This window comes from Epargyreus clarus, unplaced genomic scaffold (genome assembly GCF_041222505.1).
Source record: "Epargyreus clarus isolate Ecla_fem2 unplaced genomic scaffold, WU_Ecla_fem_2.2 ptg000011l, whole genome shotgun sequence".
NCBI classification, from domain to species: Eukaryota; Metazoa; Arthropoda; class Insecta; order Lepidoptera; family Hesperiidae; genus Epargyreus; species Epargyreus clarus.
Window position 1 is genome coordinate 2,835,105 of NW_027332219.1, and position 920,277 is coordinate 3,755,381.

General features: G+C 36.6%; 19 protein-coding genes, 3 long non-coding RNA genes and 1 pseudogene across 30 annotated transcripts; 12 read left to right on the forward strand and 11 right to left on the reverse strand.

Moving 5' to 3' along the window:
* Positions 1–2,739: 2,739 nt before the first annotated feature.
* Positions 2,740–9,231, reverse strand: NC2alpha (negative cofactor 2 alpha). The gene is made up of 5 exons (XM_073077748.1): positions 9,033–9,231; positions 8,856–8,928; positions 5,379–5,521; positions 4,744–4,820; positions 2,740–4,484 (listed from the first exon to the last, which is right to left on the reverse strand). Exons 1-5 carry the CDS (start codon positions 9,072–9,074, stop codon positions 3,842–3,844), a joined length of 978 nt encoding a protein of 325 aa, XP_072933849.1. The 5' UTR covers positions 9,075–9,231; the 3' UTR covers positions 2,740–3,841.
* Positions 9,232–9,600: 369 nt separating this feature from the next.
* Positions 9,601–20,179, forward strand: Bx42 (Puff-specific protein Bx42). 2 transcript variants are annotated; one of them, XM_073077781.1, is made up of 13 exons: positions 9,601–9,753; positions 10,088–10,239; positions 10,651–10,808; positions 11,244–11,426; positions 12,819–12,898; positions 13,399–13,580; positions 14,153–14,386; positions 15,196–15,343; positions 16,031–16,164; positions 16,696–16,840; positions 17,317–17,410; positions 18,214–18,365; positions 19,061–20,179. In XM_073077781.1, exons 1-12 carry the CDS (start codon positions 9,737–9,739, stop codon positions 18,349–18,351), a joined length of 1,665 nt encoding a protein of 554 aa, XP_072933882.1. In that variant the 5' UTR covers positions 9,601–9,736; the 3' UTR covers positions 18,352–18,365; positions 19,061–20,179. The 2 variants fall into 2 exon arrangements, with proteins under 2 accessions (XP_072933882.1, XP_072933881.1); XM_073077780.1 differs by having other exon boundaries at positions 18,214–18,353.
* A 1,745-nt stretch (positions 20,180–21,924) lies between these two features.
* Positions 21,925–37,933, reverse strand: Trx2 (Thioredoxin 2). 2 transcript variants are annotated; one of them, XM_073077790.1, is made up of 3 exons: positions 37,774–37,933; positions 24,841–25,016; positions 21,925–22,803 (listed from the first exon to the last, which is right to left on the reverse strand). In XM_073077790.1, exons 2-3 carry the CDS (start codon positions 25,009–25,011, stop codon positions 22,654–22,656), a joined length of 321 nt encoding a protein of 106 aa, XP_072933891.1. In that variant the 5' UTR covers positions 25,012–25,016; positions 37,774–37,933; the 3' UTR covers positions 21,925–22,653. The 2 variants fall into 2 exon arrangements, with proteins under 2 accessions (XP_072933891.1, XP_072933892.1); XM_073077791.1 differs by lacking the exon at positions 37,774–37,933 and adding an exon at positions 31,376–31,485.
* A 970-nt stretch (positions 37,934–38,903) lies between these two features.
* On the forward strand, positions 38,904–57,813 carry LOC140745831 (prostamide/prostaglandin F synthase). 2 transcript variants are annotated; one of them, XM_073077751.1, is made up of 7 exons: positions 38,904–39,082; positions 48,055–48,150; positions 48,520–48,628; positions 49,138–49,266; positions 53,735–53,868; positions 55,289–55,360; positions 56,244–57,813. In XM_073077751.1, the coding sequence occupies exons 1-7, from the start codon at positions 39,023–39,025 to the stop codon at positions 56,259–56,261; spliced, it is 618 nt and encodes a 205-aa protein (XP_072933852.1). In that variant the 5' UTR covers positions 38,904–39,022; the 3' UTR covers positions 56,262–57,813. The 2 variants fall into 2 exon arrangements, with proteins under 2 accessions (XP_072933852.1, XP_072933851.1); XM_073077750.1 differs by having other exon boundaries at positions 56,248–57,813.
* LOC140745832 (uncharacterized) lies at positions 51,233–52,077 on the reverse strand. Its single transcript, XR_012102702.1, has 2 exons — positions 51,872–52,077; positions 51,233–51,698 (listed from the first exon to the last, which is right to left on the reverse strand). It is a non-coding gene; the product is annotated as an uncharacterized LOC140745832 (long non-coding RNA).
* Positions 57,814–63,612: 5,799 nt separating the features above from the next.
* LOC140745714 (uncharacterized) lies at positions 63,613–64,459 on the forward strand. The gene is made up of 2 exons (XR_012102696.1): positions 63,613–64,092; positions 64,321–64,459. It is a non-coding gene; the product is annotated as an uncharacterized LOC140745714 (long non-coding RNA).
* A 4,701-nt stretch (positions 64,460–69,160) lies between these two features.
* LOC140745830 (uncharacterized) lies at positions 69,161–79,903 on the forward strand. Its single transcript, XM_073077749.1, has 7 exons — positions 69,161–69,216; positions 71,544–71,669; positions 72,275–72,490; positions 72,845–73,989; positions 77,671–77,770; positions 78,261–78,334; positions 79,063–79,903. Exons 1-7 carry the CDS (start codon positions 69,190–69,192, stop codon positions 79,130–79,132), a joined length of 1,758 nt encoding a protein of 585 aa, XP_072933850.1. The 5' UTR covers positions 69,161–69,189; the 3' UTR covers positions 79,133–79,903.
* A 2,386-nt stretch (positions 79,904–82,289) lies between these two features.
* On the reverse strand, positions 82,290–88,560 carry LOC140745833 (uncharacterized). Of its 2 annotated transcripts, none has more exons than XM_073077753.1 (2): positions 88,424–88,560; positions 82,290–84,637 (listed from the first exon to the last, which is right to left on the reverse strand). In XM_073077753.1, the coding sequence occupies exon 2, from the start codon at positions 84,605–84,607 to the stop codon at positions 82,334–82,336; it is 2,274 nt and encodes a 757-aa protein (XP_072933854.1). In that variant the 5' UTR covers positions 84,608–84,637; positions 88,424–88,560; the 3' UTR covers positions 82,290–82,333. The 2 variants fall into 2 exon arrangements, with proteins under 2 accessions (XP_072933854.1, XP_072933853.1); XM_073077752.1 differs by lacking the exon at positions 82,290–84,637 and adding an exon at positions 85,156–88,019.
* Positions 88,561–137,486: 48,926 nt separating this feature from the next.
* LOC140745749 (cyclohexanol dehydrogenase-like) lies at positions 137,487–138,328 on the reverse strand. Its single transcript, XM_073077644.1, has one exon. The coding sequence runs from the start codon at positions 138,288–138,290 to the stop codon at positions 137,487–137,489; it is 804 nt and encodes a 267-aa protein (XP_072933745.1). The 5' UTR covers positions 138,291–138,328.
* Positions 138,329–148,131: 9,803 nt separating this feature from the next.
* LOC140745750 (uncharacterized oxidoreductase YxbG-like) lies at positions 148,132–148,773 on the forward strand. The gene has a single exon (XM_073077645.1). It carries the CDS (start codon positions 148,132–148,134, stop codon positions 148,771–148,773), a length of 642 nt encoding a protein of 213 aa, XP_072933746.1.
* A 2,143-nt stretch (positions 148,774–150,916) lies between these two features.
* On the forward strand, positions 150,917–151,717 carry LOC140745751 (dehydrogenase/reductase SDR family member 6-like). The gene has a single exon (XM_073077646.1). It carries the CDS (start codon positions 150,917–150,919, stop codon positions 151,715–151,717), a length of 801 nt encoding a protein of 266 aa, XP_072933747.1.
* A 7,767-nt stretch (positions 151,718–159,484) lies between these two features.
* On the forward strand, positions 159,485–160,532 carry LOC140745715 (3-oxoacyl-[acyl-carrier-protein] reductase FabG-like). The gene has a single exon (XM_073077611.1). It carries the CDS (start codon positions 159,526–159,528, stop codon positions 160,333–160,335), a length of 810 nt encoding a protein of 269 aa, XP_072933712.1. The 5' UTR covers positions 159,485–159,525; the 3' UTR covers positions 160,336–160,532.
* Positions 160,533–162,112: 1,580 nt separating this feature from the next.
* LOC140745752 (3-oxoacyl-[acyl-carrier-protein] reductase FabG-like) lies at positions 162,113–162,925 on the forward strand. Its single transcript, XM_073077647.1, has one exon. The coding sequence runs from the start codon at positions 162,113–162,115 to the stop codon at positions 162,923–162,925; it is 813 nt and encodes a 270-aa protein (XP_072933748.1).
* Positions 162,926–167,133: 4,208 nt separating this feature from the next.
* On the reverse strand, positions 167,134–167,901 carry LOC140745753 (dehydrogenase/reductase SDR family member 6-like). Its single transcript, XM_073077648.1, has one exon. The coding sequence runs from the start codon at positions 167,899–167,901 to the stop codon at positions 167,134–167,136; it is 768 nt and encodes a 255-aa protein (XP_072933749.1).
* Positions 167,902–189,732: 21,831 nt separating this feature from the next.
* Positions 189,733–690,547, reverse strand: LOC140745854 (uncharacterized). 5 transcript variants are annotated; one of them, XM_073077783.1, is made up of 24 exons: positions 690,283–690,547; positions 631,954–632,013; positions 427,932–428,031; positions 383,765–384,084; positions 252,981–253,113; positions 237,347–237,460; positions 234,588–234,673; positions 231,767–231,880; positions 224,964–225,085; positions 224,386–224,443; positions 207,426–207,577; positions 203,968–204,112; positions 203,464–203,594; positions 202,828–202,981; positions 202,052–202,146; positions 197,750–197,840; positions 197,110–197,223; positions 196,282–196,394; positions 195,897–196,080; positions 195,363–195,491; positions 194,549–194,638; positions 193,783–194,177; positions 192,841–193,108; positions 189,733–190,399 (listed from the first exon to the last, which is right to left on the reverse strand). In XM_073077783.1, the coding sequence occupies exons 4-24, from the start codon at positions 383,874–383,876 to the stop codon at positions 190,302–190,304; spliced, it is 2,898 nt and encodes a 965-aa protein (XP_072933884.1). In that variant the 5' UTR covers positions 383,877–384,084; positions 427,932–428,031; positions 631,954–632,013; positions 690,283–690,547; the 3' UTR covers positions 189,733–190,301. The 5 variants fall into 5 exon arrangements, with proteins under 5 accessions (XP_072933884.1, XP_072933888.1, XP_072933885.1 ...); XM_073077787.1 differs by lacking the exon at positions 631,954–632,013 and having other exon boundaries at positions 428,005–428,031; XM_073077784.1 differs by lacking the exon at positions 631,954–632,013.
* LOC140745727 (uncharacterized) lies at positions 292,036–297,237 on the reverse strand. The gene has a single exon (XM_073077622.1). It carries the CDS (start codon positions 297,235–297,237, stop codon positions 292,966–292,968), a length of 4,272 nt encoding a protein of 1,423 aa, XP_072933723.1. The 3' UTR covers positions 292,036–292,965.
* On the forward strand, positions 319,420–321,891 carry LOC140745728 (uncharacterized; annotated as a pseudogene).
* Positions 386,375–387,270, reverse strand: LOC140745834 (uncharacterized). Its single transcript, XR_012102703.1, has 2 exons — positions 387,188–387,270; positions 386,375–386,783 (listed from the first exon to the last, which is right to left on the reverse strand). It is a non-coding gene; the product is annotated as an uncharacterized LOC140745834 (long non-coding RNA).
* LOC140745716 (uncharacterized) lies at positions 399,155–400,658 on the reverse strand. The gene is made up of 2 exons (XM_073077612.1): positions 400,419–400,658; positions 399,155–399,685 (listed from the first exon to the last, which is right to left on the reverse strand). The coding sequence occupies exons 1-2, from the start codon at positions 400,612–400,614 to the stop codon at positions 399,219–399,221; spliced, it is 663 nt and encodes a 220-aa protein (XP_072933713.1). The 5' UTR covers positions 400,615–400,658; the 3' UTR covers positions 399,155–399,218.
* On the forward strand, positions 435,026–438,222 carry LOC140745836 (uncharacterized). The gene has a single exon (XM_073077754.1). The coding sequence runs from the start codon at positions 435,908–435,910 to the stop codon at positions 437,141–437,143; it is 1,236 nt and encodes a 411-aa protein (XP_072933855.1). The 5' UTR covers positions 435,026–435,907; the 3' UTR covers positions 437,144–438,222.
* Positions 607,689–611,032, forward strand: LOC140745754 (uncharacterized). Its single transcript, XM_073077649.1, has 3 exons — positions 607,689–607,921; positions 609,436–609,889; positions 610,879–611,032. Exons 1-3 carry the CDS (start codon positions 607,735–607,737, stop codon positions 611,030–611,032), a joined length of 795 nt encoding a protein of 264 aa, XP_072933750.1. The 5' UTR covers positions 607,689–607,734.
* Positions 690,548–749,656: 59,109 nt separating the features above from the next.
* Positions 749,657–756,672, forward strand: LOC140745729 (uncharacterized). The gene is made up of 4 exons (XM_073077623.1): positions 749,657–750,421; positions 752,682–755,416; positions 755,849–756,332; positions 756,604–756,672. Exons 1-4 carry the CDS (start codon positions 749,657–749,659, stop codon positions 756,670–756,672), a joined length of 4,053 nt encoding a protein of 1,350 aa, XP_072933724.1.
* Positions 756,673–911,658: 154,986 nt separating this feature from the next.
* LOC140745837 (uncharacterized) lies at positions 911,659–914,784 on the reverse strand. Its single transcript, XM_073077755.1, has 4 exons — positions 914,652–914,784; positions 913,460–914,531; positions 913,004–913,110; positions 911,659–912,493 (listed from the first exon to the last, which is right to left on the reverse strand). The coding sequence occupies exons 2-4, from the start codon at positions 914,487–914,489 to the stop codon at positions 912,395–912,397; spliced, it is 1,236 nt and encodes a 411-aa protein (XP_072933856.1). The 5' UTR covers positions 914,490–914,531; positions 914,652–914,784; the 3' UTR covers positions 911,659–912,394.
* Positions 914,785–920,277: the final 5,493 nt, after the last annotated feature.

The following is a 920,277-nucleotide window of genomic DNA, read 5'->3' on the forward strand; positions in this document are numbered from 1 at the left end:
TTAAAATTATGTATGAATGCAATACAAGGCGTTGTTTTCCCTTTTCTTGATCTAAATATTTTGCGCCAAAGACCACTCGAATACCTTTACCTACTTGACTTTAATATCATACTATACTTTACGAGGCCGGTACATATTTTGGGAGAAAAACTTTACTACTTTTAAAATGTAATAGCAAATAATATAAGTTATCATCCGAAAAGGAAACTTGGAAGGAGAATAGATCTATAAATTATAACCCGAAAAGTCTAAATAGGACAATAGATATATGGTTCCCGTCACGAATTTTGAGCTCAATAAAGGGGAAGTAAGGTGCAATCCAATGAAACATACGATCTGACTGCCATCTGCTGGTAGTAATGGTCTCACTTCGTCCCGCTAATATCTACAATTTGCTATTCGACGCGACTCTATTTTCAGAGCGGACTAGCAGTTTGATGTTTCCATACTATACTAATTGGAAGCAAAAAACAGTAATTATCTCTTTCTACTCTTTCCGTACTAGTAATAGACAGAGCCCAAAACCCATGACGGGTATAATAGTTTTTATTTTAATATATCAAAATATTTATGATTGGAAAATGGAAGAAATTTATTGTAGTATGTGAAATATCATTTCTAACGTCTCACTCTATTTTACTTACATATTTACTTATACTATAGAACTTACAAGTAGTATCTACTGTTTCTTAAATATAACAAACAAATATTTTAAGGATTGTTTTCATAACTTGAGTTTTGTGCTGGACATTTTTAAAAATTTACACATATGTATGTGATCTGGATACAAGAATTTATAATTCATATAACCTGTTTTGTATAAACCGTATAATATCTTTGTAAAAGTATTATTATGACGAGTTTTTTGCCAGAGAGCAAAGTAAGAATAAAAATCTAAAAAAAATGCAAAAAAAAAAGGATAAGGAAAAGTTTCCCTCATATAGAATTATGCGAATTAAACCAATTAGAAAAAATCGATCTGTGCAAACGAAGCCATAGAATCACAACGTATCATATTGTCAAATATTGTGAAATAAGAAATAAAAAATGAAAATAAAAACAAAAACAAGATAATAAAAAAAACTGTATTTGTCAATATCTTCTCTAGATCTAGTCGAATGTTACGTCACAAGACTAGTACTGTTTTTTTTCGAATACATACAAACATTCAAAACCAAATTTAAATAGATAGATATGCCCCACCATATAAAATAACTATACACATTAACAGCATCAAAATTTGTGAACAAGGAAATAAGAGATTTCACTAATTAATTTTTTTACAACAATTCAAAAGTTTTTACAGATTTTCTATTCCATTATTTATCGACTTTTTAGATTTGGCCAACCAAAAACAAATTTAATTTCTAGGGCATTTCTAACTATTCAATCGAAATAACCCAACCACAAAACCTGGTAAGTCATAAATATTATATTTACAAAAATATCACGCAAGTTCCATCAACCACCGTCCTAGAACCAAAGCGTGTTAAACATTTTTGGTAATTGGCGTTTGCCTCCTAACCTTACGATACCTTAACCGGTTTACCAGAGTTTCGGGTGAGGCAATTGCATTACAATATTAAAGTCCGCGCCAAACATTTAGTCCGCTCTGAAGTTGTGGCGCGCAGGTGTAGTCAGAGAGCCAATGTGGTCAAACACAACTACAAGAATATACTCCATAGCAACGTAAGGGCACATTAACTGCGCTATGTCCCCGCGGTGAGAGCGGGCAGCGGAGGGTGCCGGGGGGCCCGCCTTGTCCACCTCGTCTCGCTGATATCTACCAATTTTCTGTAGCGACGCGACTCGGTACCCCCTGCTAAACAGCGGGGTTGGTATAATTTTATATTATTATGAAAGAATATTAAAAAATCCGGGGGTATTCACCCCTTGAGATGCCTGGGCAAAGACCTCCTCGTGAGACCCGAATAATCCCTACCCACCCCTATATTGCAAACGCAGACGCGGCATATGCGACCGGTGGGTATGAAGTCCCATCTTGCTTGCTTGCGACTCGTTTCTATATTCAGACCGGACTAGAAGATTGGCGCGGACTCTACTTCAATACAATATTAGTTCGCTTAAATTAGGTACACGTCATAAATCAACTTCACTCATAAATACACAGTTGCATTCAAATCTTATATAATACGTATAATAAATTCATTCATTTCGAGTCACGGTTGTATGTATGTGTTAACTTTGTTTAAACAGTGACTGTGTGTGTATTATTTCGATAGAGAATAAAATTCAAAATGGCGGTTTTGTTTCTCGCTCACACGTTAAAAACAACGAGCGAGAGGTAAAGAGCCATTTTGAAAAACAATATACTGCTAGAAGTTATATGTATTTATTTTTAAAAAATCCGGATATTTAGCATCAGTTGATCAAAAGCAAGACTTATTTTAAATAAAGGGTAATATTTGATAAAACCGTTAAGACTATGTGGTATTATTTTTGAATAAAATCTGTGTGGTTGTTTGTGAAGTAAATTTGTTTATAAAAATAACATTTTTAGAACGATTACAATAAAAATCTCACTATTTAATATTAATTGAGAGCTCTGGATTTTACTAATATCATCATGATTGAATTTTCAAAGGTACACACACATGTAAACCGCGTACATAAACAAATGAACCTAATATACTAGGTCTCACCCCTTATCTCCGACCATCTTGCATGCCGACTAAAAAGAGAGATAATATCTTAGACATGACTATTTAAATTATCAAATTATAAAATTTTAATCACCTTTACTTTTATTACTAACTTTGTTACTATAAAACAAAATTACATGAAAATCGAATCAGGCTTTGCAGATGAAAAAACAAATAGTATGGAGACCTCTATCTTCAGCAGTTTTTCAAAAATATATTCAATACACATAATCAATATAAATACAAAAATTAAAACAAGCGAATCTCATCTGACGTAACAAAAATCATCCACACACACAAGCAAACAAACATACATGCAACTAAACGTCATAAAAATAAAAACAATATCGAACTTACCACGTACCTACTTAATCTTGGTAAACAAAATTCGTGCATTGTTATCCAAATATAAAATGTAATGATATACACTAAAATCCCACTGCTGCGAATCATATTCAATCTAGTAAAAATATTTGTACGTACTTAGAAAAAAAATGTGTTAAAAATAATTCCGATTCGATGTATCAGCCAGTCTATTTTGTTTTCATAGTTAGTTAAATGTTCGTAAAATAAAAAAATAGAACTTAAACAAATTAAAGAATAGAACTGTTACTAATATATTATAGAACAGACTAAAAAACAATTAATTCATACAAGATAATATTTTTATGAGCTGAAAAAAAGTGATTTAAAAAAATTGATGTTAGGATAGTTTCTTATTATAAAGAAGAATTCCTGACGTATTTAAGGAGGTGTAATAATATTGTACAGGGATATATGAGGGAATATGAGGTCAATTTTTTTTTCTTTTTTTTTATACAGACCACTATAAAAGCAGCTATTGACAGTAATTTTCCTTGCAAATAGAAGAACCTTAGAAAAAGTAAAATGGTTAATTACCATGAATATAAATATTTTTTTTCGTAATAATCAGCCTCTATCTAATATATTGAGAATGCAGCCCTAATTCTTTATTATATTTCTAGTTATCTGATACGGATACCCATAATATTATCTTGATAATATAAGATCCTTATATGTGTTAGTGCGAGCAGTTATGTACTTTATAATATTAACCGTTAACGTTGTGCATCACTACACTATTTGGATAACAAACGCCACGACGTATCACTAAAACATAGCACAACAAAAAAAAACCAACAATCTTACACAAACATTCAGGTATCATAGTCTTCGTCTATTTGTAGGTTGCCGGAGTTGAGGTGGTCGATGTCCAGGGCCAGTGGCTTCGGGTCAGGTCTCTTTTCAGGTTTCGGAGGTTTGGAGTTCTGTCGCTGTAGCTTCTTATCGTTTTTTACTCCCACGATGCCTGCAACTGCCGTGTCTAGGACTTTGATCTCTGGTTTCTCAAAGTTCTTCGAGAAGTCTATATTGAGGATGGGGTTAGGTGTGCCCGGTGTGACTGGGGTGATCGGTGTTATAGGGCTTCGCGGAGGCGATCTGCTCATGTTGCGGTAGACTTTCAGCTCCTTTGGCACGGGGACCACTTTCTTCAGCTCGGGAGCGTAGCTGGACGTTGACGGTTGGGGCGTCGCGTAGCTTGGGTTCAACGTGATCACGCTGTGATGTTGGACCTCATCCGTGACTAAGGTTTCTTGGTAGAAGTTTGCCGTGCGGACCGGTTTGTCGTCAGGCTTGGTGGTGAGGTCGATGGCGATGTCAACAGGTCCGGGGGTTATATCCACTGAGTGTGCCCGCTTTAGATCCCTTGGTACTTGCTGTACGCGGATGTCGGAGCTGCTCGAGCTGTTGGAGTCCTCGCGCGCTATCCTGCGCGGTGGCACTGATGTGTCCGAATATCTTGAAAGGAAATAACATTTAGGATTAGTCACCAACCAACAACTAATACCATACAAAGGTATGGTAAAATGTAAAACAAAATGTGATTCTGAAAATGGATGAACCTTTTTACTCACACGGGAAGAGGAGAACCAATGAAGCTCATCTCTATTATGTACATATGCATTGCTGTGTTAACCTTGAGTACTAAGGCACCTTAACTCTGTATTTCCCTACTGGTTTTTAAGAAATTTTGTAAAAAAAATATAATTTTGCTTACCTAGATGAATTGGGCGAGCTCTCAGCACTCATCATTTCTTTCTCCTCAGCGACGGATACATCTGGGATGTTCTTCACCTGGAATAAAGTTAAAATAATAAATAAACTAAACCATTAAACCACCGGCCGCGCAAGGTGATAGACTGCGTGACTGTCGATACTTGCACGCACAAACTCCTAGATATAGAATAGAAATAGATAAAGATAATATGACAGTAACTTGAAGGAAGCATAACGCTTCTTCCTTACATATCGATTTTTAAAATTCAACTCCTCCTTTTATTAAGAAATATCGTTCCCTCAAACTTGCCAGGATCTATAATTATTTTAATTATTTTGTTTAATCAAAGAAAATATGTTCTTCTACTCAGGTGAAAACCTTATTTATTTTCCACCAAAAATACTACAAAATTTTATTGTATATTGTACAGTCACAAGCATAAATATTTATGAGCACATTAGCAAAAATATCCGTCCCAAGGACGAGTTCAGTAATATCTACCTGCACGAACGCAGCAAATATATCTGACACTAACAGGCAACATAATAAATAAGCATCAAAAATATGTGATGAAAATGTTCATGAAATATCCACCACCCCCATACTTCAAGCCCTCCAGTAAAAACAAAACTCACCAGATCCCTAAGGAAGTCGAACCTGGACTCCGCCAGGATGCACTGCTTCACGTGCGACGGGCTGAGGGTCTTCGCGTTTCTGGACAACGTCACCTGCATTGCCTTACTGAGCAGCGACTCCACGAACAGCTCCAAGGTGCGAGGTGATGGTGGAATCTGAGTTAAGGAACTGGGTACCCAGTAAATAATTTGCATGTCACCAAGAAATGTTCCACTGCTGGGAGAGAGGTTCAGTGGCAGAGTGAGATTTGGTAGACTTCACACACCCTTGCAATATTTGAAGGCCTCTCGGACGAGCAGGTTTCTTTATGTTTTCCTTCACTACTTTAGCAAGTGATAATAATTAATTTTGAAGGTGGTAGAACACTTTGATGTCCAAATTTGGCAGGACCACCACCATACCTATTTCTGCCTAATAACAGCTATGTTAAACGCTGTTGTGTTACGGTTTATAGGGAGCCTTTTCCAAGGTATTCCATCTTAGTCCCCAGGGGTACCGGTGCACCGTTGCCCGACCTCAGGTAGGAATATAATCCTACCTGGGGTTGACTACAGTAGTCCATGTGTGACAGTAGCCACTTACCATCAGATGGACTGCATGCTAGTCTGCTACTAGTATTTTATATAATAAAAATGCCATACACACTGAACTTAAAAAATTATAAGTGCTTGCGTGGGACTTATACCTCTGACCTCTCAACTCTATCACCCACCGCCACCCTGAACCTTTTCACATTTAAGAACCTATTCTGGCTACAATGCTCTTACCTACTTTTTTCTTTTATAATATAGGAGTAGCAGACGAGCATGCAGTCCGCCTGATGGTAAGTGGCTACTGCCGCCCATGGACATCTGTAACTAACCCCAGATAGGATTAGATATTCCTACCTGAGGTCGGCCACAGATGCGCCGCTACCCCTGAGGACTAAGCTGGAACGCCTCGGAAAAGTCTGTCTCCCTTACCACACCCTTCAAACCGGAACACAGCAGCGTTTAACACTACTGTTATTAAGTAGAAATAGGTGTGGCGGTGGTGCCACCGGAGTCAAACCGCAAAGGGTTCTACCACCTTCATACCTCTTACCTACTTAACATATTTAAATCTTTTCCTTGTACAGTGGAAGCAAATTTAAATTGCAAATGCCCTTTGAATATGAAGATGTTTCTAAAAATACCAGACAAAGGGGTCATCGGTCATCAGATCATATGAGTTATGAGCATGTAGTAAATGACTATACATATTATATGTTCTATGTCTATCTCTTAAGTGAGGACAAGTCTGCAAAGTGCAAATTTACCACAGTGAAGTGTTTAGAAAATAGTTTATGGAATATAACAACTAATAATTTGTTGTTAATAATAGACATCTGTTTTTTTAATATACAAAATTAATTTTTTTAAACAAACTATTAAAAAAAAAATTAAAGGTTTGATTGAGTAGGTCTCCTGCCACATTTTTTTTAATGTGAAGCACTTTCATATTAATAACCATCTTAGACTTCTAAGGTGAAAACTCATCTACCATCAGGTTTAGGTAGAACCTCTGTTTTGTCAGAGATGTCCAGGTGAAGTGCTGTTTTGCAATGCAATGCATTTTTTTGCAAAAAAAAACATTAATTTAAGAATTTTATATAAAAAAAAATCAACTTCCATGCTTCGGCTCATAAACCATGGGTTGCTTTTATTGGATAGTAGGTATTAAACCTCGTCAGAGAACCTATAGGCATTATTGGGTTGCAAACATTATATTATTGGTGCTTATGCTTCCATAGACAGTCAAATAAGTAATATTTAAAAGATAGTCTTATATATAAAATTCTTGTGTCATTTCATAATGTTAGTTACCATACTCCTCCGAAACGGCTGTACCGATTTTCACCAAATTTTATATGCATATTCAGTAGGTCTGAGAATCAGTTACTATGTATTTTTCATACCCCTAAGTGATAAGGGTTGTTCACCATTAAAAATTTTTTATTTATATGGCTACACATCGTTTGCCGGGTCATCTAGTAAGTATATAATATTTCTAATTAGAAATTAGTAATTTTACAGTGTCAGATTTTTGATGACCCTATATTTGGTTTGTTTAATTCTCATCCCACTGTCGCAGAGGTATAGTTCATACTTCATACCCATGATTTGTATGAAGCTGCAATAATATAACTTGTGATAATCGCAACTATGTTTTTAACTTTGCAAAATGTATGGCAAATAATTTATTCAAGGCATGTATGAATAGTTTATATCTAATTGGTTTCCTGTATAAGTTCCGTTACATTTACAAATTGTATATAAGCAGGATGCAGGAGCTCTTTTTATTAAATTCTTAATTAACTGCATTTTATATTTTGGAAGGTGGTGAAGCCAGTATGAAGTAGAAAATGAATTTGCAGTCCTCGTGATGGTACGTGATCACTAGCACTTATACACGTACTAGCTGACCTGGCAAACATTGTGTTGCCATTTAAATAAAAAAAATGTTAAGGGTGAACAACCCTTATCACTTAGGGGTATGAAAAATAGATAGTAGACGATTCTCAGACCTACTGAATATGCATATACAATTTGGTGAAAATCGGTAAAGCCGTTTCGGAGGGGTATGATAACTAACATTGTGACACGAGAATTTTATATATAAGATTTGACCAATATATAAATAGGTTCTGCCATAATCCGATCACAGATGTGTTGCTACCGGTGAGATCTAAGATGGTCGCCTAATATGTAAGTCTGCCATGATCCACACCAAACACCTAAAGGCAGAATTGCTTTGTGTTCAATATGAGTGTGGTGATGGTACTCCCCTTTTTGATCTATATGTTAATGCTCTACAACCTTTCAAGCACAAGACCAATACTTTTAAAAACCTAAACAACATGACATCTAGAATTATTTTAATGCTGCTGAAGTCCAAGACATAAAGTGGAATACTAATGCAATTTGATATAAGATTTTTATACACACTAATGTTAATTTTACACATTTAATGTTAACTTACAACCCATATAATATGTATTAGACACCTCAAAAATAAAGGAAGCCTGGGGCATATCAAACTTAACCAAGTCACTCCAATATGTATACAATGAGAAAAATGAATATAAATATACGAAAAATACTAAGCCACAAAATTATTTTTAAAATTAAGACTATAAATCCCTTATTCTGCCAAGCATATACCTGGTTAATATGTTACACACACATTATTATGTAACGATAAAAAATCTTCCATAAACAGACATAATAACCACTGGCCACTCATAAAAACAAAGGTGCCATTATGATCATAAAGAATAAACAAAGACAAATTTTACGACGCAATTAATATTATACGCATATTTTATGAATAATAAGGTACCAAACCACGATAGATAGACATAGGACGCCTTTATAGTTAAAAATAATGTTTCAAATGAGTCCTGACTCTAACACGATTGATTGAGTTTAATTGGAGTGTCAATTTGAAAAGGATATAAATTATGATTGGCACAGCCTGCGCCACCTTGCCCACCTCCTCGTCCGTCTGCATAATCTTCTTAATTCTTCCCTACAAGCAAACAATGTCATCATATCACCAGTATCAGTATTATCGACGAAAACAACACCTTTTATTATGCTGTTGGACGCGGCTCACACCAAATTTCAACTTACGGCTGGGAACCTCGCATTGTATTTTCTCTTTTTCGACGGCATAATGGCGATCCGTTCACTTTAGCACTTAATAAAGATTAAAATTAACTCACTTCGCCATCACCCAGTGATACTTCTCGCGCATTTTTGAGGTTATAAAAGGGAGACGTTCGCAGCCTACTTCATTTATATACGAATTTGACAGTTCTTCCACCTCTTTTTACAGACTAGTTTTTACAACTATCACTATTTTTCCTAAACTTCACTGAAATAAATTTAACAATATTATCTTTATGTGTAAAATAAAGTTCCTGTATGAATAAATTTGATATTTTTTTATTTGCTCCTAAATTTAGTTGAAAATTTACCTTATAACGTTATTATTGCGTATGAATAAGCTAAAAAATCATTGATTAATAAAATGTACACAATATAAAAGAAAAATGAATAATCGTTCAAAAACTAAATTTATTTTTATTAGTTACTTTACTTTTATCGGTTATTATCTATAAATTTAAACTTGTAAACGACATAAATCTACAATATTATAACACATACACAAGGGTCACCGTATCATACTGCGTCTCAAGTAGCTAAATAAAATATTTTAGAATTTTTTTCCTTTGAAAAGGTTTTGTTACTAAAGAACGAAAAATGTATGCTGTGCGTTGACGCTTGACACATGATGCAGATTGCAGATGTCATTTTTGTAGTAGACATTGAAAATGGCGTCGTTATCAAGGTGTGTTGATTTCTTATAAATTATTTTTTTATTGTTATACTGGTGTATTTTCTAAAAAACTACTTTTGAAACAATTACGAAGCTATATACATAATCTGTTAAAAGTAGAAACGTAACCAACAACTAAAAAACATAACCGAAACATATCCTTTATGTGGCCTATTTGATAACAATTCGTATTATTGTTATAGTAATTATTCCCGAACTATTGAGCTTATCAGAAGCAATATCTTCCAGTTAAATTCGATATTCAATACTATAAATATATTAGTAAAAAGTCAACAAAGATAACCTTAGTTTGATAATTTCCCTCAATATTTTTGTGTGATTCTAGTCTACTACCAGCTCCTGTGCAGCAAGTGTGGGATAGAGATGACGAGCGTAAAGCCCAGCGAGTGGGCAGCGCGCTGGTGGTCTCGCAGACCAGTGTCCCACCCTATGGACAGAGGAAGGGTTGGGTTCCAAGAGCTGAAGAGGATTTTGGAGGTACTGGTGTTTTTTAATAATAACAGCTTTTTAGGAACGATTATTTAGCAATCCAACTATTCCTGGTTTAATGTTTATTATTATAGTCAACATATTACTATTCCACTGCTAGGTGTGGGTCAATATTACCCATATTTTAAAACAAGAAGGTTACGCATTTGCTATCGCATTGCTTTGCAAACAATAAGCTTAATCCCTAATAACTCTGTTTGAACTAGATTACATAGCATAACCTTCCTGTTTGGCAGAAGTATGTGCTGGGGCAGAGCTGTAAGAATTGAACTAATCCTTGTAATCTACAAGACATAGACACAAATAATTCTAGTAATTTTATATCCCAGCATCACTGCAAAGCAACTTACATATCAACCTTATAATTCCATCCCCTGTATAGTTTAATTTTTAAATCAGATGGAGGTGCCTTCCCCGAGATCCACGTGGCCCAGTATCCCCTGGGCATGGGCGCGAGGGGGAAGGAGAGTACATCAAACGCCCTAGCAGTCCAGTTGGATGAATCCGGGCGAGTCAAATACTCCGCAATCGCACGTCAGGGCCATAGTGCTGATAAGGTTGGCTATTTTGTTAACTATTTTAATGTATTAAAGTTGCTGTATTAAAATATTAATGGAAACCTGAGATATCAAATTTTCCTAAATTTAAATGTGTACATTTAGATTTGTAATTATGTCAATTTGAAATTCCTTAATCTGATAATAAGAAAAAAAATATGTCTTAGTTTTAGATTTCATGATTATTTCGTCTCAGAGAATATTAGTGTAGAATATTAATATCATTAATATTTAAAGGTTTGGATACATGTTATAATTTATGTGCAATAGTCACATAAATATTTAGTTCTATAAAAATTACAATAGATAATGTATAACAATAGATTACAATTTTGACACTAGAACATTAAATTGCTTAATGTTTGAACCATATCATTTAAAGAAAAAAGAACTAATTAAAATTTTGTTCTTAAATTAGCCACTTATTTGTTGCAGATTATCTACTCCAAGCTGACAGATCTCCTGCCATCAGAAGTTCTGGCTGAAGATGACCCAACACTACAAAAGCCTAGCGATGACGACATTCAGGACATAACAGAGAAAACAAAACTCGCGCTAGAAAAGTTGACTAATGCGAAAATATCGGCTGCGTTACCTGTTAAAGCTGCACCGAAGGCCGTAAGTTGAACTTCTTTGGTTTGTAGGCCAACTTCTTTATTGCTTTCTTGTGCATGTGGTATGTGGTGGTCATGTAGGAAATAGGTGAATTGTAACTCCTTAAGTGGTAAAGATGGTAGAACTCTTCGTTAGTCAATTGTAGCAATCATACAACCACATTTATCATAATTATAGGTTCCAAAAGTGTGTTAAGGTAGATATGCTAACTAATTTGAAATGATAGATGAATAAAGCATTATAAATTAGTCCTCAGGAGTAGTAGGGTATTTGTTGGAGGGATTCTTGTACTATTTGAAAATAGATAAAGGTATGCTATGTACAAAAGTATGAATTTGGTGGACCATTGTCTAAATTGATAAGTATTCCCTAAGCGCTATGACATGGGGCTCTCCAAGAAGGGTGCAAAACGAGCTCTCCTTCAAAGCCGGCGATGCATTGGCGACTCCTCTGTAGTTGCAAATGTCCATAGGCGATAGTGACGGCTTTCCACCAGGTAGCCTATATGTCTTATCATTAGGCATAAATATAAAAAAAAATTATGTCACTTCACACCTTTATTATATTAAAAGCCTAAGGTTTCTGTGTCTTTTAAGTTTGTTAATATTGAAATACCCTATTGATTATTTGTTAAATTTATTTAATGTTATGTTAAAATAGAAATCCTTTGTATGCTTAAAATTCCTTACATTAGGTAACTTATTTTACTTATGTTATTAGATAAATGTCATTTATATGGCGTTGTCAACCTATTATCATTTACTATGGGGCATATGTATCAATTAAGAAAAAAAAAGGAAAATCATATTATTTTACTGGATGTCATAATATAAATATTATTTTTGAGTTGTTACCAATTTAATTTAATATGTCCACTAAGGGCACATGTCTTCTCTTATAGGGGTTAGGTTAGGCTATGATCCATCATGCCAAGAGCAGATCGGTAGATATCACACTACTTTCAGCAGGTTCTTTTGAAGGGCTTTCCAAAGTAGCCGCTGGGTCAGAAAGGCCTTCCTACAGGCAACAATAATAAATTTGGAGTATGAATATAAACTAGAAAGAATTTGAGGCATTGACTACAGTATAGCAGACATTTGTTGTATGTGCAATATGTTTCGACTTGTGAAGTGCCACAGTTACACAAATTTCTAGCATATTTGTGAAATGGTTTAGAAACAGGCTGACTTACGTATGAGGCAACTAAGCCCTCAGAGGTTGGTCATAGATGTGCTTGAATGGCAATGAGCACTTACCATCAGATGAACTGCATGCTCATTTGATATTACCTTACAATACTGTATTAATATACAATAGAAGCATTATAAGTAATGATATAAATTTATTTGCAAGAACATACTAGCAAAGTGCGTTGATAGTGTATAATATTTGCAGGCACCTGCTCAATACATACGGTACACTCCGGCGCAACAAGGTGGTGCGTTCAATTCTGGAGCCAAGCAGAGGGTCATCAGGTATGTTGAAATTGTTGTTTTTGTCAACTCATTACTGTCCCACTGTTGGGTACAGGCATTTTAGGGTTTAGGCTATAGTCCACTAAACGGGCTGAAAGCAAGTTGGTAAACTTCACACATATCCTTAAGAACATCCTTTTGGAACTCTCAGGCAGGCGGTTTTCGTCATGATGTTTTCGCTCTTTGTTGTATATGGAGTGTATAGTAAGTGAGTCACACTTATATAAGACATTCCTACTTAGGCTTAGCCAAGTGGCTTACCTCGGGTAGAACTTGAATTCTATCTCTGGTGGATTATAAATATCCATGTTATATAAGATTTTTTTTTTACCAAATAGTCATACTATAGTATTGTCATATCATACTAAAAAATATATTTGAAATTAATCTATTACAAGTCTTATCAGCATTTACTAGCCAAGTTCACAGTGTTTATTCCATTTATCAGGTTCCTAAAACATCACTCTCATTCTCAACGTCCTATAATAATTCGTTCGCAGGATGGTAGAGGCGCAATCGGACCCGATGGAGCCCCCGCGGTTCCAGATCAACCGCAAGATCCCCCGCGCGGCGCCGTCGCCGCCCGCGCCCGTGCTGCACTCGCCCCCGCGCCGCGTCTCCGTCAAGCAGCAGCGCGACTGGAAGGTGCCGCCGTGTGTCTCGCACTGGAAGAACGCTAAGGGTGAGTGTTATGTCCTAAGCGGAACGGTGGTAGGCCCTTTCGGACCTGATGGCTATTGTTGCATATGTACGTATGCGGGAAATCTTCCTGCAATTTACTAAGAGATGGTGCCACATGTTTCTCAATCACACAAGCGAAGTTTTCTCAACATTAAGCGTCTGGTATGGTCGAAGCTCGCTCAGTCCCCCGTCATAATCACCAATCCTGGCGTGAAATCTCCCGGTGCCAAATATGTATGAGTGTGTCATTCTTTGGCACGCCCTACAGCCCATATAGCCCATATATACATACTTTTTTTTTAAGGAATCGGGTTTTTTGTTTTTTCGTAATTACTAGTTCATTTAATTCACGGTAATAGTAGACTCATAGCTTACTATGTTACCTAAAATGACGATTATCAATTATTAAAATGTGGATTAAAAGTGCCACAAATACACATAAATATCACTTCATAACAGAAATGTAAATTCTAAAAAAAACGATTTAATCGTTGTTTTATTGAAACGAATATAATTATCATTTAGTGTGTTAAATGATCTTAAGTTTATTTTGAACTCTTCCGTCTTGCGCAGGTTACACGATCCCGCTCGACAAGCGGTTAGCGGCGGACGGTCGCGGGCTCCAGCAGGTGCACATCAATGAGAACTTCTCTCGTCTAGCGGAGGCGCTGTACGTGGCGGACAGGAAGGCGCGCGAGGCGGTGGAGGCGCGCGCGCAGCTCGAGCGGCGGCTGGCGCAGCGGGACAAGGAGCGCAAGGAGGAGCACCTGCGCGTGTTGGCGCAGCGGGCCAGGGACCACAGGGCGGGTGAGTGCCCCTGACACACACGCACACGTCTCGCCGGGGCGCTGCACGTGGCGGACAGGAAGGCGCGCGAGGCTGGCGCAGCGGGACAAGGAGCGCAAGGAGGAGCACCTGCGCGTGTTGGCGCAGCGGGCCAGGGACCACAGGGCGGGTGAGTGCCCCTGACACACACGCACACGTCTCGCCGGGGCGCTGTACGTGGCGGACAGGAACAAGTATCGCCGCGTCAGTGACATCACGAGAACGCCGAGACAAATACAAAAAACACGGGCACGTCAAACATCACACAGACAGAGAGGCCGATGCGCTCTCGTTGACATATACTTATACATACAACATTTAAATAGATAAACACACACAAATACTGTGAAATATAATAAATATGAATATGAAATGAATATAAATTCGCGCGGGTCGCAACTGTATACAACAAACATACTTATGTAAGTAGGTACGGTACATATGATACAAACGACGACAAAAACATTTGACGACCCATGTGGCGGAGCGGTCACCATGCCGGTCTGATGAGCAGAGGGTCCCGGGTTCGATCCCCAGCCAGACAGATTTCTTAATGAAGAATTTAGATTTCTGGGTCTGGGTGTTTGTGAATTTTCTCTCTGTGTGTATAGCAACCACGATACAGGGAATCCTTGTATGGGGCTGTGAGTGTAGAAGCGTCTTTTTTTTTTAAATGCTTGCCGGAGAGACACACCCACTTACATACAACTTCTCCCAACTCATGAAGGTGTTGCATGTGACGGATGGCAAGGCAACATGGAGGTATTGAATTCTTATATCATTTGTTACAGGTATCCGAGCTCCGGACGACTTGCCAGAAGGTCCAGAGGCTGAGAAGGTGGAGGGCGACGAAGCGGCGGAGCGCGACCGCCTGAGGGCGGAGCGCCACCGCGAGCGGCAGCGGGACCGGAATCTCGCTAGGGCTGCGCCGGACAAGAGGTAGATATGACATGTCTGTCCCACTACTGGGCAAGTCTCATCTCAGAGTGAGAAGGATTAAGCCATAGTCCACTGCGCTAGCCAAGTGCGGATTGGTAGACTTTGTATACCTATTAGATTTTTTTAAAGATTTTTGTAGTATGCAGGTCTGCTTACGATTTTTTTACTGTTAAAAGAAGTGATAATTAATTTATAATACACATATAACTTTAAAAAATCAGAGGTCACTTCATTCGAATTAATATACCTCTCGATTGAGACACCGCAAATCTACCCCTATGCTATCACTGCTATATATACTGATATAACACATAAAACAATGTTATATATATATATATACATAAAAGACTTCCTTAAGCTACATCAAAGTTGGTTCCAAATATCCAAAGATACGCCACGTGTATTACATAAACAATCTTCCCTATAACCACAATAAAGTTGGCGCTACATATCCAAACATTTGCCACATATACAACAAAATAATCTTACCCCTAGTTACACCAAAGTTGGTTCAAAATATCCAAACATTAACCACACATAACAAAACAATCTTCCCCCTAATTCGCCAAATTTTGCTCCAACTAACCAAACATTAGCCACACAACAAACAAAGCAATCATCACACCCCGATCATAGATATGAAACGGCAAATATTGGCATATGTATAACGAAGCAATCTTCCCCCAGGTCGAAGCTAGTGAAGGACCGTGAGCGCGACATATCCGAGCAGATAGCGCTGGGCATGCCCGCTAAGCCCACGCAGGGCGGGGAGGGCATGTTCGACCAGCGGCTGTTCAACACCAGCAAAGGCATGGATAGCGGTGAGTTGCTTCATGATTTTTGGTGCGTTAAATTGGAGCAATTGGCTCGAAGGACCAATAACGCTATACAATACAGTTACGTAATCCATAAACTGAGAATGTATTTGAAATTGACACCCTTTGAGATTAGACTGCAGTCATCAGCACCACACCTATTTCTGTCTTATAATAGGTGTGTAGGGTGGCTGTATTCCATATTCATTCGAGTATAGTATAGTAATAGCACATCTCTATATCTTATTTAGGGTTAATCGCAGATGTCCATGGGTGACAATGGTAACTTACCATCAGCTGTATTGCGTACTCGTTTGCTACTGTAATATGAAAAAGTCTCTACTCTTATGTATATTTGTACTTACTAGTACTTTTATGGAACATATAGTATTTTTGTCAAAAATTAGTATAATATTTTTAAAATAAACTCTTTGAACTTTATAAACTTATTTAGACTGACCACTTACGTAGATGTATGCTTCTTTGCTACTTACAATCAATATATACAAAAGTCTCGATTAATGATTGTATGTTCAGGTTACGGTGACGACGAAGCCTACACGGTGTATGACAAACCCTGGCGAAACCAGGACACAGTGGGTGCCCACATATACCGACCGTCGAGACACGCGGATAGCGACAACTACGGCGGCGATCTCGATTCCATCGTTAATACTAGGCGGTGAGTTATCCGGCTTGGAGGACCATGGAGTCGACCTTTTGTTTTATGTGACCCATTGCTATGTATGCTATATTCTGAAGAGAAATATGGGCTATTTGTTGAATTTATATCAATTCTTTTATTGTTATGGGTGTCCTCTCAGATTGAAATTAATTTTTAGTCCACCACACTGGCTAACACTGGCTGGATGTTAATAGACTTGATTTTTTATCAGAACTTTTAGGCATGTAGGTTTCCTAAATATTTTCCTTCACTGTGTAAACATGTGGTAACCCATTTTTAATAAGTACATTACTGAAAAATTGGACACAACAAATGATGTCATCGGAAGTATTCAGGGACAAAAATAAGGCGATATCTTTACATATCCAAAAACTTTCTTCTTTACAAGACAATGTAATGCCACGTTATACAGTTATATTTATAGTATTTGTGTTTTATAACCACATTATTGATATATTTATATTTTCCTACAGTTTCGTAGCGGACAAGGAGTTCGCGGGCACTAGCGCGAGCAACACGCGCTCGGGGCCCGTGCAGTTCGAACGGGACGCACCGAGAGATGAACCCGTAAGTATTGCATTTTTTTTATAAAGTTACTAGTTGACCTGGCACACGTCGTGTTGCCATATAAATAAAAAAATGTTAAGGGTGAACAACTCTTATCACTTAGGGGTATGAAAAATAGATAGTAGCCGATTCTCAGACTTACTGAATATGCATATAAAATTTGGTGAAAATCGGTAAAGCCGCTTCGGAGGAGTACGGTAACTAACATTGTGATACGAGAATTTTATATATAAGATTGTTTGTTACCATTGCCTAAAAGAGAAGTAATCTCAGAGTAATTGAGGAGTGAAGCAAGCTTTGGTCGTCGTCCACCTATTACTGTTCCACTGCTAGACATCTTCTAAGCGTGCAAGGTGAGAAGCGTTAAGGCCATGTCTATCGCGCGGGCTAAGGGCCGATTGGTAGACAGACATACTTTGAACTCTCAGGTTTTCTTTTAATGTTTATCTTCACTGTTGTATAAAGGTATAATATAATCAATTGTAATACGTAAATCACTGAAAAATCAGAGGGTTGTGCCTGGGACTTCAAACATGGACCTCAATTGATACTAAAGATGTAAGCTTGACAAATTCTGAAGTAATGCGTAGGCATAAATTGGACAGATTAATTATTAATAACGGGTAATCGTTTTCTATAATTTCTCTGAAGCAGCCTTTTTCGTACCAAAGATCTAAATTTGACAATTTCTGTCTACCAACTCCATTTCTAATCTGTAATAAACAGATTGGAAAAATATATTACGTTATTATAATTCGTTCCTATCATTCCCCTATCTTACCATGAACCTTATTCCCTTATAGCCGGCTCGCAGCAACCAACCGGAGGCGGATTTCGATCCGTTCGGTCTGGACCGGTTCCTGAGCGAGGCCAAGCGCGCGGACAAGTCCAGCCGCAAGCGCGACCACCACGAGCCGCACGCCAAGAAGCGCAGGGACTAGCGGTGAGAGCTGCTGTGAGTAACTATTTGTGAGATGTGGAATGAGCTTCCTCCTGAGGTATTCCTGGAGCGCTATGACATGGGGCTCTTCAAAAAAGGTGCAAAAAGAGCTCTCCTTTAAAGCCGGTAACGCATTGGCGACTCCTCTGGTGTTGCAAATGTCTATATGCGGCGTTGACTACATTCCATCAGGTAGCACGTCTGCTTAATCGTTAGGTTAACCGATAAAAAAAAATGTGTATCAGGCCTGCAACGGCCCGGTGGAGGGGGATTTAGACCCGTTCGGTCTGGACCGGTTCCTGAGCGAGGCCATGCGCAGGGACTTACGGTGACAGCTGCTCTGTGTGTGTAGGTATCAGGCCCGCACCGGCCCGTTGGAGGTCGACTTGGACTCGCTCGGGCTTTACCGACCGCCGGTGATTACATATGAGGTTGCTAGAACCAGAATGGCCTAACTGCATTTTAATGATCTATCTGTATTTTCGTAATCGTAATCACCTATTATCTGTATTTTCATAATTTAAAAATGTTGTATAATCCGCGTAAAACTGCTAGTCCGCTCTGAATATAGAAATGAATCGCGTCGCCATAACAAATTGTATGACTACACCTGACTAGCAGTTTGGCGCGGACTATACATTGTAAAGATTGACACCTCCAAATTACTAACAAACATTTCCATTTTGTATACAAATACAATTTTCTTTCAGATGATAAATACATCACTGCATGTGAAGAACAAGGAAGCGACGAAACAGCTGTATATAAATAAAAGACTAGTGTCATGGGTCCGGACAATAACAGAAACGGTTGAAATGTTCAAGTGCGGGATATGTAATAGTTAAAGGTGGTTTGATAGGCGTTCTAGCTTAGTCTTTAGGAGTAGCGGCGCATTTGTTGCCGACCTCAGGTAGGAATATCTAATCCTATTTGGGGTTGATTACAGATGTCCATGGGCGGCAGTAGCCACTTACCATCAGGTGGACTGCATGCTCGTCTGCTACTCTTTTATTAAAAAAAATAGATATGCCAGGTGAACTGTTATCTGAAATAACATCGTGATGTCAGCATGAATTGCAGAAATCTGTGAATATTTTTTGTAAATAATGCGTACAAAGGATAAAGGTTCATTTATATTTACAGCTGTAATGTTATAAATAAGAATAAAGTAATAATGTAAAATAGATAATAAACATATTTTGTTATTGTTATGTGATAGTTAATTATGCCATCCACATAAGTGATTAGTTATACTCTTGTCTATACTGCCCCCAGAAGCATCAAAGCGGTAACTCAAAAAAAGAACATTTAGTTGATTTGTATGCTATTGTAGTGCTTATGAAATTATTTATTTAATGAACTAAGACAACTGATGATTTCTTAATTCAAACAAAAAATCAAGTGAAAATATGTGACAAGTGCGGGGCGGTCACAGATGGGCGCGGAGAGGCGAGAGAAATGAATGACTTTTGGCGGGAAGCCCATTGTCATTGTTATAAAATATTTATTAACTTCCATGGGACCACATAAATCTGTATGTATGATCTCCAGTATATCGTTCGTTCGCATTCAGAAGTTTGGAAATGTCCCTTCTTTCGTTTCTTACTAGTCGTCATATCCGTCGTAATGTTCACATCATCAAGACCAGTCAAAATATTCTTTAAAATTCGCATATATTCCGGATTAATATGGAATAATAATTCGAGGGCAGTATAGCTAGTGTTAACTACATTGGCAAGCGTCATGGCCTCATGCACTTCGTTGAACGTTACTTCTGCTATTTCTGCATATCTGCCTGACAAATGAAATTTTCTTATTGTTTATTAAGTGGTCACTAGTCTCCAAATTTTTCTCACTACTGGGCGCAGATTCCCCACAAGCTGAGAAATCTTTGCTACGATGATCCAATAAGGATAGCTGTAGGAAATATCTGGTAATAATACATTTAATTGTCCTATGAATGGAACGTTAGTTCACCACACTCGAGCAATACGTGGGAGTCTCTCAGAGTAATAATTAGCATAGATTGCGTCAACGCCTTGTTTTTAGTCGTATGGGCTATGTTGTTTAAAACTTAGTTTAGTTGTAAAATGTAATAAGTACTATTTTTCACAGCACATTGCACCATAATTACGATTTTGACAAAATTAGCTAACTCTATTTCAACTTGTATTATATCTGTTCGCAAAATACTGCGCGTAGTGAGCGTGCTCTTGTGCATACAGTTCTTACCTGAACATGCTCGCTCTATATGTACTTTATAATTATTACTCTGAAAGGAATATGTATAAATAGACATGGTCATACTCGGGTATGTGTCTGTATAATAGTTAAATTTTCAGTTTTAATGCTAATAATGATTGATTTTTATGATTTACTGATGGTAATAAAAGAACATACAAGGTTTGCACGTGTTTTATTTCACAATTAATTTCTTAACAAGCCCAGAACATTAGGAAGGAATCAGATTAGTCCTATGTGTTGAAAGTAGGTTTATAAAGATAATAAAACATACGAAAATTATACAAATTATCTTTCTGTTAATTTTTTTGCGCAATGCAGTGGTACAGCGCCATCTATTGGTACAGTTTCACATTAGCGTAGCACTTTTCGTTTGAACGCAGTGGGTAGTAAGCAGAACACAGAACACCTATACTCCTAACGGCGCTAGTAAGGCATTCAGTACATACAGGAGTAGGAAAATATGTTCTAATAATGATAATATTGTTCATCAAAGCTCGAAATCCAAGGATAAAATGCTTATTTAATCCGGTAGGTAAGAAACAAGGTAGGTGCATATTGAATAAATTATATTATTATATTTATTGGGTCTGTAATCGAAATATTTCTCATCAAACTCAAGGTCATAATTTGTCGACAAACATCTAATTTTATACATCACCGCACTCCGCCCACAAATATAGTAATCGAATGTCCGGTGATACTATAAAAAATGTGAGCCGTCACGGGACGCCTGGCAGATGTGAAACATCGACATTATTTTATAAAAGTAATATGCAGAAAAGAACATATTGTGATAGGAACTAAATATGTCATAATGATAAAATTCGAGCTCAGTGTAGCGAAAAAGATGGCTTAACGCCAGATCGAGTGGGAGAATCGCACAGTCGATTGCGCATGGCGACGCGTCGCCACACCGTACACACTACTGCATATAGACTGTATATATATACCATCGTATAGCGTGGCGACGCGTCGCCACGCCAGAAATCGGTTTTGCGTGCGGCTATAGATGTTTCACATCAATATCTACCACAGAGGACGCACTATTAAAGAATGGTTCGTCAAATTTATTTATGTCACATTCTCATATACTTATTACCATAGACACCCTGTCATTATTAGGCAGACTGCAAGAGCGTTTCCTACTTGTAAGAATCAGGTAAGTATGAATACGAAATCTCGTCTTTAAGTGCAACGATAACGAAGTTATGATAGGAAGGAAACGATTATGAAATCTTTCGTGTAGTAGGTATACAGTACTGTGTTTCTGAATGTTAGTAACGCCCTTGCTTCTTGATAAATAATTGAGGAACAATAATAAAACAAAATGAAACCTTTAAGATATTTATTGAAGTAACAATACTTTGTAACATATATAATAATGCAAAATACACGGAAAATAATACGACGACCTCCGTTATGTACGCATCACCTACTGAACCAAGTCGTGCACAAAATGCGAAGTGCTAAGACACTGCGGTCGTTATAAAAATATTTATGGCAACATTTCACATCAAATGTATTTAAAAGTACAATTAGTAAAAGTTGACATATCTAACAACTTTATTTAGAAATTATTATACTTATTAGCACTACACTAGTCGCCTCGAAATATTAGTTTTACAGTTATAAAATGACAAGTCACTGGGAGGCACTGGTTAGCAATTTCAGACGGATTGTGACATCGAAAGCTGTATAAAAAAGTTCCAACGGTAGGCCGGTTGCATTGGCGGACTAAGCTAACGGGGGCCCGGGGCGGATGTATTGAATGAGACCCCTGTCTAAAAAGTTGATTTACAAAATGTCTTCTAGACATTTTTAGCTGACAAATATATATTTCAGTTGTAGTTTGGTCCTGCAAACTTTCGCTAACAAAAGAGATTTACCCATTTCTTTTTAGTTCGGTTGACAACTGTTTTTTGAGGCCCCTTAGTACCAGACACCCAGGGCCCCTAGCCTCAGTCCGCCAGTGCCTTACATAGCAGCATTAGTGCAACGAGTTACGTGTTACCGATTCAAATGCATAAACTCGTGTGGTGAGCGTACAGCGTACGGCCGATTACTTGTGCTTGAGTACGGTGTTCTTGAGTTTGTCGAAGTTCGCGCCGGAGAACTCCTCGAGCTTCTTGGAGCTCTTCACGAACACGAACGTGGGCATCGAGTTGATGTTGTACTCGGCCGCGATGTCTTCGCACTCATCGACGTCGACCTGCGACCAAAAAAAAATATATAAGAAATGTTTAAAAAAAATAGTTTTATTTACTTTGTTTTATTTTTTGTATTCTTCGCAGAAAATAATTTTATTTGGTGTCACTAAACTAATTATACATTATACAAATCAAACGTGTGTGCAAACTTCTAGTTAAAAGATAACGAATAATAATAAGAAGTAAAGATAAGGTTATTAGGCAGAGATAGATGAGGCGGTGGTGCCGTCGAAGTCGAACCACAGAGGGTTTCCACCTTCCATGGTTGTTTAAGGAAACCATAATATGAAAGCCCATTGTGGTTACACATTTGATATTTTAACCATGATAGCATATTATGTATTCAACATAATGTCATTGAACATAATTATTAATTATATAAAAATTCGGCCATACTCCTTAGCTCACAGACAGAGAGTTCCGTATAGCCATAAAGTTAGATATTTCAATTATTTAAATAACTTATTGTTTGAGGTACAAGGGGGTTACTACCATCCCTTAAAACTATATTATTTTATTCATACTTTGATTTTCTTTGCAAGAAATTTACCTATTTAAGAAAAATATGACAATTTCAGGTGGTTTTATACAATGGATAAACGAAAAATTAATAAGGGTTTAAGTTTGTTCAACTATGTAAGACGAAATAATTTACTGTTTTAAGGAGGAAATAAAACTATCCTGAACTATGATGATTTTTAAAAGATGGTGGTAGGCCCCCAGAACCCTAAAAAGATTCTTTAGTACAATGAAACGTTCTTGAATACAAATTGTTCTTAAGTGCAGACAATAATGACACGCTTATTTCACAACATTGTAAAATAGAGATAACTTAAGCCCGAGTGACGTCATCATATTATACTAGATACTTTAGCGGCTAAACAAACGTGTGTATTGTTATGTATACAAACAGATTAAGAACAGTCGTAAATCTAAAGTAGTTATAACGAGCGGTTGTATCTTGTATGTAACAGAAATCGAGCTAACGAGCATGTAGTTCATCTGACGAAGTTTAGAAGAGATAGTTGTCCGAAGCGGTGGTGGATTGGTTGGTGATCAAAATGAGTTTTATTCTATGTTAATCAATTTTGATTAAAAAAGATTTGAATTAATTAAAAAAATAGATTTAAAAAACATTAGGGAGGTAACACATGAACGACAATTGACGACTTGGCGACTTGAGGCTGACGACAGTCTGGGACATAAGTGGCTATTATTAAAGAGTAGTATATTTTTGAAATCTAGTTCTTTACTAAGGCCTAAGTAATGAGGCGTCCATAAGACGGGGCCCTTTAAAAATATAAAATACTATGATTGTAACAAACAACTAATTTACACTATAGGGCCCCCAGAAACCGGGACCTTTTATAGGTGATCTAATTGGCGGCAAGACATAGGAAAATTTACATGGGGCCAATTTTCGCCATGTACTCGTGTACTAAATTACCTCACTGGGCGTTACCCCATTTACACACAGTTGATTTATGTCAACCATCTAGATCCTTAACTTCGATTTTCTTTGCGAAAAAAATGTACGAAGAATCAGGAAAACGGAAAAACAGAGAAGGAAACTTAGGCGGCGGGATTTTACGCAATAAATTTTGGCCACCACGGGAAAAATGTCACAACTTAGTCTATAGAGGCATTAGTCACTGGCTAACCAGTCAAATCGATATTTCCACGGTCGATTATTCACCATGCGGCCTAACCTTGTGGCAGAAATTAACCTACCTATAATAAGCCTAGTTTAATTACCAAAGTGATTGCAAGTGGTAGAACCCTTTGTGGTTCAACTCTGGCGGCACCACCGCCACATCTAATTCTGCCTAATAACAGCAGTGTTAAGCGCTGCTCTGTTCCGATTTAAAGGGTGTGGAAAGGGAGACATTAACATAATCCACCAATTCAAATATTTAAAACGTCTCTGTTGCCAACCTCAGTTAGAATCTAATCTCATGTGGGGTTGATAACAGATGTCCACGATAATTACCTCTTACCACTGCATGCTCCTACTTCATTAAAAAAAAAACGTTAATTACCTTGACAACGACGATAGAGTCAGCCATTTCGTTGGCGAGCTCCTCTAGTTTGGGTCCAATCATCTTGCAGGGCCCGCACCAGGTGGCCATGAAGTCGATCACGACCAACTTCTCACCGGCCTCGGCCAGCCTGTTCTTCAGGTCCTCGGCGTCTTTGATGTGGATGGCCATTTTGACTGGAATGAAACGAGGGGTTTATATAAATAGTGTTTTGTTGCTACTTGCTAAAATACCAAGATACCATTTTTTGATACCTTAATTTGCAAATCCCATCTCCACTTTTTGTCAAAATGTTTTTTTTATTTATTTTGATTTCGTTCAACGCCAGTTACTATCAAAATAAATAAAAAAAAAATCATTTTGATAAAAAGTGAAGTTGGCTGATTTGCGAATTAAGGTATCGATTTGCCTTTTAATGAATAAAGGGAAAAGGTATATTATAGTATAGTATAGTATTATAGTATAGTAAGTATTATAGGTATTTAGTCCGCGCCAAAATGGTAAAAAAATATTTTTTATATTTTAGGCATAGTCCGCGCCAAACTGCTAGTCCGCTCCGAAGTTGTTACGCAGGTGTAGTCATACAATTTGCTATGGCAATGCGATTCATTTTTATATTCAGAGCGGACTAGCAGTTTTACGCGGTCTATACCATACTCTACTCGAATTGTTAAATCCCGAGCTTCCTAGGCTAAAAACCTAAAGGAATGTTACATGTTACTTAATGACAACAAGTACAGACTCATCACATTAAACTATCTCACGAGCTATTATCGACCCATTACACAGCCATTACATAACCCAACAAATCCTTGCGGCACGATGGCGCCGTTATGGCGGACTTGGCTAGCTAACAAAAGCTTCATCCCTAACAATTACTTAATAGATTTACTTTCTGCGGATGTAATGATAGACTATATTTTGATCACGATATTATCTGGTGAAAAATATGATAAGAAAAGATTTCAAAGAAAGAGGAATCATTAATTGCACAATCGCCTATCTAACTCTTAAATTTCGTTGGAATTTCTCAGGGATAAATAAATGAAGTCTAAAAACTTAAAAGCTATCATTAAAGATTACCACTAGTATGCAATTTCTACACGAATTGTTGAATCTAGCTAACTAGGTTTCAAACCAAAAAAGTGAAATGTTACTTAATTACAACAAATATAGTCCGCGCCAAACTGCTAGTCTGCTCTGAAGTTGTCTCGAGCAGGTGTAGTCATACAATTTGCTATGGCGAAGCGATTCATTTCTATATTCAGAGCGGTTTATACATTACCCTATCTCGAACTCACGAGCCATTATCGACCCATTACGCAGCATTACATAACCTTATACATCCTTGCGGCACGATGGCGCCGTCATGGCGGACTTGGCTAGCGCCAACAAAAGCTTCGGTTTCACCGCTAGCAATTAAATCGATTTCCTTTCCGAGGAAAGCCCGCGCTATCGGCGAATTAATCTCAAAATAACAGCAGTGGTCATACTTTTATATTTTACTATCATTAGGTATCATTAAGTTTTTGTTCTATTATCTTATATATAAAATTCTCGTGTCACAATGTTAGTTACCGTACTCCTGCGAAACGGCTTTACCGATTTTCACCAAATTTTATATGCATATTCAGTAGGTCTGAGAATCGGCTACTATCTATTTTTCATACCACTAAGTGATAAGGGTTGTTCACCATTAACATTTTTTTATTTATATGACAACACAACGTTTGCCGGGTCAGCTAGTTGTGTTATATAATATTGTATTGCACTATTTATAAGACCTCTATCGCATTTGGTACAACCTATAAAAGTAGCAATGACGTATAACAAATACATTTTATTAATGGCAATGCCATAGATTAGTACCCAGTTTTAAGAATTGAAATAGTTGCGTAAAAAAGTTTTGTCACGTCTCCGTGCTAAAATGTCCCTAAAATATTTGAAATATTTTTTTATTTATTATGTAAATTACGCAGTATTAGTTATTTATTCGTAAATTTTGTCTAAAAATGTTTTTATTTGTCAAGAATTCAAAAAAGAACTTACTATAATAAGCTGTTTGTGGCTTCATTCAATTTCAAGGCGGCGAAGTATCTTTACTAATCTATGGGCAATGCGGAGTATTCATAACGCGTATTTTTTTATACGAACAGGAAATAGAGACCGACTGATTCATCTGAAGCTCAGCTTTCCTTATATGACATCATTTTGTTATTAGAGGAAATACGTATAAATAAAACGACTGCAAAGGAAAACATTGTGAGGAAATTTGTATGGCCAAATTAAGGCCTAGGTTTTATTTTAGTTTTATTTATACTTTTCCTGTTTACCGCCACTTTTGTTACTTTATTAAAGTATTTTCATATTACATATGAGTCACCTACGCCTATAATTCGCATATTTTATATGTAATCTATAATATTCATTATTATATTATAATTGTAATATAACTAGCTGACCCGGCAAACGTTGTGTTGCCATATAAATAAAAAAATGTTAAGGGTGAACAACCCTTATCACTTAGTGGTATGAAAAATAGATAGTAGCCGATTCTCAGACCTACTAAATATGCATATAAAATTTGATGTAAATCGGTAAAGGCGTTTCGGAGGCGTACGGTAACTAACATTGTGACACGAAAATTTTATATATAAGATAATTGTTCTATATGCATGGCAAATAATGGTTCTTTAGTCATAAGTCATATTATTCATCCTTAAATTCTTTATTAAGCCGGAATCGAAATGGCCATGTGAGAATATGCTTAATTATGGGGCACCTCAGGTAATCTTTGGGGTCCCGGCACACTGAAATTTCTATGACTTAAAATTCTTAAAAATAACTTCGGTACCCAAATTGTTACTCAAAACATTAAAAACATATTCTAATTAACGCACAAAGGTCAGGGGCCCTCACGATCCGACGTGTGCGCGTGCCCTAATTCCTTCAATGTAAAGACGACACAAAGTACTTGCAATTATCACTCCATTACTATCAATAACATCGGTACTTAGATTCAATATAGGTGACGTCATTCGTAATATTATCCTTGATCAGTGGCTCGCAACGCTTCTAAGGCCCTTCGCACAGAGTTTTACAAGCTGAATGATGGTGGTAGAACCTTTTGTGGTTCGACTCCGGCGGCACTACCGCTACATCTATTTGTGCCTAATACCAGCAGTGTTTAGCGCATAAGACATACTTGTCCGAGGCGTTCCAGCTTACTCCTCAGGGGTGGCGGCTGCATCTGTGGCCAACCTCAGCTAGGAATATCTAATACTGTCTGGGGTTGATTACTAATGTCCATTGCGGCAATAGCCACTTACGATCAGGTGGACATGCAGTTGTCTGCTACTCCAATATTATAAAAAAATGCCTCATCTCATTGTCTTGTTAAGTTTGTACTTTAACACGCTTTTTTCTTTTATGTTCTAACCTAACCTAACCAATCCTATGTAAAATTTTCAAAAACAAAACTTGTAAGTAATTCGAAATATACCTAATAAATAATAATATAAATAATAATAAATATACCTATTGTTAATTTATTTCATTTTTATTCATTTGGTCCGGTAGTTGCGGAGCAAACTGGCTGTGACAGACCGACGGACAGACGCACGAGTGAGATTGCAAGGGTTTCGTTTTACGATTTTTTACGAAACCCTAAAAATCCTAAGGTATTCCATACCTATGGTACGCGTATTATAAGAGTTACGTTTTACGATTTTTCGTACGGACCCCTAAAAATCGTAAATTCATACCCATGGTTCGCGTCTCAATCGCATAGCTTGTATCTCTGTGGGAGACGGGCCTAATGCATCTACTGCACAGTCACGCGTCACCTTATGAAGGTCGAGCTCAATATTTTTATGAAATCCCAGTAGCAAGCGAACATGCGGACCATTTGAAGGTGATTGAGTGGTCATTGAGATATCTGTAATTCTGTAATCAACCGCAATGAGATTGGTGAGTTATTTGATATAGAAATAAGTTGGAACAGCTTAAGACTCCTGTACCCTTAGTATGAGTTTTTACGTTTTTACAAAACTGTTATTTATTGTTTTTGTATTTACGTATTCCCATACACTTCCCATCAGTTCCGATGCAGTCCGCTGGGGGCGCTGATTGGTCTCAAATATGCAGGTTTCCTCACGATGTTTTCCTTCGCCGTTTTAAGCTAGTGATAATTAATTTATAATACGCACATAACTTTGAAAAATCAGAGGTGAGTGCCTAGGATTTGAACCTCGTACCCCTTGTTGGTGAGGTCGAGTTTCTAAACCATTAGCCTATAACTGCTTTTTACAGTTATACTTAACGCTTGACATATTTTAAAAAGAAATTGGATAATAAAGAAATGGAGAACATTCTGAAAAAAAAAAAGCGTCAATCATTCATTCAGAAATTCTAACCATTGTTACCGTTGCCAACATTTCTCCGAATAAAATACAGATTATATTATGTGCCGATCAGACTTCTCAGAAAACTGGTTATTTTTAAATATACCATCACATTCTATATTGCTATCACATACTATAAATAACTGTGATCATGAGCTTTGCATAGCTTTTCTTAAGGTATGAAAGGTGAGGTTAGGGGAAGGGGGATGTCCAAAAACTTTAGTTATTCGATGCCGACTAAATGGAGGTCATAAAAAGGTGGTTTCTGAAATGTGCCGATGAAAATTAAGGAAGGACCTCCTGTCTAAAGACTTTTTGGTTTTCGCCACGCTAAGGGCGACGGGGGAGGGATGTTCGGACCCTAGCATTACAACCCACCCTTATACATGTCAATCCGAAATAAGAAGACTTTATGTAGTTGGTTACAGAAGCATACATGCTTGACACTTCAAAGAACTTTTTACACTAACATATCGAGCTTGCAGTCCACCTGGCCAATGTTCATTACCATCCATTGACCTCTGTAACCAACTCCATATACCACATCCTGAATCTGAAGCAGATCACATACTTTGTCACTTTCAAGGAGTAAAATAGTACTATTGTAAGTCAACCGGCATCCATACCATTCTACCAAAATTGAAGAAAAGCTTCATATGAGGTGGTATAGTCCGCGTAAAACTGCTAGTCCGCTCTGAATATAGAAATGAATCGTGTCGCCATAGCAAATTGTATGACTACACCTGCTCGCAACAACTTCAGGGGGGGGGGTTACTACCATCTCTTAACACAAATTATTTAAAGCATACTTTTACTTTTTTGCGGGAAATTTAACTTTTTAAGCGAAATATGACAATTTCAGTTGGTTTTATACAATGGATAAGCGAAAAATTAATAAAAGGTTTAAGTTTGTTCAACTGTGTATGACGGAATATTTTACTGTTTTAAGGAGGAAATAAAACTTTCCTGAACTTTGATGGTTTTTAAAAGATGGTGGTAGGCCCCCCAGAGCGGACTAGCAGTTTGGCGCGGACTATACCCCCAGTCACCATACAGGTCCTACGTCACGAGGAATAGCCCGAAGGTCAAGCTTAAGAATCACATAAGTACCAGATTTGTTTACACTGTTTAAAGTGTTGCCTAACAATTGTATCGATTTTGTTTACAAGAACCGCTTACGTCATTAAGTCCGAAGCACCAATGTTGGTAGTATTATAATTAGCTACAATTATTCCCCACAAGCCTTAAAACGATAATTAATGAAAGTTCCATAATATCGACCCCAAAAACATTTAAAATATTACAACTTTGCCGATTGTAATCGGTATTTTTCGATATTCGTTTAATTGCCCGGAAGACTTCGCTATGCTATTGAAGATAAATATATGTAGGTATTACATCATACCTAACATCGAATTATTAATTATCTTTTATATAAAATTTTCATGTCACAGTGTTAGTTACCGTACTCCTCCGAAACGGCTTTACCGATTTTCACCAAATTTCATACACATCTTCAGTAGGTCTGAAAATCGGCTACTATCTATTTTTCATACCCCTAAGTGATAAGGGTGGTTCACTCTTGACATTTTTTTATTTATATGGCAACACAACGTTTGCGGGGTCAGCTAGTAATACATAATATTTATATGTATATCTTTTTCTGTGACCACTTTAACAACTCCTATTCCAATGAAAAAGGTGATTACACTTGTCCTCAGAAGCACGGAAGCTTATGAAACTTAGCTAGCGATCAACAATATATAGAACTGCCGAGCGTATGTAGTTTCCTTAATCCAAACCGCATCCTTTATAATAAAAGATCACTTACTTAGTATTTATTACAACATAAAATCGGTTTTAAATATCAATGGAATACGCTAGAAAGCCAATCAAATTTAAATTTCAAATATCAGACGAGATATTTTATATGAAAAGAGGCCAATTAAAATAGTCAACATACAGAAAATATTTAAACTAAACAAAAAAAAAGTCAATGAAACAGAACCATTTAAAACACGCGCAGATACCCAGTACAGTCAGAATTGATGAGGTATTTTATATGAAAAACGGGGCAAAAAAACTAAGAGGTCCAATGTCAAAAATAAACGCAAAGCAATAAAACCACTCACCTAGTTGATTATAACGGAATGAATCAGCCTTTGAAAAATATCACAGATAACTAAGAATGGGAACCGAAGAACTTGAACGATTTACACGTCTGTACACCACAGAGTTTGGCGAGTGACTGAACTAGAGATGTGCCGAGTCACTCGGGGAGCTTCCCTGGGGGAGCAGTTTACGCTCCTCCCACACAGCTAGTGTTTACAACGGTATGCGGCCACACACATCGTCGTCCTTCCCGGGGTTACTTGCTGGACGGTTCGAGCTCCCACTCTTGCCGCCCGCAACCCCAGAAGCCCCCTTTTAGTCGCCTCTTACGACAGGCAGGGGATACCGTAGCCCTATTCTACTCCCGGAAGGACTGTAGAGACCTAACTAACACATCCACCAAATTATATGACGACGTTATATTTTTTTATCGTCCCGTCTTTGCCAATTTTGACGACAAAATTGGATAGGGAGTTGGGTGGTAGTGAGTATGCAAAATATGAGCGCACTTTGACAATTGAGAGTAGCTAGAATAGCCCAAAGATTCAGAACTAGCATGAATTCGCATTTCGCTGTAAAATGAGGTGAAAAACGAAAATTACAATTAAAATAAATCTTGTACCTATACTTTTTATTTTAATAAAAAATCGTGTCTAATTGACCTACGTATCTACGAATAGACGAAACTGCTAAACCTAGATCCTTAAAATTTTCCTATAGATTTTAGTAGTGTATTTTAGTAGCACTAAGAGTGGTAGGTAAAATAGGGGTTAAAAGGTAAAATTTCGTCTGTCGGATATACAGTTTTATACCTTTTATACATATATTTTATACATACTAAGTACATTTTATACTTTGGATTGCATATTTTAGTTACTTGGTGCGCCTAAAAGAAAATTAAGTTTTACAGGTTCTAAAGGAAATACATGTAAATAAGAAAGGTGATTTTGCCGCTTCCTTCGCTCCTGACACTTTTCGCCGATTTATGTATCTGAATAAGTAAATCGAAAATTTCTGATCTCGTCTTGTCGATAAGTGGGATATTAGTGTCCCACTGCTGGGCACGAGTCTCCTCTCAGATGAGAAGGATTAGGTCACAGTCCACCGCGCAGGCCAAGTGCGTATTGCTAGACTTGACACACCTTTAAGATTTTTTTTATAAAATCTCTCAGGTGTGCAGATTTTCTCATGACGTTTTCCTTCACCGTATATCAAGTGATAATTTATTTCTAATACACACATAGCTTTGAAAAATCAGAGGTGCGTGGGATTTGAACCTCGGACCCCTCGATCGAGGCCGAGTATCTTAACCACTAGACTATCACTGCTCATCACCAAATTAGTATCAGAGTACAATGATAATCCGAAACATAGAAACATATCTTTGAGAGCAACATGAGGTTGCAATATTGTTGTTCAGTCAATTATGACTAATAAGTTAATTCATGACTATGACTGACGTAGTCAGAGATATAGTACGATAGAAGATGACTTGGCATAAATTTTACAAATAATACATTTGCCCTATCGTATGGAATTCAAAATCGATTGCTCACACGATGACACCATACCCACACTAGAATACCGTGTCGTGGATGCTGTGGAGGCACACATAGACAACTACACAAACACCCAGACCCAGAAACGGAAATGTAATGTTCATCATTTACATATATATGTCTGACCGCGGATCGAACTCGGGACTGCGCGTCTGGTATGATGACCATTCCGCCACGCGGGTCGTCAAACCGTAATAGAAAAGTTAATAAATAGATTAGATTTTCTATCGAATGCGCCCCACGGTTTCGTTAGAATTTTCCATTTCAGTACACTATGAGAACGTAATATACAGGGTGGCGCAAAATTAATCACCCTATTTTGATAATAACTTATGGCCTGAATAAAAAATAAAGTCATTTTGAGTAATAGAAATCGTATCGTGGAAAATATGATAAAACGGCCGCAAATTTGTGTCAACGCTGGTGGAAGACACTTGACAGATATCATATTTTCAAATAGGCAAAAAAAAGTCCTGGTAAAGTACTCTATTACTCAAAATCACTTTTTTATTCAGTACAAAAGTTATTCCAAAACAAAATAGGGTGATTAATTTTGCGCCACCTATATAAAAAAAATCTTGAATAATTCGAAGGTGGTAGAACCCTTTGTGGTTCGACTCCGGCGGCACCACCGCCACACCTATTTCTACCTAATAACTGCAGTGTTAGGTGCTGCTGTGTTCCGGTTTGAAGGGTGTGGTAAGGGAGAAAGACTTTTCCGAGGCATTCCAACTTAGTCCTCAGGGGTAGCGGCGCATCTGTGGCCGACCTCAGGTAGGAATATCTAATCCTATCTGGGGTTTATTACAGATGTCCATGGGCGGCAGTAGCCACTTACCATCAGGTGGACTGCATGCTCGTCTGCTACTCTTATAGCATAAAAAAAAAATATATATTTTCATCTGAGGTCATACACGACTAAGGAACTAATGATGATACGAGTAGTATCGCGGCTATTAGTCAGCGAATTAACTTAAAATTTTAACCTTGCGTTCTTCAATGTATGAATAGGTAATAGGTAGCTATTTTTACGTACTATTAGTTGCTAGAACGTACGGCCACTTATATGTGTTTACTTTCAAAGATGACTAACTACTTCACGTAATTGATTCAGAGAAATTGATAGAGGGGTATTAATAGAGTATATAGGCGCCTGATACTAACCTTAGTTACAGTACTTTACCAATCATAAATAACCAATGTATGGCTACGAAAGTTCGAAGTTTGATGATGGATAAATTAAAGGATAGTGATTAGAGGATATAATTTGTGATCGGAGAGCAGTGATAGCCTAGTGAGGATATTCGGTCTCTTGATGGAGGGGTCCGAGGTTCAAGTCCCTGGTTCTGGATTTCAAAATTATGTGCTTATTAGAAATTAATTTTCACTTGCTTAAACGATGAAGGAAAACATCGTGAGGAAACCTGCATACCCGAGAAATTAAAATTAAAAGTTTTCCGTTTCAGAGGAGACCCGTGCCTACAGTGACAGACTGACAGTGATAGGTTCTGTGTTCCGGTTTGAAGGGTGTGGTAAGGAAGAGAGACTTTTCCGAGGCGTTCCAGCTTAGTCCTCAGGGGTAGCGGCGCATCTGTGGCCGACCTCAGGTAGGAAGATCTAATCCTATCTGGGTTTGATTACAGATGTCCATGGGCGGCAGTAGCCACTTACCATCAGGTGGACTGCATGCTCGTCTGCTACTCTTATATTATAAAAAAAAAGGTTAATGATGATTATAGGTGCTATCATAAACACACACAAAAGTATAATATAAACAAACACACACAATTCATATTTAATACTACTTACATTTTCGTATAGGTTTGAATCTTAAATAACACTTTCAAGATGGAGAATTATAACCGCCTAACGCACTTTAGCGATAATCAATCTTTACCAAGATTTTCTAACAAAGTTTAAAATTTTGAAATCAATTAATAAACAATGCATCGCGTCACATAATAAACGACCACACCTTTTTAATATAGCAGCGCTAACTGCAATTCCAGGGCAAAAACATAGATAAGTATAGATATCACCGTCATGTAATTGAAGAAAGCGATTAAATGGCTCAAACGGCTGACAAGCTGTTTTATGGCTGTCATGGTGTAATTTACGCGGAACAATGCCAACAGTTAAGTAGTGCAAAACACGAAATCTAAGAAAAAGTGCGCAGAAATATAGTTTCATTCGCAAATGATCTAAAAACTACAACATTTTTTAATATATTTCAAACCTGAAAATATATGACAGTGACAATTTCAATTGCAAAAACTGATTACATTTTCTTGTTAGGAGTGAGTAATCTTTACTAATCTATGGGCAAAAATAGGTCAATAAAAGTCGTAGTACGTTTCGGTAACATTTTTAATGTTATCACCACGTCACATATCTATGAAGCGGCGTTTAATTCATGCACTTGGTGTCTGTTATCACAAATCGTGCTGATAGTGGAGCGTCGCCCGCTAATACCACATTTATGTACTTTAAAATATACTCAATGTGATTGTTAAAAAATAAAATCAAAAGAAAAAATACTTTTTAAAAACAATCCCTTATTACTTGTTAATGAAAAAGAATTAAAAAGTTAAAAATAATTTAAGCCCGTTTTATTAAATACTTTTATGTCAGACACATTTTTTTATAAATAAAAGCTATTTTTTATAAATATATTTAAACCCAGGACAATATAAATTCCGGGAATCGAAGCTGGCACTGCGTGTCGGACCGGAATAGCAAACGCCCTGCTACGTGGGTCGCGAGACGATTTTTATATAAATAAAATATATTTTTATTAGCATTTAATCGTGTTCCCGGAGTCGTTGAACAAAACCAATTCTACCATTAGTATTTTAGGATTTGATCCCAACACCCACAATTTCCTCTAATTTGTCTGACCCCACAATGAATGTACCAAATTTATTCACAGAAATTTGTGAGCAAACGATAAAACATACCCAAAACAGGTTTGTTTAAAGTAGGCATATAAACTGCTGATTCATTGTGTTAATTTATTAGAATCCACCATACTACATAATGTGTATAAAAATATAAAAACTCAGAATATGTAATACATTAGACAGAACTCTTTGATAAGTAAAATAGAAAGATACTTCACCGCCTTGAAATTGGACAAAGCCACAAAATTTTATCATATATTGTTTGAATTCTTGACAAATAAAAAATATATTTAGAGAATATTTACATATAAATAAGCAGTTATACGTTGCTGATGGCTTGATTTATCATATTTATCTCATTGTTTAAGCCATTATCCAATGAAATATATTGAGCGCCGACTTCAGAACTTTGTACTAAACCAACATTTTTTTCAATATTTTTTACTTTAATTTAGAAGTTGGTTGTATTTTTTTGTAAATTTTTTTTCTTATAAAATCATTAAGATTTAAATGACTTTAAAAAGGTACTAAATTGCCTCCTAAAATGGACCCATTGGCACAATTGTCTAATGTAATTCTGAACATTTTTTATATTCCGAGTTCAGTCAAGGCCAATGTTGTTGATAAAAAACATATGCACAATCAGTCTGATTTACTAGATTTGCACATAACTTATATAAAAATATTCAAAACAGGCCTTATTATATTGGACTATGCTTATGTACATGATGTATGTACACATGTAAATTTTATGTTAATAAGGACACATACTATTTGGTCAGTATCAACATATGGAAAGGGGGTATAACCAGTATGAAGGAGAGTGAAGCGATTCTTGCGGTTTGGTGGACGGATGTGGATGCCATCTGTTTTATAGGGTGACCATTTAGTCATCAGGAGTGGTATTACATCTTTATTTTGCTTTAAGTAGAACTATTTGAATAACTGATGTCCATGGGCGACAGTTGAAAGAAATTAAAGTTAGTAAAAATTAATTGTCACTAACTTGCTTAAATGGTGAAGGAGAACATAGTGAGGAAACCTACATACCTGAGATTTATAAAAAAAAATTCTGGGGATGTGAAGTCTACCAATACTCACTAGGCCAGTGCGGTGGACTATGGCCTAATCCTTCTCATTCTGAGAGGAGACCCGTGCCCAGCAGTGAGACAGTATTGGGTTGATGATGATGGGCGACAGTGACCATTTACCATGAGCATTTAGCATGAACTGCATGTTTCTTTGGTATGTGAATGTTAAAGAAAACAATCTATTATTCCTATTCATAGATGATACAAGGGAACTATTAAAAAAAAACCTAGGTACAAAATTTTACATCTCAGTGAGTAACATAGGCTTCTTTTATATAAAAAAAAAACAGACGAACTTAGCTAAAATAGGAGGAAATTGTAATTAATTTATTTCTTTAGTGTTTTCCTTCCCGTTCACCAAGTGATTTTAAATGATAGTGATTTAATTGAGTCAATTTAAATATTTTGGAGATGTTAAAAATGAATTCGATTCAAGTGGGCAGTACACGAAAAAAGTTTAAGAACTTCTGGTACACGACTCGAACTTGGTTCTATTGCCGCCAAACCTAATCTAATCGTCTATTTCATCATAAATACCTACTTATAACAATTTACAATGAATAATTATGGCCATGACGTAAGGTTTCCATACCTACCTACTTAAACAAGACACGAATACGCTTTACGCAAAAAAACTCCGACTATGAAATGAAATTAAAGTTCTGAATAATTGACAATTATTCAACAATAGTTGTAATGACAAGAATGGTGTAGCGGCGTGAAAAATCAATCAGTGGACCAAAAACAAGGTCAGTCGCAGTTTTACAATTAATGTTCATATTAAACCTTATAAATGTTATTTCCGTAAAAAACATCGCGATTACAATTTCAATACTTCGTTATATTAATAAATAGTTAATTTACTCACCTTAAGTTTTCTTATTAGATCCAAACCGGCGCTACACGCGGACGAAATGACAATTCACTAAACGCCACAGTTAAAAGCTCGGAGCGTCAAACGACAAACGTCGGAACTAGGTAAACGGAATTCTTCACCACGATGGAATGGACGCTTACGACTGTTTTCAATTACGACATGTTGTTGTAAAACCACCAATGAGGTAGCCGAATGTGTGAGTGGGAAGCAAAAGTCACCAATGAGCGAATGACATTTGTGTGACTGTTTTGTTTGTGCTTTTTTTTGTAAGAGAAAAAAAAACTTTAAATTTAAAAGATTTTGATGCATAAATATTTTATGAAAATTGTTTTGGTGTGTATATGTGTAAATTATTATTATAAATATTTTAAAGCTTTGGTAGATATATAATCCTGGCAACTTGTGACAATAAACTCTAGTGTGACAATATTGTAAAATGTTGCAAGTATCTATCATTTTACGTATATTGGAGGAGTTTTAAACAAAAAAATTAAATTGTAATCTGAATCAAATGTATTTTTATAAACTATTACAATTATAGCATGGTACAATAGCTATCAATAAAAACTCATACAAATAAAGGATTCCTATATGTTTTATAATAATATTGTTGTGAAAATGATCTCCTCATTGACATCGATGTAAAATTTGCATGTAAAAGTGATGAATTCTTCGTAGTTCTATTGCTGCCATAAACTAGTACAGATATACTATAAACGGTAAGTTTTTCACGAATAACAGCAGTGTAAAACTGTTGTGTATTGGAATTAAGGTTATAATCGTGATTGTTTCCACGTTTGGGCTCGCTAGGGTTGACTTTCTTGGATGGATAAAGTTATATCAAATGTTTAAAGGCGACATTGATCACCTTACATGGCGTATATTTATTTTTAGTTTTACTTACAGAAAAAAGCAAGTATTTTTATGACGTTTAAATAATCCGTGAAAAGCATAAGTTTGTTATTTATATTATATCGAAAGCAAGAATTTGATTAAGCGGATTCCACTGTATGGGAATTTTTACGCCTCATAATGGAATATGGTAATACTTCTTGTACATCGTCATATCGTTCTGTCATTATTGTCAGTTTTTACAACTTTGACTGTGATTGGAAGTATTTGGAAGTTGCACGCAGTTAACCAGCCAGTCACCGAAGGAAATAAAATTCCAGTTCTGTGCGCGAAATTTGATAATATAATCCTGCATTCATTACGGAATATTTGCAAATTATATGCAAAAATGTCGACTGATATAACTACGATTGGGTCTCACAAAGTGAAAAGCATACCGAGCGGCGAGGTGAGTGTGATATTTAAATTGTTTGGAAAGTAAATATTATATAAATATTATTAAAGACAAATATTTAGCGATTCTGTTAGCATTAGTATTCGAAAAGGATATTTAAAAGTATTTATAAGTAATATATAGCGGAACAGAGCTATCATTTTCGTACTTTTCGCAAGTGATCGCAAGATATCCCGTTTAGTTGAGTAGTTTTTGCAATATCGTAATATCAATTGACCTGAAAGCGGTGAAGCCGAACCACGAGTGAACGATTCTAGAAAAAAACATGCAGTTCTATTTTTAAACGTTTGTTGCGCTCTACGATATAAAAATCTCTCTTGGCGGATGGAATAATTTTAATAGCAGTTTATCAATTGTATTAGAGTTCAATGAACTTACACTCTAAACTTTTTATTTTATATAAAAAGTAAGATAAGCTACAAAAAATGGGTCTCACATAAATTATGTATCGTACTTTGATTCATATTTTAATATTTTATTTTGAATAATATGAGTATGTTTTTTGTAGGTACTAAATCAAAAAAGGAATTTTTATTTACATATTTAACAAGGTGTTTCAAAATAAAAGTAATATGTTCATTACATGGAAATGAAATAAAAATTGAACTTAATTTTGAAAAATACTAGCTAAAATATTAATAGTTTTTTGTTGTGGCTTTCGGATAAAATGTATATAACAGGAGTTCCCAAAGTGTGCGCCGCGGCGCCCTGGTGCGCCGTAGAAAGTAAAGAGGGGCGCCGTGAGTCGATCCTCTAATTATTGGACACCACAAATATTGGCGTTTTGGTCATCGATTCAAAATGAATATCCAAATTTAACATCCAAAGCATTAAAAATTTTCATTCCGTTTGCAACATCATATCTATGTGAAGCTGGGTTTTCAGGTGTAGCTGTGATAAAGAACAAATATCGCTAAGGATCAATGTGGAGCAAAAAATGAGAGTAGCAGTGTCAAGTCATATTCCCCGCTTTGAAAAACTGCGCGGAGATCACTTAGCTCACCCTTCACATTGATTTGACTGAATAAATATCGTATTTTATTTTTGTTATCCTCAAGTCTTTCTTGTTGTTTTCCGTTTAAATTATTTTATAATAACGTATTGTACAATTTCATATTGTGGTGTTTTAAATTTCGTTTCGATCAACCTAAAGTAACTACTATTATTGTAGTTACCTATTTCTTTCGACTGTCTTCTTCAAATAGTTAGCTAGGACAGGGCACAGGGCGCCGTGAAAGAATATTAAACTTCTAACTGCGCCGCGGGTTACAAAAGATTGGGAACCCCTGGTATATAACAATCTTTTTGTAGAGAAATAAAATTTTGTACAAATTTGAACTTGTAATTTAGATTTTTTCATATATGATCTACGTAAGGGGATGGAACCACTATCAGTTTAAATAGAAATCTTGAAAATTTCTCTTAATATTGGAGCATGCGGTATGAAAAATATTATTTGAATGATGAAGATTCATTTTTGACTAAAATGAAGTTTCAGCCAGAAATCTGCCGAACCTTTTGGCTCAGAAACATGCATTCGAGAAGTCTTGCGTTCGGCCGTGTACCTACTTAAGCGTTAGAGTCGCAGACTTTTTATCTCCCCTTGACTTTGAGTACTCCAGATAAGTTAATAGTTTTATTATATTTTTTAAATTCCCAATATTAACTTTAAGTATATGTTTCATTTCTTTGATAGAAATAAAGTGCAACTTTTCAAAGTGCTTCTCTAAATTCAGGGAATTGTATACATTTTCATACGTACTCAAAACGATTCCTTTTCAGCCGAAAGTAACAGAAACCGAAAACTGGGATTTGCACTTGCACAGCGCCGTGGACCTAAAGCTCCTCTCACGCAAGCCTCCCTCAGTCATCCCTTGAGTATAAGTCCTACGCTCCCCAGGCATCGTCGTCGCGGCCTGGGGTCGCTTTAAGCATTCACCTGCCTCCCTCCGTAAAGGGTTGCCCTATTCCATATTCGTCTGGGCCCAAAAAAAGCCTTACTCAGTCTTAAACTCCTCTCGCACTGAGGAAACCCGTGCCCAGTAGTGAGACAGATACGAAGGTGAAAGACGGTTAATGATTTGACTCTAGCGGAACCACCGCCACATCTACATCTGACTAATAACAGCCGTGTTAAGCTTTGATGTATTCTGGTTTGCAGTATTGCAGCTGGTATTGTAGTAAGGGATACAAACTTCTCCAAAGTGTTCCAACTTAATCCTTACCAATAGCTACGTATTTGTGGCCGACCTCAGATAGGTATCTAATCTAATCTGGAGTTGATTACAGATGTCCATGAGCGACAGTAGCCTTACCAACCACGCTCATTTGCTATTCCTAGTAATGCGTTATGACGAAAGATTTTCATGTGTTAAAAATGAAACAAAGTAAATGTAACCCTGCATTTATAGCAAACATTATTAGAGCAATCATGAGTATCCGTTTTGGATCATAATCTAACATTACATAATAATATAGGCTTAGCTCCCGATATGAGATTATGAGCATATCATACAATATTATCATAGAAACATTTTATCGTTAGCGTTATCACATTGTGTAGGATGGCGGATTCAATATTTGGGAGTAATAATATCTATAACTTTTTTCAATATTTTTTTAAATCAGAATGCAATTATATTTATTTTAAAAAAACAAACTCTTTAGTAACGCCATTTTGATTTTAGTATTTATATTGCAATTATATTAAAATATTTTTGAAAAAAAAAAATTTACCAACGCCCTCTAGCGGCTTACCTTAGCGGCTTAGCGGACCTCCGATACGGAGGGGGGGGGGGGGGCTCCAAACACAGTTGCTAAAAAGAAGGTCGTCAGAACCAAACAATCTATGAAACGAGTATCACTCAGCGAAAACATGGTCACCGAATCACAGGCGAATAATTCAATGACACGTTTGTCATTTTGTAAAATCAAATAAACTTTTTACACTTTTGGGTAGTTGAATGGTACAAAGTTGAATGGAGGCCCCATTCAACTTTCCACCCTGGGCCTCCGACGACCTTAGTCCTCCACGAGTAAGGCTACTTTTTCGTATTTTTTGTCTGAAATCCCTACTCTACATACTCCATTTCAATATACGGTTTAATAACGGTTTCAATAAACGTTGATTAATATTACTTAAAAACTAATTTTTAAATTGTGGTGTACCTCCAAAAATTTTAGTTTTCCTAGATGTACCTTGAACGCAAAAAGTTTGCGGAACACTGCTCTAAGGGGTGCATTAAAATAATTGGTCCACCACATCGAGGTGTATGCTATATTGGATTTGGAATGACGTCATTAAGCTAATCATGTATTGTCATCCAAACCAAACGTGTATGCAAATTTTCAGTTTAGTCGTTGGCCTAACTGGTTCTATACTCAATGGCTAGATTTGAGTCTCACAAACATACCACACATGCACATACATGCTCAGCAGTGGGCCAGTAATGTTGATGATGACGAATATGAATCATATCCTAACTTACTATGTTTTACGCACACCAATATATTGTAACTGTAACCGACAATAAGTTTCCTTCGAATCGAAATTGCGCCAGAATTGAGCAAGTAACGTGAACCGCTGTGTATTAATGTAAAAGAGACATTTAGCTATCTATATATATCTTGATGTGTGTATTTGCGTAGTGATAGAGTGCTACTGTGAGTTGTTCAAAGTTCGACTTTGGATATGAGTAGATTGTTTAACTCCTTTATTAATTATCAAACTATCCAATATTTTGTCTACTAAAGATCAAAATTTGACGAATATTTTACTAGAAAACTTCAAATTTCGACTATTGGTAGGTAAAATTTGGATTGTCCCTGTAGTCCCGGGACAAGAATACAGTTACGGTTAGAGATGGGCAGAGGGTTTAAACCCAATGGGTGGATACGGGTTTAAACCGGGTATTTTGGGTGAAATAGGGTTTAAACCCAAATAAACACCCAAACAGCGGGTGTAAACTATTGTCATTCATATTTTTATTTTCTTCGTGTAATATCATTTTTAAAATAATATTGTAAACAATTCACTAAATATGCACTCTAAAAGCACATATTTCATTTAACTACGCTGTTATAGTCCATTCGGATGTGTTACATTTGGGTTGCAATTTTCGAAGACCTAATTTTATTTTATAGATGTCAATGATTAGTGTAAAGGGCTTAGTGTACAGTCCTAATTTGTGGAGTCCCAACTGTTGTCCCTCGGCCGCCATCTTGAAAAAAGGGGCACAAAGTGTTTTTACGCTTTACCAGGCAAACTATTTGTCGCACAGAAATTTAGTAAGAACAATTATGGTTTCAAATTGATTTATCTATAATTTTAGTTCTATAACTTTTTGTCGTTAAACCAAAAATAACAAAGATAATAACAATAATAGATTAAACTTTGGGAAGACTTTTTTGACGTGAGAACGTCTTAAATTAGGTTGCGGCTGGGAGTCACTTATGAAAAAGTGTAACGCCCGGTAACGTTACGATGAGTCACCGAACGAGAGAGAGGCCCGCCGAATGCCTTGCGTCTCTCTCCCACTCAACTATGATCGGTCTGCCGCGCGCGCAGCACTAGAGAATTAGGCGCATTGAATCGGCGCATGCTTGTGTCTCTGTCTTTGTCTTTCTCGAACGTTCTTGGCGTTGGAAAAACAAGAAAGCGTCACAATACAAGTTCACACGTGTGGTTAAAGTATCGTCAGCTGTGTCTGTAGTGAAAATATTTATATTCATATCAATAAATATTCTACCGAGAAAAAGACGTTGTCACGTAAAATCTTCGCCCGTAAAACCGACTTTACAGGCAACCATTTTTTTTTAACTTTTTTCTACTTAATTTACAGAAAATGACATTGAAACATTTTGATAGAGGAGTTTTTATAGTCCGGTCAATTTAGACATAAAAATAGTAATCAAATAACATAAAGCTAAATTTCCGTAGAGACCTTGGGTTTACCATCACAAGTAAAGTTCCAAAAGTCCTCATCGATGTGTGTGTCGGCACTTATTCGGGGTCAAACGCCAAAATTTTCGGGTTTCTGGATTTTTCTCGAAAACGGTAAATTTTATCGAAAAGTACCTTGGACCAAAGTTATATATTTTTTCTTAAAGCTATAATTATTAAGATATTACGTAAGAATTACATTTTACATTATATGCCCATATTCCCACACCACCTGTGCAATAGTATACGAGAGGTAAATTTATTTGTTTTAGTTGTGCGCTATTTGTTTCGTCAAACAAATAATAATCAAAAAGATAATAAAAATAGATGAACCCCTAAAAATGTAATATTTAAAAATGTAAAAAACATTAGAAATACAGTAAAAACCTATAGTATATCTATTAAATAAACATTTGAACTATTTTAAAAGCTTTGTGTAGATTTTATTAACTCATTTTATAAACACCCAAATAAATACCCAGTGGGAGGAAATAAACGGGTATTTATTGGGTTTAAACCCTGCACAGGGTTTAAACCGGGTTCTTTGCCCATCTCTAGTTACGGTATACCCTGCCTGTCGTAAGAGGCGACTAAAAGGAGGCTTCTGGGCGGCAAGAGTGGAAGCTCGAACTGTCCAGCAAGCAACCCCGGGAAGGACGGCGGTGTGTGTGACCGCATACCGTCGTAAACACCAGGTAATACGGGAAGAGCTTAAACTGCTCCCCCAGGGCAGAGCCCGATAGGGACATCACGCTCGGAGGACTCCGGTTGTGTTTCATCGGAGATCCCGGAATTCTCCACTAAGCGCTGAGGACGGCCACCGGGGGTGTTTTCGTGTGGTAAAAATCCCATATAACCCAGCGTCGTTCCCACGGCGGCGGCAAGGTTAAATTTGGATTGATTCAATATTAACGACGGGCATAAGATGTGTTGTGGAAAGGTGGTAGAACCGACATGGTTTGACTGGGGAGGTAACTATTTCAGAACTGTACATTAGTTCTTTCGTTTCGGTGGTAGGGACTGGATGCCGGCTGACTTACACACTAGGCGACCATCTTAATCTTCATTAGTGGCAACGCATCTTCGATCGGATTCAGATTACCCAGTTAATGACACATCTCTCAATATTTAGAAGTTCACTCATGGACACAAGTTTCCCCCAGAAAGGGTTTTGTAAAACGAAACCTTTGCAATCAACCTTACAATGATGTTGATGTAGTCAAGTAAATTATCAATGGCTACATAAATTATATATACACTTTGCATGATAACTCCAGTCATAACAATTAAAAGTAATTGAGGGGAATAATGATTCATTTTAATATAGGCCAATTATGCACAAGTATGGAGCTCTTTGCGCAGTTTCTTATCCATAGCGAAACTTCTCGAAACAGTTTTTTTTTTATAATGTAGGGCAGCGTTTCCCAACCTTTTTCAGTCCCTTAGTCGGACCCTTAGGAAATCAGGCACATTTTTCACGGACCCCTTAATAAATTGAGCAAAAAAAAGACAATCCCCGCCAAAACTTGACCGATTTATGTATTTTGTTCTTGTTTTTTTTTTTTTTTAGATTAATAATAGTGTTAAACATCATTGGATGCATCTTTTTTAATTTACCGTGTGCTTACATCAGGTTTTTCTAATAAAACTGGTTTGATGATTTTTCGTTTAGCGACTGTTTTGCATTTAATGAGCAATTTATGTAGGGACCGGAGATGACACCGCGGACCACAGGTTGGGAAACGCGGATATAGGGGTAGCAGACGAGCATTCAGTCCACCTGATGGTAAGTGGCTACTGCCGCCCATTTGTAATCAACCCCAGATAGGATATATTCCTACCTGAGGACGGCCACAGATTCGCTACCCCTGAGGATTAAGCTGGAACGTCTCAGAAAAGTATGACCACACGCTTCAAACACAGCAGCGCTTTACGCTGCTGTTATGAAGCAGAAAAAGGTGTGGCGGTGGTGCCGTAGGAGTCGAACTACAAAGGGTTCAATTCTCTCTCATATTCAAAACCTTCTTCTTAATCTGTTTTTATAGAAGCTTTCTACACACACATTCCCTATGTCGTAGATACGAATACACAGACAGCCAGACCCAGAACAGATATCTAAATTCATCATATCCCCGGCTGGGCCTTGTCAAAATTTTCATAAATACTCTTTCATCCTGTTCTTCCACCATATTGGATTGAGAATGACGTCACTAAGCTAATCGTGCATTGTCATCAAAACCAAACGTGTATGCAAAATTTCAGCTCAATAGGTCGAGGTTAACTGGTTTAAAATTAAGTTGCAATTCCGCACATACTAATTAACACGGCAAGTTTAAAAGCTTGGTAACTAGTAACAAGTAATTAATTTAAAAAATCAAAAAACCCGACTGCACTATAAAAGCTGAAATAGGCGTTTTATTATTTTTATCCAGAAAGCCAAATACAAAGTTTCATAGTAGGTATCTGCTTCAAAATCAAAAGATGTTCAAACAATATTATCCTATTTTATCCTCGTAGTGCTCATTTACGCTATTTCAAGAACCTATGAGTAAAATTCCAGCACTCTAAAGATCAGCGGTTACCCTTTGCGTTGATCTTTATCACAACAACACTACTCATTTAGTCAGACAGTCATCTCGATGAGTTATATAAATGTATATATTATATAATGTATGTGTAATCTCTTTTAAGTTCCTTTATTTTGATATCCTACTCGATAGGTTTGGTTAACTTTTTTAAAACATGTTACTATTTTGCGAAAAAATTCACCATTTACGGTCTATAAAATATATAAATACAGTAAATTAAAGTTTCGGTCATTATTTTACCTCGTTAGAGGTAGTATTCCATTATTTTTATCCAACAAGCCTGATACAAAATTTCATAGTGTTTGCTTCAAAATTGACGATTGTTCAAATGAACTTTTAACCCTTATTTTACCCTCTACGAGGTTGATTTTTCGAAGGGGGATAAATAAGTTCGTCCTTGTTCCTATCCAGAAAGCCAAATACAAAATTTTATAGTAGTTGCTTCAAAATTAAAGGATTTCAAAAAAAACCGTTTTCCCCTATTTTACCCTCTTAAGGGTAGAATTTCCAAAAGGCCTCTCTTAGTACTTATTTACGCTATATAGCGAACCTTTGTGCATAATTTCAGAACTCTAAGTAGAGCGGTTTTGGCTGTACTTTGATTTCTAAAAAATGAAAAAGTCATTTAATTAGTCAGTCAGTCAGTCACCTTGCTGTTTTATATATATACAATATACAATATGTTTTTATAATCTCCGTTTCATTTCCTTTCATTTGATACCCTATTCGATAGGTTCGGTTAGCTATTTTTTAAATGTGTTACTATTTCACGTCAAAAATCCGCCATTTTATTTATTTTTTTCTAACACCTATCTAAGGACACTCGGGTCATTGAGACGTATATAATAGCACCTTAACTGTCGAAATTCATCCAGCCGTTTGTTAGATAGGATCAAATAAAGAAAGACAAACATACAAGATACGCGCGAAAAACATAACCCTGCCTTGGCAGTCAAGTAATAATTAGAATAAAAACAAAGAAGCCGATTGCTTAAAAATAATAATTTGAAAAGGAAAGTAATGTAGCCTAGGTAATTCTAATAATTTAGACGAATCCAACAACACCAAATACGTTAATATCCGTCATGTTATTTGGGCTGTAAGGCGTGCCAAAGAATGAGACATACGAGTATAAATCGCGCCAAACTGCTAGTCCGCTCTGAAGTTGTTACGAGCAGGTGTACTCATACAATTTGCTATGGCGACGCGATTCATTTCTATATTCAGAGCAGACTAGCAGTTTTACGCGGACTATACTTACTTACGTACGCTCGAAAAGCATTATTATCAGTTTGTAGCAGTTTCCTAAAAACACAAAAAGGGGGACCCTTATAGAATAACTCGCGTCTGTCCGTCGGTCACAGCCAATTTGCTCCGAAATGATTTGACCAAGTGAGTTGACATTTGGTACCCATGTGATTTTTTATGTATTTCAGTCGGTGGAGCTCAGGAGTTTCTGGCAGGAGCAGAACGTCGCCATCATATTCTTCCGCCGTTGGGGATGCATGTTCTGCAGGTTATGGGCTAAAGAGGTATGTATCATTGTCATTGTGTATCATTAAGCTGATTTCAGTCGTCAGGAGTAGCGGCGCATCTGTGACCGACCTCAGGTAGGAATATCTAATTCCTGATATGGGGTTGACTACAGATCTCCATGGGCGGCATTAGTCACTTACCATCAGGTGGACTGCATGCTCGTCTGCTACTCCTATATTTTAAAAAAGATGCACAGAGAAATCTCACTAGACCTTGCTACTACTGAGCAACCTATTTATAGACGACCTCACCTAGGAATTCAACTTAAGGCTGACGACAATTTTTTTTGCGTATTTATGTATTTTTTGAAGTTTGCCTTTCCAAATCTGATTCTTTATTGAAAATTTGTATAATTATAATTTCAGTTGGGTGAAATCGCGCCGATTCTGAAGAAGAACAACATAAGACTGGTCGGCATTGGCGTCGAGAACACAGGCTCCAGGGAGTTTATCGATGGGAAATTCTTTGATGGAGGTAAGCAACCTTCTTTCTTGCATGAATATATCCGTTTTATTCCCGAATGTACTGTCTATATTCTATTCATTGTGTTTTCAGCATATTTATGTATCTTCTAATCTTCTATCCCTTGCCTGTCTGACCAATTGTTCGTCTCTCCCTTTGTCCCTATATGTCCGTCTGTTCGCTGATCCGATCCTTTTATTATCTATTCGATCCATCCGACTATCTGTTCGTCCATCAATCCGTTCGGCTATCCATTCTATCCATCAATCTTTCTGTCCAAATATCTTTCAATACGAAAATGTTAGCTGACATAGGAGGTGAGCTTCTTAGTCCCTCAGCAATGCATCTAGATATGAAGTTGATTACAGATGTCTATGGTCGGCAGTGACGTAAGTCACCATCAAGTGGACCACATGCTTGTTACGTCAATTTTATAAAAATACGCTGCAAAAGTGTTATATGCGTACCAACTTCCTAGTGATTCGACCACACACTTATATTTCAACCCTCAACCCTTCCAGATCTGTACTACGTGGAGAATCTGGCGACCTACCAGACGCTCGGCTTCAAGCGTTTCAACGTGGTGACCATCATCACCTCGCTCTTCTGGAAGCAGTCCAGGGAAGCCATCTATAAGGGGAAGAGTCTGGGTGAGTCCTATACTAGCCCCAAAAATGACTAAAATTTTCTTAGAGATCTTTAAATATACTTAAACTCTAGATAACGTCAAAGGTATATGAATGGTAGATGCTAGGTGCGTTTTTATTTTAAGGCTTACAATGGAGTCTCTTTGAAGGTATTTGGCTCTCACCACACCCTTATACCTACGGTATTCCTAACAAAAAAAACAACTATAAAGAAATTGTTTGAATCGATTTTGAAGGAACTTTCACTGGTAGTTAGCTGATGTTATAAGGAAATATTCCGGCCCTTTTCGAAAAAGAATAAGGGTTCCGCGGAAGAAAATTAAAATCAAAGAACTCTTTAGAATAGTTACACTTTTATACGCGGATGAAGTCGCGGGGCATTTTTCAGTATATTTCATGCCTACAATAAGGTTAGGTTCGAAGGTGGTAGAACCCTTTGTGGTTCGACTCCGGCGGCACCACCGCCACACCTATTTCTGCCTAATAACAGCAGTTTTAGGCGCTGCTGTGTTCCGGTTTGAAGGGTGTGGTAAGGGAGACATACTTTTCCGAGGCGTTCCAGCTTAGTCCTCAGGGGTAGCGGCGCATCTGTGGCTGACCTCAGGTAGGAATATCAAATCCTATCTGGAGTTGATTACAGATGTCCATGGGCGGCAGTAGCCACTTATCATCAGGCGGACACGCAGTCCACCTCGTCTGCAACTCCTATATTATAAAAAAAGGTAAAATATCGATAAGAAAATTTAATAGGTAGATAAGAATCGCAGAAAAAACTCAACTGGATTTCTGTTTGAGCGACGCAATAAGTAAATAATTGCTTTTCCACAATGACTTGTTATATAACTGTTCTGACGAGGAAGTAAAGGCAATATAGTCGATTCATAGAGCTAGGTGTCTACTAGAAATTACATTTAAAAGGTGATACATTTGATACAATATTTAATTGTATAATATCTTACATTATACCTTACATAATAGTATCTATAGTAAAATAAATTATACGATGTAAAAGTGTAAGTTATAGTAGAAATTATTATACTATTATAGACATTATTATACCGCGGGTACGTAACTGAGGCCCGTTATTAATAATCTATCTATCCAATGTTTTTCACACCAAAGATCGAAATTTTACAATTGGCTACTTGACACTTTTTGGGAAACTGTTTTAATGAATTCATATACGTATTATATATGCCTTTCATTGATCATATTTTCGAAAAAAGGGCTATTTATTAATAAAAAACATATTTTTATTACGGTAAACGGAACGTTACGCCAAAACAGGCGGGCAAGTGTCATTTCGTAGCGTGACGTCAACACATTGAAAATATAGAAATAAACTTCGACGCTACACATACTTCAGGGGAAATCTTGGGAATTATTCAACTTTTATTAGTACAATTACAAGAATGTCAAATTACAAAGCGTGTGCAGTGACGATGTGTACAAGTACGATCGCTAAATATCCTAACAAATTTGCTTATACAAGTTCCTAATCCCAAATTTCATAAACGTTAAAGAACTTGCAGATTCTTATATGTTTAAATCCTCTGTTTGCAAGCAATGGGATTTTATACTATTTATGTAAGAGAAGTATTATTGAGAAAAAGGAATAAATTTAGTAACTCTCGAGTGATTCATCAATTCCAAATCATTGGAACGGGACATAATAAAAACAAAACAGCACGTGAAAGTATTCATATATTTAATATAATATATAGATGTCTATGATAAGAATAGAATTATAAGACGTCTATGAGAATTCTATTTTAAGGGCCCATTCTGTAATTAATAGGACACAATTAAAATATTTCATGACTGTGTTATTATTGATGGTGTATGTGCACTGATTAAGTTACAGGACTGTATAATTAAAAATACATGATTTGCTAATACATATTAGTATTTTATTAACCGATTTCTTTGTTTATTTGGTTTATATGGTTCTATTAGTGAGTACACACAGTAGAACTTTTGAATATATTTATCATATGTTACAGTTACAATAATTACTACAGATCACCTAAGCTAAATTTTTGTGCTGCTTGCGTGTCTGCTTTTCTTCATTAGGTACTAAAATTATTTTCCGTAACAAATGGATATATATTTTTATCACTGTCATTTTCAGAATTAAATTGCAATGCAATAATAGGAACTGTATGGTCACTTTTCTTCCTTCATCTTGTTGGGTAGGTTACGCAAGTAAAGAAGTACTATTTCCCGTGTAATTTACTTTATGTATTTCAGACTGGTGCCCACTTTCGAAACTTTTGGCTCCTCACTTCTTCTAGGCAGGATAGTCATCACATTTTCATTTTCATTGATGTACCTTGTGTTCAGGACAACTTTTACTTTTCATGAAACACAAACTTGCCTTCCTCTTAAACTGCACATACTCTATAACGTCGTCACTATACGATTGTCGGGAAGATCTGTAAATATAAATATAACCAATTAATAACCTTAAAACAGTTCACATAAGAATATAAGTATATTTTAAAAAATCTTGATAATCACTTGAAGACAACCTTTCTTCTGTCTGAAGTCAGTTAAGAAATGTTTTAATTGTCCGATATGATGTAAATATAAAGAATGTTTTACTTACGTTGTTTATTTGATATTTCCATAGGTTATCTCACGGAAGTTTATGTATCCATTTTGATTTATTGCACTGCATATATGGATCTTCTTTAAGCAGGTTCACGCTATCAGCTTTAATATAGTATGGCTTCATTTTGGTTCACAACATAAATTTAACCAACTCTAACAGCAAACGATTTAATTATTATTTGTCTTGTTTGGTTTCGATGTAGTGACGTCACATGACATTTGAGGCAGCACTGTCGCCGTTTTGGGATTTAAAATCCACAGATAAAAAATCAAAAAATTCTTTTTAAAAATTAAAATACTTAGAACGTATTAAAAAATAAACGAAATACTGCATAATTTATGTTTACTTATAAGCTATCATATCCAACATATTTCATATTTTATTGTTATAACTGTCAAGTACCCAATTCCTCCGTACGAGACATTATTAAACTATCTTTGGTTTGACATATTGAATGGATCGACTATTAATAACGGACGGTAACAAGCAATTGTGTCACAACAAACAGGCCTGACCAGCGACCTAATCGGTGATGGCTTACAAAATGGCGGTGCGTTTCTGTTACAAAATGGCGGCAAGCCGGTATACTTCGTGCAAATGGCGCCCGCTGACCGTCTATCGAATATGGACATTATGGAGGTTCATTGTGACTTGTATATGTAGATTACATTACCATAGATGTAATTAATAGTTGAAGTGACAGTGCTCTATACTGTTGAGTAGAAGTGTGCTTAAATGTAATTATTTTTTAAGGAAAAAAAAACAAATACGTGAATAAATATTTTGTACTCTTTTTGGCAGAAGTTGGTTCTTGTAGGTGTACTAACATTGAAGTTCATTGGAATATATTAAATAGTTTAAAGAATTCAAGGAGGTCTAACCTTTTTTTTCTGAAAAGATGGTATGACCAAACTTAAATATAAAGTTTGGTCATTAAAATCGTTCGTTAAAGGCATTAAAGTCAGATCATTGATAATAGAATAAGAGGCAAAATTTTTAGGCTTTAGAATATGTGCAATAAGATACTTAGGTTCTTTAGTTTGTTTGACTGAACTTTATAACAGCTTTGCGCTGTTGTGTTTTGGTTTCATAAGATGTGGAAAGGCATACATACTCACATGTGCAGTTCCATTTTGGTCCTTAGGGTTAGCAATTCCTATGAACTGTATTTATACATACTTAATTTAAAACAAGAGTGTATGTATTAGTTCCATAAAAATTGCTCATGGTGACTAAAACTGGTAGAGAGCCAACGGCAATACTTTATACAAATTCAAGTTAAGGGCGCTTTAACTTATTACAAAATCTGATCAATTTAACAAATATTTGGCACACGTGTCATTTCTATCTGTTTTGTATGTCATATTGTTAGTGTAATCATTAGAGTTGTATATGTCTAGATTATTCTGTATTGATAGTTGCGTACGGTAAAAAATATAGACTTAAAGTTAGTTTGTAGGTATGGATTAGCATAATACGGCCATGACATTCATATTATTGAGATATTTCTAGAATATGTAAACTCGTCACAATGACTCTTTCAGCCATTTATGTTTTTTGTGACACCTAATGTCAGGTTTATATACTTGCCAAATACAGACGAGTAGGCGCGAGCACGAGTATGTAAATAAGTCACTTGGATGTACTCGGCACTTGTCACGACGTTCGTCAATCATCCGCGGTGTCTACACACTCGTCATTGTTTAGCTAGTTATTTGGCTGATTATTCGCGAGTATGTAAATCTGACATTGTAAATGTTACTACTCACACATTGTCATAATCGCAACCCATTTTAGACATATACATATATTGTATATACATATTAGTAATGTAGTTATATATGTATGTAAATCTAGGTTTAGGCGGCGATCTGAAGGGTGATTGGGTGCAAACCGGGGGTGCGTTGCTAGTCGAGAAGGGTGGGAATCTCCTCCGACATTTCTCACAGCAGGGACCCAGCGATCACTTGTCGAATGAGGATATATTGAAGGTATGTCTAGTTTTTAGGTAAGTAGTTAAGTAGCAAAAATGTATGTATAAATTTGAACTGTTTACCTATTACTGTTCAATAGATAAAGTGAAAACGTCGAAAAATAATTTATAACCACCATTTATTTTCAACTTGTTTATTTTTAGTATTTGTTGCTATTGTGGCCCTCTTTACATACTTACTCTGTGAAAATTTCCAGTATCTATCTGTGACAGACGGACAGACAGCGGAGGCTTAGTGATAGAGTTCCGTTTTTACCCTTTGGGTACGGAATCCTAAAAACGGATTTCTCTGTTCGTTTGTCTGTTTGTAGGTATCTTACACTTCTTTTATTTTTAGACTATTTAAACTATTATAGTCCGCAACTCTAAGCTGAGCTTTGCATTAGTGTGAGTGAAAACAAAGTAAATATAAATTTTATCATTTTTAGTTAGGTACATAAGTTAATGAGGCATACTTGTTTTAAAAAAATGATAGTAAAATATTTTAACAATATGCAATGAAATTAGCTAAATAAACTTCGTAGTATTTAAACCCACCATTTATTTGCATTGTACAATTTTATAATAAGAGCTTGTCGCGAAATTTTTCGCGAAAGTCTAGATAGAATCAGAGTTAAGTCTGTGATTTGAAAATTGTACAATGCAGAAAAATGGTGGATTTAACTACTACAAAGTTTATTTTCCTTATTTTTTAATTTTTCAGTTTTCACATTTTTATAAGTTTCAATTTCATGAATTGTACCAAGTATTAACGTTTCATTTTTAGTTAATTAAAAAAAAATATTTGTGTTATTTTAAATTCCATTTAAATAATTAAAAAAAAAGATATTTTAAATGATTCGCCACATTCACGTATTTGTATCACGTATTTATATTGGATGCCATTTTACTAAAAAGTCGAACACAAAAACAAAATATTAAAAATTAAACAATTCTTCCACCAGTACAAGAAGTGAGAAAGATGCACGATTGCCAAAAAGCAGTATAAACCGGTTTAAATCAATTAAAAGACGCAATCTGACTTCACACCTACACTATCCATGTGCACTCACATAAATGCAAAGCTCAGCTTAGACCTCGCGGACTATAACAATTAAATTGTTGTAAAATATATATTTTTTTAATTTGTTGCCTAAAGCAATCCAAGTGATAAGTCTGCAATCATTGTCAACCCATTACAGTGCCACTGCTGGGCGCGGGTCTTCTCTCAGAGTGATCACTCTCACTCTGAAAGAAGACCCGTGCCAAGCCATTGGGGCATAGTTTACCGCGTTGACCAACTATGAGTTGGTAGACTTCAAACACCTTTGTCAACTTTTTAAAAACTCCCAGGTGTGTAGGGTTTCTCAGAATTATTGCCTTCGCTGTTATCTGATCAATCGAAACGACTTTTTAATAGTGATTTTATCTATTTTCAGTATTTCGGTCTCGAGAACGAATACAAAGCGGACACAATGGCTAACAAGAAGCGAGAAGAAACGGAATGCCCTGTACGTAACCTTTTGTATAATATTGACCTCGATAGTAATAGTGACTTAGTCCACGTGATGCTAAGTGGCTACTGTCGCATTTGTAACCAACCCGGTTTTTTATATATATAATATAAGAGTAGCAGAAGAGCAAGCAGTCCATCTGATGGTATGTGGCTACTGCCGCCCATGGACATCTGTAATCAACCCCAGATAGGATTGGATATTCCTACCCGAAGTTAGGAACAGATGCGCTGCTACCCCTGAGGACTAAGCTGGAATGCCTTGGAAAAGTTGATACACTAAGGAGCATTTATTTTGAGGCAGAAATGGGCATGGTGGCGGCATCACCACAATCAGCCATAAAGTGCCTTATTACTTAAGTTTAAATTAATTCTAAAAAAAATCCGGCTCGAAAGACCATCTAAGTGGCCTACGAATACGTGGCAATACGAATTCAATATTATGGACAATTTCAATATTTTTGATATTTCAGATTTTTAAGAAAAATCAATTAATGTAATACTGTAATCATCTATAACAAAAAAAAAGTAAACATATATCCCTTGTTTTTGTTTAATTGTCTTAATTGTCATAAATTATATTAAGCTGTGGATTTTGTAAATAACCTAAGCACCAATAATCTATACTAATATTATAAAGAGGAAAACTTTGTTTGATTGTAATGAATAGGCTCAAAAACTACTGAACCGATTTTAAACATTCTTTCACCATTCGAAAGCTACATTATCCACGTGTAACATAGGCTATATTTTATATGAAATATATTTGATAAATAGATTTTGAGGCGGTACAAAGTTTGCCGGGTCAGCTAGTTTTATATAAAAATCAACAGTAGTTAGAGATCAACTAACCCAGGTATCACAAACGGTTCCGTTTCCAGACAGAGGCGAAGCCCTAAGCCCTGGCGGAGGGTGCTGGAGTCTCGGGCCCTCGCCCCCATACACACCATCTGGACGGAGAGGCGATGTAAGCAGAGTAGGGTGTAGTTTTCAAAATATTTTGAGATTTCAAAAATTGACAAGAAAATTTAATACTGTAGAATATTTGATATATGTGTGAAAAAATCCTTGTGTGTAATCAAAAATTTATTAATCTTTTGTAGTTTGTCTATTGATAATCTGGGATAGGGTTTTGACAAGTTTGATGATTATTTTTTACTAAATTCGTCGAATTTTGTTTAAGCAGGTTCACTTATGACCAATCATGAAGATATAGTTATTAAAATAATTAAATCTATGTAAATAGGTATAGGACTTATTGTAACAGTTCCACCATAGTCTCTGGTATAGATTTTGAAAAATATTTTAGAATTACTGGAGTAAACATCCAGCGAACTTTTTTTTTTCATAAAGCGACATTCTCGATTAAATCCGGATAAAACGCTTTCTACACTCACAGTCCCACACTAGGATTCCCTGTATCGTAGGTGCCATGGACACACACATAGTCAAATACACAAACACCCAGACCCAGAAACAAATCTAAATTCATCATTTAGATATCTGTCTGGCCGGGGATCGAACCCGGGACCCTTTGCGCGTCAGACCGGTATGGTGACCGCTCCGCCATGCGGGACGTCTATGTATGCGTATGTATGGAAATTAGAAACAAGTTGTTAAAAGAAAAGTGAAATTTAAATTGTATTTTATACGTCTCCCTTTCATTTTTTGTAAGGGTGAGCAAGAAACAAACAAAAACTACCATTTCTGAATATTTTATTTATTGAGACACGTTATTAATAGGTCAATAAATTAGACGAATATTATCTTGATCTGATATTTATTTTAGTCTGATGACACAAGATAAATATGATAAGATTATTGCTCAATATTGTCACTCAATAATGATTAGAAAACTACACCCAATAATATTATGTACTGATTTATTATAAATGATTATATTTAAAAAAGAAAATATAATTCTTTGTCTTTCTGTCGTGTAGGTGTAATGTTTAATCTGTGATTTTCTGGTGGTATGGTATATGTGTGCAGTTAAAAAATGAAAAATTATAAAATGTTAAATATTATAAAATGTTAATTGTAATTTTTGTAATGTTAATTTTGTATTTAATTCTATATCTATCATTTACTTAACAAAGGAATGAGGACCAAAAAAGGAATAATTTTAGGAAAGTATAAAAAATGTTGTCACGTAATAAAGTTTTTTTTAATTCTGTTTCTTTTGTATTTTTTTTATTTAAAAATGTTGTGGTTTTAAATGAAGGGTCAGGTTTAAATTGTCAGGGTATACAGTATTTATTTTCAAAGTAGTTTTTTAGCGAAAGTTCTTCATAATTTATTAGATTTTTATATGAATACAATTAGATGTGTTAACCAAAATGTAAAACTAGTACAGACATGAGTACTTGTTTATATAATTGTTTCTTCCAGTTAAAATTAAACACGTGTTTTTGATTTATTGTTTTATATTAATAAAGTTTTTATATATAATCTTGGCTTTTTATTTACCTACACAATCAAAACAAACATTCAGTACTGGGAATAATTTACAAATGTTCATAACTTCGGTATTTTAGAACATTCATATAACATGGCTAGTATAGTCCGCGCCAATCTTCTAGTCCGCTCTGAAGTTGTTGCGAGCAGGTGTCATACAGTTTGCTATGGCGACGCGATCCATTTCTATATTCAGAGTGCACTAGCAGTTTTACGTGGACTATATTTATATCACATTTATATATTGATCAATGTAGTTTCGTTCTACGTGTAATATTGACAATATCAGTCAATATTTTAAGTATGCAAGCACCCTTAGAGTAGTTGCTCTATGGTACGATCCATCATATTCCTTCAGTATTCTTTCCAAAGACTTCTCATTTTATCAACCCGCTATTTAGTAATTAGTTGAACAATTTTTCTAACGTTTTTTCCAGCTCTTCTAGTAATAACATTACATTTATGGAAATTAGGCATTAGATAATAAATTTTTTGATCCGCTCCGTCTAAATAAATCATGTTATTATTTGTATCAAATACCACTTTTACTATGGATCCTCCCTCAAATGCACCAACTTCTTCTAAATGTCGCGTCGTGTAATCCAATTTATAAACCGCTCTTGTATAAGGCTGAATGAAATACGCCTCTGAGTTATAATCTGTGGTTAAAAAGTATATTTCGTCTTCAAACATGGCCGCCTTTTTCGCGCCATTTCTTAGGACGTAAGTAGTGAAGTTGCTCATGAAGAAAATATCGCTTTGTTTATCGACAATAAAATCATCGATATCGTAGTCTGATAATGCTGGAATGCTGTCCGATTTTTTCTTATTCGAATACGTTGACAGTCCTTTCGTTTGGAATTGAGAGTAATAAAGAATATTATGATATTGTAAATGCCAGACTGTTTTATCTTTAAGTCCGTACAATTCTGTACGATTGTTGCTGGGATTATATTTGTATATGCCACGATCTGCAGACATATATAGCTCCCTCGTTTCCTGATTGACCGCATGTCCAAAAGTGAAACTGACGTTTGGTAAATCACTAAACTTTATATAGTCCAAATCGAACTGCCCTGTGAAGTCTTTAGAACGACGGTTTTTGTAATGGAAATACAGGACATTACTGGTCCTGTCCACTGCTAATTGCCCAGAAAACTGTTTAGCTTGGAAGATTTTTACTTTCTTGTGGCAAATATTGTTAAGGCAGGCGTGGCAGGTCACATCGTTCCCGGTTGCAGCGGTGATTAGAGTTGGCAATATCAATAGAAGGAACATTTTTATCTGCGAAATAATAAAGGTAGGTATTAGGTAAATATAAATGGTAAAGGTAGGATCCATAGAGGTCGGGCTGCTAAAAATGTGTTCTGGTTTAAAGAGCAGAGATACTTACTCATACACCCATCTGTGACCCTATTAAGTTAAGATGTTTTTTTTTTTATAATATAGGAGTAGCAGACGAGCATGCAGTCCACCTGATGGTAAGTGGCTACTACCGCCCATGGACATCTGTAATCAACCCCAGATAGGATTAGATATTGCTACCTAAGGTCGGCCACAGATGCGCCGCTACCCCTGAGGACTAAGCTGGAACGCCTCGGAAAAGTCTGTCTCCCTTACCACACCCTTCAAACCAGAACACAGCAGCGCCTAACACTGCTGTTATTAGGTAGAAATAGATGTGGCGGTGGTGCCGCCAATGTTTATTTGAGGTTGATCATAGATTGTCCATAGGCGGCAGTGGCCTCTTACCACCTGACGAGTATGTACCTATTGTTTGCATTGTACTTAAATTTCATAAAAAGTAAGACAAGTACAAACTACCTATTATTACCCCACTGTAAGTTTGTAGATGGGTTCATCAGAGTTCTGATTTCTGTATACCTAATGAATCTTAAATATCTACAATCTACCAACTTGCATCAGGCAAATGCATGCGGAACACTTAATGAAGATATTGAAGTGAAATGATTGCGCACATTTAGAATAATAAAGGCATTTATGCGATAATTTGCTTTTTTTTCTGAAGTGATTACTGATTTAGTAGGTACTTTATTTTATTTCTTTTTGGACAAGTGGGCCCAGAATGTTTAGACCCCCCAAAAAATTATATGTGTACCTAACGATAGAGCAGACGGGCCTTTTTTGTCAAGGAAACCTTAAAAAGCTACCCGGTGCCGTGGGAGCGACACAGGGTTATGTTGGACTCTTACCGCACTAAAACCCCCCGGTGGCCGTCCTCGGCGCTGCGTAGCGGACTCCGGGATCTCCAACGGAACGCAACCGGAGTCCTCTTAGCGCGGTGCCACGTCGGGCTCCGCCCAGGTGAGCTTGGCGCTCGCCACACCGTCTGGTGTCCACGACGGTATGCGATCACACATATCGTCGGGGTCGGTGGCCGGGCGGTTCGAGCTCTTACTCTTGCCGTCCGCAACCCCGGAAGTCCCCTTTTAGTCTCCTCTTACGACAGGCAGAGGATACCGTAGCCCTATTTTGGTCTACTGGAACTACAGGGACAAAAGCCGACGGGATGGACATTTGCAACACCAGAGAAGTCGGTAATGCATCGCTGGGTTAAAAATATGCTTGTTAAGTTGCAATATGGTTGATAAAATACTTACGTTTTTAAATTTAACTCTTCACTATTTTAACTAACAAATATGGAAATAATTAAATAATATCACAGCACGAATGATTTACTAAACGAAACTAAACAGATTGCTTATTGAATATCAATGTCATGATATTTGACCTGACTTGACCTGTTTGTGTAACTCCATTACGAATGATAAGTTTGTTTTTCTTTATATTCATGGAATATTATTGTATCGATATTACGATTTACTGTCCCACTGCTGGGCACTGGTATTTCCTAATGAGACCTTTTTGGGTAATTCAGGCATGCGGGTTTCCTCATAATGTTTTCCTACATTTTTGAGAGTTTGAAGCAAGTTTAAAGATTGTCAAATCCTTAATAATTTACAATAATGATCAACTCTGTTGTATTTTGGTTTGAACAGTATAGTAAAACAAAGATAAGTAGGTACTTATAAGAAACTTTCTAACTTAGTTATTAGGGGTAGCATATGCAACGCATCTGTGGTCAACCTCAGAAGACTCTTACCAGAGGTTGATTATACATGTCCATGGGCGGAAGTAGCCATTTACTATCAGATGGAGTAAGTAAGTAGTAATAGGTTTTTAAGGGGAGCTCTAATATGATGATGCGGATGATAAAAGATGTCGATAGGCAGAGATTTCTTACGATTTAGTAATTGAGTTTTGTTTCTTTTTTTTATATAAATGTTTATTATTTAAGTCTTATCATGAAAAAACTACAGTACCTACTTTTTTCTAATTTTCAATGTTTTACGCAATTATATTAACTCTACCTACATAAAATATTAAGATGTTTCCTTCGACGTTTAAGCAAGTAATAATTATCTTCTAATACGCACATCACTTTGAAAAATCAGAGGTGCGTGCCTGAGATTTGAACCTCGGACCCCTCGATCAAGTGGCCGATTTTCTTAACCACTACACTAGTGTCTACTACGATGTAGGTACACTACCATGTAATGATATCATCGCATCTAGCCGCGGCCTTTTAAAATATAATAACGCTCATTACAATACACAACACACCGTAGGTGCACTTGTAAGTTTTATGCAATATGCTTATTGATTTTCCTCTGTCATAGTAGTTTCCTTAATTTCAAGTAGAAGTGACGAAATTATTCAAGGTGTCGGCCTTACTACATGGTTACACTATTTGGACTAAAAACAACAAGGTGATTGGAAGGTGGTAGAACCCTTTGTGGTTCGGCTCCGGCGGCACCACCGCCACACCTATTTCTGCCTAATAACAGCAGTGTTAGGCGCTGCTGTGTTCCGTTTTGAAGGGTGTGGTAAGGGAGACATACTTTTCCGAGGCGTTCCAGCTTAGTCCTCAGGGTTAGCGGCGCATCTGTGGCCGGCCTCAGGTAGGAATATCTAATCCTATCTAGGGTTGATTACAGATGTCCATGGGCGGCAGTAGCCACTTACCATCAGGTGGACTGCATGCTCGTATGCTACTTCTATATTATAAAAAAAAATAAGAAGAGTTATATCGATTACATGATACGTGGACACGAATTAGGCAGTGACAAAATAATATGATAATGAGCGAAAATAATCGATTTTTTTTAATAAATCGATTAGTTCAATATCGAATATTTAGTAATAACCAATTAATAAAATAGAAGCAGTGATAGCCCATTGGTTAAGAAACTCGGCCTCTCGATCGAGGGGTCCGAGGTTCAAATCCCAGGCACGCACTTCTGATTTTTCAAAGTTATGTGCGTAATTAATTATCACTAGCTAAACGGTGAACGAAAACATCCTACCTGCAGACCTGAGAGATTTATAAAAAAAAATCTCAAAGGTATGTGAGTCTACCATTACGCACTTGGCCAGCGCGGTGGACTATGGCCTAATCCTTCTCATTATGAGAGGAGATCCGTGCCCAGCAGTGGGACAGTAATGGGTTGTTGATGATGATGATGATGAATTAATAAAAGATATTTGAAATGGAGCCGTCATGAAATTGTAATCAGAACACAGCAGCGCATAAAACTGTTTTTCTTACGCAGAAATAGGTGCGGAACAGACCTGTATTTGTATTGTTTCGATTCACATCTGTGGCACAGTACAAATATGAAATTTACTGTGCCAGAGATCTGTTCCATATTTCTACTGTGTCTGTGGTGTGGAGGTAGTACCGCAAAAGAACCACAAGGGGTTCCACCACCACCTTTTTGAACTGGTAGGTATCTGCTTAGGGTGATACATGTCCCTTGAGGGACTAACCATAACACCTGAGACATTGTCAGCAATATTAATTTGTATTTGTTTGTTTTTTACAAAAAATTGTACGAACTAATTCCGATTACGTCAGCATAGAATAAAATTAATAAACCTCGTCTTACGTCATGAATCCTTATCCTTACTAATATTATAAATCCGAAAGTAACTCTCTCTGTCTGTCTGTCTGGTTGTCTCTTCTGCACGCACAAACCACTGAACCGATTTTAATCAAATTTTGTACAAAGATAGTCTGAGACCCGAAAAATGTACGAGAACTAGGGATGACGATCTAAGATCGATTAATCGGAGAATCGATCTTTTGGACCCAAAACATCCATTATTTTAATCTATATTAGTAAGGATTGAATCGTAAACTATGCATTTGATCAAGTGATGATCTTTAAAAAAGTTGAAGGTACGAATTTTCAGTTTTATGTATGTTAGTATGTTATATTATTTTCCTTTAAACGCGGGTGAAGCTGCGGGCAAAAACTAGTACGTTAATAAACCCTAAAATATTGTTATCATCGCCTGCTCTATTCAATCCTTTAATTAAAGTCTTACAATTCCATGACATCACGAGATGAGCAAGGTTGGCATTACACATGCAGGCCTCGTCTAGGTCAACACGTTTACCTAGCATATGCATGGTTTTATCCTGTTCTATATTTGTAATCGACAGTTACAATAATAGGCAGAAGGTTGCATTTGCATATTTTTGGCTCATGTGGACTGTTAAGTAGGTACTTAGTAAGTTTGACTTACAACAACAGATTTAAGCGCCGTGTTCTCCTTTGAAGGGTGTGTGGGAGATACTTTTCAGAGATAGGGATATTGTAGATATAAGTTTCGGATCTGAATGGTTAGGCAATTACGCATACATGAAAACTGTTGTACTGAATAAAGATATTGTTACGGTTATAAAATCATTTCGGATTAACACGTTAGCTGCGGAACGCGGCTTAAAACACCTCGTCCATGTCTGGTCGTTATAGCGGTAAGAAAAAACTTTAACTTCTCTGTGGTGCGAGAGGCATAACTTCCGTCTGGTTCAGGGTAGGAGAGTGATAACTATATGTTTGTGATGTGCTACTGATTCCTAGTTCTATGGTACACCAACCTAATGTCGGGTTTGTTAGACCTCGTACCGCACTGAACAAATAATAATGCTAACACAGTGCGGAACGAGGTTGGGAACGCCTCGTTTCCCCACGCACCTCGTACCGCACCCCACGCTAGCTTCACGTGGTTAGTGTTGTGCAACGCAGTCGAGGCTGCGTAGCGACGAAGTAGGACCGCTGTCTTTATGTTGAAAATTATCATGTCGAAACGTTGCCGAAAAAGTTGATCATGGAGGAAGATGAAGAAAAACCGGTTGAAAAATCTGAGCCAGAATCAGAATACAGGAAGATATTTCAAAAACAGGTAAGTCACAAATATACTCTGTCTAGGTGAAAGTCCAGTAGTGAGACTTGGCAGGCTAGGCGTATATCCGTAGGTATAGTAAGAAATTACATTATAGATAATTACGTTTCCTGTTATGGTTCAAACAAAAGTTAAGTAGCTACATTATTGATATAGGAAACGTAGGCAAAATCGTTACCGAGTATTCCGATTACTCTTTACCCTAATCTACTCGCTCCTACTTTTCAGAATCCACTGCAAAGAAAGCACATCATCTCGATAAGGGTCCAAAGAAGAAGAGATGTGTCGGATGCTACGAAAAACTCCGCACATTCTTGACATGTCGTGAGGCAGACAAAAAAACCAAAAAAAAATCTCACGGAATGCACTGTTTGCAAAAAACCTTATTGTCTGAAATGTTTCAATGAAAAACATCCATAACTTTTCCCCTTTTTGTATTCATTCTGTCCATAACGTTGATAAATAAAAACAATAAAATAAAATCGATATTTATTTTCCCATCACTAAATTATATGGAAACCTGCCATTTTTCAGTGCGGTCCGAGGTGCATTAGACCCACATTTTATTTTACCCATAGAATCTAAAGTAACGAATTTAACCAAGGGCGGCGGCAGTTTTAGGTTAATCAACTCATTGTTAATAATAATCAAGACAAAAGCCGTCGATTTTGTCTTATTTGGCGCCAAAAAAAGGATTTTAGTCTCCTTCGGGCGGTGGGATTTAACACGCCTCGTGCCGCCACAATGTCGGATATAGGACGAGGTTTAAAACAACTCGTAACGCAGTAATGGAAAGTACAGAAAAATCTGTGCCGCAGGGAACGTGTTAACCGATAGATTGGTGTAGTTAACTGACTAACTTAGCGCGCACGAATAGCGACTAGTACCTACGAGTATATCCGCTCGGTTTGGCTACAATTTTTCAAAGTTTGTCTCATTAAGATTCTATCCGACATTGAGATATATCGGATTTGGTTACAGTTTCGGATATCCGATAGTATCGGTTACTATCACGGTGCACCATACCATCCTTATCTGTGACCAGGCTAACTGATATAGTAAAATTTCAGAAAAGGCTCTTATCCTACTTGGAAATTTGTATAAAATATTATGTAATGTATGTTATGTAATAATCATAAACCAGAATGCAGATCAACTTATTACCAGTTATGGCATAAATATGTAATACCAATGTTTTTATTATAAATGATTATACAATATTGACCATTTAGATACAATCCGGTGGTCTGCATGCTTATTTGTTATTCCAATAACGCGAAACAATTAAAAATTTACAGAAATCCAATTTTAATACGTTATTTTAAATTGTTTTTCAGCAAATGTTTTCGAACAGCTCATATTTATCAACCAATGTTACAGTTGCCACAAATGATATATATTTTTGAAAAATCGAAATGCTGATATTTAAATTCAGTTGGCGGTTATTCAAGCATTCGTTTCGTGGCGTTTGGCAGTGGGGCGTCGTAAATTATAGCCGAAGGATTTCTGATCTGAGCTATCAGCTATCTTGCTTGTTTTCCATAGTTCTTTGTTTTACACGTTATTTTACGACTAGTTCGTAGTGTATTTTGTAATAGTAATAAATATTGCAGTAACTCTTTGAAGGTAGTAGAAGGTAGTTTTATATTCGTCTCTGGAGGGACCGCTGTTACATATTTTTCTGTCTTATAACAGCAGTGTTAATGCCGCTGTTCTGGTTTGAAGGATGTGGCAATGGAGACATACTTTTGCGAGGCGTTCCAGCTTAGTCCTCAGGGGCAGTGGACAGCAGCGCATCCGTGGCGGACCCCAGGTAGGCATATGTAATCCTATTTGGGGTTGGTCACGGATGTCATGGTACTTACCGTTAGAGAGATTACAAGCTCATTTGCTACCTTAATGTAATAAAAAAACCTACGAAATTCCCCGCGTTCTCAAAATTGCTTGAACACCATGCTTTCAGCGGATACGCCTATTTTTCGAGAAGAGTAGCGTAGTTATACGTAGAATTTATATCCAAAATAATTTAATTTTTGTAATTGTGTAAGCTACATTATTAATAAGACTAACTAAGTAGTCTATAAATAATTAAAATCTACTTTATGAAGTAAATCTAAGAACCAGAAACTGGGTACATTAAAAATTAAAAGGTCATAGTATATGAAAATGATTTATTTTTGTGTCCTACTGCCGAGCACGGATTTTTCTCCTCATCCGAGGGAGGATTGGTATCATACTTTGTATGTTTATAAAATATGACCAATTAGAGAATCACTATAAAACCACCACTCAAAAAATAGCCTATGTAAAATATACAAAACTCATTCAATTTACACGAATCCAAATAAGATAAATACAAACCAAAAATATATAAATACATTACCCTCCGCAGTCAGATAACAAGCAAAGTCGTGTAACTATATAAGTTTGGCATTTACCAATCTAGATATTTACTTACACGATTTAAATTCCTTAACATATTATTAATTATTATATACTTCATATAATAGCTAGTAGTAGTAGCTAGGCTTGCTTACCATTTGTACTGTCGTAAAAAATCAAAAAGACCTTTTTTTGTAAATAATTATTTTTTTTGTTTAATAAATTTATTTATTACTTTTCTTACTTTAAATTTAATGTATATAACTTGTTTTTTGTACAAGTAAATAAAAATTGTTGATTCTAGCTTAAAATATAGAACCTTTTAAATTCGACAGATAGCGTTGCTGTTGAGGTCTTTTTAATTTTTTACGACAGTACAAATGGTAGCCAATCTAGATAGTTTGTAATTTTCAAAACAAAAAGTATGATTCCACATCGCAAACTCCGCCGGTCTCACATTTTCTAGAAACCCTAATCCAGTACAAGTTGAATTTAATTTTATCTGACCTCCCTAAAATTCCTAGAACTATGTAAATTGAGTAACTAGGTAACTTACTTACGCTTATTAATTCTAGGTTAATTAAATTTCAATTTGGGAATAAGTGATCTGTTTGGGAATTTGAGTGTCGAATTTTAGTTAAATTAAAACGACAGTTATTTGAAATTGAAGTATAAATGGAATATTTAAAAGTAATGGAGAGAATCCTACATTAATAAACTAAAATGGGTCATCTATGATCTAAAAAACACTAATGGTTACTTATTAATTTCCTGACCGCGCCCAAAGTTGCTAAGATCCGAAACGCGGCGAAACGAAGAACGAATTATTATATATACGAACGAATATTTAGATTTTTTAAAATAAAAACATAGTCGATTTTTATTTATAAGATTGACGTAGGGAACGAGCGGGCAGTCCATCTGATGGTAAATAGTCACTGTCGCTCATGGATAGAAACAAGATCATAAAGAACATGGGCTCCAGCGAAGTCAATCTCAAATGCGATGCCACTCTTGAGGATGATGATATGATGGCCACCACATATGTAAGTAAACCGGCATCCACATAACTGCAATAACTGCTTCACACTAGAAATAGATGTCGATGGTACTGCGGTCGAACTTTTTTTTTATAATATAGGAGTAGCAGACGAGCATGCAGTCGACCTGATAGTAAGTGGTTACTGCCATCCATGGACATCTTTAATCAACTCCAGATAGGATAAGATACTCCTACCTGAGGTCGGCCACATATGCCGCTACCCCTGAGGACTAAGCTGGAGCGCCTCGGAAAAATATGTCTCCCTTACTACACTTCAAACCAGAACACAGCAGCGCTTAACACTGTTGTAATAGGTGTGGCGGTGGTACCGCCGGAGTCGAATCACAAAGTGTTCTATCATCTTCAAACTATGATGGTTCTACCACCTGCTAAAAAATAAAACAAAGATTCTCACTGTTTACTACCAACGTAGATGAAACTACTCATAAATTGAATCTATAACCATAAAATAGGAGCATACATAAAACTTCCTATAATTCTTAGAGTGCTCGAACCACAACATCAGTAGAAACTCATTTTATGAGTTCGATTTGCGAAGTTACCGCTCCTTTGAAGACAGATGTGTTTAAGTTCAGCAAATATCGGAAACGGAACCGGATATCGGACGGTCGGACAGTTGTTTGAACATAAATATCGACTACAAATGTTACTAATGACACTACTTCTATAAGTGAATTTTGTACAATTGCAGAGAAGGTACTGTTACCCAGACAATATTTGACGCTTTGATAATGAAGCTATCAACACTCACGCACTGGGATTCGCTGTGTCGATTTACGAATGTAGCGAAAAATTAAACCCACTATGTACTTATAACTTATGGATATTGAAAATAAAATTAATGTAATATAAGATTTTCCTGTTATACCGATCCTGTGAGAACAATTCAGCATTATGAGTGAATTTAGTGTATTTTTCAGTATTATATAACTTTACTCTTCTGACGCTTAAGACGCTCGCTGAAGCTTGAGCATGTGTAGCTCGAGCGTCTACGCTTGGGCATGTGAAGCTCAAGTATGTGAAGTTCGGGCATATGAAGCTCCGGCATGAAACGCTTAGGTTAAGCATGCTCGAGTGTGCAATACCTGATTGTTTGATTATTGAGCTGATTGTCTCTGATGGGGGATGATTTACTTAATTACTAAGACGTAAATATTAGTGCGGGCGGCACTTTTAGGGTAAGTTCTGACGGTATTCAAGCTCCTTAAATAAATTCATTAAAATGATCACTAATCAGTAATTAAATTCTTATTTTCACTCATGGCAGATATCTCAGTAACTTCTATCTTGACCTACCGTACCGAAAAACCCAAAATGACGTAATAGAATTTTGGTCACAAATCAAAGAGACACACAACAGACATGCAACGCGTGCCACAACTGTTAACGGATTGGGTAACGAAACAGAATGCCAAAATGTGTTTAAATGTGTCATAGTGCTATCGTACAAAAAACCTTATATCACGACAAAGTTCGTTTTGTAGCTCTAAAACTCTATAACTCTCTTCAGTCTTTATATTAAAGTTTAAAATTGCTTGATTTTAAACTCCAATGCCGTTTTTAGGGTCCATACCTAAGGTCGGTTAATGTGCGCGGTTCGAATGACAATTATCAAAGCTATTGTCTATAAAAACGATGTGCGCGCGCAGGACATGAAGCGAAAGTCGACGAAAATGAAGGTGATTACACGTTTTATTGTGCTCCTGTGTGTGTTGTGATTTTGGTGTTGTGTGATATTGATAAGCGTGATAATTCATCTGTTTAATTTTTCGTTCTAAAATAATTTTCTTATTTAATATTAAGACAAATCAGATTAAAATAGCGTCAGCTCAAGCCTAAAAAAATCTTTAATAATTAAGTCATTTAGTGGCAGAGCCTAATATATTAAAATTTAATTGAGATCTTAAAATGTTATGATTATGTACTCATAACATTTTATTATTTTTAAATTCATATTTAAGATAATCGTTGTTTTTAGGGCCGTATTCTTGTTATTTTACAAAAAATATAATATTAAAAATGAATTTAGGCTAAGGGACCGATATGCTATCATTTGAAAGTTATACCATAAATCTAAGATTAAGAATTAGAAATTAATTGACACCATAATTAGAAATTAATCGACACTTCCTTTAACCTCGTACGACAAGCTCACGACGAAAATAAAACCTTAAAAGTTTTTCATATATTTTATATGAATTTTATTAAGGTTTATATAGGTAACATATATAGGTGTTTTACAAAACTAGAAATAGCTAATGCAATGGACTATGGCCTTAACGAGGCATTCTAACTTAGTCCCCAGGGGTAGAAACGTACCGAGGATTTCAATATCATCTACGGCTGATTACAGATGTCTATGGGCGGCAGCTTCTGACTATCAGTTAACTATTTTTAAATAAACAAAATTCTTTACAGAAACACCCAAATATGCATTGAATAACTCTTATCATCGTATTCCAATATAAAACAACATTACATAGCACATGCCGCTAACATTTACCCATCTAAAGGTGGAAGTGGGTATGCAAAAATCACTTTTACAACTGATTTTAGTTCAGAATAGCCCAAAGATTAACATTCAGGATATTGTCTGCCAGTTTTTTGCTGTGGTTTTTTCGTTCATTTTTATTTTATACCTCCGAGGCATATCGCCGCGGCTTCGAACACTAAGGCATTCCAAACTAAGTCCAGGAAAACATAAAGAAATCATACTTGAGATATATTTAAAAAAGTTCTCAAAGTTGAAGTTTACCAATCCGTACTTGGCCAGTGCGGTGGACTAACCCCTTTCATTATTAGAGGAGACCCTTACCCTGTAGTGTAGGTTCCCTCACGATGTTTATCTGTACAGTTAAAACAAATGTTTATAGATTCGAACTTGGAATAAGCGTTGAATAACTTTTATCATCGTGTTCCAACATAAAACATCACATAGCACACGCAGCTAACATTTACCTATCTAAATTGGTCAGAAACCATTTGAGCTCCGTGATTGATAGCTTTGCACGATTTCAAATTGCCTGTGAACCTTTGAACAGCTTGAAATATTCCGGAATCAATTTACGAGCTGCCTGAGTTTTAATTACAGGCTACGTTTAGTTCCGAATTAGATTGAGCGTTCGGTAGGATTGGGTGTCCAAAAATCGCTTCGAAAACTGATTTTAGTTCAGAATAGATAATCGTAAGAATAGATTCAGGATGTTGTCAGTGTTTTGCTATTTTTTGATTCATTTTTATTTTATACTTCCGAGGTGATCAGAGGCGTCTCAAAGTAGCCCAGGAAAACATCAAAAAGAAATAATATTTGAGATGTATTAAACACTGTTCTCAAAGTTAGACTAGTCCTTCTTATTCTTAGAGGAGATCCGTGCCCAGCGGTGTAGGTTCCCTCACGATGTTTATCTTTACCGTAAAAGCAAATGTGTATAGATTCGAACTTGGAACCCTTGGATATTAACAAGCGGAGTTTCAACTACAAGGCTATTACTACAACGCTTTCTACACTCTCAACCCACACTTAGATTCCCTGTGTCGTGGGTGCCACTGTCACACATATACCTACGAATACACAAACACCCAGACCCAGAAACAGAAATTCATCCATTAGATATCTGTCTGGCCGGGGATCGAATCCGGGACCCTTTGCGCGTCAGACCGGTATGGTGACCGCTCCGCCACGCGGGTCGTCAAACTGCTGCACAATACATGAGTTCATGTAAAGTCAGTCTGATTACAAAGTTATGACCACAGGTATTAACTTTATGTGGGTTTTACTTTTGTGATACAAAAATCAGTGATAAATTAGGAGTGATAAACTAGGTCAAGTTAGCATGGTTGTAAAGCGGCCTCTTAATTGAGGAGTTCGAGGTTCAAGTCCCAGGCACGCACCTCTGATTTTTCTATGGCCTACACCTTCTCACTCTGAGAGGAGACCCGTGCCCACCAGCGGGACAGTATGGGTTGTTGTTGACGATGATGATGATTTAAAAATGCGTTGTTCCAGGAACTGTTAATCGTCGTATCCCTGCTGTTGAGCGGAGCGGTGGGGGAGCCACCAGCGCCCTACCCACCAGCTGGTTGGAGGCCTAACGGGCCCTCCTTCGAATTACCTGCTAGAGTGCCGGCACAGGTGAGGCTTAATTAAAATATGTTGCCAATTATGTATGCTTTTTTAGTGTTCTTCGGATTTTAGTTTTAGTTAAAAGATTGTGAGCGCGACTGTACCTGCGTTTATTGTATGGATGCGCAAGCAAAGTTTCAAGTAAATGTTTGAAGAAAAAAATTAAATTAATTTAAGAAAAAATATATACCCGACCACCTAGAAAGTCAATAATAATCGAGATTGGCGAATGACCTATATTTAATGTAGAAATGTAAATGTAAGCGAATTTATTGGAATTATTAGATTTTCGGGGTCCCTGTTACGTTAGAGACCATGCCGTGCCCTTAGAGTAAAGACAGAATAGTCGATGTCACACACACACAATTCAAAGACATTTCATATATTAAAATCAAGCCAATTGGGCTGCACGTCGTGCCAAAGAATGATACACATAATAAGCTCGAACAGCATTACCATGTGCCGTCGGATATAAGATTTTAATTACTCTCAAGTCATCCCTAACGAAATAACACTTTCACAAAACAGTTATTATCATTCGATTTTGCTTAAAATGTCACAACAATTATTCCCATGTCACTAAGTAGTTAATAAACCTTCGATAGTTTCCACAGAATCCTCAAAAACAAGAGTACCTTCCACCAGTACAATCTCGTGGGCCGCTGCCCCCTCAAGATTTCGACTCAGGTGTCGATGTGTCGGTCCAAGGCCTGCCCACCGTGGAACAGCAGCCCATCTTCCAGATCTCGCCCATCAATGGACAGCAATACTCCGGTCCAAACTACCAAGCTGACATCAGGAACTTGGATCAACAGCAGCAACAGATACAGGTAAGGCACAGAATTTCTACTCCAGACAGTTTTTACTTATACATTGATACTTATGTTATTTAAGATTTAAACGACCTCCATGATTAACTAAAAGGTTAAGGATGATCGTTAAATAGCTGGCTAGATGGCTGGTTAATCATAACTAATAACACTCAAGATTAAGTGTAATTTTAGAAACAAAGAACAAACTAGAGATTATTTTTTCATCTATGTAGGAATAAAACGCTTCTTTTAGCGACAGGGGTTTACTAACCCATGGTGTCTTTGAGAGATAAATAACTACTTAGTGATTTATTGTACAATTCGAGTTCATTTCTTCCAATTAATTATAGTAAAAGTAAGTTTATGTTTCAGTACCAACAACAACTGGCAAAGCAACGAGAATTCGCTCGACAGAGGCAGTTCGAAGCCGAACGAGGTAACGCAAGAGCGAATGGATTGCCAAACCCACAACCCCCAAGGCAATTTGTTCCCCAAGCAACAACTACCACCACACAGAAACCTGAATTCAAGACCGAAACATCAACTGAACCTTTGGACTTAAACGAAGGAGAGGATTACGATGACAGCAAAGACACTGATACCCAAAAACAAAAGGTTTCTGTTGAAGTGACTAAACAGAATATTCAAGAGTACCCACCTGAATTATTCTTGACTCCTCTGACTCAATTCAAAATACAGCCCCAGTTCATACAACTAGGACAGCTTAGGGCACCTTTGTATTACCAACCGATTCGTCAAGAACCAGAAGTACAGAAGGCCGAAGGGTATGACGGACCGGCTCATTTTGCTGCTTTACCTTCTGTATTAGCTCAACAGCAACTTTTGACACAAGCGCAAGCTGCACCGCAGCCACAACCTGCCTTTAACCAAAACCCAGGTATCATAATCGCGAGAGGCCAAGAACAGCCAGCGTATGTGGTCCCACAGGAACCGTTAACACAATACCAGCCCAATCAGTATCAACCGGTGATTCAGCCTCAGGCTCAAGCATACCCACAGTTCCAACCAGTAGTACTGCCACCGCAAACATCGAACCAATTACAACCGAATCCATACGCTCAACCGATCCAGCCTCAACCAGAGAGTGAGGATGTTGAAACCAACGACGATGACCAGGCTCAAGCACAACCACAACCACAACAACCGCAATTCGTTTACCAACCGAATTACCAACCATCAGTTTACCAACAATTCCCTCAACCAGTTCCTAATCAGTACCAACCCCAAGAACAAGTGTTCGCTCAACCTCAACTGGTTAACTACGCAGCTCAGGACTGGAATCAGTACTACCAGAATCAGCTTTACCCACAACAATTCGCTGATCCCAACCAAGTGCAGATCGCTCAACAAAACCAAGGCCAGGATTCCCTTCAAAGTGGTTTAGATATTAACCAACAAGGGAATGGCATAGACCAGGATCAAAAGGACCAAGAAGATCCAGAAGATGAACAGGACGGATCGCGAGCAACTGCAGTCTCTACGGCATTCGGAGCAAGGTCAGTAGCAATACCGATTGAATATAAAAAAGATTGACGCATCAATATGTGATCTGAATTGATAATAGCTACAATGGCATTGTTTGCATTGCAATACGTGACATAAATTTAACTGTAATGTGTTAGATTGGTACTGTGCACGTAATTGAAGCGTAACTTTATGTAACAACAACATATGAGTAGTTAAGAGCCTTTTTAGGGTTCCGTACCCAAGGGTAAAACTTTAATACTAAGCCCACGCTATCTAGTTGTCTGTCGCAGAGTTATATCTCTAACCGTAATACATATACATTTGAATTTTTTCTCACAGATAATTGCCAATAGAATTATTGTGACATTTAAAATATCAAGCACCCCACGCTTTTTACTCTGAATTGAAACTTTTTACTCTTAAACTCTTTGTCATTAAAAATATTTTCTAGTTTTTAGTTCGATTAGCAATAAAAGCGTGTTGTTTTAGTTTTTTCAACTATTATTTATTTTTTGCTTGTTCTATTTAACCCTAATAGGCGGACATTTTTTTTAATGTTTTTTTTATTTATTTAATACCATAAAAATATACATTGGTTTGCAATTGAATAATATCCATATAAACCCTATGTAGGTTTGTCTTGGATACTGGGTTACCCTAGAACTGTTGCTAAAATAAATTATCGATGGATGGATATAAATCCACTCGCAGCTGATATTCACGTTAGTAGCAATAGCTCCTCATCGCAATTATTGTTTACGAGAATTCAAATTCTCATTGCAATTACTTCTAAGGGTGCTATGACATCAAACACTAAAAATAAAAATAAATGAACATTTGGTGGTACAGAACCCTCTGTGTGTAAGTTGGACTCGCACCTACCAATTATTCTCTTTTGCTTATCGACCGATTTTCTTATATTTTGTTTGGTAACTATTAAATAACCTTACTTACCATTAGGTAAACTTATAGTTTGCGAATATAACACATATCTTACATTAGGTACGACCCCAATAGGACTCCCTATTTGGGGTATCACAGCTACCCTTGAAAACTTTAGTTTAACGTAGTTCAGTCTAACTACAAACTCGAAACAAGATCTAAGATCCAAATTAGGGACGACCTTCAAACGTTTAATGGATGAAACCTTCGATCTATCGAAGGATGAAACTTACAAAACCTTTATATCAAAGTTAGTATGTTAGAAACATATCGTAAGTAGGTTCGGTAAAAAACTATCATTTATTAAATAATGGAAAATGAGAATGAAAAAAAATAATTCAGAAGTGACACTATCAGATAACGTGATAGTGTCGCTTATAAGGATCAAACTCTGCAAAGTAATAGTTGAAACTGAACTAAAGGAAATGGCTCATTGTTAAGACCATAAAAAAGTATGTGTTTGTAAAATAAATATTTTTCAAACATTCTGATACTAATTTGAAAATAATTTAACTGTAATAGGTAGACAAAATGTCATAAAGCATTACCTTCTATTGCTGCTATGATCACAAATACTAAAAATAAAAAGTATATGAAAATTTGGTGGTACGGAACCCACCGTGAGCGAGTTCGAATCGCACTTGGCCAGTACTCTGTCTCGAATATTTTAGCCAACCCAATCGCAATATATTTTTTAACATGTTATATTGGATATAAAATAAGGTGCATCTATAAACGTTTAGTCTAAGGTCGCCCCTAATTCGGATCTACTAAAACTGTTCTTGTAAAATAACAGGTGACATTAACAAGAAAACCTCAGGGAGAATTAGAAAATCTAGACAGAATTTCACTTTGAAACCACTTTCATTTGTCCTCAAATCAGGCCCGGATTTGGGAGCGTGGAAGCCTTGTTGCAACTGGGTAAAAAAAGTACGGGCCCCCTACTTTTTTTCGAATTAAAAGAACAAATTGTCTTTCGTAAAATCTTAAAAAAATACGACATATTCAATCAAAAAATTACTTTAATATTGTTTGGAATTGGAACACACTTATAAGTTATCTTATACTATACTTATACCTATTGAAATTTGGATATTTTTTCTCTACTCTAGGGCCTCTTTTTTGTGGGGGCTTCATTTGTAAGGGCCCTATCTTGTACGGGATAGTGGCCCGTTTGTCCTAAATCCGGCCCTGTCCTGAATAAAACTTAGGTAATAAATATAAGAAATGAGTTAGCATTCAACCCAGTTAGTCTTTTAGTTTCGTTGAAGCTCTAATGGTATTGTGGCACGTTTTATTGCAAACGATTCGCGATGTTAAGCAAGTCTTTGAATGGGTGAGTAAGCAGGTGGTACCTAATTTTTCGTAAAGTTTCGTGCTTCGAAGGACATTTTTCCATTGCAAAGAGGATTACAGTAAAAACTTTATAAGTGCTATCATCATCATCAACCCATTACTGTCCCACTGCTGGGCACGGAATGGGTCTCCTCTCGGAATGAGAAGGATTAGGCCATAGTCCACCGCGCTGGCCAAGTGCGTATTGTATTGGTAGGCAACCAGTATAAGTGCTATAGTAGTATATTATTATAGTAATGATATTAACAGATTTTGGATAATTTCCTCCTCGTGTAATCTATACTAATATTATAAAGAGGAAAACTTTGTTTGATTGTAATGAATAGGCTCAAAAATTACTGGACCGATTTTAAAAATTCTTTCACTATTCGAAAGCTACATTATCCATCAGTAACATAGGCTATATTTTATATGATATATATTTGATAAATAGTTTTTGAGGCGGTACAAAGTTTGCCGGGTCAGTTAGTACTAATAATAAATCAATAATTACTCGAAAAGATAACTAAAGACATATTCTATTGATACGAATATCTTTAAATTGACGACCCGCGTGGCGGAGCGGTCACCATACCGGTCTGACACGCAGAGGGTCCCGGGTTCGATCCCCGGCCCGACGGATATCTAAATGATGAATTTAGATTTCTGTTTCTGGGTCTGGGTGTTTGTGTATTTGTCTATGTGTGTGTCCATGGCACCCACGATACAGGGAATCCTAGTGTGGGGCTGTGAGTGTAGAAAGCGTTTAAAAAAAAAAAGATTGAAATTAAATGTTGGACGATTTATCGATAGTATGGATATTAATTGATAGTATCTAAGCCATAGCCCACCACGCTGGCCAAGTGCAGATTAGTAGACTTCACACAATATTGAGAACTTTGTTGCAAACTTTCATAGCGATTCCTCACGATAGTTTGCTGTCATAATATCATTTATTATAACGGTAAAAGAAAACACCGTGAAGGAACCCATCCCTTTGAGTTCTATAAAAATAAATATAGTTCAAAAAACTAAAAAACACGCTTTTATGATAAAATTAACTAAAAAGTAGAAAATCTAAATGAATCTAGGAATCAATTAAGGAACAGTAAATAGTATCTATTGTAAAATAAATATACAAAGTTTGAACGAAATCTGGCCGTTTAAAGTGGGTCAAAATCGCGCCCAAAGAAGTCGGTTACAAACATACAAACAAACATACAAACAAACATACAAACATACAGGTGAAGCTAATAAAAAGCGTGTAAAAAGCATCTCAAAGTTGTGTTAAGTCTACCAATCCACACTTGGGCAAGGTGGACTGTGGTCTTTCTCACTCTGAGAAAAGACCCGTGCCCAGAATGGGACAAAGGGGTCCTTCAAGTAGGAGTAGTATCAGGTTTCAAGTTTATTTATGATTTTTTTTTGTTCAGGACTCAGCCTAGAGTGTTCGCGCAATATGGAGCTCCAGTTACTTCCAGACCCCAAGCTTTCAATCCAGGTTATACCACCACGGATGCACCCCAAGAAGAGGTATGTTAGAATAAAAAAATAAAGGTGGTAGAACCCTTCGTGGTTCCAGAGGGACCGTACCTATACAGCCGTGTCAAGCTTTGCGGTGTGTTTGTATAACTTGAAAGTAGCAAACGACCATGTTGTCCACCTGTTGGTAAGTGGTTACTGTCGCCCATGAACACCTGTAATCAACCGCTAATAAGATTATAGTCCTGTCTGAGGTTGATCACATAATATGCGTTGCTATACCTGAGGACTAATCTAGAACCGATATGTATTACTCCCTACCGTTCAAACCAAATCACAATAGGAATCTATATAGTTAAATGAGGCCTTTAATTTTATTCCTCAGAGGTAGAAATACATCTGTAGCCTGTCTGTAGACTTTAATTCTATTTGGGCTTAAATTACAGATGTTAATGTTTCTTAAAATTATATTTATTTACGATTTTTTTGTTTAGATTTTCGAAATTAATATTTTTTATTACTACGCGTGTATTTACTTTAGCAGGCAGAAGATGGTCCTGCGGTAGCTCAGGCCACGGCTGTGGCTACTGGTTCAAGAAAGAGTGCCAAATTGAGGTATGTATGTTAACATTTTGACTATTTGCCAAAACCGCCCAACCGTGCTAAAAGAGTAAAAACGGAACACTATTACAAAGCCTACATTGGAAGGCAGACAATCACAGAAATCTATCTCTAAAACCGTAATAAATAGTCACAATGTCTATGGCCACGTGTCTCATTAGTTATTTTTTTTTGTTTTGTTTAAATATTATATTATCGCCTGTTAATAGCATAAGGTAATAGGTAATAGGTGTCTATGCCTTGTTGAAAAAAGCAGTAAAAGATGTGAGTGCAGCTCGCAAAAAGTTTTAGTACAAACTCCAGAGCTCATATAAATCGAAGCAATCGCGCAAGTATTCAGCAAAAAATATACACAATATCTATTTATTTACTAATTGCTAAAAGTTTGTATAACATAGTACTTAATATAAACCTTTGCAGTATGTATTACTATGGTTATTGTAACAAATACTAAAAATAAAAATACAATTAACAGCGGGATTCCATGCAAGAAATTTCAAATCAAAATTTTCAAATCAAAATCAAATCATTTTTTTTAATACAAAATAGGTTCTTTACAGAGCACTTTTTGAATGTCAATACAACTACCACCAGTTCAAGGTGTTTCGTTATGGAGAAATTGGAATATTTGGCGTTTTTCGCTTTATCTATTGATCCGTAGTTAGGGAGACTCTTTTAATTTTCACAGCGCATTTTTAATTAATTGTTTATTTTACTTACAGAAGTCGTCGTGTGCGACCCATCTTCACTTTGGACCGATCAGGACATTTGGTGCTAGCTCAAGAACAGTAAACTAGGAACATATTTAAACCAAGGACACTACCTTCGATTTTCGTACACCTTAAGTTATGAAAGACCTATTATGATTATTTCCTACGTTTTCCTACGAACACCTTATGATATAAGACCAATGATACATTATTTTCCGAATTGAATTAAAAATAACTTGTGTCAATATGTACCTACTTAATGTATTTCAAAATAACATGCATATGGAACAAATCGCTGCTATTTTTCTGAATTTGTTTGAGTATGTATTTCAACGTTTTGTTTCGATTTTAACAAAGTTTCCTGAATTCGAAGAGGCTCTTTGATCTAATTTAAAAGAAAAAGTGCTACTAATCAAAATTGTATTTAAATAGTTATTTTAGAAATATTATTTACTAAACTGATTTCTATTTCAAAAGATACTGAACTGATTTCTTTTTATATATTGATTACGTTTTTGTAATATACTTCATTGGTTCGATAAAGTTAAATGCTTTATATTATAATATGGTTTCAGTAATTATTAATTTGGTTGTAACTTTTTTGATATTTTTTTATTATGTACCAATTATTCACGATAGATTTTTATTTACTTAGTCAATATCCTTGATAATTTCATATTATTTTTATATATTTGAAAAAAATATCTGCGTTGTCTTTCTTCTTCTCATATTGATTTTTATTATACTAATTATTTATTTCTTCCTTTAAACATATAAATTTCTGAAATGCTTTAAGGTTTGAGCAGTAAAATTCCTTGTTACTTAAGCCCTTACGCCTGGTCTTCAATATTATTTATTTCAATAATAAGAACAAATAAAAATATTCACGAATTAATATAAAATCTTTTTTTCTTTTTACACAAAGTCACAAACATAATCTATTCCTCTTGACTTCATCTGGAGTCAAAAAGTATTTTTTTATACCTAAGCTAATATATGTTAATATATATATAATTATATATATAAATATGCTATCATTACAACGATCATGTTCAATCCTTGTCAACTTTATGTGGGTAGATGTAAATATTCCACCAGAGTTGTCTTGTCAATGTCGCTTCGTGCGACCAGTCGTCAAGCATTGCTTTCATTCAGCGAGAACAGACGTTCCGTGTGGGCCCATCCCTGTGTGGGTACATCCCCTTAGGATTGCGTGGCCGTGCCCGCACGCCTACAAATTCAGTCTGATTTTCGAGCTGGATCGTACAAAAATCATATTGTTTATTAAGAAGCTTTTATTGATATTTATGTACATATATATAAAAGATATATGAATAATGGATATGAATAAAATACTACTAAACAACCTGGATTGATCTGGTATGTTCTCAACTTACACTTAGTATATTCCAAGTTGAAAGTTAAAAGTTCGAAGAATTGCGATTTATATACTAACGACCTTTTGCCCGCGGCTTCGCTCGCGTTAAGAAGTAATATTTTCATCCCCTATTTTATCCCCTTGGTTGGTAGAATTGATCAAAATCCTTTCTTAGTGGATGCCTACGTCATAACATCTACTGCATGCCAAATTTCAGCCCGATCCGTCCAGTGGTTTGGGCTGTGCGTTGATAGATCACTATGTCAGTCAGTCACCTTTGAGTTATATTTATTTACATAAAGTAGCCATTACCTACTTATGCAGTGATAGCCTAGTGGTTAAGATACTCGGCCTCTCGATCGAGGGGTCCGAGGTTCAAATCCCAGGCACGCACCTCTGCTTTTTCAAAGTTATGTGCGTATTAAAAATTAATTATCACTTGCTAAACGATGAAGGAAAACATCGTGAGGAAACCTGCATACCTGAGAGATTTATAGAAAAAAAAAAACTCAAAGGTATGTGAAGTCTACCAATACGCACTTGGCCAGCGCGGTGGACTATGGCCTAATCCTTCTCATTCTGAGAGGAGACCCGTGCCCAGCAGTGGGACGAATGGGTTGATGATCCTACGCCTGAAACATGTGCTCTCGTACAAAAGCGCCATTAAATCCTCGAAATAATTGAAATTAATTATCCATCAATATTCAGTTCTGTATCAATCGTAAATTCGAACATTGAGGATAAATCAACATTATTATTGGGGAAAACAATCCCAGCTTTGTTTTGTCAGATATCGAATTTTAAATTAGTTTTGGGTTTGTTCACTCAGAAAGTTCGTTTAATGCAAAACTTTTTATTTACAACGTAAGCTTTTGTTGTTTAGGAGCCTTAGGCGGAAGTATTGTAATAAGGTTTTAATTTTATTAAGGAGTTAAGTTTGGACACGATGGAAAATGGATGAACGATGAAGGTAGACCTCAGGTAGGAATTTAATCCTATCTGGGGTTGATTACGAATATCCATGGGCGGCAGTACATACTTACAATCCGGTGGACCGCATGCTCGTCTGCTACTTCTATGTTATAAAAAAATAATAATAGGTTCGAGAAATAAAGTCTAAAAATAGAGATTGAAAAAGAGAAAAATGATAACGGGTAAAGTGCCGTAGACCATGGTCCTAGGAATGGGTAAGTGGTAGAAACCGTTGTGGTGTGAATGTGGGAGCACTATCGTTTGAAGAAACTGCTCTGTTATGTTCTGGTTATAAAGGGCTATCTTTTACATCTATCTTTATTTAATACTAGTTTTTGCCCGCGGCTTCGCCCGCGTTTAAATGAAAATAATATGACATACTAACACACATAAAAATGAAAATTCGTACCTTCATTGGAACGACAGTGGCCCCATCTGGCGAAAATTGGTCGTACCAACTCTGGAACCTTCATGGGCAACAACTTTGCTAAAGATCATCACTTGATCAAATAGATAGTTTACGATTAAATCCTTGCTAATATCGATTAAAATAATCGATTTTTTTGGTCCAAAAGATTGATTCTCCGATTAATCGATCTTAGATCGCCATCCCTAATTAGTTCCTGTGGGATTTCCGGAATAAAAACTATCCTATGTCCTTTCTCGGGTCTCAGACTATCTTTATACAAAATTTCATTAAAATCGGTTTAGTGGTTTAGGCGTGAAGAAGAGACAACCAGACAGACAGACAGACAGAGTTACTTTCGAATTTATAATATTAGTAAGGATAAGGATGAGTTCATGTATTTAGAAAACGAAAACGAAAAAAGCAAAATAACGAAAAAAGCGTGTGTCATACCTTACGCTAAAAAATAAATTAAAAACCATAACACATTGGACAGTATATTATAAAAAAATTACAATGTTGTTCTTTTACCACATTTTCAATATAAGTAAGACGTACGAATAAATAACAAACAAAACAAACAGGAAAGCAGGGACGCTGGTTATAACAAACATATTTTCCCTTACAAATGTAACTGGTACCCAGAATAATGTTTTGGTGCAATCAAACGGTGGTTTTCGCTGGTCCACTGCATCCTCCACTGATATTTGGACCGAATCCCCCTTTCCTACTTCTTGTTCTGTGTAATGAGATGACAGAGGAGCCTTTAGGACCTCAAAGTAGTCCTTCAGAAGTTTCGGCTTTTTCAACTTTTGTGTAAAGTTCGATGAACTGCTTTGGACGAAACTTTTGGGTGCTTCGTCACTGATGTCAATCATTAGTTTATCAATTACTTCGTTTTGTACTATATCACACTGCAAAGACGTATTTGTGGTAGGTTTTGATAGGACAGTTGCATTTGACTTATTCACATCTAAAAGTATATCGGTCTGCAAATCCTCACTTCTATTTACCTCAAATTTTGGAATAGGATGAGTAAGTTTACTAATTTCGTGAAACGATTTCCTTAGCTCATTTTCGATTTTTTCGCTTAGGGTTTTTTCAAGTCTTTTCACTGCTATTTCGAGAACAATTGTGAGTTTGTCAAATAATTCTGGGAAACTCGCTGGATAGTTATCCCTTGCTTCTTCAGTACATTTTCTTTGTGTTCTTGTCTGATTGGTCATATTACTTTTGAGTTGAGCTGCATTTGGGAGGTTCAGATTCTTTTGATGGTCTGCACTGTTCTCTACATGGAGAGGCTTTTGAAATATATTACTATGAAAATCATTTTGAGCATTTACATACGTTTCATCACCTCTGTTTGCTATCTTCGGTATTTGATGTTGAATTTTGTGAACTTCCTTAGTAATTATAACATTATCATTATTCGAAAGATCTGGAATTGAACTCGAGCAAGGTGCTGTTTTAGGGAATAAACTCATATTGATTATATCATCATATAGTTGTTGAGTGCGATGGATATTATCTTTCTTATCATAGTTGCGAAAATCATTTCTGTTGCAACTTATACCTTGTGATTCATAGTCATATCTTAAATCGCTGTTTGACTTTGTTGTTGGATTGTGGAAGTATGAACTAGTTCGGGGAACTTCAAAAGTATCACAAGAGAGTGCTGGTAGTTTGTTTGGAGGAATAAGTGTTTTTACACTTAACTTATTATCAACAGCAGACATATTAGAAATATTCCCAATGTGTGATTTTTCTGTACCTTCGAATGAATAATTTGAAGTTAACATTAACGTTTGACTGAAAGCGGCTTCAGTACTAGTCAAACTTCCTTTGTATTCAGCCTCTTCTTGTGGCACAACAATTGAGTAACTCTTTCTATTTAAATTTGGTGTATTAGTAATATGTGCTACAGCAACATTAATTATATCTGTTTTATAAGAAGTCTTTAAATCATTTATTCGAATAACCGAATTTGTTGTTGTAATGTCATTTCTAGAAGATAAGCTGTCTTGGCGAGTTAAAGTCCCTTGGCTGGAATCACTTACAAATGATGAATTACCTTCCAATGGTGAACATATAAAGAAACCATCTTTATTCTCCGGAACGTTTATTTCAATTAAAGATAATTTTTCGCTTTCTTCTAGAAGATTTTCCTTAGCTAACACTTTTCTTAAGTCAGGCGAACGTGACACCCTCTTTGATATAGCATCGTGGTAAAGACCTTTTTGTATTTGTCTGGGACTATTGTAGTTATTTTGAGCTTTTTTGTAATACCTTTTTAAATTTCTAGTCATACCTGAACGTTTATTTTTAAAGTATATATTTTTTAGTTTAACTACATGTTTATACTTTTTCAACTTTTTCCGGTTACCTTCAGTGTTAAGCGTTGGCTTTTGTACATGTCTCTGTGCACTGAATAAGACTTGAGGCTGTGAGGTAGCTTCGTTTAATATTAAATTAGTGCGTATGTTGCTAGATCCTTGAGTAACCTCATTTTCAACATCGCCACATTCATTTTTTATTTCATTCGAAGCTTCTATGTCTACTTTAACTATATTTTGTTTGGATGTATTTATGGTAAATGTTTGCGAGGCAGCTGTAGGTGCAAGTTGATTGATTTCTATTAACTTCGGCGGTAAGTCCTCAACACTACTCTTTTTATTAGTTTCATTAATGGCAAAGGCAACGATGTATGTGGGAAGCTTTTTTGGATATTGCGTTTGAGATTTTGGTTTTTTTGACGTTTTCCTTTTAAATTTAGTTTCCTGACAATCTATGTTGATCTGCATTTTTCTATCACAATTTCAGCAAATTGAATTCTGAAACAAGGAAAGCAAATATTGTCATGATGTTAAATATTATAATTATGAAGTATATGCGATATTTGCGTCGTCGTCTTCAACTATTTACAGTACCACTGCTGGACACAGTTGAAAATGACAAGTTAACTAGAAAACTTTTTTACGCAAGTGTGAAAGTTTCTCACAATATTACCCTTCATTATTGTAGGAAGTTACAATTAATTATCTGTGAAAAATCAGATGTTTTAACAACTACGCATCAGCGTTTAAGAGTGTAATAAGTTTATTATCAATATCAACTGATAATAAACTTATTACATTCTTAAACGTAAATGAAAATGAAGAATGGAGTAACTTGATTAATGTATGGTATAAATATAATATAAAGAATAATAATCAAAGATTACAATGATTATAGGATACCGTGATAATTGTTTGTTTGTGTACTGTGTATGAATATGTGAAGATGTGGATGAATATATTTATCATATTACATAAGTTTAAAAAGTATGGAGTTAAAACAATGAATTTAAAGATTTAAATAAAATCAATTTATTCGTATAATCTAACAAATGTACATTTAATGTGTTCAAAAACCTAAATCAGATAGTGTAATATGAAAAAATGAACTGTTTCCTGAACGTAATAAATTTCGCCCTATTGCTGGGTTGGTCGGTTGAATTATATCTCTGATGACGTATACATATATCAACCATAAAATGACAATAACTGGGATCCAAAGTAGTACGCAATATATGAGTCCTTCCCAAAAACCCACTCCACCACGACTTCGTACAGTAAATTTCTTAGAATGATCATCAATTCCTATATAAACAGACGAGCATGAGTACCCTGGACAGATCTCACAATCTTCATCATCAAAAGATGCATGTTGAGTTCCAACACAAGTGATATCTTTATGACGTTTTTCCTTTTCTCTATTACATTTGTTTCCATTGATCAAATTACGAGATTCGTTTTCGATGTGTGGAGGACACCCGTATCTGCCATTAGCTGGACATGTACGGTTTTGAACAAATTGCCTAGATTTTACAAGCTCATCACAGTAGTAAGCTAGTAACTTCTTCTTGTTGTGACCTCCGATTATATCAAACTGAGACTTCGATTTAGGTAATGAACGATTTAAAACTTTATCTTTATATTTCTCTTTATTCATTTCTGTGGATGTCATGTCGGTCACTTTGAGAATTGATTCGCTCTCTATTACATTGTATGAAACACTCTTCTTGACTAATCTTGGGTTATTATCTTGCGTGTCTTTCTTCTTCGGTTCCTTCTTTAATTTAAAACCTGATACTACTTGACTTTTAATTTTACCGTTGGAGAATTGTGTAGCTTTAGATACCGTTGAAGTATTCAAATCTAGTTTAATAGAACCTATATTATTATTTTTATCTTTACGACTGACGTCTGTAACATAAGGTTTATTACATTTAATATGTTCCAAATGTTCTTTTACAAAATTTTCTGTAGTAGTAGCAAGATCTTTTATTATAACTCGTAGTTCACTTATGTCCTTAGCTATTTCTACGCTGGGTGGAATTTTATTGTTTTGTACTTGAGCAACGTTCTCTGTATTTTCAGATGACGCTTCCTTACTAATTACGTATTTAGATTGACTAACAGCACCATCTAGAAGTGAAATGAGTTTTGGTTCAGAAAGGGGCGATAAATCTGACTTATCAATTTGTTTTTGCATTTCAACACTATCATCTTTAGTTTCAAGTGCAGTTTGTTTAGAAATAATTTCCTCAGATGTAATTGGTTTGTCGGTACTTATTTCATTATTATTAATATTGCTTTTATAATTGGTTCCATCAGTTTCGGGTATGTCAGGTAACATGGGACTAACATTTATACGAACATCAAATTTTATATTTTTGCTATTGGTATAATGAGAGAAACAACTAAGAATATTTTGGAGCTCTTTAAACATACTATTTTCTTTCTGACTTAAATTTGATTTCTTAATTTTAATTTTCTTATCAATATACTTTAAAGACTGAGTTGTTCTCTCGGGCCTTGTTTTTCTATTTCGTCTGTGTGGTACGGGTTTTAATTTTGAATATTTATATTTCTTTCTTTTACATTCAACTATCTTTTCTACTTTAGGGCTTGCCGTGTACTGTGCTTCGTCGGAAACTTTTTCTTTCTTCCAATGTAATTTGTGACATTGAGTACAAGACGTTAAACTTTTAAGAACACTATTATTGTCTGTCATTGTATAGTTATCATTCTTGGACTCGTAAACATTTTTATCAGTACTTGTAACATTAGCGGGATCGTCAGCGAAAATACTTTTAACTAGACTCTGCATAGGCTCGACTACATTAGGATATACTTTATTTTGAAGACTTAAATTCGTATCTTCTTGACAAGATGTGTCAGGTATAGTTTCGCTGTACGAAGACCTCGGAAACAATATCATATCATGCTTCTTTTCAGAGGTTTTTATTTCTGTACCTGGATAAGTCGCACAACGTTTTGTAAACGATTTAGTTGAAATGCTTAATAAATTAAAACTTGACGAGTTCAGAAGGAAAGTACTTGATCTACTGACAGTAAGAAATACGTTTTTGTATCTTATTTTTCGCGTTGTCTGTTTGGGCGAGTGTGACTTAACGTCGTTCACCTGTTTTTTAATATTTCTAGGAATGCTTAATGTTGAAATCAGTCTTAAATGTTTGCCAGATACTGGCACCGTTTGACAGGACTGTTTCCTACTTTGTCCTCGATTACTGGCCCTAGCTACATTAGAACCAGAATAATTCTCTTCATCAACCTTTATATTTACTGTGTATGTACACGAAGAAGACTTTTTCTGTCGTTCTATTTTATGTAGTATCGAGTCAAGAACTGTTTCTATCTTTTGTTTGGTTTCATTGTTGTTAAGCAAGTATTTTTTTATCCAATCATTTAGTAAATGCTTCAAATTCTCAACCACTAGCGATGTGACATCTATATTGAAGCGCGTATCTTCATTAGTTTCTTCAGAAATGTTATCTCCACAAGCACTATTACCGCCATTGGATTCATCAATTGTACCAACTTCTGGTGAGTTCATGGAATATTTGAATCTTTCAAACTTCTTCTTGTAATACCTTCTAAGGATGCATATGTCTGTTGCTATGCTAAGGTCCCTTTTAACTTTGCCGTTACCAATGTAATAATTCGTTTTTGGGACTTTTTTCTTCAGTTGTATTTTCCCACTTTTTGTGAGGAACTGTGAAGCGCTTGAACATGTCCGTGATCGTGTGTTTAAAGTGCAGTTTGACTTTCTGTACAACAGTGTTGCTGCTTTAGGATTCCGTTTTTCCATTATTTTGGAATTGTCTTCAATACTTGATATAAATCAAGTTTGTTTTCGTCGTGAAGTTATCTGTAAGCAACAATATTAGTATTCTATTCATCTTCTTTAGATTATGTGTGTCTTAGATTTCTGGCTCATGTCTTGTGAATATAAAAGTTGTGTGTGTAATGTGTATCTGTGGGGGTATGTATATACCTAAAACAGAGAATCCTATTACGAAAAGATTTATTCCAATTTACTTGTATATATTTTTTCATTTGATTAATTATTTTACTATGAATACAAAAAGTTATTTTCAGGTAGCTCGATATATATAATACATGCATTTGCGTGGTTTTAAAGATTTAAAATCTTTATTTTATAATTCATTTGTATATATATTTATTTCTACATATTTTTTAAAATCAAAAGAACTCAGGACAATATAAGAAAATCATTATTAATGACTAAAATCTAAAACCAAAAATACTTACAGATGTGTAAAAAACGAGCATTTTACTCCTCTTTCGAAAGTAAATAAATACAAAACTAAATAAAACACGTTTAAAAATAAAATTTACATAATAAAAATCTACGAATACATTTCACAATTTTGACGATTAGACATTGACAAAAGGTTATTCTTCTTAAATTTTACAACTCCAGGAGAAGGTACCGTGTTATACTCATAAGTGGCCTTTTTAAACAACTTAAAAAAGGAGGTTATGTATTCGACCGCTATATGTATATATATGAGTATGTTGAAGGTGGTAGAACCCTTTGTGTTCGACTCCGGCGGCACCACCGCCACACCTATTTTTGTCTCATAGTACCAGCGTTCAGCACTGCTGTGTTCTGGTTTGAAGGGTAAGTAACTAAGGTAAGGGAAACATATTTTTCCGAGGCGTTCCAGCTTAATAATTAAAAAATATAAACAACTATTTGGCGACGCATCTGTCGGCCACAGATGTCGGCTTATGCTATAGTTATATTTTGAAGGTGGTAGAACCCATTGTGGTTCGACTCCGGCACCACCACCGCCACACCTATTTACCTAATAACAGCAGTGTTAGGCGCTGCTGTGTTCCGGTTTGAAGGGTGTGGTAAGGGAGACATACTTTTCCGAGGCATTCCAGCTTAGTCCTCAGGGGTAGCGGCGCATCTGTGGCCGACCTCAGGTAGGAATATCTAATCCTGTCTGGGATTGATTACAGAGTCCATGGGCGGCAGTAGCCACTTACCATCAGGTGAACTGCTCGACTGTTACTCCTATATTATAAACTTGTCACTGCCACGCAATCACATCTGGAACCAACTCCATAGATAACAGGTTCTAGTTGAAGCTGAAGTTAGGTTAGTTGAAGCTGAAGTTAGTTAGTTGAAGCGGAAGTCTAGTTGAAGAAGAAGTTGATCACAGATGCGTTACCTGTTAAAGACTGTGATAATCTTTTTTTTTTTATAATATAGGAGTAGTAGACGAGCATGCAGTCCACCTGAAAGTCAGTGGCTGCTGCCGCCCATGGACATTTGTAATCAACCTCAGATAGGATTAGATATTCCTACCTGAGGTCGACCACAGATGCGCCGTTACCCCTGAGGACTAAGCTGGAACGCCTCGGAAAAGTATGTCTCCCTTACCACACCCTTCAAAACGGAACAGAGCAACGCTTAACACTACTGTTATTAGGCAGAAATAGGTGTAGCGGCGGTGCCGCCGGAGTCGAACCACAAAGGGTTCTAACACCTAGAAAAAGTAGTATAGTAGTAGTAGTAGTAGTAAAAGTAGTATAGAAGTAGTAGATAGTAGAAGTAGTAGTAGTAGTAGTATCTAGTAGTAGAAAAATCGCCTCATAAGTAAGTTTCCACATTGTTCTTCAACATTCAGAACTGCCTCACGCAAGAAATAGATTTGGCGAATCTCCTTCCTAAAAAATTGGTTCTAAGCGGTTCAAACTTTCAATCAAATTAATTTCAAAGCTGACTTACGTACATTTCATATCAAATAAATACGTTTAATCAAGAAATCTTTGTAAGATCATGACACAACAAGTTACTGGATCCCGTAAATTGAGTTAGCAGTTGAGATTGGAACTTTGTCGCATTAAGGTTCCCGTCGAAACATTTGCCAATGTACTGAATGAGCCGTTTTCGGTGATATGGTAATTGCGATAAGGTTCTAAATGGCGGGTGGGATGGGTTTATGATAATTCGATTAAACTTGTCGCCCTTAAGTTCCTTTGAGCGTCCTTAGAGACGTCAGATTGACAGATTGAGTTAATTACGAAATCTATGGTCTGAAGATTCTAAACTGAAAATAGGTAAGAAACAAAACATTCTATGTATACATTTGAAGGTGGTAGCAAGCTTTTTGGTTCTTAGCAAGCATCACCGCTACACCTATTTCTGCCTATTAACAGCAGTGTTAAGCGCTGCTGTGTTTTGCTTTGAACGGTGTGATAAGGGAAATATACTTCTTCGACGCGTTCCAATATAGTCCTCAAGGGTAGCAACGCATCCTTGGCCAAACTGAGGTAGGAATTTTATCTTATCTGGGGTTGATTACAGATGTTCGGCAGTAGCTACATTCCATCATTGCTACCACTACCATTCATGGATATTTGTCATCAATCCCAGATAAAAGTCGTACCTGATGTCGGCAACAGATGCGTTGCTAGTGTTGCTATCGCTGAGGACTAGGTTAGAACGCCTTTGTCCTTGTAGTTCCGGGACCAGAATAGGGTTACAGTATCCCCTGCCTGTCGTAAGAGGCGACTAAAAGGGGCTTTCGAGGTTGCGGGTGGTAAGAGTGGGAGCTCGAACGGCCCGTCCAACGACTCCGGGAAGGACGGCTGTACGTGTGGTCGCATACCGTCGTGCACACCAGACAGAGTGGCGAGCGTCATGCTCGGGCGATGTCCGACGGGGCAACGCGCTAAGAGGACTCCGGTGGCTTTCCTTTGGAGATCCCAGAGTCCTCTACGTAGCGCCGTGGACGGTCACCGGGGGGGTTTTAGTGCGGTTAGAATACCACATAACCCCGTGTCCCTCGGCATAGGGTACCTTTTGAAGGTTTGAAGAAAAAAAAATGTTAGAATTCCTCGTATACCTCCTTTAAACCAGAATACAGCAGTACTTACGTTTATTTGACTAACAGTTCCAACATTCATAAGTCAAATAAGGTCCATAACTGAAACTTCAGCAATATGGCTAAGTGAAAAGGTTCGTACGATGGGTAATTGGGAATGCGATAAGGAAAAGGTTATGTTTCGTATTTGTGTGTTCGTAACACGATATGTTAAGAGATTATGCGGGGTTTTAGTTACAAAATCACTTAATGATCCAGATTATGAACAGGTTTCGAGTATTTAAGAAACAATTGCGAGTTTTTTTTACAATACAGGAGTGGCTGCTGCCGCCCATGGCCATCTGTAATCAACCCCAGATAGATATAGATATTCCTATATGAGGTAGGCCACAGATGCACCGCTACCCCTGATGACTAAGCTGGAACGCCTCGGACAAGTATGTCTCCCTTCTCACAACCCTTACCCTTCAAACCAGAACATGGCTGAGAACACTGCTGTTCTAAGGCAGAAATAGGTGTGGCGGTGGTGCCGCCGGAGTCGAACCACAAAGGGTTCTACTACCTTTTTAATGTAACCCAATGTAAGTAATGTAAAGCCCAAGTAATTCTGTCTATTAAAATGTCTACTACCATTATCTAAGGGATTTTGCTACATTGCTACCTGGGCGGTTCGACCTCCCACGCATGTCGCCCGCATCCTTGTAGCCTTTTTTAGTCTCTAGCGGATTCTATTTCTGTTAGAGACCTCAGCCTATAAGTTTATTCGTCCTGTGTTTTAACATTATTTACACTTTAACCTGTAAAAAAAACCCTGCTCCTGTGTCACCCATTTCTGTCCCACTGCCGGGCACGGGTCTCCTCTAATGATGAGAAGGATTAGGCCATAGTCCACCGCGCTGGCTAAATGAGTTTTGGTAGACATACTTTTGAGATTATTTTTATAAATCTCTCAAGTATGCAGGTTTCCTCACGATGTTTTAGCAAGTGATAATTAATTTATAATACGCACATAACTTTTAAAAATCAGAGGTGCCTGGGATTTGAACCTCGGACCCCTCGAGCGAGAGGCCGAGTTTCTTAGCCACTAGGCTATCACTGTTATGCTCCTGTGTAAGAATTTGAAATCTGAAAGAAGAAAAGATGAATGGAAAAAAAACATAAATTAAAAAGCAAGGAACATAAATAAACAAAATATAGTTTAGTTCGACGAGTATGCAGTAAAATTATAAATAAGTAGTCATTTAAAACTAAATTATTATCTTGTTTCATTAAATTTTATAGACTCGTTGCCAAAACAATTTTCGGTGTCGTAAAATTAAATTTTTATTTACTTAGAGTAGAGTCGCCAAGTATCCTGTTTTTCCAGGACATGTCCTGCTTTTTGGTCAATACTGGATTATCATACATGGTGACTAGATTGATTATAACCGACTTCAAAAAGGAGGTGGTTATCAATTCGGCCGGTATCTTTTTTTTTTATGTATGTACACGAATTACTCCGCCGTTAGTGGACCATATTAGACACGCTGTTTACATCGTTATCCAACGAAATATATTGAGCGCCGACTTCAGAAATATGTACTAAACCAACATTTATTTCAATTATTTTTTACTTTGTAGTGACATAGAAGTCGGTTGTATTTTTTTGTTAAAAAATTTTTTAAACGTTATGTATATTACGTAACTCGTCCACTTAATCCGGGATCCAAGGTTCGAGTCTCAGGCACAATCCGATTATTCAAGTAATAGGCGTGTTTCAAATTAATTACGATTGCTTAAACGGTGATGGAAAACATCGTGAGGAAACCTGCATACCTGAGATTTCTTCAAAAATAGGTCTCAAAGGTGTGTGAACTCTACCAATTCGCACTTGGCCAGCGCGATGGACCATGTCCAAAGTCACACTCAATCTAAGAGGCGATCCGTGCCTAGCAGTGGAAAAGGAATAGATTGACGACGACACGAAGAAATAATATGAAATATAGTAATTTATATTAAGTAAAGGTAAATATTATAGTATTTTTTATTTCATATTATTAACTACCTTAAATTAGGTTCTTTTTAATCTAGGATATCCTTATATTTCCCTTTGCTCCTGATTTTCGATATTTAAAGATGGCGACCCTATCTTACAGCCATAATGCCTGACAACACTTCTTTACGCTACTCAATTTATTTTGTTTATTGGCAACCCGAGCTTTATTTTGTCGTGGCAACCCACAATATCTCCCATGGGACTGAGAATATTTTTAAGTGCCGCACTGTACTCTAATAAAATAGTATCAAAAGAAAAGGTATTTAGGAGCAGAAAAATAAAATTAAATCGGTTTACTGGCTACGTAACATTTCATAGTTATAAATGCTTTTTAAGGGATTTATTTTACAGGGGATACAATATACTTTCTTAGAAATAGCAAAGCATTTGTGGCTAACCATATATAAGAATTTAATTTTATCTGGGGTTGATTACAGATAAGATTAGCAGGCTGAAGTGGCAATGGGGCGGCCACATCGCTCGGAGGACCGAGAACCCATGGGGAAGTAAGGTCCTCGAGTGGCCACCACGTTCTAGGCAAAAGAAGTTTAGGCCGCCCTCCGACCACGTGGACCGATGACCTGAAGAAGAAGGCGGGAAACCGCTGGTTTTAAAGGGCACGGGACCGCCAATTAGGGGAGGCCTATGTCCAGCAGTGGACCTGAAAAGGCTGATGGATGGATGGATTACAGAGTCTAGGAGCGGCAGTTGCCACTTACCATCAGGCGGCAATGATCACTTTCTATCAGATGGACTGCAGGCTCCTTTGCTGCTTCTACCTAATAAAAAACAGTAGTACATTTGATACGATAACCATAGTAACTAAATGCCTTTCCGATTCAGTTTCCGTATAACAGTAAATGTAAGCGGGCCTGCACTTAACCAAATTGCTGAGATTTGGGCGGCAGTTCCGTTATTGAAACTGTAGTTACGTGGCTTACGTGAACTTTGTGGAAAATTAGATAACATGCTACTATTATACTTATAGTAGGTATACAAATACAATAAACTTTAATAGGGGTATGATATTAAATTTTTTTTATTTTTATTTTTAACAAACTTTCCAATATACTTACAAGACGCGTATAAATTGCCTATTTTGAAATGTGGTATAGTCCGCGCCAAACTGCTAGTCCGCTCTGAAGTTGTTGCGAGCAGGTGTGGTCATACACTTTGCTATGGCGACGATCGCGTCGCCATTGCAAAGTGAATCGAAAATGAATCGTCATTTCTATATTCAGAGCGGACTAGCAGTTTTACACGGTCTATAGAATCAGTAGGGCTCGTCGGGCTCGTCTGTGAGGAACCACCGTCACGCCTGTTGTAGTGTAAAGCAGTTCTTACGTTTCGGTGGAAGAGTGTCGATATCGACTAACATACATATGAGGAGACCATCTTATCTAATGGAGGACTAAGCTCGTCGGAGATCCATGCAATGAATGAGGCTCCCTGCCTAATAGTAGGGGAGCTCACGATGCTAAATGTGTACAAACTCGAGCGTCATTGGGGTCAACATTAACAAAATACCACCGCTTTGGATAGTGGTTCGTTATGGAGAGGAAGTGGCGAAAGAAACTCCGTATGTGTGCAATTTAAAATCTTTTAAAAGTATGTACTCGTTTTATACAATGTTATGAGATGAATTGCTTAATAGTTTGTTTGTACGGGATGATGTGTTCGCCCAGCGAAAAAATCCCACTTTTAATTAAAAATAAATAAATAAATAAATAAGTCATTGGGGTCTATACGATTGTGGAGATTAGACGTCTTTTACAAATGTAGATATTTCGAGGCCCTACAGGACCAGAAACGGGGCGCAGCGCCCTGCCTAGCCTCTTTGGTAAATAAAAATTGATAGATTGATTATTAACAATGGACATATATGAAGTGGATTGTAGATGTCCATACGCCGTAGTGGTCGCGTATCATCAGATGAACTGCAAGCTTAGTTGCTACTTCCATCTTAATTTTTTTTTACTGAAACAATAGTATTTTTTTACCTTTTAAACTTTGTTCATAGTACACAGATAACAAATACAGTACACAGATAACATCGGCTACAGATGCGCCTCTACCCTTGAGGGCTAAGCTGGAACGCCTCGGAAAAGTGTCTCCCTTACCACACCCTTCAAACCAAAACACAGCAGCGCTTAACACTGAATAGGAAGAAATTGGTGTGGCGTTGGTGCCGCCGGAGTCGAACCACAAAGGGTTCCACCATCTCCTTAATTTGTACTTTTTAAAACTTTTCGTGTTACACAGATAACAAATACTATTTACAATAACAATGTTTACATAACGTTTCCCATTCGCTCTGCAGTAACCAGACTGCACTTAGCCAAATTGCCGAGACTTCGGCGGCAGTTACATTTGATGAACTCGTGTACCGAGTTTGTTGTTTGTTGACTCACTTCGTTTGTTTTGATTTGGTTTTATGCCGCCAATTGTACTGATGTTTCATAACCAGAATGAAATTTAAAAAGTTTAACCTTTATGTTGCTTTCAATTATATAATTGGTTGAATTATATTACGTTAAATTAATTTTAATGTAGTTATTTTAATTTAATCATACGTTGTTTACGTATCATTAATCATCACCCCAACGCCATCTATTGATGTTTCATATAACTAAGTAATGTTGAAAATAATAAAATGAGTAAAAATAAGTAAAAAATAATCAATGTTTGGTAGAAATAGATTACGACCCGCGTGGCGGAGCGGCCACCATACCGGTCTGACGCGCAAAGGGTCTCGGGTTCGATCCCCGGCCAGACAGATGTCTAAATGATGAATTTAGATTTCTGTTTCTGGGTCTGGGTGTTTGTGTGTTTGTCTATGTGTGTGTCCATGGCACCCACGACAAAGGGAAGGGAATCCTAGTGTGGAGCTGTGAGTGTAGTAAGCGTTTAAGCGTTAATGTTTGTTGGTATGGAAGCCTCCATGTGCGAGTTCGACTCGTACTTGGCGAATTATATCGGTTTCGACAATGGAAGATCTCACGCCGGGCTAGGTGATCATGAGCGAGTGAGAACTATAACAATTTCTATTACACCTATAAGTTTTAAACCACTGGGCTGAGATTCGCACTCCGGACCCCCGATACTGAAGCCGAAATTTTAACCACTACGGGCGAAGAAACCTGCATATCTGAAAGACCTTTAAAAAGATTCTCAAAGGTATGAGTAGTCTACCAATACGCACTTGGCCAGCGCGTTGGACTATGGCCTAATCCTTCACAGTTTGAGAGGGGACCCGTGCCCAGCAGTAGGACACCAATGAGTTAATGACTCCCATAACTCATCTATACTAATATTATAAAGAGGAAAACTTTGTTTGTTTGTTTGATTGCAATGAATAGGCTCAAAAGCTACTGGACCGATTTTAAAAATTCTTTCACCATTCGAAAGCTACATTATCCACGAGTAACGTAGGCTATATTTTGTATGAAATATATTTGATAAATAGATTTTGAGGCGGTACAAAGTTTGCCGGGTCAGCCAGTACGCAAATAATAAGCACTTGGCAAGCGTAGTGGAATATTTCCTTCTCATTCTGAATGAAGACCTGCCCAACAGTAGGACACTAATGGGTTAACGATTCCCATAACTCAATTTTTTTTTTGTTGACGAGGGGGAAGCCTTCAAAAGGTACCCGACGCCATGGGAGTGACGCCGGGTTATGTGGGATTTTTATCGCACTAAAACCCCCCCGGTGGCCGTCCTCAGCGTTTGGTGGAGAACTCCGGGCTCTCCAACGGAACACAACCGGAGTCCTCCTAACGCGATGCCCTTCTATCGGGGTCTGCCCTGGAGGGAGCAATTTACGCTCCTCTCACATCCCCTGGTGATTACAGCGATATGCGACCACACAAACCGCTGTCCTTCCCGGGGTCGCTTGCTGGACGGTTCGAGCTCCCACTCTTGCCGCCCGCAACCCCGAAAGCCCCTTTTAGTCGCCTCTTACGACAGGCAGGGGATACCGTAGCCCTATTCTGGTCCCGGTACTACAGGGACAGCCAATGTCGTACCATTGCAACAGTTTTTCCACGTGCAAAATGTCAGTGAAACTTTCAATATCCCACGTAAGTCAGGCCTGCCCGCCATGTTTTACGAGCGGCCTCAGCGCTATCGACAGATGACGTCACTCGTATATTATACTCTGTGGGCAAGCGTGGTGGTGTCGATAGCGTGATCGAGACGTGTTTGATAAATTTTATGTAAATGCTTACGAGTGAAAATATTTTGTTGGTGAATGCTTTCATTAATCTGAAGTTCGAAATTAGCATACATTACATTAGAAAGATGTTACTGCCTCTCATCGGTGTCTGTATCAATTCGAAATATCAGTCTCAGTCTATAGTCAGTACCCATGAGTATTAAGTTGGAAATTGGAATGTTAAAGCCTCGGAGAGCGGGACTATTACACTTTTGAAATCAGAGTGCCGTTATGCCTTAGATTGTTGCTAAAATGTGCCACCGTCGCTGAACTACCAAAAGTTCTATTTTTAAATATAATTTGACAAACTCAAGCTAATATTTATTCCTCTTTGGATCTGGAAAACTTTTATGTTTTGTCACATTTTCGTAATACCCAATGAGGGAGATAGAACGCCTGTCGCCTGTCTTATACAAGGCAACAAATTTCAATATAATATGAGAAATATGTTACCTTAATTTTTTTCTTTATTCGTAGTTATAATTCAAAAATACGCTTTCGACACTTTCGATAACTGTTCGCGCTAGCCCCATAGGTTTGCTAGCTACATTATTTTACTATATTTTATGGTTATATATTTCTATAGCGTTAAGTGAAAATGGAAAAATGGAAGTGTTTACCGGGCGGCTGCCGAGACTTTTATGTCGTATAACGTAAATTATTGGTATAGTGTACGGTACTTCCAATAAGTGCGGGAAGATGGTTTCCCGCAGATTATAGATAAAATTGTAAAATATTCTCTACCAAACTTTCGATGAGGCGTGTGATTAAACATATTATTATGCGACGTCTTTTAAGAAGTTTAAGTAGCAAACATGCATGCAATACATCTGTCAGTCGTATTGAAGGTGGTAGAACCCTTTGTGGTTCGACTCCGGCGGCACCACCGCCACACCTATTTCTACCTAATAACAGCAGTGGTAGGCGCTGCTGTGTTCCGGTTTGAAGGGTGTGGTAAGGGAGACAGACTTTTCCGAGGCAATCCAGCTTAGTCCTCAGGGGTAGCGGCGCATCTGTGGCCGACCTCAGGTAGAAATATCTACTGAGTACTTGCAAAAGAGTACTTGAAAGAGTGAGTAAGTAGTTCACCTGGTGCTTTCGATCATTTTTTCTATAATATAAGTAAGTGGCTACTACCGCTCATTGACATCAACCCCAGATAGTATTAGATATTCCTAACCGATGTCAGCCACAGATGCGCCGCTACTCCTGAGGACTAAGCTGGAATGCCTCGTAAAAGTATGTGCCCCTTACCATACCCTTGCAACACATCAGCGCTTAACACTGCTGTTATGAGGGAGAAATAGGTGGAGCGGTCGTGCCCCTGGAGTTGAACCACAGAGGATTCTGAATTTTTAAGATTATAGCTCAGAAGGTATAGGTAAATTTTAAAAAAGTACCAAATTTTTGACGAGCCCTTGGTAGATAACGAATACGCGTCTTCTTATAAGAAGTTAAGGTAAAAAGCATGCATGTGGAGACATATTTATTCTAGGCGTTCTGACTTAGTCCTCATGGGTAGCCAACGCTGTGACCGACCTCAAGTAGGACTCTAATCTGGGGTTGATTACAGATGCCCACAGCAGTAGCCACTTACAATTAGATGGACTACACTATCATTTTCAACTTCTACATAGAAAAAATAAACTAAAGAATATCCACATTATGCTGTACAATATTTCAAACAACAAGTTATTTCAAAATCATAAAAGGCACTACTACTAACTAACTAAGTTACATCTGTAATTGTTGTTGACAATATACATTGGCAGCGCCAGAAAGTATCAAACTATTTGCATGTAACACGGAGCGGATTGGGAACTAGGTTCATAGCCAGCACTCGTGGAAGTACTTACAGGCGTTAGGCCGTGTTCATAAAGACGATTACAAAAACCATAAAACTGATTTTGGAACCAAATCCACAATCAGAATTGTAATGCATTTTACTCATATATAATTTTGTTTGTGTGGTAAGGGCGACAGTTACCCGAGACGTTCTAAGTTAATCCTCAGGTGTAACAGCGTGTCGGTGGTCGATCTCAGGTAGGACTGTTATCTTATCTGAGGTTCATTATAGTAGCACATGGGCGGCAGTGCCCATTTAATATCAAGTATACTATACTGCCCTGCCTCCTTTTCTAACTCTAGAACTTTGTCCTCAGGGGTAGCGATGTCTGTGGCTGACTTCAGGGACTCTTTTCTTACTCCACGCGCGGCAGTGGCGGCATGCCATCAGGTAAACTGCATGTTCGTTTACTTTTATATTTAAAATAAATCGCCAAGTACGAGTCGAACTCGCACATGGTGGCTTCCGTACCACCAAATGTTCATTATTTTTTACTTATTTTTATTCATTTAATTATTTTCAATAATACTTAGTTATATGACGCGTTGGGGTGTCGATAAATGAGATGTAAACAACGTAGAATAAAATTAAAATAACTATATTAAAATATGTTGTATGGTTTTCATTTGTATTTATTATAATACCAGTTATAGTAGTAAATGGATTGTAAAAATTTCAACCGTATTCCTAGCACTGTTTAACAGTTAGATCGAAAAATGCCGAAATATACCGGTTTGTTGTATGGAGACCCCCTTTAATATTCAACTTTATTTTATTTTTAGTATTTATTGTTATAGTGGCCAACGTTATGCATGCTCTGTAAAAATTTCATGTGTCTATCTATTACGGTTCCGGAGATATAGCCCTGTGATAGACGGATAGACGGACAGACAGCGAAGTCTTAGTAATAGGGTTCCGTTTTTACCTTTTGGGTACGGAACCCTAAAAAACGAAGTCAATATCATTGCAACGGTACATACCAGCAATACTTAAAAAAATAGCAAAGTTAAAACCGTAAAAAAGTTAAAACTCGAGAACTGTATAGTTCTCGAGTTTTTTTACACCAATCTAAACAAGCCCTTATTCATCGTTTCCGAAGAGCGAAACTTTTCAGCGAAAAGTTTATATTTTCAGTGTTCGGCTGAAGCTAAAAACGGAATCGGGCGATTCGATGCCGTTAACCTGAAGTGTCATTATTTTCAAAAACTTTTTAAGGGTTCCGTTACAGTTGTATCCGAACGGCGTTAAGTTTGAACTATGATGTAGCTGCATTTATTGTTACACCACTTCAAACTTAGAGGAGTTTTGCACTTTCGTATAATATTTTTGTTGAGAAGTGGTATGGAATCCGGTGTCATTAAAACGACTATTTTTGCATTACAAAAGCAGCGTAACCCATTGTGTTTTAAGATTCAAGGGACTGATACGACATATTTCAACTTCGTCTTTAATAGTAGCAACGCATCTGAGGGTGATCAAACTGATTTCAGGTAGGACATAGTCAGATACCATTTTGATTTTTCCTTCATCGTAAAGCAGTGCGTAATCCTTTTCTTACTCGCAGATAATGATAAATCAGAGGTGCCTCGGATTTGATCCTCGGAATCTTAGCCCTCCGAGAATTATAACGCTAGGCTAATTTTGTTTAATTTAAAATAAAAACGTGGTGAATGCTGCACGCGTTTGTAGGACTTGTTATCAGACAAGAACCGTGGCTAACAAAATCATTTTTTCTATATATAATTCTCGTAGACTGACCAAGACTCGCAATAATAAATTAGTGGCAAACAAACGAACATTAGGTACGCGTTTTTTTTAAAACTAAACAAAGGCGGAAATGACGGCTGGCGTCTAGCGGTGCTGCCACACGTATGTGCTGACACGAGCTATGAGCAAGAGAAGTTGGTTCACCGGCACTTTAGGCGGCGGTTTTAAACTACTTAAGAACACACAAGCAAAAAAAGACGTCGAGCCATAAGTAGGCGTACTTACTCCTCAAATAATACTTACTTCTATGGCACATATTTATATGATCTGCAGAAGTAAATAAATCATTATACAGAGAAATTCCTCATTACTCGATCTTTTATCCGCAAAATTGTACACGTCAGCAATATTTGCAAATTACACGCATAATATAATTTGAAACCGGCCGTCAGTGTCGGATTACGTAAATAATGATATTTTCGCGACAGTATGATGTACAAAATGCGGTAACAGTGGAAATTAATTGCGGATTTGGTTACAACGGTGTGTGGCTAAATGCGGGTATTGTTCAAACTGCGGATTTCGCTATTTATTTTCGTAAGTGTATAATGACGAACTGTAGTTGTTTGTGCGAAGTTTTGTTTGGAGTGATGTCTGCGGAGTATCGTGTTCGGTTGGATTCAAAGTGTTGTGTTCAGATTGGTTGAGATTGTCTTATCACACCCTTCGAACTAGAACACAGCATTTAACACTGCTGGTATGAGCCAGAAATAGGCGTGGCGGTGGTGGCGCCGGAGTCGAACCACAAAGGGTTCTACCACCTTCAACTTATGGTTATATAAATGTTAACACACATTATATACTCAAATTTTACTTTGTCTCCTATAACACGAATATTACATGATCTGTATATAAAACTGAACCGCTATAGAAATTCCTCATTATTCGATCTTTTATCCGTAAAATTGTACACGTCAACAATATTTGCAAATTACACGCATAATATAATTTAAAACCGGCCGTCAGTGTCGGATTACGTAAATAATGATATTTTCGCGACAGTATGATGTACAAAATGCGGTAACAATAGAAATTAATTGCGGATTTGGTTACAACGGTATGTGGCTAAATGCGGGTTTTATTCAAACTGCGGATTTCTGTATTTATTTTCGTACGTGTATAATGACGACATATAGTATGCGACGAGGGTTTATTTCATAATGCAGTCCACTTGACGGTACCATCAGATAACCCCAGATAAGATTAGATTCCTACCTGAGTTCGGTCACAGATGCACTGCTACACCTTAGGATTAAGCTGGAACGCTTTGGAAAAGTATGTCTGGCTTACCACACCCTTCAAACCAGAACACAGCAGCACTTAACACTGCTGGTATTAGGCAGAAATAGGTGTGGCGGTGGTGCTGCCGGAGTCAAACCACAAAGGGTTCTACCACTTTCAACTACTTATTAGAGCAGGTTCCTTCATAATATAAAGAATTAAAGTAATCATAAGTAAGTTTGCTAAGTCAATCTATTTATTTAAAACATACATTTTTAATATTGATTTGGTCCCACACCATGTTGTTAGGTTAGCTAATTAAGTAATAACTTAAGACAGAAGGTTCCTAAAGTAGGAACTGAATAAATGAACCGATGGCATTTTATTAATATACTAATTCACATAACATCGAAAAATGAGGAACGTGTGCCTAAGATTCGGACGTTGGATCCCCAGAGAAGCCGACTTTTCAACCACCAGACTACATTTTTTTTAGAAGTAGCCAAGATACCTCGATCGAACGTTAAATTAGGCCTCTATTTTGTGCGAGCGTCATGCTCACCTGGGCGGAGCTCGACGGGGTAACGCGCTAGAGGACTCCGGTTGCGTTCCTTTGGAGATCCCGGAGTCCTCTACGCAGCGCAGAGGACGGCCACCGGGGCGGTTTTAGTGCGGTAAGAATCCCACATAACCCCGAGTCGCTCCCACGGCATAGGGTACCTTTTGAAGGTTTCCCCCTAGGCTAAAAAAAGGCTACAATTTATTTAGAAGTGGTAGCCATAATACGTCGATGGAATGGAATAAATTAGGCCTCTATTTTGTAATTCATCATTGGCAACTGGATATTATTATAAGATTACAGCGTTGTTTCCAAACAGATTACCATAAACAAATATCATTTGTTTTGTGCAAGTGAGATCTGTGCGATTAGCGCGGACATTATTCAAAATGGCGGATTTTAATCTGTTGTTTGTTTTCAAGTGTTAATGTTTGAATAACCTTTATTAATATACGCTATAGTTGACTGTTGGCTCAATATTATACTATTGGTTTTATTAAGGTTTTAGGTTTTTTTTTAAGTTTTAGTTTTTTAAGGTTTTTTTAAAGTTTATAGATATTCCTATCTGAGGTCGGACACGGATGCACCGCTATCCCTGAGGACTAAGCTGGAACGCCTCGGAAAAGTATGTCTTCTTTACCACACCCTTCAAAATGGAACACAGCAGCACCTAACACTGCTGTTATTAGGCAACGTGCTGTTATTTCTGCCTAGTGCTGTTATTAGTGGTGCTGTTATTTCTGCCTAGCAACGCATGTTGACGTGACAACGTCTTAAATTAGGTTGCGGCTGGGAGTCACTTATGAAAAAGTGTAACGCCCGGTAACGTTACGATGAGTCACCGAACGAGAGAGAGGCCCGCCGAATGCCTTGCGTCTCTCTCCCACTCAACTATGATCGGTCTGCCGCGCGCGCAGCACTAGAGAATTAGGCGCATTGAATCGGCGCATGCTTGTGTCTCTGTCTTTGTCTTTCTCGAACGTTCTTGGCGTTGGAAAAACAACAAAGCGTCACAATACAAGTTCACACGTGTGGTCAATTCCTTGTTCCTATTGTGCAATTTAATTATATTCATATCAATAAATATTCTACCGAGAAAAAGACGTTGTCACGTAAAATCTTCGCCCGTAAAACCGACTTTACAGGCAACCATTTTTTTAGCATAGCAAAAGTAGCAAAAACGCAAGCAGTATACTTAAGTACTGCTACCCATGGAGATTTGTAATCAATCCCAGATAGAAGCAGAAAACTACCTGATGTTGACAACAGTTGTCAACTTCAACTGTGGTTGACCTCAAGTAGACTTATTATTCTATCTAGAGTTGATTACAGATGTTCATGGGCGGTAGGGGCTTACCATCATCATCATCAACCCATTACTGTCCCACTGCTGGGCACGGGTCTCCTTTCAGAATGAGAAGGATCAGGCCATAGTCCACCGCGCTGGACAAGTGCGTATTGGTAGACTTCACATACCTATGAAAACTTTTTTTAAAGATTTCCTCACGATGTTTTCCTTCACCGTTATAGCAAGTGATAATTAACTTCTAATATGCAAATATCTTTGAAAAATCAGAGGTGCCTGAGATTTGAACCTCGGACCCCTCGATCGACTACGCCTCGATCGATTCACTGCTTACCATCAGGTAACTTCATATCGTACTTGAATCTGGGTTTGATTATCGATACCAGTCCAACTGCGACTGCGTTCGGCGCCGCTTGCGGAGCCCGTGCACAGACCCCCCACCCACGCGCGAGTGCGACGACCGGCGTAGCCGGCTATTTTTGGCCGCCCCAACACCCACCCTTTAATGGTAAAGGGGCCCGGTGTTGGGACGAATCACGCTACAGATCGGCTTGGCTTGAAAAGGCGGTGGCATTAATTCGAAGACACCCTCAAGATGCAAGGTGAAGAGGAAGAAGGTGGCGAGAGAGACGGGAGACGAAAATCTCGCCCTACCCTCACCAAAGCTGCAGAAGAGAGAGACGGTCGAGAAAGAGAGGTCCGAGTTTCCGAGACTACCCCCAAGTGGGAGTCACAAGAAAGGGACAGGAGACCACCAAAGAAAGAGACGGTCGCGGAACCGTCCATGAAGCCCAAACCCCAGAGGCAGGTGGTGATGCGTGACATATTCACGCAACAGATCACGCCATTAGAAGCCCGCGGGGGAAAAACGAGCGCGGAGTCATCAAGACCCCTGCAACTCATTGGGAAACCCATGATGGGCAACCCCAACGAACCAGCGAGGAGGTCCCAGAAAACGCTGCGCCATCCTTCCACCTCGCCGGAGAGTGCCCAGCTGCCGGCGAAGGTGCAAAGAGTGGAGGAGGAGGAGAGCTCCGAACTCACATCGCCCGGCTCAAGTGAATATGAAGACAGCAAAGAGGAGTCCACGGAGGCTGGCGCGGAGGTTGCTGCTGACGTGTTAGTGGTAAGGCGTGAACGTTCCATTAGGTCTCCCCCGCGTTCCCCTACCCCCCATTCTCCGTCCACAGGGACCGCGGCCATGGACGCCGGGCTGGACTCGACTTCGTACGCCGCACTGGCAGCGACGCCGTCGCCGGCGCCCAGGGCCACGACCCCACCAATCCGTCCACCCACGCCCTTCGTTCCTGCATCCCCCGTTGCCGAGTCGTCGCGACTGGGGTTGTATGCGGAACCCCAGCCAGGGCCGTCCTATGCCGCGGTGCTGACTGCGCCAGCATCGCCGCGCCAAACCTCACCGACACCCCGACCTGCACAAGGTAAATCCCCCAAGCAGGGCTCGAGTGCTGCAGCGGCCGGGATGGCGTACCCCCCCCTGGTGGTGGAGCGGATGCCCAACTGGCCCACTCACTTTGCTGCGCTGCGGGACAAGTTGGGTCGCGCACCCAACGCGAGGCCCTTCGGACAGGGCATAAGGTTCGTGCCTCTGGCGGATGAAGAGTACCGGGTAATCCAAAGGTACTTGACGGACCTGTCCGCCACGGAACCGGGACTCTCCTGGTTCTGTTATACTCCGCAGGACGACCGCCCCACTAAGGTGGCAGTCAAGGGCCTGCCGAGCATGACAGACCCGGACGCAGTCACCGAAGCCCTGAAACGGCTTGGGTTCCCGGCGCGCTTCACCCGCCATATACCACCGAGGAGGGGCAAGCCCGGCTGTGTGTATTACGTGCAGCTGGACCGGATGGCCGAAACGGAGCTCGCGCGCCTCTATGGGGTAAGCGAGCTTCTGTTCATGCCGGGGGTAATTGTTGAGGCGTGGAGGGGTCGTTTCGGCCCCCCCCAGTGTCATCGCTGCCAGGCGGTGGGGCACTCCTCAGTCAACTGCCACCGGCCGGCCAGATCGTCGGGGACTGCCCGGAACCGAGGGACGCGACCCCCAAGTGCGTCAACTGCCGCGGGGCGCACACGTCCAATAACAGGTCGTGCGCGTACCTAAGGAAGATGGCGCGCATCAGGGGAATGAACGTCCCTCCGCCCCGTCCACCCGTCCCAACAACATCTGCACGCAAGCCGTCCGCGACCACCACTAGGGAGCCAGTACCCCAGAGAGTCGTGGAGGAGTTCGCGCCCACCGAGGGCGCATCGCTCATGGCACCGGCCAACCCCCCTGCACCGCGCGGCAAGAACGTGCGGGGCAGCAGGCGGAAGGCCAAGAGGCACCAGCAGAGGACCGAGCAGCAGGTGGAAACACAGGCTGCGAGGCCTCTGCTGAATAAACCGAAAGCGGCCCCCCAGCCGCGCCCCCCGGTGGCCAGCGTCCAGCCAGCTGCCACACCGGCACCGACTCCGGCACAACACCTGCCACCTCCTCCAGCGCCGACTCCAGCCCCGGTTGCTGCACAGGCGGCTCCCTCCCGCAAAGGGAAAGGTAAGGGCAAGGGTAAACAGTCGCAGCGGGAACCGGAAGTCCCCACGGCACCACCGAGCCCCACTCCACGCCCACGGTCGGTGTACCTGCCGACCCCCGCCCCTCGCCCCCTACAAGCTCTGGGGATCAACACGCCGGCCGATGAGCTGGTGGAGGCAATAGCCACCATCAGTGAGGCTATTGCGCGGTACCCAGAGCTTGTGGGAGCGATCAAACACATCATTTCTAACACTCTCGGGTTCCAATATGGCAGTACAACTTAGGCTGCTGTATTGGAACCCGGGAGGCAACCTCCCACAACACCAACACGGGCTCAGGCGTCTCGTCCAGGAGCAGGACGTTCACGTGGTGCTCCTGGGCGAGACGAAGCTGCGCCCGGCCCAAGACTTCCGGTTGCCCAACTACTTCGTGTACCGCCGCGACGAAATATCACCGCAAGGCATAGCCTACAGAGGCACCGTCATAGCGGTTCGTCGCGATGTGGTACACGATGTACTACCGCTCCCGCCGTTCACTCACACACGTTCCATAGGGGCGATGGTGAGTGCGGCGGGCCAGGAGCTGCGGCTGTTTGCAGCCTATAGACCGCCTGGACCCCTCTTTGACCCGCAGGACATCCATACCATCCTGGACGATGGTGCTGCGACCTTACTGACCGGCGACCTCAATGCCAAACATAAGGCTTGGGGATCCAGAATCGTCAACCAGGTGGGACGCAAGCTGTACGAAGACTCTGAGGCGAATGGCTACGAGGTGATTGGGCCAGAATCACCCACGCACATTCCCTCGGACGAGTCCCATCGTCCCGATGTCCTGGACATAGTGCTCCATAGGGGTCTCCGTTGTCCCGTCCATGTGGAGGTGCTGTATGATCTGGACACACAGCACCTCCCCATACTCGTCACGCTTGGCCTAGGACCGAATCAGTGGCCTTCCCGCGCCAATCTCGAAGGGTGGACTGGGGAGCTTTTCAAACCACCTTGGGTGGTATTAAACTCCCCCAATCGCTAGATACGCCGGAGGGGGTGGAAGCGGCGGCCAGCGCCTTCTCGGCTTCAGTCCGGGAGGCGCTGGACGCAGCAACCACCCTCACACCGAAGACGCACAGACGCGCGAGACTCCCAGTCCACCTGGAGAAAAAGTTGGCCTACAAAAGACTATTACGCCGTTTATGGGCGCGCACCCGCTGCCCCCGGGTCAAGCGTGACCTCAACGCAGTGGCGGAGGAGTTGTCTGCTGGGATGGCGGAGTATCGTGGGGCCACCTGGGAGGCGAGAGTCGACCAGGCTGGTGAACACGAAACTTCACTCTTTCATCTCAGCAGACAGCTTACCCGAGCCAAAGCGCCAGTCTGCCCGCTTCTAAATGGGGCGGGCAGGCGGTGCTATGCGCCTAAGGACAGGGCGGAGATCCATGCGGAGCACTTGGAAGAGCAATTCTCCCCTCACCCCGCATCCGCCGCCGCCGCCGAACACCACGAGATCGTAGAGGCGTGGGTAGAGGACTTCCTCGGGCGTCCGACACCGCCACCCCAGGGCTTGGAGTTCATCTCCCCCTCGGAGACGCGGAAGGCCGCCTTGCGCCTGCCGAAGCGCAAGGCGCCAGGCCCCGACGGCGTGCCGAATATGGCGTTGGCAATGCTGCCAAGAGGAGCCATAGTCACTATGACTAGGCTCTTCAACGGCATTCTCCGCACGGGCTACTTCCCTTCCACCTGGAAGTTGGGGAAGGTAATAGTTCTCCCGAAGCCGGGGAAAGACCGTCGTCTCCCGGCCAGCTACCGTCCCATCACGCTATTGCCCACCATAGCGAAGCTGTTCGAGAGACTGGCGTTGAAGCGACTGCAACCGTCACTTGTTTTAAGGGACGAGCAGTTCGGCTTCCGCGCCGGTCACTCGACAACGCTTCAGCTTACACGGGTGATCCACCATCTTACAAGCGAGGCCAACTACGGACGACACACGGTCGGCGTCTTTCTCGATATCGAGAAGGCGTTCGACCGCGTATGGCATCCTGGTCTCATTTTTAAGCTGTTGGAGTCGCCCGTGCCGGCTTTGCTGGTGCGGCTAATAGCGTCGTTTCTAGATGGGCGGCAGTTCTTTGTATCGGTCGAGAACGTAGCCTCAGACCCCCGCCCAATACGTGCGGGCGTGCCTCAAGGCAGCTGCCTCTCGCCACTACTCTACGCACTCTACACCAACGACATTCCCACCCTCGAAGGTCACCTCGAGGAATGGGAAAGGGACGTAGAACTCGCGTTGTTCGCGGACGACAGCGCGTACTTCGCGTCCTCTCGTGATCCTGTGCTGGCAACACGCAGGATGCAGCGCTTGCTGGACCTGCTCCCAGAGTGGCTGGACAAGTGGCGTAAGGCCGTCAACGTCGGTAACACGGTCGCGACACTTTTCAGCCGCAGGCGTACTATGCCGCCGCCGCTACGTTTCCGTGATCGGGAAGTAGCTTGGCAGCCCACAGTTAGGTACTTGGGATGTCACATTGATCGCTCGCTGCACATGGTGCCTCAGGTGGACCACGTGATCCGACAGGCCCGTGCTGCACGAGCGATGCTCCGACCAGTGCTGGCATCTCATCTACCGACCCGTACTAAACTAAGGGTGTACAAGTTGTACGTCCGATCACGCCTAACTTACGCGGCGCCAGCATGGTATGCCCTGGTGTCAGAATCCAACCGCAAGCGTCTCCGTGCCGTGCAGAGCCAGGCCCTACGAACGATCGTGAGGGCGGGCCGCTATGTTCGGAACGACGTGCTGGAGCGCGACCTCAAGGTTCCGACCTTGGACAGGTTTGTGGCCAGGTTGGCGCATCGTATGTACGCATGCGCCGACAATGGGCCACATGCCCATCTGAGAGGCTTCGCGCCCCTCCACGCTCGACCCCCCGACGGTCGCCCGCTCCCTCGTGAACTCGAGGGGCAGGTGTCCTCCGACCATCTGGAGGACTGAAAATCTGCACACGCAGCCTAGCACAGGTCACGTTAGGACCGATTGCTGCACCGCTGCCTCACGGCAGCCCACAACACCGGTGGGCAGTGTTACCTACTGAGGAGATTGCCCGGGCAAGGAGGGATCCCTCGAGGCCCGCAGACCCTGCGCCAAGCGGCGAAGTCACGCCGCGGCATAGGACGACCGCTTTCGTTCGTTACCAGTCCATGGGCGGCAATCACATTCTGGTGGACTACTTATTTGAACCTTCTATAATATAAAAACCTCGGAATTTTCCCTTTTCCGAATTGAAAATCACAGATGATATATGATGTGTCTAAACGCGCCCACTTATACTGAAAATGGAGCACTTCCGGTCGTAACGGAAGTGACGCTGGCCGCCATGACACTTCCTGCACATACGTCTAATGGAATGCTTGAAGGGTTAAGTGGTGTAGACATTCCATTAATTTGCATTTTTATAACTTTTTCATGAATTAATTTGTAGATAATTGATTGGGAGCTAATGGGATTGCGTTTGTTCGTTAATTTAAATTTAAAAGTACAAGTGTGAGTCGAATTCCCTCTTTCGGTCACAGACGAAATAACAATTTGAATTTGTTTATTTTTATATATTTCGTATTTATTTACTTAAGGAATATGTTTTTGTACACGGTAATCTTAAGGACACAAATATAATAAATTTAAAGTACAATAGATGTTTTTTTTAATAATATAGCAGTGGCAGACCAGCCTGCAGTCCTAGTAGGTGGCTACTGCCGCCCACAGACATCTGTAAGCAAGCCCAGATAGGATCAGATATTTCTACCTGAGGTCGGCCACAGATGCGACGTTACCCCTGAGGACTAAGTTGGAACGCCTCGGAAAAGTATGTCTCCCTTACCACACCCTTCAAACCAGAACACAGCAGCGCTTAACGCTGTTATTAGGTAGAAATAGGTGTGGTGGTGGAGCCGCCGGAGTCGAACCACAAAGCATTCCACCACCTTCATACCTGGCTTATTTCAAAATTAAATTTCTATCAGCAACCCTGAGATCGGGTATGCTTGTAGCAACTGTAGAATGTTTGCCTATAAATGTTCAGGAGATTCAAGAGAGATTGGAAGGAATTTAAAATAAAAAAAAAATAAAAAAAGAAAAGATAAGGCCTTGTCAGACAACGGAGGCTTAGTAATCGGGCCCCGTGTAACTTCATGAAGTTTTCCTACACCAATAAAGCAATAACAATTTTCTAATACGCATAAAGATAACATAAGAAAATCTTTCAGATTTGAACCACGGACCCAACGTTGAGTCCACCAAACCAACAATCAACCAATCTGCCTATAGTTCTCAGTATGATCTCATACCGTTGTTTACTTAAACAAAAATTAAGTATTATAAGCCACACTGGAAGATATTTATTTATTTTATATATTGTAAAAACAAGCTGTGATAGCCTAGGTTAGGAAACTCGACCTCTTGATCAAGGGGTCCGAGGTTCAAATCCCAGACGCACCTCTGATTTTTCGAAATTACTTATATGCGTCGGAAAACATCATCGGGAAAACTGCATACCTGAGAAATCTAAAAAAAAAAGTTTTCAAAAGAATGTGAAGTCTGCCAATACGCACTTGGCTAGCGCGGTGGACTACGACCTAATTCTTCTCACTTTGAAAGGAAACCCGTGCCCAGTAGTGGGATAATATTGGGTCGATGATGATGACAAGAAAGAACACATGAAAATCTCTGAGATTTGATCTCTAAAGTTGAGATCTTTTAAGCCACTAGTCGACCAATCTGTCTTTAGATCTCAGTATGATCTCATGCCGTTGTTTACTTAAACAAAAATGAAGTATTATAAGCCAGACTGGAAGTGGCAAGTGGCTGCTTCATATTCCACGCGGCAATGGCTCTGATGCGACCGTGACTTCAATTCTTGTGGTCCAATTCATGAGACATGAGCAGTTTATTTAATTTTGTTTTATATGAAAAATTTACAGCGCTTTTAAAGTAATTTACTTGTTAAAACATACAGTGTTAAAAGTATATAAGTTACTTGCAATACTCACTAGCAATAGTTATACGTCCGTCATAAATAATCATTTTATCCAGTTTTTTTTACCTACCTTTGTTAAAATTTGGTAGAAACTTTGTATCAAATTAAATCAAAATCAATAATTCTTGAAAATATACCATATTTTAAAAAAGATTGTATAGATTGGTTATTAATAAATGGCAATGATTAGTATATCATTGCTACTATGACCAAGTGCATTTTTTGGTGCAATACTAGGTATTTTCGCTTGTGATCTAGTATCTGATGGGACATGTACGAGTAAGAGATTAAAGCAAAATTCTGATATTCAGATTAGGTATTTTTAGATAACCTAAAAATAATAAATTATAATCTCTATACATCTACAAATGTTTCGCTTGATTTGAATTCCCCAAATCCAAAGGCAAGGGCTTGGAGCTTATCCAAGCGCTTGCAAGTCTATACAAACCAAGCCAAACACTATCCACACGTTGAATTTTGCAACGGATCGTTGAAGTTTAGCGTTTGGCCGCCGCAAAGATAATTTGTTAGTTGTTCCGCTAGTCTCTTATAACATAGGCCAATCGTAGCACGTGACACTTTGCTAGACTGGCTGACGGCAAATAAAAAGTATCGTCGTCTCGACAACTAAGGAACATTTTACAGTAACATTATGTTGTGATTAGGTTAGCCAACCTTAAAGCTTACTGGGAATACACAATAAATATACGGGGGGTCACTTTAGGAGGTGGTAGAAACCTTTGTGGTTTAACTACAAAGGTGTATTTCTATCTATCCTATTTCTGCCTAATAACGGTGTTAAGCGCTGTTGTGTTCTGGTTTGAATGACGTGGTAGGGAGACATAGTTTTCCGAGGCGTTCTAACTTAGTCCTCAGAGGTGGCGGCGCATCTGTGGCCGACCTCACGTAGGAATCTAATCTTATCTGGGGTTGATTACATATACTATGAGCGGCAGTAGCCACCTTTTTTTTTTTTGTTTACGAGGGGGAAACCTTCAAAAGGTACCCAGTGTCGTAGGAGCGACACGGGGTTATGTGGGATTCTTACCGCACTAAAACCCCCCCCGGTGGTCGTCCTCAGCGTTGCCAAGAGGACTCCGGGCTCTCCTACGGAAAGCAACCGGAGTCCTCTGAACGCGTTGCCCCTTCGGGCTCCTCCTAGGTGAGCTTCAGGACTCACCACACCGTCTGGTGTTTACGACGGTATGCGACCACACATACCACCGTCCTTCCCGGAGTTGCTTGCTGGACGGCTCGACCTCCCAATCTTGCCGCCCGCAACCCCGGAAGCCCCCTTTTAGTCGCCTCTAACGACAGGCAGGGGATACCGTAGCCCTATTCTGGTCCCGGAACTACAGGGACAGGCAGTAGCCACCTACTATCAGGTGGACTGCATGCTCGTCCACTGCTCTAATATTATAAAAAGTTCCACTACTATATCTCTCGACGTAATGTTGTTTTCCGACGTGAAGGGTTTAAAAAAAAAATTAAGAACCATTTTTGAGATTTTCTATGTAATGCTTATTTGAACCACAGATGGTTATTTCATATTTAAAATGATTTCCAAACCTTACAATTGTGTCAAACACACAACGTTGATAACATCATTATCATCAACCCATTAATGTACCATTGCTTGGCACGGGTCTCCTCTCAGAATGAGAAGGATTAGGCCTTAGTCCACCGCACTGGCCAAGTGCGAATTGACCACTTACCTTTGAAAACTTCCTTTAACATTTCTAAGGTATGCAGATTTCGCCACGTTGATAACATAGCCGTATATTATACAACCAAATCTAAAATTCGCTTAGGAGTCAGTCTCTGAAAGCATATTTCCCTAAATAAACGGATTCCTACAGCAATAACACTGAAGACAAACGCTGTCCTGAATAGAGAACGCAGATGCTCTGACACTGTAATGTGGTTTTGTAGCAAGGACGACACACATCTCATCGGCATTATAATATGACTTCATATTTTTATTTTTTTGATATTTTTGTGAAATTGAAGTGCGAAACGAGCATGCAGTTGTATTGTTTGTGGCCTCAGATAGGAATCTAATCTTATTTTGGATTGATTATAGATATACATGAGCGACAGGAGAAACTTACCATCAAGTGGAGTGCATAGACATTTGTTACTTCTGATGAGCGACAGTAGCCTCTAACCGTCAGGTAGACGGCATGTTCGTTTGCTACTTTTGTGTTATTAAAAAAAAAAAATTCTTTCTTTAGTTTTTCCGTTAGTCTGACTTTTAGTTATTTAATCTGTTCTTATTTGTAGTGTTCAGTTGTCTGATGTATGCATCGCGAATTGGTATATCTAGATGTTTTTGTGATATAATATAGGAGTAGCAGACGAGCATACTGTCTACTTGATGGTAAGTTGCTGCTGCCGCCTATGGACATCTGTAATCAACCCTAGATAAGATTAGATTCCTACGTGTGGTCAGTCACAAATACGCCGCTACTTCAGAGGGCTAAGATATATTTTTCCGAGGCATATGAGGCCTCGGAAAAGTATGTACGCCACTGAACTGCTGTTATGAGGCTGAAATAGATAAATTGTTTTTTATTTGTTTAATGTTTCATTTGTATTTAATTTGTCTCTTTTACACCGTCCACTGATCCATCTTTCCATTGATCCATTGTCCATTTATCTCTACTTTGCCTAAATATTGACTGATAGAGACTGCTCATTGCACTAATTTTAGGTACATATAAGAAGTCTAAATAAATAAATACTGCTCTCGGTGGAAATCTGTAATCAACCCCAGATACATTTTCAGTTCCATCTTAGTTCGGCTGCAGGTGCGTTGCTATTGCTACTCTTGATGACTAAGTTGGAACGTTTCGCATAAGTATATTTCCCTTATCACCCTTCAAACCGAAACCCAGCTGCGCTTAATAGTGTTTTGGCAGAAATAGGCCTGTTGGTCTTGCTTCCCGACTCTTCCGAGTCGAATATCAAATCAAATCATTTTTTTTAATTCAAAATAGGTTCTTTACAGAGCACTTTTTGAATGTCAATACAACTACCACCACTTCACAAGGTGTTTCGTTATGGAAAAGAAGCGGCGAAAGAAACTCCATAACACACATCTTTTAAAAAAAAATGTTTTTCACAATGTTAAACTTAACCTAATGGTACATGTGGAGCTGGAACTACTTCAGACCACACCGTTTTGTCAGTCAAATAATCACTTAGTTTATAGTACGCTTTTTTACATAGCGTTTGTTTAACGACATGTTTGAACTTTTTTTCTGTGAGATTCAAAATGTGGTCAGGTATTTTATTACCCGACTGCCAAGGAAGGGTTATGTTTTTCGCGCGTATCTTGTATGTTTGTCTTTCTTTATTTGATCCGATCTAACAAACGGCTGGATGAATTTCAACATTTAAGGTGTCATTATATTTGTCTCAATGACCCGAGTGTCCTTAGATAGGTGTTAGTAAAAAAAAAACAAAATGGCGGATTTTTGGCGCGAAATAGTAACACATTTAAAAAAAATGTGAGCCGTCACGGGACGCCTGGCAGATGTGAAACATCGACATTATTTTGTAAAAGTAATATGCAGAAAAGAACATATTGTGATAGGAACTAAATATGTCATAATGATAAAATAAAATATTACGATTTTTTTCCAGATAACGATGACTATTTATTGAATAAAAATTTATTTTCATTAAATACAAAAATTTACGAATTTATTTCAAATCGTGACTACTTAATTCGTTTAATCAGTGACTTCGGTAATAGTTATATTCGATGTTGCCTCTGAGGACGGTATTACTGTGACAATTGGTCGATGGTAACTGAAGTATGTTACAAAAGTATTGGACATAACATTATCAAGATATCTAATAAATACAGCATCTATTGTTGTTCCGTATCTGGTGGTAGCTTCTCTTGGATTGTTATTAATTTGCAATTGAAATTCTTCTTGGAGAAACGTAATTAATGGCGTTGATTCATCTTTTGCAAAATTTACATTGAAATCCCCAGCTAAAATCAATGGTAGTTTGTCTTTATTGGTTTTGAAAGTTATTGAACCTTTGTGACTGTACGGAAATAATCTCTCGTGTAAAAATGAAATGATGTCATTTATTTTTTTATTAGGAGAAATGTACACAACAATCATCATCAATTCACTTCCATCTTCTAGTTTAACATGTGAAGCACACATATCGCCAATAGATGTTTGGGAGACATGAACTTCTGTAGCATTTTGAATTACTAAATCCATGTTGAATGTAGTAATATGTGAAGCATTGTTATTTTTATAAATGGCAACTCCAGCGGCTGTAACGTTTTGTCTCTTAAATTTAGCTATACACTGAAAATTAGGTAAGTCAACTGATTCATCTACAGGAAGAACGACTCCAGTCGCTCTCGCGCGGCGTAGTAATACACACGAATGTCACTGAACACGTTAAACGTCATTATTTTGAATTTTAAGCCTCAAAATGCCTTCTTGTGCAATGCATAAATGCAAAAATTATGCTCGAAAAAGAAACAAGATTCATGGAATCACCTATCACACGTAAATGAAGAGAAATTATTAAATTTTGTTTATTTTTCGTGTTCGATCCGCCATGATTACATGAGTAACCAGAAAGAGACAAAGTATGTTTTTGTCAATGAAAGTGATAAAGACGCAAAATGCATGACCATGCATTTTGCGTCTTTATCACTTTCATTGGCAAAAACTTTCATTGATTGAATTGAACTGTCATAGATCAATGAAAAAAATTTCATTGATCTATGACCATAGATCAACAGAACAGAAGTGACATTTTATTGAAGCTCACGATGTTCATACGTGTATGTTATAGTTTAATATCCCACTGCTTAATTTTTATATTAGTGTGTTTTAGTCAAAATATAACTTTTTATAGTTTATTTTAATAAAATAAAATCGATATATGGGAAATTCTGTATCCTAATCTCTAAATTTTCTTCGATATCTGTGGTAAATAATAAAAAATATTACCATAAAATTTATATAGGATAGTATAGGGTATTTTAAAATTTCTTTAATTGAATAAATTAACCTAAACATAATTTAATAAACAATCTTTGTATAGCCAGAAATTAATCCTCAAAAAGACCACGGTAAGATTATATAAAATTCGCATGTCACGATGTTAGTTACTGTACTCCTGCGAAACGCTCTTACTGATTTTCATCAAAATTTATATGCATATTCAGTAAGTCTGAGAATTGGCTACTATCTATCTATTTTTCATATCTCTTAAGTGATAAGGGTTGTTCACCCTTAACATTTTTTTTATTTATATGGCAACACAATGTTTGCTGGGTCAGCTAGTACATTTATAAAATGTACACAACTTTGCAATTAATGGTCGTGTGTAAAATAAAACTGAAAATAATAAACATAAATTAGTAAAGATACTTCGCCGCCTTGAAATTGAATGAAGCCACAAACGGCTTATTAGTAAGTTTTTTTTGAATTCTTGACAAATAAAAACATTTTTAGAGAAAATTTACAAATAAATAACTAATACTGCGTAATTTACATAATAGATAAATAATTATTTCAAATATTTTAGGGACATTTTAGCACGGAGACGTGGCAAAACTTTTTTACGCAACTATTTCAATTCTCAAAACTGGGTACATTTTCTTGTTAGGAGTGAGTAATCTTTACTAATATACGATAATAAATATAAACAATTTTTAAATCGTATATTTTAAACCAGTCGATACATCTGTATAGATACATTCTTTCATCAAATTATATATTTATATAATAATAATTTATTTAGTTAAACTGTACTATAACATTTCTACGTAAACGATGTACTAAAACTATTATCGACAGTTCTGGACATTTTTTACCTTCTGTTCCATTATTTCATTGTCTTTGACAAGCATGAGTATCAATGAGAAATATACGTCCATACGTCCCGTTTTTAACGGGACAGTCCCTTTTTTCGATGCTTCGTGCCGTTGTCTCCGAAATGAACCGTTGCCATTGTCAATTAAGTAACAGTAAATATTATAATTGTGAAAAAAACATGGGGTGCTCCATTTATCAGTTTTCATAAAGCGCCCCACATTTTTTGCACAATTATACTATTTACTTTTCCTTAAATGATTCCTAGATTGAAAATTATTTTCTACTTTTTAGTTAAATTTATCATAAACGCGTGTTTTTTATTATTTTTAACTATATTTTTTCAAGTAAAAAGTATTTGACATAAAAAAATCGATGTCCCGTTTTGACTGAAGTAATCATTGGTCACTATATTCCATGGTCAATATTTACGTTTGCGTACACTTGAAACGCAAGGTCAAACACTAGTTGTCTTTTTTTATCACATTGTTCTAATAGCTCTGTCCCTTATAGAACATTTGTCTATGTAGTTAAAGGTAATCGTCGCCACGCCAGAAATCTTTTTTACGTGCGGCTATAGATGTTTCACATCAAAAAATAAGTTAACCGAACCTATCGAGTAGGGTATCAAATGAAAGGAAATTAAACGGAGATTATAAAAACATATTTGTATATATATAAAACGGCAAGGTGACTGACTAACTGACTAACTAAATGACTTTTTCATTTTTCAGAAATCAACGTACAGCCTAAACCAAGGACCTTACACTTCTGAAATTTTGCACATAGGTTCTCTATATAGCGTGAATAAGTACTACGAAAGGCCTTTTGGAAATTCTACCCTAAAGAGGGTAAAATAGGGTAAAACAATTTTTTTGAAATCCTTTAATTTTGAAGCAACTACTATAAAATTTTGTATTTGGCTTTCTGAATAGGAACAAGGACGCACTTATTTATCGCTCTACGAAAAATCAACCCCGTAGTGGGTAAAATAAGGGTTTAAAGTTCATTTGAACAATCGTCAATTTTGAAGCAAACACTATGAAATTTTGCATCAGGCTTGTTAGATAAAAATAATGAAATTCTACCTCTAAGGAGGTAAAATAATGACCGAAACTTTGATTTACTGAAGTTATATATTTTATAGACCGTAAATGGTGGATTATTTCGCGAAATACGAGTAGTAACACGTTTTAAAAAAAGTTAACCAAACCTATCGAGTAGGGTGTCAAAATACAGGAAATTAAGAGGAGATTACACATACGTTATATAATATATCTTATATATAAAATTCTCGTGTTAGTTACCGTACTCCTCCGAAACGGCTTCACCGATTTTCACCTAATTTTATATACATATTCAGTAGGTCTGTGAATCGGCCACTATCTATATTTTTTACCCCTAAGTGATAAGGGTTGTTCACCCTTAACATTTTTTTATTTATTTGGCAACACAACGTTTGCCGGGTCAGCTAGTACATATATACTCGTATATACACATCAAGATGACTGTCTGACTAAATGAGTGAGTTGCTGTACCAGAGATCGACGCAAAGGGAACCGCTGAACTTAAGCGTGCTGTAATTTTACACATTTTTTAGGTTCTTTATTATATAGCGTAAAAGAGCACTACGAGGATAAAATAGGATAATATTGTTTGAACATCTTTTGTTTTTGAAGCAGACACCTACTATGAAACTTTGTATGTGGCTTTCTGGATAAAAATAACGAAATGCCTATTTCACTGCTTTTGGAAATTCTACTTCAGCCTTTTTGGTGCAGTCGGGTTTTTGTTTTTTTAATTAATTACTTGTTGTAGTAGCGAATACAGTTACCCATGAAAGATCTAGCCACCTTGCATAATCTATGTTTAGGAATTGCTAATTAATTTCTATTTCTAGTATTAATAATAATAAAGGTTTCTAGTCATTTCGTACAATTTAAAATATCAGACACGTTTCTGACTGGGCAATGCCGTTATAAGGCATTTTGCTTTTAGATGTAAATCGTCCTTAAGTGCAACATTTGCATTTTCCGAATAATTTTGCGCTGTCGCACCCGCGCCTTGTCAGTGTGATAGCGTGTGTGACGTCATCTGACACTGTAATATAAGGCCGAATATACTAAGCTCGCATTTGTCATACGAGTTAGGTATTTATGAACTTGCGTCCGTTATTCATAAACAATCTATCCAATGTTTTGTCCAACAAAGATTTAAATTTAATAATGTTTAGTAAGGCAGAAGTCTAAGCAGATATTGTCAAATGTCAATCTTTAGTATTGACGGCAAGAGGCTTCTGCTACCCATGGACATCTGTAATTAACCTCAGATAAAATTTGAGTCCTATCTTAGATCGGCCGCAGGTGTGTTGCTATTCCTGAAAACTAAATTGGAGCCCTTGAGTAAATCTTCCTATTTTTGTTAATTACATGCTTTTTATTAACTAACATAGGAGCGGCAGTGGTGCCTCCGAAGTGGAGTTATATATTACCTGTATCGAAATCATCGTCATCAACTCACTCATAACTTAAGAGCAGATATTCCACTGCATACGAGCGGCTTTTTTCATTTCTCATTTACTATTCAGGCAGTACTGCTTTGGAACGCTCTGCCCGTGCATATCAGGAAGGCACCCAGTAAAGCAGTATTTAAAAAACTTGTTCGAGAGCATTTTCTTAACACCTCGTCAATATCTTAATCATCTGTATTGTTTATTTTATATAATATGTATGTATTTGTTTATATATTTTGATATATATCTGAAGTATATGTATTTATTTATGTATTTATAATAAATTACATAATTAATTTCATGTATATATAATTAACACCTGCCTCCATTTTCTCCATTCACCAAGGGTTGACTGGCAGAGAATGCCATCAGGCATTAAGTTTTGCCCTATTGTATCTGTTATTTTTATAGAGGTGCAATAAATAAATAAATAAAATAAATACAAATCAACCCATTACTGTCCTACTGCTGGACACGGGTCTCCTCTCAGAATGAGAAGGATTAGGCCATAGTCCACCGCGCTGGATAAGTGCCTATCGGTGGACTTCACGTGCTTCTGAGATTTTTTTTATAAATTTCTCAGGTATCAGGTTTCCTAACAATGTTTTCCTTCGCCGTTTAGGCAAGTGAAAATTAATTTCTAATACGCACGATATTTTTGAAAAATCAGAGGTGGCATTGGGTTGGCCTGGCATTTGAGCCTCGGACCACATGGTCGAGAGGTCGAGTTTCTTAATCACTAGGCTATCACTGCTTATGTCGAAATATATCTTATATATAAAATTCCCGTGTCACAATGTTTGTTACCGTACTCCTCCGAAACGGCTGTACCGATTTTCACCAAATTTTATATGCATATTCAGTAGGTCTGAGAATCGGCTACTATCTATTTTTCATACTCCTAAGCGATAAGGGTTGTTCACCCTTAACATTTTTTTATGTATATGGCAACACAACGTTTGCCGGGTGCTGACCCGGCAAACGTTGTGTTGCCATATAGTATTAAATAATATCAAAATATATATTACATAATATACTCTACTAAACGGACCTTCAATATTTAATACGGCAAGGCAATATTAGGGTCCAATCTTTGGCATTCAGGAGGCATTCGACCCTGTCCCGAGCCTTGAAACTATATCTGGGACCAAAGGCATGTATCCCGGAAATACAGTAATTGGGGATACGAGTATGTTTGTATTACTTATACGAGTATTACAGAGTATTTCGCTACGGCATATAATATGTTCTGTTTTGTGTTATGTAGTATCAATTGTATTATAATAGTGTAATATAGACGATATAGAAGTGATATATAGTATATTAGAAGATAGAACCTTTTGATGTTCGACTCCGGCGGCACCACCGAGCCGCCACACCTATTTCTGCCTCATAACAGCGGTGTTAAGCGCTGCTGTGTTCTGGTTTGAAGGGTGTGGTAAGGGAGACATACTTTTCCGAGGCGTTCCAGCTTAGTCCTCAGGGGTAGCGGCGCATCTGTAGTCGACCTCAGGTATATCTAATCCTATCTGGGCTTGATTGCATATGTCCATGGGTAGTAGTAATCTTACCATCAGGTGGACTGCATGCTCGTCTGCTACTCCTATATTACATCTTACTTAAAGTCGACGTGAAGTGTGTTGTTATTCCTGAGGACTAAGTTGGAACGTGTGGTATTAGTGTTTCTCCCTTACTTTTCAAATCAAGACTATTAAGCAACAAAGGTGTGACAGTGGTGCCACAGGAGTTAAAGCAAAAGGGTTCATCAACAACCCATTACTGTCCCACTGCTGGGCACGGGTTTCCTCTCATAATGAGAAGGAGTAGGCCATAGTCCACCGCGCTGGCCAAGTGCGTATTGGTAGACTTCACATACCTTTGAGATTTTTTTATTAATCTCTCAGGTATGCAGGTTTCCTCACGATGTTTTCCATCACCGTTTACAAGGTGATAATTAATTTCTAATACGCACATAACTTTGCAAAATAAGAGGTGCATGCCTGGGATGCCATGCATATGAACCTCGGACTCCTCGATCGAGAGGCCGAGTTTCTTAACCACTAGGCTATCACTGCTTTTAGCAAAAGGGTTACCATCTTGAAAACCATCACCTGCGTTACTACCCCGAAGGACCAAGTTGGAACGCGTTGTATAAGTGCCCTTATAATACCCTTCAAACCAAAACACAGCAACCCTTACTACTATCATTAAGTAGAAACAACCAGATGTTTTTTATAATCTAGGAGTAGCAGACGAGCATGCGGTCCACCTAATGGTAAGAGGCTACGCCCGTGGACATCTGTAATCAAGTCTAGATAGGATTAAATACTCCTACCTAAAGTCGGCCACGGATGGGCCGCTACCCCTGAGGACTAAGCTGAAACGGCTGAGAGAAGTATGTCTCCCTTACCATACCCTTCAAACCAAAACACAGCAACCCTTACTAATATCATTAAGTAGAAACAAGTATATTATCAAGATAATTTGTATTACAAATATTAGTATTATGTTCTGGTGTTGGTAAGAATAAGGGTCCAATGACATGACTTATCATTATTGATGTTTACGTATATTAATAGCGAGGATTATCGGAATGGTAGTCGTTTGTCATAATAAGATTTGTCTCGATGTGTGTGCGGGAGTTGTGTATATTTTAAGGTAGATTTTCTTTTAAAGATATTGCTATTACCTGGTAGATGTAAAACATTAAAATTGACGGTTATTATTTTTTCTGTAATATTGGAAACGGACATACACTCCAGCTGATGGTAAGAATATTTCTCCGATGTATTAGAGCGTAATCTTCAGGGGTAGCGGCGCATATGTAGCCGATCTCGGGTAGAAAACTAATCTTATCTGGAGTGGATCACGGATTTCGATGAACGGCAGTAGCCACTTACCATCAGTTGGACTGAATAATCTGTTACTTCTATATTATAAAAAGTTTCCATCGATCACCATAAAAAAGTTTTTTGTTTTTATAATAATTACCAAAATAAATTCGATAAATAAAAGTGCTGTAAATAAAAGTGTGCTCCTGCACCACAAAGTATTTTGGCGGGCAGTATGGCGGCAAATGGCGCGTCAGAAATTAATGAAACCGTCGATGCGCGAGTGTTGCTATATTTCTCCCGCCCTTCCATTTGTCTTCGAGAAGCTTCCGGACTTAGCGGGCTTAGCTTGGTATTTTTCTTCCTGGTATCATTGGTCAGTACTCAGTATGGTCAGTTTTCCTTAATGTTTCGAGTTGCCAGTTGTGGCCGCTAGGGGCGTTAGTGGTGGAGTTCTTTAGGGCTATGGCATTGAGTCCAATCGATAGGAAGTGGTTACTCCCACCCATCGATCGCCACATGGTAAGTGGAGATTGCCTCCTATGGACATCTGTAATCAACTCCAAATAAGATGACATAATTTTCTGACATCGGCCACTGATGCGGAAAAAGGATTTTTCTTTTTATAATAATAACTAAGTAAATACAATTTCATAGACAGTATGGCGATAAATAAAAGTGTGCTCCTGCACCACAAAGTATTTTGGCGGGCAGTATGGCGGCAAATGGCGCGTCAGAAATTAATGAAACCGTCGATGCGCGAGTGTTGCTATATTTCTCCCGCCCTTCCATTTGTCTTCCAGAAGCTTCCGGACTTAGCGGGCTTAGCTTGGTATTTTTCTTCCTGGTATCATTGGTCAGTACGGTCAGTTTTCCTTAACGTTTCGAGTTGCCAGTTTTGACCGCTAGAGGCGCTAGTGGTACTATAGGGATTTTGATGGACGTTACTTGACCAGTTGCCAATTTTGGCCGCTAGGAGCGCTAATGGTGTTATAGCTTTGGTGGTAGGATTCTTCAGTAAGACGGCATACATTCCATTTGATGGTATAGTCCGCGATAAAATGATAGTTCGCTCTGAAGTTGTTGCGAGTAGGTGTAGTCATACAATTTCAGATGCGATTCATTTCTATATTCTGCGGACTTGCAGTTTTACGCGGACACTCCTATCCAACATTTGCAACCAACTCCATATAGAAAAGGGGTTCCTGGGTGCGTTGCCACCCTTGAAGATGTCGTTTCATATTATTAAGTTAGCTGTTGATGAATATCGCTTTTTTATTATTAATATTTATTGATATACCGGCCACAGTCAAATCCAGTATGTAAAATGCTATAGAGCCCTGGGATATGCATGAACGGACAGACAGCGTAAGTTTAGTAACAAGGCCCTGCTACCCTTAGAGGAAGGAACCCTAAAAACTCTTTCGAGGTCTATAACCCCACTTTCAAACTGATGGATATTACTCAAAGTACTTAGTAAGTACATTCCATCATAAAACCGCTAAAAACATCTACCGACTGAAATTATTTCACCAAAACAGTTCGAAATAAAATTGTTCTTTTATTTCAGCAAACTTTTCATATCCATCACTCGGGAGAGAAGTAAATCATTCGTATACAGAACACAGTTATTTTGCTGTTCAAAATTACAAGTTAAACGACTTTGATTCTTATATTCTCAGATTTAAAAGCTTATTTTAATTAATAATAGTTACGGAATATCATTGTTTAATTTGAAAACGATACATAAATTTTCAAAGAGCTAATGTTTTATATTTTACATTGTATTTATATTGTAATAGAGTTGAAATTTGTTTCAAAAATGACTTCGAATTGGTTGCTTCGAAAACCAATTTTAACTTTTATGCGGTTAAAAATCTTTGTGTTATGGTCTGTATCAAGTTTTATTATAAAGGAGTAGCAGATGAGCATGTCCACCTGATGGTAGCTACTGCCGCAAATGGCCATCTGTAATCAACCCCAGATAAGATTAGATTCCTTCCTGAGGTCGGCCTCAGATGCGCCGCTACCCTTGATGGCTAAGCTGGAATGAAAAATAAAAAGAATCTTTTTTTACATAATATAGGAGTAACAGACAAGCATGCAGTTCACCTGATGGTAAGTGGCTACTGCCGTCCATGGATATCTGTAATCAACCCCAGATAGGATAAGATATTCCTATCCGATGTCGCCCACAGATGCGCCACTAACTCTGAGGATTAAGGTAGTACGCCTCGGTAAACTTTGCCTCCCTTACCACACCCTTCACACCAGAACACAGCAGCGCTTAACACTGCTGTTATTAGGCAGGAATAGGTGTGGCGTTGGTGCCGCCGGAGTCGAACCACAAAGAGTTCTACCGCCTTCAACCTTCAACCACATTTGTAATCAACTCGAGATAGGTCGTACGAGACGTCTGTAACAGATTCACTCGGCCACGTTCTAACTTAGTCCTCGGGAAGTAACTTTTAGGCATTTCCGACCTTTTTTTTTGGATCTCCAAAGGATCGCAACCGGAGTCTTCTTCCCGTCCCGTCGGGCTACGCCTAGGTGAGCATTTTGACACTAGCCACTCCGTCTGGTGTGCACGACGGTATGCGACCACACATACCGCCGTCCTTCCCGGGGTCGCTAGCCGGGCGGTTAGAGCTCCCACTCATACCACCCGCAACCCCGAAAGCCCCCATTTAATCGCCTCTTACGACAGGCAGGGGATACCGTAGCCCTATTCTACAGGGACAGGCATTTGCGACCTAGTTTAGGCACACCTTAATGCTATTAGAAGCTGAATATGTACTATCTGTACTATGTATGTAATATGTATGGAGTTACGGAGTTTCTTTCGCCGCTTCTTCTCCATAACGAAACTTGTGAAGTGGTGGTAGATGTATTCAAAAAGTGCTCTGTAAAGTCCCTATCATGACCATAGATTAGTAAAGATTACTCGCTCCTAACAAGAAAATGTAACCCTTTGACAATTGTCACTGTCAATTATTTTCGTGTTTGATAAATATTTAAAACATGTAGTTTTTAGATCATTTACGAATGAAACGATATTTCTTCGCACTTTTTCTTCGACTTCGTGCTTTAACTGCGCATGTCGGCATTATTCCGCGTGAATTACACCATGATAGCCATTAAACGGCTGACGGAATTGTCAGCTGTTTAAGTAATTTAATGGCTTCCTTCAATTACAAGGCGGTGAGATATCTATACTTATCTATGATCGTGAATAAAAAAAATGATTTGATTTGATATGAGTTGTAGTGATCATTTACTAAATGGTCAACAAGGTATTTTCACTAAAAAATTTACACAAAAATACAAGATTTTAGTTTTGTTTTCAGAAAACAACGTCCTAGTTAAAGTTCTACAGGAGACACAATGACATGGGTACCTAAATTGGGTCACCTAAGTCGACAAGTCGTTATGTTGTTAAGGGCTTAGGTTTTTCTCTGAAAAATATTTTAGTGCCAAAAATCTTGTTTTTTGTTTTTGCCTAGGACACTTAGGTTTTGGGGCTTAACCTGTTTCTTAAAGTCTTACTAAGTACAAAAAATAGCAAAATTTTATAAGGAATACATTTTTATATTTTCGTATAAAAACATCTTATATATAAAATTCTCGTGTCACAATGTTAGTTACCGTACTCCTCCGAAACCAATTGATTTTCACCAAATTCTATACGAATATTCAGTAGGTCTGCAACAATCAGTTGACAAAACATAACTAAACAAGACTAAATATTCCAAAAATATAAATAGAATACTAAGTATTTAATCGTTATATGAATAGCCATAAATATGTTGTGTATACATGAATCAGTGTGATGTAACTGCTACAATATTTAATAGGTTCTACCTTTTTTTTATAATATGGGAGTAGCAGACGAGTATGCAGTCCACCTGATGGTAAGTGGCCACTGCCGCCCACGGACATCTGTAGTCAACCCCAGATAGGATTGGATATTCCTACCTGAAGTCAGCCACAGATGCGCTGCCACCCCCGAGGACTAAGGTGGTACGCCTCGGAAAAGTATGTGACCCTTACCACACCCTTCAAACCGCAACACAGCAGCACCTAACACAACTGTTATTAGGTAGAAATAGGTGTGGCGGTGGTGCCGCCGGAGTCGAACCACAAAGGGTTCTACCACCTTCGAAATACCAAAACAGTCATATTTGTCAAAACGTAAAAACTCATGGCAAGGGTACAGAGATGCGTTGTCATTTCTGAGGACTAAAATGATCGCCTTATATGTAAGTCAGCCAGTATCCACACCCATCCACCAAAACGCAAAACTGCTTCACGATAGTAATACGTGTGACGGTGGTATAGTCCACGTAAAATTGCTACTCCAGTCTGAATATAGAAATGAATCGCGTCGCCATACTCGTAGCAAATGACTACACCTGTTCGCAACAAGTTCAGAGCGGACTAGCAGTTTGGCGCGGACTATATCCGTCCTTTCGAACAATACTGGCTCTACCACATTTTAAACGCTCCACGATCTACGCAATCTAGGCTTTATAAGATACACACACATATAAAGATAGTACATGCGCATATAAACATGACATAACACATACATATAAATTCAAGATCTGCGTATGTGTGAAAAAATAATAGTTGGCGTAAAAGACGAATGCGACGCTAGACTTATTGAACATTCTTGAGACGCCGCGGAATCTTAAGGCTCAGAACACATGAAGCCTACAAACCGCTGTCAAATCACGAATTTTCATTTTGACAAATAAAGCAAAACAGGCAAGAACCAGTATGTATAGTTCGCGTAAAACTGCTAGTCCGCTCTGTAATTGTAATTTTATACATACCTACTTTTGCTTGCTTTTCCCTTTTAAGGTAATTGTTTCGAAGCAGTCAGATTTTGTATAATAACTTGTCGTTTGTATTACTACTTCTCACAGATCTCTCCCCATAACAGGTAGGTACATTCGTTGTGTACATACATAACTACTTTTACTCCCAACAACATGTTTCCACTGGGGATTTATTACAATCATGCTGTAATTGATCCCGAGTCATCAGTCATGAGCTATAGAAATTGATGATTATTTTTTGGGCGTTTACCAGGGCAAAAAACGCCTAACAACGCTACATGTGTACCGAGCCTAACAAGGGCTCAACAATACGAGATAGTGGAACTAATATAATCTGGTCGTGTGTTTGGGACACCCGATATATTAGTTGTTTCTAGTATTATTGAAGTTTAGCTATTTCTTCAATAAATAAAAATGGGTTCTCCATTCACTTGTGGGTTCTCGGAATTGGATTCTTGGGATTTTTTTTAAGGTCAAGTGTTTCGAGATATAGGATTCTTTCTAAATCTGTGTTCTTGTACCTGAAAATAAACTAAGTAAATAAAAATATATAAAATATATTTTATAGTTTGTATTATACCGAATTTGTAAAAAAGTAAGTAACTTTTATTGTAAGATAAAGTAAGATGTTTTTTTTTTGTAAGGAAGATAAAGTAAGATGTTTTTTTTTTGTAAGGAAGATAAAGTAAGATGTTTTTTTTTTTGTAAGGAAGATAAAGTAAGATGTTTTTTTTTGTAAGGAAGATAAAGTAAGATGTTTTTTTTTTGTAAGGAAGATAAAGTAAGATGTTTTTTTTTGTAAGGAAGATGAAGTAAGATGTATTTTTTTTTGTAAGGACGTAAGCGCGTCTGATTTTGATTTAACTTATTTGCAATGTTGTGCAAACCTGTAATTTAAGTGCATATTTTAAAACTTTTTCTTATCGTCATATTAATATTAGAGTCATTTTATGTACTTACTTGGTATGCCTTCTTAAATAAATAAAAATAAGTCTTTTTGATACAGTTTTGGAATATTTATGGATGTAAATTGTAAATTAATTTTGACGTGTTAGAACCACACACCTGTATCTAGGACCTTATAACAACAGTGATAAGCGTTGCTATGCTCTAGTTTGGTAGTGGTAAGGCAGGCATTTACAAGAGGCGTTGCAACTTTGAAGGTGGTAGAACCCTTTGTGGTTCGACACCGGTGGCACCACCGCCACACCTATTTCTACCTAATAACAGCAGTGTTAGGCGCTGCTGTGTTCCGGTTTGAAGGGTGTGGTAAGGGTGGTAAGGTAAGACAGATTTTTCCGAGGCGTTTTAACTTAGTCCTCAGGGGTAGCGGCGCACCTGTGGCCGACCTCAGGTAGGAATATCTAATCGTATCTGGGGTTGATTACAGATGTCCATGGGCGGTAGTAGCCACTTACCATCAGGTGGACTGCATGCTCGTCTGCTACTCTTATATTATAAAAAAAAAACTTAGTCCTAAAGGGTAGACACGTAGTGAACGACATCAGATGGAACTCCAATTTTATTGTGTGGATAATATATGTCCAAATTGTCCATGGGTGCTAACTAACACTTTGCAAGTGAACATTCCCAATTTTAATTACTCGTTTGTTAAAAGGTGTGTCAAAAAGGTAAAAAACATGCATTCACTTTGAGATAAAACTGTGTTTCTCTAAGTAGGGAATACTACCAGGGAGGGGAGGAGGGGTTTATTGGTCATTTGTTGGTACATTGAAGGGACATTAAAGGGTCCAGGCAAAATTTGGAGCGTTGAAGCAAGATATCAAAACGTACATACTTTATCTATTATTTAATTCATTATAATACCTTTTCTCTCACAAAAGCAAATACTCTCAAAGCAGTAGATGGAAGTTTGAGAACCGTAGAACTAAAGAATGCAATGCAAAAAGAACACAGGGCTTTATTCCTGCAAATTTCCTTTAAGTGGGGTTCCGTAACATGCAATTTGATTCAATATTCCGAGGCTGATCACTGAACATACAAATGAGGGCCTAATGAGCGGTATTTTGAACCAGGGCTGTCAACTTACAGTTTTAATTATTGTTAATATTTCTGGAAGAAGATAGTTTTCCCAGGAATAGGCGTCGTTGTAGATATCCCTGTAGTTCCGGGAAATAGGGCTACGATATCCCCTGCCTGTCGTAAGAGGCCACTAATAGGGGGCTTCTGGGGTCGTGGGTGGCAAGAGTGTGAGCTCGAACCGGCGGGCTAACAGTCCCGGGAAGGACGGCGGTATGTGTGCTCGCATACCGTCGTACGCACCAGACGGTGTGTCGAGCGTTAACCTCACCTGGGCGGAGCCCGACGGGGCAAGGCGCTATGAGGACTCCAGTTGCGTTCCTTTGGAGATCCCGGAGTCCTCTACGCAGCGCCGAGGATGGCCATCGGGGGCGTTTTAGTGCGGTGAGAGTCCCACAACCCTGTGTCGCTCCCACGGCATCGGGTACCTTTTGAAGGTTTCCCCCTCGTGAACAAAAAAAGGCTTCGTTGTTGACAACAAGATGGTGAAATTATCTGTGACTCTGTGTTAGTTTGGTTAAGTTTGACATAGTAAAAAACATTTTTTAAAGGATGTGTATGATGGAGTTTCTTTCGCCGCTTCTTCTCCATAACGAAACACGTTGTGAAGTGGTGGTAGTTGTATTGACATTCAAAAATGCTCTGTAAAGAACCTATTTTGAATTAAAAAAAAATGATTTGACTTGATTTGAGAGTAATTAATTCAGAGGTTACTCGCTCAATCAATACTAACAATACTAATAATACTTGGCCCGTAATTAGAATTCTAGGCAATTTCGTTAAAGACGCCTGGTAGAATGTCATAGCAATGTGATCATTGTATTATATTGTATATATATTTAGTAGGTACTTGTTGTCATAGCGCCCATAGAATCACAATCAGCGAACATTTTGTGTCTTACGGTTTAAGTGATAGTCCTGTGGCAGACAGACAGACAGACAGACGGGCAAAAAGCTGAAGGCTTAGTAATAGTATAGTGGGTTCTGTTTTTGCCTCTTTGCCAACGGAACCCTAGTATTCGACCCCACAGGGTGTATCACCACTAATTTTTACTTCGAAAACATTTAACGTTTTCGTAAAAATTTAAAATCGGAATCATTTATGTTAATACAAAGGCATAAATAAAATATGACCAACACGTAATTGTTGATTAACATTTTAAATTTCGGTAATTCCTGTACGCTAATGACTTGTAAGCGCTGAGGGAACAGCGTTTACAGGGGTTAATTACAGAACGTAAAAAAGCTTTTCTTTTTACTCGACTGTGGAAGGTAATGTTTTTAGGGTTCCGTACCCAGAGGATAATAAAGGAACTCTATTACTAAGCCTTCGTTGTCTGCCCGTCTGTCACAGGGCTCTACCTCTTGAACCTTAATTGATAGACCTTTGAATTCTTATTGAGTACTAGCTGACCCGGCAAACGTTGTGTTGCCATATAAATAAAAAATGTTAAGGGTGAACAACCCTTATCACTTACGTGTATGAAAAATAGGTAGTAGCCGATTGTCAGACCTACTGAAAATGCATATAGAATTTGGTGAAAAACGGTAAAGCCGTTTCGGAGGAGTACGGTAAGTAATATTGTGACACGAGAATTTTATATATACTTAAAATGTATAACGGTGGCCGCTCTAACAACATATAACAATAAAAAATAAAAATAGTGGTCGGCTACAGATACGTTACCCCTGAGCTGGAACGCCTTGGATAAATATATCTCCCTTACCACACCTTTCAAACTAGAACATATTGCGCTTAACACTACTGTTATTGAGTAGAAATAGGTGTGGCGGTAGTGCCGCCGGAGTCGAACCACAAATGATTCTACCACCTTCAAACAGTCTACTACATTTATAGTAACATTTTTTTTATAATATAGGAGTAGCGGACGAGCATGCAGTCCACCTGATGGTAAGTGGCTACTGCCGCCCATGGATATCTGTAATCAACCCCAGATAGGATGAGATATTCCTACCTGAGGTCGGCCACAGATGCGCCGCTACCCCTGAGGACTAAGCTGGAACGCATCGGAAAAGTATGTCTCCCTTACCACACCCTTCAAACTAGAACCAGCGCTTAACACTGCTGTTATGAGGCAGTAAGAGGTGTGGCGGTAGTGCCACCGGAGTCGAACCACAAATGATTCTACCACCTTCAAACAGTCTACTACATTTATAGTAGCATATCTCATACTTAAAAATGTATAACCGAGAAGCTATTCTGTGAGATCATTTTATATTCTCCAAAGCAGATCCGCGTTGAAATATCAAATTCGTATTCTTTAAAGTCGTGAGCATCAGCACTACACTTTTAGTGTGAAGATGATATGTGTTAGTTTTAAAATAATAAACGTCATTCCGTACGAGGATTAACGTCAGTAGCGTAGTTTCACGATTTTGAAACTTAAATTTATTTGTCTTTATTTTAGTTGTCTCAAAAATATATAAGTATCTACGTTATGATTTTTGAACATGGATTAAGTTGTATTTATTTCAGTTATCTTTATTTTCATCAAGGAAATTTATCATTATTTTCGATTGTATAGAAATGGATGGTTGATGGTGGTAGAATCATTAACAGAGGTACCGTTGTCACACTTATTCTAACCAATTTCTAACGTGTAGCAGTTTTTCATTTGTGGATGGATGTGGACACTGACGTAGAATAGATTGATCATCTTAGCCCTATAGGTCATATTCTAGGAGTGACCGATGTCCATGGGTGGCAGTGATTTACCATAAGGAGGTATATCAGGTAGATTGCAAGCTCGTTCCCTACGACAATCTTATAATCATTGGGCGAGTCGAAGACCCATATGAAGGGTTCCGTACTACAAAATTTCATTTGGTTTTTATTTTTTATTTTTAGTATTTGTTACCATAGCAGCCACAGAAGTTTATGCATTGTGAGTATTTGTACTGTCTACCTATTACGGTTCTAGGGATAGAGCCTTGTGACTGACGAACAGACGGCGGAGGCTTAGTAATAGGGTAGGGTAGGGCGGGGCTTTGTCCCTGTAGTTCCGGGACCAGAATAGGGCTACGGTATCCCCTGCCTGTCGTAAGAGGCGACTAAAAGGGGGCTTCCGGGGTTGCGGACGGCATGAGTGGGAGCTCGAACCGCCCGGCCAGCAACCCCGGGATGGACGGCGGTATGTGTGGTCGCATACCGTCGTGAACACCAGATGGTGTGGTGAGTTTCAAGCTCACCTGGGCGGAGCCCGACGGGGCAACGCGCCAAGTGGACTCCGGTTGCGTTCCGTTGGAGATCCCGGAGTCCTCTACGCAGCGCCGAGGACGGCCACCGGGGGGGTTTTAGTGCGGTAAGAATCCCACATAACCCCGTGTCGCTTCGAAGGTTTCCCCCTCGTCAACAAAAAAAAAAAAAAAAAACCTACCGTTTTTACACTAACGATGGTACGGAACCCTAAAAAAGGGATTTATTAGCCTGGTAATTTGAAAGAATAAAACGTCATTATTAAACTTGCAAAGGTCTCTTTTCATGCGAAGTTTGCTTCAAAATGTTATCTATATATACCCAACTACAGAGAAAAAAACGGTGCTTAAACAATTTTGTGCCACGTTATAAAACTGAAAATGATTTTCAATTTACCGCCACATATTTTAATTTTATGTATCATGCATTTATGTAACAAGATACAATATAAATGCTACTCACGTAATTGCTAATTAAAAATTAAAATTTCGGCCATCCCTGCCCGCTAATGACTTATAGCAGCTGAATGACGATTTACAGCCCTTTAAGGGATGAAAATTTAATGAACTGGAAAAGAAGGACATTTAAGGTATTGGGATATAATAACACACCGGTTATTTATGGGAACAATTAAAAAGGGATTATATTGAAGGGTTGGATGGGAATAATTTTATAATATTTTAAATGAAAGTTAATTTGACATTATATCTATCTTTAATTTTTCGGTATTATTTTTTACTAGTATTTTCAAGCGACTTCGTTCATGTAAATTATAAAATTAATTTTTGATACAAACTTTCACCAAACCCCACTTTACCCCCGTAGGGGCGGATTTGCCAAAAACGCAAATTTGTTTCACTATTCTATCGAAATAGCTAAATACAAATTTTTGTAGTGTTTACTTTAAAATTGACGTTTTATCAAACAAACTTTCAACCCTTATTTTGTTCCCTTATTCCAAAATACCTTTCTTCGTGCTCACTTACGCTATATAAAAATCCTATTTGAAAAATTTCAGGATTATATGTTCAACGGTTTGGGTTATTCGTTGATCTCTGGCACAATTACTACCCTTACAATTTTAAGAGTATACATGTTTATAGATTCTTATGATGAAATTATGAAATATATTTAATTATTAATTACGTCTGTGCAAATGTTTCTACTAGCCGTTTCATTGTATTTTGTGCACTGACGAAGTAGATAACACTTATAGCACTTATACTAGGATTTTTAAATTTTTATGTTCAGATTTGGCGACTTTTTGAAGACACTTTTACGAGACTTTTCAACTATCTTCGCAACCTAGGGTTGCTAACAGATATCCATAGGCGACAATGGTCACTTACCTTACTTTCTGATGGACAGCATTATCACTTGCTTTTCTGTATTATAAAAAAACAGCGCCTTCTGTTTTTCATTTTCAAATGACGTGTAGCCGCAGAACGATTTATTGCGCTTTAAGCGTTGAAAAATTAACGAGCTCGAGGCCTCTGTTTTTACGACTGGTAATAACATTGTTATGTGTGATAAATTGTTATATAGACTCTTTAGATACTTGTAGCCCGACAACAAGATTTTTATATTCTGCGGTTGCTGTGGAAACATACTTGATACAGAAATTTTGTACTTTCAAATGTTTTCTATATATAAGAGTAATGTAAATGTATAAAATGTACATCCTGTACATCCCTGGCTAATGACGTGTAGCCACAGAACGATTTATAGCGCTTTAAGCGGTGAAAAATGAACGAGCTCGGGGCCTCTGTTTTTACGACTGGTAATAACATTGTTATGAGCTAAAAAATGTTATATACACGTTTTTAACACTTACAACCCAATTTTTAAATTCTCTGGGTGCTGTAGGAACATAATTGATACAGAAAAAAGTAGATATAACTGATATTACTTCTGATTATCAAGAATAAGCAAAAAAACTCTTATACATATTTTTCATCAAAATTTTCAACCATTCTAATAATAACACAAACTATTTTCTTGATCCAATTTACAACTTTTATTATTCCCGCGTAAAATACAAGTCTCGCGCCAAGCGCGTTCTTTTCCTTGTTTTATGCTAATGCACACAATCGTATAACCCATACAGCCAATGACTATATAAATGGGCACTTATTATTATAAAAATAACACATCATGAAAATAACACAAAATAATTCATTAAAACAATACTATAATTAAATAATTTGAATATATTGCTAACACTAAGAATATTGTCTAATTCATATGAAATACCGTCCTGTGGTTTGAAATTTCGTACTTTCAAATATTTTTATTTCTGATGTTTTATTTTATTTCAAATGTTTTAGTCTGTGGACGCGGTAGAAATGTACTTGCTATACAGAAAAAAGTATTTGCCCATACATTTCCAATCAGCGCCACTAGGACTTTATCAGAACTGATTGGAAATGTATGGTATATACGTTAACAAATATAAAAACAGTCATTTTTGTAAAAACGTAAATACTCATACTAAGGGTACTGTACATCCCTGGTTAATGACGTGTAGCCGCAGAACGATTTATAGCGCTTTAAGCGGTGAAAAATTAACGAGCTCGGGGCCTCTGTTTTTACGACTGGTAATAACATTGTTATGTGTGAAAAATTGCGTTGCATTTTTAACTGGCAATTCTCAGTTGATTATGTTGGCAACGATTCGCCGTTTAATAATTGAATATTTTATTTTTATAGGTTGGTAACTATACGATCTATTTTCAGTTTGAAATTGTTTTTATAAATGTCCACTTAATCATTATACATTGTTTTAGGGCTGTTTATATTCGTAAAATTTAAATATTTTTTTACAAATTAAATTATTATTTAAATAAATAAATTGCACGGGTTGTTCTTTTTCCAATACACTACAAATAATAAAACATGCAATAAAAATCAACTTTTAAAATGTATAAAAGAAGATAGAGCTAGAAGAAGATGTAGAAAACAAGATATTGACGGAAAAAATCTTTAAGAAATAAAATATTAAGAAAAAATTAACTGAAAAAGATCTCTCTACACGTCTAGATTCGAAATGAAAGCTAATTAAAAATAATCCGAGTACAAGTTACGTGCACATTGTATGCAAAGCAGGGGTACGAAACCGTCGGTTCAAATTTAAAATTTCCCAACGACATTAATTAAACTCGCACCAACCAAACCGACCTTCCATACATATTTTACTTTTGTATGGAAATTGGGGGAAAACGAGCTGCGATTCTATTGTTCCAACATTTTAACTGCGAAACTTTTTTATTGTTCCGAAGTTACCTATTAAAGCAAGTTTTCGACAAAATTGCTTTTCACCGGTTGATATAATTCAAGATATATTCAATTTATACCGCGGAAATCTGGTTTAATCGCAAAATGTTGCCGACACCTGGTTTATGAGTTTTTGAGTTCTTGTTTCTCATCATTCATTCATTCTTTAGATAGCTATTCATTCAAGTTATACTTTTTAGTACGGCACGACCGCCACACCTATTTCTGCCTCATAACAGCAGTGTTAAGCGCTGCTGTATTCTGGTTTGAAGGGTGTGGTAAGGGAGATATACTTTTCCGAGGCGTTCCTGCTTAGTCCTCAAGGGTAGCGGCGCATCTGTGGCCGATCTCAGATTATATCTAATCCTATCTGGGGTTAATTATACATATCCTTGGGCGGCAGTAGCCACTTACTTATCAGGTGGACTCGTGGACTTATGCTCGTCCGCTACTTCTATATTATAAAAGAAAATGTAAAATAAAGTATTTCTCCCGTAAAAGTACCAAAATAAAAATAGCCCAGCGTTATGAAGGGAAGGAAAGAATAAAAATCGTGTTTCAAATGAATGCTATGAATAATTAAAACACAATTACGAAAACCCTCGTTAAAATGTAAATGGCTTACGGCCCTCAATTGAAATATTTTTATAATCAAGGTGCGGAAGGTAATGTAAATTAGATGCTGTAAGTTTATCACAAAGTTACTTTTTGGATACTTCTTATTGGTTACCAGGTCGACGAAATAAAGGGTTTAATAAAAAAGAATAACCTTAGAATCAAAATAATATCATAAGATTTTATTCTGAGACTTTTCGAAAAAATTAATATAATGTATTTATTAAAATTACTTTTTAGTCTTTTACTGTACTTAACACTTATAAAAGTACGATCTCATTAAAAAGTATTTTGGAGTACAAAAAATGAATGAAACGGTAAAGAAAACATCACGAGGAAGCCTCTTCTAAGACTTCTATAGAAAATAATTTATCACTGTGTGACGTCTACCAATTTGCAATAGGCCAGAGCTGCTAGCTATGGCTTCAACCCTTTTGCCCTGAGAAGGACCCGTGCCCAATAGCACGTTGTCAAACTTGTCGACGAATCTTGTATGAAAGTACTTGATCTTTCTCGAGTTATTCGAACTCATAAAATGTAAGGCGTCGTTTATGATATCCGCAATATGGTTACAAGACCATAGGTTATAGATGTTTTCAAAAGGAAAAAAAAATCTATTTATATTAGGAATTCTTGAAGCTGTTAGGTACCTCTAATACTAAATTGTATGCAGGCAAACGTTTATTAAAGAAAACATGCAAGAGAACAATATTTATATTTTCACACAGTAAATTACATGACAACAATAAAAAATATCATAATGTTCATGATAAGTATAATTTATTTGGCTTTTGACGAAATGGCTGGCGCATCCGCACTCCCTCCTATCATCAGACCTGAATCCATCACATAATCTGACCCAGTGATGCTATTAGCTTTATCACTTGCCAAAAACGCTGTCAACTCAGCTATCTCTTCGGCTTTAACCACTCTTTTAAGTGGTGTTGCCTGGCCTATTACGTGCCAGAATTGATCATGTTCTGATTCAGTCATGTCAGTATTTCGTAGCAAGTTTGTTTTAACTGGTCCCGGAGATATGCAGTTAACCCTAACACCATCTTTTGCTAACTCTAACGCAGCACATTTCGTGAAATGGGTCACTCCTGCTTTAGAAAGGTTGTATGGCAAAGTATTCTGCGATGGTAAGCGAGACGCAATGCTTGATATGTTGATAACGCAACCTTTGCTTTTAATCAACGCAGGTGCAGCTTTATTCGTCATAGCTACTACAGATCTTAAGTTAACTGCTAACACTCTATCGTACTTCTCTACGATATCTGGATCAGTAACTCTACCGGTACCATGTATGCCAGCACAGTTGACTAGCACATCGATTTTTCCAAACTCTTTCAAAGCACTATCAATACTTCTCTTCACATCTTCGTCTTTACCCAAATCTGCAACGACTTGAAGCACTTTGGTTTTACTAAGTTTCTCACATTCTTCCGAGACTTTTCTTAAGTTACTTTCATTAATTTCAATTAAACACAAACTAGCGTTGAGTTTTGCGAAGTTTTCAGCTATAGCAGCACCCATGCCGGACCCAGCGCCGGTCACAACAACCACTTTAGTTGAAAAATTCATTTTTGAGTTAACAGAAAAACTATAATAATTTCGCAATGTCTGAAGCTTTCTATAGTTCAACTCTAAGTGATTTATTCAACAATCGAAATTCTATCTTATCATTAAGTTTAAGTATTTAGTCAAGTGCGATATATCAGTTCACTTGATCAAACACTTATCTATTGAGTTGATGTAAATTATTTTGTCGCTAACTCATAAATATTATAGATTCATATTATTATGCGAAATAATATGTGTTTAACCTTGAGACTTTTACTTCTAAAGTGCGTAATGTAATTGTTGTATGTGTAAAATTTACACATTGTTCCAATATGTTGACGCGTTATATAATATTGTATTGTATTTGTTTTATCTGGGTAGGAAACGATTAAAATGACGTTAAGGGAGGAAAGGAGGAAGAGAGGAAAAAAAATCAACCCGTTGATTTTTTCCTCCTCCTCCCTTCCGGGAGGGGAGTGTCGGCAGAAGAAGTTTATAAATAAAAAATGAAACTGACAACCATTGATATATTTTTTCTATGCTGACATCGAATGACATCTTGACTTTTGCAGTTTGCTTTTCCATCTTACGAATTTTCGATCAGATCACGTGTCCTGATGCGAGTTTAACATTTTTTACCCAATACAAAAATAGCACAATGCCGCTAAAGAAGTATTCACTTCAAAAATTCGTGTTAGGTTAGGTTAGGTTAGTACCAATCATTTTGTAATAAATTTGACATTGCAGCCAGCAACAATCAGCATATTTGTCAACAGTTATTTATATCTAACGCTTCTAATTAATCTAACACCGTTGAATTAATACAAACAAATAATTAGATACATTTGCACGTCCCAATAGAGATGTAATAATTACTGGTGCATGTTATTTTAACGAGATGCCCGCACGGGAAAATAACACCGTAATAAAATGCAAATTCTCTGTATTTTACGACAATTTCATTGTTGTTTAAATAAAAACTACGCTTTCTATACTCATAGCTCCCTACTAATTCTCTAAGGTACTATAGTCCATAGATACAAAGATGAGAATAATTATAAATGGCGAAATTCAGAATTCATTGTTTAAATAAAGGAGTAGTAGACGAGCATACAGTCCAGTTAGTAAGTGACTACTGCCGCCGATGGACATCTGTAAGCAACCCCAGATAAGATTAGAGTCCTACCTGAGGTCGCCCACAGATGTCCCGCTATCCCTGAGTACTATGCTGTAATGCCTCATGTGGGAAACATAAAATCTTCAAAATAGAACAGAGCTAAACACTGTTGTTAATAGGCAGAAATAGGTATGGCGGTGGTACCTCCGGAGTCGTCCAGCGAAGGGATTTTACTAGCAAATAAATATTTTAAATAACCCATAACTGCAGTTCCTGGTTAAATCTATTTAATTTATGTACAAAAGGCTATGTCATATCTACAATGTCATACAATTCCTGTCCTACTACTGGGCCCGGGTCTGCTCTCAGAGTGAGTGGCGTTAGGTTAGGTTTTAGGCCATTGCGCCGGTCAAGTGTATGTTGGTAGACTTTATATATACCATTGAGAATGTTTCTAAAACCTCTCAGGTAGTTGGTTTTAACGATGTTTTCCTTCACCGTTACAGCAAGTAATATTAATTTCTAATAGCAACATAATTTTGAAAAATCGGAGAAATCTCGTATTTGAAACTCGGAACTTCGAAAATCCGAGTTTCAACGACAAGCACTGCTTGTTTGTACAAAATATTAAAATAATTAAATTTACAGCATAATCCTCTAAACATTAATATAATAAATTCAAATTAGCATAACAAATTTAGCGATAAATCGGCTAATAGTAGAAATGAGATATCTGTGAGTTATTACCGCAGTGAGAATATAAATAATAGCTTTGCTTTGTTTCTGAATGTTTTAGGCTATATTTTTGGTGCAGGCAATGATAGTAAAATGTTCTGAAATTGATTACTGACGGGCGTTGTTGTCAACTATTGTCTCACTGCTGGGCACGGGTCTCCTCTCAAATTGAAAAGCATTAGGATTAGTTCACCGTGCTGGCTAAGTGCGTATTGGTAGACTTTACATACATTTGAGTACTCGGGTATGCAGGTTTCAGGTATGCAGGTTTTTTAGCCGGTAGGAGTCCGGCATATCCTCTACGCTGCCTCCACAGCAATGCTGGCTTTCCCCAAGAAAAAAATGATTCCCCAAGATTCATGGTTATGAAGTGTGTCTTCATCTCTATCATCAGGAGGAATGCTCGTCTCTCTACTAAATTATAAAAAAAGTTTATAAATACTTGTATATACTGTTACATAGACATTACGATTATAAAAAACATATAAAAAATATAATTTTAATTGCTTTGGCCAATTAGATATATTTAATTAATTGTTATTCCTGAATAATGTGTAGTCGAGGAAATAATTCAAATTAACATGGATCTCGTATTGTATATAATTGTAGCAATTGTTTTGCTACAAAAGTCACAAAAAGGGATAGGTACTTTAGCGCATTGTTTCTCAAAGTGCGGGTGACCCCCTGGACGTTCGTGAAGCTCTATCTGCCTCAGGGGCTCACGAAACCTTACAAAAGAAGGAAAAAAAGACAAAACATATATGTCGGAGCAAATACGGCAGTTCTCCTATTATAAAATGAAATGATTAAACACCTGAGGTAAAACTACCTGCATCTTCAATAGAAAAACAAGTGCACGTGCGCCGGTCCTATAAAAAGGGCCGTACTGGCGACATCGGGACATTACTGCTCGAGCTGTGGAACAGTGCAGACCTCCTTAGGACGTCGTTATGCTGCCCGAAGAATAAACGAAGCTCAACAATTCTCGTGTGGTTTGCTTTCGTAGGTTTCATCGAGTCATTCATCAACATCATAACAATAATTATGACGTCAGCGGTGCTGACGTCACGCCTTTTTACTCTGTTACTCCGTTATCAGAATTGGGATCAGAACAAGCTCCTATCTCGCCTACATCATCAGCTGCGGTTCCACCTGGCACATCGATAGAGGGCGTCCCAGAAAAGTGACCTATGATCAGCTTCATTGTTGCATACGGGCGACACGTTTGATACTTGTGTGGTCTATTGGTTCAATTTTATAATGTTCACCTAATGTTTGAGTGTTCACAGGATAAGAAACTACTATAGCTGCTTATTGGTGTTATTGCAACTACACAGGACTTGTGTTGACCGCAAACGGAATGGGTGGCCTATGATACGGGTGGCCATAAGGCAGGATACTTTTTGACTGTGGTTAAACCAAGGCGGTGAGTTAGTAAGTGCATTTTCGGTAAGTGACTTTGGGCTCTTAAAAGATTAACGTACTTGGGGTACTTCACAGTTCAAGAATTAAGCCACTAAAATGTGATCACTATTTAATGAGAATTATTTAGTGTTTGAATTAACTTGCGGGTACACTCTATTTCTTGTAATTTTTTTGTGAAGGTTATCATATTTCTAAATCAATTTTGATAGTTTACACTTTACTCAATGGAGATACTGGTGTAACTGTTCAATAAAGGTGTTTCCAATGTAGAGATACGATACCGTAGTGTTCGGTAGCGAATAATCTTAATACGAGTTAATCAGGATTAGCCGAGTAGAAATTTTAATATTCGGTTTGTTTATCTGACTTACAGGAACAGCACACGAGGACGTGTGACTCGTCACGATGGCCGAGTCGGAGATAGTCACCAGTAATAACAGCTTTGAAAAGAAAAGAGAAGAAAAGAAAAAAAAAAAAAAAACAAAAAAAAAAAGTTTTTGCTTTCGTGTTCTAACGATTTATTGAAATGTGTTTACAGATACCTACTACAAGTAAATGGTGAAGAAAGTACGTAATACAAGTGGTCCAGGACAAGGAGCACTCAACGGATTAAAGAATACTTACTACAAGTGAATGGTCGAGGAAACACGTAGTCAGTGGTCCACGACAAGAAGCATTCATCATCTGAACAAAGTGTGAGTCGAAAACAATTTATTTGCTTTCTCTGAATATCTACTAAAGTGTTATCTCTGAATTAGTCATGTGCTACGCTTGTGCTAAAAATGGGTTTTCAATGCCGCGTCACACCGTCTTGAGAGTGGTACCTCTGAGCTGGTCATGTGTTAACCCTGAGCTATACCGCGGGTCCTTGATGTATCCACAAGAGAACCTTGAGACACTGATGGATAGCCGGGTATAACCGTGACCAGACACGTACACACCATAATCTGGAGAGTGATACCTCTGAGCTGTTCACGCGTTACCCCTGTGCTAACCATGGGTCCATGATGTATCCACAAAGGAACCATGAGATACCATTGGGACCCCTTGTGGAGCCGTGGTAGACACGTATTCACCACAGATCGCCGAGAAACTTTAAATAACCTAAACATTATGACAGTTCTGTGGATAGAACTCATAAAAACGACCCATATTTATTTACAAGACAGGTGCATGGGAAATGTCTTAATGTGCCGCTTTTATAACACCATCTGTAACCTGTAATGGCAACATGTGTTGCTTACAGATACCTGCCTCAAAGAAATTATTTTCTTACAGAGTTTGAACTTCACAACGCAGGCAGGCGCAGAGCACGCGCCGCCTGTCAGAATGGCCGTGTCGGAGCAAATACGGCAGTTCTCCTATTATAAAATGAAATGATTAAACACCTGAGGTAAAACTACCTGCATCTTCAATAGAAAAACAAGTGCACGTGCGCCGGTCCTATAAAAAGGGCCGTACTGGCGACATCGGGACATTACTGCTCGAGCTGTGGAACAGTGCAGACCTCCTTAGGACGTCGTTATGCTGCCCGAAGAATAAACGAAGCTCAACAATTCTCGTGTGGTTTGCTTTCGTAGGTTTCATCGAGTCATTCATCAACATCATAACAATAATTATGACGTCAGCGGTGCTGACGTCACGCCTTTTTACTCTGTTACTCCGTTATATATTATTACGATAAAATTATGTAAAGAGCAATAATAAATTAATTATGTAAAAAAATAATTATGTAAAATAAAGAAAGAAAAAAAGAGCAATTTTCAGTACGTATTTAACCGATATCTTTTTATAGTTATTTGCAACATGAGGCTCTCGGGCCGCATGTGGCCAGCGGATCCTCTTCTCGTGTCCCGCGAATCTTCCTAAAACCTTTTCTAGTGGACCGTGGACCTTTCTAGAACTTAATTTATCGTCAGTCTTACTTCACGAATTATTCTTTTTTTTATATACAATAACAATAACAATTTTTTTTTATTCTTGACGACGTTCCTTGCCTTATTTTAGAGAATATTTACGCATGCGGCACACCATTAGTGCCTCCATTAGTCCACCATTGTGGCCTCTTTTACCTAAAATATAAAAAGTTGGGAATAGCTGCCTAATTGTAATTGAAATTGTAAATAAAAATGTATATAATAATACACAGGTTAGAAACAGCGGAAGACAGAGGGTCACGAATTACTTTCACGTACACAGGGGTCACGTCATGAAATACTCGTAGGTTGAAAACCACTGATTTAGCAGATAATTATAATTAACTGTAAAACATATTAAATTACAAAATATATTATAATGAGTTAAATCAATAACAAAATATAATTAGTTATGATCAAGTGATGTATTTTATGTATTATAATTCAATTTCCTGATGTTTATATTCGTAAAACTGGAAGAGTAGTAGCTCCTACCGTCCTGGACATTTGTAATCAACCCTAGTTAGACCAGCAATTGACACTTACCCAATACCGTTACTCCGATATCGTAGAAAAGGATTTTGAAAAATTAGCACAATCGCCGATTGTTGGCCCTCAAAGTAGTATGTCTGTTAGGCCTTCAGTAACACCGTCTCTGTACCTCCGGGACCAGAAGAGGCGACTAAAAGGGGGGCTTTCGGGGTTACGGGCGGCAAGAATGGGAGCTCGAACCGCCCGACCAGCGACCCCGGGATGGACGGCGGTATGTATGGTCGCATACCGTCGTATACACCAGACAGTGTGGCGAGCATTATGCTCTCCTGGGTGGAGCCCGACGGGGCAACACGCTAAGAGGACTCCGGTTGCGTTCCTTTGGAGATCCCGGAGTCCTTTATGTAGTGCCTAGTATAACGCTGTATCGCCCCCCGACATCGGGTACTTTTTGAAGGTTTCCCCCTCGTGGACGAAAGAAGACCCTTAGTAACACAGGCGTTAGTCTACAAGTAACACCGTATTTCCACATAAAGTGTACTAAAAACTCCTTTTAAACTATATCTTTGTATAAAGTGACCATCCCACGAGACGAAATCTCCATTTCAAATTAATTAACTACACGTAAGGCTGCTACCTCATTATTGTTTATCCTACGCGATAAATATAATGCTATCAAAAACATAGCTTGTAAGAAAAACAAGTCTCAAAACTTAGTTCTTGTGCCGTAAAAAAGTTGTGAGATCCATGTAATGCCAAGTCGGTTAATTTATTCAGTCCTCCTTAAGGGACCATCTGTCTTAAATTATTTCGTAATTAGCCTACCTAACAACATCTTATGAGACCATATCAATATTAAAAATCTTATGTTTTAAATAAATAGATTGACTTGGCAATCGTACTAAAACAATCGAATTTTTTGGCTTTTACCACTTGTTTACCGACAGTATTTCACCGCGATTGGGCCTAAAGTTGCAGCTTAAAGTTTTTTTGGTGTAACTTTACTGTTTGTATACCGAAAGCATTCTGCGCCCTAAGTTTGCGACCTAAAGTTTTTTTAACTTTACCGCTTGTTTACCGCCAGTATTAGACTACACTAAGGTTACAACCTTACCTAGTTACCGTCATTCTCTAGGGTGTTACGGGATAAACTGGTTTACCTATTAATTATAATGGTCACTCTATTTTTGCCTAAGCTCGTTAACTCTGTAATAAATTATTCACTATAAAGATTTTTGATAAGATTAGAGTAGCTGCCGAGTTTGATGGTATGATTATATCTGCGATCAATAGCATGTAGAACAGTTGAAGGTGGTAGAACCATTTGCGGTTCAGGTAGAAACTTTTTTTTAAATATTGTTTTTTATAATATAGAAGTAGCAGACGAGCATGCAGTCTACCTGATTGTAAGTGGCTACTGGACCTACACCCATGGACATCAGAATCTGTAATCAAACCCAGATAGGTTTCGATATTCCTACTTGAGGTCGGCCACAGATGCGCTGGCGGCGCATCTGTGGCCTCGTGAGGACTAAGCTGGAACGCCTAGGAAAAGTATGTCTCCCTTACCACATCCTTCAAGCCGAAACACAGCTGTGCCCAACAATGCTGCTATGAGGCAGAAATAGGTGTGGCGGTGGTGCTGCCGGAGTCGAACCACAAAGAGTTCTACCACCTGCAAAGCCTGTCTCGTGAGCGGTCGTGCTCCAACAATCTCAGATCGGATTGTATATGTACAAAATGTTGAGAAATCTTCGATAGCGTGATTCAGAAACATGCAGCGCCATCTCTTGACGAGTTGCGGGAAGTTGCCACAACTTAAAAAAACGAGTGCAATTGAAATTGACAAATACATAGGAAATACTTACTTACATTTGAACCTCTTACCTGTAGAGTGCTTGATATTTAATACCGATTTCATGATAAAAAGTAAAGTGTCAACTGTCACATAATCTTTTGTAGATAATTATAAGATCTTTCCACTTCACTAAAGAGGTCTTAAGGCCACATTATGATAATTTACACGTTTTAGGGTTCCGTACACAAAGGGTAAAAACAAAACTATAACTAAGTCTCAGCTGTCTGTCAGTAATAGATAAAAACTTGAATTTTTTACGGAGTATTTGCAACGGTTATAACAATAAATAATAAATTAAAAAGTTTAAAAAGAAATGGCGTTCGCCATACAAGAAACCCTTTTTTCTCGGTGGGTTTCGCTTTATCTATCGGACCGTAATAAATAGACAGTTTGAATTTTAACAATGCATTTACTTTTATGGCTGCTATGATAACAAATACTGAAAATAAGAAAATATATGTATGTATGAAAATTGTGTGGCACGGAACCCTCTGTGTGCGATTCTGACTCGCACTTGGTCTATTATGTGCCACGCGGTTTCACCCGCGTTAGAAAGAAATAGGGGAAAAGCTATTTCTTAAATATAAGTAGTTAAGTAGCTTAAGTTACTCCTTATTACATCAGCTACCTACCAATAAAAGTCCCGTCAAAATCGATCCATTTCAGAAATTAGCCAGAACAAACAGACGGACAGACAGACAAAACTTTTTTAAAAATGTTATGTTGGTGTATGTACCGTATGTATATTATTGTGCATGTAGTAAAAAGCGATTATTTCAATATTACAAACAGACACTCCAATTTTATTTATGTATATAAAGATGTATAGATACAGAACATGCTCGTTATTATGTAGAAATTGGTGGACGGGAGTGCCTCCGGAGTTGAGTGGCAAAGGGCTCTACAACCTTCAATTATTCCTCACTTATTGTTTTACGAGCGTTAGGCCGCGGCTTCGCTCGCGTTACGAAGTAATATTTTCATCCCCTATTTTATCCCCTTGGAGGTAGAATTGATCAAAATCCTTTCTTAGTGGATGCCTGCGTCATAACATCTACCTGCATGCCAAATTTCAGCCCGATCCGTCCAGTGGTTTGGGCTGTGCGTTGATAGATCACTATGTCAGTCAGTCACCTTTGAGTTTTATATATTTAGAAGATTCTTATAGGCCTGATATATTTTAGAAGTCCTCCTAAAAATATTCTATCACATAATTGTTCATTGTTCTAAATAGTAAAAACAGAAGAACAAAACAAAAAAGAAAATGTATGTTACGAAACTGAGTAAACGGGCTCTAAAGAGTTTTTAAAAAGAAAAGTAGTGCTTAATTATACTTTTTGTTTCCTACACAATTGCACTATTTGCGCTCTTTTTTAGTTAGAGAAGCTCTTTTTTTATAAAATGGAAGTAGAATGAGCATGCTGTCCATCTGATAGTAAGTGGCTACTGCCCATGGACATCTGTGATTAATCCCAGATAAGGATCCTACTAAGTTGGAATGCCTTACCACACCCTTCAAACCGCTACACAGCCTCTTAGCACAGTCGTTTAACACTCATTAATATGAGTCTTAAACGACTGTATTCCAGTTACCTGCCTAATGGCAGGAACAGGACTTGTGGTGGTTAATAAATTTGGAAGGTGGTAGAATCCTTTGTGGTTCGACTCCGGCGGCATCACCGCCACATCTATCTCTGCCTCTTAACAGCAGTGTTGAACGCTACTGTGTTCTGGTTCGAAGGGTGTGGTAAGGGAGACATACTTTTACGAGGCGTTCCAGCTTAGTTATCAGGAGTAGCGGCGCATCTGTGGCCGACCTCAGGTAGGAATATCTAATCCAACCTGGGGTTGATTACAGATGTCCATGTGCGGCAGTAGCCACTTACCATCAGGAGGACTGCATGCTCGTCTACTATTCCTTTTATATTATTATAAAAAATAGGATAATATAAAAAATTACAATTAAATAAGTACCATAATGAGACCTTGAGTAGTGTGAACTAATTAAAAAGCCAATTTAATCTGATATGGAACCCTGGTGCGCGTAAACAATTAATTGTTTTATTCTAATTAGGTTAGTAGTATTCAAGTAGTCTTATTATACTTTTTATGACTATTTTTTGTATAAATACGTTTATGATCTTACGTCATGTTGTATTAATTGTTTGTGGACGAAATGTTCAATATTTATTTTTTTTGTTTAAATTAATTTTTTTGTATATATTGTATATAGATTTATAGTTTGTAAATAGTCATCTAACTAGATTATATTTTGTAAATTTAATTAATTGTGATAAAAATAAAACAAAAAACAATAAAATGAAAAGTAAGGCCTTCGAAATTATTGCTGATATGAGTAAAGATGAAGATGTGAGCAAAATTGTGGAACGGGCTCTAAGGAAACTGAAAAAGATTGATGTTCTGATCAATTGTGCAGGTATCCTTAAATTTGGGGGACTACAACATGAAGATATAGTTGAAACGTTCGATAGAGTTATATCTGTAAACCTAAAAGCTACTCTTGCTATGACAAAACAGGCCTTACCTGCGTTAATTGAGAGCAAAGGATGCATCATCAACATATCCAGTGTTGCTTCTAGTTACGTGACAAGGAATCCTTTAGTGTACAACATTTCTAAGGCAGGAGTGACTAATTTTACCAAATTTGTTGCTTTGGAGTTAGCTACACACGGTGTTAGAGTCAATTGCATTTCTCCTGGGCCAGTAAATACAGATATTTGGGAAAAGGCAGGAATGGCTAAAGATGACGTCAGGATCAATATGGTAGAAAGGTTACCGTTAAAACAGTATGTGAAAGCTGAGGAAATAGCTGAACTAGCAGTGTACTTGGCCAGTGATAATACAGCAAGCATCACTGGCTCTGATTTCGTGGTAGATGCTGGGATGTTGTTAGGAAAAAGCGCAGATCTTTCAGAGGTTTCCACTATGAACTTGAACTAATTCTTGAACAGTATTTTACTTTATAAGGCTTGATGTATTGTTTTGTGAAAGGGTAGGTTTACTAGATAAGTCATTTAAAAATTAAGATGATTAGTATGCAGACCCCCTTTAATATTCAACTTTATTTTATTTTTAGTATTTGTTGTTATAGCGGCCACCGTTATGCATCATCTGTAAAAAATATGTGTCTATCTATTACGGTTCCGGAGATATAGCCCTGTGACAGACGGACAGATGGACAGACAGTGAAGTCTTAGTAATTGGGTTCCGTTTATACCCTTTGGGTACGGAACCCTAAAAACCGCGCGGAAGCACCCCGCGTATAAGTCTCTAACTATTCTTAGGACCTTGTACGTTAAAATTCATGTTACATATGTCTTTATACTGTAATAAAAAATCGTGTTTCTATGGTGGTGGTGGTGGTGGTGGTGGTTATGACTGGTGGTCGAGAAGTTGGAGGCGCGTAACGCAGTGAACTTTAGTTAATTTGTTGTACACGTACCAACCGAGCAATTGTCGACCTTCCTGAAGGAGGAGCTGTGGCCGCAGGGAGTTGTGTTCCGGAAATTCCGTGGACGGAGAGGACCCCCGGCAGTCACCAGACCCGCGTCTCACGTCGCCGCAAATACGTGATTTAGTTATAAGTATATATTATTATGTATGTTAGTCTGTAAGGTATATATGATATGGACCTCTGTATTCAATTATACTTTTGTATCTTTGTTTATATTGTCTGAAATAAATGGTTATTATTATTATTATTTATTTTATTATGCAGAAACCTTTTTTTAATTGTTCACTTGATTGCCAAATTGTTAGTTCGGCCCATCTATCTATATGTAAATATGATAAAGCGGTAAAGCATCATATATACGTTCATATCTTATGCTTTAAAAAAATAAATTGCATAACGTTAATGAATTTGTTAATTATTTAACTGGTAAATTGCAGATTAATTGTTTAATTTATAATTAAGTAAGTGCATCGTTACTAAACGCCACTCATAATTAATTTTATATAGTCATTATCTAATTTTAATATGACATTAAATTCAAAATTATTATAAGTTACATAAAAAGTGTCAATAATAAAATAAAGTAATTAAATTATATTAAAAATATGAAAAGATAATTAAATATCCGTACATGTTTCCACAACATAAATATGTAGTTTTTTTGTTCTTAGCAAAAAAAATGCATGCGTAATCTAGATAGACATAAAGATGTATTTACATTGATCGAGCTACGGTCAGTCTGATGTCTATAGTTTCGGGACCAGAATATATCGAATGTTCGACTCCGACGGCACCACCGCCACCTCTATTTCTGCCTAATAACAGTATGAATTGCTGTGTTCGTGTTTGAATGATGTGGTAAGGGAGACATACTTTTCCGTGGCGTTCCAGTTTAGTCCTTAGGAGTAGCGGCTAGTACCTGAGGTCGACCACTATTGGTCGGCCTCAGGTAGGAATATCTGATGCTATCTATCTATGCTATGGCGCATCTGTGGTCGACCTTGGGTAGGAATATCTAATACTATCTGGGGTTTATTACTGATGTCTATGGGCGGCAGTAACCATTTACCATCAGGTGGACTGCATGCTCGTCTGCTACTCCTATGTTATAAAAAAGTAGAGCTACGGTATCCTCTACTTGTATGAGGCGATTAAGGGAAGATTTCGATATGGGCGGTAATGAAGGATGAATGATGTCGGCATGGGTGGTCCGGCATTGTAAACATCCGAAGCTGTGAAAGAAGCGTAAAATGTTCCTCTCGTATAGAGCCCTTCAGAGTTACCGCGCCCAGAGGATTCTGGTTGCTGCTGAGTATGACTAGGACTGGGACATTAAGGTATAAAAGTTCATCTAACTACCGAAGAGTGATTTGATAGACGTTAAATATTTTTGACTAAATTGTTGAAAAATAAACGCTATTTTTGTTAAACTTGATTTATAGGCATTTGATTGAGTGTAAACACATCTTTATCACCAATAAAAAATGTTCAAACATATATAAGTAATACTACAATAGGAACGTAACACTCAACAAAGAATCGTGACTAGGATTTACTATAGTTGAACAAAAACACGTGTATTTAGATAAAACTGTAAATTTAAAAGTCTTAATTAATTTCATACCAAAAATGAGTTTTACGAATAAAGTCGTGGTGATCTCTGGCGCAGCATCAGGTATAGGTGAAGCTATGGCTTTAAGTTTCGCAAAATTAAACGCTTCTGTATGTATCATTGATATGAATGAGAAGAATTTGCTTAAAATCAAAGAGAAATGTAAAGAGGTTACCAAAAGTAAGGTATTTGAAATTGTTGCTGATTTGTGTAAAGAAGATGTGAGAAAAGTCGTTAAAAGTGCCTTGAAAGAGCTTAAAAAGATCGACATTCTAATCAATTGCGCTGGTATTCTCGAATATGGAAATATACATGATGAAGATATACTTGAAAAATACGATAGGGTGATGTCTGTTAATCTTCGAGCAATGATTGCTTTGACAAGACAAGCATTACCTGCGTTAATCGAGAGTCAAGGATGCATTATTAACATGTCCAGTATAGCTTCCACGATAATGTCAAGAAATACTTTAGTCTACAACATATCAAAAGCAGGAGTGACGAATTTCACTAAATGTGCTGCTTTCGAATTAGCTCCACAAGGCGTTAGAGTGAATTGTATTTCCCCTGGACCTGTTAGAACAAACCTCTTGACAAATGCTGGATCATCTGAAAGTGATCAAACGAAATTTTGGGACAAACTGGCAGAAATAACTCCATTAAACACTTGTGTTAAACCTGAGGAGGTGGCTGCCTTAGCTGTGTATTTAGCTAGTGATAACGCTCTAAGTATAACAGGGTCAGATTTTGTGGTAGACGGTGGTATGACTTTAAGAGGAACTTCTGATGTTCTAGGCAGTGCCGCTAATAAAGATTGAAACTATGAACTCAATTGTAATTTTTATTTTATTTGCATGTTGTAGTTGTTTTAACGCATGATTCATCTGGAATTAATGTATATCACAAATAAAGACGGCGAAACAGTTTCGCCGTGACCACGATCCATGCAACTGGGTCAAAACATCGGCAATACAGAAAATAATAAAATACCATATCGTGAGTCCCCGTTACATAGTAAGGGTATATTTTCATTACAGTACATTTCAATAATTTTTTGTCAATAAAAGTCTATTTAATTGGTGAGTTGCAATGTAGCGGGAAACTGCATAAAAAAGATATTCAGAGAATAATATGTCATAGAATGGATTGTCACAGAAAATAAAAAATGGAGCTGTTATTGGATCTTTTATTATATAAAATAGTCTTTCAAGAATAATCAGCTTATAATAGTATAGCGTTAAATCTAATTCGCACTAGGGTAGCAGGGTGGAATATGATCCGACGCTTTTAAATTTACCAAGAAGTTTCGCGTTTGTCCACCGCCACCGTCACCGAGCCGATACCGATAGTTAATGACGGCGCCGAAGTGGCGTACATACATTTACTATAGCCGCTTGTCTACCGCACGTCCGTCACCCGAGCACCGTTATCCGCACATAGTTCTGAAATCAGCGCTAAATACATTTCGATTGATAGCGGCATAAACAGCGTGCCCAATATGAGCGCCGACTTCAGAAATATGTACTAAACCAACATTTATTTGAATTATTTTTTACTTTGTAGTGACATGGAAGTCGGTTTTATTTTTTTGTTAAATTTTTTTTCACTCTTTTTAGTGATAACATACTAACGTTTAAATTAATATTATATAAAATTGTGTAAACGTGTTCATGAATAAAGCAAGGGTCTGAATTCATATGGATTGGACTCACCCGCTCGCAGGGCGCTGCCGCGCCCTGCTCGCTTAGTTTTATAATGTCTTATATGTTCCAACCTAACCTAACCAATTCAATACGAAACACTATAGATAAGGCTATATAAAATACGATATTACTGGCTAGGTTAGGTTGCAACAGAAAAGTAAATAAATTAAACGAAGTGGTAAAACTCTGCGAGTGAGTAGGTCCAATTCACGAAAAAAAAAAACTACAATGTATACGTTAACCATATTTTATATTTGTAAGAAGTAATTGTCAAGTCACTGTGGTTTAGACCAGCAGTGTTCCTGCGTCATTAGGATTGTAGATTTGAAGGTCAAAATTTATATCATATGTCACTACAAAGTCTAGCTTTGAGACAGCATCAAATGTATAACTCATACGGTTTAGGCGAGAAGCAACGTTACTTTATCACGATTAAGACCTTGAACGTTAAAATTTTCATCCTATGCAGACAGTGACGTTAATACAAACAAGCACAAAATGGCTAACCCAGCAACATCAGAGTCAAAGAGTTGAAGGTCATGTTTTTTTTATTACATGTATCTGCTTAGGAACTATAAAATTTGTGTGAAAGCACTAAATGGCTTATTTATGTGGTTTAGGCTGGTGGTAACTCTGCATCATCATGTCTCTGTCTAACAACTTCATTACAACAAATATATATTCTATATACTTTAAATGGAAGGCACCTCTGCATCATCAGGGTTGAAGGTTCAAGGTCATATTTTCCATTATATGTATCTACTCAAGGATCATATCACATATTCGTAAGCTCCAAATGCCTATCTTGTATCGTTGAGGCAGGAGGCACCTCAGCATTATCAGGGTTGAGGAGTTGAAGGTCGAATACATCTGAAGTCAATAATTATAGGCCCATTGCATTGATCTCTTGAAAGCTTTTGATCATGTGGATCATAAAATATTATTACAAAATTTATATAAATACGGTATTAGGGGAAGTGCATTTGATCTTTTAAAATCATATTTAACAGACAGAAAACAATTTACACAAATAAGTAAGCTATGCAGCAAATCTAAATGTATAGTTAGCTATGAATCTCATCTTAGGAAAATTAAATATGGTGTTCCACAAGGAAGCGTTTTGGGTCCTTTATTATTCATCATCTATATAAATGATTTACCAAGAACGATAAACAATCACATGATATTATTCGCAGATGATAGCACCTTACTCTATAATAATAAAACCTTTAGTCAATTGCAAACTGACATAAATAATTCATTTACAAATATAATTGAATGGCTAAATGAGAATAATTTAAAAATAAACGTTAATAAAACAAGAATAATGAATTTTAGATAATATGTAATGCACCAAAACTTGACATAAAATATTTAGACCAGAAAATAGAAGAAACGGAATTGGCTAAATTTTTAGGACTTTTTATTGATTACAATATGAAATGGAAATCACGCATTGATTATGTTTGTAAGAAATTAAGTACACTTTCCTACGCTCTCCGAAAGCTAAGAAAAACGGTAAACCAACAGACCTTGCTCACGGCTTACTACGGTTGCGTTTCATCAATCCTTAGATATGGTGTGGTATTCTGGGGAAACTCTACCAATAACTAACTGGCTTTTAGAATGCAAAAAAGTGTTTAAGGTCCATATTTAACTTGAAACAAAGAGAATCCAGTAAACCATTTTTTAAAACCTTAAAATCCTCACTTTACCAAGTCTCTACATATTAGAGTGCTGTTTATTTGTTAAAAATAATTCTGGATTATATAAGTTTTGTTCAAGAGCTCGCAGAGATGATACATTTAACACAATAATATGCAAAACCCAGCTCTGTAGACAAAGTGTTGTCGGTAAAGCACCCATAATTTTTAATAAATTACCTAAATGCATACGTGTCATTGATGATATAGGACTTTTCAAAAAAAGACTTAATCAATTCCTGGCTGACAAATGTTACTATCACATAAATGAATTCTTAAGTGACAAATTTGACTAAAATCTCCAAATTGACATTTAATTTTGATACATTTTTTAGTTGTAATTATATAAATTTAATACAATTCACGAATTCCTTACTGACATAATTATTGTTATTATTAATATTTGATAATAATTGTATCAAGGTTGAAATGAATATGTTAATTGGCAATTTAATGAATGCAATTGGTGCTTATAAATGTAAATTATTATAATGACATTTTTCTTTATTTTTCTGTAATAAATTTTAATAATTTAATTTAATATAATAATATATTTATATACCTGACAAGGTGGAATATAGCGCACTACATGTAACTTTTTAATACCTGTGTTTTTAATACCTATATTCACAAATAAAGAGATTTGATTTGATATGATTCGAATATTCCATCATACATCTCTGTCTATGAACCTTATTAAATATTCGTAAGTTCCAAATACCTATCTTGTATCGTTGAGGCAGGAGGCACCTCTGCATTATCAGGGTTGAGGAGTTGAAGGTCGATTTTTCCATCATATATCTCTGCTTGTCAACCTTATTAAATATTCGTAAACTCCAAATGCCTAACTTGTATGGTTGAGGCAGGAGGCACCTCTGCATTATCAGGGTTGAAGAGTTGAAGGTCAAATTTGTCATCATATGATGTTAATCAGGATATTCAATGTTAATTTTAAGTTTCATGAGGATTGGGTGGCCAAAAGGTAAGATATCATAAAATATGTAAAAAAACAGGGGTAGTGATCATGAGTTCCACCCCATAACTCAAAGTTCTATTCATCAGATCATCATTGTGTCAAGGTAGGAAAGTACCGCAATGAAACACCCTTTCATATGAAAAAAAGAAAATTGAAATTGGTTAAGAAATACTCGAGTTATTCAAGTTTATAAAAAAACGTATTTTTCCAATTTTCCTGGAAAACTGGGGAAAATTTTCAAATTTCCACGAAATGGGACCCCTTGTGAAACTAGTCGCATACAATGGTGTATGAATCATGTCGATCGGTCGCGGAATCGCGAAAAAATCGCTGGTCATACATAAAAAAAGAAAAAAATATATACGTGTCGAATAGATAACCTCTCTTCCTTTGGGAAGTCGGTTAAAAACACATTTGAACTTGTCCATACACTGCTATCACACGCGTGACAGCTGGAACAAAATAAACCGGCGATATCGGTTGCGGTGGACGAACTATTGCCGTCACGTCATATTAAAATCGCCCCGAAATAATGTCGTTCTCGGTATCGGTTCGGTAAAGGTGGCGGTGGACAAACGGCCTTAGACTGGTCGAGGACGTTCTTTATTTAAGCTCACATAAAAACCTAGAATCTTTAATTAAGTTTAAGTAATTAAATTCCTAAAAACCATTTTAATTATGATTACAAATTATCATTAAATTATTTTTACATTTATAGTAATTGTTTAATTAGCAACATCCGTAATAATTTTACATATCCTTACTCTTGATAAAACAGGTTTCTTATCATTTTATTATCTACTAATACATTACAACTGTACATAGTTATGCAAAGTGGACCCAACCCACAAATACCGTTTTTTTTAGTTACTATCACAAATGGCATCTCCACATGAACTTTTGTATATGCAAAAAATATTCATGCTGGTACCATGCAGCATGAATATTTTTTCTTTTGAAATATACAGATATCAGTGATACCAACCATAAATTAAGTAATTTAACTTTTACTAAAAGACCTATCAATTTCTCAAAAGCTAGTTTTTGTGGTTGGTTCTATTTTGCATAACTACGTCCAATTGGAAAAACATATTTCTGCCCAATAACAGCAGTGTAAACCGCTGCTATGTTCTGGTATGAAGGGTGTGGTAAAAGAGATATACTTTTCCGAGGCTGTTCAACGTAGTCCTTAGCGGTAGCGCATCTGTGGCCGACCCCAGGTAGGAAACTAATTTGGAGTTGATTACAGATGTCCATGGGCGGCAGCAGCCACTTACCATCAGGTGGACTGCATGCTCGTTTGCTACTCCTACATTATAAAAAAATTGGACAAGTGCAAGTCGAAATCGCACACAGGGGGTTCCGTACCACCAATATTTTTTTATTTTTTATTTTTAGTAAGTATTTGTAAAAGCAACTATTGTTCCCTATTGTGTTCGACTTGCACTTGGCCAATTATTTTGGTGCTTTTTGAGCCGAATCAAAATATAATCGTACCCTTATTGAATTAAAAAAACAGAAATATATAAAAACTTGTAAAAAAGTCGAAATCTTATTCTTCATCTGAGTCGCTTCTTCATTGCTGAATGTCGTGCCTGCTGTGGTGGTCTACTGTGCAGGTGTGCTGCAAGTTTCGCCAAAGTGCTCGGTCTTCTGCTTGTCTTAGGCATTCTGTGACAGACATCTAAGTTAAGTCCTTGATCTGGTCAGACCATCATGTTGGAGATCTTCCTCGAGGTCTTTTACCTTCCATTTCCCCAACAACCACGATCTTCTCCAGGAAGTCCTCTTCCCGTCATGCTATATGGCCAAAGTAAGAAAGAATTCTTTGAAGATTACACAGTGCAATAAGCAGTGTTTTAGAACTAACACGGCTGTCACAATTATTCTAAAGAATACAAAGGGTAACAAAAGACAAAAAGAAAATGCAAAAATTTGCTTTACATTTGCTTGTACGTGAGAAAGGTTTTGAAAACAAAACAAGAGTTGTTCATTAATTATGCTTCTCGTGGTATTACAATTTCCCTGTATTCACAACGTTATTATGAAAACCTTTATGCATCATCAACCCATCTGTCCCACTGCTGGGCACGGGTTCTCAGAATGAGAATTAGGCCACAGTCCACCGCGCTGGCCAAGTGCGAATTGGTAGACTGCACAAACCTTTGAGAACTTTTTTTAAAAACTCAGGTATGCTGGTTTCCTCACGATGTTTCCTTTCATTTTTAAAGCAAGTGATAAGAAATTTATTTATTTATCATTGGGTTACACCAACAAAGTGAACTTTTACACATTGTCTAGGCATATCACATTTGTCCCTGTAGTTCCGGGACTAGAATAGGGCTACGGTATCCCCTGCCTGTCGTAGGACGCGACTAAAAGGGGGCTTCCGGGGTTGCGGACGGCAAGAGTGGAAGCTCGAACCGTCCAGCAAGCGACCCCGGGAAGGACGGCGGTATGTGTGGTCGCATACCGTCGTAAACACTACATGGTGTGGGAGGAGCGAAAACTGCTCCCCCAGGGTAGAGCCCGTTGGGCATCGCGCTTGGAGGGCTCCGGTTGTGTTCCGTTGGAGATCCCGGAGTTCTCCAACAAGCGTTGAGGACGGCCACCGGGGGGGTTTTAGTGCGGTAAAAATCCCACATAACCCGGCGTCGCTTCCACGTCGTCGGGTACCTTTTGAAGGTTTCCCCCTCGAGAAAAAAAAAAAGGCATATCACATTGAACTTAAATCTAAGAGCCACATTAATTACAGGCGTAAACTATATTCTGAAAGTAACTACGTACTGAAACATTAAATAAAATGATTGACAATTAAAAGAACAGTATAGAATACGATAGGAAGAATAATAATTAAATTAGGAATTAAAACAATAATATTAATATTTATATCCTAATATCTCAATCAATACGCACATTTTTTTTATATAATGTAGGAGTAGCAGACGAGCATGCAGTCCACCTGATGGTAAGTGGCTACTGCCGCCCATGGACATCTGTAATCAACCCCAGATAAGATATTTCTACCTGAGGTCGGCCACAGGTGCGCTACCCCTGAGGACTAAGCTGGAACGCCTCGGAAAAGTCTGTCTCCCTTACCACACCCTTCAAACTGGTACACAGCGCCTAACACTGCTGTTATTAGGTACAAATAGGTGAAAAGTTGTCTACCCGAACTAGCCCTCAGGACTAGTCCCTATTCCCTTCCAGTCTGAGACAACATGCCCAGCAGTGGGACACTAATCAGAACAACTAGGAAGTACAACTCAAATTAGTCTCTAGGTCACTGCTATTTGTCACTGTTTAACATAATTACCCATTTGTATAAATTGTAAAATAAAAAACACAATAATTCCTTATTACATTTCAAGTAGTTTTTATCATATTTTTTTCTTATGATTATATCATTTACGTAACGGTGTTGATACACCTACACCTCATTCAATTTCTTATTTAATATTTTTGTCATCAATTTTTTTTTTTTTTTTTTTTTTTTTTTTTTCTATAATATAAGGGTAGCAGACGAGCATGCAGTCCACCTGATGGTAAGTGGCTACTGCCGCCCATGGACATCGGTAATCAACCCCAGATAGGATTAGATATTCCTACCTGAGGTCGGCCACAGATGCGCCGCTACCCCTGAGGACTAAGCTGGAACGCCTCGGAAAAGTCTGTCTCCCTTACCACACCCTTCAAACCGGAACACAGCAGCGCCTAACACTGCTGTTATTAGGTAGAAATAGGTGTGGCGGTGGTGCCGCCGGAGTCGAACCACAGAGGGTTCTACCACCTTCAAAATTTGTATGACACTTATTCACAAATCGTTTTTTAAAGAGTGAAGTATTTTTCTTAAATATAGGAGTAGCAGACGAGCATGCACCACGTGATGGTAAGTGGCTATCACCTCAAGAACATCTGTAATCAACCCCAAATAAGATCATATTCCTACCTGATGTCTGCTTCAAACGCGCCGATATCCCTGAGAACTAAGCTGGAATGCCTCAAACTAGAACAAAGCAGCGCTTACAGTGTTGCTATTAGGCAGAAATAGGATTTAAATCAAATACGAGTACATATGCTCTTAGTGTGAAATCACCTTAGTTTTTAATAAAAACTCGCGAACATATATAAGGGTATTTTATACCAAATATATCGTAATTATGGTACAACTGTTGTAGTAAGAACGACTTATTGTATATTTGGATATCAATCATATCGATTTAATTCAAATATTTGTTTTCGAAATGAGTTTTACAAACAAAGTTGTAGTAATCACCGGTGCTGCGACCGGAATGGGTGCAAAAACTGCGTTAACGTTCGCTAAATTAAACGCTACTTTATGTATCATTGACATCAATGAGAAAGATCTACTGAAAATCAAAAAAGAGTGTGAAGAACTAACTACAGGTCAAGTGTTTGAAGTTATTGCTGATCTAACTAAAGAGGGCGACGTTAAGAAAATTGGCAAAGCTTTGAAACAACTTGAAAAGATTAACGTTCTTGTCAATTCTGCTGGCGTGGCCGGACCGGGCAGTCTACAAGATGCAGATATTATCGAAAAGTTCGATAAAATAGTTTCTATTAACCTTAGGGCTACGGTTGTTATGACAAAGCAAGTGTTACCCGCATTGATTGAGAGCAAAGGATGCATCATCAACATATCTAGTATTGCGTCAACTTTGATGATGAGGAACCTCATAGCGTACAGCACTTCTAAGGCAGGAGTGACTACTTTCACCAAATGCGCTGCGTTTGAGCTAGCGAGTCGTGGTGTTAGAGTCAATTGCATATCTCCCGGTCCAGTGAGGACTAATATCTGGAAACATGCAGGTTTGACTGAAGATGAGCAACTCGTATTTTGGGATCAAGTTGCAGAGACAGTGCCCTTAAAAAAGTGTGTGAAAGTTGATGAAATAGCAGATTTGGTAGTGTATTTGGCGAGTGATAAGGCAACCAGTATCACAGGGGCAGATTTTGTTATCGATTCTGGAATGATGTTGGGTACGGCTGAAGCCGGCTGCGGAGTGCGTAGTGTACCCAAAATAGTTGACTAAAAATGAATGGTTTTATTGTAATTACATATTATAAATGTGTACATTTTGTTTTGATTTTTTCAATGGGTTTAATTTAACCGCACTTAAACGTATAACTAATTAATTGATTAAAATATGTATGTGGCAAATTGCATGTACGACAAACTATGTTTGTGACAAACATACCCGTGTATAAGTAAATTATTCCTGTAACACTATTTTATGTGATAAAAGATTCAATAGTAGCTCCATTATTTGCTTTTTTTTTACAATCCTTTCTATGACATCTTATTCTCTAAATATTAGAATAGCTTTCTTTATTTTTATGTAGTTTCCCGCTGCCACTCATCATTAACCCTTTACTGTCCCACTGCTGAGCACGGGTTGAGAGGAGACTCAGAATGAGAAGGATTAGGCCATAGTCCACCGCGCTGGCCAAGTGCAAATTGGTAGACTTCACATACCTTTGAAAACATTTTTTTAAAGATTTCTCATGTATGCAGGTTTCCTCACGATGATTTCCTTCACTGTTTAAGCAAGTGTCAATAATTGCTAATACGCACATAACTTTTAAAAATCAGAGGTCCGTGTCTGGGATTTGAACCATGGACCCTTTGATCAAGAGACTAAGTTTCTTAACCACTAGGCTGTCGTCACTGGTGAGCGGAAGATCCTGGTGCAGCACATAGGGCCGAACCTCTCGCCCGAGACAGTTGTTGCGGCGAGGGTCCGTTCAGGCTAAGCGTGGAATAGCGTGTTCGCATTCTGCGATCGCGTTATGCTTGTAAAAGAGGACGCCGAACGGGCCAGGGAGCGCGCCGATCCTGCGCGGAGACCGAGACGCCGAGGGCGTAGATAGCGCCCTCCGGCGCGGTGTCCCTGTAGTACCGGGACCAGAATAGGGCTACGGTATGCTCTGCCTGTCGTAAGAGGCGACTAAAAGGGATTTCCGGGGTTGCGGACGGCAAGAGTGGGAGCTCAAACCGTCCAGCAAGCGACCCTGGGAAGGACTGCGGTTTGTATGGTCGCATATCGTTGTAATCACCAGGAGATGTGAGAGGAGCGTAAATTGCTTCCCCCAGGGCAGAGCCAGGGCGATAAAAGGGCATCGCGTTAGGAGGACTCCGGTTGTGTTCCGTTGGAGATCCCGAAGTTCTCCACCAAACGCTGAGGACGACCACCGGGGGGTTTTAGTACGGTAAAAATCCCACATAACCCGGCGTCACTCCCAGGGCGTCGGCTACCTTTTGAAGGTTTCCCCCTCGTCAACAAAAAAAAAAACGGCTGTCACTGGTAGTAAATTGACTCTTATTAACATAATATAGTTTTAAAAGTATTAAAATGCTAGCAAAATATATCTCTAATTAATATACACTTACATGACTGAGTGTATGTACAACGCACATCGTTGACAAACTACCTTCGTGACTTCCTTCTAATTTAATTATCTTTTTCTTAATTTAGGCTATAATTATCTCATACTGTATTATTATAAAAAAAAATATATTAGACTTTAGTTTATGAAAGACAATTATACATAATCATTCCCATAACATAATCAATGTTAATAAAGAATTCATAAAACTGTAATATGACTAATTACTAATTAAGTGCTTTACTAATTATAAATGTAATGCAATTATAATTAAAACAAATGCTAGTATATAATGGAACGACAATGCGACAGTCTCAAATTGGATATTTAAAAGAGTCTTGAACCATTGCTTTTGATAAAACAGATATTGTTGTTTTATCCATTATAAAAATATTAGTAACCTTTCGTGAATTGTACATAAAGATGAGTTTTACAAATAAAGTTGTGCTAATTACCGGCGCGGCAACAGGTTTAGGCGCTGCGATCGCTTTAGGCTTCGCAAAACTAAACGCTACGTTATGTATCACTGATATAAGTGAGGCAAATCTACTAAAAACTAAAACAGAATGTGAAGGATTAAGCAAAGAAACAGTACTGGAAGTTATTGCTGATCTAAGAAAAGATGAAGACGTAGCAAGAATTGTTGATAGTGTTCTCAAAGCGTTTGGCAAGATCGATGTTCTTGTCAACTGTGCTGGAATTGTGAAAGCCGCACGCTTACAGGATTCAGATATTATCGCAAAATTTGACGAAATAATATCTGTTAATCTCAGAGCTGCTATTGTTATGACGAGATATGCACTACCTGCTTTGATTGCGAGCAAAGGATGCATCATCAATATCTCTAGCGTAGCATCTAGACTCATAACTAGAAATATTTTGCCGTACAACATTTCTAAAGCAGGATTGTTGAATTTTACCAAATGCGCTGCTTTCGAGTTAGCTCCACATGGTGTTAGAGTCAATTGCATTTCCCCCGGGGCAGTAAAGACAAATCTTTGGATAAACGCGGGCGCAACAGAAGAAGAACATCATACAATTTGGGATACCGTGATTGAGCAGACGCCGTTGAAGAAGAGCATAGAAGGTGAAGAAGTTGCTGAATTGACGATATATCTAGCGAGTGATAAGGCTGCAAGCATCACTGGTTCAGACTTCGTTATTGATGCTGGGTTGCTGTTAGGTACAGTTGGTACTGTTGGTGTGCCCGAGTCCATTGTTAAAAATGTTAGTTAAGTCAATGCGGTTGATTTAGATTGTTTTATAAGGAAAAATACGTAATAAAGACGCATACGTTGAGTAAAATCGGGTATTTTTATAACACTGGAGTAGCAAGCCACCTTGCAGTCCACCTGATGGCAAGTTCTAATTACCGTCAATTATTTTTTTTATGATTTTCTTTATACTTTATTAATATCTTTCGACGTGTTTCATTAATTTAATTGATTATTCAAATGAATTACTAACATCTTGAAAATACTAGTATTCTTCTTTTACACTTCAACCCTTTATATACCCAAAAATATTTTTTTGAACCGTTCAGCGGTACCAAAATAGTCCATGAATTTCTTTTTTACTTCTATTAATTTACAGTAATAACTAGCTGACCCGGCTGACGTTGTGTTGCCATATAAATAAAAAAAATTTAAGGGTGAACAACCCTTATCACTTAGGGGTATGAAAAATAGATAGTAGCCGATTCTCAGACCTACTGAATATGCATATAAATTTGGTAAAAATCGGTAAAACCGTTTCGTAGGAGTACGGTAACTAACATTGTGACACGAGAATTTTGTATATAATTTATTATTGTGAATAAAAACTTATAAAAGGAATAGAGTAAACAATGATACGGATTTATAACCAAGTTTCTACCAATCCGCACTTGGCCAGTGAACTAGGACCCTTTTCATTTTAAGAGGCCAGTGCCCCGTACCCAGCAGTGTGACAGTAATGAGTTGATTATGAAGACTTACCGTTATTATAAGGCTTAGAACTTACGGAGCGTTTTTCTTCCGCCTCCAAAACCGCTCCGAGACCGCTAAAGGCTTGAATATGGAAATGTTACCTATATTCTGATTCATAATTAGGTGTCCAAAATGTAAACAAAGGTGTTGACCTATCAAGAAAATACGTTTGAAATGGTAGTTTCTTATTTTTGTCGATATTAAAGTAATACAACAATAATAAAATAATAATCTAAATAAATTAAGATTAATTAACATTTTCTAATATGTATATCACCTCAATTTCGTTCCATACAGTAATAATAATAAAAAACAAAGTTTATGGTAGAAAATTAAAATGTCATAATGGTAACACAATCGGAATCCAAAACATTTCTTGTGCCGTCATTTTTAAATTTCGTAGCTGATACTATTCATTTTCGTGATTGTGTTCGAACTCGAATGTTTTCTCGTTTACATAACGCGTTTGTTAAATTGTGTATATTTGTTAAAGTTTCGTTTTTTGATGAGTTTGTTAAAGTTTTTGTTTCTTGTTAATTTTGACAGTGACATTTCTTTGTTTACATTTTGGACACCTAATTATGAATCAGACTATACAATGAGAGCTGTTTTCATGCAGCGTTTTTTCTCCTCCGTCGCGATTGTCTGCTATTTTGGCGACGATGTATGGAAATAATAATTGTTGTCTTTCCCTATTACGGGTATTATAAGAGTGGCGGCCACGTAATCGCGCAAAACTGCGATCTTATGAGTTTTAATACACTTTTCCGCGCCGTGGACGCGGAACAAAAACGCCCCGTGAGTTCTCAATCTAAGTGTGGGTTGCACGGTTGCAACTTTAACGTTTACAAAAACCTAATCAATGGTCAAATGCATGGTTAATAAATGTATTACTTGAAATTATGTCATAGTTAACAGCATTAACCACTTGATTTAGATCGGTTAAAGTTATTTAGTCAACTTCCGCATCTGTTACCGTCGATTAAAAATGATGGCATGGCACAAATGATATAAATGACAAATAAATTGGTAATACACATAATTGTTACGTTCCATCGCTATCGTCAAAGTCATTGCTATAGTTAACTTTAACGCAAACTTTAAACAGGCCTTAGATGCAACCTACCCTTAAGTAAGAAAATATTTTAATTGAGCCCTGTAAGCCATTTACATTTTAATGAGGGCCTTTGTAATTGTTTTAGTTCATGTTATTCATTCTAAGGGAACAGCGCCATTTCTTAGCCCTTTTCATATTTAACTAAATGAGGTTGCTAGGAGCATCTTTTCATATTTCATAGTTTTTGAAAATTTAAAAAGATGCTCTTAAAGTTTTCTTTCTGTATCTTTTATGGGAGATTTGTAATTCATGTAAATGGAATTTTAATTTGTGTAAGAATATTTATCTTTTGATATAATAAATAGGTAAAATTTATGACAACTTTAATACGGACTCAACTACTTATGAAAGGAATAAATCTATACATATAAAGAAAATTGGAGTGACTGTCTTTAATATTGAAATAACTGCTTTTTATTACATGCATATGAATACACATACGGTAACATACCCCATTTTTTTTTTACAATTTTTCTCTGTCTGTCTATTTGTTCTGGCTAATCCGTCTGAAACGGCTGAACTGGTTTTGACGGGACTTCTATTGGCCACAGATGTCAAGGCGCAGCTGATGTAATAAGGAGCAACTTAGGCTACTTATATTTCAGAACAATAATATATACTTTTTATCTATACATACTAATATTATAAAGAGGAAAATTTTATTTGTTTGATTGTAATGAATAGGCTCAAAAAATACTGGATCGATTTTAAAAATTCTTTCACCATTCGAAAACTACATTATCCACGAGTAACATAGGCTATATTTTATATGAAATATATTTGATAAATAGATTTTGAAGCGGTACAAATTTTGCCGGGTCAAAGTAGCAGACGAAGATGCAGTCCATCTGATGGTAAGTAGCTACTGTCACCCATAGACATCTGTAATCAACCCCGGATAGCATTAGATATTCCTACCTGATGTCGGCCACAGATGCGCCGCTACCCCTGAGGACTAAGCTGAAACGCTTCGGAAACGTATGTCTCCCTTACACCCTTCAAACTACAACACAGCAGCACTTAACGCTGCTGTTATGCATAAATAGGTGTGGCGGTGGTGCCGCCGGAGTCGAACCGCCGGATTCTACCACCTTCAATGATATTCTATACCTTCAATTCTTATTTCTCTCATATGTAAGTCAATCTATTATGTAGTGTCCCTGATCCTTAATAACAAACGGTCCATTTTATCTTCCGTTTCTTACAAAAAACGGCGACATCTTATCTCGAGTTAATCAGCTCGATTCGTCACTGCTAAGAGATGAGTAATTTAACTTTTTGCTGCTTTTGCTTTCAAGGAATTTCTCGGCTTCGAAATGAAAAAGCTAAGTCTGTCATTTTGTTATTTTTCTGGATCTAATTTTATTCTTTTTTCAGTTTTATAGATGTCTAGAGGTCGTCTATAAATATAGTACATTGTTTAATATTAAACATTACGGCGAGTTTAGTACATTTTTTTATGGGTTAGCAATGAGAACTAATTTGGAATGATAAGCGGCCCTGATGAAGAATTATGTTACAGCACAAAATAAGATTCTGGTCATCATAAAATAATATTTGTAATAGTTCAAAATTTGTTACAGTAACACATGCTAAGATTCCTCTTTTCGTACGCACTAATAACATTCTAACCCCGTCATCATCATCATCATCATCATCAACCAATTTCTTTTTTTTTTATTTTCTCAGGTATGCTGGTTTCCTCACGATGTTTTCCTTCACCGTTTAGCAATTGATAATTAATTTCTAATACGCACATAACTTTGAAAAATCAGAGGTGCGTGTCTGGGATTTGAACCTCGGACCCCTGGATCGAGAGGCCGAGATTCTTAACCAGATTCTAAACCTAGGCTATCACTGTCTTTACCCCGTAGCTCACGATAATATGTCCATGGCACGGTTGTAGGAACCATGTCTCACACGAAAATTGTATGTAGGTTTTTTGTTTGTTAACACATAAATAATTGTGTGTATTTTATGTATTTGTAACTGCAATTTTATATATAAAACAATTAAATGAACGTACAAATACATAGTTCTATACCTATATCTGTACGGTCGGTATGATATTTTTTTATAAGTGTATAGATTTCGTTTTAATAGTATTTTAAAACAGTATTTCATTTTGAAATCCTTATTCAAATAAAACATTTTCAATAAAGATAAAAATTACATTTATTTCATAAATACACAAAGCTATTATTTATTTATTTATATATTTATTCTAAAAGTAACACAAAGTTATATTACAACAGGGCAGACTTAATGCCTTATGTCATTTTCTACCAGTCAAGTCCCAGTTTTTCTTTTTAATAAATTAAGACCGACAGTGTTACTCATTATTTTCCCCTTTTTATATATTAAACGCCTATCATCATACCCGCATCAACAACGAAATCGGAGCCAGTGATACTAGCTGCCTTGTCACCCGCCAGATACACCGCTAGTTCAGCCACTTCCTCTCCTTTCACGCACATCTTCAACGGCATCTTCCCCGCTAAGCTATCCCAAATCGCGTCTTGTTCTGCTTCACTTACTCCTGCATTGCTCCAAATATTCGTTCTCACTGGACCGGGGGATATGCAGTTCACTCTTACACCTCGACTTGCTAGCTCAAATGCAGTACATTTAGTAAAACTAGTCACTCCTGCTTTAGAAATTCTATAAGCTAACATGTTCGCCATCATTTTTGTCGACGCAACACTAGATATGTTAATGATGCATCCTTTGCTCTCAATTAATGCGGGTAACGCCTCTTTCGTCATCACAACCATTGATCTAAGATTAATAGCTATTGCGTCATCGAACCTTTTGACGATATCCGGATCTTGTAGGCTTCCAGATCCAAGTATGCCAGCGCAATTGACGAGAACATTAATCTTACCAAGCTCTTTTACTGCAGTTTCTATAATCTTCTTGATTTCTTTGTCCTCTGTTAAATCAGCAACTATTTCCAAAAGCTTACCTTTAGTTAGTTCTTCACAGTTTCTTTTGGTTTTAAGTAAACCTTTCTCGTTTTTGTCAATGATACATAAAGTAGCGTTAAGTTTGGCGAATCCTAAAGCAATGGCGGTACCGACTCCTGATGCAGCACCAGTAATCACCACCACTTTCTTAGTGAAACTCATTTTATACTCTGTTATGTATTTTCAATGTAACGTTGATTCAGCCAATTTACTTAAATTAAATTACTATATTATTTTATTATATTCTAGTATTATATTCGAGGTCGTAATTGCAGCAAAACTATTGTCAATCTCAATTGCAGGTACTTAAGAGTATTTATATCCTTTTCTTATTTTTTAAATATAAGGACGATAGCATAATGTAATGTAATAATAATGTTAATTAGGTAAATTATTAATACCTAGAATATTTCGAATTTTTAGAGGTAAGTACAGGAAATGCTCTAAGATTTAATTTTACCGAGTACCAAATTATTATTATGAATGATGTGAATCAATATATCTTTCTAGAACGGTAAAGTATTAAATATAAATTAAATATTGAAATAAAGTGTTATATAAAAACTAAAAAACACTCTTTAATAGTTAATAAAACTAAAAAGTAATAAGTGTTGCAATCTATCGTGCAGTAACTTTGCCATAAACTTTCTCTAAGGCGCTCTAACTGATTCTGATAAGGACAATGAGGTAAAATTATTAAAATCGTGTACTTGTGTTGGTTCTTCATTAATGTTCGAAGATTCCGTTACATACACACATACAGGTCAAGTTAATAAAAGCGTAGTAAAAAGATAAAGCTTTTAAACAGGGATTAATTTATTATATTGTTCTTTTGTCAATTTGTATAATCTCCGCACGTTGATTTTGCTATTGGCGGCCATCTTAGTGACGTTGAATTGCCAGTATCAATATTTATTTTTCTATTTATTTATTATAATAGTAGGTTATTTTATAGAAATTACTTATAATTAAATACCTATAAATATATGTATTTATTATAAATTATGACGTAAATACTTATAACCCTAAGTAGGAACTTTTATGTGGTGTAAGTTTTTGTTAACTGTACGTTTTGCGGTGGATGACGTCACGCAGCTGTTATTGTGACAAGGTTCCATCGCAATATTAATGTTGCTCATATGTGGGTAGATGTTGAAAACTAGCAAATTTGTTTTGTGTCTTCGTCCAGTGTATATTTTTTTATAATATAGGAGTAGCAGACGAGCATGCAGTCCATCTGATGGTAAGTGGCTACTGCCACCCATGGACATCTGTAACCAACCCCAGAAATGGCTAATATAAGAATGTAGGCAAAAGTAATATTTTCTTAAAATGAACCTTTTCCTTTAGTCTGTGACAATACATTACTTCATCGGAAAATTTGTAAGTGCCAAATGCAAATGTTCAAAGTAGGTAGGCACATCTGTAAGTCTATACAGATTTGCGACGTTCATTTCATACCATACCTAATCATCCATTTGATTTAAATTAAGAATAAGTATTTGATAGCAAACTTTTTAAATTGTGTAATTTTTTCAAAGGGTAAAAACGTAAACGTATAACTAGTCCCGGTGTCTGTGCGTAAAAATAAAAAAAAAGCTTAAAAGAAATGGGGGCCGTTATACAAGAAACGGCATTTTGCAGCGTTTTTGCTTTGTCTATTGACTTATAGTTATAATAATATATATAAAATATAATATAGATAAAAATATATTAAAAATTAATGAAAATTTGGTGGTACAGAACCCTCTGTGTACAAATCCGACTCGCACTTGGCTAGTTATTAAACTCTTTTGTTAAAATTGAGTACATAGCATTCATTTTGATTCCTATTAAGAGTTATTAAGTGCCCATTAAGTGATTTTATTTATTGTAATGTTTCAAGTATTTACTTTATCATATTCATTATTTGATAGAATTTGTAATTAATTAATTGGTATCTGTGTTGATATTATATTTTCATTTAAATTAATTATCATATTTGAACAATGGGATCTTTATTCGGACGACATGACACGACACGATTCCGGCACCACAGGCGTGATATCTAAATAGTAGAGATGTGCCGAGTCAGGTCGACTCGAGTCAGTACTCGAGTACTTACATAAACTCGCATACTCGAGTACCAATAGTGATACTCGAGTACCAGTAATACTCGAATACTGACGATACTCGTACACTACAACTACTACTCGTACAAGTGAAAACTTGATTAATTTTGTGTAGTGAGTGGCGTTTTTTTTTTGCTCTTCCGTGCTATTGGACTGTATGTTGTGCAAAGTACTCGAGTACTTGAGTACTCGAGGACTCGATTCTTTTTTTATATGAGTACTAAAGTACTCGAATACCAAAAATGGCCGACTCGGCACATCATTACTAAATAGACGCCGCAAGCGTATATACTTTCAACATCTAAAGGTTTTAAGGTGGTAGAACCCTTTGTGGTGTGACATAGTTTTCAGAGGCGTTTCAGCTTAGACGTCAGGGGTAGCGGTGCATCTATGGTCGACCTCAGGTAAGATATAATTCTTATCTGGGGTTGATTACAGTTGTCCATCGGCGGCGAGCGGCAGCAGCCACTTACCATCAGGTTCATGCATGCTCGTCTGACGCACATTAGACATGCTACATTAGAAAAAGCAAATTTTACGTATACAGTACCCTTACCATGAGTTTTAACGTTTCATCAAAAAAGATTGTTTTGGTATTTGTTTATGTATTTGCCCATACAAATTCCAATCAGCGCCCCTAGCGGATTGTGTCAGAACTAGGAAATCCTATGGGCCAATACGTAAACAAATACCAAAACAGTCATATTTGTCGAAACGTAAAAACTCCTGGTAAGGGTACTGTTCATAATTTAGTATGTTTTATATCAACAATAAAGCAACAATATGAGATACTTATTCGCTAGATTAATTGTTCATATCGAATAAAGCCCTCGATATTTTTGTTCGTAAATTAAATATCGATATCACTGCTACTATCTATTCACTCAGAGAGAACCCCTTAAACATTCTTGTGACTTTTTTATTTACTAGCTGACCCGGAAAACGTTGTGTTGCCATATAAATAAAAAAAATGTTAAGGGTGAACAACCCTTATCACTGAGGGGTATGAAAAATAGATAGTAGCCGATTCTCAGACCTACTGAATATGCATATAAAATTTTGTGAAAATCGGTAAAGCCCTTTCGGAGTACGGTAACTAATATTGTGACATGAGAATTTTATATATAACATTTGTAAAATGACTGTCGCTGGGCGAACATATCGTACCGAAAAAACATAATACAAAAACAATCCATCCATCATAAATAATTAATTATATCTCCTCCTCCTTGCTTCGATGTCCTCAATGCTGAGGGTCGTGACCCCCTCCACGGATCACCTTATCTCGGACTATGTTGCGCCAACGGTGCCGGTTCTCAGCAACGTCCTGCTTCCTGCATCTTGCTGTTAATTATATCTCCCACTATGTAAAATTTGATAATAATTACTTTTTAATAGATGTAAAGTAGCACACATACTCATAATGCGTAAAAAATAGCACGCTTGGTCTCATATAGATATGGTGACCACTTACCATCAGGTGGACTGCATGCTCGTCTGCTCATCATCATCATCATCAACCCATTACTGTCCCATTGCTGGGCACGGGTCTCCTCTCAGAATGTGAAGGATTAGGCCATAGTCCACCGCGCTGGCCAAGTGCGTATTGGTAGACTTCACATACCTTTACACACACCGTTCAGAAAGTGATAATTAATTTCTAATACGTACATAACTTAGAAAAATCAGAGGTGCGTGCCTGGGATTTGAACCTCGGACCTCTCGATCGAGAGGCAGAGTTTCTTAACCACTAGGCTATCACTTCCATGCTCGTCTGCTACTCCTATATTATAAAAAAGATGGTGAATGGTGATACACGTGCTATCTAGCACTGTTTGAACTGAAAGAAGTTCTGACAGCATCGATGCCGTGCCGTGCCTTTGTCGTTGCAATAAAGCGCCCAATACACCAGTTATTCTAAAAACATAATTAAATGTTTAGTTTTATTCTGTTACGATATGAGGTTTATCGTTGCAATTTAAAATGCAATTTATTTAAGTATGTTGGTGTTAATTAAATTGTTATAAGCTATCTTTTGGGAACTGGCATGATGATAGTAATAAAAATCAAAGAATAAGTGATTTAAGAAAACACAATATATTGAAAGGTTTCTCAAAAATGACTCAGTTTAAAAAAAAACTAAGATTTGTTATATTTTCAATTAAATGAAAGTATAACATATTGCAGTCGGCCATCTTGTCTGAAACGCTAAGCGGGGCGAGAATGACGTCATTTTTGGGTATGTCACTGAATTGCTTTAAATTTTGTTTGGGGATGTTCTACGTGACGTCACCAACAGACGTTTATGACGTCACTCGCGAGCGTTTTCGCGCTTAATTCAAAATGGCTATAAACAAATGCTATTATTTTCGTTAATACTGAATCTATTACCGAAACAATACGATTTTTGGAATCGGTAGACATGTACCTACGTTATAGAAGGGGTTTTTAAATGTCATCATGCCTATTGGTTATAGTAATGTGTATCATCAATAGGAATACATGCTTGAGATTTCTTTAATAAAGTTCTCAAAATTGTAAAAAAAATTAAAGGTAGAACCCTCTGTGGTTCGACTCCAGCGGCACCACCGCCACACCTATTTCTGACTCATAACGGCAGTGTTAGGCGCTGCTGTTTTCCGTTTTGATGGGTGTGGTAAGGGAGACGGACATTTCCGAGGCGTTCCAGCTTCTCCAGTTCTCAGGTAGAGGCCCATTTGTCTGGGGTTGATTGTAAATGTCCATGGGCGGTAATAGCTACTTTTTTACTTAACATTTTAACATCTACACACTAAGTGGACTGCATACTAGTCTGTTTGGGTTGGTTGGGGGCGCCCTGTGCTCCTTTTGCCTTCGAGCGACATGGCCGGCCCATTGCCATTTCAGCCAGCTAATTTGGAAAGATATTTCGGTCAGCTTAGTTCACTTGCAGATTTAATCGTTGCCAATCGTCGTAGAAAAATAAATAACAAATTATTATGTTGAATTTTGAATGTGGCTGTTTGTTTTTTTTTCTTCATCCAAAAAAATCCTCTATACATTCGTTCAAGACGGTGTAACATACAAACATACAAAAAACCGGGTTAATGTAAAATAAAAAAGCAGTGTTAAGTTATTATAGCAACCACAGATAAAACTTAATTTTATTTCTTTTACAGATAAAAGTATCGATTTCACGCACTTACGAGCAAACATCCTGTCTATGGTTTCCAAGATGGCCGCCAACATAAATACTGACAGCTGTGCCCTACGTCAGTAGAATAATATATCTATGGCTGTGACACTGTAAGTAGCGACATCTATGTATTGCTAGAACAGCTGGGAGCACTACTTTATATACAGTGGGTGATAAAACTGTTAGGGTTTTATCGCACTGCTGAATTTTGAATTTTCGAGATTGGTACTTAGTATGTAATGTGTTAGTAAACTAATCAGAAGTCGGCAACATTGTTGGGAACACGATCCACGTACAGGTCTGTTGGCCAAATCCTAGCTATGCGAGCAATGTTTGTAATACGAAGTAATGGCGAACCGCATTCAGAATTGATCGGCGAAAAATAAAACGATCGTCACGAAATTTGCTTAGTTTTTAACGATTATAATTATCCATAGAATGAAATTTTATGATATGATTTAAATATAGATCTGCTAAGTCTAGTAGTTTCAACTTATGTCTATGGTTCAACTACGGAGGCACCACCGCCACACCTATTTCTGTGAGAAACAGTATATAGCAGTTTTAAGCGCTGTTGTGTTTGGTTTGTGTTTGTTTATTTATCAGGGACAAACATGAGTTTGTGTGTTGTACATGTCGCCTCGGATAACCGAAGCGGTAACGTGTGTTCAGGGAGACATACTTTTCCGAGGCGTCAAGTCATAGCGAGGTGTAGCAATGTATCTAGTGCAGACAGGCATAGGTAGGACGTTTTCTTATATTGTAAGTTTTTTTTATAATATAGGAGTAGCAGACGATCATGCAGTCCACCTGATGGTAAGTGGCTACTGCCGCCCATGGACATCTGTAATAAACCCCAAATAGGAATAACACTGCTGTTATTAGGTAGAAATAGGTGTGGCGGTGGTGCCGCCGAAGTCGAACCGCAAAGGGTTCTACCACCTTCAAAAGTCCAGGTTACTTACTAAAAAATCCAACGCTAATGTGAGAAGACGCTCAAGGCGCCAAGTGCATGTTTTTTCCACCGTCCCTCCGTGTAACCTGATTTAAAATGACAATCTGCGAAGTGCTCCGCGCATCGAGTTTATTTTATTAGCGAGCACCCAACATACAGTTATATAGATCTTAAATAATGAGAGATTTAAATTCTTAGTTGCTTTACTTGAAAGTGGATTGCAAAATTTGATTCGAGTATTTACAACTTTTAATCTATTGCCATAATTATATCGCCTGGTACTTAGTTTTAAACATTTTTTGCTCACCAAAGATGGAATACACAATTATTGTCTTAAAAATAATTACTAACGTGTGTAAGCATATTTATGATTGAATCTGAAAATAGTGTTATTAATTACTAATCGTTGCTATTATTATCTATTATTTATTATTTCTATTATCTATTATTTCTATTATCTATTATTTCTGCCATTTGGTGTTGAAACATTGGGGCCGTGGGGTTCCAATGCTAGATTATTTTTTAAGCATCTGTCCAAACGGTTGATAGAGTCAACGAATGACCAGAGAGCTGTCACATACCTCGGACAGCGAATTAGCCTCGCTATCCAACGAGGGAATGTAGCCAGCATTCTGGGAACTCATCCCAGGGACAGCAATTTAGATGTAGCTTTTTATATTTAATTTAAAATAAAGTTGTATTATTTCATTATTTTTTTATATTACTTTAATTTATTTTAGTTAAAACATTTAAGTGTGTAAATGTCAAAAATAAAAATATATGTAATACTTATTATCCTAAGTAATGACAATATAGTTCAGAGATGCAAGTTGGTGAAATTATTGATAATTATATCGAATATAACCGTTAATATTGGATGCGATATTATCGATATATCGATAATCATATCTTTGTGTTATATCTATGAACCATTTACCTATGTTATATAGTATGTATTGTTTGTTTCCCAAAATAAATAAATAATTCAAAACTTTCACAAAATGTCAAAAAGGACCTTATTTTGCCAACATGTGTATGTACATTACCTATGATTTAACTTTTTTTTAAAAAGTCGGATACTTATATTCCACCCTTTTTATGGTATATTGACAAGATCTGACTTCCTAATACTACAATAATTCAAAGTATTGCTACATTTAATTTGCTGTTATACGTAGAGTTGCCCACATCAGTGTAGCGTTCAGTTACCCACCCATTAATTCCGGCTCTACATTGCTTAATGTTTGTTAGCCAACTCTACCACACGTCTTGAGTGTCTCGAGTGCTCTACTATAGTGTTATCGACTCTAGTCTGAAGTCTAGAACTCTATCTCTAGAATACAAATAGAGGCTTGAAAATTGCCTTGTATTTGTTATTCAATAAATAAATTGGTGAACGAATGTTTGAATAAATGAATGAGTTATAATAATACTCCTTATTGTACCCATATAATTTATATCACAAGAAAATACACACATACTTATAGTTAATGCACGAATAAGTGAGCGAATGAAGACAGTATGAATAAATGTATCATGAATAAAATAATGTGTCAATAAATTGATAAATAAATGAATTTTACATTTCATTTGTATTTATGTTATTACTTTTTATTCTATTTCGAATTGTGTTTACATATGTACATTTTTATTATGTACTAGCTGTGCCCCGCGGTTTCACCAGCTTTCAAAATAAATCTAAAAATATACATAACATAAATATAAGTAGCCTAAGTTACTCCTTATTTCATCAGCTACGTGCCAAAAATTGTAAAAAATGTTATTTTGGTATATGTACCGTATATATTATATATTCATATGCATGTAGTCAAAAGCAATTATTTTATAGTCAAAAGCAATTATTTTAATATTAAAAAGAGACACTCCAATTTTATTTATATGTATAATTGTATAAGTAGATTAGCTTGTAGTTGTAAGAAAATAAGTAATGTAAAAGTGTTTGTAAATAAAAATAATTGACCAATTGTAAGTCGAACTCGTTTCCGGATCTATTTTCAGTATTTGTTGTTATAGCGGCCATCATTATACATACTCTGTAAAAATTTCAAGTGTCTATCTAATACAGTTTAGGAGATAGAGCTCTGTGACAAGCGAACAGAACGGCGGAGGCTTAGTAATAGGGTTCTGTTGAAACCCTTTGGATACAGAACCCTAAAATACAGTTTGTTAGCAAACTCTACCGTCGATCTTGAGTGTCTCGAGTGCTCTAGACACTAGTGTTATCGATACTCTAGTCGAAACTCGCGAACTCTATCTTTAGAATACAAATGAGGCTTTCTTTGAGCAGAAGCTACGACAGTATGAAATAAATAAATAAACAGAACATATGAATAAATTATATAAAAGAAAGAAAATATAAAAGAAAAAATGAATTATTGAATAAATAACGAATTAATACAACCATGAAAAAAGAATGAAAGAAAGAAGAGTAATATGTATATTAATCTGTTTAAGAATAAATTAAGGTTATGAATTAAATGTACGGCTGTACGGGTGAATAAATTAACAAATGAATATTATTCACAAAGCTATAAAAGGATACCTCGTCATATATTAATCTTTTAAATTTTTAAAATGATTATAATACAATCCTTACTGATATTATAAATCCGAAAGCAACTCTGTCTGTCTGTCTGTACGTCTCTTCTTCACGCCTAAACCACTGAACCGATTTTAATGAAATTTTGTACAAAGATAGTCTGAGACCCGAGAAAGGACATAGGATAGTTTTTATCCCGGAAATCCCACGGGAACTAGGGATGGCGATCTAAGATCGATTAATCGGAGAATCGATCTTCTGGACCAAAAAAAACGAATTTTTCATATCGTAATCGATTCATACTATTTTTTTAAACGCGGGCGAAGCCGCGGGCAAAAACTAGTATATTATAATAATAGTGAGTAATACAATAAAAAAATATTTATTTATGACTTGTGAATAAAATGTCCAAATATACATTCATCTTATGTAATGAAATAATTTACAAAACTTTTCAAATTAATTATAAGTACAACAAAAAACAAAAACTAAAATTCGTAGCTCGTTTCATTTGAAACTTTATTCTCATTTTAATTTATTCGGAAAAAGTGCAACAACTTGAATCGAAATAAAAACTGAAAATTATTCCCCGGGGCATTGTTCTCTACCTTAAAATTCGTTGTATTTCTAGGATAAAAATGTTAGTCGAAAATAAAATATTTAATAAGGCCTTGTAAAGTTTTTGAAGTGCTTATTTTTAAATAAACTTATTTGATGTTTACACAATATAATTACTGTGTTCGAATCCTAGGGAACTCTATTTTTCGATATCGTTTATGGATCTTTGGTTTTTGAATCTTAAACATCTTTGAAAACCTTATGAAGGTCAGATAGGAATACTGGCTATATTTTTGTTTTTTTGTTTGGTAGCTATGAACAAGTATTAGTGACAATTAATAAAAATATGATTACGATTATGGTCTTGACTACTAGGGGTATTTGACATTGTCCCTGTAGTTCCGGGATTAGAATAGGGCTACGGTATCCCCTGCCTGTCGTAAGAGGCGACTAAAAGGGGGCTTCCGGGGTTGCGGGCGGCAAGAGTGGGAGCTCGAACCGCCCGGCCAGCGGCCCCGGGAAGGACGACGGTATGTGTGGTCGCATACCGTCGTACACACCAGATGGTGTGGCGAGCGTCAAGCGCTAAGAGGACTCCGGTTGCGTTCCTTTGGAGATCCCGGAGCCCTCTACGCAGCGCAGAGGACGGCCACCGGCGGGGTTTTAGTGCGGTAATAATCCCACATAACCCGGCGTCGTTCCCACGTTGTCGGGACCCTTTGAAGGTTTCCCCCTCGATAACAAAAAAAAGGGGGTATTTGACATTAACATCTTTTTCTCGTTTTTTACAATTAATATGAGCTTTACCCAGTTTTACCTGCGTTTAAAAGAGTAATTATACTCTGGAGATTTTACGGGTTTTATTTTTTTATACGCGGAAACGTAATTCTCTAATAAAGAAAGACAAACATACAAGATACGCGCGAAAAACATAACCCTTCCTTGGCAGTCGGGTAAGAAGAATAAAAAAGATACATGCAGCCGACCATAGGAGCCTCTTCCTTTTCGAAACGGTTAATAAATGTAGTCTAGAGTTACCTCTTATAAAATCAGCTAACGGTCTATGGAAGTTCCATCAAAATCGGTCCAGCAGTTCCGAAAAAATTGCACAGACAATCGTTTTCTTGTTATCATTATCAAATATACTTTGAATTTAGTAAAAAGCTGTTATTTCGACATAACATACTTCAATTTTATATTCTACACATAAGGTGGTGGTGGTAGAACCCTTTGTGGTTCGACTCCGGCGGCACCACCGCCACACCTATTTCTACCTCATAACTGCAGTGTTAGGCGCTGATGTGTTCCGGTTTGAAGGGTGTGGTAAGGGAGACAGACTTTTCCGAGGCGTTCCAGCTTAGTCCTCAGGGGTAACGGCGCATCTATGACCGACCTCAGGTAGGAATATCTAATCCTATCTGGGGTTGATTACAGAAGTCCATGGGCGGCAGTAGCCACTTACCATCAGGTGGACTGCACGCTCGTCTGCTACTCCTATATATTATATAAAAAAGGTATATAAATAAATTTACTGCCCACAATAAGGAAAAATCTCATACATTTCGCGACGCTAAACCGCACCCAACAATAGGTTTATTAGATAATCTCTGATCTTATCTTCTTAATTACTAATTACCCTGATCTCCTTAGGACGCCATCTTGCGTAAACACTGGAACCTTTATTTAGATAAGGGGATAAATATTGGGGAGAGGAAATCTATATAAAAGTTTGGCCTGTCAAGTTTTTTTTTTTTTTTTTTTATAATATAAGAGTAGCAGACGAGCATGCAGTCCACCTGATGGTAAGTGGCTACTGCCGCCCATGGACATCTGTAATGAACCCAGATAGGATTAGATATTCCTACCTGAGGTCGGCCACAGATGCGCCGCTACCCCTGAGGACTACGCTGGAACGCCTCGGAAAAGTCTGTCTCCCTTACCACACCCTTCAAACCGGAACACAGCAGCACCTAGCACCGTTGTTATTAGGTAGAAATAGGTGTGGCGGTGGTGCCGCCGGAGTCGAACCACAAAGGGTTCTACCACCTTCAAAAGTTGTATAAGTTTATTTTTTCCCTCTACTGGGCAAGTGGGCATCCAGTCCCACGCGTGGTTTGTGTAATTTGCAACCGATTTACCAAGTTAATTAATGGTAAGCGTAATGGCCTTAGTGGCAGTGATAGCCTAGTGGTTAAGAAACTCACCTCGGTCGAAGAATCTCGATTCAAGTCCCAGGCACGTTCTGATTTTTCAAAGTTATGTGCGTATTGGAAATTAATTATCACTTGCTAGACGGTGAAGGAAAAAATCGTGAGGAGACCTGCATACTTGAGATATTTATAAAAAAAACTCTCAAAGGTATGTGAAGTCTACCAATACGCACTTGGCCAGCGCGGTGGACTATGGCCTAATCCTTCTCATTATGAAAGGAGACCCGTGCCCAGCAGTTGGACAGTAATGGGTTGATGATGATGATGATGATGTGATTGGATGTGATTAGATATTAATTATCACTTGATTTAACGATGAAGGGAAATATCATAAGGAAACCTACACATCCAAGGGATGAAAAATGCTCTTGGCCAGCATGGTGGACTATGGCCTACGCCCCTCTCATTTTGAAAGGAGACCCGTTAAACACATATTTTAGCCTATAAACAGCAGAGTGCTGTTATGCTCTGGTTTGAAGGGGTGTGGTAAGGAGACATACCTTTTTTATAATATAGGAGTAGCAGACGAGCATGCAGTCCACCTGATGGTAAGTGGCTACTGCCGCCCATAGACATATGTAATCAACCCCAGATAGGATTAGATTTTCCTACCTGAGGTCGGCCACAGATGCGCCGCTACACCTGAGGACTAAGCTGGAACGCCTCGGAAAAGTATGTCTTACCACACCCTTCAAAACGGAACACAGCAGCGCCTAACACTGCTGTTATTGGGTAGAAATAAAGGTTAGTAGGTAGGAAATGTTGTAAGGGAAAACAATGCATTTGTGGTATTTCTAAAAAATTTATCTACAGGCTACAATCAAACGTAATACATAAAATAAAACCCAACCTTTTTTACATTCCGGTACCATACTCTTTCTAAGACCTTTTCAAGGAATTTTCATAATCTTTGTAGCACAAAATACAAATAAGCAGGTATAGTATTGTATTCATTATATATTCTGAACTGTATTATGCCTATTTCGAAAAGGATTACACAATGACAGCCCTAATTATAAGGGATGCTCGTAGAATATTGAGATCGGGGGCGGAATAGCTACTTCGAAAATTATGGACCAAAATCTTCAAGTATTTTGTAAGAAACAATGTTAGGAAGTTTCTTTGAGAATAATTTTATTTATATTGTAATACATTTATTTCTTTATTTTCTTTTATGAGTATATATATTAATTTTGAAGGTGGTTGAACCCTTTGTGGTTCAACTCCAGCGGCACTACCGCCACATCTATGTCAACCTCATAAGAGCAATATCTACCTCATAGCAGCAGTGTTAGGCGCTGCTGTGTTCTGGTTTGAAGAGTGTCGTAAGGAAGACATAGGAATCGGAAGTCTGGTAGGAATATCTCATCTGTGATTGATGATTGATCCATGGGCGGCCGTAGCCATTTACCATCAGGTGGACTGCATGCTCGTCTGCTACTCCTATATTACAGAAAGGCAAACTTGAAAACTAAATAAATAAATAAACGCTTTCTACACTCACAGCCCCACACTAGGATTCCCTGTGTCGTGGGTGCCATGGAGACACACATAGACAAATACACAAACACCCAGTCCCAGAAACAGAAATGTAAATTCATCATTTAGATATCTATCTGGCCGGGGATCGAACCCGGGACCCTTTGCGCGTCAGACCGGTATGGTGACCGCTCCGCCACGCGGGTGCTCGATTAACGTTGAGCATTTTTGTTATTTTGGAATGGTTAGTGACTAGTTTTGTAAGAATTGCTTTTCACACACCTTTGAGGTTTTTGTATTCAACCACTATTAATTAGAAGTTAAAATATACTTGCAAGCTAACCCATAAATAACATTACAAGAAATCTTCATAAAACGAGAAACTTGTTGAGCAAATCGGTAGTGATTGAACGCATATCCTATCAACCAATCAACTTTAAGGTGGTAGAACCCTGTGGTTCAACTTCGGCAGCACCACCGTCACACCTATTTCTGCCTCATAACAGCAGTTTTAAGTGCTGTTGTGTTCTGGTTTGAAGGGTGTGGTAAGGGAGACATACTTTTCCGAGACGTTCCAGCTTAATCCTCAGGAGTAGCGGCGCATCTGTGGCCGACCTCAGGTAGGAATATCTAATCCTATCTTGGGTTGATTACAGATGTCCATGAGCGGCAGTAGCTACTGACCAACAAGTGTACTGCATACTCGTCTAATACTCTTTTATTATAAACCTACATACTAACATTTCTTTCTTACTTTTTTTCTTTCTTAATAAAACGCTCTTAGAAACTTGTTGAGCAAACCGGTAGTGATTGAACACATCCTATCAACCAATATTGACTGTACGCTCAATTGATAACACAAGATATTTAGAGAGCCTTAGTACCCATGTCACGTACGAAACGTATTAACTAATTGCTTAGATAAATAGGGGAATGTTTGTAGCAGCTTAGTTTGGACTTGTCAATCGGGAGGTAAGAGGTTCGGTTCCCAGGGTGGTTAAGTCTAAGATAAGGTCTAAGTTTTTTTTTTTAAATAATATAGAAGTACAAAAACGCATGCAGTGTGATGTTAAGTTTACTGCCGTCCATGGAAATCTGTAATCAATCCTAGATAAGATAGTTTTACGTAAGGTTGGTCATAGACGCCTTGGATAGGTATGTCTCCTTATCCACACTTCAAACCGGAACACAACAGCGCTAAATACAGTTGTTATTACGCTGAAATAGATGTGTTGATGGTGCCTCTGATGTCGAACCTCTAACCTCACGAGTCTCCTCTCTGCGTGAAGGGCTAGACCATCGTCTACTGCGCTGGCCAAGTGTGAGTTGTTCACTTCGCACACTTTTGAGAATTAAAGAACAGTTTTGTATAAAGGTTTCCTCACGAAGTTTTTCCTTAAATTTTATAGCAAATGATAACTACATATGTAGGTAATATCGATAGGCATTTTAATTAATATCTATTTAATTATTACAAAATCCACTCTTAAAATCCAGCTCCAGCTCCAGCTCTTAAAATCATACAAATACATTTCTTATATAGTATTTCGGACAGACTTTCTAATACACCTATCTATATAAAAGCCTTCCTACATAATAATTTCTGACCAGTTTTGAGAAAGGAGTTTCTACAGAATTTTACTGAAAGCAAGCCAGATATGTTATGTTAAGGCGCTTTCAACTATCTAGTATATTTTTAGTTTATTCGTATAGTTTTAAGTGGTTTGGTTTTTTATAGAACTCCACCTGATGGTAAGTGGCTACTGGCGCCCATGGACATCTATAATCAACCCCAGATAGGAATACATTCCTTCCTGAGGGCGGACACAGATGCGCTACCCCTGAGGACGAAGCTGGAACGTCTCGAAATAGTATGTCTCTCTTTAAGACACCCTTCAAACCAGAACACAGCAGCACCTAACACTGCTCTTATTTGGCAGAAATACGTGTTGCGGTGATGTCGCCAGAGTCGAAGCACAAAGGGTTCTACCTTCAAACTTCAATTTCTAACTTTTCAATTTTCCTTATATTTATTTATAAAATTTGTTAAAACAGCACCTTAACTATTGAATGGGTTCGTGTGTCCGATGTGTGACCGCTACCGACATTTTATAATGAGCTTCGGAAGCTCCGAGCTTCAAAAGCGGTACAGATTGTGCTTCGTCTAATGGGAAATAGTAATACGTCTTCCAGGTTTCAATATATTCCAGAAATATTCCAGGTATATTCTAGAAAAGTAATTTCGAGTCAATCTTCTGATTTTATGTGGTCTTGAAGCTCATGCATATGGGAAAGTACAATCAGATGTAGTATATTACATATTATATGTTCCAACGCTTTATTTTTGTATTATAAAGGTAGATTTTTTTTTATAATTTGGAAGTAGCAGACGAGCATGCAGTCCACCTGATGGTAAGTGGTTACTGCCGCCCATGGACATCTGTAATCAACCCCAGATAGGTTTAGATATTCCTACCTGAGGTCGGCAACAGATGCGCCGCTACCCCTGAGGACTAAGTTGGAACGCCTCGGAAAAGTCTATCTCCCTTACCACACCCTTCAAAACGGAACACAGCAGGGCCTAATACTGCTGTTATTAGGTCGAAATAGGTGTGGCGGTGGTGCCGTCGGAGTCGAACCACAAAGGGTTCTACCACCTTAAAGAACCTTATTAATTACTAGCTGACCCGGCAAACGTTGTGTTGCCATATAAATAAAAAAAATGTTAAGCATGAACAACCCTTATCACTCAGGGGTATGAAAAGTAGATAGTAGCCGATTCTCAGACCTACTGAATATGCATATAAAGTTGGTGAAAATCGGTAAAGCCGTTTCGGAGGAGTACGGTAACTAACATTGTGACACGAGAATTTTATATATAAGATAGTCCATTTAATAGGTAGCCACTACCTATAAACATATGTAAGTCCCGACAAGATAAAAATAATTACCAGTGGACAAGTTGCTACATATGCGAAACTAAGTTGGAATTCCTTGGAAAAGTATGTCTTCCGTACCACACCCTTCAAACCAGATCACAGCAGCGCTTAACACTGATGTAATTATGCGGAAATAGATGTAGCGATGGTGCCCCCTGAGTCGAACCATAGAGGTTTCTACCACATACAATATTTAAGTGTCTGTTTCTTATGCACTCCTTAAGCCAGAACGCTGCAGCGATAAATACTGCTATTACAAGGCAGCATAGTCTAAACAGTGGTACTGCCAGAGTTTAACTGGGAAGGATATCAGTTACTTAATTAACTACATCCTTCAAACAACAAAATATCTTTCTTAGAAGATTGAAATCGGTAACACAATGGTCCACAAGAGAAGCACTAAGGGAGATAAAGATAAATTTAAAGGTGGTAGAACCTTTTATGGTTAGACTCCGTCGGCACCACCGCCACACCTATTTCTGCCTAATAACAGCAGTGTTAGGCGCTGCTGTGTGAAGGGTGTGGAAAGGGAGACATACTTTTCCGCGCCGTTCCAGCTTAGTCCTCAGGAGTAGCGGCGCATCTGTGGCCGACCTCGGGTAGGACTATCTAATCCTATCTGGGGTTGATTACAGATGTCCATGGGCGGCAGCAGCCACTTACCATCAGGTGGACTGCATGCTCGTCTGCTACTCCTATGTTATAAATAAAAATAAAAGATAACATACGAGCGACTAAGATAATTGGTGACAGTCATCAGTGGTCGCTGGTTATCGTCTTCTGTCGCCAGCGATTGTTGCCGACGATTACCGGTTATCAATGAATATCACCAGTATCGTCGGCGATAACCAGCGGACGTGTACGATAGTTTAGTAGTACGGGAGGTACATGAGTAATGTTCATGTTGATACATGAACATTACTCATGTACCTCCCGTACTACTAAACTATAAACAAAATAAAATACTAGCTACCCACGAAAACACAGTAAAATTACAAGCATTCAAATTCCCGACTTCAGCGCTAGTAAAATTTTCGCCGCCCTCCGCTAATTCAGAATCATGGCAACACTGTTTGGGAAAAAATATTACCAGCGCAAAATTACTCTGTAATTCAAAAGATAAGGTATATCTCCTTTATTTGTGGTATTTTGGATTAAAATGGCTAGCTTTTCGTAGCGGATAGATTGCAGTTTACGATGGATAATTATATCTTTTGATAAATAATGGACAATGGTAAGGGCCAAGAATTGTGTTCCTTTGTGTTCAGAATATTTGATTTTCTTAACAACACGAGATATTTCTAGAGTTGATTTTACAGAGCGTAAAATTACGGTAAAATATGCTAAATAATATTAGTGATGACATATAATTTATTATTAATGTAATTACATTAATAATAAATTTACAAACTATAGTTACAATTGAAATAATATAAAAATAGAAATAATTGCGGTAAAATTACGTTATAATTCGAACATGACTTCGATTTCTTTACTTGCTTTTTTACAATTAATAATCTGTAAGCGAAAATGTCAGCTCCCTTTTTATTACCCTATTTATTTTTATTATTATCTTTTTTTATTTTATCATATGTATTTTGTGTCTATTTTTGGCATGCTCTGCATCACAAGCGGCTTAAGGGATTTTAACATATGAGGTGTCGTTGGATTCGTCTAGATTGTGGTAGGCTATATTTAAGTAGTGCATTTTTTCGACTCGCTCGAAACACATTAAACTCCACAGTCGGATAAAAAACAGTTCCAGGCTTTTTAATTCCGAATCACTTTGAATATTCCAAAGCTTCTGTTTATATTAACTTTGTTATTTGTCCATCTGCTTATAAACTTGGCAAGTTAATCAGTCAATTCACCGGAGTTGAAACTTTGAAAGTCAAAGGATAAATGCTTAGGGTAAATTGGCGTCGAGAGAAATTTTACAATAAATAATGCCGAATGAATGCAATCTCTTTATTTAACTTACTTTGTTTTTATTTAATTTACTTTGTTAGTTTCTATGTTTGAGAGGCTTAAATCTTGCAATTTTTAAATCAGTTAACCCAAACTAAATTAAATTCTGACTAAGTAAGGCTTTCATAACAATGCATGATTAGATTAGTGACGTCATTCTAAACCAAATATGGAGAATGACCTAATACGGTGGACTCCATGGCTATCCCATTTATATACATATTATGTATCCCATTAAAAGTAAAAAAATATTTCTTGTTACTTCCAGACAATTGAATGACAATCAGAAAACTAAATAAAATTTCGATTCGTGTTAAAAACTCACATTTATTCATTAAAAAGGAATTTTACATCACATTTAACGAAATGTCCCATCATTCGTCCAATACAGTACAAAGAAATTAAGTAGAATTAGGCAATGTCAACTTGGCGTGGCAACATTTTATTATATTATCTGTGCAATGGCATTACATTTGTTATTTTGTGTTAATTATAAAAAGGAGTTGGTAAATTAAAGTTGAAAAAATAATTGAAAAACAAACAATTTGATATACGGCATGCAATAACTCGTTCATAATTTTATGTTATCTGTGCGCGAAATTTAATTTCACCACATACAATGTTAAAAAATCTGAATTTTGACATTTTACCAACGGTAATTTTCAACTGAACCCATAAGGAAATAATAAAGAAAAAAAAAATTTACAAATTATGTCATAAAAATTCAAATTATTTTTAAATTTTTCTTTTTGTAAATAAATGCATGACAAATATTTATGACGTGTTCAGTTGTAAAACATAATAAAAATGTTGCCACGCGAAAATTACGCTATCTATTAATAATAATCTATTTTGTAGTGTTATTTTTTACAGTGGAAATATTATTTATCTATTTCTCAATAACATTTTGGTATATTAACTAAACTAAATTAATAAAAAAACTAATCTTAACAAAATTAGTTACAATTACTTTGGAGTCGATGTTGTGATACTTATTATTATTATTTAAATAAAATCAGGCTTCATTATTTTAATTAAAAAATCATATACATTTTCATCCATTTCAAGAAAAACAATAGACTCCAAAGTTTAACTTTAAAATATCACATATGTATAATTAATTTATTATATTATACACTCAACTATACAATTTACACTTAAAACACCACTTTAACTGTTAATAGCATTCCAATTATAATTATAATTTTAATAATTATTATGAACGATTTTAATAATGTGAAGGTGTAAAGACAAAGTCATAATAATATAATGAAAAATTAGGGAATACTTTATTTTCCCTTTCTTAATTCCGTGTAATACTGCGATGTGCACCATAGACGAAGTAAACTAATAGACTCCTTAAAAGTAATATTTTTGAACGCCTATTGTTTCGGATAACGTTTATTTTAAATATCAATACATGAGTATAAAAAAGTGAGACAAATAATATTCGTACATGTGATTTAAATGTATTCGAATGATGTAATATACGTACGAGTATAACGCACTTTTAACTTACGTTAGGAATCTATTAGTTTACTTCGTCTGTGTCATATAAAATTAAATAATATTTTGTTACTCAATAACTTTGTCTTATAAAGATATATATAATAATATAAGAATTTTATTTATAAATGTTATTTAGAATATATTGTTAACCGCGATTACACTTTTAAAGTGTTTAACATAGTAATAGCCATTTTGATAAATATGCAGATAAAATATATATAGCACGGTATTTCGTGCCTAAATACTTCAAATTTAATAAGATTTATGGTTTAAATTAAATAATACAACATAATTGGTACATCGAAATATAATTATATTATTATAAATTCAATTATCAATTATTTATTTTTAAAGAGTTATTTATAGGGATAATGAGTTTTAAATGAACATTTTATTTAGCTATAAATTATAGTAGCACAACAATTTTTATTTTCAGAATAAAAATAATTATTATTATGATTATGACATTAAATATTAATCAAATAAAACTCAGGAAATGTCGGAATTATTAAATTAAAAAAAAACTTTTCTTCAATCAAGTATAAAAAGGTTAATTAAAAATCGAATATTAAATAATGTTAATAAGTTTACGAGGAATCAAAACATTATTTTCATAATACCAATCCGTTGAACTAAATATTTTTTTTTAGAAATCAGTAAAATACAAAAACACTTCTAAATTAAAATAAAAGAAAGCTTCTATATTTTACACCTTTCTGAATTCAATCATAACCATTTAATTATAGTGTGAACAACAATGAACATTTAAATATTTCAAGCTCAATATTCTTTCAGAAAAATGTTTAACAAAAATTTGTCATACATTTTTTAATGTTACACTAAATATTATATTTAACTAATATGGCATCATTTCGTATATCATACCTGCGTAATGTACTTAAGTTAATGTTAAGTAGGTTTTATTTACAGTTAATAATGTTAAGTATTAATAAATGTTAAGTCCACTTGAACGATTACTAAATAATTGTAATCAATTATGAAGAAATGTTTATTTTAATTTTCATGTAAATATTTCTGTAATGAATCGTAATGAACAAACTTGCGTTCCACCTGATGGTAACCCACTGTCAATGGACATCTGTAACTAGTTCCATAGAGAAAAGGCGTTCTATCTGAAGTCGATCATAGATCATAGATCATATATAAGTCAGCTGACATCCAGACCCTACCACTGAAACGCAGAACTGTTTCACGCTAGAAAAAGGTGTGGCAGTGGTATCTCGCCGTTCGAACCACATTATTCTTGATATATTTGAAGGTGGTAGAACTCTTTTTGATTCGACTCCGGCGGCACCACCGCCACACCTATTTCTACCTAATAGCAGCAGTTTTAGGCGCTGCTGTGTTCCGGTTTGAAGGGTGTGGGAAGGGAGGCAGACTTTTCCGAGGCGTTCCAGCTTAGTCCTCAGGGGTAGCGGCGCATCTGTGGCCGACCTCAGGTAGGAATATCTAATCCTATCTGGGGTTGATCACAGATGTCCATGGGCGGTAGTAGCCACTTACCATCAGGTGGACTACATGCTCGTCTGCTACTTTTATATCATAAAAAAATGTAGTTCGGTATATTTTCTTTAAATAATGCCATGTTTATACAACTTACCTGCAATATGTACCACCGCTGGGCTCAATTTTATCCGCTAACAAAGGGACGCCCACATAAGTACTATACAATTGCTCTCCAATTAGCGACCAATTCGATGACTTTTGAAATTTTTGATTAAAATTGATTGAATTTATTACAATTATCTTCACAAATGAAGTTATTGAAGTGTCTCATCACATTCTGATATTGTTTTCAAAGTAATTAAATTACATATAGAAGATATAAACAAACTGATTTAGTAATCGAACATCGGACTTTGATATTCATTAACTATTAAGTAATTTACAATATAACTTCAGTCTTTAACACCTCGATTGAGATGTTTTAAATCTAATAACTGATTTATTAGAAACTATCATAATCATAAATTGACATCAACGGCCTTCGAGGCTGGCGTTTGTTCGTTCGACGCGACTCTTCTTTTATATTAATAAATAAATTCAAATAAAATAAAGTGGTAAAAGTATTGTTAATTACTTTTTTTATTTTATCATTATCATATTAATTTTAGGAATTAATGATAATAATATGAAACAATAATAAATTTAAAAATAAAATGAAATAAGAATAAAAATAAACCTTCAAAATTTAAGTTTCCTTTATTAGAATATTTGTTTTTCCATGTTTCTTTTAAATTCAGGTAATAATACTATTTTTTTTAATTTTACTGCATAAAATTGTAGAAAACACGTATAATAGTACATTACAATACGAGGACGAAAAATTTTTTTCTGACAAGTGTGAGTTTGCAGGCCGAGCCGCAGGCGAGGACTGCAATCACACGAGTCAGAAAAACATTTTTCGTCCGCGTGTTGTATAAAATTTTATATTACGGGGTCGGAAATTGGGGTTTTGCGCACGCGAAGCGTGCGTAAAACGTCAATTTACGCACGCCGTGATATAAATTACTTTTAAGTATTGAGGAAACAAATGTTAGACGAAATTATAATTAATAAGTGACATTATTAAGTGGTTATTACGCTTTGTTACGTAGATATCGTCTTCGTTTCTTGTATAGGTCAATAAAAAGTAAAATGAAATAAGAATAATAAGAGTCAGTCAAATAACAAACACCGGCAGATAATTACGTCTAGTATTTAAAGAACCTTCTAGCATTATTATATTAAATGTATGCCCATTTTTACATATTTTATTGTATATACCATGTGTCAAACTTTTAATATTTATCGTAACAGCTTAAAGTTACAAACAATCTTTTATAGGGGTATTAAAATTGAAAAAAACTTAATTACATATTTACAAAATAATACGAAACTTACAAATTACAGAAAAAATTAAAGATTTATAATTATAATTTATGGTAAAATAAGTCATTTTTAAATAAATAGTTTCGTAATTCAAAAATAAGTCCACAGGACGGGTCGGGTAAAGTCACCAATTAATGACACTCACTGTACAAGCCGCTTGGCAAAGTCACGTAAGTACGTTGTCACCAAAATTCCGTTAAAGGGTTTCAACCGCACTCTTGGTTACAACCGTGGTCTGTATTCGTGTCCGTAGACTTCGTTGCACTAGATTTGGATTCGTTCGGCATTTGCGTTGATGTGTTCACTGAAAATAATATTTACGTTAGACATAGAATGTAACAAAAAACAAAGTTCTATTTATACTAGTATTGGATAGTTAAAAGTTAAAATGTTCATTTTTGATGTGAAACATCTATAGCCGCACGTAAAACCGATTTCTGGTCGCCACGTATGGTATATATATATAGTCTATATGCAGTAGTGTGTACGATGTGGCGACGCGTCGCCATGCGCAAACTATTACCGAAGTCACTGATTAAACGAATTAAGTAGTCACGATTAGAAATAAATTCGTAAATTTTTGTATTTAATGAAAATAAATGTTTATTCAATAAATAGTCATCGTTATCTGGAAAAAAATCGTAATATTTTATTTTATCATTATGACATATTTAGTTCCTATCACAATATGTTCTTTTACTTTTACAAAATATGCATATTACTGCATATTACTTTTACAAAATAATGTCGATGTTTCACATCTGCCAGGCGTCCCGTGACGGGTCACATTTTTTTTTTAATTAGATAGGTCCATATAAGTCCATAGATTTTTTTTATATTTTTGAAGTAACAAAGCACGCGAGCAGAACACTTAATATTAAATGGCTTCTGCCGCTCATGGAAATCTGTAATCAACCCCAAATAAGACCAGATTACAACATAAAGTTACCCACAAACGTGTTATAACCCTGAGGACTAACTTGTAACACCTTGGATAGATACGTCTCCCTTAACAAACCTTCAAAGCGGTAACACATTCATTATACGGAACACTTATGAAATAGGAACATTTTTAACTATCTTTTTTTGTTACCGCTGAGGCTTGTTAAAGATTTTTTAGAGTCCATGGGATTATAAAATAAATCTAGTGCTTATCTTATTCTCATCTTATTTTAGAGAATAACAGAATACCAAATAGGAGTATTGATAATACACTAGAGTGGTTAGAGCACTCTAGTGGAGTGTTCAAGACGTGTGGCGAACTTGACTAACAAACATTAAGCAACGTAGAGCTGGAATAGATGGCTAGCGGTTTCCACGAGAACCACTATAAACTGTAGGCAACGGTAGCGCATTTGATATGAAACTAAGTCAAGTGTAAAATACAATATATAGAAGTCGTATCGCAATGTAAATTGGGAATCTTGTTTCAAGGATTCGGATGTTTATTCATACTCGTTTAAGAAAGTTTTTACTTAAGTTACTGAAGTTAAGTACTTTTTTTAATTATCTGAATATCTAATTAGATATTTGTGTTAAAATTATAATTCAGCATTTATAGATGGAATTATATCAAAAATAACGTTATATATTGTGTTTGTCTGTAAGACTGATGTTAAGTGGTCACTCTCGCAGTCTCGTAATCTCATTTCCACTCAAAAATGTAGTGTCGTTCACACTTTTGAGTTTTCAATTTGATATTTCATCACGGATTCAGTTTTCGAGATTTAAACTCATATGACAAAAGAAGCCGTAATTCCAATTTTCTAGGAAAACTGCTAACGATTCTCTATTTTCTACTGTAAAACTAGACGCATATAACTCCCTTTCAATCGGTTAAGGCATCACGAAATAATCGATGAATATAGAAGACAAAAAGTTAACTGCTTTTTCTTAAGGAGTCTGTTAAACAGCGTGAGTCAGTCATATATCCAATGCTATCTTTATGAAATATTTTAAAACTCATTACTAAGTTAGTCTCCTTTATTAAACACTTACTTTCCAGGTTATATACCACAATTGTGCTAAACATTCGCACGATGGTAGTTGAAACCACAGTTGAAAATAATTTCAAACAAATATAAAGTTATTCAGAGCTTTGACAGTTGAAACTAAAAGCTAAATTAATTCAATACCTGGGTTTCGTTTCAAACTTGAAACGTTCGTGCTATTTAGTAAATTAGTTTCTAATATTAATTAAACATTTTCTGTGCTAGTGAGTTATTAAATTTATTGTATATTAATATCTAAAATGGGAATAATAGTGACATTTACCTTTTGCAGTTTATAGCACACAGATGACATTAATTTAATTAAATGGCACGTAACATTCGAGCTCATTTAATTTAATGATTAATAGATAATATTATAATATTATATTTACATCGTGTAACTTTTTTTCACTCTAATATTAATATAAGATATATTATAATAATAAGATTGGAGTAGGTATCTCAACTGGCATCTATACCCTTCCATCAAAACGCAGAACTGATTCACGATAGAAATAGACGTGGCGTGGTACCTCTCCGGTCAATCCATACGGGTTTTATGGTCCGCGCCAAACTGCTAGTCCACTCTGAAGTTGTTGCGAGCAGATGTAGTCATACAATTTGCTATGGCGACGTGATTCATTTCTATATTCAGAGCGGACAGTTATACGTGGACTATACCATCGTTTACTATTACCATTTCTCTTTATTTTCTGTAGAACTTCAAAATTAAAATGAGTGAAAAAATACTTACCATTTCTAGTTTTCAGATGCGGCAACGTACTAGTTCGATCCAATATACTCTTATTGAAATACGCGCTATTATTGTCCGTGTTGAAACGAACTGGGGGTGAGTTCGTCCTGTTGTCCTGGGCCATGAGCGACCTAGGTTCTAGATGGTACCTAGGTTCTAGTTCCGGCATCTGAGCTAGGTTTAGAGGGTTCCTATTCGGGTTGCTGTAGAGAGACGGCGGTGGAGGTGTCGCGTAGAGCTCAGGAGGCATAAGTTGCTCTGCTGGTAGCTAAAACAATAGAAAAAGTTTATAAATTTGGAGAAGACGTCTTATACACTCACATCACCACTATGATTCACACATGAACAGGACAGGCACACACATAGACAAATACACAACACTAAGATCCAGAAGCAGAAATCGAAATCGAAATCATCATTTAGTCTGTCTGGCCCGGGCTCGAACCCGAGGACCTCTGCACGTCAGACCGGTATGTTATATTAGTAGTAGTAAAATATTATAACGTGGTCTAACGTTTATGTCTACAAACATTGTCAGACACAATACTATATATACGATACAATACTATTTGATACTTTTAGAGGTACGGCCCATATCTATGCGTCGTGATACAGTACATACAAATAGGTTAATCGTAGCGAGAAAAATTCTAAGTGTATGATGTCAATACACATATAGGTAAAATTATTTGATATTTGCTATGACACTTTTCTGCGGCGCTCTATGTAAATGAAACTTAATTGGCATCTTTTATCAACAAAAAGTTGCATTTAATACATTTTACGTCATACTAAAATCATTAAAACTTTTTTTTTTTCAAAATTAGAATTTGGCCAATCGGCTCGCAGCACTTTCATATGTATCCAAATGTGTCAGGAAGAACCTTAGAAATCATTATAAAAGAAACTTAATCAAACATTTATATAAAATAAAATACTCACCAATCCCGTCGTATTCAGTGGCAAAGCATTCTTATACTTCAACCAATCTTCATAGACTTTGTCGTACGGCGGCCGACAATCATTTGAGCCAATGTTTGGCATATGTCCCAAACTTAGAGGCCCAAGGCTTTGAATACTCGGACCTAGATTCGGCATTGGTATATTGGTTTGGTATGTTTGTCGCAATCTGTAGTCCATTGGTCGAACTTGTATGTATTGATTGCAAGGGTCAATATTGTGGTCATAATATCGGTCGCAATTTGGTGGTATGTCGTATTTATCGACGCTAGATTTGGATATTAATGGCCGAATTGAACTGTAGTCTGTTGTTGACGATTTGTTTGAGCAGCTGTCGCTTATTTTGCCGTCCAACGGTATTATGTCCGGGTTTTTGTCTGTAACAAACATTTGCAATGTCTGCAGATATGAAAACCAAAAATAATTTAAAATATTCACTCTTTATATAATTTAGTAATTACTTAGAACTCAATTTTTCACATAATTTACAAAATATATTTCGCAAAAGTTTAATAAATAATAAAAAAGTATTTCATGAGTTACTGCGTTTTTATGAGTTTAATACTTAAAAAAAGAATTTAAATTTTTAGTACACAAAATTAAAAACATTTTATTTAAACTTTAAAATTCGATTCTATTTCTGTAAAGACAAATTTAATTGAAATATTAGAATTGAAATAATTCAATTGAATTTTAAATATAAATTAAATTGAAAACGGATGAATGAATACAAAATAATTGAACGAACCCAAACTATCGACGCTTTCAGACTCTTTAGTGCCAGTGAGAGGAATATTGGACGTCTCGTCCTGTCTCCGTTTGCCTTTTTCATTTTTATCTGTAACAATGGAATGAAGTGAAATTTTAAATTTAAATAAATTCTGACGGTGAATGAATACTGCAGGTCGTAATGAAGACTCAGTCTCAAACTAAAAAAGGAAGCTAACGCCTCGTGGAATATTGAAGTACGGCTTGCATTTTTTATGAACTTTTTATAAACGAGAATTTGTTTGTAATATTCGAGCTTGCAGTCCATCTGAATGTAAGTGTTCACTGCCGTCCATTGACATCTGTGATATAGATAAGTGTCTGTCTATATAGATAAGTTCTACCTGACACTGATGATTGATGTTTTGTCACTCCAAAATACTAAGATGATTACCTCATATGTAAGTCAGCCGACATCTACAATCTTCCACCGAAACGCAAAACTGTTAGAACTAGAAATAGGAGTGACAGTGGTACCTCCTCGATCGAACCACACTGGTATTGTGGTTAAAGATCATTAATTTATATATTATTAAGTTAAGCGATGCTGTGTTCTGCTTTGACGAGGTTGGTAATGTAGACATAGTTCTCAAAGGTGTTCCAGCCTAGTCGTAGTAGCGGCGTACCTGTGGCCGTCCTCAGGTAGGAATCTAAGCTTATCTGTGGTTGATTACAGATTTCCATGGGCGGCAGTAGCCACTTATCATCAGGTGGACTACATGTTCGCCTGCTACTCCTATACTATAAAACAAAGTTTATTATTAATTTTATTATAACAATATTAATATACATACTTTCCCTCTTATTGCAGTATCGGCAACAAAACACAACAGCTGAAACGGCGGTCAACGCCGCAATTACTCCTACAGCTCCCAATACTATTATGAGTACTGTTGTCAGCTCAACTTTTACAGGAACTTGAGCTAAAAGAACAAAATTGATCGATTTTAATTTTAAATTTAATGATGATGATTAATGATGTTGATAAACGTTGAGAAATGTTGACATTATTTAATAATGTTTGGTAGTAATATACCTTTATCGATAAATATCTGCAAATGTTTAACACCTCAATTTTATTCATATTATTTATTTTTATTATACAAGTAGGTAATTATCATTGCTTTAATACAAACATTACATTTATTTGGCAAAATAAAAATAAAACATTAGTTCGTAAAATGAAATTCCTTTAAATTTTAGTAAATTAAGTAAAAACTCAGCACGTAAAATGTAAATACATAAAATTTCTCCATTTAAAATAGAAAAAAAAATCGGTTACGTGTTCATTATTAAAGATAAAATACATTAAAAATCGGTAAACCAACCTGTGTGTCGCTGGGGGTATTTCAACAAGCTTGACGTGAGTGTCACGGGCTCGCTCGACCCCTTCCTGTTAAATGCTTTGACCGATATACCGAGAGCACTACTGGCTGAAAGACCTGATACTTCGAACTCTGGCTCTTCGTTGCTGATGTTGCGGAGAAGCAGGCCTGTTGCCATGTCGAAGACCTTGAGAAGAAACAATATTGTCAGGCCTTATAATAATAATAATAATAATAATATTTTCAGGTCTTTACAATTGATTAAAGAACTCTAAATTTAGAATTTAGATGCCTGCCTGTTAACAAGTAAAATACAATTTTATAACTACACTTACAAACAAAATATAATGAGAGGTTAAAACTTTAGGGGTACGTATCTTTAACATACTTGTAATAAGAAGTATTGTCGGATGCCACCATCGTGCCCCGGTGTGCAGTTGAGGGTTAAGGAGTCGTACGTCACGTTAGTGATTTCACAACCCTTTACTGCCGATGGTTTATCTGCAACAAAAATGTTTTATTAGATTTATTAAGATTAAACAGGCAGTAACACGCATCATAGTCCTAAGTGGTTATTGATGAATCATTTTAAGAACCTAGAGCTGGGCACAAGCCTTCCCATTATCTGAGGTTGAATATAGACGTCCACGGGCGGTAGTAGCCACTTATCATCAGTTGTATTGCATGCTCCTTTGCAACTTCCTTATTATAAAATATCAGCTATAAAATATACAATTGATTCCAAATCATTGCATTTGTGTTTATAGTTTCTATAGCGATTTACAAACACATCAACACAATCATGAGCCTAATACACAGACAATTAGTCACTATAACCTAATTTGTCACATTTCAGAGATATTTAGCCCTCAAACCGATGTGCTCGGCTGTCATCCCGGTCATTAGTCATTTAGCTCTGCGGTGACTAACTAACAAACTTGTGCAAAGCTGGTTACATTTGTCAAATCAGAACTGATTAGATTTAGAACTTTCATTGTTGAATCAGTTTATTTTATTATTCAGTGTCAATTTCCTAAATTGGTAAATTGCTTATTCATAAATTGAATAATCATAATAGGAAGAGATATTTTTGTTGTATTTTCGGTTAACTGTATAATTGTAATCTGATGAATGATGATGAATTTTCTATGGCGACGCGATTTATTTCTATATTCAGAGCGAACTAGTAGGTTTATGCGGACTATATTAAACTTACCAGCAGGCAATATATGGTACAAGCAGGGCTTGCTCTGTCGTCCCACAGAGTTAGTGCCGGTACATTGTACCCATCCGTAGTCAGATGAAGTGTTGACCATGTAGAAGAATGTACCTACAACATAGGGAAAGTATGAGGAACAATATAATAGAGATATTTTAAAATTAATTTATTATTTTTAATTTTCTGTATTATAAAATATTTTTAGTATGTATATAAATATTTATGTATATAAATATTTTTCAGTTAATAAATTAATTGTACTTAAAAAAATATGGGTATTATTAAAGTATTAAAACATACAAATATTTTATTTCTAGTTCTTAACTAGGCTATTTCTTAACTTAAGTATATAAAATATACTTATATTATGAAATTTCCGATCCAATGAATATAAAATATTTGAAGAATTCCAAATGTTTTATGTCTTTATTTATTTATTTTGTATTTAAGAATGTTTCACCAACTTAACAGTAACATAAACATTAGTCTGCACATCATTAAAATTGTCTAAAGTATTAAAATTGTCTAATATATTAATCAAGTTTAAGATAGTCTTTATAATTTCTGTTAGTCAATAAGTAAGTACTACAAATATAAATTTCTCCTACGGCAATATTGACTTAAAAAACACACATACCCAGCGTATTCTGTGTGTTCAAAGTGGACGTCGTCAGCTCGTGTTTGCTGTGTGTGGAACTGTTGAACCACCAGTGGAACGTCATGGGTTCCTATGGACAGAATACAATGAAAATAAATTATAATCGATGGGGTTCTACCACCATCGATTCGTGGTTCGTCTCCGGCGGCACCATCGCCACACGTATTTCTGCCTAATAACAGCAGTGTTAAGCGCTGCTGAGTTCTAGTTTGAAGGGTGTCATAAGGGAGACATACTTATCCGAGGCGTTCCAGCTTAGACCTCAGTTATAGCGGGGCATCTATGGCCGACCTCAGGTAGGAATATCTAATCTTATCTGGGGTTTATTACAGATGTCCATGGGCAGTAGCCACTTACCATCAGGTGGATTGCATGCTCGTCTGCTACTCCTATATTATAAAAATAATAATTATAAAAGTTCAAAAGATAAACACTCGAAAAGATAAAGAAAGGTACATACGTACACTTTTTAGCAATTCAGTAGGGAACCAAAAAAAGGTCAAAAAGAGCCCATTAGTGCTGGTCTCTGGTCAAAGGTCTTCAAATTAACGAATTTTATAACGCGACCCGAGTTTTGATTGCTCAAAAAGTTAAATATGTATTTCAATTTTATTTTAAGCTAAAAAAATATGTTATAATACATTATTATGTATTTCAAGCTGTATGTATGATTAAAGTCGAGTTTGGACTTGATCTACGCGGATGTATACATATAAAAGCGCTTTTCCTCTCGCGCGTGTTTACGCCCGGAGGCGTGTCCTGCCCTCACGCATGCCTCTTGCATCCTATTGTGTCATACACACACGCATACGGGTCGTAAATACACTTTTGGCGGGATTATTCATGTGTGCGTGTGGCACGCTCGTGCGGGCGTAGAAACGCGCGACAGGAAAATCGTCCTTATTCCCATAGATTAGTAAAGATAACTCACTCCTAACAAGAAAACATAATCAGTTTTGACAATTGAAATAGTTGCGTAAAAAAGTTTTGCCACGTCTCCGTGCTAAAATGTCCCTAAAATATTTGAAATAATTATTTATTTATTGTGTAAAATGTGTTTATTTGTCAAGAATTAAAAAAAAGAACTTACAAATAAGCCGTTTGTGGCTTCATTCAATTTCAAGGCGGCGAAGTATCTTTACTAATCTATGATTATTTAGGTTTTTCCTGCCATTTGCCATTTGATAATTTCTGCCTACTATAAACAAAGAATATAACCACTACGTACCATAAATTGTCAATTTTCGATCTCAGTTAAGTTATATATCACACGTAAACTATAAAGGGTTTTATCACATATAATACCAAACACACCCCCAGGTATTACAACCCGAAATATCCCACGACATCGATTTTGATACACTGCATGTGTCTAGGGAGATGAAGGGTTGAAACAAGGGTCGAACCTAAACCCCGTATCGGTTGATAACGTGATTTATGTGGCCCTATGATTGTGTAAAGGATATGTCATATGATTTTCCGGATATCCCAACATGACACACACAAAATGTTTAATGTTTTACGGATCCGTCTGCGGTGCCGCTAGCGTGCACAACATGCTTTTTTAAAAATATTTTTTACTAGCTGACCCGGCAAACTTTGTTCCGCCTCAAAATCTATTTATCAAATATATTTCATATAAAATATAGCCTATGTTACTCGTGGATAATGTAGCTTTCGAATGGTGAAAGAATTTTTAAAATCGGTCCAGTAGTTTTTGAGCCTATTCATTACAATCAAACAAACAAACAAAGTTTTCCTCTTTATAATATTAGTATAGATAATATGTTTTTTTTTCAATAAGGTTCGAAAGTTTATTTATATATTATGTTAATATGTAAAAAGCAGTGATAGCCTAGTGGTTAAGAAACTCAACCTCTTGATCGAGGGGTTCTAGGTTCTAATCTCAATGAATGAATGAATGATGAAGGAAAACATCGTCAAGAAACCAGCATATCTGAGAAGTCTAGAAAAAGAGATTTCAAAGGTATTTGAAGTTTACCAATTTGCACTTGGCCAGCGTGGTGGACTATGGCCTAATCCTTCTCATCCTTAGAGATATGTGCCCAGCAGTGGGACAGTAATGGGTTGATGACATTGATGTTAATATGAGTTTATTTATGTAATTACGCCATAATCTCTTAAACAATATTTATATGTTTTGTCTGTAATCTTGTAAGAAAACATACTAAAAAACTACATACGAGTACGTATTCGAAAGATCTTTAAAGTAAACAAAATCTCTCAATGGGATATGTCTACCAATACGCACTTGGCCAGCGCGGTGGACTATGGCCTAATCCTTCTCATTCAGAGAGGAGACCCGTGCCCAGAAGTACATTAAAGGACGATGACAAAGAACAACGACTTACTACGACTAAATGCCTTTTTAATTTGGATTCATTTCAAACAACTGAAATGAATATAAAATTTAAAAAGCTAAAAGATAAACATGACACAATTGCAATTAAAGATAATTATAATTACAAATAAAGAGTCCAAATCAAGTGATTTCCTCTTGGGAAGCAAGTTTCCTCTTGGGAATATCCCAAAAAGGCTGCGCCACGTTATACAGAAAATCTCTTAAATTAATTATATTGATCAAAAATTCTTAAATTCTGAACAGGAAAATAAAAAGTATTTAATATTTTCATTTCCTTAATTCTGAATATGACAATACTACGAGTAAATATATTTAACATTTTGTAATATTTTTCAAACTTTCGTCCGCTTGTTTCAACTTACATCATATTATTCAAAAGAAAGGAACGGCATTATGCAAAACGTGAAGAGCGAAATATACTTTACATGGCAAACGTTATTAAGGGCGGGAAATTTAAATTGTATTTGCTGAATGTGTCAACGTGACGTTTTGAATCTTAATTGTGGTTTTATTTTTATTATTTTAGTTAGTAGTCCTACAATACTAGTAATATTACAATTAGAACTCTATATCATTACTTGTTTGTGTTATAAATTATTAGTGAAACTCATAGATTAGTAAAAATACTTCGCCGCCTTGAAATTGAATGAAGCCACAAACGGCTTATCAGTAAGTTCTTTTTTGAATTCTTGACAAATAAAACATTTCTAGAGAAAATTTACGAATAAATAACTAATACTGCGTAATTTACATAATAAATAAATAATTATTTCAAATATTTTAGGATCATTTTAGCACAGAGACGTGGCTAAACTTTTTTACTCAAATATGTCGATTCTAAAAACTGGGTACATTTTCTTGTTAGGAGTGAGTAATCTTTACTAATCTATGGTGAAACCAGTCATATTTATTTTTTGAAAAACTTATTAGATTATGGTCGAATAACGCGTAGGTATCGGGCTTACTGCTGGTGAATATTAAGTCTTCTTCAATCCGTTACTGTCCCACTACTGGGCACTGGTCTAATATCAATGTCAGTGGGGTTTAGTCCACAGTCTATACGTTGGCCAAATACGAATTGCCGGATTGGTTTCCTCGAATGGCTGCAATATTTTTCATGGCACACTGCTGGGCCTGGGTTTAACCCCACAACTGGTGGACCTATCCAATCTAGTCAAATTTGTAATAAATTCACTTCTTGCGCGTGTATACATGAATACACGCACTATTCATTTATGTTTGTCTCAAAATAAATAATTCAATAAAATAAAATAAATTCATTTTTTAATAAATACTCCTAAGAAGTATACTCCTAAGAATACATGCGATTATAAGTACACAAAAGCTGCTTACTTTTTACATTTAAACATGTCCCATTTTATTAAAAATACCTCAAAATAAAGGGACGGCATTATGCAAAACTGGAAGGAGTGAAATACATTTTACATATCATAAACGAAACGATGTTAGCGCTGCTTTAAACCGTGTTTGCCGAGTGTGCTAACGACGTATTATATTTTCATAATATTATTATATTACGTTATATTACACGATATGCATTATATCATAATAGCAGTTGCAATAACAGTTATATTATTACGTTATATTTTATTGTTGTTTATTTGTATATTTTGTTCGTAAATGGTATTTGGTAGTATGTAGTATAAAATACTAAAAATCTATGGAAGGAATAGTAGTAAATTTATTTCCCATAAAAGTCAATGTTATTACTAAGACGTAAATTCGTAAAATAAAATAAAGTAAAATAATACGTAAACTAAATATTTACAAAAAGAAAGATTTCTTCATAAATTCAAGGTAAGATTATTAGTACAGGACTTTTTCCCCTCAAATTTAGATTAAATTATAAAATAAAACTGTTATTATATAAGACTTACCTTTGGGTTTGCGTCTAAATCACATTCAATTTCTATGATTTCTCCTCTAGCCGCCCTCAGAACTATTGGCTGCAGAGTCTTGCACGTTGGTGTATCTATCACAATAATATGCTTCATTATTATTTATTGCAATATGTTATTTAAAAATAGTTACATTTTTTTGAAAAGGGGTGACAGAGCCCCCTTTCTGATATTATTCCGAAGACACAAATTTTATTAATGTACGTATTAAAAGCTGCTGTTCGTACGTACATAGTTTGAAGACTATCGAAGAGAAGTGGTTAGTTTATGCAAGTCACAAATAGTGCAAAGTACGGTGCGTAAGGATATTGTCAGTGTTGTGTGTCGTGATATGAAACCTAGAAAAGAAAAACGAACTAGATGTAGGGTAGATAGATTAATCTACCACTAGTACTTGTCAACGGTTTCTCCCCTCCACCTCAGTTTCGCCGTGACCACGATCCATGCAACTGGGTCGAAATATCGGCAATAAAAAACGCATATCGTGAGTACCCGTTACATAATAAAAAAAATATCGAAGAGAAGACATACTTATCAGAGGCATTAAACTTAGTCCTCAGTTAGCTACGTATTAGTGGTCAACCTTAGGTAGGAATCTGATCATTTTTGAGGTTAATTACAAATGTCCATGAGCGGCATGTTGCCACTTACCCTCAGGTGAACAGCATGCTCGTTTCTACTCCTATTTTAAACCAAAAGTCTATAAAATAACCAAAATAAAACAAAAGTCCATAAAATAGTTCTGTCAATCTCACATTTAACATCCAACATAAGCCGTTCGCTGGGTCCCTCTCCGAGGCTGTTCCTAGCAGAGCACACGTACGCCCCCGCCGCCTTTCTCGACACGTGCTGAAGCACTAAGCTCTGGTTGGCTAGAAGGACTCCAGGTCCTGGCTTCACTATCACACCCTGGTAAAGATATAGAGATAAAAGAAAAGGAGCAAAACTGAAATCAGTTTCACAAATTTCATTAAAACTATATCCCATTGGAAAGAGGAATATTATAATATGTAATAAATAATTATACCAAAAGAGGACAAATAGATAAACCATTAAAGAAAAGAATGGCCAACAATGCTGGGTATACTAACATCTGAAGTGTGGTACAAATAGATATATTAAAAATGTAGTGAGCTCTCCTATATTTAAATCATATGCCTATTAAAGTTTTGAACTTCAAGTCCAATTAACTTAGATCTTCACTAAACTACGGAGCAAAGGGAGCAAAACGTATTCCTGTAGTAGCCATTGAAGTAAGTTTCGCATTACAGAATATTGCTACCCTATACTGTTTGACGAGCGCTGTGAAGTTTGAGATGAAGTTACTAAATAGACTGATAGTAGACAATGGCATGCCGATTGACTTCAGTTATAAATATTTGCTTACTTACATTATGAGTAAAATATACGTGATTGTGCCACGGATTCGCTTTCACTCTGCAGTCTAGGTATACGTCGGAACCTTCTACAACTTTACTCGCGTCCAAGTTAGCCCCAAGCTCCAGCTTTACTACTGGGAGATCTGCAAAAAAAAAATACAATGGGGATATTTAAAAAATACCTAAGTTTTATGAGCGTTTGCGTGCTTCGGAGATCCTTTAGATATGGTAGAAGAACGTGGTAAAAGTAATATATAAAATTATACATTTTTATAAGATACAAATCCATATTAAGTAAAAGGAAGAATTAATATAGAATAAACGTTAATTTGACGCGTTTAAAAGCTAGCTTCCATAGCACAACAAGTTTTCGTAATTCTCGGGGTGCAATCGCGAATGACAATCTATTACATGATTAATTTGCTTTGATAACTAACACCCATTTAGTTTTAAAAAGTAATAGTACATAAAAAATGTAAAGATATATTATATAAAATATAAAAATAAACTATATACGTTGTATCTCCATCTTCCAGCCGTCTTCATGAGTGGAGTGGGGTAACGTTGGCTGGACCGCTCTGCAGGAGATGACCCTTCCAGCGTCCTCGATGGCCGGCACGAAGGTCAGGATGCTGTTCGTCACGTTCCCGTCCGTTGATGTCTGTAACAAGTAACATGTTTTATTTTCTTGCTAGCTAAATGGTCTGGTTGGATTTAACAAAGGAAATGTCAGTATAAGGAATATATATGCATATGTGGTAGGTTCATCGATGATTGTTACGTAAAATGTTTATTTCGGATTTTTAGCTTTCTGAAATGTTTGAGATAATAGGTAGACAGGTCAAGCTAGGACTTTTCAGCTAATTGGCTTAATATAGTTAGTTGGATTTAGCGTGGGTAGCTTGAGTCATAATCTCTCTACCTATGTCGTTTAATTTAACAGAATATCGGCTTTTAAGGTTAAGAAAAATTCTGAGGTGATAAGGTCAAATGGATCTCGCATTCGGATTCAGCGAGTTAAAAAGGGTTTAATAAATGGTTTAGTCTTTGGGCCCGAAAGCAGATATTTCTTATATGGTTTCGCTATCTTATTAACATTAGGTGCATTAAATTTTTGTTTGCTCCTCCTATAGAACTTCTCGTCTTCCTTCTAGTACTACTACTACTACTAGTCCTCCTAGTGGAGTAGTGGAGTACACTGCAACCCTATTCTCAAATCCTGACTTATTCACATGATGGAAGCAGCAAACGTGCGTGTAAGTTACCATGTTACCTAACGTCGTAACTGATATTATCAGAACCTCCTGTTACTTCCTTGAACAGCTATCATGATTGAAGTATTCCCGTTCACAATACCCGATAAGGATATCAGATATCCGATACAAATTTCCATTCAAATGTCAAAATCGAAGCAGATTATCGTACACATCGATCTGCATCAAGCTAAACCAAATCTGATCTAATTGGCTTTGGAGAGGTTGATACTACCTAAAATACTGACGTCTTGAAGCTTGTAGAGTAACATTATCTAGAATATATTTTCGAAAAGTAATGCAAGAATATTAATGCATATTTATGCAAATTTACTTTTCCGAGTTATGGAACCCTAATTTGTACAAACAAATATACAAATTGACAGTGTTAAAAAATAAGTATTTTTATATATGTCTGTGGATTTCCATGCTGGTTAGGTGTATTTGAAGGTCAATCGGACATCTTCAGGTCGTCTGGGCGTGTACGTGCAAGTATTCAGCTAAATAAAAGTCTCACGCTACAATCTGATCACTGTACTACTTGTTCCAATAAAAGTACTACTACTTGTTCAAAATTATTAAAAGATAATAAATCACGATTAAGAGCAAATGGGTTTGCAAGGGACAAAAGTAATGATGCAGTTTTAGTTATTATCAAAAGCGGCTTCGTAACTTTTTTCAATATTTTTCGCTAATCCTTATAGTTTCGGATTTGGCCCTCAACGCCTATTTGAAAAAATCACCCTGTATAATAAGGATGTTACGTTATTAATAACGATACGTTCATGTATTTTTGCAAAACTCCTATAACACATGAGCGCCACAAACCCATTAATGTTCAAAGCAATATTCATTGCTGCATATAAAATAAATATAAAAAAACGGACATAATATTGATTGCCGTATTCTTTGAAAACGACAACGGCTATTTATAACGGCTACTTATAACGCGCTATTGAACTGGAAGTGAACTTCAAGTTAGCTCATTACTGCATAACGCGGTTCACATTCAAGTTTAATAAATCATGTCATTGTGCAATCGTATTAGAACTGTTTGTTAAAAACCGCGGGTATGAGTAAATGTAATAAAATATATTCCTTACTTTGATATATTTTTACCCGACTGCAGGTAGTAATATTTTGCGAAAATATTTATGTAACTATGTATGTATGTCTCATTCTTTGGCAAGCCCTACAGCCCAAACGACTTGACGGATTTTAACATATGAACTGTTTGCATTTCTCTAAAATATGGGGGTCAAATAGGCTATATTTTGAAGCAGACTTTTTGTTTCCCTAATTTATATTATCCACAGTTAAGGTTCTCTTTATCGTCGGCGATTCACACAAAGAAGAGGACATATAAACCCAGACTCAGAACAAAAATCTAATCATTTGTGTAACCGGGATAGAACCTGGAATCCTAAAGATTGATCATTATAATTCCTCTTAGAAGCGTCCCTGCTTCAACCCATCATAACAGAAACAGTTTCGCTTAACTACGCTGTTATAAATTAAAAAAAAAAACATAATTGTGCAGACATAGTCGTAGTATTCAAAACGTTAAGGTTTGCTTTGCTTAAAATAATTATAATGTCCAATGAACATCAATACCTATTTAACTTATATCGCATGCTAATTTACCATAAAATTTGTATTCCAAAACATGACCGCAAACAAACATGACTTTTGTTTTCGTTTTGTTCAAAACTAGAGTCACGGTCCAAACTCGAGTCATGAATCGGCCGAACTAAGTTCGGTCATTAGTCATTTTTGCATAATGCGGACCATATTCATGTTTAATTAAGCGTTTCGTTCACGCAATTAACTCGTGTTTTGTGACTCGGGAATTTCAATTCTATGAACGCTGATGAGCATATATTTTTATTATTTTCCAATTTGTATTGGGTGTGATTCAATGGTAATTTATGGTAATTTGAAGTAAAAACGTATGTTGCAATTTAAAGGTTCACGTAAGTTGAATCCTCTGTGATTCGACTCCGGCGGCAACTTCGCCACATTGGCTCTGCCTAACAGCAGTGTTAAGTATTGGTGTGTTCTGGTCTGAAGAGTGTGATACAGGAAACATAATTTTCCGAGGCATTCCAGCTAAGACCTCAGGGGTAGCAGCGCACCTGTGGCCGACCTTAGTAATCTATTAATCTGGAGTTGATTACAGATGCCCATGGGCGGCAGTAGCCACTTATCATAAGACTGCTTGCTGGTCTGCTACTCCTATATTACAAAAACATAAGTCTTATCTGAGGTATATCAAGATACGATACTGCCTTGGACTAAGTTCGAACGCCCGGATAAGGATGTTTTCCTTCAAACACAACACTCACATACACACAAACTCCACACCCATCAAACACAGCAGCGCATAACGCTGCTGTTATTAGGTAGAAAAGTTGAGATAGATTAATATAGAAGTAGCAGACGAGCATGCAGTCCACCTGATGGTAATGGACTACTGCCGTCCATGGACATCTGTAATCAACCTCAGATAAGATAAGATAGTCCTACCTTAGGTCGGTCACAGATGTGCCGCTACCCTTGAGAACCAAGCCGGAGCTCCTCGTAAAAGTATGTCTCCCTTACCACAACCTTCAAACCAGAACACAGCAGCGCTTAACACTAGTTATGAGGCAGAAATAGGTGTGGCGTTGGTGCCGCCGGAGTCGAACTATCTTCATTATATAAATATACTCCAATACTCACAGTTTCCCTAACAGACTTGAGTCGGGTGCCTCCCTTCCACCACGACATGGTGGGCTTGGGTCTCGCGCCCACAGCCTGGCAGACCAGCTCAGTGCTCTGCCCCGCCACCAGAGGTCGCTTGCCGCCTTGCAAACGCACCCAGAGGGGTCGGACTGTGAACAAAGGATTTATTTAGTTTACACATACAAATGTTATAGTATAAGCACAATAGTATGGTCCGCGCCAAATTGCTAGTCCGCTCTGAAGTTGTTGCGAGCAGGTGTAGTCATGCGATTTGCTATGGCGACGCGATTGATTTCTATATTCAGAGCGGACTATAGAATAGTACGTACATAATTATAAATCTTGAATGAGATCATTATAAGTGAAACTGGATGTTTTTATGAGAAATAAATTTCTTTAAACCTTAAAGCTTATAGTCTATTGGTTTGATCTTCGGTCCCTTACGAGGTCCAGGATTCAAATCATATGCACAAACCTTATTTTTCGTTGAACACAACACAACAATGTGGATGAGAAAAAAAAATTTTTACGGCCAAGGAAATAATTGATATGATTTGTTTTAATACCTGCGATTTCTTAAAACGATGGCAAAATGGATTTGTACACTTTTGAAATAGTTTTTTTATCGTTTCTTTGTTTGTCTGTTTGCTACACTTTCACGCCTAAACTATAACTTTGTACACGTTGTCAGGGTTTCAGAACAGTAGCACTACCATGAGTTTACAAAAGTATTACTCGCTAGCGACTGCGTAAAATAAATATATGAAAAATTGTACAGCGCCTCTGGTGGTTACTCGTAGAACTAAAATCAGTAGTGTGAGCCACTACATACGTAAAAAACCTATCGATATCAAATCGCTAGCGAATGTCGTTATGATCTATTGCCATACTAACGTCGGTCCCATGAGTCATTAATTTGACAGACGTTGTCAAGAAATACCGTAACGATAGTAGTTATGTTATTCACTAGCAAAATGACAATAGTTTTCTATTTACCATTTCTATAGTGGCGTTTCTATGCCAACTCATGGTAGTGCTACTGGACATAGAATACTGTTTATCTCGAAAAGAGTACAGTTTCCGAGATAGAAAAAACTTTTAAGACGCCACTTACCCTATGTCATCGATCTCTGACTGAAGCAGTGGGTAAAACCTATAGTATAGTCGGCGCCAAACTGCTAGTTCGCTCTGAAGTTGTTCCGAGCACGTGTAGTCATACAATTTGCTATGACGACGCGATACATTTCTATATTCAGAGCGGACTAGCAGTTTTACGCAGTCTATATATCTATAAGTACCTCAACGATCATTAACATCAGACCAACGATCTGTTAATGACTTCCGAAATAGCCTTTTTATTCAAGCCTAGCCGGTCACTGCACGGCGATTTCCATAAAAAATTCAAGGGATTCTGTCCCGTGGTTTTTTTGTTTTTCATTGATGGATGATTTTTTGATACGCATATGTAAAAGCGAGCTTTTTAATTTACGTTAATGGAGCTACCCTGGCCATGGAAATTGAATAATCCTGAGTTTTTTGCCGCTAGTAATCATTAAAATTCAATTTATAAGCGTGACACACTGTTTGGCCCAATGACGAACTTGGGAGTACATTGTTAGGTTTTAAAATTTCGGAAGGTAATGTTTTCCGAGCGTATGTATGTGTGTATGTTTGTACGTTTATATGTACGTATGTATGTATGTCTTTTTTGTGGCACGCCCTACAGCCCAAACGGGTTGACGGATTTTAACATATGAGGTGTCGTTGGATTTGCCAAAGTTGTATGTGAGACAAGGAGCAGTTGTTTTTGCTGTTTTTATAATAATTAGTTTCAAGCTAAAAACGTTCCTGTTAGTTTAAAATAGACTTAAAGTTTATTATTCTTGAATACAGTAAGTTTAGTAAGAAGCACCATTATGTCGCTATAACTTGAAAGTCAAATATTCATATTACATCGCTCATCCACAGAAATTCTCCTGAATAGCCTACTCCTTTTTATATCAAGTTTTTGTTTTGTTTTTATCTTTCATTTATTCCTTCATTTTATTTACTAGTATTCCGCCTGTGACGTCAGCTTCTCCGATGGGAATAACAAGATATGGTTGATACGTTTCTTAATGTTAGTCAGTAAAAATATATCGTGCCTTTGGTTCAATCAATCCAATTAAACTAACCTTAGTTGTTTTATACGATTTTAATATGTAACATGTAAATATTCTACTAAATAATTATAGTTTCAAAACTAAAAAAAAACGCTATAATCGCACAAGGAAAATCGTTAATCCTAGCGATCCTGATGAGGTGAACGGGACAAAATTATTTATATCATATATTGTTGGCGGCTCTTGATAAGGGTTCAATATTTTAAATTTAATCGGACCATTCAAAGTGGGTAAAATCGAGTTCAAAGATTCCGTTACATACATACATACAGGTCAAGCTAATAAAAGCGTAAAAAGAATGACAAACAAGAAGTAAGGTAGTTATATTAATCTACCACTAGTACTTGTCAATGAATTCTTCCTGCTACCGCAGTTTCGCCATGACCACAATTCACATATTTTGATATATCAGCAAAAAAAGACACTAAAATCGCGTATCTGAAGAGCATATATAAATATTACGCGTTTTTGTCCAGTAATTTGTTAGTTTATATTTTAAATAAAATCCAGATAGAACCAGAAATTACTGGTTACATTGATAATCTCTAATGATGAAAAATATAGTGTATAATGTTGAACATAGATGAATTCTAGAATGCAAACTCTAAAGGAAACCGTATAGGAACGTGATCCAATTCTATTTGGAATTGAATATAGGGCGGAAATATCTATTTACCATCACGCAGGCTGCATGATCGTTAGTTACTTCAATTTTATAAGGTTATATAACAAAAATTGGAAATAATCTTTTTAGTATTTTTTTATAATATAGAAGTAGTAGACGAGCATGCAGTCCACTTGATGGTAAGTGGGTACTGCCGCCCATGGACATCTGTAATCAACCCCAGATAGGATTAGATATTCCTACCTGAGGTCGGCCACAGATGCGCCGCTACCCTCAGGGGTTGCGAGGCGTTCCACCTTAGTCCTCAGGGATTAAGCTGGAACGCCTCGCAATAGTGTGTCTCTCTTACCACACTCTTCAAACCGGAACTAGGAATACTCAAAACTCACTAGAAATAGGTGTGGCGGTGGTGCCGCCGGAGTCGAACCACAAAGAGTTCTACCACCTTCAACTAGTAACTATTTGATTTTCGTTATCTTCTCATAAAACATTTCATTAGATGTTCATATCATGGGTGTGTTTAAAAAGGATTCATCCGCCATATTGGACTTAAAATAGCGTCAAAAAAGTGATCACACAAACTTCCTTTGAACAAAATATCAGTTCAGTTAGGCTTCATTGGTAAAAAAATCCATTGAAATTTAACCCTCACATACATAATAATACCAAAGCAGTGATAGCCTAGTGGTTAACAAACTCGACTGATCAAGAGGTCTGAGGTTCAAATCCTTTCCGAGATTTTTCAAAGTTATGTGCGTATTATAAATTAATTATCACTAGTTCAAAACGGTGAAGGAAAACATCGTGAGGAAACCTGCATACCTTAGAGATTTATATATATAATAAAAAAAAAAACCTGAAAGGTATGTGAAGTCTACCAATACGCACTTGGCCAGCGCGGTGGCCTAATTCTTCTCATTCTGAGACGAGACCCGTGCCCAGTGGGACAGTAATGGGTTGATGATGATACATAATAACCAGCGATACGAGCTAAATATAAGCTTGTAACAAAACAATATTGTATTTAAAGGAGTTGAACACGTCAGTATCTTAAATTGTATCACAAGGTATTATTACTCAGAGCACCCTTTGGCCCTTATATTACCTTTCATGTATTACCGTATATTCTGATTTTCTATATAATACATAGTTAGTTGAATAGAGCGTGATTTAATATTCGTCAGGAAATTCAGACGGTATTTTCCTTTGTCATAGTTCCCTCTGTAATATCAAACTTTAAATATCTCGGTATTGTTATTTCCTTGATTGTGTAGGTATTAAATTAATTTGTTCCTTCACGGAACTAAGCAAGGAATTCATGCTTTGTTCAACATTTATTAATATCTGCTTTATTGTAGTTGTTAAAAGTCGGACATAAAAATATTGTAACAAAATACTCTTACAAGTCCAGAACTATTTATTATACGACAGTTTTAAAATCATGACTGTTTTTTATAATATAGGAGTAGTAGCCGAGCATGCAGTCCACCTGATGGTAAGTGGCTACTGCCCATGGATATTAACTTAACCTTAAATTACATAAGATCCCTACTCGAGTTCGACCACAGATGCGCCGCTACCCCTGAGGACTAAGCTGGTATGCCTCGGAAAAATATGGCTCCCTCACCACATTCTCCAAACCAGAACACAGCAGCGCTTAACACTGCTGTTATTAGGCAGAAACAGGTGTGATATGCTGGTGCCACCGGAGTCGAACCAAAAAGGGTTCTACCATAAACCATAAATCTTAATAATTCTTCATAAATCTTAATTAAAAACTTAAATTCTAGGTACAAAATCGAGCTCAAGTTGCATGAAAAAATACATAAAATACGGATTTAAACTAACTTCACTGGCTTTATCTTCCCTAGTTTTAGTTATTCATTTAAAAGTGAAGAAAATATGAAGATAAAAGTGGAAAGTTGTTAAAGTTTCAAATTTAACTTTTATTAATCTTAGAAGTTGAAGGACTACTGCAGCTTCAGATAATTGGATAATCCAAAAATAGACACGCCATTTTTATCTGACTGCGGAGGGTAATGGTTTTTGTATGTATGTATGTATGTATGTCTCATGCTTTGGCATGCCCTGCAGCCCAAACGGCTTGACGGATTTTAACATATGAGGTGTAGTTAGATTCGTCTAAATTGTATGAGTTAGGTACAGATCTAATTCTATCATTACAAAATGTTTGTTTTACAAATGTTAAATTTGCAGAAAAGATTTGCTGCTTTAATGCAGACTGGAGGTTTAAAGGTCCTAAGTCCTAAGGAGTAGCGGTGCATCAGTGGCCGACCTGAGGCAGGCATGGGCGGCAGTAAGCACTCACCATCAGGTGCATGCTTGCCTACCTCCTAAATTATAAAATAAAAAAACACGAGAAATCCCGGCAATAAAATTGATTAACCACACCATACCGAGACGTACGGAACCCACAACAATATAATACCTAAAAACACACAAACATACACATTTCCACGGCCAATTTACTACGTCGGCGTGCGCAAAGCAATTTCCCAAAAGCAGAAGTACAACCAGATATACGTATTTACGGCTTTTTTATCTGTTTACGAGAACATTACCCTCGCAAGTGGTTTCCCTCTAAGCGAATTGCGACTTCCGCTAGTATTTTTCACGGGACAGTTGCTTTATGGATAATATGGGCTTGTGGCTCGGATGTACTGTAGTTCCCTACTTCGGATATTGGCTTTCATGTTTATTCATCCGGTTGTATTAACTTTTTGTGAGTGGTTTAGGGTTACTGAACACCTTTTTGATACAAGGCAACCTTCTTTTTATAATATAAGAGTAGCAGACAAGCATGCAGTCCATCTGATAGTAATTCGCAACTGTCGCTCATGGACATCGGTAACCAACCCCAGATGAGATTAGATTCCTACTTGAGGTCGCCCACAAATGCGCCGCTACTCCTAAGGACTAAGCTGGAATGCCTCGGATAACAATGTCTCTCTTACCATGTCCTTTACACCAGAACACAGCAGCGTTTAACAGTGATGTTATGCAGAAATAGGTGTTACGGTGATGCTGCCGTATCCTGGCCAAACAGATATATTATACATATTTTTAATGAGATACATATGTTTTCTGAGTCTTTGTCTATCTTTGTGTGTATCCTTGAAACCTACGACACAGATAATTGCTAGTAGTCCTTTTTTATTTCTTTCTTTTATTTATTTATGCCGTTTTGGAGTAAAAACGCCCAAAAAATAAATTTTAAAAACGGCCATATCTTACTTAACTTTAATATTAATAACTTTAAATATTTACATCTTATGTTATTTTAAGGAATAAAAAATATCAAAAATAAATTTTAAAAAGCGTGCTCCCCATTCTTCAGCACTGTGTGTCATCAAAGTAAAAGTATAGTAGGCGAAGGGAACCAAATAAAATAAATGTAATTAGACCCTTTTTTGTACACATCCGACTATTTTTTCTTGTCATTACTTTAGGCTAGATACCAAAGATAAAGTTTGATTACTTTATTTACATTGTCTAAATAATGTGAGTAAATAAAGATTGGAATCTTATTTAAGGTTAACCATTTCTGAATCTACTCTGGTGGCACCATCGCACCTCATCAACCTATTACTGTCCTACTGGGCACGGGTCTCCTCTCAGAATGAGAAGGATTAGGTCATAGTCCACCGCGCTGGCCATGTGCGTATTGGTAGACTTCACATACCTTTGAGAACTTTTCAAAAATCTTTTAGGTAGGCAGGTTTCCCCACAATGTTTTTCTTCAAACAAGTGATAATTGACTTCTAATAACTTATGTATCTTTAAAAAAAATCATACGTCTTTGTCTAGGACTCGATCGGCAGACCCTTCGATTACAAGTACACGTATCAACCACTAGTCTTGATCCTTCATAAGTTTCAAATAATGATAGCCATTGTTAGTATAAAAAAATAAAATGAAGGGCAGAAACTTAATACAAAGGGCAATACAGATGACCTTACATTGAATTTCCGCGTCTTCTAAACACGGTACCCACATTAAAAATCAGAGTGAATCTAACACCATTTGAATCACAAAAGGGAAATGAAATGAAAAAAATATCAGAAAAAGCCCTTCGCATTTGAACCCTACTCCCTTCACTTAAAATATACGGAATCGTACAAAATTTATCAATTATAACGTACAAAAAAATTAATTGATGTTACAACTCAAAATGTGTTAGATAAATTTAAACCCTACAGTTTTGAACCAAAGTTGGTTATTGAATTGCAGTCTCAAAGAGTTTTTTTTAATAAAAAATAGGGTTGAATCAACTCATTGTACGCTCCACAATGCTTTTTCTAAACAAAAGCTATTTGAAGCCGCCTTTTGAGCTGTTTTTGAGTCACTTAAAACAATTAGGCCTTTTTACCAGTTTTTTTGAGTGCGCGCTCAACAGTTAAGACCTTGGAGTAATGTAACGAATAGAGCGACTACTCAGATATGAACAGTAGGCACAGGTAAGAACAATATTACTATCTAAATATATATAACTCAAAGGTGGCTAACTGACATAGTGATCTATCAACGCACAGCCCAAGCCACTGGACGGATCGGGCTGAAATTTGGCATGCATGTAGATGTTATGACGTAGGCATCCGCTAAGAAAGGATTTTGATCAATTCTACCCCCAAGGGGATAAAATAGGGGATGAAAATATTACTTCGTAACGCGAGCGAAGCCGCGGGCAGAACCTCGTGAGTAGTATAAGGCGAATAGTTATAATTTGGCGAAAGTAAGAGAGGGCGGTAGAAACAATTGTTCGACTTCGGAAGCACCTCATTCTTCTTTGTCGTTACACTCTTGGCGAAGCGGACGTGGTCATCATAATCTAGCAGCAACTATTATATAGCACTATTGAAGGCGGTAGAACCCTTTGTGGTTCGACTCCAGCGGCTCCACCGTCACACCTATTTCTGTTAATAACAGTAGTGTTAAACGCTGCTTTGTTCTGGTTTAAAGGGTGTGGTAAGGGAGACGTAATTTCCTTATCTTAATTAGTTAGTATCGTAATTCTGGAAAATGTGCTGTAAACATTACTAGTAAGATGGTTTTAAGCATCTGTTTACAATTCATACCGAAATTTTAGTGTCAGTAGCGCTCTATACTTATTATTCCTCTGAGGTTAAAACCCATTTAGCATATGAAAAATTTATTATAAGCCTTATACGAGCGAAATAAAAGTGAAATTTGTTTAAAGAAACTAGATTGCTCGGTCAACTGATTGTAGATAATATGTAATTGATTAAAACTCTTAAATTTATTAAGCGGTAGGGTGTGTAAAGATTGTGTAGTGTGAATTTATCGCCTTGAGATAAAGTTGTTTTCTTTTTAAGTTCTTTCTTTCTTTTATGTCAAGAAAGGTGTTTTGCACTCAAAGTATTTTTATATATAATATAGGAGTAGCAGACGAGCATGCAATCCATCCGATGTAGCTACTCCCACCAATGGACATGTAATCAATCCCAGATAGGATTAGATTCCTACCTGAGTTTGCCTACTGAGGACTAAGCTGGAACACCTCGGAAAAGTGTGTTTCCCTTACCACACCTTTCAAACCAAAACACAGCAGCGCTTAACACTGCTGTTAGGCAGAAATAGATGTGGCGGTGGTGCCGCCGGAGTCGAACCACAGAGTGTTTTACCACCTTAAAAACAGTACAGTCTACAACCCAATGGCTCAACTCAAGTGAAGTGTTGTTGGATTCGTCTAAATTGTGGGAGTAACTACATGATTTCCGTTTTTAGTATTTTTTTTCAAACATTCGGTTTTTATAACAATTACTGATTGATGTAATATGTGTTTTATCCGACAAATAAATAGACTCAGCACTCACACATAAAACGATATAAAGTCGTAATAATTGGTATTTCAACTTCGTTATTTATCTTAAAGTGATTTCCATCATTTATGATGAAAAACTTTGTAAGAACTAGCTCTAACTATTATCTCGGAACTCGAAGATCCGGCTATCCAAAACTTGTTAACATGTATGAAATATGATCCATTTCGACCTAGTTTTCCCCGCTATATAAATATAAGGCTAGCTCCACACGACACTACACTGCACGACTTTGTTCGTTTAAAATCGCAGTTGATTACGTCGAAGTTTATGCGATTTGTCGACAAAACAGAGTATGTTTTTTTGCAGTATCGAGTGAACGGTTAGAAGAACGAACGTTTACAAAAGCGATCGGGTCAAGATAAGAAATTTGTTATAATCTCTTTTGTAAAATGCATTATTATTATTAGTGTGGTATTCACAAGGTAGATTTAAAAATACTCGTAAAAGTCAATTAGTTTTTTTTGTAGTCAGTCGCATGTCTATAAGTAGGAAACATAACTGAATTCGTTAAGTACCACGATTTTAAAAATAAATCGTCAATCCGTAAAAGCCCTTAAATTCATTCGAATGAGGAACACCATAGCTACTTCATATAACTTATAACTCTATTTTTATTCCATACAGTCGAAAATCGATCGACTTCGGTAATTCAACTTCATAATTCATTTATCTTTTACCGAACGGATTTCCTATTTCATTGTTTTCTTTTCTTTTCTTATCTTTTGTATCAGATTAGTTAAAAGCTTCGACGAAATGAAGCTCGAATTCCGGATTTGGTATCGATGTGGGGAAGTGTAAGATGATACATCCGTTTTGTTCGTCGGTTGTGGTTTGTGCCAATTGGTTCCGGCTTCGATCACCGGTTGGGTTAAATTTAAATATTTAAATAATTTTAGTTAGTGTTTCTATGTGACTTGATTGGGTTCGATTGCCAGGCAACTCTGTTTTTTTAGTTATATGCGGTTCTGAAATTAATTATCATTTACTCTAACAGGAAAACGAAAGAGCTCTTGAAAAAATTGTGCCTGCGCAGTGGACTATGGGACCTCATTTTGCGAGGAGAGCCATGCCCAGCAGTGGGACAGTAATGGGTTGACGAAGAGTATTACATTAAAAAATATATCGGGCATGTAATCTAGCAGATAGTAAGACACTGCCGCTTATGGACATCTATAATCAACCCTAGATAGGGATACAAATGTATCTTACATAGTGATGCCTCAAACGCTGATTTTAGAGTAAGTTAGAACGCCTCATGTGAATATTTATTCTAGCAAAGATGTAAAATAGAATTAAAAAAACTGTCTTGGATTCAAACCCGGACCTCTAGCTTCATCATTAAGTCTTACTAATTGCATCTACACTTCACAAATTAAAATGACAAAACCTTTGTTGCATAAATCTTTTGTCTTCTTAACGTTTCGTTTTGAACTGAACTGCAAAGAGATAAATAAAAGTTAAGTTATTGTTCAAGACTTTGTAATGGAGTTGAATCAACGAAAATGAATTTTACAATTTATTGAATTTTGCGGATATTCGTATCGCCTTTTGGTAGAGATAGTTTTTTGTATAATATTGACGTAGCAAACTTACAGGTCATCTGTAAGTGGCTACTGCTACCCTTGGACATCTGTAATCAAGCCCAGATAGATTAAGTCCTGCCTTATATCGGCCACAAATGCATTGCTTCCCTTGAGGACAAAGCTGGATTGGCTCGGATAAGTATGTCTCTTACCACATTCTAAACTAGAACGCAGCAGCGCTTAACACTGCTATTATTAGGCAGAAGTAGATGCTAATTGGTTCCAGCGGAGCCGAACTACTACGGGTTCTACCACCCTCATTTGAGTTATCTCTTTAACACGCAGTGATAGCCTAGTGGCTAAGAAACTAGGCCTCTCGATCGAGGGGTCCGAGGTTCAAATCCCAGGCGGGCACCTCTGATTTTTCAAAGTTATGTGCGTATTAGAAATTAATTATCACTTGCTAAACGGTGAAGGAAAACATCGTGAGGAAACCTGCATACCTGAGAGATTTATAAAAAAAATTTCAAAGGTATATGAAGTCCACCAATACGCACTTGGCCAGCGCGGTGGACTATGGCCTAATCCTTCTCATTATGAGAGGAGACCCGTGCCCAGCAGTGGGACAGTGATGGGTTGTTGATGATGATGATGATGATGAACTTAGAAGAAGTTATTTAACTGTAGGTTAAAACTTATTGAGCTTATGTAAGTAAATTATAGATATTAAATGCATTATTTTTAAAAACCTAAGCTCTTTCAGAATATATGTATTTTATACTAACCGAACCAAATTTTACAACAAAATCATTCGATTTTATATAGGTTTATGAACGAAAAAAGGCTAAAAATATAGGCTTTAGCGGGGCTTAAACAATAGCTTTGTAACACCAATAATGTACCCACAAGAACCCCACGGCAACATTTATTCCATAAAAGTTAATAAAGCCTCCAAGCGAATATGCGAAATACAACCCCACATATAATGATAAAATCCCTATAAGCCACTTGTTTTACTAATAGATGTTTACCGCCAGCGATTAAAAATATCCTCGCTTTGAAATTATTGATGTCGCGCCAACTCATATACTCTTTACTCGTCAAACGTCACAATACTGGGCATGACTCTTCTCTAAGAGTAAGAAAGGTTTAGGACATAGTCCACCGCGCTGGCCAAGTGCGAATTGATAGACTTCACATACATTTGAGAACTCTCAGGTGTGCAGGTTTTCTCACTATGTTTTCCCCGTTTAAGCAAGTGATAAATAATTTCTTATACATATAAATTTGAAAAATCAGAGGTTCGTGCCAGGGATTCTAGCCTCGATTGAGAGGCCGAGGTCCTAATGACAATGCTATTACTGCTTAGCAGCAATGATAATCTAAAATTAGGCAGAATGCATGCTCTCATGTTTTAATTAAATAATGGGAACAAAACTAAACGGCTCAATAACAGAACAATATTTCAGGTTTTCTGTCATTGAGCTGTTTTGAGCTCTAAACATTAAATAACATAAAACTATTTCCGTTTTTCTATTATTGGGTTGTTTTAAGTTAAATTGAGCTCATAACACAATGAGTAGCTTACGTTTTGTCTTATGGAGTTGTTATAAGTTCATTTTAGCTCAATAACAGAAAACTATTCTACATGTTCCGTCAAGCTCAATGACAGAAAACTATCTTACTTTTTCTGTTATTGAGCTATTTTTGTTATTGTTGTTTACGACAGATACTCGTTTCTAGCCAACAATAAGACTATCGGTTTAGAGATAAAATCCCGATTAAGCCCAGCCGCTTATAAATAGGTCAGAGTAAATGTAATTCAGTACAGATCAGATAAATTTACGTTTATTAAGATTCTTTCGGGGGGTGTTACATTTTTGGTAATTTCTATGGGATTAGAATTGGGTGGAGATGTCCCTTGATAAATATAATTAGTATGTCAAAATACTTTGTTATATACAATAAGTATGGGTTTTATGTGATTGGGGTGTGATAAATTTATATGTTTATGAAGCGGAATCCTTTATGGGATCCCGTATTTGTTCATCTATTCGTCTGAACTATACGAAAAAATATATATTTTCACACACAGAGTCGTGTAACCCAATAACAGACTAAAAATATGTAAAGCATTTTAAATGAAAAATATGTTCGTTACAGGGTACAGTAAGTTGTAATTTAATTTTTTCAATTTCAATTTCAATTTATATCAATAATTTTCTATACAATAAACATTTATTTTCATTATGATATTTTTATATTTATAATTGTTTATTTTTCAATTTAGTTTTCACTTTATTGTTTCAGTCGTAACAACAATTACGATTTTATTTTGTTAGATACGAGTTGTTACAAAGTTAACAAAACTCATTGTTTTGCGTCGTCAACAAAAAAGTTATTCATCTTTGTTATCTTTTTATCCTTGTTATTTCCGTGAGACAATACTGTATCAAACGCTAATTTGTGTCAATTTCCAACATAACAATGTCTCACAAAAGTATATCAGGCTGTCAATTAGACTTCTTGAGATTAGCATCTGTGAGTTATAAATGGACCGATTATATCATCTCACTCAGGGTTGGCGATAGAAAATTATTAATTCACAAAATTTATATTTGGAGTGACTTAGTCCGTGGGCGGTAGTGAAGACTAACAATTCGTTATACTAATTTAATTTCTCAGAGGAGGTTGAGTGAAGGAAAAGTAAAGTAAGAACTTCATTCTTTCTTTTTTTTTTAAATGGTATACTTATAGTGTGTCATTTCACATTATGTATATGATATAAATAATATTTATTATATGTTTTTAGTATCTTATGCAGACTAAAATGGAACTATATAATTTTCCATTTAGGTATTAAAGTAAGTTTTAAATATTATCTCTATAATTATTGTAACATTTTTAAACAATTTAGAAACGTGGATAAAAAAATATTATTTTGAAAATAAGGTTCTTATTTTCGAAATTGCCGTCATCGACTACCCATTGCTGAGCACGGGTCTCCTCTCAAAGCCCTAATGCAAATTATAAAATTCACACATCCTTGAGAATTTCTATTAAGAACTTTCGGGATTTCCAATTACACTAAGTAATTTTAATAGACACATAACATAAAAAGATTGGAGGTACGTGTCTTGGATACGATTCAACAGTAGGATCCACCTACCTTTTCAAAAACTGAATTTCTAGCCATTAGACTATCAATTGAAACAAGAAAAACAACACAGTCAAATTAATTTCGGTCGAAAGTTTACTTTCGACCGAAATTAATTTGTTTCTTTCTTATATTCATTATTTTTCTTATTTTTATTTTCAGTGGCAACCCTACAGTCCCTTTCGTTACCCGCGATTTATGTGTTGGTGAATTTTGCGGTAGTCGATTTAAGTTTTTGTTTTTATTCTCTGTTTTGTTTTACAAAATGTTGATCTGTTGTTTCGTTTGAGCCGCAACTAGTTTTGAAGGGTCGTTAAGGGAATGTCTTGACTGTATTGTTGTACTTTGTTTATTGTGATTTGTTGAATGTTATATGTTTGTAGATTTTTTATTTTTTCTTTCCTACTTTATGTTTTCTGTTCTCGTTTTAACTTTATTACAAACTTTTTGGTAATATGACAATTATAATGTTATACGCTGTGTGATTTTATTTCGTTTTAATGAATTTAATTCTTTTTGGTTATTTTTTTTCCTTTTTAAGTTATACGCTTTCATGTCACGGTTACTTTTTGCGGCGGATGTCTCATATCATGTAGGTTAGTTTTCGCAGTAACGATAGGTTACTTATGTCGATATTTTCCGCTGAGTTGGCGTGTGCCTCCGAAACCGCGACGGGATTTTACCGCAGGAAACTGCGGTCTAACGTAAAAAAACACTTTTTCCATATCCGCGCGCTGTAGTGGAAGAAAAATATTCTTTTATATTCTTGATTATGAATATGTATGATTCTTGAGCACCTATTATTGAGTATATGAGTATTTTTCTAGCATGACGCACTGACCGTAGGAAGATTTTTCTTTTTGATTTCATAAAAATCCCTATCAAATCCCTAATAAAAGTAACAAATCCTTTATTAGCAAAGCCAGACCACGAAAACTAAGACGACTTAATTAAACACCTCACTATACATACAATCCGTATGACAACGAACTCTTTATTATATGTTTCTTAATAAAGACGCCAATCTGAAAACTAATTGAGAAGATTCAAGACTTAGAGATATAAAAGGACTTGCTTTTTATTGTTCTCTGCTAAAGTCAAATTAATTAATTTTATGTTTATGTGTTATTTAAAATATAGAGTGAATAATATTTTTCATACAAAGGCCTTTTTATAATAAAGGAGTAGCAGACGAGCATGCAGTTCACTTGATGGTATTTGGCTACTGCCGCCCATGGACATCTGTAATCAACCCCAGATAGGATAGATATTCCCACCTGAGATCAGCCACAAATGCGCCGATACCCCTGATCACAAGGCTGGAAAGTCTCGTTTAAGTATGTCTTTCTTACCACACTTCAAACCAGAACACAGCAGCGCTTAACACTGCTGTTATGAGGCAGAAATAGGTGTGGCGGTGGGGCAGCCGGAGTCGAACTACAAAGGGTTCTACCACCTTCAAAATTTGATGATAATAAACTAAACACCTTGATAGTGGTACAATCCTTTTGTCATCAAACCTAATACCTAACCTAACCTGTATATCTGCCTAATAACAGGGAGGTTGCTGAGGACAAAGTTGGAACGCCTAGGGTAATTATGTCTTATAAGTCCGCGCCAAACTGCCAGTCCGCTCTGAAGTCGTTACGAGCAGGTGTAGCCACACAATTTGCTATGGCGAAGCGATTCATTTCTATATTCAGAGCGGACTAGCAGTTTTACGTGAACTATACCACACCCTTTAAACCAGAGTGCAGCGCTTAACACTGATCTTATTTTTACTTCATGTAATATTTTTATTATGTAAAATACATACGAAGGTAAGGCATAAATAAACTCTTAAACTGTTACATTCTTATTAAATGGAACCCTATATTTTTCACCGTCAAATTACCACTCATCCTTACCCATGATTGACGTATCTACCGTCAAATAATATTGGGGATGACCAGCATATTTACCTCCATCTCTCTCACTCTAACACTTAACCAATAGCTCTGTCTCTTTCCCGCGTAATGGAATTGTCGGTATCGAACGTACTTTAGGATTTTTTGTTCGAAATCTTGTTTTGAGATCATAAAATCACCGGCTAAGTATTCATTTAGGCAAATTGTGTCTTAATATTTTAGCTGTTATGTGGTATATCATATTATACATCACACGGCTTCAAACCATAGGAGCGTAAAAATGAGTTTTTTAAGTATTATGTTATTCGTTTCCAATTTCGTCAATACATAATCTTTTTATGGATTAATAGGTTGTTTAATTTTTAAGAAGACAAAGAAAATATTTTTTAAGTTAAGAAAACTTTTTTTTTTGTCTCCTGAAATGTATTTTTTTTTACACTTTTTACACGCTTTATATTAGCTTCATTTGTATGTTTGTCAGTGAGTAACTCTATCTTACTACTTTTTAGTTGATTTTATCATAAAAGCGTGTTTTTTAGTTTTTTGAACTATATTTATTATATTCACATCCCATAGCTGAGTCCTGAGTAACATGGACTTGCAATGACGAATATAGAAATGTAAATTTATTTAAATGTCAAACAGGGAATCGAACCTGGAACTCAATGACTTACCTGTGTGGTAACCGGTGCGTCACAATTTCACATCTTCATATTCAAAAACTGCATACATTATTTGAGCCAAATCAAATCTCTTTCCAAAACCACATTCTTAAATAGACATTTTTTCATATACACTTGGTCTTATCTAGGTCAGGCACAACATAATAAGCGAATATTAATACTAATTTTGTGGGAACCCTAATTCCATAACAATAATGAACACCCTGTATACAGGGTAAAATCGTTATTACAGTACCTTGCTTGCTTATTAAATATTTCTTCACACGTTAACACGTTGTTATTAAGAGTAAAGAAATCGGTCTGACCGGGAATCAAACTCCAGACCAGTATATACCTTTAGGAATCTCAATTTTCAAAATGTCCATAAATTATTTAATCCAAATCAAAATCTCTTTTGAAATCCACACTCTTAAGCAGACATAAATATTTTTTTAATATACACTACATTTAGAGCAGGCAACGCCACACCCATATCAGCCTGATATTAACTAATATTGTGGCAACCCTAATTCCAAAGCAATAATGAATACGCTGTATATGGGGTAAAGTCATTATTGCAGTACCTTGCTTGCTTATTGAATATTTTTTCATAACCGTTTACACGTTGTTAGTACTTTTTTATTACTTTTGGAGGTAAAAATACATACTTAAGCTATATATAGCATATAACCCGTTAATGCTCTATGCATTAACGGGTTATATTATATGTAGAAACCAAAATGTAATGATTCGACTTCGGAAGTACCACCGCCATACCTATTTACATGTCTTATACCAGCAGTGAAGGTGGTAGAACCCTTTGTGGTATGACTCCGGCGACACCACAGCCACACTTTATAAATAGGCCTTTCTTATTACTTATAGTTTTGGATTTGGCCATGTAGGACTATTTGAAAAATTCACCCTGTATAGTCGAAAAATATCATTTTCACTAAAATAAGAAACGAATAGCACTAATTAATGGAAAACGTTGTAAAAATCAACGTCAAGTCTCATCTAAAAAATAGTCAAAAATTTTTCAAAAAATGAAACTCACGGTTCACATCAATCGAGAGGGTCTCCGACAGCGGCGTTATTGATGGGTCCGTCACGGCCTGCGACAGAATGTGATATTAATATCGGGTATCATGATACGATATTATATGATACCTGCTGACATTACAGGTACATCCTTATAAATGTGGAAAAGATTACTTGATGGAAGTGCTTCATAAAACTTTAAGGCAAATGTGTTGAATAAAATGAAAATTTCTTAAATTTACCAATGACTAAAACAATAGAATTTATCAGAATAATTACTGCAAAAATCTTACAAAAACTATGGTTTTGTAGTTTTTATTATTAAATAGCTTTAGTTAAGTTTACAGATATATATGTAGATAGGTACAACTAAGTTTAGTAGTCCTATAGCAAAATTTAAAAAAAATGTCTTGGTACTCTCAGTAAAGTTCTGTCTTTCGATAAAAATTACATCGAAATCTATTTGTGAAAAGTCTTAGAAAATCTACCCGCAACGGGTGTTTTAGAATAAACCAAATTATGTAAGGTGGTTTTAAATTTTATAATTTGATAGCGTGATTCAGGATCCTGTTTCATATTATTAAATATTCTTACCTGACAAGTTATATCAGTGCCGTAGTCAGACCTTTGCAAGATGAAGGAGGTGGTAGCCCTCGCTTCAGAGTTCGCCAGTAGTGCATGAGACTTCCACCAGGAAACACGTGCTGTTGGCCGACCTATAACAAATAATAACATTAATTAAAAGAAAAACAAATCCTTCAGCTACTGCTGTCCATCGTAAACGCGGTTTGTGGTTTGAAAGTTTTTAAATTTTAATTTGAAAACAAAAAATCCAATTTTTAATTTGAAACGTTTTAATTTGAAAAATATTATTTGTTTTTTTTTTAAATAAATGAAATTTAATTGAAAAATTTTCATTTAATTTTTTTTATTGAATTTTTTAATTTCACTTTCTTTCGGCCACAGATGTGCTGCTATCCCAAAGAACAAAGCTGGAATACCTCGTAAGAGTATGTCTCCCTTACAACACTCTTCAAACCAGAACGCAGCAGCGCTTACCGTTGCTGTAATTACGAGTAGGTAGAAATAGGTGTGGCAGTAATGCCGCCGGAGTTTTTTTTATAATATATGAGTAGAAGACGAGCATGCAGTCCACCTGATGGTAAGTGGCTCCTACCGCCCATGGACATCTGTAATCAACCTCAGATAGGATTAGATATTCCTACCTGAGGTCGGCCACAGATGCGCCGCTACCCCTGAGGACTAAGCTGGAACGCCTCGGAAAAGTCTGTCTCCCTTACCACACCATTCAAACCGGAACACAGCAGCGTTTAACACTGCTGTTATTAGGTGGAAATAGGTGTGGCGGTGGTGCCGCCGGAGTAAAACCACAAAGGGTTCTGTTACCTTCAAATATAATTAATTCCTAGCCAGGAATATAGGTTACGTTTCTCTCAAATCAGAATATAGGTACACAGCTAAAATTCCCGAATTTTAACCATTTTCCCAGCAAACCCACAGGTGCGTTCATCTGTATGTTTATAGTTGGTTGGTCACGATTCGTTAGGTCCCATTTATTTGACGTGGAGGCGATTTTTCATAGAAATTGACGGACAAATTTGTTTTTGGGCTATGTATTTTATTAAGCGAATTTATTCGGCCTTTTCAGGTATTTTGCGGAAATAAAACTTCAATAAAAAATAATTGTAAAAAATACACGTATAGAATTTCGTGTTACACCAATATTTCCAAAACTAAAATTATTGCTATGGATCGTATCATGTCGTACCGGGAAATATATATTTTTTAATTAATTGGTTGGTAGCTTTTTCTACATAACTAGCGACTAGCCAACTTTATGGTATCGATTTTATATGATTTAGATACATAACAATGCCTTGTATTATATAGCTGTAGAATGGTATGTATTTTCTTAAATTTATTTACAAAACAATTTTAACATCCTTTGAGATATGATTTCTAAGGGGATTCATAAAAAATGCTTTACATTGGGGGAACGGCCTTTTGTTCAAAGTAGGTATTTCTTATGATTCTTCCATTATTGTTTTAAAACCAAAAAATGCTGTTAAATAGACTTGTCAATTTCACTTTATTATTTATTATTATTATTATATTCGCGCGGAGTCGCTAGCCGCCATTTTGTCTTACTCATGATGTCATTACGTTAATAGGCATAATAATATCTTATAGCCACAGCACTGCAAAAATCTTTTGTTAACTATCGAACTGACGTCATGTGGCACGACGTGGCATTAAAATGCCGATGATCGTTATTAATATTTGCAAAAAAGATAAAAAATTGTAAATTTTTAAGTTAGTAATAATTGTACTCTGTTTCGTTATAAATGGAAATCGGGATACTTTAACAAAATCTTCCATAATTACTTTTACATTTTTTTTTACATGGTGCTTGATATTTTTTTATCAATTTAGAATTTTCCTATGACTTATTTCAGACATCTAAATACAAAGGCTTATTTGTCAGAAATAACCTAATCTTCTTGTAACTACCAATTTAGCCTAGGCTGAAATATGAGCACAGTACACGAGGATGATTAATTAAAGGTAAAACTGAAGCGAAAAGAAAGATTTAACATTTTCTAGGCGAATATGTTAGTGAAAATCGTGTTAGGAAAATTTCTGATATGAATTTCGACATTCAATAATTTATAAGGAATGTAATAAGATATTTTAATTTAGAAGATAAAATTAAGATTTTAGCATTATATATAATAATAATAATAAGCATTTATTCAGACACATTAGACACAGTGATTAAATTAAACTTTATGACCACGGTGAGGCGACTTCGGCAATGTGGTCTGTTTGCCCGTTTTTTAGGCAAAGGCCTCATCCATTTCTTTCCATTCTCTTTGACCATGTTATTTCTGCTGTTATTACGCTCTATATACTTTTAAATAAATAAATCATTTAGATTTTATTTAGCACACAGATAGCGTTTTACTTAAACGAATATAAAGGACACTTTTTTATCGTAATCATAGATAAGTAAAGAACGAGTTTACTCCTAACATGAAAATGTAACCAGTTATAAGAATTGAAATTGACACTGTTTACATCTATTTTCGTGTTTGAAAAATATTAAAAAAATGTAGTTTTTAGATCATTTACGAATGAAACGATATTTCTCCCGCTTTTTCTTCGATTTCGTATTTTTGCACCATTTACCTGCACATGTCGGGCTTGTTCCGCGTAAATTACACCATGACAGCCATTAAACGGCTGAAAAAATTTTCAACCGTTTAAGCCATTTAATGGCTTCCTTCAATTACAAGGCGGTGAGATATCTATACTTATCTATGATCGTGATAAATAAGGTTGGTGCGGGCGGAGTCGCAGGGAAAGCTAGTTTTTTTTATAATATACGAGTAGCAGACGAGCATGCTGTCCACCTGATGGTAAGTGACTACTGCCGCTTATGTAATCAACCCCAGATAGGATTAGATATTCTCTACCTGAGGTCGGCCACAGATGCGGCGCTTTCCCGGAGAACTAAGCTGGCACGTCTCGAAAAAGTATATCTCCCTTATTACCCTATTTTATCAAATTCCTTTTTGAAGCTATGTTTTCGTAGCCTATCCCCTGAGAAGTAATTAATCAAAGATTCAGTATTTAGCTCCAACATTAGACCTTCATAACTAGACTTTGAGTACTTGGGATTAGTGCCTTAGATAATAGGACCTTGTTTTTGTCTGAAGGTCTAAAATTTGAACATATTATTCGCTTGAAGAATTCATTCTAGGTCTAGTAGTTTAGTTTGTTATTCTAGTTTTTAGGATTAATCGTACAAATATTTTTTCATAAGTTTGATGATTTGTAATTTTTTCAGCTTGTAGTTAAGATTATATATTGATTTGGTTTTTAGATATTTTGATCTCAATTTGATGTCTCTGTGTTAGGTGCCCGTGTTTCTGAATTATGACGAAAGCTGATCCAATAAATATGTTCGGAAAATGTAATTCTGAAGTTATTTTAATGTTATTGACAATTATTTTTTATCGTGACGTGGTTTTAAATGGCTACCTAAACCAATAATGACATGGTTGGTAATTACTAAGTAAACGAAGGTGGTAGAACCCTGTGTGGTTCGACTCCGGCGGCACCACCGCCTCATCTGTTTCTGCCTCATAACTACATCTTTGAGTGCTGTTGTGTGCTGGTTTAAAGGGTGTGGTAAGGGAGACATTCCAGCTTAGTCATCAGGGTTAGTGGCGCGTCTGTGGTCGACCTCGGATAGGAATCTAATCATATCTGGGGTTGATTACAGATGTCCATGGGCGGCAGTAGCCACATACCATCAAGTGGACTGCATGCTTATTTAATATTTAATATTAGGAAAAATAAAACTTTATTTATGAATATAATATGAATGTTGATATATCTAGGCTTTTAATCAAACGCCTGATATTCCATACGCCAACCACATAAATATCGTACGCAAATATTAGCACATATCCTATTTCAAAAAACATTTTTATTTTTACAAAAGCCATACATCATTCTAAGCAAATAAATGCGGGCTGGAAAAGTTGAATTACTCCCAAAAGGTCGTATTCCCTTTTCATTTGAACTGACTGTTAACGGTTAAAACATAATGAAATTCGAAATTGTAACGCAGAATTAATAACTAATAGAAATTCCAATGTTTTAAAATCAAATATTTTGTTAAAACTATTATTGTTCGGCTTAAAATGAGTTTGAATTACGAATTAAATTAATTTACTATTTGATCAAACATAAAAAAATAAAATAGACATCATTAGAGTTAGTAGTCTATAGAGGTGCTCCCAACGTTAAAATAAGGACGATTTGAAGAAATTGCGAATAGAATGTAATTATGTTTAAAATTCTGATTATGTTTCTATAACCTTTTAATTCAGAAATAAATAAATTTAATTTCGACGTCAACGATTTCATATGACTTGTTTAAATAAAACTTGTAATACAAGCATTATTTCTGTTTACCTTTCCCGACTTCTTTGTATTATATGAGCGAGATAACAAAAGCCACAATTTTGGATTACACTCTTTATTGACACAAATTTTACTTTATGACACTTCTAGTAGTTACTAGCTCTGTACCCCAACCGCAGATTGGGGATATATTATGCACGGTACACGAAAAAAAATGTAAAACAAAAGGGTCCCTACCCTTGTCAAGTAAATCTGACTTGATGACACATCTACAGCGGTGACGGGTTAGCGGTATTCTAAGGGCGGTGACACACAGGCGACAATCGCCGGCAAGAATATGAGAATGAGCGGAAAATATCGATTTATTTATAATCGATTTCCCGTATTTTAAGATAAATCGTTGTTTAAATATATCTAAGTATATATAACTCAAAGGTGACTGACTGACATAGTGATCTATCAACGCAAAGCCCAAACCACTGGACGGATCGGGTTGAAATTTGGCATGCAGGTAGATGTTATGACGTAGGCATCCGCTAAGAAAGGATTTTGATCAATTCTACCCCCAAGGGCAATAAAATAGGGGATGAAAATATTACTTCGTAACGCGAGCGAAGCCGCGGGCAAAAGCTTGACGTAGATATAATCGAATTTTAAAACTGAATTCAAAGTGGGCTCGTGTGAAAAGTCAATATTCATCAATATTGTCTGTATTTTGACAGCGAAAAATTGGTTATTACGAAAAAAAACATTTATTTAAAAATCGAATATATTCCATCCATCGCTGGAAGTCGTTCACGACTGTTGCAGAAGGTGGCAAATTAGAAACTACTGGTAACTTACTCTAATATCGACGATACCTAATAGCTTTTAATAGTCGTCAGCGGTCGCCGACGACGGTATTCTCTCGTCGGTCGCTGTTGACGTGCGACTAGTAGCGAGTTAGCGACAGTTGTCGGATTGTCGCTCGTGTATCAGCGTCCTTATACTTGTAAACGGGATTGTAGGGTTAAACTTTCGAGGCCGGAAACACTTATCAGCTTAAAGAAAAAGTTTATTTACAGAAGCAATTTTGATGTTTTATTAAGTAGTCCTTTCCACAAGAAAGCGGTCTGTGGTCTGATGCGGCTAGAGCCTTCATGCTACTAGGCTATCACTATTTAGTTTATGATTTAGTAATTAAGATTTACTTTTAGAATAAATATTTAAGGTTACTTTTTTATATCTAAATATGAAATAGCAAACAAACTTGCAGTCCACTTACTTATTAACGGTAGCCACTTACAATCAGTAACTGGTTGATGGTAAGTGGCTATTGCCGCCCATGGACATCTGTAATCAACCCCAGATAGGATTAGATATTCCTACCTGAGGTCGGCCACAGTCGTGCCGGTACCCCTGAGGACTAAGTTAGCCCTCTCGGATAATGATGTCAACACACCATACCCTTCAAACCAGAACACAGCAGCGCTTAACACTGCTGTTATTAGGCAGAATAGGTAGTACCACCACCCCCGCAATTGAACAACAAGGCTTCTTCTAAAGTTCGAGGTCGATGTTTAAGATATAGATTTAAGATATATGATGTTGACCCCTTATTCAAAATTAATCTGACCCAATGACCCAAAATCATGGCTTGTAAGGCCTTGTCTATTTCTAAGCAGTGTAGGGTTGACATATAGACGTTTGACAGGGGTCAGAAATGACCCACGGAGGGTTGGGTAAACAAATTCTTTAAGGATAATGACGTAAGAACCCATAGCGGTTCGTTTAACACAAGTTATTCTCAACTTGTTTTAGTGATATTAATGCTTACTAACTTTAATGAGGAAAAAGAAATAAAAAATATTACAAAAACGATAAACTAAATAAACTAAATAATTAAAGAAAAAAAGTTCTGAGGATTATTGTAAAAAGAAAAACCAGACTGCTTAAAATAACTAACTTAGAAATACTATGTCACTCCCACGATTTAGACGAATCCAACGACACCTCATATGTTAAAATCCGTCAAGCCGTTTAGGCTGTAAGGCATGACAAAGTAAGAAACATGCACGCATACATACGTTCGAAAAACATTACACTCCGCGGTCGGTACAAGTTCTACAATGAAATATATTAAAATGAAAATTAAATATTATATTGCCAAATCCACTCGGCATTTTCCACAATCAACAACCCTCTATTGATTGATTGATTTTGGCAATCAAAAGTTGTATTACAATCTACAAAAATCATATCAAACACTCTAACCACACGTTTGAATTCGTGACAATTTGTTTTTATTTGACGTGTTTGTGGACGCGGAATTCGATTCGCGTTAAATATAGATCCTTAGGTATTTTTTGTTTGTCATATATTGTTTCTTATGGCTTGTGACGTTCTCACTAATTCTACTACCCTCATTCGCTACTACAATAAAAAAAAAATGTTTTACATACCTCCAACAGCTATACACGTGAGGTTGACCTCCGTCCCCTCATCATAAGGTCCCAGGACCCCGCCCTGGACCTCATTCCCTTCCTGGTTCAGCACGATCAGCCTCTCTGGTGGTACTGGGGACAAAAAGTTCAATTAGGGCCTTACCTAACCTTAGGACAGTTTTGACAAAGGTTTCATTTTGGAAATAGTAAATATAAAAAGTGGCAGTGATAGCCTAGTGGTTAAGAAACCCGGCCTCTCGATCGAGGGGCCCGAGGTTCAAATCCCAGGCACGCACCTCTGACTTTTCAAAGTTATGTGCGTATTAGAAATTAATTATCACTTGCTAAACGGTGAAGGAAAACATCGTGAGGAAACCTGCATACCTGAGAGATTTATAAAAAAAAACTCAAAAGTATGTGAAGTCTACCAATACGCACTTGGCCAGCGCGGTGGACTATGGCCTAATCCTTCTCATTCTGAGAGGAGTGCCCAGCAATGGGCCAGTGATGGGTTGATGAAGAAATATAAAAAATGTTGTTTTGACATAAAAATTCCGTCGGAGATAGCTTCAACTTTTTATCCCTCTACTGGGCATTGGGGGCTCCAGAACTTCCTTGCTATATAGTATCCCTCCTACAATTAGCAAATGAGCATGATGATGGAAAGTGGCTACTGCCGCCCACGGACATCTGTAATCAACCCCACATACGATACGAGTCCTACTTGAGGTCGGTCACCGATGTATTGCTAGCCCTGAGGACTATGTTGGAACGCCGCGAAAATAACCCTTACAACTTCATTTTTTCACCGAGGACGTTATCATATCGCCCGTACGACATCGGTAAAATTATATTTTAATAGACTAACAGTTGGACGGTAGATGAAAATAGATGCTCAAAATAAATTCAAAATGAGTGCGTGACTGTGACACAGTATAAGATACAAATCTCGGATCATTTAGATATCAGCTTAAACAGGGATCAAAGCGCAAACTTGCGTACCAAAGCAATACAGTGCCTACCTTCTAAAAGTATACGAATTAACATTACCACAACTAACTTTACCGTTTACCCAATGATTTATGAATCCACGTGCAATAACTGATGAAATATTAATTGCCCGAAACATTAATTAGGAAAAATAAACAGAAGCCAACACGAAATAGATACAGGCTAATTGCTGTAATAAATCAAGCCGAGCGTTAATGAAAGAAACAATTATATTATTTGCTCGCTACTTTTCCTTGAACTTTCGTAATAATACAAGTTTGGTAGACGCTTTGCTACGAGTTCCGAGTTTGCTTTAAGCTATTTTGTTGCTTGCAGTTTGTAGGTAGAATCCATTAACGCCCGTGATTAATAATCGATCTATCCAATGTTCTACCAACTAAAGAACGAAGAACGAAAGAAGATTTTTGAAGTTAAACGCTTTCTACACTCACAGCCCCACACTAATACACAAATACCTCAGACCCACAAACAGAACTCTAAATTCATCATTTAGAAATCTGGCTGGCCGGAAAATGAACCCTCTGCCCATCAGACCGGCATGTTGACCGCTCCGCCACGCGGGTCGTCAAACCCGTAGAACTCAAGTTGGTAGAACCTTCTGTGTTTCGACCCAGGCGGCACCACCGCCACATCTATTTCTGCCTAATAGGTAACAGCAGTGTTAAGCGCTGCTGTGTTCTGGTTGGAAGGGCATGGTAAGGCAGACATACTTTTCTGAGGTTAGTCCTTTGGGGTAGCGGCGAATCTCTGGCCGAACTCAGGTAGAAATCTAATCTTCCTGGGGCTACAGACATCATTGGGTGAAGGTAGCCACTTACCATCAGATGGTCTGCATGCTCGTCTGCTAATGGTACATAATATGGAATATATCACCAATACGGGACGGCTAAAATCGGCTATATTTTCACATCCCTAAAAATTTGACATAAAACACAACTTCACAGTTTTCCCTATATAAGGGTTAACTCTTAGTTAACAAAAGGGTTACCTAAGGGTTAACCCTTTTGTGACGTTATTCATAAAAATATTTTTAAACCATTCCTATTTTAAACTAAAATAGTAGGTATCCGCACGCACTCAAATTCTTTAGAAAAACACGATGAATAGAGCAAAAAATATTTTTCAATACAATTTTTAGTACATTTTTTTTTCCAAACTTAAATACAATTTGTACAAAACCTGTAACAGTCTGTTCGTTAATCAAGGGTGCCGGTTGCAAGCGGCTGGCGTCATGCCAAGGGTTTTATGGGAAGCCAAAAGATAACAAAAATATATTTTTTGGTCTATTTTTTGAAGTACTGTAACAACTTTAGATGTAATTATGAAGGCTTAGGTTAGATCAATGTGTGTTAGAGGGGAACGCTTCAGGTTTTCTTTAGTAGTAGGAATCCTTGCCCAGCATTGGGCAAATTCGACTTGAAAGGCACCATCGCTAAATCTATTTCTGCCTAATAACGGCAGTATTAAATGCTGCTGTGTTCTGGTTTGAAGGGTGTGGTAAGGGATACTTTTCCGAGGCATTCCAACAGCCTTTAGCGGTGGCAAATCATCTGTGCTTATGTCATGTAGGAAATTAGTCTTATCTAAGATCGATTATTGATATCCATGTGAACCACAGAATAGATTAGAGTCCTAGTTTAAGTCGGCTACAGTGCGTTCCATCCCCTGATGACTAAGTTGAAACATCTCAAATAGGTCTCCCATAGCGCTTAACACTGCTGTTATTAGACAGAAATAGGGGCGGCGGTGGTGCCGCTGGAGTCAATCCACGAATGGTTCTACCACCTTCGTTGCAAGTATTTAATAAAAGAAATAAAACTATACTTACTGAGGACTGTTAAATTGAGTCTTGTGTTCTTTGTGGGGGATTTTATGAAGTCCACTCTGCATCGATACTGACCACTATCTTCGGGCCTGTAACAAAACAAAAAATAATAAATTCCGTTCACTAAACACATAAATTGGATGTCAAAATACCTATGGAAAGGGAGCTTTCGGGGTTTCGGGTGGCATGAGTGCGAGCTCGTCCCTCCGGCCAGCAGCCCCGGGAAGGACGGTGGTATGTGTGGTCGCATACCGTCGTGCACACCAGACCGTGTGGCGAGCGTCAAGCTCACCTGGGCGAAGCCCGACGCACGCAACGCGCTAAAAGGACTCCGGTTGCGTTCCTTTCGAATCCCGGAGCCCTCTACGCAGCGCCGAGGACGGCCACCGGGGAGGTTTTAGTGCGGTAAGATTCCCACATAACCCTGTGTCGCTCCCACGGCACCGGGTACCATGTGAAGGTAAGGGTTGTCGACCACGCACGATGCTGCTTAACTTTATAAATGGGCTCAAGATAGAAAGCAAAAATGTGATAAATTATAATACATGACAGGTTACATCGAAAATCTTAAGGGACTCGAACCCGGACCAAACCGTGAACCACTGAACAATCAAGTCACAAGTCTCAAATTAAATATATGATTAAGATCGTTCAAAGTTGAGAGAACTAATACAAATAGATATCATATAACGTCCTAATTCTCATCGAAACTCGATATCCACCTTTAGAGAAGGCCGACGTACGTACATGCATGTGTACGTACCATAGAGTGATGAATAGCATAGACAAGTCATTGTCGTTGGCATGCGGTTTATGCCGAAATTAATCTTAACCAATTTTTGCCTATAACATTTCGAAATTTGAAAATTTAGGTCTAAAATTAAGAAACTAAATTTGGCGGACAATAATTAATTAACCTTATTTGTTTTTATTGGGCGTTAGCTGTTCTAAATTTTAATTAAACTCAGTGTTCTATTCTATGTAATATATAGACAAAAGTGAAATTCTTCTTTACTTTATTTATACTATTAAAATTTAAATCTATCTCTAATATATGTCTGTGATTAAGTAAGTAACATATCTAAGTCATTTTTAATCTTTCATTTATTTTAATTCTTGTCCGTTTGACAGTCGGGTTAAGTAATGAAACTATTTTTTTCTCAAACTCAAAGAAAGTTGACATTAAGTACAAGGTTCAAAACGCATTTTTGCCTCCAAAGTATTAGATGCACTACTCTTAAAAAAACTATTTGACACTCTCTAATTAATTGACTTCCCAAAAAGAGAGGTTTTTTTTTTTTTTTTTTTATAATATAAGAGTAGCAGACGAGCATGCAGTCCACCTGATGGTAAGTGGCTACTGCCGCCCATGGACATCTGTAATCAACCCCAGATAGGATTAGATATTCCTACCTGAGGTCGGCCACAGATGCGCCGCTACCCCTGAGGACTAAGCTGGAACGCCTCGGAAAAGTCTGTCTCCCTTACCACACCCTTCAAACCGGAACACAGCAGCGCTTAACACTGCTGTTATTAGGTTGAAATAGGTGTGGCGGTGGTGCCGCCGGAGTCGAACCACAAAGGGTTCTACCGCCTTCATTTTATTTAAGATGATAGAGTTCTAAAGTCAGCGCTCATATTGGGCATGCTGTTTACGTCGTAATTAAAAGAAATATATAAGCACCAACTTCATAAATATGTACTAAACCATAATGTATTAAAATTATTTCTTACTTTGAAGTGACATACATGTCGATTGTATTTTTTGACACTTAAAATTATACGCACTAAACTAGGACCACTTCTAAATAATACATAACTCTGTGCCCCAAACATGACGTATCTAACCAATTAACATCCAAATATTTTGTGCATACGCAGTGAAATATCTCGTCATTGTCGTTCATTGTGTTGAGTTATGTTGAATTGTTGAGGTATGTTATGTTATGTTGACCAGTTGTTGAGTTTGTTCAATGGAATGGCGTGATTGTTTTAGCATAATTGGAATAAAACAATAGCGATTTGGAGCGTAAAGCTTTCGTCAGATATGCATAGCGGTTATCATATCAACCATTTGAATGCGTTTTGTAAATTTGAAAATTATAATTAGTCGATTGAAATGTTACAAATTTAGTCATGAGCGTGCAAAAACGTGACGACCCGCGTGGCAGAGCGATTACCATACCGGCCTGATGCGCAAAGGGTCCCGGGTTCGATCCCCGGTCAGACAGATATCTAAATGATGAATTTAGATTTCTGTTTCTGGGTCTGGGTGTTTGTGTATTCGTCTATGTGTGTGTCCATGGCACCCATGACACAGGGAATCATAGTGTGGAACTGTGAGTGTAAAAAGCGTTTGTTTCTTTGTTTGTTTAATAAATAAAATAATAAAAAAAGTCAGTTAACCCCCTTACATAGATGTGAAATATCAAAAAAAAGAATTATTAAAATCGGTCCACTAACGGCGGAGTAATTCGTGTACATACATAGAAAAAAAAAAGATACCGGTCGAATTGATAACCACCTCCTTTTTGAAGTCGGTTAAAAAAAACATTCCGTAGCGGATGCCAATGACATAAAAGTAAATTATTGTTCAAATTTCACCCTTCTATTTAAAATAGTGTAGGCTCTGCGACGATGTTGTCAATAAGTATGTCTTTTTATAGTATAGATTTCTATAAGTATATATATTTGGACCCGCAAAACCTCCCACAACACAGAATTCTGTTAGCGTTACGAATATAGTAAGTTATGAACATTACCTTAATTTAGTCAGCACTAAAACAGCTGGTTTAGTGTTACTCCGGAACGTGGCTCTAGCACCCAGAGTGGCTGGGTCCGACCAGTGTGACGTCACCCCTTCCCTCGTGTCCAACCTGTAGACAAACATTTACAATTTTATATTCAAAAAAAAAATTCGCTTTAATGTTCGTAAAACTTGAAAATCTATATATATATAAATTAATGTTTTTCTGTATGTCCTTTATAGAATCGTAAACGATGCATTTGATCATGTTGATATTTAGCAAAGTTGTTGTCCATGAGCCCACGAAGGTTTCTGAGTTGGTACGGTCAATTTTCGATAGACGGCGCCACTGTCATTCCAATGAAGGTACAAATTTTCAGTTATATGTATGTTATGTTTTTTTTTAAACGTGGACGAAGCCGCGGGCACTACCAGTAATAAATAGATTGACAGTCCATGTTATTTTTGTGATTTGCAATATAATGAAATTCACCCCTAAGGGAAAACATAGATTTTTTTTTAAAATTGGCTTTCTGGATAAAAATAATAAAAGGACGATTTTACTGTTGAAAATTCTACTTCGATCTTTTTAATGCAGTCGGGTTTTTGATTTTTTTAAATTATATTATTTATTTATAATTAAAAAGTTATTGTCCATTTATACTGAGAGATAGATGGTCAGACAGACACACGGACAGGCAGCAAAGGCTTAGTAGTAGTGTTCCGATTTACCCTTTGGATACGGAACCCTAAAAACAAAAGAACTGGATTACTAGTGAAATCAACGTAATCTACGGCGCAGGGCCGGATTTAAGGGAGGGCAACCGGGGCGGTAGCCCCGAGGCCTCCACAAAGAGGGGCCCCTGCAACAGAGACGTCGGATTTTTTTTTAATTCCGACTAGTAAACACTAGTAAAAAAAATATCTTTTCCTTTTATATTTTTTTTCGCTGTTTTACCTTTATCTTCAGTACTTTGTACAAACATGAATACTAGAAGAATCTACCTGCGTTTCACAATAAAATATTTATTGAAAAACTCAACTGAAAAAATTGTTCATTTTATTCGGAAAATATTTTGGGGCCAGGGGGCCTCCACTCCTTTGTTGCCCCAAGGCCTCTATACCTCTAAATCCGGCCCTGCTACGGAGTCTTAGCTTTAATAAAATAATAACATGTAAGTGCCATAACTAATAAAGCATTCAATTTATAACCGTAACGAAACTTCGATAAACACGTGATTGATCTAGAATAAACAGTTATTTCACGAAGATGTTATATGGATCATATTATGTTGAACATAGAGATGAAAGTTGTTAAGATGGGATGATTTATTTAGTCCCGTGTAAGGTATCAAATGTACCGACGGTTTGTAGGTAACGCGAGACGTACACTGAGCTGTCGTCGATTGAAATATAATTTAAAATTAAATTAGTTTTTATAATTTATTTTAAAGTAATATGCAACAACTGAGAGAATCGTATTGATGAACTTAAAATAATGAAAAAAAAAACGTAAAATCGTAAAAATAAATTTATTAAAATATTTGTAAGTTAAATAATTAAAATGAATAAATTAAATTCAATAATAATAACGTAACACAAGTAATGTTTTTATTTGTTTTGTACATTTCTCTACATTATAATTATTCCGTCTATTTTATGCCTTATGCCCGTTAATTCAATATACCTATCCTATGTTTTTCTTCTATCCTTTAAAATGTCAAATTCCGATCCTTGGTTGACAATAGATAATGGGAAAAGTCTTTTTACTTGCAATAAGTATAAAAGTCTAATAATATCTCTTTGTCTGTATTATTTGCATCTGGCTGGTTGTAATGACATTAAAAAGGTAACATTAAAAACAAAAAACTTGTAAATTGTTATTTCTAGCTATTTTTCATTTCATGCAAAATGCGTGAATTATCGAAGAAGTTCTATACATTTTAAATTTTTGGTAAAATAAAAAAAAGAAAAAATGTAATGCACGCCGCGAAAGCATTTGCGTATTGATAAAGAGCATTAAACATATGTATGCGGTGTGCCTTACAAAAATGTATTACTATAATCTAAACAATCTGTACGTCTATCGGTACAGCGGCTGTCAGTTAGGAGGCGGTTTTAATTTCTTAATCACAACTCTAAGTCGCTCGTGATTATGAGATTTGGGAGTCAAAACGATCACACATGAGAACAATTAGAAACGGGATAGGGTGTAGGGTTGTCAACAAGTGACAGAACAAACAGAAGCAGTGATAGCCTAGTGGTTGAAACGCCGCCTCTCATTCGAGGGCTCCGGGGTTCAAATCTTAGGCGTCATTGGCTTTTAAAATTATTAATATGAATTCGCCCTTAGTTTTGTTGTTTGGCCCATTTTTAAAAACTGCCTGTTTTTAATTGTCTCATGCAGTACTAGATTTTTGTAGTGTACTCATTGTTACCTTATTTCGAAAAGTACTAAAATTAAGCATGAAATATCCTCCAACTACATACTATGAAATAAAAAACCCAGCAGTTTAAAACTATAGCCTATGTCACTTCCACAATTTAGATGAATCTAAAGATATCTGATACAGTAATACCCCACATTTTAAAATGCGTCAAGCCGTTTGTATTGCAGGGCGGGCTAAAGAATGAGACAGACAAACATACATAACGTTCGAAAAACATTATTCGCCGCAGTCGTGTAAAAAAAAATTCCAAAATTGTCCAAAAATATTTTCCAAAGATATTGACAACCCTAAAACCAAGCGAACGGGATCATATGGGGACAATCGGGAATAACGGGACTATAGTAGGGATAAGGTCGATATTTGAGTGTCATTTTGTTAATGAAAGTATTCAACCATTAAGAAGTTTCATATTTTTTAATAACAGGATCAAGATGTAACTTTCTCTTTGATTTTGTAACAAGGATCTTAAGTTATGTGAAAGAGATGTATGTATGTAAGAAATATATAGGGCTATGGAGTCCATATTTTCAATTACATACAAACACTTTAATCCGTTTCGTACTGACACCATCTTGTATTAATTGACGTTTGTTATACATTTTAGAACACTTATTACCAATTAGTAATAAATTTTATTTTATAAATATATATAATAAATTTTATTTTATTACCAATTTTTTTTTTTTTTTTTTTATAATATAAGAATAGCAGACGAGCATGCAGTCCACCTGATGTGGCTACTGCCGCCCATGGACATTGTAATAAACCCCAGATAGGATTAGATATTCCTACCTGAGGTCGGCCACAGATGCGCCGCTACCCCTGAGGACTAAGCTGGAACGCCTCGGAAAAGTCTGTCTCCCTTACCACACCCTTCAAACCGGAACACAGCAGCGCCTAACAGTGCTGTTATTAGGTAGAAATAGGTGTGGCGGCGGAGTCGAACCACAAAGGGTTCTACCACCTTTACCACAATTAGTAATAAATTTTATTTTATAAATATATATAATAAATTTTATTTTATTACCAATTAGTAATAAATTTTATTACTAATTGGTAATAAGTCGTACAAAACACTTCTCCCCATACCCGGTCTATTTCTACTAGATGGAGAAATGTTTTTGTTTTATATAATTTATAGAGCTGCTGTGTTCTGATTTGAATGGTGTCGTAATGGCGATTTTAAGTGTATAACTAAATGGTGGAACGTTTTGTGGTTTAACTCCTGAGACATCAGGAGCCTCATCTATTTAGCAGTGTTAAACGCTGCTTTGTTCTGGTTTGAAGGGTGTGGTAAGGGACACATACTTATCCGAAGCGTTCCAGCTTAGTCCTCAAGAGTAGCGGCGCATCTGTGACCAACATCAGGTAGGATTTTCGAATCCTATCTGGGGTTGATTACAGATGTCCATGGGCGGCAGTAGCCACTTACCATCAGGTTAACTGCATGCTCGTCTACTACTCCTATATGACAAAAAAAATACAAATCCAAAATCAATTTCGAGAGCAAAAACCTTGTAGAAACTCGTTTAATCTACACGTAATCAAATGCTACAGGCACTTGTCAACATAATCAATTAATTGAACGTATCGTGGGAACTTCCAATGTACAGTTAGTTTCATTTTATCTAACAAGCTAGTTACTTTTGACAGTTAACCTCTATGGCACGATTATTCATCGCACTCCGATAGGATTATCTTGCGCGTTTCCATTATCATACGTTTGTTCCGTCATAACGTCTCTCAATCAAGAGATCCCATTTTTTTTTTAATATTTGAATTTTGAGCTTATTATAAAATTGATTATCAATTGTTTTATTGGTGAAGGAAAACGTCGGGCGGAAATCTACACGAACGATCTTTAAAAAATGTCTAAAGTATGTAAAGTCTACCAATTCGCAGTTGGCCAGCGCAGTGGACTACGGTCTAATCCTTTTCAATCTGAGAGGAGATCCGTGCCCAGCAGGGACAGTGATTGACTGATGATTATGATTTCTTCCTAATTACTGCAGTGTTAAACGCTGTTATGTTCTGGTTTGAAGAGTGTGGTAAGGGTATGCTTATCAGACGCATCCCAGCTTAGTCATCAGGGGTAGCGACGCATTAATGGGCGACCTCAGGTAGGAATCTCATTTTATCCGGGTTGGATTTCAGATTTGGCAGTAGCCACTTATCATCAACTGGATCGCATACTCGTCTGCTACTCTTATATTATTAAACTAGCTGACCCGGCAAACTTTGTATCGCCTCAAAAACTATACCAAATATATAAAATATAGCCTATGTTACTCGTAGATAATGTAGCTTTCGAATGGTGAAAGAATTTTTAAAATCGGTCCAGTATTTTTTGAGCCTATTCATTACAATCAAACAAACAAACAAAGTTTTCCTCTTTATAATATTAGTGTAGAAAATGAGATATACACACGCTCTTCAATATTACCCTCAGTCAGGTAAAAACACATTATACATTGTACACCTTCAGAATATCCAAGGCTTACGTTATTATACATTTGACGTTGTATAATGGAAACGTGCCCAAACTAACAGTACGTAGTTCAGCTGCCGGCTTGAATAAAGCGGTGTTTTTGATAGGGATTCGGGGATGACAGACTGACAGTTCCGGGATTATTCGGGACGGCTCCATCGAATAAATATTAGGGGAAGAATTGCTGATGTTGGTAGGATTTTTCTCTAGCCGTTTGTGGAATGGATCGTATGTTGATAAGCGGTTGGTACCGTTTACAGTCGTGGGCAATTTTTTGTCACTGCTGGGCATGGTTCTTCTTTCAGAATAAGAGAGATGAGATTAAGGCCATGGTCCACCGCGCTGGTTAAATGCGAATTGGTAGACTTCACGTATTCCTGAAAATCTTTATTAGGACTCTTAGTGGTGGGAGTTTCATAAAGATGGTTAAGTAATTGATACCTATTTTTTATAGCACTGAAATAGCAAACGAGCATGCAGCATCCATCTGCAGTTGCACGACGTACAGGGCCGCACTAAAAACCAGTCGTCGGAGTCTGTTATTTCTCACAAGCATCGGCAGAGACTGAGTGCGACCATTTTTGCTGCTATACTGTATCATTTACGTCACGTGTTTTCTTATTTACTTTTTATTGTATCCCTTCCATTGTTATTATTTTGTTTTGTATGTAAGTCTGTTGTATGTTGTAACTTGTATAGCATGTAAAATAAACGGTTTCTTTCTTTCTTTCTTATGGTAAGTGGCTACTGCCGCCCATACACATCCGCAAACAACCTTCGATAAGATTAGATTCCTACTTGAGGTTGTGAACAGATACGTAGCTACCGCTGAGCGCTAAGTAAGAAAGCCTCGGATATGTAGGTATGTCTCCTTTACCACACCCTTCAAAAGACAGCGCTTACTACGATCATAAGGCAGACATAGATATCGCGGTGGTGCCTCCTTTGAACCTCTTTTCGGCTAAACCTCCTTTGTCATTAAGTCCTTTATCCATATTGATGATTTATGGATAAATTGATGAATGATGAATGATTTTTATAGAACAATTGTAAAATCATGATTGCAATAAAGTATTGAGTATTGAGTAATGATCTCAAAGATGAACAATAGAAAAATATTACTAAGTATACAATTGACAGCCAGCGGGGATAACAGTCAACATACTATTTGGTAGACGGTTGCAGGTTCGATTCCCAGGTAAAAATTTAAATTTCGAATTTGAGTTAGAGTGGTTGCGCTGGGTATTTAATCATATTTGTGAGATTTTTTGTCGGATTATTAATTTTTTGGTTAATTAAGTAATTAAATCAATTGCAGTTCTGAAATGAACAATTAGCTTAATTGTACAGAATACGAAAACTTTAGACTCCTAAACCCACAATCTATAGCGGTCTATATAACTTCAATTTATCGTGGAAACGGATTTCGTAGCTCATAGAAGATGAATATAGATGGATATTGGATATTCATCTTGTTTGAAAATGTTGATGAACTTAGATTCTGTGCTTTTGGTAGTGATATGGTCTATTTTGGTATATATTTTATCGATATATCTGATTTCCCTTAGGTATATGGTTCTGCAATCTGATTTCGCAAAATACGTGTCTAACCGAATTAAATATAAGTATAGATATAGTAACAATAAACGTGACATAAAGAGGCAAATCGTCCAAGAGTTATGACCAATTGGTAATAACTCTTGTAGTAGTCTTGTAGGAGCAGTTCTATGTCAAACGTAATTCGATCCGAGATTTCGTCAGTGTGAAGCCGATCGAATGTTTATGTAAAGTAAGTCAAAGTTTGCTTTAGTAAGCAGAAAAATATTGTAAATAACTTTCATCTGAGAGTTCTGCAAAAGAAGAATTTGAAAATATGAACATATTGTTATCATAAAAATATATTTGATCCTTCGAGCCGGATACTAACCACATAGATTAAATGACACGGCTAATACGCCTCAGCTGTCATACAACATCCCATCTAATATTTTTAGAGCGTAACCCTCCAGTGCTAATATTGATCCTACGCGTTGACGGGTTAAATGTGTCATATTTATCATGTCAGGGGTTATGTCGGGAACATTATCTTATGTAGGAGATATATTACAAATAACTATAGTAATATAATGATGATGTAAACAACACATATTTGAAGTTGGTAGAACCCTTTGTGGTTCGACTCCGGCGGCACCACCGCCACGCCTATTTCTGCCTTATAATAGCTGTGTTAAGCGCTGCTGTATTCTGTTTGAAGGGTGTGTTAAGGGAGACTTACTTTTCCGAGGCATTCCAGCTCAGTCCTCAACGTATCTGTGGCCGACCTCAGGTGGGAATCTAATCTTATCTGGGGTTGAGTATAGATGTGCATGGGCGGCAGTAGCCACTTACCATTAGATCGACTGCATACTCGTCTGTTACTCTTTTATTATAAAAAATACATAAATAATTATAGTAATGATATTATACTAACAAGAGATACTATACCAGCTGTAAACAATATATTTGTAGTATGGCAGGAATATCTGCCGTTTTAATGTGTAAAGTGTTTTCTACTCTCACAACCTTATATTAAGATTCCCTGTGTCGTCGAAGCCATGGATATATACATAGACGAACACACAAACACCCAGACCCAGAACAGAAATCTAACTTAATCATTTAGATATATGTCTGGCCGGGGATCGAACCCGGGACCCTCCACGCGATGAACCGGTATGGTGCCCGCTCCGCCACGCGGGTCATTAAAACTTGAACAAGTTTTATGCTTTAAAAAACTTACTAAAAGGGTTTTTTTTGAGAATTAATTGTCTAAATTATTTTCACATAAGGAGTAACAGACTTTTGCTAACCTCTTAGATATTGATTCAGATTACACATACCTTACTTTCCTTATGACAAAAAAAAATTATAAATATTATCGATAATAATGTTCCGAATAGCACATCACTACGGGTACAGCTTATGCAGTTTCCATTCAAATGACGTCGGAATCCTTAACCATAGTCTGTGAAGCGTTAAATCCTTCAAACATTTTATAGAAGCGTTATATCTTTATGTTATATAAAACTAAATTTAAAAGGTCTTTGTGGTCCATTGTACCACCGCTACGTATAAAGCCTGTGGTTCGACTACGGACCCCACCTTACGTATTTCTGTCTAATAACAGCAGTGTTAAGTGCTAGGTTCTGTACCCTTAGTATGAGTTTTTACGTTTTGACAAAAATGTCAGTTTTTGTTTACGTATTTCCCATACTATTCCAATTAGTTCCGATACAATCCGCTAGGGGCGTTGATTGGAAATGCATGGACAGATACGTAAACGAATACCAAAACAGTCATTATGTTAAAACGTGTGATAGATGGAAAGAGTAGAGGCTCACTAATAAAGTTCCATTTTTACCCTTTTCGTACGGAACCCTAAAATCGAACACTGCATCATATTACATAACAATAATTGTTATATCTCCTGCAACAATATTAACTAAGATCTCGAAACAGAAATTCTCGTGTCACGAAACGAAGCAATTTACTCTGACAACTAACTAACAGATTGACTGTTCCTTTGTCTGTAGCGTTTTAGGTGTCAAAGGCTAATTGAGCGATTACAGGATCCCTCTGACAACACTTTGAGCACCAGTGCCGTCTGTGTGAGTTTGTTTGTGTTTCAGTACTATTGTGTGCGTATTAGATTGATATCCAAATGTTAGATGTCTGTTACGGAGTGAGAAAAGCAGAACCGAGCAAACTGGCTATATCCAGCCAATACACCTTTTTTATATCGGGGGGGAATCAAGTGAGATTTGTACTCTACTCATGCCATAGAGACGATAGATATACGAGAGATAGGTCTCACTACGCATGCCATAGAGAAGCCTCGGGATCTCAAAAATGAACGCACCGCTGCTTCCCCAGCGTGATGCCTTTAGGCCCTCCTCGGAGCGATTTGCCCCTTACACTACAAAAACAACTATTTGTGACCACAACAAATTGTCGCCATCTTCATGTCGCAAAAGTCAACGACGAGAGCCCCCACTCTAATCTAATCCAATCGCTTGCGAGCTCAAGATCCCCTTTAAGCACTACTGTGCAGACGTATCAACGCTTGGATCACACCTGCATAAAAGACTTCTAAAGCAGGCACGAACTTCAGCCATGAAGTAAAGACTAAGTAGACAAATGTTAGATAAATCCTATACTAATACTATAAATGCGAAAGTGACTTTTGTTTGTTTGTGCGTTTGTTTGTTTGTTTGTTACGATTTCACGCCTTACAAACATAACCGATTGTCATGAAATTTTGTACACACGTTGCCAGGGGTCCAGAAAAGGATATGAGGGTAATCTTTAACCCGAAAACAAATACCGTTCCCGAAGGATAGATAAAAACCCCGGATTGCGAGCGAGACCGCGGGTAAAGCTTGTTTCAAACTAAGATCTCGAAACAATAATTTATATAGTCAAAGGCTAATTGAGCGATTACAGGATCCTTCTGACAACACTTTGAGAACCAGTGCCGTGTCTGTGTTGGTTTCAGTTGTTCGAATGTGTGTGTTAGGTCGATAAGCAATTGTTACTAAGATTGGAATACTGTAGTAGTGAGAATTCAGTTGTGATAGCCTGGTGGTTGAACTCGGTCTCTCAAGGGATCCGACGTTCGAATCAGACACGTCGTATTTTTCAAAGGTGAGTTTCTTTTTTACAATATAGGAGTAGCAGACGAGCATGCAGCCCACCTGATGGTAAGTAGCTACTGCCTATGGACATCCGTAATCAACCCCAGATAGGATTAGATATTCCTACCTGAAGTCGGCCACAGATGCACCGCTACCCCTGAGGACTAAGCTGGAACGCCTCGGAAAAGTATGTCTCCTTTACTACACCCTTCAAACTGGAACACAGCAGCGCTTAACACTGCTGTAATTAGGCAGAAATAGGTGTGGCGGTGGTCCCGCCGGAGTCGAACCACAAAGGGTTATACCACCTTCAAATGACCCGTGCCTATCAGTGGGACAGTAATGGCCTTCAAACTAGCTGAGCTTAAATTAAGTTTACCCAACGAACTTTCCGCCTGCATTTCCAAACACGAGCTTATTAAAAAGCACAGTTCAAATATTTTAACAAAAGCTCGATTCTTGCGTGCAAAGTTCAGGCTTTGTTTGTTGAATGTTTGTTAACTAAAATGGCGTACTTAGGACTGGTGCGCTCGTTTGCACGATTACGGGTTTTTAGATGGTACAAGGCACCACCGTCACACTTTTTTATGTCTAATAGCAGTGTTGAGCGTTGTGTCTTTTGGTTTGAACGGTTTGGTAAACACTTTTATCTGAAGCGTTTCAACTTAGACCACAAGGCTACCAACAGATATGTTGCCAACTTCAGGTGGGAATCAAGTTTTATCTGAGACGAGCTTTTGCCCGCGAATTCGCTCACGTTACGAAGTAATATTTTCATCCCCTATTTCATCCCCTTGGGGGTAGAATTGATCAAAATCCTATCTTAGCGGATGCCTACGTTATAACATCTACCTGCATGCCAAATTTCAGCCTGATCGGTCCAGTGGTTTGGGCTGTGCGTTGATAGATCACTATGTCAGTCAGTCACCTTTGAGTTATACATATTTAGATATATATTTAGATTTAAAACAACATTGGACTATTGGACAATATAAAAAAAATATTGTTAAGTCTCCAAGGCAAGTAGGCGCCAAACCACTAACGGTCACCCATCCAACTGCTGGCCGCCCATTAATTGTGTATACCTTCCACACACGCTACGAAAATTGTTCCATTTATACCTATTTTCCTACCCAAGCCTTTGATTTCCTGCGTCACAAGGCTTCACAAAATCGTATAAGGCACACAACTGCGTCACAAAGGGTTTTACGGAACAGCTTAGTGGGTTTGAGGGCGCCACTGTCGCTCCCACTTCTAACCTTGTTTACATTTAACCATATTGCGTTACTTTCATTATTATTTTGTGGTAGCAACGCTGTATAGTATTATATTATTAAGGCTGAGTCTATTAATACAGGTACTGTACGAACAATTTATAATTATTAATACGGTTCCCGTACGAATAATTTATAATTATTAATACGGGTACTGGACAAACAATTTATTATTATCCGATTCGAACCGGTAGATTTTGAGAAATCTCAAAAAAAGTACAAAAAAAAATTTTTTGATTTTTTTTTTTTTAATAACTTTTAAACGGCTCTACCGATCGATTTTAGAAACTAAGCTCTTAACATCAAAAAATGACGTCGATCGCCATCAGGCCGTTCGAAATCAATTTAAAAAAAAAAAAAACCTAACCTAACCTAACCAATTGAATAAATGTACGAATAAATATATTTAAAAAAAAAACCTAACCTAACCTAACCTAACCTAACCAATTGAATAAATGTACGAATAAATATATTTAAAAAAAAAACCTAACCTAACCTAACCTAACCTAACCAATTGAATAAATGTACGAATAAATATATTTAAAAAAAAATTGAATTTGTCACATTGTTTAAAGAAAAAAAAAATTGAATAAATGTACGAATAAATATAATTTATTAGTCCAGTACCTGTACAAATAGTCACATTGTATTATTAAATATTGTAACAATAATATAATCATTATAATTTTGACTATTTTTTTAAGTTTAATTAAATCAAATCAAATCAATTTTTTTATTCAAAATAGGTTCTTTACAGAGCACATTTGAATGTCAATACAACTACCACCACTTCACAAGGTATTTCGTTATGGAGAAGAAGCAGCGAAAGAAACTCCATAACACAAATCTTACAAAAAAATAATTGTAACATGTTAAACTTAACCTAGTGGTACATGTGGAGCTGGAACTACTTCAGACCACACCGTTTTGTCAGTCAAATAATTACTTAGTTTATACATAGCGTTTTGTAAAACTCTTCTATATATACCAATTTTCCATTCCAACCCTTTGATTTCCGTCACAAGGCTTCCCAAAATCGAATAAGGCTCACTGCGTCACAAAGGGTTTTACGGGAACAGCTTAGTGGGTTTTGAGGGCGCCACTGTCGCTCCCACTACTAACCTTGTTTGCATTTACCCATATTGCGTAACTTTCATTATTATGTCGTGAAAACGTCGTGAGAAATTAATTGAATTTAAAATTAAACTTAACAGTTTTTTTACAATGTTGTAAACAGTGTGTCACCATCATTAGGAAGTTAGAACTCTCTGTGGTTAGACTCCGGCGGCACCTCCATCACGCGTATTATATTTCTACCTCATAATAGCAGTGTTAAGCGATGCTGTGTTCTGGTTTGAAAGGTGTGGTAAGGGAGACATACTTATCCGAGGCGTTCCAGCTTAATCCTCAAGGGTAGCGGTACATCTGTGGCCGACCTCAGGTAGTAATATCTAATCCTATTTGGGGTTGATTACAAACGTCCGTGGACGGCAGTAGCCACTTACCATCAGGTTTACTGCATGCTCATCTCTTATTCCTATATTATAAATAATAAATGATCATAATCATCAACTCTTTACTGTCCCTGCTGCTGGGTACGGGTCTGCTTATAAACACAGATAAAAAATACAACCACAAACAATTGTTCTAGGTAAGTTGTTAGATGTATTTTCATAAAATCTAATTTCCAGAATATTCAAACTAGATCCAATTTAAAGCCTAATGACGTCACTAAGGGTTATTATCGTAAAATGAAGCGGGTTTCCTTCATCTCAGTAACAAGATTGCAGCATCCTACCATGTGATCCTTGAGTTTCATATTTAGGACGCCTAGGTCATATTATCATTAGGTTTCATACTAAGCTTATCCGTAAATTATGTTATACCCCTAAGGGTTTAGGGGACGAAGCGATAAAGCGATGTTGGTTAAATTTTGTGACGTCACATGTTTAAAAAGGTTTTTAATGTGTGTGTATTTGTATTATTTGTTCAAGATTATTTTACGTTACTAGCTGACCCGGCAAACGTTGTGTTGCCATATAAATAACAAAATGTTAAGGGTGAACTACCCTTATCACTTAGGCGTATGAAAAATAGATAGTAGCCGATTCTCAGACCTACTGAATATGCATATAAAATTTGGTGAAAATCGGTGAAGCCGTTTCGGAGGCGTACGGTAACTAACATTGTGACACGAGAATTTTATATATAAGACTAGGAGTGCCTGGGGCTTCGCCCGCGTTTTAAAAACAATAACATATCATACATATAACTGAAAATTTGTACCTTCATTGGAATGACAGTGACGCCATCTGTCGAAAATTGGTCGTACCAACAAAAGCGAAAACCTTCGGTTTATCGGTTTGTTGTATGGAGACCCCCATTTATTCTGGAGATTTTTTTGTTTTTAGTATTTGTTGTTATAGCGGCCACACTTATACATGTCTGTAAAAATATCAAGTGTTTATCTATTACAGTTCAGGAGAGAGAGCCCTGTGACAGACAGACTGACAGCGGAGTCTCAGGGGGGTTACTACCAATACAATATTATTTTAATCATACTTTTACTTTTTTGCAGGAAATTTAACTTTTTAAGCAAAATATGACAATTTCAGTTGGTTTTATACAATGGATAAGCGAAAAATTAATAAAGGGTTTAAGTTTGTTCAACTGTGTATGACGGAATATTTTACTGAATTAAGGAGGAAATAAAACTTTACTGAACTATGATGGTTTTTAAAAGATTGTGGTAGGTACCCAGTAATAGGGTTCCGTTTTTACCCTTTGAGTAGGGAACCCAAAAATCCTTAGTAACTTAAAATTTATACATCGTTTGCATCAAGCTTTTCATGTATACAGCCCCTTAGGCCTTAAAGCGCCTGTCGGTAAGCGAAAGCTCTAATATTAACATTATCGTGTTCATGCTTTTCAAATCGATTTGCAAGCTTCTTTACACTTGTGTACTAATAAGCATTTTACTATAAGCGAAGAAGATAATAGACTCCTAGTAAAAGGTAATATAAAATAAGTTAAAGTATAAAATAAGATACTATAAAAGTAGCAGGTGAGCATGCCGTCCACTTGATGGTAAGTGGCTACTGCCGCCCATGGAATGTAATCAACGTCAGATAAGATTAGATTCCTACTTGAGATCGGCCACAAATGTGTTGTTACCTCTGAGGACTAAGTTGGAATGCCTGGGATGAGTATGTCTCCCTTACCACACCCTTCAAACCAAAACACCTAACAATGAGCAGCGCCTTTACACTGCTATCAGTGTAATAATGCGATTAGAGAAGAATATAAGTTTTGAATATTTCGAAATTCTGAAAAATCAATGGTTAGGATTCGAATCCAGGAACTAAAGGAGCCCACATTTCATTATATTATAATCATACATCTTATACATATATAAAATTCGCGAGTCATAATGGTAGTTACCGTACTCCTCCGAAACGGCTTTACCGATTTTCACCAAATTTTATATGCATATTCAGTAGGTCTGAGAATCGGCTACTATCTATTTTTCATACCCCTTAATTTTTTTTTAGCCGGGTCAGCTAGTAATATGTAAAATCGAAACTAATTATCTAGCAGAATCCTCTGCTAGATAATTAGTTTTATTTTTCAGAATTGAAGGTATATATCCATATACCTTAAATTCTGAAAAATTAAAACTAAGAGCTCGGGATTCGAACCCAGGACCGGTAAGCCACTAAGGCTCTACGCGTACTTCAGTATTGTTCAAACCGGAGAAGCCTAAGGCTAAAGTTATTACTGCGCGAAGCTTATCCAATCGATTTTCTTCGCAACGATAATAAGAAGTTATTCCTAACTTAACTTTATGTCTTAATATTGAACTATGCATAATTCATGCTGGGTTATTTTAAACCGAATAATTTCGTAATTTTTAGGGTACCGTACCTCAATAATAACCTTTTCGAAGGAACGTGTAGACTTCACATTCAGAACCTAATCTAAAATAAAAGCAATTTAGACTTTTCTTTTAGAGAAAGGATCCTTATAAGCGACGCTATCCGATGGCACGATATTACACGGTGTGCTTTTTAAATGAACTCGTTCTGGGCTTAAGAAATTGATTAAAAAAAATCTAATGATGCAGTTTTAGCTCTCATCAAAACCGACTTCAACTCATTTCAATTGTTGAAGGTGGTAGAACCCTTTGTGGTTCGACTCCGGCGGCACCACCGCCACACCTATTTCTACCTAATAACAGCAGTGTTAGGCGCTGCTGTGTTCCGGTTTGAAGGGTGTGGTAAGGGAGATAGACTTTTCCGAGGCGTTCCAGCTTAGTCCTCAGGGGTAGCGGCGCATCTGTGGCCGACCTCAGGTAGGAATATCTAATCCTATCTGGGGTTGATTACAGATGTCCATGGGCGGCAGTAGCCACTTACCATCAGGTGGACTGCATGCTCGTCTGCTACTCTCATATTATAAAAAAAAAAAAAAAAAAATCAGCATTTTTATCTATTAGGTATTTATAACTACAGATTTGATCATAAAGTCCTTTTTTGAAAAAATCACCATGAATAGTTTTAAAGTCACAATTGACCCTTTAATTAAGATTTATGTACCCAAATTATTACATAAATTATTTATTTGTCATTAATTAGGTACATTATTTATTTATTTATATACTCGTGTGGTACTTATGTGTAGTTAATTATTTATTTATGTAATAAGTAAGGTACATCAAACTTAATTAAATGGTAAATTACATTAATGCAAAATTTTCAAAACTCACGTGTATATTGGTGTCTCGTGGCCTTGCTTGTACCAAATTACGAGTCCCATTCTGTCGTCCGGGAGGGCTGGTGTGACGTCACAGGGTAACTCCACGCCACCCCCTGTTGGTGCGTGAAGCGACTCTATCGCAGCTGGAACAAAATATATCAATTATGTAAGAGATTTGGGTATTAGAAATTAAATAAAAATAATATTAAAAAAATATATTACAAGGTTTTCGTATAACAGGGGGGTGCATAAAAAATAATTGTCGGCCATATTAATTTAGACTGACGTTTAGTGACGTCAACAACCAATTTACCATTGAATTAAAATTAAATTAAATAATGAAGTATTATTATTTATTTTATAATATAGCTGACGAACACGTAGTCCACCTGATGGTAAGTGGCTACTGCCGCCCATAGATATCTGTAATAAATCCCAGATAAGATAAGATTAATACCTGAGGTTGGCCACAGTTGCACAGCTACCCCTGAGGACTAAGCTAGAATGCCTCCTAAAAGTATCCTCCTTATCACACCATCTAAAGCAGAACACAGCAGCGCTTAACACTGCTGTTATTAAGTAGAAATAGGTGTGGCGGTGGTGCTGCAGGACGCGAACCATAAAGGATTATACCACTTGCAAACTCTTATTTTCAGTTCTATTAACCGCTTTTTAGCAATATATTCGTTTTACAAACACGCAAAGTTAACATTCTTATTTTATGTAAAGATGTTAAGTAACTTAACTTCAATTTACCATTACAAATGGCTTCTTAACGTCGCTGAAACGATTTAATCAAATTCCGCCATGAAGTTTAGCAATCAAGAGCAGTCGTAATATACATTTATTATCATAAGTTATCTCAAAGTAAACTTTGGGAACTAATGGAAAATCGATGGGGAACCACAGTGCTGTAAAGGTTGAGTAACTGTGTATGTATTTACTAATTTGTATTGATGCAGTGTGAGTATGGTACAGGATTAAGGAGAGTTGTGCCCAGCAGTGGGACTACTTGTAGATGGTTATGGTTAAACTTCCGCGATACCACCGCCACACCTAATTCTGCCTAATAACAGCAGTGTTAAACGCTGCTATGTTCTGGTTTGAGCGCGGTAAAGGAGACATACTTTTTCGAGGCGTTCTAGCTTAGTCCTCACATTAGCCGCTTTACTAGCCCCTTAGCGGCGCATCTGTGGCCGACTTCAGGTCGGAATATCTAACCTTATCCTATTACAGATGTTCATGGACGAAGGAGCTACTCACCATCAGTTGGCCTGCATGCTCTGCATAATCCTATATTATAAAATAAAAATATTTATTCCATTGAAATATCCAAATTTAAGCACAGTGTTAAGCACTACTGTGTTCTAGTTTGAGTGTGGTAAGGGAGACATAGTTTTCCGAGACATTCCAGTTTAGTCCTCAGAAGTAGAGACGCATCAGTGATTTATCTCAGGTAGATATAATCTTATCTGAGATTGATCACAGATATACATGGGCGACAGTTACCACTAACCGGGTGGATTGCATGCTCGTCTGCTACTCCTATATTATAAAAAAATCATATGTTAGTTGATATTTTGGGCAGGTCCCGTGACAATTGATAAGAATTATAAATTAAATTAAAAAGGAAATCTCTAAGTTTTTTCTTTACAAAAAGTTTTCTTTAAGTACCTACCCATTTCTTTAAAGTTTTGTAAGTGGGTTCTCAAAACCAATCTCTTTGTTTGTACAACTGTTTTCAATACCCAACTCGAATAAAAATATACGACAAGAAATCTCAGGTGTAAGAATCAAACTTTTGAAATAAAAGGGCGGTGCGCTCTATTATCGGAAATTTATACGAAGTGTCTGATTGAAAGCGAGTAGCGATAGGCGATACTTTAATATTAATTTATATTTGCGAGTAGAAATTGTACCATTATTACAATTACCAAACAGATAATGAATGATGAATTGAGACGTCTGTTCTGGGTCTGGGTGTTTGTGAATTTGTCTTTGTCCATGGTACCCATGATACTGGAAAAATCCTAGTGTCACGTTAAGTGTACTAAGTCTAAGTCTTGAAGGTGGTAGAAACCTTTGTGGTTCGACTCCGGCGGCACCACCGCCCCATCTATTTCTACCTAATAACAGCAGTGTTAAGCACTCCTGTTTTGGTTTGAAGGGTGCGTTAAGGCAGGCCATACAAGACTACTAACGTAGACCTCATGTACGGCCCTTTCATATAACACTTTTTATGTTTTATTTCGAATATTTATGAACAACAGAAACCAGTTACCATTAGGTTGGTTGACTATATGCTTATTTGTTACTTAAAATATAGAAGCGAGAACTCGCTTCTCGCTACTCGCTCTCATTACAACAAGTGCCTAACTCCCAACACTCCCAATACGCATAAACCGTTTGTTTTAAATCTTACTTTGGCCACATTTGGCTTATTAACATAAATGGGGAATCGAACCGCGACCAAATGTTCCATTTCATTCGAGCATCGAGCTCATAATGCTAATAAAATCGGAGTGTCTGTGAGTTTAAATTGTTTCTTTCTTTTTGCTTTTGTTCGGTTTATTTATGTCTTATTTTATGTTTGTTCATGTTTATATAGATGTTTTTGGGGATTTTGGATTTTGCTTTGAGTTGAAGTTTATGCATTTTACAAAATAGAAGTGGCAAATGATTATTAAAAGGTATGCAAAGATGTTATATACGAGTAGAACGTAATTGTCCGTAATTACTAGGCCGCTCTGAAGTTGTTGCGAGCAGGTGTAGTCATACAATTTGCTATGGCGACGCGATTCATTTCTATATTTAGAGCGGACTAGTAGTTTTACGCGGACTATACTTTTGTAAATATTTCAAATAAAAAAAAAAACTTTTGTATATGTTTTTTACGAAATTGTTTTGTATGCGGTGGACTCTGGTCTTTACAGCCTACGTCATCCGAGAATGATGACAAATCTAATGCCATGTAAGAACGCATGAACAAACGCGTGCACGCCTGTGCGAACTTATTCACGCATATACGAACGCATGCAAGCATGCACGTATCCACGAACGCATGCTTCAATGTACGATGCCATCCAGACATGTATATGAAAGAACGCACGCATGCATGTAAAACACGTGTATGAATGCATGCAGGAAAGGATGAACGCACTCACGCTTACAGACTTTCCTCTTTTATTTATAATATAAGAGTAGCAGACGAGCATGTAGTCCACCTGATGGTAAGTGGCTACTACCGCCCATGGACATCTGTGATCAACTCCAGATAGGATTAGATATTCCTACCTGAGGTCGGCCACAGATGCGCGCCGCTACCCCTGAGGACTAAGCTGAAACACCTCGGAAAAGTCTGTCTCCCTTACCACACCCTTCAAACCGGAACACAGCAGCGCCTAGCACCGCTGTTATTAGGTAGAAATAGGTGTGGCGGTGGTGCCGCCTGAGTCGAACCACAAAGGGTTCTACTACCTACCTCTTAGGCCAATATAATAAAAAAACTTGAAATTTGTGAAAATTTCCAAAAATAACAAGTAAAATCAGTAGTCACAGCAAGTCACGTTCCACTCTCCCCTAATTTGCATAAACAGGGAATCGAACGTCGACCAAATGTCCCATTTCGTCCGTCAAATGGCGGCAAAATCATTTATATTCTAATTTCGTAATTAAACGTCAACATTTGCAGTTGATTGCTTCGTTTTATTGGATTATTTGAATGCTTTTGAAAATTTTACAATTACTTCCTGATATCTCAAATAAAACGAGTAGAGACATACTTTACTGAGATATTCCAGCTTAGACTTCAGAGGTAGCGGCGCATCTGTGCTGGAACGCCTCCGAAAAGTATGTCTCCCTTAGCACACCCTTCAAACCAGAACACAACAGCGATGAACACTGCTATTAACTATTAGGCAGTCCACTTGCCCAGCAGTGGGACATAACGGTTTGATGCTGAACAAATCTATAAACGCTAAAACACTTCAGTGCGTTACAAACCTTAAATTTAATACTAATCGAAGCATATTTCAACGGTTAAACAGATTTGGAAGAAATCCAGCATATTTTAGGAAAAAAAAAACGTTTTGTTCAACGATTCGTAAATTTCTAATCGTTCCAATAAAAATTCTGAACCCAGCAGTGGGAGCTTTTTCATAAGACACGATAACGGCACAGCACGGCACTGATTCTGTTAAAACTTTTATTATTATTATATATGTATACTTCTTACAAGTCTCGACTCAAATGTAGGTGATCCGGTACTACTAATAGCGTTCACGGGCTTACCAAGTGAGCGTCATACCTTTTGATACTCAAATTACATAACGCTTGCGTCGTCTATTTAGACATTATGTGTGCCGTTGCCGTGCCGTTCTCGTCAATAAGGAAGCGCCCAATATAATTACAGAACGAATAAAACAAATATGGATCGTTTCCCGCTGCCATAACGCTTGGTGTAAACCCCATTGATTATGTAAATGTGACATGGGTGCCATTCCAACATCACAATTCAATTTGCTGCCGTGTTAGAAATGGAAATTATTTTTGGCTGTAAGGTATTTATCCCGTTTAAGTTCTTTCCTCATAACGAGGATAGTCTGAAGTTTCTTGATCTCGACTACTCCATTGTTGGAGAAGGTTATGAGTACAATCAAGTTTTTAAACCAATACCTTCAGGACTTTCACTGACAGTTAGCTGATGTTATAAGGAGTAGGTAGGTAGGTATCTTAATTTTTGTCCCTGTAGTTCCGGGACCAGAATAGGGCTACGGTATCCCCTGCCTGTCGTAGGAGGCGACTAAAAGGGGGCTTCCGGGGTTGCGGGCGGCAAGAGTGGGAGCTCGAACCGTCCAGCAAGCGACCCCGGGAAGGACGGCGGTATGTGTGGTCGCATACCGTCGTAAACACTACATGGTGTGGGAGGAGCGAAAACTGCTCGCCCAGGGTAGAGCCCGATCGGGGCATCACGCTTGGAGGGCTCCGGTTGTGTTCCGTCGGAGATCCCGGAGCTCTCCAACAAGCGTTGAGGACGGCCACCGGGGGGGTTTTAGTGCGGTAAAAATCCCACATATCCCGGCGTCGCTCCCACGTCATCGGGTACCTTTTGAAGGTGTCCCTCTCGAGAAAAAAAAAGGTTGATTTAATTTTAGAATAAGAATTAGGGTACCGCGTGAAAATATTTAAACCCATGAAAACTCCTAAGTATTTAAACTATTAAACGCGGGTGAAACTGCGAGGCATAACATAAATAATTGGGAGCGTGGGCTTAACGTCCTCTCCGAAGCAAACTAATATATTTATAAGAGGGTTTCCAACTTAGTCCTCAGGGGTACCGACGCACTTGTTGCCAACTTCATGTGGTTTCTAACCTTATCTGGGGTTGATTACAGATGTCCATGGGCGTATGCTCGTATGCTTGTATTATATAAAAACCTTGTATTGTATGCAAAATCTTACATACACAAGATATTTATTGTTACATAAATAAGTAGCAAGTTAAGTGTAAAATTTCAATGACCACTTAAGTCCTTTATAAACATTTACGTAAGTGTTTTGAAAATTTAACACTTCTCAAAAGAGCACGGACCCTACACCGCACTATTCAAGAGTTTTATTACGCGTTCAAAATCAGGCTTAAGTTGGTTTTCTTTGTAAATTTAAAATTATTTTCAACCGTGAATTTCTTTTGAAACGCACCATAATAGCACACTTTTTGAATAAACGCTGGACTTTTTTCATTGCAGTGATTCACATCGACACTTGAAAAACACTTTGGATTTAAATACGGTTTTTAAATTCATATTTTAGGCTCGGAATTCGTAAGGGTTAAATGGGGTAAAATAAACAGTGTATGGTTTGCTTCCAAGAACCGCTATAACATGTGTTATTTCAAATAATATTATGTGAAATGTGATTACGTGGGGTCGTGTGTTCCCATGAGCCTGTTATTTTTACGTAGATTTTATTTTCCGTAAAAAATTGCTAAGCCCACACTCTCTACAAAATTGGTTTATATAAAAAATATACATCCAATTTTTACATAATCTTGAAGTAGCACACAAGCATGCTGTTACCATAAGTTGTTTCGCACCTGGTGGTAAATAGCATTGTATGGACATCAAATCAAATGAAAAATATTTAAATCAAAGTACTTTACAGAACTATTTTTGAACTTCCATAAATCTACCGCCACTTCACAAGGTGTATCGTTACGGAGAAGACATTTGTAATCAATCCCAGATGAGATTAGATTTCTACACTTTGACCACAGATACGTTGCTACTGTTGAAGACTAAATTGGACGCCTCGGATAATTATTTCTTTACCGCATGCTTTAAACCGGAACACAGCAGCGCTTAACATTGCTGTCATTACGCAGAAATAGGTGTGGTAATGGTGATTTTACAGTCCAACCACAAATGGTTCTTAAATACCTTTTGAAGGTGGTAGAACCTTTCAATTCAGAACACAGCAGCGTTAACACTGCTGTTTCAAGGCAGAAATAGGTGTGACGGTAGTACCTCCCAAGTCGAATAACATACAGTTTTACCACCTTTAAAATATCTATCCATATTCGTTTACATAACGTAGTTCGTATCTAGAACTACGGAAGGATTTTCGAAAATACATCCCTTAAGCGGCTAAATAGGGGATGAAATCGAGTAAAGTTATAACGAAACTTGGCAGAAACGCAAGAAATCTCCGCAAATACTAGATGCCAAGAGCGATTCATTAGCGCGATTCAAGCTCCTTATGTAGGTAATTAGGAGATACAAAGAAGCTTATTTGTTTCAGACTTAAGCTTCGAAATTGGGGAAGATTTGGACAATTTTGATGGATTTAATAAAATAAATAATTTAAAGATGGAGATTTAGTCCTCAACTTTAGGCAGGGAGGTACCACCATTATATCCATCCATCCATTTATCAGGTTTTTGAGGTACACTGCTGGACATAGGCCTCCCCTAATTGGCGCCACTCCACCCTGTCCCGTGCCCTTTGAAGCCAGCGGTTTCCCGCCGTCTCCTTCAGGTCATCGGCCCACCTGGTCGGGGGGCGGCCTGAACTTCTTTTGCCTACACGTGCTCGCCACTCAAGGACTTTCTTCCCTATCGGTTATCGGTCCTCTGAGCGATGTGGCCGGCCCATTGCCACTTCAGCCTGCTAATTTTGAGAACTATATCGGTAAGCTTGGTTCTTCTTCGGATTTTATCATTTCGGATCATGTATCGTAGCGAAATACCAAGCATAGCTTTTTCCATAGCCCGCTGAGCGACTCTGAGCTTTCGGATGAGGCCTACAGTAAAGGACCACGTATCGGCGCCATAGGTCATCACTGGCAACTGGCCACCATTATATATATTTTTTTAATATAAGAGTAGCAGACGAGCATGCAGTCCACCTGATGGTAAGTGGCTACTGCCGCCCATGGACATCTGTAATCAACCCCAGATAGGATTAGAAATTCCTACCTGAGGTCAACCTCAGATGCGCCGCTACCCCTGAGGACTAAGCTGGAACGCCTCGGAAAAGTCTGTCTCCCTTACCACACCCTTCAAACCGGAATACAGCAGCACCTAACACTGCGGTTATTAGGTAGAAATAGGCGGTGGTGCCGCCGGAGTCGAACCACAAAGGGTTCTACCACCTTCCCACAAAGGGTTCTACCACCTTCCTATAGTATACTATTATATACTATACTGTTTTTAGCGTGAAATAGTTCTGTTTTTCGGCAGAGGGTGTCGAGGCCAGCTGACTTACTTATGAGGCGACCAACTTTGTCGTCAGAAGTGGCAAAGTGCCTGTGATCGGCTTCAGGCATAACCTCTCTTCTACGAGTATATGAAATTGGTACAGATCATAGAAGGTACCAACCCTAGGTCCATTGTTGTTTAGGATGTACGTAATCGTCATCTTCAACCCAGTCTTACTGCTAGACACTAATCTCCACAAGAGAGGGGTTTAGGCCATAATCCACGGCGCTGGCCAAATTGTAATTGGCTTGCGATTTGGTAGACTTTACACATCTTTTAAAGAACTCGTGTATATAGGTTTCCTTATGATATTCCTCATGATTCCTCCTTCCTTCATGGTTACAGCAAGTAATCATAATTTTTTTTATTCGTAAAAAATTGAAAAATCACCTGGGATTCGAACCCGAACCTCCCGACTTTCAACCACAAGGCTATGGACTCTAACTCATGGACATCTTTAACCAACTCTATATAAAATAGGTTCTACCTAAACTAGAACACCTCGAAAAAACATGTCTCCCTTACCACACCCTACAAACCAGAACATGGTACCACTTAACACAGCTGTTCATCATCAACCCATTATTGTCTCACTGCTGGGCACGGTCTCCTCTCAGAATGAGAAGGATTAGGCCACAGTCCACCGCGCTGGCCAAGTGCGTATTGGTAGACTTCACATACTTTTGAGATTTTTTAATATATCTCTCAGGTATGCAGGTTTCCTCACGATGTTTTCCTTCACCGTTTTAGCAAGTGATAATTAATTTATAATACGGTCCTAATTCTAAGAATCAGAGGTGCGTGCCTTGGATTTGAACCTCGGACCCCTCAATCGACAGGCCGAGTCTCTTAACCACCAGGCTATCACTGCCTCACACAGCTGTTACTAGAATGAAATAGTTATGGCGTAAATAGGTTATCGATTATCTCCATTCCTTACATTACTCATATCGACATAACTATCGATAATCTGGCATCACTACACACACGCCAGGTGTCCAGTCATAATCTCGGTTCCCCGAAAACGAGATAATCGGACCGACCGAATCATTATTTTGGGGAATAATAATGAGCTATTGAATGGTCCAGTTTTAAAGTTAATTCTCACTCTTGTCAAAAACATGTCGTTTTTATAATGAAATCTAATTAAGTATGCTTTTGTTATCATATTTCTCGTAGGTATTAATATAAGATACTGAAAAATAACAAATTTTATTAGTAGCAGACTAGCATGCAGTCCACCTGATGGTAAGTGGCTACTGCCGCCCATGGACATCTGTAATCAACCCCAGATAGGATGAGATATTCTTACCTGAGGTCGGCTACAGATGCGCCGCTACCCTTGAGGACTAAGCTGGAATGCCTCGGAAAAGTATGTCTCCCTTACCACACCCTTCAAAATGGAATACAGCAGCGCCTAACCATGCTGTTATTAGGCAGAAATAGGTGTGGCGGTGGTGACGCCGGAGTCAAACCACAAAGGTTTCTACGACCTTCAAACATTACAAATGTCCTCATTGTCATGATGTTCAACAGGCGAACATGCTCGATTACTACTTCAAGTTTAAAAAAATTAAATCAATTACCTTTTTACGTTACGCCAGCGGTTACCAAAACCGAGCGTAACATTACATTAAACCCAGCGAGAGTCTACAGCCTCCTTTACAAAGAAAAAAAAAAACAAAAATGGCGGCGTTCGGACGCCTTTTGTGTGAGGTTACGTGAATTGTTACGTACGGTCCCTTCGATCTTTTGTTGTTAGCGAGAATTATGTCTTGATGGCTCCACCGATACCAAAATGGGTTTATTAAGGACATATTAAAGGAATTCCAGTGAATGCCTACGACCGTGACGCCTTCAATTTGCTTTGCGATGGAATTCTGCCGCTGTTCTACTAATCCATATATTTAAAGGTACAAATCTACAAACGAATGTTTGGATGTCCTTTGTAGAATCGTAAACTTTGCATTTGATCTAGTGATAATCATTAGCAAAGTTGTTTTACATGAGCCCACGAAGGTTTCTGAGTTTACTAAGACCAATTTTCGACAGATGGCGCCACTGTCATTCCAAAGAAGATATAAATTTACAGTTATATGTATGTGATGTTATTTTGTGAAAATGCGGGCGAAGCCGCGGGCATTACTAGTCATTAATATATTAAAGGACTCTATATAGTGACTTTAACGTAGTAGATATATACGAGTATTTGTGTCATTTAGGAGTAGTATTAAGCACTTTTAAAGTTATATGCGTATTAGAAGTTATATTCATTCGAAGTTATTTGATTTTGAAGGAAATACTTGAAGGAAAATCGCAACCCTGAGAGATCTTTAAAACAATTTCAAAGGTATGTGAAGTCTACCAATATGCATTTGGCCATATGAATATCCTTCTCATTCTGAGAGGAGACTTGTACCCTGCAGTGGGACAGTAATGGGTTGAGATGTTAAGTGCTGCTGAGTTCTACATTGAAGGGTGTACAGTACGAGAGTTATCTGAGGTGTTCCACATCAGTCCTCAGGGGTAGAAACGCATCTATGGCCTATCTCAGATAAAACACTAATCGTATCTGGCGATGATTACACATTATAGGCGGCAGTAGCTACTTAACATCAGATGGACTAATGACTTATAAAAAAATAAAGAAGGATATATCCTTCTCTATTTTTTATTTATATAATAATATTCTTTACAAAATAAGATGTCATAGAACGGATTATCAGAGAAAGTAAAGAACGGGGTTATTATTGAATCTTTTACTATATAAAATATTATTTCAGGAATAATCATTGAACAAATATTTTTTGTTCCATAAATAACCAAACTACAGAATCCAGGTAGTTTTAAGTAGAATCGTAAAAAGGCTTTGACGTAAGGTTAATAGAAAGGGCGCATTCCACAACATGACATCCGACCTCAAGTTACTACTAATGATCTGCTAGAATGATTTTGTATTAGGTTGTAAAGGCTGCAACACACTAAACTGATTAAAAAGAAAAACATTTTTTTTTAAATAAGGTTCAACATCTACTACCACTTCACTATGTGTTTCTTTATTCAAAAGATCTGTGGATATTCGCTGAATTGTAAAGACGGTAGAGCCAGTATGATTTTGAAGAACCCTTTGTGGTTCAACTCCGGCGGCACCAGCGCAATACATATTTCTGCCTAATTACAGCAGTGTTAAGCGCTGCTGTTTTCCCGTTTGAAGGGTAAGGAAGACATGCTTTTTCAAGGCGTTCTAGTTTAGTTCTCAGGGGTAGCGGGCATGAGTGGCCGACCTCAGGCTAATCTTAAAGAAAAAACAATGTGAGCCGTCACGGGACGCCTGGCAGATGTGAAACATCGACATTATTTTGTAAAAGTAATATGCAGAAAAGAACATATTGTGATAGGAACTAAATATGTCATAATGATAAAATAAAATATTACGATTTTTTTCCAGATAACGATGACTATTTATTGAATAAACATTTATTTTCATTAAATACAAAAACTTACGAATTTATTTCAAATCGTGACTATTTAATTCGCACAGTCGATTGCGCATGGCGACACGTCGCCACACCGTACACACTACTGCATATAGACTGTATATATATAGACCATCGTATAGCGTGGCGACGACCACGGCATGCGTCGCCACGCCAGAAATCGGTTTTACGTGCGGCTATAGATGTTTCACATCAAAAATGGTTAAACAATGGTACCACGGCCACACCCATATTAAGTGTGAAGCAGTCTGCGTTTCGGTCGAAGAGTATGGATATCGACTGACTCACATATGAGGCGACCTATGTGCTCAAGAGTGGCGGAATTTGTGATTGGCTTCAGGTAGAAGCTGTTCTATATAAAGTTGGTTACTGATTCCCAGCGTAGTAGATCAATTACCATCAAGTGGACTGCCGGTTCGTTTTCTACTTCTATATTGTAAAAAAAGATACCGGCCGAATTGATAACCATCTCCTTTTTGAAGTCGGTTAAAAAATGACAAAGAATGAGTTTGATTATTTTGTAAATTAAAAAGAAACAACCGTTTTTCTTTTCATCCTTTTTCTTTACAAAATTGTGTTTAAAATATTATCGTTATCAAAAAAGAAGTTTCATAAATATATCACTTAACAAAAGATTTAGAATAGCCGGGCTAGATAACTTCGACATTTTAAAAGTTGAGTGTTCTCTTCTTTGCAATATAAAATGTTTTCGCTATCTTTTGTATATTGAACAATTTGATTTAACGGGGATTGAAATTTTTAGCATATTTATTGGTTCACAATAAATCTGTTTAGATGAATTTTAGAAAAAGAAAAATGTGAATAATATTCATAAAACTTAAAGTTATTCTTAGGTACTTACTTTGAAATTTAAATTTGTAGTGAGACCTATGTAAAAGCCACAGTCAAAAGGGATCAGAGGCCACAAGGCTCTTCGAGCTTGTACTTGAATTACTTTATTCAATTAGAAACCTTGGGAGGTTACTTATCCTTGCAAGGGTTTGCAATCCTTGCAATGATCGGCGATAAATTGTGTTTTCCAGTATATTTTTTGTAAAACAAAAGCAGCGAATATGCACGCAGTCAACCAGATGGTAAGTGGCTACTGCCACCCATAGACATTGTTAAAATCAACTCCAAATAAGATTAGATTCCTATCTGAGGTCGGCTACCAATGCGTTGCTACCATTGAGGACTAAGCTGTAACACATACTCTTCCGAGGTTTTCGAGCTTAGTGCTCGGGGGTAGCTGCGCATCTGTGGCCGACTTTAGGATATCTGATCCTATCTGGGGTTGATTACATATGTCCATGGGCGGCAGTAGCCACTTACCATCAGGTGGACTGCATTGTCTGCTACTCCCATATTTAAAAAAAAACCTCGGAAAAGTATATCTCCATTACCTCACCTTTCAGACCAGAACACAGCAGTGCTTAACACCGCGGTTATTAGGCAAAAATAGACGCCTAAACTCCTCTTTAATAAACCTGTGCCCAGCAGTGGGACAATAGATTGACCATGACGAAAATCTATATCGATTTAATCAAAAACGATTTTTATGAAAGCATCTGTCTATACGATAAATTCTCGTTTCAATTGCATTCAATCCGATGGTATCGATCATTTGAAGTCGATTGATCAATTGCTTCAATTATGATTCGTGATACATATCGAGTATCACGGAAGTCTGCGATGAATTGTGGATAAGGCCGGTACACACGAGGCGGTTTTTTAAACGCTTTGTTCTTGCAAATGTTTAATGGGGAATTTCCATCAGGTAGCTTGTTTATCATGAAGCTAGATTTAATTATAAAAAAAACGCGTGACTTTATCCAGTAATGTTCGATAAATAATTAATATTCCAGCTTAATACCAATTGTGTCAAGTATTGCTATGTTCTGATTTGAAGGGAGAGACTTACAAAAAACATTTTAAAGTTGGAATATCATGAACTAACTATTTGATAACTTATTGAGGACGAAGTCCTGAGGTCTCTATGAGATTCTGTGATCAAAATTTTGCCTACTGGAAATTGACAAACCTTAATCTTGGTAAGCAAAAATTGTTAAAATTGTTAAAATAAAAAAAAAACAGTGATAGCCTAGTGGTTAAGAAACGCGGCCTCTCGGTCGAGGGGTCCGAGGTTCAAATCCCAGGCACGCACCTCTGATTTTCAAATTTATGTGCGTATTAGAAATTAATTATCGCTTGCTTAAACGGTGAAGGAAAACATCGTGAGGAAACCTGCATACCTGAGAGATATATAAAAAAAAAACTCAAAGGTATGTGAAGTCTACCAATACGCACATGGCCAGCGCGGTGGACTATGGCCTAATCCTTCTCATTCTGAGAGGAGACCCGTGCCCAACAGTGGGACAGTAATGGGTTGATGATGAAGCAAAAATTGGCGCAGCAAGGCATAACCCATCTCAAGAGTAAATCAAAATTCGATTTGAAATATATTACGCGTATCATTGCAGCATTGATCATTTTCTGGCCTCGTCAATTTCGGAGAGCGCGAAAAAAGACGCTCTGTGTGTAGGCGGCCTAAATTAAAACGTTGACAGTGGCTGTCATGCTTGCATTTCGTTCAATTGAACGTTTGAATGAACGATTTTATGAGTGACATTTGCTCGCTACCTCATTAATGTTTATAAAATATAATAAACATTTATCATCTAAAGTAAGTTAGAGTTTGAGAAATGGTATCAAAGACGTTCAACTATACTTCCATTATTAATATTCAATCTATCCAATGTTTTGTCTATTAAAGATCGACTGACAATGTCTTCATACTAGACATTGTCACACGTACACATTGTCACACTGTCTTACGTAGTAACTATTTATTAATCTGTGACATTGTCAAATTTCGATCTTTGGTCGATTATTGAGAACTGTAGTAAGTAATTTATTAACAATAGATCGGGCATGGGAATAAAAAGTATCATCCACGAGGTATTACCAATTGGTAATAAACCATCGATATACTACTAAAAAAGACGTAATAAACTGTTTTGAAATAAATTAAAATTAAAAAATATATATCCATCAATTGATGAGTAATATTATTTTTGTATAAAAGTTTGAAAATGTCCTGCTCAATTTTAACAATAAATTTTGTCCTATCCAAAATTCATTCTCGAAAATCGATCGAGTATCGTAACACCCTTGGATCCTGCGGGTAAAATGTGGAATCCTTTTTATGGGTTCCGAAATAGCTCTTTATAGGTCCCCTGAGTCGGGCCTGCGTTTGTCGTAAATAACCAAAAAGTGACCTCGTATTTTAAGGTAAAAATGTATGGCGGAACATGCAATTTGCTTTTCGGGATGTGTGTGACATGTGTTAAATTATTTTTTTATGGATTTTTGACTTTGTAATTTATGTTTTTAGCTTCTAAAATAATAAATTGTGGGATATTTCACTTTTTGGTTCTAATGCTTTTGATTTTAAAAAGATTTCGATTTTTTTTCGACTTCTAGAGTTCTACATCCAAAGGATAAAAACGAAACCCTGTCACTAAGCTTACGCTGTCCGGCGTCCGTCCGTCTGATCATCTTTCACAGGCCTCTGTCGCTTGTACCACAATAGATAGAACTTGAATTTTTTACAGTGTGTTAAGAGCATCGGCATTTTTCTAATCTATTTCTTAAAAAATAAAAAAAATGGTGATACGGAACCTTCTGTTTGCGAATTCGACTCGTACTTGCCGATTTCTCTTTATTGTATATTTTATAAATAACGCTTTCTACACACGTAGCCCCACACTAGATTCTTAGGACATGGGTGCCATGTAGGTACTTGTACACACAAAAACGAATACACAAACACCCAGACCCAGAACAAAAACCCAAACTCAGAATTTAAATATTTGTCTGACCGGGAATCGAACGCGGAACCCCGCTCGTCACTAATAGATTTACTACCTCTGTCATTCACATCAATAAACCATTACAGTTTAACTGCCACAGTAAATAAGTTCCACTTCCGCCATACTTTTATGGGAACAGTATGGCGTGTGTATTTTAATAACTCTTAAAATTTTACTATTTCAACGGAAATAGATGGTACGTGCATTTTATAATGAAGCAAACTATAAATCGGATGGTCACTGCCGCCCGTGGATGTAACCAACTCTATATAGAACAGGTTTTACCTGGAATCAATCACAGATGCGTTGCTTTTTTTTATAATATAGGAGTAGCAGACGAGCATGCAGTCCACCTGATGGTAAGTGGCTACTGCCGCCCATGGACATCTGTAATCAACCCCAGATAGGATTAGATATTCCTACCTGTGGTCGGCCACAGATGCGCCGCTACCCCTGAGGACTAAGCTGGAATGTCTCGAAAAAGTATGTCTCCTTTACCACACCCTTCAAACCGGAACACAGCAGCGCCTAACGCTGCTGTTATTAGGCAGAAATAGGTGTGGCGTTGGTGCCGCCGGAGTCGAACCACAAAGGGTTCTACCACCTTGTAAACCTTGTTGCTATTATATTATTGACACCATCACAGACTAGCAGTTCACATATATTTCAGATTGAGTTACTACCAATTGGTAATAACTTGTATATGAAACTTTTTCTCCCAATGTCCGGTCTTATTTAACTTGCGTTGTTAGTTTCTAGGTATACATCTAGCAAATTTTGACAAATAATTTGCAAGAGCTGAAAATTTGCACGAATTTGCAAATCATATGACAATTCAATATTATTATGATTTGGTATATGATTGGACTAATCGAATGATGGAACCAGAAGGTCATAAGAACTGTATGACTTTGGACTCATTTGATTCGTTTTGACAAATACTTTGATCCTAGACGTTATACAGATTCTGATAATGGAGCTAGAAGATGGCAAAACAAAGTAACTAAAAAGTTATTTTCTTAAAACTCTTGGTTTCCTTTTCAAAGGTCCTTGTCTATTATACCTAATAACAGCAGTGTTAAGCGCTGCTGTGTACTGGTTTAAAGGGTGTGGTTAGGCAGCCATACTTTGCCGAGGCATTATAGCTTAGTCCTCAGGAATAGCAGCGCATCTGTACCCGAGCTCGGGTAGGAATCTAACCTTATCTGGGGTTGATTACAGATGTCCATGGGAGGCAATAAAGGGGACTGCATGCTCGCCTACTCATACATTTTATAAAATACATTCATAGAAGGTATTCTAATACATACAATTTTAAATTTATATCTTTAACTCGCTTCTCGCTTGATACAACAAGTGACTAAAGCGATAATCATAAACGCAGTGACGAGGTAAAGTTTGAATGAGGACGAATAAAACGGCCATATGTCAGAACTTTAAGGGAAATTTTACGATTGCCCTAAATCTGCCAACCTAGCGTTTTTACGTTCGAAAACTTTTTAAGTGCCCTATGGGAGTGAGTCGACAATTTTTGAATGATATCTGTAGTAGATATGTCAATTTGTGTACTGTTTAGATATTCTATTAGGCTACTAAGTTCCCGCCATTTTTTATTGAAATATTTCGTATATAACCAAATGTTTTAAATCGTTTCATAATTAAGTTTTTCTCTTCCAGAGTTAATATAATTTTTCTCGTATATTTTTTTTATAATCGTCAAGAGGAAAACGGGCATGCAGTTCACCTGATGGTAAGTGTCTACTGCCGCCCAAGGAAATCTGTTATCAATCCTAGATAAGGTTAGATCCCTACCTGATATCGGCAATACGTGCTCCGCAATCCCTGAGGACTAAGCTGCAATGCCTCTGAAAAGTATGTCTCCCTTACCACACCCTTCAAACCAGAACAAAGCAGCGCTTAACACGGCTGTTATAAGACAGCAATAGGTGTGGCGGTGTTGCCGCTGGAGTAGAACCACAAAGGGTTTTCTCCTAAAAACTATATTTAACTTCAATTTCTTGATATATTAACAAACAATAAACGACAATAAATGACAAGTACAAATGTTCGTTTTATTATATATCATGATCAAGGAAGTTGCCAACAAATAACAGAATCTGAAGCAGTTACAAGGAAGGGTTGGTGTTGCCAACATAAAAATTCCATAACGTAAATTGGGTGTGTTGATCAGGGTTGCGAATTTTATTGATGAATATAATAAGGTACAAAAATATAGCTTATAAACTCAAATATTGTAAAGTTAAAGTGTTAACTCTACGATGGCTAACAGACTTAACGATTAACCGTCGTAGAGTCAAGTTACCCTGATGATGCCCCGTTTTGGAGCGAAACACGTGTTGGTGGTGGTATGTATGTTGGTGTATCTTTTTAATCTTTTGCATCTGCACCCATCCTTTGTGGGAGGGAGGGTGGTACATACTGCATGGTTTAAAATATATACCATCATACATATTTGTAGCGGATTGTTGCGAAGTTTTAATCTTAACTTAATAGGAATATCTTGCTCGAAATATCGGTTAAAAATAATAAAACCGCGGTGTGAGTATAGTCCGCGCCAAACTGCTAGTCCGCTCTGAAGTTGTTGCTCGCAGGTATAGTCATACAATTTGATATGGCGACGCGATTCATTTCTATATTCAGAGCGGACTAGCAGTTTTACGCGGACTATACATATTTAAACAGTACAATGAATTACATGCGTTTGACAACCCTATTTGATAAGTGACGTAACATATATGATACGGAAATATTAATATTGCCCTTTTTATTGCGAGCTTTTATTGTTTGTGAAGTAACTTGTAAGATTTCCGTTCATCTGTCATCCCTTCATCCACAAACGAACATAACACGTGTGGAAGGTGGTAGAACCCTTTGCGGTTCGACTCAGGCGGCACCACCGCCACACCTATTTCTGCCTCATAACAGGAGTGTTAAGCGTTGTGTTCTGGTTTGAAGGGTGTGGCAAGGGAGATATACTTTTCCGAGGCGTTCCAGCTTAGTCCTCAGGGGTAGCGGCGCATCTGTGGCCGACCTCAGGTAGGAATATCTAATCCTATCTGGGGTTGATTACACATGTCCATGGGCGGCAGTAGCCACTTACCATCAGGTGGACTGCATGCTCGTCTGCTACTCCTATCTTATAAAAAAAAAAACTCAGACCCAGAAAAGAGATCTAAATTCATCATTCAGATATATCTGGCCGGGAATCGAACCCTGCACTGCGCAACAAACCGATATGATGACCGCTCCGTCACGCAGTTTCGTATATAAAGAATAATCTCACCCTTAAAATAAAAGGGAAGAAAATACCACCCCTATAATTCTTCCTTTCAACCAGCATCATTCCAACACAAAAATTCCATAAACAAAATTGGGTATTTCAGGGAATGTAATGTTTTGTCCCGTTTTTACAAAATTTACCCGCAAGATCTCAAAGTGATTGAATAATAAGGAAAAATGCAGTACAGTCAGCAACAAAAGTGTGATACATTTATATTAAAAAAAGATTTTCGAAACAAGTTTTTTAGCATCATCATTTTGTTTTTGGTAATTTTAGAAAACCCCTTGATTTGATACATATATTATGGGAGTGTATAAAAATAATTGGTCAGCATTTTTTTTAATTTTTATTTTTTAACACTATTTATTTACATAAGTCAGTCAGTCATGTTTGGGCATCCATAGACTATCTAAAAAATATTATATACTAGACTTTTTTATTATCTGTAAACCCGATTTCTTAAAAATATAACTTGAGTTACTTCTAAGTATAATTTCGACGAATCCAAACAAATCTCATATATTAAAATCTGTTACTTATTTTGAGCTAAACAATGAGACATACATACTCGTATACTAAAAAAACATAAATGTTAAAAAATGTAGATTTCACTTTTGACGCTAACTGTACATTTAAAAGCTACAAAGAGCTTTTTGTACGTTGCAAAAGCACAATTCATAATATTATTGCTGTCAGAGCTTTCTTTATTTCGCTTTTGGTGAATGTCTAATTCTAAAAGCTTAATCGTAGACAGGAAAAAGCTTAACTTATCTCTTAGAAAATTAAGTTAAAAAGCAAATTACACAGATATTGTACAAATGTATAAGGGGTCAAGGTTCGAATCCTTAATTCAATTTAAACCCTTTTTCTGAAAGTTATATTCCTATTAAAAAATAATTATGACTTGCTTTAACAATAAAATAAATAATAACTTTACGACCCGCGTGGCGGAGCAGTCACAATACCGGTCTGACGCGCAAAGGGTTCCGGGATCGATCCCCGGCCAGACAGATATCTGAAAGATGAATTTAGATATCTGTTCTGGGTCTGGGTGTTTGTGTATTTGTCTATGTGTGTGTCCATGGCACCCACGATACAGGGAATCCTAGTGTGGGGCTGTGAGTGTAGAAAGCGTAAAAAAAATGGCTAAGTGTAATTTGCACTAGGTGGGTTCCGTACTACCCAATTTTAATTTATTTTTTATTTTTTAGTATTTGTTATCACAGCAGCTATAGAAGTAACTGCGATGCGCAAATGTGAACTATCTGCCTATGACTATGTATAGTTCAATAGAAAAAGCTAAAAAAACCGAAAATCGTTTTTTGTTGGCGCCCCCATTATTTTTGAAGCTTTTTTATTTTCAGTATTTGTTGTTATAGCGGCCACAGTTATACATACTCTGTAAAAAATTCAAATGTCATCTATTAGGGTCTCAAACGTAGAGTCACGTGACAGACTAACCGACAGCAGTATCTTAGTAATAGGGTTCCGTTTTCACCCTTTGGGCACGGAACCCTAAAAATCCGATGTACCAAAATTCCTTACGTCAAGCAATATTGATACAGATGCGTGCGAAATAAAACTGAGGGACAAGGGCTGGTTGACCTTAGCAGGGTCTCGATTGGACCCGAAAAAACCCGGTACCGAAAACCCAATCCGACCTGATTCGATTTTCCCAATACGTTTCCCAATAAAATATATTTACCCATAGGTTTTCTTATGCCTTTCTGAACAATAAAGTATTTTAAGAGATGGGTGGGTATATTTCTTTTTTTAGGCGCTGCCGTGTATATGACAAAAAATGTTTGGGTATGAAGAAATAAGAAATTTTGTTATAATTGATTATTCTCAACTTTTTAGTAATAATCTACGTATGTTACGCAACTTATTTTATTATGAAAAAGCAAATTAATAATATAATATTGACATATATACGTCAACTTATCTGTAATCTATCCTTTCATCATGAATTACAAATCATTTAATTATTAAATAAAATTCCTGTATAAAAAAGAAGGAGAAACATATGTAAAATTATATGTCAAAGATTATTTTACAATGCCTACAAAATTCCTGTTTCGTGTTGTAGCGACTTCCCGCTACTCGTCAAGAGATGGCGCTGCTGAAACACGCTATCGAAGTTTTATAAACATCTTGCATATATACAAGCTCCGAACTGAGACTGATGGAGCACGGCCTCTCCCCGGGCATGATACCCTAGCCCGGCGGGAAATCTCCCTTTGCCGAAGTGTCATTCCATTTCGACATACAGTTCGTGACGGTTACGTAACATCAAGACCCATCACATTACAACCCGTCACATCGCGTTTCGTCACACTTCAAAACATCCCATCCCATCACTTCATTTAACTTCACTCTACCCTGTATAATTATACAAATATATTTAGATTAATATTTATGCATATAAAAATCTACTACATACAAAATATAAACTTTCTTTAAGCAACTTTTTCTTTTAGCGACCCCATATTTCGCCCCAACTTCTTTGGATCCCATCATAAAGCACAGAATGGGGTCGTCATAAATATGAAATTTAATCAACAAAGATTATGAATCTACTCGTACATGTGAAAGGCTTTGTACATATTAAAGTAGAACTACTGACATAAATGAGATGAAATATTTTTTAAGACGGGTAATGTCCTAGATTTTTCAATATAAAGTCTAAAAATCTACATGTCTGCGTATCCATACATTGGCAATGTGGTGAAAACTTGGCGACTCAATCGGTCTAAAGTTTGAATCCAGAAGTCATTTGTCATTTAGAAATTAAGTATCTCTTGCTTTAACGATGATAGAGAACATCATTAGAAAACCTACAAGTGTGAGAGTTCTTAAAAAATTAGTGTTTGACGCTGCAGCAAAAACGCTGTTATCAAGGTGGTAGAACCCTTCCAAGGTTCGACTCCGGCACCAGCGTCGCACCATTATCTGCCTAAAAACGGCAGTGTTCCGCTATGTTTAAGAGGTATTATAGTAAGGATCTGAGTCATTAGCTAACTCAGTTCTCAAAAGTATCGATGCATCTTTAGCCGACTTCAAGTATGAGTCTAATCTTTTCTAGGATTGATTAGAAATGTATTTTTTTTATATTTTACCTAACGATAAGGCAGATGTCTACCTGGTGGAACGCAGTCACCGTCGCCTATGGACATTGGCAACACCAGAGGAGTCGCCAATGCATCGCTGGCTTTGAAGGGGAGCTCTTTTTACACCCCTCTTGAAGAGCCCCATGTCATAGTCCTGAGGGAATACCTCAGGAGGAAGTTCATAGCACATTTTGCACGTACGTAAAAAGGACTGTACAAACCGAACCGTGGAGGACCGCCATGGGTCCAGTTGATGTGGTTGGCAACTCATCCCTCGGCTAGTGGTGCGATGAAGGAAGGGTGATGTAGGCGCCAGATCGAACATGGGCAGAAGTAACCTCTTAGGTATCATCAGCTACGCTACATGCTCGATTATTTAATCTGTATAATTTTACACAACAAATATATTTGTTTTGAATTAATAATCCATTAAAAAGAGGAAACATATTTCCCCGGCAACGTAATTAAAATCAATAAAGTATTTCTTTTTACAACGAATATTTCCCAACCGAATATTCAAATTTACCAATCCAAGTTTACAGATTGCACGTAAAACGTCAAAAATTATTGCCAAATTATGAATACGGTTCGTGGAACTTTATAGGTATTGAACGTGGGTCAGTTTATATTGATGTGTAAAAGCGTGAAGACATTAAACATGTATTGATGACATGATAACTTTATTTTCTTTTTCAGCAAAAATGTAATGTTACATCGTCGACATTTTATTTTTATTTTTATAACATAGGAGTAGCAGACGAGCGCCGAAGTAGCATACATATATTTACTATAGCCGCTTGTCCACCAAACGTCCGTCACCCGAGCACCGTCATCCCGGCCGCCGATATTCCGAGTAGATCGGCGTGACCGCTAGATCGGCAACGAGTTTTTGAGCAACAGTGTTAGGTGCTGCCGTTTTGAAGGTTATGGTAAGGGAGACATACTTTTTTGAGGCGTTCCAGCTTAGTCCTCAGAGGTAGCGGCGCATCTGTGGCCGACCTCAGGTAGGAATATCTAAGCCTATCTGGGGTTGATTACATATGTTCATGGGCGGCAGTGACCACTTAGCAGGTGGATTGTACGCTCGTTCGATACTACTATCTTATAAAAAAAGAAAAAAGTTTAAACTCTACAAATTTTGAGTTTTAGACTGTATTCTTAATATTTTAACCCATTTCATAAAGGGACAGTAAAGGGTCGAAGGTAATTATGAAATAAATAAACATAAGGCATGTTGACCCCTAAATTTCTTCTAAATTACTTACCTTATCGACTAATTACGTACAAACAAGACATAAAAAATAAATAATTGGCCAAGTGCGAGTTGAATTCGCACATAGTGGGTTCCGTACCACCAAATTTTCATTTGTTTATTATTTTTAACATTTGATATCATAGCAGCTATAGAAGTAAATATTATTGAGGTTTAATAGTATTGAGGTTCAATAGATAAAGCGAAAAAAATTGAAAAATAGAGGTTTCTTGTATAGCGACCCACATTTATTATCAAGTTTTTTTTAAATGTTTAGTACATTATTATTACGGACGCCACTGTTATACATACATAATTAAAAAAAATAACTGTCCATCTATTACGGTTCAAAAGATAGAGCCCTGTGACAAACAGATAGACGGACAGACAGAGGAGTCTTAGTAATAGGGTTCCATTTTCACCCTTTGGGCGCGGAACCCTAAAACGGGATAATTAAATTTACCGCAGACCCCACCTTCCAAAATTCAATTTATATTGTAAACAACGTATGTATGAATTTTCCTGATAATTGGTAATTCATAAGATACTGCTTCGATCATAAATGGATATTTTTGGAAAATTTAATTAATATTCATTTTGGTAATGTAAGAAGCCCAAAGCGTGTTAAAAGGGTTAATTTTATATATAGCCCTTTGTAAAGTTACGAATAAGTTTTTAAGGTATCCTGTTCAAATATTTTTTGTAAGTTTTTATCAGGTTACAGTTAATTTTGTGATTTCCTGCGGAGAGTAATGTTTTTCGTTTGTACGTGTACTGATTCTAACTTGAACTGCAATCAACATCTATATATAGAAAACTAGTTTTAGCCCGCGGCTTCGCCCGCGTTTAAAAGAAAATAATATAACATACTAACATACATAAAACTGAAAATTCGTACCTTCAACTTTGCTAAAGATCATCACTTGATCAAATGCATAGTTAACGATTCAATCCTTATTAATATTGATTAAAATAATCGATGTTTTGGGTCCTAAAGATTAATCAATCTTAGATCGCCATCCCTAGTTCCCGTGGGATTTCCGGGATAAAAAACTATCCTATGTCCTTTCTCGGGTCTCAGACTATCTTTGTACAAAATTTAATTAAAATCGGTTCAGTGGTTTAGGCGTGAAGAAGAGACAAACAGACAGACAGACAGACAAACATACAGACAGACAGAGTTACTTTCGGATTTATAATATTAGTAAGGAATAAGGATAAATGTTTGTCTGTATGTCCTTTATAGAATCGTAAACTATGCATTTGATCTTTAGCAAAGTTGTTGTGCATGAGTTGACGAAGAATTTTTGATAGATGGCGCCATTGTCATTCCAATGAAGGTATAGTCCGCATAAAGCTGCTAGTCCGCTCTGAATGTAGAAATGAACCGCGTCGCCATAGCAAATTGTATGACTACACCTGCTCGCAACAACTTCAGAGACAACAAGCAACAAGCTCAGAACAACAAATACAAAAACAGTCATTTTTGTAAAAACGTAAAAACTCATACTAAGAGTACAGGATAAAATAAACTAAGGAAAATCATATTTCAAACCTGTCTTCGAATACAAGTACTGTCTAAGATAGGATGTAGAAATCTAATGGAAATGCTTTTATTTTCTTCGTGGAGGGAAAATCTGATGTTAGAATATAAGGATTGTTTGTGGCGTGTTTATAAAAGACACGAATAGAATATGTATAAAAGAATAAATAAAAGAAAGAAAAAGTTTTACTTATATTGTACTAAACATAGACCACAAAAAAAAATAGGAGTAACAGACGAGCATGCAGTCAACCTAATGATATGTGACTATTACTGCTTAGGGCCATCTGTAATCAACCCCAGATAAGATTAGATTCTTACCTGAGGTCGGCCACAGGTGCGCCGCTACCCCTGAGGACTAAGCTGGAATGACTCGGATAAGTATGCGTCTAATCACACCCTTCAAACCAGAACACAGCAGCGCTTAAATCTGCTGATATGAGGTAGAAATAGATGTGACGGTGGTGCCGCCGGAGTCGAATCGTCCATCGAATGTTTACACTGAAAAGACGTCAGTGTGAAGACACTACATATAAATTATGCTACTCCATAAATCAGTAACATTACACCAATAAATCTACAATCCGTTATAATACTCGTATCTGGTAACAACGAACTTGTTATATTAATTGACCTCGTTTATTACACACATGTCGTACTACTAGCGATGAAACGATAAGCTATTGCACAGAAAAAATGTAAAGATGCAACGGAACCTAGCCTCTTACACTTTTTTCTATTTGGTTTTGGACTTGCAAGGTTTTACCTACAAAACCCAGGACATGGAGTACAGGTCAGTAGCCAACTAATTGAGATTTTCAAATCACCTGGGTCCATTGTGAAAACAAAAAATAAACGATTCGATTCGAAAAGTAGTCGACATAATTTGTTTAATTCAAGAAGTCTTTACAATATTTTTCAACATTCTCTGGAGATAATCTGTTTCATCTATCTTTACAAATAAATAGATAAAATTTAAGGCTGATTTCTTGTCAAAATAAGTATTTTCAAATTACGCTTAATCGTATCATATCGTCTATGAAAAGTCTAAAATTTTCAAAAAGGCTGCTTGGCATGTTAGACTTTTAGGCTTTCCAATAACAGTGGATTTATTCGAAGGTAGATTCTTTGCGATAATTTCGCTTATCGCTTCTCGCATGCAATAAAACGCATACCTAAGCTACATTGCAACAATCATTTCGTATAAATATTAGTAAACTATTGTGGTCATTAGAATGAACATAATTGTTCTCATTAATTGATCATTGCTTTGTAAATACAATGATTATAGTTTATAGTTCGCTGAATCAAAATTATCAGCTTATATTTGTAAATTATTGGCTAAGCGTGAATCGAAATCGGTTCTCAAAATGGAAATAAATGAACCCAAAAATGCATTTTTTGTAGGACTACAGAAATACTTTGGTTCGTCTTCGGCAAGACTTTAAATACTTAGATGTGTATACAATTAATGAAATGACTATTTGGATAGGTAAGTAATATTAAGTTTTAAAGATACATTAAATTTGAAAATATTTTTTTATGTTCGGTTTTTTCAAAGGAAGCGGTGCATATAAAATAAATGACCCGAAATAAAGCATACTCCATGCAACTACTACATATTTACCTTTACCTAATTTAACAACAAATTACATTTATATCTCAAAATTTTCCGAATGTTTGAAAATTTATTGCCAATGTTAATTTCATCATTTCATAGAAATGTTCTTACGTATTCATTTCCGTAAATAATTTCAAAAATTTAATTATCACATATTTTACAAAAATGTTGGTCCTTCGAACGGGATTTTCCACGAAAACAACACCTCGAAAACGGTATGGTGTTATGAAAATATAAATTCCAACTCATTTTATTAACTCGTTAATAACAACCGTATTTGCTCCAAAATTAATTTGGTTCAATTTCTTTATGTGTTACAAAATTGTTGGACCTTCGAGTCGGATTTTAGACGAGAATTTATGAATATCAACTGACAAATGAATGTCTTTCAAAATGAACTGGTGGAACGGATATTGCCACAGTATTGGAATCGTTTTTATGGAGATAAAATAAAGTTATAATTTTCAAGGCAGCGCCCTTATGGTTCGTAAAATAGAATGACATATACATGTGTCATATGAGATTTTTTACCCGAATGTGGAGAGTAATATTTTGAAGCGTTTGTATGTATATATGTTTCATTCGTAGACATATTTCTGTTAAACTCTGCTGTGTTCTGGTTTGAAGATTATGAACATACATTTCCGTGGCGTTCCAGCTTAGTCCTCAAGAGTAGACTCAAGAGTCCTCAAGAGTCTAACGATAAGGCAGACGGGCTACCTGATGGAAAGCAGTCACCGTGGCATATGGACATTTGCAACACCAGAGGAGTCGACAATGCATCGCCGGCTTTGAAGAAGAGCTCTTTTCACACTCCTCTTGAAGAGCTCCATGTCATAGTCCTGAGGGAATACCTCAGGAGGAAGTTCATTCCACATTTTGCACGTACGCGGCAAAAATGTACGTTCAAAGCAAACCGTGGAGAACCGCCACGGGTCCAGTTGATGTGGATGGAACTTCATCCTTCGGCGAGTGGTGTATCTGTGGCCGACCGATGGTAAATGGCTACTGCCGCTCATGGACATCTGTAATCAACCCCAGATAGGATTAGATATTCCTACCTAAGGTCTGCCATAGATGCGCCGCTACCCCTGAGAACTAAGCTGGAACGCCTTGGAAATGTCTGCCTCCCTTACCACACCCTTCAAACCGGAACACGCCAGCGCTTAACACTGCTGTTATTAGGTAGAAATAGGTGTGGCGGTGGTGTTGCTGGAGTCGAACCACAAAGAGTTCTACCACCTTTCACATATACACATGACTAGAGGAAAAAATCATATGAATAAAATGTCACAGTTTTTTATATCCAGTAATATTGTAATGTTATGACACGAAACGAGATATAGCAGTACCACTGATATTACATTTCGGTCCCGAAGCTCCGTGGAGAGAATTTGTAATGTCCTATCAATGTTTTATGGTTTCAGAATATTTTTTATGGAAGGTAGTTTGGAGGTAGAAACACGGGGAATGGTTGTTTTTTGTGTGATTGAAGTGCCAATCGATGGAAAATGATTGTTTTTCCGAAGTTGGTCTGATGGTCACTGACGCCTCCAATAGAACAGCATATAGAACAAGGGTTACAGTATGTCAGAGAGGGATTTGCCATACTCCACCGCGCTGGCCCAAGTGCGGATTGGTAGACTTCACAAACTTTTGAGAACTTTTTTTAAAGAAATATAAGGCGTGTAAGTTCTCTGACGATGTTTTCCTTCACCGATAAAGCAAGTTATAAGTAATTTCCATAGATTACTAAAGATTACCCGCTGCGAACAAAAAAATGTAACCTTTTGACAATTGTTACTGTCATCTATTTTCGTGTTTGGAAAATATTTAAAAAATGTAGTTTTTAGATCATTTACGGATGAAAAGATATTTCTCCGCACTTTTTCTTTGATTTCGTGTCTTAATTGCGCATGTCGGCATTGTTCCGCGTAAATTACATGACAACCATTAAATGGCTGACAGAATTGTCAGCCGTTTAAGTTATTTAATGGCTTCCTTCAATTACAAGGCGGTGTGATATCTATACTTATCTATGGTCATTTCGAATATATTTAGTTAAAATTCTTTAACTTCTGGAATTTAACATCAAAATACCCAATATCCAAACCAATATACTACAAAAATATAATCCCGTCAGTATATATTCAGTGATGACGCAAACTGACGTATGTATGATATGTATGTGTGTAACGCATGTCCAGTGTAATTGGCCCAACCACTTGATTGTTCGAAGCGCTGTGGGCACAAAACATTCGCTTAATACATGTGCGCTTAATGTACCAATACTATTGGAAGACTGGTAGAAGGAGTCTATGTAAAAAATAATTATACTTTAAAAACTAAAAAACACAGAAAAATCGCACAAGGAAAATCGTTAATTCCTGATTCCTGACGATCCCGATGGGATAAAATTATTAAAATCGTGTATTGTCATCGGTTCTTGATAATTGTTCAAAATTTTAAATGATTCGGACTGTTCGAAGTGGGTAAAAATCGATTTCAACGATTCCGTTACAACCCAAGCTAATAAAAGCGTGGTAATATGATCCTGCCGGTATACAATCAATGATAACGTATGTACTCGTATGATATGTATGTGTGTAACGCATGTCACACCACACCACTTGATTGTTCGAAGCGTTGTGAGTGCAATACATTCGCATAATACATGTGCGCTTGTATAGCATAATTGCTCATCTGGGTAAAGCCTAACTGAGGACCATTCCGAAGATTGTGATGACGTTCTTTGCAGGCAAGCCTCGTATGTCCCTGTAGTCTTGCGACTAGAATAGGGCTACGGTATCCCCTGCCTGTCGTTAGAGGCGACTAAAAGGGGCCTTCTGGGGTTGCCGGCGGCAAGAGTGAGAGCTCGAACCATCCAGCAAGTAAACACCAGGTGTGTTGGAGGAGCGTAAACTCCTCCCCCAGAGCAGACCCCGATTGGGGCATCGCGCTCGGAGGACTCCGGTTGAGTTCCATCGGCGATCTCGGAGTTCTCCATCAAGCGCTGAGGACGGCCACCGGGGGGGTTTTAGTGCGGTAAAAATCCTACATAACCCGGGGTCATTCACACGTTGTCGGGTACCTTTTGAAGGTTCCCCCTCGTGAACAAAAAAAAATCGGAAAGCCTCGTAGGGCAACGCGCTTAGAAGACCCCGGTTGCGATCCGTTTAGATCCCGAAGTCCACTAAGTGATGCCGACAGTCAGCGGGGAGGTTTTACTACCTACTAATAATCCCACATAAACTGTGCCGCTCCGACGGACCCGGGTACCATTTGAAGATTCTGCCTCGTCAACAAAAGAGTTAGAACGGGTATAGTCCTCCGCGCTGGACGACGCTATACTTCAAAAAATATATTCATGTTATATGAATATGATATGTTTGAAAAAAAAATAGTAACCACCATAACTTTATAAGTTAGAAATAGAAATAAATTAGCAATTCCTAAACATAGATGATGTAAAGTGGCTAAATCTTTCATGGGTAACTGTATTCGCTACTACAATAAAATACCCGACCACATTTTGAATCTCACAGAAAAAAGTTCAAATATGTCGCTAAACAAACGCTATGTAAAAAAACTAATGTATAAACTAAGAGATTATTTGACTGACAAAACGGTGTGGACTGAAGTAGTTCTAGCTCCACAGTACCATTAGGTTAAGTTTAACATTGTAAAAACATTTTTTTAAAAGATATGTGTTATGGAGTTTCTTTCACCGCTTCTTCTCCATAACGAAACACCTTGTGAAGTGGTGTAGTTGTATTGTCGTTCAAAAAGTGCTCTGTAAAGAACCTATTTGGATTTAAAAAAAAGATTTGATTTGATTCTTTAATCCACTCTCGCATATTTAATAACGTTTATTTTACAATAAAATTACTAAGTAATACACAATTAACCGAAAAACACAATACATTGATGTTTTAATCAGACTGAATCACTATCGACACCATATTTAACAATGATTAAACGTTAACAAAGTAATTTTAAACAATGAATTAAAACGCGCACAATAATCAGTGGAACTTCAATGCAGATGCGAATAATACGAAATGCAGCCAATTGTTAGGCATTCATCATTTTGATACGCATGATCGCTGTTACTGCAAATTTAATATTTGTACGTATTACCGTGATGGCTTAGTGGTTTAAAACTATCCCTCGTGTATCCCGTTTGAATTAGGGATGGCCATGCATTCCGAAAAAGATCGATTCTTGAATTGATTTGAATCGTGTGATAAATCGATTCACAAAAAAATCGAGGCTTATTATTATTATGAACTCAGTTTCCTCCCACAGCTGGAAATCGGTTACCCTCAAAAAGGTAAGGGTTTAGCTGAGTTTAAATATGGAGGCTACTAGGCATGAGAAGAGACCAAGTACCCACGCATGGATTCCGGAGTTTCTATTTGCGCAATGTCGACATCAACACATTGCACATATAGAAATTATGATGATGATATACTAGCCGTAACTGAATATATCCTGAGTGATACCTAACATCCTATTTAGCTAACAAGATCATATTAAGTTTTGCTAGTAATTTTAAGTTATACCGGTAATTTAATGTTCCGCCGGTAATTTGTAGGAACTACAAAATTTTACGTTTTATAACTAACTTAGACTATTCTCCTTCTGAGGCTCAAGTTTTGCCACTGATTCGTTCTGTTCGAAATTAGGGCACACCAGCTTATGAGCTGTTCTTGTCACGCAGGTTTAGCGTATCTGGTCCGCATACATATCACGCATCCTCGATAAGCATTCCTGTTCGATCTACTTTTGAATAATGAAAAACAAAAGACTGTGTAGTCTATAATTGTACAACTATTTTCGAACTACGAGAATTTTACCATCCTTATAGTCGAAAATTCCCTTAGAGACTTAATTAAAACCTAAAAGCTTCTTAACACAAATTATATACCAAGACATTCTACAATTAATTTTAAAGAGAAGTAAAACAATTCTCGTAATATTAAAACACCGTAGATACTAGCCGTAACTGAATATATCCTGAGGGATACCTAACATCCCTATTTAGCTAACAAGATCATGTTACGCCAGATCGTTAGAATATTATAAACCGAAGGTTATTCAAAACTGCGTGGGAATATTAAAATGAGGGTTTTCAAAGCAAGGTATTTTGTGTGGATTTACGGGGGATATGATTCCTGTTCATTTAGGGATTTTACATACATAGACGATAGTACATAGAAATATACATGCATATATGCTGCATGCATTAGTTATAAAATAAGTATTTATTTTATTGCATCAACTAAAAATTATCGGTAAAACATAAAATTACCGGTCTAAATTAAAATTACTAGTAAAACTTAAAATTACTGGTTTAATTACTGGTAAAACTTAAAATTACGCTAAAATTCTCTGTGATATTAAGATTCACCACTGTTCGAGCATTAACAAACATAGAATAGAATGGAATTGAGTATATTTTAATGCACACTTACAGTGGAATTTAACAGTAGTATTACTACCACACTTTATTTGCTAAATAAGGTACAATGCGTGATAACACAAAGTATAATATCCTCCTATATTGCCGTGCGTGCATATATACAGGCGTGCAAATATACAGTCAGGTATGACGAAATTCTTTCCAAGATTATTTATAATATTAAGTAACAAATTGTCACACTAGTAATTTCCAAAAACATAAATATTTAAGTATAAGTGCTTGTCACGAATCACGTTGGATATACCCCCAGCCGTTAGTAATGGACGTTCTTAGAGGCTGCCTAAACAACTGTCAATAATATTGTGCAATATTGCGATTTGTGCAATATTATTGACCGTTTTAGGTTAATATTGAAAATTGCGCAAAGATTTTCATTTAGGGATATTAAATGCACAGACGACAGGACATAGGCACTAGGCAGACTGTATAAATGCTTCCGGCATGTTTAAGTTATAAAAAATAAGATATTTTTGTTGTTACTAAAAATTACCGATAAAACCTAAAATTACTAGTAAAATTTTAAATTACTGGTAAAACTTAAAATTACTGGCAGTACTCAAAATTACTAGTAAAAGCTAAAATTACTGGTAAATCTTAAAATACGTGGTAATATTAAAATTTACGTATTTCACATCCTTCACAATAATTTCCAAAAGCATAACTATTTTAGTTATATTTTAGTATACCTAAGTGTTTTTCATTTAGGGATATTAAATGTACAGACAGGACATAGGCACTAGGCAGACTTCAGTCATGTTTAAGTAATAAAAAATAAGATTATTTTGTTGTTAGTAAAAATTACCGATAAAACCTAAAATACTATACTAGTAAAACTTAAAATTACTGGCAAATTTCAAAATTTCTGATAATATTAAGATTTACGCATTTTACATCCTTCACAATAATTTTCAAAAGCATAACTATTTTAGTTATATTTAAGTATAAGTGCTTGTCACGAATCACGTTGGAAATACCCTCCAGCCGCTCGTAATGGACGTTCACAGAATTCCGTGACGCGACATTTTTCGTTTGTTGTTTTGTCACGACCCGTGACATAAATATAAATTGCCAGAGATCAAAGCTGAGGAAATCTTATTGCGAGAAGTCCATTGAAATGTTACAAATTTTGGTGGTGAGCTTGCAAAAGTCAGACGCAATTTTATTTTTGTATGTCCAGGGGGGGTTAGTAAGAAACCTAAATTCTAATTTTCAAGTCTTCCCTCGGTCGCCATCTTTAAAAGGTGTTTTCATGCTCTATCAAGCAAACTATTCGACGCTTAGGTAAACTTACAAAAAATGTAAGAACAATAACAGTATCTTGTATTTTATATCTTTAACTTTGCTTTTATAACTTTTAGTTGTAAACCCAAAATAAAAGTTAATAACGATAAGAACATATTAAGAATCTAATCATATCTGGGGTTGCTTACAGATGTTCATGTTTGGCAGTGGCTACATAAAATCGTCGAGCGTCAAGCTCACCTGGACGGAGCCTGACGGGGCAACACATTAAGAGGACTCCGGTTGCGTTCCTTTGGAAATCCCGTAGCCCTCTACGCATCACCTAGGACGGCCACCAGGGGGTTTTAGTGCGGTAAGAATCCCACATGTCGTGTCGCTCCCACGGCACCGGGTACCTTTTGAAGGTTTCCCCTCGATAACAAAACAAAAAAATACCTACTTAAAATCAGGTTTACTACATGCTCGTCTGCTACTGTTACATTATAAATACGAAACCGTAAAAAGATCAAAGTCAAAATTTCGAAGGCCACAAAGCCTTGGAACAGTTTATACGTTTGTATTATACAATAGATGAAGCCAATGAAACGATAACAAATTGTGAGCAATTAAAATGAACGGAATAGAGAAATGGCGTCACTCTGACGGCCAATCAAATTCAATTTGTACTCTCTACTCAATCACTGAAGCCTTAGGAACGAGGTACGGTTAGCAACACAAATTAAAGATATATTCCATTTATATCCAAATTATTATTGACTGTTGAGGGTAACGGTTGTTGAGCGCTTGTAATAGAACGTATGTGGTGTCGTTGACCCCATCTAAATTACGGAAGAAATAGGTGTGACGATAGTGCCGATATTGACGAACATCAAAAAGTCATCTACTTTAAAAATAAATAAAAAACTAATAACAATAATATGTAATCGTACTTTACTGGTTCTTCTTTTTATACGTTCTTACTTATGTAAGTAGAACAAAATAACAAGGAAAATCCACCATTAGTGTGTAGTAATTGAATACCCGTCGTGATCAATCAACGGGGGTGTACAGATCAAATGAAAGGGTAACTTCGGTACACGAGACTTTGAGCACAAACATGTTCATTCTTCTTTTACTTAAAATAATTAAAGATGAAAGAAAATGAATAAGAGAAGAAGAATCAAAGAAAGAAAGAAATATTAACACCACAATACTTGTAAAAGATACAAAAAAATGAGTCTGAATACTGAGTTATAGAACGCAAAAAAGAATAAAAAATAACACACAAAATGAAATTTTAATACCAAGTTTCAATTTTTATTTGAAAATAAATACGAAACTACTTGTTTTGAGGCAGAAAAAATAAAAATACTAAGGACAATCCACCATTAGTGTGTAGTAATTGAATACCCGTCGTGATCAATCAACGGGGGTGTACAGATCAAATGAAAGGGTAACTACGAAACACGAGAATTTCAACACAAACGTTCTTCTTTCCTCTTTGAAATAAATAAACTAAAGAATTTAAGAAAAAAGATATAAAGGATAAGAATATTGAAAACCATGCCAATCATTTCTAATCAATTCTTTTTCATGTCTATACGAAGTCTGTAGAGATGCGTTGGTACCCCTGAGGTCTAAGTTGAAACGCCAATAAGTATTTATTGGAGTTTGGCTCTTGGCTCAGAACACAGAAACACTTAACACTGATCTTGTCAGTAGAAATAAGTTTTTTTTTTTATAATATAGGAGTAGCAGACGAGCATGCAGTCCACCTGATGGTAAGTGGCTACTGCCGCCCATGGACATCTGTAATCAACCCCAGATAGGATTAGATATTCCTATCTGAGGTTAGCCACAGATGGGCCGCTACCCCTGAAGACTAAGTTGGAACGCCTCGGAAAAGTCTGTCTCCCTTATCACACTCTTCAAAACGGAACACAGCAGTGCCTAACACTGCTGTTATTAGGTGTGACGATGGTGCCGCCGGAGACGAAACACAAAGGGTTATACCACCTTCAACCTTAGTGAGAGAGTTATTTAAACATTTACAAATTACTTGTGTGCAGTAAATATACCCGATAAATTACTTATTTCGTTTTTCATTCAGTGTATAAATTACGCCAATCACAATGTATTTAATTTATAAAATCAAAATATTTCCTTTTTTGTTGACCGTACCTAACTAACTAACTAACCAATAAAATATAGCATCCTGAATACAGTAGCAGATTTAATTGATCCCGAACACCTGCCCTGAAAGGCTATTGAGGTGCACTGGAGCGCACCTGGGCAGGTGGCGCAGTCGCTTTACACAATTATAAGTGTATCAAACGACTGCAGGTATCACAATACATAATAGTACATATACTAATGTATATACAGGTACACATGTGTGCGTGGTGAAATCCGAAACAATAAGGATTCGCAAATAATGCTGAAAGGAGATACGAGGTCGATGTTGATGAAAATTAAAACTGCATACATTTAAAAAAGTAATAAAAACACATACCTGTATTATTGCCGCATCGTATAATGTCCTTTATAAGGATAAAATTATATAAAGTAATAATATTTAACAAAGAAAAGGAAATGGCTGATTTAAAAAAATACACTATTCTTAAAACTTTCTCTAACCTAACCTAACCTAACTAATTCTTCGATCCTATATCGATTGTTTTTACCATTTACTTATCACTTACATTCTCATTCAAATTTCCCCATCGAGTATCCAGCATAGAAGTAATTGAAATGAAACTGCATATTAACTTACTTCATAATAACACCAGATACAATCAAACGATGCATAACTGGTAAGTAATGATATAATCGACACAAATAGCCCACAGCACTACCGTATACGTCATTTTCAGTAATATCCCTGAATTACGTTAGATTATATGTGGCCAGTAAAATAGCGTTTTGGAATTCAATTGCAATTAAGAGTTCTGTATGTTTATGTACGTCAGAAAAAGTAATGTATTAAGACTTAAAATAGGCATGTGTAAATTATTTCTGTCTTATAATAGGAGTGTTAAGCCCTACTGTTTTGTAGTTTGAAAGGTCTGATAAGGGCACGAAGCAATTCAATTTCGTCATCACATGTACCAAAGCATGGCTGATTCTGTACCTATTTGTGACCGGTAGTAATATTAACTCTTAACCAATTTTTGCCTAACAAAGATTTTTTTATTTTTTTATTGTTAAACCTAACGATTAGGCAGACGTGCTACCTGATAGAAAGTAGTCAACGCCGCCTATGGACGTTTGCAACACGAGAGGAGACGCCAATGCATCGCCGGCTTTGTCAAGTCGCCGGCCGGCAAGTTCAAAATTTGTCAATTTTTGTAAAATATAATGGGCAAATGTCGAACTTTAGTAGTCGAAAATGTAACGATTGATTACCGCTAACGACGCCGTTATTAATTTCTAATATCTCTTAGAGATGAGATGAACGGAGTGTTAATTTCATAATAATCTTTTGTAAAAAAGTAACAAGTTAAAGAAAACTAGATGCTCATTTCATACAGCTATTTTGTTAAAATAAGAATCAATCAAACTTATCGCCGCTGGTTTCATGGCCCGACCAGCCCTTTGAAACCAATAACCTATACCTGTCAGGTGTAATTTCGAGTAGTTGTATTAATTACGGCACCAACTAATTTACAAATACATCAGCCAATTTATTGTAACATCGTTTAGTTAATTAAATAGGTGCTTTCGTTTTGTAGTAACATGTTTGAATTTTGCTATTGGGGCGTGGGTTTGAATCCAAGCAAAATATTTCAATTCAAAAAATATTTATGATTTTTGTGTGATTATTAGTGTGCAGTGACAGATTTCACTAAACAACATCATGTTTCAGAATTCTCAGCTGTGTAGGTTTTATTACGTTGTTTATAACACGGTTAAAGCAGACGATAACTGAATTTGAATACGATCATAATTTCGAAAAATCAGAGGTGCATGTCTGGGATTCGAACCTTGGTACTCAGTGAGAATTAAAATTTCTTAAATAAAGTTCTTAGAAAATATCTAAAGGATGTGTGTATTCTACCAATCCGCACTTGACTAGCATAGTAGATTATGGCCTGAATCCCTTTCATTCTGAAATAAGACCCATATCCAGCAGTGGAACAGCAAATAATCAACAACGATTCAAATCCACAATCGTAATCAAATTTACAGAAAGCTTATCAAAATGAAGAAAGTTGTGTTCTTCAAAGTTTGTTATTATTACTATTTGATTGAATAACATTTATTGAAACTGATATTCTGTACAGTGATTGGGCAAAGTTTCCCAAAGTTTAGTCTGAATTAATTATACCGAAATAATTTTCTAATGAAATTAAATCTTTGAACGAATTCCCACTTTCTAATTGTTCCGTGGAGTTATTTATGTTTCTCTATAAATTAATTAGTGTCTGTCTGTTTTAATTGAGGTGCATGAGAGGTGCATCATAAAATCTGTGATGCTATTACGAAGATACTGTTAGTGTGGTTGGTGGTTGTGACATAAAAGTGGTTGTAACATAGAATATGTACCTATTGACCCTGTAGTCCCGGTACTAGAATAGGGCTAAGGTACCCCCTGCCTGTCGTAAGAGGCGACTAAAAGGGGGCTTCCGGGGTTGCGGGTGACAAAAGTAAGAGCTCGAACCGTCTAGCAAGCAACCCCGGGAAGGACGGCGGTGTATGTGGTCGCATACCGTCGTAAAAACCAGGTGTGCGGGAGGAAATTAAATCGCTCCCCCAGGGCGGAGCCCGATAGAGGCATCGCGCTCGGAGCACTCCGGTTGTGTGTCGGAGATCCCGGAGTTTTCTATCAAGCGCTGAAGACGGCCACCGGAAGGGTTTTAGTGTGGTACAAATACCACATAACCCGGCTTCCCTCCCACGTCTTCGTATACCTTTTGAAGGTTGCCTCTCGTAAACAAAAAAAATACTTACTTATGTAATCATCATCATCATCATCATCAACCCATTACTGTCCCACTGCTGGGCACGGGTCTCCTCTCAGAATGAGAAGGATTAGGCCATAGTCCACCGCGCTGGCCAAGTGCGTATTGGTAGACTTCACATACCTTTAAGATTTTTTATAAATCTCTCAGGTATGCAGGTTTCCTCACGATGTTTTTCCTTCACCGTTTAAGCAAGTGATAATTAATTTCTAATACGCACATAAATTTGAAAATCAGAGGTGCGTGCCTGGGATTTGAACCTCGGACCCCTCGATCGAGAGGCCGCGTTTCTTAACCACTAGGCTATCACTGCTGCACTTATGTAATATGACATAGCAACTATATAGCGTATATTATGTACCTACATCTAATAGGAAATTAATAAGCAACTTTACCCAAAATACCTTGGCATAAAAGCTTCATCATCATCATCCTCATCAACCCATTACTGTCCCACTGCTGGGCACGGGTTTCCTCTCAGAATGAGAAGGATTAGGCCATAGTCCACTGCGCTGGTGAAGTGCGTATTGGTAGACTTCACATACCTTTGAGATTTTTAAGCTATTGCATAGCTTCTATCGCGGGCCTTGAGCGTGGAGACCGAATCCAGAAATTCCGTAACGAAAAAAACCTAACACCCCCCACTCCGACCGGCACAGCGGTGATACTTTTTAGTAGCGATCTGTGCGCCCCGGGGCGCACACGCCAGTTGACGGGTTAATGACTTTTTGCATACTGCATAAATAAAATAAATATATAATTGTAATTGCATAAGTTGATAAAAAATGCTATGCAATAGCTTTACCGCGGCAGTCTCCGAGTGCCACACGTATTTTTTTAAATAAATTTCTCATGTATGCAGGTTTCCTCACGATGTTTTCCTTCACCGTTTAGCAAGTGATAATTAAGTTCTAATACGCACATAACTTCGAAAAATCAGAGGTTGGGATTTAAACCTCGGACCCCTAGACCGTGAGGCTTTCCGAGAGACCCGGGTTTCTTAACCACTAGTCTATCACTGGCGTGAAAGCTTTTAGATGAATATTGCTTTACGTCGTCAATCCATTAATGTCCCACTCCTAGGCAGCCATCTCCTCTTAAAGAGAGCCACGTTTAGATCAAAGTTTTATGCAGTAGCCTCTAAGTCTCAGGCCAAATCTCTATGGCGTTTAGTTTTCCACTCATATTTTTCTTCACCGTTTAAGCACGTGTTAATTAATTCATAATAAGCACATAAGTTTGTAAAAATGGTTCGTGCCTGGGAGTCGAACGTCAGACTCCCGCGTTCTCATCTACATAACGTTACATATCGTACTAAACATCGTTGTTGTCGCGGGGCGCTGTGTGTTCGGCGGTGTGGTGGTATGCCACGCCGCCACCTAACCTGCGACCGTATAGGGGTGCGGGCGTGATGTTGTACGGACGGCCTTCTTCCGTCCGGCGCCGGAAGCCCGCTCGTGGTGATAGTCGTCGCGTCGGGGAGTTGCGCCTGTCCCGTGCCGTAGAGAGGGGAGGTGCGGGGAAGGGGTGACGTGTAATAGAAACAATAATTGACGTGCAATAGAAACAAGAGTGTAGGCCAGCCAAAGCCTCTTCCCTATCCCGACCTAACCCCTACTTCCTCTTCTTGCGCAGGAACGCTTCCGTCTTCAGAAATCTTCCTTTTTCCCCAGGAGTCTTCTTCTTCCCAGGAGTCTTCTTCTTCTTCAGGAGTCTTCTTCTTCTTCGGGAGTCTTCTTCTTCTTCAGGAGTCTTCTTCGTATTCTTCTCTGCTGAGACCATGCTTAGGCCGGAAAACTGGTTTTCTGAGCTACCCCAGAGCAATACCGTAAAGAGAGCCGCGCTTTTTAGGCCCATTTTCGTGTCATTTTCACTTTGGCTGACCTAGTTTTCACTCATTCTTTATTAATTTCCCAAAATTTACATACATGTGTCATATATCGTTGGAATCCTTATAATTAGCCCTATTTAGCCACATAAATTACATATTCATATCTTAAATAGGTAAGAAGTTATTCGTGAAAATATACCAAAAATTTACAAGTTACGTCATTTTACATGTCAATAATCTTAATTATCTCGAAATTATCATAATTGATTCTTACTATCCTTACATCAATATGAAGCTAGAAACATATTCTAGGAGATAACATAAACTTTAAAAACATAAAACATGTACAAAAGTCAAAAACCAAACCTTAATTACTATTTTCATAAAAATACCTAAAAACTCTAATAAAATACAACAAATGCGACCGATAGCGCCATCTACCGTGTCTTATCCCTAAACTTAAAACTTACGTAACTTATATAAACATATTTAGTCAGACTTATATAAACACAAGTTAACTACAATTATTCATAAAATATCGTTAGTCAGTCGCCGACATCCTCCCCCTCGTGCGTAGCACCAACTCCTGGCCCGGCGACTCCATGCTCGTGGCTCGACGTGACGACCGCCTCCCCGCAGTCTGGCTCGCTGGTCGATGCTCCACCGCCTGTGTCGTCGACCGCTTGCTCTTCATCACGTCGTGCTGGTACCAGTAGCACCAACTTGGAGCTGGGGCGTTTCAACACGCCCCCCGTAGTGCGCACCTCCAATACCCTGGTGCGACCGTCGGGCCCAGGGAAGGTTCGGACCACCTCACCCCTCGGCCAGGCTCCTCGTGGCAGCGTGGAGTCCACTATTAGGACTGTGTCTCCACACTGCAAGTCCCTTGTGGCAGCTCTCGCGTCGACTCTTCTCGGGATCAGAGTTGGAAGATACTCTTTCACCCATCTGCTCCAGAAGTGGTCGGCTAGTCGCTGCGCCGTCCTCCATGTGCGCCGGCCGGTGAGGTCTTCGTCGGTGAATGTTCCCAATCTTGTGCCGCAGGATCTCCCAATTAAGAAGTGATTGGGAGTGAGGGCACCTTCTTCGTTGTCTTCGTCGGCTTCGATAAGAGGTCTTGAGTTCACCAGGTGCTCCGCCTCCAATAGCAGAGTGTGCAGGACTTCTTCTTTGGGATGCCTTTCCTTGAGGGTGACCGCCAAGGCCGTTTTGATGGAACGGACCAGGCGCTCCCATGCCCCGCCCATGTTCGGAGCCCCAGGTGGAATGAATTTCCACCTGATGCTCATCCGCTCAGCTGTGGTGATGAGGTCTTCTTTGTTGAGGCTGGCGAGGGCTTCTTGAAGTTCCTTGTTGGCCCCCACGAAGTTGGTGCCGTTGTCGCTGAAGATCGTCTTCGGCATCCCCCTTCTTGCTGCCATTCTTCTTAGCGCCAGGATCATGGAGTCCGTTGACAGAGATGCTGCCAGTTCCACGTGGATGGCTCTGGTTGTGAGGCACGTAAACAGAGCGCCCCACCTCTTCTCATGACGCCGACCCACCGTGATGCTCATGGGCCCGAAGTAGTCCACGGCGGTGCATGTGAACGGCGGTTCCCCATGCCGTAACCTTTCCAGCGGGAGATTCCCCATCGGCTGGAGTCGTGGCGTGCCGCGGTACACTTTGCACCACTGACACCGATGAACCGTCGCCCTCACCGCAGACCGTAGTCCCAGGATCCAGTAGCGCTGCCTCAACTCGTTGATCACCGTCGCGTGGTTACCATGGTTGAATACTTCATGGTAGTACGCGATGAGCAGTCTGGTGATGTGGTGCTTGCTGTCTAACACCACAGGTTTCTTATCTTGCCGAGTGTGTCTTGCCGCGTCGATTCTTCCTCGGAGTCGTAGTAATCCATCTTCCATGACGACATCCAATTTCTTAAGCCTGCTATTCTTCTCGAATGGCTTCATCTTCTTGACGCAGCGTACTTCATCTTGGAAGCTCTCTTCTTGGCTTCTTCGTAATAGGATCTTTTCGGCTTCTTTTATTTGGTCGGGTTCGAGGGGAATGAATCTTCTTTCTTGGGTGTTCTTGTTCACGGGCTTCATTGCTACCTTGGCTTTCTTCTTATTTCTTTTCCAGGTAGGATCTTGACGCTCAGACTTGCGGGACACGTTCACTGCGTGTTTCTTCTTTCGGCACAGGTCGACGAACTGTAGTACCCTTGCGGTTGCTCTCACTAGTCGAGTCCAACTTGAGAACTTGACTGGGTTCGGAGTCGGATGCCGATCAACGGGCTTCGTTGCCCCCACAGTTGACCTCTCCTTCTCTTCTCCCGTGAGCTCTGCCTTGAAGGTACGTGGTTTCGGGCAATCTTCCTCCTCTTGTGCCAGGAACGAAGGTCCATTGAACCATCTGTGTCCGCTCCCGAAGTCCTTGGGCACGTCCCTCGTTGCGTCGTTACTATCGAGATTCTTTCCCCGTCTTTCATACTCCTGCTTCAGTGCCGGATCCCCATCCAGTTTCTTCTCGATGTTTCTTAACCGGTTTTCCGCTTGCTTGTAATTGTCAGGCATTTTCCCTTCCTTGTTTTTCCATAGCAAGCCGGTCTCGAAGCGCCCATTGTCCAATCTCTTTGTTGTCTCTTCTAAAATTGCCAGAGCCCTTTCTTCTATGTCTGTGGTCGGTCGACGTGGCTGGATCCCCAACGATTCCACGGCGAAATGTTCCTTGATGACCTTTTCCAAATCCTCTTCTTTAGAAGACATGTGCGCGCAGGTTACGAAGTTCACAGGTCTTGATGCTGCTCCATCGGACCCGTGTAGCACCCACCCTAGGTAGGTCAATGATGCTACGGGTTGACCTCTTTTCCCCTTGCGTGTGGCTCTGGACACGATAAGCTCCCAATTGTCTTGTCCAATTAACAACTTGGGTGACTCTTCTTCATAATACAATTGCTTCGATATTGGCTTGAGATGAGCGCATTCTTCGATCCTTCTTATTTCTAACCTCTGAGGCGTCAGGTTGATGTCATCTATCGTGCGGGCCCCAGAGATGGTTCTCTTCTTGGTCTGGTGCATTCCCTTCAATCTGACGTTGACCTTCATTGAATCTTGCTTGGAGATGGTCTTCCCACCTACGGTCTCCAAGGTCAGTGCTTCCACGGGTCCATTGAGGCCGATTTCTCTCGCAACCGCAGAGTCGAGAAGCGTGACAGTTGACCCCTCATCCAGTAACGCCAGGATCCGGGCAGCTCCCTTCGGTCCATATAGCTCAACAGGAACCATCTTCAAATATGCCTTCGCTGTCCTTGCAGTGTTCACCGGGAGCATGACGTTATTCGCAATTTCTTTCTTCTCTTCGGGCTTCGGGTGATCCCATCGTTCTTCATGAAGCACGAAGTGATGCCACCGCTTACATGTCTTGCACGGTGGACGCCGACATGTTTCCTTCCGATGTCGTCCTTGAAGACACTTGAAACACATCTTCGACTTGGTAGCGACGTCCCACCGTTCCTTCATTGGCAGCTGTAGAAATTTGCGACATTCGAAGAGGTGATGCTCGTACTGGCAATGTGGACAGCTCTTCTTTTCTTCTATTTGTTCGGACATGGTGTTCGTGAATTGACGTCTGGGAGGCTGGCGCGGCTGCTGCGTAGTCTCCTGCGTCGCGTATGGTCCACACCGGTCCGCTTCCCTGTTGAGGAACTTCATTAAATGCACCAGGTCTGGATCTTGATCTTCTGCGTCGGCGGCGAAGTCGTACCACCGATACTGCAATACCGCCGGCATCTTGCTCACGATAATCCTTACCATTTCCGGTGAGTGTAGATACTGCGGTCTTCTTAGCCCCCGTATTGTCGCGACGGTGTTGTTCACTCGACTGGCGAACACGCAGATGTCGCGCGCATTTTCGTTGATCCTAGGAAGATTCTTTACCTTTTCCAGTTCCATCAGGATCAGGGCTTCTGGTCTTCCAAACCTTCGACGAAGAGCTTCTATTACTTCTTCAGGAGGGCACTCTGAATATAATAGGCTCTTGATAGCCTCCCTTGCCGTGCCCTTAATTGACCGCCGCAGCCGCGCCATATTCTGTGCATCCGTAAACAGCGGTGCGGTGTCCTCATATACCGTCCTGAAGGCGATCCACTCTTCGCTTCTTCCATCGAAGTCGGGTAATTCATGTACGTAGTTAGGTTGCGATGCATTCCTCGGCGCAACACTAATGGCCTTCATGATGGCCTCAGCCAATTCCTTGGTCCCGTTGCTTGAAGGTTCCGCTTGGTCTTCAGGCTTGACGATAGTGACTGGAGGTTGACTGGCTCGCCCCTCCCCGGACGCCCCCAGTCGGTGCCCCTCCCCGGACACCTCCCCCTGATGCCCCGCCCCGGACATCCTCTCTACCGTCGACTGCACCCATGTGTGGATGTTCGCGTTATGCGACCAGTCTTCATCCTCGACCTCGGACTCTTCATTCTCCACCTGGACCAGCTCCCACTGCGCCTTGGCGAGTTCTGCAGCTGCCTTTGCTTCTTCTAGCTGTCGGCGCGCCAATTCCAGCTTGGCTTCCATCTCCCAACGTTTCGTCGATTTCACCGACCGCGTTTTCCGGGTTCCAGCTGTTGCAGCAGATGGAGCAGCTGGAACACCTGGAGCAGCTGGAACAGTCGCCAAGGTGCCTGAAGTGACTCTAGACTCATATGTTGTAAGCGTACCCTCAGTTGCGGTGCCCGATGTCCCCGAAGAGTCAGTTGTCCCCTGCGCGCTTTCCGTGGCGCGGGGCGCAGTCGACTGGTTCGGCGGCGAGGTTCCCCTCTGGCTCCGTGTGATCGGCATGGCGGCGTCAGTAACCCGACGATATGACGACTAGCACGATGATCCGGCTCGAAGGACCAGCTGTTGTCGCGGGGCGCTGTGTGTTCGGCGGTGTGGTGGTATGCCACGCCGCCACCTAACCTGCGACCGTATAGGGGTGCGGGCGTGATGTTGTACGGACGGCCTTCTTCCGTCCGGCGCCGGAAGCCCGCTCGTGGTGATAGTCGTCGCGTCGGGGAGTTGCGCCTGTCCCGTGCCGTAGAGAGGGGAGGTGCGGGGAAGGGGTGACGTGTAATAGAAACAATAATTGACGTGCAATAGAAACAAGAGTGTAGGCCAGCCAAAGCCTCTTCCCTATCCCGACCTAACCCCTACTTCCTCTTCTTGCGCAGGAACGCTTCCGTCTTCAGAAATCTTCCTTTTTCCCCAGGAGTCTTCTTCTTCCCAGGAGTCTTCTTCTTCTTCAGGAGTCTTCTTCTTCTTCGGGAGTCTTCTTCTTCTTCAGGAGTCTTCTTCGTATTCTTCTCTGCTGAGACCATGCTTAGGCCGGAAAACTGGTTTTCTGAGCTACCCCAGAGCAATACCGTAAAGAGAGCCGCGCTTTTTAGGCCCATTTTCGTGTCATTTTCACTTTGGCTGACCTAGTTTTCACTCATTCTTTATTAATTTCCCAAAATTTACATACATGTGTCATATATCGTTGGAATCCTTATAATTAGCCCTATTTAGCCACATAAATTACATATTCATATCTTAAATAGGTAAGAAGTTATTCGTGAAAATATACCAAAAATTTACAAGTTACGTCATTTTACATGTCAATAATCTTAATTATCTCGAAATTATCATAATTGATTCTTACTATCCTTACATCAATATGAAGCTAGAAACATATTCTAGGAGATAACATAAACTTTAAAAACATAAAACATGTACAAAAGTCAAAAACCAAACCTTAATTACTATTTTCATAAAAATACCTAAAAACTCTAATAAAATACAACAAATGCGACCGATAGCGCCATCTACCGTGTCTTATCCCTAAACTTAAAACTTACGTAACTTATATAAACATATTTAGTCAGACTTATATAAACACAAGTTAACTACAATTATTCATAAAATATCGTTAGTCAGTCGCCGACAATCGTACAGTACGTCACAAAGTAATTTTGTAAGTTTTTATTACACCCGTAATCGCAATCGGTCCGCGCAATATATCAAGCCGGTTTACGAACACATCTCTCGTTTACAACCGTCGGGATCGTGCAGGCGTGCGTAAAATGTACGTAAATTTGGTTACATAGACATACGGGAAGCGCTAAAAAATTGGAAAGGTGTATAACTTTTAGGTGCTTTTAGGATAAAATTTGTAAAAAAGGTTACGAGATGTAGGATGGATTTTTATGTGTAAGGTACTTTTTGTATAAGATAACCAATAGCATAGTGGTAAGCTTTAAAAACGTTTGTATACGCCAAACCCTGTTCTTTATCGTAATGCATATAGTATACACACAAATAATATTATTTGTGTTCAGCACAAAGAAGAATAACAGATGTGTCGTTATATTATTGTATGATATTAAGTGCTCGAAAAAGTATACCACTCTGTACGACACAACGTAATTTTGTAAGTTTTATAACACCCGTAATCGCAATCGGACCGCGCAATATATCACACGGTTTACGAACACATCTCTCGTTTACAACCGTCGGGATCGTACAGGCGTGCGTAAAATGTACGTAACTTAGTTAACACGGACATATGAGAAGTGCTAGAAAATTGGAAATGTGTAAGACTTTTAGGTGTTTTTAGGAAATATTGCGTAGGTATATAATATTTAAGAAACAGAATGTATTTTATGTGTTAGATATTTTATGTATAAGATAAACTAAAAAAGATAGATAAATTTATGTTAATAGTAATATGATTATACTGCAAAAGATAAATAAAAGCTTAGTGGTAAGAAAAAATATATATTCATGCTAAATTGTATGTATTTGCATAATTACAGTTGAATACCTTATTAGTGTTCAGTACAAAATAGAATTGTACGCTTGAAAAAACATTTCATTCTGTACGTAACAACTCACAACGCAACTTTGTAAGTTTTATAACACCCGTAATCGCAATCGGACCGCGCAATATATCACCCGGTTTACGAACACATCTCTCGTTTACAACCGTCGGGATCGTACAGGCGTGCGTAAAATGTACATAACTTAGTTTACACGGACAGATGGTAAGTGCACGAAAATTAGGAAGACTTTGAAGGTGCTCTTAGGATATTATGTGTAAAATATTTTACAACACAGGGTGTGTTTTTATGTTTATCATATTTTTAAAAAGTAGCTTAGTCGTAAGCAGTCTTCCTGTTGTCTCAGCTCTGTATAGTAAGAAAATAAAGATTTAAAGCAGTAGTTTATTATTAAAATAGTAATACATGGAGCTAAACATATTACCACCTCCTATTATAGAGTCAGTAAAAATATAATTATTACCTAAACCACCTGAAAAACCTAAAAGTTAAAACCTACATACCTGAGAGCTTTAAAAATCTCAAGTGTGTGAAGTCTACCAATCTGCACTTGGCCAAGGCGGTAGACTATTTCTTAAGCTCCGTATTGTAGGAGATCCAATCCCAACAGTGGGACAGTAAAAATAGACAAAAACAAGAAAAACAAACGCTTTCTATACTCACAGCCCCACACTAGGATTCCCTGTGTCGTGGGTGCCATGGACATACACATAGACGAATACACAAACACCCAGACCCAGAAACAGAAATCTAAATTCATCATTAAGATATTTGTCTGACCGGGGATCGACCCTGGGACCTTTTGCGCGTTAGACCGGTATGAGGTTTTAAGAGTTCCACCTCAAAACAGAAATTTACAACTCACAAGTAAAATCACATAAAGGGTGTTCAAAATTGTAAAATGTAAATAGTACAAAATATTTGTAGCTGTAAATACCCAATAACTGTAAGCAATGCGATTAATTTCATTGTATATGTGCTTCCAAGCGCACAGAATGCAACGTTCTCTCCGTGAATTCCATGCTCAAGTTTTGTGTATTTTTTTACATTTTTGCAATATAAGAGTCTTTTATACAGGATTTTTTCGACTGAATGAGCATGGCTAAATAGGAAATGGAGACTAGTGAAAATGCTTTAAGTTATGATACAGATTTTAGAGTAAATAAAACTCCTTGATAAAGTTAAAAAAAAACTTTTGTCTATTACGGAATCGTGCAATTCGTTTTGGAAAAACAGAGCACCTTGTATCATTTATATACCGCTATCCCGTAGTGTCGCTTATAGGGTTAAAATCCTAATGTATGTTTTGTAAAATCACTTTTCAACACGACTGCCCTGTAAAAAGTATCTAATCGTTTGTTTTGGATAGAGAATTTGGGTATTCCCACTGGAATTTTACTGGCGATTATGAATTATGCAGTTTTATGACGTACACGTACGTACTGATGAGCCTATTTTGTGACATAAGTAAATATAAAAATGTATAGTATTTTAAATGTGTACTTCGTAAAACCACTTCTTGAAGCTGATCCACAAGAGGATGAAGAATTTGGGCATTACCGTCGGAATTTTACTGGCGATTCGGAATTATGCTATTGCATAAAGTGAACCTACTTTGTAAGCACTTGTCATCGCGATTAGCCTCTATAGCAACATAAGTTAATGTATAGTTTTATTTTTAGTTTTAAAAGCACTTGTCCACGCGACTGCTCCACAAAAGTAAACACTAAATACCGATATCGTTTGTGTTTTGGATGAGGAATTCGGGCATTACCGTCGGAATTTTACTGGCGATTCGAAATGAAGATTTATTGGAACTAATAAAGCGTTGCTTTCTCTTGTTTGAGTTTTGATTGAACGTTTTGAATGAGGGCAATCGATATCCATTACTGGAATATGAAATCGTATAGTACAATAGTCAAATCGTTTGCTAGGCTTGATTCCCGGATACAAAAAATGAATGAAATGATTTTTATAGCACTCTGTGACCTAAACCCGCATTTTAGCCACGCTTTTCCGTGTCCAAAGTAGCCGATTTTTACACCGTGCGAATGTCAATAGACTACCCTCACAGTTGTAAAAAATAAACATCGCTATGAAGGTTTCATACTTTTAAATGTCATTTGACAATTAAAAGTTAATAAGGATTACTTTGTTTAAAGGAATTATTGTGTTAATATTTTATTTTGGGTGTATTTACGTTCTTGACAATGTGTACCTATATCTTAAGCAATCGCATCACTGCAAGTGTAACTGTATTGAGTTTTATTGTTTCTTTTAATTGTTTATTTTCGCTGCACGTCAAAGTAGTTTATACTTAAATTAGGAATCGTTATCATTATTATAATACTACTCTAGTAGAAACTCGATTAAGCGAAGTGTTTGTTGTCGTACGGCAATCAGATTGTCGAAAATCTGGATAATTGAGTTTATGAAGAAAAGCTATTTGACCCGACTGAGTAAGGTAATGTTTTTTTTTTATTCCTTGGCATGCCAAACGATTTCACGAATTTTGATATATTATTATGTGTCGTTGGATTCATTTACATTGCGGGAATAACATTAGCAATATTTTTAAGCAATCGAGTCTTTGGTTTTTATAGTAACTTTCTAGTAGCGATTTGTAGATTGTCGTCGCCAAATCGCGATGTAGCATCGATGCAATCGCCAAAACGCGAATCGCCGATGCTAAATGTAGCTGATCTACAAGTCATTACAAAGTTATAGTCCACGTAAAACTGCTAGTAGCTCTGAATGTAGACATGAATCGCGTCGCCATAGCAAATTGTATGACTACACTTGCTCGCAACAACTTCAGAGCCGACTTTATCATTAGTATTATTAAATTATGTGATTGCTTACAATACTTTTTTTAATAATAGATTTAGGTGGAGCCATTGGTCTAGACGCCACTTATCATTTAAAGATGTATCATTATCATCATTAGTATGTATGTAGCCTAAATGGTTTCATGGATTTTGACGAATGGGTGCTGTTAGATTTGTCTTTATCACAAGAGCACAATAATAGAATAGGCCAACCCATGAGTTTTTAAGCCGAAAATATTAATAATGACTAAATTTTCTAAATCAAGACTTCATCAAGTTTCAATGGTTGTGGTAGTGTCACGTTTTTCGTTGCTTTTTTTTATTTTCATAATTTTAATTGCAATCATTTTTAAGTTTTCCTTTATTTCAAAATAATTATCATTTTTTTTTATTGCTTCAAAAGTATAAGCGGGTTTATGTCACACGAGCTATAAAATAGTATACGATACTTGTGACATAAGTAGCCTACTATGTGCACGGCGTTTAGCACCCTCGCTGCGCTCGGGCGCTAACTTCACGCCGTGCAAAAATAGGCTACTTTGGCCACGCGTATCGTAATGTACTATTTTTTTCATTTTATTTTAACTTGTGTTCAGGGTTTTTGGTTACGTTGATTTTTAGGTTCGATAACTAGTAGTTGAGTTTGAAAGGGTGTTTCTGGAATTTACGACACAAAAATTGTAGAATTTATGAATTTAAAATAGAATAGACTTTTTTGTACTCTATAATCACGTATAGTCTACATAAGTCTGACGATAAGGAGTCCCTCTTAGTGAAATGTATAATCTACCGCAAACAGAATTAAACTAATCATTTCCATTTAGAACTGGAGTTCTGCCTAAAGCCGATCACAGAAACCTACGTTGTGTCTCTTGAAAACAAAGACAGTCACTTCATATATCAGCCAGCTTAAGCTAATTTGGTATTTTAAAAGTTTGCAACACCACACTCTTCAAACCAAAACACTAAAACATAGCTGTTATAATGCAGAAATATGGCGCTGGTAGAAAGAGAACATAACCACTAAGAGTCTTACCACACAAATGTATTAAGTTCATGAAACATAGACTCCCGTATCGATTATACATCGTGTTTGCTTTTCATTGAACGCTAGCATTGGCTAGCGGAGCTTATGATTGAGTTGCAACCATCGATGTACTATGCACATATATACGTACCAGTTTTGGGTTTACTTAGCATGAAATTTGAATAACTTTGTAGTAGTTTAGTTCGGAATGATGCATTGGAGTAGTACAGTTAGTTTCCGTCAAATTCCTATATGCAATACAAGCTCAATACTAGAGTTTGCGAAGCATTTCTTAAGCGTTAATCTTAACATAATATAAAACAAACATTAAATCCCTATTATATCCCCATAGGATTATAGTGAAATAGGTACTTTATATTTCTAACCAGAAAGCCAAATACAAATACAAAATTCATACAGAATTTCAACCCAATATTGTCCCACTGCTGGGTAGGGGTCCCCAGAGAGTGAGACGGCTTTAGCTTAGTCCACCGCACTGGTCAAGTGTGAGTGCGTGGACTTCACATAACTTTGAGTAGCTCCTTTTTGCAAAAGAACTCTCAGGCGTGGAAGCTCCCAATGTTCTTTCACTGCAAGTATCAAATCAAATCAAATCATTTTTTTTATTCAATATAGATTCTTTGCTTTTTGAATGTCAATACAAACAAAATGTACCACCACTGCACAAGTGCACAAGGTGTTTTGTTATGGAGAAGAAGCGGCGAAAGAAACTCCATAACACACATCTTTTAAGAAAATGTTTTTAACAATGTTAAACTTAACCTAATGGTACATGTGGAGCTGGAACTACTCCAGATAATTAATTTCTAATATGCACATAATTTTAAAAAAATCAGAGCGTGGCTGGGATTCGAACTTCGGACTCCTAATTTAAAGGCTAAGATTCAACCACAAGGAAATTACTGCTTTTTGATTAAGAGTCATTTTTAGTTCTGGCAATACACCCATTTTTATTGAATTATTTTTAGTTTTGGCAACATTTTTCGGACATTGACCCGACACAAGTGCGGTTCAATCAAACTCTTGATTGAAAACGGCCCGCAAAGCAATCGAGATATCTCATACAATACTCTAATTATTGAGTATCATTGAATCAATTGAGAATTGATAAAATGTATGAATTATGATACTGTTTGCGTGTAGCTTTAATGTGTGTTTTTCTAGTGTTTTATGTTACATAAATAGAAATTGACCTTACATTTAATGATATTGAGTGGTCATTTCTATCTATTGATTTTAATCGACAAACATATATTCAAAGATGCCAGTATGGTTTGAGTGTGGAGGTACCACCGCCATACGTATCTAAGTGGCGCAGTTTTTTTATAGTTATTCCAAACGTTAAGGCAGAGGGGCTTCCTGGTGGAAAGCAGTCATCGTCGCCTATGGACATTTGCAACACCAGAGGAGTCGCCAATGCATCGTGCGCTTTAAACTTCTTGCGTTTCAGTGGAAGGGAGTGTATGGAGCAAAGATAAGTATAGATATCTCACCGCCATGTAAATGAAGGAAGCCATAAAATGGCCTAAACAGCTGACAATTCGTTCAGCCATTTAATGGCTGTCATGATGTAATTTGAGCGGAACAATGCCGATCTGTAATTAGATATTCCTACCCGAGGTCGGCTACAGATATGCCACTATCCTGAAGACTAAGCTGAAACGCCTCAGAAAAGTAGGTATATCTCCCTTACCACACCCTTCAAATCAGAACACAACAGGACTTAACATTGCTGTTATAGACAGTGTCAATAACAGCAGTGTTAAAATAGATGTGGTGCTGAAGCTTTTGTTTTCTTAAGGACTAAATAAGAACGTCATATCACACAGCCGGTAAACTTCACAAAACTCTAAGTACCTTTTTTTGAAGTCATGAGATATTTCTTTCGTGATTACATAAATTCTTTAATATATATAAAGTCTAACAATTCTCACTTTGCCCGCGCGGTTGACTATTACCTAAACCCCACCCTTAGAGGAGACCCGTGCCCAGCATTGGGTCAATAATGGGTCGATGATGTGACTATGTACCTACTTATATAGTAATAAATATTGCTATACCGACAAGGTCTTTAATTATGTTATAATTGTAATTTACATAATTTTGTAATACATCTTAAGGAAACATTTCCAAACAAAACATTTTCGACTTTTTCATCTTTATTATATTTTTATTATATCATAATTCGATCGCCACATTTCAAATTCATCGGAAAGATATGTAAAATCCCCAATCAAACACCTATGTAATCCTGAGATTTACATAATCCGTGATCATATTGTTCACTTTAACAAAGCGGCTTAAACGGTGTAAAATTTAAGCCATTTTGAGCCATTCAACACTATAAACCAGGTAGTTCTTATAAATGCTGTACTTAAGTAAATAAGGGCTGACCACACTGCGTATAAATCCACGTCGGCTTTAATAGTCGGTCGTTACCACCAACTGTTACTACTGGAACTCGATCGTAAAATTCGAAAGCGATTTCGGTTCGAATTATGCAAATGGGATATAATCTCGGTGCGTTTTCTTTTATTATCAATTTTCGGTCGGTTTCCGGTTTCGGTTAATGAGCACCATCGTAGTAATGTTCGGTACGTTTTATTGCGTTAATGGGTAAGCTTTTATCGTGTATGCTCGCGGTTTTAATGACTGAACGAAAATAGGACAGGTAATTAGCATTTTAAAGGGAAATCGAAAATTATATTAAATTTAAATTTGCTTCTTTGTATAATATGTATGAAAATGACGGAAAATATAAAAAACGGAGATTATGCTTACGCTATTTGAGTTACAAACATTACCTATTAAAAAAATATTACTGGAACACGCATGTAATGCAGTAATGAGATAGTGTTCAGGCGTACATTGCGTCGTGGATTGGATCTCTAACTGCTTAAATGATGCTATTGATATCTAAATGATTAAATAATATTTATAATTAAAGATAATTGGAACAATATTAATATGTCTTTCTGGGTCTGTGTGCACTGTTAATTTGTATGTACGACAAAGAAAATTTATAATAAATATTATTATGCGTCTTGATTTTAAAACGCAATCTTAATTGACTTATTTATAATTTACTTAAATAACCATGACATATATTATTATTTCAACACTAAAGTATTATATTTACTTGCAATAAAAAGCGGAATATCGATCGAGTTATCATCGAGTTCCAGTAGTACCTGTGATAACTAGGGTTTTATGTTATAATTTGTCCACGAACTAACTCCTCGTGGAGATTATGGGCTCTATCGTTTAGATGAGAGCTTGATAAAGCCATATATTTCATGGGCTATTGTTACCCATTCAATGCAGATTCTATGGGGTCGGCTTTATTGCAAGACCCGTACTAAAATCTGAAGCTACTAGGCTTGCGGGTTATGTTTTTATGGTTTTCATGTTAACTTGGTAAGATTAAGGCAGATGTTTTTTATAATTCAGTGGCAAATAAGCATGCAGTTCACCTGACAGAATTTTAAAGTAATACATCTTTAAACACGCCATAAAACAGAAAAGTAGAAGTGAAACTATTTTTGTAACGGAAACGGTTTCGTTACGATGACGATATTTAATTATTATCGATTAGATATGGCATGATATGGTATTGATATTTTTATGTCAGATCTCCCGATTTTTTAAACTATATAAGTTATTATATTGTAGGTCCCATTGAAATTGGTTGACTCATTATGCCTAATAATATTAATTCACAAAAATATTTCTTTCATTTTTAAAAATAAAATGAAATCAAACATTTCTTATTATTATGAAAAAACATTGTAAACTTCAATTACGATCGAGTTTTAATCGAGTTTCATTCCAATTACAATCGAGAACCGGTAGTAACACCGATTGAGTTCTATGGGGTTTTATGATATAATTCGGCCATAAACCAGCGGACAGCACTATCAAGGATCCATGGGGTTAGTGATTATGGGTTTTATCTGGCGGTTAGATCTTAGATAGTTATATTTCATGGTACTTTATGACGCAGTAGTCTATTGTTTAGTTGTTCTGAACTTAATTTGTTCCAGATTAAGATAATTTGGTGGATGAAGGTGCGTTTATATAGACGCGGATAATATTTTTAGTTATTAAATAAATTGCAAAAGCCGAATGTTTATGCATAATTTTATTACCTTAACCTTTTTAAACTGGGTATTTAATTTTTAATAATAATCTTCAATTTATAGTTTCGTATATTTGAGTTCATCAATCAATTCTTCTATCTCTGTCTGTCTGTCTATCTTTCTATTAGGGGTAAGGTAAAAAACTTCTGTCTCTCAATCTATGCTCCTGTATTGGGGGTGAGGTTAAAAATATTCAAATATTTTTAAATGTCTAATGTGGAGCCCTCCACACGTACTCGTAATTCAAACATAAAAAAAAAAATAAGTATTTCGTTCCTGTTTTTATATTTGCCTTTATTTGACTTATTTAATAGGAAACCACAAAACAATGCAATAGAAATTACTAAGTTTTATGCTTTGCATGTTACCATTTTTGTGTTTTTTTAGGTATTTTGTTTAGTCTTTACTCTTTTATAGTAGCAAACACTGCAAGTTAAGTTAAATATTGTAAAGTTAACCGACTTAGAAAATTCCGGTGCACTCCGGTTTCCGTCGACGATAACGTCTTTACACAGAAGACTTATGGTTTAAGGTTAGTCAAGTTAAACCTAGGGTTTATTCCTTCGGTTCTTATTCTTAGGACTTAGGTTTAAGTTTTTCTGCTAGAAAGAAAGAAAGAAATATTTATGTGTTAAAATTCTAGAACTTAATGCGGCATAAATAATAATAAACATAACTAAAAAAAATCAGAACATTGCTGCAGTAAAATCCTTACTAATATTATAAATCCGCAAGTAACTCTGTCTGTCTGTCTGGTTGTCTCTTCTTCACGCCCAAACCACTGAACCGATTTTAATGAAATTTTGTACAAAGATAGTCTGAGACCCGAGAACGGACATAGGATAGTTTTTATCCCGGAAATTCCACGGGCACTAGGGATGGCGATCTAAGATCGATTAATCAGAGAATCGATCTTTTGGACCCAAAACATCGATTATTTTAATCGATTGAATCGTAAACTATGCATTTTATCAAGTGATGATCTTTAACAAAGTTCGAGGTACGTTTTATGTATGTTAGTATGTTATATTATTTTCTTTTAAACGGGGAGAAGCCGCGGGCAAAAGCTAGTTAAACATAAAGATGCATGGCAAATTTCAGCTCAATCGGATACTGGGAAGTGAGTGAAATTTAGCTTGCAAGATTTCCTTACAAACACCGGGACAGGTGAATCTAAATAAGAGCTTGTAAAGAGGGTCCACATTCAGCCTCAACGCGGCGAACCACGGCCACAAATTTGATTATAGTCTGATTCATAATTAGGTGTCCAAAATGTAAACAAAGGTGTTGTCCTATCAAGAAAATATGTTTCAAATGGTAGTTTCTTATTTTTGACAATATTAAATTCATACAACAATAATAAAATAATAATCTAAATAAATTAAGATCAATTCAAAAATTCAATTTCTAATATTTATATTACCTCAATTTCGTTCCATACAGTAATAATAATAAAAAACAAGGTTTATGGTAGAAAATTAAAACGTGATAATGGCAACACAATCGGAACCCAAGACGTTTCTTGTGCAGTCATTTTTAAGTTTCGTAGCTGATGTTATTCATTTTCGTGATTGTAATCAAACTCGAATGTATTATCGTTTTCATAGCGCGTTTGTTAAATTGTGAATATTTGTAAAGTTTTCGTTTTTTGTAGAGTTTGTTAAAGTTTTTGTTTCTTGTTAATTTTGACAGTGACATTTGTTTGTTTACATTTTGGGCACCTAATTATGAATCAGACTATAGTACACGGTTCTTTAAGAAATTGTTGTCCCACTACTGGGCGTGGGTCTCTTGATTTTTAAGTAGCAGACGAGCATGCAGTCAATCTGATAAGTGGCCACTGCCGCCCAAGGATCCAAGATCAACCGTATATAAGATGAGTCTTACCTATATTCGACTACAGATGCGCCTCTACCCCTGAGGACTAAGCTGGAACGCCGCGGATAAGAATGTCATCCTTACAACACTCTTATGTGGAATTCATGCTCGTTTACTACTTCAATGTTATAAAAAATTTTGAAAATAGCAAGTCTATTCCAGCCTTTACTCATAAAAATATATGTAGAACTCTTTAGTATTTATAGGAACTTACGAAGCTGCATAACATTCAGTGTAGTCAATTTACCTGAAACAAGAACAAAAACAACATTAGTTTCTACAAAATACAAAATTACCTTAGGTACGACAAAATGTCAATTTCATAAATATACACTAAAGTATAGCCAAAAATTCAAACATATAAGTCCACATACAGATCAAAAATATAATATAAATCTAGAATGGTAACCACAAATTTCATACTTCTTCAAATAACAGTAAACCAACAAATAATTTGATATTACGAATAGTCACTAATTCAAACATATATCCACATATAGATCAAAAAGATACACGAAACAATGGGGTGGTAATAAAATAGACCCCGCTGTGCGACGGACAAAGGATTTACTTTTGATGTATATAAATTAATGTCTCAAAATGACGACGTATTAAACTCACTTATGCCCGCAACTTTGTACTTGGATTAGTATTGTAACATAATTTGTTGCGAGGACTTACAAAATAGAGGCCAAATGCTATTTTTTTTGTAATATAAGAGTAGCAATCGACCACGCTTTCCATGATCCGTTGCCACGCCCTTCAAATCAGAACACAGCAGCGCTTAACACTGCTCTTAACACGGATAGGTGTGGCGTTGGTGCTTCCGGAGTTTTGTATAATAGTTGCAGACGAGCATGTAGTCCACCTGATGGTAAGTTGCTACCGCCGCCCATGGGCATATGTTATCAACCCCAGATAGGATTAGATATTCCTACCTAAGGTCGGCCACAGATGCGCTACTCCTGAGAACTAAGCTCGAACACCATTTAAACCGGAACATAGCAGCGCGTATTGCTGTTATTAGGCAGAAATAGGTGTGGCGGTGGTGGCGCCGGAGTCGAACCACAAAAGTTCTACCACTTTTTAAAGGTAGAATCCTTTACTACATGCTCGTGTGTCACTTGCAATAAAAAGTGTGCAAAACATAACTAAAATGCCTTAATGCTCGGAGGTGTACGGTAGTAAAAACACTTCCCGTTTCGTTGCCAAACGGATAGAGGTAGACTCGCGTGAAATTTTAAATTTTAAATGGCTTGAGGTGACCATGGTTTGGCTGTTAGGATAATAAGCATGAAGAAGATTTTGAAATTCCTAAATAATGTAAAAACACTTCTACTGTTTCACTGTTTGAAATGAAGTGTTAACGCAAATAACGTATTTTTTCTACTTTCTTTGAATGAAGTCCGCGTGTGACGTCACGTTTCTACGTTGTATAGAAAAGTCTGGAAGGTACCTATGTGTGTCATAGGTATACAAATTAAAATTGAAATATACTTAAAAAATGGGCTAACAACTGTGTAAAAAAATGTAACGCCCATTTTATAAAAAAATGTGATTGCTACTGCTAAATAGTATATCCGCAGTAGGTTTTAGGGTTCCTTACCCAAAGGGTAAAAACGTAACCCTATTACTAAGCTTCGCTGTCTGTCTGTCCGTCCGTCTACAGGGCTATATCTCCGGAACCTTAATACATAGACACCCGAATTTTTACAGAGGATGCATAACGGTGGCCGCTATAACAACAAATACTAGAAATAAAATAAAGTTGAGTATTAAAGGGGTACATACAACAAACCGGTAGTTTTCGGCATTTTTCGATCTAACTACTAACTATTTTTTATAATCCGTTTACTACTATGACTACTATTATAATAAATACAAATAAGAGCAATAAAACCTATTTTAATATGGTTATTTTATAAAAATATGTAAAATATAAAGAACTTCTGGGGGTACGGAATCCTCCATGTGCGATAAGCTCGTACTTGGCGAATTATTAAAGTTAAATTCTATTACGGTAAAACCAATCCTAGTTACAGTATGACTAACACTCATTATCATTAAACCTATCCAGTGATCCACTGCCAAATATCGACATTTGACTACTTAATATTAGAAGATATATTTTGATCTTTGGGTAAAACTGGATAGGTTGATTATTAACAACGGATAACCAATTCGTGGTCACCCTACGTGAGTACTGGTTAACCATTAGGCGCGACAAGTTATCCGGAATCTCGCGGGCTTTGCCAGTGTTTCGGATGCAACATGCAAATTGCGAGGCTTGTTACATGTTACCGTAACATACGCGGTTTTTGGCAATGTTATATTTTAGAACTATAAATATAAAGAAAGAGTTATATTTTATAAGTAGTGGTAACAGAAAATATATGTTATTAAAAAGTATTATATATATATGTAAAGTATATATTATATATGTTATTAAAGAGTATTCTTGTAAATGTAAGATTATACTGTACCGTAAGTATCGTAACCGTAACTTACGCGGTTTATGGCAATGTTATATTTTAGAAGTAAATATACATTACTCGTATAGTAAACTAACGATAAACTAGCTTTTACCCGCGGATTCACTCGGGAATGGTACATTTTTTCGGGATAAATGGTACACCATAGGGTACATAGTGGTTTGGATAAGAACGTATCCTTATCTAAACCACTATGTGTACAAAAGTTCATAAAATTCGGTTATGTAGTATGTAGTGTAGCAATTAAAGTCTATTGTGACGTCATGCTCTTATTGTCCCACTGCTGAGTTAGCATCTCGTCTTACAATGAGACTTAAAGCTATAATCACCACGATGTTTTAATTGAAAGGTGGTAGAACCAATATGATTCAACCGGAGAGGTATCACCGTCACACCAATTTCTTGTGGAAAGCGTTTCGGTAGAAGGGTGTGGATACCGGCTGACTTACATATGAGGTGACCCATCTTAGTCCTCAGTGGCAACGCATCTGTGTTCAGTTTCAAGTAGAACCTTCTATATGAAGTTAATTTTAAAGTCATCTTTAATTTTTTCAAACTTGTTGAAATATCCAAAAATCTTTTGAAACGTTGAATCCGTTTTGATTTATATCAGTACTTAACCCAGATGCGAAAAATACGACAAATGCGCCAAAATTCGTCTAATATCGTTGAAAAATATCCTTAATACATTTAGAGCTTAGTTTTAGATTAATAGTTAGATTTTTTAAAATAGAAGTAGCAAAATGCAGTCCACCTGGTAAGTGGCTACTGCCACCCATGGACTTCTGTAATCAACCTTAGATAAGGTTAGATTCCTTCCTGAGGTCGGTCACAGATCCGTCGCTACCCCTGAGGACTATGGAATGCCTCGAAACAGTATGTCTCCCTTACCACACCCTTCAAACTAGAACACAGCAGCGGTTAACACTACTATTATAAGGCAGAAATAGGTGTGGTGTTAGTGCCGCTGGAGTCGAACCACAAAGAGTTCTACCACCTTCACCTGACTACCTAAAATTCCTCGTTAATTCAGAAAAAAACACAGTTTAAGACTGTTTTCTTTTCTCAGCTGGATCGAAATCGATAAAAATTCAATTCTCTGTAACGAGTCCATTCGACCTACGGGTCTCGAGTCTCTCTATTTGAGTCTACTTAATTTCGTATAAAAATGTCGGATTAGCATAAGGTTCTTAGGTTGGCTACACACTTTGTAAGTCAAATTTTATTGAAGGTACTCATTTTTGTATTTAAATTATTATAAATGTAAGGACCAGGTGGTGCTTGCGTAATTGATGATGATGTTTGTACTTATGCTAGAATTCCGGGTTCGATTCCCGGTGGGAGCAAAACACTTGATCGTCACAGGTAATAATAATATTATGGCTTTTGATAGGGAACTTAATTCCCTAATACAAAAATTTCTAATTTTAATTAAATTCCCGGCAAAATAATTGTTTATGTTATTTTTCTGCTTTCAGTAGCTTTGTTTATGTTCAGTGATTCAGGATAAATGTAATATGAATTATTCCAAAACATATATCATATACAACTCGTAAATAAACATGTCATTTTTAAACGATTATTTGTACTTTTCCATTTTGTGAGAAATTCATAATAATTAAGTATCTGATGAAATTAATTATTAATTTTCATAAATTTTAAATTAATTAGTTAACATACTAATTACATTTACATGCTTATATACTTAGCGGTTTGTTCTCAAATTATTTAGTAGATTTTCCATATTTATCATTACTTACAAGCATTTATTAAGTACATTTTCAAGTTAAAGTAAAAGTTAAAATATATAATAAATGCATTTTTTCTACTATTGAATTTTAAAAAAGGTGCACCACATAACAGCAACATAAATCGCATCGTGTGTAACCACCCTACAGCGCAGACCGCCTTTACGGAATCACACCGTAAAACGTCACTAAAACCTTGAATTTGTAAATAAAATCATTATTTAAGCTGCCATAAAGATAAAACTGAAGCTCCGTAACGCCCACTTTACAATTCCAATTTCTGATTTTGATTTCCAACTGGGAAGCTTTTGTTTTTTGACTTTACGGCGGATTAAAGTGAATAAATGGAACGGTTACATCCCTACCTTATCCGTTTAACGTAAACCATTTTAATCCGCTATATAGCGTGCTATGCTATTCGTGCTATATAGCATGCTATGTTATATACTGAGATACAAAAAAGAAGATGAACTGTGCACGCTTTGTTTTAGGTTCATTTGCATGCAGATTGCGTTATAACTTCTGTATTAGTAAACGAGAATACAGTCCACCTGATGGGAAGTAGCAACTGCCGCTCGTGGACATCTGTAATCAACTTCAGATAGGATTAGAGTACTACCTTAGGTCGTCCATAGATTTGTTACTATTCCTGAGGACTAAGTTGGAATGTCTCGGTATATCTCCTTTACCACGCCATGATGGTAAGATAATTTAAGTTAACGTAATTTTAAGTTCGAAGGTCGAAGGGTGTGATAAGGGAGACATACTTTTCCGAGGCGTCCCAGCTTAGTCCTCAGAGGTAGCGGCGCATCTGTGGCTTACCTTAAGTAGGAATCTAATCTAGAGAAAGGTTATCTAGAGAAGAGACGTATATTTGCGATAGGCACTTACTATAAAAAGGAATGCATGCTCGTCTGCTACATCTATATTATAAAAGTGAGAGACAGACGATGCGTTGCAATACACTCAAACGCACCTTTGACCGACTTTAAAACAGCAACAAAGTCAGACACGACCAGTAAAAATAAAAATAAAACCAAAATAAAACTCGACATTCAATACCTTCCAACGTTGTCGTCACCGCTATTAACCTACATTTCAGGAAATTGAAACTAAATCCTGAAATTCCCAGGGAATTTCCCGATATGTAGCTGAGCGTGTGACAAAAGTTTTCCCAGTCAATATATCACTCGTGTTCTAAAAATATAATCCATCAATTGTTTGTCACTATGCGCTATGACATGGGGCTCTTCAAAAAGGTGCAAAAAGAGCTCTCATCCAAAGCCGGTGATGCATTGGCGACTCCTCTGGTATTGCAAATGTCCATAGGCGACGTTGGCTGCTTTCCATCAGGTAGCCCGTCTGCTTAATCGTTAGGTAAGACAATAAATATAAGTCACACTTTTAGAATTATTTTTTTGCAAATAATAAGAGAAAAATGCATTTAAATCAGGACCGTTGTAGTCAATTTCTTCTTAAAGTTATATACTTACTTTGTATGTCCTCGTATAAGTAGCAATTATTATAAGAGCAAAAACACTATTGGTTAAAAATAGATATTACTCATTTTTTTTGTTTTCTAGGGGGGAAACCTTCGAAAGGGTAATGATGCCGGGTACCGGTGCCGTGGGAGCGACACAGAGTTATGTGGGATTCTTATCGCACTAAAACCCAGTAATACCCCCGGTGGCCGTCCTCGGCGCTGCGTAAAGGACTCCGGGATCTCCAGAGGAACGCAACCAGAATAGATATTATTACTCTTACAATTCAGTTGAATCCAACGACACTTCATATTTTAAAATCCAACATATTGAAAGTAAGATTAATTTTTTTGAGTGTATGTCATATGTATGTTACATTCTTTGGCATATCCTACAAACGAAATGACTTGACGGATTTTAACACATGAGGTGTTTTTGGATTCGTCTAAATTGTGGGAGTAACATACGAAGTAGAGGCCGAGTTATGTATCTAAGCAATGTACTACCTCAATGACATATAATTTTCGACACGCCAGCGCGACAAAACCACAAGCCAAGTCACTCGAGAAGGACAATTACAAAGGCCCTGTTCTAAGGTTTTTAAGGCATTAACGTTACAGCAATTAGAAATTTAATTTGCGAAGGGAGTCCGACTTAAGGGTTGATGGCAAATTGGATGCCGTGGCGCGGAAACGGTCCAATTTGTTATTTGGGACGCAATAATTATGTCATTTTGTAAATATACCATTTAACATTGTCTTACAAAGGTAATCGCTTTTATTAATATTAATATTATGCGGACGTTATTATGCCAAAGTGAGCAAGTTAATTCATACTAGAAATTGTCAAATTTCAAGTTTTGATAAATAACATTTGGATAGATTGAATATTAATAATGGGATTGATTATTAATGAAAATAATGATAGCAGATTTTCTACAAGGTTTTAAGGTATATTTTTTTGGGAAATTTACTATTTCAGAACCCTCGATAATTCAAATACTGATAACTGATTTTGGAACAGGAATGGGAAATTTAAATATTACCTACCTACCAATATAAATCCATATTATCTATAAGTTTTACAAGCGTCACTAGAAGATTTCTTTGGCTAATTATTCACCACAAGTAGACATACATAATATATTTGACAAATCAATAGCACAAATGTGGGATTCAAACTTGGGTCCCCTAGATTCAATATCAACAAATTTTTTAGTCTATTTTAATTAGGAAAATTTATATATGCAGTTTGAAGAACGCGTGTTATTATAAGATCTTTATCTGATGTTTTACCAGAAGCACATCTATTAGGAATCTAATTAAATACTCCGTCTACGACTGTGTTTAACCCTTATCTATAAATCTCGCATATCCACTTAAGAATTGTAGGCGTGGCTATACAAGATTTTATCTGATGTCTAATCAGACGCACATTTACTAATCATCTATTTAATTACTTTGTCCATGTATGTCTGTCTATGTACCTAACAAGTATTTCAGCTTTACAATAACTATATTCCTGTGTTGCGGTTTTAAGGGAGTGGTAAGGGAGACATACTTATCCGAGGCGTTTCAACTTAGTCCTCAAGCGTAGTGACGTATCTATAGCCGTACCTCAGATAGGACTTTTATCTTATCTATGATTGATTACAGATGTTAATGGCAGCTACTTACCATCAGGTGGGTTGCATGTTCGTTAGGTACTTATTTTTATAATATAGGAGCAGCAGACGAACATGCAGTCCACTTGATGGTAAGTGGCTACTGCCGCCCATAAACATCTGTAATCAACCCCACATAGGTTTAGATATTCCTACCTGAGGTCGGTGACAGATACGCCGCTACAGGACTAAGCTGGAACGCCTCGGAAAAGTATGTCTCCCTCCCACCCCTTCAAAACAGAACATAGCAGCGCCTCACACTGCTGTTATTAGGCAGAAATAGGTGTGGCGGTGGTGCCGCTGGAGTCGAACAACAGAGGGTTCTACCACCTTCAACTACTTTAGCTAGCTACTTCTATATTATAAAAATATCTCGGTGCCGGTTGTTCAGTAGCCATTTACCATCAGTAATACTTTATACTAGTTCGCTACCTTCTTATATTACAAGTAATTAATTAAAAAATCAAAAAACCCGACTGCACTATAAAAGCAAAAGTAAAATTTCCAAAAACGGTGAAATAGGCGTTTTATTATTTTTCTCCAGAAAGCCAAATACGTAGTTTCATAGAATGTATCTGCTTCAAAATCAAAAGATGTTCAAACATTATTATCCTATTTTATCCACGTAGTGCTCATTTACACTATATAAATAACCTATGAGTAAAATTTCGAGAACTCTAAAGTTCAGCGGTTTTCCCTTGCGTTGATCTTTATCACAGAAACTAAATGAGTAGTGCATTTAGTCAGACAGTCATCTCGATGTGTTTTATATATGTCTATATTATACTTATAATGTGTAATATCTTTTAAGTTCCTTTATTTTGATATCCTACTAGATAGGTTTGGTTAAGTTTTTTAAAACGTGTCACTATTTCGCAAAAACAATTCACCATTTACACTCCTAAAATATATCACTTCAGTAATTCAAAGTTCCGGTCATTATTTTTACCTCGTAAGGGGTAGAATTTCATTATTTTTAACCAACAACCCAAATACAAAATTTCATAGTGTTTGCTTCAAAATTGACGATTGTTCAAATGAACTTTTAACCCTTATTTTACCCTCTACGGGGTTGATTTTTCGGAGGGGGATAAATAAGTGTGTCCTTGTTCCTATCCAGAAAGCTAAATACAAATTTTTATAGTAGTTGCTTCAAAATTAAAGGATTTCAAAAAAACAGTTTTCCCCTATTTTACCCTCTTAAGGGTAGAATTTCCAAAAAGCATTTCTTAGTACTTATTCACGCTATATAGAGAACCTATGTGCAAAATTTCAGAACTGTAAGGTCCTTGGTTTAGGCTTTACGTTGATTTCTGAAAAATGAAAAAGTCATTTAGTTAGTCAGTCAGTCAGTCACCTTGCTGTTTTATATATATGTTATAGTCAAAGTCCGATACACAGTCTCTTCGCGGAAGGACTGGTTTATCCTAGGTTTGGCCAAAGCCATCAGGCAATCCCCGAAATACATTTCAATTTCGCCCTTTGCCTGAAGTATTTTTAGTCAAACCCAGGAGCTCCTAACTTTTCAGTCAAACGTCGAAAGTAAATTATTCTGTTTCGGTTTTGGCCTAGTCAATCCTAGAAGCGACTGCAAAACTCGGTCAAACGTTGATCTGAACATGTTTAAACAGGTTCATAATGTCTCTCGCGGTGTTCCGACCGATTGTTTTGTCATTTCATGTTCGTTTATTGAGCGTGCGGGCGTGTAATTGTGTAAAATTGAAGATGAGTGAGGTTAGGTTAGGTTAGGTTAGGTTAGGTTAGGTTTTTTTAAATTATTAAAACAATAAACATCAAAATTTTAAAAATGTTATTTTTTTATACCTAATCTTACAAACTAACCTCCGTATATTCCAAAGCATTTATTTATTTATTTTATACTTTATTGCACATCGTACAAAAGGTGGGCCACACGGCAATGCCACACGGCATTCTCTCAAAGCATCTCAAATATAAAAGTGAAAATCACGTAAGCTGACCAATCAGGTGTCAGAACTGGCAGAGTTAAGCGGTTCTTAAGACTTGAAAGCTGCTTAAATGATAAAATGCTTCCAAATATACGAAGATAAGACATTTCATACCTATATCGGAGTTTGACTCGTCAAACCCCGATTTAATAAAATTGTGTTTTGACGTTTGCCTGACCAAATTAGTCTCTCCCAGGTTTGACGAAAATTGTTTAGTCAAAGGCCGAAAATTTACATTTGTTTGGGCTTTGACTAAGTCATTCAGTCTGACCTGAGGATTGACCAGTCCAACCTAGGAGCGCCGGAGCTTCGGAGTTTGCTTATAACATATATACAAATATGTTTTTATAATCTCCGTTTAATTTCCTTTCATTTGATACCCTACTCGATAGGTTCGGATAACTTTTTTTTTAAATGCGTTACTATTTCGCGCCAAAAATCCGCCATTTTGACTTTTTTTTACTAACACCTATATAAGGACACTCGGGTTATAGAGACAAATATAATGACATCTTAACTGTTGAAATTCATCCAGCCGTTTGTTAGATCGGATCAAATAAAGAAAGACAGACATACAAGATACGCGCGAAAAACATAACCCTTCCTTGGCAGTCGGGTAATAAAAAAAACCGCCATTTTGAAATCAAATTATTAAAATAATATATATATAAAAGTAGTAAATTCAAAACCGATCTATTTAATTATTTACTTTAGTGCAATCATAGGAATCTATATCATTACACCATCTACGTATCCCCAATCAAAGTGGTTCATTTAAACCAAAATAGACCAGTCAATAAACAAGACAGGGCATTATTAATCAAAAGATAATTTGTTTTGATTGTAAACTCTATCGCAGGGTTAAGATTTATGGCGGTCCATTTTTGTATCGTTAAAGGGTTAAAGAAAGTAAATAAAGTATGAACATCTGTTACTCCCCGCTGGTTAGGCGGTTACGGGTTACTATAGATAGAAATCATTAGATATGTCCCAATTTTATTTAGATTTGAATGTGGTTTAACTTTGGAGACACCACCGCTACACCTATTTCTGTCTTAATAACAGCAGTGTTAAGTTTTTTTTTTTATAATATAGGAGTAGCAGACGAGCATGCTGTCAAACTGATGGTAAGTGGCTACTGCCGCCCATGGACATCTGTAATCATCCCCAGATAGAATTAGATATTCCTACCTGAGGTCGGCCACATATGCGCCGCTACCCCTGAGGACTAAGCTAGAACGCCTCGGAAAAGTATGTCTACCTTACCACACCCTTCAAAACGGAACACAGCAGCGCCTAGCACTGCTGTTATTAGGCAAAAATAGGTGTGGCGGTGGTGCCGCCGGAGTCGAACCACAAAGGGTTCTACCACCATCAAGTGTTGCTGCGTTCTAGTTTGAAGGGTGTGGTATGGGAGACGACTTATCCGAGGCGTTCCAACTTAGTCCTTAAAGGTAGCAACGCATTTGTGGCCGACCTCAGGTAAGACTTATCTTATCTGTGGTTTATTATAGATCTAAAGTCAGCTACAATTATGTAGACTCGCTCGTTAGTTATATACTATAAAAAGACCCGCCATTTTGAAATCTAATTATACAGGCCTATATTTTTTTCCCATCGTTTAAACATCCACTTTAACGTTTAACTAGTTGCCTAGCTTAGTCATTTGAATTTAGTTCCACTTTCTACCACATGGCACTGAAATCCACATACTGCGATTCTCAATATAATTAATAGCCTTAATTTTACTAAATTGTAATTTTCCATCGCTTTTGTTACCATAATAGAACAAGTACCTAAGTCGTATTCACATGGAGACGAGTAAAACATACACATTCGTGAAACTTGCACAATTTAACAGTACGAAGGGAACTTCAGTACAAATATATATTTCATTCAACTTCCCCTGTTCGGGTCGCGGTTAAAGACATTTTCCTTAGCTATTTGTTCTATGAGGAAGTATAGAAGTTTGTGACAGTGGTAGATGTCACAGCCGCCTAGTTAAATCAGCCGTTTAATAAATAGCCTAGCTTCTTTATTAAACAGCGATGTTCGATTAGCTTCCTAAATAATATTCAGAATAATAAGGCAAATGTCATAGAGATGTCGCAGCCATGTAGCTTAATAAGTCGTTTAATTAATAGCCTAGCCTCTTTGATAAGAATTTTTTCTAACGCTCACACATTCATAATAGAACAAGTATAGTCCGCGTAAAACTGCTAGTCCGCTCTGAATATAGAAACGAAACGCGTTGCCATAGCAAATTGTACGATTTCACCTGCTCGCAACAACTTCAGAGCGGACCAGCAGTTTGGCGCGGACTATACCAAATTCGTATTTACACGGAGACAAGTAATACGAAACTTGCACAATTTAACAGTACGAAGGGAACTTCAGTACAAATATATATTTCATTAAACTTCCCCTGTTCGTGTCGCGGTTAAAGACATTTTCCTTAGTTATTTGTTCTATGAGGAAGTATTGAAGTTTGTAGCAGTGGTAGATGTCGTAGCTAAGTTGATTATTTAGTAATTTATTAGTTCATATTAGAGCGTCATAGTAGAGCGGTGGTAGGATGCTTTATCGACGGACAATGCGTGAATAACATCAGTTACGCGGATGATATGGTTCTGCTAAGCCCATCAATTAAAGCTCTCGAGGTGCTTATAGGAATTTGCGAGAGGTATGCAGTGGCCCACGGCCTTAGGTACAACTCCAACAAAAGTGAACTACTGGTATTTAAGGCAGGAAATAAAGTTCCTAAAACTGTGCCTTCAGTTAAACTTGGGGGAACGGTACTGAGTAGAGTCACCGAATTTAAATACCTAGGGCATTGGGTCAATGCGGACCTCGGATGACTTGGACGTGGAAAGGGAGCGTAGGGCATTGTCGGTGCGGTGTAACATGTTGGCACGTAGGTTCGCACGTTGTAACGCTGAAGTTAAGGTTACCTTGTTTAAAGCTTATTGTCAAACATTTTACATGTGCAGCCTATGGTCCAAATGTACTAGAGGATCGCTGAATGCCCTACGCGTCCAATATAATAATGGATTTAGGATGCTAATGGGGCTGCCCCGGTATTGTAGTGCGTCTGCTATGTTCGCTGAGGCTCGTGTTGACAGTTTTCAAACTATATTGCGCAAACGCGTAGCCTCAGTGATGCGGCGAGTGCGGGACAGCAACAATGGCATCCTAAATACCATTCTAGAAAGAGTGGACTGTCCTATAGTGAGGCACTGGAATGCATGCCACATGGACTCCAGGGCCACACTATTTAATATTAAATAATTGAATGTAATTGATATGTAATAATTAAAATTGAATGTAGGTAAATGTATTTGTATTTCTGTTGTATTTTTAATGTGTAGTACTAACATAGTTCGTAAGAATATACTAACATTTAATGGACTTTGTCTGAAATAAATTATTATTATTATTATTATTATTAATCAACAGCCTAGCCTGTTTACTAAACAGCTCCTAGATTCCTAAATAACACTCATAACAGTAAAACCAGCAACATCGAACTGTTGCACCCAAGTAGCTTAGTTAGTTTATTTAATACTAACCCGGCAAACTTTCATTATACTTTCATATATGTCATATAAAATATAGCCTATGTTACTGGTGGATAGTGTAGCTTTCGAACAGTGAAAGAATTTTTAAAATCGGTCCAATAGTTTTTGAGCCTATTCATTACAATCAAACAAACAAAGTTATAATATTAGTATAGATAGGCTAGCCTCTTTACTAAGCAGCGCCGTTCGTCTAGCTTCCTAGATAATACTTAGAATAGTAAGTCATATGACTTGGATCTGTCGAAGTCAAGTAGCTTAATTAGTCATTTAATAAATAGCCTAGCTTCTTTCCTAAACAGTCTATCCATCCATCTAAAGATAGAAACTTGATTTATTTAGTATAGAAATGTGGAATGTCGCTCAGTGATGGATAAAACATTGGATATCATTTTTATTGATAACGTTAATCTTCAAGAGTAACAACACCATCCATTTAAAATTGGTCTTTGGAGCCCAGGGGATATGTTTGGCCCTCCTTATAGTTTATAACGACCCGCGTGGCGGGGCGGTCACCATACCGATCTGACGCGCAGAGTCCCGGGTTCGATCCCCGGACAGACAGACTATGACATCTAAATGATGAATTTAGATTTCATTTTCTGGGTCTGAGTGTTTATGCATTTGTCTATGTGTGTGTCCATGGCACCCACGACACAGGGAATGCTAGTATGGGGCTGTATAGAAATAGTTTTTTTTATTGATGTCCATGGCTATCCATCATAACCGCAATCAGTTAGCACTAAATCTCACGTGCGCTGGCTGCTCATATGCCAGTATTACAAAGACAAGTTGCACTTCATTCTAAATTCGTAACTATTCCAAATTTGAAAATCAGGTCAGCTTTGTGAGGGTATATCAGAATCCGAAAGTATTAAACTACCCCCAAAATGCGAGATGAGTTCCGAACTTTCTCCTATCTCCGTGTGCAGTGTTTGCGGACTGCTAGGGGTATAAATTAGGGGTTCCTTGCCCCTAGGGGTAAGGTTCAGACGAGTATATTGTAAGTACTTTGGATTGTAAAATTTTAGAAAAATGAATTTTTCGTCGAAAATTTTGCAAAATGCTGTCATGTATTATTGCTATTTTTGATGGTATCCTAAAAGATACTTTATTTATACTATATATATTAACTTAAATCAATGAAAATTTGCATACGAGTTAAGATCCGTTTTTGCCTACAGGCAATGACCGTGTCAGACACGGACCGAGACAGACAGAATCATACTTTCGTATACAATATTTCGACAGACAGCCCGTGGCATGATTGTGCTACGATAGATACACACTGTATAGAAGAATACTATTTTGTTTGTCACGGTACTCGCCTGACACGCTTCATAGTGCATTTATACAGACATGATACGTAACAAACAAAGTTCTATACAATGTGTATGACCGCACTAAAACCCCCCAGTGGCCGTCCTTGTTGGAGAACTCCGTGATCCCCGACGGAACGCAGCCGGAGTCCTCCAAACCCGATGCCCCGATCGGGCTCTGCCCTGGGAGAGCAGGTTTCGCTCCTCCCACACCATCTGGTGTTCACGATGGTATGCGACCACACATACCGCCGTCCTTGCCGGGGTCGCTTACTGGACGGTTCGAGCTCCCACTCTTGCCGCACGCAACCCCGGAAGCCCCCTTTTAGTCGCCTCTTACGACAGGCAGGGGAAACCGTAGCCCTATTGTAGTCCCGGAACTACAGGGACACATTTAGAAGAATCCTACGACAGCTATTTATTAAAATCTCAAGCTTGGCTGCAGAACGTACCACAGAATCTCTAGCTAATAACATTTCCCTCCGCAGTTACGTAATAAGCGAAAATACACGTAAAAGCTATTTAACGAAAGCAATATCAATATTCGTAAGATCCGAAAACTGAGGCGTTTTATTAAAATAAGATAATACTTCGTTCATTATCTTCCCGGAATTAATTCAATCTTACTCATCCATGAAATTCCCATCACAGGAATTGGGAATAAAAATTAAAAGCCGTTTGAAATGAAAGCAATCAAAGGAATTGACGCCTGATTACCTTGGGGATAATAATATCTTTATTTTAACTTCGTAACTTGAAGTAATGTTTGAAAGGTAGATCTATAGTTCGGGGAGGTACCACTGTCACACCGTTTCAGCGCGACGGAGTCCTTGCGTTTCAGTGGAACTGGCATATGTGGAGTTTATCACCGATGCCAATGGGTGGTAGTGATCAAAGTTCTAGTTTGGGGCTATGAGTTTTTAACGATGTAGTATTTTTATTATAGATACAATAAGGTTACTAAGGTTAATAAACCCGTTCCTCCCAATCCGCATAACAGGCAGGCTTTCCCCACTTATGGGATCTCCAAATATTTTTAACATATTAAAAGCATGTGTTAAAATACTCTGTGCTTGTATAAAAGTCCCATCCAAATCGATTCAGTACTTTCAAAAAGTAAAGTTTCAAATGAGCATGCAGTCCAAAGCATATACCTAATATTGTTAGTAAGTAGTTATAGGGAGCAATATGTGTGCGGCTGTGACTCCGGAGTTGAACCACTTTCATCCCGAGATTATCACGAATACACAAACAGACATCTTTATTACTTAACTTACGAATCACCTTACCTCACCAATATATGAAGCATGAGCCACAACTAACTCAGAACAAACGAAATAAAGATAGAACAGAATGTAGCAAAACAGATCCTATAAAGGTGGGCAGTCAGCACACGTTACGTTTAGTTGCTCTTACTTTAAAACTAACATCGTACGTGTGTGTACGGTATGGTGGGAGTGACAGCGATTTATGTCTCCTATGAATTAAACGGACTCTTACTGTCCAAATTTATATTAGTATGAAAAACGAAAGACGTCAGTATTTTGTATGAAATTGAGCAGTTTACAAGTATGAACTCGCTCACATGGACATCTGTAATACATAATTATAGAATGATATTGGAGTATGTATGAGTATGGAGTATGATATTGGACTATCTGAGGCTGGTCACAGATTTGAGTCTTAAGGACTATTGGACTGTTACTATTACTGTTGGAACGCCTCGTGTTTCTTAAAAAAAAACATTTAAACGACCACAGAAATACTTAACAATAGTATTGTAAGACAGAAATATCTACAAACCCAAACCTATTTAGCGATTTTATACATTAATATTTAATTGTTGTAATGTAACAACTTTTACCTTATTTACAATTCTAATCCATCTTAATGGACCAATTTTATTCGTTAAAAATCAATTTGCCTTAAATAAAAACGAAATTTCTTGAATGTTAATCTCGACATCATCTACCATTGTATTTTAAATTCTATAGTATACGCATGAAAAGATGAAAAACAATAAACCTCCCATCCTATATCCCATAGAAAATCCTTTACAATATATTAAATTCACCATTGTAGTTCCCGCTAACACTACCGCCATACCCTTCTAACTCCGATACTAATGAAGCGATGTTCTTACGTTCCTAGCACAGAATAGTACTGATCTAACTTCTGTTGCTTTGTCTTTAATTAATTAAAACACCTACTTAATTAATTTACCTCTATGAATATTTATTTCATTATCTAATGCAGGACTTTAAAGAGAATTATTTTGGAAATAAAATTGCAGTTGTGTGCAATTTATTGCTGGTGTGTCGTATTGAATCGAATGGTCGTAATAGAATTACTCTCCAACTGCCGGGCATGAGTGTTGCCTCAGAGTGAGAGGGATATAGGCATTTTGAGGGATTCTGGGATCCTGAGTATACAGGAATTCGGAAGACCAAAGGTAGAAAAATTAATTAACCAACCAAACCCAAACCAACCATTAAATGATCAACGTATCAATTTGAAAGTCTTACCGTGCCCAGTAAGCAAATTTATTTGGTTATCGGGGTTATCATGTCGGATACCCTGGACACTAGCTCCCTATGTGCTATGCCCTTAGGGGCAAAGATGGATCTTTATCCCCTAAGGGCTCAGAAATAAGGTTTAGGCGCTAAGATCACTGGCGTTGGCCTAGTGAGACTCGACCTCACATAGCTATGAATACGTTTATTTAAAGAATTCTCGAGCGTGAGTTTTTTCACGGTTTTCCTTCACCGTGCAAATGATGATTAATTTCTATTATGCACACTTTGTAAAACAAAGGGTGTCTGGGATTCGAACCTTGAACCCCTCGATTAAGAGGCGGAGTTTCAATTAGATAAAAAGAATCAAACACCACTGGTACTTCCAGAGAAGGGATCTCTTCTCTAATGTCAATAAAATTATCGCCCGTCGTTAATAATCAATCTATCCAATCTTAGGATACCAAAGATCGTAATTTGACAATCATTCTAGTATAATTAAATTATGAAATGTCGATCTTTCGTAGGCTAAACATTAGATAGATTGAATATTAATAATGGACGTACGTAAATGCCTTGAGATACACGATATAGATACAATAACTCAATTTGAAAAGATTCTTCTTTACCTGTACATATATCGTCACATAATATATCGACACACACCACTAAGCCGTCGAGTTGAAGCATAGAGCATGACATAAACTCATGACGAATTCATAGAGCGACGAAACACACATTTCGGAGACAAACTTCCTCAATTTTACACTGTCGGGTGTGGACTTGACTGTATTTCATTCTCCTAAGTCGTCTAACATGTCTATTGCTGGCGATGAGCGATTAGTAGCGATACTACTCAAAAACAATGTAAAAATCAGTATATTAACTGACTCATGGATTTGGAAAATTAATCAAATTTCCGAGCAGTTAATTAAAAATATAGTTACTGAATTATGACTAAAAACATTTTGGTTTTATTTCAATATATAATTAAAGATATAATAAGAACATACTCCTAATATTATATTACTAGTTGACCTGGCAAACTTTGTACCGCCTCAAAATATATTTATCAAATATATTTCATATAAATTATAGCTTATGTTACTCGTAGATAATGTAGCTATCGAATGGTGAAAGAATTTTTAAAATCGGCCCAGTAGTTTTTGAGCCTATTTATTACAACCAAACAAACAAACAAAGTTTTCCTCTTTATAATATTAGTGTAGATTTGACATAAACTCATGACGAATTCATAGAGCGACGAAACACACATTTCGGAGACAAACTTTCACAATTTTACACTGTCGGGTGTAGACTTGACTGTATTAATTCATTCTCATAAGTCGTCTTGTTTTATCGCTGGCGACAAGCGATTTTTTTATAATATACGAGGAGTAGCAGACGAGCATGCAGTCCACCTGATGGTAAGTGGCTACATCGCTGCAGTGGTGCCATGTAATCAATCCCAGATAAGATTAGATTCCTACCCGAGGTTAGCAACAGACGCACCGACCCCTGAGGACTAAGCTGGAATGCCTCCGAAAAGTATGTCTTCACAATCAGAACACATCAGCGCTTAATACAGCTGTTATTAGGAAGAAATAGGCGTGATTATGTATGTTACCGCCGAAGTCGAATAAAGAAGGGTTCTGTACAAAAAATCTCATTCTAAAAAACCTTGTCGAACAGTGGGCCAAAAATAGTATGAAAATGAAACAAACTTAATAATTCAATCAATTTAGCTTAGTTTTTCTGTCGCCAAATTGTTTTTAACGTCTCACAAAATGGCCGCTGCAGTTAAGTAAAATTTAAAATTGAGTTAGAAATAAACTGTTGAGCCGAGTTAAAACTATAAACTTGAGCCTTAGAGTATAAACTGCTGAAGAAAGTTGATCGCTGAGAGATTTAAACTGTGTAGTTTTATTTTTTGTCAACTTCATAGGCTACCGGTCGTTTTCTTAGCTGGTTTTCAGTTAGTTTGGTTAAACGTTTTTTTCTAACTTTACAAATTTAATAGACCTCTTAAGCGAGATATAATATACTGAAAAAATTGTAGTGAACAAATGTGTATATGATTGTAAACCTTTTTTTTTGTTCACAAAGGGGAAACCCTCAAAAGGTACCCCATGCCGTGGGAGCGCCATAGGGTTATGTGGGACTCCTACCGCACTAAAACTCCCCCGGTTGCCGGCCTCGGCGCTGCGTAGGGGACTCCGGGATCTCCAAAGTAACGCAACCGGAGTCCTCTTAGATGATTGTAAGCCTGTGTGTTTAAACTGTATAAAATTATTTTAATTAGGATTCCGTACGAAAAATAAATAGAACCCTTATAGGATCACACGTGCGTCTGTCCGTCTGTCACAGTTATTTTGTTCGAAAACTACTGTACCAAATGGGTTGAAATTTGGTATCTAGATGCTTTTCCGTGACCAAAAGACGAAGAGTAACCAACTGAATTTTGATTTGGGGGGGTGACTTTTTGGAGTCGAAATGAAAAATGTAAAAAAAATGTTTTGTAAATTGTATCGAGTTATATCTTATATATAAAATTCTCGTGTCACAATGTTAGTTACCGTACTCCTCCGAAACGGCTTTACCAATTTTCACCAAATTTTATATACATATTCAGTATCTCTGCGAACCGGCTACTATCTATTTTTCATACCCCTAAATGATAAGGGTTGTTCACCCTTATTATTTTTTTTATGTTGGCAACAAAACATTTGCCGAGTCAGCTAGTATTAAATAAAAACTTTGTTGTGACTATTGTTTTTTCGTACGGAATCCTAAAAAACTTTACAATGTAGTTACAAAGTTTAAGCAGACTACAAATAAAATATACATAGGAGTGCATAAATTAAAAGTAATTAGCTTTTCGAGTTGGAAAGCATTATGCACCTGAGAATTAAACTGCGCCATTTTAACTTAATCGTGTTAATGCTGGTTTTAACCCGTATAGTGCTGTGAACCACAAAGTACCGGGTTCAATCTTGCTACACAAGCTAAGAAGGTGGTAAAACTTTGTGGTTCGACTCCGGCGGCACGACCGCCACATCTATTTCTGCCTAATAAAAGAAGTGTTTAGCGCTGCTGTGTTTTGGTGTGACGGGTGTGGTAAGAGAGACATACTTTTCAGAGGCGTTCCAGCTTAGCAAGTTGTCAGGGGTAGCGGCGTAGGTGGCCGACCTCAGATGGGATATAATCGTATCTAGGGTAGATCATAAATGTCTTTGAGCAGCAGTAGCCACTTACCATCAGGTGGATTGCATGCTCATCTGTTACTCCTACATTATATAAAATGGTACTTTGTTAATGTTCATTCCTGTATACAGTACTTCTATATTATAAAAAAATAATATGTTAATGTTAATTTCTGTGTTCACTTAGTACAAAGGTTAATTGTGTTAAGTACAGTACCACACTCCCGTAAATAGAGTTAAAGAGCTTTTTACACAAAAGCTTTAATTGAAGCACGTTTTTGGCACAATTTTCAAGTTAATTTTTCAACGATTTTTCCGTACTTTTGGCACTGTGTGGTTGTAATAGACATTACTTTTAATTTTGTTACAAAATATAAATTCCATTTTAGTTCGGAGTTGTCCAATTTTGGTGTACTAAAGTTCTATTAGTTAGTGACTTTGTGTAAATGAAGACAGTAATTGCATAAAAATTGAGATGTTTTTAGACGTAAGTGAAGCAACAAATAAGCATTAGTTGGTACTATATGTCAGGGCATGGGTCTCCTCTGAGAGAGGTTTGTATAGTCCACTATAAAACCTGAATTAGGGACAAGTTTTACCTATCCGTTCAATGGATAAATCATAACCACAGACCACGATTAATTAAAAATACAAAAATGGTTTGTATGAGAACGTAAGAAAAAAATTAATTTATTAATAATGAGCGTTATTTTTCCACTTGTCATAATTACTTTGCAGAGTTTGACCCTTATAAGGGACACTATCAGATAGCGTACTAATGCAGGCAACTTTTTTAATGAACTCATTCCATTCCCGACTTAAAAAATGTACTGATGCAGTTTTAGCTTCTATAAAAATTGGTCTCGTAATCCCTTCCAGCATTTTTCGTTAATCCTTATAGTTTCGGATTTGGCCCTAGAGGCCCATTTGAAAAATCATCCTGTATACCAGGGCCTTGTAACTCCTTTCAGCATTTTTGCTAATCCTTATAGTTCCGGATTTGGCCCTGGAGGCCCATTTGAAAAATCATCCTGTATATATAGATAACCTCTCTTCTTTAGAAAGTCGGGTCAGAAATACGCCTAATTCTTCCTACACTATCAGTTAATACATACTTAAAATATAAAAAAATCCCCGAATTAGAACCCTGGACTTTACAACATTAGACTACACAGTCACACAAATAAACAATAAAACAAACAGACATGACAAAGTACGCTATCCACAATACACTAACCAGATTTATCTCGACCATCGTGCGCATTCGCTCGAATAATATGAAATTGACAACAATAGCCGCCAAATATGGCGGGCTGAGTAATACAGCTTACGATATGACCGGCGAATTAATCATGGGTTAAGTTTGGAATGGTTTTAAGCCGGTTTTACGGAACTATAAAATTAACCTTTGTAGTTAGACTCCGGGGGCTTCGTCATTCATTTCTGCTTATTAACAGCAGTATTAAGCGCTTATGTGTTCTGATTAGAATTTTTGAAAGGTGTGGTAAATCCTTTAAAAAGAATTTTGTAAAAAAATTACTTTTTTTAGTATGTAATGTGTATCAAAAATCGTGTAATTGGTTTAAATTCAGTTGTAAGAATCGACTCTCTTCAACTACGTATATACTAACTTACTTAATAAGGAAAGTTGAATAAATCATGTAAAAATCAGTTGTCACATTTAACCCATACTTACGCATAGAAAGTCTTATAAAAACCTTCGACAAAATAAACTCGATCACTCCAAAATCATGTTAACCAAATTCCATATAACACACCACAGTGCCCTTACCATGAGTTTCTACGTTTTGACAAATATGACTGTTTTGGTATTTGTTTACGTATTTGCCCATACAATTTCCAATCAGCGCCCCTAGCGGATTGTATCAGAACTATAGTGCATTAACACACGTAACATTAATGTCTAAATTTACAAAATGGCGCTTTATATCTTGTCTCTCTTTTTTGCGAACATGTGAGGGAGGCAAAAAGTTTATCGTCACTTGAGCACTTACTTATTGTTACTCAGTCTACTAGAGCAAACGGAACAGAATAATGGATTGAGTTCACGTAACGTAAAATTGTGAGATGTTTTGAAAACTCATGGTAAGGGTACAGATATGTGTATCTTTTTAATTCCGACCGAGGTAAACCACGACAAAAGCGTTGCGGGGGGTCGGCTACGTGGCCGGCTCTAATGTACACGGTTTATCTTAAAAAATGAACATGAAAGAACAATGAACATTTTTGTACGATCGCCCTTTTCAAATGTAGGTGTTGATTTATGTTCCACTTTTCATTTTCAAATTTCGTATTGACGCTCTGCGAGTGTTTGAACTTTGACGCTTGACAGCTTAATTTTAAATGGTGACAACCCTACGTCATTTTTTAGGGTTGTGTAAGAAAAAACATAAATGTTCCTCTCTCGCAGCCAATTTCGAAACTACTAGACAAAATTAGTTCATATTTGGTACTCATATGCTTTTCTATGACCCAGAGGCGAAGTTGTAATATTAACAACTAAATTTAGAATTTAGGAATGACTTTTGAGGGCCGTAGTGAAAAAACGTAAGAAAAAGGCAACTCGTATCAAGTTACGTATCAAATAAACGGGCTTGTTGCATCTTAAATATATATTTGGTTTTTTAAATATATTTTGTCGCATCGAAAGAATTCGCTAGTAGTATCCATTGTTTAGTTTTCAACACTTTATAACTTAAGACCGAATACTAAGGAAGGTGGATATATCTTTTTAGATTGTTACCCGACCAAAGATAACAATATTGTTCGAGTAGCTACATACATGTAGGTATGTTTCATTTTTTGTCACACCCAGCCCAAACGGCTTGACTGATTTTAACGTACGGGGTAACGTTGGATTAGTTAAAAGGCCACTCTGGCCTTAGTCTATATTTTTATTTTTAAACAGTCGTTTGTTTTTTTTGTTTAATTGTTAGATAATTATCTGATACGAGCTTTTGCCCGCGGCTTCGCTCGCGTTATGAAGTAATATTTTCATCCCCTATTTTATTCCCTTGTGGATAGAATTGATCAAAATCCTTGCTCAACGGATGCCTACGTCATAACATCTACCTGCATGCCAAATTTCAGTCCGATCCGTCCAGTGGTTTGGGCTGTGCGTTGATAGATCACTATGTCAGTCAGTCACCTTAGAGTTATATATATTAAGATATGCATATTACAAAAATACATCATTATTATTTAATGTATCCTTTACAAATTAGGGGAATGAAAAACTAATAGCATTCTTCGTAGAGTCAGGCCCTTTTGGAAAGGTTTTAAATGTATCGTATTTAAAATTTTGGATTCCCGTAAAATTTGTTGAGCACGGTAAAGTAAGATCAATACAAATTGCTTTGGAAAAAAAAAACATACTAAAAGGTATTTTGCATTTCCAAACGCTTTGGTATATATCGAGTGACGTTTCAATTTTTGAATTGACGCTCTTTGTGTTTGAACTTGACGCTTGGCAGCTTAATTTCAAAGCAAGAACTAACTAACAGTTGATCGGCCCGACAGTTTTAGTCGCCGACACATGTTGTTCACACTTTTGTACATTTTTGTATGTTCATGTTGACGACCCGCGTGGCGGAGCGGCCACCATACCGGTCTGACGCGCAGAGGGTCCCGGGTTCGATCCCCGGTCAGACAGAAATCTAAATGATGAATTTAGATTTCTGTTTCTGGGTCTGGGTGTTTGTGTATTTGTCTTTGTGTGTGTACATGGCACCCACGATACAGGGAATCCTAGTGTGGGGCTGTGAGTGTAGAAAGCGTTATTATAATCACTTATACGAAGCGACAAAGTATGTTTTGTTCACAGTTACGTGCGAAAATACATTACCCTCCGCAGTCGGTTAAAAGAGATCTATGTCATTTTATCTATCCGTAGCCACCTTCAGGCTAACCGCCTTTATAACGTTAGCAACTGGTAACTTTTTTCATAATATAGGAGTGGCAGAAGAGCATGCAGTCCACCTGATGGTAAGTGGCTACTGCCACTCATAGACATTCGTAATCAACCCCAGATAGGATTAGATATTCCTATCTAGGATCAACCACAGTTGTGCCGCTGCACCGAGGACTAAGCTGGAACGAATCGGAAAAGTATGTCTCGCTTACCTTTCAAATCAGAACACAGTAGCACTTAACACTGCTGTTATTGGGCAGAAATGGGTGTGGCGGTGGTACAGACTTAGAATTTTTTCACTACGGCGGTGGTGCCGCCGGAGTCACCCCACAGATGGTTCTACCAACTTCAAAACTGTATTAAGTAAAATTTCAAACCGCTCGGCGACTTATAAATAGCTTATACATAAAGACGCATAAAATCTACTTTTGATTGGTTTTTCGAATAATACTAGACTCAAGCAACAATTGAACGCCCGTGCGACAGACGGTAGATTCAGCGACTATCGAATATACGACAATAGCCAAGGGAGCAGACAGCATATAGTTATATTCATAAGATTTTTCTTTCGTCTAAGTTGCCGGCCACCATCGGCTTACACGAAAAGTTCGCGGTTCAACCTGAAGCAAGCAAACATCTAAAATTAATGAAATGAAATGAAATGAAATACATTTATTTGTATAGGCCAACGGCGGCACTTACAAATTGTCAGTTACAATATTTTCTTAAACTACTACCGGATCGGAACGCGACCTCTACTGAGAAGATCCGGTAAGAAACTCAGTGGGATTGTCTTTTTTAATTTTAAAAATAATTATTCTCTTTTTATTTTTTTTTTTAAATGCCATTATTTTTACATATAATTAATAAAGCATTAGCTCCAGTATCTTGCTTTACATTTATCTAAAAAAAAGAAGTTTGTAAAGAATACAGATATCCTGGATTTTCGAGTAGACGTCTTTATGGATCCACGACACAGGAAGCCTTGGAATGGGGCTATGAATATAAAAAGCGTCATTTAGCTTCAAAGCATGTCGATTCTAGTATTTTATTTATAATACGCTATAAAATATGATAACTGGCTTCCAAACTGCACTAGTAACTATGCTGACAAACCAGTTCCATTTTCCTTTCAATTTCACTTCAATCAAACAGAGCTTTTTAAACAGAGCTTTTTCGTGTAAAGAACCTAAAACTTAAAGCTTTCCGAATAGATGAAATAACTATACGATAGTTATAACTATACCGTCACCACAGCCACACCTATTTATGCCTAATAACAGCAGTGTAAAGCGCTGCTGTGTATACGACGGAAAACGACCATACATACTGCCGTCCTTCCCGGGGTCGCTAGCCGGGCGGTTCGAGCTCCCACTTTTGCCGCCCGCATTCCCGAAAGCCCCTTTTAGTCGCCTCTTACGACAGGTAGGGGATACCGTAGGACTATTCTGGTCCCGGAACTACAGGGACAAAGTAACCTAACCTAACTGAGGACTAAGTTGAAACGCGTCTTATAAGTAATACCTATGTTTCTTTCTTTGTTACATTCTTTTATACAATACCATACATAACCAGTTTGAAACCAGTCATTACCAGATCCAATCACTGAACACTAACGCGGAATTTAATCCTTTTTTAATTACCCACCAGACAGATTGACAATTTTCCATTTGCGCCCAGAATTGAGTTTTTACCGTTCACACGAATCTATCTTGGTGAGTTCAATAAAATTGTATTTCTAGGAATTGAAATCGATTGCTCTATTTTAATTGAAGGTGTGATTAATGTTATTGGAAAGCGTTTGTTCGAGCGCGTCAATTAAGGATTAGATGTTGTCTTTTTTTTAATAACATAAAATTAATGCTTAACTTTTTCTGTAATTTTACAATTAATTATTAACTTGTTACATATAATCACAGGGACTATTTTTAAGACGTAGGCGACGAATAAGAAATGAGTTTTTTAATCCAACCCTTACGGAGGTCAAAAAGGGGTTGAAAGTTTATATAGACAACCGCCTACATTGAAGCAAGTTCTATAAAATTTCTAAATTGGTATTTTGTGGAGAAATAATGAAATACTTATTTTACTGGTTTAGGAAAATCAACCCTAAGGGGGTAAAATTGGGGTTAAGGTTTGAATTATATTATGTTACGATTATATTAGAAATAAACATTCTTGTCATTGGTAAGCTGGATAAAATTGTATTTCTAGGAATTTACATCGATGGCTCTGTGTTTTAATTGTAGGGTTGATTAATGTTATTGGAAAGTGTTTGTGTCCGCGCGTAAATCATTCGTAGATAGTTTATAATAGTCATATTTATAATTTGAATGACATACCTAATTAAAATTTTAATAGTGGCAGGTATGTATGTCGACTTCGTAAGTTAAAGTCGTTTTTTTTATCTCATTATCCACTTTATGATGAGTGATAACTGGATGTTCGTAACCAGCTCTGTCCAAACAACTCTGCATCGGCATTTGTATTTTTCAAAGCTTGGTAATAGAATATCACCATTGTTCAAGAACCCATTACTGTTTCTTGGTAGGTACTTGTCTCCTCTCAGAGCAAGAGGGGTTAGGACATACTGCGCTGACCTACCAAATTGGTTGATATCACGCACCTTTGAATATTTTTTTAAAAACGTGTATCACCTTGTTTTACTGAACGATAGTGATAATTAATTTTATATACGCACATAAATTTGAAAAATCGGTTGTGCGTGCCTAAGATTCGAACTTCGGACTTGCCAATAAAAAGACAGAGTTTTAACCACTTTGCCATTGCTTGTTTAAAATTATGTAATTAACCAAATACGAGTAACAATTATTAATTTTATTTTACACCCTCCTAAGTATAACTTCTAACACGTATATAAATATACAAAATTAGGTACTTCGGTACACTTTATTGAGATAATCTATACGTCTAAAAAGCCTCTTGATATTTTATACAAAATATAAGGTTCAAAGCTCCAATATCCTCGGTTTTAAGCGTATATTTGCTGAATAAATCTATTCGCTCTCAGAAGCTTTATAAAGACCTCATCTTGACGTCATGGACTACCGTTTAATAATTCGTTGGAACTAAAAATAATTGAAACATTGTAATAGATACGGGGAGGTATGTACACTACTTTACTATTTTAAAGATAGTAGAACCCTTTGTGGTTCGACTCCAGCGGCACCACCGCCACACCTATTTCTGCCTCATAAGATCAGTGTTACCGCTGCTGTGTTCTGGTTTGAAGGGTGTGGTAAGAGAGACATACTTTTCGGAGGCGTTACAGCTTAGTCCGAAGGGGTAGCGGCGCATCTGTGGCCGACCTCAGACAGAATCTGATCCTATCTGGGATTGATTACAGATGTCCATGGGCGGCAGTAGTCACTTACATCAGGTGGACTGCATGCTCGTCTGCTACACCTGTATTATAAAAAAACTCTATAATGTGACGATAGTAGAATTCTTTAAGGTTTGGAGCCGGAGCACAGATTAATAAATAGTTACTGCCGGCGGCACCACTGTCACACTGTAACTTAGCTTAAAATTAAGTTTGATAACAACTGTTGTTACAACTCGAAATTTGGGTACAAAAACGGGTTTTTACAAACATTTTCTTCACCCAAGATCCATTTGCCAGGTCAAAGCATATTATGTAAAGTTTTTTGCATTCGCGTTAAATATGCAAATCTCGTTGTTCGCGAGCAAGACGATGGTTGAACTTTGATTGCGAAGTTTTCGCAAAATGCATAAATTTGAAGCTATTTGTGGACATAGAATATGGATTTATTGTACGAACTTTTGATTTTAGCTTGAAGAATAAGTTTGGCGAAAATATATTTTTGTACTATAGAAATAATAAAGTAGTATGCAATGCAGTCTTTTGAGGGTGAGTGGCTACTGCCGCCAATGGATATCTGTAATTAACTCTAAATAAGATAATATAGGTACAGTCGATCTGAGGATAAGTGGTTACTGCTGACATGGACATCGATAATTAACCCTAGATAAAATAAAGAATCCTACTTGAGTTCGGCCACATTTGCTATACCATCCTTGAGGACTAATCTCGAACACCTCGGAAAAGTATGTCTCCCTTATCACACCCATCAAACCAGCACACAACAGCTTATCACTACTGGTAATAGGCAGAAATAGGTGTGAAGTTGGTGCCGCCGGAGTCGAATCAGAAAGCATTCTACCACCTTCAGCACATTACGTACAGCGGTACACTTTGATTCTAACGACTACTCGAACCGATTAATTCACGCATATGGTGATCTTCGAAACGCACGCAAGAAGTGACTTGGATTAAACTCACACAAAAGTAGACCAACCAATAGTATGAACCAATAGTATTTCTCCCTAATAACAGCAGTGATAGGCGCTGCTGTGTTTCGTTTTGTAGGGTGTCGTAAGGGAGACATACGTTTCCGAGGCGTTCCAGCTCAGTCCTCAGGGGTAGCGGCGCATCTGTGGCCGAGCTCTGGTAGGAATTTCTGGTCCTATCTGGGGTTGATTACAGATGTCCATGGGCGGCAGTAGCCACTTACCATCAGGTGGACTGAATGTTCGTCTGCTACTCCTATATTATAAAAAAAAATGAAGAAAATTCTAAAAATATCCAGAGACAATAATTTTCTCGTGAATGAAGAAAAATGAAAAAATCTACAGTAAAATATTAAGAAAGTTCTAAAAATATCTACACACAGTCATTTTAACGTAGAAAAATGAAAATCTCGCAAGTCGAAAGTTCCTCCAAAAACAAATACCTACTTATCCGTAACGGAAAATCCACATTTTTCAAAGTCGACCTTCCCACGAATTCCGAGTATTCCAATTATTTAATAAGAGCGACAGTTACAAAAGGACAGCCGTCGCAATAAGGCATAATTAAGAAGAATTGTTAGAAAAAATTCAGCGCCGGCCTGTTTGTTCTCGTTAAGAACATTGTCATATTGTTAATGGGATTAGACTTTGCTCTCAGAAAATCGTGTGACCAAGAACTTGAAATTATAAATAGCGATACGCGTGTGAAAATGTAGTAATTGAACCTTGGTCCTTTGGTGAACGAGGCTAATATTCGACTAATTCATCATCATCATCAACACGTTACTGTCCTACTGCTGAACACGGGTCTCCTCTCAGAATGAGGAGGATTAGGCCACAGTCCACAGCGCTGGCCAAGTGCGTATTGGTAGACTTCACATACCTTTTAGAATTTTTTTTTTTATAAAACTAAAGTATGCAGGTTTTCTCACGATGTTTTCCTTCACCGTTTAACAAGTGATAATTAATTTGTAATACGCTCATAACTTTGAAAAATTAGAGGTGCGTGCCTGGGATTTGAACCTCGGACCCCTCGATCGAGAGGCCGAGTTTCTTAACCATTAGGCTATCACTGATTTATTCGACTAAATATGTATTAATAACTATCGTCTCTAAATTAAATAGTGCTACGATATTCTCTGCTTGTCGTAAGAGGCGGTTAAATGGAGCTTTCATAGTTGCGATCGGCGAAGTGGGAGCTCCAACTGCCCAGCCAGCGACTCCGGGAAGGACGGCGGTATGTGTGGCTGCATATCGTAGTAAACACCCGGCGGTGTGGTACGTCCAAATGCTAACCAGACCTGCCTTGAGAGATCCTCACGTAGTGGTCAAAACGGACACCGGGACACGGACACGGAGTGGGTAAATTCCTACGTAGCTCAATGGCATAGACTCATTTTTGAAAGGTCGACCTCATCTATAGAAGTCTAGTAACAGATCTATCTAACGTCAATCTAGATCAAAGACATATAATCGACTACTTTAGCAGATAAACTTCAATAACCAACTTGTCACCAGTACTCAGTTTCAAACGGCCAGTTACAGCAATTGTGAAAACTTGAAGCGAACTAATACAAAAACTATCTCAAACTTCGACTTAAAGTTACTGGTAATTTCAAGAAAGCCAGAGAAACATTTATGATTCTGTGGTGCTGAAGACTATTAAGTGAAGAGCTTTAATCACCTTTTTATTCCTTTTAGAGATTTTCAAAAATCCTTTATCTATGTATTTTTGTTATAATAGAGTGGCCACAGACCTATTGGGTACAAAATACAGGTCTGTGAGAGTGGCAGACAAGCATGCAGTCCACTTGATGGTAAGTGGCTACTGCTGCCCATAGACATTTGTAAACTAGATTAGATTTCTACCTGAGGCCGGCCACAGATGCGCCGCTAGCCCTGAGGACTAAGCTGGAACGCCTCGGAAAAGTATGTCTAATAAATCAATCCATCCATTTTTTGGCTATGAAAAATAAAAATTAGACATTTTTTACTACAAATTGTCAAATTAAGATCTTTAAATCTCGAAAAATATTATTCTCTGCAATCGGGCAGGTAAGATATATTACAATTTGTATTAAGGACCAAATTTCGCATGGAACTTCCTTATAACATAATCAACTAATTACGGGTTTTTGAATACCCCCTCAGACTAAAGAGGGGATGAAATAAATGTAACATAACAGGAGCTCTTGTTACGTCATTAATGTCAATTTGTGCTAATTTCCTCTTCAAAAACCTTATAATTTTCACAAAATCCGTACATCAAAAATAAATGGTAACATTTAACTCGCAATTAATTCTATTTCACAAGTCGTGTTACCGGCTCTCAGGTGCCTTTTTGAAATATTCGGAGCCCGGAACTGGCTTGTCCAATTAAAAATGGATTACAATTGCCCTGGGGTGTGGTACAAGTTTAGGGAATGGAGCGGGAAATACTTTATTTTACATACCTTGTTTGTATATAATTGACTAACCGATTAAGCTGTTTTGCTTACCTACACGTTTAATTGCATGATTGATTAGTGACGTTTTTCTAAATCCAAGATGGCGGATCTATTATTTTTTTACACCCAAGCAAAAAACTTGCAAACGAGCATGCAGTCCACTTGATGACAAGGGGATACTGCCGCCTATGGACAAGTGTAATCAACCCCAGATAAGAATCCTACCCGAGTTCATTTCGTTGCTATCTCGGATTTTTTTTTTACTCTTTATTGACCATGTTAAAAACAATGTGGTGCAAAAGGCGGACTTTATGCTAAATAGCATTTTCTCCCAGTCAACCTTAGGGATGCTTCGGATAAGTATATTTCCCGTAATCCTAACCCGTGCTTTTAAGTGCATAAACATGACTTCATTCAGCCGTTTCTCTTATGACTTAGACCACACGGTCCGCTCCTCTCATTACGTCTGTATACACAGAATTAGTACACAAAGTTGAATATCCAACCTGTTTGTGAATTGTTATGTATTAGAAGAAATGGTTTGATACAATGACTAAAAGATTTACTGGCACTATACTGAGGATTCGATATCCCACTGCTGGGCATGGATCTTCTCACAGAATGAAAGGGAGTTATATTCCAAGCCCGAATTGGAACATTTCACAAGCCTTTGAAAACGTTTTTAAAGAAATATCAGGCGAGTAGGAGTCTTCACGATGTTTTACCGTACCTTTATTGCAAATCATATTACACTTAACATCGAAAAGCATAAGAACATGCTTGAACGTGGGATTTGAACCTCAGACCCGATTTAGAGTTAATTGTATCAGGCGTTACTTTGCGGAAATCCATGCTATTAAGTTAAGATTAAAACTACTTCGCAACAATCCGCTACAAATATGTATGATGTATACTGCATGATTTAAAATATATACCATCATACATATTTGTAGCGGATTGTTGCGAAGTAGTTTTATTCTTAACTTTATACCGATTTAGAGGTTGACCATATCTAATTAACTACGGGGCTTACTTTCCGAGTAATAAATGCAATTGTTTGAAATGTTTTTTTTTTTCGAAAATTAAGTAACTAACACCCACAAGGGATGTTATCACAAACTTTGAAAACCACTGGCCTTAACCTTTCGCACCCTGAGAATAGATTTGTGCCCAGCAATGGTATAGAAATAAGTGTATGATGAACCTTACCTTCACATGTACTTCATGCTTTGTACCTACAAGACTTCATAACAAAAAACCTAAATTTCCGTCTCAGAAAATCTCATAACAGTAGGGAGCGTAATAATCCCAGTGTAGTCAGCTTCTCAGAACTAGTTAACTATTTTCCGGTTAACTCGGGACTTTCAATATTCCTTTAGTCGCTTAAGTGAAAAATAAGGTTCTTGCGGCGTCGGTCACGATCTAACAATAAAGGAAGATACCTACGTCAGAATATTCGAATTTTGTAGTTACTAGACGAAATGTATTTTACATTCGTTGTAGGTTATCTTTTTTGTCTTGAAATGAACCTGTCCATGTCTCTCTGTCTGTCTATTATATCTAAATTATGCAGACTCAAGACTTTATTTTTTAAATTCTGTTAAATTTAAATTTTCAGCATATTTCAAATGGCTACATCTGAATTTTTCTTTTTTTCTCTACCTAGAAATACGATCGAGTCTTTAAAATGGCTGAATCTTTATTTTGAACACATTAACTTTAAGACATCGACACAAAATTGTATTCATAGTACTCAAAAATACAAGTATAAAGTAAATGAAAATAAATTCTGTACTTATACTCACATATTCCATTATCAAAGAAATTCGAGTTTAAATGAAAAAAAAACGTATTAACAAATAACATAATTAAATTAAATAAAAAATAACTGAAAATCATATTTTAAAATATACAAAAAATTACTTTAACTATAACCTAACAATACAATCATATTGTCGAGTCGCCACGACAAACGCGTGCACTCGACAGTTTCATTAACTTGGCACTCGCAACTCGAACGTTTGACACTTGACACGACTTGGCACGATACAATGATATTTTCAGATATATTTGGTACTAAAGTTTTACCCGAACGATAGTTTGCTTTATGAATAGTCTTATTTCATTAGTATTTTTCATTAGGTCAATGATAGGTGAGTCAAAGGTGGAGGGTATTTTATAAAAAAAAAAATAACCCGGACAAATTATAATATTTGTATAAAATTTAATTAATAGTATCTATAATTTTTATCTTTTTCATCTGATACCCGGAATAATGCTCACCACATACAAAAAATGACTTACAATTACTTTAAAATACAATCATATTGTCGAGTCGCCACGACAAACGCATGCACTCGACAGTTTCATTAACTTGGCACTTGCAACATAAACGTTTGACACTTGACACGACTTGGCACGATACAACGACAGTTTGAGATATATTCGGTATTTTAAAGTTCAACGCAAACGATAGTTTACTTTATGAATAGTTTCACCGTTTTATGAGTACTTTTCATTCATAAGTAATTAATCAGTGACTAAAGAGTGTATTTGGTCGTAGTTTATGAAAAATATTATACCCGAACAAATAATTATATATTTATTTATCCGGTACCCGAAAAAATAGTTACCACGTACAAAAAATACTTAAGTTTACTCAACAATACAAACATGTTGTCGAGTCGCCACGACAAACGCGTGCACTCGACAGTTTCATTAACTTGGCACTCGCAACTCGAACGTTTGACACTTGACACGACTTGGCACGATACAACGATATTTTCAGATATATTTGGTACTAAAGTTTTACCCGAACGATAGTTTGCTTTATGAATAGTTTCAACGTTTTTATGAGTACTTTTCAATCATAAGTGATTAATCAGTGACTAAAGAGTGTATTTGGTCGTAGTTTATGAAAGATATTATACCCGAACTAATAATTATATATTTATTTATCCGGTATACGAATAAACAGTTACCACGTACATAAAATACTTAATTTTACTCAACAATACAAACATGTTGTCGAGTCGCCACGACAAACGCGTGCACTCGACAGTTTCATTAACTTGGCATTCGCAACTCGAACGTTTAACACTTGACATGACTTGGCACGATACAACGACAGTCTGAGATATATTCGATATTTTAAAGTTCTACGCAAACGATAGATTACTTTATGAATAGTTTCAACGTTTTTATGAGTACTTTTCAATCATAAGTAATTAATCAGTGACTAAAGAGTGTATTTGGTCGTAGTTTATGAAAAATATTATACCCGAACTAATAATTATATATTTATTTATCCGGTATACGAAAAAACAGTTACCACGTACAAAAAGTACTAAATTTTACTCAACAATACAAACATGTTGTCGAGTCGCCACGACAAACGCTTGCACTCGACAGTTTCATTAACTTGGCACTCGCAACTCGAACGTTTGACACTTGACACGACTTGGCACGACACAACGACAGTCTGAGATATATTCGGTATCTCAAAGTTTAACGCGAACGATAGTTCATACTTACTTCCTACATGTATTAATTCGTTGTCGATTTGATTTGAAAATTAATTACATTATGTCATTGAAAATTACACGCAATTTACCTAACAAATTGATGTAGAAATTTTGTGTCGTATTAAATTAACGTATTAAATGATCATCAAATCAAATTAATTTGCGCAATTATTAATATAAATACTTTAACAATAGAATGCTATGTATTTTCATAACTGATGTACAAAATAATTATACGGTAAATTGATAATTACTTGATAACATAATATTAATTCGTTCAAATAAATATTTCGCACAGTATATTTTGTTAAACATTTTTAAGCTATTGCATAGCTTTTATCGCGGGCTTTGAGCGCGGCGACCGAATCGAGAAATTCCGTAACGAAAATAAGTAACACCTTTCAACAACTCGGTTGCCTGGAGACTTGATATCCAACTATCAAGTCTCCAGGCAACCGAGTTGTTGACTGTCAATAGAAAAATATGGATATAATTGAATAAAGTATTATTTTACATTCCTTATTATTTTATTTGATATTGGCGACGAGATGTCGAATGAACTAAAAAACAATAAGGAAATACGAGCCACATTACGTGGGTTAATGAAACGAACCGAAAATTACATTTCGGGAATAGAAAAAATTGACATTGAAGAAATAAATATACGACTGAATTCTTTACAAGAAAATTTGAACAAATAATACGCGATTCAAGTAAAAATTGAATGGCTTACAGAAGAAGAAAATTAAGAAGAGGAAATAAAATACAGGTACGAATTTGAAGAAATTTATACAAAGCAAAGTTAAATTTTTGAATGTACAAAAAGAAAATAATCGGCTAATACCTGAATGTTCTTTTATATCAGCAAGAGCGGAAGTTTATTTGATAAACTGTTAACTGTCAAGGCACGCTTGAGACGTACACCTAATACAAAAGAGTTATCACCTTATCAGTTAATGTTCGGCAGAGAGGTAAGAACACTAAGAACCTATATGCATGCCTTATTTAAGAAATCCGCCCCACTATCCAGATTACATTACAATGCACCGCCAGCGCAGGAGTTCGGACAAGGTGATAAGGTACAAGTCCGCAGTTACACCAACCCATGAGTTAAATGGGAGTTCGGAGTCGTTATCCGAAGATTAGGTAGACTCCATTATGAAGTCAGAACTGAAAATGGCATACTGGTGCGCCGTCACCTTGACCAAATGCTGCCGGCGCCCCTGGTGGTGTAAGTGAAAATAGCGGTGGAGGACTGTTGGATATCAAGTCTCCAGGCAACCGAGTTGTTGACTTTCAATAGAAAAATATGGATATAATTGAATAAAGTATTATTTTACATTCCTTATTATTTTATTTGATAACCTTAATTCGTCAACTTGAACACAGATGGCAGTAATACACATTTTTTTATAATCCGTGCAGAAATCTTAAAATTGCGTGAAGTATATTTTATATTCCCATTATAAAATTCAAAATTATATTACCATATTATCCAAATAATATGTTTTATCAACATAAGCTATGTTGAATTCTGGATTGATAAAATAACGTAAAAGAGTGTTTGTTATTTTTAAACGTACAATTACAACTGACAGACTTGACAGCACAAAATCAAAACGCCATTATGATTTAGGGTACAAATAATTTGTGTACAAAGTGTTTTAAATATGAATAAACAAAGTGCATTTATTAATGAAAAATGCGATGTACCTGTAACATTCGGCCAAATGTCACAGGCACATCGCATTGATCCATTTATATTGCTGGTTGTTAATACTTTATGTCACTTATTAAATACTTTTCTATTTTATATTTTAGAATGTTCAGTCTTGCTTGGAGTTATGAAATGTCAGCTGATATTTGCAATGTCTTATATAATGGAGATATGATAAAATAGTGGATAAAGATGTATTAATGTAAATGTTGATGATTATGGAAGAATATATTGTATTTCTGGAATTCCTTCTGAGCGTTTTCATAGCATAAAAAATGCTATGCAATAGCTTTACCGCGGCAGTCTCCGAGTGCCACACGTATTTTTTTTATTTATTCTTACACATTTTAACCCCCCGACGTAGATGAGACTTCTGTCTATGAATTTACAGCTCCTAAGCAAATGGAATGATGAAAGTTACAACTTTTCGAAGCTGCAAATCTAGAGAAACTTACAGTTATGCTTTTCAAGTAATATTAATTTTCAATTCAATTACTGCTCTAAGTAGTGCCAAGTACCAAAAGTCAACGTTGTCTTTGCCAAGTCTTGGGTTATCTCTAACACAAAGATGGTGTATAGTATTTAACTTGAAAGTAACTTTAATATAATTCTTATAAAACTTGTATATACTCGTACATATGTTGTTAATTTGAAATGAAGCATGTAAACGAACATGTAATCATATTATAATAAGTGTATAAGTGTCGTTTATATTATAATATGTTTTGTATGCAAAATTTTGTTATTGGTACTTATAGACATTTACAATCAACCCTTAATATTTTTTTTTTTTTTTTTTATAATATAAGAGTAGCAGACGAGCATGCAGTCCACCTGATGGTAAGTGGCTACTGCCGCCCATGGACATCTGTAATCAACCCCAGATAGGATTAGATATTCCTACCTGAGGTCGGCCACAGATGCGCCGCTACCCCTGAGGACTCAGCTGGAACGCCTCGGAAAAGTCTGTCTCCCTTACCACACCTTTCAAACCGGAACACAGCAGCGCCTAGCACTGCTGTTATTAGGTAGAAATAGGTGTGGCGGTGGTGCCGCCGGAGTCGAACCATAAAGGGTTCTACCACCTTCAAAATAGGTACCACCTTCATAATAGGAATGGAGTCTTCATGAGATTGGCCATAGATGAGTTACTATACCTGATGATTAAGGAGGAACACCACGCATACCATGTCTCTCTTACCACACCATTCAAAAACAACCAACAACAAACAACAAACTTTTTTAAGGCAGAAATAAGGTGTTGGTTACTCCGGAGTCGAACCACAAAAGGTTCTATGTTTTTTATTGTACATAGATTTTTAAAACACAGATTTTTAAAAAAAATTTAATCCTTTTAAAAGTTTTAGTAAATTTGAAAGGTATAATAGAGATAAAATTTAAACAACTACTTCTTAATAATATTTTACAAGCGTCGTATAACTCAAAATATTAAAAAAAGGAAAATTTATTTTTAAAAGTTTCTCGTTTTAGTTTGCGAAAAGATAACATGATTTTCTTAAGAAATACCCCTAACGGTAATACATTTTGCAAAGTCACTAATGAGGGTTGGTTTTTCAAGTTACTAGTTACGGGGGAAAATAAATTGTTGAATGAAAAATAAGTTGTTCAAAAACGTTTCATGTTGTAATAAAAATAAAAATATTTGCAATTTAAGCATAGATTAGTAAAGATTACTCACTCCAAACAAGAAAATGAACCCAGTTTTGAAAATTGAAATAGTTGCGTAAAACAGTTTTGCCACGTCTCCGTGCTAAAATGTCCCTAAAATATTTATAATAATTAAAAAAATATTTTCAATATTTTATAATTAATAAATATTTAATAATAAATAAATATTTATTTTGTAAATTATGCAGTATTAGTTATTTATTCGTAAATTTTCTCTAAAAATGTTTTTATTTGTCAAGAATTAAAAAAAAAAAACTTACTAATAAGCCGTTTGTGGCTTCATTCAATTTCATGGCGGCGAAGTATCTTTACTAATCTATGAGTTTAAGTGATCCAATTAATTTTTATGCGTATTTTGCTTATGTATGAATGGATATGTATGTACATATATATGTATGTATGTATGTATGTATGAATGTATGTATGTGTGATTCTTTGGCACACCTTACAGCCCAAACGGCTTAACGGATTTTGAATAAAACATCAAAACTGTGGGAGTGCAATCTGTAATCAAACCAAAATAAGAAAAACGTCCTACCTAAGGTTGTTCCAGATGCCTTCCTCCATCTGAGGACTAAGTTTTCAAGGTGGTAGAACCTCTTGTGGTTCTACTCCGGCGGCACCACCGCCACACCTATTTCTGCCTGGTAATAGCAGTGTTAGGCGCTGCTGTGTTCCGTTTTGAAGGGTGTGGTAAGGAAGGCATACTTTTCCGAATCGTTCCCAGCTTAGTCCTCAGGGGTAGTGGCGCATCTGTGGCCGACCTCAGGTAGGAATATCTAGTACTATCTGGGTTTGATTACAGATGTCCACGGGCGGCAGTAGCCACTAACCATCAGGTGGACTGCATGCTCGTCTGCTCCTCCTATATTATAAAAAAAAAGTTGATATGCCTAATAAGTATATCACCCTTACCACAGCCTTCAAACCAGAACACAGCCGCGATGAATACTGCTCTTATTACACAGAAATAGCTGTGGTGGTGGTGCCGCCGGAGTCGAACCACGGAGGGTTCTCCATCTAAAACTATAAAAACAATAATTGGGCAAGTGAGAGTCGAGCTCGCATACTGTGGGTTCAATACCACCAAATTTTCATTTGTTTATTTTTAGTATGTTTATTTGTTATCATAGCAGTCATTGAAGTGAATGTAACGTCAAAAATTGAACTATTACGGTTCAATAGATACATAAAAAATATTTTGAGAATGTTCTATCATTTCGAAAAATCCTACCCAAGAGTCCATTACCAAGCTCATCCAATTATAATAAAGTCGCGTCAGGTAACCTAGGACATAGCGACGTCACTAATGAAGCAAATACTTAAAACAGTAACTAGAAAACTCATTATTCCGCAGTGATTAAACCGTTTTAATGAATTTTAGCGCCTACCTAGATATAATGAGATATCCCTAGTATTAAAGGAACTTAAGTCTTATATATTATCACTTATGTAGTACCAGACGAGTATGCAATCAATCTGATGGTAAGTAGCTACTGTCGCTCATGGACATCTGAAATCAACCTCAGATAAGATTATCTACCCGTGGTCGCGCACAGATGCGCCGCTACCCCTGACGACTAAGTTGGAACGCCTCGGAAAAGTATGTCTCTTTTACCACACCCTTTAAACCAGAACACAGCAGCGCTTAACTCTGCTGTTATGAGGCAGAAATAGGTGTGGCGGTGGTGCTGCCGGAGTCGAACCACAAAGGGTTCGACCACCTTTATAACAGTGCATAAGTGTATGCAATACTTCAGCTTAATATGTTGGGATAAACTGATTTAAAATTCACTTACAAAATTTGACCCTTTTTTTTGTTTACGAGGAGGAAAACTTCAAAAGATACCCGGTGTCGTGGGAGCGACATCAGGTTATGTGGGATTCTTACCGCACTAAAACCCCCCGGTGGCCTTCCTCAGCGCTGCGTAGAGGGCTCCGGGATCTCCAAGGGAACGCAACCGGAGCCCTCTTAGCGCGTTGCCCTGTCGGGCTCTGCCCAGGTGAGCTTGGCGCTCGCCCACCGTCTGGTGCGTACGACGATATGCGACCGTGCATACCGCCGTTACCGTCCTTCCCGGGGCCACTGGCTGGGCGGTTCGAGCTCCCACTCTTGACACCCGCAACCCCGAAAGCCCCTTTTAGTCGTCTCTTACGACAGGCAGAGTATGCCGTAGCCCTATTCTGGTCCCGGAACTACAGGGACACCTCAAAGGGTACTACCACCTTCATAACCGTGCATACCGTGTATGCAAAACTTCAGCTTAATATGTTGGGATAAACTGATTTAAAATTCACTTACAAATTCAGTTATACAATACCTATCATAATCCGAACAATTATTTGACAGTGCTTTCAGGTTTGCGATTCTTCCGCCTTTTAGGTATTTCAGAGCAACGCTGGAGCTATATTGTGCAAGCTTTTGAAAGCTCCTGAAAGTGGGTCATGTAGTTACATCCTCAAAAATTGATAGTCAACTGAAACACCTGCTCTATTCAACTAGTATAGGTGGATTTGATTTTAATGGGGTTACAATAGACACAGTTTAAGGCTCTATTTATGTGAACAGTACCCTTAGTATGATATTTTAATTTTGTACAAAAATGATTGTTTTTGTATTTGCTTACGTATTTTCCATACATTTCCGATCAGCGCCCCTAGCGAACTGTATCAGAACCGATTGGAAATGTATGGGAAATACGAAAACAAATATCAAAACAGTCATTTTTGTAAAAACAGACAGTCAACGTGTCATATCAGACAAAATTATATTTCTCTATATTTTGACGGGCATGGCCGGTGACGGCGCGGTCGCGTTACGAAAGGTATAAGCAAGTTCGTAAGCGTTGTATACAATGATATTATTTTGTTTGATACGGTACGTGTCTGACACGTTACATGTCTGTTGATATAAATGCAGATATTCAACGTTTACAAATATAATGGACGTTAATTAATTCAATGCAGTAATTTTATAGTGATTTGCAATTCGGTTCGTCACGTTCGCTTCGAATCCCTGGTTGTCATTTTCAAACTCGTGCGTATTAGAAATTTAAAGAAAAATATCGTGAAAAAACTCACACCTGAAAGTTTATTAAAGAAAAGTTCTTCAAGTATTGTGAAGTCTAACAAATCAAACTTGTTCAACGCGGAACAGACAGTCAACGTGTCATGTTAAGCAAAAAGTATATTTCACTGTTATAATAGGCACGGCCAGAGTCGCGTTCCAGAGGGTATACATATATACGAGGGCGCGTTTTTAAGTCCGCGGAATGGCGGGGTTGGAGGGATGATAGCGGGCTTGTTAAGGGCGGTACGTGTTAAGTGACTCATAAATAGTATAAATATAAAGTTTTATCACAATTGCATCATTAGTTTTAAAACTATCGACAGTTAAACAACTCAATCCGGAAAAAAAATTAAAGTATGGAGAAAATCGAGCATCGCGCCGTTATAAAGTTCCTTACCAAGCAAGGAAAGTCTGTGCAAATCATAATGGAAAAGATGTCATCGGTTTACGGGGACTCTTGCCCTGGAAAAACGATGGTTTACAAGTGGAACAACCTTTTTAAGCTAGGCAGGGATTCACTTGAAGACGACCCACGACCCAGACGGTCTGTTGAGGTGACCACTCCGGAAACGATGGCGAAAGTCGAAAAATTAGTACTGGAAGATGCTCGGCTAAAGAAGGAACAGCTTGCAGAAATGGTTGGAGTATCGGATACAAGCATTTTTAAATTTCTGCATGACCATCTTGGCATGACTAAGGTCAGCGCGAGGTGGGTGCCGAGAATGCTCACGCCGCCTCAAAAACAACAGCGCGTTGAATGTACCCGTGCGTTTTTGGACCTCTGTGGAGAAGATAAAGATATTGTATTGAATCGAATTGTTACTTGAGATGAAACTTGGGTTCACCATTATGAACCTGAGTCTAAACAAGACTTCATGCAGTGGCATAAAAAGGGTACAGCACCTCCTAAAAGGTTTAAGGTGTCACAATCGGCCGGAAAATTCATGGCGACAGTCTTTTGCGATTCAGAAGGAATTTTGTTAATAGATTATAAAGATAAAGGTGTCTCTATAACCGGAGAATATTACGCAACTATCCTGGAGCGGTTAAAAGAAGCCATCAAAGAAAAAAGGCGGGGAAAATCAACCAGAGGTGTCCTGCTGTTGCACGACAATGCGCCCGTACACAAAAGCCGTATTGCACTGGTTGCCCTGCGTAAGGTGAGCTTTGATATTTTAAATCACCCACCCTATAGGCCAGACCTGGCTCCCAGCGATTATTATCTCTTTCCAAAAATGAAAAAAGAGCTTCGTGAAAATAAATTTTCTACAGACGAAGAAGTTAAGGACGCAATTTTTCCGACAAGGACGAAACATTTTTTATGAGGGTTTAAATAAGTTAATACAAAGATCTTAAAAATGTATTCGTCTTGCAGGAGAATATGTAGAAAAAGAAAAATAATTTTGACATTTTATTTTCCCTCCTTGTCCCTCATTCCGCGAACTTAAAAACGCACCCTCGTACTTTGCTATACAAAGTTATTTTGTGTGATGTCTGAAACGTTACACGTCTGTAACTTATATGCATCGTTGTCTTTATAGCTTTAAAACGCTTGGAGTCCGGAGTTCGAATCCCAAGTAAGCACTTGTAATTTTTAAGTTATATGCGTGTTACACATTTGAAAAAAAATATCGTGGCGTGTTGAAGTGTGAAGTCTACCTATTCACACTTGACTAGGACAACGTGATGACCCGTGGCTTTTTCACGCTAAGAGAGGGCCTAACCCGGAAGTAATAGGTTAATTAAAATAATTAATAAATACGACAAGGATATCAGTTACACCAGAGAATATTCTATCAGGTATCATAGTTCAGGTGTTGCCATCCGCCCATCATCAGATTTGGCCTACAGTATCATATTATTATTGCATAGTGATTAGATAATTGATAGGAATCCCGGTCGTATTCAAGCTATTCGTATCGTAGTCTGCTGTCGTAGCTAGTCGTATTCATTATAAGTTAAAAAAACTTTGTTAAAATTTAGCGAATCCCGGGATTTACGGGATTGAAAAATATATAAATAACTTTAGTATATTTTCAATACCGGAAATCCCGTTTATTAGTTAAAAGAAATTCGTTAGATATTTTTTTCTGTCAAGATTTAATACGTTGGTATTGGTATGTTTTTAGTGCTTAGACTTGTTTAATTATTTTGAGATATTTAAGTTAAATGTTTTAAAAGTTGAACTTTTAGTTTTTTTCTAATAATTTCTTAAAATTACTTTTAATTATTTTGCCAATATTTAGATAATTAGAAGGACGATTTGAAAATATTATCATGATTTTTCATTACCTGTTAATAATCATGGGACTATTCCGGGATCCCGGGATTATCTGTAGACAATTTCGAAACCCCGCAATTAAAAAAATGAGCTGGTCTCGAATTTTAATCTTTATAAGATTCTCGTGTCACAATGTTAGTTACCGTACTCCTCCGAAACGGCTTTGCGGATTTTCACCAAATTTTATATGCATATTCAGTAGGTCTCAGACCTGCTATTTTTCGTACCCCTAAGTGATAAGGGATGTTCACCCTTAACATTTTTTATATGGCAACACAACTTTTGCCGGGTCAGCTAATTGTTTTATAAATGTTCTGACATACATTTCAGATATAACAGGTTTCAATAGAGGCACTTAGAAATATTGTAAGATTTGACTTAAAATAAATAGCCAGTTAATAAATAAAAACTCTTCTACCGTCTTTATTTCTTGATTGTAAGGGAAAATAAATTCATCCAGATTTTTGCTCAAAGATTTAATTACCTCATCAGAAAACACCCTTAAATACAACCCAGTAATTGTATTGTCATTACGCTATTTTGTAATTTGTAAATGTATTTAATTAATGAAGATTCTGGAGGATTCAGATTAAGGAAAATCAACAGTACGAGGGAAATACAACTTCGTTTTGCCATTTTGCCGTTTTTAATTAAATTAATTAATATTTCATAAATTAATAACTGTTTCGGTCTGTTTGGTTATTCCTTATGCTCTTTTGGGTTAAACTTTCTGGAAAATATTTTATTTGAGTGCATACTGCTTTTTGCGCTTATATGTTTTTATTTGAAGAATGTAGTAAGATTTTTAAGGATTACGGATAGACTCCAACAGCATTGAGGTAGCAGCCATTTGAACGTGATAGAACCCTTCGTGGATCGACTCCGGAAGTTTTTTTTATTATTTTTTTTTGATCATATTTGTTAGGAGTAGCAGACGAGCATGCAGTCCATACTTATATTAGGTCATACTTATCCGTGGTGTTCGACCTTAGTGCTCACGGGCACCGCACCTGTGGCCGATATCATGTAGTAGTAATCTTAACTGGGATTAATTACTTAAATCCATGGGCAGTAGGAGCCACTTACCATCAGGTGGACTGCACGCTCGTTGGCTACTGCAATGGTATAAAAAAGGTAGCGAATTGACGATTGCCATACATTACAAAACACTCAATATGACGACTTCAGCACATCACGACACTTTCATACATACAACTTGAAACAATTGTAATCTAAACACTCTTTAAAACCATTAACGTTATACCCAAGAAAATTAAAGAAAAGGAAATGTTCTTCAAATTTCTCATCATATTACGTACCACTCAAACATCATACGCCTCAGGCTGGAAACATATGTGGGTGATTGTGTTGTAATTGTAATATAAATGGTGTGCAATATCATATTAGGCATGGTCATATTGCTTTTGCAAAATCAATATGTAAAAATCATTTATACATATTGAGTATGACACGTGATTTGTGAATATATATATTATATGGCTAGTTTTTGTTGTTTGTATTTTTATAAAGTCAAAACATCCTATCTGGGGTTGATTACAGATGTCCATGGGCGGCAGGAGCCAATTACCATCAGGTGGATTGCATGCTCATCTGCTACTCCCATATTATAAAAACGAATCCTCATAGGTATATAAAATTTAAAACAGTTGTAATCTTAACAGTCTTTAAAAAACACAGAACGTTAAACACACACACTCAAAGAAAATTGAAGAAAAGGAAATGTTCTTGAAATTGCTCATCATTCTACATACCACTCAAACAGCACACGCCTCAGGCATACGTGGCATTCATTCTTATCTCCTTCGTGATTTATAAGGATAATAATGTTAAAAATATAATGCCTCCGGGAGCTGAGGAGCGTTACCCTGAAGAATATAACATACTCGTCCTTGCAGAGCAAATAGAAAAAAAATATATAAAGATATCTGGGGAAATTTTGTAGTGATATCTTTAAATCGTTATCATGAACCGCGCTGCGCTTCGAAATAATATAATACAATAATAAAACAAGTTTTTTTTCTGTTCTTCTCTAAAAACCTATTCATTTGATACCCATATTATGAGTGCATAAAAATGTATTGATCTACCGTCTTCGGGTATCCACCATATTGGATATAATGACGTCACTACGCTAACAGTGCATTGTCATCCAAACCAAAGGTGTGTGCAAAATTTTAGCGCAATCGATTAGTGTTAACTAGCTTATATTTCACTTGCAAGATTTGACCCGCGGATATTACGTAACAACATAAAGCATGTGAAAATATGTACGTTTATAATGATGAATTAAGGACGTTTAGGACTAAAAGCAACAGTTATTGTTGTTGTTGTGAATAACGTGGTTGACCGAGGTAGAAGTTACCTTGTTATAAAAATAGATGTTATCAACAGCACCTATTCTACTTATTCTACCTAATATCCACTTAACCATCGGATGTAAAAATATCTTTGAAGTTGGAACAGGAAGATGAAGATTTTCGTAACATACAAAAGTGATCGTTTCTTAACATTACAAACAACACATGATTTATAAATGTTAAATTAATTTAATTGGAACTGGTTACGTTTTTGGAGATTAGCGTAACACAATAACACGTGATTTATGAATATTAAAGATTAATTTTATCTTGTCATATTCATATTGCCACTTTTTCTTTTTGTCATAAAATTTTAAATTTACTGAACAAAGGTTTCATTAGTCATAACATTTATTCAGTATCTGTACGTGTAAATACGACTATAGTGCATTTACTACAATTACAGATCTACTATCTGGTTACATTAGTTTATTGTTTTAGTTAAGAACAGACAAACATAGTAAAAATACTATAAAACGGAGCCACAATGCGTAAAGACAGAAAGGCTACGATTTTTTATGCGACAAACTTTTGCGACAACGTTTTGCGAACGGGCGAACTATTTACGTAGCCAGTGTTCGAGTTATGTTGTAATTGTGATCGCTCTTGGCTCTTGGATTTTATGGGTGCCTGGTACTTTGGCTCTCGAATTTCTTTTACTTTACTGACTTACTTCGTTTTATTTTACCAGTAATTTTCTGTGTAAGATAAACTGGCTGGTAAATACGATAAGAGAATATTGTGCATGTTATTTTGTCACGAAGATATTATCGAAAGAGCAAAACTAATTACAAAATTCTTTGGTACTCGTTTATATTGTTTTAATATTATGGCAGAAAAAATGATGGACGGATAATTAAGATAATTTAGGAATAATCTTTGCTCTAGCATTAGACAGAAACAATATACAGATAAAATAATGCATAAACTATCAAAATAATTTAACATAATAATTACACCAATTGAGTTTATAAAGTTAGTTACAAGTAATAATATTGTAATGGGTATTCTATGTGTAATTAAGATTACGTTGCTAAACAAAACCGTTTGACATAAATTTCAATTAGGGCTAACATCTTTCTGTCCCTGTAGTTCCGGGACCAGAATAGGGCTACGGTATCCTCTGCCTGTCGTAAGAGGCGGCTAAAAGGGGCTTTCGGTGTTGCAGGCGGCAAGTGTGGGGCTCGGCCGGCTAGTGACCCCGGGAAGGACGGCGGTATGTGTGGTCGCATTCCGTCGTATACACCAGACGGTGTGGTGATACAAACTCGCCTGGGTGGAGCCTGACGGGGCAGTGCGCTGAGAGGACTCCGGTCGCGTTCCTTTGGAGATCCCGGAGTCCTCTACGCAGCGCCGAGGACGGCCACCGGGGGGTTTTATTGCGGTAAAAGTCCACATAACCCCGTGTCGCTCCCACGGCCCCGGGTACCTTTTGAAGGTTTTCCTCTCGAGAAAAAGAAGAGGTCTAGTAACATCTTTCTTACACTACACCACGCTAGTAAGTTTATGTCAAGTTTATATGAAAGTCAAGTATATTATCCAAATCAAATAGTCCTTTCTTTCTATTCTCTTTCAAAACCCTTTTACCGTAATTGGCTAAATAGGATAAACAAATACGTTTTTACACATGGGATTGAAACAATCTAGGTTTTAGGCTTTATTACAACGTCATATTACTAGACTACAACTACGTAAATAACTTTTAAAGAGAGCCACAAAATATGTTTTTATACCGTTCTCAACATAAATGTATTTTGTAAACAAAAACAAAACTAAAAGGAATAAATGACTACACAGAACAGAAAAGAACAGAATAAAAAAGATATAAGGTAACATGTTAAAAATTGCACTCACTGGCTTTAGAGGCGAATAGATGAGTGGTCTCTCGGCAAAATCCAATAAGTTCTGCCAACATTGACACCGAAATCCTGGCCGTGTGCGATTGTGAGAGAAAAATAGTGTAACACAGATGGTTTTAAAAATTGGATTTATGAATAATTCTTTTTTTGTATTTTGTGCTCGGTGAAGAAAATTATTACTCACGTACTTAACTGCTAACAAATAAACGCGTGCGGTGAAAAATAATGTAACTATTGTAATTTAATTTAAAAGTACATCCATAGGATCGCGCTACGAATCCCTAATGTGTATGCTATGAGCACAAACAGAGACAAGTACACACACACTCGAGACCAAAACAGATTTTATAGTTTAGATGTATTTTACACACTGATAATAAATAATTGGCGCAATGCTAACGGTCGATTATTTTACCACATATAATGTAAAGAGCAAAAGGTATTTTATATGATACTTTTCAGTCATAAATATAATTTAAAAATGCAACATCTATAACATGGATGTATTATAAAAATGGAAACAACAAAGGCCCTCACAGACCAGAATCAAACAGAATAACAGAGATATAAAGTAACATGTTAAAAATTGCACTCACTGGCTTTAGAGGCGAATAGATGAGTGGTCTCTCGGCAAAATCCAATAAGTTCTGCCAACATTGACACCGAAATCCTGGCCGTGTACTACTGCGATAGAAAAATACAGATGGTTTTAACAATCGGCTATATGAAATATTCTTTTTCTGAATTAAGGTTTCGGTGTAGAATATAAAATTACCCATGTACTTAACTGCTAACAGATAAACGTGTACGGTGAAAAATAATGTGTCTAATGTACATAATAAGAAAGCCTTTAACACCCACACACTTACACTACGATTCCTTGTGTTTTGGGTGCCATGACACATACACAGACAAGCAGACACACTGAGACCTGGAACAGTATGTTGAAAAGTATGTTTAAGGTGCTGTTATTGTCATAATTGAAGTAGTGCTGACGAATGCGTCTTTTACTTTGGTATATCGAAAACTCTAAGGAGTAGAAGGTATTTTTATATGACAGTCTTATGACAGCGACAAAATACATTTTTTGCAACATCTACATAAGCATTTAATAAACGAAACTAACTAAAAGTTAGAAATGGAGACAACGAATAAAACAGATAGGAACACGTTAAAAATTGCACTCACTGGCTTTAGAGGCGAATAGATGAGTGGTCTCTCGGAAAAATCCAATAAGTTCTGCCAACATTGACACCGAAATCCTGGCCGTGTACTACTGCGATAGAAAAATACAGATGGTTTTAACAATCGGCTTTATGAAATATTCTTTTTCTGAATTAAGGTTTCGGTGTAGAATATAAAATTACCCATGTACTTAACTGCTAACAGATAAACGTGTACGGTGAAAAATGATGTGTCTAATGTACATAATAAGAAACCCTTTAACACCCACACACTTACACTACGATTCCTTGTGTTTTGGGTGCCATGACATATACACAGACAAGCAGACACACTGAGACCTGGAACAGTATTTTATACTTTTAAAGTATGTTTAAGGTACTGATATTATCATAATTGGAGTAGTGCTGACGAATGCGTCTTTTACTTTGGTATATCGAAAATTCTAAGGAGTAGAAGGTATTTTTATATGAAAGTCTTATGACAGCGACAAAATACATTTTTTGGAACATCTACATAAGCATTTAATAAACGAAACTAACTAAAAGTTAGAAATGTAGACAACGAATAAAACAGATAGGAACACGTTAAAAATTGCACTCACTGGCTTTAGAGGCGAATAGATGAGTGGTCTCTCGGCAAAATCCAATAAGTTCTGCCAACATTGACACCAAAATCCTGGCCGTGTACTATTGCGATAGAAAAATAGTGAAACATAGATGGTTTTTACATTCGATGATATGAAACATTCCGTTGTTAAATATAACGTTAAATAAAACTTTTAGTTTTTGATTGAAGATTGGAGATTACGGGCAAACCAACATGCAGTCTACTTGATGGTAAGTCTCTATCGCACATGGATGTGTACATATGCAATCACTCCATCCATAAAGAATAGGGGTTATTGGTACTGAGAACTAAGATGCTCGTCTATGTGTAAATGAGCTAGCATCCGCACCTTTCCACCTAAACGCAAGAGTTTTTACGTTTTGACAAATATGACTGTTTTCGTATTTGTTTACGTATTGCCCATACAATTTCCAATCAGAGCCCCTAGCGGATTGTATCAAACTATAGTGTCAGTAAAGTAACATTAAATGTCTAAATTGACAAAATGGCGCTTTATGTTTTGTCTCTCATTTTTGAAAACATGTGAGGCAGACAGAAAGACTTGAGCGCTTACTTATTGTTACGTTTACTCAGTCTACTGAAGCAAACGGAACAGAATATTGGATGAAGTAAACGTAACGTAAAATTTTGGGATGTTTTGAAAACTCATGGTAAGGGTACTGCTTCACAGTAAAAATATGTGTGGCGATGTACCGCCCTAGCAAAATCATACTGCTTGTACCACCGTCCACGAACGCAATATTGCACGGTATTGTCATATTGCACAGTATTAATAATAGAGGAATATGACTATCACGCAATATCACTAGCAGTGATAGCCTAGTGGTTAAGAAACTCGGCCTCTCGATCGAGGGGTCCGAGGTTCAAATCCCAGGCACGCACCTCTGATTTTCAAAAGGTATGTGCGTATTAGAAATTAATTATCACTTGCTTAAACGGTGAAGGAAAACATCGTGAGGAAACCTGCATACCTGAAAGATTTATACAAAAAAATGTGAAGTCTACCAATACACACTTGGCCAGCGCAGTTGACTATAACCTAATCCTTCTCATTATAAGAGGAGACCCGTGCCCAGCAGTGGGACAGTAATTGATGATGATGACTATCATATTGATTTTGAATTTGCAAGTTTATTTGTTAACAATTACTTTGTGGCGATTCAGAAGTACTTTTAGGACAAAAAGAAAAAAATTCTACATGCACTGGCACTGAAAATCCTACAACGTATAAAACGATTTTAAAACTACAGGGAAAAGGCAAATAGCCCAAACATAAATGTCTACAGGATGACTTTTTTACGTAAATTTTCACGCTGAAAAATATTTCTCGTATTTTTCCCGTTAGTGCCATCTGGGCTATATTATAATTTTAAGCAAATTATATTTGACACTGTTTTGGGCTCCTTTTTCATAAGATTATGTGTTTTTAAGGAAGATCTCTTCTATCCAGATTCCATAATATCCAGATTCTTCAATACTTGTGGATTACGACTTAACATGGCTATATTTTTTTATAATATTAGAGTGGCAGACGCGCGTGCAGTCCACGGGATAGTAAAGGCTACTGCGGCCCATGGACATTTGTAATCAACCCTAGACAGAATTAGATATTCCTGCATGAAGTCGGCCACAGATGCGCCGCTACTCCTAAGGACTAAGCTGGAACGCCTCGGAAAAGTATGTCTCCCTTCAATACAAAACACACAACAGCGCTTAACACTGTTAATTGGCAGAAATAGGTGTGGCGGTGGTGCCGCCGAAGTCGCACCACAAAGGGTTCTACCATCTTCGAAAGTGATCCGAAAACGTACACTTTAGAAGTAAATAGAATAGTGGTTTAGATAACAGATGCTCAATAGATTGTCTCACGTCAACAAAATCAACACAATCCGCTACTATAGAATGACGAATGGATATTCGATAAATGACAAATTAACATTGTTTGACAATATGAAATGGAATGTAGAGATGTCATTGATAAAACGTATGATTGATTAAAGTAATTCGTCCTTGAATGACGATATGACATTGAATGCCGACTTAACATTGAATGACAACATGTTATTGTTGCGAATAAATATAAAAGTCATTTTAATGGCCGATATTTACAAAGATTTGAGCCCCTCTCCATACTCCATAATTTATTTATTTCTTCACTAAATCTACAGCTTCATTTATTTATGATATCTAATACTTAATATTAAACTAATAGCCAAAAATGTATTATGTTTAAACATAATTCAATGATATAGTAAAAGCAAGTGTTTTAACCGGATTTACAGAATAAATGCTGGTTGAAAAGTGACTTAAACTTAAGCATAAGTCACTATTAAAGCACATAGAAGAGTGGCTTAGAGCACAATGCAATAAATTCTGCCAACACCGACAACGGAATCTCCGTGCTCTGAAAGGCAACTTTAACAGGCAAAAAATAGACACCGTTTCTGAATTGAGCACATGGAGCATTCTACGGTAGTTTGCACGCACAAGAGAATGTACATAGTTTTATTAGAAATGTATTTTATTTTTTAACTGGCACAGATAAATAATATATTCACATATACATAAACAAAGAAGTGTGCTTAGTTTCTTTAGATCGAAATCAACGAATGATGTGCGATAAATGACAACACAACGTTAAATGTCAATATGTCATTGATTGCGGTTTAATGTAACGCACATTACTGCACATTATAATAAAATTAAAAGCTTTGACTTCCTCTCTCTACAATTATTTGAATTTCAGCACCATTCAAAGATTATATGCAGTAAAAGAGGGAATTTTAAATGGATTTACTGAATAAATGCAGGTTGAAAAGTGACTTAAACTTACACACAAGTCACTTTTAAAGCAAATAGAGGAGTGGCTTAGAGCACAATGCAATAAATTCCGCCAACACCGACAGCGGAATCTCCGTGCTCTGAAAGGCAACTTTAACAGGCAAAAAATAGACACCGTTTCTGAATTGAGCACATGGAGCATTCTACGGTAGTTTGCACGCACAAGAGAATGTACATAGTTTTATTAGAAATGTATTTTATTTTTTAACTGGCACAGATAAATAATATATTCACATATACATAAACAAATAAGTGTGCTTAGTTTCTTTAGATCGAAATCAACGAATGATGTGCGATAAATGACAACATGACATTAAATGACAACACGACATTGAAGTTCAATATGTCATTGATTACGGTTTAATATAACGCACATTATTTATTGCACATTATAATCATTTTAATCGTTTTGTCTTCCTCTCCCTACAATTATTCGAACTTAAGCGTTATTAAAACATTATGTTAAGTAAAAAAGGGGATTTTAATCAGATTTACTGATTAAATGCAGGTTGAAAAGTGACTTAAACTTAGACACAAGTCACTTTTAAAGCAAATAGAGGAGTGGCTTCGGGCCCAATGCAATAAATACTGCCAACACCGACAACGGAATCTCCGCGCTGTGAAAGGCAACTTTAACAAGTAAAAAATAGGCACAGTTTCTGAATTGAGCACATGTAGCATTTCAGTTTAGTATTTTAGTAGTTTTGTTTGCTACTGTTGGTTCGCTATACACGCACAAGTTATTAGTTAAAATTGTATTTTATATTTTACGTGAACCAACAAATAAGTTCTTATTAACTTAGAATTAGAATTAAAATTTAAATAATTTATTAATAATAAACATATATTAGCAACTGTGTTTGTTTTTTTTTAATCTAAATTAACGAAGAATATGTGATAAATAACAACTTGATTTTGAATGTAAATGTCATTAATTGTGGGTTAACATTACACACATTACTGCATATTATCATTATCATAATTTTAAAAGTTTTGAAATGAAATATATTTTTATATATGTCTACGGTGGCACTTTGAATTCCTTTCCCTACAATGATTTGAATTTAAGTATCATACAAAGATTATATACAGTAAAAAAAGGGATTTTAAATGGATTCACTAAATAAATGTTAGTTAAAAAGTGACTTAAACTTACACACAAGTCACTTTTAGCAAATAGACGAGTGGCTTAGAGCACAATGCAATAAATTCTGCCAACACCGACAGCGGAATCTCCGCGCTGTGAAAGGCAACTTTAACAGGCAAAAAATATGCACCGTTTCTGAATTGAGCACATGGAGAATTCTACTGTACTTTTGTTTTGCTACTGTCACGCGAAGTACGTAGAGTACGATATTGTTTTGTTAGGATTATGCTCTCTTTATAATAGTCTTCGTCAAGATATCCTAATGCTGTTCATTATTAATAATAATTAGTAATAATGAACAAAGTTTATGCCATAGTCAAGTATATAAGGCCATAGTAGCAGACAAGCATGCAGTCCACCTGATGGTAAGTGGCTATTGACGCCCATGGACATCTGTAACTAGCCCCAGATAGTATTAGATATTTCTACCTGACATCGGCCACAGATGAAACCAGAATACAGCAGCGCTTAACACTGCTGTTATTATGCAGAAATAGCTGTGGTGTCGCCGGAGTCGTTTCTACCACCGGTTCCTACCACCTTTAAATATGGTAATAATTTCTAACACACACATAACTTTGAAATTTCACATGGTATTTGCACATCAAACTCTCCATCGCTAGGCTAAGTTCCATGTACCAGCCTATTATTATTTGTAAAAATATAAAACTCTCATTCCGCGATAATAAATGGAATTTTACAAAAAGAATTTCTATTCCCATAACGAGGTAATTACAAAGTGTGAAATGAACTGTAAAGTACTCCCAATAACTTTGACTCTAACACGGCTTCAAACGGCAGAAAGAACTAATTATTTTAATGAAATTCCTTTGTGCACGACTGTACTTGAAGTGTGAAGTGTTTGGGATCGCTTCTGTTTATTAAATTTAATTCTAATTTTAGACGCGTTCGAATTTTAAAATAGTTTGTAAGTTTATTATTCCAGTAATAAGCTACTTTATCATTTGGAAATTAAATTCTAATTTTAGACGCTTTAGAATTGTAAAATTGTTTATAATTACGGGTCATTTGCAACGATATTATTTTACATTCGATAATTCTAAAATGATTATCTATTGGTAATCTATTTCACTGTCATTTAATTATTATCTAACCGCAGGCGGTAATGTTTTTCGAACGTATGTATGTACATATGTATAAATATTATACACGCCTTACTATCCAAAGGCTTCAAGACGAATTTTAACACATTAAGATGAAGCTAACGCGGAGCGGTTACCATACCCACCTGTCTGAGACGTTCTAGGGTCTAGGTTCGATCCCTGTTCAAAGATCAAAATGATGAATTACTAATCTGTTTTATTTCTGTTTCCGTATCAAATGAACGACCCAAAATCTATTCTTAGATAACGAAGACATTAACATCATTAATTATCTAAGATCACCGCGTAACACGGTATCTTCCCATACACCATGTACTTGATAGTTTTCGATATGTCCTTACAACAGCTCCCTTTCACTCCTATGATGGGAAGTAAGTGCTAGAGAGAGACGGCTTGAGGTTTTGGAAGTGGGCGAAATATCGGGATTGTACTTTGTAATTCGATATTCGTGTGCGGTCTAACTCGTGACAAGATAGGGATGGGGTGGTTAGAATGTTAAATAAAATTTATCGATATTTAAATTTCGATAAAATTATTATTATTTATGTAAAAACAATAAATCAGTAATCGGTTTTAAGATGTAATCGTACTTATATTCTTGTGTTGTCAATAGTTTAAGCCATATTTTTTATTATATCACAATATACCTTTTTAAGATAAATATAAGTTCATAAATAAGTAATGTATAATACTTTTAACAATATTTTAAATGTTCTTCAAAAATTATATTACAATTATAAATCTTAATTATAATACAATTCAAAATTATATTTGAATTAAGTATAAAATAATAATACCTAAAGTCCTATTAATAATTAGATGTCCAAAATGTAAACAAAGGTACCTATCAAGAAAATACGTTTCAAATGGTAGTTTCTTATTTTTGACAATATTAAAGTAATACAACGATAATAAAATAATAATCTAAATAAATTTATATCTATTAACATTTTCTAATATTTATATTACCTCAATTTCTTTCCGTACAGTAATAATAATAAAAAACAAGGTTTATGGTAGAAAATTAAAATAATCGTATTTTGACAATGGCATTTCTTTGTTTACATTTTAGACACCTAATTATAAATCAGACTATATATATTTTTTATATATTTAAAAGTATTCCGTTACAAAGTAATCAAAATTTATTTTTAAAATATATTTATTTCATTGTATAATAACCACACATTAACTTAAAATATAAAACTTACATATCATAAAAGTTTAGTTGGGGTAATTTATTACAACTTTGCACGAAAGAAAGTTATTAACAGTTTTAGTTATTAAAACCAAACATAAAACTAAAGATAGACGAACAAAACTTTCGTTGTTTACCCAAACTGAAATTACAACAGTTATGACGAAACTTAGAAACTTTTGCAATAATTTCACATTTTGTACTGAATTTTGGATTGTAAAGTACCAATACCATATTTTAAAATCTTAATCATAAATCTTATATATGAATTTAAATTAAATTCGACGTATTTTAATACACCTTAAATTTTATATTGTTTAATAAGGATTATATTTTTATAGTATTGTATAAATCACGCAGTCATTAAATGTTTTACTAGTATATATGTACTTCTCCTGTGTCCGAAGGTGGGCCTAAATAGCTGCAACACAGTTTTATAACTATAGCAGCTGTAACTGTAGCTGTAACTGTAGCAACGATATTAAGTTTGCATGTATGTATATAGGTAAATGATGATGAATAAATCTTTAGAAGAGCCTTTATTTTTGTAGTGAAATTGTACTCTTTTTACTTTCTGCAGGTACAATCAGACTAAATACTGTGAAACAATAAATATTGTCAGTCAGACAGAAGACATGTCAAATCGAAAACTGGAATCAATTAAACCTTTAAACACTCTTGTCACAAGAATGGGAATAAATTGGAGTGAAATCTATACTAAAAATTGTATCGTTTTAAATCCTATGCTAAAATTTAGAATTGAAAAAGAAACAGCAGGAATTAATTTCATTAAAATTTGAATTTCCTTATTAACGCAATATGAGCTATTATAATATTTCTAAAACTATATTACACTTTATCTTGTCCCTATTAGTAGAATAAAGTCTAAGTAGCAGATGGCAACGCCTTGTTTCGAATTATTCAAATCGCATTAGTTCACTTAATTTTGACAATAGAAACAAGTCTTTGAAAACATTTCAAGTAATATAATCGTTTTCGCGCTTAACAGTAACAAAATGAAGACACCAATGAAGAAGCTTCATTAGTTTTCAATTAAGTTTATGTAAATAACATTATGAATAAAATTTTAAACGATCTATTCATATCAGCATCTAGACATTCTAGACGGTTAGTTTTAGAAGATGACCAAAAGGGACATTTTGAAAGTATGAAAAAAAGCTTTTTAAATAATAAATGTAGGAGTCGGCTACGTTCAACTGATTTTAAGTCTGTTTTTGATTTTAAATAAATAAAATGTCCTACTTAAAGTGTAATAAATTTTGGGCTAAAACCATAGATTAGTAAAGATTACTCACTCCTAACTAGAAAATGTACCCAGTTTTGAGAATTGAAATAGTTGCGTAAAAAAGTTTTGCCACGTCTCCGTGCTAAAATATACCTAAAATATTTGAAATAATTATTTATTTATTATGTAAATTCATGTAAAATACGCAGTATTCGTTATTTATTCGTAAATTTTCTCTAAAAATGTTTTTATTTGTCAAGAATTCAAAAAAAGAACTTACGATAATAAGCCATTTGTGGCTTTATTCAATGTCAAGGCGGCGAAGTATCTTTACTAATCTATGGCTAAAACATATACATTACCGAGAAACATTTCATACTATAAAACATAATACGGATGGTAAAACTCAACTTCGCATACCCACTACCCACCCAACCCATTCAACTTCCTACCACGTCCGAGGATGAGTAACTTTGCAAACTACAATCATGTACCAAACAATATTATTATATGTATACACATATATTATGTTGTAAAATCTGTTTTACTTAATATTCTTAAAGAAAAATAAATTATTCGTATCTCAACATTCACATCCTCCATTGCAAAATTTATCGATACATCGTGACATCGATTCCCATCCCTACGACTCCTCGGCACTCGATCCCAACATCTCAATTGACGCACAAACAGTGTTCGCAACCGAAATATGTTATTGGGTTTAAGAGAATATTGTGTAGTGAAATGTATTGTTCGTATCAAACAGCCCTTTAGAAGTGTAATTTCTATTTCTGTTTTTGCGGTCTAGAAATGTGAGAAACATTCTAATGTCTCAAAAATCCAGTGTTATTACAACTAGTATACTCAATTATCTACATCTTATATATAAAATTCTCATGTCACAATGTTAGTTACCGTACTCCTCCGAAACGGTTTTACCGATTTTCACCAAGTTTTATATGCATATTCAGTAGGTCTGAGAATCGGCTACTATCTATTTTTCATACCTCTAAGTGATAAGGGTTGTTCACAATTGTTCAAGTATCTAATAAGTATAGATTTATTTCGGTCTAATAACAGCATTTAAGTTAAGCGCTGGTGTATTGTGTTGAAGGATGTAGCACTCATACGTAAAGTTGTCCGAGGCGTTCCAACTTAGACCTCAAGAATAGTAACGTGGGTGACCTTAGGTAGGACTCTAATCTGATCTGAGGTTTATCATAAATTTCCATGCCAGTAGCCACTTACCATTATGTAGATTACGGGCTTATCCGCTAATCCAGTATTATAAAAAATCTACATACGAATTTCAAAATTACTTCAAAAAGTTAACTGACCAATTTGCAAATTAATATTAGCAACCAAACATTCAGCGTTACCAACTAAGCCTTTTTGCGTCCGATTATTGATAATTTGCGCCACATTTTGTGTTTGCGGACTGCAAACACAAAATGTGGCGCAAATGTGCAAATACACACAAAACTAATTTATAACTTCGTAACAGTCGAAATTTAACAAACGGAGCAGCAAACACGCTAAAATATACGACGAATTTGAGAAGTTAGATAAGGATAGGATTCTAATCTTATCTGAGGTTGTTAACAGATGTCAATAGGCGTCAATAGTCACTTGCAGTATATTAAACTCAGGTGGATTACAACCTCATCTGATATTATAAAAGTTTACGTACGATTGATAATCAAATCCTTTCAAAAATTAATGAACAATTGTCATATACCAATTTCTTTTTTTTTAATATAAGAGTAGCAGACGTGCATGCGGTCCATCTGATGGTAAGTGGCTACTGCCGCCCATGGACATCTGTAATCAACCCCAGATAAGATTAGATTCGTACCCGACGTCGCCCACAAATGCGCCGCTACCCGTGACGACTAAACTGGAATGCCTCGGATAAGTATGTCTCCCTAACTATGTTACTCGAACAATTTTACCAAACAAACACTTGCGTTACCAACCAAGCCTTTTTGCGTCCGATTATTGATATTTTGAGTCCGCAAACACAAAATGTGGCGCAAATGTGCAAAATACACACAAAACTAATTTATAACTTCGTAACAGTCGAAATTTAACAAACGCAGCAGCAAACACGCTAAAATATACGACAAATTTGAGAAGTTAGATAAGGATAGGATTCTAATCTTATCTGATATTGATTACTGATGTCAGAGGACAATAGCTACTTACCACAGCAGGTGGATTGCAACCTCATCTGCTCTTAAAAAAGGTTACGTACAATTGAAAATAACATCCTTTCAAAAGCTGAAGAACAATTGTCATATACTAATTTTCTTTTTTATAATATAAGAGTAGCAGACGAGCATACAGTCGACCTGATGGTAAGTGGTTACTGCCGCCCATGGACATCTGTTATCAACCCCAGATAGGATTAGATTCCTACCCAAGGTAACTAAGCTGGAATGCCTCGGATAAGTATGTCTCCCATACTAACTATGCTACTCGTACAATTTTACCAAACAAACACTTGCATTACCAACCAAGCCTTTTTGCGTCCGATTATTGATATTTTGAGTCCGCAAACACAAAATGTGGCGCAAATGTGCAAAATACACACAAAACTAAATTATAACTTCGTAACAGTCGCAATTTAACAAACGTAGCAGCAAACACGCTGAAACATACGACAAATTTGACAAGTTAACTTGAAATCGTAACTAATATTAAATTCGAGTAACTTCCACCGCATACTTCGCAGGGTACCGTTTAGTTTGCGTTTGTTTGTAACTAGTAGTCCATTACCTGTTAGGTAGCTGTTCTGTCTGCAGCGAATAAACGGGTAAATTCACATCACACTTATTCCTTGTGTGAAGCTGGAAAAGTGTGGAATTGTGTATGCTGGCTGACTTATTATCTTAGTCCTCAGGTATTGCGTTTGTGGTCGGCTTTAGGTAGAACCTGTTTATATAGAATACGAAGTCGGTTACAGATGTCCAGTGCACGTGGACTGCAAGGTCGTTTTATAATCCGATCTTATAAGGAACTAGCTGACCCGGCAATATTTGTACCGCCTCAAAATCTATTTATCAAATATATTTCATATAAAATATAGCCTGTGTTACTCGTGGATAATGTAGCTTTCGAATGGTGAAATAATTTTTAAAATTGGTTCAGTAGTTTTTGAGCCTATTCATTACAATCAAACAAACAAACAAAGTTTTCCTCTTTATGATATTAGTATAGAAAAAGTGTTGATTAATTAAATTAGTAAAAGTTGTATCTTGATTTCTACAAACCAGAGAGAATTTCTCTTCATATATTGTAATTACTATTAATTACATACCAGCTTTTAGTCCACATTCCAGTTACAGTTCCTTTAAGTTATTAATTTTCATAATCCTTTTTTACTACTAGTAACTAGTAAGTAGTAGGCTACTAGTTTAATCTTCTTATTATCAAAAAATATCTTCCAACGTCACTACGTATTTAAAAAAAAAGTATAAGTAATGTTGGGGGTTACTACCATCCCTTAAAACAATATTATTTAATCATACATTGAAATTTCGTACCACGACGTCGTTAAAGTAAGATTGTTTTTATAACATTACAATAAACAGTTTTGTATTATGTCGGTCGAAATTATTCATTCTTATTTTGCAGGAAAATTAACTTTTTAAGCGAAATATGACGATTTCAGTTGGTTTTTCTACAATGGATAAGCAAAAAATGAATAAGGGTTTTACTATTTTAAGAATATTTTACTGTTTTAAGGAGCTCGTAGTACGACACAAAATAATGTTGATGCAATATTGAAATAAAAGTTTCCTGAACTATGATGGTTTTTAAAACATGGTGGTAGGCCCCCTGGTCTTTCTAAATGGTAATTTTCTTGATTATTTTATTACATTCCTATTTGTATATGAATTGTCGCTTCGCAATCGCATATAGCTTACCCACTAACAGTGTGAAATAGGTAAGTTAGGGTTAAATTTGGTGGATCCATAGAGAAAGTTTGGCCCATTTTTAAACTCCACTCCAAATGCGCTCTCAAATTAGTGCACTTCCAATGTATGTGGATTATCCAAGCACATAATCCACATAAAATGGAAGTGCACTTTATACGGTAATCATTTTTTTTATAATATAAGAGTAGCAGACGAGCATGCAGTCCACCTAAAGGTAAGTGGCTACTGCCGCCCATGGACATCTGTAATCAACCCCAGATAGGATTAGATATTCCTACCTGAGGTCGGCCACAGATGCGCCGCTACCCCTGAGGACTAAGCTGGAACGCCTCCGAAAAGTCTGTCTCCCTTACCACACCCTTCAAACCCGAACACAGCAGCGCCTAACACTGCTGTTATTAGGTAGAAATAGGTGTGGCGGTGGTGCCGCCGGAGTCGAACCACAAAGGGTTCTACCACCTTCATAAAACGACCTTCATAGAATAGACAGTAGCGCTTAATATAGCTATTATGAGGCACACATAGTAATTCCACATAACCTCCACGCGCTTCGCAAATAGTACTGTTAATACCGATTATAAGTAGGTATATATATGTGGCATCTTAAACTACTACAGAATAACAGATTTAATTGCTATTCCAGACCTCATACATTTAATGGTCACAGATGCAAAGTAGATCTTAGAAGTGAAACGAGGTCTATAGCTCTTCAAGTATTTATTGCAACCTAAGTGTTTACATCTGGATAAGTAGGCAGATGCTAACTGTTCTCAATATTATTTATCTTAGTATTAGATAGAAATTTGCCCTAAATCCATATCTATATGTTACTTATTTGAGATTTGTCCTAAATATGTTAATAGTATGTGTTTATGTTCTCCCACGTAACTAAATGCAAATTAAACTAGAGATTTAATATAAAAACAAAGGACTGTTTAAAAATATAGCTGAAGTTACTCACAATTTGAGCTAATTCAACAACACCTCACCTCATATGTTAAAAAAAAAATAACAAAAAATACAAACGACTTCTATGTCACTACAAAGTAAAAAATAATTGAAATAAATGTTGGTTTAGTACAAATTTGTGAAGTCGGCGCTCAATATATTTAGTTGGATAACGATGTAAACAGCGTGTCTAATATGAGCGCCGACTTCAGAAATATGTACTAAACCAACATTTATTTCAATTATTTTTTACTTTGTAGTGATATAGAAGTCGGTTGTATTTTTTTTTTTTTTTTCACCCTTTTTAGTGATGACATACTAACATTTATATTAATACAATATAAAATTGCAAAATCGTGATCATGAATGAAGGTAAGGTCTGAATTTACATTGATTGGAACCGCCCGCTCGCAGGGCGCTGCCGCGCCCTGCTCGCTTAGTTTTATATTGTTTTATATGTTCCAACCTAACCTGACTAAATAGTCAATGATGAACTGGCTTTGCAATTCCATTCGAACCTACACCAAATATCTTCAAAACCTTTCATTTGATACCCAAATTATCAAATTGATATTATTATAAATTATATGGGCCAATTATCTTGGGATGTCCATCATATGTGGTATTTTCGAAGGTGGTAGAACTCTTTGTGATTCGACTCCGGCGGCACCACCGCCTCACCTATTTCTGCCTTATAATAGATACGACAAGATTTGACCCTCACATACATACGAACTTACAAGAAAGTAAAATAAAACCTTGTAAAAAATAGCAAAGAATGACCGCAAACAAATTCCTTATTCACGAGCGGCACACCCACTTCCCACGATTACCCAAAAAAGTCCAAACTATAAATCTTTGAATCTTAGCGATGCATACAGAACCATTGTAAACAACAATAAAAGGCAACAAAGGCTAACCAATATCACACAAGTCAATATTGTACGAATGCTTATACTTTGAACCTTACTTCTAACCCTAAAAGTGTCAATTCGAACGTTTGACCAAACCAACCAATTTGGACAAATGGTTTTCGACAAATTTAACGATGCAGTTGTACAAGGGAGTTTAGACCGTGTAGTGCCTGAAATAAGAGTGGTATTGGACAATTTGGACATAGCGGACACGTCAGTCAGTTGGAAGCCAAAACCGAATAATGTTTGCATTGAAAGCGAGGTGCAGTGCTGAAGTAACAAAAGCGCATTTTTGGCACAGCTGTGGTTGGTTTTGGGGTACCGTAGTGAAGTCTGAAGAACCAAATATTATCGAGCAATATTCGCCTATGTTTGAGTGTATGTATGTGCGTATGTATGTCTCATTCTTTTGCGCGCCCTACAGCCTAAACTGATTGACGGATTTCAACATATGTGATGTCGTTGGATTCGACTAAATTGTGTGAGTAACATATTGTTAAGTAGTCAGATTGTTGTTTTTATAGCAATTCTTTAGTTTCAATAGTTACCTACTATACAAAATTTACTAAATTGAGAAGACTAAATATTTTCGAGAAAGGTTCGAGTGATGTTCGAGCTTATGTATGTATGTATGTACGTGTGTATATCTCATTCTTTGGCAAGCTCTACAGCCGAAACGGCTTGACGGATTTTAACATATGTGTCGTTGGATTTGTCCAAACATTTTTAAGCAGTCGCGTTCTTGTGTTTATAGCAGTTCTCAAGTTACAAAACAGTATTTAATACCTACTATACAATATAATTTTTTATCTTAATTTTCATGCGAAGTAATAAAACAAACGATAAAACAGGTTTTATGGTTGCGTAGGTCACAAACAAAAAACAAGACATATATAAAATCACTCGTATATGTCTGTCAAGGACAATTTGCTCCAACTGAAATTTAAATTACGTAAATATGCATGCACAGTAATTCCATCGGAATAATCCAAGTAAAAAAGATTAGTCGACGAATGAACCCAACGAGAGAGCCCGACACACTCTTGCCTGTTTTTTTAACCACAAATAGATTTCATTCAATCGAATATGCCACTTTGGTATGTCAAAGTTTACCTGCAATCGTGCGAAAGAGAACGCGATATTCTATTTACAAACTTAAAAGGTTTGACGTTTATTGTGATTCCGATTTAAAATTGGAACAATATTGGAATGTTCAATAATAGAATGGAACGTACGATAATGGAATGAACAATAATGGATTATATTACGTTATTTGAAATGGAATTATTCATTCTTTGTGACGTAAAGGTGCTAGTTTTGATATGCGTTAAATATGTGTAGGCATGCATCCTTTTGTGGGATTTGAATTTTGGGTCACTTTGGAGCTATTGTCGGCTTCGATGACAAAAAGAGAGATTTTTTAGATCTCGACCAAAATATTGAGGCATGCCAAATTCTGCAGATTTGTGTGGTGTTCACGAATTATGCACACATAGTGCCGATTGAGTAACAAAGTGCCTATTGAGCATAGGCTTAAGTTTTGGTACAACCCTTTGTAGTTCAACTCTTCCGGGTATGTAAGGGAAACACTTATGGGAAACCTTCTAACTTAGTCTTCAGGAGGATCACATGTGATCAACTTCAGGAACCACGGGTCTACATGGAGCTAGTCACAGATAGTGCATAGGATAGGCAGTGACCACTTACCATCAGGTAGACTGCATTCTCGTTTACTATTTCAACTTAAAACATTACTATATCTAGCCAGCTTCCAACATAACCCTGTATCGCTCCAACGGCACCGGGTATCTTTTGTAGAGGTGAGGCGTATATACTGGAGTAGGTTCAGGGACTAGGTATTTTACCGGACTAGGTCGGACCTAGTTCAAGTTTTAATATGTACCTAGTCTAAGAATAAGTACCTAGTATTTTATGGGACTAGGTGGAATAGGTTCAGGGACTAGGTAGTTTCTCGGACTAGGTAGTTTTTGGACTAGGTAGTTTACGGACAAGGTGGTATATCGGATTGGGTGGTATATCTGACTAGGTAGTTTTTCGGACTAGGTAGTTTTTCGGACTAGGTAGTTAACTGGACTAGGTGGTATATCGGATTAGGTGGTATATCGGACTAGGTAGTTTATCGGACTAGGTAGTTAACTGGACTAGGTGGTATATCGGATTAGGTGGTATATCGGACTAGGTAGTTTATCGGACTAGGTAGTCTAGTTCCGACAGGGTTCCCGTTTTTTTTTTGGTCGTCGCACCGTCTTATGACACGGTTCCTGTTTTTTTTTTTGCTCGTCGCGCCGACTCGTGACACGTATAAGGCATAAACGGACTAGCTTCGTAGTCCAAGAAAAAGTACCTAGTCCACACCAAATGGTACTAATGAGACTTTATGGGACTAGGTGGAACAGGTTTCTATATCACGTATTTTTAAATACTAGGAACAGGCATAGTCCCAAATTTACCTAGTACAACCCATCTCGTAACCTTTTGAAGATTTCCTCAAAGTTCTAGCCAGCTAGCTAAATCACTTTTAACAAATCATGTGGGTTATTAAAACATTTATGTCAACACAAAAGCAATTCGGACCATTAAAGCACAAACGTTGATTTGAATCCAAACGATTCTATAAAATACTAAACCTTGCAATGCAGGAGCTCGAAAACTCATTATAGGATAACATTCCCCTCTTTATAACACATAACCACTGATATGAAGTATCTTACACTCCCAACCCTATTACGAAGAACCAAGGTTGAATATTAAACTGTGGGTAGACTTAATTTTAATGCGGAATTGAAAATGACGCCATCTAGTGTGCGATAGCGAAGTATTGTCATTGTCTTAAACGTTATGGTTTTGTCATTGATTTTCTATTGCGTTTCTCTATGGTAGTTTATGTTATTGTTTAAATGCTTTTAACCGACTTTTATATAGGTAGTAGAACCCTTTGTGGGTCAACTCCGGCGGCACCACCGCCACACCTATTTCTGCCTCATAACAGCAGCGTTAAGCGCTGCTGTGTTCTGGTTTGAAAGATGTAGTAAGGAAGACATACTTTTCCGAGGCGTTCCAGCTTAGTCCTTAGGCGTAGTTGCGGATCTGTAGCCAACCTCAGGTAGGAATATTCTATCCAATCTGGGATTGATTACAGATGTCCATGGGCGGCAGTAGCCACTTAACATCACGTGGACTGCGTGCCTTTCTGCAACTCTTACATTATAAAAAAAAAAGTTTCTTGTCTCATAATGTCATCGGCGCCAATCCTAATTTCTATCCTATCAATGGGCACGTGTCTCCTCTCAGAGTGAGAGGATTTTTAGGCCATAGTTCACCGTGCTGGCTTAGTGGCAATTGTTAGACTTCATACACAATTGAGAATGTTTTTTTTTCAAAGAATTCTCAGGCCTGTTTCCTCACGATGTTTTCTTTCTCCGTTATTGCAAGTGTTAATTATTTTCTAATCTTTGTAATCAATCTAATCATAGTTATTAATCATAGCTTTGTAAAAATCAAAGTTGCATACCTGGGACTCGAACCTCGGACCTCTCGATTGAATCGTTGAATTTTATCCTAATCTATATAGAAAACTGTAATCACTAAAACTAAAAGTGTATTTTCAATGTTCAAATATTGTTTGTTTATTTATGGCGCCGCTTTCATATCGACTTCAATTTGGTTTCATTTGGTTGAAAGCCAATTTCATCGGAATGGTCTCATATTAAGGCTTGATGGAGTCATAGATTGGACTCATTTGAATCTTCTTATCAAAACATTTAAAGTACAAATAGAAATGATGACGGTATTAAATAATCGAGGAATGTTTTTAATGAAAGAAATATATTGAAAGGATTATAACAATCGCCCAATTTAACTATATATTTCAAGATTAATCATACTTTTACTAAAATAATAGAATAAAATACCTACTGCCATCATTCCAGAGGGAATGACGTCATTCCTCACACGCATCACCGAATCCTTTGAACTTTTCTATGCAATATTGAGACGAGACGTCACCAGTGGACGCCATCACACCTTTAAACGTTTTCGGACTTAGTTTGAAATAAAAAAATCTATTATTTTCGTTAACATTTAATTTACTGCCTAAATATTTTTTGGAAATAGAGTACTACTAGAGAAATAAATAAAACTTATTTACTTCTTCAGAAAGTTTTATATTGCTATGTTACTACGTTGCCAAACGACTTATTGAAAAATCTGCCATATTCGAGACGATTTACGACTTAGAAACAAAACCCAAATCGTAACAGCGCCATCTACAACCAAAAAGAAACCATAACTCCCGAACATTTGCGTAACCGAACCCCATAATTTATGGGAGACGCAGAAATAGGGATGGCGATCTCATGAATAAAAAATCGATTTTTTAGGCCAAAAAAAAATCTATTTATTTGAATCGATCTTCAGTGTTATAAACATATTTTTGCTGACGTATACGTATTTCAGTGTTTTTTTAATCCTGATGACAGTTTTTGTTTTCGCTACATTCGCCCTCTTTAGCCCAAAAGTTATAAACATATTTTTGCTGACGCATACGTAATTCAGTGCTTGTTTAGCCCTGATGACAGTTTTTGTTTTCGCTATCTTCGCCCTCTCTAGGTCAAAAGACCGAAGATCGATTTTTTTATGAATCGATTTTCGATTCGAATCGATACCCGAAATATAGATTCTCCAAAAGATCGAAGATCAATTTTTGGAGAATCTATTTCGGGTATCGAATTTTTTGTGAATCGATTCAAGAATCGATTCTTTTTCGGAAAGAATCGCCATCCCTACGCAGAAATAATAAATCTCTCGTTGGTGATATTAAAACTACATCGGTCCTGCGGTCGCCATAATTTTCTTTTGGTAACTTCTCGTTCCCATATGGACATGTGTTATGGTTTGTGGTTTTAAGTTTATTTTATAATATAGGGTTGCAGACGAGCACGCAGTCCACCTGATGGTAGGTGGCTACCGCCACTCATGGAACCCCAAATAGGATTAGATATTCCTACCTGAGGTCGGCCACAGATGCGTCGCTACCCCTGAGGACTAAGCTGGAATGCCTCGGAAAAGTATGTCTCTCTTACCACACCCTCAAACCAGAACAAATCGAACCTATATTAAAAAAAATAACAACTAATATTATAACCTATTTAACAATAAAGTATTTAGTATGTACTAATCTCTCGATAAATATAGGATACTTTCTTAAAACAAATCCTCCATAGAGATGTTCTCCACTAGGGCACTATTCATTCAATATATCGATGTCGAAACATTGGCGTATTCCCCGGACACAGACCTTTTTTACCGTCAAGGACGGCTAACTCTTCAGTATTACACGAATACCCTCTTGTTTCGAATCTATAAGTAACGTGTAAAGGGCCACTATTATTTAGGAGCGTCCTAGTTTTATGGGAATTTATAAGCGTCAGTGCTATATGAGAATTTACAAGCTTCACGGTTATATGGAAATTTTTAAGCTTCAAGGATATATGGGAATTTTCAAGCTTTACGAATGTATGGGATTTTTAAGAGCGTTATAGTTATGTAGGGCATATAAGCATGACATTTATGTGGAGCGTCATAGATATACGGAATAATTCCCACTCGCTCTGTGAGGAAATCTAGGAGTGTCGTAAATACACATATAGATAAATCAAAAATAACAACATAGATGTATTAAAAAAAAGTCAATATTACTATTTTCATTCCGATAAATAAAAGATACTTAATTACGACAAATCCTCCATGGAGATATTCTCTGCTAGGGCACTATTCATTCAATTTATCGATGCCGAAACATTGGCGTATTCCCCGGACACAGACCTTATTTACCGTCAAGGGCTAACTCTTCAGTATTACACGAATACCCTCTTGTTTCGAATCTATAAGTAACGTGTAAAGGGACACTATTATTTAGCAACGTATAAGAGTCATAATTTTATGGGAACTCACAAGCGCCACAGCTATATGGGAATTTTCAAGCTTCACGAATTTATGGGATTTTTAAGAGCGTTATAGTTATGTAGGGCATATAAGCATGACATTTATGAGGAGCGTCATAGATATACGGAATAATTCTCACTCGCTCTGTGAGGAAATCTAGGAGTGTCATAAATACACATGCATAAATGAAAAAGCAACATAGATGTATTAAAAAAAGTCAATATTACTATTTTCATTCTGATAAATAATATATACTTAATTGCGACAAATACTCCATAGAGATATTCTCCGCTAGGGCACTATTCATTCAATTTATCGATGCCGAAACATTGGCGTATTCCCCGGACAGAGACCTTACTTACCGTTAAGGGCGGCTAACTCTTCAGTATTACACGAATACCCTCTTGTTTCGTATTTATAAGTAACGTGTAAAGATCCTTTATTTTACGTTGTTTTCGAGAGAATTGTCAAGCGTCAGTTTTATGGGAATTTAGGAGCGTCAAACTTTTATGGGAATTTAAAAGCGTGACATCTTTATATGAATTTAGGAATGTTATAGCTTTGTGGGGGAATTTAGCGTCACAGAAATAGAAAATTACAAAATCTTTTGTCGTATTTTATATTTTTCGCAACTAACTGGCTTAGAAAAATGTAGTCTTTCTCTACTATTAATATTGAGCTTATATATATTTCCTCTAACTCCGATTCTCCTAATAAACATTTTGTGACATATAAATATCTATTTTAATCTGGTACTTGACATTATAATTTTATGAGGATGACCTGGGTTGATTGCAGTACTAGGTAATTACTAGAATCTGCATCCACTGAAGTACTTTGCCTTAAGTAGAATGTATGTCCATTTATCCATACTAATATTATTCTATGCTACCGATAAAAGAGATAAGGCTAATTACAATATAAATTTAGTGAAATCTAATAATATATGTAATGACAAATAAACAGCGATAGTTAGAAATTCGGCCGTTCAGTCGGATGGTCCCAGGTTCGTATCTCAGGTACACATTTTTGATTTTTCAAAGTAATGGGTGAATTACAAATCAAATATCATACCTGAGAGATCTTAAAAAAAAGTTCTCAAAGATGTGTGAAGTCTGTGAAGTCTACCAATTCGCACTTGGCCAGTGCGGTGAACTATGGCCTAATCTCCTCATTCTGGGAAAAGACCTATGCCCAGCAGTGGAACAGTGATGAGTTGACAACGAAATCTAAACAAACTTAATAATATATTAAATATTTAAATTAAATTAGGTAGTTAATTCAAATATTAATCATTTATAATCAGAGAGAGTTAATCTGCCACAAACAATTAAAACGCTTTTACTAAATGATATTTAAGGACTTTATAGCATGCATAACTGTTTATTAGTGCTATTAAATTGCAAAGGATCCCTTGCGTACCGCAATTAAACGAGCACTACGTTTAAATTTTAAACGCGTTCATATTTTAAAGGTATATTTAAATGGATATTTGTAATTACAATATGAGCGAGTTGATACAAGCTCCACATTGCATGGATTTTTTAAGCCCAACGAAATAAGGGTAACCTTTTCGTAACTTGTAAAAACAAACTTTACACAAACCAGAAACAAATATGTAGGTAACCCTAGATTGTAAATGTTTACTTAATAAACATTGTAAGTAAAATTTAAACCTTGCAAAAAGATATATAGAAAAAATGAGTCTGTCTCTCTGAACGGGTTTCCCCTCAGAATGAGAGGAATTTAGACCCTATGGCCTGTATTATAAAACTTTTATATTTTAAAAAAATATATGCAACGGCGATATATCTACTTACCATTTTACAGTTTGCTCATATTAGTCTTACTATCTTCTAAATACCATATTTCAAGTACCATATAGCGTGGCGGAGCGGGGTCCCGGGTTCGATCCCCGGCCAGACAGACATCTGTTTCTGGGTCTGGGTGTTTGGGTATTTTCTGTGTGTGTCCATGGCACCCACCACCACCATGGAATCCCAGTGTGGGGCTGTGAGTGTAGAAAGCGTTTATTTTAAAGCGTTTTTTTTATATTTGAGCCTAACGATAAAGCAGACGTGCTACTTATTGGAAAGTAGTCAAAGTCGCTTACAAACATTTGCAATACCAGAGGAGTCGCCAATGCATGGCTGGCTTTGAAGGAGAGCTCTTTTTACACCTTTTTTGAAGAGCCCCATGTCATAGCGCTCGGGAAATACCTCAGGAAGTTGTGTTAATAATATACATTATGGGTAGCTCCCATCATGCATATTATTATAACCCCATAGAAAAATTAAAACGAATTCCCCCTACCACAAAAATTTGCGTAATGAAATATCAGCATGACACTTCAAAATCATAATGAAAATAATCATATCTTCTAATTTAATTAATTCCATTGCATTATTCCCTTTGTCCCTTTTAATTAGGAAGTGCTATGCGGGTATCAATATGTTATTTGTACCCTATCTTCATACTAATAGAGTTTATTTTCCTTTGATTTTCGCTACCCTTTTTTTATTCGTACTAAAGTTAGTTGTGATATTATATCACGTATTACAATGATTTTAAGGGTCAATTTTCTTTAACAATATTACCCTTGCATCTAATATAGTTATTTATATACTATTAAAGATCTTTAATCATTTTATTATAGGGTCAATTTTGTTTTGTCATTTTTTTATTTTTGCCCTTTGATAGGGTCTTGGCACGTGTTATATTAAGAGGAACTATTTAACGGTTGAGGGCTTTTAAAATGGTGGTTGTATTATAAAAAACTAGTATTTGCCCGCGGCTTCGCCCGCGTTTAAAAGAAAATAATATAACATACTAACATACATATAACTGTAAATTCGTACCTTCAACTTTACTAAAGATCATCACTTGATCAAATACATAGTTTACGATTCAATCCTTACGAATATCGATTAAAATAATCGATGTTTTGGGTCCAAAAGATCGATTCTCCGATTAATCGATATTAGATCGCCACCTGCTGCTAGTTCCCTATGTCCGTTCTCGGGTCTCAAACTATCTTTGTACAAAATTTCATAAAAATCGGTTTAGTGGTTTAGGCGTGAAGAAGAGACAACCAGACAGACAGACAGAGTTACTTTCGGATTTATAATATTAGTAAGGATATATGAAGTAATTAATCATCATTATTCTAAATTGATTCATGCAGTTGTTGAAACAACGAAACAAATGAGCATGCATTCCACCTGATGGCGGCACCACTGGCGCTCATAAAATAAAAGTCCTACTTGAAGTTGGCCGCAGATGCATTGCTGCCCCTGAGGATCAAGTTCTTTTTTATATAATATGGGAGTAGCAGACGAGCATGCAGTTCACTGATGGTAAGTGCCTACAGCCGCCCATGGACTTCTGTAATCGACCTTAGATAGGGTTAGATTTTCCTTCCGGGGTCGGCTACAGATGCGCCCCTACCTCTGAGGACTAAGCTGGAACGCCTCGAAAAAAGTATGTTTCCCTTACCACACCCTTCAAAGCAGAACACAGCAGCGCTTAACACTGCTGTTATTAGGCAGATATAGGTGTGGCGGTGGTGCCGCCGGAGTCGAACCACAAAGGGTTCTACCACCTTCAAAGTTGAAACAACTCGAATAAGTATGTCTCCATTACCACACCCTTCAAACCGGAACACAGCAGCGCTTAACACTGCTATTATTAGGCAGAAATAGATGTGACGGTGATGCTGCTGGAGGCGACAGAGGGTTCAACAACTTTTAAATATCACATAATGTGGACTGCTACTTATTTCTCATAAAAAAAGTTATTCCTACTTTTCTCATATTGATTACAAATCTCAGCTATTTAAAAATGAATTCATGACATAAAAAATATCACACAATATCACCACATCATTTACACCAAATGGAAATCGTAAAATAAAATAAAATTCCCGTTAAATAATTTTATTGTAATTGGCGTAAAACCCGGTTATATGCTATTATCAGTCAAATATATTATAATAATCCCGTTCGTAAGCCTAAGTTATTATTGGATGGAATGGTAGCAGTTGATAACTTTATTGATAAGTGGTAATGATTTAGAAATAAGCGGCCACTGATTTTTGGTAATTTCGTTAACTTTGTGTAGTTTAGTATTCTTGAGGTTAGTTATGTAAGTGTAGAAAAAAAATAGCGATGTCAAATATTTTTTTGGAATTTAAAAAGAAGTTCTTTACAGATCACTTTTTTAATGTCATCACATATACTACCACTTTACTATGTGTTTCGTTATGGAGAAGAAGCGGCGAAAGAAACTATAAAACACATATTTGAAAAAAAATAGTATTTTTTTTACAATGGCAAACTTAACCTAATGGTACATGTGGAACTGGAGCTACTTCGCACCACATCGTTTTATCAGTCAAATAATCACTTAGTTTATATGCTTTTTAAATAGAGTTTGTATAACGACACGTTTAAACGTTTTTCTGTGAGAATTAATATGTGGTGATAGGATTCGACCCTTGGCTATAACTACCTTATACCTGTGAAGTTATACCTCTAATAAAAAAAAATACTTGGTCCTTCGAGCCATATTTCTCCCACTGGGTATTACTTCGATATTTTTCCTTTATTTAAGGCTGTATTAACTCAATTTCCTTTAAGCTTTGTAAGAAAATCTTGTCAAAGTTTGTTATCGAGTTCCCCTGAACTTCGGGCTTAATTATTTTTTGCTTTTCAAACTCATTATTAGTTGATAAGATTAGGAAAGTACAGATGCGGATTACCCTTCTGGAAGTTATAAGTCAAAAGGGCTGTTTTAGAAAAGACAATATATTTTTTAAATAAGAGTTAAATTAGTATACAGATCGTCTGATTGTAGACTGCTCCTAGACATGAAGGTGGTAGAACCCTTTGTGGTTCAACTCCGGCGGCACCACCGACATACCTATTTCTGCCTCATAACAGCAGTGTTAAGCGCTACTGTGTTACAGTTTGAAGGGTGTGGTAAGGAAGACATACTCTTCCGAGGCGTTCCAGCTTAGTCCTCAGGAGTAGCGGCGCATCTATGGCCGACCTCAGGTAGGACTATCCAATCTTATCTGGGGTTGATTACGGATGTCCATGGGCGGCAGTAGCCACTTACCATCAGGTGAACTGCATGCTCGTCTGCTACTCCTATATTATATAAAAAAGACATCTGTAATCAACTTCAAAGCGGACTGGAGTCCTACCTGGGGTCGGCGACAAATGCGTTCCTACCCATAAGAACTGAGATACTCCGCTCAAATAATATCTCTTACACTCTTGAAATCAGAATATAGCAACGCTTAACAACTGCTATACGGCAGTAATAGATGTGGTGGTTATTTTCGTCGTTGAAACACTGATTTGAGTGTGAACACAACAATCATAAAAGAAGTTCCCAAAGATTTGTATGTACTACGTAAGTCTACTAATCCACATTTGGCCAGAACAGTTTACTATCTAAATTATTCTCGTTCTGAGAGGAGACAGATGCCCAACAGTGAGACATTAAAAGGTGAATAAATATAATTTGCATATTTTGATAAATAATTAGTAAATATTATTATGTTTTACCGATTCTCTTTTAACGTTTTCCAAAATTACTTTATATCACGGCGTGCGTAAATTGACGTTTTACGCACGCTTCGCGTGCGCAAAACCCCCATTTCCGACCCCGTAATATAAAATTTTATACAACACGCGGACGAAAAATGTTTTTCTGACTCGTGTGATTGCAGTCCTCGCCTGCGGCTCGGCCTGCAAACTCACACTTGTCAGAAAAAAATTTTTCGTCCTCGTATTGTAATGTACTATTTATTTTTCTTTCAAAGTTTTTAACGTAAAAAATATGAATGTTCTAGCTAAATTAGATACACCTTGCCAGTGTATTATTAAAAAATATTAGATTCAATTATAAAAGAAACATTTTTATCGTATATTTAAAGTGAGCTCACCTTTAATAACCTTTTATATTCAAATATTCAGCATTTAAAAGTAATTCTAAATGTTTTTGTTATTTGCTTTATTGTTTGATTTTTAAAAGATAAAATATAAAATTTCAAGCGTCGGTGCTTTTTATATTATAACCTTTATATTTTATCTTCAAAATTTTTATTGTTACGTTAATTTAAAATGATATTGTACTCGTAATTGTTTGATATTCTATAAAACTTAAAATAAATTAAAAAACTTTTGAATTAAAATTTCCAACGATAGTAGACTAGGCAGAAGCTAAAGGACTTACATATTAAACTGAAAAACCACAGATTTTAGTTCTTAGTTCTAGAACTCACCTGATTCTTCTAGAAGAACTTCCTGTTGACTCTGAACGCAGTACTGCAGAAGGAGACAGAAGAACACACTCAACAACAAGTGCGAGCGAGACAGCACCATTGTTGACGACATCACTGTTACCGTTTATCGACACTACTACAGCACATCACTAGCACTTATCAATCGGTATTTTTCACTAATAATTAATATTTCTGTCATCACTAAACACTATTTAATATAATTTTATCGATAAGCACGGTATAGCACATCACTATTATTTCCAAAGTTGATTCACTAATTAATTAGTGAATTTCGATACAAGATGCTCCACCGTTAGTTCCTGTAACAAAAGAAATAATGTTAATGCTTCGATCAACAACTGTAACAGGAAATTGTGCAAAGAACATTTTTATAAAATGATAAAAGAAAAGAATGACATGATAAAAGACACGGTTAAAAAAGTGTCACTTACAAATTAGAACACCATTCAATAAAATTTGTAAACAGACGCATAAAAGTATTAATTCAAATAAAATAAAACACCGGAAATGAGTGCTCATCACATTGAAATAAATACAAAATAATTGGATGATTCAGAATATTTATTTATTTTTTGTATTTTTTATTAACGTATTTTCTAAATTCCTTAAATTACTTCTCCATGCTTAAATTCGGCTAACGATTGACCGTTTAAATTCAATTATTTTTTAAATTGAAATACCTATTCAATTACTGTTTTTGTAAAATACTATTGTAAAAATAATAATTAGTTATGCATAATTTTTAAGTTACATTTAAAACAATTATCCTGTAACTTATAAATTTATATTTTAACATAAAAACACAACAATAATTTACGGAATTTTACAATTGAAATACTTACATTCATGAATTTTGTTGAAATTAATATTGTAAATATTAAATTCTATAACTCTTTTTCAACTTCACATTTGGAACTCAAATTACCCGCGTCTTACAAATATTGATATCAAAATTAATCCTACCACAGTAAAAATATACGTCAATAAATTTCTTTTTTCGTCACCACTTCACTCAACTGATATATAGAACAAAATAAAACGCAACGTAACTACATTTTTACGACAACGTAGTCCAACTACGCACGCCATAATACGACGAACGACACATGCGCCTCTCGCGAGCTTTATAAACAAACTGGTCGTGTATTGGCGCCTTAACGCCGCTGAATGGAATTTACTATTTCCGCTTATTCGTAGCGTAATAAGTTATGTACGTAGTTATTATTCTTAGTTAAGTTATTTCTTTTCCTCTTAGTGAGTGCTTGATACAAATAGAGCAATATAAATAAATATTTTTTACAATTTGTATTGCTGTAAAAATATTTTAGTAGTGTATTATTTTTGTGAATAACAATATTAGCTTTAGAACTGTGTAGAACTATTTAGGTAATTAGAATTCATAATTGTATTAATAATTGAAATTGGTATAGTCCGCGTAAAACTGCCAGTCCGCTCTGAATATAGAAATGAATCGCGTCGCCATAGCAAATTGTATGACTAAACCAGCTTGCAACAACTTCAGAGCGGACTAGTTCGGCGCGGACTACTTATAACAAATTTGAATAGTTCAGTACTGTTTTTCCTAAGTTGTGGATGTAATTGAAACACACATCTATCTCTGGGCCCGGGATCGAACCTAAAACCCTCTTGTGCGTTAGACCGGTAAGGTGACCGCTCCACCAGTGAGTCAACTCATTTCAAAAATTTCGTAAAAAATATAATGTAGATGATAACTTTCTTTCTACACTGAAAGCGTTCATTTTATTATCATCTACACAGCCCCACTAAGAATTCCCTGTATCACGTGGGTGCCATGGACACACACAAAGAGGAGTACAAACACCCAGACCCAGAACAGATAACTAAATTCATCATTCAGATGTCTGTCTGGCCGGGGATCGAACCCGGAACCCTTTGCGCGTCAGACCGGTACTGTGACAGCTCCGCCACGCGTGATAAATGAGTCAATTAATATCAAAAATTTCGTAACATATATAATGAAGATGATGAGTTATATTCTCATCATTCACACAGAAATCAACATTAGTGATGTCAAAAAACCAACGCAGTCACAAGTATCGTTCGTCAGTGATGCCCAACGTCACGCGTCATTTCAGTCATTGTCCGTCTAATGTTGACATATTTCACGCGTCACTGCCGAATGAGAGCAATATGTAGCTCGAAAGTAGATTTATTGGACTCCAAAGTTGGTAGAAAGTCGTGTACTCGTACATATATGGGAAGAGATTTAGGCTCAGATTTTGACGTGATAACGTCTTATAAATTGATAATCACCAGTAAAATTGAAAAATAGTAACGTTCCGCCCACAGACCTATATCTAAATAGATGACACATGTACCTTCATTTGTATGAAAACCAAGCGTGCCACTTTTATCCGATCGACTGACACTTGTCAAGAAAGATTTAGAGATGTGCATTGTTAATTCTCCGTCAGAGAGAAAATCGTTTCAAAAGTAGATTCGGTTCTGCTATAAAAATCGATTTTGAAATCGAACAATCGAAGATAGATTTTCGAGAAATCGATCGTCTAGATTTATTTTACTAGTGCTCTGCGAATGTTTTGGTAAAAAAGTCGCCGAATCATCATTATCAAAATCTACCGTGTCGTCCATAAATTTAGTCAACAAAATAAAACAAGATGTCTACGGAAAAAAGATTTAATACAAAATAAATATTGCTTAAACATTTATTAAATTCTGGTGTTAAAATAGTCTCAGCATGGGGCCAACTGAAGTCCTTCGACTTCAGTAGACCCCGTGTATATGCCGTATTATAAATGGATAATAGACCTAGAAAAACTTATATTGCTTCATTTTTTAACATAAGAACAAATACATAAAATGATAAATAAAAACACTTGCTACATTAAGGTAGCTTACACTGTTTTATATACATAGTTCTCATAGAAAGTTGTAAACATATCGTTATTTGATTATGGCGATGGTGCGTAGGCGCACTCGCAATCGCAATGGAAACCTGTAAATTTAATGGTAAATATTAAAAAAAGAACAGAAAACATTAACATGATTAGAATAAAAAAAATATGTTACAAAATATTTATTAAGACAACATTATTATTCATCCATTTCGAAAATCGATTAAATAATCGAGAACAAGAAACTGGCATGTACAACCCCAGGTACTCATTTTGAAATAACCAATGACAATCATCTTTAAGCAACAAGATGAAATATCGATCGTTTTACTTTTCATTGCGTGTTTTAATACAGAAGCTTTACAACTTTGTAACCAAAATTTGCAATGGATTAAAAATTTGATAAAACACACTCAGTAACTAATTGTCATTGTGAAACCATAACAAATTTTAAATAATTAATTATAAAATAAATAATACATATTTTAAGAAAAACGTTACTTACGTATGAAAGGAAATATTTTCTTTATCGCGGCTACTTTTACTTGTAGAATTTACACAATTTATTATAGCGCAATTCGGCATGTTTATTGCTATCAATTGACATCCGATGACAACAAATGTTACTTTCGGACTAAATGACATTTCATCGAAGTGAGTTGAATTCACCTCCTTTAATCCGAGTTTTAACCACGTTAATACGTAAACATGCGGGATCTATTTAGATATAGGTCTGTGGTTCCGCTGAGCCTGTGCGTGCAAGCGAGAGCGCGCAACAAGCGATAGAGAGGCGCGATAAAACAAACGATAGAGGCCTAAGCGTTGGTTTGTGACACACATATCTTTCTTCTCGCGTAACGTCAGAGCTAGCAGTTAGAATAGTTCTGCTACTGGAACGCTGCCACGCGAGCTTCTTCGAAAGCTTTTACAATAACCTCCGTTCACCTCGACGGAAGCTATTATTTGTAAACAAGTGATGAATACGCGACAACGTGTTTGTGTTTATTTCTATATTTTGATAAGATTTAATTGATTTCCTTCATTTTATTCACCTCAGTTAACTGTTTTTCTCAGAATAGCGGCAAAAAAGGTAATTAATTCTTCCATTTTAAGAGTAATATGATTAATAATAAATTAATAATAATATGACTATAACTAATTATTTGTGATTATATTTAAACAAATTTTTTTTATTCAATTAACTCCTTTTTTGTATTACAAAAAATAATGATTATGACGTTATCACGTACCTAAATCTATCGTCCGTAAACCGACTTTACAGACAACCAATTTTTTTTTATTATTATTATTTTATTTATTAATGATATGTTTTTTTATTACATTTAATTTTATAACATTCGATTATTTTTGATGGTGGTACAACACTGGTTCGACACCGCAATGTTAAGCGCTGCTGTGTTCCGCTTAGGTAATAGAGATTCCAGGCATCCTAACTTAGTCCTTAGTCCTTCCACCAAAAACGCAGAACGGCTTTACGCAAATAATGGGCTAAGTATAGTTCGCGCCAAATTGCTAGTCCGCTCAGAAGTTGTTGCGAGCAGGTGTACAATTTAATGTGGCGACGCGATTCATTTCTATATTCAGAGCGGACTAGCAGTTTTACGCGAACTATACAAGTCAAAATCGCAAAGAGAGGGTTCCCTACAAACAATATTTTAATGATTTTTAGTATTTATAATAAACATGAAAGAAAATGCGTTGTGTTTTTTTAATCTATACCTACATTTCGAAACTTGTTGGTTTGTTTCGAGCTAGTCAACAGGTCATAAACTAACATTTTCTAGTCAGAATTTAAAACAATGTAGGTGCGTTTGACATGATATGAAACACTATAGAAGTTTAGCTTTTATTCAAATTTCCGTATACTATTACAATGTTGTTTGTATTACATGCCCGAGCATCGTTAAACTCATTTTGAGTTTAATACATTACAGTGTGACTAAAAATGAACCAATATTTGGAAGGAGGTAGAACCCTCTGTAGTCTGACTCCGGCGGCACCTCCGTCACAGTTTTTCTGCCTAATAACGCAGTGATAAGTGCTGCTTTCAGTTGAAGGTTTGTAAGGAAGACGTCTTATTCGAGGCGTTGCATCTTAGTCTTAATGGTAGGACTCTTATCCGGGGGCAAATTATAGGACTGTCTCAACTCAGGAAGAGAGGAGTTTTGGCCGTAGATTAGATGACCAGACGAGCATGCAGTCCACTTGATGGTAAGTGGCTACTGTCGCCCATGGACATCTGTTATCAACCCCAGATAGGATTAGATATTTCTACCTGAGGTCGGCCACAGATGCGCCGCTATCCCTGAGGTCTAAGCTGGAACGCCTCGGAAAAGTCTGTCTCCCTTACAACACCTTTCAAACCAGAACACAGCAGCGGTTGACACTACTATTAATAGGCATAAATAGGTAGATTTTTAAAGGTTTGGTACACGAACCAGTTATAGTAGAACAGATACATTGTCCCTGTAGTTCCGGGATCAGAATAGGGCTACGGTATCCCCTGCCTGTCGTAAGAGGCGACTAAAAGGGGGCTTCTGGGGTCCCGGGTGGCAAGAGTGGGAGCTCGAACCGCGCGGTCAGCGACCCCGGGAAGGACGACGGTATGTGTGGTCGCATGCCGTCGTACGCACCAGATGGTGTGGCGTGCGTCAAGCTCACCTGGACGGAGCCTGACGGGGCAACGCGCTAAGAGGACTCCGGTTGGGTTCCTTTGGAGATCCCGGAGCCCTCTACGCAGCGCTGAGGACTGCCACCGGGGGGCGAGGGCTTAGTGCGGTAAGAATCCCACATAATCCTGCGTCGCTCCCACGGCACCGGGTACCTTTTTAAAGGTTTCCCCTCGTGAACAAAAAAAATACCAAATACATATTATCAGATTTCGGCCATGCAGACAAAGCGGCGGACAAAAGCTAGTGTATTTTTATTTATTTTGGCGTTTAAACAAAGTTGGAAATGGAAACGCCATTTGCAACGCAATAGCTGTCTGGTTTTATTTTCGTTTTTAAAGCAACAGTTTGAAATGAGAGACTATTCTGTGGATACTATGCAAACACAGTTTTTAGTGAGATTTATGTAGCAAAAATGCAGTTCATCTGATGGTGGTGGTGAGTGGTTGCTGCCGCCCATGGTCACTTATAATCAACTAGAGAAGGCTAGAATCTAGAAGAAAGCCTACATGAGTTTGGACCCAGCGTTGCTACCCCTGAGGACTAAGTTGGTACGCCTAAGATAAGTTGGTATGTCTCGCACACAGCACTTTACACTGCTGTTATTCGTATAGGGCAGAAAAATCTGTAACAGTGGTGTCTCCGGAGTCGAATCACAAAGGGTTCTCCGGAGTCGAATCACAAAGGGTTAAGATTAAAACTACTTCGCAACAATCCGCTACAAATATATATGATGGTATATATTTTAAACCATGCAGTATGTACCACCCTCCCTCCCTCAAAGGATGCGTGCAGATGCAAAAATTAAAAATATACACCACCATACATACCACCACCAACACGTGTTTCGCTCCAAAACGGAGCATCATCAGGGTAAGTTGACTCTACGACGGTTAATCGTTAAGTGCCGCTGTCAACGTAATGCATGCCTTTTATAATGGTATCCAACCCTTCAACATTACCAACTCCATATAGAACAGATCCTAGCTGAAACCTGATATGTCCTTCAAGTTGTCGCCCCTGAGGACTAAGATGGTCGCCAAAACCAAAACGCAGAACTGCTTCACGCTAGAAATACGTGTGACGGTGGTACCTTCGGCCGATCCATGTAGGTTCAATCACCTTTCAAACATATTTCAACTTCAATTTTGTAAAAAGTCTTATGGGGCCGTACTCTCACAAAGAAGAGGCTGAGTGGTCACCATACCGGTCGGACGTGCAGAGGGTTCCGAGATCAATCCCGGCCAGACATACATCTGAATGAAAATTTGGATATCTGTTCTGTCTCTGGGTGTTTGTGTATTCATCTTTGTGTGTGTCCATGACACCCACGATACAGGGAATCCTAGTTTGGGACTATGGGTGTCGATAGCATCTTTTTAAATTATTCTTATCAGATACTATTAAAGGTTGTTACATCGTAATCTCTCGTTATAGACTTAAATCACCAAAGTCTGTTTTCAACACCAATTCTTATCAAGAACATTAATTCAGGGTCGTAGAAAACAAACTGACTGTACTCACGCGAAAACCATGCAAATCAATGGTAAAGGTCAGCTTTATTCGTATTAGAAATTAATTATCATTTGCTATAACGGTGAAGGAAAAACAAGGTAAATATACACGCCTGTGCGTTATTTTAAAACAGTTCTTAAAAGTGAGAGAAGTCCATTAAAGGTCTCTATTAAACTCTTGGTGGTTCGACTGCACTGGCACCACCACCACACCTTTTTCCGCCTAATAAGGGCAGTGCTGCGTTCTGGTTTGAAGGATGTGGTTAGTGAGATATACTTTTCCGAGGCGTTGAGCTTCGTCCTCAGGGGTAGCGGCGCACCTGTGGGCGATCTCAGGTAGCAATCTAGTCTTATCTGGGGTTGATTACAGATGTCTATGAGCAGTAGTAGGCATTTACCATCAGACGGACTGCATGCACGTTTGCTACTTCTATATTATAAAAAAGTCTAACAATTTAGACTAGTATAGACTATGGCCAAAAATCCTATTATTCTGTGAGTAGACCAGTGCCCAGCTGTGGGAAAGCGATGGCGACGACAAACCACTAAGCTATCCACTTCGTACGCGTGTTCAAATTATCCTCCACAAGATTAATGACAGCGGGACGAGGTGTCAAAGAGGCACAGTTAAGAATGATCCGCTAAGACGAGGCAATTTCGCGAAGTCACGGCCGAGTTACTCGGAAATACTTTCGGCAAAAACGAAAAACTTCGATCTGAGACCCTTTACCTCATTAAAAATGGCGCCCTATTCTGGATTTCTTGTAGAAACGGAAGTAGCAAACGATAATCCAGACTATTCAGACGTTTGTCTACGGGTGTGCAAGTTGTGGAATGAACTTCCTCCTGAGGTATTCCCGAAGCGATATGACATGTGACTTTAAGAATAGTTCAAAAGGAGCTCTCCACCAAAGCCTTCTTACTCTAAAAATACGATGGGATACTTCAAGAAAGATGCAAAAAGAGCTCTCCTCCAAAGCTCTCTCACACTAAGAGGACTTCTGTGCCCAGCAGTGGGACAGTAATGAGTTGTCGCCACCACTAAGCTGTCTTCCAACACGCATTTGACCAGCGCGATGAACTATTACCTAAACCCTCTCATTCTGAGAGGAGACCTGTGCCTAGCAGTGACACCAATGGGTCGATGACCACAAGCCACTACTTAGTGCGTGTTCAAATTATCTTCCACAAGATTAATGACAGCGAGACGAGGTGTCAAAGAGGCACAGTTAGAATGATCCGCTGAGACGAGGCAATTTCGCAAATTTCTCGAAAATACTTTCGGCGAAAACGAAAAACTTGGATTCGATACCCTTTAGGTCATTAAAAATAGCGTCCTATCCTAGATTTATTTATAAAGTTACATTAAAGAAATTGGAGGCAGTCATAGGAACGGCTAATAAGTTGCCATGATATTGCTAAGTCATTCCATTTATTGAAGGTATAAATATGTCAAACATTAATTGGGATACAATAACCAAGTTAATTAATTAGTTAAACATTTATGGCAGAATTGTTACCTAACAATGGGAGCAACCACCTGGTTGCTCCCATAGGAGTAACTAAATAGGTTACTAGATAGATATGTAAATCGATAGACAGATATGTAAGTAGATATGTATATCAGAGTCGAACCAGGATGGAGTCTCATCATCATCAACCCATTAATTATATGACGACTCGCGTGGCGGAGCGGTCACCATACCGGTCTGACGCGCAAAGGGTCCCGGGTTCGATCCCCGGCCAGACAGATCTAAATGATGAATTTAGATTTCTGTTCCTGGGTCTGGGTGTTGTGTATTTGTCTATGTGTGTGTCCGTAGCACCCACGACACAGGGAATCCTAGTGTGGGCTGTGATTGTAGAAAGTGTATATTTATTCTTATTGTCCCACTGCAGGGGCACGGGTCTCCTCTTAGAATGAGAAGGATTAAGCCATAGTCCACCGCGCTGGCCAAGTGCGTATTGGTAGTTTTCACATACCTTTGTATGCTGATTTCCTTACGATGTTTTTCTTCGTCGTTTAAGCAAATGATAATTTATTTCTAATACGCACATAATTCTGAAAAATCAGAGATGCGTGCCTTGATTAGATTTTAACCTCGGACCCTAGACCGAGAGGCCGAGTTTCTTAACCACTAGGCTATCACTGCTGTGATACAAGGATGGCGTCTACACAGAAAAAAAAGATGTTTATTTATTTACCTTTTAGTTTATCGCTCATCGCTTCACGTTTGAGATACGACAAGTGGCCAACACTGATGCTTTTGGGATAACGATCGTTTAGGTGAAATGTTGGCTAGATAACATCAAAATCTAGTTCTTTTCTTTCTTTATCCGCTATTTAAGCTGGATCTAGGGCTGATTTATGTGATGAACCTATTACGCTGAATTAGGTGGCATTAGCGACTTTATTAGTATTGTAAATGAACCCTTTGGTTTGATTGTGGTGTCGGCTCATCTTTCGGCCTACAACAACAGTGTTAGGTCCAGTGTATGTACAGACAATGAACGTTTCAGGCACGGGTCGTGGCAGACCAAATTGGCTTAGGTAATACTCCAACCCGCTGGCCATGTGCAAATTGATAGATTGGTTGGTTAGTCGACCACACCTATGAGAAGAATTTTTGACGTTTAGGTTTGGATGGCCGCATATGCATCTCTACGCCTGTTCTAAGCTGGAATGCCTTGTGTACGAATACCAAACCTAGCGAACACGACAGCGCCTAAAACTGCTGATTCTTGCAAAAATTAGAGTTGGTGGTGCCTCCAAAGTCTAACCATAAAGGGTTGTCTTTTGACACTATTACTACTTAGGTACCTACTACCTTTCTGAAAAAAAGTAAAATGTTTTTTTTTTGTTTTTAAACAAAGGTTGTTTGTTGTGGTTAATAATTTTAAAACAAAAATATAACTATTTCGGTGTAAATGTTACAATTTCAGCTTAATTGGTTAGTTTCCGGTAATGGATTAGCTGGTTTAAAATTTAGTTCAAAAATTTGACTCTTACAAACGAACTAAAAACACGATAAATGAAAACTTGCAATAAAAAAACGATTGCTACATTTAAAATTGTACAAAGAACTGAAATTGAACAATTTGTACAGTAAAAAAATTAACCGCTAACATTTTAAAAACAAAATGGACTCAAAAACGGAATTGATTCATATGTGGGATGCGGCTTCACGACATGGGAAAGCAATTTAAAATATCCGCGGTTTACAAATCTCATATGTTTGATGAGTTTGGTTGAAGTGATTACGGTTGTTCCACTAAAGGCGAGTGAATATGCCCCTGCTCAGACCGGAGGTCGATATCCGATGATTGTGGTCCGTGAAGTCTTCGTCCTGGTTTGCAAGCGCCTCGGAACGCCCTCGTAAGTCTGCGGTGAGTCGAGATGTGAAGACGAACCGAGGCCTCAAAGTTGGGGCGAAGAGAGACGGCGAGCGGGCTACTCGACCCGTCCGGGCATTCGCGGAGAGCAACTGGACCAGGCGTAGTAAGTGTCTTCACGATGCACTGCGATGCACCTGGTGAGCTGCTGAACGAATGCTGTGAGGTTGCAGTCCATTCAGGGAGTGAGGTTGCTACTTGCCACCACCATCGATGAGGGCCAGAAGGGACGTAATCACGTCGGGATCACCACTTTGGCAAAGGGAGATATCCCGCCGGGCTAGGTCATCTTACCCGGGGAGCGGCCGTGCTCCAACAGTCTCAGTTCGGAGCTTGTATATATGCAAGATGTTTAGAAAACTTCAATAGCGTGATTCAGCAGCGCCATCTCTTGACGAGTAGCGGGAAGTCGTTACAGTTTTACTAAAAGCGAGTGAATATGAAGGTATAATAGTTATTCAACTCCGGAGGTATTATCGCCACACATATTTCTGCAACAATTATGGTTGTTCTACTAAAAGCGAGTGAATATAAAGGTTAGGTTAGATTCGAGAGGCTCTGACGACACACCTATTTCTGTCTAATAAAAGTGTTAAGCGCTGCTCTGTTGTGGTTTGAAAGGTGTGGTAAGATAGACGTAACTACCGAAGTGTTTAAACTTAGTCCTTAGTGTAGCAGCGCGTCTGTGACCGACTTCAGGTAGGAATCTAACCCTATCTAGGGTTGATTAAAGTTGTCCACTTACCATCAGGTGTTCACCTCATGTAAGCTCGTTTGCTATTGTCGTCCAAAATAAAAATGTCACGGATGCTATTCAACCCCAGAGGAATAAGTTGGAATGCGTCATATGAAAATCTCTAGGTAGAGGTTTTCAGTGAGGTCACTGCCCTTAAAAAGATAAATAAGTTAGAAATAAATGTGGCGGTGATCCTTCCATCGAACCATGACAGATTCTACATTTTCAAACTTTTACTACTATCACTAGAAATAGAAGACTTCTTTTTATTTTAAACATAGCTTATCGTTAATTCGCGGTTAGTAGTTTTCATCACATAAAATTAAAAGATTTGATAACTAATTCCATAAGATAAAATTAAACCAGACTAAATAGAATTAAGTAAATGTTAATTCGTAGCTTACTTAAAATTTAAGAGAAAATTTCAAGTGTCGTGTGAAGATCTAAATTAAAATTTCACTATTTCAAACACGTGTTGAATATTCTAGTCTTCATTTAATTGAGAGCTTTTCATTAAAATTTTGTGTCAAAATTACTAATGTACATTTTTAGATTTATAAAATTTTAATAAAGTCATATATTCAGTAAGGTTCTTAAATATGCTATTTGATTTCTATTTTATTTATTTTTCTACTGTATTATTTGTGTACAGGGTGACTTTTTCAAATGGCCTTGCAGAGCCAAATCCGAAGCTATAAAGATTAGCGAAAAATGGTGAAAAGTTTTTTTTTTATGAAAACCAAACAGAATTGGTTAGTATGAAAGAAGGTTGTAAAAACCAGCTGTTAATAACGTTATTTTTTTAGTATTCTTCTCCCACAACCCTTTCATTTAATATGCATATGAGTTTTTATGTTTTTACAAAAATCACTATTTTTGTATTTGTTTACATGTTTGCCCATACATTTCCAATCAGCGCCCCTAGCGGTGTATCTGATTGGAAATGTATGGGAAGTACGTAAACAAAAACAAAAACAGTCATTTTGTAAAAACGTAAATACTCATACTAAGGATACTGGTTATTGATAATTTATTCACTTTTAAATACTTTTCTATTTTTTTTTTAATATTACACGTACTCGTATTTTTGGACTATTCAGTTTTGCTTGAGTTATGAAATATTATTTAATTTTTGCAATGTCTCTTGTAATGGAAGTGTGATAAGTTAGTGGATAAAGATGTATTCTTAATGTTAATGATTATGGAATACTAGTTATTGCCCGCGGCTTCGCCCGCGTTTAAAAGAAAATAATATAACATACTAACATACATAAAACTGAAAATTCGTACCTTCAACTTTGCTAAAGATCATCACTTGATCAAATGCATAGTTTACGATTCAATCCTTACTAATATCGATTAATATAATCAATGTTTTGGGTCCAAAAGATCGATTCTCCGATTCATCGATCTTAGATCGCCATCCCTAGTTCCCGTGGGATTTCCGGGATAAAAACTATCCTATGTCCTTTCTCGGGTCTCAGACTATCTTTGTACAAAATTTCATTAAAATTGGTTCAGTGGTTTGGGCGTGAAGAAGAGACAACCAGACAGACAGACAGACAGACAGAGTTACTTTCGGATTTATAATATTATAGTAAAATAGTAATAGTAATAGTATATAGTATATAGTAAGGAAGTAAGAATCGTATTATATTTTTGGAATCCCTTCTGAGCTTTTTAACAGTCATTTGTAGGTATAATATAACTGTTAAATTCTCAATGGGCTTTACACCGTAAAAGCCTTCTAACAAAAGCTTTCCATACTTCGAAAATATCGAAGGCTCTATTTACCTTTAGGCTTTTATTGAGCAAAAAGCTTCGGACAAGGACCTCATTGGCCTAGATCGACGCTACAAGCTTCCAAGTTCTTTCTTTATGCCTCGAACCTTCAATGCCTTTTCAACTTGTGTTTTTGAAATCTATCGGTACTCTTTCGGTTCGGTATACTTTGATGATATAGGATGCTTAGCTAAGATTTTTTATGATAGGAGTAGCAGACGAGCCTGGACTACATGACTTACATCTTGTTATAAAATACTAGCTGACCCGGCAAACGTTGTGTTGGTGTTGGTGAACAAACCTTATCGCTTAGGAGTATGAAAAATAGATAGTAGTCGATTCTCAGACCTACTTAATATGCATATAAAATTTGGTGAAAATCGGTAAATCCGTTTCGGAGGAGTACGGTAGGTAACATTGTGACGCGAGAATTTTATATATAAGATTATTTTAATTATTTATTTTGGGTTTTTGGATGTTTTCTTTTTAAAATAATAAGTGCCCTTTTATATAGTCACTGGCTGGCACGATTGAATTAGTTAGCATAATAAAGAAAAAGAACGCTCTTGACGTTTGACTTGAATTTTGCGCGGGAATAATAAAAGTTGTAAATTGGATCAAGAAATAGTTTTATTTTACTAATCTGATGATAAGTGGCTACTGCCCATTGCCTAGTGGTTCGATTCGAAAGGCACCATCGCCTCATCTAAATATGTGTTACAGCAGTGGTAAGTGCTGCCGTGACGACCTGTGTCGCGGAGCGGTCACCATACCGGTCTGACACGCAGAGGGTCCCGGGTTCGACCGTCCAGACAGATATCTAAAATTATGAATTTAGATTTCTGTTCCTGGGTCTGGGTGTTTGTGTATTTGTCTATGTGTGTGTCCATGGCACTCACGGCACAGTGAATCCTAGTGTGGGGCTGTGAGTGTAGAAAGCGTTTTTGCTGTGTTCCGTTTTGAAGGGTGTGGTAAGGGAGATATAATATCCGAGGCGTTCCTAGCGTAGTCATCAAGAGATCAACACATCTGTGACGTCACATGGAATCTTATCTGAGATTGTATCTAAAGGCACATTTTCGTTCAAAAAGAAAATACTAATGTAGAATTAACGTGGTATTAAATATATCCAAAATAATTTTCATGTCGACCAGATAACAAACCTGAGACCCTTTACTCTCCATACAAGTTACTTACACTGTACCAAATACCAAAGGATTGCCTAAAGAATAAGTTCAATATGAAGTACCAAGTATGTAAACCAATTTCAAAACACCAAAACGAGACCACCCATCCACCGATGCTCTAAACCAAAATTTATGGTATCAATGCCACGAATAAATGTCCGAACGCACTAAATTTAGTCATAAGTCTCCTACCCACATAAAAAACGAGGTCTCTATTACTTTTCTACAAGACGACTGTGTGTATTTGTGTTTGTTTGTATAATTTTTGGTTTTTCTGTTTTTATATGAATGTCAAAAAATTGTTGGTTTGATTTTAAGTGGGTGCTATTATCTCTTTGCAAGTGCCAGAAGCCTCGTTTTTATAATACAGGAGTACTAGCGACAATTGACATCCGTAATCAACCCCAGATAGGATTAAATTTCTACACACAGTTGGTCACAGATGCGCCACTACTCCTAAGGACTAAGCTGGAATGCCTCAGTAAGTATGTCTCCCTTACCACACCCTAAAAAACCAGAAGACAGCAGCGCTTAACACCGCTGTTATTAGGTAGAAATAGGTGTGACAATGGTGCCGTCTGAGTCGAACCTCACTATACTACCACCTTACTATTTAAATTTATGCTTCTTATGTATTTATTAACACCCGTTATTAATAACCAATCTATCCAATATTTGTACCAAAAATTGACGTTTAACAAATAATTCATACTAGATATTAAAAGCAGTGATAGCCTAGTGGTTAAGAAACGCGGCCTTTTGATTGAGGGGTCTGAGTTTTAAATCCCAGGCACGCACCTCTGATTTTCAAAATTATGTGCGTAATAGAATAGAAATTAATTATCTATTGCTTAAACGGTGAAGGAACATCGTGAGGAAACCTGTAAACCTGAGATTTATAAAAGAAAGGTATGTGAAGTCTAACAATACGCACTTAGCCAGCGCGGTGGACTATAGCCTAATTCTTCTCATTCTGAGAGGAGACCCGTGCCCAGCAGTAGGACAGTAATGGGTTGATGATGAGACTTGGTAAATATACATTAGAAGGCAAGTTATGAGTTAAATCTTTTTAAATAAAGGTAAATTGTGTAAATAAAACAAAGTTTAATAATAAATGTTGTGTAATTTAATGCTTAACACAAATACTATACAAAATACTATACTATATAACTAAATAAATATTTAATTATCCTTATTCTCACTACTTTTAAACCTAAACTAACATTATTAAGAACTATGGTTTAACATCAGGCGGACAGTAATTTTTAGCGTTATTCAAAATTTGCAAAATTTCGATTCTCGCGTACAATTTCTGATCATCGCTTAGTTTCTTTAGCATTGGGATCAACATTTCCGTAAAACTAACATCTTCATCATATCTCTGATGAAGATGCTGAGTTTCGGTCGGCATCTCTAAATTATTTGTATCTATATATTGTATTATTTCTTTTCTTTTAGGCGCGTACATAATTTCTTGTTCAGAACTGCTGCTATCAGAGTCATGTGACACATTGCTTGATGTATCCTTGTTCGAATTTCTTTTCTTTGGATATTGGGACTCTAAAAACGAAAGTGCTTCGAAATGAATGTATAATCTTTTCTTTTTCCCTCCCTGTCCTGTTTCGTCATTTTTGCGCTGAATTGCTAGTTCTTTGTTGAATGCGTCTTTGAGATTTCGCCACTTCTTTTGCAGTTCTGTACCTGCGAAACAAATAAGTTGCACCAACTTAAACGTAAATATTAAGATCCGACATCGTACTAATAAAGTGCTAACATGGAGAATAGTTGAGATCCGTTGTATGTATAGAACATGTTCTTCATCGAAACTACTTCACAATAGATCTAGATTATTTTATTTTTGTCTTAATTCAGTTCGGTGAATTGAATTGCACCAGAATTTCGCTTTGTATCAATTGAGTCGCAAGGATTAAAATTATGTTTTACATAGTTCTAGAACACCATCTTTATGATATAATACACATAAAATACATATAATTATGTATCTTAAGTTTCATCTTCCAAATACAGACATAGAACAAATAATCAATGATAAATAAAAATTCATAAAATTGTCTTCAGGTACATATTTCTTTTATTTTATTTTAAACTATTGTAAACCTAGTGGTTATAAAAGACGAACTTAATGCCTACTGGCATTCTCCACCAGTTAACTCTTGTTGATGAAGAAATGATGCGGTGGGTGATTTACGTAATTATATAATTTACGACTATACGACGTACTGTCACGACGGCGATTATAAAATGAAAATATCTTATTTGGCACGGTTCCACCATACGCAATCGCTCCGCGCGCGGTCGCGGGGCTAACTGCCGCTAGCTGCGCGGTGACGCAGTTGCGTCCCCGTCGCCGCGCGTGGCGCCGTTCCGCACACCGTCACACCGTGATATTACGTCACAATCGACAAATACTTACTAATATTCTTTTTCTTCTTAGAAGTAAGCTCACTCCAATTCTGCACCATTTCTTCGCAGATCTCGTCCCAAAATCTTAACTTGAGTAGTTTACTTGAATACTCTTCAATGGATTTATTCCATATAGCCGGTCGCTTGTGGACTTCGGCGATCAGAGTGTCGATGTCGGCTTGCTCGAGCGTGATACGGGACGTCATACTTTCACCGCGTCTCGGTGACGACTGAGCCCCTCTCCGTAGCGGAAGCGGTGCGGAGGGAGCGGCAATGCGGATAATATTCCGCGCGCCATTTTATAGAAAGCATACTTTAGCTCGTTATTCGTTCAGTTCTAGAAATTTAACGATGCGCGGTTTTGTTGCGGTAAAAGAAATCGTGGCGCGGATACGCGTAAATTGACGTCATTGCCCGTAATGATTGTTATGTTTATGTTTATGTTTTTATTTTGTGGTAATGCACTGGCTTAGATAACATCGAATAATACGTACAAATACATTCGTGTACATTCGATATTATATTACTGTACATAATTATATTATGAACAATAAATAGGTAAGAACAAAAAATATTGCAAATGAAAAGTTACCACGTAGGCTATAGTCCTGAGGACCAATATGGTCACCACATGTACATATAAGTCAGTCAGCTTGCACAATAAATTTTATATGTTTCTCGCTCACACATTAAGAGATGGAACGAGAGATGAATGGAAATACTAGCATTTTGAATTTCTACATTTAATGAAACAACTAACATACTAACATTTTGGAATTAAAAAGTTGAACTAGCCAAAATAGCCATACAAATGCCCCGGTACCTACCAAAGTCCAAAGTTAGTTATTGCTGAAGTTGACCTAATTACCATAGCACAGGAAATGTACGGTAACAATATATTACGGCTAATGGGGTGGACAAAAAGTGAAGTAGTGGGAATTGCCTCGGGATTGTATGGATGGAAAAAGTACCTTTAGCGTGTAACGATCTGTTCTGGGCGGGGTTTTTTTTGAGGAAAGTGTGTTACATTTGGCTTTCAGCAATATTGGAAAGTTGGCCGAATGTTAAGTTGTCAGTGTATTATAACGGGAGTGTGTAGCAGACATTTTAATTGACAAAATTTAGAAAAAAAATGAAACTTAAATCCAATTATAAATTTTATACCAAACGAAGGAAACACTAATAAATAAAATTATAATGATGAAAGTACAATAAAGTTAGGCTGAAAGGCAAGAAGCCAAAGCCGTAAAACACTATATAAAAAGATCAGTGCAGCTTACAAAACGTCACCGTAGAAACTTTCAGTGTATTATACACAGACCTATATCTAAATAGATGACACATGTACCTTTATTTGTATGAAAACCAAGCGTGCCACTTTTTTCCGATCGACTGACACTTGTCAAGAACGTTTTAGAGATGATGGATATAGAATTCTCCGTCAAATAGAAAATCGATTCAAAAGTCGTGTCGATTCTTCTATAAAAATCGATTTTGAAATCGAAAATTCGAAAAAATTTAAAAAAAGGAAACGTTGAGCAGAAAAAAATTCTGAAATGATCGATTTTCAAGAAATCGATCGACTACATTTATTTTACTAGTGCTCTGCGAATGTTGTACGAATGCGTGCCATTTTATACGAGTAAATGGTTAAAAAATAAAAAAAATGTTTTTTTTTTATTTTTATCTTATTTTGTACAAAATTGTGGTAGAAAATAGAAAAATCGCTCTAATTACACATTGGAAATTAAAAAAAAGCTTACAGTGATTAAAGTTTTTTTTTAATATAAATTTAATTTACTGATACAAAACATAGATACATCAATACCTTATACAAAGTTGTAAAGATATCGCTATTAGATTGAGATGCGTCGATGTTGCGTTGGCGTACTCGTAATCACGTAAAACATGAAAAATTATGCCGAAATGACCACGACAACTCAGAGATACCATATTTGATAATTATGTTATAAATTATTTGATTTTTTTATACTAAAAAAATAATCTTCTATCTGGCCATGATCCAGCCATAATGAATTCATGAAAATGAGCAGAACAAATTCAGTTTTGTTTGATTGGGACCAACATTTATGCCCGGTCTTTAATCCATCTCTCTTTAACCTTGACATCACTTGGAAACCTGTAAATTTAATGGTAAGTATTTTGAACAAAATAACTAAACATAAACATGTAATTAAAACAAAAATTTAATTAAAAAATACTTAAACATTACACGTTTAACAATTCAGTTAAATAGTTACAAAATATTTATTAAGCAAATATTATTCATCCATTTCCAAAATCGATTAAATAATCGAGAACAAGAAACTGGCATTTACAACACCAGTTACTCAATTTGAAATAACCAATGACAATTGTCTTTGAACGACAAGAGCAAATATCGATCGTTTTACTTTTTATTGCGGGTTTTAATACATAAGCTTTATAACTTTATAACCAAAACTGGCAATGTACTATAAATTATGAAAAACACATTCGGTTACTAGTTGTCTTTGTAAAACCACAACAAATTTTTAATAATTGATTATAAAATAAATCATACATATTTTAAGAAAAAAATTACTTACCCATAAAAGGAAATATTTTCTTTATCGCTGCAATATTTTCTTGTGGAATTTGTACAATTTATTACCGCGCAATTCGGCATATTTATTGATGTTAATTGACATCCGATGTCAACAAATGTTACTTTCGGACTAAATGACATTTCATCAAAGTGAGTTGAATCCACCTCCTTATTTCGAGGTTTAACCACGCTAAATCGTACACATGCGGGATCTATTTAGATATAGGTCTGTGGTATTATACGAGTCTAATACCAATGTCTATGGACAGTGACCACTTACCATCAGATGAACTGCAAGCTTTTTTGCTACTCCAATTGTAAAATAATATTTCTTTTATTAAAACGACTCTTCTTACATTTCCGTTACATGCCGTCAATCGAATGGTAAGTTGTCAATACAGATTATAAAGTATCGACGTCATATAGTAAGATTTTCAGTGTAGCATAATAAGAGTCTAATACAGATGTCCATGGGCGGCAGTGGCCCCTTACCATCAGGTGGACTGCGAGATTTTTAACACGCTTTTATTAGCTTGGGTTGTTTGCTACTCCAATTGTAAAAAAAAAAATCGTTAATTAAAACGACTCTTACATTTTGGAATTTAGCAGTCCAACTATCAAAATTACCTAATTACCATAGCACAGGAAATGCACGGTAACAATATATTACGGCTAATGGGGTGGACAAAAAGTGAAGTAGTGGGAATTGCCTCGGGATTGTATGGATGAAAAAAGTACCTTTAGCGTGTAACGATCTGTTCTGGGCGGGTTCTTTTGAGGAAAATGTGAGGTTTCGTTTGACTTTCGCCAATGTTAGAAATTATGTTAACTTTATTTTAAGTTTTTACATGTTACATAGAATTAACAGACGAGCATGCAGTCCACCCGATGGTGCTACTGCCGCCCATGGAGATTCGTAATCAACTCCAGTTAGGATTAGATATTCATACTTGAGGTTGACCACAGATGCGCCACCATCCCTGAGGACCAAGCTAGAACGCCTCGGAAAAGTATGTCTCCCTTACTACACCCTGCAAACCAGAACACAGAAGCGTTTGACACTGCTGTTATAAGGCAGAAATAGGTGTGGCGGAGGTGCCGCCGGAGTCGAACCACAAAGGGTTCTACCTTCTAAAGGTTAAGGTTTCATAATGTTAAGTTTTCAGTACAATATAATGAGAGCGAGTAGTCCATCTATATTGTAAATGCAGTTGCTGTTGCATTACTGTATAATGGGAGTGTGTCGTCGACTTACATTGTCAGTACAGCTTATATATAAGTCATCTGTGACATCAGTCAGCATAAGCAATATTACCTGAAACAATGAGAAGTATAATTAGTTACGTCATTAAGTAACGAGGTTTCCGGCGACGTTATTAACGAAATTTAATTAATACTATACTGTATATGGTAATATGAATTTTGACCACGCTTTTATTAGCTGGACCTGTATGTAGTATGGAACGGAATATTTGAACTCGAGTTTTACCCACTTTGAACGGTCCGATTAATTTAAAATTATGAACACGTATGAAGAACCGATGAAAATACATGATTTTAATAATTTTGTCCCATTCTCCTCATCAGGATCATCAGGATTAAAGAAATTCCTTGTACGATCTTAGCGTGGTTTTTAGTTTTTATGTTACAATTATTTGATGTATGAATGTATATTAAACGTATTCAGTCATAGTCACAAACAAAAAACAAAAATAATAAATAAATAACGCTTTCTACACGAATCATCATCATCAACAACCCATTACCGTCCCACTGCTGGGCACGGGTCTCCTCTCATAATGAGAAGGATTAGGCCATAGTCCACCGCGCTGGCCAAGTGCGTATTGGTAGACTTCACATACCTTTGAGATTCTTTTTTATAAATCTCTCAGGTATGCAGGTTTCCTCACGATGTTTTCCTTCTAATTAATGATTAATTTCTAATACGCACATAACTTTGAAAAATCAGAGGCCTGGGATTTGAACCTCGGACCCCTCGATCGAGAGGCCGAGTTTCTTAACCACTAGGCTATCACTGCTATTATTTTTTTCAACGTACATACTGATAGTTTATCTTATAACTATATTCTAAATGTAGGAGGCACGCCCACTTGCGAGATGAAACGGATTCTATCAACTACTTCATACCGTTTAAAGAAATAGAAAGTTAATTTTAATTTTATATTTCTAGAGATATCCTTTGTTATAAGCTTTAATTTTAACTATGCATTTATAACTCTGTGGCTTAGGTAAATATTAGGTTAAGGTTTAAGAATTTTTATTTCTCATAAGACTTTTACATCACTTAGAATGAGAAACTTAAAAATAATTATAATTATTACATGTGTCCGATATGCCTATGTGCGTGTGTGCGTGCATGCGTGCGTGTGTGTGTGTGCGTATGTACGTGCGCACATGTGTGGGTGTTTGTGTGAGTACGTGTGTTTATAATTGTGTGTATAAGTGTGACGTACTAAAGATGGTAGATTTCTCTGTGGTTCGACTTTGGCGGCACCACGGCCACGCCTATTTCTGCCTAATAATCGCACTGTTGTGTTATGGTTTAAAGGAGTATAATAGTACTGCCCCCATGGGTGTAATCAACCCCAGTTAAGATTAGAGTACTACCGGAGGTTGGCCACAGATGCGTTGCTACCCCTGAGGACTAATTTGGTATGCTTCAGATAATCATGTCTCCCTTACCACACCCTCCAAACCAGAACACAGCGTTTAACACTGCTGGTATTAGACAGGAATACGCGTGGCTGTGGTACTTTTGACGTTGAACTACAAAGGTTTCTGCCTCCTAAAACATATTTTAGACCTCTAGTTGGAGCTCTGGTAATTATGGGTTTTCATTTTCGTCACAATTTTCTGTAACAGAACATAATGTAATAGTCAAAAGAATTTTCATGAAACTAGCAAGTTCAGTGGACAGAATGAAATAAAGATAATCTTTTATACATTTTAGTGCTAAGATGAAGCAAGGTAGCTCATAAAAACCTTAGTACACATTAAACAGTACATTTAAGACTTACGTAGTGAATTAAAGGTAATATAAAACTAAGTTGTAGTAATAAAGTAAAATGCCTTAAGAATACTTAAGGATAGTAATGTGTTTAAGTGATAACCTAGTGGTTGAATCGGCCTCTTGATCGAGAGGTTCGAGGTTCAAATCCCAGGCGTACCTCTGATTACTATAAAGTGATATGCGTATTAGAAATTAATTATCACTTGCTTAAACGGCGAAGGCAAACATCGTGAGAAATCTGCATAGCCGAGATTTCTTAAGAAAAAATCTTAAAGATAGTTGAAGTGAAGAATGTATGTAGTACGCAGTTAGCCAGTGCGGTGTCCTATAGCCCAATCCTTCCCATTCTGAGAGCAGACCCGAGTCCAGCAGTGGGACAATAACGGGTTGACCGTTAGTAACGGGTTTATTACAGCCTCGTGTAGAGTTCCGAGTTCGAATCCTGGGCCTATATGTAGCAAAATAGCCTGTAGTACACCTGATGTTAAGTTACTACCGCCTAAAGATTTCTACAATCAGATCTATATAGGATTTCAGTGTAAATTCTAAGGTCGGCCACAGATGCATTGCTAGCCGTGTTGACTAACGCCCCTTATTAATAATCAATCTATCAATTTATTATTCATTTTCCTATCTTTGGTAAGCAACAATCAGTTACATTGCGATTAATAAAACGCCTCTTTTCTCCTACTTTAGCTTCAAACCAGAACACAGTAGCGCTTAACAACACAGTAAAAATGTTAAAAGTTAAAATATTTTATCAAACGAAATCCACATTAAAATATTATTCCCAACTGTTATATAACATTTAAATAACATGTCAGTATATTAAATTATGCAATCTTCATAATGTGAGACACAGGTGTTAAAATAGTCATAACAGAGAGCGAAATATAATTCAATTCGACATAATAAGCACAATTTCTATTCTAGAATAATACCTGTAAGCCCAACGCTTCAGCAAGATTAAATGCTCACCGTTCAGATGTCAGAAAATATTATGCAAATGAATAATTCATATTCATTTAATATTCTACAACGGGCATTTCATATTCATTTGGTGCATTCAGTTCGTCGGTAGATCATTTTCGTCGCAACAAGCTTACATTTCGTCGAATTTCGAATGCGTTCCACCAAGGACGTATTCGTCGGAAATTAATATCAGAAAATATGTTTAATAAATAATCGGAATTAATAAAATTCGTCGGTCCGAATAAAGGATGTGGTATACGAAATACGAGAAATCAGTTTAATGAAAATTCTTTATTTATTTTATCAAGGGGTAATATGAATGTAAATAAATAATATTATAAACTTACTTGTCTTGTTAAATTAATAATATTTTTACATTTTTTTTACCGGTTACATTACATAGCAAAAATATTTTGTTCTTTAATATCGCTTATCGCTTATCGTTCAAATAACCGAAGTACAACAAGTGCCTTAGAGTTTAGTCAGTACCTAAACTTCGACCGACAATATTACAACAAAGTTTAGTTTGTTTCGTGAATGTTTATCATCCAAATCCTTACCCCACGGGAAATCCCACGGGAACTAGGGGTGGCGATCTAAGATCGATTAATCGGAGAATCGATCGGAGATTTTGGACCAAAAAAGACGATTATTTTAATCGATATTAGTAAGGATGAATCGTAAACTTTGCATTTGATCAAGTGATCATCTTTAGCAAAATTGTTGTCCATGAGCCCACGAAGGTTTCAGAGTTGGTACAACCAATTTTCGCCAGATGGCGCCACTGGTATTCCAATGAAGGTACGAATTTTCAGTTCTATGTATGTTAGTATGTCATATTATTTTCTTTTAAACGCGGGCGAAGCCGCGGGTAAAAACTAGTACTAAATGAATGTGTTTTCAGGTCGTTAAAAGTTTAATGAAACAATGCATTATAGAAGTAGCGAATGTTACGTTTAAATCTGTAATTTGAATTGTTTTATATTAAAACATGAATAACATTTTATTATTTATTGCATTGAAGAAAAACAGCCTGCATATCTTACAGATTTAAAATGGTAAGTGAACTCCCAACACGCAATAGGCCAGCGCGGTGGACTATGGCCTAATCCCTTTCATTCTGAGAGGAGATCCGTGTCCAATGGGTTGATGACGAAGGTGGTAAGCACATATATTTTCGCTAAATAACAACTTAGGCGTTGCTGTGTTCTGATTTCGGATGAGGTAAAGGAAAGAATAACACGAGATGTTTCAACGTAGTTCTTAGGATTAATAACGTATCTTTAGACAACTTCAGATAGGATTTTAATCCCATCTGGGATTCATTAATAATGGGCATAGGCGGAAGTGGCCACTTAACAAGTGCGCTGAATGCTTGTTTACTGACCAACCTATTACTATCCCACTGCTGGGCACGGTCTCCTCTCAGAATGAGACGGGCTTAGCCCACAGTCCACCACGCTGGCCAAGTGCAAATTGAACTTCACACACCTTTGAGATTTTTTTAAGGTATTTTCTGCCATAGATTTCTTCAGAATATTTTCCTTCACCGTTATATTAAGTGATATTTAATTTCAATTTTTTGGAAAAATCATAGGCTGGGATTCGAACCTCAGACCCTTTGATCGACGCCGAACCAACTCAAACCACTCAAATACTTCAAACCAGACCCACTAGTATAAAACATTAGAATATTTTATACACACTAAGGGTCTACACTCACAAACATATATCAATGTTATCCGTAAACTTAGCGCATTACATTACAGTGACTGCTGGCGACAGTTGAACTAACTTAACTGCAAGATTAATTAGTCAACTGCATTCGTTTTTATGCAATGCAAGAGCGGAATAACAAATGTATGCAACGTAAATATTTTTTTGTTGTTTGTTATACAACTGTCGTATGAGGTGGGTTCTTGAAGACTGAGGTGTTGATACTTTGGTGTTGATTTTTGGAAGTGGTTCAAATTTTTTCAAAATTACTTCCGTGTTTTTTTTTAAGTAACACTGCTGGGCACGATTTTTATTGCAATAGGAGAGAGATATTTTGAAATTATCGTTAATTTCTTTTTTAGGATTTCGTGCTGTAAGGGTAAAGAGGGAACTCTATTACTAGGCCTCCGCTATCTGTCCGATTGTCCGTCTGTCACAAGACTATCTCGTGAACAGTACTAGATAAACATTTGAAACGTTCACAAAATAGTTATAACGGTGGCCACTATAACAACGAATACTAATAATAAAAAAATGAAATTTTGGTGGTACGGAACCCTTCTCATTTGCTAAGCATTTGGCCAATTTAAAAAAGAAACGAAATATGTTTTTATACATTGTTGCCTTATTACGATAACGATGATGTCATCCGTAGTGTATTGGTCACAGATTTGCTCCATGAAAGGTATCGGGTTCGATTCCAGCGAGACAAACAGAACAATTTATATATAATCATAGCTACATTCTAATCTATGACTTTAATTTCCTATTCTGGGTCTGGGTGTTTATCGTTGTATTTGTGTGCAATACCAAAGACAAACGGCATAGTGTGACGTCATCAGAATATTAAGTATACATTCTTTTAATTAAATGTGGGACAAAAAGTAATAATTATGGCCTTTGTCTTCGCAACTGTCATCTGCATGCACGGAGAGGAACAACAAAAGCGTGACATAATTACATTTAATTAAAGTTAAACTAGTTTCATCATTTACGAATATACCTATATAAATTTATCTCACCTTTAGATGTTAGCGTAAATAATTCGCCAAGTACGAGTCGAACTCGCACATGGAGGCTTCCGTACTACCAAATGTTCATTATTTTAATTCATATTTTTAATAATATCAGTTATAGTAGTAAACGTATTGTAAAAAATTCAACCGTCTTCCTAGTAGGTACAGTATAACAGTTAGATCGAAAAATGCCGAAAAAATCCGGTTTGTCGTATGAAGAACCCCTTTAATATTCAACTTTATTTTTATTTTTAGTATTTGTTGTTATAGCTGCCACCGTTATGCCTCCTCTGTCAAAATTTCATGTGTCTATCTATTACGGTTTAAGCGGTAGAGCCCTGTGACAGACGGACAGACGGACAGACAGCGAAGTCGTAGTAATAGGGTTCCGTGTTTAGCCTTTGGGTACGGAACCCTAAAAACAATGCAAGTGTAAGAAATCGTTTAAACTGTTTTAGAAGGTATAACCATATGTGGCTTCGACGTAGGAGACCATCACATTTATTTCTGACTAATAACAGCAGTGCTAAGCGCTGTGTTCTGGTTTGTAGGGTGTGGTAAGGGAGACATACTTTTCCTAGACGTTCCAGCTTTGTCTCTGTAGTTCTGGGACCAGAATAGGGCTACGGTATCCTCCGTCTGACGTAACAGGCGCCTAAATTGCTTCCAGGGGTGCGAACGGAAAGAGTGGGAGCTCGAACCGTCCGGCCAGCGTCCCCGGAGGTGTGTTCGCATACCATCGTGTGTACCAGACGGTGTGGCGAGCCTCATGCTAACTTGCGTGGAACCCAACGAGAAATGCGCTAAGAGGACTCCAGTTGCCTTTCTTCGGAGATCTCGGAGTCCTTTACTCAGCGCCGAGGACAGTAAGAGTCCTACACAACCCCGGGTCGTTCCCAATGCACGGGTACTTTTTGAAGATTTCCCCCACGTTAACAAAAAAAGGTATTCCAGCTTAGTTCTCAGGGTAATATAGGAGTAGCAGACGAGCATGCAGTCCACCTCATGGTAAGTGGCTACTGCCGCCCATGGACATCTGTAATCAACCCCAGATAGGATTAGATATTCCTACCTGAGCTCGGCCTCAGATGCGCCGCTACCCCTGAGGACTAAGCTTGAACGCCTCGGAAAAGTCTGTCTCCCTTACCACACCCTTCAAACCAGAACACAGTACCGCTTAACACTGCTGATATGAGGCAGAAATAGTTCTGGTGGTGGAGCCGCCGAAGTCGAACCACAAATTAACTACTATGCTATTAACTCTATACTTAATCAGCGAGATGGAATATAACTTACCCCTTCTCATTCTAAGAGAAGATCCGTGCCCAGCAGTGCGACAATGGCCAGATGGGTTGGCATACTTCGATGAAAAGCACGTTCAAGGAAAAGCTTTTAAAATCATAGAATAATAAACATTTCCAATAGAATCTGTAAGTATGATCAGTGATGGCCGGTTGAATTATCCATGATCATGTGTTATGTATGAGTTGTATGACTGTTGGACAACGTTTTGCTTTTAATATATCTTATACAGGAAATATCGGTATACCTTGGAGGACCTTTGCTTGTGATCGTAATTGATCTATAAGTTACGTTATGTTATGTTAAGGCACTGGATGGGTGACCATTGGTGGTCGTCAAGCCGTGGTGAAGGCTTTATGAGAAACCTTCGACGTTTATAATTGGATTGTTATTCTTAAAAAACTATCAGGCTAAAGTTTCCTCACTATGATTTCCTTCAGGGATAATTAATTTCTAATACGCACATAACTTAATTAGATCAGATGAAAAATAACATGTTCCTGGGATTCGAACGGCGGACCACGAATGAGAGGCCTTCAATCAAACTCAACAAATACACGATTGCTTCATTTTAAACGCAAATATTTATGAAAAATTTCAGTTTAAAAGTAATTTCACAGACAGTCACTTAACCTAATTTACTTTTACTTACAGATCACTGCATTCAATTTAGTCTTCGATGCAGCGAAGATGTAAAACTATTTCCTATTTAGAAATCATTTAGCGAGTTCCCCGCTTCGGAAGCAATTTAATTATATCGAAGCGTAGCAACTGGGAAAAGTTGAGAAGTCTATGCAACGCAGTTTGAACTTAGAATAGTTTTAATGAGTATTGGTTACAGATGAGATGGTAATAGTATTGAAATAGAATGCTAATGGAATGAGTTTCTTTATTACTCATTAGAAATATTGCTAACTTAGTAACTTATAGTACTACCATGTTTTTTTATCACGTTAGAAATATTGCTAATTAGTAACTAGTATTATCACGTTTTTAATTTTGCGAGGAGGGAACCTTCAAAAGGTACCCGACGATGTGGGAGCGACGCCGGATAATATGGGATTTTTACCGCACTAAAACCCCCCCTGTGGCCGTCCTCAACGCTTGTTGGAGAACCCCGGGATCTCCGACGAAACACAACCGGAATCCTCTAAGGCCGATGCCCCAATAAAGAATGACTGCATAAAATAATAATGAACTAAAGTGCGAAGTAATGTCACGCCCACGATCAAAAAAATTTCAAATTAAAGAAGTACAACTAGATATTTTTGCCGATTCCGTGGAAAAGGGCCCGTTGGAAGACTAGCCGCATCAAATCCCGTTCGAACTATTTCAATCCGTTTAGACATCGCGAAATAATCATTGAACATAAAAAAATACATACATCGAACATAGATAAGTATAGATATCTCACCGCCTTGTAATTGAAGGAAGCCATTAAATGACTTAAACGGCTGACAATTCTGTCAGCCATTTAATGACTGTCATGGTGTAATTTACGCGGAACAATGTCGCCATGCGCAGGTAAGTGGTGCAAAAACACGAATTTGTAAAAAAACTGCGGAGAAATATCATTTCATTCGTAAATAATCGAAAAACTACATTTTTTTCTATTTTTCAAACACGAAAATAGATGACATTGACAATTTCAAATGTCAAAACTGGTTACATTATCTTGTTAGGAGTGAGTACTCTTTACTAATTTATGACATCGAACCTCCTTTTCTGAAATCGGTAAAAAGTAAACACATTTTATTACATTTATGACCCCAATTAAACAAACTTTAGCTTACAATAGAATATATTTTAACTACACATACGAATATTTACTTTCCCAAGGTTGTGCGAGTATTATTACGAATATCCCCCACCATCCATCCTTGAAACGAGCAATCCAATGAATAATTTAATCCATACCTATTCTTCAATCAATTACAAATATACCTCATTCATATTGATGGCTGAAACTTCGAAACATCAATTATTATTAACGTTAGTTACCGAAATTGATAATATTGAATCACTAATGGAGTAATAATATTCTAATTGGTTATAATAATTAATTGCTTGTCTATTTCACGCTGTGTGGTGTTGGTGTAGATTAGCAAAGATTTTCCTGTTTGTAGGAGGTCCGGAAAACTGACAGGACAAGCAATTCAAGTGTTCCAGTCTTTTTATACAATACTATTTCCAGCGACTTCGTAAGCCTTTTGAAGGTGGTAGAACCCTTTGTGGTTCGACTCCGGCGGCACCACCGCCACACTTATTTCTACGTAATAACAGCAGTGTTAAGCGCTGCCGTGTTCCGTTTTGTAGGGTGTGGTAAGGGAGACAGACTTATCCGAGGCGTTCCAGCTTAGTCCTCAGGGGTAGCGGCGCATCTGTTGCCGACCTCAGGTAGGAATATCTAACCCTATCTGGGGTTGATCACAGATGTCCATGGGCGGCAATAGCCACTTACCATCAGGTGGACTGCATGCTAGTCTGTTACTCCTATCATCATCATCATCATCAACCCATTACTGTCCCACTGCTGGGCACGGGTCTCCTCTCAGAATGAGAAGGATTAGGCCATAGTCCACCGCGCTGGCCAAGTGCGTATTGGTAGACTTCACATACCTTTAAGATTTTTATCTCTCAGGTATGCAGGTTTCCTCACGATGTTTTCCTTCACCGTTTAAGCAAGTGATAATTAATTTCTAATATTACTCCTATATTATATAAAAAAAATCATAACATAATATAAACAAAACTTTAAACCTTTATTTTACCCCTTAGGGTCGATTTTCTGGAAACTGTGAAATAGGTATTTTCTTATTCCCAGTAGGCCAAATATTAGTTTTCTTAAAGCTTGCTAGATAACTGGTCGATTTTCAAACAAACTTCCAAACCTTATATAATCCCCTCAGGGGTGGAATATCAAAAAATCGTTCCATATGAAAAAAACTTAGTATCCAAAATTCCTTCGTATCTTCGGTAGTTTAAGCTCTACGATGATGAATAAGTCAGTCAGGAATATTCTCCCTTAAGTCTCCTTAACTAGAATTTTAAACTGGAATACAGCAGCGCCTAATACTTGTTTTTGGGCTGAACTAGAAGCGAGCCAGAATGACCATCGGCATCAGTAGCCACTTACCAGAAAGTGGACTGCATGTTCGTTTGCTACTTTTCTATACTAATATTATAAAGAGGAAAACTTTGTTTGTTTGATTGTAATGAATAGGCTCAAAAACTACTGGACCGATTTTAAAAATTCTTTCACCATTCGAAAGCTACATTATCCACGAGAAACAAAGGCTATAGTTTATATGATATATATTTGTTAAATATATTTTGAGGCGGAACAAAGTTTGCCGGGTCACCTAGTTTATTTAAAGTAAGTAAGTAAGTGTGAAGTCTCGCAATCTGCACTTGTCCAGCGGAGTACTTTAGCCTAAACTACTGTTTACTACTACTGTAGGACAGTAATGGATTAAATCAAACCATTTTTTACGCAAAACACTTCCATATTACTACAATAGTTTCCAAGGTACTACAAAGGAATTATTTCAATAGCAGTGTCTGGCAGTTTCGCTACAAAAGCGTACTGTAGTCACGAAGTTCGACTACAATAAATGGCAAAATCTCAAATATCTTTCCCCTAGTTTCTCTAGTGTCGTGCAACGTCATATAACCCGTATTTGCATGCAAATGTTTAACGCATAGTCCGTAAGGTTGTAGTGATGTGCCGCTTTTTATCGACTATCGATAAATCTAATCTAAATCTAATTAATAAATAAATAACGTTTGTTGCGATATAGGTATTTTGTTTTGAAAGCCCATGTGGCATAGTATGTGCAATCATTTCACACGCAGGGTTCCGGATTCAGTTCCACCCAGAAATTTAGGAGTACTAGGAGGAGCGCTAGATCTGTGTTAGGGTTTGTCGTTGTGTATAATAATTACAATCATAGTGTACTGGACTTCTAATAATAGGTTGTTACAGCGCCCTTGGCAGTTGATGGACGACGTTCTGAACATTTTACTACTGCTACTAACCTAACCTAACCTAACTTGTTTCTTCTGAGAAATTATTTAAACCTAAAGGAAAAAAATAAAAAATAAACTTCAAAATCATCAAATACGCAAATATCTCAGAAAGTATATCGCTTTCTATATAATTTAAAATATCGATTTAGTCACATTAGCCACTGAACGCAGAAACTAGTATTCTAGGAAGACTTCCTTACCACACCCTTCAAAATCATAACAGACCCACTACCACCTCCCACTTATAAAATATGCCAAAATTTAGAGGTTACACGTCTGTAATAAAATTCACCTAGCAAACGAGCACGCACTTCACATAATGGTTTGGTAACTGCCCATGGATATCTGTAATCAATTCCTAATGGGTTTGGGATACGCTCCCCCTGTTAAAGTTGGAATCGTACCTGCATAAGTATCCATGCGTACTCCATTACCACACCTTTCAAACCAGAACATATTATTATGACCAGAGAGAACTATTATGAGTCAGAAATAAGAACAAATAAGAAATTAAAACTTTTTATATAATATAGGAGTAGGAGACGAGCATACACTACACCTGATGGTAAGTGGCTACTGCTGTCCATGGACATCTGTAATCAACTTCAGATAAAATTAGATTTCTTTCTGAGATTGCCCATATTTAGAGATGCTGAGGACAAAGTTGAAATGCCTGATAAGATTTTCTCCCTTACCACACCCTTCAAAGCAGAACACAGCAGCGTTTAACACTGTTGTTATTAGGCAGAAATAGGTGTGATGGCATTTCTACCACCTTAAATTGCATTGAAGTTTAAAGCATATTATTCCTTATTTCCTTCAGTATAGAGTCATACTATGTCTTATCACCCGTATTTGCATCTAAATTTGTTACGCAAACACCGTATAGTTGATTAGGGATGCTACAATGTTTTATCGACTATCGATAGTTTTGGAAAATTTTCAAGCTTAAGAATAAATTAAATATATTTTACATGATTAAATATGTAGCGAGATCCCGCTACTCGTCAAGAGATGACGCTGCTGAATCACGCTATTGAAGTTTTCTAAACATCTTGCATATATACAAGCTCCGAACTGAGACTGTCGGAGCACGGCCGCTCCCCGGGCAAGATCACCTAGCCCGCCGGGAGATCTCCCTTTGCCAAAAATAAATAAATGTATCTGTAATTCATGGGCTATAGGAAATTAATTTAGCAGAAATTATATAATAATTTAAATAACAGGGGTCATACGTATCTGAGGCGTGCAAACTTAGTTCTTATGGGCAATGCATTTGTTCCGAAACTTAAATAGGAAACTAATCATATTTGAGGTTGATAATAGTTGTTTATAGGCGGTAGACATTTTCCATCAGGTGGGCTGCAGTCTGCAACTCTTCGAAAAATAAAAATGTTCGCTTATGTCTAAATACAGCAAACCACTTCTGTTTTTTAAGTAAAGGTTCTATTAATTTGTATTAAGATCCGTCGTTGGAACCACAGAAGCGTAAGAAATCAGTCTGACGTTATATTTCATTAATATTATACTGTTGGTGTAGTGTATTCTAGTCTATTAATATTTAAGTAACATTTTGACAAGAGGCCATAATAATGTTTATTGCTTGAATTGTTTATTAACCGACGTGGGTGAGCGGTCAGTGGGTTCCAGCCAGAAGCCAGCCAGCTCGGCCAGACGTGTCTTGTAGAAGCGCAATATAAAGCGTTTCAACTTAGTCTTCAAAAGTAGCAATGAACCTGTTGCCGTATTTTTGGCGCCAAAAACTTATTTTATCAGATCGACATACAACACATACGTTACCTACACTTCCACCTATGCCTACGTTAGTTTGTGCGTTGACGTCAATCAATTACTGCTGGGCACGGATCATAACAGCTTCCAATTCCTCCTCCTTTAGAAAACTTACTCCCCCTCAACATCAGCCACAATAAAGCTTAATCAACGTGCAGAACCAAATGTATCGATAACAGCACATCACTAGAGCACGCAGAACGAATTACACAGCAAAAGGCGTCCGTGGATCTTCGCCAAACACGCTCATAAAAGCCTGTGCTATTAAACGTGGTGCTGTACCAGATCCAAGATAACCAGTGAAACCGTGATAAACGGTTACTACGCTATAAGTTGTAACTACAGTCGCGACAACGGTTTTATTTCCCGGAAAAATTAAGTAAGGTAAATATGTGAAGGGATGGGTAATTTGAAAAGTGTAAGTTTGTATACCAAAGTTTGTCAATTCGGATTTTAGACTACCAATTCAGAAAATTCTACGTTCGTACGTAGAATTTTCTGAATTGGTACACCCAGCCTCTTAATCGGGGATCCGAGGAAAGAATCCTAGGCAGGCGTTAAATTAAGTATCTCTTGCTTAAGCGGCGAAGGAAGACAAGGAAACTTAACAACTAAGACTTCTTAAAGAATCTTAAAGGTTTGTGAGTCAAGTAGCACTTATTTGGGCTAGCATGGTGAACTCTAATCTAAATCCTTAAGCTGAAAGGAGATCCGTACCCAGCAGTGGCACAGTAATGAGTTGGCAAAATTCGAAAATTACACGTGGAAGGGTTGGTTTAGCAATTTTTGTCAAACCTTGAAAAACATACAAGTTGTTTATTTATTTATGTGGATGTAATTTTCAAGTTTCACTTATATATTTTGTGTTTCTTGATATAATTGATAAACATTGACGACGACAATGATGGTGATTATATTGTCGCTGATGATGATAATTTTACACAAAGAAACAAAGAAAAGTATCTATTAAACGCTTTTATAGTGCAAACAGATGGGGACAAGAAAATAGCGACTGAAACTCGGTCGGCCACAAGTAATGCAGTTTTAATTTACGCGAAGTAATCTATTTCAGTCGTTCATGAAATTAATAGTAGTGCGCTGTTGACAAAAGACGAATTGCGAATTTCTGCTCGCTAGGGAAATTCATTACATTAGTTACCAGGGCCGGATTTAGAGGTCTAGAGGCCTTGGGGCAACAAAGGAGTGGAGGCCCCCTGGCCCCAAATTATTTTCCGAATAAAATGAACAATCTTTTCAGTTGAGTTTTTCAATGGTTTTGGAGCTGCGAGCATGCATGGTATGTATGATGCTTGTAAAGGTCTAAAATTAAAAAAGGTTTTATTTAAAGTTTTTTTAAAAATCCGAAACGTACTCCATACCACAGGACAGTTGGACAGTATGAAGGTGGTAGAACCCTTTGTGGTTCAGGGGTAGCGGCGCATATGTCGCCGACCTCAGGTAAGAATATCTAATCCTATCTGGGGTTGATTATAGATGTCCATGGGCGGCAGTAGCTACTTACCATTAGGTAGAGTGCATGGTCGTCTGCTACTCCTATATTATAAAAAAAAAGTTGCACTCCTGAGGACTAAGATGCATGTCATAATTATGATAATCAGCTGGGAACCACATTTTCCATCGAAACGCAGAACAGCTTCACAGTAGAAATGGGTGTGCCTATGAAACCTCCCTGGACGAACCAAAGATTCTTCATCACAGTAGTAACATAGTCGAGATCATGATTAAAACAAATTTTCAAATATTGGCACAAAATTACTAATAGATGCTGCTGCATAACAAATAATAAAAAATAGTTATAAAAACATTTTTTCTGTGTTCTCTATTCGTTTCAAAAAACCGGTTCATATCGTAGACTGACGTCACTAAACGCCAGAATGAGATCACCAACTAATAGCACATTGTCATCCAAACCAAAAGAGTAATAATTGCAGGTCAATCGGGGGTTATTTGGATAAAAAATCAGTTGCAAGATTCACATTCACATTTTGCATATGATACGAACTAACAAGGTAAAATAAAAGTTTGTAAAAATACAACATAAATATATTTTAAAATTACATTTCTGACTTGCGAAATGAATCTCGCGAACTTATTAAGCTACCAAGAAATTCTTTTCAAAAACTCCCTGAAACAACGTACAAATGTTGCAGATTTCTCCCTATCTCCACCAACGAGACCCCACTTAATGTCATCCTGCGTTTTTATCCCTTTTCGCAAACTCAAGGATCGCAAATAAAAATGTGTAAAGACTTGTGTAACCAGCTACTAACTCAGACATGTCAAGGGTACACTTGATCTGGCAGCAGCTTAAGGTTTGTGCGCACTGGCTACTGTCCGGTAATATTTTTAAGAACAAACGCTTTAAATAAACGCTTTCTACACTCACAGCCCCACACTAGGATTCCCTGTGTCGTGGGTGCCATGGACACACACAGAGACAAATACACAAACACCCAGACCCAGAAACAGAAATCTAAATTCATCATTTAGATATCTGTCTGGCCGGGGATCAAACCCGGGACCCTTTGCGCGTCAGACCAAAAATAAGAAAATTAAGACAAAATTAAGAAGTAATGGAAAAAAAAATGCGGTGATGGAAAATGCCATGTGAGATAACAATCTTAACAAATAAAACTTCGGGTTTCTTCGGATGTCATGTGAAAATAAGTTTCGAAATCTTCAACGTGTCAGAAGTGTCACTTTGAGGTCAAATCATATTAGCGTGGTCATTGTAGCAAGAAAATTGGATATCATTTATTAAATTATATTATTTATTTTGATGTTTCTCAGCTACGATTTTTTGTGTATTCAGAGGTCCAAATCTCCCAATTGAATATCATAATAAGTCAAATCAGCGTGTACCTTGTCTTACATAACCTGGTATAGTTAATTTACGCATTTTGCGACTTATATTGGCTGCCAGTCAGATCAGTCTGAAACATTAAACTGTTCAATTGTTTCTTTTTTTAACACGCTTTTATGAGCTTGGGTTGTATGTATGTATGTACGTAACAGAGTAACGGAATCTTTGAACACGATTTCTATCTACTTTGAACGTTCAGGTTAATTCAACATTTTGAAAAATATCAAAAACCGATGACAATACACGATTTTAATAATTTTGTACCATTGTCCTTATCCTCAAGATTAACGATTTTCGAGGCGACAGAAAGCGCCTTAGAGAAAGTTCACGCAAAGTTACTATAAGATTGATTTTTAGTATTGAAAAATTATTTCCCTATAACTCAAATGTACTGAAACATATCATATAATGCCATCTTGTAGAATGATTTTTAGGATTCCGTACTAAAGGGTAAAACGAACCCTCCGCTGTCTGTACGTGTGTCACTGGGCTTTATCTCTTAAACCGTAATAGACAGACACTTGATTTTTTTCCAGACGATTATATTTAGTTGATTTTATGATAAAAACGTGTTTTTTTAGTTTTTTGAACTATATTAATTCAGAATACCGGACGAATGTCTGTTATTAATTATTATTAGAAATTTTAATCTAATGTTTTGCACCCAACTTTGGTCTGTAAAAAATCGGACAGGATCAAAACCGTACATAACCGTAACCGTAGTGTGTATAGACTCTGACACAACCAATATAAGTTGACCTTTCCCTGATAAGCATAAGTTGAACCCTTCTTTCTCCTTACACTTAAATATATAAAACTATCTTTCCGGCCGCGACTTTTTGGGGTAACGGTTAAACCGATTTTGAAGGGACATCGTCATCTCTTTTAAAAGATAACTCGATAAAAGTGTGAAGTATGAAGTAGAAGGGATCCGAAATTGAAAGAAAAGAAAGGGAAAAACTTTTATTTTACATTTTAGCACAAAAATTGCAGTTTACATGGTAAATAGTCACTCCCACTCATACACACCCGTAATCGACCCCAGATGAGATTGGTATTCTATCTGAGGTCAGCCACAGATGTATTGGTACTTCTGAGAACTAAGTTAGAATGCCTCATATAAGTGTCTCAGTTACCACACCCTTTAAACTAGCACACAGCTTTACTTAACACTCATATTACTCAGAAATAGATGTGGCGGTGGTGCCACCGGAATCAAACCAACTGGTTCTACGACTTTTAAGCGTCCTTAAGAAATTTTCAACAGAAAAATATAAAAGTCCCTTACCATGAGTTTTTACGTTTTGACAAATATGACTGTTTTGGTATTTGTTTACATATTTGCCCATATAATTTCCAATTAGCGCCCCTAGCGGATTGTATCAGAACTATAGTGTCAGTAACGTAACATTAAATGTCTAAATTGACAAAATGGCGATTTATGTTTTGTCTCTGTTTTTTGCGAACATGTGAGGCAGACAAAAAGACTTGAGCACTTACTTATTGTTATGTTACTTAATTATTGTTATGTTTACTCAGTCTACTGAAGCAAACGGTACAGAATAATGGATTGAGTAAACGTAACGGAAAATTGTGGGATGTTTTGAAAACTCATGGTAAGGGTAGAGTACACCGAAAAGGATTCAATCAGAAAATAAAAAAAAGTAACCTTCCAATTTTTTTGACATTTCATGTTATTTGCTACGCATTTCAAGTCCAGGTAATTCACAGCGGAATATCCTTTGAGTAATTCTGTTTTCCGGCCACTAGTGACAGTGAAGCCTTCATTAATTATGTCTTTTCATTAAGCACCCGACAGTTGAAGTCGTTCGTTTCAAGAAGTACTTCAAAGAATTTCTTTATCCACTTCTATATTAACTGAGTTCAATTTGCGTTTTTATGTTCTTAGTTCATTTCTTTTATTCGTTTTAAATACCTTTCGATGAGCTAGAACTATTTTTTATGTTTAATTTAATTTTAATTAGGGATACATCCTGTATATAAAAAGAATATTATTTGTTATAGTTCAACTCCTTTTATTAAAAATCATTCTATGCAATGTTTTTTCCACTGAAGATAGACATTTGACATCTTTATATTTGACATTACAATGTTTGGTAAAAATTAATACAACAACATACACATTCATACAAAAAGTAGTACCTACATAGTGGATTAGCTAAGGAGTTTATAAAATTTAACGTTAATATATTTATTATTATGTTTAATGTCTTTAACTGTTTAATAAGAAACGTTCTTGCTTATTTAACTCAAATACTTATAGGATTTTTTTGCAGTAACATTAAAAACAGCTTTTAATTGTTAATACAGTATGTATACCTTTAAAAATTGTATTTACTGGCATCGACACGGCTTATTATAACAGTAATTTAAAATAATAACTCATTTGATACTACAGTTCAAACACAGATGAAGCGGAGATGTGGCAGGAGAGCGGCATTTTGAAGGTGGTAGAATCCTTTGTGGTTCGACGTGGTGCCGCCGGCCACCGCCACACCTATTTCTACCTAATAACAGCAGTGTTAGGCGCTGCTGTGTTCCGGTTTGCAGGTTGTGGTAAGGCAGACAGACTTTTCCGAGGCGTTCCAGCTTAGTCCTCACGGGTAGCGGCGCATCTGTTGCCGACCTAAGGTAGGAATATCTAATCCTATCTGGGGTTGATTACAGAGGTCCATGGGCGGCAGTAGCCACTTACCATCAGGTGGACTATATGCTTGTCTGCTACTCTTACATTATAAAAAAAAAATTTGGTCGGAGACTTCAGCAAGAGCAGTCGAATAACGGAGATATAGTTATAATACCTTTAATGACTAGTGTGTACTTACGTATAATTGTAATTTCGTTACTCTGTACAGTTTGTGTACCTATATTAATACATGACTACCTTCAGATGACTTTCATTTTATATTACTAAGAAATCTGATTAAATATGTTAATCAAAATAAGTTTACAAAAACAGATTCAGAGATTTGCTAAAATTATTTACACAACAAACCATATTTGCTAACTAATTCTAAATGAGCAAACAAGCAAACAATTTTAATTAAGAATAAACTCGACTTGTTATAAAAGCAACAACATAATTCTCATCTAAAAATCCATTTATCACGAACTCTCCACCGAATTCGAGGTTATTGCTTGACCTTTAAGATCTAGAATTACTGTCGTCGTGAGCACCAAGTGGAAAGTATCTATCCTATAATGATTTATCAACATTTATTTGTACCGACACAAAAATATTTTTTCGTTTAGATTGTATTAGATTCGACGTCAATTAATATTATACAGGCTGTTTCTAAACGAAAAAGCAATATCTTTTCAATCACTACAGTACCATTTGTACCAAGCCGGACATTTTTGTAATATAGCAGTAGCAAATGAGCACGCAGTCCATCTGATGGTGGCTACTGCTGCCCATGGAAATCTGTAATCAATCCAGATAAGATTCGTACCTGACGTCGGCCACAAATGCGCCGCTACCCCTGAGGACTAAGCTGGAATGCGAGGCATAAGTATGTCTCCCTTACTTCACTTTTCAAACCAGAATACAACACGACCATACTCATTGTATAGTCTATGTTATTCAAAAAGATTTTATCAAATCCGACTCCTGCGTCTAGAGATAAGCGCATTCAAACAAACAGTTTCATAACACTAGTATAGATGCTTTTACGTTTCAGATAACGTAGAACCTTTCCATATTTCCCGAAAATATTTCCTAAAATAAGAGATTCTTGAACAAACCTAACATCGCATTCACAGATGTAAGGAAACCAGAAACTTCAGAGAATAAGCAATTCCGATGTCTTGTTCGTCTCAAATTGTCTGATATTAGATTTACGACAGTTCCTACTTCAAATTGTGTAAGAAAACTCTAGAATCGTTCAAAATGAGCACTTCTATGACTCAAATAGTAACCCATTCAAGAAATCGCTGACTCGTACAATAGTTCCGCCTATGAATAACATGGGGTTGTATTACGGGCGTTTTAATAGCAGCTTTAGCTCTTGACCGAGCTTGATCGCAATGCTTGACCGGTCTTGAAGAATGCATTTAAGTGAACGTTTTTACTCAAAGGATTTTAAGGCTACTGCAAAAATATGGATAAAAAATTGTGCTATGTATTCGAAAAATCTGTATTTATAGATATGAATCCACTCAATTTTTACGATTATTTAATTATTTACATTTCATAATTATACATTAGGGTCGAGGATTCGTCTGAAATAAGTAGCCTTTTGTACTATATTTTTTGCGTACAAAAACTTAAAATAAATCATTGCCTTGCAGAATTCATCATCCCTTAAAACTTGGTAGTGGCACTTAGGTCACAAAAATTATATTAATTTTCAATAACTCTATATAATACTATGATAGTGCAATTAATAAACTTAATACTTAATCTCCTTAAAAAAAGAAAACTTTAAAAAAGATATATAATATATACATATAAAAAATCTGTCAAAATCGCCTAGGACACGCCCACAAAAAACTCCCGTATGTTTTCGATCACGTAGCGCGAACCTTAGCGGTGGAGGCGTTTTATTGAATCTGCCCGTGTCTCGGTTTGAACTGAACCCGTTATTGCCTCCCTCTCAGTCTTATCTATTATTATTATTGATATGCTTCTATTGATATCGGCGATTGGGCCTCTTCACCGTTTCCCCTAATGTGACACTAGGAGCGTTTGTTTCCAATTTATGTCCCGTATAAAAATTATTTATTGTAACTACCAATTTTTCTAGTAAATTGACTTTGCTATCGTATAGTCATTTCTTAGTTATAACGGTTGGTAAAACTAAAACTGTGTTATAACAAGATTGTAAATGAGATTATTCTTTGTATTATACTTACTAACACTGTTATAAGAGATTGGTGGGGCGACAATATTTTGAATTGTAAATGAGATTGTCTTTGCATATTTTTTTGTAAATTAGAGCGTTACGACATCTTTTATATTTCATAAGAAAATAAATAAATATATTCGTGATATACAATTGAGGCAAGTGTCTAGTTTACTGTAATTATTGCAGATTTCGAAGTCGATTTAATTATATACATTATTGCAAGTACTTAAAAAAAAAATTGTCTCTCTTTTTTTAAACATTATGTATTCATTATGACTTTCTACACGAAGGAGCATTATAGGCAGATTTAATTTGACTCCTTTTTACTCAATAATAATAAGGGCCTAAGCATATTTTAAACTGTCTGTAATGATGTTCTCTAACCTAAACTAACCTAACTCTAACCATAAAAATATCTTTGAATTAACTCTACTCTATTAAACGAACTGCAACGTGAACTCTATTTCTGAACTTATTGGCTATTGCGCTGTCAATTTGTTTTCGGATGCAGGAATAAATTCCCTAACACAAAGTCCAGTCTTTGAGCGGTGCTAATAAAATTCCCAGCAATGCTACTAAATGGCATCCAGCTGTAGAGTTCAATGGAATCGTGGAATAAATGTTCTGTCAGGTTGTTTTTTGAGTTCTTGACATAAGCTTTTTTTTCTTATTTTATTTTATAATATAGGAGTAGCAGACGAGCATGCAGTCCACCTGATGGTAAGTGGCTACTGCCGCCCTTGGACATCTGTAATCAACCCCAGATAGGATTAGATAATCCTACCTGAGGTCGGTCACAGATGCACCGCTACCCCTGAGGACTAAGTTGGAACGCCTCGGAAAAGTCTGTCTCCGTTACCACACCCTTCAAACCGGAACACAGCAGCACCTAACACTGCTGTTATTAGGTAGAAATAGGTGTGGCGGTGGTGCCGCCGGAGTCGAACCACAAAGGGTTCTACCACCTTCAGCATCAGCCAAGCTGTTTGTGAACTGGGATAAGTTTAGTTAACGATCTATTGCTGTCCCACTACCGAGCACCGGTCTCGGCGAATTAGTAGCCTTCATATACCTTTGAAAACTTTTTTTAAGATTTCTCAGGTATACAGGTTTCCTCACGATGTTTTCCTTCATCATCAACTCATTATTGTCCCACTGATGGGCACGGATCTCCTTCCGAAATGGGAAGGATTACACCATAGAAAACCGCGCTGGCCAAGTGCGTATTGGTGGACTTCGCATACCTTTGAGATTTTTTTATAAATACGTTGGTATGGAGGTTTCCTCACGTTTTCTTCAATCAGAGGTGCGTGCCTAGGATTTGAACCTCGGACCCCTCGATCAAGGGGAACAGTTTCTAAACCACTAGGCTATCACGACTAATTACCTTGCCTAATTGGCTTACTCTCGTCGAATTTCTCTTAAGCGAGGCTTAGTTGCCATAAAGAAACGAAAATGTTCCCTAACGTTAAAGAAATGTTATCACAATATAAAAATACATACATAAAATTCTTTCTCAAAATACGTAAATATCGCAAAATTCTGCTTATTATGAGATACAATTTAGCTTTCACGGTCTTAAGACTTCATTTCTTCAAGATCTTCTCATTTCTTAATAACTTTGCAGACTGCATTTAAACCGACGTTTCTGAGGTAAATTATTTTACGAGAAAAATATACAGAATTGTGAAAGAGAAATAAGAATAACATTAAGGTTTTTAAGGCTCGAGAGACGTGCACGGTTTAATTCTTTGGAAGCAAGAATTATTTTTATCAATTTACAAAAATCTACGTTAGGCTAAAGCACATTTGCGATTTTGAGACGTTTTTTTGTGGATTAATGAGAATAACAATATACATAAAGGCTTTGATAACCTAGTGGTTGAAACTCGGCCTTTCGATCGAGGGGTCTGAGGTTCAAATCCTAGGCACGGACCTCTGATTTTTCAAAATTACGTGTGTATTACAAATTAATTATTTTTTTATTTATTTATTTATTTATTTATTTTTGTACACCTTAAACTAAGGGTTACAAAGGGTAAACTTAATGCCTAATGGCATTCTCTGCCAGTCGACCCTGGGTGATGGCGATAGCATGTGGTAGGCATAAACATAAGCAGTAATTATCACTTGCGTTAAAGGCGAAGTAAAATATCGTGAGGAAACCCGCATACCTAAGAATACTTAAAAAAGTTCTCAAAAGTATGTAAAGTTTAGTAATACGCACTTGGCCAGCACTGTGGACTATGGCCTAATCCTTCTCAGGAGACCCGTGACCAGCAGTGGGACAGTAATGTGTTGATGATGAATAAGAATTAACAACATTCATCAATATATCATTATATATATATATATATATATATATATATATATATATATATATATATATATAATAGGTCTAACCTAGCGTAAGCACCATTTGCAATACTTTATTTACTTGTACTTAAAACTAATTAAGTTTTTTCATTACCAAGTTTTGTAAGGGAAATTTGTTGAATAAAGTTATTCTTATTGTAAAATTATTCTTATATCACAATTATAAACTTTAAACACTATTTTAACGTTTAATTTAGAACCAAACAATTATTTATAGTAATTGTATAGAAAATACTAATCAATTAGCACACAATAATCAATTTGATAAATAGACCTAACCTTGTCACTCAAAAATAATATTTTAGCCTAGTAAAAACTAGACTAGCGACAAAAGAAACGACAGTCACGTTCGTTTGAAAACAGCCTTAATGATATTAAATTTTTCTATTCAGCGTTATATCTCACTTTGTATAAGTCCAACCAAAAAATTTATATAATATTTTAGTGTGGAAGGTACGATTTTTAACGGAATCCATAATTATGATTTTTTTATTCAGTGCTTAAATGAGAATTTTGTTTTCTTTATAGTATAGTAATAGCAAACAAGCACGTAGTCCATCTGATGGTGACCACTGACCCTTAAATATACCCTGATGAGGAGCTCATGTCCCTGTAGTTCCGGGACCAGAATAGGGCTACGGTATCCCCTGCCTTGTAAGAGGCGACTAAAAGGGGGCTTCCGGGGTTGCGGTCGGCAAGAGTGGGAGCTCGAACCACCCGGACAGTAACCCCGGGAAGGACGGCGGTATGTGTAGTCGCTTACCTTCGTGACACCAGAGATTCCGGAGTCCTCTACGCAGCGCCGAGGCCACCGGGGGGGTTTTAGTGTGGTAAAAATTCCACATAACCCCGTGCCGCTCCCACGGTACCTTTTGAAGGTTTCCCCCTCGTCAACAAAAAAAAAAGATGAGGAACCCAACTAAGCAACTCCAGAAAAGATTAGATTCCTACCTGAGAACTGCCAAAGATGCGTTGCTCCTCCTGAGGTCTAAATTGGCACGCCTCTTGTAAGTATCTCACATACCTACTATATTATGTTGATCGTCAATACCTGTAAAAGAAAATTTGAAGTTAGTATTTAGTTTTATTTCGCACCTTAAATTAGTAAATTATTTGACACATATTATTCGAAAAATAATTAAAAATAAAATTAAAATAAAAATAAAATTAAAATAAATAAAATTAAGTTTTTCTTTAGCTGGAAATTTGTGTGATGATTTTTTTTACTTTTAAACTAGTAAATAGAATTTTCTAGTAATGCCACCTTTTTACCCTGAAAACAAAATAATGGAAGATCAAATTTCGATCAACTGAAAACAGCTGCCAGGTATACTAGACACTCCAAACCAATACAATAGACGTTACCAACAATACAAGGGCTATTGATAAGCTTATACAGAAACTAAGTCCGCAGTCTCTCCCAGCTTCTAAGTGCTATTAGAACTGAATTGAATACTCAATGATAGAGGCGTTCAAGTTTCGACTTCGATCGCAACAATGCTGTACCAATTTCTGCCTAATAATAGTAGTGGTATGCACTGTGTTCTGGTTTGAAGGGTAGTCTGAAAAGTACCAGTCTCCTTTACGGTGGTAATTATCGTAGTAAAGGACACAACTTTTCAGAGGCGTTCCAGCTTAGTCCTCAGGAAGCGGCGTATCCGTTGCCGACCTCAGGTAGTACCTAATCCTATCTGGGATTGATTACAGATGTCCATGGGCAGCAGTAGCTACTTACCATCAGGTGGACTGCATGCACGTTTGCTACGCCTATATAAAAAAAAGATATAAATAAAAAACCCCACTGTCGCTCATGTGTAACCCCCCTTAGTATTTGTACATTTTGCTATATTTCATTTTACATGCACGATGCACATTATCATGTAATATAAACATCAAATTAACATATGTAACCGTTGAATAGCCAAAATTGGTCAGTTAACTGAAGTTTAAACGTTTAATTTTAACCTGAACAGAACAATAACAAGTTATTTAACCAATTACAGCAAATAGATAAACTATAGTTAATCCAGTATAAGCCAGTTGAAGTATAAAATACAATTTTGTAGGTTGTATTTGCAATATGACAACTAATAACCAAGGGAATTTAGTATTAAATAATGGAATAAACAGTTCTATAGATTACTAGCTGACCCGGCAAATATTGTGTTGCCATATAAATACAAAATGTTAAGGGTGAACAACCCTTATCACTTAGGGGTATGAAAAATAGATAGTAGCCGATTCTCAGATCTACTCAATATGCATATAAAATTTGATGAAAATCGGTAAAGCCCTTTCGGAGGAGTACGGTAACTATTGTGACACGAGAATTTTATATATAAGATTATGAATTAATTTCGAATCGAATTTAGTTATTTTTAGAGATTTTGCGGCAGTTATTTATTTAATTTTCTAGCATTTTTAATTCGTTTTTGAGATCAGACAAAAATAAGATCAAAAATTGACCTTTAAAGTATAAGTATCTATGTTTTTCTGTAAAACATTTTCAGACATACTGTAGAAAGAAAACTTGAGAATAATAAGAAAAATATTTGTAGCCGTAATTAGACCTCGACTTAAAAAGAAAAGTTTTTTGATCTTTCCTGTGTTGTTTTTGAAGGTACGTTTATCAAAAAACCGTAACTTTCTATTCGTTAAATACAATATTTTATTGTTCATATCCTTTATGTTATCTTTGCTTGTATGTATCTATGCACGTATGTCTTACTTGATTTTTATTCGAATGTAGAGGATAATTTTTTTCGTGTGTTTATGTATGTATGTAAGTTTGTATGTGTGTCTCATTCTTTGTAACCACTGTAACCCTTATAACTCGATGCTTACTATACGTGATAATTTGTATGAGTTTCATATTATTTTTACTGTACACATTTGAATTTAAATTTAAGTAGATGACATTACCTGCTTACCGCTTTAACTAACCGATTAATTTCGGGAATGGAATATGTAATATTATAAATTAATATTTTAAAATAATAAGTAACACGTTTTAATAATATAGTTTTATATCAGAACAGCATACTTTCATTACAATAGAAATTTTAACACAACCGCTGAAGTAGGAACAACTCTGCTTCAAAGTTCGTGTAACTTCCCGTAACATTACACATAAGTATGTTACATCGTACAAGTATGTAGTAACGATAGAACATACTTGAAATTATTCTTTTTATTTCAAAATTAGAAGATTAATACAATACTTCTTATAAACAGATAAAGTAATTGAGAAATCGGTTTAAATAATTAAAAAAAAACACGATTGTTTAAAAATTATAATATAAAAAGAGTAGAGTTCCCTCATAAAGAAATAAATGAATATTTTCGAAATACATTACTGTCCGCAGATTCCGCCGAATATAGGATAAAAATCTTATTTAATGACGATACAATTTGTAGATACATTGTTACCACTAAATATACCCTCAACTCTTACCATATATAATAATTGCTGTGGGTCTTACCTAACCTTCATTATTTACATTCTAATTACAATTTAATAAGATGATTGTATTAAATTTCTTAAGTACTTGAGTTTTGTGAAAAAGAACTTATAAAACCAGTAATGGATAGTGTAATATAATTTTAAAATAATAAGTATCAAATTTAACTACAAAGTTATATATCAGAACAGCATAACTTCATTACAGTAGATATTTCAACACAACCGCCGAAGTTGGAACAATTCTGCTTCAAACTTCGTGTAACTTCACGTAACATTACACACAAGTATGTTACATTATACAAGTATGTTGTAAGCTTGAAGTGTGACGAAAATTAATCTTTATTCTAAAACATAATATTAAAAATAAATTCAGGAAATCAGTAAGTGTTTGGATAGTAGAATTACTTTGTCTCAGTTTCTATATACAGATGTATACAGGTTGGATTCTCGAAGTGTGCATAGATGACCATATTCGAAACTATAACTGTGTGTACAGAAAACTCGCCATTTTGGTTGACAACCTATAATTATAAAAATACTTGTGCTGACCGATAGGCTAATCGTCATCAAGCCTAGACTACTGAAGGTACAGGCGTGAAATTTGCACAATAGGTTTCTTTTATAAAGGCACTAAGGTTTTTTTTTGATATTCCAGCTCTAAGGGGTTATATAGGAATTAAAAGTTTGATTAAAATCCGCCAATTTTTATGCAAGCTCTATGGAACTTAGTATTTAGCCGTCTGGTTCTATATAGTGAAACACAACCATTTTTAGAAAATCTGCCCTAAGGTGGGTAAAACAGGGGTTTAAAGTTTTTATTATGTTATGTTTTGATTTACGCGTAAGATGTCACTGGCAAAAGCAAGTTATGTGAACTTTGTAAATGTTGATTTCCACGAAAATGTCTTCTAGGAAAGCCTCCATTGTTTGCAGTTCGACGAAACGTAATGTCTTGGACATTCAATTAACAAAATTTCAGCTTAAAACTTAAGTGTTTAAGTAAATTCAGTCAATTAGGAGAGCAATTTATTATTTTGTCCCAATAAATTTCGGTCGCAAAGACAAAAGGTAGCTAATGTCTGGGGAAATAAACAACTAAGGAACATTTTGAACTAGATTATGTTTTCTATATAAAAGAAAGAAATTATTTTGTAGCCCACCTGATGGTAAGTAGCCACTGCCGCTCGTGGACATCTGTAATCAATTCTAGTTATAGTTGAGGTCGACCTTAGGTAGAAATGTACTTTTATCAGGGGTAGCCTACAGATGCCTATGGGCGGCAGTAGCCACTTGCCATCAAATCGATATGTATGTATACCTGAGATCAATAATGAATGCTTGGATAAGTATGTTTGAACGGTGTGATAAAGGAGACCGGGTTCGATCCCCGGCCAGATCGATATCTGAAAGATGGATTTACATATCTGTATCTGGGTATTTGTGTATTTGTCTTTGTGTATGTTCATAAAAACCCATGATACAGGGAATCCTAGTGTGGGGCTGTAAAAGTAGAAAGCGTTTTAAAAAAATGTAGTAAACGTTGCAAAAACTACCTGTGAATCATTACTTACATCATTAAAACCATACTGTAACCATAGCACAAGAAATACGTAGAGCGTTTGTAAAAACAAGTAATCAACTAATGACTATTAATGAAACAGCGCCCCTTAGGGGTTTCCTACTCTATGTGGGTGTTTAGAATGACTTAACATTTTTCATTACCTAAATGCGAATTTACATGATTGTAAGTGCCAAATTAATAGTCCTATCTAAATATAGGTCTCTTTACTCGACTGCAGAGGGCAATGTTTTGCGAGCGTGAGTAAATATATCTTAATATCACACCTAAACGGCTTGATACATTTGACATAAGAGGTTTTTTTTATAACATAAGAGTAGCAGACGAGCATGCAGTCCACCTGCTGGTAAATGTCTACTGCCGCCCATAGACATCTGTAATCAATCCCAGATAGGATTAGATATTCCTATCTGAGGTCAGCCACATATGCGCCGCTACCCGTGAAGACTAAGCTGGAACGCCTCGGAAAAGTCTGTCTCCCTTACCACACCCTTCAAAACGGAACACAGCAGCGCCTAAAACTGCTGTTATTAGGTAGAAATAGGTGTGGCGGTGGTGCCGCCGGAGTCGAACCACAAAGGATTCTACCACCTTCAAAGGTGTTGTTAGATTTATATAAATTGTGGGAGTGGCATACATTACTTCTTTTTTTTTAAGAATTCGGTTCTTTTGTATTTCATACTAATTGTTAGTTAAGTTACTAAAGAGTAAAAGTAGGTAGAATAAATGGATATTGACTTAAAAAGATTTGGTGGAGTGTTGGTTTAGTCATCTTTAACACATTACTGTCCCTCTGTTCTACGGGTCTTTTCTGGAAGTGATAAGCGGTTAAGGCTATAATCCACCTTGCTGGCCAAATGCAACTTGGTAGACATTGCACCTTTGATTTTTTTTTAGTTTTCCTTCACCGTTTTATCAAGTGACGATTAATTTCTAATATGCACATAATTTAAAAAAAATCAGAGGTCCTTGCCTGGGATTTGAAACTCGGACCCTACGTATGTGAAACCGAGTTTCTTAACCACTAGGTTGTTACTTTTGGTTTGTTGGTGAATATAAATTTACTTGTTAAGTTTTTTAAATATGAATTATTTTTAACCGACTTCAAAAAGGAGCCGGCCGCTCATATTAGACACGCTGTTTACATCGTTATCCATAGAAATATATTGAGCGCCGACTTCAGAAATATGTACTAAAGCAACATTTATTTCAATTATTTTTTACTTTGTAGTGACATAGAAGTTGGTTGTATTTTTTTGTTCAATTTTTTTTGTTATTCGGTAGCCTCCTTTCTTGCTACCAATCTCTGCTTAGTCGACAAAAGACCAGGATCAAGAAGTGCTAATAAAGCATCTGTAGAAATCTTAGAACCGTGGATAAGCCAAGTTAATGCGTTTAGGTTTGTGTCTTGAGCATTCACTTAAGCTTTCGGATTTGTATCGTAATTGGATTTATGTGAAACCTTCATTGATCATTAAGATGTTCTTAATAACGTAATCTTGTATTTGTTTTGGCTTATATGTTTTGTAAGTTTTTTGTTCCAATTTAATTTATTTTGGAATTACGAATGGTTAAATGTGAAATGTTTCATTTTTGACACACCCTGCAGCCTATACTTTTGGTCAAATTTCTCGAAGTAATGTCTCGGGAAACTTAGGATATTTGGAGGTGATAAAAAAGGGTCGACGACGCGAGAACTCGAGAAAATTTAATAATCGAGAAAATAGATCACAGTCATAGATTTCATAGTTTACTTAAAAATTCATTTATTCTCACGAATTTTTAGCAGAGAATTCTCAGAGAAAAAATCTATTGAAAAATAAAAAAATCTACTCCAGAGTCCCATGAAAGACCCAACTTGCAAATTTCTAAACACCGGATTTTCCAAAGTGTTATATATTTTGGATTAACCTGTCTTCATAGTTCAGTTGCCACCTAAACAAGCCGTGCTTTATAAATAAAATATTCAAAAGCATTATCGTCTTGTTACGGGTTCTTATAAAATGAAAGGAAATAATGCTTTAAATACATATATTGACAGAATTATAATGAAATACTAACTAACCTACTATTAGCCTACTGAATGGAATGTTAACTAGAGCTTATAAGAATGATTACATATTAGGTAAATAACTAAGTTCTAATCTAGGTTGGACGCCAGGAGAGTTTTTTTCTTTCTTGCACTGAGTCATCAAAGTCCTGCAGTGATTTCGGAACTCTGCCAAAACCGTGCCACGGCAAATTCAAGGTTTTAATTAATCTAACTTCCCTTAGTGTATTAGGTGGAATTACCACTACTCAAAAGGGCGTTTCGGTAAGCTACAACAAGATAATTACAGTTTAGGTAAATTATACTACGAACATCAAATGTTGAAATGCAATGACCACATATTACTACTATAGAACTTACCCCTTTCTCTTTGCGCACAACACTAATAGCTCAATACAATTGGCCTTACACTCTTATATATGTCAAATAAATAACTTGAATAATTTCGATTCAAGACACTTAATTTTTGCAACAACGCGTCTACCGACAAATACCGCCGGTCGCGCGTTCGCGATATCCACAGTGCGGAGGGTACATTTTTATTATCATAAAACTACGTAATAGTCTTAACAATATCAAGGGATTGCATACTTATCTACTTCATAACAAAGAAAGGGCCTGGCAGACCCGTAACCCTTTCTCGCTACGTTAGTTAAAAGGTACAATCGGTATTGTTGTAAACAACAGCTAATGATGCGGCTCGAACGACCAAGTACTTGAGGGTTAGATTTTTATGGTAACATAGTGAGAAATTTCATTTGTAGGGTTAAAATAGTTTTTGTTAGTTTTGTAGTCTAATGTAATCTAATTCAATGTTATAAAATTCGCGTTTCAAAACGAAGTCCAGTAATTGAAACTCGCTTTCTATTCCGGATTTCCGAGTTTCAAATCCCAGCCACGCACTTCTGATTTTTCAAAATTTATGGGTATTAAAAGTGAATGATTTTGTAAGGTGTCCCCTCTGTGTATATTAATCTTTGCGTATGTTATTCTTTGACACTTATGTTACCTTTATATTGGATAGCAAACTATAATAAAGTCAGTGTCATCCCAGCATTCCAGTCTATTATTTCAACACCTCACCGCCTACCTTACATGGCGACCGCGCCAGGGAGGTCTGTCATCCGAGCGCCGCGTATATGACACCACCGGCCGCCCGGTTGGCGCCTTTCCGTATAAGGAACCAAGGAATTTAGCAACGGCCTGGACAATGGAAGAACAATACTATACGACGCGGGACAGAACGGCAGCAAAATGGGCAAGCAGCAATCAAAAGAAGAGACAGTAATAGTGCAAAATGCAGCAGGAGGAGTGAACCAAACGAGCCTCGACGAATTCAAGTTCCATTTGACTACTACAAATCTTCTCCTGGGTATCATCGTGGTAACAATAATATTGGGCATATTGTACGTCGTATATCGTATCTACCATAGATGTCACGTAAGATGGATTCATCGTGAAATAAATGATCAAGTTTTGAGAAGATCGTTCTTTAGAAGACCCGACCTAAGTGCCCCATTCTCCGCCCCGATGCCGCAGTCAGCACCATAATAAGTAGTAGGTACGCGTAATAAGTGGACTATTAAAGTGTCAGTGATGTGCAAAGTGATAGTTGTGGTAAAAATTATGAACTGGTGGTGGTGATCAGAAATAATTATAGACTCATATTTTTAGAATAACTATGATTTTTTAGTTTTACTAGTTTTACATCTTTTAATTCACTTAAAGTTTTTATTATTCAATATTTGATAATTCAGTAAAGTAAATGTCTTTGTGTTAGCACGTACGTAACTGTTAATAATGGTTCAACTGCATTATAAATGTATTGGTAAGTTATGCTTATTAAATTAGAGTCGTTATATAGTGAATTAAAAGAAATAAGGGTTTATTTAATTAAAATTGGTCTCGCAAGAAGACATGGCCCAATATTAATAAGCAAGGCGATTGAGGCTAATAAAATATATGAAAAATATAAGAGTTGGTTATGTGATTTTCAAAGTCAAGTTAAGAAAGAAGATATTAGTACAGAAAATATTTTAAAAATAGATAATAAGTGTAAAGATTTTGAAAAACTTTATAACGAAACATTGCAATTGTGTGAAAGTGAAAAAATTGAATTAAAGTTAACAATGGATACCTTTGATTTAAAGACTGCTATGAGTTTATTAGATCGTATGACGGACGAGGAAGCAAATACAAAGCAATTAATAGATAATATAGAATATTATTCATCAATATTGAAGAGTGACACTTGCAAAGCTAAATTAATTCAATTTGTTCTTAAAAGTAGATTATCTCAGGCCGCTAAACTAAGATTAGATTCAAATTATTCAACTGTGTCTGGTCTAATCAAGGATATGCGTATTCATCTTTTAACACAAAAATCAGCCCCAGCTATTCAAAGTAAATTACAGATGAGTAAGCAAAACGATTTAACTATTCATGATTATGGGAAAGAAATAACTGAAATGTTCACAGAGCTCACGATTTCACAATCCAATGGTAACACGGACAGTTATAAAATTTTAAAACCTATTAATGAAAAATTTGCAATTAAAAAATTTGCGGATGGATTGCGAAATCGTAGGCTTGGCACTATTATTACATCCAGGAATTACACATCATTGAAAGACGCAATACAGGCCGCTAAGGACGAGGAAATTGGGACAGCTTCCACGTCAAGTGACTTCATGGGTATGTACCATCAAAATTCTAAGCGTAATTATTTTTCTTCCACACGGGGAAGACAAAATCCTCGTCATGTCACACGATATAATGCTTCTTATACTAGGAGTTCTTCAAACCCAGTTAGTCGCAACGCCAATTATCGCGGACAATACCGTGCCTCAACCGAAACCCGTCAGCCAGCATGGAAGGACAATGATCGTGGTTCGCACGAAGCTTGGAGGTCTCGGCCAATGTTTGGTGGGAGGCCTTGGCAACAAAGAGGTAGGTACAATTATAGAGGTAGAAATCAGTGGATACGTAACGGTCGTATGCGTTTGTTAAATGAAACTGAAAACTGTAATGACAAACCTTCAGAAATTAAAAACGAGTTTTTTCGTGAATAACTCCATTTTTGCAGCCAATAGTAATTGTTGCATTATATTAAATTTAAACAATATTCCCTACACTTGGTTACTTGACACGGGTGCTACTATTTCCGCTTTAAAGTATAAATATGCACTTGAACAAAATTTGCCGATTTATTATGAAAAGATAATTATAAATGGGATAGGTGGTAAAGTTCAACCAATTGGATATACATACTTACAATTACGTAATGATAATACTATTTTTAGCCATAAGTTTTATATATTTGATACGTTGCCCTGTCGATCTAGTGGTATCATCGGTCAGGATTTTTTAGATAAATATAAAGCATTGATAGATTTTAGAAATAACAATTTAACTTTGTGGACGGATAGAAATATAGAATGTAGGTTGAAACTGGTTCGGGCACTTAGGACTTGGGAAATAGCACCACGATGCGAATCCTTACATTATATTCAAACCGATTTTGAAGAAGAATGCGTAATATGTTCTAAAGAGTTAGACGAAGGGATTTATATGGCTAGTTCTATAGCGACGCCTTTAAATGGTTTGATTCCTATAAAAATATTAAATACCACTGAAAAAATGGTAACTTTGACAAATATAAAACCTACTATTCATAAATTAAGTGATTATACGATATGTTCATTTAAAAAAACAACAAAAAACGCTGATAGGGTAAAGCAATTATTCTCATTATTAAATTTAAAACATTTAAATAAGGAAGAGCAAATATCTATTGAAAATTTATGTGGTAAATATCCTGATATTTTTTATTTAAAAGGAGACAAAATGTCTACTACAGATATTTATGAACATCAAATTACCTTAAAGTCAAACGTAACTCCTGTGTTTACAAAACCTTATAGGTTACCGCGTTCTCAAAAAGAGGAAATTAATAAACAAATTAATAAGTTATTACAGGATGACATAATAGAAAAGTGTAACAGTTCTTGGTCTAGTCCGATACTATTAGTACCAAAAAAGATGGATAATAGCGGTGAAAAGAAACTTAGACTAGTCGTAGATTACCGTAAGTTAAATAATTTGATTGAAGATGATAAATATCCTCTTCCAAATATGTGTGAAATATTAGACGCGTTATCTAGAAGTATATATTTTACTCATTTGGATCTATATAATGGATTTTACAACGTTAAATTAGAAAAGGAAAGTAGAAAATATACTGCATTTAATTCAGGAGCATTTCAAATGACACGTATGCCTATGGGACTAAAAACAAGCCCAGGATCGTTTTCGCGAATGATGAATATGGCTATGGCTGGACTTACATATGAAAAATGTTTTATTTATATGGATGATCTCATAGTTTTCGGAAGTTGTTTAAATAGTCATAATAAAAATTTACAGGATGTATTTGAACGTTTGCGTAAAGTAAATTTGAAATTAAACCCCGCGAAATGTGATTTTTTAAAGAAACAGTTACTTTACTTAGGACATATTGTATCTGATAAAGGAATTCAACCAGATCCGGCAAAAATTGACATTGTGAAAAATTATCCCCAACCACAAACCGTTGACGAAGTTAAAAGATTTGTGGCATTTATTAATTATTATAGAAAATTTGTACCTAATTTTGCAGAAAAAGCAAGTCCATTAAACAGTCTATGTCGGAAAAATGTTCCTTTCATATGGGATGAGTATTGTCAAAAAGCATTTGAACACCTAAAACAATGTATTATCTCACCACCCATATTGCAGTATCCCGATTTTTCGAGAAAAAATGAATTTATTGTTCAAACAGATGCTTCAAATAACGCCATAGGAGCAATTTTATCAAATAAGGATCTAAAACCTATAGCTTATGCAAGTAGGAGCCTAAGTAAAGCTGAAAGAAATTATCCAATAATTGAAAAGGAATTATTGGCAATAGTATGGGCTGTAAAACATTTTCGGCCTTATCTTTACGGTAATTCTTTTAAAATTCGAACTGACCATAGACCATTAGTGTATTTATTTAATATGAGGGATCCGTCGAGTAGGTTGATGAAATTTAGACTCTTATTAGAGGAATATAATTTTTGTGTGGAATATGTGAAGGGTTCAGACAATGCAGCTGCAGATGCTTTGTCTCGAATTTCTTTACAAGACTTGAAAAATATGAATGAAAACATCTTGTCTGTAATGACAAGAGCTCAAAGAAGGAAAGAAGCTCAGTCTGTGCCAGATTCTTTGGATGATATCGACTCTCGTAACGATTGGTCTGATCAACCGAAAGTTGTAGAGGCGCATATCAAACCTCAGGATCACACAGAACTGGCATTTATTTCTAAAGATCAATTAAATAAATTAAGGAAGAAAATCAATATTGATTATGAAAGTAAAACGTTTTGCTATAGTAAAGAGAATAAAGTATTGTATATAAAATGCATAGGATCTCCATCACAAATTACGCCAGTCGAATTTGTGAGAGAACTAGATGACGTATGTAAAAGAATAAATATTAAAGAGTTGTATTTTGTTATGGATAAAACAAGTAATATTTTTGTTGAAAAATTATGTAAAGAAATGAAATCAAGCGTAAGTAATACTATTCCTCGATTATGTGTTTTAAAGGATGTTGTAAGAATAAATGATAAAGATGACCAAAAAGTAATACTCAACGACTTCCATCTTCTGCCAACAAGTGGCCACGCTGGCATTAGAAGGATGTTGAGCAATATTAAAAAATATTACTTTTGGCCATGTTTAGAAAAAGATGTAATTCAGTTCGTAAAACGTTGTGATAAATGTCAGAAATTTAAACATTCAGTACATGTAAAGGAACCAATGGTCATTACAACTACGGCACATACTGCCTTTGAAAAAATATATCTGGATATTGTAGGACCTCTTGATAGGGACGTAAATAGCTATTCTTATATCTTAACATTACAATGCGATTTATCAAAATACGTCGAAGCATATCCATTGATTTCTAAAACTACGACTGAAGTAGCTCGATCTTTTGTTAATAATTTTATTTTACGTTACGGAGTACCGAAGGATATTGTAACTGACAGAGGGAGTGAATTTATGTCTTCAACTATGAGCGAGGTTTGTAAACTTTTAAATATAAACAAATTGAATTCCACAGCTTATCACCACCAATCCATAGGTTCATTAGAAAATTCTCATAAGCATCTCGGTTCATATCTTAGAATACAGTGTAACAACCATTATGAGGCATGGAGCCAGTGGCTTCCATTTTGGTGTTTCTCTTACAATACATCTGTTCACAGAGAAACAAAGTTCACGCCGTTCGAGTTAGTCTTTGGGAAAAAATGCTGCCTTCCTAGTAATTTATTAAATAATGTAGTAGATCCGCTTTATACTTTTGATAATTATCCACTTGAATTAAAGTACCGTTTACAATTATCCCAAAAAGAGGCCAGAGACAATCTACTAAACAGTAAACTAAAAAGAAAATGTAACTATGATTTAAATATGAAACCTGTAGTGTATAAACCTAATGATCTGATTTTAATTAAGAATGAAGTAGGAGGAAAATTGGATAGTATATATTTAGGACCATATGTAGTAATCAGAGATTTATCGCCAAATGTTGAAATTATGAAAGATAATAAAATTGATGTAGTACATAAAAATCGTACCAAAATTTATATTCCTGCTTAAATAATGTAAATTGTATTGTATTCTTGGTTAAAAAAAATAATAATAATACTAACTGTATTTTATTTTTTTTCTTTTAAGGGGGGAGGTGTAAGGTGTCCCCTCTGTGTATATTAATCTTTGCGTATGTTATTCTTTGACACTTATGTTACCTTTATATTGGATAGCAAACTATAATAAAGTCAGTGTCATCCCAGCATTCCAGTCTATTATTTCAACACCTCACCGCCTACCTTACAATTTCTTGTATTAATGGTGAAAGAAAACAACACGAGGAAACATACACACACTCGAAACGCACTTGACCAACACGGTGGATTATAGCCTAATCCCCTCTTATTTTGAGATCATCTTGCCCAACAGTGGGACAGTAATGGCTACTCGTGCAGATCGTCAAACTATGCTTTTTTTGCTTATTTTAACAACAAAAATTGGAATATTAGATACTAAGTAACTTTTAAGAAATTAAAATTAGAGTAGTATTTTTACAAAACTGATGGATTTTTTTTTATTATTTCGATACTAAAAATGTTAACTTTAATTAGTAAAAAAAGGATAACATTATTATCTTCTATAAACAAGAAAACAATTGATAACTCCAGATTCTTAAAGGAATCAAAGACTTATCGAGGTCTTAACCCTTTGTACTTTCTGTAGGTCGTGGGAGGTATTACCGTTTGAAAAACAGAAACTAATGACCCATCTCGAGTGGCGAAGGGTTAAATGCTTCGTACAAATCTGTAGAAATAAATAATCGCGTCTGTCTGTGATTTTAAATCAGCTATTTTCTAAGCTCAATTCCTTTTCGAGATTTAAAAATTTATCTTTATTCTTGATAGATTTGTAGTAGCAAGTAATAATTGGCTAAATGCGTCTTGCAGGCTTGCATACCACATTTTTTTTTAAATTTCAGGATTTGTTATCATAGCAGACATAGAAGTGTGTAAAAATTTGCCTACTACGGGTTAAGAGATAGAGCCCTTTTTTGTACGAGGAGGAAACCTTCAAAAGGTACCCCATGCCGTGGGAGCGACACGAGCTTATGTGGGATTCAACCACGGATGCCCCCTTTTAGTCGCCTCTTACGACAGGCAGGAGATACCGTAGTCCTATTCTACTCCCGGAACTACAGGGACGAAGAGATAGAGCCCTATGACAAACGAATAGACAGCGGAGGTTTGGTAATAGGGTTCTGTTTATATTATTTGGGTATGGAACCCTAAAAATAGCCACCTTATAGAAAGCACTACCACGCTGCGTTTTTTGGTTTGAAGGTTGTTGCAAGGAAGTAATGCTTTTCGAAGCTTTCCAACTTAGTCTTCAGGGGAAGCGGCGCATCTGTGGCCGAGGTCAGATAGGAATGTTATCTTATCTGAGGTTAATTACAGATGTCCATGGGCGACAGCCACTTGCCATCAGGTGAACTGCATGCTCGTCTGCTACTCCTTTGTTATAAAAACATCACTCCTTTACCACACCCTTCAAACCAGAACACAGCAGCGCTTAAAACTGCCGCAGAAATAGGTGTGGCGGTGGTGCCGCCGAAGTAGAACCACAAAGGGTTAAACTAAGTTGAAACATAGAGTCAAGTGTCCCTCAATACACTCTTCCAACCAGAACAGCAGGGCTACACTACTACTAACGACAAACAAACTTCCACCTTTATTAAAGCAAAGCGGATTCAAAACTTACTTTTTCACGAACTTTTTATAAGTTTAAACCCGTAAATGTGAAAAATTCATTGAGCAAATACTTAAAATGCAGTTCTAACCTAGTTTCAGTTCAGAACTTTAGCAACATTAAAGTAAGACTTGACTGGGAACATCGCTATATTTTGCCGAACGATAAAGGTAGAGACCGCGCCAAAGTGCTAGTCCGCTCTGAAGTGTTGCGCACAATTACAAACATACTCCGTAGGAACGTAAGGGCACACTAACACAGTTATGTAACCCGTGGGCAGTGGAGGGTTAAAGGTTAAACTACCATACATTGCATTTTATGCGAACATGATAGTCCTCAGGAGTGACAACGCATCTGTGACCGGCTCCAGGGAAACTCTGTTCTAAATGGATTACAGAAATACAAATGTCTTTGGGCGGCAGTGACCACCAGGGGTCAACTGTCTATGATTCAAGTCTGTTTCGCCCAATAAAAGCAGTGTTACGCGCTGCTGTGTTCTGGTTTAAAGGGTGTGGTAAGGGAAACATACTTATCCGAATCTTTCTAGCTAAGTCCTCTAACGCAGCAACGCATCTATTCCCAACTTCATGTCGAAATCTAACCTAATTTGGGGTGGATTAAATATGTCTAAGGGTGGCAGTAGCCACTTACTACAAATGCTTTGCAACCGTAGATTTATTTTATAATATCGAAGTAGCAAACCAGCTTGCAGTGATAGCCTAGTGGTTAAGAAACTCGGCTTCTCGATCGAGGGGTCCCAGGTTCAAATCCCAGGCACCGCACCTCTGATTTTTCAGTCATGTGTGTATTAGAAATTAATTATTACTTGGAAAACATCGTGAGGAACATGCAAACTCAAAGGTATGCGAAGTCTACCAATACGCACTTGGCCAGCGCGGTGGACTATGACCTAATCCTTCTCATTATGAGAGGAGACCCGTGCCCAGCAGTGGGACAGTAATGGGCTGTTGATGATGATACCAGCTAGCAGTCCACCTGATCATAAGAGTTCTATCTCGTTTGTATCAACAAAAATAAAGATTAAATATTATTTCTCTTGTTTGGAACTACAGATCCAATTATGTAACATTAAATCGTTCTCATGTCCTAAGCTTCGCCCGATGTAATGTGTTTAGTCTAGGGATTACGACAAGACCTAGCTCTTAGATATACCTATCTATCCGTAGATACATATGCGTTATATGTGTAGCAGATACGTATGCGCTATCAGATGAAACAATGATATAAATAAGGATAGAAAATGCGTCTTGTAACCTAAAATTTACCTAATTAACCTAACCTTTTTTTTATAATATAAGAGTAGCAGACGAGCCTGCAGTCCACCTGATGGTAAGCGGCTACTGCCGCCCATGGACATCTTTAATCAACCCCAGATAGGATTAGGTATTCCTACCTGAGGTCGGCCACAGATGCGCTGCTACCCCTGAGGACTAAGCTGGAACGCCTCGGAAAAGTCTGTCTCCATTACCACACCCTTCAAACCGGAACACAGCAGCGCCTAACACTGCTGTTATCAGGTAGAAATAGGTGTGGCGGTGGTGCCGCCGGAGTCGAACCACAGAGGGTTCTACCACCTTCATCTAATAAATCTAACCTAAACTAACCTAAAATTTAAGTTCCCCAAGGACATCTGTAATCAACCCCAGATAGGATTAGATATTCCTACCTGAGGCCCGCCACAGATGCGCCGCTGCCCCTGAGGACTAAGTTAGAATCCCTAGAATAAGTAAGTCTCAATCACAATACACAATCAACGCAGAACACAGCTGCTCTTAGCAATGCTATTATTAGAAGTAGGTGTGGAAATAGTGCTTTCGGAGTCGAATCACAGATAATACTACTATCTTCAAATCCCACAACTCTTAAGGCACGGTGCAGCGGTTACATGTCTGAAATACATTAGATTCGGGGTTCGATCCCCAGCCAGATATATCCAAATGAAGAATTGAGGTTTCTGTGTTTAGGGTAGGCGCTTTTCGAACCTGATAAATGGAGCACCCCACGCTTTTTTCACAATTATAGATACTATTTGCTGTTCCTTAATAAATTCTTACATTGAAAATTATTTTCCACTTTTATTTGATTTTATCATAAAAGCGTGTTTTAGTTTATTGTACTATATTTATTTTTGAGAGATATTCTTGTTGAGGTTATCAAAGAACCAATAATTCTGGGAATATGGAATGGAAATATAATATCCACTTCTTACTTATATCTTCAAGGAAACTACATCCGGAGATAAAATGATTTTCATACAAATCGGAGCACTTTGCAGAAATCGGTGAAGTTTTGGTCGAACAAAGCATTCCTTTAACAATATAGGGAAAATATGAAAATATTATGTAGTGTGTGCTGTTCTTCTGATCAACACTTTAGAAATAGTGGTAAAGTTCTGGGTTTGATTCCCGGTTTTAGTCATCTAAAATTAAAATCTGTTTTGGTCTGAGTGTTCATGAAAACCGGCATTTTATTTGGGAGGTCCGAGGTTCAAATCCCATGCAATTTCGACTTTTCTTAGTTACGTGTGTATTGGAAATTAACTATCACTAATCAACATCTTTATTTTTAAAAAATAATTTATTATTTAATTTTACTTATTTTTAGTTAATTTAATTAAATTTATTTAATTTAATTTTGATGTTTAATTAAATTATCACTTGCTTTAAAGGAAATACAGTGAGAATTTCTATATACCTGAAAATTCTTTAAAAAAAGATCTTAAGGGTGTGTGAAGTCTACCAGTACGGACTTTGCCAGCGCAGTATATTGTGGCCTATAACCCTCTTAGTAAGAGGAGAACCTTGCCCAACAGTGGGACGATAATGGATGGACGACGACTATGATCAATAGGCAGAAATTGTCAAATTCCGATAATTGTTAGGCAAAATGTGGATGGATCGATTATTAATACGCAAGTTAAAAGCGTAAGTGAAAAGAAAACATTACGATAAATTTATTTTCTTTCGACAATACGCGATGAATTTTCATTACCATCCCAGTGTCATTACCCTCTGTTATTCGAATATTCATGAATGAGTGCTGAGATCTAGGTTAAGTGCTTAAACAAATACTGCTCATCTTTTGTTTTTTCTCTCAGTAGGCGGCCCTTAAAGGGCAAAGGTCAATACTTCATTACCATTGGGCCTAGGATTTTTATGTAATAAAATGAAAGGGCGCCGTTGCCCTTATTAAATACTCTGTGACAGGAATAAAAATTAAAAAAATAAAACTGTAAGTAAGAAGAGATATTTTTTGGTTAACAATTGATTAATAATTTTGGCGTTGAGAGTAGAGTAGATAAAAGTATTTTTGAAAGTGGTAGAACCCTTTGTGGTTTGACTCCGGCACCACCACCGCTACGCCTATTTCTGCCTCATAACAGCAGTGTTAGGCGCTGCTGTGTTCAGTTTTGAAGGGTGTGGTAAGGGAGACATACTTTTCCGAGGCGTTCCAGCTTAGTCCTCAGGGGTAGCGGCGCATCTCTGGCCGACCTCAGGTAGGAATATCTAATCCTATCTGGGGTTGATTACAAATGTCCATGGGCGGCAGTAGCCACTTACCATCAGGTGGACTGCATGCTCGTCTGCTACTCCTATATTATAAAAAAAATGTTTTAATAACAGCAGTGTTAACCCCTTTTTAGTTGATTATGGATTGAGGGGTGTGGTAAGGGATATATATTTATCCAAGGTGTTCCAATATAATACTCAGGTGTAGCAACCCCTTGAATGGGTATTTCATCATCATCATCATGAAATAATATGAGTATTTATCTGGGGCTAATTACCTACAGATATCCATAATGACATTCCATCAGGATATTTCTTAGTTCGCTGCCTCCATATTAAACCAGTCAGTAAGCATCCCAACGCATCTCCGCCACCCATCGAAGTTGGTAACTGACCGGTCAAACCTTTTCAATATTTATATCTGTACAGAAGAAGTAAATAAATATAGGTCAAAATAAATCCTTCATAACCAAAATATTCCCAAGCGTAACTTATATACGAGTACGAGAGAATTAATTTTTATCACCATAATGGTAATGACACTATCCCGACATCAGATATCGACCATAAAGAATATTCGTTAGTGCTTCTGAGCTCTATTGGTTTTAGCAGCGACATATAATCCCGTACGTAATGGAAATTACTAGATAAGACTTGGTTTAGGCCTCTCCGCTTCAAGTTTATTATTTTTACTTCCATTTCATATTTTTATAAAGATTTTTTTAAACTCAAGTCATTATTATTTAGTATTCCATTACAATTGAAAGAAGGTTCACACTTCATGGACCGTCAAATCAAATCAAATCATTTTTTTTATTCGAAATAGGTTCTTTACAGAGCACTTTTTGAATTTCAATACAACTACCATCACTTCACAAGATGTTTGGTTATGGAGATCAATCAAAATTTACTTATATTTTCCAGTAATGTCTGAAAATTACACTAAAACCTATAGTAGATAACGCTTCTAAAATCATAAATTAATCTTCTACCTTTACTGGAATTAAATCCTGAACCTTTTAATATTTCTTTCTATTATACTTACACATCGTTGATAGAACCTTGTGGTGGTATACAAATAACAACCCTATTATTATTTTTTAAATATGATATAAGACTAGCAGATGAGCATGCAGTCCACCTGATGGCCAGTAACTACTGCCCCTCATAAACTGCAACCAATCCCAGATAAGATAAGATTCCTATCTGAGGTTACCCACAAATGCGCTACCCCTGAGGACTAAGCTGAAATGCCTCGAATACAATGTTTGCTACAATGAATTTTCATTACCATTATTATCATTACCCTCCGGCATCAGATATCGGCATAAAGAATATTCTTTAGTGCGGTTCATATGAGTATTGGTTTTATCGGGAACGTATAATTTCCTCTGTAATGGAAATGACTATAAGTATAGGGTTACGTTCGTTTTCATCGGAAATTCCGATATTTCCTCTTGGATTAATGGGGCCAATCAAAAGATATATTCCATAGTGTTGAAGTTCTTTGTAAAGTTCAAATGTGCGTTTATTTCTAAAGCTTAATGATTAAAAACTTGATTTTAATTTTATGAGCGTAATTAGAATTTATTATAATTTGGTTTACTTAAACGGTGAAAGGAAACGTAAGAAAAAAGTTCTCAAAGGCGCTTGAAATCTACCAATTTGCACCAGCTCCGTGGAGTATGAAATTCACCCCTCTGAGAGGACCCGTGCTCATGAGGAACAATAATGGCGAAGAATTACAAATGAACACAACATTTAGCGATGCGTTCAGAATCAATTTTAAAGGTGTTAGTAAATTTTCAGTAGATCGATTCCGGCCGCACCACCGCCACACCTACTTGTACCTAATAACAACATTGTCAAACGCTGTTACGTTTTGGTTTGAAGGGTGTCTTAAGGGGATACTTTTTTGAGGCATTTCAACTTAGTCCACAAGGGTAGCGGCACTGTAGCCGATCTCAGGTTGGAATCTTAACTTATCTGGGGTTTATTACAGATGTCCATGGGGAGCAGTAGCCATTCACCATCAGGCGGACTACATACTTGTTTCGTCGTCAAACCGTTACTATCCCACTGCTGGGCACAGGTCTCAGAATGAAAAGGATTTTTTTTATAATATAGAAATAGCAGACGAGCATGCAGTCCACCTGATGGTAAGTGGCTACTGCCGCCCATGGACATCGTTAATCAACCCCAGATAGGATTAGACCTGAGGTCGGCCACAGATGCGCCGCTACCCCTGAGGACTAAGCTGGAACGCCTCGGAAAAGTATGTCTCCCTTACCACACCCTTCAAACCGGAATACATCAGCGCCTAACATTGCTGTTATTAGGTAGAAATAGGTGTGGTGGTTGTGCCGCCGGAGTCAAACCATAAAGGGTTCTACCACCTTCAATAGTCCATAGTCCACCGCGCCATGCAAATTGGTAGAATCCACATACTTTTGTGAACGTTCTTCTTAATGACATTTTAAGTATACAGGTTTCCACATAATGTTTTCCTTCTCCCTTTTTCTATTCGTCTGCTACATCTGTATTTAAAAAAGTACACACAAAAACCTGAATGGATTTTAATTAACATCCATTGCTATTTCACTTCGAACTAATGTGAACTGACTACAATTGAAACGCTTTGTTTTGAGTTATTAAACGTTCACAAAGTAACTTCACAATCGAAAAAATAGAATCGAAAAAGTATTGCTTTTTCATTCCCATACAATCAAACAAACTGATTAAAATTTAACAATACTTGAAATATATTTTTGTTTGTAAATAATATTTTGATATGTAGGTTGTTATTAATTAAAGGTTGTAGATAGTTGGTGGTAGGTACCACTGTCACAGGATTAGCGTGAAATAGTTCTGCGTTGACCCGCGTGGCGGAGCGGTCACCATACTATTCTGACACGCAAAGGGTTCCGGGTTCGATCCCCGGCCAGACATATCTGAATGATGAATTTAGATATCTGGGTCTGGGTGTATATGTATTCGTCTGTGTGTGTCCATGGCACCCACGATAGGGAATTCTAGTGTGGGGCTGTGAGTGTAGAAAGTGTTTATCGTTGTTTGTTTTGGTGGTAGGCGAACATCTTAGTCCTTATTAGTGACAACATATCTGTGACGGGCTTTATACCTTTTGTATATGGTCACAGATGTCTATGGGGCGTAGTATGTACTTACCATCAGGTAGACTTGTCGGTTGCTACAATGATCATATAAAAAGCTTATTTATCGAAATAAGCTTTAAAAATATCACAGTACAATAATTTACTGCAGAAAGAGTAAAATTAACTTATATATAAACTAATCCTATTCATATTTAAAATAGTTATGTATTAAAATCAGCTTAAATATAAACGATATTGGACTTCGATATGATTCGACATACATATAAACAGACCTACTAGATTAGTTTATTGGAAATGTCGAGGTCGGCTAGACCCATATCATAAATTTATTGGACATATTGCCCGGTTCGGAATTAGACGAGCTTAGACTTCATGTCACGTTGCGTATACCCTAAAGGGACATACGAATTACCTATAAATCACACACATACTGGGATAAGATGTAAGTTACACTTCTTTGACGTAATTAATAAAATGTCATTATGTGTTACATCGGTAATCGGTACGTGCAATTTCACACGCTAAAAATAGTCAGTTTTTTTTTAATTAATTTATGTGTGTCATTGACACGGCTTTTTAAAGAACATATGTGTAAATATTTTCTTTTACCTTTGCAGCGTATAATAATATTTTTTTAAAAAGCACATAAATTGAAAAATTAGAGGCGCGGAGACCGGGATTTTTACGTCTAAAAAATATAACTTCCAAAGACATAATTACAAAGAATACTGCCATAGCAAATTCTACCGATGTGTGTAGTTTATCCGAAATTACAAAGAAAGAAAGAAAATAACGCACACATCCATATAAACGGGCCCAGTAGATTAATTATTGGAAATGTCGAGAACGCCTAGACCCATATCATAAATTTATTGGACATATTGCCCTGTTCGGCATTACGAGACGAGCTTTTGACTTCATGTCACGTTGGGTTTAGGGTATACATATATAGGGACATACACAAGGGCTTGAAATCTCAACATAAAAAGCGTGTGACGTAAGAAGATTTACTTCTTTGATGTGTTTAAAAAAAAGGAAGCATGTATAAATATTACAAAAAACAATACAATATAATTCATACAAATTGATACGTCACAAAACGTCGCGTTAAGTAACGAGCTGTAATGAAACGTAACGTAACATAACGAAATGTAATGTAATTTAAGGTAACGTATCGTGTTGTATCGAACACTTGGAAGGTTTGTCGTAGAACCCTTTGTGGTTGGACTCCGGCGGCACAACCGCCACACCTATTTCTGCCTCATAACAGCAGTGTTAATCGCTGCTGTGTTCTGTTCTGCTGTTTGACGGGTGTGGTAACGGAGACATACTTTTCCGAGGCGTTCCAGCTTAGTCCTCAGGGGTAACGGCGCATCTGTGGCCGACCTCAGATAGGAATATATAGTCCTATCTGGGGTTGATTACAGATGTCCATGGGCGGCAGTAGCCACTTACCTTCAGGTGGACTGCATGCTCGTCTGTTACTCATACATAATAACAAAATGTTGAATGTTTTTGAATCGATAGCATTTAAAATAATCAATAACAAAAACAAAACAAAACTAATTGATTGAAAACAAAAGAGAAAAAGACACTAAACCGTTGTCTTTACCTTTTTATATACACAATATTATATGCATAGATAAGTATAGATATCTCACCGCCATGTAATTGAAGGAAGCCATTAAATGGCTTAAGCAGCTGACAATTCTGTCAGCCGTTTAATGGCTATCATGGTGTAATTTACGCGGAATAATGCCGACATGCGCATTTAAGATACGAAATCGAAGAAAAAGTGCAAAGAAATACCGTTTTATTCGTAAATTATCTAAAAACTACATTTTTTAAATATTTTTCAAACACGAAAATAATTGACAGTGACAATTGTCAAAAGGTTACATTTTCTTGTTAGGTGCGATTAATCTTTACTAATCTATGATTATATGTATGTTTATATTTTGGTTTTACCAACATGCGTGCACGCGGAATAATCGGATTAAACCTACGAGTTTGAATTTCCATATATAGGATGTTATTTTACAATGGTGTTTTGTTTCATTATATTTTATGCTAATATGTTTTTAAAAGATTGGTAACAGAAAGCAGTAAGTGTCTGTAATAAATTTCATATGGACCTACATAGAGATTCTATATAAAGCCGATTATAAGCGCTGCGACACTCGAGTTGGAATTTCCAACTTAGTCCAACAGTTATTCCAACTTGGAATGCCTCGTATAAGTATATCTGCTTAACCAAAAAAGCTAGCAGATCTAGATGACGGTATCACCGTAGTCAAACTAAAGGGGTTACCGCTATCTAAATATATATAACTCAAAGGTGACTGACTGACATAGTGATCTATCAACGCACAGCCAAAACCACTGGACGGATCGGGCTGAAATTTGGCATGCAGGTAGATGTTATGACGTAGGCATCATAAGAAAGGATTTTGATCAATTCTACCCACAAGGGGATAAAATAGGGGATTAAAATATTACTTCGTAACGCGAGCGAAGCCGCGGGCAAATGCTCGTTTAATAATAAAATCAAGTTCCAAAAAGAGTCCATGTACGATTTCCTATGTGACATACGACTAAATGAATTTAGTTTTGTCTCTATGTGGACTCTACTTCTTTACATGTTTCACAAAAACAACGAAAACAAAAACCCGACTGCGTAAAAAAGCCTGTGTCTTCCACAATTTGAACGAATCCAACGACACCATATATTAGAATTCATCAAGCCGTTTGAGCTGGAGGACATGCCGAATATCAACAAATATGCCCTCGAAAAACATTACAGTGGGATATAATAGTTCAATTATAATATAGAAAATCCAACTAAAAAATAGAAAATATTTTTTTTTTAATTTGAATTAAGAGTAGTGTAAATAAGATAAAAATATTTTTTATTGTAAAAAAAGCGTGGGGTGCATGGTGTCAATAGTTATAAATATTTTATTGATAGATATTGAGTAGAAGGATTATCATTTTGATAATATCTTAAAAAGCACCCCACGCTTTTTTTACAATAAAAAATATTTTTATCTTATTTACACTACTCTTAATTCAAATTTTAAAAAAATTATTTTCTATTTTTTAGTTGGATTTTCTATAAAAAGTGTTTTTTTTTAACTATTATTTATTTTTTATTTTTTGGTCGAATTTTTTATAAAAGCGTATTTTTTAGTTTTTTTTTAACTATTATTTATTTTTCATTTTTTAGTGATTATTTTAGCGATTATTTTAACGATTGTTACGTAGCGTATTATCAAGTTTATCTTTCGAATCAGCATCAGCACACCTTTGCTTAGCAGTGCAAAAATGAATATTGGGTCATTGTTTAACACAGCTGTATGACACCGTTTCATGATGCTATTAACAACGGACGCGTCGAAGTTGAGGTCAGGTCAGGTCAGGTCAGGTCAGGTTAGGTTAGGTTAGGTGATCGGCGCGCCTGGTAGATTCCTTTATTGGTCTTAACGCAGACCTTCCGGGTCTCAGGAAAACAAAAATCGCTGATCCTGATTATCCTAGTAAGGATAACGGGTCAAAATGTTTAAAATATTGAATTGTCATCGGTCCTTAATAAGTATGCCAAATTTCAAGTTAATCCGACGTTTTGAAGGGGGTTAAAATCATGTTCAAAGATTCCGTTACATACTAACATACCAACATACATACGTCTGAAGCTAATAAAAGCGTATTAAAAACTCCGTATATTATAATCCATTTACAAAAAAATACCTTTGTATTTCAACAAAATTTGACTGAAAATTTTAATTGAAGTGTACATTTAAATAAATCTACATAAGTTTACACCCGACAAGCAATTATATATTAAAGCAATACGCTTTAACATTAATAAAAACCCCACATGTTAATAAAGCTATTAAAAATTCGCTTTGACGAAGAAAACTATATCCTTTACGCTGGAAAAAATATATTGCCTCGAGTCACACGATATTCACATAAAATGCTGATAAGGTACCTGTTTTATCGTCGGCTAGAAGCTAGACGCGAGTTGACTAATTCACGGGGCAGGCAGTGTTATAACTTAGTCCTTGGGAATGGAAACGTATTGTTTTTTTTTTATAATATAGAAGTAGCAGACGAGTATGCAGTCCACCTGATGGTAAGTGGCTACTGCCGCCCATGGACATCTGTAATCAACCCCAGATATGTTCCTACCTGAGGTCGGCCACAGATGCGCCGCTACCCCTGAGGACTAAGCTGGAACGCCTCGAAAAAGTTTGTCTCCCTTACCACACCCTTCAAACCGGAACACATCAGCGCCTAACACTGCTGTTATTAGGCAGAAATAGGTGTGGCGGTGGCGCCGCCAGAGTCGAACCACAAAGGACTCTATCACCTTCTATTGTACAGAGGATAGATCGTAGGATTATGGATTATGGGTATGAACACTTATATGTTGGCTATTGGCATTCCAATTTAATCTGAGGTGCAACGTACTTGCACGTACTTCAGTTACGAAGCCGGTATAGGTATGATTTATTTCAGGTGGAAATTGTTATGTTATTTGGTGTTTGCAGATGTCTATTCGCGACAATGATTTAAAATCAGACGGACTGTATATATGTTTTTGATTCATATTTTATTATGCTTTTTAAGCGTGAGTAGCTGATCAATTTAAAAAAGAATCTGGAAAAGTTTTCTGAACAAGTTTTTGAGTTTTTTACCAACAGCGATAACCTTGCGGAGCGATGATCGATTTTTGACGTTAAAAAATAATTCTGTGAAGAATCTATTTAATATAATATATAATCCTGTTTAGTTATATGATTTATTTTGTTAAAGAAACATGTACCTTTCATCGAGTGTTTACTCCATTTTATATTTCTCATCATTGAACCACATAACTTCATACATTTGCGTAAAATATCTAATATTACGTGAAATATGGAACATTTTCATCAGCTACTCGCTTATAATAGGACCGATACCTTAGGTCTTACTCCAAGTACTAGGAACTAACTAAGGCTAGGCACAAGAGAAAGGAAGTGGCGAAACTCGGTCAAGTGTGTTCCTAGCTCAGACTTTAGTGCCTGCGTCGGATAAAACAGCTCTTGGTACGTTGTGGTATGGATTCTGTAGGATTATGACTTGTAAAATAAATCATGTCATAGAATTATTACTTGTAAAATAAGTATTGGATACGACTATTTGATATTATAAATTAGAAGTATACTTATCGAAAATATTTTTTTTACATAAATGTTGGAATTAGATAGAGAGCTCCATACCCTGTATTTTAGTATTAGGGAAAGAAAAGTTATATTAAAAACGTTTAAAAATAGCTTTTTAGCAACGTTATTTCGTATTTTTCTAAGAAATTCTTTCATTTAATGGGGTGTATAAAAATAAATAATTAGTCTGCCATATTAAATTAAGAATAACGTCATTAATCTAATCGTGCATTGTCAATAAAATATGTGAACAAAATTTCAGCTCAGTTGTTAGGGGTTAACTAGTATAAAATTCAATTGCAATATACCCTCACGGCATTACAAGGCAAGTTTAATAAAGCCTGTAAAAAGAAATTCAGACGATCTTCTTACAAGCTGCAAAAACCAATCCTCTGAAAATCGTATTCCTACTAACTTGTGAAAGCAGAATTACGTAGCATTACCATATACTACATTACACGTACGCGTGTACGCCACGATAGGGATGTCGATTCTTTCCAAAAAATATTGAATCGATTCGAAAAGTGCAATAAATCGATTCGCAAAAAATCGAGGCCTAAAGAATCGATTCTTCGAAAGTCGATCTTCGAACTATTCCGGGGCGAATTTAGCGAAAAAAGTGACGCGGACCAAACAATCACTGAAATACGTATCTATCAGCAAAAAATGTCTATAATACATTTGTTAATATGGAACTATGGAACAAAAAATCGAATCGATTTTTAGGATAAAATATCGATTACTGGAGATCGATTAAGATTACTTTTTTCGTTCAAAAACATCGATTATCAATTGATCGACATCCCTATGCCGCGAAGAAACGAATCATTTATAATTCAATCGAATCATCTTGAATAATTTATTTGATTCGACAAAGGTATTATTACGTTATAACAGAATTAAACATTACTATTATATTGTAATTTACTTTGTGAGTTGGAAATAGTTTCAGAAGTTTTGAGTTGTGTAGTAGAGTTTTTGAACTGCCCCGCCCACTTTTCGAACTAATATTTCGTTAATTAATTACCAGAGTATAACATCGTCCGGGTAGATTTTTTATAATAATGAAGTCTGATGATAAGTGGCTACTGCCGCAAATGGACATCTGTAATCAACCCCAGGTAAGATTACATTCCTACCTAAGTTTGGTGCCAGATCCTAGATTAGATTAAGGATAAACTTGGAACGCCTAACCCGCGGCGTTACATACCAACATACATGGAGACATCTCCATCACTAAATTCTTTAAAGCGGAACAGTTTCATGTCTAAATGCCTCTGAAGTCTAACCTCAAATGTCTCTACCACTTTCGAGCCATCACCACCATACCTGTTTCTACTGACTCACATATGATGAGACTAAAAACCTGTCGACAACACATTTGTGATCAACTTCAAGTGGAACCTATTCTAAATGAAGATAGTTACAGAAATCCGTAGACGGCATAACCACTTACCATCAGGTGGACTCCACGCTAGTTTTCTTCATCAATATTATAAAAAAGTATTCTACTCTTACACAAATACCTAAGTGTAATCAAAAAAAGAAGGAAATTCCGAAATCGGAACTGGGTTAGGGTCCGCGGGTGAGGTATAAAAACCGTGGCTTAATGAGCCGAAACATCAAGACGGCGGGTAAATTATTTCCCTGAATTCAGGCGGGTTCGGCATATTTTGTAACGCAAATGGAGTGTTACGAAATCTCGAAGGTGCTTTCATATTACGATGTAATATTGTATGTGTTGTAATATCAAATTATAATATAATGTAATATTAAATATTTAGGTTTTTTTTTATAGTTGAGCGTTACGATAAAGCAGACGTGCTGCCTGGTGGAAAGTAGTATCTGTCGCCTATGGACAGTTGCGACACCAGACGAGTCGCCAATGCATCGCCGGCTTTGAACTTGGTGGCTACTGCCATCCATGGGTATGTATAATCAATACCAGATAAGATTAGATTTCACTTGAGGTCGGCTACAGATGCTTTGCTACCCTTGAAGACGCAGCCTTGGATAAGTATGTATCCCTTAGCACACTCTGCAAACCAGAACACAGCAGCGCTTAACGGTGCTGTTATTAGGCAGAAATAGGTATGCTAGAGTCGAGCCACAAAGGGTTCTACCACCTTCAAAACAGGTGGCTACTGCTATCCATGGACATCAATAACACTTCGATAAGACTTCATCCTAGCTGAGGTCGGCCACAGCAGCGCTAACACTGCCTTTATTAGGCGAAATAGGTGTGGCGGTGGTCCTCCGGAGTGAAACCACCAACTACCTTCATGCCAATAAACATTGCAGTCACAATACTATCCCTGATTTATTTGCGGGCAGGAATGTAATTAAAGCGCATTTGTATAACTCTTTAACACCCCATGATGATCGGGATGATAAGGCTTTTTCACATATAGCAGTTTACTTAATTAAATGCAGATTTAGAATTGAGTTAGCTTTGTGGCGGTCGTTTTTTTGTCGTCTTCAATGTAATTGAGAAAAAATGTCTGGATAATGTATGTAGGGTCTAACTCTACTTGATCAAGTATTTGTATACTTGCAGTTCCAGTCCGTGTGAAGTAATTTGTTATACATGTATTTTATTTTTGCAATACTGCAGAGGGTAATGTTTTTCGAGAGTTAACATGTATGAATGTTTATATTTTATGTCTAACAGTTAAAACGGCTTGAGGGATTTTAACATGAAATGAGTTGACGTTGGATTTTCGGGCAGTCCTTTTTTTTGGTTTTGTAATTGCTAGTTATGCCTGAAAAGAGTGCTTAGTTTCTTTAATTCTACGCTATCGTATTAAATTTTGATAGAACTTTTTGCAATTTTATCGCGGGAGCATCATCGCTACATCTATGTATTTAACTTCTACCTTTTGCTACTTTACAAAAAACCTCGCCGAGTACAAAAATGCCCTTAAGGATCTAAATTAAACAAGATAGTGGTTTTTCTCAATTTAATTTAACTTTATGGGCCCTTTGTACTCGTTTAATTAAGTGGAGATAATTTGAATTCACGCGAAACTGTTCATCTTTTGAATTAAGGTATTTAAAATATGTGTGTGACATGAGACAATTAATCTTTGAAGACTTGTGACATTTCTCAAAATCCTTAATTAAGATACACTTTTGAAGATTGGGAACCGGAAGAAAATAGCACACTTGTGTGTCAAAACAAACATGTAGTATATGTTACGTTAGTTAACTTGTCTTATTTGTTCCTATGTCCTCATACGGTACCTACTTGAAAAATTTGATCCTCATCAAATTTTAGAACTGAAATTTTAACGAATTTATAGAAATTTGAATACACATTTGGATGATAATGCATGATTAGGTTATTCTGTGGTCGACTTTACGTAGAACTCTAATTATGAGATTAGTCCATGAGCAAAAGTAGCTAATTACCATTATGTGGACTGTATGCTGGTTTGCTACTTCTATATTATAACCAGAGAATTGTTATAATAATTATATGTAGTGTAAAAACTTAAAACCACGCAAAAATTGCACAAGGAAAGTCGTTAATTACAAAGATACAGGTCAAGCCAATAAAAGCGTGGTAAAACACACTCACATAATTTAGACAATACAACGAAACCTCATATGTTAAAATCCATCAACCCATTAAACTATAGGACGCACCAAACATTACCTTCGAAAAACATTACTCTCCGCAGTCGAAAAAAAAAATTGCATAAATTTGAAATGTTTATTTAAATTTCTCCTTGATGTGTACAGAGATGAAACACATCCACCGATTTCCTACGGGACAACGCATGGACTTTGAGCCATCACACAAATTGTTTCGAAAATCCAGGATATATTTGAAATATGTTTTCAGTAAAGCTAGTGGAAATGAAGTTTAGGATACATTTTTATTTTACTATTTACTCGTAACTTATTTTCTTTTAAGTTGGTTACTTTAATTAATCAGTATAAATGATCACGTTTTGTTTTCATTATAATAAAATATTCTAGGAATAAGTATTATATAACAATAACTGTCTACTGTTATCTACAAAACTTACGATTTTTTAAACAAACCTTTTATCTATTATTTAGATATCATAGGTTGCAAGAATTATTTAAATAAATAAATAATAATAAAGAAACGCTTTCTACACTCACAGTCCCACACTAGGATTCGCTGTTTTGTAGGTGCCATCGACACACACATAGACATATACACAAACACGCCGACCCAGAAATAGAAATCTTAATAATTTTGATATCTGTCTGGCCGGGGATCGAATCAGGGACCCTCTGCGCACCGGACCGGTATGGTGAACGCTCCGCCACGCGGGTCGACAAAAATATAAAGACCTCCTGTCCTGTCCTTTTCATGAACTTGTCATCAATGATCGTCTACAAAAAGAATTTAATTAGAAATTGTTAACACCTCGCCTCCGAGAACGCCTTAAAAGTTCTTGTTTCAGGCTACCATTTAGATTCTGCCAGTTTTCAAAACAAAATTTAAACTAAAATACAGCTGTATGGCAATTGTATCTTATAACGATTTCAACACTCTTTATTTAATGTATGTATTTTTATTAAGAACTTTAACATTTAACTAAAACAGCACAAATAGTAAACAGTAACAACTGTCAGCCGGTCAACAGTAACAGTAATTCAGCTAAACAGAACAGTAATTGCTGCATCGGATCGCTGTCAGCACACTAATGCGTGTTTAACGACCGTATTGTTACGATGCAACGGGTATATGCGAACACTACGTATATACTCGTATGTATGGGTTTAATATATATTGTAAATACAAATGGCATTGCTTTAAATCAATCAAATCAAATCAATTTATTTGAAAATAGGGTCATTGTTAGTTGTTTAAGCATTTTTGTAACATAGTCGCTTAGTATGTCACTGGATGGCTTACAAATATTCGTCTTATCTATATCAAATCAATATCCAATATTATTTAATATCTTTAACAACTTTAAGGCTCCATTTATATCTACAGATATTGAACATGTCGTATCAATAAAAATAATATTTTTCTATACAATATTTTAATAGACACAACCCATGTCTGCGCAGTCGCGTTATAAGAAATATAAATACATTCATTTAGTTATGTCACCACCTATGGTTGGCACGTAAGATATGTAGCTAGAAATGCAATATAAGTACCTTTATAGATATAGTGAACAGTAACAACTGTCAGCCAGTCACCAGTAACAATAATTCAGCTAAACTGAACAGTAATTGCTACACAGGATCGCTGTCAGCACACTAATGCGTGTTTAACGACCGTATTGTTACGATGCAACGGGTATATGCTAACAGTATGTATACTCGTATATACGGGTTTAATATAGATTGTAAGTGCAAATGACAGTTATTTAAACTGTATATATGTAACAACTTTAAGGCTCCATTTATTTATTGACATTGAAAGTGTCGTTTCATATTTTTCGATACAATATTACTATAGACACAGTCCATATGTGCGCAGTCACGTTAAAAAAATATATAAACATTCATTTAGTTTTGTCATATCAATGCACCATAAGTAACTACATAGACATAGTAAGCAGTAACAACTGTCAACCGGTCAACAGTACCAGTAATTCAGCTAAACAGAACAGTAATTGCTGCATCGGATCGCTGTCAGCACACTAATGCGTGTTTAACGACCGTATTGTTACGATGCAACGGGCATATGCTAACAATGCTAACAGTAGGTATCTTCGTATGTATAGCCTCCATTTATATGTACAAACACTGCATATTTTGTATCAGACAAAATCATATTTTTCTATATAATATTTTGATAAGTAGGACGTTTGACACCTAATATACATATCTAGACACATGTACCATTTGTACTGACCACTATTACAGTGAAATCACACGGATTTATGTATAGATTACATAAATAGAAATCTTATATATAAAATTCTCGTGTCAAAATGTTAGTTACCGTACTCCTCCGAAACGGCTTTACCGATTTTCACCAAATTTTATATGCATATTCAGTAGGTCTGAGAATCGGCTACTATCTAAGTGTTAAGCGTAGTTCACTCTTAACAATTTTTATTTATATGGCAACTTAACGTTTGCCGGGTCAGCTAGTTACATATAAGATATCTTTCCACTCCAAAAACTGTCTTGGAGGTCTGGTTTTGTGTGAAGCTAAATCTAAGTTTGTGGGGTTGTAACTGTTATCCCTTGGCCTCCTTGTAAAAGCACGGAAAATTTGTAAAAATAATTATGGTCTCAAATTGAATTGTCTATAACATTGGTTTCTATAGTTTTTGTTGTAGAACCAAAATAAACAAAGTTAATAACGAAAATAGTTCAATTTGCTTTCTAATAAATTTTCTTTTATATTTTTTTCTAGTACGTTCAAAAATTACGTCAGAGCTTTTTGATTTGAGGGGTTTTAAGGAATAAAAATAACCTAGTGAAATCCTGAATCCCGAACGATTAAATAGAAAGTAATATAACTACTGAACCAAAATCCCAAAACAGACGCTAGAAAATGGAAATTGTTATGCAAAGTCTTCCAATTTTAATAGTAAATTAGAACTCATTAGCCTGTTACGCCGACAAAGGATAATTGGGGTACCTACTCCAGTTTAATTTTCTCACCTTAAGCATAGTTGAAACAATTTTGTATTAAATTCCAGCTTCATATTATAACTGTTGACTTCGCAACTAGTTCTAGTCTCGTAGAAATATCACGAAAAATGAAAAAGACTTAAGTAAAAATATAATGTTCTTACTAATACAACTGTGTAAGGATTCTTGATATGATGTGACAAAAACATATTATTTTGAAAACTTATTATTTAAATACAGTGAGAAGGATTTTTTGTGGCTCGACTCGGGCGACACCACTAACATACCTATTTCTGCCTGATAAGAGCAGTGTTAAGCGCTACTGTGTTCTGGTTTAAAGGGTGTGGTAAGGGAGACATACTTATGCGAGGTGTTTCAACTAAGTCTTCAAGGGTAGTGGCGCACTTGTGGCCGACTTCAGATGGGACTTTAATCTTATCTGAGGTTGATTACAGATGTCCATGAACGGCAGTGGCCACTTACCACCAGGTGGACTGCATTCTCATCTGCTACTACTATATTATAAAAAAAATATCCAAAGCGTTCGAACAAGTCCTCAGGCGTAATAACGCTTCTATGGCTGATCTCAGATAGAACTCTAATCTTATCTGAGGTTGATTACAGATGTCCATTAGCGGCAGTAGTCACTTACCACCAGAACTCCTTGCTGGTTGCTACTTCGTATTTCAAAAAAGGTATTTGTAATATTGAAAGAAACAGCTATGTAAGAAACAGCTAAACTTATTCCTTAAGGGCTAGATACTTGAAGGTGTTAGTCTGACGAATCGAATTACATTTGCAAAATATTATTTCACTGTAGCATAGTAAAATATTCAGTTTAAAATAAAAATCTTGCTGAAATAAATTTTATATGTAAACGGGTGCGTTTATAAAGAAGTCGAGTTTCAAATTTAAAAATAATTCACGATCTACCAATCTTTTTAAGTTACAAAGAAGGTCATTATTAATTCCGGGTGAATTTATAATTGAAAATTCATATTATTAGGTAAAGTTATTTTCACCTTTTGATTTTTAAGTGTTTTTGAACCAGAACACCTGGAATTTTCTTTACACATTTTTCGCATTTCACTAAAATAATCCTAAATTCGAAGCCTAGTAAGTCAGGCAAGCGGCCAAATCAAAGTATTAGAACATAATGTGTATAATAGTAACCGGTAAACACCGGTCAGTGCTGAAAATCGACTACACTATAAACGCACCCATGCATTTATATGCTGTACACGACAGTCCATACATCTCTCATATTACTGGCAACATACTATTTACATTTTGAAATAAAATAAAAATGGCCACGATATTCTTTAGAAGTATTGAAGAGAACTCAACATGTTTGCAGCTTGTTAAGTAAAAGTTTTCTTATTTAATTAAAGGAAGTAGCGTAGGTAGAAACTTTGTCTAACTTTAAAAAAAATATTGTTTCTTATAATATAGATGACGAAAACGAGCTTGAATTCCTAAATGATTATTGCCGCCCTTGGACAGCTATGATCAAACCCAGATACGCCGCTACACCTGAGGTCTAAGTTGGAACGCCGCTGTCTCCCTCACCAGCCATCAGCCTTTTGAGGTCCACTGCTGGACATAGGCCTCCTCTAATTGGCACCACTCCAACCTGTTCCGTGCCCTTTGAATCCAGCGGTTTCTCGTCGTCCTTCAGGTCTTCGATCCACCTGCTCGAGGGGCGGCCTGAACTCCTTTTGCCTACGCGTTGTCGCCACTCGAGGACCTTCCCCATCGGTTATCGGTCCTCCGAGTGATGTGGCCCACTTCGCAAAGTAAGCTTACTTCGTCTACGGACGGTCTCCCTTACCACACCCTTTAAATCAGAACACTGCAGCGGTTAGCACTGCTGTTATGAGACAGAAATAGATGCGGCGGTGGTACCGCCGGAGTCGAACCACAAAGGGTTCTATCACCATCAAAGAACCACCATATAACTGAAGTTAATAGAAGTTTTATTTCTTTTAAAGATTAAGTTGGTAGGCCTTAGGCCAACTTATATCATTAAGCAAAAAAGGTGTGACACTGGTACCATAGTTAAACCATGAAGCCCTTTACAAGCTTAAGTAATTTCATCCTTCATCCGACAACGTCCTTACATCAAAGTAAACTATATGACTCTTTAGATATAAATCTAGGACATAGAACGGTAAAAGAATAGAAGTGACACGCAGGTTTTTTGTTCACAGAAAAAAAAGAGTTGATAACACAAAAAATGTGAATAATGTGGGATGTGAGGCTCATAGGATTAAAAGAAATACAGTGTATTTAGTACGTTTGTTCATCTAAATCTCCTATTTAAATAGTATGCTTAATTTTATAAATTAAAATACAGACAGAAAAATCATAACCAAGTTTATCGGACTACGGAAAGGAATGTTTATAGATTATATGTATAAAGGTTTCATTTTTGGGTTTACAATATATAGCCGAAACGATAATATTTTTTATATAATTGGATTCACGTAAATTGTGGGAATAAACACAGACTTTTTTAAGCAGTTGTTTATTTGTTTTTTTTTTTCATAATTTCTAGTTATTTATTTTGTTTAAGTGCCAATAAACTTACTAGACTGACAACATAAAAAAGTCATTTCATCTTTATGAACTTTAAATTTATCACTATCACTAACTTTGTAACTGGTTTTAACTAGTTTTCATAAAATCCTGACAATAATTAGTGGATTAGATAATATATTCATTGTATTTAAAACTATTTTCCTGACACTTCTATTATTTATCAGTTCTATGGTCAAAAACTACACGTTTTAAGGTGGGTCAGAGAATAACTACAAAACAAGGGACACGAAACATTTCATTTACAAAGGGACAATCCGCCGTTCTGTCCAATCTTCTATGGGTACATGTTTATTAGGGCGCGACTACCTTCATAAGAGGTAGCGGGAAATTATCTAATTATAGTTATTTATCTTCAAAATTTCAAGAAGAAATTTCTAAAACAACTCCCTATAATTCGACTCCGGCGGCACCACCGCACAACCTATTTCCGCCCAATAACAGTTGTTAAACGCTACTGTGTTCTTGTTTGAAGGGTGCGGAAAGGGAGATATAAGGGAGAGACTTTTCCGAGACCTTAAAGTTTAGTTCTCAGGGGTAGCGGCGTATCTGTGACCGATTTCATGTAGGAATCTTATCTTATCAGGGTTTGATTACAGATGTTTATGAGCGGTAGTAGTCACCATCAGATTGACTACATGCTCGTCTGCTACTCCTATATTACCTCTACGCGGAGAATTGGCCAGTTCGGTGGACTATGGCCTAGTGTCTTTGAATACTGAGAGGAGACCCGTGCCCAGTAGTGGGACAACGGATCACTTTTGAAGCATTACTGATATATAACTTAACTTTTCAACCAAACGCCGATTTATCTAAAACAGATCAAGACCTTACAAGCGCGTTAAAAAGATTAATGTCACTGATTTTCATGGAATTGGATTTTTATGCTACGGTGACGTCACTAAGCCCCGACCTTAACCTTTGAGGGAACCGCATAATTTTGGGTCGGCTTAATATTATACACGAGAAAATATTCCAAGTGAAGTGACACAGACATTTTTTCTAGGAAAAGCGACCGAATATTCAGGAGTTTATATTATGAAAGACGACCGAATTTGGTCTGTTTCTACCCGAAAATTTATCTTTTACAGTTATTTCTTTTACCCGTACACGGTCAGCTGGTTCGCTTGTGGGTTTAATACCCGGTTAGACAAATGAATTAAATATAATATTTTTTTGATATATTTGTGTGTAAATATTTATTTACTTGTTATTGTCCATTGAATCTGTAATTGACCTTAAAAATACAAAAGTCGTACCCTAGGACGTAAATACACATTGCTGGCCTTTAGGACTAAGTTGGAATGCTTCTTGCATCTCTCCCTTACTACACCCTTCAAACTAAATCATAGCTTTGCTTGTAATGTGGAAATAGGCATAGCGATAATACTACCGTCCAATCACCTTTTTCCTCTTTCAAAATTAATTATTTATTTATTTATTTACTTACATGCCAACAGCAACACACACAATACATTATATAGTACTTAGAAGTACACTATAGTAGTATAATTAATAATAAGGTTCGTATGAGTGCCAATTATAGGCATGAACAACGTTTATATATTAGTTTATATTTTTAATTTGTATGAAACTTATATTTTTAATTTGTATGTACCTTCGAAAGATAAGGAGGTTAAAGAGGTGCCTGAGTTTTAAACCTTGGACCCTCAAATGAGAGGCCAAGTTTCACACATATTAGTGCCAATTACTTATGGTATAACAAAAACATTACCTCCTGTTTTTGTTACAAACAACGCCATAATTCCACCTTTTCTCGCCCATCATAAACAAAAACGTCTTGGCGTAAGCTCACCATAACTCAATGTTTGTGGATTTGGCAAACATTGGTTATATTGTGTTTTTGAGATATTTTGTTTCTATGTGGTTTTAGAATTGTAATTCAACCCTAGATAATTTGGCGAAGGCGTTAAGGAAAAAGTCAAATATGTTTCTTTATCATACGTGTCAAAAAGATGCTAATGATGCCTAGCTGATTTGCTTTAAATATCAATTTAGACAAATATGTCAAATGACACATCTTTCAGATATCAGGGGCCCTACCACCATCTTTTAAGAATAATCATAGTTCAAGAAAGGTTTATTTCAATATTGCATCAACATTATTTTGTTTCGTACCACAACTTCCTTAAAAAAAGTTTTGTTTTATTCCTGCCGAGTTATGTAAACTTAAACCCTTATTCATTTTTCACTTATCCATTGTATAAAACCAACTGAACTCATATTTATCTTAAAATAATACTGCCAAAAAAAAAAAGTTTGGAAAATCCAAAAGTGTACGACTCATAATGCTCATTTAATTATGAAATACAAAAAAAAAAAAAAAAAACTTAATTCGTTCAAAATTAATTGCCGAAAAACCAGCTGTAGTAGGAAGAAGGTACTGCACAAGCGCCCCTGGTGGAATAAATGTACATAATATCTATAGATATACAGTCTTGTAGTTTTCGTTTTTTATTAATTGCAATTAAACGACACTGAATTAATTAATCATTCGCATTCAGTGACCTACAATCGTCGATTAGAATTTTTTAAAAAAATTTTTAACTCAAATGATGATTTTTTTCACAAGTTACAGTGTTTTCAGGTTTCACACATGACGGACAGGAAATTTTTTTGACCTATTTTGGTGTTTTTTTCCAATTCTATTGCAGTAAATCAATTTTTAAAAAGTATGGAATTAATCTCCATTAAATTATCTCGACAATAGTATGCAAAATATCTTGATTCCGTGAACTATCAAGGCTATAATAATAAAAATAGCCGCCAAAATGAAGCGAAAAAAATTTTTCGATCGTAAAGCACTCTCTGATGCGAAGCATCATGAGTCGTGCAATAATTTCGACCTACATCATACAAAACTGCTTATTGTAATATTACAAAAACAGTCCTACTTTAACGAGGTCATGGTACAAAATTTCAATGTATGATTAAACTAAAATTGTTTTAAGAGATGGTAGTAGGCCCCCAGAGTCATCTTTGACTATAATATGTACCTACATGAATTCAAAATCTAAAATCCATATATTAACCATAAATACAGTAAAGGATAATAAAAACAGTACATCACTTGTGTGGACGCCATAATTCCGCCTTATCCCGCCATTCCTCATAAACAAGGACGTCTTGGTGCAAGCCGTTTGTGGACCATAACTCAATGTTTGTGGGTAGACTTGTACGTTAACAGTATTGGTGTGTTTGGCAAATATTTGGCTGTGTTGGACAAATATACTACGTCGTAAATTTATTATTGTTCCACTGCTGGGTCTCTTTTTGGATTGATAGGGTTTAGGCTATAAGGCATTGGTCAAGTGCAAGTTTGGTGATATCACACACCTTTAAAAACTTTTTTGAAAAACTCAGGTTTTTCTTCACAATTCAAGTAAGTAAAAATAACTAATACTTAAATTTGATAAGTCATTGGTGACTTCATAAGTCATGTCTGGTATTCGAATCATGGGCTCCCATTTGAGAGGGCGAGTTACAACTATTATCTATCACTGCTGAATATTTGAACATAGTTTTTTAGAACTTAATTATCGACATAAAACTGCAACTGCAACGTTGACAATGTATACGCATTTAACAAATATTGTTGACCATGTTCCGATATAATGCTTTTACTATAAGGACAAGATTTCACAAATTTGATATGCATATTATATGTCACATAATTTTCCATAACGTTCCAATAAATATATGTTTTATATTTATGAACACACACTTGGATATTGATCGTATTACTACATCACACTGAAACAGAAAATAAAAAAAAATGGTACCTTTTTTAAATTATGAAACTTACCCCACGTCCAGCATTGGGATAATAAATGATAGATGATATCAAGACACGACACAGAATAAAGAATAAAACGTTCATAAAAACATAAAATAATATTTTGGCCAACATGAACCAACATTGGCATATTGGCCCAACACTAAATTGGAGGAACGTGACAAATGCGATTGTCGTCGGCAAGGTGTCGCAATTAATATCTGATATTGGACCTACGTAAGACGTATTGTCGCTGAGATATTGATTCTAGACATGATATATGGGATATAACGTAATTTAATGCGTCTAGATCTAACTGTAGCGAACTGAGTAATTATATTCAGCTTGGAAACTGATATCTGTTGAATATACAGATTATAAAAGAGATTTTGAAGGTGGTAGAACTCTGTGGTTCGACTCCGGCGGCAACAACGCCACACGTACATCTATTTCTGCCTCATAACAGGTTTGAAAGTTGTGGTAAGTCAGATATACTTTTCCGAGGCATTCCAGCTTAGTCCTGAGAGGTAGCGGCATATCTGTGGCCGACCTCAGATAGGAATCTAATTATCTGGGATTGATTGCAGATGTACACGGACGGCAATTACCATCAAGTGGACTGCTCGTCCGCTACTTCTATATTACAAACTAGCTGACCCGGCAAACTTTGTACCGCCTCAAAATCTATTTATCAAGTATATTTCATATAAAATATAGCCTATGTTACTCGTAAATAATGTAGCTTTTGAATGATGAAAGAATTTTTAAAATCGGTCCAGTAGTTTTTAAGCCTATTCATTACAATCAAACAAACAAAGTTTTCCTCTTTATAATATTAGTATAGAAAAATAAGCCAACACCTGCAACGCCTGGATTATTTATCTAGAAAATCGAACAGCCTGAATAAACTAGAGCAACGCGCCCGCATGTAACAAAACTCGTTTGTAGAACACTTTATTTGAGCTGCGAATTGAACTGGACTGCGCTATCCGGTAAGACCGTTCACTATGCTTTTTATTACGTAGAAGTAGCAGACGAGCATGAAGTGCACTTGATGGTAAGTGGCTACAGCCACCCAGTTACATCTGTAATCAACCCCAGACAATTCCTACCTGACGTCGGCCACAGATGCGCCGCTACCCCCGAGGACTACGCTGGGATGCCTCGGGAAAGTATGTATCCCTTACTAAAACCTTCAAATCAGAACGCATCAGTGCTTAACACTACTATTATAAGTTTAAAATAGGTGTTGCGGTCGAACCACAAATAATTCTACCATCTTCAGGTTAATCAATAATTTGGGCTTACAACACATTTACGACCAATTTCAGGAACTTAATTATCACTTGCTTAAATTGTGAAAGAAAACATCGTGAATGGTGAAAGGAAACTTGCACACTTGAGACTTAAAAAAAATGTATTCAAAGGTATATAAGGAAGTCTACCCATTCGTAGTTGGCCAGCGCGGACTATGGCCTTATCCTTCTCATTCTGAGAGGAGACCCGCGCCCAGCAGTGAGTCAGCTGATGACGATGATAGGTGTTACCACCTTTTTCTTTTTTTTTTGTTTACGAGGGGGAAACCTTCAAAAGGTACCCGACGACGTGGGAGCGACGTCGGGTTATGTGGGATTTTTACCGCACTAAAACCCCTCCGGTGGCCGTCCTCAACGCTTGTTGGAGAACTCCGGGATCTCCGAGGGAACACAACCGGAGTCCTCCAAGTGCGATGCCCCGATCGGGTTCTGCCCTGGGGGAGCACTTTTGGCTCCTCCCACACTACCTGGTGTTTACGACGGTATGCGACCACACATACCGTCGTCCTTCCCGGGGTTGCTTGCTGGACGGTTCGAGCTCCCACTCTTGCCGCCCGCAACCCCGGAAGCCCCCTTTTAGTCGCCTCTTACGACAGGCAGGGGATACCGTAGCCCTATTCTATTCCCGAGACTACAGGGACAAGGTGTTACCTACGATCAGGAAAACATTATCTATTCTTCAGTTAAAAATAGAGAGCTCAACTCACAAAGTTTCAGTTTAACATAACAAAAGTGTAGTGTTGTAAATTACGAGTATACACAGTTAAAATTAACGATGTCACTTCAGAACTGCAGTTTACTTCCAGATCTTTGTAGTTCAAATAAAGGAAGTTTAACTTACACAGTTCCACTTTCGCGTCTCACTGTCTTGTTAAAACAATATTTTACCCTTTATAAGTTGCGAATAAACCAGGATTTTGATATGTATTTTGGAGGCAGATCAAACTTATTTTTGTCTAATAACTACAGTGTTAAACGCTGCTGTGTTCTGGATAGAAGGGTGTGGCAAGGGAGACCTACTTATCCGAGGCGTTCCAACTTAGTCCTCAGGGATAGCCACGCATCTTTAACTGATTTCAGTTTGGACTCCAAATGTATTTAGGGTATACAGATGTTCTTGGGGGACAGCAGCCACTTACCTTCAGATCGACTGCACGCTCGTATGCTACACATATATTATAAAAAAATCTGTGTCCGACATCAGGTAGAATTCTAGTGTTATGTGGTTTGGTTACAGATGTCCATGAACGGCAGTAGCCACTTACCGCCAGGTGGACGGTACGAACGGCTCAATATTAACTGTATAGCAAGTACTTTCAGAACAGTAAACGTAAACTCTTTATGACGCTAGTTTAGTTCACGATCTTTGTAGCGGAGACTGTTTACTTTGTATTTTCTTGTTTATAAATTTAAATGGACGCTAAGTTTAGATGCTTTCAATCGATTTTTATTGGGATTTTCTAATCTACACTAATATTATAAAGAGGAAAACTTTGTTTGTTTGGTTGTAATGAATAGGTTAAAAAACTACTGGACCGATTTTAAAAATTATTTCACCATTCCGAAACCTACGTTATCCACGAGTAACATAGGCTATATTTTATATGAAATATATTTGATAAATAGATTTTGAGTCGGTACAAAGTTTGCCGGGTCAGCTAGTTTGTAATATAATACTTTTTTTGTAGATATTATATTGTAGTAGTAAACGACTGACGGTAAGTGTCTTCTCCTGTCCACAATCACATAAGAGTCCTACCTGATGTCGGTCGCGGGTGCGTCACCCCTGAGGACTAAGTTGGACCGCCTCTGATAAGTATGTCTCTCATACCCTTTAAACCAGAACATAGCAGCGCTTAATACTGTTGTTATTAATCAGAAAAGGATATAGCAGTGATGCTTTCGGAGTCGACCAAGGGGTTCTACCACCTTCAATTCAATAAGAATATGTACATGTAATATGGTTCTACCACCAATAAAGCAATACGAATATTTGTATAAAGTCTTTCAATTTACACTTAGTCTAACTGTAATTCTGAGAGAACTTTCCCGATAGTGGGAACCCACTACCATCCATCAATAAAATCATATTTCAAAACGGAACTTGTATCAAAAGTACCAGGCTAGCATACATCGCAGGAAGTGTTATATAAGACTCGGACGGTTTTACGGCATCGTAAACTCAGCTAGAATATCGGAATATCGTGCGACTGTCCAGATGGCAGCCATGTTTTCAATGATAAATCAATTGTCATATTTTGTGATTTTATATTGTACTTTTTGGAAGACCCCATACCGGTGGTACCGGGTTTGATTCCCGGCCAGACATATTTATTCGTCTTTATGTTTGTCTGTCTTATGGATGACACAGAAAAAATCCTATGTAATTACATTACAGTAATACCTCGGACTTACACGATTGGTGGGACCGAGTGATAACTGCGTAATTCGAATTCTCGTAAGTCGGGGTATGCATGTACATACCATAGTATGGTATGATTTCGAATGTGTTGACTTCGCGCAATACAAATGTATACATGAATAATTGTAAGGTTAGTAAGCTTATTTTTTATAATCGGGAATTGCGGGACACTCAAACCATACGAAATTTGAAAATCGCGTAACTCCGAATTCGCGTAAGTCGGAGTATTACTGTATAGTATCTTATATTATTAGGTTAAAGATCATAATATTAACGTTAAATTTGATAAATAAAAATATTCAGAGTAACAAGCCAAGTTCATCATACCCAATAACTAATCGTTTCTTCTTTTTTTGTTACAAAAAACTGTATGTTACAAAGAAGTACCAGGGTTCTATAACTCATAGGATGTTATATTTGTATGTACCTCTCGGACGGTTTTACGATATCGTAAACTTCGCTACAATATCTAAATTGTATTGTGACTGTCCAGATGGCAGCTATGCTTCTAACGGTAAATAAATTGTGTGTGATATATCTTTTTTTATGTATGTGTGCGTGTGCGTGTGAGTATGTGAGTCGTGACTAGTAAGTAAGAAGTATAGTCCGTGTAAAACTGCTAGTCCGCTCTCAATGTAGAAATGAATCGCGTCGCCATAGCAAAATTGTATGACTACACCTGCTCGCAACAACTTCAGAGCGGACATTAGTTTGGCGCGGACTATACTTACGTAAATATGTTACAAAGAAGTACCAGGGTTCTATAACTCATAGAATGTTATATGTACCTCGCGGACGGTTTTACGATATCGTAAACTTCGCTACAATATCTAAATTGTGTTGTGACTGCCCAGATGGCAGCTATGCTTCTAACAGTAAATCAATAGTGTGTGTTGTATCTTTATTTAAGTATGTGTGCGTTTGCGTGTGAATCATGACTAGTAAGTAAGAAGTAAAATCCATGTAAAACTGCTAGTCCGCTCTGAATATAGAAATGAATCGCGTCGCCATAGCAAATTGTATAACTACACCTGCTCGCAACAACTTCAGAACGGACTAGCAGTTTGGCGCGGACTATACTTATGTAATATGTTACAAAGAATTACCAGTGTTCTATAACTCATAGAATGTTATATGTAGCTCGCGGACGGTTTTACGGCATCGCAAGCTACGCTACAATATCTAAATTGTATTGTGACTGCCCAGATGGCAGCTATTTTTCAAACGGTAAATCAATTGTGTGTGATGTATCTTTATGCATGTGTGCGTCTCAGTGTGTATTATAACTAGTAAGTAAGGAGTATTTCTTTACATAATATGTTACAAAGAAGTACCAGGGTTCTATAACTCATAGGATGTTATATGTACCTCGCGGACGGTTTTACGATATCGTAAACTTCGCTACACTATCTAAATTGTATTGTGACGGCCCAGATGGCTGATACGCTTCTAATACTAAGAAAATGTCTTGCGACCTTCATAATCAATCTATCCAATATTTTTGAAAGATTGAAATTTATAGGCAAAAATTGTCAAATTTGATTGATTTTATTTACGGACCTTATCTTGTGGTGTATTTATATATGCTTGCGGGAATACGTGTTTGTTGTAAACACGAATTATCACATTAGTCTGAGGTTTAGCAGGATATTAAAGAAACTCATTTAATTATAATTTGTTTCGTCAAATTCGGGATAAAGTTTTACGGAGAAAGTTTGAGTTCACATAACGTTATATTGTTTGAGTTGTGAAGTGTACACAAGGTACATTTTAAGTTGTACATTCTTGTGAAAGGTGCTACAGAAAATGGGTTTACAGCTTTTCGAATGTATGGGTTCATTTTAGGCGTTTATTTTGTGGGCACAGGGTACATAAATTAAAACCTATTACAAAACGTTTGAGAGTTTGAGTTTTATGAATTAAGTTTCGATCTTAAGCTTCGGTCCTAATATTAAATGAAAGGAAATGGTTTATTTTAGAAATACGTTAATTAGTTATTATAACATCAGTTAATAGTTTTTTAGCAGCGCTGAGCGCAATTAAAGATAACGACTTAAAAATACTTATAATATTATCACTACCCTAGATTTTCTTTATTAATAATGTAACAGCAAACGATCATGCACTCCACCTGATGGTAGGTAGCCGTTGCCGGTAAGTGATCAACCCTCGATAATATTAGATTCCTACCTGAATTCTACATATGCTTTGCTACCCCTGACGACTATGTAATGCCTCGGATAAGTACGTCTTTCTTAGCAGTTCTACCACATTCTAAGTAAGTTACTTTTTTGATTGCTACCATAATATACTCGTAACACGTACACTGAAAATCAGTGGCCGTGGTTCGCCGCGATGAGGCTGAGTGTGGACCCTTTTGTTAAATTTTACTGCAGCAATGTTTTGATTTTAAAGATATGTTTACTATTATTTATGTCACATAATGTTGTAGTATTTTTTACAAATAAATGTTTCTTTCTTTCTTTCTTTCTAATAGTAGCAATACAACGCTGCTGTGTTCAAAATGACTAAAGTCGTTTACTGCTTTTTTGCCTGAACAAAAATGGCATTCAAATATAATTCCGTAAAAAATAGCTGCACATACGAATGATATACGATACGTGGTTGTGCAATCGGTAAGCTCTTCAATCGCCACATGCCACATTCACAATAAAACATATTTCAACGGGCAGCTATCAGCAAAATGTATGCCGTTTCGGGTAAAATACTCCCTCTGTTGCGAAGAATTGACGTTTATAGAACTTGTGTCGTCCTGATAGCAGTTTTGAATATTTTGATTTACGTACTTTGTTGGCGACGTTATTACTTTAAATATTTTGGAAGTTTATTATTTTAGACTGATATTATCGCGAAATTGAGATAATTTAATATGTAACGGTGAGTACCGCGTATAGCGAGAAAGATACGCGGATTTTAATTTTAGACTTTAAACTTGTATATTGATGCGTTAACTACTTCTAATGTGTCCGCATAAAAGTTGCATTCAAAAGTAATTCTGTAAAAAAATAGCTGCACATACGAATGATATACGACACGTGGTTGTGCAATCGGTAAACTCTTCAATCGCCACATGCCACATTCACAATAAAACATATTTCAACGGGCAGCTATCAGTAAAATGTATGCCGTTTCGGCTAAAATACTCCCTCTGTTGCGAAGAATTGACATTCATGAAACTTGTGTCATTCTGATAGGAGTTTTGTAGTTTTCGATTTATTACTTTAAATATTTTGGAAGTTTATGATTTTAGAGTAATTTTGTCTCCAAATTGAGACATTTTAATATGTAACGATACGCGGTTTTAATTTCCTTAATTTTAATTTAAGAAATTACTTCTATGTTTGCGTTTTGGAAAACGGATTAGCATGTTTGAAGATGGTAGAATCCTTTGTTTCGTCGTTCGACTCCGTTAGCACCACCGCCACACCTATATCTGCTTAACGGTTAAGCGCTGTTGTGTTCTGGTTTGAAGTGTGTGATAAGGGAGACATACGTTTCCAGGGCATGCCTGTTTAGTCCTCAGGGGTAGCCTGAGGTACGAATCAAATCTTATCTGGGGTTGATCACAGATGTCCATGGGCAGCAGTAGCCATTTGAACGCAAAAATTTAGCTTTCCTAGCTCAGAATCGAACCCAAAACCACACAGTTCCAAGTTAAACCCACTCAATACTTCGTTAAATGTTTGAGGCGCATAAATTACCATGATTATCAGATATGGCCTAATTATAATGCACCTATATCCCACACTTGAGTCTAATTGACCTAGAATAGGTCAATCAAGTGCCTGCCTACACTATCTACATAATTAAGTTATAATATAACATGCTCATATTATAAATATTCTTATCTTAAATACGCAAAAATACAATTTCGTTTGTAGTAACTGTTTTGTTTATAGTAGCGATAATTTCATTAAAATTTTGACGAATAAGAGATATTTCTTATTTTTTAAAGTCCTCTTTAAGGAGCAATTACAAATGAAAAACTGTTTTATATATATACATATAAACTATTACCAGTTCACTAAGCCCGCAGATATGTAGGATTTCTGAGCTGCATAAAACCTTTTGATTACTATTTTTGACTCAAGTATCAAACCCTGATGATAATTACTTACTGCCGCCCATAGACAAGTTTAGAGCTCAACATGAAGTCGGCCACATACGCATTGTTAGAGTTTAGTATACTTTTTTTATATATAATATATATGTATGTCTCCCTTAACACACCCTTCAAGCCAGAACACAGCAGCGTTTAACACTGCTGTTATGAGGCAGAAATGGGTGTGGCGGTGGTGCCGCCGGAGTCGAACCACAAAGGGTTCTCTACCACCTCGAGTATATCTTACCTCACTTAACCTCACAAAGAACGCTTAAAACTTCTGTTATAAGTCAGAAATAATGTGGCGGTGGTGATCAACAAAAGGGTCTACCATCATATAAACGTTCATTGTTTTCAGATGAAAAGTTATTGTAATTTTTTGACCGAACAAATAAATGTTATTTCACATGTGATTTATGCAATGTGCCTTAATAAATATTTATATCTCGCGATAGCCTTCGCCTTAACACGCATATTGTTACTTTCTTAAATTCTTTATACATCACTCAAGGCTACATCAATTTCGCGTTATAACGTAGTAAAGTAAAGTTCGAACAAAAGTCTTAGGCATTTCGTTGGAAACACGGTTTCAGTATTAAGTCAATTAAATAATAATCACAAGATTAGCCTTGTAGATTTAATGCCTAACATTTAGTTAGCAGTGAAATTGAATGATCGAAAGAAGAAAAATGGATCACCACGCTGGCTTAGTTCGGATTTATATATCTTTGTCAACTGTGGTTGCGATCATTTCCTTCGCCATTTGATATTTAATTTCTAATATGTACAGTTTAGCACAGTATAAAATAGCTTACCATACAACATATGTATCGTACAAAAATATGAAATCAATCACACTTGGAATCTAAATTATAATTGGGTTTTGAACCCGGACTTTTGTGTTAGAGGTCAAAATGATCTGTTATCACAGATTGTCTGTTACTCCATGAGGCAAAAATAAGGTTAATCACAAACTAGAAGTCCACAGAAACTCACTTCAAAAATTTAAAAAATCCTAATATTACTATAATAAATACTAAGTCGCTTCGTGTTTGCACAGCCTAAGTCGGCTAACAGAATTTGAAAGGTTTTCTCTTAAACTCATCACGTTACATACGAAGCCGCAACTTTGTTTTTGTTTTATATATTAACTTCTCGATGTAAATGTATGGAGAGTAATGGTTTTCGTGGTTTCGTTATGCAATATGTTAGGATAATTTAACTAGACACTTTATAACCGAGAGGTTTGAAGTAAGGTATGATATATGTGAGTTTTCAAAGTCAATAAAAGTTAGCCTTATAGCAGCAGTGATAGCCTAGTGGTTAAGAAACTCGGCCTGTCCATCGAGGGATCCGAGGTTCAAGTCCCAAGCACGCACCTCTGATTTTTCAAAGTTATGTGCGTATTAGAAATTAATTATCACTTGCTAAACGGTGAAGGAAAACATCGTGAGGAAACCTGCATACCTGAGAGATTTATAAAAAAAAAATCAAATGTATGTGAACTCTAGGCCACTTGGCCAGCGCGATGAACTATGGCCAAATCCTTCATATTATGAGAGGAGATCCGTGCCCAGCAGTGGGACAGTAATGGGTTAATGATGATTACTGTGTTTCAATATCCTAACTATTGCGAATGTGAGTTTGTATTTTAGGGTTCCGTATTTAACGCTGCCTATGGACATTTGCAACACCAGAGGAGTCGCCAATGCATCGCCGGCTTGGAAGGAGAGCTCTTTTTGCACCTTTTTTGGATAACCCCATGTTATAGTGCTCCGGAATTGCCCCAGCAGGAGTAACTACATAACCGATTGTCATGAATTTTACACACACACATAATACACACGCTGTCAAGGGTTCAGAAAAGGACATAGGGTACATTTTATCCCGTAAAAAACAGAACTGTTCTCGAGGGATAGATAAAAACCTAGGACTGCAAACGAAGCTGCCGGTAAGCTAGTGAAAAATAAGCTTAGGTAGATATTTTTGACAGAAGTAGCAAGCGATCATGCAGTGCCGGGAATGGAGATATGTAAGAAACTGTAGAAGATTCTTTTTCTGAGGATTAAGTGGGTGGGTGCCTTTTATGAAAGTCAGCCAGAATCCAGAAAGTTCCACAGAAACGCATAAAAATCATGTTAGTAATAGGCGCTTAAATATATTATACTAAGATTATAGGTAGATTGGATTAGATTATTAGCAGAGGTGCCACAGATGCGCTGCTACACCTAGACTAAGAGGGAAAGCCTCGGATAAGTATGTTTGTCGTACCACCTACTACAAATACACAGCAGTTGATAAGCACAATATTGTTTTTAAGCCGAAATAGGTGTGGCGGTGGTGCCGTCGAACCACAAAGGGTGCCACTGCTTTCATGAGCAGAAATAGGTGTGGCGTTGCCGTCAAAGCACAAATAGTCCTACTGCTCTTATGGGCAGAAATAGGTGTCACAGTGATGCCGTCAAAGCACAAAGGGTTCCGATAGCTAGGTCACAGAAACTTCCCAGACTTTCTTATCTATCTAAATATCCCCCGAGATTTATGATAGTTACATTTAGTTTGTAACACGAACTAATAAAATGCTAATACAGTTAGTCTGTTAGTTCGTGTGTATAATTGTCTGGAGTTTGCCAAAACATTCCAAGTTATGTTAATTTGCTTCTTGGAATAGCTGGGTTATTTCGAGACATGGTAATGGATGCTATTATATAGGGTTTTAGAGTCAATTCTAGGAGATGAATAAAAGGTGGAATTGGGTTTCTAGGTCTGAGTATATCTTGTCCCTGTAGTTCCGGGAAAGAATAGGGCTACGGTATCCCCCGTCTTTCGTAAGAGGCGACTAAAAAGGGCTTCCGGCGTTGCGGGCGGTAAGTGTGGGAGCTCGTACCGCCAGGCTAGCGACCCCGGGAAGGACGGTGGTATGTGTGGTCGCATACCGTCGTGCCCACCAGACGGTGAGGCGAACGCCAAGCTCACCTAGGAGCAGCCCGATGGGGCAACGCGCTAAGACGACTCCTGTTACGTTCCTCTGGAGATCCCGGAGTCCTCTACGCAGCGCCGAGGACGGCCACCGGGTGGGTTTTAGTGCAGTAAGTTGGGAATCTTACCATAACCCCATGCCGCTCCTACGACATAGGGTATCTTTTGAAAGTTTCCCCCTCGTAAACAAAAAAAAAAAGGACTGAGTATATCTGTACTAGTTATTGTCCAAGACATCCTCAGAGAATACAGATGCAAACCTATTTTAAAAAGCACTATTAATATACACTTTTGTAGAATGGCGTATTTATACACATTCTTGGCGTAATAAGTAGCTATCCAAACAAACTACTCTAGTGAAAATTTTATATAAGTAGGTTTAGTCGTAATCGACCTCAAAAAGGACTTAAACTCTACCTATCGGCCACATATCGACGCTTGAAAGGCAATCCTTATACAGCGACACTGTGTAAACTTTACAGAAGAATAAATTAAAGTCAATTAAAAAAGGCCTGTAGAGTTAGCTCTACATCGCTTAATAAGAATTGCCTTTGTAGAGTCGATACTTATTGTTTGCGAAGTTATATGAAGTTGGACACTACTCTAGTGCGCGCTCTTACCTCACCCTTGACCCTTCAAACAGAAATATAGAGACATAGAGAGGATATAGCGCAGAAGTAGGTGTAGCGACAGTGCCTATGAAAAGCTTTTAATTTTCAAGCCGTTAAATTTGATTTATATGCCGTTTCTTCACAATCAATTGGAATATTTAAAATGTAGATAAAGGAGTATTATTGTAAAACGTAAATAAAGTAGAGTTGAAAATAAAGTAGAGTGCTCACTTGATATTTATTAAGGCGCACTCTATCTTCGTTTCCGTAACGCGACTTGTGTTCGCTCTTATCTCTAAAGTCTGAGTTGTGTATCGCTGTGTACGGTGGATCATTGTGAGTAAGATGTGTAGAGTATGTATACAAAATATATAAAGAGTGTCTGTTTGTATAAGAAAACTGCAATTTATAATTTGCTTTTTTAAATTCTGCACGAGATGGTAATGCCTCAAAATGCAAAATCATATGTCTGTTTGTTTGCGTGCCTATGTGTATGTATGTGTGTATATGTCTGTTTGTCCGCCTGAGTGTCACGCTAGCATTATACATATACCATAAGAAATTTCTCACAAATACCAATCATCCAATAGGAAATCTGTCTGAAACACTATTAAAATGTACAATGTGGATCCTTTAAGACACGATTATAGAAGTGGAAAAATATCATATATGGTTTTTCAAAAAATTGCTACTGATATATATAAATTCTTATGGAACGTAAGGAACAATAAATTTCGTCACACGTTAAATTTCAATAAGAATCGTTCAGCAAAATATTCTAGAGATAAAACCACCTGACATCTGAAAATTCTTATAAAACTCTTCTTTTCGTATATAAATTCGAAGTTACGGTAGCACTTATTAAGCTATAAAAAAAATATTAAAAAACTGAGAAAAACGTAAAAAGTTGTCTCTTGATATTCATAAGCAGTTTAGAGCCACAAAGATTTCGAAAGATAAACATTAGAACATTCTTATGAAACACTGCGTTTCCAATATAAAATCTACGTAACAACAGTACTCCTAAATGTATATTCCCCGTTAAGGCAAAGCTAAAAACGTAAAAATCCGTCATATATTGATTTTCATAAGCAGTTACGAGCCACAAAACATTTCGAAATATAAACACAACAACATTCTTATAAAACACTCCTTTACCAATATATCCACGTTACAACAGTACTTATAAAGTATCATATATCCTCCCTTTAAGTTCACGTAAAAAGCCGTCACTCGTTTTGCAATAAGCCATTCCTGACGTAAGATAAAACCACCTGACATCTGGAAACTCATAAAGCACTTCTTTCCAATACGCCGCGTGTAAACGTTCATTATTTATTAAAGTTACGCACATTCTCTTTGACGCACGACGTGAAAAGCCGTCACGCGTTCAGTTTCAATAAGATACGAATTTCAAAGGATTGTAACGTCAAGTAAGATGACGCCGACTTAGGAGTGACTGAACGGATTTTTACGGAATCTTCGCAAAGAGGTATTTTACGACGAAAGTATTTAGAACGTGTGTTAAAATTGAAGAACCGTTCAAAAATGTTTATACAAGCAAAATGTCTTTAATATAAAAAAATAAATCACATCTATCCCTTATCCCTTCTATATAATTATATTCTGCCTTATAAGAGCAATGTTAAGCATTACGATGTTCTGTTTTAAAGAAGGGCTAAGAGATATTTACACGAAGCGTTATAATTTAGTCCTTAGGGTATTCTATAAACATTTGAAGGTGGTAGAACCCTTTGTGGTTCGACTCCGGCGGCACCACCGCCACACCTATTTCTAACTAATAACAGCAGTGTTAGGCGCTGCTGTGTTCCGTTTTGAAGGGTGTGGTAAGGGAGACAGACTTTTCTGAGGCGTTCCAGCTTAGTCCTCAGGTAGGAATATCTAATCCTATCTGAGGTTGCAGATGTCCATGGGCGGCAGTAGCCACTTACCATCAGGTGGACAGTATGCTCGTCTGCTACTTCTATATTATTATAAAAAGAAAAAAAAACTTAATAGCTAATATTAAACTTAATAGAATTCCACAGTAGCAACGCATCTGTGGTCGACTTCAGGTAAGAATCTACTTTTATTTCCATAAATAAATCAAAGTATTTCAAGAATAATGAGTTAGAAAATATTTTATAAGCGATCCCTCAAAGATATCCGGTACAGGAAATGCGGGTGAGTCCATTCGTGGTACATTTCCGGTGGCCATCTTTAAATAAATATAGATTGCACAATATTATATTTTATTGTACGTAGTGTTAGACTTCACATTATTATTATGATTGGTGCACAAAATGAGATATATACGATTACGATGTACATAATTTAGTTGAATACAAACCAAAAATGGCGACATTTTGTGCGGTTTAATAGACATCATATATGATTTGTGACGTCATACGAGATTATGAATTATCAGTGTTTATAAAAAAATAAAAAATGTGCGTTATGGAGTTTCTTTCGCCGCTTCTTGTCCATAACGAAACACCAAAGTGGTGGACTGATGGTACATTATTGACGTCAAAAATAATTTTGTAAATAATCTACTTTAAATAAAATAATTTGATTTTAATTTTTATTTAGAAACATTAAAGAACCTCCCAGCCAGTAGGTTTAAAGATTTAAGATTTAAAGATTTTATTGAAACAGTAAGCATTTTCACAATTTGTACATTCGTAAACAACTGCAATAGTAAGAACAGTAAGTACTGCAATAGTGTATGTGTATGTGTGTGTGTGTATGTGCGTGTGTGTGTGTATGTGCGTGTGTGTGTGTATGAGTGTGTGTGTGTGTGTATATGTGCGTGTGTGTATGAGTGTGTGTGTATGTGCGTGTGTGTGTATGAGTGTGTGTGTGTGTGTCAACCAGAAATAAGTCTCTCAGACTCATCATAAGACAAGTTTTGTAAATATTTTGTAATTACATTTTTGCATTCCCAATGTGAGAGCGGTAGGTATCTTTGAAAGCATTACTTCACCGCTAAAAAGCTATAACCAATTTCTACTATGCGTACTGAAAACATACTATACATATCAAAATATGAATCTCATAGAATTTTCTGAACAAATACAGTAAATGTTAAAGTAATTTTATTAAGAAGTAGTGCTACGCATTTCGTAGACAATCGGATTGGTAAATAAACTTAGTAGCGTAGCGTAGACCGGCTACGTGAGTTATGGCTACGGAGCACTTTGCTACGACGGCATTTCATAGTTGTGTCAGCGAGACATTTTAATATGATGTACGCTTCAGCTTTCCATGTTGTTAGTGTATGAGTTTGTGTGTTACTTCTACGCAATTTACAGAACGCAAGGTTAGAACGTTTGGTTTTGCTAATGATAGCAATGTTATACTTTGTGCGGTAAGAGAGATATGATATACTAGCTGACCCAGCAAACTTTGTACCGCCTCAAAATCTATTTATCAAATATATTTCATATAAAATATAGCCTATGTTACTCGAGGATAATGTACTTTTTGAATGGTGAAAGAATTTTTAAAATCGGTACAGTAGTTTATGAGCCTATTCATTACAAACAAACAAAGTTTTCCTCTTTATAATATTAGTGTAGGTAAGTGGCAAATGGGTATGCAGTCTATTTGATGGTAAGAAGCTTTTGTCGTCCACAGAATGAAGAGGGCCACGGGTACGTTGCTACGTACCTCTGAGGACTTAGTTATAACGCCTCAGATAAATACGTCTTCTTCACCACCGAAGCAAAGCATAACAGTTTTTAACATTGCTGTAATTAGATAGAAATATATTGCAGTGGTGCCCCCGTCGAACTACAAAGGGTTCTACTATCAAATAATTGATTTAACTGTCGGCCGTTTTTAATAACCAATCTATTTAATGCTTTGTCTACCAAAGTCATTTGACAATCACTTCATACTAGAAAATGTCAAATTACAATCTGTTTTTGTGAAAATTTGTATACATCTAGTATAAGCGTACAACTTGCATTAAACCTCACATAAGCGCAGTATGTTAACTATAATATATTAAAGAGGAAACTCCCATAGCTTCTAGCTGAGCCACAAGTCACAAAGATACATTTAAGCGAATATAACTCCTATATCTTCCTCATAAGTAACATGAAGTCTACGACTAAAGTTAATCTACTTAACGTGATGACAGTTTATTTGTTTTGTTTAGCGAGCATAATTTAACTGTGTAGCTCTAGTTACTGCTCAGTTTGTCTTGTTGAGTAATCTGTTCGGAAAATTATGTTATGATTTTTTTATAATATAGAAGTAGTAAGTGCGTGCAGTCCACCTTATTGTAAGTAATCACCACCGCTTATGGATCTGCAATCAATACTACCTACGATTGGTGTCCTACCTGAGGTCAACCACAGATTTTATATAAAACCTAATAAATATGGCTAACAATAAAAAAAATCAAAAAATACTATAATAAGTTCCCAGCGCCCCTCTTTATTCATATAGACTATAGAGGGAAGAAAACTAATCTAACTTCATACCGTTCGTGAAACATGATCCTTATGAGGTAAGTTAAGTATTTGGTACATCGATCGTATGTGTTGCTTGCAGAAATAAATTGATTTGATGTTGCTTTTAAAGGAATTCTTGTCTATTGCAATTTTGGCAAAATTATAATGTACTTCATTTAAAACGTTCGTTTGTTTGTACGATTATTTGAAGTTAAAACTCTTTAGCGGCATTGTGCACTTTTTGTGATGGGTAAAAAATGTTAAACTCACGTCATATATTAGTAAAGATTACTCACTCCTAACAAGAAAATGTACCCAGTTTTGAGAATTGAAATAGTTGCGTAAAAATGTTTTACCACGTCTCCGTGCTAAAATGTCAATAAAATATTAGAAATAATTATTTATTTATTATGCAAATTACGCAGTATTAGTTATTTCTTCGTAAATTTTCTCTAAAAATGTTTTTATTTGTCAAGAATTCAAAAAAGAACTTACTAATAAGCCGTTTGTGGCTTCATTCAATTTCAAGGCGGTGAAGTGTCTTTACTAATCTATGACTCACGTCAAGACACGTGGCATCCTAAGACGGCAAAGCAAACTGCAAAAGTCAAGATGTCATCTGGTGTCAGCATAGAAAAAATATGTCAATGGGTGTCAGTTTCATCTTTTATTGAAGTGAAAACTTCTTTAGCAGCGTCGTGCAGGTTTTTTCATTTTATGTTATTATTCAGGTTAGATTTCGAAAGTTTTCCCTTCTGCTGACACTCCCGGAGTGCAATCCGTTGATTTTTTTCTTATTTCTTATAATAAAGGAGTAGCAGTCGAGCAATCAGTCCACGTGAAGGTTAGTGGCTATTGCTGCCCATGGGGATCTGTAATCAACCCCAATCATCGGCGCCTCTGTGGTCGATCTCAGGTAGGAATCTAATGCTAGATTCCTACCTGAGATCGACCACAGAGGCGCCGCTACGCCTGAAGTAGTTTTCAAGAATATCTCGAAAAGTATGTATCCCTTACCACACCCTTCAAACCAGAACGCAGCAGGGCTTAACACTGCTGTTATTGCAGAAATAAGTGTGGCGGTGGTGCTGCCAAAGTCAACTGAGAGTGAAATGAGGTTATACAACCTTTCAAAGTTAAGCAAAGGATGAATTACCAAACATCAATACTATTAGCCAAAAAATACATGAGTAACGCAAACATTTGGGCATACTAACAAATATTTACTAATACCTTCTAAGCCCACAGACTATTAATTAAACTCAAGTAGAGACCTATCCAAACTTGATTAAGGCACAGATTTACTCTGAAAGTCTCTGCGGTTACAAGCCTAAGGCTCTTAAGGCTCTCGAATTAACGTATTAAGTAAATTGCGTTAGTAATTACTAGTATATTTGGTTAACTTTTTTACAACTTAACCGAGGTGACTTTCGTTTAATTGACCTTACCTGTTTAAACGAATAAGTTTAAATAAATGATATAATTTCTAAGCAATCTTTCTAAGCAACCAATGTTAATTGATGTAACAAAGTTCACAATTAAGAATTTAATAAAATAAATCTGTAGAAATCAAGTAATTTTAAATCTGTCTCTATTTTGTATTCCTTTAAATTGTTATTAGTTGTTTGAATTTTATAAATTTGGTTTTGTTGCGTTTTTTTGTTATTCTACTTGAAGACTTACCATCAAGTGAATTGCATCTTCATTTGCTACGATTATCTCATAAAGTGCGCACACAATGTTATTTGCGTTATTATTATAATGAAAACAATATTATGGCCATAACTAAAATATTTAATTAAAATCTGTATACTGAAGCTAAATATATAATAGACCTGTAATACGGGCAAGATGCCATTGGCAAATAACATTGTGTGCGCACTTTATGAGATAATCGTAGCAAATGAGGATGCAATTCACTTGATGGTAAGTCTTCAAGTAGAATAACAAAAAAACGCAACAAAACCAAATTTATAAAATTCAAACAACTAATAACAATTTAAAGGAATACAAAATAGAGACAGATTTAAAATTACTTGATTTCTACAGATTTATTTTATTAAATTCTTAATTGTGAACTTTGTTACATCAATTAACATTGGTTGCTTAGAAAGATTGCTTAGAAATTATATCATTTATTTAAACTTATTCGTTTAAACAGGTAAGGTCAATTAAACGAAAGTCACCTCGGTTAAGTTGTAAAAAAGTTAACCAAATATACTAGTAATTACTAACGCAATTTACTTAATACGTTAATTCGAGAGCCTTAAGAGCCTTAGGCTTGTAACCGCAGACACTTTCAGAGTAAATCTGTGCCTTAATCAAGTTTGGATAGGTCTCTACTTGAGTTTAATTAATAGTCTGTGGGCTTAGAAGGTATTAGTAAATATTTGTTAGTATGCCCAAATGTTTGCGTTACTCATGTATTTTTTGGCTAATAGTATTGATGTTTGGTAATTCATCCTTTGCTTAACTTTGAAAGGTTGTATAACCTCATTTCACTCTCAGTTGACTTTGGCAGCACCACCGCCACACTTATTTCTGCAATAACAGCAGTGTTAAGCCCTGCTGCGTTCTCAGGTAGGAATCTAATGCTAGAATCTAATGCTAGATTCCTACCTGAGATCGACCACAGAGGCGCCGCTACGCCTGAAGTAGTTTTCAAGAATATCTCGAAAAGTATGTATCCCTTACCACACCCTTCAAACCAGAACGCAGCAGGGCTTAACACTGCTGTTATTGCAGAAATAAGTGTGGCGGTGGTGCTGCCAAAGTCAACTGAGAGTGAAATGAGGTTATACAACCTTTCAAAGTTAAGCAAAGGATGAATTACCAAACATCAATACTATTAGCCAAAAAATACATGAGTAACGCAAACATTTGGGCATACTAACAAATATTTACTAATACCTTCTAAGCCCACAGACTATTAATTAAACTCAAGTAGAGACCTATCCAAACTTGATTAAGGCACAGATTTACTCTGAAAGTGTCTGCGGTTACAAGCCTAAGGCTCTTAAGGCTCTCGAATTAACGTATTAAGTAAATTGCGTTAGTAATTACTAGTATATTTGGTTAACTTTTTTACAACTTAACCGAGGTGACTTTCGTTTAATTGACCTTACCTGTTTAAACGAATAAGTTTAAATAAATGATATAATTTCTAAGCAATCTTTCTAAGCAACCAATGTTAATTGATGTAACAAAGTTCACAATTAAGAATTTAATAAAATAAATCTGTAGAAATCAAGTAATTTTAAATCTGTCTCTATTTTGTATTCCTTTAAATTGTTATTAGTTGTTTGAATTTTATAAATTTGGTTTTGTTGCGTTTTTTTGTTATTCTACTTGAAGACTTACCATCAAGTGAATTGCATCCTCATTTGCTACGATTATCTCATAAAGTGCGCACACAATGTTATTTGCGTTATTATTATAATGAAAACAATATTATGGCCATAACTAAAATATTTAATTAAAATCTGTATACTGAAGCTAAATATATAATAGACCTGTAATACGGGCAAGATGCCCAAATGATACAGTTTTGTAAACTAATCTTATATTAAATCCTTATTTATTTCTTCCAACTAACAACTTGTTACGCTTTCCCAATACAAAATATTATTTGGAGCACTCAGTATTTTTCGAATACAGTAAGATGCCCAAATGGTACTACAGTTTTGTAAACTAATCTTATATTAAATCTTTATTTATTTCTTCTAAATAACAACTTGTTACGCTTTCCCAATACAAAATATTATTTGGAGCACTCAGTATTTTTCGAATACAGTCCCCTTGCCAAGCTGCCGGTGCAAAAAGCGCCAAGTCGTTCAGATATTACGAAAATTATTCGACCACAAAATCGCTCGAGAACCAATATTGTGCCAAAACTTCATCGCCTCGATACAGTCGTACAATTCCATTTTGAAACACTTCGGTACAAAAAATGTGTTTCTGTAAGTATTGCTCTTTTTTGAATAGTTATTACAAATGTAGTACACGATTTTCTTTAAAACTTAGTTTAAATTTACTACGTCTCTTAATTATTAAGAAAGTTTTAGTTGAAAAGAAACTTTAATGAATTAATTACGCTAAGTTCGTTCATTTTTTTTAAATTGAAGCAGTAGGTATAAAGCATGCAGTTTATCTTATGGTAAGTATTAACATTGGGAAATAATTACAATCTGTAATAAATTTCAAATAGAATTAAAATTCTTCCCGAATTCGGCTTTAAATATATTGCTACTGAGAAAGAACAAACAAAGCCATGGATAAGTCATATATGCACTATAAACGAACAAAAGAAAAAAATATAAAATGTGACTTCAAATTTATATTTGAAGCAGTAATGTATATTTATATTTACGTATTCTAAAAGTCCTTTGCGATTATACAAGCGCAATTTTTAAACGACAATATAAAAAATACAGTTATGTTATTGCAAATAAATGCAAAGCTGGCAAAAGTGAAGCATTGAACCAGTAACGAAGCACACACTCAAAGCTCTCGACGGCACATGTTTGTGCCGACGCCATTAGCGCGCGATGTTATCTTGTTTCTTAGTAAATATTGACCGGAGTGAATATATCTTTTTGAAAACTGATTTTCATAATATCCTCTCAAAGAAAACATACACATAGACACAACAGATACGTAGAAAATAGATTCATTTTATTGCAAATAAATGTAAAGCTGGCAAAAGTGAAGCATTGTAGCAATAACGATGCACACACTCAAAACTCTCGACGGCGCATGTTTGTGCCGACGCCATTAGCACCCGATGCTCTCTTGTTTCTCAGTAAATAATAACCGGACTAGTGTAATATGGGTTAGTTGATAAGACATATTTGTTCCACTGATAAGCACGGATCTTCTCTCAGAGTTAAAATGAGTTAGGTCATAGTCACTGCGCTGGCCAAGTGCGAATTGGTAGACTTCGCACATATCTATGAATATTTTTTATATAAAACTTTCAGGTGTGTAGGTTTCCTTACGATGTTTTCTTATACCGTTATACAGCAAGTGAAAATAAATTTTCAATACGCACAAGGTTTGAAAAAATAAAGTTTGTGCTTTGGATTCGAACCTCGGATATCTCAACTGAGAAGCTAAGTTTCAACCACTACAGTATCACTGCTTTTATATAATAAATAATGAAGCAAACGGATCCACGGGAAAACAAACTAAGTTAATATTATTTAAACTGGATCATTTTGAGTAGATGACATAAATAATACAGTTGTGCAAAATCTATGCAAAGCAAATGCTAGCATGAAAAGCGAAGCGGGGAAGCATAACGAAGCACACACTCAAAGCTCTCGACGGCGTATGTTTGTGCCGACGCTATTAGCGCGCGATGTTCTCTTGTTTCTAAGTAAATAATGACCGGAGTGTACATATCATTTTGAAAACTAATATTTTATTATCATCCTCTCAATGAAAACATAATACAACAGATACATAGAAATATAATGTATTGAAAATAAATGCAAAGGTGGCAAAGTGAAGCGTGGAAGCACAACGAAGCACACACTGAAAACTCTCGACGGCGCATGTTTGTACCGACGCCATTAGCGCGCGATGCTCTCTTGTGTCAGAAAATAATGACCGGAGTTAAGTATGCGATAAATATCGTGTTATTCACCTGTCTACGCTATCAGTGATGTACTTAAAATCATAAACGATTTGTGCAAAAAGTTATGGGTCTTAAAATCATTTGATAATCGTGTTTTCATTATTATAAGCAGAACTTACATATTACATGTGGGTAATTTTGAAAGTTATTAAGTGAATTTCGAGGTTTTTATTCATACAGCAATTCTACTCGGGGTTGTATTTAATACTCAAATATGTCTTAATATGTAATAAATATTGACGCAGGCGGAGTCGTGGTAGAAGCGACTAAGATAACCCTTTTAAACTAGGTCATTTCGAGTGTTGTTAAGAGTATGTAGAGTATTTGAAGCAAATACTGACATGAAAAGTGAATCGTGATAACGAAGCATCCACTCAGAGCTCTCGAGTGCATGTTAGTGTTTGTGTCTATGCCATTAGTGTTGCAGCTCTTGTATATTATGGAAACTAAGTAACATGTAAAAATATGTAAGGTAACAAAAGGCTAGAAATATGTGGAATGCTGATAGCAATAGAAAAGTGGTTTGAAACTCGGCCTCTTAATCGGGACGTACGGGCTCCGAAAACCAGGATTGATTTCACAAAGATATACGCGATACCATGCATGCTCGTCTCATTTTTCAAAACTATAAGCGAATTTTTTTTATCAATGGCTATAACTATGAAGGAAATCATTGTGAAATCTATATGTTGACAGAATCTAAAAAAGTTCTAAGACCTATACCCTCTAACTTTGAGTAGAAGCTCGTGCCCAGCACTGGGATGGTATTAGGTTTATAGCATTTGCTCCACATTTTAACATACTGGTTTAAAATACACCTATTTTGTTGTAAGACCTGCGGGGCTTACAGATTTCTCAGTTACAATATTTTTCTTATACTGTTCAAACCAGAACATGACCTTCTCTGCGAAGATGTGACTTAAAACTCAGCGGTTTTATCTTTTCTTCTGCTCTTTTCTTTTCTTTCGCTTTAATTTAGTGTGCATGAGTTGTAAGCATTTATTCGCAATATCTCGCAATCATGTCGTGTTCAAAGAAAATGTCCCTGAATCACGCTCATTTCTGAAAATTTACTGCGAGTTTTATCAAAAGCTCGTAAGGGATTCTAAAAAAATTAAAATGTTAAAACCTTGTAAAATATCGGAAGAGTGGTTTTTTCTATGATGCATAAATAGTCATAGATATGAAGTTATGCTGTTAAAATAAGCATATCAATGACGTGAACCCGATAGATTTTCCCCAACCAAAAATCTATTTTTACAATCACAAGAATTTTCCACTTTTTATAATGTATAACGCTGCTGTGTTCTGGTTTGAAGGGTGTGGTAAGAGAGATATATCCGAGGATACATTTCCGAGGCTTTCCAGCTTAGTCCTCGGGGTAGCGGCTTATCTATGGCCGACCTCAGGTAGGAATATCTAATGCAATCTGGGGTTGATTACAGATGTCCATGGTCGGCAGTAGCCACTTATCATCAGGTGGACGGACATGCTCGTCTGCTACTCCTATATAGGAGTATTATAGGATTTAATAATATTATTAAAAAAAATGAGATTACATAAAATTTCTCCGACGAAAATGGCTCAACACACATAAAAGATCACTTCAAAAATACACTTACTGCCATGACCTACATACAGATACTATTCAGAGATATAAGCTTACGGTACGCATCTTAAGTTGCATCTCATAATGCTATCTCACCGGATACGACGGAGGGATGCTGTGCAACTTTAATGGACCGGCGCAGATGAGAACACGACAACCTCGTTACGTATGTATAGGTAGTTTCGTTGCATGTGTGTTATGAGTCAATTTTGTATTGTGGTTGTGTACATAATGTAAGCAGTGATAGCCTAGTGGTTAAGAAACGCGGCCTTTTGATCGAAGGGTCCGAGGTTAAAATCCCAGGCACCTCTGAATTTTCAAAGTTATGTGCGTATTCGAAGTTAATTATTACATGCTTAAACGGTGTAGGAAAACATCGTGAGGAAACCTGCATACTTGAAAAATCTTAAAAAAAGTCAAAGGTATGTGAAGTCTACCAATTCGCACTTGGCCAGCTCGGTGGACTATGGCCTAATCCTTCTCATTCTGAGAGGAGACCCGTGCTTAACAGCGGCTGTCCCATTGCGATGAGTCGATGATGATCATGATAACATAATGTATTACGTGGTAGTAGTTTTGCAAGTGGTAGAACTAATTTTTACACGAGGGGGGCAGAGGTACCATCGACCCATTTATTTCTAGCGTGAAACAGTTCTTACATTTTATGGACGGGTATGGAAGCCAGTTGACTTAAATATTAGACGACCATTTTAGTCATCAGCGGCAGTGCACCTGTGATCGGCTTCAGGTAGAAATGGTTTATATGGAGTTCTGATGTCCAATGTCCATATGCGACAATGACCATGACTGATCGCTTACCATGATGTGGAAAGCCAGATTGTTTTCTACTATTGGAGATATCTTATGAAAAAATGATTGAAAACTTATAAGCTACTAGTTTTTGCCCGCGGCTTCGCCCGTTTTTCAAAGAAAATAATATGACATACTAACATACATAAAACTGAAAATTCGTACCTTCATTGGAAGGACAGTGACGCCATCTGGCGAAAATTGGTCGAACCATCTCTGAAACCTTCGTGGGCTCATGGACAACAACTTTGCTAAAGATCAACACTTGATCAAATGCATAGTTTACGATTCAATCCTTACAAATATCAATTAAAATAATCATTTTTTTTGGTCCAAAAGATCGTTTCTCCAATTAATCGATCTTAGATCGCCATCTGTAGTTCCCGTGGGATCTCCGGGATAAAAACTATCCTATGTCCTTTCTCGGGTCTCTATCTTTGTACAAAATTTCATTAAAATCGGTTCAGTGGTTTAGGCGAGGAGAAGAAGAGACAATCAGACAGACAGACAGACAGACAGATAGAGTTACTTTCGGATTTATAATATTAGTAAGGATTTTGAAGGACCATCAATTCATTTTTGGAGTTTTCTTAAGGGACCTTTGATAATTTAGGGATACATAATTTTTATGTAAAATATGATTAGGTACCCACCCAAAACTTTTTAGTATTTTTCAAGGTGAGCCTAAATAGATAAAAAATTAAAAGTACCTTTTTATGTTTAAGTATCGTAAGAATAATTAGAGTAAAAAATATTGGCATGATTCTCAAAATTATTACCAAAATAACTAAAGTGCTTAAATCAACTATTTTGGAAAAGGCACTTATTATGAAATAAAAGCTAAACTAACAGTTTATTCCAATTATGATAGGCAGCGAGATAAAAATTAATAGCCATATGCCTAAGTGCTAACCATTGAGCACCGAAATTAAGCCTATCCCTTACCAATTAGCCCTTTATACCCTTTCACTACTAATTTCCATTTCATACCACTCGATTTAAAACCCTATTAAAAACTAAAAGGGTTCATTATAGATTGTAATTGCGGGAATAGGGCAATTTGGAACTAGCTGATAGTTTTAGAACGAAAATGGAGCATTTTACAAACAGTTTTCCTTTAGAAGTTATGCAAATTAACGCGATATCTATTTTGGGTAACAGCCAATTCTACCTTTCAACGTTCTGGACGCTGGGTACATCCTAACTAATATTATAAATGTGAATGTGTGTTTGTATATTTGCTTCACTTTAAGAGATTCCTCCTCAGATATTCCCGGAGCGCTGACATCTTCAAAAAAGTGGAAGAAAGATGCAATGGCGACGGCATTGCAAATGTTCATTGGCGACGTTGACTACTTTCCATCAGGTAGCACGACTGCTTAATCGTTAGGTTCAAGTATAAAAAAACTTTCACGCCTTAACTACGTATGCAATTGTCATTTTTTGTACACACGTTGTCAGGGGTTTCGAAAAACATAGGGTACATTTTATTCCGAAAAAGTACCATTTCTTAACCGACTTCAAAAAGGAGGTGGTTATCAATTCGGCCGTTATCTTTTTTTTTTTATGTATGTACGCGAATTACTCCGCCGTTAGGATCCATCGATGGGTTCTGGAGAAAATGAGGGGAACTCCTCCACCCGTGTAAATATGACAGCCATAACTTCGCCATATGTAACTCCTCAACCGATGGGAATAATTGAGTTGTGTTTGAAGATATTTGGTGTAGGTTCTAATGAAATTGCAAATCCAGTTCATCATTGACTATTTAGTTAGGTTAGGTTGGAACATATATGACAATATAAAACTAAGCGAGCAGGGCGCGGCAGCACCCTGCGAGCGGGCGGTTCCAATCAATGTAAACTCAGACCTTACCTTCATTCATGATCACGTTTATACAATTTTATATTATATTTATATAAATGTTAGTATGTTATCACTAAAAAGTGTGAAAAAAAAAATTAACAAACATATACAACCGACTTCTATGTCACTACAAAGTAAAAAATAATTGAAATAAATGTTGGTTTAGTACATATTTCTGAAGTCGGCGCTCATATTAGACACGCTGTTTACATCGTTATCCAACAAAATATATTGCGCGCCGACATGGTCACAGTATACCGTAGTACAGCTTACTTACGTAAAAACATTAAGTTCGAATGTTCATAAGAAGTTTTACCTGAAACAATAAAGAATAGTCCTTTTTATTACAATTAGAAAAACACATAATAAATACTTCTGTAATTTTTGTGTGTATATTTTTTGAAGTTATTAATTTATTTACCTTATTATTTATATGCAAAGATCTTTAGCAAAAAGTATAATATTTATTTATAAGAAAACACGTTTCCTTATATAAAGGGTCGTTCAAAAACTATTTAAATCTATTGTTATAAAAAAATCTTGTAATTAATCCAAGGTTCAGTCAGTACTAATCATATGAATTATTAAAGACATAGAAACTCATTTACATCGATTATATATTTACATTATAAAATTATTTTTAATTTTATAAGTCTTAAACTCTAAACTAATGGACGAAACCTATTTTAATTCTTAATTTTTCTTTAATCTTGATTTTATAATCTAAAGCTCCGTTCTAATGTGCGCCACTGTACTTACGTAGAACTTGCTAAGCTTAAAGCTCGAACTAGCTTTAATAAGCTCACCGTGCCGTCAAAAGCATGCCTGTAACTCGTACGTAAATTATTCCCTGAAATGTACCGATGAAGCCAGCTATTACGTCATTAAGTCAGAATTTAGGTGACCGCAGCCCCATTGGAGCATTCAGCACCGTTTGCCCAAATTGGAGCTTATTTAATATAACAGTGACATTTTGTTTGTGAATTTATAATTAAAGAGATGATTGTCGCGTTTGTTTTTATTAGAAACATAGTATCACTCAAAATATAGTATCATAAGATAAGATACACCGGGCTCTAAAATTATTAAACAGTAAAAAATAAGAAAAATAATATATCCGTCCATCCATTCAGCCTTTTAAGGTCCATTGCTAGACATAGGCCTGCTAAACCTTTCCCCTTTATATATATATATATTATATAATGTTGGACAAATAGATTTTAAAATCGCTTTACAATGCTTAACAACAAAAAACTAAGCTTAAAAAACAAATTAATGTATGGAGCCTGGAATTATGTCATTAAGTCAGAATTTAGGTGAACTCAGCTCCATTGGAGCAATCACACCATTTAGCAAAATTTGAGCTTATTTTGATGTAACATTGATATTTACTTGAAATTACGATTATAAAAATTTGGAGAACGCCTCAGGCCTCTACCAGTTGTGAAGAGATGTCCGAAAGTGGGTTAAATCGGTTTCGGTTACGGATACATTTATTTTTAGATATCCGATATCCGATAGATTCGGTTACAGAGCTCCATAATATCCCTAGTTACACCACTGCACTCCGCCCATTAGCGGTAAGGTCTCATATAAACCGAATGGTATTAGCACACCTAGGTAGCCGCAGGTCCGAATTATCCGAATCCAAATGACCTGTTCTTCCAATGAGATTACCGGCTTTATCCGGAAACTGCGGTTTGTGTGCCATCTCCCTAATTTCTGTGGTTGGATGAGTGTATGCAACTTGCCAAATTGGGTTATTTTAAATAGTTTCATATCGATTTTGGAAAATTAGGGTTTTTCTTTAGGTATATCTAAGACTTTGAGCGTGTCAATAAAACTTTATTTTTCTATATTCTTTATTGTGTCGGCGCGGCTGTGTTACGGTAGGTATAAATACTCTAACACTCATTGTATTTTAAAGAAAACTAGTGAGTGGTGGACTAGGGTCGGACGGCCGGGGCGGAAAGTTGAATGGAGGCCCCCAGTGTAGAAAGTTTATTCGATTTTACAATATGACAAATGTGTCATAGATTTTTTTCGCTGATATATACACATTTCAGAGATTGTTTGGTTCTGACGACCTTTTTTTTTCAGTAACTGTGTTTGGGGCCCCCCCGGATCGGGGCCCCAAAGCCACAGGGTTATTTTGAAAATCCGAAGCAATCAAAATAATTCCCTCAATTTTAAATATAATATCAATAGCGCAATAAATTTGCTTACAAATTTCACTCGCCCAAATCAAGATGGAGGAAGTGTCCATAGCGGACACCATTCCAGCAGAAATTTACCTGAAGATTTGGTCATATTTACCATCTAAGCAGGTGTAAAACTTCGTCAGGTGTGCGTTAGGTGGAAAAACATCATCGATGAGTTGTCCTTGTGCGACTATTTCGGAAAGAACCGATGCATGAGGGACTTCCAAACCATCTAATGAATGACCTGGTCAGACCTTTACCGCTCTCCCTTCCGAAACCCCTTAATCCGTTACAGAAACTAGTTTGTCAGACGTGGCACGCATCTGATACACTCTATTTCTGTAGATATAACATGGCAGAGAGAGTATTTTGAATTTTAATATAAAAGTAGGAAATAGTAAATGGCCAGTGATGCCCATGGATATTTGTCGTTCACCCAGAAAATATTGGATTTCTATCTAAGGTCACATGCGTTGCTACCTTCAACCAGGAGAGCTTGACACTGTTATTATAAGGCTAAAATACGAGTAGGTTTGCGTTGGTTTAACCTTTCGCCCACTTGTTGGATAGTAATGGATTGACGAAGATGAATTTAGAAATTATTCAGCATCGTGCAAATTTAACTAGAAAGTAATAGAGAGTAAATTTAATACATACACAGGTAGCACACTTAACTTGCCGCTTAATTAGAATTGATATTCATTCGTTCATTCCGAATGAGCGGAACGTTTGAGCAAATAGAGCGTGGAGAAGCAGATCTAGAACAGTTCTGCACTTGGCACTGTTTTGTTCATTAATAAACATTGATACGTAGATGCACTGATAGTCATTATAATATACAGTGACAGCTTAGTTGGTGAAATTCGGCCTGAAGTTCGAACCCGAGGCATATATCTCAATTTTTTTTTAAGTTATGCGTGTATTACAAATTACTTATCACGTTCAAAAGTGAGAGAAAACATCGTGTGGGAACTTACATGCCTCTTTTCTGAAAATGTTTTCACGTGTGTGAGAAATATACTTATCCGCACTTGGCCGGTGCAATTTTCTATGGTCTATACCTCTATCACTCGTAAAAGGAGACCCGTGCCCAGCGGTGGGACAGTTAATAATTCATACCAAACACTTATTAATATAGATTTTTTAAACGAAATACATACATATATAGAAATTTACATCGACAAATTTAGAAATTATTATCGCTTGCTGAACGGTGAAGGTAAACATCGTGAAGAAAACCTGCATACCTGAGAGATTTATAAAAAAAATAATCTTAATGGTATGTGAAGTCTACCAATACGCAATTGGCCAGCGCGGTGGACTATGGCCTTATCCTTCTCATTATGAGAGGAGACCCGCGCCCAGTAGTGGGACAGTAATGAGTTGATGCTGACATCGACAAATGCTTAAAACATAACATAGAAGGCATTATTTTAAACATATACAGGTAGTACGCTTAACTTGCCGTTTTAACAGAATTGATATTCATTCGTTCATTCCGAATGAGCGGAACGTTTGAGCAAATGGAGCGTGGAGAAGCAGATCTGGAACAGTTCTGCACTTGGCACTGCTTTGTTCATTAATAAACATTGATATGTAGATGCGCTTCAGCCACTCGATTGCAGTTGTACTTCATAAATTAATAGAGCCTGTATCACAATTGTGTTACCAGTTTTGTACACGACCTGTGTCGAACAGTGATGGTCTAGTGGTGATGCATGTTGGCCTCGTTGGAGTCTCACATTCGATTCCCAGGCACGCATCCACGATTATTTAAAGTTATATGTATATTCAAAGTCCAACAGTATAGAACTTGAAACTATGCCACTCAATCAGGAGGTCATAGGTTGGATTCCCAGGCACGCGTTCTGATTTCTCGAATTTATGTGCTAATTTGAAATTGTTTATTACTTGCTTAAGCGGTGACGGAATACATCGTGATTAAACCTGCACACCTGACAGTTCTTTAAAAAAACATTTCAAATGTCAAACAAGATTGCAGTTCATCTGATAGTAAGTGATCACATCACAACCACCCATATACATTTCTAACCAACTCCATATAGAAAAGGGCATCTAGCTTAAGCCGATCACAGATGCATTGCCACTTCAGTACCCTTACCAAGAGCTTTCAAAAAATCCCACAATTTTACGTTACGTTTACTCAATCCATAATTCTGTTCCGTTTGCTTAGTAGACTGAGTAATCGTAACTATAAGTAAGTGCTCAAGTCTTTTTGTCTACCTCACATGTTCGCAAAAAAGAGAGACAAAACATAAAGCGCCATTTTGTCAATTTATACACTTAATGTTACGTTACTGACACTATAGTTCTGATACATTCCGCTGTTGGACGGTGATTGGAAAATGTATGGGCAAATACGTAAACAAATACCAAAACAGTCATATTTGTAAAAACTCATGGTAAGGGTACTGAGGACTAAGTTAGTCGTTACATATGTAAGTCAGCTGACATCCACACACTTCAACCAAAACGCAAACTTATATTTGAAATAGATATTTCGGTACCTCTCGAATCAAACCACCATACTTGTTCCACTTTAGAATAATGAACAATATTATTCAGTAACACAAATTCAAAATCAAAATAATCCTCCCAATTAGGGCCATTTCCGTCGGTCCATTTGGCATTGCGGTCAAAATCAAAATTCATAATGACTTAATAGCAAGTCTAATTTTGAAGCTTAGTCTGGGGCACGGCCATAAATAATAGACGCTTTTAAGGTCTTAAGTCAAATTGTAACCATGAGGTCTTAATGACTTTTGAAAAGAAACTTTATGATTCGAGTCTATGAGCGGGGGCAATACCGCGTATTTCTTAGAAGTAGTATTGCGTTGTTGTGTTCTGGTTTGAAGAGTTGTGGTGTGGTAATTACACACTTATATTAGGCGAGCGAACATAGAATCCTCTGTGGTTAGACTCGGCGGCATCACCGCCACACCTATATCTACCTAATAACTGCAGAGCGGTGTTGCTTAAAGGGTATGAAGGGAGATATACTTTTCTCAGGCATTTCTGTTTAGTCCTCAGGGGTAGCGGCGCACCTTTGACCAACCTCAAGTAGGAATCTAATCTTATCAGGGGTTGATTACTGATGTCCATGGGCGGCAGTAGCCACATACCATCAGTGGAGTACCATCAGGTCGTCTGTTACTCCTATATTATAAAAAAAACAGACATTGAAAATGACAATCACGGCTCGTGTCAGACTTTTCAAGTCAGACTACCTAAGGTCGCCTAAAGATGCGCCGCTACCCCTGAGGACTAAGCTGGAATACCTCGAAAAACTATGTCTCCCTTACTACACCCTTTAAACCAGAACACAGCAGCGCTTAACACTGCTATTATTACAGAAATAGGTGTGGCGGTGGTGCCGCCGGAGTCGTACCACAGAGGGTTCTATCTTCAACCATAACGTATATATGAACAGGGCATTATAAATGGAATAATCCGTCGTCTACATTATTATCATTTGCAATATGTAGTTACTAATAATTAGTTTACTGAACTGATATAATTGAAGGTAATTTAATTGAACAATAGATTTCTGCTCGACTGAACAATATTATATTGCTCGTCGAATGATTTATACGAGTATATGTGAAATTAGAATTAGAGATAATTGTTAATAGTTTCAGAAATAAGTAGTGTTAATTAATTCGTTGGAACGCTTGTCCCACTGCTGGGCATGGATCCTCCACAAGGAACGACCAGACGTATACTGGCATCTTGTTGGTCTAATCTCGATAATTTAAAGGTGGTAGAGCCCTTTGTGGTTCGACACCGGCGGCACCACCGCCACACCTATTTCTGCCTCATAACGTTTTGCCGCAGGCGTTACGCGCTGCTGTGTTCTGGTTTGAAGGGTGTGGTAAGGGAGACATACATTTCCGAGGCGTTCCAGCTTAGTCCTCAGGGGTAGCGGCGCATCTGTGGCCGACCTCAGGTAGGAACATAATGTAATCCTATTTGGGGTTGATTACAGATGTCCATGGGCGGTAGTCAGTTACAATCAAGTGGACTGCATGCTCGTATGCTTCTCCTATATTATAAAAAAATACGCAGTTGTGAAATAAAAATAATCTTATTTCTATACTGCTGTTAACCCTTTACAGCTTAGTGGGTACAAACTACCCCAACTTGTCTACCAAGTCAAGCAAAACTGACTTAGTTGACTGTTTGCACTATCTTCCTAAATTATGGGTCTATTTGACTTTTGAAATCAGTCCCTGCTGGTGACGTCTCGGGGCCAAGTTAAGGACCTTTGATCGGGATCTTGTTAATATTACCACGCTTTTATTACCTTCACCTGTATGTATGTAACGGAATCTTTGAACACGATTTTTACCCACTTTGAAATTCCGATTAATTCAAAATTTTGAATAATTAACAAAAACCGATGATTATATAAGATTTTGATAATTTCGTTCCATTGTCCTTCTCAGGTTCACCAGAATTAGCGATTTTCGAAACGGTGTTCGAGCGCCCTTGACAATGTTCATGGCAAAACGTTACTGCACGATAGATTGAAACAACTATTACTCCGTACTTTTTATTTAGCGGCGCATCTGTGGCCGACCTCAGGGGGGTTACTACCATGTCTTAAAACAATATTATTTTAATTATACTTTTACTTTCTTGCAAGAAATTTAACTATTTAAGCAAAATATGACATTTTCAGTTGGTTTTATGCAATGGATAAGCGAAAAATTAACAAGGGTTTAAGTTTGTTCAACTGTTTATGACGGAATATTTTACTGTTTTAAGGAGGAAATAAAACTTTCCTGAACTATGATGGTTTTTAAAAGATGGTGGTACCTGGTCCTACCTGAGGTCAGCCAATCTAATCTTATCAGATTGATTACAGATGTTCACATAGCATCAGGTGGACTGTATGCTGGTTTGCTAATCCTATGTTATAAAAAATAGTAGGTATACATTCTGGACACAAATGTCCCTCAATAACACAAGGTGTCAAAGTAAAGAAAAAGTTGGTTCGGTCGGATAAACCGCCCTGAATAAATTTGCTTAGGCTTAGGTATTTAGGACCCTGCTCGGTCTGATAACTTACGGGTTAACCTCCGTGTTCAATTGCCGTACACACATCGACACACACACACACACTCACACATTATCAATAAAACGTGTATGTTATACGTTATCACACATAGATGTAATCAATAAGACATAGATTCCAAGGTGGTAGAACCCTTCGTTTGAGTTGGCGGTACCACCGTCACACCTATTTCTGCCTTACAACAGTAGTGTTAAGCGCTGGTATATTCTGGTTTAAAGGATGTGGCAAGGAAGATATACTTATCCAAGGCCTTCTTATAAACGTTCATAGGCGACAGTAGCTACCATTAGTTTGTCTGCAAGCTCGTGTGGTACTCGAATATTATAAAAATGTATATATGCATTTATAAAAAAAATAAATCTATTAGTATAAGCTGATTATTCCTTAAATACAATGTTATATAATAAAAGGTTCAATAACATCTCCATTCTTTATTTTCTCTGACGCTCGATTGTATGACAGCTTATTGTCTCAATAATATAATATCCTTCTTTATTTTTATAGTTTCCCGCTAGACTGCTACCAGCAATTAAATAGACTCTTATTAACATAAAATAATTAAAAAAGTATTGTAATGCTAGCAAAATCCTTATTAATTCTTACTAATATTATAAATCCGAAAGTAACTCTGTCTGTCTGTCTGTCTGTTTGTCTCTTCTTCACGCCTAAACCACTGAACCGATTTTAATGAAATTTTGTACAAAGATAGTCTAAAGCCCGATAAAGGACAGAATAGTTTTTATCCCGGAAAACCCACGGGAACTTTGGATGGCGATCTAAGAACGATTAATCGGAGAATCGATCTTTTGGACCGATTCTCGGACCGATTCTTGGAGATGAAAAGTCGATTATTTTAATCGAAATTAGTTAGGATTGAATCGTAAACTATGCAAATGCATCAAGTGATGATCTTTAGCAAAGTTGTTGTCCATGAGCCCACAAAAGTTTCAGAGTTGGTACGACCAATTTTCGCCAGATGGCGCCACTGTCATTCCAATGAACGAATTTCCAGTTTTATGTATGTTAGTATATCATATTATTTTCTTTTAAATGCGGGCGAAGCCGCGGGCAAAAACTAGTATATCTTATAAATTGTATCAAAAAGGTTAACAAAAACGCCCTTGATTGGTGACAGATGTTAAATTAGGCCAAAACACAAAAATATTCCCAAAATCCCAACAAATTTTCCTTGTCCCCAACGTAATGTCAGAAAAAAATCTATAATTCATAAGCACTTTATCAAGTCCGAATCCACATATGTATCGGTTTGTTCCATTGTTCGAACACGCCTCACGATATATGTACCTCCAGGGCCGGATTTTGAGGACGGCAGGAGACAAAGAGAGGGGCCCCGCACGACAGATAAAATAAAAATTTCTATCGATCGATATCCGGACACTTTTGCGTTTAGTTTCCAAACAGTATTTTTTCGATTTTTTACCGATAGTACTTGAACTTAAGTCGTTATTTTCATTTGTTTTTTATTTATTTTTTTTTGTACACAGAAAAAAAACCTCAAAACAGAGGAGATAGAAATAAAGTACAAAGGATTGCTTATTCCAAAATGTAATTGATTCAAGCAACCCTGGGACAGGAGTGTGCATACGAAAGGCGAAATTAGCGTGCAAAAACAAAAAAAAATACTACATTCTTTGTCGAAAAAAATGTCTGTTGTCAATATTTTTTTGAAAGTCTAGACAAAAAATCTTTTTATTTGGAAAATAATTAGCTACTTAGTTGCCGTAACGCTTACACATCCCAAATGCTGCCCTGTACCTACACACAAGCTATGTGACGAGGGGAATGTGATTTATGTCGTCTTATTAGAACGCATAAATCAAACAGTCCCAATTTGGATTTATGGTAAGATTTAATTAAATTAAAAAGTTAAGATTTCCTTCTTCAACTAATTTTGAAGCTTTCGACGCTCATGTTGAGATTAAGATTCTCTGGGTGTTTTTTACACATACAAAGACGTCATTAATATCCAGATGGTATTAATGGGATTTGATGGTGGTAACTACTGTTGTACATGGACATCCCTCGAAATTAAACGCTTCAAATCAAACCATAGCAGGGCATAACACTGCTGCTATTAGGGAAATAATATGTCGCTTGGGTGCTTCCGAAGAAGAACCACAGACAGTTACACCAGTTTCAAAAATAGGTTGATAAAATACATGAAATCTATCATCATTTTTTTTTTTTTTTATAATATAGGAGTAACAGACGAGTATGCAGTTCACCTGAAGGTGGCTTTTCCCGCCCATGGACATCTGTAATGAACCCTAGATAAGTTTAGATGTTCCTACCTACGAGTAAGGTCGCAACAGCCGCTACCCCTGAGGCCTAAACTGGAAAGGCTCGGAAATATGTCTCTCTTACCACACCCTTCAAACCAGAACATAGCGCTAACACTGCTGTTATTAAACAGAAATAGGAGTGGTGGTGGTGCCGCCGGAGTCGAACCACAAAGGCTTCTACCATGTTCCAATTGCGGTACATAGGTACTTATGATATATACCGATGTGGTACTGTATGTTACACGACAAGAAATGTGTGATTTATACCACCTTATTAGTCCATACGACATAAATCACAAAGGTTCCAAGATTGGGATTACATCTATGATATATGTGATGGCTGGCATTTCTCGAAATGGTTTTTAGAACATCGGTTGTACCTTTTCTTTTAAATAATAAAAAACTGAGTTTTCAAGATCTATGGGTCAAACATCTAAATTAAAAATGTTGTTTTGTGTTCTAGATGTCATATGTTTGTTTCGTTTGTAAAACTTTCTTTACACGCGTCAGATCTAATAATTACATCATCATCATCATTACTGTCCCACTGCTGGGTACGGGTCGCCTCTCAGAATGAGACGGATTAATCCATAGCCACCATCCTCTGCGCGTATTGTAGACTTCTATTATATTGAATTGTATTTATAAAGTATGCAAGTTTCCTCATAATGATTTCCTTCACCGTTTAAGAAAGTGATAAGGTTTTTTTTTTTAATATAGGAGTAGCAGACGAGCATGCAGTCCACCTGATGGTAAGTGGCTACTGCCGCCCATGGACATCTGTAATTAACCCCAGATAGGATTAGATATACCTACCTGGGGTCGGCCACAGATGCGCTGCTACTCCTGAGGACTAAGCTGGAATGCCTCGGAAAAGTATGTCTCCCTTACCACACCCTTCAAAACGGAACACAGTAGCGCCTAACACTGCTGTTATTAGGTAGAAATAGGTGTGGCGGTGGTGCCGCCGGAGTCGAACCACAAAGGGTTCTACCACCTTTATGAATAAGCAATATCTAATTCGCACATAACTTTGAAAAATCAGGGGTGCGTGCTTGGGATTTGAACTTCGGATCCCTCGACCAAAGGGGCGAGTTTCTTAATCATTAGGCTATTATAGATTAGTAAAGATTACTAACTCCTAACAAGAAAATGTAACCAATTTCGACAATTGAAAATGTTATCGTCGTTAATAAGAAGCTTGGATATTAACGATATCACATTTTTATAACGTTACATTAAAGTAATAAGTGACTCATTGGATACTACAGTTTAAAAACAGATGCGGGTAGGTGAAGTGGGGACGACACCTCGGCGGCGCTCGAATTAACAGAGAGCGACATTCTGGTCGGAGACTTCAGCAAGAGCAGTCGAATAACGGAGATACTTGTGTAGTTATAATACTTCTAATCACTAGTGTGAACTTACTTACGTATAATTGTTATATCGTTACTCTGTACCGTTTATGTGACTATATTATTACATGACTTCAAGACCTTCAAGATGACTTTGATTTCAAAATTGTCACGGTCACCTATTGTCGTCTTTGAAAAATATTAAAAAAAAAATAGTTTTTAGATGATTTACGAATGAAACGATAGTTCTCCGTACTTTTTCCTCGATTTCGTGGTTGTGCACCACTGACAGCCATTAAATGGCTGACAGAATTGTCAGCCGTTAAGCCATTTAATGGCTTCCTTATAAGGCGGTGAGATATCTATACTTATCTATTAAATATTACTTCAACTTGTAATAGCTCTCAGAATTACTGAGAGATATTTTGTTTGCGGATTTTATCCTTGCGAATATTAGGTAACGATAAAATAATTGTCGATAAATGAAAAAAGTTACACGTTACGTGAAAACGACCAATAAATCGTCCGTCAAATTGCTCTCACATAAAATAAATCTGCGCACACCATTATTTACTCTGATTTCAAAAATCGTTGGAATACTAAGCGTTCTTAACTTGGAACTATGCACGTGGCTAATAGGGGATTAATGGTGGATTTATGACCTAACTATTGAATAAAACGCACGTGTGAATTAGTGTTAGGCGCTGGTTTTAGCGCGAGCGAATATGAATGGTCATTGATCTTAAAACTAAATATTCGTAATATTTTTCAAGTGCAATTTTAAATAGTTTATTTATACGATTTTACACGAAAACTAGCTGACCCGGCAAACGTTGTGTTGCCATGTAAATAAAAAAATGCTAAGGGTGAACAACACTTATCTTACTGAATATGCATATAAAATTTGGTGAAAATCGGTAAAGCCGTTTCGGAGGAGTACGGTAACTAACATTGTGACACGAGAATTTTATATATAAGATTATCGTGGAATTGAGACATTTAAGACTGACGTAGACGTAGGGTAGATAGATTAATCTATCACTAGTACTTGTCAACGGTTTCTCCCCGCCACCGCAGTTTCGCCGTGACCACGATCCATGCAACTGGGTCGAAATATCGGCAGCAAAGAAATTAAAAAACCGTATGAAGTGGGTACCTATAACGTAGTAAAATGTTTTATTTATTTCGAAAGTGTTCGATTTAATTTTGTATAATTTTTTGGAGTTTACTCCTTAAGAAACGATTTGAGTTATAAGGCCCGGTACGGAAATTTTATGAGGAGTAAAATCAAGTGTAACACGAAAAGTTGAGGCGTAACGTAGAAAGAGAAAAACATATATATCTGTAGGATTGAACGTGTAAAAGAATGAGATGGAATACATTACACAGCGTATCTCATTCTCGGAGTCTCCTCTTTGCGCGATACTTCGTAGTCTCACTGTATAGTTCACTACCTCCAGTCTGAGAGTTGAATGTGTGCGTATGTTTGTACGTGTGTGTTGCGCGCCTGCGTATTACGAAGTTCTGCCACAACTTGTATACTGCTGCCGAGTACAGGGTATGCATGCTGTATAATAAATGCATATAGTAGCATCTATTGTATACATCTATATATACAACGTACATAAACAGCAACCTAACTATCAAGTTTTAATGTTTTTATTATTATTATTATTTATATTATTTTGTAACATACTTTATGTAATACGCATTATTGAAGTAATATAAATAATCCGAATAATTACAGATATATGTTTGTTTCTCTTATCATTTTAGCAGATGCGTTCATTTACCCTTTTTTTCTATTCGATATATATCATAATTATCGTTCGTAAGGAGTAAACTCCAATCGTGCGTCGTAGCTGACACACACACACTTTTTTTTTTAAATGCATCGCTTATCGCTGATAACGTATTAATAGAACAACCCGATAAGGGGTGTGGTGTAACTAACTTTGAAGGTTTCTAACGGAAACGCCGAGGTTAATATCTGTTGCGAAAGGGTTGGAGCAACACATTAACCTAAAACAGTAAGGGTAGAAAGCATAGTTAATGATCGTGCGTTAATTTTCCCTCTGTGTATAATTATTTAACTGCTAGAAGGTGGAACCAACTGTGTTATTTTCCAAAGTGGAAGAACCCTCAATTTCGGTTACGTTTCTTTGGATATCCTAGTCCTCACAGCGTCGAGGACGGTCACCAAGGGGGTTTTAGTGCGGTAAGAATCCCACATAACCCCGTGTCGTTCCCACAGCGCCGGTAACCTTTTGAAGGTTTCGCCCTCGTTAATAAAAAAAAGGTGGAAGAACCCACTCTGCTCCGACTACCGCAGTACTGCCCTCCTATTTCTAATAACAGCAGTGTTAAGTGCTGCTGTGTTCTGGTTTGAAGGATGTGGTAAGAGAGATATACTTTTCCGAGGTGTTCCAGCTTAGTCCTCAAGGGTAGCGGCGCATCTGTGGCCGACCTTATTTAGAAATATCTAATCCTATATGGGGTTGATTACAGAGATCCATGGGCGGCAGTTGCCAAATACAATCAGGTGGACTTCATGCTCGTCTGCTACTCCAATATTATAAAAAAAAACTTACTTTGTTAGTTCTTAGGTATGTAAGGAACCAGAATTTTAAATGCGTTAACCCTTAACGGTTTTGATATAATTTTACATGTGTTGTTTGCATGACGTCACATGTTGCGCTTTATGACGTCATTCTAACAGCAATATGGCGGAAGCCGCAAGATGGCGAATCAATTATTTTTTATGCACCCCCATTACATGGGTATCAAATGGTTTTCTGAGAAAAATATGAAAACAAATGACGTCACTAAAAGCGTCATTAAAATGTACAAGCAATAGATAACTTTTTTAATATAAAATAAATAATAGATTAAAAAAACTAAAAAAAAAAATTGCCAATCGAAACAAAAAACTAGAAAATATATTTTTATGACAATTATAACAAAATTTAATTTATAAAAATAATAATTCAATTCAGAGTAAAAAGTGTGGGGTGCTTGATATTTTAAATGTTACAATCAATCTATTGGCAATTATCTATGAGAGAATAGTTATGAGAGTAGCTATAACATATATACATACATACATACAACCCAACCAAATAAAAGCGTGTTAAAATATTAATGTTGATATGGTGATTTCATGGATAGTATGAATTGAAAGAACAAGTATATGCACATGGACAATTGTAACCATCTCCAACTCGAATAGGAGTTCTACCTGCAGTCTGCCTACGTCACCATTCCTCCATCGCACCACTCGCCGAAGGATGAAGTTCCATCCACACCAACTGGACTGGTAACGGTCCTCCACGGTTCGGTTTGCACGGACGTTCTTGCCACGGACGTGTAACTTCCTCCCGAGGTATTCCCGGAGGGCTATGACATGGGGCTCTTCAAAAAAGTTGCAAAAAGAGTTCTCCTTCAAAGCCGGCGATGCATTGGCGACTCCTCTGGTGTTGCAAATGTCCATAGGCGACGTTAACTACTTTCCATCAGGTAGCACGTCTGCTTTACCGTCAACTTCAAATATAAAAAAAAGCCAATCACAGATCCATCTAACCATCAAATCGAAACGAATATCACTTACTATCCTCATATTTAGATAACACTTCCAAATATCCAACACGAATATCCACGAACCTTTGGAACGAACCCAATGCACTCAGGATTCACGTACAAGCCATTATTCAACTTCCAGGAACTTCACTTCGTAGTTGAACTAACGCATTAACTTCCGAATTGTGTTAAACTTTTAATACTACATCAAGTTTTCTGAATTGCTAGATATATGTGTTAGTAAAGAATATAAACCAAAATGGAGATTTGTGTGTAATTTTTATGATTTGTTTTTTATTAGTGGTGATAGCTTAGTGGTCGAAGCTCAGCCTCTCAATCTCGGGGTCCGAGGTTCAAATCCCAGGCACCTATAATTTTTCAAAGGTGCGTATTAGAAATTAATTATCACTTGCTTTAACGAAGGGAAACCTCATGAGAAAATCTGTATTCCCAGGAGATCTTTAAAATATTCTCAAACGGTTGTAAAATGGTCGAAGGTGGTGACTACGTCGGCACTACCATCACACCTATTACTGCATAATAACAGCAGTGTTCTGGTTTGAAGGGTGTGGTAAGGGAGACATACTTTTCGGAGGCGTTCCAGCTTAGTTCTCAGGATAGCGGCGCATCTACGGGCAACCTGGGTTGATTGCAGATATCCATGGGCGACAGTAGATACTTACCATCAGTTGGACTGCATGCTCGTCTGCTACTCTAATAATATAAAAAATATATAATAAAAATAAATAAAAGTAATGGTTTTGTAACAACATCTAATGACACAGAAGCTAAAACATTGAACAACGCTTAGTCGTTCAGATTCTATGATTTACATAAATAAATCAAACTATAGTCTGCCTTTGATTTCAAAATCACTGTGATTTGTATACAATGCTGATTTCGAAATTACAACCAATTTATAAAGTAATGATTATTTGCACGAAAACATGAAAATTATTTTGAACTTTTGTCTTCCTGAAAGTTGGGTTTAATTTTAAATGGGTTTTTAATGGTGGTTAAACTACCATAGGAGTAGCAGACGAGCAAGCAGTCCACCTCATGATAAGTGGCTACTGCTGCCCATGGACATTTGGAATCAACCCCAGATAAGATTAGATTCCTTCCTGCGGTCAACCACATGCGCCACTACCCCTGACTACTAAGCTGAAACGTTTCGAAAAATAATGTATTCCTTACCACACCCTTGAAACCAGAACACAGCAGCGCTAAGATTACAGATTACAAATGACTATCAGATTACGATTAAAAAAGTCCTAAATTCAGATTTCTCGGATTTGAAACCTCGACTTACAAAGCACACACACAAAACTTACAGCTCAACACACCAAAAGGCGTGAAGTAATTACACTGTTATGAACAAGTTAACACATCAGTTAAATTATAATCGTCTTCACAAAGTTCTAATAGTTTCCTAATGATATTGTTCAAAGTGTGGAAACGCACTTAGCTGGTTAAACTTGTTTAATTCCTTGGGATATGTGTGATGTAATGTTCATATTACATATCTATGTTGAAGATGGGAGAGCCCTTTGTGGTTCGACTCCAGTGGCCAATTTCTGTCATAATGGCACTGTTAAACGCAGATGTGTTCCACTTTAAAGGGTGTGGGAAGGGAGACATATCTGCCCAAGACGTTTCGGCTAAGTCCTCAGAAGAAGTAGTAGTTGTATAGAGAGCCTCTGGTAGGAATCTAATCTTATCTGGGGTTGATTACAGATGCCTATGGTAAGTAGCTAAATCATCAGGAGGAGTACATGTTCGCTTGCTACTTCAATATTATAAAAAAGGTTTTTTGAAAATCCATTTGGCCGAGCGGTCATCATACCGGTTTGAAGCGATCGGAGGGTTCCAGGTTTGATTCCCGACAAGAGAGATAATTAAATAATTAATTTAGATATGTTTTTGGGATTACCGTGATTATGTATTCGTCTTTGTGTGTCCATGGCATTTACGACACAAGGAATCGTAGCATGAGGCTTTGAAGAAAGCGTCTTTTCTCATAAACGTAGTGTATATACAACAGTGTGACTTAGCTGTAAAGACTCCTTATTTCCCTAAAGACTATGAACCGGGAAGACGAGATTGCAATAAAGACAACATTGTACGTGACAGATCCCTGAACGTTGACGGGACTAAAGATACTACGAGCCTGTTTATTCGAGTTTCCGTGTTTAGTTTTCCCGAGTTCCGTAATGTTTTTGTGTTTCTGTGTTTGTTTGTATGTATGTATGTATGTTTGCATGCATGTATGTATGTATGTATGTATGTCTCATTGTTTAGCATGCTAACATATTGACGGATTTTAACAAATGACGTATCGTTAGATTAGTCTAAATTATGGGAGTAACATAAAGCATCTATATACAAATGAATATTTGTCTGTGTGTCATTTATAGAATCGTAAACTATGCATTTGATCATGTGATGATCCTCAGCAAAATTGTTGTGCATGAGCCCACGAAGGATTCTAACTTAGTACGAACAATTTTTCACACATGGTACCAATATTATTTCAATGAAGGTGGAAATTTTCAGTTATATATGGCATGTTATTTTTCCTAAACGCGGGCGAAGCCCCGGGCTTAGTAAAATATATTTTTAAGTAGTTTGGTTTCTGTTTTGATAATAGTTTAAGGTATCGCGGATCATTTAAATGCAACACAAGCTTTACTTGTATGAGTGTTGTTGTATGAGTTGAGTGAGTTGTATGAGTTGTATGAGTGATGGCCGGGTTCGATCCCCGGCCATATCTAAATGATGACTTTAGATTTCTGTTTCTGGGTCTGGGTGTTTGTGTATTCGTCTATGTGTATGTCCATGGCACCCACGACACAGGGGATCCTAGTGTGAGGCTGTGAGTGTAGAAAGCGTTTATTTTAATTTTATTTTATTTACTTTTTACTTTTGTATGAGTGACTTTTAAATATAGAAAAAGCAAATACGTCTTCTTTAATACAGCACCATTGCTGTTATTAGGCAGAAAATAGTGTGATGGTGGAGCCCACAGTTGAAACACAAAAGAGTTCCACCTCCTCCAAAATCCTCACAGCAACACGGACAAACATCAGGTTAGTTATAAGGTTCATCTCTACCGAACCCTAAAAATCCTACAGAATAAACAATATATAGTAGTTTACCCAAATCCAATATGGCGTCGACAGTCGGTTAAGCGCTTAGTCGGCTAGCCCTACATAGTCTATTTAAAGGGCTTACCGACTAATTGAACTCCGATGACATCTAACCTCCTTTTTTATCGTAAACGGAATGTATGTGACGTTTTGTTAAGTTTTTCTTTATAATATAGGAGTAGGCGAGCATGCAGTCTGATGGTAAGTGGCTACACCGCCCATGGTCAACTGTAATCAACCACAGATAGGATTAGATTCCTATGTGATGTCGGCCACAGATGCGCTGCTACCTCTGAGGATTAAGCTGGAACACCTGGGGAACCATACCCTTCAAACCAGAACGCAGCAGTGTTTAACAATGCTGTCATGAGGCAGAAATAGGTGTGGCGGTAAAAGCCTCAAAATGTCAATGTCAATTCAAAATGCAGAGATAAGCGCTGGTTTTTAGAGTGCGGTTAGGGAGATTATAATAAAAGGAGTTCTAATTTAGTCCTTAGCGGTATCAAAAATCTGTGCTTGAACTGAGATATTTTTGAGTTCGAGTTTCAGTTACTTTGACAAATTATTACAACAAGAAAACCCTGGATAATGTACCTATATGCATTTTGTCGGGATCAATTTCTTTAAATTCCGTTGTAAATTGCAATTTTAGTTTACTTATTGCCATCTGTAATTATACTAAGAACCTTTACAATTCTTAGTTTTAGAATAAGTACTTCCTGTATAATACAGTAGTACAATTTCAAATAGTAAACACCAATGTATTATTTTTGTCGGAATTTATTTCTTCACTTTCTGCAGGAACCATACATCTTTAATCGTTGTATTTACAACCAGACTTTAATTGCAGCAAGCACCTGTACAATATTAAAGTTTTAATATCAATGTGGTATAGCACACAATGGTACAATTATAACTTCTGCACGCCTTATTCTGTTACTGAAACGTTTGAAATGAGTTTAGAAGTAGTTTATGAGTCGTGTGCGGTATACACCTTAAGTAAGCATGTAGGTATGACAGCTTCAGTGTATAATAACAATAAGAACGTTTTATACACTCATAGCCTTGCGCTAGGCTTTATCCTATGCTGTAGAAGCTGTGGACACACATAAATACGAATACGGAGACACCCAGAACCTGAACAGACATATATTATAAATTAATCATTTAAATATCAGTCTGGCTGGGGATCGAACCTAGAATCCACTGCCTGTCAAACCGGTACAGCAACCGCTCCGAATCGCGTGTCGTAGTATAAAAGTTATGAAACGTATAGGCAAAGAAACACCGACAAACTTTTGTCGGAATTGATTTCTTCACTCTCAGTAACAAACTTACATTTTTAATCGTGGTATTTACAACCAGACTCAAATTGCAGCACCTGTACAATATTAAAGTTTTAATTTCGATCGGGTATAGCACACAATGGTCCAATTCCAACTTCTGCGCGCCAATATCGAACGGGCGTGTTTGAACGACAAAAGTACTTTGTGACTCGTATCCTGTTGCTGAAACGCCTGAAATGAGTTTAGAAGTGGTTGAGGAGTTGTGCGCAACTTGAGTAAAATATGGGTACTACAGCTTGACTATACGAGTATAAGAATAATAATGCTTTTTACACTCATAGCCACTACGTCTTTTTCCTATGTTGTGAGTGCACTGCGCAAACAAAGAAAATTATGCCATCAGAACAGAAAAAAATCATAATTTAGATATCTGTCCAGTCGGGGATTGAACTCTGAACCAGCCGCTTGTCGGGCAAGCATGGTGACCGCTCCTCTCATGGGTCGTATAATATGGTAGTTATGATACTAATAGGTCAAAGAACAAATAGATTTTTGTTGTAACAGATTTTTATTTTGTCGGAAGTTCACACAAAAAGAAAATAATTGTATTTTGTGAATTTGAATGATGCAATAGATTTCGGAAACATTTTTTTTTTAATATGATGTCCGACATTGCCGGGAAACTAAATAATTATAAAAACAAAAAACCCGACTGCCTAAAACTATACCCTATGGACTTAGATAATTTATACAAATCCTCATATTAAAATACATACATATCGAGTTTTACCAACAAACATACGAAAGCTCAAATTTACATTTAAATCATTAATTACAAATCTACAAAGATATGTGACGAACGATTAAAATTCAATTAACACATCATTTTCATAATTAAATTCAGAAACTGTGTAACAGGAATTTTAATATCAAGGTTTTTCAGTGTAACTCACAAAATTCGAAAAATTCGACTGCGCAAGCTCGACAAAGGAATATTTTGAATCAGTTTTGTCTTTTTACGGCATTTTAGCATAGCAACTTAGTTGTTTTATCAAATTGTAGTATACCTGTCTGAAACTCTACTGGAAGTTATTTTACAGTTTCAAAAACTGATTTAAGATAAACATTTTATTAAAGCCCTTTTTAGGCTTAAAACTTTTCGTATTTCTAAATTTATGACGTAATATTACGACATAATTATTAATACAATTCTTAAATAGTCCATCTATATACTAAATGTATGAAAAACTGTTTTTTTTAAATGAACCCGTCCCTTTAATTTGACAATTATATTTACTTTCCAGTATTTGATCTTTATAAGAGACACTATAAGAAGGCGTGTTTGTTATATAGGATGTGTTTTTTCGAAAAGAACTTGTTCGATTCCGAGTTAGGCAAATAGTTTTTTAATCTAAAGCTTTTTTTTTTGTTATCGAGGGGGAAACCTTCAAAAGGTACCCGACAACGTGGGAGCGACGCCGGGTTATGTGGGATTTTTATCGCACTAAAACCCCCCTGGTGGCCGTCCTCTGCGCTGCGTAGAGGGCTCCGGGATCTCCAAAGGAACGCAACCGGAGTCCTCTTAGCGCGTTGCCCCGTCGCCTACAGGGACAATCTAAAGCTACCGTTTTTGTTTTTATCAAAATCGATTCCGTAACATTTTAACAACATTTTTCGCTATTCTTTGTAATTTCAAAGTTACACATTAAATTAAAAAAAACACCTTTTATGTGTATCTAGCACACACACAAACAAGATCTCTGGGTCCCTGAACCCATTCAAGCCTCATTACCACTATACTTGGAATATCTTAAATGCACATCATTTTCACTTCACAATTCAAGATCTAAAGCATTCGGATTTGAGGTTTCAGTTTATTTGCCACACTGAAAGGTTGACCTGAAACCTTTCATGAATCCATGTTTCAATGGCCCCACGAATGGCGTTTTAGCCTCTTTTCATTTCATTTTTAATTAATTGCGTTACACAACAAGATTGAATAACGGTCTGATTGCTTGCTTAGTGACGTAAAGGAAAAATAATATTTTATAATTAATATTAACATATTAACTAACGTTAAATTTTAAGTACAGCGCCATCTAGTACGGCATATAAGAAACTAACGTGAAATTAGCGCATTGTTCAAATACGTATTATGTAAAGGAAATGTTTAATTGCTTTCATCTATTAGCCATTAAATGACCTCTCCAAGGAATCCTTTTGATTTGAACGAACAAGATGAATTAGGGACTTTCACGTTCAGGTCCAAGGTTGAAATCCCTAATCGAATTCCGGTCTTTAGGGCTATAGATGTTGTGTAACTACATGGCTTTTATAATTAGTATAATCCGCGCCAAACTTCAAGTCCGCTCTGAAGTTAATGCGCGCAGGGGGCCTACCACCGTCTTTTAAAAACCATCATAGTTCAGGAAAGTTTTATTTCCTCCTTATAACAGTAAAATATTCCGTCATACACAGTTGAACAAACTTAATCCCTTTTTAATTTTTCGCTTATCCATTATATACAACCAACTGAAATTGTCATATTTTGCTTAAAAAGTTAAATGTCCTGCAAAAAAAGTAAAAGTATGATTAAAATAATATTGTTTTAAGAGATGGTAGTAACCCCCCAGGTGTCACTCAGAGAGCCAATGCTGGCGAACACAACTACAAGCATATATTCCCTAGCAACGTAAGGGCACACTAATGTACCTATGTACCCGTGGGCGAGAGCGGGCAGCGGGTGAGTGCCAGGGGGTCCCGCGCTGTCTTCGTCCCGCTAATATCTACAATTTGCTATTGCGACGCGACTCGTTACTATATTCGGAGAGGACTACCAGTTGGTGGACGCGGACGCTACCTAGTAGTAAGTAGTAGTAGGATGATCGAGCTTGGCACCATTTTTTAAAATGAAGCCTAGCTAGATCGATTTATCGCCCCCGAAACGCCCTGCGTAATAAATGCCATGGAAACCATCCGAGCCGTTTCCGCGATTCAGTCATATTTATATACAAGAATTTCCCATTTCAAGCTATTACAGACAGATAGATTTTAATATAAAAAATAATTTTATTTCATTTAAGAATGAAAGGAAACGTAAAAACTTAACATTTCTTTAAAAAGACCGAAATAAGGTTTGTGAAATCTAAAATGTGATGTGAAATCGAAGGCACGTATTTTTACAAAATATATCCAAAATAAAGAATTCATGTTGCAATGTTGGGAGCGTGGAAACTTTTTACAGTTTTCGAATTAACGCTCAATTTGGCAATGGTTTCAATGTCCATTTTTAATTAATGACATCACAACTATGTCGATATAGCCATGTGTCTCACATTAAATATACAAGCGTTTAAAAAATAAAAAAGATTTACATTAACTTGGCAGTCTTTTTTATGATATAAGAGTAGCTGACGAGCATGTCCACCTGATGATAAGTGGCTACTGCCGCCCATAGATATCTGTCACCACAAATAGGATTTGATATTCCTACCTATGGAGGTCGGCTACAGATGCGCCGCTACCCCTGAGGACTGGGCTGGAACGCCTCTGAAAAGTATGTCTTCCTTACCACACTCTTCAAACCAGAACGCAGTAGCGCTTAACACTGCTGTTACTAGGCAGCAATAGGTGTGGCGGTGGTGCCGCCGGAGTCGAACCACAAAGTGTTCTAACCTAAAGTTTTTTTATTGTTTCATATTAACATTACAGCTACTCATAAGGGGTACTGTGCTAAACACCCGCTCATCCGCCAAGATAAAAGTTAATCTATATCAATGAATTATCTAAAATAATTTGGGGTTGTTTAGTCTCTAATTCACTTTCGTTAATATGACGTTTTTTAACAAACTTATGTACTTCATAACTGATCAGTTAGTAGAGGAGTATGAGAGGAGATCGTTTATAAAAACTTACGGATATAAGAAGTGTAGAAGTTTCATTATAAAGGTAGTTAAAAATTAAAGTAGTTAGAAGAACTTCGCATATGTTTCCACTGTCTTAGTTTTAAAAGTTTTTGTATTTCACATCTCAAGCGTTCCAACTTAGTCCTCTGGGATAGTAATGCGTCTGTGGCCGACCACATAGGATTTCAGTGGCATCTGAGGTTTATTACATATGTATGTCCATTAGTGGCATAGACCAGACTATCAAGTGGACTGCATGATCGTCTGCTACTTTGATTTTCTTGTACTATAAATATGTTAGTAATTTCGATACTTACGCCTATTAAAAAAATTGCGTAATAAAATTGACGAAAAAAAAATAAACAGTGTCTCAAATTTGGTGAAAAAAATTAAAACTAAATTATCTCTATAATGCGAAGTAACCTGAATAAAAATTACGTTGTAGGAAGGTCCGCGGGCCGCAAGGAGAGGATCGCAGACCACATTTAGCCCGCGGGCCGGGGTTGTCAACCGTTGTCTAAAGATACACACAGGATGTTTTTTTTTTACGAGGGGGAAACCTTCAAAAGGGACGTGGGAGTGCAACGGTGTTATGTGGGATTTATGTTAGTCATATCGCTACAGCTCACTAACTTTCCATCGCCGATGTTAAGACAAGTGTTTTACAACCCCGGTTTAATGATGGTAAATTGATAGCAACTCCTGTTAAATTTATGGAACATTTTAAGCGGTGTCCCACGGTTTCATTGTTATTGGAAAAGTTGGAGCGACGAAATTGCTGAATTAATAAAACTAATTTTGACAAATTTGTTATCAAACCATGAACGAGTTTGTTGTCAAATGGTTTGGCATTAACTTTACCATTGTGAAACAGAAATGATTGTGAAATTTATTTTACAAAAAAAAACGTCGGTGCTAAGCAACGCTGGCTTATGTCGTAACCTAAATAGAAAGTTAAGTTGGATGGGTTACCGCTAAAGTCTAAACAAGCACTTTTTATACTTCGAATAAAAATTAGGTCGCTATTAGTTTTCTTTACAAGTCAAGACCTTATTAAGCATAAAACAACCGCGAAATATGCACATTCTGTAAACAAAATAGTAGAACAAAAGCTAAAGCTACAAGCACTTAACTGATTGGAAGTGCATATATAACGACCTCCGATAAACTAGCCGAGAGAAATACATGAGAATGTTGGATAGTATATTTTAGGATATTTTTAGAATTTTCTAGAACATTTGTTGTAGGTCTTCATTATATCGTAAACGCTCTAAGTGTTCTAAGTGTTCTTTGCTACCAAAACAAAAAATGGTTACCTATCATAGCCGTCAACCAATTCTATCTTTCAAGATGGATCCCAACCAAACAGTTGCAAAATTTCATAGAAATTAGTTGAGTAGTTTCGGAGAAAAATACTCGACATATTCGATTTTGGAAAATTATATTGAATATATACTTAAATTCATGTATACACGTGAATATCAATAATTAACTAAATATAAGTACAGTAACTCACGATCTCACATGAACTCACATGATCAAAGCTATCAGCCATCGTTCCCCCATCAAAGTCACTGACACTCAATCCATTATCTACGTCACTACAATCCACATTCACATCAGTGTCCTCACGTGAAAACAACATTAAATAAGTTATACGTTACATTTTTCTAAAATATACTGAATACTGAATATCAGTGTTTATTATCAAAGGTATCAAAGAACGACGGCTCGTTCCCCCATCAAAGTCATTGTCACTCGATCCATTATCTCCGTCACTACGATCCACATCACCGTTTTCAAGTGTAAACAACAACAAATAAGTTCCTAGTTAGGTTTATACAAAATATATATTCATATATATTCAGTATAATATCAGTGTATTTGATCAAAGATATCAGCCATCGTTCCCCCATCAAAGTCACTGACACTCGATCCACTATCTACGTCACTACGATCCACATCCACATCACTGTCCTCACGTGAAAACAAAAATAGATTACTCTTTAGAAATCCATTTTATTCACCGGCGCGTAATAATAGTCTTCTAGCTTCATTTTCCCTTTTCCTAATTACTTCTGCCATTGTGTCGGCACCCTTATCTGTTATAGGGAATAGAGTTATCTGACAGTTGGTTTAGATTGGTGTCTGAGTTTAGCGAAATTTGATCAGAAATTTAGTAGTAGATACTATTGTATCTCATCTTTTTCCTAAGGTCAACATTAATAAATGTTTTAATAGCATAAGTACTAAAGCTTTTGAAATAAATGAAGAAATTCGGGTAATCAAATAAGTTAATGTTTTGAGTTAAGTTTGTAAAGTGTGGAAAAATACACGGTCTTCAGTTCTTTTTTTTAAGACTTGGTTGTTACGCTACTGTGTTTTCTATAATGCGTTATTAATTCAATATCAATTCCTCTTCAATCTTCTTTTGTGCCGTTGAATAAACTTAAAATCTGGTAGGACCGATATGATTCAACGAGGAAAATATAACCACGAAGACATTTAATGGAAACCAGTTCTTTTGTAATGTGAATGCCGGCTGACTTATAATTGACACTACCATCTTCGTTTTCAGGAGCGGAAATGCATCTATTATCAGTTTTAAAACCCATGTTCTATACGAAGATATCCATAGCCTATACTAACATAGCCAACTCATCGATTTGAATTCCTCTAAATTATGGGAGTCACATACCTACATTTTAAAGCAGACGGGATTGTTTTCAAAATAATCATCGTGTTTAATCATTAAGTTATATAAAATAATAAGTTATGGATTATTTCTAGAAAAACATTTTCTGTATCGCCTCTATGTTTCTCTCAATTGACAAGCGACACCTAATTTTCAAAATAAACAAAACTCCGATTAGCCACCAACATTTCGTCATATCGAGTGATATAGGGTCTTTAATCTCGAGTCCAATATTGAAGGGGAAATTTGTTTGCACAGGACCAAAGGAATACAGAAATTTCGAATTATTCTCTTTTCCTCAACTGTCGAATACGCGTTCTTTGTGTATGGTACAAGGCATAAGAAAAAGAAATTATACGAGCTAATTCCGCGTTACGGTTATCGCGCCAATTTTGAAATATTAACAGGTCAACAACCCATTAGAAAGAGCTTTAGGCAAAAGCACCCTGCGCTGGCCAACACCTTGGCTTGTTGAATTGGTACTTCAAATTCCTTTGATAACTTACAAAAAATGCAGTTGTGTATATTCCTCACGATGTTTTCTTTCACCGTTAAATCAAGAGAATAATTTCAATTAATTAGAACTACTACTTAGTTGCATTTGCAAATCGTGTAAACGACTTCTGACAATTTTTCGAATTAAATCTAAGATAGTCGGTCGCTTTCGCCGTAAGCCTTCGTAAGTATCACTCAAGTGATAGCCACTTGTCACTCAGCGTCAAAGTAGCTTACTCAATAATCTATTTTAGATTAGAATTTAGATTTCTGTTTTCGGTTAGGGTGTTTGTGTCATCTATGTATGTGTCCTTAGGACCCAAGACACAAGAGTGGGTGGCAAGAGTGAGAGCTCGAACCGCCCGGCCAGCGGCCACGGGAAGGACGGCGGTATGTGTGGTCGCCGTATGCACCAGACGGTGTGGCGAGCGTCAAGCTCACCTGAGCGGAGCCCGACAGGGCAACGCGCTAAGAGGACTCCGCTTGGGTTCCTTTGGAGATCGCGGAGCCCTCTACGCAGCGCCGAGAACGGCCACCGGGGAGGTTTTAGTGCGGTAAGAATGCCACATAACCTTGCGTCGCTCCCACGGCACCGGGTACATTTTGAAGGTTTCCTCGTAAACAAAACAAAAAAGAAACGACCCAAGACACAAAAAGTCCTATTGTATTGTTTAATTTAAAGATTTTATCGCCTCCGCTTTTAAATTAGACGAACACGCTGAGTTGCATCACCTCGGAGGCCAGTTGGACAAATGGCGTCATCAATATTGACGGATCACGGAAGGGCGGATATTCACTCGAATTAGCCCTCTCCAGATCTCTGAAGTTAATGACCCGTGACGTGTGAAGATTTCACGTTACTTTTTGTTATACGTAAGGTCATCATCAGACTGAAAAGAGCTAAAAATCGTCAGTGTTACATATGATTAATCTTATATATAAAATTCTCGTTTCACAATGTTAGTTACCGTACTCCTAAGAAACGACTTTACCGAATTTCACCAAATTTTATATGCACATTCAGTAGCTCTGAGAATTGGTTCCTATCTATTTTTACACCCTAAATGATAAGGGTTGTTCACCCTTAACATTTTTTTTATTTATATAGCAACACAGCGTTTGCCGGGTCAGCTAGTTTTATCTAAATTAAAGGTACTGATATAACTAAAGGACTACAAAAGGCACGTCATAATAGCAATTTTAAGATATGGTAAGGGAAAAATACTAATTGACGTTCCAACTTGATCTCGGGAGGTAGCAACGCATTTGAGGCCGAGTTCAGGTAGGAATCAAAGACTGCCTGGGGTTTATTATAGATGTATATTGGTGGCAGTAGCCGCCTTCCATCACTATATGCTCATTTGTTGTGTGGGGATGAATGCACCGAAAGGGTCGAAGGGCTCCGTAGCCGCCACCTTTAATCACAGAGTTTCCAATCGCAAGGGTTCCTAAAATGAAAACGATCCTCCTTGTGAAGTGGTGGTAGTTGTATTGACATTCAAAAAGTGCTCTGTGAAGAACCTATTTTGAATAAAAGAAATTGATTTGATTAGAAAAAGATGTTTTACTTCAAATATTGCAAACAAAGTCGCGGGTGACGGCTAGTATAATACAAAACGAACCGATTTTAATATTAGTCAAACGTTATTAAAATGAAAATCAATATAGGGAACTCCATATTACCATTTTTATTAAAATTTCAAATCCAATAACTGTTTCAGTTTCAGTTGTAAGCTGAATCGTTTTCATAAAAATCTGATCCTGTCAAATTCCTGTATTTTTTTCTTTTGTTATAAAAAAATATAGATTTAAGTTTTCACGTAGGGCGCTTATAGAATTACTTACTAAACCTGAATCTATAAATTGAAAATAATGTAGCAAAAAAGGCAATATTGAAAAAATACTTCCATACATTTTACTCGTAATAGTTACTTGACCTATAAGCGCTTTATTGAATTATTATTTCCACAAACTCGAAAAACTTTAGGAAGAACAGAATTTAACGAATAAAACGTTTGCACGAATCCTCAGACCAAAAAAAAAAGACGGAGCCTTTCAAACAAAACATAGACACGCATATTTACAAACATAATTATTTAGCATAGTAAATAATTATGTTTGTAAATAAGTAGAATTTACTATATCATATATCAATACAGAGAGCATTATCATAATAACAAAAACACGGCTACTCAAAAAAAAAACGCCTATGTCAATTATGAAAATTTTTTTGTGTACAATCTAAAATGCTTACAAAATTCAGAATGCTCTCAAATATAATTGAATGCTGGTATATTTATTTTGTATAAGCCTGCGGTGGCACAAATTGTCAGTTACAATATTAATATTATACTACTACCGAAGTAAAACTAACAATTTTTAAATAATTCTTAGGCTTGTAGATTTTTTCCTTTACTTTCTTGTTAAAGCAAGTGCTACCTACTCAAGTGCCTGGGATGTACACCTCGAATCCCCCGTTTGAGAAGAAGAGTTGCAACCACTAGGCTATCACTTTCATTGCACTTAAGTCTTAAGTCACTCCGGTGGCACCACCGTCACACCTATTTCTACCCCATAACAGTTACATCAAACGCTGCTGTGTTCTGGTTTGAAGGGTGTAAGGGAGACATACTTTTCTGAGGCGTTCCAGCTTAGTCCTCAGGGGCAGCAGCGCATCTATGTCGGACCCCAGGTAAGAATATATAATCCTATCTGGGGTTGATTACAGATGTCCATGGGCAGCGATAGCCACTTACCATCAGGTAGCCTACATGCTCATCTGCTACTCCTATATTATAAAAAAAGATACAGTGAAGACTATCAATCACTAAAACATCACTTCTGTAAAGTGCACAATTATTTTTCCACAAGGCTTTATCTTTATTTTTTGGTCTAACCAGGAACGTAAAATAAAGAGTATAGTTGAGCCGGCATTTTGCATGAGCGCTCGATGTAAGCAATTTCCCTGCGTTTTTGTGGTTTTATGAACGAAATTAAAACCATCGGGCCTCAAAAACATACGGGTATTTCTAACGTACTCATAATTTAAATGTATGAATAAAATCAACATGTGAATTTTAGTGAATGAAACGTAATAAGGTTATTAACCCAAAGTTTATGTTCGTTAGATTGCTAATGTTTTTATATTTATATTTCCTATCTAATCTTTGATATGAATGTCTGAGGTATTCCCAGAGCGCTTAATATCTGAGGTATTCCCGGAGCGCTATGACATAGGGCTATTCAAAAAAGGTACAAAATGAGCTGTACTTCAAAGCGATGCAATGGCTGCTACGCTGTTGATGCAAATGTCCAAAGGCGACGTTGAATACTTTCCATCAGGTAGCGCGTCTGCTTTATCGTTAGGTTTAACTTTAAAAAATATTTTGAATTTGTGTGAAGTCAAGATTATAAGTTCAAATATGCTTATACCTGAGAGTATTGATGAGGTTTTCAATTAAAATTACTGACATTGAGCTTGTGTCTTCATCGTCAACCAATTACCTGCTGGGCACGGATGTAAGACATACATCTTTACAGTGTAGTTGTCCTAAGTCTCCAAAATTACTCAAAATATTGGTAGCTACATGCACCCTTATTCAAACTAAAGCTTGAAAGCTTCACACATGTCACGTTCTGTGTTAGATCGAAAAGCAACCAAGGAAATGCTCTTAAATAAAACAAGATATTCGTGTCTTGTATGCTATTACATGTATTATCTTTGCAAACTAAGTTGGAACGCCTCGTGTTCCAATACACATAGTAATCGCCTTCCGAAATACTGTCCGAAATACATACAAGATACTTGATAACATATAGTTGCATGATATTATTTACATCTAAGATCAAAAGCCTCATGAGTTAACGAAGGTATGGGATACAAAATATAAGTTAAAGGCTAAAGACTAAGTTTGAACGTATCTACCTAATGCCCGTTACAAAAAAAACTATTTCTACTTTTACAGTCGAATTACAAAGAATTCTACATTTTTTATCAAAAGAATTTGCCATATTTTCTATACTAGTCTACCAAAATATGTTATGTACCAATTTTCGAAAATAAAATATACATATATCGCCGCACACATACATGCAAAGCTCGATACGCAATTTACTACATAACACCCAATTCTCACATTCTAAAACACCCCGCATCTTACCGTACCCCAAATAAATCCTATCTGCGTATTCAATCTTATAGAAAAGGTCAATAACTGGATCCCTTTCAACTGACAATAGGGGTCGGACATCAGACTTATCGATTACACTTCCTATCTTGAAAGAGCCAAGAAGTTGCGGTAAACGTGGCCTTTAATCGTAATGAGTGTGAAAAGGCCACTATATAAATATGCTGAAAAACCTAATCTATTTCCAAAAAGCAACATATTTTTCTGGTAAATAAGAGTAGCCTTAAGCGTTGCTCTGTTTTACTTTAAATGGCGTGGTAAAGGGGTAATATAAGAAGCATTCTAATAGTTCTTGGTGTAAAAAAATATTTTGGCGTTTTTGAAAAGTATAAAAATCCAATGCTCATACGTAGCAAGTTTCCTTACTTACTACATAACACCCAATTTTCACATTCTAAAACACCTCGCATCTTACAGTACCCCAAATAAAACCTATCTGCGTATTCAATCTTATAGAAAAGGTCAATAGCTGGATCCCGTTCAACTGACGATAGGGGTCGGACATCAGGCTTATCGATTACACTTCCTATCTTGAAAGAGCCAAGAAGTCGGGGTACATGTGGCCTTTAATCGAAATTAGTTTGAAATAGCCACTGTATAAATATGCTAAAAAACCACATAATTTTCTGATAATAAAAGCAATGTTAAGCACTGACATACTTTTCCGAGGCGGGTCAGCTTAGTCCTGTAGCAGCGCATCTGTGGCCGACCTCAGGTAGGAACATCTAATTCTATCTGGGGTTAATTACAGATTCCCATGAGCGACAATAGCTGCTTCCCATCACATGGACTGCATGTTCGTCTGCTATTTGTATATTATAAAAAAAATAAGAGACCAAGTATTGTCCCAATGCTAGGCAAGGGGCACAGTGAGAAGGGTGGGCGGCTAGGTACAATGCGGATTGATGGATTTACAAAGCTTTTTGGAAGCTTCCTCTCCTGTTGTATTTTTTCCTTATTAATAAGGAATAATAATAAGTTTAAACTAGTAAAAATTAATTTCCAATACACAAATCCTAGAAAATGTAATGGTTACTCGTAGATCAGCCAAGGATTCAAACCCTGGGTATGTCCTCAAAGGCAAACAAGCGTTCAATATCTTAACACATATGCAGATGAAGTTCAGTTAAACTTTCCATAGAGCCCGTCATTGTTTAACTTTGTAGATCAATACGATCCACACAAGCCGCAGAGCTATGCCCGCTTGATTATAAACAATATATCATACTAAAAAGCGAATAATATGAATCCGATTGATTCCGATCCCGTAGTAGTGTAAGAAGAAATATTGTAAATGACGAATGAATGATTTGTGTCAGCGTAGGCCTATACAAAATAAATATATTTCATTTTTTCAATTACTTTGGGGATTTCCAAAAATGTTCCAACAATAAATATTTAGTATCAGTTATTTCGCGGGATGCCATTTCCCGATGAATAAAAATAAAAATTAATGACAAAATAGTAAAAATTTAATTCCACAATCGACGACAAATACAGATTGTAAAAAAATCTGAGCCTTTTGAAGGTATTATTTTAATAAAAAAATATATATTTGATCGTTTTCCCACTACGGAAGGTAATGATTTTTGAACATGTTTGTAAGACGCAATTTTTTCCATGCCCTTAGCGCAAACGGCTTGACAGATTTTAACATAATTATGATGTGTCGCTGGTTTTTGTATAAATTTAGTGTTATCGAGTATATTTATGCAGTAACATTTTTTTTGTTTCTGTAATAATTCTACCTACGTTACATAATACGTTCATACATATATATACGTATGTGTATCTCGTATGTACGATTACACATACGTATAGAAATGTTACGTTTGTGTACACGTACACACATATACATACGCGTGTATCATACATACATATAATATACATGTATGTACGACGTACGTGTACACACACGTAACATTTTATTACGACTGAGTATACTTTTTCAGGTCCACAGTAGGCCACAAATATAGCTGTTTATCTGTATTTACGCACGTTCCAACAATATACCAGGACAATGGCCAGATACCCTTATCGATTGCTTCCCTTGGCTCCACGCACTTGAATAGGCCATTGCGTAGGGACGCAAATAGGCCATGACGTTGAGATTTGGGGAATGACTTGGAACGACTTGGTGACCCTATAGCGTTCTAGTTCCGCTGTTATATTTTACTATCCGTCATTTGTATGTAAAGTTCCAGTTACAAAAACTATTCAACCCAAACGACCCAGCGACGTTTTCCTACCCACACTAAGTAGCTTGTTTTTCAAATTTCAAAATTATATTAAACGCAAAATCTCGGTTGTTTAAACATAACAAATAAATACAGCATCTGTCATTACCACAATTAAGATGACTCTTACAGTTCGTCATATGTTCCGTCAAGCTGTTTGGGCTGCAGGGCGCGCCAAAGATGTCCCTGTAGTTTCGGGACCAGAATAGGGCTACGGTATCCCCTGCCTGTCGTAATAGGCGACTAAAACGGGGCTTCCGGGGTTGCGGGTGGCAAGAGTGGGAGCTCGAACCGCCCGCCCAGCGATCTCGGGAAGGACAGCGGTATGTGTGGTCGCATACCGTCGTACGCACAAGACGGTGTGGCGAGCGCTAAGCTCATCTAGGCAGAGCCCGACGAGGCAACGCGCTAAGAGGACTCCGGTTGCGTTCACTTGGAGATTCCGGAGCCCTCAAGGCAGCGCCGAAGACGGCCACCAGGGGGGTTTTAGTGAGGTAAGAATCCCACATAACCCTGCGTCGCTCCCACGGCACCGGGTACCATTTGAAGGTTTCCCCCTCGTAAACAAAAATAAAAAGGGCGCGCTAAAGATGACCCTTTGGATTTGGTACGCCTTAAAGCCCAAACATCCAACATTAACATGTGATGTGCCGTTTGATTCTTTAAAATTGTAAAAGTTATACAAACAACATAACTTCCTTCCTTTGATTTTGCAAATTAAAATTGTTTTTTTTTTTAATTCCAAATTATTTTTATGTATTTTTTAAGCTATATTCCTTAGTACGACAGGTACCTAACGTGTTAGTGAATCCAACGCTACTTCGAACTAATTTAGCGTATTACTCGGCGATCCATTAGCGCCGGTGCATTTGCAAGTCGAAGTGTGGAATAAAATTATCCAGAGCCTTAAGTAGCTATGTTAGATGTCTTCTAGTAGGTTTATTGTGCCGTTTTGAGTTTCAATTCCTTTTAAGCTAAGAGGGATGTTATGTACTCTGAAGTATTAGGTTTCCTTATATGTGACTAATTTATTTATTGATGTAATAATACATGTAATGTATTATTATATGTAATAATACAAAATATGGGAAAAATAGGGTATTTCGCTTTAAAAAAGTTAAACACTTTGTGTTTGAAAACTGTAGTAACGTAAAGATATGTAAAGTTTCCAAATTAGTCCTTGGAGTAACGGATCTGTAACTGACATCACTCGTATTTGGCGTACGCTATTTTGCGTAGCAATTAACTTTTATCAGCACTTATATGATCAACGAGCTTTTGCCCGCGGCTTCGCTCGCGTTACGAAGTAATATTTTCATCCCCTATTTTATCCCCTTAGGAGTTGAATTGATAAAAATCATTTCTTAGCGGATGTCTACGTCATAACATCTACCTGCATGCCAAATTTCAGCCCGATCCGTCCAGTGGTTTGGGCTGTGCGTTGATAGATCACTATATCAGTCAGTCACCTTTGAGTTATATATATTTAGATTAATATGACATATGACTTATATCATGTTGACTATTTATATGCTTCCAAAAAATCACTCGCATAATTTTTCCCAAACATAAAATCTATGCCCTGCACTGGAAAATGGGGTGAACTATAAATAAATATCCAAACTATATCAAAGTCCACAAATTTTATCATGGATACAGCCACTTATTAAATTTCTCCCTCAAACATTTACTCTCCCGTCTATTCTTCATATCCGGCGCCAAGTGCGAATATATTCGCAATGTGTAATAAAACGTATCATGTTAAAGTGTATATTTATTTAACTTTTTAAACAGCTTGCTTTATACAGAAATTATCATGCCATACGATTCTTGCTTCGGTTATATTTAAGAAGTTGGAAGAACCCTCTGTGGTTCGACTTCAGCACCACCTACTTCTGCCTAATAACAACAGTGTTTAGAGCTGCTGTATTCTAGTGTGAAGGGTGTGATAAGGAAGACATACTTTGCCGAGGTATTCCAGCTTAGTCTTCAGGCGTAGCGGCGCGTCTGTGGCCGACCTCAAGTAGGAATCTAATTTTATCTGATTATAGACGTTATTTGTGGCAGTAGCCACTTACCTTCAGGTGAACTGCAAGCTCATTTTCTACTTCTAAATTATATATCGAAATCGAATGTACCAAACCATGAACTATAGAAAAAGCAAACAACCTTATTTTCAAACTAAATTGCCTCACGATTTCCTCTCCATACCGGAGCCAGGGGCCTGATTCGCAAACTAATATGAATATGGAAATGTTACATTACGGCAGGGGAATGTTGAAGTTATACTAGCCGGAATATATTATGCTCGTATTACAAACATTGTTATGAATGCACTCATGTTTACCACTTACTGCTTAAAATGTTTATATGCAGTTCGGTCTTACTTAGTCCTATTAGTTTGTTAGTTATTATTAACTTTGGTGAAATATAAACGTCAAAATTTGAGTACTTTAGATTTAAAAAGTTAAGCAACGTCGGGCGCGGTCAAAAGATGGATGAGTGACCATGAGTGGCGAAATGCGCGTGCTTGATAACCGCTATGCTTCAAAGGTCACGTTAAGCTGTCGGTCCTGGTTGCTATCATTGGATTACTTTGTTGAAGGACTTTTGCCAACTTGCCAATTTGGCAACCCGCGTGGCGGAGCGATCACCATACCGGTCTGACACGTATAGAGTTCCGGGGTCCATCCCCGGCCAGACAGATATCTGAATGACGAATTTAGATATCTGGTCCGGGTCTTGGTGTTTGTGTATTCGTTTATATGTGTCCATGGCATCCACGATACAGGGAATCCTAGTGTGGGGTTGTGGGTGTAGAAAGCGTTTTATTATTTTTATTAATTCACGCAAGTTGGCCTCTTCAGGCCTCCCCCAATTGTGAGTGGTCCGTGCCTAGCTGTAGTGGTATATAAAAACCCATACGGTACTCTCAAAGTAGAAACTCATCGTAGTAATCGTATTACATGGATTAATATAATAACACGGTCAAAGCTTGCCTGTAGTAAATTAAATTGCAATTCGTTTCGGGGATTTTAGTATTTTTACATACGTAAAATATTCGACAGATTTGGTAAAATATCATTAGATTTTTTTTCAGATTGTTTAATAGGAGGATTTTCTAATAAATTCTCCAAAAAAGTTAAACAAAGTTTCCAAAAATAATCTCTTTTCATATTCTTCTTAGAATACACAGGTTTACTGAGAATACATTTGATACCTATATGAAGGGGCGCATAAAATAACAACTGACCCCTATCGTGCGTCATATCGAATTTTGACGTCACTAAGCTTAGTGTTGTCATGTTGTTAATTTTTCAACTCAGAAATAGGTATTGCGTTAACCTCAGTGAAACCACACTGGTTCTACCATCGAAACATCTAAATAAACATTATAATAACTTAAGAAGAAACAACAAAAACATACCTCTGAGAGCTTCCATTAAAAATAAACAGAGTAGTCGTTACCTGAAACAAAAAAGATTTACAGCTACACAGTTTTAATGAAAGCCAGCAATTAGTGATGCGACCAGATCATTAGCGTATAATGGAGTGTGAAGATGCATTTAGGTTAATCGTTCTGGAATTTTGAAAGAAATTTGTTTCCATTTTAAAATATTGTTTACAGTTAGACAACAATTAATTTTAACCAAAATTGGTCTAACAAGATCGAATATTGAGACATTTTGAATACGTATATTTCAAATTCCAAACTATTTTAGTCAAATATTTGTTAAAAATGATTTATTATTTTCAGGCGTAAGTGTTTAGAAGTATGGAAAACTAATTTTGCAATATGGTGTAGAAAAATGGTGAATTAGGTTTGCAATATGGTGGCTTAGTTTTAAAAACCAGCTTTTCGTATACTTCACAAAAAACCCTTTCATTTGACACCCGGATTCCATTTCAAATCAGGGAGATGTATAAAAAATAATTTATCACATTAGGGCGTCCGCCATATTAGATTTTGAATGACGTCATTAAGCTAATGTAGTCTAAACTAGAGTATGCAAAATTTTAATAGTTAAACAAAATATTTAATAAATCCATTAAAAATAAACAGAGTAGTCGTTACCTGAAACAAAAGAGATTTACAGCTACACAATTTTAATGAAAGCCAGCAATTAGTGATGCGACCAGATCATTAGCGTATAATGGAGTGTGAAGATGCATTTAGGTTAATCGTTCTGGAATTTTCAAAGAAATTTGTTTCCATTTTAAAATATTGTTTACAGTTAGACAACAATTAATTTTAACCAAAATTGGTTAACAGGTAAACAGATTTTGAATACGAATATTTCAAATTTCAAACTATTTTAGTCAAATATTTGTTAAAAATGAAGTGCCAAAATTATTCAATATATAGATACGTAGAAAGCCTGAAGCCTTTACCATGATTACGTCATATACCTAGAATAGTTTTCTAACCGATTTCTACGCTTCCATCCATTTGTATAGTGAATGGCTATTAAATAGAATTCATTGCAGTGTCTATTTCCAATACGTAACACCGTAAGGACTATTAGGGTAAGCGTGTGACAATGTCGATAACGTTTCGCTACGTTAGTCGATAGCGATTTTTTTAAATGTTATGTTATGAAAAAATAAAAAGAAAGAAAAAAATACGCCAAAAAATAAAGGACAGATAGAAACGAAAGAAATAATTAAAGAAAATAATATTTATTTCGTGAAAAGGAGCGAACCTAGCCAACATAATAGAAAAGATATCAATAAAATGTAATGAGATTGTTTCACCAATACCGTTGGTTCGTAGCCAAATTTAATCGTTGCGTCAATATTAGAACTTTACAAGAAATGCATAAATTATTAAATTTTCTCCACACACTTTCCAATTTTTATCACGCGTATAAAAGTCATGTGTTGCCTTAAATACATTTTGGACGTAAGAATAAAATGTGGCTTAATATAAAATGTAGATGCTATTAATATAAATACTAAATGTATAAAATAGGTAAATACAGACGTCATGTTCATAGTACCAACACTAATTTAAAAATGTATTTCAAAAACAGAACGAATATGTTTTGATATCGCTACGGTAACATTATCGATCGTACATGCTAGCCATATAAGAATTTTATGGTTGTCTGCACTGACATCGCTTTCCATCAAACGAGATCAGGATGGGAAGCTGCGAAGATATAAGAGCTCTATTTTATATAGATTGAACCTTGTACCGTGTATGGTAAGTATTAATAGCGTAGTGGTTGGAACCCGACGTCTCGATCGAGTGGTCCAAGATTCAAATCCTTTTTTTTTGTTCACGAGGGGGAAACCTTCAAAAGGTATCTGATGCCGTGGGAGCAACACAGGGTTACTCGTATGTGGAACTCTTACCGCACTAAAACCCCCCGGTAGCCGTCCTCGGCGCTGCGTAGAGGACTCCGGGATCTCCAAAGGAACGCAACCGGAGTCCGCTTAGCGCATTGTCCCGTCGGGCTTGTCGTTGCCCGCCCAGGTGAGCTTGTCGCTCACCGCACCGTCTGGTGCGTACGACGGTATGCGACCACACATACCACCGTCATGCCTGCCGTTCATAGACTACTCTAATCAACCAATTGGCCACAGATGAGTTCCTACCTGGGGACTAATTCCGAACGCCTCGGAAAAGTATGCCTCCCTTATCACACCCATCAAACCAGAATACAGCAGCGCTTAACACTGCTGTTATTAGGCAGAAATAGGCAGGGTAAAGCCGCCATAGTCGAACGACAACAGGTTCTAATTTCAATTCATATTTTGGGAATTTTGTGTATTAGTAAAATCATTATAGTTTTGAAATATACAATAATAAGCTTGTAAATAGCCTACTTATTTCTTGACAATTTAAACGAACATTAGAGACAAAAGGCCAAGTCATTGTACTTAGTTATTACAAATGGCCCTCAGACATTTTCTTAAGTCCTTTAGACTCTAAATTGGGGCTACATAAGCTCTTCAGTTTAATGGAAAACAAATATGAGAGCGTAATAATTTATGTCTTAAGCTGAGTGGTGTAACGAAGTGTTATTTACGATTTTGGGTTTATTTGTCTATACTAATGTTATAAAGAGGAAAACTTTGTTTGTTCGTTTGATTGTAATGAATAGGCTTAAAAACTGCTGGACCGATTTTAAAAATTTTTTCACCATTCGAAAGCTACATTATCGACGAGTAACATAGGCTATATTTTATATGAAATATATTTGATAAATAGATTTTGAGGCGGTACAAAGTTTGCCGGGTCAGCTAGTATGAAATATATATAATTGTAATGTTTTTGATAATATCATAGTAGCAAAATTTCCATATTTGGAAATTATTTTCTTTATTACTTTTGCTTGACTGCGGTAATGCTTTTCGAGCGTATGTAACTCTCATTCTTTGGCACGTAATAAATGAGGTGTCGTTGGATTCGTCTAAATTGTAAAAGTGTCATAGTGTATTTTTTAAATTATCGGATTTTTTTGTTATTTTGAATAATTTTTAGGGTTCCGTACCAAAAGGGTAAAAAAGAAAATCTAGGAAATCCTCCGCTTTCTGTATGTCTGTCTGTCATAGGGTTCTATCTCCTGAATCTCCTAAATTGTAATAGACAGACACTTGAAATTTTTACAGGGTATGTATAATGGTGGCTGTTATAACAACAATAGTGGTACGGAACCCTCCTGTGCGAGTTCGACTTGCACTTGGCCAATTATTAGTGTTTACTTAACTTCAACTAATTAGAATTTTACTTCAACAAATCAGATGAGCTTAGGATTTGAACCCAGGACTCCAAGACCAACATTCATAGCTAACACTGTCATATTTATCAACATTTACGAAATTTTATAATTACGTCTTCACTTTTTCCAAAATCAATTGATTTCAAAATCAATTGCAATACAATATTATCAAAGTATTAACTTCACTTTACACTTCAAGGAACTTGCAGTTGCACTAACGTCTCAGTGAATCTCAATTTAGGCAGAGCAACTGTAGCCACAGTTCATTGACCCCGTGTCAGATGCACTGCTGTAACGAGAATTTCCATTAGAGTTGGTTATTGACAATCGATATATTGGTATTAATTTGACTATAAAACGTAATATCGGTCCGTAAATTGTAATTGTAATATTAATTTGAGTAGAACTGTAATATTTGAAAATATTCAGGTCTTTATTGTTTAAAATGTAAGGTTATTAGTCACAATGTCTTTCGAATGAACAACATAGTACATAGCAACATTTAATCTTCTATTCGTTGTCAATTTATAACTGTCCCAATGCTGGGACCGGGTCTCATCTCAGAGTGAAAGGTTTTAGGCCATAGTTCACCGCGCTGGCCCAGTATGAATTATTAGTATCATCATCATCAACCCATTATTGTCCCACTGCTGGGCACGGGTCTCCTCTCAGAATGAGAAGGATTAGGCCATAGTCCACCGCGCGACTTCACATATCTTTAAGATTTTTTTTTGTTTATAAATCTCAGATATGCAGGTTTCCTTACGATGTTTTCCTTCACTGTTTAGCAAGTGATAATTATTTTCTAATACGCACATAATTTCAAAAATCAGAGGTGCGTGCCCGGGATTTGAACCTCGGACCCCTCGATCGAGAGGCCGAGTTTCTTAACCACTAACTTATTAGTATACTTCACATGTATTTATTTTAAAGAATTATCAGGGGTGGAGGCTTTCTTACGATGTTTTCCTTCACTGTTATAGCTTGTATTATTTATTTGTCCGGGATTCGAACCTCGGACCCCTCGATTCAGAGGCTTAATTCAACCACTACGCTTTCACTGCTTTGAAAATACTATTTCGCAACACGAATTTCTTTTACACAAAACAAAATTATTTTCTATTTCACATACATGTAGCAAAACAAATTAATTTATGATCTAGATTCTGGATTCAGAAATGATTCCTAATATTTCTGTGGAAATACTAGAAAATACCCTAATTAATTACTTTCTTCAACGTATGATGAAAGCAGCCGAGCGTGTTCTATAAATAATTATGATGTAATAACGCCACCTTAATATATAACATTTTGTCACTTAGATAAATTACGGTGTAAAATAATGGCGTGACTTAAAGTACTGTGTTTGATGGCTAGCGAGTAGCGAGTAACTGGTGAAAGCGAGACATTGACGACCCGCTTAGCGGAGCGGTTACCATACCGGTCTGACGCGCAGAGGGTCCCGGGTCCCGACCAGACAGACATCTAAATGATGGATTTAGATTTATGTTTCTGCTGCTGGGTGTTTGTGTATTTGTCTATGTGTGTGTCCCTACACACACGACACAGGGAATCCTAGTGAGAGGTTGTGAGTGTAGAATGCGTTATTTTTTTATTTTATTTAATTTTTACCCCCAGCGAAATTGGATATATTCTATTCTATTCTATTGTTGTAAAAGTTAGTCGGACAGAGGTGCAACGCAGAGCTTGTTTATTTTCTTTTTTCGATAAAAGCAGTCTAGCTGTTGTTATTTAGCCAGTAGCCCCTTCTAGATCTCAATAGGATACAGTTGAAATCGGCTACAGTCTCTCGTAGGACCGTCTATCTTTAAGCTGGAAAACGGTAGCCTTTAGCTTCGCCTTACAATAAACTATGGGCTGCATTGACTTTACACAAAGACTGCATCCTCCGTTACGAATTTGTTTAAAAGACTGAAATTGCAAAATCACTTGCTCACTTAATGATAAGTGGTCTCTGCCATGAAAATTTTTAATCAACTTTATATGTAGGCGATGCACTATTTGCACATTCATTTTATTATTTTAGTTATCGCAGAAGGTTTTAATGTATATTTCTTTTAATACGTTCTTATGTATATTGTTTTTCTCTATGTCATTACTTTCTTCAAAACGTTGTCATTAAATTTTCATCGGTACTTCTGGCTTTTTATATTAATGTTCCTCAAATTACACTGAACCCTACGTTTCTACATGCCTATCACCTATATTATATAGAACAGGTTTTACCAAAAGCCGATTATTTATAGATGCGTTGTCACTTTGAGGTCTAGGATGGTCGCTATATATGTAAGTTAGACCGCATCCACCCGCCTCGACTGAAAATATAACTAGTACGCGACAGAAATAGGTATCGTGGTGGTCGAACTATATTGGCTCTACCACCTTTCAAATTAAAAATCAAACCAAAGAAATTATTTATCTTTTATCGCACATCCGCTTTGAGTCGACAACTTAACTACTAAATTATTAAAGAAAATATTCCCTAGAATTTTCATGAAAACAGGCTTTCAATGCTAAGTTGCCACGAAATTGCTTGCGATAGAAAATTCTTAACACGTTTCAAATCTTATAATTAATTGAGTGAAGTAAGGCGGAATTTTTCGAGACATACTTGAGGTCTAGATTCAGGTTTAGAATTTAATTTCAGCTTTTATAATTTAGAAGTAGCAAAGTTGAGTTAAGAATTAAGAGTGACAAGAATAATATGCATTTTGGAAAGAGAAGTCGTAATTATTACGGGTGTTTATAAAGGTGGTAGAACCCTTTGTGGTTCGACTCCGGCGGCACCATCGCCACACGTATTTCTGCCTCATAACAGCAGTGTTAAACGCTGCTGTGTTCTGGTTTGAAGGGTGCGGTAAGGGAGAAATACTTTTCCGAGGCGTTCTAGCTTAGTTCTCAGAGGTAGCGGCGCATTTGTGGCCGACCTATCTGGGGTTGATTACAGATATCCATGGGCGGCAGTAGCCACTTACCATCAGGTGGACTGCATGCTGGACTGGTTGTCCTATATTACTACGTTAATTTCACTTACTTTGTTAGCTTGTATGTAAGCGAGGGTTAAGTTTTGTAACCAATTTTTTAACGAGTTGAAAAAAATTTTGTACATACGTTTAGTTTGGATGAAGATGCAAGATTAGAATAGTGACGTCATTTTAAATCGCTTATGGCTTATCCCCTATGATGGATTTTTTAAATCTAAAATAATGATTTTAAATTTCTCTTCTGGATTGTTGGCTGTTTGTGTCCATAACATAAGAAAAATCCTAGTGTAGAGCTATGAGCTATGAGCAAATAACCTCTTTATATCATATGGCCAGCAATCTCGTACACCTATATTAGATAAAAAAGTCTAAAGGCGATAAAGTCTAAAATTCAAATTTCAGCGCTGAAAATTTCACCCAGGAAATGCATCGTCAGATTTCAGATTTCAGCGGAAATGCTGAAATTAGGTTATCCACACGTTGCGAGCACGTAATTCTAAATCGTCCAATATTAATTTCTATTTCGGGCTATCCACTTAGACGCATGGGCACCCTAATACGGATGACCGCATCTGCAGAGATCTGGGTCAAAACTTGGGTAAAGGTCTTGTTTACACAATGGCGAGGGGCTTGAAGCGAGCTCAAAGGAATGTATGAAATACGCGCCAGTTTGGTTGCTCGGGCATAGAGTCAGACGTAGCGACAAGCGATTTTGCTCGCCTTTCATCCTCAAAAACCGCTCACGTCGTAACAGATACTATTCTTTGGTAGGTATGTGCATAGAAAAGTATATTTATATTATTAATAGGTTTCTTTGTGCTCCAGGTCTCTCCTAGCTGAGAGGACGGACCCAACAGCAATGGCACATATCTACTGTACACTATTACCTTGTTTTTTTTTGTTTTTTTTTATAACTTATTTTTTTTAACTTATCTATTTTACATAACACATTATTTTTCAAAGAGCGGGGCGACAAGAACAAATGTATAGAAATGTATAAAGCATTGCACACGGACGAACGACAGGCGACAGCGGTGTATGCTCCGGAACAAATGAAGGGCGGTGAAAATCACGCCGCTTGTAATGTCGCTCTTAAAAGCTCTCTTTTAAAGCCTTCAAGCCAAGTCTGTGACTGAGCGGTATATCATGACAGTAAGCCTGAAGTGAATCAATATATTTTTTTTTATTAAAATCATCTCGATATACCTATTAAACTATTCCTTTTGATATATATAATGCGGCGTGCGCACGCTTCGCGTTTGCCGAAAACTCAATACAAACGTGTGGCTTGAATAAAAGGTGCTAAAAGAAACGCTCTTAACGCAAACCTACACAAACAAAGATAAACGCTCTATCAACAAGTTTGAATTTGTGACTTTTTGAAATATACCGTTTAATAAAACTTCAAAGATGCGTTACAAATATTATCGCTTAAGGTTCACCGTATAGGATACGACAAGTGATACTGTTTAATATGAATAATATGCACTTGATATATTTTCGACCATATGCTATAGAGTTAAGTGCGAAAGTTCGTTGGCAAGTTAAGCGCATAAAAGGTTATAGAATTTTTTGCTCCCACTTGTCGACCTCATATATGTTTGACTACCGTCTTTTAGCAAAAAATGTTTTTAAATTTCACTTTCAGGCCAGTTTCTTAAAGTGAATTTTAAATATATATTAAATTAAATCTAGAAATACTATTAAAGCTTTGAACCCGTATTAAATTTTATTTTATTTGGTTAAGTTCATATTTTTATAATTAATCGTTTTTTTATTTATAATTTTAGTTGCAAAAGAATTTATGTTTCAATATTTTTTCACTTTGTAATAATGTCTGTTGTATTTTAACCAACTTCGAAATGGAGTTTTTCGACTGCAGCTATTTTTAACACGGTTTTATTAGCTTGGGTTGCATGTATGTATGTATGTATGTATGTATGTATGTATGTATGTATGTATGTATGTATGTATGTATGTATGTATGTATGTATGTATGTATGTATGTATGTATGTATGTATGTATGTATGTATGTACGTAACAGAATAACTGAATCTTTGAACCCGATTTCTATCCACTTTGAACGTTCAGTTTAATTCAAAAATTTGAAAAATTATCAAAGAACAATGATAATACACGATTTTAATAATTTTGTACCATTGTCCTTATCAACATCCTCAGGATTAATGATTTTCATGGCGAGATTGCGCCATAGAGAAAGTTCATCGCAAGTTACTAGATTGCAAATAATTATTGCTTTTTAGTTTTAATAACTGTTATAGCGTGATTTTTAGAATAATGTTATTTCCCTATAACTCAAATCTTCTGAAACATATCTATAATGTCCTCTTGTAGAATGATTCTTAGGATTCCGTACTCAAAGGGTACTTATCAACATCTTCAGGATTAACGATTTTCGAGGCGAGATTGTTCAAGCGCCTTAGAGAAAGTTCATCCCAAAGTTACGAGATTGATTTTTAGTTTTGAAAAATAATAATGTTATTTCCCTATAACTCATTTTCGTTTTTATCGGCTTTGTATGCATCTAGTTTTGTTATTCAGAATATTTACAGTAATTTTCCTGTAAATACACTAAATTTTTAAACACTAACATTTCTTATGTTTATATGTAATAACATTTTGAGAAAATAGTAACCATCATAGAAATATTTAATCAAGTTCTTTTTAAAAATGATAAAGAAGTTATTTTCTAATTAATTGTCATTAAAAATATAAAATAAATAAATGGAGTCCTTATAAAAAAATCTGGTAATTTTCGTTTTTTTTTATTTACCTATTACAAACATTTAATATTTTTTACATCCTGACACATACATCTAAACTAATATTATAAAGAGGAAAACTTTTTTTTTGTTTGGTTGTAATGAATAGGCTCAAAAACTACTGGATCGATTTTAAAATTCTTTCACCATTCGAAAGCTACACTATCCACGAGTAACATGGACTATATTTTATATGAAATATATATGATAAATAAATTTAGGCGGTACAAAGTTTGCCGGGTCAGCTAGTATATAATATAAAGCGTAAAAGAAACTCCATACTTATGTTATAGACTTAGTAGTACAGTAGTATAGATAGCAAAAGTAGAACATATTCCCACTTACACTTTGTTTAGATACTTGTTCCCGGGAGTATCGAGTGTTCTCGATTGGAGATACTTGTTCTTTGTTTTGCTGTTTCAATTTCTACTACTTTTTATTCTTGTTAAATAAAATCGAGAGAACTAGTGTTTGTCGACTTGTGTAGTTCAAATACTCTTAAGTAATAAGGAAATTGATAGATAGTGTATAACTGAAGTTACAGTGGCCATTGATATTTTGGATCATTTTATTAAAGGATATATTTTAAGATAGTCTATTAAACAGTTTTTTTTATAATATAAGAGTAGCAGACGAGCATGCAGTCCACCTGATGATAAGTGGCTACTGCCGCCCATGGACATCTGTAATCAACCCCAGATAGGATTAGATATTCCTACCTGAGGTCGGCCACAGATGCGCTGCTACCCCTGAGGACTAAGCTGGAACGCCTTGGAAAAGTCTGTCTCCCTTACCACACCCTTCAAACCGGAACACAGCAGCGCCTAACACTGCTGTTATTAGGTAGAAATAGGTGTGGTGGTGGTGCCGCCGGAGTCGAACCACAAAGGGTTCTACCACCTTGTGTGTGTGTTTAGTGTTGGTAAATTAGCAATTTTGTCGCTAAAAATAAACTGTTGATATGGTTTAATATACGAAAAAAAATTGACGGTCCTCTACCGACTTTTCTAGTATAAAAATGCTAATTATTTTTAATTTCAATCCATATCATTGCTGTTTAGACTAACATTGTTTTTTCCCCGTCAATTTTTCCAACTTTGCAACACTGATAGTGGAAGAATCAGTTTTAACGACTTTTGATATTGAGCCTGGCGACTTCTTTTTTGGAGATAGAAAGAAAGAAAAGAAAGAAACATTTATTTCAAAGATAGCAACATTAACATTTAAATTAACATTAGAATATATTTATACCAGAGATGTGCAAGTAGTACGTATAGCTAGCAAAGTAGAACAAATTCCTACTAACACTTTGTTTAGATACTTGTTCCCGGGAGTATCGAGTGTTCTCGATTGGAGATACTTGTTCTTTGTTTTGCTGTTTCAATTCCTACTACTTTTTATTCTTGTTAAATAAAATCGAGAGAAATACTGTTTGTCGACTTGTGTAGTTCAAATACTCTTTAAGTAATAAGGAAATGGATCTGATGTTATAACATTATATATACAGCAACCCATTTGTTAAACGAGTAATATTTACACTAGATATTCCTTTTTTTGTTCACGATGGAGAAACCTTCGAAAGGTATCCGACGCCGTGGGAGCGACGCCGGGTTATGTGGGATTTTTACCGCACTAAACCCCAAGGTGGTAGTCCTCAGCGCTTGGTGGAAAACTCCGGGATCTCCGGCGGAACACAAACGGAGTCCTCAAAGCACGATACCCAGCTCCCTTACACCAGGTATTTAAGTCGCAAAAATTTAATATATTTTTTTTAAATAATTTCCTGACGCGTTACCTAAGAGTAGATATATATATTTTTAATTCTTAGAACTACACTTTACACTATCAGATTTTTGCGATTTCGTGCCACTGGCTGTAAATAAAGATATTTTGTAGGGTTCCGAAGAAAAATGTTTTATAATTTTCACGGGGACCTGATAGTCGATCCTGATCATAATGTTGAGTAGTATTTTACGATGAAGACCCTTTGTCATAAATTCTGTAAATACATGATACATAATAACGTAAGTCGTATCGTGTGATGTGATAACTATCTTATGTAAGGTGAAGGTTTTGGTTTCTCGCGCGGTACCCTCATCCTTCTTATCCGAAAATAAAAGTTGCGTAAGTTAACCATTATAATATCGGGTAATAAATATACGATCGTATACAATTAGTATTAGTAATGCTCGGCTATCTAAATAGATGTGTCTATGGTCGACCCTGACAAAATTGACAGAAATCTCACAGCAACACTGCCGTGGCGTGTCGTATCAATTAAGAGACAATACATGAGATACAGACAATGATAGCCTAGTGGTTAAAAAAGTCGGCCTCTCGATCGAGGGGTCCAAGGTTCAAATCTCTGATTTTTCGAAATTATGTGCGTATTAGAAATTACTTATCACTTGCTAAAACGGTGAAGGAAATCATCGTTAGGAAACTTGCATACCTGAGAGATTTAGAAAAAAAAGTCTCATAGATATGTGAAGTCAATACGCACTAGGCCATCGCGGTGGACTATGGCCTAATCCTTCTCATTATGAGAGGAGGCCCGTGCCCAGCAGTGGGACAGTAATGGGTTGATGATGACATTGTGATACATACAATATATTGCCCATTGAGAGAAAATACTGAAATTATTTAAATGTACTATTTTTAAATTACATTTCCACTACGTTATTAAATTCCTTTTTTGTCACTTACAACAATTGTATTAAATTGAGAACGGCGTTTATTATCATCCTGTGTTGAATATCTTTCGGTATTTTCAACAATATTCAATTTCAATATTAACGTTTACGTTAAACCGATTATAAATTTCATTGTTAACAGAGTATGACATGTGTGAAAATTATTTGGATTTTATGATGGAAATAAATTTATTATCCGTACTTAATTCAAAGTGGATTATTTACTAGCTTATGTCATAGGTATTTTAGTGGAACTCCGGTTGTGTTCCGTTGGAGATCCCGGAGTTCTCCACCAAACGCTGAGGACGGCCACCGGGGGGTTTTAGTGCGGTAAAAATCCCATATAACCCGGCGTCACTCCCATGGCGTCGGGTACCTTTTGAAGGTTTCCCCCTCGTCAACAAAAAAAAAAAGGTATTTTAGGAGAAAGCCTAACTAACATAATAAATGCGATTGTAAGTTTGTTTGTTACGCTTTTACGCCTTAACTACATAACCGATTGTCATGAAATTTTATACACACGTTGTTAGGGGTTCTAAAAAGGACATAGGTATGTTTAGCCCGAAAAAGGTAACGTTCCCGAGGGATAGACAAAGATCTCAGACCGCCAGCGAAGCCGAGTAAAAGCTAGTCATGTCATATTTTCAATCTGCCCAGAAGGTAGAATTATAAAACCAATATAGAAGTAGGAAACGAGCATGCAGTCCACTTGATGGTAAATGGCTACTACCGCCCATGGGAATCTGTTATCAACCCCAGATAGGATTAGTTTCACAGATGGGATGCTTCGGAAAAGTATGTCTTATACAGCAGCACTTTACACTAATGGTATTAGGCAGAGAAGGGTGTGGCGGTAGTGCTACCGGAGTTGAGCCACAAAGGGTTCTAAGTCAAAAGGTTACACGACTGTGCAATATAACAACCGGGTTCTAGTGGCGCATCTACAGTCATTGCACATGTTAGTAACGGCCCGTAACGTAACAACATAACATCTTCCGTAACACCACCGTGAAGACACAGGCCTGTCAATATATTGTATAGTAAAATATAATTATGTCTGACACGACACGCTCAATATCTGTTTATAAATGGGATATGCTGAAGAACGAAAACACGCAACTTTTGCGCAGCTTGCAGCGCTGCTGCCACGCGTATTTTATATATATATATATATATATATATATATATATATATATATATATATATATAAGGCAGACGGGCTACCTGATGGAAAGCAGTCACCGTCGCCTATGGACATTTGCAACACCAGAGGAGTCGCCAATGCATCGCCAGCTTTGAAGGAGAGCTCTTTTTACACCCCTTTTGAAGAGCCCCATGTCATAGTCCTGAGGGAATACCTCAGGAGGAAGTTTTTTATATAAATTATAATTAATTTACAAAGGCACGTTGCGGTAAGCAACACTAGAGCAGAGGGAGCCTAGTGGTTGAAGCTCGACCTCTTGATTAGGAGGACCGAGATTCTTATCCCAGCCACCTCTGACTTTTCAAAGTTATGTGCGTAAAGTAACGGTGCAGGAAAACATCGTGAGATAGCCTGAATACCTGAGAGATCTTAAAAAAATCAAAAAGGTACGTAAAGTCTGCCAACACGCACTTGGCCAGCGCGGTGGACTTTGGCAAAGGGAGATCTCCCGCCGGGCTAGGTGATCATGCCCGGGGAGCGGCCGTGCTCCGACAGTCTCAGTTCGGAACTTGTATATATACCAGATGTTTAGAAAACTTCGATAGCGTGATTCAGAATACTCGTGGCGCCATCTCTTGTCGAGTAGCGGGAGGTCGCCACATCACCCCCTGCTCAGACCGGAGGTCGATACCAGTTGATTTCGGTGTTCCGTGCTTGTGAAATCTTCGCCTAAGCTTACAAGCGCCCCGGAACGCCCTCTGTCTGCGGTGAGTCGAGATGTGAGGGAGAACCGAGGCCTTGAGGTTGGAGCGAAGTGAGGAGGGCGAGTAATGGCTACTCAGGCCGTCCGTGAAGTACCGGAGAGTAGCTGGATCAGGATCAGGAAGCGTGTCTTCGTGCGCTGCGATGAACCTGATGGACAGCTGGACTGGTGATGTGAGGGTGCAGTCCATCCAGGGAGTGAGGTTGCCACCATCGATGAGGGTCAGAAGGGACGTATTCTTGTCAGGGGTCACCACTTTGGCAAAGGGAGATCTCCCGCCGGGCTAGGTAATCATGCCCGGGGAGCGGCCGTGCTCCAATTTGTAGCGTGGGATGGTGAATGATGGTGTTGCATGGCCGATGGTAGACGGCTAGTCCATATAGTGCGCAGGACGTCATGTGGCATGCCGGGGCCGGCGAGATGTTGGAGGTGTCGGAGGAATTGTGACGGTTTCCGTGAGCCAAGTTGTTCGTGCATTAAAAGTTGCATAACTTTATTTTCACGCGACACTGAGAGTCTTTTTATTAGTTCACTCTTCAATCTTTCATAGCTAGGCGGCCCGGTGAGGATGTCCTCGATTTCCCCGGCGTACTGCCGATCCAGGTTACCGAACACGTGGTGAAACTTTGTTTCATCGTCCACTATATTGGCGATCTTAAATTGACCCTCTACTTGGGCAAACCATATCGTGGGTTTCTCTGGCCAGAATGGTGGTATCTTTACGTGAATCGCGTTGGTCTCGGTCGTCTTCACGCGCTCCGCCATCTTGATAGGACGACGTGGCCGTGTGTTCACTTGTGAGCGCGCTGTGTCGGATCCGCTATCACTGGACATTTTAGCACGTGTTTGTGCGGGGTCACCACTTTGGCAAAGGGAGATCTCCCGCCGGGCTAGGTGATCATGCCCGGGGTGCGGCCGTGCTCCGACAGTCTCAGTTCGGAACTTGTATATATACCAGATGTTTAGAAAACTTCGATAGCGTGATTCAGAATACTCGTGGCGCCATCTCTTGTCGAGTAGCGGGAGGTCGCCACATGGACTATGACCTAATCCTTCTCAATCTGAGAGGAGACTCATGCCTAGCTGTGGGACAGTGACAAGCGGCACAACAGCTAAATAGAAAGCGCCCTAGACCCTTACATGTTTTATTCAAGCATACTTCTCCACTTATTGCCTATTTAACAAGTTTATTGACAAAGCCAATAACGGATATTAAGTTTACAGTTTCTCTTTAAGCATCGACGATTTTAATTACGTTCAGACGATTAAAACTCTCAGAGCGCTTTGTTTTACTCTGTCTAACATTGGCAACAAATATTGGATTATCTGAATAAATTAGGTTTGGAGTCTATGAGACAAACTATTTCGTATTTGGGTGTCTAGATCTTTAATATTCATTGGAATGTTTTTTTAGCGAGGAGCAAACCTTCAAAAGGTACCCCCATGCCGTGGGAGCGACACGGGGTTATGTGGGATTCTTAACCCCCGGTGGCCGTCCTCGAAGCTGCGTGGAGGACTCCGGGATCTCCAAAGAAACGCAACCGGAGTACTGACTTTTTTTTTGTAATATAGGAGTAGCAGGCGAGCATGCCGTCCACCTGATGGTAAGTGTTTATGCCGCCCATGGACATCTGTAATCAATCTCAGATAGGATTAGATATTCCTACCTGAGGTTGACCACCTATGCGCCGCTACCCCTGAGGACTAAGCTTCAACGCCTCGGAAAAGTATGTCTCCTTTACCACACCCTTCAGACCAGAACACAGTAGCGCTAAACACTGCTGTTATTAGGTAGAAATAGGTGTGGGGGTGGAGCCGCCGGAGTCGAACCACAAAGGGTTCTTACTACCTTCATTAATTTGTCACACGATGACAAGTGGACTGTGCGCTTGGTGGCTACTCCAATCTGACTTAAAGTATTATTAGCATAGACCTGGAGGCCTACCACCATCTTTTAAAAACCATCATAGTTCAGGAAACTTTTATTTCATATTGCATCAACATTATTTTGTTTTCGTACCACGACTTCCTTAAAACAGTAAAATATTCCGTCATACGCAGTTGAAAAAACTTAAACCCTTATTCATTTTTCGCTTATCCATTGTATAAAACCAACTGAAATTGTCATATTTTGCTTAAAACGTTAAATTTCCTGCAAAAGAAGAATGAATAATTTCAACCGTCCTAATACAAAACTGCTTATTGTAATGTTATAAAAACAATCTTACCTTAACGAGGTCGAGGTACAAAATTTCAATTTATGATTAAAATAATGTTATTTTAACAGATGGTAATAACCCCCCTGATTTAGATTAAAAAATAGAAAATTAGACCTTTAGCTAGTTGCCCTTTTTACCTTAAACTGACTTAAACGAGAAAGCCACAAAAACGACACGTTTTAACCGAAAGCTCGCCTGAAAGCGTCAGTTTGCGAAAAGCTCGACTTTTCAAAAGCTCACAATATTTCGATTTACAAAAGCAAAGCCTACCCAGTAATTAATTACGTCACGCCATAAATCTGGGACAAAGCGCCAACCAACCTACCCTTTATTTCAACCCTTATTTTGTATTGTTTTCGGATTTGGTGTTTGTAATGCATAAAACAAATGTATCTATCTGTAATTCAAGATAACTTTTCTTTTGATTTGTAGGTTCAGGATCGATCCGCGGCTAGGCACTCTATAACAGATGTAGAAGCCCGTTATCAATAATCAATCTATCCCTATTATCTACCAAACATGAAAATTTAATTTCTACCTACTTACAATTTCTAATCTTGATTATTAATAATTGGTATAGGAGGTACATATTACGCTATTTGAATATTACTATTTATTTAACTATTATATAATTGTAGCTATGTACAACCCGCGTGGCGGAGCGGTCACCATACCGGTCTGACGCAAAGGGTTCTGGGTTCGATCCTCGATCAGACATTCAATTAATGCTGAATTAGATATCTTTTCTGGGTCTGGGTGTTTGTGTATTCGTCTGTGTGTGTCCACAGCGCCCACGATACAGGGAATCCTAGTTTGGGCCGTGAGTGTATAAATCGTTTATTATTATTTATTATTTTAGTAAATATGTTAAAAAATAATCTAATACGGGTTATTCTAGAAAACGGTTGAACCGTTTTCAATTAAGATTTCACGCGCAGATTGAGTTATACAAGAAATAATTTACGGCTACATTTTACCCTTAAAATCTAGTTCTTACGTAAAACTAGCAAATTGAGTCATACAAGAAGTAATTAAAAGCTAGTTCTAGCCCTATAATAATTTGTAGGAAAAATAGAAAAGTATGCAGAAGGGTTAGCAGGGGTTAAAAATACGAGTAACAAAAACGAAAAAGTTTTGAAAATCCAAAAGTGCACGACTCATAATGCTCATTTAATTATGAAATAAAAAAAAAAAAAAAAAACTTAAGTCGTTCAAAATTAATTGCCGAAAAAACAGCTGTAGTAGGAAGAAGGTACTGCACAAGCGCCCCTGGTGGAATAAATGTACATAATATCTATAGATATACAGTCTTGTAGTTTTCGTTTTTTATTAATTGCAATTAAACGACACTGAATTAATTAATCATTCGCATTCAGTGACCTACAATCGTCGATTAGAATTAAAAAAAAAAAAATAACTCAAATGATGGATTTTTTCACAAGTTACAGTGTTTTCAGGTTTCACACATGACGGACAGGAAAATTTTTTGACCTATTTTGGTGTTTTTTTCCAATTCTATTGCAGTAAATCAATTTTTAAAAAGTATGGAATTAATCTCCATTAAATTATCTCGACAATAGTATGCAAAATATCTTAATTCCGTGAACTATCAAGGCTATAATAATAAAAATAGCCGCCAAAATGAAGCGAAAGAAATTTTTCGATCGTAAAGCACTCTCTGATGCTTCGCATCATGACTCGTGCAATATAACTTAAAAACGTTATTACGAATAATAGTGGATTGAAAATATTTTGTATTTGAATTACGTATGATCTGAAAGGAAATGATCTCATGTTATTTTAATTAGAACTTATTAATATAATAATTTAGAACATAACCAAAAAAACATTAAACTTCATCTACCCCTGAGGATAATGTTTGTAAGCCTCGGATAAATATGTCTCACACCAGAAATATGTATCACATCAGAACCAGAACACAGCAGCGCTAACACTGCTTTTATAAGGTAGAAATAGATGCGGCAGTGGTGTCTACAGTTTCGAACTACAAAATGTTCTACCTTTATTATTTATATATTATTAATTTTGTTCATGTCATATTCTCTTGTTCTTTAATATAATATAGTAACAGACGAGCATGCAGTGCACCTGATGGTAAGTGGCTACTACCGCTCATGGACATCTGTAATCAACCCCGCATAGGATTAGATATTCCTACCTGAGGTCGGCCACAGATACGCCGCTACCCCTTAGGACTAAGCTGGAATGCCTCGGAAAAGTATATCTCCCTTACCACACCCTTTAAACCAGAACACAGCACCAAACACTGCTGTTATGAGGCAGAAATGTGTGGCGGTGGAGCCGCCGGAGTTTACCAAAGGATTCTACCACCTTTAAAACTGTTCCGGTTAAAACTTCAAATTTCCAATACCTCTTTGCTTGTCAATTTACGGAAATTGAATTAAAATGTAATTTACGATCAAAGCGCTAATAACGTATAAAGTGTCCTGTTGCCCCTGTTGCCTCTGCGCCAAATATTAAATAATTTAACTATTTTCTGTCGATAGATTCATACGATACTAATTAATATTAACTACTTAATAATTTTATATCATTTAAGCTATATTTTGTTTTAAAATATAGGAGTAGCAAAAGGACATGTAGTTCACCTGTATCCTTACCATGAGTTTTTACGTTTTCACAAATATGACTGTTTTGGTATTTGTTTACGTATTGGCCCATACTATTTCCGAGTTATGATATAATCCGCTAGGGGCTAAGGATACTGATGGTAAGTGCTTTTGTCGGCCATTAACATCTTTAATCAATCCCAGATAATATTAGAGTTCTACCTGCGGTCAGCCACAGATGCGCTGATACCCCTGAGAATAATGTTAATATACCTTGCATTGGTATATCTCCCTTACCAAAGGGTTCATATCAGAACATTCCAACGCAGAACATTGTTGTTATGGGGCAGAAATAGATATGGTGGTGGACAAAGGGCTCTACCATCTTCAATATCTGTCTATACTATATTCAGTTCCGGTTAAAACTTCAAATTTCCAATACCTCTTTGCTTGTCAATTTACGGAAATTGAATTAAAATGTAATTTACGATCAAAGCGCTAGTACCGTTTAAAGTGTCCTGTTACCCCTGTTGCCTCTGAGCCAAATATTAAATAATTAATTATTTCCCGTCCATACGTTCGTACGTTACGAATTAACTTTAAAGCAGTTACGCCTAGTTTTGTTTTATAATATGGAAGTAGCAAAAGATAATGCAGTCCATCTGATGGTAAATGGTTACTGACGCCCATAGACAACTGTAATAAACCCCAGATAAGATTGCTCTATCAGAGGTCGGCCAGAGATGCTTTAGTACCCCTAAAAATACATAAGTACAACGGGTATAGATATGACTAGAGATGGGCAAAACACCCGGTTTAAACCCAGCACTGGGTTTAAACCCGATAAAGACCCGTTTATACCCTCCCACAGGGTATTTATTTGGGTATTTAAAAATGATTTCATAAAATCTTTGGACAGTTTTTAAAATATTTATTCAGTTCAAATATTTATTGAATAGATATACTAAAAGTTTCTACGGTATTTTCAACGTTTTAACATTTTTAAATGTTATATTTTTGAGGTTTTACCTACTTTTTTTCCCGACTGCCACAGAAGGGTTATGTTTTTCGCGCATATTTTGTATGTTTGTAAATCTTTTTAATACAGTCGGATCTGGTTAGATATTTCGACAGTTAAGGTGTATATTTGTCTAAAATACCAAAGTGTCATTTTTTCATATCAGATGATATTATATTCTAGAATGACAACGGGTCTTAGACATTGTTTGAAATTTGCATCAAAAGCATAGGCTGATTGGTTTCTTACTTAAACCTGCTTCTATAATTGCGTGATAAAATAGTATTTTAGTGTTGTAAATGTCTGTTTACAGTGCATATTTAGTACATTTTCATCATCAAAGTAATAATTGCGCTTAAAAAAGGATTGATATGCATGAAAATAGTAAATACCCGAATAAAAACCCATTTTCGGGTTTAAACCCTGTTTCTTCCCAACGATCAGGTAAAAACCGGGTTTATTCCCGATGGGTTTAAACCCTCTGCCCATCTCTAGATATGACTGTCTTACAATACCCTGCAAACCAGAACACAGCAGCGCATAACTCTGCTGTTATCAGGCCGAAATACGTGTGGTGATGGACAAAGGGTTCTAACATTTTCACTCTTCAATATTTGTCTATACTACGTTTTTAGTTCCAGTTAAAACATTAACCAAAATACCACCGCTTTGGATAGTGGTTCGTTATGGAGAGGAAGTGGCGAAAGAAACTCCGTATGTGTGCAATTTAAAATCTTTTAAAAGTATGTACTCGTTTTATACAATGTTATGAGATGAATTGCTTAATAGTTTGTTTGTACGGGATGATGTGTTCGCCCAGCGAAAAAATCCCACTTTTAATTAAAAATAAATAAATAAATAAATAATAGTTCCAGTTAAAACTTTCAATACCTGTTTGCTTGTCAATTTACGGAAATTGAATTAAAATGTAATTTACGATCAAAGCGCTAATACCGTGTCCTGTTACCCCTGTTGCCTCTGAGCCAAATATTAAATAATTAATTATTTCCCGTCCATACGTTCGTACGTTACTAATTAACCTGTTAGACGAGGTTTTGTGTTCCAAATGAGGCTTATTAAAAATTCAGGAGCGAAGTTTGGTGTGGAAAGCCCTAATGTGTTTAAGTTAATGTTTGAATTTGGCCTTAAGTTCGTCGTGGGAGTTTATAATTTCTTAAGCAAACAATAACTGTTTATAACTTCTGCGATAACATAAGCTTTGAAAGTTAAACTATTTATCAAAATAGAGATTTTGTAGTACAAAAGTTGTAATATTTTGACTTGTATTGCAAGCTACAAAAACTTATTTTCTATTAAATTTAAGTAGTTAAATGTCCATAGGCGACGGTGATTGCTTTCCATCAGGTAGCCCGTCCGCCTTATCGTAAGGTTAAATATAAAAGTATAAAAGAGCAGTGATAGCCTAGTGGTTACGAAACTCGGCCTCTCGATCGAGGGGTCCGAGGTTCAAATCCCAGGCACGCACCTCTAATTTTTCAAAAATTATGTGCGTGTTAGAAATTAATTATCACTTGCTAAAACGATGAAGGAAAACATCGTGAGGAAACCTGCATACCTGAGAGAATTATAAAAAAAAACTCAAAGGTACGTGAAGTTTACCAATACGTACTTGGCCAGCGCGGTATACTATGGCCTAATCCTTCTCATTACGAGAGGAGACCCGTGCCCAGCAGTGGGACAGTAATGGTCCATGATGATCACACATCACGCAACCCACTTACCATAAGGTGAACTGCATTCGTTTGTTTCAACCTTGTGAAAACAGTTTATAAGCATTAATCTATAGGAGGCAAACTCATTGTTAAATTAAAACAAACTTCGCCGAAGAACTTTGGAAATATCAAAAAATAATAAATGAAGCAAACTTTTTGGGAATATATAACGAGGTTCTACATAACCTTCCAGGTAACAAGATTAAACTTGTTACAACTTGGTTCAATACCGTTAAAGTTACATTATTGTCAATAAAATATGTATTAATTGTAAATAAAGGTAATTTTGTGGAATTTCTATATTTTATGGCCTATTTAATGGTCTGTACTGTAATTAGATCTAAACATGCCATCTTATGACCTGTATTATGGAGGTTGTATCGAGCGCGATACGCTACAAGCTAACTGCAGTGTAGTGATGTACCGGATATCCGTATCTGTTATTTATTGGCGGATCTTAAAAGCCGAGGGGGAACCTTCAAAAGGTGATACCGACCCGATACCGTGAGAGCAACATAGGGTTATTTGGGATTCTTACCGCATTAAGCCCCCCCCCCGTCGGCCGTCCTCGGCGCTGCGTAGAGGAAACTGCGGGATCTCCAAAGGAACGCAATCGGAGTCCTCTTAGCAGGTTGCCCTGTCAGGCTCTGCCCAAATGAGCATGACGCTCGCCACACCGTCTGGTGGCTACGACGGTATGCGACCACACATTCAGCCGTCCATCCTGGAGTCGCTGACCGGGCGAGGTCCCACTTTTGCCAACCGCATCCCCGGAAGCCCCCTTTTAGGTGCCTCCTGTCGTAAGAGTCTTACTGTCTTACGACAAGCTGGAGATTCCGTAGTACTATTCTACTTTTTTTTTTACGAGGGGGAAACCTTCAAAAGGTACCCGGTGTCGTGGGAGAGACGTAGGGTTATGTGGGATTCTTACCGCACTAAAACCCCCCCGGTGGCCGTCCTCGGCGCTGCGTAGAGGGCTCCGGGATCTTCAAAGGAACGCAACCGCAGCCCTCTTAGCGCGTTGCCCCGTCAGGCTCCGCCCAGGTGAGCTTGGCGCTCGCCACACCGTCTGGTGCATACGACGGTATGCGACCACACATACCGCCGTCCTTCCCGGGGCCGCTGGCTGGGCGGTTCGAGCTCGTACTGTTGCCGCCCGCAACCATAGAAGTCCCCTTTTAGGTGCCTCTTACGACAGGCAGGATATACCGTAGTTCTATTCTACTCCCGGAACAACAGACGAAAAACAAACACTTGCCACACTCGTAGCCCTACATTCGGATTCCCTGTATCGTGAGTGCCCTGGACACATAGACGAATACACAAACACCCAAACCCACAGCATATATCTAACTTAATAATTTACATATGTGTCTGGCCGGGGATCGAACCCGGAACTCTATGTGTGGCATACCGTTGACAGCTCCGCCACGTGGGTCGTCATTTTCACCGGAACATTTTAATTATTAAATTTGTTTTTGTGTTCAAAATCTATGCGTAGGTAATAATTAATCGCTTTTGAATACCTTTTAAATATTACAAAATGACCAGCATCAAATTGTAATCACATTTCAGCAAATAATGTTATTTCATTTCATAAATTCCACTTAACAAATTGAGTTAAAAGGAACTTTTACTTATATAATTTAATTACTGATATTATCATCATTATTATTACATATGTACAACATAGGCACATATCGAGCACATTATTTAAAATTAATATAAAATCATTTTTCATTCATTCACCATATTGAGTTACCGATCTTCGAATTTATCCAGCCAAGGGAAGTAGGCTATGCACTAAACAACTTCAGTCTAAGACTCGAGACAGAAGTAGGTGTTCAGTTTAATAGATGTTTAGTGTTTATCGTTTCATCGCTGAGAGTACTACTGTAACCTTATATTTGAACCATAAAAGCTGTCAAGTTTGGATATAACAGATGTTTCAAAATCGATTTACTCTGTCCTTGGCACTCGCCAACGAGGCTAGACGCCACAATTATTTCAAAAGGGTCTTTAAGCTTAGCTTTAGGTCTAGTACATAGCTGTTATCGAAGAGATTAAATATTGTCAAGATCCCGCTTTTATCCCGCTTCATACTACACCGTGAAGATAGAATCCTTTGTGGTTCGACGTCAGAGGCACCATGCCGTACCTATTTCTGCCTGATAACAGCAGTATTAAGCGCTGCTGTGTTCTAGTTTCAAGGGTGTGGTAAGAGAGATGTTATCCGAGGCGTTCCATCTTAGTCTTTAGGGGATTACATCTGTGTCCGTTCTAGTTTGAAAAGACCGGTAAGGAAGATGTCTCCCTTACCTTACCTCATTACCTCATTGAGTATGTACTCATTCGAGGCGTTCCAACTTAGTCCTCGAGAAAAATCACGTCTGAGGCTAAACTTAGGCAGGACTTTAATGTTTAAAGGTGGTAGAATTCTCAGTGGTTCGACTCCAGCGGCACCAACGCCACAACCATTTCTGCCTGATAACAGTGTTAACTGCTGATGAAATGTGTTCTGGTTTGAAGGATGTGATAAGGGAGATATACTCTTCCGAGTTGTTCCAACTTAGTTCAGAGTTCAGAGGTAGCAACATATTTATAGCCGACCTCAGGTAGGACTCTATTCTTAGTATACGTCCACAGACAGTAGTCATTTACTCATTTACAATTACGTCATTTACAATCAGGTACACGGCATACTTTTCTCGTTTTACATGAAAAAGCCAAGGTTAACACACATAAAAAGCAAATTTCGAATCCTCTACGTAAAAACATCATGAATATCAAAGAGCAAGCCTACACGTTAGATGAAATTTATAACCACGAAATAGACGTACGTGCGCCGTGTGGAGATGTGGAGTTATTAAGAAGCTTTTGCACACGTTTTTTTGGCAATTTTCGAAGTTACGCTTCTTTTGAGTATTTTTTTATAAAAGTGACAGATATAATCGACATAAGCGTATGTGTTATAAAAAAGCGTACAACAATTAAGAAGCTTTTGCACACGTTTTTTGGCAATTTTCGAAGTTATACTTCTTTATAGAAAATATGTTTAAATTTTTGCAAAACCGACAGGGAAGTGTTTAGAAAAAATTGTCATTTTTTTACATATAAAATTGACATTGGTGAGATTTGTAGAAAAGGCTACCGAAAAGTAATTTTTAATATTTATTTTTAGCTATGATATTAATGCGACAACATGCGCAACGATACGTACCAATAATTTTGTACCTTTTCTTTTGTATAGATCCACCTTTTGCGCGTGTACATAATAAGGGTAAAAGCACTCTTTTTTACTATTTTTATGAAATACACCCAAGAAGTATAATTACTTAAGCATGTATAAGTTCAACCATGAAATTCATAATCACGAAATAGACGTACGGAAGCCGTGAGGACGAGATGTGGATGTAAAGTTACCGTAACCGTACCGTAAACCGACGGATATAATCGACACCATCGCATGTTTTGTATAGCGGTTGACAAGTAATAAAATAGATTTTTAAGCTTTAATATACAAAAATAAATATGTGGTACAATTGGAGAATTTCATGCTAAAAAGTATATTCAGAATGCTGTTGAAGATATATACGAGTATTTTACTATAATATTTTTGCTGATAAAGTATTAACATTCTTCTAGTCAACATATGTAAGAAATGAATATAAACCTAAAAACTAGGTTATACACAAGAAGAAACCGGTTAAAAAGGTCTGCTTACATACATTCAGTGTCCAATAAACGGCTAGGTTCAAGTCCATGAAGTGACCTCCGACAGCGATATTCACCTCGACAGCGAGTGTCGTGATATCGCAGGTCACGTGCGACGCTACACGCCTGCACGCGTCAGCCCTTAAATACGCTGTTAAAGATACGTACTGATACATAGGTTAGTTATTATTACGTATTGATACAACACGTTATAAGAGACCAACAAAAAACTATCCTAAAATTGGTGCCTTACATTATCTCCTTCGCTATTTTCATTTGTTATATTATTTGAATATTTTCCCAAATAAACAAACGCATTACAATAAGTTCTTCATTTGTTTTTTAAACACATACCGGTAGGACTACCATGAGTTTACAAAAGTATTACTCGCTAGCGACTGCGTAAAATAAATGTATGAAAAATTGTACAACGCCTCTGGTGGTTACTCGTAGAACTAAAATCCGTAGTGACGTAACTCGATACGTAAAAAACCTATCGAAATCAAATCGCTAGCGAATGTCATTATGATCTATTGCCATACAAATTCGGTCCCATGAGTCATTAATTTGACAGACGTTGTCAAGAAATACCGTAACGATAGTAGTTTTGTTATTCACTAGCAAAATGACAATAGTTTTCTATTTACCATTTCTATAGTGGCGTTTCTATGCCAACTCATGGTAATGCTACAGGTCTCTACCATCAAATGGAAGTTTTTATTTTGTTATATTTTTTTTATACAAAAAATTAATATGTGGTATAATCGGAGAATTTCATGCTACAAAGCATATTCAGAATGCTATTGAAGACATACTCATTACTCGTATACGAGTATTTTACTATAGCATTTTTGCTGATAAAGTATTAACATTCTTCTAGTCAACATATGTAAGAAACGAATATAAACCTAAAAACCAGGTTATACACAAGAAGAAACCCGTTAAAAAGGTCTGCTTACATACATTCAGTGTCCAATAAACGGCTAGGTTCAAGTCCATGAAGTGACCTCCGGGAGCGATATTCACCTCGACAGCGAGTGTCATGATATCGCAGGTCACGTGCGACGCTACACGCCTGCACGCGTGAGCACTTAAATACGCTGTTAAAGATACGTACTGATATTATATGACAATGATTAGTTGAAAATACAGACGCAAAGAAAAAAAATGGTGCATTATATTCTTTATTCGCTTTTTTATTTGTTAAATTATTTGAATTAATAAAATAATTCCGAAAATTGACAAACACATTACAATGAGATCTTCAGTTGTTTTTTTTAAAACAACGACTGGTCTCTACCAGCTAATAGAAGTGTTTTTTTTTAATTAATAAAAATAAATGTAATACAATCGGAGGATTTCATGTTAAAAATTATTTTACGATTCAATTCAGCAGCTAAGTAAATTGTAAATTGTGATTTTTCAATTCAAGTTATGTAAGAAACCGATTTAATTATAATACTAGGTGATATAAAAGAAACTCGTTCAAAAAGTCTGCTTACATACATTTAGTATCCAATAAACGAGTAGGTCCAAGTCCATGAAGTGACCTCCGACAGCGATATTCACCTCGACAGCGAGTGTCGTGATATCGCAGGTCACGTGCCACGCTACACGCCTGCACGTGTGAGCCCTTATACGATGATAAAGATACGTACTGATATTATGTGATATAGGATGTAACTATCCTAGAGGCAAACTAATAAAAAAAATGTGCGTTAAATTTTTCACTGCCTTTTTGCAGCAGATTGAATTCATATTTGTACGCGAAACAAAACAAATGTTTTGCAATGAGATCTTCATTTGTTTTTTTTGAATAGACAACGGGCTGGAACTAACAGAAGTTTCTTACTATTTATTTATCAAATTTAATTTATTTAGTCACCAGAAAATTTTGGTTCAATGGGAGGATTTCATGCTAGAAAGTATTTTTAGATCCAATGCAGTAATTTGAAAAATATTGTCATCTTTCAAAACAACGTATGTAAGAAACCGATTTAGTCGTAGTAATAGCTGATATACAAAAAGCCCGTTTAAAAGTCTGTTTCCATACATTTAGTATCCAATAAACGGGTAGGTCCAAGTCCATGAAGTGACCTCCGGGAGCGATATTCACCTCGACAGCGAGTGTCGTGATATCGCAGGTCACGTGCGACACTACACGCCTGCACGCGTGAACCCTTAAATACGCTGTTAAAGAAACGTACTGATATTATGTGATAAAGGTTATTTACAGACAGGGGCAAAAACACAAAATATATTGATTCTTAAAAAAATAACTATTTTTTTAATTATAGCTTTAGAGAAAATTAAAATAATATAATATTAGTTAATTGCGTGGTCTGATTTAGCAAGTAAAGAACCTTAAAGTAATATGTTCTAAATAATAATAGATTTTAACCCTTTCTGTAAAGTTTAAAATAAAACTAAGCTTCCTCAATAAGAACTAGGTAAGATTCACATAATAAATATTTTATTCTTTAAAATTATACACACTTACTGTGGATATACACAAGCTGCTTTTCTCCTAAGTCTGTGAAAATATTAGTCTTCCACAAATCTTTTTTTGAAGTCATGTTCCTTACCTGTGAACGATATAGAAAAAAAGTTTGGAAAATCCAAAAGTGCACGACTCATAATGCTCATTTAATTATGAAATATAAAAAAAAAAAAAAAAAAACTTAAGTCGTTCAAAATTAATTGCCGAAAAAACAGCTGTAGTAGGAAGAAGGTACTGCACGAGCGCCCCTGGTGGAATAAATTTACATAATATCTATAGATATACAGTCTTGTAGTTTTCGTTTTTTATTAATTGCAATTAAACGACACTGAATTAATTAATCATTCGCATTCAGTGACCTACAATCGTCAATTAGAATTTAAAAAAAAAAGAATTAACTCAAATGATGGATTTTTTCACAAGTTACAGTGTTTTCAGGTTTCACACATGACGGACAGGAAAATTTTTTGACCTATTTTGGTGTTTTATTCCAATTCTATTGCAGTAAATCAATTTTTAAAAACTATGGAATTAATCTACATTAAATTATCTCGATAATAGTATGCAAAATATCTTGATTCCGTGAACTATCAAGGCTATAATAATAAAAATAGCCGCCAAAATGAAGCGAAAAAAATTTTTCGATCGTAAAGCACTCTCTGATGCTTCGCATCATGAGTCGTGCAAAATACAAGTTAGTAAGATACATAACGAGGCATCTATTACATAGCTGTTTACTAAATTTAATTATAAATTAATAGCTGTTTACTAAATTTAATTAATTTATAATTAAATTTAGTAAACAGTATACTGTGAGTAAGAAGTAGAGTAAATTACTAGAAGTATATAACTATGCGTTAGAATTTAGTGCTCATAGTATTACGTAAACAATCAGCCTCTGTACCTTTTCTACTCTGTGGAAAACGCGAACGTATTCGGAATCTCTTTACGAGTAATTCGGCGCAGAAAAGTGGGACTTTGGAACCCTTTGAAGTAAGTTAAGAGGCGGTTCGGGCGTCTATTGCCTTGCTTATGAGCCGATGAGTCAGTGAGTCCGTGGGTCGATGAGTTTTGGAGATTTAAAGAGTTGTTTAGTGTTATTGGTGGGTCGAGTTAGAGATTCAGTATCTCTTCTCAGGTCTGTTGGCTTGCTTATGAGCCGATGAGTCAGTGAGACCGTGGGTCGATGAATTTTGGAGATTTAAAGAGTTGTTTAGTGATATTGTTGAGTTGGGTAAGAGAATGAGTATCTCTTCTCAGGTCTATTGCCTTGCTTATGAACCGATGAGTCAGTGAGACCGTGGGTCGATGAGTTTTGGAGATTTAAAGAGGTGTTTAGTGTTATTGGTGAGTTGGGTAAGAGAATGAGTATCTCTTCTCAGGTCTATTGCCTTGCTTATGAGCCGATGAGTCAGTGAGTCCGTGGGTCGATGAGTTTTGGCGATTTAGAGAGTTGTTTAGTGTTATTGACAACTCGAGTAAGAAGAGATTAAGTCTTTCTCAGGTATGTAGTAGATCGCTAAGGCATTTGAGTGGTAGAACCCTTTCTTGTTCGACTACGGCGGCACCACCGCCACACCAATTTCTGCCTCATAACAGCAGTGTTAAGCACTGCTGTGTTCTGGCTTGAAGGGTGGAGTAAGTGAGACATACTTTTGCGAGGCGTTCGGTCTTAGTCCTCAGGGTAGCGGCGCATCTGTGGCCGACCTCAGGCAGGAATATCTAATCCTATCTGGGGTTGATAACAGAAGTCTATGGGCGGCAGTAGCCACTTACCATCAGGTGGACTGCATGCTCGTCTGCTACTCTTATATTAAAAAAGAAAAGTTTTTACTGTAGTGGCTGCTATAATAACAAATACTAAAAATTTTAAAAAATCATGAAAATATTGGTGGTACGGAACCCTCCGTGTGCGAGTTCGACTTGCACTTGGCCATTACTTATAATGATTGGTACTTATTCTGAAAGTAGATCCTACCCAGTGGTGGACCAAACAATATACCGTTTCACCTGTTATTACGTAATTTCGTAATTTAAATAGTTTAACTTTAACAGGCTTTACGCATGGTGAAATATTCCGTTTCAATCATCCGAGCGACTTTTAATTAAAAGTTTAATAAAAGCTCTGAACGAATCAAAAGCTCTTTATTAACATTTTTAGGTTTTATCTGAGTTAGAGTATGATGGTGATAGAACCATCTCTGTAGTACGATTACCTCATAACAGCAGTGTTAAGCGCTGCTGTTCCGTTTCGAAGGTAAGGGTAAGAGAGACATACTTTTCCGAGGCGTTCCAGCTTAGTCCTCGGGGGTAGCGGCGCATCTGTTGTCGACCTCGAGTAAGAATCTAATCTTATAATATGTCTATGGGTGTCACTGACCACTTACTGTCAGGTAGACCTATTCCCAGCAGTGGGACATAAGGCAGATATAGTCTACATTCTAAGTTAGTCAAGCAGCCAAACACTAAGTAAAACAAGTAATTAATTTAAAAAATCAAAAAACCCGACTGCCCCAAAAAGACTGAAGTAGAATTTCCAAAAGCAGTGAAATAGGCATTTCATTATTTTTATCCAGAAAGCCAAATACAAAGTTTCATCAAAAACAAAAGATCTTCAAACAATATTATCATATTTTATCCTCGTAGTGCTCATTTACGCTATATAAAGAACCTATGTGTAAAATTCCAACACGCTTAAGTTCAGCGGTTTCCCTTTGCGTTGATTTCTGGCACAGCAACTCTCTCATTTAGTCAGACAGTCATCTCGATGTGTATATACGAGTATATATGTACTAGCTAACCCGGCAAACATTGTGTTACCATATAAATAAAAAAATGTTAAGGGTGAACAACTCTTATCACTTAGGGGTAAAAAAAATAGATAGTGGCCGATTCTCAGACCTACTGAATATGAATATAAAATTTGGGGAAAATCGGTGAAACCGTTTCGGAGGAGTACGGTAACTTAAACGAGAATTTTATATAAAAGATATATTATATAATGTATGTGTAATCTCCTCTTAATTTCCTTTGTTTTGACATCCTACTCGATAGGTTTGATGAACTTTTTTTAAAACGTGTTACTATTTCGTGAAAAGGTCCACCATTTCCGGTCTATAAAATGTATAACTTCAGTAATTCAAAGTTTCGGTCATTATTTTACCTCGTTACAGGTAGAATTTCATTATTTTTATCCAACAAGCCTGATACAAAATTTCATAGTGTTTGCTTCAAAATTGACGGTTGTTCAAATGAACTTTTAACCCTTATTTTACCCTCTACAGGGTTGATTTTTCGGATGGGGATAAATAAGTGCGTCCTTGTTCCTATCCAGAAAGCCAAATACAAAATTTTATAGTAGTTGCTTCAAAATTTAAGGATTTCAAAAAAACTGTTTTCCCCTATTTTACCCTCTTAAGGGTAGAATTTCCAAAAGGCTTTTCTTAGTACTTATTCACACTATATAGAGAACCTATGTGTAAAATTTCAGAACTGTAAGGTCCTTAGTTTAGGGTGTACGTTGATTTCTGAAAAATGAAAAAGTCATTTAGTTAGTCATTCAGTCAGTCACCTTGCTGTTTTATATATATACAAATATGTTTTTATAATCTCCGTTTAATTTCCTTTCATTTGATACCCTACTTGATAGGTTCGGTTAACTTTTTTTTTTACATGTCTTACTATTTCGCGCCAAAAATCCGCCATTTTGTTTTTTTTTTACTAACACCTATCTAAGGACACTCGGGTCATTGAGACAAATATAATGACACCTTAACTGTTGAAATTCATCCAGCCGTTTGTTAGATCGTATCAAATAAAGAAAGACAAACATACAAGATACGCGCGAAAAACATAACCCTTCCTTGGCAGTCGGGTAAAAAATGTACGTGTTAAGATTTTTTTCGAAATAAACTGTGCCTGAAGTACTTAAGTGTGTTTTTATTTTACTCGTATGTTTTTATTTGAAAACACTTTGTATGCAAAACACGTATAAGCCTTTGTGCATCGTTGTTCGTGACGTCATCAAGGCACCAGTCACACAAACCCCATTAGATTTAGAGACGTTGATTGCTAAATAACACAAACTAAGTTACTAACTCAGAACTGATCAAAGACGGTGACAAAATGTCATTTGCATCTCCTAAGTTAGTTGCTTGCTAACAAACATGTTGTTAACTAGTGTTTACGTTAAGGTTAGTGTTATTAATGTGTACAGGGTGATGTTTTTAGGGTTCTGTATCCAAGGGATAAAAACGGAACCCTACTACTATGCCTCCGCTGTCTGCCCCTTCTGTCCATCTGTCACAGGCCTCCATCTTTTGAACCGTATAAGATAGACAATTGTATAATTGTGGCTGCTATAACAACACATCCTAAAAATAAAAAAATAAAAATAAAATATGGTACGGAACCCTCCGGCTACGATTGCGACTAGCAATTGACCAATTATTTCGAAGTAAACTGTGTAGTTAGTATATCATTGAACATAAAATAGATTTTTGAATAGACTTGTATGTGTTTATCTGAACACTTTATATGCAAAACACGTATAAGCCTTTGTGCATCGTTGTTCGTGACGTCATCAAGGCACCAGTCACACAAACCCCATTAGCTTTAGAGACGTTGATTGCTAAATAACACAAACTAAGTTACTAACTCAGAACTGATCAAAGACGGTGACAAAATGTAATTTGCATCTCCTAAGTTAGTTGCTTGCTAACAAACATGTTGTTAAGTAGTGTTTATGTTAAGGTTAGTGCACAATAGTGTTGCTATCGAGTATAAAGGATGATTTTTTTAATGTATATATATAGTCGTTAACTGTACACTTAGTATGAGTTTTTACGTTTTCACATAAATGACTGTTTCTGTTTTTGTTTTCGTACTTCCCATATATTTCCAATCAGTTCTGATACAGTCTATAGCGGCGCTGTCAATTTTTGAACCGTAAAACCTCATACTAAGGGTACTGATTATTGTGTCACTTCGGAGCATGGGTATCATTTAGAGTGAGAGAGACTTAGACTTCACACACTCGTGAGAAAATTATTTTTGAACTCTTAGGCGTAAATATGCGTGTGGTTTTAAAAAATGGTGTACGCCAGAGGTCGTTGAAGGAGGAAGAAAAATGCTGACAGGAGTAACGAGACCAAACCTGCATCAATAGATTAAAACATATCTTTTCCCGGGAACCGAAGGAGTCTATTAAAAAATCTGTTTGATTGCACAATAGCATACTGTCATCTAAAAATGACTTTGCGGCATTCCTTATAGTTTCGGATTAGGTCATCCATTCGCTAGAAAAGTTCTTTTGCGGCATTCCTTTCGTATTTGATCATCCATTCTCAGAAAAGTTCACCCTGTATACAAAATAAAAATTAAGTGTAGATACATGAATTCGAGGGAGGTATACGAATTTCTGCATTCAATGCCTAGCCGAGAATCGAACTTTGAACAATTATGGTTACAAAATGAACTTACTTAATAATAATAATAGAAAGGTCATACTTAAAACAAGCAATTTAATTTTCATAAGCAAATTAATTCTAAATTCAAATTGTAAGCTCGACCTTCGTAGCTCAAACAAAGCTCCAAGTGACGCAGCTCAGCGCATTATGTTTGCAGAACTCATTAGTTGTGAGATGGAATGCCGTCGATTTCAGTTTCCATCACGAAACAATCGTTTCTAAAAGGGTGACCATGTTTAATGTTTTCCAGGACACTTCCTTTTTATCCTTATAAAAATAATCCTATAAAAAAATGATTAAAAAAGACAGCAAACAAGCTTGAAGGTTGTCCCTTTGGCTAGGGATCGACTCAGAAACCCTTATTGTGTCATTAGACTGAAAAGGAATAATTTAAAAGGGACAAACAAATTAGAAGAATGAAAATACGCTTTGACTTCGGAGGCACCACCACACCTATTTCTGCCTTATAACAGCAGAAAACGAGCATACACCTAAAAAACTAATTATCACTCTTTAAGGTGGTAGAACCCTTTGTGGTTCGACTTCACCGCAGGCGGCACCACTGCCACATCTATTACTATTATAACAGCAGTGTAAAGCGCTGCTGTGTTCTGGTTTGAAGGGAGTTATAAAGGAAACATTGTTGTCTGAGGCATTCCAGCATATTCCTCAAGGGTAGTGGCGAGTCTGTGGCCGAACTCAGGTAGTAATCTAATCTTATCTGGGGTTGATTTCAGATCTCAATAGGGGATCATCGCCACACATTATCAGGTGGATCGCATATATTTTGACTTCTTCTATATAATAAAAATATACTTCGATTTATCCCAAATTTTGCGCGAGTTTTTTGACATGTATCAATAATGATTATACATAGTATACTGATTCTCCCAATATGTATCAAGTTTTCAACAGAAATCTGCTCTTATTATAATTTCTAAAAAAAAGTGACGTGGTGGTGCCAGAGATGAACAACAAAGGAAGAAAGAAAGAAAAATACAAACAAAGGGTTCTCGTAGGCTAAAAGCAGACTGTTCCCAAGTTGATTCAAAATCACAGTATCCTTATTACTTTGCGCACTCTATTAAATCAGCCTGTTTTCAATTCACCTTTATTTCAGTCTATTTCCTCCGTGTTCTTACTTCGGAATACAAAAGCTGGTAACGATACTACTAGTCTTATCATGAGCGAGTAAACTATAAGCTATTTTTTAACATGGAAACAAATAGTGCTGATAATATCGACTTAGGTCTTACATAGAAAAGTGTTGTAACATGAAAATTGCTACGCCGTTTGTCGCATTAAAGAAATTTGTGAAATAGTTTTATGAATGTCGATCTTCGTAACCTGAAAAATTGTTATCTGTGAATATTTTAATTCTCTATGTAGAATAGATAATACTGTTATGTGTAAAGATCAAATGAATATGTCAATGAAAAAAGGGATTCATAGGCAATATTACTGGAAAATCTCGTAAGAAATATGTATGTTGTCTTTTCACTTTGTTGTAATATTTTGACTGCATTTTTGTATAAGATTTCATTGTTAAACGAGCTTGCTGTCCACCTGTTGGCAAGTGACACAGCCACACATGGACATCTGTGTCCAACCCCACGTAGTACTAGTTCTACCTGAAGCTTATTAATATACATTACCTATCCTGAGGACTGCGATAGTTGCCTCATTCGTCACGTAAGTCCATAAGTAGTTACAAAAATATATTTTCTGCGTAGACAAACGATTGCTAACTTCTCGCCGACGATGCGACAAGTACCTAAAGAATCTATGCTTTTGGAAATTGGAAAAAATATTCCATTTAGCTTTTTCATAACCGAGCAGGTTAATAAATTTAAACAGACCTTTTTTGTGTCAGAATATTCCCAATTCGAAATTTCATATTTTACGAAATATTCTAAGGATAGAATTTTGAGGTTATTTAGCGTAAATGAGTTTAGAAAATTGAATCTGGAGATATTATGAAATATTTGACTTAAATAATATTTTTACTAGAACTTACGGCGGCCCTTTTTCAAGATAAAACCAATAACTCTGAAAAATAACGGTTTTACGATGCCGAAATTCATTTATTTTCAAGGTTTTTTCATTTTTAGTACTTATTGTTATAGCCACTGTTATAGGTACATACACTATAAAAATCGAATGTTTATCTATTGCGCTCAAAAGATAGAGAAGACAGACAGACGTACAAAACGAAGACTTATTTGTCCCGTTTTTACCCTTTGCGTACGGAACCCTAAAATTAAATAAAATACGTACCACGCCACGTGTCTTCATATGTTAATTTATTGATTAGATATTAATAATTAAACACAGCGTTCCTCTACATGCCAATTACGGTATTGTATTATTCATGTGGTCGAACCGTCTTTAATTGTATTGAAGGATATAGGTAGGTGGGTGTTGTCGGGTTATCCGGTAATCTATACGAATAAATGAAATTAAAATGTCCATTTGTAATGTCAAAATAATGACATTTAACTAAATGCATACAAAAGTATATATAGTACTTTTAATAAAAAAACAATTATTAATTTTTTTGTCTGTCCGTCATTCTGTATGTCTGTTTGTTGGAAGAGACTTTCACTGGCTGTTAGTTAGTGTTTTAAGGAGTAACTAAGGCTATGTTTAAGTAAGACTATATTTATTTTCGAAAAATTATTAGGGTTCTGCTAAATATAATCTATGTTATCTCCTGGGTATCTTCACTTTTACGGGTGTAACCGCGGGGCACAAGTCGTCTGTCTATATGTTTATTTTTGTTGATATAATATAGGAGTAGCAGACGAGCATGCAGTCCACCTGATGGTAAGTGGCTACTGCCGCCCATGGACATCTGTAATCAATCCCAGATAGGATTAGATATTCCTACCTGAGGTCCGCCACAGATGCGCCGCTACCCCTGAGGACTAAGCTCTGTCTCCCTTACCACACCGTTCAAAACGGAACACAGTAGCGCCTAACACGGCTGTTATTAGGTAGAAATAGGTGTGGCGGTGGTGCCGCCGGAGTCGAACCACAAAGGGTTCTACCACCTACAAAAAGTAAGTAGAACCTCAAATAAGTGCTTCGTGGTTCAACTATGGCAAGACTGCGACATATATTTTTGCGCTGCTGTTTTATTTAAAGGGTGCAGTAAAATTTTGGTAGAACCCTTTGTGGTTCGACTCCAAAAGTACCAACTTTGTCCTGCCTAATAACAGCAGTGTTCATCGCTGCTGTATTCTACTGTTCTAGTTTCTGTCAATGGACAGCAAAAGGCACTTACTAACAGATAGACGGCACGCTGGTATGCTACTTCTATATTACAAAACTTAATATTCTTGGTTTTACCCATAAAAGGTGTGACGCGGCCGCAAAACTACAAAGCCTTTTACCTTATACTAACATTGTTACAAAAACACATATGTGGCACGTACTAATGTGATCTGATCTATTTTGTGGAGGAAAATGTATCACTCCCATCCGATAAGACTGTAATTTCCTTCCAAGTCTGTCAACTTTGGTCAATTTATTTTCCTTTCTTCCAGTCCCGGCACATGTCTGAGCAAAAACTTAATTAAAATCGAAAAAACATATCTTCAGGGTGGTAGAACCCTCTGTTCGTTCGGCGGCACCACCGCCACACCAATTTCTGTAACAGCAGTGTTATGCGCTGCTATGGTCTGGTTTGAAGGCTAAGAGAGACATACTTTTAAATACATCTTAAAGATGATAGAACCCGCGTTTAACACTGCTGTTATGACGCAAAAATAGGTGTGGCGGTGGTGCCGCCGGAGTCGAACCACCGTCGGAAAAAACCGGGTAAAAAGAACTTATTATTCAAAACGTAACCATCGTAAAACGAATTCTATCATTACCTATATTGGAAGCAGACCACTAAAACCAACAATTTTCTCGATATTTTTAAAATTTCCTCAGTTTTCCTTCTATTTTCGTTGCCGCAGGATACAATATCAATATCCGTTGCATCAATATGCAAGGAGTGTTCAATCCTGTGAAGTAATGAATAACAAGATATAGTCCGTAAGGGTCATGTCACATCGCTTGAGAGAAGCGAGAAGCGAGTTGCGATTATTTTTGGATAAAAGGGTGCCTTACCATACATATGAGGTGACCATATCAGGAGTGGCAACTCATATGTGATCGTCTTCAAGTAGAACTTATTCTGTATGGTGTTAGTCATAGAATCTGTGAATGACAGTCATTTAGCTACCATTTGTGAACTGCAATCTGATTCGCTTTACCAATCTAAAAAACAAAAAGTTTGGACAGAGATCGAACCTGGGACCCTCTCCACGTAAAACCGATATGACGGCTGCTCTACCAACCTGATCGTTAAACATTACAAAATATACAATTTCCAACGCAAATTACATAACATATTAACGCCCATTATATTATTATATTTCGAAATTAGAAAAGACATTTAGGATCGCCCGTAATTAACAATCAATCTATTCTTTGTTTGCCTACCACAGATCAACAATTGACAAATTCCGCGTACTGGAATTTATCATATTTCGATGTTTGTTACACAAAACAAAATAGATAGACTGATTATTAAGAAACAAGGAAGTTAAACAAAAACTGAGTTATAAAAACGAAAAAACAAAACAGAGGGGAATTTTCTAGAAAGAATAACCGTCGGAATTATATTAAAGTTGGAAACTTCTAATACTATAAACATAACTCAGTCTAGACGTGCAAGTTTCTGTTATAAAACTGTTTATAACGCGAAACAGTTTAAATATTTCAGTTCTTTTATAAAACGATCGGAGTCAAGTTTTTGCTCGTTATTTCCTATTCCTGTTTTATGTAATATCTAAGTAGCAAAAAGAAAACACAGCTCTAAGATTTTTTTATCTACCTATTTTTGTCCCCTATAGGAGTCTTCACACAAGTAAGAATAGATAGGATAGAGAATAGATTATTAACTATTATTAATGTTAAATTAGATGGCCGGGCATCAAACTCGGTACACAGAGCGTCAAAATGATGTGATAGCTGCAACACCACGCAGGTCGTCATTAAATAGACAATGCATTAAATTACATAACAAATAAAATTAAATATTAGAGTCGCCCCAACAAACAAAAACAAGGAAGTTAATCAGAAAGTGAGAAATAGCAACAAGAAAAAAAAACAGAGAAGAGTTTTCTAGAAAGAATAACCGTTGGAATTTTATTAAAGTTGGAAGCTTCTAATACTATAAACATAACTCAGTCTAGACGTGCAAGTTTCTGTTATAAAACTGTTTATAACGCGAAACAGTTTAAATATTTAAGTTGTTTTATGAAACGAACGAAGTCAGTTTTTTGCTCGTTATTTCATAGGAAATCTCAAGAATATAGGAAATATGCAATATCTAAGTAGCAAAAAGAAAACACGATTGCTTGAAGATTTAAAATAATGTATACATTTCTGTAACTTTTCTGTCTCTTCAGATAAGGTTTTGAAGACGTAGATATGGGCAAAATTGAGCGCCATTGGGCATCTTAACATTTTAAGGGACTTGGACAAAGCATGTGTCACATGGGGGTGCCAAACACTAAAAGTTACAAACACACCATACCCTAAAAAACCATTATCCGCAGCCGGGTAAAAATGGACATGGAAATTAAATATATTTTGTAATGCTTTTGAACAGTTTATTTTTTCAAGTTTGTTTACCTTTGTGGGCATACGAAATATTCTACAATATTCGCCAACTTACTTATTTCTAGGAAGCAAGACAATGATCAAAAAACATCGTTGCAATCCGACAAAACATAAAAAATTCCAAATACATTTCTTTGTGCTTTGAAATTCAAAGGTTTTTGAACGTCAAAGAACTTTAAATTTCCTTTTGGCGATTCCAATTGACTGAAGGCACAGCTTATGTTTTTAATAGTATTTAACCTTTAAAACTGTATAAAGACTAGTGATACGAATTTTTTTTTTAACTACAGATATAATACAGATTAAAAAATAATCCTATTGAAATATAATATTCAGTAAAGTAAGTATATAGTAATTCATAAAGTATTTTTTTATGCTGTGTGTATGTTTATTAAGGAATATTTTTTATTTTTAGCTTTCTTATAATTTTTAAACTGAAAATTAAAAACAATTTAAAACATTAAATAGTTAAAACACTGTTTGTGTACAAGACACAAGGCTGTACTTTAGCTATCTTTAGCCCTTTATGTACGCGAAAAATTGTCGTTCATTCATACTTACTTCTACCTGATATTAGGTAATCTAACTTATTCCTAAGTGCAACACTGGTTATGCAACCAACCTCCGATTCCTTAACTATTTAGGTACGGCAGCATAAACGGTAGTAACCAATTACCCTGGCATTCATGAAGATTTATGAATAAAAAGATAATTTCTAAAATCCCTGCAAAATGTATCTATCGCATACCATCAAACGCGAATTCCATTTTTTATTTCCTAAATTGAAACATTGTAACATTGTACTGTAGTTATTTACCCAAAAAATATCGTTTGTTAAAAAAAACGTTTGTTCAAAGTTGTCAACAAAAAAGCTGCCACCGAAATCATCTTTGTGACTGAATCCAAGCATGTACGCGAAAAATTGTCGTATTTCAAAAAGCTTTTGTCGTAAATGAAAACTAAAGTTGTACATCACAATACAGTGGGAATTTTAGTGTAACCCGAAGGCCAAACATTCCATGTTTCAGATTTTTTTTCAATTAACTGCGACAACTTTTTTGAGTTAAAAAAATTGCTGAACAAACATAAAAATAAAATAACATATCTACGGTCGAATTGAGTAACCTCCTCCTTTTTTGAAGTCGGTTAAAAAAAGTTTTTGTAGCCATTATAGCCCGATATGATGGCTCATGGACAACTGTCGCCTGTATTTGTACATGACACATCTACAACTGTACACGTACCTTACTATAACTTCCAATCAACTCAGAAAGAAACGGAAAAAAGCAGTGCCACACTGCGGCTATCAAATGAAAATCTTATAGCGCATAAAATAATGACCATGATGATCTGGTAGGTTAATTATTATACTGTATTAATTAACCCTAATCAAATCAAATCATTTTTTTTATTTAAAATAGGTTATTTACAGAGCACTTTTTGAATGTCAATACAACTACCACCACTTCACAAGGTGTTTCGTTATGGAGAAGCAGCGGCGAAAGAAACTACATAACACACATCTTTAAAAAAAATACAATGTTAAACTTAACCTAATATACATAAAATACTTCGGAACTACGTATTTTTTCATTGAATGATTTTGTTTTTATATACGTGCTATAAGCACGTATACAAAAACGAAGTAATGAAATGAAAATTTTTAACTGTGTTGTGTGTGCAATCATCATCATCATCATGATCAACCCATTAATGTCCCACTGCTGGGCACGGTCTCCTCTCAGAGTGAGAAGGATTACCGCGCTGGCCAAGTGCGTATTGGTAGACTTCACATACCTTTGATTTTTTTTAAGATTCCTTAAGTAGGCACGTTTCCTCACGATGTTTTCCTTCACCGTTTTAAGTATGTGATAATTAATTTCTAATACGCACATAACTTTGAAAAATCAGAGGTGCGTGCATGTGATTTGAATCCGAACCTCGGTGTAGGTGTGTGGTGTGACTGTGGTAAACCGATCTTCAACGAGGAGTAAGGATGAGATATAATTATACCGGATGGTTCAGAAAGTAACTTTAATTTAATTTCGTAACAGTCTTAAAAAGGACTGAAGTCCTATCTTAAGCCGATTATACATGCGTGCGTCAGAGGAAAAGTTACCTAATGTAATTTATCTACACCACGATTTTTACATAACTGAATATTGTTATTATCCACATCAAGGCATAAAGAATTCGATTTGAAAAAGAAACTTCTAAACTCACAGGATAGGAGGAGGAGGAGGAGGAGGATAGGATTCCCTGTGTCGTGGGTGCCATAGACGCACACATAGACAAATACATAAACACCCAGACCCAGAACGTAAATTTTTAAGTTTTTACCTGTATGGCTGGGGATCGAGTCCGAAACCTTCTGTACGTCAGACCAGTATAGTGACCGGTCAGCCACGAGGTCGCCAAAAAAAACTCAAATAAGTCAAATAAAAAAAGGAAAATCATGTCTTCATACCATGTAAGATTGTTTAAAAAAAAAAAAAAAAGTTTATTCAGTGTGTAAACTCAAAATAACTGCCGTAAATTGCCTGTATAGATGGGCTTTTTTCAAAAAGTCTCATAGGATACTTTTACCCCAAAAATAACCAGAATTCTGTCGTAAAATCGAAAAAATGCTGATTGAAATGCAACCTTCGCTCATCAAGAATATCTTTTGAAATTTAAATCTACGATGAATCTATATAAGGTAGTGGAATATTACCAAAAATACATCTAAAAGGGAATACCAAAACACTGATTCCACTGACTTCGAACGGGATGAAAAGTCTGCAGTACGGTGCGACAAAACGACAAAAAGCAAAGCTTTAGGTTTTCGTTTCCGACAAAAGCTTGGAAATTGCGACAAATTTTTGCATTCGACTTGTGCCTGTGTTTTTGTCACTTGGAGCTTATAAATGGGTTTGAAAATGGAATAAAAAGGATATTAGGGATGGGAAAGTAACATTTTTGTTGAGTATCTTTGAGGGTAAAGTTGACCTTTTCAGTCATAAAAATAAAGAGATGATAAATAAAATACAAGAGCTAATTAATTAGTAAATGCTGCACATCTCTTTACTGTTTTTTTATATTTGTTGATCGAAACAAAACCCTAGGACAAGTATTTATTATTATTTATTAATTATTTATGAAGTACTCATACATATTCATAGATTAAATTTCCGCCTGGCTAGACCAGAAATTGAAATCCTTTGCATATCAAATCGTTTATATGTAACGAGGATATTAATTATATAATTTCTTGTTATTTAGTTATAAATTTCTTATCCGTAATTGACAATAAATATGTAACGAGGATCAATATATGATCTTACATCTAAATGATCCTTCACAGATAACTAGTAATTTTGAAATTAAATCATATTATAGATTTTGAGATAAATTCATAAAGACTAAATTTTTATAATTTTCTTTAATTTAATTACTAACTATTTTTTGTAACATACTCGTAGAAGTAGCAGACGAGCTTGCAGTCCACGTGATGGTAAGGCTACTGCCGCCCATGGACATCTGTAATTAACCCTAGATAGATTCCAATCTGAGATCGGCCACAGATGCGCCACTACTCCTGAGGACTAAGCTAGAACGCCTCGGAAAAGTATGACTCCCTTACCCTTCAAACCAGTACCCAGTAGATCTTAACACTGCTTTTATAATAGAAATTCTCCTTTTTCTGCATAGAGATTTTCATAAAAATCCTAACGTTGTCATAAAATCCTAACGTGTGCAAGCGGATCTCGCAGGCTATAGAAAAGTTAATAAAATCCTAGGCAAGAGAGAAAGGATTACAAATAGCGTACAAAAAATAGGAAACAGGTCATTTAGCTGGCTGAAACAGAATCAAATATATGCGCTGGTGAGCCAGTGTTTTTACCACAGGAACGGACCAAAAGGGAATGTAGGAATAAAAGGAATAGTAATTTCCTTTAAAGCGTCCTGTTTTAATTGAACCTTGTTTTACATACGTGGAATATGTGATATGTGAAAGATAGTTATATATTGGTAGATATATGGGGATTGATGTGGCATAAGGATCGTATTGATTTGCTATGTAAGCTTGGGTTTGACACCCGGTAAAAAATTAATGAGGATTTTGCATACACGTGATAGCCTAGTGGTTAACCACTGTGTGTTAAAAACACGGAGATAATCAACGTAGGGTACTATTCACATACTGACTCTTTTAAAATGCAACGGTTTTTTTATTACGTAGACCTTTTTTATTAGAATTTAAGCGCTGGGCGGTGTACATTTCGTAGAATATACTAAACGAGCTTTTGTCCGCGGCTTCGCTCGCGTTACGAAGTAATATTTCCATCCCCTATTTTATCCCCTTGGGGGTAGAATTGATCAAAATCCTTTCTTAGCGGATGCCTACATCATATAATATCTACCTGCATGCCAAATTTCAGCTCGATCCGTCCAGTGGTTTTGGGCTGTGCGTTGATAGATCACTATGTCAGTCAGTCACTTTTGAGTTATATACATTTAGATATCCAAAAACGATAACTTCTACCAACATAAATATAACTTGAATAGAATCACCTTGCCCATTTTATCTGCACTATCTATACTATAGGATTGTCTTGACTAACTGATTCATCATCGCTAAGCCTAAACTATTAAGAAAGGTTTTTTTTGGTATTCTATCCATAAGGGGTTTATAAAGAGGTAGAAATTTTGTCTGAATGTTCGCCAATTTTGAAGCAAGTTCTATGAAATTTACTACTTAGTTTTCTAATGTAAGAGTTGTTTCTGTTTCTGGAAAATCAACCCTCAAGGGAAGGTTAAAATAGGATTTAAAGTTTATATTATATCATGTTATGATTTACCGCGTATCGCTGGCAAAAGTTAGCCTTTAACTACAAGATATGAAACATGAACATGAACACGTAAATGTACGTACGAGTGTAGTTCCCAGGAATACGGAAGCAACTCCGTATAATCGTATGTTCAGATGTAGTTTTCAGAGTGCCCCGGGCATAACCGCCTTCCGGATATATACCCAGCTATACCCGGGTATATAACCGCTCAACGGGTATATACAGGGAGTCAGTGTTTGAGGCATAAATGTTTCATCTATAAAAATAATTTTTGCTAACGACTTCGTATGCGTGGAATTTGTTATAATTTAGGGTTTCTCTTTAAATACTTTTCTGAAAAAAAATTTAAAAAAAGAAAATTAGGGAACTTGGAAATTGGCACGTGGAAGGTGTTCGAGGAATAAAGAAACATGTCAATTTTTATTTTCTAAATCATAAAAGCGACATTTTACCGTTTTAGTTATAAATCGAGCATAACTTATTTTTAAGTAAAACAATATTTTGAAGATTTTCTACTTAATAATAATAATACAATAGAAATACCAAACAAGTAAATGTATGTACAAGTGCAGTTTCCAGATATACCCGGCCATACCCGGGTATAACAGGGCGTTTAACAGGCTTAAACTATATCAGGATTATTCTAAGTAGGTACTTATACTTGTACCTACTTAGAATAATCCTGATTAGACATTTAATAATCCAATATTATATCAAGTTTCAAAGACTTAAACTATTACTCATATTTGTACATACTTAGAATAATCCTGATTAGACATTTATTAATCCAATATTATATCTAAGATACGTTACAATATTAGATATTATATCAAACTTGACGACGCCTTATTAGCTATTAATTAGCGCAAATAGGCGTAATTTCATAATATTCTAGAATTGGAGGTAATTTTTCGTAACAGAATTACTAGATCACGGGACAAAGGAGACATCATTAGCGAAGTTTGCCGAAGGTCGCGCCTCGTGTCACAAAATCTATAGAGCAGCGGTTCTCAAAGTTGACAAGCAAAGAAAGAAATATAAAATAGCTTAGTTGTGCGCTTTCGTCCAAGCACGCACTCACAGAAAATATAAGCCTGTGCACGCACTACTGTTTTACAAAGTTATGTGTATTAGAAATTAAAAATCATTTAACGGTAAAAGAAAATATCGTGAGGAAGCCTGCATATTGCAGAGATCATAAAAACGTTCTCAAAGGTTTATGGAGATTACCAATTCGCATCTGATGAGCGTCGAGGACTGTGACCTAATCCATACCAAATAGTGGGACAGTAGCTAATAAGTTGATAATGATGAATCATTATCATCATCAATCCATCACCGTCCCACTGCTGGGCACGGGTCTCCTCTCAGAATGAGAAGGATTAGGCCATAGTCCACCGCGCTGGCCTAGTGCGAATTGGTAGACTTCACATGGTGGTGAGATTTTTTTTATAAATCTCTCAGGTATCCAGCTTCCTCGCGATGTTTTCCTTCACCATTTTAAGCAAGTGATAATTAAGTTCTAATACGCACATAACTTTAAAAAATCAGAGGTGCCTGGGATTAGAACCTCGGACTTCTCGATCGAAAGGTTCGAGTTTCTTAACCATTAGGCTATCACTACTACTCTGAATGAACGAACATGAATGAGAGAAAGAAATAAGTATATCATCATCACCATCAATCAACACTGGAGCAGCGTTGTGGAATACATATTACAAAAAGTCAAAATTAAATAATGAGGTATTGAAATGTACCAGTACGATACGATCGGGGATCGCAAACTCGTTTGTAGCAAGTACTAGGTACTCAATTACGTTAAACATTTCAGGTTGAGAACCACTTTAATAAGATTTGCTAAGAAATATGGCTTATATTTCTAAAGTGCCAAGACCAACTCAGAGAAGCAGCTTATTGTTCGAAAATTACGAGTGAAATGAAAATGACTTCTAGAAATTATGTAGTTTCATAGCCGTTACGAACTAAATAAGAAAATTCCCATGTCTTATATCCTATGCAAATAACTTATATAACTACTTTATATATTTCAAACGAAATACCGAAACGAAAACACCTTAAAAATGAAGTCTTAAATGAAACCAACCACTAGAAAATTTCTAGTTTCATAGCTGTTCTTATCTTACAAATAAAATAAAAAAACTCATATCTTCAAAACCCATGTAAATGAACTCACACAACGACTTTATTTACTTTACAACCTAAATATAAACGCCTTAAAGGTCATAGACTGAAAAGAATATATACTCGTATTTCAGAAAACAACCTAAGTGAATATAGCCTTAAGGACCCAAAACCGTGTCTCGTCCCAACATTTTATTCGAGAAAATTACGACTAAAATGAAACTGACTACTAGAATGTATCTAGTATAGCCATTCTTAACTTACAAGCTAAATAAAAAAAATCCCAAATCTTTAAACCTATGCAAATGAACTCACACTACTTTCTTATTCATGTATATTAAAAATATATCCAAATGACAGTCGCCTTAAAGGGCCTAACCTGAAAAATATGTTACAGAAAACAACCAAGTGAATATAGCCTTAAGGACCCAAAACCGAGTCTCGTCCCAACATTTTATTGGCCGTGTTCTTAGCAAATTCTTAAAGGAAAAATGTACACAATTACTTATGTCAAAGCGAGTGAACAATACAATCTACTCTCTTTTTCTATGAACAGAATTTATTGCGGACGATCCATTACCCTAATACGTTCGGAAAATGCAGACTTTTGATTTATAAAACAGTGTTAAGCGCTGCTGTGTTCTGGTTTGAAGTGTGGTATGGGAGACATACTTTTTCAAGTTATTCCAGCTTAGTCTTCAGAGGTAACGCGTCTGTATCCGACCTTAGGTAGGAATATAATCTTATCTGGGGTTGATGAAAGATGTCCTATCTATCTATCTATCAGCTTTTAAAAGTCCCCTGCTGGACGTAATAGTAGTACTATTGTTATTTTGTAAATCCGAAGTTATAAATGTTAAATACAATAAATACTGTGATTACTGTAATTGTGCCTGCATCTACCCTATGACAACGCCCACAAAACCCATAGATTCTATCAATGCTGTCGATGAGAGCTGTCCCGCTCCGACATATATATATTTTTTATATAATATAGGAGTAGCAGATGAGCATGCAGTCCACCTGATGGTAAGTGGCTACTGCCGCCCATGGACATCTGTAATCAACCCCAGATAGGATTAGATATTCCTACATGATCGGCCACAGATGCTAGCGTTCCAGCTTAGGACCCTGAGGACTAAGTTCGAACGCCTCGGAAAAGTATGTCTCCCTAACCACACCATTAAACTAGAACACAGCATCGGTTAAAGCTATTATTACGATGCAGAAACAGGTATGGTGGTGGAGCCTTAGGACATGTTATTAGGCAGAGTGTGATGTGACGATGGTGCCCCATGGTGTGAGGCGACTAAAAGGGGCTTCCGGGGTTGCGGGCGGCAAGAACCGTTCAGCAAGCGACCACGGGAAAGACAGCGGTTTGTATGGTCGCATACCGTTGTAATCGCCATGGGATGTGAGAGGAGCGTTAATTACTTTCCTCCCCCCATGGAGCCCGATAGGGGCCTCTCGTTTGGAGAACTCCGGTTGTGTTCCGTCGGAGATCCCGGAGTTCTTAAACAAGCGACGAGGACGGCCACCGGAGGGTTTTAGTGCGGTAATAATCCCACATAACCCGGCGTCGCTCCCTCGGCATCGGGTACCTTTGAAGGTTTGAACAAAAAGAGGTACGTCGGATAGTAAGGGACCGCCGGTGGAAATCTATTATCAACCCCAGATTAAAAGTACTAAGTAGGGACGCCCCGGAAAAGTATGTCTCTCTTATCACCTTCAAAACAACCACTGCAGCGCTAAACACTGACTTCTGGTCTGGTCTCGAACCACAATCGATTGTAATGTGCATGGGTAGTAGTAGTCAATTACCATCAGGTGTACTGCATGTTGCCAGTCTTATTATAAAAAAAAAACCTTCAGCCCTATTTAAACTACAAGTAGCTCGAAGTAAAAATGAAGCATTCGATTACTTCATATGCGAGCGAAACCGCGCGCAAAACACCATGTATGGTAAACATTTTAAAAGGCATTCATTAGGTTGACAGCATTAACGATTAACCGTCGTAGAGTCAACTTACCGTGACGACCCGCGTGGCGGAGCGGTCACCATGCCGGTCTGACGCGCAGAGGGTCCCGGGTTCGATCCCCGGTCAGACAGATTTCTAAATGATGAATTTAGATTTCTTTTTCTGGGTCTGGGTGTTTGTGTATTTGTCTCTGTGTGTGTCCATAGCACCCACGATACAGGGAATCCTAGTGTGGGGCTGTGAGTGTAGAAAGCGTTTTAGTTTTTTTTAGTTTTTAGTATATTTTTAATTTTTGCATCATGTACCCATCCTTTGAGGGAGGGAGGGTGGTATGTACATACAGCATGGTTTAAAATATATATCATCATACATATTTGTAGCGGATCTTTGCGAAGTAGTTTTAATATTAACTTAACTGTATGGTTCAATCTCTTACAATGTACCCAAGAATATCCATTAGTAGTGTTTATGTCCACAGATGCACAAAGCTGTTCCCAACTCTTTAATATAAATTATTCGGGACACGTCGTTCAACAATTCGCGGATTTATGAAGCTACGTGCTTAGTCTTGAGCGGTGGTGCAAGTCACAAGCGACAGCGATTTTTTGTTTTTTTTTTGATATTATACAATAGTGAATGTTTGTTATCTTTTATAATGTGGTGTTACAAAATTATATATTTTATGCATATTTATATACTGATTATTTACATATCACAAGATTTTTACCGATATCAATAACTATTATTGATGGTTTTAGATTTCCAACGTTCGCAGAAACTTACTTATTCCCAAATATATTGTACATTTTTAAATGTTATTTATAGATTTAAGTACTTAAAGTTTACATCTTAATTACACATTAAAATTGCGTCACTTGAATTCCAACCAATACGATTAAGGTATCGAATTGCCACTTAACTATTCGCCTTAAGAATTTTAACTATTCACTAAAAATAATAACTATTTCATTAACAACTCTACACGTGCCAGATTATTGGATCAATGACAAAAAGACTTACAAATCTAACTCGATTACGGTTTCATCCGGAAAGCCTTCGTGAAATTAATACAACGATGCCTGTCACGCTCACTAAGCAGCTCGCTATAATCAGTTCTCAGATCGATTGAACGGAGCCAAGACTAAAGACCAATACTTGGCAAACAGCCAAAGCAAGTAACGCTCTATTATTCTTGATAGCGGAAAGTATTATCTACTACGTGTTTGAGTAATAAGGCAAACGGTGAGCAATTATGGATTTCTGTTCTGACTTCAGTTAAAATGTACGTCGGAACCACTAGTATAAAGTTAAAGATTTAGATTAGAAAATTATTATAAAAACAAAAAAGTCGACTGTTTTCAAAATATAGGCTTAATCACTCCCACACATAAGATGAGTCCAGACACACCTCATAATTATGTTTAAATCCACCAAGCCGTTAAGGCTGCAGAGCACGCTAAAAAATGAGACATATATATTTACATACAAATCCTTGATAAATATACCCTTCGCAGTCGATAAAAAAAGAATAGCTACTTTACGAATCTGCCAGCTCCTTGGATCAATGACAAAAAGACCTACAAATCTAACTCAATTACGGTTTCATCCGGAAAGCCTTCGTGAAATTAATACAATGATGCCTGTCACGCTCACTAACCAGCTCGCTATAATCAGTTCTCAGATCGATTGAACGGAGCCAAGACTAAAGACCAATACTTGGCAGAGAGCCTAAGCAAGTAACGCTGTATTATTCTTGATAGCGGAAAGTATTATCTACAGTACGTGTTTGAGTGATAAGGGAAACGGTGAACAATTATGGATTTCTGTTCTGGCTTCAGTTAGAAGCTATGTATCTTTGCTATAACAAAAAATAAGAACACCGACATAATTACTGTTACGCAGAAAAGACGTAATTAGTGCTATCGTTTTTGAACGGAAAACTTCTACTATGTACGGAACTTATATGTAACTAAGTACATAATAACATTATATAAGACTAAGGCAACACACATGCAATGTGCTAATAGACAAGTGGCAGTGGGCTATAATGGGCGAATGGGTTGCACATACATAGACCGTCCCTCGTGCGATAGCTGCCTAAGTTTAAAAGTTGAACCCCTTATTGGCTTGTAATGACACTGCCATCAAATATTTTTCTGTGATTGTTATATTATAAAATTCTCTCAGTCTTAATTTTCCAGGGCAGCAATGCATGTGTGTTGGCTGTGGTCAACTTCAAGGAGACTGCAATCCAATTTGAGATAGAATACAAACACTAGATTAAGTCCAGTCCGTTTGCATTTCCATTTATACAAAATGTATATACAAATGAAACGGGGCAGGAGAAAAGCATATAATAACACAAGCCTCATTACATTAATACGTAAAACAGTTGGATGAAGATAATACCTTCTGGCGTCAAGAATAATACTGAGCTTTAGTTAACTTGGCAAGACGCCAAGTATTAGCTTACTCTTGCCTCTAACCAATTTATTGCGACGAAATTACCAAAAAAATAAGAAGGAAGAATCTTCATCGACTTTTGAACGTCGATAAATCAATGGAAAGTCGTAATAGCGTTAAGTATTGGACGCTGTGGTATATCATACTATCTATTACTTATTATTATACTATATATTATCTATTACATTAATCTTTAACTCAACGAAGTTAAGTCAATTAAGTAAGAAATATTGTATCATAGAAATAGAACAGCTACAACAGCTTTAAAAAACAGTACGGAGTTACTTATACCGAATTGAAAAAGTTCACCAATATCTTAAAATCAAAATTTCAATCCGAGCTTTCATTCTTTTTTATAATTGCATTCAGATTAATTGCATAATTCTAAAAGACAATGATCGATTTTAAAATGTGTTTCTGTCTACCCACAGTATGGCCTAACCTTGGGAATGTCGTAAATCTAGATTTAAAATTATCTTATAGTGATAAAAACAGAATTATTGTACCTGACACATATTTATTTTATTCGTTATTTTAGTTATAATTTTTGTAGTTATAACTTAATATTTTTGTAAAACAAATTTTTAGGTTTTGAGTATAAAAATTGTGTGAAAACGCTATAGCTTATAACTTAGCACGGGCCCTGCACTTTGGATTACTGAGGAATTGCTCCGCCTAAAATTGGTGCAAATTGGGACGAATTGTGAGGACTCAGCCATCTTTCCTCCTTAAGATATATTTAGCTGTTGTTTGGAGTGGAGATGACAATGTATACGAAATGCAGCACTTAGTAAAAAAGTGTCAAGTGTGAGTGATATTATCTATGTGAGCAGGTATATCATATAATAGGTATAAATATTACTTATTTTTTCTTTACGAGGGGGAACCTTCAAAAGGTACCCGACGACGTGGGAGCGACGCCAGGTTGCGTAGGATTTTTACCGCACTGAAACCTCCCCAATGGCCGTACTCAACGCTAGTTGGAGAACTTCGGGGTCTCTGACGGAACACAACCGGAGTCCTCTAAGCCCGATGCCTCGATCGGCTAACTGCAGTGTTAAGCGCTGCTGAGTTCCGTTTTGAAGGGCGTGGTAAGGGCGACATAATTTTCCGAGGCGTTCCAGCTTAGTCCTCCGGGGTAGCGGCGCATCAGTGGCCGAGCTCAGGTCAGGAATATCTAATCCCATCTGGGGTTGAATACAGATGTCCATGAGTGGCAGTAGCCACTTACCATCAGGTGGACTGCATGCTCGTCTGCTACTCCTATATTATAAAAAAAAAAAACATCTACTCATCAATAGTATGAAAGTAAGGCGGCATTTATGTTCAATTTTTCTAAAGTCAATCTTAGTTTACATTAATCTTTAAGTTAACATCTATTTCAAAGACAGAAAATTACTCTCTGCTTAGGCACAACAAAGAAAACCCATTAAAAAGAAAATCTTCGTGTTATCTCTGAGGAAATCTATCAAATTCTCCGATAGGCGATTAAAAGTAAGGTTTCTGAAATCGAAGTGCGGATATGAACTCGACGGTTATTCGTTTCAGATGATTGATGACCGCCATTTGCAATTCTGAAGAAGATACATTTGAAAAAAGTATTGATAAAATCGTTTTAATACTGATTTGAAAAGTTATATCGTTTTAGGGAAGTGATAGTAAAGTTTTGTGTTCAGCCTTTGTGCCTGCTGTGGCACCATTGTCAGCCTTTTTACATTAGTGGCTACTGCTACACATGGGCATCTGTAATTAACCCCAGATAAGATTAGATTCCTACCTGAGGTCGCCCTCAATTGCCCTACCCCTGAGGAATGCCTCGGATAAGTATGTCTCCCTTACCACGCCCTTCAAACCAAAACACAGCAACATTTAACACTGCTGTTATTAAGCAGAAACAAGAACTATTTTCTACCGCATGCGTTACGTATATACACTGTATTAGCAGTTTGAAACGCTAGTGTTTCGATTTGAAGGCTGTAAGACAGAAATATCTATGAAGAGATTCAACTTAGTCCATAGGGATAGCAAAGAGCATCAAAGAGTATGCTGAGAAGAATAAGTAGTTTTTCAAACAGCGTTTCTAAAAACTTTTTAATGTAAATTATTTATAGACAGACTAGTTGACCCGGCAAACGTTGTGTTGCCATATAAATAAAAAAATGTTAAGGGTGAACAACCCTTATCACTTAGGGGTATGAAAAATATATAGTAGCCGATTCTCAGACCTACTGAATATATATAAAATTTGGTAAAAATCGGTAAAACCGTTTCGGAGGAGTACGGTAACTAACATTGTGACACGAGAATTATATATAAGATTTTTCTCTATATCTATAAGAGTACCTACAGTTTACTTTACATCAAATGGTCAATGTATTTTACAGCTCCAAATAAAACTAAAGTGTTACTCGGAGTGGATTTTTCGTCCGAAATTGTATATTGCGATTTTATATTTGAAGATAAAGCGTAATTTCCAAGTCAATGGGCGTCGGGCGATGATCGATGTCCACCATTTGTAGCCGATCAGCCGATATACATGGAAATACCGTTACTCTACACAGATTGATTGGGATTTAATACTGCTTAGTATAATGCAAAAAATAAGAATTGTTTTTATCCGACTGCGCTGGTAATGCTTTTCGATGACTTTTATGTATTTCTAGTATTTTGACACAACCTGCAGTTCTAAAAGATGAAACGAAATTAGGTATCATTGGATTCGTCTTAACTATGGAAGTGACATACTCCTAGTATTTTTAACCACACTGGTTTTGTTTTCTATAATAATTTTCTAGTTGTTTTATTTGTGTTTTGTTAAAAAAGTGTCTATAAATAATTTAGACAGCTTTTTTTTCTATATCTCTATAACAATTATATACAGTACACTCATATACAATCACTGCATTTTACAGCTCCAAATAGTCCAAATAAAACGATAGTGTTACTTGAAGTGGATTTTTCGTCCAAATTTGTATATAAAATCGCAATTTGAAGATAAAGCGTAATTTCCAAGTCAATGGGCGTCGGGCGATGATCGATGTCCGCCATTTGTAGCCGATCATCCGGTATACATGGAATACCGTTACTGTACACAGATTGATTGAGATTTAATACTGCTTAGGTTAAGACAGATTTATATTTAGGTTTAAACTCAGCATTAAATATCTAATGACACCAAATAGCCACTTTCTTTAGCATTGTAATAGATATGAGTATAACTCCTCAAATACCTCTGATTTTCAATAAGTGTGTATTAAAAACATACCACTTGTATAAACGGTGAAGGAAAACATCATGAGGAAATCTGCACACCTGAAAATTCATAAGAATAGTTCCTAATGTTATGTGCAGTCTACCAATTCGCTACTTGGCCTGCGCGGTGAGCTATGGCTTAAACCTCTCTCACTTTTATAAGAGAACCAGGCCCTATGGTACAGTAATGGGTTAACGATTACGCAGATTACTTTACATCAAGTGACACTGTATTTTACAGCTCCAAATAAAACTAGAGTATTACCCGAAGTGGATTTTTCGTCCGAAATTGTATATAAAATCGCAATTTGAAGATAAAGCGTGATTTCCAAGTCAATGGGCGTCGGGCGATGATCGATGCGCGCCATTTGTAGCCGATCAGCCGGTATACATGGAAATACCGTTACTGTACACAGATTGATTGGGATTTAATACTGCTTAAGTTAAGATGAATTGATGTGTTTTAGGTTTAAAGACTGATCTTTGTAAAAAGTCAAAAACGGACGAGGATTACCTTAGGAGCAGCGGCGCATCTGTGTGCGATCTAAGTTAGGAATTTAATCTTATCTGGGGTTGATTACAGATTTCCATGGGTGGCAGTAGACAACATCAGGTGGACTGAATGCTCGTCTGCTACAATTATATTGTAAACAATAATAAAATAAAAGCAGCAATAAATTAAAGTTCACAAAATCAGATTTCCAAGTCAATGAGCGACATCGAGATGATTGATCTCCGTCATTTGCACATCGCCTACATGTAAACGCAGTTAACGTACGACACGTTATGATTTACGACGACATATGGTTGAAAAGGTTCGGGTTCGATTCTTAACTAGGTAAAAAAATGTAATGTAAAGAAAAATAAAATAATGAAATCTAAATTCACCATTTAAATGGGTCTAGCCGCAGTTCTAATCCGAAACTCTCTGCACCGCAAACCTGCATCGTGGTAATATAATTAGAATTGATCTAATGTTTAGAGCAGAAGCAGTTTTTGAAAGTGGTTAGATTCGAAGGCACCAGCGCCATACCTATTTCTGCCTAATAACATGTCACATGCTGTTTTCTTCTTAGAAACATGTGGTCAGACAAATTTATCCGAGACTTTCCAACTTAATATTTTAGTAGCAATGCTTCTATGTCCGACCTGATGTATGTCCGATATATGTATGACTAATCCTATCTGAGATTGAGTACAGGTGTCCATGGGTGACAGAGCCCACTTACCGTCAGATAAACTGCATGCTTATTATTATGCGTATTATAAATTAATTATCACTTGCTAAACGGTCAAGGAAAACATCCTGAGGAAACCTGCATACCTGAGATTTATAAAAGAAAAATAATATCAAAGGTATGTGAGGTCTACCAATACGCACTTGTCCAGCGCGGTTGACTGTGGTCTAATCCTTCTCATTATGAGAAGAGACCCGTGTCCAGCAGTGGGACTTTAATGTGTTGATGATGATGATGAAACTGCATGCTTGTTTCCTACATCAATCTTTAAGAAAAAAGATTTCGGTCGTTTCAAGTAGACCGTATAATCCAACCTTAGAGTCTAGTAGATATAAAATGCTTTTTAAATTCAAAGACTTACGCATCCTTTGATCAACTCAACGCCTATTGAGCGGAAGGGCTTACCTGAAAGAAAAAAGGTATATAAATAAAAAGGTTTCGTGTTTAAGATTGAAGGGACAAATTAACACTCTAAAGGAACCTTGATAGAAAATAAGGTGGGATGGAAATAATACTTATTTTTTTTAAATATAGAAGTAGCAAACCATTATGCGGTCCATCTGATGGTAAGTGGCTACTGCCGCCCATGGACACCTGCTATCATCCCCATGTAGGATTAGTATCCTATTTGCGATCAGTTATAGGTGCTTTGCTACCGCTAGAGACGAGTTGCAACGTGTTGGATAATTGCTTTGTATCCCTTATCACTTCCTTCAAACCAGTACCTTTACCATGAGTTCTTAGGTTTACACAAATATGACTGTTTTGGTATTTGTTTACGTATTTGCCCATACAATTTCCGCGCGCCCTAGCGGATTGTATCAGAACTTGGAAATTGTATGGGCAAATACGTAAACAAATACCAAAACAGCCATATTTGTCAAAACGTAAAAACTCATGGTAAGGATAGAGAACACTGCATTGTTAAATTGCTATTAAAAGGCAGAATTAAGTATGGCGGTGGTATATCCGAAGTCAAACCCTTGTTGTCGAAGGCTTGTACCACTTTTATCACCTTATCTCGTGTAAATGTTCCCCTTACCATAACCCATATAGGGTTAGATATTCCTACATGTGTCCCTGTAGTTCCGGGACTAGAATAGGGTTACGGTATCCCCTGCCTGTCGTAGGAGGCGACTAAAACGGGGCTTCCGGGGTTGCAGGCGGCAAGAGTGGGAGCTCGAACCGTCCACTAAGCGACCTCGGGAAGGACGGCGGTATGTGTGGTAGCATACGGTCGTGAACACCAGATGGTGCGGGAGGAGCGAAAACTGCTCTCCCAGAGCAGAGCCCGATCGGGGCATCGCGCTTGGAGGACTCCGGTTGTGTTCCGTCGTAGATCCCGGCGTTCTCCAACAAGCCATGAGGACGGCCAACGGGGGGGTTTTAGTGCGGTAAAAATCCCACATAACTCGACGTCCCTCCCACGTCGTCGGGTACCTTTTGAAGGTTTCCCCTCGTTAAAAAGAAAAAAAAAAGTTTGTGAGGCAGAACTAAGGGTTCTACCGTCACATAAAATACGAACACTTTATACATTTTCAATTCCCTGACACAATTTGTGGCACAGATATAAAAAATAACGAGTTTTTAATGACACCGCAGTTGTGTCGTGTTTTCGAAAATAATGTTAGTATTCGAAAACATTACTTAAAAGGATCTGGCGTACTTACTTCAACTACAAATAATTAAAAATCCATTTTTGTCATCAAATTGTCATAAATGGTGCTGAAGTAATCTCAACTGTATTTTAACCATACAGTAATTTTAGTATTGAAGCTGGTAGCCTGGGGTGATGTTTTTCGGACAGCAATCATTCCTTCGACCTTTTTTCAGTATACGCTTTACTTTATTCGTAATTTTGATTGCTTCTCGAAAAATGGGATTCTTTTACGCTCAATTTTTGTTGTCAACTGTTTTGTTGATTGCAGGTAAGCAGATTTCCTTTTCTAAAGTCGAACTGACTTCTAAAAAAGGAGGAGAATCTCAATATCCCGTATTTTACGGTAAATGTTTACTGCTGCCCACGAATCCTACCTGAGGCCGACCACAGATACCTTAGCAACGCCTGATAACTAAGTTTGAACAAATAAGTTAAGACCGAAACCCTTTACTCTGAGAAGAAACCTTACCCAGCATAGAAACAGAATCGTAATAGTACTGCTATAGTTATTGCCAAACTGCTAGTCCGCTCTACAGTTGTTGCAAGCAGGTGAAGTTATACAATTTGCTATGGCGACGCGATTCATTTCTACATTCAGAGCGGACTAGAAGTTTTACGCGGACTATATCAAGGAGACATATTAAACGAACATTATTAATACGTATTAAGCGTACAGTTGTGTTGATGTGACGCCAATCAAATTAATCAACGTACCGTGAAGGATGGACGGTAATTCACTATGATCCGGTTTGGATGCTGCGTTATACAATTATAATCTACCTATCTGATGGTAGCCACTGCCATGGACATCTGTAATCAATCCTAGTTAGTTGGTTATGGATGCATCGCATGGATGTTACGCCTTCATTCTTGGATCACGGCAAAGTATATGTGTACCAAATTTCAATGCAGTAGTTTTAAAGCAAATGGTCTGTGACAGATGGATGGACGAACACGAGTCCTATACGGGTTTAGTTTTTTGCTCTCTTTTCTGTATGGAAGCCTTAAAAATTCTCAAAGATGTGTCAAGTTAACTGGCGCTGAGCAGCGTGGTAAATTGAGGCCTAAACCTTTAGATACTGAGAAAAAAACAGTAGCAAACACTGAAACAAAAACATTTTTTTTATAATTTAGGAGTAGCAGACGAGCATGCAGTCCACCTGATGGTAAGTGGCTACTGCCGCCCATAGACTACTGTAATCAACCCCAGATAGGATTAAATATTCCTATCTGAAATCGGTCACAGATGCGCCGCTACCCCTGGGGACTAAGCTGGAACGCCTCGGAAAAGTATGTCTTCCTTACCACACCCTTCAACTCGGAAACACAGCAGCGCCTAACACTGCTGTTATTAGGCAGAAATAGGTGTGGCGGTGGTGTCGCCGGAGTCGAACCACAAAGGGTTCTAGTATCTTCAATCTTTTGTAACAATACTCTTTGGTAACAATACGAATAGTATTGTTGCAATATTACTGTTACCAAGGTGATATATTAAATGAACATTAATACGTATTAAGCGAACAGTTGTGTTGACGTGACGCCAATCAAATTACCAACGTACCGTGAAGGACGGACGGTAATCCAATGTGATCTGTAGCGGAGATCCGGTTTGGATGCTGTGTTATAAAGTAACAATCTAGTAGTCTGATGGTAGCCACTGCCATGGGTATATAATTAATCCTATCTTATCCTATTCTTATCTATGTCATGGATGCGTTAGTACCTTGACGTTTTGTTTTTTTTTCTTTTTTTTATACTATAGGAGTAGCAGACGAGCATATATTCCACGTGATGGTAAGTGGCTACTGCCGCTCATTGAAATCTGTAATCAACCCCAAATAGAATATAATTCCTACCTGTGGTACCACAAATGTGCCGCTATCCCTGAGGACTAAGCTGGAACGCCTCAGAAAAGTATGTCTCCCTTACAACCCTTCAAACCAGAACACAGCAACGCTTAACCCGGCTGTTATGAAAGGTTATGCAGAAATAGGTGTGGCGGTGGCGCAGCTGGATTTGAACCACAAAGGGTTCTACCACCTCCCATATTTATAGCGTGAAACACATATCGATGAAAGGGGATTGCGGCAGATTTATATATAAAGCGATCATCTTAGTCAAAAGTGTTTACGCACCAGTGACCAGCTTGTTGTAAGAAACATTGTCTTCTAACTTTCTGAGCGTTCCTTATTACAACAATCAGCATCAACAACATCATCACTGTCCCACTGCTGGACAAGGGTCTCCTCTCATAATGAGAAGGATTAGGCCATAGCCAACCGCGCTGGAAAAGTGCGTATTGGTAGACAAACACCTTTAAGATATTTTTTTATAAATCTCTCAGGTGTCCAGGTTTCACGACGTTTTTATTCACCGTTGAAGCAAGTGATTATTAATTTCGAAAACGAACATAACTATTGATAAACTAGAGGTGTCGGTTTGACAAGAGTGGGAGCTCGAACCGCCCGGTAAGCGACCCCGGGAAGGGCGGCGGTATGTGTGGTCGCATACCGTCGTACGCACCAGACGGTGTGGCGAGCGTCAAGCTCACCTGGGCAGAGCCCGATGGGGCAACGCGCTAAGAGAACTCCGGTTGCGTTCCTTTGGAGATCCCGGAGCCCTCTACGCAGCGCCGAGGACGGCCACCGGGGGGGTTTTAGTGCGGTAAAAATCCCACATAACCCTGCGTCGCTCCCACGGCGCCGGGTACCTTTTGAAGGTTTCCCCCTCGTAAACAAAAAAAAAATTGGTGTCGGTTTGACCACTGTAAACTGTGGCTGCCAAACCACGAAGAGAACCAAACCAAACCTTTGTGCATAATTACAAATTAACATAACGCAGTTAAGCGTGATCGATCGCAAATCAACCCGTCCGTTAACCGTATGAGACAGGACTATAACTAAGAACATGGTAAAGTATCGATACTTTAAAGTATCGAGTATTTTTCTTTCGATACCTATACTTTTGAACTCGATAGAAGTATCGGATATAGGCTTGTCGATACTTAACGATACGATGCCTGTTAAAAAGAACTCAATAAGTACTTTTCCGTACCGAATAATTCTTAGAAATCACCTACTTTCAGAATTTTCCGGCGAAAAAAAGTCAAGGTAGAAACAAATAAATATTTTCTGATATATGACGAAGAAAAAGAAGATTGTTAGGAAATTTAGGCGGAAACCCCGTAAGCTAGCATCAATTATTTTTCTTTATGCGTATATACACATACAAAAATATGTCGATATTTTTCTAGTTTTGAAGTATCAATACTTTCGTTTCGATGCTTTTACGAATATGATACATATTTCAATATTTCTCATGAGTACATCGATACTTTCTATTCAACATCGTATGCCTATGAGCCGTGCAATTTGACGGCGCCGAAATAGGTGATTGTAGGGTTAATTGCCGGCTCGGTTGAAACAGGATGCGTGTTGAAGGGTTAAGTGCGGTTGGCTGACGTCAAGTATTTGGAGGTTTGCATCTTGGTTTATTTTTAGATAGTTTTATAATGAAAAAGATGTGAAATTTTACACATTTATAAGGAACTATTAGTCATGTAGGATATCTCCTGATGTTTTTACTTACCATAAAGGCAAAAGAAAGGCAAAGGAAAAGGCAAGCTATAATTATTGTTAATTTGTATTTTTTTTACTGAAAATTGAAAAATGCTGTAAGTTGTCAGTGCAAATTTTGATTTTAAGGCGTATTTCAAGAATTAATGGTCTTAAATTCGAAGCATAGCAACTAAAAGTTGCAAGCTAAATTACGTAATTACTGGGAGCTTAGGATTTGAACTTCGAACCCTCCGATTGAGGCCGAAAATAGACTACCACTCGTAAAGGACTCACCGTAATGCCAATCAATGTTTAAAAACTAATTTTCCTTTACATACATCTCCTTATATATAGGAACTACACCCGTAAAAATAAAATTCCGAAAAAAAACCTGGAAGTTTAAAGCCTTCCTCTATAACATCTTTCGTCAGTCAAAAATCGATATCGTTCGAAAGTCGGCATTTCCAATACGAATACGGTAGCCTTTTGAGATTTCCTTCACTAAAGTTAAGTAGAGCAAAATATGTAACACATTTCGCATCTCAAACTCAGTGATAAATTCCAACTCAATTTTCTATGTATTCCAATTTCTAAGAATTTTATACCAAACAAATAGAAATATGATTTAATTGAATAAAAATGTCAAACTTCCGTTTTTCCATTGTCTACAACTCTGTTTTTTATAATATACTAGTAGTGCCCGCGTTTTAAAAAAACTAACATAACATATCTACATATAAATGAAATATTACTACCTTCATTGGAATGACAGTGGCGCCGTATTCAATTTTTTTTTATTTATAACCATTTATTTCAGACAATATAAACAAAGATACAAAAGTATAATTGAATACAGAGGTCCATATCATATATACCTTACAGACTAACATACATATTAATATATACTTATAACTAAATCACTTATTTGCGGCGACGTGAGACGCGGGTCTGGTGACTGCCGGGGGTCCTCTCCGTCCACGGAATTTCCGGAACACAACTCCCTTCGGCCACAGCTCCTCCTTCAGGAAGGTCGACAATTGCTCGGTTGGGACGCGTACAACAAATGAACTAAAGTTCACTGCGTTACGCGCCTCGAACTTCTCGACCACCAGTCGGGTATTGGTGTTGATCGCCAAGTACTCCACTACGTCAGACGGCTTCGTGTTGTAGTGAAGCCGCGAGACATACACGAGCGTTACGGGAACAGCAGGACGCAGTACATGATCCTCTCCTGTCGATGCTGTGCCACATTGGTTATGACGAGGAGGCTTCTTCCTCTTCCGCTCGACTTTAATAAAGCCATCCTTGTCTGCCACATCGTTGGACACCGCACTGCGAGGGGGTTCGATGCGGGGTTTCCCGCTTTCCCTCTCTGGCCTCGTTGTCTTCCGCTTCCTGGGTAGCTGGCGGGAGGCAGCTGCAGCGTAGTCACGTTGAGGCGTGGACATGACGACGCACGGCGACACCTCGGCGGGGGGAGGTGCGGGGCGGGTGGCGCACGTGTCACCACATGCGGGCGCAGCGGTCGGGGTCGTGTCAAGTTTCGCAGACTCGAAACTTGCTGACGAGGTGTTACATGCCCCACGACGCGTGTTGATGTTAGTAACCTCTGGCGACCTACTTACTGCCACAGTATTACGTAATGTAGCAATTCAATTCTTTCCATCAAATTCATAGCAGCGTTATGCAGAAATAGATGTAGCAGTGGTGCTGCCGGAGTGGAACCACAAAGAGTTTTACTACCAAAATCCACACAAGCCGTGAGGTTTTCCCATGAACCCTACGGAACCCTACACCAAATCACATAATTGGACGTGTAGACCCCAGTAATCAATATATCGTGACCGGGCAGTACAAACATATGAAAAAAGCGATAATTCGTGTTACTAGCCCCCAGCGGGCCTAATACCCATAATCAAACACCCTGCCTTGTCGACCGAATTAATGATTGTTGTGGGTTCCGCATGAGTGTGTAAGGTTTTCGGATTTACGCAGAATTTCTAATTATTGTTCAGTAACAAGTAGTTTATGTGTTTACTCATAAAGTTTTATTTTTGGTTTTATAAATTACTTCTGTTTTTTAAGGTAATAACTAGAGTAAAAAACGATGTTATTTATTACTTTTATACAAAAGAAATACACGAATCATAAAAGTGTAGAGTGTAATCACGCCACTACAATGACTCTTGATATTTTAGAAATTAAACTTTTTTTGAATTTTTGAATTTTATAGGCGTAAGATATTTTACATATTTTTCGATAAATCGGTTTCGGTGATCCAGTTATTTTTTTATAATATAGGAGTAGCCGACGAGCATGCAGTCCACCTGATGGTAGGTGGCTACTGCCGCCCTTGGACATCTGTAATCAACCCCAGATAGGATTAGATATACCTACCTGAGGTCGGCCACAGATGCGCTGCTACCTCTGAGGACTAAAGTATGTCTCCCTTACCACACCCTTCAAAACGGAACACAGCAGTACCTACCAGTGGTAAGGGAGACATACTTTTCCGAGGCGTTCCAGCTAAGTCCTCAGAGGTAGCAGCGCATCTGTGGCCGACCTCAGGTAGGAATATCTGATCCTATTTGTGGTTGATTACAGATGTCCATAGGCGGCAGTAGGCACTTACCATCAGGTGGACTGCATGCTCGTCTACTACTCATATATTATAAAAAAATGTGAGGGTCAAATCTTGAAACTGAATTTTAAACCAGTTAAGTTCAATCTGATTTTTTTCAGTTACTGTTGTTTGGATTACATACATTATTAATTTTAGTAGTGACGTCATAACCCCAATATGGCGGACGCTCTAAGATGGCGAACTAATTATTTTTTATTCACGACTTGTACGTGAGTAAAAATATGAAATGTAAGGGTTTTCTAAGAACAATAGGAAAAATAAAATAACGCTTTTAAAAACCTTGTTATTAAAAACATTTTTTATATTAATTATTTAATGTAAATTACACGTCAAAATAATGGATTCTCGGTCTCCTTAGTTAAAGTTAAAAGTATTTTTAGTTTACTCATACAGTTTCCCAAACATAATATGCTTCAATATAGATACAGATTATTATAGATAACTTGATTTGTACAATTGTAACAATCTAAGAATTCCTCACCACAAACATTCAAACAGGATTATCAGAACCAGTTTCATTATAGTGTTAATGACCATAATATTATCAACGGAAGCCGTCAACTATATTATAAAATTGTCGGATAATATTAACACGTGATATTTTTTATATAACACTAGCTGACCCGGCAAACGTTGTGTTGTCATATAAATAAAAAATGTTAAGGATGAACAACCCTTATCACTTAGAGGTATATTAAATAGATAGTAGCCGATTCTCAGACTTACTGAATGTGCATATAAAATTTGGTGAAAATCGGTAAAGCCGTTTCGGAGGAGTACGGTTATTAACATTGTGACACGATAATTTTATATATAAGATAGAAAACGCGAGCATGCGGTCTTCCTGTACCCTTACCATGAGTTTTTACGTTGTGACAAATATGACTGTTTTGGTATTTGTTTACGTATTGGCCCATACTCTTTACAAGTTATAATATAATCCGCTAGGGGCGCTGATTGGAAATTGTATGGGCAAATACGTAAACAAATACCAAAACAATCATATTTGTCAAAACGTAAAAACTCATGGTAAGGGTACTGATGGCTACTATTGTTCAAGGTCATCTGTAATCAATACCAGCTACGATTAGAGTCCCACATGAAGTAAAGTAGACTAAGGATGACTTCGGAAAAGTATGTCTCCCTTCCTTCACTTGAAATTGGAACTGCTGCACTAAATACTCCTGTAATTAGGCAGAAATCGGTGTGGTAGCCTTCATACGAACCTGACGGCTCTAACACCTTTTATAAATCATTTAATGTAACTATTTAGCCATTTAATGTATCACGGAGTTCTTACAAAGTTTCTGAGCCCAACTTCGAAGTTCCACTAATTATTGGTTCTCGAAACTCACCAAACAATGTTACCCAGAAATTAAATTTTAAGCACTCTTCGGCTTATTACTTAAACGTTAAATTATTCGACTGTGAAATCAGCTTTGTCCAGTTTTAAAGTTTAAACTTTAAGTTTCATCTAGAGTTTAAAAAACTCTTGTTAACTTTATTCGCATGTATGTGAGGGCCAAATCTTGCAACAGTATTTTATACCAGTAAATGCCAATTGCAGTGATAGCCTAGTGGTTAAGAAACTCGGCCTCTCGATCAAGGGGTCCGAGGTTCAAATCAATTCTACCAATACGCACTTGGCCAGCGCGGTCGACTATGGCCTAATCCTTCTCATTGTGAGAGGAGACCCGTGCCCAGCAGTGGGACAGTAATGGGTTGTTGATGAAATGCCAATTGAGCTGAAATTTTGTAAACACGTCTGGTTTGGATGACATTGCATGATTAGCTTCGTGACGTCATTCTAAATCCAATATCCAATCAAATCAAATATTCTTTTAATTCAAAATAGGTTCTTTACAGATCACTTTTTGAATGTCAATACAACTACCACCACTTACAAGGTATTTCGTTATGGAGAAGAAGCGGCGAAAGAAACTCCATAACACACATCTTTGTGGAGCTACCTAATGGTACATGTGGAGCTGGAACTACTTCAGACCACACCGTTTTGTCAGTCAAATATGGCGGACGCTTCAAGATGGCGAACCGTCTTTTTATCCTCCTTGTGACAAGGGTATCAAATGTTTTCTGAAAATAATATGAATAACAAAGGGATCGTACTAAAACAGCTTATTTAATAAAATATATTTTTTGTTTCATTTCCAACTTACTTACTTACTCCGGTGGCTCATCGACCCGAAGTGAGTCTTGGCCACTGATACGATAAGTCGCTATTTCTCCTGATCCTGTGCCATGTCTTGCCAGTTGTGTTGTCCTAGCTCCCTGAGGTCCCTGACTGCTTCGTCTTTCCAGCGGTATTTAGACCGTCCGACTGTACTTCGCCCGTCAGGAACACCAGGTATGCGCGCTTCGGTCGATCTTCTCCCATTCTCTCTACGTGTCCGAGCCATCGGAGCTTGCTTGATTTGGTTTCATTTTTTGCAACAGTTATATTCCAACAGTTCAAAAAATATTTATGTAGTATTTTTCTTGTAAGCGACACTGCACTTGATGTTTTAGCTGCCAAGTTAGCTTGGAGTGGATTATTATCAAATTAAGTACAGCACTTGAAGTACTTTTTCTTGGAAAGTGCGCTCTGAAGAGCAAAGTGGAATTTTAAGTGAGGTTACATAATTTGTCATTCGTTAAGGATGGAGGGAATTTTGATGAGACTTCTTAAGATACATTAGCTCTAAGATACATTAGTCTTTCTTAGAATTGTATGAAAAGCGCAGTGAGATGACGACCCGCGTGGCGGAGCGGTCACAATACCGGTCTGACGCGCAAAGGGTTCCGGGTTCGATTTCCGGCCAGACAGATATCTGAATGATGAATTTGGTTATCTTTTTTGTTTGGTTTGGTTGCAGAACCCTTTGTGGTTCGACTCCGGCGGCACCACCGCCATATATATTTCTGTAATAACAGCAGTGTTAAGCGCTGCTGTGTTCTGGTTTGATGGGTGTAAGAGAGACATACTTTTCCGAGACGTTCCAGCTTAGTCCTCAGGGCTATCGTCGCATCTGTGGCCGACCTCAGGTAGGAATATCTGATCCTATCTGGGACTGATTACAGAAGTCCATGGACGACCGTAGCCACTTACCATCAGATAGTAATCAAGAAGTAAGATTTCGAAATCTCCATAGTTAGAATTGTTTACTACTAGTTGCAAAGACCAATAAATTAGTGCAAAAGTTTAAATGTGTAAGTTTGGGATATTAAGGATGCTGGCATGAAAACTCGAACGATCTTGAACAAGTTATACAGATAAATGATGTAACTGGTCATATAACTTAAATAAAATCTGAAAGTTTGTAAAATATTGGTAGAAATCTCGACAGAATCGGCGCTAGATGGTTAGTCTTACGACAAATAACGCTTTCTACTCGTAACACACGCTGTTTCTTGTGTCGTGGACACACACAAAGACGAATACACAAACACCCAGACCCAGAAACAGAGGTCATTTAGATTTCTATCGGGCCGACAATCGAACCCGAAACCCACTGTTTTGTTCATAATATGGGAGTAGCAGCCGAGCATACAGTCCTGATGGTGGCTACTGCAGCTCAAGATCCGTATTAATGAACCCCAAATAAGATAAGATTCCTACCTGAAGTTGGCCACAGATTCGGCGCTACCCGAGCACTAAGTTAGAATGCCTCGGAAGTCTCCCTTAGCACACCCTTCAAACCAGAACACAGCAGCGCTTAATACTGATGTTATAAGGCTGAAATAAGTATGGCGGTGGTGCCGCCGGGGACGAACCACAGAGGGTGCTACCACCTTCACCAGTTTAAACCATACTAATACTTCAATGGATTATTATAAACCAAAATAAAACTTTACAAGAGTTCTTTCACCTTTAAACTTCGCATTAACTGTATTCCCGTATAACTTCTTATTACTTCACACAAACAGACATACATTTCATGTTTATATGTCTAAAAGATTAAAGGGGAGCTATTCTTTAATTATGTCCAACTTCAATCAAAAGCATTACGAATGTATTACATGCATTTGTTCTGCATAGAGTTAATGATGGATAGAAATGGCGTTGAGAAATTGAAGATACGGCACGTGTCTATGTTGATGCGCATAATTTGATTTTTTATTATACTTTGTGGTTAATGTTTTGGTATACGTTTTTTTTTTGGATGTTCCTATGAAAATACAATATGTATTATATTACAAATACACAGGTTCTAATATAACATGATTTATAATATGGGTAACATTTTATTGTATTATTTTAGATAAAAAAATAATAATAAAAATATTAAAGTAGGCATATTATCCAAATCATAAGATTTCTTTCTAAGACTTTTTGGAATATATTTTAGCGCAATAAATACCTTTTTATAGCCAACTTTCTATACTATACTATACTTTACCCCTTACGAGTCTATTTGAGATTGCAAAAAAATATTTTAAACTTTACTCTAATCCAGTCCTATACTAAGATGTTACATGAACCATGTAATTGCTGTAAATTTCTATTTGTCAATTCTAATCGTTCAGCACTCTACGTATCTGTATGTAAACCATTTATTTATAGCATGTGGTTTCAGTTCCTGTAATCTATTGTTTGTGGTAACATTTCGTTTAGAAGTTATATGTAGCCAAGCGTAACATTATCTTGAAAAATGTACCTTTCCCTAATGTTATAAAGTTTAAAATGTAGCAACGCAGTCTTCAGAAAAGGTGAAAGAACTAATAAATATCATAGAATGGAACAATTCACATGTTTTAATGAAATAAGATTATCATGAAACATAATATCAATTATTTTTGGAATCAAAGCAAATATTTATTTGCTCTCATTTTATTGCCAAATTGATATAAAAATTCTGATGGAAAAGTCTGATGGAAAGGCACCCAAAGGCGGATAAAAAATATTGAAGCACTTTGATAACGACTAATTTTATAATTTTACCAATAAGCAGCCTATGATAAACAAAATGAAAGTTGCTGTAAAGAAATAAAAAGTACATTTTTTTCACTAATCCGCTTATCTTAGACAGTGTTGAGTTGAGAATAGTTCTGAAGAACGTTTATTGTAGTGACCCAATGTTGTGTTATATCAAAGAGAACGCTTTCAATTTCAGTGTTTCAGAAATTATTTTTCGTCAAGTAAAATGACGCCAGCCCTAACTTCGAGATGAGAACTAATTTTTTATGGCGCCTTTATAAACTTTTGCTGTTCCCATAGAGCTAGTAATATGTAGAAATGGCGAGTTTAATAAAAAAAACTTTCATGAAAAACTGTGTAATTCGATAAATTTACCAACTAACTTTGATAGCATTTTGACTTGATTTGAAATAATCATAATTCTAAATTGTCTACACTTAAGGTAGCAGGATTTTTTGTAGTTCAATTCCGAAGGCAACTCCTTTTTCGACTTATAACAACAATGTAAGACTGCTGTGCGCTGGTTTGAAGAGAGGGATATTTATGCAACAATAAATGTTGCACAGGCGTCTCCTGCGTAAGGACACGGTGTTTTCACGTAGTCCTTAGGCTTAGTAACGCCAATTGCAATTAGCTATGGTAGCTTGCTACTTCTGTATTACGTATAAAATCAACTTTTTGGGTACTACTTTTAAGGTAGATAGGGGTGATTTAACCCGTCCCAAACCCATATAGTTGTAATGAGAGTTTTAACGACTGTTACTTATGAAAACGTGTGGTCTGAAAACACGCATTGAAACTTAACGTAATATATTTTAATACAAAATGACCATTTCGGTCAATATTTCGGTCAAGTTGCGTGGACCGTGGTCACATCGAAACAAGGAAATGGCGTTACATATTAAAATATATCCATTATCCGGCGAGAGAATTTTAAAATCACGTAATACAGCAGCGGTGATAGCCTAGTGGTTAAGAAACTCGGCCTCTCGATCGAAGGGTCCGAGGTTCAAATCCCAGGCACGCACCTCTGATTTTTCAAAATTATCTGCGTATTAGAAATTAATTATCACTTGCTAAACGGTGAAGGGAAACATCGTGAGGAAACCTGCACACCTGAGAGATTTATAAAAAAAATCTCAAAGATATGTGAAGTCTCCCAATATGCATTTAGCCAGTGTGGTGGACTATGGTCTAATCCTTCTCATTATGAGAGGAGACCCGTGCCCAGCAGTGGGACAGTAATGGGTTGATAATGTATAATAACCTTTACCTACATTATTATACAGTAATACTCATAGTTACACAGACCCATACAATATTTTAGGTATCTCTCTGATCGGTTAATAAACCCAAAACAGTTATTAAGAGACATTTAAGCTATTAGTGGGCATGCATGCTTGTTTTTCGATTATATTAAGACTTATTAGAATTAAAAACATTTCTTTGTCTCTTACAATAATAATCAACACGTACGTTTCTCAATGTCCTTTCTACGCATCATTAACTCTATGGTTGGTAGGAACGAAATAAAACGTCGGAAACATTTCATGTTTATGTAATTGGGGAATAATTTTCTTTTGTAGTATAATGTTTTATGTTAGGCTTTAAGATTATCTTGAAGACACGGCTTTATCTGCGCAGAGATGATAATACGATTATTTAAGGTTTTATCTAACTTTTGAGCATATAAAAACAAATAAAACTGGAAGTTTGATTATAATGAAAAGAATAGTTTTTACTCGACCGGGAAGGAATGTTTTTCAAGGGTTTGTATGTATTTATGTACGTCTTATTATTTGGCACGCCCTATAGCGTAACCGCTTCATGGATTTTAACAAATAAGATGTCAATTAATTCGTTAAAATTGTGGACATTATGACAATATTTTTAAGACATTTTTTTATAATAATTATTAAGTAAAAGACTTAAGGATACCATACAGAACCCATATTCTGAGTTTTTACGTTTTTACAAAAATGCCTATTTTATTTGTTTACGTATTTCCCATATATTTCCAATCAGTTCTGATACAGTCCGCTAGGGGCGCTGATTGGAAATGTATGGGAAAATACTTAAACAAATAAAAAAACAGTAAGTTTTGCAAACACGTAAAAACTCATACTAAGGGTACAGAACGCAATCGGATTCCTCTTAGCATCCGTGTCGGGCTCTGCTCGGGTAGAGCTTGCGTTCCTCTCGCACCTTCAAGTGTTTTCGATGGTATGCGGCCGCACATACCGGCGTCTTTCCCGTATTCCCTAGCTGGGTAGTTCAAGCTCACACTTCTGTCGCCCGCAACCTTACCTAGTGCCTATTATAGAAGTTTTGGGTCTTAATAAAATAAAACAGCATAGTGCATACCAAAAAATACAACTTTTCACCCACAATACAAACCCCTTTTTGTAGATGGCACTGACAAAATGGTATATAAGATGTGTTACTTGTTAGGGATCGGATCTGAAACTCTTCAGACCAATAACCACGACACGCGAATTAGAAGAGAGAAAAACAATAGAACATGACACTTTGAACTAACAATAAAGTTTTTTGGACCTAACACATCCGTGAAGAATATTAAAGAGTCAATATAAAAGTTAACTAAACTTCGGTCTAGTTCCTATTCGGGAGTTCCAGACAGGCACTTCCAGATTAAATAAGGTTAAGAAGACATTGAAAGTATCTAGGCTAGACTTAAAAAGTAGAGACGTGCTTGGTTTACAGTACAATTCCTGGTAGTACGAAATTGAATTATTAGGGGCTGTTTTTTGCATTTCGAGAGGTTGAAGAATGTTAAAAGTCAAATAGCTAAGAACTTTTTCTAATCTCTTGCATACAAATTTTTACTTACAAAAAGGCAAATTATTACATTCCCCCTCCCCTTTGTGACGTCCTTAAATCCATTCGTAGCTACACAGCTGTTCTACCGCAAGCCGATTACAATGTAAGTCAGCCGGCATACACACCCTTCCATCGAAACGCATTTTTTATATAATATAGGAGTAGCAGACGAGCATGCAGTCCACCTGATGGTAAGTAGCTACTGCCGCCCATGGACATCTGTAATCAACCCCAGATAGGATTAGATATTCCTAGCTGAGGTCGGCCACAGATGCGCCGCAACTCCTGAGGACTAAGCTGGAACGCCTCGGAAAAGAATGTCTCACTTACCACACCCTGCAAACCAGAACACAGCAGCTCAACACTGCTGTTATAAGGCAGAAATAGGTGTGGCGGTGGTGCCGCCGGATTCGAACCACGAAGGGTTCTACCACCTTAAAACCACACATCGTACAGCAAATAGTTAAATTACAAATAATTATAGTTTAAAAACTAAAAACCACGCTAAAATCGCACAAGGAAAATCGTTAATAATGATTCCTGACGATCCTGATGAGAAGAATGGGATAAAATTATTAAAATCGTGTATTGTCATCGGTTCTTGATAATTATTCAAAATTTCAAAATTAATCGGGCAGTTCAAAGTGGGTAAAAAACGAGTTCGAAGATTCCATTACATACATACATACATACAAACCAAGCTAATAAAAGCGTGGTAAAAATAGTACGAAATATGAATTAGACGAGCTTTAATTTAGTCGTTAAATATAGATTTTGGAATTCCGAAATCCGTAGCACTGAACTATCACCCATAATTTAATATATTCTACACAGTACCCCATTGTTAAATCACATCACGCGCTACTAAGTCCGTGCAATGTTATAGTTATTGCCAAACTGCTAGTCCGCTCTGAAGTTGTTGCGAGCAGGTGTAGTCACACAATTTGCTAGTGCGACGCGATTGATTTCTATATTCAGAGCGGACTAGCAGTTTTACGCGGACTATACATTACATTAAATAAGAAAATTATTATAAAAACAAAAAAATACTGCTTAAAAGTTTATCGTACGTCACTCTTACGATGTACATTGTATAAATTAAAATCTCCTCACTCCAAACAAGAAAATGTAACCAGTTTTGAGAATTGAAATAGTTGCGTAAAAAAGTTTTTCCACGTCTGCTAAAATGTCCCTAAAATATTTGAAATACTTATTTATTTATTATGTAAATTACGCAGTATTAGTTATTTATTTCTAAATTTTCTCTAATATGTTTTTATTTGTCAAGAATTAAAAAAAAACAAATGGCAAACAGCTGACATCAGCCTTATAGTGGCTTCATTCAATTTCAAGGCGGCGAAGTATCTTTACTTATCAAAGCCCACAAGCGTAATAAAAAGTTTTGTGACAAACATTACTCATAAGGATTTCCATTAAGTCGTTAAAGATAGAACTTCATTTTGGAATTCCAAAGCGTAATTCCAAAACGTGTAATTCCAAAATGGAGTAGCACAGAACTATCAGTCATAATTCAATATATTCCACTCAGTGGTGATCGTTAACTCACATCACGCGCTATGCAAATCCGTGCAATGGCTTCCTCTGAACTTCCCATTCGATAACTAAAATTAGAATTGAACTAATCTATCTATAACCTGGTTGTGGTTGTGGTGTGGTGGTTGCGAGCGAGACGCGATAAGCGATGCTCTTTTCGTATCGTTTCGTCTTTAGTAAGTAATTAAGATTTTTTATATCAGTTCTATCCTATATTTAATGTGTCATTATTAGCTACCACCAATAAACGCACAGGTTACTATTTGAAGGCTTATGTCGGTAGAATGAAAACACGGCGTCACTTTTCCTCTATTTATTCTAAATAATCACTTTTAATAATTATACACACTTATTCACTATTTTACTCTCGCTTTTGTATCCGATGCTTAACCAGGAATGTCCTCCACCTCATCGACCCAGCCTAATCAATACCTCTTCCCAACCACCACCACTGTCAAGTTAGTTACAATCCTTGAGGCTTCCTATTGGTTGGCGTTACTGATTAAGTCAATTTACAATCATTAAAAGGTAAAAATAAACTTCATGAATGGAAAATAAATACAATCTAATTATTAAATACAACAACAAAATTTAAAATAATAGTGATTAAATAACTATATTTATTGTAACAAAAATTACATTTTAAATTCCAATACTCGATGAAGTCAAATCAGCGTTTTATAATTGTACAAAATCATTGATGGTAGAAAATAAAAATTAATTAAACACAAATATTAACCTAGTTACTAATAAAATATAAATAGAATTATTCATTTATAACCCTTGTATATATAATCCTAACATGTTATTTATAATATTGAAGTATCAAACGAGCATGATACATGTATGGGCATGATTTGAAGGTGGTAGAACCCTTTGTGGTTCGACTCCGGCGGCACCACCGCCACACCTATTTCTGCCTAATAACAGCAGTGTTAGGCGCTGCTGTGTTCCGGTTTGAAGGGTGTGGTAAGGGAGATAGACTTTTCCGAGGCGTTCCAGCTTAGTCCTCAGGGGTAGCGGCGCATCTGTGGCCGACCTCAGGTAGGAATATCTAATCCTATCTGGGGTTGATTACAGATGTCCATGGGCGGCAGTAGCCACTTACCATCAGGTGGACTGCATGCTCGTCTGCTACTCTCATATTATAAAAAAAAATGCAGTCCAACAGCAGTAAATAATGATGGCCACCTGATGGCTACTGTCGCGCATGGACCTCTGTAATCAACCCAAGATAAAAGATATTTATCCGAGTTCGTCCTTGATGCGTTGATACCCCTGAGGACTAAATTGGCAGGCCTGGATTGGAAATAGACCCCTGAGGATAAAGTTCGAACGGTTTGGTTAAGTATATCTAACCTAAGCACAATCTTCTAAGCGGAACACAGCAGTGCTGAACACATCTGTTATTACGTCAAGGTTAATATTTTATTACGATTTTTCTCTTACCCGCATTATTCGCTCGCTTTAGCTCATCGCATGCAATCAAACAGCTGACCGATGCTTAGTTATCGACAGACAGACATATCGAGAAATGTCGGGAATACATTATAGCCATCTTGTAGAAGCCCGATTGAAATTATAATTTAATATGCACGAAGTTACTGCTTCGTATGTCTCAAATCCATTTTCTAGTTGAATTCCAGTATAACCTGCGTCATTTAGAGCTTGTTGTTAGCATATAGCGAATAATAAATTGTATGGTATTGATTCAATTTCGGTGCTACCACCGCCACATCTATTTCTGCTTAATAATAGCTGTGTTGAGCGTTCCATGTTTTGTTTTGAATATGCATATAACATGTGGTGAAAATCGGTAAAGCCATTTCGGAGGAGTACGGTAACTAACATTGTGACACGAGAATTTTATATATAAGATTTATAATATCTCACCGATGGGCGTGGGACTCCTCCAAGGGACAAGAGAGGAGACCCAGAGTTTATCCTAAGCTGTTTCAAACACAGAAACTAACATTTTAATGTATCTAATTATCATCAACTACTCTGGAAAAAATTGTCGTTTCTTTATTTACAAGTTTGAAAAACATTTTTAGTTTAATCTAAACAATTATAGTTGTCCAATTACAGTCCACTGACTTTAATTGGACTGTTATTACTAAAATGGAGCTAGTAAACTACTACACATTTAATCAGAAACAATTTTAATAATTACTATAAAATTTGAAATAAAATCACAGAATTTCTTTCACTTTGTTACATTCTCATAATCTTTCGTACACAAACCCTACTGTTAATTAACAGTACTGATGATAACAGTAGCTACTAAGTTATAATTACAATCTAGATTTTTTTCCGAAAACGCACACTTAAGAAAGGTAGAGCCAGGTTGGACCGGGGAGGTATTACCGCCATACCTATTTTTAGCATGAAGCAATTCTGTACTGAGGAAGGGATTCCGACTGACTTATATGCGCCTATCATCTTAGTCTTCACAAGTAGCCGGCCTCTGTGATTGAGTTGAGTTTTTTTTTTTATAATATAGGAGTAGCAGACGAGCATACAGTCCACCTGATGGTAAGTGGCTACTGCCGCCCATGGATATCTGTAATCAACCCCAGATAGGATTAGATATTCCCACCTGAGGTCGGCCACAGATGCGCCGCTACTCCTGAGGACTAAGCTGGAACGCCTCGGAAAAGTATGTCTCCCTTACCACACCTTTCAAACCAGAACACAGTAGCGCTTAACACTGTTGCCATTAGGCAGAAATAGGTGTGGCGGTGGTGCCGCCGGAGTCGAACCACAAAGGGTCCTACCACCTTAGAACCCGTTCTATAAGTTATTCGTCATAGGTGTTCTTTGGCAGCTGTAATCACCATCAGGTGTAGTACAAGTTTCTTAGCTACTCCAATCTTACAAAAATGACACTCGTACTATTCAGTAGGTAAAAAACTCATAAGTCAAAACCACTTAAAATCACAAAGAATATTTACCTTCCAAACTTCCGAACATAAGGAGCAAAGCGGAAAATATCAATAAAAAACGGTTCTCAAAGTTTCCACGTCGACGCCGCGGATTGACAGGCCTCCCAAGCAATTAAAACTTAACGTCCAGCGTCGCTCAAATTGAAAAACTTCGGAGCATAGAGCCTAGTATCCATTATATCAATCATTGAACCGCAAAGTGCCAGGAATTTTCAAATTAGGTTTGTTAGCTTATATCTTTATCTTTTTAAAAGACAATAAGTAAACTGTTCGGTTTCATTGTTATTGTCTATTCCTGGGTCATTGATCATCTTCTACTCATTAGTGCACTTTGATCACCTGATCACGGGACATGATCACCTGGATGATCATAGGACACTTAAAAAGTATTTTAGTATACTCTGGTTTAGTCCATTGCGTGGGTTTGTAGATCGCATCTTGTAAATATTGTGGATTATTTCTAGATGTGTTGGTTTCCACAGGTATTCTTCACCATAGAAACAAAATTTAAGAACGTAATTATCCAACCAACCCTAAAACTAACTTATGTACTTTACATAGACACGACAGATATATAGTAACTTCTGATTTAGAAGGTGACATAAGATACATTCCAAGAATTGCTGTCAGCATGATTTCATTTGGTCATACAGATTTATCATTGATAACAAACATAAAGCTTTTGGTTTAATACAAGAGAACAAGAGAAGACAAGATCTTACACTTCTCAAGTAAGGACACATCAGCAAGAAGGGTTTTTACATTGTAGAAAATTTAATGAAGTAGGACTGAAAGTGGTATTGCCTCAGTCGTACCAATCAAGTACCTCCTCATAGAGATCCTTGCCTCGCCTTTTATAAAACGGAAAATTTGGTGATGTCAGCTGACGTCCGTTAACAATAATTCAATCTATACAATTTTTGTCTACAAAAGATCCATCCAAGTTTGATTGATCTTTCTTTGATTAATAACGGGCGTAAATCAGTTGATTTCTACCCTCAGAAGCTGTTCTAGCTCCTAAGAAAACCACTTCAATCAATTCAACACAAGATAAAATAGCTAAGTCCTAACCCAAGATAAAAGATATCTATCCGAGTTCGTCCTTGATGCGTTGATACCCCTGAGGACTAAATTGGCAGGTCTGGATTGGAAATAGACCCCCGAGGATAAAGTTCGAACGGTTTGGTTAAGTATATCTAACCTAAGCACAATCTTCCAAGCGGAACACAGCAGTGCTGAACACTGCTGTTATTACGTCAAGGTTAATATTTTAATACGATTTTTCTCTTACCCGCATTATTCGCTCGCTTTAGCTCATCGCATGCAATCAAACAGCAAACCGATGCTTAGTTATCGACAGACAGACATATCGAGAAATGTCGGGAATACATTATAGCCATCTTGTAGAAGCCCGATTGAAATTATAATTTAATATGCACGAAGTTACTGCTTCGTATGTCTCAAATCCATTTTCTAGTTGAATTCCAGTATAACCTGCGTCATTTAGAGCTTGTTGTTAGCATGTAGCGAATAATAAATTGTATGGTTTTGTGGTTCGGTTTCGGTGGTACCACCGCCACACCTATTTCTGCTTAATAATAGCTGTGTTGAGCGTTCACATGTTTTGGTTTGAATATGCATATAACATGTGGTGAAAATCGGTAAAGCCATTTCGGAGGTGTACGGTAACTTTTTTTTTTTTTTTTTTATAATATAAGAGTAGCAGACGAGCATGCAGTCCACCTGATGGTAAGTGGCTACTGCCGCCCATGGACATCTGTAATAAACCCCAGATAGGATTAGATATTCCTACCTGAGGTCGGCCACAGATGCGCCGCTACCCCTGAGGACTAAGCTGGAACGCCTCGGAAAAGTCTGTCTCCCTTACCACACCATTCAAACCGGAACACAGCAGCGCCTAACACTGCTGTTATTAGGTAGAAATAGGTGTGGCGGTGGTGCCGCCGGAGTCGAACCACAAAGGATTCTACCACCTTCAAACATTAACATTGTGACACGAGAATTTTATATATAGGATTTATAATATCTCACCGATGGGTGTGGGACTCCTCCAAGGGACAAGAGAGGAGACCCAGAGTTTATCCTAAGCTGTTTCAAACACAGAAACTAACATTTTAATGTATCTAATTATCATCAACTACTCTGAAAAAAATTGTCGTTTCTTTATTTACAAGTTTGAAAAACATTTTTAGTTTAATCTAAACAATTATAGTTGTCCAATTACAGTCCAATGACTTTAATTGGACTGTTATTACTAAAATTGAGCTAGTAAACTTCTATATATTTAATCAGAAACAATTTTAATAATTACTATAAAATTTGAAATAAAATCACAGAATTTCTTTCACTTTGTTACATTCTCATAATCTTTCGTACACAAACCTTACTGTTAATTAACAGTACTGATGATAACAGTAGCTACTAAGTTATAATTACAATCTAGATTTTTTTCCGAAAACGCACACTTAAGAAAGGTAGAGCCAGGTTGGACCGGGGAGGTATTACCGCCATACCTATTTTTAGCGTGAAGCAATTCTGTATTTACTGAGGCAGGGATTCCGACTGACTTATATGCGCCTATCATCTTAGTCTTCACAAGTAGCAGGCATCTGTAATTGAGTTCAGGTAGAACCCATTCTATAAGTAATTCGTCATAGGCGTTCTTTGGCAGCTGTAATCACCATCAGGTGTACTACAAGTTTCTTAGCTACTCCAATCTTAAAAAAAAAAACACTCGTACTATTCAGTAGGTACTGTGAAAAAAAAACTCATAAGTCAAACCACTTAAAATCACAAAGAATATTTACCTTCCAAACTTCCGAACATAAGGAGCAAAGCGGAAAATATCAATAAAAAACGGTTCTCAAAGTTTCCACGTCGACGCCGCGGATTTACAGGCCTCCCAAGCAATTAAAACTTAACGTCCAGCGTCGCTCAAATTGAAAAACTTTGGAGCATAGAGCCTAGTCTCCATTATATCAATCATTGAACCGCAAAGTGCCAGGAATTTTCAAATTAGGTTTGTTAGATTATTTCTTTATCTTTTTAAAAGACAATGGGTGGGTTGTATCGAAAGCCCGGTTAAAGTTTCCGTTACAGTTAAATACAACAGTAACTTTGACGGTAGCGATGGAATGTAAGAATTCTGTGTTGCACCAATTGATTTGTCATTAACGTCATTTCTGTCGCTGTCACCGCAATTTTTATTCGAAATTGACAGATAGGGAAGTTGACAAATACTGTAACTTTAACCGATCGAACTTGACCGGTTAAAGTTAAGTATTAGTTATGACGTAATTTCAACCTCAACTAAAATGGTGCAACTAATTATTTTGTTAACCATGGATTTGACGGTTGGTTATGCTTCTGTAATTGTTAAAGTTACATGATGCAACCCACCCTAACTAAACGTTTTATTGTTATTGTCTATTCCATTTATATCACCAGGGTGATCATAGGACACTTAAAAATATTTTAATATACTTTGGTTTAGTCCATTACGTGGGTTACTCAATACTCAATACTCAATACCCAATACTTTATTGCAATCAAGGTTAGTTTTACAATTGTTCCAGGAAGAGCGGCCCATTTATATTAAAAATTTAACATACGAGTAGATATAAGATTTACAACATTTGTAAATCGAATATCTATGGGTTTGTAGAATTATAGATAGCATGTTGTTAATATTGTGGATAACTTCTGTTGTTTACATCAGTTATTCTTCACGATAGATACAAAATTTAAGAAGGTGAGAGCCGGTCCACACGGCGCGTTGCGTCAGCGTTGCGTCGACGTAGCGCTGTGGCTGCGTCGTTTTACATACTAATAATCATAGTGTACACACGGTGCGCTGCGTCGACGCAGCGCATACGCGACTGAGCTGCAGCGCACGAGACGAAGCGGGCGGGGGAGTACTCACTGCGTCGCCGGAGCGTCAGCGCTCAGTTGTTTATGCGTTGATAAGGAACGCACACGCAAACTGATCTCGCCTATTTTTACGTATTTTTTTTTAATTTAGTTTTATTAGCTGGGTAAAATGAGTACGACTGAAGAAGTTGACATAGACTTCTTCATAACATTAGTTCAGGAAAGGGAAATTATATGGGACAAGTCACATATAGATTTTAAAAATAAAAATTTAAAAACGAAAGCTTGGGAACAAATATCAAAAGATTTATTTCCTGATTACGACAATTTTACACATGAAAGAAAAAACAAAGTTGGTAAGTTTACGGTAAGATCAAATATTTTATTGTATTTTTATTATATCTTATTTAACTGCCAAGGCAAAGTCCCTTTAGTCATGAAATAGGTCGCGAATTGCTCTCTTATGACATTCGGTGCGATTTGTTCACCATCTGCGGATTGTAATGAGATAAATTCATCAACACTTATAGCAAATTTATCTCTTTGTCTAAAACCATCTCGATCTGCGACAAAATTGTGTAGTACACAACATGCTTTTATTATGTCTGTAGCAAAGTTATAGGACACATTTATGGGTCTATGAAAAATGCGCCATTTGTTTGCCATAATCCCAAAAGCGCATTCGACATATCTTCTGGCCCTGCTTAAACGATAATTGAAAACCTTTTGTTGTAACTCGAGATTTCGACCACTATATGGGCGCATAATATGTCTGCTCAGTCCAAAAGCTTCATCGCCCACAAATACATACGGGGTTGGTCTTGTAAAACCAGAGAGTGGTTGGGAATTAGGTAGAGGTAATTCGTTCTTAATTAGTAACTCGTACAGTTTAGAATTTTGAAACACTGTTGAATCGCACTCTTTTCCGTATGCACCGACGTCGACAAAAATGAATTTATAATTTGAATCCACAACAGCTAGCAATACTATTGAAAAGAACGCTTTATAATTAAAAAAAAGCGATCCACTATTTGCAGGGTTAGACACGCGGACGTGTTTACCATCGATGGCACCAATACAGTGAGGGAAATTTGCCTTTACATCAAAATCTCTCGCTATTGTTTGGAATTTTTCAATAGTTAGATCAGGAATGTTGTCTCGAAGAAGATGTGTCCATATAGCGCGACAAACTCTACGTATCATATACGCAATAGTAGATTTTCCCCGTTTGAATTTCACATGTAAATCCGTTATTGAATTTCCACTTCCTAGGTATCTGAAACAAAAACTATTATTTAAACAATTATTCTTGTATGATATAGGTCCCTTTGTCATACTTAGTTAGTTTTCATTGCAAACATAATTATCTATTAATAGGAAACCGCTAAGTTTCGCCATAACCCTTGTTTTATCTATATTCTATATAAATAAATTAAATTGAAGTGTCTGTTTGAGATTTCAAAATAACATTTTTTTACTCAATGCATATGAAAGTATACACGATACTTATAACGAAAATGCAATTAATTTTTTTTGTCTATCTGTCTGTCGGTCTGTCTGTCTCTCTGTCTATCTGTCTGTTTGGGTGAGGTGATCTTCTAAACGGCTGGACTGATTTTAACGGAACTTTCACTGGAAGATAACGTCTAAGGCGCAACATAGGCTACTTTAATTTTTAAAACATCCAGTAGAGCGCGCTCCACGCGCATGCGCGCGCCGTCGCGAGAGAGCGGGATAACATTTATATTTAAATATGAATTATTTTTTACTTTTTAATCGCGGGGATCAGCTAGTTTAGTCATATAGGTTATATACTATGTTTATTGTAGACATGTTATTTATTAAATCTTGTTTACTATTGGATTTTCAGGTAATGATTTAGTAAAGAAATGGAGAAGTATTAAAGATAATTTCTTCAGATACTTAAAAAAAATTAAAGAAACATCAAAATCGGGCTCTGGCGCTACGAATCTAAAAAAATATCATTTATATAACCAACTTCTTTTTTTGAGAAAAGTGCAGCAAAATGACACCGACTCTAGCTTAGACTCACCTAGAGAAATAAATACTGAATCTACATCTATAAACGAAAGTACTATAGACGAGTCACCACGTTATGTTCCAATCACCCGCAAAAGGTCAATTCAAATGGATGACTTTGAAAGAGAAGGACTAAAAATTCTCAAGGAGCCGGAAAATCGCCATATGTCGTTTTTCAGAGGTATATTGCCATCAATACAAGATTTTTCCGACCGACAAACTCTCACTTTTCAAAGTAAAGTTTTACAAATTATAGGCGAAATACGGTATGGACAAACATCGTCGTATGTGTGTGGCCCATCAACCTCACAACAACCGTTATCATATGGTTATCAAACAACGAATTTTCAAAGTACCTATAATTCTGATTATAATAGTTCAATTACGTCTCTCGAACAAGCATCTCAAGATTCTCAAGCCAGTGAAGAAACCGAATACGATTTTTCAAATATTTAATTACTTGATAAAAACTTTCTAAACTTGTTGTTATTGCAAAATTGTTGATTATTTGTTAGTTGATTATATTGCTTTAATATTGATTAGTTGATTATTAAATAAGCGAATTAAAAATTGTAATATTTTAATTATAACATATAAATACTTACCTTAAAGTAATTCCCAGCATTTCTATTGGTTCCACTGGATTCCTCATATTAGTATATTTTTTCCGTATGTGTGGTTCTAAGGACTTCAATAAACATTCGAAACTGGATATGCTCATTCTAAAAAAAATATAAAACTTCTTTTCGTCTAAGAGTAACTCCCGATATTCTAACAAAAAAAACTGTCCATTACTATTCCTTAATGAAATTAAAGGACAGATCCAATACCGTCTTGCGATTTTGCGTCTTTTTTGACGGTGACGTAGTAATAGCAGCAATGCCAGACGTCTTTTCCGATCCATGCTTTGTATAGAATGACTTACTGTTGCGACGATTACTTAAAATGCTCGCCGCAACGGTGCGTCGCCGCTGCGATGACGGAGCGTTACGACTCCGTCGTAGTAACGCTGCGTTGGCGCAGCGCCCGTGTGGCCGGCTATGCGTAAAACCTTTGCGTTGCGACGACGCAACGCTGACGCAACGCGCCGTGTGGACCGGCTCTAACCTATCGAATCTTACCAAAAACTAACTTATGTACTTTACATAGATACGACAGATGGATTTAGAAGGTGACATAAGATACATTCCAAGAATTGCTGATGAGCATGATTTCATTTGGTCATACAGATTTATCATTGATAACAAACTTTATGCTTATGGTTTAATACAAGAGAACAAGAGAAGAGAAGTGATCTTACACTTCTCAAGTGTAAGATCACACTTGAAATCTCACATCAGCACGAAGTGCTCTTACATTGTAGAAAAGTTAATGAAGTAGGACTGAAAGTTGTGCTGCCACAGTCGTACCAATTAGCTGCCTCCTAATTTAGATCCTTGCCTCGTCTTTTATAAAACGGAAGATTTGGTGAAATCAGCTGACGCCCGTTAACAATAATTCAATCTATACAATTTTTGTCTACAAAAGATCCATCCAAGCTTGATTGATCTTTCTTTGATTAATAACGAGCGTGAATCAGTTCATTCCTACCCTCAAACACAGCTATAGCTCCTACGAAAACCAATTCAATCAATTCATCATAAGAGAAAATAGCTAAGTCCCAACTGTAACATACAGGAATCCTAGAGAAGCCAAACAAACATAATGTACCGTAAATCAGCCTTTGGGCAATACGATCGAAATCAATGCCGGACTCTCCAGAATACTTCGGAGTACTTAAGTTAATGAAGTGAAAATATTTTGCTAAAGGCCTGTTCCAGATTTGCCGCAAATTCTTAAATATTTACTGGTGAGTTACTTTTATTGAAATAAAAAAAGACCTTGTTGCTACGGTACGAATTGGATGGGAATTTAAACGTAATCTACTTAAGATTTAGGGTTTACTGAGATCTCACGGTTAATTTCTAAGCATAAATCCAGTTTGTAGATCCGTCTGTAGTCCTAAGACGTCACCGCCGACAATAAACTGATTAATTAAAAACGGGTGTGAATTGATTTCTACCCTCAAACTAGCCTCATTTCAAATCAAAACCCAATTCAATCAATTTGAATAACAACTCACAAGAAGAGAAAATAGTCCAAGTCCCAACTGTAACGTACAGGAATCCAGGGAAGCCAAACAAACGCAATGTACCGTAAATCAGCCTTTGGACAATACGATCGGAATCAATGCCGGACCCTCCAGAATACTTCGGAGTACTTAAGTTAATGAAGTGAAAATGTTTTGCTAAAGGACTGTTCCAGATTGCCACTGATTCTTATCAGCCCTTAAATATTTAATGGTGAGTTACTTTTATTGGGATCGCATAAAAAGGTTCCTGTTGCTACTATCCGAATTGGATGGGATTAATCGTGATTTACTTAAGATTGAGGATGCTACAGGTTACTGAGTTCACCCCCCCAAACAGGATTATTTTTTTACTCGAGGTCGGCCATAATGCGCCGCTACCCTTGAGCACTAAGCTAGAACGCCTCGGTAAAGTATGTTTCTTAAACCACACCCTACAAACCAGAACACAGTGGCTCTTAACACTGCTGTTATTAGTCAACTCTATGTAATTTGGTTTATGCTACAAGATGCATGCATCTAATGCATACTATCCATGAATATACATATCCATGGGCGTAGTAGCCACTTACCATTAGATAGACTGGATATTCAAAAAAATGCAATGTAGCGAAACAAAGGTTTCAAGGTTACAGAACGGCATAAACTACCTGATGGTGGCAAAATAGTCCTTTGTAATTAACCCCAGGTGCCTCATGTAACGTTGGATATTGAACATCGAATTTTGATCAGAAGTGGCATCCTCTATCTATAATTTAATTTAAAAACATAATTAGCATCCATAAGAATAGTAGGTGACATAAACTTACACTTGATAAAGTAACACCAGACACAGACTTATGATTTAAGTCAGTCAGACAGAAGAAAAGTTGTAACAAACCGACAACTCTGAATTTGAATGTAAATGTCGGCGTACCTGATGAAAACTAAATCTCGGAAACTTTGTTAGAGGAGGTACAGACTTGACTAACCAATTCAGATTTGTCAATGAAACTGGGGACGAAGAATTAATTCGTTTAGTCGGTGGCGACTGGTATTAACGCTCAACTGAACAGAATGCTCCTTTTCAGAAAGTTTGAGTGACTAGTCTTACTTTGAAAGGTAAAATAGAAGCGAGATTTCCTTTAAACTTGAAAGATAGTTGTACTGAATAATAATAACTTGTAGATGCTGTTTGTAAAGTTCTTTTTGTTGTATAAATAATTAACTTTCTAAAATATTTTGAATTTGATGTTTTTATCGTTGTGCGGAGGGTAAAGTTTTTCAAGCGTATGTATGTTTAATTTTTTGACACGCTTAAGATCCCAAATGCCTTTAGCTGGTGTATTGTTGACTTCAATAGAATTGAAAAAATCTACGCCATGTTGATAAAAATTAATACTTATTATACAATAATATTGTAAAGGTCACAAAAATTAAAAAGTATGCATAGATTAATTATATAAGCTAAAGATCTAACGGTGGTACACACTTCATCGAAATATCTACGCTCAATAGACGTAGACAGAACGAAACAGGCTTGTATAGGAACATATAAAGAACTAGACAACGCATCAACTTAATTTATGTTTACACAAACAGCTGATATGAAAATCGCTGAATACGAGCTCACTCACAAGAATATTTCTATCTCGAACATCGACCCAAAAACTTCAATACAACTAACAAACAAAACCAAACATTTATCAAGACCACTTATACTAATGAAAAGAGCACCATAAATACGTGAGGAATGGCCGCAGATAACAAGATAGGATCCAATAGCAATGTAAGAATAAAGCAGACGACTTATTCAAATTCACTAATTGAATAAGATGAGACTCGTCTGAAATACTGATGTGGTAGTAGAAGCAGATGAAGGGAGTTGAGATGACGAACTAAATCATACTAAACTTTGGTCTACAGTCTTTGTCATTGGTCAACAGTGATTTATTTTCTATGTTAACTAATTTTATCCACAATTACTTTCAATTACAAACCATTTTAATCAACTTCATAAAAGAGAGTTTCTCAAATCTGTTTTCAATTTCAATAAAAATCATTTATTATTTTTTTGCAAAAATCCATATAGTTGTAGTATTATTTCTTAAAAAATATCTCACGGGACTAAAAAAACATTTGATAGTTATAGTAAAATAAGCCCAAATATTCTTAGATAAATCCGCACAGGCACCCACAAATATTTAGACTTTGTTTTTAGTTTGTGATTGTGAAAATTACTTTTTGCAATATATTCCACGTAACTTTGAAATTGCAGACAGACAATAAAGTTTGGGCGGACTGTAGATAACAAAACTTCTGAAAAAGTCTCATACGACCTCTAAGATCTTAACAAACAAGATATCACCGAACACTGTATCGAAAGTGTCTACCACGGTACAAAGTTACAAACACAAAATAGTAAGACTATTACAAAGTATCGCACGGTGTCAACTAACTCGAACCCAAGTAATTAAACTTTGGAAGTCGCAAAGCTTTGCTGAGCTCGAGAAAAACTTTGTTAAAGGGATCTTGCTTGGCTGCATACAAATAGGAGCGTATAAACACGCGGTTTAATGATGAAAGACTCGTCAGTATTATTTATCACAGTAATTTAACACAGGCTAACAAAAGTGTAGATCGCTAGACAAAGTACACTGACCTGTGGAAGACAACAAGCAAATATTAGATTCAAACGGCGCATGATGACAGTATTGACACTATAGAGAAGGTATAGTCGTTAAACAAAGTAGATTAACCTGTAGAAGACAGCAATAAATCGTTTGATTCAGATGCACATGATCGTGACAGTATAGACACTAATAATTCGTAGACGAAAGAAGTGTCACTAAAACAGAGTAGTGACACTAATTAGGAGACGACTATTTCATTATGTTGATTGATGGAAATTTAGGAAAAGTGGTACAACTTTTTATAAAACGAACGCAACAAAGATAAAAAGAAATTCTTCTTAATTTAAACACGAATAGTGCAAATAATCCTTATGTATGTCTTATTCTTTGACACGACGTACAGTCCAAACGGCTTGATGGATTTTAATATAATTATTTTAACATATGAGGTGTCATTGAATTCGTCTTATCTGTGGAAGTGAAATAGGCTATATTTTTAAGCTATAACGTTTCTGGTTTTTGGTAATAATTTTCTAGTCCATTTAAATACTTTAGAAAGAAATATTTTATAGATTAAAAGTAAGATTTTCTGCACGATACACAAAATCTTAGAGATTCAAATATCAGGGTATCCTCAGGCTACGCTGGAGAGATTTATTGAACAGATTCAAGAAAGATTTGCTACAAAGGCCCTACACTGAATGGGTATTGACTATGGTCCGATGTTGGAAGGCTATTGGAGAATGTATCACATCGTTGATCAGCTGGAGACATTTCTTGTAAAGGATTGAAACGGGATTCGAATACAAAGAGGGGAAAATAGATGGGGAATTTTTAGGGGTTGTAGCTCTGAAAAGTTCGCTATTTCCTGTGAATTTAATAATGAAATTGAAGTTAGTTCATAATTTTTGTTTTGTAGTAAAATTAAAGGAGCGAATGAGCATGTCCAGGTGACGGTAGGTTGTTACTGCGGCTGCTATGGAAGTCAGTATATAACCAACTCCACATGGAGTTCGAGTACTAGTAGTAGTATCGAAGTTTATAGTCCGTTAGTTCTATATAGAACAGGGCTTCTACCTGAAGCCGATCGCAGATACATTGCTACTCCTGAGGACTATGATGATCGCCTCATATTATATCATCATCAACCCATTACTGTCCCACTGCTGGGCACAGGTCTCCTCTCAGAATGAGAGGATTAGGCCATAGTCCACCGCGCTGGCCAAGTGCGTATTGGTAGACTTCACATACCCTTGAGTTTTTTTTTATAAATCTCTCAGGTATGCAGGTTTGCTCACCATGTTTTCCTTCGCCGTTTAGCAATTGATAATTAACTTCTAATACGCACATAAGTTTGAAAATCAGACGTGTGTGCCTGGGATTTGAACCACGGACCCCTCGATCAAGAGGCCGAGTTTCTTAACCACTAAGCTATCACTGCTTTTCTACTCAGATGTATTTCAGTATGCGCTACATAAAATAAGTAGCATGGTGGACTATCCTCCCTTTGGGAAGGAATGGGAAGTACGAAATGTTGCATTGATGTAAACATCCGATGAATCCTTATTTAAATATTATCTATCCATATGATTTAATTTTGGAATTAGAGCTGATTTTAGTGCTATTTTCGTATAAAGATAGATGATTTGACAAGAAAATATATATACCACTATTTTTGCTATGTCTTTTGCAAGATTTTTTTTTAAATTTGTATTGGGACTATACATTTTTGGAGCAAAAATGAAACTCCAATATCAATTCCCATAAAACCTACATCACTTTTGCACGACTCATGATGCGAAGCATCAGAGAGTGCTTTACGATCGAAAAATTTTTTTCGCTTCATTTTGGCGGCTATTTTTATTATTATAGCCTTGATAGTTCACGGAATCAAGATATTTTGCATAGTATTGTCGAGATAATTTAATGGAGATTAATTCCATACTTTTTAAAAATTGATTTACTGCAATAGAATTGGAAAAAAAACACCAAAATAGGTCAAAAAATTTTCCTGTCCGTCATGTGTGAAACCTGAAAACACTGTAACTTGTGAAAAAATCCATCATTAGAGTTAAATTTTTTTTAAAAAAATTCTAATCGACGATTGTAGGTCACTGAATGCGAATGATTAATTAATTCAGTGTCGTTTAATTGCAATTAATAAAAAACGAAAACTACAAGACTGTATATCTATAGATATTATGTACATTTATTCCACCAGGGGCGCTTGTAGTAGGAAGAAGGTACTGCACCTTCTTCCTACTACAGCTGTTTTTTCGGCAATAAATTTTGAACGACTTAAGTTTTTTTTTTTTATATTTCATAATTAAATGAGCATTATGAGTCGTGCACTTTTGGATTTTCCAAACTTTTTTTGTAGTAGCCTCGACATAAATAAGCATATCATTTAAAAAATCCAGTTATTTTCAAATTAAACACGTTGACTGGTACTTTATTTATCTAGATAAAACGCGACAAGAGCCTAGAAACAGGACTTATCTTGACTTAATCTAGCCTCAAAGGAAGCACCAGACAGGTAAGTAATGAAAACCATTTTTAATATCTAGACTTGTTTGTCCAGAATATATTCTAGTCAGATTTTGTAAAAATAGATAAGAGATATTAGATTTTCTTATAGTTGTAATTGCTAAGAACTTATTGTTTGCGTACTGTTTGTAAAAAGCGAGTACATAAAAAGTAGAATAATTATTTTATTATTTTCTGTTGCCATTAAAACAAAATAAAATAAAATTGGGCTAGCGTGGACTATGACTTAAATTCTTACTCTGAGAGTAGATCCGCGCCAAGCAGTGGGACAGAAAAAATATTGAAGAAAAGAAATAGAGAAGAAAAAAATTGAACAGATTGAAAAAATAACTTACGATACAATCAATTTTGGTCCATACACGCCCGATATTAATAATAAATCTATCAATGTAATTTTTCGATCTTTAGTACTTTTTTTTTATAATATAGGAGTAGGAGACGAGCATGCAGTCCACCTGATGGTAAGTGGCTACTGCCGCCCAGTGACATCTGTAATTAACCCCCAGATAGGATTAGATAGTCCTACCTGAGGTCGGCCCCACAGATGCGCCGCTACCCCTGAGGAGTAAGCTGGAACGCCTCGGAAAAGTCTGTCTCCCTTATCACACCCTTCAAACCGGAACACAGCAGCGCTTAACACTGCCGTTATTAGGTAAAAATAGATGTGTATTAGCAAAAAAAATATCGATATAATTATTTGCAGCCGGCCTTATAAGGGCCTATGCACACGTCTTCGGGTCACAAATCGAAATAAGTTTCATTTCCCACATCAGTGGTCGCAGTGCACGTGTCTCGACTGAAAGCGGCACATCAAAGTGAATCACAGATGTGATTTGCCGAATCGAGTTACTTTTTGATGGTATTTTTATTTTTGTAGGTTTTTTTTACTGAGATTTTTTTGATAATTATTATCGACGACTTGCGTGGCGGAGCGGTTATTGTATCGGTCGCGCAGAGTTCTAGGTTCGATCCCCGATCAGATAGATATCTAAATGATGAATTTAGATTACTAATAAACCCGTAAACCAATTAGTAGTGCTCAAGTAGTAGTGATAGCATAGTGGTTTAAACTCCACCTATGGATCAAGGGGACCGCGGTTTAAATCCCACATCTCTGATTTTTTTATCAACTCTTTATTGACCATGTTAAAAACAGTGTGGTGCAAAAGGCGGACTTAATGCTAAATAGCATTTTCTCCCAGTCAACCTTAGGGATGTGAAGGCGGTACAACTACACTAAACATAATAAAATAAAAATAATAATAAACAGGAAGCTTTTTCGAAGCTATGTGCGTATTAGAACTTTAAAGATGAAATAAAACATCTTGACAATAACTGCATACCTGAGTGAACTTTAGTTAAATTCAATTGCAAGATTTGACCTGGAGTTGATAACAAATGTCCAAGGGAGGCTGTCTTGTCCCTGTGGTTCCGGGACCAGAATAGGGCTAGGATACCGTAGCCCTGCCGAAGAGGCGAATAAACGGGGCTTCCGGGGTTGCGGACGGCAAGAATGGGAGCTCGAGTCGCATATCGTCGTGCACACCAGACGGAGCGCCAAGAGGACTCCGGTTGCGTTCCCGGAATCGGCAGCGCTGAGAACGGCCACCAGGGGTGTTTTAGTGCAGTAAGAGTCCCACATAATCCTGTGTCGTTCCCACGGCACCGGGTACCTTTTGAAGATTTCCCCCTCGTTAACAAAAAATCGAAAAAAAAAGAGAGGCAGTCGGCTTAAAATAAATGGTGTTATAACAAGTTGATTTAACTCTGGAGGACTAAGATAGAACCACTTTTCAATCCAGATCACAGATACTTTTGCATTCCATCATTTTAATAGTTCTACTTCAAGATCTAAAGTTAGAAATAGATAAAGCAGTCTAACACAAACATTTAAGACGTTTCAACGTCCTCAGGGATTTATTTTATTTCGTAACCCGTTAATATTTAGTGTGGATGTCACGTTTTGATTTAGCATACTTGGCTGCCGCTGCGGGCTTTATGTCAACACTTACGTGAAGGAGTTAACACTAAAATACGCGTGATGATGACAAATCTTGAGATATGATGAGTTAGGAATTTATACAGGGTTTTGTCATCTATCCATTACTGTCCTATTGATGAACACTCCTCTATCAGAGTGAGAAGGATTAGGCCAGAGTCCAACACTGGCCAAGTGCTTTTTGTTTGACTTGAAATACTTTTAAGAACTTTTTTAAAGTTCTCTCAGGTATAAGATTAAAGTCATATCTGAGTTTCGAGGACCGTGAGGACTAAGTTGGGACGCTTTGTATAAACATGTCTCCCCCTCTACACCCTTCAAATCGGAGTGCAGTAGCACTTAAAATACCTAATTCGGTAAAAATATGACTTACCATCAAAGTAGCTGTATTTTTAACATCATAACATAACATCGGAGTAGCAGACGAGCATGTAGGCCACCTGATGGTAAGTGGCTGCTGTCGCCCATGGACATCTACAATCAACCCCAGATAAGATTAAATATTCCTACCTGAGGTCGACCACAGATGCGCCGCTACCCCTGGGAACTAAGCTGGAACGCCTCGGAAAGTTTGTCTTCCTTACGACACCCTTCAAACCAGAACACAGCAGCGTTTAACACTGCTGTTATGAGGCAGAAATAGATGTAGCCGTGGTGCCGCCGGAGTCGAACCACAAAGGGTTCTCCGCCAAAATCTACTTTAATATGTTACATCCATTTACATTCCGGTCATCTAGTGCCAAGGACTTAGCGTGACCGTGGTCACGCATGCCTGACGACAGATTAACATACTTGGCACCGTGCTCGTGTCAACACTTAGTTGACGGTGATAAATATCTACGTAATTGGTAGAATAGCTTTAGATTCCAGAAATGTGGAATAAGTTTAGATATCACCGTAGGCTTTTTTGCGCAATTTACGGTTCCGTGCCAAAGGGAATGGCAATGCCATTAACCATGATTACTATTTAAAGGTGGTAGGTGGTAGAACCTTTGTGATTCGACTTCAGCGGCACCTCCACCACGCCTATTTCTGTCTAATAACAGCAGCTGCTGTGTTCCGGTTTGAAGGGTGTGGTAAGGTAGACATACTTTTCCGAGGCGTTCCAGCTTAGTCTTTAGTTTGTGGCCGACCTCAGGTAGGAATATCTAATCTGGGGTTGATTACAGATGTCCATGGGCAGCGGTAGACACTTACCATCAGGTGGACTGCACGCTCATCTGCTACTCCTGTATTATATAAAAAAGATCTGGAGTCACTTACACATGTCAGGAGGCAGGAGCCATTTACCATCAGGTTTTTTGCGCATTCGTGTGTATCTAGATAAAAAAATAGGGTCGTACCTCATATGATCGACTCCAACCAAGCCATCAAATCCAAGCCTCCTAATGATACAGAAATGGAAAATGAAGCCAATTAGCAACAATAAAATGAACTTAGCAGGCCGTTTCTAATTACGATAGCGTTAAAACAATAGCGGTGTGTTCTCATGTGTGAATGTTTTTATAACGTTCGTTAGCTGGCGGCTTAAAAGCTTTGAATTCTGAAGCAGATTTAATCTGGAATGACATTGAGTGTAATGAATAGTGATGGGTGACCTCGTTAGCTCCCCAGGGACGTAGGATTGTAAGGCAGCAAGGTCGCTTATATTGCTAGCAGATTTTATTGTCAAATGAAGCCATAATGAAGCATTCAACACATTAGAAAAGGTAGAACCCTTTATGGTTTGACTATGGAGGCAACACCGCCACACATATTTCTGTCTTATAAGAGCAGTTTTAAGCGCGAAGAACGAAGATATACTTATCAGAGGCCTTCTTATTTACTCCTCAGGGGTAGCAAAGTATGTGGCCGACTTCTAACAGGATTTGAATTCTATCTGAGGTTGATTTTAGAGTCTATGGTCGCCAGTTGACACTTAGATACATCAGGTGCAATGGATGCTTGTATACTACATCTACGATATAAAAAGATGTGTTGTCTATCTTGATGTTTAAATTGGAATAATTCACATTAGTACATTTGCTCTTATTAAACTATCTAATGTATTCGCTAAAAGAGAATACATGATAAATTCTCTAAAAGAGAATACATCAGGTAATATTGTTATTAAAAAAAACATTAAATTCGATCACACAATATCATTAATGTCCCACTGCTGGGTACTGGGTAGAATTGTGTAGCTCGCGAGTGAGTGATATAAAAGATATATATCTTCACCAAAGAGCTAATCACTCATCAACTCCGACGGATTTGAATTATATCTTTATATCCGCATCACATGGTTTAGTTCATAGATTCAAACGATTCCGGATATAAGATCTTCTTCAACTCAACAGTGTTATACTAGCTCGCGAGTGAGCGATGAGTCAAATGAGCGACTGACTGAGAGTGAGTAGTGAGCCTGATTCGAGTCAAATGCGTTGATTGAGATATATAACAGTTACGGTTACGTATTAAACACTAAATTAAAATATTTTATTGCTAAGAACATGGAAACCGGGATATACAAATAGCGTTGGCTGTGATAATTCATATATAATTTTTTGCCAGTTTTGTATTAATTATAAGAATCAAAAATGTCAAAACAATTTTGTCTTGCAGACTATTGTGTCTGTTAATGTGTGAGTAAGTCATTTAATTTTATAAAACTTTTTTCCATCGTTACTAATTTTAAGTCTTCGTGTTTTATTTTTGTCGCTTATATCTTTACAGAGCTACTGAGCTAAAGTGAGCTATTGAGCTAAAAGAGTGATATATATCACTGAGTTCAAAAGATATATATCACTCTTTTCACTTTAGTGATACATTTTGCGCAACTCTAGTACTGGGCTGTGCCATATTCCACCGCGCTGGCCAAGTGCGTAATCCTAGACGTGACATACCTTTGAGATCTTTTTTAAATTTGTCAGGTCACTCAGTGTACCGTGGTACCTCCGGAGTCAAATGACATACATAGGGTTATATTAATACTTCATCAAAAACAGTAACAATTAAAGTACATGCGAAAAACAGTTTTACTAGTTTTTACGCATAATATTGGCAAGTTTAAGAAGGGAATTGTTGTATCTATATACAACGAAATATATTGAGCGCCGACTTCAGAAATATGTACTAAACCAACATTTATTTGAATTATTTTTTACTTTGTAGTGACATTGAAGTCGGTTGTACTTTTTTGTTAAAAAAATTATAATTTATTTATCTTAAAGATGTTTTTTCTTCTCTTTTCATATTGTGCTGTTGATATAAATAATTAATTATATTTTAAATTCGTGATATTGGATTTTTAATAGACTGTAATTATGATAATACTACTCCTACTAGCTATGTTACTCGCTTTCTGTATTTGCATGCTATCTTCACCTATAATTGTAATTACTCTTTTCTCTGTATTTATGATTGTTGCTTTTATTTGGTGTACATTATGTTGGTGATCATGAATAAATAAATAAATAAATACTCGACCTCGTAGGCTAACGATTATATATGTATGTATGTCTCCTTTTGGCACGCTCTAATGAAAGCCCAAACGGCTTGACGCTTTTTAACACTATATCATTAGATTCTTTTAAATTATGAATGTCACATAGGACTTACTTCCCTTTTCTTTTAATTACTTTTACATGTCGGCATTTTTTCTTTTTTTCTTTTTATAAAAGTAACTAGTTAAACTGGTTCAAATGACTTCCAAAGAACTTTTAACGTCACCCAGAAACCGCTTCGGAAGTTTTTTCTTTGTGAAGTGTCGCAAGAAACACATCATTTATTCATTTACTGTCACCGACACGCACAAACAAGTTCAATGACTTCGGGCCTCCGTCCTAGGGAAGGTCCAGAAAACTTTAGGGATGATAGATGAAAACTTTCATGGATGACCGAATATATCATTTTCGAGATGCTGTTGGAGATAATGTAAAATAAGAACTGTTATATCGTGATACAGCGTGAATCATTATGATTTTGATGGTGGTGGAAACTTTTGTGGTGCGACACCGTCGGCACCACCGCCACATCTATTTCTACCTCAAACCATCAGTGTTAAGCGCTGCTGTGTAGAAGAATGTGGTAAGGAAGACATTCTTAACCGCAACCTTCCACTTCAGTCCTCATGGGTAGCAACGCATCTGTGTCAAACCTCAGATAGGACTTTAATCTTATCTAGGATTGAACTTACGGATGTCCATGGTCGGATTAGCCACTTACTATCAAGCAGATTGCATGTTCATTTGCTAGCGCTATATTCAAAAAGTAGTCTTTACTTAATTGATTACTGTTGGGACTCAGCTTCGATTTTGGCTGAAGAACTACTCAGTCACGAGTTTAATAGAGCTAGAACCATACGGCAGTATTAGTATCTGATTTTCGCTGTGTCAACAATACATTATTACATTTTAGCCCCCGGAGTCTTCCTCATATTACCTTGGGGATTAATAATAAATCATTCGTTCGGTTCTTCGAGCAATTCTTACATATAAGCGGATATATACCTATTTATGTAATTGGATTCTTGGAATCTACTAATGATTTCGATTAAATATTGTGATTAGATGAGGTTTTTTGACCCAAAATTTACTAAATTAGTATTAAAAGAAACATATAAAATTCTTAAGATTGTCTAGGTGCGCAAAATAGTTTTTAAAAACGAGCCTTATATATTTTTTGAAAACCATTTCATTTGATACCCATATCATGGTGATGCTTAAAATAAATAATTATTCAGTCATCTTGGGGCGTCCGCCATATTCATTCAGTAGTGGTCAAGAAACTCTACCTCTTTTTCGAGGGTTTCGAGGTTCAAATCCCAAGAACACGCCTTTGATTTTCAAAGAATGAGCATATTGGAAATTAATTATCACTTAAGAAATCTTAGAGTATAATAAAGATTTCAAAGGTATGTGAAGTACCAATTCGCATTCGATTATGGACTAATCCTTCTCATTCTGTGAGGAGACACGTGTCTAGCAGTAACATTAATGGGTTGGTGATAATGATGATGAATAAAATTAGGAAATACTATTCAGACACGATTACAAGAAATATAAAGGTATGAAAAGAAATTATAAAGAAAATGTTAACAAAATTAACTCAAAAACTTTTCGCGTCTTCATAAACGAAACACTTATTGGCATTCAAGAAGAATTCCGCGAGGTATCTGCTCTGAATAAGAATATCCTAATTTACTAACTAATATTAAAAATGCGAATGTAAGTTTGTTTGTGAGGCCTTCACGCCTTAACTTCATAATCGATTATCATGAAATTTCACACGCACGCTGTCACGGGACCAGAAATGAACATAGGGTACTTTTTATCCCCAATGAAGTACTGTTCCTGGGGGATATATATATATATATATATATTTTATAATATAGGAGTAGCAGACGAGCATGCAGTCCACCTGATAGTAAGTAGGTACTGCCGCCCATGGATATCTGTAATCAACCCCAGATAGGATTAGATATTCCTACCTGATGTCGCCCACCGATGCGCCGCTACTCCTGAAGACTAAGCTGGAACGCCTCGGAAATGTATGTCTCCCTTACCAGACCCTTGAAACCAGTACACAGTAGCGTTTAACCCTGCTGTTATGTGGCAGAAATAGGTGTGGAGGTGGTGCTACCGGAGTCGAACCACATAGGTTAGGTACCACCTCCTCAGGTGCCACTCATCAATAGATGATATCGGTCGATAGTAAAAACGATTATTCGATGTCAATCTTCCGTTGTTGATTCAACAATTGTTCAGTATAAGATTTCTGATGCGAGAAGCCGCGAGCAAAAGCTAGTCTTAACATAATTGTAACTTCACGATGAACTTGGCCGTGAGTCCCAGCTCAAATGCCCTTAGCCCTAGACGAAGCAAATGGAAACAAAAGTTAAACGCCCTTGAGGGCCCGATCTGCAACTGTTTTAAGACAAGTAGTAAATTGCAGGTTGCAACTTGCAGTGAGAAAGGCCTGAGCGGTAATTATAGCTATTTCGTATTGTAACTACAAATATTGTAAGCAAAAGTGAGGTTGAAATCCGGTGGATTGAAATGCTTTTTTAACAACTTGGTGCGTTGTGTTAACGTTAACTTTTTTGTTATATTGAAGTTGCAATAATGATGCAGTCCACCTGATGTTCCATATAGAACTACTAATACTATAGACGGTTTTACCTGAAGACGATCAGAATACCAGAATCGTTGTCCCTGTTGCCGTTTGAGGACTAGGAGGGTCACGCTAACGCATTATGGTCCCCTACTGGGCACGGGTCTCCTCTAATAATTAGAAGGATTAGGCCATAGTCCACCGAGTTGGCCAAGTGCGTATTGGTAGACTTCACATACCATTGACATTTTTTTTATATAAATCTCTCAGGTATGCAGGCTTCTCTCGATGTTTATCTTCACCGGTTTAGTGAGTTATAATTTATTTCGAATACGCACATAACTTTGAAAAATCAGAAGAGCGTACCTAGGATTTGGACCTCGGACCCCTCGTTCGAGAAACTGAATTTCTTAACCATTAGGCTATCACTGCCTAGGCTGCACTAGGAAGGTCGCTTCGACCAAAACCTTATCATCAGCTCGATTAATTGTAATATAGAATTGAAGAAGCTTATTAAGAAAGACATCTGACATATTTAAATATCCACCAAACTAAACAGCATACGCTTCAGGCATCCCCAGGTTTTGCAGAAACTATACACATTCCTCCCTAGTAATGGAACATATAAAGAGTTGCAGCCAATTAGCTTCAAAAAGAATTGGGCTCCCACTGGTCCACCTTTGATTATTTATTTATTTATTTATTTTTAATTAAAAGTGGGATTTTTTCGCTGGGCGAACACATCATCCCGTACAAACAAACTATTAGCAATTCATCTCATAACATTGTATAAAACGAGTACATACTTTTAAAAGATTTTAAATTGCGCACATACGGAGTTTCTTTCGCCACTTCCTCTCCATAACGAACCATTATCCAAAGCGGTGGTATTTTGTTAATGTTCGAAAAAAAATCAATATTAATCAATTTTGAGTAAACCAAATTTGAATATGATTTTAGATAAAATAATAATAAAAAATTAGAATGGAACCCAAATTATGATGATGATCCACCTTTGATGCACTACCCTTGAGGAATAAGTTAGAACACCTCCTTTGAATATATTTCCCCTTTCCTTCCAACACAATACTTCTACATTGCAACAAAATAACAATTTTAAATAACAAAATGATGATGATACAGAGCGAATCAATACAGAGCGAATTTAGTCTACCTTTCCCACCTCCTAAGACCTATTTCGCTTCACTGGGGCATCTAATTCGCTTAATTTGGTTCCGTATCCGCCCTTCTTTCCGGTGAGTCTTCGAAACAATTGCGTTCAGGTCGTCGGCTTTGACCCGTAACTTGGCATTCGAGCCTGTAGTATAGTTACACGGGTGTGTACTTGAAAGGCATTACATGTATGGTTCGACCGGGCAGCTATCAACGCCGCTGTCCCTGTTGTTCCGGGACCAGAATAGGACTACGGTATCCCCAGCCTGTCATCAGAGGCGACTAAAAGGCGCTTCCGGGGTGGCGCTCAAACCGTCCAGCAAGCGACCCCGGGAAACACTGCGGCTTATGTGGTCGCATATCGCTGTAATCACCAGGGGATGTGAGAGGAGCGTAAATTGCTCCCCCCAGGCCAAAGCCCGATAGAAGGGCATCGCGTTAGGAGGACTCCAGTTGTGTTCCGTTGGAAATCACGGAGTTCTCCATCAAACGCCGAGGAAGAATAGTTCATGGCTAGATTCCTGCACATCAGTTAAATCTGAGTATCTATTTCTTTACTATTTATAAATTATCTCAATAAAGATTGTAGTCCAAAATGGTGGCATTATTACTTTTGTCTCGCTTTTTATACCGTAAGCAAAAATATACACAAAGCCGCTATTTGCGATTTCCTTCTTTATTGAAAAAGTTTGACTGAGAAATGTAAATTTTAATATATTTTACTTTCCGCTTACACCATTCTTGTAAATACATATTTGTTCACGATTTTCAACAATGGTAGATTTTCACATGAAACCTTGAATTCCGTTAAAATTTTTCGAAAACAGTAATGAATATATTCATCAAATGCTTTATTATTAATTCCCGAAGCGATACAAAGCTCTGGAGGCTGACGTAATGATGTATTGTTGTCTGTATACGTATTTTTTATATATATTTATGCAAAATGTCCGTTTCATTAAAGAATTTCATTCGAAATTTCCTAAGGGAAGCGGAATTTCTCGTGTATCCGGCTCGACAGGACCATGTTATGCCGATATTGTAACCTGCCCACAATTTTTCTAATATTAAACTCTTGACTTTAATATGCTGTGAAAAAGTGAAACAAAATTTGCAATTTAAAGCATATTTCACATTCTGTACGAAAAAGTAGAAAATTCACGTTAATATAATTTTATAGAAACTTAAATTTTACTTTAATAACGTTGATTTTAATAAGTAAACAAACTTTTACATAATACTTACTCATTTTACTTACTATATAAGTTTATACTTTTTCTAATTAATGGAAATAAAGAAAAATCCAAAGAGGTTGTTAGTGAGAACTACAATCTCTTTTAAAATAAAAATTGAAATGGAAAAATTAATATTAATTATAGTTAAAAAGAAAACCTTAAAACCAAAAAACTATATATTATCATTCCCAAAATCTTAAAGAATCTAACAACATTTATGTTAAAATCCATCAAGCTGCTTGGGCTGTACCTAGGGCATACCAAAAAATGGAACATACTCGTAAATATACACTCGAAAAACATTACTCTTCGCAATCAGGTAAATAAATTTAATTAACAAGGAAAACTGAATATGTACGAAAATTTTTATTAAAAATTTAAATCTTACGAAAACTAAAAATGAATGTCACAAATTACGAGTAATATTGGACACTTAATTCACTTATACATACTTTTGCTAATGCAGATTTGAAAGAATCTAAATATATCGTACATCTTATACACAAATTGAAATTATTAAATAGAAAAACTATAACACTATATTATGTCTAATTGTCTACCCTCGAATACCAGTAAGATTACGTCACAAAATGAATTATACAGCCCGAGTTGTATTAAACTGCATTTCAAGCCCCAAATGGAAACAGAATTTACCATTTATCCGGCTCGATGAGACCATATTCATGCAGGATTACCGCACGTACGGTACGCTTCGAACGAATTTCCACGCTCGAAGTGGTGAAATACAAACTGATAGAATAATAGTAATGTATTAGCGAAAAAAAATATAAATCACGAAGACTTAGTCGAACTTAGTATAGAATAGAAGTAGTAAAAGTTCATAATTATAGTCGTCACAATTTAATAAGCCCATTTTGACACATGCCATCGCTAGGCACTAAGCATGTGACATACAAATCGATAACCAAAGAAACCGATTTTTACGACAAATCGATTACAACCCCACATCGTATTGTATAGATTTCTTAATATTTTGTAAACATAATATTTATTTCATATTTTTCTAAATCATCTAAATACTTAATAAAAAGAGGAAAAGAAAATAAATTCTACTGTAATTTAAAAATTTAATCATGATTAGAAGATTAAATAAAGCATCGCTCGTAAACTGTATTTTTTCGTTTTATTATTCACTAAGAAACAAAGTCTTGATATCTTCATTGTTGTTATGATGTAAAAGTGATAAATAATAAGTTATTGGTAATTCTAAATTTCGATTATTTGAAAGTTAATCGATTATGGTTTCTTCTGAATGCTTTGAAGCCGCAAGCTCTAGCTGTCACGTGGTCGAAAATTGCCTACTAAAAAGTTAGCTTAATGACATTAGCAAATTAGCATGGCATGTGTCAAAATGGGCCTATTAAATTGTGACGACTATACAATTTATACATAAACTGTGTTTTAGTAGTTTTATCATGCGGAGGCTAATGTTTTTCAAGAGCTTGCATGTCTCATTCTGTAACAAGCCTTAAACGCAAACGATTTAACGAATTTTAATGTATGGACTAATTACTTTTTTCAGTTAATTATTTAAAGCAGTACACCAGTAAGTACACCAGCTAAGCAATATACCAATTTTTTTTTGTTTATAATATAGGTGTAGCAGACGAGCAAGCAGTCCAGTTGATGGTAAGTGGCTTCTGCCGCCCATGGACATTTATAATCAACCCCCGATAGGATTAGATATTCCTAACTGAGCTCGGCCACAGATGCGCCGCTACCCCTGAGGACTAAGCTGGAACGCCTTGGAAAAGTCTGTCTCCTTTACCACACCCTTCAAAACGGAAAACAGCAGCGCCTAACACTGCTGTTATTAGGTAGAAATAGGTGTGGCGGTGGTGCCGCCGGAGTCGAACCACACTTACCTTCAAAATCAAAATTCGTGTAGCTTGATGTTTATCTTTCACGCTAAAACGGCAGAACGGATTTGAATTAATATGGCATACACATACATTTTACGTTGGATCAACACATAGGGTACTTTCTACCGTGGCAAATAAGCCTCATGCGGGCGAAGCCACGCGCAATGCTTTCTCGCGCCTATTCGGGATCGCTGCAACAAATTCAATACTTATGTGTATTTTTTTTATAATATAGGAATAGCAGACGAGCATGCAGTCCACCTGATGGTAAGTGGCTACTGCCGCCCATGGACATCTGTAATCAACCCCAGATAGGATTAGATATTCCTACCTAAGGTCGGCCACAGATGCGCCGCTACCCCTGAGGACTAAGCTGGAACGCCTCGGAAAAGTCTGTCTCCCTTTCCACACCCTTCAAACCGGAACACAGCAGCGCCTAACACTGCTGTTATTAGGTAGAAATAGGTGTGGCGGTGGTGCTGCTGGAGTAGAACCACAAAGGGTTCTACCAACTTCAATCTATCCACTTTCAATATATTTTTATATCCCTTTTGTTATATGCTTTTGTGTTTCATGTTCTTTTTCTGTTATTTATTGTTTTGCGATTATCCGAATAAAAAAAAACTTTCTTTTCTTTCAAAACCCTATGTGGTACTAAAGAGTAAAATCATTTGATTTAAATCAGTCTCTGACATTTGTCTCTAATGAACCACCCTCGTTCCCTTACACTATAACAAGGCAACATAATCCATACTAACAATTTCGCAAAATCCCAAACGTACTAAACTGCATTATCTCAGAGACGGAAACAGAATTTCCCATTTATCCGCCTCAATACAACCACATTCAAGGATTACGTATGTTTCATACGCTCGATTTTACTAGCATTACTGCTTATGGAATCGTTTGTTTTAATGTGATGTCTATGACTCAATATCGTGCATTTTACTTTAATTATGCGCATACAAATAAATTACTGTTTTACGACTAAATTACTTGTAATACTTATAAAAAACAATAAATAAATAATATAATAAGAATATATTTTTTTTAATGATGAGTATCATAATAATAATGAATTAAGTAATTTACATGCATCCTTTTTCTAAGAAAGTATTTTCTAAGAAAACATTGATTCCTAAAACGAAATGGGGGACTTAGATTATAATCAACGGAAATAGCGTATTCTTCTAGATTTTTCAATTTAAGGTGTCCATAAGTCAATTGAGTTTTATGAGTTAGTGAAGAAAATTCGTGATAAAAATTGCTTTGAATAACATAGCACTATACGCTCCAACACTGCAGTTGTGAATAAATGCCCAACAGTGGGGTACAGTCCATAATAATAATAAGGCATCACCATCCAAAATGTAAAACACCACAATTCAACAAAACTTGCCTCGCTGCCATAATAGCACGAATTTTCCATTTATCCGGCTTGACAGGACCATATTGAATTGGGATTATTGAGCGTATCGGAACTCCCGAATTTTGTCCACAATACATAAAGGATAACCTATAAGCAGTGATACCCTAGTGGTTAAGAAACTCTGCCTCTTGATCGAGTAGTCCGAAGTTCAAATCCCAGGCAAGCACGTCTTATGTTTCAAAGTTATGTGCGTTTTAGAAAGTGATTATCACTTGCTTAGCCGTTGAAGGACAACATCGTGAGGAAACCTGCATATCTGAGATATCTTAAAAAAAAGTTTTCAAAGGCATGTGAAGTCTACCAATACGCAATTGGCTAGCGCGGTCGACAATGGCCTAATCCGTCTCATTCTGAGAGGAGACCCAGTAGTAAGACAGTAATGGGTTGATGATGACGAACCCTGTACGTTTGGCCACTGCACACAAATGCGAATAAAGTTATGCCCATTTATAGCATCACCATCCAAAATCCATAACACCACAATTCAACAAGATCCGTCTTACTGTTATAATAGAACGAATTTTCCATTTATCCGGCTTGACAGGACCATATTGAATTGGGATTATTGAGCGTATCGGAACTCTCGAGTTTGTCCACATTACATAAAAGATCCCACGGATGCTCTCAGCCAATGTTATAACATAAACACTGTATGTCACCTAGTGAACCATAAAATAACATTTTGTCACTATGTTATTTGTAGCGCCATGAGCAAATTCTTGCTTGGGTAGAATTTACAAAGTAAAGCAACGCAGCTGTGGTCAGCAATTGGATGGGTAACCGCTTGTTTCTGAAATATTTATATTTAGCGCATTAGATATATAATCGGTAATTGTTTAAGCTTATAAAAGTAGTAATTAATAAATTATTGTAAAAATGGACACTCACTACTTAGAAATATATATAAAGGGGTAAATCAACTAGGTTCATATGAAATATACTAAAATACGAACTAACAAGACAACTTAAATAAATTAAAATTAATTAATTTGTAAATTTAATTAATTGTGATAAAAATAAATGATTATTAAAAAAATTAAAAAAAAAAAAAACTTGTTTGAAAAATAACAACGTAAACGATAATGAAGATTACGTGTACCCCTTCAACATTTAAAACTTTATATTTTAAAATTAGAGCTTAAGAGTTTATGCGAAACTGAAGACATATATAACTTAAATTGTCGAAAAATTCTACCATTTTCTTTGAATTCAGAACTGACTCACAAACAATAGAAACCATTTCACCTACCTTAAAAGATAAGGCCAGACTGAAATTAGCGTCGTCTTTCAGCCCTGAATCCGAAATTACCTGTTGACAAAAATAAACGCTTAGTAGGGACTCAATTGGGCTTATTTTAATGATACTTGACTTATGATAAATTTGATAAGTAAAGCAGTGATAGCCTAGTGGTTAAGAAACGCGGCCTCTCGATCGTGGAGTCCGAGGTTGAAATCCTAGACCTCTGATTTTCAAATTTATGTCCGTATTAGAAATTAATTATCACTTGCTTAAACGGTGAAGGAAAACATCGTGAGGAAACCTGCATACCTGAGATTTATAAAAAAGAAAATCTTAAAGGTATGTGAAGTCTACCAATACGCACTTGGCCAGCGCGGTGGACTATTAATCCTTCTCATTCTGAGAGGAGTCCCGTGCCCAGCAATGGGACAGTAATGGGTTGATGATGATGATGATGATGAAATTTGACAAATTTTGACTTATGATTAATTTGACAATATTTTTGTGACTTAGAAGTTAGACTTCTTTAGGATAAATGATGATTTTAAGAACACCGATAATATGTTTTATTTTTCCTTAATTATTTCTCTTTTTTATAATAAATTACCCAAAAAAGTTCACGTGTTCATATGTAGCTACACATACGCTTGGTTCGGAATCGATTCTATGTGTAATTTTAGTCACCGTGTTAACTACTATTAATTTAAAAATATTTGTTTAATAATGATAAAGATATTTCGGTGTTAAAAAATAAAAAGTAAATATTATATTGCAATACCCTAGCAAGGTGCATGCTTGCACTATAATTTATTTGTAAGACCTATGATAATAAAAGAAGCATGAGCAATAAAGAATTTGAATTTGAACTATGTATATTGTATATGAAACTGTATATTAGTAGTAAACTTATTTTCTTCAAATACTTTTTTACGTTTTTGCTCTATGCTAAAAGGGTTATACTAACAGTCGTCAAAATTAGTGTAATTAATATAATTGACCTCTAAAATAAAACAAAAAATATACCAACAGTAAATCCGACTTACACTAACGATCCCAAAAATAATAAAAAAATAAAATAAATATTGTTTAAATCCGACTCACACTTGACCGGTTTTCAGGTACAGATTTCGTCACCGCTAATTTCGTCGCAGCAAAACAGGTTAAGCTTTTATGGTCTAGCCTAAATATACTTTTAGTCTAGTTTCTCCACTGAATTGCGGTAAAATTTATTGCGTTCCAATGCGGTGTAATGCGGGTAAACTTTTATCATTCTGCAGGTAATCTGCTAACGGGTTGCAGTTCACCTGATGCAGTTCAGCTGCAATGTATAACAATGTACAACTTGTTATAATATTGTGGCTAACGATTTTCATTCAACATTAAAGCAAGTGATAAATTGAAGGTGGTAGAACCCTTTGTGGTTCGACTCCGGCGGCACCACCGCCACACCTATTTCTACCTAATAACAGCAGTGTTAGGCGCTGCTGTGTTCCGTTTTGAAGGGAGACATACTTTTCTGAAGCGTTCCAGCTTAGTCCTGGAGGGTAGCGGCGCATCTGCAGCCGACCTCAGGTAGGAATATCTAATCTTATCTGGAGTTGATTACAGACGTCCATGGGCAGCCACTTACCATCAGGTGGACTGCATGCTCGTCTGCTACTTCTACTCGTATATTATCCTACTGCTTAGGCTATTTCTTCCATTACCATAACTAACAAAATCAAAAAATATACCACGAAACCACCTATTCTTTTTGTTAGCTCCGTATAATTAATGCAAATTAATTCCATTCGTAATACTCCAATTACAGAGTATCAAGTGGACAGCCTTACTGGATTTAAGACGAGAGCACGTTTTATGCTTCTATTTAGAGATATCCGGTGGATTTTACGAGGATTATCAGTATTTGTTATCTTACAACAATTAAACAATTATATACGCTACGAGTATCTTTCGAACATCGCTTCGTATAGAGTTATTTATGAGTTAAATAGTGTATTTATTTTTTACAACTTTTTTTTTAAATACAGGAGTAGCTGACGAGCATGCACCCTACCTGATAGTAAGTGGCTCCTGCCGCCCGTGGACATCTGTAATCAACCTTAGATAGGATTAGATATTCCTACATGTGGTCGGCCACAGATGCTACCCCTGAGGACTAAGCTGAAAAGCCTCGGAAAAGTATGTCTCCCTTACCACACCCTTCAAACCAGAACACAGCAGTGTTTAACACTGCTGTTATAAGGCAGAAATATGTGTGGCGATAGTGCTGCCGGAGTCAAATCACAAAGGGTTGTACCACCTTTAAAATCCTATCACTTACTTACAATCAGGTCGGCTGCATGTTTAATTGCTATCTACCTTTTTGTATTTATACCTAAATAATGAAGCAGACGGGCTACCTGATGGAAATCAGTCACCGTCGCCATTCATAGATAAGTTTAGACATCTCACCGCCTTGTAATTGAAGGAAGCCATTAAATGACTTAAACGGCTGACAATATCGTCAGCTGTTTAATGACAATTCTGTCAGCCGTTTAATGGCTGCCGTGGTGTAATTTACGCGGAACAATGCCGACATGCGCGCTTAATACACGAAATCGAAGAAAAAGTGCGAAGAAATATCGTTTCATTCGTAAATGATCTAAAAACTACATTTTTTTTTAAATTTTTAAACACGAAAATAGATGACTGTGACAATTGTCAAAAGGTTACATTCTCTTGTTAGGTGCGAGTAATCTTTACAATGAGAAAAATGTGACGGAACCCTGAAAACTTCACGTGGTATAGCGACTGTGCTATTGGGTTCAAAAAGGGTTCACATTATTCAATGAAACCCTTCAAAGAAAATTGTTCAATAGAAGGCAGAATGAAACAAAGTAGAACATTTTCGTTATACAAAGGTGCTAAAATTACTCAGTTAATTTTCTTCGAAGGTTCAAAGTGACGTCACTTACCTACACCTAATTCATTTTCATAGTCACTTCCGCTTTTATGTTCAAAGTGCTCTAAACGACTACGAAATCACCATACCGGGGACAACCTGGCACGCGGGGTTCCAGGTTCGAATCCCTGGCCAAGCAGAAATCTATACGACTAATTTAATGTGAAATAGCGCAGAAGTATTTAGTCCATCTGATCCAAGCAGCCTATATACCTATAGCTCCCTCACGAAACCTTAAAACCAGAATACAACTGCGCTTAAAACTGCTATTATCAGGCCAAAATAGGTATAGTAGTGGACGTTGTGTAGGAGGAGTTAAGCCACAAAGGGTTCTATCACTTTTAAAAAGTACCCTATGTTCTATTAGCAACCTCTGACAAAGTGAGTACTAAATCTCATAACAATCGGTTATGTAGTAATGGCATCAAAGTGTTACAAACAAACAAAATCACATTCGGTCATTTTTTATATAATATTAGCTGACCCGGCAAACTTTGTACCGCCTCAGAATTTATTTATGAAATATATTTCATATTGACTCACCTTTAAACCTTTCCTGGACTTACACAAAATATTTTAAACTAAAATTAACCAAATCGGTCCAGCCGTTCTCGAGTTTTAGCGAGACCGACGAACAGCAATTGATTTTTATATATATTTACTAGTGGTGCCCGCGACTTCGCCCGCATTTTAAAGAAATAATATGACATAACACGGAAAATTTGTACCTGCATTGGAATGACAGTGGTGCCATCTGCCGAAAATTGGTTTTACCAACTCCCAAGCCCCCGTGGGCTCTTGGACAACAACTTTGCTAAAGATCATCACTTAATCAAATGCATAGTTTCCGATTCTATTACTACTTACGAATTTAAAATTTAATAAAAAAACCTTTTGCCACGGACTAAATCGTGAATCTAAACCATTCTCAAGTTCTCTTGAACACACACAACAAATTTCATCAAAATCAGTCCAGTCGTTTAGGAGGAGTTCAGTGACATACACACGCACATAAGAAATATATATAAAGATTTATTATATTTAGAAACTTTTGTGGGTCGACTCCGGCGGCACCACTGCCACACCCATTTCTGCAGAATAGCAGCAGTGTTAACCGCTGCTGTGTTCTGGTTTGAAGGGTGTGGTAAAGGAGACATACTTTTCCGAGGCGTTCCAGCTTAGCCCTCAGGGGTAGCGGCACATCTGTGGTCGACCTCAGGTAGAAATATCTCATCCTATCTGAGGTTGATTACAGATGCCCACGGGTGGCAGTAGCCACTTACCATCAGGTTGACTGCTCGTCTGCTACTTCCATATTATAAAAAAAAATATATAGATAGAAGATAGATAATAATATTATATACATTATTTTCCATATTATCTCTTCACGTCTCACATACAGTGTCGGCAAGTCTATCAGATTCAATGAATTCATTACCTTATTCATTTTCCATGTAAATTAATGTTTATTTACGTTCCCAAGAAATAATTACGTTAGCGTTATGAAGATAATTATTATAATCATACCGTTGAATTTGTTTAAGTCGGATTTTCCATGATTAATTACAACTTTGCACGCTCAAAGAACCTTTGATATTTCATTTATAATTTTCGAGTACTATGTTCCGTTTTGATGTTTTTATGGAAGAGACTTGAAGTTTGTTTTGGAAAAAGTACTGTGAAACTCTTTAGTATGTTCTATCTTTGCGTCAAAGTTACATTGAATTATGCACAGCCGTTTCAGTGATATTTTTGAGATCAGAAAGTTATTTTGGAATCACTTGCTGACTTACATATAAGACGACCATTTTATTCTCATTCTAAAAATATAAAAAAGCATCGTTATTACAATCAATCGCAATAACTAAGGGAAATTTCGTCTTACAAAGACCGAAATTTGACAATTTCTGACTACTACAATTGATCAATTTCAATATTTAGGTAAACGTAAGTGAAACTCCGTAAACGATTACAAACGTTTCTTTTTCAAAGTTAATGCAAATTATCATTTTATTTTTAAAATTTAGTATATTTATTTACAGAAAAACGCTCAAATTTCTACCACTATTCTAAAACAACGAGCAAAAATCAAGTGACTAATCTAGAGCCATATAAATTATCCATTCACTCGATCCTCGCCGAAGTCTGACCGCCTCATTCGGTACTCATTCGATTTATCTCCTCTGTTCAATCCAAATTACTCACTCTTTGAACCAATCCAATTGGTGTTTAGACCTGTGTCGTACTATAAGTGTCAAGCTACTATAAACGAGAGGTTTGATAGCTTGAAAATTGTTTTGTTGCATCATAAATCTTAAAATGAACTTCATTATCAAAAGGTATAAATTTGTGTTACTCGTATGTATGTATGTAGATGCTATTATAATCTATAGAATTTAGCTTAAATATCAATTTGTGGTTGTATAAATTTGATGAAAGACCAATGGAGATTCCAATGAAATTATAAAATAAATCTTTCGAATGAATATGAAATATTAAATAAACACAGGTGGCTAAAACACAGATTAAAACTATTATATTAAGCTATTGCATAGCTTTTATCGCGGGCTTTGAGCGCGGCGACCGAATCGAGAAATTCCGTAACGAAAATAAGTAACACCTTTCAACAACTCGGTTGCCTGGAGACTTGATATCCAACTATCAAGTCTCCAGGCAACCGAGTTGTTGACTGTCAATAGAAAAATATGGATATAATTGAATAAAGTATTATTTTACATTCCTTATTATTTTATTTGATATTGGCGACGAGATGTCGAATGAACTAAAAAACAATAATATAAGGAAATACGAGCCACATTACGTGGGTTAATGAAACGAACCGAAAATTACATTTCGGGAATAGAAAAAATTGACATTGAAGAAATAAATATACGACTGAATTCTTTACAAGAAATTTTGAACAAATTCTACGCGATTCTAGAAAAAATTGAATGGCTTACAGAAGAAGAAAATTTAGAAGAGGAAATAAAATACAGGTACGAATTTGAAGAAATATATACAAAGCTAAAATTTAAATTTTTGAATGTACAAAAAGAAAATAATCGGCTAATACCTGAATGTTCTTTTATATCAGAAAGAGCGGAAGTTTATTTGATAAACTGTTAACTGTCAAGGCACGCTTGAGACGTACACCTAATACAAAAGAGTTATCACCTTATCAGTTAATGTTCGGCAGAGAGGTAAGAACCTATATGGCATACTGGTGCGCCGTCACCTTGACCAAATGCTGCCGGCGCCCCTGGTGGTGTAAGTGAAAATAGCGGTGGAGGACTGTTGGATATCAAGTCTCCAGGCAACCGAGTTGTTGACTGTCAATAGAAAAATATGGATATAATTGAATAAAGTATTATTTTACATTCCTTATTATTTTATTTGATAACCTTAATTCGTCAACTTGAACACAGATGGCAGTAATACACATTTTTTTATAATCCGTGCAGAAATCTTAAAATTGCGTGAAGTATATTTTATATTCCCATTATAAAATTCAAAATTATATTACCATATTATCCAAATAATATGTTTTATCAACATAAGCTATGTTGAATTCTGGATTGATAAAATAACGTAAAAGAGTGTTTGTTATTTTTAAACGTACAATTATAACTGACAGACTCGACAGCACAAAATCAAAACGCCATTATGATTTATGGTACAAATAATTTGTGTACAAAGTGTTTTAAATATGAATAAACAAAGTGCATTTATTAATGAAAAATGCGATGTACCTGTAACATTCGGCAAATGTCACAGACACATCGCATTGATCCATTTATATTGCTGGTTGTTAATTCTTTATGTCACTTATTAAATACTTTTCTATTTTATATTTTAGAATGTTCAGTCTTGCTTGGAGTTATGAAATGTCAGCTGATATTTGCAATGTCTTATATAATGGAGATATGATAAAATAGTGGATAAAGATGTATTAATGTAAATGTTGATGATTATGGAAGAATATATTGTATTTCTGGAATTCCTTCTGAGCGTTTTCATAGCATAAAAAATGCTATGCAATAGCTTTACCGCGGCAGTCTCCGAGTGCCACACGTATTTTTTTTTTAATAAGTTCTATTTAAACTCTAGAAAATTATTTCAATATTAATTTTCATATTATTTTTAAAAACAATCTAAATCGTTTGTGGCTCTTCGCTTGGAGTGAGACAAATTGACTCATACATTTTAATATCCGTAAAATGTATGGAATACTGACTTTTTTGCCAGAAGACACTCGTACTTAATCGCTGTCTTTAATAAATTTGATTCACGAATTTAATTAATTTAATACAATTTTCACGCTTAGAGTAAGACAAGTGCCTTATTGACTCGGACGAGCGGCCCAGAGACAATTTGTTATTCGCTGCTTGTCTCTGGTATTTCGAATCTACTATTTTTAGACGAATTTCGTCCATTTGTTACAATTTTAATAGCTTCGCTTTTCAGAGATTGTCTTTTGTTATTTTAAAGTTGGTTTAGAATTTGTTTTTTACTTTTTTATTCGAATTTTTGTGGAGAAATAGAATAATAACTAACCAGTCTTTTGAAATATAGCGGTCATTCATTCGAAGACTGATTCTGTGTTTATCGAATTTATTATTTGGTTGATTATGCGAATATTTATGGCTTAATATGCAAGCAATGTATCTTGCCAGTGTGACCGATATCCAATATTGCTTTATTAATATAATCTATTAAATAATGTGCATTGATGGGCGCTTTTTTCTCTCAGGCAAAACTAAGACAGTGATAGCCTAGTGGTTAAGAAACTCGGCCTCTCGATCGAGGGGTCCGAGGTTCAAATCGCAGGCACGCACATGCAATACGCAATCCAGGCACCTCTGACTTTTTTAAAATTATGTGCATATTAGAAATTAATAATTACTTGCTAAACGGTGAAGGAAAACATCGTGAGGAAACCTGAGAGCTGAGAGCTGAGAGAGAGCACTTGGCCAGCGCGGTGGACTATGGCCTAATCCTTCTCTTTCTGAGAGGAGACCCGTGCCCAGCAGTGGGACAGTAATGGGTTGCTGATGATGATGATGATGATTTTTTTCTCAGACCATGAATAAGATGGCATGACCAGGGGTTATCACGTTTTGGTGTATGGTGGACGATGTATGTGGATGCCGGCTGACTTACACAAACCCCATACATCTTAAACCCCAGGTATGATCAGGTATAGTCCGCGCCAAACTGCTAGTCGGCACTGAAGTTGTTGCGAGCAGGTGTAGTCATACAATTTGTTATGGCGACGTGATTCATTTCTATATTCAGAGCGGACTAGCAGTTTTACGCGGACAATACTACTTGTTCTATATGATGGTTTCAGATGGATTCATTTTCATTATAAACTAAACACGCTTGAAATACATTACCCTCCCCAGCCGTAAAAAAAACTTAGATAAAGGTAATATAAGGCTCATGACCAACACAATACACCAATTTGCCCATAAAACACTTAAACAAAATGGCCGGCCAATTATTTTAATGGCTTACTTTATGAGGAATAACTGCTATTCAAACGCTTGAACGCTTTAATTAGCTAAAAGCTATAAGCTCAGTTATAATGAAAGCTCTGGAAAAGTTTAGGTGAACGTAGGTGCGGGACGGACGTATGTAAGTGTTAATTAAATTACACATAAGTTACCCTTTTTAACAAGCTTTTATTAGCTTGGGTTGTACGTTTGTATGTATGTATGTATGTAACAGTAACGGAATCTTTGAGCCCGATTTTTATCCACTTTGAACGTTCAGTTTAATTCAAAATTTTAAAGAATTATCAAAAACCGATGACAATACACGATTTTAATAATTTTGTACCCATCGTATTGGCCCATCGTATTGGCCCATACGATTTCCTAGTTCTGGCACAATCCGCTAGGAGCGCTGATTGGAATTTGTATGGGCAAATACGTAAACAAATACTAAAACAGTCATATTTGTCAAAACGTAAAATTCATGGTAAGGGTACTGGTGGAAAGCAGTCGCCGTTGCCTTTCGACATTTGTAATACCAGAAGAGTCGCCAATGTATCGCTGGATTTGAAGGAGAGCTCGTTTTCCACACTTCTTGACGAGCCCCTTGTCATTGCGCTCAGGGAATGCCTCGAGAGGAAGTTCATTCCACATTTTACACGTACGCGGCATAAAGGACCAAACAAACAAACGCTTTCTACACTCACAGCCCCACACTAGGATTCCCTGTATCGTGGATGCCATGGACACGCACAGAGACAAATACACAAACACCCAGACCCAGAAACAGAAATCTAAATTCATCATTTAAATTTCTGTCTGGCCGGGAATCGAACCCGGGACCCTCTGCGCGTCAGACCGTGCAAACCTAACCATGGAGGACCGCCACGAGTCCAGTTGATGTGGATGGAACCTCATCCTTCGACGATGCGATGGAGGAAGTTACCAAATAAACCTAAATGATAATATTATAAAGACACAAAGGCACAAACACATCTCCGGAAATTGAACCTGAAACCTGTTGCAATCCTATAGAGTGGCGAATAATCTAACGAGTCTGCGCAAAGACAAAACCACCCGACTCACAGCATGTGTAGGTACTATATACATAATACACAGGATGGTATCTGCCTAAATGGAAATATATAGAATGATCCCTATGTGATGAATTGAATGGTGTCCAGTACAATGCGAGATACTCAACATGCAATAGGCACAAAGATATATTCACCCAAGATACATTGAGAGCAATATAATAGCCCTTTGTGGTTCGACTCCGGTGGCACCACCGCCACACCTGTTTCTGCCTAATAACAGCAGTGTTAGGCGCTGCTGTGTTCCGTTTTGAAGGGTGTGGTAAGGGAGATATACTTTTCCGAGACGTTCCAGCTTAGTCCTCAGGGGTTGCGGCGCATCTGTGGCCGATCTCAGGTAGGAATACCTAATCCTATCTGGGGTTGATTATAGATATGTGATGATCATGTAACATATTCCGGATATAACAGATAGGATTGCGTCGAACGTGTAAGATGTGGAATGAACTTCTTCCTCAAGTATTCCCGGAGCGCAATGACAAGGGCCTCTTCAGAGGGGGGCCCTGCAAAAAGAGCTCTCCTTCAAAGGCGGCGATGCATTGGCGATTCCTCTGGTGTTGCAAGTCCATAGGCGACATTGACTACTTTCTATCAAGTAGCATGTCTGCTTTATCGTTAGGCTCAAATATAAAAAAGTGACACTTAAGATCATTTAGAGTATTCCATTCCAAACTTATTTCTAGCGTGAAGCAGTTCTGCATTCCAGAGGAAGGGTGAGGACTGTGGAAGCCGGCAGACTTCTATACGAGACGAGCACATAGGGGACGTAGCGCATGTGTAATTGACTTCACGAAGAACTCCTATTTTACATTCGAGTTGCCTCGTAAGTCCATAAGCGGCAGAAACACTTGCAATAAGGTCGAGAGCTGGTCGTCTGCTAGTCCAAAAAAATCGTCATACATAAACCATTATAAAATAGAACATACATAATTTCATAGGTCCATTTGATAGATGAGAAACTGTCCTATATTTGTACCACTGCAAGTGATTGCGCACCCCGGTCAGGTATCCGTAATTCCGCCTGACGCTTCTCTATAGGATATCACAAACAAAGGAATACAAAATAGAAGCGCCCGAAGCGTTTCGGCTGTTTGCGTCAACGCGTCGACGAAAGGCCGAGCTTCGGGCAACTTCTAAATTTCTAATATTATTCAGAGCCTAAGCTTTGCTAGAAAGCTCGGCCTTTTGGTGCTTGTTTGATAGGCTAATCAAATGGAAGCATTGTTTAATAGGCTGTCTAGGTACAGAGCGAATGTGAATACTATACTACACTACTATGCTATGTGAGTGACTTTGATATGTGTGAAATCAATTACGTAATTAGTGACGCATTTATCCTTGCCAAATAGAAATAAAAGAGAATATGAAAATAAAATTAAAAAAAATATACAATATAAAAAGAATTATAAAAAGAGAAAGAGATATACAAGTGGAAAATAAAATAGAAATGAGAGATACACTCGAAAAACATTACCCTCCACGGCCGGGTAAAAAGGAGTTGTGCCAAAATCTATCGTCTACCATCAAATTCAAGTGTCAAAATCAATTCTAAGTCAAATCGTAAGGTAAGGTAAAAAAACTCTTGAAGAATTGAACAACATATTTATATAAAAAATGCAAAATGTTTCCTCCGGCTAAAGTTATCGGTAAAATCTGTCCAAAGTTACAGGTACTCGTAATTCAGATTAATTCCGACTATTCGGAACTTAAACCAAACTAATCTACGCTCAATAGGTGGGTTAACACCAGTTATTCATATTCAATTTACCCAATATTTTGGCTAGCAAGTATCGAATTTTGACGATTTCTGCTTACTCTAACCTTATACAAACAAAGAAGATTAGAATAACAAAGTGCTGGATGTTTCACGTGTCTAAAGAGACCGGTAAAATCTGTCCAAAGTTACCGGTATTTCAAAGTGATTCAGATTAAAGTGACTTCGGCCATTCGGGGACCAAACCCACACAATACCTCAGTAAGCGCGAAGTATTTGTCAAGTGTTAGTAAGATTTGTTACCGTGACGTAAGCTCTAAGGATATCTGCCCGAAAGTTATACTACCCTGAAACGATTGTGATAATATACGCTTAATAATTACATTAAAGGCCGTTATTAATATTAAATCTATCTAATTTTTTGCCTACAAAATATCAAAATAAGATAGTTTATGTCTACTTGGAAGATTACACAAACAAAGTATACAGGGTGAATTTTTAAAACGGGCCTTCAGGGGCAATTCCGAAACTATAAGGATTACCGAAAAATGCTGAAAGGAGTTACGATGCCGATTTTGATAAAAACTAAAACTGCATCATTAGTTTTTTAAAATATTTTTTTCCTTAGCCGGGAATCGAACGAGTTCATTTTGAAAAAAATGACACCTCTATATTATTCCACTATCTGATAGTGTCGCTTATAAGGATCAAATTCTGGGAAGTAATGTTATGTGGCAAATTAAAGGAAAAGCCTCAATTTTAAGAAAATACATATTTTTTCATATTAATTTGGCAGTTAAGTTCCCGCCATTCATCAATTTAAACATTTCGTGTATTAACATTTTTTTTGGCTCAATGTTTCTAATCATTCGAAATGGATGTTTTGATGTGATGATTGATTTTAAAAAAGTAATGATGAAGTTTTAGTTTTTTATCAAAATCGGCCTCGTAACTCCTTTTAGCATTTTTCGCTAATCCTTATAGTTTCGGATTTGGCCCTGAAGGCCCGTTTTAAAAATTCACCCTGTATACTAAATGTTACCTCTGTCCAAAGTTAGATACCGGTAAAATCTGTCCAAAGTTACCGGTATTTCAAAGTGATTCAGATTAAATTGACTCCGGCCCCGGGACCAAATCCAAACTATACCTCAGTAAGCGCGAAGTATTTGTCAAATGTAACTCGTAGTTAGATTTCTTGATAAATGAACGTAAGTTCTTGGGAAATCTACCCAATGTTATTGTGTACAGAAATGGTCTTAGTAATCTTAGCTTCATACGTAGATTAAGGAGTTTTGTCAAACTATCAATTGAAATCACATTCTGTCTTATCAGTTTGTTTATTAATCGCTTTCTACTCTTATGACCATATTCTTATGAACGCTATATTGCAGGTTCAATGATCACACATAAAAAAACTCGGAAACACACAGCGTCTATCTGTTTGACCGGGATTTAATTTATAATTTTCTACGATTATACCACTTTGCGAAAATTTCGGTTTTGAATAGAACATCTAAATATATATAACTCTAAGGTGACTGACTGACATAGTGATCTATCAACGCACAGCCCAAACCACTGGAGGGATCGGGCTGAAATTTGGCATGCAGGTAGATGTTATGACGTAGGCGTCCGCTAAGAAAGGATTTTGATCAATTCTACCTCCAAGGGTATAAAATAGGGATGAAAATATTACTTCGTAACGCGAGCGAAGCCGCGGGCAAAAGCTCGTTTTAAAGAAAAACCCTTTAGTTATTTCTGATAAAGGGCAATTAAGCCCTAAATTAAATACGTAATTCCCGAGAAAATCACAAAGTTCCCGGTATTTCGGAAGTAACTCAGATTAGAGGTGACAACTGAACAGGGAGCAAGTTGAACTAAACTATTCCTTAGTTCCGGAACGCCAAGTATTTGGAGCGTGTAGTGTAAGGTTTGTTAACCAAGGTGTGAGTGTAATATACGAGAATTTCGTAAAGTAATACGAATATATTGTATAATGTAACTTCAGAAATTCTAGTCAATTGCTTATAAATATTGGTGACGAGCTGTGCCCCGCGGTTTTAGTCGCTTACCCGAGTAATTTTAAGCGTTTCCTAATTGATTTTCTTAAATAAAAGTAATCTATGATACTTCTTAAAACAACATCGGCGTATTGTCAAATGAAAGTCCCCTCAAAATCGAATCAGCCGCTTTGGAGACTACCCGGAACAAACAGAGGCATTTTGTTACTATAATTGCCTACCGTATATATTTTTATATGCTACTCGTAAAAGGAACTTATATTGACGTTATAAACTAACACCTCAATTTTTTTGTGTAGTAGATATACATACCTACCTTTTACTTTTGTATCATAAATCTTAAAATTAGACCCCAAGTTAAATATCGCATTCCCGAGAAAATCACAAAGTTCCCGGTATTTCGGAAGTAACTCAGATTAGAGGTGAGAACTGAACAGGGAGCAAGTTGGACTAAACTATTCCTTAGTTCCGGAACGCCAAGTATTTGGAGCGTGTAGTGTAAGTAAGGTTTGTTAGCGAAGGTATAAGTGTAATATACGAGAATTTCGTAATGTAATACAAATATATTGTATAATGTAACTTCAGACATTCTATTGCTTTATAAATATTGATGACTATCTGTGTTCCGCGATTTTATTCGCGTTTAACTGTGTAAACAGGCACACATACATTTTTTAGATTTTTTTAAAATTACTATAAGTGCCTACCGTACGCGAATTAATATGTAATTCGTAATAAAAACCTTTATGGTGATGTTATAAGTAGACGCTTCAAACTTATTTAATTGTTTAAAAGACCCTTTGTATTTCCCTGATAAAAAGTAAAACTAAGCCCTAAATTAAATATGTCATTCCCGAGAAAACCAAAGTTCCCGGTATTTCGGAAGTAATTCAGATTAGAGGTGACAACTGAACAGGGAGCAAGTTGAACTAAACTATTCCTTAGTTCCGGAACGCCAAGTATTTGGAGCGTGTAGTGTAAGGTTTGTTAACCAAGGTGTGAGTGTAATATACGAGAATTTCGTAAAGTAATACGAATATATTGTATAATGTAACTTCAGAAATTCTAGTCAATTGCTTATAAATATTGGTGACGAGCTGTGCCCCGCGGTTCTAGTCGCTTACCCGAGTAATTTTAAGCGTTTCCTAATTGATTTTTTTAAATAAAAGTAATCTATGATACTTCTTACAAGAACATCGGCGTATTGTCAATGAAAGTCCCCTCAAAATCGAATCAGCCGCTTTGGAGACTAGCCGGAACAAACAGATGCATTTTGTTACTATAATTGCCTACCGTATATATTTTTATATGCAACTCGTAAAAAAATCTTATTTTGACGTTACAAACAGACACCTCAATTTTTTTGTGTAGAAGATATACATACCTTTTACTTTTGTATCATAAATCTTAAAATTAGACCCCGAATTAAATATCGCATTCCCGAGAAAATCTCAAATCACAAAGTTCCCGGTATTTCGGAAGTAATTCAGATTAGAGGTGACAACTGAACAAGGAGCAAGTTGGACTAAACTATTCCTTAGTTCCGGAACGCCAAGTATTTGGAGCGTGTAGTGTAAGTACGGTTTGTCGACCAAGGTGTGAGTGTAATATACGAGAATATCGTAATGTAATATGGTGTAGAATGTATAGAAATTCTAGGGGATTGTTTTAAAATGAATAAATATTGGTGAACGATTTAGCAAATAGTTCAATAAGGGTAACGTTTTAATTTCGTAATGTAAATTATATTTCAGAATCTATCCAAATACTACCTAGCGGATGGAACTAAAATATTGATAGTTTCTGAAAGAATGTTGAAGAAAAACTTCGGAAAATCAAAAACAAATCTGAATCCCCTCAAAAATGTGTCTTATTCGCAATATGCGTTGGAGTATACTCCAAACGTCTCCCAGTAAAGAGGATCGGTGCCCAGCTATAAAATCTAGAAAGCACTACCTGTCCTGGATTTTAAAATATTTTTTTCAAACTTCTTTCTACTCGTATCTATAGATGAATTCGCATGAAAAGGTAACTTCCATTCCGAAGTTATTACCTATTTGGTCCCTCGAACCATCTCAGTTAATTACGAAACAAGTCAAGATGGCCAACTTTGATCAAGTGACGCCTTTTGAAAGCTTAATGGGAGTAAACATTTTCAAAAAGATCAAGGCTACGATAAATGGTTTAATTATTACTTGTTTTATGTACTTTTTAATATTATATTGAAGTAGCAAACAAGCATGAAGTCCATCTGATGGTAAGTGGCTACTGCCGCCCATGGACATTTGTAATCAACCCCAGATAGGATTAGATATTCCTACTTGAGGTCGGCCACAAATGCGTCGCTACCCCTGAGGACTAAGCTGGAGCCTCGGAAAAGTCTGTCTCATTAGGAGAGTCTGTGTCATATAGGAGTAGCAGACGAGCATACAGTCCACCTGATGGCAGGTGGACTGTATGCTCGTCTGCTACTCCTATATTATAAAAATAAGAAAAGATTAACAGACACTCAACGACAAAGTCATATTTTATCTATGCAATATTTTGACCGGCACGGCTTGTGCCTGCGCGATCACGTTACGTAAGACATAAATACGTTCATACACATTTTATAGAACGATATGACACTGTTTTGCCACAGACCGTGCCTGAGTCTGAATACTCCTCATCAGCATACGTAACAAACAAGAACACATGAGTTCTTTGTTATAGAAAACTAATTAAAATCATACAGCGCAGCTACCGTTTGTGTTCTTGTAATAAAAGGCATTAATTATCAAATGAAAAATTCCGACCGCCATTTATGACTTTGCGGTCTTGTGGAGAATAATTAACTGTCACGCGGCCGAACTGAAGAAACTTTGCAATTAAATTTCTACTCACGAAACAGATTGAAACAAACACGGAAAATTGTAAGAAACCTCGTTTTATGGAGAACCGCATTTTTACGTTATGAAAGCAAATGATGAAAACTAGTGGAGTATCTGATGAGTAAGCTCGTGCTCATGAGTTAGGGCCATTTTACTATGTGAGAGTTTATGAAGGCATTTTAGCGTCGTTTAGTCATTTTACGTTATCATTTAGTCGTCTTACATTATCATTTAGTCGTCTTATTTCGTAATTTACTTACCTAATGACATCATTTTTATTCATGTAACAGTATAATTTGGTCGCCTTTCGACTTTGATGTCCATACGTCACACTTTAGTCATACACACATACATTATCATAAAATCATACAACACTGTTACTCATATTCTCAAAAAGAGTAAAATATCCATTAATTGCCATAAAAATGTATATTTTCGACCGCCATTTTCGGTATAGGGGATAATAATTAACTGTCACCTGGTGGAATTGAAGAAACTTCGCAATTATGTTTCTGCTCACGAAACAGATTGAAGTAAACACGGAAGTAACACGGAAAAATATCCTGTCATTTTATTGAAAGAACCACGTTTTAAAAATATTTAAACAGATAACGAACCTCGGCGGACGTCGGCTAATGGCATATCCACTTTTATATCACGTAATATACATTTTATATCAACATCTTGAGACTTTATGTTGCAATTTAGTCACATTATAGCAACATTTAGTCATCTTTTATCACATTTCAGTCATTTCACATCGATATAATTGTAAATATAGTAATTAAATGCCATACGGTTTCATTTAAGAAATGCAATTAAGTTTCTACTCACGAAGCAGATTGAAATATACAAAAGAAAATCTCGTCGGTCTTAAAATAGCTGCATTTAATGTTGTTGCAATAGCTAATGAAAATCAGTGAGATATTTTCATTAACCAGACTTGCAGGTTCGACGAAGCAGATATTAAAATGAACGTAGATTTACTTTCTGGGTCTGGGTTAGCACGCGTTTTTGCTTGTCTATGGGAATAAAGACGTAAGAAACTCTGTGGATAACTATGGTGTTATTTATTTGCTCGAAAAAGTAAAGATAGATTCAGATATAATATTTGGAACAAAGAGAAGAAACATTTATGAAATAGCTCTTCAACAAACAATATAAATTGAAAAATGTTTTTACATAAAAATTCTGTAGCAAAAGAAAATCCAATAAATTTTCGTACAGTTGGTTGAATTGTGTAAATATTACTCATTGTTGTAAAGAAGACCCAATTTTACCACTAATTGACGAGGGCCACGAATAAGGCAGGGCATAAAAGTTATTGTAAGGGTGATCTATATATTCTATCCTGGATTTGATTTTTCATCTACTTTTTGGAACCTATAGCGTCCACAATATAAATAATATATCGTTTAATTGTCTTAAAAATATGTAGACATGTAGTCAGGGATTTTGAAAACTACACCAGCTACCTTCCATCCCCAAAAAACTGCGGTTCCCGTGGGATAGATAATTTTTTTTTTTTTTTATAATATTGGAGTAGCAGACGAGCTTGCAGTCCACCTGATGGTAAGTGGCTACTGCCGCCCATGGACATCTGTAATCAACCCCAGATAAGATTAGATATTCCTACCTAAGGTCAGCCACAGATGCGCTGCTACCCCTGAGGACTAAGCTGGAACGCCTCGGAAAAGTCTGTCTCCCTTACCACACCCTTCAAACCGGAACACAGCAGCGCCTAACACTGCTGTTATTAGGTAGAAATAGGTGTGGCGGTGGTGCCGCCGGAGTCGAACCACAAAGGGTTCTACCACCTTCAAAATAACCTCTTAATTAATAAACCTCTTCAAAATAATAACCTCTGAATGCGAGCGAAGACAAGAGTAAATACATATATAGTTTAAAACAAATCCCAAATAAAAATAAAATTCTGGAAGTAAAAAATAAACACTAGATAGAATAAGAATTTTGCATCACAGAATTGCATTAGGATTTTTAGTATAATACCAGAATTTTCCGTGGATCTATTCACAAAACATCACGAACGGACAGAAGAATGTTGATTTGACTGCGCGACGTATCGGGCCCGTGTCGGAAGAGAATGCAATCAATTTTCCCTTGGCGGATGGTGTAAGTGTTACACTTTGTGCTATTAAAGCTTTGGAATTACTTTCTGCCCTATTTATACCTTATGACCTATATAGCGGAGCGGTCAGTGCTCTGACATACCAATTCTTACTTCGATTTCTATCTAAGTGAGTCAATATTTAAATTTAGCTTCCCATTTTGGTTTAAGTCTTTTTGTCTGTACCCATGGTGCTTTTAATAGGTATTATTGCTCAAAGCATTATTGGTTTGTTTCTCCCCTCAGTTAAATATGTTAAAGAAAAGGAGAAAGGAAGGTAAAATAGTAGACACGAACTATAAATAACCATTTGGCATTTTGAAATGAATATGGTGCATTTCGAAGAAGGTTTTACATATATAAATATGGTCACCTACAATAGCTCTTGGGTATTATATATAGTACTTCCGACCAGATTATATTTAAGCCACCAAGATTTCTATTCTAGATTTATACGTGTATTTTCCCCGTGAAAATACCTGACACCCTCAACACAATAAAACGACACTGAAAGTCTGAGTGCATACAAAATTCAACATATATTTTTTTATTAGATACATCCCATCAAACGACGGATATACCGAAAACCCAAAGAAGGATTAAGAAAAAAGAACTGAAAAACTTTGAAATAGTACTAAAAACGTCAGTGATAGATATTTGCTCACTTTGTACCTAAAAGCTTGAATCGAAGCGCCCGGCTTTTGGCAGGCAGTCATATGGAAAAATCTTTTTAAGGATTCGCCCAAAAATATTCACGTTGTAGCATCAACTGCTACCTCCATAAACGTCACAAAGACCTTTTGTGGATCGAACGTAAATTTGTGGTCTCTTTATATCGGAAACCGTTTGATATCGATGAAACTGTTCAGTCAGGGATAAATTCAGGAATTAAAAGTAAAGGAACGATTTAAGGATGATTTGTAACTAGCATATTTTGTCAATAGGAAACTCTTTAATATACACATAATAAATCTGTACTATCGACGACATTGTTTCACATATAACCAAATATGTAAATGTTCTAGCCTTTATTTAATCCACTTTTAATATAATTAATTTTCGACCACTACGAATTACGCTTTCTACACTTATAGAAGCCACATTGTGATTTCTTGTCGTGGAAGCTATGGATACAAGAACGAGGTTTCTAATACCCAAACAGCAAAAAGCCGAATTCATCATTTAGATATTAGTCAAAACTCGACTTCAGAATCTTTAGTATGTCAGACAAATATGGTGATTCACTACCACGCGGTACCAGTCGACACAATGGTTTGTGTAGAGGAAGAAAAAAATCGAAATGAAAAAAAAACTGTCCCAAAAGTCAGAACAGCAGAAAAATCAAAATCTACTGAAAATTTCAGGGAATAATTAAAAAAGAGTCGAAGAGTCAAAACATAAACAGCAGAAAAATCAAAATCTACTGATAAAATCCAGAGAATAATTCCAAAGAAACGAGAGAAGAACTACTACAAAAATTGTTCAAACAATACTAGAAGCGGCAGATACCGATATTTGCTCAACGCTCACGTGGAGTCGAAAAGCTTAAATCGAGAAAAACTCCCGGCTTTTGGCAGGCAGTCGTATGGAAAAATCTTTTCAAGGATTCGCCCAAAAGTATTCACGTTGTAGTCTCTACTGCTACCTCCATAAACGTCACAAAGACCTTTTGTGGATCGAACGTAAATTTGTGGTTTCTTTATATCGGAAACCGTTTGATATCTTGACAAAAAGCGTATGGGTATCTTGAGGAAACTATCCGCATAGTTTTGTGGATTTCACCTCACATATCCATAGTGACATTCTGACTAATAACGTGAATATATTTCAAAGTTCGTACGACGGATCAAACTGCATATCATAGCCATATTTTTCTACATTCTGGTTTCAAGTATGACAGATCTTAACCAAGCGTTCCAAATTAGCGCTAGTTTAAATTAGGTAAGCCTGATACTTTTTACTGGGACAATAATGGTGTCACACGTTATAGAGCGGTAAAATATCTCACAACCCTTAGTTCCCACCGCACCAGGTACCTTATGAAGGTTCCCCCTCGTCAACAAAAGTATCCATGCACCTCTGATTATCCCTTTATCGTTACAGCTCAGTTACAAGCAGCGAACCACATGTTAAGAAGTTACTTTCGCCCACATAATATTGTAGTACAGTTGTAGTGACAGTAATGACAGTAACTGATCCACATAGAAGTACTCCTTGAAGTCAATTGCAAATGGGAGGACTAAGTTGAAACGCTTTGTGTGTTTCTCTCTCTCTATCTTTCTATTTCCACATATCTCAAAACCAAAACACAACTTCCCACCATACACCTGAAAGTCAATTAAATGTATATTAAACCTTACCCATATAAATCCGTAGACAATTATCAAAACCCGCTGTTTCCTCATCACTTCACACCCAAAATTACCGGTGATTTAACGGTCTGAAGGTATAAACGAAATAACTTATAATTCGCTACCACATGCCTGCGTGTTGATTAAACCTTTCCGTGTTAAAATTATTGCGATTTTCGTTGAAATTGCTCTTTTGAAGGTGGTAAAACCCTTTGGTTCGACTCCGGCGGCACCACCGCCACACCTATTTCTGCCTCGTAACAGCACTGTTAAGCGATGGTGTGCTCTGGTTTGAAGGATGTCGTAAGGGACATACTTTTTCGAGTCATTCCAGCTTAGTTCTCAGGGTTAGCGGCGCACCTGTGACCGACCTCAGGCAGGAATCTAATCTTTTCTGGGGATGATCGCAGATGTCCATGGGCGGCTAGCCACTTTCCATCAGGTGGACTGCATGCTCGTCTGCTACTCTTGTGTTCCAAAAAAACCTTTCCGTGTTAAAATCATTGCGATTTGAGTTAAAATTAATACCTTCCTTCTTCAGTACGGTGGTAAGGACACGTCCTAAGCATTAATGTAGATTAAAAACCATTATCCTCGGGAGGATATTCTTATGTAGCGATTTAGCATAATAATTAAGACGCGAAGCTGATAGGCGAATTAAAACACTCCGTATACCAGATTTATATTTCTGGTACAACTTAATAAGATCTTATATAATAACTTAGTAACTCTTAAGGATTTTATTAGTTTTCTCTTAAATTAAACATGACTAATAATATAAACCTGGCTTCTTTGGGATGTCGTTTATATATTAGCAAGTCGCTATTTGGTATTTTTTTATTGTTTGATGCAACTGAAGTGATATAAGAACTTGCAATTCGTTTAGAAGTATGTGCTTACTGTTCATGGGCAGTCATCAAGTCCAAATATGATTGCGGACCACTATAGACTATAGGGGACCGCATAAGACTCAAGCTGCCCCAGATAGGTAATATACCACACCCTGTAAATCAGCTCAGTAGCGCTTGCACTATTGTTATAAGGCATAATGCGAAGGGTTTCCTTTGTACATAATAATATACACAATGTGCCTTAGAAAATAATCATAATCATCTCACCATTAGTATGCCACGAGTCACGACACACGAGACACGAGACACGAGACTTCCTTCAGATATATAAAGTGTCACAGCCTTCACAAGGATAAATAGCACAGATAACTGACTTCACACACTTTTAAGATTTTTTTCAAGGACCTCTCAGACAAGTTTCCTTACTATGATTTATTTCACCATTCAATCATGTGACTCATGAATCTAAACACACAAGAATATCAAAAAATCTGTAGTGCACCCTCAAAATTCGAATCCCAGGCTTTACACGAGAAAATTCGAAATTCACACCACCAGGCTATCCGAGCTTTTTCCTTCCAAGCAATCCTATGCAAATGATCAGGCAGATAGCCATTTGAATACAGATTCTCTGTTTAACGGAATACCTGAGATTCGGTTTCTTAGATATCTCTTATCTTTATAGACTATCTTGTTTATACTGCATAAATGCCTTTAAATATTAGATGGCCTATTTAGTTAGGTCACATTTTGGAAGATTTAATTTTAAGGCTGGCAAGAGCTTTTTATCTTGAGTATGGTACCTAAAATGTATTGGGTATTTGAAGTATCTAATGTTTTAATGGATTGATATAAAGAGACTTTGGCAAAGGGAGATCTCCCGCCGGGATACGTGATCATGCCCGGGGAGCGGCCGTGCTCCGACGGTCTCAGTTCGGAGCTTGTATATGTACTAAATGTTTAGAAAACTTTGATAGCGTGATTCAGAATACTCGTGGCGCCATCTCTTGACGAGTAGCGGGAAGTCGCCACAAGTCTGATAGGTTTTTAGATTTGTGTGTTTAGATACAAAAGTGGTAGAACCAGCTAAATGGATTAGTTTGACTAAGGCTAGTAGTACCTACTACAACCTATTTCTATGGAGAAGTTTTACCGTCTCGGTGGAAGAGTGTGCATTTTTTTTTTTTTTTTTTTTTTTTTTTTATAATATAAGAGTAGCAGACGAGCATGCAGTCCACCTGATGGTAAGTGGCTACTGCCGCCCATGGACATCTGTAATCAACCCCAGATAGGATTAGATATTCCTACCTGAGGTCGGCCACAGATGCGCCGCTACCCCTGAGGACTAAGCTGGAACGCCTCGGAAAAGTCTGTCTCCCTTACCACACCCTTCAAACCGGAACACAGCAGCGCTTAACACTGCTGTTATTAGGTTGAAATAGGTGTGGCGGTGGTGCCGCCGGAGTCGAACCACAAAGGGTTCTACCACCTTCAAAATCCCGGCTCCCCATCCGGCATCCCGGCTGACGTACATATAATGCGATTATTATAGTCCTGAGGAGTGGCAGTGCATCATGCGATCAGCTTCAAGTAGACCCCCTGTTCTATATAGACTTGGTTATATAATTATAGACACGGAAGTAACTACTTATTATATCATCAGGTGGACTGCATACTCATTTTAGGTACTTCAATTAAAAAATAAAATCCCCGCGCCATAACATTAAATGGCGTCACCAAGCTAATCAAGCTTTGTCATCCAAACTAATCGTATCTGTAAAATTTCAGCATAATAGGTTGGAGTTAATCGGTATAAAAATCAGTTGCAAGATTCGACTCTCACATACATACCAACTAACAATACAAGTTAAATAAACGCTAGTGAAACATATGAACAACCTTCCTAAACTTATGTAACAGTTATTTTCTTTCTTTCTTCCTATTTAAATAGTCTACCTTTGGTTCTGCCAATAATGGAAGCCTGCAGCATTAATAAATCGCCCGAACAAAAACCTAACGGTACGGTTGCTAGATCTTTTTTATTTTCTTTTCTCTTTTACCTATCTCCTCACTTTAAGCCTTTTTTATAAAATTGGAGTAGCAAATGAGCCAGTCTTTTGTAAGTGGCTTATGCCGCAACGAACTAATAGTAGAAAAGAACGGTTACGGTGGGAGAATTCTTTGTGGTTCGACTCCGGCGACACCACCGCCACACCTATTTCTGACCCATAACAGCAGTGTTAAACGCTGCTGTCTTCTGATTAGAAGGGTGTGGTAAGGGAGACATACTTTTCCGAGACGTTCCAGTTTAGTTCGTAAGGATAGCGGCGCATTTGTGGCCGACCTTAGGAAGGAATATCTAATCCTCTCTCGGTTGATTACATATGTCCAGGGGCGGCAGTAGCCACTTACCATCAGTTAGACTGCTTACACGTTTGTTACTTCCTCAGCGACAGCAACGTGACAAAGCTCAAGTTGAATCTTGTCTTATTAGGGATTGATTACAAATGTCCATGGGCGACACTAGTTACCATCAGGACTGCATGTTCGTTTGCTATTTCTATTTTATAAAAAGCCCAACAAAACAAAAAAGTCCAACGTTCATTAGATATCAAATCAGATAAGTTAACGTAATATTACACAAAGTTCGGCAAAAGATAGATAACAAAATCATAACGAAGTTAAATCATACGGATTTAACTTTGTAAGTAGCTTACCTCGGCTTATATCGGCTGATGGAAAAGTTACTATAATGCAAAAAGATATATTTTTAAGACAGGTATCTATTGTGCAGAATTGTGGACGTAGCTATATCTTAGTTGAGGCAATAATATTTATAGAAAATAGTTAAGAATTTAAAAAATATTGAAAGGTCGCGATGTAATGCAATACTTTTATTTAGTGTTTCTTATGGGTTCCACGCAAACAAGTTAAGACTTTAGTTAAGAAGAATTTGGATATTTAGTATATGCACTTATTTTGAACCAAAATATCCAAATTCTTCAATTAGATTTTTAAGTAGTCGGACCCTTTGCGGATCGAAATTTTAATACAGGTTTTTGAAAAGGAAATAAGAGAAAGTAAAATACATTTAAATTATTATTTTCCAATCTTCGGCGTAAACTATTTTGCAACAATAAGATCCACATTTCTTTGACTATGTACTTGCAACAAACAAATAATTCTAAAACTGTTATACGTAAAACAAAAGCAATTTTATGTAATATCCAACATAACTGAACTTCACAAATAAAAATGTAACAAACCGCTCAAAATAAACTCAAAACGGAAATTGGCCCAAGAACACGAACTAAGTATTTACTACCTACTTACAAACTCGTTATCTTAACTTGTTCATAAGTATACTTATTGCTAAAGCTCTACTTTTGTTATACTTAATTACAAAGTATTACTTCGTAGAACCGTAATTCATATTCAAGAATTCGCAGAATATTAAAGGTTAGAAGTTTTTAACACTTATAGCTCTCTATTAAAAGTCAAACGCTTTCTAGTATTTCCTGTCGTGGGTGCCATAGACACCCACAAAGATGAGTACGACAAATCCAAATTCACCATTCAGATATCTGTCAGGCCAGGATTCGTTTTATATGGGTCGGTTTTGTATGGTTGATAGTAATTATCATCAGGCGTACTATGAAATCCTTTGTCCCTCCATGTTATAAAAATGAAGATTCACCATAATAATAGTACAGTACAACTGCTGACAAGAAAGAAACTATAATAAAATCGTAACAATACAGCTATCGGAGAAGACTAATGGAAAAGTAGGAACATCGCAATAAGCAATATCGCTTCATTGATACCAGGTACGGTTCAAGGCAAAGTAATTCCTTATAGCCTACGTGTTAATCTAGAACTTTCAAAGAACCGACATTCAATGCAAATAGTCATATTTATATCAATCGCTTATTGATAAAACTTATCAGTCCTAGTGGGCTCCCTTGTGTAAGCCTTAACTTAAAGCGATAGAATTGGAATTCAGAAACACAATTGAGTGAACCATTTAAAGTTTTATTTGTAGGCAGCGACTACAACTAGTATCAACAGCTTTTACAGCCTTACTGGATACGAATTCAACCGCTAAACCTATAAGATTAAGGGAGATTTTCCGGTGCATTTCTAGAGATAAGCACAGGAAACTTGAGCAGATGTTGTGATAACAAAACCTGTCTGTTTACTTTGTGTATGCAAACATTAGCATGTGGATTCGAATTTGTATTTTAGAATCTTTTCGCAAAACACTTCCGTTCCAGACTATTTGTCCGCTAAATATTTATAAACACAAGTTTATCTAAGCATAAAATGGCTTAAGCACATATTTGCCTACGATTTTTTGTAGGTTGCAGTTGGTGCCAAATATTACGTCATCCATACAAAAGTAGGTCTTGTCCAAATTGCTATCCCTTTCACGGCTATAGAGGATGAAATAGATGGAATAAACATTTGGCAGCGTTCTGAATATTCAGTGAATAATAGAAGCGTTTCATTTTTGTAGTTTGTTGGGATTTTTTTGGGGAACCTACATATTCTTGACATGTATTTTTATCTTACAAGATATTTTCAATTAACTAACGTTTACACATTACTGTCCCACTGCTGGGCTAGTCTGCTCATAGTGAAAGGGTGGAGGTAAAAGTAAAGGTATCTTTTTACTACATTTAAATCTAAATTTAAATTCAAAAAAGTATAGATAAGTATAGGTATAACAAGTATAACATAAACATGATAAGCAATAGAGTATAGACTGCGTAATATATTTATCACTAGAAGTAGGTACCCGCGGCTTCGCCCGATTTTTGTTCAATCATACTAAAATATAGCCTATAGCACTCCTGAATAGCGTAGCTTTCGGTTCAGTATTTCCGAAGACTAGCCCTTACAAAAAAACAAACAAAGAAAGTTACAAACTTTACAAAAATAAAATAAGTAAATATTCAGAACTTGCTTTGACATTTTTGGACAAGCCTAACATTTTTTCCAAAAATGTATTGTAACTTTGAAGGTTGTTCGCTACACTATGCACCCAACGGTTGCCACTTCGAATTACTCTTCCCGTGTCATATTGATGCACGGGCCAGCTTTCGCGAAATTGGAATTTTTGACGCTCTAAAGCTTGATACTTGGGATAGAGTTTCAATACATATTGTCACGTTACATAGACCGGCAATTTTTCACCATTTATTCCACAAGATAGATGGAAGTGACGTCGTGCATGGACGCGATGTATATTCTATACGATCAAAACATTTCTGTGTATTAATGACAAATGATATTTTATGACAATAATACAAGTGCCATGGCCACTTGCAGGCTCGACGCACTTCTACCTGATACTTCTGTCTGGTCTATAAATATGCATGTGACATACAAGCACAATACACGTACACTTGTGTGTACTGTATTGTTACACATACATACAGTCGATTACGTCAATGATTACGTGCATAACACCGAGTCTGATAGAGAGTTCTTCCACGCCCAACGTCACTTCCGCCTGGCGGTTATACTTGTCTACAGCACCCTAGGTATGAGTTTTTACGTTTTTACAAAAATTACTGTTTTTATAATTGTTTACGTATTTACACATACATCTCCAATCAGCGCCCCTAGCGGACTCTATCAGAACTGATTGGAAGTGTATGGGAAATACGTAAACAAATACAAAAACCGTCATTTTTGTAAAAATGTAAAACCTCATACTAAGGGTACAGATATCAGCTTATCAGCTTATGCACTTTTCGACGTGTAGGTACATATCAACGAATACCACGACGACTTCTTCCACGCCCGACGTCGCTTCTACCTGACACCTATGCCTGTGGCCAATACACGCACTCCACGATTAGGTGCATTACACGAACCAGTTCGAAATTGAAAGGCAAAACAAACTACAACATAATCTTTTATTTTTGAAGTAATTGCGCCGCTTGAGATGTAGTGTTAAATTAAAATGTTGCAAGTTTTTTATGGGTAAAGAGTATAAGTAGTATCGTCAATGTATAATGAGTAAGACAAGGGTCTGTAAATAAACTAATAAGTAGTCTAGGAGCCGACTACGTTATTACTCTGTTCGTCTGGTTTTTAATCAATTTTTTATATAAAGTTTTCAATAGAGGATAGTTATGCAAGGTTGCTTTAAAATTAGTTTTGTCATTAGTCGAGATGTTTTTTCATTATTAAATTCATGTGTATTTTTTAAATATTGATGTAGAAAAGGAGGATACAATCTACCTGTTTAAAGTGCCTACAGGCGCAAGGATGAAATCAACCTCAGATTAGATAAGGGACATATCCGAGGTTGGCAACAGATGCGCTACCCCGGAAGACCAAATTATAACGCTTCCGTTAAGTTTCCCTTACACACCCTTCAAACCAGAACACAGCAGCGCTTAAAACTACTATTATTAGGCATTAAAGTATATAGTCCGCGCCAAACTGGTAGTCCGCTCTGAAGTTGTTGCGAGCAGGTCTAGTCATACAATTTGCTATGGCGACGCTATTCATTTCTATATTCAGAGCGGACTAGCAGTTTTACGCGGACTATACCTTTTTTTTTTTTTTGTTAACAAGGGGGAAACCTTCAAAACGCCGGGTTATGTGGGACTTTTACCGCACTAAAACCCCCCCGGTGGCCGTCCTCGGCGTTTGGTGGAGAACTCCGGCATCTCCAACGGAACACAACCGGAGTCCTCCTAACGCGATGTCCTGTGGGGAGCAATTTACGCTCCTCTCACATCCCCTGGTGATTACAGCGATATGCGCCCACACATACCGCCGTCCTTCCCGGGATCGCTTACTGGACGGCTCGACCTCACACTCTTGCCGCCCGCAACCCCGGAAGCCCTCTTTTAGTCGCCTCTTACGACAGGCAGGGGATACCGTAGTCCTATTCTAGTCCCGGAACTACAGGAACAACGCGGACTATACCTAGAATCGAACCACGAAGGGTTAACCTTAACCGCTACATTGAAACTACCGAATCGAACCCCCAAAGGATTTTAGCAATAAATTGAAACGCAAAATGAAAACATCGAAGTTTTTCAGCGCTGTAATTTTATTTCATCGAAGAAAACGAGGGAAAGGGTACGTCAATCGACTTCCGTACGAACTTGACCCAAAAGCTCTCGAATAAATTCAGTTACAAGTAGAGCATTCCTCTTTGAGTTAATTAAAATTTACCGATTGCAAGGCCAGTTGGTACAGGGGTTCATTTTTTGTACTATAGTAGCTCTATCGTTGTTGTAAAAGAATTATATCGTTCTTTCAAAGATGTAGACTGTTATAGACTAATCATACAATACCTATATGATTTTATTCTATTATACGCCGGTAGTTATGCAACGAAAAGTTTTGCAGTCATTAAGAGTGGTCTAGTGGTTAAGAAACTAGGCCTCTCCATCGAAGGGTTGGAGGTTCAGATATGCTCCGCCACGCGACGACCCGCGTGGCGGAGCGGTTACCATACTGGTCTAACGCGCAGAGGGTTCCCGGGTTCGATTCCCGGCCAGATAGATATCTAAATGAAGAATTTAGATTTCTGTTTCTGGGTCTGGGTGTTTGTGTATTTGTCTATGTGTGTGTCAATAGCACCCACGACACAGGGAATCCTAGTGTGGGGCTGTGAGTGTAGAAAGTGTAGAAAGTGCTGGTACGCTCCTCTGATTTTTCAAAGTTATGTGCGTATTAGAAATAGAAATTAATTGTCACTTTCTTAAACGGTGAAGGAAAACATCGTGAGGAAAGCTACACATTGGAAAGAGTTATAAAAAAAATCTTAAAGGTATGTGAAGTCTACTAAAACAGACTTGAGAACAACGTTTATTAAATTGTACTTTTAAAGTACGCAGTTTACAAACCAAACTTATTACCGATATAATACGAATCACAACACTTGAAGAAAGAGTTTAACGTCAACTTCTGGAACTTAACGAACTATTGTGTGGCTTTAATTATCCGGAGCGGCGCTGGCTATTAACCGGTATTTCCAACCCGTGTACTTTATACACGAACTTTCTAACCAGTACTGAAAGGTGGTAGAACCCTCTGTAGTTCGACTCCGGCGGCACCACCGCCACACTTATTTCTGCATCATAACGTTTGAAGGGTATGCTAAGAGACATACTTTTCCGAGGCGTTCCAGCTTAATCCTCGGGAGTAGCGGCGCATTTGTGGGCGACCTCAGGTAGGAATCTAATCATATCTGGGGTTGACAACATATGTCCATGGGTGGCAGTAGCCACTTACTTCAAACTGAACCGAACTGAATGCTTGTCTGCTTATCTTATATTATAAAAACAAACTTATAATACGAACTCGTAGGAAGATATTTAATACGAAGAAAGAGTTTATCGTCAACTTCTGGAACTTAACGAACTATTGTGTGGCTTTAATTATCCGGAGCGGCGCTGGCTATTAACCGGTATTTCCAACCCGTGTATTACTTTCACCCGCATGGTATTAAATTCCCAACTTAAACACTTTGAAAAGAAAACATATCATTGCTTCTGAAGTGGGAAGATTTCGTTTTTTTATGAAATTTGTGAACATGCCATGATAAGTAATAGGTAATAGGTAAAGATAAAATGCTTGTAAATTTGTGTGCGGTGGGGTTAGATAGGGGTATACAGTGGTGGGTTTTGGGACGGTAGATACGATCCTTCCAGTTTAGTCTCTCAGCCTCAGGTAGGAATCTAATCTTATCTGGAGTTGATTACAGATGTCTATGGGTGGCAGTAGCAACTTACCATCAAAAAAGGTGGATTAGGTAGGTATATTATAAAAAATCATGTGACGTATATTCAATTGCTTCTAAGCAGCAGCAAGCTTAGGAAGCAAATGTTCTAGTTCTAATTCAGTGCTAATAACATGACAATATCATCAATTATATCGTATTCTAGATCTAGGTAATAGCATCAGTTCTCTATTGCAGCAATCACTATCATGTCTCTATTATACCTAGTTTATAGCATTTAATCCACTCTTTTTATGGTAGTAATAACCAACTTCACTACGCTCATTCGAGTTTAACATTCAATTCCTTTCCTCTCCATTGAAATTACGTCTTAAATAACTGTACTAGTGATAATATAATCTAATATCCGGAGTAAAGAAAAAAAATATAAATAAATGAACATTTACACTCACAGGTCCACACTAGAATTTCCTGTATACACAAACACCTAGACCCAGAAAAAATCTCTTAATTCATAATTCAAATATCTGTCTGACCGGAAATCGAACCCGGAATACTTTGCGCGTCAGAACGCTGACCGCTCCGCCACGGGGGTCAGCATTTATATCATTTTTATAAATTACAATAGAAATTATTTAATAATGCTTTAAATTGAAAAATAATCTCACTTCACGTTACTCGATTCCACCTCACTTCACTTCATTTCAATTCTATCGAAGATGAAGTTTGCACCGCAGAGTATTGAATTTCTGAAACTGACTGGCTATTTAGCCTAAAGCAAAACTACTGTATTACTATTATAGAAATTTTACTATGTTCAAATTCTAATAAAGAGTTGTAATGTAAATTGGGAATCTCCTTGTATTTGAAGGTGGTAGAACCCTTTGTGGTTCGACTCCGGCGGCACCACCGCCACACCTATTTCTACCAAATAACAGCAGTGTTAACACTGCTGTTATTAGGTAAGTGGTTACTACTGCCCATGGGCATATGCAATCAAGCCCAGATAGGATTGAATATTCCTACCTGAGGTCGACCACAGATGCGCCGCAACCCCTGACGACTAAGCTGGAACGCCTCGGAAAAGTATGTCTCCCTTACCACACCCTTCAAACCAGAACACAGCAGCGCTTGACACTACTGTTAATAGGCAGAAATAGGTGTGGCGGTGGTGCCGCCGGAGTTGAACCAAAAAAGGGTTCTACCACCTTTAATGTACTGATTATGTACTGATTTCTATAATAGCATTTACTAATTATAACTATATTCTGTCTGTTAATACCTGAGTCTACTACGTAATCCAGTATAATAGCATCAATTCTAAGCTTCTAGTTCAATTATCTTTCGTCTAAATTCTGTCTGTGATAATGATTGTACGATGTCAATGCTTCTAATATTCAATTATGAAGTGTTGATAGCTTTCATATCTGATATAATATTAAACATCTATTAAATAGATCTTTAGAAGATCTTTTCTTAGATATTTTCATCATAATTTTCCTTTTATAGTCTGTAGTATTGTTGTTGCTGTTGTTAAATGAAATTATTTTATTTATTTCTTAATAAATTTATTTTATTTATTTATTTAATGACTATTCTTATTTGATACTAATTTATCCTTGCTACTCATTTGATGTTTTTAAACTTTTTTTACATAGCGATAAGTCATGTAGTCCACCTGATGTGATGTAGCTACTGCCGCCCATGGACACTTGCAATCCACCACAGACAAGACCGAATTCCTACCTATCCCATCACATACCCCGCTTCTCCTAAGGATTAAGCTGGAACGCCTCGGAAAAGTATGTCTTCCTTACCCGCGTGGCGGAGCGGTCACTATGCCGGTCTGACGCGTAAAGGGTACCCGGGTTCGATCCCCAGCCAGACCGATATCTAAATGACGAATTTAGATTTCTGTTTCTGGGTCTGGGTGTTTGTGTATTTGTCTTTGTGTGCGTTCATGGCACCCACGACACAGGGAATTCTAGTGTGGGGCTGTGAGTGTAGAAATCGTTTATTTATTAGGCAGAAATAGGTGTGGCGGTGGTGCCGCCGGCGTCGAACCAGAGTTCTGAACGAGAGAGCATTGAATATTAATATTTGCAAACGACTTCCTTGTCCTTAACGACCGTAATTAATGGTACTCGGGTCAAAACTGTAACATTCATTAGTCAATCTTCAGTTCACATGATGTAACGGAATGAAGACAAACGGGGCTTGATTTATCGCTTGTAATGAAGTGTAATTGTAAAAACAATTTTTAACAAAAAAGTAAAACCGACTTCTATGTCACTACCATAGATTAGTAAAGATACTTCGCCGCCTTGAAATTGAATGAAGCCACAAACGGCTTATTAGTAAGTTCTTTTTTTGAATTCTTGACAAATAAAAATATTTTTAGACAAAATTTAAAAATAAATAATTAATACTACGTAATTTACATAATAAATAAATAATTATTCCAAATATTTTAGGGACATTAGCACGGAGACGTGGCAAAGCTTTTTTACGCAACTATTTCAATTCTCAAAACTGGGTACATTTTCTTGTTAGGTGTGAGTAATCTTTACTAATCTATGGTCACTACATAGTAAAAAATAATTGAAATAAATGTTGGTTTAGTACATATTTCTGAAGTTGGCGCTCAATATATTTCGTTTGATAACAGCGTAAACAGCGTGTCCAATATGTCGATCGGTCACGGCGTCGTGAAAAAATCGCCGAACAAACATAAAAAAAAATATATATACGGTCGAATTGAGAAACCTCTTCCTTTTTTTAGGTCGGTTGAAAGTCCACAAGTCCCACACCTTATTTATCAATTAGTTATTATTTACGAATTAGTAGGTACTTTATTTGTATTAGTAGTATAGAGCAATTATAAATTATTCTCAGGTATATTTTTTACATTCATAGGTCATAATTCTTACCCATAGATTAGTAAAGATACTACGCCGCCTAGAAATTGAATGAAGCTACAAAAGATTGACTGGTCAGTTATTTTGAAAATTTTTGACAAATAAATAAACATTTTTAGAGAAAATTTACAAATAAATAACTAATACTGCGTAATTTACATGATAAAAAACAAGCATTTCAAATATTTTAGGGAAATTTTAGCACCGAGACATGGCAAAACTTTTTTACGCAACTGTTTCAATTCTCAAAACTGGTTACATTTTCTTGTTAGGAGTGAGTAATCTTTACTAATCTATGTTCTTACCTTATACAATTTGTAATGTTTACACTTACATGTTTGTAGAAAGTTGAAAAGTTCATTACTTCGTTTGAAAATGTTACACACATTTGAATATCTATTAAGTGTGTGAACATTTGCAATAGTCTTTGCAGATCCTAATTCCCAAGGGACATAAATCATTCTATGAGGTCAAAACTGTCACGTTCATGAAGCATTAGGTATATGTAGTTAACACAAATGGGCATGATGACAAATTTTGAAAACCCCTTCTATAATGTAGGTACATGTCTACTGATTCCAAAAATCGTATTATTTCGACAATAAATTCAGTATTAACAGAAATATTAGCATGTTAAAAACAAATTTTGAATTAAGCGCGAAAACGCTCACGGGTGTCATGGCGTCCGCCAGTGACGTCACGCTTCAATATCCCATATAAAAGTTCAAGCAATACGGTGACACGCTTATTGAAAATATAATGAATCCTAAAATTTTTATTAAAACTGGGCTATTTTTGAGAATGCTTTCAACATATTGTTTTTTAAGTAAATCATTTATTCTTCAATTTTTTAATACTGTCTATGCCCATTGTAATGCTTGCTAGTTTAAGTTCGTTTGAAAATGAGATAGTAACATAAAATCTTTCTCATATATCCCTTAAATTTGTGGCGGTTAAAGTTTTGATAAAAGAATAAATTACTTCCTTGTCCAAAACACTATTGTACTCTTAATAAATTTACCAAATAGATTCCATAACATTGATTGGCAATATTTATGGTTTAACCAGTTCTAAATACCGAAAACAATAATATAATTTTTATAAGATTGAAGTAGCGAACGAGCCTGCAGTTCATCATCATCATCATCATCATCATCAACAACCCATTACTGTTCCACTGCTGGGCACGGGTCTCCTCTCAGAATGAGAAGGATTAGGCCATAGTCTACCGCGCTGGCTAAGTGCGTATTGGTAGACTTCACATACCTTTGAGATTTTTTTTTTTTTAATAAATCTCTCAGGTATGCAGGTTTCCTCACGATGTTTTCCTTCTTCTTGCTAAACAGTGATAATTTTTTCTAATACGCACATAAGTTTGAAAAATCAGAGGTGCGTGCCTGGGATTTGAACCTCGGACCCCTCGATCGAGAGGCCGAGTTTCTTAACCACTAGGCTATCACTGCTACCTGCAGTTCATCTGACAGTAAGTGGTTACTGCCGCCTATGGGACCTATCTCTATTTGGACCCTATCGTGTTAAAAAGCTCCGAAGGGACTTCAAAAGCATAATATACTATTCCACAATCATAAGCTTTTACAATAATACTTCTTTATCCATTAATTTATATAACATCCTTTATAAAACATATTTCATCAAAGCAAGACTGCACATTCCAAAAATATGAAAAAGTATTTAAAAGTGGTATAAATAAATAACAACCAGCAATTATATGATGTGTACGTGAATCAATGTGATCTGACTGTCACATACTCGTATGTAAGTCTAAGTTACAAATAAGTCTCTTCAACTACAAACGACAAACACTACAAAGTAAAGTTCAATAAACTGTAATTAGTCATAATTAACTTGAACTGAGAATGATGGAGACAAAGGCTTGATTGTTAACACGCGTTTTAATTAAGTTTTAAATTACTTACTATTTAGAACAATTTCAAGTGGTACTGCCATTTAACTAAATTAAAGTGATTGTCGAGATACGACGAAATTTTGATATTTTAAATTAGTTTTAAGACAATTATTTCATGATAGTCAATGATATTTTGGATCAATGACACTCGTTATGTCTCGCAGTTTTACCCGCGTTTAAAGAACTTACCATGGTATACATAGTAGGAAAATTTTATGCCTTAATTATTTTTCAGTAGGAAAAGAGCTCGCTGTCCATCTGATGTTAAGTGGCCACTGCTGCCCATATACTTTTGCCATCCCGAGATAAGATCAGAATCTTATCTGAGATCGAACACAGCATTGCTACCACTGAAGTGTAAGTTGGTTAAGCCATAGTCTACCGTGCTGGATTAGTCCAAATTGGTTACCTTCACAAATATTTGACGCTTTTTGAACTCTCAGGCATGTTGATCTTCATGCGACGTTTTCCTTCTCTGTTATAACAAGTTATAATCAATTTCGAACACGTACATAATTTTGAAAAATTCGAGGTGCGTTTCAGGGATACAAACCTGGAACTCCCTAAGTTTTAAGCACTAGGCTATCACTGTTTTTCGTACTACCTAATACTGCTGTTATTAGGGAGAAATAGGTGTGACAGCGGTGCCTCCGAAGTGGAACCACGAGAGTCTACCACATTTAAACCACATAATATAATAATCCACTTCTATCAACCCTAGATGAGAAAAATATGTCTCCCTTTCCACACCCTCACCTTTCCGCAGAACACAGCAGCGCACACTGTTATTCGTCTTCATCGATGACCTCGTACTGTCCCACTGCTGGGCACAGGTCTTCTCTCAGAGTAAGAGAGTACCCAAGCGCGAATCGGTAGACCACAAAGGTTCAACCACATTTAAACCACACAATATCCTAATCCACTTGTATCAGAGGATGAACAATGATTGCCTTAAGCTGGCTTAGGAGCTCCGATGAATACCCTATTAGCGACCAAGCTTGCAGCGGTGTAATTAAACTAAGGGATTTGTGAACATGATTGTAGATTATTGTGTATTACTTAGTATACATTCTCTATATATCATTGTATAATTATACAAGAAGGTTAGAAACGAGATTTGAAGGTGGTAGAACCCTTTGTGAACCACACCTATTTCTACCTAATAACTGCAGTGTTAGGTGCTGCTGTGTGCCGGTTTGAAGGGTGTGGTAAGGGAGAAAGACTTTTCCGAGGCATTCCAGCTTAGTCCTCAGGGGTAGCGGCGCATCTGTGGCCGACCTCAGGTAGGAATATCTAATCCTATCTGGGGTTGATTAGAGATGTCCATGGGCGGCAGTAGCCACTTACCATCAGGTGGACTGCATGCTCGTCTGCTACTCTTATATTATAAAAAAAAAAGCTGTTTAATGTGTGAGTAGCAGACGATCGTGTCTACCTGATGGTAAGTGGCTACTGCCGCCCAGGGACGTCTACAATCAACTCCAGCAGGTAAAATCTTATCTGGATTGCATCTAATCAAATTCCCACCTGAGGTTGACTACAGATGCGCCGCTACCTAAGGACTAAGCTGGAACGCCTCGGAAAAGTATCCTTCAAAACGGAATACAGCAATGTCTAACACTGCTGTTATTAGGCAGAAATAGGTGTGGCGGTGGTGCCGCCGGAGTCAAACTACAAAGGCTACTACCACCTTCAAAGGTGTGTCAAAGATTAAGACAAACATACATAGATACATTCATTAGACAATACCCTCCACACTCGTCCAAAAAGAAGTACGTATTTGAACCCCGGACCCCCAATTGAAAGGCCAAGTTTCTTACTAAACTATCATTGCTTTTAATTGATTCATTGACACAAAAACCAGGGTAACCATTAAAGTTAACATTTTAAAGCCAAATTGATACCTCCCACGCGCAAGATATTGCCTAACTCAGTGGTTCTCAAAGTGTGTGTAAAAACTCAAGAGGGACGCCGTGATTTTTCTGGAACCTAAACTTAGGCATTCGCGGTTACAACATATTCATTTTTTTATAATATAGAAATGAAATGAAATGAAATATATTTATTTTTGTATAGGCCAACGACGGCACTTACATATTGTCAGGTACAATATTTTTCTTAAACTACTACCGGATCGGAACGCGACCTCTACTGAGAAGATCCGGTAAGAAACTCAGTGGGTTTGTCTTTATTTTTATATAGCAGTAGCAGACGAGTATTTATCCACTTGGTGTTAGGTGACTTGTATTTAGGTGGCCAGGGACGTCTGTAAACCCCAGATAAATGGATTCTCACTTGACGAAGTAACATAGATGGTACCCCTAAGGAAAAGCTTGAATACGTTGGAAAATGTCTCCCTCACCACGCTCTTCCAACCAGAACACATCAGAACTGAACACTGCTCTTATTAGGTAGAAATAGATGTAATGGCGGTGACGTTGGATTCGAACTACAGACGGCTCTTTAAAATATATTATACTAGCTGACCCGGCAAACTTTGTACCGCCTCAAAATCTATTTATCAAATATATTTCATATAAAATATAGCCTATGTTACTCGAGGATAATGTAGCTTTCGAATGGTGAAAGAATTTTTAAAATCGGTCCAGTAGTTTTTGAGCCCATTCATTACAACCAAACAAACAAACAAAGTTTTCCTCTTTATAATATTAGTGTAGATAGAATATATTTAAATTTTTATGCCTACCTAGGATTATTTTGTGTCGAGCACCTAGGGGGCGCCAAAACATAAACTTGTCAGGGACATACAAACTAAAACTTTGAAGACTTTGAGAACCTCTGGCCTAACTAACAAGTGCCGTAAAATATGAATTGAAGTAATCGACGCTCACTGGTTAGTTTATGTCGAATAGTTTTAGGCGTTTTACAACTTTGTCGAGCGAACGACGTTCTATTTAGGTATAGGTTATATGTAAGGACTATACTATTTAGAAAGATAAGTAATCCTAAAGATATTTTGTATTAGAAATAGTAAACGAGCATGCAGTCCACTTGACCCCTCTGTCACAATACTCTAATATATTTTTTGGAAAAGATTATAAAAACGTTATAAAAGATTTGTTCCCAAATTTTGTACATTTTTTTATTTGTTTTTTTTTTTTTGCAAATGTTGCGCATTTTTTTGTAAATGCATTTTGTGATTGTATTTTTTTTTTGCGTTTTAAAATCAGCGGGCCTAAGATTCGAAGTTCCGACCTCTCGACTGAGAAGCCGAGTTTTTACCACTAAGCTATCCCGGCATGGAAAGGAAAACCGAAAATCTTATCAAAATTACGTTTGTAAACGAAAAAGACTTATTTATTAAAGATAATTTGAATGCTTATGAACAATATAATTTATCCTATCACTTTTTTCCACTGTTACATAAAGATATTATTTTGTTAATTGGAATTAAAGACATTTTCATTAATATTTTTTTAGAAATTTTATATTACTTTTCGGTTCCCTAATATACTCGTATATCACATTAAAACACCGTTAGTAGCTACCCTATTACCTTCCAAGACTTAGATTAAAAACTATGATTAAGTAGTTAAACTAGATTTAGTGGGTGATAAGTTTAATGGTATTGGCGAAACGGTGTTTTAACTCAACTTTAACGTGTAATTAGTGGTTATATTTAAACCTGATTTATATTGATACCGAGCTGTCATAATACATCTATGTCGACACCTTGAAAGGTATTAATATCATAATTATTCATGTAATATTGCAGAATTATAAGTACTTATTCTATCACCACTATATAACAAGTTTACATTTCATATTATGCAATTAATGGTACAACAATTAAAGGTGGTAGAACCTTCTATGGTTTGACTCCGGCGGCACCACCGTCACACCTATTTCTGTCTGATAACAGCAGTGTTAAGCGCTCCTGTGTTCTGGTTTGAAGGATGTGGTAAGGAAGACATTCTTATCCGAGGCGTTCCAGCTTAGTCCTCAGGGGTAGCGCATCTGTAGCCTACCACAGGTAGGACTCTCCTATCTGGAGTTGATTACAGATGCCCGGTAGTAGCCACTTACCATCAGATGGATTGCATGCTCATCTGCTACTTTACAAAACTTTTTTAAACAAGTTGACACCAACATATTGCTCGAAATTTTGCATACATTCATGTTTCGTTTGGACGACAATACACGATTAACTTAGTGACGTCATTCAAAATCCAGTATGGCGGACCCCAATTACTTGACTTGTCGGGAAAATTTGAGCTGGAGTAGAGTATCAATAGCGGTCCTAATAAGCTGTAATCAACTTTTAGAAAATTATATTATCTTTGTACTGAAACAAGAAACGAAGAATATACGTGAGGTTAACGTACATTGAAAGAAATACGACCCATTCTTGATCTAGACCTAATAAACAATATGTATTTACTCAAATATGAATATTTGAAAAGGTATGACATTATTATATAACTATAATTAATATTAGTGGCTTATCTTTATATATAAGAACAAAAAAATACTCACGTTTAAAACGTACTAATCAAGGTTTTGCCTAAACTACTGAAGTTAGAATCAAGAAATTTGGAATATAGCTTGAATAATTCTAATTAATAAAGCTTATAATAAGAAGATAAGTCTCGTAGTAATCTTCAAGGTAATGCTTAGATATACGAAAGAATTTTATTCCAATAATAGGTATAGTCCGCGTAAAACTGCTAGTCCGCTCTGAATATAGAAATGAATCGCGTCGACATAGTAAATTGTATACACCAGCTCGCAACAACTTCAGAGCGGACTAACAGTTTGGCGCGGACTATAGGTTCATTCATTCGTTCGTAATTTTAGAATCTATTTACCAAAGTAGGTAGTTTATGACGATTCGTAAACTACAAAGAGCATAATAAAAATGGCGGCATATCTGTTCACATCTCATTCATCTTGTATGATGTGTGAGCGAGAAAAAATACAAATGCGACATATAAGTTATAGTATTTAATAAATCAAGTTCTACATACTACATTCAATTTGAATATAGATCGATATTAAGATTTAGAACTTTGATAAATCATATATTATTTTTTCAATTTTTAGACCATCCATTTAATCGGTAAATGGTCATTGCCACTATAAAACAGGTCGAAATTACGCAATTTTCAATTATAACCGATATCCGGACAATCATAAATATAATCGATAATATTAAATGAGCTGTTTATTGGAAATTAATTTAGGCCCGCGGGCGCGGTCACAAAACCACCCATAGTATATTTTGAACTCCTACGCTTGAAGTAAGATCAGCCTACGCCAAAGACGATTTACGACCCGCGGTCTCCATATCGGTCTGATACGCAGTGGGTCCCGGGTTCGATCCCCGGTTAGACAGATATCTAAAAGATGAATTTAGGTATCGTTCGTGGGTGTTTGTGTATTCGCCTGTAAGTGTCCATTGAACCCACGACATAGTAAAAGTCCTTGTGTAGCTATGAGTGTACCTAAATAACGTTATCAATCTGGCGTTGATTACAGATGGCTACATACCCGCAGGTAGACTAGATACTTATTTCACAACTATAAATAAAAAAGATTTCAAAAGTTCTTTCGAGGTATACTTCTAAAAAATCCCGTTTCTTGCTACCCATATCATGGGTATACATAAAAATAATAGTTCCGCCTTATTGGGGGGCACGCCATATTGGATTTAGAAAAACGTCACTAAACTCATCATGCTTTATCATCCAAACCAAAATGTCATTCGGTTGGGTTTCACTGCTTCAAAATTCAGTTGTAAGATTTGAATTACACACGAACTAAGGAACCAGATAAAAAAGCTGATAATAAAAACCAAATAATAAACTAAGTAAAACCACGCTCAATATCTACTACTTAGAAATGTTGTTGAAACTCAATGAAGGGTAATAGATGAGGTCGTCCTTAGCCGTAGGAGGTTATTTAACCGATGACCTTTATCAACTGTTAGAATCGAACAAGGATAAACCAAAGAAGATGTAAGGAAATAGATTCCTAAGATAATATTTTTTATATCAAATCATGGTGTTGGAGTGGTCGGTGATTGGTTAAATGACTAAATGCAGGTGAATGGGACAAAAATAAAGGATGTTTTTGAAATAGTGTAGATAGAAATATAGACAAAATGAATGAATAAATGAACGAATGAAAGTATTGGACAAATAGAAAGACGACTTTTAAAAATAATAAAGAGAAATATTTTTATAAAGAATAATAAAGAGAAACAATTTTAATGAATGGATTAGACAAATAGACACGACTAGGTACTTTTAGAAGTAGTGTCGATAGAAGATTTTACAAAAAGTTGAACATTTAAGTAGCGAACATGAAATCCACCTCAGGTAAGTAACCATACTTTAGAACATTTACTTCTTTTGGGTCATTTTGGGTTCTTTTGGAAAAAATGATGAGGAAGACTTATTACAAAACCTACCTCGAAAATCGACATCAAAAAATTAGCCACTAAATGCCGCAAGTCTTATAAAAAAGGCTACAAACATTAAACTATTTTTAACTCAATGTAATAATTTTTGTAATAATCCATGGCCATTAGATAAAGCCCTAAGCCCTTTCAACTCCGACCTTTGAAGGGATTGAGTGACGTATTTCCGAAAATAGAGAAGTAATACGAAGATGAAACGTAAGATTACAAAGGCAATTATTTCCTGTTAGTTGAAGAACACCATTTATTTATAATCATCATCATCATCAACCTATTACTGTCCCACTGCTGTGCACAGGTCTTCTTTACCATTTATTAATAAACTTTAATATCAAAAAAAAAATACGTGTCGAATAGATAACCTCTCTACCTTTGGGAAGTCAGTTAATAAATAACTTCCCACGTTAAAATTCCGGGGTTCGTATCCAAAGCACAAATCTCTGAATTTTCGATACATTTTTTTTACAATTGTAAATTAAATTAAAATGACACTTAACAAGAACCAATACAATACACGATTTTAATCATTTTGTCCCATTCTCTATCATCAGGACCATCACAATTAACGAGTGTCTTTGCATGGTTTTTAGTTTTCAAACTGTAATTATCATTACTCAGCTTAGCTCTGGGATTCAAGCTGGTTTTATATGAAGTGGTGCGAGGTAAAGAGTTCCGGATATGAGCTAAGGATTGCGACCGGTGTACCTACAGTATTATCATAGCACATCTAGCATACTAGCTTAGTTTAGCTCCGACCTTCCCCACATCTTATTTACCCCACACACCTGTGTTCGAAAGGCACCTAAGAGTCCTCCATTACATTCTCTCAGATTGTGAAGCCTTAACCCTTCTCATCTTGAGATGAAACCGTCCAGAAAACGAACCGCCAAGGGGCATAACCATTGCAATTTCCAAACAAGCAATTTTAAACGTCCAAACTCCCATATTAATTTTCGTAATATTCCGTAAAATATTTTTTACATACTCTTATCAAACTTGCATGCAGAACTTCACCTGTCCAGCGCAAATGCAGCTAAAATTTCGCGGCGAAATTTTGCGAACATGTTAAAATATTACAACCTTATAACCAAGACTTACATAACTGCAATATCGGGATTGCAACTTGCGACGAAATATAGATGTAGCAACGTAGCAATATGTAGCAACATGTGTTTACATGTGCTTTTGTTTTTAAATTCTCCACATGCCCGGCGTTTTCACCTGCGTTTAAAAGTGTAACTTATAAGTTACTAGTTTTTGCCCGCGGCTTCGCCCGCGTTTAAAAGAAAATAATATGACATACTTACATAACTACATTAAACTGAAAATTCGTACCTTTATTGGAATGACAGTGGCGCCATCTGGCGAAAATTGGTGGTACCAAGTCTGAAACCTTCGGCACATGGACAACAACTTTGCTAAAGATCATTATTTGATCAAATGCATAGTTTACGATTCGATCCTTACTTAATCGATCGATCTTTACTTAATCGATTAAAATAATCGATTTGTTCTGGTCCAAAAGATCGATTCTTGTATTAATCGATCTTAGATCGCCATCCCTAGTTCCCGTGGTATTTCCGGGAGAAAAACTATCCTATGTCCTTTCTCGGGTCTCAGACTATCTTTGTACAAAATTTCATTAAAATCGGTTCAGTGATTTAGGCGTGAAGAAGAGACAACCAGACGGACAGACAGACAGACAGTTACTTTCGGATTTATAATATTAGCAAGGATAACCAAGACCTACATAAATGCAATATCGGGATTGAAACTTGCGACGAAATATGAATGTATCAACTGAACACATGTTGCTTTGTTTTTTTTTAATTCTTCACATGCCCCGCAGTTTGATTACGTTTAAAAGTGTAACTTATAGGTAAGTTATAACCAAGACTTACATAATTGTAATATCGGGATTGCAACCTGCGACGAAATATAAATGTAGCAACTGAACACATGTTGCTTTGTTTTTTAATTAATCACATGCCCCGCAGTTTCATTTCGTTTAAAAATGTAACTTATAGGTAAGTTATAACCAAGACTTACATAATTGCAATATCGGGATTGCAACTTGCGACGAAATATAAATGTAGCAACTCAACACATGTTGTTTTGTTTTTTAATTAATCACATGCCCCGCAGTTTAATTGCGTTTAAAAGTGTAACTTATGTTATTATAACCGAGAATACGAAGTTTCTCCTTATAACATCGACTAATGACAGTGAAACTTCCGTCAAAATCGGTCCAACAATTTCTGAGATTATTCAGAACAAACAGACAGACGGACAAAAATTTTAATTATTGTTTTCTTGGTAAAGGTACTGTATATACTTTAATATGCATTTTAAAACTGTTATTCTGACGATACAAACAAACAGTACTTTTTATTTATTTGTATAAATTTGTTTCGGGCTTTGGGAATTCATTATACATGTCAACCCCATTCTATCTTATACAATTTACTTGTACATGCAATTTTAAAACTATCTTTTTATCTTTACAGTTTAAACCATTGTATACGAAACGAATCTCCGCTTTGTTTCGTACAAAATACATTTCTCCAAAGATTTAAGATCGAAATATTCTTTCCAATTAGTCCAACACAAACATGTTGTTTTAATGACCAGTTAAATTTTCCCCGAAAATCAACTCGTGGAAAATCGTTACCCAATTTCTGTATCATGAATAAATCAAACAGTAAAATCAAATCAAATATGTGCATTACGTCCATTCGCATAATACCATGCAATATGAATAAAAGACATTTTCGTGAATTCTGGAACGTTACACCAACCATATTAAGATTTTTACAATTTTCACGGAATGCCCCTGGTTTTGGCATTTGGTATATAATAATTCACACGTATTCGTAAACACGACACACTTCTCACGTTACGTCACGTTAATAATTTGTCAATTTCCGACGAATTTCGCAGTGAGTTGACTGATGTAAAATTTCGTCGTAAAATTCGTCGCTCAAAATTTCCGCTAAAATTGCGCACTGAAAAATAGTTTCAATTTATTTTAAAATAACGTATTAGTGTAAAATATTGCGGGTTGACCTAAAAATAAGTTCTCAGCTCGATTTTTCGTCAGCTCCTGTCGGACAAGATAAAGTGTCCGTAGAGACAGACCAATTCCGCGGAGTGTCTTAGTTCCCTGATCCTAATCTTTTGAGTTATCTCCCTTTTAGAGCCAGTCGAGTGTGTTCGGGGTCATTTGGGTTGGGCGATTTATTTTCGGTTTTTTAAAGTATCCACTTGACATCATCGATAATGATTGGGAAGTAGCTGAGTTTAAAGTGTGTGCGAATTGACATTGTCAATATTGCCATGTTGACAGCATAGATAAGTATAGATATCTCACCGCCTTGTAATTGAAGGAAGCCATTAAAAGGATGACTATGTGTCAGCCTACGTATTACGTCTCCGACTGTCATGGTGTAATTTACGCGGAACAATGCCTACACGTGCAGTTATGTGGTGCAAAAACACGAAATAGAAGAAAAAGTGCGGAGAAATATCGTTTCATTCGTAAATGCTCTAAAAACTACATTCTTTTAATATCTATCAAACACGAAAATATAAGCCAGTGACAATTTCAATGGTCAAAACTGGTTACATTTTCTTGTTAGGAGTAAGTAACCTTTACAAATCTATGGTTGACAGATGAAACATATTTCACAGAAGGAACAACTGCATGATATGTTTACAAATATAATTTGTTTATATGCATGATGTATTTAGATATTCTGTACACTGTTTTACGATTAATTTCTATATTTAACTAAAGTATTTGTGAAATTGTCCAGTCCATCAGACCAGCTGGTGACGAATGGTCAATAATATCCGGGGACGTCTGTAATTATTCCAATTTAAGATTCCAGTCCTACCTAAGGTCAGTCATACATGCATTCCTACATCGGAAACCTAGGTCAGAACGCGTCGGATAAGTATGTCTCCCTTACCGCACCCTTCAAACCAGATAACGGCAGCTTTTACTGCTGTTATAAGGTAAAATAGATGTGTCAGTGGTACCTCCGGAGTCAAACCAAAAATCGTACCTTCAAAGAGTGACCACAAGTCTGAAAAAAGAGGGTTAATAAACGCCAAAAGATCTTTTTACTATTAACTCTTAAAATAAACTTCCCTTTTTAGATTTCTCTAAATTTACTATCGCTAAATGCTCAGTCAGACAGACTTATTTTTGCAGTGTCTCTAGTTTCTAGATCTTAATCTTACAGATCTTTAAAACCAGTCAAGTGTGAGCTAGTGTGGGGTCATTCGGGTTCAGGAGTTTAGTATGTGGAGAGTATCATGTCCGATAAAAATTGGTGATAAGACCGCTCGAAGTTTATAAAATGCATTTACGAACAACCGCCGTATGTGTAATCGGTTTTAAACACGTATGTTAAACTTAAAAGTTGTTACTTGTAATATAGTGACGATGTTCATACAAATATACTCATACATTTTAATAAGCATTAGGTAATCGCGGTAACTAAACTTTATGCCAATATTAATAAATATATCTAGCGGTTAAAACATGATTTCTAAATGAGGGGTCCGAGATTCAAAACCGACACCTCTGATATGCCGACTATTGCCGCCCATGGACATTTGTAATCAACCCCAGATAAGATTAGATATTCCTACCTGAGGTCGGCCACAGATGCGCCGCTACCCCTGAAGACTAAGCTGGAACGCCTCAGAAAAGTCTGTCTCCCTTACCACACCCTTCAAACCGGAACACAGCAGCGCCTAACACTGCTGTTATTAGGTAGAAATAGGTGTGACGGTGGTGCCGCCGGAGTCGAACCACAAAGGGTTCTACCACCTTCAAGATTATATTAATAATATATTATTACTAACTATAAAGGTGATGTAAAACATCGCGAGAAAATCTACACGGCTGCTGATTGCAGATATTAATGCAAATATTAATGGCTGGCCGTGGCTACTTACCGTCAGGATGAATGCATGCTTGCAGGAATAGGAGTGACGGTGGCACTGCCGTTAAACTTTTTACTTTAATTTATTATAATAAGGGAGTAGCAGACGAATTCACCTGATGGTAAGTGGCTACTGCCGCCCATGGACATCTGTAATTAACCCTAGATAGGATTAGATATTTCTACTTGAGGTCGGCCACATATGTGCCGCTCTAGCCCTGAGGACTATTCGAACGCATCGGAAAAGTATGTCTCTTACCATACCCTTCAAACCAGAACACAGCAGCACTACACTACTGTTATTGAGAGTAAAGAAAAAACGTTTCGTGTATATAGTCTATGTATCTTATGAACCACAAATTAATGAATACAATCTTAAACGAATCCTTAACGAAAATTAGAAATATATGTCTAAAAGAAAACCATTTTATTAATTCTTATTTGCAGCTGATACCAAAACATAACCCTTACAGTGCAAACTGTCACGGGTTAGGAAAAAGGTACGAAATGGACCATTTTTCATTACCAACCCTTGTGCCGTCTTGTGATAAAATTTTAGGGTGGGATTAGACGAGTTCTCCTTCGTTCGGATTTATATTTATGTTAGGATTTAAATTATCATAGCCCATTCTAACCCACTACTGGTAGGTATTTAAGATGTTGTCCCTGTAGTCCCGGGACTAGAATAGGGCTACGGTATCCCCTGCCCCAGCAAGCGACCCGGGAAGGACAGCGGTCGCCTTTTAGTCGCCTCTTACGACAGGCAGAGGATACCGTAGCCCTATTCTGGTCCCGGTACTACAGGGACAATGACATGGGGCCCAGGCTATCTAATTCAAATTTATAAGTATGCATAACGGAGGAGGTTCACTTACATTTTGTGAAACAGGGGTTGGGAAGGGGGAGGGGGTTTAAACATCTTGCGTTAAAGGGTTCTGCTTAATGGTTATATATAGGCCTATCGGTACACTTCACACACTTAGATAAATATGTAGTTCCTTAAGATGTTTTCCTATATGCCAGGAATGCCAGGGTTGAACCTGGATACTCTTTTTGAGGACGAAATTCATACCACTAGGCTATTACGATATTCATGTATCAGAAAATCGGCAGAATTTACTTCAATCTTAGTTTATGAAGCCTAAACTATCTTTTATGACGTTCTGTGCTAACATTCCTGAAATTCCTCAAAAAACATATGTTTGTAAAGTTAGAATTTTTTTTTTAATTTTTAATATTTTTTTAAAATCATGTATAATGTATGGCTTTATAGCTATATATTTATTAATTTTCAATATGCTTTCAAACACATATTATAATGTATGGCTCTATGGCTATTAAAAATGCTTTAATGAGTAGTATCGAGTGAAACACTCCATTCCGGTGCAAACATTCGCATCATTAAACAGTATAAATAAACTCAATTGATTGGAATCAATTTAATTATGAATTGATTCGATTGCAGATGATCGGGGTATTTGAACATCGAAGTTAAAATTATGTTTCCTTGTAGTTAACATGGTTAAAATTATAATTTACATAGACCTTTGGCCCCTAGAATTTAATACACATAAATGAAGGTGGTAGAACCCTTCGTGGTTCGACTTCGACGGCATCACCGCCACACCTATTTCTGCCTATTAACAGTAGGGTTAAGCGCTGCTATATTCTGATTTGAAGGGTGTGGTAAGGAAGACATACTTTTCTGAGGCATTCCAGTTTAGAGCTCTAGGGTAGCGGCACATCTGTGGTCAACCTCAGGTTGGATTATCGGAACTGAATGCTCGTCTAGTACTCCTACATTATAAAACAAAATAACAAAACGTCTAAGTACTCAAAATCTCTATTGCACTTTGAACAATAAATAGGCCTTATTAGTAAATTGTCTTTCGAGGGTAAGACACATTTTTTATTTATTTTTATTTTTTATCAGCATTATTAAACATTTTAATATAATTTATTTATATAACATATATATAGGTAATATTTTTTTTACCAACGTTTAAAATCATATTTTCGCCGTCTTTCCCACTTCCACTTATCTCACTCAACTCACGCAACAAAATATGCACCATTTTCATTGAGCTCCCACGTGTATGACGGCATATGTTACAGAAAGGTCAACCTGAATTTACGGTACCCCATTTCCAATTTTTATAACTAACTAGCAGACCCATCAAACTTTGTACCGCCTCAAAATCTATTTATCAAATATTTCATATATAAGATATAGCCTATGTTACTAGTAGATAATGTAGCTTTTGAATGGTGAAAGATTTTTTAAAATCGGTCCAGTTGTTTTTGAGTCTATTCATTACAACCAAACAAACAAACAAAGTTTTCCTCTTTATAATATTAGTGTAGAAGTATAGATAATTTCTTTAACAAATAAATTATACATAAACTTTAACAATACAAAACAACCTCCTTTAACAAATAAACGATTGTCAAAAAAATAAATCTTTATATTAATATTTTCACGGATCAGCAGATTCAAACAAATAATTTCCTATAGTTATTACAATAGATATAAGGATAAAATATAATAAATGGAAGGGCAAATCAATAAAATCTCATCAGAAATATCTAATTTAACAGATTGTTCATCAAACAGTAAACATCCTCCAGTTTGTTGGAAGATCCGAACAAAAATGTATTGTTCATTTGGAAGTTAAGTACAATCGCCTCGGTCGGTCCGAAAGTCAACAGGGTGCACAAAATGGGAAAGTATAGCTAAAATAAACATTTGCTTTAGAGAAGCACCCGACAGAATTTTCCAGAAAGAACTTTTTTACGGGAAAAGAATTATTATTAGTCGTATTTAAGGTGCTCTGATGAAGTTAATTTTAGAAAAGACTTGCCGATTTTTTTTTGGTAATTAACATGACTTTTTTGGTTTAAGTACCTTTAACTCAACTTTGAAGGAACCATCGCAAAATTTATTTCTGACTAATAACAGCAGTTTAGTGCAGTATTTTGCTATAGTTTGAAGGGCGTGGTAAAGGAGATACGACGAACGTAAGGCAATTAATCTTAGTCCTCAAAGGTAGCAACGCATCTTTGACCAACCACAGGTAGGAATACTATCTAAGGTTGATTACAGATTTTTTTAGAATATATAAGTAGCAGACGAGCATGCAGTCCATCTGATGGTAAGTGGCTACTGCCGCCCATGGATATCTGTAATCATACATGAGGTCGGCCACAGATGCGCCGCTACCCCTGAGGACTAAGCTGGATCGCCTCGGAAAAGTATGTCTCCCTTACCACACCCTTCAAAACGGAACACAGCTGCGCCTAACACTGCTATTATTCGATTCGATTCGAACCACAAAGGGTTCTACCACCTTCGAAACAGATGTTAGTAGGCGGCTGTTGCCACTTACCATCAGACTGCATACTGGTAGTTACACTACTCCTATTTCAAAAAAACAAGAAAGGTTATTCCTACAAAATTAAGCCAAAAGGCATTCAGCTCTTCAGCAAAATCGAAATACTTCCAAGAACAAAAAATGAGGTAAAAAACATCAAAAGCCTACCTGATGCGAAAATCACGAACTCCTGAATTATAAGAGGGAAGTTTTTCCGTTTCTCATGATTAAGGCGACTTTAGGGAAAGGAAGCCGTCAACTGAAACTTTGAAGATTGTAGCCCCAATCTCATAGACCCAATTACTTGGATTTACGCGTAATATTGTGAAATTTGTAGCTGCAAAATATCTATATTGTACATACCTTTTTTTTGTAATTTCAAAGTAAATAATTTTAAGAATCTAATACTTTACAATTCGACACCGGGGGCACCACCATCACACCTTTTTCTTATTACAGCAGTGTGAAACTTTGAAGATTGTAGCATAGACCCAATTCCTTGGATTTACGCGTAATATTGTGAAATTTGTAGCTTCAAAATATGTATGCACAATGTATATTGAACACACATTTTTTGTGATTTCAAAGTACCTACTTCATTTATATTCAAGGTTGTATAGTCCGCCCCAAACTGCTAGTCCTCTCTGAAGTTGTTGCGAGCAGGTGTAGTGATACAATTTCCTATGGCGACGCGATTCATTTCTATATTCAGAGCGGACTAGCTGTTTTACGCGACTTAACACTCTTTTATTTAAACTTCAGACCCGTCAACCCATTACACTGCTCAGCACGGGACATCTCTACCGGGAATGTAGTTGTCCACCGCGCTTGCCTAGTGCGAATTGGTAGACTTCACACACCGTTGAGAATTGTTTTTTTAGAACTCTCAGGTATGCAGGTTTCCTCGCGATGTTTTTCTTCACTGTATATTAATTGTAATACGCACATAGGTTTGAAAAATCAGGGGTGCGTATTTGAACCACTTACTGTTTTTTACACAACACAAATGTATTTTAATTACTCCCTTTTGTATATTAAAAAAAAAACTTTACACGAATATCAGTTGATAACGTCTGTTACCTCTCTGTCAGTCTGTCTAGCTTTGTGTATTTCTTACAAACAATAAAACCTCTTTCATCTCATGCCCATTTCTGCCCTTCATCAACTCTAGCCCTTTCAAAACCCACAATTGAAAATAGGTCACCTAGTTACAATCCTGATTTAAGTACGTTTTACAAAATGCAGATGAATTGTTTTTGAACCCAAAGCACAAAAGAATATGAATGGAGCTTTGAAAATTTGGGGGAATTTCTGATATTTCGGCACTTGTTCTATTGCGATTGTAACGCGATTAACGATTAAAAACAATTAAATGCTAGTGTTATGACTAATCATTACAGTGAGAACTATTATGAAAAGCTGCAATGATTTTTGTTCCACTTGTCCTGGTCTTTTCCTACTACGAGGAACCAGAACCTAGGTAGCCCTTACCACCTATACCACCTATTCCTGTTCCAGTGCATTTGTTTCCTATTAAAGTGAAAGGCTTGACATAATCTACTGAATTGGCTAATTGTGAATTACTAGACCTTACAAACCATTGAGAACTTTGACATGACATGATTTTCGTTGACCATTATAAGAAGTGATAATTTATTTCTAACACCTATAACTTTGAAAATCAGAGGTGTGTGGGATGCGAACCCCGTACCCCAATTAAGTGGCAAGTTTCAAGCACTATCACTGCTCATACATATCATCAGCAACCCATTACTGTCCCACTGCTGGGCACGGGTCTCACCTCTGAATGACATGAGGCCACAGTCCACCACGCTCGCCAAGTGCGTATTGGTAGACTTCACATACCTTTGAGATTTTTTTTATAAATCTCTCAGGTATACAGGTTTCCTCACGAAGTTTTCCTTCACCGTTTAGCAAGTGATATTTAATTTCTACGCACATAACTTTGAAAAATCAGAAGTGCGTGCCTGGGATGTGAACCTCGGACCCCTCGATCGAGAGGCCGAGTTTCTTAAACACTAGGCTATCACACATATAAATGTTTGAAATATCTCGTAGCAATTATCGCTTATCGCTTACCTGTTCGCGGTGTGACAAGTATAAGGAAGGGTGACAATTGATCCGTTGTTTTCGAGTACCATTCAGCTATTTGAGGGTTAGTTCTTACATTTATAAGGGTTGTTTGAGAGTTCTGCCATTTACTCAATTCATTTATGTTCATTTGAGAATTTTAATGGGGTCACTGTTTTTCAAAGTTAGCCAAAAATAATAATTATGGAATTAAAAAATAAAATTAAAATACAATTTGACTAAATCACAGTATGTATTAAAATAGTAGTATTTATGCAACACATATTAAACAAAATATTTAAAATTGCGTTTTAAAAAACCTACTGCTTAATGGCAAAAAACTTAAAAGTGATGACAAGCTCTACTATAATTAAATAAAAAAAAATAGAAATAAAAATCCTAAGATGTAGCAGGCGATAAATAACATAGTTTTAATATTATTTCCCTAATGTATCCTCGTGGTTGCCTCGACTACTCAATCGAAGAGTCCGATGATCGAATGGGACTCTTCCTAATCAGAAGAAGTTCAAAAGACTCATGTAGGCTTATATCGACGACCCGCGTGGCGGAGTGGTCACCATACCGGTCTGACGCGCAGAGGGTCCCGGGTTCAATCCCCGGCCAGACGGATATCTAAATGATGAATTTAGGTTTCTGTTTCTGGGTCTGGGTGTTTGTATATTCGTCTCTGTGTGTGTCCATAGCACGATACAGGGAATCCTAGTGTGGGGCTGTGAGTGTAGATAGTGTTTATATGCTAAACTCCCACGAAAATCGATGTGCAGAAATGGGTCAAAGACAAATTAATTTAAAATCAACTACAAATGAGTAACACCAGGTGTTGATCGAGAACTAGGCACCGTTTTTCGTGGAACGGAAATAGTCATTCGACACTATTACGTCGTAAACGGGTCGAATGGTGATGACTTAGATTTGATGCTGACTAGCTATGCAGTGTTATGCTTTTGTAATTTATATTAAAAAGTCTGATTCATAATTAGGTGTCCAAAATGTAAACCTATCAAGAAAATACGTTTCAAATGGTACTTTCTTATTTTTTTACGATATTATAGGAATACAACCATAATAAACTGTAACAGACTATGTAATACATACATACGCTTGAAAAACAATCGAAGTTTAAAAAATACTTTTTTATAAAGAGTAGCAGACAAACACCATTCCACCTGATGGTAAGTGGCTACTGTAACCCACTACTTCTTATGATTAGGCTGGAATGTCTAGGTATCCCTTACCACACCCTTCAAAACATCACACAGCAGCTATTAACATGCTTGTTTTTTGATAGCAAAAGATGTGGCTGTGGGATCCACCATCTTAAAACACGTCATAACATAAACTAACTCATAATATTCAAATTATAAAACTAATAATACTTTTATTTTATCCACCCCGCCCCCTCAGAACCTTCCAAATCAAATCAAATCTATGTTTATGCAAATCAAAACAAAATGGTACGCTTAGGTACAAATATTTGTCATAGATTTATGATCCGATATTATCTGTACGCACGTAACAACTTGATTCTAAGCTTATCTGTGAAATACATAATTTGATCGAACTAATCTGCTTCATGCGATTGGATTGTCGTATAAAATTACTAATACATTGATTATCTTACTTTGACAGTATTCAAATACTAATCACAATGGATTAGTTAAGCTATCTGAATGATTCTCGCACATAAGTCCTCGGTTCCAATTTTAAGTGACTTTGATTTTTTTTAATAATATAGGATTAGCAGACGAGCATGCAGTCCACCTGATGGTAAGTGGCTACTGCCGCCCATAGACATCTGTAATCAACCCCAGATAGAGATATTCCTACCTGAGGTCGGCCACAGATACGCCGCTACCCCTGAGGACTAAGCTGGAACGCCTCGGCAAAGTATGTCTCCCTTACCACACCCCTCAAACCGGAACAAAGCAGCGCCTAACACTGCTGTTATTAGGGTAGAAATAGGTGTAGCGGTGGTGCCGCCGGAGTCGAACCAGAAAGGGTTCTACCACCATCAAGTTTGAATACAAAACATAATTACGATGGATATATCTTATCAAAGTTAATAAATATTATTCCTAAAACGGCTAGGTTACTAATGGATTTCAACTACAGTTAATAATTTTCGCGTTTGCAAATAAATGCAAATATTGATTACTTGCAAATTTACGTAATACTCAATAAATTTACAATATGTAAAACTTGAATAGAAGGTATGTTTCATTAACAGAGGTAAACTAAAAGCGAATAACTCGCTTATCGTTTGATCTTTTTGTATGTAGAATCTGATGGTAAGTAGCTACAGCCACTTATGCACATCTATGATCATCAGACCTGAGGTCGGCCTCGAATGCGTTACTACCTCTGAGCCCTAAGATGAAACGCCTCGGATAAATATGTCTCCCTTACCACGCCCTTCAAACCAGAACACAACAGCGCTTACAACTACTGTAACTATTGTACTACTACTATAAGCAAAATATGAGGCAGTGGTGCCTCTGGAGGTGAAGCACAAAAGGTTCTTCAAAACGTTCAAAAGCAGATTTAATTAAAAAGTTACGATAAAATTATTACGAAAAGTTAAAATATTAAAGGATTTTTATAAATTCACTTCAAATATTAACCTGTTTTACACTATAAATGGAATATGTAAAATAAATTGAAACGAATTGCAAAAATAATAAAAGTCAATTTAAAACATTAATATTTTTCGCAATCGTATTCAAATATTTCAATTCATTGATAAATTTAAAAAGTATATTTAATTTGTAATGTCATTTTAAAGGCAAACGTATTCTCAATAGGCAGCCAAACCTTTTGAATTTTTGATCCTATTCCAGAGGTCTAGATTCCTAAAAACCCATTGTCGAACAATTTGGTCCAAATTGAAAATTAAAAATTAACCAACGCGAAAGGGATCAAAGTATGTTTCGTAAAATTAAAATATCGCGAGTTTCGGTAACAGTTGGAATGTTTCAATTGCAAAATATTTTAATTTCATTTTCGTTATTAATTTTGCCTTAATATATTAAATTTCGTGTTAAATATCTCGCCTAACAATAAAACCACTATTTTACTATTATTTCTATGGTCATGTCCGCGCCAAACTGCTAGTCCGCTCTGAAGTTGTTGCGCACAACTACAAGCATATATTCCGTAGCAACGTAAGGGCATACTAACGCAGCTATATAGCCGTGGTCAAGAACGGGCAGCGTACGGGTGTTTGGAGTGGTCCCGAGCTGTCTTCGTCCCGCTAATATCTACAATTTGCTATTCGATGTGTCACGTTTCTATATTCAGAGCGGACTAGCAGTTTGGCGCGGACTATACATCAAATCAATAGTACAAATAATTAATATAAAATATCTATTGTAACTAGTAATTATTATCAAAACAAAGTCCCGACTGCTTAAAATTATAGTCTTTGTTACACCCACAATTGAGTCGAATCAAACGACACGTCATATGTTATAATCCGTCAAGCCGTTTGGGCTGAAAGGCATACCAAAGAATGAGACATACATACTCGAAAACATTACACTCCACAGTCGGATAAAAAGCATTTCATCATCATCATCAACACATTACTGTCCCACTAGGCACGGGTCTCCTCTCAGAATGAGAACGATTAGGCCATAGTCCACCGCGCTGGCCTAGTGCGTATTAGAAGACTTCACATACCTTTGAATACTTTTTTCTTAGAATTCGTAGGTATACAGGTTTCCTCGTGCTGTTTAACTCATTGAAAAAGCATTTAACTCATTTAAAACGATAAGTACGAATACTTATCGAGATACATCTATAAAATCAGCAACAACTTGAGATTCTGTTATTGCTAGTATTCGGATCCACCAAATCCTCTTAATAATACCACATTATTGCATTTTCATCAAAATAAATAATAACGGCTCGTGTAAATTTACACTATGCCCGTGTTTGTTTCCGAACTTGGCTGCCACACTACCGCGTTTAATTATACAAACTCTTCAGGCCTTTAATGCTACTTCATCAATATACATAATCACGGGAACAATTTTGGCCTACAAACATTTGGCGTACTAAAGATCGAAATTTCATAATTTCTAGTAGACAGATATTGTCAAAATATGACAATTATTAATTATATTGATTATATAATTAATAATTGTCATATTTGTATATGATATAGGGTGTTTGTAAATGAATTACGGTTAGTAGAATATTTATTTTGCTGTTTTACTTTGTGCTTAAAGATAAATGTTAAAATCCCAGACTCCATAACGAATGCAGCGGATTATTGCAAATTGATAACCAAAAAAATTAACATTTACCCAATAAACTTTTTGCCTTTGCCTAATAAGTCTATTTTTTTCTTAAACACCTTTTGTAGGTTCGTGGTTTGATTAAAACAGTATACTCCAGTAATTTGGAGGACGTGCTAAGGCAAAGACAGTAAGGGCCTTTCTTAAGGGTCCTTTCCATCACAGATCCACTAATAGGATGTATATCTCTATAATTATATACCTCTGGATACAAGCTACAGATTGAAACTACGGATGTTTACGAGTAAGAATCGTGAATAGTGTAGCTATAATATTGTCATAGCACATCTTGCTAGCTTAGCTTAGCTTCGACCTAACCACTCAGCTACCTCACACATATCTGGTAAAAAGACATTTTTTTTATATAATATAGGAGTAGCAGACGAGCATGCAGTCCACCTGATGGTAAGTGGCTACTGCCGCCCATGGACATCTGTAATCAAGCCCAGATAGGATTAGATATTCCTACCTGGGGTCGGCCACAGATGTGCCGCTACTCCTGAGGACTAAGCTGGAACGCCTCGGTAAATTATGTCTCCCTAACCACACCCTTCAAACCAGAACACAGCAGCGCTTAACACTGTTATTATTAGGTAGAAATAGTTAGGTGTGGCGGTGGTGCCGCCGGAGTCGAACCACAAAGGGTTCTACCACCTTCTAATCCATCCCATCTCCCACATCCCAACACGAGGCATCTAATCAATGCAATCTATCAATCAAACAATCAGTACTCAAGAGTAGCAGCAACGCTTCGGTGCCCGACTTTAGATCTGACTCTAATACTATTTGGAATACTCTTCATATGTTACAAAAATGTAAAACACACTTAAGAGTTTCTGTAGGTATCCACTTAACCAGTCTACACATTTAGGTATAAATATTAAAGCTTACGTAATTAGTTTTAAAGTGTGCGCTTGAGCTAAAAACTAGGCATTCCTGGAATGCTATTATGGAGTTTTACAAAAAAGGTCTGAAACCACCGATGTTATGTTTCATAAAAATCTATTAGACTAAAAAACTATGAAAAGAGAATAACTATTAAAGTTAATAACAACATAATGAGTTTTTTAATAGTAGGTATTATAATTTTAACATTTTCTAGTTACTGCTTTTTATTACCTATCGTGAAAGCAATTATAAAGTAGGTAACAGTTATTTTTTTATTTCATCGATAGAATCGTTTAGGTACACTTATTATTTGAGTCACTCTAAAACGCAAAACCGAAGTTAATCTTCGACTAATCTTGAAAACTGAACCAATATTGACGGAACTTTCACATAAAGATAAGTCTCTACAGGGAGTGGCATATCCCGTTTTAAAATATTTGGGGCTCCTACAAAATACAAAAAAAATAGTTACGTGGTCCAAACATACCTACATTTACAATTACAATTGGAATCACGCGAATGAATTTATTAATTTAAATACCTACGTAAGAAAAATTATAATTCAAGAATCCTATATATATAAATATATCTCTAATACGTTACGTTATATATATATAGAAATTTCAGTTTGGAATAAGTAGTCCTCTGTACTATATTTCTTTATAATGCTCTTTTTTATTATTTTTCTGTGTACACAAATAAATAAATATATCACTTAAAATTCACAAGTTAAACTGTACTATGTTTAATAGCAATAAAATGAAATATGGTATTAAACCAATATATTAAATTTAATAAACATCCTAATATGACAATATGGTAAGTATAGTAAGGTTTAGATCGCACATTGCCATTTTAATTTGAGATTACGAATTTATCCCAAAAGTTAATTTTGGGGTGTTAAAATTGCTCGCCATAAATATTAGGTAAGTATTTTTATACTTATAGTACCAGACGAAGTACTTATAAATTATTCCTAATAGAATTACACTGTAGCCACGGAAAAATAATTAATTTTTGATTAAGCCTATTTTTTATTACTTTATTGCCTACACTCGGAGAAAAAGGACTATATAGAAATAATGTTTTAATCATCAAGTCTGTTTGATCCCATAATGAAGTTCTAATAAGATTAGAAAACACACCTACATAAAAATAATAAACGTTTCTATCCGCGATATCGCCACCGGTTTCACACATTCGCAATCGTTCACCAACAGTAAGAGTATAGCAGTAAATTACTGACCTGCTACGTATTTCCTGTGCAAATCCTGGATTCAAGTCACAACACAATAAATCTTCAATCACATCATTGCTCCACAATAGTAATCACGCACTAAATCTGCCAAATATATCATTCACACATGTAAAATCTCAACACGTTTACAAATCACTGAAAAACACCGATTTCAAACGAAACGAACCGTTAAAGTCGAAATCGGGGGATCTGTTCAACATCACTATTTTACGAGCGGGATTTTTTAGCGCGAAACGACACCCTCACGCCACGAATGCCGAAGCTCGACTGACTCGAAGCAAAGCGCCAAGCGGCCAGCCGCGCCGTGATCTCCGAAATGTAAGCTCAATAACATAGATAACAGAAGCGTGTTATAATGCTAAATTAGTAATCGGTTCGAATTTCAAAATCGTAATTCGAATGACAGTTTCGTTAATGCAGATAAGATTTAGAAATTCAAATTCATAGCACCTTGTTCAAGTAGATTCAAACAAAACTCTTTGAACGTCAAGTAGGTAAGTATTGCGTTGGAAAGTATTTCTCTGTGGGCTTTGCAAAGAAAGAGTATAAGTCAAAGCATACCATATGTATTGTATGCATAGCATAGCATACATATTATAAGCATTTCTCCCAATTTCAAAAGTAAATGTCTGACTTAAATTACAGGCGACCTTAGTAGTGGAACGAATAGTTTCAGGTAGTATTCACGTTGTGTATTGAGTTTGTGACCCTTTACCATCAGTACCCTCACCATGAGTTTTTACGTTTTGACAAATATGACTGTTTTTGTATTTGTTTACGTATTTGCCCATACAATTTCCAATCAGCGCCCCTAGCGGATTGTATCAGCACTAGTGTCAGTAACGTAACATTAAATGTCTAAATTGACAAAATGGCGCTTTATGTTTTGTCTCTCTTTTTTGTGACACAGACAAAACGACTTGAACACTTATACGTTATACGTTATACGTTTTACGGTTATACGTTTACTCAGTCTACTGAAGCAAACGGAACAGAATAATGTATTGAGTAAACGTAACGTAAAATTGTGGGATGTTTTGAAAACTCATGGTAAGGGTACTGATGGTCTGCATGATCGTTTAGTACATCAACTGTATCATCATTATCATCATCATGATTGGTACATCAACTGTATAGAAAATATGAATATGAGATAAAAAATTTTGACCAAACATTTGTGCCAACAGGACATACTGAAGTCAACCCAAGGCCGTAACAAGGACCTATCTAGGATCGACTTTAGGACGAAAGACGGACCTAACTTACTTAGACTTTGTCCTTTAAAATTTCTTACTGTGACTTTACGTAACATCTATTTGCATAATGTTATTAAAATGTCTTTTAGTACACTAGAATTAGAATTCTTTGAATTAATTTATTAATTTTTAATACTAAATTATTAATTAGGTTTCGAAGTGATATTTCATGCTAATTATTTAACTAGCGTTGAACCGCGGCTTTACGCGCCGTCAGAGGATTTTGAGTATAAATCTCTTGGGAACGGTACTTTTTCGAAATAAAAGGTACATGCTCCGTGTAATTTTTGAACATGTGTATAAAATTTCATGACAATCGGTTTTGAAGGTGGTAGAACCGTCGGTGGCTCGACTCCGGCGACAACACCGCCACACCTATTTCTGCCTAATAACAGCAGTGTTAAACTACTGTGTTCTAGTTTGAAGATTGAGGCATTCCAGCTTAGTCCTCAGGGGTAGCAGCGCATCTTTGGACGACCTCAGGTAGACTATCTAATTATATCTGGGGTTGATTACAGATGTCCATGGGCGGCAGTAGCCACTTACCATCAGGTAGACTGCCTGCTCGTCCACTCCTATATTATAAAAAACTAGTATTTTTTCATATAACTCCGACAACCCTACATTTACCTGTCAACCCTACTGCGTCGAATTACTCGTATTCCGGGTATTCAGTTATAGTCCGCGTAAAACTACTAGTCCGCTCTGAATATAGAAATGAATCGCGTCGCCATAGCAAATTGTATGACTACACCTGCTCGCAACAACTTCAGAGCAGACTAGCAGTTTGGCGTGGAATGAAAAAATCGTTTTTTCATACAACATCGACAGCCCTACATTTACCTGTCAACCCTACAGCGTCTAATTACTCCAATTCCGGGTATTCAGTTAACTACATTAATACACGTGGTACTGTTTGTGGAACGGTTTTATGCGGCGGGTTAAAAGTTAAACAGTGTTCAGATAAACTCAACTGGGAGAAAAGTTTGATCTTTTTGTTTGTGGTTTTTGGTAATAATCTACGTTAAATATCTGGTTTCATTTGAATTTATTTGTTAGTGGTATTTATGCCCGTTATTCGTAATCAATCTATCCAATTGGTGACGAAATCACAAAATCTATATCTACGTCAAAAATAATTTGTCAAAAGTTTATCTTTAGGAGGCAAAACACAGGTTCGATTGAATATTGACAAGGCGTTCCTATGTGCCGTGCGTTACTTTCCTTAAGTCGAATAATTTAATCCTTAAGTAGATACTTAAGGACTACTACTACTAAGACTATTAAACCAATAACAAATGAAATATGGTGCATCACGCGACCAGTAATGGGACAAGGGTTTATCAGATCTCAGGGGATCTGCATCTGAATGGGTGCCAAATTAGACCAGCTTGGCGACTGGCTTCCCTCAAAGGAGCTGACTCCCCAAACTACATATGTGGATGTCTACAATAATTTAGAAATAATTGCTATCCTATTTACACGATACCAAGATTTCGTTCGTATTTATAAAAATGTGAATGATAGGTTTTTTAATATTACCGCTTGAAATAAAATCTCGAACTTTTAGGTTAGTAATAGATATTATTTTTTTCAGAAAATACTTAGCAATAGGTTAGGCAATAATTTTATTGAAAGTACAATTGCCTTTTTAATTATATTATTTTTTTCTATTTGACCTCTGTCTGTGGAACCGACACTTAACCACAGTATAAGGATCTATATTTGTACTGTGACTTAACTTAGAATATTTAAAGGTTTAATCACTTTAAACTATGCGTGATTAAACCTTCTTCGAGTTTATAGAGGCTACTGTTTTTTGGTTCTACCTGATGCTTTCTGAGGCTGATTACACATTTATTTAAAAAAAAAAACGAAACATGCCGAAAAATATTCGTTCTTGTAACTATGGGGATCCCCATTAATTTTCAACTTTATCTATTCTTAGTATTTGCTGTTATTGCGGCTATAGTAATAGTACTCTGTAAAAAGTGTCTATCTATTACGGTTCAAGATTAGATCTCTGCAATCGGACAGACGGACAGAGGGACAGAGGGACAGAGGGACAGACGGACAGACGGACAGATGAGGATACGGAGACACGGATATACAGATTAAATTTATTTGCGAATTAAAATATACTGAACCCATTACACACACTATTGGCTAGCAGCCATAGTGCGTAACAAGTGAAGTATGTTTGAACATGTTTTACGCATAACACTTTAATACTATGCAATATCATGCAGTAATGAAATAATATATGCAATATGTGGTTAGAGGTACCGCCACATTTGGATGACGTCACAAGAATAACATAATTAGTGAATTTTTAGAAGATGGTAGAATCTTTGTGTTTCGATTCCGGAGGCATTACCATATCTATTTTTCCTTAGTTACAATGTTAAGCGTTACTACGTTATGTACCCTTAGTATGAGTTTTTAAGTTTTGACAATAACGACTGGTTTTGTTTTTGTTTACGTACTTCCCATATATTTCCAATCAGTTCTGATACAATCCGCTAGGGCGCTGGTTGGAAATGTATAGGTAAATACGTAAACGAATACTAAAACAGTGAATTTTGTAAAAACTCATACTAAGGGCACAGCACCCTTTGTACTTTGCAGTTTGAAGGGTAAGAGAGACAAACGCATCCGAGGCGTTTCAAATTCCAATTTCGAACTGTACCTGCAGAGGTAGCAACGCGCCTTTTTAAAATTTTGGATATAAAGTTAGATCCTATACTGAGACAAAAAGTTGCTATCAACATGTATTTTACTCAGCTGCGAGGGTAATGTTTTTTCAGCGTATGTTTCATTCTTTGTCACGCCCTGCAGCCTTAACGACTTTAACAAATGAGAATTAAAACAAAAAATGAAAAGGCAAAAGTATTATAAAATTAAAGATGAAACAATGAGTCCAAATCACTGGCGCTCGGTAGGGGCCCAAGAATCCCCCCCAAAGTTGGAGTGCGCCTTGTCGTGGTGGGGGGGCTCAGTAGCCCGTTGCAATCCAGCAGCGGGTGAAGCTAAAGCGCTCCAGTGGCGGTTGGGATACACTGCGTCTGCCCCGTATCGGGCGGCAGTAATATCTCGACGGTACGCTGAGAGGCATTGGCGTAGGACACGGGGGTGTCCTACGTCAAAAACACCATCAAGCCTCGAGGTGGCGCGCGCGGCGTTCCCGCGTGCACCTCAAAGATGAGCGGATGGAGTAGCTCCAGCTCCATCCCGAACCGAGACGGGCCCGGACGTGGGCAAACGCCGTCGGGATCGCGGACGAGTGTTATTATTGATTATATATGAGTATTAGCGTACCCGTGGTCCCGACAAAAGGCGTCCAGAGGACCACTGTGGAGTTTTAGCCGGTAGGAGTCCGGCATATCCTCTCCGCTACCCCCGCAGCTGAGAGGAACCCATGAAGGGTATCCCCACGAAAAAAAAGGGGCCCAAGAATGCTGGCTGCGTTACCACGTGAATGGCCAAGTTTAACCTTTGGTCGTAATACGCAATAATAATAATGATCATTATTTATTTTCATTATATTGTGTATTTTATTAATATCCTTCTTAACAAAATCGAAGTCGCAGCTCTAGTCAAGTGTACGACACCATCACACTAGATCAGGTGAGACACCCAAGAAAGCTAAACCGCATGTTGACAAAACCTAAGCTTGCAAATAAATTCACATGACCACAGACACCTGATATATATTATTATTAGAAGTGCAAGCGACCATAAGGAATTCCTTAACTTCGATGTAAACTAACCACAGGGCATCTGAAACTGATCCAATCTTGATCTGATCTGATGTGAAGAACTTGATCTTGAAAATAAAAGGGTTGAAAGTAATGATAGTGTAAGTATGAATTTGTTTTATATTGGAGGTGCGAGGTTCAACTCTCAGGCACCTCTGCTTTGACCTTGAAATTAACATGTGCTTAAAAAGTGGATGAAAATGGCCTCTCGGCCAGGAGGTCTGAGATTTAAACCCCAGGCATCTCTGATTTTTAATAAATTGCTAATACGCATTGAGTAACATACATCATCATCAACCCATTCCTGTCCAGTGAGACATGGGCACGGGTCACGAGACTTGGCACGGGTGGCTCCTTTCTGATTGAGAAGGATCAGGCCATACCAGGCCAGGCCAGACCAGGCCGCCGCGCTAGCCAAGTGCGTATTGGTAGACTTCACATATCTTTGAATATTTTTTTTTTATTTCTTAGGTATGCCAGTTTGCGCGCGATGTTTTGCTTCACCGTTAAAGCGATAGAAAAGTGATAATTAACTTCTAATACGCGCATAACTTTGAAGAATCAGAGGTGCCTGCCCCTCGATCAAGAGGCCGAATTTCTTTCCACTACTATCACTTACATCACCCACGTAGATACAAAATCACAGTCTATAAGAATCGCTTGTTTAGTCTAAGTATCTCGATTCTTCCCATCGTTTCGCCGAATGTAAATATAACGTTGACCGAAAACCTAAACAGTTTTTATCTCACCGCCAGATGTGGCCGCGTCTTTACGTTATGTTTGTACTAACATAATTTTAGTTTGATAAACAGAATTAGGAATTAGTAGAAATGGCGCGTGAAAAATACGTGTGACCTTGACTTCTTGTAAATTTTAGCGTTAAATATGATTAAAACATTTTAAAATAAGGCTTTTATTATACTGCTCTATCAAGCAGATACATACGGATTCCATTCTCGGTAAACCTTATAATATCATCATTGGATTTATTATTACCTATATGTGGATCTTACTTTTCTAATTACACTTAAAAAAATAAAGCAGACTGAGTGGCAGACAGTGTAAAACAAAAGCCGGTGGATCTAGAACTACGCTGTGCACCGTAATTTCTTATAAAATGTAGATAAGTTCTAAGAAATCGTTTTTAAAAAATTAACTTCTAAGAAAGTTCATAGGGAATGAAAGCTTGTAAATTATAAATTGATTTAAATTATACTTTCTTCAGCCTGTATGGTAAAATAGCACAAAGATTTTATTAGTGGAAATGGAATTTGGTAAACGTTTTTTTACAATGTTTTTAACTTGAACTTTTGTATAGGACCTAATAAAGTAAATATAAAATAATGAAAAAAAAACGTAGAATTAAAAAATAATATAAGCTGAGCAGTTGGTCGCGTCCATTACTCGGTAATGGTAATTCTAAGTGTTATCAACTCTATGGTTTCAAACGTAAACATTTCGCTACTTACTACTAATAACTTGCATAACATACTGTCTAATATCGTTATTCTGATCGAGATTGCAAATATCTGAATATTTAAGTAAATTATTTTACGTTTATTACTATAAAATATTTACCCACATTTGTATGCAAGTGCATTTCGAAATGGTAAACAGAATGTAATATGATTGCATAGAATTATATCTGTTTGGACTGTAGATATGAAGTTATGAACTCCTAATACTTGTAAGATCATGCTGCTGTGATATCTATACTAATATTATAAAGAGGAAAACTTTGTTTATTTGGCTTAAAAACTACTGGACCGATTTTAAAAATTCTTTCATCATTTGAAAGCTACATTATCCACGAGTAACATAGGCTATATTTGATATGAAACTAGCTGACCCGGCAAACGTCGTGTTGCCATATAAATAAAAAAATGTTAAAGGTGAACAACCCTTATCACTTAGGGGTATGAAAAATAGATAGTAGCCGATTCTCAGACCTACTGAATATACATATAAAATTTGGTGAAAATCGGTAAATCCGTTTCGGAGGAGTGCGGTAACTAATATTGTGACACGAGAATTTTATATATAAGATTACATTATTATTGAAATGTACTTCTTTGTGACAGTCCTAGTCAAGTTAAGACTGTCCCACTGCTTAGCACGGGTCTACCCTCGAAGTTTGAGAGATTATGGCCATTGTTCACCTTTTAACTCCCGACCCGCGTGGCGGAGCGGTCACCATACCGTCCCGGTATCGATCCCCGGCCAGACAGATATCTGAATGATAAATTTTGTATTTTGTTTCTAGGTCTGGGTGTTTGTGTATTTGTCTATGTGTTTTTCCATGGCACCCACGACACAGGGAATCCTAGTGTGGGGCTATGAGTGTAAAAAGCGTTTAAGCGTTTTAAGCAAATGAATAATTTCAAATACACATAAATTATATTCCTGAGGTCGGCAACAGAGGCGCCACTACCCCTGAGGTTTAAGCTGGAATGCATCGGAAAAGAATGTCTCTCTTAACAAACCCTTGAAACCAGAACTCAGCAGCGCGTAATACTTCTGTTATTAGGCAGAAATAAGAGGTGGTGTTGCCGGACTCGAACCACAGAGACTTCTACCACGAGTAAGGATAAAAGTTATTTTTAAAAAATCCTTGACGGAGCAAAACAGGTTAGGAAAATATTTGACAAAGCCCGTTGTTCATGAAGTAACAAATATGAAAATAGGCATTTTGGTTAGTACCTAAATAAACACTACCTAATTTTATCGTATTTATACTTAAATACGTCACGAAAACACTAAAATAGGTCATGTAACGTATTTAATTGTTTATGAAAGAGAAACTTGACGTGAATAATTTCAAATTTTGAAATCTCTGATAGTACAGGATCCCTAGTATAGTTTTCATCATTTATTACTAACAAGCTGATTTTTCGTGAGTAGCTTCGTTTCGACAAGACGCCCAACATTTTTCCTTACAGCAATGTTGGTAAATGGTAGCTTGATGGGGCAGCAAGGATAAAATATGTTGACCGGACGAATTCTAAAAATTTATTACTAACCAAATTTTTCTTTGTTAATTATCAAGATAATTATTTAAATAACGTGAAAAAATTTTTGTCCTACAAAATATAAGGTTTTTATTAAGGCGTCCCCCCTCTCCAACATGTATCATAAACAAGGTCATGAAAAATAATTACTAACCAGCTGATTTTTTTTTTATTGGCTGTCTACCATTTACATAGTCTACCATGCACATTGTCCTACAAATTGCATGGTATGTCATCTCGGACCTACGCTGAAAAGATGTTAATTCCGCAGGATTTTTTTTTATTAGTAACTGTAGGACAAAGGTATCACGTGATAGGATAATATAATTTTTATCTAAATAAAACAATGTCCTACAAAAAAAAGGGTAACTTTTATTAATCCTACAAGATTTGTAATTTAACTATAATATAATATAAATAAACTATAAAACTGGCGGACTGGAATAACGTACTTCGCAATTTGTAGGACAATGTGGGTAATAAGCCGTGTAAATGTTAGACAGCTAATAAAAAAAAAATCAGCTGGTTAGTAATTATTTTTCATGACCTTGTTTATGATACATGTTGGAGACGGGGGACGCCTTAAAAAAAACCTTATATTTTGTAGGACAAATATTTTTTCACGTTATTTAGATAATTGTCTCGATAATTAATAAAAAAAAATTCGGTTAGTAATATTTTTTTTTGATTCGTCAAATCAACATATTTCATCCCTATTATTTTAGTTATAAACCACAATCGAGAACTTTCGTACGAGAATTTGTTGCGCGTCTCATTGAAACGAAGCTATTCTGGAACACTCAGCTTGATACTAATTATTTTTACATTAAGTATTAGTACTACAACTTTTAAGTGTAGGTCCGAGATGACATACCATGTAATTTGTAGGACAATGTGCATGGTAGACTATGTAAATGGTAGACAGATAATAAAAAAAAAATCAGCTGGTTAGTAATTATTTTTCATGACCTTGTTTATGATACATGTTGGAGAGGGGGGACGCCTTAATAAAAACCTTATATTTTGTAGGACAAATATTTTTTCACGTTATTTAAATAATTATCTTGATAATTAACAAAGAAAAATTTGGTTACTAATAAATTTTTAGAATTCGTCCGGTCAACATATTTAATCCTTGCTGCCCCATCAAGCTACCATTTACCAACATTGCTGTAAGGAAAAATGTTGGGCGTCTTGTCGAAACGAAGCTACTCACGAAAAATCAGCTTGTTATTAATAAATGATGAAAACTATACTAGGGATCCTGTACCATGAAGGTCCTAGATACAATTAACTATTTCCATTTCTTTATTTTTCTCGATGACAGTTCTATGTAGTGTTGTGACCAAATAAGTAATGATATCGATCGCATATATTTATTATATGTATTTTGAACAAAGACAAATACAACCAAGCTTACGTCGTAATAAATATTTCGTTTCATTGTCGAGTACCTACCTATACCCACTTATTCACAGCTTTGAGAATTTTAAAGAAGTGATGCCTATTATCAATCAAAAATGTATACGTGTAACACCTTGTAATGAAATATAATATTATAAATATATGTAATATAATATTATAGTTAATTTTTATAAAAGTATCCGGCAGTAATTTAGTTTTGTAAAATAAAACGGGTCTGTTATCGTGTTACGTTTATCGTTATAGCTCCTATAGTAATCATTATGTGTAGCACATCACTACCTGTCCACGAAGTACAGAATTATCTATTAGAAGTATTATTATCTTATATTATGTGACATTTTAACGTAAACAACACAAACTTACATTGGCGTCTATCTGTCGTCGAGAAAATAAAGAAATGGAAATAGTATAATTAACGATAATTATTTTCTAAAGTTCTCATATTAAATTTTTATCAGACACTCAACATTACGTCTCATAAAAAATCTCTCTAAGAACCATTAAAATTAATTTAAATATGAGTGTTTTAAGAGCATATAAATTTAAATAAATATGAGTGATTTTAGAGCATCCGGCATAGATGATGTTTTTCATCCTGCGTCCGGCACATCCGACATTGTTAGAATGGCATCTAGTATTGACTACTCGGCATCCGGTTTTATTATCCGACATCCGGCACTTTCGATATTGATCGTATAGCTATTAACATCGATTCCGCGGCATCCGGTTTTATGCTCCGGCATCCGATATTCTTCCTATGGTATCCAGCATCGATTACTCGGCATCCGGTTTTATTATCCGACATCCGGCACTTTCGATATTGATCGTATAGCTATTAACATCGATTCCGCGGCATCCGGTTTTATGCTCCGGCATCCGATATTCTTCCTATGGTATCCAACATCGATTACCCGGCATCCGGTCTTATTATCCGGCATTCGCTATTTGCCATCAGATATCCGGTTTTATTTATTTTCATCCAACATTAATTGTACAGTTTCAAAGGGAAAGGTGCGCAAGGTAAGTCGTGCAGAAGACCATAAGGCTTGTAGGTTCGATTCCACGGGCACTTTGAAGGATGTGGTAAGGATGACATACTTATCCTAGCCGTTCCAGCTTAGTCCTCAGTAGCAAGATCTGTGGCCACTCTCCAGTAAGAATCTAGCCTTAAATGGGGTTGATCACAAGTCCATGGGCTGCAATAGTCACTTACCATCAGCTGATTTCCTTATGAAATTTCCATACCATTTGAAATTCTATTCATAACGAGTAAACTCAAAAAAATATATTAATATAAATAGTGACGTCATTAGAGCCTTTCTGGCCTCAGTACTGACCCTGACCTGCATAATTCCCAGAAATACATAACAAAAAATCCATCCATAAATTTCCAGTAATGGAATATTCCGTGTAAATTCATAGCGCTGGCCTGCCATGAATAAATTCGCATAAATTTTGCGAGGCTATAAAATAATCCATAGTATTTATGGGGTGACATGAGCTGTGCACCCTGCCAACCCCCAAATTGGCTAGGGGTAGCAGATTACAAGCTCTGAGGTTTTAGAAACACATACACATAATTTTGAATTGTTTTGAATATGTCAGTTTTCATAAATAAAAAACCTTTCAACCCTTATAGTCCCACAGTAGGATTCCCTTTGTCGTGGGTGCCATAGACGCACACAAAGACGAATACACAAACACCCAGACCCGGAACAGAAATCTATATTAACGGTAAATAAAAATTGCACTGACTAAATTAGAACGCCTTGTGTTCCATAGGTATAGCAAAAGTGCTTAGACATTTTTAAGTTATATGGGAGAAGCAGACTAGCATGCAGTCCACCTGATGGTAAGCGGCTACTGCCGCCCATGGGTATCTGTAATCAACCCCAGATAGGATTAGACATCCCTACTATTTAAAACGAGAAGTTCGCAAAATATAGTCGTAAATATTTATTAAGATGGGTTACGATATATTACAATTATTTTGTTCAAAAGTTACAAATAAAATAATGTAACACGTCCTTCATATCCACATGTATGTTAACCAGGTAAGTGTTGAAACACCCTTTCGTGGGACAAACGGTGAGATCAAAGGGCCTTTCCACCGACCAGAACTTAAAAGGGATGGAAAGTAGACAAAGAGTTCAAAAATACTAGATGTAACTCATATAAATGTTTACATTTATTTTTTTAAAAATAAACCCCAAGGTCAGAATAGTTCGATGCAAGAGTTATCAGAGCTATGCCCACTTCTAGTGGGGGATCCCCATTTCTAATCCATTTAAAATACCTACGAGTTTAGTTGTATTATTTTCCTTGTAGAACAAAATTAATGAAGAAAAGAAACAAAAATTTGGAACCCATTTTTTTCTTTAAAAAAACAATAACCAACCGTGAAATCCATTGGTAAAAAAATCATTAATAGCACCATTATAACACCGATTGAAATTACGCCATAACTAACGTTTAATATTAACCACTCGACTTCGGTCGGTTAAAGATATTGTTTTTGCCATCTACCGTATTTGTCAACGTCGACTAAAAATGTGGTGACAGCGACACAAATGACATTAATAACAAATCTGGAGGCACGGCAGTGCCTCCGCCAAGTCGAGCTAAATTTATGCAACACAGAATTGTTACATCCCATCGCTATCGTTAAAGTTATCGTTAGTTTAACTATAATCCAAAGTTTAAACGGGCTTTCGATGATACCCACCTTGAATATAATTCAATGGACTCATATCACTTCTAGTTAATGAACATCCGTGTGTAGGATAAACAAAAATAAAGTATTTTCGCGGACACCCCTGTGTCCACGTTTGATATGTGTGGGAAGGCATCCTACGTGATATTTATATAAAATATTGTATGTTCGAAACGACTTTGAACAAAGGATCAAAATAACTTACGATCAGCCCACTGAAGTAAGAAACGATATGTTTGATTACTTAACTAAGGCTTACATATTAGATGGAGCGTTCCAAGTTATTCATATAAGTATTTTTTTACGATATCCAAGTAGCAGACGAGCATGCAGTCCACCTGATGGTAATTGCCACTGCCGCTCATGGACATCTGTAATCAACCCCAGATACGATTAGTTACCACCTGAGGTCGGCAAAGTATGTCTCCCTTACCACACCCTTCAAACCAGTACCCGTACCATGAGTTTTCAAAACATCCCACAATTTTACGTTACGTTTACTCAATCCATTATTCTGTCCCATTTGCTTCAGTAGACTGAGTAAACGTTACACATGTTCGCAAAAAAGGGAGACAAAACATAAAGCGCCATTTTGTCAATTTAGACATTTAAAGTTACGTTACTGACACTATAGTTCTGATACAATCCGCTAGGGGCGCTGATCGAATTTTTTTATGGACAAATACGTAAACAAATACCAAAACAGTCATATTTGTCAAAACGTAAAAACTCATTGTAAGGGTACAGAACACAGCAGCGCTATATATAACACTACCGTTATTATATTACTATGTTAAACTTATTTATCATGTAGAACTCCTATCATATTCAGTTAAGTGAATCATTTTTCCGATTACGAGTAAAATAGTCTTTCCTATTTCATCATTAGGTTAGAACTAGAATTTAAATTTAGACCTAACCTTAGAGCTACGCTTGAAATAGAGTGAGCATCGTATCCTTTTGCCATTTGCCTCGACGTATAATTTCCTGAATTAGCTTATCTGTGGGGCTATCGGGGTCTAAGTAATCGCTCTTCTGTTGCCCTTTTGTGTTCATTTGTTTCCTATATGCAAATTTGTGAGATAGTTGGGGTTATTTCGACCTATTAATGGTTTAACTATTAATGACGACCCACGTGGCGGAGCGGTCACCATACCGGTCTGACGCGCAAAGGGTTCCTGGTTCGATCCCCGGCCAGACAGGTATCTAAAGGATGAATTTAGATTTCTGTTTCTGGGTCTGGGTATTTGTGTATTTGTCTATGTGTATGTCCATGGCACCCACGACACAGGGAATCCTAGTGTGGGGCTGTGAGTGTAGAAAGCGTTTAAGCGTTTAAGGTTTTTTTTTATATTATTATTATTCTACCCTTACAGTCCCTTGTGTCGTGGGCGCCATGAACGCACACAAAGACGAATACACATACCCAGACCCAGAATAGGTATCCAAATTCAGATATCTGTCACACCGCTATGTCACGCGCGAACGTCACGCCATCTTTGTTTGTATTGTAGATTACAAATAGTTACAATACACGGTAATTATAACAAAGGTTTTTTGTAGGTAAGTGTTTCCCCCTCGTAAACAAAAAAAACGGTAGGTAAGTGTTACTTACATCGTCGTCAACTATTACTGTCCCACTACTAGGCACAAGTCTCTCAAAGTAAGTGGTTTAAGCCATAATCTACTACACTGGCAAAGTGTCACCTTGTGGTATTTTTTGGAGTTTACTCCTTAAGAAACGATTTGAGTTATAAGGCCCGGTACGGAAATTTTATGAGGAGTAAAATCAAGTGTAACACGAAAAGTTGAGGCGTTACGTAGAAAGAGACAAACATATATATCCACACTTTACGCGCAACACCAGTGAAGTCACTGAATAGAAATGTCATAATTTTATCTCACAATGTTTTAATTTTTAACTCTCAGGCGTACAAGCGTTCCTCACAATACTTTTTAAAGCTTCGATTCGATCGATTTTAAGCAATCGATAATTAATTTCTAATACGCTCATAACTTAAATCAAACGTGCATGTCTGGGAGTTGAATCTCAGACCTCCGAATAAGAGTTGCTTCTTAACCACCAGGTCACACCAACAAATCAGAACACAGTAGCGCTTAACCCTACGTGCGAGGCGTGAGAAAGTTAGTTACGTGTTGCAATACACTTGAGTAAACTTGGAAAGGGTTAACTTTAACTAACTTTTACCCGCGACTTCGTTTCAGAATTATGTTATTTTTTATAAATATTTTGATATAGATAATAGATATACATAATGCATATACATACATATAAGTACAGATAAAGATATAATACAGAAAAAACATTCTTATCAACAACATACATATAATTGGAATAAAATTTGTTAATTTCTGAGCTACATGTAAAATTGAACCAAAATTATGTTTTAAAGAAATAGTAATTTTCGATAATTACTTTTTAAGACTGAAATCGGTATTTAGATCCAAAGTTAGTAGCGTTTTACCCAAACAACATAATATTATCAACACTATATATAGAATTGAAATAAAATAGTTTAATGAAACATTTTTTTTACCCAATAACTGAAGTATAAAGTTTTAGCTAAAAGTATTTCACCACAGATTCAAAAAATCTTTGCTCCATATTACCCAAGTAATCCAAATGACCTAAAAACATACAAACCGACCTTTATGTATAGAAAGGTAGGTACAGGTCAGACGCCCTCCGGAAGCTGTATCTCTGTCATCTTAACCGTAAGATGCCTTTGAAGTGTGCGAAATGTCGGCTAAAAGCGAAATCGTTTGAATGAACATAAAAAATGATGTTCACATACTGAACATAAAACGACATAAAAATACATAAAACGAAGTAAGCAGACTTGTGTGTAGGGTATGATTCGACTATTCGAGGCACCACTGATAGGTCTTATAATTTAGAACTACCTCTGAGGGTTGCGTTACTACCCCTGAGGACTGTTTATAATAGGTATAAGGTATAAGTAGCAAACGAGCACGCAGTCTACCTGATGGTAAGTGGCTACTGCCCCCCATGGACATCTGTAATCAACCCCAGATAGGATTAGATATTCCTACCTGAGGTTGGCCACGGATGCGTCGCTTTGTGATTCGACTCCGGCAGCACCACCGCCACACCTATTTCTACCTCATAACAGCAGCATTAAACGCTGCTGTATTCTAGTTTCAAGGGTGTGGTAAGGGAGACAAACCTTTCCTAGGCGTTCCAACTTAGTCTTCAGGGGTAGCGGCGCATCTGTGGTCCACCTTAGGTAGGAATATCTAATCCTATCTGGGGTTGATTACAGTGTCTATGGGCGGCAGTAGCCACTTACCATCAGGTGGACTGCATGCTCGTCTGCTACTCCTATATTATAAAAAAAACTCGCTTACTACATCTATATAAAAAACGACGATTATCTACCATTGATTAACAAAAAACGTATGAATACAGATCAATTGCTTTTTCAAAAGCATAAAAACTGGTAATACATATTTTATACCAACAAAAACATACGACTTATCGCCCGAATTTATGCGGCAAAAAATATTTCGATTTGCACTTCAAAAGTTCATCATACTCACATAATAGTGTTATTTTGTCCGATCACGATTTTTTTGCAAAAAATAAGGTCGCGTTTCGTATTTTGTGAATCTGTGGAATATATAGAGAGAAAGAAAGAAATATTTATTTGTAAAAATAGTACAACATTATATGGCATAAATAATAGTAAACATGATTCTCAAATCAGAACATTGCTGCAGTAAAATTTAAAGGGTCCACACTCAGCCTCACCGCGGCGTACCACGGCCACTGATTTTCAGATATCGGAGTTATGTGTGTTCTCAATGGGGTTTGTCCGTGTGGATAATTTATTATTAAGTGATTATTATTGATTAAACGTTTGAAATAATTTCATTTTTATTTTATTTATTTATGTCTAAAACATACCAACAGCAAAACATTGAAACACATTTACATTAAACATACAACCAGACAGATAATACTTATATGTATTATAGGCATGTACAGCAATCACTTAAATCTAGTATTACTGTTAAAGCAGTTACAATTTACTTATTATAATAGTATATAATATAAAAATAATCTTGAGTTCTTGTTCTTATCATTGTCTTCTCAAGCACTTGCCACATAAAAGTCTTTTGAATACCTATTCGTTTCGGTATTTAATAGATACATCTTTGAATGACAATATATTTCAACGGATTTTTAACATATAAGTGAATACTACTTTCAACTCTAGTTCCTGCGTTAACAATAAAAAGCCGTGTATGGAATACTTACATACTTCATCTTATGTATAAAATTCTTGTGTTACAGTATTAGTTACCGTACTCCTCCGAAACGGCTTTACCGATTTTCACCAAATTTTAGATGCATATTCAGTAGGTCGGCTACTATATATTTTTCATACCCCTAAGTGATAAGGGTTGTTCACCCTTAACATTTTTTTTATTTATAGGGCGTTACAATGTTTGTCCGGTCATCTAGTATTTAATAAATGATTTAATCAGCAATTATTATAGAATCAAAAGACCCAAGCACAGATTAATAAATAGTTACTACGTAAAAAGTGAATGAATAACTGAAATATGAAATATAGTTTATGCGTTTCCGACAATTTACACAAATCCAATGACATCTCATATTTTAGTATTCGTTGTAGTCGTTTGGACTGGGGGACATATCAAAGAATGAGACATACCTACATACATATACACTCGAAAATTACCCCACAGCCGGGTAAAAAAACAACAGAAAAAGACGGATGCAAGAAAACTCACATTAGTATTCTGTTCCCGAAATACTCGGTTAGTTTTAAAAATAGCTAAAAATTTGCTAGCTCCTTTAAAAATTCAATTTACCCCTAGTTTAAATGCAGGCTGATAAATGAGCGCCCATACTTCATGGACGAATTAAACCCGCGGGAAAATTAAAATGGTGCCGCGGATCTTATGTAATAATTTCTGTGGAATAGCATTGTAGTGTACTTGACTGGTAAAGAAGTTAAACTTCTTCAGTTGTTTTGTGAGAAAACCCAAAATGGCGGGGCAATCTTCCGTTATAATTTCTGTGGAGAACAGCATGGTAACTGTTTTCAGCTCACACTATGGCGCTGACATTGCAAAGAATATGAACTTACTCAAGTATTTTGAAATTTAAATTGTAATTCCCTTTTACTGTAATGTGGCCTGTCACAAATAACGAGTGCCTCTGCAGATGAAGAAATATATATTTTGTTTAAATGCAGGCTGATAAATGAGCGCCCATACTTCATGGACGAATTAAACCCGCGGGAAAATTAAAATGGTGCCGCGGATCTTATGTAATAATTTCTGTGGAATAGAACTATAGTGTATTTGACTGGTAAAGAAGTTTAACTTCTTCTGTTGTTTTGGGAGAAAACCCAAAATGGGGGAGCAATCTTAAGTTATAATTTCTGTGGAAAACAGCATGGTAACTGTTTCTAGCTCACAGTATGGTGTTGACATTGCAAAGAGTATAATCTTATTTAAGTATTTTGGAATTTAAATTATAATTCCCTTTTACTGTAATGTGGCCTGCCACAAATAAGTTGTGCCTCTGCAGATGAAGAAATATATTTTTAGTTTAAATGCAGGCTGATAAATGAGCGCCCATACTTCATGGACGAATTAAACCCGCGGGAAAATTAAAATGGTGCCGCGGATCTTACGTAATTATTTCCGTTGAATAGAACTGTAGAACTTGACTGGTAAAGAAGTTAAACTTCTTCAGTTGTTTTGGGAGAAACCAAAATAGCGGAGCAATCCTACGTTATAATTTCTGTGGAGAACAGCATCGAACTGTTTTCAGCTCACACTATGGCGCTGACATTGCAAAGAATATGAACTTACTCAAGTATTTTGGAATTTCAATTATAATGTCCCTGCAATCTTAAGTAATAATTTCTAATTTTCCCTTACTCTAATGATAGCCTGCCACAAATAAGTTTTGCCTCTGCAGATGAAGAAATATACATATATATTTAGTTTAAATGCAGGCTGATAAATGAGCGCTCATACTTCATGGACGAATTAAATCCGTGAGAAAATTAAAATAGCGCCGCGGATCTTACGTAATAATTTCTGTGGAAAAGAACTGTACTGTAGTGAAGTCACTCTGCCTTAGTAGCACTGACATCTCAAAGAAGTTGAACTTCTTCAAGTATTTTGGCAGAAAAGCCAAAATGGCGGTGTAATGTTACTTCATAATTACTATGGAAAAAACACGGCTCATATTTTTCGCTGGCTCTATTGCCTACTGTCACAAAGAAGTTAAACTTCTTTAGCTAGATAGGTGCATATCTTGTATTAATATTATATTATTATATATATTATATTATTAATATTATAACTGTAGAAGAAATAAAAGATGTAAAATCCTTGTCAACTGATATGTGGGTAGATGAAAAAAATCCAACAAATCAAATCAAATCAAATCATTTATTTTGCTTAATATAGGTATACAGTTGTTATATCCTTAAAATTGTCCTCTATATTACACCTCTTAGAGGTATGCAAAATTTTAATTAATACATAATTGTCTTCTTATTATTCAAATTAAATTTTAAACAGTCAATTTATAATTTTAAAACATTAACATAACACTATTATTAAATTATTATTATTAAATTATATATGTCATTATCATTCTATACATTGTCGTTTAAAAATTCTTTAACGGAATAGTACGCATTATCAATAAGGTGTAATTTAAGCAATCTTTTAAATTTATAGCCAGTTGCAGATTTTATATAATCAGGGAGTTTATTATATATTTTAGGACCCATACAAAATACACTGTTTTGGTAGAGCTTTGTTCTCGACTTTATTGTCCTTAATTTATTAATATTTCTAGTCAATGTTAATTTTCCGTAATTGTCAATATTTCCATTTACCATCGTTTTAACAGTTTTATTTTAATGTCACTTCTTGCCACCAGTCGTCGTCTTGCGCTCAGCGATTACAGACGTTCTTTATGTGTCCTCTCGCACCTTTAGCACGTGGACTACGCGTCTGCCTTGTAAAGTGCATAGAGACTCCTCAGGAAGACCTGGCCGTGCCTACTTATTGAGCCCCATGATAGTGCGGTGCGCATCATTCCTGACATTATTCGAGTCTGCAGATCGACTTAGAAGGTTCTCATTTTTTTATAATATAGGAATAGCAGACGAGCATGAAGTCCACCCGATGGTAAGTGGCTACTGCCTCCCATGGACAATCAATCCCAGATAGGCTTAGATATTCGTACCTGAGGTCAGCCACAGATGCGCCGCTACCCCTGAGGACTAAGCTGGAACGCCTCGAAAAAGTATGTCTTCCTTATCACACCCTTTAAACCAGAACACAGCAGCGCTTAACGCTGCTGTTAAGAGGCAGAAACACGTGTGGCGGTGGTGCCGCCGGAGTCGAACCACAAAGGGTTCTACCACCTTCGAAATTCCACTCATCAATGGTCCCTGTAGTATTAATATTATATATTTTATCTAACGTTAGTAATAATATTGACTGTCTAGCAAATTTTAATATAAATAATATAATTCTACACGAGTTACTAAATAAATAAAAGCCTTATTGGATACTAAAGTTTCTGAGAACTTAATGAAACCACAGACTATGAGATAGCTTTATTATTTATCTGGGAGCTTTCGTGTTTTCGAATCTTTCGTATGTCAAATCTGTACAAATATTTGAAATTTATCTGTAGGCATCGCTGATGTTATTGGGATCAAAATAATAAGAAACATTTAGTTGACTTTTTTTTTAATGTTGTTGTTTGATGTTATAAGACAGACATGCGTATGTAATTCACATACACATGTATTTGTATCTTATATCACTAGCCGTGCTACCGCGTGTGCCTTGTAAAGTGCTTAGAGACTGGCATAGACAACTGTAATCAACGTCAGATAGGATTAGATATTTGTACCTGAGGCCGGCCACAGCGCCGCTACCCCTGAGGACTAAGCTGGAACGCCTCGGAAAAGTACGTATCCTTTATCACACCCTTAAAAGCAGAATACAACAGCGCTTAACGCCGCTGTTAAGAGGCAGAAATACGTGTGGCGATGGTGCCATCGGAGTCAAACCACAAAGGGTTCTACCACCTTCAATTATGGCCTGAACCCCTCAATTTGAGAGACCCGTGCCCAGCAGTGGGACAGTAATATGTTGACCACAACTAAGAATCTGCCTGTTAATTAATTACAAAATTAACATCATCAAGGCTATTGATTACACGAAACGGCTTATTTACATTACATTGTCATTCACTTTGACTTACTGACCCATCCCTATGGGTATAAGGACTAGAAGGGTTCAATAACCCATTGTTTGTGTAGGGACCCCCGATCCGGCTAATAATGGGATTTGATTCAATTTGGTGTAGTTAAGATACAAATTGGTTTTTCTTACGCCATTTATTTATTGTTAGCCTGTGTTATTCAGGTAGGAAAGCTCTATATAAAAAAGTTTGATCTTTTGTCTGTTTATATGTGTTAATTTAGCTGACTGAAGGCTAAACCAGTTCTTGATGGACTTGCTCGGATAGATAGAAATATTTTCCAGCTATTTATTTCTATCATTTCTCTAAAAAGTAGATAAAGGCTAAAATACTTTTATAATAATCCGGGGCTGAAAATAAATCAAACAACAATTCATATTGCTTAATTGAATAATAATTTCAAACACATGACTGCACGCGTGTACTCATATAAGCACGCACACAAACACTCATACACACAGATGTTTAAAAAAGATAAAATGTCCACCGTTTCATACAAATAGGTTATATGGTGACCATTTAACGCATTTACTTAAGTAGGCTGTACTGTAACTTAATATATTTTGCGAATTTAATCTCGAATTAATTTTACTCCTTCTAAACAAATGGCTAAAACATTAATAACGTCGATAAAGAAAAACAAAATTAATAACTCCTCTCCTATTGGTTACTCTTACACATAAACAATACAGTAACAAGAATAACAATAACAAACATTTGTAACAAAACATAAACAAGCTTCTCAGTTCTTCAACACGAGCTCCATTGTTTGTTGAGTCCTGAATTTATCTCAAATCCTTATATTGTTTACTGCACTACAAAACGCAGAACAACATGCAATATACAAAACAGCAATTTTAAGCGGCGAAAATGTGGTTACAGAGCGCTTGTCTTGTTTGAATGAAAATATACGTTTGTATATTTGAGGCGGCCGCGCTACCGTCGTTTGTCCACCGCACCGTCACCGAGCCGATACCGAGAACGAAATTATTTTGGGGCCGATTTTAATATGACTTCACGGCGATAGTTTGTCACCGCGACACCACTGTGTTTATTCTGTTCTAGCTGTCACGCGTGTGAAGGCAGTGTATGGACAAGTTCCAACGTGTTTTATATTGTCGGCACATTGGCCCGTCAAAATCTCGGTGCCGATCTAGCAGTCACGCCGATCTACCCGAAATATCGGCAGCCGGGATGACGGTGCTCAGGTGACGGACGTGCGGTGGACAAGCGGCTATAGTAAATGTATATACGCTGCTTCGGCGCTGTCATTAATTATTGGTATCGGCTCGGTGACGGTGGCGGTGAACAAACAGGGGTACGTGTTTCGTTCGTTGGTTAAAATTGTTATTATATTAAATTGTTGATGTAGGTGTTTTGTAGTATTTGTAGTACTTGTTAAGTTCGCAATTTATCTTAAATCCTTATATTGTTTACTGCACTACAAAACGCAGAACAACATGCAATATACAAAACAGCAATTTTAAGCGGCGAAAATGTGGTTACAGAGCGCTTGTCTTGTTTGAATGAAAATATACGTTTGTATATTTTAGGCGGACGCGCGACGAAGTGTTTCATTCGTTGTGTGAAAATTATTTTAAAGTATTTTGGTAGGTTTTATGTACTATTTATTCGTTTTACTTAAGACTAGCTGACCCCGCAAACTTTGGACTTACCGCCTTAAAATCTATTTATCAATAATATTTCATATAAAATATAGCCTATGTTACTCGTGGATAATGTAGCTTTCGAATGGTGATAGAATTTTTAAAATCGGTTCAGTGGTTTTTGAGCCTATACATTACAACCAAACAAACAAAGTTTTCCGCTTTATAATATTAGAGTAGATTAGTATAGATAAGAGAGGACGTTAATATCATTACCTTCATTAGCATTAGTTCATTATCAATCTATTAGTGTTCCAATGTTGAGCCAAGATCTCTTAGAATAACAATGATGTAGGACATAGTCCACCTCATCAATTGATCACAGTAACGTTTAGCATAGTTATTATACAGCATAATTAGATAATGGTGTCGCCGAAGTTGAATCAAGAGAATTTCTACTTGTAAATAGGTGTTACAAACGCAGCAGATATGCACATAAAATCTCCCCGTATATTCCACGACACTAAATCGCGTTGCCAACACAAACAATTCTAATCCAGATGATCTGTGTCTGCAATAGGTTATGTGGCGACTATGTGGCGGAAACACTTGTTTTGCCACTTATTCGCTCAGGTCGACTCGTGCACTTCTAGCTCTTGATCCGTGTTGTTAGGTCAGACAAGTTCTGTTCTATGTATGTGTTGATTTTGTTCCAAAGGATTTTCGTTGGAGAGTAGTAGAACTCGACTCGTATACGGCGATTTTACCGCCACACCTATTTCTGATTCCTTTATATTGTGCAATTGGAAAAGAAGCTTGCACTTCACCTAATGTTAAGGTTACTGCCGGCCATTGTTACCTGTAACAAATTTCATATAGAACAGGAGTTCTAAGTGTATTCAATTATAGATGCTTTGCCAATCCTGAGGACTAAATTATTATCATATGTAAGTCCGCCGCCATCCACACTCTTCCCTCAAAACGCTTCATAGTTCATATTTCAGAAATACATATACATCACATCACATCCACACACACACACACACGCTCACGCACGCACGCACGCACGCACGCACGCACGCACGCACGCACGCACGCACGCACGCACGCATGCACGCACGCACGCACGCACGTACGCACGCACGCATGCACGCACGCACGTACGCACGCATGCACGCACGCACGCACGCACGCACGCACACACACACACACACAAGCAGGCACACATGAACATGCACATGTACCTAACACATATTAATTAAGTGATACACATCCGTTATCCGTGTTAATTTATTTTTCATAGTTATTATTAGTGTAATCCATTTTCCATATTATAAGCGAGTAATTGTATCCTATTATATTATGAAGTGTAACTCTGTTGACGTTGATGAATAAACATATCTATACTAATATTATAAAGAGGAAAACTTTGTTTGTTTGCTTGATTTTAATGAATAGGCTCAAAAACTACTGGACCGATTTAAAAAATTCTTTCACCGTTCGAAAGCTACATTATCCACGAGTAACATAGGCTATATTTTATATAAAATATATTTGATCAATAGATTTTGAGGCGGTACAAAGTTTGCCAGGTCAGCTAGTAAATAAATAAAAAGATGTAGCAATGTCTCCCCGAAACATACTAATTCCAAAACCGCTTAAATTAAATAAAGTCTTAAGTAAAATAATTAAACTGCGCCAACTTTACATTTCAATGCAATCTTATCAGGTTACTCACGATTTTAATTACGGATTGCATACATAATATTATAATATCAGCAGCGTTCTTGAGACGTGGGAAATTATTATTGAATGCACACCCCTATGACTTATGGAACACGCTTTGCATTTAGCAGCTCGGAAACAGCTCTAAATGAATGGAAATTGTGGAAATTGTTCTATATGCACTAAAATTTATTGTTCTATATGCATGTTATATGAATATGTTTTTTATTAACTAACAATTTTAAAGATTGCAGAACTACCGCCACACTAATTTCTGCAGCAGTGGTTAGCTTTGTATTCTGATTTGAAGGAGTACGGGGACATACTACTGATACTAGGCGTTCCACCTTAGTCCTCACAGGTAGAGACAGAACCAAGGTGAGTATTTGCGTTGTCCCTGTAGTTCCGGGACCAGAATAGGGCTGCGGTATCCTCTGCCTGTTGTACGAGGCGACTAAAAGGGGGCTTCCGGGGTTGCTGACGGCAAGAGCTCAAACCGCGCAGCTAGCGACCCCGGGAAGGACGGCGGTATGTGTGGTCCCATACCGCCGTGCACACCAGACGGCGTGGCGAACGTCAAGCTCACCGGGGCGGATCCCGACGGGGCACCGCGCTAAGAGGACTCCTGTTGCGTTCCGTTGGAGATGCCGGAGTCCTCTACGCAGCGCCGAGGACGGCCACCGGGGGGGTTTTAGTGCGGTAAGAGTCCCACATAACAGTGTGTCGCTCCCACGGCACAGGGTAACTTTTGAAGGTTTCTCCCTCGTAGACAATAAAAAAAACGGTGGGTATTTGTATTCGACTTCAGGTAGGAACCAAATCTTATATGGAGTTTATTACAGATCCACGAGCGATTGTGATCGCTACTTAAAAAATATACTAATACTCGTCGATCCGTGAGGCGGAGAAAATACCACACCGATCTGACACGCAGAGAGTTCCGGGTTCGATTATCACCAAAATGATATCAAAATGATGAATGTAAATATCTGTTTTTTTTGCTGTTTAAAATTCATAGTTATATCAAAAAATTGTAAATTATTATGGTCATTATTTAAATGTACCATACCAAGCCAAGGTAACCGTTAGGCTCTAAATACCAATCATAACATGGTTCAGACACCTTGACGCATGCATGCATGGGTTTTGGGTTATCAGCTGTTTCTATTTGGACACAAGGCCTTATAAAATCTAATGTATATCACTTTGTATCAAATTGACTGCATAGTCGTTTGTACTTATCTACTTATGTATTATTTTTATTAAAAAAAAAACTTGTATAATTATGTATGTATGTACGTACGTAAGAAGTTATACTTCTTTGACGTATTTAATAACATTATAAATAAAAAACAATAAAAATACGTAGGTACAGTAAAATATGGAACTTCCTCTGTTCTGAAGTCTGTTAAAAATATTGCAAATTGTTAGAAAATGATATGGCACGTAACGTATCATACACATACCTAAAAAATAATTCACCAAGTACGAGTCGAACTCGCACATGGAGGCTTCCGTACTATCAAATGTTCATTATTTTTATTCATTTTATGATTTTCAACAATACTTAGTCTTATGAAACAACAATAGATGGCGTTGGGGTGACGATGGGACGACGATTATACGTAATCAACGTATAATATTAATTAAAATAAGTATATTAAAATATGTTTTATGGTTCTTATTTGTATTTATTATAATACCAGTTATAGTAGTAAACGTATTATAAAAATTTCAACCGTCTTCCTAGTACAGTTTAACAGTTAGATCGAAAAATGCAGAAAAAATCCAGTTTGTTGTATGGAGACCCCCTTTAATATTCAACTTAATTTTATTTTTAGTATTTGTTGTTATAGCTGCCACCGTTATGCCTCCTCTGTCAAAATTTCTTTGTAATAGGGTTCCGTTTTTACCCTTTGGGTACGGAACCCTAAAAAACGTACCCAATATTTAGCCAGCTTCATGGTGCTGCTTTTGATCTATCAGTTATCTAATAATGAAGTATACTTAATTTACTTAACATTTCATTCATACAAGAGACATAACTCTTCCGAGGTAGTTGAGCTAAGTACTCAGGGGTAGCAGCGCTTTTGTGGCCGACCTCAGGTAGGAATCTAATCTTATCTAAAAGTTATTATAGTTATAGTTACTATAGTTTGCTTACAGATGTCCATGTGCAGCAACTACTTACCATGTCCGTCTACTATTCCTATATTTCAAAAATTTAATTCGAAACATTTAGGTCTCTAACATTAAGGCAATGACATGTTTAAATAACTTTACTCGTACAATATATAAAGTCCTTGAAACCCAAATAGAGCGTGGCTATAGAAGCCCAGTCGGCCATAACCGCTCATTGTAACAAAATGACCATGTCATGTGTTTACATACGAAATTAGTTATGCATCGTGGTTACGTAAATAAAATTAAATTCGTTTGAATGAACTAAATTTTAGTTTAATTCGGAAATTGTCTGCAAGTGCAAAATTTGATTTATTTTAACTTAAAAGTAGCTACGAGCTTGCAGCTCACTTGTTGGTAAGTGACCTCACCCTTCAAATAGCAACATAACGGAAAATAGTAACGCTTCACACCCATTATTAGGTAGAAATAACTATGGCAGTGTTTTTTTTTAAATATAATATGAGAGAGTAGGAGACGAGCAAGCAGTCCACCTGGTGGTATGGTAAGTTCATGCCGTTCATGGACTGTAATCAACACCAGATAAGGTTAAATTCCTACCTGTGGTCGCTCATAAATGCACCGCTACCCTTAAGCATAGTCCATGCTAGAATGCCCCAAATAAGAATGTCTCCCTTACCACACCCTCCGCCCCTCTGGAGTCTAAACTCAAAGGACACATTTAAATTATTTGAGGTTTTGCATCGATATTAATCTCACATTCATTTCTGCCATATTAACATGTGTGTTGTTGTGTTCTTGGTTCACTGCTGGTTATCAAAAGATAAATTTACATGAAGCAAGAAAACCTATTTCTGAGGTCAAGGATCGTAAGAATTCATTTATTAATTAGAAATTTATTATCACATTTTTAACTTGACATACAGTGTAAAAATTCTAAACCTTTATAAAAGTAAAAATCCGCGCTTTGACCACCAATAGTGGATTATAACCAAGTGTAAACCGTTCTACAACATTCTAAAAACCTATTTTATTTTATGATATTCAACAAACACACATAATAAATGACCTGTATAAAATTCAATATGCAAGTATTGATTCATCGGATATACTATTGTAACAGTCGGGAAATATGACGCATGAATAATTGATGCCGGGACTTTGAAACTAAAATCTATTGTATTTTCGTGTAAAATATGGCCAAGTGCAAGTCGAACTAGCGCTGAGGGTTCCGTCCAAAATTTTCATTTGTGTATTTATTTTAAGTATTTATCATTAGGCATATAAGTGAATGCATTGTGATATTTTGAACTTCTTTTTTAATATAGGAGTAGCAGACGTGCATGCAGTCCACCTGATGGTAAGTAGCTACTGCCATGGACATCTGTAATCAACCCCAGATGGGATTAGATATTCCCACCTGAGTTCGGCCACAGATGCGCCGCTACCCCTGAGGACTAAGCTGGAACGCCTCGGAAAAGTCTGTCTACCTTACCACACCCTTCAAACCGGAACACAGCAGCGCCTAGCACTGCTGTTATTAGGTAGAAATAGGTGTGGCTGTCTACCTATTACGGATAAAGATAAAATAGAATAGAATAATAAATAAATAATCGTTTTTTACACTCGCAGCCCCACACTAGCATTCCCTGTATCGTTGGTGCTATGGACACACACTAACTAATACACAAACACTCAGATCCAGAAACAGAAACCTAAATGCATCATTCAGATATCTGTCGGGCCAGGGATCGAACCCGGGACCTTCCGCACGTCAGACCGGTATGGTGACCGCTCCGCCACGCGGGCTGTAAAGTGAAAGATGTCGAAAAATATATACCACCATTTATTTTCAATATTTTCTTATTTCAAGTATTTGTTGTTATACCGACCACCTATACATATTCTGTGAAAATTTGACGTAACTAGTAAAAGGTTTCTTTTTTACCCTTTGTCTACGGAACCCTAAAAAGGTATTCTACTCTAAATTGAATTGTTTCAGCTTGATTTCAGCTGAATCATGACGTACGGATTTGATGAATATTCAAAACGTGGGACGAATAAAAATATTTTAATGAAAGCATTTGTTGTAGAACTGTTTTTTATGTAAAAATATATCTCTATTGTCCTTGATTATTTGCATTGTACAATCTTTTATTTAACTTGACATGTTTGTATGTAAATTGCATTTAAATGAAAAAACTTGTTTAAATGTTTTAATGATTGAAATACCGAATCGTTATACAGTCCTGTATCCTTAGTATGAGTTTTTACGTTATGACAATAATTACTGTTTTTTTTCTTTACGTATAGTACCTATATATTTCCAATCAGTTCTGATATAATCCGCAAGGAGCGCTGATTGGAAATGTATGTCCATACGTAAACAAATACCAAAAAAGTCATTTTTGTATACTAAGGGTACTGATGATAAATGGTCCATATTTTTATATATAAAACATAGAAGTAGTAGACAAGCATGCAATCCACCTGATGTTATGTAGGTAATGCTGCTCATGGACATCTACAAAAAACCTCAGACAAAACCAAATTCCCTGAGGTCGACCACAGATGCGCTACCCCGGAGGACTAAGCTGGAATGCCTTGGAAAAGTATGTCTCTTACAACATCCTTGAAACCATCACACAGAAGCGTCTAATACTGCTGTTATTAGACAGAAATAGGTGTGGCGGTGTTGCTGCCGGAGTCTAACCACAGAGGGTTCTACCATCTTTGTCTATGGACATCTAAACTCAATCTTAAATATCATTATAGTCCTTTAGGTCCAATACTCCATGGCCAAATGATTAGGCCATAGAGTATTGGACTCCTTTTTGGCTACACCTATATTACTGTCACTGAGGACTAAATTACAATGCCTAGTTAGTTTTAAATAAAACTCTCTCTCTCTCTTAAATGTATGTTCTTTCGATTGGCTAATTCAAATTGAATTAGACATTGACGAATTGAGAATACTAGGCGCATACCATTTGACGACCCGCGTGGCGGAGCGGTCACCATACCGGTCTGACGCGCAAAGGGTCCCGGGTTCGATCCCCGGCCAGATAGATATTTAAGTGATGAATCTGTTCCTGGGTCTGGGTGTTTGTATATTTGTCTATGTGTGTGTCCATTGCACCCACGACACAGGGAATCCTAGTGTGGGGCTGTGAGTGTAGAAAGCGTTTATACCACCATACAGCTCCAAAAAAAAAATTGTGTAGAAAAATAGAAAATTATAGGTCAGTAGTCAACTCGTTCACTTTTTCAAAAGAAAAAGAAATGTAGCACAACCGGATTCCGGATAAACTGGATAAATAGCGCGCGATAACGTGCAAATTGATGGGACTATTAGGATTACGTCGGAACAGACACAATTGTTCCGTAATATGTAGATTACGGTAAAAAATATCCACATATACAATATACATATATTAAGACTTGCTGACACGGCAAACGTTGTGTTACCATATAAATAAAAAATGTTAAGGGTAAACGACCCTTATCACTTAGGGGTATGCAAAATAGATTGTAGCCGATTCTCAGACCTTCTGAATATGCATATAAAATTTGGTGAAAATCGGTAAAGCCGTTTCAGAGGAGTACGGTAACTAACATTGTGACACGAGAATTTTATATATAAGATACGAGTATATGTATCAGTTCTCAGTTGACGATATGTTCTTATCCGGTGGTAGTGTAAAACATACTTTACCTGGAAGTTATGAGTTAACTAATGTTAAGAGTTCCAAAAGTAGTGACGTAGTCGTTGTCGGGTAAAACGGTGGGCTATTTTCTGAATTCTTTTTTCGCCTATGTGAAGGCAAGTGGCATTTCAATTTAGTTCTTATTTTATTACTTAAAACTACGCAACGAACTTTGTGACTGGAAATATACACGTCAGTAGTGTAATCATTGGAATATTTTCAAAAGAAACCAAGAAATGTAGCACAACCGGATTCCGGATAAACTGGATAAATAGCGCGCGATAACGTGCAAATTGATGGGACTATTAGGATTACGTCGGAACGGACAATAGTTCCGTTACGTATGTAGATCAGACAGCGTATGTGTAATCCACTTTATATAAAAGATCTACATAATTTTATTATTGAAGTAAAGCAAACGACTGGCCATGGACATATAACCCCAGATAAGATTAGATTCCTATCTGCGGTTTCTGTTGTTATCTCTGAGGACCAAGGTGGTAACACTCTATGTGGTTCGACTCCGGTGACACCATCACAAATATCGGTGTTCAACTACTTTTGTTGCGTTGGCGTTCATCTAATTCTGACGATTTATGCAATACTACAGGAGATTTGAGGGAGATTGCATATGCCCCTAAGAGATTTTCTTTGTTTCTTTTTCTTCTTCTTCTTGCCATTTGTTTTGTCCTTGCCATTTGTTGGTCCTCGTCAGGCCGGGGGCCCATGTCATTTTGGCAGTCTTGCCATCCTACAGTTACGCTATAAAGAAAGTAAATAACCATTAAGATGTGCATCCAATTATGATGATAGGGGTGTTCAGCTATTTATGAATCATCTGCTTATCTAGTTCTAGAGCTGACTGTACATACATATCTACTAAGGAAGTTGAAATTCACTCAAATCAACTTCCATCAAAAATATACGCGCTCAAAAATAGCCCATCATACTAAATCAGCATTAAACAGGTCGTAAATGCATTAGATGTTTCTTAACAACGCATTTGGGTTGCGTAGGAATATTGGAAAACGCTGGCCTAATTACCTTGTTCGTTAATTAAACGTTGTTTTTATGATACTTAATTATTAAAGGTTTAATATTACATTTAAATGTGATGGTGACAATTTTTTATGGTAGTGTTTTTGTTTTTCATTTTTGTATATATGTAAATTTTGTTTTATAGTTTTATTATATTTAATTTTCTATAAGTTTCATTATAATTGTAAATATTTTTCAGTTAATCTATTAACATACATTAATGTTAATAGATAATAGATAAACATACATTAATGTTAATAGATTAACTGAAAAATATTTACAATTATAATGAAACTTATAGAACATTAAATATAATAAAACTAGGAAATGATAAAATTAAGATATGATAAAAAAAAATAATAAAGCTAGATTATTTTAATGATCTACTGAAGTGAGTAATAAATAATATTCTGTCTATTTATCTATCTAACCCATTAAAATAGTTTTTAAAACAATTTGGATTAAAGATTTTTACTAAAGTAGCAATGATCCACAATGATCAATGGATAAACCAAATTCCTATAGAACAGGAGCTCTGTCTGAAGTCATAAATTACAGATGCGTACATAATTATGCGAGATGGTCGTCTCATATGAAAGTCAGCATTCACACTTTTGCATCATTATAAAAAGTGTAACAATGATAATGGTTGAATGAAGATGGTAGAACCCTTTGTGGTTCGACTCCGGCGGCACCACCACCACACCTATTTCTACCTAATAACAGCAGTGTTAGGCGCTGCTGTGTTCCGGTTTGAAGGGTGTGGTAAGGGAGACAGACTTTTACGAGGCGTTCCAGCTTAGTCCTCAGGGGTAGCGGCGCATCTGTGGCCGACCTCAGGTAGGAATATCTAATCCTATCTGGGGTTGATTACAGATGTCCAAGGGCGGCAGTAGCCACTTACCATCAGGTGGACTGCATGCTCGTCTGCTACTCCTATGTTATAAAAAAAAACTATTGTGATTCTATTAGTTATGAGACCTTTCATAATAACTTTCATTCTAAATTAGTCCTCCACTTTCGTTATAACTTTAACCCCGTGTTATTCCGTGTTATTTCTCCTGATGACTTTGATCATATTTGGAGTTGATTACAAATGTGTATGGACAACAGTAACCATTTTCCATCATACAAACTGCATACATTTGCAACACATTTTCAAAAAGCCTCAAAAAATATAAGTCCTATACGGAACACTCACTTGACAAACCCAACTCACACTTGACAGCACACGCTTTCAGTGCCAGTTTACGGAAGTGGGCTAAAATACTTGATTATGAAAACAAACACGTCGGTACATTATTGATAGTTATCATAACACTCAGTTTTATAACGTCTTTGGCGCGACTGGGCATTAAAATGATGCTGGTGTAAAACACTTTTTGAACAGGAAAACAAGTGTTTTGTTTGTGTAAGTGGCATTTTATTGTTCGGACTTTGTGGACCATTAGCTTTTTTGTAAAATTATAATAATAATTAAATATTAATTTAATTAAATAATAAAATAATTAAATATTAATTTAATTAAATATTAATTAGAAATTTTATAAGTATTGCTAGTGTGACGATCTTTTATTTATATCATTTTTTAATTATTATCTTTATATATATATTTCTTATGTGCGTGTGTATGTCGCTGAACTCCTCCTAAACGACTGGACCGATTTTGATGAAATTTGTTGTATGTGTTCAAGGGGACTTGAGAATGGTTTAGATTCACAATTTAGTCCGGTCTTATATATGAAATTCTTCTGTCATAATGTTAGTTACTGTACTCCTCCGAATCGGCTTTACCGATTTTCGCCTAATTTTATATGCATATTCAGTAGGTCTGAGAATCGGCTATCTATTTTCCATACCCCTAAGTGATAAGGGTTAACATTTTTTTTATTTATATGGCAATACAACGTTTGCCGGGTCAGCTAGTAAAAGTATATTTTTAGTATCTACAGTAACGTCAGTGACGTTATAAAATAATATGCGAGATGAATTGCACAAATTAACTTTGTAGTATTCTTTATTTTATCTACAAATAATTGCTACTATTTAATCAAAATTTTTATATTGCTTTAATGAATTTGAGAAAAAACAGTGTTATTAAAATTACACTAATTACACAAAAAAGATAAGTACCTACATATAATAATTACAATATTTTAAATACAAAAAGATTTTTGATAAGTAATTTTAATTATATTTTTATAATATTTTTTTATTAAAATAGTATTTATATTAACCGCGAATATTTCCAAACAACATTTTAGCACTTCGCACGCCAATCCACAAGTTTAACAACGTCGCTCCCTTTGTACAAGTTTCTGAGGCAGTTACCGTAAAATTCTTGTAATATCGTAAATACAGATAGCATCACAACTTTACGTTACATACATACGGCGAATTTACGGTTTGATGTTTAATTTATATTTACTTAAGATTACGATGTTAAAAAAATGTATTCACTTTTAGGGTTCCGTATCCAAAGGGTAAAAACGTATCTAACCCTATTACTAAGATTTCGCTATCTGTGCGACTTTTTAAAACTTAGGTCTTAAAGTTGTAGGAAATTTGAGTTTTTAGGATTCCGTACCCAAAGGGTAAAAAACGGAACCCTATTACTAAGACTTCGCTGTCTGTCCGTCTGTAGCAGGGTTCTATCTCCTGAACCGTAACACTAGACAGTCAAAATTGGTGGTACGGAACCCTCTATGAGCGAGTTCGACTCGCACTTGGCCAATTATTCTTAAATTAAAGTAGCGAGCATACAGTTTATCGTTGCCGAGTGAGTACACAAACACACAGACTCAGAACCAAAGTCTTATTATTCTTTAGATATTTACCTAGCTGAGCATCGAATCTGGAACCCTACATATATCCGACCAGTATCGACAACACATGCATGGTACATTTATATTCTATTTACGGTAAAACAACTTTATTCTACACACTATATCACTATCACTTCCATAATTTCTCTACACAACAAGGAAAAAGTAGGTACAATTATCGGAAAACAATTTCCCTTTGTCCAATGTTCGTAAACAATTGATTGAACTCACTAATAAACAACGCTTAATAAGGGTTTAATTGATTTTCTTTTGAATGTTTGAACAAAGCTATAGCATGCACCGCTAGTTTTTGATACCAATTAGAGATTATGAGATTAAAGACCTTGTTTGACTGTAAGCGTTAATAGCGTAGCGTTTATAGTTAACGGAGGTAACACACGAGTGACAGTAACAAATCAGCGATTGTCGGCTACGATTGTCAACAGCTCCGTTTAACATTGGTGAGTGTATTGTAACTTGTACCTGTTAGCGTTAATACCATAGCATTTACTTAGGCAGGTAACACATGAGCGACAATAAGCTAATACAAGCAGGCGCCCGTTGGCGATGATTGTCGGCTGTCGCCGTTTGACGATGGCTGCTGTGGTCAATGATCGGGGGCCATATTTGGCGGTCATCATGGGTGTAGACTGTCGCTCATGTATTAGGTGCTTTAGTTGTGAAATTCAGCCTCTCACACTAAGGTTTCGGGGTTCGAACTCAAGCTCGCATTTCTGATATTTCGTAATAAACTTGTGGTTTAAAATTCGTTCTCACATATCTCTGATTTTTCGGTCTCTTTCTTTATGTTAGAAATGAAATGTCACTTGCTTTAATAGTTAAGAAAATAATGTGAGAAAACTGACATGACTAAGAGTTATCAATGTTCTGTTAAGGCGACGGTACCACCCTGTCACACCTGTTTCTACCTTATAACAACAGTCAACCGCTGATGTGTTTGAAGGATGTTGTAAGGAATAAATAATATGTATACTTTAGACGTTCCAGCTAAGTCCTCAGCACTGCCATTATGTCCATACAGAAATGAACAATACAAGACGTAGACTACATACTTGTACCATCACCATCAATTATTTTCTCTCGCTTGTAGCTTATCGCTTACTAGTTCATAGTAAGAGTACTGACTAATCCACGTAAGGATTTAATTAAATTTCTTCTTTTGAATATTTGAACAAAGCAGCCCACCACCAATTATGGATTATCGGATTAATATGCCTACGTTGTTTAGGATTACCTCATAAACACGGTTAATTATCTCATTTATCTACAGATTTCCTCTGTAATTTTGAATTTATATGTCGGAGCAAATACGGCAGTTCTCCTATTATAAAATGAAATGATTAAACACCTGAGGTAAAACTACCTGCATCTTAAATAGGAAAACAAGTGCACGTGTGCCGGTCCTATAAAAAGGGCCGTACTGGCGACATCGGGGCATTACTGCTCGAGCTGTGGAACAGTACGGTCCTCCTTAGGACGTCGTTACGCTGCCCGAAGAATAAACGAAACTCAACAATTCTCGTGTGGTTTTCTTTCGAAGGGTTGTAACATGAGTCATCACCAACATTACAACAATTGTGACGTCAGCGGTGCTGATGTCACGCCTTTTTTACTTCGTTATATATATCATAATTAATTATATCATCAACAATATCAAAATCAACATTATCATTTAAAGGTTTGAGGTTCGACTCCGCAGGCACCACTGTCACTGCCTTTGGAGATCCCGAAGCCCTCTACGCAGCGCCGAGGACGGCCACCGGTGGGGTTTTAGTGCGGTAAGAATCCCACATAACCCTGCGTCTCTCCCACGGCACCGGGTACATTTTGAAGATTTCCCCTCAATAACAAAAAAAAGGCACCACTGTCACACCAATTTCTGCATAATGACAGTAGTGTTAAGCGCTTCTGTGTTCTGGTTTGAAGAATATGGTAACAAAGAGAGGTGATTACGAGCCGTTCCAACTTGGTCTTCAGGGACTACAACGCACCTTTAGGACTAAAATCTGGTATAGATGTCCATAAACCGTTGCCTTACCATTAGGTAGACAGCATGCGCGAATACTTCTATATTATAAACTAGCTGACCCGGCAAACTTTGTACCGCTTCAAAATCTATTTATCAAATATATTTCATATAAAATATAGCCTATGTTACTTGTGGATAATGTAGCTTTCGAATGGTGAATGAATTTTTGAAATCGGTCCAGTAGTTTTTGAGCCTATTCACTACAACCAAACAAACAAACAAAGTTTTCCTCTTTATAATATTAGTATAGAAAAACTCAAAATAAAGTTACTGCAACTTCAAGTTTTAAGAGTTTTAAAAAAATCGCTAGCTGCAAAGCAAAAGATAAACGTTTTAAAAATTCGCTAAGTACTAAGTCTGAAACTTAGTGGATTATGTTTAATTCTGTTATCTGAAACGAACGTTCAGCTCCCGAAGGAGATGCGGTGAAGAAGTTCAATTATTGGGGGTTTTGGGAAGATTCGGATTTGGATTTGTATTTGTCGTTGTAGATCCCTATACAGGAAGTATCTTAAGGGTTTATAATAAACTTGTAGAAGTTTTATTAGCAAACATATTAATCATCATCTAAGCATCAAGAAACATTGAAGATAATATAAATAATATAGGCGTTTCCCTCTAAAAGTCTCAGTTAGAGTTCTGTCCTCTAATTTTAAAATCTGACTCTGTACCCAACTAAGGAGGATAAAAATAGAGATATGGGGAGAAAGGGGGAGGATATATGTTTAGGAGGGGAGATCTGGCATCAACCCCAGATTAGGTTATATTTTATCTGAGGTCGCTACAAATGTGTTGCTACTAATAACTAAGTCAGAACGCCTCGGATAAGTATGTCTCTCTTATCACACCCTTCAAACCAGAACACACCAGCGTAATGCTGTTATTAGGCAGAAATAGGTCTAACAGCGCTGATTCCTTACTATGAGAGAAGACTTATGAACAAAGTGACTTGAACACCCAAATATCGCAAAGACGGCTACAAAAATAGAAATTAAATAATATTCAGTACAAAAAACGTATTCACACGTACGACGTCGTACTATAAAAACTGATTTCACTCATCGCATGGTTTCAACGGAAATAGGGTAGAAAATTACTAAGATGTTCCGTCTCTTTCGTTTATTGGATGCTTGCGAGCGAGGACAAAGCAGCGAAATGGAATAAATACAAATGATTATGCCCCCGAAACATATATTTTGTAGTGCCTCTACATACTGTCGGCGGTAGACGCGGTGTTTTAAACGCTTTGAATTGAAGTTCTGTTCTATACATCCGTCAAATTCGATGAATATTCTACAGTTTATGTCGTCAACTTCAACATTAAAATTTGATGCATGTTATCGTCGTTAATAAGAAGCTTGGATATTAACGATATCACATTTTTATAACGTTACATTAAAGTAATAAGTGACTCATTTGATACTACAGTTTAAAAACAGATGCGGGTAGGTGAAGTGGGGACGATACCTTGGCGGCGCTCGAATTAACAGAGAGCGACATTCTGGTCGGAGACTTCAGCAAGAGCAGTCGAATAACTGAGATACTTGTGTAGTTATAATACTTCTAATCACTAGTGTGAACTTACTTACGTATAATTGTTATATCGTTACTCTGTACCGTTTATGTGACTATATTATTACATGACTTCAAGACCTTCAAGATGACTTTGATTTCATGCATAAAATTGTTCATTTCGATTTAGCTTAACAGCATGCAGTTGCCTTTTTCTAAAGATTTAGCTGTCAAATTATTCATTAACTTTATTCAAAACTAACATTCGTAAGGGCATCGAACCAAAGCTTAGCGTTCTCTCACACCCATTTGAGTAATGAGTTTTCTACAAACTTTATGCTCATCTTCATTACATAAGAAATTACAAATTGTTTGCTTAAATCGGCAAGATTCTACTGTCAGTTAGCGTTAAATAATACAGATAGATTTTTATCTTTATCTTTAAACTGTCCAATTTTATGCCGTGTATCACCAGATATTCAGAATTTTACTTTTATTTTTCAGTATTCACGGAGCGCTATGACATGGGGCTCTTCAAAAAAAGGTGCAAAAAGAGCTCTCCTTTAAACCCGGCGATACATTGGCGACTCCTCTGGTGTTTCAAATGTCCACAGGCGACGTTACTACAGTAAAGCTACTACGATAAAGCAGACATGCTTTCATCAGGTCGCACGTCTGCTTAATCGTTAGTTTGAAGGTGGTAGAACCCTTTGTGGTTCGACTCCGGCGGCACCACCGCCACACCTATTTCTACCTAATAACAACAGTGTTAGGCGCTGCTGTTCCGCTGTTTCCGGTTTGAAGGGTGTGGCAAGGGAGACATACTTTTCTGAGGCGTTCCAGCTCAGTCCACAGGGGTAGCAGCGCATCTGTGGCCGACCTCGGTTAGGAATATCTAATCCTTTCTGGGGTTGATTACAGATATCCATGGGCGGCAGTAGCCGCTTACCATTAGGTGGACTGCATGCTCGTCTGCTACTCCTATATTATAAAAAAAAAGGCTCAAGTAATAAAAGTAGATTTACAAAAACGCTCGTAAACCGCTGCAAGTGTGAACTGCCAGCCAGTAAGAGCCTGCAATGTCCTCGGTGTCAGCGATCCATCACAGTTGAGCTGCTTTGAGTCGTTCACACTCGTTTACTCGTGGAGTATATGTGAGTATATGTCATGCAGAGTAAGTTTAGCCCAAGGCTCTTCGAAAATTTGCTTACGAAATATACTTGTAACATATTTGGGTACATTATACAGTGATACTTTACCAGTAGTAAGTATTCCTTAAATATATATAAATTATTCTTAACTACTATTATAAATGTGAAAATGACTTTGTTTGTTTGTTTGTTACATACGTTTTCACACTTTACTCAGACAATAATTAAGAAATTTTGCAAACACAGTTTTTTGTTTGTGGTTCGATGCCGGAAGTATCACCGCTATACCTGTTTCTGCCCAATAACAGCAGTGTTAAGCGCTGCTGAGTTCCGGTTGCAAGAATGGATACATATTTATTCGAAGTGTTCTTACTTAGTAGTTAGTAGTCAGTGCTACAAACGAATCTGTGGCCGACCTCAGGTAGGACGATTATCTAATCTGAGGTCGTTTACAGATATCCTTGAGTGGCAGTAGCCACTTACCATCAGGTGGACTGCATGCTCACGCACAATTAAAACCATGAAGATCCCGGCACTAACGTCATCTTTAAAAAAATGTTTTATTTTTTAATTTAAGATAAAATTGCGGTTATGTGTATTATGTTAATTTTTTAACATAATACACATAACCGCACCTTTAAACATTTAAACCGCGAGATACAAGTAGTCGATACTAAAAAACCTAAACTCCCTATTCATTGGCTACTAAGCAAATAAAAAATATATGAACGACACGAAAACTTGAAATCAAGTTAGAATTCCCTTTGTTAGTTTAACTGGTACGTACGGTCTATTGTGAAATACATTAAGCATATTTAGGACAGACGGTATGTTAACTGACTAGTCATATTGTAGGCGAACAAGCGATAAACTATCTATTCAAATGAGTCGCAATTAAAAATCTTTACTGGTTTATATTTTTTGCATATATGTATATGTTTTATTTACTTAAGGTTTGTTTAAATATAGTAAAATTACGAGTTAATTCTGAAATAAATTTTGGTTGCTTGATTGAAGTGGCCTTGCAATAACAGAGAAAGAAAACATTGCGTAGTAACCTATACTAAGGTTTCTACATATGCGTTCAAAACGTATATAATGTATATGTCTATATATGCCTACCTATAGTCTAGTTAGTCATCTTATATATATATCTCAATAGACTAGTTAGACACACATATATAACGTTGTACTTTATGTCCTAAACACATTATAAGAAGAGACCCGAGCTCAGCTGTCTGGCAATAAATAGTTCAATATAGATTGAAAACCAATATCACTTCTACAACATAAAACATATAAAGTTTGGATAAAACTATTTTAGAAAACTTAGTCAATTACTCGCGAAGTTCATAGTTTTTATTCTAACTTTATAAAATTGAATTACGCAAAGTAACGCCTGATACCTATTACTATAAAAATCTCTTCAACATTTATTCGCTTATTCGCCCACCGTGTGTAATATCCCTAATCTGAATAAGGCTTCGACCTGAAAGTTTTTCTTTTCAGCCATTTAGATATCATTACTGGAACTAGGATGTCTATTGAATAATTCAGGTGGCTAACTTTATAGCGATAAACGAAAAAGTATGAGGTGGCCAGTTTTTCTTGATCTCGTCCTGAAAGACTTGTTCGAATAAACACGTATTTCAGGCTATGAGCGAGTTTAATATAAATTAATATTTTTATGAGTTTGAATTAGCAAACCAACATGCATTCCAACTGATGGTATAGAACTACGGTTCCACGTGAATAGCGAGAACTTAGCTGCAAATGTAATATAAAATACTTAATATGTATTGTCTTAAAAATGAGCCCCTTATCTCGGTTGGTAATTTAAGATTACTTCCCAGAATCTTTTCGTAGAATACTACAGTGTGTATTTTTCTAAAATTGAAGACGTTCGATTCCTGACTAGAGAAAGGATGTTTTTAAAAACCCAATTTAACAAAATCAACTCCTAACTCAGTATGTTTCGTTAATCCATATAGTTTTGGATTCCGCCATCGAGGGTAGTTTGAAAAAATCACCCTCTATATAAAACGCTTATAGAACACTCATACGCGCTAGTTTGAACGAGCCTGTCATATGACACAGCAATATTCCTAAATGAATCGTATTCAGCCCAGACTTCTTTGGTTAGAACAGAGCTTTATATTAGATTCAAGTGGTTGCTCCAATTCCGTTTGCTTATGTAGAGCGTTTTTGGTTGTGTTTTTTAATTTATCAAGTGGCTAGCATACCGTTTTATAGGCGATAGGTTTTATACCGAGGGTCCTGGGTTCAATGCTCGACCCAAATTGAGATGTTTAATTATTTTTTATAGGTCTTCATTTTTTACACCCCGTTAACTAAAAGAGGGATTTATTTCTTTACTGTATTTATTTAAATATGAATTATTTTTATTTGCATATCCTTCGTTATAAATTAAAAAACAGAAGTTAATTAATTTATCTGTTTAAAAACTGACTAGGCCGAGAGTGTTGCAAGCTATAATTAAATTAGAGAAAATTGTAATCTGCTGTTTGAAGATAATCAATTTTATTCTTGTTTTAGTCAGAGATGCTTTTTTATTGAAGGTGCTAGAACCCTTTGTGGTTCGACTCCGGCGGCATCACCGCCACATCTATTTCTGCCTAATAACAGCAGTGTTAGGCGCTGCTGTGTTCCGTTTTGAAGGGTGTGATAAGGAAGACCTACCTTTCCGAGGCGTTCCAGCTTAGTCCTCAGGTGTAGCGGCGTACCTGTGGCCGACCTCAGGGAAGAGTATCTAATTTTATCTGGAGTTGATTACAGATGTCCATGGGCGGCAGTAGCCACTTACCATCCGGTAGACTGCATGCTCGTCTGCTACACCAATATTAAAAAAAAAAGTTCTCAAGATATTCAAACATAGAGAAACAGACCTTCCTTTCAACATTAGAAAGGAATACTTGTCATCTGATCTGGGGTTGCTTGCAAATGTCCATGGGCGCAGAAGTCACTTACCATCAGGTGGAGTGCATGCTCGTTTGCTGATGCCAAATTTGAAAAAAATATATCAAACATCATATATGTCAGTTTCAAGCAGGTTGAAATATTTAGTATGAAAACCTTGACGACATCTGTAGCTTTATATATAATCTCTTCGATTTGTTCACAATTCCCTTAAAATCTACGCAATGGATTGACGGACGTTACGTTGAAAAATGTTGAGGGCTCAGCGTCTCTTTGTAGCGATGCATTAATCTGGATCTGCTGAGAACCACTTCTTTATTGCGTAACGTCAAGTCATAATAGATAGCGGATTGGGAAGCGGTTCATGTTTTTTTACTCGCAACTATTTTTTTATTTTATTCCTGTTATCTCTCCCTTAATCTCCATTTGGCTTTGTTCAGTGGATTAAGTAGACTTCGCACATCCTTAAAAACATTTTTGAGAATTTACAAGCAAGCAATTTTTCACACGAAGTTTTCTTTCGCCATTTAAGCACATGATAATTTATTATGTGCACATTATTTTGAAAATACAAGGTACGTAAATTTTAGTAGATTTTTGTAGAAACTCGGCCTCTCGATCGAGGGATCCTAAGTCCAAATTCCAACCTCTGATTTTTCAAACTTATGTGCGTATTAGAAATTAAATATCACTTGCTAAACGGTGAAGGAAAACGTCGCGAGGAAACCTGCATACCTGAGAGATTTATAAAATATCTCAAAGGTATGTGAAGTCTACCAATACGCACTTGGCCAGCGCGGTGGACTATGGCCTGATCCTTCTCATTATGAGAGGAGACCCGTGCCCAGCAGTTTTAAAGATCCAGCCTATGTCTTATATGTACTCGTATGTACGGGTATATGTCCTCATGCGGATAGACATAAACCACGTGATAGCAAATATACGAGTACTTGGAAGGAGTAATAGATAGACATTTAGCCTGTACTTTTACACGACTGTGGAGATTAATGTTTTCCAAGGCTTTGTTTTTTGTTTATGTACGCTTGTATGTATGTATGTATGTATGTAGGTATGTATGTACGTATGCATATATGTATGTATGTATGTATATATCAATATTGGCATGCCATGAAGCCCAAACAGTTGACGGATTTTAACATATGAGGTGTCGATGGATTCGTCAAAATGTCACTTAAACAGTGTCTTAGGCTATATTTTTAAGTAGTCGGTTTTTTTATTATCCTCTTCTCATATTAAATCAAAGTATATGTGTTAAACCTTGTAAACATAACCACATACTAGACAATATTTGCTTAAGAAAGCCTACTTTCCGTTCTTTTCCTACATATTTATTTAGAAGTTATTAACATACTTTGGCGAAGTACCAACACAAATAGCTCTGTCGACTTGTTTAGACATATTACTATTATTAGTTATATTGTTTCCTAAAGTGGGTTACTGTATCATATATCTTGAGGCATCAGACCTCATTTATTTGCAGATAGAACGAGTCAAAGTACTGAAGGACCGCGTGGCAGAGCGATCACCATACCGGTCTGACGCGCAAAGGGATCAGGGTTTGATCCCCGGTCAGACAGATATGCATGATGTTTTATTTATTTATTTAATATATAAGTATCAGATGATCCTGCAGTCCACTTGATGGTAAATCGCTAGTCGTTTTTAAGTAAAGGTGAGAAGGTGGTAAAACCCTTTGTGGTTCGACTCCGGTGGCACCACCGCCATAGCTAATTCTGTCTAATAATAGCAGTGTTATGCGTTGCTGTGTTCTGATATGAAGGGTGTAGTTAGGGAGACCTACTTATCCGAGGCGTTCCAACTTGGTCCTCAGGTAGCGTCGCCTGTGGCCAAGCTCAGGTATGAGTCTAATCCTATCTGAGGTTGATCACAGATGTTCATGGGCGGCAGTGGCGACTTATCATCAGGTGGACTGCATGCTCGTCTGCTACTCCTATATTATGAAAAAAGTCAATGATTTTATTCGTTTACCATTTTACTAAATGTTGTTATACGTAAAAACCATAGAAAAGAAAAGCAAGTAGAAGTGGTAAGTACGAGCGAATGTATCGGAACCGTTGTCTCCAAACTCACACTTGCGTTTTTCTTGTTACATATAACACTACTAAAGTAAATATCATTTTATTGGTCGTTTATAGTTAACTCGAAACTATACTAAAATATACAGAATGAATACGTAAAAACAACTTAGGCGCATATAATATTAAGGTTTATTTTGCTACAACATTTAAATGCATTTACGTCATTTAGTATTTGAAAATGTAGTTCCGCTACTTGACCATAGATGGCAGTGATTGGGCTTAATGCAATTATAGCCCTAAGCACATTAAACTTACGGACCAAACTTGCGTAATATTTCTCCTACTGGAATAGTGCGAAAGAGTTTATTTACGATAAAATTATCGATACTCTTCAATCTAATGTGAATAATAAATCTATGGGATAAGATTAAAATTAAACAAGGTTTAATTATTAAGAACTGTAATAAAAATAACATAGGTACTGTACAACAATGGTAGGTTACGTGTCAAGATCGTACGTTTCGTATAACATGTATATAATAATACTCTATGGTTTCGTAGAAGTCGTAAAAATCAATACACGAAATTTGTTTTAAAAATATATTATAAAAAAATTGTTAGGTTAAAATGTTCAAGACTTTAAATACTACGTACTACGTAATTTACGTATTTTTGTACATAGATATATTTTGTAAATGAGATAACGTAAATATATAAATGTTAAACATTTAGTAATAGGCCGCCATCCTTAACAATTATATAGTATCTGTCTATTTCTCCTTACTAGTAGCACTCATAAATCCAAGCTATGGAAAAATATTGAGATATATCATGAGAGATATGATATGTGAGTACACCTCAGTAGCTGTTACGTAGTAGGTATTACTATACTTTTCGCCGCAAACCCCTAATTTTAGATGAATATAATTTTTTTTTCTAATTAAAATATTTTACCATTATAATAATGTATATTATAAAATATCGATAAGAAAAATTATACTTGCCCCCATCACTTATTGAGTAGCGTGGATTTTTCTAGACGTTTTGGTATGGTGAAATCAATTAAAAATGAACTTTATTTGAAAGCAGTAAGGTTGATTTTAGCATGACTATATGGAAATTATTTATAAATTTGATATTTTTAAGATTTTAAGAAATATAAAATAAAATTGTACTCAGTGATGGTACGAAACACCTCCATTTTTAATTGTCTTCTTTCTGCTATCATTTTTACATTCCAAAATAGCAGAATATGTCTTAATAATTTATTTTATTGAATTTGACAAACATCTGTCTCGGACCGATGCTCAAACATGAGTAGACTCGTTTGAAGGCAAGTGAGAGTAACACCGCCTAGTAGTGGAACCCGCGCCACGCCTACTTTGCACTTCCACTTGTTTTTTCTGTTCCATGGTAAAAACACACTAAGTAGATCTTAACTAAGACTTCTGGGAATAAGTAGCCCTAAATAGTTACTCTATAACTTAATATAAAAGGGTCTGAAAGAAACTGTTTTTCCACACTCATAATGGGCAAGATAAGTATACTTTTTCAGACTAATGCATTGAAGATATAAAGCTGTAGCTTAGGTACTTACTCCACTACACGCGATATTATAGCTATACGCATTTTTACTTTGTAGCACCCACATCATTAGCAACCCATTACTGTCCCATTGCTGAGCACGGGTCTCCTCTCACAATGAGAAGGATTAGGCCAAATTCCACCGCGCTGGCCAAGTGCGTATTGGTAGACTTCATATACCTTAGAGATTTTTTTATATAAATCTCTCAGGTATGTACGCACATAATTTTGAAAAATCAGAGGTGCGCCTGGGATTTGAACCTCGGACCTCTCGATCGAGAGGCCGACTTTCTTAAACACTAGGCTATCACTGCCTGTAGCACCTACATATTCGATGCTATACCTCTATGATAAAAACGCCTTACGAAGCACTCGTTTCGAATAAGTCGTTTAAAAAACATTGGGAAAAAATCAGTACGCTTAATAAAATATTTTTATATGATCTGACTTTATACTTTTACGTATTGGAATTCGTCACTGACATTTTATTTATGACATGAAAATGAGTGTAGGAAATGGGTATGCAGTCTGTTTTTTTAATAGCCCATAGATATGTAGATATGTAATCAACTCCGAATAAAATTCTTGATTCAGATCGGAAACACACACATTGACACACACACACTAGACACTGAGGACTTAGTTGGAATGCCTCGGAAAAGTATGTCTCCCTTACCACGCCGCTGTTAAGAGGCAGAAATACAAATGTAGCAGTATTTCTGCCATCAAACCACCAAGCCTTCTACCACATTCAATGGCGCTTATTCTTCTCTCATCCAATCGCTTCACTCGCTACCATATAGCAACTCTCATGATGGAACACAACCCTTACCTATAATATGTTACCTTCTAAGGTTGTCTAGGTAGCGCCTTTGAGAAACATTGAATGAATGTCTTAGTTCCAGTACCCTTACCATGAGTTTTTACAAATATGACTGTTTTGGGATTTGTTTACGTATTTGCCCATACAAATTCCAATCAGCGCCCCTAGCGGATTGTATCAGAACTATAGTGTCAGTAACGTAACATCAAATGTCTAAATTGACAAAATGGCGCTTTATGTTTTGTCTCTCTCTTTTGTGAACATGTGAGGCAGACAAAAAGACTTGAGCACTTACCTACTCATTGTTACGTTTACTCAGTCTACTGAAGCAAACGAACAGAATAATGGATTGAGTAAACGTAACGTAAAATTGTGGGATGTTTTGAAAACTCATGGTAAGGGTACAGATTAGGGGCTTCAACATTTTATTTTTGGTGCTCTTGCTATTAATCGTGCTAGTTATAAATCTTGTGCGGTGATTTCGAGATTTATGGGTTGTAAGAAAAATGTGTTTGTCGATAAGTTTAAAACTTAACTTTAAGTTACTATTTAGTTCTTATTGTAATTTACTCTACGCGTAAGTTGTAATCGGACTTGGAAAATTTGACTTACACGTTGCTGGTTTAAGATTCGAATCCTAGTCTTAATAATTGTTATACAAAAATGTAAAAGTCTAGCAAATTATTGCACTTGACCAGAGTGATATAAGATATGGCGTGAGCCTTTGTTGCGTTGACCTCTGCGGACTAATTTTGAACGCCTCAGAAAAGTATATCTCCTTTACCACATCCTTCAAACCAGGACACACAACACACAGAAACAGCTGTCGCGGTGGTGTCGCCGGAATCGAAACACAGAGGTTTCTACCACTTTTAGCAAAACAAAACAACTATTTTTTTGGAAAATAGAAGTAGAACGAGCATGCAGTCCCCATGATGGTAAGTGGCCATTTAACAGTGACAGCGCTTAACAAAGCTGTTATTAAAATAGGCGTAGCGGTGATATCTCCGGGGTCGAATCATAAAGGTTTCTTCCTTCAAATGCAAATAGATTTGTTGGTATAGGTGTATATAAAAAAAACGCGTTCTACACTCACAGCGCCACACTAGAATTCCCTGTATCGTGCTATGGACACACATATCGTGTATGGTGCTATGGACACACACAGAGACAAATATACAAAAACCCAGACCCAGAAACAGAAACGTAAATTCATCATTTAGATTTCTGTCTGGCCGGGGATCGAACCCAGGACTCTGCGCGTCAGACCGGTATGGTGACCGCTCCGGTACGCAGGTCGTCATATATGTTTTGCCATCTTCTAATATGTATAAAATTGTTGGTATACTCATGTACAATTGTTTTTACAGTGTTTTAAATCCGTGATACATTTCTTTACGTGAAGCTACAACTTGTGACTAACGGAGCAGTTATTATGCTCTCTAGCTTTGTAGCAAACACTTTCTTTGATGCTCGCGAAGCGTAACCTTGGTTAAACTTTACATTTTCCAGTCATTTTTCAGACAGTTTTAAGGTTTTTTATGGATTGTAGCAACGAGCATGCAGTCAACTTGGCTGTAACTCATCTATATTAATAACTAGTAATAATTATTGATATACCTAATATAAAAAAATGAAAAACCTTAAAAATAATAAAATTAACAGAAAAATAATATAGCCTATGTCGCTTGTATAATATAAATGAATTCAATGATACCTCATAATATGTTTTAATACATCTATTTTTTTAGGATATGATGGTCTGCGGTTGAGTAAAAAACGATATCTTCCAAAATAGCAAACAGCAGCTCACCACTCTTATAGATATATCGATGGTACCGCTACATTCAAACTACGAAGTTGTGTGTTCCGTACTGTAGGTCCGCTGTCTGCCAGTATGTCCATCTGTCACAGCTCTACCTCCTCAACTATAATAATATAATAGTTCAATATAGTCTGGTCAATGGGCGGCAGTGCCCATTTACCGTTAGTTGGATTAATAATTTATATGTATATGTATGAATAATTATAGTTAAAAACTAAAAACCACGCTAAAATAGCACAAGGAAATTCGTTAATCCTGACGATCCTGGGGAGACTCGGACATAATATCATCATTAACAACGTAATGTCATCGGTTCGTGATAAGTGTTCAAAATTTGAAATTGTTTATTCGGACCTTTCAAAGTCGGTAAAAGTCGTGTTCAAATATTCCGTTACATACATACACACATACAGTACCCTTAGTATGAGTTTTTACGTTTTGACAAAATTGACTCTTTTGGTTTTTGTTTACGTATTACCAATATATTTTCATTCAGTTCTGATAAAATTTGTTAAGCCGCTGACTGGAAATGTATGGGGCATATACGTAAACAAATACCAAAACAGTCATTTTTGTAAAAACGTAAAAGCTCCTACTAAGGGGACAGGTCGAGCTAATAAAATCGTGGTAAAAAGTCAGCAGGATCAAGTCAAGTCAGCGATAGTAGGTACTTTAGCAAAAAAACACTTTGAAGTCAAACGTTTTATTCCAAAAATTGAAACGAAGACTAGTATTTAACATTCATAAAATCATTTTCGCAAAGCATCTATTTCTGCCCACCTTTGCACAAACGATACAGCCTTCAACGATGGTAAACAGGCCTTGCCCCGCTTCCCGATTCATGTTTAAACAAGTTGTGACCAAAATACTCGTCATTTGAATTTTGTATGAGTTTCGAAAAGATTTTGAAAATGTTTGAAGCGAAATGGGGTGATGTCATTGACCTGTTAGTCAATGCAGTTGGCGTTAAGATTATTCGAACTGATTTTTTTTACAATGTTCGAGTAGCAGACGAACATGCAGTCCACCTGATGGTAAGTGGCTACTGCCACTGAAATTCTATACACAATAATAGTTTATTTATCTGAATGACGGATCACTTATACATTTTAATAGAAGTAGCAAGTTAGCATGCATTCCACCTGATAGTAAGAGGCTACTGCCGCCCATGGACATCTGTAATCAACCCCAGATATGATTAGATATTCCTACCTGAGGTCGTCCACTGATGTGCCGCTACCCCTGAGGACTAAGTTAGAACGCATCGGATAAGTATGTCTCCCTTACCACACCCTTTACAGCAGCGTTTAACACTGCTGTTATGAGGCAGAAATAGGTGATAGTGCCTCCAAAGCCACAAAAGCTCGCTTCAACAAACAATATATCAATGATGCCCTAATTATAAATTGATCTAAGCCTACTTATTCAGCCATGAGGTTAAATGACTATATCGCTACAGTCAAAGCAGAACGGAGATGTCATTGAATAGTTAACTAACCTTGTAGGTAACGCTTTGAATATAACCGTAGACGGGTATAGAGAGAAGGTATGCATTGAATTAACGATACACTTTGGAAAACAGTTATAGCCTCGTGGTTAAACTCGGCGTCTAGATCGAGGGGTCCGAGGTTCAAATCTCAGGCACCTCTGACTTTTCAAACTTACGTGCGTATTAGAAATTAATTAATGATCACTTGCTTAAACGGTGAAGGAAAACATCGTGATTAAACCTGCATACCTAAGAACATTTAAAGAAAAAATAATAGTTTTCAAAGGTGAAGTCTACCAATTCGCACTTGGCCAGCGCGGTGGACTATGGCCTAATCCTTCTCATTCTGAGAGGAGACCCGTGCCCAGTAGTGGGACAGTAATGGTTAGATGATGGTGTCCATAGACAGCAGTTGCTATTTACCATCAGATGGACTGCATGCTTTTTGTTACTTGTCATATACGAAAGAATATTATTTCTCACTTCATCTCATCAGTTCATTATACTATTTCCATTTCTTTATTTTCTCCATGACAGTTCCTTGTAGTGTTGTGACCAAATAAGCAATTATATCGATCGCATATATTTTTTTATGTGTATTTTGAACAAAGAAAAATACAACAAAGCTTACGCCGTATTTTGATTAAAATAAATGTATGAAGATTACCTGTCGTAATAATTATTTCGTTTCGAGGTAGGTAACCTACACCTACTTATTTTACAACAGTTTCGAAAATTTTAAAGAAGTAGGCATTATGAATCAAAAAATTATACGTGTAACATCTAGTAATTAAATATAATATTATAAGTATATGTAATATAATATTATCTACACTAATATTATAAAGAGGAAAACTTTGTTTGTTTGGTTGTAATGAATAGGCTCAAAAACTACTGGACCGATTTTAAAAGTTCTATCACCATTCGAAAGCTACATTATCCATGAGTAACATAGGCTATATTTTATATGAAATATATTTGATAAATAGATTTTGAGGCGGTACAAAGTTTGCCGGGTCAGCTAGTAGGTAGTTAATAAATTTGTACAAAAGTATCCGGCAATCGTTTAGTTTCTTACATTTTGTAAAAAAAGAAACGGGTCTGTTATCGTGTTACGTTTATCGTTATATTTCCTATAGTAATCATTATGTGTAGCACACCACTACCTGTCCATGAAGTACAGTAATATCTGTGTGACATTTAAACGCAAACAACACAAAATTACATGGGCGTCGATCTGTCATTGAGAAAATAAAGAAATGGAAATAGTATAGTTTATGTAGAAAACTTTAATTATTTACAGAAAACAATAGTTTATTGGTTTTTACTCTGTTCTATCATCCGATACTATTTCGAAATGCGATCCAACAGACTGACAACAAACAATAAACGAAATATGAAATGGAAAATGAAACCGAATCGTGTATTGTTTAAAAAAGCTTTTCAGATATAAAATATTGTAGCAATAATTAAAAGCCAAAAAATCAATGGGTTGCATTCCGGGAGTGCCGGCAGAAGCGAAAACTTTCGAAACCTAACATGAATAATAAAATATAATAAACATAAATGAAACTGACACCCATTGACATATTGTTTCAATGCTGACCGGACGACATCTTGACTTTTACAGTTTGCTTTGCCGTCTTACGAATTTTCGATCATGGCACGTGATGCTGACGCGAGTTTAACATTTTTTCCCCCTCACAAAAAGTGCATAACGGCGCTAAAGAAGTTTTCACTTCAAAAATTATATATTTATACATATATAAGTGACGACAAAATAATTATTTCAAAATTTCAATTCAAATATAATTATTTCACAGTATCATTAACTGCGGTAACCACTAATTGAAGTTTACATTTCAATCGAAAAATACTTATTGTGTCGTGACAGATGATTTATTTAAACAATAGTTTAATCATAAATGAATAATAATCTGAATATCAACTTATGAATAGTTAAAAACTTTGAAATTTGGTAGAGACGGTATGGTTCCGCCAAGATACCCGGTATGAAAATAAATAACTAACGGTCACCCATCCACCTTCTGACCACATCGACTTTGCTTTCAGTTCTGTGCTTCGGTCACAGAAAAAAGTCTACTCTATTTGATTCTATCCTTCATCATAAATCCATTACTGTCCCATAGCTGGGCAGGGGTCTCCTCTCTGAATGAGAAGGATTAGGGCCAATTATCTACCGCGCTGGTCAAGTGCGTATTGGTAGACTTCACATACCTTTGAAAACTTTTTTGTTTTTTATATTTCTCAGGTATGCAGGTTTCCCCACCATGGTTTTCTTCACCGTTTAAGCAAGTGATAATTAATGTCTAATACGCACATAATTTTGAAAAATCTGCGGTGCGTGTCCCTGGGATTTGAACCTCGGACCCTTCGATCAAGAGGCCGAGTTTCTTAACCACTAGGCTATCACTGCTTTTTTAAGATTAATTGACTAATTCTATCCTTACGACTTAAAATAAAATTTTCACAATACCATTATAAAAATAACTAGTTAAAATAAACTTTCATAACATCAAATTCGCTAATGGATATTAAACGACTAATTAAAACACCACTAAAGTAATCATACTCTCAAAGTTTAAATAACCTCATAGCGTATTCCATCTAGCGACACAGAAGAGATGTTATCACACTAAATGCGGCACACATTACGGCTGTGTTGGCTTCAGTGATATAGAAGGTCGAGGGTTATGTCTGTATGAGAGATTTGTGTACAGTGTATGCGATGCGACAGTTATACAAGAAGTTTTGAAGGTGGTAGAACCCTTCGTGGTTCGACTCCGGCGGCACCACCGCCACACCTATTTCTACCTAATAATAGCAGTGTTAGGCGCTGCTGTGTTCCGGTTTGAAAGGTGTGGTAAGGGAGACAGACTTTTCCGAGGCGTTCCAGCTTAGTCCTCAGGGGTAGCGGCGCATCTGTGGCCGACCTCAGGTAGGAATATCTAATCCTATCTGAGGTTGATTACAAATGTCCATGGGCGGCGGTAGCCACTTACCATCGGGTGGACTGCATGCTCGTCTTCTACTCCTGAAAGTGAAGTGAAAATAATACCTTACCTTACGTAAAGATACCTTACGTACCTACTTTGAAATAAGATATACAGGAATTTTATTAACCAAATTAAATCTAAATAAATTATATTTTGATTATAGTTTGTGCGCTGGTAAATGTATATTAACATTTTTTTTTAAAACAAGATGGTGGTAGAATTCTCTGTTGTTCTACTCCGGCGTGGCACCACTGCCACACCAATTTTCCTAATAGCAGTGTTAGGCGGTACCTACTGTGTTCTGTTTTGAATGTTGTGGTAAGGGATATTTTCCGAGATATTCTAGGTTAGTCCTTGGTGGTAGCGGCGCATCTGTGGCCGACCTCATATAGGAACCTAATCTTATCTGGGGTTGACAGTAGCCACCGACTACCAGGTGGATCATATAGTCTTAACCATATGTTAAAAAAACATATGTTTTCAATCAAATAAAAAAATCACAGCTATATTACCGCTGTCACTGTAAAACCGCCTTCAAAACGGCGCATTTGGACCAAATCCTATTTCCTGATAGAATTTAGATTTTATTGGTCCAGATATGTCCCTTAATGGGCCGTTTCGACGGTTAGTTTCATAATCCGCGACCCGCTTTGCCTTAGGGACGTTTAGTATGAGTAAATGGTTTGTAATGGGGATAAATAATCTTGTTTTGAATAGTTTGGTCCGTTATTTTAACTTTGTTTATTAGCCGTTACCAAACATTTTATTAAGTTTATTAAGTTTTAAATGCTTTGTTATGAGTTTTTTACAGTATAGAATTAGCTTCTGACGTACCCATAACCATCTATACTAATATTATAAAGAGGAAAACTTTGTTTGTTTGTTTGATTGTAATGAATAGGCTCAAAAACTACTGGACCGATTTTAAAACTTCATTCACCATTCGAAAGCTACATTATCCACAAGTAACATAGGTTATATTTTATAATAAATATACTCGTATTTGATAAATAGATTTTGAGGCGGTACTAAGTTTGCCGGATCAGCTAGTCTAAAATAAACCCCAGATAAGACTAGAGTTCTAACTGAGGTTAATCCGATATCCGTTTCCCTTCAAAAAGGAACACAGCAACGCTTAACACTGCTGTCATTAGACAGAATTAGATATAGTGGTGGTGCGACCGAAGTCGAACTACAGAGGGTTCTACCACCTTCCAAACTTGAAATGCTCTAGATAATTACGTCTCAAACTTTCAAAGACTTAAGCTTAAAACTGTTGTTATGCCTAATAATAGGTGTAGTGATGGTACGATCGGTGTCGAACCAGATAGATTTCTACCTTACAAACTTGAAATGCCCCAGATGAATATGTCTATGTGTCTCCTTTACCACACCTTTCAAACCGGAACACCTCAACGCCCCCCGGCGCGCTGGACCGACGACCTAAAGAAGGCTGGTGGTAGTGGCTGGATGAGAGCAGCGCAGGACCGAGTGCTGTGGCATACCCTAGGGGAGGCCTATGTCCAGCAGTGGAACGGTAAAGGCTGAAGTGATGATGATGATGAAGTGAAGCAGCGGTACATCCTGGGCAAAATCAAAAAGACTACGTAATAAGCGAAAACCCGTACTCAGCAGTAGAACAATGACGTCAAACAATTAACATTTCCAAATTAACCAATCCAATCCAATAACTGTCAACAAAAAATCGTGATTTGTGTAATACAAAATAAATTTTTAGAACGATGACGTCAAACAATTAACATTTCAAAAGTAAAAATAAGAACCAATCCAATAAATATGAACACAAATTCGTGATTTGTGTAATACAAAATAAATTTTGTATTAGCCAAACTTTATTCAATGTGCCTATAATTCTTTGTCAGAAGCCAATAAGCAAAGCAAAAGTAAACAGAAAATATATTCTATTCAATCCGTCGTTAGTATTTTCTGCTCCCCTATTTCAAGGGTGTCAATAGCAGCAAAGGTTATCATAAATTTGGAACTAGTGATAGTGATGTGCCTGTTGAATAGTCTTATCGATTTATTCACGTGGCTTATTTAAATAGCTTGTAAGTCTGTGAAGACCAAATCTTGTAATTGAATTTTAAGCCCTGAACGATTGAACTGAAGTTTTGCATTAACACTTTTGGGTTGGATGGCAATAGATAATCAGTGACACATTTAGAATGTCCCTAAATGTAATATGGCAGGGGCTCCGAGATGGTAAACCAAATATTGTTTGCACTCCCTACTCTTTACATAATTTAATAACCAAATTATTATAAAAACAAAATCCAAATGAATAAAATTAAATGTAACTGAAAAGAGGAAAACAAGTACTATATTAATAAAATCAATACATTAAAAGGGAAATTAATAAACACGGTGCTGCAGTTGGTAACAGACATAGTTTTATCTGTGATCTTTATCTGTAATCATAGATTAGTAAAGATACTTCGCCGCCTTGAAATTGAATGAAGCCACAAACGGCTTATTAGTAAGTTATTTTTTTGAATTCTTGACAAATAAAAATATTTTTAGAGAAAATTTACGAATAAATAACTAATACTGCGTAACTTACATACTAAATAAATGATTATTTCACATATTTTAGGGACATTTTAGCACGGAGACGTGGCAAAACATTTTTACGCAACTATTTCAATTCTCAAAACTGAGTACATTTTCTTGTTAGTAGTTTACTAATCTATGTGTGTAATCTGTAATCTTTGGGTCGCAAAGTCAGGTGTAAAGTTAAAGTCGAATATTAGAAACACAGTTCATTAACGTGGACGATTGAATTCATAGAAACTACTATAATTCACATTTTATTAGCCCATAATTCGTTCGATTTTCACAGTCATAACTGTAGTGTAACAGAAGGGATAAGGAATTATTCCTATCATAGAAACCCTGACGTTCGTTTAAAATAAATTAAATAAAATATGGGATTTTAATACTTCATAAAACCCGTTAAAGAAAAAAACGTCTAAAATTTTTGTACTCGATAAAATACGGCACATCACTAGCATCAGGCGAATTTATTTTCAATGAAATAGACCTCTCACCTCATTCTTTTGTGCTTGGCGTTAAAAAGGTAGTACAATAAATTCTTTATAGGCACTCCGAAGTATTTTGTAAAGAGGCAAGTCGTTTAAAATTTGTTTAAACTACAATAGCTTCATTTTGTTGAAGACATTTTATACGTAAATAGTAAATAGTACGAAATTATTTCTTTTCATTCGAAATATACTTGAGCGCCTCATGGCTTGTGTAGGTTTTTGTTAAGTTAAGCAATGGAGGGCGGTCGGCAGTTGGATGGGTGACCGCTGGTGTCAAAGCATGCGTTTCTGTACATCGGAGGATACGTAAACTAACTAACTATTTAAACAAATAAATCTATATATATAAAAGAAAGTCGTGTTAGTTACTCCACTTATAACTCAAGAACGGCTGAACCGATTTGGCTGAAAATTGGTGGAGAGGTAGCTTAGAACCAGGAGACGGACATAGGATACTTTTTATCCCGTTCGACCGCGTTTCCTTGAAGTCATTTTATAACTCAAGAACGGTTGAACCGATTTAGCTGAAAATTGGTAAAGAGGTAGATTAGAACCAGGAAACGGACATAGGATACTTTTTATCCCGTTCGACCGCGTTTTCGTGAAGCATTTTATAACTCAACAACGGCTGAACCAATTTGACTGAAAATTGGTGGAGAGGTAGCTTAGAACCAGGAGACGGACATAGGATACTTTTTATCCTGTTCGACCGCGTTTCCGTGAATAAATAAGAGTTGAAAGTTTGTATTAAAGTCCCCCAGTTTTGATGCAAATCTATATGAAAATTGGTATTTGATAGGATTTCGATAGAAAGTAATTAAATATCTATTTTACGATATTTGCAAAATCAACCCTTAAGTTGGTTAAGTAGGGGTTGGAATTTTATATTAAAATCCGTTAATTTGGAAGCAAAAACTGTAAAAATTTGCATTTGGCTTTAGAAGACACTTCGTTTAGAAATCGGCAGATTTTGAAGCAAAGTCTATGAAAATTGGAATTTAGCTTTTTGATTCAAAATAATAGAACACATTTTTCACCGTTTTTGGAAAATCAACCTTTAGGGTCGTTTAATCGGGTATGGAACTTTAATTTAATATCCGTTAATTTGGAGCACTAAGAAAATTATCATAAGACATAATGAAGCATCTGAGTCACTGTTTGTTTTTTTAGATCAACCCTTAAGACTGTTATAAATCGCCTTTCTATTTACACACCTGTTTCAGCATTTTTAGCTATTCAACAACCCGATTAGAGTACTATAAGTAAATAAACTTTCTTTAAAAAAAACCGTTATTGAAGTTATAGGTACTTCTTTTCGCGTGTTTGTAAAAAAAAATAACAAAAAATACAACCGACTACTATGTCACTACAAAGTAAAAAATAATTCGAACGAAATATATTGAGCGCCGACTTCAGAAATATGTACTAAACCAACATTTATTTGAATTATTTTTTACTATGTAGTGACATAGAAGTCGGTTGTATTTTTTGTTAAAATTTTTTTTTACCCTTTTTAGTGATGACATAATAACATTTATATTAATACAATATAAAATTGTATAAACGTGATCATGAATTAAGGTACGGTCTGAATTTACATTGATTGGAACCGCCCGCTCGCAGGGCGCTGCCGCGCCCTGCCCGCTTAGTTTTATATTGTCTTATGTGTTCCAACCTAACCTAACTAAATAGTCAATGATTTGCAATTTCATTAGAACCTCCTACACCAAATATCTTCAAACACGACTCAATTATTCCCATCGGTTGAGGAGTTACATATTTTGTCTCCGAGCCACATTATCAGACCCTTAAATAGTCAATGATGAACTGACTTTGCAATTTCGTTAGAACTTACACCAAATATCTTCAAACACAACTCAAATATCCCCATCGGTTGAGGAGTTACATATTTTGTCTCCGAGCCACATTATCAGACCCTTAAATAGTCAATGATGAACTGACTTTGTAATTTCATTTGAACCTACAATAAAAAATAACACAATAAAAAAATAATTATTAAAATCGGTTCACTAACGGCGGAGTAATTCGTGTACATACATAAAAAAAGATACCGGCCGAATTGATAACCACTTCCTTTTTGAAGTCGGTAAAAAAATAACAAAGTGCAGAGAGGTAGAGTGAATTTTATTTAATTGTATTTTTTATTTTCCTGTTCTCCTGTGGTCATTTCCTAATATTTACCAGTAGTTTATGGACATAATACATAAATTACACGAGTGAAACCACGAGGTACAGATAGTCACTCATAATTAGGTGGTACGAAGTTCACCGGGTCATCTAGTTTTTAATAATTCTTAGTTTATTTTTCTTAACAATGTTTTTTTCTGCTCTTTTCATATTGTTGATACATAGTGTTGATATAAATAATGAATTATATTTTAGATTCGTGATATTAGACTTTTAAATCAGTGTAATTATGATAATACTGCTACAACAGCTATCTTACGCGCTTTTCGTATTTGAATGCTGTCTTCATAATAATTGTAATGACACTTACCTCTTTTCTCTATATTTATTATTGTTGCTTTTATTTGGTGTACATTATGTTGGTGATCATGAATAAATAAATAAATAAGTAAGTTTAGTAAGTAAACTAGGAGTAGCAGACGAGCGTGCAGTCCGCCTGATGGTAAGTGGTTACTGCCGCCCATGGACATCTGTAATCAAGTCTAGATAGAATTAGATATTCCTACCTGAGGTCGACCACAGATTCGCCGCTACCCTTGAGGACTAAGCTGAAACGCCTTAAAAAAGTATGTCTCCCTTACCACACCCTTAAGGGAGAAATAGATGTGGCGGTGGTACTGCCAGAGTCAAACCACAAAGGGTTCTACCACCTTCAAATGGTTTTAAGGCCGACATACTTTAGAATTGGGGTAGATTCCAGATGCCAATGGTTAACAACAGCTGGTTACTATCAGATGGACTGCATGCTTGTTTGCTACTCCTATGTTATATATTAAAAAAAATGTGAGCCGTCACGGGACGCCTGGCAGATGTGAAACATCGACATTATTTTGTAAAAGTAATATGCAGAAAAGAACATATTGTGATAGGAACTAAATATGTCATAATGATAAAATAAAATATTACGATTTTTTTCCAGATAACGATGAGTATTTATTGAATAAACATTTATTTTCATTAAATACAAAAAAATACGAATTTATTTCAAATCGTGACTACTTAATTCGTTTAATCAGTGACTTCGGTAATAGTTTGCGCATGGCGACGCGTCGCTACACCGTACACACTACCGCATATAGACTGTTTATATATACCATCGTATAGCGTGGCGATGCCACGGCATGCGTCGCCACGCCAGAAATCGGTTTTACGTGCGGCTATAGATGTTTCACATCAAAAAAGAAATACTTTTATAACCATTATAATATTTTTTTTCAAGAGATACAGACTAAGAGACGGACAGACAGCGAAGGCTAATTAATAAGGTTCCGTTTTTCCCCTTTGGATACAGAACCCTAAAAAAGGTTTCACACAGGTCAATCGGTTACGTGATAGTAGTAAAACTTGTTAAGTAAGACTTGACCTATACATGTATGCTATGAAAGTAAGTAAAAACCTAGTAGTACAGAAGTCAAGGCTTATTGTGCGTGATAAGGTTGTCTTCCCATCAAGTTACTTATGTCTTTGATGAGCTAGCGTGATACGTTTGCAAGAAGCGAACAAGAAAACTGTGGAGACGACTTAGCTTAAATATTTTTGAATTAAAAAAAATACAATGAAAACACATGCAACACACAAAAAGTTTAGTAAGTTATAGTCCGCGCCAAACTACTAGTCCGCTCTGAAGTTGTTCCGAGCACGTGTAGTCATACAATTTGCTATGGCGACGCGATTCATATCTATATGCAGCGGACTAGCAGTTTTACGCGGACTATACTAACTGTTATCTGAACAAATACCATATAAAAAGTGTATTCTATTATTATATCAATAAAAATATATTATAACCATAATACCGCAGCGCATAATACTGCTGTTATTAGTCTAACTACAAAGGTTTCTACCATCTTCCAAATGAAAATATAATCTACTACTACTACTCTTGATTATTGTGTGACGTGATATCATTTATATCATTTGTAAACAAGGTTAAGGGTGAACAATAATTGCGAAAAAACATCGCTTGAAATTCTTATCATAAACAAATAACGAATATTACATTTTATTGCAATGATAACAAAAAGATAAGATTACAAAATTCAATTGGATAATTTAGTTTAAGACGCCAAAATGATTACAGACGTAAATACATCATAGAAGTAGTTAGACGTGTGAAAATGAATTTTACGAACAAAGTTGTTGTTGTAACCGGCGCGGCATCGGGTATCGGGGAGGCTATTGCGTTAAGCTTTGCCAAACTTAACGCTAGTTTATCCATCATTGATTTAAACGAAGAAAACCTCCTTAAAACCAAGCGCGAGTGTGAAGAACTAAGCAAAACCAAAGTGTTAGAAGTTGTCGCCGATTTGAAAAAAGATGAAGATGTTAAGAAAACTATAGAACTCACATTGAAGGAATTTGGGAAGATCGATGTCCTTGTGAACTGCGCTGGTATTGCAGTATCTGGTGGCATAGAAGATTCGGACATAATCGAAAAATTCGACAAGGTAATGTCTATCAACCTTCGAGCAATGATAGTTATGACGAAGGAGGCGTTACCAGCTTTAATTGAGAGCAAAGGATGTATCATTAACCTGTCCAGCGTAGCATCTACATTAACAGCTAACAATTTGCTACCCTACAGCATTTCTAAGGCAGCGGTGACGAAATTTACTAAAAGCGCTGCTTTCGACTTAGGAAGAAAAGGTGTAAGAGTTAATTGCATATCCCCTGGTTCAGTGAAGACGAATATTTTGATAAATGCAGGAATAAATAAAGATGACAATGATCATCATTATGACAATACAAAAGAAATGGCACCATTAAACAAGAATATAAAAGCTGGGGAAATAGCTGAACTAGCCGTGTACCTGGCCAGTGATAAGGCTGAAAGCATCACTGGCTCAGATTTCGTGATAGATGCTGGTATTTTGTTAGGAAGTGTTAGTAGTTCAAATTTTGATATTCTTTATAAGAAATTTTAATTGTTTTGTTACAATTCTGGTGTTGAGATGGTATAAAGTATAGTGGTAATGTAATTTTATTTCTATTGTATTAAATGCACTTATCTGATTTTTTTGATTTTTTCACTGCGGGGATAATCTTAGTCTAATCATGCTGATAAGAAAGTCATTGAACGATATGATACGATATGACTGCAAACTCCGATAAAATTATAATAGTATTATATCGCTTACGATCTTGCATCTCAGAAAATAGAAGAGTAGTAACAAAATTATTTTAAACCTGTTCTATCCACTTATAAACGCTTAAACGCTTTCTACACTCACAGCCCCACACTAGGATTCCCTGTGCCATGGACACACACATAGACAAATACACAAACACCCAGACCCAGAAACAGAAAACTAAATTCATCATTTAGATATCTGTCTGGCCGGGACTCTTTGCGCGTCAGACCGGTATGGTGGCCGCTCCGCCACGCAGGTCGTCTTATAAATAAAGAAGAACAGAAGCATGTGTAACATGTTCACAGGAAGAATACTTATATTATACATTGTTCTCCAAAGTCTTGTTTAAATGGTGGATTCCTTTAAAGAGGCCTGAGCAGTGGAAGATAATCAGAATCATAATATGGATACAAAAGATAATATTTTATATTTTGAAATTAATTAGTTTGGAAAATATGTTACAGTAGTTCTTAATCAATTCCAAAAGTTTCTCTATTTTAACACGCTTTTATTAACTTGGGTTGTACGTTTGTATGTATGTACGTACGGAATCTTTGAGTCCGATTTTTATCCACTTTGAACGTTCAGTTTAATTCAAAATTTTAAAGAATTATCAAAAACCGATGACGTATTGTCATCGGTTTTATTCAATTTACTGTTCCTTAATTGATTCCTAGATTGAAAATTATTTTCTACTTTTTAGTTGATTTTATCATAAAAGCGTGTTTTTTAGTTTTTTGAACTATATTTATTTATGTTCATTTTAAATGAAAATGATTATATCTCTTGCCATAAAATAACTATAGACAATATAATATTAGTTTTTAGGCATATTAGTACGAGAAGATATAAGATTATTTTAAATTGTCGATTTTTCATTGTACAAAATTTATTTAATTTTTCTAATATGAATAAGTGTCTCAATGGATTTTTAGTCCTTATGCCACATATCCACAGATTTCATATCTATTCAGTTGTCAAGGGCACAATACTTTCAAAGGATCGTTGTAGTTACATATACTTCAGTTGGTTTCAGTTAGTATTACTTTATTTATCGTAGAGGTTTTTTGAAAATGTAAATTAAAAATTATGTAAAGAATTAAAATCCTTATCGCAAAATCTGCACCACATTTACAATATCCGTTTTTTTTAATTTAAAAGTTTTGAACATAAAGCTTGGTTTACATCTTTAAAAGAATAACAGATTTTCCTTTAATGCATTATATACATATATATTCATAAAAATGTTACATAATGTATTCAAACACACAATAGAAATCAAAATTAATTTTACATGTCTATCTATGTAGGCGACACGCGCGTCCTTTGCGTACATATTCCTAAATCGATTTCTTGATTTCGTTGCTTTTGGATTTACAACATTTAAAATAATAATTATATGTAAAAATAACCGTTAAACAATGTCGGTACCTAAAGATTTTTTATATTTTTCACAATTGTTAAAGTTTAGGGTAGTGATAGAATAAATCAGTCTGCCATTCGAGATTTTCGTAACACGACGCGTTTTATTTTCGGCGATCCCTTACAATTGTCTGGTCTTCGAGCCAAATCTGAACTAGTGTTTAGAATGTTTAATTCACCGCCACAACGTGTTTTAACGCGTCGGCAACGCGATAAAATGGCGAATCGGTTAGATTGCGTATCCCTTCAACCGGCCTCTACTCACCTCGACGTAACGGTCCCGCCACGCGGCGCTTGCAGTAATATTACACCGCGGCAGCAGGACACTGAGGAAGTCAAGGTGGAAACAATCTGTAAAGTATCACCTTCAGCACCCGTTCGAAGTGGCAACTCCGTACGAAGCGCGGCGACATCGGGCAGAACAAAGAAATCTACCACGTCGTCATTGACTCGACGGAAACAGTTAGAATTAGATGCCGCGGAAGCTCGGGCCAAAATTCAGCTGGACCTTATTAATAAGCGGCTGGAACTTGAGTTGGCAAGAGAAGCTGAAGATGGTGATGACAGATCCAGTGAGCGCAGCAAACAGCAGTTGGAGAAGGACGTACATGCAAATGTTGAAAAGTGGTTGGATGAGAGTGAGTCGAGAACGAACCGTCCACGAGAAGCGACAATAGTGCCGGAAGCGGCTGCTGCGGCTCCCGTTAGTGCCGTGTCATACCCAGCTTTTCCTGGCAACAGCATAGAACAGCTTGCTTACACCCTACGTGATATGATGGACAACTCGGCATTACAGCGAGAAGAACGTCTTCTTAGTCGGCTTGCAACGCCCCGTGAATTACCTGTTTTCAGTGGAGATTGCATTGAGTGGCTACATTTTAAGTGCGTTTACGAAGAATCCGCTCGGCTATGTAGGTATAATGACTCGGAGAACCTATGGAGATTGCGCCGAGCACTACGAGGCGACGCCAGAGAGGCAGTGACCGACCTACTTATAGGTAACACCCCGCCCGCAGCTGTGATGGAAGCACTGGAGCTACGCTTCGGTAGATCTGATGTCATTATAATGACCATAACAGCGCAACTGAAAAGGTTACCTCCATTGCCTACTAATTATCAACAGGAGTTGATTAATTTTTCCGTGAAAGTTAATAACTGTGTAGCAACAATACGTGCATTAAAACAAGAGGATTATTTACGCAGTCCCGAGCTCGCGACGGCTATTATTACAAAGTTACCGAGCACATTAATTGGAAAATGGACGGATTTTGCATATAATAAAATATTAGACGGCCGCTCCAAGTTGGAACTAATGGCTATGTTTTTAAAAAATGAGGCTGAAATGATGTCAGTTGTCGGCTTAGCAGTGCCGAACGAAGAAAGAAAAATGCGTGAGGCTTCAGAAAAACGCATCATAGAAAAGAGATTTATTAAACGACCTGTATTCATAACGGCACATGAGAGTGATGAAAAGTGTAAATACTGTCGCAAATCGAAGCACACATTGCCAGAATGCCGTATGTTCAAACGAGCAATGCGCAAAGACAAGTGGCGTTTTGTAAAAAATAGTGGTCTGTGCTTTTGTTGTTTGTTAACACGGCACGATAAGAATACGTGTAAGGCTCCAGTATGCGACATAGATGGCTGCGGTCAACCTCACCATAATTTACTCCATTGGACTAAGCCACAGTCAGTCAACGAGATGGAGAACGACCTGGGTGCTCCAGCATCGTCTACGGTGGCTCATGTAGCATCGGACAATAAACATACGGACAAAATAATGCTCAAAGTGGTGTCAGTGCAATTACGCGGACCTAAAGGTGTAGTGAGTGTGTACGCGCTGCTGGACGATGCTGCGACCGTGTCAATGATCGACTCGGAGCTGGCTGACAGCCTGGGCCTCGTTGACCAGCAAGCGAGCGCGATTAAGTTCGTCGATGCATTCGGTATTGAGGTATTGCAATCAGACGCTCCAAAGGTCAGTGCGCACATTTTTAATAACAACAATTGTCGTGATTGTTATGACATTACATTGCGTAAAGTGTCTAAGTTAAATTTGCCTACTCAAGATCTTTCCATAGTTAATGAAATTAATTGTAAACACTTATTACATGTAAAGGAATATGTATGTACAGAACGCGTAAAGCCGCTGTTACTTATTGGGGAGGATAACTATCATCTTGTTGCACCACTCGAAATCATACCCGGGAGTAAAAATGAACCGTACGCAACGCGATGTCGGTTAGGCTGGACCATTCATGGTTATTGTGGTCGCACTCACACTCATGACTGCGAACGTATTTTTTCCTTGTCTCACATAGACGATGTTAATGAGTCGGATAATATTAAAAAACTTAATGAACTGATAAGAGATTCATTCGCTTTAGAATCCATAGGAATATCAACCGTACGCCGTGAAAATACGGCTCAATTAAAGGCGATACAAGTTTTAGATGAGACATCGAGGCATCTGGGCGATAGGTGGGAGGTCGGTCTCCCGTTCAAACGCGACAACTTCACTATGCCCGATTCTTATTGCAGTGCAAATTATCGCTTACAGAGTCTACTTAGGAAATTTCATTCGGATAACGTTTACGCTGAGCGATATAGGCACGAAGTAAACAAGTTGTTCGACAATGGTTATGCTCGCGTGCTAGGGGAAAATGAACCTTGTTCTAACCATGTATGGTACATACCACATTTCGGTGTACAAAATATTAATAAACCAGGTAAATTACGGTTAGTTTTTGACGCGGCTTCTAAAGTTGAAGGGGTCTGCTTAAATGATTATTTATGCACTGGTCCGGATTTATACAATTCATTAATGGGTATTATGTTTCGATTTCGCGAAAACGAAATAGTAATTATGGGTGATATTAAAGACATGTTTCTACAAATAAAAATTCGCGCCGAAGATCAAAACGTTCTTAGATTCTTGTGGCAGGAGTCACCGGACTCGCAGATAAAAGCATGTGTAATGCAAAGATTAATATTCGGTGCAACTTGTTCTCCATTTATAGCACAGTATATACGAAATAAGAACGCATTAAAATATGAGGATTTATATCCCGAGGCCGTTAGCGTCATAATTAATAACCATTATATGGATGATTGTTTATATTCAACCAATGATAAAACAAATGCAATTGAATTAGTTAAACAAATAACGTGCATACATAATAATGGGGGGTTTGAAATAAGAAACTGGTCAAGTAATAGTCAAGACGTTTTAGCTAGTGTGCCACCTGACGCGCTCACGCACTCCGCAGTACAGTTTAAACACGGAGCGATGAATACAACTGAGCGCACTTTAGGTTTGATGTGGTATCCAGCTGAGGATTGTTTTCGTTTTAATATTAATTTCGATCGTATTCCAACAGAGGTTTTAAATGGTATTGAACCCCCTACGAAGGCAAAAATGTTAAGCATTATAATGTCTATTTATGATATTCATGGTTTCTTATCTCCGTTTATTATTAAAAGTAAAATAATTTTACAAGACGTTCATAGAAGCGGTGTTACTTGGAAATGCCACATCCAACCTAAAGAGTTTGCTTCGTGGTTAAAGTGGCTCAGTGAATTAAAGTCAATGAAGGATTTGTGTATTCCTCGTTGGTATTTTAACGCGGGTTTGTGGTCACCGTGTTACAGCCCTGATCAGTCAGGTAAATTATTTATAGTTAAAACACAAATGCATGCGTTTTGCGACGCTTCTATTAAAGCGTACGCCGCGGTAATATTTTTCCGTTTTGTTAGGTCGGACGGCCAGGTTAATATTTGTTTTGTGTCGGGCAAAAGCAGAGTCACGCCACTGCGTCCAGTGTCCATACCACGGCTTGAGTTGCAGGGTGCATTGCTGGCGGCGCGGCTGGCCACTGCGGTTCAGAAGGAACATAAAGATATTAAGATTGACGAACGTTTCTTTTGGACTGACTCAAGTACTGTGCTTATGTGGCTTCGAAGTGACCCTCGGACTTTCAAACCGTTTGTAGCACATAGGCTCGGTGAGCTGGACGAGCTCACTACGGTACCTGAATGGAGATATGTGCCATCCAGCTCAAACGTAGCCGATGTAGCTACAAAGGAGGATTCGTCACCGTTAGAATACCGTCATCCGTGGTTTCAAGGGCCGGATTTTTTACGCCAATCAGAAAATAACTGGCCTAAGGATTTTAAAAAAGGACACATATCGGACACGGCCGCCTGTGAAGAACGAAGTGTTAACTTAGTTAGTTATCAAGTAACGGAACTTTCTTTTATTAATGAAAATATTTTTTCGTCATGGTTGAGACTTCTCCGTGTCACGGCATTAGTTTTATTATTTGTTAAAAAATGTAGAAAGGATAGGCATGCACGACTAGACGTGCAAATAATGAATGAGGCGGAAAATATTTTAATTAGGAAATCTCAAGTCAAATGTTTTAATAATGAAATTAATTGTTTAAGACAAAACAAACCGTTGATGTCTAATAGCCGTCTATTAAAGTTAACACCATATTTAGATGACTTAGGCCTACTCCGTGTTGGAGGCCGTGCTGATAAAGTTACTGGTGCTCTGCTGTCAACCGTTAGACCTGTAATACTAGACGGCAAGCACAGAATAACTCTCCTGCTTGTGGAGCACTACCACAGGAAAGCAATGCATGGGGCAAATGAATTTGTCGTAAATGAATTACGGCAGCGCTACTGGGTCGTAAAATTACGACCGACCGTGCGTGCAGTGGCTGCTAATTGTTTATTCTGTAGGTATAGGCGGGCACATCCGCGTGCACAGCGTATGGCGGACCTTCCAGCAGCACGCCTACAACACAACAGACGTCCATTTACGTTCACAGGAGTAGATTTCTTCGGACCTTTAGAGGTTACTGTAGGGAGGAAACGCGAAAAGAGATACGGTGTACTCTTTACATGCTTGACGGTGCGTGCAATTCATATCGAAATAACGGATAGTTTAAGTACAGATGCAACTATTATGGCACTTAGACGCATGATAAGCCGCAGAGGAACTCCGAGCATTATCTACTCCGACAACGGCACAAATTTTAGAGGCGCTGATGCGGAGTTAAAACGGAGCCTTTTTGAACTGAACTCTGATAAATTGGTTAGTGACGGTTTAGTTAGGGGTATACAATGGCAGTTCATACCACCCGGTGCACCCGAAATGGGCGGAGCGTGGGAGAGGATGATCCGCACAGTAAAAACCGCGCTCAAGGTTGTTCTTAAAGAACGTGCTCCGCGTCCCGAGACCCTGTTAACCTTACTCATGGAAGTGGAGGCTTTGGTTAATAGTCGCCCTATAACGCATGTTTCAACCGATCCCAATTATCCGGAGGCGCTTACGCCAAATCACTTTTTATTAGGAACGTCATGCAATAGTCCACCGTTAGGTAAATATGATAATTCTGATCTTTGCCTTAGGAAACAATGGCGAATAGCACAACGATTAGCTGATATGTTCTGGGGCCGTTGGATAAAAGAATATTTACCTACTCTTTTACCGCGACAAAAATGGACAAATGAGGAACGTTCATTCCAAGTAGGTGATTTTGTTATTTTAGCCGAGACCAATTTGGAACGAGGTTCATGGCGTCATGGGGTAGTGAGTGCGGTGCATCCTGGCCATGATGGTCGCGTACGCGTGGTGGAAGTTCGAACCCGTACGGGAATATTACGTCGGCCGGTTACGCGCGTCGCTTTGTTGTCACCAGTGGAATGTAGTGCTGGCTAGCCAGCACTAGGGGGCGGTATTGTAGGCGACACGCGCGTCCTTTGCGTACATATTCCTAAATCGATTTCTTGATTTCGTTGCTTTTGGATTTACAACATTTAAAATAATAATTATATGTAAAAATAACCGTTAAACAATGTCGGTACCTAAAGATTTTTTATATTTTTCACAATTGTTAAAGTTTAGGGTAGTGATAGAATAAATCAGTCTGCCATTCGAGATTTTCGTAACACGACGCGTTTTATTTTCGGCGATCCCTTACAATCTATATATGTTTATCTATGTGTATTTAATCTGGAATCCTTTTACAGGAGCGAATTTTATATTACTTTTTTATTTATTATCTCATTTTTGTACCCTGAAACAACAAATAAGGCTTGTTATAATTAAGCGTTAAACTCAGCTAAGAGCGTACTCTTGCACAACTTCCCGCATACGATCATCTCACAACATTCGAGAATCATGTAAACCAAGCACAAATTCATACGGTCACAATCTCAATATGCTTTTATCTCGTAATGAGCGTGAAGTGTCCTGTACATTTTTTTAATTAATAATACCTGTCACACAAAATGACCGCTCATTGTCGGCTTCAAGCCTTAATTTGCGCTACATTTGAGTCGATTTAAGTAGAGTAGGAGTGTTGTAGAGTCTCTTGAATTTTCGTACTAAAAGGATTTTTGGTTGTAAATTGTCATTGGAACATTTGCGGGGATTTGTCAAACATTTGGCTTATTTGTTGGAAAAAAATTGGCAAAATTTTGCTAGTATGTTGGAACACAGTTCCTAATCACATATTTCACAACGCGTTACTTTGACATAATTCTTACATACTAAATAATTAAAATAACATGCTTTATTATTAACATTTTTTATTTAATATGTGATGCGTATTGTATGTATGAATACGTTTATATTCGAATTTAATTATTAGTAACATTGCATTTACTAGAAGACTTTTGACAAGATTTTGAGGTGGTAACATCACATAAAATTAGAATTTCGGTAGATTTGTTGTCACTTTTATTAAAAAAAGGTATAATTATGAGTGTTTGTCTCTTGGTATTTGTGATGGCATCCAATAAATAGGAATACTAGTCAATTTTACATCATTATTTTCATACATTCACATCAAAACATATAATCACAAAAATCTCTACCTTATAGCTACTCTGTACATCGCAAAATAAGGCAAAAGTCATTGACGGAATATAAAGGAAGTTTGACGTAAAAATAATTATCTTTACGATCGCAGTAACAACAGCCCACCGGCGACACGTGTATCTTAAAAGATAATGAGATTTTCTCTGACTTATCTTTAAAGATAACGTATTTTATACATTAAGATGTGTGTTACTAACGGAGTATTATCATAATATGATCGCCAGTACAAATAAGATAGTATTATTATAATAGTCCAGCTTATACCGGATAACGTCGGATTTTCAAAAAACTTCATACTGACATATGTAACTAATACTAATAGTATAGTATAGTATAATATAGTATAGTATAGTATAGTATAATTTCTTAGATTTTTTAATAATAACGAATATCTCTTTCTTCTAACACTAAGGTTGTAGACGATCACTAATACCCACGGACATGTGACTAGTTAGTCACACTAACTAGTCACATGTCCGTGGGTATTAGATATGACTGTTAATTGTTAGTTTAACACTGCTATTATAGGCAGAAATAGGTGTGGTGGTAGTGTCGCCAGAGTCGAACCAAAAATTGCATTCTCCTACCTTCATCTCTTACGGTTCAAGAAATAGAACTCTGTGACAGACGGATAAACATTTAAATTTAATAACAAGGTCCCGCTTTACCGTTTGGGCACGGAACCCTAAAAGTCAGTAGTTATAACTGAAACTCCATTAAAATTGGATCATTAGTCTCTGAGGGAATACAAGTTTACGTATATATACAAATACGGGTATATACGTAGCTATCTAATACAGAACCTCCTTTTTTTGAATTCGGTTAAAAATGTACACATTCCCACTAACATCTACTAACGAGAAAACAACAAAACATTTTCACAAAATCTTTTGAACCACAATACGTTGTTCTTAAGCAACTTTATTTTAACCAATAGCGAAATAATTACTATCAGAGTGAAAACAAAAAAAACAGTTAAATCGGGTTGAAACAGGCTGGCGGGCGGCCAGGTTTTAAAACTACCCTTTATTTGGGGTAAATCCTCTTTCAAAGCGCAGGATTTTGAAACAAAAAAGTATTTTTATATGCTCCCGTTAGATACGTCCAAGTTCTTTGCTGTGAATTCTTTTTTTCGAAATTGCGATGTGTTTGCAGTTATGTTAAGCCAATTATTGTCTCTTTAAACTATTGATATTAATTGCAAAGGAATTGGAATCTTAAGTCCTTCCTACTGACTCCTTGAGGTACTCCCGGAGCGCATTGACATGGCTCTTCAAAAAAGGTGTAAAAAGAGCTCTCATCCTAAGCCGGTGATGCATTGGCGATTTCTCTGGTGTTGCAAATATCCATAGGAGTAGACTACTTTCCATCAGGTACAGGGCTAAGCTGAATGCAGAATTGTAGTAGGTTCGTATTGTTCGGGGCGGAAGTTGAATTTGCCGTCTCCTTAGAAGTACCTCGGGGAAAAAATGGATCAAAAACTTTTGGAGACCCTGGTTGTTTTATGTAACCTTTTGCCGCGTGAACTAAGCTCTAAGGCCCATTTTATATGAAAAACACATTATATTATGTAAAACCTGATTTTGCCGCCCCTGGCAAAGTATGCATTCATACTCATGAAGATTAAATTGTATGCCTCTCGTAAGTATGGCTCCGTTAATCTGCCTCCGATTCTACCTCCATTATTTCTGAACCTTTTTGGAACATAATAAAATTTATAAAGAAATACATAAAAAATAATTAATAAATAGAGTTACAATATTCACGAAGGTAGGCGTGTATCAGACTGATAGACAGCCAATTCCACATCACGTGGACCGCCCGTCTGGTTTCAGCCTAATTAACATAAAATTCCCAATTACACTTCTGATGGAAAAAGAACATTTACATCAGGCAGAATGCCCGTCTGTTTGCAGCCTAATTTGCATTCCCAATTAAAGTGCCGATTTAAAAGATTCAAACCAGAATCGTACAAAACAAAATGCCAATTACACACATAAATATAATCTAATTACTATTTTAAACGAACATCCGATACACGATACGATATGATACGATATATATTGGCTTATGAATATGTAATAAACCGGTCTTAGTCGACATCCGTTCTTATTCTTACGAATTTCATATACAGAACCTTCGCTTTAATAATTAAGATGTAATATCACATCGATAAGAAAATAAGTTTACAAAATATATAGATATTTAGCAGGTACGAGTAGAACTCTCTGTGGTTCGACTCCGGCGACACCACCGCCATACCTATATCTGCCTAACACTGCCTGTGTTAGGCGCTGCTGTGTTCTGGTTTGAAGGATGTGGTAAGGGAGACATATTTTTCCGAGGCATTCCACCTTGGTCCTCATGGCTAGTAGCATCTGCGCCGATCTTAGGTAGGAACCTAATCTTATCTGGGGTTGATACATACTGTCATGACCGTCAGGAACCACTTAATAATGTAATGAATGTAATAAATTGACGATAGTCAAGCTAAGTAGGGTTCTACTACCTTTATTTCTAAAATATACATAAATTTATAAATAAAAAAGTTAGCAATTTTAACTCGGCTGCCATTTTGAATTTATGGCAACTCATATTTTTCCCTTTGCCTCGGGAGTAAAAGGAGAAAAACCCCCATAGACAACAAAGACGCACTTAGACGGCAACATGGAGAACGGCATGTCAGTCAGTCAGTAGGTTTTTTTAGGATTATACTCGTATATATATAAACTAAGTACACGATTTGGATTTCATCCTAATCTTTTATATAAAAGTCATTTAACTACAGATTTCTTCTCAACTATACCATAATCATCTACCAGATAAAGAGGTTAATTTTCACAGCTTCACAAATCATACACCTTGTCTCCAGAGTTGTTATTTTGAGCCGACGTTATTATTGTGCCCTCAGGGCTTGAAGGTCCGATATTTCGACCCTGAAGGTGTATGACCATACAATTTGGATGTCATTAATTTTATTTTGCAAGGTGTTTAAAGATGGCCGCTTTTTATTTTTGTTACGTTTGGTTGGTGGAATGGGTACTATTATTCTTTATAGCGAAGTTATGGGTACCTCAGTGGGCACTGAATTCGACAATTAGTCAATTGATGTTACTGTGTTTCAGTTTAAAGGTGTATACCGTTCCAGCTTAGTCAGATAGCAACGTATTATCAGATTTTGAAGGTTATAGAACTCTTTGTGGTTCGACTACGGAACTACCATCAATATATCTATATCTGCCTAATAACAATAATGGTAAATACAGATGTAGTCCGGTTTGAGAATCTCTAATCTTTTCCCTCAAAATAGTGATAGCCTAATGGTTAAGATATCCGGCCTCTTGAGCGAGGGGTCCGAGGTTCAAATCCCAGGCAAGCTCCTCTGATTATTCAAAGTTATATGCGTATTAGAAATTAATTATCACTTGACCTGAGAAATCTTAAAAAAAAAGGTTTTCAAAGTTTATATAGTGAAGTCTACCAATTCACACTTGGCCAGCGCGGTAGACTATTGCCTTCTCGTCTTGAGAGGAGACCTGTGCCCAGCAGTGGGACTTTGATGGGTTGATGACGAATGATGATGAATGTTATCTCGAGGCTTACAGAGGTCCATGGACATGATAGTTTTAAATGAGGCCTCCATGTTTCTCTGATAATTTTCTAAATACTTACTTAATGAAGATACTAAAATGACATCTGTTACTTAAACTAACATATCGTATAAATACTGGAGTCCGAACTATTAGCGCATCTCATGTGATACATACAAATTATAATTACATTAAAAGCCGATATCACGCTATAAATATGTGTATTTGACATTTTAAAGACAGGAAATGGTATATAAATATTTTAATTTTGAACTATGAATAAATTATCATGTTATTCACGCGTAAACATAGCTAGATTGCTAATAGGAAATATTGATAAATACTAATGTTCGCCTTGTGGTGGCTGAGCACGGATCTCCTCTCAGAATGAGAGGTTAATAATAATAAAACATTTTATTGCCTTAAAAATTACAACAACATAATCGAAACTTAAAATTAAACATGTTCTTTCTTAAATATAACATAATAAAAGTACATAAAGGGATAAAAACAAAGAAAAAATTATGATTGCTTCCGAGTTGCGGTTATAATCTAGGCAAAAGGAAGTGCCTCAGCTATTGCTACCACAGGATTACGATCCCATGGAGCGCTGTTTTTCAGCCACTCCCCATTTAGCCACTTTCCTTTTAGACAATAGTTCACCGCGCTGGTCAAATGCGTCTTAGTATAAAATAGAATTTCAGACTCCCTTCGACGTTTTTCTTCACTTCACTTAGTTATCGTATATTTAAGCTATATTTATGATACAAAACTTATGTAGAAAAGGAAGATTGGTTATTATTATAATTATTATTAAGACAGTACCTACCTTTTATGAGTTTTTACGTTTTTACAAAAATGACTGTTTTGTATTTGTTTACGTATTTGCCCATACATTTCCAATCAGCGCCCCTAGCGGACTGTATCAGAACGGGAAATGTATGGGAAATACGTGAACAAATACAAAAACAGACATTTGTGTAAAAACGAAAAGACTCATACTAAGGGTACAGGTGATTTAATTACCTATTCTAATCTAGACATTAATATTTCTAATACGCACAAATTACATAATTTTAAAGTTAACGTTTGAAAGTTACGTACCTGGGATTCGAACATCGGACCGTGGAGAAGGCCAACAAACTAAAACTTTTAATATTTTTTTCCCATATAAATCACTGATATCTGCATTCATACAAAACATTCATGTAGATCGTATTCAGATATGCAAAACCCACGCGTTTATTTCCTGCATTCGTTTTGAAAACAATAAGTATTTTTAAAGTTAAAAGTGTAACGAAACAGAAGTCCAATCATATTTAACTGTCAGTTAACAATTGTAATAAAAACAACGTAACAACAAGTTAAAATACAAAGGAAAGTGACCTTTATTGTCGCTCGATCGTAGTCAGAATTCGACGGAAATCGAACGAAAATGTTGATCGTGTTCAGAAATTTCTTTAAGTGACTTTACAACTAGGGTTGTCAACTATACTTTACAAAAATATTATAGTTTTTATTAACCAACAGATTATAAGTGGTTACCTCCGTCTATGGAAATCTGTAATCGAACCCAGATAGAAGGCCAGTTGGAGTAAATTTTCCTTACTGCACTTATCTTAATCTTGTTTGGAATTAATTACAAAAGTTTATGGGCGGCAGTAGCTCTTTACTAGCAGGTGGACAGCATATTTGGTTACTACTTCCATATATTTGAGGGTGGTAGAACCCTTTGTGGTTCGACTCCAGCGGCACCACCGCTACACCTATTTCTGCTTAATAACAGCAGTGTTAAGCGCTGCTGTGTTCCGTTTTGAAGGGTGTGGAAAGGGAGACAGACTTTTCCGAGGCGTTCTTAGTCCTCAGGGGTATCCATCTGTGGTCGTCCTCAGATAGGAATATCTAATCCTACCTGAGGTCGTATCTGGGGTTGATTACAGATGTCCATGGGCGGCTGTAGCCACTTACCATCAGGCGGACTGCATGCTCGTCTGCTACTTCTATATTATAAAAAAATATTATTAATAAAACACTATCAAGGTTACACTATTATTTCAAACAAATTGTTGAAAAAATTGGTACATACAACGAAAAAATACTATATTTTATGACACAGATATATCCAAATATGTTCTTGAGTTTTCTCAAAAATACACTTTTTCAAAGCTCATTCTACAAAATACGGTAATCGTCGGAATAATACTGTTAACCCTTACGATGCCGACAGTGTGACAAACGTTTAAATTTAAACAACATAAGTGCTTTAAACTTAATAAGCAAATTAATACTTTATCTCCATACACAAAAAGTCACTTTCAGGTTACTCAAATGATAACGTAATATGTTTTGTGTCAATAACTTTTCTCTCAATGAACCGGCGCCAGAAACTCGTTCGAATGTTTTTTTTTGAGACTGCAATGCGGCTTACTGCAGCGGCTTGCGGCTTGCGTTACTTGCGGCTCCTGTTGCCGACAAACAGAAGTTATAAGGTTTTTAATAGTTGGATATTTTGCTTTAAAGGCAATTTGGTGATTAGACCTTTTGTTCTATAAACATTTAGTATTTGGACATTTGCTATTTATTAAGGCATGTTTTTGAAGTTATACTTTTATGGGTAGAATATAAGTACCTATTACATTTTTACAAATCAACGAATAAAAACATTGAAAGCATATATATTATAGTTGGCTAGAAAATATTTCTAGTTTTTTTTACAGAAAATTTCACTTTTAGGTGTATGTTGTGTATGGATAATGATAATTTTCATTTCTTGGGCCATAAATACATATGGATACATGGACTTTTATTTTTTTTAATTAAGGTGCTTTATTTGAGGATGCGTCATTGTTTGAAGTGTATTTGACGCAGATCCAAGCCGCATAAGCCGCATGTAACGCACCCATTAGTTCATCCAATATGGTCGGCGTGTTTTAAGCTGCGGCTTAATAGTACGAAGGATGCCTCTTAATCAATGGCACTGAATCAAGAAAGGGTTAAGGTGTGTGTCTGAACTGAATATATTCAAAATATAAACGCCTTTATCAACTAACGATATCTTTTACTTGATAGAATAATATTAACTTAAATTAAAATAAATATAAAACTAATTTTAATATAAAATGAATAAATTATTACAATATAGGTAAACTTATTTATTTAAGGAAATAAGTATAAAATAAACCAACCTTATTTTTTTTTATAATATAAGAGTAGCAGACGAGCATGCAGTCCACCTCATGGTAAGTGGCTACTGCCGCCCATGGACATCTGTAATCAACCCCAGATAGGATTACATATTTCTACCTGAGGTCGGCCACAGATGCGCCGCTACCCCTGAGGACTTAGCTAGAACGCCTCGGAAAAGTCTGTCTCCCTTACCACACCCTTCAAACCGGAACACAGCAGCGCCTAACACTGATGTTATTAGGTAATATTACGTTAAAAGAAAAATAATGCTCTTTTGAATTTATGTCATAGTAATCTAATTATGAAAAATAATCTGGTGCCTAAATGGGGCGTTTAAAAAAGGAGCAAAATTTAATTAATTTTATCATAAATCAGAAATCTTGCGATTCGAATAATATAAATAAATCTTGTAAAGCATATAAAGTGTAAACTATTTCACATTTAGCCATGCCTATGAGGGGGTACCATCTTCGTCCTCAGAAGTAGAAATACTTGCAACAGATTGCAGAGGTGCATGTTCGTTTACTACGTCAATCCTATCGCTTATCGCGGTCAATGAGACATTTGAATCAAGAATACGTATTGATTAAATATTAATTTTGTACTAACGAGATTTTTGAAATATGGCGTCGCGGTTATTACAAGATTAACAAATACGTTATTTGTATGTGGTGAAATATTTATTACAGTTACAAGTTTTTTAATGAATATCCACATAAAAATGATTGATGCTCTTCATTATGTATGTATGTTTTTTGATATAATATATCACTATTAATTAATTTTTATTGATCGCTACAAAGATGAAGACGTGTTTTAGATTCGTCACCTATACTTCTTTGATAAAAAGTTCTGTGTGTCACTTTGTCTATAGGCCCGTGTCAGACATAAACAAATATTTGAACAAAGACTTTGCTCACACATTTGAACACTTATTTTTATTTTTTTAACCTGTCACTCATGTCATGGTCTCCTAGCATCTGGACTTTGCGCGTGTGTAGCAGGCTACACACATACTTGAAGTTTGAACGCTTGGACATGCGCTCGAAAAACCGACACCAATTGCCAAAGTGCAAATATTTGAAGCAAGCTTTGAACAAATACTCAAATACCCGTTCTTCACTGTTTTCAAATATGTGTTCAAATGTTTGTGCTATGTCTGGCACGGGCCTCATATTTATTTGTGCCATTTCAACCATATTATCATATCATATTTGTGTTTATTTAAACCACAAAAAGATGTTGTACCTATAAGTGAAAATATGGTGCATTGGTTTTAGTTTCAGTAAGATTTGACCCACACATGCTAATGAACTCACCTACATATTTTATGAACATATTACATAGGTATTTTCGTTGTTAGGTATAAAAAATAAAAATAAAAATATAGCACCCTTTCCAAAAACTAATTAAAGACATCCAAACTTTATGGCGATAATACTACAGTACCGAATTGGACCTTCGGGCTGTAAACCATAATAATATATCGGTTGAAAATAATTATGTAGAGATGTGTAATTTGTGAACTGTGAAAATTAACCACTTAAACCGTACATACTTACTTATTTAAACAGTAAACCGTTCATAATTACAATAGTTAATACGAAATTTTCAAGGAACCTTAAAATGAGTACATTCCATAAGGTTAATTCTTTATGAAGGGGTAATATAGAAGTAGCAAGTGAGCATGCAGTCCACCTGATGGTAAGTGGCTACTGCAGCCCATGGACAACCTAAGTAAGACTAAAGTCTCCTTTGATCATCGGTCAGCTAGTCAGGGATTATACACAGAAGCGTCCAAGCAGCCCTCTGAGGATTAAGGTAGAAAGACTTGGCGGAGTATGTCTCCCTTACTCCGTCCAACCAGAACGGCAGTTTTTAACACTGCTGTTGCAAAGAAAAATTAATAGAATAACAGAACAGAAATAGGGGTGGCGGTAGACCTTTAAAATGTTTTTAAAACAAGTGTCACTTTGATAATCCTAATTTAATACCCATATCTGGGGCGTCAATAAGCAATAATTCATCCGCGACATTGGGGCGTCCGCCATAATGGATTTAATATGACGTCACTAAGCTTTTGACGCATTGTCATCTAAACCAAACGTGTATGCAAAATTTCAGCTCAAACGGTTGGGGATAACTGGTATAAAATTCAATCAAAACTTAACCCTCACATGCATAAGAACCAACAAAGTAAGTAAAATAAAGTTGTGTAAGAACAAAGTAAGAAAAATAAAAAATAAAAACTAGCAACGATTAATAAGTCCCTAAAAACGAACCCGTTAACCGTTAACCACTGGGTCAGATTCATTAAGCGATCAACCGATATCTTTTTTCTTAACCCTTAAAATCTTATCGGATCTTTGAGTAACTCAAAACCGGAGCGGAATACAAATGTTTCGCGGCAATACATTGATTTATATCGGAATTTTGGAACAAAGGTGAGTTGAAGAGACGGTTATTTTACATTGAATTGTCTTTGATTTACCTTTCTTTGGAAGTATACGTTATTTTTAAATGAATGACCACAATAATGACAGTCGTAGACATGTAGACGTATGACAGAGGTTTTGCAAACTTTTTTCTGTTTTGATTTCAAAGATTATTTTTCGTTTATAACTTACGTAGTGAATATGTATAGCGTATATTGCATGACAGTCATTTTATACGCATATGCACACTCCGGGAAGGACGGCGGTATGTGTGGTCACATACCGTCATGTACACCAGATGGAGTGGCGAGCGTTATGCTCACCTGGGCGGAGCCCGACGGGGCAACGCGCTAAGAGGACTCCGGTTGCGTTCTCTTGTCCAGATCCAAGAGTCCTCTACGCAGCGCTGAGGACGGCCACCGGGAGGGTTTTAGTGCGGTAAAAATCCCACATAACCTTCGCTCCCACGGCATGGGTACCTTTTGAAAGATGCATGTAACTTTTCTTTAAACTAAATCGAAATATTTAAAAAATATTATGTTAATGAATACTAGTGCTATAATTGGAACATATTTTGATAAAAAGTTAAAACATAGTGCGTATTAAAACGTATATATTTCATTTAACATTAACTTATTTGTACATATTTCATTAGCTAGAGTTAGGTAGATAGGTTAACACAAGTATAACATACATAATATATAGATATTTTTGCTCGTATTTAGTTATTCCTGATTGAATAACTAAATACGGTTATTATTATGTATAATAACCTACTATCCCAGCAATACTTCTCCTACTATAATAACTTTGAACTTTGAATTTCCTAGCCGTAAGCTAAAATTATGACCACAAAGCTTTATTTTTGACCTATTTATTTCTTACCGGAAGCACTGTACAATATAACACCGTCTTTGAGTAACCGGAAACCGGAGTGGAATACAAATATTTACGGAGGAACCCATTGATTCGTTTCGGAACAATACAGTTCCCTCTGACGGATCAAATTTGATCCGAGAGTATTAACGAGTGTTTGTGTTTGATGCTTCTTAATAATGGAAGAGAATTTACTGTTTCGACTGCAGAAATAAGATCCATATTTTAATATAAGATTAGAAATATTTTGAATTATGATTGTATTCTTGATATAATCATAATCTTAATCTAAATATATATAACTCAAAGGTGACTGACTGACATAGTGATCTATCAACGCACAGCCCAAACCAATGGACAGATCGGGCTGAAATTTGGCATGCAGGTAGATGTTATGACGTAGGCATCCGCTAAGAAAGGATTTTGATCAATTCTACCCCCAAGGGGATAAAATAGGGGATGAAAATATTACTTCGTAACGCGAGCGAAGCCGCGGGCAAAAGCTCGTTTAAAATATATTGAGATTGTATTGGATCATATTTTAGGGACTCTTTCTGGTAAGATTTATTTACATTTACTAAATAAGTACATGCAATTTAAAGTAAAAAAAAATATTACATTAAACTATAAACTAAAAAAGTGAACTTATTTACAATATTGACAAGAAAATGATAATATAGTTTTCTGTGAAGAAGTCAGCCCTATAATATCTACATCAACTCGGTCATAGGTTCATTGGTTCATAAAAAAATGTTTTATGAATAGGTACTATCATATTCAGCAAAGGTGCAAAAAGAGCTCTCCTTCTGCCGGCGATGCATTGGTGACTCCTCTGGTGGTGCAAATGTTCATAGGCGACGTTATCTACTTTCCATCAGGTAGCACGACTGCTTAATCGTTCGACTCACATTAAAAAAAAAACACAAATTACTATATTACTTTAGCAGTTTGTTCATTAATCTACAGTCTACACAGCGCAACACAAATTAATATAAAAATTGAGTCAGTTTATCGTATCTTGTGTCCGTGATACGGTATCTAAATTTTTTCGTATCATTGATCCCGGATCAGAGCAGGTGCATCAAACGGGTTATGTTTCGGGAGCATTTTAACGAACTGCCATTGAATTGACAAAACAAACGTTTTATCCGTAGGATTTATGCTTTGCCTTTTAGTACTAAGCCAGACGCCTTTTTTTTAGGGAATCGCTGCAAGTCAAGTTAAAAAAATCCATTGAAGTAAAATACATGTTGTGATTATTTTAATTAACCGACTTAAATTTTATATTTGTAGTCATATATCGTTTTTAACTTTGTCAAAATATTACTTATTAATAATGTTACTTCTTAAAACGAAGATTAATAATTATTATCGTGTTTTTATATAAAGCATATCTTAAAAGTATATCTTAGTTTAAAATAATTTATCTTCATCACTAAGAACTAGATCGGAATGCTTCGTGTAACGAGAACACTTGATGATGTTATAAGAAATAAGTGCAGCGGTAGTACGAAAGGATTCGATATCTGGTTTACGTTTTTGAACATTCCTAACCATCAAGGCGTTACTTTAAACCTTTTTGTTTTGTTAACGCAGCAGGTGCTCCCAAAACGGGTTTAATTCGATCGGGAGCATCTTAACGATGATCGAAAGATTGAGAATAAGTTAACTAAATCGTAACTATATAAATAGGGTTTTTATGGATGTTAAAATCGGGCTTCAAAATTTGATGTGTAAAGTTATGTGCGTATTAGAAATAAATTATCACTTATTTAAACGGTGAAAGAAAACATCGTTAGAAAACCTGAGAGATTTTATAAAAAAATGTCAAGGGTACGTGAAGTCTATCAATACGCATTTGGCCAGCGGGGTGGACTATGGCCTAATCCTTCTCATTCTGAGAGGAGACCCGTGCCCAGCAGTGGGACAGTAATGGGTTGATGATGAATGTAGATTTTATAGAAGTAGCCAATAAAGATGTAACTCATCTAAAAGGAAGTGGTTACTGTCACCCATGGACTGTATTTTTTTTATTTGACAAGTAGCAAACCTGCAGTCCATCTGATGGTAAATGGTTACTGTCACCCACGGATATCTGTAATCAGCCCCAGATAAGATTAGATTCCTACCTGAGGTCGGCCACAGATACGCCGCTACTCCTGAGAACTTAGCTGGAGTGCCTCGGAAAGTATGTCTCTCTTACCACTTTTTCACACCAGAACACAGCAGTGCTTAACACTGATGTTATTAGGCAGAAATAGGTGTGCGGTGGTGCCGCCGGAGTCGAACCACAGGATTCTACCAAGTTCACAATATTATATAGAAAAATAATGATGATTTGGGTTTTACCATTAACAAATAAATATATTATAAAAATATTACAATTATTCGCTCCAGAACTTAGGTACTTAAATTATTGATACGTCTCAACTATCAGAAATGTCAGTTACAATAATTATGGTAATATTAATTTCTTGAATATTCATAAGGCTGTTAAGCGAGATGCTAAAAATATTTTTTACGACAAAATTCATACGTTTCAAAAACTTGTTATAAAAGTTTTTTTAACCGGTTATGGGCGAGTAGATGACCTCTTTATTAAGACCTTAATTTTCATTGGCCAGACATATTTTTTTCAATACAGCTGGTTGTAAAATAAACCAATCGTAAGGGTTTATTTTTTTCATATACGTTGGCATAAGGGCCAATACAGAACTCGATCAATGAGTCAGTAGTACGTCCTACTGGTCGACCCTGGTACAATCTGGTTTCGTAAGAGACTTGCTTTATTATATCCTGGTCTTTAGATCTTTGCCTCAATATTAATATATTTATTTACAGGTCTGTGATTTATTTATACGATTGAACAAGCGTCTAGTCGACATAATATTAAGATATGAAATCATTTTTTTATATTATAGGAGTAGCAGACAAGCATGCTTTCTGCCTGATAATAAGTGGCTACTACTGCCCATGGACATCTGCAATCAACCGCAGATAAAATTAGATTCCGAGCTGAGGTCGGCCACAGATTCTACCATTGAGGACTAAGCCTGGCACTGGAAAAAATATGTCTCCCCACCCCACCACCACGTACCACACCACAATATTTTTAATTAAAGAACATTCTACAGAGTAATTTAATTATCAACTTCAAAGGTGTGGCAGTACCTCCCCTATCGATCACAAGCCCTTCAAATTACAATTTTCAACACAAATACATAAAACTCATTAATTTTATTTTAATTACGCGAAGTGGACATAACACAAGGGATATGATTCATTATGCCTGAATGAATGAACGAATGATATAAACGACAATGAAATGAGTACAGTACAGCGAGCCTTTTGTAATGAATACACACATTATTAGCATTTCATTGTAATATTTGCTTTTAAAACGTAAAAGCGTAATCCTTTGTGATTGCAAATGCTTGTTTTAACTAGATGGCTTTTCCCGTATTAATTCCTGTAGGAATTCATGTTTATAGTTGGGTTTCCACGTCATTAGTTGGATGACAAGGCTTTTGTGTTTTTTAATATGTGTAATAAACGGCAACAATAATATACTCGTATAAACGGACATATGAGGTGATCAGATAAATTAAATACGAGAACATAAATCTATAGATACGGAAATTGTTAAGATTTTTATATGAACACATTAATCCCAACACTTTAATCCTATTTTTTGTTTACGAGGGGGAAACCTTCAAAAGGTACCCTGTGCCGTGGGAGGGGCACGGTGTTACGTGGGATTCTTATCGCACTAAGACCCCCTGGTGGCCGGCCTCGGCACTGCGTAGAGGACTTCGGAATCTCCAGAGGAACGCAATCGGAGTCCTCTTAGCACATTGCCCCATCGGGCTCCGCCCAGGTGAGCGTGACTCTCGCCACACCGTCTGGTATGCAAAGCCGAATGTGGTCACACATACCGCCGTCCTTCAAGGGGTCGCTGGCCGGGCGGTTCGAGCTACCACTTTTGCCACCCGCAACCCCGGAAGCCCCTTTTAGTCGCCTCTTACGACAGGCAGGGGACAACGTAGCCCCATTCTGGTCCCGGAACTACAGGGACAAACTACTAATCCTAACTAATGTTATAAATGCGAAAATAAGTCTTGTTTTTAGTATTTGCTTTTTACGTCGTAACTACAAAACCGAACGTAAAATTTTGTACACACGTCGTCAGGTGTTCAGAAAAGGACACAGAATAACTTTATGCCAAAAAATACTTTCTTCCGATTGGTCCCCACTGTTTTAAAGGAATAATTAAAACATTTATTGTCATCGACCTTCGATGGCAAGCGAAGCTACAGATAAAAGCTAATATTTTATAAAATATAACCCTAAGGGGCTAACAGCATAAAAAGAGACAAATTAATAGATATGACGTCACAAATTTGTTTATATTTTAAATTTGGTATCCATGGAGTCGATTTCAAAATGTAATCCGTATCAGTTTTAATTGAACCCATCACTCGAACAACCGTCAACACGGATTTGACTGGAAATGTTCGCAAAAGTTAATTAAACACTCGCTGTGACTGCGCTTAATTGAATAAAGGATTACTACACACATTGTTCTACACTACAATCCCTTTATGCCTGTGATGGGTTTAGTATAAAAGTGATACATGATTTACACAAATGATTTTAAACTAATATTATTGAAAATTGAAACACCATAATATATTTTTATAGAAGTAGCTTGCTCGTTTAAAAGCAATCCACCTGATGGTCAGTGGCCCCTGCCGCTTAGGGGCATCAGAAATACCCACGAATAAAATTAAATTCTCATCTAAAGTTGGCCACAGAGGTGTTTCTACCCCAGATGTAGGCTCGAATGCCTTGGAAATGTATGTCTTCTTTACTAAACCCTTCAAACCAAAACATAGCAGCGCTCAATACTCTTATTAGAAATCACCCACGAATAAAATTAAACTCTCATCTAAAGTTGGCTACAGGGGTGTTTCTACCCCAGATGTAGGCTCGAATGCCTTGGAAATGTATGTCTCCTTTACCAAACCTTTAAAACCAAAACATAGCAGCGCTCAATACTCTTATTATCAGGCAGATAGAGGTAGTGCCGTAGTCGAACCACAGTAGAGTCAACCATTTATCGTACGTTGTAGAGCTAGTTAAGGAGCGAGCTCTTTTTCTGTTCTAATGTCATAAAGTATAATTTAACACCAACATAAATCCAGAACAAACGTGTGTATTCATCTGTCAAGTATTTTGCTAACTCGTAATCAAACCTGATACCTGTTTTGTAGGACATAGCAACACATGCTGAAAAAATACACCAATTACACTTTTATACCCCATTTAAATGTCTGTAAATTTCCACAGAAAATAAAATTCTACTCATATAATAAATTAAGATCGTACTTACATTATATCGTATTGAAAAGTCTTCGTATCTGCATACAATAGTACACATGAATAAACGATTAAAACAAATCAATCAATTAGCGGCGTTCGAAGCGTAGCAGCTAAGGATGGTCTTATATTTTAATGGAAGAATCGAGTTTTTGAAACGAATGCATCGATTTTTAATCGATGTAACACGATGAATCGATCGAGCCCATCCAAATCAAATACCAGAAAATAAATATTATATTTTGTTTTATTTGTTGTGTGTTTCTATGTATTGTAATTACTAACACCCATTATTAAATTAAAATCAGTCTTACATTAAATTATTAAAATGAATTTTACCATAGTTTGAAATTTGATATTTTTTCCCACTAACACTGTAAAATATCGTACTGTAATAGGCATAAATTGGTCAAGATTGTGATTATTACAATCGGATTTTAAAATTTTGCTACTCATTTTTGATTGTATTTGTCTACTTAATTTGTACGGCGAGAAGGTGGACTTTTACAGTATTTATAAGTTTATTTAAAAATTAAAAATTTTTGAAACTCGATTTTCTTATACTCAATGTTTATATCGAAATCGATCCATCAAACTTTGATTCGTAGCGATCTTCCGTTAAGAATCGCCAACCCTATTCCCAAGTCAGTCGGCAGCGTGCAGTAAAAAGATAATTGTGAGATGTCCATTCACTCTTTCATTCATTCACCGCTACACGAGGTATTTTAACAAGCAAAAAGTTTGAGAACCACGTGTCTTACATCCGACAGTTAGTCGGCCATCCGTTGGAAAAATCATTTGAGGATCCTGTTATACTCTTTTAATGTTTCTTAATGATATTTGTCATTTATTTTTGAAGCTAATGATTGTTTTTTAGTTTTAAATCAATTAATGATGTTTAACAATACAGTAGGAACGGCATGAATAAATGTATGAGTATATTCATTATTATACATCCTGGGGGGCCCAAAATCCGATGCATGCATGAAGCGAACAAGTAGATTAAATCAATGTCGCAAATTGTACCTATGTGCAAGCTATTTTAAAAAAGTACCTATGTATTTTTTTAAATTAGCCACTTGTAATAACGGTGAAAAAAGTAGAAAATCATTGTCTGCGTTGTCTGTGTCCGTGCTGTGATATCCTAGTGATTAAACACAGTCTCTCAATCAGCGATCCGTGCTTCGAAACTAGACATGCACGTCTATTTTTTTTTAAGTTATAGCAAGTGATAGTTAATTATCACTTTCTATAACGATAAAGGAAAACATCATAAGAAAACTTACATGCCTGAGAGTTCCTAAAAAAAGAGGTTTTCAAAAGTGTATGAAGTTTATCAATTCGCACTCGGTCAACTTGATGAACCATGTCTTAAGCCCCCATTATTAGGATACAGTAATGAGTCGACGACTGTAGCCGAACTCATACATATTTGCTACTCATTGCTGGGCACGGGTCTCCTCTCAGAATGAGAAGGATTAGGCGCGCTGGCCAAGTGCGTATGGTAGACTTCACATACCTTTGAATACTCAGGTATGCAGGTTTCCTCATATTTTCCTTCACCGTTTAAGCAAATGATAAATAATATCTAATACGCACATAACTTTAAAAATCAGAGATGCGTGCCTGGGTTAAAAATATATATTTTTCAAAAAAAGAAAAAACGAACCAAAAGCTGCAATTTTGGACATTTAAGCCCAGTGGATAGCAAGCTGAATAGTTTAGAAGCCACTAGTAACTTTAGAAGCTTTCAACTTGTACCTACCAATAAATCGGAGACACGACTTTGTCTCATAAGTTTAAGAGCTTTCGGCTTTCGAAGTTTATGTATTACTTTTACATAATAGAAATCTTATAGATGTGTAGAATTAAAATTGGATAAATTGAAAGTTATTTCCAAATCATAATTATTGTAAGATTAATAAACCGAAAATAGTTAATTGATAACAGTAAAAAAATACTTATTTAATTTTTTCGCAAAAGTACTTATGTATATAAAATTTTGTATTTATTTTAAAAACACATTCTATATCTTAAACAGGTGGAATGCATTTACATTTCGTGTTGAAAAATATAGTTGATCATATGTTTTAATTTTTTTTTAATAATATAGAAGTGTGATGAAGTTTCATCTTATTCGGGGTAGACTACAACCCCTAATAAGATTAAACTTCTAACAGCGATGAATGCTTTGCTACCCTTGAGGCATGTTGTAACACCTCGGATAAGTACGTCTCCTTTACGATACCCTTCAAATCAGAACTCAACAGTGCTGAACACTGCTGTTATTAGGCAACAACAGGCGTGGCGGTGGTGCCTCCGGAATCTAAACACAATCGGCTCTACCTACTGACTACTTTACTAACCTTTTTTTTCTCGAGGGGGAAACCTTCAAAAGGTACTCGACGACGTGGGAGCGACGCCGGGTTATATGGGATTTTTACCGCACTAAAACCCCCCCGGTGGCCGTCCTCAACGCTTATTGGAGAACTCCGGTATCTCCAACGGAACACAACCGGATCCCTCCAAGCGCGATGCCCAACGGGCTCTACCCTGGGGGAGCAGTTTTCGCTCCTCCCACACCTTCTGGTGTTTACGACGATATGCGACCACACATACCGCCGACCTTCCCGGGGTCGCTTGCTGGACGGTTCGAGCTCCCACTCTTGTCGCCCGCAACCCCGGAAGCCCCCTTTTAGTCGCCTCCTACGATAGGCAGGGGATACCGTAGCCTAGCCGTACCTAGACTACTTTACTAACCTACTTGTGACATAAGCACTAATTTTCAATTTTTCAATCTTCAATACTAAAATATAATTAATAAAACAAACCAATCACTCTACCTAAAAAAGGCTAACAACAAAAGTTAATAAAAACTATAAAAGCTACCGTCAACGCAGCGTTCACAGAGCTTTAAGCGCCAGTAATGTACGAAGCTACAGTGTCTCCACTTTGTCATTAATTTTGAAAGCTATTAGTATTGAAGTTTAAGCCTTGTTGTATTTTGTGCAATGTTTTGGTCAGTTAAGTGTTTTGTTTGAAATACATTGTTAAGCATGTTGTTGAGTATTTCAAAATGTAATTTCTTCAATAAATAAATGAAAAATTTAAATTTGTACAACAAATAAAGGAATAAAGAAAATTTGTACAGTAAATAAATGAATTTTATACAACAAATAAATGAATAAATGTTTGTACAATTATTTAAGGAATAAATTAAAAGTGCGCAACAAATAAATGAATAAATCAAATTTGTACAATAAATTAACAAATAAATTAAATTTGTGCAGCAAATAAATGAATCAATGAAATTTATACAATAATAAGTTTTGAAGGTGGCGGAACCTTTAGTGCTTCGACTCGAACTTCGAAGGTATCACCTTTGTCTGCCTAATAACAGCATTGTTAAGCGCTGCTGTGTTCAGCTTTGGTATGGTAAGGCAGTCATACTTATTCGAGGCGTTCCAGATCTTAGATCTTAGATCTCAGGTAGTACGAATTTGTGACCGACCTAAGGAAGTGTTATCTTATCATCTTATCTATTCATGTCAGATGTCGTTGTAATAAATTTGGTGGTAACCAAAAAACTAAATCACAACCACACAGAGTACCAGGTTCGATTCCAGTTAAGAAAGCCATATTATTTAATGGTGTTCTGGGTCTGGGTGTTTTTATGTCTCTGTGTGTGTTTAAACCCAGGACGAATATCTAAAAAGCTGTAAATGCAGACTTCCTACAACTCAAATATTTCCATACAAAAACATTCCATTTTAATTTACAAAATGTAAACAAAAGTTATTCTTTCTCTTACATCAAACCGTACGAATCTCTAGGTCCACAGCATCCCAATACTTTGCATGGTTGATGCCGTGTTGATTATGACAAATGATTCCTCGTTACTTCCCCAACCGACTAACAACTCTACCCTCTTCACATAGAGCCTTCTATCCGAAGGGAGCTTTAACAAAAAGCTCTACAGAGATTGCGCTCAGTATTATTTTCGAAAGCAAAATATATTAATTTCCACCGGAACTCCCCGATGTCGGTTTCATAATTTGTTTTGCATGTCAACTTTTGAACTGGTTCGTTAGATCTTTTAAAATCGAAGTGTTTGTTAGGAAATTTTTTAGCGTTAGTATTTATGAAAATGTAAGATGCATAAAACTTTCTGGAATGAAAATTAACGTTCAATATTTTCACATTGTTTCTTTAAATTTATTAAAGCTGGAACGCCTTTTTTTTCTTTTCGAGGGGGAAACCTTCAAAAGACATCCGGTGCCGTGGGAGCGACACGGGGTTATGTGGGACTTTTACCGCACTAAAACCCCCCCGGTGGCCGTCCTCGCCGCTGCGTAGAGGACTACTCCAAAGGAACGCGACCGGAGTCCTCTCAGCGCACTGCCCCTTCGGGCTCCGCCCAGGTGAGTTTGTATCACCACACCGTCTGGTATATACGACGGAATGCGACCACACATACCGCCGTACTTCCCGAGGTCGCTAGTCTTGCGGTTCGAGCTCCCACTCTTGCCGCCCGCAACCCCGAAAGCCCCTTTTAGTCGACTCTTACGACAGGCAGGTGATACCGTAGCCCTATTCTGGTCCTGAAACTACAGGGACAAAGCTGGAACGCCTAGGAAAAGTATATCTCCCTTACCACACCTTTCAAATCACAACACAGCAGCTCTTAACACTGTTGTTATTACGCAGAAATAGATGTGGCGGTGGTGCCGCCGGAGTCGAAGGGCTCTACCATCTTCAACCCTACTTACTTATACTATTATTATCACATAGCATCGTATTAAGACATACGAGCTTCTTGACTTGACAATTAATATATCTTGCTAAATAATAGCCTGTTGAGAGTTGGCGCATGTGATCCAATGTTTGTCTGTTGGGCCAATTAGTCTACGTTGACATTTGATAAGTTGCTTTTAATAATAACAGCCAATGTTTAGCATATGTGTAAGAGTATTTATTGCTTTGTTACTCGTACTGTGAAGTGTAAATGGATCTGATAGGATAGAGGATTTTTGCTGAATACGGTGTTATTTTTAGCCGACTACGGTGAAGCTAAAATGGGGTTATGATTATGACCAGTGTATGTGATGAGATATATGTATGTATGTATGTTATGTGATGTATGTATGTGGTGTGGTGTATATTCTTTTGTTCCTTTCCCATCATTATTTCAATGCTTGTTGTCAAAATTATGACTTTTGGTATATCGTTTAATTGTCTTGACTGCTGATCCGCTCTAGAAAGCATAGTGATGAATTAAAAAAATAACTATGCACAGATCACCAAATTTACAAACTAACGCTACGGAATCTCGGAGCCGATTATGATAAAAAATCGACAAAGACAAAAAGCAACAAAACATATCAGATATTTTCACTACCTGACATTTAACTCAAGAAATTGATACATAAATAAAATACTATTAGGAAAATTAGTCAGGAAATAATTTAAACAACGTATTAGGAAAACTTTTCAAGAATTTATTAATTAAAAACAAACGTTTATAAACCGAGAACATTTTACTTCACAACTTTACAAAGTTAACAAAATAACAATTAAGCATACAAATTATAGATTCGACAACAAAAGTGGCAGAGTAACGTTCTTTACAATAGTCGGAAAATAACTGCCCAGAAAGCGATCTACAATGCCCTTTTATACGCCCCTTTTTACTGAATACCCTCATTTTAAGATTACATTTTCTATCATCTGTTGACGTTCCTAACACGGCCTCTCCTGACGGTGTGGCGTCCTCGACACACTCTTCTCATCTTCTCATGCACCTGTAGACGCCTCGTAGATCCAGGAACTGCCTCGTACGCGTGCAGTAGTGGCACAGGCGCGTTGACTGTCCTGGCTGAAGTAGCAGACGGAGCTGTTGCCACGGCTAGACAAGGTGGTGTAGCGTCGTCTTCAATGTCAAACTCTGTAGATGAAAGAACGATATAAAGAAAACTGACAGAATTCAACCTTCTTAATCTAATCTTACCGATACAAAGTACGCCAGAGGAACTTTGATTCGGTAATACAACTGTTTCTGATGGCGAGGCATCCTCAACCGCTTTATCACCCAACAGCGGCATGCCTCGACCAGCTGAATTCAGAGGATTAGATTGTTCACCTTCTGTAATTGAACAGACACATTTAAGGTTTCATACTTATTTGTGTGTAATGTCCTCAGATCGTTGTTTTTGAGAAAGTAATTAGAAACAACAATTCAGAACCCTCATTACAGATGCAAGCGTGCACTCAAGCATCAGCAATAAGTAATTCAATATGAAATTTTGAAAAGAGATATAACAAAGATCTAGATAAGAGCAAGAGAAAACAAAAAAGATTAATGTCGTGCATATGTCTCAAACTGCGCAATTCAAAGCACAAGCACACCTTTACAATGGCTAGCCCGTTCAGAAAACGTTCTAACAAAGTAGCACGCTGTATTCCCAATGCTCACCGATACAATGACCATTAGCAACACATCGCTTTTGCGGTAGGAGAAGCAAAATCCGGCCGAATCCACCTCAGCCTCACCGCAAAGGATGGTAAAGTAAAGCATAAAGATGCTCACCTCTATGCAGGCCACGGCAAAAAGTTTATTCTTTAAGTCAATAAAATTGGACATAGTAATGTCTAAACTCAGCGGATATAAAACAAACAGATACGAGTACCAATCACCCGGGGCAGTTCCTGTCTACGGAGTGCACCCTCATGACTCGTTAGGGGTCTACGAATGAGACATAACTTTGCATGTGTGAATCGGTACCCATAAAAGGTTGTTCCAACCCAAACTAATAATAAAAACAAAATGTTTGCCACACGAACGTCACACACACCGTGACTCATCACAGGTGTCCGTGGGTTCACTCTGCGTGTACAGTTGCACACAGCTCCAGGACCACATGTCTGAGCGACTCCAAGACAGCGTCCGAGCACACAAAGCAAAACACAGCATTCGCTAGGGTATGTTTCATATGCACCCGCAGAGTGAACTTTACTTACGAACAAAGTCCTACACATTGTGTAGTTGAGTACACTAACTAATACGTTTACCATTATTTTTCTTATTATTTCCAACTTGCTATAAATATTACACAGTTTGTTACACTTTGTTACATGTTCAATAGAACCGCGGTAAATGTGCTAAATACTAAAAATGTCTTATTACAAGCTCAGCCAATATCGTCACGCTGTCGTCACTATTATAGCCCTAACACTCGGTACCCAGGCATTACATGGACTTAGTCCACAGAGGCCGCAGCGGGTCTTACACTGTATCCTTCCAAGTACCACAACCCGTCCCGGACAGTACCCAGGCATTACATGGTCTTAGTCCACAGAGGCCGCAGCGGGTCTTACACTGTATCATTCCAAGCACCAAAACCCGTCCTGCAACACAGTACCCAGGCATTACATGATCTTGGTCAACAGAGGCCACAGCGGGTCTTACACCTGTATCTTCCAAGTATCAAAACCCGTCCTGCAACACAGTACCCAGGCATTACATGATCTCGGTCAACAGAGGCCACGGCGGGTCTTACACCTGTATCTTCCAAGTATCAAAACCCGTCCTGTAACAGTACCCAGGCATTACATGGTATTGGTCAACAGAGGCCACGGCGGGTCTTACACTGTTTCTTCCAAGTACCAAAACCCGTCCTGTACGCACGATACCCAGGCATTACATGATTTTGGTCAACAGAGGCCACGGCGGGTCTTACACTGTGTCTTCCAAGAACCATAACCCGTCCCGTGATTGAAGTGACAGTACCCAGGCATTACGTGGGATATAGTCACCTCGAAAGCATAACAATCTTTCGAAGAGTCTTCTATACCAATCCACAACCCGTTGTTGACCTCCAGGCATTACATGAATGATCTTGGTCCTCTCGAAGTCGCGTTAGGCCTTACACGCTCCGTCCTCCCAAGTCATTACAAAACCCGTATATATTGAGCTGATAGCAAACATGGTAACGAGTACGAATAATACTTGACAGAACAAATTTATTTGCACATTGTAACAAAAGTGTAACAATAATAAAATTGTAATTTAATTGAACTCACCCAGGTTCAAATTCAAATCGTCCATTTTCTTACCAAGGACCAATTTAAATTCCATTTGAAGTACCCTTAATGCCAGTATCGCACGGTAGACTATGCAGCACACGTTAGCACCAGCAGTGCTCGCACTGCACGGCATCGCCCGCACTGAATAACAGCGCCCGGCAACGCCTAGTAGCGCCCATAGCACGCTGCGGAGCCCGCAGGGCACGGCGGCGCCCGCAGAGCACGGCAGCGCCCGCACAGCGCGGCAGCGCCCGCAGACCGCAGTGGCGCCTGCACAGCGCAGTGGCGCCCGTAGAGCGGCAGCGCCCGCAGAGCACAGCACCCGCAGAGAGCGGCAGCACCCGCAGACTGCAGTGGCGCCCACACAGCACAGTGGCGCCCGATAAGAGCGGCAGCGCCCGCAGAGCGCAGCACCCGCAGAGAGCCGCACCGCCCGCAGAGCGCAGCACCCGCAGAGCGCAGCAGCGCCCGCAGAGCGCAGCACCCGCAGAGAGCGGCAGCGCCCGCAGAGAACGGCAGCGCCCATAGCGCACAGCTGCCGAACACCATACGACGATACGCACAAGTCAGCACTGGGTCTTCAACGTGTCACTATTTCACCTGTACACTGAGAATAATTATTTACAAGACAGTTTTAATAACATAACTGTAGTGCAGAGAATTTAATAAAAGTTCCATCATCATCGCTCGGCTAAACCTGACCCCGATTTACGTACATGTTAAGTCAAGGTACAGTTTTCCATCATTAGCCTTCAAAGTCTTCAATCTTGTAAACTTAACTACATAGGTACATATAGACAAAAGGGACTAAAATTAATGAGAATTCCGCGTACAGTAACTAAATTAAAATAAACGCCAAGAATATCTACGAACGAGGCTATTAGCAAAATCCAAATATAATAATTTTTAACGATTAAATAATTTGAGTACAAATGTTTTGAAAGATTACCAGAAGCCAAAGGTAACCTACAAGAAAGTTAATATTTTGTCTGTGTCACATAAACATAAAATGTTTTAAAAAACTCCAACTAAATATTAGCAATTAACTCTGAAATTAAGAGTAAAAGAAAATATTGGTTTGATCTTACCGCTTCGCCAATCATATCAAACTTGCCAGCAATAACCTCCAGCTCAGGCTCCACTACATGCCCGAGCATTCCACCAGTAGTGAACAGACTTAAGCCGCGGTCACCACGGTGGTGATGCACGTGGTTGACGCAATATGTTCCATTGCGCCGCAAGCCGCTGTTATAACGCTAAAACCTTACCAATATCGCCCCTGGAGTACAGCCACAATACTCACGACTTCCGTTGTTATTTTACCGATACACGTGGTCTGCCACTCTTCTTGCTTACTTATTTAATTATTAAGAACAAACATACAAGGGGGGTGGATCAGAACGTGGGGCGGATACAATCCCACTTCTGATATTAGGAAAATTAGTCAGGAAATAATTTAAAAACAACGTATTAGGAAAACTTGTCAAGAATTTATTAATTAAAAACAAACGTTTATAAACCGAGAACATTTTACTTCACAACTTTACAAAGTTAACAAAATAACAATTAAGCATACAAATTATAGATTCGACAACAAAAGTGGCAGAGTAACGTTCTTTACAATAGTCGGAAAATAACTGCCCAGAAAGCGATCTACAATGCCCTTTTATACGCCCCTTTTTACTGAATACCCTCATTTTAAGATTACATTTTCTATCATCTGTTGACGTTCCTAACAATACCTTAATCAGTGCTTTTTCAGCGTAGCGGATTGGTCAAATATTTGATCAAATATTTGGTTAAACGTTTGGGCGCAATCAGTATCGCTGGACAGCTGATGATGGCTATTAATAATGCAGCTTGCGTTAGTTACGTCTACTCTGCTTGATTTGTGACAGTTGTAGGCACGTGACGTAATAACCATTTGTGTCATCATATTGTAATGAAGCATGTGACGTCATTTGTGTAAGCCATGACTGATTACATGATGAACGAAAATTTAATTACAAAGTTAAGCTTATTAGGTGCGGGCGGTACGTAGATGGATGAGTTCTAGTAGGTTTTTTTACAATAGAGTCCACTTGATGCTAAGTGGCTACTACCACGCATGGAGGTCGGTAATAACCGTAGATAGGAATGCAGTCGTATCTGACGTCGGTCGCAGATACATTTCTGCCCTTGAGGACTAAGAATGAAAAAAGATATGCTGAAAATTCGAATCTACCTTATTCAGTGACAGTGCTTATTCAGCTTAGTGTATTGATCCAACATTTGATCAAATGTTTGGTATCATTTGGACAGCTGACGACCGCCATTAATAATGTCCGCAGCTTGCGTTACGTCTACTCTGCTTGATTTGTGGCAGATGTAGGCACGTGACGTCACAGCCATTTGTGTCATCACAGTGTAATGAAGCATGTGACGCCATTTGTGTAAGCCGTGACTGATATGTAACAAGTTAAGTTTATGAGGCGCGGTCAGGATGAGGATGGGTAATGTTTTTTTTATAATTCAGTCCACCTGATGGTAAATGACAACTGACGCGCATAGAAGTTTGTTATCAACTCTAGATAGGGGTAAGAGCGAATGTTATAAGTGTGTTTTCTTAAAGAATATTCTATAAAATTTTGATAAAATTGTTATTTAAAATATTGAGATGTTTAGCGTAGTGAATTGATCCAGTGTTTGATTAAATGTTCGCTCCTTTATCAAATCTATCAAATCGACATACAAGAGTATTTGGAACAAATTCAGCGAAAAATAACAACCTACGTTTGTTGCACTGTTCAGCAGTGTATTTATCAACATTTGATCAAATGTTTGGTATCATTTGGACAGCTGATGACGGCCATTAATAATGTCCGCAGCTTGCGTTACGTCTACTCTGCTTGATTTGTGACAGTTGTAGGCACGTGACGTCACAGCCATTTGTGTCATCATAGTGTAATGAAGCGCAGAGAGCCGTGCGGATTATATAAGTCATGACTGATCTAAAGTTAAGCGAGACTGAGTGATCGAGATTTGGATGGGTGACCGTCAGTGGTGTTTCTTACACATTTCTGTGCTTCGGAGTACGTTAAACCAACGTCCCTAAAGAATTTATTAAACGTGGTCAATTCACTTGCCCACTACTGGGCACCGGCCAGTAAGAGTGAAGATTAAGCCCTAATCTACCGCACTGACTCATACACCTTTAAGAACTTTAAAAGAAATCTCAGTCGTATAATTTTTCTCAAAAGGTTTTCCATCACTGTTAAAGCAAACGATATTTTATTTTAATTTCGCATATATTTTTGAAAAATCAGGCCTGTCTGTATTCAAGCCTTAGACCCTCCCATTGACCCTAGTTTTAGACCATTAAGCCATTTCTCAATACCCATGGAAAATACAATCATCTCGTAACGTTTACAAAGCTTTATAAGTCTAAAGTCCTCGTAAAAGCTTAAGTCAGGATAAAAGCACCTTAATAATTGTAACACTCAGACAAATTAATTACGTTTCGAGTAATTATAATTATAATTTTGTTATAATTGCGAGCCGTGTAATTATATTAATTATGCTCAGTCAGTGATAGGATTCGTTTAGCAAATGTATTAACGTATTGTTTTTTTAATTTATTCTAGTTTATCAACAGTTGTACATTAATAACATTTCCTTACAAACTATATATCTTTAGTTATAAATCTAAAATGTACAGCTACTTACAGATAAACACATCATGCAAATAATTAATTAAAAATCAAAAAACCCGACTGCACTATAAAACTAGTACTAGTAGTAAAACTAGCTGAAGTAGAATTTCCAAAAACGGAGAAATAGGCGTTTTATTATTTTAATCCAGAAAGCCAAATACAAAGTTTCATAGTAGGTATCTGCTTCAAAAACAAAATATGTTCAAACAATATTATCCTATTTTGTCCTCGTAGCGCTCATTTACGCTATATAAAGAACCTATGATTAAAATTCCAGCACTGTTAAGTTCAGCGGTTTCCCTTTGCATCTTTATCACAGCAACACTACTCATTTAGTCAGACAGTCATCTCGATGAGTTATACATATGTATATATTATATGTATATATGTATATATGTACGTATGTGTAATCTCTTTTAAGTTCCTTTATTTTGATATCCTACTCGATAGGTTTAGTTATCTTTTTTTAAAACGCGTTACTATTTCGCAGAAGCAATCCACCATTTACGCTCCATAAAATATATAACTTCAGTAATTCAAAGTTCCGGTCATTATTTTACCTCGTATTGGATAGAATTTCATAATTTTTATCCAACAAGCTAAATACAAAATTTCATAGTGTTTGCTTCAAAATGGACAATTGGTTAAATGAACTTTTAACCCTTATTTTACCCTCTACGGGGTTAATTTTTCGGATGGGGATAAACAGACGTGTCCTTGTTCCTATCCAGAAAGCCAAATACAAAATTTTGTAGCAGTTGCTTCAAAATTAAAGGATTTAAAAAAAACCGTTTTTCCCTTTTTTACCCTCTTAGGGGTAGAATTTCCAAAAGGCCTTTCTTAGTACTTATTTACGCTATATAGTGAACCTTTGTACAAAATTTCAGAACGCTAAGTTGAGCGGTTTTGGCTGTAGTTTGATTTCTAAAAACTGAAAAAGTCATTAAATTAGTCTGTCAGTCAGTCATCTTGCTGTTTTATATATATACAAATATGTTTTTATAATCTACGTTTAATTTACTTTCATTTGATACCCCACTCGATAGGTTCCGTTAACTTTTTTTTTTACCCGACTGCCAAGGAAGGGTTATGTTTTTCGCGCGTATCTTGTATGTTTGTCTTTCTTTATTTGATCCGATCTAACAAACGGCTGGATGAATTTCAACAGTTAAGGTGTCATTACATTTGTCTCAATGTCCCGAGTGTCCTTAGATAGGTGTTAGTAAAAAAAAAACAAAATGGCGGATTTTTGGCGCGAAATAGTAACACATTTAAAAAAAAAAGTTAACCAAACCTATCGAATAGGGTGTCAAAATACAGGAAATTAAGAGGAGATTACACATACGTTATATAATATACCTTATATATAAAATTCTCGTGTTAGTTACCGTACTCCTCCGAAACGGCTTCACCCATTTTCACCTAATTTTATATACATATTCAGTAGGTCTGAGAATCGGCCACTATCTATATTTTTTACCCCTAAGTGATAAGGGTTGTTCACCCTTAACATTTTTTTATTTATTTGGCAACATTGCCGGGTCAGCTAGTACATATATACTCGTATATACACATCAAGATGATTGTCTGACTAAATGAGTGAGTTGCTGTACCAGAGATCGACGCAAAGGGAAACCGCTGAACTTAAGCGTGCTGGAATTTTACACATTTTTTAGGTTCTTTATATAGCGTAAATGAGCACTACGAGGATAAAATACTTCGATCACTAATAAGAACAGTGATCGAAGATAAAATAGGATAATATTATTTGAACATCTTTTGTTTTTGAAGCAGACACCTACTATGAAACTTTGTATGTGGCTTTCTGGATAAAAATAACGAAATGCCTATTTCACTGCTTTTGGAAATTCTACTTCAGCCTTTTTGGTGCAGTCGGGTTTTTGATTTTTTTAATTAATTACTTGTTAAATGTGTCACTATTTCGCGCCAAAAATTCGCCCTTTTGATTTTTTTTTCTAACACCTATCTAAGGACACTCGGGTTATTGAGACCAATATAATGACACCTTAACTGTCGAAATGTATCCAGCCGTTTGTAAGATCGATTCAAATAAAGAAAGACAAACATACAAGATACGCGCGAAAAACATAACCCTTCCTTGGCAGTCGGGTAAAAAGGAAAGACGTACCAATTTTATCGTACACTGCAACTCTAAACAATTTGACAACGTAATAATAACGATTTTGATTAATTTAATTCTACTGAATTACGAAACTTTGTCAATGAATCTTGATTAATATCTAGTTTCAATAGAAGATGTAAGGTGGTTATAACTCATGTTTTACCTGTCTTAAGTATCTTTTTAAGATTTGATTCTATTTTCTTAGGATCCAATGTTATTTCTTACTTTTAATGTATATAAAAGAGAAGTTCTGGCGATCATAGATCCGTTGCCACTTCTGAGGACAAAGAGGGTGGCGCAGATACTCATATTTATATAAGCGCAGCGTCAGTAGTCATCCATACCTTACCACTGAAACTCATCTGAACATATATTCTTCACGATATAAATAGGTGTGGTGGTGGTACCTTTTTTTTTCGAGGGGGAAACCTTCGAAAGGTACCCGGTGGCGTGGGAGCGACACATAGTTATGTGGGATTCTTACCGCATTGAAACCCCTCCGGTGGCCGTCCTCGGCGCTGAGTAAAGGACTCCGGGATCTCCAGAGGAATGCAACCGGAGTCCTCTTAGCGCGTTTCCCCGTCGGGCTCCGCCCAGGTGAGCTTGACGCTCGCCACACCGTCTGTTTTACACGACGGTATGCGACCACACATGCCGCCGTCCTTCCCGGGGCTGGGCGGTTTGACTCTTGCCGCCCGCAACCCCCGAAGCCCTTTTTAGTCGCCTCTAACGACAGGCAGGGGATACCGTAGCCTTATTCTGGTCCCGGAACTACAGTGACAGTGGCGGTGGTGCCGCCGGTTTAAAACATACTTATTCTACCATCTTTAAAACTCCATACATACCATAAAACTCCATAAACAAAGTCATACCATATATTTATTACAATCCTAAATATAATATTATAAATGCGAATGTTAGTTTGTTTGTTTGTTTGATACACTGTCACGCGTTAACTACATAACCGATTGCCCTGTACCTACCCTTAGTATTTGTTTGTAAATAATTACGTTCCGAGTAATTATAATTACGAACTTAAGATTATCGCTACAAGTTTTCTATGACAGAATTAAACAACAAATAGTTTTTAGGGTTCCGTACCCAAAGCGTAAAAACGGAACCCTATTACTAAGACTTCGCTGTCTGTCCTTCTGTCAGAGGGCTCTATCTCCTGAACCGTAATGGAAAGATACTTGATTTTTTACAGAGTATGTATAAAAGTGGCCTCTATAACAACAAATACTGAAAATAAAAAAAAAAGTTAGAGAAGTTAAAAAAAGAAACCGCTATTTCTCGACGTTATTCCCTTTATCTATTGAACCGTAATAGGTAGACAGTTCAAATTTTCACAATGTTTACTTCAGTGGCTGCTACAATAACAAATACTAAAAATTAAAAAATAAATATTCGTGGTACGGAACCCTCCGTGTGCGAGTTCGATTTCACTTGGCCAATTATTTTAGGGTTCCGTACCCAAAGGGTAAAAACGGAACCCTATTACTAAACCACCACTGTCACAGGCCTCTATCTCTTAAACCGTAATATATAGACACTTGAATTTTTTTAACTAAGTTATTGTAAGTACCTACACTTTTATTTTATTTTACATGTGGTAGTTTCATAAATGGACTAATTGAAAGGAAATAGTAAGAGGACACTTCGGCCGTATGTAACAATCCATTTTTAGCCGACTGCGGACGGTAATGTTTTTTATATGTATGTTTTATATGTATGTCGGATGTATGTCGTTATGTTTTGTATGTGTGTCGGAGGGTAATGTTATTTGTATGTATGTTTTATTATTTGGCTGGAATAACAGCCAAAATGGCTTAAAGGGTAGTCGCATATGATGTGTCGTTGGATTTGCCTAAATTGTGGTGTATATATTTATGCAGTCGTTATTATTGTTTCTTTAATTATTTCCTTGTTGTGTACCAACATTTTTCGAATTTTACTTTCACATTGTCAAATTTCGAACAGTGTTAGGCACACACTGGTTGATAAGTGATTATTACAAAACAGCATTAATCACTCTTAACCTGGGGCTAATTACAGATACCAGATGCAATAACCTTAAAAAAAGTTTCAAAGGTATGTGAAGTCTACCAATACGCACTTGGCCAGCGCGGTGGACTATGGCCTAATCCTTCTCATTATGAGAGGAGACCCGTGCCCAGCAGTGGGACAGTAATGGGTTGATGATAATGAACCTTAAAAAAGTTTCAAAAGTAAGGAAAGACGCAGGTAAATACTAGTTTAGTAATAGAAAATGACAACATTTCGTGAGGGAGCGAAATTAAAATTTTCATGTACTCAGCTATGAAAAATGTTATAATAGAAAGATAATAGAAATTCGTAGTAAGAATTCCTAATGTCTACATTTTCTTTATCATGAATGAGCTTGGGATATTAAATTAAAAATTCTAGAAGTGTAAGTAAGATAATAATATGTGTTTTATTTTTGTTTTAATATATTCAACTGTACCTAGTAAAAGATAGAATCTAAAATAATATTTTTGATTTAGAAATAGCTAACGAGCATGCAGTTCACCTACGCAAGACGTCACTATCGCCTATGGAGTATGGATATTTGTAGTCAATCCCAGATGAGATTAGATTCCTACCTGAGATCGCCCACAAATGCCCCACTACACCGGAGCACAAAGCTGGAATGCCTTGGATAAGTATGTCTCCATTACCTTACCCTTCAAATCAGAACACAGCAGCGCTTAACACTGCTGTTATTAAGCAGAAATAGATGTATCGTAGAGTTCCCCCACATACATTTTATGATTGGCGACATATTCTTTGATAAGGTCTAACTTCAGCTAAATCATGCCTTCTCCAAGCGAAAATCTAGATACGCCACTAAAAGGCGACGCTATTTTAAACCACACGACACGACAAATCGTTTTAAGTATACCCTTAAGCCTACGACAAAGATTTCCTTGACATTTCGGGAGCGTGTCGAAAATGTACACGGCCCCGGGAAATTACATTTGTGTCCCATTTCGTGTGTTATCGCACTTGTGATAACGCACTGTGATAACAGTTAGACAATTTTATGTTACTGTCTCAGGAAATTGGAGTTTCCGAAATTATTTTCGTTGCATAAGTTTTTCTACGGTGTACGTACGGTGGTATTATACACCCATAATGTAAGACAGAGATTTGTATATGAGTCGTTCCAATTTAGTCTTCGAAAGGTTAGAGAGCTAAGAGTTCGCAACGATGCCTTTCTGTATTTTCGATCTTTTAGGCTACTAGCCAGTCGTAGGTTATTGGTGTTTAGTTCCGTCGTGTAAAGGTAGAAAATCAGACATTTAATTTTGATGTGTTTTAAGTTGGTGCTTCGGCACAGAGACCCGTCTTTGATTGACCTCTGATAGCATTGTATTATGTGAAGTATGCTAAAAGCAGCGATAGCCCACGGCCTCAAGATCGAGAAGTCCGAGGTTCGAATCCCAGGCACTGCTTTTACAAAGTTATGTGTGTATTAAACATGTATCAGTTGCTGTAAAGATGAAGGAAAACATCGTTAGGAAATCTACATTTATGAGAGATTAAAAAAAGTTCTCAAAGGTAAGTGAAATCTATTAATTTTAATTGTATTAGGCAGAAATGACGCGTGACGGTAGTGCCTTCAGAGTTGAGCTACATTCGCTCCTACCATCATAAAACACTATTTAAAACACAATATCATCATCATTTTCGTGAAATGCGCAACCAATATGAACCCGTGCAATATAATATATTCATATTGCAAAAAAGATATTAATAAATTTATATTTATTTATCTTTTTTCGTATCTTTAACACCGTATATGCATTGAAGTCGACAATTAATCAAATACGTAATCCCTTGCCAAGAAATTTACCTTTGATGTTACCATTCGAAGGTTAGAGAATTATTTACAAACGTCAAAATGGCGCTCGACTGCGTTCAATGGAGATTACATTTGGTCTTATATTATATTCTCTTTGATGGTGGCAAGCAAGGTACTAGAATATTCTTATTAACAATGTCATTAATAAGTAATTGAATAAAATTCTAATTAAAAATGTATGCTCTTTTTATGAAATCGAAGTAGCAAACGAGAATGTTTCATCATAAACTCATTACTGACCCACTGCTGGGCACGGGTCTCCTCTCAGAATGAGACGGATTAGGCCATAGTCCACCGCGCTGGTCAAATGCGTGGTAGACTTCACATACCTTTAAAAACTTTTTTTTGAGCAACAGTAGCATTTAAAATCAAGTGATATTCGTTTGCTAATTCTATATTTATAAAAAACATCTTTTAAAAGATGATCCAATATATAACGCAGGTAGGTCTGTCTGTCGGAGTAAGATGGATTACTCCTTTATTGACACCGATTTTCCTGAAAAGTGTTTACCGCCTGAAATAGACGGGTCGTGATACGAAAATAAATTATATAAAAAGTAAATAAGCTTTTCATGTGATCGTAGAAGTAAATGATCTCTATCTTGATATGTTGAAGGAACTTTACCCAGCATTGGAACCTAATAAGGATTTAGGTAACATAAATTATACATAATAGAAGAGACATCTACTGGACCGGGGACTGAACCCTGAACCTTTTGCATGACAGATCCCTTCACCACGCAGTATAAAATTTGCTTATCAGCATACGTCAAAACATACATTACACCCAATAATGAAATGCATTATACCATAAATTAAAATATATTTTTGATGTAATAGCACTACGTGGAAGGTGGTAGAACCCTTTGTGCGACTCCGGCGGCACCACCGCTACACCTATTTCTGTTTCATAACAGCAGTGTTAAACGCTGCTGTGTTCTGGTTTGAAGGGTGTGGTAAAGGAGCCATACTTTTCCGAGGCGTTCCAGCTTAGTCCTCAGGGGAAGCAGCACATTTGTGGCCGACCTTTTTTTTTTTTTTTTTTTATCCTATAACCTAACGATTAGGCAGACGTGCTACCTGATGGAAAGTAGTCAACGCCGCCTATGGACATTTGCAACACCAGAGGAGTCGCCAATGCATCGCCGGCTTTGTATGAGAGCTCTTTTTGCACCTTTTTTGAAGAGCCCCATGTCATAGCGCTCCGGGAATACCTCAGGAGGAAGTTCATTCCACATCTTACACGTCCGCGGCAAGAACGTCCGTGCAAACCGAACCGTGGAGGACCGCCACGAGTCCAGTTGGTGTGGATGGAACTTCATCCTTCGGCGAGTGGTGCGATGGAGGAATGGTGACGTAGGCACCAGGTCAAATAGTTCCTCGGAACACCCACCATTGTAAAGCCGGTAGAACACACAGAGGGAACCTATGTCCCTCCGCAAACTCAAAGGTTCTAACCGATCGGAGATCACCGGGTCGTTGACGATTCGGACCGCGCGTTTCTGCACGGAGTCAAGTGGGTTAAGTTGGTATTGGGGCGCCCCTGCCCAGAGATGTGAGCAGTACTCCATGTGGGGTCTCACTTGCGCCTTGTAAAGCAGAAAGAGTTGCCCCGCGCTGAAGTACCGCTTCGCTCTGTTCAAGACGCCCAGTTTTCTTGATGCCAACTTCGCCTTAACATCCAAATGACCCCGATACTGCACGTCACACGATATGTCAACTCCCAGGATCCCCACACTTTTACCAATGGTGAGTGGGATACCTTGGAACCGTGGCGCTATGACGAATGGGGTTTTTTTAGCGGTAAACGCGCAGACTTGTGTCTTCGTGGGGTTAAACTCAACAAGGTTAAGTCGACCCCATGTCGAGACCTGCTCCAGAGAGTCCTCGATTTCAGACACAAGTCGGATTCTGCTTTCTTCCACGAGAGTCCGAGAGGTATTTGCGCGGCCTGTATACGTAGCGTCTCCCGTACTATCATCTGCATAGCAATGTATGTTACCTACTTGTTGCAACATATCATTGATATGCAGAATGAATAGTGTGGGAGATAGGACTGAGCCCTGGGGCACGCCAGCGTTTACAGGTTTCGTATCAGAGCAGCATCCGTCGACGACGACTTTGATGTGCCGCTCCGACAGAAAGCTGGTTACCCAAGCGCATAACCTCTCAGGAAGACCGTAAGATGGAAGCTTCGCGAGAAGGGCTCCTCAGGTGTGAGGTTGATTACAGATGTCCATGGGCGGTAGTAGCCACTTACCATCAAGTTGACTGCATGCTCGTCTGCTACTCAAATATTATAAAAAATAGCATTACGTAAATATATTGCCAATCTTAAGTAATAAATAAGAGAGCATAAGAAACTACACTAGTTAAGTAAAAATGACAAAATCGTGTTTCCAATTTAAACTGCTCAGTAAGTTACACAGAGCGTATAACCTATAGAAATGTCTAAAGTATATTTGTGCTTGTTGGTCGTAAGGCACGATTCGTAGTGGTGCTTTGTCCCACACAAAATGACTTTTTATAACAAGTAAAATAATATTTATTTATTTATTTATTTGGGAAACAAACAATTCATGCTATATAACATAGTTAAATGGTTCAGAGACACAAACAGAAGAATAAACAGTTTCCACTATTAAATTTCACAATAAATTAAAAAGCAAAATGAACATGAAGTACCACAATGAAGAGGGAGAGAAACACATACATTAAAAAAATTATAAAATAAAAAAATATATATATATTTATAAAATGATGTAAAAATCTATTTAAGTTCTCGTATTATTTGTCTCGTATTATTTATATTTCCTACACTTGATATATATAACTTTTTGTTTTGGTTTAAAATCACTAAAACTGTTGTTGTCTTCTAAAAATAATAAAGATTTTCAGTGACATTCAGACTTTAAAATCACAGTTGGATTTCCTGAATTTGTCTGCTACTCAAATATTATAAAAAATAGCATTACGTAAATATATTGCCAATCTTAAGTAATAAATAAGAGAGCATAAGAAACTACACTAGTTAAGTAAAAATGACAAAATCGTGTTTCCAATTTAAACTGCTCAGTAAGTTACACAGAGCGTATAACCTATAGAAATGTCTAAAGTATATTTGTGCTTGTTGGTCGTAAGGCACGATTCGTAGTGGTGCTTTGTCCCACACAAAATGACTTTTTATAACAAGTAAAATAATATTTATTTATTTATTTATTTGGGAAACAAACAATTCATGCTATATAACATAGTTAAATGGTTCAGAGACACAAACAGAAGAATAAACAGTTTCCACTATTAAATTTCACAATAAATTAAAAAGCAAAATGAACATGAAGTACCACAATGAAGAGGGAGAGAAACACATACATTAAAAAATTTATAAAATAAAAAAATATATATATATTTATAAAATGATGTAAAAATCTATTTAAGTTCTCGTATTATTTGTCTCGTATTATTTATATTTCCTACACTTGATATATATAACTTTTTGTTTTGGTTTAAAATCACTAAAACTGTTGTTGTCTTCTAAAAATAATAAAGATTTTCAGTGACATTCAGACTTTAAAATCACAGTTGGATTTCCTGAATTTGTTATAACCTAGGACTAAGCTGAGACCTGGTTGTTATATTTATGCTCATCAATTATCATAAATGTTTACTAATTTTTGCCTAACGACTAATTGTGGCAGTTATTGTGTAATAAAGTTGGAAATTTTGCTTTTGAATCAATTTTTCCCTTTGTAGACAACAATTTGTTTAGCGAATGCCTATGTCATAACATCTACCTGCATGCCAAATTTCAGCCCGATCCGTCCAGTGGTTTGGGCGGTGCGTTGATAGATCACTATGTCAGTCAGTCACCTTTGAGTTATATATATTTAAGAAGATATCTGCCATTTCTAGTCGTAACATAATCTACGGTTACTTACGTTCAGTGCTTCCCTGGTGGCTGGCACAAAAAGATAAAATACAGCGGGAATACGACCCGAAACTGCTGTAATTATGTGTTTTAATAGTTTAACTTTGAAATATACTAGAGTTGTTCTGTGGTAAAGGTCAAAAGATATGTTTAATATTGTAACTACTTTAGGTTCCCTTTGTGGAATTCCCTATAATACTAGTACTATTTCTGCCTTATAACAATATTATAATATTTTCAATATAAAATAATAATAGTAATAGCAGCATGCAAATAACTGCATTATAACAGTATTGTTTTGTGTTTTTGAAAATAATCACAGTATATAAATTTTGCTATTATTCTTGTATGTTCTGTGGTACATAAGATCGCAAGGGAAATTACATTTCATAAACTTGTCAGGAAAGAGTAAGGAAACAAAATGAAATCAAATAACTTGTGAATTAATCTTTCGTAAATAAATTTATTTAAAAAAGTTTTTAAAAATTATTCGTACTAACACCAATTTGTTTTCCATCTTTTTTTTTAGAAAACCATTTCATTTACATACATAGATGATTTTTGGTATCTCATCTTGGAGCGTCTGCCATCGAATTTGATTAAAAACATTATTATACTTACTCTTACGCACCTAAAGCGTAATTTCTAGAAACCCGAACTATTTCTATTAATGACTCAGCAACCAATTAACTTTGCCGTAGAAATATAATTTAATGAAGTTACATATTTGTAAGTTACACGGCAATTATAAACGAAAGCAATAGATTAAACTTTTCCTAAAAGGAATCACGCAGCGTACGCTTAGAACTAATAGTGCAATAATGGAAATAGTTAAAATTAAATTGAGTGTTCGTTTGTTTGTCGTGCAATAAATTAAAGAGAGAACGATTTCTATTTTGAAATCGCATCGAGTATAAATACTTCGTCATTAACCCATATTATACTTAGACTCCTTTCAAAGTGAGAAGGGCTTAAACCTTAGGTCACCGCGCTGGCCAAGTACGAGACGGTAGACTTTTGAGATTTTTTTCGAACTCTCTGGCATAAAGGTTTCCTCATGATGTTTTTTTCACCCTTAAAGCAAACGATAATTAATTTGTAATACTTACGTACATAACTTTTGAAAAATCAAAGGGATTTGAACAAAAAGGATTTGAACCTCGGACCTTCGACAAAGTGACCGAATTTAAAATACTAAATATATAATAATTAAAATACTAAATATATATTAACAAAATAACCAAAATATATGCTCGAAAACTGCAAACAAAACCGAAGGATGCTTTATTGCAAAATATCTTAAAACATTAGCCATTTCGATGTAGAAACGCGCAAATCCTTATAAGATCATTATAATTGACCCTTTGTCTGTATTTGAGTCACAGGAAGTCTTTCTAGGCACGTGAGGGCTAAGCTAATGGCCAGGGAGTTGTAAACAAAAGAGGGTAAAAATAGTTATAATAAATATAGGAGCAAATTATAAATTTATAGTCCGCGTAAAACTGCTAGTCCGTTCTGAATATAGAAATGAATCGCGTCACCATAGCAAATTGTATGACTACACCAGCTCGCAACAACTTCAGAGCGGACTAGCAGTTTGGCGCGGACTATACCTTAATGTATAATAATACACTCTTATTATATAAACAGTTCAATTGGGTTCAAAGTGCCTTGATTTAAAATAAATTCGTTTATTTATAGCTTTTTAGCACTTCACAAGTAATTAAATATTTTTTATTTAACGTTAAATTTATAACAAGTTTTAATTAAAATTATTACCAAAATCTACATTATGTATGTATGTGCAGAATTTTTTCATGATTATTTCTGTTCGTAAGAAATAATTGACACCATGTATCAGTAGGGTCAATCATCAACAATGAACTAAAACTGAAACGTTTACATGCAATCGCAATGTATGAAACTTTTTAAAGAGTTTTCAAAAAATATTCGGCTGTACTCTTGGTGTCTGTGCACTTAAGCCATTTAAAAAAAAACAACAGGTGTGCAAATAAACAAACAAAAAAAAAACAAAGTTTCACAAACACACATTTATTTTCACCTATAAGAATGAAGAAATTATTACGAAATTTAGGCATCAATATTTCCATATTAAATTTACCCATCTATTTTTGTAATACAGCTTCTGGTCCACAAAATTCGTAAGTGCAGAAGTATGTAAGGGCTCCCGCGGCGGGGTCCCGCTGTTTTGTTCTTACTAATAATCGCTCCAGTATCCTTTGTTGCATTAGCCGAAACCCATACAAGCGACACTAAGCACTCACTGAACTATCTTAGTATACACGAGTAGAGATAGATCATGTCTCTGTGTTCGTACGCGGTAATCTCCGAAAACAATCAAGATTTTAACGAAATTTTGTAAGAGTGTGCTTTTTTATATTGAAGTAGAAATGAACAATTCAGTCTGCCTGATGGTAAGTGGCTACTGCCGCTCATAGACATCTGTAATCAATCCTAGGTTAGGTCGGCCACAGTGCGCCACTATTCTTACAGACTAAGCAGGAATTCCTCGGATAATTATGTCTCCCTTAAAAAGTAGTTATTGCTGCTCATGGATATACTCGTATGTATAATATCTGGATAATTCCTACCTGAGGTCGGGCACAGAGGTGCCGCTATCTCTGACGACTAAGCAGGGATGCCTCGGAAAAGTCTCCCTTACGACGCCCTTTAAACCAGAACTCAACAGCGCTTAACACTGCTGTTATTAGGGAGAAATAGGTGTTCAATAGGCACAAAGCGTTCTACCTTCAAAATGTATATATTTAATATCTTTGTGATTAGTATATTATCTTAGAAATTCCACTTAATAATACATTTTTTATAAACTAAATAAACAATAGCCTAAAGACGTGCTGGTTGAATGAATAATAAATTAATAAATCATTCTTCATTATTATTAGCCCACGCAACCTATTAACTTATTTAAAAAGATCCTATTTACTTAACGACACCATGCGAATACGGTCCAGATAATCTAGTTAACTCAATTAATTGAATTGCTAATTCACTGCCATTAATTTGTTTCAATTAATTGGATAAATCCGTACTTAATTACTTCCGATTCTTTACAAACGTTATTTAAGTTTGTTTTTAATTAATTAATGTTTGATTTCGTAGCATTTGTATAAACGAAATGGGTAAATTACAAAGTTTACAGTATTACTTATATCACAAAAACAAATTGATATTAAGGTTTCAAAATGTACACACATTATTTATTTAAAAGTAGAAAACCACTGAGCATGTAGTCCACTTGATGATAAGTGGTAAATGTTGCCAATGGACATCTATAATCAACTCCAGATAGGATCAAAGTTTGGCTACAGATGCGTTGCTACCCCTGAAGACTAAATTGAAACGCTATGCTTTGGTGTACCTCCCAGAATCAGAACACAGCCTTATTACTGCAGTTATTGGGCAGAACTGTATATGACTCCTATCATTGCCGAGTGATAGGTGTGACACAGCTAGATCTTTAACACCTTTGAATATTTTACCACTCGTAGGTAAGAGGTGATTGACATCAGGAAGACTGAAAAATAATATGATACTTCAATCTTAAAGACAAATAAAGATTTTTTACATTGCGAATGCAGTCACTGCGAATAAAATCTTCCCGAAAAGTTTATGTAACTTCGCTTGTGATCATTTATTTATTTATTGTTTAATGTTAAGAAGAACGGTTATGCACCAATTACACTTATTAACAATCATTATAAATAATACATTTCTATAGACATATAAAAATAAATTATATAAATTCACAATGTCGATGTTAATAAAAATAAAAAAAATAAATTTAAAAAAATGTCAATGATGATAAGAGACAAGTTATGCAAATACAATTGTTAAGTATTAAATGTCGTGCATATCACGGGACATACAAGGATTAAAGCAAAACTCTGATGTTCCTGCTCAACCCACTTAAGTTGGTATTGGTTGGTTGGCCTTAAGCTTATTTTTTATTATTAGGAAATCTAAAAACAAGTAGATTTTCACCTATTGTTGTCATTCACTATTAAATATAAGATGACTTTAATTAACACATTATTACCTAAACTAAACCCTACTTAGGTAACTAGTTATCTTTGAAGCTACATCAAATAGGTCTAGAGTTCTAACATTTCGGCGATGCGGTTTAAGTTCAACTCAAACTGTACTGTAGTCTGTCATATCCTGTTACCGAGGAACTATTAACAATTGCAGTCTAACCCCACAGTCACGGTATGAGCTTAGCGACAAGCAGCGCGACGAGTGACGCGACAAGTGACGCGACGAGTGACGCGACAAGCGGCGCGACGAGTGACGCGACATGTGACGCGACAAGCGGTACGACAAACGAAGGTGGTAGAACCCATTGTGGTTCTATTTCTGCCTAAATATAGCAGTGTTAGGCGCTGCTGTGTTCTGGATTGAAGGGTGTTATATGGGAGATATACATTTCCGAGGCGTTTCAGCTTAGTCCTCAGGGGTAGCGGCGCATCTATGGCCGACCTCAGGTAGGATTATCTAATCCTATTTGGAATTGATTTCAGATGTTCATGGACGGCTGTAGGCACTTACATCAGGCATTAGGTGATCTGCGTGCTCGTCTGCTACTCCTATATTATAAAAAATAACATAACCTTTAAAAACTGTAAAGCCACCAATAACACCTGCACAGCTGCTGTATAATAATTACCAGAAAGGACGGCTTAACGTGCCCAAGGACATACACGTGTTCAGCTTCCAGTGGCCACCCATCCCGATCACACCCGAGGTTGCATAACTTTATAGATCGGTTCAAATGGTTACCGTCTGATAGGCTATATTCACTTTGAGTTATAAGCTCTTGTAATGTAACGGCTGAAAAAGTAAGTGTAAGGTCGGGTTATCACGCATAATGAACATAAAATCCGTAATTGTCCATAAAAAGGGTAGAAAGGTCGGCGGAACCCGTAAAACAAGGTACTACCACTTTATACGTGTTTATGAGGAAATAGGTGATTTATGTCGTACGGGAAATTTTGCTTGAGATGGTAAAAACATTAAATATATATTTTTATAAGGATTTTGAGTTCATGTATGTAAGTATACACGTATGTATGTATGTATGTCCTTCTTGAATATGTAATTATTTGATTTTAACACGATTCTTGGAGGATTTTAACATATGTAGTGTCGTTGGATTCGTCTCAATTTTGGGAACGACGAAAACTATATTATTTTTGAATATGGTGTCTGCAAATAATATGATGGAAACGGGTGCGAATTGTTGTTTTACCACAACACTTTGGATATCAAATGAAAGTTTTTACTTTCTAACAGACCGCTCCAAATATAATTAGATTAGATAGCTCCAAATATGTATAGGATTTTTAGGCATCTAAAATACATTTTTCGAGCTGATTTTTGCAGGGGCTAACTAGCATATTTTAACTGCGGAAAAAATAAAATATATATATATATATTTGCGTCTTTGTTATACTTTTGACATAAGCGTTAAATTCAACCAATTGTTATGAAAAAACCGGTAACTTAAAAATAAAAATAATGACTAATTAACAGATGAATGCAGAAACAGCCGTGAGTCAGCTATCCATGGTGGCTCATTAATAATAACTCGTAAAGGTTTAAAATCAAGAGAACGCTTGGATATAGTGGGGCTCTCGGTTGAAAGTGTTATTGAATTATCATGTGTCGAGCTGGATAGCCTTATTGTGGTTAGCGTGTATAGGCCCCCTAACATAGAAACATTTTCTAGATTTGAAGGTGTAATGGAAAATGTTTTGGATATTATTTGCAAATGTAAGAAATATGTTGTTGTTTGTGGTGATTTTAATGTGAATATTTTAGAAAACACCACATTGAAAGTAAAATTACTTTCCTTATTTAGATCATATAACTTAGAATATAGTTTTTTTGAGCCAACCAGGGTGACTTCATCCTCTGCTACTTGCATCGATAACATTTTCTGCAACTGCTCTGTAGTTGAAAAATCTATAATAAATCAGATTAAATCTGATCACAAGGGGCAGTCTGTCCATATCCAATATAACATATCCAAGGAAGGGAACATAAAGTTTCTTCATAGACCAATTACAAGTCACCGTTTATTAAAATATAATAAAGTGCTACTAAATAAGTTGTCACTTCTGAACCATAGCACTTGTGTTAATAATTTATATTCTGCATTTTTCTCCACAGTGCACACAGAGTTTAAAAAAATATTTTCTGAAGTTAGGTATGAAAAGAGTACTAGACTTAGTTTTTGTGAATGGGCTACTAAAGGTATTCGTCTAAGTAGAAGTAAACTTTTCGAGCTTTATAGTGAAAGAGAGAATAACTGTAGCCCTCACTTCAATGAATATGTTCGTAAATATTCTAAAATATTTAAATCAGTTTGTATGACAGCTAAATCTAAGTTCATACATAATAAAATAAAAAATGCTGATAATAAAATTAAAACAATCTGGAAAATAATTAATGCCGAAACACGAACTTGCAGATTAAGTATCAGTAAAGTATCTCTTACTACTGAACGTGGTCAGATTACCTCAGATAAAGAAATTGCACAAGAATTTGAAACTTTTTTCTCGAATATACCATTTAATACTACTAAATTTTTAAAATCATCCCCAATTAAAGCAGTGACCATCCTTAAAGAGAATTTAAGTCAGTGTCACATTAAATTTAAATTTAGACATATTTTAATTAATGACATATTAAAAGCTTTTAAAGAATTAACTGTTAAAAATACAGAGGACATTTGGGGAATGTCAGTAAAAGTTTGTATATCAATCATTAAAACTTTAGCTCCCTACTTAGTCACTATTTTTAATATGTGTGTTGATCAGGGCTGTTTCCCTGATTTAATGAAACATAGCAAAATAATTCCATTGTTTAAGGCAGGTGATACTAAAGATCCCAACAATTATAGACCCATCTCAGTACTGCCTGTTCTAAGTAAAATTTTTGAAAAGATCCTCTTACAGCAAATGTTGCTTCATTTTAAACTAAATAATCTTTTACATCAAAAGCAATTTGGCTTTACTAAAGGCTGTTCTACCACAGATGCTGGTGTTCAATTGCTGCGACATATTTTTGATTGTTGGGAACAAGCACATGATGCTATAGGTATTTTTTGTGACTTGTCTAAAGCTTTTGATTGTGTTGATCATAAAACCTTATTGTTAAAATTACAATATTATGGTATTCAGGGAAATTCTCTAAAGTTGATAAATTCTTATTTAAACAATAGAGTCCAACGAGTGCAAGTAAATGGAGCATTATCAGCAGGTTCTAATATTAAAATAGGTGTACCTCAGGGCTCCATCCTAGGTCCGTTTCTATTTTTAGTTTATATAAATGATTTGCCAAATGTAGTAAAGGATTTATCTGAGGTTGTTTTGTTTGCTGATGACACTTCCTTGGTGTTTAGAGTAAACGACAATCACAGGATACGAACGATATTAATGAAACTCTTTGCTTGATTCAGAACTGGTTTGATGCAAACAACCTACTCTTAAATTCTAGTAAAACTAAATGTATTAAATTTATGCTACCAAATGTAAGGAGTACGGGGATGAATGTCGCTCTAAATGGTGAGACTTTGCAATTCGTCAATGAAACTGTTTTCTTGGGGATTACCATTGATTCTAAACTCCAGTGGGGTCCCCACATCTCTGCTTTGTCCAGCAGACTTAGTACTGCAGCTTTTGCAGTCAGAAGAATTAGACAGTTAACAGACATACCCACTGCCAGACTTGTCTATTTCAGTTACTTTCACAGCATTATGTCTTATGGCATTCTACTGTGGGGCAGTGCTGCTGACATAGACTCTATATTTACTATTCAAAAAAGAGCAATAAGGTCAATATATAGTCTGCGGCGTGGTGAGTCCCTAAGAGAACTGTTTCCCACTATTAATATATTGACGGTGCATAGTCAATACATTTATGAAAATATTATGTATGTAAGAAAACACACTGATATGTTTGAAAAAAATAGTAACCACCATAACTTTAATACCAGAAATAGAAATAAATTAGTAATTCCTAAACATGGCTCGCTCTCGTTCACTCATTCGCACAAGACGTGTTTAAAATCGCTCTTCACAGTTAATTCATAAAAAGCAGTATAAAGTATAATTTTCAACGGACTTTCATTGTAAATAATATATTAAAGTGTCGCTTTATACAGTGAAATAAGTGAAATAACTAAGTGAACAATTATAACAGCTACAATTGCGAATAAAACTATTATAATAACATCGAAATACCCTCGTAAAGTGATAAGTGGCTCGGGCGCAACCGCATACCTGTCTCCGTTTCTCGCGATAAGCAATTACAACACGCACGGGTCTTTATTAGTGTACTCCTGGGCCTTTGTTAGTGTTCTACGTTAACAAATACGGGTCATTTATTCGTGTGCACTTGGATACCTTATTATTCGTGTGCAAAATAAGAAGACGGTTTACCATCTAATAATAAACACCTGGACCTTTATTATTACGCATATACTTATTCGGATCCTGGTAATATTGCACCTGTTTTTAATGTCGCTCGAGAAAAACACATTTTTTTCTGATACTGAAACCGATAAGGATAAAAGCCCGCCATCCTACGTACAACGCCGAAAAAAACGACCAATATGTAACGATGATGATGTTATTGGTGAACTTCGAGACTTTAAAAAAGAAATAAAACGAATGATATCAAACTGGATAGCATCTTCTGAACAAGAACGATCACTGCTTAAAAAGGACATAACAGATATAAAACAGTCAATTCAAGAAGTCAAATCTACAAATACACAAATAGAAAAATCTGTAGATGTCCTATCAACACAGTTTAACGCCATCGTCGAAAAAGTGGCGGTCCTGGAAAATAAATGCGTAAACAACTTAACATACATAAAACAACTCGAGGATAATATAGAATACCTGCAGCGCAACAGTCACAAAACTACAGTCGAGCTACGCAACATCCCAAAGGCAAAAGAAAAGGAGTTAACTAGTGACCTGGTGTCAGTAGTATTAAATGCGGGTAAAGTTCTTGATGTAGAAATAAAACCATCGGATATACGAGATGTGTATCGACGGCCAAACAAATCTGGATTGAATGGTGCTATTATTGCAGAGTTTACTTCTGTCTCTTTGAAAAGCAACTTATTACACTCCACCAAGGCTTATAACGCCAAACGTACTATCTCGGATAAACTAAGTACAGCCAGCATTGGTATTGCTGGAGAGCGCGTTCCTATCTACGTGTCAGAATACCTCACCAACAAAGGTCGCAGAATCTTCTTCCTGGCGCGACAATTTGCCAAGGAGCATAAATTTAAATTTTGTTGGTCTGCTGGTGGTCGCATTTTCCTTCGTAAAGATGAAAATTCCAAGCAGGTATTAGTGGAATCAGAAAACTTTTTAACAGAATTAAACAAACAATACTAATAATGTTCCTAGTCTGTTTGTGTAAATTTGGTTTAATTTAGTTTTACTTCGCTTTGTTTTTTTTTTTTTTTCTTTTTTCTTTCTGTTTATTCTATGCTACTGTATAATAGTATTATTAACGTGTAACAACCTTAATATTTTATAGCATCAAACTAGTATTAATTATCACGGTTTAATATATAAAAAAGGAAATTCAAATCATTACAAAATACTCGTACTCGTATTATAAAACTACACGTAAACAAGCACAGTAAAGCACGTAACTATCACTCACAAATCACTTACCCTATAATTGTTGACAATGGATAGAACATTGGAAATATCTACAGAAATTGAAGAATATTCAATTTCTAAAGCTCTTATCTGTTTTCCTGACCAATCAACCAACCACATAGACATAAGTCAAAAATCCATTAACATACTACATTTAAATATCCGTAGCATCAATCGGAATATGGATGGATTATATGTTTTACTTAAGCAACTTAACTTCTTATGCGACGTAATAATTTTATCAGAATGTTGGCTTAGTAAAGCGTGTAACCTTCCTTCTTTGACAGGTTACCAGGCACATAAAACAACCATCACTTACAATCAAAACGATGGAGTGGTTGTATACATAAAGTGTGGAATTCAATATACCATATATGAGCCAACGTTTCAAGATACTAATTGCCTTGTATGTATTATAAATAATGAAATTGCAATTGTATCTATATACCGTCCTTATCACTTTACTGATACATCGATTTTTCTAGATGGCCTTCATAATATTTTAACAGGACTTTCAGACTATAAAACCGTGACAGTTATTGGTGATATAAATATAGATATTTTAAATCCCTACAGCAGCAATGAATATCTAAATTTAACTGCTTCTCTTGGGCTTCTACCAGCTCATAATTTTCCAACTCACTCAAAAACATGCCTTGACCACGTGCTTCTAAAAACAAAGTTAAGAGCAACCGTTTTAGTATTAGAGTCTCATATAACAGACCATAATCCGGTACTCCTAAATCTTAGTTACGTGGTAATACAGAATACGAATTCTATAACTCGAGCTACGTTAAATACCTCAGCTATAATTGCTGAAATTGACAAAACCGATTTCAGTGGTATATTTCAATGTAACGACGCCAATATAGCCACATGCACATTAATTGATAAAATTTCATCCATAATAAAAACTCACCATATCATTAATAAAATGCCTGGACAGAAAAGAATTATTAAACCCTGGATAACAGAGGGCCTTTTAAGATGTATAAAAAACCGTGATAAAATGCATTTACGTAGTAAAAAAAATCCAGAAAATTTAATACTTAAAACAACTTACACTAGATACAGGAATTTTTGCAATAGGCTTTTAAAAAAATTAAAACGCAGCTATGAAAAGAGTGAACTCCTAAAAAACAAATACAATCCTAGAGGTATCTGGGATACAATTAAGAAAATGTGTAATCTTTATCGCCGGTCATACCACGCTAAGGAATTATTAAATGTAACTACAACCGATAACGACTCCTTAAAATTGGTTAATGATTACTTCGTTAACGTCGGTAAACATTTAGCGAATAAAATTATATCTCAGGCTTCTCCTTCACTTGCATCGCACGTCCCAGAAACTTCTCCCACTACTTGTAATTCTTTGGTCTTATTTGACACGGATTGTACTGAAGTTGAAGGAATAATCCATGGACTCCGCTCCGATTGTGCAACTGGCTCCGATGGCATAACCACTAAACTTATTAAAGCTTGTAAGAATATCTTATCGCCTCTTATCACTCACATCTGCAACCTGTCGATGCAGACCGGCAGATTTCCAGACATGTTTAAGAAAGCTGTGGTACATCCAATTTATAAGGGAGGAGACGTAAAAACTATAAGCAATTATAGGCCAATATCTGTCTTGCCTGCTATGTCCAAGATATTAGAAAAAATTCTAAACACCCGTCTGGTAAAATATTTAAGTAGAAATAATTTAATTGCTAACAATCAATATGGTTTCCGCATCGGGAAATCAACAGAGGATGCGGTCATGTCTTTAACCGAAAGTGTGGTAAGAACCATGGATGAGAAGTTAAAATGTATTGCTATTTTCCTTGACCTTTCTAAGGCCTTTGATACGGTCTCAATCCCCACTCTAATCGCGAAAATGGAGGGACTAGGTGTGAGAGGTTTACCACTGGCTATCTTTAAGGATTACCTAACTAACCGTTCCCAATGCGTTAAAATTGACTACAAGTATAGTAATTATAATAAGTCCAGTTATGGCATACCGCAGGGCAGTATTCTGGGTCCGACCTTATTTCAAATATATTTGAATCAATTGTGTCAACTATCCATACCAAACTGCAAAATTATTACTTACGCGGATGATACAGCATTAGTTGTTAATGGAAGCACATGGGAGGATACACAACTCAATGCAGAATCTGCCCTTCAAATAGTAAGTCAACAGCTACATGCGAGTTTATTAACACTTAACGTCCTCAAAACCAAATTCATCACATTCTCTTTAAACATATCTACACAACCTTCACCAATGTTCACTATCAAAGCTCACACATGTGGAAGTCAGATTAAAAGTACATGCACATGCTCAGAAATAAAAAGGACAGACTCCATAAAATATCTAGGTGTTGTCTTGGATAGTACACTAAATTGGAATTCACATATTACTCAATTAACAGGACGAATTAGAAAACTCATATATATTTTTAAGACCCTCAGACATTCGGCTGACAAACAAACTTTGCAAATAGTTTATTGTTCGTTATGTAAATCTCTTCTAGAATATTGTATCCCCGTGTGGGGAGCGGCAAACAAGACAAATTTTATAAATTTAGAAAGAGCACAGCGAGCTGTTCTGAAGGTCATAAACTTCAAACCTTTCCGTTATCCGACTGCAATACTATATACTGAAACTCAGAATCTCACTGTCAGACAACTTTACATCCTACGTGTTATTCTAAAGAAACATGTTAATACTCCCTTCCAACCCACCGCAATGGACAAGCGAAGACACGACAAATCATGTAAGTTGGAGTCGTATAAAACAGCACATGCTAAAAAACATTACTTCGTCTTAAGCTCTCTTCTGTACAATAGAATAAATAAGTGCATCAACATATATCCACTAAATAAATACAATTGTAAAATAAAGTTAACAAACTGGTTACTTAAATTAAACTACCAAGAAACTGAAGAATTATTAACTGTAATTTCCTAAAATATTAAAGTACACATTCATTAGTTTATTATACGTACCTACCCTCATATATTTACACGCTTATTCACAAACACATTCACATTTCATACACACACACACGCACACACACACACACACACACTAACATAGACAATCTATAACACACCACATATGTAAAAAAACTTTATGTTTATTTCTTTAGATTTTTGTAAATTAACTATTTTTATAGCTGAGCATATGACTGTTAACCATGTTTATAACATTAATGTCTATAAACTGAAACATTTCTGTGAAGAGCCCTGCCTTCTATGATACAGGCTATGCTTAGTATAGAAGACAGAGTTCACTTGCATGTACCAAACACTGTATATTATCATTACAAATATGTCAAACGATACAGGTCTAAATTGGCTCAATAAAGATTTATTATTATTATCATTGTATGTATACTTTTATTATTATTATTATTATTATAGATTATGTAAGGTGGCTAGATCTTTCGTGGGCAACTGTATGCGCTACTACAATAAAATACCCGACCACATTTTGAATCTCACAGAAAAAAAGTTTAAACATGTCGTTAAACTAACGCTATGTAAAAAAGCGTACTATAAAGTAAGTGATTATTTGACTGACAAAACGGTGTGGTCTGAATTAGCTCCAGCTCCACATGTACCATTACGTTAAGTTAACATTGTCAAAAACATTTTTTTTAAAAGATGTGTGTTATGGAGTTTCTTTCGCCGCTTCTTCTCCATAACGAAACACCTTGTGAAGTGGTGGTAGTTGCTTTGACATTCAAAAAGTGATCTGTAAAGAACCTATTTTGAATAAAAAAAATTGATTTGATTTGATTTGAAACTATACTGCCGGATCTCGTACTACATTCTCTAAGATACTTTGTTAAGAAGCTACACTGTAACATACAGTGTTTTGTGTAATTAACGAACCAAGTTAGGTCTTAGTTGGGAAGATTAGAGCTAATGCTTTTGTACTTTATATATACTTAAAAATTGAAGGTGGTAAAATACCATACATATTTTTGCCTCATAACAGCAGTATTAAGCGCTGATGTGTCTTGGCTTGAAGGGGGTGTTAAGAAAGATGTGCTTTTCCGAGGCATTCTAGTTTAGTCCTCAGGTGTAGCGGTGCGTCTGTGGCCGATCTCAGGTATCAATTTAATCTTATCTGAGGTTGATTTGACCACACCATCAGGTTGCTTGCTCGTCTGCTACTCCTATACTATAAAAAAACTCCAAGCTAACTAAGATACAACTGAATGCAGCAACTATGTTGTCGGATCTCGTACTACATTTACCAGATACTTTGTTATAGATAGATTATTTAGATTATTTATTTCAAGAACTTAAGCAACAACAACAAATTATAACACATAATAAACAATGAAATCCAAAAATACACATATGGAAACACAAACTTAATTATGAACTTATTGACTAAATTTTCTTAAGAAATAAAATTACACAAAATATAAAAAAAAAACTGAAAATAATAAAGTAAATTAAAAAATAAAAACAAACAGTGTTGAGTGTTGCAGCTAAAGTCTGTGAAAAAGGTTCCGGAGCCGCTTATTATAGTCGCCGCCGTTATAGTCCGCGCCAAACTGCTAGTCCGCTCTGAAGTTGTTGCGAGCAGGTGTAGCCATACAATTTGCTACGGCGACGCGGTTCATTTCTATATTCAGAGCGGACTAGCAGTTTTACACGGACTATAACAAGCTACGCTGTGCTACATGCCTGTATTGTATAATTAACGTACCTAGTTAGTTCTTAGTTGGGAAGATTAGAGCTAATGTTTTAGTATGCTCCGTAACACAACTCCGTAACATAACTCCGTGCCGCTCCCCCGGCATAGGGTACCTTTTGAAGGTTCCCCCTCGTAAACAAAAAAAAAAAAAAAAAAGTATGCTAATAAACAGGGTGATTTTTTAAGTGGACCTTCATGGTTATATCCGAAACTATAAGTATTAGCATAAATACTGAAAGGAGTACCGAGGCCGATTCTCATACAAAAAATGCATCATTAAATTTTTTAAAATTGTTTCCCTAACCAAAATCGAACGAGTTTTTGATTTTGAAAAAAAAACATATTCTGTATTATTCCACCAACAGATAGTGTCGCACATAACTTTTAAAAGTCAGAGGTTTGAACCTAAGACCACCAAACGAGAGGCAAAGTAACCTAACCTAACCTAACCACTAGGCTATCATATATATTGCGTGCTCTATTCAAACTGCCAGTGGTCACCCATCCAAGTCTCGACCGCATCCCACGTTCCCTAACTTTAAATAACAAACACTTCAATGACTATATGTGGTTTAATTAAATTTATATTGATTTTCATGAAAGCATGAAAACCCTGAAATTTCATTAATTACCAACTTCAGTCTAAAAGCTTTTGAGATATAGGTCAATCTAACTATGAGATGAGCTGAGTACCGAAACGGCTTTGGTTTGGGTTAAAATCTAAATTATGACCTCTAATATTGTAATAAATTTTGTAATACTGTTATTTACTCGAAATATTGGATAACACTTTTTAAGGTGGTAAAACTCTTTGAGGGTCGACTCTGGAAGCACCACCGAGACACTCATCCAAGTCATTCCAATTTAGTTCTCAGGATTGATTGCAGATGTCCATGGGCGGCAGTAGCCACTTACACTACTAATGTTAGTGGGTGCTTTGTTAACTGTGAAGTGCATAGTGACCTCAGGAAGACCAGGCCGTGCCTATTTTTTTTTTATAATATAGGAGTAGCAGACGAGCATGCAGTCCACCTGATGGTAAGTGGCTACTGCCGCCCATGGACATCTGTAATACCAATTATAAAAGTATGTCTCCACACCACACCCACCACACCCTTTAAAACGGAACACAGCAGCGCTTAAGTGTCGCCGGAGCCGAACCTCAAAGGGTTCTACCACCTTTACTTACTTTATGTCTACTGATTCAAGTCTGCAGATCGACTTGGTAGGCAAGGTTAGTGGATTTATCTACCTATCTGCGATAAGGATTGTCTTTTATATTATATCTTTTACAATGATATAATAATCGTTAGCTACTATCGCCTTATAATCAAACTAAACCAATTTTTGTCTACCGAAGATCAAAACTTAAAAAATATTTCAAAGAAGAATTTATTAATAAAAAAAACTTTATTTATTTATTGCAAATTGACGTATATCAATAAGCAGGCGTGCGAGGTATTTATTCAATAATGAAATTCTTTATTCAATAAATATTAAAATTCTCAAAAATTTGGACTACGTGGAGCGTGTTCCAAATTTTTGGGGTTTTTACCACGCTATTCAATTATTTATTCATAAAACGGACCTTTCAATTATTTTTAGTTACTTAGGTAGATACATTCTATTTTATTCCATAAGAATTCTTAGAGCATGTATTTTTTAACTCACTTTGGCAAAGGGAGATCTCCCGCCGGGCTAGGTGATCATGCCCGGGGAGCGGCCGTGCTCCGATAGTCTCAGTTCGGAACTTGTATATATGCCAGATATTTAGAAAACTTCGATAGCGTGATACAGAATACTCGTGGCGCCATCTCTTGTCGAGTAGCGGGAGGTCGCCACATCACTATCTACATTTGTAATATCTTAGTATCTATATTAACTTAATATCTATAATTTTTAGATCTTTAAGGTGGTAGAACCTTTGTGCTTTGACTCCTGCGGCACCACCGTCACACCTATTTCTGCCTAACAACACTAGTTAGGCGCTGCTATGTTCTGATTTGAAGGGTACGGGCAGGGAGACATACTTTTCCGAGAAGTTCCAGCTTATTCCTTAGGGGTAGCAGCGCATCTGTGGCCGACCTCCGGTAGGAATATCGAATCCTATCTGGGTTGATTACAGATGACCATTTGCGGCAGTAGTCACTTACCATCAGGTGGACTGTTCGTCTGCCACTCCTATATTATAAACAACAAAAATAACTTAGGTACATTCCATAATAACTCTTTGTGCATGGATTTTATAACTTATATCCTGTATTTTAAAAAATATTCATATAATGAACCTTGTTAACATTGTGAAGAAAAAGTTGCAATTTTAAACGTCTAGATCATATTAAAAGATATTGCTGGGTATTATATCATGGAGTTACGTCTAATGAATTATGTAAGAGAGCATCTAGTAGAATGGGATGGTTTTAAAATAATTAAAATATGAATTATTGATGCATGATAGTTCGAAGCTGTAATTAGTTAGGAATCTTTGTTAAGACTTCAACTTTATGTGGGGTTCTAGAGTATTCCTGGTTCATTCCTGATATCTATTGGCAGATGAACTGCATACCAATTTGATATTTTTATTAATAGTTAATTTAATAATAATACAAAAAAATATTATATTAACAAAATGTCTAACTGCTTAAGGGTCGGTACATATCTGACGGAAAATGCGTCGAGCGCATCATCGGTCGCGTCTATTCGGTTAAATTAGACCTGCCACATTAGGCGCGTTTTCTTGCCTGTACATAAACGATCTCTGCTGATGTGGCATTGTCAAATATGTTAAAATATACGTGGCCCGTGGCCGACCGACGGATAATGCGTTGACGGAAACGGAACAGACTTTGTATGCTCGACGCACTAACGCATCATCGGTTAGGTGTGAAAGTTTGAATTTATTATATAATTGCCTGTTCTGGCGTAACGCGACCGATAATACGTGACGCATTTTCCGTCAGGTGTGTAACCCTAAATATAACATCTATGTTACTTCAATCAATTTATCAATCAATCAATTAATTTATTCGATCAAAGTATCTAACAATTTAGACGAGTCCAACGACATCTCATATGTCAATCGTCAAGGCTTTTACACTGTAAAGCGTGCTAAATGAAACATACCAACATACACTCGAAAACATTACACTCCGCAGAAGGGTACATATGAGTTGCCGTCGGGATCGCGGACGAGTGCTACTAGCGTACCCGTGGTCCCGACAAAGGGCGTCCAGAGGAACACCGTGGGGTTTTAGCCGGTAGGAGTCCGGCATATCCTCTCCGCTGCCCCCGCGGCCGAGAGGAACACATGCAGGGTTTCCCCACGAATAAAAAGGGTAAAGATGAGTTGTAAGAAGTATCAAAGACCTACATACATACGCTCGAAAAACATTACCCTCCATCGTCGTAAAAAGGTTCATCTTTCAATACGTAAGACATAGTTTATAATATAGGAGTAGCAGACGAGCATGCAGTCCACCTGATGGTAAGTGGCTACAGATGGGATTAGATATTCCTACATGAGGTCGGTCACAGATGCGCCGCTACCCATGAGGACTAAGCTAGAATGCCTCGGAAAAGTCTGTCTCCCTTACCACACCCTTCAAACCATAACAGCAGCGCTTAACATTGCTGTTATGAGGTAGAAATAGGTGTGGCAGTGGTGCCGCCGGAGTCGAACCACAAAGGGTTCTATCACAGTCAAAATCATTCCATTTAATAAAGTATCGAGTTAAACTTCAACTGTTTTTTGCAGAAAAGATGAACGGGGATTTTTATATGAATATATTCGGGAATAAATGAAGAAATGAATAATTCAGTGACAGTGCTTCGGTAACGAAATGCCGTAAATACATAGATATCTTTGACAGTTAATTTTATGATTTCAGCCCCCAATTGTATTTTATGAGAGGTGTTGTTTTTCGTACTAAGATCCTTTGAGTAACAGAAAATAGTGAATTAGGTCTCATTTAAATGGAAATGGGTTTTGTTAGGGTGGGTACTGACTGGTGCATTTATATAGTGTGTTAGGTTGAATGAAGAATATATTTAGGTTCGTGATAATTCATGCTCACAGGTGATTAAAAAACACTAGACAAAATCTTATTTAAGTACAAAAAAATCAATTTAAAAATTTTACATAACAAAGCGTGGCTTAGTTTTGCCACGTCATCACATTATTTATGCGGGAAAGTTCTTAGAAGTTCTATAAAGACCTTGGATAACCATTCCTCCTCAATTCTGTCAAAAATTATCTGTGAATCGCGGATTGGTGATTGAATCTTAGACATTACGTTGAAAGCCCTAGTTTAAATATTTCCTTATCTCACAAACCAGAACCAGAAATGAAATCATTTTATTTTGTACCCTAACACACTAACGATTCAAACGGTATTTACACTATATATGAAGTAATGAGTGATCGCAGGCTCGTTATAAAGTTGTCCAATAGTCAGTACCTACCTTTAAGTAATACATTGATTAAATTCAAATACCTATACGCTTAGAATATCTGTAATCCATTGACATTGACTTTGTATTAATATTATGACAGTAAATAATTCATGATACAACAAAAATGGCCCTGAGATAAATCTCAAAGGTCTGGATTTATTATTAGTGAATTATAATTTAGTTTCTTGATAAATAAAAATATCAAGTTAATATCAAATATTTATGAGGTATATGATTTTAGACTAAAATTATCGCGGAATTGAGATATTTTATTATGTAACGGGTACTTAAGATATGCGTTTTTTAATTTCTTTATTGCCGATTTTAATCTTATCAACCCAGTTGCATGGATCGTGGTCACGGCGAAACTCGAGGTATCTTATAAACAGTGTTAGCAGTCCCTATAGAACCGGGACCAGAATAGGGCTACGGTATCCCCTGCCTGTCGTAAGAGGCGACTCAAAGGGGCTTCTGGGGTTGCGGGCGGCAAGAGTGGGAGCTTAAACCGTCCAGCAAGCGACCCCGGAAAGGACAGCGGTTTTGTGTGGTCGCATATCGCTGTAATCACTAGGGCATGTGAGAGGAGCGTAAATTGCTCCCCCCAGGGCAGAGCCCAACAGAAAGGCATCGCGTTAGGAGGACTCCGGTTGTGTTCCGTTGGAGATCCCGGAGTTCTCCACCAAACGCTGAGGACGGCCACCGGGCGGTTTTAGTGCGGTTAAAATCCCACATAACCCGGCGTCACTCCCATGGCGTCGGGTACCTTTTGAAGGTTTCCCCCTCGTCAACAAAAAAAAAGTCACTGCTGTGTGGTTTGTTGGTTCGTAATAGAGATATTTATTCGAGGTGTTCTAAATTAGTCCTCATGGATAGCAACGCATCTTTCGCCCATCTTAGCTAGAACTCAAATTTTAAGGGTTGTTGAAAACGTTCATGGGTGGCACTTGCCACTTCATCATCATCATCATCATCAATCCATTATTGTCCCACTGCTGGGCACGATTCTCCTCTCAGAATGAGAAAGGTTAGCCCATAGTCCACCGCGCTGGCCAAGTGCGTATCGGTAGACTTCACATACGTTTGAGATTTTTTTTAATAAATCTCTCAGGTATGCAGGTTTCCTCACGATGTTTTCCTTCGCCGTTTAACCAAGTGATAATTAATTTCTAATACGCACATAGTTTTGAAAAATCAGAGGTGCGTGCCTGGGATTTGAACCTCGGACCCCTCGATGACGAGTTTCTTAACCACTAGGCCACTTCTTTTTTTCTTGCCACTTACCATTAGGTTTCTTTATAATATTGAAGTAGCAAATTTAGCGCCCAAAAGAAGCACCTTGTGTTATTGGCTACTACCGCCCATCAACCCGAGAAAAGATTAGATGATAAGCAGTGATAGCCTAGTAGTTAAGAAACTCGGCGTATTAATAAAGGGATCCGAGGTTCAAATCCCAGGCAAACCCTGGCAAACTCTGATTTTAGAAAGCTATATGCGTATTAGATATTAATTATCACTTGCTTAAACGGTGAAGGAACACGTGAGGAAGCCTGTATACTTCAGAAAATAAAAAAAAATGTTTTGAAAGGTCCGTGAAGTCTACCAATTCGCACTTGGCCAGCGCGGTGGATGATCTAATCCTTATCATTCTGAGATGATTTAAGATAAGATTATATTCTTACCTGATGATTGGTAGTCCTGCCACAGTTTGCTAGTCCTGAAGACTAAGTTGAAACGCTTCGGACATTTTTTTTTTAATTTTTAGCTTTTTCCCCTTTATTTATTGCTTTTTTCTATAGTATGCTATCTCTAAATTTACACTTAATTTTATATATTAATCCTGCAACTATAATTTAAATTGCACCCTCCCAAAATTATTTAAGTCCTCCCTTCTTTAACTCCTCATCCTAAGGTTGTCTGGAAGAGATCGCTGTTTTAGCGATAAGACCGCCTTTTGTATCGTCCAAAATTGTATGTTTTTTTTTGTGTTCTTCTTTTGGGTACAGTAAAGAATATTATTATTATTATTATGTCTCCCTTGCCACCCATAGAGTTCATTATATGTAGACTGCAGTAGTATGGATTGTAGTTGCTACTAAGTCGTTTCTTACTTCAATCGAATAAGTTAGAATATAAGAAGGGTTAGTAAAAATAGGTCAAGTACCGGTGAAGGTAAAATATGTTCCTCAGAATTAGGCGTGACGGCGGTACCAACGAAATGAAACATGACAAATTTAATGTTTACGGTAATTTGAGCCGTGGAAATATGGCTTCGAATAAAATGTTCAATGTTGTTATGGAAATGCCAATTCAGAGGGAAATAGGTCAAAGTTTTCCTACGTTCTACTTGGGGGTGTGCAAGTGTGCATAGTTACCCTTTCATTTGAGTACCATTGGAGGGTAGTTTTCGAGTAATATGTGTATATTTTTTATCGGAGGGTGAAATACTGTTACGACATAGAGTCAAGGTATTTTTTTTGTTCACTAGGGGGAATCTTCAAAAGGTAAGCGTCCACATACCTTTTTTTTTGGTCACGAGGGGGAAACGTTCAAAAGGTACCCGATGCCGTGGGAGCGACACAGGGTTATGAGGGACCCTTACCGCACTAAAACCCCCCTGGTGGCCGTCCTCCGGGATCTCCAAAGGAACGCAATCGGAGTCCTCTTAACGTGTTGCCCCGTCGGGCTCCGCCCAGGTGAGCTTAACGCTCGCCGCACCGTCTGGTGCGTACGACGGTATGCGACCATAGCCACACATACCACCGTCCTTCCCGGAACCATGGGCCGGGCGGTTTGAGCTCCCACTCTTGCCACCCACGACCCTGGAAGCACCCTTTTAGTCACCTCTTACGACAGGCATTTCGTCCTTTGTATCATGGCAGAACGCTCTGTAATCTAAACGGATTTATAGTTTTTAACATTATTTTTACAATTTACGTTAAAAGTCTTTAATTTATAGGCTAGAAATCTACTACAAAAACAGGTAGGTACATTTTTTCCGCGTACGTGGAAATTGTGGAACGAACTTCCCCCTGAGCGCTATGACATGGGTCTCTTCAAGAGGGGTGCAAAAAGAGTTCTCCTCCAAAGCCGGCGATGTATTGGCGACTCCTCTTGTGTTGCAAATGTCCATAGGCGGCGGTGATTGCTTTCCACCAGGTAGCCGGCCTGCCTTATCGTTAGGTATAAATATACATAAAAAAGGTAATTTATAAAGTTCTATTATCAATAGTTGACAATATACAGTATCGTATCCGTAGCATCACTAATTGAATTAAAAAATAAAATATTTTCGTAATAGAGAAAACAAGAAAAATCTTCCAATATGCCGTCAATAGCAAATATGACGTATCGATTCATAGGAGCCAAACGTAAGATCCATCAAGGTACGATTACGAAACGGTCTTATCTGGTATCGAGCACTGATCTGATAAGCGAGGCTTACTGCCGAATTATGCGGCTTTTGCCCCACAGTCGCTAGAGGAAGCGAACCCCTTTACTACACCATAGAGCAATAAAACATCCAGTAGGTTAAATCGATTTTCTGAACCAGAATAGGGCTACGGCTGTCAAAGAGTGGGAGCTCAAACCGTCCGGTCAGCGACCCCGGAAAGGACGGTGGTATGTGTGGTCGCATAACGTCGTACGCACCAGACAGTGTGGCGAGCGCCAAGCTCACCTGGGCGGAGCCCGACGAGACAACACTCTAAGAGGACTCCAGTTGCGTTCCTTTGGAGATCCCGGACTCCTCTACGCAGCGCCAAGGATGCCCACCGGGGGGTTTTAGTGCGGTAAGAATCCCACATATGTCGCTTCTACGGCACCGGGTACCTTTTGAAAGTTTCCCCCGCGATAGCGAAAAAAAAAGGATGAATCGATTTTGTGCATTTTAGCAATTAACCAAGAATTTTCACTTACTTAAATTATTAATTTTCAAAGCATTATTTGTTTCATACTTATTATTTGACAAAGAAAAGCACAGACAAATCATCATCATGTAGGACAATATTTGAAAATAATTTTCTACTTCCATATTGACCGACTGTATACACTTACTCTGTGACCAACCAATATCGTACCAAACGTTCTTAGTCAATATCAAGGGATATATGATTTGTGTTTTACAAAGGACATAAATTAAATCGATTGCCGATAAACAACTAGTTCATGTCATGTAGGGAATATAGTTTACGTGACATTAAATACATTTTGAAAGTAGAACCCTTTATGGTTTAACTCTCATGGCACTACCGTTACACCTATTTCTGCGTTATAACAGCAGTGTTAAGCACTGCTATGTTCCGATTTGAAGGATATGGTAAGGGAGATATACTTATCCGAGGCGTTCCAGCTTAGTCCTAAGGGATGGCGGCGTATTTGTGGCCGACTTCAGGTAGGAATATGTAATCCTATCTGGGGTTGATTACATATTATTATATCCAAGGGCGGCAGAAGCCACTTATCATCAGGTGCACTGCACGCTCGTCTGCTCCTCCTATCTTATGAAAAGTTTTTTGTAGGTATATTATAGTAACTACATAGTAGAAAGTGGTAGAACCCTTTGTGGTTCGATTCTAAAAGCACCACCGCCACATCTACTTCTGCCTAATAAAAGCAGTGTTAAGCGCTACTGTCTTTGGTGTGAACGGTAAGGAAGATAGAACCCTAAAGCGTTCCAACTTAGTCCTTAAGCTTAGCAGCATATACAGATATGCTTACCAGGTGGACTGCATGTTTGCTACTCTCATTATAAAACGCTTAGTCCAGCAAACGACAAAAATCTTAAGTAATATTATAAATAGGAATGTGATCTTTTTTTATTTCTTTGTTATACTTTGAAAAATAAAAATTGGTGAATGTGATCGAAGCCGCAGGTAAAAGCTATTATCTTATATTGTATACTTCTATCCAACATAATGTAAAATTTCTTACTAATATTAAACATAACATACGTAACATAAGAAGGTCCTCTGAAGAACCTCTGGATAGTTTGTGAAACAATCTTGTAACCTTTAAGGGTCTTATTTGCCTGCCGATGTAGGTTCTCCTTGTGAAGGGTTCGACACGTTTACAGAATACAAGGTAAAGTAAGGTAAGCTTACACGATGCGTTCCGAGTTAGTCTTCGAGGATAAAGCTATTGTAGTCTAACTAATTTGGGAAATTATTTTTATGTGGGAGAGTTTATATTTTTTTATAACAGTAAAGTAGCAAACATGTATGCCCTTACGATGGTATAGTCCGCGCCAAACTGCTAGTCCGCTCTGAAGTTGTTGCGCGCAGGTTTAGTTAGCATATACTCCATAACGTAAGGACACACTAACGCAGCTATGTACCCGTGGGCGAGAGCGGGCAGCGGACGTGTGCCGGCTTTATCCCGCCAATACAATTTGCTGATCCGACGCGACGCGTTTCTATATTCGGAGCGGACTAGCAGTTTGGCGCGGACTATAAACGGGCACTGCCGCCGATTGACATTCATATAGAACACGAGTTCTACCTAACTACTTATAGCTGATCACGGTTACATAGTTCACTAGTTGGCAAAAACTTTTAGAGCAAAGATTGTACTGAAATTTTCACCTTTCAAAATTAAATTAAATTAAATTATAAATTAAATAAAGAATGTAGTCTGAATCAAATTTTGATTCAGCTCACTTCACAGCTTCACTGGCTCTTTACAAATGCGTTAGGTACCTATCGAAAAATCTCTTCTAAATTAAATTCAAGACATTTAATTCAAATGTAGGCTTAAGCCGAGACCAAAATTTTCGAGCTTTTACATAATATATCATGTTCATTAATGATACATATAAATTAATAGTTAATTAAATTTTACTTAGAATGTTGTGGGGGTGTACACAACTATACCAAATACAGCCACAATGCTGCGTGTAATACAAGAAACCCTTCTGAAGGGCTCGTAACATAAGTTTGAAGATCGGTCACAAACGACCTATGTGACCCTACTACTGGAGTAAGTATTCAATAAAATGTTTCTTTAACTCACTTCATAGTCGAAGGACTTATCGCAGCAGCCGTTCATAACATTTACGTTTAACTTTTCGAAATTTATTATTTACGCTTTATACGGCAAAATTATAAAAGTCTTACACAAATATTATAAAGATATTAGTGAGTTTAATTCTAAAAAATCCATAGAAAGAGGATCAAATGGCCAGCTTGACTTCCTTACTGTGAAACCCCCATTAAAATGATTTTTTTCACCATTCTAACTAATCTTCACGTGAGATAATTTAATCTTATATTGTCCTTACGTCAGACTTACTTAACCAAAAACGACTAAACATTTTATTAATTACACATTTTCAATAAATCATCTTAACCAATTTTTGCCCATCAATAAATAATTGTCTAATTTTGAACTGTACCTAGGTGTATCATTATATTATTAATAATGGGTTAATTGTCGATAATCAAACTCTCATTAAACTCACTATATGTAAATACTACAATCGAGAAAAAGTAGTAGCGTATTTTAAGTTGAGAGTTGAACAAGGATGTCAAATCGTCTACACGAACGCAGAAGGGATGAAGGGTTCTTCACATACTAATTCTGTGTCCAAAGCCATTCAGACGCCAAGGGTCACTCGAGTACCGCATAACGGCTCTTGATACTGTTTGAATGAGGTATTTGCATGTGACCTATATGACATATATGTTTCATGATATCGTACAATTTGGGTCGAGGAATGATTTGTGGGGATTAAATTTCGGTTTAAATTGCTTTTGAGTTTAGATTTCAATGAAAATGCATCTCGATTGGTATGAGAATTTTAAAGCCGCGGAAGGCACCGCATTAATAGCAGTGTTAAGCGCTATTAAAATTTGACTATTTCCGTTAAAACTGAGATTTTTACGAAATTCTAACTAGGGAGCAAATAAAAAGGCGACAGCCAAAGACGACATATGTCGCTGACTGTCGCCGCCGACGACGACGATAGTGTACGACGACTATCGATGATAGCCGACTGTCGCGGGCCATCGCTAGTGCCTTTTTTAAAATAAAAGGACGCTTTCTGCACTCAAAGCCCTCGCTTGGATTCCCTGTGTAGATACCATGGAGACACACAAAGACTAATAGACAAATACCCAGACCCAGAACAGATACCAAAAGTCATCATTCAGATTTCGGTCTCGCCGGGGATCGAACCCAGAAACACCTGCGCGTCAGACCGGTATGGTGACCGCTCCGCCACGCGGGTCATCAATGAAGCTAATATTAATATAAAAAAATATATAATATAATTTGGAATCGCAAACAGACAATATTTTTGATTAATTAGTCAAAACAGGCTTATATGATTTTAACCGAAAATAAGGAACTATTTTCACAACGCCGGAAACTGTCGCCACTTCCGATCGCGTGTCGGAAGTGGTAGCGATGGGATGTCAAATTCATTACTTTACCGGAAGCACTGGCCAAATAAAAAAATAGAAGTAACCTTTGAAAACTCTTCGAAAGACCAAAAAAAATGTGATTTTCATAATATACGAAGCAGGCGAGGATTCAGTTCACCTGATGGTAAGTGCCCATGGACATCTGTCATAATCTCAGATAAGATTAGATTCGTACCTGAGGTCGGCCACAAATACGCTGTTATTCCTGAAATGCCTCTGAACAGTATACCACCCATGCCACACCCTCCAAAATAGAAGACTGCTGCGCTCTGCTGTTATTAGGCAGAAATAGATGTGGCGGTGGTGCCACCGGATTTTACCTGTTACTATGTTATATACATGAAGTATACTACCCTGCACTTGGTTAGCTATGGCCTCAACTCATCTTGTTTTGAGAGGAGCGCAGCAATGGAACATAAAGGGTTCGGTACCGAAAGGGAAAACGTAAGCCTAAACGTAAAACTTAAAAACGTTCTCAAAGATGTGTGTCGGCAACCCATTACTGTCCCACTGCTAGGCACGGGTCCCCTCTCAGAATGAGCAGGATTAGACCATAGCCCACAGCGCTGGCCAAGTGCTTATTGATATACTTCACATACCTATGAGTTTTTTTTATAAATTTCTCAGCTACGCAGATATCCTCACGATGTTTCTTTTACCGTTAAATCAAGGGATAATTCATTTCTAATACGCACATAATACTCCTATTGAAAAATTAGAGGTGCGTGCCAAGGATGCGAGGAGCGTGCGGGAGTGCGAACCTCGGATCCCTCGATTGAAAAGCGGAGTTTCAACCGCTACTCTATCAGAGTTTTTTTTAAAAGATGTGTGAATTGTTTAAACCCCTCACACTAACGGTAAATCGGTAAAGGCGTTTCGGAAGAGTACGGTAGCTAACATTGTGACACGAGAATTTTATATAAAGGATCATGAATGAAGATTTGAAAAAGGCATAATATTTCTTAAGCTAGCACCACTAAAATGAAATTAATAATTTATTTTACAATATTAAACATGAAACAGTTTTATTGAAATGAAAAACAGAACGCATCGGAGTGACACTTTTACTTATCGAAGATAAGGAATCTATCTGACTTTAACTATAGTTGGCTTTGCAAAAAAAAATATTAAGACGACAGTAACAGATAGTTTGAAAGTCACAGAAAAACTCTGGTAGCTAACCGAGTTTAACTTTTAGTAGATTATTGAGACGAACGTAAGAGGCGAACGTGGCCATCAGTGAAACAGTTTTCGACGAAGACTAAAATAAAAACTTTCACCATCTTTCCACGAATCAGAGAATTAGTTAATAACTCACGGATCGCTCTGGACCCCCGTAAATTATTCCGTAAAAGTTCATCCCGGAAGGCCCTAATTTCGCCGTATTTCATGCCTTTTTGTCCGCACGTTTCCGGTAACGTTTGTTCTCTAATTTTCACCAGTTTAGACGAAGGTTTAAAATTAACCGGACGATAAAATTTATAACTCTTCCCTGACCGCTGTCTGAATTTTTTGTTCTTCTTCGAAAAATTAAAAATTATACATGTGACCTTAATGCCGGACTACAATAGCGCCTAACACTTTTTTATATGATTTTTTTTTTATAATATAAGAGTAGCAGACGAGCATGCAGTCCACCTGATGGTAAGTGGCTACTGCCGCCCATGGACATCTGTAATCAATTCCAGATAGGATTAGATATTCCTACCTGAGGTCGGCCACAGATGCGCCGCTACCCCTGAGGCCTAAGCTGGAACGCCTCGGAAAAGTCTGTCTACCTTACCACACCCTTCAAACCGGAACACAGCAGCGCCTAATACTGGTGGTATTAGTTAGAAATAGGTGTGGCGGTGGTGCTGCCGGAGTCGAACCACAAAGGGTTCTACCACCTTCAAAAATAGCATGATACTTCAAATATGAGTAGCAGACGAGCATGCAGTCCACCGGATGGTAAGTGGATATTGCAGCCCATGGACATCTGTAATCAACTCCAGATAAGATAAATTCCTACCTGAGGTTGGCCACGTTGCTACCCATGCAGAATAACTTGGAACGCCACTTATACCTAAGTGTCCCTTACCACACCCTTCAAACCAGAACTCTGCAGTGCTTGACAATGCTGTTATTAATTAAAAATCAGTGTAGCGGTGGGCCTCTGGACTTAAACCAAAATTCTGCGACCTTTAAATGTCAGTGAGTGAATAAATGGGTTTTACTCATACGAATTATGTGGTACTCGTTTTTTAACTACCAGGCTTCTTCACAAAAGGGTTCTTCTTGAAAATCGAAACCAGACAATCAGACATTATTAACTTTACCCCCTAGTCCCCCATACATTACTCCCTTACCCATAACCATCACCCTATTCCTAGGACCCCATACGAAGTACTTTACATCTCATAAAATTTTACTCCCTACACAGGACCCCAAAAACGCGATAAATCTAACCCATAACGAACTGAAAGCCACTGAAAATAAAATTAAAAGTTTTACCATTCGACCCCAAGGAAGGGCTCAAAGAATGACCTTTATGGTGAAGATTTTAAAGGTGATTATCGCTTGGTGAAGTCGTATGTGAGTTCGATAATGCCAATTAGGAGCACACGTGGACAGACTTTCATTTTTACTCGACTTCGGAGTAATGTTTTTCGAGCGTATTCTATTTGTGTCTCTTTCTTTGAGCTTGCTTCGGGGCTTAAAGAACTTGACGGATTTAACATATGAGGTGTTGTTGGATTCGTCTAAATTGTATGAGCGAAATGGGGTATATATTTAATCAGTTGTTTTTTTTTCTTTTTTGTCATCATTATTTCGTGTAAATTTTATAAGTTGTATAATATACATGTGTAGCGGTAATATATTCGTAACGTTATCAAGTAGGCTGACCGATGGCTACTAGGGATCAGCAACTGGTAAGCTTTAGCGACTAAGTATTGGTTAACGGTTTATTGTGTCTTTCGAGTCTTTTTCTTATAACCGAAGAAGTTCTGAAGCGAAGACCTGAACTCCAACACCTTGGTTCAATGCATAATGATGGCCCTACACCAATATGCTTCGGAGCAGCTCCGTATGTGGTAGTCACTAATGTATCAAAGGGTAGGTACAAGTTAGTGGCTCCGGTATCGAATATTTTCAAATTGCCCTTTTGGCCTTCAAAGAGATTTATCGGCTTCTATCCAATGATAATTGATAGGATCAACGTGGCCTCCGAAAAAAAAACGGAAGCTCATATGAAATTTAACCACTGGCGGGCACCCATCCCACTTTTGACCACACTTTTTTTGCTTAATTTTGTAAATCTGTTGAGATCTACACAAGTTACGGAACTATTGCAGCCTACATGGTAAGTAAGTAGGTACTTTATCTCATGTAATAGTAATTGCAATGTCTCCCCAAAATTAGTAAAAGAAAAGCAGTGAAATAAAAATAAAACTTCAGCCATTTGACCGCGAGGCGGGAAATAAAGGAACAGATAACGTCAATTAGGGAGACGTATGGCATTGGTGGTACACGTGTAAAGGCACCTTTACACCCGCCGACTGATGTTTTATCAAAATGCAAGCTCAATTCGAATATGTTTCATCATCATCAACCCATTACTGACCCACTTCTGGGCACAGGTCTCCTCTCAGAATGAGAGATTAGGCCATAGCCTACCGCGCTAGCCAAATGCGAATTCACATACTTTCATTTTTTTAAATTCTTCAATATGTTTTTAGTCGTCATTTAAGCTAGTGATAATTAATTTCTAATACGGACTTTACTTTGAAAAATCAGAGATGCGTGCCTGGGATTTCAATCTCGGACCAAGAAACTTGATCAATCAAGAGGCCGAGTTTCTTAACCACTACGCTATCACTGCTGCTAACGGAATATGTTAATAAGGTTTTATTTAACTTGCCGTGTTAGTTTGTGTGTGAGTCAAATCTTGCTGGATTTTGAACCATTTAACCCCAAACTATTGAGCTAAGATTTCGCACACACATTAAAAGTGGGTTATATTTCTTTTTGAAATAAATGGGTTATTTTTTATTATCATCCATGCATCAGCCTTTACTAGTCCATTGCTGGACATAGGATTCCCCTAATCTAAGCCACTCCGACCGGTTTTGAGCCGTCTGGATCCAGCGGTTACCCGCCGTCCGCTTCAGGCCGTCAGTCCATCTGGTCGGCGGCCGTCCTGTACTGCTTTTGCCCAGACGTGGTCGCCATTCGAGGATCTTTCTACTCCATCGGTTGCCTGTCCTACGAATTATGTGGTCAGCCCATTGCCACTTCAGCTTGCTTATTTTGAGAGCTATGTCGGTAACTTTCGTTCGCCTACGGATTTCCTCGTCGCGTAGGGAAATACCGAGCATAGCTCTCTCCATAGCTCGCTGAGCGACTTTGAGTTTTTGTATGAGGCTCACAGTAGAAGACCACGTCTTGGCACCGTACGTCACTGGCAACACACACTGCTCGAACATCTTCGACTTCAGGCTCTGAGGTATCTTGGATGAGAAGATGTCGCGCGAATTCCCGAATGCTGCCCAACCGAGTCGGATTCTACGAGTGACCTCTTTCTCTGAAGTTGGACTTACTTGATTTTTTTATTATATTAGCACCCAATCTGACACCATCTTTACAACAAATGGAAATTCCATAAATCACTTATCATCCATCCATAATGAGGTCGAATCATGAGGTTAATTTGAATCCCCCACTTCCTGTTTACCAATCTATGAGGAAAAACACCCAATTCAAATACTTTCCATACATTTTGTGACGATTTTTTTTTATATAATTATATTGTTCAGAAATAAATGTTCTTTTCCTATCTTGAGATTTTTTCTATAATATAGGAGTAGCAGACGAGCATGCAGTCCACCTGATGGGAAGTGGCTACTCGCGCCCGTGGACATCTGTAATCAACCGCAGATAAGATTAGTTTCCTACCTGAGGTGGCAGACGCGCCACTACCCCTGAGGACTAAGCTGGAATGCGTCGGAAACGTACCTCTCCCTTACCATACCCTTAAAACCAGAACACAGCAGCGCTTAACACTGCTGTTAGGTAGAAATGGGTGTGGCGGTGGTGCCGGAGTCGAACCACAACGGGTTCTACCACCTTAGTTGCTAATACTATGTCTGAAGGGTGGTAAGGGAGACATGCTTTTCCGAGGTGTTCCAGCTTATTCCTCAGGGGTAGCGGCGCATCTGTGGCCGACCTCAGGTAGGAATATCTAATCCCACCTGGGGTTGATTACAGATGTCCATGGCCACTTACCATCACGGGATCTGCCTACTCGTCTGCTATTCCTATATAAATTAGGACTGCTCATATGTTACTAAATAAGAAGATCTGCAGGTGTAAAGACCCTCGATTGATTCTCGATAGAACGTAACGTTTACGAAGCAGCACGTGACTGAGTTCAGTGTCGTTTCAAAGGAATTTATTGCTATACTCTTATGATGTACATTACAAAGGATAATGCTACGTACGATCTGACTCATCACTAAATTTAAAATCAAATGGGTGTTTCTATACTTTATAAGAATATGGAGTGTAATGTTTCTCAAGCTTGTCTCATACTTTGACACATCCTTCAGCCCAAAGGACTTACGGATTTTAATGTTAAAAGTATGTACCTATATGTTAAAGGTATGTACCTATGATATGTCGTTGGGAGCGACATAAACTACATTACTTCCCTTTGCAAATAATCATTTTTTATTAGGGAGACACCTTAATATAATAAGGCACTTTCGCCATGTTTCTTCACGTCCAAAAAATCATGTATAAAAATAACAAGCAAAAATTAATCCAACAATGAATTCTTGCGTTAAAACTAAAAACAGCATGCATACATACATAAACGCACCCACACGCACACACAGACACACACAAGCGCGTGCTCATGCGCACGCACATTTTCAATTTTTTTCTTTAGAGTTTTTAAGAAAGTCGCAAGATATATCAGGTTGGTCCATAAATGACAGTTGAAAGACCAAAGGTACTAAACAACGCGGGTTCATTGCGTAATGGGCTATGAATCAAGAGCCTCGGGAGATGGAACGGGTGGTAATTCTGTCCTTTTGTATGAATTTCTATATAAGTATATCTGTGATAGATTGTAATATATAAATAAACGCTTTAAACGCTAAAATAGTGGTTGAAACTGGAGGTCGAAGGTTCGCATCCCAGGTATCCCTGATTTTTCAAGGTATTTGAAATTTATTATCACTTACTATAATGGCAAAGGAAAACATAGTAAGGAAATCTACAAACCTAGACATTTTTTTAAAAAGTTCTCAACAATATGTGAAACCTAGCAATTCGCATTTGACCAGCGCTAGAGTATGACCTTAACCCTTACCATGAGTTTTCAAAACATCCCACAATTTTACGTTACGTTTACTCAATCTATTATTCTGTTCCGTTTGCTTGGTAGACTGAGTGAACGTAACAATAAGTAAGTGCTCAAGTCTTTTTGTCTCCCTCACTTGTTCGCAAAAAAGAGAGACAAAACATAAAGCGCCATTTTGTCAATTTAGACATTTAATGTTACGTTACTGACACTATAGTTCTGATAGGGGGTAGGGGCGCTGTATGGAAATTGTATGGGCAAATACGAAAACAAATACCAAAACAGTCATATTTATCAAAACGTAAAAACTCCTGGTAAGGGTACTGTGCCCAGCAGTGGGACAATAATCTATTCTTCTGTAAATATCTGTCCACATTCATTGCTTCGCACAAGTGATTTCACACAAGCACCAAAACCCAAACCCGATACTCAATAACACATCCGGGATTGAACCCGGATCACTAACATCGTGATCTTAGCATCATTTGGATCGTAAAATGGAATTACCAAAGTTTACGATTACACTTCACAAAATGAACATTACGATGGAAACCCTTACAAATACCCTTAATACAGGATAATGTCCCTAGAGTCCCTTGATCTTCAGCCCATTACACGATTAACCTTTTTATTGTTACTTATCCAAAAAAATCTACTCATTTTAAGTTTGCTTTTATAAAATCAGGTGAACTGCTTGCTTAGTAAATAAACATGCAGTCCACCTGATGCTATGTGCTCATAAATATTTGTAACAAACTTCATATAAACTTAGAACTTATATAACTTTGAAGGTGGTAGAACCCTTTGTGGTTCGACTCCGGTGGTACCACCGCCACACCTATTTGTACCTAATAACAGCAGTGTTAGGCGCTGCTGTGTTCCGGTTTGAAGGGTGTCGTAAGGGAGACAGACTTTTCCGAGGCATTCCAGCTTAGTCCTCTGCAGAAACGCATTTATTGCCAACCTCAGCTAGGAATATAATCTTATCTCGAGTTGATTACATTGGTCCATCGGCAGCAATAGCCACTTACCTTCAAGTGGACTACGCACAATATACTTATTTATTAAAAAAAATACACACTCTTTCACCAAAACGCAAGAATTGCTTCACGCTAGTAATAGCTATGGCGGCATAGATTAGTAAAGATACTTCGCCGCCTTGAAATTGAATAAAGCCACAAATGGCTTATTAGTAAGTTCTTTTTTTGAATTTTTGACAAATAAAAACTTTTTGAGAGAAAATTTACGAATAAATAACTAATACTGCGTAATTTACATAATAAATAAATAAGTATTTCAAATATTTTAAGGCCATTGTAGCACGGAGACGTGGCAAAACTTTTTTACGCAACTATTTCAATTCTCAAAACTGGGTACATTTTCTTGTTAGGAGTGAGTAATCATTACTAATCTAAGTATGGCGGTGATAGCTTCCCGGTCGATCAATATTATTTCAACCACTTTAAACCATGGTCTTAAAAAGATATCTCAAACTCATAAATAATATCCACAAAGCAAAATCAAATATTTAGTGGCGATTTACGGCTATTTTATGACTTCAAAATCGTTAATGATAGAGTCATAATGCCGCATTTATTATTATTTTACGTTCAAGCGATGACAACTACGGTTATAAATTTATAGAAATAATTGTGTTGCGTCATATATTTTATAGGTAAGTAATTCAATATAATTTCTTTTTCGTTTACTATGATAATTACACGTATAAATAATTCCATATTTTTTTAATAAAACAATAATTACTACAATAGTCACTAGTCACTAGATTCTTTTAAAAGACAAGTGAAGGAATTTTACCTAACACTTTAACCTGATATATATTTAAAATATTATTATTATTTGTATTTATTTATCCTATCTTTTTTTTCCTATTCTCTGTAATATCACTATCTCTATCCCTTACTTTCTTCACCTTCTACGCTAGCTGCTGATATGTCCAAAGATAAATTCTAGTTGGTATGTTTTTACATTTGTACACCCCTACCCTGTGTTTCTTGTGTCTAATATGTTTCTCTTTCAATTACTCTATGGTTGTCTGGAAGATATCGCTTTTAAGTGATCAGGCCGCCTATTGTACTCTTCATTATATGTATGTAAATATTTGTCATTTATTAGTTGGTGTACAATAAAGCATTTTTGTATTGTATTGTATTGTATAATTAAATTATATTTTTAAAATTAATTGGATTAAATAAAAATTACAACATTTAGCACGTTATTTTAATTGTCATTGTGTGATAATAATTCACTGGTAATTCAATCCTCATTTCAAAAATGGAATCAAGTATTTTATTAATACAGAATTAAAACAACTTATCAACAATCCACAAATTTAATTTTTTAATAACGTTCCATAATCATAAATCATATTGAATACATGAGAAACGCCGTAAAAACGTAATATATTTTTGTCCTCATTTCCAAAATGGCGTCTTGGCTCCATAGATTGTCCACAGACAATTAAAAACTAAATTAACGGCGTGGCGGGGAAGTTGACGTCTGGATTGTAAAACGGCGATATTATTAATTTATTGCGTTTTAGTTTTATTAACTAAATTAGGTTTATGATTCCTTTTTTGAATTGATATATATTATACGTGGGATGTCTCAATTTTGAACTAATGCACTCTACATTTTATTTATGTACGATCTTAAGATTTTTTTGGAATACTTATTATCGATCTAAATGTCTGATATATTTTCATGCCTTAATAACCAATTGTTATAAATTTTGTACGCATGTTGTCAGTGGTTCAGAAAAGGTCATAGGATTCTTTTTATCTCGAAAAAAGTACCATTCCCGAAGAATAAATAGAAACAAGCAACGCCGCGTTTTTTATAATAAACGACTAGTAGAGGAGCATGCAGTCCAACTGACGGTAAGTGGCTACTGCCGCCCCTGGATATCTGTAATCAATCCCAGATAGGGTTAGATATTCCTACCTCGGCCACAGATGCGACGCTACCCCTGAGGACTAAACTAAAACGCCTCGGAAAATGATGTCCTCTTACCGTACCCTTCAAACCAGAACACAGCAGCGCTTAGCACTGCTGTTATAAGGCAGAAATAGGTGTGGCGGTGGTGCCGCCGGAGTCGAACCACAAAGGGTTCTATCATCTCCACAAAGCTAGTGTTACATAAAATACAATCCCTCTTTTTTATAGGTATTATAAACTAGGGCAAAACAAATCTATGTAAAAAGATTCAGCCCGTAACGTAAGAAAGGTGCGATAAAAACGTTGCTCCCTGATTTTTACGCTGGAATAAAATATCTAAATTATTATCCCACCTCATAACCATTTTCGGGAGTTTCCCCACTTATTCTTCGAGATTCGGATCGGACCATAAAAATAAAACAAAAGTTCAAGGTTCAATTCCCAGGTATTTGTTTTTTTATAATACAGAAGTGACAATCGAGTATGCTGTGTACTTGATGGTTAGCGGCTACTGCCGCCCATGGACATGTGATCAACCTCAGATTAGATAAGAGCCCTATCTGAGGTTGGCCACACATGCGTTTACACCTGAGGACGAAGTTGGAATGCCTCGAATAAGTATTTTTAACTTACCACACCCTTCAAACCGTAACACAATAGTATTTTAAACTACTTTTATAAGACAAAAATAGGTGTGGCGGTGGTGCCTCTGAAGTCGAACCACATTTCCATTTTGTAATTAATTCTTATTAACACCCCTATCAGTACCCTTACCATGAGTTTTTACGTTTTGACAAATATGACTGTTCAGGTATTTGTTTACGTATTTGCCCATACAAATTTCAATCAGCGCCCCTAGCGGATTGTATCAGAACTATAGTGTCAGTAACGTAACATTAAATGTCTGAATTAACACTCTCTTTTGCGAACATGTGAGGCAGACAAAAAGGCTTGAGCACTTACTTATTGTTACGTATACTCAGTCTACTGAAGCAAACGGAACATATTAATGGATTGAGTAAACGTAACGTAAAATTGTGGGATGTTTTCAATACTCATGATAAGGGTACAGTTCTACTCGTAGGTCTTAAAAAACATTGCTACTCGTATATAAAGATACCATCAAAATTAACACTATATTAGTTACTAACTGACCCCGCAAACTTTGTACCGCCTTAAAATCTACTTATCAAATATATTTCATATAAAATATAGCCTATGTTACTCGTGGATAATGTAGCTTTCGAATGGTGAGAGAATTTTTAAAATCGGTCCAGTAGTTTTTGAGCCTATTCATTGCAATCAAACAAACAAACAAAGTTTTCCTCTTTATAATATTAGTATAAATTCCTCTCATGTACAGACATGAGATATACAGATATGGAATGTTTTGTTAAGTTAACTTAATAAGAATCGTCTATCCCTTTGATAGACACAGAAATCAAATCAAAATATTTTATTCCAAGTATATTATTCAAAGAAATTCTTATTAACATTAACATTTTACCGTGAGGTAATTCGTTTATAGAAGCGGCGAAAGAAAGCTAACTTCATAACAGAACAAAACTATATTTTCTATCAAAAATACTTGTTTTTCCTGTTCCTAAGTTGTCTGCTCTACTAAAGGATTTATTCTACAGACATAGAGCGTGTCAGACACGTATCGTGACAGAGATAAGTATTCTATACAATGTTTATTGACGTTGTTATCTGTAACACAGCAACGCAGACACGGGCTGTGCCTGTCATTTTTATAACATAGGAGTAGCAGACGAGCATGCAGTCCACCTGATGTTCAGTGGCTACTGCAGCCCATGGACTGTAATCAACTCCAGACAAGAGATCTGAGACCTGAGATCAGCCAAAGATGCGTCGCTGTACCTGAGGACTAAGCTGGAATGCCACAGAAAAGTATTCCTTGTATCACTTTTTATCCCGAAAAAAGTCTTATTTCCGAAGAATAGATAGAAACGAGCGAAGTCGCGTATTTTTTTTATAATATAGGAGTAGCAGACGTACATGCAGACCACCTGATGGTAAGTACATACTGTCTCCCATGGACATAAGTAATCAACCCCAGATAGAATTTGAATATTTCTACCTCGGCCACAGATGCGCCGCTACTCCTGAGGACTAAGCTAGAACGCCTTGGAAAATTGTCTCCCTTGCCACACCTTTGAAACCAAAACACAGCAGCGCTTAACACTGCTGTTATTAGGCCGAAATAGGTGTGGCGGTGGTGTCGCCGGAGTCGAACCACTACTACTCTTTGAGGGTTCTACCATCAAAATATATAGAAAAATAATTGTTATATTGTCTGCTACGACCCGTGTCTGTCACGTTTAATGTCTGTACATATAAACTGGATTTATCCGGTTCTGATTGAATATATTAGAATAATCCCTCAATAAAAATATCTCGAAGCATTTTGGAAAAAAAACGTATGTAAATTGGAAAATTGAGTTATAAAACGTAATAGTAGGAAAACGCACAAATAAAATACAGTAGGGACGAAATGATTACACACATTTCAGTAACAAGCGTGGATTTATGATTGGTTCTGGGATGGGTTCGTTTTTTTGCTTACGGAACCCTTTGCGGGATTGAGGATGGCGTTATGCAACGAACTACATTTCCGATTTAATATTTATTCCGATTTTATTGTATGTATGATTCATCATCAACCCATTATTGTTCCAGTGCTGGGCACAGGTCTCCTCTCAGAATGAGAAGGATTAGGCCGTAGTCCACCGCGCTGGCCAAGTGCGTATTGGTAGACTTCACATACATTTGAGATTTTTTTATAAATCTCTCATGTATGCAAGTTTCCTCACGGTGTTTTCCTTCACGTTTAGCAAGTGACAATTAATTTCTAATACGCACATAATATAAGCTTAGTGATAGCCTAGTGGTTAAGAAACTGGGCCTCTCGATCGAGGGGTCCGAGGTTCAAATCCCATGCCCTTTGGGTAAGAAACCCTAAAAAGCACATTATCATTACGAACATTCATCACTAACCACAAAGCACTCATCTTTTACCATAAAAATGTATTTGATTATGAAACTAGATGAGCGTAGAAATCATACAACTTTTCACGTTTCATAAAACTTTGTATTCATAGCTACCCTTGATCTAAAAGATAAAAAACACGAAATAAACAAAAATCACAAAGTGAAGCCGATATCAAGAATCCATCGACGTACAAAAAGCCTTTTGACATAATATTTTCGATATTTCGTACACGCACTATGAGTAATGTGACCATGATACTTCATTTTTGAAACAGGACGTCGACATTTTTGGACAAATCCATCATCAGCGCTATTCGATACTAGTTAATAACCATACAATTGAGTAGTATATAATATTGTAAGTAATATAGTGTTAAAGCACTGTATGTTTGCATAGTACAATAAAATAAAATAAAATAAAATAAAAACCGGTCTAACATGAAAAGAGTTTTGGGTTTGATTCCCAGCCAGTCAATCGACGGATCCGAGATTCGAATCCTATATACGCTCCTCTGAATTTTCAAAGTTATGTGCAAATTAGAAATTATTTTCATTTGTTCTAATATGTGGTGAAGAAAAACATAGTTAGTACACCCCTTAGAATTCTTTTAAAAACGTTTAAGTATAAACGGGACAGTCCCGTTCAAAACTTAAACGTGAGACACCTTTTCTATCACGTCACTACGCCGTCACTTCAGATCTTTGAACGATTGATTCTGACCAAAACATCTATTTTTGGTTCTCTCACACTACGTCATTAAGGTCTTGCTACTTAGAGAGCTTCACACGAACGACTATTGAATGTCGCCTCTCACCGTCAGCGATTTAGCGACAACTGTCGCCGCTTCTTGGTACCGACCATCACCTATCTATCTTCGACTGTGACCACCTATAGCTAGCTCCCAGCAGTGGCTTTTGCTGACTATCGCATTATTATATACCTATTTCTGCCTAATAACAGCAGTGATGACTGCTGCGTTCTGGTTTGAAGTTTATGGTAAGGGAGACATACTTTTCCGAGGCATTTCAGCTCAATCGTTGTGCTTAATCCTCAATCCTGTGATCAACTTTGGCTAATCGAAGATATTTACTAGTTACAGTCCAGGCGGCAGGCTTTCAAGACTGCAAAGTAAACGAAAAATGTGACACATCTTCAATTTTACACGGAGTTACCGTTTATTCCTAGAAATCGTAGTAAATCCAGTCTAGACGCCAGAAACGTCAGGAAGTCACGTACGACGAGCACTCACTTTAACCTATCCGGTACGCTTTCGAAGTAAATATTGTTGCTTTTTGTATGATCTGGTGATCTGAACTGGATTGATCTCTGAGATATTTATATTTAAGATAAAGTCTTTCGTATCTCGTGCCTATTAGGAATGAGTCTTATTTGTTACAGTTTATCTTATTCTACATATTTTTACTGAATAGATTTAAGTATTTCTATTTTTTTATAAAACAGAAAGTAGCAGACGAGCATGCGTCGCATCTTTTGATAAGTGAAAGCTCCAGCCCATGAACATCTGTAATCATCCCTAGTTTCCTTATTGAGGTCGACCACTGATACGCCGCTACCCCTGAGGAAAAGACTGAAACGCCTTGACGAGTATATATTTCTTCAAACCAGAACTCAGCAGCGTTTAACACTGCTGTTATTAGGCAGAAATAGGCTTGGTGGTGGTAAACGATGTACACACACCATCAGGTTGCAAAGTAAACGAAAAATGTGACACATCTTCAATTTCACACAGAGTTACCGTTTATTCCTAGAAATCGTAGTAAATCCAGTCTAGACGCCAGAAACGTCAGGAAGTCACGTACGACGAGCGCTCACTTTAACCTATCCGGTACGCTTTGGAAGTAAATATTGTTCCTTTATGTACTGAAGGTAACTGGATTGATTTCTGAGTATATCTGAGTTCATTTTTCATATCAACATTTTATTTGAAATTAGTTTACTATCACTAACTCTAACGATACAGGTAAAATCGTGATATCTGACTTTAGACTAATATTATCGCGGAATTCAAACATTTTACTAACAGGAATTCATAATTGATGATTCAGAATTATTTATTTGCATAGAACAAGGTTAACAAATGTCTTAAAGCTGCAAATCTTCTCTTATTCTGTCTTGTCGGCGTGAAAATTTTTAAACAATTAATAAAAAAAACAATTTACTAACATAACTTAAAATATATTCATATCAATGTCAATAACAATAATAATTAATTGCAATATAATTTCAATAGTTTACAAAACTATTAAGTATCTAAGATACTGTTAGTAAAATGTAAAATCAATTACAGAATGGAAAAAGGAGCATTTAAAAGAACAGCTGGCCATAGTTGCGTTGGTACCTTCAGAAACTAAGGACGCCTCGTGTTTAGGTCTCTCTCATGCATCATGTATATGCATGGACCCACAAGAGCTAATACTTAAAATAAAACAGTCCTTTTAATTTAGTGTAATTTTTGACTACCAAATTTGACCATTTGTACTTGACAAAGATTGTTAAATCCATCATCCATAACATTAGTCTGTTTGACCGGGGATAGGACCCAAACCCTTATGTCAGATCTGCATAGTAACCTCTCCTTGAGTTGTTAAATATTCTAGAACACAACATAATAACTTAGCAAGAACAACGCAATACGTGATATCGTACCTAGATTTACCTGCACGTTACCTAGCGATCTAGTCTAGACGCGGAGGAAGTCACGTCCGTAGCACTCAAGTGCTCCTAATGCTTCCTGCGTTACGTGAGCCTGAATCTTGGCGAATTTCAGTATCAGTGTCGGACAATTTGAATATTTTTGGTGGAGTATGTAAAACGTGGTTTTGTATAAATCTGTGGTTTCAGTTAGTAATAGTATCGGGTGAATTTTAATAAATTTGTGCTTAATTTTTGAGCACAAAACTAGAATTTAAAATTACATATTTCATATCGTAATTTATCAATTATTGCGCCACTGTTGGGAGTGAGCGCCTTTTTTAAAACCTCTCTCAGGTATGTCGATTTCCTACACTATATATTCCTTTACCCTTAAAGTAATCATTATTAATTTCTAATACGCGATATGCGTACTACGTTCGCCTTTGATAACCAGCGGTATATCCCCGTGATTCAAACCTTCAGACCCCCCAATAGAGTCTGAGTATCAACCACTAGGCTATCGCTACTGTTTTGAAAGAAATTTACCAAAACAAAAATATTCCAAAATATATTTTTATTCACGCATAAATTAAATGTAATATTTGTAACACATCTCGCATAAACCATCCTCGCTCACCTCCTAATAACAAAATGATCACCTGTCGCATTATGTTTATCGCCCGATATATTTGCGTCGTACTGCCCTCATAAAACCCACATTTGCATAAAGAAAGAAAAAAGATAAAAAAGAAAAAGAAAAAGATAAAGATAAAAAAATGCACTTTTGGACAAGCGCCCGGCTTTTGGTGTGCATGTATTTGCATTGAAAATTGCCAATAAAGCATGCATGATTTATTGCATACAATTATATTATTAAGAAATTGCGTCGGTAACTTTTTAAATAAATTATAAAAGAATTTAGTGATAATGGTTCTCGTTACTCGCATACCAAATTCGAAATTTTAAAAATAAAGTAGCATTCTGCTTTTATTGGCATGAATTTTTCCGTCCATATTAATTTTAAAGCGCCAGTGAATTTTTCATATACCTTTATTATGTATTTTTCGTTTAACATACATTTGTGATTATACTCTACAAAATCCTTTACATAAAATATTACAGGACGATTTGAGAACGCAGTAGTGTTGAGCGCTGCTGTGTTCTGGTTTGAAGACTGTGGTAAAGGAGACATATTTATGCAAGGCTACTCCAATATTATGAAAAAAAACGTATATGAAGTGTTAGTATGTTAGTGTAGTTATGAAGTATATAGCTGAGTCCTCAGGAGTATTAAATGTAGGTGTAGTGTAATACTACTTGAAATTTATAACACGTGACCAGGACCACGGCAATGACAGTGATTTATCATTGTCTGAACTTTTTTTATAATATTGGAGTATCAAAAAACATGTAGTCCACATGATGGTAGCTGCTGCCCCACTCGGGCATCCGTCACTAATCCCAGATATGATAAGAGACCTGAAATTTCGGAACACAACAGAGTTTAACATTGCTATTTAGGCAGGAATAGGTGGTGCCGCCAGAGCTGAGACCACAAGGGTTTACCACAAAGTAAGCCACCTTAAACTGCAATTAAAATACTACTTAAATTTCATAAAAAGTACAAAACAGATCCTTTAGCTTATCATTAAATTTATTAAATAAAATGTAAGAGAGTCATAGTAAGTTATTAGTAAAGCAAATGCTCTCTGTGTACCGTTTACATTGTAGGGGTTCTGTGACGTCATTATCCCTCGCATTACGCCCCATATAGTATAATGCAGGAAACTACGAACATAATGAGATGCCAACCATATCTTTGGATGCGATCTTTATATTAAAATTGGGTTACGTAGCCTGAATATAAAATATCCGTGGCTTCGTGTTGACTGGAAAATAGAAGGATTTGTATGAACGGTTTGTATGTGCGTATGTGAAATGAAAAAGAAACAAAGTCAAAATATTTTTTAAATAGTATTTTTTTTTTATAAAATTGAAATAGAAGATGAGCATGAAATACACCCGATAATAAATGGTTACTGAAGACCATGGACATCTGTAATCAATCCCAGATAAGATAATATTAGATTCCTACCTGAAGTCGGCCACAGATGTACCGCTACCCCTGAGGAATAAGCTGGAATGCCTCAGAAAGGCTCACTTACCAAACCCTTTAATCAAGCATTTCCGTTTCGAAGGGTTGGCTATTAAAATCGGATAGCAGTCGTTAAACCTTGTAGGAGGCACTTTAGTCACTAGCTAATTTTTTTTGAAAATAATTTATTAAGATTTGATAAAAGTATAGAATATTTCACAGAATATATAAGTCCATTGACTCTTGGATATTCTTCAAGGATCCTTGCCAAAAGTTAATATAAAAAATGAGCACTTATAACCTATAATGATTTACTATAAAGTTTCGTAAATTACTCTGAGAGCTACTTAAACATAATTATACAAAACGGAAAAAACGCTTTCTACACTCACAGCCCCACACTAGGATTCCCTGTGTCGTGGGTGCCATGGACACAAAGAGATAAATATACAAACACCCAGACTCAGAAACAGAAACCTAAGTTCATCATTTAGATTTCTGTCTGGCCGGGGATCGATCGGGGGCCTCTGCGCGTCAGACCGGTATGGAGACCGCTCCGTCACGCAGGTCGTCAAATAAAAATAGTTGTACTTATCATACAAATGTATATTAATGAAATACTTATATAATTTTAGTAGTTCTTATATAAAGACGTTATTTTTATGCAAAACGTACTTGCATCATTTTGCTAAACGGTGTTTATGACGGAAACACGTTTATGCAACAGCGCGCCAGTGAATATGAAATGAGAAAAATAGAATTTGAAAAATTATATATTGACGCCAATGTAGAATATTTCACAGTATATATACTTTCTGTACCTGGAAATTATCTAAGGATTCTTGTCAAAAGTTGATGTCAAAAATCAGCATATTTTGCCCATAATGATTTACTGTAAAGATTCGTAATTACCCTGAGAGCTACCTCTACTTAACTATTTAAACTCGAGAAATATAAATATAATAGTTGTAAACGCTTGTTTTAAAAATATGTATTGTATTACTTAAATAATTTTATTACTTTGTATATAAGGTCGTTCATTTTATGCAAAACGCACTTGCATCGTTTTGCTAAACGGTGTTTATGACGGAAACACGTTTATGCAATAGTGCGCCAGTGAATATGAAATGAGAAACAGAGAAATAAGAATAACTTGATTTTCAGTAGAAGATAAGAAGGATAAAACCTGTGTTGGTTAACAAAATTAAAAATCTGCGAGGCGAAATTTAATTAATTTTTGTTAGTTCTCTATAGCCTTTCATTTTTACTATAGTCTACGTGCCTTTTGAGCAACACATTTGTGTTTTAAAATCCCTTTATTATTAGTACTAGTCTAGTGGTATGAAACTAACTAGTAGACATTTTAGCATTTTTATATGGAAAAGTGCCCTAAAACGCCTCGTAATTAGTGATATTAAATTTTTACTTAAAAACGCTAGCCGCTGTTCTGTTTGACTCGCGATGTCTGTTGTCGTCATCCCATTATTGTCCAATAGCTATATGTATATATATATATAGCTATAGTCTGATTCATAATTAGGTGTCCAAAATGTAAACAAAGTAATGTCATTGTCAAAATTCGATGACAGGTATTGCAAACCTTAACAAATTAACAAGAAACGAAAACTTTCACAAATTTCAACATAAAACAAAAACTTAATAACTGCACACAATTTAAAAAAACGCGCTATGAAAACTAGAAAAAATTTGAGTTCGATCACGATCACGAAAATGAATAATATCAACTACGAAACTTAACAAGTAATTAATTTAAAAAATCAAAAACCCGACTGCACCAAAAAGGCTGAAGTAGAATTTCCAAAAGCAGTGAAATAGGCATTTCATTATTTTTATCCAGAAAGCCAAATACAAAGTTTCATAGTAGGTGTCTGCTTCAAAAACGAAAGATGTTCAAACAATATTATCCTATTTTATCCTCGTAGTGTTCATTTACGCTATATAAAGAACCTATGTGTAAAATTCCAGCACGCTTAAGTTCAGCGGTTTCCCTTTGCGTTGATCTCTGGCACATCAACTCTCTCATTTAGTCAGACAGTCATCTCGATGTGTATATACGAGTATATATGTACTAGCTGACCCGGCAAACGTTGTGTTGCCATATAAATAAAAAAATGTTAAGGATGAACAACCCTTATCACTTAGGTGTAAAAAAAATAGATAGTGGCCGATTCTCAGACCTACTGAATATGCATATAAAATTTGGTGAAAATCGGTGAAGCCGTTTTGGAGGAGTACGTTAACTAACACAAGAATTTTATATATAAGATATATTATATAATGTATGTGTAATCTCCTCTCAATTTCCTTTATTTTGACACCCTACTCGATAGGTTTGGTTAACTTTTTTAAAACGTGTTACTATTTCGCGAAAAAAATCACCATTTACGGTCTATATAATATATAACTTCAGTAAATCAAAGTTTCGGTCATTATTTTACCTCGTAAGAGGTAGCATTTCATTATTTTTATCTAACAAGCCTGATACAAAATGTCATAGTGTTTGCTTCAAAATTGACGATAGTTCAAATGAACTTTTAACCCTTATTTTACCCTCTACGGGGTTGATTTTTCGGAGGGGGGTAAATAAGTGCGTCCTTGTTCCTATCCAGAAAGCCAAATACAAAATTTTATAGTAGTTGCTTCAAAATTAAAGGATTTCAAAAAAACTGTTTTCCCCTATTTTACCCTCTTAAGGGTAGAATTTCCAAAAGGCCTTTCTTAGTACTTATTCAAGCTATATAGAGAACTTGTGTGCAAAATTTCAGAACTGTAAGGTCCTTGGTTTAGGCTGTACGTTGATTTCTGAAAAATGGAAAAGTCATTTAGTTAGTCAGTCAGTCAGTCACCTTACTGTTTTATATATATACAAATATGTTTTTATAATCTCCGTTTAATTTCCTTCCATTTGATACCCTACTCGATAGGTTCGGTTAACTTTTTTTTTTAAATGTGTTACTATTTCGCGCCAAAAATCCGCCATTTTGATTTTTTTTTACTAAAACCTATCTAAGGACACTCGGGTCATTGAGACAAATATAATGACACTTTAACTGTTGAAATTCATCCAGCCGTTTGTTAGATCGGATCAAATAAAGAAAGACAAACATACAAGATACGCGCGAAAAACATAACCCTTCCTTGGCAGTCGGGTAAAAATGGCGGCACAAAAAATGTTTTGGATGCCGATTGTGTGACCATTATCACAATTTAATTTTCTCTCATAAATCTTGTTTTTTATTATTATTACTGTATGAAATGAAATTGAGTTAATATAAATATTGGAAAATGTGAATTGATTTTAATTTATTTAGATTATCGATGTATTAATTTAATATTGTCAAAAATAAGAAACTGCCATTTGACACATATTTTCTTGATATGTCACCTGACCTTTGTTTACATTTTGGACACCTCATTATGAATCGGAGTATATAGTATTTAACGCGTCTTAATAAAAACTGATTATAAACTTTTAAAGAATTCCAAATTCAAAATGCAAATTCCCAATTAGTCTCTCAAAACCAAGCACATCTTGAGAGCTTGTCACATTAGTATGACGAGAGTTTCCTGCTCGGGACCTCATGCCCCCGCACGTCTCAAAGGCCGTGAGGTCTAAGCCTCACGTTCATATTGCAGGAAATACACAAAAGTGAAGCGGTTTGGAGTTTTCTTTGGAATAAGGAAAGAATTGAGGATAATACTTTGTTGGAGATTTTTGTGATTTTTTCGTAAAGTAACAGCATTTAAGGAGAATTTTAAAGGTGGTAAAAAGAGTTTTTATGGTACCTAGGTACCTGGTATTTGAAGGTGGTAGAACCCTTTGTGGTTCGATCCGGCGGCACCACCGCCACACCCATTTCTGCCTCACAACAGCAGCGTTAAGCCCTGTTGTGTTCTGGTTTAAAGGGTATGGTAAGAATGACAAACTTTTCTGAGGAATTCCAGATAAGTCCTCAGGAGTAGCGGAGCATCATTGGTCGACCAAATGTAAGTATATCTAATCCTATTCCTGGTTGTTTACAGATGTCCATGGGCAGCAGTAGCCGCTTACCATCGGGACTACATGCTCATCTGCTAGTCCTCTATTATAAAAAAACCACCGATACACCTATTTTTATCGTGAAGCAGTTATTATTTAATGTTAAGAAGAACGGTTATGCACCAATAACACTTTTTAACAATCATTATAAATATATTTCTATAGACAGATAAAAATAAATTATATAAATTAACAATGTCGATGTTAATAATACTAAAAAAATTATGTCAATGATGATAAGAGATAAGTTATGAAAATACAGTAGTTAAGTATTAAATATTACATAGTTTCCATGATAATTAAAATATTAATAATAATTATATTTAAAAAAAGAATACAGAAAAATACAATTTAAGATGAACATTAAATGATAATTGTCGATGTCAAAATAGAAGAAAGGTATGGTTACCTGCTGACTTACATATAAGGTGATCATAGTCCTCAGAAGTTGTAATGCCACTATGGACTTCAGGAACCGCTGTTCTATATGGAGTTAGTTGCAGATGTCCAGTGAGGCAATGACCCCTTACCATCAGGTGGACAGCAAACAAGTTGGTACTCGAATCTATTAAAAAAAGATTTAGCTATAAGTAGTCCTGTCGTTGCTTAAATAAGATTTATATTTTTGATTTAATTAATAACCTTAAAATAACTACTCCAGAAGTAACACATTTCGTACAGGAATTACTGGAGACAGGAGAACAGCTGACATGATTATAAAAAAAAAACTTTAAACATTTTAAACCCCGTCTAATCTGAATTATAAGATATTTGACAACTGAGTAACAACTCGTGAAAACACGAGTTTAATGCCACGAGAAATAATTAAGTCATGTTAAATTTATTGTTAGACATAATTATGTTAATCCATCTCAATCTTTAGCACTTAAAACGGTCTGAGGCTAACAAGATACGAAGCGATACTTTTAATCGCATCATAAATAAAAAACAACCTTTCCGGTTGCCACTCGAAATTAAATCCCGTATAATTTACGAGAAATATGAGCAAAAAGATCCCGCTCGCAAATCGAACTGGCCGCTTCTGTCAATTACCGTGCACCCGTTCGAGATTAAAAAAAAAAAACAAGATGGCGCGGCGTCAGCCAAAACAAAATGGACGACCGCTGCCCCAACCAATGGATGCAATAAGTATACACTGCGTAAAATACGACCTTAACAGCTGTATTTTACAAAATTCGCTCGAAAGCAAAATGTTTGAGTGTTTCGTTTGAATGTTTGCCTTTATTCGTTGAAATGTGATTTTAAACAAAACACACATCTTGGAACTCTGCAAATATTTGCCGTTTCAACAGTAGCAAGTATTCGACACGGATATTATGATTTAAGGGATTTACGTATTCCACATCGGGTCGCGAATCCAATTCAATATTCTATTGTGCTCGGAATTCGCCTTTTTGTTGGGAAAACATAGATATCCATATTATTTCGCTTACCATTCTTGGCGGAAAGAAATCTGTTCATTCTATGCGAATCACTAGATGAGACTATTCCACTTTACGAAAAATCGGAGCTCTTTTTGCGAGCTTCAAGTTTTATTTATGCCAAATTGCCTGAGTTCACCTTTGTTTTCATTCGTTTGATCTTTTCTTAGTATTTTGTAAAGTGTTCATGAAATCTTATAATGCTTTATTGTTTTCTATTAAGTGCTTGGAATCAATTTTACCTTATTTATTGTCAATCGGCCATAAAAGGCAAATGTTGGACTTACGTTTTAAGACTTATCTTCTTTCAAACTGTGGGAGCAGTAAAATTTAACACTCAATGATAAGACTTATACTATAATTGCATATAATTATCAGTGCTGCTTAAATTAAATTACTAAAATTCTACTATTATTATTTTTAATTCTTGTGACTCGATATCTCAAGATTAGAACTCAAGGAAACAATCTATTTCTAATTCATGCGTTTACGACACGTCCGTTTCTCACCGCTTACGAAGCAGGACTGACACGAATCGACCAGCGCGTTGCAATCTTACATTTATTTTACAAACGCGGGTAGTACATTAAATCTTATTATATAACCGGCGGGTACAAGTACTCGTAAGAACTAAAGTACACGGGTATAATACAGCTAGTATAGTGAAACTTAGTGAAGTTTTGTTAGGAATAACGCGTGCAAGTATCAAAAGACTCACCAGCGCCGAACAGCGTAGAAACTTGCAAGTTGTATCGGTTTTTCTCTACGGACTCAAACTGTTACTATAGCGTGACACACGGCTAGGGAGTTCTAAATTTAAGTTTCAATATTTAGTGAGAATTCGTGGTTAGGTAGAAATACAATACCAATTTTGTATCTGACTATACTTGTCATTATCTGTCAGTAGCTCAGAACATTTTGAAAATGGTAGATGATTTTTTTACAGCTTCAACAATTATTTTTACAAAAGTATTTTAACTATTATTTTTGGATTAAGTAGTGCATATTGTGTATTGTGACTATTTAGTAGCTTATAGATATAAACTGATGCGAAGACACTGAACTGGTGACAGATTTTTCGTATAAACTCAAGGTGACACTTGTCAGTCACTCAAACAATTAACTGGACGTTTGACGATATCGGCACAAGCAACTTGTCGGTAGCTTAAGCAATGAAGTAGGCCTACGCAACTATCTCTGATGCGACAGTAGCCGATAGACTGTCATCCAAAGTGACATAAAAAATAGGGTTCCGTACCTAAAATGTAAAAACGGAACCCTTCTACTAAGCCTTAGCTGTCTGTCCGTCTGTCACATGACTTTATCTCTTGAACCTAAATAGATAAATAGTTCAAATTTTCACAACGCATGTACTTCCATGGATGCTATAAAAATACTCTGAATTTAAAAAAAAGTGTTGGTAAGGAACCCTTCGCCTAGTTCGGCTTGTACTTGGCCCATTAATTATTAAAAAAAAAATAGTCAAATTTCGAACACTAGACAAATATTCGTCAACAAAAATGCCCGTATGTCTAAGCACTAAAAGAAACCACAAAGATGCCAAGTATAACGCCCCCATATATGAATCGAACTTTCAATGTAGATTACGACGAACTTCTGAAGTGTCATATCTCCTGTATAACTTACGCCAGGGGCATGACTATTTCGACAGGTGAATGATATACTCGTAGGAATGTTTTGACTGTTAAATAGAGAGTTTTGAAACGATTATAACTTCTTATAATAGTTCCAGAATATAACATAAATGCATCCAATGTATAGTTTAAAATCTGCTGAATGAAACTGAAATGATTATTGTTTTAATTGGAGTAACGAAGTAAAATAAATGTGCATTTAAAATATTCCAAATATTTATAAGTTAGCTTCACACTTCGAAAGTATTATAAAGGTGATAGAACCTTTTGTTTCTACTACCTATTTTTTTCTTATAACAGAAGAATAGTGCTGCTGTATCCTGGTCTTAGAGTTGTGATAAGGGAAACATATCCGAGGCGTTCCTACATAGTCCACAGGGGTAGCAAGCACCTGGGACTGACCGTCTGGTCTTATCTAAGGTTGATTACAGATTTCCATGCTATCCATCCTATTCCATCAGCTGGACTTTATTCTCGTTTGTGATTAGTATGATATTTAAAAATTAATCTGATTTGTAAGCTATCTTACGATGTTTTCCTTGAACTTAAAAAAGAACGGTTCTTATTTTCTTTCTTCTTAATTTCTAAGTAAAGTTCGTAATTTCTAAATATAATCATATAATATATGACTGGAAAGTAAATCGTGGTAAGAATGCAAACTCAGACTATAGTGGATGTTCAAAAACCTGTTAAATATAGATTAGGATGAAGTTTCGAAGTGGAGCTTATACCGCCAGGAGTTATGACAAGTTTGACAGGAGAATGATATGGAAATGAATAGTTTTCATACTTTTGATATTACAGGGTTTTTTCTAGTAGATATACTTTATCTTTAGTTTTTTTGTTCTATGTTATGATTAACTCATATAGTTTTGTAGTGCAAATAGTAAATAGATGCAGTCCACCCGGTAATATGTAACTTTAATTCTATAAGGTTAAATTGTCAATCGTACATAAAAACCTGATGGTTCTACCTAAAGTTGATCACAGAGGCGTTTCCATTCCCAGACTTAAATATTCCCTCATTAGTGTTCCATGTAATGATGAACTCACGTAATTTGTGTAGTGCCTATTTGCGTGCCTATTTGTGTGCTCCTATTTCTACCTAATAACAGCAGTGTTAAGCGCTGCTGTGTTCCGGTTTAAAGGGTGTGGTAAAGGAGACAGACTTTTCCGAGGCGTTCCAGCTTAGTCCTCATGGGTAACGGCGCATCTGTGGCTGACCTCAGGTAGGAATATGTAATCCTATCTGGGGTTGATTACAGATGTCCATGGGCGGCAGGAGCCACTCACCATCAGGTGGACTGCATGCTCGTCTGCTACTCTTATACTATAAAAAAAAAAAAAAACTTTTATCGAAACGAACTACTTCACGCTAGAAATAAGAGTGGCGGTGGTATAGTCCGCGTAAAACTGCTAGTTCGCTCTGAATATAGAAGTGAATCATGTCGCCATAGCAAATCGTATTGTATTGACGAATATTCGCCAAGCACAATACCTGCTCGTAACAACTTCAGAGCGGACTAGCAGTTTGACGGAGACTACACCGTAGGTTACTAAACTCTTTGGTGGTATCTTCTTGTCCGAAACATAATAATATTCTTTCTAGCATCCTTCTTGGGCTAGAAACGTCAAAAAACATAGACACTAAATAAAGCAGAAAAGCATAAATAAAATACTGGTCTTTTAAAATTAAGTTATGTTAGAATACCTCAAATTAATACTATAATAGTATCAATATACATATACATAATTATTATTGATAAGTTATTTGTTATATTATGACAAACAATTTACCTGTTACCACAAAATATCTAATTAATATAAATAAATATATATTCCGACAGAATGATCAGTCATTTATAATGAGGTTAAATAAATGCGGTTTATCCATTACTACTATGTTAATTATGCAACAGACAATTAAACATTTTATTTGGTCCTAAATACCATTATAATTTTTGTCGGAAATAGAAATGACTATTTTCAAATATTACCTATCTTAAGCACCAAATTGATTGTTCTTAATCTCCAGACACTATAAATAATGTCTAATTAATCACTTGGTCTGTAACATTGTCCCTGTAGTTCCAGGACTAGAATAGGGCTACGGTATCCCCTGCCTGTCGTAGGAGGCGACTAAAAGGGGGCTTCCGGGGTTGCGGGCGGCAAGAGTGGGAGCTCGAACCGTCCAGCAAGCGACCCCGGGAAGGACGGCTGTATGTGCGGTCGCATACCGTCGTAAACACTACATGGTGTGGGAGGAGCGAAAACTGCTCCCCCAGGGTAGAGCCCGATCGGGGCATCGCGCTTGGAGGGCTCCGGTTGTGTTCCGTCGGAGATCCCGGAGTTCTCCAACAAGCGTTGAGGACGGCCACCGGGGGGGTTTTAGTGCGGTAAAAATCCCACATAACCCGGCGTCACTCCCACGTCGTCGGGTACCTTTTGAAGGTACCCTCGAGAAAAAAAAAAAAAAAACGGTCTGTAACATATATTCATATAATTGTAAATGTTTAGTAATGTGAATATAACATTTAAGATATTTTAAGATAAACTATTTCTACGCACGCCGAATATTGTACTTAATTTTAAGTTTAAATAAGTTCTCATTATAAGTGAATGTAAATTCTTTTGAGAATAAAGATTTCTAAACCGATATAAGTTAAGTTATTCATAAAAAGCAGTGATAGCCTAGTGGATAAGAAAGTTCACTCATGATCGAGAGGTCCGAATATGAAATCCCAGGTGCGTACCTTTGATTTTTCAAAGTTTTGTGCGTATTACAAATTAATTATCACTTACTTAAACCGTGCCCGGCCAGACAAATATCTGAATGAAATATATTTATTTTGTATAGGCCAACGACGGCACTTACATTGACGAATTTAGATATCTGTTCTGGGTATGGATGTTTGTGTCTTTGTGTGTGTCCATCGCACCACAACACGAGTAATCCTAGTGTGGGGCTGTAAATGTTAAAAGCTTCATAATATTATATTAAATTCAAAACCCTATGATTTCATTATATTAAGAGCAAAATTTTACCCCTAATCCAAGCAGATAAAACCTAAATTACGTTGTAAACTACAGCGTCAAAATTACAATATTTACTTAGCGAATAGCGATTCGAAATTAATGCGGCCACAAACTAAATATCGGACTAATTGAAAATGCTGGTCGAGGGAGGGTCACACCCCATTTTTCAGAGTTTTAAAAAATAATTATAAAAACAAAAAATCGTCTGTTTAAAAAGCCTTTGTCACTTCAACTCATATGTTGAAATACAAATATATAAAAGTATACTTACATACATGAGATTTTTGTCATGAGTATAAAAGTGAAGCGAAATTATGTAAGATACCTAAAAACCAATTATAAAGTTTCGAAAACTATGTGTTAGGGTATTGAACAGAATTAATTGCCTTGTTTTAATTTTTTAATACTTTTTATAAAATACAAGTAGGAAGTAAGCAGGCAGTCCTTCGCGCTGGCAAAGTGGGATTTAGCAGACTTCACACATCTTTAAACACGTTTTTTAAAGTCTCAGTTGTGAAGGTTTCCTCACGACATTTTTCTTTAACGCAGAGAGCTAACTCGAGCTCGAAGGTGGTAGAATCCTTTGTGGTTCGACTCCGGCGGCACCACCGCCACACCTATTTCTACCTAATAACACCAGTGTTACGCGCTGCTGTGTTCCGTTTTGAAGGGTGTGGTAAGGGAGACATACTTTTCCGAGGCGTTCCAGCTTAATGCTCAGGGATAGCGGCGCATCTGCGGCCGACATCAGGTAGAAATATCTTATCCTATCTGGGCTTGATTACAGATGTCTATGGGCGGCAGTAGCCACTTACCATCTGGTGCTCGTCTGCTACTCCTATATTATAACAAAAAATAAACTTTAAAACGTCAAGTGACTACCGAGACTCGAACCTCAAACCACGCGGTTGCAGCCAAGTTTCACTAATTATTTACATCAAATCTATAAGCATCACAAAATAATAACTTATTTGATTTTCATTATGACGCCGATGCGTCCTGTAAAATAGGGTGATGCCCTCAAAGGTCGGCCTATAAATTAAACCAGCTAAGCTATTAGTGTTATGTTGTAGACCTTTGTGTATTCCGTAATAGTGACTTTTGGGGCCCGGCCAATTTACCTGCATAAATATCTAGTTTCGAGATATGATACCCATTGAGTTATTTGGTCCCGAATGTTGCTTTTGTGTCTGACTTTGAATCTAAATGTCATTTTATATAATATAGGAGTAGCAGACGAGCATGCGGTCCACCTGATGTTAAGTGACTACTGCCGCCCATGGACATCTGTAATCAACCCTAGATAGGATTAGATATTCCTACATTAAGTTGGCCACAGATGCGCCGCTACCCCTGAGGAATACACTGGAACGCTTCGGAAAAGTATGTCTCTCTTACCAACCCTTCAAATCAGAACATGGCAGCGTTTAACACTGCTGTTGTTAGGCAGGAATAGGTGTGGCGGTGGTGCCGCCGGAGTCAAACCACAAAGGTTTCTACCACCTTTATCAAACTTAAAGGAAACACGTGATATCCATTCATCATTAATTAATGCATTATAAATAAATTTACGCTATAAATTATGTTACACTGGTCGATCCATATTGATTCTACCTTTCATTATTTTGCCTTAGTTTCCTAACAAAAACATCTTGTTACTATTAAAAGCTGAAACAGTACAAGGAAAAGAAAAACTTTAACTTCCGCTACGGAAAAAAGCTCGGAGCCATGATAATGATTTACGCGTTAAGTTTTGAGCTTTCGCAATAAATCGGTCACCGAAAGCTGATATTTTTCTGAAATATGTTTTTTGTATCAAATATATGTGATTGGTGTCGATAACCCAGTTCAAAACATTTGTTGGTATTTGAAACATGGAGTTGTGGTTTATATGCCGTATACTTTATATAAGAAAACTATTATCATTAGTATTAACGCTGAAGGAAAACATTGTTCATTCTCATTTTCCGCCAATGGACATCTGCAATCTACCGCAGATAAGATTACGAGTCCTACCTTATATCGGTCACAGATGCACCACTACCCCTGAGAAATAAGCTCAAACGTCTCGGAAAAGTCTACCTTACACACCCTTCAAACCAGAACGCAGCAGCGCTTAACACTGCTGTTAATAGGCAGAAATAGGTGTGGCGGTGATGCCGCCGGAGTCGAACCACACAGGGTTCTACCACCTTTAAAACTTAAATTTTATGAATATACAAATACGTAAACAATAAACATACTTATAAAGTATGTAATTCCGTGTACTTATATTGTAATACCCCATTTTAAATATAGGGATAACATCATAATTTACCTCTTATTAAAATTGACAGTACGGGATGTTAAAATTCTCATTAAATTCAAAATTCCCATCACATTTTTACAATTTCCAAATCTTTTAACATAATATTGAAATTCCGAGAACGATATAATTCCATTATTCCATCAGAATTCGTAATTCAAAATTAATTATAGCTCATACATGCCGGCATTTAATAACGTTAAAATTAAATACCTTTTATTGTTCATATTTTTCCAGGAATTGTTATTTTAAATTATTTACAGTAATTAAGAATAATAATATTATTTTTATCCGCAACTACAATAATGTGTAATAAAGTAAATAACTTCTTTTTGTGAGGAAAAAATAAAATAAATAAACGCTTTCTACACTCATAGCCCTACACTAGAATTCCCTGTGTCGTGAGAGGACACACATGGATATACACAAAGACGAACACATAAACACCCAGACCCAGAACAGATATTAAAATTCATCATTCAGATATCTGTCTGGCCGGGGATCGAACCGGGACCCTTTGTGCGTCTAGCCGGTATGGTGACCGCTCCGCCACGCGAATCGTCAAATGTTAAATTTACTTACCATTATTTAAGTTTCTTATGTAACAGCAAATGAGAATTGAGTATGCTTATTTACTGTTAAGTCGTCACTATCTCCCCGGGGTTGCTTAATGGACGGTTCGAGCAACACCACTACCTAACATTTTATATTTTTATATCAGCTATAAAAGTACAATGTTATGTCTATTACGTTTTAATAGATATACCGAAAGGCGTAGAAAAATCTCCATGAGTAACAGTAACTACTCACCATCAGTTGAACTGCTCTTTTGCAAAAAATGGAGTCGAACTACAAAGGGTTCTTCTTAACTTACCACCGTTAAATTAAATACAGTTCCCAATAACTCAACTATCGCCTCCAAGTATAAAACTCACAAACACAGTTTCGTTCCTGTTACGATATCCTCTTAAGGCAATGGTTCTCAAACTATGCTCCACGGAAGTAAATAACAAGTCTATTCTATTTTCAAATATAATTTGCGCAATAGATTTTTTAAAGTAACTTCATTACTCTAGAGAAACGCATTGGACAAGCAGAGTAGAGTATGTTACATGCCCCATATTGCCAACATACATTTGAAGGTGGTGGACTCAACTCCGGCGGCACCGCTGCCACAACTATTTATGTCTCAACACAGCAGTGCTAAACGCTGCTGTGTTCTGGTTTGAAGGATGTGGTAAGGGAGACATACTTTTCCGAGGCGTTCCAGCTTAGTCCTCAGGTAGCGGCACATCTGTGGCCGACCTCAGGTAGGAATGACTAATCCTATCTGGGGTTGATTACAGATCTCCACGAGCGGCAGTAGCCACTTACCATCAGGTGGACTGCATGCTCGTCTACTACTCCTATATTATAAAAAAATCACCAACCACAACTACTAACCAACAACCTACATATGAACGAGATGAAAGAACCCTTTATGGTTCAACAACAGTGTTAATCCCTATTGTATTCTGGTTTGAAGGGTGTGGTAAGAGAGACACATTTCCTAGGCATTTCAACTTAGTTTCCAGAGGTACCGGCGAATCTGTGGTCGGACCGGTGGGAATCTAGTCTTGTCTGAAGTTGGTCACAGATGCCCATGAGCGTCAGAAGCCACTTACCAACAGGTGGACTGCATGTTCGTCTGCTGCTCATATAGTATAAAAAAAATATTTAGATTCAAATTCAGACACGTAAAGTAACATTCGGCATTAACTCAATGGGTATCATATCTCGAAACTAGATATTTATGCAGGTAAATTGGCCGGGCCCCAAAAGTCACTATTACGGGATACACAAAGGTCTACAACATAACACTAATAGCTTAGCTGGTCACTCCCTAGATCAAGCAGGTTGAGAACCGCTGCCTAAAGTGGATTAATAAAACAGGAAAGTTCCAACGGGAACCGTCACTCTGACCTACTGACACTAGTTACCGACAAACTTTTAACTCATCCCTCAGGAGATAAGTTGAACGAAACATCTATACTGTTCCCCTTTATATTTTTAACGAATCGGCTTTATTTTATGGAAAAAACTAGTCTTGGCCCCCGGCTTCGCCCGCGTTGAAAAGAAAATAATATGACATACTAACATACATAAAACTGAAAATTCGTACCTTCATTGGAATGACAGTGGCGCCATTTGGCGAAAATTGGTCGTACCAACTCTGAAACCTTCGTGGGCTCATAGTAATATCGATTAAAATAATCGATTTTTTGGTCGAATCGGTTCAGTGGTTTAGGCGTGAAGAAGAGACAGACAGACAGACAGACAAACAGACAGACAGACAGAGTTACTTTATATTGATTTACGGTTATAAGAATGAATGATATTACAAAACCCCTCGTCGTGTTGTAGTCGTAGGGTAGTCGTAGTAGTAGTCCTAGTCGTGGTGAGTCGTATTCGTAATCGAAGTCATAGTCTTATACGTAGTTGTAGGCGTAGCGTAGTCGTAGTAGTAGTCCTAGTCGTGGTGAGTTGTAGCCGTAATCGAAGTCATAGCCGTATTTGTAGTTGTAGTCGTAGCGTAGTCGTAGTAGTAGTCCTAGTCGTGGTGAGTCGTATTCGTAATCGACGTCATAGTGGTAATGTAATTGTAGTCGTAGCGTAGTCGTAGTAGTCATAGTCGTAGGTACCTATACGTAGTTGTATTATTAGCATAGAGGTAGTAGTCCTAGTTGTAGTCAGTCGTATTTGTAATCGTAATCATAGTCGAATATGTAGTAGTCGTAGCGTAAACGTGGTCGTAGCCATAGTAGTACGGAATCAGTCGTAGTCTTAGTCGTAGTCGTCATCGTAGTCGTCGTCGTAACTCTCGGGAAGTCTAATAATTCGCAATCGATTTGATTTTTGAAAAAACTTTTAGGCTTTTAGGCTTTCTCGTGATGTTTTTCTTCGCCATTGAAGCACGTCGTAAATTTATATATAAAATTCTCGTGTCACAATGTTAGTTACCGTACTCCTCCGAAACAGCTTTACCGATTTTCACCAATTTTTATATGCATATTCAGTAGGTCTGAGAATCAGCTACTATCTATTTTTCATACCCCTAAGTGATAAGGGTTGTTCACCCTTAACATTTTTTTATTTATATGGCAACACAACGTTGGCCGGGTCAGCTAGTGCTTTTATAATACGCATATGACTTCATAAATTGTGGTGCTTTAGACTTGAACCCCAGACCCTCAAAATAAGAAATCCAAAGTCTTACCACTAGCCGTCACTATTTTTAGGTTGTCATTTTCTATCCACATAAAATTTACATTTGTAGAATCTTAAAAATAACATTTCTATTGAAGTGACTCTATTAAAAATAATGTAAAGAAAGTCATACAAGCATAAAGAAAAGCACTTATTTTTATATTATCAAAAAGAAAGTCAAGCTACTCGTGATCTCAGATCACAAACGATAGACGAAGCCTCTCGAACTAAAATTGAAGCGTACCAAATAATGCCGATTTATGTAGTACCGCTAGCAAATCTTTGTAGAGATGGACTACTATGTATTGAATACAAAGAATTTCATATTCATCTTACCGTCATTATACGATATTAAACGCTTAATGAAATAGTAATCGTTTAAATATAATTAGACATGAAAATTTCAGGTCCACAAAAGTCACGCAATTTTTCGTGGTTCTCAGTTTGTCGCTTTTTTAATAAGATTGATGTTGTAAACAAGTAGTCGCTGCTATCGATGGACCATAAGGTAGAGCACAGATGATTTGCTTTCCTTGAGGGTATATTGAGGGATAAATTGGTACATTATATAAATGTTTCTCTCTAGCCAAATCTGTCGAATCAGAACCCAATACGACCTAACACTTTAATAAAATGATTAGGAAATGCTTATTCATGTTTTCAGGAAACGTATTTCCTATCTCCATATCAGAAATAATACTTCAAAATTCCACAAGGCTTGATCTTCTTTTTTTGTTCTGAGGTTGGAATATTGAACGTATTCATATAATTAAAGACGAGATGAGTTTTGAAACTGTATCCGTGTCAAGAGTCTGGAAGCGGAGCGGGCTAATTAGAAGAACTCCTGGATTATTCTAGATGTTTGTTAGTCAATGGGATGCTTTTTATTTTTAATTGAAGTAGCAAACGAGCATGCAAACTACCTGTTGCCCATGGACATCTGTAATCAACCCCAGATAAGATTAGATATTCCTACCTGAGGTCGGCCACAGATGCTCCGCTACCCCTGAGGATTAAGCTAGAACCCCTGAGGATTAAGCTAGAACGCCTTGGAAAAGTATGTCTCCCTTACCACACGCTTCACACCAGAATACAGCATTGCCTAACGCTGCTTTTATGAAGCAAAAATAAGTGTGGCGGTAGCGCCGCCGGAGTCGAACCATAGAAGACTCTACCACCTTTTATTTTATGGCCTACCTTAAGTAGACCTCCAATCTCTATCTGGGTTTGATTATCGACATCGGACGGATTTGGAACTGTTTGTTTTTTTATATAATATTGAAGTTAAAACTACTTATTACATAAACAAAAAAATACTTTTGAAATATCACTTTTAAAGCAATCTGTATCAAAATGTTTAATCAAAGTACTGAAAGACATCCACCCCTGTTTTAATTTACTACCCCCAAACTTCCCGAGCTTCCGAACTTTTAATTAGCAAATTTTTCTTGACTCATCCCTACAAGCCAGTGATGGAGGCTGTGACACGGAAAATTAAAGACAGTAAGGTCAAAAACAAATAAAAATCCTTTTATTATTACTGCCTTTAAAATAAAGTCCTAGTCATAATGATTTCGTTGCGCAAAAGGTAGAAAAGTTGATGATAAGAATAGCTATAATTATTTTCTTTATTTCTTATGCGTAATTATAATTAGTGACAAGAATTATGTTCTTGCTAGAAGGGTGTAGCTAGGGCGAACTACTTAAGTATAATAAGTATAAGTTACTTCAACTTAATCCTCAATGGTAGTAAAGTATGTGACTGACCTGAAATAGACTCTAATTTTTTTTTACACTTAATCCATCCATTCCATTCCACTCTTCTTCACTACTTCCGCTTCGCCACAACAACGCCCCATTTCATTCCGCTTCAATCCACTACATTCCACTTCGCTCCAATCCATTCCGCTTCGACACACTCCACTCTGCTTCAGTCCACTCAACGATAATAAAAATAAACAATTATATTTCTTTTTCTAATAAACATGTGCAGTAATCCATATACCAAATTCTCATAGAATTAAGATGTGATCACGACAGCTACTTATCAAGTGCCTCTATGGCACCAAACGGAATATTCCCATTGTCGTCACAACAAAGGTGTAGAATTAAATCCGTCTAATAAATTAATACTGAATGTAAGCGACGTAAAAGACAATTAGCTCGTTAATACTCGCCTGTTTCATACAGACGGCTTGTGTAGATTTTAATTTACTTATTTACTAAGTATACTCAACGTTAGAAAGGGGTGTTCTAAGAGTATTATGTAAAAGACGCTTTCTACACTCACAGTCCCACACTAGATTTACCTAAATTTGTAATTTGAATATCAAGAATAGTGTAGCAAGAAACAAGATTGAAGGTGGTAGAACCCTTTGTGGTTCGACTCCGGCGACACCACCACCACACCTATTTCTACCCAATAACAGCAGTGTTAGGCGCTGCTGTATTCCGGTTTGAAACGGTTGTGGTAAGGGAGATAGACTTCCGAGGCATTCCAGCTTAGACCTGAGGGGTAGCGGCGCATCTGTGGCCGACCTCAGGTAGGAATATGTAATCCTATCTGGGGTTGATTACAGATGTCCATGGGCAGCAGTAGCCACTTACCATCAGGTGGAGTGCATGCTCGTCTGCTACTTCTATATTATAAAAAAAGAAATAATAGCGATAAAAATAGTAATTCAAATTCAAATTAAAATTCTTTATTGCTTATGCTTATTTTCATAGTCAGGTCTTACAAATTAATTTTAGCGCCCTGCTAGGGTATTGCAATATAATATTTACATATTTTTTCATACTAATCCTTTATATTAACTGCAAATATGAGTTTGTTTGTTTATTAGTATATGTATATAACCTTTTGTACCCTTAATTATTTTTTATTATTGTTTATTATATTTTCTTTGATGAGCAATAAAGATTTTTTGTATTGTATTTCTATTGTATATGTATTCTACACCAGACAGCAAAGTAAAGAAAGATTCTTTAAAACGCGTTAAAGCCTACAAAATGATATGTTCACTTATAAATTCAAAAATAAAGCCAACTTTTCATTTCTAAGGATTACATTTGTTAAGCGACATAAAAGAAAGCTTTGAAAAAACATTTGTAAATTTGAAACGTTAAACGTTGGCTGAAATTTCTCCAATCCTGTAAGGATTCAATTGTATGTATACCCAAAATAAATTTACTCGTTTACTACCTTGTCTGACTGTTAGCGAGTAATATGTATATGTATATGTTAGAGTTATATGTATATGTTAGCGAGTTATATTTTAAATTTACACTTGATTTTATGTATTAAGTAGTCTCTATACTATCATTTATTTGCATCCTACCTATTCTTTTAATTCATCCCCTCTTTAACTCCTCACCCTAAGGCTTCCTGGAAGAAATCGCTGTGTTAGCAATAAGGCCGTCTTTTGTATCGTCCTAAATTGTATGTTTTTATTTTATTTACTGTATTGGGTACAATAAAGATTATTATTATTATTATGTATCGCTTGTAAAAACGATTCTTTTAGGGTTCCGTGCTCAAAGGGTGAAAACGGACTCTATTATTAAGCCCCCCCTGTCTCAATGTCTGTCTGTCTGTTTGTGTGGCCGTTGGTCCGTCTGTCCGTCTGTCTGTCTGTCTAACCGCTTGTCCGTCTGTCACAGGGCTCTGTTTCTTCAACCGTAATAGACAGACACTAGATTTTTTTATCAAAGTCATGCTCAGAGTATTTTCCTTACCACACATTCAAAATCAAAACATAGCGCTGAAGCTTTATTAGCGAGAAATAAGTGCAGTGGTGCCTCCAAAACTGGACTATAATCAATCTTGGATATTCGAACAACAAGATATGTGAAAATATTTTTTTTAAATATAGAATTAGCAAAGGGGCGTGCAGCCCACCCGATGGTAAATGACTACTGCCGCCCATTGACATCTACAAACCCTAGATATTATTAGAGTCCTGAGTGCGGTCAGCCACAGATTTATTCCTACTCCTGAGCACTAAATTGGAACGCCTCGGATAAGTACGTCTCCCTTATAACATTTCAAAATGTATTATTATTATTAGTATTAGTTTTAAAAATACCGGAGTCATTTTAATTTATCGCCGCGCCAAATACGACTGACGCAATCGGATTTCTCGTATTTTTAATGTAACGTTTTGATATCTTCTCGCTACTCGCTTATGGTCAACCAAGTGGTTTAAGCACGCCTTCTTATAATTACACTAAAAGCTTCTCTTCAATCGTAAATTCACATATTTACGTATTCAAGAGCTAGAACGTTTTGCGAAGAAACAAAGAATTAATGAAAGGTAACTAATTGTTTCTTTTTTTTATTGTTTGGATAATTATCTTTATAGCCCACAATGATATATCAATTCCTAATTAAGGACAATAGCGTGTTAGCCAAGTGGTTCTCTCAGTGGTCCGAGCTTCGAATTCAAAATATCTGATTATCAAAAAATTGTGCGTATTACAAATTAATTGTTAATGCGTAACGGTAAGGAAAACATCGTGAGGAAACCTACATAGCCGGCAGACCTTAAAATAAGTTGGTCTCAAAGATGTGTGAAGTCTACCAATTTGCACTTGAGTGCAGTGGATTATGGCGTAATCGAGAAGGATTCTTCCTTCCTTCTCATTCTAAAAAGAGACCCGTGCCCAGCAGTGGAACGGTAATGGGTTGATAATGATGGTGATGATGATGATGATGAATGAAGGGCATGCGTTGCTGTATTCTTATCAAGCCATTGCTATCCCACTTCTAGGATTATGACTACTTGTAGAGTAAATAGTCTAATAGTTAGGTGTAAGTACGGTTATCCCTGTAGTTTCGGGCCTAGAATAGAGCTACGGTGTCCCCTACCTGTCGTAAGAGGCGACTAAAAGGGGGCTTCCGGGGGTGCCGGCAGCAAGAGTGGGAGCTCGAACCATCCGGCAAGCAACTTCGAGAAGGACGGCGGTGTATGTGGCCTTCGTAAATACCAAGTGTGCGGGAGGAGCGTAAACTGTTCCCCCCAGGGCAGAGCCCGATCGGGGAATCCCGCTTGGAGGACTCCGGTTGTATTCCGTTGGAGATCCCGAAGTTCTGCACCAAGTGCTGAGGACCGCCACCGGGGGGGTTTTAGTGCGGTAAAAATCCCACATAACCCGCCGTCGCTCCCACGTCGTCTTTTATCTTTTGAAGGTTTCCCCCTCGAAAAAAAAGTATAAGTACGGTAGTAGTAAATTTTATAAATTTTAGAAATCTTTATAATGTACTTTCAGGTATACTTCGAACACCTGAAATGTTTAAGAGTTCTGCGTTTTAGAGGAAGGGTGTGGGATGAAATGATGCGGAGGGTACCATGTTATACTCAGTAGTGACATAACTTCTCTAACGAACTTCAAGTGGAACCTATTCTGCATGGAGGTGGTCAAACATCTCCAAAGACGGTAATGAAATTACCATCAGGTAGGTTGCAATCTTGTTTTAACGTTACACCAATCTTATTAAAAAGGTTAAACTTTTCTTAACCTTTACGCATTTCTAAATATAACATTTCAAAATCCATCAACAAAACTCTATTGTTATTTTTAGCACAACAATGCTAACACAATCATCAATCATCTTTATTTTAGCAACATTTTGTAATTTAAACATATTTTCTTAGATAAAAGGTTACGAATCCCTGGCATAGGGTTGGTTTATGAGAATAAATGGCAGATGTGTGCCAGAATCGATACCACGATAAGCGCGCGACTTCGATTTATGGCGAATTCGAAGACAAACAAGTTGACAACTTACATTATTATACGGATCAAAATGTTCTGTAATACTATTTGCAATATAAAATAGTAGTAACAAACTATATAAACTGTAGATAAAACTATTTAAATAAAGTTAATCAACTGTAATAAATCTAATATAAAAATCGGTAATTAAAAAAATTAAAAAACTCGAATACAAATAAAATTCATCAGCCATTGCACTACCTAAGTTTTTATAGATAGAAAATTTTATGCAAAAAACGGATTTTTATGCCATAAAAGCGAGCTTGCAATGCTCTCTTATCACACCTTTTAAAAATAGCAGTAAGCAGTTATTTGCAAAATTCGATTCTAAATGAGTCACCGTAGCTAGTGGTGGGACATATTTTTTTTTATAAAATTAGAGCAGCATAATAATATGCACATCATCATCATCATAAACAACCCATTACTGTCCCACTTCTGGGCACGGGTCTCCTCTCATAATGAAAACAATTAGGCCATAGTCCACCGCGCTGGCCAAGTGCGTATTGGTAGACTTCACATACCTTTGAATTTTTTTTTTATAAATCTCTCAAGTATGCAAGTTTCCTCACGATGTTTTCCTTCTACGTTTAGCAAGTGATAATTAATTTCTAATATGCACATAACTTTGAAAAATCAGTGGTGCCTGGGATTTGAACCTCGGACCTCACTCACATAACTTTGACAAATCAAAGGTGCGTCCTAAGACAATTGAAAGGTAGCCTGGGACTCGAACCTCGGACCCCGCGATTGAGAGGCCGAGTTTCCTTTAGTTTCTCCGGACTAAGTTGGTCGCCTCATGAAGTCGGTTTTTTGTTTTTTTTTTTTTTTTTTATAATTGAACCTGACGATAAAGCAGACGTGCTACCTGATGGAAAGTAGTTAACGTCGCCTATGGACATTTGCAACACCAGAGGAGTCGCCAATGCATCGCCGGCTTTGAAGGAGAGCTCTTTTTGCACCTTTTTTGAAGAGCCCCATGTCGTTGCAGCCTTTCCACTATTAATTCAGTGCCAAGATAAAAATGATTGACGATCACTTATCGTTTACAATATGCTGTTATTATTTATTTGAAACTAATGTACCGATCGCCGTGAAATTGAAATAACCATATTTCACGCGCCATATTTTATCCGTTATCTATGTTCCCAAGTGGCCCAAATAAATTTAATTTAATGCTACAAGTATTCGTGTTTTACTTATAGATTTAGGGCGTCTTTCCTGTCACGTGTTTATGTCACATGCGGATACGGTCCGCGGAACTGGTGATCTAGCTTGATCAAGCAATATCTAATCTTATCTGGGGTTGATTACAGATGTGCATGCGCGGCAGTAGCCACGTACCATCAGGTGTGCTCGTCTGCTACTCCTATATTATAAAAAATATATCTTCGTAGTAATACGTCGTCGTATATGCAAGAGGTCAATGATAATGGTTTTTTTTTTTGTGGGGAGTGTTAGAATAATGGGGTAAGTTTGACTAGGTAGAGTGGGGTGAGCGGACAATTTTTTTTTTGTCACTGTCTATGAATATAGATGAAACTACGACGCATACCATTGTTGTAGTGCAGAAGCACTTACTTCCGTTGTAGTGCAGAAGAAGTTACTTCTGTATATGAGAGGCTGGGGCAGCACTATAAATCTGACTATACACTATTTAAAGGTAGAAGGTAGAAAGAACCCTTTGTGTTTTAATTCCGGCGGCACCACCGCCCCTCTTATTTCTACCTAATATCAGCAGTGTTAAGCGCTGCTATCTTATGATTCGAAGGGCTGTGGTAAAGGAGACATACTCTTCCGAGGCATTCCAGCTTAATTCTCAGGGGTAGGCGCATCTGTGGCCGATCTTAAAAAGGAATCTACTCCTATCTGGGGTTGTTTACAGATATTCATGGGCGGCAGAAGCCACTTACCATCAGGTGGACTGCATGCTATGCTTCTTCTATATTATGAAAAATACTAGTAGAGTAGTAGTAAGTACACGAATAAAAACTAGGCTAATAACAGTCGCAAACCATCGCTCTTAGTGTGCAAGCCGCCTTAAGTGTTTGCTGACGAAAATATTTCTGCAAGAAGATCAATGTTTAAGAATTGGTCTTACTATTTCATAAAATATGGCTGATTAATTCAATACCTTTGCCAAAAGTTAAGTCGGTAAGACTTGTTTCACTTAGAGCGAGTGAGCGATTGACGAGGCATTATTTATGTCGCTTAGGGATTGTATGTCTTTGATCAGAAGCAATACAATTTATAATTGTTGTTGTGAATTTAATTAATAAATTAATTTTGAACATAATTATTGATGTAATTGTAATGACGAGATAAAACGACTTATCATATTTTAACTTAAATTTTCTCATATATTTATCAAACAAACTATCATTATTGATATATGTGATCACTAACTAAAGTGCTAGTGTAGATCTTTTCCATTTTGTAGCCCTTTTATTTTGAACGTTTTAAGCTCAGAATCTAATTCTTAATTAATTTTAGTCGGGTGCTGGTAGTATGATGGTAGCATGAAGGTACCTTTCGTGATTATTTTTCCTCGCATATGATATTACTAGGTTATCGCCATTTATACTGGCCCACGGGCACGAGCTGCTGGGCACGGGTCTCCTCTCATAATGCCATGCCATGTCTCCTCTCATAATTAGGCCATAGCCCACCGCGCCGGCCAAGTGCGTATTAGTAGACTTCACATACGTTTGAAAACTATTTTTTTAATTTCTCAGCTATGCCGGTTTCCTCACGATGTTTTCCTTCACCGTTTAAGCAAGTTATTATTAATTTCTAACACGCACATGTCTTTAAAAAAATAGAAGTGCCTGGGATTTGAACCTCGGACCCTTCAAAAGGCCGATTTTTAACCACTAGGCTATCAATGCTTATCAAGGTTATCGCCATTAGTGAAACAAGATCCTTACAAGCAATATCTTATGTAACTGATATCGGTGACTGTCACTGGTAGAAATGTTCTTTTTATCGTTGAGATGTAATATTATTTTACATCTAAGTATAGTCACATTGTATGTAACATACGCTTTGCTCTACGGTTTAAAGAATCTTTGACCAAAATAGAAAGAAAGAAAGAATAAATCGAGATACACATTTGTTGCAAGCATCAGTTGCAAACAGGAAAAGTGACACAAAAAATAACTTAATTAAAACAAAACATTAAAAGTTAATTCCTTTAAATGTTTCCATGTATGATGCCTCCATTAGGCTCTTTGTAGGCGGAATGTACAAAAGTATCGAATTTCGTTGTGCCATGTCTGGTGTTTAAAGAATTGTAACAACTTAAGTACTATTAATTAGCAGTAGGGTAGTAATATAAACTTTATACAAACAAAACAATACTTAGACAAAAATAAAAGAAATAACCAAAAGGCCTTCTTTCTTGTCACGCAGATTCACGCCCGCATGCGAGTCTTACCCGCATTAGTGCTCTTGCTGCATTCTCTCGCCTTCGTGCGAATAAGTCACACGACAGGAAAGAGAAGAATGAAAGGACAGAATTTGAGTGACATGCATGCAAATTAAAACGGCACTCATAAACACGCGTGATAAGCTATACTATAATGATCTTTATTAAGTTACTGCCTTATTACTTACGAGTTAATCTACATAATGGCCAGCATCTACTCGTAATGCTTAAGGACTAGGTTAGAATTCCCTTGAAGCCTAGATAGGATTAGAGTCCGACAGTGTTATTAGACAGAAAGAAGTTCCGCGGTGGTGCCTCAAGAATCATAGGGTTCTACAACCTTTAACTCTTATTATAAAATGTCCAAAAACGAAGTCTAGAAGATTTGCCCTTCCAAGCAATCCTATATATTTTCATCACACATATTTTTCGAGACTTTAGTACCAGACCATTCTATTACATCAATTTCATACAAAGATACAAGGCGTATAAAATTGACTTAATAAATCGCAGCCAGAATCCTAGCTAGCCTAGGCAGGGCTATTACGGTCTGGGCTAACAATTTGCTGATCTGGGCTCGGGATTTATTGTGTACTGAGGGTGTGTAAAGCCCTTAAGGCGCTTAAATTTTCTTTGTGCCACAGTGTAGGTTTGTACAGAAGCTTTTTAGTTTTATAATATTTTTTTTTTGGTAATGACTATATTTTTTTTATAAGATTGAAGCAAACAAATAATGGTATATGGCTACTGGCAACCTCGGATAAGATTATCTCCAGGTCTATCCACAAAGGATTCATTGGAGGTGGCAGAACCCTTTGTAGTTTAACTCTAGCGGCAACCCCGTCACACCTTTTACTGCCTAATCACTGGTTTAGCGCTGCTGTGTTCTAGTTTGACGAGTAGGGAAGGAGACACATAGTTATCTAAAACTTCGATTATAGGGCATTCCAACTTAGTCCTCAGATAGCAACGCATCTGTAACAAGTTGAACGCTAATCTTGCCCAGAGTTGAGAAAAGATGGCTACGAGCAGGACTGGCCACTTACCAAGAGGTAAAATGGATACTCGTTTGCAACTTACATATTATAAAAAAAAATGTGAGCCGTCACGGGACGCCTGGTAGATGTGAAACATCGACATTATTTTGTAAAAGTAATATGCAGAAAAGAACATATTGTGATAGGAACTAAATATGTCATAATGATAAAATAAAATATTACGATTTTTTTCCAGATAACGATGACTATTTATTGAATAAACATTTATTTTCATTAAATACAAAAATTTACGAATTTATTGATGGCTTAACGCCAGATCGAGTGGGAGAGAATCGCACAGTCGATTGCGCATGGCGACGCGTCGCCACACCGTACACACTACTACATATAGACTGTATATATATACCATCGTATAGCGTGGCGACGCGCCGCCACGGCATGCGTCGCCACGCCAGAAATCGGTTTTACGTGCGGCTATAGATGTTTCACATCAAAAACCAAAGGCGCTTAACTTTGTAGACAATCTACACAAATCTTGAGTCGCTGCGTTTAAAAAACTATAATCTCAACACCTAATATTAAAACATGTCTCTATTATCAAGCTACTCTGCACCCAACGTGAATCCTGAAGATAACGTGTGCACATACAAATGTGTTGTGGCTGGGATGACGTCATAAATATTTGGGGGTTGAGTACGCTTCGCTGCGGCTAATTACCCCCTGTGTCACCCCTAATGACACCATATCGTTAACTATAACAATATTTTAAATAAAATGTAATTTGATTCCAAAAGCAAGAATGTTATATTATGTTACTTGGAAAAAATAATTGAAAAGGTAGTAGACATAATTAGGTTCCACCGGGGAGGTAATTCCGCCATACTTATTTCGAGCGTGAAGCAATTCTGCGTTACGGTGGAAGGATGTCAATACCTGGTGACTCAATGATAAGATCATTTTAGTTTAGGAGTGCCAACGCTTTTTTTATCGGCTTTAGATAGAACCTGTTCAATATAGATTCACAGATTTTAATGGGTGGTTTGGAAGTGGCATAGGGAGATAACATTTTAAAACAGACTTTTTACTTTCTCGTTATTATAATAATTCTCTTGTATAAGTAAGTAAAAAGTTTATAAAAAGAAAAACATCCACATTAATTACAAAGTACATTCAAAGTAGAAACGCATTACATTTAAAAAATAACTTTACATTCAAAGCATTATTTCTTTATGCTATCTTTCAATTGTACCCAAGTGGCTATTACAGAATAAATCGTTCTAAAGCACTTGTTTTATTGCTGGCGAGTACCGAAAAATATAAACTATCAAAAAAAAAGATACGTGTCAAATCAAACTCAAATCATTTTTTTTTTATTCAAAATAGGTTCTTTAATGAGCACTTTTTGAATGTCAGTAAAACTACCACCACTTCACAAGGTGTTTTGTTATGGAGAAGAAGCGGCGAAAGAATATAATAATAGTATTATGTGTATGGTTTTTTAAATAATCGCATAGTTTTGCATTAGTGCCTTCATCAAACGTATGCTTCATACATTTTGGCCCTTTTGCATGTGAAGGTCTCGATTTCTCAAATAGTGATTATTTCAATAAATTTGCATGTGTGTGATAGTGTTTCGATGAAAACATTATATTGATTATATATGGAATCGAAAACATTTCAATGTTGTGCTTATTTCGTAATAGGTAAGAGTAAATAGTACATTACAATACGAGGACGAAAAATTTTTTTCTGACAAGTGTGAGTTTGCAGGCCGAGCCGCAGGCGAGGACTGCAATCACACGAGTCAGAAAAACATTTTTCGTCCGCGTGTTGTATAAAATTTTATATTACGGGGTCGGAAATGGGGGTTTTGCGCACGCGAAGCGTGCGTAAAACGTCCATTTACGCACGCCGTGATATAAAATAAGTTTAAAAATACAGCGGCATTAGGTGCCAAATATTTTGGGCTGTTCCTTAAACCGAGGTATACCACGGAATAGCAATTTCATAGACCTAATAAGCACGTCTTGCTTCGAATTTGACATATTTAATACTCAATTAATATCGAAAGCTTTTTCCGGTGTACTGCATTGTACTGCGTTATATATAATTATATAATATCAAAGATGATCCATCTATGTAAATTCCTAATATCTTCTATGGGACAACTAAGGAGAGAAAATGAAGTTCATTCACATATCGATGTAATATTGAACAAGTATTGTATATTATTATGTACATATTTCAGTAAGCATCCTTCTGCCTCTAAATAGTGTAAAAGTCTTTTATTATTTAATAATCAGAATTTGGAATCGTGATTTTTAGTTATGAAACGCTATTCCGATGTATGTAAATCGGAATTAGGTTATATGGGCACATTAATCCGCGGCATAACCGCAAAATACTATATAGGGTGTTTAAATTTTCAAAATATGACAATATCAGTTCGTTTTATACAATGGATAAGCGAAAAATTAATAAGGGTTTAAGTTTGTTCAACTGTGTATGACGGAATATTTTACTGTTTTAATGAGGAAATAAAACCTTCCTGAACTATGATGTTTTAAAAGGTGTGGTGGTAGACCCCCAGGAAGAACTCTAATGGTATTTATGATTACGGACTATACAAGTGCAGCAGTAATTTCCCGAGGATTGTATGTCCGCTCATTACTTCTATATAAAAAAGCGATAAAATCTTTATAGCCCGTCGCTTACTCGCTTATCATACGACAAGTAAGCACAATTTGTCATTTGTGATCATTAAAACAGATACAACGACGACTTATTGCAACCCTTAAGCAAATATTATGAACGCTTTACACCGACTTTGACCCTTATCCCTTCGTATTAAGGGCGATATAAAAATTCTATGATTTTTGCTAGTGGAATCCTAAGGCTATATAGTTAGTTATCGCGTTGTAAAATTTATTGCGCGATAAGAATTTAATAATACTGAAGGTTGCATTTCTTCTTGGCAACTGATATTGAAAGAACTAGTATGATTTGATCCTAGAGCTACCGTCACACATATTCCTAGCAATTCTTTATCATTTTAAACCATTTTTTACATTCCATAGCTTTGGCGATAAGGCTGCAACTATTAGTATGTACCACTGCCGGAGCCGTATCTTTCGATCTACGCCTGCGATTAATAATCTATCCAAGATCGTTTTTACCACGATTGATATTTGACAATCTCTAGTACGAAGAACCACAGAGCTAAAGGCACTTTTAAGATTATCCCAAGCCAAGATTTTTTCATTATCTTCCCGTACAAATAAGCCATTTCCTTTGCATTAATTAAGTCTGAATAAATATACCCAATTAACTGATTTTGACTGATAAGTTAATGGCGTATTTAACAACGTTTAACAAAGTAAGGGGTAGCGGTAACCAAGGTTTAACGCTAACAGTTAACTAATCATCGTTAAGATACACAACGTTCTATTTATACGTACCGGTTATTAAGTGCCTTCTTTGAAGTGTAAAGCTTACAGCGTTTTATTTAAGACTAGCTGACCCGAACTTTGTACCGCCTCAAAATCTATTTATTAAATATATTTCATATAAAATATAGCCTATGTTACTCGTGGGTAATGTAGCTTTCGAATGGTGAAAGAATTTTTAAAATCGGTCCAGTAGTTTTTGAGCCTATTCATTACAAAACAAACAAAGTTTTCCTCTTTATAATATTAGTGTAGATAGAGAGATGTAGATTACGAGTTTTAACTTAGTTTTCAGGAGTATGTTTGATGAATCTAAGGTAAAGTCCGTTCTTTTTAGTCTCTTACCCAAGAGTAAAAACCACCCTATTACTAAGCCTCCGCTGTCTGTCCGTCTGTCACAGGGCTCTATCTATATTTTTATATAGCATGTAATGTGTCAGTTTAGATAAGTCTGATAGACAATGGCGTTAAGTAATAAGTTATTCATAGAAATTAAGTCATTAAATTTCACAAGGAAAAATTGCATTAAACAAATTAAAGTTTACAATTTATTTACAAAGACTTAGATCACGACTCCTGAATACAAATATAAATTCACCATTTATTTGTCTGGCTATCGAATTCGGAACACTTTGCGAGAAAGGTTTGGTAACCACTATGCTATATGGGTCATCTAACACCAGGGGTCCTACTATCATCTTTTAACAACCATCATTGTTTAGGAAAGTTTTATTTCCTCCTTAAAACAGTAAAATATTCCGTCATACACAGTTGAACAAACCTAAACCCTTATTAATTTTTCGCTTATCCATTGTATAAAACCAACTGAAATTGTCATATTTTGCTTAAAAAGTTAAATTTCCTGCAGAAAAGTATAAGTATGATTAAAATAATATTGGTTTAAGAGATGGTAGTAACCCTCCAGGTATAAAGGTCTAAATACAACTATCATACCATTTATTTATTTCAAACGCTTTAAATATATCGACGGGTCCTACGTAAACTGGTGCAAGTGCGTTTTCACAACTTTACAGTAGAGCGATAATTCAACGTACATAGTTATTAACTACAAAAAAATGCATTATACGTGAATAATGTTAAAGTTACACGCATTAGAACATTCAAATCGCTCTACTGTAAAGTTGTGAAAACGCACTTGCACCAGTTTACGTAGGACCCGTCGATATAGGAAAAATGCAATTTACGATGTATATTAAAAAAAAATCTCCTACTTAATGTTATTTCTACTATAAAACAATTTTCATTTTAAAATAATATTTAAATACCGCCTTAATATCAACTTCAATTTATATTTCATAAATAAAATGGCCGCCCATACAATAGATAGTTTGCGCGTCGTCAACTAGATGGCAGTGTATGTCTCCTGAAACACGCTAACGATTGTACGCTCGCGGTTGTATAAGTAGCGAAGAGACTTGTGTTTAGGTTACCTACCTTACCCTTCAACTAGATATTAAATTATCTAGTGCCAGAGTATGTCTACTAATTTTATTTTTGAACGGGATCGCATATAGATCCTTATATTATAAGAAATAAATGTAAATTAAAGTAAAATTTAAAATTCAATTTAAATTTTTAAAAGTATTTAAATAAATATACCGTACTAACCTAACCGGCTAGGCGGCTACTGGGCACGGTTGCCAACTTAGGGGTTTTCCCCCCAGATTTAGGGGGTAAATGAGTGGTATGGGATTTTTCTAGGGGTTTAATATGTCTAGGGTTTTTTTTAGGGGTTTTGTAAAGGCGCGACGAGCAAAAAAAAAAAAAAACACGGGAAACGTGTCATAACCGTGCACGGCGTCCAAAACAAACATGTTCTGAGCCGGCATGGCGGTGCTAAAAAAAAAAAAAACGGGAAACGGGTCATAAGCTGGCACGGCATCCCAAAAAAAAATATGTAATATATTTTTAGGGGAATTTTCAAATAATTAATGCAATTATAGGGGGTTTCGACTTCAGTTTAGGGATAAATATTTTTGAGAGTTGGCAACACTGCTACTGGGGCTAGGTAGGTTAGATGCGTGGTAGCGGCCGTGGCCGTCGTCGGATAGGAATCTTATCTGGGATTGATTATAAATATCAATTCACAGCGTTGTCTTTTGTTAAATCTATATTAAAAAATATGAATACTAAAATGATATTTAAGTATATTTTTTTAATTTTTTTATAGAATTAGGATTTTTTATAAGAATTAATCCTTCATTTTAGCATAGGAAGGATTATTTTCTAAAATAATTCACTGTTCAATTAAACAATATAATAAAATCATAATGTTGTTATAATTATAATACAGTATATTTAAATACGTAGATTACGTACGATATTGTTATTTTTAATATGAAATTATATTAAGGCCCTTTTCAAAGGCGTCGTGGTGAAAAACTTTACTACACAATAAGTGCTAAATGCGAAAATGACGTCCCTTACGCATGAAAAGAAATATTTATTCAAAAGATTTGTATTAAAAAATATACTTTGTTGTTGTGTAAAATGTGATGTTCATGGGCGACAGTAGCCACGTATGATCCGCGTCAAACTGCTAGTCCGCTCTGAAGTTGTTGTGCACAACTACAAGCATACATTCCGTAGCAACGTAAAGGCATACTAATTACTAACGCAGCTATGTACGTCCGCGGGCGAGAGCGGGCAGCGGACGGGTGCCGGGAGGGGTCCCGCGTTGTCTTCGTCCCGCTAATAGCCACAATTTGCTATTCGACGCGACTAGTTTTTTTTTTTATAATATAGGAGTAGCAGACGAGCATGCAGTCCACCGGATGGTAAGTGGCTACTGCCGCCCATGGACATCTGTAATCAACCCCAGATAGTATTTGATATTCCTACCTGAGGTCGGCCACTGAGGCGCCGCTACTCCTGAGGACTAAGCTCTTAACACTGGTGTTATAAGGCAGAAATAGGTGTGGCGGTGGTGCCGGCGGAGTCGAACTACAAAGGGTTCTACCACCTTCAAAAGTTTCTATACTGAGAGCGGACAAGCAGTTTGGCGCAGACTATACCATCAGGCGGAGTACATATTCGTTTGCTACTTCAATATTATAAAAAATACGAAATAGATTACTATTTTAAAAGTTAAAAAATGTCATGCTCGCTTTATAAAAAAACGTCAAATAACCCGCTGTCCGCTTCTCACTTCATTAGCTTTATACTTTATTTAAACGAATCTGACAAGCGCATCGGTGCATATGCACAGGTACTGACGTGAAGTTAAACGTTAAAAAGTTTTACATTTTGTTTAAAATATATTTGAAGTTATACTTCGTTTGGCGCGTTTGGGAAATAATTAGTGATTTTTACAACATGAACATGTAAATTCGACATCATTAAGTTGGCCAGTAAATATCGCATGCAGAAAAGGCTACCAACGAAGTTATTTTAAGAACGTACCAATCTATAGTCTGATTCATAATTAGGTGTCCAAAATGTAAACAAAGGTGTTGACCTATCAAGAAAATATGTTTCAAATGGTAGTTTCTTATTTTTGTCGATATTAAAATAATACAACAATAATAAAATTGTAATCTGAATAAATTAAGATTAATTCACATTTTCTAACATTTATATCACCTCAATTTCATTACATACAGTAATAATAATGTAAAACAAAGTTTATGGTAGAAAATTGAAATGTGATAATGGTAGCACAATCGGAATCCAAAACATTTCTTCTGCCGTCATTTTTAAGTTTCGTAGTTGATATTATTCATTTTCGTGATTGTGATCGAACTCGAATGTTTTCTCGTTTACATAACGCGTTTGTTAAATTCTGTATATTTGTTAAAGTTTTAGTTTTTTGTTGTGTTTGTTAAAGTTTTTGTTTCTTGTTAATTTTGACAGTGACATTTCTTTGTTTACATTTTGGACACTTAATTATGAATCGGACTATATATGCAATATTTTTTTATTTTGTAATAGTTTCACTACTTGCTCGTGAACATATGGACAAATACATTCTTTATTTATTAAATACACCGCAGAAATTATAGGTACTTCTTAATAAAGCACACGCACGCCTTTTGATTTAATTATAAAAAGTGTAACGTTATTTTTCAAGTGTGGTTGTGGTCAATTATTAAATTTTTGCATGTAGATTGTAGTCTAAAATATTTTTTACATTTATTAACTTTCATTATGAGCAATATGTACAAATGTACATATTGCTCACTTTATCATCACGTTAAAGAAATAACAGATTTAGAAGGGCCAATGTGCCGGCAATATAAGACACGTTGGAAAATAAACCGCCGATATCGATCGCGGTGGACAAACTATCGCCGTCACGACATATTAAAATCGGCTCGAAATAATCTCGTTCTCGCTATCAGCTCGGTGACGATGCTGTGGATAATCGACCTCGATAATCTATTTAGGTTAAAATCCTAATTTTCTCTATCTATTCCATATTTTTAAAATATATCCGTATTAACAAAACCAAAAGAAAATAATGGTTTTATTAAATTCGCAGACAGACAATTATTTCATTTAAAGTATGGTAGTGTAAATATGATTTGCGAATCATATTCGTGTATTTTCCAGCTCAAAAGTAATAAAAACAAAATGTTTAAAGCCGTGTTTGTTTTTGGCGGCTACTTTGATTAATTATAACATTATTTGCACTGTAAAATGTTTGATAAATAAACGTACAAGGATCCAATGATCGGTCATTTACATACCAAAATATTGAATGTAATTAAATATTTTGTTTTCTTATAATATTAATCATTAGCTTTTCTTTGATTTTCGTTCATTCTGAAAGTTATGGAAATTCTACAACTACTTTCTGTCTCCTAGAAATTATCAAATTGCGATCTTTGGAAGTCAAAAATTAAATAGATTCATTATTAAAAACGGCGTAAAGCTAAACGGACATAAAAACATGTGTTACATTTATGTGTTACGCTACACTAATAAATTCCGCGCCATTACCCAATTCTACAAATAACAAAACATATGACAAATTCTGTAGAATTTTTTACATAAAATATTTTATTTCTTTAGGCCTTCGCACATGTTTCTCACGTCCAAACCCTTTGTCATATAGTCCGAAATGTAAGCCTCATATATGAATATTGCGCGACAAAACGAAGTGATTGGGGTTGCCATAAATTGGGCCACACGTTCCAAGGGGTGTTTTATTAATAAAGTAAATTATAGGCAGGAGAAGCCGAGGTTCGAATCCCAGGCACGCACTGATTTTTCAAAGTTATATGTGTATTATAACTTACTAATATGAGTGATGACAGTAATAAAAAAATAAAAATAAAATAGTAAAAAAAACATATCCAAAGGATTTTCAAAAATGACCCCGTATTAAAAACTTTTAGATTTATTATATTTTCACTAAAATAAAAGTATAAAATACTGCATTCGGCCATATTGTTTGTAACGCTAATCGGGACGAATGAAGTCATTTTTAGGTGTGTCACTGAATTGTTTGAACTTTTGTATGGGATGTCATAACGTGACGTCATCAGCGGACGTCATGACAACCGCGTTTTCGCGCTTAATTAAAAACCGGTATAAAAATGCAATTATTTTCATTAGTACTGAATTTATTGCCGAAATAATACGACTTTACAGTACCTATTTTATAAAATGGATTTTTAAAATTTTGTCATCATGCCCATTACTTGCTTAAATGATAAAGGAAAATATCGTAAAGGAAGCCTACACGTTTGAGGGACTATAGAAAGTTCTCAAAGACGTGTGAAGTCTACCTTATTTGCACTTAGCCAGCGTAGTGGACTATGGCCTAAGCGGTCTGAGAGGTAATCCGTGCCCAGCAGTGGAAACACAATGGGTTGACAACGAAACTTAATATTGAGACTAACAAGCTCTCCAAAAAATATGGATGAAAAATAACACAAGAAGAGTCGTGCATAGCCAGTTTCAAAGGACAGTTCTATTTGCATCTTTTTTAAAAATCCCCATGTTAGCGAGAGTAAATTGGCAGGCAGCGAAATGTGGAACAGGGTAAAAGTTATAAGCGTCGTGATGTCACAAAAAGTATAAACAATAGAGTAAAATGAGTAACAAATAAAATATTTGTACATTACATTTATACATTATATTGTAACCATAAACGTGAAGACTTCCTGCATCTCATCAAGAGATGGCGCTACACGTTTCTGAATCACGCTATCAAAGTTTTCTCAACAACTTACATAAAGAAGCTCCGAACTAAGCCTGTCACATTACGGCCGCTTCCTGGCATGATCACCTAGCCCAGTAGAAGAGACCACTTTGCCAAAATGAAGAAACTAGTACAAAAATCATAAAATCTAAATCAATTATTTTATTCAAAATATATTCATTGCAAAGCACGTTTTGAATGTGATCACATCTACCACCACTTCACTAGGTGTTTCGTTACGGAGAAGAAGCGGCGAAAGAAACTCCATAATACACATCTTTAAAATAAATGTTTTTTTTACAATACCACTTATATCTTAACCTAATGGTATATAAGGAGCTACTGGGTGCAAAAAGAGCTCTTCTTCGAAGTCGGCGATGCATTGGCGACTCTTTTGGTGTTGCAAATGTCCATAGGCGACGGTGACTGCTTTCCATCAGGTAGCCCGTCTGCCTTATCGTTAGGCATAGCTATAAAAACGTTTACAAAAAATAAATAACAATCTGATATTTTTTAAAAAATAAAATTATTTTGTGACAATTTAATTTAAATAATTTTCAGGTCAACGAATTCATTGTTTTCCTCGACTGTACACGCATAAAGGCGCCACTGACTGACATTGATAAGTAAACTGCAAAATCAATTAGCCAACTTAATAACGTAGCGAAATTATCATTATGTTCGTTGAGTTAAAGCAATAGGGCTGCCACTGATAAGTTTTAAATTCTTACATATGTAACTTTTTAGGATTCCTTACTTAAAGAGCAAAAACGGAACGCTATTACTAAGTCTCCGCTGCCTGTCACAGGGCTTTCTCTCTATCTCTTGCTGTAAAGGTGGCTACTGTAACAACAAATACTAAAAATAAAAATACCGTAATAGGTAGAAGAAGGAATAAATGAAAATTAGGTAGTACGAGTACTGAACTCAGTCGGTATGCGTCCTCGTATTACACTTGGTCAATTATAATACATTCGATGACAGTCAGGCAGTGATAATATTGGTTAAAAAACATATAAACACAACACCCGGAACAAAAATCTCAACTCATCATTTAAATACTGCCTGGCCAGAGATTGAACCCGGAACCTTCTGTATTTTTTCTTTTTTTATAATATAGGAGTAGCAGACGAGCATGCAGTCCACCTGATGGTAAGTGGCTACTGCAGCCCATGGACATCTGTAATCAACCCCAGACAGGATTAGATATTCCTACCTGAGGTCGGCCACAGATGCGCCGCTACCCCTGAGGACTAAGCTGGAACGCCTCGGAAAAGTCTGTCTCCCTTACCACACCCTTCAAACCGGAACACAGCAGCGCCTAACACTGCTGTTATAAGGTAGAAATAGGTGTGGCGGTGGTGCCGCCGGAGTCGAACCACAAAGGGTTCTACCGCCTTCACTCTGTGCGCCAGACCGGCACATTGTCCCCTCCCACACACGGTTCGTTCATAAAAAAATGGAAAAGTGACACCCCTAACCCGATACGTAGCAGGTCCGATATGTAGATGAGAGCCAGTGATGAAATATTCAAATTTGATTGAACATTATAGATGAGTGTGGTTCAAAGCCGTAACGGCAAAAATAAATAATAACATGGCCTTAAATAAGTAATCCTTATCTTTACATACGTGTTAAGGGTACCCTTCGTAGCTCGGCTTTTAGCGCCAATATGTTTTTTTTTTGCCCGACTGAGGAGGCAAAAAAATGTTTTTCGATTGTAATAATATTTATGTAGGTATATTCACAGTGCTACGGTATCCCCTGCCTGTCGTAGGAGGCGACTAAAAGGGGGCTTCCGGGGTTGCGGGCGGCAAGAGTGGGAGCTCGAACCGTCCAGCTAGCGACCCCGGGAAGGACGGCGGTATGTGTGGTCGCATACCGTCGTAAACACTACATGGTGTGGGAGGAGCGAAAACTGCTCCTCCAGGGTAGAGCCCAATCGGGGCATCGCGCTTGGAGGGCTCCGGTTGTGTTCCGTCGGAGATCCCGGAGTTCTCCAACAAGCGTTGAGGACGGCCACGGGGTTTTAGTGCGGTAAAAATCCCACATAACCCGGCGTCGCTCCCACGTCGTCGGGTACCTTTTGAAGGTTTCCCCCTCAAGAGAAAAAAAAAAAAAAAAGGTATATTCACAGTAGAACACACTAATACTACATAATTATGTGTATGTATATAATTCCATAGCTATGTGAATGACGTATATAATGTATGTATGTCACTACAGTCCAAACGGCTTGAAGGATTTTAAAATAGAAGGTGTCGTTGGACTCTTCTAAATTATGTACCTACGAGTATAAAATATACTATACTTTTTTAGCAGTTGGGTTTTAGCTTTTATGATAATTCACTAGATTAATACCTGATTGATTAATTACATCATAGAACCGTGAATATGAAGGTGGTAGAACCCTCTGTGGTTCGACTCCGGCGGCACCACCGCCACACCTATTTCTACCTAATAACAGCAGTGTTAGGCGCTGCTGTGTTCCGTTTTTAAGGGCGTGGTAAGGGAGACAGACTTTCCCGAGGCGTTCCAGCTTAGTCCTCAGGGGTAGCGGCGCATCTGTGGCCGACCTCAAGTAGGAATATCTAATCCTATCTGGGGTTGATTACAGATGTCCATGGGCGGCAGTAGCCACTTACCATCAGGTGTACTGCATGCTCGTCTGCTCCTATATTATAAAAAAAAAGAACCGCGAATAGAAACGGTTACTGAGTCTATGTGATTTCGCTTGTTATTCGGCAAACGTTGTGTTGCCGAATAATTAAAAAAAATATTATGGGTGAACATGAAAAACCCTAATCACTTAGGGGTATGAAAAATAGATAGTAGCCGATTCTCAGACCTACTGAATATGCATATAAAATTGGTTGAAAATTGGTAAAGCCGTTTCGGAGGAGTACGGTTACTAACATTGTGACACGAGAATTTTATACTAAGAAATGTCATACTAAGATATGTCAAATTTAATGTTTGGTGGAGAACAGTTAGACAGATTGACTGGTGTAGAGACTTATCTCGGTCAAATTTAAGACCAAAACATTGAAAACTGTTTTATATTTTCCAAATTAAGAAAAACCTATATAAGCTTCGTATCAACGTACGTACGAGAGTGGGGGAAATTTCATGAATATTAAAACAATATCCAATTCGGTTCTCGAATGGGAAACTGTGTCGAATTCGATTTGCCAAGTTTTGTTATTTTACTGTAACATAAATAACATTACAATATATACAAAATAATAGAAATGTTATTGAAATGTAATTGAAATAAATGAAAATGAAAAGATTAATTTAAATTGACGCAAAATGTATTAGACAAATAATAAAATTTATTTACGTTTCTGATTCTTATGTAATAGAATATTTAATCTTAAATTAAATAAAATTTAAATCATGTTTTGTTTTTTTTTTTTGGTTTAAGTATATAACTAAAGCATTTTAACACTAAAGTAACGAACAAGCACGCATTCCGCCTGATGTTTAGTGTGATACATCCGTTGAAGAACCCTTTGTGGTTTGACTCCGGCGGCACCACCGCCACACCTATTTCTACCTAATAACAGCAGTGTTAAGCGCTGCTGTTTTCCGTTTTGAAGGGTGTGGTAAAGGAGACAGACTTTTCCGAGGCGTTCCAGCTTAGTCCTCAGGGGTAGCGGCGCATCTGTGGCCGACCCCAGTTAGGAATATCTAACCCTATCTGGGGTTGAATACATATGTCCATAGGCGGCAGTAGCCACTCACCATCAGGTGGACTGTATGCTCGTCTGCTACTCCTATATTATAAAAAAAAACAACCAACTCCATATAAAACAGGTTTCATCTGAAGCCGATCACAAATACCTTGACACTCCTGAGGACTCTTGGGAACTAGCGCGCGTAATTTAAAAACAATCTATCTAATGTTTTTTCCAACCAACGATTGAAATTTGACAATTACTGCCTTCTAATGGTCGAATCTTCGAGCTTTGTGTAGGTAAAAGTTTGATTTGCCTTGGTTATTTATAATCAATGTATCAATTATTTATGTACCAAAGGCCAAAATTTGGTAAACAAAGCTTGGTTAGATTATTAATAACAGACGTGAGATGTTGACTGCATACTCTTAATAATATATACAACCAGAAATTATTTCGAATTTTATAATATTCTAGTAGGTATAACAACTTCGAAAGTAAACTCCTAAGAAACAAAGTACAGCGCAAATATCGCTTGTCACGCCATCTGTCGGCAAAACAAGCAGTATTTAATCTACATCTAACTTTCTTGTATTCAACTTTATATTGATCATATTTTCTTTGAAGCTTGAAGATATTTTAAGGGTTTAAATAGCGGTAGGAATTGCGATTTGAAGGTATTCGAAGGTACTCCAAGGTATTTATGTAACGGAATCTTTGAACTCGATTTTTACCCTCTTTCAACGGTCCGATTAATTTAAAATTTTGTACAATTATCAAGATCCGATGACAAAACACGATTTTAATAATTATATCCCATTCTCCTCATCAGGATCGTTAGGAATCAGAATTAACGATTTTCCTTGTGCGATTTTAGCGTGGTTTTTAGTATTTAAACTATAATTATTATAATTTAGTTGCAAATTGAGCATACAGTCCACCTGATGATAACCCACGGACATCTGTAACCAACCTCAGATAAGATTAGAGGCCTACCTGCTGACTGATCTCCGAGGACTAAGTTGTAACGCTCCGAATAAATATGTCTGTCTCCCTTACCACACCTTTCAAATCGGAACACTGCTATTATTAGACAGAAATATATGTGTTTCTGGAATCGAACCACAGAGGGTTTAACCGCCTTCTACACTTCTATTAGTAAATATTAAAAAAAACAACTAAAATAGCTCAGTGTGAATATGCCCTTAGCAACAACAAAACAAAGCAGTAATACGCGCTAATAACACTACTCAAGCCATTCATCAAAGCTTTCTAGGACTAAAGTAGAACGATAATGAGGACTAACGAGCTCATGCAACATTCCAAAGGGAATTAGATTATTCGTCTTACTGACTTTTATGGCAATTTGATAGATTGAATATTGACAACGGAGGTTAAAGTAATTATATCAAAAATTCATTAAAATCGGTTCAGTGGTTTAGACGTGAAGAAGAGACAAACAGACAGTCAGAAAGAGTTACTTTCGGATTTATAATATTAGTAATTATTAGTAAGGATTAGTAAGGAAGTAAGGATTAGTAACATACACATTAACACATATAATTTATGATACACCAGAGCCACTATACCACAACCCTACGCTAAACCGTGCAGCTAATAAAAGATTACCTAGCCACCCCACTAGCCTAGTTTTATCACACACATTACTTTTACAATTGTGGTTTACTACTTAACTACGGGAAGTTTTATTTGCGGTTTACAAGGAATCTATCGCTAAACCTGTAGTTTATTTCTTTAGTTAATGCTTAACAAAGATTTCTTTGACCCATTTAACCGTATATATATATTTCTTATGTGCGTGTGTGTATCACTGAACTCCTCCTAAACGACTGGACTGATTTTGATGAAATTTGTTGTGTGTGTTCAAGGGGACTTGAGGATGGTTTAGATTCACAATTTAGTTCGTGGGAAAAGGGTTTTCTAATTATTTTTTAATTCGTAAGTAGTTATAGAATCGGAAACTATGCATTTGATCAAGTGATGATCTTTAGCAAAGTTGTTGTCCACGAACCCAAAAGGGTTTGGGAGTTGGTAAGACCAATTTTCGACAGATGGCACCACTGTCATTTCAATGCTGGTTAAAATTTTCCGTTTTATGTGTGTCATGTTATTTCTTTAAAATGCGGGCGAAGCCGCGGGCACCACTAGTTTAACTGTATAAATTGAATTCTATTAACATGTAAAGGTAGAGTCCTTTGTGGGTCGACTTAGGAGGCACGAGTGCCTACACGTTTTGCCTTATTCTAGGTACTGTGTTCCAGTTTTTTTTATAATGTAAGAGTAGCAGAAGAGCACGCAGTTCATCTGATGATAAGTGGCTCCTGCTGTACCTGAACATCTGTAATCAACCTTAGATAAGATTAGATTCCTACCTGAGGCCGGCCACAGATGCGCCGCTAACCCTGAGGAGGAAATTGGAATGCCTCGGAAAACAATGTTTCCCTTACCACACCCTTCACACTAGAACACAACCACGCGTAACACTGTTGTTATTAGGCAAAAACAGGTGTGGCGGTGGTGCCTCCGGAGTTGCACCACAGAGGATTCTACCAATCATAAAGATTGAAGTAATGTAAGTAGCCACTTAAAGGTAAGTGGCTACTGCCGTCCATGGACATCTGTAACTGTTAGTTGCCATCCAAACTTTTCATCGAAAAGCAAGAACTACTTTACCTTATGAATTGGTGTCGCGGTGCTTCCAACTTAGGCCTCAAGAGTAGCGGCGCATCTTTTTTTTATTTTTTTTTTTTATAATATAGGAGTAGCAGACGAGCATACAGTCCACCTGATGGTAAGTGGCTACTGCCTCCCATGGACATCTGTAATCAACTCCAGATAGGATTAGATATTCCCACCTGAGGTCGGCCACAGATGCGCCGCTACTCCTGAGGACTAAGCTGGAACGCCTCGGAAATACTCGGAATAGTGGTCGACCTCGGGAATATGGTCTTGTCCGGCGTTGCAGATGTCCAGTAGCTACTTAACATCACGTGTACTGCATGCTCGTCTGCTACTCCTATATTATAAAAACGTTAAAGTTAAAAATAACATTATAAGCCAAGTACCTCTGCAGTTAATGCATTCAAATTAAATTTAAATGCCTCTTAATGTAATATCTGATTCAAATAAAAGTAATTCGTGCGTACAACCCCTTTACGGTAAGGGTTGTATAATTTGACACGCATTCTCCACGCATAACTGTGGAAAACTTAGTTAGGGGTAATGTTTTTATGATGAAAAAAAATAAACGCTTTCTACACTCACAGCCCCACAGTAGGATTCCCTGTATCGTGGTTGCTATGGACACACAGAGACAAATACACATAAACCCAGACCCAGAAACAGAAATCTAAATTCATCATTTAGAAATCTGTGTGGCCGGGGATCGAACCCGGGACCCTCTGCGCGTCAGACCGGCATGGTGACCGCTTCGCCATGCGGGTAAAGGGATGAAGGGTATTACTGAATGAATTTAGTACGAAAATCTGAGTTAAGACGCTTGGGATAAGTACTCGTATGTCTCCTTTACCACACCCTTCGAATCAAAAATAGAAAAAAATAATGGAAACAATAATTGGCCAAGTGCAAGTCGAACTGGCACACGGAGGGTTCCGTACCGACAAAATTTTCATTCTTTTTATTATAGGGTTTGTTAACATAACAGCCACAAAAGCATCCACTTATAAAAATAGTCTCAAACGAAAAAAGCCAAAAAGTCCGGAAAATAGCAGTTTCTTGTATGAGAACCCACATTTATTATCAAGCTATTTTCATTTTTAGTATATGTTGTTATAACGGTCACTCTTATACATACTCTGTAAACGTTTCAAGCTTCTGTCTAGTACTGTTCAGGAGATAGAGCCCTGTGACAGACGGACAGACAGAAAATGCTTATTAATAGGGTTCTGTTTTACCCTTTGGATATGGAACCTTAATAAATTAAATCAAAAAGTCTGAATTAAAACAATTGGAATAAATATGTCTCCTACCACACCCCTTACAACAAATACCAATAAAAATTTAAAAAATGAAAACAATAATAAAACCGCGCGTAGGTGTCCATCAATAAAAATATTCAAATTGCTTTCAAATTCCAAGTTATTTGTTGAAGTTGAAGTTCGCGGAACAAGGCAGAACAACTGCCTCCTCACTTATAAATTCGGGAACTTTGAACATCTGAACTTAATACAACTTCAGTCGTTACATTTCGCGACGGAAAATTCAATTTTTCCGTTATTTCCACTACTACACTTGAAACTTAGAATTTCAAAATTCTACGTATGAACTGGGCTTGGAAGGCTTTAGTTTCTTTTTAACTTTAGAGTTATAGTTGTGACACTTTTGGTTTATTTTATGAAATGTTAAGAGCTCTGTTTCGACTCCGGCGGCACCACCACACCTATTTCTGCCTCATATCAGCAGTGTTTAACGCTGCTGTGTTCAGGCTTGAAGGGTGTGGTAAGGGAGACATACTTTTCCGAGGCGGTGCAACTAAATCCTCAAGGGTAGCGTCGTTTTGTGACCGACCTCAGGTAGGAATCTTATCTTATCTGAGATTGATTACATATATCCGTGGCGGCTGTAGCCACTAACCATCAGGTTATGTTCGTCTGCTCATACATTATAAAAAATATATTATAAAAAATGACAGTTGCAGTTTTCATTCCGTGATTTATTTCTAACCTACAATCTTATTTCTATTTCCTTATCGGTTAGGGGGTACTTTATAAATAAAATTATGTACCCACACTCTCCAGGAGTACATAAACGAGCCCCTCGCATGCTGGCACTCGTTAGCTAGAGGCTTAACGACAACGAACCAGTGGCGATAATACGAATTTGATTGTGATCAATTTAATTCAATATAAGGTATTATACTGTTATTTTATTATTTTTAACCTGAGCATGCAATTTTAGGGATCTCGTGGAATAATTGAAAAACCGTATAGGGAAAGTGCAAAATTACTGCAAGTGGGTCAAACTTGTAATAAACTAGCTTTTATCTATGGCTTCACTCGCAGTCAAAGGTTTGTGTTTACCCCTTGGGAATGTTACATTTTTCGGGATAAAAAGTATCCTATATCCTTTCTTGAACCCCTGACTAAGTGTATACAAAATTTTATGATAACCAGTTTTGTAGTTGAGGCGTGAAAGTGTAACAAACAAACAAACTCACATTCACATTTGTACTTGTATTATTAGTTCAGAATCAAAAGAAAAAGGTAAATGACAGTTGCAGTTTTCACTCCGTGATTTATTTCTAACCTACAATCTTGTTTCTATTTCCTTATCGGTTAGGGGGTATTTTATAAATAAAATTATGTACCCACACTCTCCAGGGGTACATAAACGAGCCCCTTGCATGCTGGCACTCGTTAGCTAGAGGTTTAACGACAACGAACCAGTGGCGATAATACGAATTTGATTGTGATCAATTTAATTCAATATTACTGTTATTGTATTATTTTTAACTTGAGCGTGAAATGTTAGGGATCGGTTGAATGCATGAAAACACGGTATACAGAAGTGCAAAATTAGTGCAATTAAAGTAGCAGACGAGCATGCAGTCCACCTACCAGGTAAGACGAAGGTGGTAGAACTCTTTGTGGTTCAACTCCGGCAGCAGATCCACCTATTTCTGCCTAATAACAGTAGTGTTAAGCGCTGCTGTGCTCTGGTTTGAAGGATGTGTTAAGGGAGATACTTTTCCGAGGCGTTCCAGCTTAGTCCTCAGGGATAGCAGCGTATCTATGGCCGACGTGTCCATGGGCGGCAGTAGCCTTACCTGGTGGACTGAATGCTCGTTACTACTTATATATTATAAAAAAGTGGCTACTGCTGCCCATCTGTAATTAACCCAAGATAAGGCGAGATTACCAATATTATTATGGCATGAACCTCGGACTTCAACTTTAAAAAGCAGAATATTAATCCACTAAGCTGTCACTGCTAAAAATTTAAGAAACGAATTGGCCAGAGACCGAAATTCAGAGAAAATATTCTCTACTTACTCTCTTTTGTCAGTTGATGCCATTTATAGGTCAAATTATGTCGGTTAAGTGAATGCATTATTTTTGCCAAGATCTCCTTTGAAACTCAGCTTCCAATCTTTGACATTTATGCAACCTCACTGCGCAAAATATTTTTGAAAAGTCACGGCTCTGAAAATATTTTTAACTTATACTTATTTCGTGTCTATCTTGAACCGAGATAAAAATATGTTTACTGCTTTTTAGGGTTCTAATACGCATGAACGAAAAACGGGACACTTAAGGTTTTATAATTATCATTTTATTTTTTTGAAGTTCCGTACTTAATGGGTAAAAACGGAATCCTATTACTAAGTCTCCGCTGTCTGTCCGTCACAGGACTTTGGAACCGTAATATATAGACACTTGAAATTTTCACAGAATATGAATAATGGTGGCCGCTATAACAACAAATAAAAATTGAAAATAAATGAGCGCGGTCCCCCTTACAAGAAACCACTATTTTCGGCGTTTTTGCAATGCATTTTATTTTTAAAAACTTAATCACGTACATGCTTTTTCCCCATACCCCAATTCCCAAAATATTTTTTAAACTTTCACCATTTTCCGCCACAAAATTGATAGAAACATTCTACGTAATGCCTCTAATTTAGAACAAAGATGGGTAGAATAAGCTCATTTCAACAAAAAGTAGCGGTTGAGTAAAACAAAGTTTCAACACCTTTTGGTGTGAAGATAACATATGATACATACGGATAGCTAGTTCGTAATACTTTAAGGGTCAAGTGGGCTAAACGATACCTAAAATTAAATTGACCAAGTGCAAGTCGAATTTGCGAGTTCGACTTGCACTTGAAGGAGGAAGTACCCGGAGGGTTCCGTACTACCAAACTTGACAGTTTTTATATTTAGTATTTGTTATTATATCAGCCATTGAAATACAATGTACATGCATTGTGAAAATTTGAACTATCTGCCTATTACACTTCAATAGATAAAGCGAAAAACGTCGACAAATAGCGGTTTATTGTATACCGACCCCCATTTATTTGTTGTTATAGCGGCTACCATTGTACATACTATGAAAAAAGCATCAAATATCTATCCATTAGGGACGGACGGATATACATACATAGGAATAGGGTTCCGTTCTTACCCTTTGGGTACAGAACCCTAAAAAGGTTCTACCTTATAGCAGTAGTGTTAACACTAGTACATTTGTTGTTTTCTATTTCCTTAAATAATGACTTACTCTCTTTAATTTACTAAAGCTTTCTTTATTTTTGATAAATATATTTTCATTCCTCACTCGATCTCGACAAAGACCGCTCACCCATACTGACCATGTGTCACTCATCTCCAAAGCATCCTCTAAACTGCACTTGGAGATCACCAACCGGACCAGAGGAACTCGGGGTAAGTCGTTAGATTTTATAGCTAAAACATCCCTGTTTGCGGGTTATTACATTCACATACTTGTTTCACCACCGACGAACTAAAGAAAAATAGAAACCAACGAACTAAAGAAAAGTAAAATAGAAAGATACTACACCGCCTTAAAATTGGAAAATGCCAAAAACGGCTGATGTGTCAGTTATTTTTTGAATTAAAAAAATCATTTTTATGAGTAATATTTATTTTTTAATTAAATTTAATAAAAAACATTTTTAGAGAAAATGTAAGTATAAATAACTAATACTACGTAATAAATAAGTAAGTATTTCAAACATTTTAGGGACATTTTAGCACGGAAACATGGCAATACTTTATTTACGCAACAATTTCAATTCTCAAAACTTACCCTACGAAAGTTACCCTCAAAGGTTACCCTTTCTTGTTAGGAGTGATCAATCAATGATTTTGCAGGATTGGTAAACGCTGCTGTATTTTGGTTTGAAGGATGTAGTGAGGAAGACATACTTTTCCGAGGATTTTCATCTTAGTCCTCAGGGGTAGCGACGCATCTGTGTTCGACCTCAGGTCTATAGTCAGATATCTAATCCTATCTGGGGTTGATTACAGATTTCCATGGGCGGGAGTTGCCACTTACCATCAGGTAGACTGCTTGCACGTCTGCTACTCTTATATTATAATGAAAAAACGTGCTCATTTGTCATTCCAAATGAATAAAAAAACCATCGTATTTTTTCCATTTCATTTTTATCGCTTACTTCATCTCGGTAGAACAAGTACCTTAAAAGATCAAACTAGGGATGTGCCATTAGATTTTACAGTTGGTTGTTTGTGGGCAATTTCATTAGGTTCTATTCAGTGTGAAATGTTAAAAGTTTAATTTGATTTTTGAAAGTTTTTACACGTTTCATGGATTTGTAATTATGTGGTTTTTGAATACTTGTTTGAAAGTGGACTTCCCTTAATAATCTACCTGCTATGCTGGAGGTCTTGGGTACAAATCTCAGCGATCTTCAGTATATGTCTTATTGTCAATTTGACACGTCATATGACGTCCTTTGAACCGAAAGATATTTAAATATATAGCAGTAATAGGCATGGGAAGGAATAGTGTCATCTACGACTATCTTTACACATTACCAATTGGTAACAAGTCATTCTGTAACCTAAGTATATAAATTGTCTACTAAAATAGTGATAAAGTATTTCATGGCACTGTGGAATCTTCCGTGTACAAGTTCGACTAATTTGGTCGATTTTTTGTACAAATCTTCGCTTAAATTTTAACACCATGACCACGAAAAAATTACCATTTTTAGTAACGCATATCAATCAAGAAAAAAGAACACAACTTCAAAAAATAGAAAAAGAAGAAGAGAAAGAAGAAGAAGAAGAAGATTTGATTCGGCCAAATATCCAGAGAAAACTATGCGTAAATCAGTGTTGTGACATAGATTCTCAAAGATGTGACGAGCACGAGAATCAAAAATAAGTAAATGAGACGGTTCTTTTGCTCCCTGGACAGATAATCATTTAGAGATCCGCGGTGTTAGAACTTAAGCGACGATGTACATACCAACAAACATCTACAATTATAATTTTATGTTCCTACGAAGGTAAATATCAACCATACTTTTACCTGTAAATGTAGTAAATGTAGGTAGAATTGATAATTCTTCAGCGCAATTCAGTAGCACTACCATGAGTTTACAAAAGTATTAGAGCCGGTCCACACGGCGCGTTGCGTCAGCGCTGCGTCGACGCGCGCACCGTGTGAACACTATGATTATTAGTATGTAAAACGACGCACCCACAGCGCAACGTCGACGCAACGCTGACGCAACGCGCCGTGTGGACCGGCTCTTACTCGCTAGCGACTGCGTAAAATAAAAGTAAGAAAATTGTACAGCGCCTCTGGTGGTTACTCGTAGAAGTAAAATCCGTAGTGGCGTAACTCGATACGTAAAAAACCTATCGAAATCCAATCGCTAGCGAATGTCATTATTATCTATTGCCATACAAATTCGGTCCCATGAGTCATTAATTTGACGGACGTTGTCAAGAAATACCGTAACGATAGTAGTTATGTTATTCACTAGCAAAATGACAATAGTTTTCTATTTACAATTTCTATAGTGGCGTTTCTATGCCAACTCATGGTAGTGCTACAGTTCAAACCACACGAGCGTGGCAGTCAATAGAAAATCCCTCTTCCCAATACAATACCACTCCACGCTACTTATGTAATTGAATGTACGTACGATACTTGTTTTCATGAGTGTATTTGATCTCGAATGTAGCCGGGTAGTGTATTATTACAAAGTTTTTACCACTTTTTTTCTTTTTTTATAATATAGGAGTAGCAGACGAGCATGCAGTCCAGATGGTAAGTGGCTACTGCCCCCCTTGGACATCTGTAATCAAACCCAGATAGTATACATTTCTACCTGTGGTCGGCCACAGATGCGCCGCTATACCTGAGGACTAGGCTGGAACGCCTCGGAAAAGTATGTCTCCCTTGCCACACCTTCAAACCAGAACACAGCAGCGCTTAACACTGCTGTTATAAGGTAGAAATAGGTGTGGCGGTGGCGCCACCATAGACGAACCACAAAGTATTCTACCACTGTCACAAGTGCAGAGTTGCATTGGCCGATTTTTAGCACAATACCAATGAAAATCCACAATTATAATTTTATTTCCAAACCACACGAGCGTGGCAGTTAATAGAAAATCCTCTTCCCAATACAATACCACTCTACGCTACTTATGTAATTGAATGTACGTACGATACTTGCTTTCATGAGTGTATTTGATCTCGAATGTAGCCGGGTGGTTTTAGTGTATTGTTACGAAGTTTTCATACAACTCTTTTGTTTAATTGAGAAGATATTATATCATTCTGTTGAAGGTGAATCGATCTATTTAATGTTTTGTTAACCAAAGATCGACATTTGACAACTTTATACTAAATAACAGCAAGCGTGGAGTAGCCCATCTCATGATAAGTGATTGAAACCACATTTGAAAACTTTTTTTTAAATAAATTTAATTTTTTTGAATGTGGTAGAACCCTTTGTGCTTCGACTCCGGCGGCACCACCGCCACACCTATTTCTACCAAATAACAGCAGTGTTAGGCGCTGCTGTGTTCTGGTTTGAAGGGTGTGGTAAGGGAGACAGACTTTTCCGAGGCGTTCCAGCTTACTCCTCAGGGGTAACGGCGCATCTGTGGCCGACCTTAGGTAGGAATATCTAATCCAATCTGGGGTTGATTACAGGTGTCCATGGGCTGCAGTAGCCACTTACCATCAGGTGGACTGCATGCTCGTCTGCTACTCTTATATTATAAAAAAAAATAACTCTCAGGTGAGGTTTCCTCACGTTTTTCTTCACCGTTAAAACACATGATAATTAATTTCTAATACACTCATATCCTTGAAAATGTAATGCCTGGGTTTGAATCGGACCTTCGTTGGTTTATTTCACAAGACATACAATAAAGATATTATTATCTGTTAGAGTACAGCGCCGGCCGGATATATTTCATATCTCCCCGCAGTTCTAGTCCGCACCAAACTGCTAGTCCGCTCTGAATATAGAAATGAGTCGCGTCGCAACAGCAAATTGAAGATATCAGCGGGACGAGGACAGCGCGGGTCCCCTCCGGCACCCTCCGCTGCCCACTCTCGCCCGCGGGTACATAGCTGCGTTAGTGTGCCCTTACTGTTGCTACAGAGTATATGCTTGTAGTCGTGTTCGACCTCATTGGCTCTGATTACACGCGCAACAACTTTAGAGCGGACTAACTGTTTGGCGCGGACAATACCCACTCAATGGGAATTTTAAAACGAATTCTAAAATTTTTGGGAAATTTAATAATTGTTAGACCTTCGTTAGGTATTTATTTTACAAGACATACAATAAAGATATATTTATCTGTGAGCACAGCGCCGGCAAGCCGCCAGCTATGTGCTCGCTGGACATATTTCATATCTCCCCGCTGTTACCCACTCAATGGGAATTTAATTTGTTCTAAAATTTCCGGAAAATTTAATAATTGTTATGAGTTAAGGGAACTCTTGTTAAATGTTTGAAATAGTGTTGGAAATACTTGTTTTACACGCTTTACTTGTATGTTTGTCAGTGAGTAACTCCGTTTTTCAGTAGAAAGAGATCAACATACATCCTTATCTTACCCTGCATGTATGAAAGAATGAAATAGAATACCGAAAGCTTTTTAGTTGATTTTATCATAAAAACGTGTTTTTTAGTTTTTTGATCTATATTTATTATTTGTTTTAATCGTGAATAATGCGTTAACGTATGAATAAAAAATCTTGCAAGTGAATTTTAGAAGAGTCTTGATTAGATACATGACTATCACTAAAAATTATATTAGTATGAGCAGTGATAGCCTATTGCTTAAAATTTGACATTTCAATAGTGGTTTGAGGTTCAAATCCGAGGCATTTACTGATTTTTCAATTATATTACAAATTATAATAATTATCACTTGCTTTAACGATGGTGGCCAAATTATAAGAAAACCTGCATATCTAAGAGACATTAAAAAAATCTTAAAGGTATGTGAAGTACCAATTCGCACTAGGCCAGCTCCAACTGTATCTTTGGCTCAAATCTTCACACTTTAAGAGGAGACTTGTGCCCAGCACTGAGACACTAATGAGTTGATGATGTATGTGTAAAATCAGTACAATACATATTTCATAATTTTACCCATTACGGTAATAGCTGACCCGGCAAATTCTGTATCGCCTCAAAATCTATTTATCAAATATATTTCATATAAAATATAGCCTATGTTACTCGTGGGTAATGTAGCTTTCGAATGGTGAAAGAATTTTTAAAATTGGTCCAGTAGTTTTTGAGCCTATTCATTACAATTAAACAAACAAACAAAGTTTTCCACTTTATAATATTAGTGTAGATAAAACTTAAAATTAAGCCCTTAATGAAACATATGGCGTTGAAGTTAAAATTTCACGAATTTATGTTTTTCTTGCTCAAACATTTACAACAGACGAGGGAGATTTAATTTTTCAATTGCCATACTGAGAATTTTCATTTCCTCCGAGGCAAATGGCTGCAATGCGGAAATGCAATTAGTATGGTAATTCTGTCTCTTACTTTTATTGTGTTTTTATATGACAATAGGAAAAGAGGCTCACAATTGTGACATTCTTGCTTTTAATTTCTATTTCTTTCTTGTTTTCTTTGTCTTCTATAATAAAGATAAAGAAACGTGCAGTCCACCTGATGGTAAGTGGGTAGTGTCGCCTATGGAAATTTGTTATCAACCCCAGATAGGATTAGATTCTTATCTGAGATCGGTCACAGTCGATGTTACCTCGAAGGACTAAGTTGGTCGAATAACTACTTGAATAACTTGAAGGGAGACTTCAAACATGTTCCGTTTGAAGTCTCCCTTCAGCAGCCAACAGCGCTTGACGCTTCTGTTATTAGACAGTCATAGGTGTGGTGGTGGTGTGTCATACTAACCATAACCAGTTTTATAACATTCTAATATTTCTCGTTTCGTTCTCACATGATAAATGTAGCAAAAGCTTCTCGGAAAAAATAATGAAGTGTACCAAATTTTGCCAATTTATGTTCACTCGAATTCTTCACAACCTTCCAAAAAACTTTAAAAATTTCTGCTCCATCGGCTAAAGTGAATTGGTTTAAAAATTCAGTTGCAAGGTTGATTGTGAAATTCTCATACAAAAAAGGCAGGTTAAATAAAAGCTGCTGTGTTCTGTATTGAAGGGTGTGGTAAGGGAGACATACTTTTCCGAGACGTTCCAGCTTAGTCCTCAGGGGTAGGCGCATCTGTGGCCGACCTTAGGTAGGAATATTTAATCCTATCTGGGGTTGATTACTGATGTCCATGGGCGGCAGTAGCCACTTACCATCAGGTGGACTGCATGCTCGTCTACTACTCTTATATTATAAAAAAGCTTATAATAATAACAATCTTTCAAATTATATTCCACAAAAAGAAAGCAAAGTCTACACGACATACAACATATGTTGTGTCTTATTAACTATGTTTATATCACATAACGTATAAAACGCAGGAAATAAATCCTTATTTCTTTTCGTTCTTGAATTATATTGCGATTTATGGAACGATTCCTGGAATATAACCCTAGGACAGTGTTACTCAAACTCAAGGGGTCGCAGGTGGTCACAGAAAAGGGGGGTTGTAAAATTAAAAGAGTCGTAACTATTGAATTTAAATATTTTTAATTTTAAGATAATTGTTCTGAGCCCTATTTGATTTTTGCCAGAATTTTTTTCTACCACTAAAGACTTATTCTTAATATACTTTTCAACAAAACCAATGAACTTAAACACTGTTGAAAAACACAAACATAAATGATTCCACTTCTGTCATAAGTGGTAAAAACACGCCTGTAGTAGCTTTTGATAGATGTGCTATCAATTTTGAGGTTGATTACAAATGTCCATCGGCCATGTCCGTAGGCAGTGATAGCCTAGTGGTTAAGAAGCCCGGCCTCTCGATCGAGGGGTCCGAGGTTCAAATCCCAGGCACGCACCTCTGATTTTTCAAAGTTATGTGCGTATTAGAAATTAATTATCGCTTGCTAAAACGTTGAAGGAAAACATCGTAAGGAAACCTGCATACCTGAGAGATTTGTAAAAAAAATCTCAAAGGTATGTGAAGGATACCAATACGCACTTGGCCAGCGCGGTGGACTATGGCCTAATCCTTCTCATTCTGAGAGGAGATCCGTGCCCAGCAGTGGGACAGTAATGGGTTAATGATGATGTCCATCGGCTGTTTACTAATGATATCAAATACTTTATAAGAACTCTTTCTATACACCTATGGAGTGGCGATGGTACCACTGCACTCTACCACCGATACGGACTCTACCACCTTCAAAAACACTTTATTTAATTCAAGGGGTCACAGCAAGTTGAGAAACACTGCCCTAGAATAAATAACGGCATTAAACCAGGAAACAAGTAAGCAGCGCTCTCGCGTATCAAATACTTGAAATTCTTCGCAGCTCGTGAAATAAAGGAAATCTGATTCTTGTGTGCGAGGAGGAATGTTTTTATTGCATTTTATTCGCTTTGTATAAGCAATATGGAAGTGGAGACATCGATGCTCTTATATCGATTTATTACACATATAAGAACTTAAAGTGGTAGAACCCTTTGTGGTTCGACTCCGGCGGCACCACCGCCACACCTATTTCTGCCTAATAACAGCAGTGTTAGGCGCTGCTGTGTCCCATTTTGAAGGGTGTGGTAAGGGAGGCATACTTTTCCGAGGCATTCCAGCTCAGTCAGGGGTAGCGGCGCATCTGTTTCCAACCTCAGATAGGAATCTAATCTTATCCGGTGTTGATTACGTTACTTCATGGACAGCAGTGACCACTTATGCAGTTGAACTGCAAGCCTATTTTCTACTCCAATCTTATAAAAAAATATATATACAAATTCACATATTTCTATTACGATTTAAGCATATCAGACAGGCAAAATTGCAACATCCTTAAAATATAAGGCTAAGTAGCATTAATTAATTAAGCAAACGTGAATAATACTCGCTACAGCGCTCCTGCCGTCTCTAGGCGCCTTTTATACTTAACAAAGCCTAGAAAATTGTGGAAATAAGGTAGTACTGGAAGAGACTTGGTACAATGTTTTCTTACAATATAAAAACGTATCATTCTGTGGACAATTTTTAGGGTTCCGAAACCAAAGAGTAAAAACGGAACCCTATCACTAAGCCTCTGCTCTCTGTCCGTCTGTCTCAGGGTTGTATCACTTGAACCGTAATAGATACACACTTGAAATTTTTACATAGTATGTAACCGCTACAACAACAAGTAAAAACTAAAAATATATATATATATATCAAAATTTTGGACGTACGAAACCCTCCGAGTGAAAGTTCGAGTTGCACCTGGCCAATTATTGTATTTTTACACTTTTTATTTTAAGGTAAAGTAAGAAGATTCAAGTCCACTTTAACGGGAAAGTCCCACCAAAATATATTCTACGCTTCTAACACGGAAAACGAAAATTTAGTTATTTGCACATGACACTGACACTTTTACTGTTCTCACAAAACCCTTATTTTATATCATGGATATTGGATATGCATAAAAATATTGGTCATGTTGAGACGTCCGCTATATTTAATTTAAAATAATGGCATCTAACTTATAATTTATTGTCATAAAAAGCTAACGTGTATGCAATTTTTCAGCTTAATCGATTGGGGTTAGCTTCGGTTAATATTTTTTTGCAAAATTTTGACCCTTATATACGTACAAAAAAATAAGGAAAGTTAAATAAAAAAATGTAATTAAAAAGATTAAGTACATACAAAGTTATATCCAGTAATTCTTATTCCTTGTAAAAACCTCATAGAATAGTTTGTATAGGGGAGGCTGAGGCGGTCTTTGTCAATTTCCGTCTTTGTTCCTATCTAGTTTCCTGTTTCAGATAATTGTTGAAACTCGTCGTTTTGAAAAACGTGGTCAAGTGCGAGTCGGGCTCTCACCCTAAGGTTCCGTATCCTCACACAACTATTATTTATGTTATAAGTAAATGTGCTTACAAAAAAATATTTTAATTTTTTCTAATGCGAGACCATCTCATACTTGGAACATTTCAATTTATTAAATCTTATATATAAAATTCTCGTGTCACAATGTTACCGTACTCCTCCGAAACGGCTTTACCAATTTTCACCAAATTTTATATGCTTTTCAGTAGGTCTGAGAATCGGCTACTATCTATTTTTCATACCCTTAAGTGATAAAGGTTGTTCACCCTTAACATTTATATGGCAACACAACGTTTGCCGGGTCAGCTAGTTGTATTATAATTTTCACTATAATCAGAAAGAAATAAAGGAGAATGAAAGAAAGAAAAATCTTTATTCGCATAATTGCAACACAGAATTAACATTTAAATTATCTTTTAATTTGACTCCAGTAGGATGCATGTATTCGCAATTTTACGATGGAGCAAACTTAATATTTGCAATCCTCCTCAACTTTCACATTTTTATTAAAAATATATACACAAACGTTTTAAAGGTACATTGTTTTGTCCCTGTAGTCCCGGGACTAGAATACGTAGGTAACAGGGTTTACAATTTAAAGGTTTACAGCCCTTTAAAGTTCGACAGACTAAGGGATGAATGATGTATTTTTATTTTTTTTATTTTTTTATAATATAAGAGTAGCAGACGAGCATGCAGTCCATCTGATGGTAAGTGGCTACTGCCGCCCATGGACATCTGTAATCAACCCCGGATAGGATAAGATATTCCTACCTGAGGTCGGCCACAGATGCGCTGCTACCCCTGAGGACTAAGCTGGAACGCCTCGGAAAAGTCTGTCTCCCTTACCACACCCTTCAAATCGGAACACAGCAGCGCCTAACACTGCTGTTATTAAGTAGAAAAAGGTGTGGCGCTGGTGCCGCCGGAGTCGAACCACAAAGAGTTCTACCTCTACCACCTTCAAATATGTAGGATGTAGGATTAATAATATGGTTCCTTTCCCTTCAGAACCCTAAAAATGACGCACGACCCTGTGAGAAAGATCGTTTCATCCGTGGGAGCTTGGATGGCAGACTTTTGTAGATGTTACCTTTTCATGCACATCTTCAAAAACATACCAAAACGTTTTCAAAAACATTCTCAAAAGCATACCAATATTTTGAATTATTTTTTTTATCTGTAATAGACAGTATTTGACAGTATAATAGATAAACCCATTCATATATTAATTTACCCTTAAAAGCCGACTGCTAACCTCTTCTACCTCTCATAAATAGAAACGCTTTCTATACTCACAGCCCCACACTAGGATACACCAATACCCAGACCCAGAACACATATCTAGATTCATCATTCACATCTATCTGGCCGAGGATCGAACCCGCGACCCTTTGCGCGTCAGACCGGTATGGTGATCGCTCCGCCACGCGGGTCGTCATAGTACCTAATAGAAGTATATTTTTTTAATTAAAGCGGCAAACGAGCATTATATTGTGGTAATGGTAATTATCCCCAATTAGAATAGAATAGACTATAATATAACTACCCAGTGTAGGTACTCTAGCTTTAAGTGTGTGGTACGGAGGAAACATCTAACAAAGTATTGTAAACTAGTTATTGCCCGCGGCTTCGCCCGCGTTTAAAAGAAAATAATATGACATACTAACATACATAAAACTGAAAATTCGTACCTTCATTGGAACGACAATGGCGCCATCTGGCGAAAATTGGTCGTACCAACTCTGGAACCTTCGTGGGCTCATGGACAACAACTTTGCTAAAGATCATCACTTGATCAAATGTATAGTTTACGATTCAATCCTTACTAATATCGATTAAAATAATCGACTTTTTTTGGTCCAAAAGATCGATTCTCCGATTAATCGACCTTAGATCGCCATCCTTAGTTCCCGTGGGATTTCCGGGTACTAAGGAACTAATTAAATTAACTAATTAAAACCTATTTAATAAACTAACTAAAAACTATCCTATGTAATTTCTCGGGTTTCAGACTATCTTTGTACAAAATTTCTTTAAAATCGGTTTAGTAGTTTAGGCGTGAAGAAGAGACAACCAGACAGACAGACAGAGTTACTTTCGTATTTATAATATTAGTAAGGATTAGTCCTTAGAGCCAACCTCAAGAACGACTTGAATACTACGTTTGATTACAAATGGGCAGTGGCTGCATGCTCAATTACTACTGCAATCCCATTAAAAACTATCAAAAACACTCACTAACAACACATACAAAAAGCTGATCGAAATTCCAACATTTGAAACTCAGTATTATTCCCCACTCAATAGTCGGAGCTATCCGTTGAACAAATGCACTCATAAAACTGTTCGAACGGATTTTGAATAGTTCTCTAGTGGCTATTCAGTTGCAACGCTGGTGAATAGTTTTACGCGTACTACGCTAATAAACGCTTCTCTGCTATTCGGTTTTAATTATTGATTTGTAGTTTAGTGTAATTGTGGTGTTAAGAGCAGTGGTTTTCGGCTTAGAAGTTCGAATCCCAGGCCTGATTTTAATGTGTTCGTTTATCAGTATTATATATCCTGTATCAGAAATTAATTATTATTTATTTTACCGGTGAAGGTAAACATCGTGTGGAAACCTACATGTCTGTGAGATCTTTAAAAAAGTATTTGAAGGTATGTAAAGTCTACTAATCCGTACTTGGCCAGCGCGGTAGACTATGACCTAAACCTTCTCACTCTGAGAGGAGACCCGTACCCAGCAGTGGGACAATGGGCAACAATCTAAATATATATAACTCAAAGGTGACTGACTGACGTAGTGATCTATCAATGCACAGCCCAAACCACTAGAAGGATCGGGCTGAAATTTGGCATGCAGGTAGATGTTATGACGTAGGCATCCGCTAAGAAAGGATTTTGATCAATTATACCCCCAAGGGGATAAAGTAGGGGATGAAAATATTACTTCGTAACGTGCGGGCAAAAGCTTGTTATATATATACAACAAAATTTATTAACCATCTCATAGCAAAACAAGGTACTTAATACCTGCTAAAATTGAGAGTTAATAACTAGTAATCATACCAAATTCCACTCATAAAATTGTTCAAACGTACTTTGAACTGAAGTGGATGTTACGAGCTTTGTTTTAAGTTCCGTTTAGTTACTAGGGTTTATTTTCCTATTTTGATGCTTTGTTTTCACATTCCACGAACAGATTATAAATTATAATTTGTAGATCTCGTTATCGGTAATATCTACATTATATTGAATTACGATTACCCGTGCATAAAAGTGTTAATACTATAGAGATTGCATAACTTACTTTGTCTGTGTAAAACCTAAATATTTTAGAGTTCCGTACGAAAAATCAAAAAACGCTACCCTTATTATCACTCGTGTGTCTGTCCGTCCGACAGACAGATGGACATAAAGACAGGCTAACAAACATGTTTTTTGTTATAAGTAGCATGTACCATTTTCAAATTTAATTAATAAAAATCTCTAATTTTCACATTACAAACAGACACATTAATTTTATATATTTCTATTTTAAAGATTTGTTATTTATTTATTATTTTTGAATACCCATAGTAGAATATAAATAATGTAATTGTTACCATATTGTTAAAAAGTTGTAAAAAATTACATTTATATTTCAAATTAAAAAGATTTCACTAAGACACCAATATAATTTTAATTCAATCAACAAAATAACCTATTTTTATATATTCTTCCAAAAGAAAAAAAATGCCTCCACAACTACCTTACCATAACACAACTTTATTCTAAATTCAAATTCAAACTCCAACGATTTAACAGACAAACAAAACATCATGTTTTCAGCGCGATTAGCTTAAACATCTCTAAAGATCACGCACCAACAGACAACAGAGCCCTTTTCAAAGCCCTTGCACTATGAATACAGTCTTCAGAATAGTATGACCTTAGCCCTTGAGTAACATCCGCGAAAAGATACTCAGTTGGAGTGTAAGATATGTAAATACGGGTGCAAATATGTATTTCAACATTAGCTCGCGTGAAAAGCTCTGAATAGTTCATGCACACCACTCCTGCTGTCTGGCTGAGGTTTTGTGTGGTCTAAGTCATGTGTGGGGGCGGTGGTTAAAGCGAAAAATACGCGTCTGCTAAGTAAACATGAAACTGCAGTCTGAAGTAGAATTCTTTGGTTCTCCGGCGGCACTACCGCCTCTTGCGATGTTAAGCGCTGTTGTGTTCTGATTTGAATGGTGTGGTTAGGTAGACATACTTATCCAAAGTATTCCAGCTTAGTCCTTAGGAGTAGCGGTGCATCTGTTGGCGACCTCAGGTACGAATCTAATCTTATCTGGGGTTGATTACAGATGTCCATAGGCGACAGAAGCCACTTACACTTACGTGGACTGCATGCATACGGATGCATGCGGCATGCATACTGCATGCATGATATTATAAAAAAGGTGCACTTTAGGCTCATTTGCTTTATCAATCTTTTAAAAGTGGTACGTCCCCATTAAAATCATATTAGTTCAACCATCAAATAAGACTAAAGTGAATTACAGATGCTTTGCAACCCTTCAGGGGGTGCTATGGTACTAAGTTGGAATGTCTCTTCGTTCCCGTACTCTTTAAACCACATTCTTGCTACTTTTATTCGTATGCAAAATTCCCAGTATGCAGTAAACAGTTTTGCAATTCATTTTTCAAAATCGCTATTCGCTTGTAACTTAGCCATTCCCACAGTAGCTCTATGCGCCGGCACGTAGCGTCTCCGTGACGTCACCGCGCGAACACTCCGACGCGCTTCGAGTGTGTTTTTACGTGTTTTTCTACTTGTGCTACGGTGTGTGTGTGTGTCCATTGGTAGCTGAAAAATTCAGGAATTATTTTTAATAATTCAGCACGCAGGAAAAGTGCGGGGTTTCCTTACAATTTTTTCCTTCATCTTTACAGCACTTGATGTTTGATTTCTATTTTTTATATAATATGGAAGTAATAAACGGACTGTCACCAATACGCACTTGGCCAGCGCGGTGGACTATGGCCTAATTCTTCTCATTCTGGGAGGTGACCCGTGCCCAGCAGAGGGACAATAATGGGTTGATGATGATGAATAAACGAGCATCCAGTCCACCTGATATTATGTGGCCAGTGTCAAGTTCAGATAAGATTAGTGTCCTAGGATGCGTTGCTAATTTAGAGGAACGCCTAGGAAAAGTATGTCTCCCTAAGCACACCCTTCAAACCATAACACACCAGGGCTTACCGCTATTCTTATTGAAATAGGTGTGGCCGTAGTGCATCCGGAGTCAGATCACAACAAAAATCAAAGATACCACCACAATGAGTTACCACCAATAAGCGCATTACTTCGAAGAATAAAAGATAATTGGGATTTGAACACCATCTTAAACTACATTACATAGATTAGTAAAGATACTTCGCCGCCTTGAAATGAATGAATGAAGCCACAAACGGCTTATTAGTAAGCTCTTTTTTTGAATTCTTGACAAATAAAAACATTTTTAGAGAAAATTTACGAATATATAACTAATACTGCGTAATTTACATAATAAATAAATATTTATTTCAAATATTTTTGGGACATTTTAGCACGGAGACGTGGCAAAACTTTTTTAACGCAACTATTTCAATTCTCAAAACTGGGTACATTTTCTTGTTTCTTGTGAGTAATCTTTACTAATCTATGCTACATTATCGCTACGTACCCTTTGCTTAACAAATATAAAAATCCTTACAATGGATTTTAGTGCACAGACGATATTATCTAAGATGATATTTATTTAAAATCACGTAACGTCGGAACCATTGGACAAACGCCCCATTGCAATTAGAGGCCGGCTACATAGACGGTACCATCGTTACGCCACAAGTAGTACAACTATTGTGCAGTTCAAACACTCCACGCTATGCTTTCGCGCCTGGCGTGCACCGTAATTTGTTAGTCTAATGAGTACACGTTCTTAGAGTAATGACGAAATGGTTGTCATATATGATATCTCAGGTTATATTTAAGATTTGCGTGCTTGTCAATATTTTTGAAGTGAAAACTTCTTTAGCGGCATTGTACACTTTTTGTGGGTAAAAAATGTTAAACTCGCATCAGGACACGTGACCTGATCGAAAATTCGTAATACGGAGGGGTTATTATGTTTTTGTACGATAGCGCAATTTACGACCACATAAATGATAGTACTTTTATACTGATAATTAAAGCAATTCATGCAAAATTATTCCCTAAACATTCCAAAATTTCAAAAATGTACAATGTTAATATTCACATTTTCACTTCTGTCGTTTTTTTTTTGTAATGAATTAGCAAACGAATAGGTCGTGTGATGATAAGTGGCTATTGCCACCCATGGATAGCTGTAATCAACCCCAGATAGGATTAGATTCTTACCTGAGTTTCACCACAGATGCGTTGCTAACCCTGAGGACGCTAGAACGCCTCGGATAAGTATGTCTCCCTCACCAAACTCTTCAAACATAATCTTCATAGATATGTCGGTGGTGCCGCCGGAGTCGAACCACAGAGGATTCTACCACCTTCAAAATGAAATGAAATCTTTGGACAACCAATTTTGGGGTTCACCGGAATCGAACCACAGAGGGTTCTACCTTCAAACTGAATTGTAATCACTTATCATCAGACAACCAATTTCTCCAACATTTTCCTATTGGATACAATTTTAATATTCAGTAGAGTAAATTATTTTCAACGAGCGGAAAATAACTACATTTTAAAGGAAAATCGAGGAAGGAAAAATTCAATAAACCTATTCGTAATTCCTCACTTCCGTTATTCCGATAAAAGAAAACTGTTTTGCAAGATGCGACCTATTTTACTTTCATTTCAGAAGAGTTTTTAAATATTCTGTCAATCATATTTTTAACTGTGTTTATAAGACGCAGACTTGATATAAGTTATATATGTGACTTGATAGAAGATAGAAGTGCAAACTAGCATGCATGGCACCTGATGATAAGTGGCAACTGCCGCCCATGGACATCTGTAATGAACCCCAAATAAGATTAGGGTCCCATCTGAGGTTGGCTACAGATTAATCCCCTTGAGGACTATGTTGGAACGAATCGGAAAGGCATGTCTCCCTTACTACACCCTTCAAACAAGAACAACAGCGCTTAACACTGCTGTTATTAAGTAGAAATAAGAGTGGCGGTGGCGCCGCCATATTCGAACCACAAAGGGTTCTACCACCTTCAAATATCAAGAAGACTGACTAACTGACTGACTGAAATACTAAATGAACGAAAACACACTATTTAAACCAGTTTATGAAATTGTACACAGTTTTTTATATTATATAACGTAGATAAACATAGTCCGCGTAAAACTCTAGTCCGCTCTGAATATAGAAATGAATCGCGTCGCCATAGCAAATTGTATGACTACACCTGCTCGCAACAACTCCAGAACGGAGTAGCAGTTTTGCGCGGACTATAGTAAGAACGAATTTTAGATAATTCATCCCCTGAGCCTAATAAGGAATGAAAGCATGCCGCATAATTGTCTAACTTGTAAACAGCTGATAATCTGAATTGAAAATTTTGACAATTCTACGTTAACTAGACAATTGGCTTTACATTGAATATTCATTTCTACAAACTTATTCTTGGCAATTAGCAACACAAGTTTCGTTATAAAATTTTAAGGGTAACGAAATTAACCTTATCTTCAAGGCATAGAGACTGAAATAAAACTTGAATCGAAAGGATTGTGTCGTTTAAATATCTTTATGAATAACGAAAGGCGAGACGATCAGAAATATATTTGGAAGGAATTCATATTAAAATTTCAACGGTTTTAAAAATCTCTTATATAATTATCAATTTAGGAGGCATTTTTACACCATTAGAGAAGGTCCATTAAATAGGAATTTTAAGCTGAAATTTTAATAAAGCTTGTTACTTGTTACTTTTAAGTAAGTTTATTACGTTAATATGTTTTTAACAAAATGTGGGTAACAAATTTGAATAAATTATATTCAAGAAATACTAGCATAAAATATAATTGAAAACAATTCTTATCTGTTCTCTACAAATTGATTTTTATTTATATATTTGTTATTCTTTTTTTCTTTTCAAAAAAAGGCTTTCTCTCACAGCCCCACACTAGGAATACTATTATTCCCTGTATCATGGTTGATATGGACACACACAGAGACAGATACACAAACACCCAGACCCAGAAACAGAAACCTAAATTAATAGATGTCTGTCTGGCCGAGGATCTAACCCGGGACTCTCAGCGCGTCAGACCGGTACGGTGACCGCTCCGCCACGCGGGTCATCATTGACGTAATAATATTAATTAAATTTAATAGTCATTAATATAATAGTCAAGTATTACTAAGTACATAGATGGAAAATCCATAAAATTACATATTGCGTATTTGCTCTCTTTCAGTGGGACGGCTATGTAAATAAACAAAACAAACGAAAGGAAATTCGGCGACTCGTATGATATGATTGTTAAGGCATACATTTCGACGGTTACTACAGAACGCTTCACTTTTTGTGATTCGTTAGGCCGACATGAGATGAATGACATAAAGGGAGCTTTTCCCCATTTAGGGTTGCCAGATGTGACCGTAGTGCACAAAAAGTGGCAATTTAATAATTTTTTTATATTTTTTTCATTCGAGTCGTATATCTTTTGTTAAGAATTGAATGTGAAAATCTTGAATTTTTATATTCAATAATCATAGATATAAGTTACGCTCAGAATTGATAATGATACATAAAGTGTTGAAATTTGAATATTTTTAAGATTTTAAGGTTCTTTCTTTGAATACTTTCGTAGAATTAGATGTTCACATTAACACTTAAAGAGTGTTTAAAATATTTAAAGTATCAAAAGATTTGTAAAAAATAAAAAAACTTTGTATAGACTATATTCAAATCAAAGTATCTAGGATTAATGGGAAGAAAGAATCGTATCATCTCTCTTGGGATTTTTTAACTGTAGGCGACAATGACTACTTACCATCAGATGGACTGCCAGCTCATTTGCTACTTCAAAATAATAAAAAAACAAGGAATATTTCATCATCATCATCAACCAATTACTGTCCCACTGCCGGGCACGGGTCTCCGCTCAGAATGAAAAGGATTGGACCATAGTTCACCGCGCTAGCCAAGTGCGTATCAGTGAACTTTACGTACCTTTGAGATTTTTTTTTGTAAATCTCTCATGTATGCACGATGTTTTCCTTTACCGTTTAAGCAAGTGATAATTAATTTCTAATACGCACATAATTTTGAAAAATCAGAGGTGCGTGCCTGGGATTTGAACCTCGGACCCCTCGATTGACAGGCCGAGTTTCTTAACCACTATATTTACATTACATTTATGAATTAAAAGTAAGCTAGCAGCCCTAGTCACAGTAAAGTTTGTTTAGAAAGCCGTGACGAGCGGTGAATGATAAATTTAACATAAACTGTTAATGATAAACGTTGGAAGACAATGCCGGAAAACAGAAATAAACTAAACAGGTTAACTGAAACTGTTACAATAGTAGTTAAAGGAATTAAATAGAAAATGAATTTTGATTGCAAAAAATGTTTACACATCTTGATTTTAGACTGAAATTATCGCGGAATTGAGACATTTTGTTATATAACGGGTACTCACGATATGCGTTTTTTATTGCCGATATTTCGACACAGTTGCATGGATCGTGGTCAAGGCGAAACTGAGATGGAGGGGAGAAACCGTTGACAAGTACTAATGGTACATTAATCTATCTACCCAACGTATAGTTCGTTTTTGTTTTCTAGGTTTCATATACACAACACTAACACACACACAACACTAACAATATCCTTACGCACCACACTTAGCTAACCACTGGATTCCACGTTTGGGCTAACTTAAAACCATCGTAAGGAGTATACTACTAGTACTATACTACTAGTACTAGTACTATAAACTAATCAAGCGTTGTCATCCAAACCAAACGTTCTTATATAAAAAAACAATATTATATCAGTTCAATCGGCTGAGGATAACTGGTCAGTTAATTAAAAGCTTGTAATAAAATGAAATAATTAACCTATAAGAAATGTGAAGGTAGGTACTACTAAAAATATTTATATGTTTGGTGTTGCAAGGTGGAAACTGATCGATTTCCAAAGCGTTTTCAGAGTAGGGTATGTAGAGCAAAGAGATGTAGAGTATTGTAGAGCCATTTTGTGTTATTGGAAATGCTATCAGCTTTCTGTTCAGAATACCTTTTCTCAAAGACTATTTCCTTGAAATTGGAAATAGGAACGAATCCCTAGTACACAACTGAACTGATCTTTGAATTTATAATAAAACTAGCTGACCCGGCAAACTTTGTGCCACCTCAAAATCTATTTATCAAATATATTTCATATAAAATATAGCCTATGTTACTCGTGGATGTAGCTTTCGAATGGTGAAAGAATTTTTAAATCGGTCCAGTAGTGTTTGAGCCTATTCATTACAACCAAACAAACAAACAAAGTTTTCCTCTTTATAATATTAGTGTAGATAAAAAAAGAATGTGGATGTGTGTATTTTGCATAATATGTTAGTAAATAATTCTTAAGCAGGACTTATTATAGTATTTTCAATTAGTATAGGTAATAAATACCCTAAAAAAATAAAGAATATTTTTTTTTTTAATTGATTGTTCAATATCAATTATTATTTATTATAGACATCAAAAAAACTACAGTTCAACGTTCTTATAATATTTTATTACTTGCACTCAAATCTACTATAACCTGCGATCATTTCAAATAATTAGGAAAGTACATCAAAATTTATTTTTCCAGAAAAAATGACTTTATACTATTTTTTACAAAAAAATCTCTTTGAAAATATTAAATCGAGTTTTACACCATAGATTAGTAAAGATTACTCACTCCTAACAAGAACGTGTACCCAGTTTTGAGAATTGAAATAGTTGCGTAAAAAAGTTTTGCCACGTCTCCGTGCTAAAATGTCCCTAAAATATTTGAAATAATTATTTATTTATTATGTAAATTACGCAGTATTAGTTATTTATTCGTAAATTTTGTTTAAAAATGTTTTTATTTGTCAAGAATTAAAAAAAAGAACTTACTATAATAAGCTGTTTGTGGCTTCATTCAATTTCAAGGCGGCGAAGTATCTTTACTAATCTATGTTTTACACGAACAATATAGAAATAATGATATTCATCTTCAAATAAATTCATGCAGATAAAATCCAGATTATGAACCTAACTAAGTATTTTCGTAACCTTCACTACCCTTCATGCAATAGGTCGAAACCCTCTAATATTCGAGAATTATACTGGCACGCCATATTTTAGTTCTCTTAGTAATATCTTCAAAATGTGAATAACTAAATTGCCTAGTCAGTTACCATAAAATGCAGGATTAGATTGAAGAAGCTCCCTAATGTTAAATTATGTTCGTACTCAAATGTAAATGTTTTTCGTCCTTTCTTTTTATAATATAGATATATGGTAAGTGGCTACTGCCGCACATGAACATCTGTAATCAACCCCAGATAGGATTAGACATTCCTACCTGAGGTCGGCCACAGATGCGCCGCTACCCCTGAGGTCTAAGGTATGAAGAAGTTTAGAAAACTTCGACAACGTGATTCAGAAACACGTGCCACCATCTTGACAAGTTGCGTGAAGTCGATATATCAATGATATTTTGACTTTTGTGTGATAAAATACCTACTGTTCTACATAAAATATTCAAATATATTTTCTTTACATATTTTTTAGAAAAATGATATGTGCGTCGACCTCAATATTTCACTAAGTCAATGAGAATCTTCCTGTTACTAAAAATAACATTCATTTTCAAATCTTTTAAGTTTATTTTTATAACACCTAACAAAATATTAGATCAGGCGCAAAATAAACCCTAAATTTAATAAGAATTTTCAGTCCTAAAAAAGGGTTGTCCTAAGAGCCTTTAACACTTCAGCCCTTTACAATTCCATTTCTATATTAAAACAAGTTTTGGGTACACACTTGTCTTGAAGTACAATTGTTGTATTACGTACAATATACGAGTACGAATTGTACAATAGATTACGTACGTCACCAAATTAATTCTCAACTTCTACTACAACTAAATTAAATCGGAATACTCGTAAAAATCAGTTATGGTCATGCGAGTTAGGGCAAAGGACAGGACTTAATATTATCATCTACATTTTAGTCTCGAAATCGCGAATAATATGTTAAATCTACTACCATAGTGAAAGAACGATACGCATATGCTTGCTTCATCATCAACCCATTACTGTTACACTGCTGGGCACAGATGTCCTCTCAGAATGAGATGTGCGTATTGGAAGACTACACATACCCTTGAGATTATTTTTTTATAATTCTCTCAGGTATGCAGGGTTCCTCACGATATTTTCCTTCACCGTTTAAGCAAGTTTTTTTTTATAATATAGGAGTAGCAGATGCAGTCCACCTAATGGTAAGTGGCTACTGCCGCCCATGGACATCTGTAATCAACCCCAGATAAGATTAAATATTCCTACCTGAGGTCGGCCACAGATGCGCCGCTACCCCTTAGGACTAAGCTGGAACGCCTTGGAAAAGTCTTTCTCCCTTACCACTCCCTTCAAAACGGAACACAGCAGCGTTTAACACTGCTGTTATTAGGCAAAAATAGGTGTGGCGGTGGTGCCGCCGGAGTTGAATCACAAAGGGTTCTATCACCTTTAAAACATGCATATGCTTTCTAATTACTATTAAAAAGGGTCTGGAAAAGATTTAATAACCTCTGTACTAACTTTATTGGCGCTCCCCATACTTATATCAAATCAAAACCTTTATAAACGTTCCTACTACGTTAGTAATTTTGCTTTAATTATTTTACTTATTAAGTTAAATAAAATCAATTGACGATCCTAGAGGCGACGCGGTCAGCATATCAAACTGACACGCAATGGGTTCCGGGTTTGTTCCGCGGCCAATGTTTGGATATTCGTCTTTGTGTGCCCATGTTATACGGAATCCTAATGTGGGGATATGAGTGCATTAATAAAGCGTTTTTTTTTATTTATAATGGAAATAAGACTAAATAATTAACTATTTACACCATTGTATACAAACTTAAAGCCCTACTATAATAATTTATTGCCTAACTTAAGTAGGTACTTAAAATAAACGCGGTGGTCGTGTCGACTCAATCAAGTCACAAAGAGTTATGTTAAGAGTAGGTTCCCTTAAACCAGTAGTTACTATTAGTCGTGACGGATCGTTTTAGTAGCAACACGATTGCACGATCGAAGTTTTGAACAGTGTACAGCCAGCTCCAAAAACAGATAAACATAAAGGTTCCAAAAATACCTTTACACCCAAGCATTCATAAGTAGCTGAACACAACTAGCACCATAATTAGATGAACGTCGTAAAGTTTCAAAAGTAGATTAACACTACAGTCTCAAAAGCAGCTTTTGAAGCTGACTGTACTTAAAACGAGAGGATCTATGACACTTCTTACTCGTAAAGGATGCAAGCTGAAAGTAGAATTCTTTGTGGTTCGACTCTGGAGGCACCACCGCCACACCTATTTCTGTCTAATAACAGCAGTGTAAGCGCTGCTGTGTTCCGCTTTGAATACTGCGCGACATACTAATCTAAGGCGGTTTAGATGCTTAATGGGGGCAGAAGGTCTGGTCCTGGGGGGCTTCCAAACACAGTTGCTAAAAAAAAGTCCTCAGAACCAAACAATCTATGATATATTTATAATTTTGTAAAATCAAATCAACTTTTTAGTTGAATGGAGGCCCATATGATCAACCTCAGATAGGAATATAATCCTATCTGGGGTTGATTATAGATGTCCATGGGCGGCAGTAGCCACATACCATCAGGTAGACTGCATTATCTTTTACTACTTCTATATTATAAAAATACCTGTCTAAGAAGCAAGTCTTAATCCTAAACTTTGTAACCGCTACAGTAATAAACCCTTACCCTAAAACAGTACCTAAATAGGTGTATGCGATTAGCCCTAAGCTAGGTAAACCCCTAGCCCAGATAAATAAGTAAGTTAACTTATATGACGTACCTACCGGGCAGCGGTAATATAATTTGGTTCCGCCGCCGGCTCTTCTAAAACATAAATTGAAGGTACTGTACCCTTACCATAACTTTCAAAACATCCCACAATTTTACGTTACGTTTACTCAATGCATTATTCTGTTCCGTTTGCTTCAGTAGACTGAGTAAACGTAACAATAAGCGCTCAAGTATTTTTGTCTTCCTCACATGTTCGCAAAAAGAGAAACAAAACATAAAGCGCCATTTTGTCAATTTAGACATTTAATGTTACGTTACTGACACTATAGTTCTGATACAATCCGCTAGGGCTAGCGGAAATTGTATGGGCAAATACGTAAACAAATACCAAAACAGTCATATTTGTCAAAACGTAAAAACTCGTGGTAAGGGTACTGATGCCCAGTTGTAGTAGAGTCACTAAGTTTAGATGAAATAATAAGGCATTATCCGGACCAGGCTAAGATGAGTAAAATACATAGATCACCCCTAACAAGAAAGAGTAACCAATTTTGAGAATTGAAATTGTTGCGTAAATAAAGTTTTGCCACGTCTCCGTTCTGAAATGTCTCTAAAATGTTTGAAATATTTATTTATTGAGTAAATTGCGTAGCATTAGTTACTTATACGTATTTTTTCTCTAAAAATGTTTATTTGTCAAGAAATCAAACAATAAATGATAAAATCATCCTTTTGTGGCTTCATTCAATTTCAAGGCGGTGAAGTATTTTTTTTTAATATACCTATAGGAATAGCAGACGAGCATGCAGTCTACCTGTTGGTAAGTGGCTACTGCACCCATGATCATCTGTAATCAACCCTAGATAGGATTAGATATTCCCACCTGAAGTCGTCCACGGATGCGCCGCTACCACTGAGGACTAAGCTGGAACGAAAAGTATGTCTCCCTTACCATATCTACCCTTCATAACGGAACACAGCAGCCCCGAACATTGCTGTTATTAGGCAAAAATACGTGTGGCGGTGGTGCCGCCGGAGCCGAACCACAAAAGTTTCTACCACCTTCCAAAAGTGTTCAATTTTCGACATTTTAATAGTTAAATAATTATTGAAGATAATAATGATTAACTGTTATAGTAGGTACAAATGGATCAGTACCCTGGTAGCAATATTACAGCGAAACTTCACAATTAACAAGAATTGGAACAGGGGACTGAAAAGTTTGGTCTAAATTCGACGATTTGTGGTCCACGGGCGCCTATAACGCACAAAATGGTTGCAGAAGTTTTTATTGAGTTTAATTCTGATGTAAAACATTGTGTAATTTTGCGGTTTAATGACTTTTTTATTTTTATGATGCATTCAATAATACAGTCAGGTTCGAGTCTGACTTGCGCACAAAAATTGTTTTCTTTATTCAATATTTTTTCCTTTCTTCTAGTGACCAAGTGTTATATGTTTTTTTAATTACTAAAAGATTTATACTCAATATATTTTTGACTCAAAGTTTGATATTACATTATTACGTTTGCGTTGCAAAAAACCTTTAAGATTAGAGGCTATCGTTGCTAATTAAGTTTCTACTTACTTGCAAATCATAATATGTAGTTCAATTCTTGTCAACTGGTAGGTGGGTAGATGTAAAAATTGGATTGCTTTTAGTTGTACGTCGGGGTCACCACTTTAGGGTGCTTACCAAATTGGCACCATCGGAGAACTGTTTCTTTTACATTCAATCGTATTGCAAATGGCGTTCGCGCCGCTCATTCAGACCTGCTGAGCAACGGGCGAAACTACCTATATAAAATTGGGACTGTTTGTCCGGCGTACATAATTTACTTTATATATTTATTCATTAAAATTATATTATATGACTTATACAATTTTATGTTATCAATTTTATGTGTTGTAATTATATTGTTATTTATATACTATTTTCAATGTATTGATATTTTAATTTGTAGATTTACAATTAGTAGTTACACTACAAGAACATATCGAATTTATAAATTGTTTAAACGAATATTTTACTATGCTGTCTCCAGCTGAATCGGAATTTGTGCGTAGCAGCGAAACTTTATAATTTACCTACAGGGGACTGAAAGTTTGCCCCAATTCCGACGATTTGTGGTCTGCGGAATGTCCTAAATGTCCCAATGAGGTTTATTCCAGTTTTATTCTCTTGTTGACACTGAATTACGAATTAAATTGCTTAAAATAATTAGTTTAAAAGCACATTATTCTATTTTCCAGTTTGGGTTGGTTCTTAATCTGAATTAATTCATATTTTGATATAGGTTTTTTGACAAGATTTTTTATAATATCAATGTTTATATCCACTCTGCAGTCCTACACTGAAATAGCGAATGATAGCGAGAAACCCGTGCCATGCCGTGCAATAATTAGCCAAGTGCGATTCGCACACGAAGGGTTCCAACAAATTTTCATTTATTTTTAGTTTTCGTTTTCATAGCGGTCATAATAGTATTATAAAAAATTAAACAGTCTTCCTACCACGGTTTCATAGATAAAGCAAAAAACGGAAAAATAGCTGTTTCTTGTATGGCGACCCCATTTATATTCAAGCTTTTACATTTCGACTTATAGCTATTATATTTGTTGTTAAAGGTGACAATGTTTACATACTCTGTAAAAAATGTTTATCTTTTACGGTTCAGGAGATAGACCTGTGACATACGGAGAGACAGGGGAGGCTCCATAACAGAATTTCGTTTTAACCTTTTGAGTACGGAAACCTAAAAAGGATTTAAACCAAATACATAAATTCCGTGAGAAAGAAATACAACCACATTTTATCACATAATTTTATTATCTCAACTAAAACAGTTGATAATAAGCATATTTTACACTTACTCAAAATAAATAAATAAATAATTTATTTAACTTAAATAATTTATCACAACAAAAAAGAAACTGTATTACCCTAAGGTTTTAAGCAAATCTAATTATTTATTAAGTAGTACTTTTTAGATAAATAAACCTACTTTATAAAAAAGCATACAAATGTAGTAAGAAATGATCCAGAATTGATTTCAATGACAATATGAATGAATATAAATGTATATTGAAGGGGTCTAAACTCTAATTATTTGTATGTAAATAACACGTTTCAAATAAAATGTTATTATATAAAATGAGGGCAATTCTATTAACTTCACAGTTGTTCTCTACAATAAGTACTCTATGACCGGAATATACCAAAGCTTCAGTGATAACAGAAAATCATAATATGTTTTATTATTATGCTTAAACCTTTTCAAGATCAATCAAATCAATCAAATCAAGATGATTAGTCAATCATAGTCAAATTTCATCTAAATGAAGGCTGATTCAGGCAAAATACATATTGCCCTATACAAATGCAATATGGTACACAATACAACAACAATACTTCCCAACAACAATATTATCTAATATATGAAATCATATTGCCCTTACATGAATATTCGAGTAACTGATTATGCAATATGAATATGGATTATATGGCATGTGCATTATATTCATATTAATTGAATTAAGACATATTGATAATTTATCCTGAATTAGGATCTTGTAGTCTCTCTTTAAGTTTCAGTAATCTTTTGTACATTAGAAGCTTGCCTGTGGAAAATTTCTTCTTTGTTTCACGTTCCTGTAACAAAATCAGTTAGAAATATTATAATCTGAGCAAATATATGAAATTGATACTATTATGTTCAATATTAACTTATTTTTAATATATTAGGACGATCCAAAAGTATTCAATATTTGTTTCTCGATGAAAAATGGTTATTTATTATAGAAACCTTAAATGGTAATCAACAAAATAATATACTCTATTTTTAAAGGTTATTGTTTTTACCACGCTTTTATTAGCTTGATCTGTATGTATGCATATAACGGAATCTTTGAGCTCGATTCTTACCCACTTTGAATGGTCCGATTAATTTAAAATTATGAACACTTATAAAGAACCGATGACAACACACAATTTTAATTGTTTTGTCCCATTTTCCTCATCAGGATCGTTAGATAGATCAGATTACAGTTTTCTTTATGTGAATCTAGCACGGTTTTTAATTTATTTATTTATATTTTCATTCTACAGTAATACAAAGAAAGAAAGTTTCAATATTGGAGAAAGTACTTTCAGTTTACTTACACTTGGATAAAAGTTGAACTCCATGACATACAAATCTGTAAATGTTGATATAAATATCATGGTTCCCTTTTGTCGTTCACACACATCTATTTGGGTGGCAAATCGTCCTGAAAATTAAAAATTAATAACCATTATATTAAACTGAAAATACTTACGAACATGTTATTATGAAATTGTGCCTTTTGACCCATTTTTTGAACATTTGACATAGCATTCATATTTTAAAAGTATAAAATGTTTTGAGTGTTTAAAAACATACAAATATTGTAAAATGATTTATAGTAATAATATATGAGACAATTATTTAAACTTAGTCCTCAGGTTTAACAAATCTATGGACAACTTATATGACGATGGTTGCACTTCATCCACAATTTTAATTGATACAATTTGCTGTTATAAATATTGTGGAAAATAAGCCAGGCATTCATGGATGAAAGAATTAAAAGTAATTACCATCCGGTAACAACGCAAGCTTCTCAAATATAGGTCGGATTGCTTTCTTCTGATTTGCATGTCGATAAAGTAGAATTTCCCCACTATCGGTTGCAATCAAAATATTATCCACATAGAAAAACAGACATGTAATAGGCAGAAACTCGAGGTACAAATGCTTATATTTATCGGTTTCAATTTGGAATAAATTTCTGGAGTAACAAAGATAATTCTTGTCGTTCACAGCTCTTATATGCTTTATTTGTTTTATCCATTCCGGTGGGCAGTTTATATTCTTCACTATGGTATCACCTCTGTCATAAGTAACAATTTTTCCACAATCGGTAAACAGATGTACGGCATCATTGTAATGTTTTATTTCTTTAATATTATAGTCACATTTTAATATTAGTTCTGGTGTAATCTCTTCTTCTATAAGAATAACTTTATATACATCTCTGTTAAAATGATAGTATAGAACATCAATGCCTAATATAAAGTCATCAGCTTTGAAAAACTCCTCCGATGACCAGGTAGGGCAGTCTACAGATCTTTGCACCAATATTCCTGATTTCAACTGAACAACAGTAATACGATCAGTGTTTGCGATTTTTAAACAAGTTTTTTCCGGCAATGCAACTGGTATGTACATTAGGGTACTCATATCATACATCACTATGCCTTTAACGTCGCGTAGAGGTAAAATACCGTGGTCGATGTTCAAAACGTGAGTACTATCGTGTAACGAAAATTCGTAAAACTTACGCAATTTATTATCAAAAGTCATTAGTTTTGTAAATAATTTCATGTTCCGGTATATATGGTACCATTTGCAGTCAGTACTGGCCTTTTCTCTAGCGATATAAGAAGCGTATTTGAACTCCCTCTGACAAGCGTCGAACCAAATATGCTCGCTAGAAATACACTCCATCCATTTCTTACAAACCCGACGACATTTTCCCAATGTATAACCATCTACGTATTTAAGGATATTCACAAATATTTCGAGTGGTAAGTCATTTATTACAGTTTTTGATGTTGTTGCCGCCATAATATTGAATTGTTTCCCTCTACTTCTTTTATAAGATAAACACTGAAAGTAAAATAAAATATATTGTAATCAATGCCTTCTAATGATTTTACAAAAGAAATTAGGGTTAATGCAACTTTAAAGAGCTTTAATTTAAAATACTAATAACTTTGTTAAGCTTACCTTATAATATTTCAATCACTGATACTTATTTCATTTAATTAAAATGCATCCTAAATAAATAAACTGAAAATGGAAACTCGTGATTTTGACATTTCAGTCCAACTTTATACGGTTGGCTAAGCTGAAACAAATTCGAATTATTTAGTATTGCCATGGAATAAATATTTTGTTAAATATTATAACAATGTGATTCATAAATACGTAAACTGACTAAAAGTACTAGGATAAAGTGGTTATTTATTAGAACTTTTTCATTGCGTTTCAGTGCGTTATTTTATAAAAATAACATTAAATAATGTTAGGAGCGCTCTGACGACTGACAGCTGTTGTCACCACTATTTATTTGTAAATATTTTTATCGTGAAAGTGAAAAATGGGAAACATGACATTATTTTATACAATTTCAGTATTTTCGTTAAAATCATAGCTACTGTCCTCTTGATTGGGGATGTCTTGAGCAGCAGTAACGATAGTGATGCATGTGTTCAACCTCTGATGAAAGCATATCTATCCATTGTCCATATTTCCAAGAAATCCAGTGCTTTTGGGAGGATACCCATCCAGAAAACATTTGTAAATGCACCTACACTTCGTATATAATTTTGTTTTCTTTTTTACTAACATATATGTATATTTTTAAATAGATTTCTAAGTGCTATCATACTTTATTTAATTTAACTAGTTTATTTAGTTAATAAATGCCTAATGATTCGTTATTACGGTGCTCCATTTGTGCAGACAATAAATATTATAAAGGAGAACGAGGCTTAAGGATACATTGCAGCCGAATTCATATACCACGAATTCATCCCATTAATACCACCTCTGTTGCAAATGTCGTAAGTAATTCAGATGGGGCCCGTAATAACGAACCATTATATCTGAGACTCGCAAATCTAAAACATAATGTACGGGTGGTCAAGCGAATCCCTAAAGGAGCGCGCTCGACTGTGGCCGTGTCACTTACCGAGCGTGTGGCCAAGGTAGTTGCAGAAAATAGCTTTAATGCTTGGGAAGACCTATTGCTATTTCCATATAAAAATTTACATTTAAGCAATAGACAACAAAAGCAATCACTATGTAATTTAATAAAATATAATACTAATCAAAATGTTCTTCCCATTCTTAACATCCCTACAAATAACCACAACTGTATTCCTTTTCGAAACAATATTTTAAAATTAATAGAAAATAAAATCTCCGACGGAGATATGAAAGGCGCTGCAAAAATTCTATTTTCCAATGATACTATGGCTACGCGCTCACCTGAAACGCTTGGGGCACTTCGCGATAAGCATCCCACACAGGCATCCTCGCAGTTACCTTACCCTTCGTACAATCCGCAGCATGAATTTTTGAGAGTCAGCGAGGAAGCCACCAAGTTCGCTATCCGTTCATTTTCGAGCGGATCTGCTGGTGGTTTAGACGGCCTTACTCCACAGCATTTGAAGGATTTAACTGATCCCTTTTTAGGCGAAGCAGGTGTAAGTTTGGTGAAGGAGCTCACTGCTCTCATTAATTTAATGTTAGCAGGAAGAGTTCCTCCCGAAATTACACCTGTACTTTATGGAGCCAACCTCGTTGCTCTTAAAAAAAAGGATGGAGGCATTAGGCCCATCGCTGTAGGTTGTACTCTACGAAGATTGGCTTCGAAGTTGTGCTGTCGTAATTATAACGAGCCATTGGCTAGTCGGTTTAGGCCTCGGCAACTCGGCTTCGGAGTCAAGGGTGGCTGCGAAGCAGCAGTACACGCTGCTCGTACTTTTTTGAATAGAAAAAAATATCAGGTATTCTTAAAAATAGATGTCAAAAATGCATTCAATTCCGTAGATAGGGGGGCCCTACTTACAGAAATTCAAAAAGAAATGCCCGAAATTTTTGGTTACATGTGGCAATCTTATGGGACCCCCTCAAAATTATTATTCGGCGATAATGTTATAGAATCGTGTGTGGGATGTCAGCAAGGCGACCCTCTTGGCCCAATAATTTTTAGTTTGGCTATACAACCAATAATCACACAACTAAATTCTGAATTTAATGTATGGTACCTAGATGATGGTTCTTTGGGGGGAACTGCATCAACTGTATTGGAGGACCTAAAAATAATAATACAGCGTTTTAATCACATTGGTTTGAGTCTAAATTTTAACAAATGTGAAATCTTTTTTTCGGAAAAATTATCTGTGGAACAATGTCATAATATTTATGATCAGTTCAATTCAATATGCCCTAATATATCTATTTTAGAAAAAGAAAATTTAACACTGCTAGGTGCTCCAATATTTGATGATGCATTTGCTCCCATTATAAATTCTAAATTACATCACTTTGAAAACATTTCGGAACGACTTTTTGATTTAAAACCTCACATGGCTATATACATTTTGCGCCTTTGCTTATTCGCTCCAAAATTCATGTATTTACTTCGTTGTTGTCCATTTTGGAAATTCCCATCGGTCACTCATATTTTAGATACTTTATTACAAAACTGCTTATCCAAAATTTTAAATTTAAAATTTGATGATCGTTCCTGGATGCAGGCAACTCTTCCAGTTAGGTTTGGTGGCATAGGTGTCCGCACGACGAAAAGTTTAGCACTTCCGGCTTTCTTGGCCTCCTGCCATAGTACGCTCGCCCTCATCACTGAAATATTAAACACTAATTTAAATGATGTTCGGGTGGCGTACATGTCAGAGGCCGTGGAGGTCTGGAGTGATCGTTTTCCGTCTGAGGACACTTCTATGTCAGAAAAGACCAAACAATCGGTTTGGGACACACCGGGTCTTAAATCTGTTTTTGCCTGCCTTCTGGAAAGATGTCCGGACAACACTGATAGGGCCCGGTTATTAGCTGTTGCCCAAAGCGATTCAGGGCATTGGTTACACGCACTCCCGTCCAACAATATTGGCACCGTGTTGGATCCTATAACTTTGCGTATTTCCATAGGTCTCCGGCTCGGTGCCAGGATTTGCGAGCCTCATTTTTGTCCGTGTGGGCAGGAGGTGGACACGTTGGGTCGGCATGGCTTGTCCTGTACCAGGAGTGCCGGCAGGTTGTATCGTCACGGGACTCTGAACAGTTTGATTCGTCGGGCACTTGCTACCGTCTCTATACCTGCGACGTTAGAACCTCCAGGCCTTTTTAGAGACGATGGCAAGAGACCCGATGGAATCACCCTAGTTCCATGGAGTCTCGGACGACCCCTGGTATGGGACGCGACGTGCGTAGACACCTTGGCCCCATCGCACGTAAGCAATACATCTGTGTGTGCGGGGGCCGCAGCCGACCATGCCCAAACTCTCAAGCGCCGTAAATATAATAATTTATTAGACAATTATTTGTTTGCGGCGCTTGCAATAGAGACAATGGGTCCATGGTCATCTGACATGAAAAAATTCATGTCAGATATGTCGACCAAGCTTGTAACTGCTTCCGGGGACCAAAAAGCTGGCGGCTACTTTGCTCAAAGGCTAAGCCTTGCCGTTCAACAAGGAAACGCCGCCAGCGTTTTGGGAACCATGCCTCACACGGCAATTTTAGATGGTTTATTTTATTTATGATTTTATCTTTTTTACTCTTGATTGTATATATTGTTAATTAGAAATATTTTGTATATATTTTAGCTTTAATAATTTCTTGTTATTTAGTAATAAAATTTACTGTAAATGATATAAATAAGTTAAGATAAAAAGTATTGCCATAAACACTACAATTGCCATTTTTCATGCCAACCGTTGCAAACTAAGTGATTGACATTTAATGTAAGCAATTCTAAAACATAGTGGCGTTTTGACATTTTAAATGTAAATACCATCAATTGCGACCTTAAGATGCATTTTAAAACGATCTGATCGGGTTAATTTAATGCGTAACCATTTCAGTCAATAAATTATATTATAACTAATATGCGATTCTAAAATTCACACAACCTAAAATTATAATTATTATTTACGCTCTTGAGAAAATGAGAATGTGAATTTGACAGATAAATTAAAAGAATACTAAAATGTAATAAAGAGTATTTATTTAACATTATGTAAGTATATTTTTTTGCATTTTTTTTCTTGTTACAGCAATTCAAAAAATAGATTGCGACAACACTGCTACTAATCTGTCAAACAGTTGATTCGTACCAACATTACTATTCTTAAATACTGATTTTAGCGGGAAGCCGAGAACATAAATTCAAAAGATTCAAGAATTACCAAAATCTATGTCTATGTAAACAATAATATAAGACTATTATAATAGCGATAATATATAAAAAGGTAATATTTAATATAATAGTAGTTTGATACCAGACATGATGATTAAAAATCAGATCTATGTAGATAGATTGTATTCAGGAGCCACTTAGTGACTTAAATTACCATCGCACTTACAAGGAATAAAATAAAACAACAACAAACCAACAACTGCAATATTTAATGCACCACAAATAAATAACAAATTGATTATACCTACGTAATTGTCTAGAATAAATGCTAAAACTTGAATAATTGATTTCACAGCAATCATACATGGGGAAAGGTTTTGAATTTAAGTACTATATAAAATCCTTAACCATCGATGGAGAAACATGCTGGGGATACTATTAAAAATCACAAAAGTATGTCCTACGATATAAAAACCGTCCAAAATGCATTTTTCGAAGTCATAATTCTTATGGCGCGTTCATATACACAGCTGAGAAATATTCTTCAAATGAATATATTATTCATATACATTTTAAAAATATTTTGAAATGTTTTTTTAATTAACAAAAATAGCAAACGAGAATGCAGCTGAGGATTATGAATGCCTCCAAAAAGAACCTTCTTATCACACCTGATTTTAGTCCGAAATAGGTGTGGACGATACTGCCCGTTTTAAAAATAGAAAATATTTAACCTCTTTGATCAGTTTGTATTTTTGCTAACTTTAATTTGAAATTTTATTTAGGGTCAACACATTACATGTTACATTTAGTGTAACATGTAATGTGTACTACGTAACACGCCTTAATTTTTCATGTCACAGGAATGATAAAATAACAGTCAAAACACAAATCATACAAAAAGTTTTTCCTTATACACTATACAAGATAACAATATACTATTTTATAACTTTTGACCAGAAAAAAATTGCAAGATTTAAGAACAAAATTATTTAAAAATAAGAAATGGTATTTCAATAAATCATGAACATTAAATGATATATCTTAAATGTAATTTACGTATTTCATAAAATGTCAAGTTCTTTTTTACTCAATTTGCGTTTTAAATATTGTAAACAAGAAAATGGCTAGACAGGTAATACGGAAGCTACGATTTTTTTGAGTATCTTTATTATTACAGATATTTAACTAAATTTGGATAATAATAAATCTAGTCGAGACCACAGATATACAATAGTAACTAAAGAAATGAGGTCTAAGGTCAAACATTCGAGACTAACAATAGGACTTTAAAAATGTCTAAATATTTATAATTTGTTCCGTTTCTGTATAGATTAAAATTATCTCTATATAATAATTCTGATATTTTGATACAAGCAAATTGAAATATTTTTTTCACGTATTATTCAAAAATTTCGTATAAAGCTCGACGTCTATTTCTTTTTAAGTCAATGCATTTGTTACAAATTA

Bases quoted from the DNA above. Each gene is read 5' to 3' on its own strand.
- LOC140745836 (XM_073077754.1), top strand. From the start codon at position 435,908: ATGCTTATTAAATTAGAGTCGTTATATAGTGAATTAAAAGAAATAAGG.
- LOC140745752 (XM_073077647.1), top strand. From the start codon at position 162,113: ATGAGTTTTACAAATAAAGTTGTGCTAATTACCGGCGCGGCAACAGGT.
- LOC140745729 (XM_073077623.1), top strand. From the start codon at position 749,657: ATGAATTTTACGAACAAAGTTGTTGTTGTAACCGGCGCGGCATCGGGT. The intron at 750,422-752,681 runs GTTAGTAGTTCA...CGCAGCAAACAG, and splicing joins CTGGTATTTTGTTAGGAAGT to CAGTTGGAGAAGGACGTACA. The intron at 756,333-756,603 runs GTAACGGAACTT...TAGATGACTTAG, and splicing joins TTAACTTAGTTAGTTATCAA to GCCTACTCCGTGTTGGAGGC.
- LOC140745716 (XM_073077612.1), bottom strand. From the start codon at position 400,614: ATGACGTCCCGTATCACGCTCGAGCAAGCCGACATCGACACTCTGATC. The intron at 399,686-400,418 runs GTAAGTATTTGT...TTTGTTTCGCAG, and splicing joins TAAGAAGAAAAAGAATATTA to GTACAGAACTGCAAAAGAAG.
- LOC140745831 (XM_073077750.1), top strand. From the start codon at position 39,023: ATGTCGACTGATATAACTACGATTGGGTCTCACAAAGTGAAAAGCATA. The intron at 49,267-53,734 runs GTGAGTCCTATA...ATGTAAATCTAG, and splicing joins CTATAAGGGGAAGAGTCTGG to GTTTAGGCGGCGATCTGAAG. The intron at 53,869-55,288 runs GTATGTCTAGTT...ATCTATTTTCAG, and splicing joins CGAATGAGGATATATTGAAG to TATTTCGGTCTCGAGAACGA.
- NC2alpha (XM_073077748.1), bottom strand. From the start codon at position 9,074: ATGCCGTCGAAAAAGAGAAAATACAATGCGAGGTTCCCAGCC. The intron at 5,522-8,855 runs ATATCCTTTTCA...TTCCACCATCAC, and splicing joins GGCTGTGCCAATCATAATTT to CTCGCACCTTGGAGCTGTTC. The intron at 4,485-4,743 runs GTAAGCAAAATT...TTTCCTTTCAAG, and splicing joins AGCTCGCCCAATTCATCTAG to ATATTCGGACACATCAGTGC.
- LOC140745830 (XM_073077749.1), top strand. From the start codon at position 69,190: ATGAAGCGAAAGTCGACGAAAATGAAG. The intron at 72,491-72,844 runs GTAAGGCACAGA...TTTATGTTTCAG, and splicing joins AACAGCAGCAACAGATACAG to TACCAACAACAACTGGCAAA. The intron at 78,335-79,062 runs GTATGTATGTTA...TTTTACTTACAG, and splicing joins AGAAAGAGTGCCAAATTGAG to AAGTCGTCGTGTGCGACCCA.
- Trx2 (XM_073077790.1), bottom strand. From the start codon at position 25,011: ATGGCCATCCACATCAAAGACGCCGAGGACCTGAAGAACAGGCTGGCC. The intron at 22,804-24,840 runs GTAATTAACGTT...TTTTGGTCGCAG, and splicing joins ACTCTATCGTCGTTGTCAAG to GTCGACGTCGATGAGTGCGA.
- LOC140745750 (XM_073077645.1), top strand. From the start codon at position 148,132: ATGAAAAGTAAGGCCTTCGAAATTATTGCTGATATGAGTAAAGATGAA.
- LOC140745751 (XM_073077646.1), top strand. From the start codon at position 150,917: ATGAGTTTTACGAATAAAGTCGTGGTGATCTCTGGCGCAGCATCAGGT.
- LOC140745754 (XM_073077649.1), top strand. From the start codon at position 607,735: ATGAGTACGACTGAAGAAGTTGACATAGACTTCTTCATAACATTAGTT. The intron at 607,922-609,435 runs GTAAGTTTACGG...TTGGATTTTCAG, and splicing joins TGAAAGAAAAAACAAAGTTG to GTAATGATTTAGTAAAGAAA. The intron at 609,890-610,878 runs GTATGTGTGTGG...GTTTAATACAAG, and splicing joins CGGTATGGACAAACATCGTC to AGAACAAGAGAAGAGAAGTG.
- Bx42 (XM_073077781.1), top strand. The intron at 10,809-11,243 runs GTTGGCTATTTT...TATTTGTTGCAG, and splicing joins AGGGCCATAGTGCTGATAAG to ATTATCTACTCCAAGCTGAC. The intron at 12,899-13,398 runs GTATGTTGAAAT...ATTCGTTCGCAG, and splicing joins GCCAAGCAGAGGGTCATCAG to GATGGTAGAGGCGCAATCGG.
- LOC140745837 (XM_073077755.1), bottom strand. From the start codon at position 914,489: ATGGCGGCAACAACATCAAAAACTGTAATAAATGACTTACCACTCGAA. The intron at 913,111-913,459 runs GTAATTACTTTT...TTTAATTTTCAG, and splicing joins GCTTGCGTTGTTACCGGATG to GACGATTTGCCACCCAAATA. The intron at 912,494-913,003 runs GTAAGTAAACTG...ATTTTGTTACAG, and splicing joins AGTTCAACTTTTATCCAAGT to GAACGTGAAACAAAGAAGAA.
- LOC140745833 (XM_073077752.1), bottom strand. From the start codon at position 87,959: ATGGAAAAACGGAATCCTAAAGCAGCAACACTGTTGTACAGAAAGTCA.
- LOC140745749 (XM_073077644.1), bottom strand. From the start codon at position 138,290: ATGAATTTTTCAACTAAAGTGGTTGTTGTGACCGGCGCTGGGTCCGGC.
- LOC140745753 (XM_073077648.1), bottom strand. From the start codon at position 167,901: ATGAGTTTCACTAAGAAAGTGGTGGTGATTACTGGTGCTGCATCAGGA.
- LOC140745715 (XM_073077611.1), top strand. From the start codon at position 159,526: ATGAGTTTTACAAACAAAGTTGTAGTAATCACCGGTGCTGCGACCGGA.
- LOC140745727 (XM_073077622.1), bottom strand. From the start codon at position 297,237: ATGCCGATCACACGGAGCCAGAGGGGAACCTCGCCGCCGAACCAGTCG.
- LOC140745854 (XM_073077786.1), bottom strand. From the start codon at position 383,876: ATGTCGTCAACAATGGTGCTGTCTCGCTCGCACTTGTTGTTGAGTGTG. The intron at 193,109-193,782 runs GTGAGTATTTTA...CTATTGTTTTAG, and splicing joins CACTGAATACGACGGGATTG to CTACCAGCAGAGCAACTTAT. The intron at 190,400-192,840 runs GTAAGTATTTTT...TATTATTTTCAG, and splicing joins GCATCTGAAAACTAGAAATG to TGAACACATCAACGCAAATG.